Source organism: Agelaius phoeniceus, chromosome Z (genome assembly GCF_051311805.1).
Source record: "Agelaius phoeniceus isolate bAgePho1 chromosome Z, bAgePho1.hap1, whole genome shotgun sequence".
Classification (NCBI taxonomy): Eukaryota; Metazoa; Chordata; class Aves; order Passeriformes; family Icteridae; genus Agelaius; species Agelaius phoeniceus.
Window position 1 is genome coordinate 86,652,929 of NC_135303.1, and position 1,153,433 is coordinate 87,806,361.

General features: G+C 41.1%; 3 protein-coding genes and 1 long non-coding RNA gene across 20 annotated transcripts; 2 read left to right on the forward strand and 2 right to left on the reverse strand.

Annotated features, from left to right (window-relative positions):
• Nucleotides 1-475: 475 nt before the first annotated feature.
• On the reverse strand, nt 476-22,195 carry TPGS2 (tubulin polyglutamylase complex subunit 2). Its single transcript, XM_054651994.2, has 7 exons — nt 22,038-22,195; nt 17,500-17,579; nt 9,424-9,511; nt 7,960-8,091; nt 6,017-6,130; nt 4,201-4,361; nt 476-2,635 (listed from the first exon to the last, which is right to left on the reverse strand). The coding sequence occupies exons 1-7, from the start codon at nt 22,108-22,110 to the stop codon at nt 2,408-2,410; spliced, it is 876 nt and encodes a 291-aa protein (XP_054507969.1). The 5' UTR covers nt 22,111-22,195; the 3' UTR covers nt 476-2,407.
• A 155-nt stretch (nt 22,196-22,350) lies between these two features.
• Nucleotides 22,351-198,662, forward strand: KIAA1328 (KIAA1328 ortholog). Of its 2 annotated transcripts, XM_054652400.2 has the most exons (11): nt 22,351-22,429; nt 26,929-26,964; nt 28,626-28,768; nt 32,556-32,650; nt 40,790-40,905; nt 91,199-91,326; nt 136,191-136,876; nt 139,732-139,827; nt 157,487-157,671; nt 164,221-164,329; nt 190,793-198,662. In XM_054652400.2, the coding sequence occupies exons 1-11, from the start codon at nt 22,378-22,380 to the stop codon at nt 191,007-191,009; spliced, it is 1,863 nt and encodes a 620-aa protein (XP_054508375.2). In that variant the 5' UTR covers nt 22,351-22,377; the 3' UTR covers nt 191,010-198,662. The 2 variants fall into 2 exon arrangements, with proteins under 2 accessions (XP_054508375.2, XP_077027192.1); XM_077171077.1 differs by lacking the exons at nt 22,351-22,429; nt 26,929-26,964 and adding an exon at nt 28,326-28,510.
• A 24,001-nt stretch (nt 198,663-222,663) lies between these two features.
• On the reverse strand, nt 222,664-936,051 carry CELF4 (CUGBP Elav-like family member 4). 16 transcript variants are annotated; one of them, XR_013180024.1, is made up of 15 exons: nt 935,423-936,048; nt 844,867-844,949; nt 542,222-542,270; nt 343,328-343,456; nt 338,106-338,185; nt 319,650-319,793; nt 308,214-308,361; nt 303,355-303,504; nt 292,118-292,198; nt 291,038-291,103; nt 289,292-289,372; nt 282,958-283,101; nt 261,468-261,634; nt 240,992-241,079; nt 237,793-238,982 (listed from the first exon to the last, which is right to left on the reverse strand). XR_013180024.1 is itself a non-coding variant. In XM_077171756.1 (14 exons), exons 1-13 carry the CDS (start codon nt 935,700-935,702, stop codon nt 261,507-261,509), a joined length of 1,563 nt encoding a protein of 520 aa, XP_077027871.1. In that variant the 5' UTR covers nt 935,703-936,048; the 3' UTR covers nt 222,664-224,020; nt 261,468-261,506. The 16 variants fall into 16 exon arrangements, 14 of the variants coding, with proteins under 14 accessions (XP_077027871.1, XP_077027872.1, XP_077027873.1 ...); XR_013180022.1 differs by having other exon boundaries at nt 237,793-239,127; XM_077171756.1 differs by lacking the exons at nt 237,793-238,982; nt 240,992-241,079 and adding an exon at nt 222,664-224,020.
• Nucleotides 936,052-1,029,251: 93,200 nt separating this feature from the next.
• On the forward strand, nt 1,029,252-1,077,650 carry LOC143692191 (uncharacterized). Its single transcript, XR_013180050.1, has 4 exons — nt 1,029,252-1,029,475; nt 1,038,890-1,039,074; nt 1,059,031-1,059,238; nt 1,077,629-1,077,650. It is a non-coding gene; the product is annotated as an uncharacterized LOC143692191 (long non-coding RNA).
• Nucleotides 1,077,651-1,153,433: the final 75,783 nt, after the last annotated feature.

Here is a 1,153,433-nt window from a genome sequence, read left to right on the forward strand (position 1 = left end):
GCTTTCTCCTTAGAGCTCACTTTATGTCAGTAGAGCAGCTAGAAGAGATTCACCTGTCTCCAGATGCACATGGGCTTGAGAGGGTGCACTGGAGGATTTCTTGTCATCTGGGAGTGGCAGAGAGTGGCTGCTAGGCAATGCAGCAATGGCATTTGAAGGTGGGCTCTTGGCAGTGCCAGAAGCAGCAAAATACACCTGGAGCAGGGGCTGGTGGCTGCAGAGATTTTGCACCTCCTGCAGGCCAGAAGTAGAACAGCTGCCACAAAGTTCATTCTTCTGGCCTGTGTGAAATTAACTGGGAGTTTCTGAGTAGCTCAAGAGGGATAAGCTAAATGCACTGTAACCCATCTTTTCTCAGGGAAGAGATTCTCTACTACATAGAAGAAGCACCCCAAACAATCCATCCTGAGCACTGCTCTTGCTTTTGCATCCCACGTCTATGTGCTCCCCAAAGCATCTTCAAATACCCAATCACTTTGGAGGAAAATATTCAAATATTTATTAAAATACTATTAAGCACTTACAGGATGGCTTCATCTTTCTGAAGGCCATACAAATACTCATGAAAGCCTCACAACATCCCTGTGAGGTAGGTTTGTCTTGTGTAAATATGTGGTGGTTTTTCAAAAGTTAGAGATGATGCTGTTTAAACAGTCAATGCTTACTTGAAGACAGTGATTTTGATTTCCATATTCAGGCACAAAATGTATTGGGTGCTACCATGATTACAGTGTATTATTTGGAAGACAGAATAGCATAGAAAAGTAATGGAAACAAACAGGACTAACTGAAAACCAGCAGTGAAAGGGTTAAAGTGCAGTTCTAACATGAAAACTTACAGTATAGAAAACAGCATCAGGGGCTTCTAAGGCTGTAGGATCTCAGTGGCCCCTGGTGAGATCCTGCCTTAAAAGTGTCTGTTTCAATGGTCTGCTTTGCAAATGACTGTGTGACAAACCAAGGGGTCCTCCTGGCTGATGGGCCTCAACACCATTGACTCTCCGCTCAGCAATTCCCACAAAGGGAGGCAACAAAGGATCTTACAGCTTCTGGCTTCAGGATTATTGCAAATAGTGTCACCATCTGAAAAGATACAGCACTGTCTTGTTTTGAAAAGACAGGTGTCTGCTAAGGAAGGCAGGAGCCTCTCCTGAACTGGAAACTGTAAACCCCCTCCATCTGAATTGTTATAAATTTGAAATTAAGGGGGGCTCTCAGGCAAAGATATGGGAGCAGGAGTAACAGTTCTTTATTACGGAAGAAAATAAAAATTAAATAAACAATGCAGTAATACAAAACACTGACAGAGTCAGAATATGACCTGACACCCTGTTGGTCAGGGTGTTGGTAGCAGTCCAATTGGAATGCTGGCTGCAGTCCTCCTGGAGTGGCAGGTGTGATTCTGTTGGAGCAGTGATCCTGCAGAAAGGTGTAGTCTTCCTCTGAAGATACAGTGGTGGTGTAGATGGGCCTGGTCTTCCTCTGAAGATCCAGTGGAAAAGGCAGCTGCTCCTCCGGGAATACAGTGGAAAGGCTATTCTGTTGCCCCAAAATCTCAGATTATATCCAGGTAGGAATGCTTGGCTCCTCTCCCCGGGTGAAGCAGCTCACAATGGGATGCTGCAATTTTTATGTCATGCAGTGACACTCAATGGCCCATTAACAACAGATATCTCCCTGGAGGGAGGATTGGTTTGTGGAAGAGGTAAAGAAAACTGCCTAATTAACAGAAGACAATTGCCACACCTCTCACAGATGGCAAATAGAATACACATATTGCCTTCCAGTCTAGGAGGAGCTTGAAGGCCAAAAAGTGGTCTGGGCTGCAGAGCAAGTGGCTAGGCTAATGCAGAGACATGGAAGTCTCAAGTCCCATTTACCATGAATCTCAGAGCAGAAGTTGCATGAAGCACAGGGAAGTGCAGAGTTTGATTCTATGTGGAGTGAAAGATACTTCTCTGTTCAGTGGGTTCCAGCCTGCTCCCACAGCATGCAAGGTCAGGATAGTTTTCTTTCAAAGGACACAGAAGAAACATCTTCACACACTCTACTTCAGCATGGGTCTGGTTAAAGTTACAGTGAATTACATTTGCTTTCATTTCACTGCTGCAGTTTTTACAGGAACAAATGCTTCCCTTTGGATCAGTGACATCAAAGGTTTCTTCATGCCCTCTGAAAAGTACATGCTGCAAGTAGCAGAAGGGAATAAAATTGATGTATCAATTTTTTTTAAGAGCCTCCAGGAACTACATCCACATTGCAGCTTATATTTCGTGCAAGTGCTGCAACGTGTTTTCCATGGGCACATCTATTCATGCATGAGGAACTTGGTCTGAACCACAGAGACTCTGCAGCAGAAAACATCAAAGCTTATTGCAAATGTTGTCCAGAGTCAGATCTAGCGGGCTCACTTCCTTGAAGAATTCCCTGCTAGTGAGGATGTCTTGGCAGAGGTCATGCTTGTGTGACTCTTTTGGGAGCCTGGTGGCTGTGGAGGCTGTTTTTTCTTGAGCACTGGAGTTTTGTTCTTGCTTTTAAATACCTTATTGGGGTCCAGCTTGTTCACAAAGGAATCTGCTTCTTCAGACAGGAGTGCTGTGTTGATGGTTATGGGTTTATACATGTTAAACCATTGCTGAAAGGCAGAATGGTGGGGAAGGAATAGGTTAAATTCAAACTGCAGTTAGACAATTCCACCTTGCTCCCCATCTTCCCCAAGACTTGATCTTAATCCTATGCCACTTATCAGTTTGCAGTTTACAGGACTGGGAAGAGTGCTTGTGATAAGGATACACAAGGCATGGCTACAGCCCCAGTCCTGGAACTTCATTCCAGAGAGGGAAGAGGAGAACCAGAGAGAATCCTAATACCACCTTTCCTGCAGTGTAATTCTTATAAAGAGTGAATCCTGACCTACACCACAGGAGGAAAAGCAAAAGGAGGGTATGAAACTAAAAGACATTTATTTAGATTCAGATAAGCAGAAAGGATTAAAAAACCTTTGGAATTTATATGTGCTTATAAGCTGAAAACCAACTAGTTGAATTTCTCAAAATGTAACCTTCCTCCCTCTCTTCACACATAAAATAATGGATTTTTTAAACTCCTTACACAAAGAATTTTGTGCTTGTTTGTCTTATTGTTTCTGTTTCTGATTTTCTAGTTTTGCATTAACAAAGTCAGAAATAAAACTATAGTAGTTAAGGTAATACAAATCACAGTGAAACCATCAGCAAAGTGGTGAGCAGGACATACAGAAGTTCAATACCAAAATATAGATAATCATCTATACCGCTTAGTGGAAAACAGCTTTAATATACCCCCTTTGAAACTTGTAAAATGATAATGGTTAACAAACTAGGAGGATTTTAACCAACAGGGGCTGCAAATGATTAGGGAATATACAAATGGTTCCTCTTAAGGTTTGCAAATATACTGAACATAATAAAATATTTATAGCAGGAAAGTTACAGAAAGGCAGAGCACAGTGCCATAGCCTTGACTGATAAAGTCCAGTGCAGTGCAACAGGAAAGGCATCAGGAATGAGAAGAACCAAATTCTACAGCCAGTGTTTGATGGGAAGTCAGTAGTGATTTTAGTAATTCTGATGTGCACACAGGACCAGGGAATCTCAAGCTGGTAAGACAGCTGTTGTGTCTGGGTGAAGTGCAGGACACTCCAGTCCCAACAGACCTTGCCCAAGGGCACAGACACTGTGCTGGCTTATGAGCTGTGCTCAGCAAGATCATCAGCTCCATCCCCTGATCTCTCACAGGAGGCAAGGATAGGGCTGAAGGCCCTGTCAAACACAGAAGAACAGCAGAAGCCTCTAATAGCAGGATTTTGGCATGGCAGAATAGTAATTTTAATAATAACAATAATAAGTGACTGGAATGCTCACAAGGGTTTATGTAGAGGTCTTCTGTAACTACCTCTAGGACTTGAAATTGCCCTTTTTTGGTCATAATTTTTATCAAGGCCCAACTTCTGAGAGAAAAGCGGGGTTAACACTATAGTAGTGAATTCAAATTACTGTGAAACAAATTACTGTTAACATGTTACTGGGAAAAAACTTGTGGTCCCTTCCATGGCTCAGCAGGGAGGCCCCCCCTTAGCAGACAGACAGCTTGCCAAAAGGTGCGAAGATGTTTTTCCAGTCTATATGCAGAATACTGACAGGCTGGACTCTGCTGTCCTACCTTGGCCTGGGGGCTGACCCCATAGCTGGTGAAGGCATACTGCCACTGTGGGAGACCCAGGTGGGTGATGAGCAGGCGGTAGTAGGCTGTGAAGGTTTTGGTGAGGAAATGCCAATACAGAGCTCTGTCCAGGAACCAGATCTCTGTGTCAGGGGAGACCACTAGAATAAAACAAGCACAAATTAGACCATTGCTTTGCAATCTTAAGTTTAACCCCTGGCCATTGTCAGGTGGGAGACACAACACACTCGTCAGAAGGGCTGTTTTAGGCACCTTCAGGCTTGCTTCAGCCCAGAATCCAGAACTTGTCTTTGTTAAACTTCATACGGTTGGTGGTTGCACATCTCTCTAATTTGTTGAGGTCACTTTGCAGGGCCTTTGAGGGAGACATCACCTCCTCCCAATTTAGTATAATGAACAAACTTAGCATTCCTTCCAGTCCTGTGTCCAAGCTGTCCATGAAGGCACTGAAGAGCACTGAGCCCAAGACAGACCTTTTCAGAACCCCATCAGTTACCAGCTATCAGCTTGATGTGATCACTATTTACTATTTAGCCCTATTTACTATAATCTTTTGCATCCTACCCATTATCCAGTGTTCACCCACTGCATGGGGTATTTGACTAGCTGTGTGCTGGACGATGAATGCAATGCTGTTCCTTCACAACCTGGGAGTGACATGCTACATGGAACATTCTTGGACATCAGCAACTTTGTAGTATATGTTCAAAGTACAATTATGGCAAACATTTATCTGCCCCACAAAGTAAAAAGCAACTAACTCAATTGTCAGTGATCTGGATTACTGAATAGAGTCCAGAGTCTGGAAGTCATGGTAGTATGTGCTGCCAACAAAAACACATTTTGCAAAATATTTCCACAGTGATCAAATATTTCTCTGGTAGTGACATCCTTTGTAGCATAAAAAGAAGGATTTTTCTTGGCAGATTGAGATGCTGAACACTGTCATTTAAACAGACTGCTCCTCTCTTGACATTCACACCTGTAACCAATGCTCCCTTCCTTTGCCCAGGATATCAACTGCATGTGCTGAAATCACTAGCATGGGGAGGCAAGAGGACAAGAACTTCCTGCCATGGCACTTGTAGTCACATACAATGAAAGGCACAAGATAATAACCCAGGATTTTTCTTAAGAACCTGTATATTGCAATTGCACAATCCTACACAGCAAACACACATACATCTAGTGACCTATGCACTGTGTCAGATGACAACTATCTTACAAGTGCCTTAGATGTTTCACTACTCTCTCACTGACAAAAGCTATCTCTGTATCTGTCAGAACAAACAGCTCAGCTCCCGTTTCTCACCTTCCCATTAACCCTTCCAGCCACTATTTGGCCTAGTTAGCACCTTGAGACCCAGGATCTGTGCACAAGGTGGAAGACCCAGTCTAATTCTGTCTCAGCTTTTTTTCACCATCCACACTTTGTTTCTAAGCAGAGTTATACCCTTTCTCATCAAAATGTAATGGCTGTGTTCCAAGACATGCAAGTAACTCTATTAGTGGAGCTCTGTGTTATTTCAACTCAATTGTCTGTAGGTCATGTGAATACTTCCCCATTTCTATGCACGCAAATATCATAAGTTATAACTCAGACTCCAACACTAAAAGTGAAAATGTTAGATCTAGTTAAGATTTAGCTCCTGACTTCAGTGGAGACAGAACATCCCAGTAAAAGCTTCACTTACAAATTGCAAAGAAGATCAGAAATACAAGATGACTCTCCACATGTGACCTCCAGACAGAATCCACAACAAGAGATAGCTAACTTTTCTTTTTTCAGTCTTACCTGGTTCAGCATGCTTATAAACAAGACAGACTTTCCCATTCCCATTGCATGGGTCTAATTCAAAGATAAGACTACGAGAATCAAAGTGTGGCTTCTCTGGTTTGTCTCCATTACCTGAAAGCAAGGAAAAAAATTTATGAAACATGTTTGGAAAACTGACTGTGACTCAGTTGCAAAGAGCCTATCTGTTTTATACATTAATAAATCAGCTGATGAAGAACTGAATCAAACTATTACATTTATACTTCTTGGAAATTATTAAGTTCCCTATGTTTGAAAGAAAACCAACCAAAAAAACCCAAAAAAGTGAGAAAAATTTTCATCTCTGTTAGGAAAACAAACCACAGAGTCAAAATTAGATGGCTGAAAGCAGATAAGCTGACTTCTACTTCCTCCCTGGCATTGAGTCAAGGTTTACAGATGTCACCCCTGAGGTTTGTCTAATCTTTTCTTAAAGTTCTCCAGTGTAAGAGAAGGCACAGGCACAATCTCTAGGTACTCAACCCAAATCCATCACTTATCACTTAGAAGTTTTCCTCATGGATCCTGAATCTTCATTGCTACAACTGAAGCCCATTATTTCTGTTGCATAGAGGATTCCTTTTTTTGTCCAATTTATTTTTTTCTAAGGAGGACAGGGAGAACAATTTATTCTTTTTCTCTTCGGACAAGACTTCAATGAAATTGCAGAGATAGATATTTCTCCTTACATTCCAGTATGACATCAGCATCCTTCTCAACAATCACATCTGACTCTTATTCAACTTGAGACCCTCAACCATCACTGAGCATTTCTAGAAGATCAGGACTGCAGCCGAACTGAATATCAAAACTACTTTCAGCCACATTTAGGAGCTAGAAGAGCTTACAGAGGTGCAGAGACAAGACTGAAATCAAATAGCACTCTTTTAAGAAATTGGTGTGACACCTGGCTGTGTTCTTATCCTCTTGCTTTTTCCAGGTGGATGTGAGAGCTCTGACAAAATGAGTGGGCTTTCTTTTTCTTTTTTATTCTTTCTAAATAGCAGCATTCCCAGCATTTCTAGGCAGGGTAGCCTCACAGTTATATGTACATACCAGTTACTTTTCCAATTCCAGCTGTCTTCACTACCAAAACAAAACCTGTTATCTTTTGTTCATTTAACACCTTAAGCACACAAAGATTTTGGAAGCTGAATCACTGGAGCAAGGCTCAGGTGAAAGTTTAAACAGGGAAAAGGCCTGTTAAAAGAGGATGCAGGTAACACTAATCCCCATGACATTCACAGCACACTGATGCACCTGCCAAGGCAGTAGGGAACTAATAAGATACGTAATAGATTCAGCCCAGGAGACAGAGAATTAGAGAATCACAGAATGGTTTGGGCTGGAAATGGACCTGGAAGATCATCTTGCTCCAACTGCCCTGACAGGGACAGGCACACCCTTCTCTAGACCAGGTTGCTAGACCAAGTAATCCCCATCTATCTGGAGTAATGCAGATTTATTGTAAAATGGAGGGGACACTAAAGACCATCTTGTTCCAATTTCCCTGCCATGGGGGATAGCTGAGGTGCAAAGAGAATTGGATTTGTTCAGCCTGGAAAAGAGAAGGCTTCAGGGTCACCTAATTGTGGCCTTCCAGTACGTGGAAGGGAGCCCACAAGAAAGATGGAGAGGGACTTTTTACAAGGATATATAGTGACAGAATAAGGGGGAATGGCTTCACACTGATAGAAGGCAGATTTACATTCAATACTGGAAAAAATTCTTTTGTGTGAGGGTGATGAAGTGCTGGCATAGGCTGCCCAGAGAAATTGTGGATGCTCCAGCCCTGGAAATGTTTAAGGCTATGCTGGATGGAGTTCTGAGCAACCTGGTGGAAAAGTGTTTGGTCCGCATATCTTGTGCCATATTCTAACATTAATAGAACAAAAGGGATGAGACTGTTAACTGTGCCTTACCTTCCTCATCTGTGTCATCTTCCAGGTCAGCAAGAGTTGGAGCACTAGGCAGAGTGTACATAGAGGAACCACCAAGCCGGCACAGCTTTGAGATGCTGTTAATCACCATGGAGCCCAGGGGCATCGGGGTATCTGCAACAAAACCAATCATTAATCACATCCAGTGTCAGGAAGGCATGGGAGGCATTTATCTTCCTCCAGACATCAACCTCTGTGGGGTGAAGAATGGTTATACAAGAGCAAAAATGAGGCTTTTTCAAACACAGACTCCCACTTACATGTGATGCAACACCATCTCAGAGCTATAAAGGTATGGGTATTACACTGCTGGCAAGGACTGTGCTGCAGCAGTTAGCTCAGTCCTGTGAAAAACTAAAAATCCTGGCTACAGGATTTCAGCTACAGCCTCTTCCTCAAAGCTCTTTTCCTTGCTACTGCCCTTCCTATCAGAAACCAACCCACAAATTCACAGCTTACTGGGCAGCTTGTCCTCTTCCGCTCCATGTATCTGTTTTGGGTACATCCTCTTGGTTCCCACTTCCACAGAGGATTTTATCAGAGCATCAACATGTGGGTGCTCTTGAAAGAATCCTACAGGACTTGTCACTTGTCTGTGTTTCTGAGGACTCACACTGTTAGTAGACATCAAGGCAGCAAGCACCCTGTTCAGCCACGTGCCAGCGTGATGGGTCTCAGAAGGCACTGCTGGGTGTTTGCACAAACAAGACAGTTGTACCAGCAGCCTTGGTCTCCATGCACTTGTGAGCCCTGAAAACAAGACTCCACACAAGTCATTAGTCCCCCTTGAAATACGATGGGAGTCATGCAGGTGCTGAAGCCCTGATATGAACTGTCTCTGAAATGCCATTTCACTTCCTGAGGAAGACCCTGCATTTGACACCCATCTCCAGAAGTGAGCAGTGTCCACAGCCCAATGGGAGAACCCTGCCTGAAGCCAATGAGAGCCAGGATAACAGCTGCAGAGCGAACAAACTACCTGATTTTTGCCGAACAAGGATGGATAATGAAGCTTGGACTTTAGCTGGTGGAAAGCAGAATCAGGCTCCAACATGTACATACACATTTTAATGAGAAAGAAGCATTATCAGGGGGTGACTCTTCCTACTGATTTACGATGGGATGAGCTACAGTTGTTTCTCTCTACATGAACTTACAGAGGGAGTTAGGTATGAGGTTTAAATGACACACCTAAATCTGAGTGTCAACAGATGGCCAGTGTATTACAGAACAGAATTTGTGTCATGAATAATTAGTTTCTTGCCAGAAAGAAAGAGTGTATGTACCTCTTTTGCGGGATGCCAGAATATGCAAGCAATAGATTTTGTCCTGAGAGATGTGTATTGATTGTGCAGAAAGTAAGTTTGAAATTAAAGAGGTTCTGCAGAAGAGGGACTGGTTGCAATGAACTGAGCTTGTCAGTGGAGGGGATACACAGGGACTCACCATCAGTCTTCACACTCCAGGTCATCTGGAAGCCATCGGTCATCAGATAGAAATTCTTTAAATCCTCAGGTAACACACAGGAGTTTTTCTGCAAATAACAATCAAAGTGTAATGGGAAAATGCAGAACATGCGTCAAACCCTAAGAACAACTGAAAATTGGTACAGAAATATTTGCCACCAAGCTTCTTGCTTAACTCCAAGGTGACTCAAATCAGTTCAAATATCTCATTCTAAAGCCTTGAGGAAAAAACTGCGTATTTCTTGGGACTCTGCTAGTCTTAACAAAGGTAGCTTGGGAAAATTTCACAATGAGCAGTTAGTCATCACAAAATTATTACAGCATTGTTCCCAAACTGAGACATGGTGTTACCTTTTGAGATTAGCAGCCACTCCAAACTCACATAAATCAGAACAATTAGCTTTTTCATATATATGCCTTAAAAGAATAGGGTTTTTCCTAAGTGAAATCAGACTAAATTTACCTATTCCACTAAAGCATGTACAATATTACTACAATGACTCTCTTCTTCTGAGGAATTTCAGCTCCAAGTAGGTGTAAGAAGCATAGACTCAAAAGCTGCACATACTCAAGTAGATCTGACATTTCACTTAACAAAAAGTATGTGTGCAGGCACATGCAAAGCCAGACTCAGAAATCTGCTGGTCTGGCTTCATCCCTCCAAACTTCAGTGAATGGCTGTGGCTCCTAAGCCTGCTTCCTTTTGAGCCACCAGTGAAAGAAGCAACCCCAGTGAACTCAAGTTTCTAGGAACCAGAAAACTTCTCCTATACCTGCGTTGGTTCTTAACTTAGACTCTTCAGTTAAGCTGCAAATACAAGGATGGAAGGATAAAAGGCTTAATCCACAGAACAAAAAGAAGCCCAAAGAACTATAGGCATTTGCAGACCCTCCTCCTGGGGACAGGACTGGCTGCAGACCAGTGAACCTCTGCTCTTGCTGAAGTGTCAAGTACATAAAATTAAACAGAATGGAAGCCTGCCAGTTTCAATAACACAAACAACAAGCACAACTAAAAGAGTTCCTGTTGGTCTGTTTGTAACTGTTTTAGAGAAAAAAAAAACAGATTGACTCCAGTGAGTTCAAATTTAAAACAGTCACATTCAGGGCTCCCAAAGTATCAGACCTCAAAACTCAGGAGAGTGTCCCATGATGGAGGTTCCACAATCTCTGTATGCTGACTTGCCCAAGGGCTGCACCACTCTCCTTGTGGAAAAGTTCCATTAAATAAAGACAGAATATTCTAGTAACCAGTAGCTAAGGAAAAGGAAGATGCACATGCAGTTCAAATACCTCTGCTTCACTTGGGACATGAATTTTTTAACATTTCAAGAGAAGAGAGATGTATCTATCCAGCAAGAGCAACCTGCCAGCTGTGAATCCAGCTGCAATGCTGGCCTCTAGCCATCAGCTGCTGGATGAGCAAGGGAAGGCGCTGGTCTCATCCTGTTCACATGTCCTCTCTCCCCTAGGACCAGAACAGCCTTTCTGCCTGTAAAAGCCTTATTTACAGACACTTTTTTTGAGTTGCTACAGTCTCTAAACTGGGGTGTACACACTATGTAGGAGCGCCTAATCTGCCCACAACCTTGTGCTTGTTAATTTACTTTTAAAGCACATCCATTAATGTTGATTGACTGCTACTGAAGAGTCCCAGACACTAATGGCTTTGCAGCTTGCAATAGGGCAGGTCACTTTACTTGCTTCATCAAGCATCCTGGTCAGTAGCTCAGAGCTTTCTTAATCCAGACAGAGAAAATCTTCAGCAGATACCCTGACATTGCAGAGGCTGTTTTTAGAAGAATTTACCATCCTACGACAAGAGTCTGCTGATGGCTGAGGACCTGGTGGTAAGTTTAAGGTGATTAATAAACCACATGGACATATCTGAAGTTCTTCAAATGCCTTTAACAAACACACCTTCTTCTGTGGTTCTCCTCAGTCCTAAATATTTATAATTTCATGCTGTGCTTTCATCACTTCCAGTTTCAAGCTGTACCTGTAAGCACAGTGACTTCGGCTAAAACTATGAAGAAAGTATGACAGACCTGCTACAAAGCCTCAGCAGAGTACAAAAATTAACATAACACTTAACTACATTTCAAATCCACCAATTCAAACTAATTCACTGCAGCAGTAAAAACACATAACACATATGTGGTCTCCTGACTTTAGTGGGTGTTCTTCTCCAAGCAGGAGAACCAGATCCACTAGGACGACAAAATCTAAGGTTTAAAAACTTCCACTGTAGTATCCACATAAATCTTGCTACAACTCAGGCATAGCCCAATTTAGCAAACATAGCTAAGACAAGAGAAAAATCACATCTGAATAGGTTTTATGCTCTGAATCCTCCTTTTGAAAAAGATCAACATGTGAATGTTTCTCCAGATGGCCACTGTCTGAATTTATTTCAGGATGCTCTAAACCACACTGGTACAAAATATATGGGTAGAAAATGCAGTACCAGAGCAGGTCTGGAGTCTACAGAAAAAGGCCTGTAAATAAAAAACTTCATTAGCACCCATTTCTCTCATCTGATCGAAAGGATTGATTGATCTGTCATATTGTGCTTAGTCACATGACCATATGACATCAGAATAGTTATCTTCTTCTGACAGAAGTCACAGAAAAAAGACACTATATACTAAAAATGGCTTATCAAACTCTGTGTTCTTCTTGCTCAAATGGTAGTTGTCAGAGTTGTGTTCTCCAGCCCCACAAAATACACTGTTGCTAAATAACATGTCAGACTTGGCTTAGCCACCGCCCTGGCAAGCAGCTGTTTTCATTCCAGTTATCTGGTTACACTCATCAGCTCATAAAACAAAATATTCCAAGTGCTTAATATGGTGTGAGAGGTCTATTCCTTTTCTTTGTTCTTTGTAATATCTCAAAATAGTCTCCCAAGAAAGCATAGTCCATTGAGTACATAGAAAAATACGAAAATCTGATTTTTGTGGCCAGGAGCTGATTAGAAATGGATCCAAAGCTAAGAACCCTGACATACGGCAATTCACTTGAAACTACGTTGAAAGAATGTTTCTCAAGCAAATATACTAAATAAACAGAAAGCATTCAAAACATATAGCTCTAGAGAGACTTCTCTAAAAACATGAATGAGTTTTACCCAATTTCTGGGGAGAGAAGGAAGGCATTCATGTCACTTCTCAGGGCTTCCAAGAATTAGACCACATCAGTAGCCACACTTCTCTCTCCTTAATGTCCTGCAGTTTTATGGCTGGTTTGTCCTAGCTGTCAGTGAATGTTGATGTTAATTTATGTAACGTATTAAAGTGTTCTTGCACCTTTAATAAATCTGACCTGGGGAGCTCCCAGGACATCACCTTGATCTTCTGGGGCTGCAGTAGACTTCATCCTCTGCTGCAGAGAACAGCGTTTCAAAGTTCTCTAGAGGATATTGTTGTGCAGCCAGTTTTTCAATATGTTATAAAGCTTAACAAGAGGGGGAACACCGTGTAAGAAATACTTCTTACCTCCCAAAAGTCCTCCAGCCTGTTCCCCATCATGCAGCTTGAAGAAACACAGCTTTCCTCACTCACTGGCCCTGCTGGATCCACTTCCTATCTCTCCCACAGTCACAGCCACAAGGCAAGCTCAAGGTGGGTAGATCCTGTGCCCATGGGCGTCAGGAATGGGAGGTTTGGCTAATATTAAGGGTGCACAAGAAGGATGCCAAGAAGGACTGTTGAAGGTGCACACCCTGAGTGCATAAGTGGACTCAAAAAGAGATGCTGTAGAAGCAAGGAGAATAACATTCCAGAAATGTGCTGAAAACACTATGCAGTAGAGAGGGAGCAGCTCAGGAGGTTCCTGGATTGTATGTAAGGCTTCGAATGCGGAACAGGGAAACTACAGGCCTGTCAGCCTGGCCTCAGTGCTGGGGAAGCCATGGAGATCTTCTTGAGTGCCCATCGCATGGCACTTACAGGAGGTCCAGGGGATCAGGCCCAGCCAGTATGGGTTTGTGAAAGGCATTAGTGCCCGACCCAATCTCCCTCTGTAACACAGTGACCCTCTTAGTGGATTAAGGAAAGTCTGGGGATGTTGACTTCCAGGACTTTAGAAAAGTCTTTGACACTGTATCCCATAGAATTCTCCTGGAGACACCAGCTGCTTGTGGCTTAGATGCTCTGTTCTCTGAGTTAAAAACTGGCTGCTGGCCTGGCCCAGAGAGTGCTGGTGAATGGAATTACTTGCAGCAGGCAGCTGGTCAGTAGTGGTGTCCCCCAGGGCTCTGTACTGGGGGCTCTGTACTGTACTGTTTTTTATCTTTATTGATGATCTGAGTGAGGGAATCAAGAGCTCCTTTAGTCAGTTTGAGGCAAGGCCAAGCTGGGTGTCAGTGCTGATCTGCTGGAGGGCAGGGGGGCTCTGCAGAGGGATCTGCACGGGCTGGATCCATGGGCCGGGGCCAATTGTGTGAGGTTCAACCAGGCCAAGTGCTGGGTCCTGTCCCTGGGTCACAATAACCCCCTGCAGCTCCAGGCTGGGACAGTGGCTGGAAAGCTGCTGAGTGGGAAAGGCCCTGGAGGTGCTGGTTTCCAGTGGCTGGACAGGAGCTGGGTGTGCCCAGGGGGCCAAGGAGGCCAAAGGCCCCGGGCCTGTGTCAGCCATGGAGGGGCCGGCAGGAGCAGGGCAGGGCCCGTCCCCCTGGGCTGGGGGCACGGCTGAGGCCACACCTGGAATGTGTGCTCAGCTTTGTTTGCTCACAGCAAGAAGGACACTGAGGGGGCTGGAGTGTGTCCAGAGAAGGAAACAGAGCTGGGGAAGGGTCTGGAGCACAGGCCTGAGAGGAGTGGCTGAGGCAGCGGGGGGTGTTCAGACTGGAGAACAGGAGGCTGACGGAGATCTTTCCACTTTCTAACACCTGAAAAGTTCCTGGAAGCAGGTGTGGGTCAGGTTTCTCTCCCAAGTAACAAGTGAGAAGAACAAGAGAAAATGGTCTCAGGTACCTGTGTCCCTCTAACAAAAATAAATTTTCTATTTTTTGAAAACCAAAACAAGGATGTGAGTGACTGATTTTTCTTCCAGCTGACACAAGAAAGAAAATGTTATTCAGCCACTGCACCAGAGTGCCTCCTAGCAGTATTTCACTGTAACATCTATTTCTAAAAATTGCATGTGGAGGGGAGTAGAGCCATTGCCAGCCTAATTTTAAGAGTGGGAAAGATTTCTTAGGATGATATAGTTATTAGCACTAATAGTTATTAGCACTGGTTTTCTGGTGACCAGGTAACTGTCTCTACTCCCTCTTGCACTTCTTGTCTCTCTTGGAGAAAAGGTAACATCTTAGTTGGTTTAAATATGAGGAAATATTGAAAAATCTGGTTTTATTAAAATATAATGAACTGCTTACATTTTTAGGGGAAGTGATTGCTTTACCCATGTAAATACACTTGGCAATCGTACACCTTAAGCATTTTTGTGTGTGTACTGATTTCCAATAAATTCTTCAGGAGCAATTTCCAGCTTGATTTCCTGACATGTAACACTTAACAGCTCTTTCTGCATTGGGAAAATTTTCTTCTTCTCTCCTACAGCCTTACTGCACTAACTCCTGTGATGAAGCTCAGCTTCCCCTGCAAAGCTTCATCATAGCTAAGGGACATTCAACAAGCTTAAGATTTTAAAGATTAAAATAATCTCAGCAAGGTGAGATTTTAAAACACAACAGTATCCAGTTACGTAGTAGCACAAACATGGCACAGCACAATTTAGAAATCATGGCTGATGGAAACAAAAAATGCATATACCCAGCATGAGTAAAATATGTTAATTAATAATTTTAAAAAGGTTGATTTTCTTTTAAGAACTTCTGAACACGTGGATTCTTTTCTCAGTAAAACAATCTTTCCTGGAAAAATTTATTCCATTAAACAATAATCTAAAGAATAAAGCTTTTATTTGGTGAGTCTGTGGAATGCCCCGCAATGAGTCTTAATAGAGAAGTTGTTGGGGGACAAATAATGTAGTTTTGGGAACAGTTTCACCAGTTTTTCCTACATCACAGAAAAATAGTTTCAAATAGTTTGAAAATAGCTTCATAACAAAATATGTAGAGGGAAGTTAAAAATATACTCTGACGAAATCTTGTTAAAAATCTCAGCCATGGGGAAATGATTATGTGTAAAAGTACTGCCACCTAGTGGCCGTAAATCCGATAAAAACAGATGTATTCAAATTCAAGAAAGGTAAGGTTCAGGACCTACAAATTGTACAAATGAGGTACAAGTTCATCCTGGAACGGCTTTGTGAATTGTTGAGTGCATTCCACTTAATCATCACGGCAGAACATTTTGTCCTGCAACTGTGTAGACTGGGTTAGATTCACACTTCATCCCCATAGCTCAAGGGGAAAAAAAAAAAAATCCAGCTACCTTTTAAATTGAGAAGGGAGCTTTAATTTTTTTTAATAAAAAAAAAATTGTCAAAGAAAAGGGAACCAAAACCAAAGAAACAGACAGCTAAGTCCTTCGCTATTAGAAGTCCAACACAACTGTACTCATTTAATTTTCAACATTTACATTCACGATTGACTTAGTCCATTGCTGGGTAGTGGGAGGGAGGGTGGGAATTGAAATTTGTTTTGGCTTCTCTTGAATGAAGTGCTTTGGCTACAGCATTTGTTTGGCTTTACAAGAATAGCTCAGCTGTGAAATAAACCCATTTTAGTTTAGAGGAGAAGCAGCACCTGAAAATGAGAGGAATGAGCACCATGTCCAGGAGAAGCAGTCCTCTCCACTCAACAGAAGAATGAGCAAATATTACTCTGTGTTCCCACACCTGAGCTGGCTTGCAGTCATGGTGCCTCAAACTTTCCAGCTCAGGTAACCCAATACCTGAACAATAGCTACAGGAAACCAGGGATCGGTTTACACAAACCTGAAAAACAGGACATTTCTCCCTGACCACAATTGCTGACTTCTGGACAAGTTTCAGTAAGTAACACACAGGTTTACACCACATACATTCAGACCTGGAATATATATATATATATATATATATATTTTTTTTTTTTTTTTTTATATATGTTCTTGATAAATGTCACTAATTGGAATAAGGCATTGCCAAAACTAGTGTAAGACTTTTCCTCACTGTTTAGGAAAAGCAGTAAATGGCATGGTGTCAAAGGGGAAGGTATTTTATGCAGTGGTAACAAGAGCAGTCTCTGGGAGCAGCTGCTTTAAGCCACAGCCAGGATTAGAGCAGAGGGAGGATGATTCACTCAACTCCATTTTCTGCCACGTCCCTTTCCAAGGGCCACAGTGCTTCTATTGTCCCATCCCTATACAAGCAATACCTACCAAGCAGTTATTCAACCATGGCCATGGGATTTATGAAGATATGTATATTCCAAAAAGGGAATGAAAATGCCCTGAGTCACACAACAGTTTTCAGGAGCTCTCTGATCACATAGACTGATGCAGTAAGGTCAGATAATGCAAAATGAAGGTAGCACATGTCCTTCACAGTTTTCTACAACAGGCAGTGGGACATGTCCTAGCCAAGAGTTTGGGTTGGGCAGCCAAGGAGGAGGTGAAAGAAAGGGATATGAGAAATTGAAGTGAATGGCTGAGACTAAAAATAGAAAAAGATAACTGGAACAAACTGGGTAGCTCAGTTTATTTGCCAGCTTGAGGCCTTACCTTTAATGGCCACGGATAACAAAGCACTGCTTCATTTTGTTTGAAAGGGAGTTGGAAAATGTTTTCAGACCTGAGTCAGAAAACTGTTTGCCCCCCACTGAGTCACCACTGTAGCTGCCTACTACAGTTATGTCGTTTCTTTTCAGAGCTGTCATGCTGAATGTACCCACACTGATGTTTCTCTAACAAATCAGGTGCATGTGACAGCCTAAAACAGTGATACCTGATTATGAAAAACCCAACAACACCTGCTTAGGCTGCACTATACATCAAACTTGGTAACAAGCTGTCTCATAAACACAAGGTTGCCATTGCACTTGACATTCTCCATGGGCTGCTGCACATTCAAACTGACCTCAATGCAGTTTTATCAGGAAAATACTCACTTGTTCCCAAGAGACGATTGTGTGGCGTTCAGCTGGCTCCTTTTCCACAAAAGTCACTTCAGCAACTCCTGGGGAAGTCTCTGAAAGGAAAAGAGGAGCATGTTTGCAGCTGGCATGGGTGACAGCAACACTGTGAGACAGACAATTTTGCAAACTAATCTGAGTGACAGCCAGGGAAAAGGCATTAATGATTGCAAGCATTGTGCTGGTGACTGAGCAGTCCCTTTCTTTCGTCTGTAACTGTACTTTGCATGTCTTGGTATGAGGCTGTCTAGTGCAGAACAAAATGTTATCCTTTGATTTTTTTAATACATATATATGTACATGTACACTAATTTAGTGGGTGACATTCCTACCCAGGGTGGGAGGGGTTAGAACAAGATGATCTTTAAGGTCCCTTCCAACTCAAACCATTCTATGATTCTATGATGTAAGCACACCCCATTTGTCTTCAAGGTGTGATCTTTTGCAAAGGTTTTCATGGAAAATGGAAAAAACAATCAGTGATGAGTTTTGAGGCAAACTCTTACAGGGGGATGAATCTTAATTTGTAAGCATGCCCTATGGTTTCTGTTGAGTAGGATATCCTCACCTGGGCACAAGATGTAGTGCAGTGCTGCTGTGAACTGCTAACAACCCTATTCCACAAGGGCAGGCACATTTCAGCTCTGGATTCAATGGGTTTGGACAGACACAGAACCTGATCATGCTGAAGGGATCTGCATGAGCAAACATCAGTTCTCTGGAACCTCAGCTGGACATATGAAAATTTGTTACAAGCACTGACCTTCTATCAATCTATAAAATCTTCTGAATATTTTATGGGAAGGAATGCTATATAAATGTAAGATACTAAGCCACATGGTGCTTTCAGGTGTGTGATGGCAGAATAGACTCCTTTACAATTACTATTTTATAATGTTTTATGTCACCCACAGCCAACTGAAATAATTCCCCTGAGATAATTCTCTTTGGATCAAGTCCAGAAAGACTACTAAATTGTTGTGGGAACTGCAAGCCCAGCAGACAGCGCCATGGAATAGAAGTGATAACTATGCAAGGCTTTCAAGACTGGCTCTGCTGTGAAAGTACTGGCCCCTAAAGCAGTCACACACATTACAATTGCTTTCTGGTAAAACATACACAGTGCACCAGACAGGAAAAGCAGGCACTAGAGAGCTTTGGTTTGTTTTTTATCTTCAATGCCAGGCTTTTAATTCTATTAATAGCATTGTTCTTGTCTGTTCTGTTGGTGGAACAGTGGCACTCAGTTTCAGGAAGCCTAAACTTCACTTCAGTTGGAAATATTGATTGTTACATTGTCAGATAATTGAAAAGAAAAAACAAGGCATCAGATAAATAAACTCCAAGTTAAAAACACAAAAAAATTTTCATAGTTGGTCACACAGGTAAATTTGTCTGGCCAAGGGGGACCCCCAACATACAGAAGACTCTGACGTTTCACAAAGTTTCACTTCTGGTAGGTGGGTCCAAGGCGGGGTGATCTGTCTCTTGCTCAAATATAAGCTGTGTGAACGAGTGAGTGGAATCAATTATCTAACTAGTCTTTTCCATCTAAGCTATGCAAACCTTATGACAAGTTGAGGAGATTATAATAACAGAGTAATTGTTATTTCTGTGATCAAAGAAAACAGCAGGGATGTTTAATTCATCATGCACAACATCTTGGCTGGGATGACAGAAGATTAAATATCGTATCAGTCAAAGAAGAAGTCTAGGAAAGAGAGAATGCAACTTCTAAAGAGGTCTGAACCAAATCCAACATCAAAAGAAAGAGAAATTCCATCTTAAAAGCCCAAATATTATATTAAAAATATACTGTAGGTAAACTGAAGACCATATTTAACAAACGCACATAGATATGGACAGGAGCGCCACTGAACATTTGGGTAAACTTTGCAATGAGTTGCGTTTCCTTCCAGATGGAAGAAATAAAGAAGCCACTTTAGTGTCACCTAGATACATGAAAAAGCTTAACTTCTTCAGACTACACCCTATAAATTAATCTGAATCAAGATCATAGTAAACTCAGCCCTATTTTTAGGACATTTCGTCTGGAAGCTCCCAAAACCACTTTGCAGTATTAATCAGAAACAGTCAACGTAATGGTGTGACACAAAGCTGAAGCAGAAAACCACAGGATTTTCAGTCTTTACAGTTATATTTTACTTTCTTTTTTACTTTACTATCTTTACTGCCTGTAAGCTGGCTAAACTGTCAGCCTAATTTTAAAATGTTTCAATAGTTACATTCTTATCTAATACAGAGTGCTAATAGTGACATATGGTTCCATCTTGGGCATTCCAGAAGAGCCAACACCTTCCATTCTGACTTAGTTATGAATAATATCTTTCTGGAATTTTCTATTACTCACAGAACTTCAGCAAAATGAGTACTGGCAATGGGAAAGACCTCTCCCTTTTTTCCCCTCAAGGTATAGCCTCCACAATGCTTGTGAGAAATATCCCTTCTTGTAGGGACTTCCACAGAGACTAAAGTTAAAAAAACCCAAACCAACAAAACAATGCCTTATTGTACCTTACTTTAGGCAGAAAATATCAAGTGACTTCATGAGACTTTCTGAAAGATTTAAAGTAAGATAGTTTCTAGTAGTAATAAATAGAGAGTGAGGTGTCACTCTGAATGAAATACCCTTTTTTATTTGAAAGAAACAAGCACTGAACAGACTGGTTATGTTTCCCAATTAGCTAAGCAATTCTAATTAATTTGGTGGCACAGCTGAAATGCCTTGGACTACTTCACTGGAAAAAATGGGCCAAATTCCCAGAAGGTGTGGAGAGACACAGAAAAGGAGTAAAACATCACTGAGATGGACATTGCTGTATTGCACAATACAAGTTGCCAGCAACGCAGAGAGAAAAAGAAAAAAAACACAAACCAGGAAACAACTTCCACATGAAAGGGACATTGCAGGACTTTCAGAGCCATACCTGCATTGCCATGTCCTGCTAGTGTAGCCATTACACCTACCCAAAACAATTTATATGGCAACACAACATTCGGACACAGCTCACATCTCACAGCTCTCACACACCTGAGGGTGGTGAAAATGTGGGCAGGGCTAGTAATTTTTTAAAAAGAGCTACTTCAAAGAAGCTTCTGCTATGATGATGACCATCAGTTTCACTCACAGAGCAGAGATAATGTTATCTTGACCCCACAACTAACAAAACAAACAAACAGGAAAAAAATCCACCCACCACTCCCCTCAAGAAGTCTAATAATAAGTCAGTATGACAACACTGATCAGAGATTGAGGGTGAAATCCTGTCCTCACTGAAGCTCAGAGAAAGAATTTAACCCATATCTTTTAATCTCATCTGTCTGAGCAGCTATCCAAACCCAAGTGCAACTATAGATACACTGAGGTTATAAGGTGAAACTCAATGCCTCTTTGGGGTGAGATAATAACAGAGCTCACTTTTGGCTCTAAGATTCCCAGGAAGAAATTCCAGGACTGCAATTTGTAATCTTGTTGTACACATAGTTTGGGATAGATGTATGGCTTTTCAGCCTTAGAAATAAGACCTGTGCTCTGTCCTGCTGAGGTACGAAAGGTCTAATGCTGAAATCCTTTGCACACACAAATACTTGCACAAATGCTTATGATTCCACTGATATGAGTAAAGTTTTGTCTGAGAATACCTCTTTTGGATGCCTTGCAGTCCTGCTGAACTTCAGAGGGAGCTGAGGGGACGCAAGAAGGCTCAATATCTGAGCAAAACCTGGAAATGACAATCAGGGCATTTTGTGGAACAAGTCTCAATGTGGGAATGAGCCACAGGGCAACTATTTATGGGATCTGATCCCGAGCAGATTGACAAATCGGCCTTCTACCAGAACACTGATAAACCATGCCAAACTCCCCTTCATGGGGCATACTCCCTGCTGACCCCACATTACCACAGAGGATCAAATTGAGGCACGATTTACACAAGAAGGTTGTGTGGAGACCTCATAGGAACATTGCAATATTTAGAGAGGGCCTACAGGGAAGCTGGAGAGGGACTCTTCATTATGAGCTGTAAGTGAGAGGACAAGGAGCAACGAATACAAATTGAAAGAGGGGAAATTTGGGTTGGGTATTAGGAAAATTTTCACTTTGACGGTGGTGAGACACTGGCAGGTTTGCCCAGAGAAGCTGCGGATGTCCATCCCTCACAGTGCTCAAGGCCCGGCTGGATAAGGCCTTGAGCAACCTGCCCATAGCATCAGGGCTGGGACTGGATGATCTTAGCGGTCTCTTCCCACCTTTTAACATTCAACGATTCCATGATTTTTCATAAAACACCACCTTCTCCTTCTCTGGTGTTTATGAAACTCTTAAAGTCGAGAGATTCGGGATTCCTGCCGTTGCTTCCAAAAACAAGGATGTGTCTGTGTGTGTGCACAGGCTGCTCAGCTGAGCGATTCACAGGAGGGGCTGTCACAAAAGGGTGGCTCCCCCCGCCCACGGCCTGCCCCCGCCCCGTGGTCTGTAGCTCAACGCAACTCACCCAAGATCCTTGTGACGCCCAAGGTGAGCTTGTCCAGGTAGGGCTTGATGCCGGTGGGGAGTTTTTCCTCCATCCTCCGCGGGACCCTCCTGTCTCTACCCAGCCTAACAGAGAACAATGCCTTTCTGGCCTTTCTACTGCCCCGTAGCCGCAGGGTACGCTGGGAATAATAGTTCTTCCGGGCGGTGCCCTGGTCGGCCCATGGCGGCCGCCGGCGCTCAGAGGACTACGATTCCCGGCATGCCTCGTAACCCTCCGCGTTCCTCAGGCGCAGACAGCCAATGGGCGGCGAGAGCCGGGGGTGCGGCGGGGGTATGCGGGGAGTGGCGGCTGTTTCAAGATGGCGGCGGCGGCCGCCGGTGTGGGTGGAGGTACTCGCCGGGGCCGGAGCTGTATCCTTGCCTGGGGGTCGGTGTGAGGTGACAGGGGCGGGAGAGGCCATCGGGGGCATGCGGGACGGCCTGTCGAGGGGTTTGGCGTGGAACCGATGCGGCGCTGTGGGTCGGGTGGGGTTCTGTGGCCGTGGTAGAGGCTATGTGAGGGCTCCGCTGGCGAGTGTGGAGGGGGCTTAGCCTGGGGAGAGGGAGTGGGTATGTGCCGGTTTGTAGGGCTTACGCGGGATTGCATAGCAAAAGTGACCTGGGAGAGAAGGGAGGGTCGTAAGTCCACTTCAGTGTGACCCAGCTGTGAAATCTCGGCTCAAGTAAATGCATAGGGAATGGGGAAATTGCGTTCAGTTTATGGGGACTTGTCAGGGAACCAATGGAGAGAGTGAGGTTGAACAGCCCGGAGAAAAGGAGGCTCAGGAGAGATCCTATCGCACTCTACTACTGCCTGACAGGAATTGGTTGTGGCCGGGTGGCAGTCGGGGTCTTCTCACAGGTGACAAGTGACAGGACAAGAGGACACAGTCTTAAGCTGCTGCAGGAGAGGTTTAGGTTGGACATTAGAAAGCATTTGTTCACACAAAGGGTGATTGGGCATTGGCATGGACTGCCCAGGGAGGTGGAGGAGTCATGGTCCCTGGAGGTGTTTGAGGAAGGACTGGACCTGGCACTCAGTGGTTGACACACAGCTCGATGATCTCAGAAGTCTTTTCCAATCTCATTGATTCTGTGATTCTTTGAAACTGAGGCTAGAAGCTGAGCAGGGAAGAGATGTGTCTTTTGTGACTGGCACCTAAACCTGACTACAAGCACAACATTTTGGGTGAGCCTATGTGGGACTTGGAGGGCTCTGTCACTAAGGGATGAGTGTGAGATTGGCGTGGTTTCATCTGCAGAGGACCTGCAGGCTCCTGTTGTGGGAGACTACGTGGGGCTGGACACGTAGATGGTGTGGGTGGTGGCTGTGGTGTTGGGAGCTCAGCCTGTACAAGCCTGGTTGGGGAGAGATGTGCTTGTGTGGCTCAGGGAACCAAGAGCTGCCATTGGTGTTTGGGCTTGTGTGGCTGTGTTGGAGGCTCAGCAACTTAAAGTCATTGGGCTAGAATTGATAGTCTGGCCTGGGAAATTTAGAAGCTGACAATTTAGTTCCAGTTATGAGGTGTTTGAAGCGCTGCTGTTTGTCAGACTGAGAGTGGGATGTCAGCATCAACTGGAAGAGATTGGAAAGAAGAGTTTGTGTCTGTGCTCTATGATTTATGTTTGCACGCTCCCTGGGATAATGTGAAAGGGCCAACCATCACATGGCCTGTTGAGGGAGCATGTTGTTATGATTTTCTATCTGTGTAAAGTAAAAAATGTTGTTGACAACTTTTTCTGTGCTGTGAATGGGATGAAGGTGTGTGGCACATGTCGGATTTATTGCCACTGTCACTACTCTGCTCAATTGTGGAAGTGTTGATGCAATTGACAGTCTATTTTTATCAGTCAACAGGTTGTTTCCTATAACTAAATATGGTTTAAAGTGCCCAGCACTGGCCTCATGCATCATGATATTCCAAGGAATGAAGTTTTTTCTGACAACCATTTCCATTCTACATGTTTTGGTGAATAGGCAGTGTTTCCTCTGACCTTGAAAAAGTGTAAATTCTTAGAAAAGCAAATGGCACAATTTAAAAATAATGGTAGTGTATGCTTTCAAAAAAAGAGGAGAAATTTGGTAGATTGGTGTAATACATTCGGAAAACTGAAGTTCTCTCCATCCTTTTTGAATTGACTCAGCACAGGAAGGCAGATTGTGTAGGTGAGCTGTACCAGGTGTTGAGCTTCTCCAGTGCCTCTCTCTGCTGTTCACTGAACTTTAGCTGTGGTGGTACACAGCTTTTAATACTACACCTGCCTTACTGGCAGTCTGGGAGGCACGTGGCAGTGGGTTAATGTTAGAAGGTTGATGCTGGTGCTGTCCCCAGTCTGTTACTCTGAGACAAGGACATTGCTTATGAATCAGCCTCTGGGTCATTGTGATTTTCAGTCCAGCTGATTAAGGTAGCCTGCTCTAACGTTGAGTGGTTTTAATACACTGGGCTGCAAAGCTTCACCAGGAGGGTCGTCCTGGTAGCTGGGGGGAGTAATAGCAACAACTTTGACTAGTCTTTGCATCCTGCTACTAGGAGTTTATCCACAACAGCTGGCAGTACCAGAGGCACACTCTGAAAGCAGGATGTTGTTTAGGCAGATCGTTTTATTTCCTATAGCCATGTGTTGACACACAGATTAACCGTATGTCAGTTGAGTAGGAACTGTCTGTGCTGAAGTTTGTTGTTTCCTGATGCAATGTGAGCTGAACATACACTTCTCAGCACCCTGCAGCTTGCTGTTGTGGCTGTGCTGACACAGCTGTTTGGGCTGGGCTGTGATCCAGACTTGGACTTTTGATCCATCTTGGTGCTTTTTGAAAAGGTACGCACAGTGCCTTCCTCGTGGAGTTTGTTCAGCTTCCTCTCCCTGTGCTACGGCCCCACAGTGTGTTCTGGCAGCTGGAGGTGGCAGGCTGCAGCTCACACGTGAGAGAAGAAATGCTCTCAGTGTTTGTAGAGAGAGCTGGCTTTGACTGCAGTACTCACTGAATGTGTTTTTAAACTGGTGTGAGGCTGATGAGTGATAATTGTTTATGAGTGATAAAGTGCATCAACAAGATCATAAGTGAGCCTGTGATCAGGCCCTTCCAGTGTGACAAGTACCAGATGTCTGATGGACAGTGGGTGTTGATTGAAGTTGCTGTCCACAGAGGGAAACTCCTAGTTTTCCTAAGTTCCTCCACTCTGTGGTAATTTACTAAATTAAGTTTTTGAGATGGTGCTCTCAGAATCAAATTTTAGTTAAGGCAAGAGTTTGTATAGGGTCACTGAAATATTTTCACAATTTTACTTTATTATATGAATGCAGCTGCAAAACCTTAAATGCATTTATCTGTTAACAGTAGAGAAGTTAGATAATAGACTAATTAGTAGAAATTTGAGTAGTAGTAGAAATTTGACAATTGAGATAATTGGCCAACCATAGAAGGATGAGGAAAGTAAAGGGGTATAAAAAAAAGTGGAGGAGAATTTTGTGCCCTGGGCTTTTGTTTTCCACTTCAGTATTGCCCTGGTTTCAGCTGGAGTAGGGTTAATTCTTTTCCTTGTACTTGGTATGCTGTGTTTTGCATTTAGCATGAGGATAATTCTGATAACACGCTGATGTTTTGGATGTTGCTCAGCAGTGCTTACCCAAAACCATGGACTTGGGTGACCTGTGCTCTGCCAGCGAGCAGATGCAGAAAGAGCTGGGAGGGATCATGGCCAGGAGCTGGCCAAAGGGAGATTCTGTAACAGAACATCATGTCCAGTACATAAACTGGGGAGTGCTGGCTGGGAGCTGCCAGTTCCTGCTGGGGAAAGGGCTGGGCATTGTTCAGTGAGCAGCTATACTGTGCATCACTTGTTTCTTTCAGGTTTTAATTCTCTCTCCCTCTTCCCTTATGTTGCAGTTATTATTATTGTCCTATTTTATTTTGTTTCAGTTATTAAGCTTTTCTTATCTCTACCCATGAGGTTTACTGTTTCTCTCTGGTCTTCCTCCCCACTTGAGGCTGGGAGGTGGACAGGGAGTGACTGTGTGGTACCGAGTTGCTGGCTGGGATTAAATCACAATTATTTTAGTTATTCATGTGGGAATGACAATCTTTAGGTTCAGCTGAGTGAAACTGCTCCTTGAAGGAAGGCAGTATGATTTACACCCTTCCCTTAGTTATATGGAGTCCTATTTTTAGGCTTTCAAGAGGCAGGGATTCAAGTTCAGTGACTGCTAGCAGTAAGAGTGACTGCTAATAGCACAAATAATATGGTGCCGTGTTCTTTCTGATTTTGAAGTGTTTTCTGTGGTCAAGTAATTTAATAGTTAAACCTCTGGGATATTTGAAAGTTCTTGAAACTTAAAGAAAATGAGTCCTCAAGCTCTTATGATTACTCATCATGTGATGATCAGATGAGAGTGACCAGTTTGAAACCTTTTGCATTTGTCCTCATTTATGTTTCTTAAAATGTATTGCCAAAATAGATTTCATTGCAGTATCAATATACACTGTTTCAGAATTTGCTTTCCCTACACATCAAGATGTTCCATATAAACTGTTCAAATTTAAATAAATATTATTAGTTCATTATCTTAGTAATTGCTCTTGTAACTGGGGCTGGTCCCTGGGATCTTTTGCAAAGGTGACCTCTGAGATAATCTTTACAGGCTGAAAGTTAATGCTCAGTGAAGAAGGAGTAAGGTCTTTTGTTTTAGCAATCTTTGTGGTGATTTTTTCTTAACCAAGTTTTCCTTGCTTTTCTTGCTCCCAGAATGTTGACTGTTTTCTTATCAACAGCTATGCAAAATTAAGACACCAAATACTACTTTTTACAGTCCTGTTTAAAGAGCTAAGCTTTCACTCTTTTTATTTCCTTTAACAAAGCCACATGCAGCTTCTGATGAAGAAGATCCACTGGTACCTGTTTCAGGTATGACCTTCTAATAGACATAAACAAAGGTTTTTTTTTTTCCCTGTGGATGATAAAATTTGCAGTGTCTTTTCAGGTGTGTGGTTTGTGTACATAAGTGTGTGTAAGGTAGAGAGTCATCATAAGTTGTAATGGAACATACATGATTATAGCAGAGGATTTATGCTCTGCTGCTTAGATAAGCATCCTGTATAAGATGAATAGTTCCAGGGGAGTTGTTTCTGTTGCAGGTACAGTGTGGCTTTACCCAATTTATCAGGCAAGCTGAATTTTTAATGTGGTCTCCAAGGAATGTTGAAGCATTAGAGGTGTTAGGTCTTTTGTAAGTTTTGAAAATATCAATTGAAATGAAGATTCATTGTGTACAGATAAAGCAATTATTTTTTTTTATTAGCTCTTTTGACCTTGATTTACTGAGTGCACATTTGTGTACATCGCTGGGGAAAAGATGAATGCTCTTAGTTCCCCTTCAGAATTCTCTTAATTGTTTTCAAACACAGCTCTTAAAGTGACACAAGGTCCTGGAAACGTATCTGGGGATAGTTAACTCTAGACTGAAACTGTGTGTGTCATCCAGCAGTTATAAGTTTTGAGGAATTGTACTCTTCAGGTTTATGGTACCCTTCAAAACTACTGGCCAAACATCTCTGTTGAACTACAAAACACATGGGAGATTTGTAAGCCAGGTGATGATGGATTGTTTTTCTCTGGGCCCTGCAAAGAAAGCAGTGATCCTAAACGATGGAAATTGATTCACTGTGGGAAGTTTTCTACCACTTCTGTGGGAGAGAATTTCAGGACCATTGTTTTCGTTTATGTACGGGCACGGAGATATTAGAGTTTATAATTCAGTTCTTTCACTTGAATTCTGGTACACTTCTGAAATTAATTACCTAAATAATTGTAATTGATCTGCTTGTATGAAGTTAATATTTTTTGTTCAAAACTTTTTTGCATTTCTGAAGAGTCAAAAATTAAACCTTGAGGCAGTACCAAGCAGCTATGGGCTTTAATCTGGTCCTGGGAGTTTTAGTGTTAGTGTCAGTGTTGGCACTTTGTAATTGCAGCATCAGGATTTTCAGTGCTTTCATGTTCTTACCATTCGTAGTGGTGATCTAATTCTAATTATGGCAGGAAGTGTTTGACAGATGAGCTGTGGAGTGTGCACTGCAGTGTTGCCTTACTCATTTGCCTGGTCCTGAAAGGAACAAACAGTCTGAGCATCAGTAGGTTGGCTGTGTAACAGAAAAAGTGGTATTTTATTATATGAGTGGTGCTTTTAACAGCTTTACTGCTGGTTGGTTCTTTACTGTCTTTGGGTATCAAAGCAGAAGCTCAATTTTATGCTTTTGCATCTTACTCAAACACAGTTTATTTGCACTGAATTTTAGTCTGAAGACATAATGTGCGTTTCAGAATTTACAAAATGTTTATTGTGGCTGGATGTGCTTCAGTGCCATGCACCTCTTTTTCTGCTGATGTGTTCATCTTACTGAAATTTTGTATGGAGTGAGAGGCTGGGGGGAACTGCAGACCTATTCCTGAGGTGCTCATTCTTTTCAAAAAAAGAGCTGCTAAGGCAAGGTTGCTTTTGTGGAAGGCAAGAATAAGGCCCCTTTTCACTTTATAATCTGCATGTTCTGCTTGTCTTTCACTTACAGGAGTGTCTACAAAAGGAAATTTAAGAACAAGGTGTTTGCCAAAATATCAAACAGGTCAAACTGAACTGCAGGTGCCTGTAGCTGTTGCTTCTGTTTCCATGGATCCTGATAGAGGTACAGGAGGAGGTCCGACAGGGCAGCAGGTGAGTAAAAGCAAATTTTTCTTTCTCTTAAGAGTGCACATTGTAGAAAAAAAGCTGAAAATTATCAGATTGAAAATGTTTAAACAGTTTTAGAGTATTATTTTTACAGTTTTTTACACTTTTTGCCCACTTTATGTGGTGGCTTTCTAGCAGAAATTATCACCTGAAGAGGACAAAGGCTGAATGTGCTACTTTATGTAAGTGGTGTGTAAGTGGGGCCATGTAAAACAGATTGTTTATATTTCAATGTGTGTATTTGCACAGAGGCAGTGCATGTAACCCTGGGTAGTGCCTAGCCTATACTTTACTAGCTAAACATGCAAGAAGTTTTGTTTATTTTATTCATTTTCATTGCTCTAGTCATCTCATTTAGAAATTACATGAGCAAAAACTCATTTTAGGGACCTTTTTACTATGCCTGCTCATGTTAGAAGGGTAAAATCACTTTTTGTTTTTGATAGTAAAAGTTCAAAATGCATTTGAGCAGTAGAAGTAGCTTTGTCAGTTGATGTCAACTGCTTTGAATTTTGTGGTCTCCTCCTGTGAGACTAGGTGATGTGTTTCTACAGTTCCTTGCATTAGAAATTCCAAAGCAGCGGGGTTTCCTTTGGAAGGTTATTCTGTGTTGTGACAGATGCTGTTTAGAAATCTGTTGAGAGATGCCATTTTTCTAACGTGGTTTGTGTAGTACAATGACTGTGTGAGTCATTTGAGTGCTGTTGAGTCTCTTGCCTAGCAGTCATCTTGGGCCAGCCTGTAAATCACTGGGGTTGGCTTCTTCGTGCTTGCAGGCAGGATCTAAAACCTTTGACTGGTTCTGCATCACTGTTTTATTATCATGCAGTTAGATCTTGTTCTTCATCTAAGATGTCCTTCTCTGCCTTTTGTGTGCTGAGTAACTGCTGTGTGTCAGACATGTAGGTTCAAAACTCTGATGTGAAGACAGATCACACAATTCTTGTTGCTGTGACAGTGTCATTGCCCTTTGAATCCTTCAGCATGACACATGACTTGTTGCTAAACTAGTATTAATTTTTAGGGCTTTTCCTGGACATGTATATTTCCCTCTCTCTGTTTATCGGTACTTGCTTTTAGAGACTGGTATGTACCTCTACTTTGCAAATCATGCTGTTAAGTGGCATGCAGATAAATTCCACAAATAGCCCCCATTATGCAGAGTCTTTATGTAGAAGCATCTCTTCATAAGTATCTACAAGCCTGCTGCCTCACAGATGCCTTCATATGCCACATTAAAATCCGTTTTGTTGAATGGTGCATTGATTGCGTTACTTGTTGTCTAGAGAGTTTTTACTCTTTTTTTTGTGAAAGCCATTGTATAAATGGGTTTTGGTGTACTCTTATTTTAAATATAATGCCTGATACGTGAAATCTTAATTGGTGACTCGTGCTTTTATAGATGAGCTCACAGCTATGTTTCATTTTTGTCTTTTTAACCCTTCTGTTTTTCGCTTGCCTTGCCAAATTCTTATGGAAACTTTGTACTCTGAAGATAAGCTCTGAATACTTGAAACAAACAGAACACATGTTTTTACTCATTATTGAAGAAGAACTTCTTTTGCATGGAATTCTCATCAAAAACACAACTTTCTGCAAAGTGTTGTGTGTATGTCTAGGGAGAGCTGATGGCTTTACTATGGCTTAGAGTCATAGAAGGGTTTGGGTTGAATGGGACCCTAAAGATCATCCAGTCCAACCCTCCTGAAATGAGCAGGGACACCTTCCACAAGTGCAGGCTGCTCAGGGTCTCATCCAGCCTGGCCTGGACATAATTCTGAGTAAAATGCTCTAGGCTGGAGTAGGTGAGCTACTGTAGTACTTTCTATGATCCTGCATGATTTTGTCATGCAGTTATCACCTTCCAAGGTGTGGAGAATATCTTCCCTGTACTGAGTTCCAAAACTGTTTTCTATCCTGAGCTGTGTAGAAAGGACAGAAATCTGGGAAATGGAGAGAGTCTTGGCCTCTACCTCCTTTGTTGTCTTCTTTAGATGGTCAAGCTGTTGCTGTGCATTATTCCACAGCTTCATTTTGATGTGTGTTATGGTACAAGTCTTCCTCTGATAATTTCCTGTGCGCCATCTTTGCATACTTATGGGTGATAGGAAAAACTGATTTTCCTCTTCATCCCACAAAACTTTGTCTGACAGTATGTACATCAGTTTGGGTAGTAGTTTTTGAGATCTTCTGTTAAAATCCCCTTCAGTAATGTGATCAAGCTTCATCCTCTTTTTTGAGGTCTGTAACTTTTCATTTTTCTTAAAGAAGTTTCATCATCTGTCTGCTAAAAAAAAATAGTCACACATTTTTAGCATGTGAAGTGAAATTCCTTCAACCATATTTTTAGTTGAATTCAGTCAAGTTAGACAGTCTCTCTTCATTTGTGAGTGACATATGTTTGGCAAGAAAACTGAAATCAAATGCCCCTTGAAAAGTGCTGAAATTTGCCTTATGAAATTGCTTTCCCCCTCGCCCCTGAGAAAAATACACTGAAGTTAAAATGAAGGATCACACAGGTATAACATGAGTCTGTGTGAAAACATCACCTCTCTTTGCAGTGGACATTATTCTTTACTTGTTTTTAAGATGCTGTTTAATTAGCTAAGAAGGAAAGGGGTCATCTGGTGTAGATCAGCTGCTTTTACTGATAATGAGAAAAGCCCAGTGTTGGCTTTGTATTCTTTTGTGCATTATTGTGTTGACTTGGCCAAACTTCAGGGCATCTGGTGGCATTCTTTTATCTGATCTAAAGCACTGCATGCACTTGGGGGGGTTTGTAAAAGTATAAACTGAAACTCCTTCAGAATGAGTGGCGGTACTGAAACTTGCCAAAATCCTGGACACAACAGCATAGCTCTTATTGCTGCATTTATCTTCGGGTTCCTATTTCGTGCTTACCACTAGCGCTGCAGTACTGAATGCCCGATCACAGGAATTTTGGGTGAATAAAACCAGTTTGGAGGCGTTTCCTGCGTGGAAGCAGCCGAAGTCGGGAATGCCGGGCAGGAGAGTGCCCTCCGGTGGGCACGCCTGGGAAGTGCAGCGGCTCGCTCCCTGCGTTCCCGGGAACGCGTGAAAGATCTGAAGTGCTCAGCCCTGCTACAGCCTTCTTTGACAAGTTTTATTTACTAAAGGAGCATAAACTTAGTAGTATAGTACATATCTAAGGAAAAAAAAAATCATAATATATATATATATTTATTCGTAAATATAGTATATATTTACAAAATAAGCAAATAAACCATTAAAATGAAACAGTAGCTGCATGTGAAGGTGTGTGTGCTTTTCTCTGTATTAGAAAAATGAAATAAGGGATGCCCTCTGCTAACAATATTTTGATGTTTTGTACGCTTTGCTCAGAAATGCTAAGGCAGTGTGTTTTTTTCTTACTCCCTATGTTATGATCCTAATATAATAAAGTTTGAAGTTGGATTTGGATATTGCTGCATTAGATTCCATGAGAACCTACTCCTCTTTATCTAGTATGAATCAAGAAATAGCGAATGTCTTAAAACTTTACCCAGCATGTTTTAGTATTGAAGCTAGCAGCTTGCATTTGAATTACAAATACCTTAAAATAATTCTTCACAATTTGGTAATTTGTTTCATTGAAATGTACTTACAATTTAAATAATATGAATTTTATTCCCAGTTGGAATTGATCTACTTTCAGCTTCTAATTATTAGGTCTTGAAATGCTTTTAATAGCTTATGAAGTATTTGTTTTCTTTTAAACAGTACATTCTAAAATGTAACTTTAAATTTTCAGGGCACTAATGAAGGAGGAATGAAGAGTGCTTCTTTAAAGGATTTGTGTCCTGAGGACAAGAGACGCATTGCGAACTTAATTAAAGAACTTGCCAGGTAAGAAGAAGCATCACCTGAAAATGCATTAAGTTTAAAGAGAGTCGTTTCTCTAATTAACATCAAGCAATGTAGAACTGCTTTAAAAACCTGAATATTTGCACAAGGTAATTTTTCGTGCTGGAAAAAGTATGAAGCAGCCTGGTTGGTTTTTCCTTGCTTTCTGAGCCCCTAAATATATATTTAAAATGGAGGCCAAAATTTCATGACCAGCAGTACTTCTGTAATAACCCAATGACAGGGCTAGGATTTTGTTTGTTGTGTGTATCAAGTGCTACAAATAAACACATTCTGCTTTTGGAAATGACAGACTTTGTTGGTATGAAACTTTGTAGTGCTTATTATTTGGCAGAGGTAAGCTTTTGTATGAAAGGCCATGTTAAAGGTGAGTTGCTCTTCTCGTGGCTGAAACATGTTGGTAATTATTTGCCTATGTAATTTGTACTTAAATAGCTAAACTTCTTCTTGCTTCCCTTAATTTTTTCTGATTCTACCTATTCCTTGAAAGGAGAGGCAGAAATAGTGCAAGTTTCTCAGCTTTAGCAGAAGTCTTTTTCTAAGTTCCATTGCAGTGCTAGTTACAGTCTCAAAGGTAAAGGAGGTAAAAAAGAGTTTGAATTAAAGTGAGGAGATTTTTGTCCTACTCTTTATCCCTAACACCTCAGGATCTCTGGAAATCCTTTTCTTACAGAGTCACTGTAAAAATGAGGAGGAGCACATGGGCCTTTGGTAGGCTTTGCCATATCAGTGGGGGAAGCTCTTGTGAGATGATCCCAGGTCCTTTGGGCTAGAAGTTATTGTTAATAATTACTGTTAATAATTAAATGCTTTTTGACGTAGATCCCTTATGTCTGTGCAATAATTGGCAAGCATTACTTTTCTTTTTTCATTTTATATAGGAAAATATGGAAAATTAGAGAAATTAAGTGACTTGCTCAAGGTCATGCAATAACTCTCTGGTGCAGCTAGGAGTATTTTCTCTCTGATTATCCTTATCCAGTGGACCATTTTACCTGCTAATAATTTTTACTAATACAGGATTTCTTGCCATACAGTATTTTAGTAATTTCTGGAGTTCTTCATGCTTGCAACTCTATTTTATCATGCCTTGTGTTAGAAAATGTATAGTTAAGACTGTCATAAAGAGTAGATTGGTGGGATGCCTGGTTACAAATTGTCAGATGTTGGAGCTATTCGGACACTGTTGCCACTGTTGATATATAGAGGTATATTCTAATATTAAAAAAAGCCTTTTATTACATTGTTCCTCATAATACACTGCTCCCTAGTGAATAGTAGTACAGTAATTCATTCGAGCATGGGATTCTTCTTAAATCTCAGATGCTGTGATTTTTCCCTGAGGACAGTTTGATATTTCTGCCTGACATTTCTTTGAAGAAAAATAGAAGGTGCAGCAACATTAATTTTGAAAAGTAAAATTAGTGGAACACTATTATTTTATACTTAGTTCTCTTTTATTTTTAAACCTAATCATATTTTTATTGGATGTAATTAAAAGTCCTTTGCAGAGTAATAGGGAAGTTGAACTTTAATTCCGCTCACCTCGTCACTTTTTTAAAACTCTCCATAATTTTCATCCTTAGTTGTGCAATGATAGAGAGTTTTTACAAGCAGTAGAACATTCTTTGCTACTTTGGAGAAGAAAAAGGAGCAGCAGAATGTTGAAAGTTTTACAGGAGCACTGTCCTGCAGTAAATACTTGGAATAATAAAGTCTCACTTGGGCTATACCTTGCTCTTCCTTATTTTGCTATAATTTATGAATGGTAGTTGAGGCTAATTCATGCACGTTTGTTGCAGGATGGTAAACAGATACAGTTTGGTCAGTAAGCAGCTGCATGAAAGCTCTTTAAAAGTGGTAAAATTCTGTTTATGTGGAAACCAGTTGCAAAATATGATTGACTCCTGGGGCTTTAATTTCAGCCAGGTCTTGCTTGAGCAGTTCAGGGTAGTGGTCTTCCCCCAGCTTCTGTGACTGCTGAAGGAGAGAGACCTCTCTTGTACTTTTCTTCCCGTTTTTTACGATTTTTTTCCTCCAACTCTCACTCCCACTGCACTTTTGAACATTGAGGGTGCTGGTGCCGTTGCTAATTTGCTGAAGTGTAAGACTTTGTATTGGTATGAGTAAATTCTGATGCTAGCTACATTAATATCATTTTCTCTGGGGTAAAAAAAGAGCTTCTGGGCTGTAAAGATCTCCTGCTGGGGATTCCAGTGGCTGACATCACCTTAGCTGTTCGGAATTTTATGGAATTGGATTTTGAGACAGGGTCTAAAGAAAGGACTCAGCTGTATCCTTTCTAATCCTCCTTTCTAGGCTAAATAATCGTAGTTTTTGATCTGTGCTTCTGCCTGTAAATCTAACCATTATCTTGCCGTTCTTTGAATGTATCCTTTTAAGGTGAAATGAGAGTGGCAGACTGGAGCCAGAGTTTAAAATCCTTGATTGTAGCAAATTCGAGCTTTTTAATTTATTGTGTCAGCAGATTCTTTTAAAATTGCTTTTGTAGAGGAATTTCTGAGAAGAATGAGTCATACCCATGAATGCCAAAGTGCTTTGTGAGTAAGTGGAGTATTCTTGAGTGTGATCAGTCATTATTCTCTGAGACAACCAGTGTGGCACCTTCATGTTTTCAGTTATGTCCTCCTGGTGTGGTGGTGAAAGTGGCACAGTAAGAGCAAATTTTATCTCTCCCTATAAGCAAAGTCCTTTCAAGAGAGGCAAAGAAGACTCTCTCTGAGCTTTTTATTCCTGCAGGCTGCTCCTGGAGCAGTCATCAGCTTATGCAATGAAATGAGCAGTGGCATGGTGAAGACACAGAAAGATGCTTGTGCTCGTACTCGCTGCCAGTGTCAGGACACATTAGCCTCCTCTGAGAAGGAGCAGCACAGGGCCTGCTGGACGTAGCCAGCTGACTGTTGAACACTAAGGATTTGCTAGACACCACACTGAAACTGATTATGAAGTATTCTAGGGTGAAATACTTTGATTTACATGCAGAATTTTAGCGATCTCTCTTTCTTGGCCTTTGGTTAAATGGAGAGGATCATAACTCCTTAGCAGAGAGAGTGAATGTATGTATGTTTGCAAGATTCACTTCACTCCTAACTGGTGTATAGCCATAGTTCTGTGACTTTGGGGCTCCTGGTATGGCAGGTACATCATAAATACTTCTTCCCTGATCACAAATGCCTGTACAGCTCACATATGGAGTTTGTCTTTTGAGTGAACAGAAGCATTGACTAAGTGATGTAGAGTGGTTTATGAAAGTTTAAATTTTGTTTTTAGTGGCAAAAATTGGTACCTAACTACTTTGCATTCTTTCTTTGAAAAAGATAAACTTGGAGAAAGCTGGCTTCCTGTTGTCTTTGCAAACAAATCTTCAAAAGCACTTTTGGTAGAAAGGTATCATAATGCCCTTCTGCACCCATGGGAAGAAGAGATTTCTCTTTCCAAATGAGATACAAGATGGTTTTTGCTATTATATTTGTGTTCTGGCTAAGTTCACTGGCATGCCCAGAATGACTTGTAACTGGCAGCTACTAAAACAGCCTTCAGACAGCCTGCTATCCCTTATTGAGAAAATGCTTCCCTCATCCCAACTCTCTGGATTCCGAAACCCTTTGTAGGGTGCTAGCAGTTTGGGATACTAGTCTTTTCTACTGTCTTTGATATGAAGCTGAAATTGACCAACTGAAATTGAAATTTTCTAACAAAAGGTGAAAATGGGTGTCAAAGCAGAATACTAATTTGGTTACAGAACTGGAAGCCATTGAAGAGGTTTCAGTAAAGCCATTATAGTGAATATTTGCTGTTTTTCTTCCAGTCCTTAAGATCTTTGAAGGAAAACTTGCCTGTGGTTTGTATTACAAATTTTGTGTGTTTGGCCTCTTGTGTTGCCTTCTCTCCTGGGTTACACTACTTAATATTTAACCAAATTGTTACCTGGCTTTAAAATCAAAATCTTTTATCTTTTTTTGTGTGTTACTTTAGGGGCAATTTTGTGCTGCAGTTTTCTTAATTGGTCAGCAGTGAGACTGCAAATGAGATATCCCTAAGCTTGCCTGGAAATTACTTTGTGTTGATAGGTAAAGCATGCCCAGGATTATTGTATCACCAATCACACTTTCTGTGCTTAAAAAGTCATTTGTAGCTATAAATTCATGCTGTGAAATCTAGTTTTGTATTTTACAGGTTGCATATCATAAAATTTATCCATTGTGTAGCAATTTCAATTAGGTTTTGGGCGCATAGCAGTTTTTTTTTAATTATTTTTTTCTAATGTGTACAAACTGCATATGATGCTTAAGTAGAATGTATCAGATTTGTGAACCCTGATCCTTGGACGAAAATTCTGTTTCTTTCTTTCCTTCCCCTCTCCCCCTCACCCTGCCCTCCATGGTGGTCTGCCCTGTTCCAGGTGCCATTATTTGCCTGGAATTTAAAACCTGTAGTTTTCAAGAATGGTCGCCATAGCTTTTTAATCTTTGCTAGCTAGTTGACAGACTAATACCAGATTGGTGTTTATTAGAAGACAAGTGTTCCCAAGGAGTGTTGGACTGATCAGTGAAGTTCCCAGTGTCTATGTATCTATTTTTTGTTTAGTTTTCCTTCCGTTTTAACTAGCTGAGCTGCAATGTTCTTACTGCATTTCAGATTTTTTTTTGGTAAAAGCTCATTTTTTAAAAATTTAAAAAATAGGAGATGCTGTTTTTAATTTGCTTTTCCAGCTCTGCCTTCAGTCAGAAAGAGCTGAGTTCTGTCCCTAGTGTAGTGTTGATGTGAGTATTATCATGGCTCTTTCTTGTGCATGTCAGTTTTTCATTAAACAAATAAAACTTGGAAGTGCTGTTGACTTGTGCAGTGCTTCAAAAATTCCACCTGGAGAGCATCAGTCCTGCTTACTCAGTGGAATGAGTCAGTGTCATCAGCAAACTCCTTGATCAATTCCTTCTTTAGATTAGACAGAAATACTAGTATCAGCAGTGGACCTTGGAGCACACAATAATAATTGGAACTGGTGAACTAAGAATTAATTTTAACACTAAGGTGGATGCCCTAGGAGGGGCATCAATATATTTGCATTACGAGTTTTTCGAAAGAGGCTCCTGCAAAATAAAATTATTTATTTAAATGCATTTAGAATTATGTAGGCTTTGAACTGTTGAATTTAAAGCAAATCTTGAACAAAGATGGTGCACGTCCTAGGGCACAAGGTAGGTGAATGTGAATTGAATGCAAGAAAATGTTGCAGACACTGAATGGAAGGAATAGTTCCACTGATTCATCATCTTTGCTCTCTGCTGTCAGTTGTCTGTTTGATCCTGGAAGCAAGAGCAATGGAGCTGGATACCAGCATATTGCTCAGTGGAGCAGTTGAGCTCTTTGTAGTTGTGCCTTCGTTCTTTCACTGCTCTTTTCTGACCTAAGTGGGTGAACAGGGGGTGAAAATACTTTTGAGGAGCATTATATGAGCCTTGTAATGTTTTTGTACAGCATCAGTGAAGTCTTCCATACTTCTGCTAAAAATCATATGTTCTTTACTGCCAGAAGGCAAAGAAATAAGTTTAATAAAAAACGCAGCAACTCACTGAGCTATTTATAGGAAGTGACATAAATCCAGCATAATCTGATGAGATTCTTGTATTCCTTTTCTCTAACTTCCTTTTGCCACCTCCTGTGAGTAACCGTCTTTTGTATCTTGCCTGCCCTTTATGGGCTGTCTCCTGCTTTGTGATACATAAACACATACTGCCACATTTCTTCTGAGATCACTTACTGTTCTCAGTCATTTACTGTGTAAGATATGTGGCACAATATATTCATGTGTCTGGGAGTGTGACAGCTTGCTGTGATATGTGTTAAATACAAACACAGCACGTGAATGTGATGCACACTGATATAAGCAACAAATCACAGAATCTAGAGATGAGTAAAGCCAGCTACATTTTGTCTGATTTTTCTAGTGCTCTCTTCTTTCATGCGTTTTTTCTTATACTGTTGTTCAATTTTTGTGTTATTGGGTGCCAGCATAGCCCAGCGTTTGTTGCCCCAAACCCTTTTCTCATGCAGCATCACTCCTACAAATTACTGACCAAGCTTCCTTCCTTTCATAGAATCCTAGAGGTGGTACTTGTTCTCTCTTCCCAGTTGCCTGTCCTGCTTTTGTTCCATTCCTGTCTTTGATCCACATGGTCATTGTGTTCTTCATTGTGGTTTTCTAATTAACTTTTTTTGGTTTTGCATCTGTCACTGATAATGTGAAGGAAGGTCATTTGTGCTGTAGTTATTTAGGTGGCTGCACTGGACTCAGAGGAAGCAAATGGGCCATGGTTGGATATGAGAGTCTCTATCTGCAGCTTGTGGCAAATGTGCTGTGGCTGTTACTGCAAGGAAGTGTGGTGGGAGTTCCTCAACAGTTTGTTGCCTGCTTAGCTAATGAGTGCAGAAGTGTTGGTGTGGGTCCAGAATTTATACAGGTAGTTTCTGTTTCTTTAATGCTATGTGCAAAACCCTTTTACAGCCTGTGAGTGGAGGGGAAGGGGCCAAGGAACAGGTAGAACTCATCACACCTTCCCAGACTGGGCCCAAGGTTGTAAGTGAGACCTTGTGCATTTGACTAGTGAAATACTTTTATGCTTAATCCGTGTCTTTTTTTTTCCCCCTGTACATTAGAAACTTTACAATTAATAATTTGATCCAAGCTTTCAAACTGCCCTAATTTAAAGAATTTGATTATCCGGTATCTGTTGTCTGTCTCCCTCTAGGTTTGTAGAGAAAAACTGTGAGTTTCAGTATTATTATTTCCAACTTCATGCAGTCTGCTTGAGCTGATATGGGAGGGCTGTGGGTTGATCTTGGAGTTGGGGAATACTGCTTGCCCATAATTCACTCCAGGGGAGTGACCCAGTTGTGGTATTTATGACTTCTCCACTGGAAGATCAAAACAAATCTGTGCCCTCTTAAGGGGAACAGTGATACCAAATGTATGGCTCAGTCCTTGAACGAAACATTCTGTTCAGAATATTAGTCTAATGGGATGAGTACAAGGCTTAGTCTAATACTTACATATATATATATATATATATCTATCTATACACTTCATTTTTCCCCTCCTCCTTCCTCTTCCTATAAGATTGTTCCACTTTAAGGAAGTTAAAATTGGAGTTTTCTAAAAGTTGTATTGCTTTGGTCTCCTGTCACCTGGGTTGTGGCAGCTGTTTTATCATCATAAAAGACTGAACTTTAAGAGCCTTCAGCAACAGAAATTGCCTAAGTGCAGAGCAATAATATTTATTAGTCTAAGCTCATTACTTAATATTTTTGTGGAGCTTTTATGGAACCATGATTTCCAAGCCACGTTTTTTAGCACAGTTACAGGATCATCTATGCATAATGATCTTCTTGCCTACGTGATACCAGAATAATTGTTTTTATAGCCTGCTCTTGAGGTGCAGAATAAATGATCATTGTAAGCCTTTCTCCCATTGTCATCCTTTAATCTTGATCCAATTATTTACACTGAGCAGCAAGATACAGGGTGCCATGCCCCAGACAGAAAGGAAAATTTACGCCTGCAGCTTGATATTTGAAAATCCTCAGAGAAGAACAAACAGTTTTGTTTGGAGAAAGCTAACAAGAAAAATGATTCTTTCTTGAACTTGTATTTGACCAGTAAAGGTGAAAGAAGGATTAGTTTATAGATTAAGAAACAGAAAAATTTTCCAGAATTTTCTTCTGTCATGTCATCTGAGCTCTTCTGTCTGAGTTTTCTGTCTTCATGTCCTAGGTTTGAAAGTATCCCAGTGCATCTTCATTATGGCTGCAGAGAATCAGACTGGGCAAACCTAATTGTGGGTTCAGGCCCTAACTTTGTCCTCCATGCTGCCCATTAATGTGCATGTACTCTACTGAGACCAGTGTTTCTGGAAAAAAAAAAGAGATGTATTGCATCAAGTTGTACGCACCTTCCTGTGTAATATATTATAAACATTGTGAGGAACTAACCTGCTTAAGGGTGGAGAGGATGTTATCCATTTACCTGCAAAGTGGTGGAGGAGTTGGAAGTCAGGCACTGTGGTTATGGCATATATTTTATTTTTCTCAAATTCTTTTCAGGGTAAGTGAAGAAAAAGAGGTGACGGAAGAACGGCTGAAAGCTGAACAGGAATCCTTTGAGAAGAAGATCAGACAGCTAGAGGAGCAGAATGAACTTATCATCAAGGAAAGGGAAGATATCCTTTAAAAATATGTGCAATGGCTCACTGAAATAAAAAGTGAAGTACAGAGAAATAATTGTTCTAATTTATGGCATAAAATAAATCTGCATGTGCTGCCATTCAAAAGCAATCAGAGAGATGACTTGTCAGCATGTGACACTGGTTCATTTGAGCTTAAACTGCCATCCAGCTGTTCCTATGATGTTGTTTTGCTATGAAATAGATATTTGTCAACTAAAAAATGACAATAAGGAATTTACACATTAAAATATGATTATAGATATTTTTTTAAAATTCTGTTAGGTGGTCATAATTTAGTTCTAAAACTTGCATGGTATTCCGTTTCTCTCCATATCCAGAGAAAGGGAATCTACACTAAATGGATACAAATTAAATATATGTACTAGGAGGTTTAGCTAACTTGGGCTTTTTGTTTGGTGTAGGGTTTGTTTGTATATAAAAAAGTTAGATTCTCTTTTCTTGCTGAATGTGGCTTGCATTTCTTTAAGCTGCATATGCTTAGTCCCAATCCTGGAATATCACATGCAAAGTCACTATTGCAGGAATTGATATTTTTCTTTCTGAGGTGTGACAGACCTTTACAAAATTCTCTTGTACATTTTTCTTCCAAATCTCTGATATTGATGCTTTGTTGTTAAATTCCTCAGAGGGCTAAGGATTGGCTGCAGTGGGATAGGGAAGAGACAGGACTGCAACTACAGGAAAAGCAAATAGTGTGTGATTCATTGGGAGCTGCATTGCTGATGGAGGGTAGTAATGTTGTTTTAAAAAGCATGATGGAGCCCAGTATGCAGTACCGTTTTCAGTCTTGAGCCATCCCTTGTTCAAGTTAAAAGCAAAGTTAGTGACAAAAAGAGGCTGTTCAAGCTATTGGCCGGTGTTGAAACAGAAATAGAGAAAATTCAGAAATTTAAGCATGAATTTGGAGGAGGGTTCTTGAAAATTCTGGCAGTCCTATTTCACAGTTTAGCACTGGAGGTGTAGTGAAAACAATGCTTCTTTATGATGGAACTTGCTTAGCTTAGGGAAGACATTCAGTGATGTGTGGTCTCTGTGAGGAGAGCATTGCCCTGATGACTTAGAACATCCCTTGTAGCACAGTGGCACTTACTGTGTCTGTTTGTCCTAAATGATATACACATCAACAAACTTAGCTGTTTGTGAACTGTTGCTGGAAAATATTAGATCTGAGGTATTTCAAGAGCCATTAGATGTGACAAAAGCTCTTTGACACTGACTTCACTGAAGCCAGTATTTTGTTGTATATTGAGTCTTGTGTGTTCAGTCAGCTCATGAATGTGGGTGGGATGCATGTTCCTGATTTTTTTGTTGTTTATCCACACAAAGATTTCACTAGTTCACATGAAGTTTCTGTGGCTAGTGGAAAGTAGACATGCTTGCTTTTTCGTTCTGTTGTTTGGGGTTTTTTTCCCTTTCCTTTTGTTTCTTTAGCAGAAATAGATTGCACAAGCATGAATACTTTTCCAGAAGTCTGGTAGACATGGCAGAAGGTTAATGCATGCAATTTTACACTTCATAAAACTCTGTAAAACCTAGATATATAAAACAAGGTTATAATTTAAAACAATGTAATTTTAACTGCTGCAATACTTGCCTATCATACATGAATGATTCAAGATCTTCAGTGTAACTCTGATCACTTAATTTTTTAAAGCTTGTTGCAGAGACAAGGAATAGTACAAATGACTTGCCGAGGCTGAATACAGATTATGGCTGTTTCAAGTACAGCAACTTGAAATTCCTTAATTTCTTCTGGATTATAGTGTCCAGTTGCAAATAAGATATCAGGGATATAATACCATAAAAAAAAAACTTGAAGCCTGTTAAAATCAATTTTATCTTTTTTTTTTTTTTGCCCACATAGTGAATTTATTCCCTATAAGATAACTTTCTTTACTGCAGTATTTAAAAGTACCCTGCAGTAATAAATTGGTGCTTCTGATATAAATGCAGCTATCCAGCAAAGTGCAATTTCAGCCTGGTAAGGGTTTAGTTCACTTAGCAGGGACTGTGTGGGTTGTTTTCAGCTACACATGTTTTTGTTGTTTTGTTTTTTCCTTTGAGATTCTTGGAGGAGAAATACTGTTTGGTGCTTGAAATCCCTATTTTGAGGAAAATCCATCCTTATTTTGTTGTGGTTGATTTTTTTTACCACTGGGAAGCTGTGAAGACCTCTCTGTTCAAATTTGCTGCTCATGAACTGTGAAGCTTTGGGGAGAAGGGAGATGGGTGGGTATGCAAAGATCTCACTGCAAAACTTTGAGTAACTTATCAGCATTTAGAAAATAGCATGGGCTATTTTCTTTGGGCTGTCTGCAGCCCAAGCTCACATTTACTGTGGAACTGCCCAGTGCTGTCTGGGTAGGGAGCAACAAATAAAATTTCATGCAGATTTAGAAGTCAATTCTACCCTTCCTTGGCAGGTGAAACTTTGAAAATGGAGTATTTAGTATTAGGGCTTGCTGTTAATGGAGAACAAGAGTGATGAGCATACTGTGAACCATAAATAGTCCAGCCTATTGCCAGGGTTGCCAAATACTTAGTATTGTATTACAATACTAAGTATTTGGCAATTATCCCAGAATTAAGGAAAATTAGGGATTTCAAGTAGTCAGTTGGTCTACACCTTCTTCCTAAAGAAGTATTAAGGCCTATCATATTATTGTATAATTTGGTCAAAAGTAGTTGTTCTGGCTTGGTTTATCTCATGACATTTACATTTCAGACTGACTTCTTTGAAAAGAAATGTGATCTGAAGTGTTTAAAAAAAAAGTTCCAAAACCAAAAGAGGATCAAAGCTTTGTTTTGTTTGTATTAAACTCCTTTGCTTATAATAAACTGGAAAGTTCTGCTGCTGCTGTTAGAAGATGTGGCACTTAGTGGTGTTTAGGGACACATGCTGGGATGACAGCTCTTGGTGTTCTTACTAAAATTTGCCCAATTGGACTGACCTGGATAATCCAGTAAAAGCTGCTCACATTCTCTTGATGCCCTCCCTGGTGAAAGCATCCTACAACTCTGAAGATAATAAAGTGGTGGGGAAAAATATCACTTTCTGAAAGTGAAGTGTGTGTAAAAGATAAAGAGGCAAAATGTAAATGGCGTGTGTGTTGGGAAAGTGAGATCTAGAACATGAGATCTGGAAAGAAAGACTTGGGAAAGGAGGTTGGGCGTGACTGATGTGAAAGCAGCAAAAGCCTGTGACTGATGGGTTCAGAAGTGTCTGGGATAAGCAGCTAGGGTTAATAAGAACCAAGGTGGCGGCAGGTGACCTTGGATCAGTCAGACAATTTTAAGACAACTGATGCAAGCAGGGATGTGTCTGTTTAGGGTGTTCAAGCACCCTCTGAACTTTTGAAATAGAATTTGGGATTAAGTTCATGCGAGAATTGCCATGTATCACCTCCTGTGGTGTCTTCTACAGGATCTACTCTTGGTATTGGTGTTCTCTTTGCTGCTGTATGGTGACTAAGCTGCTTCTAGTGGCAGTCTAGATTCTGGAATTGGCTTTGGAGTGTGTGACTTGCAACTTCCTTGTTCTTATTTGTGTTATTTCATTTGCATTTCCACAGTAAGGGGTGAGCATTGTGCACCATGTTATGCACTTAGACTACTTGTGCTGCATCTTTTTCCTCTTTTGCTAGGAGCTGCTAATAGAAAAGCTTTTGGCTTTCCTTTTTTTGTCCCTGATGTATTTTCAGGCACCTATTATTAATTTAGGTCCCAAATATAATTTAATTTAACAATCAGGAAAATATCCTTTGTAAGATGTCCCAATACTGTCATGATATATGTCTTAGGAAAAAAAATATAATGAGATTATTAAGAAACAAATACTACTGATACTTCATAGCTTAAAAAATTATGTTGTGGTCTTTAGCTTTTCTTGTTATCATCATTGGGGATTTTTTTCATGTAAATTTGATGCGGTTGCATAAATGAAGAAGAAAAAGCAGCTATAACATTTCTGTAAAGACTTACTAATAGGTGAAGAGGAAACTTACTAAAAAATTTTAAGAATTGGTTATTGAATTCTAAGCTCTGTTTAAATTATTATTATTATATAGACAAGGAATAGGCAGATAAAGGAAAGAAGAGATTCTGTTTATTACAAACTTTTTTCTTTTTTGTAGATTTAAACTAGTCACCTGTACTATGCTACTGTTTTGGTTTATATTTAGAATGCACCTTTTTGTTGGAATTATTTTCTGACTGAACATAGACTTACAAAGTGGTTTGACCTTGAAATATCATCTAGTCCAAGCCCTGGACAGGGACACCTCCCAGTAGACCACATTCTGAAGACCCAGTCAAATTCATGCAACAAATCCTGTATGATTTACTTGGTTAGTCTTAAAATTGATCACAGACTCTGTTTACATATGTCCTTAATATTATAGAACTACTTAATTAGTTGGTTTTGCATGCAGTTAACATGAATATTAATTTAACTAAAACAGTTCATTTGCTTATAGTGTTAGTGAGACATAGAATATTAATTTGCTGGAAGAATAATGAGCTTTATAACTATTATCTAGAGACTTTAATAAAAAGCTTTTAGTTTTGCCATAGTACTGTTCATTACATAAGTCTTGCATACATAAATTAGGGCCACTTACATATTTTCTCCTTTTCCTATCTTAATGTGTTAATGTAAAATTAGTAGTGTTTTTCAGAAGAAAAAGAGGTACTGGCTTGCTTAATGCAAAGAACAAATTCGTAGAAAAAGGAGATACCAGAATACGGAATTTACTTGCTGGTTCTGCCTTATTTTCCCTATAACATTAAATCTGATCTTCTGAAAATATGAACACTTCTGCTTCCTTTCCTTTTTTAATCAGACCCACCAAGTCGTCATCACAGATGAGGAAGCAAAGGTGATCTTGCACAGAAGGGCTTTGGCCATGTACTTTGTTTGATGTGTGGTCTCAGTGTCCTGTGTGGCAGGTTCATGTGTGTGTGCCTCCCCGGGGCTGCTGTTGGCAAGGGGACAGTCTGCACTCAAAATGTCAGCACAGTGTCACAGATATTAACACTGCATTTAGCATCTATGTGAGAAAATGGGTCCCTGCCTTGCTGTGCCCCCACCCCTTCCTCCCAAAAAAAACCCCAAAACAACAAGGTAAGAAGAAAATTTCTATAGAAACAGAAATTTGCCATTTGCAGGAAACTTGTGCTTTTGAAAGTCAGGCTATTTATTTAAAACTCAGTAACAATTTTAGAGATTAACTTTGGCTGAGTCTGTTCCTGATGGTATAGTTTCTGACAAGTTATGAACTGAGGGTTTGAAATGACCGTCATTATTTTTCTTTTATTTCTTAACTTGGCTCCCTCAGCTTATCATTTAAAGTTTTTTCCCTTTCTATTTTTCATATGTGAATGCATACTATATATCTTCTTGTGCATCATAATTTGTTTGAAAGTGTGTGAGGAGAATGGAGAATTAGTGTTTTGCTCCTTTCTTCCATTTTATCCAAGTACTTTTTGAAGGTGTTTCTCTTACTGTTATTTCAGGTATCCTACTAGTAAATGTTCCTAAGCAACCATTGTGGTCTGTTGAAAAAAAGCAGCACTTATTAAAAAGTCCCTGAATATTTATATGCTATTCTGTAACTGCAGTATTGGTTAAATAATGTATGTATTTACGAACTGAAATGTAGAAGAATCAGTCAAGGACTATTGGGTAAATAAGATATTTTGAATATTTCATGAACTTTTAAACTAAAACAAGGTGAAACATATTGTAATGTTGAGTATTCAAATGGATCAATGGCTGGAGATTAATTTGAAGCTTTCTGTGCTTAATCCTAGTTAGTGCCTTGTAGCACAATCTAGCACCACTGTCCATGTTATGAAAATACCCAGAATCAGCAGGCAGCATCTAAGCAGTCAGCAACAGCCTCTGTAGAATATGAGCTGGACAGGCTTTTCGCCCTAAACCTCTGCACTCAGTGGTGCAGGATTGTCTGTGAGATGGTACTGTCAGCATAGAAATACAGCTGTGGAATGGGAGAAGCATATTTGCTCTGTGTTTTATACCAAGGGTGCAGTGGTGTTCTGTGCGTGTCTGACTGAAGCGGACAGCAGCTCTTGTATAGAATTTTGGAGTTCCCCTGAGGTGAGTGTTGAGGGCTAGTAGCATTCTCTCATCTCCCACGTTCCATGACATTTTCACATTCTGGTGATCTGTACCTGGTACTAGAGACTTGATGATTTTGAAACTGAGTAAGAGCTGGAGTTCTGCCCTGCCAGGTTGTGGATACCCATGGGTAGCTATATGCTTCCCAGCCAGCCTCTCTCCCAGCTCTGGGTATCTGAAGCACAGGTTTATGATATTATCTATATTAACTGTCTTGTGGACATGACAGAACTGGATATGATGATGGGCTGCCCTTGTCTAAATTAAACAGGAGAAACCTGTCATTGGAAATGCACCTTCAGCCATGGCAGTCTCATACATCAATATCAGGTATTTTAAGAAAAAAGGTGAAGTAGTTCAGGTAAAAAAAAAATTCTCCGTGGGAGTCAGGCTGGTCAGTTTAAGTGTCTCAGGTGAAATACAGATCTTTCTGCTTTTTCCAGATGCTTAAACTGACCAGGCTACTTACCTGACTGAATTTGACCGCTGGTTTTGTGGTTATTGCTGAAACATTTGGCTTTAGGCATGTGAGCTTTCAAAGTGATGTTTGAGTTACATTTTTTCTTTATGACATTTTGCTCATTTGGAAACAAAGACTGAGTTCTTTTAAAAGGAGGCACAAATGGGAAAATGAGATCATTAATTGTTGAAGCTGGTACTGTAACAAATTGACTAGAAATGTGGATTCAGAGAAATTGATGTACTTTATCCTTCTAAACTAAATGAATTCTCCATCTGCTTCAGCTTCTCAACTATAATGAGGACGTAGGGCTGACTCTGCTATTGGTTTCTCTGTCTTCCTGCACTATTTTGGAAAGTTTAAACATTTCTTGCATAATTAAATACACTTTCAATAAATCAATCTCATAATAATTGTTGTTCAGGAGAGTTCATTATTCAGTTCAGTCTTTTAAATTACTGTTCTTCTTTAAAGGATTCTTCTGACGTAATGGCTTCTTCTAAATCCATTTGCCATGCTCTAGCTTGTAATTACTTTAGATTTGAAGAATAAAATGAATGGCTTTATTATTAATCAGTAGCAAATTTGTCTTACTGTTTTTAGAGTGGCCTTCACTCATGAAATAGTTTTAATGGTCTAGATAGCAAAACACTTCATACCTCTCTTTCAACAGAGATTCAGTGAAAGCAATCAGATAGTTTTGGGGGGTTTTTTTCTTCCCTCTGTCTCACATCAAACATTTGTCACAGTGACTGTCATCATGTGTTTGCTGTTGTATTCTGTGAGCTACTGACTTTCTGAAAGCCTTGTTTTGCTGCCTGCTTTTAAATTGGAAGTTTTTCAGGCTGGGATAGACTTTATTTTTGCCTTGTGCTGTGGGGAGTACATTGCACTTAAGCATAGCATTAGTTTAATGTTGGCTTTTACGATGGACATTGGCCTGTAAGAACTTTGTCACTGTTCAAGCATGATGAAAACAGCATCTGTTTCTTAGCCCCTTTCTTTTGATGTGGGATTTCATGGTCCTTAGTGCCAGTGCTTTTGTAGTCAAGAGTTGCAAGTCTGTACCTTCCCATAGCAAAATGCCATCTTGTTTTACAGCAGGTGAGACTGCACAGGTGACTGTCCTACGTTAATCTTCTCCATTTGGCATCAGTTCTTTGTCCATAGTCTCTTGTAAGGTTGTTCGATGCATCCTTAATTTTAAACTGTCAGTCAATGCAAACTAATATAATGCATTTTTAGCCTTGCTAAACTTCTTAGGATCTAGTGGATGTTACACTAATAACTCATTTCCATAGACTTAGAAAATGAAAGTGGGTTAGTTGTAGAGTTACAGACATTCAGTCAATCTCAGCTTTTAATTTCCTTAGGAATTCATTACTATAGCAGCGCTCTTGGCTTTGTTTCCTCTATCAGTTGTGATGTTTAACAAGGGCTAAGAATTTTGAGTAATACTGAAGAATTGGAAAAAACATCCAAAGAGGAATGAATAGAGTTCTTAAAGTCGTAATTCCGTGGCTCTCTGGGAGGTTATTAAAAGTGTAAATGTAAAACTGGATGGAATTCATCTGGAGACAAGAACTTCATTGAAGATTTCCACATATACCTTTTATCCTTAGTTCTATTGGCATTACACCTTCTTTGGTCTAGTTTTAGGAGTTGTAGTAGTTTTTCATTTCACATTAACAGTTTTCAGTTCAGATCCTCGTATGTATGTGTTTATTTAAATACATTTTTAACTGTGGAAATGGTAAGCTTTTGCTGATGGCAGTGTGGTCACTTTCATTGTGCATATGGCAAGAGATTTACATGAAGGTCATCCCCTTCTTGGGACACAAAATACCCCAGGGTTTATTGAGCAGGGAGTACAGTTGTGGTAATAAGGATTATGCTGCTGATAAGTTCCCCTCAAGGCCCAGTGATGGTAATACCCCTATATTTTGTCTTTAAAGAAAACTGCTGAGAGGCAATAATTTTTTTTGTATGTGTCCCATTTTCATTAATGCATGGTAATTGATGGAGTTGCAGTGACTTGTAACAGTAATGAGTTCTAAACATAAGAATGCACTCCTTTCTAATAAGTGAGCACTGCTGGGGTTTAAAAGCGTACTAAATCAGTTGCTTTAGTATGAATTTATTAGTTTTTTTCAGCATTAGCTTTAATAGTAGTTATTTACATAAGCGTACATCCCATTAACCGCCATCAGGGCTGGAAAACATGCTGAACTGTTCATATTTTCATATAATTATTGAACATAATGGTATCATTTGCATTTCTAAACAGTGATGTTTCTGTCAGGCTTGGAAATAGTGTCTTTACGCAGTCCCTATTTCACATCCACTTATTTGACATCGTTAAATTTTATGCTAATGTGCTTCCCTAGAATGTCATCAGTAGGACAGATGCTTGCACTTTAATATACAAATCAGTGATGCTTTTCCCTCCCCCTCCCCTGAACTGCAAAAGAAATAAAAAAGCATATCTGCACTTTTTAGATATAGTTTGTTTCATTCTAAAGAATCTGTAAGAAATGAAACTTAGCTTTCACCCCCCGTTAGTCACTTGCAAATGTTGTAATAACAGATACCTTCATTCTGAACTGTGGGAGACTGTCCTCTGCCTGAAGCAGGAAGAATCTTCTAAAATTCAAGGCAATTATGTTAAAATAAAAAAACTGTAGCCTTGAGCTTGCCACCTGTGTAAGGTATGGAGTCTCATAGAGCAAGCTGCCTGGTCAGGCAGTGGTCCATGGATTGGCTTACCTGGCAGCAGGGCATGGCTGTAAAGAAGATTAAGGGAGGGAGCAGTTTCACCTGCTAGGCTCTGTCAGCAGAAGTGCATTTTGACTTTTACATTGCCAGGTTTTTAGTCTTACACTTAAAATATTTTTTTCCTTTTGCAGACAGGTAGAGGTATATGAGCTCTTGCCAGCTACGTGTGGATGGTAGTTATTGTATGAAAACTGGGGCTGATTTTTTTTTTAATGTATGTAAGAGCTTTGATGCTTCTACTGAAGTCAACACTGAAAGCAGAGCATCAAAAACCTGAGCAACATACCAATAATTGTAGGTCTGAATGTGGAAACAATTATAAATAAATAAAATCAGCAGCACCACCAAAACCACGCTGCTTTTCTTCCATTTAAAAATGAAATTAGTATGTTGCATTTGGTTCTGTATGAATTTATCCCGAGATGACTTGCTTACTATTGCAAGTAGAGTGCTAAAGGTAGAGCAGGTGTGTGCATCCTGCAGTATGCAGACTGGTCACAATAAAAAGTTACTCTTGAGATACAGAATGTGTTGCTTATGAACCCACCATGACCCATGTTAATGGCCCTGGAAATTCAGTGAATCTCCAGCTCAGTTCTCTGCTTTTCCTGACTTACCAGATGTGGCACCAGGTAATTCTGCTGTTTTCTTTTCTACTCACCTGTTTAAAAAATTTGTGGTACTGCTTGCTGGCCTTTGTGTGACATGAAGGTCAAATGTAAGCATGTTGCTCAGTTATGGCATTTCATGAACACACTCTGAACTTTTTAAATAAAACAAAAAATTTTAGGGTCAAGGAAAAGACTGAGAGAAGTATATTACACAGGTTTGTCATTTTAATTTTTTTATACATAAAAATTACATGTTAAAGAATACCTTTCTTAGTCATGTCTTAAAAGAAGGTTGGAAGGAGGCAGCCAAGTAGAAAAAGGTACTTGGAGTGAAATGAAAAGGCATATTTTATGCATAAAGGGCCACGTGAGCAAACTGGAGATATACTCTGATGGGTTCTGGGCTTATGGTGTCTTTAATTATAGATGATTAACAATTTGCTAGTTGCTTTGCAGACAAGTATGGAGACAAAAATCCCTTCTGGGAAATGCTTGCAGTCTAAGACCTCATTCTGGTGGTGTGTGTAGAGGTGTGTTTTAAGTCATGAGAAGTAGCAATATTAAAACAACAACAAAAAAATTGCTTTCATTATGTCAGAGAGAGCCATAGGAGTTTTGAAGGATTTCTATCAGAGTTTTGAGCTTGCAATAGGGCAACCATTTTATAGCAAACAGTTTGGAGCCAGCTGCTTTTTGGTACACCTTTTACTCACAATTAAATATGGATACACCAATGTAGACTAGCAAATGGGTGAGATGTGCTAATTTCAGCTGTGAAGTATTGGGAAATTTGAAGAGAGCACCTCTGGCATGCAGAGCAGATTGCTGCACTGCACAGAGTCTGAGCTGACCTCTTGTCAATGTCTCATTTAAATCCTGAAAAGAAGACTCTAGGTAATTGGCAAGAATCCTTATTTTAATATGCGGCCATAAAAAGGTAACATATGATGATTTTTAACATCAGAAGATTAACATTTTACCTTTAAATAAAATATGATTAACTGGTACAGAATTAAAAGTAATAGAACTGAAATATTCAAACTATGACTCTGTGGTGTCAGATTATGCGTTGAGTGTGACAGTTTAAGTACTGAAGTGATTTAAAAAATGAGTCAGATGAAGGATGTATATCCCAAGTAGTGAGAATAAAATGGAATAAAACAATTGTGGCTATCAAAACTTTCTCAAAATGTCCTGGCTGAATGAACCAGGAGACCAAAGTGTGGTGTTGTTTACAGTGACTGGGTCTAGCCCAGGTGCCAGTGCAGATGCAGCAAGGGAATAGTGCATGCTGTAATGGCATCCTAATCTATAATTTTAACCCACCAAGTCATGATTATGCTTAAATTTAGTGCCCAGGCCAAGACTCTTCGTGGCTGCTGGATTCATCTACCTTCAAGAAGGTTCAAATTTGATTGATTTAGCAATGCTTTTTTTCTTTCAGTAGTTTGCAGTCAGCCAGGCTTTTTCTAATCCCTGTACAATTTCATTTTTGATGGATTGGCACATGTTTTAATACACAAAGCTACATGTTTGCCATCTGAATTTCTTGGTGTCACTGTTTGGAAATGTGAAAATGCCATTGTGAAGGTTTGTCATTTGACTTCTGCATATTTTAAGTCCTTGTTAGTAAAAATGCTTTTTCCCCCACCTAGTAGTTCTGTAAACTCAGCTTGGAATTTGACAATAAAGTGGCATCTTGCTGTCTTCTGAAGTTCTGTAAATTGATTTTTAGAGTGCAATTTGGGCATTTAGTAATCTTCTTGTAGGGGTTGTTTTTGGCATGTTTGTGCACATTAAGCTGTGACACTTTGAAATTGTGTAGGAAGAATCAAGGGGGGGGATTGGAATATGGCTTATTCCAAAATGCAAAAATAAAAGAAGGGGTAAAGAAAATGTATTATGGTCATAAAGATTGGCAGGTCTAATTTTGTTTACATGCAGAGAACAGGATACTGAAGTGTGTTGCTTTCAAGTAGTTCCTTCAGAGACTAGAATTTTTGTAATTATATAAAAATGCAAGCAAAGCATTTAACACCCTTTGTAATACATTAACTCTTCCAGTGTGGATTTCTTAATATTTTATTATCTTCAGGGAGAAGTTTTGGGTTTCTATAAATGCTGGACACATTAATGGAAGATCCTAGGATGATTTTACTCTGCACCATCTCTTACTGGTGCAGAGTAAGACTTGAGTGAGCACAGCTTTTAATGTCCAGCTGTCACTTCAGGTAACTGGACAAGTCCTGCATTGCTGCATTATTGCTCTGTCTCAGTGCAAATAACCATATTTAACTTGCCATTGCTCTTTGCTTTAACCTGCTAATAAATCTACTGCATAATTTTTTCCTATGAAAAGAGGGAAATTAAAAATGAGGAATATGTTTCTAATTATCTGCAGAGAGAAGTGATGGGAGCAAATGAAATGAATTTACCTTCAGGACCGAATTTAATTATGGGAAGGATTGCCTGGTGTTGTCTCTGGTAGAGTGGGGCTAGATTTGGTAACCCAGAAAGGCTCATGGTTTCCCCAGAAAGCCATCTGGGTATTTCCTGGGTCCATCTGCTCTGATGCACACACAACCTGTGAATCCTAGTTGGTTTTAATGAACTGTTTATATTGAACTTCTCTCGTGTTGTCATGGTTCATGTTACTATGTTACACTTGTCCTTTTGGAAACAACCACAGGACAGTGCAAAGATTTCAACAACATATAATTGCATTGTTCTGACCAGACATTGAATGCTTTGGAGATTCTCCTGGCACATCTGCAGGGAACAGATGACTATCAGGAACCTTCTGGCTCTTTCAGACAATCCTCTTAACATATTTCTCTTCCTAAAGCTGTAAATATCTGCCTTGGTTCATTTGTTAGTTCTCTTCTGTGTGCCGTTTTTTAAGGATCAGTGTTTTAGAAGAGGTTCTGTTTTTTTTTATGACACCTCCTAATTTCCAGGCTAGACACAGTCACAGCTAGCTTAAACATGCTTGTTCTTGTGCCAGTGTTTTGCTTAAATAGATCTTCCTCTCTTTCATGTTTATGTAGAAGGGATTAGAGCAATAGACGCTCCCTCTCCCAAAGGGAAAAGAGAGGACAAAGTGAGAGAAGTTTCACTTGTTGTTGTATGAATGATGGGAAGTCTTGGCTTCTGGATTAGAACAGGCTAGAAATCTGAGTGAAATGGAACAAGGCTGAGAAGGATTGTATGACTGAAAGGTCAGAAAGCTTAGCAAAGTCGGAAGAGCAGTGTGGACTAATTGCGATTTGTTTGCTTTTTCTTGCCTATAGAAGTTGTCTTGATAAAGTTCATCTTTGCGAAGCTACACAGAAAAACTTTTGATTGGTGTTATAGAAAGTCCCCAAAGGTCAGATTAAATGCACACGTATGTTATGATTAAAGGTTGGTCCACTAAAGCAACTGAGATAACTGAGCAGACAATTATCTTTATATTTATAAAATAATTTTTAATTATAATTAGCAGACACACTGTAATTATGTGTGCCTTCAAGTAGGCCTCTTGACTTCCCCTATGGCAAAGGTGTCTTCTCAATTCTTCCCGTTAGGAATTCTGTTCAATCTTGCTTTTTGGTCAGCCAGGGACACACCACTGTGGGTATTCTTCTGCTTGTTGCTCCAGGACATTGCACTGTTGTGAATGGTTTAAATTTTTGGAAAAAAAGGCATAATTTGCCTTAACTGGATTTGCATTAACTGAGTAGTTAGTGGTGTCTCAGAACTGTGAATGGTGTTGCCCACAGTAAAGTCAGGGTTTACTTCCCAGCGTTATGACTTTTACCTTTTAAATACCAATAATAAAGTAATTAGAGGTTTGGGACATAAATCTGCAACAGATTTATATTTTATTTGCTTTTTGTGTTATGAGTTTTCACTATGCACGAGGAAATAAACATGGCTGAAATAATTCTGGCAGAAATTACAGGACAACTGATTATTCATTCAGAGTTGCTGAATGCTATCCTTGGGTGTTTATTTGGGCTCAATCTTTGCCTTCATCTGTCCCTCTTTTGGATGATATGCTGCTTTTTAACATGGCCCTATCTGTTGCTCTTTGTAGACACTAAAATATATTCTTACCTCATATTTCATAGAAAACATTTGAAAGGAAAGCTCTGCAATTAATATCTTACTGAATGAGTCATTATTTTCTGCAGGTCTTGAAATTAAGTAAAGTGTGGGTAACTTGAGTTGCAGGAGCTTTGCACTGCAGCTTGTAGTTTTGACATAAAAGTACTATGGGCAAGCTGAATCAGTGGTATTTTGTCTATTTTATATCTTTTAGCCTCAAGAGCAACCAAAAATGTGTTTGTGAGCTGTAATAAAGACTGGTTTTTTTCCCTCGCTCTCCCCTCTGTCCAAACTGCATTGCTTAAGGTGTTCTTCTACTTCCTTTTTCTTTCAATGTCAGGAATTTTATTTTAATAGGACTTGTGAAATCTGGAGACTTATGGAAGATTACTAAATCTGCCAGAAGTTTATAAGGCTCATGAAAAGTATATGAGATTATACATAAACTCCTTTTCACTCTTTGGATCTGCTTGCTAGATGATGTGAATCTTCATTCCCTAGGAAAGAGGCTTTCTGCTCAGTATATTCTCCAAATTTTCCTGGAAGATAATTAGTCTGTCTTTGAAGTGTGTTCCTTAATGTGAATCTATTTTTCAATTCTGTGTATTTTGAAACGGTTATGTTGTGTATTTGCTGTAAGTTGATTCAGTTTGTGTTACTTTGTGTCATATTTTTTATATTTTGGAATTTAACATTATTTTTTCATGTCTGCTTGTCATTGAAGATCGTTTTTAGTCAGGAACAGTATGGATGTAGGAGGAGGCAGGAAGTTTCAAGGGAAGGCACATAATGGCGTGAAGCACAAGGCTGTGTTGTTTCTTTTGGGTGCTGCATTGGAGGACAATGGACTCTCCCTTGTGAGCTCCAATTATGCTGTTACATCACTTGAAGAGAATTAGGAATGATACCTTGGATTTTCTGCTTCATACATTCTGAAAACATCATGCTTCTGGATATCTGGTCTCTGGGACTTTCTGATATCCTTCCTAAATAATAAATGTGAGCGATGACCTGCATGGTGCTGCCCATGCAGTCTGAGCTGTAGGGAACTCCTTGGAGAGATGTGCTGGAGGCCAGTTTGCTCAATCCTGCTTCTCACCCTTGGCAGTATTTCCCTTGCCCACCTTGATCCCAGTGGCCTCTCTGATCCAGTGCTTTGGGTGGGCCTGCAGCTGACCCCAGTGTTCAGAGAGCCCCTTGTGTGCCTGTGACATGGGCACGTCCAGAAAGGAGTGCAGTAGCCAGTCACAGCGTAAATCCTCAGTGCAGCTCGTGGAATCGTTCTCTCCTGAGGAGACTCAGCTGTAAATTTATGTGAATGCACACAGTATTTCTTTTCTATTTTTCTGCTCATCTCCTGTTTTTTTGTCAATTGTATGGTAACGAATATACAAAGAATGGAGAAACTGGGTTAGTAGTACTAGTTTATTGTATAAGATACATTTCCCGCAAATCTATTAAAATTTGTTGTTCATCTTTGGGATTAGGGTTCTTTGATCTCAATTTTATCTCAAGCAGAGTCAGTCTTCTGAAGTCAGCTGGGTAATGGACAGTAGTTTTTCCATGCTTGTAAACTTGTATGAGAACAATCGTCATCAACAAACAAACTTTTTTTGTTATGGACTATGGACATAACAGTTTCATGTTTACAAAGCCAATTTGAGAATCAAATGTAGTATTAAGCCTAGTGCCAAGATAAGTCTCTGGTAACAGGAGAATAATTCACTGTAACATTTTCATACGTTAAGCTGCACTGAATGCACATTAATAAAACAGATACATAGAGGGATGGTGTCGCACTGCAGGATGTTTGTCAGGTTGTTTTCATTGGCCTGACAGAACTCCAGTATGAAAGGTACAGAGTGTGGACAGATTCAGTAATGAACTTGCATACCAAATCATCTGTCGGAACCCTGGTCAGCTGGGAACAGACGTGCTGACAGATATGAGACTCCTAGTATAGCCATGTGGTGCTTTGTCTTATTTAAAACTCAGCTGGCCCCTTGTTCTGTAAGTTTAATAGAGATGTAGCCTCTCTTGCCACAATGCCAATTTTGCTGCAGTTTGTCCTGCAGAATGTTGAATGCTATGTGCCTTGCTCTGTGAAAAGGATGCATTAGGAGTCTTGGAAAGCACAGCAATGCTCAAAGCAAATTTTGATTAAGATTCATTTACAAGAGGAATCTCCCACAGTTTTTAGAGCCTTGAACAGACAAGGGTTTGGTGAAATAAACTGTTATATGCAAAAATTACATCAGAATTTATAGTGGTTAGACAGCCTTGGTGCAGTGCTAGGAAATTGTTGTTAATTGGTCATGCCATTTTATTATGATAGATCTTGTCTACAAAAGAAAACAACTTCTAACATCTTATATATTTTATTCTTTCTTTTTCAGTTATTTCTTAGATTAGGAATAGAAATCTCCATCAGCTTTTGGCTTCTATAGTAGTTGTTCTTAAGCAGACATTGAAAATTAAGTGAATTAAAGGCAAGCAACAATTTTTTTCATGTAGAGCTGATCAGCATTTTAAATTTCTATTTTCCAGGCATTGTTAATACTTTGAGATGCAATTTTGTTTCACTAAAATGTATTTCAAACAAATTCAAAGATGCCATGTTTTGGTGTTATGTTCTCTCATGACATAGTGAGAGACTCATGTTGTGATCCTGCTGTTCTGATGATTGTGCTCTGACATAATGGAAGTGATTTGTTTTTTGAAATTCTGTCAGTCTGTCATTGCTACATGCATGGTGTATCAATACTGAATCAGTCACACAATTAGACTTTCAGGTACTGATGAAAAATATCATGTTCTTTTTTAATACTGAGCAAAACGTGACAATTTGTGATGAAACTTTGACAAGCAACCAAACATCTGATGCAAAATGAAAATATTGTTGTCTTTGAAAAAAGGGAGGATTTTCTTAAATTTCAGTGTGTTTGTTTTCTTCTTCTGTTTGAAAAGTGATTTTGGTGGACGATTGGTGTTGTTAGCAGAATATATTAGAAAAAAAGCCTGAAAGAGATCTCTAGGCATCATTTTCTTTTCCAGCAGAGGATGGATCATTATGTGTCTTCCCCTCTGGCTGCTAGTTCTTTGTACAGGTAGCCTGAATTTAAGTTTAGATTTTCATTCTCATTTGGAGGCTTTGCCATAGCTGTAAGCCTTTGTCTAGAAATTTGAATTGTTTCTCACTCAGCAAATTAAGCTCTGCAGTGACCACTGCTGATAAGCTTTTCAAGCTGCCACAGGTTTCCTCTGTCCTTAGTTGTGCTTTGTGAAATGCACTGCAGTTTGGGTACCATCCCACAGATTTGTGGTAGGGGTCTCAGAAATGGTGAAGTTGGGCAGATTTCAAAGGACCATGAGTATATTGTGGGAAAGGTGATGGGTAGGTTCTTTGATCAGCATTAAATACAATGCCAGTAAACCTTTAACTTAGCTGCCATTAATTCAGCCTGACTGAAATAGCATTTAGAGTTAATGAAACTAGTTTTAACAGGATCTGCAATGCTTTCTGTGTGTGAACGTGTGACATTTTACAAGTGCATTGCAAAGACTAAATTGATTCTTAGAAGAATACATTTCTCTAGTCCAGACAAGACCTAATAGATCTTTTTCCTAGATAGCAGACTTAACTTTTTCCTAATTTTCTCTCTTGATTAAAATCCTGAATGGGGGGAGGTTTCTACTAAATGTCTGCTCAAAACAAGCTTAGAGAAAATGGAATGTCAGCCTTAAAAATGTCACTTTAATAAGGTTTGACAGGATAAGGTCCTAGAAGTCTCCTAATGATATATATGCAAGTATGGAGTATGTATGCTTGCTGTATTTGGAATCAGTGTGTGCAGGAATGTATATTCCAAAAATATTGATGACTCTGTGCTGGGTAGACTGCTAGAAATGGGGGGCACTGGCAAAGAAAAAGGACTGGCAAACCCAAGATACAGATGTGGATGAAAGGGAAAAGAATACTCAATACAGACAGTAAAAAAGAGGTATCAGGCTGTTGGGGCAAAGAGGTAGATCCCCTATAAATGGGAGAAAACAGTTCTCATTAAAAAACCTGTCTGTTAATACTTAGATCTCATAAGGGAAATGGTACAAAGGGATATTTATGCTTTTAGGCATGAAAATGGAAACAATTTCCTTTGTGTCTCTGTGTATGTGCACAAGCACTTGTATTATTCTAACTTTTTTCATAGTGCTGACTATGTTTTTAACACAGAATATACTCTAGTTTTGGGAAGTTAATTTTTGTCTATCCATAAAATTCTGCTGACTTCTCTTTTGTGTCTAAATACTTGACTGATTATTGAATTCTATGCATTTATGCGTACTTCAGAAGTCTTATTTAACAATTAGTGTCTGGAAAATCAAGGAAAGGCACATGTCATGCATGTGCCACATATTTAAATCACACTTTAAAAAAGCCATCTGCTCAGCACTTCATTTTTTGGGCGTTCTCTGCTCTACAGAGAAATGTATCATTAATAAGAGTTCAAAACTAACTTAGGTACTGTTAGGCATAGTTTAATTTTATTGCGTGTGTGTTTGTGTGTGTGTATTACCAGAAGCCTACATTTCCAAACCAGTGACTATTTAACCTGAACTCCTGAGGGTGTCATTTTGCAGCTAGTAAGCTAGCTTACAGAGTTTGGACAAAGACAATAGAGCTTCACATTGAGCTGTGGGCAGTACCCACTCATAAAACTCAAAATTTTTATTTGTGATTGTTTTTCTGCTCTTATATAATTTGAAATTGGGTAACAATTCTTTGAAATAAGCTATAACCATTTATGTGTTTTAATAATACAAGGTTTTGCAATATTGTCCAACAGTTGTTGAATTTTTTTTTTATTCTCTTGGTTCAGTGCAGGGACATTACAGTTATACTTTGTTTATCTGAAACTGTTATCTAAAACAATATTATGGCAACCAATTATTCTGTGTTTAATGTTGGTGGGCAAATTCCCCAGACCGTCTAAGCTTGTTTAATATCCCCTTGCAGTGTTTGGACAATGGACTGATGTTATTAGAAACTATGAATCAAAGTTAAATTGAGGGTATGAATCATGTTTAAACTGCAGAACAAAATCGTGATGATGTGAAAGTGCAAGTAAGTAAAGGAAACCACAGGATAAAATAATTGCAGCTCCTTGCTTAAAGTAGGTGCAGACTGGTTAAATCCTTCCTGATGGATGTGCAGCTTGCACAGATGATGCCTGCCCTGTGCTGTGTTTGGGCTGTGTTGATGTGACTGTTCTGGAAGCACCTGTTCTGCAGCCTGGCTGTTGGCTGAGCCAGTGTGGGGGTCCTTTCTCCTCCCTCACATCTGAAAGAGGGATGGAGATACTGCAGATAGTCCAGGTGTTCCTACCTGCTGCTGACCTGCTGATGCTGTGGTCCCTTCTGTTAGCTTTTGGTGCTGCCATTCCTACCAGGACACCCTTGAGGATGATAGGGAGAAGATGTAGGGGTTTGTAGGAGAAGCAGTCACTTCTGTTTTTTAGATCAAGAGGAAAAAAGGATTGAATAAGATTAAATTACTTTTATTTTACTAAGATTCCTGTGAATTTGATCAGTGAAGCTTGGGTTAGAAGAACAGAAATAATTATTCCTCAAGCTTACAAATTTCTGTGTTTGCTTTCTTCCAAGGTAGTGTAGGTGATTTGGCAGCATTTCTGTATGAGGCCAAAGTTTGCTTTTCCTGAAACATGCTTTTTTGTTTTCTGCAACTGTGGGTTATTTTTGTTTTTCTGTTGGCTGCTCGTAAGTTATGTCTTTCTTCCTGCTCCTATTAGACTGAGTATTTTTAGTGTCCCACTGTCTTCTTTGAGGAAGTGTTTTGGTAAGAGTTGGTTTGAGCTTATTTAATGTGAAAACATGTACACATTTGAATATGCACAGGTATGTGTTCAAATACTTAGCTAGCAGTCTCGGGCAGTAGGATATATGCATTTCTGCATCCGGTTATGGATGCCCAGAGTAGATGCTTATTGGTGTAATGAGTTCTCTTCTGAACAGCACAGACCAGGTCCAAACTTAACAATTTGTTGTATCTGACTGCCACTAAACAGTGTGGGAAGTGTTTAATGCAAAAGCATGGGAGTCTGTCTTGTATTAAATCCAAGAAGTGCAAGGAAGAGCAATAAGAAATTTAAAATAAGGATGTTAAGTGTAAGCCAAAGCCACATATCTCTTAAAACAGTAAAACTTCCCACGATCTGTGTGTTAACAGATTTTGTGATTTTCAGTTGAACTCTTGATGCATGTGTGGTGATCTCTATGCAGAATCCTTTCAGTAATCCATGCTGTTTTCACTCTGTTGGTTTTAAAAATGTTAGCTCTCTACAGCACTGAGCAACTGCATGGTAAACAAGCCTTTTTACTTATCCTTACCTTAGACTTTATGTGCAAACCTTAATACCTTATTCATATAAGGTCTGACCTTTCCTACAGTTGCAAACAAACCTCCAAATAAACCTTGAATTATTAAACTACCCTTTATGTGAATGTAATGCAGTTCTCATACTATTTTATATTTCTCTAGCTTCCATGCTTGTATTACAAAAGTGCATTCAAATGGCAGATCTGTCTTTCATAAGCAAAATAGGTTTATCTTTTCCTAATTAGGCAAAAAATTCAGTCTAAAGGTTTTGTTTGACCAGAACCGAGATCCTATAATAAACATTATAGGCATAGAAGCGACTTCTATTCACTCGTTAATAGATGTGTAGGGATCTGTTTCAAGTCATATTACAGGACTACCATAATAAACATTGAAGATTAATGCTACTAATTTAGAAGACAATCAGTGACAGAAGTTCATGTTCTAGTAACTATGTTGTTTCTGTTTAATTGTGTGCATGTGTGAACAAAATATTGTCGGGTTGCAGTGGTGTGTGTATTTTTATTTGCATTGTATTAGCAATTCATGATGGGAAGGTGAAACCAGCAGTCCTGGGCTGAGGAGCTGTTATGCCAAATACAACTTTTTCTTCCTTTAAAGGTGCCCTTTCTCTGGTAGTCAGCCTCATGAATTCCCAGTCTTGAATTTCTGGGGATCACTAATGGAATTCTGGGTTTTGTGATGGGAGGGGTAGAGATCAGTAAGTGGGAGTGAATGTATGAGGACAGACACATATTCTGTCTTAAAAAGTAAACTTGCTTGAGTTTTTGATTGGGGAAAAAGAAGAACCATATTTAAGTGAGCATTCTAGGTTTCCTTTAAATGTCAGTCTGAAGCACATTTGCAGCTGTTCCTGTTAAAAAGTGCAAAAGTTTGACTTGTATGGTTTTTGGTGATATTTGAAAGTTTTCTATGCCCTCTGGAAGAGTGCTGCATTCAGTTATGGGTATGGCACATGCACAGAAATGGAGATGGCTTTGATTTATACTGCTTCATTGCATGCATCTCCTTGTATAAGTCAAGGTTCCCAATTTAAGGAGCCAGCCAGTCTCCTGAATATAAACGCAAAAAGGGCAGGGGAGGAATTATGGCTTATGTTTCCCAAGTTGCCATGACTTCTATTAGAGGAGTTAAAATTTCTTTTAAGAGAACATATGACAGTTTGAGAGAGGATACATGAAGTACAGATATGTTAATTACAGCTAATGAGAGATGTGGGGAGGAGCATGAGTATTTGCTTGTTCACCTTAATATGCAGTAACATGAACCAAAATACCCCAAGTGTGGGGGGGTTGTTAGTGAAACCAGTCTAGGAATTTTACGGTAGGTTTTAGTGAGGTTTTTGCATATGTGGTTTTAATAAGTTCATTGCAGATTTCTGAAGTGTTGGCTTTTTCAGTTATACATGGTTTTAGTAAATTGTGTTGCTAGTCATACGAGAATACGTGGTATGGCTGGAGTAATGTTTGTACTGAACTCTGATTTTTTTGCATGCCTTGCTGCTTGTTACTTTCTTCTTGTGAACTGTAATGAGGAATTAAAATGTTTGCATTTATTTTACCTTAGATTTTGATATATTTCAGTGAGGTTGTCAACCCTTACATGATTGCCATAGGAGCCACAGAGAAGGTACTCAGTGTCCTGAAAGAGATCACTTTTGTGCATCTCACAGAAATGCTTGAGAATATAGAAGAATTTCTGTTCTAAAACTATAATTCTAGGCTTGTCATTATTGCTTGTCTAGGCAATAATTCTAGGCTTGTCATCCTAGAAAGGCACCTTCACACATCTTTAATTTCTGTAACTAGTTTTAATAATTTCCATGGGACTATCCTGAAAATAGACCTTTTCTCAGTTATGCCCTGGTTATGCAGGTCAAACTGATTTATTTTTTGCTATCACTTTATTTTTGTGATCTGGATAAGCATGCATAAACATGAAATTATGGATATTAAGCTGTACCTAGCATTTTATATTATTTTCCATGCAACGTTTTCCTTTTTCAAAGGACAAACCATGAAAACAACCTGATGAATACTTTACTTTCTGGGCATAACAGTATGCAGTCTACCTTGAGAGTACACAAACTTTGGCAATTCTAAGAATTGTTCTGCTTGTAACAACATTGTTGAATTCTGCATGAAGTGGGAAACTGTAGTATGTCTTATGAATAGCAAAATTACACTTATGTTTTCAAGGAAGAGGGATAGTGTTGTTGAGGACATGGGAAATTTCAGGTGGTTTTTGTACTTTGCAGTCAATTCTAAAGATGGCCTGAAACTTGGATTTGTATGCATCATGGCTTTTTTCTTTCAGTGTTCATAAAATTAGAAAGGTGATGTGTTGTATACGTCTCTGTATATAAATCTTTCAAGGCTTTATGAGAACATACAGGGTTACTGAATTGAAATAATGTAGTTGGAACTTCATGGAATGATCATCTTCTTTTGCAATATAATTAGGAAATGCAGTAGCTTCCATTTTGTGTGTGAAAATAGAAAATGTGTTTATGGAGCCAGTGGGTATATATCTGTACTAAACTTGATATTTACTTAAACCTTTTGAATATTTTTTTTTTTTTTTCCCTGTAACTAATTTACATAATGCTGCTGCTTTAAATCAGCTTGTTCTAAGGATTGATAAAATGTGTTGTGCTAATCTAGGTCCTTTCATTCTGGGAGATCAGTGGTTTGCAAATGCTCTTAATTCTGTCCTCATTCTGTGAGTTAAAATGTATTGCAGCCATGTCATCTTCATAAAAATGAAGAAAATGAAATAGAAATATGAGAATTCGTTCAACATATTAAAGGAAGGTTGTAGTAGGACTATGTTTAAAATTCAGATGTCTTTATTCTGTCGCTTGTGTTTTCCTTTGATTTTTTTGGTCTTAATTTCTGAGGTTGCACAGTAAAACTCTGGGAGAAAACTTTTGCCTTCACTGAAGGCAGAAGGACTAGGACTTCCTTCAAAAATAGGTGAAGATGAGATCTACTGCCAATTAGGACAGCCTGCAGTAGTCTGCAAAAACACCCTTTTGCTCACAGAGAAAGGGACCTTCAGATTCTCCATCCAATATTGTTTTTGAAGTCCCTTTCCTTAGGATGTAATATTAAACCTGCTTATGTCAAACTGTGTCATTTTGCTACTTGCAAGAACCCATCTGACAATGGGTCTTGCAAGTGACTGCTGCTTTTGTCTTCCTATATTTTCATTTCAGACTCAGCCTTAATCTCTTCCTGGAACATTTAGGCATTTTCCATTTGTCTTCACACAGACATTAATTCCTTAGACAGCTTTAGGGTTTCTACAAAATCAAGTGGTGTAAATTGAAACAGTGCCTTTTGCCATTTCCATGTTAAGTATCTGTTTGGATGTGTGGCTGCTGATATTTTATCTTGTTCTTGAACAACTTTATATTGCAAACTTAATTTATTGTCTAGTGGAGATACAGTGAGTGCAATATGGTATCTGTCACCTTTGGCAACATGGTCCTTGAGTAGGTGGAGGGATTTACATCAGAGAAAATATCTTAATGCTTGTATGTTGAAACTTTCCTCTTCCAGGAGGAGTCATTTTAAAATGACAGAGGAACCTGACTGATGGCTTTTCTAGTTTCTCTCTAGAGATCCTTGATAACTTTCCTTAAATTAAGTTACTACAGAGTGTCCAAGAGCAGCCCTTCTTTTTGTTTTAATAATTGCATTTTTGTTCCCTCTGTTAAGAGAGGTTTTTGGTTGATTGGTGGCTGTCTCTATGAGGAATATATGTATCTATGCATTCAGACCATGTCCAAAGACTTTTCTGGAGTGATGCACCCATCTTCAATATATTTAGAGTATGCTTTTGTAACTTTTCTTTGTATGTACAGTCTTTGTATCCTTGCAATGATTAGGAAATATTGCTTCCTTCCTTCCTGCTCAGGGAAGGAAAGAAAAGACTTGTATGCCTGTGGAGAGGTTTGTGCCCCAGCCTGCGTGGTTAGTGGGGGGTGCAGAGATTTCTGTTCTAGCTGGAATTATGTAGTGGGAGAATTGATCAAGTGCATAATGCTAGGGCACTTTTCCTTACTCACCTCTCGCAGGGGGAACTGCCATTGGCAGACAGGCATCCAGCTGGTGAGATCCAGGTGTAACAGAAGACCTAAATTTTAATTTAGGGATCTCATGGAACACTTCTAAAATGCAGAAACCTCAGTATGGCAGATGGAGAAATGTAGTGGTTTTGGGTACAGTGAAAAGTATGGGAAATGTGAATTCTCTTTTAAAATGGAATACAAATTATCAGCAGGATTTCTTTATTATATCAAAACTTCAGAATGATTAAGTTGGTGTGACCCTCACATGAGCAGACAGAGTTATGGATAAAGAGTGATATGAACAAAATAGTCCTCTTTCCTTGACATCAGGGAATGGCCTTCTGCTAGCTAAAAACTGTTTGTGTAGAGAATGCAAATGAATTCCTCTTTGTTTTTGCTTAAACCCATGAGGATGAAATTTCTGGCACAGAATTGGAGCTTTTTGAGGACATTTTAGAGTTCAAATGAAAATATGCCTGAATTCTCTCATTAGCAGCTCATCTGTGCAAATGCAGGGGACAATGGCATCCAACAGACTCCTTTCAAGTAATGGCAACCCTCTGGTTTTTAATCCCTAAGCTGTATCTTCCTACTTAAGACTTCGAAGTTACTAAAATTACAACCAGTCTTGTTTTGAAAGGGAATATGCAGCTGAATATGCAAAGAGTGGAAAGGATGAGGATGAAAGATTGTTCTCTGAGCAGTGAGAGATGCTGGAGAGTGGACAGCTTCTGTGCTCTCAGCCTTTCTCTGTAGGTTATTCTTACAGAATTGGTAAAGCACCAGTGGTGAGGGATTACCTGGGGGGAAGAATGCTTCTGTTGCCCTGGTTAAAAGTACAGTTATTTTGCCAAAGTTATAATCTGCTCTGATTGCACAACAATGCTGTGTTCCATGCTACAGGCAGGATGTTCTTTTTAAATGAACTGCTTTTCTCCTCTCTTAATTTTGTCTAAAGTAGTCAGTTCTGCTTAAATATTAGTTTTGAGGTTAATACAGGATGATATAAGCTCTCGGGTGGTAAATGTTGAGAATAAACACTGAGTGGTATCTTACCCCTCTACAAAAATACATTCCATACTTCCCATCATTACCTTCTCTTAGAGGATGATTATGCAGAAAATAAGTGAGAGTATGATATTTAAAACTTGTTCCTCCTGTAGTTTTCAGACAGCTCTTTACCAGAAAGTGATCTTTATGATTCTTTGTCTAATTATTAAAGATGAAGGTCATAGTTCAGGACCTTCTAGTAAGCTCTAGAGTGCCGTACTTTAATTTGCATCCATGCTTACTTTGAGCCAAATCTCAGTTAAAGCTTAATTGCCCATATTGTGTGCTCTGCTTTCTGAAGGTGGCAGATTCTTTTCTGTATGAACAGCATCAACATTATTGCTTTGTATAATGATATCTCTTGGAAAATCAAGAAAGAAAATTCTGCTGTTCATTCCACCCTGAGGTTGGGACCTTTCTGTACTTTACTCAGAGGTACTGTCTTCAAACAGGGTTCAGCTTTGTATTGCAGTAATCCTAACAAAGATGCGCAAGGCTTTTTTTCATGGGTGTCTTGTCAGACACACTTAGTTAAGATTATCCATGTTTTTCTACATCAGATAATACAGACATTAACCCCATGAGGCATTACCCTTGTGAAACAGATATGCTCTTTTGGGAACCAAGACAGTAGAAGTAGATAAGCATATGGTATATTAAATTTGGCAAAAAACCAGAGTAATACAGTTGTGAAAAACAATCCAAGTTGTAGAGTATGGTATAAAGTGTTAAACGTTTCAGGCTTGTCAATTCTAAGTCCTTCAGGATTATTGAACATACTGAAAGTGAAATCTGTGGACAGAAATGTGGCAAAATACCCCAAACTGGTTAATGATATTTATGATAGATCTTACAAGTCAAAGTTTGAATTTCCTTTCCTGTCTCTAGTGTTTGTGAATGTCCCACTCTTAAGGGGAAGGGAGCACCCAAGGTTTGTAGATGCTCATGGTTGAAAGGAGCAACAGGAGTCAAAGGGTCTGCAAACAATCACAAAGTTATATTACTAAATTACACACTTGGCATGAAAAGTGGTACGTTAGTCCTTGGCCTGCTAAAAGCACATGGCAGTGGGTTTAGGATAAAGGGGTAAGCTGAAATGGAAGGGAGAGGGAGAGAGATATGAATTAAAGAGGGGGAGGAAGAAAGAGAGATCCTGGCTCCATTGCTGAGGCATCTGATGGGGTGTTCAGGGTCCTGGGGTGCACACACAGGGTCCTGGGCTTTGTGGGGGTACCTTTTTATAGAGGAGTTTCCCTGCACTGGACGAAGTTTCTAATGTAATTTCGCAGTTGTATACAGTCAGTTCTTCCAGACCTGTCTGGAAATGGGTTGGAGGCTTCAGGTATTTGGTGGTCTCCATATCCCCCTACAGCCCATGCCTGCTTCTTGACCTCATTCCTCCACTTGTGCTGTGTTGTGTTGTGTTGTGCTCAGCTCCAGCAGGACAAGGATGTCTGTCCTGGAATTGTGCTGCTCTATCCCTGTATGCCTCCTTCTCCAGCCACTTCCTGTTTTTTTCTCATGGTGTGTTAATACCAGCTATCCTTGGTTATTACCAGCAATTCTCGTCTGTTATTACCAGCAATCCTTGCTTGGCTCCACAGCCATCTGGTTATTGGTGTCTGAGGCATTCACATTACCTCACTTACCTTCTGGGGTACTAGAGAGTTGCCTATCTTCATGGATTAGTTAAGTGTTGTAGAACTTGGGTGAAATCTGTATTTTAGGAGTAACTTGGAATGGGATGACTCTGCTTTGAAAGAAACAAACCAAAAACCAGAGGAGTGGGATTAACAGAATGCATGATGATACTGAGTTGAATGGAGCACAGGTTATAGAGAAGTAATGCTAATATGTGAGATTCATTAGTCATGGTTATTGACTGTCAACTTGGATGAAAGATGAGGCAAGACTATTTCCAAGAGCCTGTAGTGACAGGACAAGGGGGAATGGATTCAAACTGAAAGTACAGGTTTAATAGATTAGGTCCTAAATTCTTTACTTTGAGGGCATTGTCCCAGGCTGCTCAGGGAAGCTATGGATGCCCCATCCTTGGAAGTGTTTAAAACCAGGTTTGATGTGGCTCTGAGCAATCTGATCAAGTGGAAGGGGTCCCTGCCCATGGTAGGGGGGTTGGAGTTAGGTAATCTTTGGGGTCCCCTTCTAACCCAAACCATTCTGTGAGTCTGTGACTGATCTGAGAATGCGCAGTATGTTACTTCCAGAAAGGGCAGGTTTTTGGGGCATTGAATGAAGCACTACATTCTGTGGGAAGCATCTGGAAAAAGCTCTTCATTTTTCTATCCCCAAGGTTCACATTTGTGGTGAAAAAAACAGATAAAATAAAAGGCAGAGAAAAAGGGGGAGAGAGGAGATGGACTCACAAAAACAATAGGATGAGTAGGCGTTTTTATCCTGTCAGGATAGCAATTACAGCTCTGTGGGCTGTTGTTGGTTTGCAATTTACTGTATGCATTCAGGGAGAAGAGAATTTCTGATCTTTATAATTTAGAATCACGATGGTGATTAGCCACAGAAGAAATCAATACGTTTCATGTTCAAATTGAGTTTACCAACTTGATTATTACACCCCCTACTTGAGATTTATTTTGAAAGCCGATTGGAATATTCTGCTGGAGCACTGCTTGCTGCTTATTGCAGCCGTGTGAGCCATGCTGAACATGGCACACTGGAGATGTCTGGTCTACTCCCCTGTTTCAGCCAAAACTTATCTCAAAGTGCTGGTGCTCTACTTTTGCAGCCTCAATTTGTTTGGTTCAAATGTGACTTGCTCGGAGCTGTATTTATGCTTTTGTGTTAGACACGTGCATTTACAGTGTTTTTACTAGGATATTTGCCATCCAAATATCTTGCAAATCAAGATAATTAAGAATGGAAACTTAGTACGTGAGATTGTAGGGTAAGCATTAGTGATGAGGGCAATCTGATGTTAATGCCTGTGCAGAACATCTTTGAAAGCAGATACAGGTTCTCTTTGAAGTCCAGAGAACAATGGGAGTAAAGGCTGAAAACATTGTGGGTAGCAAGGTGGAGAAGTAAAGCACTGAAGTGACAGGAAGAGGTGGAGAAACTAAGAAATGACAGCTGAGACATGGACACAATCAAAATTGAGCATTAGATTGAACTAAAATAATGAATTCCTATAGCTGAATGAATCAGGATACGTTTGGGGAATCTCATTCAGAGAAAATACAAACTCCAGCAGTTGTTTTATGATCATGATGAGGAAAGAAATAAGGTGCAAAGTTTACTGCAAAGATTGTATTCACGTGTGAATTATTGGGAGCAGGTACGATCTTTCTGTTCTGCCTCTGAATTTCTAAGGTAGTAGATACTTAGAGTGATACAGGCAGTGGACAGTGATAAAAGTTCACGTGCATCTGACTTTCTAGTACAGATGTGGATAGGAAGGTAGAAATCTGAATGCAGAGACAAAAAAAAAGGTGGTGAAAATAGTTGCAATCAAACTGGCAGAGCCTATGGAGTAAAATGCTCAATAACAAGATGATCGTGGTATGAGGTTCCCAAGAGTTACAGAAATGGGAGAACAATTGCATGTCTTGTGGTTCCAATTAAAAATTTACAAATTGAAGAGGACATTACAGATTTAAAACAACAGAAAACACATCAAGCTGAATGTGTTACGGAGACCTGCTGAGGGAAAAGTGATTTGATTTTGATTGTCCTCCTGACTTGTGACATTTTTGGAAACAAAGAGGCACCAGAATGAGGATGCAGGGACTGTGTGCTGTATTTAAGGATGCAGCAAGTTCATAAGGAAAACGTGTTCTGTTTAACTTAACCAAAGGAAGACTTTCAGTGACCAAGGTCAGGCTGTTGTTGGAAAATTATAAGAAGAAATACCAAAATCAGCTTAATGATATTTTCTAGTCAGAAGAAAAAGAAATCTGAATTAGAAAGGCCTGAGTTGCACCAGTATGGCCATCCACAATTGCAATATTTAAATTATTTAAAAATATCTGCATTTGCTTTCCCCATACAATTAAAGAAAGAAAACTAACATAAGTCATTTTACTTACATTTTTTGAAGCTGGTACTAAATTACAGGGTCTTCATTTTCAGTAATTTTAAAAACTTATTTATTTATGTATTTATTTATTTATTTAATTCCAAATGCTTCAGGCTTGCCAGGCCCTTTCACTTAAAATTGTAATGTAGAATAGTTGAAACTTAAAAAGTGATAGTTGCTTTGAGCCAAGCTTCAAAGAGGATTTCATGGCTTCAAAGCTTTGTCATTCCTGACAATATATGTGCCTGTAGAACTGACTGCATCAGTATTTTTTTCTAATTTGATACTTCAGCTATGGCATAGTTCTTACTACTTCTTTGGACTCATGTTCTAAAGTGTTACTCCCTGATGGCCAAAAGGATTTTTAAGCGTCATACAGTTATGTTGTCTTTGACATGAAAAGGTGCTGTGCAAAAAGTGGGAAGTTGGAGCTATGCATCAACTGGAGAATAAGCCTGGGATGCTGCTTTGCTGTCTTTTAGAGTCCTTGTTTCATGTCAAGCCTGTAGTACATTTTCCTAAACATTAACCTGCTGTGGGTTTTGTGGAGTTTTGTTTCTCACTCCGATGGGCTGGAAGGGTATGGATGCTGTGAATGTGTGAGGGTTGCACACTTGGCTTTTGGAATCAAGAGGAATGGTCCAGCTTTTCAGAAATGCCTTTGCTTGGTGTGTGAGGGGGTCCTCCCTGGTGCATGGGGAGATGTGGTGAGGAGCAAGAACATTATTCAGGTTAGGAGCATGAGAGCATGTGGTGGGAAAGGGCATTGATGTGGCTGGTTAAATGCCTTTGGGAGGCTGTGAAATGCAGAAGAGGGTAATGTCCAGGTGAGTGTGATGTGGTTGAATAATGCCTCTCAGCTGAGCCTGCTCTTAAGCTGAGAGTCTCCCAAGGAGGAGCTGGGCTGTAGGGGTTACTAGGAGAGAGAATGGCAGTGTATGACCTTTCCTTTAGGTAGGTTGAGAGTTGCTGTTCGTACATTTGCAGATTAAAGGCTGGGATCTAGCTCCTGACCTCTCTTCAATCTGATTTTGAAGTGGTGTTCTGACGTGCACTGCTCTCTGTTGTTACTGTACAATTCTTGTGCTCTCTCTGTCCTGTTCCCAAGGAAGTATCTATTTCCCTTGATTATTTTAGTCAGAAGAATTAGTTAAGATACGATGTTTTTTTCTTTTGATTCAGAGAGTCTCATCCTGCTAAATGTCTTGTGGGTCTGTCAGTAAGACAGTGTGTTTGTCCATGTTCTGTTTAAAAAGCTAGAAATGATACATAAATTCCTTGATATGTATTTGGGTAAGTTTCCCTTTGTATGGAATAATGGCCTGTGACTTTGAGGCATTTTTGTTAATTGATCTTGAAGCAGCCTTTAGTGGATTTAACTTGAATTAATTTAAAAATTGCTCTTTATCTACTCACTAAAAATCAAATGCGCTACATTTAATTCCACTGCATATGTCTTGGTTTGAGATTTTTTTTTTTCCCTTGTGCTGGGAACAGTTTATTTAAAGCATTCAGGTGAATCTGTTTGGACGGGTTGCCGAGAGCGATAAAAACAAAGGGAGCGGGAAGCGGAGAGGGTTTTTGTGAGGAGTCGGTGGCTGTGGAGGGAAGGGTTCAGCGGGGGTGACGCTCCCGAGCCGCGTCCGCCGGAGCCGCGGCCGTGTCGCCGCTCGGTGCGGCCACCAGGTGGCAGCGTTGGACAGCGAGTGCCGTGTCCAGGTACAGGGACTCGCTCGAATGATGGCTTCGGGCTTTCTTTTGTTCTCCTTCTTCCCCTCTTTCCTTTTATTTCTTCATTATCCTCTGCAGCCAGGAGCTCCAAATTTGAACAAACTACAGGTTTCATCTGTCTCTCGCAGCGTTAATTTCTGAAAGGGTCTGTTTTTGACCATGGTGCAACGTGCTAAGAAATCGTTCTGAGGAGTGAGAACAAAATTTCTTTGCAGGAAGGTGCAGAGTGAGGGAGACACTGCTTTTTTGCTTGGCTCAAGAAGGTTCTTTCTTATCCCAAACCACATATATCTGTCCTTCCTATACCTACTTACAGTACAAAATGTCATGTGGAAAAAAAAAAAAAAAATTAGTTATAATGTAGTGGCAAAACTGTTGCCTGGAGAGTGTGCCTGCTGAGAGCCAGGCGCAATTTGGAAACAGTAATAAGTTTCCCTTGATAGGATTATTTTCACTCTGCTTTCAGGGGGAGAGGGGATGGAGAAGTGTTTGTTCCTAATGGGAATGCCCTTGAAAGAACAAGTAGACGCAATCAAGGGAAAAATATACATATTTTGCAGTTAAGATTGTAGTTCTTGTACAGACTAGAATAGATTCTAGTTAAATTAGAGGAGAGGTGGATTATGTGCCTAAGTTCAGTGCAGCAGTACCAACCCTGCAGCAAATGTCGGCATCTCAGCTCTGATGAGTGGTGTGTGGTGTTTGTGGCATGAGATTATTTTGGGGTTTTAGTCAATGACTTCATTTATACAGCAGGAAATACAAGACACTTGTACCAAATTCATATTATCCTTAATGCAAAGAATGCATTAAGCACCTTTTTTTTTCCTCCCCAACCCTGTCTCCCACCCCATCAGTTTTTGGGGTGGGAAAATAAAAAAAGCATTAGCTACGTTGCATGTTCTACTCTGGATGTTGAAAGTCATCTTTTGTTTTTGCTGCCTCCCCTGACAGTTTTGCATCCCCCCTGCCTTAAGGAAGTGGAATAAAAAAAAAAAACAGTTGTCCATTTGTGGTGGTCTATAACTAAATTGGCTGCAAATGAGAAAATTCTTTTGGTATTCTGTGTTGTACAGTTATAACTATGGGTGGGCTTTTTGCATATATAAGGTAGTTGGGGTAGTTCCTTTTGTTCTTTGAAAATATATTGAGACCAAGGTGGTAGGCTTTGAAGATGGTTTAGAAACCATGAAATACCAGCTTCTCCCTTCAAAAAGAGTCAGGTAGATTTGAAGAGAGGTGAAACTGGTGGGACTGGTCCTTCCCCAAGACACTGGAAGAAAATAAAAAAGAGGAGGTACACAAAGTGATTTTTACATATTTGTTATGTGTTCACATTGTAAACACACAGTGTTGTAGCTTTGACCCAGTCTGTATTACACCTGGCCTGCTAGTAATGAGTGCTGTGACATTTATCTTTGCTTTTTGCCACTTTGTTTGTACCCTCTTTACTTTAAATAATTCCTCATGAGTGAATCCCTGGTAAATCAGGGCTGCACATTCCAAGTTGCCTATTACATTAGTACAAATCTGATGTATAATTCAAGCAAATCACTAGTAAAAGATTTAAGCTTTTGTCAGTTAGCTATAATGACTTTAGCCAAATTTCTAACTAGTTCACCCAAAGATATGCTGATTTGTCTTGTGCCTTCCTACAGTACATGGAAGGTTTTTCTATTGAAAGTAGAATAAGAGGGAAGTTTTCCCTGAGCTGTGGGGAAGGTGGCAGCAGTACAAGTGGCATCTGAAGGGGGTTGTGCCAGCTGTTTCCCAAAAGAAAGGCTTTTCAGACTATTTGAATTCCTGGCATGAGGCACTAGGTGGAGGAGAAATGATCCATTTTAGTATTGATTAGCCTGATATACATAAATCTGCTTCTGCTTTGACACCTGCTGCAGGAGTGCCCGTCCCTAAGTTTTCTCTGGTGTGGTGGTGTGGAGGCTCCCACACCTTTCCTGCTACACACCAGACCAGGATATGCTGTATACAGCTGATTCTCATCACTGCTCTTCTGGGACTGAGCTTCAGAAGACTGCTCTGAAAAGCAGATTTTATTCTGTTTTTATTCTTTATTCTGTTTTTGCTATGCATTTTCTTCCAATTATTGTTTGCCCAACTCTTACTTGTTGGATGTGACAAATTTTAGGCTCCTGTGACTGCCTGTGTATATCTATGCAGGAATTTTAACTTGTATATTAAAACCAGTGCAAAGACACATTATCTAATATCAGTGTGAGGCTGATTGAATTAGTGCATGTTAAATTGAGTATTGCTGGCCATAATGGACTTGAAGAATGTGATTTTTTTCTTCTTTTTTGTGCCATTTTCTTTCAATTTCAGTACCAGCTGCAAGAAACAAAGAATAATTTGTAAAATATTTTTTCAACCAAAGTCAGTTTTTGGTCAGCCAAGATGTTTTTTAATATATTTTGTTCCATGCTTATGGCTTTATTGTTTGTGAATCTGTTATCTTGACCCTTGCTAGGAAAGAAAATATTATTATTATTAGTTCCATACTCTTGGTAGGAGAGAAGAGATTTCTATTGTGTTTGGGCTCAGACTTTTCAACAAATGTGATTGTGTTTTATTAGAGGTGAGGGGTTTATGAAGAACTGTGAGGATAATTATATAGTTTAATATATATATAATATATATATAAATATATATATAAATATATATATATATATATTTATATATAGTTTAATATATATATAATATATATATAAAAATATTTGTCATTTAAATGAGAATGTCTGTATCTGCCAGATTTGAGCATAATTTGATGAATTTGGTGTCTCAGTTGCATGTTACATGGAAAAGCTGCAAGGGCAGACATACCATTGGCATCAGATAGGCTGGGCTAACATATGAAAAAAAAGCCTAAAACCCCAAATACTAATACTTTCCCAGTGCAGCAGTATACAGATTCACCAGTGTCAATGAATATTGTTCTGCTAGTATATTTCTTATTTCATGCTTCATTTTCTCTTCTCCCAGAGCTAGAAGTGTCATAAAGTGTTTTGCATTCTAAGTACTAGGGATATAGTGTAGAGACAGTATTTGCCATGTTCTAAGAGACAGAAGGCACACAGTGAAATTTAAAAAATTGAATAGACAGTTACACCTCTCCCATTTTACAAAAGAAATTGGCAAGAAGTAAACATGGGGGCATGGGGAAGAAACTGTGTCTGTATGGGGATGACTTCTTTTTTTCCTTTCCCCCCCATGCATCAGAATTGAGAGAGGCATTTGCCATAGTCAGGTCTGTACTTAGGCTTTGCATATTAGCCTTCACAGCAGTTAATGATATTTAGGTTCAGCCTAGCTATCAAGAGGCAGGGAAAAGAAAAAAATGCAATAAAGAAGTGGCTCAGCTTCTCTCAAATGGGCTTTAATTGAGCTTTTTGTGATGAAAAGCTAATGCTATCTGTTTCCTAGAGATGACTAATTCTGTGTTCCAGTTGTTAACTGAAGAGATAGGACTGTAGTTAGAGACAGCTTGTGCCAAAATATGGTAGCAGGCATTTGGTTGTTGACTAAAGGTTTTAAATATATTAAGTTATGCTGGAGGGGGAGGAAGAAAAAACTATCTATTTTTGTTACAGGTTGTACACTTAGCTGTGACAAATAGGAACACTATGGCTGGTGCTATACAAATATTTTTAACATGGCTGTTTCCTGCCCTAGTTCTTAGAACAGGAAGTAAACATCTGTATCAGAGAGGATTTGCTATTACCACTGATAATTGCAATGATTCTCTTCTATGAAAGCTACTTAACTCCAACAGCATATTTAACTACGTATTTTAACATATTTGTATGGCGTGCATACAAATAAGGTCTATTTTCAGTAGTATTCTATACCTCATTTCTGCATTTATCAGCTGTAATACATTCCAAGTACTTCTGTATATCATTGAAATGAAAGATTTTACTGCAACTTAAGAATGAACATTTATGCTTCCAGCTTCCTCTGTTTTTTTGCCAAGGTTTCTTCGATCTAAATACAGTGAGGTGCAGAAAAAGGATAGTCCCAGAGACCAGTGGTGTTCAAAATACCAGTGTCTGAAAGTGTTGTCTCAGTTTAGTGAGCTTATTCAGGCAGAGCTCATGAGAACCAGAAATGCAGATTCTGTCAATAAGTCTGCACTTCATCTCTTGCTGAAGCAGGGAGCATTACTACATCTCATGTTGCTGTGTCTGATTAGCTCTTTCTGGAAAAAGTGAGCCTTTTCTGCTGTTCAGTTAGAGGTATCTGCTTAAACAGTCACAAAGGAAATGTGAAGAAGTTGGACATTTAAAATGTATTATTTGTGAATACCTTGTGCTTAGACCTGGGGAATTCCTTTTCTCATGAGAGTTTCAGTATAGGAGGTGGCATATTGGCAGTAGGGTTCATTTTCTTCTTATACTACAAGTTGGAAGATATTTAGCTCCCAGAACACTACTTAAACTTACGTGCGGTTTTTTTTCCCTCTGTTTTACGGCCTTGAAAACTGTGGCACATTATAGGCTCAAAAAGTCACACAAGAGTGGATCTCTCTCAGTGTAATGTAAATGGAAGAGGCTCCATTTGTGAAAACGGAAAACACAGGGAAATCTTTGTATCAGTTCCTGCATGGCTGAGTCTGCAGTGAGCTTCAAAGGTCTTGCATCTGAGGAAAGTGATGACATGAAGAAAGTGTTCTATGTGGAAGATCACGTAGAGATCAAGAGAATTGGAAACGAAGTCAGCAAAGTAATATTTCTAAAGAAAGCCTTGTGTAAGAGAGAAAATAGAAGATAAGTTGGAAACTATGTTTTATATGAAAGGTTTTAGGAACAGAGGCATGAAGGTGAGAGATGAAGGAGGAACCAAAAGGAACAGTTACGGCCATAAATATGTCATGATGACTGTAGCAGGACAAGAAGTGAGAGAGAAGCTGGGTTTTGTAGGACTGAGTGAGGAGTGGATCATGAATTCCTGTGTAAGGTACTGGGCAGAGAGGTGTTCCCTCACTGTTGAGGTGAGACTGCATCTAGCAGCTGTGAAATTCGAGGGCACGTTCTTGTACTGCGGGCAGTTCTGCTGTTCCATTTGACATTTCCCTCAGCAGGTGCATGCACAGCCCTTCTGATTTGGCCTTGATTCCAGCAGGGGCTGTGTATCTAAGTGCAACTCTGCACCAACAGGCCTGCTGTAAGCATCAAACCTCCCTGACAGGGCCATTTCTAGATCTTCTAGTTGTGAAGAAGGTGGCTCTTCCTCTCCCAATCAGTGTGCTGCTGAGTTGCATGGTCTATGGCTGTGTGGACTGAAAAAATACTGAGGAAGTCTGAACTTCAGCATTCGTCTCTTAGAGGTGACTAAAACTCCTTGTCCCTGTCCATCCATTTCAACACCAGAACTTTCACTGAAAATAAAAATTTGTTAAACATAATTCAGAGCCTTATAATAAAACATGTCACGTGGTTAACCTTTAATACAATGTAGCATTTAAAGAATAGTTTGCATCTTTTGCTGGTAAATTACTACATAAATATTTAGATTAGGTGTGAATAGGAATGTGGCATTATTTATGGATCCATATTTCTCTGGCATTTCAGATGCATGGTTGTTTTGCTCCTTAATAAATGCAGACGTTAAAAGAACAAGCATAGACAAAGTGCTAATTTTAAAGCTTTGCAGCTCAGGGGAGAAAAATCTCCCCATGTTTTGTTAGAACTGCTTGTTTTCTCCATTCGCACAATAGAGAGAAATCTTATAAAACACTAGAAGTTGAATTAAGCTCCTTTATTTCTGATACTTGTCATGGAGTGACATGTCTCACCTGCTTGTGCAGATTGGTAGCAGAGGAACCTGTCAGATCTGAAGATGTTTTGGTGCTGTCTGTTCCTTCTTGCTTCAGAGGTAGATGTGTTGTGGTACAGTTACTGCTTTAATTTTTGTCTGTACTTTGCTTCAGTTCTTTCTCACCTTAATCCTTGGAAGGGGAAGGCAAGAATATATGAAATGTCTTACTCATGAAAACTTCAAAAAGTGCACATCCCTTTTTTCCTGGTTTAACTGGGGATTGGACTGTTAAGGAGGCTGCCCAGAAAGCTGCATCAGCAGCATGGAGTGCAACAGCTCTGGGAATGGTGCTGACAGAATGGCACTGCAGGCTGCTCTGGAGGCACTCTCAGGTCTGATACACGTGGGTTTTCTTACTTCTGTGAAGTCCTGTAAATCACATACCTTGTCTGTATCTCAGCTTCCCCCATGTCAAATGTGCAGAGTAAACACACGGGGATGATGACAATAAGTCTGTTGGTACCCATGAGCTGTTGAGATACTGCAGCGATGAAGGTTTCTGGCTGTTAGTACAGGAATAAGTTTCCATTTGAGATGGAAAAGGTATGGATGTTTCCTTGACCTGTTGAAATTAAGGAGAGGTACCGAGTAGCTCTGCTGCAGTTTTGGCTTCTAAATTGATCCTGCTCTAAGGAAGTCAAGTCTTAAATCTTTGGGGGCTCCAGAGTCTCCATGATGTTTATCAGTGAGAAAATCTGACTAAATGTTCAGTGCTTTTGTGCCCTTTATTTGTCTTCTGTATTGAACGTCTGGGAGGAGGGTAGCTTTCTATATTTATTTCTCTGTTTCTTTAATTTTATTGTGGTGTTTTTCCTGAAAACCAGTCATTCTAGTCCAGGGTCCTTGCAAGGTATTCACATACAGTAATTTTTCTTTCCTTCTTGTTGGCAGGAAATAGGTATTCCCATAGAGCTTGGTGTGCAGGTTACCTTGGTCACCGGTTGTCTGGAAAATACCCCTAATTTCTCTGATTTTTCTAGGTCCCTGTTATGTAAAACCTTTTAGTGTTTGATTTTTTTTTCCCCATTTCCTTATGTTGTATTTGGTTTGGCTCAAAAATTTATTATAACCACGGGAATGTATTTGACAAGAAGGCCTATTGCATTCTTGAGTTGACTAAGCCCTTCTAAGCATCCGTGGTGATCCCTGCATTATCAGCAGTTGCTGTATGCATGGAGTCATCTCACTGTGATTCTGACTGCATTGCAATAAGTAAAGAATTTGCCAAAGAACTATTTGCTTACTCAAATATTAATCCTGTGAGAGGACTATATCTGAAAGTATCATTTTCTTGCTGCCAGTAACTGTCTTTATGCAAACGCTTTTCAGCTATTTTTTCTTCTGATGAGCACTTTTGAGTTTAGATTCAGGAATTCCTGTCTTCAGGAGTAACAGCCCTCTGGCACTGATACCCTCAAGGCTAACACATAGCAATGTTTCTCTAAGATGAGTGGAGAACTATAGTGGGAGGAAAAAGGAGTCATAGCTATGGGGAAAAGGTTTTCTCTCTTCCTCACCAATACCTTGGACTTCTGTGGTCCATACACATCAGCTGTGTACCTTGGTATGCTCCTTGTAAGAAGCCAAGAAGACCCCCAGGGTGTCAGCTGTTCTTTAGTAATAAATGCGAGGATTTAGGGATGAGTGTTTTTTCTTGTAGGAGGTAGCAACTTCCAATACCTCATGACTGTTTTTACCTGAAATAAGGGACAATTCCAAAAAGCCTGAAGTTCAGTGTGCATGGGTCACTCTGGCCTGTCCCAGCAAATCACATTTTCTGATATGAAATTAATCAGCCAGAGTAAACATCTGTATCTCCAAGAACAGTAGAAAAAAATCCTAGGAGCTATACATTTGGCCCATGGCAGTTAAGTCTTTGCTTAGAAGAAGTTCCTCAGAACTTCTAAGGAGAATCATTCCAGGTCATTAATTTCCTTTCTCTTCAATAAGTACTAACCATTTGATTTGAAAATCTTTTTGTTACCATAGGGTGGCTTCAGAAATTAAGTTTTTTTTCCTATAAACATTTGCAGCCTCCTGTGGAGGGCAGTTCCATAGCTTAGGGGAATGCAGGATCTGCTCAGTTGCTGGACAAGTGCATTTTCTCTGTCCTGAGAAACTCATAACATTTCCTGCAAGAACAGGGGCCAACCTGCAGCCTTTGGTCTCCTGAGAACATAACAGTGCATATTTTTTTCCTCCCCTTCATATAATTTTAAGCTACATTGTTCTGGCCTGCCCTGTTGTGTCTGTGGACACAAAGGAGTGTGATCTGGGGAAGTATTGTAGTGTTCTTACTTTAGAGCTTCCTTTTCTTCTCTGATTGTCCAGATCCGAAGACTTTTAAAATGCCTCCTAATTTGAGGAGCTGTGGGTCACTTTACTACTTCTACATCTCAAATTGTCAGGAGGAAAGGATACCATTATTCATTAGGTTGGGAAAGCAGAAGTTTCCTGTCATATAATATTTGAATGGTCTGGTTCTTGATTTTGAACCAAAATCAAGAAATGAAATCGGGAGTGTTGGCAGAACAAATTATTTTTATTTTATGTTTCTCCCAGTGTTAGACAGCCCTGTTTACCTACCCATGTCTTTGTGAGGCTTATTTTTGAGTACTGTTATTGCAAAAAATGCCTATTACCAGGAAGAGCAGGAGAACACACCCTGTTTCAGACAGTAATATTTGATTCCTGAGTGCTGTAAATGATGTAGAAATGTGCATGTATTAATGAGGGGTATAATAGGTTTGAGTGAAAGTGGGAGATAAGATGTGTTAATCTTGTATATTAAATAGTCCTACAACAATGAACCTTATAATGAGGCTGTTATTAAATCTTTCCTTCCCTGGCCTCAGTTCAGTGAAACCAGTGCTTCTGAGTTTGGCATGTTTAAAGCCAGATTTCACAAGAAAGGACCAACTCTCTGGGTTCTGCCATTTTGAAGTCCTTACTTACCATGTTAGAGGTGTGTACAGCACATGGTGGAAAAGATCTTTCCAGCACTCCATCATATAATATTTTCCCCTTTTTAGGTTTGAGGACACCTTCCTTAATACTAGTGTGCTGGTATGGAGTCTGCTTTGACCTCAAGTGTATCTTAGGAAAAGAAGCAATGCGTTTCTCTCTACATCATGCAAACAGATTGTGTTCTAACAAGGTTAGAAAGACTGTCAAAATAGCAATAGTTTTAAAGGAAAAAAATAAATTATCTAGAATAATCTGTGATTTTTACATTTGGTGCTCTTCTAGCTATAGTGCTGAGGACAGTTCCATAAGAAGGGCACGATTCCTTGGTTCACTGGTATTTATTTTTTTTCTATTTTTGTCCAGCAACATTTACAGATTTTCATCTTGCCTCTTGCACCATTTGCCAATAATCAGATTAAAATCTGCATGGTGCTGTCTGATTATGTTCTGGTTTAAAAAGAGGAGATAAGAAAGTTTAAATACCCAAGCCTGATGCCTGCTGTGGAAGATACAGAGTGGCAACCATGCTAGGAAGCAGCAAATAAAAACTTTCCCTAGCATCCAAATTTCCTTTCCAGTAAGGACTCAAATGAGGACTTTCTCTTTCTGAAGGTGGTGGGAGCTGGGCTGAAGGAGACTGCCTTCCTCCATCAACATTATTCCTGTTTAAGGGTAAGGAAAAGGTTCAGTGAGAGACATCAAATATATAAAATTAAAAGTGATGATTGATTGTTTCCTGCAAGGAAGCAACAAGACAGACACCGTTGTGTATTCTCAGGTGATCACCATTCTGATAGTAACCAAGACCAAACCTGATTAGCTTAGTTATAAAACAAGTTGATGTTTTGTGATCTTACATTCTCATTCCCTGCAAAGCAGACACCTTTTTGATTTACTATGCATGTTCTTTAATTGAGATGGAGGTGCTGTAGCTCTGCTCTCAGTAAGTTCAGCTTTTACATTCCATTTCTCTTTTGCCTCTTCATCCCCTTTTCTCCACGCTTCTGACTCCGAGCTCACATTTATCCTGTTAAAATAACTCCTCTTACTGTGTCTAAACATAAGAGGCTGAGCATCCTTTCTCAGATACCTCAATTCCCACCTTATCTCTCCTCAGGCTTCTGCCAGGAACTCCATTGTCAAATTAGAGTAGGGAACATGTCTGTTTTAATATCGAGTAGTACTAAGATGACAAATGGCTTTGTGTAAATGGTAACAGTGGCTACTGCAAAAAAATTTTTAATTCTTACAAAGGCCTGCAACTAAAACAGCAAACATTCCCAGCCATGGGTGTTTCACATAAAGCCGTGACTGACTCCCTCTGCGGGTGGGGCAGAGTGCGGTTTGAGAAAGACGAGTAGCGGGAGGGTTGCACGGCGCGTTTTCAGGTTGCAAGGCGATGCTTTTCGGTGAGAAAAGGAGCCCCGAGCGTTCGCCCGCCCGGGTGCGCGGCGCGGGCCGGGCGGCGGCAATACCCGGCGCGGGCACACGGTGGCGCCACAGCCCCACTTTTGGCGCGGCCGGGGCCGGTCAGCGCCGCTGCCGGCTCTGCAGATGCACATATGGCACAATATTATCATTTTATGGTTACAATTATGAGCAATTTGATACAAAATGAAAGCTAAATTATGCAGTGTTCCTTTTATTTGTTTAATTTTGCGCTCTAAATATGTAGAAGGAAAAATAGCGCCGGTTTTGTGTGGATGGTGATAGGTACAATGCCTCCTTTTGGCTTTGTGTTCTCACACAGCGCAGGTTGTGATTATTTTCTCTCGTACATGATGAAATGTGTGGAGTTGTTCTCAGGTGCTGGGACTGTTTCGCACAGAAATTGTGTACGTCTGAATCTCCAGGCTCCTTTCTTCCATAAAAAATGCATGGTACATTTACGGGCGGGTAGACAAATACATAAGTAACAAGTTCCTTCACAGTTTCTAGTGGAAGAGGCTGGGTAGCTGTGCCGTTTAAGCAAATGCCAAAGGAAGTATTTAAATTCTGAAAGTCACTATAGTCATTGGCAGAGCTCTCCTGAAAGGAGAAAGTATGTTCTGAACAAATTCTTTCTTGCCAGTGAGGAAAATCTCCTGCCATTGCAGTTCTTATGCTAAAAGTAGAAATTTTCATGGCCCATGCCGGGATCAGTATCTTGTTACAACGATCTGTGGGGTCTGTATTTTGTGTATTCAGGTTCTTAGTTTTTCCTCTCATTAGATCTCCTTATGTTCATTATTATGAAAATGCATATTTTTGCCAGGATATGTAGCAGCATAATTTGTCTTTTGTGTGTTATGTTCTTCCTTTTCAGTAAAAGAAAGTTGTTAGCAGAGCCAGCCTGTAAAATAAATCTTCGATTTATTTTTTTTCTTTGCTTGTGAGTATTCTTTTGTTTGTATTAATGAAGATAAGGCTGGAGATGTGGTTTCCACTTGGAATAGAAAATGCAAGCTCTGAGATGGTATTTGCATTTATCGATCCAGGCACATCTGCTGGCATATGATGGTGTGTGATATTTTTGTCCTCACCCACCTTTGAACCAGAGAACATGGCAGATAAGCTGTCCAGTTTGATTGGCATATCCTGTGGAAAGGATTTTCAATACGTAGGATCAAATCCTGTACCCTAAACTGCTTTTGCATTTTGAAAGTATGTTAGAGACTTCTCTGAGTTCATCTGCTATATTGGGAATTAGTTTTAGGTTTGAATGCTTTCCTTGCTCTCATCAAATCATATGGGCTATCTTCTTCTTTGGCCAATTTTAGATGCACTATATTTGCATTGTGTATCTCAATATTTTCCAGAGTGTTGAAGCGAACTTGGGAATTTCATCATCTGTGTGGAACAGAGTATCTTGGTGGATAATATAAAACTTGGACTGTCTATAAAAGAAATTACAAAATTATGAGTACTAGGATAAATCATAGTGGTGAATTTAACCACGGTATCAGTGGCTCTACAGGTGCTATAGGTGGAAATGGAAACCTTATTTTTTGAAAACAACTCTTCAGCTGTTTAGGAAACTGCTTTTTATTTCTGTTCACACCTGGCATCTAGGAGTCCAGAGACTAGATTGGAATTGGATGGTTTTTGTGTGCTTCTTGAAAGCTCCAAAGGACTGCCCTGGCTTTGTCACTAACTTTCTTAACTCAGTAGCTTTTCTGTAGGTAGGTAACCATAACTTAACTAATTTGTATGCACCATATGCAGTCTCGGCTCACTTCAAAGTGTAATCAAGTCATGAACTAATTACAATACCATATTCCCAAAGAATGTAAATTTAATTTCCCTTCAAACAGAATGGGAATGTATTAAGCAATTCCTTTATATGAGAACTGTGGCATTCAACAACATAATGCTGATGCTTCAAACAGAAGTGAAGTTCTTAACTTTTGTAGACCTTGTGACCTTTTTCCCTATGCATCTTCCCTTTTTATTCTTGCATCTTGAGTTAATTTACTGACTGGATAACAACATTAAAATATTCAAGTGTAAATTAAAATGTAACTGTTGGGCTTCAGATTGGGGATCACTCTGTCTTATTGTATGTGACTTGCTTCTTTATAGTGTTTTCAGAATTGTGCTTCCTAAGGCATTTGGATCAGAAGGAAATTGTGTTTTGAATTGAAGGCTCATAAGGTTCAGACTCTCACCAGATGATTTCTTTAATACATTGAGAAGTGGATGTGCAGAAAGTTCCCTACAGGTTCTTAGCATCCCTGTGCCAGGGAGTCCACATAAACTCAGTTATATAAGAACGAGCAAAGGGAAGTTGTTCATAAAATATTTTATTACCTTCAGTCTTTGCAGCAACTTCAGAGTTTAGATAATAAACCTTCATAGAAGTTACTAGTCTCTACCCTTTCTCAGAACAATGATTCACATAGAATCAAACCACTTATTTTATTCCTCTTAATTTTAAGGCAGAAGAAACATGTTAGGGTTGACTTTGATCCGTGCCTGGATAGTCTGATTTCCAAAATGCAGTCCTCTTGCTTTTCTGAGGTGAAATTGTCAAAGCATAGGACTGTATGTGTTAAACCCAAGTAGTATTTTAAAATTAAATGTGGGTCAGCTTCCAATGAAGTATGTAATTGTTAAATGCTAAAGGAAAGAGCTTAGAATATCTTAGTTTGTATTTTAAAGTGTTCCTTTTAGATGTTAATTCATTAATACCAGCAGTTTATTTTTATTCATATGACTTTTCATATGTAAGTAGTTGAAGCTGCATTATTTTAATCCTTTCTTTGGTTAGAGAGAAAAAAGCCTGCAGGTGGAAATCAGAATGACATACATATTGCTTCTTTCCCAAAAGGCACGGTATCTCTCTCCTATTGATATGCAAAATATTAAGGCAGAAAATAAACCCCATTGCTTTATGTGTCAAAATACTGTAAAAAAATATATGCTTGGGTGGTGCATGAAAAAAAGTGGGGGTCCACTTCAAGGTGAACACACTTATAGTGGAATTTGCCATTAGTCTAGTGTGGGTCTCTGGGGCTCTGCAGACTCTGTAAGTTTGGTTCCCTTAGGAACCATCAAGCTTAGATGTAGCTTGATCCATAGCTGTGGTTACAGGGATAGCCCTGTTTGGAGACCCAGCTCCAAACATGAGTCTTAGCCTTTGCCTGAGTTTGGTGAAATGCTTTCTTACTCTTGCAGCATTTTTTAAAGTGATTTTTGGGCTATGAGCTGTACAGAGAAATGTTGTAGTAGTACATGGTGCCGCAGTTATGGATGCAGTGGTGTGTCTGTTAAACAGCTGTGAGCTTGCTGTGACATTCTTCACGTGCCAGCCGCAGGCCAGAGGCATTTTGGAAGTGGTGTAGTGTTGCTGTTGCTGCCAGAAAAAACCCAACCCCCAAACAAACCCCACAAAAACATCAAAGCAAGGTAAGTTAGATCAGGCTTGTGGTGCTTGATGCTATGCTGCTGGGACTGTGCACAGCTCCTTGAATGGGTCTGGCACACACACCTGCTTGGAGAGCGTGCAGGCAAGCTCAGGTCTGCCTGCAATTCATCTGAGGAGATTTTTCTTGGGAGACCAAAGACCTGTCAGAGCTTAGTGTAGCTTCATCCACCCACTGCCAGTGGCATTTCCTCAGCATCTCCTTCCTTGTCTAGTTTTTCTCACAGCATTTGTTTTCAAGGGACTACCTGAGGCAGTGAAAAGAGTTGAGTCTGCTGAAACTGGCAACATGGTGATAACTAGTCAGGTTTCTAGCTGCATGTCCTTAAGCAGGAATTTAAAAAGACCAGTGCTTTGTGGCTACTGGGTCGTGAGTGCACATGTCAAAAAACTTTCTTCATCACGTCACAGAAAGTTTCTTGTGTCTCTACCACAGAGTTCAAGTTAATGCTGTCTGATTTAAATTCCAATCCAATTTGTGTGTGTTTGACTTTTTCTTTCCTTTGATTGCTTTACTCATCTTTGCATATCTCTGTAATAGCTCTGAGTCTCTAGAGAGTCTTCCATTGGATATGGGGGCTGATGGGACTGCAGCATCTGGTGACTGAAGATGGAGATTCAGCTCCTGTGTTCTATTCTGGCCATGGATCAGGGAATGCAGCCCTGAGTGAAAGGACAGTCCAAGCTGAAGCTACAGTCAGGGACTACAGGAATGAATCATCACTGGGCATCTTGTTTGATGCTTGGGAGGTCTATTAGGGCTTTTCTGCATGGGTGAATGCAGTCAAACTCAGACTCTGAGCTAATCAGGTGCAAGATGAATCTGGTCTGTTAGTGCTGTGCCTGAGCTGTGCTAGTTTACCCTGCAGCTGCAAGACACATGTCCTGGAGCTGCCTTGAGGAGTGTGGGGCTGCTGGGCTGCACCCATGTGCTCAGAAACGCCCAAAGACTCCCCGTGACACAGTTTTCCCATGTGTAAAAAGGGAACAATAGAGCCCCTGCCTGTCCCAAAAGTGCCTGTCCCAAAAATGCTCTTGGCAAACCCGTGAGGAAAGTGTCACTAGGTGGTGAGTTCTCACAAATGTTCTGAAAAAACAGGAAGGCCTTTGTTGTTATATTGATTGCGAAGAATCTCATTAGCTGTGTTCTCTTGCTAGTAGCTTCTAGAAAAGTTTTTTCCAGACTCACTTTGCTGTGATTGGAAGCTGCTTTAAATTTTTTTTTTTCTTTTAACAAAGCAAGATAAAATGAAAAAATTCTTCTCAAATTATAAAGGGGGGGGGGGGAATTCTCTGTCTTCTGGTTTGGTTGCCTTTTTCCCTCTTGCAAAAGTGATATAAGAAAAGCAGAATTTTGATAAATAGTCCTTGTGGAGCAACCTGATGTTGGCTTCACTTGGAAACCTTGACCTGAAGAGACCAATTTGAATTGCTGTAGCATGAACATAGCTTGCACAAGCATGTGGAGGCTGATGTCTAGAGTTCAGGAGCTTCTTAGGTAGCTGCTGGATGCTCTGAACTAAAACATTTCAGATTTTAAGCTGGGCTTCACTTCTGCTTAAAGTGCCAGTGGAAAGAGTGGACTGGGAACAGTGAAGGGAATCAGTGTGTGTGGTAGAGTCTGGCCTTTCTCTTCCCAGTTTCTGGGGAAGCAGGAACTGTAGTTTTTGGATTTTTTTTTCTACTTCAGCCCTTGGGAAGCTGACAGTATTTCAGCAAGGAGTAATCTGTGAGTAGTTGAGGTGGCCATGGAGCAGACTTCATAGCCTGAGGATTTAAGAGTAGAACTGAAGGAAGGGGTTGGGACTTTGCAAGGTGGATAAACACACCCAGACAGGTGACCATTGCTGGAAGAGGTGTTCTCTGCTCCCAGCTCCACTCCCCCTGCTTGTCTCATGCCAGATCTTGTGCCTGGTTGTCTTTTTGCCTCACTGGGACAGTTTGCTCAGGCCTGGAGTGAGGGATCTATGGGGCAGCAGAGCTGGTGTGGATGGAAAGAGTGAGTGGGAGAGTATCTTTGGAAGCAGTTGATTATTAGGTTGGCTGTGCCTTCTTGTGGAGCTTCACCCCAAGGAAAAGCTCTTTGTTCTCTGCCTGGCTCCCTGGACATCCATTCCTGGCTTCTGTGAGCTGTCACCACTGTGTGCTAGCAGCCCCTCCTCTCAAAGCCAACTATCTCCACTGAGGTTATTATCTCATAAGAGCCATAAATGAGCTCTTAATTCTTTGACTTACATTCAGTGAAAAAATTAACTAATTTATTCTATAAAACATGTAGTACTTGCAGTATTACATGTAAATGTGGCTATTGAAATTCTAACCTTTGCATTTCTAATTTTTTTTTGTTTCCCCCTCCTCCTCATACAACCTCAATACTTTACTAATAAACTGCATAAAAAGTATTACTTTAATACATTGAAATGCATATTTCTTGGACATAAAACTACCTTTCAGTGAAATGCCAAGTACCACTTCTCCCAGGTAACTAACATCTTGCAAATTCAATATTTGTGCTCCTGAACACATGAAGAATTACCAAATGTGTCCATTTAGGTATGTTACCTTTTTTGGAATGAAAATCTGTAGGATTTCTCCTATACTGTTCTTTCAAGCTTCCTTTTTTTTTTTTTAAAGCAGATTAAGAAAATATTTATGACATGCATGTCTGTCCAAAGACTGTATTGCCTTAGTAGATGCATGATCTTGTTATATCTGAATGACTTAAATATTTTTGTGGCAGTGTTGTGTATTGTCTGGCTAATTTGCAGGAGAAAAAAGGAGATAATCTTGCTGCTTTTAGCAAAAAATTCAATAGAGTGAGAGAGTAAAATCTAATATTAAGGCTTTTTTGTTAAGAAGATATTCTGCAGTAAATGTACCAGCACATTTTTGAGAATTGCCATACTTTCAGCTATTCTGCATGTGTCACAAACAAATTAACTCTTTTTTCATATTAGAAGCTTCATGTTTACTTAAGTAAGCAAAGTAGGGCTTTAAACTCACACTGTGGTGGCTGTAACAATACTTTGCTTAATGTAGAGTGATTGTGTGAATGAACAAGGTTTTGATCTTCTAATACAGTGACTTTTACTGTGGCTAACCAAATCTCACAAGAATTTCAGGGACATCTTGGCCACCATTCAAGCTCACGTGAGCCATTGCCCTTCCCACTCATGATCACATAACTGGCCTTTGGACAGCCAGGATTTGCTTGCATACTTTGCTGAACTTAATTTTCCTTGTCCTGTTTGAAACCATATTTTAAATGAATTTGGCAGCCACATGCAGGAGGTGGTGGCATCATGTGTACCGTGGGGGCTCTGTGGTCTGTAAAACACAAATGGGGCCTGGGATTGTGGGCAGTCTTGCCTGGCTTTCCAGTAGAACTGGTGCTAACTCTGTGGCAAGAGTGAGGATGGCTGCCTGGCCGTCCCTCGTGTGCCCCAGGGCTGTTTAGGGTGCTCGGTTCTGGTGCCAGCAGTGTGCTCGCTGGAGGGAGGAGAGGGCAAAATCTGTTTTGTGGGGAAGGGGTTGCTGGAAGCAAAGTGAATTAAGAGGGCTGTAAAAAATTGATAAAGATAGATAGGACTGTCTGTTTTTATATTCTGCCACATAACATGGGTTTAAATGAATTTCCCTATAATTTGTCTTCAAATACCGACATTTAACTCTTAGGCTGTATAAATGAACTGGCTTTTGCTAGAGTAAAATTCATGCCCTGCGTCCAGGCTAATATGTTCACCTACTATAAACATTACTGCCTATGGTTACAACTGGAATAAAAAATTCCTTTTATATACATCATAGCTGGCAGAGACTCCTGAGACCACCACAAATCACTTCAGCCTTTTGGTGCTCTCTGACGAAATGAACTGAAATGTAAAACAGCTCCGGCTTCAGGCAGGCTGGCTCTGGAAAGCAATTAGCTTGTTAAGACCATTGTTTGTACCCTCCCATGTTTCCAGGTGCTGAGCAAAGGTGTTATGAGAGCTCTCCTGATTGATTTCAGCATTGGGGTTTATTAACCTTCCATTCCTTCCTAAAATGTTTTGCTTATTCTCTCAGTAGCCTTTTATTTAAAGGGAAGAAAACCAACCAACCAACAACAAAAACGACGCCCGGGCAAGGCCACCCCTCCTGTGAAAGAATAAGAAGAGAGGAGGGGGGAAGAGAGGGAAGGCAACAAAACTGAACCAAAAAAAAACCCCTTAGGGTCATAACAGGGAATAACAAAGCAGTGAGTTATTTATGCAGCCATGATTGGCAAAAGTGATTGCAACATGAATTTGCCCAGAAGCAATGATTAGATCATAAAAATGTTAAGGAAATCTGTAACTCAACACCGTTTTAAAGATTGAAGAAGTTTTTGTTCCCTACCTTAATTGCAGTGACTTGTTATTAAAGTATTTATTCAGAGTAATCTCTTTGGACAGCGAGCCCTTATCCCATCTGCATGCATAATTAAAAGTGAGGGGGGAGAGAGGGGAGCATAAATGGTTTACCATGCTACATGAGCAAGGGAGGGAATTACACAATGACAGGTGAAGAGCAGATTTATCTCCTGTTGGAATTTCAATGCTGCAAGCAAGGCAGGACACTGTTGCTAATATCCTTGCAAACACCACAGTTGCTGCTTCTCCAGATTACTGTCCAAAAATTATTGCTGGTCTGTAAAAGGCCTGTAGCACTGCATCTGTGGCTGTGGGGTTTTGAGCCATTGGCGCTCAAGCAAAGAGATTGGATTTGGGTATGTGGGCTTGTGAATCGATGTCTGTGCTTAAAAATGGACTATTTACTTACTTGGCTGGCTATTTATTTATTTATAAATAAACATTGGTAATGGCTGGCTTTGCTGAATGCGAATAAGAGGGTTGTAGTTGTTCCAGCTGAAACAATGTCATCACCTGCCTCCTGCTGCTGTCCCTTTTCCAATGGTAAAAGAATTTGGTGCAATTCTTCTTTTTCCACTCTGAGTAAGGAAGAAGATTGTACTTGAACATTCATCTCTAGGCAGATTTATCATCATTAGGCGCTACTCAAACACATGGTATCTGTTTTTAAATTGAACTGTTATGGATCTAAATCAGATTTACACGGAGTAAGTTGGTATATATTTGGCTATAACTGTTCGCTAAAGAGTGTTTTTCCCTTAACTTCTGATGTCTCACCTCTGCAGCAGCAGTACAGAGAATGCCAAGAACTTTTGAGCCTTTATCAGAAGTACCTAGCTGAGCAGCAAGAAAAACTATCACACTCCCTTTCTGAACTCAGTGCTGCCAAGGAAAAGGAGCAGAAGGTAAGCTCTGTTTTTGCCATCTCTTTTTTATTTAAATTACCAAGTCAAAACACCTTATTGAGACTGTGAGTCTATTATCTTGCATCTTATGGTGTTGAATACTGTTTTGTGATTGGTTTTCCATGACTCCTTGCCTTTATACATAGATTGCAGGAAAACAAAGAGAAAAACCCCAACAAGTTTTGGGTCAGTAGAAGGGGTGAAGTTAATTGACCATGTTGTAATGGAGTAGGAATCATGGTAACCCACACCTTTGCCAAGGAAAGTTAAGATGCTGTTATGTTTTCTGTTCTGTTTAAACAGGAAAATTATTAAGAGACACTGTAGATAGAGCCTTTCACATTTTCACTGTGGGTTTTGATGATTGAAAAGGGCATTATAGATGATGTATTTGGTCAATAAGAGCTTTCTCAAGTCTGTAAAGCAGCTCATCTGATTTGAGCTATTTATAGAAGACCTGTAGTTCTATATGCAGTTAAAACCAGAAAATGTTGACTAGAGATACGTTATAAATTAAGTGGTAAAATGTTTCTTGTATGTAGGCACCCAAAGCCTTGAAAACATGGTTGATTGGGATTTTTCCCTGGTAACTAGGTGCTTGGTTTGTCCCTGCTGATGGCAGATTATACCCTGGAAGAGAAGACTGCCTATGCAAATGCTCTACCCCAGGTTCTTGCTTGCTGTTCTCTGGTAGCAGCTTCCATCTGCAGATAGACCTCCAGAATCCATCCTACCTAAGACCATGCCTTTTTGTAGAGGTTCTGCCCTTGATCCCCTCTTCTTCTGGAACAGTCTTAAAGGCTTATTTATAACAGGGCTAGAAATAAAGTCATCAGCACAGAGTATCCAAAAGGAGGTCTCAGTGGTTCCCTGCTGTGAGAATTATACAGGCAGATCCTGCTTCTCAGGAGACTGGAGACTGTGCAGGAAGGAGTCTTCTAATTCTCTCAGGAAGCAGGTAGCAATACTCTGTGACTTTGTTGGCATCAGGAATTTTTTTTTTTTGCCCTGATGATGTGTATTTTAGTGTGTTTTTTAGCTTTTTTTTTTTTTTGTCCAACATTGTTGGACACTGAGCTGTTTGTCAGGCTTTTAACCTTTTGTAAACATTTCATTTCCATTTTATTGTGTTTATATCTGCCCTCCATTTTTGTGATGGCGTTGAATTCAAAACAAGAATATCCTCCCAGAATGGATGATGTCTGTGTTGCTGTTTATATGGCATGCAGCTTGCTGGGGATCTCCATGGAAAATAGTCCAGAGGAGTCCATGTAGTCCAAAAGCACTGTGGTAGCTGTGTTTTGGGTGATGATAATCCTTTTTTCTTTCAGGTTTTGCCCTGAATGTTTAATATCTAGCCTTTCAACTTCAAATACATTTATCCTGTACTAGGTTAGCCTATGGAGGGATCCTGTGTCATCACAACTACAGGACAAAGGCATGGAAGCAGATAATAGGAAACCTTCAGACCACTGACTATCAAATAATTTCAACAATCCATGTTTATCTCCTCTTGTTCTTCTGTCTTTCTAATCACTCTATCAGTGTATACACAGAGACTTCTTTAAAATTGTTTTCTGATTTCATGTGCGAAGTTCCATCAAGCTCATCTTTGATTCCATTATTTCTTTTCTCTATGCTTACAGGTACTTTTGTCCACAAATGCAAATTCAGATATTATATCGAGGTTTGCCTTGACATTTCATTTATGGTTACATACTCTACAGCTCCAGCCTAGCAGGTCTGAAATTACCCTAGTCCTCTTGTTGTGTGCAAAGCATCGTAGGCATAGATAAAAACCTGTCAAAACATGCTTCAACTGTTTTTTCTTATAGTGTGCAAAGTGTTTCTGATGTTTCTAGCCTTCCTCTTCAATTTTCTTGTTCTTTGCATTTGGCTTTATAAATTGTTACCATTTTTCACCCAAACAAGCACTTTGTGCTGTGTTTCTCCTCACAGTTTAGAAACTGTGAAGAGTTGAGCAGGACTGCTGCACTCTGTCTGTCCTTTCCCTTGTACACTCCTTCAAGGGATGGGCATTCCAAACCCAAGAAGGGTCACTGGGCTGCTCTTGATGGGACTTGGTGTTGTTTTTCCACATCTTTTAATACCTGAACTGTGAACTCTTAGTGTCCTGATGGGTCTCTCTTTGAGTGTTTTTTGTTCTCTTTGAGTGTTGTCTTAACACAGTAGTTCAGGCCAGCATTGTTCTGTCTGCCTGATGGGGTCTGCTGAAGGGGAGCACAGCGGGGAGGGATTTTTGAGAGGAAAGAACTGGAAGAGGACAGACCCAGAACACTCTTCTCCTGTTCCAAGTACTGCCCATGCCAGTTCCTTCTGCCCCACTGAAGCTTTTGTTCTCTTCCTTTCTGGTTTAAGGTGGACTTTGACAAGAACAATTTTATTGAAATGTTAGGATAATGGAAGTTGTTGTGAGTTTTGTTTGAGTCCAAATCCATTTAAAATATTTTCATTTTCACTTGATTTTCTCTGGGTTAAGGAAATCTTGGATATGTCTGGGTTTAAAGCAAGATAACTAGTTTGTCACATAGTTTTCTCTTGTTAGAACTGTGTAGGAGACATAATCAGTGTTTCCTATTACAGGACACTGCTGATCTTTCCGGGATCTCTGTGTTTCGATGTGCAATGTTCTGATTTTCCCGTCTTGTGCAGAAACATTGGACTGCACAGCTGTAGTCCATAATGAAGCACTTCTTTGTTTTGCCTGTTTTTAGCTGTTCTTTCTTGTTTCTATTAATTTCCCCTCCTTTTTCTTACTTGTTAGTTTGGAGTAATTTCTAGTGCTACACCTGTATCTTAGTGCCTCCTGCTTCTGCTTTTCACCTGCCTGTCTCCCTCATTCTTACCCTACCATAATTTGGATCATGAACTGTCACTTTCCCCTAGGCTTAGATAGGTATTTGGAAACATCTCCTTTCAGAGTTTAAATGCTGGGTTTTCTGTCAGAATAAGACAATTAACAGGTCAAGAGAACAGCAGCTTACCGAACATTGATGGCATTGTTGTAAAAAGAGGTGGAGTTCTACAGGATGTAAATGACTGCAGCAGCCGTATGCATGTGGCTGAAATGCAGCCCTGGTTTGTACATGTACTGAACTAATGCAGATGCTTTGGTGTTAACTTTTATTTTTGTCCGTTTTAGTATCACCAAATGATAGCAGTGACTCTGAAACCATGTTTTCCTCTTAGCTAATCTTGCCTCTTTATAATGAAAGTCAGCCCTCAAAATGTAAAGAAGCATCCTGGTAGTAGTGAAATAAAATTGCTGGGAAGATGGTGGTAAGATGATTTAAGTCAGAACTCTCGTGGAGTCAATAATCAGTAACTGGAACATGGAACTTCCTTTTTTTTTTTGTGAGATAAAGTTAATTCCATTTGAAAAGATACTTAAGGTGACATGAATTGAATTATTCAAACTGGCCTTCTCAGCATTAACTCTAGGTTAATATCTCATGATGCCTCTGGTTTCATTATAGGAGTTTTAAGTACATAACTTTTTATAATAAATTCAATACCTAGAAGCCGAACTGAAATTGGTTTACCTTCTACCAACCCATAAAAAGAAGCATTAATTGTAAAGTGAATATTAAAGTGGTCACTAAAGTTGACTCAGATTCAGAGAGATAGCACTTTGGTAAAGGGAGAGCTCTACTGAAAAATAGGCTTCTGCCTTGCTGTTAATAGAAAATATCATTCATAGTAAAATGTAGTTAAACTTTTCTATCAAAAATGATTTTTGGATATACACTCTGCAGCACCCAAACGTTCAGTCTTTGCCATTTTCATATGCTTTACACAGACAGGTAAAGAAAATTGCCCTTGTTCTAGGTAATCATGTCTGACCTAGTTTATATACTCAATACTTCAGTGCCATCTTAAACAGTGTCAAGAATCCAGTTTGATTTGGCACATTCTGGACAATGAATCTGTAGATGTTCTGCTCTGTCAGGTAGGACTTGAGGCACAAAAGTTGGACAGGCAGCTGAGTTTCTGCAGAACTGGGGTTCTTGAGCTCTATCACCTTAAGGGAAGATAATACCTGTAGTCTTAGCACTCTTATTAATGTTAATCTTTGAATTTACAAGTACAGCTGGCAGCGTTTGTTTCTTATTTGTGGAAGATTACCAACACATCTGTTAATTCCCTTGGTTCACAAAGATTCTTGTGTGTGTGTGTGTGAGGCTTCAGTTCTTCTTTGTGTAGAAGAAACATGGGAATGGAGTGGGATTATAGACAGAAAGGAATATCAATAATTTATTTTCAATGGTGTATCATCTCCCCTCTCCCTTAGTGTTTTCATGTCTGCCCCCTCTTTGGGGTTTGCCAGTGGCCCTCATCAGGAACGAGGTTATTGTTCAATGCTAAGCACCACGCAAGCATCCTGAAAGACATGGTCTGCTTTGGGCATATGGTAAAATCCTAGCAGAGTTGACTTTCAGGAAGGCTTTTTTTTAAAGAAACTTTTTTTTTTAATTATGTCGCAATTTCTCTTTAATCACTTCTTAAAAATTGTTAGTGTAGTTGTATCACTTCACAGTAAAATCCAAAAAAAGCCTTTATCTGCAAAAACGAATAAGCCTTGCTTTCTTTTGATATTGGCAACTAAGATTCTTGAAGTTTTTTGGTTTTTTTTGCCTTAATAAGGATGATTACATACTAAAGCTTCAAACATTACTTATTTGTTTTATTAATTTTTTCCTTTGAAAAAGATATTGAAACACGCCAATCTTCAGAAGCCTTTCCTTTGTGATTGTCCCCAAACTTCCCCAGTTCCATTTTTTTCAGCACAGGTCACCTTTAAACACATTCTTAGCTTGCTTAAAGGAAAAAAAAAAATCCCACATATGCAACGGGTTTTGAATGCTATAAGGTAAACCTTCATCATGGAATTGACTTTGTCTGTTTACCCAGCTGTATGGGAACAATGAATGAGACCGTCTGAAAGATACTTCAAAACTGGGATAATAAATAAAGAACTAATTTGACTAGGGACTCAAGGGTATTGGAATAATTTTGCAAGGCCAGACAGAGACACTTTTTGCATGAGTAACTGTCAGGAATAGCCTTGCCTTACCTGTGTTACTTTCTGCAAATCCTCTGATCTCTCTCTGTGCCGCTCTTATCTGTAAAAATGAGATAATGTTTTTATCCTCATTCTTTCTGTTTTTTTTTTACTGAGAATGTCAGGTTTCAGGTGCTTTTTCATGGGTGTTCAAAGTGATTAGCAGTGATATTTGAAACATAGGGTAGTCTGGAATAGACTACCCTTTAATAGCATGAAGAAAAATAATGTTTTTTTCCTTTTACCTCTAAGATACTAGGTCGTAGTTAATTTACCTGTCTTTTCTAAAAAATGTTAACACTGAACAGGAATGCAGATGGATATAAATATTTAAACAAAAAGGAAATATCAGTATTGCAATACCTGTGCTAGCATTCACAACAGAATTCCACCCACACTCAATCTCCTGGAATGTGTGCCACAGTAGAACTGTTTGGCTTGCCCTATTTTCTTGATGTGAATGACACTGTGTTCCTGGTGATAAGCAGTTCACTCTCAGCTCACTCAGTTCACTGCTTAACTGAGATCTGTGCCAGTTCACCATCTCTTTGTTCTACAGTCTTTAATCAGCCTTGTCTCTAGTCTCTTCTAAAGTATTTTCATTTTCCTTTTGTTTTCTTGCTATATGCCTCTTTCAGTTTCATCCATTTAGCTTTAAAAACTGTCCCTCCTATGGAAATCTTTTCCTTGGGTGAACAGTCATGTCTGGTGTATATTTTTCTGTTGTTGGAGAATAAATCTGGAAAGAAGACAGTGCCTTTATTTCCATTCTCCAAGATCAAAACATCCTCTTGGTTTTGTGATGGCTTTGGCTTCTGATGATACTGTTACCTTTGTGAAACATCACCTCGGATTTACATGAGAATTCAAATTTGCAGCAGAACCACCTGTCCTTGAGAAGTACTTTGCAAACTCTTAGATCTGATATTGCCATTTCTCCAGTCTAACATTGTAGTGGCTCTTGGGAGAGTGAATTGTGGCCATATTCACCAGCATCCTCTCACTCTGAAGTAGGAGTAAGGATTTCTTCAGTGGATTCAAGGCTGCATATGAATGCACTTGCTGTCAAAGATTTTGTGTTACTCCACAGGCCTTGAGGAAGGAAACTTCTGTTCTATCCATCACTTTGTGGAGTTACCTGTTTACTTGGCAGTCTTTAGGAGTGTAAGCATACTAGCTACCTAGACATACGCTGTCACTACTGTTGTACAGTCCATTTGATCTATGCACATGCCCTTTGATTCAGCAGTATTTAGCCTTTTTCAAAACTTGAGACTCTTGAAAATCAGTTTCTCATGTACTTACATCCTTGATTCACCAGTTCCCAGTTCCTAGACTTGTCTGATTCCTCCAAGTGTGGCATGTCCTTCATGGTATGATTAGCATTACATTCCTGAACTTCAGGAAGATGAACCCTGGCAGCTTTCAAAGCCCAACTGAACCAGGGACCACTTTGAAGCTTGCCTTGTTTTGGTGTGGTGTAGACCAGATAATGGCACAGTTCCCATCCAACTTGAATTTTATTTTGACTGTTGTGTATTCTCTCTTCGCCAGCCTTTCAAGAGGGAGATCATCCTGTGAGAACATATTTTGGTAAAAAGTGAAAGTGTTTCGGGGCCAATCCAATTTGTATTGGATTGGAATTTGAATCCTGTTTCTGAAAATGCAAACACTTTGAGTTGCTGTTTCTTACTGTTGAAATGAATACAGTCAGTAACTCATCTAGGATTTCATAACCTAAATACCTTTATTCATCACTGTAGATTACAGATAGTGTGATATAAGTGATTACTATATTGAAAGATAAATTGCTTGCCATTTCTTGCCTGCGAAGCACACATTTTTGTGTGTTGATCAGGTTGTTTAATTAGAAGTGTCTTTATTTAATGAAAGCCAGGTGATTATCAGTTCAGGGCACTAAAGGTTGGTCTTTGTATGGTGGAAAGATTTTTCATGAGAGCCGAGGGTGTAATTTTCTTTCAGCTAAGAAGGTGGGAATTCGTTATCTGTCTGTACCAGGATGATTGCCTGCAGAAATATCTCTTCGAGTTAGTTCTGAATACCCTAAGATTTAGCTTGAGTCTTTCATTTTGAGCTGCAAAAAAGTTTGAACTTAAAGTTTTTCTGATGCACAGTTTGCCATTTGAAGTTTGTAAGGAGTCTACTTCCAGGATTTTATCCACCATAGGACAGATTTCTTGAGACAGCTGCACTCATCTCCTATGAGCAGAATGTGACTGGTGAGGTGACATGAGCACAGAGCAGGCATCTACAGCATTTACTGCAAGTCTACATACACGTTGCATGTGATTTTTGGTTTATAGCAGTGTGATTGCCTGTCTCTGATCCAGTGAATGCATTAAGTATCATTACATTACAATTTTTGATTGCTATCTATTTATGGCAAATTCTAGAAAATGTCTGGCATGTTTCTTTAAGTTACAGCAACACACATATTTTGAAACTTTGTTTGTATAATTTCAGATTTTGGAACATGGGTATAAACAGATCATGTAGACATTCAGTGCCATCATGTGCCAAAGATGTTTCACAGTACCATCAACAGAAAAAGGCGTACATGAGTTTCTCCTGTCTATGCAAGAAAATGGTCAATCTGAAACATAAGTATTCAAAGCTACCCACACATATGCATGGGCTCTCAGGCTGACTGAGTTACTTACTAAGATTTAGAGTACAGGAAAGCAAATGATGTCCTCTGACCTCTCTTGGAAGTCTGGATTACCTTGAAGTTGATCTCTGCCTTGAAATATAGTAATTTCTCATTAATCTTTAATAGATGCATTTAATTCCATGTTAAATCTTTCCCCATCTGTTCTCCATAAGTGGTAGCAATTCTATTGACTGGAGCAGACCAGAAAAACACTCAGGATGTCTTCTGTTTTCTGGTGTGTAATTTCAAAAACTCCTTTTTACTCTCTGGAGCTGAGGTCATGAACATCAGTACCTTAGTTGCATGATGCATCTGATTAATGTCTCTACTCTAAAACTTCAGAAGAGTTTTCATAAAGAAGACCTGCTTGGTGGATTAGGCTGGAGCTGGTGTCTACCTGTAATTTAGTAAAGCTTTCGACTCTGTCTTCTGCAACATTCTCCTGGAGAAACTGGTTATTATAGCTTGGATGGGTGCATTGGTGACTGAGGAAAAATAACTCTGATGGCCTGGCCCATAGAGTGCTGGCGGATGGAATTACTTGCAGCAGGCAGCTGGTCAGTAGTGGTGTCCCCCAGGGCTCTGTACTGTACTGTTTTTTATCTTTATTGATGATCTGAGTGAGGGAATCAAGAGCTCCTTTAGTCAGTTTGAGGCAATGCCAAGCTGGGTGTGAGTGCTGATCTGCTGGAGGGCAGGGGGGCTCTGCAGAGGGATCTGCACGGGCTGGATCCATGGGCCGGGGCCAATTGTGTGAGGTTCAACCAGGCCAAGTGCTGGGTCCTGTCCCTGGGTCACAACAACCCCCTGCAGCTCCAGGCTGGGACAGTGGCTGAGTGGGAAAGGCCCTGGAGGTGCTGGTTTCCAGTGGCTGGACAGGAGCTGGGTGTGCCCAGGGGGCCAAGGAGGCCAAAGGCCCCGGGCCTGTGTCAGCCACGGAGGGGCCGGCAGGAGCAGGGCAGGGCCCGTCCCCCTGGGCTGGGGGCACGGCTGAGGCCACACCTGGAATGTGTGCTCAGCTTTGTTTGCTCACAGCAAGAAGGACACTGAGGGGGCTGGAGTGTGTCCAGAGAAGGAAACAGAGCTGGGGAAGGGTCTGGAGTACAGGCCTGAGAGGAGTGGCTGAGGCAGCTGCAGGGACTCAGCCTGGAGAAAGGGAGACTCGGGGGGACCTTCTCACACTCTGCAATGACCTGAAAGGAGGGTGCAGCCAGGTGTGGGTCAGTCTCTTCTTCCAGGTAACAAGTGACAGGACAAGAGGATATTACCTCAAGTTGTGCCAGGACAGGTTTAAGTTGGATATGAGAAAAAATTTCTTCACTGAGAGAGGGGTCAATAGTTAGAACAGGCTGCCCAGGGAAGTGGTGGAGTCACCATCCCTGCAAGCATTTAGAAGATGTGTAGATGTGGTGGCAGCTGGCAGCTGGAGACACGGTTTAGTGGTGAGTGTGGCAGTGCTGGATTAATGGTTGGACTTTGTGATCTTAGAAGTCTTTTCCAACCTAAATGGTTGTGTGATTCTAAGAACCTTGGTCTCTTCTGTGACTAGGTCAAGGACCAACTCTTGCAGGCTGTCACTTTTAAACCTGAGCAGAAAAGCTTTAATTCACAGTCATATTGAGAACATAAATTTAGTCAGGAGTCATTTATGTTCATGGTTACAGAAAATGAGACTGAAAATTTTAATGGAGAGCTTGTCTCATTAAGTGAGAGCACAGGACTGCAAAGGTAGTTGCCTGTGAGCAACTGAAGTCACTCATCTAAATGTTAAGTGACAGCTGTGGAGACCATTTCTTTTCCAGAGATCCTTATGCCCCTCATATGAAGTCCAACATTCTGCAGTTAATGTGGCTTCTTTTTTTGAATACTTATCCTTCAGAACTTGTTCAGCTGTGGGACTCCTTGTCATTTGTGGTTTTGGTATATTTGAGTGTGTCCCTTGTAATAAGTGTGCTTGTTTAGGTATGGGGTTGACAGAGACAGAATGATTATTTTTAGCTGTAACTTCTGCATTAGGTATGAGAACACTTCCTTGGGGTCCCTGGAGGATTTGAGGTTGAGAGGGATGGAGGACCTGGGATGCACAGTGGTGTTCTGGTATCAGCATACATGTGGGAAGGACTTGCTTCTGACCAGCTTCCCAGTGCAGAAAGCCACCTGTTCTGTGTTCCTGGTGCATGTGCAAACAGCAAGTGAATGAATACACAGACTGACTTCTAAGTAACCTCCTTTTTAGCAAACCCATGTTTAGCACCTGTTGAACACAAAAACCTAGGGCTGAGACATCAGCACAAGTTCAACATTCCCAGTTGAACTGATATATATGTAAGCAAGCTTTGAATATAATAATCTGTCTGGTTGTGTGACTATAGTATTTCCAATTTTTCTAAATCTTAACACAGAAATAAGTCCCAGATTTATTTATTTATAACTTGAACATTCTGGTTAATCAGCTGATGTCAGCCTTTTGAAACATTATCTTACACCCTTACTGTAAATTTCAAGCTTGAGGTAAAATCAGAGCCAGGAGTAGGTCTGGACGCAGTCCTTTTTACTTGCAGAAATGAGAGTTCACACACACATTAAAAAAGGTCTTTAAATATTTAGGCCCTTGTTTTTCATTTTTTCCATGGGAATATCATTAAAGGGACATGAGAAATTTTGATTAATATTTTTCATTACTTGTGCTGACTGTGAAAATTCTACATGCAAGTGTGCAGCTGGGACTGCTACTGTGGTCTATCCAAGTAGGTGAGGGCTGGCAAAGAGATGAATTGGGATCTAATTCTGTGCTGTTACTGTATCACCATCAAATTATTTAATTGTTTTCTGGATTCGTTTGTTGTTCTTTAAATAGGGGATGATGCCCAGTGTTTGTTAAAGAATGTAAGCTCAGTGAATGTATAATGCTGTGTAAATGCAAAGTTGAATTGTAGGTCCAGTTGTAAGATAATGGAAGGAGAGCTCAGTTAGCCTGGGACTTCTCCACACATAAGTTAATTCTTAAAAAAAGGTAGTCTTTTTGCTTGTACTGGGTTAGAAAAAACTAGTGCTCAACATAGGAAAAACTTCTTCCTCCCATGCTGATACAAGGCAGATGCATATATATGATCCATTTCATGGGTGTTTTTATTCATCAGAAGTAAAAAGAATCACATCATCTGAAATTGACAGTATGTGCTTCTGTGAGTAAAATACAAGAAGACGACACTGGAGTGCTCTATCATGTAGACACACCCCTCTGCATTCTTAGTACCAGTTTATTTAAGGATTAATTTTGTTAAAACAGTTTATTAAAAGCACTGTGGTTGTAATAGTGTGCTTATTTAAGAAGAAGTAAATGTAGAGGATTACAGACATTCTTGATAAAAAGCATTTGAAAATTTGAAGCTTTTCCCTTTCAGTGCTTTCAGTCAGACCATGTGACTCAGTGGACACATACATATTGGAAAGTTACTCCCTGATTCCTTCTTTCTAATAATGAGTGACAGCAATGTCAGTCACTCTTGGGTCCCTGTGTACATGGCAAGAGTGAAACTGTGAGGCACTTGCAGAAAGTTGCTCAAATTCAGCAGATGATTCAGTTTAAATGAATCTGGGCATCTTCTTTCCTTGTTATTTTTTATTAAATATGAAGATATTCCATTTACTTTTTCCTGAATGATTAGATATGATCATCACTAAGATGATCAACACTGCATGTGAAATGAACAACCCTAAGTAATAACCCGGAGCATGTTTTTTTTCTGGTCCGGCTTGTTGATTTTCAGAGCCTATTAAGGCTCTTTACATGTTGAACTAATCTCTTCTCTTAAAATTAATAAGTATTTTGAGCATTACTTTTAATTTGTCTTCAACCTTTTGGACCCATAAGTCGGCACTTCTGTGTGGGAGAAAATGGCTGTCAAACCGATCTGGGCAAAGCTAGAGATGTTCATTATTCCCTTTTAACCCTTTTTTTCCCAAGTAGAAGCAGGTTAAAAGGTTGAATTAAGAGATTAAAGCTTCTGTTAAAATAAACATGAAATAAAAAGTTTAAAGATATTATGAAAACACTTTGAAATGTCAGAAACAATGTGAAGCAGAGAGCTGGTAATTTTTTAAATTATCAGAAGCCTGGGAGAAATCTTTTCTTTGGATGTAATCACCAATTTTTTTTCTCTCTGTGTTAGTGAGGAATGTTTCCATATCTTGGTTTGATGGACAGGATGACTTGAGTGAGAGCTAACATGGAACTTGCCAGCCATCACAGTAAGATGCACTGTTTCATGGTGGTTTGGGGCAGGAAAAAAGTTCTGGGGACATCTGGGAGCAATAAGGCTCAGTTATTTGGGTGGTAGATGCTGTTTGAAGTAGGAAAGATCTCAATGTGTGTGCTAGCAGGTGTGAACTCTTGCAGGGCCAGTTAGTTGTGAGTACATGTGACAAGCCTCTGGGGCAGGAGGCCACTGTTCCCTTGGTGCCAGGTGCAGGGTTGGGAGCTGCTGCTGCCAACATAACCATCACTGCTGTGGGTCAGGAAAATTTCCTTTCTCTGATGGTTGTATTCAAGTAATGAAGATTTAGACACCTCTAACAGAAAGCTGTTCCTCCCAGGAACTGGTCCTCACAGTTACAGTTTTCACATGTATTTATCTCTTTCCACAAAGGGGCAATTAAACTCCCATAAGTCTGCCAAATTTATTACATTCTGTCTACCTAAATATTTCCTGTCATTTCAGTTGAATGTGGCATTTTCCGGTTCTTTTTATCTTGCAACTGCTTAACTGTCACACGTTCTTTCTGAGCTGGCTAAATGTCGAGGGTGGAATAAATTATTACTCACATACTGTTATTTGTATAACTGTAGTATTTGGATAGGGGACCAATATCCTCTTGTATTAGGTAGGCAACTGAATTTGAATCTGAATGATGGTCACTGTTCCAAAGAAGTCACAATGTTGATGTGTTGAAGCTTTTTTTTAAAAATCAGTTGGATATGAAAGCTGTTTTGAAGATAAATGCAGCATGATTAAATTAAGTATTACTTACTGATATATATTTCTTGCATAAATTTGATTTTCTATTTACATTGCTTCCTGAAAATGCCATTGTTAATAGAGTTCTGACATCTTATTTCCCTTATTGCTGTCTCAGTAGCATTTTATTTCTGATGCTTTAATAACTCAGTGTAGACTGAAAGGATAAAACTGAGGGAATTGACTGAACTAATTAGACCCTGATTTGTCTGGCTGTCCAGTGCCTGACAAACGTGTCTTTGACATAAACAGAATAAAACATTTCTGCTATTAGCCACTTACAAATATCTATTTTGGCAGAGCTTTGAAACTATTTAATTCTCAGGGCATATTGTGCTGGGTAAGGAACCAATTGAGGATTTTTCTTTTGCCATTGTGACTCCCCCTTCCTGTCTGTGTTGAAATAGAGTCATATTTAGTAGCTTCACAAAAACTCAAAAACAGTTAATACACTTACCACCCTAACAAACTGAGTATTTCTGAGAAAGTGGAAATGTTCCCATTTCAATTTCTGGTTAATGACACACTTGAATATGGGATCTGAAATGTCAGTCTTTGTATTTTCAAACCTGTAGAAACTTGAATAAAGCTTATACATAAGAGCAATCAACTCTGATAGCAGTAGGCTAAATATCAGTTTCTGAAAATAAATTTTATATGAATCTATTCTCCAGACAATTTGACTTTTAAATGTTTAAAAATGTGACATCTTTATATAAGTGAATATAGATTGAGGCAGGAGCTATAAAAACTTGAAGTTTCCATGCATCACCTACTTTTCACTATCACCTGTTAACAGCACAACTGGATACAATGTGGCTTTACTACTTTCCATTGCAATAATTTACTGCCCTTCTGACCTATAAACAGATAACCATTAGCATGACTTGATACTGTTAGAAGTTTGGATACATTCTCAGGTGTAATTCACAGTTTTAAATATTGTATGTGTGAAAGGTTTTATAACCCAGCATTTGGAAGATGGCAGCATTACATTTCCTTGAGCAGTGTTGTGGGAGTAATGATTTGTCACTGCAGCCTTGTTACAGGGCTTCCAGAGTGAGCATCTTCTCACCTCCTCCTGGATTGCTGTATCCTTATGTAAGGACCATTGAAAAATTCATTAAGCACCTTCCCTTTTGTCATTGCTTTCTTTGAGGGTGACCTAACTGCAATCTGCATGCAGAAAGTTTTTGGTGACCTCAGTTATCGATTTACACTTATAACTTCCCTGCAGTGGGGGGAGGCAGGGGGGGATGACAGAATTTGGGAGTGAATGTAAGTGGCTCCTTGTCCTGCATCTGCTACTGACTCGCTCTGTGACCTTTGGATAATTACTTCAGCTTTCTGTGCCTAAGCTCACTATTTGTACAGTGAGGTCAACAGTGCTTCCCACCAGCACTTGTAAAGCTTTTCAAGTTCTGTGCTTGCAAACCACAAGAACAAATCACTGCCATGATTCATAATGGCATTACTCTCTTTGTATCAAAGTCCTCTATTGAAATAAGAACGGTTGGGCTGGTGTAAGAGTGTTGAATCAAATCCATTGTCAGTTTTCTATTTTTGAGATAAAATAGCCATAAGAAGTGTTCATGCAAGATGGCAAACCATTGAAATGCCAGCAGGGTTGTTTTAGACTCCTCAGGTTGCTGCTTCTGAGTGCTGCTTCTCATTTTGGTCCTAAATAAGGCCCAGAACACCAGGTGACACACAGGTTTTCACATTTAATTAAACTGAGGGTGCAGTAATGTGCCTGAACTGTGCCTGTTGACGGAAACCAAAGGATTGGCACCAGGTACTGATGCTGGCTAGGAAGTGAGCTAATTATCAGTGAGCACTTGGTAAGGTTCATTTCATCATTGCTGCAGTCAGTTATTTCAAAAGGTTAGGGGCATGGGAAATAATCTTGAAGCATGTCAGTTGAACTGGGTGTATCCTTTGAAGAAGAATGCATGGAAGGATCTTGAGTTACTAGCTAAAGACTGTATGTTCGCGAGACCTGAGGTGCTCAATCCTTATTTCTTTTATGAACTTAGTTTTTAAAGCTTCTTTTAGGACATAATTGAGAAGAGGGCTCATAGTAGTTGACAAATACTTTACTTGGTAAGCCAATATAGATTAAGAATGATTGAAGATAATCAGAAGACTTCTGATGTTTACATAATGTTTATCTAAAGCACACATTGTAACTTGTTTGTTACAGAAGTTATTACCTGGAGATTAACAGTAAATGGGTGAAATGAGAGTGTAAGAGCAGAATGAGAAAAAGACAAAGGGTAGAAACAGGAAGATGACATAGCCATGCTCTGTTGATACTTGTGAACTGATAATGCTATCTCAGTAGATACTCCCAGAAGAAGAATTTTAGGTTATTTTTTCTTGAGAGGGTAATCTTCTGAGATAGGCATTGTGAAGAATATCTGTAAGTGCATGGTAAGAGAGCTTTGTGGATATCCAGAGTTGATATTTCTCTCAAACTTGGAAGAAACTCTGTAATTTACTCTATAAGTAAGAGTAAGTATGTGCCTTTGCTACACAGCGGGTGTCTTCAGTTTGCCAAGTTCAGCTGCCCATCAAAGATGAGATCATTTAATTAAAAAAAGGCTTTTATGCTTTTGTGGTAAGCTGTAGAGAGAATGTGGGTAGGGAATAAAATGATTGCAAGAACAGTAGAAAGTATGCAGCACAGGTCAATGAGAGGTCCTCTGTAATGACAATAATTGTTGGGAACATTTTAAAATACACTTAATCAGTATTGAGGTTATAAAGATTTAATATCTGACAAGCAGAAATTTCGACATAGCCATGATTAGAGAGCTTGTTTAGGCAGTGGAAGATCTCTGCTGAACTAGTGAAGATTGGGTTAGGTTCTGACTGTGGCCTAATTTTATATCTTTAAGATTTTTGGAGGCATGTTGGGATTTGGTGTTGCAGTTATGCTGCATTACTGAATTGAAATTAGTTTTTCATACATCAGAAGCAAGTACTACACACTTGTGGTTTTACTGAAATATTAATACAAAAAAGCCCTTCCATTCCTCAAATGCTCTTAAAATGTTCTTTCTAACAAGATAATAACTGTAACCTTACAATTTTATATGCATAACCTTTTGTAGGCCAGGCAGCATGTGCAAGCAGAAATAGCAGGTTATAAAGAATTAGTGTGGTTGTTTGTATTGTGTTCGTGTTTGGAAGCTCAAGCTCCATTCTTTTAGGTATAGCATGAATACTAAAGGAAGATACAGTTTTCTGGCCCCTGCTGAAATTTTGCAGAAGCACAGCTTGGTGCTTACCATCTGTGTATGGGCTCTTTACTGGGCAGTCTGATGGTGTTCTGGGCAACAGGGTCCTGAGCCTGGAAGTGTATACTGATAGCCAGGGGAACTGTCAGGTTTTGGGTACTGCTGTACTAAGCTAGAAACAAAATTTAGATTTTTCTGCTTTATTTGTGTCAGTGCAGAGGCGCAGGAAAATGGAGGGGCCACAGTCATCAATTTTGGAGTAATTTAGGAAGGCACTTCTCATGTAAATAAAACAGGATTCCTGTCCTGTCCGGTTTATGGTTTGGGGTGCAAACAACATAGAAATGAAAGAAAGATATGTAGTGGTGATAGCAGAGATGGAAAGGCAAGGATATGCACCAAGCATATTGCCCTGTGCTTGCTGGGAGCACAGTGGTGCTCTGTGCCTGCCTCACTGTTATCTTATAGCAGTAGTAACCAGCAGTTGTTGTTAGCTCTAGCAGGGCTTGCTATTCTGATTACAATCTTGCTTTTTCCCCCTCAGCTTGGATTCCCGTGTAATTTTAGCAATATTCTTATGGAGAACTGTTTGAGCAAGATAGGAAGCGAATGTTTTATGGCAGCTCAAATTTGTGCTGGAAAATGGTTTAAAGTGTTCTCTTTTAACCTGAGCACTTAGTACAATATTTGTGGCAGTCAAGAATGCAGGAAATGAGGATGCTTCGTAGCAGAGTTAATGAAGAAGATTTCAGTGTGTGCAGACCCTTGGCTGCAGTTACGCTAGTGCTCAGAAGGTGCTTATTTTCCTGTCTTTCAGTAAGTCCTTCCCTGCTCAGGCAGTCTTGCAGGAGCATTTTCTTTATGTGGCAGATGAGGCACGGAGGAGAGGGCCTGTGGGAGATCACATGCTGGGTCACCTGTGAAGAAACAGGATCTTTATTTGTTGTTTGTTATCAGAAATGAATTACTTGAGGGCATGCTTGTGCCCTGCTTTGGTCAGGTACCCCCCGAACAGGCTGATATGTTGTACCACATAGTGGTATTAGCTCAGCTCCCAGAAGCAGTAGAGCTGCATCAGTAATTAGTTCTTCTCAGCAAGCTTAATTAGCAGGCTCAAGCAGATACTGCACTGACATGGATACTTAACTTCTGGTTCCCGAGCCAGCTTAAGTATGTGTGCAAGAGCCAGGCGCTGTGCAGTGTGAACTTAAAGTTTTGCCATCTTTGCTTTATTTCATTTACAAAACAGACCTTAAATCTCCTTTTAAACTTCTTTTCTCAAACTTTTGCTACAGCCAGTGCTTTTAGAGGTCATTTTTATCTCTGAGAATAAGGAATAAGTACTGCTTTAAACAAGGCCCATACATGTCTGATTAGAGAATATTATTTTTGATTAAAATCCATTGCTTAATTATTCAAACAATTTTTTTGTTGCTTTTATTATTGTTTTTTAAATCAAATCCCATTTCAGTCATCTTTTTAGGCAGAAGATGATATATATAAAATGATCTTAGTGTTTATTTGAACATCCAAATGCAATAAATCTGCTCTGTATTTCAATAGCATGCTTATTAATAGAACACATTATTCTGTTCAATATTGCATTGTCTTTAAAATTTAGCAGAGCATTAGTAGTAATGAGACGAGCTTAAATCAATATATCCCTGTTATGAGCCCATCTCTGTGAGGAAGAAAATTCAAAAATTTTCCTGTAGCACAATAACTAGATGATAGTTGCGCAAAGAGATCTAAAAGGAGGACTTTCAGCAAACTTATAATTTCTAATTTAGAATGTGTGCAGATCACAATATATTAACATTAGTTTTAATAGAAATTTTCAGCATTAAAAAAATTCCCCCGAAAAGACTTCAACTGCTCAGAATTAAAATTTGGTCTTTGGTCTCACTGTCAGTAATGAAAAAGCTCCAACTCACTGGAGTAGGCTTTGTAACTACACCACATGCAACGACTAAATTGAGTATTGTGAATGCAGTCCAGAAAATATCACAGATATTTTCCTATTCAGTTGCAGAAATTGTGTGAAAAAACAAGTGCGCAAAGAAAAACTAAAATTAGATTTAACATTCTCAGCTTGGCAATTGCACGCTTCCATTAAATGTATGGGCCAGAATTTTTATACTTAGATGTCTAAAATTAAACCCCTGAATAAAAGACCTGATTGTAGAAAGTGCTTAAGCACAGTGTTTGTAAAGAGATGCATGCCCTAGTTCTGATAGTTTCATTTCAGTTTTCTTGGTGGGTTACTGTCACTTCGTTTAACTCAGTGTTGCCACAGAACAATGTCTTCTTCTCTTGACTTGGGCGGTTGAGTTGGATGGCATTGAGTGCAGGGATGTGCCCTTGCAGCTTATCAATCCAGGTGGGTGGAACTGTGTCTTACCACCAAGTATTTACAGGTAAGGAGGCAGGGAGAAGACCATTGAAAGTCAGACCACTCATTCCTTCTAGGAAAATTCTAAAATGTGAAGTAACCTGTTGTTGCTCTAGGGAAAAGCTGCCTGGATTCCACTTTTGAAAACCAAAGCTGACAAACACAAGTTGATTCTCCAGTTTCTAAAAGGCAATTGGGGGTTGTGTCTCAGTAGTGTTTGCTAAGAATGCTTCCATATTGAGCACTTGGTTGTTTTTATTGTGCTTTTGTTGTGTATTGCCTGCAATTTTTTGCATTGCTTTCAGCTTGCTTAATTCCTCCATAAATACACACTACCCTCCAAAAATCAAATCAAAACAAAATAACCCCGACCAAAAACCCCAATAAAAACCTCAGAAAACTCTCTCCCAATACTTCAGAGATACTGTGGAGGAAGCACTTTGCTCCTCTTCTCTAACATCCTCAATCCATGGAGCTGAAGATCTTCAGCAAACATTGCCTCTCAGTGCTTTTATGAGGTGGGTAAAGTGTTGCAGATGGGTATCTTGAGTCATGGATGGGTTGAGTGATTTAGTGTTGAGATATCAGTGGAAGAGACAGATGAGTGACAGCATTCCTGCTCATGAACTTGCTAGCTCCTTCCCTTTCTTAAGATGTTGAAATGTAATGAAACTTAAACATTTTTAAACAACTTCCAGATTAAACTTTAATAGGAATGAAAAATGAACAATATTCTTACAAGTAAGAAATGGTCTTCATTATTTTTTAAAGTCCATATCATAAGGAACAGCACCATTAATAAGAGCTTTGAGTTTTTTTATATTATGTACACTGTTCAGATAGAAATTTAACAGGGAATTTTAATGAAATGATGGCAGAAATCACATTTTTATTACATCCCTTTGCAGAATATTTCCTGCGAGACCAAGATAGAGAGAGGCCAAAATTAATGGCTTTTCATAGGAACTCAGTGATAAGTTATGGAAAGCTTATAGAGATAATAATTTTAGGCTGCTGTTTGGATAGCTAAACAGCCTTACGGAGAATTGCTGCTTAATAGACATATCATGGGAATTAAAGACATTTGGATGTTAATTTGTATACTTATTTTTGGTATAGGACCACAAAGAGAAATTCATTTTACAGATACTTTGCCTGCTACTCTGTAGAGAGAGGGAAAGAATTCACTTATCGGATAGTTCCTGTCACTCAACCACTTAAGAGAACACAGAGAGTTGTCAGGGGGCTGCCTCTCTTTCCCTTTTTCTCCCCTCTTGTGGTTTTTAATCTGAACGTAAGAGAGCATGATAAGATCTTGCCATGGTTTTGTTCTCATTAAAAATTAAAGAAATTGTTATTTTGGGAAATGAGAGTTATGTTTTGGGAAAATAAGCACCAAAAATATTTATGAAAATCTAAGCAATCTAGCATATTATGTTGACTTAGAGTTGAGCTTGTATTGCCCACTTGGCAAATATATTTTACCATATTGCTGTACAACTATAATAATAAATGAACATATACTAAAGCCCCCATCTACTATGGCAACTGGCGTTTTAAAAGCACTTCACGTGCTCAGTTTCCTGTATTTTAAATGCAGATGTTCATCCAAGTTTTAATACCAATGGGAGGCCCTGTTCAAAACCTGCATTAGAGTGAAGCACAAGGTGGCAATAAACTTAATTCGGGCTTTTATCTTTCTTGGTTCCACCTCAAAGCTTTTAAATATTGCAGTTCTGAAGTGCGAATTTCTTTTGTGTTAGTCATTTCTGTGAACACCTGCGAGCGGCTGGGTTTAATTGGCCTGCAGCTGGCACTGACTGTGTGTGCAGGGGCTGGGAGAGGCACTCCTGATCCGCTGCCTTCGCGGAGGGCATCATTATCTCCTCGCCTTCCTTTTCAGCTCCTTTTTGCTTTTTTTTTGTCTTATATGCAGGTTAGAAAGGTTTAGGGATTAGGGACTGAAAATAGAAGGGGCTCCAGCGAGATTTGATGGCTCCTGGACGAAGTAATTTCGGCAAATATATCTGCATGCATCAACACCTTATTGAGCAAGTCAAGCGTGGATTTGCTAATCTTGTTAGTCAATTTGCAATACTTCTGTGGTTTTCATAGAGATGACTGTGCCAAGGGCCAGGCAGGCTGAAGTGCACAGCGGTGACAACAGGATAGAAGAAGGGAGATTTTAAAAGTCCCTTCCCTATGTCAGCTGTTAACAGTGTAGTAGAAGGTGTCACCTTACATATGGCTGAAACAAAACAAGTTCAGTTTTGTGTATTGATATTTCTGGTGGGATGGCTTTGTTTTAGTAATAGATGGTCTCATTTTCATCAAGACTCTCTGGATCTCAGTAACTCAGTTTAAAGTAACAGACTTCTTGTTTCCCTGAGTGTCTTGTCCTTCAGCTTTGAAATAACTGTTGCTCTGTTCATAGTTGATTTTTAAGCTGGTTTCAGAATTAGGTACTGGCATAAAAAATCTTCTTATTTCATAAAAAAACCCCCAAAACTACTGCAGAGTGCTTGATTAAAAGTTAAGAGGAAGTAAAAAGTTCTTTACCAGTTGCTGCTTTGTAACAGATCATTTTTCTCTACCTATAGGCTTCCCTGGGCTATACAGATGAAGTTGAATCATATTGAAATGGGAAGAGAGAAATGCAGCCAAATCACTTGAACTAAGCCAAAATTTCCTAAAGGTCATATTTCCCAGTGCTAAGAAGGGCAAAACAGTCTTTATATGGAATATGTTACTCACTACAGAAGCAAAACTGGAGTTTTGAATCTAAATTGAAGGCTGAATCTAAATTGAAAGCTGTGAACAGCCACAAGCCTATAAATACAGCTTTTGGATTGTAGTAGACCTTGTAGTCTTTGTATGTCCCTTATAATTTGTAATTTGGAGAAGGGTGTAGTTCATGAATCTTGTGGGTTTACTGCATCCTTTTTGCCAGGTGTATTTCTATTAGGGATTCATTGTATGTGGCCTTTAAGGGCCCTTCATGGCAGTGCATTGTGAATTCTCTGTGCTTTGTAGCTTAATGGTCTTCTGCCAGGTGAGACTTATTCTAGAACAAAAAGATTGCTTAAATAGGCATGAAAACTAAGGAAATACCTCTTCACTTTCATATTAAAGCAGCTTATATATTACTCTAGCTATGTTTCTTCATTTACATGGGCCACAGTCTTGATGATTGACTTTGTTCCAGCAAAAGGCACGCAAGTATTATTTTTGAACAAATGGAGTTTCAAAAATAAATGCACAGTGGGTGCAAAGTGAATACTGGAGAAATAAGGTCAATTGATAAAATCTCCCAATTTTAATCTTTGGTTTTTTTCCTTGCTGCTGTTTTTCTGGGATCTTACTCCTACTCTTTATGTCAAGCTTGTTGCTTCCTTTTAAGATATTTTTCAGTGCAGATGGATACTTTAGGGAAATGCCATGCTACAGAGAGCACCATTGCTAAGCAGAAAAGTGATGCATACTGGAAAGAAAGAAGGGGTAACTACAGACTCAGTCTGTATGGGTTACTCTGTACAAACACATGGACAATATTGGTGAGATAATTTATGCTGGGGAGTGTTGAGTACGGGGATTTTTTTTCAACCTGACTTCCATATAATGTCTGTCATCCTCCAAGGTTTCCATTTAACACCATCAGTGTGACTGACTGCATGCCCAAGAAAGTGTAGCAGCAGTCCCTAACTTCAATACAACTTGTTCAAGTTTCCTGTTTATGTTACCCAATTGTGTTTAATTGGAATACATTAATATAGCAGACACCTTGCCTTCATCTAACCAGATTTAGGGCTGAGAATGAGTAGAAAGGTCTTATCTTAATGAAAATGAATTTTCTTCTGTCTGAACAATAATGCAATAAAATGATCAACCTTCTTTTTTTAAGCTGTTAATTGCCTGCATGTGTAATGCTACCTAGCGACATTTTTAGCAGTGCCTGGCGAGGGCCCTGCTGTTGGTCAGAGATTTTCAGAGAGGGCTGAAAGATAACATTATTAGTAACAATTAAGACAAATGCTTCTTTTGTGCCTTGAAGAAGGCTCATTTAACAAAATCTCTCAAAGGCAAGGCACTGAGCATTTGCAAGGCCTTATTTATTTTGTAGGAAAGTAAATTGTTTGAGGGAGGGGAGGAACTGGAGTGTAGATTAGACCCAGCATAGCAGCAAAGGCATTCCAGTAATGGCACCACTGCAGGCCCAAGTGCAGAGCAGTGGGATTTCATATACAGTAAAGGAGAGAAACAGCTACCTTGAATATTCTTCTTACAGTAATGGAATACTTTAGTTCCTGAATTAATTAATCAAAGGCCCTAGACTGCAATGTCATTATGAATAGTCAGAACATTTTCAGCTTGGTGCTTGGCTCATCAGTCTGGCAGACACTGAACTCTGTCAATCTCTATTGAAGTTGTGCCAATCTTCTCAGATGAAGTTGATTGATGTGAGCCCTTTCCTCACCATTCATTTGGACAGCCAGACTGTGTGTGACTAAATTCTTGGCCATCACAGACATTCAGATGAATTCATTTTGATTAGTTCTAGTTGAGACTTTGGGGAAATGTGAAGACTGAATTCCTATTCTTTTCCTCCCTTGCCCTGTGTCATTCTCAAGCTCTTCCCTTGTCCATCCACAACCATTATGCTCATGCACGCGTGCAAGTGAATACACATGCACACATTTCTGTTGCTAGGCATTAATCCATGGGTCCAGGCAGAGTTCAAGAGGCTTTTTTATACTAATTGTCTTTTACCAAACTACTTCTCTTCTCTGTACAATGTGATATTGGAAAATCGTGCTGTTTTCTCCGTTGCAGCATTTTAATGCTTGCTCTGTCTTCAGTGAGTTGCTTTGCTTTTTTTTCTGCTATCTGGGACAAATTTAGTGTAAATTAAATGACCAGTTCATTTTTTTGCGCTCCATAGGCTGCAGCAAGTAATAAACAGCTTATGTAATCTCCTAATCATCAACTCAGCCAAAAAATGTCATAAAACTCTGCAGTATACAGCACCTCGCAATGATTTTTGTAGCCTGCAGAAACCGTATATTATGAATATGGTTTTCTATGGGTTTTTTTATTTAAATTGTCATTATCCTCCATTTGCAGAAAAGAGAAAGACTTTCTTTTCTTATTAGATGTTCCATTTTAAACCCATATTTATTGTCTTTCTGTGTGCTTGTTAATTCTACTTGGAAATTGTTGCTTGCTTTCATTGCGTTGGAAAAATGATGTAAATATCAGGAATATTAGGGACAAAGAACTTCTCTAGTCTTTCCTTCTCTGCCCTCCTCCCACCTAGAGTGTTCTGGGCTTCTCCCAAATTTCCAGTGTTACTTTGGTAATCCATCTTACCCTTGCATTCTCCATCTATGTGTGGAACCAAAATTTTAATCTTTGACTCCTTGCTCCCACTGTAGGATTTTTCTCCTTCTAGATCTTTTAAACATTTTTGTCCAGTCTAAATAGCATGAAAGCTGGTTTCCATTGCTTCCCATGGGAGGCTTCTTTTGTGGTTTGCTATCCCAAGGCATTTTTACAGCCCCTATTTCCCATTTCATCATTTCACACCCATTTTTAGCAGACTGTATAACAGTTGCCTGTTATTTGGTATTAACCTGTTAGTGCATTATGTTTTGCTTTTTAAATGTTTGTCGTTTAACCAGATCACTGGTGTTATAAATTGCTCTCTCTATCTTAGTATATCTTAATTTTTGCTTAATGGTAGTATTTTGAGAAAGCATTATAAACAACATGCTGTCTTTCAGACTCTGTGATATGAAATACAGTGTTGAGCATTTTCTTCTCAAACCCTTTTAGAGGTAATCTTTCAGTTTTCATGGTGCTGTCATTGATGCCAGCCGTATCTCAGCCAGTCTTCCTTAGTGCAATGCATTGAAGAGAATTGATTTGAACAGAATGATAAATCAGTCTAAAAGTTACTTTGGGGAAACTTTGTAGGGTGATCTTACAGTATCAGAAGGATTTGAAATAGGTTTGTGTGCCTTCAGTTGGAAGGGAATACTGTTTTGGGATTCTTCTGAAGGATGTTCTTCCTGGAAGGGTGATTTGCTACTCCCTTGCAGTTGATCCTCTGTCTTGGGAAACTGGCCCTCTCAATTCTGTTCTGTGCAGTTTTCGATTATGTGTGTAGCTTACTTTACATATTTAAATGTATGTTCCATTCATATATGAAGTGATTTGGCATGGGCTTGAACTAATACTGCTGATGCTGAGTGTTCTTGACTCTTTGAAATTGTGTAAAGGTGGGAGCACTCAGCTCTTCAGCACCTTTCCAAACTACTACATTGTTCAAATGTCAGAAATGTATTTTATATGGGCGGCAGAAACAGCCTTCTGGTGAACCTTCTTCTTTCTTTATAATTTGAGCTAAGCAATTGCTCAGTGCCATTTGATGAAATTGTAGTCAATTATGCTTTTTCAGGCCCAGCCATTTCATAAAGGAAAACAATCTTTTAAGGTGAGCTGATAGGAGTCTGAGATGCAGTACAACATAGCTAGGATTCATCCCAGGGAAGTAAATGCAACATGCATTGATGAAGAAGTGTAATGGAAAAGGAATTGCAAGTTCCTGCCTAGTGCAAGGAGGGAGGAGAGAATCCTGGCTCTCCTTTTGTGGTGCTGTAGATACTAGCTGAGAAATCCACATACAGGTTTATGGGTTATCATTGCCTGTGGTGCTCTTGTTAAGTACCTTAATAGAACTGTGTTTGTGAAAGGATACAAATTTAAATGCTTTAGTAAACTACAGAAAGATTTAAAAGGGGGGAAAAACGTGGGTGTTCTAACTACCTACTGCTTTGGCACCCTGTCTGCTTGTTTAATTACTGTAACACATTTGACACAGTTGAAAACTTTTGAGTTAAAATCTTTGTGTGTATTTTATATAGAATGATGTCTTTTATATTTTCTTCTCTGGATTGATCAGTCCTTTTTCTTTAGGCTTTATTGCTGCAATACAGCTGTTGGTTATTTTTCTTTTTAATGCTTAGCCCTTGCCCAAGGTGCTTTACGGGGAGGAGGAGTAGATCAAAATAATAATTTTTCTTCTCCTAACATTAAGATAGGAGCTTTTAAATGACTCAAGCCAATTTATTGCAGAGTAGATTCATTGCGGATACACTCAAAATCTATCGGATTGATTGACGATGCTATTCTATCGACATGTCTGTTCCAAAAGAGAATGTGGGATAATAGGTTGAAGATTTGATGAATACCATTTTGTTTAGAGAAAATTATGTTTTGGTGCATTTAGTATATTTGTGGTGTAGGAAAGACTTTGAAAGTTACCTTCAAAAAGTATTTCTAGAAAGGTTTCCCCTGCTGATACCAAGCCTTGTGGTAATGGACGGTTCTGGCACTGCTCCAGTTCCAGGGAGATCCCACTGCTGGAAAAACACAAACAAAATACATTACTATGGATTTTGTAGACTGAACATTTAAAAAACCCCTCAAAAAAAATCCAGAACTTTAGTTTGAACTTGACTTGTGTACAAGTTGTATATGTTTCTTTCAGATATTGGTGAGTTAAAATTGTTGTAATGAAAATGTTTATAATTTTCTAGATCTCTCTTTTATAAGTGAGCAGCCTGGCTTGCTTATTGCCCTTGTGAATTGGAAGGTGATACTTCTTTTAAAATTCTTCCAATCTATGTAATTATTTTTGTGGGTTTTATGAAATAATACATTTTAAAATTAGTGGAATTCATGAAACCATGTGGTGTAGTCCCTAACAATGCATGTGAACTCCTAAGATTCACAGGGAAATAAGAAAATAGATTCCTCTTACCATTGTTTTATTGAATTGATGCTTCCATCTTTACTTTGAAGGTAAAAAGAGTATTAGATTGCATGTTGAAAGTTCTTTTTCATCTTTTCCACATTAGTTTTACTTTCTGAAGCATGACATCCCCAAGTTTAAATCTGAATTTAGAGCAGAGGCATATTCTGAATGAAGCAAGTAAGACGCACAGGAAGAAAAAGGTTTATTTCCAATTCTGTCTTCTTTATGGTTTATGTATGGCAGAAATGAAAGGCTTCTCCCAAATGAGTTCTGCGTGAGATGTTTGTTTCAAGTGTTTTTTGACATAGCTTGCTGATTTCATGATTAAGCTTTCAGTCCCACAAGTCTGTGGCCTGGCATTCCAGCCAGCTCTCTTAAATTATCTCCAGGCTCTCGCTTCTATATTGAGTTGAGGAGGAATAAGGACCAACAGTTGTTGGCCCTTCCCTGGCCATCTCTTGGGCCACTTCCACTGTACCCTTAATTTGAAGAGTCCCTAAGCTGTGACTTACTCCAGCATTCACACCTTGGTCACTGGTCAGCCTGGGGTAGGAAAAAGAAAGCCATGGAAGAAGTGAGGTTGTGTTAGCAAGCAGGGAGCAAGACTCTTGCCCTATTTCTCCGGCACCTTCAATATGCATTCAGTAATACCCATGGCTTTGTCTCTTCCCCATGTGCATGGGAGAATGGAGATTTCAGGATGAAATAGGGCTCTCCAGGAGAGAACAGCATCAAAGTATTATTTAGTCCTGGTGCCACCCTTCCAGCAATTATCATAACCTCATATATTTTCCTCTCAGTTCTGATATGGAGACTACAGTTTTCTGTGCTGAAAGAAATTATGACTATTACTTTGATTATTCTACTTGGGTAATGGCATGAGTACTGTACACGCAGGTGCCAATTTTTTTTTCAGTTGAAGAATTGAATTCAGAGGTTGATATTGACACAGTTGAACACCTACAAATTTCAGTACAAAATACGAGACTCGGAGAGTTCTATTTAGTTGCTTTTGATGAATTGAAATAAATTCATATTCTCTTATTAAAAGCCCAGAGAAGAAACCAAAATGCAACTCTGTATGCATGATTCTTTTTAAAAATGAAGGCTAAGAAAATCCCAATTGATACATATAAGACATAGCTTTTTAATTTATTGCTCAAGCATATGCAAAAAAGGCATTAATTTTCAGTAATATAAAATTCTCGATATGTAGTGCCTGGAGCTATGGTTTTGAACCTAAATTGCATGTATTTACTAAGCCATATAGCTCTGCAATGTGGAAAATGGAAGTGCATTTCAAATGTAGCAGGGATTGCTATTACTAAAACCAGTTGCAGTTTATAAGTGAGAAAAATAAAGTTTCAGATGGCAGATGAAGAGACACCTTTATTGACTCCATATGCTTGACTGCATGAGGTGCGGTCCTGAAAATGGGAAGCAAGTGCCATATTTTAAGGAATTTCAAAAGTCAAGCATCAAGGGGTAATAGAGTTGACCTCTAATTTCAGAAATCACAGGCTAATGTTTGAGAACATTTCACTTCCAAACTTTATTTAAAGCTCTGCTTAGCACTCCGTTTTATGACAGTAAGGATTTTTGGCAGGGAGGCACATCAGTTATACTGTTACCTACCAGACTTTTTCACTTTAACAGCAGACACCAATGGCCTCTAGGAATGAAATGCTGCTACTTACAGACTGTGTAGAGGTGTGGCTGGACTGGCCTTCAGCCCTTGGTTTCAGATGCATGGTTTTGCATCCTCTGTTCTTTTTGCCTTGAACAAAGTGCGCTGTACTTGTTGATTTATTTCTAACAGGAGATTTTTTTCATTCTGAAAGACTTGTTGTCTCCTTGCTGTTAAAATATTTTAACTGGCATTTTTCTATCTGCTGCTTCCTAGAGTGTCCATTATCCATTGCTGCCATATGTTATCTAAAGGCTGAGCCTTGGAATTCTCAGTAGGCAGTTCTCAGCACGGGTGCTGCTCATCTTACAAAGGTCTTAGGAAATACAGGGTTTGAATGTGTATTTAGTGTAGAATTGATTCCACCCTCAGCTCCCTCCACCTAGAAGTAAAGATTCAATATGAACACAGTGTTACTTGTTCCAAGATGATTGAACTTTTGCTTTCAGTATATGTGTGTAAATTTTAAAAAAGTACCCATTTTCCCACTAGATGAGAAGCTTCAGTACAGCTAAGGTAAAGCTATGACTTTCACCTGTTCTTAACTTGACCATGTTCTTGTATGTCTGCTTCTTTAGATATGAATAGAAAAAGTTTTGTCAGTATGGTAACTGCCACCAGCAAGATACAGGAACATAGTGAAACATCCCTATGCATGTTCCAAGTGATTATTAGTGAAACAAACTACCCGTCATCCTTTATGAAAAATGAAGGGAGGAATTTAAATGTATTTTCTGTAAAGCAATTTTCTTTGAGTTATTCATAAATATCCATATCTGCTTTCTGAATATAGAATTTGAGTCTTATTAATACATAATACATAAATTTGTACAGGAGCAAAAGATTCTTTTACCATCTGGACTCTTAAAGTGAGAGGTTTAAAGATGATTAGAATATTGTGGATAGCTTCTATTTAAAAAATACAGGTTGGCTATAAAAGCAAATATGGGACAAAATTTTTAGATAGGCTTACTATTTTTTGTTAAACTAGACTGATAAGACTGGGAAAATTAATAAACTTTTGGGTAGTCTAACTTCTTTTGAGATCTGAAAAAGAAACAGCAGATGTCAAAGGTAAATACAACTTGAGAGCAATTAACAGTTTGTTTAAAAGTTAGTTAGGATAGCTAGAGGTTTGTCCATCAAGTGTAAAATCCCAAGTGATCTTAGAGTTATTCAGCAACTCCTTTACTAGAAGTCATGGTTAGATTTCATATATACTACTGAGGTTTTTTTTCAAGAGCAATTGTCTTGTACAGATACCCAGACTAGTCTGTGCTTTTAGCAGTCTGCTCTCATGCTTGATAGTGCCTAAAAGCTGGAATGCTGTTTATAGTCCTGCTTGCACTAGTTTCAGATTTGGAGGAAAGAGAGAGTTAGCTCTAAAATACAAGGTTATTAGTGGCAAAGTCAAAAAGTTTTTTCTACTGAATTACGCCTTTGTCAAATGGCACTTCTATTTACAGGCAGGCTATTTGGACAATTCAAATGAAGTTGAAGCAGTCCTGATGCTTCAGCACCACAAATTGGAGACTGGAAAATAAAAGGAGAGAAGGCATAGTTTTCATGCTGAGGTTCCTACTCTGCACTACTGCTGAGGGAATGAGCTGCCACATGTGCTGTGCTGTGACAAGATCTGGACAGGATATGTCCAGAAGACGCTCTGGGAAATAGAATACAGGCAGATGATTCAATTGTTTGAGCTATAGGCTATCTATGCTGTCACATTTAATGGCATATACGCAGCATCATCACAAGCAATAGTGAGGCAGAACACAAGAGTGTGAAGCTGTGCTTTTTTTTTTGTTTTGTTTTCCTTTTCGGAAATGAATTTCTTGTATTTTTTAATTAGAGTGGTGCAGAAACACTTGATTTTCTTGATAAGGGTATAGCAGCAGTGCTAAGAACATGGCAATTTAAGCATTTTTCAGTTTAGCACTGCTTACCCAAACGTGAATAAAAGAAGAAAATCAAAGCAGGATTATTCCTAGTAGATGTTTTTGCAGCAACCTTATAAAGTGAGCAGTATTAGTGTAGCTGATTGGATTTCTCTTTACATATAAAGTTACTGCTGTTTTGGATCTGGATTGCAGTTTTGATTTAATTTTTTTTCCCAGTGACTTTATATTGGCATTCAGATTGATTCTAGCTATCAATTTCAGACAGATTAATTTATGAATGATTTTTTAAAATATAAAAATTGTTCATAATTCTTTTAACTCCTTGAAACTGGTAAGCTAGAGTAGCCCTTCTGCAGCAGCATCCCATTGGACTGCAACTGGAGCTATGGGTTTTATGTTCCTCCAGAATTTGTGCCACTTCAGCTCTGAATTTTATAATACCTAATACCTTCAGCAATCTGTTTGTGAGTGAGATTCAGAGAGGTCCTGTGTATTCTTTGACCTCAGTGTCTTCATCTATAGACCAAGGAGAAGAAGGCTTAGTTACTGCCAGGAATATATAAATACCTCTAAAGGTTACAAGTTCTCTCAAAGTGCCTTGTATTTCTGCTGATTTCATGTTAAGTAGAAAACTGTGTATAGGTGTAGTGGGGGCAGTGGGAGGAATTCAATCATCAGATGTCAAGTTTTGTTTTATTTTTGCAATGATTTGTGCAGTTGTTAATTGGCAGCTGACTCCTCAGAGGGAACTTGAGGGAGACATGTATTTAGAAACAATCTGGCTCCTTGTATTTTTCTCTCCATTGTAGCTTTCTCCCTTTGTTCTTTTGTTCTCTATTATGAAGGACATTTGCATGAAAACAAGATTTTTGTTTCTTAAGAGTTCAACGGCTCCTGCTGCTTATTCCCCACCTGGCCATAATCCTCCGTTTGTGACATCTCAATTGGTGGCTGTGCAAATGATTATGATGTCAAAGACAGGATTATGACTTCAGGTGAGAAACAAACAGCAGGAACGGGTGAACTCAGAAGAAATACACATCTAGATTTTTCTCTATCTGTTTTTATGCTAAAGGCACAAGGAAAATGCAGGCAATAGATTATGTATGCATATATAAAATAACTGATGTATAAGCAAATTGTATCATACCAGTGAGTAAAATGACAAATCTATTTTTTAAATTGCTTCAAATGTTCTTATTTTCTACTTTCATCTACAGAAAATTACATAGCATCCAATAGAATAGTATCCAAAGGCAGTGTGATTAGGACATATTTATTTGGTTTTACCAGGTTACAACTCTTGTGAGAAACTTACTTTGTTGTAATGTAAAGTTCTTAATTCAATAATAATAAGGTTTGATGAAAAATGTATCATCTGACCCAAACTGTGGACTATTAAGGAGTTAACCAGGGTCCCTGGTGATACTGTGATTTTGGACCAGATCAAGTTGATACAATGTAATCAATTGTATTGTATTGTTCTTGAATTTTCTGAGTCCTTAAACTTGACTTTGTTCCTCCTATTTAATGTTGTGTTCCTGAGGAACCCCACTGCCCCCAAGAATTAGTTCCCTAAAGGATTTTTGCACAGTATTTCCTTTTGAAAGTTCTTGTCTGCGGTTTGAAGTCCTATAGCAGTAAATGGCATGTGTGGCTCTGCAGTCATTTGCCACTGGGCATTAGGGTAGTGGGAGGGAAATATTTACTATACAAGCTTTGCAGGTATAAAAATGCAAGGAGGATGTGTGTGTGCGCATGTGTTACAACACCAGTTAGTGTAAGTAACACCTGAGATTATCTCTTCAGTAGCTTGGTGGTGGGTTCTGAAGAGATTGCTCCACAGAAATCTTCTCCAGGGAATTAGCTCGTATGCTTCTGCTGTTGGAGTTGTTACAGTCTGGGTTGCCACTTCTGCTAGCTGATGCTAAGGTCATCACACACATTGACAATTTTTAGTTAGGAAAAGTTTCCCCTTCTGCATTATTTCAAGAACGCTTACTTATAGGTGCATTCTATTGTTCTTTTGAGGTATTTGTCACTTTTTTGTTGTAATTTGTGAAATTAAATGGAAGAAACTGTGTTGTCCTATAGACACTTGACACATGTATATCCTCTATCCTATATCCTATTGATACATGTCCTGTGTTAGGGTGACTGGGCGAAAATAGAAGGGAAGAAAGGAGTTAATAGTCACAGAAATAAAGATATGGAAAATCATCCAATCCAGTTTTGGTATTTGAAGTACTCCCAGCTTCAGAGAAAGCATGGGGAATGTTTTTGTTGTGGTTTTTTTTTTTTTCCTCCTCAAACAGAATTGAAGTAGTTATCTTCATGAACCCAGTAATTAAAATTAGAAAGTTTGTAACATTTTTATTGCAGGCAATTCTAGTGGTGAGATTAACATTAGATAATCTTATCATGAAATAACCAGGCACCCTGTGATGATCTGACACATGAGAGGCTGCACAGAGTGCACAGAGCTTCTGGTCCCCCAAGGGCTGTGATTGTTTTATGGTTTTATCTTATGATAACTGTGCTTTGGTTTTGCCCTTTTCTGAGAGTTTCATACGGTACACATCCCCTCCCACCCCCCTGTAAATTTGTAATTTAACACTACTCTAGGAAATGGCAAATCAGCATGAAACTATTAATCTTATCTCATATCATGAGACAGACACTGATCCAAGAGATCTGATTACTTTGCTTCTGGTCATTATCCAGACTGAAAGCTGGGCTTGGGCATTTGTATCATCAACAGTTCTGCCATCAGAAAGCAAAAGATTTCAAAAACAAGGGGAAATTCTATAATCAATCCAGTTTAACATTTCATGCCAAAGATACGGTGTGGGACCAGACTCCTTTTGCTCATCACGTAGCGATCTGCTGTGGTATTAAAGCCCTCATTTCTGCCCTGTGTCTACAGCTTCTTTTCCTGGACATTTAAAGCACAATAAAGGACTTGAATGTCAGGCATGAAGACTTTAAATAATCTGTAGTGATTTTAATGAGTTTAGTCACAATTGCCACAGGTTTGTCATGCTTAATAAGTATTTCTGAGATGGAGTTTGCAGTCAGACTCTCTGCTGCCAAGTTGCTTTTTGGTCTTTTTGAGAAGGACGGAAACTGGCTCCTGTTCAGTCCTGCAGAACTGGACAAGATTGAACTGCTCTGGAAATAGCCAGCTGCATCCCCTCCCTTCCAATGAATATGCTATGAACAAGAAATTCAGTTTTAATTTGTATTACAGTTCAGCTAATTAAAGAAAATTCATTTTAAATTCCTGACTGAACTGATGTGATTTGGATTTCTTCTTGACTCTTTTCCCTTCTTCCTTTTTTTTTTCCCCGCCCACTGAGTTCTTCTGAATACTTATGACTTCATGTCTTTTCCCCCATCAAGTTTGTAACACTTCAAAAGATGTACTTATTTAATATGTAACTACGAGGGATGCACAATCTCTGGGGTTTTTTTACGTCTCCAGTAGGATAGCACTTTCTGCTCTACAACAATATTTGGAATTTTTTTTTTTCACTATTTACAAATCCCAAGGGACTTTACAGATATGAAAACATGTGGTGAGAATTTCTTCTCTGCTCAGCTGGATGGTTCAAACTCTGTTCCTGGAGGGAGTGAATTTTACTGTTGACCTAATTCTGCTCCTGTTAAAGTTGGCACTGAGTGGTTTTAGAGATTTTCAGCCTCAAAGCGTTACTATTCTTTGTTGAATCCAGAGTTTAAGGAAGAGAGCTGAAGTGCAGCTCTTTCAAATGGAATAAGAAAGGCTTAAGCCTGGTAATCAGAATACATTTATTAACTAACTCTATCCAAAGAAGTGGCCTGGGAACCCAGATAGAGGGTTCAACTTTGCATTAGAATTTTGTCAGAACTTCAAAAATTTCTACCTTTTGGCATCATGGCCTTTCTCTGCTTTCTGCATCATGGGCTGCTTCTGCTTTCAGCATTTGTGCAGTCTTACTGTACAGATTGAGTTCACAAAGTGGGGAAGGATAAACTAGAGGAAAGGTAAAATATAAGAACCACAAACTTCTATGGTTTACCCTGGGAAAAAAAAATCCCCATCAAAAATTGGTTCCCTGCTTGAGAATAATTAGGGTCAAATTTCATTTGTCTTTATATGCTACATTAATTGCTGTAATGTGGGGAAAGATTTTTCTTTTTTTGTATTAGGATACTGGCTGGAAATGGCACAGAAGAGGTATGGAGTACCTGCTTATCACAATAGAGCTCTTAAATTGGCACAACACAACAAAATAATGGTTCTCTATTGAAATGAAGGTCCACATCTGCAACTTGAAAGGATTATAATGTAGGGGTTCACAGCTGGAAACTGTCCTTCCATGTTCCTGTCCTGCAGCTTGTAAGCAGGGCACAGTGTTTTGCTAACTATTAATGTGGGACTATGTTAATATAGTTACTTTGCATATTTTTGTGTGCCTGTGACCAAGGCCCAGCTTCGTGCAAGGTTGTCATGTTTCCTCTGGCTCTTGCAGTTGATGAGACTTTGAGAGCTTTATGAAACTGAACTCACTTTCATAAACCTGTGGGTGGTTTTACTTGGTCTGTCTGTCCAGACTGCAGTGCCACAGAGTGAAAGTGATTGCCTCACAAAGTCACTGCTGCCCTGGAGTAGTGAAGGGCCTTTCAATTTATTCTTGGTCATGCCTTTTTAACTTAATGTTCTTCTTCACACAAGCTGGTAGTGATGGATGTCCATTCAGACAACCTAATGGCCTATGGTTACTATAGAAGAGCCTTTATATCAATATTCTGCAGCTGAGACCCATTAGGCTGGACTGTCAAACTGCTCTACAACACATCTAGCACCATTTTATGCAAATAATAGCTGTGACAATATTGCTATACTTTATGGTGTTAAGCAGGACTGTAAAAGATCCGTTTCCATAGGTCAAGAGGAAGCTGATCTTTGTAGCTTGATATATCAGAGGTCATTTCCCTCTGTCAGTGGTTGCCACCTCCAACAGTACTAAACCCACTTCAGAATGCCCTCAGCTCTAAAGGAGCCTCAGCCATATATGGAATATCTGCTGGGACATCCATTGTGGCATTTCAAGTGTGGTGGGAATGTTGTGGTGTCAGCATGTTGGTGGTAAGCTCCAGAAGACAATAGCTGGCTTACTCCAGGAATGAGAGATGGCTATTTTCTCCATGCCTGTTCCTATTCCTTGGTTCAACTTTGCATGCAGTCTTTCGTTAGTTAATTTATGAACCTGTTTGATGTACTGCAAGCCTGCCAAAGAGAAAACATTTAATCTCTCACTGAAATCACAGCCTGTGTGCCAAGAGAACCTTGAATTTTTATGTTCAGCAAGCTGAGCCTTCCAGACTCCCATGAGATCATTTGCCTGTGTTGCTCAGAGGTCTCAGGGACTTGTGTCCAATGCAGAGACTGTCAGATTAGGTAAGAGATCATGAGGTATCATGCTTAGGTGTAACTTCTTCAGGACTAGTTGTAGTTTGCAAAAAACTTACAGCTACATATGTTCTTAGTCAAAAAAAATCAAATCCTTTCAATTTGCAGAGTGCTTTTCTTACATAACTGTAAATTAAGATGTTGGCTTCTTGCTGAGGCAAGAGAATCTGACAAGAGCAGGGATATAAACAGTGGAAAGACTGAAACAGGAAGTGGAAGCATAATATATATGCAATATATATGCCCTTGATAGAGTTGTGCCACCATTCAGATACAACTTAGTGTTCTAAGCACTTTGGTGGCAGCTCTAATGCTCCATTGCTACTTGTTCATTTATCTCTTTGTTGCGTTGTTGCAGTGTGTTGGGGGCATGCATGCTTTTTCAGTATTACTCTAATACAGGAAATAGTGTGTGCTCCCATTTCTTTGGATTCCAGCAGATTGATTTGTAGTTTCTTCGCTCTCTTTTTTCAATAAATTATTCACCTTAGCATGATAGCAAGTTTTGGCATGACAGAGAGTTTCTGGATGTCAGCTGCTCTGGACTGGCTGTTTTCTCTCGTAGCTTCATACCCAGTGAGACATAGGGATATAAGGACCCGTCTTGCATTTACTAAGGGTTAGAATGGGGTAAAAAACCACACAGGCTGGGATATCAAAGCTGTGTGGCTGATGAGATGTGAGCAGTCACTTAGACAACTGCTATCTTATAAATGGTATCTGTACTTTTTTGAAATGTGGAGAGGTCAAGTACTATGGTTCTGACTTGATTCTTTTAGAAGACACTCTTAATTTTCTGCTACCAAGACTATTTACCACATAACTGTGTCTTGCACCGGCATTTGGCCAGTGAATGTAAAGCTCTGTACCACTCCTGGTGCATTAGTCTTGTTCCAGTCTTTGTTCCGAAGAACAGCATCATTATAAAATAAAATAATCCCTCTAAAAAGCTTTTATTTCTTGGGTGAAACTTCTTCTTTGACAAGATGAAGTGAGTCAGTCTGTCTTTAATGAGATTGCACTGAAATGTCTGCAACTCTTGTTGTCATTCCTTGGCATGATCGTTACTTGAGGGGCAGATTAGAGGTCAATCAGCCAGAGCCACGAGGGCGCCCACGGCTAGCCTCAGGATACTCCCTACAAATGTAAGATCAAAAGGGCAGGCATATGAAAATTACTGTTTACTTTTTATGAATTATTTCCCAGAGATGGGATCATTAGCAGAATCTAAATGCTGTCTAGCTCTTAGTGCAAGGACACTCCTGACAGAAAGCGCTTGCTTAGGCACACCTTTCCACTCTTAAAATCAAAAGATTTTATGCTTTTGCATGTGTGGGATTTCTTTATTATTTAAATAACTTTCTAGTTGTTTTGTGGGGTTTTTTTCCTTCTTTTCCCAAAACACTGTCCCTACTTCTGAACATGCTTTTAATTCCTAGATGTCATCTCTTCCTTTCTTCATGTTGCAAAAATATTTTAAAGCCTTTGTCCATACCCCAGGGACGCTGCAGGAGCCACCTGAAGGAAGTAAAACTTTCTGTAATTTTCAGAGTGAACAGTGGCTGTTACTTAAAATTCATCCTTGCCCACTGGGTACCAGAATTATCCCTACTGCAAATACAGGGGAAAGGTGATATTGGCTGTCATGGTGAGGTGCATGTTGGCAAGTGCTGATTCAATGTCTACTTCTGCAGTAATCTTCACACATCAAACTCTGAACCTTCTTCTCCACATCAGTATCTGGCTTCTGTTTGATCACAGTAATCGGGGCTATTTAGAAGGGTCACAGTATATTTGCCCTTTTGTCTTGTGACTAGAACTATGAAAGCATGACTTTGGAGCGAATGTTGATTGAATTCTAAAGAGACTGGCAATAGCTGGGAACATGTGTAGCCTGTGATATGCTAAACTTGTGATTCCAAGTGGAAAAATGTTTGCTTTTTAAAATAACTTTGAAAAAGTTACCTTGAAAAACCAACTACATGGTGGATATTACTCTTTAATGAAAACCAATATGAACTTCCCTCTTGTCGTCCAACAGGTTACTACCCTTAATGTGAAATAATCAAATGCTGCCCAGTGTAGCAATGAAGTTAAATCTGGCTGCCAACCAAAATAAAATCCCTTATAGCTATTTTTGTGTGTTCTTAAAATGTGTGCTGAGAGATTAGGCAGTTGTCTTTCCCCCCCCCCTCTGCTATTTTTCTTAAAAAGTTTAAAAAACCACAGAGAACTCTGTTGCAGCACCCTCCTATGATAAGGTCAGGGAGCAGAAAATCCAATGTTGTGTGCTTTATCTAAATCCTTATTCTTGCTAATCTGGTTAGACATTTTGGATATGTGTGTTTTTACTTATTTGGCATGATGTTTTCTCAACATCATTTTTTTGGCATTTATCTTGACAGCAGTAGCTAGAGAACTTCTTGCTATAGTGTTTAAATGGATAAGCTGAGCATCTCCCTTTCTATCTTTTCGTTTTGGTGTTGGATAGATCTCAGGAAACTTTTTAATCCTTGCAAAGCAGTGGGCAAAGGAAATGTGTGTGCAGATGAATGGAGTTGCTGGGTCCTCCAAGACAGGGGTCTGCAAGTCACCATCTGGAGGTGTGGATCTGGGGTTTAGTTTAGCAGCCTTCAGAAAGCTGAGGCACAGGTACTATAAAAATAAATCTGTTGGTGCTAGGCAGGGTTTAGGCTTGTACTGAGCACCCCTAATCTCAGAAGTTTTCTACCGTGTGAGTTGGACTTCTCAGGGTGGATCAGCAATGAATAGGGGGTGATGCTCACACGCTCATGAGATTTGGAGCCAGGACATGGCATGCTTGCCATGCATTTCCTGTAGACTTCACACTGAGGCACAATAAAATACCTAATGGTGCTGTTCATCTCATCATCTTTGTTGTTCATATCTTCTTGTTCTTCTTGTAGCATCATGGAAAATGATGGATTTAAGATATCTTTTATTGTGTCTGTGCTTTGGAGACTGTTATATTCACTTTTTTTTATTATGTGGTGCAATTGTAAACCTTTCTGAAGTGTGATGTCTTGAAGCAAGTACCCAATTCCTGATGTGTTTCTATATCACAACTGTGTCCAGTGCTGTTGGGACAGAAGAATGGTGGAAGTCTTTTTGCCACCCAAATGTTGAGGAATATGAGATGCACCTCAACTGTGCACTGTCAACTGATAGCTGCTAAATTAACATTTCCATTTTCCTCTGTGTAGCCTTATCTTTATAGGCAGGTGTATCTGTGTTGGGAGAGGGGCTATTTTTGGCTCTACTGTAGGAGAGCCTGAAGGTAATGAGTTGTGCATAGTAAATCTTGCTTACTCCATAATTTCCACTACATTTCAAATTAAGGGCCTAAATTAGGGTTAGTGTCAGACTTGCTCTTTTGCTATGTCCTAATTTTGTTTTGAAAGCACATAGCTAAGGACTTTAATATGTTTTAGATTCAGGGCTTGTAAGTTATACAGAAATCCCTAAGGGAGGCAAAATAACTTATTAAAACCTTGCAAATGTTTTTGACTGCTGCATTCTATTATTTTCTATTCCAGTGGTAGCATACAGCCTCTGCTGCTGATGGGTGGAGGAATGCAAACCTCCAGGGCCCATTAGACTTAACTTGTTTACTGCATTGATATCTATATGTTAAATGACAAGAGAGTTCAGGTTATTGAATAATTTAAAATTCAGCTCTAATTGGTGTCATATGACCTGGAAAAGGCCATGGATGACGCCAGGAGCATGCTGTGAAATTCTTATAAATAATTCATAAATTAGATCATTCATTTGCCTGGATGTCTTGTTAAATGCAGAAGTTTGTAAGTAATAACTGATGATATAACACCTGTAAGTATTTAGTTCATATGCTGGAAGGTAATCTACCTTGATGATCTTCTAGCACAACCTGCCAGAGTACAAGAGTTAATTGCACTAGGGAGAATGCACTACATTTATTTGGGATGGGCTTTGGCAAGGCGTACGGTGCAGATGTTGCATTACACATTCTCTATCAGCTAGACAACTATTCTGTATATGCCCATGTTAAAAATGCAGCTCATCACTCTTTTGCCCTTATTTCACATGAACTCCAAATGCACTGGGAAATGGTAGTGACCTCCTCTGCTCACAAATAGTATAGTTTTTGAAATATTTATCTAGGTCTTGAACTACTGATTCTTCAGTAAAATAAAGGGCAGAAGTAAAAAATTGAAGTCAGAAGATTGGGATTTTTTTTATTATTATTTTTATAATGTTGGCAGCACATTGAATCTTAATAGTTGGACCTGGTGCTGTCAAGATTAGTGTAGTGGCATGTTTCTATAGTGCAAACAGGAATGATACATTTTTGTTTTGAAAAACAAATATGTTTGCCTAAATTTAGTGGCCAAATATTGGACTGCCACATGTGGGTACTGTGTGGGCTTAATGGACATTTTGCTCACAGTGACTTCCAAGACTCGGCACGCAGACACCTCTCTTTAGTTTTCTTGGAGCACTGTATTATTAACTGCCTTATCAGGCAGTGTAAAACCAGTCTGCTGATCTGAAATGGGAGCTTTTGTTAGCAATTATCAACAGTGTTTGGGTAGCTGGAGAAGAAGGGTGACATGTTTATGAATGCAAAATATACACTTAAAGCTGAGCGCCAGCAAATTCTCACATGCTACTTTGAATGCAGGTTTTTTTGTGCACCTGGCATGCCAGCTCAAACCCTCTTAACAAAGAGGAGAAAAAATACTGAAGGCAGCACAAATATAGGAGGTGTTCCTCTGCTGTCAGCTAGCAGCTATAGATTCACTTTTTTGTGATGTGATACTATGTTTTTTTTTAGCTACGCCTTTTCAGTATGTTGAGTTCAGTAGATTTCTACAGGAAAAATACAGGTTCGTGACTGTCATTCATGGTATTTTTCATTTGAGACCACTTGTTTTATTCAGTGGAATATGGCAATCATAGCTATACATAATTTCTACAGAAAATAGTGCTTTGTTTCTTGCTTGAAAAATGGTCGGCTTACCTTAGGAGTTATCTACTGTATTTATCTTAGGTAGTGACAGAGACAGTTGCTGTACTATTACATGGCACTTTGTAATAACTGATATTGGGTTATTTATGGTACAGATTTTAACAAAGGATTATATGAGTTAAAGAAAAAAATTTATAGACTTCAGTAGATCCTACTAATATACTTTAAAATCTTTATGGTTTTTCATTCTCCCTGATAAATTCTTACAGAATCTTGGAAAGAATAGCTCCTTAATCACTGGTAACGTACTTCAAACAGTCCTATAATTTGATGTAATTGTTCTTAAAAACAGGATTTCTGTTGCCCCAATATCCTATCTGAGTTTATTTATATAATAAGCTCATTTTGCCTCGTTTTGCTGACAAAAGCAAGTGCTTATACTGTTGATAGACCTGAAACCCAAAGCCAAGCCATATTCAGATGAGACCCATATATCAAGCATTCAGAGTGGTGACTGAGTTCCAGGTTTAGGTTGTATACCTTAGTGAGGGTGTCGTCTGGGTCACTGATGGAGTCACAGAATTGTTTGGGTTGGAAACCACCTCTGAGTCCGGCCATTAACCCAGCACTGCCAAGTCCACCACTAAAAATCATCATCAAACATCACATTTGCATGTCTCATAAGTACCTCCAGGGTTGGTGACTCCACCACTGCCCTGGACAGCCTGTGCCAGGACTTGACAATGCTTCCAATGAACAAATTTTTCCTTATAAATTTTGCTGATCATGTCCAAAGAACAACTACACTGGTGAAGAGTACGTGCCATTAAGTATGTGCCCATGGTGCTCTTGAAGGTTTCTGTGTGTCTCTGTGTCATCTTGAAATATCTTTAAATCTCTGTATTTCTCCTCTGGTTGCTGCTTCTGTTCATTCTTCTGGGTTTCCTTCTGCGTCCCCACTTAGATCAGAAAAACAGACTAGTTCTGAATCAACCTTCCACTCTTTCTACCCCACCAAGAGAAACTCCTGAGCTGAAAATCCAGATTGGAGAAATGTCCTCAAGATACAACTGAGAATTATTTTACTTCACTGTCTCTTTTGCCAGTATTCAGACATATTTCAGCTAAAAACTACAGCCCTGGGTGCTATGAACTAAACTCCTAACGCTGTTAGCATCTCCAGCAATTTTGCTCTTACAGCATTGTATTTTACATACATTTTTGTATTTACAAAAGCTGGGATGCCAGCTTTTGTCCCTCAGCATGCAGGACGTCTCAAGGTAATGATTTTGGGCTGTTTCTTAAACGTGTTTCTACGTGTGATGAAATTTGTCCAGACCTTGCCTGGGCTGGTGTTGTAAAGATATGCTTTGTTACCAGTTCATTCCTTGCAGTACAAAGCCCTTTGTGCTGGAGTCAGTCTGTAACTGTGCTTCCTCTGCCAGCGCTGTGAATTAGAACTGCAAAGCACACAAGTTGTATTTAAGAACAATTTGCAGAGATCATAATGCTGCGTGCATAAAACTGGTGCACTGTTTGTCTGTTCGTAGGAAGTTTAAGGACTGGGTGTTTGTTTAAGCTCTGCGCTGAATCCCTGAGCAAAAATTACTGGTGTTGCTGTAAAGACTTTGTAGACTTCCACACCTGTCTCCATCTTTAAATCCTTCTAAAGATTATTAAAACCATTTTTAGTATCTCCTTGTTTCACAAGAGTTTCACATCTGATCAAGTCTTATTAACTCCTTACCTTACAAGGAGCAGTCTGAGTTTGTTTAAGCCTCAGTTAGAGGGACTTGTATCTTTAAATACGGCACAGCAAGCCTGGAAGAGCTCCTTAGAGGAGCAAGCACAGCTGTTCCACCATGGCCTGTCATGACTTCCATGCCTCCTGTAGGCAATATCTTTCTTAAACTCATCTTGTAAAATTACCTGATTCCTTATGCTTGTGTGTCTTTAGACTCACAGAAGAAGGCGGGTCTTCACAATGTTTCTTTCCTCTACATTTCCCCTTTACCTGGCCTGCATTTTGCAGATCTGTCATGTCACACACCAGTCTCTTTTCATCCCTCAAAAGTGTAAATGTCAGTCCATTTTCCTTGGAATGTCTACCATCCAGCTGTATCTTCAACTACAGCTTTAGCAGAAAACCCACAAATTACTAAAAAAAAGTTGTTGACTAGTTTCTGACTCCCAATAGTTAATTTTTCTTTGGAGTTAGACCCTGAATAGTACTGAGTAGCCATCAAAGGCATATTGAAACTCAGTCTTCTGCCTAACATGACCTCCTCCTTCTAAAGAAATAAGAAAATCCCACTCACATTCAATGACATTAATGAGAATTTCCCCCCCTGCAAACATATTGTATCTGTGAAATAACATTAAAGTTTCTCTGCCTTGTTATGAAGTCTTTAAATGTCAATGCCATTTCTGAGACCATCAGGGCAGACTTAATGGCGGCCAAGGTCAACAAATGCTAACTGGTACCTCTCTTTTAGGGCCTTCAGGGACTCGTAATAGAGTCTCAGCCATGAAGTTAATTTGCAATGTGGACCTTTATTCTTAAACCTGATGATTATTTTGTAAAATCTTCATTCATGTGCTTAGATTTCTTAACATTCTCTTGTCTCTTCAGTCAGCAAACTGCTAAAATAAAGGTGGTGTTCTCAGATGTTTTTATCATTTGAGTTTCCTTTTTTTATAAGTGTTCTTTTTAACTACTATTTATGGGTTGCAGAAAGACAGGTCTTTGCTTTCTGTGGCCACCCTACACTGCCAGCCCTGATAGGATGCTCTAAGAATATCTTCAGATCTGAGACCTTCTGCTGTCCGTGGGGACTGGAGAGCCCTCCATCTTGAAAGCCTCTTCCTGTAGGTGCCCTAAATTCTCTGCAACCAGAAACAGGTGATGTGGGAAATGAGAGACTGCATCGTCCTTTTCTGTATTGTCTAATTCAGATTAAAAGGGCTCTCTGTAGCCTTTATTTGTCTGGAAAATATTGCCAACAAGGATGGCATGCTGCAAATAATAAATAACAAAACTCCGTCTTTTTGGCAGCATGTTGCATTTCTGCTCAGTTGCCCTGCCAGCCCCTCTGACTTTAAAATATTTTAGTGTCCTGCACTTTTCACCCAGTCCAAGCACCAGACTTTCCTCAGACATTTAGCACTGACATTAATGCAAATGCCTCCAACTCACTGAGCCCTTTGGGGCAAAACATGACATCCTTGGCTTTCAATCACATGGGAGAGAGGATATATTTGTATGCACAAAACTGGAAATAATAAAATATCAGTATTCAGGTGCTAATCCATATTAATTTATATTCTGTGAAGTCTACAAGAAACTTGTAATTGGTTGTCTTGAAGGGCAGCAGAGTATATTTGGTATTTTGTTTATTTATTAAAAAAAGAATCTAAATTATACATATAAATGCTGCATAGATTTGTATTATATCTCTCTTCTAATCATTGCTGGACACTTGCTTGCATTCCTAAATTCGAGTGGTTTGGGTCTGGCTGATTTGTCTTGCACTCTGTGTGCACAATACCTCTCTGTTGTAAGCATTCCCAGAGGGCAAAAAATACTTTTTTTTTTTTTTTTCATCAGTGGATTCCAAATTTCCTTGCTAAACCACTTACTGCAGTAGTTTTGCTATCTTTAACAAATCTGGCTTCTGTAATTAAAAAGTCCCATATCTTTGTGGAAGGTCCCAAAGGCTGGAGAAGCTTAAATTCAGTTTGTTATTGAAATTAATGTGCAATTCTAGCAAAAGAAATGTGTGTGCCTGATACACTGCTGTTGTGATGTTCATAAAAGCTCAAATGCTTAACTGCCTAGATGAGCCTTAGTGCAAAGATACTCCAGGATGTAACTAGGATTGTGATGTCTATTACATAATATCCATGACTGTAACAAAACCACTGGAATTTGCTTGTACTGGGTTGACAAATGTGAATTACAGTTGCTTGTTTTCTTCAGAGTTTTATCAGACTATAATCACTTGCCCAGCTTAATTGAAAAATCACTTACATTTATAGCTGTATTTAAACGTTTTGTATTTAAATGACAGCTTTTGATGTACAACCATTTTTTACAGAAAGTAGTTGGTTTTTATCTGTGTTTCTGTAAAGATATTTCAAAAACTCTCATCAAATTTCCAGCGGTAAGTAATATACCATTCAGTGCAAGGTGAAATGTTTTACATCAAATCTCCTGCTGTGTAATGGCCAATCAAAGAGTATTTATAGTGGCTGAATGGATTTTTTGGCTCGGTATTCAAAATTAAACATTTTCAAACCTTAACATTTAATGTTTTTTGCCACTCTTCAAGTTGATTTTATGTAACCCTAGATGCTCACAACTACTTGATGCTCTGAAGTGACTCATTTTATGCTGAGGATCCTGCAGACAGTAGTTTTACATTTATTACACTTGTGTAGATGGAATGAAATGTAGATTTGATAGCACATTTGTGTCTGTGTTCTGGTAAACATTTTGTGGGGTTTGGCTGCATGTCCATCAACATGGACCAGCAGCTCTGTTTTGAGGAGCACACATTTACTGAGGGAAATTGATGAACAAAGATGAATTTTAGTGATTTACAGGAAATTGTTTCTCCTGTTGCAGGCATCCAGTGGGAAGAGCTTGTGCCAGCAGCACCCTTTGGGGCTGGACAGCTCCTACTTGGGTGTTGGGGGACCTTGGACTCTTCATAAGAACAGCAGAGCACCGAAGGCTGTGAGCCCAGCGCATGTTGAGTTTTCTCAGCCTTGCAGGAATAACCACGATTACAGGACTGAAATGCATTACAACCATCAGGAATGTCTGAAGGAGTATCCAATGGAAAATGACTTGCACAGAAAGTGCAACAATGTGATTTCCCCAGCCAAGCAGAGGAGCCCTCACCATGTAAAGCAAGCTCAGGAGATGGACCAGAGGGCAGGTGAAATTCAGAGTGCATGCCCTCAGCAAGTGAGTCATGGCTGTGCCTGGAGGCACATGGGGAGCTCAGGGAGCATGGAAGAGAGCTGCTATGTCAGCCAGGTACTTAGGAAACGCTCAGGGACAGTTCACAAGACCCATGATCATTCCAGGCACTGTCGAGGTTCTAGGCTGAATCACAGCACAGACTCAGGCCCTAAGGAAACAGAGCTGGCTAAAAGATTGTATGAAGAAAGAAGGCAGAAGCTGCTTCTTCAAAAACTGGAGCTGGAAATTGAAAAGGAGCGACTCCAACATTTATTGACTAAGCAAGAAGCAAAACTGCTCCTAAAACAACAGCAACTACACCAATCCCGTATGGATTATAACAGGTGATTTTGAGACTTACAATTTAAAAAAATTCTAAAATTTCTAATAAGCACATGGGCAATAGTTGATTTAAGTGGGAGAACAGAACAAGGCAACAATAAATAGAATAGAACAAGACAGGCAAGGCTTATGGCACAATTTCTAAGAGTGATTCAGAGGAGAGGAGACTTTAGTTTGTTAGTGTATACTGTTGGGAAGCAGCATGACAGCTGTGGAAAGCAGCAGAGGAAAACAGTATGTGGTAGAAAGAAAGGCAGAAGAAAAACACTGCTAAAAGACTAGGTTGGAAAAGAGAAGCAGTAGAAGAAAATGAGAGGTTGATCTTAGTGCAGGCACTTGAAAAGAATACAGACATTTGGCAAGAAAGCAGTGTGAGCGTGGATGACATAAATGTGGCATTCTCCCTTCCTTGGAAAGGTCAGTTTTGAAGGGTTGCACTCTCCTAGGTTGGGACTGGAAGGAGTGTGTTTTATAGAAAAGATGAAGATCGTTACCTATGTACACACACACACATATATATATGTGTGTGTATATATATATATATATATATATTTGTATATGGAATATATAAAAATATATGGAGTTTTTCCCCATATATTTATGGAAGAGGAAGGAAACGCAGTGTAGTGAAGACATTTTCTTTTCAGCAATGTTAGTGAAAAGGGAGAACGCCAATACTGAGGCACATTATTTGCTTAAAACTTGAAGGGAAATGGAACAGCCATAGAAATGTGAGATGAAGCCCTGTGAGTTTGTTGCAGAAGGTAACACTTTTCTGACAATCTAAATAGTCTTTGAGAAATAGGGAACAACTGTTTTTTTTGGTATGATGTTATTAAAGTGAGCAGAACAGTGAATGGAAGCAGGTTAAATTAGCCCTTGCAGCTCAGCTGAGTACTAGCATTTCAGCATTAGAAAGGAAAAACAATAGAGAAAAATCTGCAGTCTTTTGGAAGAGGCGGTAGGAGTGTTTCACAGGGATGGATATTTCTATACTGTTTTAATATGGCAGCTGCTAGCAGCAGCCCATGAGAGTCTGCATTAGATGACCCACTTCCTACATCCGTGTACTGTAACCACCATGGAGGAATACATCACTTACCCTTCTTCATTTCAGCCCCCTGGTTACTTTTCAGACTGTAAAAGAGAGTACGATAATCTAGGTCGTCTTTTGTTTGTTTTCTTGGATTGTTGTTTACATTGAAAATAATGTGTTTATGTGGCTTTAAAAGTACCTGTCTTGGAGGAAATCACAAATGTGTGTGTTGAAAATGACTGAAGTTGCTAACAAAGGATTATGACTTCAGGTGAGAATTAAGTAGGAACAGATGGATTCTTAATCATCAAATACCTTAATTCTATGCATGCATCCCTCTAATGAAAAACAAGTAGATATGAAGGACATACAAACTGAATTTTTTGGTGGATTTTTTTTCCTAATGGAAAATTTTCAGGTTTGGAGGCATAAGTTCAGAAAAAAATGCACCTTAAATATCTGTAATGATGTGGTTGTTAGTACCATTATATCTATTGTAGCTACATTTTTTTTCTGGAAAAAGTCCTTTGTGGTTTACAGAGCTTTAGGCTACCTAAAAAGAATTCTATGAAAAAAAACATATATGACCAATCTGAGGACCTTGCACTTTTGTGATCTCTTTTCACAGGTACATGTGAAGTCAGATTTGCCATATTCTCTCTAAGAAAACAACTGGAATATAATGTGTTTTCTCTTAAAAATATTTCTTTTAAGAGTATCTTTAGAATTAAATGCTTGATATTTAGAGGTAAATCTCTTAGGCATCACAGTTTTGTTTCAGTTCCAAATATATAATTCATTTTGCACTTGGTAACACAGTAATTTTATATACTGCTAACAATAAAAATTTGTTTAGCTAAGCTCAAATAACCTTTGCTTCATTGTCAGGAGGTTCTAACTGAGTTAGAACATCAAAACAGCATAAAAAACAACACAAGAAAATTTTTTTTTCCAGATAATATTTATTTTTGTCTGTCCTTCTGCCTGGGGGAGTGCTGGTTAAGGTCCATTGTCATTGAATGACAAATAAGAGGTTTGACCAATTGCAGTAATTGGCAAGAAACTTTTCTAATCTTTTAGCTAAAGTGTGAGTTGATAATTTTTTCTGCCGCACTGCATCATAACTGCTTTTAATTTTCCACATTTCTCTACTTAGCCTCACATGACAGTAGTACTTTCAGTTTGCAGCTACTCTCCATGTGAAATAGTTGCTCAGCTATCAAAAATGGTGTGTATGTGCAGTTCAGTGGCTCCTCCTGGTTCAAGCCTCACTGGAGCAGCCCAGTAAAAGCAAAGCTTGGAAACAGGAATTTTAGTCAAAAAAAGGAGAAATACGTGTATACCTTAACTTTCTGTCTTTTTTGGAGAGAAAGGAGAAGGTGGAGTGATCTGTTAAGAGTGGAGCATCATCTGTGGGCCCATAGTTTGAGGACACAGAACCATCTTATACAGATTCTGTTCTACGCCGTTTACACACGATGCCTTTGAGCTCTGGTGCTGTAATCTGCAAATGAAACTTTTCTGTTTCTGTAATGAAAAGACTGCAGATTTTTCCCTATTGTTTTCCCTTTCCAATGCTGAAATGCTAATACTCAACTGGGTTACACTGGCTAAGGTTGTCCCTGTGGTAACCCTTAGAAGCAAAGGCACTGGGCCTGAACCAGACTTCCAATACAAAATTATATTTGAAAGTGTGAAGATAATTGCTAAAGCACTTAATGTGTAAAAGTGCCCCATTTGTAGATGCATAGGTCACCTTTTAGTGGCAAGTTCCTGGTGTGATTTGACCAGCTGCAGAAGCAACTAACTTATCTTTTCCAGGGTTAAAGGCCATGTACCTGGCTCAGAAGATGTGCCCATTGCTGAAGCACCCAGAGATCTTGCTCTGATGATGAATGGCAGCAGCATGGGGCTAAGGTAATTTCTCTCTTCACTTCTAAGTGCTTCACAGGGTCAATATATCTTCTTGACAGTGTGCTGTTGCCTGCCAAGTGTATTTGTTCATGTGTTTGTTTCAGATTAAGAGCTTTTTTTCTGCAGGAAGGGTAAAATTCATAGGCTGCTGTGTTTTATGAGTCAACTCAATAGTTATGCTGACCTGTTATTACTCAAAGTTTAGGTGACTTCCTGAAGAGGCTTCAGGTTTTGTGTGCCACCTCTTAGTGCAGTGCAAAATGGAGTTTTCACAAAATCTTAGTTTTAGTTCTTTGTTCTAGGTGCTGCTTGTTACTTTTTAAATTAAGATCAGAACATCGCCTTAGTCTTTATTTGGACCTGATGTAAATAATAGATTATCCTTTAACTCTCAGATAGATCTTCCATGGTTGGTGACAGTTACTTGTTTTTTTAAATACCTCTCATTACACCTCTACTTCAGTGTGATGAGAGCAAACTACCACTGAAATAACTGGAAGCAGAGTTAAGCCAATATTTAGCTCTTTATCTCCATCCTGCTTGCTATTTAAAACTTCAATCAGTACACTATTGTACTTTCCTTCTGTCCTACCCTGTCGCATTCAAGTTAACACTGGAAAAAGATGCAGGCTTATTAGGAAAGCAACAAATAAAAACTGGCAAGGTTTTCTCCTTTTCTCAGAAAGTAACAGCTTCTTGTTCTGTGCTGTAACTATAGGTGTTCTTTTGACCAAAGAATGGTGGACAAGATGAGCAGCTGTGCTTTGAATGACTTCTTCTTTAGCAACAAGAGAATGCCTCAAAGTAATAAACTTCTCTGTTCTGAGAATACTGGAAGAACTGATAATTCATTTATAAACTAAGAGTCCAATACCTTATTTTTTCCTATTTTTTAACTTTGTTATACTAATTTTATTTTTCTTTCTGAGATCCCTTTTGACTGAAAAGGGATAAGCCTTTTTTTTTTTTCTCCAGAACAGCAGGAGTTGTTAGTTTTCTTGGAATTCTTCACTGCTTAACCAGGTGTTTGGCTGCTGTGAGTTACTGGCATATCTTTGTTGCGCTCAGATGCTTTTTTCTTTCATTTTCACACAAACTGAAGTGATCAAAGTATTATCACTGTAGCAAAAAAGATGGAGAGTCATGACATGTTTAAGATGCAGCAGCATTAAGCCCCTTGGAGGAAAAATGTAACCTAGAACATCTGCAGAGCTTCTTGGCAACCAAAAACCTGCAAATATCTACATATTCTAACAGGGAAAATGAAGAAAACCTGTGCTGTTAACAAAATGAGAGTCCCAGATTTCAAAAGGTTCCCCGCCCTATCTTCATTCCCCTGGTTTAATTTACTGTAATTTTTCAAAGTTATTGTGTGTTTGAGCAGTCTCAAGGTGCCATGCCAGCTGGTTACAAAGTTTGGCAGCAAAACACTTGGAAGTTTTTCTTCTTATATGCCATCTTCAGTTTTGCAAAGGTTACCAGATGAATGGTCTCTAAATAATTTACTCTAATGTAAGGCTTAAAGAGGCCATAGAAGACAAGTCCATTTATCTCTTTTATGCATTTGAATATGTAAGTGATGTTTTCTTCGGTACAGATAGGGAGAGTGTGTGAGTGTGTGGCCATGTCTTAGAAAAGAGGAAGAGCTGGTAGACATACATTCTTTTTTTAACTGTCTCTTTTGGTGGTTTTTTCTGCCTTTTTATTTTTTAGTTTGTTTTGGTTTTTTAATGATGCGGAGCTCTTTTTTTTAAATAATTTTTTCTTTTTTTTGTGGTGGTGGTGTTTGGTTTTTAATTGATGTATAAAACAGTTCTTGTTACAGCAAATTCCAACAGAACACTAGTGGAAAATCAGCCCTCTCTGACTTACAGGGCATACATGAGAGGTCTTCTAGCAAATCTCACAGTACAGAACTTGATTTCAGTCTTCAAATAAGCAAAACTTACTTTAAAAATATCCTGGTATTTTAAAGGAAATAGTGAAATACCTTTAGAATAGGAAACTTGCTGAAGTAAGAAGTAAAATAAATAATATAATCAAGAACTGAAAAAACATTAGTTTTTTTTATATAATTAACAGCTCATTTTGAGTTAATTATCTACAATAACAAAAATCTAATTGCAATTTATCCTCTACTATCTGTAGGAAGAATTGTAGACAAGGGAATGTGCATCACTGCCAGGCGTAAATGCTATAGGATGGGTACAAATAATAGAGGAACCCTTAATGAAAACAAAAAGCAAATAGGAGCATGCAGCTGTGCCAGACTATTGAAAGGTAATTTTAGTCAGAAATGAGGTATGTAGTTTAAAAGGCATCTTGTCATCTCCTGTAGGGATTAATTTTTTCCCTTATTGAAGAAAGCAAAAAAGATTCCATAAGCAAATACCGTGCAGAGTTTGATTTCTGATGCAGAGTTTCCTCAGTCTGTTAGTGAAAATGAAAACTTTGATCTCAGGGGCCACTTCAAACTATAGCCAGGTTTTCAAAGGGTGCCTGTTTTGTTTTCTCTTCTACATGTGCTATTGAGGTACTTTTGTTGTCATTGTCAGCAAGCATTGTCCATCTCAGCCTGTTTGGTAGGAATTTGCAGTGTTGGATCTGTCCCTTCCCTGATGTTGAGAAGAAATGTGCCTTTCCCTTTGCCTAGCTGCAGCTGGGCCAGCATTTGGGACCTGAACTACCTTCAGATTCGGAATCTCCATTTCTCTAAGGTGCAGCAGTCAGAGCAGGTTTTATTGAGGATGGTTTTCAGTAGCTTGGAGTGCTCCTAAGTGAGCCCACAGACAATTTGCAGCTACGGAGTTGGTAGCTTGTGCAATTAATGGCAAGTTGTCTGTATAATTTCTTTTCAAGTCTGCACCAATGTGCAAGATGCTTTAAAATATTCAAAATAAAAACATAACCTGATGCATTTGTTTAGCATAAAACAGGCTTTTACAAAGTGCTTTCCATCTCCCAGACACAGATGCTTGGTACATGCTCAAGTACCCACTCCATGCGTATTCAGTAGGATCAATACACCCAGCACCTGCTTTTGTGTGTGCTCCTGACATCTGCATCTGGGAAAGGAATTTTAAAACTCTTCCCTCCTTCGTTTAATCTTAACTTTGATCTGAATGGCATGGAAATAAGATGTATTTAATGGAACCAGCTTGAGGAGACACAGTTTTTCGCTTTGCAAGCACCCCTCCCTAGAGTGCTGCTGTGTGCCTAAATCTTAACATTCAAGATTCCCTGCTTTTCCAAGTCTTAGGTTTCCTATACGGCTCTGCTAGTATGGCTCTTTATTGCCTCTCTAACAGGCACCTTTGCCTTGGATTTCACACAATTCTGCCACTGAGCCTCTACACAAACCTGTGCAAAGTGTTCCAAATAGGAATTGTTGGACACAGCAGCTATCAGATGTGTTTACAGTTATCTGCAGGCACTCGTTCAATGTATGCTGCCTGGTGAAAGGATTTTTTCTTGGGATATTAAAGATTTGCAGGTGGAATTTGCCACCTTTAATTTCATTGAAGGCTCTTTATGTTTGTGTGCCTCATTCTACATCACCCATGCGTATTTTTGCCAGTTAGTATTTTTAGTTACTTGAAAATATCAAGCACAGGATTCAGTGATACTTCCCCTGTAGCTGGATGCTCATTGCTATGGTGATATTTCCAGGAGGGAGTGCTGTCAGGGGTCTTTTAAAAGATTTTTATGTTTATGATGTAACTATTTTTATTATCTAGTGAGAGAAGGTGACAATTATCTGTTGCTCCTTGTTTAATGCTTTGTTATGAACTTGCTTTTCTGAGGCTTGTTAGACAAGCAGGCATCTTTCTGTGGTGATGTGCTTTTGTCCAAATATTCAATGCAATTAAATAGACCTGCAGAGGAATGCAGACTCGCAGCTCCCCCTGCTGTCCCAGGCATATCCAAGTTTGTTCACTCAGTTCCCCCCTCCAAATAATTTAAATCTAAAATGAAAAAAATCACATGCAATTGCATGGCTCTGCTACTGCTGGCCTGACTTTTGCTGGCCCCATTACTCCTGTTTTTGAGGAGAAGAGAATCAAAAAACAGTGGTAGCACCCATTTGGTTTCCTGTGAGGAGTTTTCTTTTCAGTTCTTCATTCCAGGATGTCACCTCCCACGTCCTGGGGTGTGTCCAGATCCTGAGCCTCTGAAGGAGAAACTCTCACCAGGGCTGCAATTGACTCCTTGTGCAAGACTCCCAGGTCATCTCTGAGTTGTCCTTGATCTCTTGAGGTGTATCTATATAAGACTTGGCCAACTTTTAGAAGTGTACTGAATATAGTTTGTTGGGATTTTTGTTTTTTTTCTATTTGCTGTTTTGGCAGACTGGCACATTAAATTGGGATGAAATCAACTGTGCTTGCAAATGGCCCATAAAATCTGTGTATCTGGAAGCTGCTTTCCCACCTGTTAGTGCTCCTTTTAACAACCAAGTTACTTTCTTGTTCCAGATAATTTTACATTGAAGTTTGTATCATTTTTAGATAGGATATTTGTGGAGCGAACACTTGTTTGGCCGGTAAAAAAAACGGTGCTTGCAGATCTGCCAATAGTGCACACGCTGAATTAGGTGCAGATATGAGTTTTTCTTTCTATCGTGGTGGTGTCTGGCTATATATAGGCACAGCATCCTTCCAACAGATGGCTGCTGGAGTCTGCTGTGACGTATGGGAGAGTACAGTCAGACTTAGACACACATTTCTGCTTCATTAGGGCCACGTGCAGACTCTGAAGGTAGTAGGTTTTCTTGTACAGGGTGAAGGTTTTTGTTCTGATGTGATTACTAAAAGCATAAAGGGGAGTGTGTGGCAATTTTTTACATATACCTATGCATGCATTTAAAGTTGGTTTTTATTTTTGTTAGGGTAGGCAGTGATCCTTATCGGACTGGAGAGAGTGGAGTTCATTTCTGCTGACCTGGTTCCTTCACTAATCTAATTTTCAGGTTTACTTTCAACTGCAACAGTGATTTCAAGCTGCCTATCTAACATTTACCTGAATTATGCTGATTCTGTTCTCATGATCACGTCTGCTGCACACAGCAGTATTACATCATTCCATTGCAGTCCAAAGTAACCTTGAGCAGGAAGCCTACTGAGTGACTGGAGGTGTAAGATGTAAGGAGAAAATGCCATAAGTGGTTTTCATAGGCAGGTACACTCAGCCTGTAGGTGAGGTCTTCAAAAAGCACAGACACTCAGGTATTAGAAACCCTGCTAAGCTTAGGAGGGCAGTTGGTGAAAACAGGCTTGTAAAAAAAAAAGTATTTCGATATTTTCACAAAATTTGTGTTTGCTGCCAGTATTCTACATGGGCTTGGTTTGGTAATATCCTACATCAAAACTGAAAATGCTTGGAGAATTTTTTCTTTGAGTTGAAATATGTGAAATGCATGCATCTCCTGAAGGAGTTTGTTCCTTGCCAACACTTGCAGACAGTGAGAGACATTTTTGCAAGTCATTTGCAGATGCCTCCTTTATGGGAAAATGTAGACACTGTTAGTTTACTGCCTGAATTGAATTTTGAAAACCTGAATTCTATTTTTATAAATTGGAATGGATTACTTTTTCAGACATACTGTTTTGTTACTTTTTTATTTTTATGTGTAATCTTGGATGAAGAGAATATTTTGTTTAATCTAGACATTCATATGTCCCAGAAATTTATCAGTTGGAAAAGTTAAGAAAAACCTCATAAAACAAAATGTTCTGGAAGGTAGTTTTGAATCAGGAAATTTTAAACCCACCCGCACAACTTTCATGCCATTTAAAGCTTATATCAGAACTGATGGGGCAGGACTAAGAACAAAAGCTATTGGTATTACAAAGTTAAGCAAGAAATCCTCTGTACCCTGCTGTTCTGCCCATGATCACAGCTACACTAAGCTAAAACCCACTCCCCCACCCCTCCTGTGACCTTGGCTGCACTTCAGCACTCAGAGAATTGAAGCAAAAGGCAAACTTTAGTAAATATTAGGTTCTGCCACTTGCAGATTTTCAGACTACATATAAAGATAACAACACATGTGCTCTCACTCACTCCCCAGCTCTTGCTCTCTCAGAAGTGGACTTTGTATATTTGCCAGTGAATTATTCTGGCATAAAATTTCCCAGACCATACTGCTGTATTGAGTTGAACTCTGTGGCTTTGCACGGGTGCTGAGGCTTTGCAGAGTACCCATTATATTTATAAAAGTGCTAATTTTTGAGAGCCACGCAGAGAAAATTTTAGATTCAGCCTAGCTGATTTGTTCTTCACACTGCTCCTGCAGCGAAGAGGATTGATTTTTGTGTTTCTTTCGATATTTGGCTTCATTTCCTCTGGTACCCAGTGCTTCAGGTCTTAATCCTTTAACCTTGAATTCGAGCATCAATGCTTCAGGAGGGCTGAGGCGTTTTGATGGAGAGAGAACATCTTTTGTTGTACCAAATGGTTGAGAATGGTATAAGGCAACACAGATCTCCAGGCAGTATGTATTTCACTGTTGTGTTAGAAGACTTTAAACAGAGGGTGGGTTTACTGGGGATTATAAATAATCTGGAGGAAGGTGGGGTATGAGAAGCAATGGAAGAGAGCTAATGACTTTTTCTTTAACATTTGACCACTAACCAGTCTATCGTGACAGATGTGTACTGGGTTGCCAAATGCTATAGTCTGATTTGGGTAATGGTTCAAAGCTCAGCATGTCATGGAAATGGCACTGTGGTCCCTGATGGAACACGGGGAAAAAAGCTTTTGAGCTTCTCAAAGGGCAGTATTTGTGGAAGCAGATGCTTGCTTGCCCTACCCAGCATAAAGAACAGTTCTGCGGGCAGCCAGGAGAGTTCGTACTGCTGGATTTTTATAGGATCATTAATTATATGTTATAAGGCAGCTAAGCATGGCATTCCTAACTCGATGAATTCCATTATGAATGGCCTTTTCATATTCCTCATCTCATTATATTAAATGCATGTGACCTGAAGTTTAGCTAAAGTTATTGTTCGGGTTAACTTTCATTTAGTGGTTGCCCTAGTTTTAGAAACAGTATGATCTTTAGATTTTATGGAAAGTCAGGTTTTTTATGCATGTTTTTGCAGCACTATTTTAGATAATTTCATTTGAAACTAGGTAGGAACCTCTGTGAGGTGGCAGGGAAGGGATTTAGTCACTCCTTGATTTGACTGGAGATTTCTGTACCCGCTGGATGACAACATCCTGTTACACGGATTTGGCTATCATCCCCCTGCCAATAACTCTTAAACCTTCTGCTCTGTTCCATCTAGTCTTGCATATCTGACTGCCTCCCTGACACATAATCCCAGTTGTTTTTGCCTTCAGATCATTCCTAATCTGGCCAAAACAGAGCTCCTTACTTTTTTCTTCTGAATCTCTCTTCACTTCTGATTTTGATAATGCCACATCCTCCCTGCCACTCAGATTCATAACCTCAGGATCACTCTCCTTCTCTGCCTGCATCTGGGCTGCTGACAGCCATTGCAGTTTCCTTCTCCTTGGCAGCCAAAATACCCTTTTGCAGTGTCAACAGTTAAAACCACCCCTTGCTTTAGTCCTTCTTCTTGCACTTTGACTACTCTAAAGTGTTCTTTAACTGCTCAGTATTCATTCATCTACTTCAAAATAAGTTTTCCAAATGGGTATCTTGGCTGCTTCTTCAGGTCTTGTCTGCTTTGCTTCTTTTAAACTCACCTTCAGGGGCCAGTTAAAAGTCATAAAGCTGTTTCTTATTTTATTTTCTCTGCCACCACCTCTTCTTTACTCTGTCAGTTATGTGGCACTCAGAGTTTTTTTGTGTGTTGGATTAACTTTCAGCCATTTGCTGCTACTACATTCCCTAATTCTTTCTGTCTTTTAGAACCACTGGGTCATTTCATGGTGACTTCTGCCTCTAACTGTGTGTTCTGACAATGCCTTTCTTGTTTTACATTTTATCTTTTCCTTCTTTTTTTTTATCCTCAGCTTTTTAAGAGTGGTCTTTTCCCCTCCCTGCCCTTAATCTTAATTTGGTGAGTTTCAAACTAATGTGTTTCTTCACACTCATCACAAAGATGGGCTCTCTGCCTGATAAACCTACCTAAAATCTAAACCATACTCAAAAGATTTCATTGGTGATCTGGAGAGAAAAGCATTAGAACTCCACTGCAGTGACAAGTCATCAGCTCTTCTTTATGGAAACACTTTGTGTGGCTTCTAGCACGCAGAAGAGTTTGAAACAAAACAATTTACAAGTGTCTTCAGTCTTCTATCAATAGTGCCAGACTTCACCTCTTTGTATAACTACATGCCCTTTTGTTTGATCAATGCATAGTTAATCCTTCTTTTCTTTTTATCTCTGTGTTTCCTTAATCTCCATTTCCATCTTTGCATCCTTTTTGAGCAAACCATGTCTCTGAGAGATGTGCTAAGTTTATATACCAGCTGTGGACTCAGTAGGGCTGAGATGGTTTGACAGCGCAAATAATGCAAACCCCTGATGCCACATCACAGTGTCAGAGCAGCACTCGTGGCTTCTGCTCTGGACAGATGTTTCCACCAGGTTGTGACAAATGCATGCAAAGGTAGACTTTCATGCCCAAAATCAATAGTGGTAGCTCTAAGATGGCAAAAATCACTTGTGTCTGGACCAAAAGGGTTTCCAGAGGCTGGGAACTGGCAGCCCAGAGCTTCATGGCAAACAGCCTTGTCCCAAGATGTCTTCCCTTTGCTCTTCCTCTTGATACTGAATATCAGAGCAATGCCAATACACATCTCAGTGGTAACTGCCTTTTAGTGAGGCAGTGATTTCCATCTGGTTTCAGTTCTATTATATCTGAATATTTTCTGAATACAAGTGCAAAAATGTGTTAAATCTGTTCCCTAAACATCCTGGTTGAGTCAGTATTTGGTGGTGCTGTCAAATTCACATAAAATATATGCACTGAAGGGAAATCTTTAGTATGTTGCTTTTTCTGTGGGGCCCAGGGCCATGGTTTTTATAGTTGTATGCCATTATTTAGGCATCTAAGTCTGTATTGCTCTTGCAATAAATTCTTGATTTTACAGTCACTAGCCATCAAACATGCCCTGTGAAATATGTAACTTCAGTGAATTTAAGGCAACTGAAGTGGCTAAAATTGTTATTTTAAATCTTTACCAGGAGCTATCTTGTCAAATCTGCATCTGTTGGGCATGGTAGTCTACTAATCAGAGTAAAGTCCAAAGTCTCAACTTCTCTATTTGCTTCTTTTCAGGCTATAGGATTTTTTTTAAAGCAGATCAATAAACAATCTCAGTGTTTTCATTTTACTAAGCAATATAATATGGATGAGTACTAGTGTAGTGGTAAATCATTAATATACTCTTTAATCATAGAGTGACCATGTCCCACAGATGTGATTTAATCATGGAAAAAAGGCCAATGAAGTGTGAAGATGCATCGGGAAGGGTGTTTCTAACTGATCTGGGATAGTGTATGCCACCATTTTAAAAGATGATGTAGTATGAGAATATTTAGGATGCTATGTACATTTGTAGTTACAGACCTGGCAAAATTCTACTTGATTGTTTTTATCAAAAATCAAAACCCATGTCAGGTTTGTATTTGGCAGAGGAACCAAATGGCTTTTTGGAATAAGTAAAGCACTTCAGCTTCCAGATTCAATAGTCCCATGATTTGTAAGACTTTAACACTAACAGACTATAACCCTAAAAACCCGTAGTAACCTGTGCTAAACATGATTCAATGCTAGATTCAATCATCCTGTGGTACAGATAAAGGTGATTAAAATAAGAAGACAGAAATTTCATGGAAAAATATGGGTCCTGCAGTGGTGCTTCTGTGTTGTTTTCAGTGGTAATGATTCCTGGTTAGAGAAATCAGATTCTGCAGCTTCAGAAGAATAGACAGTATAAAAACTTTTAATTGTATTTGTTATGGAATTTGATGCATTTATGAAAGACTTTCCCTGTGACACGTTCCCTGATATTGGAGGAGCTGTCAGTGACCCAGAAAATCACCTCAGTATTGTTAGGGATATGTCTGTTTGCCCAGTTTAGTGGTTATTAATTTTCATTTCTATTGGTGTGGGAAATCTGAAATTTTGTTCCTTCATTTCATCACTTGGAAACCAGGTGTGAAAATTTGTCCTACTGGTCTCTTGAACATTGAAACTTAGCATCAATGAAGTGTAACTTTGTCAATGAACAGAAGCAACTGTAGTTGTTGTGTCTTTTTCAACTATTCTGATCCTGCTAAACTCCATATTTTCTGTGCATGTGTAACTCCTAATATCTGCACAAAAAAAGCAATCTGTTTCTCTAATTAGGAATTTCTTCAGAATATCTTACTAGTAGGGCATACTGAAAACCCTGTATCTACTGTTCAACTCTTAGTGTGTCCTTCCTCTGCTGTATTGTCAGTTACTCTTAGGAAATGATTGCTCCATGATGTGATCCATGATCAGAAAAAGGGCTTTTGCAATTGCTGCTCATTTACTGAAAGCTGCTGTTATCAACACCTATCAGCCTGTCTGGAAACTTCTGTAGAGGAGAGAGTGCTTGTGTACTAATAGCCTTAGCAAAGAAAGACATAAGGTGGTTACCTGCACACCCAGACCCATCTCTGCCACAGCCAGCCTGTTTTGCAGTGCAGCCCATCCACTGTGAAGCCTTTTGCTCTGGGTGAGGCAAGTAGAGAAGAGATCATGTGTTGTTCTTCAATGCCTTTATCACAACCAAATTACAATCCAATTTGGGGCATGTTTGTTCAGGAGATAGCTTGCATATGGCATTTCGATGGGTATCTTGTGATTGGGGCTGGCTCTCAGCCAGACACTAGTGATGCCGGATAAGGCACTAAGACTGGCATTCACTTTGCTGAAGAGCATGTGATTCTCCTTCTGAAAGAGAGAGTGATGCTGTCTGATGTGCTGAAAAAGTTTAGATTTAGTTCAAAAACTTTGTCCTAAACAGGGTTTTGCATCATTCCTCATGGTGCTTTAACTGGTGACAGCCAGGCAGGCTTTTCAGATATATAGACACTGTTTGGAAGGATTGTTTTTATACTTGTGACTTGACATTTACATGACTTCCTTTTGTGAAGGCTGACAGCAGAGTTTGCTGGAACGACAGCTGCTCTGGTCTGCTCTGTAAGAAAGGCCAAACAAACAGTCACAGAATTTTGCCCTGCTAAAGCTTGGCCAGTCTGTTTCCCATGGCCATTTCTCTGTGACTGTCTGAAAACCTTTTGCTAGAATTTTCTTTGAATTCGGAAAAGATAGAAAAGTAATCACAGCTGTAATTTTGCTATTTATTAGGGAAACTCAGATATGTTTGAAAGGTGCTGGTAGGGAGTTGAAATGTAGTGAACTTAAACCAGAGGAAGGAGAGGGCTTCAAAGGGAAGGCATGAATATAATTCTAGGTTAAATTTAGCTTAATACTTGCTACAAATGGACCTCTAAGTATGTAAATTAAGTGAAGTCCTGACTTCATTGAAAATAAAGACAGTATTCTGATTGATTCAGTGGGGCTAGGGTTTCACCTATGGCTGGTATGATCTAATAGGTCATTGCTAATTAAGAGCATATGTGGCCTCAGTTCTTGCTGGTGGAATTAAATATCTGAGCACCAGCTACCAAGGGAAGGGGGAAGGAACTGGTCCCTGAGAGAGTGGTCTGGGAAAGCTGTGCTGTGGATTGCTGTACCTTGATACAGCTTCAGATAAAGAAAAAAATTTAGCACAGGTACAAGTGTATCTCCTCCAAGATGAGAGAAAAGTAAACCAAATGCACTAGATTTGAGAGAGAGAGCTCAACAGGGGGGAAAAAAACCCAAAAAAACAACAGAGAAACCTGACACAGCCATGGGCATAACTGGATTCAAGGGCATTGAGCCTGAAGAGTGCTGTAAGAGATGAAATCTCTGCATGACAGCTCAGCAATATATTGTCTGCATAATAACATGTAGATTGTAGGCAATCACTGTCTATTTTCTGTGATGAAAAATCCTTTTATTACAAGCAGATTTGATAATATTTATATTTCAGTTCCAGAACTCTCACTGACTGTTGAAGTGTTTGCCTACCTGTCCCTGCCCTCCTGCCTTTTGCCTAAAAAATAAGTGAGAAGGGAGATGGATGTGGTCCTGAAGACAGCTGGAGGAGAGGTGTTGGGGAAACCTGACTGCACCTTTTCAATGGTTAAAATTGTCTCTTTTAAGAAAGATAGAGACAGACTTTGGAACAGGGTCTGTAACTATAGGACAAGTGGCCATGCTTTTCATCTTAATGCACAGATTCAAGTTAGATATGATGAAGGAGTGTTTCACTGTGAGTGGTGAAACAGTGGTACAGGTTGCCCAGAATGGTGGTGGATGCCCCAGCCCTGGAAACATTCAAGGTCATTTTGGATAGGCTCTGAGCAGTCTGTTCTAGTTGAAGATGTCCCTGCTCATTGCAGGGTGATTGGACCAGGGGACCTTTAAAAGGTTCCTTCTAAGCAAAAGTATTCTCTGATTCTGTGATCTCAAAGCTTTAAATGCACATGCTCTCTAGAAAGGAAAGCAGCTGTTTCTTATTGACATTCACTGGATCCCAGCAGTGCCATTAACATGCTGATGCATCTAACATAAGCCTCAAAATGCCAGATTTCATAATTGGCCCATGAAATCTCACTCTGGGCTTGAATGTGGTCTTCAAGGAATGTATTAGAATAGGACTTTTTCCTGCTTCTTAAAGGGAGGAAAAAATGCTGAGCTAAAAAAGCATTTTTTAGGAAGGGAAGGGTGATGGCATTCAGGGATGAGAGATTGCCCTGAGGTTCATGCTGTGCTTTTCCTCTTCACCTGCATCTCTCTTACCTCCCTTCCAGCTGTGCTCAGCTGCCCTGTGGATTTGTGCACCCTGCACAAAGCAGTAGCAAGCAGATCAATCTCCCTTCTCTTTCCCATGTGCTGCTGCGCTGGCTTGTATGTTCTGACGTGTTTCTCCTCAGCTCCACTTGAGGGGACTGGAAAGGTTGTGATTGTTCTGTAGACCACTGCCATTTGTGTTCAGATCCACATATCCAAAGTCTACAATGCTTCTTCTCTCCCCAGAAATATTCTTTTTGTTTTCTATGCAGACAAACAACCTCCCAAACAGCCCCACTTTGGAACAGGTGGTTTTCAAAAGTGCTGTTTGATAACAAGCTTGATGTGAACTGATCTAAATTTGATCCCTACTGAAAAGAAGATCCTGGCATCTTCTCTTTTGTCCCAGTACTTGTAGTGCTGCTGCTTTATACTGAACTGATTCTGGAAACTGATCTGGCTGGAAAACATTCTCAGCCAAAGTGGCAGGGGAGGAAGCAATTTTCAGCCTGTTTGTCACACTGCGTCTGAAATGGCAATTCAGGTTCCAGCTACAAAAACGTATTGCTTGGGTTGTCTACTTATCACCAGTTTTGCATCATTAAGTGTTATGCATTCTTGGCCTGATATAATTGCAGCAGATTGCACACATGAACTGTTAATTATTTTATTTTTAAAACAGAAATTACGGAACAGGAAAATAACATTCCAACATGTTTGCTTTTGGAGCTACCCTACCACGGCAATCTGTTAGTTTGATAATGGTTAAACTCGTAAGCCCTTGCCTCAGCAGAGTGCAGTAGGGTACCATTAAGGCAGCCATCTGTTGAACATACATAGGAGAGGCATGAATTGCCTCGCTTTTTGGGTTTCTGAGTAGTTACAACATAGTCTTGTTCTCTGAATGCCACTGAAAAATGCGTGGAAAGATCAGAGTTCAGTGGAAGGTGAGCATCCAAATTTGGGATCAAGGACTGGGAACTCAGTCTGCTGAACGCTGGTGTGGAGCAGGGAAGAGAGGAAGCCTCGTGGGCGAGGTAAATCACATGCTGATAGTAAGCACGACTCTGGCAAGAGCCTGAGCTGCTTGGGTTGCTTAGCGATTCAACAGATCTGCAAAACTCCATTTGCAGAGCAAGGCTGCCATTACGTTGGATTGATTCATCAGGATCAGCAGCTAAAACAAGTTATATTCTATCAGAGTTTTCCTGCATTAGTTTAAAAATGAATTTAGTTGGCTCTAAGTGGACATTTATTTTAGTATCTTGAAGAACTGACTTTCCTCTATTAAAGCAGAATAATGTATCTATATGATGCCCTAACTTGAACAGTACATAAAGATTAGTAAATAAGACCCCATTAAAAATACTTATAATGTAAGTAACATGGGTCCCAATAGCCTTTCTAATGTCCATTAATGCTTATTGTGAGGATCAGAGCTCATTTTACTGAGCCATTTAGTCAAACCGTGTGATTATTTAGAAAGTTAATTCATGCATACTAAAATCTAGCTTAAGTAATGCAGAGGGTAGGAGGTAAAACTCTATGGAGACGATAGTCCTTTTTGTTATTTAATGATCAGCCATAATTAACTTGCAAATTTGAAATAATTAGAACAAATTAAAGGTATTTAACTTTGCCTCCCTAAAGAAAAATTCAAATTGCACCAAATGCAGCTTTAAATTATTCAAGTCTCAGAGGTCTGTGCCGGGTTTTTTTACAATGCCTTTTCTATGATGAGAATACCAATCTGCTTTTTGTCAGAAAGCATCCTATCAAGTAATTGTTCTTTGTGTCTAATAAATGACAGCTATTCTTCTTTGTAAAAGTATTTTCAGTCTCTGAAGACTACATCAGCATTTCCATGGCATTTTAATTCAATAAAACAAAAGGTTAATGTTTTTCTACTTTTTAAGGAATGCAAATACTAGCAGTATTCAATGGGTCCTGAATGACATTTAAAATTTGCCATTCGCGCTCAGCGGGGATATCGCGATATGAGGCTCAGACAGGATGGAAGGAATGTTCAAGGTGTGTTTTCCTTTGGTGATGGTGTACTTGGATATTCATAATGAGGCAGCAGTGCTGAGACTCGCTTCTTTCTTGGCCACACTACATCTCCTGCCCTGGTATGTAGGGTAGGTAGGTTAATAAGGTCTTTATTTAGAAAGTCTTCTCTGTTGGTTAGTTTCGAGGAGTGCCGTGAAAATTCATTGGATATTGTGGTGACCTGCAGGAATTCCTATTAACTGTGGTGCCTTTGAGTGACATGATGGGTAGTTGGATTTGAAAATTGCTGCTAAATCTCTCCAGACATAAATAGCTGATTCCTTTTGACCATATGTTGAGTTTAAATTTCCATGTTGCAATAGTCACATCATTCGTTTTACTAATTATTCCAGAGGTGAATGAGTAATTATGTTCTGAAACAGATTTTTTTGCCTTATGTTTTCTTTGTTTAATTGTGGTAGATAGTTAATTACTGATTTTTTTTTTATCTCTCTGCATTATCCCTTTCTGTCCTTGGTCTGCACACCTTTCAGATTGTCATTTTAAGATTTGAGACTCCATCCTTACTTAAGCACAACTTTAGCATGAGCTGACTTCTATTATATACTAAACAATGAGGCTCTAGTTGTTTATTTAGGTTATAAATGCAAATACACTTTCTTTTGTTATTTATTATACCTTAGCTTATGTAATTTCTTCTTGGTGTCTGTTACTGTTTGAACTGCATCTGCCACTGCAGTATTTAAAACAGAACTCAGTATTATAGAGATAACTGCACCATAGAAGATACTCCATTCAGAAGGAGAACCAGTCGAGTAATCACCTCTTTATCTGCAAGCCAAAGGTCACTGTCTTCACATGAGCACTGTAAGTTGTAATTAAATGTGCTTTAAACAACTCAAAAAGCATCCAAATAATGACAGCCTCACTGTTTTTTTAAATGCTACTAGTCATCCCAAATAGAGGGAAATGGAATATCAAGTCCTGTTTATCAGGGAAATCTGGTCAAGTATTACACCTTTAAGGCTCTTTAAGCGAGGATCCAAAACCACCTCTTGGTGCTCTTGTAGTTGCAGGAATTAGTAGGTTAATAATTTCATATAATTCAAATAGGATACTAATTTAGTCCACCATAAATTTTAAAAAACACTGCAATATTATTAGTGGTCACACAGTTAGAAGACCTAAAGTAAACGGAGGTTATTTGGAGAAGTTATATCCAACACTTCAGTCAGTTATTATAGGTCATAAGCCATTATATACTGTTCTGCATTAATAATACAGGAGTAATACTAATTGTCCAACAGGCTCAGTGGGCCCTATTAAACAATGTCTTATACAGCACATTGATGGGAAACTTTTAATTTAGCTATCATTTCCTGCTTTTCCCTCAGATCTACAGTAACTTCAGTCAGTGCAAGCTTTTAAGTAAAAGATTCTTGTGATTCAGCCTCCATGAAGCTGTATCCTAACTAATAAAAGCTCAGTGACAGTCTTTGGGTTGCCAGTGTAAAATTGCTGCTTAAACAGGAAAAAGATTTATCATAGAAATATAGAATGGTTTAGGTTGGAAAAGACCTCTAGGTTCACAGAATCCAGCTGTTAAGATTTGTTTAATCTTCTAATAACTTAAGAAAGCTGTTTTTTGCTTCCATGGTTGCAAGTAGATCAATATAATCTTGGAATAAACAGTATTATTTCATGTGGATAATACAAAGATACTTTTTTATATTTTTAATTTCTTTTATAAAGGAGTCTTTTATGACAGGGACTAATGACTTACATATGTTGGGAATTGTGATTTAAAGCAGTAGTTATTTCCCAGAGAGCAGAATTTGAAGGCAGTAGGTTTTCTTTACTGAGAGAAATGTGGGTCATCTTCCTGTCTGCCCAGAACATTTTGAGATGCCTGTGTCTGCAGGGCTTGAGGTCATGATTGCTCGTCGTCACCAGATTTGCCTCCTGCCTCTATCCATGCAGTGTTTATGATTGTGTGTTGAAGTTCATCTTGAACCATAATGGTTCTGGTCAACTTTCTCTTTCCTTACTTTACTCAAAGTACTGCACTTCTCCACCACATTCTCTCCCGGCAATTTGCTCATACATTCTCTATCCTGTTTTAAAGTTCATCAATCTCACCTCTTTGTCTCCTCTCTTCTCATCCATTTTCTTCTTGAATCAGCTTCTCACCATCCCTGTTTTTTAAAAAACCTGTAGATGTGGCACTTGGGGATGTGGTTTAGCAGTAGCCTTGGCAGTTGTACTCAGATGATCTCAAAGGTCCTTTCCAAAAAAAATGATTATGTGATTTTGTGATCTGCTTCCCTTTTGCAAACTAAAGTTTCAGATTTCTCTTCACATAATCTTCTTTGTTTCCCCTTTATTCTAGCAGAGTGAACATTTTCTAAATTATTCTTTCTTCCAATTTTGGCCCATTGTGCTGGACAAAGTCTGTCTTCATCTTCATGTTCTCTTGCATGTCTTCATCCCACTGGTGCTGTTCTAACCACTTGAGAAATCCAGGACCTAATGCTTTAGGGAACGTGCCCAGTGCTGCAAAACTCCAAATACAGTTGTCAGGGTGCTGCTGGCTGCTGATAACCAAAGACTCCTGATAAAGTGTGTTGGTAACTCTTCAAGCCTTTGGCATTCTGCTTTCAGAAATTATAAATGTATTCAACAAGAGCTCAACCAGCAGCATGATGTTTATGCTTCTGGAGAGTAAAAGTTGGTAGAGAGCTGGGTGCAGTGTTAATGGGCCTAATGCATCATGTAACAGCATGATCTTTTTTCCCTCCTAGTGTCCCTGTGTTGAAACATGAAGATTACTTACTGAGGACATCTCCAGTGAGCAAAAACTCCAGAAAACCAGGGAGCAGTCATGGGAGCAGTTCAGGGAAGAAAATGGTTGGCTTTGGTATAAATGTGGATGATGGGCAAAGCCCTCAAATGCAGACCAAGAGGGAAGGCACCAAGTCCAGGAAAGGTAAGGGGGAGCGTACTGTATTGCAGGGCCATGATTGTGCTGGTGTGTTCAAAAGGATATCAGTAAAATGCACAATTGAAGAAAGAAGTTTTACAGGTGTTTGAACAACCTAAGAGAAAGTGTTAGCTCCATTAAAAAAATAATTAAATAACAAGTGGTGATCCTGTCTGGTCTTTCTGATGAAAGAGAAAAAGTAGTCCCTTAATGTCAGAAAACTCCTTCAATTATTTGTTTTTTAATTTTCCCAAAAGGCAGTGAGAATAAGTGCAGTGGGGTTTGCTCTTCAAATGTAATCTTTGCATTCTTTTTCTCCTTGAGTGATGACTGCACCATTACAGCCTGCTAGTTTGCCACACAGGGATGTCTCTACTGCTAAAACCTATCCTGCCCTTAGCTTAGTGCCTCCACTTAAGGAGCAGAGATGCAATCTTTTCTCTGTTATGAAGAAAAAAGGTTGGGAACAAAAGCAGCTTGGAAGTGTCACTGCTTAGCCGTGAACATAATCCTTGGTTCAATGATGAACTAGCTTTTTTTATTTTTTTTTTTTATTTTAACTTGTCAGCCAGTTTGCTGTATATGTCAGCATAAAAATAAAGAAAATGGCAAAATGAGAAGAAATGTGGTGCAGTTCTCAAAGGAACAAATAACTTGTGTTATTGGTTAAGACCGTACCAACATTAAAAAGCAGTCCCTGTGAAGAAACTTTCAAAAGGGTATCATCAGCCTGGACCCAAACAGTGGCTGAGGTTAATCTCTTCCAAGGCACAGCTACAAAAGTTGGAAGCCTGTAAAGGGCTTGTGTCCAAAAAAATCAATTTCTAATTTGAAACAAAATCATTTTTGACTAACAGGGGTTCAGGACCCATTACTTTTGCTGTATAATCTGCTGACATTTCACACTTTCTGTTGTGCACAATGAATCCTAATAGTCATTTTATAACATTGCTACACCAATCAATTTAAGCAAGAGAAAGCCGTTACAATTCTGCAAAGTTTCAGGGGCAATTTTCACTGATGGTTTTCTTTTATGGTTTTTTTCAGCTATCATTTTTTTTTCTTCTCTTTTCCTCTTCCTTCTGCCCCCCTCCTCCTCTTTGCTGCAGTGATGAAACAAGGATTTTTCACAGCTGGATGGTGGGTTTTGTTCCTTAGATTGGGGTAATCCCCGAAAATAATTTATTTTCCATAGATTCAGGGGAAAATATCCAACCTGGCCTCTTCTTCATTCATTAGTTTCATTTTGTAGGACCGAGGAGAAGTTACCAGCTGCATCTGACTATTGCACATTGCAACTTAGCTGCACCTATGCTGATTTAGTGATTGTAGCAATCAGCATGATCTCTGAAGATGGTGGGCATCTTTTGCAAGCACTTACTGGGATTGCTGGCTTTTATGGTGTAGAGCTGCATTGCCAAATTTGACTTACAAACATTGGCACTTGCTGTGATAGCTGATAAAGTTCAGAGGAATGCTTTCAAGCTGTGGAACAACCTCAGGTCTATTACTGATTTGAATGGTTGTTTATCACAAGGCAAATTACCTAGCACTAATCACTGAAGTTGAAGTCTTCTGTATTTAGTACCTTTTTAATTGGCTTCCTTCTGTTATATATTTGGACTCCTTTAGCAAGCACACGCACATACTTGTAAAGTGTTTTTTCCATCTTAGGGGATCACCAGGACACAATGTCAAGATTTTTAGTTTTAGCCCGCATAGTCTGGACTTAGTTGGCTCTGTCCTTGCTTTTGCTGGATATTCCCAGATGCTGCTGACCTGGGATTTCTGATTCAGTGCAGTATGACAAAGGGGAATGAAGTCCACAAGGTGATATCTTGAGGCATGAAACTCAATGTCATTTAGCCACATACCTAAAGGTGGCCTTTTGGTCAGAGCACAGCAGTGCTGTGTACAGAAACGTGTTCAGGTGAAAAGTTCTCAACCATCAGATGCTGACCTATTGCTGTAGAGGTTTATTTTTCCTCCTGATGGTATCAGTCTGGTCTATTTGTATGTTCTCCAGGCTGTGACTCTATCCAAGAACTCCTTAGTGCAGTGTGAATGCTGGTCTGAGCCCTTGGGCTTGCTGTGCCACTGGGAATGGTGGCTGTATCAGTAGTAGTGTCCCTCCAGAGCAGCACAGGCACTTGTACCAGGTTTAAAATTATTAATCAGGAAGCTGTTCTCATCCTGTAATGGTGGAAGGCTTTCCTTCCTCAGGACTGGTCACTTGCTCTGACAACAGTGGGTTTGAAAAGGGTGATTTCCTAACAAATACATGTTTTCTTCTCCCAGACAATGGCTACTAACAGGTAGAAGAGCGTTGTTAATGTGGTCCCTTCACCTCTTGGAGTGGAAAGGGTCACTTCTGCTCTCTTTTCAGGGTAGAAGCTTACTGGATCAACTTAGGAAATCAATTTTTATTCCCTCACTGTTGATTTTGTCTTTTGTTTCTGCTTGCTCCTTAGTTTTTATTCCTGTGCTTTAGCAGGTGTTTGTGTTGTGTAGTCAAACTTTTTTAGTATTACCAGCAAAACTATAGGCAGTTGGAGCAATCCTGAAGTCTTAGATCCTTTCAGCAGTAAATTGTTTTTATTGGTGTCACCACCAGCTATGTCAACGTGTACTAAAATCTAACAACTTGTCTAGTTAAAAAGTGCTGGAGTACAGAAATGTGTGTTTTTCTTCCTTTCTGCTCTTGAAAATTTTGCTGTGGGGCTGGGAAACATGCATCCATTGCACTGTGCAATATTGGGCAATTCTTTACATTTCTGTTTAAAGTATTCATCTTTACAAACACTTCCTGAAGTACCTCTGCATTGAAACAAAAGAAAGAACTATTTTCCCCTTTGTTTCTTCTTGTTGGACATAACGTCTGCATGATGTTGTATAGCGTGCACACTTTCCTTTTTCATATGCAAAAGAAAAAGCCAGAGAAGGAAAATTATTTTAGCTCATTTTAGCCCTGTACTTTTCCAGGGGCTGATTTCTTTAGACAGTGTTTGTTTTTCAGTAGTTTTTCTGATGTAGCTTCTTAGGGATTCAGGATCTGGAACTTCTTCCCTTGAGGGAAGACTATCCCCTACAATTGAATAGAGCAATTAGTTAATATTAGTGAAGTGCTTTGAAGATGTGAAGTACTATATAAATGTTAAGTCTTATGAATATTACTATTATTCAAGTCATAAAGATTTCTTTTATGATTATCAACCTAGATTTCCCATTGCTTACTTTCATTCCATTGCTGCTTGAACCAGCCTCATCCATATTTCTTCATCCTTAATGTTTGCACTTCTAAAATATAGACTGCTGTATTGCCCCATTTTCTTAAGGTTTTAGTTGTCTGTTTTTCAAACAGAAATATAAAGCTATTTGAGTTTTCTCAAATGATTTTTTAATCTACTTTAAATCATTCTTGTACCAGGTTAGCCAAATTGAAAATAGTATTCTTAACATTCCCATTTAGGAGACATTTATAATTGCTTTGGGGGTAGCTTGACTTGCAAGCTTATATCTAGGGGTTTTTTCTTGTGATTCTTTGCTGCTCTAGGTTCTTTTCATTGGTGTCAGGATTTAAATTACCACACTATGGAAGAGCATTTGCTTTTTTCCAGGGGCAAACGTGTCTATTCTTTTTCCACGTTTCTTGCTTCTCTAGATCATCTGCAATGGCTCCAGTCTCATACTGTCTTCTAACACCTGCAATCTAATTAATTTGCTGTCATTTGTATCACCCCAGTTCTCTATGACTTTTCATAAATAATTACCAGTCACTTCATAAATTCATTAACTAATTCCCTTTAGCCCTGAAATATATATCCTTCAGACTAAAGACTTTGTATCTTTTTTTTTCCCCTGGTAGTTTCTTTTCATCAGCTTTATATAGACAGGTATTATACATCAACAGGGTCTTCATTATCCTCTACTTGCCAATTTTCCCTTCCTTTATTTTTTCCTCATAATATATTTTAAAATTAGTAGTAGCTTGGACATTTTTGGGAATGTTATTGATTGAATCATCTTTATATATTTGCTTGTTCTTGAGTGTTTCTTTTTCCTCAAAAGACTTGCATGCTTTTTCCAAGATGTATTTTTTAACTTTTTTTTTAATATACATTTATTTGTTATTTCTTTATGCCTCTGCTTTATGTCTGTGCAGCCTAACAGCCTCAGTAAATTCCTGCTGAGTTCCTTTTCTTGTTTTCTGTTTCTAGCTCTGGTAATATTTTCAAACTTGGGTATTTGAACAGTCCCCTTGAGGCTGTGTTGGCCACTTCTGAGTCCATATATTGTCTTTTTTTGCAGAGATACATCTCATTTTCTGTAAATGTAGTTTGTTGACGGTGTGCCAGCCTTGTCTCGTATTAGCAACTGAATATTTTCTCCCGTGTTAACAAGGTTTTTATTACTTTGGTATTAGTTTCTTAAAATCCAGCTGCCTCATTCCACTGTCACGTGAAATGATTTCTAAATATCTCTTATTCAGTTGTAAAGTCAAAACTCTAAACAAGAGCCTTCCAGTCTTTATATGCATACCCACTCTTCTCATCATGAATTGGCACACTATCAAGTTACCAGGGACACACAATCAGCATATATCCCCATGATATTTCCAGACTTCCTTCACTGATAATTAACTCTTTCTTAGGCAAGATTTTATTACTGAAAGGTGCTGAAACACAGTTCATTATAGCAGGGTGATATTTTTTTGTTAGTCTCTCTAAAATGCATCTTAAAACATGAATTTATTGAATTGTATATGTTTGTATAAATCTTAGATTCAATGCACTGTTTTGAATAATTCCTTGAACATCTTGTACAAGGAATAATTCCTTGTACATTTTACACTGAGGCTGGAAATACAACTTTGTGTTGCTTCGTGTTTCAGAATGGTTGATAGCTAATGCTTCTGTTCACAGAGCTGAGAAATATTTGGCCATCACAGGGTTACATAAGGATCTAAACACTGGTTTGACTTCAGTTTTTGCTGATAAGTTTAGTTTTCCCTATACTGACTCTAGTTAAGTGATGTTGATTGCACACAACTAATTAGGAGAGATTAAAAAAGCCCAAATCCACAGGTTTTTATGTGGTAGATCAGATAGCTACTAATTTTCCTATTTCCCTCTACCTCTTTCTTACCTCTATGCTATTTGTCTTACTAAGAACTCAGTTCTCAGGTGAGCAAATGAAAAGTTGGCTGAACCACCACCCTTCAAGGGTTGTCTTCAGTCCAGCTGGCATCCAGTTCATTGTGGTTAGCTGCTTAACATCAACAGCCTGAGCAGCATGACAGGATGCACCTTCAGCAAGTTAGCAGGCTTGGGGAACCAGTCAATGTGCTGGAGAACAGGGCACAGTGTTCAAGGGACCTTAACAGGTTGGGAAAAGGATTTGACAGAACTGTTTTTAGGTTCAGCAGAGGGCAATGCCAGTGTCCTTCAGCTGGATTGAATTGACACTGAAAAAATCCTGAAAGCAGTTTTGCCAGAAAAGAATGGGGTGTCCTGCTGAAGAGCAGTGAGTCAGTGATGTGCCTGTGTGATGGAGTAACTGGACCTCTTAGTGGGCCATAATCATACAGCTGTGGCCATCAGAAATTACACTTCCCCCCAGTTAGCTCAGTGAGACTGTGCCCAAAAATGCTGTGTCTAATCTGGGACTCCACAGTGCACAGACAACATGACAAGCTGTAGGGAGTCTGGCAGAGGCAGCCAGGACAGCCATGGGGCTGAAGCGAGAGGCTGAGAAGGCTGGGTGCATTCAGCTATAAGTAGAGGTGACTCAGCATGGATCTTGCTTCTTGCTTCAGCTGCCTTAGGAGAGAGTGTAGAGAAGAGGGAATGAGCCTTCTTGGAAGTCATCATCAGCCATGCAAGAGACAACAGGGAAAAGTCACAACTCAGAAAATTCTGATTAGCTATACAGGAAGCATTTTTGACTATGGGGCTGGTCAAACAGTGGAACCAGAGGAGTTTCCCACAGAGGTCCTATCAGTGAGACATTCAGCACCTAATGTGATAAGTGTCTGAAATCTGTTGATGCTGTTTGAATGGAGGATTGAACTACAAGACCTCCAAACTTCACCTTTAAACCTAGATTATTTTGTAATTCAAGAGTTATTTGGAGGTGGGAAGAAGGAATGGATTCTCAGTTCTATTTTATTTAAATGAAACTACTATTGAAGTGATATTTACACTTGGAGAACTAACATTTTAAAGCATGTAATGAGAACTGCATCTGTGAAACAAGCTGAATCCTGTGGGCCACTTAGGGAATAATAACCATGCAAGTCTGTCAAGCTCTGGGCAGTAAGATGGGTGCTGGAGAGCGTGTCTTATTCTACAGATTTGATTCTGTATGGTCCTGAAAAGGATGCTGTGCACAGTATTCTCAACTGATGAGCTCTCTGTCATTTCTCTGTGTATATTTCTCACTCAAAAACTCTTTCAGTTTTTCGTCCCAATGTTCTGTAATAAGGCAGAATTGAGAAACATCTATTCCAAAATCTCTAGCTTCTGATGCCTGGTTTGTCTTCACTTCATTCCGCAGGGACAACTTCAGGACTTAGGAAGGATGCAGCCATATCTCCTGGGTTGATGGGCAGCAGCAAAGTGCCTGCAACCACAGCCATATCACCGATTCAGCATGACCCTTCACGGTAAGCTGCTGGGTAATCTCTGGTTTAAGATTCTGCAAACATAACCATCAAATTCTCCCAGATGCAGGGAAGTGACTGAATTTCTATGATGTTTCATATTAGCACACGCTGAATAATATGAACTAAAACCTGCCATATCCTTTTGACATTTATAGTAAGCCTTAAGTTGCGTGTTAGAATAAAAAAAGCAAGAATATGCCAGGTTCTAACATTTTAATTTTACTTAGATTTTGAACAGAAAGTATTTTATGTTCCAAGTCCTGACACATTAAATACCTTTGTAAATAATTTTAATGGACAGTGTTAACCCTGTTAGGTTTTACATTTGCTTGAAGATTTTAATCCCTCGCCATTTGCCCACCTCCTCCCCCACTCCCATTTTTATCAAATGGCATTTCTTTTAAAATGTTTTGTATGAGAGTTATTTTATGTTTAATGACAAGCAACAAAATCACATTAAGTCAGCAATTCCTGATTATACTATATGTCTGCACTAAATGCACTGGAAAAGCAGCATTATCACTTCTGTTCCAATGGAAAAACTGAAGGCAGCATTGTTGTTACGCTTAAAGGTCTGAAAACAACTTGCCTTCTTTAGGCAGGATTACATTTCTAGTGGTAACTGCCTAGAAGAACAGCATACAATCCCTGCTTTTCTTTATCATATCCCACATTTTCTCATAATAAAATCTTCAGTTAAGCAAGAAAAAAGCAGATTGAAATATGAACTTGCAGTATTTCATACCACTAGTTAGATAACAGTACAGTGGCATAACAGGAATGTGCAACTGTTCATGAGAAGAGTTAAATGCTTCTTGGAGGATGAGAGGGCTAGAATCAGATTTAATCTTCTCTTGGCCCAGTGGACTTGGAAAATGTATGCTTGATATCAACCCTGTATTCTTGGCAGCAGCTGGCAGTTTATTTCTATCTTCTGAGAGAACTTGTGATATATAATAGGTGAAAAACCATTATCAATATTGACAGATTTGTACTTACTTGTTATGGAAACACTTTTTTTTTCCTCTGATGGAAGGGATGATAATTCTTGGAGGATTTAAGAACTGAGTTAGATTGGGCTATTTCCCACAAGTAGCTGTATGTTTAAACTAACAGAAACCACAAGATTGCCTAACCATTTCTCTTAGAAGCAATGGTTACCTCTGCAAGGCAGGCATAGCAGATAAAGTGTGTGTAAAGATACTGCTTGATACTGTCTAATAGTGCTAGGTTGAGATTCCATTCAAGCACTGAGAAGGAGATATAATTATGCACATCATATGAAGACTGCTCAGAAAAAGAAATTTTATTCAAGAGGATTGATGGTCTATTCTTTTCCACAGAGGGGAGTAAAATATTTGTTGAAATATGCTGTTAGAAATCATACTAGGTAAAGTGATCAGTAAAAGGAGTCTGATTAGCTGTCATCTTTAAAGTATCATTTTACCAGTTGATGAAAAATCCTCTATTTCTGGGCACTTTCTCCCATGCTTCCTCCCTTTCTTTCTCACCACTGGTGCTGTAGGTATTATTAACTAGGTTAAACAGCCATGTTGTGCTTTCCCTTACTCCTGGCCTTCTCTAATTAAAAATGGCAAATGGACAAATATTTCTGGGGAAACCTAAAGCTGATTCTATCCTTCATCAAAAAACCTGCTTGGGCAGCAGGTCAGTCTCAATTTATCACTGAATGCTTATAAGCTTAGACTGCAGGTTTAACTAACTAAATTAATCAATATTGAGAATTATTGCTGCTTTTGTGCCACTAAAGTTAGGGTTTGTCAGCATGTTCATTATGATCTGTGATTTGGGGGGGTTAACAGCTTAACCACAACAGTTGGCACAGATCTGAAACTTGCAACACAAAGCCCTAGCCTAAGAGCAAATTTATTTATTCAGCAGTACATGTAAACCTAATTACTTTTGACTATTTAAATTTATAGGACTAGATTCAACTCGTGTTTGTGCCAGCTTTAACTAGCACAAGCCCTGGCACCCGGCAGCAGCAGCAATGCAAAGGCTGCCAGAGAGAAGGTGTTGGAAAGCGACAGAAGCTCCCTGGCAGCGAGAGGCACCAGGGTGCTAGCACAGCTTCTGGGGAGGGCTGGCTGGGTAAGCAGGCATGGCAGGTAGAAGATGTGTTGGCATGATAGCCTGCCTTGGCAGGGCTCAACTGGAGGCTTCAGTGTGTTACAGCTACCTCCTGCTTGGGAAAGAATTGCTGCAGTCCTGCTTCCTTCTCTGTCTCAGAATGAATCATGTCATGAACAAGAAATAAGTGTCCCTAGAAGGTAGATGTAAACCTCAGGAGCCTTAGTGCTAGACCTGTAGAAGGACCAGCCTTTCAAAGTGAGTGTGCACAAAGTTATTTCAGTGATACTTCTGAAAGAAAAAGAAAACCCTTGCATTTCCTTATCTGGCGTCTGGAGCTGGGCTAATAGTGAATTTGTTTACCTGTCAGGCTTCTGTGCATGCCTATCTGCCTTCCATAATGTGGCCAAACACTGCAAGTTTGGTTATCCAGTGTTCTTAAGCCAAGTGTCTACACCTACATGAGGCCCTTCAAATTATGTTCACAGCAGGTCTGGAAAAGCTCTTCTACTCCATGTGCTTATTTATCTAGACCAAAGCCAATATATTTGGGAAGAAAATTCACATACAAGATTGGGGCTGGGCAAATTTGGAAGAGTAGATTTGTTCTTAAAGCATGGTTACTCTGATTATGTTAAATGCTACCTTTTTGGTGACCAGTTACATTTTTTCATAACTGGTGTTTGCCTAGAAGAGAGTGTCTGTGTGTCTGCTGGACTGGAGGGGAGCTGCACAGGGAAGTACTGGCATATTGATGCTTTCATTTGGTAATGAAATTTTTACGTAAACTAGATCTTAGCTATACCCAGGTACTGATTTCAGCAAAACAAATGTTGTATTGCATACAGAAGTGAAACTGCACTAAATTAAAGTATTCAGCTATTTCTGGGGGAATAAAAAAAAAGGAAGTTATAAATTGTACATTCTGAAATACCATTTAATTTGATTACAGCCCTGTTGCAATTGTCAGGCTCTCCCCACGTAGCGTTGAGTTTGGCACAGTAAGTCCTGTAACACTGCAGAAATTAAGCACTTAAAAAGACACAGGCAAAGTTTGTTCTGCTCACCATGGAAACAGATAATTCTCCTGTAGTGTTTTTCACTTTGGACAAAGCGAATTCAAGAACAGTTAGGTAAATTAAGGAACTGTGTGATAGTCAGGGATTTCAGCATTAAGTCTGTGGTTTTTGGTTGCAGTTTCAGATCAAAGCTTTCATACTTGCTGAATGCATTGTCTTAGAGGGAAGTTTCTTGTAGCCAATAAAAGAAGTGATTTAGAAGTTCTTGCAATATGAATGCTGTATTTGAGCTGTATTATTGTCTGTTAGACTACAGTGGCCTGTTGGAGTTCTTATAAACAGATTGTATTGTGTAAATTTGTGTTTAGGGACATTTTAAAAACAAAACTATTTACCCAATTGCCCAGCACATCTCAGGTGAATGTGTACTCAGGGACTTTTAAGCAAATTAATATCTGATGTAAAATATAATGTGCAGAATTGTATACTTAATAATGCACACTGGAATTGTCTAAAATAGATTGGTTGTGCTGAGTGTTAGGAAATATGACAGTGATGAGATTCAAGCTTTTGTCTTATGCGGTAGTTGATTTTCACGTCTTTGCATTTTGGATGCTTTAATATGGATATCAACTTAAGACGATTTCTGAAGTTCCTTAGAATGTAGAATCTGAGCAAGCACTGTCAAAGAAATAGAATTGTTTTTTTACCCTTAGGATCAGACACCACTCAAGATTCAAAAGGAGCAGAAAACTTTCATTCCAGATTTTACTTAGGAACATTTAAAGAGATTAAAAATATGCTTGGAGTAGGGTGGTGAGTTAGTTTCTGAAAGTGGTAGGAGACACAAGTTTTGCCTACTCCCTGAGAAAGCTAGCAGTGCAAAAAGTCCAATGTAGTTCCATATGCAAGTGATAAAACCAGACATTGGCAAATTAATCTCTCTTATTCACAGTGTAGGTTGTTAATTGTTCTCTCTGCTGGCTGTCGATATAATGTGAAATTTTCATTCCCCATTCAAGATGGAAAAAGTTGTGGCTGAAAATGTTAACATTTGCATTTTTATTTGTTGATTTATTTAAAGGACAGCCTCTCTTACAGCAATCCATCACTCAGTGACACCCCAAATATGAATAATGTATTGTAGACTTGCGGTTACAATGTGTAATAAGTGCCAGAGACAGTAGAAGAATGTTAACTATGTTGCAAATGTAATATTTATCGACTCATACTTTATTGCTTTCGAGGTTCAATAATACTGACCATAGGACATTAATATCACTTATCTTGATTTTAGTTGGGCACCTCTATATGTAGAAATAACCCATCTATCTCATACTTACAAAATAAATGTGAATTTTACAGCTCTTTGTAAGAAGTGCATTGTAGGTTTCTTGGCTTAGTGCTCACAGTTCTCCTTTTCTGCCTTCTCATTTACCTGTACCTGACACTGATCCCCCTCCAGTTGCCTGACCCAGGTGTTGAACACCTCAGTTGAACACCTCAGCAGTCTTCTAGAGGCTTCATTTACTGGCTGCATTGTGATCTTTGCCTCAGATAGGATTTGGGCTAGGTCTCTTTTCTTAATAAAGACCACTATGAAAAGAGTTTTCTATTGCTTCTCTTTAAAAAGGCAACAGCTGAGAGGCTAAAACAGAAATACCTTTTCTTTTGGAAAGACACACATAGCAAATCTAAATCATCTCTTTGAAGATTACAGATATCAGAAAGAGAAGTGTTTAATAAGTTCAACATTTGCTATAGACATGGAACTCATTTTCAGAGAAATTTTTACTCAAGGAATGGAAATACGTTAAAGCAATTTAGGAAGATTGAGATTTAAAATTCAGTGGTTTTGTGAACCAAAATTTTTTGATAACCTGCTTAAGGAAAGAATTTGCAATAAGGTTTTGCTACAGTTGCAAATCCTTCAGTAGTGATTATTCCTGTCTTTAGTAGTTGCTCCAGAGTTCTGCTGTGGAAGCTGATACCGACTGGGCAAACGCTCCTCCTTATCTGCTCTGTTCGGTTACAACCACTAAAAGCTTTGAAGTCTCAGGGGGGAAATGCAGATGTGAACCCAGAGCTGGGATCTAAACCAAATTTAACAATGGGAGATTTCAAGCTTGTGTTGAAATCAGATTTCACCTGTGAAGCCTGGCTCTTGGGAAACCTGGAATTGGGTTCGGCCATGAAAATGATAAGCCTTGATTGTATTTTGTGTTGTAGACATCAAGTAAATTTTGAAGTGACATTCTGTATTTACATCTGAGGTTATCAAATTTAACACATCATTGGTTTCTTTCTTTACTGTGTGTAACAGGAACACCTATTTGTGTCAAAGCAGCCCACCTAATAGCTCCTTTGCAGTAACAGTTCGGTGTGTCCATTGCAGACAATGAAAATCATATTGGGAAATTCTGATTTGCAGTGCAAAAGGATTAATGTTAATTACCAACTGTTGGCTGTAATTGTCACCCTCATTAAAATGCAGAATTATGTATTTCTTAGTTATAAATAACCCTTCTAATTGTACTTGATGTATGCCAGTTTAATCAAAAAGTACACTTGCAAACAAGCAGATATTTGCATTAATCTAGCACTGGATCTTTGAGTCTTTTTTGATAGTCTTTTATTCCAAACCCGACTAGTTGGGGGAGGTCTATTACAGCTACATATCCTTTACACATTTTTTTTTCAGCTCCATGGATCTGACAGGATTTTGTATTAAAATGAGGGGAAATGTCTTCTGGGAATGCTCAGTGCAACAGAAAATGTGTCAGTTTTGAAGTAGTTGGCAAGGTTTCCATCATTCAGTGGTATGACAATAACTTGACTGTAGTTTGAAAGTAATAATAAGCAAAGGAAAATAGAGTACAAATCATGTTATGAAATGGAGTTAACTCTTTGCATCATTTTCATTGTTATTTTAATTACTATTTTTTTACAATTTTTCCCTATGTGCATTTGCAGGTTCTCAAATACCACATCAAATCTTAAGAGAATGTTGATTCTTTGGATGTGATTCCTGTTTGCATTTGTAACCACAGCAATGAAAACAGCCTCAAAATATTTTAAGGTTCCTCTGTATTTTTCTCTACTCCTTTGTCAAAAAAAAAAAAAAAGTTACTGTCTCTTTTTCCTGCACTGATACCTTGAGTGTTCTTCCTTGTACTTCTAAAAACTTTTTTAGAACTACTATGATGGCAATTTCTACAGAGCATGGCAAGGTAAGATCAGTCTTGATTCCTGTCTTCATGGTTCTCTAAGCAACTGTTCTGTTCCTAGTACTGTAGTAATTTCTCTTCTCATGTTTCTGAGACATTTCCTCTTGTTTTTTGGAAATTTGTTTTATTTTTGAGATGAGAGGAATAGATGAATGACATATACAGGATAATTGCATCTTACTTTAAGAAGCCTTTGTCCCAAAAGATGTCTCTGCCATCCTTCCACCATATTGCTTATGCTTAATAAATTCCCTTTTTCTTCTGTCCTTCACTTTCCTGGGCCTTTCAGGCTGTAAACTCCTCAGGGCAGGATCTTGCCACAGCACATCTTTGTGCTTGGCTGATCCATGCAGTAATGATCTTTAACTGTGATGATGGTATAGTTAGGGTGGAATTTGTCTTGTTTATCTTGAGAAAACTGAGCTAGTTACCCTCACTAATTTATTTTAGAACCAGCTAAATATCCTTTTGGTCATACCTGTTATCCCATGAGCTGTAAAATAAGTGTGGAGTAACACACACTGACACCTTATCCCTCTTGTAGCTGAATATGTGGAATTAAAATAAGTTGTTTGTCATTCATATTTTCATTATGGTTTGGAGGCAAATGCAGGGTTAACCTATGTGCTGCTGCATGGTCAGTGCCCTGATTATTAATATACTTTTAATGCTTTCACTGTGAATTGAAGGGCTTAGGCATCAAAGATGTAAAAGCCCTCCACTGTGGGACAGGGTGTGTATATGCTGGTTTCTGAGCATGCAGCATCTATTTCAGCAGTACATGAGCTTGTGATGTAGTAACATTTTCAATAAAAATCGTGGTGATGGAAGTTTGGCTGCTTTGGAGAGTCCTGTTCTGAACTGTTGTGACCTGCTGACACCTTGTAACTTGTACTGTGGTACTGCAGTGATTTTTTGGTGTGAGCAGGGCCTGGCACCACAATTGTCCCATCCCTGCCCATCAGATGTGCTGTGCACCAGGAGATGGTCTCAGCAGGCAGACACAGCTCTGTCAGGTATTTGATAGCTATTTCCAGCTGATGAGTTTCCTGCTTCAAAAATACATTCCTGCCTCTCTGTCACTTAAGGACAGTAACCAGTTCTTGCTTTATAGTCCCTGATTTGTCCCATTTCCATTTGTCCCATTTTAATATTTTTTTTTAAGCCTTTATTATATTCTAGTTTTCTGTCTCTATGAAGCTCATTTAGCTTTTCTTTGAGCTACTATGAATAGCATAGTATTATCAGCAAATGTCTCTTCCTTATTTGTCCTTTCTCTAGGCCACTTGTGAATGCATTAAAGAGTTCAGGCCCTCACAAATTTGTGTGAGCTCCACTGGTGACCTCTCTGGCCACTTTATAGCAGACCAGTTTTAATGTTTTCTCTTAATTTCCTGGGTTTTAGCCAGTTATGTATGTTTTCTCTTAGTTTATGTCAGCTTTTAAATCTTTGGTAATAGATTTGCTGGAGGACTTTTGGAACTCCAGATAGACTACATAAACTATATTTTTCTTGTTTAGATGCATAATAATCTTATGAATCTTGTAGAGGTCCCCAGTGAATGAAGACTTTATATTTAGTCTCTGCCAATATGTTGAGTTTATTAATTCCTTATTATAATTTCTATCAATCTGCTTGTTCTAAAGGTTAGACATCTTCATTTGTAGATTTCTGCATCTTTTCAGATCACTTAAAAAAAATCCTGCATTTGCTCAGAACTGAAGCAGTTTTAGGCAATTAGTTACAAACTACAGTTGATAGTTCAACTGTTTCGTACCTGAGCTCCTTCAGAAGTTTCAGTGAGTACCAGCTGATTCCAGCAATTCATTATTGCTCATTCATTTTGATTTGTTCTGTAATTTATTAGCAAGACGTTTCATCTTCAAACAGGTCTTCTACTGTGTCCGCTGTAGCTTCAGAAAGTTCCTAAGTTCCTACATGGTGAATGTATCTTCCATTTAATGGAGTTTTTCTGCTGTAGCTTTATCATCCTGTTCCTTTTGTAACTTCATTTCCTTCTAGCTTTAACTTAAACTTTCTATATTTTATATACTTAAAACTGGGATTTGTTACTGGACCGAATGTTTTCAGCAGAATAACCCTTAGTCTTTGGTCGTTTGTGGCGTTTTATTTTGTGGGGATTTTTGGTTGTGGGTTTATGGTATTTTTTTTTCCTTCCCTTGAGCTAGCAGTTTGTTCAATTTTCTTCATTTAGACTGGACTGGATGACAGTTTACTGTTTAAACCTTAAACTGGTTCTTTCTCCATAGGTTGAATTTCCATTTTTGGAGCCCTAGTATGACTATTATTTTTTACAAGCTTTCTCATTTTTCTGTTGTTTCCACTTCTGAAATGAAAGACTGTTGTAGCAAATTTTTCCTCAATAGTGGTTACTGTGTGTTGGTTGTCACATCTGGGTAGTGCAATGAATTGCTCCCAGGTGTGAGAGAGATTTTATGGAATGAACAGTACAACTAGGACTCTTCAGCTTGGAAAAGAGGTGGCTAAGTTTTGGATACTATCAGAATTTTATAAAATCAAAAGCGACATGCAGAAAATGAATAGGGAACAATTCTTTATTTTCTTGTCTACGGGAGAAACTGGTAGGCATCAGACAGAGTTGTGAGATGGCACATTCAGATGATATAAGTGAAGACAGAAACCAGCAGTGAGCTTGTATCCTGACCTTTTATCATTATTGTGTTTCTAAATGCCACATATTTCAAGATTTTTATTGTCATTTCTTCTAATTCATAAAGCTTTTTAAAGTCATTCTTAATATATGTATTATAATAATGATTTTTAAATAGTTATCTATTTTTAAATAGCTGTTATCTCTTATTATCCTTGTTGAGACATTTGTGATTGGGAAAAACCCAATATCTGGGCTTGTGTCTCAATCTTACCATGTTACGTATCTGTCATGAGTTCAGTAGGACATCATAACAGAAGATTTGGGCCCTGATTTTTCCTGGGTAGAGTAATGAAAGAGCCAAGGTATCTTCCACATTTGTTTAGGGAAAGTAATGGGGGTGTTTCAGTGTAAAGAATATTGAATTTTGAACTACTGAACAGAATATGGTTTTATTTTGTTGTCTTTACTTTGGGGAACACTGAAGCAGGTAACATGCCTTTAGCTTTCTGCTACAGAGTTGAAGGAAACAGAGAGTGATGTTACAGTCTCTGTTACAGATCTTTATTCATGCTGAGTGCACCAGTTTCTACTGCAGGTGTGACTTTTTTCTCTTCCTAGGCCACGTTTCCTTTTCAAAAACACATGCTGTTGATCATTGTTAAGTTTGGCTTTGTGATGGCCTGTGATTAGAGCACTGAAGCTATCTTTTCAACATTTTGATAATTGAGAAGGAAAACAGTATCTAGCTGGATTTTTTTTTTCACCATTTATTTAATTGTAGATACTGATTGTATTTAATATTTAAATTGCTCCATGCAATGTGTTTCTAGCTCCCCCATAGCTTGGGGCCATGTTCATTAATTTTGATCTGTCTTGTGTTGTTTTTGGGATGGTACTTAGTTTATGGCCCTCTGAGGGGGGAAAAAACAAATTGTTTCTTTTAGTCTGAGTGTGTTGGGAGGGAAATAATTTGGAAATATGATGGAAATCTAAAACTTTTACTGAGAATAATATTATATCTTTGTGTCTGCCCTGTACTAAGTTAGCACTCTCTGTTTTAATGGTGGTGACTTAAATGTTGTTTTTCACCTTTGTTTCTTCCTACCTGTAAGTTTTGAAGTATTTTTCTTTGTTCCAAACTGCTAGAGAACATAGTGAAACTTAGTGAACTAGTGAAAATTACCTAGTTTAACATGTCCCTGCTTATTACAAGGGATTGGACTGGATGACCTTTAAAAGTCCCTTCTGACCCAAACTATTCTATTATTCTGTGAAAAAAAAATTGTTGATGCAGTTCTTTTTTTTTAATGTAAAAAACAATCAAAGACATTCTAGAGTACTAATATATAATTTATATATTTAACATCTTTTAAAGTATATTCTCAAAGCCTCTAATGCCATTGTACTTTTAACTTTCGTTTTTGCTTCATCTGCGTTGAATCATCTTTTACTGCTTAAAACAGAAATTGGGTTTATTGAAACATTTCAGTTCTGATTATTTTATAATAAAGATGAAGAAGTCTAACCTAATGAAATCACTGGAATGAAATGAGAAAAATTAAAAAAAAATTAATAAGCTGAAGACTTGAAGTTTTTATTAAGTCACATTTGGCTGTATGTTTCTCTTTGTGTACTGTCTTGGATCAGTAGGATGAGAAACTTGTCTTGTACGGAATGACCTTTGCACTGTTAGACTGACTTTCTCTGTTTTATTTCCAGAAGGGTTACTGGAAATACATTGCCAATAGTTCTTGCATGCATTAACTTCTGTGCCTGTGATCACAAAATTGTGTGGTTTGAAATGAGCAGTATTACTGAATTCCAATTCTTCCCCCACAGAATTCTGGCCTGTAAATGTATTTTATAGAAGACATGTCTGTCAGTCTGTTGGGTCTCTGTGAAACATCCTAATGTACAAGCAGCATTATGATTTATGAGAGACTTTTCCATACTCTGAGAAATAAAGCTTCCTGCTCTCTGCAGAGTATCTGGTGAATCCCCGTGGGACTGTGTTGGTGTATCTGCACTACAAAGGTTGCTTGCTTTGCAGGTGGCCACTGTGATGTGGCACAGTCTTCTAAAGTGTCTGTGCCCCTGTGCCTGCTTCTGCCCAGAGCTTTTCCAGCTCCTCTCTTATTCCGATGACCTTGTCCTTGCTTAGGAGCCAGTGTTCTTCCAGCACAGCCTTTTCTTTTTACTGTAGCAGGTGAAGCAATTCCTAGAAGGACTTTAACAGTGCTCCAGCTGCTGCTCATCCCAGCTTCTGCTTGACTCTGTTAATTGCTCTGTGCATCCCTGTTCTTATCCATATGCTTGGAATTTTGAACCTGTATATCTACCTCGTTTGTAGGGAACAAACTGACCCCATAAAGAGTTGTTTTCTCCCTCCTTCCTTGCCAATCTTTTTTTTATCTCCTAATGGCCTCTCAGCATCTAGATTTCTAGACATGAAAGATAAGTATGTTTTCTTAACTCAGCCTGCACTGACAGCCTGATTCGACTGTGATGAGCATCTTAAGGGATGTCTGGATCACTAGAATGTACAGGTCTGTTGTAATTAGCTGTACAATTTTCTTGCTTTTGCCTCTTCTGTTTTGTTATGAACTTTTTAGCAGCAGACTCTTTCTACCAGTGCACAAACTGTAACATCACATGACACTGACTTTACTCAAACCAGAAGATTTTTGTGCCAAGGTTGTAACATTGTATCATTACTTCATTGTATCTGTGTGAAAATTTTAATTTCACGCCCTGCGGACTTCACTGTCTCTGTGCACTCTGATCGTGTTGTTGCATAGAAGGGTAAGTCCCTGGGTCACATTCATTTTGTAATGTAGTTTTTTGAGGCTTTTTTTTTAAAGTTCTGTTTCCTTTGAGAGATCTTGCTGTAAAGTTAGCTCAGGACTTCTGCCAGGAAAATATTTGCAAGCTTAATGGGAAGATAGTAAAACTATTTTTGTTAAGTTTTTTACAGTGTGGCTATGACAGTCTTATTAAAAAAGAAAAAAAATACCTACAGAGTGTGGGCTACACTGCAACATATTTGCATGTGAATAGTTGTGACTTGGTGAAGTATAAGTTGTCACTTGTTGAAGTGTCGTGTTCAAATGTATCATCAGGTTTCCCATAATCCTGGTTTTCATGAGTTGTAGACTTCTCTACAGAAGTTCTGAGCAGAAGTTCTTGGCTCATGTTTTGATTTGTTTCTGGAGATTCCTGGTTTGCAGGCATTGATTGGTATTTTAAACTGCCCTGTTTGTGTGATGCCTGACCTGCATGGGTGGTAGATGAGCATCCAGTCCTTGGTCTTGGTCTGTGTTGATGAACAACCTCTTTGGGCAGTCTGTGCCAATGTTCAACCACCTACACAGCAAGGAAACTTTTTTATTTCCATTTGAATGGAATTTCCTGTATTTCAATTTGTGCCCGTTACCTCTTGTCCTTTCACTGGGCACTCCGGGGAAGAGCCTGGGCTCCAGCTTCTTTCCTTGCCATATCAAGTATTTATCCCCTTTGGTAAGATCACCCTGAGCTGCATTTGCTCCAGGTTGAACAGTCCCAGCTTTCTCACATTTTACTTTTGTGTCAGATACATCAAAGCCTTAATCATCTTCATTGGGTCCATGTCTCTTACACTGGAGAGTCCAGCACAGGGCACAGCACTCCAGCTGTGTCCCACTGGTGCTGAGTTGAGGAGGAAGATCAACCCCCTCAACCTTCCAGCAGTTCTGGCCTTTGCTGGCTTCTATTCAGGGTTTTTTGTGTATCACAACAACAAGTATCCAGATCCTTCTGCAAAGCTGCCTTCCAGCCAGTAAAACCTGCCATGTGCTGGGGTTATTCCTCCCCAAGTACAGGACCAGGCATTTCCTGTTGTTGCAGGCTGTGAGATGCTTGTGAGCCCATTTCTCCTGCCTGTTGAGGTCCCTCTCTGTACACTTTCTGGCCTCACTCAGCCTAGAGTATATTCTGAAGGATATGGGAATGAGAGACTTAGCATCAGTTTCTTGAGCCGTTAAGTGCCCTGCCTTATTTTGTAGTGTATTAATGACCTTATGTAGTTTCTAACAGAATCATGGACTGTTCGCAGGTGTGTGGTTATCTGAAAGTAATCCTGCAGCAACCGAGATCATCTTTGCTAGTTACTGCTGGGAATGAACAAACTAAAATTTCACTTCCCTGCCCATCTGTTCAGCAGCTGAAAGTAGGTAATTTATCTCAGTGGGACACCTACCACCTGTGTAAAGTTTTTGAAAGAGGTTGTTAGCGTGTGATGACTATAGCCAAGGGACACCGGGCCTGAGCGCCTCGTGCTCCGTTCCTCACTGCTGTTTTTTTCTGTAGGGTGCCTTGCAACCCGGTACTTGCACAGTGCCAGACCTGCTCGGTGGCTGTGTCCCTGTGAAGCTGACAGAGGCTGTGCCTGCTCTGCCACACGACCTGCTCGGTGCCGGCGGCGTGCGGCTCCTTGCCAGCCGTGGCCCCTCTTTGACATGCTAAACCAGGCACCACCAACACGCTGTATTTTTTACAGCTACTGTTTTATCTCAGTGGCTCCTCTTGAATTATGTATCCTCATCTTTGATGTATGAAATCTCAGCTGATTTAAATATTACCCCAGAGAGTTCAGCACACCTGGAAATGGAACAGAGTGACAGATAGTCCCAGTCTTTCCACGCTGGAGCACCGAGTGAGAAGTTTTACAGCAGTTGGGTACTGGAATACAATTTTTATGAGAGCGTTGTTTTTTCACATATGGTCTGCACCCAAGCAGTCAGTGGATTGGGATGCCAAGTATTTGAGCTCAGTTGCAATGTTTGTTCTCAGGCAAATTGGAGGGAATTAGTTCATATAAAGAGCTGGTGCATAGGGAGATCATGGGCTGATGTTCTGTTAGGAGCTGGGCACCAAATGTTTCTCTAGATAAGGTACCCAAAATTGTGTGTGCCTGTCACTGGGAGGTGAGTAGAACAGAGCAAGTAAATGCAAATCTGTCTGAAAAGCAGTTGCTATCTGATGTCAGGCTTCTGAGCATGGTATGAAGATAAAAAACCAACTGAGTATAAGCTACATATATAATGTCAGCAAGATACAGAAATCACTGTGTATATAAACCCTAAGCACTCCAGCCTATGAAGCATACTTCAGTTTCTTTTGTGTGTTGTGGTCACTCTGCTCCCTGCAGGAATTAGACTTCAGATGAAGTGCAAGAACCTAATCACTCACTCATGCTGGCATAGCTGACATAAAGATTATGCCAGTTACTATGTCATAAACAAAGTGATACCAGTTTAAAGCTGAGAACAAAAAGCAGAGCTCATTTCTAGTGCAATCTGGTCTGAAGAATGGGCTTTTTGCAAGACAAGCTGTATTCAGTCTTTGTATTTTGACTGTTAAAATACCTTATAATTAAATTCCTTTTGGTTTCTACCCAATTTCAACTTACTAGCTCTCCACCACACCTCACTATGTGGTTACTTTTGCCCTTTCTCTTTTTCTGCCAGTTCCCTACCAAGGGGCTGCTAGCACAAGCACATGGTCTATCATCATGGCCTTGCTTCCAGGGATCAGAGGCTGGGAGATGTTTGCATTTACCTCTGGAGTGTAATTCTGACAGATGGGTTCTTATCAGGTTTGTGAAGTCCATCCATCCAATTGTCTGTTTCTGTTTTGAAGACCAAGCAACCATAAAGTTGAAAACTGTGTTGTATTTTTGGAATCTGAAATTTCAGACAATGCATTTATGAATTATTTATGAAGAATGTGTTTTCAGTAATGTGCAGCATAAAATGGAATGAATGCGTATCCATACTTGCCCTGAACTCTCCAAAGTGCATGCTAATAAACAGAATGATAACCTACCATCACTTCTGCCCTGTAAGATTTACAGTGCAAGCACTTTTTTCTGTGGTTTAATTCAAGTCAGTTTGTCGAGTTAAAGCTCTTGTGTTTTGTTTTAAAGTACAACTTGGTGAGTGATTTTCTATTACTTAAAGAAATCTAACTGCTTTTTTCCCCCTTCTTTCAACCAGAGTTACTGTCTAAATTTTTCTAGTCAAGTTGGCATACAGCCACCCTAAATTATACTTTAATTCACAATTAGAAATGAAGTGGTAACCGTGCAGAGCAGCAAACCTTTCATTTAAAATGGCCATTATATAAGATCATGATTCTCCCAGATGATTAAGATATTGAAGAATAATTTAGATATCCTTAGGTTTTTAGCCATTTGGAAGTGCTGGGCTTATTTAATTTTTTAAGCCTCCCTGAAACAGCTTTTTCCATAATGACAGTAATGCAGGACTCTATATTATCACAACTTGATGTTTACTTGTATCTGAATTGTCTAATGCCAACTTGTTTTCTCTGATATAGCTGACAGGGCAGAGATAATTAAGAAACAGAAGAATTTGAGTGCTGGATTTGCTATTACACACTCCATGCCACAGCAGAAGAAATTAAGCTGACAAGCAGGAGAGGAAGGATCATGCAGAACCACAAGAAGAATTGCTGTTTAGGTACAGCAATTGACTGTATGTAAAATATTTAACCAGGATGGGGAGGATAAAAAGGAAAATAGAATGGTAGAATAAACTATTTCCAAGCATTCTGAGCCATCTTATTTCCAAGGTATAAAATAGACAGCTTGCAATACTTAGTCACCCCAGCACAAGAAATGGCAGGGACGAAAGCTAACCCCAGTGAAATGGTGGCAGAACTGCCATTGGCTTCCACAGGGTCACAGTTCCACCCCAATATATACTTAAAATTACTGCAGTCTGATTTTGCTCCTCTGCTCAGTGAGGTTTTAAATCTTGCACAGCTTCTCGCAGTTCTTGCCACAATGGTTAGAAAGTCAATGAAAGCTCACAGTTCAGTAACTAAATGACAAGGTAAGAAACTTTGGAATCATAAAAAGGGTATAAATGCTTGACCTAAAACTATGCAGATCTCCCAATGACTGTACAACTGAAGCAAAAAGTTGATTTATTATCTGGCAGGCTGGGAATTTGGACTGAGCTTGCGAAAAAGACAGACTGCTAACCCATGTAAATGGTGGTAGACTTAGCAAGCTGTATGTGGTGGGGTTCTTTTTCCTCTAAGCCATGACCCTTAAAATTGTTTTGTAGTTATTTAATACCCACAAAGTTGTAGGGTGAGGTAGTCCTAGGTTTGCTGAAAGTGTGCTGGGAAGAAGAGATGAAAAGTGGAAAAGAAATCAAAACTGGGGAGCAGCACTGAGACTGGCAGAGTGGAGGTGCAGAACTATACCATGACTTACATATGCAATCCTTTGTCAAAGGCTTTAGTATATTATAAAAGAAAAGGCACAATTTTGAAGATGATTCATTGAATTAGAGTTTGCTTTGAGGGGAAGTATGCTTGGGGACAAACTTGTAAGAGTAAAAGAATTTAAAAGAAAGGCTGTTAAGGCAGGAGATAGAGGGGGATGAAGTATGGCAGAAAAGATGATGACAGCTTGGTTTTGGCCCAGAACAATAAAGGGTGAAGATCTTGCTGAAGATGTGCTGTGATGATAGAGTGCTTAAAAGGAATAAAAGCTAAGTGTGCTCTGAAGTGCAAAGTTGTTATGTAATATCACAGCAGAATCAGGGCCCCAGGTGCTGTACATACACCAAGGTTCATTTTCTGATCTGAGGAGCTTTCAGACTTGATGACACAGAAACGGCTGTGTGGGAGGGGAGAGAAGGACAATACAAACAGAATGATTGCAGAAGGTGGTTGTTAAACTCTGTGGTAGTCACCTGGTTCTGTAATTTCTCTCTTTTGTACAAAAACTTCATTCTAAATTATTCTTCTGTCACTGACAGATCTGATTTAAAAGGTTTCTTTACTTCCCAGCACTCATGTTGTAGTTCACCCTCCCTCTTCCAGAATTATTACAACCTCAGTTATGCCAATTCAGCTGCAGCCTGCAGCTGTACCTTGAAATAAATGATCTGTGGTGTTTCTTATTCTTGGTCTTCAGCTAGTTAGTTAGTTAGTTAGTTAATTAGTTAGTTATTATTTAACTACTAAAAACACACAAAGACAAAAACAATGAAGCAGCACTTGGAATTTTATTTGCCAGGTTGGTTACAGGGCAGTAGGGTCTGAGTCCAAAGGAGAAATAACAAAGGCTGAGTTACCAGCAGCAAAAAGGATAACTGGATGGGAAGCATTGAGATGGGAATGTGGAAAGGTGAGGAAAGCAGGTGTTGGTCTCTGAGGAGCAAGTAAGTGAAAATGTCCTGCTGTGTAGCAAGGAGGAATGAGAACAGCAGTAACTCTTTGTTTCAGTAATGACAGCTGCTTGGATGCTACCATAGGTGAAGCCAGGATGAAAACTGGGGGGAAGAAAATGTCTTTATCAGCCCTGCCTTAGGGCTCAAGTTTTCTCAGATGCTGTTGTTGGATCTGGTGTCCTTTAGAGCACTGGCACTGATTGGTATGCCAACAGCCAGGGGCAAACCAGAGACCTTAGCCTCTTTCAAGTCCTCTTTAGGTCTTGTGTACTATACTGGGGAGGGAGAACATCCCAGAGCACTGCCAAGCACATCACATTTCAGTTAGCAGATGCGTGATACTGTTACTCAATTCTGCTGCTTCTCTCCAAATTCCTGTGCAAGGACTGTAATCTCTGATGCTACTTTCCACACAATTTGGTGATAACTGTTAGTAACCCAAGAAAAGGAGGCATTGAATTCCCTGCTCTTCAAGAACTAGAGGTAAGGGAGGGACCTGTGGAGCAAGGAAGCAGCAGCAGAAGAGCTGAATGTGCACCAACAAGCATTGCGTGAGTGCTGGAGGGAGCTGATCTCCTCTCTGTTTCTGTGCAGCCCCTCTAGGGGATATGGTGCTTATTTCTGGGTGGTTGCTTACTGGAAAAAAATGTCAAAGATGGAAGGAGAGTGGCAAAATCTGTTGCAATACTGGAGGTATTGATTTTTGAGAGAATATTAAAATACGTGTGGCTCGGGTAAATGTTGACTGAGACTAGAGCAGAATGAAAAAGTGTAACATTGTTTAAATACTTAAGGTGTATTTGCATCAAAAAAAGAGGACTGATTTCTCTGTACTATGCCAATCTTTAGCCACAACTAATAGGGTGAAGTTTGGAGGAAGAAAACCCTCTTTGTTTAAGTGACTATCAGAAAGATGTTCTTATTCATGACACATACCTTTCCCTCCCACCAAACTCTGAAGCAAAAATTCATGGGACATTTGTGACACTTCCCATCCTATTCTGTTCTCCTTAATGGTATGTTATATGTTTCCCACTGGGCTTTGGCTTACCTCTTTTGACTGTGTGCTCTTTTGGAGAGAGGAGTGCTCTTACAAGTGGTACTAGAGTTGGTCCCCCTGATCCTGATCAAGGCCCTTTAGGTTATACCGTGGCCCATAAATAAGTAATAATGGTAATGATAGCATGAGATATATTTGGCTGTGGAATGGCTTCCCAAGGAGAGTAGAGAGAGGCTGATTGTTAGCAACAAATGTGAGGAAGCACACTGCAGGGAGCAGTTCTGTCAGCAGGGAGAGGGCTGGATGGTCTAATAAGTCTTTTCCTTCTCTAGGTTATGATTCTGTGAATACTGCCTCAGAGAGCTCTCTAAAAGTCTCTGATAGTGTAAGCTCTCTATTACGTGGGTGTGGGTTTTACAGCACTCCAGGAGGCTCTTGTTGAGGACACTGTATAAATATATTCTGTTTTACATTGTATAATGTTTTAAATAAAAGGCTCAGATCTTTTTTTAATTGCTTTGAAATATTCTGCAGTCTGATCTCTTTCTTTAAGAACTAAGAAAGTCTGAAATGCTTTTGGAAGATACAGACCTGTTGCAGGTGAGACGTATGTCTCCACCTGGATTTGTTTTAAATACATATATAGTACTGTTAAATTTACCTCCTCCTGTATCCCAGAGTGAAGTATCTGCTCTGAGTTCCAGCCTGTTGAAAGTAAAATGGGAATCTGAGGCTGTCACAGTCCCTTTTTCTCTAATTCTCAGTTTAATCATGTTCCTTCTCTTGATGTTTCAGCCTCATGAATTGTCCTTCACTGTGTTGTGGTTTCTTTCAGTTTTGGTGTCTTGACATTCAGTACATGGGAATATATCCCCTCAGGGTGTGTTTTGAGGTGCAGTTCACACATGAAGGACAAGCTCCCTTATCCTGATGTGTGGCCTTTCAGGGAATGACTGCTAAACCAGCTTTTCTTTCTCAGCTTTCTTTTCCTACCCATCCAGCCTCTAATGTTCATTGACATATTCAGCTCAGGTTTCCTGGGCCAAATAGTCTGCTGGCTAAGACTTGGATTATTCGCACAGAGCAGGGAGTGGGGAAGAAAGAATCTAAGGTATCAGCTCAGCCCTATGGATTTTCAAAAGGCTTTTGCCAAGGTTCCACACCAAAAATTGCTAAAGAAATCAAGTTTCTGTAGGATTAGAGGACAATTCCTTCTAGGGATTTACTGGTGGTAAATGATAGCAAGCAAAGTGACTTAATATTCATTTTTTAGAGTTAGCAGACGGATTCCCCCAGGAACTCACTGGCCTGGTTCTTCATCAGTGACCTGGAGTGAGAAGTGAACAGCAAAATGTCTTGGGTGACCTAATAAATTCATGTGTTTGGATATTAAGTTCTTTCAGGTAGCCCAATAATATGTCTGTAGCAAACAACTCCAAAAAGGCAAATTAAAACAGTGTGAATGAAACTGTAATTTACTGGGGAAGAGTCATCAGCACCATGCCTACATGATATTGAACTCAGACTATGTGGTTAGGATTTGTGGAGTTCAAACCTTTCTGGAGTTTCTCAACAGCTTGTGGATACATAGGTCTTGCTGTACCCACATTTTTATTCTGCTTGGTCTTTGCCTCTCAAGAAAGCTGTAGTGGAAGCTAGGAAAGGTGCACAGAACAATTAATTTGATCAGCAGGATGAAGCAATTTAAGGAGAGACCAAGAAGCAATGACTTTGGATAGGAAAAGACTGAGAAAATTATCAGGGGTGCAAAATTGTGAAGGTGGTGGATAAATTGAATGTACAGCTGTTTTTTACCAGATTCTACCACATGAAAGCAACTTAACTGCAGTCAGTCCTTATGGCAAAACTAGCAAGGTATTAAAACAGAAAACAAAAGTATGTCTGTTGACAGCAGTGAACTTCCTGAGCTTGCTGTCACAGGACGTGTTGGAAACTGCAGGTTGAGAAAACAATTAGGCAAATTTATGGACAGTGGGTTGGTACATGGATGTTAAAATGGCAAGCCATGGAGATAATTTCTCATCCCTTATGCTGTAATTGTGGATGCCAGACTAAAGATGGCAGGAAGTGCTTAGGACCCTTTAATTTGGGTTGAGTTCTTCCCTTCACGTGTAGAGCTTGGGCTAGCTTGGGTGTGGGTGATTAGCTGTTTCTTCCATAGAACCCCAGATTGTATCACTAGTGTGGTGTCTTCATGTTTCAGGTAGTTTGACTGCTCAGGCCACTTCTTATGTGCATCTGTTTTTCCTCTGCTTTTATTTGCCCTGTTTGTTCCAGTCAAACAGCGATTTGATATTTGCTCTATCATAACAATAAACTGTTTAATTTTCTGTAAAATGGGTCTGTTCCCTACCCCTTGAATGTGGTTTTAGCTGTATTTAGCATTTGTAAAGTGCTTGGGGGCAGGTGGTGTTTTATGAATACAAAATAGTGTTAGGCTTTGTACTTAGGCACAATACTGTACCGTAATTCAAAGGCAATTCATGTAACATTAGTAAATCACTTTGAACTTTATGTTGAAAATATAAGCAGTAGTATAAAAATAAACCTTTTTATTTCCTCTGGTATATACAGTTAAATAAAGTAAGCCTATACAGCTACAAAACTGTATTGCCAGCATGCTTTGTTGAAATGCCATCACCTTGCAAAGAGACATTCTATGTGTTTCCTACATGTTTATGGTTGGAGAATAAATTTTCAGAGACTGTAAATGAAAAGATGTCTCTAAATATAGTGATCAAATATTATCTGACACTGCTTGTTTAAAGAAATATACATATATTTTACTGCCAGAGTATTTATGACTCTAATAAGTTTAGTTATTTTGTCTCATAAGGAGATTCTCACTCCTCCAAATATCAAACTTGTTGAAGTTGTGCTATTTTTTTTCAGGAAGGAACAAATGGTATTAATAGCTAAGTGGGACTGTATGATATGAAAATACAATAGTGTAGTTTAAAAATTGGACAGTGTGTAAGAAATATAATATATTTTACCAGCAGTGGGAAATAGATAAACATTAAAAATCCATTGGCATATCCCAAATGTCTAAATAAATAAACATCACTGTTCAGCCAGTTGAGGCAAGCAGGCCTTCAAGAGCACTGTTATTTCTAATATCCTGCACAGTTATATGTTCTGTGCATCACTCTTGCATAACCTGACCATTTTTTAGGTACTGTACATTGTGGGACTGTCTGAGCTCTGATTGCCCTGTAGGTTTTATCAGGAGGAATATCAAGTAGTTTCAGGTGATTTCTCACCAACCATCCTGGACATAAGTGGTCTTATGGTTCCCAGAGCATCAGCAGTATTTGTGTGGTCATCATAAAATTGTGGAAGCCTTCCTTCCCGTTCAGTTTGGAAACATGGGACAAAGTAAGATTCACCTGTAGGCGTTCAGAGAACTGTATTCCTGCTGCTTGAGCAGCGAAAAAGACACACTGTGGAAAGAGGGATTTGGGACTGTGCCATCTTGTGTTTATTTTTGTTTTCCTTTTTAAAATGTGAATGGTTAATGAACTCTTCTGAATCATAATGGTTTATGATGTTTCCTGTTATCTTAGTGATAGACTACAAAACTCTTACATTAAGAGTTATAAACTCTACTAGATACTTATTTAATTAAGAGCCAATGCTGAGAGTTTCTAATAAAATTTGCGAAAGGGTTTTAGTGGCTGAGGAGACAAAATTCTAGCAGCCTGTTTCAGTAATGCAGAGGAGATGAAGGGAATGCTTTCACAGCACTGTGCAACGCCTGACCAGGGTGGATTTTGCTACGCAGGTCACAGTTCTGCTCTGATGCAACTGGACCAGCTTGATCCCAGTTGTGCCAGCCTCCCAGACTGAGCATTTCTGTGCTGCTCTCTGAGCTGTATTTGGAGTTTTATGTTGTACAATAAAAGCAAAGGTGAAAGTTCTTCATTGAAAGAGGAGCTTCAAAGCTTACTGTGGTCTAGTCTCCCTACTCTTGTCTCTATTCTCTATAGAGAGCCTATGGCCCTGCCTTCCTTCTGCTTTGTACACTAGTTCTTAATGTTCTGTCTCCTGATGAATTTTTTGGAGACTTTAGAAGATTGCTTTCACCAAACTTTATCTGTCTAAATAGTTAGACTTCTAATGCAAACTTGTAGACCTTAGAAATTTTCTTCTCCCATGATGAAACATGCAGACTTTCAAGCTCATTAAAGTTAGATGAAAAAGTATACATCGGAGAAGTGTCAAAAAAAGAGATTATTTTCCAGTCTGTTGCAGAGATGCTGTGAGAGACTGGACTATTAATGATTAATGACTCATAACATTTGCCCATTTGTGGAGGTGCCAGGGTGCTTTGCGGAGGACAGGTTTGCATCTCTCGAGGGAGGATGTGAGTTTTTGGGTGTACATGTGCTAGTCTGCATGAGACAGAAGAGGTGAACTATCAGAGCCTGGATCCTGCAAGGCAAGATGGTGCTTCTTGCTATGCTAATTGCTCTTCCTTACATAACTCCCTCAGTTGTTAAACTGCCCTCTTCCCCCCAGGGAAGATCTGATGGAGCATTATTGGCTCAAATGAGAGGCAGTCCCTGAGAAGGGATCATAAATTATCAAAGACTCCCTAAGTGCCCCCAGACTCAATTCTGAGGCCTTCCACCAGAGGCATGAAAGTTCCCCCCTACTCAGGGGAGGTACCTGGGCATTCCCACTGAGCCTGAATATATTTTAACCCATTGGACTGTGTGACATTTCATTTTAATCCACTCCAAGAGATCCATTAACAAGAACCTGGGTTACACTCCCCTTGCTCACTGACCTTCCAGCACACTGGCAAATGTACCAAAAAAGTGAGGACAGACTGAATTATCACCATCCTTAAAGGGACAGTTGCCCATGCCATTTTCCCTCTGTTGGGAGGGCAAAACCTATCAAAGAAATGTGCATAAGCACCAGCACTGATGGGACATTTGGTTGCTTGATTGAACATCTATACGTGAGGAATTTCTGTATGTGGCTTAATGTACAGTGCTGGTACTTCTGTAGAATGTTGGGATTTTTTTCTCCTCAGGAAGCAGTAACAACACAAGGGAACCCTTGGCCATTAGTTTCCTTTAAAAGAGCATTCACTATTCACAAGCCAAGTTTGCCAAATCAGTTTTCCTGCTTGAAATGTTCTGACTCTTGTGTGGGTGATCCTGTAACTTTGACTTCACTGAAACCATCAAGTGTTGTAATAATAAAAATAATAAAGCCTGGTTTTACTTATTTTTTCATTCAAGTAATGCAAAGAATACATACCCTGGTTTTAGAGAAAGTTGGAGTCAAGCATTCTGACTGTGTCTTTTTAAATATTGGGTTACAAATAAATTGTGAGAAAATTGTCTTTGCAAGTTTCAAACCATTCTAGGTGTACTCTATTGCCTCCAGCCAGATGCTGTCTGATGTTGCTTAGACTAACCCGGCAAACCATTATCCTGGGATTAAACACTAAATACCTGCAAGGAGCATTCTCTTTATCAGATAGTGCTCTGTTAGCAGAGTTCATTCACTTTATTGCATATATAACTATGGTGTCAAATAGACTGATTTACAACACCTGGTCTTTTACATAATCTTTGCTATTTGCTGCGCTTGTAATCTGCCAAATCATTTAGCTTTCCTGATAGCAGAAATGCTGTAAAACTTAGATAAACTTGCAGAAGAAATGAACTCGAAGGTACTGCTGAAATCTAGGGCCTGCACATTTGCTGTAAATGCACTGGCTGGTTTGGTTTCCCCTGCCTAATCTGTGATTGCATGTGGCTGCTGGACAAATTGAAATTTTATGATAGCACTACCGTCAGAGGAGATAAGCATTTGTATGCTAGACTAGATTAATCTAAAAAGAAGTTTTAGGTGTGGCTAATGAAAGCAGTGTGTGTGTTAACTGGGTTTCTTTGGGGTTCAAACCATATGTGTGTATCTATATAGAGTCTAGTCTTAAACTTTCTCCATGTGAAAAATCTCATATATCTGTGTGCTAGTTCTTGCTATCAGTGCAGCTCATTCCATTTTATGTTGGAAATATCTTTGAGGAGTTTCAGTTTTTAAAGGGTACTTTCTGAATGATAGTACAAACAACAGATTTCTCTAGAATGATCTGGTTTGGCTACCCAAAACTCTACGTCCTTCTGAACTTTTTCTTAGGGTAACTAAAAGACATCACGTTTGCTTAGGGTTAGCCATGAACAAGATCCAGTTGAAACAAAAGCTGTATTTTTTTCATTTTGAGCCACTAATATTTTGCTACTTAGATAATAGAAAGACAAGCTTAAAATGTGGAAAAGAAATTTGCAAATTAACTTTTTGATTGTGAGTGAGATTAAATCTAACACATCTGCAGGAAAATAAAACAACCTGTAGTCAAACAGGAGAGAGCCCTGCGAGGCAGTAATGTCAAGTCAGACTGTATTAGAAATGACACTGACAATCAGATTGGAAGAAACAATAAAAATTGAAAGACATAGCTTTTATAGGATAACTTCAGTAGTCACCATTAGGATTGGTATTAACCCGTCAGTGCCACTGCTAACTCCTTTGAGCTGAGGGAGTGGCTCTGTTTCTCAGACATAACAATGAATGACCTTGTCATGGGCGAAGTAACTTGTCATGTCAGGCACTGGAATGGGCTTCCTGGGAAGGTGGTGGAGTCACCATCCCTGGTGGCTTTCAGGAAATGACCACACATGGCACTCAGTGCTCTGGTCTGGTTGGCAGGGCAGTGACCAATCAAAGGTTGGACTCGATGGCCTTGGAGTCTTTTCCAGTCCAAACGATTCTGTGACAGTGTTCTGGTGACGGATGGGACGTAGCACTTGTGGAGATCAAGAAGGGCATTTTTCATGGCATGGCTAGTTCAGGGTGGGAAAGCCTTTTACCTGCTGCTGCTGCACAAGGCTGTTGGACAGCACAGGTGGGAGTCTGCCTTTAGGAGGTACATGGGCCACTGCTAATCTCTCACATCCATGAGCTGCTGTAGATGTTTGTTCTTAAGGATTTTTCAACCCATCTGAGTTGAGAAACCTCCCACAGCTGTCTTGGTTGCTTAGTCTTTCTAGGTTCTTACAGTCACAAAAGTAAAAACAGAGGCTTTTCTCAAAGCAGAGCTTGAGATGTTTCCTCATGCTATAGATGAACTATTTGCTTACAAGAGAGATACCCTATGGATCCAATCACCTGTGCTGATAGTTTCATTTGGGTGAAAAATGTGAATAATGTTTTGTGCATGGAAGCCTTTGAATGTGTGAGTCACTTTAGGGTTGGGAATATCAGGCAGGTTGGTGCTAACAACAGCATGGAACAAAGGGACTTTTGGGTAAAACTCTGGAGTGATATCTCTTACATATTACTGAGAGGTCGCTGGAGAACAGGCTCCCTAGGGAAGCAGTGGAAATGGTATTGTTTAAGACATTTAAAATTGGACAGGAGGAAATATATTGTAATGATCAATCCTGTGCTGGTATTTAGATGAAGTCTTGTCTCCTGTGAATAATAATAGAAAGTCCCTGTCTCAAGTGCCTGCCATTATTCAGTGAGCATTACCAGATCACATTGGCTTGCAACCTTCCCTCATCTCTGTACTTGCACTTAAAGGACAGCCTGAGTGATGCTTAGCACCTTTGCCTTTTCTCTTGGTGCCTCAAGTGTTGATTCTGTATTGCCTTACTTAGATTCTATTCCTTCACTGCTTCCACCAGACAGACTCCATATAGTACACAGAGATTTACAGGAAGCACGTGTAGTTTGTGGTAATAATAATAATAAAGTCTCCTGCTGTTTTCAAATCCCTGAGAAACTAAATCAAATGTAGAGGTCTATTAAAAAAAAAAAAAAAAGAGTGCAGCATGTGTATAAGACACCTTACCATTACCAGTGTGGGTCTGCCTTGTTTGGTGTATTTGGCTGTCATCTCTCTGAGGTCTGTGTTCAGTCTCCAGAGTGCAACTAAAACATTACACACCTCAAAAGGAAAAGCTGATGAAACAGCCTAAAATAACCTGAGCACCCATGCTTTGCTTGCCTCTTTTTCAGTAGCTCTGTGTTGTCATTACTGACAGGAGTCCATACAGCAAAATTCATTCTGTGCCGGTGGCCCCTGTCAAACAAATCTAGGTCTGGTCTGATTTATGGAGGCAGGAAAACTGGATGCAATTCCTGCATGGTGCTGTGATCTTAACAGAGCTCTGTTTTCTTGGTGTGTTTCTGTAGGTACCAAGCCTCTCTTCTTGACCTGGTGGAGTCTATGAGCCCAGTATCAGCTCCAGGACAGCTCTGCTGGGAACCTTGTGACAGGAGCAAACCGCACCTGCCCTGCTGTGTGAGCCACAGGCTGTCCTCCTCTTGGTGCCAGAGCCCCTGCAGCCCCAGGAGCAGAGCGGATGAGCTGGAGGAGAGTCGGCTCCTCGAGGAGATCTTCTTCATTTGACACTACTCCTTGGTCTGCACCTCCTCTGAAATTATTTGAGTGATCACTGCTTGTTTTCCCTCTTCTAAAACATAGCCAATTAGCATCCAGGTTCATTTTGGATTTAGTGATCATGATGCAAGTATATTGTTGGGGTACGCCAATCAGAAAGTGTTAACTTTTTCCCTAAACCTTTCATGTGCCAAGTAATCAATTTACAATAGCATTTTTTTAAAATCTACAACATTTTCTAATACATTGAAGTCACAGTTTTGCCAGCCTTATATCGAAAGTATATTTCATTATTGATTTTTTTTGCTCTAAAGCAGTTTGCAAGAACTGCCTAACATTCAACAACCAGCATGTTCAAAGTAGATTATTTTCTAATTAAACAAGTCTGTTTAAAACCTGGCATATTATAAAGGTACAAGCACTTTAGTACTTTTTCACTGATTTTATGATCTACTTTTTCCTTCAACATTCTGATATTTAACACACTGAGTTTTTAGGGGATATATTGTAAGCTTAACTCTACAATGTCTGATAATGTTAATAGATGATGTTTCAGGTAGATGTACTAGGCACAGGTTTGAATTATATTCCTCTTTAAATCAGTGCTATTTGACAGAGTTTATGTGCTGGGTAATGTAACCCTTGAAACAGCAGAACAGAGTCAGACATCGTAGAGATCCAAAACTGATTTGATGTACTTTTCAAGATGAAATACATAGTAGTGCTAGTATAAGAGCAGTCTTAAGACATTTTCACTAACTTGCACTATTTTGATCCTGCATCCAGGCTCCATTGTAAATAAGACAAATCAGTAATTATTTCCACTAGCAGCTCACAATGCACACTTTCCTGCCAGCTTTAATTATTCATGCTGTATCTATTTCAGTTTATTTAAATGCATTTCCATCTATTGCATGCACTTGGTTATTTAAAGAAATGTGCCGAATTGGTAAAAATGACTGCACATTACAGGATTAATGGTCATTTTCTCCACAATGCAGTGTTCATATTTTATTGTAACAGTAGCCACCGGCATGTGTTCTTAGAAATATGAGACTAAAATAGTCATTTTGCACAGTAAAATTGCAGCAAGGGAAAGGTAGAATTGATCCAGTTCAGGCAAGTTCTAGGCCATTTGCTCCCAAACACCACTTCATGGGCCAGTACTGCTTTTCAGACAGTCTCTTTAGGCAACCCTGCTTATCTTAATGGCTGGGTTGAGTTGCTGTACTGATGCTTGGGGTATGGCTGCTGCCTGCCTCCCCATGCTGCTCCTGTGCAATGTGTGATGCTCTGCAAGGTGGATCTCAGACGAGAGCACCGCAGCCCCTGGCAGCACCGTGCTCCATCAGTGAAACAAAAGGAGAGAGAAGGGGAAGTAGAACCTCAGGTTACTCTGGGCTGCTTTGTTCAGGCCCAGTCTTAATCACAATTAGGTGATATCCTTTCTGTGCATCCCAGCTGAATTTTAAAAGCTGCTTGGAGGAGTTTAAAGGAGAAAAGCAGCACTGCTGGACCAGAAAATTACTGCTGTGGCAAGTCCCTGCATGGTCTGTCCTGCTTTTAGTGAGGTGTTACAGTTTTATGGAATATGTCTGTCTGCTGTTGAATGTCCCTCTTGTTCTACTCCCTGAGCCTGTGAAGGCCCAGGTTTCTGCTAAGAGCCCCAAAGATGTACTCAGTGCCCTGGCCCAAGTAGAACAGATGGGAACATAAGTTTTCTTATTCTGTTGGCTGAGTAGTCTGCTGCTTAAAGAGGGCAGGAAAAAGGAGGAGAAAGAAAAGAATAATATACAAGGACCAGCAGGAAATTTGGGGATAACTGTCACATAGATCTTAGAGTTTGGGGTTGTTTCATGGTGTTTTTTTAGCTTTGCTGGTGTTTTTTTAAGTGTTGGCATTTATAGAGAAAGAGTTCTCTGATTTCAGTCCAATTGCTTCTTGTCTCTTTTCCAGTTTGACTGAAACTTTAATTGCCTTTTCTGATAAATGCTAACTGACCTTTCAAAACAGCAAAAAATACATGTATATTTCTTGAAAGGTGCCTTTGTGTTGAGAACACTCCATGGGAGCATTCTGTTCTTTGATTCTTTTGTGGGTGCCAATATTTAATGCTTTGAGATTTCTTATGATCACTTAAAAAATTCTACTTCTCAAGGTGACTTTTGGCTTGAATCTGTATTTTTTGGTTGTAGCTCTTTTTAAAAGGACATTGTCAGGATTGTGGGCTCTATGCTGAAGGTGCTGTCTGTCAGTCAGACCTATACAGGGGGCACATCTTTGTGAATCAAAGTTTTCTAGTAAAAGATGGTTGAAATCCCTGATGGGTGAAGAGCTGTATGCTTCAACTCTCTATGAGATGTGGACAAAAGAAACAAAAGCTATTAATTTCACAGACCCTGTGGAAAGTAATTTTTTATAATGCTGGCTCTTGCTCTAGTTATCAGCAGTACATTAGGAATAGTGTTTAGCAGTCAGTGCAAGCAAAGATATTTTGCCATGAGGCACTACAAAGTTGAAGTTATTAAAACATTTATAGCCTTAGAAAAAAAAATCAATGATTGTCAAATAGGAAAGGACAAAATCAGTAGTTTGTACTGGGAGGGGAATTGTTTTCCATCTGCTAAAACAGTAGAGGAAATGCAAAAATTAAACTAGCAAAAGCAATGACATGACAGTGTCCTTTTAAGTTTGAGTTTCTATATTGGGAGCTGCTGCTGGGGAGTTGGTCCAGCATAGACTGTCTGTCCAGAGTGTTCCCAGTGAATATCCTTCAGCTGCACATCAGGCTGTGTTTTCCATGGGGCTTTGTGGAGTAACATGACTGCTGCTAAGGCTCCTACCCATGCCTTCAGTTTGTGTCCTTCCCACGTGGTTCGTGCACACACACTTGCTGGCTGTTTGTGTAGTTACTGCTTTTGTGCACCTTGCACATCACAGACCTGTAATAATCACACCCTTTTCATTTCTAGCTTTTCCAGTCTTGCTGTTGAATCCCATCTCGAGCACGTATTTATATGTGTATGTGAGGTCTTAATCTAATAAATTATCTGGGGGTTTAATTTATTCTTCCAGACTTTTATTTGGCTTATCTTCTGATTTTTGTCCAGCTCAGCTGTCAATACTGCCATTGACAATGTGTTCCACTTCCCACAACATCAAATCATGTTATGTTCTGAGTCTTCAGTTTGCTAAGATACATGAAGAATTTGTTTTAAGCTTTCTCTTCCTCTCCAGGACATGGGTCTTACTGTGAGAAGGAGCAAGGCCTCCTTTGGAGCATGAAGTAAGAGAGAGGTCTCAAAATACAAAGGAGAAGAGAATTGAAGAACCAGCACCATGTTTTGGGACAAAAAAGTGAATTAAACAGTAAGGAAGAAAGGATGGAGGTGAAGGCAAGAAAGGACAAAGATGCAAGGCAGATAACTGTACCAAAGGTGGAGATGAAGTGGGAGTGAGCCAGAGGGCAGGGACAAGTTGTTAAACTAGAATAAGCAGGTGAAGGACAATTGTGTGCTTATATCTTAAAGTGAGAAATGTTTTCAAACACTGGTTCCCATAAGAGCCTTATGACTCCACACCCTTTTCCAAATCATGTTCCTGCATTTGAGGAGCTACTATCCAAGGCGTGCTTGCCAAATGAGGGAAAGAAGGAAATTACCTTGACCTAACTTTAGCATCTCCCCTTTAGAGCAGCTGGGCAGGGAGGCCAGAGCACATGGAGAGCAACTGTGCAGAACCCAGGTATAGCCCAGGGCATGGACTGAACTTAGTGCTTGCAAGGGATGGGGACTTAGATGGCTGAAGAATAGGAGACTGGAGAGCAAGAATCAGAATAAACAAATAAAATTTGCAGTGATCCAATGAGCTGTGGAGGTTTGGTGTTAAGGAAGGAGAGAAATGAGCTTAGCTGCACTTCAGAGAGATTGAGCCTGAGATATCCAAAAGACAGCCCTTGAAAGTGCATGTGAGCCTGGGGTTAAACTCTAGAAGTTGCAACAGAGATTTCTCAAATATGACCTCCAGCCTGTGTTTGAATTTGTACCATCTGTGGGGGAGAGAGCACAGCCTGGTTAGTTAGAAACCTCCTTTTTCACTGTTACTAAATTTATGAAATTGTGTGCTAATTAGTGTATGATTTATAAATTTACATAACTGCATGCTACATAAGACAACACAGAATATTGAATGAGGTGATTTAAACCAGCAGAAGCAATGTAGTCTGCTCTGACTGGGTGGCTTTCCTCTGGAAAATGCCTCCCCCATTCAGACCTGCTCCTGCATCATTGGAAGGCTTGTCTGCTCACAGTGACAATAAATGTTTTACAATATTGTGACTCCATGTAGCTGAGAGACGTCTAACTCCAGCATCTCTGGCATAGCTGTGCAGCAGAGCTTTCGTGGTGATCCCTGACTAGGGTGTTTGAAAGCAGAATTTAGCTAAAAAACAGCAAGAAACCCAACTTAGTCTGGCTAGTGTTGGTGCTTGAGGACTCCTACATTTGTTAACAGGGGTGGAAGAGCATCCCAGCTGCAGGAAAAGGATGGGCTGGGGAGAGGGGGAAACTGGATTTGTCTCCCGGCTCCAGGAAAGCCAATTTGCCTCCCTTCACGGGGTTCTGTGGGTTCTGTGCTGAACTGTTTAGCACCACATCTCAGAGGGGCTGTGACCTGTACCAGTGCCCACAGCAGAGGGCACTGGAAGTATCCACCAAAATATGTCTGTGAACGGTAATCTGTAAGAGCAGAAACATATGGGCCACACATTCCTATTGAACAGAAGCTGAAGCTCTCAGGCTTCATGTATTCTGAGGCTTGAAGGAAGGCTTGAAGGCACTGGGGAGCTGAACTGGAGAAACTCAGACATCACTAAGAGGTGAGGTCCTGACATTTGTGAGGTGAGAGATGCCCAGGTGGTCCCAGCAGATGACCTAATCTGTGAGCTGCAGTGAGAGCCAAGTTTCCTTGGTTCAGGATTCATCCTGAGTATGTAAAACAAAATAATTTTCCCTCAGAGCATGCAATAACCAATGTGAGTTCATTCTTTCTGGTCTCCTGTCTGCAGACAAGAGGAAAGTGAAAAGCTGAAAAAAGGTATATTTCCTGGTGCTTACTGGCAGCCACATTAAAACCTTGAAGTGTGGGTTTGATTAAAGCAGCTGCCCAAACACAAAGTGTTGGGTATTGTGAGCATTAAGAACAGAGTGGGAACTCCTCTCCTCTCCTACACCTGATAATGAAGGAAAGGACAAGATGAATTCACAGACACAAAATCCAGTTAATTCTTGAATTAGAGATGACTGCGAGAAAGTTGTATTGAAATTTTAAAAGTGCCTTGTCAAAATCTTCCAGCATGCAATTATTCTTGCTGCTACAAAACTGCCTTATTTTGAGGCTGAGATTATCTACCTGAATTTCCAGCTGCTGGACTTTGTTGTGCCTCTAGAAGCAGGATTACGAAGTTGCCATGTTGCCAGACTGAGTACCCGAAAGGGAGTGATAATCTCCTGGTCAAACCTTCTCTTTGTTGAGATGGTGTTGTGTCCTAATGTCTTTTTCAGCCTCTGGATGACTTGGAGGGTCTGTTTCTGAACTTTGTCTAGCATTTATGCATCTTGAAAGGTTTATACTAGAGCTGGATACCCAGTTCCAGTGCTGGAACTGGATGTGAAATGGTGGCATTGTGGCATCATTTCTGTACAGCCTTTCCTTTTTGCTACTTTCAGAAGCTTTTTTTTTTGTTTGTTTTTTGGATGTGTTGGGTTGAGTACCAGTACCAGGTCTGGTTGCATTTCAGATCATGGTTCTGTTTCCTGAAGCAGGAATTGTGTAAGAAGTGAAACCAGGAGGCCCTGATAAATTTAGAAGAGTTGAGGAGGAAAGAATAACATAAAGTGGAAATACCAAGCAGGAAAGAAAAAGATTGCAGGACTCAGTTTGGGACAGAGCATGAACTTGTGGGTGCAGTGCCTGTGAACTCAGACACCTTGATAACAATCTGCCAGACACATTCTTGATGGGATGGGGGAGACCCAGACAACACAAACTCTCAGAAGGAAAAGAGTGAACAAAGCACAAGGCAGTGATAGCAACAAAAACAGATGAGAAGACTTTTGAGCTGCAGGTGGGGAGGCAATGACATCTCTGAATTGCAGAGAAAATGGCTCCTTGTCAGTGGAGCTGGTGCCCCTCTATTTGCACTTGTGCCTTTAGCACAGGGATCTCATTACCAGAGAGCTTACTGGCAGATTGGAGAGATCGCAGTGAGGAGTAATAAAAATGATCAGGGACTGCTATAATTGACATAATGAGGAAACAAGATGAGAAGAGTCAGATATTTATAGCATGGGTGAGAGAGACAATTAAAAGGTGGGGTGGGAGATGGACTGGATGACCTGAAAGCCTTGTCTGTTTCTAATAACTCCTTGTCGTCTGCTGAACAGAGGACTTGAATTTACCGAGGCTGTCAATCTGACTCTTAACAGCCCTAACTTCCTGTGTTGAAAAGCTCAGGTGGGTGTACTCTGGCTGTATTGGCACTGTCAGGATGTCACTGGTGCTGTACTTTGCTTAAAAAAGTAGTCATCAACCATGTTGTGGAAAAAAATTGACATGCTGACAGTAAAGAGAAAAAAATTAGGCCTTCATAAAGTAAAAAGCCATAGAAAACCTTGCTGAGGGAAAGGGCTGCCTGGGAAGGGCTGCCTGGTTGTTTAGCTGATGATGCCGAGCTCTTTCTGCTGCCTGGAGGGTGGCCTGTGGAGAAGGAAGGTCCATGGGGAGGGAGAAGATGTGAGAAATTTTCTCTGTGAGCTGGCACCCAGCTGTGCGTGCAGCTGAACAACACCACTGCTCCCCAGGATGCACAGATGTGCGCAGGCTGTTGTCCCCAACAGCTGCTAGCTCCATAGACAGCTCTTGGAGCAAGTTCTGGGCCAGGCAAAAGCCTGCCAGTCCCTGATGGCTACAGCCACGTGTGGGGTTTTGCTTCCCTTCCTAGTTCATCCATTTGTGTTCCTGCACTGGGGCCAGGGTCAGTGTCCAGGCAGTTTTTTATAGCTCCAGTGTTTGCTCTGTACTTGGGAGACTGCAGCAGGATTGGAGGCAGCCAAGCTGGAGACATCTCAGCTCCTGAGTTGCAGTCAAATTAAAACACTGCTGTGGAAAGCAAGGGGGCTGTGTGTGTTGGAGGCACTTTGGGGAAATATCAGAGCGGTGCTTGTTGAGTCTGGTGGCGGAGTAGCCGCTCTGTTTTAATGATACCTGTGTGCAAAGGCCACAGCTGCTGTCATCCGTTTCACATTAGTCTGACTTTCACAGAGCAGACATAGCCTAGGGTGGTGGAAAGGAGAGAAAGGTGACCAAGAAAAGAAAAAAAAAAAAAAAAAGGCATTCATTTTTCACCGATTTTTCCATCCCTCTGAGCCGTGATACCAGTCTGTGGCTGAGCAACAGTAATCTTATCCAGCGTACTGTTGATTTAAGCCTCTTGGATTTATATAACTTTGGAAATGGTAAACTATATTAATTTGCTATGTTTTCAAGGGAAAGTTATTTATTGAGAGACATTTTTAACTCAAGTGCCAGGAGCCTTAAATCATTATAATAAATTCATGCTATTCAGGGTTTCTTACATTGTAATAAATTTGTTTTAAACATGAATGAGGAGATCCATGATTTCTTTAATATACTGTTATGTATTTCCTTTCAAAATGACACAGCTCACTATATCAAGTGGGAGAATAATAGTGAGAGATTTACAGCACTTAAGAATAACACAGCCTGGGAATGTGACATGTGAACCAACACGGGGCAGGGGGGCTGGAAGCTGCAGGGAGCCCACCACTGCTCCCGGTGGCCCTGCCCGGGGTTAAACAGCAGCAATGGGTCAAAAACAGTGAGTGAAACCACAGCCGGGTGGGAGGCTCCCTACAGGGTGGGAATCACAACATGGCCTTGCATCTGCTTCCCATTTTAATGCACAACCAACACCTGAAAGGTGACAAGGATCATCTGCCATGACCTGGGAGGGTGACTTCCAAACAGCCGGACTGGGATGAGAGCTGAGCCAGAGGTTTGCTTGCTGCCTTTCACCAGGCACTCATCCCCCCTGGCTGTGCTGGTGTGTGGGGAGCGGACCCTCAGCAGTGGCCAGTGGCCCTGGAGTGCGGCGAGGAGGCACCAGGTAAGCAGTCAGATAAATTCCAGTCTCTGTTCTTAATCCCTGACCCCCCGTTAAACCCCTGCTGACCCTTTTGCTCACTGTTACACACATGGGCAGCTGTGAGCACAGGACAATAAAACTTGCAGCTGGCTTTACATCAAGTCCTCTGAGCTTCACAGGGAGGAGGAGCTGGCACAGACACAGCCTCGGTGGCGTCAGCATCTGAGGGCTGAAACAAACCCACTTTGGCAGCACAGTTCTGGCTTTTTTGGGAAGCAGAGCCCCTGTGCCTCATGTAACATCTGCTGAACTTGTGTCCCAGCTTCATCTAATCATGGAGTGCTGCAGAAACGAGGTCTTGTGCTTGTGGTGACCTTGGGATCACGGTTGACTGGGGCAAAGCATCACAGTGCCCAAACTACAAAGGCCAATTGGTTTCCTGGTGTCTGATGAGAGCAGTTACCCCCTGAGATACCTAAAAACCTTCCAGCTCCTCCAGGCACAGCCTTGCTATAGAGACTTGAGGAGCTGTCCTGCCATGATATGAAAGTCTGCCCCTCTGGATGCCTGTGCACGGAGCCAAGAGCACTTTCCTGGCTCTGGAGGGTTAATAGGTCTTTGGTGGGTGCGGCTATGGCAGAGGGCAATTAAATGCTGCTAGTTCCTGTGGGAAGGGGTGGTCCTGCTGCTGCTCCTCACCTGGCTGCAGGTGAGGTGTAGGACAGGGAGGACTTCAGCTGCCCAGGGAGGGGGCTGATGGTGCACTGAGGATTTCTGTGGGCTGCTGGCATCGAGGGCTTGGACAGCTTGGGAAAGGGGAGGAGGGGACAGGAGGGACTCTCGTGCTCGGAGAAGTGATGGCAGGACCTCATCTGTCAGCGCAGAAAAATGTCTGGCTAATAAACTTGCCAAACGTCCCTAATAAAGGGCTGGATGTGTTATCATGTAGAATGGTTTTATAGGGGACAGCCATAAAACGTGCACATTGCCCTTTAAAATGCCAGGACAAGGATTGATTCCAGCAGGGCGGAGGGAGAGGAGGAGGGGAAATGAGGCTAATTGGAAAAGGGGGATAAATCCAGGGGCTCATTTCTCTGCCGTGGGTCCCCAGGGTGTCAAGGAGTAGTAACAAAGTGGGATTCACTGCCTTATGGGCTGTGCCCGAGCCTGGGCTTCTCTGCTGCATCCCCACCACCCTGTGCAGTGCTGGGCATCCTTTCTGGCATCTATTTCTGCTGCAGGACTCTTGCTCCTTCTGACACCCAGGCCAGGGAAAGCTGTGGAGATGCCTCCATCAGCCTCCTCCTCACCTCTGCTTCTCCTTTTGGTCCCTGGAGTCCAGCACCCATTTCTTCCTCCTGCCGGTTCTGGTGCCCTGCCTGCCCAGGGGTCCCATCGCTCCCTCTCCTTCCTGGTGATTTCAGCTCTCCTATAAGTGATACTGAGAGGGGCTGGGGCAGCAGTTTTGTGTCCCCTGTTCCACAGACAGGGCACAGCCTGTCCTGGGGATGCAGGTGTGTGTCTGTGCTTCGAGCTTTGCTTGAATAAACAGGAGAGAGGAAGCTGGAGGGAGGCCCAGGGTGTGTTTAGTAGCAATCAATAAATATATTGTACTCCAGCTCACTTTCAATGCTGCAGAAAACAGGCAGTGATTTCACTTAATAAATGTAGACAGTATTGCAGAGCTACAAGAGCATCTATCGTGTAACACAGAATTTCTGCACCACAGGGCTGCATGTGGCCACTGCCTGGTACTCTCCACAGCTGAGGCCCATCAGCTGCCATGGGCACAGGGGCCAGCCTCTGCTTTTTCATTTTCTTCTTTCAGTTTCCATGGACAGAGACACTGGGCAGCCAAACCTCTATGAGATCTGGTGGAGGGAGAAATAAAAAAATGCCAATCTCCTCAAAGTCACTGAAAACCTTGTGTATTTCACCGCTGGGTGGGAGGTGGGCAGGCACTGGAGAGGTAGAAAAAAAAGAGCCAGGAAAAGTCAGATTTTTTTGTTGGCCAGGACTGCTTCAAAGAAGTTTGTCAGCGTGCGTTTGTTGGTATGTGCCAGATCTCACTTGTCTGCCCACTCTGTGCATGTGGCACTGCCAGATTTCAAATTTCCTGAGTTCCTGGCAATCCCCATTGGAGCTGGAGGTGACACCCCTGGGAGGGAGGTGGTGCAGGTGGGGCACCCGTGTCCCCTGGCTCTGAAAATGCTCTTTGGCTACCCATGGTAATGGACAGGGATTTTGAATCCTCCAAGCTGAATAGTCCAGGTCTTTCATCCCTGTTCCACAGTTGTGAAGTTCAGAACAATGTCCAGGCTCCTGAGGTCTGGATTTGCTTCTTTGCTCCCTCTTGGCTCAGGCCCATCTCTGCTGCACTCACCACAGTGAAATTTTCATTGAACACAGTTTTAGTTCTGGATTTGTAATTAAATTTAAGGGCTGGTAAATTTTGCTATGAACATTTTTCTGGCTCCCCTCCTAAGCATTTGGTCTGTTCAAATAGTACTTAGTGTTTTGCAGATGCTGTTGGATGTTACACTGCCAACCACAAGTATGAAAAAAAAGCGTGATTTAGAAAAATACTAATGCATTTGAGGTCTTGTTTTTGCTTTTATTATTACGCTTCAAAGCTTTTTCCAATGTTTTTTCAGTTATAAACTTATGTGGCATGTGGGAATATCATCCTAGCACTTGACTTCAAGAGCTGTGACCTTTCCACTTCATCAAACCTATGATCAAAACATGGGCATGGCAGCACTGCCCATAATTGCTTTCTGAGTTAAAGAATTTCCTCCAATCTCCAGTAATAAGGAAAATGAAATCTTCAGGTGGGGTTTAGTAGTTCACCCTGAAAGAGTTCCATCTCATTCTAAATATTAAGCCATGCAGTGATTTCTGGGCACTTCTCTGCTTTGAGACCCGTGGGAGAATTAACTCAAATGCATTTTTAAAGGGGATTAATTAAACTGAATCAGGACTCTGTTTCAACACTCAGAATTAAGATGAGTTGAAGTAAGACCCCTTCAATTAAGCAAAAGAGATGAGAGACCTCTTTGACACCAAATGCACGTGCCTGAGGAACTGCTGGTGTGGTGTGACCAGTCCTGTTTTCATATATTTAATTCAGACTAAATGACCTAGTGCAGACAAACCCTGGGATGTTAAGACTGGCTGTGATGACACTGGGAATATCCACCTTCCTAGGTGTTTTGTGAGGGGACAGAATGTGTGTAAGACACAGGTTCCTCTATAAAAGGCACAGTCAGTCTTGGTCTGTTCAGAGTCCAGTGACAGCGTGGAGCTTTCAGAGGTTTAGCAACAGACATACTCCTTAAAAAAAAAAAAAAAAGCAAGTCATTAATCAAGGATGGGAAATCTCAACGGAGAAGGTAAACTGGAGATAAGAGCTCCAAAACTTTTGTTTGACCAAGTTTTGTACCATATCACTTTGACTGGGGTCTCTTTGTTAATTTATGGGGAGGAGAGGGGTTAAAGTTTAATCAGCTTTTGTGTACATTGGGAAAAATTTTACTTTTGAGTAAAGACTCAGACTCCTTTAGCTAATTAGATACCAAGGTGATGTGTGCACTATGTACACTTCTGACAGTTTCTTTTTCTTATCTCTGCCATCAGTTACTTGGCTGTGAAGTCTGATGTCTGAAACTCTGCCAGGATTTCTGAACAGAGTCCTTCACATGAGATTTCTCCACCTTTTAGTTCCCATTTCAGGGTAGAAGAAGTTTTCTGTTTACTTTTATCTTTTTCTTTCCCTCCTTTCTGATTTCTTCCAGCTGGGGATCTGACACATGATTTACTCTCAGTGCCTTGGAGATACTCTCTAAGAATCTCTGGGCACTTCTTTTTAAGAGGAGAACTGGCCAACTCACTTTCCTGCAGCAGAGGGGTTCAGAGTGTAGTGAGAGTAGGGAAATTGTTCCTTCAAGCTTTGTGCCAGTGTGTATTCATGTGGGATTTCCCCAATATCCAAATAAAGCTGTTAAATTCTAGAGTGGGGTGTCTGAGGAGCATCCTGTGGCTCAGAGCTCAAGACCCACCATGGCATGAATGTTCCAGTGGGCCTCAGTGTAAAGTCCAGCTGGGAAAGGACAGATCCCCACTGTGCAATGCCAAAACACCCTTGCATGTATCCTGATCAATAACCCAACTGCCTAAGTACCCCCTAGAAAATGCCAGGAAGAGTCTGGGCCAGCCTTTGTGGTCCTTGGGAGAGCCAGGGCAGCCAAGGTAGGAGGTGCCAAGGCTGCTGGGGAGCTGTGCAGACGGTGGGGTCTGGCAGGGTCTCTGAAATCCCTGAGTGGGGAGTGCTGCCCTGACAAGGTCTTTGAAGGGTTGGGGGTGTTAAGGACAGCCTGATGTGCTGATTATCCAGAATGATTCCCTAAAGGGTCTTTAGCAGGTCCTGTGGGAGCTTGGACAAACCCCACAGCTCGCTGCCTGCTCTCAGAGAGCCCCGAGGATCACACTGCTCCCCCGGGGCAGTGCTGTTGAGCTGGTGCAGTGTTCTCCCACCACGACACTGAGCCTGGGACTGAAGGACATGTGAGGATATCCTGTGGGGAAGAAGAGGTGCAGGAGGAAACTTCTCAGAAACAGCCTGAGAATTTGTGTTTTTGCTGGTCAGGGTAGGGAGGCTGAGAACCTTCCTATCCCTTCACTAAAGGAACAGCACAGAGTTTTCTGAGCTGGAAAATTAAACTCTTTACATCAGAGAAATCCAAAGCCAGGAATTAATTTTGGAAGAAGAGCTCCCTATTTTACAAACTCCAGCTGCATCTGAACAGGTTCAGTGTGGCTTTGCTAAATGCTTCTCTGAGCCCTGACAATCTTTGGAAAGGAATGTGGTCCTCCCCGCCAGCTCCCCAAGAAGGTGAATGTCAGCATGGGATGTGATTTCTACAACTCCTGCACAAAGCAGCTTAGCAATGGGCTCACTGGCTGGTGCAAAAAGCTCCTGGTGCTCCACTTCGTTGCTCTTTCCTGAATGTCAGCCATGGCTCTGCAGAGAATTGTTTGCAAAAAGGCAAATGAGTCCAAAGAGAACATGGTAAATGTAGCCTTGCATTATACTGGGGATTTTTAGGGTGAATTTACTCCTCTCTCCCTAATATTAGCACTGTCCTGGGCAGGCTGTGCTCTGGGCTATATACTTCAGGGGCAAATTCATAATTTTGCCATTTCCCACCACCTACCCCCGAATACACCCGCTTGGCACATGGGGCTGTACCAAGATAAAGCATGAAATCCTACACACGAATCCAATGTTCTCACAAATACAACTGGAGCCAAAATCTGTTGTTTTTATTGTTAAAAAATGATGTTATTTTCCTTCATTGCAGAAGCATTTGATTTAACCAAAAGCTTCTCACATGGAGTTTGCTTTGAGATGGGGTTAGAAAAATAGAAAGCCTGGATAGGGTAAAGGGTTGGGAAGCAAGAAGAAATCTTCTCAGGTTTGCAGACTGGGATGTGAGTTGCTAAAGATTTAAGGGGCCTTGCAGTCAAGGGGCTTAGCTGAAAATGTTTCATTTTGACACAGAGCACACAGACTCATTACGGCCTGCTTTCCAATTCTGATTGTCACAGAAAATTCCTCGGAGGAAAGAGTCATTCCCAGGAGTATTAGGATGCTGGAAGAGGCAGAGGTGTGCTGACAGAGCAAGGGTGGTGAAGCTGGCTGTGTGGCCAGAGAGTGGAGCCATTGGTGTCTGATTTGGGTCACAGGATGATTCAGGCTGACAGGGACCTCACGAGGTCTCTGGTGCAGCCTCCCAAAGGCAGGGCCAGCTGTGAGATGGGACCAGGCTGCTCAGGGCTTTATCCTGATGGTTCTTGTAAACCTTCAGGAATGGGCATGCCATAGGCTCTGGGATGGATGAGCTGTCTGGGCAGCTTTGCCAGTGCTTGACTCTCTTCATGGGGAAGAATATTTTTCCTATATCCATCCCAAACTTTTCTTGTCTCTGAGCATAGCTTGGAGTAGTCCTTTAATTTTGGCACCATTTGCAAATTCTCATCCTCTCTCCAATTTGCTGTTGAAGAAGTTGATCCAGACTGGTCCCAGAACAGACCACTCCAGTACTCCTTTTGTCTCTGGCACTTCAGAGATCTGCTTGAGAAAGGGATTTTTTTCCCCTCTTTCTGTGCCTTTCTGTGCCACATGTCATGGGCTGTGGGGACACCCCAGATGTTCATCACATGGGCTTGCATGGGCTTGGCTCATCCAAGCAAAGCTATAAAGATTTTTTTTTTTTTTAGTAGTCAACATCTGTAAGAGCTGTCCATCCAGCCAAGGGTGAGGGCTATTTTCACCAAGTATTTTCCTCTCCTCCCTCACCCTCATTCTCTCTGCTCTCCCACCAGCAAATAGAGGGAGAAGAGCTGATCATTGGAGTCCAGCTGGGGAAAGCCAGACTGAGCCATAACTAGGTGAGGCAGTCTTTATTGGGATCAGAGGGTTATGGAAAACAGAGTGCAGAAATGCTAAGAGGAAATTACAATTTCTCTCTTTTAATTTTTTTTCCTCTCCCTCTCCTGTCACTGGTTTTTCCTCCTAGGTGTTGGGGTCTTTCCAGAGGCAATCGTTACTGTTAATGATTTTAGCTTGTTGGCTATTATCACATTTGTGCCTGGGGACTGCAGCTGGCTATCTGGGCTCTGGCAGGCCTTGACAGCAATCAGCTCCTTCCAGCTTCACACTAATTTTCTCGGGGGATCTCAGAAGAAAATACTTTTTCGTTCATTTTCCCCTCTCTTTCCACATGTCCCTCCTGTCCTACTTTCCTGCCTCCCTTTTCTGGGAGCTCTGGCCCAGGATGGGGGCACACAGGGGAGTCTGGTGGAGAAACCCACAGTGAGGTGTGGGGCATTTGGATGTACCAAGGGGGGATACATCTCCAGGGAAGGAGCACCCCAGCTTTTGTTGCCCAGGCCATGTTTGGGCTCAGGTTTGCCTCGCTGCTGGTCCCCCAGCTGTTACAGAGACAAGGAGAGACCATTGCAGTTATTTCATGAAAAGTGTACATCTTTTTCAGTGGCTCAGCCTGAGAGCAGAGCTTTTACAGCCTTGAGTTTAATATTCTCTTTTTTCCCTCCATCATCATTTTATATTATTCAAAGCAAATCAGACAGCCTTTGAAGAACAGCTCAAAACCTTTTTCTTACCTTCTTTTCTTCTTCTTCCTTTTTGTTTTTTTTAAGGCGGGAAAGAGTGGGAGCCACCTGGTACATTTTCTTTCTCAATTCAGTGATTTTATTCATTGGGGAAGAGATCGCTTTGCATCTTGTTCTTTAAAGGAGTGTAAAAGGCAGGTAAGATCTGTATTTCTAAAAGCCCCAAAAGAGAGTGCTTTTCTGTAAGGGTGACCAGCATCTTCTTTGCACTGAAAGCAGCCTGCCTGGTGAAAATGTGACTGCTCATGTGGGGAAGGGCTCTGGTCTGGAACCACTGCTACACTCGGAGCTGCTCAGCAAAATCCTTGCTCTGAGGCATTCCAGTGACTGTCCAGACTAATCTGGCAGGCTGAGAATCTCCAAAGAACACCAAATCTGGAAAAGTGACCATGAGGAAACATGTTGTCCTGGTGTAAGTTGCCCTTTGGAGGGTTTTTGGTGGTGGGCACTGCATTGGCAAGGAGATCTTTTCCAAGGAAAAGTGTTTTTCCCCCTGGGGAATTGGAAGCAGAGATCTGAGGCTGCAGCTTGTCAGGTGTCAAGGTGTCTGTCTTCACAGCAGTCCTGGGACCCCCAGGTGCCTGGTAAAACCATCCCCTCCACAGTGTGCACCTGACAGCTTTTGTTCCTCTGAAACTTGGGCTCAGGAAGGCTGAGAGAGGATCTGCAAAGGGATTTTACCCAACTCCCTGTCGGAACTCAGACATCCCTCTGGGTGTCCAGCGTTGCCAGGACCCCTGACAGGGGGCTCAGAGACCCTGGCACACAGCCCAGAACACCTGTGGGTTTGATTATGACCTGTGGAGCAAATTACCAGCTTTGTATGAAGACCTGAAAGCCACAGAAGTTTAAGTAGTGTAATAATGAAATTATCACTAGGTGAAAAAGCAGATTTTGGGGATTTTAGAATAGGAGTTTTGGGGACAAGATGGAGGGACTTGGGTATGTCCAGCCTTTCTTCTTCTTCTTCTCTACCTCCATCTTCTGCTGTGATGTCGGTACTTTTGGATTGGTTTAGAGTAGAAACTCACTGTATAACACAGGTGATAGGTACTGGAAAGTAATTGTAAACATGTTATATGTAGTTTGTAGTATAAAGAGATAACACTGCCCCAGGGGCAGGCAGAGTGCCTGGAATTGTCCTGCTGGATGGACCTCAGCAGGGCAGGAGAAGAATTTTCATAGATGAGATACAATAAACAACTCTGAGACTGAGAACTGAAGAACTCCGACTCATTCTTCGAACGTGCAGGCCGAAACAGAGACTTTTCACATGTCTCGGGGCTGCAATAAACTGCAACCTCCCGAGAACTCCCCACTGAGACCACCCAGACTCTGGTGCTCAGAGGGTATTTTCCCTAAAGAACCACCTTCACCTCAGTCAGAGTTAAAACACACTCTGAAATGTAACATTTTAATGAGTTTACAGACACCACGCCGTCAGGTCGTCCCCCACCCCTCACAGGTGGTGAGGGCACTGTGTGGCATTGCCAGAGGATGTCCTGCATGCTTTAGTTTAGTTTCCCCCCTTCTTTTCTCCCGGTTTTGCAGAGCAGGAAAAGCCCCTGACCAGGAGTCATGTTCCCTATCAGCCGTCTTCCTCATGCCCTCTTGGTCCCTCTTAAAAGGCTCCACTGGGGCTGTCCCAGTGACTCCACACGGGGCTGGGGGGCAGGCAGAGATCATCAGTGCACTGAAAATGTGGAGATGTGGAGCTTCCTCTGGATCTTCCCTGTGCTGCTTAGGACCCTCCAGACCTGCTCTCCAGACCACTGTGAGAGGTGCATAAAACAAGTCATCAACCCCAAAGGTAATGGCCTCTCTGGGCAGGCTGCCAGTCATTTAATGTCTTCCCTAATCATCCAGAAGTGGGAATAAACAACATGTTAATGAAATGTGTGGGTGAAGCTAAACTGGGAGGAGCTAGAGGCGCTGGTTTGGACAGTGGAAGTAAAACAAAAAGATTTGGGGAGGCTGGAAGGACAAGCAGGGAATGATAGCTTGAATGTTTGGCTTGGGAATAGTGTGAATACAAGTGGGCAGGGAAGCAGAGATAAAAGGCCATGTGAGGACATTAGGAACCTGGGGGTGAAGAGCAAATGCAGCTTCTGTGTGTCACACAGCTCTGCTGCACACTCCTGGAGGTGGGGACACAGCAGTCTGTGTCCATGGAGTGATGGACACAGCAGGATACCTCTGGAACAGTGTGTGGTGCCTGTGGCCAGGAAGGTGTGGGGAAAACAGGCAGCAAGGTGGAGAAAGAGTGAAATCATAAAGAGTGACTGAAACACTACAAAAAGGTCTGTGTCCCACATGAGTGGCCTTTGATGGAAGGCCTTTGAGTGAAAAACACTCTCAAGTCTGTCTGAAATAGCAGCACACCAGGGGGAGGGAGCTACTTGAACAGAAAGGAGGCTTTTTACTCGAATTCATTATGTCAGTTCCTGATGGCAGCATCTGCTGACCATGGGTTAGAAGAAGAGTCACTTTGCTTCAGGTAGAGAGAGTCCAAAGGGTTTGGTGTCCTTAACCCAATTACCTGGGGCCAAGAGGGGACCCAGTGATTCCCCAAAGATTCCCCTGTGGGCAGAGTGGAGGAAAATGCTTTGTGGCAGTGCTAGAACAGGAACAAACTGGTGTAAGTGTGCCTTGGGTGAGCAATCCAGAGGTAGTTTTCCAGGCTTTTGTGATGGTGGCTGGCAACAGCCTGATCTGGAAAAAAAGAAGGAGCAAAGAAGGAGCATGAGCATATTCTGAAGATATTCCTACTAGCATTGGAATTTTTTACAGTGCTAACAGCAGGCCCCTGCAAGTCCTGTGTGGACAGGGCAGTCTCTGTCTGTCCAAGGAGGAGGTGGCCAACAGCCCAAGGGGCCACTGTGGAGGCACTGGAAATATGAGCAGAGATGAGTCAAAATTGTTTGAATTAGAATTTTCAAGTGACATTTCTGTTGACATGATATTGGAAAATTTTGAGTGTGCCAATTCCCTTTCACCCTTCCTTCCCTTCAGCTTTCCCTGGCAGAAAAAGAAAAAAAAATTCATCCTATTAAAAAGCAAATGGATGAATATTTAATGAAAATATGCAGCCAGTTCTCTGCTTTGTTCACTACAGAGTAGCTGTTGCAAGGTACCAAAGTGCCTTTGCTCTGGTCTGAGCTTCCTCCTGGCTTCATAGATTGCCTTGGGTTCATTTCATACTTGGTCTGGGTTACTGAAAATATTTTCTGAGTTTCTGAGTTGAGCATAAAATTTTCCCACACCTCTGCAAAGTTCCTTAGAGGAATTTTCTAAGGGAAACATATGAGAACCTCAAGAGTCTGAGTCGTGGAGATGAGTTCTCCTGTAAGGAGTTAAATCCCTGTGCCAGAGCAAGATGACAGAGTGAAATCAGTCCATAAGTTTGCTGGCTCATCTTTCAGTAGGAAAGCAGAAGGAATTTGTGATACAAGGGGCCTGAAAGGAGATTGATCTGAGATGCAGTCCCAGATGTGGACTCATCGATTCCAAACCAAGTGATTTTAAGAGGAGCAAGGGGTGGCAAAGGCCTATTTCAAGAAAATGGTCCAAATAAAGATATCAGAAGCATGCCCATTAGAGAAGGGCCTACATGTGTGAAGAATTTTAAGGCAAAGCAGAGTGCAGATTTACTAGGAAAGGCAAAAAGCCGCCTCTCCCATCTCTGCTCCGGGCTCGGGTCCTTCCATGTCCACCCAACTCTGATGCTTTTGCTGCTCTCTCAGGGAGGGAAAATAAAACAAGTCATCAACCCTGGAGATCACAGCCTCCTGGGCAGGCTGCCAGTTGTTTAATATTGCTGCTAATGATCTACAAGCAGAAGTAAACAGCATGTTAATGAAATGAGTGAAGGAGGCTGAACTGGGGGAAGCTGCAAGAGCTGGTTTAGAGAGGAAATTAAACACAAAGGTTTGGGGAGGGCAGAAACTCACCAGGGAGAATCAGGACAGAATTGGTTTAGGGGTGGTTCAAGGGGATATAGCAGTGGGAAGGGTGAGGAGGAGAAGGACAGAACAGTGCTGGGAATTTTGCACAAAGGGAGTGGCTGGCAAAGGCCCCTCAGTAGGAATGAGGAGACAGCTGTGGGTGAGAGATCAGGAGTGGAGATTGCCCATCAGAAGTGCAGCCCAGCCTGTTGTCTCCTCTCCACCTTGGTGACTGCCCATGGATTTACCTCTCATTGGAGAGGGCCTGACTCTGAGCAGGGCACAACATTGCTCTAGCCCAAAGCTCTTTTCCATAATACAACCAAAAGGAAATGTACCTGCCCTCTGTGGTTACCTGGGATTGAATCAGAAAGTCTTGAGCCTAGCCCTGTGAGCCAGCTGTGAGGAGTGCAAGCTTTATATTAACATAGCAGATCTGGAGCCCACTGGATTTATGGATCTTGCTTGTCTTGAGTACATGTATTGGGAGATGGAAACTCTCACCAGTGCCACTACCCTGAGCCAGCAGTGAGATAAATTTGTTAGCATCTAGTCCTTGTATGGCCTGCAGGGAGGTGAAAGTTGCTTTGAATAAATGGTCCCCCCCAACATTTCTTCTTCTTTTTATCCTTCCCTCCCCCTCATTTGAAATTCATTGGCTCTAATTGCAGAGGTAGTCAAACTTTGGCTGCTTCTGAACTGCAGGTCTTCGAGGGGACTCGCATGCTAGACAGTGAGATGAATGATTTATTATTATATTATTATTTATTCATTTAAATTCATGAATGCTTATCCAAATCCAAAATTGCCCAATTTCATCCAGATCTGAATTTATAGATTTTCAGGCCAGATGGGACCGCTCTGATCAGCAGCCTGACCTCCAGCATCGTGCAGGCCAGGGAACGCCACCCGGCAATTCCCACGGCAAGGGAAGCTGCACCACCTGTAAATCAGCATTATCAAGCTCAGTGCCTTCTCTGAAATGGTCTCTAGTGGAATCTGTGCAATTGACTGGTGGTTTGCAGCTCTGCTTCCCAGCTCTGCTTCTCAGGATGTGGCTGTGCATCACAGAAAAAGCAGTTTCTGCTCTGCTCCCCTGTCTGGGAGACAGCTGTGGAGAGGGATACCAGCAGCAGGTAAAAGCCAGGGGATCAGGCACTCTTCCCTACAGCCTGGGATGGAGATAAAGTGCACAAAACTAATCAAAATCCCTATAGCACTAGCATGAAAAAAAGTTGCCTTGGCTACAGAGGCTTCCAGGGGCCCAATAGAAGTGAAGTCCCCAAGCCAAGCCTGGTGGCTGCTGGCTCTTCATGGACATCTGAGCACAGAGAGCTGTGGCCTTGAATGTTCCCATTTCTTGTCACCTCAGGAATATCCTTCTCAATGTCCTGAATTGTTTTACTGCCTATGTTGAAGTCCCTGAACAGGGACACACTATTGAAATCCCAAAGCCAGGTGGCAGTTTCTATGGGTTGCCAGGGTTTTGAAAGGAGTTTGAGGTGTGTTTGGGGAAGAAATGGGGAGGTCTCACAGGAGACAAATGAATGATTAAATGTGATATGGGGCAACCTCGTAATGGGATCCAGCCTACATGAAAGAGTGGAATAAGTACCCCATCTCCCAGAAGTTCATTAAAATGTTCCTGTCTCTACCCCAAAGGAATGTCAGAAATCTGGCAGCAAAAACAAGATAAAGGAAACCTCACAGAGATTATCTTATTCTGTTTCCAAAGATTCTGTGGTTTTGCTGTAAATCAGCTACTTGGAAGGATTTCCCCCTCTCCAGACACTGAAACTTTGATTCCCTTCTCTTCTTTGCAGAAGGCTCTGGGAAGAGACCATGCTACCTCTAGTGCCACAGCTCCTGCAGCCCTGGGTAGCAACTTCAGGCTGTGGAGTGGGTAGGCAGATTGAGCAGAGAGACCTGTTCTGCCTTCAGGCAGTGATCCCATCCTGCCAGAATTCTGGTTTATTCAGCTTTAATGAGAGGAAGACTCCAAGCTGGAGGGCTTGGAGTTTGCGCACCAATGTCATCTTTTGTAAGACCCTGTTTATCCTCCCGAGTCTGTTAGATCTTCCTCATCCACACAACTTGGGTTCTTTAGAAAGCACAAACTGGAAAAGGTCTGTGATACACAGGTTTGTAGCTGATTTTCCTGTCTCCTTCTTGGCTGAGATTTGGTGCCTGCCCCATGGCAATGATGATTGTGCTTGTTTGCTCTCTCTGGGCTCATGGCGGCTTGGTGGGCTCAGCAAGGAAGACACGCCAGCCTCGCAGGATGAATAATTGCTTTGGATATTTTTGCACACATGAAACACAAGCAAGATAGAAAGAAGAGACCCTAGTGGTTTTGTGCTGCAGTCATATCTCATGTGGCCCTTCAAAGGAGCTCCAAAGACTTCATACACTCCAACTTTCGGAAATTCAAAGATCAACTTATCCAGGATCAAAAGACAGAACCATTTCAGTGGTCCACAGAAGCAATTAAAGATTAGAAGCATTGTGGCTTTCTTTTGCAATTCAGGCTGGTGAAATTGAAAGGAGGAGGGTGCAATCATTGTCTGGATGTTGTCCAGGACTCTGAGGCTGCATCTATACCTGTAAATTAACTGTAGCTAGGTCTGCTCTCTTGTGCAGAGGCCAGCTGGCACAGGATATCCTGCATCTGTACTATTGAATTCTCTCACCCTCCAAAAAAGGGGGATTGCATCCAAATTGCCTACTGAGAATGGGCACTAGTCTGTGCTAATTCCCAGGCTGTGTCTAGGCATCATTTGGGAGCATCCTAGCTAGATTGTGCCAAAAACATGCCAGGTAGTGTTTTAACAACTTACAATACAGAAGATCAAGTTCTAGTGTCCAGGGACATTTTTACAACTGGTGGTAAAGCTATAGAATAGGAGTTTATTTTAATGCTTTAGCTAGGATATCTCTGGGTTCTGTGAGTACTGCTGGTTGGTCTCTTGTCCTCAGGACCCCTCTGAAGGTCAGTGCCCTACTGGGATCTTCTTTGCTCACAGGTTTCCTTTGGTCTCTTGGTTGTGGTGCTTTTGTTTTTGCCATGCTGTGGGTGAAACAGAGGCAAAGGGACTCAGGAGAGAATCTGGCATTGTAAAGTACTTCCAAATAGCATTGAGGCCACAGCAGGTATCAGACATTGGTCTTTCAGATCTTCAGTGTCTTTCCAGTTTGGTTTATGGAAGAGACCTGGGGAGTGCTGAAGTAATCCTGGGGCATGGAGGTGTCATGGAGGAAATGAGATAGAAACTGTCACTGTCCACAGCAGTGCTCCTACCATAAAGCCATCCACTCCACAGATTTGCTGATTGTACCTTTATGTGCTATCTCAGAAGTCTCTCTTCCAAGAGTGTTTCCCATCTTGTAGGAGAAGCTGGCATTATGGTGCAGGATCTGGGCTGCAGTGTGCTGTGAGCTGATGGCATCTCCCTGGGGTCGAATGAGGGAAGGGTCACAGGTTTGGCTGTGAAAGCTGTGACGGTGCCTGTCAAAGGCTTTTTGGGAAGGAGTGAGGGATGCACCGACCCCTCTCACCCTTGCTGACACCCTGCACCCTGCTAATGGCAGCCAGGATGACTTTCTGCTAATGCAAATGTTCACAGCTGTACGCTGGATGTTGCTGAGTGGATAATGGCTGATGAGTTTGCCTGTAGACAGTCACTCCACTACCAGTGTGTAATTAATTGCTATGTAAAGTGCTCTGAGATGCGGTGCTGCTGAAATGCCGGGTGTATAAATGCCATCCCCACACAAAAGGGAACAACATGCAAATTCTCTCAATATATTTTTAAATATGAGCATTTCTCAGCTGTTTGCTCTTTTGTAAAATTTATTAGGCCCCCTCCTGGGAACAGGGAGGCAGCAAGGGCAGTGTGCATGGATGAGCTGGCTTCCAGGGGCTCCGACTGCTCGTGCTGCTCAGCCCCAGACTCCAGGGGTTCATCTGTTTTTCTTCTCCTATTCCTTTAGCCACTGCTTAATTTTTGTTTCCCCTTTCACATGCTTGCTCGCACGGTGAGCTGTGGCCTGCCTGCCTGCCCGGGGAGGGCAGCAGGGAAGGAGAATGCTTTTTGTGCAAAGGGCAGAGGCTTGTAAGGGCTCCAGCCTCTGTTTCCTTGTGAACCAGAGAGGTTCATGCCCTGCTTCCTAAGGAAATGTGTTGTCCCAACTGGATGCAACCCAGACAGGGGTGGTTTCAGGCCATGGGAGCTGCAGAGGCAGCGTGGTGTGAGGGCAGCAGAGGACAAAACCCAGCCTGGCTTTCTGCAGACATCTAGCACCAGCTCCAAGGAAGGAGTGGGAATGATAGAACTTCTTCCCTGGAAACAATTCTGGCACAGTGAGGCTGATGAGGCGGCCTGAATGGAAGGCTATGAAATCTTGAGTGCTAGAGATTACATGAAGAAGGCAAAATGACTCACAGCTTCCCATGTGGCATAAAGGAGAGAACATCCAGTGAAAATACTGCACAAAAGTTTTAAACAGAAAAGGGGAGGTAGTTTTTCTTGGGGCATAAAATCATAAAATCAAATTCATTGTGACAGTGAACAGCTAACATGCAAACCACTTAAAGGGAACTAGAGTAATCCACTGCTCACTGTAGGACCCAACAGTTTGGTTGCCATTGCTGCTCTTAAAACATGCAGCTGCCAGAAGCGTGGAGAATGTGTGGGGGTGTGGATGTGTTGCAGTTCTTGCAGTCATTTCCTAGGTCTCTGTTGCTGTTAAATGGAGAGAAATAGGACATAAAGACTATATGGACTGGAAATCTGTGTTTCTTTTATGTGGTGATATTTGATGGATTGAGCAATGGGTAGCTGACAGATCTTGGACAGAAATTATGAGCAGGAAATCTGTTTAATGAGCACTTTCCTATGGCATTCCTGAGAAGGCAGTTATAACTTAGATGCAAATTAATGTTTCCATCAATGGTCTGGAAATACATAAAAACAACGCTGCTGGCTAAATTGTACAGATAACCTAAAGTTTGGAGGAGTGATTAATATGGCTTGAGGATGTGTGTAAAGGATATCAGCAGTCCAGGCATGTAGAACATATATTTTCACAGAATCAAACCAGGAGAGAGAATAGGAACCGGGAGGACAGGTGGAAATATGGGCTGGTGAACATCAGAATCACAGAACAGCTGAGATTGGAAAGGTTGGAAGGCATCCCTGGGGTTCATCTGCTCCAGCCCCTTCTGCTCAGAATAGGGGCAGCCAGAGCAGGTTGTTAAAAATGTTAAAAAATGCTTTTTCATGCATTTAAATGGAATTTCCTGTATTTCAGTTTGTGCTCCTTGGCCTTTCCCTGGCATCACAGAGAAGATTCTGGACCTGTCTTCTTTACTTGTACCCACCAGGTATTTATAATTATTGATAAGATTCTCCTAAGGTCCCCATCTCTTCAACACTCTGGCCAACACAGCTCTCAGGTTTCCCTCACACATCAGATGCCCCAATTCATTTGTAGTTTTTGTGGCCATTTGTGGGACTTGTTCCAATATGCTGTTCACTGACAGTGGGGTATCAGAGAGCTGTACAGAGCATTCCAGGCCTGTCCCACCTGTGCTGAGCAGGGGAGAAGGATCTCCTCTCTCCATCTGCTGGCAGTGATCAGCCCAGGAGCCTTGTTTGTGACAGGGGCACATTGATGGCTCGTGCTCAGCTTGGTGTTCACCAGGACCCCCAGGTCCTTCTCTGCCAAGCTGCTTCCCAGCTGGCCCATCCCAGGGTGCAGAAGGCAATGTCTCTGAAGGTGATTTAGAGGCCCTAAAGGAAGGTCCTTGGTCTGGACCTGTATTCCCAGTATGGTGGTGGGACCAGCTGGTGTCAGCTTGAAGGAGACTGGTGAAACTCATTTTACCTTTGGAGGGGGTTGGACAACAGAAACAACAACCCATCTCCAGTCTGGGGACATGTGCTTTGTTAAGAAAAACAAGAAATTGGAGAGGATGCAGAAACCCACACAAATCTGGGCTGGAGAAAACGCTTCCAAGAGAGCAATTTGTTCAGCTCATCAGCGAGCTGGAGTGGCAGCTTGCTGTGTGTGTGCACCTGCTCTAGAGGGCTCTTAAACCTCCAAGAGAAAGAAGGGCACAAGACAGGCCGGTGCCCACAAGCTGAACATAAATACAGGGACCCAGGCACTTGTTGTGTTGGTCATTGTCTCCAGGAACAAATTGCCAAAGGTTTTGGGAGAGATTTCCCCTGCAGAGGCCTTTGAAGCAAGGCTGTGTGGCCTGGCTGTGCTGAACCCAGTCTGTCAGGTGGCTCACTGGGGTGCTGTGAAGCCCAAATTGAAGGCTGGGCTCCCCTTGCTGTGCTCTTTGGCTCTGACTTGAGTGTTCCCTGAGGGAGTAATGAGCACAACACATGAGGTATGGCCTTTGCCTCCTCTCTGCCAGGCCGTGTTTAGCCCCTCTCTAAGATGTGTCTTAGCCTGCACAGGCTGGGATTTCAGGTGGTTTTGGGGGGGGATAGCAGGTGAGTTTGGTGCAGAGGGTGGATGTTACTTGGGGACTGAGGAGATGCTGTCACTCACAGACCAGCAAGAACCCCACAGAAGGTTCCTAGAGCAGCCAAGGGGCAGCTGGCTGGAGTCCTTGTGTCTCAGAGAGCAGCAGACACCTGTAGCAAGAGGCTGCCATTATCTTTAGGCATGGATTGGGCCACTGAATTTGAAAGGAGGAATCTCTGGAATCTTCACACAGCATAAGTGACACCGTATTGCAATCCTGGTGGATTTCCCAATTCTGTCATTCCTCTTTTCTTGGGTTTTCCTTGGGATCTCTGCTGCTGCTGACAATACCAGTATCTATGGATACTAGTGGGTATCCTGGGTAAGGAAGATCATTTACCCAATGATAAGAGGACCCAAAATTTTCAGTCAAGTGTATCTTTAAGCCAGCAAGGGCCACTACCCATAAGTGCTGCTGTATCTTCCTGCAAACAAAGCAGAAACAGAGTTGCAGGACTATAATGGGGAGAAATCTATAGGCATAAATGACTTTTCCTTTTTCTGAGCTTTTACTCATCACCCACAACAGCTTCTATTTCTAACCCTGTTCTTAAAAAAACCCAAAACAAACCCCTGAAAGTCAATATTTATTTTTCAGTCTCCCTCTCCCCTGCTGTTCGTCTCTGAATTTAATGCTTTTGAAAGGTGAATGATTGACGATTTACTGAAAATGAAGTTAAAATATAAATAATTCCACGATTTCGCTGCTGTATTAAGCAGGCATATGAGAAAAGCCCAGAAGACCAAGGTTGGCTTTTATTATTAACAAGGAAAGAAATTAAATTTAAATAAATGTAATATTTATTAAAATTTCCTTTCACGCTGTTACCTGAGGTTCATAAAACTTTTGAGCTGTGTCAGCTTTGCACTCCCCAGTACATTGAACTCCAGGGAAAACTATAAGCAAATTCTTAAGATCAATGCAAACTACTTCTCCATTACTCAAAAAAGGGAATTTTAACTATTTTTGAAGGCCCCAGGACTCCACTAATCCAGATATAAAGACTTTTTTCACCTTCAAACTTCACAGTTCCAACTACCCTTTCACCTTCTCCCATCCCCACCCCAACACAGACAGCCCTTTATGCACTGAGGAGGGTGACTGCACATCCTTTAACTCAGTTTCCAGCCTTCCCATGGCCAGCTGCCAAATGAAATTTGCCAAAAGGTGGAGAAAGCCTCTCTGAAGCTACTGCTGTGCTCAGCCTGTCCCCATGGCAGTGCCAGTGCTGAGGAGAAGAGATGTAAGGCTCTGCTAGGTGGGGATTGCCAGGTGATCCAGGTTTGGATTTTAAAGATCCTCTGGGATTGCCTTGGTGTTTTTAATTAAAGCAGACCTGTATGAAGTCATCTTGTCTGGTACACAGCTGCAGACCAGTCTGGGCCTTGAGAACTTTCCTACCTATGCCATGCAGACACACTCATATTTCTAGAGCTTGACAGAACATGGCTGAGCTCTTCCTTAAAATGGAAGAAATCAGGGAGAGGAGGAGAAGGTTTAACAGCTTTGAGGGTGTGGGGCTAAAGGCTTAGACCTGTTCCTGGGCCCAAATTTTCCTTCACATCAGCTGTGTGCCTATTGCTAGAGTATCCTGAGGGGGCCTGGGGGCTACGTGGGGAGGGAACCCCAGGTTTCAGCACCTTCAGCACTGCCCTGTCGTGTGGGTAGGCTGGCTGAGCTGCCCAGGAAACTGGTCTGAAAGGACCTGGCAATTGCCTGAGCCCTGGCTGCCTGCAGTGCAGGCAGGACCAAGCCTCCAGCATCTCTCTGCTGACAACAGCACAGAGCATTGTTTGTCTGGGCTGAACATTCTGAATGCAGCCTATGAGTATAATGCAGCATGAACCTCTGGTTTGGTTTGGGAGGTAGGAGAAATTCAGAGGTGAGGTAGCAATCAAAATTTAGCTTAGGCACAGTGGAGTTTGCAGGAATATCAAATACAAATGCTCTGTCTCAGGGGAATTCACCTTTGTGTTGGGGATCTCAGTCCCTGCCTTAGGGTGTCAATTCTGCCCAGATTTGAAGAAGATTTTGTGCACAGAGGCAAGTTTTGTTCCTGGTGAAGTCACTGGGTGTGGAGAGAAATAGTAGTTTGGATTTTGCAAAAGTGGATTCAGAAGAGAAAAACTGAGCTGTAAGAGAATGTGCTTTGATGTTGATAAACGTGCCTTGTGAAGGCACTAAAAAAAAGAAAAAGCGAGAGAAAGAAGGATGTTGAAAAGGATGATAAAGCAAGAAAAAGATCCACAGGATTTGGAAGCATTTGAAGAAACCTTTTTATAAAGCTGTGCTAGGCACGTCCTGTCAAATCTCTCCTGCTGTGAGGAATTTTCATGTTACTTTGCAGATAAACTTGTTGAGAGCACGCTGTCTGCCTCCATGGTGACAGAACGGCATCTCGAAGGGAACGGCCCTGCATCATCATTTCTCCTTCAGTTCCAGGCAGCATCTGTCACTGCAGAGCTGGGCTGGGAGCTGTGAATTAGACCCATGTCCTCCCTGGGCTGGGAAAGCTAAGAAAAACTGCATTTGGTCCATTTTAGCCTGACTTTGCCAGGGTTTCCTTAGGATTTGGTTGGGCAAAGCATCACTTGTTCATGAGGGACTTGTTGCTTAGGTCTCTGTTCCAAAAAACAGCTCATGATAATCTTTCTAACTGCTGTTTTCTGTCTCAGGTTTGGTGGGAGAAAGGGAGAAAGAGGTGAGGGTGACATAGGAAATAAGATAACCCAGGTCTGGGGTTGATCAGGCAGCATGCATGAACTATCAGGCACAAGGAGGAGGGGGGATATGTGTCACCAAGGTCTGGCTTCTGAAAGGTGGAAAGGTAAATGGAATTGTACTTCATGTGCCCTCCAACTCGTTGGTGCCCCTCTAATGTTAACTTTTAACTCCTTTGAAGAGGATTTAGGTAGAGGAGAAAGAAATCTCAAAGTTCTTAAGCTCCTGTGCATTTTGTGAAGAAAGGTGTAGAGGAAGGGTGTCCATGGAACTGCCCCTGATGTTCATGGGTTATACCTTCATAGGCTCTGGTGAGCACAGGATTCCAATAAAACAAAGAGAGACTAAAACACACACACACACACACACACACACACACACACACGTACAAAATGACTTGGCCTTGAGTCATGTGAAATCAGTCTTGGTTCTTCAGCTCACAGAAATTTTGGGTGGCTCAGCTGAAAATGAGGAGGAGGAAAAGGAATAGCAAAAAATGAAAGTGAGAAGAAACAAACATAATAGCAGAGAGCGAGGAGAATATTTTTGATATCAGAATAAATAAAGTGTTTTTCATTGGAAGAGACTGGCAGCTCTGGGCTTTTCCTGCATGTTCTCAGCTCAGACCTTTTCCTGGTGAGACTGGCAACCGTGCCAGTTTTCCATGGCCTTCCATTGCAGGGGGTGAGTATGCTTGTCTTTACCACAGGGCCATATGAGCCAGCTGGACGTGTGTGTTCAAGGAGGAAGAAATTCATACCCTATCTGCCTTTTTCCTGCTCCATCCTTGTTTCCCTCTCTGTCACTGCACTACCTTGGGAGGTCTGAGGCTCTTTCTCAGATAAAGGTTTTGGTAAGGTCTGGTGGAAGACTGTGTTGGACATCTTTGAGTTCCTGCAGGGAGCCAGGCAGGGCTTACCTGTCTGGGAGGCAGCTGTTTTCAAACATGCTCTGCCTTTGAGCTGTTCTCTCATGGTGACTTGTATCTGTGTGTTCTTGTTATTGCACCTTCACCCCAGGGCTTGTTACACTCAGCTCTTCCCAAAATGACACCCCAGCTCTGTAAGACAAAGATTGCTTTGGTTTGGTCAGTGGTTGAAAGGCAAGTAACAGCTGACAGCCCTGACTGAAATGTATCCCCTGAAAATATTTCTCATCAGAAAATTGACTTTTTCATTAAATGGAATCTTTCTATAAAACAGAATCGGTTCTGTAGAATTTTTCCACTTTTTTCTTTAACAAAAAGGTTTTCACCCTTTTTGCTTGTTTTTTTCCTCTTTTGCTAATTTGAAAATTCTTTTTCTTGTTCAGTTTAAAACAGGAAAAGTCCTATGGAAATGTTTACCTGACAGAAGTTCTTCTCTTTTCTGTTACCTTGGGTTGCAGAACAGTGAATATGTCAGTGAATAGGCACTCCCTATAACACTGGCCACTGAAGAATTCACCTTCACTTAGCCAGTCATGTGCTTCAAATAAATGAATGAGGCCATTAGTTTAGTAGAGCTCTGTGTGGTTTTGGGGGACATTGAGTTTGTGGGTTAAAATCCTCCTTTGGACTCCAAGACATTTGAGTTTTGCATGTAAATCAGTAGCCTGAAGAGGAGGAAGGCAAAGCAGGAAGGGAAGGGATATGGCAGAGGATAGGAGGGGACAGGAAGAAGGTAAGGATGTGTGGGAACTCCAGTGTCAGTTTCATGATTCCTCCAGCTTGACTTTTAAGGGATCAAGTCTTCCAATTCTTACAGGATAGTCCCTGAGGCCATGTTAAGTCACCCTTGCAATTACTGTCTTTAAACAGAAAATTTGGAGCGCTTTAAGAGCATATTCCCTCATATTAAGAGACAGTACAGATATGAAGCAGTGTGCTCCAGTGAGCTGGAGTTAACTCCCCATTTTTCCACCTCTGTGACTCTGGTACCAATCTCTGGTAATTTTGCTTTAGCGGCTCGGCTGCGGCGCGTTAACTTCTGCTCTGCGAGGTGAGAATTCGGGTATTGCTGCGGACCACGGCCCTCCCGCAGCTGTGCTGAGCTGGGAGGGGCTGCAGCTCCCCCCACATGTCAGACAGAAGTGTTTCAGGCTAAGCCTTTATGATAAATTAGGGAATGTGGTCAGCCAGAAACAGCCGGAGCGCTGTTTTATTAATCTGCGGGTGGATAACAATAAAAATGATGAAAGATCTAATCAGCTACATTATTACCTGGAGGTTGGTGGGGCCAGGAGAGAAGAGGGGTGTGTGGGTGATGTTGGTGCTGGGGAGAGTTCAAAGACAGGGAGAGACAAGAGCATTGTCTTCAAGCACTGTCAGACAGTAAACTGAGGGGTGAAAACCTTGCTAGAGATGATACCTTCAAAATTTGAGCCTTCAGCACCCCTTTATCCTTTGCCATTTTATGGCTTTTTAAGTCTGGGATATTTTTTAGCAGGCAAGTTGCCCATCAGTGCCTGATGCTCCCTGCCTCAGTTACACCTTCCTCCAGTTCCCTTGGGCAAGGCCATGCCAGAACATTCCCTTCCCATGTGGCAGAAGGGGGGAGATGCCCCTTTTCTGTAGTGCATTCTACTGGCGTGTCTTGAAATTTTTCTGCAATACTTAGGGGACTTTGGTGATAAGAAATTAGAGGGGTGGGCTATTCAGGCCCCTTTGTCTTCATTATTAGCTGGAGGGGTATTGTACATGGTGAGTGGAATGCTTGTGGTGGTGGATAAAGCCTTTTGTGTATTCTCTGTGCCCCTTTTTAAATTAGGTACTTTTCTCTTTCTTTTGGTGTAGTAAGGTAAACACAGTGCAGGGGAGTCCTGTCTAAGTACCTGAATATGGCAGAACTGGAAGGCTCCAAGTCTCCATTAAAGCTTTGATTTGGCAGCATCACAAAGTCTTGCAGTCAACACATCTGTATGCAAATGCATTATGGGCAGATAAAGAGCCTCTGTTCTTCTCTCTCTGTCATATTTTGCGTATTATTTGCTTACAATTCATGTCTGTCTCATAGTCTCTGTGGTAAAAGCATATTGAGGAAAGTCATCTCCTTTCCCAGCAATTTTCTCAGCTTCTCTTGATCATTAACATGCTGGAAACCACTTGAAAGAAACACTGCAATTTTTTAAGGGATTTTATTCATTTATTCATCAAGGTTAAGGACCCTGAAAAACTGCTGTCTACATCTTTTAGCACTTACTTCTTTCAAATCTCATATACATTATAGTCCTCAATCTGGAGTTCTCTTTTGCTATGGGGTTTTCTCTGCCCGTATCTTCTGCTGCAGTCTGAATATACAATAAACCCCTTTAAAATTAGTTATACTGCTACAGTTGTCAGGAGAACTCAAGTAATCTGATGAATTTAGTAAGAATTCCAGGCTGTGAAACAGACACAATGAAATTCTCTCCTTCAGCCTTCTTGCCTCATTATTAAACCTTCAGTTTATAGTGTGCAGACAGTCGTGCACTATAATTGAGGTTGAATTGCCATTCTCATTATAAATCCCCTTTTCTCGCGTGCTCATAACTTCCACCAACACATGGGCTGAAACTGTGTGCTCTCACTTTCAGCCCACAGCAGAATATTTAACTCTGTGATCTATGGGCTTTAGCTCTGCTGCCATGGTCTGCTGCCCCATATATTTCACCATAACAAGAGCTTCTCTTGAGGTTAAAATACAAAAGTTGAACATTAGCAGGTGTGCCTGGCTTAGGCACCAGGCTTGCAACTGTATTTTAGGTAGCTGGTGGCCTGGTGGGGGCAGTGGCATTTGCTAGCCAGCCATCTGAGGGGTGGCTTTTTCCCAAGACCCTTTCTGACAGGTTCAGTAAAAGTTGTCTCTCTCAAGCCTTGAAAAGCAGCTGGCTGGACAGGAATTTAGCTGTTTCCTTCATTCACTGCCCAGAACGTAGATGCAGGTGAGGTCCAGCAAAACTATGCTTCCTTCTTCTGTGAGGCTGAATTCTGCAAGCCTGGTCTGAACCTCAGGAGGGGATCCAAAACGCTGACTGGCTCCTTCTGGATCTGAGAAACTCTGTCAAGCCCCCAAAGCCAGGAGCAAGGAACTCCTTTCCCCTCTGTATCCTTCTGTGTTCTGACTCCCCTCTGCTTTTCTGCCAATGCTGGCATGTAGAGGGAAGCACCTGGATGCAGCTTCCCACACCTTGGTATCAAATCCTCTGAGAAAGGGTCAGTTCAGGTGGGCAGTTCAGTTCCATGTTGCATCTCAGCCTGCAGCCAAGAAGAGCAGAAAGGAGCAGACTCATGGCTGCAGCACTCAAGGAGGGAGCGAAGGTTTGGGCTTTGGAGCTTGGTGCTGGTCTTTGTCACAGGTTTTGTGCATGCAATCTGATGATGCAGTCAGGTCTGATGACTAGAGCTCTGCTGACCCAAACAGTGATGATCTCGGGCTCAGATGTTGGTATTGGCAGCTAGATGGGACCATTTCCACTATAACAACGACTGAAGTGATGCCTGCAATGAAATAAAACAGAATATCTACAGACAAACCATGCTGCAGCATCCTGGGCACATGCTCACTCCATGTCTTGTCCACTCTCCACAAGCAGAGGAAGAGTTCCCCTGCCCAGATTCTACACATTGACTTCTCCCAAGGTGCTTCTTGGAGAAGACTCAAGAGCTGAGCTTTGCCTGGAACTCTTCCTCAGAGTTTGTGGAGAAGAGTGAAATGTGAAGGATAAAGAAACACTAGTATTTATCAAAAAACCTGAGCCGAAAGGATTTATGTCAAGAGTTGGTTGTCTGGTTGTTGTTGGTTTGTTTGTTTTTTCTCATATATTTATAATGGGGGGAAGGAGGTGGAGGAAAGACTTTTGCTTGAAAAGGAATTTGTCACATTGGGAAGTATGAGGCAGAGCAACAAAATGACATCTTACAGCCAGGGGAACCATGGAGCAAGACCAGTTGTGTCTGAGGACAGCTGGCGCTGGGGAGTGTTTTTGATGCCGGCTGTCACAGAGGCCGTGGCTGTTCACTAAATCTCTCCCTCTGCCATGGTCCAACACCCCCTCAGGGAGCACACAGAAGCAGTGAGGGAAGCTGCTGCCGTTTATCCCCACAGTTTATTACCAGCCCTTCATTCCTGCAGCAGAGGGGGGAAACCTCTGCCTGTCTCTGGAAGTCTGGCATCTCATCAATTTTCCTTGGTCTGTGCTCCAGACTCCCCTCCATCTCCCCCACGTGTGAGGGTGCCCATGACAGGGACTGAGGATGCAGAAGCACGTGGCAGGACCTGAGGACACCATGGCAGTGCTTGCAGAGCTCATCTGCCAGTGCCTGGATCCCTGTTCTCCTCCAGGCAGATGGCTCAGCTTTCTCACACCTCTCCCCCACTTTCTTTGCTCTCCAAGCACTACTTGTGGGAGTTGAAAGTGAAGTGACAGAGCCCAAGGGGAAGGGGAAAATACAGTCTGTGTCTGAAAATGTAAAAGGGACCCTTCCTTCTGTGTATTTTGTTCCACTCCTGATACTCATCCCTGTCCCCAGCTGAACTGCTGTGACCAACTACACTGAGAATTTTGCTCCAAAAGTGCAGTGGAGATGAGAAAAAACTAAGGGGGGTGGGGTGTGGTGTGGTGGGGTGGAAAAGAAAGTGAGTCCTATGCTGTTGGCACAGGGAATTTTCTTTGAGATAAACATTATTTTGGGTGACAAGTATTAACATCTTCCTTAATGCTGCTTCCTGCATTTCAGGTCCACACCTTGGAGGCTGCACTCTCTGGAAGCTGGTGGTGCTCCCCTGTGTGGTACACGTGTGCTTTGTGACGGTGTCAGGCATCCTGAAATTCAGGCAAAGCACTTCCTAGTGCTGTTTCCCTCCTTCCCAGTGGCAGGAGGGGCTGGGTGGGAGCTCTCCAGGCTGTCCTGTCTCACTGGGCTTAACAGCTTCATTCAAATCCTTTCCCCAAGTAGTGCTTCTGGCAGTCACTGCCCACATGTGCCTGGGCTGGACAGGGTTTTAAGTAGTAGGTTGTGTGGAATAAGGTAGATCTGAGTTTTGCTGGCAGAGCTATCCCTAGGAACCATGTGAAGGTTTTCTGCAGCCACCAGAGCTGTTGTGAATTTTTAATGAATTTGAAAACCATGCCTCAAGCTCGGTCTGTTCCAGAGACAGTGTGTAACAAAGATTCACCTCCAGTGGACACCCAGCCTAGAAAATGAACATAGGGTGGTTTGGGTAAATCCAAGTGTGTCTCTGTTCAAACACAGTTGCTAAGAAAATTCTGCTGCTCTCCAGTTTTGACCATCTGATGAAAGCTTACATGCAAGACAACTGAGGGCACACATTTTAGGCTGAGTAGTTTGCTGGATATGTGTATAAGTTTGTCGGTGAGGGGATATAAGAAATAGATCAAGATGTGTGTCAACATAAAAGATAAAAAGTTCTGTAGAATTCTGCTCACCCATCTCCACCTCTTTATTATTTTCAGCCTTCCTCTGATGAGTAACCAACCTCTGTAGAACTGTGGCAGCAAACAGGAGGGCAGAATATTGTGTGTGTTGTCTGTCAGGCACTGTCACTGAGTTGACCTGAATAGTTGTCATGTATTTGGTTGTTCCTCAGCTTGATTTTAAGCTTAGTGGGCAACACCATTTTGTCTGTATTGTTGCAATGAAGGGTTTTAGGTACACACAGAGTGTGACAAGTCAGATTATGACCAGTGGAGAAGGAAAAATCTTTCCTGCTGAAATATTTTTCACAAAGGTCCATCCTAATTCCTTCTCTATCCTTCAACTCCTTTACAATCACTAGTAACAAAAAGCCTTAAATTTTGAGCTTGCTGGACTTAAAGGACTTCATTATTGTTTGTACATGTCAAGGTCCATGTGAATTGCTGCAGCACCTGACAAGACTCAGTTTGTGTAAGCAATTCTTCCATCCTCCCATCCTGTGCCATTGGTTCTTTTCCTTCACCAAGTGCCATCTCCCATGAAATACTGAAATATCTTGTTAACCAGAAACTTTTCTGCCAGGTTTTGCTGCTTTTGACTGAACTGTTTTCTCCATTAGAAGTTTATATGTTTTCAATATTTTGACCCTGTCTGGGCTGAAATATGTAGATTTTGCAGGCTGGATTTTTTTTTTCTTTTTTTTTTTTTTCCTTTCCCTCAGTGTGGTCTGCTATAGAGGTGTGTGGGAGATTTGGCTCCTTCCTTCTTTCCCAGCAAAGTTCAAGTAGGTCAAATGCTACCAACGATGTTCTAACTTCATCTTTACTCCTTCAAATCCCCACCAGCCTCCTGGACTTGACTTTACAAGTCCTTTCATGTCACTTCAGACTGTAGTAGGAGGAAGTGAAAATTACGGGCCACAGGCAGGGTTCCAAAAAGCTCTCTCTCTCTCTCTCTCAGAAAGGGGCTGGCACCTTTCCACGGGCCTTCATTGTATTTTATGGCCATACTACAGTATTTAACAGCATAATTTAGTAAGTGTCGGTACTCCGTCGTGGAGTGCGGAGGAACTGTCTCATTCAACCCCTGGCGACGTGCGCCAGTTCAAATAATGCACCGTGAGGCAAAGTTAATGTTTTCTGGAAATGGAATTGGAGTCAGAAATGCCCTTTTTGGCCATCAGCATAAATACTGTTGTCATCCTGATCAAGCAAGCAGAATTCAAAACCTTTTGCCCTTAAAAAGTGACTCTCTCTCATGTTTTAATTAATCCCCTACCAACATAAGAAATAATTAAAGAAAATCAAAGTCCTTGCCATGGATTAAAAGTATATCCTGAAAGTATCTGAAGACCTGAAGTGCAACACAAAATCTTACTGAGGCTGTTTCTCAGCCTTTTGACTACGGTGCCTCTTCATTCATTGTGTGCTTTTAATGCTTGGGGGAAGATAGGTCTGGCTGGGATCCTAGATTGCCATCTGATTTAGGGATGGGAAAACAATGACTCTTCTGGGCTGTCACAGAGACCATTTCATGTTTACCTCGGCTGTGCAGCTGCCATCTGTGTCTTACTTTGATTATCAGGGAGGTCAGCTGTCAAATGGAGTAGGAGGAGGCAACAGTTGCATAAGAAGCTGGTCAGATATCATCTCTTGAAGAGATTTTAATATGTTCTTCAGACCAGAAAGCTGCAATAGTCCATCATAATTTCTATTTGCCTTACCAGACTCTGTACTCAGATTAAAAAACTCAACAGCCCAAACATGAAATCCATGTAAAAATCATTCATCACACTTTCAGTCACAATGTCAGGCCTTTCCTGCAGAACTGGTGCAGTTTGGTTTATGCAGTATTGATTTCTGACTTGTAGCCAGGTTTAAGCTGAAGTTTCCTCTGTCTGTCAGGCAGGGAGCAGTGGGATTTCCCTTAGCTTAGAGCTGAGGATTGTGTCTGGGATGTGTTGGTACCTCACAGATGGTGGACCAGTCCTGGTGAGGAAAGGCAGTGATGGATTATCCCTGGGAATCCACTTATTCTCCACTGGGTGGAACTGGAGCTGCTGTGTGGTGCAGAATAGTTCCTCATTGTGTGCACTGAGGTCCTGGTCCCTCTGCATACCCCAGTATTTCTCTGGGTAATGACTGCTTTTGTGCTCATCACTCACCCTACTCACACTGGTTTTCCTTGAAGAGAAACCCAGTCCAGAAAGGAGATGCAGCAAACCCTGGTCCATCTACCAGGCTGTACAATGGTGAGGAGAGGGACCTGCACTGGTGCCAGTGCCCACAGCGCAGGTGTGATTGTGGCCATACAAATTTACCTGTGTAGCCTTTAATAGCTTTATTTTGTGAGAATAACAAGGGACACACCCAGAAGGCCCAACCTGATTTCAGTGGGAGGCTGGATGAGAAAACCACAGAGGTCCTTCCCATCAGCACTGCCATGACTTGGGGACTACACATGCTCTCATGGGGAGGTTCAGAGGGTTGGTGTCTATCATGGTAACATACCCACACACCTGTGTACCCCTGTAACAACCACAGGACCACAGAATCATGAAGCATTCCATGTTGGAAGAGACCTAGAAAGTTCACGTGGTCCAAATTTTCATTGGAAAGGGATCTTAGATGAGATTATCTAGCACCCACTAGAATACAATGGCATGTTGAAAACCTCCAGTGATGGAGATTCTACCACATCCCTGGGGAGGTTGTTCCAGTGATAGATAGTTTTCACTGTAAAAAATGTCTTTACTATGTTGAGAGCAAACTTCTCCTGGTGCACCTTGTACTTGTTCTCCTTTGTCTTCTCCTGAGGCTCCTTGTGAGGAGTGTCTGTCCTAAAATTGTCAAAGCAGGCAGGGTTGTATTGTAACAAGAATGAGCTAGCTGGGCAATGGACTCTCTATTTTTAGAAGTGTCCTTTGTAAATCTCAAAACCAGTATGAGGCAAAGGCATATGCCATTTCACAAATGGGTAAAGTGAAGTGATACAACCCAGAAACGGTGCTGAGCAGCACTGCCACAGGCTAAGCACTGGTCCATAACCTCCTCTCAAGATGGCATGTGGCTTGGTAACTGTCCAGCTTCACCATCTGCAGAGACTGAAACTCAATTGCTGTTAACGAGAATGAAATTATGGCGATATTAGCATAATTAAAATGAGAAGAATCCTAGTTCGGGGATGATTGATACTCCTGGAAAGCTGTGGATGGAGGCAGAAAAGGCAGGTCCAAGACTGTTGGCTCAGATGTTATTTACCTGCATGATTTCTCCAGGTATGGGGGGAATGTCCTCCACAACAAAAAAAAAAAGGCAAAAAAAAGAAAAAAAAGCAAAAAGCTTAATGTGGCTAGTGACTGGTATTAAATAAATGATGCATGTTGGCAGAGCGATAGATGAGAATAGCGGAAAACACATTGTGAAAGGAACCAGAAGAATTGCTGTCATAAATCTCCCCAAACTATTCCTGCCTGAGAGAGGCTTGAAACTAAGCAAGTTATTAGGAGCATAAGGAAAGGGGCTTTAGAAGAAGCCCACGGCCCTGTAGGTTCATTGACACAAGTTTTGCCTGTGTGTCCACCCTCTTAGAAGAGGAGAAATTCGTGGCCAGGGAAAGGAAAGGGTTGTGGAAGTGTGACATTGCCACTTGGGTTGTTTGTCTCTTGGGTTTTATTTTTTATTTGAGGTAGGTTAAAAGAGCTCCAGGTGTTCTCTCTAGAAAGAAAGAGATTAGAAGGCAACATTAATCAAGTTTACAACATATTCAAACAAGTAGATAAAGAGGAAAGAAAAAAATACCCTGAAATGCTTTTGTAATGAATGCATATTTTAGCTGAAGAATTCACAGGGGTCGATATATATATATGCAAAACTAGGGTTAGAAGACAAAGTGGGATTATTTTCAAAGCTCATAAATAATTTAACTGTTGGAAGAAAAATGCAGAGGTTTCTGTTGATCTTATTGCCAAGGAAATGACTTTGGGCCTGATAAGGCAAAGGGCTAAAGGTGTTTTCGCACAGAAGAATGACAGAGCATAGCTGTTTGTCTATTACAGCTTGTCACACCAGTTGTGGATTTTATTGGGTAAAAGATGGGCATGTTGGGACATTCTGATGTTCTGGCTCCTTTGACACACTAAAATTGCAGTTTCTTGTTGACTTTTGTAAGGTGTTCACTGAAAGCAGTTGTAAATGTCCCCATTAACTTATTTTGCTGCAGAAAGAGGCCATTGGTGAATGCTTTTCACAACCCCAGTTGGAAAGACATGGGAGGAGCTTTATAAAAGACCAGCACTGGAAGAATTTGTGGAGCAGTGTGCCTTCTTCATGGGTGTTTCCAGTCACCATGAAAATGGTGCCATTTCACAGCGACCAGGGCAGGTCATGCAAGAACCCAGTGCTTAGCACGTGCAGTGCTGCACACCACCCCCAGATTCACTCAGTCTCCATACCAGTCACATTGTACATTACTCATGCAGTGAAATGGCTGAAGATCTGAAAATCTCTGATCCATACCATTTCTGTTCTTGCCATGTGATGCTTACCAACACCTGTCCCTCTGGCTCGAATTCCAGTTTTGTCCCTCTTCTATATTTGTCTTTGAATTTATATTTCCAGAGAGTGGGAGAGGCTGGATTGAAACACCTTGAATCCTGCTTTCCTGAGAACCTGTGGCCTCTTGGCCTTAACACACCTCCAGCCTGGTGTCTGGGAGTCACTGCTGCCCAGCTCAGGGTGCACAGAAACACCAGCACTTCTCTCCTGCATACAGTACCCAACCATGTGTGCTCTCTCTGAGGCTGTTTCAAATAGTGAGTACAAACCATGGCTAATCTGTTTCACTTCCTGCTTCGCTTGGCTTCTCTCAGTCCCCAGCTCCCCGATGAGATTTACTGGTTTCCATCTGCATGGAAGCTGTTTCCTAATTTAGCCAGGTGTAGTGCTTGGCCATCACCATCGGCCCCTCACCTGTGGGACAGGTGAGGCAGCTCTGTGTGCTCAGTCCCTGGAGGACCAACCACTGGGAAGTGACATCTCACTCTTTTCCTGGGTCCCCAGCTGAAAGTGCAACTAAAAAAGCACCAGCTGGGCTTGTGAGCAGTGATAGGGACCCCGCTGATCCAGGACCAACAAAGACTTCACATGATCTGGGTAGAGGAAAAGCATTGTCCAGTCAGGCTAAGTTTGTCCTCTCACCCCATCTGCAGACCTTCACCTGCTGTTCTTCACTGTTTGTGGTTTGTGGGGAGGAAATGCTCCCTTAAATCTGGTGTGTGAAAACCTGTCCTAAAATTTGGCATTTGGTTGTATTCATCCCTCCTTGGAAGGAAAAATTCCCCAGTCTCCGGTTAAACTGGATTTGAACTGTAATTCATTCAGGCAAATGTGTTGCTTTATGTGGATTCCTTAATTCTAGAAAAAATAAAACACCTTAGTTGTCCAGTATTTCACTCAGCCCCCTCCCAGCACTGCAAAAGCTTGGTAATCAAAGAGAGGTATTTTAGTAAAGCTTTAAGGTCAGGCTTTTAGGCTGGAAACTGATAGGTGTAAATAAGCCAGGTACAGGACAACTCCTGCTTAAGCTACAGAGCTTAATCTGCAGAGCTAGGTAGCTCTCTAGCTCTTTATCCTGGTTTGGCTGAGGTTGTTCTGTACAACCAGAACAGAACAGGATTTTTGACTGAGTGGGATGCAGAGGCTGGGCAGAGGAGCCTGATGACTGTTCCCACACATAGGGTCAGCCTGCTCTCCTCAGTTTTCTATGTCTCAGCCTAAATCTCATGTTTCATCTCTTATCCTACACTTGGCTGCTTGCTGCTTATCAGCTACCAGAGTTGTGTACAGGGACTCAGGCCCTCTTTGGCATTTGGGCTCTGGAACACAATTAGAGGTGTTTGGGATCGCTGTCCCATGGAGTTAGGAGAGTTGGGTCTAGAAGGAAAAGTGTCTCATATCAGTCTCCTGGTTGCCAGCCCTCCAAACAAATCAGCCTGCATCCCAGAGCAGCCCAGGTCTGCTGCTCTTGTGTGAATTCTGGTGCAAAGTGCAGTTTGATGGTTATTTTGAGAAATCTGTGTGGTCCTGCGTGTGCTAGGGTTGCTAAAGGAAGCAGCAGCAAAAGAGCAGACCGAGTGGAAGGAGTTAAAACAAGGATAAGTTGGGCTGACACTTTTCATCTGTGCCTGTGTGCCATTGTAACAGTGGCTGGGGGCTTCTATTGGCTTGGCTTAAAAAAGACATTGCTAATGTCTAACGCTTGATGACAGATGGTTCACCAATGCTGCTAGGCCCATTGTCTCACTTAATAGCTCTTTGTTCTAGCTGAAAGAAGGTAATCGTTTCTTGTAGGAGTTGGTAGGAGGATCTGTGTACAATATGCATTCTGACAACCGTTCCAGTTTTGGAGCCTGCTCTGTAGCTCGCTGAAGCGGAATCATCTCTCATCCTCTGTAGGAGGGAATCACAAAGGAGGCATCACAGTCATGATGCCTAATTTGTGGGTGTTTTGCTATCTGGTAGGACTCACCACACTGAATTAGGCAATTGCATTCTCTGTGCTGTCTGTGGAAGAAAATAAAATATGTGATGGGATCTGCCTCAAAGGGTGAGGAGATATTTAGGGCCTCTCTCTCTCTAGGGGGGAAGAGAGCCACCCATTTTTGGGATGTCAGGCTGAGGTTCCCCACTGGGGAGAGTTTACATACATACTCACTCAGCTGACTGCAAACCTGCATGTTTGTATCTCTTCTTTTTGAGTGCTGAAAGCAATAGCTGCAACCCAACTCCACGAAAATGCCATGAGGGGCAGACTAAGGAGTACCAAGGTGAGAGCCAGTGTCCCATACAATGTATATCATATTCAGGAGTGGTGTTAGGAGCCTGGGTCTCCTAGGAGAGGTTATAGAGTCACCCACTTCCTGATGCTATTTGTATTTCCACCTTTCTAAACAAGATGAGGCAGATTTCTAAACAGGAGAGGAGTTGTGAACACCTCCCTGGACTGACCTACCGTTTTATAATCAGGGCCATCTTCTGTGTCACAGGAGTGTCAGGGGGAAAACTTCATCTGGGTGGGGAAGAATCTGAGCCTTCTTGTGTCTCATGTGAATGTGCTGTGCCCTGCAAGGCTGCTGCTTACCGGGGGAGGGCATGTGCTTACCTACACCTGTGCAAGGAAACACCTTCCCCCTCTCTTGCTTGCTGGAGGAGGTCCATGCCAAGTTCAGAACTTACCAGACTGAGACCCAGAATTCAGGATAGCTCATGAATGCCATGGTGAGAGGATGTTTGCTTTGAGGGTGTTTCTTCACCCCAGCATTCGCTGTGTGTTTACCAGTGCTGAGATTCCTCAGAGGCAATGTGGGGAAGGTTTCAAGTTGTGTGGGTGTTAACAGAAGCTTGCACAATGGTGAGGGCAAGTGTGCAGAGGGATGAGGTTCTGAGCAAGCTGATCCAGCCCCTGCTTCCTGCAGAGGGGTTGGATTAGATGACCTTTAGAGGTTCCTCCCAACTCAAACAATTCCATCGTTCTATGAGACACCGGAGTGACTTCATACCCTTAATAAATGAAACACAAGGGTTCTGATTTGGAACCTTCTGAGTGTTTTTTGGGGATGTGTTTGCTCTAATGTGTTTGCTGTAGTGAGAGAGAAGCCGTGGTATTGAAACCTACTTTAAGAACTGATTTCTTCAACAAGTAGACAGCAATGCTATTCCAAAAGACATTTTCAGGCTCAACAGGTGGCTCCCTTGAGTTTGCAGCCTATTCCCATTTCATTGGCTCTGGACTGGCAGGACAAGTCAGGCTGTTTCAAATGAGCTTTTCTAAGGAGCATTACTAAGGAAGAGCATCAGCAGCTTCCCTCTCCAGGTGGTGCAGAGCACAAACTCGCACAGCGTTGCACTGAAGCCCCTGCTGATGAGTTTCCCCATCTGCCAATCCCCCTGGGGTGTGTGAGTTGTTTCTGGGATCACAAACACCTTTCATGGCTCTACACCTATGGGACAGTTGCTGCTCCCAGGTCGTATTTGGGATTGGGAGAAATGTACTGTTGGAAACTGAACTGTTGGAGGTGGAGGAGTCCTGACATTGCTTTGCAAGGACATTTCCAAACATTATATTGATATTTGTAGTAGAAAGGTAAAATAGGCAGGACTCTGAAGCCTTATTAAAAGTCCATATTATCCTTTAATAAAATAAAGTTTTCTAATAAACATCTGCCTGGAGTAGGAATGGGATGGAGGTGGGAGGAGGAATTGTTTCACCTTATGTGTGCAAAAGGTGAGTGGCTCAGTGCTTATGTCAAGAGATGCTGATATGGAAAAGCGACTCCAGGAGGGTATGAACTGCTTTCTTAGGGACATGAAAATTGTTGGTCGAGGTGTCCTCAACCTAATTGGTTGAGATGCCCTCATGGAACTCCCCAAAGAATGAGAGCAAACCGTGCCCTGTTCTTGTACCAAAGATTGGCTTGAACTACTCATGGGTATAGGACTGAAGTTTACTATAATCACAGTGGTACCAAGGAGCACACTGGTGAAAGATGAATGTTTGACCTTTAAAAAACCCTTTAGTTTAATGTAATGTGACTTAGCAGCTACAAACTAGAGAGAGGAGCCAGCATCAGACATGCAGCGGCTTTTGAACCTCTGTAATGCAGTGTTCTGTGTGCTGGCGCACACAGACATGCAGCTACAGGATTTCAGGTAGACCTGGTCTCTCTCTTCATTTTCATTGCTTCAGATTGGGATGTTTCTTTGGATAATTGCCTGTCCCAACAACACAGCCCATGCTGAAGCAGGCTTGTGCTGCCATTTGTTTTGCTTTACAGCACCTGCAGTGTGAATGGATGAATGTTTTCTGGAGAGAAGCATAGCGTCCCTCTGAGACAAACACTTAAATCAGGGCTGGTGTGTCTGCACAGCCCAGAGAAGGGTGTTTAAACCAGCTGTTAGACCGTGTCACCATTTGTGCTTCAGCCCATTGTGTTCTACCACAGCCAGAGAGCTGGGTATGGCAAGTACCCATCACTTGGTTTAGGCAGCAGGGTGGTGACAGCTGTGCTTTATTTCCCAGCACACCAGTGCAAATGAACCTCTGGTGTAAATCAACCTCAGCAGGCTGACAGCCTTGTGGTCCTTCCCTATTCACTGGGGGCTGAACTTGGAGATTTGACCACTTTTTGAGCTTGCAGTGTAATGCATGGGCATGTCCTTGGAGAAAGGTCAGTACCAGGCATGGTCTCTCTTGTGTCACTGGTTGTCCCTGCTTGTCCTCACATCCTCTTTTCCCAGTCCAGTAACGCCAAAGGTTTCTCTGCAAAGTGCTGCATTTTGGGGTATTGACCTAAGTCATAGAGTCATGTTAACAGTGTTTTCTGGTCTCCCTTTGGAGCTGATTGCCCTCCAATACTGGATATTTTATCTGCTGTGTATTGCAGGGTACCTGAAACAAGACAAAATCTTGTCTCACAATCATCAGTCAACAGTCCCCAGCTGTATCTCATTGGCCAGAAGTGCTCCCAGCTGGATGCCCCAGGGGTGCAGCCCATCCTGCTTGGATGACAGGGATGTGTTCTTGCAGATCCATCAGTTTGTGACTCACACTGCAGAGACACAGCATCTACTTCAAGCAGGGTGGGGAAGAGCTCTGGGGACACTGAAGGTCACAGAGGAGGGTGTGGAAGGTGGCCTGGGAAGTGGGGAGACAATCAGGCAGCAGCTTTTAGTTCCCCCTTTGCTATGCCAGTTTGGGAAACTGAGTCTTCCCTGTTTGTTGTGAGGTTTTCTTCCTTCAAGTAATGATTTCCATCAGCCTTTCCCCACATTTATTCTCAACCTCACCCAGGTAAGAAGCTGTGCTTTTGTCTGTTCATCCCTGCAGCTCAGGACAGGATGCTGAATAACCTTTGGAATAGAAACCTCTTCTTACTGGAAATCTAGTCCTCATTTTCTCTCTCAGTGGCATCTGAGACCAGTTCCTGCATTTTTAGCCTACTCTGTCCTCTGCAGAGCATCTTCTCTGCTGAAAAGCAGGAATAGGTTTGGTGTATGTGCACTTCTGTATTTGCCTTTACCTTTGGAAGAAAAGCAATACTGACCATGTTCCCTCCTTGTATTCATAATCTTATTTATATTTCTTATTTCTACTGCCCTGAACAGACTTAAGTAACTGATAGTACTAATAATAGGAGTTTTTACTTACAGAACTCCTTCCTATGGGGTTTAAATTATGAACAAGCATATTGGTTTCATTTAGAGGTGGATTTAGCCTGTGCAACTTGTTCAAATGCAGATGTGGCTGCAATAATCAGGGAGAAAATGCGAAGGCTCCTGATCTCAGCCTCAACCTCAGCTCAGTTGATCTGGTACAGCCATTTCAGGGGAAAGGAAAATAACCATTCAAACACAAGATGTGAGGGATGCTGAGGAAGAAATTGAGCTTCATCTCTGGAGACTGCTGAATTTCACAGGGTTTTCCCAAAGCAGCAAAAGGAGCAACGTCCCGAGCTTTGGCCTCTATACTTATCAGCATGAAAAAACCATGAGCGTGAAATCAAACAACAGGCTTCAAATGGGAGCTACAATGACACTAATTTGTATGTACCATTATTTGATCTTCTAACCTGCTAGGTTTAAGGTAAACCACTCTAGAATATCAAGCAGACATTAAATGAAACAGTGTCATTAATTCAATCCAATGAGATACGTTTTATATAACAAAGGGATTTGTTCTGATACTCAAACAATGTATATTAATGAAAGAGTCGAAATAGATTCATTTTGTTCTCAAAGCAAACACATTAAGAAAAGCCATCAAGAAGTAAAGAACACGGCTTTTTTTTTTTTTTTTTTTTTTAAACTGTGCTTTATTTAGGGCTAAGCTGGAAAGCGTCATTCAATAATTACAGAAGATTACAAGGAGTTTTAGGGAATTGAGAGTGAAAGAGCAGTTGTATGGAACTGCAGCTGCGTTACACATCTGTACTTCCTAGCTGTGGGCTCAGTTTGCTTCAGTCCTTACTCTGGCAAAATGCTCGTTATATCCCCATGAGAGTTTTGGAAGAGTAAGGACTGCACGGTCAGGCCCAATATGTAATCAAAATTAACATTAAAAAAAAAAAAAAGGGAACTAAAAAGGAAAAACAACAAAGAAAGAAAGTTCGAGATCGAGATTAAAAAATACTGAGAAAAACAAACAAGAGCATTAACCAAAAACAAGAGTATAACCAAATAATAATCAAAAACAATTATCACACTGCTCAATCGATGCAAACAAGTGTGAGAATTATGTAAATCAAGTTTTAAGACTGTGAAAATAAATTATAATAAATATGATATTCTTTAAAATATATGTGTTCTTAAATAATTCATTGTTTTTTCTGAGTCAGATTTTTTAAAGCAATGTCTTATTTTTAACTGCTCTAAAGTCATTTACCAAAGATAAATATCGTGCTTTCATTAAATAGTTTTCCTTGTTTTTTCTCTATCATTACAATTAAAAGTCCTACAAAATATGCAAATTTATTTACAGAAAACAGAGCCAGCATCTTTTTTTTTTTTAAACATCCCCCTGTTTTTCAAAATTCCTTGTAAACAGTTTCAGAAATTCTTCAAAGAGATTGTTTCTTTAGTTTACTTTTTATGGTTTTTTTTTTAAGGTTTTTTAGGTTTTTTAGTTTTTTTTTTGTTTTTTTTTTTTTTTTAAGATTAAGGTACTAGGCTAATCCCTTGCCCTGAAGGTTTCTAGAGCAAATATGGAAGCTACTGAAGCATAGGATGATGGGAATTTTGCGGACAGCAGATCATGAAGACATGAAGCGTTTAGCTGTGTTTTGTTGTTCAAGTTAGAACTAACGTCTGATAAAAAGACAGCTGTTTTTTTTTTTTTTTTTTCCCATTTGCATTGTCTACAGAATTGAGTCTTGTCTTGTTTATTTTTTAATAGCTGGAATGCTTGCAGTTAAAAAAGCTGCCAAAATAGCCATTTTTCTCCTTTTTCTCCTCGATAAATAACAGCATCCAACAGCAATTGGCAGAGAGTAGGAATTTATGCTCAATCTAAACTCTACAAAATTACAGTTCTACAACATCTTTGTTTTTAGCATTAACGCTAACTTCTATGTAGTATTATTTTTTTTTGCTTTTTGTTTTTTTTTATTTTTATGTTGTCTAATTTTTTTCTATTATATAGGTATTTTAAACTTTCTTTTTTAAATTCTGTACAACTATTAGGATTTTAAATGGGGAGAGTTAGAAGCATTTACAAACCTTTTTGTTTTCCATTTAATATCAACCATCTTTCCTTTCTCTTTTCTATGCCTTTTTATGTACTTAATTATGTATTTATTTATTTACTTTTTTTTGCTTTTCATAGATATCCATCTTACCTGCCTTTAACAACGCAATCCTTGCGTATTATACAGAAAACCATATGAAAGCTTCATAGACTCTAATTAATGTATAACCAAAGAACCTCCCAAAGTATCAAAGAACTATTATCTTGCCATTTTAAAAGCATTTAAGCATTTGTAATTTTTTTTGTGTTTTTTTTTTTTTTGGTGTTTTTGTGGTTTTTGTGGTTTTTTTTTGTTTGGTTTTTTTTTTGTTTTTTTTTTAGGTTTTACATATTTCATATAATCGCTCTCAAAAACTGTTTTAGGAACAGCTCAGAGAAAAGGAAAGAACTTCCATATTTTACATACAGCTACAAGTCTGCGGTAAAAAGTTTTGTCCTTTGGTCCCTATATAGCTAAGGAATGACAGATAAAGATGCTCAGTGGCTGTTACCATGGGTCTCGCATGGTAACCGCATCCTTGGTGGCAAACAGGCACTCCTTTGCCAGAATCCAGGTTTGCATCTCCTGTTTGAAGAAAAGCCGCTGTGGTGATATCAGTGTCTCTTCAGAAATCCCGGTTCATCTTCCTCCTGCTCTGATTTTACTTTATGTGTTTGTTTGTTTTCAAGCGCATGTCCTTCGAAGTCAGCAGATGTGATACTTTTCTTGAAGAAATGTTACAGTCTAAACAATCAAAGAGAGAATAGGTCTGAAGTCTTCAGCTCGACTGATATTTGCTGATATGTCAAAGATGTAATCCAACAGTTCACTTTTTTTTTTAATATATATATACTTTTTTTTTCTAAATGTGGCCCATTCAGCTGCTGCCCTAAAAAATGAAGAAGATCATTGCAAATTAAATCAAAAAGGGGAGGGGGAAGTAGGGAAGGTGTGGGGGGAATATTTGAGACAGGAAGGGGGGAAAAAAAGACCTAAAAATGAAAATGAAATTAAAATCAAGCCTGTTCTTTTGGGCCCAATCCTGCTCCGGTTGAAAGTAATGGATGCTTTCTTCTCCCTTCAATTGGGACAGGATGGGGCTTCTGCTTTGGTGTTTTTTGCTTTTGAAGGCCTTGGCTCTGATTCTGCTCCCACTTAACATCAACAGAAGGATTCCCCTTGACTTCAGTGGGAACCGGATCAAACCCAAAGTAAGCAAGGTAGTCACGATCATGATAAAGAAAAACACAATTGTTCCTATTAGTAGTAATAATAATATTAATAATAATAAATAAAAATAAAATTAGGGCGTGTCTATGTAAATCTGCATTACTACACACGTGAAGACAGCAGCATTTTAATTATTTTTAAGTGCCGCTTTGCAACGCCAGATCACAATCTTGCTTGTCAGGCTTTTGTAGGGTGAAAGGCATCAGGAGAGGGGAGTACTACATTTTAATGGGGTGCCATCTTTGACAGTGTATGAGCTTTCTGTGGAGACGTAGCTGCCAATAACATCTACTCCTTTGTGAGTGTCAGAAAGTAGGACTTTGAACAGGCAATTTACAGGAGGTTAAATAAAAAAGACTGTTGGAGTAAACTTTTTTTTTTGGGAAAAAAAAAAAGGTAAAGCTAACATTTCTTAAATAAAAAAATTATTTAAAAAAAAATAATCATGATCCGACTAGGCTTGACATTTAAGTAGGATGCTTAATCATTAAGGATTAGCTCTTATCTCCTTCTAGCAAGCAGGTTCTTCTTATACACTCGGTGATTTATTACATCAAGAAACTTAGAAACTGCAAAAGGTCCACTCTGGTGGAAAAGTGTCATGCGGAATATCAATCCATGCTGGCAGGTTTTCACACTGTTGGTTCAACAAACAGCAAACCGTACACAGCAGTCTAAACAATTACAACACCAAAAATAATAATATAATAAAAAAATAAAAAACACTCGTCAAGGACCCTTTTTCAGTTGTAAACAAAAAGATGCATTTTGCTTTTTGATCTGGATGGGTTTTTTTCCCACTCAATCCCTCCCTCCCTCTAAGCAATTAATTTTTGCTGGAGTTGCTGTAATACGGCACCTTAGAATTAGGAATTCTTGAAAAGACATACAATGAGGCTTTTCTTGGGGTTGCTTTTTTTGGTTGCTATAGTTTGCAAACTACCATTACTATCATTAGTCTTTTTAGTTTTGATTTGGTTTTTCCGTTTTTGTTTTTTTCTTTTTTAAAATTTTTAGAAAGTGATTTGAAATATCCTAAGGGGAAAAAAAAGGTGTCAATTGAAAAAGGCCCCAATTCTCCGGAAAAAAAAAATAATCACAAGATTTTCAGTGCAAAAAATTAACCACACATTTTTCTCTCTACTTTTTTTTTCCAAATTATCTGTAGTTACAACAATCCCATTTTTTTTCTAAAGAATTAGGAATCCATCTTTTTTTTTTCCTTCTATGTGACATCTAAAGAAGCATAAAACGCTGACGAGAAATCAAACGACAAATAAAGAAACCACTGCAAGCACCAAAAACAAAACGAAAATGAGCACAGCAAAAAATTGTGGCAGCACAAAGTCAAAAAAGGCACATGTGATCATGACTGGCCAATCATCAACTGATACAACATCCAAGAAAAATGCTTCAATCACGGCACCTGCACGAAACTTGACGGCATGTCATGCAACCAATTCTTAGCTTGTTACATGACGCCATCATGTCACACTTTCAACTTCGAGTTGATTTGAACTTACGGCCTGGGGAACTGTATTCTCCACTTTCATGTCATTACGAGAACTTTTTTCCTAGCTCAGCGCGAGACTGTGGTGGATTTGACTGGCTCTTGGTTGGAATTTGATTGAATGACAAAAGAAGAAAAGATTTTTTATATATATATATTTATATATAGTGTGGAAAAAGGGAAAGGTGGGGAAAGAAGATATATATAAAAATAATAATTAAAAAAAAATGTTACAAACACAGCATCAATCAAAAATAATTTCTAATGGAAATACTTGCCATTAAACTATAGAAAACAAAACAAGAATGAGAGCAAAACAAACCAACTGAACGGAAAGAAAAGAAAGGAAAAGAACAAAAGAAAGTAAGGAAGAATAAAAAAAAAAAAAAAGGATGGAGAAGGCCTAGCCAGAGACACACATAAAACACACACTTAAATGTGGACACACGGTCAACAGCGAACAGGAACAGAGCGTGATGCAGCGGCTGTTGAGGAGAGCATGCACTGAATGGATGAGCGCAGACACAGATCGGTTTGCGGAGTCTGGAAAATAAAAACATTCACTGCCAACCAGAATGCTTTCGTTAGCACCGGCCTTCCCCACACCACCCCCAGCCTCCTGGGCCTCGCTGGATGGCTGGCCAGAGTCCTCCGGGAGCCTCTCCACTGCCTCGCACCGACTCCGGAGCAGGGACCACTCTGATTGGGTTTGCATCCCAAGTTTAAAATCATGGGGGAGTAATAGGCCAAGAACTGCTTTGGCCACTGAGAATAAATAAATTACAAAAAAACCCCCAAAACAACCAAACAAAACAACAACAACAAAAAAGAAAACTGAAAAGGGAAGCAGCTACTGCTGCACGTCCATTTAGCAGTTCACAGGACGGCGGGCTCTGAAACAGCAATGCTGGTATGGTGTGGGAAGCAGACTTGTAGGAGGAGTCAGATGATACAATGGTTCCTAAATCAGCATCATTAAAAGAAGGACATTTGCTCCTTTGGCATTAAGCTCTGGCCTGAATTGAAAAGGTAATGGAAAACAAAGGTAAGAGAAAGAGGGGAAGGGAAGGGAAGGGAAGGGAAGGGAAGGGAAGGGAAGGGAAGGGAAGGGAAGGGAAGGGAAGGGAAGGGAAGGGAAGGGAAGGGAAGGGAAGGGAAGGGAGAGAAGAGAAGATAAGAGAAGAGAAGACATAAAAGAAAGGGGGAAAAAAACCAAAAAAAAAAAAAAAAAAAACCAAAAGGAGAAAGGAAAAGAAAAAGCAAAAGGACAAAGGAAAAGGAAAAGGAATAAAACCTGCCAGGGATTGGTTGCTGCAACCTATAGAAATGCCCTGTTCCTTTCCTGTGAAGGAAAATGTCCCTTTACTGGCCCACAGAGTTTTGCCTCAGTAAACACCAAAAATCACTGCACACAACAATACACTTGTCTCAGTCAGCAGCTCTGCACCCTGTTCCTCAGGTATTGCCTTTCTGTCCCCTTGGTGGGGCTCATATCTCTCCTTGCAGCCTATTTCTGAAAAGTCACTGCACACGAATGAAATTTCACCTCCTGTTGGGGTGTCACAAGAATATTGTTGGCAGTTCTTATCCTGAAGTCATGCATGCTGGCTAGCGAAAATTCCTTCCCTAGCTTTCTGTTTGTTTGTCTTGGGTTTCTTCACTGTTTCTGCGAACTGAAACATGCTTTCTTGGCTGCAGCAGTTGTGCTTAGCTGACAAGAGACAATGCTGAACTAAGCCCCTGATCTGAGCTCTGGCTTCAGCTCCACACTTTTCCCACAGCTGGCTGCTGTCTTGGTTGGGGCTGACTCCTTCTTGATGGCCTGGCCCCAAAGTCTTGCCCTTTGATGATCTGGAAATGTCAGCCTGAGCTTTCTGGGCTCGACAAAGACAATAGACTGGTATCCCCAAGGCAGATGCAGGATCTGTGTCTACAGTTATTTCACAATCCAAGATGGGGAAAACTGTCCTTTTGAAGATGGCCCAGGGAGGAATTGTTGTCATTTGTGTCCCTAGGTGCCCAAGAGCAAATAGGGTCAGCTGTACAGCTCCTGGAAGAGGAAAAGATCTCTAGCATCCCTCTTACCCCTCTGGGCTTTCTGGCCATGTCATAACGCAGGAAAACAAGAGGCTGGGGAAGGAAGGAGAACTGTCAGCACCATCACAGCAAGGCCTGTGTCTTTCCTTACCTCAGCTGCACTAGCAGCAAAAGGAAGGGTTAACAGGTTTTGATTCAATGCATGGAGGACAAAGGAGGCAACAGGAATAGGAGAGATCCGGTGGAGCCGACAATATCCTGCTCTATTCCTGGGAAGTAGCAACAACACACATCTCCTGTCTTGGATTGAAATACAGGATAGCCCCAGCTGCAGGATCAGGAGTGGAGCGTAGTGGGCAGTGGGTTTACACATGGATGCTAGATCCAGGCTACTGTCAAGCTGGGGAAAGGTTCTTTGCTATAATTTTACTGAGGAAAATATTTAATGTGCAGAGTGGGAAGGATGGGACTGGTCAATCAGTGACCACTGCTTTGGAGGTGGTACTACCATCCCTCTGTCTGTCCTGCACAGACACCCTCAGACATTGCAGGTGACACACACACACACACACACACACACACACACAAAAACATATATATGTACAGGTGAAGGGTTAGGACTTACTGAGGCTAAAAAAACAGAAAAAAAAAAAAAAGAGCCACTTGAAAATATTCTTTCAGACCAAAGTGACATGGGGTAATCCTGTCTGCCTAAATTGGGTCTGTATTTCAAGCACCAGATGAAGCTGCTCTTCTAAAGCAGGGGTCTGCAGCAGCTACATAGTCAGTGGACAGGAGAAGACACTTTGATAGTCTCTAGGGACATGCCCAAGGTCTTGCTCCACTGACAAAACCATAGCCAAATAAATCTGGTAAATGTTCAACTTTTTTTTGGAAGCAGCAAGTGCCTAATGTCCTGGGACTGTTCTCCTGCAACACTGGAGAGAAATAAGGGATGGAAGTCCTGGTGATGGAATTTGAGATGCAGACATCCTCAGCTGAACAGATCAGTCTAGGACAGCATTAGTGGAGACATACAGGGATTTTAGGTCCCAATTCACTCATGCTTAGGAACTGTTTCAGATAAGACTGTGAGTCATGGGCAAAAGGAACCAGTATCTCTTTCATGGTTATAATGAGGACCTTGACTGACTTGCTGTGAAGGGAATAGTTGCAGTCTAGGTCTATACCATCAGGGGAAATGAATCTCAGTTAAAGCCTTGGTTAGACAAACATAAATCTAGTCATGTCCTTGCAACCTGTGCTGTCAGCACAGTTGTCCTATTGTTACAAACACCTCTGTCACAGTAAAGCTTTTAGCAGCAGTTGCTGGCTGGACTGTGAGGATAAGCTCTGCATTTTGGGAGATGGGAGACACCCATGTAGCGTGGCACTGGGTTCTGAGGGAGCTGGCAGAGGTGCTCACTAAGCAACTCCATAATTTATCAGCAGCCTTGTTAACCAGAGAAGTCCCAGTTGATGTAGGTTAGCCAGTGGCATGCCCATCCAAAAGAAGGGCTGGAAGGAGGACCTAGGGAGCTACAGGGCTGTCAGCCTGACCTCAGTGCTGGGGAAGCTTGTGAAGATCATCCTCAGCGCCATCATGCAGCACATGCAGGACAACCAGGCCCAGCCAGCCTGAGTTCATGAAAGACAGGTCCTGCCTGGCCAGCCTGATCTCCTTCTGTGGCAAGGTGATCACTTAGCTGATGAGGGAAATGCTGGGAATGTGTCCATGTGGACTTCAGTAAAGCCTTTGACAGCATCTCCCACAGCATTTTCCAGGAGAAACTGACTGCTCATGGCATGGATGGGTGCACTGTTGCCTGGATTAAAAAAATGGGTGCTGCTTGGGCCCAGAGGGTGTTGGTGAATGGAATGACATCCAGCTGGTCAGGAATGGTGCTCCCCAGGGCTCAGCTCAGGAGGAGGCTGAGGGGAGACCTTATCACTCTCCCTCTGAAAGGAGGTTGCAGGCTGGTGGGGTCAGTGTCTCTCCCTCCAGGAACCAGTGACAGGGCAAAAAAACCAGCCTTGGGTTGCAATAGGAGAGGTTTAGATTGGATTTTAGGAATAAGTTCTTCACTGAAAGGCTTGTTGGGCACTGGAACTGGCTGCCTTGTGTGGTGTCACCACTCCTGGAGGTATTTAGAAGAGGTATAGACGTGGTGCTTAGAGCCAGAATTTAGTGATGGACTTGTCAGTACTGGGTTAATGACTGAATTTAATACTTCTACAGGTGTTTTTACAACCTAATCTGTACTATGATTCCATTGAACCCTTACAGCAGGTAGATGACCTGAGAGGGTTGTGCAAGTGGCACAAGCCTAACACTCCCTGACTATCTGGTGAGTGCCACAGGAGCTGTCATTGTGTATCTGCTGAGCTGCAAATGCAGCCAGCTGCAGGTACAAGTTTGCTCTGTGTCCTCCACAGGGCCACACAATTGTGCCAACACTGCCACCATTGTGGTGGGCTGCCAGGTTGGGTTCTTCTTCCACTGCAGAAATCTACTGCCTCCAGTTCCACATCATTTCTGCTGTGTCTCTCCCCTGAGTCCTTATTAGTCAAGTCTCCACTGATCATCTCTAGACCTTTTTCCTTGCCTTGGAGCTAAGAAACCTCTCCCTGATGAAACTCAAAGGCCACCACTTCTTCCAGCAGGAAAGTGGCATCCTCCTGTTCTCACACTGATCATGGCATATGACAACTTTTCACCTTTATACAACATTTATTAATCTCCATTTACACACATGTGTGCCTTGGCACCCAAAACTGCAGTCAGAATCCTGTCCTTCTGTCTGCTGGAGCCTGTAGCCATGCACACGTACTGGTAGGAACTGGAGATGTTTGTGCTGCCTGTGATAGACCCTCACAGCTATTGCCTCTGAAGCTGATCAATATGATTAAAACTCCAGCCCATGTTTTTCTCCCCTGCCTTTTTTACTGTTTCTACAGCAATTTCGCTCTCTGTTTTTGCCCCCGGTGCTGTGGGATGGCTCTGCTTTCCTTATGCCTCAGTCCTCCTCTCCACTGTACCCCAATCCAACCCACAGAGGTTCCCCTCTCCTGCAGCTCCTGCCCAGCCTGTCTGGCAGAGGTGGAAAATGGAGGCAGGGCTCTCCAAAACAGACTCCATCCCTATGACAACTGCTGCCAAGGCTGAGTGGTGAGCCCAAGATTCGGAGCCCAAATGTGTTAGAGTGGGAAGGGCAGCATGCTGAAGGGGACTTTGCATCCATGCTGGGATTAAAAGAAGCCTGATGATTTATACCAGACATCAACGCATTTACCTGGACTCTTGGGGTGCTATTTTTAGTGGGGGGAGGGAGGGAAAGCGGGGGGAGAAGAGTATTTTTGTCAGATGCTTCAGTTCTAACATCTGAAGGTTAAAAAGCAGACAGATTGTATAGATGAATCTTTATATAGATGAAAATGCACACCAACATATCCATATGTGCATGTACAGAGGTATTACATGTACATATGTATCAACAGAGACAATTGCACACACACAGAGACAGAGAAGAGGAGCCAGTGTGATCTAACAGGGAGATGGGAGTCCAGCATTTCTAATGCTAACGTTTAATTTTTTATTTTCTTTTTCTTTCTTTTGTTTGCCTGTTTTTGTTTTTGTTTTTTTCTTGTTCTTTTTCCTTTTTTTTTTTTGTTTTGTTTTGTTTTGTTCTTATATTCCTGATGACCCTGCCTCATTTTTCCCATTTATAAATTTAAGGTGATGATAAAAATTAGCTCTTAAATTGCAATGCCCTTCTTTCAAATAATTGGATTACTTACTTGCTGTGCAGTGTTGTTACTAGGATTGCTCTCATTTAACTATGTTGCATTAAGAGCTGGTTGAAAAATGACAATTATTTTCTGGAGGAAAATTGTCATTATTTTGGCTTTCTTTCCTGTGAATATTTTAGTTAATAAACAAAACAAGTCTGGGATGGGGGAGGTGGCCAGAGAAATAGATTAATTTTTGCCTTTTTTTTAATCAATCTGAAAACCAGTCCATTTTTAAGAGGAATTTAGTGTTTTGAAGGCAAACATTTTTAATCAAGACAGTTATGCTTTTTGTGCTGTTTGCATTTCTTTTTTTAATCTACTGGAATGAAAATTTGCTGCGGAAACATCCAGTTTGGTCAAAATGTCACTTTTTGGTCATCCCCTCCTCCCCCAGCTTGTTTGATGAAAAATTGTCAAGCAGCAATAGCTGTGTCACCTCTGATTTATCTATTTTTCTAGAGCCATTAGTCTCAAGCAGCGGATGAAAAAGCACCACAAGGGAGCAGCTGCTCCTGCAGGAGCCAGCCTGGGCAGTCAGAAAATGCCACTGGCTCCCTGAGCAGGGCTGCCCTTCCTCACTCTGCCCTGAGCAGTGGCAGAGGAGGTGGCCAGGGGTGCTGGGGCTCCCAGGGTGGTGGGGGAGCCCTGGGGAAGGTGTGGAGGTGTGTGGTGGGAGAAGGGCTGGGCTGGGCAGGGCTGGGACCCAGGAGGGAGCTCTGCCCAGCCCAGGGCTGCAGCTGGGAGCAGCCAGGGGCTTGTAGGGTCTGAGTGGTCACAGCCCTGTCCACCCTGCTCAGCAGCACCCAGAATTTACTTGCTCATGCAAACATAGCCATGGCTCTTTCCCTCTCTCAGCTCTGCTTTGCCAATCAAGAGCTTTGTGGGCGAAGATCAGAGCAATGAACTCAGGTCATTTTGAGGAGCAGTGATGGTAAAGGTCAAATGAGTGTTAAATGGCTATTTTGCAGCAAAGGATGTAGCCTCTTTCCCTCCCAATGGCCAAATCAGTGGGTCCTGTGCCCTGAGGAGCATTTATGCTGCCTCATACAGAGTGCTCACCCCTGCTTCTGCTGCAGATGAATATTAGGTGGGAGAGGAAATTAAGCTTGCCTTTCTGCATACAATGAAAGGTTCTTTATTACAAGAGGGCCTCAAGGAGTTTTCTATCTCCTGAGCATTGTACCAACAGTTTAATTAAAAAAATGTGCATGGTTGAGAACTAAGTCTAATTGGGAAGCTGTAAGAAAGCCTCTGTGCCCAGTCTCTGCTGTTTCTGCTTTTTCCCTTTATAGATTGACTAGACCTTATCAAAATGCTGATCAAACACTGCTACACTCTTCTGTTTCTGTTGCTGACAGTAAGAAGGGGATCCTGCTCCCCTCTCCCTTTCCTGAGCAGACCCCTAGGACGACCTCATGAAGTCCAGCTCACAGGTCTCAGCAGGTCAATTAAGCTGCCTGTGCCCTCCCAGGAAGGTGTTGGATGCACCTCACCAGTGGCTCCAGTATCTGCCATGAGAAAGAAGAGCCCACAGCTGCCTGCTGGGCTGGAGGGGGAAGGATTTGGTCTGTAGCTGCTCAGCAGGTACAGGAAGGATGTGTTGGGGTGGTGTCTGTGTGGGCTTGGAAAAGGAGGAGATCTCAGCTCATCTGCCAGCCTGACATCCCTTCCAGGAACGTGTTCTGACCCTCCCAGAGCTGGTCCTGTGCCAGTGGCAGGGCTGCTGGGTCTGCTGGCATCCTGGGACTGTCCTCCAGAGGTGAGATTTCCCTCTCCTTCTGCCAAGGCTGTCCAGCTCTCCATGCCCTGTCTCTATACCCCCTTAAATCAGAATGCAGCCAGAAACACAAACTCCCAGCTTGCAGCACTCAATTACACCTTCTGATATTTTATTTTTTTTGCCTGCAGCTTCAAATTACCTTCAAGGTGCACAGTGCAATTAGCTAAAAATATTTCCTGCTCCATTTTAATTGCACTAAAGCTCTGATGTACCTCCAGTGAGGAGTAGTAAGGTGGAAATTGGTGCCCCAAATATTTCAAATTGATTAAAGTCCAGGATGACTCAATAAGCTTACATAGTTCTATTAATTATTAAATATTCATAATTTTTTATTAAAAACCCCGCAAACATTCTTGAAGCCAAATTCTGTATGACATTTCTAAAAGAAGATACTTTAGCTAAGGAGATGGTAACTCTTTCTGAGTTAGAGAAAGATAAGACAAGAATTCCACCATCTAGTTGGAGTGGTTTCCATATGAGGAATTCACATCTCTTGGTGAATTTTAGTGTCTCAGAATTTGATTCTGAAAACACTTATGCATGTGACTTATGTCTGTGACTCATTTCACTGCTATAGCTGAGGTATTTATATGATTCTAATTTAGAACTGGATCACATTTTTGTTTAAAGCCTTTCTGGGTAGAAAATGCAGGTGATCAGTCAAACATTATTACTGCTTAAAAATAGTCAAAACTTTTTGTCTGAGAATTTAAAAAGAAATCCAAAACAAAACTTTTTTTTTTTCTGAAAGCACTGAAAACCAATGTGCTGATTCCCAAGATGTCTGGTTCATAAGATTACTTCAATGTACTTTGAAAATAGTATTGAAAATAAATCCCAAATTCCATTTGCATCCAGTTGAGTCTGATCAGTCTCAGTTCTTTGGGTTTCTGGTTCACTGTCACCTCAGATAGCCTGTGCTTATGAAGCATGTCCCCTTGTGCCTGCAGCTGTGCTGGCTTGGGAGTGCTATCATTGCCTGATCCACAGAGCTGAACCAAGCAAATTCAGCAAGTTTCTCACCAGTGCCATACAAATGACAGGATCACGTTAACTAACCTAAGCCTCTGTGCTCCTCCCTGTGCCAAGAAGCTCAGGATTAACCTCTGTGAGGAGTGGTGGTGGGCAGGAGGTGGGATTCAGTGCATGTCTCACCCACTTCCAACGGCTGTGAAGGAGCCCTGATTGTGATGGTGGAATCCAGGGCAAACCTCAGAAAGATGCTGTCCCTCTCTGCAAGTCTCCCTCCCTCTTCTGTGCTCACCGGGGTGAGAAAAACCTCTGTCCACCTCCAGAGCAGCTTGTGTTTGCAGATGATTCTTACACAATTTTGAGGGGGATAGAAGGTTGCTCAGCCTCTTGCCAAAGGGCACACTGAGAAGATGAATCTCAGAAAAATCCCAAACCCACCAGCCCCTTGCTGCTGGTGTGCAAGTCTGTGCACTTGCTTCCTCTGAGGGAGAGCTCCAGGAGGGCAGGTACTGGCTCCTCCTTCCCCTTGGGAATACAGGAGACAGATTAAAGAGTAAGGGGAAAAAAAGTTATTTCACAGTTAGTCTGCCCTGAACAAGAAAAGGTTCCTGACACCAACAAACTAATCAACGCTGAAAGCTCATGAGGTCAAGCTTTCCCTTCTCCTCCATTATTCTTTTGATTTTTTCTAACTGGCTAGGACTCGATAGCTCCGGCAAGTCTATAAATATAAAATCCTTTTTTGCCTTCCCCTGGAGCACACCAAGAACCATTTGAATACCCGTAGGGACAAGTTAAAACTAAACAAAACCAAAGCAACTTGCAAGAAACAGATTGTCCAGCCAGTCTTCAAATGCTGACCATTCTGTAAGTCAGTCCCAAGAAGCTCTCCTCTGCTCAGCAGAAATTGGGAAAGGCAGCTCTCCCTCTTCAGAGCACTCCCTTTGGATTCAGTGCTTTGTGTGGAGACTTATGGCCAGGAATGTTAATGCCAGAGAGCTGAGCTGGCTGAGCTGGCACAGGGTGAGGGCTGGGCCTGAAGGAGGCAGCCCCAGACCATCAGGGTTAAGCTGTGGATATGTGGGCTGCCTCCAACACCTCGATGCCTGAGCCTGTGCCTGCTCCCCTGGGCTGCCTTGGACAGCCACCAGTGCACAGCTGTAGGAGTTTCCCTGACCTGACCACCAAGAAGAACCCAGCCTTTGTATAGTCTGAAAAGAGGGAAACATTGCCAGTGGAAACACTGGCCCTACCCTATAGAGTGCAAAATGCTCCTGAAGTCAAGTGAGAAGTGTTTATACACTGTCTTGGTAAGGAGGGGAAATGGCAGAGGAGCTGGGAAGATTTATGGCTTCTGCTGCATTGGAAATACCCAACATTCCTGTCCCAGAGCACTGCCCATGTTCTCTCTATTGCAGCACAGGGAATTTTACTCAGCAGTCTTCTCATGGCAAAGGAAAGGCTGCTCTCCCTAAGTCTTCCCTGTCCTTGTGCTCTCTGCTGGGATCTCTGCTCTGCCTGGTAGAAAAGGAGGAAAGAAAAATGCCACATTCCCTACCAAGGGCTGACAAACAGGAATCATAGCTGCAGCATAAGGTTCTCTGATGGATTCTGCCTCAGCAAAATGAAATTAAGATTTCAGCAAACAAGCTCCAATTCCGTGGTACCAGTAGAACAAATGACATCTGATAATTGCTAACTCCTTTTGCTTATTCTTTGCTCTGTTCACCCCATCAGTCTCTCCAGATTATATTTTCAGCTGAGTTTAATGAACGCCATTTATTAAACTAACACCAGGGTTCTGCTTTGGCCTCAGACAGATGTGCCTGCTAATATGAATCATTTTGTTCAATTGGATTATTCTGATGGAGAGCGGATCCCTGCCACTCCGAGGAGCACAAACAAATGGGGAACAGCTCGCCTCCAGTTGTGACCAGCCGCTCGCCTTCATTAGGAGGCAGCTCCAGGCTCCGCAGGCAGCTTGGCAGGATGGTGTCCCTACTGCTCCCATCAGCCAGCATTTCTGCCCCTTTCCATGTCCCCCTCACGTGCAGGATGGTGTCCCTACTGCTCCCCTCAGCCAGCATTTCTGCTCCTTTCCATGTCCCCCTCACGTGCAGGGTGGTGTCCCTACTGCTCCCATCAGCCAGAATTTCTGTTCCTTTCCACGTCCCCCTCATGTGCAGGGAGAGCCCACATGAGCATCACTGTCCCCTTCCCTGGGTTCACTGGCTGCATGGGCAACAGGATTCAGCTCCTTTATCCCAGTGAATGTTCCTTATCTGAATGCACACCAGACTTTCCTAACTGTGCATCCTTCCCTTCCCTCCCCAGTATGGCATGTCTGACCTCCTTTACATTGACACCTGAGAAAATGTAGACTACTTATTTGCTATTGATCCTTCTTTACTCTGATCTTCTCCAAATATTTGGGCAAAGGGACAGGGATGATATGCTTTTAAAGACTTGTATTAATCAGGAAAAAAAAAAGATATAAAATCCATCTGAAATCTCCCAGACAGAGATTCCCTCAGTCTATTGTTTGGGTTTTAGTGTTGAAAATTTTGGGTCAATCTCTGTAATACATTGTGTGCAGGCACCAGACATCCATCTATCTGTCTATCTCAATACAAATCCTGCCTTCTGTGAACCATAAAACTCCTAGCAGAGTGACATTACCACTTCTCACATCGACAGAACACACTGAGCACATACAACTTGGGGAAAAAATTACAGAGGCAATTTGAAAGATTAGAAGAGAAAAAGCAGAAGATTTCTGCTCCCTGAGTGGAAGTGGCCAAATCCCACAGCAAGCCTTTAGCTGGCACAAATCATCATCACTCCTTTAAAGCCTACTTTCTTTCCCCAGATGAAGGACAGGCCCAGCACTTCTTCAGATACCTGTGAACTTCAGGACAACTCATTTATTCTAGAGCATTTCTGAAGAAAGAAATTATTTGCATTTTAATCCTAAGCGGTATCCTGGGGTTACTTCCAGGAATCCCTGGTGAGCACCAGAAGTCAGACTGTCAGGAAGTGGGTCTGTGCTGAAAGAGAAAACACCCCAGAGACAACCATGGCACCAGTCTGTGTGCCTTTCCTAATTACTAACAGCACGTCACGTGCTCTTCAACAAAGCCATCAAAGGACATGAATTCCTCCATTCAGGTTTAAATGTAGAAATACTTCTCCAGGTATGAGCTATTCCTTTACTCCTGATGAGGATCTGTACACCTTTCTCTAAATTGCATTACATTGGTCTTAATGGGTAATGGGAACAAGGCCTGTAGGAATTCCTGTTGGGATTTGTGTAAGAAGCTCTGTACTAAACAATGCTCTTGTAACCTGAGCAGAAGACAGAAACTCCCCAAATAAACCCCCCTCTGAAAGCACCAAATCTCTTAAAACTGACTTACAGGAGCCCAGTTTCCTACAGCTGGCTTTGGGCTGCCTGTCTGGTTTCCTTTCCCCGTGTCCAACTTGCCATGATGGAGAAATATGTACCATGCAAGGAGAATGCACAGAGGAAAATAAAGAGCATGGAAAGCATTCACTTGTCGTACATCACAGCAAATGAAATGCAACCTCTGCTCATGAGTGGAGATGCTTCAAGAGAGTAGAGAAAAGTAGAGAAAAATAGAGAATCTTATCCAGCAAAGACAAATTTTTGGCTGACTGCACAGCCCATGGATTTGATGGCCCAATTGTTTCCAAATCCTTAGAAATCAAGCTAGTGAAAACCTATTTTCTTTTGGAACAATCTGCTTTTAAGGGTCTACCATGACAACCGTGGCCTACAGCACATCCAAATCAACCAAAAGATATCTTTGGCATCAAGGACTGGGCATCACAGAGCCAGAAATTTCAAAGGTAGGCATCTTGTCACTGTGAGGATTTTAGAGTGTTATTGCTCTGCTTAGAATAGATGCTTTAGGCAGCCCAGCTGCTGGATCTGTTTTACACAGGAAAAAGGGATATGTGAAGAGCTGGGGAGGGAGAATGTATCTTCCAATAAATGGGAGAAATCTGCTTTCTGAAGAGGATTACTAGAGTGTGGAGCTGCAGCTTTCCATGGGTACAAGATATTTTCCTCTGTTTGCAAGTCATTATCCTAAAAAGGCATTTTTAAAATGAGCCATGGTGATATTTGGAGGTGGGCATGATCATTCCCTAGTGTCTGTGCTCCAAGAAGACCAGAGCAGCCAGAATGGTGGCATTGCATCTCCCTCTGAATTGCAAATAATTGAAACATCTCTGCCAGGAGAACATTTAGGAATAGTGGGCCTGAATCCTTGGCTGCCATAAATCAGTGTCACTTCACTGGCTTCAGAGGAGCTGGTGACTGACGCTGCCTGAGAACTTAGCCCCATCATGGCTGTGGTTAGTACTTTTCCAGACAGAGCACTGAGTTTTCATTTACTCTGCTTCTTGCTTGGGAAATGACTTGACTGCTGTTCTCCTTTCCCCTCCAGCTCAGCCTTCTACCCAATATTTCAAAAAGGTTGGATGAAGCTCAGCTAAGTGGAAAAATGAACTGTTTGAAATAAAAACTCTCTTTTTTTTTTTTTTTTTTCCCCCTGACTGCAGTCACAGGGCTGGATGAAAGACACCTGAGAAGCAAGGCTTGTACCGTAAACCTTCAATTCTCTGCTACAGCTGAATCAAACACTTCAGAGACCAGAGTTTTGATATTCACTTGTATCTGGCCAAAGTTACCGTACCTATGAATTATTCAAATATGCAATTATTGCATTTGATATATCACTGAGTATAACCGTGGGAACGAGAAACAGTGTTCTAGTGCAGCTGATTGTATATGCCTTCCAAACCATAAGGACATCAATTTAAGGTGCTCACATTGATGGAGTGCTCTGCAACCCCTTATTAAGATTCTTGCCAACTCCTGTAGCAGTTTTCCCCTGCAGAGTAAATTTCATGGAGTTTTTTAGCCTCCCTTTTCTTTATCTCTACAGTGCAAGTGCCAAACACTATCCCACAGAGCTTCAATTCATGGTTCTGCAGTAGCTCTCAAAGGTCAGTGACAAAAAGATCGGATCATTTTCAGCTTACTGATCAATGCTGCACAAGTGACCTGAGTCCTGTGTACATGTTGGGGCTAACTCATAACTCTGGTTTCATTGTGAATTTCCAGTTTCCCTGGAAGAGGGTTTTAACCTTCTTCTTAGACGTAGAGGTCTGTGCCCTGACTACTGTTCATATTGTCTTTACCTGGGCAAAAAACCATGTTAATGGTGCTGATATTTGTATTAACTGAACATACCAAAGACAGCTCCACCTGCCTTCAAATACGGGGCCATCTGAGAAGAACATCTCTGCGGTTCTAGACCTTTCTTTGCTCTCTCCCTGAGCAGCATTCGCAAATTGATAATGTGCCTGTTTCCTGTTTGCTCACTAGTGAGTACTGGTCTCTCTGTCAATGTCCCAGTATCAATGGATTTTGCTGACTTGTAACTTATTGGAAGGTCCTGTAGAAAAATGACTGTGCTTGTTTTCTAGGACTCATCCCATATTTTCACAATCCTCTTTCATTGTGGGTCTTCGCCTTCTCTCAATCATTTTGTACATATTTTATTTAGCAGAGGATTCATTCTGCCAGTGTTTGCTGCTGCTGCTGCTTGAACAAAAAAATTTGGCTATGGATGTCTCCTGTGTTTTTCCATCTCTTTGGCTCTCATTTCAAATCAATGCTGTTTCAAACGCCTACTCTTTCCTTTTCTTATATTTTCTGTTTTTTCTTCAAGTTGCAGTCCCTCATGCACTGGCCCAGCAGATCTGTGTGCTGAACCAACCCGGTAGAAATGTGCCTTCAAAGGCTGCTCTTTCCAGGTTACTGCAGCTGCCCCTTAACTGATGCAACTGAAGCTTACACTGAGCCCAGAAAAGCTCTAAAATCAGACTTAGGTAATCTGTGTGACATTGTCCACATGATCTCCCACACTAATCTTGGTCAAGTGGCTGAATGTGAAATTACCACCTTCCAGTCAACCCTGGAGCTTTGGGGGTTCTGCTGTTGGAAGCCTTTGAAGAGGGCACCATCATAACAAGCTCCTGGTCTTTTCACAGTGTTGTATATATGGGGAAAAACTCAGAAAGCTATTTTCTGGCTGAATCTTTGGCAAAAGTTCCCACAATTCTCCAGAAGTTTACTTCAGAGCACCGGGGCCAAGAGTATCACAGCGAGATGAGAAGTAGGAGGCTGCTTTAATATCTATTATTTAATTCTGAAGTATTTACATTCTCTAACATTAAAAAAAAGGCGAGGGGGGGAGGGACTTGGGTTTTAATGAAGAATTCCTGCTCCAAACTGAGGGAAAGTGTTGTGGTATTGCCTTGTGCTGCTCTATCACTCCCATGACAAATAGTGCAGATCTGTTAGTGACCTACATGGACTCATTTAGATGCAAACACAGCAATACTCCTGAAAAGCTGCCCTGCTTTGAGGAAGAACAAGTTCCAAATATTGCTGAATGGAATTGAGTCTCAGAGCAGTAATTAGTGATTGTAATTTTGGAGTAAATGCAGTAATTAATTATTGTCATTTTCCATCAGTGCATTGTATTGTGTGCCAATCTTAGAATAAAATAATTAGCAAATGGGATTTTGCATGCTCTGGTATCGAAACTGTGGTTTCTAGAACAGACATGAGAATTTTGCCATAATAAAGTTATCAGTAATTTAAATGGACAGACAGGTTAAAAATGATCAGACAGAAAAATAAAGGATTTCCTTGTCAGTCTTGCAAACACCTCCAGGAGTCCTGTTTTTGCCTCCCCCACTAAAATTCACTTCCATTCTCTCAGTACAAGCACAACAGCACAAAGTTTAGGTTGTAAACACAGTGAGTGATGCTTAATTTAATCACAGGTGTCAGTGGAAATGAAAAACAAAAGTAATCCAAAGAACAGAAAAAAATATTGGCTGAGGTGATGTTTTTCCAGTACCTGAACAGACTTTCCAAAATTAAGCTGTGCTGATTTTTTTTCTCTCTTTATTCACTCATATTAAAGCTTGTGCTGGAGTACTGTTTTGATGCAATTATACTAGTGCAAATTTCCATAATGTAAGCAAGTCTTAAACGATCTAAGTGATGACTAAAAGAGGGAAACAACAATAATCTGTGCAGGTGGAAGAGAAGCTGGTTAGCATGATTGTAGGAGGCATAACTACAAGAAATGGGATTTTATCTTGAAAAAGGGTATTTGGAATGAATCTCAAGATGAATAGCCTAATAGAAAACAGTGAGATCAATGCAGCTGCAGAATAGCCTCTCACTAGAAGTAATAGAAAGCTATCTGGGAGGCATAAGCAACAAAAATTTCAGTAAAAAATACACTTTCACTAGACTTTGCATTGAAGCCATCTGAAATGACAAGAGAAGACAGAAGTTTTCCTCTCACATATTTTTGTTGATGGCAATTTGGAATTTTGCATTTTGCTTTATTTTTGGCTGATAGTGTAATCTTACTTTAAAACGGAGTTTGGGTTGCTTTTATTTTTTTCTCTTATTAGGGATCAAAAAGAGAAAAATGCAAAGTTTTCCAGTTTGATAAAATATACCCTCTAATTAAAAAACAAACAACAAAAAAACCACCCCAAAAAACTAAAAAACAAACAAAAAAACCCCCAAACCCCTCACCATTCTCAGAGTAAAAATACCACCTATTCCAGACAGCTGCAAAAACATGTATTTCAAGCATTTTACAATAAACCAGACATCAGTCCATGTTCAAAAAGCAGTGAAGGAGGACCTGAAAAATCTTTTTTTTATTTTTGTATTTGAGCTTTGGCCTGTGTTATTTCCCCTGGTGTTTTATAGAAGCTGGTTGCCTGGGCAGTGTATCCATTTAATGTTTTGTCACTACTCTGAAGTACAGCTAAAAAAAATCTTGCTGTTGATCTTATTTCTATTTTTTCCTTCACTTTTCTGTTTCCCTTTCGCCTCACTCAGTTTGTCTCGCTCACACTCCCTTCCCCTCACTCAGTTTCATGCCAGTGCTCTGGGTGAGTCTCACCCAAATGTCCCTGCATCTTCAGCTTTAAACAAAACTTCAGCAGCAGAGGTCTGTCTGAGGTGGAAAACATCACTTTGCCAGTGACCAGCCACTGCAATGAAGCCACAGAAGGGGAATGGATGGGATTTCCAGGGCTGTTGTGTGCTGTGCCTTTTATTGATCTGTCAGCTGGGTGCTGCTGGGTTGCTCTGCGCTCAGCCCTGAGCTCTGGAGGGGCTGTGAGCTGTGCAGATTTTGGGCAGGGCTGTCCCACCGTGCCTGCCTGTCCCAGAGGGGCTCAGGGCTCACACACAGCCCCAGGCACAGCACAGGGCGTGGAAGGGCTCCTAGCAATGGGACCTAAGGGAGATGAGGGCTTCAGGTTGGTTTTTCTTATTTGTAATCTTATAATTTCTTAATAATTCTTAATTTTGCGCATTTTCTATCTGCAAGACACGTGGAGTGTCTCAAGAGTCCTTGCTTCCTAGTCCTGAGAGGGGATTGGCAATAGAATATACTGATTTTGGCAGAGTTGCCCCAAATGATCCTCCTCTCTTTTGTTTTCTCCCGGCCCATCATTTCTCCCCTCCTTTTTTCCCCCCTACAGCCACCTCTTTAATTATAAAGAAAAAAGAGAACGGGGCAGCCATTTTGCCATCTAAATTCTTCAGGGCTTTGCTTGCTGCAGCTTTGGACTTATCTGCCACATCACAGAAACCCTTTCAGTGTTTGACAGCAAGTTCAGAGCGCTTGCAAAGAAAACAAAGGACTTCAAATCACTGTGGCCTCGACTTCTTGTGTCCCAAAAGGGAGATTTATACGTTTTTTTAAAAAAAGTGCGTCCAGAATTAAAATTTAGTGAGGCCCTTTCTTTCTCAGTTAGGGAAAAAACACTCTGGTGGATTATATCAAACTGGGTGCTGATTTTTTTTGTTGTTGTCATCGGCAACTTCTTATTTTTTTGAAAGCAATTCAATAGAAAAAAACCCTTCCTTGGAAAAATCCCAATTAAAAAGTTTCTTGAGCATCCTCTTGAAGCACATGAGTAATTACTCTGGTGTCAATACCATTATACACATGCTTCAAATTGGAATTAAAGACCCTGAAGAGCTGCATCCAAAGTAAAGACAGATAAAAAACAGTGGAGTTATCATCTTTCTATCAGTTAAAGGAAGTTGCAAATCGAGCCAGCAGTGGAGGTACAATAATACTGAGTTAGCCAAGAACAGCTGACCCATCTCTGAGTCAGGCTTATTCCTGGGGGCTTAGCCCTCTGCTGATCACTCCTGCCCAGCCCTGGTGGGAAAGCTGCCCTGTGGCCCTCCTGACTGAGAGTCCTGCCTGTTCTAGAGTGCTGGGATCAGTGTTCCCCATCCCTGGGAGGAAGAGGAGCCAGAGAATGACCTGGGTTTAAGCCCATGTGACCTTCTGGGTGTCCTGGCTGTCCCCAGGTGTCCTCTCCAGGCTATTGCAGCATGGTTCTCCCTGTGCTAACCCAAATCCTCCCCTGGGGAATGCTCCTGCAGTGTCCTCCTGGGACCAGATACCCTCCTGTTCAATTCCTTCTGTCAGGGGGAAAAACACATGTATAAAACTTTTTTTTTTTCCTGGAGAATTCCTTTCTGCTAAAAGTTGGGTACAGCTTCTACAACAGGCTCAACAAGGTGAGAGTATGCAAGAGAACAAGGACCTCTGAGATACATTTTGATAGGGTCTCTAAACAAGTCTCTAAATAAGGTTCTCTAAGCTAAGGGTGGAAATGATCTGGTGGTAAAACTGATTTTTCTGGACAGCAGAGTACTAAAGCTGAAATAAAAGGCAGGAAGGCTAAAGGACATCCTACCTAGAGGCAACTCTTCAAGACTGTTCTGCTTAGTAGAAGCAAAGGAAAGGAAAAAAAAATGCTTAAGAGGTACATATGGAATTATATTACTCTTTTACCTGCTGATTCCTTTTTATATAATTTAAATTAAATTTTTTTGGGGGGGAAGAAAAAATACCCAAGCAACTAATCTTTGTCCTACTAGTGAGTAATATTCTGTAGGAAACAAGCTGAGACCTCAGAGCCCTTCATGGCGAGCCATGATGATAAAAACCACCATAGACTCATACTGGTGAATCTTGAACAACACAGATATCCACAGCCCTGCATCTTCTGACACCACCATGAGAAACGAGCACATCCTCAGCCAGCACAGCTATGCTGAGACATAAAGCCTGGTGCCTACCCAGGGACACCTTTGTGTCCCTGGATCCCTGTGCAGGTGTCACAGAAAGCCTCCCTGACAAAGGCAGCCCCTGCTTTCACACAGCTGCACGCATGCACCCCCCGCCCTCCCCAGCAAAGCCTGCAGAAAAAAAAGCCAGTGTGATGAAGCAAAAAGCATTTGGATATGGCAACATGTTTTGGTTTCAAGCTTCCAAGAGGCCTTTTCATAAGCAAGGAAAAGAAAAGAGGTTTTTGGAGGGGGAAAATGCATTGATGGTTATCTTCATTTAGTCACATATAAAGGAGGTTCTAAACTATGGAGGCTGTTTCCTGCACATGCACCTAATATGTTTATTGAAAGGTTTCTTAATCTCCTTTATGCTGTCTTCAGTGCAGCACCTCTTTCAAAGATATTTTGATCCCATTCCTGAATTCTCACTGGAAAGGATACTGCCCTGAAGACTGGAAAAATATGTTTTTTCAAAGATATTTGGGATCCCAGTGAAAAATTAAAACACTCTGTTTTTCTTTGGGAAAGTTGAAGATAGGGATTTCCTGCCTATCTTAGATAAATCAAAAGAGGCCTGAATAAAAATCACAGAATCTTAGACATTACAGCTAAAATGACATGGAAAGGTCACCTAACCAATCTCTTTATCACTAATTCAGGAGTACAAATTGCTTAGGGCCTCCCTAGGTGCTGAGTTTATTGGGGAATCTCTGGTGTGGAACAGTTTTAACAACAGGAGGACTTCCTGTCTCTGTAAACAAACACATAGGGGTTTATATTTCTGTTTCTCAAAGAATTACCTAATGTAAGAGCCAGCCAGTGGTGGAAAATATTTCCATTTTCGGAAACATCTTCATTTTTGTTACTGGTGATATGTTTGGATTCCAATGAAACAAGCTGTGGCTTCTGATATTTTTGGTGTTGTTACATGTATTAAAAGTTCCCTTGAAACATCGAGCTGGCTTCTTTCCAGCAATACATGGCACATGAGCCTGAAAATGAGACCCCAGGTCCTTACTCCAGCTAAGCTCCCTTGGCTTTGGTCGGGTTTTATCTACACACAGGAGTTTAAAACAACTGACCTAGAAGTGAACATGGATCCGTCTATTAATTTCTTGGGTTTGTGACGAAATAAATCAGGGGTTGTTTGGTTGTCAGGGAGACATATTTACATTAAGTTATTATGCTGAGATGGAATTGGATACAGACTGTACTGCATGGAGAATGAAGAATGCTTTGAAACGTTTGCAACACAGAGCTATTGAGACAGACACTGTCCCAGTCCAGTCACCTGGGATTAAACCGCAGCCCAGTCCCACCTCTCAATTGCAGATTGTCTTCAAGCACCAGAAATGCTCTCTTTCACTGAGCAGGGGAAATCAGGACAGCTGCTGACTCTCCTCTAGTGACCAGAAACACTTTCTAGAGATGCAGGATGCCCCTGGGATGAGGAACTTGTCTTATCCCTTGTTAAGCATCCTTCCACCTCTTTTTCTAAAGAGACACACACACACAAACAGTTCCTGGTTTATGCGCAGGTGCGTGTCTGAGCAGAGTGGCTCTAGCCAGAGTCAAAAAGGCAGAAGATAGAGAGTCACAGAGCTGAATCTCCTCAAGAGTCTACAACACAGAGAGACGCTACAGGTGTAGCTGACGCCCCCTTCCCCATGCAGTTACCTGTGCTAGTGCTTTGTATCCAGTGGTTCCCACAACCCTTCAGTAGGGACGATTAGCATCCTTTGGCCTCTTCAGCTGCACCTTCAGCCTCTTCATGCCAATCTGGAATCCATTCATGGCCTGGATAGCAGCTTGGGCACTGGCAGGATTGTCAAAACTCACAAAACCTGTCAAAACACGAGGCAAGGCATGGGACTTAATGAGCTGAAGGGTGCCAAGGCACGTACATGCAACGACCACTGAGAATGAACATGGGGAAGGGGTGAGGGCACTGAGAGGGGGGAAGTGAGCAGGAAGGAGGGTGGGCAGGAGAGTGAGGAGAGGATGGTTGCCAATGTGGGACAAAGGATAGGAGGGGTTGTTACAGATCAGTGTCCCAGGACACAGTGCCTGGTCTGAGTGCCAGTCTGAACACTAGACTAGGTGCAGCACAGGGATCCAAATGTTGGTGCCTCAAGATTTGGGTCACCTTTGAGTTGGGAGTCAGCAGATGTAATACATGCTCTCAAGGCACTCTGTCTTCCTCTATATCCCTCCACTGGGACTTGGGTCATCCTCTAAACCTTCCTTAACTTGCCATCATAGCCTTTTCTTTGCCTGTCAGTACTAATGATGAGGGGAACCTGACACACCTACTGCTACTTTCTTATTATGGCAATATAAATAAAATGTGAATTTAATAAATTCTTCATTATTGTATTAATCAGCATGAATGGTTTGATTGCTGGCCAGCCAAGCAATATGAAGAGCTTTAATCACTGGCAATTTCTGCAAACTCCATGTTACTCTGCAGCTGAGAGATGAACACAAGTGCTTTCCTAACATGGTTTTCCTATGGAATTTCAAATTTTGCCAGCAAATCTCCCAATCAACCATGGAGCACATCCAGCACTAGAAACAACTGTAGGGACTGAATATTGTATGTATGGGTCACCTAAGACATTCTTTGTCTTCATTTGCTTTTTAACAATCTGATGAAATTATATAGGTCAACCACACAGGATGCACTCAGCTAATGCATACTAAGAGATTCAGCTCTGGGGAGAGCTTTTGGTGTAACTTTACTTTTTTATCTGTTTTTGTTTCTAAAATTTATTTATATTTTTAATTTTTTTCTCATGTTAGATCCAAAAAAGGCCTCGTTTCCCCATGCTGTTTATGGCTGTAGCTGGAGCAACCACAAGTCTGAGATATCAGTGAGGCAGGGGGCCATCACATTGTACAAGCATTGCCTCTGCTACTCTTGCCAGAAATGTCCCTGTGTGCCAACAACATTTCTGAGCACAAACCTTGGGTGAGACTAGCCTGGACCAACCTGCTCTCCAGACAAAGCCATCTGTTTACCCACCCCTGCAAGGCTCTGGCAGCACAAATCAATCCTAGGAGCCTGGTGTTGCTCAACAGACAGGCTGAAATGAAGAGACGGTTTTTGCAAGCCCCTCAAAAAGCTATTGCTGAGTGTTTGCTGCCAGGTATACACCTGCTCCTGACAGCAGAACCAGGCCTGGCTTACAGCCTTGGGCTGTGCTGTGGATTCATTCTGCAGCCCCTCCTGCCTGGTCTGGTTCTGCTCTGAAGTGATTCTCACAGGTGACAGAGGGTGCCTTGCATCTGAAAAGGACACAGAGCCCTGCATGCAAAGGCACCTTCTCACCCCTGCATTAAGCTGTGCTCCCTGACCTTGGCTAATAATGTAACCTCATGACAGGCCATGAAACCCATGGTCTGTGTCTCTCAAAGTGAGACAACAGGTTTGCTGAGTATGGCACATGGGGTTTTAAAAGGGGAGCCAATGGAATAAACAGGGAACCTTCTTTGTCCTTCCCTCTTGAAGCCAAGGCTCCTAGTAAACTGGCTGTCCTCACAGTTTTCCTGCCAACCCCCTGGATGAGGAGGTACCAACACTGCAGCTCTGAAGACAAACAGACAAAAAGTACTCCCAAGCCCCACAGCAATTATCAAAGAAAACTGGAGGGCTGTAGTGAGTGATGAGCTGTGGTTTCATTCAATAGCAATGGATCTGCTCTTGCCCTCACTTTTTAGGCAGTAAATGCCTGGTGATGTTACCAGTTTACATTTAACTACTTGAATAATCTATCAACAAAGTCCTATGATTCACAAAGTCCTATGATTCCAGCAATGGAATAAACCAAACACTTCCTGTTTCACCCAAGTGCGTTCAGACTTAAAATACTTCTGGAAACTCCCTTGGGGATGCTTTACTTGAGCTTCAACCTTAAATATGTTGTCTATATGATATAAGGTATGATATCCTTGAATATAGGATGTGAAGAAACCCATTTCTTTTTAAAAATCACATCTGGTTTGCTGATATTCCTGGCCAACACACATTAGTTACATCTAAACCGGTAGACTAAAGCTGTTCCAGGGAAGTTCAGAGAAACTGGTGCCTAATAATCTGTAGTGCTGAGGTTTTTTTTAACTAATGTTTAACATCAAACAATTCCTGGATAAAGTGTAAGTTTTAGTACAGAAGACAGGCTGTGGTCAGTGGTTAACTTGGATGTGTCCTTGATGTTCTGGAAATTGGGAGAATTTAATAATTTGGGTGTAGGCCATTTTGTGCCAGCTGTCCCCAGTGCTAGGGAGAAGTGCCAGGTATGTTTATTTTACTGATATACACACAGCAATCCAATATCAAAGTTGAGTTGGCTGCAGCTGGATGGCTGTTTAGCTCATGCCTTTAGAGAACATACCTTGCCTGGGAACTTTGGTTTCTACTCTTGCTACAGGGATGTCCCTCCTGCTGCCTACATGTGCACATGTAGATTGTGCCTGCACATCCACCCTTTTGTGAATAAGACACTGCAGGACCCTACAGTAATCAGTGGAGGTCCTGCCAATGCAGTCAGTGTAGGGTAGGGCAGGATTTCCCTCTTCTATCGGGACACCCTTAGCTGTGCTCAAATGAATCACTGGTCAGGGAGCAGTGCTGGCTGCAGTAAAGGCAGGCACCCAGCTAAGATCAAGGAACCTCTGTTGTGGGATCTACCTGGTTCCATAAGTTAGGAGTGATATTTCAGGGTAGAATGTTAACTGTCTAAATGCCTGGGTGGGTCACTCCCCAGAGTGATGTTAATTGCTGAACCAAACCTCTCCAGAAATGCTGCCCACTATGACAGAAAATTATTATTTCTCTACTTTTGCCAAGACTAGACCTCTGAGGGATGATAAGCCCTTGTGCTGGTGTGTTAATATAGTTGTGCCTCTGCAAAAACCTTGCTGTGAGATAAGCTCATGAAGCTATACCAGTTTTTATCATTACTTTGCTTTTGAGACGGAATTCTTAGCCCACTTCCTCATTCTGTGCAAAGCTGTAAATAATACAGCATTTTAACAAATGGGACTAATAAGAGAGATCAGAAGTGCATTTGCTCACTATATTTCATTTAGACCAGATAATGAACCTGGGAGTTGTACTCTGATTCTGGTATTAGTTGCCTACAGATTTGGACCAGATTTTTTTCTCCTTAGTTGCTCTGGTATTCAGTGATGCAATATAAAAATCTCCTCTGGCTGGATGCTGAGGGTAGAGGAACTGGGATTGGAAACCTGTGGAAAGAGATGGGCAAATGCCAATAACTGTGTATTTTCTTTGTGATCATATTCTAGGGACACAACAGCTAATTACTCTAGCTTCATTTCACTGTTTTGGTTTTCAGGGGCCTTGATATGCTCAGAACTTGCTGGTGCATCCAAGTCTCCCCCTTTCCTATTGTTTATATGTAGCTGTGTTTCATATTGTGGAAGGTATTTGGATGAACTCCAAAGAGAAGGAAAGCTTATCCTGAGATTTGAGACTTTACAGTGGATAAATGATAGGCAGAGAGACAGGCATGTTGGGCCAACAACAGCAAGTTCCTTTCTCTTCTCAGGTCAGATACCTACTGGCAGATTTGACTTTTTTGTGTTGTTACATGCAGTATTGGCAGTCAACAATCTTTCTCCTCATCTGTGTCAGCAGGATTCATGGTGCTATGAGAGATTTGAACATGTATGACTAGGAATAGTATGTATGTACTGGGGAAATAACTTAAATACTCAGTTCGTAAATGGCTTTAGTATTTGAGCCTGTGGGCTCAAAACATGATGGCAGTATTACAATTGCTCTCTGTGTTTTGAACACCACCCTTGCATTGTCATCTACATGCTTGAAGGACAAAAGAGAAAGGGAGAGGTTAAAAAGCTTGAAGCTCTTTCTGTGCATCAGTTAATTAATAATCAGAGAAATATATGTTTTGGTCTGAAGACAGTTGGTAGGAGGACAGCATTTTGTGATAAATCTACTTTATGGGGGGGTTATTGGTGTTTTTTTTTTTCTTTTTCCCATTTTTCCCCCCCAGGGATTATGTAAAAACGCTGTTCTAATAAATGATTTATCAAAAGCGGCAGAGAATGGTGAAAGCTGCTAGGACAGCAACAGAGGGCATCTAATCTTTCTGATTCTGCACAGCATCTTCCAGGAAAGGAACTGTTGTTGGAGCCCACTACTTCTTATGGCTTGCTCTTTTCCTATAGGACTGTGTTAACTATTAATAGGCAGAAACTGGGGTACAATTTTGGAATTGCTTTATTTTCTCCCCCTTTCTTCCAGAGAAAGTTCTTGTGGTGTGATGTGGAGAGGGAGCTTTGTGCCTTTCTCATTACATGGTCAGCATGATCACCAATGGCTTTATGTAACAGATATTACCTAAGGGCTGTTTTTCTCTTTTAATCAGCCAGGATGATAAAGAAGGGAATTCACAATCTATGTCAGAGTATATCTGAAGGCTGCTTTGTAACCATAAACTTTTTGTTTACGTTTTCTCTGCATGTCCATGAATTAGTTTGTGCACTAAGAACAGTCCTGAATAGGAGCACATACTTATGTTTCCATGGATCCTTAATTGGTCCTTCTGAGTTTTCTGGGTTGCTTTGCATCCAGCAAGCAAATTAGTGGTTAATGTGCAAAACAGCCTCTTGATGATCTGTTACCAGGTTGGAATAACACGTTGTCTCTCTTGGGCAGGAGCTTCCCTCTGGATGGAACCCCTTGCATGGTAATTATGCTGAACTTCCCTTAAATCAGTCAAGACCACGAATGAGGTCCAGATGCAAGCTTTTCATCCAGACTCCTGAACTGTGGGCAGCTGGTCCTGCAGCAGGTCCACTCCTGTAACTAGGTTGCCTTCAGGCAATAGGAAGGAAAAGAGGGACCTCAAAGAAATGACTATTAAACTTGTCTTAAAACTTAAACTTAAAAAAAAAGAAGAATATTTTATCTATGTTCCAGATACTCGCTGCCATCTCAGAGATATACTTTGCAAGACACTGCAACAGAAGCAAGTAGAAATTGCTGCTTATTAGCTCATTTTGGACCAGATTTTTTTTTTACTAGTTCTGGCCATCAGAATATTTCTCTGACTGCCATGAAGGATCTTTCCTGGTGCTTCTTGTTCCTTCAGATATGAAAGTCACTAGCTAAGGAGAGCATCTCTGAACTTTTTCCTTTTGACATTCAACCCATATTCATTTTACTAGAGGGAAATGAGAGTAACAGAAGAGCAAGGATCTGCTGCTCAGCCTCTGGGAGAGAAAGAGAAATGCCACACACATGGCCTAGGCACTAGCAAAGGAGAAATCCATGCCTTGTGCTTCCCTTGTGTCTGCAGTGCTTCCCCCTAGGCTGTAGGAAGGAAGCTTGGCCAGACTAGAGCAGGAGAATCATGGAATATCCTCAGCTGGAAGGGACCCACAAGGATCATGGAGTCCAGATCCTGGCCTTATACAGGACAGCCCCAAGAGTCACACCATGTGTCTGAGAATACGAAAATGGAGGGACCTGCAGAAAGTGCTGGTAATTGGTTAGACCAGAGACCTTGCCCTCCTGTCCTTCCTCCAGGAATCTGAGTCAGTAATTAAGGAATTAGTTATTGATACAATTGGTTATTAATATAACTGTTCCCTCAGCTCATGGGTTCCTTGATTTTGTTACTGACCAATGAAAAGGGGCATTTTTTGCTTTGAAGGCAGCAGTAAGGTGCTCACATCAAAGCAGCCTTCCTGTGGGAAGGGTGGTGTTGAGTAGCTCCTGTCCTTCTCCCCCCATGAGGACCTGCCCACCTGCTCCTCAGACCTTCCCTGCTACTTCAGTCTCTTTAATTCCTACGACTCCTCACCTTCTTTTTCTCCGTGTTTATTAGTCTTATCAGAGAATGGAGGTTTTCCTTTAATTGCTTTGCAAGGTCTTTACCTTGCTGTGTTCTTTACACAATGTACTAGCTGCTGCCTCGCAATTTTTTAGTGCTGTAAAGAATTTCAGGATACAATCTGTATGTAAGTAGCTCTATAATGTATGTGTGCTTTGGAAGGTATTGTATTATAAGGTGATTTATGGGTACTGGAATACTCAATAAAGGAGTGCGTCTGCAGAGCAAGGGCATAGCACTTCAGCTGTTTTCCAGTGTCTAATAGGGTTGGATGACTTTTTGGATTATTTAACCTTCCACTGCTGTTTAATCATGTCCAAGAGAGATCTGTCTACCCAGCTATCCATTCCATCCATCCATCCATTTATTTTTTTAATGTATGAACAGTCAGTAACAGGCGACTGTGCTAAACAACTAGTATTAAATATTTCCCATCTGCGGGATGAGATAATTGGAAACTCAGAATATTCAAGGAATTGGCTCAGAAATCTGCTGAACCATTAATGTTCATTTTAGAAATTTATGGAAAATTAGAAAACCTTCAAAATGTTCCAGGAAAAGAAAAAATCTAATATTAATTTTTAAGGGTATAAACTAGGTGACCTGATAAACTTAGTTAAACTTTCATAAGTGCCAGAAAAATTATGAAAATTTTGATATGAGATAATATGGCAAAGAATTTAAAGATACACAATTAGTACCAATCATCATGGTTTCACAGAACATAACATCTATCAAATGAAACTGATTGCACGAAATTGCAAGTTCGGTGAATAAAGTAAGTTATCATAAAGTGTATTTAAACTTTGCTAGAGTATTTCAGACAGCATTTCTTTACAGAAAATGAAATCAGCCCAGAAATGAGACCACGAAAGAATCTGTCAGTTGTGACAAACAAAATTGCAGAGATTCTAGGAGGCTCCTTCAGTGGTGTGCTGAAATCTCTGTGCTATTCAATTTCTCTAGCATTACTTGGAAGACGTTTGAAGTAATTACTGGTTAAATTGGCCAATCATACAAAAATGGTGAAATAATGACAGAAGTAAGTGACCTGGGTCACTGCGTAGGCTGGACGCAGTTAAAGGGTGTTCATTTTAATCCAATCAAATGCAAAATTAAGTATCTCCAGGAAAAAGCAAGTGGGTCACTCATAAAAAGAGGAAATCCTCATTAGAAAACAGTGCCTCTTAAGAAGAAGATGGGTGTCAACAGCCAAATATATGAGCTCTCAGGACTGTGTTAAAATTCTCAAAGTCCCAAGACTTAGTATAGTTTTGGGATGAAGCTACCTTGGCTGAATGTCCTCTAGAAATAGCAAGAAGTGTATTTCCTCTAGAAATAGCAAGGCAGTGTTACCTCTGCATATGGCTCAGGAAAGATCTTTACTGGAATTCTGCATTTAGTTCTAGTGATTGCTCTAGAAAACAAATAAATTTAAATACTTTTTCAGAAGTAGAAGAGTAATTATAGGTCTGAAAGAGTAATGAGAGTGGCCACAGTTTATTGAAGAGAAAGTTAAACTTACTTCTGGCCATAGCCTATAAATAATACCTACTAAAACATGGGGTTCTTTTAGAAAAGGGGGGAAAAGAAGAGCTTGATGATTTCTTCTGTGCCCTCTGGAAGCAGGCATTTGTCAAATTTAAAATGGAAATAAGACACCAAGTCTGCATATTTGAAATGGTGAAGGTAATTAACTATTTTGGAAAACATCTTGTTTAGCAATAGGGGTGGAGCACCTATCACATGAAACCTTGATTAAGAGATTTTCTAAAAGGGATGCTATAACTCAAGCAGAAGGTTTTAACCTGTCACATGAGCTGAGGCACCTGGCATATGTTATTTCGGATTTCAGTCCAAAGGATCAGAACAGTCTCTTCTGATACTGCATGTCTCTCTGTCTGTTGTTCATTTGTTCAGATATTTAGAGAATCAGTTCTTGCTTACTAATCTGAGACAGATTGAGGTAACAGTCATGATACAGGTGACAATTGATGTTAATGCCTTATAATAAATGGCCCCAAAGTGTGGGCTGCAGACCACTGAGAGGGCTGACTGGTACTCGTTCTTCATCTTGCTTCCAGCTGAGAGAGACTGAACAGATGGGAAGGGGAGATTAAATGAAGAGTGAAAGTAGATGGCATGATTAACTTTCTCTAAAGGTCAGAACACAGTGCAGAAGGTAGCTTGAAATACACAAGTATCTTCCTGATGTCGCCTTCCTGTCCTCCTGTGCATGAAACTGCCTCTCCACATTGCAGCAGTGTGAGCTGGAGTGTGCAGAGAAGTTGGTCCCTGGTTTTGTGCATTGCCTGTTGGAAGATCTCGAGATGGAGAAATATCCAGGCAGAAGAAGCAGTGTCTCCTCTGAAATCAGAGGGCTGTAGATGCTGACCCTGAATATGGTCATTTAGACCAAGAAGGACTACTCTAGCCACGAGTCTTCTCTTTCATAATCTGTATGGTGTTTGATTATTTTTCATAGGAAAATTCTTGTCATGACTCATGTTGAAAGCACAAGGGTAAGACTCTAGATTAGACTAGGATTTTGACAATTTTAAAACTGCATGGTCAGATCTGATCTGAGGGTACAAACTCAAAGAGGGGAAATTTAGATTATATATATGAAAGAAATTCTTTACTGTGAGAGGGATGAGACTCTGGCACATATTGCCCAGAGAAGCTGTGGGTGCCACATCCCTGCTCAAGGCCAGGTTGGATGGGGTTGGGAGCAATCTGGTCTGGTGGAAAATGTAGAGGACTGGAACGAGATGATCTTTAAGGTCCCTTCCAATCCAAATAATTCTATGATTCTGTGATCCAAGGTTTTGGCTCATATATACATCTGGGCACATGATCAGGACTAACTTTTTCTAAAAAGATAAAAGGGAGTAAAAAATTCATAGAGAAAACCACAACAGATCTCTCATCATAAAAGTGGAGTAAAGATTAAAACTTCTCTTTTTCCTGTAAACAGAGGTTTTCTAAAGGATGAGCAATTACTTGTCTGATGCTATGGACTGTGGTTCTACCTATTCTTTTAAGTAGGAGTTGAAACCATCCAATGAATTGATGGAAGAAGTGAAGGATTGAGGCTTCAGCCATTTTTTGGAGAGCCCATGAAACAGACACTGGACCAGTATGCATACATGTCTGCTGTGGACAAAAACCACTGTGGTTCTTCTATAAAAAACATGATGTTCCAGCCCAGGTGATGATTATTATGTTCCTCACAAGGCACAAACAGCCACTGAAGAATCATGTGTAGATGACTAAATAGTATTTGTCCTCTTTCTGAATGATGTGTAGGACTGAAGCTATTTCCTAAATGCTCTCAGAAATGGATAGAATTCTTCTTGACTTGTTTTCTGAGCCTTCCTTGAAAACATCTGATGTCATCATGTGCCAGAATAAGGTTTATGGGGGAAATCACATGGTTGAAAAAAGCAGGTGAACCTTTGAAGATACGTGCTCTTCTCCAATGTGAAACTGGAAATAAAGGATGAGTATAAAGTAGGTTTTGTACAGATTCTAAGTAGATGCTGATGCTGAATTAAGGATGCACTGAGATTGTTATTGAATCAAAATTAAGGCTATTTTTACATTTGTTTTGTTGAAGTTTGCAATATAAACCAGATGAAAATAATTATTGAACCTCCCACCAGCTATGTCACAATCTGTTTTTCATCTAAATCCAATTTCTTTGCTCCCCGATTCTCTCTTGGATCCTGCTTAATTTGTGACTTTTGGATAAAAAAGCCATGTATGAACAAGGCAACTGCTAAAATCACCAGTCATCCTTCTTGATCTATAAGAGACAAGTACCATAAAAAGTGACCTTGTTCTTGAAAATATTTTGTAGTAGGTAAGTAATAAAATTCCTTCCTGGACTGATCAAGAAGAAGAATCCAAAAACCAAAACACCCAAACAAACCAGGAAATCCTGTCGGAAAGGTGAGCTATGAGCTGTACTAGTCACTATTTTTTAGCAGTTCTCTCATGTCCCAGGGAACCTCCGAAATAAACCCCTTTTTGGTGCAGTAATGCACAGAACCTTCCCATCTTGCTCTGCTGACCATTGCTCAGATGGACAACTACCCACCCCTTCCCTGCTGGATGTTGAACACCTGATACCTCTTTATGGGTACTTTGGGACAACCCAACAGAGACAGAAAGGCCTGAAGCTTCTCTTGTGCAGCAGCCTGGAAGTTTTTGTTCAGAAGCCAGAAGCGGCGATGAACAGTTTTTGGCCGTGATTTTTGAAGGAATATTTTACTTTCTATGGAGGCGACTGTGTGAAAAACAGCTAACCAAACTAAAAGTGAACTCAACAGGAAAACAAACCTCCTCATATGCAGTGAGTCATTGGGAAAGGAAAGGAAAAGAGAAAATTTCTCAACATCTTGACCAGGAGGTTGTGAACTGGCACTGACCTATGCTGGGTAGAAAGAGTAGAAAATAAAGAATTGTGCACATTTTAACTGGAGGATAACATCTCCAGATTCAACCAGCTATTACATTTGTGGTACTTTCACTGCCATTGTAAAACCTCCACATTTTCAACCACCCCCAAAGGGCAAGAAAATGATTGTCTGGCTTCTTTTCCCAAAAACAATGGGAAAGAAAAACTGTCTTATTACAGCAGAGATGCTGATAAATTCCTGTGGATCTGCCAGCAGAATGTTCACCATTAGTTGCCTTCAAAGGCCTGAATTTTGGAGATCAGAGTGAAGAACAGCCTGCAGCTCCTCAGAATAGCTGCATTCAATCTATGGGACCTGAATCATAACACTATGATTTACTAAATCCTGATCTAGTACTGGCTCTGGGGCCTCTGCCCAGTGACCCATCTGAGCTCTTGATACACCCTTGGGTAGAAGACTGGAAAATAGGATTGTGTTTTAATTACAGAACTAAGAGGAATATAAATATATTTTGAAAACGTGGTTTTGAATATGCCTTTGAACAGAAAAATTAAAGACCTGAGAACAGCATGATATGTTAGTGGTTTGTAGAGAGCTCTTAATTATAATGGATGGGGTGAAAATATGAGCCACCCCTAAAAAATGTGTCTTTTGCATCAAATTCAAAAACCCAGTAGCAAAAATTCTCTCATTAGAATTTTAAAAAAACCTGGCAAAACAATAATCCTTCTGAAACCTATTTAGCCATGTCAGAAGATGCACAAAGACCTGGCTAAAGGCTTCACGATTTCTGAAGACCCTTCTAGAGAAGGATTTAACGGGTCTGTAGAGACCTATTTTTAGGAGAATCATTTAATTTCACCTTTAAATGGTCAGAACACAATCAGATTTTTAGGTCATGCTGTCCAAAAGGAAGAAAATCTGTTTCCTGTCAGAGTTCACGGAGCATCTGGATGATGCTCTCAACCACAGGAATTTTTGGTAGTTCTGGGAGGAGTCAGGGGTTGGACTCTGTGATTTTTATGGGTCCCTTCCAACTTGAGATATGATTCACAGAGGTGCATGGTGGGAGAATGAGAGACAGGGGACATAAATTAGAACAGCAAAGCTACAGACTGAACACAAGGAAAACTCTTCACCTTGAAGGCCAGCAAGCATTGGAGTGGGTTGCTAAAATTCAAACAATTGTTCCGCAATTTTCATTGTTTTCAATAACAACTGTGTCTGCAAGTTTTTATATTTGTTATTGAACAAATGTATGTGTAGTACATGCATAATGTAAATAACTATGCATATCTTATATAATATATATATCATGTAAATACTTTTATATGTGTGATGTGACAGATCCACCCTGGGGAGAGCGGTGCTGATGCTGAATTGTTTTTGGGGATTTGTTACAGATGAAACCAAAAATTTCATCATTAAGAATGATACACCTGTTTTTATGGGGATCTGCAAGTTGTTACCCTGATGACAGCTTTTGAATATGTCAATATATACTATTTGAAGATGCTAATCTTATCTGAGGAGTTTTTGATTTAGAGTTACTTACTTAAAAAGAGAAGATATCACATGCAACCATAAATTGAAACAACGATAAGGTTGCAAAATTAAGTACTCAATTTAGAAATGCAAGAAATTATGTTACCTATAAAATTTTAATTCTGTATTGCTTTGTATATGCATAAAGGCATTGCTTCTAACCACACATTTCTGTATTTTTCTCTTTCATGGCATCCTTGTTTTAATTACTGTCGAGAATGAATAACATAACAGGGCAAGGAAAATGGCAATGTATCAGACTTGTTAATGTAAGTGTTGGAATTTAGACAGTAAATAAGGCAGGGAAAGGATGGTTTTGTAGTTGTACAAGCAGATGTTGCCTTGGAAAACTGGAATTTGTCCCTATTTCTACTATGACATCCCAGTTATGCTAAGTATACAATATATCACAGAATTCCTTTAGTAAGACCTCTAGGCTGTTTTTTAACTATTAAATAAAATAGAGCAGGTTCTGAGTGCCAGTGGTACACCATGACTTGAATCTATGTCATTAAACTCTGCTCTCTCTCAAAAGTGGGTGCTCCTGTCCCTTGCCATTGCTGAGTCCTGCCCAAGCAAGGTCCAGCTGTGGCTTAATTGTCATTTCCCAAATTGAGATAATGGCATACAAATGTTAAAATACATGTAAAATTGTGTCAGAGTGTTTTTGGAGATGTATGAAGCTCTTTAGTTTTCAGTGAGGATGAAGGTTTACTGGGTTTTCCTCTTCTTTTGGTGCATGGGCTGAAATTTCACTGGCAGAAAGGCTGCTGCCTATACCTGCATCTGAAGCAGACAAAAACATAACATGCTCTGAATGATGCTAAATTCTTAGACAAAGCAGGTAAACAGACTGATCAGGCTTGTGGCAACTGAGATTAGGAATCCAAGATCAAGAAACAGTTTTGGATATTTCTCTGCCTCATCACCCCCTTGGTGAAATGAGGACACCAGGAGCACCAGCAAAACGCCATTACTTAGCTCTGTGAACCTCTCAAATGCTCTGCTGGGAAAAGTCTTAGGAAAACAGATGAGGAAATAAAAATAAATTCATATTCATGGCAGAGTTTGAGTATCAGATAAAAGGAAGGCGTGGGGCCATGCATGAAGATGTGAGGATCTATTGAACAGCTGCTCAGTAACCAACCAGGCAACAGACTTCAAGATTGTGAAGAGCAGACCCGTGCAGTGGATGAGGCAGAATGGGTGGATATAAGGAAGCTGAAGAATGGCTCATGGACTGATCAAGACTCATCCACTCACTCTACAGCTTGAATTTTCCTTGTATCAGAGATCTCGGGACAACAAAAAATAAACCCAGATGCCATGTGTTGACAAAATGCTCTAGTGGGTCTGCAGTCCCACAAGAGAAGGAGGTGTAGAGTCTGCACTCTGCAAATCCATCACTTTGAGTTCAGGAATGGGCCTGTCCTTTGGAGGGGTCATTATTCTGACTTCTGAACAGAAACTTCTGACAGGAATCAAAGTAGCACTAAAACTCCTCTTCTGGTCTTAACTCAACTCTGGTTACTTCTATTAGTCAGATAGTGACCATTTCCTTTTTGAAAGTCAGTAAAGGAGGAGCCACAATGACCCTGCAGTAATGAGTTCCTCCATCTATTTACCCCAGGAGAAAGAGCATTTAAAATGATGGTGTAAGTGTGCATGTGAGTAGGTATGTACACACATACCCATAACTTAAAAAAAAAAAAAAATCTGGGTAGACTTTATCACTTGTGGGGGAAGATGGATAGAACAGTGATAGACACGTGGACATCCAGATAAATAGAAGATAGATTCTGCTCACATATTCTTGTCTAATAAATTGTTGAGCTACAAAAGAAAGCAGAAGTCCCTGTGTACAATATATAGGTTTTCTGTAATGTAAGTTATTGGGAAAAGACAGAGCTGTCCCTTTAACTGGAGAGCTGCAAACAGCTGTTCCTTATGCATACATGCTTGCTTGGTCTGAAAGTTTTGGTAAGTCAGTGCATAACTGACAGTTAGATTTATCTCCCCAATAAGCAATCAACATTATAATAAAGGAAAAATGCTTTCAGTGCACCTTTGAGAGTGCATCAGAAATTAATCTAAACATCAAATTAATTATAGTTTGTAAATGAATAGTGGCTCACAGCCCTAATACTTCTCCCGCTCCTCCTCCTCCCCCTAAAGCCTCCCCCAGCCAACTGCAATGGCTGGAGGTGCTGTACAGCGAGTTTGATGAACAGCTCCTTCTCTTTCTTACTCACACAACTCTTTCCTTATCAGCTGGAAGAGTTCCATCCTCACTCTGCAGACCTGAAATCTCAGAGCATGGCTGCTTTGGAATAGGCTAGCAGATATTAAACTTTTATGTCTCTTTCCCCTTCTCTCTGAGAGCTCAAAGCATCCCCCTGGGGGTGTCCTCCTCCCCTTGGGTTAGTTGGACACACCTTATGAGTCCCTCCTTATGAGGCTCTCTGGCTGTGCCAGGTCCTTCAGAGTGGAGAGGACCACAACAAACCAGTGCTGATCTGAAATGAAACATACCAGGGGTCAGACATGCTTAATGTGCCTGGAAAATAATTTCTGGTTTGTCTCAGCTGTGGCACTCAAGTGAGTGGCTTCTTCCATTGCTCTTTGAGCTGGGATCTGTAGGCTGTAGCCATATGGGAATGACAAACAGATTTTCCAGAAAACCTGAAACAAAATGTATTGTCACAGAAAAGGACAGAGCCCAGTTCAAAGGGCTACAGGGAGAAAGGATCAGGTAGAGACTTCCTTGGGAAATTTGAAATCAGGTTAATACTAAAAACAAAAAAATGAATCAAACTTAATCATAGTACTGATACCAGTACTTTCAGTACCTTCCTAATAATGCATCTATTTGGTGGGAATTTCCTGTTTACCAAAAGAAGACTCAGAAAAGAAACCCCAAAAACCTTTTGTCTGATAAATAACTCTCCTCATCCATGAATACTAAAGACCTCTGCAAAGGAGTCAGTGTACTTTTCCAAGAAGGGGAGCTCAATCCTAACAGCTAGGTTGACCTGTGATCACCCATATGGGCTATGAACATCAACAAGAATTTCTTTCCTTTACAACACCTTACTTCTGCACCTGCTCATTTCCTGGATGAACCCAAGGAGAGTTGTTACCTTTTTTTTTTTTTAATTTTTTTTTTTATTATTAAATGAGAAACTGCCATATTTGGCAGTGCATATTGGAGGCACATTGTCAGCAGGTGCTGAACAATATTTTCCTAATGTACCTCAGGGTCCCTTGTTCCACTCCTATGTCTTGTGGAGTGCTGCCAATGCACTTTAGACCTAATGTGCAATGCCCCTTGTCCCAGGGCCCTGTACAGCTTTGCCAGTGTCCTATTCTCTTGACACAGCTTCCTTCTTTCTATTTCAGCTTCCAGATTGAAACTCTGTAGATCATCACGACCTGCCTGCTGCCTTGCATCTCCCACTCCGCCTTTTTTGCCACCCCACTGCAGCATTTAACTGCCACAGCATGTTTTTAATAACAGGATACAAGCTCTGCCCATCCCTCAGCCCTTCTCCCGAGCTTCACCCCCTCCTGTGTTCAGCTCTCATTCCTCACTGCTTTTCTCACTTTTAATCTCTCTCCTTTGTCTCCCCAGTTTCTTTTCATAAGCTAGGAGGAGTTTAGTAGGGAATAGAATTATTTAACAGCAAACTTAATTAACTATTATGACCCTCATCAAGTGATGTTATTTTCTCTATTTTGGCATCTTCATATAAGGCTGGATGTTTTTCCAAATGAGGTGGCCCATTAGCAACTTTCAAATGCACTCCCTGCAGGAATCTGGAATGAAACAATCAATGTTCATGTTGTACTAGGAGTCAAACAAGATATTTCCTTTAGGATATATAAACCTATGGTCCTAAGAAGCCTGTGCAGTTTATAAGCTGGAATGCTCCTTGTTTTGTTTAATGTGGGACATTTCAAAAAGGGTTGGGACATTTTGCTGATGTGAAAGTGCATCTGGAATGTGCAAAAAAGGAGAAAAACACATGCCACTTGTGTTTGCTTACACCTGTGGTGTCAGAGCATGTCAAGCTGAGTGGAGGGAAACCACAGCATCTCTCTGGGAATAAGACAGGTTGTTCACAGCCTTCTGGAGTCACTGTCCCATGGAGAGAAACTGAAACTGCTACAGCAATGGGTATGAAGAAGAGGCACATGCCAAGGAGACATGTAGGGGACAAAGCAGGGACATGGAGCAGAATTGGCCTGACAGTGTCTGCTGCTCAATGGTGTGCAAAAAGTTGGCAGATCCAGGTGCTTATTGCTCTCAGAAAGGGGTGACTGGAGCACACCAAGTGTTCCAGTGAGGCGATTCCTCCAGCTTTAATTTAGCTACATCTTATTTGACACTTTGGGATAAACATTTGACCTCTGCTTCTCCATCCGTATTCTCTTTTTCCTAATTTCTGACATGTCTTCCTAATTATTACTGCCTAAACCTGTCTTGCTCGCTCAATTCTCCGTTAAGACGTTTTTCTAGAATATGTCTGTCTCTGTATTTCACTAACTTAATGTCTTCAAGTGCTTTCTTTAGATGTGTTTTATGAGACAGCAGTGAGTGTTGCTGGGCTGTGTTGCAGCGTCACCCTATGACAGAGGCAGAGTTAGCCATGTGTGGGCAGGGTGAAAAGTTGCCCTTCTCACATTGCCTACTTGCCTTAGCAGCCTCAACAGCGTTGTTTTATTGGAGTTCACTTTTAGCCTTGTACACAAACTGCTCACATTTAAAGTATCTACATAAGTGAGAGGGGAATTATCACCAGAACCATTGAGACCAGCACGAAGATGTAATCCACATCCTCTGACATTCAGCACACCTACACACAGAATAACTGGCACACGTGTAGTGGGAATGTGAGAGACCCAGTGTGAATGCTCACTTGTGCAGACACAGACTCTGGGCTCCTGCAGATGTTGACATTCAGGCTGCAGCACACTTTACCTCTGTGCAAGTCTTCCTAGACCAGCCCACTCTGAGAATGGGAGTCTTCAAGGAGTGTCCAACTAAGTGTAATTTTGCTAATTTTGCTCTGAGTGAGAGGAGCCCTTCTGTGGCCCTGCCATTGCACTGGGAATTGACAGCACAGCCCAGTTGGAAAAACATGCTGGCTGCAAAAGGAGTGTGTGGGCAGAGGCTACAGGGTCAGCTGGGCATTGAGGGAAGAACCAGTGAGAGAGGAGAGAGAAGGGCAGAACCTGTGAAGGTGAAATCACTGAGTCTGAATACAAGAATGGGGACAGGACAGTGCCTGAGGAGAAACCCAAGGGGATGCAGATATGGCCAGTGATGGAGGCTTAGGTCATGGGGATACACAGGTTGTTGGTGAATGGGAAGGACAAGGATGGTTCTGCATTTGGCCATCTTACAGCTGCATCAGGACAGGGACAGGAGAAAAAAAGAAGCCAGAGGTTTGAAAAATTGCAAGAGAAAATGAGAAGGATTTGGGTGTAGCCTGGATGTGTGCAGCAGAAGAAAAGTCATAGGCAAAGAAGCCTCCCAGACTAAATGACTTTTTTCAGTGAGAAGTCAGGGCTGTTTCTTAGGCAGCCTTACATGGTAGAGCAGGCAGTCCTGCTAGGGCAAACAACAGACATACTCTGAGCACTTTCACATTTTATATCTGGTATTGGTGTTCGCTGTAGCTGGCATTCCTCACTACTCTTTGTCAGCCAGGAGGCAGTGGCCTCTAAATTGAGAATGTCAAAGGCTTGCTGTCCACACTATGGTTTCTTTAGCATGAGCAGGTGCTAGTGGCTCTCTGCAGGCTCATGGGCTCCGAAAACCAGGAGAAAGGTTTGTTTCTGATCTCATTTTCTTCCTAACGCTTCTATAGCTGCACCAACACTATCCTGCCAGTAGTGGAAAAAAGAGATAAATTTGTGTTCAAAATCCAGGCAAGAATTCAGATGCAAATAATAAGGGGAAAAAAAATCATAGAATGGTTTAGGTTGGAAGGCACCTTTGAATTCATTAAGTTCCAGCTACTCTTGCCCTGTTCAGGGACACCTTCCACCTTCCACCTTCAGGTTGGTCCCAGCTTCAGGTTGGCCCCAACCTAACCTTGGACACTTCCAAGGATGGGGCATCCACAGCTTCTCTGGCCAGCCTGTCCCAGGGCCTCACCATGCTCACAGTCAAGAATTTGTTCTTAATAGCTAAGCTATATCTCCCCTCTTTAATTTTAATCTGTACATGATTTTGTAAAAAGTCCATCTCAGCTCTCTTGCAGCCACTTTAAATACTGGAAGGTGGTGTCAGGTTTCCCTGGGGCCTTCTCCAGGCTGAACAACTGCAATTCTCTCAGCCCATCTTTATAGGAGTGGTGACCCCACCCCCTGATCATCCTTGCGGACCTCCACAATTCTATTTTGACATGCTGCTCTACTGACTTGTTCAGTTTCTGCCAGCTGTTTACAGGTTGTTCAACAGCAAGACAAAGGCGTCAAATAAAGATTTTTCTGTTCCTGTGGAAAAAAACATGGTGACATTTTTCTCCATAGAATTTTTAGAGTTTGTCTAAAGCAGGACTTCTTGACAATTTCTCGACAACCTGGGGCTAAACTCTGTTACAGCAATTTATTTGGGATCTGCTTAGCAGATATATTTTAAAAGGTCATATAATAGTGGAATATCTTTCTGGGGCCAGACAGAACTGTCCCCCCAGGCTAGCAGTTGGAGAGCTCTAGCTGCACTAAAAAAAAGTGAAATAGAATGCAAATGCTGTGTTCTTACATGTTGAGTTTTGGGAAATGTTTTAGCAGCAAAGAAGGAATTTTCTTACTTTCAAAGTTAATAAAATCTCTTATTTTCCTTTAGGAAAAAGTAATTTATTTTTTTATTTAAATTTATTTCCCCAACAAAAATGCCAGTTTCAGTAGACTTAGCAAAACAATTGAAAAGCCTGATTTCCTCTTATAACTTTTACATTTTTACATTGATTTAAATCTGAAGGTCAGGAGGGTGGGAAGTTTTGAAAAGCAACGTAACCTACCTGTGATAGTTAGCTACCTGTGCCTCTGTTATTTCTATCCTTCTGGAGGTGGTGGATGTGGAAGATTAGTTGACATGTTTGTCTGAGACCAGCAGTCACAGCAGGCACTCAGCTCTATGGAAAACTAGGAGAAATCCAGAGATTTGACATCTGGGATCCCAAACTGACTGGACCTGGTATTTGTGTCTCAGAAGCAGATATAAGGTGATTAAGGTGACTAAGACCAGCAATCTTTAATTCCTTCTTTTGCTTGTCTGTGTGCTTGAGTCAACACTTCCAAAGGAATATCTCCCTATTTTAGCCTTCAATATCCCACAGTTAGTTCTGGAGTTCACTTCACCCAACAAGCTGATGTTTAGTTTCTCCAAGTAAAACCCAAGAAAAGTTTCTGCTAAGACCCCTCAGCTCCTGCTCAACTCTCAGCCTTGATCTCACAGCACCTCTGAAGCAGCCCCAAATCCCTGCCCGCAAATGGGGTGTGTGTCGTGTCCTCGTGGGGCCTTGTAGCCATCAGTCTTTGAACTGAGTGGGCATAAGGCTCCCAGCTGTCCAGAAGGCTGCCATTTACTACTTTATGTGGAGAACCAGGCCCAGAATTCCTCTAAACACAGCTGAAAATTCCATTGCCAAAGGTCCGTTTCCAATCTGTGGATCTCCTTTGAGCGTCACTTTCAGTGTCACCTAGAGCTGTGCTGGTCTGCTCAACTTGTTGTGAGATTCATATATGTATATATGTATAATTTGTATATAAAAAGCAAATGGGGTCTGTATTCATTGGGGCTAATTCATAGTTTTGAGTTCTAATTTGAATTTGCCAACTGCCCTGGACGCCAGACTCTTTGTCCTTCATTCCTCTAGTGCTGGAGAGTGCAGCAACCCAGAGACTCCTGGTGACTGGGAGGGCTGTGTCCCTCTCGTCAGGGATCAGGGTTCCTTCAAACAAAAGGGAAAATAGCCTGTTCAGACCCTCTGTGGATGGGCAGGAGAAACTGTGCATAGAGAAAGGGCACAAAACTCTTGGAGTTCTCTCTGACATGCGCTGTGGGTAGCAAGGGATGAGGGAAGAGATTTGGGAAGTGAGCTGTTCAGGAGGGGAAAGGGGAAGGCAGCATGGAAAGAAAGTACAGTGTGGAGATTGAGAGTGGTTTTAAAATCAAATGAAAACTCCAATGAGTCTTAACTCTGGAAGTTTGCCTGAGAGACAGAATCCACATTAGCTGCAGTAACAGGAAAAGAAAAGCAATAGTTTGTTCTGTTGCACTTCCCAGGGAGGGTATGCAAGAGGTGCAGGATGGCAGAGAATCAAAAATTACAGATCCCAGTGGTGGGCACAGGGCTGTGAGAGATCCTCTGTCTACCAGGTGTATGGGATCAAATGTGGCAGGGTCCCCCTGCTACCACGCTGCCAAAAGGGACCCTTAAGAGTCCCAACCTTGCAAAGGGTGGTATCCCAGTGAGAGCCCATGCATGCATCACTCCATGGCTGCTGGCTGGCTGAGCCCTCCCACCGTGGGTGCAGCTCAGGGTGTCCCTGCCTGGGGCTCACAGGCGGCTCCGGGCTCTGCTCCTTCTCTGCTCCAGCTGGTGGGGTGCAGCCAGCAGAGAGGCCAGAGCTGTGGGAGCCAGGTGCAGCTTTCAAACCCAGCCTCTTAGCACAGGCTGTCAGCTGAAGCACAGGTTACCTTGGCCCATCTCTATCTGCTGGGGTGCTGCCTCAGGTCCACTGGGTCAGAACATGTCTGAATGTGATCTACCAAGCAGCCATCAGCCCCTAGGAGAGCAGGCTCTCAGCAGAGGCTTGGCTCTTACCCCCTTGCAGTCTAATGCATCACAGCTGTAGGAAAGCTGACCCTACACCTCTGTCTTCCCTTCAACCCCAGGGCCTGTTTGTCCTTTGCCTTAGATACAGAAATTCCCCTTCTGCAACATGATCCCTCTGCTAATCTCAGAATTTCACCTATGCCCAGCCTCCTCCATTTTGCTCCAGTTGCTTTAGTCTTTTCTGCACCCTCCCCACCTCCCTTTACATGTGGGGTATTTTCTGACCCCATGGTCTGCAGAATCTTGCTGCTGGTGAGATGCCAAACCTTGACCTCTAAGCAGCACACACAACTCTGAGCATGAGACAATCAGGAGAGAAAGAAGGAAGGGGGAAAGTATTGACAGGAGTAAATTGAGAGAAATCATAAAGCTTAAGCAGAAAGAAAGCAGTTTGAAAGGTAAAGTATTCAGAGAAAGCCCTTTCCTGGATGAATCTAATTGTTTTGTTATCTTTACCCACCAAAGCATTTACTTTGGTTTGTCGCCCGATCCACAAACACTTTCGAGGAGATGACATTACCGAAAGGCAGGAACATCTGCATCAGCTCAGCATCCCCAAACTCCTGGGGCAGATGGTAGATAAACAGGTTACAGCCCTCTGGTCCTATCAAGAGAAAAAGAAGACCCATGAATGAAGAGAAATAGGACACGAGAAAGCACACGGTGGAGATTTATTTTGGCATCTTCTCTCTCTGACTGGTGAGTGGTCACGCTAGGAAGCAGCCTGTAGACTCTCAGAGGAGTGGACAAAGTAGAAGACCAGGAACTCAAAAAGTCACCTAGAGGCTATGGTAACTTCAATAGCTTTCCCAGGAAACCAGGATAAAATCTAGAGAGAGAGGAATGCACCAGCACATGTGGCCATGGAAAGAACAGAATGGAGGAGTAAGAACACAGAGAATGAAAGAATATGGTTCATAGATTTTATTTGTTCCTCATAACCTTATTTAATCTGCAGAGTTTTGGATGACCCACACTATCCCTTGCCTCTTCCCAGTGTCTGCATGCAGAAGTTTCATTATCCTTCTTGAATCTGTGTGATGACAATAACATCACACAAATGATGATAATGAGCAGAAATATATGCACAAACCCACAGGCTCATCTTGTTCTGTAGAATTTTACATTCATCCCCCCAGCTCAAATCAGCCTGAAGACTCCCACAGATCTGGACAGTTAGGCCATGTCCTCCATTCTAGAGCATTCTGCAGGAGAGATTTTAGGTGGATTTAAGTCCAAATTACTAGACAAGATGGATTGGCTTTTTTTGCCTCAATCCTGTAACATGTACTCTTGCCAATTTCAGAGGGTGTTCTGGAAAACATCTAGAGAGGTGTCTTTAGCTGGAATATGAAATTAAAGTAGAGACCCTCAAAAAATATTCTGTTGAAATTGTATTTTGGGGCAGAAGAAGGCAAACTTGTCTCTTGTCAAATAGCCTGTAATAAATATTTTCAACCTGACTTTTATTTTTATGCACGCTGTCCTCGAGCAACAGTCAAAAAGGTGTGTCCAAGTGGTTTTGTTAAAGAAAATTAAACATTTAAAACCTTTGCAGTGTTCAATAGCAGAAAACTGTATGGTTTGATGAGACAGGGATTGTTTTTTTCATCATTTTATTTCTAAAGGTACTTCCAGCTGCTGCCCAGCTCTGCACTGACCTCGACAGGTAACTCCAGCTCTGCTTGACTCAGAGGGACCGAGATGAAGGGGATACATTGTGTGCCCTTTGCCAAAAGGGTTAGAGGTCAGAGAGAAGGAGGGTTTCCCCCTTCCCTTTCGCCCATGTGCCTACAGTCCTGTGACCTGACTCAGTCAACTTTCCCCTTTTTACGTCTGGGGCATAGTGTGGGGAAGGAGAGGGTTTTTTAATACTCTCGTTTTCTTCATCAGGGCATAATTACAGTGTCATAACACAGCAAATTACAACTTTGCCTTTCCTGTTAGGGAGAGGAGTTCGTCTAGATGCTCCCACCTTTTATTACCCATTACTCATCCCCCCGGCTGGCAAGAGAAGTACGGCGAAGTCAGGATTCTGGCAGATGCCCATTTAAAGCTCATTAAAATTCCTGGGCCTCAGCATGATTGAAGTCACAGGCTCTCCACATTTCCTTTTGGATTAATGGAAAATGAAGCCCTAATGAATATTTGCTAAGCACAATTTTCCCCACTAATTTGCTAAAAGGACTGTCATGAAGGAACAGCTGATCCTTTGCATCTTGTGCATTTCCTAAAGGTCATGGGGATGGTAACAGGGTTTCTTCCAAATGGGGGGGATAGTGGTATAGAGGGATAATTAACTAATTAGGCACCCGGTCATCTGCTTAGCCAAATTACTTTTGAACCTCAGTGGCCCATAATCAGGCTCCCCTATTTCATGCCAAGCTTTTCCAGCTTCCCCCCACCTCCCGTCTGCCTCTTCTTTAGTCTTCTCACTGGGCAACTATCATTTTTCCAATCCTTGCTGCCATCCATTTCTGCACAATGCAGAGTTATTGGCATAATAAGCTAGATATGAAACAGTCTGAAAGTGTTAAACAAACACTAACCCCCTTAGGTGTCTGTTAAAATTGAGAAAATTCTGCCCAGGAGCAGACCACAGTCCAGAATAACAGGGAAAAAATTCATTCCTTCATCTGAATGTGCCCCAGAGCACTTCTGCTGTGGGATTTGAGATCCACATTATAATAAAACGGGTAAAATCTTGGCTTTGCTGCAGTCGGTGGCAAAATTCCCACTGACATCACCAGAGCCAGCAGTTTTCACTGTAAAACTGGCCAATTCTTTCAAAAATACCAGCTGCATTTCCTGCGGTCTTGGATGTGCTGTGCATGAGCAGAGATTCTGCCTGTGTGTGCTGAGAAACACCTACCAAGGCATAAGGCAGACCAGGAGGCACACAACTTTAACTGCACCACCTATAGCCTGGGCTCAAGGAGACAACAACCCTTGGTTCACCTTGAAATCAACTTTTCCTCACATGACTCAGAGACTGAAAGGAAGAGACCAGGGAGGGTGTGAAAAAGCAGGGACCAATCTCAAAGACCAGCTTGGCTCTAAAATGTGCCTGTGCTGTGGCTTCCCCTACTGACCCAGACATTCAGGGCTGAACTCATTTTGTTTACAGCTCTAGAGGGGTTTTTCCTAACTTCCAGTGCTGAAAACTTCACTTGCTTCTGAGGAAAAAAAGAAAAAAACAAACCAAAATTGGGTAGTTTGATTTCTTTTGTCACCCTCACATATGAAATTACTTTCTTTAGAATTTAACAAGCGATTTTTTGTTAAATCTGTAAGTTACCTGTCTGTAATTTTTTGTTGAGTCTGTAAGTTACCTGTCACAGCCAGAGACCTTGGTAAAGAGCTCGCAAAATAAGATCTGTCTTCTTCAGCCCTCATAGCTATTTTTGGATACATTTTTGCCTGATCCAAGTTAATTTGGGCACTCCATAGAAGGCTGTGTCTTTGTGTGTATGGCTGTCTTGTATATTTTTAAGAAATCAAGGACAAGATCAGAAGGAAGAAATTAATTACTATGAAGGTGGTGAGGTTCTGGAACAGGTAGCCCAGAGAAGTTGTGGATGCCCCATTCCTGATAGTGTTCAAGGTCTGGAAGGATGGAGCTCTGGGCAGCCTGATCTAGTGGAAGGTGTCCCTGCCCATGGTAGGTGGCTGGAACTTAAATGTCCCTTCCTACACAAACAATTTTATGATTCCTTTTGTTCATCTCAGAATGCTTTAAAGATCTTAGTCAGTTCTCAGTGCACAAATGCAATGAGTTCTGAGGGGCTTTCTCATGATACAGGAACAACAGAAAAACCACAGCTGGTATGGAAAAATCCTAATAAAGACTCCAACTCTCTTTTTGGAGAAAAAGTTCTTGTTTTGGACAGAGTTAATGGATTATTGGAGATCACTATACTTGGCAATTCAGGGCTGAAAACAATAATAAAATTATTTATGACAGGCTTTACTTTTGTTTTCAAAAGGGCTGTAGTGTAGCTTCAAATCTAACCCCCATAACACATCATCAGGAAAAATGAAGTTTCATTTCAACACTGATGTCTGTCATGGCTCTTGGTTTTATGACATGTATACATTTTATGACATATATACATTTCTGTTCATTTATACACAAGAAGAACAGTTAGCCTTGATTTGGACAAAAAAGCAAGAAAATCTTTAAGGACTGTACAGTTTATGGATGTTCTATAGATTACAGGCAAACTGTTCTGGATAATTGAAAAACCAGTGACTGAGGGCAGAGAACCACATGGTGGGTTTGGCTTGGCTGGACCTGAGCCATTGCTCTGCCCATGCTCCTCACACTTGAGCTCACTGTCAGTTTTTTAGCACAGGGACAGCTGCAGACCCACCTTCAGCATAAGTGAACCCCATATACCTGTTCTGACCTCAGCTACCCATCATTGCAGCCCAGCACAATGTAGTGAGGAAAGGCTGTGATGAGGCTTGTTTTCCCACAGTTATTAAAGTGGGCTAACCCACGAGGTTGTATGAAGTCAGGCTGCAGCACTTTGGTTAGCTGCACACCTCACCTCTTCAGCAAACACTCAGAGGATGGAATTTCACTGCCTCTTCTGCTTGCCCAGAATGTTTGAACACAACACAGATAAGAGCTGCAAACTTGCACCGAGGAGTTGCACATCCTAGTTTCAGAAACTACATCAAGATGAGTAATAGAGACTTAAAATTACCTCCAAGTTTTGTGTGCTTGACATGGCCTGAATCAAGATTTTATCTTAAGCTTTGATCGTTTTGGATCAGTTCCACCCTATGCACCCTGTCAGCTGCCAGCAGCCTCAGTGCTCATGTGGCAGTAATGAGTCATCTCTACAGGAATCTTGCAGCAGCAAAACGTCCCCAGGCTTGTTATCCAACTGGGATCCAGGAGAGGAGAGCCGAGATTGTCATTAACAATGTGATCACTGGTGTTATTGTGGTGGTAGGGCTGGTTCACTAATGAATCAATGTTTGTGCACATCCTTGCAAACCTAAAATACTCCTCTCAGCACTGAGCATTATTGTTATTATTGAGTTCCCTCTCGCCGTGTTTTCCTGCTAAGGTTAGAGATGCTTGAAGGTCTTGACCCTCTGCTAAAGGGGAGTGCTGTGCTTTACAGAATATTCCTCTACCAAGAAGCAGGGAAAGACACATCCTCTCAGCACTGCAGGAAAATGAGGAACACTGGGAATGGCAACCTGCACTGGACTGGTGGTTCATCTCATGTGGCTGTCCCCCAGCCATCCTCATTCTCAATGCCAGCTGCTTATAGGAAGGAGCAGAGTTATGAGACAGCTTGTCCACTGGGTGACACTCACTCCTAACCCACAGAGACACACCATGCCTTGTGAACACAGGGGTCTACAGGCAGAGGGTCTTCAAGGCGTGTGCCACAGCTTCCCCCTGCTTCTGGTTGTTCCTGGCACAGCGCTGTGCTGAGCAAGGATCTGCTCGCCATTTTGTCCTGTGCTTAATCTAGCCCCAGTAAGTAATAAAAAGCAAAGTCCTTCAGCATGGGGGAAACATCTCTGTAATGATACGATAGGTCTGTGCATCTGTTCTCACAGCAGGGACATGTACTAGAGCTAATCAGGAGCTGGAAGTTGTGTTCCCCAGGAAATTCTGACATAGGAAAAAAATTAATTCCAAATTAGATGGAAATGACGACATTTCTAATTTTCTTACAAAATGAGATTTCTACCCCAAAGTAGTTTTAGATCATCAGAATGTTTTAGTCTGATGGTGTAATCTAGATTAATTTCATTTTGACTCTTACACTGTATTAAAATATTAAATATAATTACATACATATAATAACACATATAATATAGAATATGTCTGAATTAGTGATCTAATAGAGGATAAAATTTAAAATGTAACTATTTAAAATGAGAGTTGCTAAGCTGGAGCACCTGACTTTAATGTCTCACTCAGGCAAGCATACCCCTCCTTCTTGACAAAAGGGAGCAGCTCTCCTTGGAGGACAAGTGGAATGGAACCACCCAAGTGGGTTGCCTCTGAGGATTCCACTGCTCCCCACTGACTGTAAAGGAAATATTACATGGCACAGTTTTCTCCCAAGGCATTTACATGCAAAAATGGTAGATTCACCTCTCCTTACTCTTCATGTCTTCCGTGAAGCCATCCAGTCCTGTAGAGTAGATTACCCAGGCAACTCTCACAGTCATTGCAAAGAAATAGGAACTTTAACTACAAGTTTGTTCTCATCCTGATATAGGGATTGTGCTCTGCAAGGTGTGACTGATGTTTCCAGATTATCAGTGGAGGCTGAAAGGCTGAAAGGACTAGATCAGCTACTCTAAATAGCAAGTCCTTGTTCTCCAAACAGCAGGTGTCTGAAATGATGTTACTGCCTTTTAATGAAGGGCCCCTCGTGCTTTGTGCCCCGTAAAGCTCTTTATTCCAATACAATTGCATTTTTATCTGCATTCTTGTTGCTTGTCTCAAACAGAGGCCCTCACTGGGTGTTCATGGCTATGTTGCTAGCTGGTCTTTCCATGTCCCATGCACACCAGCATGCTTTCCTCCCAGGGGACTGAAGAGATCTCATCAGCAGTTCCCCACATGGGCAGCCCACCACAGTACTGTTGGTGACAGTGACACCATGCCACATATGGAAATGGAGAAAAACTCAGTGGACCAGGCATTCAAAGCAATTGGGTGTTTAATGGGCACTCTAGGTGCATGAGGAGGGGAACCAACGAGATGGGGATGGCTCGCTGGGGTCACAGAGGGGGACATCACTTTTACTCACCTTCTCTCTGTTGCTGTGGGATCATGGGAGGTGGCTGTGGGAACGCTTGGCTAATCTGGCCATAAGCAGCAGGATAAGCAGCTAAGGGGAGAGAAAGGGAAAAAAAGAAAGGACAGATTTCAGTGCTGGGAAGCAAGGAGCTTTCACTCCAAACCACCACACACACCATGCCAGATGTGGGCTTTGCCCCTGTGTTTTAGCTCTGTGAAGGGCCATCTCGTGCAGCCTGAGGTGTGGTGTAAGAGCCATGGTTGTGCTCCAGGAGGTGCCACAGGGCCCAAAGTTCCCTCCCTCCCTCCCTGCCTGCCTCCCTCCAGCTCCATCAGCAGTGGCACCCAGGGCAGACATGCAGTGTAAACAGGGGGGCTCTGCTGAGACCACTCCCAGCAGAGATGTCCAACCATTCCACCTGGTGACAGGAACACATCCACTCATGAGCTCAGAGCAGAGCTGCCCACACTGACAGCTGCGTGCAGAGCACACGCACACCTTTCCCCACCTCACCTCTGGCACCCTGATTAACTCCCATGCTCACAAAACCAGCTCACACGTGTGTTTTCCCCTTCATGTGCCCACAGGCTGTATAGGCACAGTTGCACACACACTCTCAGATACACATTTTCTTTCATGCCCGTAGAGACTTCCTCTCCCTCACACAAACACAGTGGAAACAGTGAGCAGCAATTAAACAATTTTCCCCATCTCAGCTCCCCCACCAAGCAAACAAGGGGAGCCATTCACTACCACAGATGGTAGATGATGTGCCTTGCTGCTAAAAATACAGAGTATGGGTCGCCTGCAAGACCAGAGAGAAGAGGATAGGGGCCATGTGTGTGCAGAGGGGTTAATTAACAGCTCAAAGGGTTGAGTTGCTTCCCATCTATCAAACCTCACAAGCAATAAATGACAATAACTAAAACACCGGCAAATGAAGCTCTACATGGAGAATTAAATTAAGTTTCCAGATACAGCGCTGACACGAGATAATAGCCATTCCTCAGCAGGAACCCATGATTGCTCCAGTTACCACAGGAAATAATGACTTTGGGGTGGCAGCTTCCTCGCAACGCTGGCCATGGACACCTCGTGAGGGGAGGCTGAACACGGCAGGGTCGTGGTCTGCACCAGGTCACTTTGGCTGGTGTCAGTCCATCAACTGCAAAGGAGCTGCTCAGCACACAGGGCAGCTCGACAGGAGGCTGAGCCACAGGGAGCTGTGCTGAAAGCTGCTGGGAAGCAGGAGGATGTCTGGGTAGCTCCTAAGCAAGGCTCAGACTGACTGAGTGGGGTATGGCCAGCAGACACACCCTAAAAAAATGGGTGTGTGCAGGCATTCCATGTCCTGCCAGGCACCAGCGGCAGTGGCTCTGCAGGGTCTGGCTGCCCATCTTCCCTCCTTGCTGCAGCACTCAGGAGACCTGGTTTAGAAAGCAGCCTCCAAAACAGAGGCCTGATTTTGCCCTTGTGCACTGTGCTAAGGCAGACCAGACTCAGTTCTACAGGTGAAGCTTCACTGGGGTGCAGGTCAGTGGGAGCCTTCCCATGGGAAAGGTAGGAGGTTGCCTGCTTTGGGAGAGAGCACCCTGGATGTCTTGATGTTGGTGCAAATTGAATCAGGGAGTCTGTGGCCCCCAGCTTGTCCTTGAAGCGGTAAAACCTCCCTTCCCTCAGCCCCCTGAGGTGTGTTCAGAGGGTAATGGCTTAAGAGAAGAGAAAGGTTTATTGGGAGAAAGTGTTAATACTAACGACCTGCGTACTGCTGCACTCCAGCGTAGGCTTGCTGCAAGGGGTCTGCTGCAGTGGGGCTCTGTGCTGTGGAGACACAAGAGAGACAAGGAATTAAGGGGTTAAAACCTGATAGGCACTCTCCCCTTATCTTTTATCATCAACATGTGTTATGAAACAGACATACCCAGGGGCTGAGGGTGGAAGAGGAGCAGCTCACTTGCGCTATGGACAGGAATGCAGAGTACCCCCCAGGATGGCTAAGACGTTTCTGTCCCCCAGCCATCACCCTTTAAGACGATGGAGCAGAGGACAAATAAACCTCTCTCCTCATTTCCTAAGCTTAAATTATGGATCTGCACTGATCATGCAGATTTTTGGCACTAATCAACCCCAAAGAACCCTCATCTTAAGCCAGGACTAACACTGTGCTAGGTGCTGTGCAAACTCAGATCTCAGTGACAGCTACAGTCACATGAAACTTTCAATCAGAGCAGAAAACAACAGGGGCATAGCAGGAGGAAGGAGAAGAGAACAAAGCAATGGCTCCTGTCATCCCCACATCCCTTCGAAGGACTGTGTTGCTGCCAGGCAGCCCCCAGTGAGAGAGAAGAAGCTGCATGGAGAGGAGGGGGACACCACTTGTCTGCTCCAGGGAGGATGCTGTGAATCGCTGCATAAGGCATGCAGTCTCTTGCTGGCTTCAAAGTGTATTTTCTCTCTTTACAAGTGTGCATTCCTCCCCACTAAAACTGTTTATTTTTGTGAAACTTTGAAGTATTACTCAAATACAACCAAAGCTAGTCAAGAAATTTTTTTTTTCTTTTTCTCCTTTGGTTGATAGGGAGAAAAAAGAGAAACGTGTTGGATAAGCTCTTTCTTTATCTGCATCAATAAAAAATATAAAGCAAAGCTTGGCTAAACCTCCAGTCCAAATGTCACCTTGGCCCTAATATTTCAATTCTTCTAATAACTTTAATTTGTATTTATTGGGACTGCACAGTTCTACATTTATGCAGTCCCTCCAACCTATTCCTCGTAGGATGATCCCTTAGGGAACTGCCACTTTCCCACATCCATCCCACCTTTATTCCTTCTTACCCGCACAGAGGTGTGGCTGGAGGCAAGGCTTGGAGGATGCAAAGGTGGGGGCCTCTTGGAAGGAAATCTGGTGCCATACACCTATCCAAGGAAAGACACTGACTGTATGGCAAAGTGTGGGGGAGGTTGTCATACGTGAGTATTACATACCCAAGGAACACGGATAAAGTGTTTTCTTACAAATAGAAATACCAGCTTGAAACTTAACTTTAAAGATCACCATTGGTCATGATGGAAACTTGCAAGGTCTTACACTTTTCTCCCAAAATACAAGGAGGAATGGTGAAACGACCAAAATTTGAGGTGGCAAACCCAATCAGCTGGCTAAGGCTTGGAAACTCCTGTTCATTTTGGATATGACTGGATCATGTGGAATTTGAAGCTGGGGTAGTCATAGGAAGAAATAAGTAGGATTGCAGTCCTAGCTTGGAATGGTTTCCTTGATGACTTTTGGCAAGTCCCTCAATATATTTGTATGTGAAATGGGAAACCACTGTCTTACTGTAAGGATTTTCAGTTTTTGCAAAACAGTGTGAGGAGAATACATTAAAACCTGTGGGAGGTCAGTGGCAGGCAGACTAGAGATTCTACACTACATTTTTAAAGGGTAATTGTTCCAGGAAAATAATGGAGGTAATGTTTGGAAAATAGGGGGTTTTTTGTTTTTGTTGTTGGTTTTTTTTTGTTTGTTTGGTTTTTTTGTTTTGTTTTGGTGGGTTTTTTTTGTTTTTTTGTTTTTGTTTTTTTTTTGTTTGTTTGTTTTTTTGTTTTTTTTTTTGGTTTTTTTATTTTTTAAATTACTACTTTATTCTTGAAGAAGAAACCAACTAAAGTCTATTCTTTTTAACCTCTGCTTAAAACTGTTTTCCTCAAAAACCAGAATATTGATCATATTTTTCCACAAGAAAACTGAACAGCTATGAAAACTTGAGTAATACATCAGTTCCCTCACCCCTTTAGGAGAATGGATCATAATAACTTAGACCCTTCAAGTCCTGTCAGGTAGAAGATATCTCCTGAGAAAGGTGAGGGAACCTTTGGTGAGAGAAGCAAATCTTTTTTAACTATGGTTTTACAGACTGCAGTGAAGGAAAGGATCCACCATCTCTGCCCCAAAGGCAACTGTGCTCCTTTCATTGCACAGAAGAGGAAATTGTCTCTGCTCCTCAGGAAATGCATTTACAGTATTTCCTTCCTCCCCAGGTGAGGCTGATTTGGACACGATTGTTCTGCCCCCTGACCTGCTGGTAATTAGCAATGGCTGGCACTTCACTGACACAGGAGAGGTCACTACGCAGGACCTGTCCTGTGTCCTTTATTCCTTGCCTTATCTGGGCACGTGTGGGAGCTTCCTGACCTGCCAGCTATAGCTGAGTCTATCTCCTGGACATGGCCATCTGTCTCACTGCAGAGCTGCTCTGCTTATCCCACCTGTGGGTATCTCACCTGCCTTTGGAACCACACTGGCCATCAGAACTAAGGTACACTGCTTAGGAAATATATGATTAGAATCCCCAACCTTTAAGGTTAACTATTAGAGCTGGGTAAATAATTTATTTAAAGTGTTTGGGATAACAGGCCATGAAATGCAGCCTTTCTGCCTTCCACACTAAAGCTTTCAGAGTTCATTATTTTCCCAAGTATTTATGACTTGCCACCAAGGGTAATATCCAACTGAGTGTTTCTCACAGGCTGCCTTGTGACCCAGGTCGTGCATGGGGTTTCCTCTTGGCTTACAGCACATGCAAGCCAGTGGGAAGGTTACAATTAGCTTTGCTCCAACCTGGGAATCTCTTCCTCATGGGAAAAGAATATCTAAGTGTCTGTTCTAACACACCAGGCCCTGACTGACCCAACCATCCCTGGATGCTCTTGAAAGGAGAGTTGAAAGCACCTCTGGGGGGGCAGCAGCTCCAGGCTTATGGCTCTGTTTTTTTGTAGTTTCATACCCTGCCTTGGCCATTTGGGAAGAGCCAAAGTTGTGGTGAGTCGCAACCAGCAGGAATTTAACTTGGCACCTCTTAAAGTGATGACTTCTCTTACTGAAGGACTCTCCTTCCTTAGCTTGCAGACTGTGTTTACTCAGCAAATGAAGGTGTGACTTCAGCATAGTGGACATGTCTGTGCTGGCCCATGAAGAGGCAGGGACACAGACTTCAGGGCTGGCTGGACACCCTCGCAGGAAGCCAAGGCATCCTGGGCAGCCGTGAGCACATCTTCATGCTGCTGCTCACCCTGCCACATGAGCCAGATCTAGCAAAGGGCATAACTGCCTGTGCTCCCAGCTGTAGCATGGATGAAGCCAACAGCTGGCATTGATCCAGGCATCTCAAGACACAGATTAGACATTTGAGGAAGTTGTGGCCATGCTGTGTTCTGTAAAGTGACAGCCCTCTTACATATGAATGACCTATGAGGAGTTCATCGAGGGCTCAGTTAAATGAGGAGTTCACAATTCAGAGTCAATCAACCACAGGGGTTAGGTGTGGCTGTAGCCCACCACTTGCTAAAATTCAAAGTGATTGGGAGTTATGAGTATTTTCTGTATCTCAGCACTAGGAGACCATCAGGTGGGGTTGCTCTGCTCCTCCATAAAGTACACATAACTTCACGGGGTGGCCTTCACATAGATCATTAGTGGGAGAGTTAACCTGCCTCTGTCGCCCTTTTTCCCCATCCAGCTTACCAGTCTTCTTTGATACTGAAAATATTGGTTGAACACAAACATTCAGGGCTGGGAAAACACCTCAGCTGCTCTGTGTGCTGTCTGTGCCAGGGTGCAAGCCCGCAGGAGCACACAAGGTAAGTAGGTGTATAAGGGCTGATAAGAGATATAGATGAGAGACATGGATATCACAGAGCACCTCACAGCAGCTTCTGGACCAGCACCAGTATGTCTGTAAGTTGTATCATCATCCAAAGACCTTGGATGTGCTGACTCTGTGCAAATGTGCCTAGGGAGAACATCTGAAACAGATTTCCTTGTGGCCAGACTCATGGAGGTGTCATGTCCAACACACAGACATTTCTGAGATTAAAGGTGCTGCAATGTAAATGCTGAGGATCAGCTGGTGGAGGGAAAAAAAAAAAAAAGCAGAGAGGCTCCTGAGAGGCCACAGGAGAATTATCAATCACATCAGCCCCACTGCTGTCCTTGTGGCCTTGCTGCTTTCCAGGAGCTGAGGATCTGGCCTTGCCAGGGCAAAGTAAAGGTGTACCATGAAAACAGATGCTAATAGTAACTTCATTTGGCAGCTCAGGGCAAGAGCCTTATCCCTGGACATCTCCTCTATATTAATTTGATCATTTCCATATCTCCATGGGAAAAATCCTGCTCAGATACAATTGTCTCTTTGCAAGACAGTCCTGGCCAAGATGCCACAAGGTGACCATGGCAGATAACCTTCCATAAACCTGGAGACATAAAACAAGCCAATGACCTACTATATGGCCATAAATATAAATTTAACAAAGGCAGCACTTATTCATTAGGCAGAAGTCAAGAAATAACTCCCAAGTCCTTCAAAGAAAGTAGATCCGTTAATGTCACTTTCCAAATCCTCTGCCTGATGCCAAAAACTGAGGATGATTTCCCAAGTCAGCATGAAATACAAGTGCTTTAAAATTAATACCAGGAAACTTTCTTACTCCTGATATATCTCTAGATTGAAATCCAACTTTTTAAAGGGGCTTTCAGTTAGTGTTGGGCCTGACATTTAGCTTTTGTCAGAGAATGAATGGATGGAGGTGGAAGAATGAAGCACACTGTTAAAAATAAATAAAATTGGTTGAAGTGTTATTCTATAAAGAATCCTTCCTGAGGTGTCAGTAGCCTGACTCCAGAGTCTGTCCAAGACAAGCTGCTATATTGGTGCCCCAAGTGAAATTGGTTGTAGGGGACAGAGAGCTGGAGTCCTCTGTGGTATTCAGGGGTGTAAATCAGGAGGATCTGCATAGAAATGAGTGGGTTGGTGAGGAAAAAGAATGATAGTCACAGCCTGAGCCAGCAAAAGAGGCCTTCAAATGCCCTCAGTGGACTATGGGACAGCCTCCTTGCCCCAGCTCAGGTAAGAGAGAGCCAAAGTACTCTGCTTTCTGAAACCAGACGAGTCCAGTGCTTCTGAAAGACAAAAGCAGAGCCTGGTGCATTTTTGGCTCCTAAGATGCTTTTTGATTTCTCTTAGGTTGAAGGAGTGATCTTACTCCTGTGTGATATTCTCTTCATTCCTCGCTTCTGATTATTTGTGCATTCCATGACTGACATGCTCGGTTCCATCTATCTCACTCTATTTTGCACAGATACTCCTTTTATAGGTCTGGAACAGCATGTTGTGAGCTGGGTCCTCAGCTTTGTGCTCTGCCCCACCTATTCATTCCTCTCACTGTCCTGGGGGTGTTCTACACCTCTCTCAGGAGCTGCAGCTTGGCCACGATCCCCTTTGGGAAGGTGGATGGGGGAGGAGGGCGATCAAAGAGAGGCAGTGCTGTTCAGTCAGTACGGGGGGGTAATAACATAATGATAGGAAAAAAAAATCTATGTGAAGGCCAGGATTAAAATAAATAAATAACTGAGTGGGAGGGCTCTATTCACCTTCTCCTTAAATCCAATTTAAATCACTCTCTACAGCCCTAATCTATATCCATAATTATATCATTTCGTACAACAAGCTTGCGAGAGGTCTTAAGAAATTTATGTAGATTAAAATTCATGGGTGCCATAGTACAGATTCCATATTATTAAGATTGATTAGGACAGCTGATGCTGTGATTAAAGAAGCCAGCGCTTACTGTTGTAATTAATTAGGTATTCAGACACAACAATAACTGCAATAACAGAAAGAATGTGCTGATCTGGCAGAAAACAGAGGCTGATCCGGTGTTTTATAGTCTCGTTTTGCCATTTAGGGGTGGACACCACTCAGTTAAAGACATGCTGTCTCTCTGACTCTTCCCCTACACACCAAAAGAGCCCAGAAATCCAGGGGTTTTGTATCCTCTGCTTCACCCTGTTAGTAGGAAAAAGTCCTTTTGGTGGCATCCCCAGCTATTATATGTGGTTGTTTGGGACAGCACATGGACCTTCTATAAAATTCATATAGTTCAATCATGGAAACCAGGGTTATCTTTATTATTTTCTTAATAGTCTCACCTCCAAGCCCCAGCCCTAATCAGATATTCCTTCTGAGACAGATGCTGAGTGAAAACATGATAGGAGACATGTCTGGCAATGAAGAGCTTCCAGATAGCAAAGCAAGAAAGACACAGGTGACTCAAAAAGGCAGACAGGTGGACATGGCTAGTCAAGGTGACAAACACTCAACAGCAAAGCCAGGACCAGACTTCCCTCTCTTTGCCAAAGGCCACATGATCACATAAGTCAGGGTCAGGTTTTAAAAGCTCTTAAGGTGCCCTAAAGTCCTTGTTTTGGGGCTTAGTTTAAGTCAGTTTTAAAAATAAATCTCAAGGTCTTGAGATTTATTATTCACATAGATGCTACTGAAGACATCAGCATGGAGTCTGATTTGTGTTGGCACCTTCTTCCAGATCAGAGGAGGAAACACTTTTGCTCCGGGAAGGCTCACACAACTGCCTTAAACAACCTCATTCATTACAGCTGCAGCACGGTCATTGGAAGTACATGGCATCATTAAAGTGGTTTAGACTACAATTGAAGATGGCAACTTGTTATTATATTTTTAATGAGTGCATTCCTTCACTTGTTTATTTTACCAGTAAAGCGTGGTTTATGGCACATGGCAGATTGTTACAAATGGGTCAAATAAATGCTTCCTAGTCATAATGATGTCTCAGGTGCTCACTGTTGCAGTTTTGGAACTGCTGATACAAAATATGAACAGGAAAGCTCTCACCTGGAGATTTAGGGTGGACAAACAACACAGAGCCAGAGATTTCCTGTAGTGAGGAACTTTGCCTCAGAGTAGCTGAGCCAGGCACCTTTCTAGGCCACAGTGTATGTCTGGACAAAATGCTGTGGGGTTTGGTTTTCATCCTGGACCTTCTAAAGGTGCAGGCAGGTCACTCTTTTTCTCTTCTCCTGATTCACCTCCTCTCTAAACTCTTCTTGTCTAACACCTTTCAGGCCTGAAATATCAGGGCAGACACTGGGGTGTGGTAAGCCAGTCCTTTCCTCTCCCTGCACTAGTGAAGCCCTGCTCTTGCCCAGAGCCTCTGGATGGTGCCTGGCGTGGTCAGGACTGGCCCTGGACTCACTGCTCTGGAGCAGCAGCCTGTCTATCAGCAGTACTGTTCAATGACAAGCTGCAAAATTAACTTGGGTAATGAGAATAAATGCAGATGGAGTCTGAAGGCTGTCTTTGCAGGTGGTGGGTGAAATTGGTTCCTGATACCTCTTTGTTGAACCAAGGAAAATGAATGGATGGTCTTGGTTCAGTTACAAAGTCATGAGTTGCTACAGAGCAGGAATTCCCCTGTGAGGCACACCTTTACTGCCTGTCTCAGTGGTGACTTGGAAAAATGTGGGCACAAAAGTTTGGCTGCCTTTTTGTACTGACAGCTGGTCCTCACCAGAGAGGGCTGGACCCTGAACAGGGTGTGAAGATTGCTGTCTTGCTAGCCCAGATGTACTGTGTCCTAAAGGGGAGTGGTGGTGGTGGAGGAGAAACTTTTGCTGGCTCTGCGGAGTGGAAAGATGGACCTGGAAGTGGTGAGCAGTCAGAAACAGAACCACTGTGTGCCTGAAAATAATGAATGAGGTGACACACTTTTAATGGATTACAAAGAATGGAGGGGACTTAGCTTTCTTTAACTCAGCAACCTAATTCCAGACCAAATCAGAATCATAGAATATCCTGATTAGGAAGGGATGCATAAGGATCATCAAAATCCTGCACAGGGGATCCCCAAGAGTTAAACCATGTGCCTGAGAGCATTGTCCAAATGCTTCTTGAACTTGTCAGGCTTGGTGCTAGGACTATATTCTAAGGGAGCCTGTGCCAGTGCCCAGCCATCCTCTGGGTGAAGAACCTTTTGCTGATATTCAAATTTAATCTCCTCTGACACAAATTGAGACCATCCCCTCAGGTTCTGTTATTGGTCACCAGGGAGGAGATCAGTGCCTGCCCCTCTGCTTCCCCTTGTGAGGAAGCTGAAGAACTCAGCACTCATTAAAGCATTCCCCATCTAAGGCTCTGCAAAGCTGCCAAACTGCTGGGCCATCCCTGGCTCTGGTCAAGTTGCACATCCTTTGGCCCAGGGGCAGTAAGGGGGTGTGAGATGCTATGTAATGTATTTCCACTTCTTTCTGGGCGCTGGACAGAAGATTGTGGAGCAGCCTTTAATTTTCTGGGAGCTCTGCTTTGTTCCTTCTTCCAGTTTTCTCATTTCACTGATTCTTTGACAGCCAGTCCCTTCTTGTTCTTGCTTGCTACCCTTTGGTCTCCCGATTTTCTCATCTCTATGTCCCCTTTCTCTTACCAAAGAGGCTTTATCTTTGGAGTGAGAATTTTGTCTAGTCCCTCACAATGCAATTGGGCAGGGCAGGACCTGTTAGCAGAGAGTGGAATTCTGATGATGTGAGACACAGCAGAAGCCAGTGCAGATGGTGTCTACTGTTACTGTACATCACACATGGTTACAAGAGAGGCTCTGGGTGGCTAAGAAGCTTTGGCAGAAGAGTGCAATCCCTGCTACTGTGACTAATGTGGAAATGGCAAACGCTCTTGTGCTGCTGCAAAGTGACTCACAAGATCATGGCACAGCAGATTATGCTCTTTGTCCCCAGTATATATTGTGACACATTGCCACGTTCAATAGCTCTGCAAACTGAAAGATTAAAGGGCAGGAATTAATACACAAAAAGGTCAAATCTCCAAAGGGGCTCAGACTAGTGGAAGGGGGAATACTTTTTGCCTTGTTATTCACTCTGTGGCAAAAAGTGCACTGAGGCATTATGTACTGCCTCATCTTGGAGAAGGTGAGACCCTGGCTTGCAAAGGTTATGACTGCTAGGAATGGTTTTTTTGTGCCACTGCATGGATCCATAGCCTGACCAGATTAACAGAGAAAGCTAATTCCTGCAGGGACAGGGGCTGTGATCAGAGCTCTGGTGAGTAGGGCTGTTCAAAGTATTCATCCATTTGCCACAAAGGCATGGATGGTTTGGTGATCTGACTGAAATGACACCATGTACATCCCTTCTCCAGTCAAAGGGAATCTTGGACAAAGAGCACAGGGGAAGACAGAAGAAAAAAAGAGTGGAATTACAGACTAAATACAATTACGTTATATGACTTGTTTTTATAAAGACTGGTATTCTGGAGTTCTTTGGATGCAGCATCAAAAATAATACAGCTGGTCAGAAAGGTGAACATGTAGACAAACTGCACAATTAATGGAATTTATTAGGGTCTGAGTGATATGGATGCCATGCCTTTAGAGACGTTCATTGTCCTGTTTTGCTATTTTCAGGCAACAAAGAATATTCTGCTACAGGCTGTAATGGTGTGAACCCACATTTAAGGGTTTTTTTTTGTGGAGTATGAAGGAGTATCTGGAAGCAATATTCAGGATTTAAGCAATATATGGCAAGTCATAATCATAGCAAGACTATGATTATGTACATAATACAGCAGCAGTCTTAGCCACTTTCAGAATGAGAGATACACCATAAAAGAAAGCTGTTTGGAAGATGTTGGCTTTGGATGGGGACTGTCATGATGTTCCCTTCTCTATAGTGTTAGTGCAATTGCCTGTTCAGCTGTAATATTTTATTTCTACCCTTGCATTTAGTGACAGAGCCATGCAGAACCACAGGGCAGTAAGAGATGCAATAGAGGAGAGTGAGAAAAATCCCATAATGATGGAACAAGCTGCCCAGTGATGAAAATTTCTTTCTAACCCCAAGCAATTAGTGGCTGGCTTATATCATAAAACATGAAGTTTTGTGTCCTATCTACATTTTTATCCAGTCTAATATGGCTGTGGATGTTCTCATTACCCATATAAATGTCTAATCCTTTTATTTTTCATGCTGCTAAGCTCCAGGACTGAATAAAGCCTGTGGCAAGGAGGGGAGGTTTGGAGAGTGCATAAATGCTCATGAGAAGAACACAATTAGATGGAGCAAACACGTGATGTGAGCTATGTGGACTTGCTTTCAGCATTTCAGGGACAGACAAAAGCATAATGAGAGGTGGGTGTTTGACCTGGCACTGTTCCCTTTACACCTCTGGTATAACTTAAGGTGTCACCACATTATGGGGAAGCTGAGCAATGAGAAAGGCAAATATATTGCTGAAATTACCCTGAGATAAATCCAAACTTTACACAGCTCAGACTGTTTGGATGTCAGCTCTACTGGCAGAAGGGAGTCTCTCTGCCTGCAGCAAAGAGGGGCAGGATGATTGTCACCTTTCTGTGTGTCAGCCTCTTGGGGTTTGTGCAGGGACTTATTGGGAATTGCTGCCTGAGCAAGCCTCTCTGAAACTCAGAGAGAATCAGATTAAGGCCATTGGCTTTTATATAACCATGGATGGAATGCCTAACATAATTGATGTATTCTTTAATTATGGGGGTAGTTGGGAATAGTAAGAAAAGCTCAAGTCATTAAGATTCACCTAGAAAGAACATATTTTCTCTGTACCCACAGTAATGGATCATCGAAATTGGCTAAAAGGATCTGAATAAACCAGAAAAAAAGGACAGGCATACATAGAAGTGGATGAATAAACAGAGAAATGATTGACTGGCAAACAGGCAAAGTGAAATAAATGGACAGAAGAACAGATGGCCATGTTTATATAACCTTAAAGACAGAATGCTTTCTCAGTGTTGTGGTTGAACTCACTGAACACACTAAGGGCTCTCTGCAGTCTTCTGATGACTCCAAAATCTCCCCTGTCCTTACACTGCTACAACACATATATACATGCCTAATTTTGAGTACAGTAAGTCCCTTGATTTTAATTCTGCTTAGAGGTGAACTCAGAGTCCATGTTTGCAAAGTGTTTGTTGGGAGGAGGATAATAATTTGTCAATACCTAGGTAAGGCTTTGGTATTTCTATACTATATGGTATTTTTCCTTGTAGCTCATAAATTTCCCTATGATGATGAATCTTCTGAGTTTTCAGGACTGGCTAAGATTGAAAGAATTATTTTTTCTTAGAGTTTTTGGGGCTTTTTGGCTGGAATATTGAATTCAGTATTTGATTTCCTAACAGACTAGATCAATCTATCAGTTCCCCAGGGTAAAATATTCCTTTGCCAGCTGGTGATTAGGATCAATTAGTAACATTTACTTGGATTTTTTATTGCTATGATTGTTACCATTAGTATGTGTACAGAAATTGTATAAAATTACTTTCTAGAGGAAGTGTGTTGGAGGAGAGAGGTATCTCAGGATGCTGAAAAAATGTAGGTGCACATTAAGGAATGGTAATTGGTAATTACAGATTTAGACTGTATGTATATTTGTAAATACAGGTATAGGGGCAGGTATGGATCCTTTAACCTCCCTCATCCATCTCTGACTCCCAGTGCTTGCGAAACCACTTCTGTAGTGCTGGCGTCTTTGAGCTAGGCACAGTGTGAATCCCAGCAGCAGTTCTCCTGCAGTGTGCCACCAAAGGGTGAGCCCGAGTCCATTCAGAGTCTATATCAATGCAGCTTCACCCCCCAGGCCTGGTAAGGCAGCAGGATTTTTGTGCAGTGGGCATTTTGGAGATCAACACCGGCTCCCTGCACACAGGAAGCCACTTGGGTCTGGGGCACATGGACCCTTTGGATCATCCTCCCAGAGCCATCTGGCTGTGGGGGAATTCCAGCAGGAGATACCAGTGCTGGGTGCAAACAGGCTTAGCACAGCTCCTTCAAGGCTGACCAGAAGCAAGACCTTGGGAGTCCTGCAGGGGACCTGCCAGCACGAACTGCTCGGGAGTCAGGCCAATTTTCAGCTGAAGAACAACATGCTGGTTGTCCTGACTGTATTCACCAGACATGCTATCCAGCAGACGAGCACTCAAATATTCAGTACACAGTTTTTCCACCTCCAACATGCCCTTGATGTTTATCATCCAGATTGAACCGTTTAACACTGTAGCTGCATAAGACACAATACACCAATAATGAGCCCTGCTGGTGCGGGGTGTAACCCTTCTGAACACGCGCCACAGGTTATTGCTGGGCAAAGCCTGTGGGTGTGGACAGTATCTCTAGGACTGAGGCAACAGGCTGTGGGCACAGGATTAGTCTGGCTTACCTGGATAAGGGTGAATGCCATTAGCAAACACGGCTTCAGCAGCTGGCTGCCCATTAGCCTGCGGCGGGAGGCCAGTGAAACCATTCACCCCAATTGGAGATGGGATGCTAGGCACAGCTGGTGCAGTTATGCCAGGAGGCGTGCTTCCACCTGAAAATGAGGAGGACACAAGGGCAGAGCTGGTGAGTACTGGGAACAACAACTTTGTGGAGAAAACTGCTGACACAACAGCTGTGACCACCACCCGCAAAAAAACCACAAACAAACACCCGAGAAATGAAAAAGCTCCCAAGCTGTTGAGCAAATAAATGGATTGCTTGCAGTTGCTCCCCAGTTCAGAAAGCACTCAAGACGAGCTTGAAAAACCTCCAAAAACCCTCAGCCCCAGCTTCCTACAGCAGTTTCTATCAGATTCCCTTTGGGTCTCTGTGGGTGTACTGATTTCCAGGACTGCTCTGTCTGCACTCTCTCATGAATACACCTTTCATGTGCAAACTCATTCTGAACTTTCTCAGCACCAGGGATCCTTAAAAGACTTGTCAAGTTTATTTGTAGCCTAAAGGTAGCCAGTGATACATTTTTTAATGTTACTGTTTGGTCCAAACTTGACTTCATACTGTTTTAACAGATATCTCTCAATGAACTGGGGCAAAATTTGGACCAAATTTGTTCCTTTCATGGAATCTTTTCTTTCCTTCTTACCAGATGCATCCTGTGGGGGACTGTAATGCTGCTATTTCAGAACAACCAATTTGTCTTTATGTTCTGAGTGGGATCTTGTCACCCACTGGTAGAGAATTCTTGAATTTCTGGGAAGAGAATTAAATCTGTCTGCTACCTCACTGACTTTCTCCTATGTATGTGTAAAATGACTGGACAGTCTGTTCTTCTTGCAACATGTTCAGGATGATTTCAGGGACCAAAAATGAGTTTTCAATGAGCCTGACATCATATTTTTCTCTTGCTAGGTGGCATGGGAAGTGAAACTATCTTAACTTCAACATTATCTTTCTGTGTCAGGGTATACTACTGATTGAAAGCACAATTTTTGGAGTTATCTATCTTTTAAACCAATTGCACATATTGTCTTCACCAGTGCAGCATTCAATCATGGGTTGGTCCAATAACACAATTTAACCACTGCTTAAATCTGTGTTGGTACTTTAAGAAAGCTGCTAGAGATGCATGAGATATTTTAATATGTTCAGATTTGAGTAGCCCAAAAAAAAAGGCAGTACTTCAGCTCATTTCTTATACCCTGAGCAGACAAGCTGCTGCTTCCCCTTTTCTTATTTAAATGGTGTTGGCCTTTAAAAATGTCCTCTGTGGAGGTACAGGGAGCCAGCAGTGGCAACTGAAGTCCAAAGGCAATGCTCTTAGCATATGCCATCAGCTTCCAAATCACAAAGGCTACTTAAAATTTCAGTTGCTTTTCTGGATCTCTCCTTTATTTGCATAGAAAATGTAAATAATTTTTTTTTCTAAAATTGCAGCAAGGGATTTGTGCTTGCTATTTTGTGCATGTCTAAGGAAGTTTAGGCATATTTATTGGAATTCTTCAATTTTCTTTTTATAAAGAACCCCCCTGGAGAGGTCAGATCTGTAGCTGGAGTAAAACTGGCATAATGCCACCATGGAAAACAAATGGTGGTGGTGCATGCCAGTTGTGGATTTCATCCCTCGTTTGAGGTCTCTTACTGTAGCCACACCAGGTGCAGATTTACAACAAGGAGAGAGAGGGACGGAGGGAGGGAGGCAGGGAGAGGAGGAAGAAGGAAGGAAGCCTAAATAAAATTTAATTTCTAGCTGCTCTCTGCAGGTAACAGAGTAGCAGACCCACTGCCAGACCCAATTTTCACCCAGATTGTTGCAGTGATGGGAGAAATGTAGAACCTGAACCAAACTCTCAGAAATGTCAAATTAATTGCCTCACAATTATGGACTGTTATGTGAGATAAACCTGACCCTTGATGGAAGACTGTTAAAATGACAGCAAACAGCGTTACAATTTTCTTGGTCTGAATTACCCATAGGGAGTGCTTATTGCACTCCAGTGACTGCAGTTCAAATGAGATGTCTAAGTTTTTTATGGTTAAAGCCAGGTGAGATGGATACTGTCTCTCATCTATTAGATTTACCTGGATCCAAAACTCTGAGCCCCTAGGTCCCATGGAAATGAATGAACCTATGGTCATATTCCCAGGAATCCACTCTGCTAGAGGTGGGATGCAGAGGAAACCAGCTGTATTAGGAGGGCTGAAGAAACCAGCACAGAGGCACTGTGCTGAGCAAATGCCTCCAAAGCCTCTAGGACTTCTGGGTTACCAGAACCTTTTTTCCTAGCACAATTTTTCTTTTGCTTCAGGAAGATCAAAACACTTCCTTTCTATTTTTTTTTCAATGTTCCAAACACTTTTTCTAGTGCCTGGTTGTTTTTTTTTTTTTTTTCCTCTGAGAACTTTGAAATATTTCATTTTCCTTCCAAGGCAGAAAAAAGATATACTTCAATGACTAGAAATCCTGCTATGAAGCAGAATGATCATTTTCCATTTGGCTTTCTGAATGCTAACAAAAGCTAGCAGGAGAATTAATGTTAGGCTTCAGATATCTCCTGGCTACTCAGAAATTGCTGCTAGTGTTGTAGGCTTGCTTGCTCAGACATTATGTGAAACATTTTCTATGCATCTTATCACATGCTTTGTGAGTGTTGTAGTAATACAAGGAGTAATTTCAAAGTCTAAACATTTCTCCTAAGGAATAATTGTCAATGGACATTTCCACAACCCACCACAGAGGTTTTTCATGAAGGAAGCTACTCATTCAAGGTAAATCTGAAATAATGCCAAAGTGAATAGGCTCTGTGATTGAAAATATGTCATTAGGAGAGTGCAAAATCGGCTGCCGTGAAAGACATCAGGGGATCATCTAAACCAGCATCTTATTTTCAATAATGACCAGTCATGGGTAATCCAGAAAGCATGTAAAAAACATGAGTTTCCTCTCCTCTGTTCTGACAGCGAGAGTTTAACAGTCCCCTCATCCTGTCAAACACTGGAATAGGCTGCCCAGGGAAATGGAGGAGTTGCCATCCCTGGATGTGTTTTAAAGACACAGTGATGTGGTGTTGAAGGATATGGTTTAGTGGTGGGCTTGACAGTGCTGGGTTAATGGTTAGCCTTGATGATCTTAAAGACTTTACAAGCTAAATTGCATGATTCTATGACTCTGAAAGGCACTGGCCATAGCAGAAGAGGAAATGATTGCACCAAAAAAGAGCTGGGATGTTTTTCATGGCACAGAACTTGGTGGGCACAGGACTTGGCTGCTGTACAGGTGTTCTCACAGCCATGACACAGAACACACTCTTTTCAAGAATTTGCTTATATATATTCAAAAGAGCTTGTGCTCTTTTGTGGGGGATCCATTGCACACTACTGCCTGGATTCAGCTTTCCAGACCCTGACAATATTTGAATTCCAGGCAGTCTTTGTTTGATGTTCTCTCTGCTCCCACCAACACAAAACAAATCTAGCTAATGCAAATATGATAATCTTGCCAGCAGCGGGTTTAAAGGGTGCACATATAATTAAGCCACTTTTTTATTTGGATTTGCAGTAGCTCCATCGACTTTTTGTTTATACATTTATCATTGTGTAAACATATATTTTGAAATGTGCAGTATAAGAGTTTTGAGTCAAGTGCTTTTCCTTGGGTCTCCATAAAGTCTTGTGGAATGAGATCTGTCTTTCTTACTCTCCCTTCTCTCCCCATTCCCTCGTGATATTCTGTTACAAATGGTCCTCTAAAGATGTACCTTTGAGTCCTCTGCCTCCCTACCAGACTCTAGTGTATTGAAAAGCTTCCCAAATCCTCACTTCTTTCAAGGTTTGGCCCCACATTTCCTGCTTCCCTTCCCCCCTGCTGTTAGGCCACATGTTATTCCAGGACTACCAGAGCTGATGATTCTTTGACCTGTTCCTGCCCAAATGGGAATAATTATGTTCTTCAAGACCCAAGAAAGACAGCCCTGTTCCTGTCTCAGGTTATTTTTCTGCCTGCTGAACCATACTGCAGCTCCTAGAATGGGCTTTTTGCAGCCTAGCTAGGTCCTGGGAGCCCTTCACTGGCTACCTGCCTCTGTTGCTGCAGCCAGAAACCCTCTCACTACACACCCTCATTCCAGGTAGCACCAGATGCCTTCCTTGAGTGCCTTCTGTCCAATTTCACAATAGGGGGAAATGCTTATGTGTCCCAAAGGCAAAATTCATCTTGTTGATGATATTGCATCTCAGCACAACCCTATTTTACTAGTCTGTGGGACAGCCTGACTGTGATAGCACCAACACTGACCTCCTGGGCATATATATGCCCCAATAAACCAGTGTAGGTCACTGTGGGATGATTTGTGACATTTGGAGGGTTCTTGGAGCTAAAGAGAAGTTGTGTATGGGATTAGACTGAGAAATGTCATAGAAGCACAGAATAGTTAATGTTCTCTCTAAGATCATTGAGTTCAACCACTAACCCAGCAGTGCCAAGCCTGACACTAAGCCATGTCACTAAATTCCACATCTACATGCCTTTTAAATAACTCCAGGGACACACACTTGTTCCCTGCCCTGGGCAGTCGGTTACAATGTTTGACAACCATTTTGGGAAAGAAACCTTTTCTAATATCCAATCCAAACCTCCCCTGGTGCCGCTTGAGACCTTTCCTCTGGTCCTTCTGCTTGTTCCCTGGGAGGAGAGCCTGATGCTCAGAGGAGGATCCCAAAGAGCTAACAAATCCTGCCAGCCGTCCTGTGGGACCTGGCTCAATTTCCCTGCCCTCTGCCCTCTCCAGCCCGCCGTGCCCGTACCTGAGGTTGGAGTCATGGGGGCGGCTGCCAGGCCGTTCATGTTCAGAGCCGCCATCTGCTGCATCTGGGCCGCGGCGAAGGCGGCCATGGGGTTCAGGTACCCGCCCTGCGCCACCGAGGCCATGATGGCCGCTTGCTGCTGCATCAGCTGGAACAAAGAGAGCAGGGAAAAAATATCACGCGGTCACTGGTGGGGCAGCCTGCGGCACCGGCTCCAGGAGGGCACCCAGGAAGGATGGGATGCGTCCCGATGCGTCCCGATGTTTTGGGGTGCTGGCACGCCACCCCAGTGGCACCCCCAATGATTGGTCGCTCTGCTCGCCACAGGGGCTGGAAGCAAAGGGCACCTTGGCAAATTGGGGTTTTTATGGTCCCCACCCCGCCTTGTGGAGGTCTCCTGTGACCTGGACTCAGCCCACCAAGTCAGAAAGGCAGAGAAAAGTGTTTGTACAGTCAAAACACAATATACCTGAGCAGAGTGGATTTGTGGCTTATGTTGCTTATGTCAAAATTCTGGAAAAGCCCGGAGGTTACTGGTGGGAGTGTATGTAGGAAAAGGGGATTTTTTCTGCAAAGCAGAAATTTTGACCAGTTGTCTAGGGATAATCTGGGTTTTTTTCCACCTGTCAGTGACAAAAAATGACTTTTTCTGGTGCTGCTTGGAGGCTTCAGCTGGGTACCGAGCAAAACCACAACTGAAACTTCTAACCAGATCATAGCACCGATTTCCAACACTATCAGAGACCCCCAGAAGTGCTGTACTTCACTTCACTCCCTTCTCTTCCCCAAAGAGAAGGTAGATCCCCTGTTTTAGCAAGATTACATTTGTCTCAGGAGAAAACCCCTTCCCTGTGGTTTTGATCTGGGTTGATCGTCTCAGTTAATTTTTTCTAGGAAGTCAAAACGCTGCTTCTTTCAGGGCACCTACAAAAGTCAGAAATAAGGAACCCAGGTTGTATTTTCAGGCATCTGGGGCTAAAAACTTTGGAGCAGAATGCTGGTGAATGTTTATGAAGCCTGGGAGTGCTTTTTTCATTAAAACAAGGCTTTGTAATCCTTATGTTATGCTCAGAGCCCAGCACACAGCTGGTGCAGTTCATGTGGACAGTATGGCTGCAGAGAGATTTTAAAATGGTCCTGGTGTGAAGGATAAGACAGTTTGGTTGAAGCTGTTTCTTGTTCCCTTCCCTGGTGTTGTACAAAGAGCCAGACAGGGTGGGAATGTCTGAGTATCCAATCCTCAGCAGTGACAATTTCTGGGTGCTTAGAGAAGGTGTAGGGGGGGTAAAGAACACGTACAGAAAGTTTGGGAAAACTGTACATTCCCAGTCTCTGGTAATCTGTGACTTGATGATAATAGTGGAAAAGAGAAATGTTTTTCTGTGGTGATTTTAGAAGTGATTCATGTCTTTGCTGTCTCCAAAATTGGAGTAACTCTCTTTCACTGCTCTCTCTGATTTCACTCTCTCTCCCATCAGGAAATCACCCTCTGATGCTGTTCTTTAAGCACGTGGGACATGCTTCTCAGAATTAAACAGACCTCAGAAGTCATGGCAAGGAACAGACTGTTCCCTTCTGTTCGCTTTAATATTGAAATATCAGCTAAATTAACTGTTCTTACACATGTACACTAAAACAAACCCTTGAAATCACTGCACTCATTCAAATGCTGAAACTTTCCCTGCCACCATCCATAAACGGTCCAAAGTAAGGGGTGCTCTGACAAAATCCTGCTGAATAACTATGCACAAGCTATGTGAACTTGCTTTGGTTTCTCTAGCAATAAAATGTAACACAGGATGCCTGACTCCACACATTGTGAGATCTACAGGTGAAATGTGTTCTACTGGATTTCAGTATTATTATTTTTTGAAGCCTAATAAAGATTGGTGGCAAAGTGGTGGCTTTCCCTTCGATGGTTAATCACCCTGTTTTATTTTGCCCTGCATAAGGCACTTTTACATTTTAATTAGTGATATTTTGCTCTTTGCAATTACTGATGGAGTAATTAGATAATCTTTTGTATTATATACCATGTTGATTCTTCTTTAAGGAGTACATTTGTTCTTGGGCATCATCTGAGTTTATTCTCCAGAGGAGGTACTGAGCAGGCAATATTAGAAGGTATGCCAAGGAAGTAAAGGAGGAAGGGGAATCCATCCACCCATCTTTGACACTGGACTGACTCCAACACTAGGTGTGCTGACTCACATCTCATTTTCTGTTCTGAGTATTTTTGCCTGGGTGGTACCTAAAGATTTGTTCTTGTTTTCAAAAATATATTTTTCACATATTTGTAGCTCTGTAGATTTTTAATAAACAGTTTTATAGCCTCTAGCACTTTCTTACCCCTTTTCACTTTGATGTGGTAAAAATCCTAACCTGTGACAGGGGAAACTAGATCAGGTGCTTCTGCTACAAAGCAGAGATGCTTGTGCAGGGAATAGTCACCCAATATCTATTATGCTCAGTGCTCTGTGGATGAACTCTCTGAGATGTCTTAGAGACCTGGGAACCCCTCTGAATGTTGAAATGAGCCCTTCACATCATGACCCAGAGGACACAGACCTCTCTGCAGCCTTCAGACCAAGTCAACAGGGTAAAAGTGGGGTTGCCTGGAGCTGGAAGGAACAGAGCATTCCACACCTGAGCACAGCTGTGCACCCCAGCTGATGGCTTTGCTTCCTTGGCTGGAGAGGTGGCCTCAGCCAAGGCCCAGGAATGTCTGGACGTTTTCAACCCTTGACAAATTTCCTGCTGAACTTCTGAGGTCACAGATCCCATTTGTGCCCATGCCACTCTGTTTGGAGGTGCTCAGGGGCAGAGCTTAGGGGAGAGGAAGAGGGGGCTCCTACCCAGCCCAGTGGTTGATGGTCAGACCTTGGCTGAGTGCAATGGAAGCACGAGGGTGGGAGGACAGGAATTCAGTCACCTTGAAAGGAGCTGACTGCACAAGACCTACCTGCCTCCCCCTCAGGGTGGCTCTAGGGAAATTTACAGGAGGAGAACAAGTCCTGTTAGGGTCACCAGTCTTCCTTCTAAAACCTCCAAGGCATTCCCAGTGAAAGTCACCCCACTCCTTCCCCAGCTCCCCCTGAAGACAAATGTCCCATCCACTCTCCTTTCACTTTGAAAGAGATCCAGTGCATGGTCCCAGTTAATAAAGCTGTAGAAAGTGAGGCAGTGACCCCACCAGAGGCAAATCAATAGCAGCAGGGCCCCTGGGTATTGTGTACTTTAAAATATGCCATTTGAAATGCAGATTTTCCCTGCCTGGGCTGGGGCTACAGAGCACTAATCAGGAAGGCAGCAGCCTTATTATCTCAGACTGATCCAAGGGGACAGAGAGGAGCTTTTCCCTCCCTTAGCTGAAAGGACGTACTTCCTTCTGCTTCTCTTGCTTCCTTTGCATGACCTTTGCCTCAGCATTTAGAGCTTTTCCCCATCCATTTTAAGGATTCATTCCTTCTTTCCTGCTGTCTTTTCTGTTGCTCAAATATTTATCTTCTGAGGAGACCAGGAGGTGCTACCAGACTGGTTCCTGCCCTTGGGCAGCACCCCAAGAAATAGGAACATGCAGTCACCATCCCAGTGCTGGGAACAGGTGGAGAGGCCCTGGAAAAGCCATCTAGAGCATGGGAAGGGGTGGCAGAGTTGTCTGATCAATACAGACACGTGTAAAGGTTTGTCTCGCCCGTCTTTTTCCTACTGAAAGTTGCAATGGTACTCAAGGGCAGGAGATAATGTCTTTTTCTTACAGGAGGAACAATTGCTTGGAGGATGAAGGAACTTTCTCAGAGCAAAAAATCCTGCTAGAAATAGGAAAAGCACAGCCTGCCTTCCCCATCCCCCAAAAGAAATGTGTGTGAAACTGAAGAAGGGGAAGAGGAGAAAGGGGGATTATTTCTGATGAGCTCTTTCTGAAATAGCGTGATCATTGCCCTCCAGTCTTACTCTGAACAATGTGATGACCTTCTCTTTTTTTCCAGTGCTATTTTCTATCTTTGTGTCTGAACCACACAACGCTTTGTTTTACTTTTCATATTCTTCATTCAGCAGCAATAAAAATAAAAATAAAAATAATAAAAAAAAAATAATAATAATAGTGCAGTAGTAGCAGTAGTAACATCATTCCACACTTCCCACCTCTAATGATCTAGACAGACTTAGCTAATGAATCCTCATGGTAGCCCTGTGATAGAAAGAGGTAAGTAAAGCAATCAATCAAGCAGTAATATGACTCATATTTGGTAAAATTGTGTAATTGACAAATTCATGTCTGCTATACCTAACTGGCTAATCAGGAGTTAAATCTAAAAATACTTTACAAGCCTTGAAACAAACAGAAGATAATTGGTAGAAAAATCAGAATTGTCCTTCATACTACTTATGTTTTCTTGGAAATAGAAATTTCTGCTTTGAAAATAAAATTTAAATATAATTAGGATATTAAAAAAACCTAAACAAATATGCAACACCAGGATTAATTTCTTATTGTCTTTCCAAAGTCTGACACACAATAACTTGGGTTCCTAACTTCCTGGGAACTTTGGAAAATCCCCCAAAATCCTAAAAAAATTTGTATGTAGAGCCCAAATCTTAGTGTTCATTATTTCTAGTATTCATTATTAGCTGGGAGCTGGTGGTAAGAAATATGGTAATATCCCTGCTAAAAAGTATTATGGCTTCAAAAAGCTTCCTCTTCTGGAACGGATAAGTGCAAATAATTTGCATAACAGGTACTATTTACCAAATATACTGTCCCATTTTGGTAATTTAAATATATTAACTATTATATCCAGAAGGCAGCCTACAGTCAGTAATTTTTCCCTGATTTCATAGGGCTAGCTGATTTTTTTTTTAAAGTATCTCTCCAAAATAATTTTACAGTCCAAATTGAAGAAATATTGGAAGAAGCAATTCTTCCTGTCAGCATTACCTCAGATCATTTAGCACAAATATCCTTTCATCTCCATGGGAGCTGGACAGGGAGGCAGAACAGGGCGCCCAGGGTTTTATGGTCAGTGTGGTGGTAACTTCTGCCCCAACTTCCCAAGGAGACCACTTAAGGTGATGTCTGAGAGTTCTGCTGTGCTGGATATTCCAAATTTTTGCTGCAGTTATTGTCTGCAGTTCAGGAGCAGCACCCGTTTGTACCTTTTCAGAGTGAGGAGAGCTGGGATTTACTGAGAAAGGACTTGTTCCAGACCAGAGAACAAATGTCAGCATTGCCTGTGTTGTCTCTTTCCCAGCCTGTCTGTTTTTACACACTGACTCTATGCCTATCCCCTGCTGCAGGATGCAATCAGTCCCATGGCTGGAGTTTGGCCAGAAGACTGTGGCTAACAGTCCCACCCCATTTTTTATGCAAACTTGATTTATGACTTTGATCTTATCTTAAATAATTTAAAAATTAAATAATTTATACTGAATCTGTCACTTTCCAAGGCTCTTTCCTTTGTTCTTGCTTTGCTCTTCTGCATTTTCCCATCTCCCTCACCCTTTTTTGATCTGTGCACATTTCCTTTCTGCATGGTGAGGCATCACTGACATGAGACACGCACTAAACACTCCTTGCCCCTTTTATTCAAAGAAAGACCTGCAGGAACTGTAGCTTATTTGTGCCAGAACTGTACAACCACCATTCACAGACAGTTTTGATTGTCACTGCTTGTGATTTTGGGCTTGGCTGCCCTGAGTAGGTGTGCTGTGCTCTGTGAAGTGGAGAGTGTGCCTGCAGGTTCTTCCTAGGCTGGCAGCAAATCAAAGGTGGTGCCAGGCAGCATCACTCTCCTTCTCTCCAGGCTGAGTCCAGATCTATACCTCAGCCTGGCCTTAGACTGCAGAAGCAGCTGTCTGTACGCAGCTGATGTAGATCCACAGTAACCTGACAATGAAAAGGGCTGGTGCCCTGTACCCTTGTGAAATAAAATAAATAATTGCTCCATAAAAGGGGAAGTTAAATGAGTATGGGAAGATATTGCTGAAGAGAAAAAACTGAAAACAATCAAAAAACCCACCCTGAAATAAATTAGAGTAGGGGCTCTGGGAGCTTTAGGAAGCTATGAAATCTGATTTGCCTTGAGCTGCATACAAAAGAGGTGAGGTAGGTCTGATGTGACTTTCTGTGCCACTGAAGACAGAGTTGGTGCCAAGCTTTGGTTCAGCAGACAGAGTTGGTGCCAAGCTTTGTCTGGGCTGCTTGAAGGTGGCACTTGAGGAGGGGATAGAAATCCACACACAGTGGAGAACTCCCTTTGCTTCCTCATTTTTTTGCCTCTGTGTCTGAGGCCAGATGGCTGCTGAACCCCAGGACTGGTTGCTTGGCTGAGACCATGGCTTTTATCAAGGTTAAAGTTGTTTAAGTTGGGGCTGAGAGGGTTGGCAGTGTGCAGGAGCAGGGAGAGCTGTGGCATGGCCATTTGCTGGGCTGTAAGGGAGGTAACTTCGGGAGGAGCTGGGGCCCAAATCTGTCCTGACAGCAGCACTAAAGTTTATCTGTCAAACTTTAATGGTCTGAGACCCTTGCTGCCTCTCCTCAGTGGGGCTGCTGGGTTGGCAAAGCCATGGCTGCCCACCAATCTATCAAACAGCCACACCATGGGGCTCCTGCTGCACTGACCACCTTGGCGCATCGAGGCTTTTTGGGAGCTAATCCTGTCACAGTGATGTGCAAGATGCTTCTCTGGGGAAAATTCAGCAAGAAACTGCAGCAACGGGGCCCTGAGCAACCGCCTCCATGGGGACGGACCATTAGAAACTATTGAAAAACCACCGTCATGGGATTGCTTGGGAATTGTTATATAGAGACATCAGTCAGGTTTGGACTGCTGGGGGATAGCTGGGAGGACAGCTCTCAGAGAGCCTGATGTCTCATGCTTGTGGTGGCCGCACTATTAAGCATTGAGGCAATTCTTACACTTACATTACTGTCACACCACTCTGAGAAAGCTCATGGAGAGACAATACAAGAGAGAGCCGTGTCCCTGAGGGAGGAGAGAAAATAAATAAATCTGATCATCAGGTTTATTTGCACGTGAAGAAACAAGATCAGGGGGCCAAATAATTCAACCAATGTCACGAGAGTTGCTGGTGGCAGTGGCATCACCAGTCATGACAGTCGCGCTCCTGATATTTCAGCTTCCCTCCTCTTGACTTGCCTTAGCTCTTTGACTTCAGGCTGAGTAAAACTGCTGTCTCCCTCTCCCTCTCTGCTATCGATTCCTCCATCTCCTGCTGGCATTTGCGAGGTGCCAATCACCCTGGTATCTGAGAGCCAGCAGTCCGGGCTGGATTAATCGGGACCAAGGCAACGTCACAGAGCCCCGGCTCTCCCTTCCTTCCCTTTCATGTGAGCCTGTGAGATGGAGCAGATAGGGAGGCTGATTGAGAGACAGCCTCTGAGCACGCTCTGGGTCCACAGGCGCCACACAGAAATGTGATCCCATCATTTAGACAGCTCCCAAGTCCCCAGGGTAATTGGTGTCACCAGCTTGTCATATCCAATGGGTCAAGATCTAAAACTTATTTTTTTCTCCCTTATTAGCATTTTTATCAGAAAAATAAAAAAAAGAATATGGGTCCAATTCTGCTTTCACAGAAATCAACATGAAAAATATCCATTTGTTTCAAGTGGATGGGAGAAGACCAGAAATTGTTTTTCCTCTTCCTTCTGCCCTGATTCCTCACCTCCCCTCATACTACACCTGTATTATCTGGTGAGAAACAGAGGAAACTTTTGTGGTGTAAAGGTGCAGACTACATCCTCTCATATCAGTACAAACCTTGTCTGGAAATTAGAAGAGTTACTCTAGATTAAAAATAATGCAAGAAGAGTTTTTGGACCAGGACATCAGGACAGTGGTGTCTTTTCCATCTCTCCAGCTGCCTGACCAATGTCTGTAGAGTGACACTGAGGCCACTTCTCCTGCCTGAGAACCTCAGCAAATGCTTGTCCCAAGCTGTCAGTGGATTGCCTCCTGTTAATTCCTCTGATACATGGTGGCAAAGGTGCTACAACCCTCTGACAGTCTGCTGGCCACTGACCTAGGCTCATTTGGGATTTACTGTCTCTTTTCCTCTTCCTGCAGCCTTCTCTGGCCAGGGGGAGTGTTAAACACAGCCAGGCTGAATAGGAAGTTGCTCTTCTATAATGTGAGGAAGGGAGCAGAGGACAAAGGAAGAGACAGAGACTGACTTTGACTAGGAATAAAAATGAAGATAGCAAAATGGAAGTAAAAATAGAATTTTTCCAGAAGAGAGAGAATAAAAAATCCAGAAGGTGCACCAAGAGGTGCGGCTGGAAGGAGAGGAAGAGCCTCAGTGGAGCTCTACAGCACATCCTCACAACTCTGCATGGCTCACACAAGGGTTAGGTTGGGTTGTACCAAGTGCTCAGTGAGGCACAGGGCTTCCAGAGAGGAACAGAAATGTCAAGACCTTCAAATTAAAAAGAAAACATGGTGATCTGATGGGAAATACTTGGTGCCAACACATGAGAAAGAAACAGTCAGGGAAGGAAGGAAGTGGCGGAAGGAAGGAAGTGGCGGAAGGAAGGAAGGAAGTGGTGGAAGGAAGTGGCGGAAGGAAGGAAGAAGGAAGTGGCGGAAGGAAGGAAGTGGCGGAAGTGGCGGAAGGAAGTGGCGGAAGTGGCGGAAGGAAGTGGCGGAAGGAAGTGGCGGGAGGAAGGAAGTGGCGGAAGGAAGGAAGTGGCGGAAGGAAGGAAGGAAGTGGCGGAAGGAAGGAAGGAAGTGGCGGAAGGAAGTGGCGGAAGGAAGTGGCGGAAGGAAGTGGCGGAAGGAAGGAAGTGGCGGAAGGAAGTGGCGGAAGGAAGGAAGGAAGTGGCGGAAGGAAGTGGCGGAAGGAAGGAAGTGGCGGAAGGAAGGAAGTGGCGGAAGGAAGGAAGGAAGGAAGTGGCGGAAGGAAGGAAGTGGCGGAAGGAAGGAAGGAAGTGGCGGAAGGAAGGAAGTGGCGGAAGGAAGGAAGTGGCGGAAGGAAGTGGCGGAAGGAAGTGGCGGAAGGAAGTGGCGGAAGGAAGGAAGTGGCGGAAGGAAGTGGCGGAAGGAAGTGGCGGAAGGAAGTGGCGGAAGGAAGTGGCGGAAGGAAGTGGCGGAAGGAAGGAAGTGGCGGAAGGAAGGAAGTGGCGGAAGGAAGTGGCGGAAGGAAGTGGCGGAAGGAAGTGGCGGAAGGAAGTGGCGGAAGGAAGTGGCGGAAGGAAGTGGCGGAAGGAAGGAAGGAAGTGGCGGAAGGAAGTGGCGGAAGGAAGTGGTGGAAGGAAGGAAGGAAGGAAGGAAGGAAGTGGCGGAAGGAAGGAAGGAAGTGGCGGAAGGAAGTGGCGGAAGGAAGTGGCGGAAGGAAGTGGCGGAAGGAAGTGGCAGAAGGAAGGAAGGAAGGAAGGAAGGAAGGAAGGAAGGAAGGAAGGAAGGAAGGAAGGAAGGAAGGAAGGAAGGAAGGAAGGAAGGAAGGAAGGAAGGAAGGAAGGAAGTGGCGGAAGGAAGTGGCGGAAGGAAGTGGCGGAAGGAAGTGGCGGAAGGAAGGAAGGAAGGAAGGAAGGAAGGAAGTGGCGGAAGGAAGGAAGGAAGGAAGTGGCGGAAGGAAGGAAGGAAGTGGCGGAAGGAAGGAAGTGGCGGAAGGAAGGAAGGAAGGAAGGAAGGAAGGAAGGAAGGAAGGAAGGAAGGAAGGAAGGAAGGAAGGAAGGAAGGAAGGAAGGAAGGAAGGAAGGAAGGAAGGAAGGAAGGAAGGAAGGAAGGAAGGAAAGAAGGAAGGAAGGAAGGAAGGAAGGAAGGAAGGAAGGAAGGAAGGAAGGAAGGAAGGAAGGAAGGAAGGAAGGAAGGAAGGAAGGAAGGAAGGAAGGAAGGAAGGAAGGAAGGAAGGAAGGAAGGAAGGAAGGAAGGAAGGAAGTGGCGGAAGGAAGGAAGGAAGGAAGGAAGGAAGGAAGGAAGGAAGGAAGGAAGGAAGGAAGGAAGGAAGGAAGGAAGGAAGGAAGGAAGGAAGGAAGGAAGGAAGGAAGGAAGGAAGGAAGTGGCGGAAGGAAGGAAGGAAGGAAGGAAGGAAGGAAGGAAGTGGCGGAAGGAAGGAAGTGGCGGAAGGAAGGAAGTGGCGGAAGGAAGGAAGTGGCGGAAGGAAGGAAGGAAGGAAGGAAGGAAGGAAGGAAGGAAGGAAGGAAGGAAGGAAGGAAGGAAGGAAGGAAGGAAGGAAGGAAGGAAGGAAGGAAGGAAGGAAGGAAGGAAGGAAGGAAGGAAGGAAGGAAGGAAGGAAGGAAGGAAGGAAGGAAGGAAGGAAGGAAGGAAGGAAGGAAGGAAGGAAGGAAGGAAGGAAGGAAGGAAGGAAGGAAGGAAGGAAGGAAGGAAGGAAGGAAGGAAGGAAGGAAGGAAGGAAGGAGAACCTTGCGGTCATTGCTCTGGAAGGAGTGTTGGCACACCAGAGTGTTATTCCTGAACTGGCCCTACATACCTAAGGCAAGGTTTGGGTCTGCCATTCAGGAAGGTGCTACTCTGGACAATGTATTCAACATCACTTCCCTCCTGGGCAAAAATCGTGCAGTAGGCCACAATTTGCCATCAAATACAAGAAGCACCTATATACACTGTCACTGCCTGAAAATCAGCTTGAGAGAAAGCAGCCAAAGTCACTGGGAAGTATTGTGTCTGCCTGCTGCAGGCATCACCTCCACCTTCCTCCAAAATATCTGGCAGAGAGCCCAAGTTACCTGATTCTGGTCTTGTCTTGCAGATCCTTGTTAATTTTATCCTAATGAAAACAAGTAATTTCAGAGTCATCCATTTAATAATATCATAAAGACCCCAGCACCTGTACAGTCAGATCATCTCAGGTTTGGTATGCCCACAGGAAACCTGAAGTCAGCACAAGAGGATTTTTCCCCAGTCTGTTTCAATCATACTGTTTGAAGCAGCAGGATTTTGTGTGGGGATATGTCTGTGTGCACATTTTATTATTATCTACTATGCTTTGTGAATCTAAAAGTATTTCTCTCAACAGCTGCTGTTTTGTCCTGTGGTCACTCCAAAGGTACCCATGGTGATGCAAGGTGCAGCAGGGTAGTGGTGATGTGAGGCAGAAAGCTGGGATAACTGGGATAAACTGAGCAGGCTTATTTTATCCAAATCCTCAAAGTGTAGTTGTGTTTTCATTCCACAACAATGGCTTAGCCCCCTAGTAGGTGTTTTGCATAGGTCCACACATGACCAAAAGTTACTACTAGAGCTGTCTATGGCACCTAGGAGACACCTGGGAGATTTCCAGAGCCTACCCTGGATGGCATGGCTAATTTTTACTCCCATCATGTAACCAGTTCAACAGATAAGCCACCTCTTCCTCCTCTGCTCAGGTTTTTGTCCATTCCCACGAGTTTTTGTGCATTTCCAGGTGATACTTCCCCCTCCCATGAGCGTGCAGAGAGCTGCTGTCTATACTTACTGCCTGTGCATAGGCTCCATAAGCTCCAAACTGGATGGCCATGGGGTTGAACATGCCCATTTGTCCTGCCATTTGCTGCATGCGCCTCATCGTACGCTCCTTGTCCGTGTCCGCAAACTTCACCACCAGGCTTGAAGAGGCTCCCTGCAGCACAGGAAACAAAAGGAGACACACAGGGAATGAGCCTGATGCACAGCAGCTCATCACACACACCTAACACAGATTTGGTAGAATCCAGGTGCTGATGTTTTCCAGGCAACCTATCAGGCTGTGAATTTTGACTTTTGCAAGAGGGTGAGAGCATCAGGAAGTAAAGGACCCTGGAGGGTGAATGCCAGCAGCCTGGCTCCTAGTTTCCAAAATTCCAAAGCTTCTAGGACGTAATTTATATTTTCTCTGCAAAAGTTGTTGCCTTATTCTTTCAACCTTCAGGCCCAGAATGTTGAATCAGAGAACAAAGACCTGGACACATTGCAGGGAAATGTAGTAGGCTTTGCTGCATGCATGTGGTGGGATTTGTAGACTGATTTGTTTTGGTAGAATGTGTGAGGTCTCTGCATTCCAGACCCCTGAAATGAATCACCTTTCAATGCTGTGTCTTGTAATCCCCAAGTCCAGTGAGAAATCCTTGCCCAGCCTTGGAGACAGGAGTCAGTACGCTGGGCAGGGTGTATGTGTCATCATGAAACAGCATCTCTTCAGCACTGCCAGACTAAGGGAGCAAAAATAGTGCTGGATGGACCTGAGCTCTCTCTCCACAAACAGTAGGAAATAGAGGCTACCATGAAAGAGCCCACACATTTCCAGGAAAAATCTACAATATTAGGATTATGTCTGCAGTCAACACCAGTGCAGAGCTATGGATGATCATCAGAACTGCCTGCAGAAATCTGTGAAAAATATAATGCTTTTGGGAATGAAAGAAATCCCTCTCCTCCCCAAAACCAGATGAAGGGTCAATAGCTGCAATCCTTACATTTCTGGGTAGGGGGCAGAGATGAGAAGAAATAAATCGACTTAGGAAGGCATTTTTTGGTCTTTCTCCAAGGAAGTCCTAACTTCGTGGGTTGGTTGCTTCCCCACAGGGTAAGGAAGGGAAGGAGGAGGTGTAGGGGAGGGAGGGACAATCTGGCTGCAGCCCTGACACCAGTGGACAGGTGCCCTGGGAGCTGGGCTGCCCCCCAGCCTGGGGAGATGGGCAGGTGAGCTGTCAGGACACTGACAGTGAGCAGCTGAAATAATTGTGCTCCCATAGCTTCTGTTTTGACAAACTGGTGTTTGCTGGTCAGTAGTACTGTCAGTGGGGAAAGGACCAGCTCAGTTCTGGCTGTGGCAGTAGAGGAAGACCTGCTCATGCCAGAGGAGCTGAACTGTTGCAGGACCCTTGTTGTCCTAGCAGATGAGGAATTTTCTGGAATTGCACAAGAAAAATATTATTAACTGGCCTACACACGCCCCTATGTACCTGCAACCAGAAAAAATACTCTCAGTGAAAGCAGAATTGCTCTGCTACAAACTGGGAGGAGTGTAGTAAACCACAGCTATAGACATATGTATATATAAGTCTAAGCTATGCATATTCAATAGCCTCTTCAGATCCTCAGTTATGAATAAAGAGTTGAGGAATTAACCTGCTAAAAAAAGACCCCAACAATCTAATACCACACAATGAGTGATGCTCCCTTGGATTAGCAATCTGTACTGGGAGAAAGTGATTTTCATTGGCAAAGAATCTTTCTTTTTGACCTGTTAGTCTCTCTCTAATAAATCTATAACCCACTCACACAATGTAATGAAGAGCAAGATTTTGAAAGAAGTGCTTCAGGAAAACAAAGGGATGCAGAGATGAATGCTCCATTCAAAGATGGAGAGCAATCTTCAGCAGTTATTATAAAACCTAAACAGAAGGGGGAGTGCAGGAGAAGAGAGAAAAAAAAAAAACCCTCTAGCCAAAATTCCCCTGCATTTCTGTTGAAGGCTGGGTGACTTTTAATTTTTCTTCAGATCACATGATGCAGATATTGATCCTTCCCCAAATCACACTCTTAATTGCAGCTCATCGACAAATGAATATTTTAATGCATACATTTCCTGCTAATTATCACCTGGACCAGTTCTTAATTAGATTTCAACACTCATTTAATTAACCCTGATCCAAGAGACTGTTTGGTAACTTGCATCTAATGATTTAAACCTATTTGCAGCTGTATTGGAGGGAGGCACTGGTCCACAGCAGATTGGGCTGTTCAGAGCTGCTGTTGTGATTTGCAGAGCAGAGCCTGCATCATGATGAGCACAATGCAGGATGGAGGATTTTGAAACTGAGTGAGAGTGTATTCATCTCTGCAGAAGGGGTTTCGAAGATGTGACCTGCTCCTGTTAGCATGACAGGCAAGTGTAAATAAGTTGGTGTCTTCTTCCTTCTCCTTTTCTCTCGATCTCTATTTGCCCTGGAAGTCTTAGGGCCAGGGAACTGCCTCAGGCATTTGCTGATGCCTCACACTGTTGAAAACCAAACTATTATTGTAGATGGCATCATGAAAACATGGGTAACTTCCACATGAAGTGCTCGCCCCTGGAGTGTTCTTCCCTTCTGATGTGAGTCATAGTGACTGCACAGCAGCTGTTTGACCCAATGGGATCTCATCTTGCCTCCCGAGAGATGTTTTTCTGGGTTGCCTGTCGCAGCAGGACTTCAGGCCTCTTTGAACATTGCTATCATATACACAGGGCAGAAAGGCCATTGGCAAATAGATTCAAGCTAGACCACACACTACAAAGAAGGAAGAGAAAAAGAAGAGGTTTTTCTGAGAGTTCTCTGCAATGAGATGTGCATGTAAGCGGTTAAAGATGTGTAGCCAGTAGAGATGCTGCATTGCTTTTGAATATGGAGACTGACCTTGGGATTGATGCTTTCAGTGTGTGGTTCCTCATGTGCAGCTCTTTCATGTGGCCCAAAGGAAATCAGGCAGTAAACTGTATCAGATCAGCCAGTGTGGGACTTTTAACAGTGGAGCCAAATATTGCAGTTCATATACAGCAGAACAGGGCTGCTTTCTACTCCAGTGACTTCTACTAATCCACTGGACAGCAATAGAAATGCCCCAGAATGGGCCAGGTTTTCCATAGGGTAAAAATGCTGCAGCCCTTCCTCTGGATTATTTATTGCTTCTGTGAGGAGTTAAACCATGGTGTAAATCTGCTGTTGTCTGCTGGCAAAGGCAATAGGTCCTGTCTGCTCTGTCATTTACTGGTAATACATAATCTCCTTGCTCTCTCTGGTTCTCAGACTGGACCTCATATTTTGCCAAACCCCATGAGAGTTACACTGGGTAAGTCAATAACATTTGAAATGCACTTCTGCATTTTTCAGAGGAAAGGACCTGTTCATTTCTCTACCCTGCAGACCCACAGTCAGAAGATACTATCATGAAAGTGAGCCTTCCTGCTGGTGCCTCTGCAATAGGCTGCTTCCAATTGGAATTTATCTCTTTTCCCCTCAAATCAACCTCCTTTTTCAAGTGCTTTGATATCTACTGATGAAAAGAATGATAAAGGCTAAGTATTATTATGCTTCTCCTATTCTCTCTTGGGCCAGCAAGTCTACTTAATATGGCTATCTTTCTTCCCATCCCCCTGCCACGCATGGCAATGAATTGCTCCCCTTAGTCAGCAGAGTCAGGCACTCTCTAGGTTGGTGGGGCGAGGGAAAAGATGGAGGAAAAATCACTCTGCGCCACGCTCACTTTGTAATCCCTAATCAGAGTCCTCTGTGAGAAAAACTAATTTCCCAGGCTGTCTTGACGTGTGAAATAAAGTCATTCTTGAAAACAGGAGCTTGACAGGTCGCTTGTGAAATTTCATATTCAGCTAAAAATAAAATATCCATCCATTGATATTTCATTTAAAGGCAAAGGAAAACAAATCTATTGCCTGGTTGTTGGAACTTTTTCCCATTAGATATGGTCTTCCAAATGGCGTGTATACACAGATTAAGTAAAAGCGTTTCAGGAGGCCAAACATTACTGCCCAGCAGCAGGGAAAAATCACAGAATCAACTATGATGGAAAAGACCTCTGAGATAATTGAGTCCAACCTGTGACCAGACACCACGGTGTCAACCAGACCATGGCACTGAGTGCCACATCCAGTGTTTTCTTAAACACCTCCAGGAACTGTGACTCTACCACCTCCCTGGGCAGTCCATTCCAATGCTCCATCACCTTTTCTGTGCAGAAATTCCTCCTAATGTCCAACATAAGCATCATCTGGGGCAGCTTAAGACTGTGTCCTCTTGTCCTACTGCCTGGGAGAAGAAACTGACCCTCACCTGGCTACAGCCTCCTTTCAGGGAGTTGTAGAGAGAGATGTAGAGGCTCCCCCCTGAGCCTCCTCCTCTTTAGGCTAAACAACCCCAGATTCCTCATATATTCCTCATGGACTTATGCTACCCTTCACCAGCTTTGTTGCCCCTTTCTAGACACACTCCAGCATCTCAACATCCAGTTCTGGGAGGCCCAGAACTCGACACAGCATTTAAGGTGGAGCCTCACCAGTGCCAAGTACAGGGAAAGAATGGCTTCCCTTGTCCTGCTGGCCACACTATTCCTGATATGGGCCAGGAGCCATTGGCCTTCTTGGCCACCTGGCACACTGCAGGCTCATGTTTAGTCAGCTGCCAACCAGCACCCCCACATCCCCTTCTGCCTGGCCACTGTCCAGCCACTCTGTCCCCAGCCTGTAGCACCGCAGGGCGGGTGTTGTGGCCCAAGTGCAGGACCCAGGACCCCATCCATTGCTGGAGTCAGCCCATCTATCCAGCCTGTCGAGGTCCCTCCCTGCCCTTCCACACTCCCCCAAAACTGTGTGTCCTCTGCAAATCTGCTGATGTTGGACTCAACTCCCTCATCCAGATCATCAATAAAACAGGGCTGGGCCCAACACTGATCCCTGGAGGACACCACTGGTGACTGGCCACCAGCTGGATGCAGCACTGTCACAGCCACTCTCTGGGCTTGGCCATCCAGCCAGTCCCTAACCCAGCAAACAGTGCACCCGTCCAGGCTGTGAGCTGCCAGCTTCTCCTGGAGGATGCTGTGGGAGATGGTGTCAAAGGCTTTGCTGAAGTTCAGCCAGACACATCCACAGCCTTTATCTGGTCATCAAAGGAGATCAGCTTGGTCAGACAGGACCTGTCTCTCCTAAACCCCTGCTGGCTGGTCTCACCCCTTGGCTATCTTGGAGGTGTGATGGTACCCAAGATGATCTGTTCCATAACCTTGCTGGGGAACAAGGTCAGGCTGACAGGTCTGTATTTTTCTAGACCCTTCTTCCAACCTTTCTGATGGATGCATGTCACATTGGCACCTCCAGCCATCTGGGATCTCCCCAGTGAGCCAGGACTGATGATAAATGATGGAGAGGGGCTTGGTGAGCTCTTCCACCAGCTCCCTCATCACTTTAGGGTGGATCCCACCTGGTGCCATAGACTTATGAGCCCCTAAGTGACTCAGCAGGTCTCTTTCTGCTTCTGCTTGGATTACAGGGGGGCTGTTCTGCTTCCCATCCCTGTCTACTAGCTCAGGTTTCCAGTTGCTTCTCCCTAGAACAATATTCTTAGGAAAAGTTCTGTGAAGGTCTGGCTTTGCAGAATATATGCCTGAATTTCCTTTTCCTGCCAGCCCTATAAATCTGCTCTGATTCCTTAGGTTACTAATCTCTGCAGATGGTTAGACACCTTTTTCCTTCAAAACTGATGAATCTGGGCCTAATTTGCCAAAGTCATTAAACTGAGTTTCACTTTAAGCTTAGTGAATCTCCTGCTGGAGGCAAACATAGATTTAAGTCCTTTAACACAAGGGTGTCTCGTGTAGGTGTACCTTTACATCTTTGTTAGCTCAAATGGAGCCAGATAAAAGTTCTAGGCCAAAAATATTTAAAAAAAAATTGTTATATTAAAGTTCCAGTCTCTAAAGCTCTTGAGTATAAGAGATCTGAATGTGCAGATCCTATAAAATACCTTCCAAAATGTCAGCCATGAACACGAAGATGCTTAAATGAGTAGGTGCTGCTGGACACTCATCTTTTGGGCAATGACTGTATTCCTAAGTGTGACCACAGAAAGTGGTGGAAATTTTGCCTTAGCACTCCCTTTGTGACTACAAAACAGAGCTGAGAGGATGCTGACCTTCAGCAAGACAATCAGGGTAATATTTCCATGCAAGGATCCTTGATGTTAAGGCCCAAAAGCCAAAGGAAGATTTATTTGCTTTGGGCTCTGTCATCTCAGGCCATTTGGCATGATGTCCCCTAAGTTTGAAAACAAATTTGGAATTTTTTTTTGGAAATGCCTATGCAGCTCTATTGAAAAGAGGGCTGGTGAATTAGAGAGTGGGGTTTGACCCCAGCCTGGGATTTTAGGCAAGTGAAAAAGAAACTACTGTCCAATTAAACTGCAGAGCAGTGGGAATTTCTGCTAGGCAGAAATGTAATTACCCAGGCTGGAAAATGACCAAAAGACCAAGACTAACATCCCTCCCATCTTGTGAAATATGTTATTTTTCTGCACTCAGGGCTTCAATTTCATGTCTCATCTGAAAGATGAGTAGGACAGCAGTCACTAGGAGCTATTTCCACTTTACAGTCCTGAGAGCTGGTTTAGACACTCTTGAGAGTGACAGAGATGGAGAGGGGAAAGGAGGCATTCATCCAGGACTGTAGTGATGGACCCTTTGATAATGCTGCTCCCTCAGTAGAGAAGATTCTTCATGCAATGTCTAAGCAGAGAGAGTTGCTGCAGGTACTTCCCTTCACAGGTCTCCGGAGCTGTTAATTTATTTGGGGTGGAAGCTTGATTTAGGTTTTATTTGCCCATACACTACTTACCAGGTGTCTTTCAGAGCTAAAGTTATTGCTTTCCACAGGGCAACAGAATCATTGAGTCCTGGTGTCACTGTACCCAATTCTAATTAGGAAGAACTCAATATATAACCCAGGTGTTAGTATGCCTCTCGAATCAAAGCCAGGTATCTGAAAAACCTAAACTTAAAAGCAGAGTTCTTCAAGCACTTTTTTTTCAAACATTTTTTCAGCTCAGTCTATGAATGATAAAAGCCCTCACAAAATCATTCACCTCCCCTAATGTATTATGAAGTGGGAGGTATTGTTACACCAACAGACTAGAGATTCTTTCCTGATATTTAAGACTGTGAAAGTAGTAAATATTGTTTTTGGCTATTTGAAGAAAAAGATAAAATTAAGAATCCAAAAGAAAGTGTTGTATATTTCCCCTTTTCAATAAGAGCAACATGGTTTGAAAGATTGGGTATGTTTAGTTCCATTAATTAAAAATATAGTTCCCCATAAAATATACTTACACAAAAAAAGCTTAATTTTTTAAAATAAATTATGATTAAAAACATATTTGGTATATATTAATATATTATATATTTATATTTAATATATTATATAATAGATATATTAAAAACATATTTGGTAACTGCAGTATAGAGACCTATGAATGATCTTTCCAGTCAGTTAAACAAGTAAGGATGAAAATAAGAGAAGTGGAATTATTCCAGGGTCATAATGTGAATTGACAATTGTCAAAGCAAAGTAGAATCTCAACCAGGTATGGAGATCCTGATGCTTCAGGACTCTGCTCACAAGAACTCCTCTTTGGCACCTCAGGATGAGGACATGAACAGCCTATGATGACTTGGGGGGAAAAAAAAGAGATGTTGAGGAAGGGCTGGCAAGCTGGGCAGATACGTTTCAGCTGTTCATATGACAAAAAAGAACATTTCCATGGCACTGCATTGCCAGCAGCCTGCACATGACTGTGCTTCCCAGACCCCTGTCATGCTGCAGGACTCCAGGCTATTGTGGTGTAAACCATGCTGCTCAACTGAGATAGTAAAAGATTTGAATTTTTGGAGCACATTTAAACTGAAGATCTCCAAGCACTGTCCAGCCATGGGCTGGACCAGATAGGCTTTAAAGGTTACTCTTAACCCAAAATTTTCTATGATTCTACAGTTAATTGAGAAAATATTCTGCTTTCAGGAGGGTGTCACCCATGCTTTAATACAGAGAAACAGATGGTCAACTGAAGCAATGAAATGGTGTAAATTCAGTGCAGCTCTCCTGGGTTTTGCTGAAATAAGAAGTTGGTTTATGTTGAAGGATCTGCCCTTGCTGCATTCCACTCCACTAAGACTGAAACATGCCACCTTCACAACCACTATTCCTGCGAGAAGCAACCAGACAGACCTTTGGAATGGGAAATCAAACATGCTCCTCTATGTGATTTCACCTGCCAGTGGACATCTGAGGCAAAGACATTGGTGTCTGGTAGGAGGCTTCACATTCAGACTTTGTGTGAGCTTCAGCTGAGAGTCTTATTTTAAAGTCAGTGTTTTGATTCTTTGTTTTGATTCTTTGAGGACATCTTTGTCCTCTAAAAATTAAATTTGAACTTTGCAAAACCCATTTGGATAATAGCTACTGCATCACTAATGCTATGTTTTGCACAGGTATGCACATCCTACCATTTACTAAGATCTTTCTGTTTTCCTCACGAGAATGCATGCTATCAGTACTGAGCACACTCCTGAGCAAGGCTGGGAAGGAGTGAATTTAGGGGAAAAATGAGAAGCATCCAGAGTGATTTAATGCTGATCCAGAGCCTACTTAACTATGTAGGAAGCTCCCACTGATATAAATGAGGCTTAGATCAAAAGATACAGGAAGAGAAAAGGAGGAAGAAAGAAATGCCCCCAAAGCAAGCAGAAGAGGTAAAGACAATGCTGACATCTTTAATCCTTATTAGAGGAAGGTGGTGATGCCCAGTGGAGCTACCTCCAGTAGGCCAGGAACTCCCTGGGTAGGCAGGGACTGTTTCATGTCTCCTAGGCTGGAGGCTTGTCAATGACTCTGATATCCCAGGAAGGTCATTGCCAGTGAATTATTTTAGCCCCTCAAGTGCTAATCTAACACAGATTAGACAAGAGTTGAGTGGAGCAAGAATTGTAGGGGCTGCTGTTATCACCAGGACCCAGGCAATTCCCAGGAGTGGCATGATCCTGCTTCCCCATGGCCACCTCCACAGCTGCAGATATAATGCCCAGCTCCCCTTGGACTTGTGAAGGGATGGGTGGGTGCCAACCAAGTATTTTTTTTTTCCAGAAGGAGGTGATGTGGCTCACAAGCAGTTATTGCTTGTGTCCCATTTGGATGCTATGGGTCAGAGGGAGCAGGGAAGCCCAGGGAAGATGTCCAGGGATCTCTCTCGTATCCCACTAGTCACTCTGCTGGATGACTGTGTGGTTTTGGAGATGTAACTAGTCAAGAGAAGGCCATTTTTGGTGCCAGCATGATTCACACCCTGTGTCAGGCAGCCAGGCTGCCTGGATCTCTGCTCTGGGACCCAGAAACATGATTAATTAGTAAGTTTATGAAACTATGGGAGAGGCAGGGAACACAGTCCTACAATTTTACTTTTTCTAGGAAGAATTAAGGGAAATTATGGCAACACTGGGAACCTGCCGTCCTGAAGCTTGCAGAATCAGCAGTCTTGATGGAGGTGCTGGGATGGGGTCTATGAGCTCTTTTTCCCCTCCATCCAGAGCCCACTGCTCCATGGAAAGCAAAGGTGAGCTATCAAGGGTCACTGGGCTTTGGTGGTAGAAATGGCTGCAAACTCACATGTAGGTATTACATGTCCACTGCTTTTTTTCATCCTAAATGACACACACCCTTATAAATTGTGTTTAAATATATATTCAAAAAATCATTCATTGCTGGAAAGAGGGCAGGCCTGCTGCTGGTGACTTATTAATGGGTTTCTAAGTTATTACTATTTTTTAATACAAGGAATGAATGTGCTGTGCTTTGCCATGAGTTAAACAAGACAGCCTCTGTGTTGCACAAGGACATTGCAAGGAATGTATGTTCTTTAGAGAGTTCAAGATCAACAGAAAAGAGAAAAACAGGGTCAGAGTCGACATCTCAATTTTCACCCATCAGTTTTTCTAATATCAATGGTGTAAAACCAAGCCCCAGCCTTCTGCATTAATTTGGGCAGGTGAACAGGCAGTGATGGTACCTCAGTCTGCGCTGGGCTTTTTCACTTTGGTCAATTAACTTTCAGCCAAACTCAGGTATGAGTCATGAAGGACACTTAGATGCTGGAGTTGCATCAGCTTTCAGCCTGGATTACCTCTGAGAATCTCCTCTTTATGTTTCTGTGATCATGTGAAAGGAAAGTCTAACGGATTTTCCATTTCCTATTTTAGTTTCAAGAAGAGGAGGCACAAGGGGAGAACCTATGGCTCTCTGTGACTGCCTGAAAGGAGGTTACAAGGTGGGGACTGCTCCTTCCTACTGTGGCTGCAGTGGAAGGTCAGAGGAAATGGCCTTAAACTGAGACAGGAGTCATCCTGGCTAGATATTAGAATAAAAACCACTCTTAGGATTTTCAGACTTTGGAATACATTGCCCTGGCAGAGTCACCATCCCTGGAGGTGTTTTAAGAGGCATCTGGATCTGGGTGATGTGGTTTAGGAGTTACATGGTGGTGCTGGGTTGATAGTTGGACTTAGAGATCTCTTCCAACTTTGATGATTCCGTGGTACTGTGATTCTATTTACCCTGAGGGGCCCAGTGACTCTGTCTCTACTGACTCTCACAGTGTGGCTTTTACTAATTGAGAACTTGATCCCATGTTGGAATCTCAATGAAAGTAAATTTTGTTGGTTAATTAATACTCTGAATTGTGGTCTGTTTAATGGTTATCTGTTTGTAATATGGGTTTGTCTATGGTTCTGTTTATGTTACTGGGATGTTTTGAAGACATTTTCAGTTAGTGAGCGGGTGAACTGAAGGCTTCAACTTGGATATTCTTAATTTTGTAGTTCTTGGATGTCAATAAATATTAAGATTTAGATTATCAGGTTTTCACTGGTTATTGCTTCTCTACTGGAACCAGGAACAAGAACTGTGGTCACTTGACTAAGAACAGGCTAAACAGATAGATTAATTATGTAAAATTCTTGTTCACTCCCATACATTGTATTATTTTTTCTTTTGCTTCTCTCTTGTATCTTGTCTATTAAGGAGACATTCAGATAATGTAATTGCAGGCATTTTGGGCATCAATCCTAAACCCTCAGCTACTCAAGACAATCTCTCTCGGGTCCTAGACCCTCTCCATCAACTGTAACAAAAGTGTAGATGACCTTGAAGTTTTATACTTTGACTGACACTTTGAAGTAATTCATCCAGCCAGGTTAACCCTGGCCTTTAGTTAGCAAACTGCTGAGTGTAGGAGCTGTCCTGTCAGAGGTTTTTATGGTGTTTAGCACACAGCAATTTTCTCTAGGAACAACAGTAACCACATTTCCAACAGCAGTAGTCTGAGAGGATGTCTACCAGAGTTTCTGGGAGGATGAGAAGAGTGTTCTAGTTAATGAGAGACCTGCAAGCACGAAGATGTGGCTCCATGCACCTGGCTCACGGATTTGGATGACTTCCCAAAGAAAGTGTCTTGCTGGAAATGGAATGCACTACAGCTTTTAAACAGCAGCCTAACCACCCCAACTTTGTGGAAGTGACAAACCCTTCTGAGCACTAAAGGCTGCCATGAGCCTGAGGGGAGAAGGGAGTGTGCAGCTGGATGTGAGTGTGTATTTGTGAAGGAGGGAGGAGCGATGAGGAAAGTTTCTCCTATGAAAGAAATGATCTAATTTGAAGCAAGTCCCTCATGGGAAGAGCTGTGACAGAGGCTGCTCTGTTCCTGTTAATTTTCACAGTGCAGCTGTCAGCGGGTCTGTAAATAGTACTCTGCGAAGCCAACGCTTCCTATCCACACATCAACCATTCAATTAACAGAAGAACAGAAGAAGGAAATAAAGTGCACCACAGCCTTCTATCACGGCTTTGATGTTTTCCAGCAATTTATGAAAGTGTACACAAATCTAATTACAAGCCCCACTGCTTCCCATTTACATGGAGCTCCTCAAGTTCAGAGCTGTTTATATCAAAATAATTGTTAAAAATACCTCAGCTGATCTACGGCATTGTGGCCCCCCACTCACCGGAGCCACCAGGCTGCTCCTCCCAGGCAGTTCTTGCCGACTCAGTGCTTTGGTGCAGCCTGCTCCTGCAAAATCTGCTTCCCCACCACTGGTGAGCGCAGCACCCGGGCTGCAGCTTCATCGTGCCCACAAAGGCCCATTTTCCTCCTTTTCTCCACCTGCTCAGAGCTCCTTCTGCAGACCCTGCGCTGCTTTCCCCCCCACCCTGAATCCACCTAAATATTCCTCTGCTGTGTTAGTGGGGGGTGAGCGCAGCTGTTCAGCTGGTTTCCACAGTGGGGGTGCTTCTGAAGGCAGCCTCACAGAGCTCTGCAAAGTCATAGCTGCACCCTGGGAATGCACAGCAATAACAGCAGCAATCATTAGTGTGAGCTGGGGGTGGCTTCCTTGGTGGGGTGCCTGAGCATTCCAAAGCCAGGAAGATGAGAACCAGTGCCCCGCTTGCCATTAGCTTGAAAGAGGCCACTGCACAAGACAAAGCCACTTGTAAGCTCTGGTTTAGTGCCTGGCATCCCTGCCCATGCCATGGTACTGGAGCTAGATGATCTCCAGGGTCCCTTCCTACCCAAATAATTCTGTGATTCTGTGATTCTTGGGACAGTTTTTGATCCTGTCATACTCACTCTTACCTGATAAACCAAAGAGGTGACAAATTCCTTTAGGCTAAATAATGGAAAAAAATCTCTTATGGTATGAAGGGATGGACAGTACACTGGCTAAGGAAAGAAGGCAATTTTTTCACCTGATCGTTACTCATGTTTGGCTGGGAATTTTTCTGCTATGGGTGGACTTCCAAAGAACATGATGGACAGACACTCAAAATTAACCTCATTCAATATGCTATGCCATTCATATTTTCTTGCTTAATAAAAAGTGTAAAGTACAACAAGTACTTTACAAAGTACCAAGAGATCTAATCTATATGTCATCTAACAACACTGAGCTATAATTTCATAATTTGATAGTGGTGGTTCCTGGACACTGTTGATGAATTTGGTTTTGTCATTCGTGTTGATAAGAGCTGCATGGAAAAATATTTAAATGAAAGCCTCCAAGTTAACCAAGTTGTGCATTGCAACACTACTGTTTTTTCAAAGTTCAGCTAAACTGAATCTTTCTCTGAAAGGCAGACGTCTGTTCAGTGCTTGTATCCAAGTCTCACATTTTCCCTTTTCACAAAACCAAGGATTCCATCTGAAAAATAATTTTCATGGAAAATGTTCAGCCAGCCGTAGATAGACTTGGAATGCTATTGCCTGGATGCAGAGGGAATGCTGTGCTTTGACCAAGCTGCTGCAGGCTTGTGTAGTAAAACAAAGAGAGAATTTGGTCTGTGTGGTGGGAGAAGCCACCAGAAGCTTGAGGCCTTGATTGCCTTGAACACCATTAATTAAATAAAGATATGGAATGAAGATAGTGCTGACAATTAGTGTGTTAAGCAAGTTCACAGCACATCTAATGGAACAGGAGTCAGGGGACTCTGCTGCAGGATGCCTGGTTTCTGAATCCCAAATTACTTTATCTGGGCAACAAACATCTAGGACAGATTTCAGGTCTCCCAGCACTGAATGTGAAGTGTTCACTTTAAGCTGCACTGGCTTTGTCTTTAGTTTTTAAGCACTGGTCCTTTTTTGCATTCTGGTCCTTTTTTTCATTCTAAGTTGCCCTTTGGATGAAGAACCACTATTTTGGAGCTGGAGTACCACAGCAAATTGATGCCTAAAATTAGCTAAAAAGCACACTTCTATTTGGGCTTGCCTATTAGTTTGACAGGTTTCAAAATCTATTTCTCTAAAATAAAATTTCTCCAGAGGTATCTATTTTCCTCTATTGATTATAAGAGAAACTTAGATGACAAACTTAGATGACAACCTCAGACACGAGTTTCTTAACTTCTGGATGTCTCAAATTAGGTTTGATGAGTCCCACCTCAGGTATTCAGTCTAAGCCTGTTATTGAGTTATCCATTATAATGGGACAGGCATGCCCAGAAGGTGATATTGCCCATCCTAGCACAGAAAAAAATGAAGAATGTACAAATCTCTGGAAATGTCTCTCTCGCCTTTCTGCAGGAATCCTAGAAGATATTTAGAATAGGTGACAAACTTTCAGATAGTTAAAGATAAGCCAAGCACATCACACTCTTCACTTCTTCTCACCCCTGTGCAGGAAATGTGCACAGTAACAGTACCATTCTACCCCTTCCAGGAATGAATTTATAACCAAAGAAATTCTGAGTTGCCTCAGTGGGCAAGATGGTGAAAAGGGTGCAAAAATACTCTATCTTTTAACCCTGTGTATCTTCTGGGCAGGATAGCTGCTGTGACTGAAATGTGTGTGATTCTGCTCTCTACTCCACTCTCTTGAGATCCCTCCTGCAGTGCTGCATCCTGATCTGGGGGCCCAAACATAAGAAGGAGCTGTTGGATCGAGTCCAGAGGAGACCACAAAGATGCTCAGAGGGCTTGGGCACCTCTCCTGTGAAGACAGGCTGAGAGAGTTGGTGTTGCTCAGGGTGGAGAAGAGAAGGCTCCAGGGAGACTTTACAGCATCTTCCTGTGCCTAAAGGGCTACAAGAGAGCTGAAGAGGGGCTTTTGACAAGGGTCTGGAGTGACAGGAGAGAGGGGAATAGCTTCAGACTGAAAGAGGGCAGGCTTAGGTCAGCTGTTAGGAAAAGAATTGTTACTGTGAGAGTGGTGAGGCAGTAGGGCCTGCTGCCCAGAGAAGAGCTGTGGGTGCTCCATCCCTGGCAGTGACCAAGGCCTGCTTGGATAAGGCCTTGACCAACCTGGTGCAGTTGGAAGTGTCTCTACTCCTGCTAATGGACATGTAGATGATCTTTCTATTTTATGATACTTCAATGAAGTTTTGGGGAGAGTTTGTTCTGTGTGGGTGGATGGACAAGGCCACATCTTAGATTACTAATGTGTTCTGCAGAATGACTCTTGTGCAATTTGGCTGTTGTCCAGATATGAAGGCATGGGGAGAAGGAGAAAACCAAGCTGAGGAGGATGCCTAGGAAGAGCATGACTGACAGGTAGAATGATAATATTGTCCACAGTGATTGAGAATGAAGGTGGAGGATACAAAAGACAGGTTTTGGGTGGAAAAGTTCAAGAGCTCAGTTTTATACATATTGAGCTTGTTCTGACAGCTAAACATCCACCAGGAGATGGAAAGACAGACCAAGATTTTGGGTTGGACAGGAGTCAGCCCTGAAGCAGAGAAATTAGTTCTGCAAGCTGTCACTACAGCAATAGCAGCTGAATTTGTGTTGGTGGAAAAGGCTGTTAGGGACAAGACTTGGAATAGGAAGAGAAGAGAAAGATAGGAAGGGACCTGTTTATGTCCCCATATGGATGGGAAACAGAGACAGGAGGGAAGGAGTAATCAAAACTAAAAGTACAGGACATATAATTACTGTAAATATGCTACAAATACAAGCAAAAGAACATGAAGATTTTGGTCTCTTATAAAGGATGATACAGATATCCAGTAAAACAGTCTCATAAAGTTGATGAGCTAATAGAAAATATGATCTAAAAAGACAAAAAGGAAGCTCTCTTGATAGGTAGGTATAGAAGGAACTTTCTGCCTGCTCAAAAGTAGGGGATTTTGGGTAGTTTATTTCTAAAGGAAATGGATTGTGTAAAAATTGGAAAGATTTAGACTTGGTGGACCCTTAGGAGAAACAAGTGCCTTGCACAGAGAAATGGGTTTGTAGTGGCTGATGGTCAGGCACTTGTCCAAGGTAAGGTTAATTAAAAAAAAAAAAAAAAAAAAAAAAAAAAAGAAAGGAACTTTCATAAAAGAAAGTTGCCTTTTGAAACTATTAGGCAACATATGTTGTGTGAACAGGAAGTCACAGCAGAGCAATAATCCTGACAGCTGTGGAGAAACAGGAGTCTGCCGCAGGAACGAGCGGCCCGAGACCTGACAGGAATGATGATGGATGCCCTGCTGGTGGTACACGAGGACAAACCAGGAGATGCTGAAAATTGGCTGAGCCACAGCAACAACGTTGAGTTGGCATCACAGCTGGGCAAAGGAGGCCAGTCCTGGTGGCGAGAGGAATGGAAGGGGGCTGAAGGAAGATGGCAGAGATGCGCCCCTCCTTCCCAAGCACGATGGGCTGCGTCTGCATATCACCACGAGGTGGCTGCATTTCCCTGTGAACATCCAAATAAGTCCTGAGTGATGCTGCAGGCCCCAAAGTGCCATGAAAACAAGAATGGGCACTGAGATCCTGGCAGGATTTGGCCTATCTCCTTCAAAGAGCCTTAGAAATTTTGAGACACTGTGGGGAAAAACCTGTTGTGCTCCACGTCTTCATTGACTGTTGGTCACTCTGCAGGCCCTCACAGGTGGCATTGTTGTGGCTGCTTGTAGCTCGTGGGAGACGCAAGGCAATGCCATGTAACTTAGCTTATCATGAAATTAATTTCCTCCTTGCTTTTTCTGTGAACTATGAGTCTGTATTGTGAAGTTCAGCCAATCTGTGGAAACTTGTGAAGCTGTGAGAACCTGATTCTGAGTCTGGGATGGCCATCTAGTAAAGGATAAATTGTGTTGCTTTTTCAGATGCCCAGCTCTGGTTATTAAAGAATATTTCTATAAGAGATGTTTGAGTCAGATAGGTCAAGAGGACAAATGGTCCCATAAAATTGATCCATGAAGTGGTCAAATTCTCATGTGTTTTGTGTATCCTAAGTTCAGGTGATACGACCAGGATGGAGTCATAAGTTGTTTCCAGGTAGCTGTGAGATGAGTATGTTTTTCTAATCCAAAGTGTTGGGAAAGTAGGAAGGGAAAGGCCTGGGGAGGAATAATGATATTTTGGGTATACGATATCTAGACAAAATCTTTAACTCTCCTTGGGTTTTGTCTGTTTTTTCATGTCTTCCTCTTGCCTTTGTCACAGGAATTTGCAGAGTTTTTGGGATGAGGACTGACTTTTTACTAAACCTTTTTGTGGTACCACACCCTACTGAAATGAAATTCTTGATGTCAGCTTATAGACTCTATCACTTTGGGTCAAAGTTTGAAAGAATGTAACTAAAAGTACCTCTTTAACCTGTCTCAGGAAAGGTGCCCATATTATATCAGTATGGGATGTCAGCATCAAGCCCAATGTCTGTTTTTTTTTTAGGAGGAGCCTTTTAGGAAGAGACTCTTAAAAGTATTTAAGTACTTCAAAAAATGGAGACCCCATATTTGAGGAGACTTTTTTTGGTACCGTCACTGGTAAACATGTACCATTTTTAAACTGATTTGTCTAAGATGGGGTTCCAAAAAATGAGATCTTGATAATTTGCTAGTTTTAGAAACCTTTTTGCTTGTAAAGAATTTTCCTTTTTCATCCCTGCAAAGATCTAGAGAAAATCTGTCGGGCCCACTTTAAACTTATTTGGATAAATTCATGAATTTACATTAGAGTCTCTTACTGAAAGGGAGATTTTACACTCTCAAATATTTTTAATTGAGCTTTCTTGTATCCTTTCCAAGCTGTCAACATGCTTCTTAGCCTTCCATGATTTACACTGTGAATAATTAGTAATAAAAATAATACACTATTATAATAAACCAAAACAACTTGTTCCAGATTTTCTTCTCCTACTGACAGTGGAATGCCTTATATCCTTCTCTGTCTCATGGTGGGGCACAGATATCTATTTGCATTGAAATACAACCCCAGTTCTGTTTAATTGAACAATCAGTCTTGAAACCCCATATGACTAGAAATTTGTGCAAGTGGACTGATCCCTCAGATATTTCCAGAAAGATGCAGTAATTGGTCTGACACCAAGGTCTGACACCTTTCAAGGGGCAGGTGAAGGGGACCAGACCTATTCCCAGGCTGGTACTTTTTTGGTAACAGAGACAGGCACCCATCACTGCCGTGATTTGTCTCTAGCCCCCACTACCATGATGTGAACATGCTTCTCTCTGCTGAGAGCTGGCAAAAAGTTCTTTATCCTTTGCCTAGAGACAGGCGCTCTCAGAGGAGGGAAAATGAAAAAAACCATTAGGCACCAGTTTTTACTTAATTCATCCCTCTGAAAATTGAGAGGTTGTGCCCACGGCGAGTCTGACCCAAACCTTTTTGGCATGTGTGAACTATATGTCTTTTTTTCAGGCCATCAAAACTGCTGGTGACAGAACACAGCACCCATTGGGGTTCTGTGCCTGTGAGGAATGACAATGCCATCCCAGCCTTTCCTCTGGTGAGTTAAGCATACCCAAGGCCCTGGGCCTTCCTGGATGATGAGTTGCAGAGCACAGATAAATAATTTCTCCTCCTCAATCAGGGCAGCCAGGGCTGGCCCAATTGTCACTTGCCCGTGTGACGGAGCTACTCACCGGCATTGTCTGGCTGCCATGCAAGGCATTGATGGCAGCTTGGGCCTCTGCATGTGAAGAGTATTTCACAAATGCACACCCTGGAAAGGGAAAAAGAAGAGCATAAGAAAGTTTGCATGGGTATCATGAAATTCCATCTAGCTAAGTATCCTGTCCTCAGAACTGACCAATAATATGGCTGTGAAGAAGGAATAAGAAAAAAAAAAAGTCTCCTGTGTCGCAGACATCTTTTCATGAAAAATCCTTTCCTTAGGATTTTTCCTCCTGAGAAGTTGAGAGGCCTCAGGAACAAAATGTAAACAATGATTATCAGCTGCTGTGGAATGCAACAGGTGCATCTGTGACTGGTCTCATGTGGTTGTTTGTAATTAATGGCCAATCACAGCCCAGCTGGCTTGGACACAGAGCCCGAGCCACAAACCTGTGTTATCATTCCTTTCTATTCTTAGCTTAACTAGCCTTCTGATGAGATCTTTTTCTTCTATTCTTCTAGTACAGTTTTAATGTAATGTATATAATAAAAGACTAAATCAAGCCTTCTGAAACATGGAGTCAGATGCTTGTCTCTTCCCTCATCCAAGAACCTCTGTGAACACTGTCATAGTCCTGGTCCTTTTCCAGAGTCCAGACATCGGCAGCCTGAGGACCTCTTAAGGCTAAGCTGCTTCCAGAATCCCCACATTAATTGTAATAAGTACTGACAGACACAAACTTAGCAAGAACATCTTGGATCCAGTCATGTTTTGACATCCACAGCTTTCCATGGCAGAATCTTGCACAGTTTTACAATTTATTGAGTGAAAAAGCTGTTTCTTTTATTGATATTAGATCTAATGATGGGCGTTCCTCCCTCTGTGGTTGTGAGAAACAGCATGGAAGCATGTGCAAGTCACTGGAAAGCCGCACATTCTTAACACAAGCAAGCACAGGACAAATGTACAGAAGGTATTCAAGTTACTCCAAACCCACAAGGTACCTTATGATTTCACTGCTTGGTAGAGCTCTGTGACAGACTGCCCAGAGCTTGTCTTGGCTCCAAGCCACTTAGGTCTGGCAAAGCATGAGACACCTTCTGGTGAAGTAGCAGGGGTGGGAGAGGTACCCATGTGTTGATTACCATCCTGCCACCACTGAAACTTGAATCTTAAGTTTTTCATAGCTGCAAAGTCAGTGCCTGTGTAGGTGTTCTCTTCTGGACATTAGAGAAATGTGGGCAGCGTTTCTCTGGCCTGTATTGCTGTGTGGGGAATCTCACACCAAACTCTTACATAAGGTTTTGGGGCAGAAAGGTGCATTTATGGGTTTGTGCTGGAGTGCAGAAATGATCAACACTTCAAAGGGTTACATGCACTTCTAGAGTGGGGGGAAGTATTGCCAACACTCCCAGCTACAAGCAAACTGACTCAGAGATGGGAAGGGTAATTTCCATATGCTAAGGCAGTTTCTGGAACAGATTGGGAGAGATCTGAGAAGTTTTGGCTTCCATCCTCTTCTATTACTACCAACGACTTTTGAGCTTTTAATCAATTTGCAAAGCCCTCTCGGTTTCCCTGAAGGGGTGCAGATTGCAGGGCACAGGATGCCAGTCCTGACAGTGGGATGGCTCTCCAGCCCCTTTGCAGCAAGTTTAGAAAGTCTTCACACCCTTTTGGATCCCTACAGCACAGGGTGAAATTAGAAGAGATGCAAAGTAGAAGAATGAACCCCAAAGGTCCCTAAAATCATCACTGCAGGCTGATAGAAGTGAGATTGAAGAAAGCAGTGATAGCCTGTTCTAAAAATAATATACACATATAAAATATCTTACAGTTCACTTTGAGGGCTGTTCACTTTGCGTCACCCTCTCAGCACTGTGCTCAGGCTGCATTTCAGGAAAGGCCCAATGATTATTGCTAATAGTTGGATCTAATTTATAAGGAGCTGAGAAGAGACAATCATGAGAAAATGAGATAGATAAACTTCAGCTGGAAACAATAGGGATCAATTATGACATAATCCCAGCCCAGCATTCCCAGGCTCCTGAGATACTGCGTCTTCCTCTTCATTAATCAGAGATAATCCAGAATTAGGGTGTTTAATTATTTGCAGAGATTCTTTTGTACTTTCTGCCTCTAAAAAGAAGATGCTGATTAGCAAATATACAAAAGCTTTCCTGTTCCAGTCACCAATTTAATTTAGAGCAGGATTTTTGGCTGTGGTGCTGCTGTCATGTTGAAGGCTTCACTCTTGTCAGGTGAAATTCACCCCTGTGCTGAGGGTCCTGATGGATCAGTGGAGCTGGATAAAGGTGGGAATAAAGGGAGTAGCAGGCATTTATCTTGTTTAATGCTCAGGATGCTAATGGGATCCCTCCTACTGCTTTCTATTAACTGCTTCCAGTAGGTTTTGAGGTAGCAAGATGAGTGAAAACTCAGCTTTTACTGGTGTAAATGGCAAGGCAATAGCACAGATCCCAACATTTTGTCCTTTTTGTTTGTGCATTCAATCAGATGGCTTCTGTACACAACACCAGAAGTGCACATAATCTTCCTTCCCATTGTCACCAGAACTGCCTCCAGGAGTGGGTGAACAGAGGATGTGAGTCATGTCACTCTCCTCAGAACAATGGTGTCCTTTTGACAGGAGCAGCTCTGGAGTGTGAAGGGATTTTGACACACACAGAGATATAACCTCTGCTGAACGGGGTGATACATGTGCTTAAGGTTTTCTTGTTCCTTTGCTTCCAGGCTAGGGCTGGAAGGGCTGCTCTGATTGTTTTGGCAGCTTGGAGGAGACTGCAGAATCAGGCCCTAGGATTGTAATTGCACAGGGTAAGGCTTTTCTTGTGGAGGGTGGTGTTGGAAGTTTTTACTTTTTGAGTTATTGAGGCAGACTGCTGAATGGGAAAAAAATAGAAAGGGAAAAAGAATAGCTGCACAGAGAGCAGCAGCAGCAATGAAGACTCTGTGGGGCCTTCTGGATCCACTTCAGGTCCCTCACCTGAGAACTCCTGCACTCCTGCCTGGACCCTGGAGTGGTGCAGAAGCACTTCATCCTCTCCCAGGGAACACAGGTGCTGCATTCCCCTTCAGGGTGAGAAATTCCTCAGTCCCAGCTCTTCTGCCACTTGGTTACCTGCTCCAGCCACTGTTCCTAGCACTGCAATTCATGCAGGAGGTATTTCTGCAGACTCTGAAGGCCATGGCCCATGGCTCAGGAGAGCACCCACGGCTTCAGGAAAGGCTTAGGCAGCTTTTTGGTTATGCCTGGGCTGTGATGGGATTAAACTGGGGAGCTGCTACCCAGCTCTACCCAGCTTCTGAGAGCAGTGCTTGCGCTGAGCTACCTGAAGGGTGTAGAGGCTCACCACAGGGATACCTGGTGGTCTGGGCAGGATTTAAGTGCATGGGATCTGACTGCTATTTAGACAATCTGCTTAAATCTCAACTTACATAGAATTTAAGCCTTATGGGTTTTACCCAAAATAAGTAGCTCACAAGCAATGTGTGTCACATATTGGTTTCTAGCAGATGGAAAACATTACAGACTGGGAATAACTTTGTGGGAGTTGTGGCTTGCCTGACTGTCTCCTAAGATAAGGGCACTAGCCTTAAGTTTTCCATTGGATTGACTGCTCTGTGTGCATGTGTGCATGCACGAAACTGTGTGTGTGTAAATTAGGAGCTTCACATTCTCAGTAAATAGCACCAGCAAATGGAAGCTGGTAATATTAACTCTGTCAAGGCTCAGTATTGATCCTGAACAGCTCAGTGAAACGTCAGCCTGAGACTGCAGTCTGCTAGCACTAATAATTAAACTGGTTAGCAATATGGAGCTGCCACTCAGATTCTGTCTTATAATGAAATTGTTTTAGAAGGAAAAAAAAAGAGATAGAGCAAGTATGAAGACAAGTCTGTGGGTTGGATGTCCTCTGGAATTTGTTTCTCACAGAACTCAGACTTTATTGCCTTTATTATTACACTGTTTAACTCCTTTGTCATTAGATTTCATTCCAGGTGGAAGCAGCCTGACATGGTTTTTTTTTGCTTTTTCCCAATTTACTGATTTTTTCAGTGAATGACATGCTTAACTGTCTGCTGTTATGATGGTTGGAGCTTCTCTAGGACATCCTAGACTATTACTTCCCTGTGGGCCAGCCCCTGTTTTTGGGTGTTGTGGAAATGAAGTAACCCCAAAACTGAAAAAAGGTGCCCACAGTTTATTTTCATTTATATCAAGAAGGTTGATTTGTGCTGATGTGTGTTGGACAGCTATGAGGCTGGTGTAAAGTAATTTTTTTGGCCACCAGTGATTTTTTTGGGATAACAATGTCTTTCTCCAGTGCATCACAGCGATTTGGATTTTTTTGCAAAAATATCCAAATCGCAGTGATGCACTGGAGAAAGACATTGTTGCAAAAATGTGCTGGTTGATGTTGTCCCTTGTCAAAATATCCAGTGAGATAAGAACAGTGTCTGCAGGACTGGCCTCTTCTCTGGTGTTGCACATGCCAACATAGTTTATGCTATATTATATGCAGATCAATATTTAATGGACACATTAACTGCCAGGAGGAGAGGGTTTCCTATTCAGACTGAAGTTACTTAGTCTGGAGACTTTTGGGGAAAAATATGACCTTCCTGCACCAGAAAGAAGCCTCACTCTCATGCCTGGGCTGTAGCAGAAGATTTTTTGTGATATCCAGGTAAAAAAAGTGGCAAAAGGAGGAAAGGCACCTAGTTTTGCAATGAGGTATTTACGTGTTTCAAACAGTAAATGTGTAATGAGTGTAATATATTAACTGGCACCTGTACCCTTGCAGCTGCAATCACTGGCTGGTATGAGCCCATACAAAGAGCAGGCGAAGAAGGGAAAGACCTGGGGCTGGTGGATGAGAGGCAAACAGAGGCGATGATGGAGCCCATGAGCCAAGAGGTAAAGTACCAATATTGGCTTTTTTTAAAGAAAGAGTCATCCTGTTCAAGGGAGTGGGGAGAGTACATCTTGAGTGAATGTAAAGGCCCTGTTCAGAGGGGAGGCACAAGTTTGCATGTGGTGACCCATAGCCCACTGGAGTGAGTGTTTTACAACGTGATCAGCTTTTTCCTCTGACCAGCAGAGTAGAAATGTGCCCCCTCCTAAATAAGAGGTGCTCTTCTGGGGGCTGCATGATACATTTGCCACACCAGAAAATGACATGTACATGAAGAGCAGGGTCTAGCTCAGCACAAGGCATGCCTTACCTTTGCTGTTGCCATCGGGTCCCCGAAGGATTGTGCACTCCTCGATGTTGCCAAACGCCTCGAATAGCCTGCGCACATCGTCTTCCGACTGCTGCTTATTGAGCATGCCCACAAAGAGTTTTCTGTCTTCTGGAACAAAATAAAGAGATGCTTACCATATTTCAGGAGGGATGCAAAAGCCAAGGTGGCTCAGTATCACATGCAACACGAGCGGTGACTTCACCGAGGTGACACATCTCAGAAGCTGCCAGTCTTTTCAGGGGGCTGGCTCGAAAAAACTTAACAGCCTCTGACTTCACATGAGTACTTGGGAATAATCCAGCAAATTTTGGAAAAACCAAACCAGCAAACAACAAACAAAAATGGTTTGGTTATTTATAAAATCTTTATCTGCCTCTTAAAACCTAGGCACCAAAGTCTTCCAAATCAACTTCTTCTGATCAATTTTTGCAGTCAGTTTGCAGTAAATGAAATGACAACATTGCTCAGACTGCAATCCAAGAGGAATGTGATAAATATAGTATATTGGAACCAAGTCCAAATGAAAAATAACATAAGTTAGTAGCCCTCGCAATACTAAATAAGTTGCAGGAAAAAAAATGTTTAACATAAGCTTTTTAAAATCAGGATATAACGGAAGTCACAGCCTGTAAACTGGAGATTTGTCATTCATGCCCACTCAGAGACATGTATCTACAAGTTTGGATGAGATTTTAATATATTTATAAAGTTCATTTGAAATAAGCCCAAAGTTTTGAAACTTAAATTGTTTTTTGAAATATAAAGTTAACTTATATGATTGTTAATATATAAGATAGCTCAGGCAGGTGGTATTTCTTGCCAAAGCAGGATGTTTTCTGCTAGTGGATAATTGTATTTTGAACAAGGATGCTCAGTGTGACCCAGCACTGTGCACTCACAGGACCAAACATGTCCTGGGCTGCATCCAGAGCCCCGTGGGCAGCAGGGCAGGGAGGGGATTCTGCCCCTCTGCTCTGCTCTGCTGAGACCCACCTGGAGCACTGCATCCAGCCCTGGGCTCCCAGTACAGGAGGGACAGGGACCTGCTGGGATGAGCCCAGAGCAGGAATTGGAACTGGATCTTCAGGGTCCCTCCCAACCCAAATGATTCTATGATTTATACTTGGCCTTAAACCAAGTGTGGGGATCTCCATGGGACACCTCCAGAAAATATTGGTGAAAAAAAAAAAGATTGTCAGAAGGATCTCAGAGGGGGCTGAATGATGCCTCTCAATCAGGTTTCTGTTCAAAGACTACTACCGTTACACCAAGAAAAAAAAGGAAATTTACATAGTTTACATCGTGTATGTAAACAGGCCATTTGCACATGATTCATAAATGTCTTATTTATGATTCATTAAACACTATGTAAATGTGTGAACCAAGAGGGTTTTTTCAGAGCACGTTACAGAGCAGATGTAACTAATTTGAATAAATATATGTAAATATCAAAATAATTTTTTAAAATTTAATTTATTTTTTTTAATGCACAGGTTAACCTAAAGCTGAACAAAACACTGGTTTGCAATAACCCTTTTCTGGCTGACTAATTGGGCAATTCATGTCACTTTTGTTCACTGAGAAATCACTGGAGTAGGCAATCTGTTCTGCTTCAAACCAGTGTTTGATCAAAATTCCCCTCTCCAAGATGCACCTGCACATTGGCAAATTACTTTACAGCCTTGGATGTGAATAATTTTTCATGCAGTGGCTATTGAATGAGGATATTAGGAGCTTTCAACCCTGCAGTCGAGTTATCCACGACAACGAAAAGCGTACTGCCCACAGAAAAGCAGGAATGATGTTGCCTTCAGCTAGGCTGCTGAACTGGTAGGAAAAACAGGTTTAGGGAGATACAGGTACACTTCTGATGGGTGAGAAAAACAGAAATAACCTTCTGATAGACCTATTAAAACAAAGAATATTCCTACTTTATGCTGGAATTTATTATGCAGAGAGGTGTTTTGAGGTCTTTGCTGGCAACAAAATGTTCAGATTGTAGTGGTGCACAGATCCCCACCTAACACCACGCAGCTTGTAGGTTGTCCCCACCTCACAAGAAGGTGATTTGGACATGTGAAAGGCTTGCTTTCCCAGTGGCCAAAGTGTCCTGGAAAAAAGACTCCAAGATGTGAGGTACAAGCCTCAGAGAAGCAGCTGCTGAAGTTCATGGTGTGCACTGGGGAGCATCTTTCAGTCTAGGGCATTATAGAGCCTTAGGAAATGAGTCCAGTGCAAAGTCCAAAGGTTTCCCAGGTGTTGGAAGAAAACCTACCTAGCAAATGGGACCAGCTTCCTGGAAGATATTTTAGGAAGGGGGCAGATGAGCTGGAAAGAGCTAGGAACATGATTGGCAAAGGGTTTTGTCTAGAAACTTTGTGCCTGTTAAATGCTTCCAGCACAACAGAGGAGCCTTATATTGTACTTTATACAGCTTCCCCTGTTTCAAATAAGCTGCATCAGCAAAAGCACTCTTCTAGCTGTGTAACTGTTTTCACCAGACTTTTTGCTAATATAAATGTATCATTAAAAAAAAAAAAATCCCATCCCTCCTCTGTCAGCAAAACTCTCTAGTGTGGAACTGGCCTGAAACTGCCTTGTCTGGTCTAGTTTATGCAAAGCTGAAACCAGGTGTTTTAGGAACTGCTCAAATTATTATTTTTACATCCCCCCATCCCACATCTTTGCAGTGCACCGGGACTGCACTGGCTGGCAGATGATGTGGTGCTTTGGTGAGCTGCCCGTGAGGTGGGCATCTGACCATCAGGGGCAGGCTCTGCCAAAGGAGGGGATCACCTTCCCCAGGAGCTGCTGCTGCTCCAGGGGAGATGGTGTGAAGGGGGTCCCCATGGATAGCCACTGCTTGGACATCACCTCCAACCCCATCTCCAAACCAGCACCCTGTCCCCCTCCTGAAAAACATCACCCTGTGTAGTCAGGGGAATAATTTGTTATATCTGTTGTCTCAGAACTCTACACAATCGCACTCTAGACTGATAAAAAATGAGTTTATTTAACAAGTTTTTTTACTTTCAGTAGTTTCTATAACAAAGTGCTGCATTTGCCTCTCACATCCCAGCTCTTTCAGGGAACTCGACACTGTGTTTTAACAACACTCATCACATATCCTGAGTAGAAAAAAAGAGGGAAGAGTCCAGCAGAAGGGATCATTCAATGTGTTCCAGGTCTTGGCTAATGAGTTTTTCCTCTAATGGTCTTTTATGAGCCTCTTACACCCTGGGCATCATCATACACTAGTCTTCCACATCCTGGACAAAATACTGGGATGCCAAGCACCAAAAAAACCTGTTTTGTAAATATGTCAAAAAAGGGCCATGAGTTTCCAAGAATAAAATGAAGAGGGGATGTTCTGATGTCATCAAGGTGTGTCTTGACCACATGTGCACACCACTGGTGCTCCTCACCAGGTGTTTCCAGTGTCCTCTAGTGAGATTTAAGGGTCCTACATCCTACAAAACTCTGAGTCTTAGGCTGCACACAAGCCTTGAGCAGTTCTAGATGATGCTGTCCCTAAGCTCTTCCTGCCTGTAGGGTCTGTCTCTATATAGTCCCTATATAGTCCATATATATCACCATCCTGAGTTGCATGCTCCCTCCTTTTTCAGTGAGACATTGTTCCCACTACATGTGTCTCAGTCTCCACACCTAAATTTCAGAGCACTGGGCAGACTCAGTCCCCTATCTCCTCCACTGCCAGGCTCAATGCTCAGTGCCATTTCAGACTGTGGCACTGTGGGGCAAAAAATCTTCAGACCAGACTTCCTAAAACATGGGTCCCAGACCAAAGTGAACACTCAGTCAAGGAGAACAGAAACATGACTGTCAGGGCAGAAGAGAAAGATGAAAAGTGGCTGGGAATGAGCCCATGATCTGGGATGTCCCCAGCATGAGCTGTGGATGTGACCTTGTCTCCAACCTAAACTGGTCTGTGGCCACACAGAGGCAGCTGTACTTCACAGCACCACCCAGACTTGCTCAACAGAGATGGGCACCCAGGAAGAGCATTCTCCATCTCCTCCCCATGAGGGAAATGAAGACAGTGAGCTTAGTGTGTCTAAGAACAGGTGTGATGAAAGAGGCCTATTCCATGTAGCCTCCTCAAGGCCACATGTCTGTGCATCAAGTACTCATTCATATCTGAGCATCTCCCCTTTGCTTTTGTGAGGAACAACCTGTCCAAATTTCTGTCTATTACATTCTCCCAAGTCACAATTTCAGTTCTTATCTCATCTGAGGACTCCCCACTAACTTTGCTGCAGCAGCATCTCTAAAACTGGCGCCACTATGAGCAGTGCAATATTGCAACTGAATATGGTGTCCATGTGAGCCTCTTCCCCTCATGTTTTTGTCTTCACTCGTTATTGTACACCCCATTATCAGTCTTTTCCACAAACTGAGTCCATTGTGCCTGCTTTGCCATGGAAATGTCCAAGCATTTGGTGGATATTTTTACGTGTGGTGACACAAAGGAGACCCAAGGAGGTTTTTGCTGGCAAATTCTGATAACACTGAAAATTAGGTTCCTCTCAGGTCTGCCCCATTTTTCCATAAGCAAATCACAGCAGTGACAGAAGGTAGCACTCCAAGATCCTCACAGGAGAAGAGGAAGGGAGAGAAAGACCACTGCAATGGCAAATCAGGGTTCCCAGAGGTGTCCCTTTTGTCACATTTCCAATACCCCTGTGGCTTCCCTCTTTTTTGACCACTCTGCCAGGAGTGGAGGCTCGTGCCTGTCAGGAAAATCTGGCTGCAAGGCACTGTGGTGAAGAAACGCAACTTGTCAGCTAGATATACAACATCTACAGACCTCCCTGCAGTGTTTATATGCAGCCTTGGCACCTTCCCCAGTGCAAATAGGGGTTAAATTATTCCCTGTTCTATTTCTATTTAAATGTTATGTTTCCATGATGAGTGTAAGGCAGAAGTGTCAGATGGGCCTGGGTGAAGGAGGCGGCGCACATGAAAGGTGAAATAACAGAGCGCTGCAAACCAAGTGCTGAAAGGAGATGGGAAGGGGGGACACTGGAGCGAGGGGGAGAGGGGGGAGGACGGGCACTAATTAAAGAGACAGAAGGGACAATGAGATGCAGGATGTTTGACCCTCGGTGGAGCAAGAGGACAAGAACAAGAATCACAGCAATTGTGGAGGGACTGGGGGAAAATTAGGGTCACTCGCAGGGAGACATGACACAGGATTGTGTTTATCCAGATAGCTCAAGCTAATGTATGTGTGTGCGTGGGGGTACATTTAGATAAGAGTATATAAATGCACTTGTGTTCTTGTATTCCTCATGCTAAACAAAGAGGTTGAATCCTTGTATTGGGAAAGCACAAGCTGGCTTTACCATCTAGAACTTCCGAGGCCTTGGAAATAAAGAGGGACAGATTCACCGTCTCTGTGTCCCAGGCTAATTTGTATAGCTTACAATTATTTGTGCCTGCTGCTGTTCCCCCCCTTCCCAAACATGCTTGCACACACAGAGGGGGAGCAGCTGCAGTGCCTTGGTGCTGGCACTGGGAAGGCCTTTAAGTTTATCTCCTTGGCACCATGACACAACAAACAAGCAACTAGAGAAGTTTTCTATGCAGGTGTGGGTAAGAAGAAAAGCTGATGCACAGAGCCAAGTGGCACATTTACCTGAGAGGATGCAGGAAGCAGAGTTGGTCTTGCTTGCCTACCCTCCTGATTTGTCCTTGGCAGAGCAGGAAAAGAAGATAGCACTGGGAGTGTTCTGACATGCACAGAATCAGGGTGGTTTGGGTTGGGAGGGACCTTTAGAGGTCATTTGGTCCACACGCCTGGCAGTGAGGAGGGACATGCTCAACTAGAGCAGGTTGCTCAGAGCCTTATCCAACAGAATCTTGAAAGTTTTCAGGAATGAGAAACTCCCCTATGTCAGTGTTTCACCAACTTTGTGGTGTAAAAATATTCCTTGTATCTAGAGTGAATGTGCTCTCTTTGATAAGCAGGAGCCCTTATCCTATTGGTACTGGCGATATTCACAAGTCTGTCCCCACCTCTCATGAGCATCCTAAAGTATTTAAAGACCCCCAATAAGGTCTGCCTGAAGCCTTCTCTTCTCTCAGCCTGTCTTCATAGCAGAGATGCTCCAGTCCCCTGTGTGTGGCCTCTGGATATTCTACAACAGCTCCACACCCTTATTGCAGCAGGGCCCCCAGAGCTGGGTGTAGCAGTCTCAAAAATACAAAAACAGCCTCACAAAAATGGAATAGAGGGACAGAACCACCTGCCTCAACTTTTCTTTGATGCAGTTCAGGACTAGGCTGGTTTTGGGCTACAGGAGCCCACTGCTGACTCCTGTCCAGCCTTTCATCCCCCAGAACTCCCAGCTCCAAGCAGTGGGATCAGGCATATGCCAAAGTCATGGTGGTGAACAATAACTATAAACCTGGGTTTTTTTCAGACAGTCATGACCAAGGAATCCTCCACAGGTCCAAGAAGAAAGAAGGAACTTTGGAGAAGAAGGATAGGCTGCAGATGCCCTGAATGTTATGAAAATTTGGTTGGAGCTCTGAAGTCAAATCTGCAAGCTCAAACCTGTCATTCTCTTGAGCCAGAGTGCCCCAACACTTCCCTTAACCTGTGCTAATCAGGTGATCAATAGGCTAAAAGCAGGGCATTTCCCAGGGCCTGGGTTTCACACTCCTATTGCCATTTGCACAGCAGTCCTACAGCTACGTGATGATGATTACCACCCTTTCCACAGGGGAAGTGATTATGAATACTGTTGTAGCTAATTGTAAATTAGCTAATTATCTTTTCCGTGGTGCCTTGCTGGAAAATACATGAACCTTGTAAGATAGAGGTGCTTCAAAAATTAGGACGGGGGAAAAATCCAACAAAATTCAAAAGCCCAAACAACAGAAGCATCATGCTACCTAACTTCAAACAATAGCAAACAAACCCTCCTTCTACTTGCAGCTCCTATTTGTCCCCTTTTCCCTCCTCCTCCCCATATCAAACAACACCCTCAAGGGGCTAATTCTGCTGTAGGCTCTAAAATGTTTGCTGAGTTCACCTCTTCCTTGCAGCTGGGTGTTGTGGGGCTTCCCTAATCACATCTTAGCAGGACTGATTTCTTTGCACTGATCTCTCCCCCTCCTCCCTCCCTGGTTTGGTTTTACTTAACAGATCCTTTATATCCCATACGTTAGCAGATATGATTGCACAGCTGCTGGTCTCCAACTGCTGGAGACAGAGGCTTTGAGACACCCGGGCTAGAGAGAATAACACTAATCTGAACAGCTGTGTGATGGGGACAAGCGCAAATGAATATAAGCCCAGGTGTGGGAGCATAATTCTCCCGTGCAAAGAAGGAAGCTTCATCCCACAGGTGCGTTACTCTCCACTGTTGCGTGTCAAAAACTTAGTTTGAAGGATTTCTCTTACTTAATTTCTTGGCTGCACTCTGAGCCTTGACTTGGACATGGATCCTGTAAACAGAGTGAGAGAACAGCTGAACAAGAGACACAGGGTCTGTCTGATTCTGTTTGCTGCCTCTGGCAACAGCCAGTTTGGATGTCTAGGGAAGAGTAAAAGAATGGGGAATTTTGCTGATCCCCCCAAATATTCTCCTAGAATTCAGGGCTCTGCAATTCAGGGAATTATGGAGTCTGCAGTGTGGTGGTTTTGTTTTTGTTTGTTTGTTTTGGTTTGGTTTTTTGTTTGGTTTTTTTACTTGTTTTGGGGTTTTGTTTTGTTTTGTATTTTCATATGTAGTAGTTTCTGAAGTGTCTCTCTTTGATGTAATTGTTCAGTGGACTTTTGAACCCGTGTGTGCTTGCAAGCATCCAGCGCATCCTGCAGCAAGACATTCTCCAGTTCAAGCACGCACTGAGTCAGGAACTTCTTCCTTCTGCTTATATTCAACATGCCACAAACAATTTTCAATAGATAGAACCTAGATCTTGCCTTGGGAAAGAGTGGAAATCATTCCTGATCCAGTTATGGAAGAGTGGACCCATGAGGATATTCAAGAGCTTGGCTGAAGCTCTTTTCTGTATGTTTCAGACGGAGTTTTGGGACTCCTGAGTCCCATCTTAAGCCATGCTTTGGAAACTAGGGAAAGAAAAACCACTGTTCTGTTAGAGTGATTTGTTATTCCTGGTACCAAAGAGATGGATGACTGTGCAGTTACTGTTATTAAATACTTATATCTCTGCCAAGGACAGTGGCCTCAGTGGAAATATGGGCTACATAAATTACCCAGTTAAAAAGGAAGCCTCAGTTTCCCCATCTGCAAAAAGAATAATTTGGTATTTGCAGCTGGCAAAACTGGGTATTGGTGAGGTTTGCCATACTCCAGGAGCACAGGTAGCCCTGGCAGAAATAATGAAATGTACCTGGCAGGCTGGGAGTCAGATCTATAGCTGAACCCTACAATGGCTTCTATCGGATTTAAGCGGCTGGAGCTTTCCTTACTCCTTTTCACACCAGAGCATGGGGGTAAGTCAAGGCAGGATTTAGTCCTCAATAAAAGTCTATTTTGGTAAATCACAATGGCTGTGAATGTTGAAGTTATTTTACAGGGAGAGATTTTCATGTCCTGCAGTAGTGCGGCCCCTAAATACAGCGACACCCTGATCAAGGTGCTTGTGTCCAAGAGAACACAGGTGCTGGGTGCTGTTGGCCCTGTGAGAAACTGGAAAGAAAATTAACTTGTTGCCAGATGTTGAACCCAATGTCTAAGATGATGTTTTTTAATTAAACATGACTGGGCCTATTCTCTTCTTTCAGTGTCCTAGTTTATATTACAGTCCTACCTTCCTGAGGGAAGACCTGCTATAAAGGGAACTGGGAACTGGGAGAGGTCCTTGATGTGCAGCAGCTGTAAACCCCATCCAGGCATTGTCTGGGAGAGCAAGCGTAGGAGGAGGATGGAAAAAGTGCAGAGCCATGATGACAAATGGAAGGAGATGGAGGGGACTGTTCAGAGCAGGAGGGTGGGTCTGGTTTGGGTTTGGCTGGTCTGTGCTGCTGTAGCAACACTCTCTGTGCACCAGCACTGAAGTGAAACCCAGCCACAAACTGAGAGCCTCATCTGGGCAGCTGAGATGAAAACACACTCAGACTTCCTTGGTGCACATAGGGTATGGAAAAACTTTGGCCATGGGCTAAACAAGCCCTGCCATGAAGACATAGCCTAAAAAATCCTAACAGCAGACTTTTGTACAGCTGCAAATATTATAACCCCAAGACAAATATCTGTAGCTCTGACTTGCTGAACAGCACCATCACAAGTGTCCATTGCCAAAAGATGTGCAGATTCCCTGAGCAGATTCCCTGTGCAGATCTTAAGTGACAGGTTTTATGGTGTTTGATATTGAGCTGGGAAAACAACTTGAAAAGTTCCATTTTATTTGTAGCCCTTGCTTTGGAAAGCTGCTGGTGAGAAAAGAAACCCCGTGCCAGGCAAAGCATAAAGCCTCTGCCTCTGAACTGTGCCTCATAGCTCATGATTCTTCTTAGTCGTTATCTGAAACACACAACTGGAATATTTTTGAGAATTGTTCCTGCGGCAATGCCTTTTAGGAAAAGACATAGGAGTCAAAATCTGGTCTTTCTAAACTCAACCTATAGACTAAACACATACTTTCTTTTCACAATCCTGCCACAACAGGAAGAATATCTGAATCTAAATCAACCTTTCAATCATGAAAAAAAGGTAAAATTAGACCTTTTTCCATAGCTGTTGGCAGCCTGGTCTTACAGTTCCCATTTCCCAGGAACAACCCTGGAAACATTCTTGGGAGAAAGCACCTAAGGAGACCCAGCATGGAAGAGTGGATGTGTCCAGCTGTGCTATGACTCAACTTCACAGAAATTTGCATGACTGTTTAGGCTCCTTCCTCTTGTGAATCCACAAATATTATCTTAGTGCAGTTTGATGGATTTCCAGAAGAAAAAGGAGATAAAGGAGAAGACTGTCTTGTACTATCAAATGACACCTCAAATGAACACTGATTTGTGCTTTTGCACTCATCTTTCAGAGGCAGCTCAGATTTGAATACCACTCCTATTGCCTTTGGTTCTGGGGAATTTAACAGATCTTAATTCCTATGTGTAACATCCCCTTTTCACTCTGTGGCCACACAAGGTTGAGGCTGAGCCTGAGGGGCCATTTGGTTTTCACACCCATTCAGAGCAAAGCTTAGAAGCTTCTTGACAAACTCCGCAGGGTCAGTGGTGTCAAGACTGGTATGTCAGGAAAATAAGTTTCAGTTCCTAAACTCATCTCACTGGTGACCTGTCGAAGCTTTGAAACCCTTTCCAGAAGCCTAGAAGGCCAAGACATTAATCTGTGGTAGCACTCCAGCCTTGAGCACCGAGGACTGTTGAAACAGCATGGGCATGGGCAGGAAGGGGGGTGGGAAGGACATATTTTCTCTTGCAGGAGCTGGGACGACATTTCAGATCAAATTAAACTTCAGTTTTTAAAGACTTCAGTGGAGGTAATTGAAACACTTCCTCACAATTGCCTGAACCGAAGTGTTATCTCTCTTTTCCTCTGTATATCATCCCTTTTCCCCCAAGCCTGAGACAGCCCCACACGGCCACAGCCTCCTTAATATTAAAGACGGTGATTAAATGGGATTCGCCAAAAGACAAAGGGCTGAAAACCTGCCAATTGTTAATCCCTCCTTTGCTGTGCTTAAAAATTCCATTTTCTTCATTTGAAGAAAGGAGGGGGGGAAGAAAAGAGAATTATACGTCTATGTCTAATTTAAATTCTGGTGTCGCGGGTCCTGTTCCCTTTTCCCTCTCTTGACGTCTGAATATATTCCTTTATTACCATTATTACAGCTTTCTGATTGCATTAAAATTCATCCACACGCTTCTCTCCACATTCCACTTTTCTTTTGCCAGTTTTTTTGCTAATTCCCTTTTTCTCTCTCCCCTTTTCTCCCCACTTTCAAATTATACAGAATGTCATTAAAGATCTCCACAAAACGCCTCAACTCCCTTCTCTATTGCTTTTATAAACTTCCTGGCTTTTTTTTCCTCTCCATGCCCTCATCTACAAACAAAGAAAATGAAGAAAAGGCAAAAGAAAACAATAATAATAAAGGAATCCAAGCAGCATGTCTCAGAGGTCTCAATAACACCTTTCCTACTTCATACAGCTCTTAGCCTAATGTTCACTTCAGTTATGAAGCTGTATTTCACACAGAAGTTTTGTGCATTACTTGTTTGATGTTGTACCTGGAAACCTTAGTTAAAATCAAAAGTGGAGTTTGCCAGGCTGTGTTTATGAGCAGGTAAAGAGACAGTCTTGCCTGTAACTGCAAGCAGAAAAATAAGAAGATTGAGGGGGAAAAATAATTTCACCCTGCTTTATGGAGCAAGAGCTGAAATCCTGTAAGGGTTTGCTTGTGGATGTGAGCAGTGGAGCTGGGCATGCAGTGCATGTGGCCAGTTGCAGGTGAAGAGTACAAGACCTGAACCCCAATAGGATCTACCCAGTTAATCCTCCAGACATCCCATTGGCTTCTAGGACACCCTAAAAGTGACATTTTCCCCACAAGTCAGGTCACCTAAAAAGAAAACATAACTTTTGTTAAACCAGTTCCCCTCTAACTGGGTGGAAGTCCCATTTGGAAGATGTTATTGATAAAAATGAAGGTGAGAATGGGACTCTGCTTCTATGTGGAACACGCCTGCATATGGGCAGCTGAACAATAAGGTGGAGGCACATGATGTGGTGCCAGTGTGATTAGGCTGGGGTGTCTGATCCTCCCTACCTGTCCTTGTGACTCTCCTAGTCCAGCTGGCAGAAAGAAGCTGCTATTATGAAACTTTAATGCATTCTTGCCAGTTCTTCCCAGGGTGCCTAAGTAGGTTTTTTGTTATTGTTGGTAGTTTTACATTTGGTTGGTTTTGGGGGTTTTTTTGCTATTATTATTTTTGCTGCTGTCACCCTCAATTACACTGATATAATGAAACGACTGAAACTGGATGAAAAATGGAATTTTTTTTCCTATAAGAAATACTGATGTCTCAAGAAATGTGCTTCCACTTTGAATTGAAGAGGCCAAAGTTCTTGTGAAACGGAAATTCTTCAGTTGTGAAATGTTACAGGGTATTGTCTCAGAGGAATAAAAAGCCTTTGTCTTAATAACCTCAAAACATAAAATATATAAAGCAGAATGGCTGTGGTTTTCAGCCAGACAAAAGAAAGTATATTTTCACACACTATATGAATAAATAAAAGACATTTCTGTCATGGGATGTTGCCGAATGCAAAAGTAATAAATTAGCTCTGAGGCGAATGAGACAGATTAGTGGTGCTTATGTCCACTCAGTGCTATAAAACATGAATATCCAGATGCAAAATCTATCTTAGTCACTAAACCTCTGTCTGCTGGAAGCCAGAGGGTGTTAGGGGGAGGATCACTCTTCATAAAAGCCTTGTTCCTACTGTTTCTAATGGGCACTGTTGGAACAGAGGATGCTGGACCAGACAAACCTTTGGTCTAACTCAGGTTGGAAGCTAGTGGTTTAATACAATACAGACTTGAAACAAAATTAAATCAAAAAGATCCCATTAAAATGATAGATTTTTACCTCCTGAAAAGAGAACTCAATGCATTAATTAAAAAAAAACCCAAAAACTCACTGAAATGAATCTGTTCCAGGGGAATGCTTTGCCTGTTACAAAACTACACGCTGGGCTAGGCACCTGGCCTTTTGAAATACTTTGGCCAGCTTGACAAATGACCCAGGAAATGAATGGGTCTGCTTCAGGATGTCACCCAGCAGGATCTGGCTTGACTTATCTACATATTCATTTAGACTGTTACCCTAAGGTGTGTCTGAGGAGGAACATTATATTCCAGTGATGTTATACCAGTGCTTGAAATAAACATTGGGGATTCAGGGTTAGAGCTGAAGCTTATTGAAGTTAATGAAAAAGAGTGCCACAGAGCCTTGCAGGCTTTGGATCAGACTCCTGATTTGCTGAAACACTGCTCAGATGTCCCTGCCACTGCTGGGTACTGCAGATTCTCCCTGATGCAGAACAATGTCTTACACCCATGCCAGGAGAGATCTGGTGAGGACAGAGCAGAAGGACAGCAAGAGCCTGGACTACACCCATCACACCTTTTCTGTGCCAGGGTTTGGTAGTCTGCATGTGTTTCCCTGATTCAGCCTGTCTGCTTACCCTCCTTTCACCATTCTGTGGCAGTAAGGAAAAGAAAACAAACCCCCTGTGAAATCTCCTGCACAAGCAAAACTCATCCTTCCTCTGAGTAGAAGACTTTCCTGCAGGTCTCACCCCAGGTTTTAAAACAGCACTGCAGAGAAGTGAAGGAATGCAGTAAAATTGGGATCAGACAGGATGCCCTGAAATGGCAGGCAGGGCTTGCAATAGAATTTATAATCAACACACTCACAGGGGAACTTTCTTTCAGTGACAGTAATATTCAGCACACACTTGTCACTAAGTAAGGCCAGCTGGACCCAAAATGAAGTTATCCATAAAGGTGGGATGTCCAGAGCCCTTTCTGGAGTCCTCCAGTCTCTTTTTCTCCCTGCATTTGGGCTGGTTTCAAACTCAGGGGAGACCCATCCCACAGAGCACGCTGAGCCAAAGATTATTCCTCTTGGGGAAAGCAAGGCTGCTTTCTTTGATGTCACTTAGCATCTCCCTACAAACATTTTATTGAAGATTATTTCTTCCACCCACCTTCCCACCCCCCAGCTCTCAGCTCCGGCTGGCTTTAAATGCCACTGTCATTTCCATCCGCTGACAGAGCTCTTTAACTGCTGCGCCGAATGGCATTCGCTAAAACCAACTAATAGAAGGAAATGAGGTTAACCTTTAAGAAAGGTGAAAACGAGCCGGGTGCTACGCCAGCAGTAAAGAATTAGTTCATAAACAGCCTCCCGCTGCAGAGGCAGTCTAATGCAGGCACGGGTGCTGCTGGCAGGGCTGTGGACAGCTGGGTGAGCTTGGTCAGGATAAGGCTCGGCAGCTCCCCATCCACACAGTTTAGTCAGCCCTTCCCTGGTGAGCCTGTGGGGACAGTCCCACAGTTCTGATCCTGGCTGCTGTGGTCTGAAATCACAGCAAACAGGTGTTGGTTGTAGTGGACGTCTATGAGATATTAGTGGCTTGCACCTGCAAATCTTTTCTCCATCATCTTCTCTCACATGCAGGAAGATGGAAGTACTCAGGGCCAAATCCTGCCTTGTCTGTCTCCTTGCTGAGTTTCTCCTTTCCATAAGTCATTTTTAATCCTTCGCAGCTCAGCCCAATGCTACCTAGTAACTCTTACTGAACAAGGGCTCTGCTTCTGTAAAAGTAGCATAGCTGGGTGCCCTTGACCTATCTGAGGGACCATTATTGTCCTTATGTTTTCCTTTAGGATTAATGAATTTGTTGTCTTGCTCATCAAGAGTTAGATGAAATCCTGGCTTTGAACCACACCTTGATCTTACATGTGCCACTCAAGCTCATACCTGAGACTCTGCTCATGGGGGGAAGCAAAAGGGAAGAGCTGGGGTCAAAAGACTTCTGCACACCTGCAAGAGAAGGATCATCTCTTTGTGTACTCAGAAGATTCATATGTCCAAGGCCAGGTTGGATTTGGCTTTGAGCAGCCTTGTCTGGCAGAAGGGGGTCCCTGCCTGTGACAGGGGTGTTGAACTGGATAATGTTTTTTCTTAACAGCAGGTGAGTCTTAATAGGGGGAAACTCAATCCCCCACCAGTGTGGGCATCAGAAGGAGATGCAGCACAGTGCCATGATGGGACCAAGACAAATATTTGCCAAGTAGTTTGCTACTGACAGTGCTCTGCTTCATCTAATTTTAATTAGACCAGAAGCCTGAAGGATGCATATACTACCAACTGTATCAACAACAACTGGCAGCATAAGATGTAGTCCATATGAAGTTTGTCTCCTGTTTTCAGTCAGTTTGTATAGATGCATCTCTGTTTTTTCACAGAAGTGCTCTGAAGTTGGTCTTTCATTTCAGCCCTGCACAGTGCTGCCCATACTATTGTTTTTCTCTTGCCATGGCATATTATCCATGTTAAAAGTGTTTGAAAGAGAAAGTGATACAGTGGACAAAACGATTAGTAAGTATAAATATAGAAAGCTTCCTGAAACAAGATCTTACTAGGTATAAATCAACATTACAGACATACACTGTGCAATGATAGAATTATTTGTCCCACCAACACAGCTAAGGCAAGATCAGCAAATATAAAACACTGTTATCCCATTCCTACTAATGGGATAAATTAATTGATTAATTCAGAGTAAAGTCCAAGTCTCAGAAAGGTGTTTTTAACCACTAGAGCTTTACTGTCCATATAGTAAAAAATGACCCTCCGCAGGCTCTTTCCACCCCAGATTTCATCATTAGTAACGATGCTTTTTGGCTAACAATGTTTTTTGGGGTGTGTGGAGAAAGGAGGGCTGTGCAAGCCAGATCTGAACCTGGCTCTGGTCCCTATTACTGCAACAGTACTGTAACTATGCTAAGGGGAGTCGTCTCTTCCCTTCATCAGCAGCCAGGACTCAGAGAAACAGAGAGAGGCAGAGAGCGAAGGTGCTGTTTTATAGCAAGCCTTTTCTGAGCTTGAGAGCTCGCTGTGCTATTATTTTCCCTTTTCCCCTCATTTCAGGCCTTTTTTTGTGTTTCATGTTTGGCCCTCGGCAGGCTGAGAGACGTGCTGACAAGTTGTAACTCTCACTCGGCTTGGCGAGGGCTTTGTTCTCTGTGTGCGTGGCACAGACTCGCTTCCTCTCTCGCAATGTGACAGCGAGCGATAACACTGACACAGAGAGCCAGCGTCGCGCTCCCCGTGCTAAAGACCCTCTTCAGTGATCTGCAGCATCAGTCAGCCAGCAAAGATGGGCATTGCACTGGGGGAAATATAGTGGTGGCAAACTCCTCCTTTCCCCCCAAACCCCGTTTACCCCAGGCTAGTCAGAGGCTTACACGCCTGATTGTTCAAAAGGGATTTTTAGGGGTTTGGCGTCTCCCACTCCGTACCTGAGATGCCCACAGAGCTGCCCCAGGGGGCTGAACCACTGTGCTGAAGCCATCCTGCTGCTGCCCCACAGCCATCCCCACAGGCTGTGTTTTGGCTAAAATGTGTGTCCTGGTGAGGGGCCAGCTCTTACTACGAGGACAACAGGCAGAGCAAGCGACAGCATCATCGCTTGCTTTGATGTGCATCCTCTTGTGACAAGAGCCTGTCTCTGACTTCTCGCTTTAATGTGTTTGGCATCGTGTTCAAATTAGAAAAGTTTCAGAGAAAAGTGCAGTCTCTCTCCAGGTGATTAAAGTGCTCTATCATATATAGCCTATTTTTCCCAGAAAAGATACTTCCACAAAGGCCCAAGTCTCTTGGAGCTCTCTCAGGCAAGGATGGGCACAACTTGTCAAACCTGGCACTTAGAGGCATGTGTTTCATTTATACAGGTTTTTTAAAAACCTATTGCAGTTTTTAAAAAATGAATGCCAGGCTTGGATCAGTTTTCTGAAGTACTCTCTCCACCAGTGTCACCTACTAAAAATCATCTTTGTCCTTCAGGTTCTTTGATTATAGAGCAAGAGGCCTGCTAGATGGTTTTGCCCACCACCATCCTGGGAGATGGTGTTCTCTTCCTCAGGCGTGCTAACCACTTTTCTACACCATTGCCTAGGTACTTTTCTAGGTTGCTGTCTTATGAAATGCAGCCCCTCATTCTTTAGGCCCGTTTTGCAGCCCTATTCCGCCCTGAGTCAACTTAGATTTGGTTCTGCAGAAACATGCACATAATTTCTCAGCCAGCCAAAGCTTGTTCAGAGTGACCTAAGTGACTTAGATGACTCTGTATCAGAGCTCTGTCCTTACAATTTTCCATTTTGTGTTATCCACAGATTTTATCAGCCGGGATATTTAATTCCACATCATTCATGACAATGCTGACTAGCGTCAGAGCTGGCTACTGATCCGTGTAGAGCCCTGCTGCAAATACCCTCACTCTATCATGGTTTCTCTTTGACAACTGCATTTTGAGATTTGTCCATTACCCACTTCTTAATCCATTTAATGTCCACCCTCTTGAACACTGTGCTCAGCAAGAACTACAAGGAAGTTCCAATTCTAGAGAACCTTTGCAGCTCAAGATAACTTATACTGATAAGGAAAACTCAATCAGTCAGTTTTGCCACGGGGGAAGATAGGATCTAAAAGACACATAGCTCCTCTCCTTCCTTCCCTTGCCTCTGGCATTGTTCCTTCTCCCAGCTTGAACAGCAGGACTTCACCTCTGCTTCAGCACCATCCTCTAACAACAGTATTTAAGTAATACTGCATTTTCCTTTCTCCAGATATTGCTATAGAAGATGGGCACAAACTTCAGTTATTTCTGTTCTTTGCTCTTGGTTATTGCAGCTTATTTTTAATGGCTGGTTCACTGGCAGGTTGTGTTTGCTATGCGGGTGTAGATGTTATCTTTGCAAATACAGTGACTCAACTATCCTAAGAAGGACCCTGTTCTTCTTTATTATATTCTTGCCACTATTATGTCTGTGGCACCCTGGGATTAAATACCCCCTTGCAAGCTACTCCCACCAAGACTGTGAGAGCTGGAGAGACCCAGCAAATAAAGGAAACCAAAGTCATAATGTAAGAGTAAGAGTGTTTCATGTAACAAGAAACACAGGACAGTTTTTTCCTTTCTCCACCTCAATGTGTTTTTTTTCCTGGGAGCAAAAGTAATTGTACTGTATGCACTCAGAGACCTCCTGCACAGTGAAGCAATGTAAAGGCAATAGGGCTCTTATCATTCAGCTTCACTGAACTTTTCTCTGAGCTAGAAACAAAGCCCAGGTCCCAGTTGGGATGACATTTATTTAGCATATGTAATGTTAACCAAAATATGTCAGGGAACATGCATTGAGTCCTGCTTTGTCTTTTCACTGTTTCATTATTGGCTTCCACTGTCTATTTTTTTGTCCTGTTCCAGCCATGTTGTCCCAGACTGAGGAAGATCTAGCCCTGGGTGGTTTGGTGGTCCTTGGTCTTACAGACAGCTACTTGTCCTGTCTTTTTTTCAGGTAGTAGCTCACACCTTATCTAAGTGGAAGCTAGGACCCAGAGAGCAGTATATTGAAGGATTTGGTGCAGGCTTTCCTGAATTTTAACAAAAACACTGAGAGTTTGCCCATCGATAATCCACTCATGAGTAAGATACAACAGTTTGTCCCCAGGTCCCTTAGGATTCATCTCACATTCAAGAGTCATTCTTTTATCTCCCTGTTTTTGCAGTTAGATGTGAGAGTAGTTCTGGGCAAACCTCTTTGTTTTCATTTTTTTTCCATCTCTTCACCTGCAGTCCAGGGGAGTTTTGGGCTTGATTGTTTTAATACCCAATTCTGAAAGAACATGCTACCACAGCAATGATGGCAGACTTAATGAAGGTCTAAGATAATCATTCAAACACTGCCTAAGTATAGCAGGTGGTGGTGTTGGCCCAGATTCAGGCTTGGGGTGACACAGAAGTTAAGCAGACACTCAACCTGGAATAGACTCTGGGGATTGTGAGCGCTTGCCTTGCAGCACAACCCCACAAAAATCATGATCCTTTCCTCTGGACTTTTCTACAGCATTTTTCAGAAGACTAGTCCACAATCCTGACTTCAGAGAGCTTTGCACAGGCTGCCTAAATTATATTAAAGTGCAAGATTTGTAGTTCAGTTCACCCAGAAAAATCATGTGTCTGCATGTTTGCATATGGATGCGTGCAGCGTGTGGGAGTGATTCTCTAAATAGGAGGCGAAGTGCCTATCACAGAGAATAGACCTTAAAAGGGTTTTCTGAGCTGTGAGTGAGAAACCAAAGCTGGGAAGAAAAAAATAAAGCAAAAAGACAACCTTACCACTACCACCAGCAACTCAAATTAAAAAGCAATTGTGTGTGTAAGGAAAAGGAAGATTTGGAAATACAAGGATAAATGACATTTGTTGTGAAAGCCTCCCCCAATCCATTCCCCAAGTGATAAGGAAATGAGCTGGGTGCCAAGGGAACTTCAGGTTGGATTCAGGAGAAAGAAACATTTTCAGGTCAAACTTCGTTTATGAAATTAGCTTGGGTTCCTGCATCAACTGACACTGGCCAAAGGTGCCACTGTCATCACTTCCCAAATCTGTGTGTCTCCACAACTTGATGGAGATGTGGACAGATACCCATGGGTGACCCTTTCATGCCTTCCCCTCCATAAACACTACTACCAAAATGCCACCCCACCCTCTGGTTTTTGTGCTGTCCAGGGGTGTCCATCCCAAGATCCTACCACTGCCTTCCAAGGAGCAAACCTTCAGGAGGGCTTAGAAAAGAGGAGAAACTGCACTTCTCCAGGGGAGCATTGCTACCCAGGATCCTGGCAGGAACCTCCACTGTCCTGATTCACTTTTTTGGAGGAGCAGGGAGCCAGACAGTCAATGCTGCCAACTTCTGGGCATCTGAGGGAGTTGGCAACCAGTGGTGATCAAAGTGAGAGGGACCCAACCAAAAGGTGTGCCAGCAGGAGTGGTGGGTGCCTGCCATGGGCAGAGGCAAGCCAGCTGAAGTGTTTAAAATGGCAGAGACAGTGTGAGAGTTTGTTTCCCTTGTCTCTGGTGGAGATGTGGTCATTGCCTACTCTCCACTCCCAACACCCAGTGAGCCCTCAGAAATCTCTGCATGGTGCCAGACCCAGCCCAGCACCGAGCACTGCCTTGGAGGTGTTGAAGGGCTGGCAGGATGGGGACTGCTGCTGATTTGCTTCCTCGCTGCTGTTTGGACAAGCAGCAAGGTAGGAAAGGGGGGATGATTGAAAGGAGTGGGAGAGAAGACGAAAGGGGGAAGAAAAGATAATAAGAAAGCCCCCACTGCCCTCTGCTATTGTGCTGTTCACTAGAAGACTCCCTACAGAATTACGCTGTCGTCTTGCAGGAAAGCATGTAATAACTGAAAATACAGTGTCAAAAGGAATTTTTCAGTCTTTGACAGCTCATAAATTACAGTTCGTTGACTTCTTCCTGTGTCTAGATTTAAATTAATAGGCAAGCAGATATATATTTCTTTTGCTCCTTTCTCCTGAGCAGTAGCAGTTGTGGAAGTGACGAGGTTTCTTGCGTCTCTATCTCCCCTTTCCCTCCCTCCCTTCCTTACAATCAGTCTCACCCTGATGTAGGCCAGACCCTTCTCTGGAACCCCAGGGTATGGCACAGCAGTCCTCCCAACACTGCCTCTCCCCAGCACACAAGTGGGACTGCAAAGGCAAAAAAATGCTCTGTTCCCTGCAGAAAATGGTCACTTTTTAAAATCAAACCCTTTCAGAGGAGGTATTTGGTGGAAAATGGTCACAGGCAATAAAGGTCAGAGATGCTCAGGTAAGTAAGTTGTGGCTGCGGCATCCAAAGTGAAGGCAAGCAAAAAAGAATAAGCCTGCCTTCCAAATAAATCAAAGTGAGATGAGATGGCTATAGATGAGAAAAAAAATCTGCCTTGCCCTTTCCATGGAAATGTAGGTGCTCACCTGTAGTGAGAATAATGGTGACTATGAGGATGGATGGATGGATGGATGGATGGATGGATGGATGGATGGATGGATGGATGGATGGATGGATGGATGGAAGGAAGGAAGGAATAGCAAACAGACTAGACAGGAGATCATTGCTGCAGAAAGTACCCATGCTTTAAAAGGATTGCATCCCACCTTCCTTGAATTTTTGGATGCTCCATAGTAAGCCTGCTGGGTCTGAGCAGCTCCAATATTTTGCTGCTGGGAGAAATGATCCAGGAAGTTGGAAGCTTGCACACCACTGACAATGCCTTGGTGAACAGGAATGCTCAGCAGTGGAGTTGTTTGGTGGCACATCAAAGCACGGTGGGGAGCTGCTGTGCTGCACAGGACCCCTTGTTCCTTTGTATGGAGACACATTTATGAGTTTCAGTCAGGACAACCTGAGGTCTGCCTGTGATGTTGCTCTGCAGGTGCAAGGAGGTCAGCCTGCATCAGTGATGGCTGTGAAATTCCTCGGAGGGTGTGGATTAGCAACACGTAGGCAGTGAAATGCGTCAAGTGTTTTGGGTCCAGCAGTTTGAAAAGGTCTCATGTTAAAAAGAGGTTATTAATAGTGTTAATGGTTCCTGCTACAAGCTGTAGTCTGTAGCTGCCTAAGGAGCTGGGGTGAGTACTGGGATGTGCTTGGCAGCTCCTGGGAAAGAGCAGCTCAGGACGAGAATATTTTTTGGGAGGGTGGCAATGACTCAGAGCTGGGGGCTGAACATTTTCCTTACTTGCCAAAGTAACACAAAGAAAGGGAGTGAAAAGTGCAGAGCCAGAAGGAACACAGGTCCTGTCTGCCCTGACAGGGGTGTGTGAAGGGACAAGTGCAACAATCACACATTTGAATCATCTGAAAGGTCTTGGTGCTTTCACCACTGGCTGTGTTCACACGGGCTCTGAGGGGTGGCCACGTCCCTCTGAGGAGGCAGCTCCTTGTGAAGCACTGGGGGTTCAGTCACCTCTTGGCTCAGCATTCTCTGTGGGATGCCCTTTGCAGTGGGGCTTGGAGGGCTCAGAAGGTGGAAAGGAAACTGAGGGGCTCTGTGGGCATGAGCTGAGTGCAAGAACGGAAGAGTAGGAGAGCCAGCAATCCCAGGTGTTTGCCCTGCAGGGAGTTCTCTCTGTGTGCAGTGCCACAGGGAGGTTTTTTATTGACCAACTTCACTATGAACTGACCACTCTTTGTGGTATTAGGAGAGATCTCCAGGTGCTCATGATATCAGCTCAAGTGCAGTGACTACAGTGATGCAGGAGGGACAGAAACCCTATTTCAGCTCATGCAGGAGAGAAACAACCTAATTAGTACCTAAGGTTTCTCATTCTGCAGTTACTTAAGGCCTGAGTTTGACTCGTTAGAGGGGGCTGCTGTTTGGGTATGCTGACATCTTGAATGGGGATACTTCTGGCACTAGGTGCTTATTATCTGTGACTCAATTCAAGAAAACCTGTTCTGAGAAAGTCACTTATTTGTGATGCCTCATTCAAAGGGGTATGGAATACCCCAGGAATTGTGATCCCGCTTAGGGAGGTGTGGGGTGGGTGTGTGGGACAAGTGTTGCCATTTGCAGTTTAGGTGACAATTTGTGCAGCGATGGAGAGCGATCAGTTTCTCTCACAGTCTGACACATACCTGTGTCAGCACTATTTCAACTGGAGTTGCTATAAAAAGAGTGTAAATTAGTCTCAAATGAGAAAATGAATTCTTCAACATATTTTCACAAACCCACTGAAGGCCCTTTTCCATGGCTCCCAGACTGCCAGAAACCAGGGTAACACTGGTTTCAGCCCATGGACACCACCACCAAAGGGACTGCAGGGACAGCCAGCCTATGCCAGTTTGTACTAATTTCAGCTCCTAAATGTTTCCCACAGCTTCTTGCTTCTTCCCCTGACTTGGACAGTCTAACCTGTTCTTCCCCTGCAGCTCTCCCTGCCGTACTCTGATGAATACTTGTTGCAATCCCCATCTTTATGATTTGCAAAACAGCATTTTGCAGAGGATGCAAAGGCAGAAGTGACAGAGAAATAAGGCAACCTTTCAATCCATTTATCAAAGTCCTTGAATTTCCCATTTCAAGGAAACAATCAGAAATAGGGAGCATAAAAATTGAATATGAAATCCAGGGCATTTTAAATAAATGGAAAGGTTAACAGCAAAGCCGGTTCTCCTTGATGATAATAAGATAAAATCAGTCCTGAGACCTGTTGATCCCAAATGGATCTTGTTTATTAGGAAGAAGTAATTGAATGTACTGATAGAGGAAAAACACAGAAATATAATGTTTATTAATTTCCTTTTTTTTGCTATGTTACCTGGATGTTTGGTTTTGCAAAGTGCAAAAAATGGTTCCAATATGCTGTAGCCAAGAGAGGCCCACTTAAGAACACTCAGTGGGTCAGTCTACATTAAGCCATGAGCTGCATTGCCCTGGAAAAAGCATCATTAGGCACAAATGAACCACTCCAGCCTCACATGGAGATGGGAACAGGTACTGCAAGCACCAGGTAGGAACCTCACAACCAGGCTCGAGAGCTATGAAGTCATGGTCCCTGATTTACTGCTGCCCATTTGACTGTCTCCTGGATAAGGAGAAGTTTTCGTGATAGTTGTCTGGCATAATTATTTTCAGGCTTGGAAATATTTAAATAATGAAGCTCAGAGGTGTGATTTTTGAGCTGAGATCTCATCTATTTAGGTGTTTACAGCACAAGTGTCACAATGATGTCTCATCTTCAGGCTCAATGAACCAAAGAGACCTTTGGGAGGTTGTATTCTCCCATGTCTGTGAAATCTGTGAGGTTTGCTGTGTCTTAGTCCAGAAAGTTTGATGCAGTCTCTTCTAAGGGAAATGTTGCTGGACAACAAGGCCATGAATCCAATCTCCTGCTCATTAAATGTTAAAGACCCAAGATAAAATGAGGAATAGATGGAATGAGCCCAGACCTCTTTGGGACAGGGAACTGGTTAAATGCAAGGCATACAATTAATTTCCCCCCAGGGAATTTGCAAAGGAGCCTATGAGGAATGTGGTCTATTTCAGGAGCAGTTGAGTAACAAACTTTTTTGCTGTGCAGCAAATCTCAGGTGCTTTTTATTATTGTTTTTCTGTAATTTTGATCACTCAGAGCCAAATGTCACCACTTTTTTCACTGTCTCCAGAAATGATCTCCAGGAGTATCACGGCTTCTTAGAATCATGTTTCTCTTTCTTTCCATTTGTCTATCTTTCTCCTAATTTCCCTTGCTAACCTGCACCATTGATGTTTTTCCCCTCCTTGCTGCCACTGTTGGAGGTGGTCCTGGCTGTGCTCTGCTCCTTATGAGAGTGGATGATGATGCCTTCAGTGTCAAAACCGACTGTGTCTGCCTGTGACAGCCTTGGCCAGGCAGCTGGAAAATGAAAGAGTGGAGGAGCCCATGCTCCTCTCTGTCCTTTGGTTTCAGGTCCTCTGGGTCAGGCCCACAGGAGACGGTGGGGTAGATTACACTGCCTGTCTCATGACTAAGCAGAGGACTGCCATGCCCAGGGTGCACAGTCTGACATCTCTCAACATCATGAAATGTACTAATTGGGGTTTTTTTTGTGTGAATTTTTTTTATTTAATGGTACTCTAGGACACTGAACCTGCATTTTGATCAGAGGCTGATGAGTTAAGGATATGGGGAATTAGGCTCAGCTGGGCTTCTCTGCCATGGGCTACAATAGCTTATTATAGTCCGTACAGTATTTCCAGCAAAATGCTTTGAAATCTCAGAGCACCTTCTGTGTGAGGGACAGGGAACTCTTTACCATCAAGGAGGCAATGTGGGAAAGAAAGCGGGAAGCTTTTAACCCCTGTCACTCATCTGTCTGCTTCTCAAACCAAGGCCCAGAAAATCTCCCCCTCTAGCTGATGGGATGCCTTTGCCATGACATCGTCCTGACAGCTCCACTCTCCCACCCCATCCCCTGCCCCCACACTGAAACACCCATTTTCATGTGCTTATGAGTGTGTACTTGTGTGTGTGCAGTGCATGGGTGCGTTTAAACACAAGAAATTCGAGTAAAATCTTACACCACCTACTCAGCATCCCTTGGATAATCAAGTAAAAAAAACAAACAAACAAACAATGACCCAACAATCTCCCCCTCCCCAGCTTGTCCTGAGGTCCCAGCCTTAATGCTTAACCCAATTCTGACCCCCTGCTTTCCCTGCCCTGCATTGCAGAGCAAGTTGTTTGCCTTGGCATGCAGTGTGGAGGGGTTTTCAGTGCTGGATTTTGTTCTACAAGGACTAGCTGTTTCTGGGACTTGGGAAGAGACAAAATATCCATCATGCAGGATGAAAGCCAATGTCTAATTCAGGAAAACTGGCAAGAAACTGGTTTGGTGTAAGGCTATCTTAAAACTGCCTTCTGCTTCTACTAGAGCACCTGGTGCTTCTGAAAGCTTGATTGAAAACAGGCTTAGAAATTCAGTTTCTGTTTTCTTTATCCAGTGTTGCTCTAACTGTTTCACATAATTGCATGCATTTATTTCCCCTCTGAGATGTTTCTACAACCTAACCATGCACACATGAACTGAAAAGGGGTTTGATTCTGTTGGAGGTGATGACTCCGGGGTTCATGCCCAGCAAAGGACAAGACAGCAATATCTGCATGCCAGGGAAATGCAAAGCCAGACACCTGGGCATGTCATTTGGCAGGAGATGCATAAAAGCACAGAGTCTAGTAAGGTGTGATTAAAGGAGGAAAGAGTCCTGGAAAGAAAGAGAGCAAGAAAGGGAAAAAGAAAAGAATGAACGTGATGAGGGAATGATTGCACCTCTCAGTCCTACATTTCTCTTTCAGTACAGTGACAAGAGACATGAAGAAATGTGTGTGTCTGATGATGTGGACATACAGAGCCAGGTCAGAGAACAGCAGGGTCTTTCATCCTTTTTTGTGTGCTGGTCCACTGGCTCAGGGTAGGGCTCTGCAGAGCTGAGGGCAAGTCTTGGGCAACAGAAGAAACTCCTGTGTTTCCCTAAATCTAGCACTCTGTTGGCTGTGCAAAATAGGTGATACCTTCTATTAAGAAAGTACTAGGAAGAAATTCTTTCCTGTGAGGATGTTGAGACACTGGCACAGGTTGCCTGGAAAGGCTGTGGATGTCAGGTTGGACGGGGCCTGAAGGAACCTGATGTAGTGGTAGCTGTCCCTGCCCAGGGCAGTGGGGTTGAACTAGAGGATCGTTAAGGGCCATTCCAACCTGAACCATTCTATGATTCCAGTAAACTAGAAAGCCTCCTTTCTTTCAAGAAAGTAAAGAATAGGCAGGGAGTTCTGAAACACACTGATTTTCCATGTTTTCCCTCAATTTCAGAGACAGCTCCACTGTTTTGTGGGATCCCTGAAGAGAGAATCCAAGGTTTTTAGGGTTTTTAGGGAGGACTGAAGCACACCTATGCAGCAGGGTCCAAGCACATGTTTTTCTCCACACAGGGCTGTGAGTGGGAACATGCTCCTGTACCTATGGGGAATAGTTCCAGGTGAGCTGATCCTGTACCTCTTGTGCCACATCCTCCCGCCACAGGCACACGGGCAAAGGCTTCTGCCATCCTGTAAAGGCACTGGAGGGGTTTGTGCACGTTGCAGCAACGTGCTCTCCATTGAGCAGATCCATCCCATTGCTCCAGGATCTTGGAGGGTCAGAAGCAATTAGCATAGTCCTTCCCACCTCCCCCGGGGGCAGGATTGGGTGTAATGTAGCCCAGGACTGATCTTGGCGCGCGGCATCATCGGGGGTGACACAGCTGAGTCCCTGATGAGATGTGGGCTGACATGTGTCAGGGAGCATCATGGCATGCTTCCCTAGGTGCCCAGGTGGATTGTGGGAATCACAAAGGAGGCAGGGGGCTTGTAAACATTTTCTAATATGGCATTTAAGACAAAAAAAGAGTGAGTTGAGGCAGAACAAGACAAATTAATGTAGAGTGACAACTGCCTTAAGGAAGATCAGATGTCCAGAGAAAATCAAAAGAATTCTTCTCTCAAGACTCCAGTGTAAATCCATACATCTCTATCTATCTAAACATACATATATAGGTCTGTGTGTAAATGTGCATATTAAAGCAGGTGGCCAGCTGGTGCTAAATAGTAAAAATCCACTGAATTAGGGAAAGAACATGAAGATACCTAAACAGTCTTCACCTGTTTGCTTCCTTGGTTGAATGCTTTGACTTCTCTGTTTATAGGTGAGCATGTGCAAATATTCTTTTCACTTTCTTTTAGATCTGGGGTACAGAAATTTTTCAAAGGTGACTAGAATGAGCAAAAATTAGGAAGAAAACTTATATGTGCTTTGGATGTGGCAGCTCTCTGGAGATGTATATATAAGCATAGAGAGATGGAAGAAATGAATTATGTGGCTCATGGGACTTGGACTGCACGTCAGAGAGAAAAATTAAGGAAGGAACCTTCCACTGAAAAGCTCCTTGGCTTTGAGTTCCTAAAACTGAAGAATTGCTTTAAAATAAAGGAGGTGGAAATACCACAGTTTGAGAACCTCAGACACGATATGACTAACATGCACAATCCTGCAGCAGCTGAAAAAGGCAGAGTTAAGAACTGGTGAGTGTATGGGAGTTTTATATTATCAAAACTTGCTGTTCTTTTAAGTTGATTTACAAACACTGAGATGCTTACAGGCTACTCAGAGCTGCAGAAGCCACTGTTTAACTGTAAGAAATGCGGCACTCTCAGCACATCTGCCTGCATCAAATAATTCAGTATTCATCCTCTTAATGAAGCCATACCTCTGAGGTGAGATTTCAATGGCAGGTTAAAATATCCACATCTTTTACCTACAGATAGTCTGTCCCTTTATGTTGCCAAAGCCAGTGGAGGTATTGTACAGTCAGGGGAACTCAGTGCACTGCTCCATTTACCCTGCAGTGGACATTTGGTCAGCTGCACTGATCTCTCTTGCCTAAAAATGGTCAGGCAAGCTGTTCTGAGCCAGTGCCCACCTCTTTCCAGTGAATATGAAGTAACCTCAAACTTAACCAATAATATTCAGATGGCTAAATTTAGAGGAGAACAATCCTACCCATAGCACATAAAATAAACACATATAATCCTCAGTCCCTCACTGTGCTTTCCTGTATCTTCTTTCTGGATCATGTGCATTGTAGCTTATCTAGCTGATTACAAACAACCAACACAGCTGGAATAGCCAATATCAAATAAACACAGGGATTTTCTTTGTGATGAGATCTACAGAAGTAAAAAAAAAAAAAGTTAAAAATATTTTTTCTAATAATTACCCAAAATTACTGTTGGATGAACCCATAATCTGCTAACATATGGTGCATGATAGAAGAACAAGTCAAAAGGAAATGGGAAAAAATATTATTTTCAAAGTATCACACCATTAGTACAATATATTACTGCTACCTGCAAAACAACTTTCTTAGACAAAGAACAAAAGAACTATAAAATGTAGTGATACCTGGCAAGACACTGCAGCTCCTGAGGCTTCAAGGTACTTTAGAAAATTAATATCTTACACATATGCAGCAGGTTTCACCTGAAGATCTCAAAGCACTTTGTAAATATATATGCATTAATTAATCTTCACAGCAGCTCTATGAAATAAGCACTGTAAATACAATTATCTTGATTTTACAGATGGTTAACTTGAGACTCAGAGCACTGAAATAACTCCCCCAAGTTCACACTATGAATCAGCAGCACCGTAGTGACTGGAATCCAGTGTTTCCACTGCCACTTCTCTTTGCTAACCCAAATGACAAAAGTCCCTTTGCTTAGGGTAGCAATAGGCTCCACACAGAGAAAAGAGTTGCTCTGGGACTTCACACTTTCTAGTTGGTAAAGCATTTCCCACCCTTTGAATCAGGGACATGATAAATGCACAGTGTTATTTATTATTAATATGCTCATTAGCATCTGCATCATGACCACAGGAGGAATGTTATCGATAGACAGGGCTGGTGAGCAGGTCAGATCCTGCCCCAGTATTGAACATGGCCAGTTCTGGTGGCTCTTTGCTGCCTAAAAGGACGATTTCCTTAATAAGCAGCTCTTAAGAAGGCACAGGCAGCAATCACACTTCCTGCACATCTTTCGTCTTCATTTAGTGTGACATTCCCGTTGTAGCTTGTAAATAAACTGTGGTTATCCCCACTGGGGAGAGGCACAGTTTGATATAATGTCAGCCTGAGCTAAAGCTGAGAAAGCTGAGCCTGCTGTGAAGGGGAGGGTCTCTCAAGCGCCCACATGTGAAATCTTCAGCCTACTCTTACCTTATTAAAAAGTCAACCTGCCAGCATGTAAATGGCAGTGAACAAAAAAGGGATGACATATGGCAAACTCAGGCAGTAGTCAGGGGTAACACCTGTGTATGGAGGAGGCACTTGGGTTGTCAGAGCTGAGGGGCATCTGCAGGGGCACCTGGTGGTCCTCCTTCTCCTTAAAGTAGTGAAGGTCTTTCACAGGGTGGGTGATACATATTGAAAGCATTTAAAGTGGAAAATATTTACTGTTTTCATCCAAACTAGATTCCTTAGTGTCATTCCACTAAGTTTTGTTCTGTTTGGATTTGTTCTTCACATAGAGCCCATCTCTGTGGGGTGCCTTTGTTTATGGCAATCTGTTCTTCAACAGTGGGTCTTGATTTTTATTTTTGGTGAAAATAATCTGCGTTTTTATATTATAATATTTTGTCCTACTGCCCTGGGATTTGGAAAGGTATTTTTACCCAGTAAGATCCCAGTTTTGTCCCTTCAAAACTGTGCTGGGTCTGGGTGTCTGTCTGGGAATCATGTAGGTTCATCCTTCTTTCTGACTCTTCCCAGTATATTCATGTCAAATGGCATCAAACCTCACCAGCTCCCCCTAGTAATGGTAGATAAACCTCCATTAGAATGTTTTAATATTCTCTTTTCTGATGTGACAGAGAACAAGATAAAAAAGCATACCCCCAAACTACAGAGACAGTAATTTGATCTGGTGAGGGTCACCACATAGGAGCATTTTAGGCTGATGTTAAAGGCCACAGACAGCTCCCACTTCACTCCAGAAGGCATCTCCCCTGCAGCTTACAGACAGCTGCATGTCAGATGTTCCCCAAGGTCACTTTTCCAGGGGTCTCTGGTCACCCTTGTCCCCAAAGACACTTGGTCCCTCTTGGGGCAGTCAGTGGGGCAGAACCTGTCTGCCTGCATTTCCTCCTGGGCATCCAAGCCTGATTAAGAAGACACTTAGTTTTGCTGTGAAGGTTAGGATATGTCCTCCTTTCTTGCAAAATCTTGGCTGAGGAAATCAGCTGTGTGGGTGGCAAACCCAGAGGACACAGGATTGTGAGCATCATTCAAAGCCAAACCCTGCCTTGGGTCTGCATCATGCTGAACTCTTACTGTTTGCAGTCCCAGGCTCTCTGTTTTCCAAAGATGTCATGCTTTCTATTTTATTTTAATAGAGGCTTAGTTTCAAATCCACTGCTCAGCTGTGCCTGCAGGGAGTTCCCAGCTGAGGCCAGTAGCAGGTGTGTGGAGACATTTGAAAGCAGGACATGCCCCTGAGCTCCCCCTCACACACCACTGCTCTGGGGATGGACCTCAACTACAAAGGGTCCCTGAAGACAGCTCATGCCAGTGTTACTCACTTGTCTTTATGAAAGCACACTGAGGTGAGAGGGTAAGAGGGAAGAGAGAGAGAAAAGTGAGGGGAGCCTCCAAAATCAGGGAGCAATATCCACAAACTGTCTGAAGCATCAAATGATTTGTTCCCTGACATTTTTTTCCCAAGTTTGAAAGATAACCTGAGGTGGATTGCCATATCTGCATAGATTTATTTATAAAGGGGAAGTTCTTCTACTGCGCATATCCATGTTGATTGCCACATTGTTACAGGCACCTGGGGAGTCCATAAAGGAATCAAAGAATATAAAAAAGGTATAATGTAAAAAATTTACAAACAAAAGCCATAATGCATTTCCTGTGAAGTCCTGAAATAAGGATTTCTCACAAAGAAGGCCCAGGAACAAAGCTAACACATGAACACAGCTCTTGGTGCAATAGACATTCCCAGATCTACATGCTAATCTAATTAGCATCTTCATTTATCTGTGGGTCCTTCCAACCACCTTACCATCATTCCACTTTATTGCACACACTGATTATGTAGAGAAACTTGAAAATTGAACACAGAACGAGAAACAGGGCTGAAAACCCACCTCATGTCTCCAAAAAGCTGTGACAACTGCAGACCATTTCTTAAGAGCAGAGGAATTTCCTCGCTGTGAGCTGAAATGCTGTTTGGCTGACACAGGCACAGCCTGCCATCCCTAGAACTGGCATTGTTTGCCAGCTGTCAAAAATGAGTTTTTTCTGGACTGCCTGGCACGTGGCAAAGGTGCCACAAACCCTCTGAAAACCTGGTGCTCTTTGTCTCGTGACTATCACTTATGACTGGAGATGGCTTTAACTCTGAAATGTGGAGCCAGTTCACCTATGCTTCCACCCAAATCTGAAATGTGGAACCTTTGCCTCCACCCGAACTTGGAGATACTTTCTTGCTGCAGGGCTGTACCCCAGCTGCTGAACTCCTGCTGTTCACAGCTTTCCTACAAAGCATAAAGCACCGTGGGTTTGGGATTCTACCTCGAGTGATGACATCTGGTAAGCTTCATCGCCCTGCGCAGCCAGGCTTTTCTCCCTGAAACTGCCACGCCAGCTACATCCACGCTTTGGCTGACAGCATTTGGGGAAGTGAAAAGAGACTTCAATGCTTTGTTTTATGATTGTACAAGTTGTCAGCCATGAGGTTCTTTGACTAACTTCTGCCTTCTCTGGGGACGAACGGTTCTGCTCAAACAATGAGAAATGCCAGTGATGCAAAACCAGAGTCTAAACATCCACGTGAACTCAAAAACAGCAGGACAACTCATGGAAGAAAAATCCATTGAAAACTACTGATACAAAGAATGTACCCCTGACTCTGGAAATCCCTGAGCTGCCAATTGCAGGAAGCCATGAAAGAATATTGCTCTTGCAATTTTCCCTCTGCTTTATGACTGACTAGGCTAGGAGATGGGATATGTGTCAGAATAAGTGTTGGTCTGATTGACTATAGTTGTTCTATATTTTTTCCTGTTTTCCTTGGAAAACTGAATCCATGATGTTGGGATTCAAGCAAGACTAGTTCCCAGGATGGCTCTTCTGTTTATTAAGACAGGGGGGAGAATTGGAAGAAAAGAAGGTTTTGTTTTTAACCTCTTTCTCCCAACAGTTGCTTAAAGTGCTTAAGGAATATTTGCAGATATAATGCCCATCATTTAGAATACACAAAAGGCATAAAAATATGGGCTTCCCAGAAAAAAATCTGGGCGTTATTTGGTTTTTTAAATTGTAAACTCAAAAGTCAAAGCTCTTTCCACCTGGAACTGGAAAAAACAAAAACCCTGCTTTAAAGGCTTTCTTTTGATAACAAAGTGCCCTTTTTTACAAGTGGGTCTATTTGCAGCATGTGCCTGTGAAAAGGGAAGGTTGCTGCAGGTTTGAAAAAACACTGTTAAACCATTAAAGTGTCAACATGCTAATCTGAATTTGGAACACAATGTGCTTAAAAGACCATCAGACAGACAGAAATTTCTCTCTGTGATCTCTCAACTCTATGAATCTTTTACTAAACAGAAATTTAACTAGAGCTAGATAACAACTCCCTCCAAACTCTAGAAAAACCCTTTTTTTCTTTAAAAGCCCTCAAAATATTCAGTAAGTTCTTAAACACCAGCTCACAATGACTTTATTTTAGATACACAAAGATGCTACCAAAACCAGGGAACTAAGCTATTCACTTCTCTACCCCCACACTCCAGTCTTGATTGATTACAGAAAGTTGAAAAGCAGCTATTGCAAAAAGAAAGGTGGTTTAACTGAGGAAGGTGAGCTGAAAGATGAGCAGATAGAGCTTGAGGTGGTTGGACTGATGTTGGATCAGGGAACTGCACAGACGAAACCCGACTTTTGAAGTCAATAACTAGGTACAGCCTTAGCAGTGTAGACAATTACTAAGATAAGATGCAGTTTTACCAATTGTACATCTGTATGTCAAGCAGAACAAATGAAATCCTTGACAGTCTCTTATAGGATACCAATCCAATTTTAAAGTGCATGGTACAGGGATGAGAGCAACAGACACAGGTTAAGATAAATCTTTCTGTTTTGCTGCACTTTCCCAGATAATTTATTCAGTCATTTTATTTATTTTTTCATAGTATGGAAATCTCTGTGCATGCTCCTTTCATAAAAAATCTGAGCAAACATTGCTGTAAGAATGGAGATTGACAGGTCAATTCTGACTTTTGTGATGATTTTTTTTTTACTCTAAGAAACAACATGCAGTTCACTGGTAATCCAAAGCTTTGTTAATTTTGTATTAATTCATACTAATTTGATATTAATTTACACTGAGGGTATACTCCCTTGAAAGATGCAAATATTAGAGCACAAGGTTAACATTGCTGCACAGGGTCACAGCACAGATAAGGTCCATGGCTGCAATGCAGAGGGATATTAGAAACAATGAGTTTGTTTCAATACTTTTTAGTTTCAAACTTTGCTCTTCTGCTGACTTAAAGAGGAGAGAGCTGGGAAAAAAAAACTGCTAGGCTTAGTATCAATAAAATCACTACAGATTTCATGTGGGAGAAAGTTGTTTCCTGGCTCTGAGTTTACTGTAGCACAAGATATGGTCTAAAAGAAATACCCTAACTTCTAGCCATCACTCCAAGGTCTTCATTAGACACAAACTTTGACAGCACTGTCAAAACCTTAAATTAATCAGCTGGGATCATGACTCCACTGGTGTAAAGCAACATTTTATTTTTTGAAATCTGTAGCTCTGCACCAGTTACTGCCACCACAGAAAAGGCTGTGTGTTACTGGTGTGTAAAAGCTGCTGTGTTCTACCCCAAAGGAACAGTATTTAAAGAGCAATAAGGTGTTATTTTGCACTTTTGCCTCCTGTGACCATTATGTACATCTAAGAACTTGCTTTTTCCCAGTGTCATTTTCTACTTTTGTTTCCCTCAGTGCTTTGGGAAAAAAACAACCAAAAAACCAAAAACAACTATGTAACTTCTCCCTGTTCTCTTCAGGAAAAAGTTAATAAGTCCAAAATATTTCAGTAGGAACACAACTGCCTTCCACTTGGATGAAAAACAAGTCCCATTTAGCTTCATCCAGATGAAATGACTTCTCCTTTGGAATTTCCACTTCCCTCTCAACAACCATTAAGTTTCACAGTCATGGAAAACAGAATGGATGCAAGAGGAGACTGGAGCAATCAACTCAAAATCAGCCACTCTCCACCAGCTGTGGTCATTTGAGTGACACCAAAACCTTCTTCTAGCATCCTCCTCAAGGAGCTGCACTAAGCAAAGGTAAGGGGATGGACCCTGCTGATTGCAACCATCAGCTGTGGGTTGGAAGCAGTGTCCCAAGTGCCCAATGCTGGAACCTCACTTTAATGTTTAATTTCGTGTTTAATTTTTAAAATTTGATTTGATCATTATCATAAACATTAAACAATATTTCCTGTTTAAATATGAATAGGCTGCATTATTTGATTGAAATGAGTGTTCAGATGGCTAATGCGTTTTATTATGGCCATAGAATTTTACTGTTATTTCCCCTCCAGCTGCTGCTGTTGCAGGGAACTCAAAGGGATTCAGTTTTCAATAAGATGGGCTCTATTGGATGGCATGGTGTGGTACACAAGCTTGCCAAAAAGAGTCTTTCCCAGCCTGGGGATACTTCTGCTGGTAGTTTTATACAGCTGATGAGTGGCTGTTATGGTTCAATGTCCACACAGGGACCTCTGAAAGGCTCCTCACCGCCTATCGCCCCCCTACCTCACATCTCTAATTTGCTTTTGGAACGCCAGCTCCCATCTTTGGTTATCCTGTGATAACATCCTCTATCAGCCAGTAATTGAATTTTGCAGACAAGTGTCTCACTGGTTTCTCCCATGCTGGCCCTTTATGCATGGTAGGAGCTCCTTAAAGAGAGCTGCAATCCCATCTCAGTTTCCTGAAATTTCTCCAGAACTGGTCCCCCTGCACTCACATTTGACTTTGACAACACTGTGACCATGTGTGTGTTGAAACTACTTCTCCTCTTGCTATGAAACTTTTAGTTTTCTCAACTCCATTTTCTGGTTTTGTTTCTTCTTCTCTGTTGCTCATCTTGCATTGCAAAAAGTTTGGATTTGAGCCTACCTCTGGCTGGTCTCTGCAAAGTGTAGGGTCCTTCCCCATGACAAGCACTTCTCAGCACTATCTTAATTAGGGCGAGGTGGGAAACAAGAATTCCATTTAGCAGAAAATGTCAAATTTTCGTACATAATTTTTGTTCCGCACCAATGACCTTTAAAGATGGTTGGACTGACATCATCACTCTTCCCCCTTGAACACCCATGAGCACAGACATCAGGATAACTCAGCAGCAAAGGTAATCTGTGCCATCAGAGTATGGGTTACACGCTGGAGCACTTGCTATTGCACTAAGTCCATCCTGCAACTTGGAAACCTGTCCAGTAAAATTTTTATTGAATCCTCTACTTTTGTCTCCAGAGCGGAATCACAAAAAATTAGCATTTTTGCCTGAAAAATTCCCTCAGTCAGGGCTAATTATTATGTGGATAATAAGTATTTAAGAAAGTTGCTTTCTAGCACAATGCTTCAATATATCCAGGCCAAATGTTACTGGCAGAGCACAGTGGTGATGGAACTGGAAATCGGTAGCAGTTCTCTTTGATTAAGAAAAGAAGCATTTATAACTTTGTTAAGATGAAGGTTTAGTCCAGTTAACTCTTTGGAACCATTATAATGAGGAAACAAGTCATTAATACTAGATCATTATGAAACTCCATCAGAAAAGATGAACCCACTTCTTGTGTTGGGGAGTAAAATTCTAAGCATTTACAGGTGGGAAAAAAATAGTTATAGGTCTTTGAATCCAGCATTTCTATTGAATGGAATTTCTCCAACTTAGAGAGGAATAGGTAGCTGAGGGAGGTATTCTTCTCTGACTTTTGCCATCCAGGAATTTACTTAAGCTGGCCGCAGATCTACAGAAAATGTGGGTAGATTGAAATGAACTTCAACAAAGTGATTCGTTCTCATCAGCTTTAGAAGTGAATGAATGACTGTATTGGAAACTGTCTTTTCTTCCTTATTGATTGCTGAGCGTATCTCAAATGAACAGCTGAGAATAAACACCTAATCTTCCTAAGATGGAAGGTATTGTAAATGAATATACTCCACCCTCAAATGACTTGCCCTAAATATTACAGCAAGAGTGAGACCAATAGGAATAAACTCTCCTTGTTTCCAGACCTGTGTTCTGCTGTCTGAAAAATGGTGACCTCTGCAGTTGCAATAATGACAAAAATCTACAATCTATGATGTTTCCTATCAGGCATTTTTCAGCATCTTGTCTTCGATACCACCACCATTCCTGATTGCTTTGAGTCCTTATAAAATGTATGTATTTTGGTACATCTGAATTTGTTTCTTTCAAAGACAGAAGCAAATTCAAAGTGTGCAGAATGAGGGCAGTAGTGTCAGACAACACAGTGGAGATAACTTACAGCAATCAAAAATGAAAAAAGCTTCTTAGGGTTTGTGGGTCTCTGATAATATGACATCTTTCTCCACTGAATATTCAAAAATATATTGCCTATCCTCATTTTTAGTGGTCTAAGTAACAAGTTACATCTGTTCTCCTTGGAGTCCTGACCCACAGTCTGAGAAAATTCACAATGAGGACTTTTCTTCATTGGAATTTGTACACATTTTATAAATATTGTTGGACCTGAGGATCTTAAAGGTTTGTTCCAACCCAAATGATTATACAACTCTGCAAAATTCCCTTTTACTTGAACTTTGCACAAAAATAGGGCTTCTCCTGCTTCCTTGGAGAGTTTAATTGCAGACCTCAAAACTGTCTTATTGCAGAAATTCAAGTGTGCGCACACAAGTGTTTGACAGCTGTGGAAATTACACATTGTCCTTATGCAACAGAAGATACTTTCAGCAAAAAGGACATGTCCTGCTGAGTCTCTGAAGGTACCAGATACTATTAATAAATAGACATTATCTATCACACAAAGGCAGATAGCAGAAAACTCAGAGCTGAGACCCTCTAAAGCAAATATCCACCCATGAATCTGTGTGCTCCCTGAACAAGTCGTGGTCTCTGTAACAGTAGTTGCAGCACTGAGATGGATTCCTTGCTGCAGCAGGCTGAACCAGAGAAAATCCCTGCAAGTCCTCTCCAGCAGGAAGACAGAGTGTGCAGCCCACATGATTGTGGTGTTCCTGTCTTCAATACAGATATTTACAATATGCACTTACATGGTGCTCCACATTGGCAAAACCAGGCCCTAACTGTATTTGATAATCAAATCTGCTTCTCCACTCAGGTATTGTACAGCTGGCAATTCAGAATGAATATAACAAATAGGTTCAATTTATATATATATATATATATATATATATATATATTTAGTGCTCTCCTTGATTTTCCGCTAAACCCAATGTAAAATACAGCAGGTATAAATGATCCAGGAGGCATTCCCAGAGCCAAGATGTTTATATTAATAAAAAATATTGGAAATGGGATTATGTTAATGGAAATCAGTCCCTCTTGCATTCTGAAAATATCTTGTGCTCCATCGTATGAGTATATTTGAAAAGGAGCTGTTTTCTCTCCCTCCTCCCTGCTTTCTCCCTGTGTCTATTACAAGGATTTTAATAGAAAGACATTCAAATTGTTACACTCACCAGCCCATAAGAATTAATTTTTTTTTCAGTTGCTGGTAACCATATCATTTTGTATAATTGTTGATGTCTGTCATCTATATTATCTCACCCAAAAAGCGATTGGTCTCTCTCTCTCACACACATACACCCACCCCCCCAAAAATAAGAATAACAACAATTAAAAATTCTTAACCCCCTTTCATGAATCAGACACAATCTTGATGGAAGGAAAAAAAAACCAAAAGAAAAAACAACAACAACAATAATAATAGTAGTTATAATTTTTAAAAAAGACAAGAGCCCATCTAGCTACTTCATCTGCCCAGTAAGTGCATGTGTGTGGTGGATCAGATAGGCTTGATAGCAGGTGATGGGGGTCGGGGCTTTGCACACACTCTGAAAGGGTTTTGATGATTGCAATTACTCGCCCACGCTTTGACACAGCACACAATGAAAGACTACAATTAGACAACTATTATTCCTAACTGCTGATACCAAAGATGTCCACACAAAGGCAGCTCACTTTGTCACTGCATTATTCACGCTGGAGGTACATTTGTGTATGTGAATTTGTGAAAGGTGCCCGTTGCTGTTTGTATTTGTGGCACTGTATAAATTATCTAGATTTATGCACGCTGTCTCTGTAAATCTCTCTTTGAGCACACGGTCATGCAGATTGTTCCTCTGCCCCTCTCTGCAGACTTTTGCACATGGAGAGGCAGCAGATCCCCTGGTCTGCACTCAGAACCTGCAGCAGGATTTACAGCAGCATTTCTGGGGTTTGGATAAGCCCTGGATGGGTATGTGGGAGACAGGGATGTGATTTTTGTCCTGAGCTTCTGTCTTTTCAGTCTCTCTGGTTCACATTTCCCTTGCAGCACTATGTGCTGAATGGTGGCTTCTGGATTTGGTCTTGTTATCAAGAGGTTTATTGCTTTACTGCAGAAGATTAGGACAGAAGATTTCTAAACCGATTTTAGAACAGAAACTGCTCCCTCTGATCAGCAGACACACCCCAGTGCTCTTGGCAAAAGCTTTAAGAGGGGAGTGTGGGGACTTCTGCTCAAGTGAGAGCACACTGGCCATTGTATGCCACTGAAGATTTTGGGATATAAGTAAATGTGTTGAGTTATTCCAGAATCATCAGTTTCTAAGAACTAATATTAATAATTCTTAATAAGAGAAAGTGATTGTTAGCAAGAATATCCAAAGTCGATTAATCTAATTTGGGCTACAGTAGTCTGACTGGAAAAAAAGCAACTAGTCAGGGAATTAATTAAGAATAGCTATTCTTTGCTAAATGTACACTATACCCTAATCCGAATGAACATATCTGTGTAGAGAGCCCTTCCAAGAGCCCTTTCGATTTATTTTATGCTCTGGTAAAGGGAATTCTAGTAAAATGTTGCCAAAAGGAGTTAAATCACCAGTGGGACAAGGTTCTGTGCTCTGTGCAGGAGCAGAGCTGCAGGATATGCCAGGGCCAGGTTTAGCCCTTGCTCTTGCCTCAGCTGTGTGCACAGCAGTCCACACTGTAGATACCAGCAAGATGATCACTGCATGACTAATATATTGTTAGATTTATACTGACTAACTTAGGTCATGTGAAATCCCAAAGCAAAAGCAAGTTAGCCACAATTTTACAATCAATCATGTTTTTAATTGATTTACTGCTGCCTCATCAGGATGAAAACATCCATTGAGCCCTGCAACACACTCATATCTCCTGACAGTAAACATTTATTCATGGAGGTTCTTGGACTGCACTGAGAATTTCTTGCAGGAAAGTCAGTCACAATGAAATGAAATGCAAGTGTACCCATTAATGACCAAATCATAAGACACAAAAATAATAAAAAAACTAAGAGTAATAAACCTCTACAGGGAATAGCATCATTGTTAATGAAGCAAGTAATCAATAGACCATTGTTTGAAAGTGATGCTTTTTGCATGACTGCTTAGATGGAGACTTGAATAACAGCAGCACCCTGAAAAATGCATCTTGAAAGTAGACACTTTGTGAGAGTTGTTTGGGAATCTAGGAAATTTAGGAGGTTTTTTGCTGATAGCAAACATTTGCAAATCTACACATTTTGTCTCCTCAGAAAAGCAGTGCCCAACTTTTTCTAGCCCCTAAAATCCAGGTTTTGATTTACCAGCAGGAAATAGCAATTTGGATACCAAAAACAGTGAAGCTGCAGGAAATTGAGACCCCAGGAAGGTGCTCAGATGATCCTCTTGTGCTGATATCTGTGTTTCTATCAGTCCTTGTTGTGCTTAGGAGAGTGACCAGGGGAAAATATGAAAATCAGTGAGCAGGGAGTCATAGACAGGGATGATGCAAAGAATTGCAGCAGCTTGTATCACTCCCAGAGTTGAGATCTTTCAGCCAGGGGTTTCTCCTCTCGTGGGAAGAGAAGGGACAAGGAGGAGAGGTGGGGTGAAACACCAGTGCCATGTCTCTCCCTCTGTCTGCTTGCCTTGCTGGTGTCCTTTCATCGAGGCTGTTTCACCCAGGGACCCAGCTGTGGAGGTTTCCTAACATGAATGCATTTGGCCTGAGTCAAGGCAGTTCCTTGTCAGAAGTCTCTGGGGCTTTCTTTGGGGAAGCTGGAGTTGTTAGCAGCGCGTCTGGCTTTCCCAGCTTTTGGAATGGTTGCACCAGGTAGCAGGTGACAGGGCTTGTCACTGTTTGTACATGTCAAGTGGGGAGCAAGGGATACCGAGCCTCAGAGTTCAGGGCCAGGTAGGTGCACTCTGCCTCCTGCCATCTCATAAACTGTCCAGGCTTCCTTCATGTCCCCACTGGGGTTTCCAGCCTCAGACATCCCCGAGACCTGACAGAGTGCTGACAGCCCTGCTGTGGGCCCGTGGACACACAGCAGAGTGGGCAGGGGATTTGCAGGGCCTCTTGCAGAAGGACAGAATGCAAATAGGGCACTGGGGGTGCTTGTGCTGGTGAAGCACGTGGCTTTCCAAAGGGTAGCACTCCACACCACTGGTCCTGCTTCCTACGCTGGGTGTTTTCCAACAGCCCTCTGCTTTTACAGTGCCAGAAGCATAGGTCTATAAATTGCTTGTCTGTCCAACTAAAAAGTAGTGCACCATGTTTTCAGTGCTGCTGCCTAACTACATGTGAAAAACTTGCTCTGAGTGCCTGATCCATGAGAAGGAAGCTTTCCAGGTAAAATCCCCAGGAGTCAAGAAATGAGCCTCTGCTGAGAGGAACATCTTTAGCAAAAATGCTCATCCTTAAGAACACAGGTCCCAGCTTGGATTCGCATCTGGGAGCCACATGTCAGCAAGGGCACTCATTCCTCAATCTGACTGCTCAGGACATTTGTTTTCCTGCCTTGGGGAAACCTTTTGGCTTTCCAAGACCTGAGCACAGAAGCTTTGCACAGGAAAAAAAGGAACTCCCACAGCTGCTTGTACCTTAGACCTGGAGCAGCTTATGGGCATGACAGTCTGCACCCCAGCATTACACACATTCTTTTAGAGATTATGCCCCAGAATTTAAGGCAGGTTAGTCTTAAACACAAAGCAGCTCCACTGACTTTGGTGAGATGGCACAGGATTTAAACTATGCATGTGTTTAAGCACCTGGCATATGAGACTTTCTCTCTAGTGCACTTCTCTCTCCCCTGGGCTTAATTTCAACTCCTTCCACTTTATAGTCTGTGGCCTCTGCTGTAAATTCAGAGAGCCAGGGAACTAATTTTTAAAAAATATTTTCTGCTTGAAATATTGCAAGTAAAGAGCAGATGAGAATATATATCAGTTAAATGCTTTTTTAAAGGCATATATGACACGACATGACACGACACTGGATTTTAAAATGAAGTACAGTAACAAGGAACCCCCAGCTGGAATTTCCTAAAATATGGCTTTCCTCCTCTGGAACCACTTTTAATTTTAAGTGCTGACTTTCCTGACCCAGAATAAAGTTACAGGCAATGTTTACTAGCCAGCATAGAAGGGAATTGCTCCCTTATTGCATTCCAAGCATTCAAGCCACTGAAAATCAATATAACGAAGGAGGAAAGAAAGAATAAGAGCATACCCCTCCTCTCCCCCCTGCACAGACACATCCATAGAGCTGTCTCTCTCCTCCCCACTATGACAGGTAGTGGCCCTCTCTAACCTTAGAGGCTGGCAGTGAAGAAAGATGAAGTTTGTCGCATTGTTCCTGACCAGTAAGTTGTACAGCTAGGTCACCTCCAATTTTTAGCTAGTCAGTCAAGGCTACCTTTCCACGAGCAGTGCACAGCTGCCATTCCCCAACAAATAGTGAAATGATGAGCCCATGTCACGCTGGAGGACACCATCTAAACTCCTGGTATCCCCTTCAGTTTGGAAACATGATGGGAGATGACAGGGACATGAGGTGGGGCTGGTGTGAGGCAGGAATCTCCAGAACAGGTCTCCTTGTGGAGGCAGTGAGGGGCTGACCTCTGGACATTTCAGAGACACAGGGAGCTGTGAAGGGGTGGAAGGTCATGTCTGAAAACTGCTACTTCAGGGCTGGAGGGAAGAAGCTGATCACTACTTGACACCAGAGCCTGAAGGCAGACAAGATGCTGCAGCAATGATCCAGAAGACATCTTCCTGACGTCTTGTTTTCTTAGTGCACTTTGGTGCCAAGGTGGGAGGAAGAGGAGAAAAAAGAGGGAAGGAGGAATGACTCACTTGTGGATTCTGCATCAATTACTAAAGTTTCTGCAGAAAGGCTGCACTGCTCTGAAAAGAGGTTGGATCTTCAGTAACAAGGATACTTTTGATTTCTCTGTGGCATTCAGACTTGTTTATGGCAAAAAGAAACCATCCTGTCTACAGCTCTGTGTTTTATCTGATTGCTGCTCTTTCAACACCAAAGCAGAGATCCAGAGCAGAAGTGATACTCTCTCCTGTCTCCCCATGGCACAGACTGTGTGCTGTGCTCTTTAAGGCAGATTTTGATTGCTGGCGGGGCCCTGAAAGTGCTTTTGACCCTGGATGCAGTCAGGGCAGGTGCCTTGTGAGCCACAGGGTTAGCAACACTCACCAAGTGCTGGAATTTGTCACCTGTGGGAAGGTAACATGAGCAGCTTTGCCATCTCAGTTTGGTTTTTTTTTTTTTTTTTTTTTTTTTGTGCCACATAGAGTTTTCTTCCCCTGGTAAGGAAGATAAAAGAGAAGAAAAACATTTTTTCTTCTGGAAAAGTGATTTTCCAACACTGTGAACTGAAGGCTGACCAAAGATGAAGCCCCTGCGAGATCAGCAAACCCACCCTTATCCAGAGCACCTCCAATCTACCCTTAAAACACATCCCAGGATGTATCTCTAAACGACACAGTCTCTGCCAGCCCTTGGAGGCCAGAGCCTTGCCTACAGCCTGACAACTTTATCACCTCCCTCCCTCCTGCTCACTTTCACTCGTCTTTTGGTGCATGGGGTATTCAGGGTGATGGCTAGTGCCAGTGTTAATGGGAATAAAACTTGGAGGCTGCTGGAAGGAATCAAGGCCTCTGTCTTCCCAAGCCATCACTGCTTTGCAAGCTCTGGCTCTCACCTTTAATGTGGAGTCAGCTTTCTTGGCACATGGAGGATTCACCCTGTGGGATATTTTGCTGACTTTTCTCTTCACCTTGACTCAGACATGCACAATAGAAATAGCAGCTGTGGACTCCTATGGTTTCAGACCCTGCCCTGTTTCAATTAGAGAGACACGTGGGTTTGCAGAGGAGGTTTTCAAGAAGGACGTGTGGATTTCCTTTTGAGTCTTAATGCAGAGAAAAAAAGAGTTGTACTGAGCTGCCTGTTTCTCCTGAGTATCCCCAGGTACCAGCAGTCAGTGTCCTGCTGCCCTCCTTGTATCCACACTCTGAGGAGGAGCACAGAGTGTGCCCAGAGTGTATCGCCACCCCATCACACTGGTCACACTGACACAAGTCACACCTGGCCTCAGTTTTGGGCCCCTTATGACAAGAAACACATTGAGGTGGTGGGGTGTATTCAGAGAAGGGAACAGAGCTAGTGAGGGGTCTGATAAGCATCTAAAAGGAGCTGGGGGCAGGGGGTACCCAGACTGGAGAAAATGAGGCTCAGAGGAGGATGTTCTCACTCTCTACAACTCCCTGGCAGGAGAGTGCAGCTCAGTGGGCATCAGCCTCCTCTCTCAGATTACCAGTGACAGGGCAGGAGGGAATCAGGCTTAAGCTGCACCAGGGGAGGTCTAGATTGGATATTGGAAAAATTCTTTACTGCAGTGTTGGCCAGGCATTCAAACAGGCTGCCCAGGGTAATGATGGAATCACCATCCCTAAAAGTGTTCAAAAGGTGTGTGGATGTGGCAACTGGGGACACGGTTCAATGGTGAACATGGGTTAATTGTTTGGCTTGATTACCTCAGAGGTTTTCTTTCTAACCCTAATGATTCTGTGATTCTGTAAAGAGTTACAGACTCACCAAGTCCTGTTCTCCCAGCAGAAGGACATGAAAACAACGCCAAGGGATGAAGGGCACTGCTGAGAGAAAGAGAGCTTGGGGAGGCAGAGGGCTTCTCATGTCACCTCCCCTGGTCCCCGTGGGTCCCTTGGTGCAGGCAGGAGCATGGTGGTGATCAGGTCAGCTCTGTGAACAGCTGAGTCCTGGGGCTGGACACGAGGTGACCCCTCAGCGGTGGAAGGGACTCTCCCAGGGCTGCAGGAAAGGAACATTTCCCAATTATCCTTTCCCAGCCCAGGTACATCAGAACTCCTGGTGTGGAACTGGGCAGAAGCTGATTTGGCCCTCAGGCCCCTCCTGCAGCTGCAGGAGGGGGGAAATAGGTGGGAGAGCAAAACATGATGCCTGAGCACCCCTTGATGGTCATGCTCACACCTGGAATACTCAGTTTTAGGGTATCCCTGTGTCCTGGACAGTCTCACAGAAGCACCCAGCAGTGTGAATGCACACTGTGACCCAAGGGATAAAACCATTTCTACAGCTTTCCAAAGGAGCTCTTGCTACTGAACAAGAGTCTTCTCCTGGCTCCTCCACCTCCCTCACAAGGCTGGAGAGAAATAGGATAGATCACCTTCAACATTAGGCACCATCCTAGCCCAGAGCAGGGAGGAAGAGAAAGAGATGATAAACAAAAATTTGAGGAGCAAGGGTAAGCTAAAAAAATGATTTGAAAAATAAAGAGAATTACATTTAGCTATTCCATTCCTTTTTGTCTTTGAAGGATTCATATGAAATTGTTCTAAAAAAAGTCAGGCTAACATCTTGCCTGAGACACTCACCTCCTGGCCCTGGGGAAAGGCTGCGTGCTCTGCAGCCTCCCATGAGGAACCTAACTGGCTACAAGAGTAGTGCCTGCTAGAGGCTTGCAACAATGATAGGGCTTAGAAACCCATCAGGATTTTTACAGCAATCTCAAGCTGTTTGAGGCCTTGCCCTCTGCTGTCATGTGCACACTTGAGGTTTTTTTTTCTTTCTTGTTCAATAAATCCCTGGTTTTCCAGACCTCAGGAGCATACCAAAGTTTGAAAGTGACCCAAGTTCAAGCTAAAGGCTCAGCAGGAGACAAATAAAGGAACCTAAACTCTATTATTAAATGAGTAAAACCTCACGACATCTTTAGGTCTGACTTATATTTTCTGAGTCCTTGAAATTGCTAATAAACACTGAGAAAGTCTGGAGCTTTGATCCTCAGATAATATTTGGGAACGTATTCAGAAATATACTTGTCAACATTTGAAGACTTTAGAAAATTCTCCACATTTTTGAGTTTGGGCAGCTTGTATACAGGAAGGGTTTTGCAAAGTCAGGCTGTACATGGTTTGAGTAGCAAGGCAGTGGGGAGCTGCAGGGCTGCTTTCTGTGATGAGGGGCCAGAAGCTCCCCTATATCTCACAGAGCCAATGCCAGCCGGCTCCAAGGTGGACCTGCCACTGGTGCACACTGGGCCCTTGTGGTAGCACCTCTGGCATAATTTAAGAGGAAAGGGTGAAACTGCTGCACAACAGTACAGTAGCTGGAGGAGAGGCCTGAGAATGTCTGAGAGGAGCATCCCTGCAGGCAGGCAGGGCAGTGCAGCAGGGGCAGGAGCTGCTACAGGCTCTGGAGCTCAGATTCCCCTGGAGCAGCCCAGGCTGAGGCAGCTGTGCCCCTGCAGCCCAGGGAGGGCACGGGGGAGCAGAGATCCACCTGCAGCCCCTGGGGGAGCCCGGCCTGGAGCAGGGGATGCCCAAAGGAGGCTGGGACCCCATGGGAAGCCTATGCTGGAGCAGGGTCCCGGCAGCACCTGTGACCTCTTGGGGAGTGGAGCAGCCTGTTCCTGAAGGAATGGCCCCATGGGAGAGATCCATGCTGGGACAGGCTGTTCCTGGAGGGGGATCCACACTGCAGCAGCTCATGGAGAACTGACTCCTGTGGGAATGACCCCACACCAGACCAGGGTAAGAGTGAGAAGAGTCCAACCCCTGCAGGGGAGGGAGCAGCAGAGACAACATGCAGTGAACTGACCCCAGTCAGAAACAAGGAGTGAAGTGAAGCCCAGGAAGAAAGGAGGTGTAGGGGGGGTGGAGTTGATTTAAGATTTGATTTTCATCTTCTCTGATTTGATTGGTAATAAATTAAATAAATTTCCCTGATTTTAGTCTGTTTTGCCTGTGTTGGTAATGGTGAGTGATCTCTACCCATCCCTATTTGACCCAGGAGCTTGCTGTGGTATTTTTTCTCTCCTCTGCCCAGATGAGGACTGGAATGATAGAGTGGCTTGGTTAGCACCTGGTGTCCAGCCCAGGTCAGCCCGTGACACAGACTTTTAGATGCATGCATTGTTTTTTCATATCTCTGGCATGGAGTTAGTATGAGTGAGAAACAGATGGGTCTCAGGCAGAAAGCAGCATTGAAGTGAGTCTCCCCCAAGGCACAGCTCTTCTTATTGTTATTATTTCATCTGCTGACCAGTGATTAAAAAAGAAAATAATTCTACCACATAGCCTTCAACACATTTTTGCCTTACAATCCGTTTTTTTAAATGACCTAAATAAAATGCATAGTCATGGTCATGCATAACCTTGACCTACAGATATTCAAAATATAGCTCCTACTCAGAATATGCTCCCTGAAGGGTAGGATAAATTTAACCAAACAGTCCTCCTGACTGAATCTCAGCACAGACCAGCACCCTTTTCACTAAAGATATCATAAGGACCACGTTGCAAAATAAGCATGGCCAAACGTGAACCCTGAAAGTCCGTGAAATGACTTTCAGCCTGCAGAAGTTTTGGACATATTAATTACACTATAAATCACCTGGCTTAAATAGGAACAGCAGAACTACTTCAAAACTAACTTTGAAGTTTTCCTGCTGTGAGCAGGAGGCTAGACTCCTGCATGTTCTCCAGAATTTCATTCCAACCAAAATGACACAGTTTCATGAAAACTGAAAAAAGATGTTGAAACCGGGAAAGTCGATTGATGAGACACTGGAATTTTACAACCACAGGTCATGGTATTCCTCCAGACCTAGAGGCTGAGTGCCACAGTCCTGCCTCACCATTGGCCATCCCTTCCCTCCAAATGCCACCCAGGATGTGCCTGGGGATGCAAGCTGTGTCTCTGCTGAGCAATTGCATCACTTTCAGAGGAAGCACAAGCATGAGGTGTTTGAAGGTGTCTCTGTCTTAGCAGATTTGCATGAGCAGATCCATCAGCAATCGCTGTCTCTGGCATGCCTGGGTAGTCAGATGCTCTTCAAAGACTTGTGGTGGGCAGTTTTAGCCATGCATCTTTTCATCTTTTATAGCCACCCTCCTTATGTCGGGGCCATTAGCAATACCTCTGAACTCCCTCTCAATCATATTTTACGGTGCCTGTTCGGAGCACTGAGGTACCTTTTATGGTTGAGATGACACTTTCATTATAAGCTGCTGTTTTCAGTGGTTTATAACTTTCCCCCAAAATTACCTTTGAGAGTTGAAATTTTCTTATGCTTTCTTATTAACAGGCGAGCAGTGAATTTATTTAGAAAGTTGGAAGATAATCTCCACAGCTCTTTTGGAGCCATCATAACTTCAGGAAAAAAACCGCAAACCAACCAAACCAAAACTATTTTTGATCATTAAAAAGAAAATGTAGGCATGCACTTTGAACATCCTGTAACACAAAAAAATGTGGTGACCACAGGGTCCGTGAGACACCACTTTATTATCATTAAATTTAGGCAACGAAAAAAATTAAAGACAATGAGAAATTGTAAACCACTCAGATACACTGCAAGCCTAATAGCAAGAGATGGAAAATGTACTTATGTTTATTGGAGGTTGAAGGACCTTTTCTGCTGGCTTCAGCATTTTGAGCTTCCTGAGCTTTGTGCAGTGGGCCTTTACTACAGCATCAATAAATGCCTTTTGAATTCATAAGCTAAATGGTCTTTTCCATACAACAAATATATAAGAAATGCAACTAAGTTATTTATCCACTGCTCTGAAGGTATTTGCTCACTTTTCACTGCATGTATGTTCCAGATGGTCCTTGATAATGCTTATTGATGCCAATTATTTTCAGACTTTATTTTGGCTGAAGAACAGGAGTAACAGTCTGGGCATATGCTGCTTCCAGTTGTGTCTACTTTTCTTTTCAGGGAAATAAAATGGGTATTATCTTCTTTCCTTCTCAATGTTTAAATCTGCTCTGGGGATATGTTTGTGTGACAGAGGCTTTCATTTGAAGACCTGAACAACAACAGGATGAGGCTGCTGGAGGAGATGGATACCTGCTTTGATGTAAAGTGAGATAATCTTCGCAACAAACAGGTAGATATTAAGGCTGCTGTAAATCTAGCTGGGCATCTTTTAGGTATATATCAAGAAGAAAATAAATATGAAGACAGATTTGGTTTAGATTATTCCCTGTGGATCTGCTCCAGTGTTGGCTCCAGCCAGTGGGTCCCTTTCCATTGGCTTTAATGGCTTTCCAGTCAGGCTCTAGGGTCTTGTTTTATGTTCAATGACCCAGTTGTTCATCATGATGTTTCAGCAATTTCAAAGTAACTGGTGTTATATACAAATGGTTCAACTTTCTCATAAATTCTAGCAGCTCCACCTACAAGATCCACCAAATTAGCGAGAGTTAAGCAACTCCTGCAGAAGGGGCTGCAAAATCTTGCTTGAAATTTTTAAATTTACATTAGCCTTCTGTTAGGACCCCCTGTGCATTTTAACCTGTTCAGGACTGTCTTAACATCTCCCTCAGAATTGCAATAGCCTCTCTCTCATATGGCTAAATGCAGAAATCACCACTGAGTCTAAAATTCTAATTCAGGGAACTCTTTAACTGTACTCCTTTTGAGAAAAGAACTTAACTACTTTATTTTAATTTGAAAAGCAAGGAAACCTGAACAAACTCTCAAGGAAACACTCACTTAAACATTAGGTAGTTCTGAATGGTCTCAGCATGCCTGATCCAAACTGAATGAAGAAAAAACCCTTGCCCCCTCATCAGAGGTCACAAAAAAGATAATGTTGTCTCCTTATAATGTGAGTTACTTCATCCTGCAGTATGATATGCTGTATTTAGCACTGCATTTTAAGCTGCATTGAGCTCAAATGAATACAAATACCCAATGGTCATTCTCTTTATTAAACTGGAGATACACAAAGGACTAATAATCTGGTTGTCTTGTTGTTCAGTCTAATTATAGTAGGGAGTGTGAGGAATCCCATGTGACTCCTAACTTTGGATGAAAACAATTAATCTGAATCTTTCATTTTTTGGCTTTTATTATTATCATTATTTCAATTAATAAACTTCATAATCCACTGCCACTGTCTACTAAAGTGCACACTGCAGGCCAGAAGAGAAAGGGAAAATGAGATATTCAGCTTTTACACATGATTTCTGCCCTGCTTTCTTGGATAAAATTTGTTTTGTATATCAGGGCAGTGAGCTCAAAAGCTGAATCCTGAAGAAGAATATTAGAACAAAATGCTCAAAAATATTTTGGTAATGGAGGCTGCTGTCAACATTTCTCAAGAGTAGGCCGAGCACAAACCTTGAAGAGGGGCCCTAGGGAATGATTTATACTATGGACTGATACAGTAAATGCAATTTGTTTTAATTAAAGTGATGGCTTATTGCATAATTCACATTGTGCTGGCTGAAATGACAGCACCAGGTAGTTTTGGAGAATCACAAGCTGTTCTCATAAATTCCATTAACTGTAATGCAGCAAATGTTGCAGGAAAAAGAGTTTCATCAGGAAACATAAATGCAACATTCCTGCTTCTCACAAGTTTACACCAAAATTAATTCTGCAGAATGTCCTCAGCTCACAGCGCCTGTGTACTTTGAAGTACAATTTTTCGTTCTCATTCTCTGATGCACTTAGCAAAGCTGTAGGTATGGTCAACATTCACAACTCCCAGCCAAAGCAGCAGCAGACGGCCTCGTGCAAAGGAGGCAAACATAACCCAAAGCCCACCCAGCTGATCATGGTCCCTAGAACAGCAGAGGTTGCTACACTCAGGTACTGCAGCCTACAAGGTATCAATAGGAGTGTAATTTTAAAGAGTAATTTCTGTTAAATTTGGGAAAGGGTGACCATCACAGTCTAAGATGCCTGTGCTTTTGAGTGAGCACAGCAAGCTGATTCACTCCAGCTTTGGCTGTTGCACTCTCAGTTTTAGTAGCTCTCAAAAAACACAATGTAATTATCGAATCAAGAAGTGAGTAGTGAAATAATGAAATAGAAATACAATTGAGAAGAATTAAATTTGCCTGGGTTGGCCTCACATTGGTATTGTGTAACATTTTCAGAGACAATTTTATATTATTTATCTTCTTTCAATGTAATTTCATACTTCTAAGATGAATATCATAGGATTGTTAAGGTTGAAAAAAGCCTCTAAGATCATGGAGTCCAACCATTAATCCAGCACTGCGAAGTCACCACTAAACCATGTTTCTAAGCACCATATACACTTTTTTAAAAGATTTCCAGGGATGGTGATTCCACCATCCTTTTGGCAGCTTGTTCCAATGCCTGGGCACCCTTTTTTTTCCTAATAGCCAATCTAAACCTCCCTTGGAGCAACTTGAACCCATTTCCTCTCAGCCTGTCGCTTGTTGCCTGGAGGAAGAGACCGATTCCCACCTGGCTACAGTCTCCTTTCAGGGGGTTGTCAAGGTCTCCCTTGAGCCTCTTTTTCTCCAAACTAAACACCCCCAGCTCCCTGAGCTGCTCCTTATCAGACTTGTGTTCCAGACCCTTCACCAACTTCATTGCCCTCCTTTGGATACACTCCAGCTCCTGTATATAGTATAAACAGAGCTAGAAAGAACATGGGGATCTGGAAAAAAACAAGGTGCCATTTAGTAGTTAAATATTTACTCTTTCAAATGAATCACATTGCACTTCAGTTACTCCAGTCCCAGAAAACTGCAAAAAAATCAAGTACTTGAAATGAAAAAAACAACAAAAATAAACATCTTACCACATTAGTGAGGTAATTAAAGAAAGAAGGGAAGGAAGGAAAGAGAAAAGATCTCAGATCAGCACTGGAATTCATGATTAGATATAATCACTGTATGTATTTCCTCAGTGAAACATTGATAATTGAAGTAGATGTAAAAAGGTGATTCCTAATACCCTGTCATGGATTTAGTTTACTTAATACCAGCTACCTAAAACTAATATGTCTATTCTGTCTATGGGCAACAACTATAGGTTTATACAGAAATCTATTTACAGTCTGTGGATACGATTTTAATAAAAACAGGGTGAGCCAGCAGGGAAGTGAATTTAGAAGGGACCTGCTTCCAGTCCACTGCATGGGTTTGAGGAAGAAAACCAGAGTGGTAGACATTGTACTATCTGAATAATCCTTGGTGAAACAAACCCTGCTGAAGCTTAGATTTCCACTTTGTCAGGGATGCAGTGGCACTGCCAGCCCAAAACCCTCTGGCCATGGTGCTCTGTGGGCACAATGCCAAATCCTTCTGCCAGGAGTAACTGGGCAAGGCCAGAGGCAGCCTGGGATGCTCCTGCAGACAGACAGACAGCACTGACAGATGGACAGCTTGACTTGGACACACCTTTGTGTCTGTGTGAGCAAGAGTGATAGGCTTGCCATGCTCATGCTCAGCTTCAGTTTCCTCACATCTGGCTAATGGAGCAACGCTCCTCGCAGTGCTGCCTCTTCTGTCCTTTCGTGCTTGCCTTGTCTGTTTTGTTCTCTGCTGAAGGACACAGATCTGTCCTCTGCATCTGGGAAATGCCACAATCTTGGGCTGACAAGGGAGAAGAGGCAGATTCAGGTGCTGCCCAGCTACAGATGAATGTCAGCTTATCTCGAGTTGGTGGCTGTGCTCTTTCCTTCCCCTCCCACTCCACTGCCTCTGACATGGTGTTGTCCTTTTGCCTCCTGCTCTTTTTTGTGGAGCATCGTAAATATAACAGGGAGCCAAAGCTCAGCTTTGAGCAAAGTTCCTCGCTGCATTATACATGAGTTTGGAAACAAGAGGAGTTTGTTCCGAATCCCACTTAGCCTCATGAACTTTCACAGGTGAATTTCAGGCCTATTTGGCTGGCTAAAGCTGAAGTTTGAATTATTGAAACAACAGGGGGGCGCGTTGGAGCTCCTCTGCCAGGAAGGCTGAGGGAGACAGCATTTTATTTTCAGCCTTATTAGAACTTCTCTATAGAGAGGAAGTCGATCTTTTCAATTGCTCTTAATCTCCAGAGAAATCTCCCACTGATCCCTAAAATGCCGAACTTGCAATCTTGGAGCAGTTTTTAACCTGCAGTGCTGGAATGTTTCTAATGTTTCCAATACTGTTTAAATGCATCTACCTTTGCCGATTATCCTGCTGTGGCTGGATGCTGCCAGACCCTACCATGGCGTTAATTTGCACAAGGACAATACTTGTTGTCCACAGACGTCTTGGGGACCACCTATGACAAACTACACGAAGTTCTAGACCCTGAGATCGCGGGTCCTGGGGTAGGGATGCTGAAGCACAAGCCTGCAGCACAGTTTTGGGTCTTTGGCTGTCAGAAATCAGTGTCTCACCTAACTCTGGGAGTGGGATTCAGCTCCAGGCTGCGCGCATCTACTTTGGAAAAACGCCTTTGTTTTTGTGCGGCTGTCTCCGTGTTTTGACAGACAGATTAGCCACAGGTCCTACAGCAAGGTGTCGTGTTTGTCTGCAAAATGCTGTCTGCGCAGGACCCCCGGGTCCAGGCAGGCAGAGGGGCAGAGGGACAAAGGAACCGCACTCCTGGGAGAGGCTGGGAGCTGCGAGGGAACTTTCCGTGATGTGGAATAGGATTTCTCTCCTGCCTGAGTGAGGCAGAGGCTCCACTGGGATGAGATGTTCCGCCTGAGGGGATGGAAGTGGGGGAGGAAAGCAAAGGGGGAAGAATTGTCAGCAGCTAGATCAAAATGAGGTTTGCCAAGACAAAAGACAACATCCCCGTCCAGTAATCTGAGGGCATCGGCTGAGCCTTACCTGCTCCTTCAACGTGCCCTGTTTAAAGATGATGAGCGTGAGATTAACATCCTTTGTTTTCAGATTTTAGCTGCCTCCCTTCCTTAGCCTAGAGTGATTCTTTATCTCAATTGCCAGCTTTGCATGTCATTCAGTTCAACTTAATCGCAAGGATCCACAAATCAAGCGATTTCAGGCTGGGGGCTCTGCCTTACAAAGCCTCTGCACGTCAGCAAATAGGATTTTCGTGCACTTCCTCGTGGACTTAACAAAGACACTTGCTCTCAGTTTGCAGAATTTACAGAGAGCAATTTGGGCATTTCACAGTGCTGTTTGCATGAGGAGCCTTTTGAAGTCAGCGATCTCGGGTGGCCTATATGAGTGAATAGGCATTAGCACTGCATATACAATCGCATCGCGGTTGGAAAGCTCCTAATTTAATGACCAAGCAGTTAAACCAGATTCAGGCTCAAGATCTTCAGCTGATTTGAATAGGTGGAAAATTTTCGCTCTTAAAGGCTATGCGAAGAATTACAGCAACCGAAAATTACACCCTAATACTGGGTTATTAAACTGAGTTATTGTGAAGCGTTCACCATGATTGCTGCGTATGTATCGTCAGACCTTCGTGCGAAATAGCCAGCACACCTCAGCGGACATGGCTTATCAGAGTGTTCAAATGTGGGAGAAAATCTCAGTCTGAGAACGTCCCGAAGTTGGACCCGATTGCCTCCCAGTAATCATCCTGCAGTACGAGTAAGATATGCGAGATATGCAAATTAGTAAGATAAGCAAACCCGAGGACATATGGCACATGGCTGGCTGAGAATTTGTGGGGTTTTTTTTGGTCCGTTACTACACTCCATGGAGAGGAGAATTTTGTGTCAAAATTTAAATAGTGCGATTTTGGATCAAGGAACACTTAAAAACCTCAACTGAAAATATTGCCCTTCTAGGAGCAAATATTTGATCCTGTACCAAAGCCCAACAGTTGACGACTTCTTGTTTCAAAGTAATATTAAATAAAATTTGACCTGAATTCTACAAGAGCGCAAATTGCTTAAATAATCACCACATTAACTACATGTGTGTATTTTATACAAAAAGTACATTTTGGGTTGACCTGAAATACAAATAAATAAATAAATAAAATTTTTAAAAAAGAGAAAGACTCACTCTAGAGAACACTCTCTAATGTTCAGGGGATTCATATCATTTTAGCTGAAATAAGGGGAGAGATGTAAACCACAAAGACTTTCAGCCTTTCTGATCCAGTATTATTACATATCCTGCAGAGATCAATGCCTCAAAGAAAAGAGTAAAATCCCCTGAAATACCCCATTAAAAGATATACATTTGACAATTATTAATATATGACTGTCTGAGGTTCCACCTCTTCTCCTTGTTGGAAAAGTCAGCCCATCCTTGTTAGCAAAGGTAGCTCTGGCTCATGTGATGTCCCCCATCTGGGCGCCTGGGATCTCCTGAATTCCTGCAGAATTGCACTGAAGGAAAGAGACGAAGCAGAGAAGGTGTCTTTTCCCAAAAATTGTAGCTTGCTTTGCTGTCTATACAGTGGATGCCCTGTTTGAGAATTAATCACTCTGGCCTCAAAACTCAAGTCCTTCTGCAGGAGTTGTGGCAATATTCTGCCACACCATAACCAAGTGTTTAGGTTGGGATGCAAGGAGGGATTTTGTAGCCAGTTGCTTGGGTTGTGTGAGGCTGAATGGATGTGTAGATAGGCATAATGGACCTTTCAAATTGGAATTTGGCTCTGGAAAATGCGTAAACTATTGCAGCTTTCCCAGAAGTGCCATGTTATCTGTAACAGCCACACGCTTATGGTTATAGGCTGTAGGCTGTGCCAAGGAATCAGGCACTGAGCTGTTTCACTGGAGCAGGGAAAACTGCTTTCTACAAAGTTGGAAGCTTCATTGTTTGTAATCATCTGAGATCAGAGACAGAGACGATGCATTTGTTGTTGCTTTGTCATGGCTTGGAGGGTAATGCCATTTGATTCAGACAGTCTGATTTGTCTGTCTCTGCTGACATGTCAATAGCTCATCAGACCCAGTGCTGCACCACAAAGGAAGGAAGGGATGATGCAGGGAACTTCTCTCAGCATGAGAAAGGCCAGCATGTCTCAATATCACTATTCCAACCCCAGCACCTCTTTTATGAGTAGTGGATTGGGAATGGCAGAAGAGTTATACAACTGTTTATGTGGATCTGTGGGATCAAAATCTCTCTGCTGCATTCAAAGTTTTAAAAACCAAAGTGGTCCCAGATCCATAAAGAAGAATTTATTTGTTGTGAGAGCTATAAGGCTTTCAGGACTCCTTTCTCTAGGATCTATACAGACATGAGGAAGGCAATCTCAGCCCAAGCTGAGTAACCCTCCAAAACAGAAGCAGACAGAGGCAAAGGTGGGAAGAGAGATCCTTTACCATGGCCTCATTTCTGAATGCACATCCCATGTTCCCTCAGAGAAGGATGTCAATCCTTTTTTTTCACTTTTTCCCTTGCTGAGCAATAATTTCCCTCCTAGTGCAATAAATGTGGATGCAATCACCTTTCATAACCAATCAAGTCTACAGGCTCTGTTTCATGGCTGTTGAAGTAAAAACAGTGGCATTTCTCTGCCTCACCCTCCCCACAGAGACATCTGAAGCCTCAGTGGTCCCATCACACCATCAGGCTTGTCAGCATAAACTTACATCCCTCAGAGGTTTCTGCTCACTCTCTGTCTGAAGTGAACTGAGAAAAACTCATGTTTTCCAGTTCAGAGTGGGTTTGGCACACAATCTGAGTGTATTTGGCGTGAACTGTCCCAAAACCTCTTGCTTTAAGGACACGGGTACATTAATGGGCACTGCAGGAGGAGCTGATGGCAGCTTTATCAAAGCTGTTGCCACAGGACAGATATCCCACCCTCAGAGCCACACAGGAGCCAGTCACAGGGCTTGCTGTGTGTTTGCTTTTCCATGTCAACTTTCAGGAAAGGCAGAATCAAACATTGCACAAGATGCAAGCACACACACGTTGTATGCAAGGGTAACACACAGACACACACAACAATCCCCCTTGCCAAGGCTGGTAGCAAAGAGCATTTACTGGAGAGTGTGAACACCTCCTGGTGAGAAGCCTGTTTTTCCTTTGAGAAAGGTTCCTTTGCTTTTGTAAATAGGGGCTATTATTTTAAGCTGGGTTTTTAATTATTTTTTCCTTTTGTTCTGTTTTGGTTTTTTTTTTGAGTTGTCAAATATAAAAATGAGATGAGGTGTCAATCAGGGCCCAGGGAGCTGGGGAAGGGTAGACAGAGGCAGAGACCCTGAAAAATGCTTCCAATGCAGGCAGCTTGTTTAAGCACAGAGAGTGTTGCAGCCAGCTGGATCTTTGGAGAAAAAGATGAATTTCTACCCATTTAAGCACGAATAAGGTGAGATGAAGGGAGAGGGGGGGGATCCATGAAGGTGAAAAGCCTTTTTTTCCCTTTCCCTAGTTGTGATGGATGATTTCAGCCTAAAATACTGAGCCTCCAAGTGAAGAAAATATCTACAGTGATTTTGATAAATAAATGCTTAGACCTTGCATTTGCCAGCTTGATGGTGGAAAGAAAGAAGTTTAGGCTTCATAGTGGGGGGTTTTTTTGCACAGTACTCAGAAGGCTGGGACAATCCTCCTCCACTTCTTAATTAAGAAGAGAAACTTAACTCTTGGGCATTATTTCCCACTGTTTTTTGTGGTTTTTTTTTAACTATGAAGGGAAAACTGAAACACTCTCAGAGGCTGGTCTGAGGATATAAGCAGGCAAACTGAGGATGGCATGCATGAGAATGCCAAGAGCTTGGAAGAGGAAGGAAATGGGCCACCCTGTCCTGCACACCTCCACTGCTGGCTTCTCTCTTTCCTCATATTTTTAGCTTTATGCTGTGTCCTGGGTGGCATGCAGGCTGCCTGCATGGAGGTGTTACTGACTACTTTTTGAGCAGGAATAAACTCTCAAACCACAAAATTTTTTTTTAGTGGAGACAGATGCACTTATTCTTTACATGGATGAAGCTTGCAGGGTTTCTGAGGTGCAAGACTCCCTCATGGCTGTGTTCACAAACTGCACGCATTGAGGCAGTCCCTTACTTTTCTTTCCTTCAGACTGTAGTTTCTTACTCAGAGGAGCTTTTTTACTACCTCTTGTAAAATGAGGTGCTTCCATGGCAAGGCATCAGGGGATATACAAAGAGGCATTATAGTTCTCTATGTTTTTGCAGGAAAATAAAGAAAATTATTCAATACCATTGCACATACAATTGGCAAAACACAATAACCCAAGCTGGAGTATAAGCTCATAAAGAATATGAAAAAATTACTCTTTAAAGCACTACCCAGGACTTCTGTTTTACAGCTCAGAAATGTTCTGGAGAAAGGTGCTAGGGAAGTGCTGTGCAGCCATTGACCAATTCTGATTTCTACAGCAGCAATATTTCTTCCCCTGGAGCGCTCCTTGTTCTGCCTTGGCCGGATTTAACACCACTCTGCTGATGAGATGTAAACAGATCAGAAGTGTCAGGCTATGTCTTGGAGAAACTAGACCCTGGCAGTTCTGTTGGGCCTTGAATTAGAAACAAGCATTGCTGTATTTCCAACCCAACCTTCATTTCAAAAAAAAAAAAAAAAAGAAAAAAGAATACTGGGAAAAAAAAAAGAATTCCTTAGCTTTCAGCATGCATCTTCTTGCTGCACTTTTCCCCTAACTCCAGCTTCCAAAGCCATGGAGATGGTACCCCATCAGGACATGGCAAAGGGCACATGAAAGCAAAGTATTCAAGGAGCATATACCCAGTTCTTTCTTTCTCTACCCCAGCATGGGGATTCCTGCTAAGGATGGCCGTGTTTCTACAAAAGGCACTTGAAATCCTTCTCCCTCATTCCTGCCCAGCAATGAGGAGTTTGGGCCTGCTCAGAGTGAGTATGGAGATACAGAAAACCTGATAAAAAAAGACAGAGCTAAATGGAGAGCACAAACATATCTCAGAGCTACACTAATGAGAACATAACTAATATGTTGCATATTCCCAGCAGCATGAAGGAAACCTAAGGGAAGCACAGGCATTCTGAAGTATTATTTCATTAGCTCTGAGCTAGCTTTTTTACACAAAGGTATACCTTTCTGTGTATTTAAGTTCCTCTACTGGTTTCTTATACCCCCAAAATGCTCTAAATTTTGTATTTGAGCCTAAACTGCTTGGTTGTCTGTGCAAAGCTACATCTGTGCAAGGCACAGTGGGAGGGGTGAGTTAAGGTGTGGAGAGGCTCCTGAAAACCTGCACAACTCTTTTTATTCCCTCTGAAGTTTGCTCGGCTCATTTAGTGACCACAGAGCTTCCGAGAGGCTCCAGATGCACCCAAGCTGCAGGATGAAAGGAGGACTATAAGGAGGGCTATAAACAAGATATCTACGGGCTTTATTTCCTCTGCAGGAGACTGTGGCAGAGGTGGCAGCAGACAAGAATGCAGATGTCCATATCATTTGCTCCCCAGTATATCAGGGGAATGACAGGTCAGCACTTGGGCTTGCATGATTTGCATTCCTGGGATGAGAAGGGTGACAATTTGAGGTGACATGACAGCAGGAGGTGTTTGTAGCTCTATTGGCCCTTAGGAAATAAGGGGCAGGACAGACAACATGACATTTCTTATTTGGCCAGTGGGCAGGACCTTTAGGGGGGATCTTTCCAGAAGAGGATGCCCATCCTAACACCTGAAAAAAAGAGGTGGGGAAGATTTTCTGTTGGGCCTGTCACAGGGTTTCCTTTTCTGTAAGAGTGAGGATAGCCAGAGGAAGACAAGAAACTGAATTTAATTTTGTTCTTCCACCCACAGTGTCACATCCCTGCCAGCTCATTGTGCAGATGTGGATAAAGTACAGCCTGCCCTTCTTTCCCATTTGGTGCAGGACCTGGGTGTGACAGGATGTGCCAAAAAGCAGCTGTCCTGCTAAAATGCACTGTGAAAGATCACCCTTTTGAGGCTTTTATTTTTTTTCACCATCTCCACCTCAGTGAAGCTGATTTGCTCACTGGGGTCAACTAACCATCTCTATCAGTGGTCTCTGCAGTAGCAATTAATTTGTGTTAAAAAAAAAAAAAAGGTTTTAGTGAGAGATGAGTGAAAGCAGGAGAGAGAGGTGTGAGACACTGGAGACAGATAGGGAACAGGTGTCTTTTGGCACTGCTCTTGCCTGCTGCCCCTTGCAGAGCCTATTGATGCCTGACACTGCTCTGCAAACAACCCAGTGCTGCTCATCAGTCTTCCTGGGCTTGGCATTCTCTCCTTGGAGGACACTTGCCCTTAAACAGAGGGTCTTAAACTGGCTGAGGGAAAGGGAAATACTGACACTCTTTCAGGCTGATCAAAAAAGCAAGACAAGCTTACCATTTCAAGAACTTCTGCAAGAATATTTCTGCAATGTCTGCTCGGAAGACAAGCTTTTGAGAGAGGAGAAAATTAATCAAAACTGTGAAAGTTTTCCCAGCAACTCAAGCCAAGGTGGAAGATATTGTCCAAATTGAATTACATAAATCCCCCCCCCAGGCCTTTTGGCAGGTCTGCTAGGCAGGTGGCTTGTTGGACAGGATTAAAAAAGTAACACAAAAAGCCCTTACTGTGCAGGCTGTAAAGATTCCCTGCCTTGTTTCTAGCATTGTGTTTAAGGGTTTCCTCTGCTGCCCAGTGGAGCATCTCCATTGACTTACAGCAGCTGGAGAGCAGACCCCTGGGCAGATATGTGGCTTTCCTTTGCTGGAGCAGCTGATGTATTACATCCCACAGGAAATTGCCTCTCAGTACCATATAAAGCAAAAGTGGAGTGTACATAGGAGCATGGCTTGAAGTCTTAACTCAAGCAAAAGCCCATGGCAGAAGAGAAAGATTTAGCTGAATAGGAATAAAGAATCTGTGCTTTGGGGGTTGACAAGACATTTGGGATATGCTATGGGGAATGCTAGAGTGGAAAGGACTGGGCAAATATAGGATATCATAATCATTATTTGAAAAAATCTGTATCTAGAAACCCCAGCTCTGCCATTAACTAAGACATAAGCTCAGCTGAGTTCCACAGACCTTATCCCTGTCAGAGATTGGGAAGACATAGTCTTTCTTAAGCAGTGCTCAGCATATTTACTTAGTTATTTTAAATCACACTATAAATGAATCTAATTTACCAAGTTCCCAAATAACTCAAAACATCTATTACAGAAAATAGCATTAATGACAGAAGGAAAGGAAGCCAAAGTAAAGAGCCCAATTGAGGCAGGGTTTGCCTATTAATCTCCCTTATGGAAAGCAGGTCTGCACCTGAAGAACTGCAGTTGGGCAGTGGGCTGCAATTAATTAGTGCAAAGCTCTGTCAGAGAGAAGTGCTTCTCTTTTGGGTCCACAGAAACCCAAATCAGTGGGGAGGGGAAGAAAAAAATCTTTTAGGTTATTTTGGATTTAAGTGACTGAGAAGTCTCTCTTTGTGCTGAAAAGAAAGACTCTGAGGTGAGCCACTGTCTACATAGTGAAGCACTGGGCAATTTTGCAGCTTTCACTGTGGTTTCTTGTGGGTTTTTCACTGTATGGTTTTCAGAGAAGGAAAAACAAAAGTATCATGCCAAATCTGATTTCCTGTGGGACAGAGAGTGGCTGCAGCAGAGGTCATGTCCTGCAAGCTGGGCAGAAGGGTTGTTTGTAGGAGGAAGACAAACTCTGGTCTCACCACAGAAAGCTGTATCAGACCTCTGCTCCCAGCTTTTACACTGCCCCAAAATCACTTGTCTCCATCACCTTTACCCATAAATACTTAGAACTGTCTAGCTCCTGTCAGGGAATTATAGAAAATGTGGTGATGAAATGAATCCCATGGATTCCCTCTGAAATAAATTTTTGTCCAGGTATTACAGGTAAGCAGTCACAGACAAACCTGTCAATCTGACCAAATCCATCCTTTCTAAGGCTTTCTGCACTACCCATACACTATTTGAATTTCATTTTTCATGACAGGACCATGTGCTGTTAAGGTGTAAATCTGGAACATTGCTGCTGATCTACACCAGCCCAAAGAAATCCTGCAAGGAAGAATGCATATTTCATAGGCATTTCAAAATCTCTAAAAGGATATTTTCCATCACATTGTCTGGGAAATTAAACAAATGTAACAGTTAAGGATACAAGGATCTCCCAAGTTCTCAGGCTGCCTGAGCAGGGGAGTTCAGGGTGCAGGTAAACTGATGGAAAATGGTGTAGAGGAGGCTCTTACTGCTCATCAAATATATTGGTGGAGGACACCAGTGTGCTGGGGCTGGCTGTTCTCAGCCTGGCTATTCCTCACAACAGGGAAGTGAAATTTGGAGCCTATTTTTTACTGCCTTGGAGAATTAAATGGCACCTGTGGACACAGGCACATGTTTATGCTTGTTTTCTCTGTACATACACACACACAAACACCCCCTGTTTAGCTTGGCAGAGCCCAAAGGTGTCTCTTTATTTCTGCATGTCTTTTTCTTCCACAATTGTGAATATTCAACAGGTATATTTTGGTCCATTCCAGCTGGAATGAAACTTACAGTCCAAAAGAAATAAAAAGAAGAGAGATGGGAAGAGTAAGTGAAAGAAATATGAAAAGCTGGCTGCCAGAGGCTGCCATTCAGATTTTTTTTTTCACTCTCCTTTTCTAAGAAAATCAGAGTGAAGCAGTGCTGGGCATCAGATTTCCCTGGCATGGAAAGGCTGGCTGTTTGGGAGAGATGTCTAGGAAAGCCATGAAGATCTACATAGTCCATGTCATTTTCAGGGAAAGGGATCAATTTAGAGTGAGCAGGACTTGTTCCTCCTCCTTCCCCCTGTGCTATCACAGAGTGGGATTTTTGGACATACTCAGTATTGATCAAATGGCATAAATCTTTCCTGTAGTATTACATGTGCTTTCCAGCAGTTATGGCAATATTTGGGATTTGGGAGGTTTGGAATTAGCTCTGGCTCTGACACAAATTTCTGGGGCACACAACTTTTTGCTTTTTGTGACCAGCTTTGCTTACTATTCCTCAGATTTACTCTAGCCCTGAAGTGAACCATGTACATGTAGGTTTGGCTAGGCCAGGGAAGATTTACTCAACAACCTGAGCCTTGAAGCTGAGCTGGGAGCAGATGGAATTGTAGTAGGCTCCATTTGGGTATTTTCAGATGGAAGTTGTGCTGAGGCAGGTGCACAAAAGCACCTCATTGATATCTCACAACAATTTTTTTTTACTCATCTTGTTATCACTAAGCAGGCCAAGATTGGAAAATTGTTTCCTAAAATGAAGCTTGGGCCCAATGGGTGGTGATCTTCACAGATACCTAAAATCTGTATGAGACTTGCCTTTTACTGTAAAGTCAGGTAGAGTGGTGTGCTTCATCACTCTTCCTTAGCTACTCATACAATGAGTACTCCTAAATTGGAGAGAAAATATTTCTCTGTCTATATTTTTCTCTATCCCAGAAAGAGGAAACAGACAAGAGAACAGAAGGGACCCCCATTTTTGGAGAGGCAAACACAAAGAGGAAGTGGGCTGGTGAATCAAATGACAGAGGGCTGTCTCAGAGATAACTTGCAGCATTGATGTGGATGACTACTGAAGGTCAAACTTGGCTGCTTGGTAGGTACAGACTAAGAGTGCCCTTACAGACATCACAAACCACTGGAGATGTCATGGCTGGGGAACCGAGGGCTGCTTCACCACACTTCATTCCAAGTCCATAAACTTTGCTTTGTATCAAGTTTTAAAAAGCTCCAGAACAGTCAGATTAGCAGACAAATAAAACCTTCTGCTTTACTTGATTTTATAGGTCACCTTTTACAAATATTCAGTGGGCCAATTCATGTAGGGACCATCATTCATACACATCTGTGCACATATGTGTGTAAACACACAAACATACACTAAATGCACAATGATGCTTGTGCATGTTACATGTATATTTGTACTTGTGCACACACACAAACATGCCTGTCTGGCTGGCTAATCTATCTGAAACACTTCTGTTACAAGCATGGTTTTCTTCCTCACCCCTGATGCAAGTCCTTTTTTTAACCTCCTCTGAAAACACCTCCAGTGTCTCATTCTGGTGCCTAATTGGCCTTATCATTAAGTTTTTTTTAACTAATGTCTAAACTCAATGTTTCCTTTTTTAGGATTCAAGTCATTGCCTCTTGTGATGCCTGTTTCAATGATGTCTACATAATATGGATTGATATGCTAGTCAGGGATAGTTTCAAAAGAAGCAAATCCATTAAGAAATGGCAATATAGGAATGAATCACATAAAGTATCCATCTATTTGTATGTACATTTCTCTGTGTGTGCAAATGGACACACAAACCATTTAAAATACACACACACACAAATCAGATTGCTGCATTTCAAGGAATTACAACACTTAAAGACCCATAACAGCATGTTATCTCAGTTCCTGGATATCCTTAACCTGTGTTCTTATTTCCTTATAGAAGCACAGGAAGTTGTGGCTGACAGGAAAACACCTTGTCTGCTGCTAGCTAGGACACTCAGGCTCATTTTGCAACCTTGGGATCCCTGTTTTTAGGTAGTGAAAGGTGAGATAAATCCCACCCAAACCCTATAAAGCTGTAGGTCTGAAATTAGTCATTCTTTTAAGCATCTATGTTTGTGTGATGCAGTGAAAGAGGCCTCCAGGCCCTGATTAAGATCTCTATTTGCTGCTCTAATGCAAAACAATATCATTAATAGTGTTAGTAATAAGCAGTCCAGAATGCAAATCCTGAGAACATAGGTTATCAAAGCCTGTGCAACTTTAATGGTTGAATGTTTATAATGTACTTTTTGATCTTAAAATCATAATCTATAAGTAAAGTGATTTAACATTTTTACTATTGCTTCTATTTTACTAGCCATGAGTTTTTCCCTCGCTTTTCTCATTATTTGCACATTAAGTGCTGGGCTGGTAATGGCACCTGACTTTAGCTCAGACAGGATATGATTGTGCTAGGGCTGAGGTTGAGCAAGGAGGGCTACTTTTGGATTGATCATGTAGGTTCTGAGATCAAAGTTCACTGTCCATTGCAGGTGGTTGGGGTGAAAAATGTGAAGGACAGAGGAAGGCTAATGCTGCTGACAGGAATTTTTCTTGGTGCTCAGAAATGTTCAAGTTTAATAATTAGACAGAAGTAGTTACTGTTTTAATGAACAATTTGCTGCACAGTGATGCCCAAACTAGGATTCTTTGATCATCACAGTAGACTCTTCCCTCCTTCTGTTCCCAAAGCCCATTAGAATAACTTCCCTCACCTAAGTTTCAGCACAGCTTGTTGTTACGGGAAATTAGCTACTTTGTCCAATCCAATTTCAAATTAGGCAACATAATCAGAAGAGCCTCTGCCACTTCACTGGAAGGACCATACTTCCACTATCAAAAGAGAATCTTATAGTTGTCACACTCTGAGGCTTTCTTAATTTTCAGCCTTCTCCTAATTGCAATTTATCTGGTGCTCGCAAGAGTGCCATATCTTTAATTTTCCTCCTCCCATTGATAAAAAGATGTCATGACTTCTCTGCTTGAAGTGATAAGTACTTTTCCTTGAAAACTTTTGCCGTGCCTTTCTCTGTCTTGTGTGTTCAGTTACACTCCTTTTATTTTGGCCTCCAGAAGAGGACAATCTATGCAGTGAGTAATGTCACACCTGCACCTTTGTTCTACATATGCCACATATTTACCACAGAGATGCTAAAATCTGGGGGCAGCTTTTTCAAAACCTTTTTCAAAAGCTTTTTCAAAACCTTTTCACTACTGTGTTGTTCCCTGCCTATGTGTTTATGGAATGACTCAAGACAAACTGACCTCAAAGCCTGTACCAAATGAAAATGAAATGGAAATATGAGCAGTATGTTTTCCTTCTAATCTTATGCTCTTGCAGGAGTGGATACAAGGTGCTCCATCTCCTCCTTGCATCTGACATAAGAGGGATACAAAATGAACGTTCAGCAAATTTCATTTCTGAAGATTACCTCCTACAAATCGGAATATGAGATCTTAACTTTGCTGCTGTGAATTAATAAAAAAGCTCTGTAAGAGGAAATCATATGTGCTATTAGTCCTCCAGTTACCACACCTGTACTGTGAAAAAAAAAAAAACCTGAACCAAAAAAGAAAAAAAAAAAAAAAAAAAACAAAAACCCTAAATAGCAAAAAAAACCCAAACAAGGGAAAAGTGCTACAAAGGGACAGAACCCCATGGTGAACCTATCTTAGTTCAGGCCAGGGAGATACAAACATTGCCAGGACAATGAGGATTTTTATGGGTGTCTGGAAAAGCATGTGGAGCTGAGATACTGAAAATCAGCATTTCTTTCATAAGACTTTCTCACCCCATTGATCAGACTACTATTAAATATTGCATTTGAATGTTCTTAGTTATATTATGTGGTTTCTTTTGTTTCTTTGTATCTGGATGGAGACTTAGTTATCTAATATTGGAAAAAAGGGAAAGAAAAATAACCTGTTTCTACAGTAGATCATATTGACATATTGGGATTTCATCTTGCATAGCTGAATCATTTGTATCTGACAGGTACAACTACATTGAAGATGTTAGACTTCACAGATAAATTAATTTTAAGAAATGTTTATAAATCTAGAGAGCTGCCCATTGACTTCTGCTCCAAGCTGAGGCAGAGTAACCACATTTTCAGAAAATGGCTTTCCTGTTGCTGTGACAGAAGAGTTTTTGGTGGAAGTCATTCATTTTTTATTGCTTGAAAAAGACAGTGCCAGGGTGAAAAATTTCACAGTAATGTTCATGATGTTAATGAACATAAATCACAGGTCGATTTCACCCACAGCAGTGGCTCTGGAGGGCTTTCATTAGCTAAAGGGGTGTGTGGTGGTGTGGGTATCGTTTGGTTCAGAGGACAAAGAAACAAGAAGCAACTTTCTCCCTAACTGATGTGCTGAAAGGCAGGTGCCTCTGGCCTTGGACAAGTGGATGTGTGAGGGAAGAGTGTTGGAGGTAACAAGAAGCCAAATGAGGACTGTCAATCGTGGGTAGCTACCTAAAAAGTGTGTCACAGAGCCATTCATTCACTGAAGGGATAAAGATCCCCATAGCTTAATACTGTGGTGCACATTAAGTAACAATGGAAATGTAATCCTTGAAATCATGTCTTTGCTCATCAGCTTGAGGATCAAGTGTTAACCACTTCTTAAAAGAAATTATAGGTATGAGAAAAAGGAAGGAGTGGGAAATAGCAACAGTAAATCATACCATACATATACAATATATTATATATATACACACAATATATATGATATAAGTTGTATATCTTTTTAAATAACATAAAATTATGCTTTTTCCTGGTAGGCTAGAGCTGCAGCAGGATGCTTCTGATGCTTTTATTTCCATCTGAGTTATGCCTACTACATTAGTCCATATATGCCCACATAGATCCTTTACTCTACAGCCAACCATTCCTTCAGAGAGTCAATAATCACTTCTGTTCTAGTTCTGCAAAATTTTCATGGCCTGAAAACAGTCAAAGCAAAGTTTTTGTCTAATTAAAACCTGTGGCTGAGAGAATCAAGCTGAGTATGAAGAAAGAGAATGAAAGAATCGCTAAGTACTTTTTATGGTCTACTAGCTAAACTACAAGGACCCTCCAGCATTCTGGCAAAACCAATGCACAAATCGGCTCTTTTCTTATTTAATTTGCTGGTGGATGGTGGGGGGGTGCTGCTGTGGTCACTGGCAGCTCTCCCAGAACTGAATTCTCTGAATAAGTCCTGTAGATGCAAAGAACTACCTAAGTATGTTTGAATTTTTGAACACAAAGGTAATATGTACCTCTATCTGACAGACAAATGCTTGAGAAGTTCCCCTTTTTTACCCTGTGGAAACTGTTCACATAACTAGATAGAGTTATGTAAAGGAGAGGGGTTGTTTCCCAGCAAAAGAAGCTGAACATTTCTAATATCTTCCTATCCCTGTTCCCATGCTCTCCTGTCAGCACAGAATATCCTACTGTCAGCTGATACTCTCCACAAAGAAAAAGAGATATCAGAATCTTGCTACAGGTTTTCATGAGGTGAAGAGCAGGGGAAGGAGGGAGAAAAGTGAAAAATAGGTTAAAAAATATTTATCTCACGAGTTGTAGAAAAAAGAGTCAGAAAAGAGTGCAATGAGTGGCGTTCAGGGAATGTGGCTGCAAGTGCCTCAGGTGCCTCCCTAGTAGGTGGGTTTTACTGAGTGCCAAGTTCCCTCTCTGGCTAGACAGTCACCCACAGGAAGCTCTTGGCTTCGACAGCATTTCCGCTGGGCAGACAGAAACCAGCAACACTGAGAGGATGGTCCCACAGACTGGTAATGAAATGTCTCGCTAATGAGAGATGAGTTGGGCTGGGTACAAAGATCATTGCAAGGTGCTGCTGTATATGAGGACGTCTGTCAAGTGCAGCTGACCTGCCAGAAATGAGCTGTTTTAATTGGATGTGACTCAAACTTCCTCTGTCTCTACTTGATATTTGTATGCTTCATGGACTAAGTGCTTCTTGTTACCTTCGTTAGCATGTGTCATTGAATATATAATGTCCTGTCACTTTTACTAGTATGTTCTATTGACTATATTGCTCCTGCAAAGCTCATGTTGAGTTAATGTACCCGATTTATTTATACAATTCATTTTGCTTTATTTCCAGAGACATGCTGTGACCATACTGTGATGCAGATCCTGTGAGAGTGACTGTAATAAATAAACCCAGTGAACAATTATCTCCCAAACACAGCTTCACTGACACAAATCAGTGGAGTATAGTTCTTCACTTACATTTAAGAGCTGGTGGTCGCATAACAAATGTGGAATGTAACCAACAGGGAGCACAAGCAATGCATTTGTGATCAGAAATGGAGGTGCAGGAGGGAAAAAACCTACCAAACAGCTTCTCTAGTAATAATTTGGAGGGCAAAAAAGTTTTGTGGTGTGGGTGCACTGATAAAAGTAATGTTTTTGATTGTCTGTATTTTTTCCAAGTTTTCTGGTAGATAGCTAGATAGATAAATAGAAAGAGTAGGCTTTTTTTTTATATGAGTTTTTTTGTCTTTTGATGCTGGCACTTGGAATTAAAAAGCATTTTGTCCTTCAGCAAGTGAACTACATTGTTTTTTCCCTTCTCTCTCCAAATCTTTTCTTTTTGACTGGCAAGCATTTGCTTCTCTGTACATTTTCACTTGACTCCTCTTGCAGCAAAACTACTCTATATACCAGCTGAGAAGGCATCACTCTATTGATGAAAAGTAGTAAGTTCTCTAGAAACTGGAAGAAAGTTACAAGAGCAAAGTGCTGCAGAAACAAAGGGATCTCACAATCACTGACTTGCCTTCCCTATGTGTCTCTGGGACTGTTTAAAACTAGATGCTTCAGACCTGGAACAATCATGAAATGGATCCCAGCTAACAGCAAGATTTATAGTGTAGGTGTGAATGTTTGAGACATTGTCCAAATGGTGCCCAGATGCCCTGACAGGAGCTGATATCTCATCAATACAGTCAGTATTATGCAGGATAAAATTCTTGTGACTGAATGATGGGGACTGTGAGCTGAAATAAACCTTGATCAAACTCCACTGACCATATTGCCTAGCTCCCTGTTGACTGTAGAGGCAGCCAAAAGAGATTTGCTCTGGTACAGATGCATACCCTGCAGATACACATACTCAGTCAAAAGGAATCACTGCCTTGATTTTGAGGTAAATAAAATAGAAGATGAAGCCCAGCACTGTGCAGGTGGTTGTTGTTGTTATTATTATTAATATATAACAATAATAATAGCAATAGATAACCAGCATATTGAAGAGTTTTCCTTATTCCATGACTTAGCAGTTGTGTTATGTTATCCACATTGATGTTTGTAGTTCCTCAAGGCTTCATGGTGACAACACGGCATCAATGAGAAGACAGCAGTTTTGATTGCAAGATTGCTCCAAAGCCCTGAAAAGCTAACAAATGTCTTATCCACTGTCATGCTTGTCACTTTGAGCTTTGAGCTCTGAGGTATTTAACTCGCACTATCCTGCTCTGCCTTTGAGGGAGATCTGCTGGGAGAATGGCAATATCTTCATGTGGGCAGTGCCTGCCACCCGTGTGAGCCCCGTGCCACTCTTTCAGAGGGGATGAATTTCTCTCTCCAGGTGTGGCTCTGTCCATTAAGTCATGTCATAATAAAGAAAAACTAGAAAAACAGGATTAAGCCATGTGAGAGGTGCAGGACTGCCATAGGAAGAGTTTCTTTGTGTTGGCATTTTGGGAGATGGGAGATGAAGTCAGCAACCAAAAGCTGAGACTTCTCCCTCCACCCTCTGACTTCACACACCTAGTGAGTGGCTCATAGCTCAGCCTGTCCATCAGCATCACAGTATTCAGGGCCATGGAACACCCTCACAACCACCTTAGCTAGGTCCTGGCCCTAATCAGTCTGGAAAGAATGGATATTGAATGTCAGCCAAAGGAATACAAAGGTCTGTCCCTCAGGCTCCTGTTAGCAGCCATAGCATGGTTTGCTGGTACTGGAGCTCCTGGCAGGAACAATAGGACTGCTTTGCCATGGTGGTCATGCACAGCCTGTCTCCTGAAAAGCCAGTGCATGGTAGGGCAGAGGGAAGGTAGGATTTCAACCTTCGCTCCAAGCTGCCTCGCTTTCTTGGGTTTATGTCAGGCCCGTAGCATTATTTGAACATAGTTTTTCTGGTTTAATTTGCATAATTGATGAGATGGAAAATTATCTCAATGATTGATGGATGTTCTGCATGCACCAGAGTTTGTCGCAAAATATAATGCATCTGTAGGATGAGCCTGCTGCTCCTGCCATGTTATTTCCCAACAGGGCTATAAAATTCTAACTTAACCCCGCAGGTTTTTAAGTTTCTTTTCTTTTTAATCTTTTACAAGACAATGTGCAAAATGGTAAACAAGCACAAAGATGCAGCATCAACTGGAGTAACCATCTTTCTTCATTGTACTCCTAGGATGTTGAGTAATGAAAGTGAGGAAATTATCACACTTGTGGAGTTGATCCAAGACTTTCCTATACGAGGTGTTCTCACTCTCAGCAGACTTGCTTTATAGCTCTATATACATTTCCACCTGCTTTGGGAATGGTTTATCTCTTTCAGACATTTACATTGACAAAATTATCTTTTCATTTGCAGTAAGTCAACAGTGCATATACCACAATTCATGTGACGAGTGGACTTTATTTTCATAATTGCTTGTAGATATTTTTATAATAAAAAGATGATGCCAAGTGCAAAAGTACTCTTTGGTAATTAGCAATGCTTCTTCTAAAAAAATAAAAAAGCATCCTGGCTTGATCCATTCCCGTTCAGCAAAGCACTGACACACAGGGTAACTTGAAGCCTGTCCTAAAACTGTGTGGGAAGTTGCATACATATTAAGTCCAGCATGTGTCAGAGTTCCCCACAGAGCAGAGTGTCCATGTGCATGGACACATGTAACTTTGCTGAACAGTGAATTTGGAGAGATGAAGCCTCCCTTTTCCTCTCTGCAAGATATGCATAGGCATAGCAAGTGTTTTTGCTGAGTTTTCGTTTGCTGGAGTGATGCAGTAGGTGGGGTGTGCCCTGCATTACCTGTCCCAGCTACCAGGAGAAGTATTTAATGAGCTCTTGCCAATGTTAAATGGTAAACCATTCCCTCTGGGTAGTCTCAGATGCCAGTTTGAAATTGGGCCTGACATCCCAGGACACAGTCCTTTAGGGAATCAGAAAGTGAGGCACCTTTTAGTCACACATGGGCTATGCTCAGGGAGGGTTTATAAGGAAAGCAGGGAGAGAAGGAGGATGAGAAGAGAGTTTTCTTGATCCTCAAACTGATCACGCAGAAAGATGATGAACAAGACTTTCAGGGCACTTTCAAAGTTTTTCAGCAGACTAAAAGCATAGGTTAAGTCTAAGATTATCTAAATCTTAAGTCCAAGATTTTCACAGCACAATTTTACAGTGTGAGGTCAGTTTTCTAAACAACTCTAATTTTGGTATAAGGAGGACATAACTGCAGTGATATCGTGAGGCTGGAAAGATGAACAACATTGGCAGTCCTCCAACCACTTAAGAAAAGGTACCAGAGTAAAGTATTTACCCCAAGAACTCATTACTGTGACAACTCATTGCACTGAATAAAAATTTGCTTCAATGGGAATTTGTTCTCCGGGCTACGTATGGATTCCTCCAAGCTGTGAATAGGTCTAATCTGCTTTTCTCAGTGATTTGATTTAACACACTTTAGGTCACATTAACAAGAGGATAAAAAACATGTTTCCAGTATTAAGTCTGTATGCGGTACTATGCATTTTTTCCATCATACAGCATACTTCATTAATGTTCCCTGCAGAAAAAGAATAAATCAAACCAAGAAAACAGAAAAAAAAAAAAAGGACTAGAGGAAAACATTGTCTATGCACCTAGAAAATTACTCAAAACCTGAACTATTCAGCTTCTAAGCACTGAGGTGAAAAATCTTATGGCAATGGCCATGGTCTTTTTCCAACAAGGAACTTTTCTACCAAGGAAAATGAACGATATTCTCCCCATCCCTGGCCCAAGCATGATGCTGCTCCAGTCTGAAGTGACAAAGGGTTGATTAGTTATGATCGGCTGCTACAGCTGAGGCAATACAGAACTCCAATCAATTCCCCAGCAATCAATTCGTTACACTGAACTCTCTTTCTCTCCATTTGCAGCTGCCTGACATCCATCAGGGCCCCCTTCTCCTGCCTGCAAGTCGTGGTGAGCATCTGAAGATGGCTCAGTGGGCTGAAATGGAGATCAGTGGCTGGCAGTGCTCTTGGGCAGGCGGCTTTAACCCTCTGGAGCTGAGCAGCTCAGCTGTGCACTTCAAGTTTCCACTGTGATATTATATTTGACATTCAATTTGAAACCCTAAACTCCTTTAATGCAATATCTCAGCACAATGATAGTAATAAGGCAGTACCACTTGCTTTCGATTTAACTACCAAAGGCAAAGTGGACAGGGGGAGAAAGCAGCCCCAATTACGTTAACCCCTTTGCTACTAGCTCGGTAGGTGACTTGTTTTATAAGTACAAAATTCTGTATCAAAATAAAGCCGAGAAGAGAAAAGGACTGCTTTTTTCAGCTAGCAGTTAAAATGTTTTGTTCTGTTCTGTTTTGCTCCCTGAAAGTGCCGGAGGCTGCCATTTGCTCTGAAAATTTCAACAAAACTGCATGTAGATGGGATTGCTTTCTGGTAGACCTGTCACCTTGCATATATGGCAAGAGATAGAGAGTTCAGGTAATATTTTTTTCTAAATGCAGGGCCAGAGTTTTCTCTCTGATTCTTCATAACTCTACTTGCATGGTACTGTTACCATCCCACACCAGTTGAGGTGCTAGCAATGGTTTCAAGTACTCCAAGTTCTTGTCCATCCACAGGAATATGTGGAAAACAGTGCACCAGTGGTCAATATTTCTATTTTACAAATGGGAAAATTGAGGTCCAGTTTTGATGGGACAAGGAAATTTTGTTTACTGTTCAAACTGAAATACTGACTCTAGGGGTTTTCAAGGCCCAGTTATGGTGCTGTCAGCTCTGGAGAGCTCTGAAACACCATTTCTAGCCCAAATTTACCTCTAATCCTAAGGCACAGCAGGACTGTCATCCAGAATTTAGTCAGCCTTCCATGATGAGAAAATATAAAGTGTGGCTGAGCTACACCAAATTTTGCTCAGCTCTTCTGTGGACATTCACCTTCCCTTAGACTCAATGGATTTGAGCCATCATTAGTCAAAAGAGGGGTCAGTGTGAGAGAAAGGAGACACAGACCTAATGGATCAAATCTAAAGGCAGCTAAGACTCATATTATGCATACTTTGTAGGATGAGGATTCTTTCTTCTGGTAACTTAATTTCCTTCCCTTCCAGTCCTTTCTAACCTTTCTATCCATTTGCTTCCAGACTGTGTACAGACTGTGCCATGGAGGATGGACTAAAACTTCCTGTCTGCCTCTTCTCAGTTTGTCCTTAGACACCAAGTGAATGTCAGAGATCTAGTCTCAAACTATTTAAAAACATTTAGCCAGCTTTACACAGCAACTCTCTGGTCAAACTTTCTCTGCTTTAGGAAAGGACATGTCGCCCCTCATGGCAAATCAATTATTCAGACGCTGTGATAGTCCGAGGCATCGTATCAGTAATAAAGTAGTGAATTATTAATCAAGGCTTGTGCCATTTCGATTAGATTTGGGAAATTCAGGATTAAATTTCTGGCACCCTGTGTCTCGGATTGAGCTCAGCCCAGCTGGCCTGACAGGCATGAGCTGGCTTTGTACTTCAGAGGAGGCTGGTGGATAAAAATTACTTGAAAAGCCTCAGAACTTCAATTATTATTATTATTAGTATTTTGGAAGGAACTGGAATGACTGAAAATAGATTTCCAATCTGCAGGGCAGTTTTGGTTTCACACAAAACTTCTGCTGTAATAGCTCAGGCTTTTTTTTCTGTTCCTCTGAGCTCATCTGCTTGCTGCAAGAAAGGCTAACTCGGCTTGAAAGATGAGGCAGTCTTGTGAGTCTGTGTGTCTCTGTACAGTATTTACACTTTCTACATTTTATCTGGGCTCTGAAGACACTCTGAGAGATCGAAATCATATTAATTAGAAGAACAGGACCAGCACTCCTACTGCTCTGGCACTAGCTGTTGAGGGAGGGAGAGCCTTAATGCAGGAATGTGAGCCTTGGCATCCTGAGAAGTCGCTTGCAGCCTGCTTAAGGCTAGCGTGAAAAGAGTTTTGGCTTTATCTGCCCTGTGCCCAGCAGACAGCCATCCCCTGCAGTGCCCTGCCACATATATTCACCTGACTTCACTCAGCTGATATTGTTTAGCTCTTGCCTGTGCTTGGTGCCTGCTGTGGAGGGCCTGCTCTGAAGTGCTGGTGAGTGCTCCTTGCACTGGAGAAGGGCTTTTTGAAAGTGTGTCTGCTACAGAAAGAGGAGCAAAGCCAGGAATGGGATAGGCAGCTGGGACAGGTGGGGCTGTTGGGAGCATATGGGGAGCATCAGCTGCCCCACACGTGGCCAGGTCACTTGTGGAGAACTGCTCGGATGCTGTGCCAAGACTGAGCTGGTACATCTGAGCATGCCATGGGGAAATGCTGTGTGTGGGACCTTGATATTGCAGGGTGTTGAAGGGACACCAGAGCTCAAAACACCTGGGAGAGCTAAGAGGAGGTGTACCCCTAACCAGAGTGAAAAATGTGCCATAGAGCTGTGAAGAGAGAATTTCTTCTTAGGTGGCTTTCATCCCTGGGTGAAATTTAATTTTTCCTTGTTGCCTATAGGCATAGCAGGTTTGCTATAGAAGTTAGTAATTTCTTCAGTAGTCAGGCTGAAAAGTTAAGTAAGTTTGTCCAGGCCTTAAGGAAATGAAAGGGAAAACTCTGGTGACCTGACCCTACACTCACATCCTTGTCAACGTGAACTGATAGCACAGGTCTGAAATGAAGACTGCTGGGTTTCTCTCTGTGAAGTTGGCCTTTTGCTAGACATACAACTGAGGGAACAGCTTTTGCCACAAATGTAGTCCAATTCAAACCCTGAACAAGACTCAAAAGTGACCGAGTTGAAAACCCTTGACATGAAGGAAATAACATTTCACTCAGTGCAGTTTTAATTTCATCCCTCTGCCCTGGAGTCAGAGGTTTCTGAGCAGAACAGGGACTGTGGAGTGCATGTGCATTGTGGGGAGGAAAGTGTGTGGGGAGATGCTGCATGTAGCTAGTTTCTTACTCTTAGAAACCTCCATGACTTTCGGGGAAAGGAAAAGCAAAAAAAAAAAAAAAAAGGTTTTAAAAGAGTTTTTTTGAAAGAGGAGCTGAAAAAGACATCAAAACAGATCAAAGAAACTCATGGAAGTGGGAAAAAAATGGAGAGAGGGAGAAAAAAAAAGAAGGAAAAGCTCCTGCAGTAACATTGGATGAAAATTAAGCTTCTCAGATCTGTTTAAAAGATATTCTGTTTGATCTTTTATATCTTCTGCTCTGATTATCCAGGTTCCTTTTGATGTTGCTGAGCCCTATAGAACTGATATGTAAAAATACACATACATATGTATTAGTACAGTGGGTACACACGCACATGCAGGGACCCTCTCACGCTGTCACTGCTGCCCGTGACTGGGATGCGCAGAGCCAGCAGAGGTGAGGCCATGCAGGAGCAGGATCCAGTGATCTGACCCTGAGATGTGTGTCCCATGCCACGGTGCCCCTGGGGACAGAAAACCCTTCCTGCTCCTCTCCTCAGCAGCAGCAACTGGAAGAAACTGAGCTCTGAGGCACACAATTTAAAGGCAGGAAGGTGCAGCTTTTTGGTGACACACCGTGTCCTACTCCCTGCACCTGCCAAACCCATGGGAAGTCAGGATGAGGTGCAACCATGGAAATACCTCTCAGGTACCATGCAAAAAGACACCTATAGACAAAAAGGACATATGTCCTCACTGGAATCTTGGAGCAGATTGTGCCACCACACAGGCCCCAGCAGAGACACCCCACATTGTCCCCTCCTGCCTCCTGTCCCCTCCCTGCCTTCCCACCAAGGCCAGCTCCAGACTCTTCAGCCCTTTAGGAAAAGCTGCTTTTGTTTCTGGCCTCCCCTCACCATAAGGGAGCATGGCCAGACCTGGGAGGGGTCTCTGATGCTGTCAGGAAGAAGGGAAGGGATTTTGCACAAAGCAGCAGAGAGCCCCATCACGCTAAGCCAGCTGCTGCTGCTGGGGCAAGAGGAGGGAGGTGGATAGAAGCTGCATTCAAATCCCTTGTTGACCAGGCAGTGAGCCTACTTTGCCTTAGTGCCACCACCTGCAATGGCTTCTCACACTTGTGTGACACGGGAAGGCAGCAGGACCCAACTCTGGTGGCTGCAATCAGCCCTGCATGCCCCCAAGCCCTGTCTGTGCCACGCTGGCCTCTGCTCCCCACTGCTGCGGTGCCCACATGCTTCCAAACCTTTAATCTGCTTACCCTCAGGAAGCCCTGGGAGGCAGGCAAAGTGGTCTTAAGCTCATTTTACAGCGGGAAACATGAGTGATTTCCATACAAATACTGTTCGGGTTGTCAGCAGAGGTGGGACCCACACTGCATCCACCAAGGCTCTCTCCCTGGGAAGGAGGGCAGCTCTCTGCCACCCACCTCCATCTTCACATGCTTGGTTTTGCACTGCCAAGTGCCATCTCTGGCAAGGAGAACTCTGTCCTCCATGTCCCACCCCCACTGCCTCCTCCCTCATCCCTCAGTTTTCCTCTGAGGGTGAGCACAATGAAGCACGCCAGTTAAATTTGGGCCCAAATGCATGCTTTCCTGCAATTTTAATACATCAACATGCTTCTAACTGTTATGTTTGGAGAGGAGTGTAGGCAGCTTGGAACAGCAGGCAGAGTATTTTGGGTTTTCTGAGCTGAGCCTGGTACAGTTGGTTGCTTCAGCCCCTGGGCTCTGGCAACCTGATCCCTCCTTGCTAGATGCAGCTTCGTGTATTTACTCTCATTTCTCCTCTCCTTGCTCTCTCCCCCACCCTCATTCGGAGGTTTCCCAAGTAGATCTGTCTATTGCCACTCCCCTCTTTAAGCTCCCAATTTAAAGGAAAAAAGAAAAAAGAAAATACATGGGAAAGTTATTTTTTTACAGACAGCAGTAAAATGATCAAAGGCTTATTTGTAGCTAACAGCGGACGTACACCACTCATTGAACTAAGATGGAGTGGAAGCATTATCTTCATATCCCTACAAATGTGTTCCTTTAAAAAAAATCAATGAAGGCAGATTTTTAATTAAAGCAGATGCTGATCCTTCCTGCCCCTGTGTCTGCTACATGTTTTGTTGTTGTTGTGGCTGTTATCTTATCTGGGCCTTTATTTATTTATGTATTAGCCCCTGACAACAGGAGATTGAAGCTCTGATTTCTCAGCTAGAGTTGGGGGAACAAAAAGGAGGTGGGCCTGTTGGAGTAAAATGTTTTTGTCTCCAATTTCTTTGCTACCCAGGTGAGGGTCAAACACCCCCTTCCTTGGGCTTTCCCCTCCTCCAGCTCTGGCAATGTATACAAAGGCTAAGCCTTGCTGTCTCCTTCTCTCCGTCCTTTTTACAGATGCAAATCCCCTCTGCTCAAGCTCAAGAGTGTCTCTGGGAATAAAATGTGCTCTGTGGTAATGCCTTCATTGGAAAGTGTTATAGAGATCTGGAGCTGAACTGCTGAATGGTGAGCTTTCTTTTATTTTCTTTTTTTTTTTTTAGTACCTTTTAATTTTTTTTTTTCAGAAAACCCCATTAATTTAGGTCTCTGATAAAATGACCAAGGAAACATTTCCTAATACATTCACCCTATTTCCTCACCTAGCAGATCTGAATCTCTACAACCTCCTTCCTCTGTAGGGACAGAGGATCCATGACTGGAGGGACATTGAACCATGATCCATGGACTCCATGATCCTTGTGGGTCCCATCCAACTCAGAAGATTCTACGATTCTCTCTTCTTCGAACTTTCCCCTGGCTGCTCCCATTCCTCATGAGATCAAGGAGTTCCTAACAAGGCTTTAATAATGAATATCCAAGATAAATGTGTGCTCCCAGCCTGCCACAGTACTGGTACAGGGTTCTGAGGGTTCTGAGGATTGAGCACATGGCCCAGCTCCTTTCCCTCTCTGGTTCTCTGTCTGATGCCTACATGGGTCCCTGGCCCTTTTCTCTTCAAAATCAGGTAAGTGCACAGAGAGAGCTGGGGGTTCATTTGCTGGAAATGACTGGCAGTACTCAGATATTTCAATCATCCTAAAATACAAAGCAGAGAGATAGTGCCTTAGACAATCCAAATCAATTAAGCTCATCCTCCATGTCAAGCTCTCCTGCTATGAATGATGACCAGGCCAAAGGGGAGGGAGAGGTCCTGGGCCTGGGCTGTCCGCTGCTGCAGGCCCTTCCTGTTTCAGTCTCCACAGATGCCTTTTGTCTCTGCAACTCCCTGACTTCATGCATGTGCTGTACCCAGACATCACCTCAGGGGCTGTCTTGACTCTGCAGGTGCCAAGATGACCTGCAGCAACCCTGGGTTTGGACAGAGCATTTGACTTTGTGTGTGTCAATAGTACACCAGGTCGGTGCTGCAGGGCCTGAGGAGAAATTTGTCCTTTCTGTCCAGCACTGTGCATGGGGCCAGGTGCTGCCAGGAGGGAGGGCTCCACGCACACCAGGCACAGCCCACTGCTGGAGGCACCGTGCCTGACAGGATGGATCACTCATCCCATCTGCTGAGCCGCCTGCATCTTTGTATGGGGAAGGAAACTGAAAGACAAAACTGCCCAGGGAGTGGCTTTTCCTTTCATTTACAGCTACATAAATGAACATAGGATCCATACAGGTTCATAGAATTATTTAGGTTGGAGAAGACCTCTCAGATCATCTAGTCCAGCTGTTAACTCATCACCACCAAGCCATGTCCCCCAAGGGCCATATCCACACACCTTTTGAACACTTCCAAGGATGGTATTGTACCACTGCCCTGGGCTGCTTTCTACAATGCCTGATCACGCTTTCAATGAAGACATTTTTCCTAATATCCGATCTAAATATAGTATCTAATATATCTGTTTGATCCTGACTTCCCAGACCTCACACACCCCTGACCTTCCCACTCCTCAAAGGCTTCCCTGGGCAGCTCTTCCCCAGGTCTGTGGGTGCTGGCAGTCATTCACGTGGACTGAGATGTGTCTGAATACTGTTTACTGCCCAAAATGCACATAAGAAAAAAAAAAAAAAAGTACAGTTAATGAAAGTGTCTCTCCTACGCAAAAGGTAACAACTTTTCATTTTGTTGTTTTGTTCTCTTTTCATTTAAAGCAAGTAGATTAATAAAGGAAATTGAGAAAAATGAAAAGAAATAGCTTTGTTTAAAAAATACCTCATCAGCAAAATTTTTCACATTTTCAATCAAGTAAACTGATTGTGGTATCTTATTATTTGATAGGAGCATGCATATATTTCCATTCCCCAGTTAATAAAGTATTTGTACAAAATCCTTCCTCACTTGTAATCTGTAATAGCATTTTCACTGTGTCTGAAAAGACAACTAAATATTGATTTCAATAATGTGCAGATTTGGACTTTTGTGTTTGAAAGGGTGGGATGCATTTGCAGAAATGTGTTTACTACAAGACATGCTTCTGAGATAATCACCCTTCTCTTTCTTTTGTCATTTACAGGGTTCTGCTCTGCAAAGTTGAGGGCACAACTCTCCTCATAATATAGTAATCTGCTTTCAGCCAAATCACTCTTCCCCTAAAAAAGCACTTTTCTCTCTATGTTCTATATTTCAAGTCTTGACTGATTTGGAAGGATCCTTGGAAGGATCTGCATTTTAATTAGATGTCTTAGATGTGGGTAAATTTAGGGAACATTAAACCTGACCAACTAGTTTAAAAGAGAGTTTGTTCCTTAAAGCTGTTCAGGATGCTAACAGGATTATGCAGAACCTAACAGGGCCATGGTTTCCCTAAAGCTGGCTGTGCAACAGCACATGAAAGTAAATACTTCTAATTTCAGATTGAATGCCTATGGGCAGAGGCACCAAATGCGCACAATAGTGCACAATTTATTTGAAATTGCAGATACCCACTCTGTAGAGGAAACACTATTAGCTGTGTCCCATCTCTGCTGAACTCATCTTCATTACTTTAGTATTTTCAAGACGTTAAAATGCATAGAAAAATGAGGAGTGAGATATAAATTACTTCCCTTCTTCCTACCATCCATACTTACAGAAGAAAACACACTCAAAAGAGGTAAACTACATATATATACATATACATGCATATGTATTTATGTACATATTCTAGATAAATTCCACTTAAAAATGCAATCTGTAATCATGACCCAGTTTTTGTTTTTTTTTTTAATCAGGTGGGAAGTTAAGGTTTTCACATCAATGGAGTGTGAATTCTGTTAGTGAATTCTGCTAGTAAATATCTTTGAAAGTGTGAGCCAATAAGATATTACACCTGAAAATTAACTTCTATCAGCCCTCAGCAGAACAGCAGGGAAAAAACTTTTGGAGGACCTTGGTTAGGGCAAGGAGTTTTAGGCATTTCTCTGTGCTTTTCATGGTGATCTGAAGCAGGACACTTCAATCACAGTGCCTCGGCGTAGATGTGCCTTTCACTGCAGCCTTGTATAACTATCCATGTTTGGGGGTTATCATGGGAGTAGCTGCCTTGCTATATCCATCTTTTCCCAATTGCATGGTATCGATTGATGGTGTAGCAAAGTTTTTGAGTGATAGCTCAACAATGAAGAAGTTCCAGACTCCCTCTCTCTTTCCTCTGCTAGTGGAAGGGAAAATGTCTTATCCCCCGCATTAATTAAACTCTGTGAAACCTGATCCTGGCTATGTAAGACCTGTGTGTAGATTCATACTCTCTGACAACATCTTAAATTCACTGAGTGGCATTTACTTGGTAAATAAATAGGAGGATCAGACCAGTACTGCTTTATAGAGGTCAAGCAAAATCTTTGGTCTGTCGGTGTAATGCATGGGACAAATTATTTCCTCTTGAAAACCACCAAAGCTGTCCTGAAACTTACTGATTTAAGCCATGATGGGCTTCTGTAACAAATTTGCACATAAGGGAAAGTGTGAGCCAGACAGAGAGTGACAGAGATTGAGATAACCAGAGGGACCTTCTGCCTGGGAATGAGAAGGCTCTGGTTTATGCCTTGCCTTGGAAAGCACAGAATGATCCCTAAAACTCCCAGGTCTGTTTTCTTTATTGCAGCTTTTTTATTACATTCTTCCTCCCTGTGTTTGCAATGCACTGGTAAGTGTGCAATGCTGCATCCTTAAATCTGCTTTCAAATCAGAGTTTCAGAGACTTTATCCTCAAATTATCAGTTTTTGGTCTGTGTCCATGGCCCTGCCTAAAGGTCTGTTTGTGCTGAGGGGTTTTTGGAAGGGTGAGGATGGAGTTCTCAGGGCATCTAAAAGGAGGACTAACTATATGATTATTTAGGTTATCTCTGCAGTAAATTGGGTGAGAAAAGTGAGTTAAAGCAATAGCCTGTAATTATCAAAAATCTTATTTTTTCTTTGTTGCCCTTGCAGACAAAGCACTCCTGTTATTTCTTCTAACACTCCCACACCCATACATACATTCCTGCTTAATCAGTCCCTTCCAACCACTGCATTTTTACCCCTTGAAAATCAAGGGTGACTTTCAGCTCCCAGCATGATTGGGAAAAAAGTCTGGCAGAGATTAAAGAAAAGAGTTGCTTTTCCCTTCCAGAATCTGTGTGGGATGATGAGATTGGCAAAAGCTGCTGGCCAAAATATCACTTAAAGAGAGGCAAAGCTCTTCCTAGGACAGTCTCTTTCACATCCCACTTACAATAACAACAATAGCCTCGGAATAATTTTAAAAGAGAGAGCAGAGAAGGTGTGGGGGTGGGAAGGACAGGAATTACAGCCCTTATACTAATCAGATAGAAAAGCTCTGTCTCCCACAATTCTTTCATTAGCTGGTGAGACAGGTGCCCTCTGACCTCCAGCATCACTTACTTCCTTGGTAACAACTACTGCTGGCAGATGATCCCTCTTGTAGACTTCATCCATATTCAAAGAGTTGTCACATCCAACTGATGCTAAGAAGCTAATCAAGTAGAATTTTCTTTCCCTTTTCTGTCTCTTTTTGTCCCCCCCACACCTTATCCCTTCTCTCATGTTAGAAAGATCTTTCCCCACCATACATTCAAATTCTTTTGAACCCTAAGAAAAGACCAGATCCATGGGGAAAGGGAGGAAATCCCTTTTTGGTTGACACATGGAGCCTCTGGTGATTTTTACATTTTTACACAGTCAAGCATAGGACTGTTTTGCATTGCCATTAACAGCTTTTAAGGATGACCAAGCACAACCAGGAATTTGACTGGGACAGCCGTAACACCACACTTGCTGTTCCTGGGCAGGTTAAAGATTCCCCATCAAAACTATTATAAGATTGGAAATTTAATTTCCAGCGCTGTCTAGGTTTTGGAAGAATGTGGCCTTATTAAAGGAGTTGATTTCACGACAGATAGAAGATGAGTTAAAATTACATTTTCTATAGACAAGGGTAATATTTTCACTGACGTTTTCATTTTGTTTGCTTTTTCCCCTACGGTAAGCCCATCAGCTATACTGCGCTTCTTTCTTGTGTTCAGAAATAAACTTGCCAGCATGGTTCTAAAGTAGCTAGCAAGAGTTTACATGAGGATATTTTATTTGCATTTGCTGCATTTTGTACAAAAATATTTTCTAACTGAGATGGTCATCTCTTCTAATCACATGCAAAGACTAATGTGAAAGAATTTCAAACTTTGAGAATTAGAATGTTGAATCTGAAACAGCAACTACATATGAAAAACTATCTCTTACATCCTTGATGAGAAAAAAGAACCCAAAGAATAATGAAGATGCCATTTCTGCACTTTTCCATTCTGAGATTTATAGATTTCTGATCATTTGAATAACATGAATCATCTAGGGGAACGTCTGAGGCCATTGAGTTCAAATAGACAACAACACTTCATTCACAACAGCGTGTCAATGGTTGTCAGTCAAACATGAGGGAAAGGAAATCAAACTCAGGAATTTTTGCTCCAGAAAACATGGAGATTCATTTCAGCATGAAAATCCAGAACACCTGGCAAATATTATTTCCAACATTTGAAAATGATGTATCATTAGATGAGAGAGAATTCCTAAATGGTCCCCAATATTTCTGAAAAACATTTGTCAGCAACTGACCTTAAGAATCTCTAATAAAAAAAAATCATCTTTAAACAATAGCCCTGTTACAATGCCACTGATTTGTACAATTCAGAGGAAATGCTGACATCCTCCATTCAAGCACTAGTTTCAAGCTACTGAAAACGCTGTTTTCAATCCTGACGGCATCTGTTCCTCTTCCATGACTTAATTCAAGGGGAATAAATGCGCAAAACAAAGGAAAGAAGGAAGTCAAAGGCAGACTGGTCCCAGACAAACATCAATCCTACAAATCTCCCTTATTTCCACCATCCGCTGCCAGGTTTCTTGTTGGAATGTGCAAAGCATAATTTACTCCTCGCGTCTTTCCTTCCATCATCTTGTGAGTACAGATTCTTCCTTGGTGTCCCCACCATTCCCGTCGCGGGTGCAAACGGAGGCTGCCTGGCGGGCTCAATCCCAGGGGAGTCTGCTCTCTGCGGGATTGCTGCTGCAACTTTTTAGCAGCCTCTGTCTTCCTGACGCTATTTTTGGACCTCCCTCTCGCTCTCCCTTGTCTGGTAATGTCTTGTCTTGTGGAGACTGCAGAGCTAAGTTCATTAAAATGGAGTTTGGTGGGTTATTGCACAAAATTGCCTCTATTTACATCTGCTGCCTGTCACTTTCAATGCTCTATGTCTTCTATCACTTAATACTTCCACTACCTGTCCATGCCAACTTTCAGTGGGCAGCAGTTGTAAACTCAGGTTAGCATTGTTTGCTGCATGTGCTCCTTCCTACAGAAGCCCTTTAATGGTCTGTGAGAGCCCCTGTCCTGGCCAAGAATATTTGTTCATGGGTGAGACGGTGCTACAGCTGTGCCGATATCCAGAAATGCCAAGAATACCCATACATTATTTTACTAGGCTGAATTACAGTTCCTACACTGCTGTTAACTCTTTGTCTGCTGCAAAATGTCTTTGTTGAGATCAAAGCTGAGAAGAAAAGAGTAAAAATGAAAGTAAGCTTTTGGCTGGAGTGAGCAGTGAACCTGAATGTTTCTTATCTCAGTGGGGCTGGGCTACAATATTTCAGCTGAAAGAGAAATGCTGAATTTTTGCTTGTGGAAGATGGCTTAACTGTGAGTTCAATGAGCGACCGCATAACAGAATTTATGCCCAGGAGACATTCAAGAGGTGGAGACCCATCTGAAACCCCAATGCCTTGAATTAAAGGGCCATACCTGGTACCTGCTCAGGCACAAGGCAGACTGTGCTGTCCTATGGTTGAGTCACAGACTCCAGAGCAGCGTGTTGCTCAAGTCTAGTGTGCACTCCTTGTTGTGCAGCACAACCCTAGGTGCTAGAAAATCTTGAACACCAACCCATTTTCCTGTCTAACATGCCACATCCATCACCTTCACCTCTGCTTACTTGTGTGAGCGATTCAGCAGAGATGTTGAAAGGTTGAAGAGGAGCAGAACACCTTATTTCCACAGACCTCAGCAGGCACTGGCTAATGTCCCACTTCTTCAGAAGCTCAAGCAATTACATTTTTCTTATTGCTTGCTGGTAGTGTGACACCCAGAACCCTAACTGACCACCACAGCAAAGCCAGGAAATCTGCTCCTGTGAAAATTAGGCACGTACCAGAAAGGCACAGCTCAGATCTGGATCAGAAATGATGGCTTTAATGTCTTCCTAACTCCCATTTTCTTCCTGCCCTTTTGTCAGTGAGTTAACACGGCATCAAAGAGTCTGCCACCCTGATCTCTGACCATGAGCCCATTAAAATTGCATTGGAAGTTAACAATAAGGATGGAAAACAAAGATCAAATGAATAATGCATAAACAAAGCACTTCAATTAGATATTGAATAAAGTAATATAAATATATTAGATAGCAAAATATCTTGAATTATAAATTAGATGGGGAATTTCTTTTTCTTCCCCCAATGGGAGGAAAAAAATGAGAGGAAATAAAGAGATACATAGTCTTTTTTTGGTTGATGGGAATAAACTGTAGGGTTATTTATACTTTGCTGTTCAAGCTTAGTAATTTCATGTGTTTTTGCAAGATAACACTTGGGTCATGTGATTTCATCAACCAATCGAGCTGCCAGGCTCTTTGCTGACACTTGGTAATGAAGTGATATGGTAGGGTAGGACAAAGTCACCTTATCTTTTTATAAATGCATTGAGTGGCATTTGGGATGCCTTCCTACCTTTCTGGTTCATTTGCATTACACAAGAACCCTCTAAATGTTAAAGCTTTCCCTGGCAGTGAAAGTTTGACGCTTCCAGCGGCATTCAAGGATGTCTGTCTTGGAGTGGCATAAAAATAATGATGTGCAGCTGTGTGTGTGGGGACGGGGCTGTGTACGCGTGTGCGCAGCAGCCGGCTGAGAGGCTTCGGAGCTGTCTGCGGCACCAAAGCAACGCGTGTCGTCCATCCAAGCTGACAGGCCTACCCAACCTGAAATCATCTGAGTGCAGTTTCTGAAATCGTTTGAAAGTGGAGTGTCAGGAAGATGTTTGCATGGCGGCTGACATCTCCTCCCGGCGTGGTTTAATGACATCCCTCCCTTGTCATAACTCTCCTCACGCTTCACAAATAATAACAGCGGTGGAAGAACTTGGCAAGGCAGAGTTGGAAGAGGGAATGGGAATGTGGGGAAGGGCTGGGAGGCAGGAAAGTGCAAATCGCTGGAGACAAAACCACTTGAAAGGGCTTGAATCAGCCTGAGCATTCGTACCTGGGAGGGCTGTGGGTGTTTCTTGCTTTCCATCATTTTCCCATCTTGTTAAACAAAGGGTAGGGATTTACCCGCCTTTGCCAATCAGCCCAATCTAGAGGAGCAGGCGAGGATGAAATCCCTGTTGGTATGGAGGTCTGTCTATGAAAGTACTGATTGTCTCTGCCTATTTATTGCAATATGTTTTCCAGGTGCAAGGAGGGAGAGGGGAGCAAATGCACTGCTGCCTGGAGAGCTTCCTCCTACCCGAGCTGGGCTTTGCTGGGACTGCCAAGCAGGTTACAGACTGAAAGAAACAGATGAGATCTTAGGGAACCAAAGTGCTGGACCAAGTTTGAACTCCTGACTTTTAAAACTGGCTCAGCCACCTTTCTGCTGGTCTAGCTTGGGCACTTTGTCCATTCCTCTGTGCCTCAATCATCTGGTTTGTGCTAGGATTGAGGAATGAAGGTTAATCCTAGAGCACACCAAAACCAGCAAGATGACATGAAACACATTACAGTGCTGTCAATAGGGCATTAACATGGTTCTTTTAAAATGCCCTATGGGCACTTACCCTTAATTAAATACAATTATGGCCAGGAAAAGTGATCAAGAGATAAATGACTATTTAGCTATCAGTCTATACCGATTTCCAAAGAAAGAAGAACATTTACTAAGTGTTTACTTGTTAAAGTATGGGAGCCTAACTTATGGCTCCCTTTGTGGTTAGCGCAGTGTGTGTGTGTGTGTAAGGCTCTGCCTCTGGATTTCTGGCAGGTAATGTACCGAGCAGAGCAAGCCATGTCACCCACAAAGTCTGTGTGCTGCCAGGCAGAGGAAAGACTTGTTTCTGTCAGGCATGGAGACAGTGAGATAGCTGAGGGGCTGGAGAACCAGGTACGCTGCTTCCCGAGTCTCCAGATGGCTGTCTCAGCTGTCTTCTCAGCCATACGAGGGTGTTCAGGAACTGAAAGCCTGCACCTGCTGCTGAAAGAAACATGATTTTGTAGGTGCTCAGTGCCTGAGGGTTTCAGTGCGCAATAAAAAGATAATTTATAGTAATGATAACAATCACGGGTGAAGCCTTGACTCCTCCAACAGTCTGCTGTGGGGCAGAACGGCCGCATAAGCTGGTGACAAGTTTGTGGTCTCAAGGACTCTGTAAATGACTGAGCTGCAGTCCAAGGACTATCTGAAGTAATAATATGACAAAGGGAATGCAAAGACCCTCCTTGCTTTAGCTAATGCATCTGAGTAAGTGCTTGTGTACTCCAGAGTTTTGTCTTTTACCTTCACTCTATACTTAAAGATCTTTAGCATGAAAGGTAATATGAACAGAAAGGGTGGGGTTTTTTCTTATTAATTTTGTCTATGAGACAGATATGGCTGTACTTCATAGAAAACATAGCAGCTTGTTGAGCCAAATACTGACATCACACATTTGAGTCCTGTGGAGGTGTCTGCTATCCTCTCTGTCCAGCTATGCAGGGAGCATCTGAAGCATGCCAACAGCTCCCCACTGCCCCTCAACCACCTCCACACACCAGCTATGTGCAGAAATCACCCAAACCCATTTTTAAACATCTTTCCAGCTGATGTACAGTGAGCAGGGTCCTGCAAGGATGGAGGACATGCCCTGTGTGGACAGAAGCCTGCATTCCTTCCCTTTGGAAGGAAGGACTGATATATGTGCTCTGCCAGCCCTTTGGGAGTGTATTTACAAATTAAATGAAAGGGATAATAGATGCTTTCACATTATTTCAACAGGAACTGAATGATAAAGTCAAGGAAGAGGGAAGGGATAAGAGAGCTTTGTCAAAAGGAGTGTGCACCTCAATTGCCGGTGTTATCTTACATGGGCTCACACCTCTGGCACTGGAGGGATCCCTGAGCAAAGAAGAAGAGTTCCTTTGGTGAGTTCTTCAGCCAGCATCCTTTCCCATGCTTCTCTTGGATTTTATGACAGAGTTAGGAACTCAGTGTGTTTTACTTGTCCAAAGTACTTGGTCCTACCTCTGTGACACCATTCCCTAGCTCTGCAGAGCAGACTCCCCTCTCCAAAACCTTGTGTCAGCAGCTGCATGGCACAAAGGGATTAACATTTGTCCCAACCTACAGACTGCTCTCCCAGGTTTCAGACTTTAAAAGGAATGTGACAGGCAGTGAGCAGAGACGCAGAGCAAGGGACCCTCTCTTCTCTTGGAGCAGGTGCCTGTGCTTGCTGCTGGTACAAAATGCATCCCCTGAAAGTACTGGGGTGGCTCCTGGCTCCTTAGCTGTGCCATGAACATGGTTAAGGTTTGAGGAGGTGTTTGTGTAAGTGATGGAAAACCTGAAGATGGAAATGTAAGCTTGATTTTGCTGAGGGGTTAGATGTAGACCCTAGAGGAAGTCTTTCTCTCATTCTCATTGGTTTTAAAGAGAAGTCCAAACTTGTTGAGTGAGAATCTCTGAAATTCATTTCACCTGGCAGCAAGTACCTGAAATTTTGGACTAAAGCTAAATTGAACCATGCAAACTCTCTCTATTACCAATGGAAAGATCTAGCCTCCTCTACCCTCAGTGTGATTTCAGCTGCAGATGTAGATTTATAGTATGAACTTCATGTGAGAAATTTACTCAGGTTACTGGAGCAAGTATAGGCAAACAAGAACAGCACTCTGAGGCAATCAGAAACAGCAGATGCTGGAATTTTAGTTAAATCTTGAGGTGAGCTGCATAGACACAATGCTCAAATTGTATTTCTGTTAAGTGCAGAATTGATGTAAGGCTCAAGTGGAGATGCCTGTGATTTTCTTATACTTTATATGGCTTGGTTTCCCCAAATATCTACATGACCTCAGCTAATGCTTTCTCTGCCATTCACCTCACAATAGCAATGGGAAGAGTACAGTTTGCCTGTTATCTCCAGGGAGCATTAAAAGTAAATACCAAGCAATTCCCCACATTTAACTAAACTGAAAAGGGATAGCACATCTATCTTTAGCAATATTTTTAACAGAGAGGATACCTAACTCCATTTGAGATATTCAGGATGAAGTTCTTAAGTGATTTAAGTAGGTGAGCATTGTGTGAATTTTGGTGGGATGTGTGCTCTATCTCTCTCTGCCTTGTTTGGTTTCTTTATTGTATAAAATCCACATGTCTAAAAGGGAATTGCAAATGTGAGGATAGAGCAGCTCTGCATCAGAGGCACTGCACATGGGTGAGAGGAGCAGCTCATGTGGAGGTTCTCTTTTCCCCTCATTTCCCCATACCCAGGCAACACTGCAGTCAATGTTTTGCATGGGCACACAGAATCTCAGCTTTACCTAGACCTTCATTCTTACCAGACATAACTCTGCTGTTTTTTTAAACAACTCTGCTTGACTGCTGGAGGACTTTGGGAAGAACTAACCAACGATTCTTCCATCTTCAGTCCAGTCATGCTAAGACTTCTTGTGGGCTCATTTAATCTGCATCACATTCCAGGCAAGGGAAGGAACATCCCCACTCTTGCACCCTAAAGTGTGAATTATCAGATATTTCTTACTTTTTTTTTTTGTTTTGGTTTTTGTTTTTTGTTTGTTTTTTTCCCTCACTCTCTGTCCTGCCACCTCTGAAATTTCTAAAACTTTTTTTGTCTATGATGAAAATTAAATAAACAAATAAATAAACCCCCAGAACTCAAAGATTTCTTATTAAAGTTCTGAACATATGCTACTTATGAAAAAAAAAATCCAAGTGAAATTGGCTGATAAAGTAAGAATCCCACAAAGGGCTGTTCTTCCAATCATCCGGTATTTCTCCTGTAATTTCCTCAGAGATTGTGGAATGATTTTCCAGATGTCTCTGTTCCTTCCAGGTGGCGTGTTCAACATGATTTGGAACAAGGCCAATCTTAGGCTTCTTCTTATTCAGGGGAGATGATACTGTGCAAGGTACATATCTGTACATACTTCCACATTTTTGGAAACACAAATGTGTGTTTCTTTCAGTGTGCAAGTAAGGGACAACCCAGAGGACAGGTGACTTTTTTTGAAGCTGTCAAAACAGCCCTGTCTGAGAAAACCTGCATTTCTGGTCAGTAAGAAGAAAACCAAGGACAGCTTTGGCTATGGGAGCATTTTTAAGGGGTCGGTATGTGGTACAGTTTCCTACTGCTCTTTAAGTTGACTCACATATATCTTGCTTAGCCTCAAAGCTGCTTTGGTTCCCTCCCAAATGCTATGGCTCCTTGTTTGCCTGTTGAACCTGAGCTAGCTGCAGAAATGGGCAGCCCTGGAATTAGGGCTGCAGGGAGTGGGGCTTTCTCTGGGGCAAATTAAACAATAAGTTTGGCTCAGTACATTGGATAAAGCCAAAAACCATTCTAAAGAGCAGAAAGCCTGTGGCAACCTGGCTGATTCTTTAATGGCCAAGTCTGCTCTGCTTTTCACCCCACACTCTTTTCACCCTGAAAATTTAACTGCTTCGCTGTCAGTGAGAACCATCTTCATTTTTGGGACTGACTCATGTCTCTGCTCTGCATTGTCAGAGAGATCAGGCAGGTCAGCACTATCAATGACTGATCCCTGCCATGGTTGGATATGGCAGTGTAAATACCATGGATGGATTAAGAGCCTGTGATTTTTACATGACAAGGAAGATCCTTGCTGGGAGGGCGGGCAGAGCTGGATTTTGGCTGTGGCAGAGAGATCTGGGCACTGCCCTTGAACAAGGTTTTTGTTTTGCGTCCTCCCAGCACTGATGTCAGAATGACCAGTAATGACCTATTGGGTTTTGAGATGAAAGAAGAAGGAAAGGCATTTCCCCCGTCCATATTGGCCCCTGTGATATATTTAAATACCTCCAGCATATCTGCATGACAAGCTAAGCATAAGTGAGGGACCTTGGGTTTGCATTGCTTCAGCTCTGCAGTTTACTGCTGCAATTCCCTCAGCTCAAACTCCATGTACATGTTTCTGCCATTTTCACTCATGTTTTTTCAATAAAAATCCAGCCTTTTAATGGAGGAGTTTTTTTCCCAGACAAGTGCCTCAATGTTGTTGGAGAGACATTTCCCTTCCTCCAGAAAATAAATGTGATTTTGAGAAAAATGTCTTAATCTTATGCTGTCAAAAAGACCCTGCTTTAATTGAAAATTTGTATCACTTGTGGAAAGTGTAATACACATCATCTATCTGTGCTCACCTCAGCTCTTTCTCCAGAAATGTCCTATAAGGCAGTTTGTCTGCTTCCATGTATGAACACAGGTAATTTTCAAAGAAAAACAAGAAAATTAAGAATGAGGTAAGCTTTAGGAATTCCTGAATTGGGGTCAAGGTGCAGTTTTTCTGCTAAACTTCTCTTCTAAGAACAAATCTGAGGAACAAGGAGGAATTTTTTCTTAGCTCAGGCTCACAAGACTTTCCCTCTCACTAACCATGTGAACATCACAATGATATGCTACAATATTAACATTTTACATGTTTTGCCCTTTTTATGATAACCCTTTCTTCTCTGCTTCCCTACAGCTTTGCCTGCATTTCACACATTTCTAGCACATTTCTAGTGCAATAGTCTGTACTTCCTTCAACAGTCAAAGCCAATTCAAACATATACAGATATATTTCAATACTGTAAAAAGAAATTGGGATAATTTCCACTTGGTGTCCTTTGCACTGGGAAAGATGTTGCAAGCAACATTTTGCCTTGAACTGCTTTCATTTGGACAACAGAATTTCCCAACAGAGTGTGGGATCCACCTTCTCTAGCTGAGGATGTCTAAAAGGTGGATTTCCAAGCCCATCATCCTAAGGCCCTAAGGTTTCTTTTTTTTTTTTTTTTTTTTTGATATATAAACACATCTGATATATAAACACATCCTGAGGGCAATTCATCTGGCATTTCTTACAAATTTGTCTTTGGCTGCAATGAAATTACCTCTGGAGGCACCTGATATTGTGTATTCATTATAAAAAAAGGCCTGGAATGCCTAACCCAAATTAGACACCTGACTTTTGGGACACCTAAGGCAAGGAAGATGGACCTTGTCCTGACTGGAATGGCAGAAAGTGCCCTCAAGCCCTTTTATAGACAAATGATCATCCCTCTATCTGGTGCCCTGGTATTTGCTGTCTCCTGGACATTGTTCATGGGCAGATGGGACCCTGTCTTTAATCTGAGAGCAGTGGGGAGAAGAAACCCACAGGATGTCACTTGCAATGCATAAATTGCTTAGAAGTGCTGCTGAAGGGCCAGAAAGTTTGGAGAGTCGTTTCTAGCAAGCCATCAAAGAGAGCACTGGAAACCAAACTATATTTGTTGCTAAACACCTCTCTTTCATTTGCACCTCAGGTTTATTTCCCCAGAGCTCCCAGCCGCCGGGTTCTAATTTTGGATACGTGACTATCTTTTAGTGAGACGGTCACCAAGAACATGAGATTGACAATAAGTTTTTGGATGTGGGAATCAGTGACAAATTACTTTTTGAAAGTAATTTGAGCAGCTCTGAGTAGCTGATGGATTCAGGCCACAAACACTTTCACCTAAATCAAGACAACTTCCAAAACAAATTCACCAGCCAGGAAGAAATGAAGGGATGGTTCTGGAGGGATGATTGGGTCACTGAACATAGTTATACTCCTTAGAGACAGAAAAACATAAGAAGAAGGATAAGCAGGGAGACCTGATATGGTTCAGGGAGGAGAAGGGTGTAGAGGGGTGTGCTGAGAACACCTGAGGTACCCTAAGGTGTTGAGATCCTAAAAGAAAGCAAAAAGGGAGTCCGGAAAGATGAGGGAAGGCAGAAGAAAGCATGGTGAGTTTGGCATACGTGATCTCAGCTGATCCTGCTGTGAGTCTGGAAACAAGACTCAGCCTGGACAGTTTCAGCTGTGGCTCTGGTGCAGAGCTTCCCTTGTCCCGCTGGAGAAGGGCAGAAAGAGCAATGGCCCGCACTTCCACCCTGGCATTTACTCCTCAAGAACCCCTCAAGCCTTCTGTCCCAAGACAGGAATAAAATCTGCTATTTTCCTCCTCCTTTCACAGAGAGGAGGAGCAACCTTGTGAAAGCAGACCCCTTCATGAGAGGATCCCATGTTTTGAGGGTGATGAGGCCATTTTCTCTCTCAAGGGCACCCTGTGCTGCCCTGATCCTGCTCCCAGGCACAGGGTTCATGGCAAGCCCTCCCAAATGGAGCAAGGACAGACTGGACAGTGCAGGAGCTCTTTGGAAAGCACTGCTGATCTCATGTGTCGCTGCCCAGCAGGAGAGGGCTGTCTCTTGGCAGGACCTCTGTGGCTACATCTACATTACTCTGAAAGGGCACCATCTGGAGCAGCAGGAAACATGGCACACTCCAGCTCCCGCTGCCTGCCTGCCTGTGGAGAGTTTGTTTGGGCCTGCCTGGTGACATGCTGGCCCACCAGGAGTCCCTGGGCATGTGAGGTCTTGTGCAGTGGGAGTGGAGTGTACTTGACACACCTTGGGCCGCTCCTGCAGGCTCATTATCTGCACAGAGGGTGATTTCCTGGTCTCCAGCTCTCAGGGCCACCCTGAACAGCCAGTGTAGACATTTGACACCAAGCGTTATTCAGTCCCACCTGTTCACAAGCAGTTCTTTCTTCTCTTGGACAAGAAAGCATTTTACATCTCTGTCGACCTGGGTCATTCCTCCCTCCTTCCCTCCACCCAACTATGCAAAACTGCACACAACATCAGAGACGGAAAAGCTGATTTACCATAACCAAGCAGAGTGTGGATACATTGCATAAAATATGCTGTTTGTGACAGAGGGAGCCATCCAGCCAATTTGATAGCTCTGCTCCCAGAGGATTAAAATACCTCCTTCATCTCAGCAGAGAGTCCGTGTATGTAAAGAACCTGAATTAAAATCTACCTTTTGCTCCAGTGCCTTCAAAACACTGCTGCCTCTCATGGGCAAAGCCAGACATAATCCTGGATTCGGTTCCCTCCCAGTATTGTTCAGTTATCTTGCCTTGCTTGTTTGCTCCACTTGTTGTGTACCCCTGGCACAAGGATAATTAGAATCTCTAGGGGAGGAGAGCATCTTCCCTGTTGTAATGAGTAGACCTGGTGCTCCCAGGCAGTCACCAGCCACTCTCATGGGTTTGTGGTGGTCCCCTGACCGTGGCACATGAACACATCCCCATCTTTAGCAACCAGGGTAGCTCACAGTGAGACCTTTCTTTTAAATAGACACTGTTAGGTGAGGTAAATAAACCTCATCTTAATTTGCTGGACCAAGGTAACCCAGGTAGTCTGTGACAGAATAAGACACAGTTTACACCAGCAATCTCCCCAGCCATGGGTTCATGCCCCTAATGTGAAACTAAAATACAGCAAGGGCTACCAAAAAGGAGACATCACCTTTGTCTCAGCCATCTTTTGAACTACAAATTGAAGGAGGTGGGATAAACGCTTTAGGGGAGAGTCACTGCCTGCTTGCCCTGATTTTACATTTTGTTTTAGACAGACAGTCTTGGCCATTGTCAATGGTAGAACATCAGGCAAGACTGATGTGCTTGCAATATGGTCATTCTTGTGTTCCTCCCTCTCCCTTGGATTAGCCACTTAGGGACAGCTTTTTAGTAGAAACATTGTTCCTAACTTTCTTTATCAAGGTCACATTGGAAGTCTGTGAAAGGACTGAGAATTAAATCCAAATTTCTCAAGTGAAATCTCTACACATTGTACTGTCCACTCCCTGATTCATGGCTGCTACAACTACTTTCAACTGCAGACTATCAAACTTTTTCAGGAGCTGTGTCTGATTAGTTGATAGTGTTTTTGAAAAAAAAAAAAAAAGAAAGGGGAACATGTCAAATAAATTCAAACAATAAATAAGCCAGCTGAAATCGAGGTCTGCTCATGGATATTCAGTAAGCTGCAAAAGAATCAAAATCTGTTGGATAAATTATTCATTGCAAATTATTTGTTCATCTTGACAGTCATAAAATTATGCAATCCATTAAAAATAAAATAAAAAAAAAGTCCAGCCACAGTATTTGACTCTAGTCCTGTGCTATAGAGAAGAATCCACTGTGTTGGCATTTTGGATGATGAGCCTGTCCCCCCACTGATGGGATCTGTGGGTGTCCAGCACCCTTTAATTCAGCCTGGGAGATGGACTCCCATACAGACGGCCACTGACTGCCTCTGGGAGGGGTGGTTTTGTTTGCTCTTAGGGGATTTGAGGAAATTCCTTCATATTTCTCTCCATACTTCAGTAGCAATGAGAAGGTGTGGAGATCACTCCTCTCACATAGCTCAAATTCCAAAGCCGTACAAATCCACTTCACTTTGTGCCAGTGGTTGTGTTCAAAGTAGGCTGTGTTGCCACTCCTCCTGCTTTGACCTCTCTGTGTCCCTTTCTGCTGTTGGGCATTACTGTCACTATCAGTGGTCCTGTTTTATAGGGAATCCTTGGATATCTGTTCCAAGAGACAAAAGGAAGAGAAGACTGTGCTGCTGGACTTCCCCCGTTTCTGTCCTCCTCTCTCAAATACACACCTGGCACCTTTTCCCTGCACAACACAATAAATCTGTCCCCACACAAGGGAGGGGCACGGAGCTATTCAGGTAACTTGTGGCTGGGCACTTTCCTTGTGCCCACTCGGCACTGCCAGGTGTGGAGGGATTGGACTCGTGTTGATAAGCATGGAGGCCATGTCAGCTGTCACTTGGCTGCTATTCATCCTACATCTTACAGCCCAAATCACTGAAAATACCCTTTATTTTCAAAATGAAAAATACAGCAGAGCCCTTATCAACATGCAGCAAGGTGTGCCAGAGGAATGCAGGGTCCAGTGCAGCCAGTCCCATGTGGCTCTTATAGCCCACATACGGACTGAAACAAGTGGAGATGCCTTTGGTTACTTCTACACACACCAACATTCACATGAATACTTGTATATGTGTGTGTGCATATGTACAAAGACCAGTGTGGTCTGATTAGTATTAGAAGCAGTGGCAGACTTCAGAGAGTAAAAAGCCCTGGTTCAAAGGCAGAGAGAAAATAAGTTCTATCCAGCATCTTACACACCACCTTCATCACCATGGTATTTATTTTTCCCTCTGAAATTTTCTTCTTTTCAAGGTTTGATCTGAGGCCAGGTTTTCTAATGAGTTTAGTGAAGGGATCAAAGGATCTAACCATCTGCCTAAAGAAAACAATAGTATTTCCAATTGAATGATGGTATCTGGCAGGGAAAGTAGATTGCTGGGCTCCTTAGCTACATCATAGAAGAGACATGGGAAGCGCAACTGAGAAGGAAACCTTATCTAACCAGATGCTAGAGAAATTTCAAGCCTTCCCAAAGCCTACCAATTACTTTATTTTGGTAGCAAAAAGGGAGAAGAGGAGAGGAGAGGAGAGGAGAGGAGAGGAGAGGAGAGGAGAGGAGAGGAGAGGAGAGGAGAGGAGAGGAGAGGAGAGGAGAGGAGAGGAGAGGAGAGGAGAGGAGAGGAGAGGAGAGGAGAGGAGAGGAGAGGAGAGGAGAGGAGAGGAGAGGAGAGGAGAGGAGAGGAGAGGAGAGGAGAGGAGAGGAGAGGAGAGGAGAGGAGAGGAGAGGAGAGGAGAGGAGAGGAGAGGAAAGGAAAGGAAAGGAAAGGAAAGGAAAGGAAAGGAAAGGAAAGGAAAGGAAAGGAAAGGAAAGGAAAGGAAAGGAAAGGAAAGGAAAGGAAAGGAAAGGAAAGGAAAGGAAAGGAAAGGAAAGGAAAGGAAAGGAAAGGAAAGGAAAGGAAAGGAAAGGAAAGGAAAGGAAAGGAAAGGAAAGGAAAGGAAAGGAAAGGAAAGGAAAGGAAAGGAAAGGAAAGGAAAGGAAAGGAAAGGAAAGGAAAAAGAGCACTGTCATGTGAGAGAGAAGAACTAGATATATTTATCCTCTCCTGGAAGGAGCCCCAGCAGTGCAAGAGGACAGGCACTAGTCAGACAGACCAAGATTATTGGGATGAACTTATGTATGTCCAAGGCAGATTCTCTCCTCCTCCATTTGTTCAATCTGTTGACAGATCCCATTAAATGAACAGTGAACTAACTGGTTTGCAGAACCCTGTTGCAAGGGAGTGGATGCTTACACAGCTCTGCTTTCCAGTTGTCCCTCCTTGGGCAGGGGGGTGTAGGAACAATTTAGTGTTTGCTCAGACTTAGCAGCTGGATATTTAAAAGAGGGAGAATAATTTCAAATTTGCAGCTTAAGACCCTGGAAACTGTTTGGACTTCCAAAAGTCACAGAACACACTCTTCTATCAGTGTTTAATATATCTGAGAATAAGCAGAAAGACTAAAAAATTACCAGTCTATTTTATTAGTCTTGGCATGTAAATGAATGTCCTCAAGACCATCAGTCCTAAGATAGGAAGAAGGATTTAAAATAGATTTAGACTGCTAAAGAGATGGCCATTCCTCTGTCATGGACTTCTGTACAGCTGTGGAGTTTTGCTGCCCACCTCAGCATTGATCCAGAATCGGTGTGACCATATCAGAGAACATGTCCAAAAAAAAAAAAGCACACAGAAATCTCAGACAAATGTACAGCAGCTCAGATTCTATCTCTACACAGAAATGAAGAAAGTCTCTAGGGGAAAATGTGGATGTGTGGTGATTTTTCCTAAAGGGAGATGATGATGTTTTTCCTGTCTCCTTTCTGGCTGCTTTTGAAAAGACCACCAGTCACAGATTCATCTGAGCCCTTTCTCCACAAGACACTGAGACAGAGGAGGTTGGGTCCCAGCCCTAGACATTAGAGATGCAACCTTTACAACCACCTCTTTTTAAAAGGAGAATACTCCATGTTAGCAAAATATTTGTATTTTTTAATGTTGGCATTGTCCTCTTCCTCCTAGGCAATTTACAGGTATAGAAGGGCATATGAGCTAAGCAGGGACTGAGGGAAGGGGGAGACTCCAAATCCACAGCCCTGGAGAACAAGCTAAGCAAAGAGGGACTTCTCAGGGCTTTAATGCAGCATCCTCTTCCTGACTAGCTACTTGGCATTCCAGCAGGGTGGGTTAATCCTTTGCCTTTGATGAATCTTTAATCTTGGCACCTTGTGGCTGAAGCCGGCACTAACTAGCAGATCCTGGCGATCAAAGTCATGCACTTAAATATTTCATTTATAAATAAAAAGTAATAAAATAAAAAATAAAGACTTGTCTTCATAATAGCAATAAGGCAACTCCAGAGGGGTTGTTAGTGCCAATTAATCACACTCTTGGGACTGAAGTGTAGCTCCACTGCTCCTTGTAACTCTAATTGCCCTATGGGTGCAATTATCCATACCCCCCTCTTCCTCTCCCTGTCCAGTCAGACCTTATGGCTTAATTCCATTGTAGGCATTCTAGTTTTTAACCTCTGTTGCTCTACTCCACCCTCCTGATGATCCAGGCTGGGAATGGAGAGTGATGAGAGTAATTCTCCTCCTCTTGTGCATGTTGACTCTGGGCAGCTGCAATGCAGGTGTATTCATACCTGCTTCCCTGTGCACGGGTCCTGGCTGCCTGTGGGGATCCTCAGGGGCAGCCTTGTGCTGCAGAAGAAAATTCGTGAGCATTATCTTTGTGGACAGGCTCTGCAGCTCATGTCCATGAAGGCACATAATTCTCACTTCCTACTCAGTACCTCAAACTTCCCACTGATGGAACCTCTACTCAGATCTTGGGTGCTGGACCTGAGCCATGAAATTTTGAGCATGGAAAGGAGCCTCTTTCCACTGCTATTTGTGCTACTTTGAACATTTGGAAAATGCTAGAACTAATCCTGTTAAAGACACTTACCCTTTTTTTTTTTCATTATCTACTATTTAAGCATTTCCCAATTTGAGGCTTGGACCTGACCCACAACACAACTAAACCTATGGATAAATGGAGGCATGTGCAACAGTGATGTGTGACTGGCAGGAACAGGGGCAAGGAGAACACATCCATTGACTTTTTGGGACTATTTATATGTTCTGCAGAAAAGGTTTAGACCACCTGACTGGGTCCCATTAAAAAGGAATTTCTCTGGATCCATTTTAAGCATGCTGGCTGATAATTTTTTTCGATGTCCCTCAGCTGTTACACTGGGAGAGGCAGTGAATGACTATTCTCTGTTCATCTTCCCTGAGACACTCAGTTTTACATACACCTGTCATAATCCAGTTTTATTGGGAGAGACTAAAGGTACCAGTTAGCTCCAGAAAATTGAAATTAAGCATTTATTTAATCACTGTCTATGGACTAGAAATATGGGAATATAGGGTCCTTTATTTTAGCAGATGGGAGGTAGAAAGCACCAAATCCTAGAAGACAAAGTCTGAGATGTAAAGAAGAAAGAAGTTGCCCCTTTTTAGAGTAATTAACTATTAGAAATCTTTACCAAGGACTATGGAATATAACCTCTCACTAGCTACTTTAAAATGGGATTGGGTATTTTTCTGAAATATGTATTTTACTTTGACAATAGCTCTTGGACTTGAAATGGAAATAATTCAGAGGAGTCTGAAGGCCTGTTATATAGTGTAGCTCAGATTGTCACACCAGTCTCTACTGGGCTTAAAATGCATGAATTATTGAAGTCTGATACTGAGTCTCCAAGGCAAAGGTTGCTTTTGCTGGAAGGCTGAAGCATTTTAAAGGTTCACTTGTAACTTCTTGTGATGTTCATCACCTGCCATAGTGGAAGACCAAAGCTTTGAATTCAGGTCTTACAGAAAAAAATTAAAAAATCAAGGACTGGATTCTTATTATACATACTTTGTGGCTGATCTGAAGTTTGTCACCCTGCTCTGCCTAACCATGTGAATTGAGATCTGCAAAAGACCTGTCATACTGCAGGGCCAGAGCTCTGAATTCCTTAAAGAAAACTAGTCTGTAGCAATAAAGTTTTCCTCATATTTTTGTTCACTAAAATATACTCAGCTAGTAAAAAGGAGCAGAGCTCCCTTTCCTTCATGTGAGCTATAGCAATTTTCCTCATCTGAGAATGTGTCTCATTTCACCTCTCCCTTCACTGACACTGATGGCATCACCTCTTGAGAGAATAAGAATGCTAATTTAATTCCCATCACCAATTCACTCCTTACTTTCACTGCTAAGACAACTAAGAATTACTGCTGACCACACACACATACACACAGAGATTTGCAGAGAATTGCTGCAGCTCTGCAGTGAAAATGCTCTAACTCTCATAAAAATCAGAGATCAAACTGTTCCTATGCCTTGTCCTTCCCTCCAGCATTTAAGGCCTGGAAAGCTTGCTGCTTGTGTTGTAATCTTACCCAGCTACAGGGTGTGTAACTGCATTGCTTATTCCTCCCCTGTGGAATGTAGACCTCCATGCCTCACATGAGCCAGAGCCTTGTATGAGTTATACAGCTATTATGTTATAAGTGGGACTGATGTATTACAGAATGCTGCCATACATCCTATGAATGGCACTCGGGCTCCATTTTTTTCTCCTTGTAGTAAATTCTGCACTTTTTTTTTTTTTGGAAGTGGACAGCTTCACAAGGGTGCAAAAATCTGGCACCTGGGAGTGGCTTGGGTAGAATTCAGGGCTTGCAGGGTCAGGTGCTACTCACCTGAGCACCTCACTTCCCCTCAGTGGCAGGATTTGTGTTGACATGATGACCAGCCCCAGCTGAAAATCTTCTGTCTTGTCCAGCCAAGTGATTCTTCCATTCCTTCACACATTAGTCCACTGCCTGAACTGCTCTCACCATGATAATATTTTCCCTTGTTCTGAATTTACTCTTACCTCAGCCCCTCACTACCATTCATTCTTTTCTGCCCATTGACAGATTTGCAGGCATCTGCCCTTTTTGAAACACTCTCCTGCACAGGAGCAAGGCGCAGCGTGTTGTTCACATACAGTGGCTTTTTTTTTACAGGGTGATTTTGATAAAAGAGATATTTTTCAGGATCAAACATTTCTGATCTTCACTGGATATGCATATTTCTGGGCTGCAGTCCCATTCTGCTCTCAGTTCTTTAGAACAGGAAGAAACACAAAGCCCAGGGTACCTACAGGTAGGGACTTCAAATCTCTATCCGGATATGAATTAGATTCTTCTCTTCTTTTAATAATCAAAATTGAAGCACAACACGATCCTTTCCATGACAATTTCATTCTCTTGGAACTGTTCTCATATGAAGTTTGGGGTTTTCTTGAGTTTACAGCTAAATACCAGGGTAGGAGTTGGAGTGGAGTTTGCAGATGTTAAAGGTAGTTGAATGCACTTTTTCTCCTTTCCCAAATTTTGAAACTGGCACAAAGGCTTAGTACTGGACTTTGTCCAGTCCTTTCTGTCTGTCAGCTAAACCAAAAGAAAGCACAGACCCAGACACTGTGCTGGGGCCATACCGATTGTTATGAGCCAGGCATCCTTTCCAGGGATGCCTGTTTCACTCTCTCTGTTCTGGTTGGAAGGGAGTTTAGATAACTGGATAAAAGCTGTACTACGTCTCATGTCCTGTGGGCCAGAAAATGGGCCTTGGCTGGTTTAATTTGCTAGAGTAGATATATGTTTTAAGATTGCATCATGTGGTTGTGATAACAGGACAGTGAGACATGAAAGTTTAAAGATAACAGTATCTTCCCTGCTAACAGCCCGCTGTGGCTCTCCTGTATCTTGCAGTTCACTTTTCTATTCCTTTGCTGTATCTTCCCTCCTTCCCAAAACCTGGTTAACATGCACTGTGTGGCTTCTTACTGGATGCCTGGAAATGGATTTGGAAAAAGCTGGGTTCTTTCCTCAGAGGAACTGTGGGGCTTGGGTGTGTTTGGTGCTGCCTCTGCTCCAGCCCAAGCAAACATCCAGCCGCACAGTGAGTGAGAGAATGAGTGGCTGTACAACCATGATGCAATCCCTGCCTGTCATATCTCATCTAGGAAACAAAGTCAGATGGCCTTAAAAAAAAGAAGAAAAAGAAAATAAAATAGCATAACCAGTACTTCTGTGTTGGAGCTGAAACATTAGCAATTAGAGGAGAATATCGAAGCAGCGCAGCCAGCACATCCATCTCAGGCACATCAGACCAAATGGAAATCCATGTCCAATATATACAAGGAGCCTAAATACCTTGATGTCAGTAGGACAGACTCAGCCTGGTTACAGGGAGGCTGGTGAGGTGCAGAAATGGGGTCATAAAACTGGCATGCAGAGTTTTATGAAGGCAGATCTGACCAGGGTCTGGGATCCAGGTCTGGCATAACTGTGTCAGGAGCAAGGGACTAGGGAATGCAGTCTTGAACATTTACTAAATTTTCCACTAAATAAACCAAGATTTTTTGTTGCTGTTTTTTTATTCTGTTTTATTTCTTTCCCCCTCCCCCCAAACTCCAATGTATCTCTTATTGCTAATGAAATAAACTGTAATAACCTGTAGATAGAGCTCACTAAAAGGAGAGGAAGGAGAGGGAAATTATATTGAAAAGTATTTACATTTATCTGTCTCAAATCTTCATATTTGGCTTCTTTATTGACTCTATTGACTCTATTGACAAATTTGACTTTATTGACTGGTGTTTGGGATAAAAGCAGCATTCCAAGTCTACAGTGAGTGTTACAAATGTGGCCTGGATTGGGGACAAGCAAAGAGAACTGGCTTGTTTGTATCCACTTGCCCTGTATCCTGAACAAGTCTCACAAAATCCGATGTTGGGAAATTTTTGTCACTTTAGAGACAGATATATAAGATTTTGGTAAAACTTCTCAGAAGTAAATTTGCTAAGCTCTGGATTGGCTTTGACCCTGGGTTCTCCTGAATCTGCATATGGTTTTATTTCTAGCTATAGATTTTATATATGTTTTACCATAAACACAAAGACCTCCTTTTAATAAAGGGAGGAAAAGAAAGATGTAACAGGGGAATTCATAGTTCTGTGTTTGTCCCATTGGGTGCAGAAACAGAAAATGAGTGGTGGAGTAAAGAGAAGATAGAAAAGAAAGAGGAAATCTCAGCCATCTTGTCAAAGTACCCTATTTATCCATCCTACTGAGATTTATCTTTCTCTCCCTTTGTTACTACAGCCCTGAAGATGAAGGCAGTGTCCTTTCTGGGTTGCATTCCCTCTACTCCTGCCTGGGGAGCACCTCTGAACCCCTTGCTGATACAGTCTCACAAAGCTTCACAGCACCCTTGTGAGAGGAGTCAATATCATTCAGGACGGTTGTACCTTACGATACATTTCCTAATGCCCCATCTACGCCACAATTAATCTCCAGTTCCAATCCAGTATTTGGCCTTCCAAGGTACACATTTACTTTCCAAAGCATGTAGTAATGATTTTCTGTCCCTGGCTCCTACTTTCCAGTGGTGTAAATCTATACAGAGCCTGCTCTGGCTCATTTTACACCAGCCCATCATCTCAGAGGCCCTCTCTGGTATTTGTTGTCTGGTGGTGTTGCGGGTCATTAAGACAGATGCTTGTGGCTACCTCGGGACAGACGGATGTCAGTGTTGGGAAGATGTGTTTCCTTATATATGGTTTGCTGCACTCAGTGGGATATTTCAAGGTGGGAAGAACTATCTGAATACAAAGAGGAATTGAGTTCACAGACTGTCACAACTTTTGGGCTTGGAGGCACCCAGAAAGAGCTCATTTTTCTTCCCAGAAGACAGGATCAGCCATATCTACGTGGTTATAGACAAAAGTTTGCTTATTCTGCTCTTTTGGGTCTGTAGTCCTGAAGCAGCTGTGTGAACAAAGGATTTCAGATTTCTTGGACTTTGCCATTTTACAGTGTGTTGTTAGTGTGAGTAAATTTTACCTTATCATGAATGTTACCTCTTCCAGCCAATTTTTTTTTACACTAGCACATAGAATTCTGTAATAAAGAGAATGCTATATACTTACTGTTTGCATTAGATTTTGAAGCACCCTAATCACTGGACATCCCTCTCACCCCACCTCTCAGCTCTTGGGGGAATGAAAAAAAAAATGAACACATAAGGTCAGACACAATGCACAGTCAACGAATGCCTTATGTATCTGTTAAAAAAATCACCTCAAGAATTTAAGCAACTTTTGTGCTTCTCTAAAGCTTGACTCCTGATTTGGAATGTTTGGGATCAGGGGTTCTACAGTGGGAGCCAGCAAGGAAAAGCATGGGCCAATCAACTTGCTTCAGGCATGTGAGCACTCAAAGCCTCAGATTACAGGGGATGAATTCAGGTGATGAATTCATTGTGGGCACAGACTGGAAAGAGAACCCAACTGTTCTCCAGATTTTGGCTAAGTTTGTGATTCAAACCCATCCAGGGTCACACCTTGGCCCTCTGAAAGAACATCCACAGCTCACACTGAGATGCTGGGCAGTTCTTTGCTTGTGTCTAGGGGGCTAATTGGGCTCTTAATTGCCTAGCATGTCTGCACAAGAAAGGTGTATGGTAATAATAATGCAGTAAATGAGAACACTGGCTATTTGAATATCACTTCCTTTGTCAGCTTTATTTCACTTAATAATGTGACATGGCTTGGGGTGGGAAAAAAATTATTAACCTTGCCATTTTTAAGCCTGAATTGCTGGGAGTTTTTCTGCTGAAATTCATGTCCTTAACTTTCTTTGGTATTTAGGAAATTCTTAGTTTTATCTCCATGGAAGACTGTTTCAGGAGGAATAAGAGCTAAATATCTTTTGGGGGGGAACAAGAACATAGAGCAAGCCATGATTTGGGAATTGCCTGTAAAGTTGCCTGGCATTGTTAAAAGAAAGTGGGAGGGGAAGTGTAGTGAAAATGAGTCAAAGAACGGTATTGTAATCTGCTTTATTGCATCCCGAGATGCTTGACTTAGCCTCATTGTCATAGCAAGATGATGTGTACCCTACGAGTGTATAAAAATATATGAACTCCTGGGACAATATAGTTCAATCTGCTCTGCTATTACCCATCATGCTCATCTGAGCACACTACAGCTATTAGATCTGTTTGTGAAACAGCTGAGCCCATGGATGGATCTCCTGCCACGGGGCCAGAATGTACAGTTGAGACAGGGTCTGAATGTACAATACATGGAAGGAGAAACAATGGAAATGAATGTACAATGGGGATGACTGCACAATGGGAGGTGCAAGAGGAATGAATCTGCTCCTACTGTGGGTATGTAATGGTAAAATAGACAGATTGCCATCTATAATTCATGGTGTTTGCTTCCCCCTTCCCCTTGTCAGATAGCCCTCAATCAGTTTGACTTGCAGAAGCCATCCTTCACGACTGAAAGTTGTTAAAATGCTGTCGTGTTTAACCCCAGAGGTAGCTGCATTTTAAACACAGGAAAGGAGTGATGCATGTGCAGAAAATCATCTCCTGTGCTCCCTCCTTCTCCAGATGGACCAAAGAAGGGCTACCCCTGGATGAGGAACAGCAAGGCCAAAGCAGCTTGCTGCAATGTGCATAAAAAGGCAAAGCAGAGCAGCACCCAGGGAGCCAAGATCCCTACGGAAATTATTTTAAAGGTTAAGAATATATGCACCAGAATATAAGAACACATACATTCTTGTATGAAGCCTTACATTAATATTCTTAAAGGGCTGCCATCACAATCCTAATAGCAATTAATTTTTAAGGTCCCTGAAGACAAGTATTGTGCTATACATGCTACTAATGCTGCTAACACTGATGCTTGGCTGTCAGTGACACCATGAAGTAACTGAGTCACATACTTTTAATTCCACATTGCAACAGATTTTAGAGTGTTTTCCTAATAATCTTATTTCTGAATGGACTGAAAAATACTGTTTTCATACACCTACATCTTTGTGTTTCTGTCCGTAAGTAAATTTCCTGCATTCAGCTCAAAAGAATTATAAATGTTCAAAATGCATTTTCTTGACTATTCCTGCAATAGTACTCTCCACCAAGAGAGGAAAAGTAGAGGGGAAAAAAAAGGGCAAATAAAAAAAAGCTTGTCTAGTTATTTCCTTCTCTGGGTAATTGCATTTTCCAAAACCCCCCCTTCAGAGGCATTTACAGTGAGTTCTGCCTTCCACTGCTTCTATTGATTTGCAGCTCTGCAGGGTGAAAGCCAGACCTTGGCAAAGCCAAAGGGAGTTTTGACTTCATTCTTTAAGAACAAATCCACCGGTGTGCTGAATCAATGCAAAGAGTCAGAGCACTGGCCTGTTAAACTGGATTTGTAACTGCTGCTCAGAGCTACAGCCATGCAAGGAGCCAAACTGTACTGCTGAATTTAGCATTTACTTTTTGGATGCCCTTTTAATGGCTGGGTGAGGTGCGTTAGAGGCAGGTGGAGGCCTGGGACGTCTCTTTCCACTCCCACATTTTGTTTATGCGTTGGGAGTCACCTGCTTGGGTTATCCCTACAAGCAGGAACCTGGTTCAGAGCTGCCCAAAGGGCTTTGGGACACCCTGCTGTGGGATGCCCTGCTGTGGGCAGAGCTGAGGAGAGGAAGCAGTGCTGCCCAGTGAGGTGCAAAGCCATATAAAGCATCCAAAGCACAGCTGTCCAACCTGCTCTGTTTTGTATAGCAGAAGGTAGATTCAATACCCCCAAAAAGTGGTAACTCCCAGGGCAGCCAGTAGAACCCCAGCAGGCAAATCCATGACAGAGGAAGGAATGGAGCATCATCTCTGAGAACACATCAAACTCAAGAGCTGAATAAGCTGTTGACCTTGGCCTGTTTGTTGGCTATATCATCAGATCAATTATATACAATGGTTAATAGCATAGCCTAATTACTTCCTAATTTCTTCAAGAATACCCCAAGCATAAGAATTCAATTAACTGCAACCATACAGAAAGTTTGAAGTCTGAACTATTCTCTTATTGACATCATTTGGATGAAAAGTGTGAGCACAGATGATACATTTCTTAGAGAATCCAATTTTTAATTAATTTTAACTTATAATATAATGAACAGGTTTCTCTTGTAAATTCTCTGAAAATTTCTTTCATCCTCCAGAAGGAAGAATGCTGAGTTTCAGAAGAATAAGCTGCTGTTTGCTTGCAAAACAATAAGACAGAATCCCTTCATTGTAAAGCAGAAAATTAATTTTTAAATAACCAGACCAACCCTCTATTTCTGCTTTTATTAGATTTCCTTATGCTGTATGCCCTCTCAACAAATGAAAAATATAAAGTGGTCAGATGCTTCTAGAAAATATATTGTGGTATCTGGTAATGCTTTGTTATATTTTCATTCTTTTCCTCTAAGTTTTGCTCCACTTACTAATGATTTGGTAACGCAGTTCAGCATGTGTGATCTGTAAACCACTTTGATGGCTACTGAAATCCACAGCACTGTCCTGATATACCAGAGAAGAGATTTCACCCAATGTGTCCACTGGAGCTTACTTTTAGCCATCAAGGTTCCTGTTTTTTGCAGGAAATCTGTGATGGTGAGCAAGACGCCCCAGTCACAGAAGCCTGGGGGGTGAAATCCAGACCCAGCACAGGTAACACCATCCCCTGGTGTCACTGCATGGGGAAACTGCCCGCTGGAGGTCCTGACAGAGAGCACAGGGGTGGCCCTGCCCTTGTGTCATCACTTGGATGAAAACCCCACTGCAGCCCATCTCTCCTGCACACTGTGGGGATTACACACACGGAGCAGTGCAGGGGACAGACAGGTTATAAACAATGGTCACTTTGGGTGAGTCTGGGCCAGAGCTGCTGCTTCACCCCTGTTTGGGTAAATGCACCAACATTTACCCAATTTGCCCCTGTTTGGGTAAATGCACTGAGGCTCCAGACACTGCAGTAACTGCTGCCATGAGGACCACAAGTGAATTATTGTCTCCCTTTAAGCCCTGGGATGCTGAGAAACAGCGAGGTCCTCCTCGTTTTGCAGTTGCATAGGTGGGCAGCTATTTGGGGAGGGTTCTGCTTTTGTTTGCACTGCAACAACCCTGATACAACACTTAAAAGGCCTAAAAGCCTTTTGTACTCCTGCACCATGTGCTTGTTTAGGTTGGGTGGAGTTAGTTTTCTCATAGCAACTGTGTTTTGTGGGTTTTTGTGCTGGAGATGGCAATGACAATACAGGGGTGTTTTAGTCATTGCTGTGTGAGCAGTGCACAGCACTGAGCCCCTTTCTGCTTCTCACCCCACCCCACCACTGAGGGGGCTGGGGATGCACAAGGAGCTGGGAGAGGACACAGCCAGGACACCTGACCCCAGCTGACCACAGGGATAATTCTTATCAACCTGGGGGAAGAAGGAAGGGTGTCACATCTGCAGTGATGGTGGTTGTCTCCCCAAGTCAACATTATGCATGAGGGAGCCCTACTCTTGGAGAGATGATGGGGCACCTGTCTGCCCATGGGAGTGCTGGATTAATTCCTTGCTCTGCTTTATTTCTGTGTGCAGTGCTTTACTTATTAAACTATCCTAACTCTTGAGTTTTCTCGCTTTTACTCTTCTGATTCTCTCCTCCATCTCACTGGCAGGGAGTGAGTGAGCAGCTGTATGGGGATGAGTTGCTGGCCAGGCTTAAGCCACAACATCCTAGCAGGAGGCTGAACCACTTGGATGTGCTGGAAAATGAAGATAAAACAATTTTAATGCAGGGAGAATGCCCCAGGATCACAGGAGACATTACCATAGGTCATAAATAAAAATTTAACTCACAAAGAAGAGTTTACATAGAAGACCTAGCTGTGAGCTTCCCAGGTTGGGCATTAGCTGTTTAATTGCAGGAGCATGAATGCCAGTGGAAAGCTGCAAAAAATCCCACTGAACTGCTGAAGGTGTTACAGGTCTTAGGATGTCCTCAGCAGAGCTCAGCATCTGCCTCAACAAAGCTTCAAAACTGAAGGTTAATATTCATATTTATCTCTTTTCTCCTATTTTGCTAAAATTTGGCCACAATATTGTCAGCCATTTTTTAAATCCTTATAAGGAGTGTCAAAAGGACATTTTTCCTGTCTGGAAAACTGTGAAATGTGTTTGCTTTTAAGTTTTGTTACAGAAAGAGAAACCCAGCCGGCCTTTGAACCCTGACACAGAGGCAATTCTCACTGAAGATGGGTTGATTTCTTCACTGGATTGCAGAAAAAGGAGGAGGTGAGGGCAGAGACAAGCGTGTCAAGATGTGGTAATGAAAATGCTCACAGGAAATATGTTAGATCAGTAAATACCCTCTAATGGCATTTGCACTTATTTAACATCTCTTTTACACATCCAGTATGACTTAGGGAAGCCTTAATATAAATGTGAATTGGGGTCACAGCAAGAGAAGGAGATAGAAGGAAATGGGCACAAGCTCCGGATGATGTTCTCAAGTGGGATGCATTGGCACAGCTCCCAGTGTGTGGTGGGTAAAGTTTTGGCCATGCAGTGCATTCCCACACACCGATGAAGACACACAGATGCACGTACTTTTCCTTAAAAACAGCAAGCTTTCACTGGGCCCCACTTCCCATTAAAGAGGACTTACATCCTATGAAAATTCATAAACTCTGCAGGCGTTTCTACGGCGATTTGACGGAGTAATCTCCCGTCATCTCAGCTTCTTGGTGACAATGACAAGAGGAAGATGGATTTATCAAATACACAGTGACATGTTTATGACCCTGTTTTGCATAAGCAGGAACCTGAGCCAAAGGCTGTGCAGCTTGAGATAGCAAGAGGGTTTTTATAAATATTGTGACAAGCAGAAGTGATATTTGGAAGAACATGAAAAAAAAAATCTTACAGTTTTTTGTTGTTTTTTTTTTAATTTGAGACAGACCGCATTGTGGTGCGGCGGGGGAAAAAAGCCTTTTCCCACACTTCTCCACAGTTCAATTTCTTGAGAGCATGAAGGCTTAGCTGTCTGCCTCACCTTGAAAAGTTTTTCTATTAACCCTTCTCCTCCCTCTGCACAGAAAGAACACGCTTTTAGCAAAAGTGTCAGTGGGAAGGGGGCAGGGGGAAATTCTCTCCATCTTTCATGGATAGGAAAGTAACACGGAGAAGCTATTGGAACACAGATGGCAACATGCACACAGATATGCCAGTCCCAGCTCCAGATGCACTCTGCCTTCCCCAGCAAGGCTCTCAGATGGGGAGGGGACCACACACCACTGGGATGTGTTTTTGCCCTATTATTGCACAAAACCCCTTTCTGTTATGGTGTTACTGCAGCTCCTAACCAGCGGTCTGGGCAGCCCACAGGGCACAGTTGACAGGGTGACCCCTCATGGTGCCTGAGGCTGTGTAAAGTTTTTGTCTCTTGGAAGCAGGGCTGGACCTACAGAGCTGTGAAGAGGCTTTAGAGCCCACGTTAAGCAGGGTCTTCAGCAGACACCAGGTCTTTGCCATCAAACTCGCCCATTCAGTGCCTTAGGCTGAGCACTGAGAGATGGGCACGGACTCTCCGTCTCAAACACAGGGATGGATGAACCCTCTTGCTGCACTGCCCCCTCAGCAGCCCTGCCTGCATGAGAAATAGAGCTGTCAAGGGCTGTCGAGACAGCTCCAGCCTGAGGTGTGTCCGCCAGAGGCTGTGGAGACGCTCCCAGCTCGGGGGTCTGTGCTGTGCTGAGGTTTGCACAGCTGTGCCATGCCCGGGAGGCTGCGCAGCAAAGGCAGGAGCAGGGAGTGAGTGATGGTGCAGAACCGAGGACTGAGCCCCACAGTTTTACATTCCCAAGTCCCACTGCAGGGGGTATCCTGAACACTGCTAGATACTCTTCTGGAGGCTGGCAGGGAGATAATAAAATGCTTGAGCTGTCTTTCAACATCTCACGAAACCAGGAGGGCTGGTTGAAAGTGCAGTAAATGAATCACAAAGAGCTAAAGAAGGAAAACATGAGTAAGAAATGTGCTTGGATGTGTTTTTCCTCTCTGGATTCCATCATTTTTGTGATAATTTATACACCAAATTAAAGGATGAAGCTAAGAGAGCAACCGTGTGGAAGAAAGGGTTGTGGGTACCCAGAGAGCTCATGTGCCAGACAGACTCAACCAAAACCTGCAATGCTCAATGTGAAATACAGTCTTTGTTTTAAGTTTGTTTTCCTCCCTCCCTTACCCTTCTTTTTTTCTTCCTTCAGATAAATATATTAATTAAATGACCCGTCCTTAGAATTACACAGAAAAGGGAGTTCAGGAACCTTTATTGAACCGACCTGTAAAACTAGAGCAAAATCAGCTTCTCTGTTGTTTCCCCTAAATGATTTTTCCATTGCATTTCACATCTTATCAGGGACTTGTTTGGGCTTGAAACTCTGAAGCTTTTTCTGTAGGTCAGTTCAATAAGGCACTCAAAGCTGCTTTTCTCTCCATTGATTGCGGTGTTTGGTATGGTTTTAGTTTCCTTTATATTTTTTTGAGAGTAAAATAATAATCCATGGTTTTGGGGTCTTTTTTTTTCCCTCCTTTTTTTTTTCTCCTTTTTTTTTTGTATTTCTTTTATCTTTAAAGAAAAAAAGACTCATTCTTGGTCCATCATAAAAATATTCCCTTTTTTACAACAAACTTATCCTCTTTCCTTACCTGTTGTCTAGAGAGGACTCTAGTTTCTTCACTAACACTGCAGTGCTATAAAATTTGACTGATAGTTTCAGATTCAAACAGTTATTTTAACCAGACATGAGATAGGAGCAAAACAACAGCTTCTCCAACCATTCTACCCCTGGGTGAATTGTGCCTTTTGCACAAAGGCTGTAGGTTGCAAAAGTTCATTTGTTCTGACATGTATTTTTGGTGCCATCATATCTAAGGAAGAGGTGGACACAGGTTGAGATTCAGCGGAATGGACAGTGTGTGAAGATTTTTAGAAATTAAATAATAATTGGGTGATAGGCAATATATGAAGAGATGAGGATGATCCCCAGGTCCCTGGGACCTTCTCAGCTGATGGGTAGTGGTGAGTGAAAGAAAGAAAAATATGTAAGAAAAATATGTACCCACAAGTATGAAATCATCCATCTCCTCCTCCCCTGCATCTGCCTGGCTCCAGGAACAATAGTCTAGCACAAGGTTAGAGATGGGCTCTGGGCTCTCATCTCTCCTTGATGCCGTTTTTCTCCAAGAGCCCTTCTTAATTTCATTCCTGATTAGTCCTGTTTTCAGAGAAGAACCACCAGAGCTCATGGTTTCAGGCAGCCCCTGGCACATCCTCCAGCAGCTTCTGGGCCTGCAGTGATGAGCAGGGGTACCTGAAACCCCAAAGAACCCAAGGAGGGATTTCCACAGGGATTGTCTGGGAGGATGAAATCCAAGAGCCCCTCTGATAAGAGCACTGCACAAACACACATTACATTTCCTCCCCACAGCCTCTGCTCCAGCTTGAGGCAGCACCTCAAAATCCCAGGTGGCCAGATTTTAAATTTCCACTTTAAAAAGTCACCTTTCTTTTTGGGCATTAGTAAAAATTTCCTACTTCCAGATGACTGATTATATATTTTATCTTTTGTGTTGTATTTCCTCTTCCTCCCCCTCCAGCCTCTCTCCCCTCACAGCAAACAGTTTCATGCAAACCTTCTAAGATTTCTGTGGGGAGTGGTAGGCAATAGAACTCTGTTGTCTAATGGGATTTCCACCAGCATTTGGCATCCTTCCTGGCATTTCACCCTTCATATTATAATTTATAGTGTAATGTAATTTTTTTCATATCACGCTATAACATAAATTATTGCCAGTTTGTCCTTAACACTCAAGGAGACAGTCTAGGGCTTTTTGAAACAGGAAAAAGAATGAGAGAAAAAGAGAGAGTGAGAAAGAGATGGAAGGATGGAAGGGGTGGGAGGGAAGGGGGGAGATAAGCAAAGGACGGGATGGGAGAGAAGGATGAAGAATGGAAGGGGGGAGATAAGCAAAGGAAGGGATGGGAGAGAAGGATGAAGAATGGAAGGAGAGAGAGAGAGGAAGGAAATTTATTTTTTAGAAGCAAAACTCCCAAAGCTAACCAGCTTTTCTGGTAGGCAAACTTAGTAAATAAAATTAAAGAAGAAAACTTTTTGTCTGAATAACTTATTATAATGTTCTGCTTCAGCCTAGGATATGTCAATGAGTCCTCAGTGGATCAGACAGGAGAGAGTCTGAGGAAAAGACCATCAGCCTGAAAAATAATGTATTTTTAAGTTTCCTTATCTTTCTCACTAGTATGTCCCTTAAATTATTGAAAGTGAAAGACGTTTTAATATCATTTGGAGGCTGTTTGTTTGTTTCTGGTATCTCATTTCACCTGGAGAATAACATTACAGAAGACAGCTTTACTGTCTATTTACTTTATTATTGTAAGTTATTTCCATTATGCGCGCCGTTAGGAGCCCCACTTGGTTAGGTGCTGCACAGATATGTCCCAAGGCAAGAGCAGCCCATTTAGCTAAGGAGACTGCGGGGATTGTGGCCGTGTCCCCTCCTCTCCGAGCTGGCACAGCTCCACGGGCACAGCCACGCTCTGCATGCGGCAGCGCTGGCAGAGCGCTGCTCCTGCCTTCTTCATTTGCATCACTTGAGGAAATCATCACACTCCACCGACTGAAAAATGCCCTCCCTCGGCTCACACATCCCCTGCCTTCCTTTGGAAGCTTACCCAAAGCAGGCAGAGAGAGCAGCAGAGGTGCCCTTGTGTGGTGAAGCCCTTGAGGACTCTGTGAGCAAGTCCCAAAGATTGCCACATTCCTCCATAATTAATGGCTCTCAATGAAGGAAAAAAAAGAAAGTACAACGGGAACAAAATGTTTTTAAACATACGTGTGATTGAGGCTTGAAACTATCAGGCCAGAAAGAGTCATTTGACTCCTGACTGTGGTTTCCTATGTCTGACAGGCTGGTCTGTGTCCCTGCATGGCAAGGCACAAGCTGGGCTCAGCCTGATCTGTCTCAGCCGTGCTGCAGGCAAATGTGCTGCTGTGTGCCAGGTGGGCATGCTTGTGAGCTGGGACAGCTGGAGATAAACGCTGCAGCCAGCTCCTGCTGACAGCAACCTGGGCCATTGTACCAGCATTTGGTGCTGGATCACATCACACTTCATTTTCCCTCACACCCAGTACAGGAGGACATAATGAGAGGAGTTTTGGAGGAAGCATAGAACCACATAGAATGGTTTGGGTTGGAATAGAACTAAAGATCATCTCACCCTTACACCCACTCACATCTTACACCCCCTGCCAGGGCAGGGTCTCCTTCCACCATCCCAGGCTCCTCAGAGCCCCTTCCAGCCTGGCCTTGAACAGCTCCAGGGATGGGGCAGCCACAGCTTCTCTGAGCAACCTGTGCCAATGCCTCAATACACTCACAGTCAAGAATTCCTTCCTAATGTATAATCAAAACCTGGTGTCCTTTAGTTTAAGACATCACCTCTTGTCCTCTCAGTACATGTATTTTAAAAGGTTCCTCTCCCATTCTCTTTTAGAGCCTTCAGTTGCCAGAAGGTTCTAGAAGGTCACCCCTGATGCTTCTCCTCTCCCGGTTGAAAAGCCCCAACTGTCTCAGCCTGTCTCCATACCACAAGTGCTCCAGCACTCTGATCACCTTTGTGATCCTTCTCTGGACCTCTTCTAACAGCTCTTGCCTATGTTGAGGGTCCCAGAGCTGGATTCAGCACTTCAGGTGGAGTCTCACAAGAGCAGAGAGGGAGAATCACCTCTCTCTACCTGCTGATCACATTCCTTTTGATGCAGCCCAGAAGCCAGTGCCTCCTTCCCCCTTTTGGACAGCATTCATGAGGCATTAAGTGCTGGGAAAATAGATGGGCTTTTGGATCAAGGTTTTTTGCTGAAGCCCAGCTCTCCTCCTTCCTCTCACTTCCCTCCCTTTGCTCCTCTTCCCTCCTGGTTTTCAGCAGCTGAAGTGGAGCAGAGAGGTTACAAAACCACCCAGAGCCTCCAGCTGCAATAATCACTCAGGCTTGTGTAGGATTTACACTCTGCAGTTGTAGGATTACATCTATAAACAGCTCAGAGAAAGAAAAGAAAAAGAAAAAATACTTTGCAACATCCTTATCCCTCTCCTTTCTCCATGCCCTCAGTTCTAAACCTCCCTGGCCCAGGACCTGTGAATACCCATCTTTGATGGAGTCTCAGTGATTTTAACTCCACTCTCCACCCTATTCTGCTCCCACAGCCTTGCTCAGTTACTTGAACACAGTATTTTAGGGCAGCACCTTCCATATGACCTCTCTTGCTATATGGTGTGCATTTGCCTTTTTCCCCACAGCTTGTGCAGGGTACCTGTGGTTTAGTAAAGCCAAACACTTCATCCTGTAATAATCAGCCAGATTCAGAGTTTGACACCTTTCTTCCTAATGGGCTGCTCCAAGAGCCATACAACTTTTGCAGGATCTGTTTCCTATATATCCTTGCAAATATGGGCAGCTGTGTTGGAAATGTATATCCAGTTTGCTTTTCAGAGGAGGGAACATCAATACCTCCAAATGGAAATCAAAAGCAATGAAGGTGCAGAAGGGTTCTGTCACATCAGCCTCAAATTTCTTGGTGGAAGAACCCAAAATAATTACAGCACTGCTGAAAAACTCTCTGCTTCCTGGAAGTCTGAGGAATTCCTTACCAACTTATGCATAAAATCTGCCTCCTGCTTTTTCCAAATGCAATTTTCCTGGACACATCTGGTCATCAAGATTTGCTTGTGGCTGATCCAAGCCCCTCCCCTGTTTCACCACCAGGAGGGAATGCAGGTCCTGTTCTGCTTAATCTAAGGATTTATCTGGGTTTCACTTTCTTCCTGATTGTAAATGAAGTTTGTCCATCCTAATCTTCTCTAGGGGCAGCTTCTGAGAACCACAGATGTTTTCTGAGCCTGTAGAGACTCTCAAAGGAAGGAATGCAAGGTGGAATTGCAGTATTGAGAAAGTCTATAGTAACAAACACACCTGTTTTAATTAATTACTCTGCTGAAACAACACACGTGTCTCGACTGATGCTCACTGCATGGACCCAAACTGCATTCTTTTACCTTCTTTCATCTCCTTATTTCTTAGTAATATTTTTTCCACTCTCCAAGTCCAAGTTCATGTCCAGGCTTGTTTCCTTTTTCTCCTTTGTCTTCAAACCCTGAGCAGAATTTAACTTAATATGTTTACTTAGACATTTTTGTCAGCCAGCTGAGCAGAACCACTACACAATAGGAACATATGTCAGCCTCTCATGGACTTATCCCTGTGTTTTTGACATGATAAATTCAATCGATTGGTAAATGGGTAAATAGTGAGAGAAATTGCTTTCTCTCATTACTCTGCATGGCTGTGTCATTACCCTTTAATATTACATCATTATTGACTGATGCAGCCTGTCAAGATATGGCCAGCGGGATGTAATGCAGTTGTAGGAGATGTGCAAAATATTACATTCAAAGTCTACCTGTGGATGTGTGGGTGAAAGAGAGTGAAAGAGGGAGAGGAAGTGAGATGTGAAAACTCATCAACCAAAACAACCAAATCTGTTTCTCACTTTCTCTCGGACTCTTAATCTGTGATGAATGTTTTGGTGGAAATTTGCCCCACTCTTTATCAAAAAGATCAAATCCCATTTAAGCCGTGCTAAACTCATCCTGCTCCTGACACTCATGTTCCTTACTGTAAAAACTCCATGACTTTTCCCTTTAAATACTATTATGGCTTGATCTGATCAGTTAGATGTGATCCAAGATATATATAACCCAGAAGATCAAAATAGGTTTCTGGTGTTGCTGAACTTCCTAGCTCTGGAAGGGAGGAAGAGAGGAAGGGAGGAAGAGAAGAAGGAAGTGGTGGAAGGAAGTGGCGGAAGTGGCGGAAGTGGCGGAAGTGGCGGAAGTGGCGGAAGTGGCGGAAGTGGCGGAAGTGGCGGAAGGAAGGAAGGAAGGAAGGAAGGAAGGAAGGAAGGAAGGAAGGAAGGAAGGAAGGAAGGATTTCATTTTCTCCTAAATTTTGGACACTGTATCAAATCTTTACAATCTTTCTTGATTTCTTTATTTCATTTGATATTTCTGAAACCAATCTTCTGCTAAATACATTGGTAAAAGGACAGAGAAATTTATTAGAAAGACATTTTAGCTATCAGTTAAGAGGGAAAAAAACAAATATAAAAAGAAATATTGTCAAAGACTTTGCTGCCTACCCTACTGTTGTGTCTCCCCTTTCCCTTGCTCTCTTAGCCTTCCTTCGGTGAGGAAGACCCATCCAATTAAAGATGAACAAAAATTCATTAAAAAAAACAGGCCTAGATGAAATTTCACTGGGGTTGCACTGGTGGGGTGGTCTTCCCCCACCTTTACTTCCTTTCAAAGATTGCAAATGTTTTTTCTCCTCCAGGGCTCTTGCCTCCATCCTGGTCCTGACTAACCATTCCTGCATGAAACCTGAGCTTGAAGGACCCATGTGGAGAGAGAGTAGGAGAGAGAGAGATTTGCTTGTTATGCTGCCTTTTGTTGGTGTTTTCTTTGCCTAGAGACCAAATCCTCTCACCCTGATTTTTTACACATGCCTGCATGCAGACTGCAGAAAAGTGAGATCAAGAGAAAGAAAAACAGAAATTGTTAGAGGGGAAAAGAAGCCTCTCTGTCAAAAGAAGGAGCATTATATAGAAAGGGAATTGCATTCTGTATAAGCATTACAGCCCAATCTTTCCTCATTTATTCTGGTAGGAAACAAACCCAAGAGAAGAAAACACACTCACAGATAGACATTGAGCTACCAGGCATCTGCAACTCAGGATTCCTGCAGCAAACTCTCATTCCAGGGGCTGGCACTGGAATGTCTGGGTTGGTCTTTTACACAGAGATGAACAGCATAACCCTCCCTCTGCCAGGCTTTTCTTGCTTTTTAGCCCACGCACTTCTTAAAGATGCTGATGGTTTCATAAATACCAACCCTGAAATACCTGAACTTATCCAGCAGATCTAAGGTTACTGGTGAAGTGCGCAGGGGTACTTTTTTCTCCCCTTGTGGATGGACCAATTAGAGGTGAAGAAACCCTATAAAACAGCCAACATACCACTTAAACAAGAAGACAATCAACATGGTTAACTTCTGCCTGGTTGTTAAGAGAAGCAAAAAGAATATTTTAGATATGTATTGGTGCAGAAATATAGGTGGGAGGCAGGACAGGAAGATTTTTGCTAAGCAGATTAACTCAGGCAAAACAAAAGGCTGGAGTAATAATCTACACTTAAACCTTTGTTCCACACAAATATAGATTGAAGATATCTGCAGAAACTGGAGAAGAGATTTTGATAAAATCCTCCTTCTGTGGACTTGTTTGACAACAGCACAGCATTGTGCTGTGGAGAGGTTTTGGTCACGTCAGCACCCTGAGCCGTTCCTGAGTGTTAGTGTCCTCATGTTTTTTGGTCTCTTTTCTTTGCCAGCAGTGCTGTTACATAAGGGAGCACACCAAATAACAGCTTTCCTGTGAAAAGCGTTATCTTTCCCAGGGAGAGACAGACAGCAAAAAGCTTTCTGTCACTTTCAATAGGAACTTTGGGCTAAAGTCTCAGCTCATGTAAATCAGTGTAGCTCCACTGAACTTCAAGTTGATGAAGCAGTTTGAAACCACTTGACATCATCTTGGAGAATCCACAGCAAATGGTGGTGCATGAGTCATGGATTAAAATAGTAATGGTAATAATGACAATAACATAACTGGAATTTGCTGTGGGACTTGAACACCACCAGCAAGTTGAAAACATGGACAGTGTAAAGATGTGAGTATGAGTTTCCTATTTTATAGACCAGAGCTGGGAATTCCATGCTTTCTGTATCTTCACTCAGTACATAATCATTATGCTGCTGCCTTGAAAATAGTGAAATTTGGAAGTCAGATGATTTTACAGTAAAAATAAAATGATTTTGAATATTGTGTAGTTGAGTCCCTTACTCATTCACCATGTGTCCTAAATTCAAGTCAGGGAATCACATATGTTCCACATCACTCATGCATACATGTATATTTATATAATACTGAATACCCATAGAAAATAATAACGAAATGTTTAGATTTTCACTTTCACAGACCTGGATTTCTTTCTCTTGCTCTAAAAGAGAAATCCAGTCACTGCTAATGGCAGCAGGATCCTTACTGTGACGAACCAGCCACCACATAACAAAGTTATTCATGCACAAAGCAGTGCTGTACAGGTGGGCTGTGTGAAGCATGTAGATACTTATGGAAGCCTTAAATCTTGTGAAATTGAGCACACTTCTGAGTTTTATGATGCTCTTATAAACTGTTCTTCCTATTCAGCACTTAAGGACAATTCTGTGCCTTCCCAAATTCTTTGCTATTTGGGTACAAAACAAACCCTGAGAGCTCTGAGGGTCCTCAAAAGCCTTGGGTCTGCTGCCAGGGAAGAAGGGCCAGAGCCAGAGGAAAAGTTTGGCAGGAACCTGGAGAAGCTCCCTAGCTCAATGGGCACAATGCAGAACCATATTCAAGTGTGTTTTTACGGACAGATACATTTCTCTCATTTTTAACCATCCTCCAGTGACAGAGAGCCTCAGCCTCCCCAGACCATGAGTTCTCCCCAAATAGTGTCTTTCCTCCCCATTAGAAGGGATTTCTCTTGGTCAGAAACCTTCTCCATTCAATTCTCTGCCTCTTTCCAGTGGCAATAAAGAAGCGAATAGATCTTCAGACAGGTAACAGAAGCCCTGTTCTTTCATTAAAGATGTCTGTTGTAACATCCATTAAATGGCTGGTGCCACGAGATGCAGACATTGATACAGGGCAGCGAGTTACCTGACAGGGAAAAGGGGAAGGACATGTCCTTCCACTTTCTTTTCTAAATTTTATCAGAGCCAGTCTTTGAAAATTCAATATTCGTTCTAAGCTCCTGCTTAATAAACTTGGCAAACATGACATTTTTAAAACAAAACAAAACCATGCTGTTCACTTTCCCTTTTCATTCTTAATTGGCCCATCTAAAAGCAATCAAGCGAACATTTAGCTGTGGTAGAAAGATCTGCAGGAGACCTCTCCTCCAAATGCCATTATTCAGGAGTGAGCAGGAGTGTGGATATATTTATGGAGAGTGGGAGGCACACTGAAAATTCTCTTTCAACAGTGACAGAGGAGCAGAAGCATAGCCAGGGCTGGGACCAGGGGGAAAACCAGACACACAGTGCCCTGTTGCTCAGGATTAGCTGTCCAGAGAAAGTCACAGCCTTCTCTGCCTGCGGATTAGGCTCCTTTGATAGTGTCGGGGGAAATTAGGCATTAAAGAATAAACTATGTAAACAGTACACTGAATTTGGAGCTGCCTAAATTTGGCAAAAGAAAACACCACAGAGAAAGGGATCTCTTTCAACGGGCCTCACATAGCACCCTTTCCTAGGGGATTGGCTTGCTGGGATGTAGGTGTGTTAGTCCCTCCTGCCACAACACGCCCACCCAGAGGAGGGTCCCCTCTCAATCAGCTGCTCAGTGAAAAGAAAGGTAAATTCCAGGAGAGGGTGAGGCGTGTGTAAAGCATGGCTGTCAGCCTGTCTCTCCCACAGCTGAAACGCAGACCTGCTGAAGCACTTAATCTGTTTCACCTGTTAATGGGTTTGGGGGTATGAAAGCCTCTCTCGGCTGCTTGGGGTGCGTGATGAAAGACATCAGGTGTAGATCAAGCTAACTTTGCACAGCAGGTAATACAATTTCTAGAAATACACACACAAGTGTGTCTAGGGCAGGAATCAGATTTCAACAGTGGAGCCATACAAAATGTATAATTATATTTTGCATTTTTAATAGACTTATTAGCATAATAATACATTAGTCTAATAGAATATTAATGCGATGCAGAAATATTAGCATATTATAGATCCTTATTCATTAATATATTAGACCCTTATTGTATTAGTGGCACAATCTACTAGAGAAAATGTTGCTTTGTGTCTGATATTGCAATCCCCAAAAAAATTGAGATTGGCAAGTACAGAGCCTCTCTGTGTCACAGGCATGCCTGAGTCTAGGTGTTAATCCAAGAGCTGAGAAGAAAATGATTTTGCAGGCAGAAAGCAGTTGATATTTGAGTCGTTTTCCCACTTTTTCTGAATTCAACCTAGAAACTTTTAAAGCTGTTTCCATGAAAAAAAAAAGGTCCTCTAAATCCTAAACTCTTGAAAATCTCAGAGGAAGAAGAAATACATTCTATTTTCCATTCCATTCAGATGCCCTCCTAAAATGTAGGGAAATGGGTTTAGGTCATTGCTTTCCCATTGTTTTAAATTGTGGGGAAAGTCTGCTCTGGGCACCAGGTGGCCTTCCTGGTGACCAGCACCCCATTTCAGAATCTCCCTGTGTTGGACTCTTCCAAAAAAGATTATCTCAGCAGCTCATACCCTAATGCCCCACAGAACTGATGAACATCTTTATTTGTTTGTGTGGCTTGGCCCCCTTCCCTAAAGCACCCACCAGGATCAAGAAGACTATCCTGAAAAGCACTGAAAGGAAAACGGTAGTGTCCCATGAAAAGACCTGACAAATCCTATTAAATTTGGCCTATTAAATCCTATTAAATTAGGTTCCCCCAAAATTCCTTTGTATCTTTGTTAAGATGCTGTCAGGTTGACAGCAGCCCTGGAGTCCCATTACTTATCTGCTCTCCCCATCCACCCCTCATCAGGAGCGAGGGCCTTTTTGAGCCTGTGTTGCTGTGCATCCTTTTGTCCTGGGGAAACAGACTCCAAGGGCATTTTTAAGGCAGGTCCCTCAGACAACCAGAATGTGAAATCAGGGCTGCTTTCTCTGATAGGGACTCAACTCCCCTCTGAATGGGGCTGCACACTGCAGTTGCCTGCTCAAGCTGCATATCAGGCTGCATGACCCCGATGTCCTTATGGCAACTGAATAAACATTCTCTATAAGCTACGGAAAACAAATATCATCTAGCGACTTAATCCCACATCTCTCATTCACAGACAGACTGACAAACAGGACTAATTCCTCTTATTAATACTTTGGGTATAGGCAGCAGCACTGACCAAGATGACTCATAGGTTAGATTACGTGCTTTTAGCAGAGCAGGAAAATGTGTGAAACAGAAAAATGAGGAATGTCAGTAGGGATGCAGAGTTTTGAAGTCTGTTACTCCTTTTCTTCTTTTGAGGAAATGCAGTGCAGCTCTTTCCAGAAGCAGATATTCCCCAAGATCCAGGTTACCCTCCCAACTAAGGAAAACAAAGAGAAGGTGAAAATCATATTGCTTACCCTCCAGAAAGTGTTTGCTTCAACCTGGCATCTCTGTGGCACAGGATTGTTTGAAACTCCTTCTAAGGAGCCCAGCAAAGTAAGAATTTTATTTTAAAAAATAATATCCTAAATCCCCAATAAACAAAGCTCTTGAATTGAACTGACCGTAGTGCATTTTTTCTGTCCTGTATTAGACCCAAGAGGCTGTTTTCCTGGGCTTTTTTTTTTTTTCCTTGATGCATTTAAACAGCAGCTTTCCTCTTTTCCTTGTGATCATGTTAAATGTTTAATTGCTCTTTGCATTTGCTGACGGCACAACATAAGCCCCTGCAGTAAAAGAGATTTGTGCTAAAACTCAAGTGCTTAAGAAATAAGGAAAGGGGTTATATTTTGGGTCAGTTCAATTATCTCTATTTTTTTGGAATTATATATTAATTTTAATATAAGCTACAGCACAGAAGTGCAATTAGCATTCAGACAATGTGAGAAAGTCTTGCCTGAAGTTAAGTGATGTGTAGAATCCATGCAGGGAATTCAGGGAGGTTAGGCAGTGCAGCTCACTGCCATAACAGAGCTAAGCCAGGTCCTCGGATGGTGTAAATCAGCACCATCAGTGAAACCATCCTGATTTACACCACATAATTATGTCCCCTCAGTGCTATTTGAGATGGGCTCAAGATGACAGAATTGGGATCACCCCTGGAATACAGACTTTTTTTAAGTTCCAAATTACATTAAAGCCACCCAGTCAGACTGAGAGCAAACCTTTCATTAGCAGCTATCAGCCGTTCAGAACCAATGCCAGATACTCCGGAACTCCTCTGATTTAAGTAGTAAGAAGGAAACCTTGCTTTCCACTTTCACATCTGTCCAAAGCATATGCTTTTACATCCTCCATTTTAAGTTAAATTAAACCACTGCACTCTCTGCCTGGCCTAAAAGGAGGGCTGAGCACAGGAGAGCCAAACTATTCTGGTGGGACCCATCTCCTTCTAAATTAATGTTTTGGGTAGCAATAGGCAGATGTTTATCCTCCTTCTGTATCTGTCTCCTCACACCTAAATCTATTGTAATCCCTTAGCAGGGCTGACCTGAGAATTTTGTCAAGTTAGGACCCTTGTCTGTTGAACAACACAAGCAGAGCAGCTCCCTGCGCTCCCAGTCCCAAAACTCCCGAGCAGCTCAAGCTGGGAGCTTCATTCAGTGGTTTTGCAAGAGAGTCTTTCCTGGCAGAATCTGTCTAAACTCGAAGAATAAATGAGCTTGTATCCCACAACAGGCTGTGAAAGGAAACCAGCCAGAGGTCCCTCAACAGGACCCTCAATGCTGCTTTGTTTCTGCCCTTTGTTCAGCCCCCCCAGCAGACTGGGGCTCTGCTGCCGAGCTGAGAGGGGGCCCAGCTGATCCTGAAATGCAATTAATGCATAACAGCTTCAGCCCATCCATCCAATTTAATGCCTGCATTTCTTCTGGGCTTGCTTTTCCCTTTATTTTACATCTCATCACGAAGAGTAGCTCTTCTTAAAAAAAAAAAATACAAAAACAAAAAGAGAAAAAGAAAGAAAGAATAGAGGGCAAATAGCATGGTGAGGGTTTTATGTTTTGTTCTGTGTGGGGTTTTTTTTTTGTTTCTTTTTTTTATTTGTTTGTTTTCCATGGATTCACCCTGCTTTTTCCCTTCCTGAATACTGTTTTGGGTCTCTTTTTATTTAACAAAACAAGGTCAGCTCATGCAAAAAAGCTGAGAGTTTCACAGGGTCCAAGACTGCTACCATCTATAGAATTACTTTTTAACACATTCTGAGTAAAAATTATCCCCTCTGAGCCAAATACAGATTGACAGCCAAACATAAAACAATCACATTTTGTTAATTCATTTACAGAGGTGCAAATGCCTAATCCAACACCACTTTGCTCTGACACCACAGCAGTGTTTTTGGGCTGTCTTTTATTTTTTTTTTTACAAGATTTTTTGGATGGAGGTTCTTGTTACTGTTTAAGGGAGAAGACAGGATTCCTGTGAATCCCTGGGACTGTGGGATTGCTCACCAACGTCTCAAGTCCATTTTGCTTGTTTATAGTTCAGAATGCAGCTTTTGTGTCAAAAACTGAAGCCTTTAACATTTTCAAAGCCTGTCTTCCTCTCAGTTGTGGTGCACATACTGATGGAGCAAAACAAGGGCACCCAGAGTTCACTAGCTCTTATAATTGGACCTAAACTGATTTCAGTCTAAGGTCAATTCAAAGAGGAGGCTTCAGGTGCCATTCAGAAATGACAGGAGAGCCCGGTGTAAGCCCTAATATTGCAGGAATTATGTAGCACTGATCAGTTGGAAATCACTGCTGGAAAGTTGCTGTTGGGATTGTCTTGCTTTCATATAAGCTATGGATCTAGATTATTTAGAGAGACAGATAGTCAGACAGACAGATATGGGTAAGGAGATGAAATTCCATCCTTGTCACTCTGTGATCCAATTTAACCTGATTTTCCTCTATTTAATTTTGTGTGCGTTACTACAAAGGTGTCTGTAACCTCATTATCTAAGTATGGGAGATGTGAAATTAGACTAATAGGTGAGGGAGATAAATAGTCATACCATTCAGCAGCTGTGTATTTTCCCTTACCCATCATTCTACTCATGCATGCATCTTTCAGTTTTCAGAGGTGTTGAGAAGGGAAACATTCAAGGCTTAATATTTTTCTGCAATTTTTGAAGTGGTCGATACAAACACTGACAGACACACTCACAGCTCTGCAGCAATCTCAGTCCTCTCAAAAATGGTTCATTGAGCACCTCTGAAACATCAGTGTGAAGGCATTAGATCACACATGAGACACTCGAAATCTATGCCAGTGTTGAAAATTCACCTTCCTTATTTGCTTGTGCCTTGTCCTGCATGTAGAAAAGCCACAACTCCATGACCTGACCTTTATAAAATATCTGATTCCCACTGCAGTTTTAAAACATGGAGCCATGGGGTGGGCTATTGTTTTTGAGGATACACAGCAGGGCTGGAAATGCAGAGGAAATTTATGACACGGCCCTTTCCCAAACTAACAGGTGACTTGGCTGACATCAGGCAGGGTTACAGTAGTGGAGCTGAAAATTGTGCCACCTCTTAAGCAGAAGAACAAATTCCTACCTTCCACTTTATCTATCCGTAAAGCATGAAAGGCTCACAGGGATCTGCTGCCCACCCACTGTCCCAAGGACTTGGGGGCTGAGTTAATCCCATCACACTAACAGAACCTAACAATGCGTTGGGAGTACTTACCACATTCCTTGAAATTGAAGAAAGTTGCCATGGTTATTAGTAGCTCCTAATGATATTTGCATAGATTAACAGACTTTAATGCAATCATGAATGCTACAATCCCGGGGAAAATAATGAAGAAATCCATTATGAGGTAATAAAATAACTAAGTCAATACAGTAATAATTTGATCCCATATTAGTAATAATTTCATCTCCTGCTGCAAGGCAATTTTAATGCACATACCATTTCTGGACAGTTTTATAAATATCACCTTTGTTTGAGATAATTAATTAGCAAAACCAAAAAATATATTGCTGGTATTTTATACGATAAATTAGTCATTAGGTTTAAACTGGCAGGCTGTAATAAAACTTATTAAGATAAATATGCTGGGATTCTTAACACTTCAGAGAAGCTGTTCTCTGTCTTAAGGCTCTTCTGGTGCAAAGCTATCATCGCTGCTGGATGGTTTCTATGTATGTTAAAACCCAATTATGAAAATCATGTTTATAACCCCAACTTGCTTAGCAATAGGAGCAGAATGCATTAGCCCATGTGTGCCCAGTGGATGAGGCTAAGGTGAGGGTGAGCTGCTGAGAGCCCTGTTATCTCACTTTCTATCACTACTGAGAGCCCAGAACCTCCTGCAAGACTAACCCAAACTAACTTCACTTCACAGGAACCCAGGTCCAGGTCATTCTGCCAATAAAGGGGGGAGGTTTGCAGTCAGAGGTAGGGGAGAGGGAGAATATTAACTATTAGGTGGGTGCTTACCAATTTTAGTTTTCCAGTTCTTTTCTAATTTTGTGACTACTGAATTAATTTTTGCCTTCCAGAAGTGCCTGGAAATTACAAAAGAACTCAGCAACATCTGTGACAAAGTGGCCACTGGGGCCAAAAACTACTGCGCTTGACAGTGACCACTGTTTCCAGCACTCTGAAATATTCAGTCCATGTGTCTGGGGCTCTGAGAAAGGCTTTGCTGTGTGTTTGGGGAGCTGTCCCAGGCAGATGGCACAGGTTGGCTGAGACTGTCAAAACTGGATGGGGACCAGCTTCTTGCAAGGAGTGCAGATCTTGCAGTCTAATGAGCTGATCTTGGCTCCCTGGAAGACTGTGCTGTGTGGCCAAAGCAAGGATTGCTGTTTCTGGGCTTCATGACACCACTGTCCAGGAACAGGGTATTAAATCATTAGATAGCCTTTGCATAGGGCACCGTTTGGGCTTTGCTTAAGCTTCCCCTGAGCCACTTTACTGTCACCTTCTCAAGGCATTACAATTTCCCAGCCTGGCCAAACTCAGCCCTTTTGCCACAGTTCCGCATCTAGCAGGGTTTCCAAATCCATGTCACTTTGAATTTGAAATGGTAGTAAGTGACACAAATTGATGATACATCAAACCCTAGTCCTCGGTGTGGGCCAACTTTTAATGCAAAATAGGAATGTCCCCAAAACCTCATTCTCATTTATAAAGAACTCACAAGAGTTTCCTAGCTGGGAGTAGGCCATGAGTGCTGTTGGAAACTACTATTAAGCCAATTTTGTAGTAAGTAAATAGTCAAAAGACAGAGAAAGTGGCCAAAACCATTCCTTCTTCCATTCATAAAACCACATCTGTTATAATACTATTAGGGTAGAAAAATGCATTAAAGATCTAAGGAACTTGCTCTACTGTGGACACACTCCTAATACACCATGGGCATCACTCTTAAAATAAAATGATGGAATCAATATTTTGTCATATTTGTTTAGCTTCTTTGGGAAGAACAAATGTTTTTCCCCACCATGCAGCAATGCCATCACTTAATGTATACTTTCTCATTGATGTACAAAGTGCTTTATGAACAAGTTTTATTTAGGAATCCCATAAGCTCTGGAGTGCTGGAAGAGTAACTGGGACAAAAATATTTGTAACAAGCACTTTGCTCTTGGTTTTGTTTTTTTAATTATGCTTTGCTGGCCAGTGTTGGGGAAGGTTGTTGGACTACAAGGACCTTCAATGTGACACAGAATGGCTGCTATTATAATGCTATATCATAGCATTATATTATTATATTATATTATAAAGCTATATCATATAGTGCTATAATCATGTCACATCCCAGTACCGATTGGCATGGTCCATGGAATTCAGCTGGTGGGCTGTATGCCTTGGTTTTTAATGAGACCTTGTTGGACCTGAATTTTCAGTCCTAATATTGGGTATGTTAATTGGAAAGCTGTTTAAAAGTGCTGTGACATGAAAAGGACCACAAGTCTAGGCAAGACCTTAGAGATTATTCAATTTATTTGTGAATGCATGTCAACCCCACTGCACTCTATGTTCTATCATCTCTGCTGTGGTCTGTTGAACATACGTTTGCTTTGACTGCTCAAAGGGGCAGGCAGGGCTGTTGAGGACCAGACTTTTGGGTGCAGGTTTCCCTAGAGTGGTCTGAGACTCTTAATTATCTATTGGAGCTACTTCTCCGGCTGATCTCCATCATGCCAGGCACACCTGAGCAAGTTCTGCTCAGTGTCTGTGACCCACAAGTGATCTGGTGTCTCCAAAATTATGTTTCAATGACGTCTATTAGGTGGGCCCTCTGTTGGCTATTATGGTTCTCTCTGGTGTATGAACTGAGAAATGTAAGCACAGGATTGAAAAAAGCCCTTTTTTAAAATTACCACATGAAACTACTGAACTGCTTGGCTGTGTTGTGACAGGTTGGTGGCACCATGCCTCTCACTAAGACCTTGTGGCTCCACAGGCTGTGGTGAAAAACCATCTAAAGACTCTTAGGCCAGCTCTGGGGCGTCTACCCCATTTTGGTCAAGTTGGAAAAGTCCCTGCATAATTGGCCATTTTGGGATTGGCGGGATCCTGAGATCCAGCTGAGATCCAGCTGAGATCCAACCGAGCCTTGCCGTGCAGCTCTCTTTGGCACCAGGGATCCTCATGTTCCCAGACCTCCCAGCACCACTAAATCAGGAGCTGTGAGGGGTGAGGGCAGTGAGGAAAAGGCCTTCAGCATCTCCTGTGGAAAAGTGACTTTAGTGACAGGCGTCTCACGACTGCCATCCCCACAATTGCTCCCCTTGTCAATACCGTGACCTTTCTGAGGCGGAAGCTCCTTTTTATTACTCTGTGCACTGGGGTAAACCAGGCCATGCTGTGTTATCTACCCAATTTATCAACACTATTTACAGCAGGTCCATTCCACTGTCTGGCTTAACTCAGAGCCCAGAGACTCTGCATTGAGAGAGGAGGCTGCTGCTGAAGAGAAAGAAATGTCAATTCCAGCCTAGTCCCCTAAAGTGAAATAAAAGAAACACAGTAAATAAGTAAAGAGAAGTAAATACAGTATCTCCAGGGTGATTACATCTATCTGCTCCAATACAGGCAAGCATGAAACCAATAGAAACACCATCTTATCCTCTTAGTTATCACCACACACAGAATGTCATCTCTTGGTGGTCAAAAAAGAAAGAAGCACGCCACATCCATCTTTAATGAATACGACATATCTCTCACCTGCTTGTATTTCAGCAACCCCAAAGTGCTGAAAAATGAGATAGGAGAATATGTTTTCCTTGCTTGCCCTGAATCATGACGGGGGATTAAAATGGTTCTTGTTCTGCTTTGTTTTTCAATTATTTCTCTCGGTAATTTTGTTTCTTTTCTGCTCTTCTGTGCTCTAAGAGTTCAGGTTCCCCAGAACTTGTGGTTGGGATGTAATCTTTTACTCTGTTTAAATCAAAGAAGACCAGGCTTTTATATGCACAAATACTTGTAAGAGCTGTGGGAAATTGGAAAGCCCTGAGTATCATGAGACTTACTGTCAAGTCACAAGGGTTAAAGGCATCTCACAGTGCTGGCAGTGCCTAAATGACCATGAGACTCTTAGGAGGCAGCTACCAAAAGCTGAATGACAGTGGCCCTGGAACAACCCACCACCAGTGATGGGCAGTGGCAGTGTGTTTTCCATCACACTCACATCATTTGAGCCTTGAGGCTCCTTTCTAGCAGGTTCAGATTCTCTGAAGTGGCAAAAAGGCCCCTCCTCTGTGGCTCTGCTGCCTGGTCTGTAGGGATGCTCAAGCCATGCAGAGAGGGGATGATGCTCTGATACTTTACCATGTCTCAGCAGATAGCTCTTGGCATCATCTCCTCCTGCAGTATGATCTTTACTGCTCTCTCACTTCAACAAGGATCATGCCATGCCCATCTTTATGTTCTTCAAATGATTTATATATTTAATATAAGTTTATCTGTCTCACTCCCCTCCAGCCTGGATTGATGTCAATCCTTGCTAGCTACACTAACTCAAGACTAAACAGTCAGTCATCAATATCTTGGAATTTATCTTCTATTATTTACACCTGTATTGAACCATCACATGGATGTTCTATGGAGACTGTGATGAACAAAAGAATTTATTTGTTTCCCTACAGCTAAAATATGGCCCCCACAAAGCCCACGGCTGTGATGTATCGCAATGTCTGGACATTCTCAGAAATCTAACTCAACCATGTCCTCACAGATTTACAAATCAATCAGAGCAAAATCAGGGAACACGGTAGAGCTGCTTTCTTAAATCATATTTGAAATGTGAAATTAAGAAAATAGCAAGAACAAAAGAGGGAAGAAAAGACCAGTGTATAATGAGCAATTCAGACAGTCCACTGAAACTAAGGGCTCTGCTCGTGTTTCCTATTATAATTACACTTTATTGTTGCCTATCCCTGATGGCTGTCTACAAAACAGCCCTCCCTCTAAAGCAGTCTCTGTATTTATTGCCCTCCTGGAGCCAGGAGCCATGACTGCCCACATGAAGCACCTAAACAGAGACCTGACTGAGGCCCTAAAGAAACATGAGATTGCACATGCCTTCAAGTCAGAGCTTCATTCTAACCACTGTGGACTTTGGCCATGAAGGTGATGCAAAAGCAGATGACAGGAAAGGAGGCAGCTGAAGAGAACAAGGCCACATTCCTTTGATGATTGTAAGTACCTCACCAGGGGATAAGGGAGCCAGGTCAAGGTAATGTCTCCTAAGAGGAAAGGCCCTTAACATTGCACTAGATTTGCTCACAGCATGGCTGATGACAACCTCAGGTTCCCCACAGCAAGAGCAACAAGCCCTGGAGACACCCAAAGGCAAAGCAGAAAGAATTTAACAAGGTTGGGTTGCACCGATTCCCTTTGTAACTCCCTCCTTGCTTACACTGCTGAGCAGGATGCTGCCCATCACTGGTGGTGGGCTGTTCCAGGGTCACTGCCATTCAGCTTTTGGTAGCTGCCTCCTAAAAGCCTCATGGTCATTTAGGCACTGCCAGCTCTGTAAGATGCCTTTAACACTCCTATCTGATTGGCAGTGAAGTGTGACACAACTAGCACTGAACTTCTGCAGTGTCTGTTAAAGATAAGGGGAGGGGGGGAAGAAACTTGAATAATTTATGTAGTTTGTTTAATTTAAATAATTTATATGCTAAGCATTGCAAACAGAGCTGAAGTTGATAATGAGTCCGAGAAGCACATTTTGAACTCAGTTGCAGATTCTACTGCATTGTAATTCTTGCAGGATACAGGATTTCCTAGCAGTATAAAGGCCTGGGAGTGTAAACAAGGTAGTTGCTTGAGGAAGACTCTATACAGATTCCTTCTTTGCCAATTACCACCAGATATTCTTATGTTCCCCACAGTTTGTTCAGTTTGAACCTCCTAAAACTATCAAAAGCTTCATGCATTTTTCTGAGCCACAGAGAGAAGCCTGGCTCCATTGTTTGACAAATAACAGTTTGTAACTGGTGTAATCTGTAATCAGGAGTCAATTAAAGAGATATCAACAGGAAAGGAAAGATAAGAGAAAACCAGGAGAAAATCAATGAACAACATAAGGGAATTGATCATTCAAAGGGTCTTTCTTAAGCCACTGGGTCCTCTCAGAGGAATCTCTGCTGCACATGGCACAGGTTTTGTCTTATCTTCCTCAATTTTTTTGGTCCCTTTTACATGAGGAAACGCTTGTCTTTTGCTGTAAAGGGGGAAAAATATATATCCAAGACCCCCTCCTTCCAGGTTCACTGAGTGGCCACTGCCTCTTATACCTAGAATGCAAGAGAAATACATCTGAGAGGTTGCTTAGAGCTAAAGAAAATTGATGCTAAACTTTGTGAATTCTTGCATGAATTCACAGGGAATATTTCCAGGAACACTTTAAAAGATGTACATATCCTCCTCAGGGATGCAAGCATCAAAGACATTACTAGCACACACCTCATGAAAAATAATTCCCCACAAAACTTTACACAGTTTAAGAACCATCTTTGTCATAGCAGACCAGCTATTTGCTACCGGCTTCTTTTATCAAGGCTTTTTTTTCTGCTTGAATTTCTAATGTGCTTAAAACCACACTTGCTAGTTTCAAAGAAGCCCCTAGAACAGTGGTAATGAACCTATATTACCAACACCAGCAACTGCTTTGAGTGTCAGAATATTTTGTGTTGATCCATGACTCCTCTCAGAGTTCTGCAATTATGTGTACAAATCACAGGTTTTCAGTCAAAAAATAAATACCTTTCCAGACATGAATTGCTGTGAACAACAAAAGCTTGGAAATATGAACCAAGTCCTGAGCCCTGAAGACTTGAAAACTACAAGAGAAATGATAAGAAGCCAAATATAACCACTAAGGGAAATAAAAATCTTTTTAAGCTGATCAGTGCTAGGATTTTTTGGGGGTCTTATTCATCACTTTTGAATATTTGTACATTGGCACAGTTGTGAAACCATGAAACCCTTTAGTGCTTTTTCTTGTAAAATGCCAAAATTTGTGTCATTTTTTCTTGTTGATTGTACCATAGTTAGGGAATTCATATGCCCAGTGAAAACAGCACTAATGGTGAAGCATAGAACTGGTTTCAGGGTCTTTCCAGGATCCCAAGGGTGTCAAAGACAAAAGTGTGAGGAAGTCTAGAGGACACCATCAGACTTCCAAGGAAGACAGAGGGGGTCAAGGCTCTCTTTGAGCCTCACTGGTGGGTTTGGGAAAGATCATACAAGTACAGAGGACATGTTTGTGGTAAAGAGCTGTCTCCAGTGAAGGACCTAGCTACATTCCTAAAAGTAGGAAAGGCTTTGGGAAGCTGAGGGAGCAGATTTTACTAACTGCTAAGATGGGCATCTTCTTGTATCTCAGCCAAAGCCAAAATGAAGACTGTGTTTTTAGATAAGAGCTCCTGCACACCACATCTAAACTTTCTGTCTTAGCCCTCTACCCTTTGCTTGAAAAATTAAATACTTCAGTATCTGAAGCAATAATTCCACTGCTGTCTGCCACTGACTTTTATTATTCCACATTTAACAGGAGGCAGAAACTTTTTGGTAAAGCCAGCACTTTCCTTCTCTAAATGAAGTGTGGGATGTATGACAAGGAAACCTGCTCTTTAGTAACCACAAATAAAAGCAGCAGAGTCTAGCTGGCTTCTCTTTGTTCTGGCAGTTTATCTCATAAATCAAAAATACCTCCAACCCCTCCTGGTGCTGACCTAGATGAACTGCAGAGATCATTTCCAACCCCAACTATTCTGTAATAAACTGAACCTGCTTGAACTATCTTTAGAAAACATGGGTGGGGAGCGGGGGGACCAGGAACTAGACAGCTGGGTGTGTTTCACAGAACTTCAGCATATAAAGGTGGCTAGAAATAAAACTTATTCACTAAGTTATCCACTTAACTTATCCACTAAGTGAATTTCTTGTCCAAATTGTCGGCAAGTGTTCTGAAGAAAAGGAATTTGGATTAACACCACTGATCAGATTTCCTTCTAGCCAAGGATGAAGTAAACCATGGCAAACAGCAGTAGACTTATCTACTTTAGCATTGCACATTTTGGGTTTTGGACTATGTCTCTCCAGGTGAAATACTGTGGATATTAAAGGAGACAACAGAATTTGCTGCATTGGACTTTATAGTGTTGGTCCTTGTCTTCTGCCAGGTAGTGCTTGCTGCCTTGGAAGATGGTGTTCTCTCCATTTCACCCCCATAATTCACAGGGTCAAATATGCAAAGCTAAACAGAGAGAGCAGGAGAATTATTTCCTGGCCCCATGCACAGTACATTGAAAGATTCCTTTATCTTTAGCTGGTGAGGTCTTGATACCAACAGAAAACTATTGCAAATGCTGGTAAATAAAGGCATTTAAAATCCATTACAGCAAGATATGTAGTAAGTTTGCTTTCTCTCAAGATCTCTTTTTGTTGCTCAAAACACAAGCAGGGATGAGCCTTTCTCCTGGTGGTGGGTGGTAACAGCCAGAGCTCCTCTGACCTCTTTGCATCTGACAGCCCTTTCCCTCTGCTCTTTAGGGAGGGAAAGGCTGAAGGTCACCTCTGCCTTTCTTGCTTCCTTCTCTGATGCTCTCTGAGAAGAAAAGGCCTGAAATTCATATCGGTGACATCAAGTAGAGGGTCTGCTGTGCTACTGCACTTTTAAATTAACAAAGCATCCAAAATTGCCTCTCCTCCTCTCTCTGCCTCTTGGCTTCTCTGTTCTTCATTCAAAGCTAAGCTGACCAAGCATTTCCTCTGCCTGATTCCCACCCAGGACTGAGCATCCCAGCCCTGCCCTCCCCACAGCAGGCCCATCTTTCTCCATTCCTCACTGATGATGGGACCTCAGCAGAACAGTGGGAGAAGAGGATGAAGAGCAAATTGATCTCGTGCATCTGTCTCTCTTGAAACACCCAATACACCTCTCAGTTCCTTCCATAAATCTGTATTTCCACACATCTGTGTTCCTTAAAATGCTTTCCATTCCACCCAGTTCTTTGACATCACTCTTCCTATTCCCTTAAAACCTCTTAATACAATCCTTTATTTTTTCTTTTTTTCTCTACTTCTCTGAGGATTGAGGCAGACTTCACTAAATGAAATATTTAACCATCTTTCTCCCTTCTCATAAAATCTCCTATCACCACTAGCACCTCCCTCACCACCAACCTGTGTGGAGCTGTAACTCTGGATACCCAACAGGGAGAAGATAGAAGAGGACAATACACAGCTCAAAGTCAGGTTTTTTCATTGCTTCCGCTTATTGGAAATAGCAATGAAAGAGCAATAGGGAAGGAATTAAAAGAGGCATAGGGAAAGTTTCTCTACAAAGAAGACAGGTGTTTAACTAGAGAGCTGCTGTAATCCACTTGCTACTACTGCTCTTTTGCTAGAATCAGGAACCTCACAGCCATGACATACAACTCCTTCCACGCTCCTGAACTAATGCATTAAGACATGTAAGGCATGTAATTGTGCATGGTGTACATCTACAGCTCTGAAACTTCTTACTTTGTAAAAAATATTCAGAATTTTCTTTTTTTATGGTCTTTTGTTTGTTGTGTTTTGGTTTGTTGTTGTTGTTATTGTTTTTTGAGGAAGTCTTACTAAAAATAACACAACCTGAAGTCACTGAGTTTGCTCAAGTCACTGAGTTTGCTCAAGCCTGAGGACTGCATTCATTACTCTTATTGCGTTTAATTAGTAATAACATTAAATTATGCAACAGAAAATAAGTTGTGATACCTGCCATAAATGTCTTAAAATCCAGTAAATGAGTGGATTCTTAATGAAGAACATTGGTCAAACTCACTGGAGTCACAAACATCACATCAAATAAACCATTTGTATATGTTGAGAGGGAGAGGAGAGTTTTTGTTTTGAGTTCTTTTGTGGTTTTTTTTTTTTTCCTTTCCCTTCAAAATTATGCACAGAACACTTAATTCCACCTTTCAAGAATGTATTTTAGGTCAAATGTCCCCATTTCTCTAATAAACCCACAGACCATTTTCTCCTTTAAATGGGGATAATTATCTGTTGTTTGAAAAAAAAGATAATAGAAGGACTTCTGATGAAAATGGAATCTTCCCACAATTCAAATAACAGTGCTGAAAGCCATTTCTTGTTAGAGCAATACTTTAGCTGTCTTACATCCCCATCCTTCACAGGGCTGGGCTCCCCTGCCAGGCTACAAATCCCACGGTGTCCCCCACCCACAGCATTCGCCTGAGGCACCGCGGCAGCTCAGGTCTGGCCACTTGGAAATTGAATTTCAGTTTGAGAAAAGCCTAAATGTTTTTCTTCAATCAAAGATGTCAGACTAAAAAAAAAGTTTCAGTGTTTCCAGAACTCCTCACCCCAATACAGGTTTTGATATTCTGCCTTTTTATTCCTACCCAGAACAAAACCAAATGTTGACAAAGCTGCAGTTGCTTAAGTCAGCTTTCCTGCTTGGGTTCATTTTGTTAGATAAGGGCAGAAGACTGTGAGGACATTTCCACTTTCGCTTGATTCACTCAGGAAGTTTTAAAGTAAGATGGACTCCGTTGCCCTCTTAAAGGAATATTAGTGTTTGGTTTAACTATTTTAAATAAGGCCATGGTAAACGTTATCCAGGTACATGGAACCAGCTAAAGGATCACAAAAGCTTCGGGCACATGAAAAAAAGTGCTGATCTTAGATACTGCTGCTTCAAATGTCTTTGATGTTTTTGATGCTTTAACAGTGTTTCAAAAAGTTTCAGATTCAACCTTGGGTTCTGATAGAATCTGGGATTAATGCCCAGTTGCAGAAAATCTATTTTCTATTCTTCTACACAAAACTAATGTTAAAACTTGAAGATTGTAGCAGAGCTAGCTGCTTTACTGATGCAATTTGACTGTATGCTCACATCTGATTTGGGCATATTAACACCACAGTGTTTAAAACACAGCTCCTATATTGGAGATTTTTCTGCTATACACAATTTAATGTCCTCTTTCTGTTGACCTGATGTAACTCATCAAATAAGTGTCCTTAGACCTGCCTCCCTTGCAGGAAGAAGAAGGCACAATGGGCCCAAAAAGTGGATGGCAGCGCATAAGCTTTGGTAGCTGGATAATTTTAGACTATATGGCCACACTTCCATCCTGTGTGATAGTACAAGGTTGTTGCAGGTTCATTCCTGATTTTAGAGCCATAGACAAAAGTAGCTGCAATATCAGGTGCCTGTGAGATGGCACCAATAATGTTTAGTCACCTCCACGTAAATATAGATTTTCTTAACTGCTAACCCTGCCCAATTCAATTGTGATTTGAGCACTAAAGAAGCTGGCTCAGTTTTTGACATAACTGTAAAGAAATAAAGAAGCCCTACTTTATAACCTGCAAATGGCCGCACAGGGAGGGCCTGTGGATCCAGGCAGCATGTCCTATCTGTGACAAAGGCCAGCAGTGGATGTGTGGGAAAACTCCATAAGAGCAGGTGCTGATGCTGCCTGGGGATGTCTTCCTAGCCTTGGAACTCAATTGATAAATTTATTGACAAGGCTCACGATGCAGGGTACCATCACCACATGCTATTTTTTTTGCAGGGAGACTGACAAAGTGAAGCTATCACCCTTCTGCCCAGGGAGGGACTTTGCAGCACTCTCTTGGCGACTGGCAGTCCGTCACTGGGCTTTCACGTGGCAGCAAGGGAAGGAGAGGCGTTTCAAAACATGTTTGTGAGACAACAGGAATCAGCAAAGGATACTCAAGGACAAACATAGCACCTGGAACTACTTGTAATTCACATTTTGTTCCTGAGGAGGTAGAGCATGTTGGCAGTGTCCCTTTAACTGCTTTGACACTGCAGAGCCTGCAGCAGCAGACTCTCCCTGCCAGTAACCAAGTCAGTGGTGACTCAAAGGCACACTGGGTTAAGGAAAAGGCAAGCATGTTGTTCCCAGAGCCTTCACTGAAACAGCTCACTTTTTAATAATATTGCTCTTCAGTCCCTTTTTTCTCCGAACACCTTCTAACTGAACTTCCTCTCTTCACACAAAACCCCTCACAAAATCTAACCCATTTCCAATGAAAACAGAAGATGAAACACCTGTCCTGAATGCACCTGAGACCCAGCAGCAGCAGGTGTGCACCTCTGGGATGACACGGGCTTGGATGACAGACATCCCTCTTTTTTTAAATGCTTAAGAATAGCTCCATGTATAATTGAAATATTTCTGCTGCGCATTATCATCGCTCAGTTGATCCTGACATATGACAGCTGCTAACTAAACAAGTAACACGGGCAATAGCACAAATAATGTGTTTTAAAACCAATCTAAGAACTGAACAGCTGAAGCAAGGCCTCGTTGTATGGATGATTATGCTGAGAAAGAGTGAGAAGCTGCCTGAACTGTACAGAGTTCAGCTGACTTGTGTTCTCAATCAAAACTCTTTAGAGAGTCTTTTAAATACCTAAACTTGATGAGGTTAAAGTGCACTTAGAGTTACACTTCTGACTTGTGTGGAGAAACTATCTTGTGTTCCCAGTCTGTAACAAAAAGCAGGGCAGGCAAAATAAATCTTCCCATTTACTCTAGTGATTTTAGAAGATGCTCTGCCAGAACAGAAGTGACCTTTGCAGAGCTGCACAAAGTGACTGCCTGACAGTTCTGTTTTTGCACCTTAGGGGAGGCTCTTCTTGATTCTGTGTGGCATATATCCTCTGCTCTCTGCAGACCACCACTGAAATCACCTGAACTCATGCACAGTGTCATCTCCAGTCTCGTGTTCAGCACAGGGAGTGACAAAAGAAGACAATCTTCTGTCCTCAGCCAAGGAATAGCTACGATCTGAACCCTAGTGAAGGCTCCGGGATGAACATTAAGATGGAGGATCTGGCTGTGTGTTAGCACCAAGGAGATTTTAGGGCAATTTACCTGTCTGTGCAGACAATTTCTTCTTAGAAATGCCAAGGACTGCATCACTTCACTACTGCTAAAAATATCTGTTAAAGGAAAGGATGGAGACTGATGGAGAAATGAAAAACGGTTATAAGCCATGTTCTGGCCATATACTGGCCATTAACACCAGTCTAAAAGAAGTCATGCTGTATTTGGGTGATATTTACCCTCTTCAATGGTCAGAACCCAAATACATCACAGACTGACAAAGCTGAATCTACTTATGGGCAACAGTGACAGTCAGCCTGAACCAGCCATGGGCACTTGGGGTGCTGAACAGCCAAACAAAGCTTGCAGGAGCAGTACCCCACCCTACTGAGACCCAAACAGCTGCCTTAATGAAAGCAGGAGTGCTGTTTGAGAGCATCCTCAGCAGGGCATACTTATCAGGATGGACGAACAACCAGAGTGACAACAGCCCTGGGTGGAGAGGGGGACCTTCACAGCCCAATTTAGATAACTGGGGTGGAAAGGAAAGATGTTAACCCCAAATTAAATTTTTGCAGTCACCACAAGGGCCAAACTTCCTTCCACTCTCTTTTAAAGTACAGGGTGGCTTGTGAGCACTGTGCTGTTTTCAGTGGGAAAATCCGTTTTCTGACTGCATGAGAGAAAAAAAATATCTGAAACAAACCAACAGCAAAAAAAAACCCCAGGGAGGCAGAAGGTAAAGAAAAGGGTGAAGGGGTCCAACTGCAATGGTAAAATGTATGTCTGCCTCCCTAGACACAAAAACACCCTACCCTATCTTCTGAACAAAAATCCTGATGTGGGAAGGCTTGCAGGCTCAGAGGAAAATAACTGTAATTTGTGTGAAGAAGGCATTTGCAGCAATTCATTATAATTCCTTGCTTGCTGTCACCCGTCTCTAAAGTCACTGGCAGTGCAGTACTTGTGTGAAGTTATTAAGGCCAAACTCTCTTTAGATTCATGGCAAGTGCCGAATGACAAGGCGAGAGCCCAGGCAGTGATAAAGTGAAGTGACATGCCATAGCCCCTTCCTCTCCCCCACCCCATCACCACCATGCCAAGGATGAAAACACTGCAGATTTTGCAAATGAGAGCCACCTCTCCTCTCCCTGCCCTGGGCTGAGTTCTGCCTGACATGCACACATCTCCTTGAAGCATGCATCCAGAGGAGGGAGCAGGAGGGAGTGGAAAAAGGCAAAGGAAAATGTGCTTTTCCTCACTTTCCTTCCACAAAGATCACACAGGTTTCTCTCAGAGGTTCCCAGACAGATGGCATCTATGTGAGATACAGAGATAGGCAAGCTGTGCAGAGGAGAGATCCAGGTGGGAACTTTTCAGCTATATGAGATAAAGACACCTCTTAGGAAAAAAAAATATATACATCTATATATATAAATTGATTGGTAACTTATCTGTGTGTAGGTTTATTCCTCTATCTCTGTTTCACTGTCCATTTTAGTAACCCCTAGACTAGATAGGGAATGGATGAATTTCTTGCAGTCGTACAGACTTCCAGCAAATAGAATGGGTAAGTAAAAGGTGATCACTCTAGAGATCAGGGCTCCTTTCAAACTGCTTTTCTCTGTCCCCTCCTGTTTTTTCCTTGCATCCTTGGCCTCTATGTTTTTTCTTTCCTCTGCCTGTCCCTTTTTTTCCTAAGCTGGGCAGAAAAATCAGCTTAAAGGATAATACTGCTCAGCTTTCAGTAGGATAACACAGCCAGCCCATGGGGAAGAGAAAACCTCAAACCCAACCAGAACGATGAAAACAAGCAGGTTATTAAAGGTCCTCCTAAAGCAACAGCTAAACCCATGTTTGCAGATACTCACAGGCTGTTGCTCAGCAGTGAGGATCTCTGGTTCAAATCCAAGTGCTTGCCAACAGCAGAGTTGTAGTGGGAAAATATCCTCTCCTCTCTGCTAGCCCCTTACTCTGGAAAAGCCATATGCTAGTTTAGCAGTATTGGGAGGCTCTGAGCAGAATCTGTCAGAAACCAAAGAGGAATCACCTTGCCCAAAAGATTTCTACAAGTTAAATTAACCTGCCTGTGTTAGGCTTTAAAACTGCAGCAAAACCTAAATTGCAAAACTTCAAGCAGATGAGCAAAGCCATTAAGAGGCATCTGATGGGACTAGGTGAATAACCACAGTTCACTCTATTATCATGTACTAGGTCGTGACCATCCCTAAAGATTTCCTTCACTCTGTGGTGCTGATGACCCATCTCACCTCCCCTGAGGCTGGAGACAACATGTAGACCTTTTGAAGTATGTCTGAAAATTCAATCATTCAAAATCTTGGGAAAGCAGGCTTACAAAAGTCTTCCATAATCAGCACCTGCAGCCAGGGAAAGGTCTGTCAGCAGCTGCCCCTCACTGTTCTCCCAGGAGGAAACACCAATGCTCTCTTTTCTGATTTTAGCAGGGGAGAGAGGTTTTGCCCCTCAAACACCTGAGGTTTCAGATGAAGTCACCTGCTTAACTGGACCAGATAAGCATATGAGGCATGTATGGATGCTTCATGACAAGAAAGAAGTGAGGCCCTGACTCCCCAAGGGGTCAGGGAACACTTACTCCACTGAATTCAACAGGAGTTGGGTCTTGAAACGTACTGGGGAACCTGGGAGTGAGTTAACTCTGAGCCAAGATTTAAAGGTAGAACACAACATAAATGTGCCCACTTGTTTAAATTAAAATTGCCCATAACCCTTTTATTTCGTTGCATCTGATTCTTCCCTGGCAGATGACAAGAAATTGCTGGTTGTTTGTGGTTTTTCTTGCAGTGAAAAGCCACAATCAATCACACTTTCTTCTGACCCTGCAGTTATAGGGAAACAGAATGAATTTGAGCTATATTTTCAGACTCCACAGGTTGCTCTGACTCTGTATTTGGTGCTGCATCCTCCCTCCCTGCTTCCATGTTATAAAAGATCAGGACTCTCTTTTATAAAATAGTTCTGGCATTTCCATTATCACACATGCCTGAGAACAGGGATGCGATTGCACTGAATAGTGTGAAAAAAAGAAAGGAGAAGGGAAAAAAAGAAGAAAAATCAAAGCACAGCCGAGTTGATTATTTAAAGAGCTGGGTGAAATTTGCCATCCTTTTAAAGCATCCTGAGCTCTGGAATATCACTGTGTCACTTAATGTTTGCAGTTAAGTATTTACAGATCTGTTTCCATGGCAACCGATTCTTCAAAGTTACTTTTACAATTCTGTTTTCTAAAATGTGTTTCTTTGGTTGATTGCACAGGGATATTTGGAAAGCAGCCAGGTCTAAATCATGATTTTTTTCCCATTAAGGAGAGGTCCTTTCTAATCATGTTTAGTTAGTTCTTTGATGGCTTTATCTTGATTCGAAAATGTATTTTGTTTTTTTGTTAGCAGGTGGGAGAGGGAAAGGGGAAAAACATGAACAAGCAATGTGGGATTTTAGCAAAAAAAAAAAAATAGTGTTGGAAATTAGGAATGTGAAATAACCTTGTCTGAGTTGATTTTATTTATCCTTTCCTTGTTTAGGAGAGTAGTCCTCTAACCACAACAAAATAAATAAATAAATGTCCCACTGACAGCTTGAATGCATTTTGAGGCCACAGGAGAAGATGACTCACTTATTAATTAGTCAGGGAGATGGTAGCATGGGGCAGGACGATGCACACTGGAAGCAGTGCAGAGACTGAGGCAGGTGGAGTCCGTATGCGTGAGGATTGGCTGCCCCCAGCTGTACCAAAATACCTGAAAGGAGCAGGTGAAGGTTGGCCCTCACCTCACCACCAGGAATGAGACACCTCAAGAAACAAAGTAGGGAGACAGTCAAACCCTGCCACAGCTCCCTTTGCAGCTGTGGGCAAGGGATTTTGAAATGTGTCTTTGTGGAGATGTGAAGAATGCTTTGAGCACATTGACCTGTGCTTTTCCCATCGAGGCAGCACCACATCCCCATCCCTCCATCTGCCCCCCTGCTCTTCCCAAGCAAGCAAAGGGGAGTGCAAGAGCTTAATCTAGAATGCAACATGTCAGGAGTGGCATAGATGGGAAAGGGATGTACATATTACCTGTCTTAAGGTATTGTCCCTACCTGAAGAGAAAGACAAATTTAAACTTGTCAGGATGAATGATAAAGGAGTGTGCTTAGCAGTGGTTAAGGAAAGGTGCAAACTTGGGCACGTGGTGAGGAAAAAACCAGCCCAGATGTGCTTGTAAACCTCACCACAAGCAAAAAGTCCTTCAATGTTCAGCAAGCTGCCTCCTGGGAAACATTCAAGGTCAGGTTGGAGTAGGTTCTGAACAACCAGATCTGGCTGAAGATATCCCTGGTCATTGTAGGGGTGTTGGACTAAAAGCCTTTTAAAGGTCCTTTACCACCCAAACTATTCAGTGATTCCATGATTATGTGATTCTATGTTCCTGCTGATGGAGAAAGGAAAAGTACTTGGCTGGATTCTCTGGTTTAGGTGGCTGGAGGTGATCTTTTGATATAATTAATAGCCAGTGTGGTACTAGAGCAGGTGAGGGGGGATATCTCAAGGGAAAGGTTATGACCACAAGACAGAGTATTGTGGAGTAACCTAAGTATCACAGGGCATGACCCAGAGCAGATTGGTAAGGTATTTGGCATTGATAAAATAGATTAAATATGGATAGGTAATTAGAACAAGATGAAGAGGGATGGGGAGAGAGATAGTCTGATCCATATTTTCCTATGTTTTATGTGAGACAACATCAGATGGTCAAATCAAGGAACGAGGAGTCAGGACTCCTGGGCTCCATTCCTCACTCTGCCACTAATTAAGGACCTGAAGACTCAGGCACTCAGTGCCTCCAATCACCTAAACTTTCAGAATTGTTATCAGATTCAGTTAATTACTGTCTGCAAAGAGCTTAGAAACATACAGGAAAGATGTTAGACAGATATCCTGATTTTAATGTTAAAGTTCAAAATATTATAATTGGAGAACTGAATAGGGATGTGCATCTGAAACTGAAGCAAGAATTAAAGGAAAGTGAAGTGAAAAAGCAAAGGAAAGCTTAAGTGAAAAAGCAAAGGAAGAAAAAACTGGAAGAATAAAGAAAAGAAAATGAAGACTTCTAGGCAGGTGACAGGCCAGGTGAATTTTGGCTGACTGAGATAATAAGCCACTCTTTTTAAACTTTTTCACTTTTTCCTCTTGCTGCAGAAATGCTCCATTAACTCTCAGAAAGATGATTGACCATTTGCCCTTTCTAGACAGAGCTGAAATAGTGGAAACATCACAGCAAAACATATGACCCAGCTTTTGGCACACCCCGTGGCTCCAGACCTTTAACGCAAAACAGTCTTGGAGTCTGAAGGGAGATGACAAAGAGACACTGCCTTGCTACGATGTTTATTAAGTGGGAAACAGCAGCGAACAGGACCAGAAGAAGTTGCAGGGGGCAAATTCCTTCCTTGAGGAGGATGGAGGGACTTGATTTCCCCTGATTTTTTTACCCTTCAGTAAAAAAATATGAAATCTTCATAGTGCATGACCTTGAGGAAAAGGAATAAACAAGAAGTGGGTACAGTCACCTCAGTGGAAACACAGAAAGGAGGAGAAGAGGAAAAGAATGTCAAAATTAAATGTAATGATAATAATGGAGTTTGGTAGCTACCTGCTATATTTTAAATTTTATCTGACGGGTAGGTGTTCATATCCTCATAAAATGGGATCCAAATAAAGAAAATAAGAGGTGATAATAACAGGTCTTACACCTCCTCTTTCTTTCTCTGTTAATTTTTTGGCTTGTCCAGCTGAGTGGACTGCAAATAAATGCTGGTGTATGAAAAGGGAAAAGGGAAAGACCTCACCAGATCACAGTAACCAGCTCTTGAGCCTCCAAGCTCAAGATCACAGTTGGAGAAGGGACAGAAAAGCTCATCAGTGCTCAAAGATATGGAGTTCTGCTGCTGGAAACTGTCCCTTCCCTCCCAAAAGCAGCAGAGGAATGTCTTTATGTCTAAATAAAACTGGTCTAAGGACCCTTCTCTAGCCCCATGGCCAGCTGATGTATGCTGACGACACTCACAGTAAATAGATCTGTTAATTTGTGTGTGTTCTGCTCAGAGATGCAGGAAATAAACCCCACATAACAAAGCAGTTTGCAAAGCCTGGAAATGAGGGCATGTGCTAATGCCCTGAGGTGTGGCATGAGGATCTATCAGCACTGTGGAAACACTGTGGAGGACAGAGCAGGGTGAAAAGAGACAAACCTGACAGAAATTTATTCACATGGCTTTTAGGAATGGTCTTTGAAATGATGTGTGCCTTCATGTAGGGACCCGTGGTCAGCTTGGACGGGCCAAAGCTGTCAAGGGATGTGCTAAACATTCAGGAGTGTGGGAAACTGTGGGGCAGGGCACAAACCAACATCCTGTTTTATTCACAGGTACAGATGTAGGCACTGCTGACCATGAAGACAGCAACCTGTCTGCCTTCAGCTGGTCTTTGCTTTAACACTGTGGAGAAACTCAAAGACAAAAGGTACCAGCGTGTGGGTTTTCTGGGGCTCTCTTTAACAGTATGCTATTATTTCATTAGGATACAAGCACATATTTTTTTCTCCTTGTTTATATGGGAAATATGTCAGAGAGGAGTCAAGACAAACTAGGCTTTCTCTCACAAGCTATGCTCTATAACACATTCATTATTTTTATGAAGACATCTTGGAAAGAAACTTTTCTAAGCCAGCAACTCTTTAAGACTTTCATATACAGTGTAATAAGTCTTTGTCCAGTCCTTCTGGAATGAAACAAGTTGACTTCACTAATAGTCTAGTGAGTTCTCACATCTCTATTATAAATAATTTTAGTTGCAGACATTTAATTAATGTTGTAAATATACTATTTACGATGTGCTTTGGGAAATGAGTAGTTCTCTCATTATACATCACGTCCTGGTTTATTGTTTTACTTTGCTTTGCTGCAGTGGCCAGGTGCCTCACAGTTTCCACAGCAATCACAGCCCTTGCTGTGGGGGCTCTGCCTTCATATTCACTCTGTCACTGGAGAGATGGGAGCTTACCATCTTCCTGGGGTCTTTAGGCACCTAATTTAAATGCAAATGGAGTGAATAGCATGCAATTGAGGTTCATCTAAGGATTAAGTGCCTAAGTGTTAGATGCCTACCCTGAGCTTGTCACTTATCCTCCCTTATGCACTGAGAGGAGAGCAGCAAAAACCTGGATACCCACCTAGAGCTGGTTGGGTACACTTTCACTGCCTGCCAATTTTTCCTTACTGATTCTAAAAGAAAACCAGCTCAGACCTCATCCCCTGACTTGTAAATGCTAAAAAGGAAAGAAATAGGAGTCCTACTCTTCTATAATGAATAGGTGCACAGGGGCCTCAAAATTTCTCAGGATTTTCTTCACATAGTGACAGCTAGAGGGTATGAACACTCCCTTCTGTGCTCAGGCTTTGATCCACCCCTGTGGTTCATCTTAAAAGTGTGCTGTCAGGCTCGGATTTCCAAAAAGAAGTTTTTCAGAGGACTGAAAAACTCTGTTGGGATGAAAGTGCCCATCCATACCAGTGAAAAGCCAGGACTGAGTTTTCAGGACAATGCCATTCCTGGGGCAGTAGGATTGCATCAAGCAGAGAAGGGTTTGTAACAAATAAGTTTGTTGGCTACATTGACTAAATCCTCACCATGTTTTATGCAGTGGTTTACATCAGAAGGTCTGAAACTTCTCACACAACTCACTCTAGCAGAGCTGAAGGCTCATGTGATGTTTGGCATTGTCATGACTCAGAGGTTTCTTTTTCTGATCTAGTACACTAAGGCACATTAGGTTATGAGACAGCAAGGAGTACACAATGAGACAGTGGAGTACCTGACAAAATATAAATCTACATAGATAATCCTGTAGTTAAAGCACCCACCTGAGATTTACATACATGCACACTGTACACCACAATGTTTCATTTTAGCTAATTAAATCACGAATTCCGCCCTGTACAAAGTGTGGTGGTGTCTCGTGTGCTTGGGAGAGCTGCTCTGGTGTCTTGGTGGAGCCTGCAAGCTTCGGCACGTGCGACATGCACACACGTACTCACACACTCACAAGATAGAGCCTTCTGCCACTTTTTATCCAGCAACATATTAATCTTGCGTTTCGCATTCTCTAAAAGCTTCACCATTATAACATAATTACTGCTGAAATTGACCTTTAAAATATATTCCAAATTTCAAATGTCTTTAAACCCCTCAGTGAGCACCATTTTTCAATTTCACATATTGTTTTCTTTTTTAGGAGAAGTGGGACAAAAGATGGGAAAGAGCATTAGAAAATGAATGTCAGCATGTGACATATGCACGTAGTGATAAAGCAAAATCTTGCAAAAATTTACCTGGGCATTCTAATATCCAATCTTCAAGCAGTTACAATTTCCCTTAAGCTAAATGAAAATGTAATAAGACTAACTAAAATGTTGCATTTGTGTCTCACCCTTCCCTAAAGTAATTCAATCAATCAGTTTAGCTTCACTAATATTCAAATGTTATCTGAAACTGGCAATATTAAAGTTCAAGTACTCCTCAGCCTCTAAATACATTTAAACTACCTTTATTAGAACATGCACTTTCCTAAATTAGTATTAGTACCTAAAATTGGTTGTGTTTCTAACTACCCTTAAAGGAAAACATAACCTTGCCTGCAAATGAGATACTGAACTGTGTGTGGAGGCAGCTTTCTGTAACACAGCATCTAAGACTGAAAATGTGCATATTATAATGCACTGATGAACTTGTGTGCTCACATTACTGTGCAAATAAGAAAATATAAAAGCTCATGGTGCAACTTCCACCGAGCAGCATTTGCATCCAGCTTTGTTCCTTCCATCTCCTTGTCCCAGGAAAGGGAGCTCAGAGGACCTGGAGGAGAGGGGAGAAAACTCCCACCACCCATGGAGTATCCAGGGGAAGGACTGCTGAGGAAAGGCATTGTCCCTTTGGCAAGAGAAATCTGACATGGGTTTATTAACATGGTTTTCATGTGTGGGGAAACCTGGGAAAAACTCGTCTGGAAAAGGGGGCTCATGGACCTCTCATGCAGTCTTCTCTCGTGCAGTCAAGTGTATGGTCTTCACACAGGACCACTTATGCAGATATGCCTCTGCTCACCCTTGGAAATGTACACTCAAAGGGGGCTTTGCAACCTCGAGTAACCAAGCCCACTTAGACTGGGGAGGGAGGGATGGAAGGCAAGAGGCATCTGTACCCACAGAGGGCCCTGGTCTGTGAAGAACTTGCTGCTCTTCAGAGGTTGTTTCGAGCACACAATGAAGACAAGCTTGTCTGAAGACAAGCACAGCTCTGGCTTTACACTCGGCTCTCAGGCCCCTTGCGTGGTCTCTGCTCTGTCCTATTGACAACACTTCAATAGGACCCGCACTTCACCTGCAACCCTGAGCAAACCCTGGGCCTGAACCACACCTGGCAGAGGGGGCAAGCCTGGATGCTCTGCAAACCTTTGCAGAAACAGAGAAAGTTTTGGGTCAGAACGATCTTAAAAAGCATCTAGCTTCAACAGTCCTGCTGTGGTCAGGGACACTTTCCACTATCCCAGGTTGCTTCAAGCCCCATCCAGCCCTTCCTTGAACATTTCCAGGGATAGGGCAGCCACATCTTTCTCTGGAAAATCGGTTCCAATGCCTCAGCACTGTCAAGTTTTGTGCAGACCTTATCCTACCTGACCAAGAAGCTGCTGACAATGTCAAAGGGATGCACCTTCAGGGGACCAGCTCCAACCTTGGGAGACATGCTGGCAATGACAGGCAGAGTCACACATGAGTTGTGCAGCTCTGTGACAGACATAACAGAGGAGAGCCTCACTGAGGAGCACTGGGTTTGTGTCCATTTACCCCAGCTGAGGATCCAGTCCATTATTCCCAATTAGGTTTGATGGAGGATTAGTCCAATCTGGAGTGTCAGTGTTCTGCCCCCTGACAGCTGCTTACGGAGTGATGCGTGTGCTGTAACCTGCTGGCCCACCTTACCCCTCACTTTGTGAAAAATGCCATGCAGAGCCAACCTTGGTAGAAATGAAGACAAATGAAAATCATTGGAAATCTCATTAGTGACCATCCAACAGCTTTGGTGAAAGGTAGAAGGTTTTTGCTTTCCCTTGCACACACCTGGTTAGGTTTTGTGGTTTTGTTTGCATATCCCACACTCACACACCCCTCTTCTCCTTCATCCCTTCTACAGGGTGGTGAGATAATGCAAATAAATTGCTTTGCCTACTTTGCACAAAGGTTTACATATTGTTCTGTTGATAACGTTTTTGGTATGCCTAATAGATGTAAGGGGGGAATATCTGTCTGTAGCACTTCTAAAGTTTGTGTATTATCTAACTAGCTCATACTGCTTTAGAGGCTTTAAGCCCTCCATAAGAAGTCCTTTTGCCTGTGAATCTTTTATGTTACACCTAGGTGTCCTCATTATAAGGGCTCTACTATTTGACAAGCAACGCTTGTCTCTACAGTCGGTGATGAACACAGCATGACAGGCAATGTGTGCCTCTGTCCAAAGCACTGAATCACAATAAAATGGTAAATTACTGTCTGTCATAGCTAGAAACTTCAGTGAGTAATATTCAATTCCCTATTCTACATAAGATGCGGTGGTGGCGGGGGAAGGGTGCACTCATTTGGTGGTGGTGGGAAAAGCTTTTTTTTTTTTTAATCTTTGCAGTTGAAAATGTACCTGGGCACTGAGAAAGAAAGCAAACGGGAGGTTGTAGCGGAGGAAAAGGATGAATTACTGGCAAATGGAGTTATCACTAGAATAGTTTTGGACAGCTTAGAATTTGTTATTGTTTGGGGATCGTCAGGATGGAGATATTTGCAAATGGGATTCACTCTTCTCACTCTCTGGCAGAAATACGGAATTCAGTTTCGATTAAAATACAGTAATAATTGTGAATTGGACTGTGTGTCACTGATTCTCTGAAAGGCCCCCATTAGAGAAGTCTCTATTTTAAAACAAGCCATTCATCATTGGAGTATAATTTCCAGTAAATATATTGTTTGTTCAACTGTATTGCTAGAGATAATGTTTAAAATTCTCTCCTCATATCTCATTATGAAATAATTGATAGCAACATGGCCATTTCTTTTCATTCGTAAGGGTTTTTTTTTGCTGTTGTTTTTCTCCCCCTCTTCCTTTAAGGCAAACTCTTGAAACAATCAATATCAGCAGTTTCGAAAGTGTGATACAATAAATAAATCTCTCAGACAATGACAGAGAACATCCTTATAATAAATTTACCATAAATAAAACTGTGTGTGAAATTCCTAAGAGCCATTTTACTTGAATGCCTTCAAATTTTGTGCAAGGAGAGAGAGAAAAAGGAGGGGGAGAGACGAGGACAAAGATGTGTATTCAACAAATTGCTTCATTCTCAAAATATCTTACATTTGGCTGGCTGTGTGGTGCATGAAAAGAAAACTCTTTCCCCCCTGCAGAAACACACTGCAGTGTTTGGACTTGTTTAATTAATATTGGCCTTGGTTCCCATAGATGAATCCTTTTTTCTTAATAAGACATGTTGCTACAGCAGAGTTTGTAACTTAACTGCTGTCTCACAAAACACTTTTGGAGTCTTTATCTTGAAATATTATAATAGACCAAAATCAATAATGGCTTTTGCCACCAAGGTCCAGTTTTCAAGTGACCTAGCAAGAACACACCTAACACTTTTAAATACCAACACAAATCTGAAATGTAGTTTATACCCTTTGTGGTAGAGTACAAAATTTCCTATTTTGCAGTCTCTTTTTTTTCTCATTTCATATGCCACAATCTGCAGTTTCATGTAAGGGTGAATTTTCAGAGGAGAGTTCTCCCTTCCCTCTCCTTCCCATTCTTTCTGGCTTTCAGTAAAACTGGGGCTCCACCAAGAATCTGGCACCCAGCTTTCTCAAACCTAAACCTGTGCTTTAGTTGAAGTAAGTATTTAAGAAATTTGCTGAGGAGGAATCAAGCATATTGTTTACCTGCAGAGATGTGTTCCTAGAATTTGAACAAAGTGCTTTTTTGAGCAAACCACGGCTCAAAGGTGCCTACACAAAACACCAGAATAAGGACAGGCAGGTTTTTGTGCAAGGCTCGTGATCTGTTGGGATGCCATACTGGCACTGGGACACCATGGTACAGAGGTGGTAATACAGGCAGAGCCAAAGAAAATGGGCTCCTCTGAATTCTGGATTCCTTAGATTGAAATGCTTTGCTGAAAATCTTATGCTTTCCTTCTGACTTGTGCTGGTATAATCTGAACTTCAAAACTATATTTTTTAGTGGGAAAAGAAGAAATAATACCTGGTAGGTGGTATATGTTTTGTTATTAATAGTAATACTTGGCACTCAGATGTCACTTTTCATCTCCAAAGCACTTTACATAATTAACTAATTCATCTTCACCATCCCTGCATGAGATGGAGCTTTTCAACTGAGGCAGCACAGCAGCTCGTGTGTTCAGGACTGACTCTGCTCACAGGGACCAATTTTGGGTGAAAATCAGCTGATTTGTCCTAAGGACAGGGGTGTCTTGTGCGAGGATAGTGCAGGTTTGAGACCAGCTAAGGAACCTGATGGTGCACAAAGCCATGGAACCTATGAAGTGCACCTGTGGGTGGTAGGTAAAGTAGAGAACTGGTAGGTAAAGTAGCTAAGGCATGGTGCATTGTTTTTGAAAAGCTGTGGCAGCCTGGTGAAATTCCCAGAGACTGGAAAAAGGTAAATATATCCTCCATTTAAAAAGGGAAAAAAAGGAAGGCTCATCTCTGTGTCCAGAAAGATTATGGAGCAGATACTCCTGGAAACTATGCTAGGGCACGTGGAAAATAACAAGGTGATAGATGACAGCCACCATGGCTTCACTAAGGTTAATTTGTGCCTGACTTATTTCATGGCCTTCTACAGCTGGGTGAGAGCCCTGGTGGATAAGGGAAGAGTGACTGACATCATCTACCTGGACTTGCACAAAGCATTGGACAGTGACCCACAGAACCTCTTTGTCTAGACTGCAGAGCCATGGGTTTGACAGATGGGCCACTCACTCAGTGGATTAAGATTGGGCTGAATGGTTGCACTGAAGGACCTGAGTCCTTTCAGTGTCCAGCTGAAGAGCAGTCATGGGTGGCATTCCTCCAGATGAATATTGGGACCACCCCTGGTTGACTAAAGGAGGATTTTACATGAAAATATTGGCGTGTGGTGTCCCAGGACACACCCCAAAGCTCTGCCTGCCCATGTGGAGAGGGGTATTGTGCAGAGTTTGTTCTAGTGACTCTCCTTCCCAGGACTGTCCCTGTGTCCTGATGACTCCCTGGCCCTCTGGGTTGGGATGGCTGCCAGTCTGATCAGTTCATCCACGCATACAGGACCTACATGCCCAGTCAGAGCCATCCTCTGTCGTCAGTGGGAGCTGCTGGACAGAGGGTGCTGCTTGATTCAGGTCAGCTTTCAGAACCTCCACATGAGGAAGACTCCTGTGAAATCTGCCTTTCCTTGTGTTTGGGTTGATACCAGCCTTTTTGATAAAATCACAGTGACAAAGGGCAACCTGTGGAATCTGGAGGCTCCATGTATTTGCTGACATGAGTATATTACCTTATTCTATATTTTTCTTTTTCTTATATGACGAAAGAGCTTTTACATTAGGACTTAATCTAACCCTAACCCTAACCCTAACCTAACCTTGAAGTCTTCCTTTCATCCCTTTTTGCAGTGGGCATACCTATAGGCCAAATACCTCCATCCTCTCTGCAAAGAGTTTGGGAGAATTGGTTTAATCCTGCCAAGAGCTCAGACATGCAATAATGTCTTCTTTGGTGCTGGCCCTGCATTAAGGTTCATAACAGGCATCTCCTTGTGCTAAACTCTGGGGAACAAACAGGCCAAAGCAGTAGAAACTAGTTTTCTACAACAGTAGAGGGCAGAAATTCCATGCAGGTACCCTTCTGGATTCTCCTTCATCCCCATTGACAAAGAAGACTCACAGACAAATGACTTTTGCCATAGGCTCCATGGAGTGGCACCAAAAATTAGGCTGCACAATGTCCCCATGGGTTTAGTGCTCTGCTGACTGTGAGAAGTGATGAGTTTTTTCCTGATGTGTGGCCATCCACACGTGCGTGGGAGGACCTCTTTGCCAGAAGGCGATTTTACAGAACTTGCATTGAAAGTCAAAGCCTGCAATTATAAGGAGTGGCTGTACTTAAAAGAGAGATGTAGAACACCCAAGCACGCGCTCGGATTTATCATATTGAAGGAACATAGTCCTTTTTCTATGCAGTTGCACTTTTTGATAAACGGCCTACATTAGGGTACCTCAAAGGTGCTCTGCATCATTAATTACTAGGGTATATGCTGAAGAGGAAGTTAATGAAACTTATCTCTTGCATGGAAGTGAGAAATCTTACTACCTGATGATTCCTGATGGAAGAAGATGTTTCTGAAACCACAGGTGCAACCTTGTACAGGTAATAATAACACAACACTCAGGGGAGTCTTTTATATCTGAGGATGTCATTTTTCTTTTTGATTTATAGGATACTAATGGCTTTTCTCCTTTTCTTCCTTTTTTTTTTTTTTTGAGCCAAGAGCTATGGTAAAAATCAACTGATGACGCTCAGATTCAGAGAGTAAAAAAGAAAAGAAAACAAAACAGAACAAAATGGGACAAATAAGAGTCCCTCTGGGAGGAATGCCAGCCGCTAGTTTTGCTATTATTATACTGGAGAATCTTATAAAACTCTAGCCATTAATAACGGGCTCTGCCAGATATTGATAATTTATTCAAATTGTAGGTCTGGATTTGAGGGAGCAGATGTTCTTCATGCAGACACTTTCAGAAAACGAATTCCAAAGAAACAAAATAGCATTCCGTGCTATCAGTAGAGAAGAAAGGCAGTATTTTAGTGTGCAGTAAACATCTGGACTGCCTTCTATTTTTATTGCCTCTCTCGCCCCTGTTCTCTCCTACCCGTATACCCTTACCGCTGGATGATTCTGTTGCTCTCCTTCTTAGATGTCAAATAAATAAATAAATGCTCTGCTTAACCTCCTGCCTGTGTCAGAATAGATAATGACAGATTTCACTAGGAGTAATGGGACCTTACCAACCTCAAATCACTTTGAGCAGGAGCAAAGCCTCCAAGCAAGCCACCTATTAGGAAAAGTAAAAATTAATTTTGATTGAGAACAATTTTTTTTTTCCTGGTCATTTCAGTGTTTTGATGATGCTTTACCCAATATGGAGCTTGGTTCTACCCTCCAGCAAATTCACAGCTGTTCCCACTTTCTTTCTCTCTCTCTCTGCCTTGCTAGGTTGGAGGAAGGCTGAGTATTCATAACCCCAAAATCTCACTGTCACAGATGGTCCAAATTGAAGCAAGCTGTTCTATCACCTTCTCCAGTTGTTGGCTGCTCCATTTGAAACCACCCTCGACATGGTGCAACAGAATGTGCTGTGTGTCCAAAAACTGTTAAACATATTTCCTTGGGCACAGTGACAACAGTTGATGAACACTAAACTGCAATGCTTGCTACCAGTGGTCCTGTTCTCTCCAAAAAAGAAGCTAATCTCTAGGACCAAATCCAGAGGTTGTAGTGAGATCATGTTGGCCAGATCTTATCCCTGGGAGATCACTTTGCTTTCTGCTGATCTGTGTGGTTCTGCACTGTTTGGAAACATAAGTAGGTCCAAGACTGCCAGGGGAGCTAGGACGGTGGTCTAATTTTCAGCTCTTTGCAAATGACTGTACAGAATTACATTCCCAACCAGTCCCATTTTACAATTCCCATCCATTTCCAGCTAATCTCATGCAATAACTTGTCTTCCAACTGGTTGCACGTTGCCATCTGTCTCTGCTCCTGACTGATCCCAAGTTGCCATCTGCCCTGGCTGGCCTTTTTTTAGCTATACCCCATTTGGAGAGGTACATAAGTGATGATGCTGAAGGATGTCAGTCCTTCAGATTGTCTGTCCAACCCTCTGATGGACACATGGCTTTTCACAGCCTGCGGAGACTGAGGCACAACCCTCCATGCCACACATGCAGCCTCCCTCTTTGCACTACTGCTACAAAGGAGTGCGTGCCAACAAAGGGAACCAAAAGAAGATTAGTCCAGGGATCTACATAACAGGATGTGGGAAGGACAAGGAAAAGAATAGTCACAAGCAATTTATTTGCAAAGGGTATGCAGATGCAGTTGTGGGTCAATACACATGGAAAATAACCTTAAAACCAGTTGTGCCCCTCTGTTTGCTCCCTGCTTCTGTGCCCATTGTCTGCAGTGACAGGCATTGAGGGAAGGCTCTTGCGTGGCAGGAGCCTAAAAGTGATCATATCTAATTTCCCTTCAAAGCTTGAGTTATGGCTTTTGAGACCTTTTCATGAAGAACTCACACTCCTTCTGAAGCTGTCACTCTTGGAAGTATTTTCCTTTTGTGAGAGAAACAGAGCGTAGCTGTTGCAACATTCCTCTGGGGTAAATTGTCTCCTTTTTGTCTTCCCTATGTTTAGGTGACAGCAAAAACCTCCAAGTTTCACTCTGATGGTGACAGCACTTCACAGTTCAATAGTAGAAGGGGAATGGAGTCATCAGTTCACTTCCCATCCTTTGCAATGTTGCCTTGGCCTCTAGTGCTGCACTTCCCATGCATGACGTGCGGAAACGACTGGAAGAATCAGAGCCTAAAAAATGTCTTCTAATTTTTCCTATGCCCAGTTACCAGCTGCCACTAACTTTGCAAACTTTATTGACTACTGCTGTGTCTGGTGCTAAGTATCTTCAGACTTCATTCCAAGTAATAGGAAAAAAAAAACCGAGGGGCAATCAGCTAGTTCCATGATGAATGAAGCCCATGTCACTCAGAGAAAATGAATATTTCTTTGCAATAATGACCAGATGGTAGCAAGACTCAGATCCAAATTAAAACATGCATGATAAATGCCAAGAAAACACAGAAAGACAAAAACCCAACCTGGAGTGAAATCTCTCCATAAATCTTTCCCCCCTACAACACAGGCACTTCTAATGGGAATTAAATTATTAAGAGATGTTGCAAGGAGAATACAAATGTGAGACTCTTCCTCCTTCTTGGAACTTTTTGAAAGAGTATTTCAGCACAGCCAGCTGGCTTTTCTTCTCCATATGAGAGAGCACTGGGCTGAATAGGATCTTTTCATGTAGAAGCACAGGCAAAATACTAATCCAGAAAATAAATTATACATTGGAGTTGGCATAGAAATAGCATATATTTTGCCTTCTCTAGAGTTGACCTATGGAACTCCTTGCTGCAAGAAATTATTGCAGCTGAAGGTCTTTGAGGACTTAGAAAGGGGATAGTATTCATAACTACATGATCTTTAGGTCCCTTTCAACCCAAACCATTTTATGATTCTCTGATTCTCTGATTCCCTGATTTGCAAATAGTAATAGCATTCAAATTATACTTAACAGAGAAAATGCTGAGAGTGGTTTTACAATATCTTATTTCCAGGTGGACAGTAAAAGTAAATTACTGATGTTAGAAAGAAATGTTGTTATGAAAAATGTAAAGTCTGCAATTTTTTGTCTGATATTTTTCATGAGATATATGATATTTGAAGTGCTATGATCATGACAAAGAACAACAAACAGTGCTGGAGCTGAGCTAATATGGCATTTGCAGAGATATTTGAAGGAAGTCTGTGTTTTGGCATCCTCCTCTATGTCTTTTAGGTGAGCCAAACCTAGCTCTTCACTGTCCAAAAAAGCAATACCCTCAGAAGCTTCCTGTTCCATGATCCCTTCTATGTCCCCTTCCTTCTCTCCACAGATCTCATGGTGACATGAAATAGATGGTCTCTCAGGGGGCTGTCTGGCCTCTCCCTGTCAGCATTGACACCTTTTCCCAGCACTAAGTTAATGAGAAATATTAAATTACAGAGGTGCACACACACTTTAGGAAGAAACATGGTGTTTGATCCCGCCAAACTGCCAAGCTCTACTTAAAACTGATAAAAAATGTTCTTCCCCAGCAAGATGTGATTAGCTTTTATACCTGTGCAGATTGTACAAACACACAGGAGGGAGCTTTTAAATATCATTGATTTGCCTATTTGAAATTATTAATTTCAAATTCGGCTGGAACAACCTTTGCTAAATTACACTGTGCCAGTGGGAGTTAGAGGACCCACAAGTCTAAACTTAACTTTAGAATGGAAGGAGGGAGGGCTAAAGAAGAAGGGAAAAAAAAACCTGAAACAACTAAAAGTCCATTTAAACTCAGTAGGTTTCCAGTTAATTACATTTTCACACCTATCTCAGTAGTTACAGATGTATTTATAATGTATGCCTGCCTCTGTGGTTACTGAATACTGCATTCTCCACGGACTCTAAGAGCCAGGATTTCTTTCCTACATCTAAAAGACCTTCCGTTTTAATTGCAGTCACATCCAAGTACTGTCTGGGTTCAATTGTAATGGCTCAAAGTAATTTTCTTCACTTCCCATTTCCCCCCTTCTTTCCCCCTCCCCTCTACTCCCCTCTCCCCACATAAAAGGAACAGCTGGATTTCCTGTGGGGAGACATCACTGGTGTCTGGAGAAGCATATATCCACCCTTTGACTGTGCAGTGGGATAGATGGACTCAGCTACTCACCACAACAGTCCCTCTCCATCCTCAAACATACCTCAGCTCTTTTGGACAGGGATACACCAATTCATCCCCTCCACAGCTCCTTTTCAGGATGAGAATGCACCCCTTTCCTCTCTAACGAATTTCTCTTCTTAAACCTTGCCTGAGGTAGAACCTGGGATCTTCTCTCCAGGTTGTAGGTCCCACAAAAGGAGGCACAGCTGAGATTCAGCCTTATATCTCCTAGCCACAACTCGTGTCCCACTGCTCTGCAGAGAGAAACATGCTCCTCCACAAGTCAATTGCTCTGTCTTTTTTTCAAGGAGATGAATTGCCACCTGGAGTAACTTTTCCCCTCTGCTGGCTTTTAAAGGAGCCGTAGGTGACTAGCTCAGTCCCGAATAAACTTTCACAATACAATAATTAAAGCAGAACTCAAGAATCTTGTCATGGCCATTTGACAAAGCTCTCACTGAGGGAAAGACTCAATGTGAGTGCACCTCGGTTTTACTGAGCCCTCTCTGTACCCTCTGCAAAGGGTTCCTACACTTTTGGGGTACTGGAGCAAGGAGTGGAGACAGACAGCTAGGTATTCAGCAGATTGTCTCCATTCCATTATTCCTTCCTGTGGAATGACCAACTTTTTGTGAGCTGGATCCCTTGGGCCAGAAGTCCCCATCTCTTCTGAGAAGCATTGGAGGTGAACCCTATTATTGCACTCCTTAGCCTGTATTCCTTTCAGCTCTCCAAATATCCTGCATATTCACCTGCACCTATATGAGCAACAACTTCCCCCTGGAGTAAGAGACACTGAATGACAGTGTCAGGTCTGAAACAGTGCAGAAGTTTCTCAAGGGCTTTATAGAAGCAGCTCTCACACACACACACAAAAAAGTTAATCACAGAGTGCAGACATTGTTTAGTTGTAGAACTAGGGACACTTCCTCGTCATGCCTTCTCTACTGTACACCCCAAAAGCAGACATAGAGACAGACTTCAAAAATAAAACCAGTGAAACAAAAGTGGTTGTGCACTTAAATTTGTCCCCTTCAGAAGAAAATGTCAGAAGAGGCTCACTGGAGAGAAACTGGTCATAGTACTTAATGCGTGACTGGAGGGCTCTCTAGCATGCTGGTGCTGAGGATGGGATGACAACCTATTTGGAACAGAACAGCACTCAGGAGATTATTCACAGCTGCAGCATAAACAGTGAAAATTTACTAAAGTATATAGACCACCCAAGCATGCAGTAAATGAACTTCACAGTAATGGAATTGCCATATCCCCCTGAATTGTACCTGCATGTAAGGCTACCCTGCTGTTTCAAAAGCAAATTCAGACTGGATGGTAGATGCCCAAGTGATTAGAATACAAGCCATAGTGAGAAGATAAACCATCTAAGTTGATAAGGATAGTGTAGACTGCTCTGACAGAGCAAAACCAGTGTGAGCATTCAAGGAGACAAATGGGTTGTAGAAGCATGGCAATAGCTAAGGTTTGCAGAAACACTCACTTGAAGTAGTATCATACTATCTGGAAAACTAATCTGTGATTGCTGTAAAAGGCAGCTTCTCATCTGGTGTCAATCAGCACAGATCCATTGATGCCAGCCTCTTTCCTCAGTAGTGTAATGCGCTGTTTCTTTGCTAATAGAACACAATATAATTCCAGACTTTTAAAAACTTCACTGGAGTTACATGACTTCCACAAAGTGAGGGTTAGGTTGACAGCCTTATGCTGCAACATGCAGGGGGAGGCAGTGTTAGGATGACAGAAGCCACCTTAACCTCCTTCCCTGATGTCTGAGTGTTTGGCTGCCCAGCCACAGCACTACTATGGTGAGGTGCTCTCACAAAACACATCACCCCCTCCCAACCATTTCCATCTGCAGTCCTCTCCCTGCGTCTTGCAGAGCCTTATGAACAAAGCTGAATCCAGCCTTCCTGCCCAGCTATCACAGCTGATCAGTGGGTGGCAAAACTGATGCAGTAAGATGTTGGCTGGTTCACAGACATCACACAGGTTTACCTCTTTTTCTTACTGATTTTTCACTTTCTTCCTGATCACACTTTTATCAGCAGCAGTCAGCATGAAGCCAGAGCCGGCAGCTTGTTGTTCATAAGCTGAGGGAGGTCAAAACACCATGGCCATCTCGTTGTCCAAGGAGGCAGTTTGGGCTCAGGTGTTTTGCTTTTGTCCTCCCTGTTGTTTTGTTAGTGATGTAGACTGGCCCACTGCCAGCCCTGACCAGCTAGCACTCACAGTCAATACCTGGGCATGGTTTGGGGGGGTACCACGAGCCAGGAACCTTTCTCAGAAGAGAAAATGGATGATGCCATCTGGCTTTAGGGAGAGGAATATTACTAGAAGTGTGGGCATGAGTCATGCTGGTTCACTTGCCTGCAGAGCAAGCCTGTGGCAAGAGCAGACATCCTTCTCCTGGCATGAACATCACTGTAGGGACTTCACCTTTTTAGCTAGAGTTGTTTCAGTGAAGCACCTCTACTAAGACATAGGGAGAAGTCCTGCACAGAGTGATTTGCAAGGGGGAGGTGGCTCTTGATGCCGAGAGCATCCTGCTTCTGAGATGCTGCTCAGCCAAGGGGTTGGATTTTGGTGTCTCTGCTGCCAGCTCACAGCTCCTGGGTGATGAGGCCAGGAGTGGCTGAGCAGGATGGGCTCCCCCTTGGAGGACAGGGCTCAGCCACTGTCCTTGGCTTTGAGTGCTTACTCAGCAGAGGAGGGGAATGTGAGGTGGGAAAAGACAGCAAGGCGGGAAAGCAAAAATAAACCCTACCAAACCAAACAAAAATGTTTTCAGTTCCAGTCAGGAAAAGAAAGATTGAAAATGACATCAAGTCAGCTCTCATTGATTCTCTTTTGTTATAACCATTATATAGAGCCTTCCAATCCCTAATATTCTCTGGGCTGGCAAACACTATCTGAGTATCTTAACCCAGAGTCTCTGGGCCACCCTCTCCATCTTCTCCATTAAAATTATTATTATTACTATTATTATTTTTTCCTCATTGTTTTTAAATCACTCTCTATATAACAGTTGCTTTTCACATTAAATAACATCAGATGAGAGCTCACCACAGTCAGAAGAATGAAACTGTCATCTCTAATTTGCCTGGCAGAAGCCGCGTTGACAAGAAGTTGTCTGTGGTTATTTAGAAATAAAATAATGCTCTGAGGAGAAGTGCAGAAACTTAATAGGACTTTAAAAACAACAGGAGCCATGGGGACTGCAGATGGTTCCTAGGCCTAAGGACTAAATAAACAATGATTTTATAGGCAAGAATGTAGCCTAGGGGAGATGGCCTCTAAAGAGATGTTCACACATATTGTGTCCAACATCATTAGACTGCCCGGTGGGAGCAAACGTTCGGCAGTTAAAGACATTTTGAAAAGGAAAAATCAGCCTCAAAAGATGCTTTAAATGAACAGGAGGTGGAAGAGCAAGCCGTCTAAAGAACTTCGCGCAGCTAAATGACTCACCAAACATCTGTCTCAGGGACCAATAATTTGAAACTGATTGACTTACTGGGTATAAAATATATAGATAAATGTAGAGGAAAAAGAAAAGTAAAAAACATCCAAAGGGGAAGGTGGGATTTGCTGCAGGAAAACAAGAGGTGGAGGTTGGTGAGGAAGGGGGGATTGGGAGGGGGAGATGGGAGATTCATAAATAAGTAGCAATAAAGGCAGCAGGGATGAGCTCTTTCAAAGGTCCAGAACATGGCTCGTATTCTCTCTCTCTCTCTCTCAGGTTTCATTTAAGCCTGGAACATGAGTGCAGAGAATATTAAAAAAAAAAAAAAAAAGACAATCTGATATTCACTGATTGAAAAAGCAAACACAGGGACCAGCTTTGAAAGGGATCCAGTGCTGCGATTTTGAAAATAAGGGCCTTGAAACAGCAAGTGCAATCTTCTACCCAGGGCTGCTAAACCCTTTCTGTCAAACCATTTACATTTATAAGGCCTTCAATCATGTAGTGGTTTTATTTTTTTCCCGTTTCCCCACTTCCCACCTCCCACCCCACCTCCTTTCTCCCTCTCTTTTCTGCAGAACGCTCATTTCAGACTCACTCTTTTGTTACACCTGTTTGCAAGTGGGTATTTTGCAGTTAACTTCAGCTGGCCTCTTCATATTTATGGCTTTCAAGAAAGGCAGAAGGTGGGTGAGGGAGTGAGCCAAGAAAGGCTTTTTGTGAAGAATGTGGTAAATTTTGCATCTAGCATTTTTTGGCTGGAGGTTTTGCTGCAAAGAAAGGGATGTTGATGTTGCAGCTGCTGCTGGAGAGACCTTTTTCTGCCATGGATTGAGAAGAACAGTGAAATCCCTATTGTGTTAAAGCCAAATCCTTATTTTTGTATCTCAACAGCTGTATATACAAATCTGTTAGATTCCACACATTTTCATGTATTAATTACCTGGGAATAAGATTACATTTCTGAAATAACAAATTCTATTGTAATGGGAAAGAACACATTTTTTTCCTTTGCCACCAATGTCAAAATAAAACATTTTGACAATTTTATGAGATTTTTCTCTGGATTTTTTTTGCCCCCCAGATGAAAGACACTGTTTTCAATGATCTGGCATTCCCTAGCAAACTCAGTAACAACAGAAGCCAACCCAAGACAAACAAAATACAATTTAATTGAAAATTCCCAACTGTCGCACTGGACAAGGTCTGCTTTTGCTATCCAATCTTACTTTTCAGCCTTCTTTTGGAGTTGGCAGTTTAATTGATGTGAACCAGGTTGACCTGCTTTTTTTGCTCATCTGAGGATACTTGGATCGTATTCTGTGTCCCTTGAAGCAGTAGAAAAATAGCACCAGTGCTCTTGAAACTAACAGGATGCTCATCACCTTGGGTTTGTAAGACGAACACCAGATAAAGAGAATCAATAATCTATCTCAGAGCAGCAAAAACATCAGAGCAAGCCCTTCCACACAACCCTCAAAGGCTCACAGTGAGTCACCATCAGCAAATGCGGATCTTGTTTGTGCCTCTCGCTCTCAGGATAACACGCTAGAAATAACACTGCTATTTAGATCTTGCCTTGCATTTGTAGGAGGGAAACAAACCTCTCAAAGCTCTTGGCAAATGTTGTTGAAGCATCACTAGTCCCATTTTGCAGGCTGGGTGAAAGTGTGACCCTCAGAAAGGGTCTGTGAGTCAAGCTGGAGAACCCCCATGAGCAGCTCAGTGCCCCAGCACCCCCACACCCCCTCGTCACCACAGCCATCAGTGAGGATGCCAGCCTTGGCCAGGGGCATTTAGGGTGGGCAGCCATTTCAAACCCTCATTTCCACAAATCCTCCATTCCCAGGGGCCAGCTTTAACCATGCCAAGACAGAAAGGGTGATTCCTAACAGCAAAGGTCCAAAACATCTCTGTAGAGGAAGCAAACAGTTGTTCCTGATTGAAATAGGCACTGAGGAGCAAGCTTGGCTCTGCCCCTACTGCTCAGACACCATCTCTGCATGTGACCTTCATCACCCCACCTAAACCAGTGTTTTCAAATGTGGGTCCCTGAAATGAAATGTCTGAATCCTTACTCAGACATCAGAATAGTTGGCCATCATCTCAAAGTTGCTAAGCAACCATTGCTCGTATCGGAGCAAACACGCAGTGATACCACCTCTGGCAAGCATCCCTCTGGTCCCTAAATACTGCAGACTTTTGCTGCCTTTAAGCACCTGAGGGTGAACTTTCTGACCTTAAAGTCCTTGTGCCTCAGTCCTCCCTTCTATGAAGTAGTGTTGCACCTCAGTGAGTGTGGGCAGGCAGCTGAACTGCAGCTTGTCTGCAAAACACCCGACCGCGCGGGTGAAAGAAACTGCAGCAGGAAACAGGCAAAACAGGAAGGGAAAGCAGGCAAGAGCAAGCGAAAGCCCTGACACACAACCATACAACACTGAAGCAGTGCAGGGCACAAGTAGCTCTCTCTTTTTCTGTGGCTGTGATATATAATTAAATACTCGTATTGGTGACTGACACCTCACAGACAAAACCCTGCTAAATTCACGTGCTGGTGCAGACTCCTATAAACAGGTGTTTGGAAAGCCACCTATAGGGTCTGGGGTGGGGATGTGGAGGCTCACAAGCAGCTAAGAAATGACAAAGAACTTCTGGTGTGAGAGTGACCACTCTGGGGTCTGGCTAAAAGGTTTGTTTGTGGCTGGGCAGGCAGACTGACCAAAATGCAGTGTGCTAAGGGAATTGGTATCTGAGAGAGGGACGGTGGCCCCCAGACTGCTTTTGGGCATGTATGAGGGTGGGTAAACAAGAATGCACTTGTCTGTCACCCTAAATACCTGTCTGAGGATCAAAGTGGTTGTGGTCTAGACTTGGGTGGCACAAAGTGCTCCATGTTGGTTGGCCTCAGTGATTCTCACAGTGAGAGAGGTCCCAGCAACAATTAATTTAACCAGAAAGTCAGGAATCTGGTCACTTTTCATCTCCTGAAATTCAACCTCCTGAATAAAGCAAAATTAAATATTTCACTCATCAGCTTCTATGTGCAAATGGTTTACCTCTCTTCAGGAGGACATTTAATAGCAAATTTTGTCCATGGTTTTTCTGCTCTCCCCATGGCTTCCACAGAAATCAGTCAAGAGGATCTCACAAAACCAGCTATGAGGTCAAATCCTGTCTCTCACAAAACCAGCTATGAGGTCAAATCCTGTCTTTGTCAGTATTTCATTGGGTTAGGAGAGGGAAAATTCTCCATGGTTCAGATCAAGAAGAACCTCAGTTAAACTAGGAGCAATGATGAGCAACAGGAATTTAGAGTCTGCTCCACATCTGCTGGGTGAGGCTGAGGATGGTGGTGTCTGGTGTGAAGAAGGAACATGGCATACAGTGCATAGCCTGATGCACCATGGTCAGTAACAGGGAAGAAGACAAGGAAGTGTGACAAGAAATAAAATAGGATAAGGGACATAATTAGGGATATTATTATGGCCCAAAGAAGAATTGAAACACTTGAATTTTGTCCATCCCAGATTTCCTGGACATTTCAGAAGGATTCCTGTTGCCTTTCTCATTCAGGATTTTTTCATAATCTCAAATATTCCTTCATTGTTATTACTATTGTCTGTCTACCTTTGCTATGTTGGCCTTAAACAGAATTTAAGAGGTCTAAATAAATTAATTCACCACTATTTTGAAAACACCAGATGTAAAGGAAAAACTGAGTTTGGTGGAAGAAATTTGGGCAAATTCTTATTGTTTGCAGATTCCAAGGCAGGAATGTTCAGTTGCTTTTGTGTGTGTGTGTAGCTCTCTGGCCTGACCCCAGTCTTCCCCTCCCCTCTCTTCTAGAAAATAAATTAGGAGAGATTGTGATGAGCAGGGACAGGAGGAAGCTGTGACATGTAAAATGGCAGTCTCTGCCAGGCTGTGCTGCACAAACAACCCCCCTCCCTCCAGAGCTTGTGAAGGGGACAAAAGTGGGAAGAGAGAAAGCAGGAGCTATAAGCAGCCTGGCTATTTTGAGGTTCTGTTCCAGGCGAAACTGGTACTAAATTATTTACCAACCAATTGTGTGAAGGACTCAAATCCAGAGGCATCCACATGCGGCACTCATAACCTACTAACTGCATTAACTCAGCCGAGGATTAAGGGAGATTTGAATCAAAGTAATGGGAAAGATATCATGTGCTGAAGTATTTAGATGTAGTCACTTTTCATGCTGCCTTGATGCCTAGGGACTCATCTTCCCCCTTCCCTGGCAAGTGGCCTCAGCCAGCTACTAACCATTGGTGCTGACAGCTTCCAGCTCAGCCAAGCTTCCATTTTGGAGATGGAATTTGCAGAGATGCAGCTGGGTCCAGAAGGAAAAAAAGAAAAATAAAACCAAAAAATTCAAGCCAACAACAAAACCAAGAAAACAGACAAAGAGAAAGAAAACTGAAATAAACCCCCCCAGGGCTTTGGGGACTATTTGAATTAGTAGCAGGGGGCTGGCAATGGGAAGGGGAAGTCTGTTAAGGGTCTCCCAACTTTTCCCAGATGATTCTGCTAACCAGCTGACATCTTTTACTGGATTACTGCCTGCTGGGATGGGGAAACGAATATGAATAGTAATAAGGCAGAGAGCTGGAGCAGTTAATCTGTGAATGAGCAGCCAACTGCTGCAGTTCTGGGGACAGATACCCTTCCCCTGGACTGAGGGAGGAGGAGAAGGGAGGGGATCTTAGAATCTGGGAAAAAATAGGGGGATTGGTGCCTACCTTTCAAATGCCCTCCTGCATTTTACCAGTACTAGAGAGATGCTGCACAAAAGCAGGACTTAAAAGGTGTAAATTTAATAGTCTAATTTAATAGGCATACTAACACTGTGTGGTGAAGGGAAGAACTGAGCATGGGATCTCCCTTATCTTTGTTTTCTGCTCCAGAGCTCAGCCAGGCTGAGGAAGAGCTATGGGAGTGAAACAGTGAGCGGTACAAGATGGAACAAATGCAGTACACAGAAGTCACAGAGGTAAGGATCAGGATTTAGGCCAATGCTGAGTTAACTGATAGACACCCTCAGCAAACTTCTTTTTGTTATTGTGCACAGGGGAAAGCCCAGCCTTTGTAATCAGGCAAAATCTCAATGCAGATGCAATGCAGAGGATCCTCAAATGGGTGTCAGAGAGCCTCTGGCTTTGAGAGTGAGGTTCATGCTGTGGATCACCACTCAGACACTGCGTGGAGTGGTGTTTGGTGACAGTGGTGGTGGGCAGGAGAGATGTTTCTGCAGAGCCAGAACCCAGGACACGATCTGCTCCTGCACAGTTAAACCCTGGGAGTCATCAAATGCTCATCTCACATCTGGGCCTTATGTTACGGTGAGAGGAGAGCTTTGGCAAAGACACTGAGGTCACACCTCTTCTGGGAATGTTACACTGGGATATTTTTAAGCTCTTTTTCAGCAGCAGCCACCTGAGACAGGTAGGACAGGGGAGCTCTGGTCAACAGTTCATCTGAAGGACACCAGTGCTGAGGATGCAGACCTGCACTCTGGAGCAGTAAGGGGTTGAGGGATGGAGCAGGCACCTCTCACTGAGCCATCTTTGCTGCAGCCTTTTTAAAGCTGAGCCTGAAATCTCTTTTCACTCCCAACACCCTATGTAATGTGGAGTTTTTACGTGTCAGTCATCGTGACAGTTTCAAAGGGCAGTGTTTACTCTTGCTAGTAAAGAGGGTCAGGATCAGGCCTTAATGATGAGAGAGGAAGGAACCAAGAATTTCATGCTGGGGTTGAAAGCTCCAAACATAACAACTGGTCTGGACTTCCCACAAATGCAATACTAAATGAAATCCAGTGGAAATTTCTATTAATTTTATCCTGCAAATGTTTCTTTTTCCTTTCTTATGTGTCAACTCCACAAGACAGATCAATACATATCTCCTGTACTTTGCTTAATTTAGGAAACTGAGGCATGGGCAGGAAGAAGAGGGGCATGACTTGCTCTGGAGAGGTTGGATTCAGGCTGGCATTTTAACCTCAGCCCTGGCACAGGAAGGTGCCAGGACTGGTTCTGAAGTCCCAGGGGCTGGCCAGGTTCAGCTGCAAACAGGGTGACCTGAGGGATGAGAGAGATGCACTGCAGTAACAGGGTGTAGGCAGAGCCACATCTGCACATTGACCCCAATAGACCCAGCAGCAGCCTCAACAACACATCTTCCAAACTGCCCAACAACCCTCAGCAGATCTTGCTGGAAAACTACAGTCTGTTCCTGTCTGTGTGAATGATTAATGCTGTGGTCTTGCATGTGCAGACCAGGGCTCATCAATATCTTTGAATGGTGATGGTTCTCAAATGCTTCACCTAATTTCAATGAATTTGCAGACCCCATTTTGTTTTACTTGAGCCTGTCCCCCAAGGGCTTATGTTGTGCAGTTTCTCTGAAAATGTGTTTTGCTTTAGATCTGTGCTTTGGAGCTGGTTAACCACCTACTTAGCCTGTCATTTGGGAAATTTGGGGTTTTTTAAAATAGTCTTAAGTCCTATCAAAACATGAGTCCTAAATAAAATTCCTTCTGCTAACTACCAGTCATGGAGTCATTATTGGAAAGGGCAGCTGGTGGAGGATAGCAAAGCTGAGCTCAATGTTCTTATTTGGAGTGGACAGCTTTGTACTCAGTAGAAAAAAAAACCAAACCAGAGTGTTTAAATTGTGTTTTCCTACATCTCAGCTTTCAGACTGATTAGAGTTTGACTTTCTTGTAGAGTGAAACAATTAATTCAAAACCACACTGACCTTCTTTGTTTAATAATAATTATAATAACACTGAAAAAAGAGTTATGTTAATGGGCATCTCTTAAACAAAAGGAAGCATTTAAAACTATGCAGGTGCCATTACACTCCTTTAAGCCAACACTTTATGGAAGCAAGGTCTAAACAAAAACCCAGTACTTTTAAGTAGAATAGACTCCTCATATATTTTAACTTTTAATCATCCTATCAAGCTGATTAAATAAACAAAAAAGTGGTGATTTGTTTGGCTAAGGAAGCAGGGTGACAGGGAAACTTTAAACATATTCAAGGATTGGATGCGATGAAAAACCAAAAATTAGATGGAGGAGAAACAGCTCTAAGTCAGTCCTCCCTTTGGACTACCTTGTTTCTATCTGACCTGTAGTCCCTTATTGTGAACAGACCCCAAATCTGCAAATGAAACAAAGTTTAATTCACACTGGAATTGAACTGTCTGTCTCCTCATTATTTGGGGTACTGGAGAGTGTGCAGAGGAGGGCAACAGAACTGGGGAAGGGAAGGTTCACTTGGACATCAGGAAGAATTTTTTCATATAAAAATTGTCAAACAAGCTTTCCTAGGAAAGCTCAGGAAAGTTCTGGAGTCACCATGCCTGGAGGTACTTAAAAGATGCATAGATGTGGTGTTCAGGGAAATGGTTTAATGGTGGAATTGGCTGTGCTGGGTTAACAGTTGAACTAGATGATTTTTAATTTTTTTTTAACCTAAACTAATTCTATGATTTTCTGAATCTTTTCTAGCACAATATCTGAAATACTGGACATAAACCCAGGGGAAAAAACCCAATTAGATCAGAATTCTTATTTCAATGTTTTTGTTATTTTTGGCCCGGGTCTAACCATCTCCAACACTGTTACAACTTGGAACAAGATCCAGTAAAAAACTCCTCTTCATATTATCAAATCTCCATCTGCTGTCAGATATCACTCTTTAATTTTGCTTTCACCCCTTGCACTTGAGAGTTACAATTTGAGTAACAAAAGCCATACAAAACACAGATGAATCATACAGGGAGGTTAGGGTGAACAGCTCTCGTGTTAGTCACAAAAGCCTGAAAAACGAGATGAATTATGTGCATACCAGTTGTTGGGAGAAGATTCATTGGACTGCTGGGCCTTGAGCTTGGTTAAAATCACACCCTTTTAAATCACCCTCAGAGGTTTTCTGGTGCTGGGGATAACTCACCAGAGAGCGACTGAGAGCACTGGGGTCTAGCCAGGCTCTGACATGGTCAGCAATACCACCTTGGAAAAGTCGTTTCCACCTCTGTGCCTTTGTTTCCCCTCTCATCTTCTCTGTACAGCCTGGCAGAATCTGCAGATCAAGAACTAGTGCCCTTTATCAGGTGTGAATACATTGCTTGGGACCCACAAACCACTTGCAGAGAGCACCTGGAATTGCTACCAGAAGGCAGATGATGGTGCTGAGCCCAGGCATGCACAAAAAGGCCGAGAAACTACAGTACCAGGGTAGGATTCCCACTGCAACAATCTTTTAGAGTGAAAATGTAGTGAGGAAATAGCATTGGTCTTGTGAATCAAACTGGGGTTTAATTAATCATCCCAACGCAAACTGAAGACAGGGAGGAAAAGGTGAGCTAAGCCATGCAGAAATGGACGCTGGCCCAAAAGCTGCAGAAATTTTACAAAGCTTTCAAGGAGCAACAAATACATAAGCCAGAGGCTGAATGTAACCAGCAGGCAAGATGCAAGGAGCTTGTTAAATGTTAAGTATAAACAAATACAAAAAAATGAAATTAAAGAGAGAAAAGAGCTGAGATCAATACTCTCTCAAATACCTGTCTTATCAAACCTGGCAAGTTGATTGCAGTCCAACCAAAATGACCTGCTGTGAATGATTCCCAATCTTTTTCTCCTTCATTTTATTTTTTCATTCCTGAACTCAGATAATCTTTTATTGATATGATACATGCTTGCAAGAACAATGCTGCAGAGATAGTGGGCTTGCATCATTTCACAGGCAATGTCATGTCCAGGACTTTTGCATCCTGCCCACTAAAAGTACAGAGAGGCACAGGCAGGATTTTCAAAGGACTCTAGCCCCAAACTAAATAAGTGGGAAAGGTGTTTTTTGTGCTCAGTGCTGTTAATCTATACTGGGGGATGATCTGGCTCTTTGTTTATTACTTCCACTTTAACAAAGGTAAATCTGAGGCTTGGAGAAACTAAATTCAGTAGGAAAAAAACCCTATAGCCACTCTGTTGTCACTGAAGAGAATTAGTGAGCATAATTAACCAGCAAGGGTAATTAAGCATTGAGGCTAGGCATGGGGAAACCTCTCCTTTGCCATAAGACTTTTTAAAGCAATTAAATACCTCTGGCTGAGCCCTAGGCTGTGGGGCAGATGCAAGAGTCACTATCTGAAATTCAGCATTGTGTGTGAGGCCAGGAAGATGTGTCAAAGGCTACTGCTGCCTTCAAACCTCCAAGGAAGAAGTGCAAAAGTTGGAAGTGTTGTCATGACTTGCATCAGGCCTTTGCTTTATACTCCCAGTACAGGAGACTTGAGCTTATCCACACAATTGCAGCCCCATCTCTTTTCTGACTAAAGAGTTGCAGCTTCTATATAGAGCTGGATTTTCTGAATTTTCCATCCAAATTTTCTCTCTTGAAATAGGAAACAAAACAAATAACTCACCCCTGCCTCACATTTGACTCTCCAACTCAAAGGAATTTGGGCATGAAAGTCAAAGAAACCTTTTTAAATGGCATTATTTGGACACAGTAACTGATCTGATTCAAACTAATTAAATGCATGAAAGCTTTGCATGTATTCAACAACTCATGGGCCATTTGCACCCTCTTATTGCATGAGTTTGATATGGTGGATGTTACGAGGCAACACCACTGAAAAGTCAAGGAGCTGCAGAAGGCAGAATCTGAGGTCTAAAATACGGCAAATCTAGAGGACGTTTTGATTTGACTCAAAATCATGTGTAAAGTCATGGTCATGGAAAGCTTTGTTGATCCCTTGATTGCTTGGATGCAGGGATGCTTAGGCAGAGATGGCAGAGCAGCAGCCTATGGTCATTACTGTTGTCAATATCTTCCTCAACTGCCCTTTGTAAATAAAGTTCTTCCTCACATTGTCATCTTCTTCAAATTCACCATCATTTAAAATCCTCATCATGTTGCCAGCCCCTTATGCAAACTCTTTTTACCCCTCTTTTTACACCACTTATTCACCTTTAACTTCACTCTCTTAGCAATACTTTACTTGCCAAATGTTGGGAAGTAAATGGAAAGTGTGTCCTCCTACACATGATTTGCCATCCCTAAAGGGAGCATTTTGCCCAAAACATGCTGAGATGAGCCAAAACAGGAAGGACAAAACAGCTGTCCTTCCTGAGAGGGCTACTGGACTAGGTGATCAGATTTCTCTTTTCAGTCCTCTCCTATCTTTTTAAATCCTTCTATCCTCTTTCATTTAAGATGAAAAAAGGAAGTGAGAAAGTCCACAAAAGTATCACAGAAGCTTGGAAAATAAAAGAAGCTCTGAGAAGAACCTGATAAAGATGATGAGGTTATTCTAGGAACAGCACTTACCCAGAAAGAGGCCTGAATTAATGAAGAGACAGACTGATGAGCTCCAAAAAAGATACCAAGTGGCATCAGTGAATGTTTTTTATAAGAAAGGCAAATGCAGAGAGCTTGGGATCACACCTGATTCTATTGTAGGGAGTTATAGACATCCCTGCCACTGAACAGAGTTAAGATGATATTACCAATTTACACTATTGCCCAGTGGATTGGGTAAGCTACCCAAGAACAGGTCAACCTCAAAGGAATGTGGCAGGGCCCAGGAACACCTCCCAGCTCTCCAGTGCACACAGAAAGGTAGGACACAAGAACCAGTCTTTGAATCAGTTCCAACTAAGATTGTATCACCCTGCAGTCGTCATCCTTCCAAATTTAGAAGGGGATTCACTGACAAGCTCAACTTATCTCTGCTGCTGACCTTTACTGAGTTACACAATTGGTTTCCTGAACTGAAGAGGTCTCAGATTCACAGCTTACTATGCACCAACTGTCTCCACTTTTATGGTTTGCACTTTTACTTTATTATCTTTAATTTTCTTCTTCCAACTCTTGAGTGGGTATTAGAAAGTCAATACAAAACCTATTCCGGCCTTTTATTCTAAAATAACAGCACTAAGCTTGTTTATTTACACTGAGACAAGATGATATTTGTGACAATCTTGTCAATAGTTCCATGGCACAACGCTAACTTTTTTCTTTAAACTCAAACACACTTTATTTATGTGTGTTTGTCTGTCTCTCCAGATTAAGGCTTGTTTTCCACAATCAATATCAATATTCTCCAAAGAGCTGAAAAACTTCTCAGACAACAGCTGGTGAAAAAGGCATTTGGCCTTTGAACACCTCACCCTAGGGTAGGGATGTGCTGGTTCCCATGAATAAGGGGTCAGCTACTCTGAATTTGCAGTTTTCAATTCAGTTGAAGAGAACCCTTTGGCAGCTTTTACCAGCCATCAGAGATTCTTGTCTTTCAGTCTTATACCTTAGTCTAAGTCCTATGTCTTTCTGTGCCTCAGTTTCCTGCTTATAAAAATGAATGGTTGTAAAAAAATGCATTGGTTGTTTATAGATATTAGCTGATAACACCATCCATATTTTCAAATTTTAAGTCTGAGAGTGAACAAAGGATCTAAATATAGCCATTTTTCACAAAACCAATGGAAAATGTCTTCTAGGAGAGGTGAAACCTCAAAACATTAATAGTGTATGCAACAGTTTCCCTACAAAACTTGTGTTGGGGCTAAAGCCAGAAGAATGGTTGCTCATCTGAACTATGCAAAACCCTCAAGCCTGAGGAATGGGTGATTCAATTTAGGATGCTCTGCCAACTCCCCTCTTCTTGGCTAATATAAAGAAAATCCCCAGCATATTTTGTCTCAGAGCCCCAGACAGCTGTGGTGAATACCAGGGTGCTTCTTTTGCTCTCTTTATCCTTTTTTAAGTGCAGGTTACCCATGCCCTGCAAATCCCAGACAGACAGACTCTGGGTTTCTTATTCAGACCTGGCTAGTCTTTGAGTCACCAGTTATGACTCTGAATTTTATTTGAACACCTTGAAAAAGAAATTAAAGTGTTGCTTAAATCTAGTCCTTTTTCATTCCATGTGAAATCTGTGGAAAAAATTAGCCCCATACCTCCAGATAGCATTCATTATAAGTCATCTGACGTTTGGGACACCTAACCCCGATATCCCAGATTTAGAATAACATAAGAAATACTTTCCTAATCTCTCTTGTTCCTGCACACTTTTCCCTGTTTGACCCAGCACACACAAGGATTTTTGTCCCATCTGCTAATCCAGGGCATCATTTTGCCTGAAGTTTGTCTTAGACCAGGGACCTGCTCTCAAAACTTGCTGGGTTTTCTGTCCGTAGGAAGTGTTGCTCATTGTTCCTATGCCCTGCTCCAGAAGCAGCTGCCTTCTGGTATCAGCTCTAAGCAGCTTTTTGCCAGCTTCTGTAAGGACACAGTGGAGAGAAGGTGTGCAACAAGGGCAGAGGTGGGTTCTGAATTATTTTTTAACTGTGATTAGCAGTGAAGCGGTGCCTGGGAATAAATGCTAACTGTGGAACTCAGATGTGGCTGGATGATTATTTCCCATCTCCTGTTGACCCTAAAAGTCGATAAAGCTCCTGTACTGCCCTTCTTTGAGATTCCTCTTTCCTCTCTATAGCGGTGTGATTAAAATACCCTAGTTCAGGTCCAGCCTATTTGGATGGTGCCATGTGCCTCTTCCCCATGGATTTCTTCACCCTGGCTGCCAGCCAATCAAGGCTTCAGCAATCTGATCAGCTGCATGATTTAATGAACCCTGCTTTTGTGAGGAAGGGCACATTCTTTTATAAAAACTGGTGAGCTATCACATTTCACAGGATGACCTCTAGTTTCATAAGATGATGGGAGAAAATTGGTTTTGGAAATCGAGGAGGATTGCATCTTGTGAAACAGAATCCAGAGAGTGACACAGAGACCACCTTTTCATTCCAGTCCATTTAATTTTCAGGTTTTGGTTTTGATGGGGAGCTAAATATAGTGTGGGTCACTAGACCAGAAGCACAAATAATTAACAATGAAAGAAACCCCTCTCCAACTCCACTTCTTTACTCTGTGAAACTCTCACAGCAGATGTACTATGCTCAAAAGTGAATACAGAAAAAGAGCTTGTCCTCCATGCTCCTGCAAGAGCAATCTTTGAGGGCAGAAGTGTACTTCTATTAGCAATATTCTGCAATATTGTTCTGTTGCTACTGGTCTTCACAAAAGGCAGATTTGAAGTTGCAGAATGCAATGCAGTCATGAAGACTTGGACACAGAGATTATGTCTGTGGTCCAAAGTTTGGGACCCATGCAATTTTCAGGGGGCTATCCCTAATTCTTGAGGGAAATGACAAAAAATAGTTAACAACTAGAAGAAGTAGACATTAACTTTGAGAGTTGTTTAGAGAACTTAAGAAAGATTCTCTTTCATGAGGTCATAAACTTGATGCTCTGGGCTAAATAGAGTCTGACAGGCATGTTTGTTCAGGATACATTTATTACTGAGCTATCCAGGGACATCCACAATTACTGTCAGGAGTCGTCTGATGATTAAAGAGCAGAATGAGCAAAACGGAAGATTAAAGGCACAGAACGAGGAGCAGTGATGTCTGTCTTCACTGCGAGTACCCAACTGACAGGAGATTCTGAGCCATTCAGGAATCTCTGTGTGTGGGTGTGTGTACCCTGGAATTTGCTGTAAGTTTCTTAGACAGTGACTGCCCAGCTTCTACAACCTTTTGCACAGATCCTGTCGTCTGCACCTTTGGTTCTTCAGAGATCCTGTTGTGAAGAATTTGGACACTAGCAGAAGAAATGCTGCTCAAATATCAGATTTTCTGTGATGCCTTCTTTAATCCCTACGAAATATCATACTCTTTTCACTTTTAATATTCCTGGAAGAAAACTCCAAGTGGCAGAAGTACCATTATTTTTTTGCATATTTCCCCAGTATTTTCTGGCTTCCAGTTTAGTCCAATCCTTTTACTGGGATACAGGGTGGACACTTTTGCAGGGGTATTGTGGTCATACTTGCCTTATAGTGGAAGTGCAGTAACTGGAATGGAAAGAATCTGCCAGATTTCATTTGAAATTGAGGAAAAAGGTTTTCCTTGTGTGTGTCCATTCACTGTCCCTGCAAAGCCAGACCTACCAGGACTTTGTTCTCCTGGGGAGCTCCGTGAAGATGACTAACTGTGATAAAAACTCCTCATTTAAAATGTGAAGTTATTGAAATGTGTACAAGGGCCTGAAAGTATGGCAACCCCTATATGATCCCCAGGATCCATTCTGAACAGCCAAAGTAAGAGGAAAAATTAAAGAAATAATGTTCCATCTGTAAACTGTGGAGGAAAATAGATGTTCCAACAGTTTTACCTCTGGAAATAATGAGATGACAATGGAAGAGGGATGTTTTCTAATACAGCCTGCAGCTGAGACAATTCAGTACATCCTCACTTATTCCTTCAAAAATCCTTCTCCATCTCAAAGGACATATTCATGCAAATACATCCTAGAAAAAGTGTGGGGATACTCATGAAATGGTCTATTGTGGACATAGCATATGAAGGGCCGGATTATTTAATTGTCTGCTAATATCTGCCTATCAATTCTTCATTCCTCAAGGAATATTTTCCCTTTGTCCTTACCTAGAATGAGCCTGATGAGCCTGGCAAGCACCCTGCCTGTAAATGGGTTTGAAACAAACAGAAGACTAAAGAAAAAAGAAAATCCACGTCCCTCGAGTCTCTTCACCTGCAAACACTTTTCTTTCTGTGTGTGCATGGCTACATGTACTACAACTTTATGACTGCACTGGGTTCCCCAGGGGAGCTTCAGACTCTCTTAATGCTTATGACCACCAGTCAATTTCCATCCAGAAATAACCTCCATAGAAAAGATGAGAAATAGGCAAGGAGAAAACAAATATTCATTACTTCAGGAGTTAAAGAAACATCCATTTGGATTGCACATCTGTAAAAGTCCAATAAATTGAAGGCAATGCACATAATTATATTACAGGCCAATCTGAAAAAAATGATGCATTCCTCCAGAGCAATTTGCTATTGTTGGGGTTTAGAAAAATTCTCCCTTCCTGCTGCTGCCAAAAGAAAAAAAATAAAAAAACAGAGAGAGAAAAAAGATACTTCTTTTTTTGGATGTTGATGATTAAATAAAAGAACGCTGAATGGCAATAGTCATTAGACCAGCAGGAGGAATAAATAAGGAACATCACTGGTAGTTGTAAATAATGGATGCCGTTTTGAGCACAAAGCAACACATCTGGTAATTATTCTCAATTCCACTCCAATTGCTTTGATTTGGCGGTGCAAGGTGCCACAATGAATTCTGCCTTTATTTATTTATTTATTTATTTGCAAATCAGTATTTAATTGTGAATTGTCTCAGAGGAATCAATGGGATTTATTGCTTCTGCCTCGTGAGGTGTGAAATGTTTGCTATTACTGAACAATGGACTAGTTTTTAATAATCTCTGCCTAATGTCCTTTTTGTTTGTAATGGGGTTGTTTTGGCATGGGCAGAAGTTGCTTTTGATCTTCCCCTTTCTCACTTACTTACACTTTTTTGTCTAGCTGCTAACACATGCTTATGACTGCTCATTTGATATCTTATTAACATTATTTCCTTTATTAAAACAGAGTTTTAATGAGAGTTTTACTCTGCTAAAGCCTCTTTATGTGACCATCTGCAAATTATTCTTAGACAGAGGTTTTGGAAGGGCACATATGGACAGAACCAAGACATATTTCATTAACCAAAAAATATGATTTTGGATGTCTGTTCTTAGTCCTGATTTTCTTTTTTCATTAGGGTTTGTCTTTGTATTTAGAAAAAGTCCTCTCTATCTATTATTTCTTCTGGAATTCAAGATAAGATCCCTTTTCTCTAAAACAAAGGATGAATGAAGAAGGAAGAGCTTTTCTTATCCTTTTCAGTCATTATTCGGAAACCTTAAAGAAAGAGTAATTTGGCAGAAATTTTCATTTTTTAAATGAAAATGTCTTTGATTCCTAGCAATTGTCGCTGTCCCTTTCCCCTGTCAAGAATTTCAATTTAGTCTTGCGCATAGTATAGGCAAAATTACACCAGAGGTGATGGTGACTTGGTGATGACAATACCTTTAAAATGTCTCTGAGCCTTGGCTTATCTATGACACAGTAATAAACGAACTTTTTTTTTTTTTTTTCCCTTTTGAGTTGTCTGCTGAGATTATAACCATGCCAGGACTTCTCATCTATTACAGTGCTTACAGTACTTAGCAGAACAGGGACACAGTCACAGTTGCTTTCTCCAGATGATACTGTAATTACCACATTAATTTGTATAACAACCTTCAATCCTCTGGCTGGGACACTCCTTCCCTTGAGCCACACTTATTCCTGTACTAAGCTGACACATCCTCCCTCCTAAGGATAGGACTCAGTTTAGTTCAGCCTGAAATCTCTTTTTTTTTCTCTTTTTTTGGAAAACAGTTGGGGGCGGGCAGAGGGGGGACAAGGATATTTTAGAGGAAACCCTGATTTCCATGACTTTAGCCTTACTTTAAAATTAAACAAAGAAACAATCTCCCCTCCTCCAGGCCTGTAGCACATCGGTCTGAAGCGGAACCAGAGTCCAGGTGGTCGCAGGGATGAATTCCGAGACCGAACCACATCTCCCCAGGCTCCAGTGGAGATCAGCAAGCCCCAGGAACAGTGTCAGGAAGCCCAAGGGGAGGGAAGGACCCTCCTGTTTGCCAGCTGTGCAGACCCTGCTCCCCCGGGAATGATGGAAAGCTGCCCCATTGGAAGCCACTCCTGCTCAGAGCAGCGCCGTGCTGGCGCCGGGCACGGTGTCCCCTCTCCCTCAGGTGGCAATCACTGCAGCTCAGCTCCAGTGTGAGCAGAGCAGGCCAGCTAATTAACACAGTAAGTCATAAAGAGATGGTGCCAGTGGGGAAAATGGATTTGGGTGAGCTGTGTGTGTTTGTACCCTGCGCAGTCCTCTGCCACAAGACTGTAAATGTATGATTAACAGTGACAAGTGTTAACCCCTCCTGTCCTCGGGTCTCTTGGCTCTCTTGCTGCAATGCTCTCGCTCCATTTTCTTTCTCAAAATTACAGCAATTAGCAACAGAAAAGACTTATTAATTCTTCTATACCACACGCTCACTCTGCTCCCTGGATGGAGCAAAATGAATCCCCATATTCAAGCAGATCATTGTCCAGCCAATTTTTAAAAGTCTTGAACAATGAGGATTTCTTCAGAAAGCTGTTTCATTGACTAATGCCTCTCTCTTAGACTGATTAACTCCCATACTTGAAAGAGTAAAATTTATTTGGAGAGAGGGTGAAACAAACATTCTTCTTGTAGAGCATTCACCAGATGGCTCCTTGGGGCATGTGTGAACCCTCTAGTCAGCAATCATATGTGGACCAGCACTCTCTGTTTTGCCAATTGGTTTTGTTTTTGTGTCCAGCTGACATTTTCAGATCTGACACGCAATTTCTGATGAACTACAGAGGCAAAACTGGAATTTACACTGTTGAAAAACTGCTATGTGATAGCTGTTTTGTTTAAAACAAAAAGAAATTGTTCTTGGGGGTGTAAAGGGAGGTTGACCTCCAGAGAATGGAAATACACAATCTTGATGATGTTGCCTCAGCATGATTAAGCTGGGTTCAGGGATGAGTGTGGCTTGAAGCCCAGAGTCACACTTTCAATGGGTTTTTTGCTATGTATTGCAGTAGATGAGTGTGTGGGAAGGGAAGAAGGGAAATGAGCATTGGAGAATGGAGGGAGAAAGTATTCAGTCTATGGATCCAGATTAATCCAAACTCAATGGCTCTCAGACCCTTATTTCCCCCTCGGAGGAAATGAGGATAAAGACATTTCTTATGAACAGTAGAGCCAGAGGATCATCTTTGATATTATTTTTCTTGGAGTGAATGTCCCTGTTTAAATTCTACAAAATAATAATAATTGAAGACACACAGAAAAGCTAGATAAACTCCATGCACAGCAACCCATTGGGAATGAATGCTGTTTTCAAGTAATATTTGGTTTTGCATTTGCTTTTCTTCTTTTTAGCTAACATGCTTAAATATCCCCTGAAGGGAACAAAATATTAAAACCTACAGCTGATATAAAGGAAAGAATTGAAAAGAACACCTGACTAAAGTGGTTATTATTATTCACCATGATACACACTCACACTCACACACATAGATATTAATCCTTAGCAAGCTCTGTACTAGCAACTTCTCTGGCAGTTGAGAGGTTACACTTCAGTAATAATAGTTTATTGCATTTTATCAATAACAAGATCAAAACTTCCCAGGATTGTCCTTTCAACTCCAACAGGCATGTGTGCACCCAGACATTCTGTTAAACTTTGCAGGCTCGCTGATAGTCACAGTAGTGTTAACATGATCTGTACTGGGTGTCAGGTGAGACCTTCAGGTGTGTTTTCCATCCTTGCCCATGAGAAAAATTAAAAAGAATATTAAAATGAAAGCCTGATCCTGGCAAGAGAGACAAATCCGCAGCCCACACAGATGGAGCATTTTTCTAGTGGATTATAGAAATTGAACAATTTGGAGGGGGAGATAACTATGCATTTTACATACAAAAATAAGGAAGTAAAGATTTTCACTAGGATAGATCTCTCCAGAAATTTTTTATCTGTCTAGCTCATTGCTTACGTTACCAGAAGACAAAATGCTATCCAAATTAAGGAATGTTGCCCATCCCAGATTCACAGTGCTCACTGATTCCCAGCCTTATAAATAAGTCTGCAACAAAAGCCAAGTGAGTAAAAGAATTTTTTCCAAGTCCCAGCTGAATTTCATCCTTAATAAAGCAGGAGACCTGCAAATGAATACAACTTTCAACTGCAAGGATAAGGATTACAGGTCACCATGGAGGAGGTTGTAGGATCTGGGACTGCAAGCTTGGACTTCAGCACTTCAGCACAGAGAACGAACTACTTCTGCAGGACTACTGCCAGGAGTGAAAAATAGGAACTATTAAAAGTTGTTCAGGCAATCTGAATAAAATTTATTGGAGGCTTAACACCACACAAAAGCCCGACCAGTAAAAATCTAGTCTCAGAAACACTAAGGATAATTTAGGCTTGGGAAATAAGTATTCCCACTAAAAAAATGATGTGCTCCATCCAACATCAGGACAGGTACAGCCCAGCATGGCCTGAGGGAGTGTGGTTTCTGTGGTAATGCTTCTGGTTTCCTGGCTCAGTGTTGTGTTCAAATGCTCACTGTTAGACTGGGAGCCGGGAAGAAGAACTTACATGAAATGTGCAAAGGAGGTCTACAAAACTTTCCCAGGGCCCCAAGCTCTTTATTTCCTCTCCCCCTGTTATTTCAGAGAGCTCTGCCAGGTACTGGAGGGCGTAGGGAGTTCATCTGCTGTGTGGACCCAATGCATTTATGGTTCTGTCCCTTTACCACCAGAACATCTCACAGGGGTGGACATTACCCTCGTGGTATATCAGAGAACAAGACCAGTAATTTTATTGTTTTAACATCAGCTGGGTGAAAATGTGATTTCCCCTGGTGCTGGCTATGCTGCCACATTGCAAAGGCCATAATCTGATCCTGCTTGGCTGGGACATTGCTCCCAGGTGATTCTGCCCACAGAGAGGCAAAGCTAAAAGGAATCAAAAGGCTCAGACAATGCTGCAAACCTCTGTTGTCCTCTTGACTTGCTTCTTCAGGAAGTCAGGAAGCACAAGAGATACTTGAGACAGGCATTCCTCATGTGATTCCTAGCGTGATGTTTCACATGAGGAAAACAACATTATTAGGGGCAAATAATTACATTGTAAGGGCTGGGGTGAATAATGGTCACAGAAGGGGGCCTACCTTCAGAAAATAAATTTCAGCTTCTGCATAAGACCAGGCTGGCAAACCTCCTGCTGCTGAGGTGCAGGAACCTCCCTGGCTCCTCACTGGGCACACCTCCAGCTAAACAGAGGGTGGTCCATGTCAGGAGAGAGCACTGTGCAGAACCCCTTCAAGCACAAATGCCCTCCTGGTGGAACTGTCTCCTCCTCCTTGTCTCTTCTCTTCTGTTTTCTGTTTCCATTCATTCAGGAGGGACAGAAACCAGCCTTTTTTTCAGCTTCATCCTATTGGTCTTCCATACATATAAACAACTTCTCTGGCAGGATAATGTATACCAGACCCTGCTCTAATGTACCCCACAGTAAATCAAACTGACTTTTAAGAACTCATGTGGAGTTACTGCTTAGTCACCACCATTTAAAAAGAAGAAAGGCTGATCCTATTCTTTTGCCTGTTTGTTATAGCTTCTAGAAATTATGGTGATATTACCTAAGAGAGAGGCAGGCAGGCAGGTAGGTGAAAGAGGTAAAGAAAGGAAGAAAGCCAAAACTGAAAGAAATAAAGAAGGTAGGAAAGAAAGAAAATAAGATTTTGTACTTTCAGCAAAGAGAATATAGAAATGAAGTCTAAGAAAAAAAAATCCAATACTTTGACAAATTGAAAATAAACCCAGTAATTTTTCTGTAAAACTGCCACTGAATTTTAAAAAATCTAAAAGGGCATAGGACCTGAACAATGCATGTGCACACACATCCCACAGAGTACCTACTTATATGCAATCCACATATTCAAATTAGTGTGATTTTCTTTGAAAGGAGAAATTAAACTGACTTTTCCTTTATCCAGAATGTTACAATGAGAACAAATAATATAAGTATACATGTAAAAAATTTTTGATCTACAGAAATAACAGGATGGAGAATTTTCTGGTGTTTATGAAAAGCAGTAGTTCTGACATGACGTTAATTTTAAGTTGCTTTTCTTTGAAACATTGGTTTCCATATGACTGTTACCAGCTGGGGTTACATTCCAGTTGTTGTTCAATGCTGTTCTTGCCAAAAAAGGGGTTTTTTATTTATTTACACACACACACACACACACACATATATATATATGTATATGTATATATTTTTAATGCCATTTATTCCTTGTACTTTTTAGCCAATTTATATCAAATCTAGTTCAAAAATTCTTTGTCAGAGACAGAGACCCATGGTTTGTCTGTAGCACATTGTGCTGTATACTGTGAACACCTCCATCCACACACCTCTGTCCACAGATATGCTTGGGTAATGGCCAGAGATTTGACATCAACCCAGGACAGCACAGAGATTTCAGAACTAAAGCTGAAGAACCACCTCTCCTGTTGCTACATGCACTACCACCTATCTGGAGCTTTTGAGGTCTGCTTCAGAGTGTGCTTTCCTGTTTTAAACCGAGATGCTTTGAGCAACAGCTCGGATTTCTTTATTCTGCAGAACAAAGAAAAAAAAAAAATCAACACAACTAATGCAAAAAGGTTTGGAAGAGGAATTGAGTCAGTCTGAACCATGTTAAATGAAATTAAGATTTGTTCACACACCTTTCTTAACCCTGAAGTCTGTTTTAGGACAATCTGAAGATATGATTGAGTAACAGATACCTGTTTATTTTTGAGTACTACTTTTTATGATTCTAGACAGAAAAATTTCAAAAGACTGTACTGTTTTTCTTGTTTTCTTCAGGTACTCCTCACTGAAAAGCAGCCACCTCTGATGTTGTGCTACTTGTTAAACATTGTGCAGAAATTCTCCCCAGTGGCTTTGGCTGAGGAGGGAAGGGAAATGCAACCAGCAGGCTGACTTCTCTGCCGTGTGAAGCATTGTTGAAATCAGCAGAAAGGAGCTAAGAAATCTGTCTGACATCCTGTTAAAACCAAGAAGCTGTTACTACAGGAGGCCTCTTGACAGGGTATCAGAGCTCACACACTGAAACAAGTTGCTTCATGGGCAGCCGAATGTGTAAACCCTCTTCCAGTGCCCCTACCCCCATGAGTTCATTGATGTCTAATAAAAGATGGGCTTAGGAGCACTAATGAGAACCCCCTGCTCTGCATGGCTGCCTATTTTCATGAAATTTATAGGAACACAGTAGCTTTGGGACTTCTTCCACCCCATCAACGACAGGTTAAATTACCCAGTGGGTTCCAGGCTCAGAGGAGGAACCCTTGACAGATTGACTGATAGATGGGCCCAGACATGCACATACAAACAGCTTGACTGTACAAGTCTGGCTTCCTTTGGCAAGGAGCAGGGATTTTATAGTTCCTAGCCAATAGACTGGATAACTTATAGCAAATTGCTTCATATTGCCTTCTGAAGGTGTTGCTTTAATATCAACTCAATGGCAAAACACTTTCTGAAGTTCTAAGACATTACTTTAGTGTCTTCCTGGGCTGAGTGTCCTTGCTGAACCTGAGAAACTATGATACCATCACGGGCAAAGGTGATACAGCTGCAAACAAGCTGAAAACAAAGGTCTGGAGAAGAAGGAGAGCTTTTCAAAAGCATGTCCTTCATTTTAAAGGGCAAGACTGTGGTTTGAGAAGCCAAACAATTTTTCTGAAGCATGATTTTTGTTTGTGCTACAGGGGTATTTACTGTTCTAAGACTTCCTGGCATTTGTGTGGTGTAGGTAGAACAGATTTACATAAAAAGAGGGAAAAAAATTGAAACCTTCAAAGGAGATTTAAAAGGACAATATCCAGACTCACTGTCTGTTTGGGGGATTTTATTTGGTCAGAGCTGTTGCTGAGCCTTTTGTGACCAGATATTTGTATGTGTTATGCTGCGTGTTTGCACGGCTGCATGCAGGAGATAATATAACTGACAGGAGAGTGATGATGGATTCCTACAGCACAGAGGGTGCAGGGAGGTCAGGAATGGGGCTGCATCCTCTCCAGCATGATAGCACCACCTTTTCCTTTGTTTCCTGCAATGCCAGCAGCAAGGTGTTCCCCATCCATAGGAATGGGTGGGTGCTGTGGTGCTGACAGGCTGGACCCACAGGGAATTCCCCTGAAAACTCCCCAGCCCCATGCACTCCTGTGCCCTCTGATTCACTTTATAGCACATTTACAAGAGCAGAAGACTCGTGAAAATCTGGGGGAAGGAAGGAGGACAAAATGAATGAAGAAGACCAGATTTAAGTAGGGCACTGAACAGGATTTAGAAGACGTGACTTCATCTCCAAGCTGTGTAGTGATGTGCTGTTCCCAACCACATTAGTCACAGTTCCTCAGTTTCCTTATTCATACACTGAGCAAGGTGAAGAGGCTGATTGCATCTGAAGGAGGCTTTGAGAGTCACTGACAGAGATGCAGAAGTGCTAATATATCTACATCATCCAGCAGAGCAGCATCCATTTTAAATCCATCTTTCTGCCCTTCTTCACTATCTGACTAAAGACGAGGTGCTTTATGCTACTGCTACAGCAGTGGGGATGGGGAGGAACTGCAGTTTCACTTTGTATACAACTCTCTTTTTGTCTAAGGTTAGAAGTGGGTATGTTCACAACTGGCACAGTATTTAATAAATTTCCATAGGAAGAAATGTCTAACTGTGGAAAGCTACAAGAAACCCAGGGCAGAAAAAAGAAGAACAAAACAACCAGTTGGAACATATACACACAGGGAGAAATCCTTCTGTAAAATTTCTATGCCAGTTTCTACTACCCTCAACTTATTCTTTTTAACACCAGCTTGCCAAAATAAATGATAGTTTGCATTTTCAGTGGTTGCTTTTTTGGCTCTAACTTTTCCTATGCTCAATTTCAGCTCTAAATACATTTGCAGGAAGGGAAATGAATGTGTGCCCTTCCTGGTAGCAAATCCACTAACTGTCTCTGCACTTCATCAGGCTGTGAAAGGCAGACTTCACACCGTGAGAAGCAGTCCAGGATAAATCAGCCCATTCACTCTCTTCATTCATCTTTTAATGTCTTTTGCATGTGTTCAGATTGTATCATGGTGTAGATAATGCTGAAAGACTCTTCAATATTCACTTTTAATTATTGGCTGTTACAGTGCTCAGCTTTCAGCAAGGGAACATGATAGCTGACAAAAATTCAAATAAGCAAACACCAAAATGATGGTAGGAGGATGCCTAAGGCTCAGGTCCTCAGATTGCTCTGGAGGAACACTTCCATGGTGGTGTTGATCCAAAGCCTACTCAGACTCCAGAAGTCTCATTCTGAGAGGGTTTTGAATCAAATCCCAAATAGTTTCATGAGTTCATCACAGTTTTAAAACTTATTTTTGTACATTTGTAGACTTAGGAATTTTCCCAGAGAAGAAAGAAAACCTTAAACCCATTCATGACCAAACTGCCTGCTCTGGTTGCAGATCATCCTGCTGAGATGCAAAGCTTACAGGTAGAAGACACTGTTGGGAGGCTGGTTCATGCATTTAACTTGTCCTTTAATGTGTGTAAAAAGAGCCAGACACAGTCACAAGAGAGAGTGTACATCACAACTTGTTAAGAAACCCTACCAAATCTAAGCATTTATGACATGTTTCTGCGGGAGTAGCTGATCATTTGGACTATGGACACCCAAACTGCAATTTTTCAAGGATACCAACTGGTGAATGTGAGGATTCCTGGATTCCCATCTTTACTCTGAAGGCCAAACATATATGGTCTATTGGCTCTGACCAAAGGCCATGTATTTGTTTATGAGGCAGTAAAGAGCTATCTCCTGATTTAAAACTAGCAGAAGTGTGTCATGCTTTCTCTAATTCAAGGTGCTTTCTCTAATTCAAGGTGCAAGAGAAGGCCATTTCACAGCAATCTGCTTGTCCCAAGCTTAACCTGTGACAGAGAAGCCCATGACATTGCCCTGAGGTGGAATCAGGAAGAGTCCTGCAATTCATTTGTTGTTTTTCCTGCATTTGAAGGCAGGATCTTGAAAACAGCTGCTAGGAACAATGGAAACCTCCGGGTTGTATTAGGCTTCAGAACTTTCCTTTGAATACTCTGTAGGCAGGAGGACAAGCTTATCAAACAAGAGTCATGTGAAGTATAATTTTCTACCCTGGCACAGCTAAATAACAACACTTGTGATAACTCTTTCCCATTCTGCTGACTGAAATAGCAGCAGCAGGTACCTATATGCCCCCTAATGTAATTCTTCCTCCTGTAGGCAATGGAAAAGGTCTCACACAGCATTCTGCCTTGCATGCTCAATCTTCACTGCACGCTGAGCTACGGGGAGGTACAGATGTAGAAAGCAAGCAGTGATGTCCCAAGGGAGCCCAGAGATATGGCCAAGGTAACTCAGGCTGTTAGAGACAGAGCAGACACTTGAACAAAATGTTCAGGTTGGATCTTTAACTTCTTGGCTGTCCTTTCCTGCTGATAACAGAAGCAAGTGACAGAAGGAGCCCAGCAACATCCACCAGCTCAGTAACAAACATTACTATGCTGGGAGACCGGATGGATAATGCAGTCCCAAAGCATGGATGTGAACTAATGCCATCAGCATTGGTATAAATAGGGTGTCTGCATTTAATTAATAAATAATAGGCTGCAATGCTAATCTCCTTCTGCTAACTTTTTCTAAAGGTGCAATCTATTAATCACATGTCACTGCCAGCCTGGTCACTTCTTTTTTTAGATTCAAGACAGAATTTAAAAAAAAAAAAGCCCAGCTAGAAATAAATGGATCCTAAATACAGCAGGGCAATTGAATAGCACAGCCAGAATTATGATCCACTTCTGATTTCAATCCTTAGCTACAAGATTTTCTCCCTAAGGATGGATATAATGCTTTAAAGAGAGAGTGAAAGCTTGCGATGTTGTTAAAGGTCACCATGTTACTGATGTCTGCAAAATGGAGGATTTCTGTCTCCTGATAAGTTGCCCATGGAAATTCTGTCACTCCACAGTGTCTGCAGACATGCAAACAACCATTTCTGTGGTTACTGGGTAAGGCAGATGAGACATTTCTTTTGAGTTGGGGACAGCATAGCTTTCTGAAAAGCCCTAAACAAATCTCACCTCTTTGGCACATGGTCAGAATAGGAAGATAGAAACTGAAGCAGAAACATTTGTGTTGGTATGGACATGTGGCAAGAAGGAAATGACAGCACTGGGACCACATAGGAGGAGCCATGCAGATTGCATCCTCTGCAAGGGAATATCTGCTTTCCAGGAGACTCCCCTTTTATTGCTCTGAATGAACTCCATTGTTCATAAACATGAATATTTCCACCCATTCAGTTTTAGGAGAGTTACCCTGCTGTGTTTTTTCAAGGGCCTCTTTAGAAAAATTTGGAAAATTTTGCCCTAGGAAAAGATTGTCCCTTGTTTTTTGTGGGGGAAACTGGAGAAGGCATACATATTTAGGTATTTGATGGAAAAATATATTCTACTTGTTACATGTAATTGATCACTAAAATGTATCCATACTAATTGAACTGAATTATTAAAAGCTTTTTTGAAGGTTCATATCAATTCCAACCTTTTTGATATCAAAGTTGTACTGAAGCCTCAAAAGAGTCATTCTATGGCTAAATTTCTTTATTCTTTAGTCAAATACAAGCCAGAAGTCTCAGCACAGATCATCTGGGTGAAATTTTAGTCAGTTTATGCAGAAGGTTAAATGAGATCTAATGATTTCATCTAGATCTAAACCCTATTCCTTTCCTTTTTATCTAGAGAGCAGAATGGCTGCTGCTCCAGTGCTTTGGCCTTTCCTCTCAAAGTCCAAACTTCAAAAAGGAAGCATTAGAAACTCTAATGAAACCCAATTGCCTGTAATACCCGGGAAGACTGTGGGATCACACACTGAGATCAAGGAGAGGCAGGGATAAATTCAGTTCATTGCAGACCCCGGATTAGAATTTCTGTTGTGAACATGATTTTTGACCTCTGTTTTGTTTTAGGTGGCTGTGGTCCCTTTGAAGATCTCTTTGTAAAGATACAGTTGGTATTTAGGGACATCTATAGCCTTGCACCCTTGTTTCTACCACAGCGCCCACAGAACTGCCTCCTCTGTGAGTGGCATGGTGGCATAACTGGCTCCTTCTTATGTCCCTCAGACGTCTGCTAAACCTGAGATTATCTTTTTTTTCATCTGTCTGGCCTTTGGTGTGATCACATTCACCCACCCAGTGGTGTGAGAGTGTAGGAGGATGGTCCTTGTCAAGAAGGAAGCTGCGCTGCCGTTGGCTGAGGCTCTTGTGTGTGCTATTCAGGATGTCACTTGCTTTGTTCCAGAAGATGTGTCACCAAAAGGAGCCTTGCTTGAAGGCCACTGTACTGTTTTCTTGCCTTGGACAGACCCTAACTCCTCAGCCCCTGACTTGAACCTCCTAACTGTGCAACCCAGCACAATTCCTTTTGTGTCACCTGTGGAGACATTGTATGACAACTCTGTATCCAGACACTGCCTCTGGTTGTCTTTAGAGACTAATTTTTTAAGGAAGAGATGACTTTTGTCTGTTCTGTGTTGTACAGTGAGCCTGGTGTCATCATTCCTGGCTGGTCCTCTAGGCATTACCATAAGAAAGATAATAAATAATTAGATTTCTGATCTAGGGAGTGGAGAGACTGTGTTGCTTTAGTCTGATCTCTAAAGTCATTAAACTCACACAAACTTCCTTCCCCCTTTCCTGTGGTTCTGGCCCACTCTTCCACACCTCTGTTTCATTAGCTATTCATAATAATAATTATAGTCATAGTCATTTTGGGAAAAAAAAAAAAAAACAACAAGAAAGCAATACATCCAATGTACCTCGGGTTGTGGCAATATAATTTCATGTTAATTGGCTGTCTGCTTGGAAGTGTTAGTATATTGTGGTTTGTAATCAATGCATCTGGCCATTCATCAGTGACTCCAGAGATGGATAAAATAAAGATTTTTGAGAATTAATTACCATTCATATGGCAGTTCATGGGCAGGAAGCATTTTATTAACTATCAATTCCTGCATTTAAGGTTTGATGCTAAAAAGAAAACATTCCCTCACTAAAGGAACTCCTAAGATACTTAAGTTACTTTTCCCTTATTTTTAACACTCTTCCAGTCCTGCCCAATGGGCAGTCTCAACTTGTTTTATGAAACAAGCCTGCCCTGCCATGGAACATGTCCTCCTCACTTTCCACAAGCATCCATAGGCAGCTTCTCCTATGGGAAAAAGATGGAGCTGATTCCATCGTAAAAGTGTAAGGAATCAGCCCCACAAAGCTGGCTCCAACTATTTGGAAGAACATCATTATTTGGGGAGATTTTCAAAGGGAATATTTAGACACCCAAGGCCCATTGACTTTATGTGAGATTTGAGCAGTGAAACACATTTGACACTTTTGAACACCTCTATTTATCTAACCAAGTTATTTCTGTGGAACTAATGATTAGAGAACCTGAGCACCTAATAATCTTTAATGCATGTATCCTTGCAGCACCAATATTATTTTATAGAAGGAAACTGGAGTCAGAGCAAGATGTTCGGCCAATTTTACGTGTATATTCAGACAGTCAAAGGTAATAATAGTCACCAGATAGAAATGGAGTGAAAATAATAGCCTGATCCTAAGTAACCTCTTCAAGGTCGAGGAGAATATCTGTGGCAAGGCAAGAATTTAAGCCTCAGTCTTCCAAGCTGCAGTCTATTGCCCTGTGTAGAGATTTCTCTTCCTCTGTGCAAGATCAGGCTGCAAGACTGTCCTTAAAATTGAAAAGAAAGGAAACAGTCCCTCACTAATTGAAGCCAACTGTTTATCCTCCCTGGGGGAAAATGTTTCAGTGCAGTGCTGCCTTGAAAATTACCTCTCTACAAATGATATTACAAGGGGCCATATTCATTTTCTATCACAGATTCCAAAGCAAGCTGGTTTTAAAGATAAAAATACTTTTCTTAATTATGAAAACACATTTTAAAGACACTGATGCTAAACACCGCTACTTTTAATTTTAAGGTTTTGGGGAGGTTTTTTGGTTCACTCTCTGTCCTGAGCATATGAGTGGTAGTAAAGTAAAATACAAAAAATGAAAATGGAAATTGACTTTAAAGAGGAATTAAAACTGATCAGATAATCTCTATTGCTCAGGCTGATAGGGATGCAATCCCTTCTATTCTTCCCCTGATATTATGATGCAAACACATTAATGAAAAAAGACACCTTCTCTTTTTAGGACCAATCCATAGTTTTTATATAGCAATTTTTATTCATACATCTTGCCTCGGGTTTCAGAAAAGTCAAGTATCATCCTTCATATGATACAGATAGAAAACTGTGGCCTGAAAAGGTGAAAGTTGCGATTCATCTTACCCCTCTTTAGGTGTCTAAAAGTGAGATATCTAAATCTAAGTTAATTGCCATAGGTTCATTCCTGATTCAGTGAGGGGAGAGAGAAGGGAAACTTTGAAGTACCATTTATCCAATCTGTCTTAGGACAGGATGAATCATAGTTTGGAAGCTCTTCTCTCTCTCCACTGTCCACAGGAGGAGACTAGATTACTAACTTAGACTATATGCTTAATATTTTTGTGATAAAGCTAGGAAAAGTGAATTCTGCCTGAAGTACCATTTTAAGAACAGTGGCATAGTAGCCCTATTTAAAATTTCTTCTGTCCCTAAGTCAAAGGCTCTTAAGAGGCCCAGAGATTCTGGGTAAAAGCAGTAGATACAGCTTACTCAGTGAGCTAAATTATTTACTTAGAGAGATGTTCTGCCTCCCAAACTGATTTCATATACATACTGCAAAATATATATAGCAATTGGAAAATGCTGTGTATGTCACGAAGAAAAGATTTCTTGACCTCCAGTATTTCCAGAGTCTTGAAACTTTTTGCAAGCTGTGATACTCTAATCTGAGATCTCAGCAGGCAAGAGGCAAAACCCTCCCCACTGAAACTCCCACTCAAAGAGAGTTTGTCTGTGTCAAAACTGGGTTGAGCTGGTCTGGGTGCCAACAGCTCAGAGTACTGCCCATGGTGCAGGCATTTCCTAGCTCCTGCCTTCCAGAAATACCCTGAATTACTCTAGAGTCAAGGGGATTCGTGAAGGTACAATAAACAAGTGACAGTTGAGAAGAAGCAGGCACATATCACAGAAACACAGAATATTCTGAGTTGGAAGGGATTCACCCAAAAGTCCAACTCTTAGGTGAATGGCTGGTATGAAGATCAAGCCCACAACTTTGGCATTATTAGCCCCATCCACTAATGAGCCAAGTTTATGACAAAAATCCACCACTGGTGGAATTTTGAAGATGAAAGGTGGTGATCTTCATGTGCTGAACACTGGACTCAGTTTATACCATGGACAGCAGTATAACTGTACCAGGTCTGAAAACAACAATCTTGTGTACCCAGATTCAGGGTTTCAGAAGTGGTTAGGCACTTGATTAACATTGATCACACTTGGACATAGTTGGATAAACAAATGCACAGTAATTACATTTGTACCCCAGATGCATGCCACTCTAATTTTCCAGAAAAATCTGAAATTTAGACCTGGAGTAATGGTGGCAGACAGGAAGAAAACTCTGGGTACCTTCTTAGATTTTTTTTTTTTTTTTTGCTAAATATAGAAATGCCTCTGTGAATCAAAGGAAAAGAGCCCATTCAAAAGGAGTAAGGACAACACCAAGACCCTCATACCTAACAGATTGGTGACTGCATAGGGGTTGTTTGAATAGTGCTGCTCCAAGAGCTGCACTTGGACTCAGAGTAAGAACATTTTGATTCTTTGTGAATGTCAGATGAAACACTCAAGGAAGAAGCTTGGAAAATCTCAACAAGCAAATGAAATCTCTAAGGTGTGAGCATCAGTCACCCTTACTTTATTCAACATGGGCAGAAAAATGGCCCATATATTTCTTTTCCACGAAATGTTTTTTTGAAAGAACAGCAAAACATGCCTTATTTTTTTTTAAAGGAATGACTGTGTAACCGTAACTAGAAGTTCATCAGTGGAAAAAAATACATAATGAATGGCTTGTTATTTCGACTCTTTTGTGAGACAGGTCATTAGAAACTTCATTTGTCTACACAGATTGCACTTATTCAGCTGTATTCTAATAAAATGCACATTGCTTCCAATAAAGGGAATGCATTTGCTATTGATGTGCTATAAACTACTATACAGAGAGGTGTTATTATATTCCTGTGTAATAACAAGCCAATTACAGTGATCAGCAAAACCTTTACAATAAAGTCAATGCACGAGGAGTGATTATCATAATGCATTCTAACTGTTCAGTGCCATAAATGCTTTGCAATTAATTGTGGAGCGTATATATAAATGTATTATTAATTCTGTATAAAACCCCATTGACAAGCAACCTTTACATTAAGGAAAAGATACTGGGATTGTTACGTGTCCCCGAGTTCACCCAGGAGGCTGAACTGTATTTACAATGGTAGGATTTTTTTATAGGACTATATTTTTTATTTCCTCCACTCTTCTCCTCCCACTGCTTCTTCCATTTTGCCCTTTTACTGAAGAAAACTCCAAATATCACTCTGCAGTATGAGGGCTCTTGATTACCCACTGCAGCTGGTTTTTGGCCCTGTACTCATCCTCCTGTGTACAGCTACAGGCTTTCATTGGTGCCTTAACCCTTTGACACTGACAGCCTTTGCATGAATGCCAAAGGCACTATCTACAAGAAATGAGCAAATAAAAGCATACCACAGCCCAGGCAGACAATAAAGGAAGGGTGTGAAGGAGAAGGGAATCAAAGTTACATAACTGATCAAAAGTTCTGTCATAGCAAGAAACAGAGCCAATATCAAAACCTCGAGGAGATGAGCTCCCCAGTCTCTCTCTCCTCCTTCTTGTCAGTAAATTGTTAGGTTACAGACATTTTTTGAAAAATGTGCAATGTGGTTTTTGGTTTTTGGGTTTTTTCCCTTTTATTCCCCTAATACTTGATTTTAAAAGGTTGTCCTTAGGACATGTACTAGAACACAATGTCCTGTGGATCTTTTCCAGTTCCTATTGATGGGCACACTTCCATTGATTTCAATCACCATGGGAAGGGCAGATGTGAACAAAAGCTTGATGTCCCTTATATTCTTTCAACATTTGACTGCAGAATGGAGCACATCAGCCTTCAGCAGAGTCATCAAATATAAAACACTACACGTGAGGATCTGCTGAAGCCCTTTTTCTCACCCAGAATTAAGTTTTAACAGAGAATGGAGAGCATGAATGGGGTCACCCAGGGCCACTTTGAATTAACTGATCCATTTGCATGCTGGAACACTCTCCCTGCTTGAAAATACAGCTTTCTGAGGACAGCAGAGTGTCAGCTGTCAGTAGGGTCACATAGTGCTGAAATTTCACAATAAACCAAGAGATTTTGATTTCCCACTGACTGTAATCAGTCCCACAACCAACTACAGCTAGGAAGACAAGATTTCCATGAGCACTGAAAAGCTCTTTCTAGATCAGATTTATCTTAGAGCTGAAGGAAAAACACTGCAGGTCATAAGAGATGTTCAGATCTGAAATAAAATCCAATGGACATGTCCTCAGACTGATGCTCAAATTTGTGGGATACTTTAGGAGGTTGTTGTGGTTCTGGGCCCAGCTCTTTCCCCAGCCCTTGACAAGACAAGCAGGCTTCAAGGCACTGACATCTCTCCCAGTACTGCAGCAATTCCTCAGGAGCCTCTGATAATGACACCAAGGTTTTCTGCTGTTCCTGACACTTCCCCAGCCTCTAAGGCAAGAAAGCTACCTCCCAATTTAATACCAAGATTTTTGCCTACATTCTTGATTTTTCTTTTTTATTTTTTCCCTTTCATTCATGAGCTCATCTTCACTTCTGATAAGCTTTTTAATAGAATATTAGGTTTGTTTTGAACCAGTCATTTTCTCTCTTTACTGTCCACACAGATATACTGCAATTCAGCTCTAGTGAGTAATATTTGATATGTAATTGCTGGAGAAAAAAATATTTAGATTTGAATGTGGGAGTATTCTTTTCCAAATGTGTCCTGAAATAAGTCAAAACCAACTGACCAGGCTGGGTACAAATCTCTGGAAGGGGACACATATGAGGCTTAGGAGGAGGATTTGACATGGAGCTGGGAACCTCCTTTCAAACTGCAGGAGATGACAAGAGTGGAGAGAGATGCTCTTTAAACTATTGTAAACACTGAGGGAAAGAAGAGGGAATATGAGACCCTGGATGTAGAAAATTATTTCAGAGGTCTTGAGTCCAGAATTCATACAATTTTTAAATGTTGCTCTACAACTAGTAGTCAGCATCTCCAGTACAACATTTTCAGCAAAGGCCGGGATTCATATGTGGACCATTGCAACTTCCTGTTTGTGCCATTCTCTACCTGAGCTATAAAAGATCAATGTGAGCTGTACTGCACTCATTGTGATGTTGAGAGAGTTAATGGAGATGGGTTCATTGAGATCTTTTCCCCAACTCTGAGATGGGAGAAAATTATCTTTTTCTCTAAATAATTTGCCAGTGCCACCTGCTTACTCCTGCTGTATGAGTGTGCAGACCATAAGAGACAAAAAAAAAAAAAAAAAAAAAAAGGTAAAAAGGTGAGCAGTAGACGAGAAAGCTGTGGCAGGCCATATAAAGGCAGTTTGTAAGGATTGCCACCTTGGAAGAGGATATTCCCTCCTCCTGCTCTTCAGCTTCTTGGGTGGGAAGTCTTTTTAAGGTAAAAGATGGGAAGCAGCTAGTAAAGTGTCCTCCAAAGAGGCTGATGTTCCAGGCAACACGTGTGGATCAGAGCTAAGGAAGAGATGAGAGCTGCAGAGGTGCAGCTCTGACACGTGCACAGCCCCAGAGCGCAGGACTGCTCGCACACAGGCACAGCCCAGCCTGCAGCAGGGCAGAAGGGAAGATGCTGAGCTCTGTCAAGACTGCCCTCTGCTTTCTCATCCTTAAATGTCTTCAGACTTTTCTGGTCTAAAGATTCGAGCAACCAATTTATTCTTTACGAAGGGATTCCAAGTAGGAAAGAAATCATTCCATGTGGGACTGCTATACCAGTGTGAAGACCAGCTAAACTGAAGGAAACCAGCCTTGCTTGACTGCAGCACCTAAATAGGCCTAGATCTGGCTGGTACCTGGATGGGAAGCTCTCTGAGAGGTTTCAGCCATCTGCACAAGCTGTGTAATTCTGATTGCTTAAATGGAAAACAACTGACTAGCAAATAATTACTGGGACCTAGGACAGATTGCCCTGCCACCCACAGCAGAGAGCTAGCAAGTTAGAAACTACCTGCTTGAAGTAAGAATTAGACCCAGGCTTTTGTCCTAAATGAAAATTTGGCTTAGAAAATGTGGAGAGGCCATTCCGACCCCATCATCATTACCAAGCTGATGGAAGGGTATAAAAAGAAGCAGAAAATCATGCATGAGCAAGGCACACTGTTTTGCCATTAATTCAGTTCTTGAATATTTTGTTCTGAATCTGGACTAAACCATGACCAAACAAATAGTTTCAGACTTTGCACATCCAGTTACAGGTAGAGAAATACTGCAAGTTAGTTGAAATATGAAGCCCAAGCCTTCTAGCTGCCAAGCAACAAAAAATGACACAGTGTTGGGATCTTTAGCTGGTCAGAGGGACTCCGAGAAAAGTTAGAAAGTCTCTTTTCCCAGCCCGGCGCTTGAAGAAGGAGTCAGAGCTCTTAATTTCTCAGTTTCAAGGTTGTTTATTGCATCTTATCTATAAAAAATTTTCTCCTGCTCTGCCGAGGTCTGTCCAGCAGGACAGTTCCAGGCACTCTGCCTGCCCCTGGGGTGGTGTTATGTCTTTATACTAAAAACTACATATACAATATTTACAATTACTTTCCAGTACCTATCACCTGTTTTAGACAGTGAGCTTCTACTCTAAACCAATCTGTGAGTGCCACCATCACAGCAGAAGATGGAGGCCAAGAAGAAGAAGGAGAAAGGCTGGACACACCCAGATCCCTCCATCTTGCCTCCTGAACCCCCAAACCAAAAATTCCAAAATCTACTTTTCCACCCTGTGATAACTTCACTATTATTCTACTTAATTTGTCATAGCTTGCAAATCTTCATCTAAAGTTAGTAACTTGCTCCACTGTCATAATCAAAACCACAGGCATTTTAAGCTCTGTGACAGGGTCTCTGAGACCCCTGGCAAAAAATCTTAGCTGCTCAAGACAGCCAGAGAGATGTCCTAAGTCCTGACAACACAGCACACACTTCCCTCAAACATGCACAAAAGATAATCTGCTTGAAAGCACAGACAGAAACTTTATCAGCTTTCTTGCATGCAGAAATACTGCAGAAATACTGCAGCACAACGCACCACAGTCTGTCCTGTAAACCTCTTGACACTCTCTCTGCAGGACACTACACCCTTTCAACCCTAAACCACTTTCTACTTTTCCTTTCTTTAGTCCAAGAGCCTTCTGTTTGAAGGCTGGAGGACCCAAAAACCACCACAAAACACAATTTGGTAGTGACATTTACGCAGAGCCAGGGTAGCACACCGTGTACATCTTCGCATGGTTTCCTTCGCGGACCTTCCTCTGTCCTTTGAGAGGAATGTGGGAGCAGTGGAGCATCTAAGCATCACTAACGGACTGCAGCTGGAGCAGCAGGAGAGTCCTTTCCTTTTAAAAAATGTTACTGCCTGTACAACATAGTGGGACCTGGGGGCTGCGTTTATCATAGGTTAACCCTGCCAGCTGCAGTGAGAGCTGCCTGGTGAGAGCTGGAGATATTGTGGATGAAATAAGAAATGGCTCCAAACTTTTGCCCCAAACCACAAAACAGACTTGAGATCATTCTCCAAGTTTGAGAAACTTTAAGTGATAGATACCTGCAGGCTATTTTTAGAGCTTAATATCAGACAAGGAGCTGAGGAAAACCACCTCCACCGAGATGAAAATAATAGGGAATTCTAACAGTTTAGTTGGGATTTTTTATGTTCAAAATTTTGATGTGAAGTTCTAGCTTACATCCCTAAAACTGTATTAGACTAACTAATCTCTGGCAAAGTAGTTTCCATATAATCAAGATAAAATGGTCAAAACAAAGGCTAATGAAAGTTCATAAGATATCCTTAATAAAACTGGACTCACAATCTGATTTTTCATGACAAAATATGGAATTGCTTGTTTTCTATCATATTCCATCAATTCTGCTAGTGTTAAAGTAAAAAATCTCGAAGGACTCTGATCTTCTGATCAGGTATTTGAAACTTTATGAAGCATTTTGTAAAAGGAGTACCCTTATAGAATATTTTGTATCTTGACTATGCACATACATGCACAAACAAGCAGGAATGTAAAATGCAAAATTTTCCCAGTAATTGAGACTATTTCCCTAGAGAAATATATTGAGGACACATTAATTTCTATTTCCCATGGGATTAGGCAAATGTAAATAATGCCAGTTTTTGTTTAAAAGGTTTTCACGCTTTGTTTTCCTCATTGTACAATATGGAGATAAACAAAAATATAATAAAATCAGAAAAATTATTAAGGGGCACTCACCATAGTCATTTTGGTGGGTTGACTGTAATTGTTGACAAAAAATATACTGAACACTTTCCCAAACTTATATAGTCTAAATTGTAGCTCACACACACTGAATGCTAACACTCACTTTCATTTCAAGTGAGAATTAGGACACCTGGAGGGTTAAATACCAAAAAAAATCCAGACTCCAGAACAACAAGAAAAACTGATCTTAATCTAGTTGAAGGAGAGAATAAATTTGTGACTCTCATCACCTTTTACTTGTGGAAGAACTTGCTGAAAAGTTCAAAGATTCCTGTTTTAGTAAAATGAAATTATTTGTCCCCAAAGAAAACACAATCTCACTTCCACAAGAATGTTGCTCACCTTTTTCAGTAAAAACTTGCTTGCAAACTTCAATTCCAGAGAACACTGCATTTTTTCACTATCACTGTGGCCTGGCACCAGAATTCCCCTTAATCCAAGGTGTGTATTCCCCATAATCCAGAGTGTGGGTTTTGGGCAGACCAAAGACTTGTGCTGTGTGGAAGAGCTGCTTCATCTCCCAAGCCCCGCTCCTCCCCTACGTCCCATCCTGATAGAGGGACAGGGTATAATAAGCCACAACTGAAATTTCTTTATTGTTTAGATTGACCTTTATCTTGCAGCCCTAATGAAGCCTTTTGATGTGCTCCTAAGACACATGGCCTCCTCTTTAGCATTCTGTTTGCTGTGCCTGCTCTAACCGGTGGGCTCTTGAAGAACGTAAGTTTTCACACAATGCCTCCCTTGGGTGCCAATTGTTCTTTTCTCCCACAGCTGCCCTTGAGTCATGCCGTCCTGGAGCATCCCCAGCCCAGAAGCAGCTTGTCAGTGGGGAATTAGGACAACGTGTCTTTCACACCAATGACAAGAGCGCCCGCTTGGCCTCTGCATTATGATCGCCACTGACAGGAGAAATATGGGAGCAGGCTGGATGGGAAAAGATGAGGTTTGTGTAAGATGAGGAGATAATTAGCTAAAATACAAGGGGGAGGGGGCCACGGATGTGATAATGTGGAATCAAGCTGCCACTGGAGCCCTTTGCACTTCAAACCACTGCTCCTGAAAGCAGCTGCTCTTAGCAAAGGAGTTTGAAAACCCTCCCCAGAAAGCCAGGCATGTGTTCTCTATTACTGATTTGCATTAGAAAAAAAAAAAAAAGAAAGAAAAAAAAAAAGAAAAAGATTGGGAGCTACATACCCTGTAGGCGCACTAGGCAAATTGGCCAGCCTAATTATTATTTTTTGGTATGTCTAATTAAATGGACAAAAGGCCCTCCCTTCACTCTCGCTGTCGGCACGAGCTCCACTGGAATGTGCTTAATGTCCCCTCATTTGCCCAGGCAGCTGAGCCTTTCCATTTTCCCCAGGAGATTGGCATTGACAACTGCCCATGGCTTACCCAATCCGACTCAGACACAGAGCCAGATCATCAGACAAGGAGGGAAAGGGGAAGAAATTGACCTGGTTCTATTAAAAACTGCTGGACAATGCTGGAGGATGTGACGTGTCTTTGTTGCAAGTCAGAAATGTGCCCTGGCCCTTGAATGCAGAACTTGCCAGATTCCATCAGTACTTTCCACCCTGTATTAACCAAATTCCCCCAAATTTTCTTTAGAGAGGTTCTGAAAGGGCAGTATTTGTCTCTGAGATTTCTGGTGCTTTGCCAGCACTCAGTTCTCCTGATCTGCAGTTGCACAGCACCACAGCCAGTCCTTACAGAGCCCCTTTCGACCTGTGGTTTCACCAGCCTGTCACACCAACTTTTTAACTACAAGCTACATACAAATTCTCCCAACAACTTGAGTCACTGGAGAGTTTCAGCCTCACACTGACGCAGCCAAAGTCCCTGAAATCCACAGCTTTCAAATGAAAAGAGAGAGAATGTGGTGCCTTTTCTCTGTGAGGCATTTTTCTCCTTTTAAGTAGTTGTTGCCAGAGATTTCCACTAATGCCAGCACAAAGATAGTCATCCCACAAATGAAGAAAAGTTTATATTTATGGTGGAAATTGAAGAGTTTTCAGACATCTAAGAGCCACATCATTACTAAATGACAAAATCTACTCCCACATTTATCAGATACATAAGCACTAGAGGTTTTTACTGAAAAGATGAGGAAAAGGCTCTCTATTTTTTTTCCCAAAGAGATAGGGATAGAGAGGAAGAGAACATGTCATTATATATATGCGTGTGTATATATATATAAATGTACAGACGCAAGAAAAAAATAGCAGGATGGTAATTTATCCAGCATAAGAGACCATCTCACACTCTCTCAGTGATCTGTGTGTTTGATCTGACAAACAGGCTCCTATTAGAAGAGTACGGTGAAGTATCACCACATCAGTTCAGGTAAAAAACCTTTTACAGGAAACACCTCATCACTGGTGATCTATTGAACAATCACTTAACAAAGCTTCCAAATCCACTGTGTAGAATGGAAAAGCAAAATACCAGCTCCTGATTTCAGCTATACCTGTGCAAATCCTGAATAACTCCCAGGGTCTGGGAGAAGTCTTTATTTTCCAGAACAGGTTTATCCATATAAGCTGATACAGGTGCAGAAAACTCTGCCAGCTCAGAATTTGCTTTTTCCAGAAGTAGAGTTGCTTCAGTGCAAGCAGAAACAACATGGTTAGAGGAACCATAGAATTTCTGCTTTATCTTAACCAAATTAAACACCTCTACAGCTCAGCCTGACACAGGCTTGAAAAAACCCCCATTGCTGTCCACTGCTGTTAAACTTTGTTAAGTCAGTGCCTGATGCTTCACTTCTTAACGAGGCAGTTATTTGTTTCTCAGGCAATCGCTGGCACCTGCCTGCCTTTTAAAATCAAATAATAATTGAATATGAGGAAAGTGAGATGAAGTAAAGGAGATTTAATAAAGAGAATCTTTGCTGTGGAGGGAATTTCTTTGGCAGTGATTACGTTACTAATTGATCAGCACATTGCCTGAGAGAAGCCAGAGACAACAATTATATTTAGCACTGTGGCTGAAAGCAATGCAGTCAACTACCTCCTCGGCTTTCACTGTCCGCTGGCTTCACCTGGATCGGTCTGTTCATCTGCAAGGAAGAACAAAGACAGACATGTAATTAATGGAGGAGTCAGACATTCATATACAGAGGCTTGCTTTGCTTCTTTACTGCGCATCATAATTAGCACCAGAATTTACTCCACAAGGCAGGGGAAAAAAAGCAATTAGTAAACAAAGAACTAACCAGTGCAGTCTGCGGCTTGGTCTGAGACAAATAAATCAGTGTCACTCCTCTTACCCGACAGTGGCTTTGTTGAATCACACTGGGAGAGGGATCTGACTCATTTTACACAGGTCATGAAATTTTAAACGTAACTTTTAAAATTTCTAATAGTTTCCCCTGGAAACACTGGTGCATGACAGCAAAAATGCTTTGTCAGAACATCAGGACCAGTGAAACTTAAACTGCAAAAATTTCTTGAGATTGGCGTGAGGGGAAGGAAATTGAAAAGCTAATTCCACTTCTACTGTTAGCTCAGTAGGATAGTCATGTGTGACATAGCAGCCTCCATTTCAAACCTGGATTTGGATCTAATTTGTCCACATGCTGCAGGAGTATTGGATACCGAGAATTTTCTGGCGGTAGAGGACCAGATGTTCCTTCTATTGCTTTTTCAGATATCTTTTTCCTTTGTCATATCACTATACAAGTAGGTTTAAAAACCTCGCCACTGTGTTGTGATAGGTTTCTGTTATTCAAATTATCCCCCTCTCACTCAACAAAATCACTGGGGACCATCACTATCCCCAGAGCTGCTCACTCCCAGGAGAGAGGGCAGCAGATGCTCACAATGTTCTTCACTGGCAGTGCCTAACATGATGTAGGAGCCTGAAGAACAGGGATATCAATAGCCAGGGATGCAGACTGGATCACAACCAGCTGAGAATTTAGTCTGAAAGCCCTTCCCTGCCTCATACTTCTTGTCACATAAAGCAATCAATACCCTGTGCAGATGGACTATTCAAAATATCTTTCTATGTGTGACCACCTCTGAGCAGAATGAAAATACCTTTTTGATCCATCAACCAACAAAGAAAGTACAAGTTCAAACAAGCATCGCAAGGAGCATGAGGTCAGAAGGCAATAGGAATCTCCTAACATATGTCTTCCCAGTAAAGTCAGATCACAAATTGGCTGATGAATATCACAAAATGCCTTCAGGGAATTAATCCATCCCTTATTTGTGGCTAATCATAGTTGGGCAGCAAGGCCATTAGTTTCATTTTTCTTTTTTTTTTCCTAATTTTCCTCTTTTTTTTTTGAAAAGCGCTTCATAATAAGTTAGATTTATTCTAATTGCTCTGCACACATTTTTAGTAACAACAAGTTATCAAGCTGGCTGACAAGTAGGTTAAGATGATGAAGAGCCTAGCAGATCCTGCTGTATTGTTGTCTCTAGAGGAAAATGTACTTATCCATAAAATGACTACAGTTAGACTCACACACTGCAAGAGAAGGATCCATGGCTACAGATGCTACTGAGCAGTTCCTGCTCTCCTCTATGCCTGTACCATCTAACAAAATCCAGACAGCTGAAGTGCTGAAACCAACAAAGAACCTGGTAATAGCTAAACCTTGTATCAGCCCTTGCTTCTGCAAAGTTGCTCACAGAGGTACCACAAGGTATTAGCAGGGCAGAGGTGATGTATGAAGCAGCAGCAGCAGGACAGATATCCTGCCACAGGGCTCCTTTATACCCACATGTGAGCAGCTAGCTGCTACTCACATTCATGGATCTGACACCACACAGGTGAGGAGAGTACTCAGTGTCATGTAACTCCAAATGTGTAACTCTAAGCTGCTCTTTAGCCTGGTGTTTGAGGCATAAACCATGCATGGTCTTTTCCAGTGTTCTCTTCCTCTCTACTGATCATGGAGGTTGTCTTTGCATTTAGATTTAGCTGATATGAACCCCACCTTGCTTCTCATGTGCAGGACAATGAAGCTAAATTCCTTGGTTGCTTCCCTCAGCTGCTGGACCTCTGGCTGTTTGTGTTTGCAGCAGGATGGTGTTGGCCATGCACGTGCCAAAGTCTGGCTCAAGATCTGGTTACTTTCAACACTTGCCCCCTTATTCCAGATTACGGGCTCCTGATGGGAACCCTATGGCTAATCCAACCCCAGTGGTCAGAAGAGGGGGGTCAGAGGTCCCTGGTGCTCATTCCAAGACAGCCAGAAGCTGCATCCCAAGCAGTCAGTCAGAGAAATGTCACAGTAGCCAGGAATTTACAGGAGGTGTGCAGCACACAGCCTCGAGAGGCAAAGTCTGGAGCCCAAATGGACACAGCCTTGAGATGCAGAACATCCCAAAAATCCACCCACGTAGGTACTGATCTGAATTGTGCTAAAGTTCATGAAAATTTGCACTGAACTCAAGTCACATTTGGGTCCAGCCTTGAGGAAAACTGGAGAGATTTCATATTTCTTTCTGAGTGCAGTCACTTTCTTCTTGAATGAAGTCACTTTGTACAAGGCAGAGGACATTATCAGGCCCTTTGGCAAAAATGAAAGGAGGCAAATATGTGTTTGGACTTTGGGTTTTTTTTGTTTTTGTTTTGTTGGGTTTTTTTGGTTTTTTGGTTTTTTTGTTTGTTTGTTTTTTGGGTTTTTTTTGTTGTTTGTTTTGGTTTGGTTCTTTTTTTTTTCTTTCTGATATTGAGGAGTGAGAAAAAGCAGTCGGTTCTGAAGAAAATTTATAAAAAGAGTGAGAGAATGAGCATCCAACAGAGGAAGAAAAAACTGAGGAAATTAATAAGTAAAAGGCTAGTGTAATTTAATGTACACTATGATTTATACACTTGACAATTTCTTTATAGACCAAAGAGAAAGTGCTGCCTGAACGGAGCCCATAATACAAATTGAGATCATCTTGACATGAAAGACACCAATTATAGGGAGAAACACTGAGAGGAAAATAATTAAGTTTCCTTTCTCCATCTATGGAATTTTTTTTTTTATACAGGCACTCTGGGAGAAGGACCTATCATGGGGACCAGAAAAGGGCTAAGTGGGGAAATAAAATGGCAGAACAACGCAGCTTTCTAACCCTGGGGAAATGCCTTAGTGGGGAGAAGGGTATTCAGATATTCAAGTTCCCTGCTTATTCTTTAGCTGGAAGTGGCCATAAATTAAGTGGAATGAAACCGAAGTTTGTACTCCAAAATGAAGCCTTCTGAAGAGTGTTTGGGGAAATAGTGATATGGACATCTTTAATATGTGTCCTGTCTTGGTGGACCCTGAGAATGTGACAGGAGAAAGAATATTTTCCAGACAGCAAATCTGATTAATACCACCAGGAAATTCACCTGGGATCTGTGGAATTACAGATGTGGCTGTAAGGTGTTATTAAACCCTGTCACTAGAAGGCTTCAAAAGGGATTTGACTGCATGGGAAAAGACCTAGGGCAGGCTGACCCAGCATCTGAACTGGTAGATGGAGTGAGTGCACTGTCAGGCTTTCCTCTAGGATGTGCAACCCTCCTGTTCTTTCAGCCATCCTTCTTTCCTCTGCTCATGGTTGCTCTTTGTGCTCTCATCTGAAATATGATCATGCTTCCCTGTTCTATGTCACCCCTGTTGGGGTGCCACTGAGAAAGGAGTAAATTGTTTTACCATTTGTCAGTCCCAAAAACATTCATCTCCTCTTTAAATTCTCTACCATCCTTTAAGACCTGACTAAAATTTTTTATTCCCTCCATAATATGGAGATATCTGACTTTATGGTACCGTAATGCTCTATAGTTATAAAACCATTATAAATCAGGACAATGTTTATCCTCATTCATGATTCAGAGTCCCATTTGGCCAAAAATTTACTTTGAAGTGCTTTGCTCGACAACAATTTTGTAACAAAGATGTGCTGAGGACCACTGAGGCACAGAGATTGAGAGAAGAGCCAAATAATTTAATCTGGATTACATATATAGGCACAGTTTTCAGAGAGGTGGTGAGAGAGTGTTATGCACACCAGAGTTTTATGCACAACTGTGTTCCCAGTGTGGTGTCAGGAAAAGCCTACGGCTCAGGTTCCCCATCTGTACTGGGAAGAAGAACCATGGTGGCTGTGAATGGGCCTATTTCAGGAGGAGAGGTTGTGTCCTTTTCCCACAAATGCCATAAATATTTGTGTTGATGGTGGAGTTAGAACGCATCACACTTCTCATTTTCCTGTGATTCTTTGCATGTTCATCAATGATGAGTACCACCCTTAGCAAACCTTAGGCAAGGTGATCACACTTGCTAAGCTTCGTACCCTTCCTTTTGGGTTGCCCTTTCTTCTTTTTTGCCAAAAACCAACCCGTCCAAATTATGCCAGATGTCACCATCTCACACCAAACTGCCACTGCCCCACCTACTCCCACCCCAATTCTCCCAGCAAGTAGAAACACAACATCATTTTTCATGTCCAATTACAGCCACTGTGGTGCCACTGTTAAAAGACAGCGCAGGTACCCCTGTCAAAAAGGGTTTGAGTTACAAGAAGCGATGAATTATAGCAAGCCCTTTTTCAATTCTCCACAGAAATGAAATGTCAGAGCTTGCTGCTGTATTTTTCTCAGCACCATCAGCTACAGGCCACTGCAGGAATTAGACAGGGGACAGACGCTTTTCTGCATCATGATTTTTCTTTTCCTAAGGTTGTCGTTTTTTCCCCCACCAACCTTTTTCTGCTCCCTCTGGCTTTGATATTAATTTAGAGCAGGTAGAAGGATCACCTGGGAAAGAAGAGTAGGAAGCAGAGACAGCTGATTTCTCACTGTCTCCATCTTTCTTCCTCTCACTGTTCCTACCACCCTTTTCCTTCTTGTCTCACCCACTTTTTCATCGCTCATCAATGTACCTTCTGTTTTTAAGTAGATCTAAAACTCTATTTGAGAATGGACAAATACAGGATTTTAAAAAAAAATCCCTCAAAAATATGGAGCTATTCTGAATATCTTAAAATGTGCTCTGAGACAGGAAGAAAAAGGGAAAAGATGAGGAGATTACTGAAGATGAATTAAATGCCACTAATAGGAAGATCATGACCAAGTAGAAGAGAGGCTGGAGATAATCTGCTGGTCGTGCTTAAGGATGATGTCACTTCAGGAGACAAAAGGTTATTCTAGAGCTTGTGTGCTTTATAGAACCATAGAAGATTTTCCTGCTGATCATATGAATAATAATAATAATCTTTCCACCATCCTTAGCGGTCTTAAAATAATTGAATACTCCTTGAGGACATATTGGGGGCTTTGGTTTGTATCAAGAATCATGATGAAAGTATTTCTGCTGCCCATGTGTTTGGAATTTTCCAAAAATGTAAAAAAAGCAGAGGTGCTAACCTCTGGCAGGGTCTGTTTCCAGCTCTCTGCTGGGTTTCTGGATGATTTTGGACACAGCATTACATTTGCCTCTATCTCAACTTTTATTCTACTAATGAAGATAAAGATATCATCATGTACTATGGAGGTGGTTGTTGGGGAAAAAAAAAGTATCTAAATTCTGGTTTTAAACAAACAAAAAAACTAATAAACAAACATCCTGTAATTTCTATGCTTGAATTATGTGGACAGATATAACAGCAAATAACAAACTCTCCATTCTCACTGATGTGTTGTGTTTGGTATTGTTCAGGGATCAGCCCCCTAAATCGATGATGAAACTCAGCTGTGACCTAGTCATGAATGATGCCAGCTAGCAGGTCTTAGCAAATGTTTACTGGGCACTCCTGCATCTCTGTAGTTGCTGGTTAGCTTCATGGGAAAAAAAATACCAGAGCAACTTCTTCCCTAAAAAAAATATGGTGTTCTTGATGGTCTTGTAACATAGTTCAGATGTTAATTGGAGCTAGGAATAGTTTAATACCTGCTCTGAAATTTTCAGGAAATACATTTACTACTCATTTCTTTGGTGGGTTTTTCTCTTTCAAATCTCTCCCCAAAACACTAAGAGGAATTTCATTTTACCATTTCAACTGAGTCTGCCATGAGTCTTTTTTGAGTCTGCCATGTGCACAATAGTAATTTCTCCAAATTCAATACAGCTATTTATGTGAGCAAAGGTATTGGCAGGAACGTGTTTATGGGAGTGGGTCATAATTTTTAAAGCATTGAACAAAATCTGCCCCGATAGAGGGCCCTAAGGAAATGCAAAGTATATCAGTGTCAAAGTTGGAAAAGCCAAGAAAATCACCTACAATTGAATTGTGTATGTGTAATTGCAAAGTTCAAGTAAATCACCCTGTACCTGATTCTGAGTGACATAACTGAATTACAGTGATCTAAACTAGATAGCCATAAGCATGAATCCAAAGCAATCTCCTTTCTCTGAAGAAAAAAAAAACGAACAAAGTCAGGGCTCAGGTGCTCAGCTCAGGTAAATTTCTCCAAATGCTACAGAATCAGGAAAGTTTCTTCACCACAGGTTAGCTACACGAGTAGACTCCTATATTTGTCTATTTCAGCTATAATGCATAGAGCAAAAACCTGTCCCCAAGGGAATAGAGGTAAGTGCTGTGTTTGCAGGGATTGATGTGTAATTACACATTAACCACATTTACTGTGGGCACTCTGAATTGATACTATGTTACATTAACAAAAGAGTAAGGAGAGGAAGTATTTTAGAAAGCTTGTTAAAAAAAAAAAAACAAACAAAAAATCCCAAACTAAATCACATAGGTTCACCTTGCTAGTAATGCATTGTCTCTGAAATGACTATCCCAAACCTCATCTTGGTAAAGGACTCTTAATTCATCCCCATCACCCTCTTCCCCTCCTGCTGAGACGTGTGCCATAGGTATGTACACAAACAGATGACATGAAATGAAATGGCAATGTGTGAAATATGAAAAAAACCCCATTGAAGGGTCTGACCTTTCCAAATCAGTCAATGCTCTGGTGCCTACCCCTGAGAATGATTGCTACCGGCCATCCCTGCTCTCTGAGAGTATTTTCTATATATCATATAGAACATATTATAACCCATCTGTCTAACTATTGATTCATCTTTCTCCTATTCTCCTGTGTGTAGATGGACCTAGAGGGGCTCCAGTTCAGTTCATGCTCACATGCACAAGCCTGTGGCTTCAAATACAAAACTTCTTCCTCACCGAACAGTTTGGGCTTGAGTTTGAATAAACTGCTAATCTTGTTAATGGGCAACTACAGACTTTCCAATACAACAAATCATTTTGTTTGTTCCTGGGGTAGCTGAGCATGTAGTGTTTAATCTTATGGTGTCTCTGGTTTTAAATGAAGTATGGTAGGGTAAAGGGAGAGCTCAGTCTTCATCCTGTGTTTGAGGACAAAACACAGGATGCTTGGTGTGAAGCTTCATTTTCCAAAATGAGAGAATCAGGACTGCCTTTTTAGCTTTTATTTTGGTTTTTTGTTTGTTTGGTTTGGTTTGGTTGGTTTTTTTTTTTTAGTATTTCTATCTTATAAATATTGTTTCATATACAAATCTCCATGTGAAACAGACAGCAGGAGATTCCTTTAAAGTTTTGGGCAGTCACACCGTAAAAATGGTGTTTGATAGGTCTATTTTCACTCACTAGACCATGCTGCCACATGGTACCTTGGTGACAAAGGACAGAAGATGATGCCCTGATCACCCAGATGGGTGTTTATTGCACTCATGGATCTTGCTTGGCTCCTGCACCTGACCTTTCTTTCCTGGGAAAGAAGGGTGTCTTGTGGATAGTGACTTTTGAAAAGGTGTCTGTAGCCCCAGACCCCTTACATGAGTGAGAAATCCCTGAACATTTAGTGAGTACACTCAAGCATGTCAAGAGTCCCAGGACTGGCCCTCTGGCCATGCTAAGCTACATAAAAGGGTCTATTTCTATGTGTAGCAGAGGAATAACTCTTGAGTGAACATGCTGTTCATTAAATCTCATTCTCTGCTGATATGATAAGCAACTACAATGTGAAATTCTGTTCATAAACACATCAAATTCTAATATAAAACTAAGTAAGTCTTTTGCTGTCCTTTCCTCCCTTCTTCCCTAGTATTAGTAGGGAAATTTTTTTCCATAATCCCAATCCCATCTTCTAATTTCTTTCTCAAGTTTGCATCCAATTTTAAAATATATCCAAATACCTTCTATCAAAAATCATTCTTCTCTATTCCTAACTTTTTCTATTAGCCAGCTTAGCATGTATTGAGTAAAAAGAGACCTCATTCTCTTCACTGTGATCCCAAACTCCTTCAAGGCAGAGTAACAATGTAGTCATAGATGATGGAATAATTAATGCTGGAAAAGATCTCTAGGATCACCAAATCCAACTGTTAATACAACACTGACAAGTCCAGCACTAAACCGTGCCCCCCAAATGTCCATCTATGAGATTTTTGAGCACTTCCAGGGTTGATGGCTCCATCACTTCCCTTGGCAGTCTGCCCCAATGATTGACCACCCTTTTGGTGAAGAAATGTTTCCTAATATCCAACTGCAACCTGCCCTAGCAGGTCTACAACTTAGACCATTTCCCCTTGTTATCTGGGAGAAGAGATCAACCTCCACCTGGCAATGACCCCCTTCCAGGTAATTTTAGAGTGACAAGGTCTCCCCTGATCCTCCCTTCTTTCAGGCTGAGCACTCCATGTCCCCCAGCATGTGAAGGTAGTCCATGTGGACCCAACAAAGACAGCCTCACCCTAACAAGCACAGATCCTTACCCTGCAGATGCTAAATGCATGTATGAGGCATCATAGCATTTGAATGAGTGATGAGAACCTGTGCTGAGGGTCCTGGATCAGTTTTGCAGTGCTCAGCTAAGGTGTTTTTGGTGGTGCATCTCTCTGTCTGCACCTCCCAGCTGAAAGCCTCCCCTCAGACCTCACATCTCAGTGGTCCCACAGGTGCTCCTGGTGCTATTTTGCTGCTGTCTGTTGGGCAGGTGGGGCTTTCTCTGCATGTGGGGCACACCATGGTCACGCAGAGACCATGAGGAGTCCCTGGGGACTCCTCAGCACAGACAGGGCAGGGCAGTGATCAGATCACAGAGACAGTTGTGTCCCTGAAGGCATTGTAGACACAACCCTTGTTCCCTCGCTAGGAGATGAACATCTGCTCTTGTCTCCACCTTATCCTGAGCCCATGACCTCTGGCTATTGGAACTTTCCTGCTGTGCTCTTCCCTCTCTGAGCTTTATCTCTTCTTCTGAAGCAAGACCCAAATGTTGCCTTTGCCACTAATGGTTGCTTGGCTTGACTCTGCAGACTTTAGGCAAGGCCAAGCTCCATTGACTTCAGTGCTTTGAGTGCAAAAAGACCTTGGCCACCGTCCATCCAAGAAGATTAGACCTTCTGTGCTTGTAGCCTTGTGTGCCTGGCCACAAAGATAAGAACCACAGCCAGCCCTTTTGCCTATGGAGAAATGCTTTCCACAGCATTGCCATTTAGCAAACAACTGAGTAAGCTGTGTAAATTAACTAGCTGCTTTCACCCACTGCCAGGACCATGAAATACAGGCTCTCTCACTGATCTAAATGGGCAGATAGCTTCAGAGCATGACTTTAAACACAGTGTCCCCAAGAACTGAAAAAGGCTCCCACCAGGTTAAGACTGCAAGCAGGGTTTTCCTTGGTACTGGGCTAGAAAGTGTTTTTCCCCCACCCCTGGTCCTGCTTTCAAGGTTAGTGTGTTCACTCTCTTCCTCCTACGCAAATTTCCCTTTTTTCAAAGGTTAAAGTCACCTGCTTGCTGTAGTATAACAGAGAGCAGACCATTGCCTCAGTTCTGAACAACAGAAGGCCCAGACCTAAACCTATTCCAAGCAGAATGCTCTGACATTTCTGCAGCACAAGAGTTTCCTTCCAAAAGTGTATCCCTATCCTCTGCAGGTGTTACGGTTGTGCTCTCCTTTCAGTTCTATTAACAAACAAATAAAGTTTGATCTTTTTTTCAGACAGCCTGAAACAAGTTCCATTTGAGCAGAAGAGCCCCCAGCAACCATGCCACCTTATCCACTGACTTGTCTAAGCTGGTTTGAAATCACATCTCAAATCAGATGTGTGAACACTTTGTTCTGATGATAAGCCCCTTTAGTTGTGCACTGGATCACGGCTCCTGAGCTGACAAAAGGAAAATAAAATATAATTTTACAAAAAAGAAAACTAACAAGGAAACACTCAGAGGAAGAATAAGATTATCTTAGTTTTGATAGTGCCCCTTTAGAGAAAATCTTCTGTGAAGGGACTTAGAGTGTTAACTTTTTCTTCTGCCCTCCTTCACAGCTAGGGAGTGCATACGGGGTATGATTTTAAGCCCATCCAGATGCTCAAGTTAGTTCTCAGTTTCTAACAGTAAATGAATAAGCACAAGCTGGAATCTTGCAAATTTTAGTAGAGCCTTAAAAAGGAGAAAAACCAAAAATCCATAGATTCACAAATATTTCTTGAGCTGGGAAAGGGATGGAAGGCTTGAAAAACCCCCAAACACAAACTGAAACAAAACCCCACAATCATTCCAGATTTCAGACCCTCAGTGAGATTCTCTGTGCCACTTTCAGCCTGTATCAGGCCCCCCAGTGCAAAAGGAGCTACCTCTCACTCCCATCTATGTATAACTGGTATCGTCTGGTCCTATGTTTTGACAATTATCTGTAACATAATTACCAGACTGATGAGTCTTGCTGATTAATTATGCCATCCTTCAAAGCTGATCTGGGTACTTAAAATAAACAAACACCCTGGTTGGGTAACAAAGGTGATTTTCTCTCTCTGTTTCAGGCAACAAAGGCTAGCAAGCTCATTCTTCTATGTAGGGATGTGGTCAGAGACTCCCAGAGATTGGTTTCTGATCTGTCACTCATGTGGAGCTGCTTCTCTTCTGGTCCCTGACTGCACCCTGACTTCCACCCCTCCTGAATGATAAATATTTCCCTCTGCTGAGAGCTATCCAACAAAATTGGTGTCTGATACTAATGCATCACTGATGCTTTCCTCCTCTAATTATGCCTAAATATTGCCTTTCTTTCTTTTCTGCCTTAACAGCCACATTTTTTTCTTTTTTTTTTTTTTTTGCATCAACATGTACCAAAGCATTAAACAAGACATTCCATTAATTTCTTCATCATCATAACTTAAGCCTGGGACATACCCTTTAAATATTCATTCAGCTATGAAAACTGGGCATTAAAATTTTAATAATGTCAAGCTCATTTGAACTGAGCTCCTGGGGGACTATTACGATACAATTAGAATAAATATGATGATTGATTTGGTGTAAAGGTTCACCTGTCCACATGTGTTAGTGGCTGGAAGCAGCATGCCACCTCTGGCATCACAGCCAATAGCTCCAAGTTATTTAAAGTTATTTACTACCTTCCCCATCACCCCCATTCCCACTTGCTCACAAGCTTGACCCCCTCACTCTCACAGATTGTTCCGCTTGGATTAAGTTGGATGAGGCAAAGCAGAGGGGCCTCACTGCATCCAGCAACACTCTCCTCCTTCCTTCCCCTTCCTGGGCTGTGGCTGAAGAGGGAGAGTTGTTCAGAGACACAGAGAAGTTCAGCTGTAAACTTTCTGGAGGCTGTGGCCATGAACCTTTTGCTAAGTGTGTGTCTGAGCTCCTGGGCCCTGGTGCTCCTGGGTAGAAGGGTGGCAAGCCCAAGCAACACTGACATGTCTGAACCAGCTTGGAGGAGAATAAGGCTTGTGTTTCCTAGCAGGACCCATCCTGATTTCTGGAGATGTGATGCTGACAGTAAAAAAAAAAAAAAAAAAAAAATGCAGAGGGGGAAACCGAGCAAGAAATCACACTACTTAAGGAGTTAAGGAGCCTTCTGTTTCAAATGCAGGATGTTCTCAAATGCACAGAGAGATAATTAAAAGATTTTGGTCCACTGGGTGCTGAGCATATTTGAAAATTTGGGCCAGATTGTACTTTCTCTCTCTGCAGTGTGAATTGGGTGCTACATGGTGTAAATATGAAAGGAGATAAAATGGAGCCATCACCACTGAGAACAATCATTGGGCTTTTTTTTTTTTAATCATCTACTTTAAATAAAATATTCATTAATTCTTTGAATAAGGGTAAAATGCAAACCTCTCTGCATTTAAAGGTAATCCTTATGTAGCCCTGCTACAAGCACTGCCAGAGCTGCTAGCTTTTGGGTCTTTACCATCAGTCTCCTGACATATGGTGCTTTCCTTAAATCCTAAACTTCTGGACCTGAGCAACTTTTTAACGAGAATTTTAATTCCAGAATGAAAGAAAGTTCTTAATGCTTAAAATATCACTCAAAGAAAACAAAAATGTGAAAATAAATTTTCTTTATTTATACTATTTTATCATACAGGATTGCTTGAGATAATTTATGCCTGATGCATTTTTATGGTTGGCAATGCTAATTATTAGAAACATTATTTGATTTTCACTGTTTTCAGCTTTTTTTTCTCTCAGTATTTTGTTAAAAGAATGTACTGATCCTAAATCTGTCACTTTCTTTCTCAAATTCAAATCAAGTCCTGCTGCTTTTCCTATTTATCATCTCTATTTCCGTATGATTTGATATTAACTTTTAGTAATACTTTGGTGTTATTTACTTTTACACTCCTACCTCTACTCCTTCCAAAATATAAAAGATTTAAAAAAAAATAACTCATTACACATTACAATATGGAGACAAGAAAGGGAGAAAATGGTCACTTGGTGTTGCTTTGCTCTGAAGGAAAATAGCAATTTGGGGAACCTTCTTACTGTGAATGCAGGCTGTGGAAAGATACAGCCTTTTGTGCTTTTCCCAAGTCTATTACCTATCATCTCCTTCCCCACTAAGTTTCCTCCATGGAAAAAGGGGTTAGACAGTAATCTTTACCTTCAGGGCCCATTGTGAGGATTAATTAGATATTATTCCTACAAAATTGTAAAGTTTTAAGATGCTCTATGAGCTCTCACTGTTATTATAACGTGCCATACCTGCATAACGTCTACCACTGCAATATTACCCCTTGGTTGTTCAAGACTACAGAATTGCTGCTTCTAATTGAGTTAATGGCTTCATAGGTTGGTAATTTAATAAAACAGACTGCTTAAACCAGCAAGGTTTTGATTAAATGGGGTGTGTGCAAAGGGGAATTTATATTTGTTAGAAGCTCTGTGAATCCAAGGTATCAAGGCACACATAATGCTGGTATAACAGTGCCTTACACAGAGAGGAAGGAAGGACACAGCTGAAAACCATGGAGTCAGGGAAAATCTCGAGTTGTAAGTGGTCCATAATGATCATTGCAGTGTACCTAACACTCATCTATGTGACTTGGAGCATTGTTTAGATGCTCCTTTAATTGTGACAGGCTTGGTGCTCTATTGAGCCTGTTCCAGTGACCGGACACCCACTCAGTGAAGAATCTTTTCCCAGTGTTTAGGCTGAGCTTCCCCAGACACAGTTTTATTCCATGAGGGAACTAGGAGGTCAGCACCCCCATCTCTGCCCTCCTTGAAAAAGCTGTGGCTGGTTCACATCCTGCTGCAGTCAGGTATTCTGGGCTGGTCTCGGGGGTATGCAGAGGTGTGTGATGGTGTGCACATACAGATAAGGCACTGTGCTGCTGCCACTGCTCACTGTGACAAGCAGATCTGCTTTAGGATATCATGTGCCTTGCCTGACTTCAGGGAGAAATTCAGATGTCCCTTTCTAGCTGGCCGTGCCCCCTAGCTTAGCTCTAGTTCTAGAGGAAAAATTGGAAAGTTCTTAGGAGATCCTATTTCCTGAATGGGAAAACTTAGCTTGTGCTGAAATCACAGGTACATCTTGAAATCGCCTTTCGAAGCAAGTGCCTGGCCGTGCCCATGCAGAGGAACGGGCTGCTTGGAGACCTCCAGAGGGAGCTCTTGGCTGCCTAAATTTAAACAACTAAATTATGCAAACCCAATTTCCTAGATGGAGAAATTAAGGATTTACTCCGGGAAGCCTGCTTCATTAGGTACTTAAAATGTACTCAAAAGTTAGTTACTTCAGTACACAGCCTGGATAGCACCTCTGACTCCAGTGATTGCCTGTCTGCAGTGATTTTGGACTGTGGGAGCAGCTCCAGGTGCTTCCACTGCCTGCTGGAGTAAGTGGGAGAACACTGCCCTGATCTTGGAAAAGCAAGGCAAAGAATCCCTGCATCGTGACACTTTTCTGTGCTGTAAATGCCAATTCATAGCTGCTTCCTCACCACAGGTTAGTGCCATTGAGAGTTAAAATTTTATTCTTGTATCTTCTCTCAAGAGCTTCCTCACCACAGGTTAGTGCCATTGAGAGTTAAAATTTTATTCTTGTATCTTCTCTCAAGAGCTCCCAGTCAGGCAAATCTGAAACCAAAGCAATCCTTCCTTTCATCCCTCTGACCCTGAGAAAACAAAGAAAGCCAGGCACAGTGTCATGGCTATTTTGTGTATAAAGAACAGCACCCACAAAGCTAATGAGAAGCTTTTATGGCTGTTTGGAGAGCACTGATATATAATCAGGAACAGATCCAAGCTGCAAAGTTTCACCTGTCAAAAGCTGGGCAGGAACCTTCCTTAATAAGGCTCAGGCACAAAATCCAGATGCTGATGGAAACATGGACATCTTAGGAGGGCATATGGCAATTGTGCAAGTGGCTGGGGTTATAACACCTGGTTCAGAAATCTGTCTCAGCTAAACAGGTACTTGCTCACATCTCCATCTGAGCCAGACAAGCTCACCAGCTCAGATACCTGCACTTCCACAGGCCTCCATTCAGGCACAGGAGGGTGCTGGGGTCTCATCAGGGTGGATGAGAGGTAATGTCTAACCTTGTGGATCCAGAGGGGCACCTGAGGCCGGCCATGAACCCTGAGTATGCTTTCCAGAAGGGCGACCAACACTTTGTGACTCCAAAGGACCTGATGTCAGCACTTTGGAGGGGAACAGCTGGCTCAGCAGAAGGAAAAAAATAACAGGAAATTGGGAAGTCTGACATCAAAAGTGGATGCTTTTCCTTTTCCCTAAATGTTGTGCTCTGGTTTGGTGGTAGGTTATTGGTCCTGGTAGTTAGTCTCTAGACTGCCTTATGGCACGGGTCAAAACTGCTTAATGAAAATTCCTTAAAATCTGTGAACTCTGCTGAAGTTCATGAAGGCTTTGTGCTCTCATGGAGCCTCAAGTAAAGACTCAGGACAATCTGCTTTTGGCAGCAGATATTGTGCTTGTTCCCCACAAGAATCTTATTTAGAGGATCCTCAGAGATGTTTTGATTAACATTAATTTCATGCCAGGCCAAAATGCCCCTGTGACAAGCTCCATTGAGCCAGTGCTGAACAAACGAAATTCAAAATTCAGCTCCTTCACGTGAGATGGTGTGTGTGTGTGTGTGTGTGTGTATGTGTGTGTGTGCGCACTTTAACTAAATCATTTATGGTCAATAATGCCAGGTTATTATAGGTCAATAACTTTCCATTATTCACTAGCCTTGCTGTGCTCCCACTGTCAGCCAGCACAACGGCATGTTGGCTCTTGTGAAGCAAAAAGCTCCTGATGGGAGCTTTGGAAAAGCAAGCACGAACACAGCTTGAGCAGAGAAAAAGAAAACAGGGGAGGGAGAGAGTGTGAAAAGTTCTAGTTGCTCTCAGGAGTCTCTTGGGGAACGCGTGTGTGACATACTCTCTATTTCTCATACATGCATGCACACCCAGCCCCTAAATTCATTATTCCTATGCTCCCAGCTGGTCAGATGTGAGGCAGCCCAGATCCCAAGGCTGCATGACCACAGAGCTGGTCCTGAGCAAACATTATCTCTCATTAAGGTCTACAAGCTCGGGCTTAATGCAACGGTAGCCTGCGGGTTGTCTAAGCTGTGTGTGTGGACAGTTCCCGCTCACAGCTGCCTGCTTTGCACTGGCTACCCTGGAGAGGAAGAGTACCATGTTTTTTTCAAGTCAGGGTGCAAATGTCAACAAAGAAACAAAAATGAAGAAATCAAAAATTGCAGGACAAGACAAAAATTATATTTGCCCCTGTCTCTGGTGCACTGGTACTAATGCTCTGCCCTGTGTCTCATGAGAAGGGTGGTCAGGAGCCTGGAACTGCAGGCATATGTAAATAATAGTCTGTCTCCGTGGAAACTGCAGGAGGCAAAAGCCAGCCCTGTGGTTTGGCAGACACTCCTTAGTGCTCCTGCCGAGGGTCTGAGTGTGCTTCTCCCAAACAAACATTTTGAGATGACAATCCGGGACATGGGAGCTGTCGGACGGACTCATCCCTTGTAAAGGGCAACCAGTGGAAAATGAACTTCTGTGTGGAAAGTTGAAGTGGTCAGTAACTAAAAGCCTGTGAGAGGAGGCAAGGAAGAATAATGCTGATTTTTTTCTGAAAACAGGCTATCTAAGATTTTTTGCCTAACTGACTTTTTGGCTTTTTGCTGGGCAGCGTATTGACCTTAATTCCAGCTAGCACTGAGATGGTGCTTCCTTCATGAGACATCTTGTCCGTGATCACCCTGCACATGTGAGAGACTCAGCCTGGGGGAAGAATGTCAGCTTTTCCTGATGTTCCAGGTAGAGGCCACTGCTGGAGATAACGTCCCTGGCAGCCTTGGCTTTTTAAACTCCCACCTCTGCACAGCTGCCATGGGCAAGGAGGAGTTAACAGGAGCTCTGAAGAGCTGGTCCATTTTGAATGTGAATAATGGGAATACTCTCCTTCAATCGGTATTCAGCACAGGGATGTACAGAGGTATAAAGTTAATCACTAGCTGGGCCACCCCTATTTCCAGAAAAAGAACTTTAATGCCTTCTTTATCCAATGAAGTACCATTGTTATACCTGCATATTATGAAGGGTTTATTAAACCGGTGATAATCTATTCAAGATAAAGTGATCTGTATGGCCAACTGAGCACAGATCAGACAGAATGATGGGAGGTTATTGTTAAAATATGCAAATTCACATCCTATTGAAATGCAAACCCTCCAGATAAGATTTTTTAATAAATCTGGTCTTTTTTCACTGCATGAAGGTAACCTAATGTTTATTGACTTCAAGACCATATAATGGAACGTAATATCTATTAGTCAGATCCTTGCCTCTCTTTCGATTACTGGAGGTACATGTTCTGGCTCCTGAAGAATTTTTGTTTTATAGTTTGGTACAAAAGAAAAGAGATTAAAACCCCCAAAATTAATTAACTTCTTTTTTACACAAAGCCCCCCTTCCTCCTCAAATGCTGTCATTAGTTACTCAAGCAAAAGGAAGCAGTATCCATCAGCTGAGAAACTGTCCACTATTTTCAGCATTAGGAAAAGCAACCAAAAAGGAGAAATGCTATTTGGGAACACCTCTGCACAGCATAAAACATAAATTAAAACTTTTGGATGCCTTCCCTGGGTTTTACTATTACCACATCAGAGAAATTTGGGTGAAGCTTCTGTAAAATAGGACTATGAAACAACTTGACCTGAATTCTGTATGTGTGTTTCTGTGTATAAGACTTGTTTAAGACAGATATTCAGCCTGTATTTACGATTTGGGGTGGGGGGGGGGTGAGAGGAGGGGCAGGTGGTTACAGAATCAGACACAGTTTCAGATACCAAAGTGACAGATGAAATAAAGGCTTTTATTTTAGTGAAATGCCAATGCTGTGATAGCAAAAGTTGAGAACCCATTTCTGCTTAAAGGTCACTTCTCCTCAAACCCTGTAAAATTTACATGTTGATGTAGATTGATCTGAGATTTGGTGTGTCTGGTGAAGGTGGAAGGTTCGTTTCTGATTCCAAAATGAAGGTCAACAAAGTAAAACTATCCTGAAATAGGACCTTCCTAGCTCCTTGGAAAAGCTCTGCCCATCTCAAAGAGATTTTTTTATGTTGCTGTTAGGCTCTGCCAGGTTTTTGTGGTCAAATCAGGACGGTGATTGTGTCTAAAATGGTCTCACCCACTCAACATTTTACTCCACTGGTTCTTGGTGGACACGGAGTGGAAGCAGTGAGACAGGCAGGGCTGGGCAGGGTTTCACTGAGGGGATGGGGCAGGCAGCTCAGCTGTGGGCACAGACAGGAGGAGCCCAATAGACAACACAAGATGTGTCAGTCAGGGTGTGTAAAAAGCTGCCTGCACTTGGTTATTTGAAGCATCCACCTGTTCTGACCTGCACCGTTCTGCCCACACAGGGCTATACAAGAGCACAGAGATTGGCTTTTCAAGTACGGCCAAAAACCTTGACAGGGCTGGTCCTCTCTCCCACTAGAGACCTCTGGCTTCCATCTCAGCTGAAGAATAACCCAAGCTAAACCCTTCTGGACACTTTGCCTATGAGGCTGATGGGGATGGGCATAAAATGAGCTGCCTGCCTGAGTGTCTGCAGTGGGAACAGCAGTTTCCATCCCCAGTCTGCACTGCTGCCAAAACACAGACTCTCAACCCAGGCACCCTTCTCATCAGTCACTTCATTGGGTATACCACCAGTTACAAATTAGCACTTAATCAAGATAAATCCCATAGGAAGGATACGGATAATATGCAATGCATTAAGCCTGCAAATTAAGATGGTCTGATTTAGCCCTGGCTTTAAAACTCCCAGGCTTGCATTAGGACTAATGATGAATGGATGTACGTCCCTGGTTGGACAGGAGCTCTGTCAGGACAAGGCTGCCCAGCAGCGACAAAGCCAGTGCTGAACAAGTGCTCTGCTTAATGTTCATTAGGCCTTCCACACTGTCCCTGCTTGGGAATGTGCTTTCCCTTGTTGTGGATGGTTGTAATAGTGACATTTCTGCAGGATCTATTGACTTATTGGTCCTGGAGTTCATAAATAAAACCTAACTGAGGGCAGTGGCTGCTGGCATAATTTGCACACTGATTCTAGAGGGGAAACTGAGGCACACAGCATCATATTTGGAAAGGCTGACCTGCACTGTGCCCGGGGCTTTCCATTCACTTGTTCTAAACAGGATCCTGCACGTCACCTTGCTCAGGCAGTCTCAATCACGCTCGGGAGTCTCTTGTTCTTTCACTAACTAGCTGCAGGGATATAGGTGGCATTTCAGCTCTGAAAGTGTGGCCCAAGGTAGTTAAAGCTCAGTGGCCTGAATTCTCCTAACAGATTACTGGAGTAGCACAGCAAGGAAACTCTTTCCCACTCCATCTTGTGGGCTGCAGCATGGGTGATGCAGCAGGATTGTACCTCCAGGTATGAATACAGCAACAGCTAATGAGTGTCTTGCTCTGAGGTGCAGCACATTTTGCAAATGGAAAGTTGAGGGCTGCTTCCATCCCTCTGTGACTGGGAACTCTGGTTATCCTCTCTTCCTGCCTCAGCTCCTGCAAGACCTGAAACAAGCCTGTTATGGGGCCTCACATCTACTCTATATAGTCCAGAAATTAATCTCTGCGTGAGATCAGGGAAGAAGAAAAACCCTTATCAGCTTGTTCACCCATCAAGGTCAGGGTCCACATGGGCTGGAGTACACCAAAGTGTGAGTCCTGCAAAATGCAGGGCAGCTGCTATTTTAGGGGAGGATGTCTGTAATGCAGGCTTCAAGAGGAACCAGTTTTAAGATTCACAGCTGGGGAGCAGGAAATAGCTGTGGTCTTCCAAGGGTTAAAGGGCTTTGTTCTGGCTGCAGGAGTAATTTAGGGAAGGAAAATCCTTTAAAATAACAAGCATGGCAACATCTGTGGTTTTAAAGGTACTTTTCTCCAGATTTGAACTAGTGTTCAAACTTGTCACAATAGGGTATTTTTCCTGGATGTCATACTGCACTTATTACTGGGAATGACTACCTTCTACAGTGTGTCTCTACTTTATGGCTTTTTAAGATATGGATGCTGTCATCATATTCCCCAGAGATGTGTTCTGGTTCATGGAGAGGCTGTTTTATATAATCTCCCGTGAAAGATTAAAACAACAGCAGCAGGAACAACAATAATGCAACACACTACCTCCTGAGAAAAACTGTGGAGTGGTGGCGCAGGAAACAAACTCTCCTCACCCACTGCAAAGCATCAGGCTTAACTCACGTGGTCAAACTTTGCTTTCCACAGGAAGATTACACTACATTAACTCCCAAGAGAGCCATGCTCTCACTCTATCCTGGGAAGAGCCTTCACCAAAGCTGCCATTTCTCCACTGTCCTCGTACCCTGCAGCATCTCCTCTCTCTTCTGTATTGACATCCTCCCTGGTGTCTTTCCATGCAGCAGCTCAGACCAGGTACCAGTGAGTGGAGCTCTGCCAGCCAGTGCAGCTCCTGAGATGTTCTTTTTTCCTGGGCTAGAAAATGTCAAATCTCACATTTTATGCCTCTCTCTGCTCTTGGCAGAGGAAACACCAAAACAAAAAAGTCAAAACAAAACACAGAAGTGATGGCAGGAGAGAAACTTGGGGAGAAGGCCCAATATTAATTAAGAAAACGCTGCTAGGGAGTGAAAGGGATTACACTGGGGTACCTCACTCTGTGATCCAGGGTGTCAGCTTTCCCCAGTCTAAGGCAAAATAAGAGAAGCTGTGTCCAGTCAGAGATGCACAGTAATTTGCCAGGTATTGCCAAGGCCAGAGGTTATCTTACCAGGGTGACTTTTTCATTTCCAAACAGCACTTTAAGCCACTTATCAATAACGAGAAGGTTGGTGTGAAGCTTATGCAAGAGTAGAAAGGTGTCTTTTTTTATTTTTGTTTGCCTTTCTTTTATTTACTTAGCCTCCAAGATAAGAAGCCAACAGCTATGGATCCAGGTCTTCAGGAGCAAGAGGGCTTTGTGATGAGTGAACAGGATTAAGGTGGCTTCTTGTAAATTTTGATAATGCTGAGGATAGAGCTGAAGGAACAGGACATGTCTGTGCCCTGGGGGTGTGTGCCCTGTGTTTGTGTGTCTTTCTTCAGCTTGCTGGCCTGAGAAAAAGAGGCCAAGCAGCAGAGGTCTGAGTGTGTGCTTGCTCTGGACTGTAACATGCTTCTGGTTGTACTTCAAACCCAGATTAACCCTATGGATTTTAAAATTTGACCATGAGCATATAAGTTAAATCCTGAGGGAAAACTGTTCAAGCCATATAAACATTGAAACGCAAGGTTGCTGAGGAAGGACAAGGGAAATGATGTAAAATGAAAGCTAAGAACCAAAGACCCACAGTATAAAGGAACTGAAAGAGAGAGGTTGAAAATTTCTCATAAAAAAAGAAGTATAACAAGTGCTGTCATGGATGATTATAAGGGTTTGAACCTGTCACCCACAGGAACAAGAGCACTGGCCTTTCTCACTTGACCTGAGGAGATAATGCTGTTAGCTGAGGTTAGAGAGGGCAGGTGATGTGTCACTGTTCAAATACAAAGCAAAGATGTCCTTTCACTCCAGATAATTAAACCAAAACATAAGCAAACAAGGCCTGAAGTTCTGGAATTGCCTGGCAAAGACCCCGAAATCCCTTAGGAAATGCTGCTAGACCTTCTCATCTTGACAGCATCCACCCATCCTTATGAAATGCTATTATCTTGAGGATATTCCATTCCCTGGTGTCTGTTTAAAAAATACTAGTCTAGACACAACCAAACTACACCCACAACGACATCCCAAAATGTCCTGTGGTACTTTACAGTACACTGAATTCATAAGAAATTTGTGCATGGCATTGCTGAAATGCAGCCATTTATAGAAGATAACACAGCAAGAGCTGTGTGAGAAGGTAAATTTCCTTTTCAGAGAACAGGACTGAGTTGCTTACAACATTTACTTTACCTATTTTGTGCGCTTTCTGTGAACAGTGAAATGGGTCTCTATAGCAATGAATATTCAAGAAAACCCCAAATTTCCAAGAATATATTCAAATATTAAAGGAAGATGAGTACTCCATTTTCTCACAGATATGCGTTTGCTTATTGAATTGGGAAAATGAAACACATTCACCGTACGATTTTGCTGATCAATCATAACTCACCAAAACAGCCTGGAGAGTGAATATGTATAGATAACAGTTCAAATATGCAAAAAGGGAGAGAAAATGCGAAGTACAGTTAAGAATAATTATAAAGAATAATTGAATTAACAATTAGCCACTCATTAATATAAATTCTTTGAGATGAGGAAATAGACTGACCAGTTATGAATATATTTAGCCTAGAAATTAGGAAGAGAATTATCTCTCATCAACAATAAGCAGTCCTAGCCTAGCTGGAAAAGTGAGGAGCAAGATACAAGATCATGTTCAAGATGAACCTTGACAAGTTCATGCAGTGGTAAGGGATCAGAGTTGCTGATCCAGGAAGGTTTTTCACTACTATGTGTTTCTGTGGTTTTTATATTACTTTTTATTTTATGCCTATGCTTTCAAAGCAAGGGTGGCTCCTGCAACACTGTTGTCAGTGCTGAGGATTGGCTTAGAAATAGTTCAGATTCTGAATTCTTCTCCATTTGAAAGTGAATGTTTTTCAAGCTTTCAAATATGGGTTGATAGAAACATAAGTTACATTTAATTATTATTAAGGTGAATCAGTACCAATTCACATGCCTCCAAAGGCAGGAGGTTTAGGAAACCGATTAGCAAATGTTGTTTTTGTTTTTTTAATGATAAAAATATTGTGAGAACTGGCAGAATGGCTCAGGAGTTTCAGTTTTCAAAACCAGTTTCCAAAAACCTGAACAAAGATGTTTTGATTATCTCTTCATCTGTTCACGATACTTAGTTTTCTCATTTGAAAGTCAAATAAGCCAATGTCATTTGAAATGAGAGACGCTGCCTGACGCATATGAATAGGAGTCAAGGATTTCTGCTCACAGTGGTTCAGAAAACTGCCAATTTGTGAGCGAGCAAAAGTAGTCACCACCCTCTCGACAAAGCCACTGAGTTTGAATCAGGGACCTCTGGAGCAGCGGGCTCCAGATCTGCAGCTTGTCTTGAAAGGCTGGTGGATGCCAGCTGGAAGCTTTAAAAACTCACATCTCCTCAGAACTGGAAAGGATGGGGCTCATAACACACTGGTTTCTCTGATGCTTTTAATTTCTCACACATATTTTGGGAAGGGACAGGGAGGAGGCCTAGGACGGGAAAGATTCAACAGAAAACCTAAAATGAGCAAACTATTTTTTCCAGTTTCTGGCAAACATTTAGATTATTAATATCCATGGAGAATGATAACATTAGTAAATGCAAAGCCATTATTCTTTTAGTTAAAAGCTGATTTTCTTTCTTGAACTCACCTGCTCTGGTATTTCATCAACACCCAGAAAACTTCAACTTAAATAAAACAGCAACAATAAAAGCATGGATTTCATGGAATTTATTGAGTATGAAAAGCCATGTTTCATACCCATATATCCCCAATTTCAATCAACACTTTTTCCAGTGCTAATGCTGTGTTTATATCTCAATTCCCGTGTTGTCTTTTATACTTCTGTTTCTCTACAATGAGCATTTCAATCACCTTCCCCTTTCTCCGGTATTCAATTAATCACAAACTCTTTCAAAGATGAAGAACAGAGAGGGAACCTTGAACCCTAAATATTTACTGTGGTGTCTGGATATCAGTTTTGAAGTGTGGGGATTACATCAAATGTTGTAACATTTAAAATCCAGGGGTAGGGATTTGTGGTGGAGAAATAACTTAATAATCAATACAGCGCAAAAAATATAGATGGATTGAGAGATAATTCCTAGACTAAGGATTCATAACACCTTAAAAAATAGGGAAAAGGAAAAGAAGGTGATCTTAAAAAGGAAAAAAAGAAATACCACTGAGAGGTGTAACAGAACTGCCCCCAAGCCGAAGGCTGCTTTAAGACTTCTCTGTAGGCATGATTATTCCTGGCTGGGAGAAAAGCCCCATTAAAAAATCTTTTCTGCTCCCTCCCCTGGCTATGGGATACCATCCTGAAGAGAAATCATTGACAAGCCTGTCTTTTTTCTGAAAGGGTTAGTCAAACAAATTGTCTTTCTCTCCAGAGCTCCTCTCCCTGCTTCTGCCCTTTTGTCTTTCTCTTTTCTTGTTATAGTTAGAAGTGAACATTTTGGCACGTTAATTAAAAATAGTAATAGTTGCAACAGAGGAAAGAAAAGGAGGGGTAAGGTGGGGGAAGCAGAAGGGGGATGGTATCTGCAGCCCTAATTAATAGAATTACTCTCAGTTGAAAGCCAGTCTGTTGAGGACTCTTGTCCTTGAGTAAACAACTCCCCGTGTCTGCGTATGTATGTGCATATATATAGATAAATGTACATGTAAACACAGCTATTCTGTTGCTTAGCAGCCAGTAGTGTCCTTTCATGAGAAAACAAAATATATGACAAACAGTCTCAAAACCATGAAGTTCCATGAGCATATTTCTTTCCTTGTAGCTATTCAGACGAGGTGGAGAGTGGCCCTGAAATTAATGTCTCATCCAACGGACAAAGGCAGAACTAAGCTAATTGGATTCCCATCTGTTCCAAACATAGTCTCAACATCACACAATAACAATAAATAATATGGTAATCATGGCTAACAATTAATCTTTTAGTTTGGATTTTTTACAGGGTGCTGGATGGATCTTAATATCACACAAATGTAGATTGTTGTCTGAACATATCCTGCAGACTAAAGAGATGAAAAAAATAAATCATAGTCTAACCAGTCACAATCATGTTGCTTTTTGGGTATACTTCAGGAGAGCAGAAGCTGCCTGATCTAAATGCCTCCCATAGCCAAATACAAACCAGAATTTAACAGAATGTAATTTTGATCTAAACCCCAACAAATGTGAACAGACCTGTCAGAGGGCTGTGTAAAGTGACACATGTGCTCCTTGTTTAAACAATTTCTGGGATGAACAAGCACTGCATAAAACTTTCCCACTTCACCTGGGAGAGAAGCAGTCCCCTGGGGCTCACAGGGACTTGCAGCACACCTCTCACTGCCTCCTTCTCGCTCCCTAGTGGCCTTAACTTCACCATTCCCTGCTTAGGTAATTTAACTGCAAACTGGTAGCCCCAAATACTGACTTCCAGTTCTATGTTGATAGTGCAATTGTAGGTTCAGCTCAGGACTTTACAGCAATCCATGTAGTAAAGAGCAATGAAAATCTGAGCAAACTTCTTGCAATAAGCCAGTGAGAGATTTTAGAGCCAAAATTACCTGATGATGTCCAGTTGGGCATGTCACTGCCCAGACAAGAAGCCCTGCTCTTGGGTCTTCTGTGTGGGCACTGTTATAGGAAAATTTACACAGACACCCCAAATCCAGCTGTGACCTCAGGGGTCTGGGTCTGCCAACAGTAATCTCCCCAGAGACATGGCATATCTCTGTGGCACAGGTGGATCTGGAATCAAGATTTTCCATGAACTGGTGAGCTTCCCTACATATCTGTGTAAACTTTTACATCTAAGCAGCTTCTAGCAATGAGGTGCCTTACTCTGCTTTACTACGCAAAAATCACCTCGTCTCTTTTTGACCTGTTTCCTCGGGAGCTTCATTTTCTGCTCTCTAGTTTTAATTAGTGCTGAAGTCAACAGAGCTATGGAAGAGAAGCAGGGCTAAGCCACAGAGCTGTTACTCCACACTGATGTGAGCTCTTAAACATCAGCTACATCCCAAATCTGGAAATGCCACCCTTTAGTGGTGAAAGAAGTGCTCTGTGTAGGGCTATAGCTGTGAACAGATGGATAGATATAAGGTGACGTGTGGAGCTGGAACAACCAGTTAGTAAAGTTTATAAAGTACTTTGGGAGTCCATCTGGATGGATGGTGCTTTATAAGTGTAAGGCCATTATCAGTGCCTCCTAACAGCACCCGACCATCATTCAGCACTTTTTGGATGGACAGTTAAAGAAAACACATAAAATATATTCCTTAGCAGATATTTCACCCAGACTCTTTTACTTGTAATAGCAGAGAGATCTGGGCTTTTATTTGTACAGACCATTCCCATTTGCAGTCACAGGGAAAAATCCACAATAGCTCAACTCATGAAGCTGTTGGATTTGTTATGTTTGAAGAATGAGGTTTCACAGCACAGCCCTGGAAATAAATGAGTGGTTTGGGAATTTGTTAATGGCAGGTCTCTTGCAGAAGTAGGGGACAGGATAACTAAAGGGACAGTAATGGGAGAGGCACAGGTTATTTTAGTGGTGGGTTTTGGTTTTTTTCCTCCCCTCGGGGGCACTACCCAGAATTAAATTCTTGTTGGTAACAAATGAAAAAAATAGATCACCATTCTGATGACAAGAGGGGGTGCCATGTGTGAATATTGCACATGGGCAGCAGTTGTACAAAATGCTCATTTTCCTTGTGGTCGCCCTGACTGTCCTTGGGAGTGTGGCTGTGGAGGAAACTGGAAGCTGTTGCTCCTGCATATGACTTGGAGCCAAGCAGGATGATCACAAGGATCTCATTGAGACTCCTCCACAAGGTCGTGACGATCTTATTCCTCACAGCACTTCTTTGGCTAAAGAAATCTGGAGATGGGTGGGTGGCTGCATTCTGGAGAAAGCCTCTCCTCTTGGGTCTTAATCACCACTTAGTGTGAAATCAAGCTGTTTCTTCAGAGAAATTTTGTGTTTGAGCTCTATGTTTTTTTCATGAAACAAATGTGGTGTCTACAGAGAATATTTTTTTTTCCCCCTTCAAATCCCAAACACACCAAAGATTTCAGTCTGGAGATGCTGCCAGAGGAAGTGTATTTTCATTTCCTATGCTGCCATCGTGCTCTGCTGTGATGGCTTCCCCAGATGTACTAAGCCTCTCAGGATACTTTGTAGGAAAAAGTTCCCTTGATGAACTCCCTTTTTCCACTAAGAGTAGAGACTATTATATGCACCATATCCATGGAGTCTAATTTGGGATTATGGGGTATGGAAGAAGATATAAGCATCAGTTACCCAAATTGCTATTCACAGCATGGTGGTCTTTCAAAGTATAAATAAATATTTATGCATTCAGTTATTATTTGTCCATGGAATCAAAATATTCCATGGATAAATTTTAAGGACCTCATATAATTGTTTTTGTCAACTTATTTTTTTTTGATGAGGAAAGGGAGCATAAATGAAATTGTTTACATTTTTACTACAGACCTAGTTTCTCTCTATTTGTGTTGCTTCTGACGTGGTATTTAAACCCTTGTTAAGAGATAATGTTGCAATAAGCTGTTTTATGCTCAAACTCAATTTCCAGCTGCAGTATCTTGGAGGACTGGTAACAGAATTTGCCACTACTTATAAAACCATCTTCTGGGGCTTAGGGATCAGTGCACTTCTATCTTCATTTCATTTTCAAAACTTGGACAGTCTCATTGACTGTCAAGATGATGTCAGCTGAGGTGAAGACAGTAACTTCTCAAGGAGGTCTGCCACAAGAGACCAGCTTGAACTTGTCTTTTGTCTTCTGAAAAAAACTGTCCATCTGCCTTTCATTAGCCCTGGGTTAGGGGTGGAATGGGGAAAAGCAGACCTATTCTGGTAATAAGAGAGCTACACAGGTGGTCTAGTCTTGACATTTTGGAACATTTTTGCATTTGACTGCTGGGGGACTTCATTGCACAAAAGTAGATGGGAATGAAGACAGAGTAAGTGTTAACAAAGACATAGTTAATCAAAATAGTGAAGCATGAAGAAGGTATCAGACATGCTGGCCAAACTCTCACAGATGTAGGGCCATGGTAGGAAACACCAGCATGACAGCATTTACAGAGCACCCACAGGAATATCAGTATTTAGGTGCTGAGTAAAGTCAGTGCAATATAAAGGAGTTGAACACCCAGAAAAGCCACTTTGATCCCACACGGACTGCAGGAGGAAGAGTCACAGACTATATACAAGATATATACTGTATGAATGATTGCCTCCAAAGAGTACTAGGACAAAGAGAAGGAAGAGGATGTCAAGGTCAAATTATTATTTTTTTTTTTTTTTACTACAGCAGCCAGACAGTTCTCAAATGGTTGATTTGAACAGCTCTAATAGAACAATGTAATTAAAACCCAACAGTCAGTGCTCAGGGAACAACATTGCTGAGTTGCTACCAATGTCTTGGCAGGTGAATATGAAGGTTCACACTGTTAATGACTAGCATTTGTAATGATTGCTTTATTTCTTTTCAGCAAATGTTCCGTTTCCTAAGGAGCTGCAGGACAGAGATGGGAAATTGAATCAATGTGCATTTTGGGCTCATGCAAGGCAGTAGCCTTTAGCCTGGTCACAGGAAGACCAAGCAGGTATCTTTCTGCATTGACAGGCAGCACTGGACATTGCTGTTTCAAGACTTTCACGCCTGTGTCTATTAGACCCATTAGTACTCAAGCATTTGAACTGTGAAATGGATTCTGTCCCTCCTTTCAAAGACACTGTTCACCATCAGTGTCACAGCCTAGGTCTCAGATTCAGCAGGGGCTTCAGCTTTTGCCTCATTTCAAGCACGGGCACCCACCTGATTCAACTCAGCACGACTGGAGTGTGTGTTGGATGTGCAGTGTGGGGCAGAGAGGCAGCAGATGGGGAAACTGGCACAGCAGAGACTGACACAGCATGGCTCTGTCACAGACATAGCTATGTGGTTTTTGGGTTATTTATACCTGTAGGGCTGAGTGGGGAGAGAATGAGGGACATAGGGGGAAGCAGGCACAGAAATGACAGGAGGAGGAAAAGAATGAAATCAACACATTAGATGTCAAGGCAGAAGGACTGAGAAAACTTCTCTAAAGATTCCCCAGTCAGATTTGGGTATTTTTTTCCATTTTTCTATTTATTTTTCATGATAGTGTCATTCAAGCAACACAATGGGATTCTGAGGCTGTTTGCTAATAGGCATGCAGAAATTTAGTCACTGAAGGAAGACACCAAGGAATAGGAAAGATGTCTTTTGGGATGACAGTGTTCTACCAAAACAAACTCTAATATGTGGAAAACACCCTATTTCATAACAAGAACCTGCTAGAGACAAGTGAGATACTCAGACAGGGAATGTCTCCCAGAAAGATGAGTGCATCCTACTGTGCACAAAACAGGTAGTGCCACACTCAGCACCACTGGTGCTATCTGATTAAAGCATATTTGTTAGCAAAACAGGACAGGACCTGCAATCATCTGCCTCGTGATTCCACTCTGATTCCCACTGTGCACAGCTTCTTTAGGTCTAGGAGACAAACAAAGCCTTCAATGTTCTGTCTCTTCAAACTAAGTGCTCTCTTCAAGTTGAGAATGGATTCTGATGTTGTGCCATGTTAAGGCATTAAGTCAAGTCAGTGAAAGCTGAATGTTGACACCATCATTGGAAGTTCACCTAGCCATGGAACCAGAAGTTACTTCTTTCTCACTCAAGGTGAGCAGAGAATATTGGTAGTGTAGGATTTAACTGGGACAAGTAGGGAGGACATCTCTCTCAGGCTTTAGACATTAGAGCTCATTTTGTTCCAACACCCTTGATGTGGGCAGGGACACCTAGCACTAAATTGTGCTGCTCAGAGCCCTCTCCAAATGGGAATTGAGCACTTCCAGGGATGGGCATCCACAGCTTCTCTGGGTAACCTGTGCCAGTGCCTCACCACCCTCCAGCTCCTCCAGCTCCTGGCACATGCTGAGCACTCTCTTCTGCAGGGTTTCTCTGATGGGGTGAATCATGCTGGAGGCAAGAGTAAACCACTTCTGATTTGCCCCAGAAACAAATTCCCACCAAGGTTGTACTTTCCCCTTGCCAAGAGAAGAGTGTTAAATACAAGAAACTAATATTGATCCAAAAAATTATATACCTTACATAGGTGATAATAGGGAGAAGAGAAAGAAGCATGTGGAACACAAGGGAGCCCTGCACATTCATGTCCCTCATGGGGTGAAGAAAGGAACTGAACCAAGTGCAGTAATCCACAATTTAACACTCCCCCTGCTAGATCAGGAGGGGCCTCTTTGAGACACACATGCCAGAAGCTTGTTTGCAAGGTACTTCACCACTGACCCCAAAAGCTCCTGGGAGTGTGCTGGGTACACTTTGGAGGGCCCTGCTGATTCCTAATCTCTGCGTGAAACCGGCTCTGATAAAGAGTAACTCTGGTGGCCAAAAATGATGCAGCGATTTTCAAGCAGACTACAAGCTAATCCCCAGGATCATGATTAACATGTTTATTTTGCTCAGTTAAACAGATTCTAATGTCCAGGGCTGGGTGTAAGCATTGCTAAGAGCACAGTTCGTAAGCTGCCAGCTTTGGGTTGCCTTTGGTGATCTGGATGGCCTCACCTGACTCTCTAAAAACACTGAGATTATAGAGAGTGAGGAGGTGGGTTTCTTTCCTTTAACTATATGTATTTATTCATTTATTTATTTGATTTTCTAGAACTAAAATCTGTTCTGCTCTGCCATTCAGCAGTCTTCCTAAATATAAGACCATTGTTCTTTTTAACTAGTCAGCTACTGTCCTAGATTTAGGCAGCATATTTTCCCTCTCATTGCTCATCTAAACAAAATTTTACAGGCTAGGAAAAAAAGCTTTCTTCTCAGTAAGAAGCAGAAGAAAGAAAATAGTGAAAGATGCAGAAAATAGCTGCTGTCTTCTTGACCGGTTGCTGCCAGGTTCTGTAGTAAAGGTTACTCATAAGATAGGAAGCAAAATGAGCTTGGCCTATTGAACATTTGTTTGCTTTTTGCTCTCACAAGAACAATTAAGCCACCTGACTTTTAAATAATAAACAGTTCACTTAACAGCCACTAATAATAGAGCACTCTTACCATCCCCACCAGGCATTTCCTGGCTGAGATGGGGTATTTGTTCTTATATGGCTTGATTTGTGTGACTCGTATGTCAGCTTACATGACTGGGCTGGGTGTCCTTTATGCTCCCAGGCATGTGACAAGAGAAGAGGCAATAAAGACTGAATCAGCTCTCAGGGAGAGCACAAAGCAGAGTGATATCAGGACAATCAGACCTCATGTAAGGGTCATGAAGTGCAGAACAGGAAATGTTCTCTTGTGTTTTCTGCAAAACACCATCCTGCTTCTGACACAGTCCAGATACCTCTGAAGCTTTCCATGTCCTTTGGGTACCTTCCCACTATCAACCATCAGAGTGTGCTGTACATGAACAATCTCTAATCACATCAGAGGAAATCTGAGCTTAATTCGAATTGCACACGCACTGGCAGGACCTTTCTTCTCATCTTTGGAGATCTGGGAAAAACAATATCTCTGCCTTCTCATGGCATCTGGCAGACACTGACATCCTCCATGGTCCCTGATGCTCTGCACTGTCATCTCCTGTGCTCTGCATTCCTCACCAGCCATTTCCCATCACCCATAGCCAAATGACTCAAGGGTTACAGGCCTTGATGACAAGGGATGACAGAGGGATGACAAAGGCAGAACTAATCCTGATTTGGGGCCTGAAGGTAGGTTAAACAACCTTTGTGTAGCTCCACATTTCATCATTTCATGCCTTATCTTCCCAAGCAGAAATTAGAAATATGTTCCAAATAAACAGTAAAATAAATTGAAAATTAAGTTTTAGGGGGACTTGAATAAATCAGAAATTTGGTCAGCTTCCAGAATACTTCCTGGAAAAAAAAAAAAGTACAAAAGAGCTTTGGAAATAAAGAAAATAGATGGGATTTATCCTTGTTTCAAAATGGCATGTTTTTTCTTTTAAACTGAAAGGAAGGGACTGGACTAACCCCTGAAGAACATTTCTCTGAAATTCAGGAAAGTCTGGCAGTATTTTTCCCTTGGTATAATTGTTTGTTTCTTGAGAATTTTTGTTTATTTTTTGGTATTTTTTCCCTTTCATTTCCTCTCTTTCCTCAGACCATCCTCTCTCTTTCCATGACAGAATTTCTGGAGTGGGGAGCACACCACCTGTTCACATCATCCTCCACATTTTCAAACCTAGGAGTCACTGAAATATCTCTTTAAAGGGCTAAGACCCCAAGTTGATGTAAACACAGAAAGTCCAGAAGAAGACATTTCCAAGGAAATGCTAGGCTTCACCTCTGCTGTACACAGATGTTTTTGTCTGATCACAGGCAGAAACTGGGCTTTAGTCTCTGAGAGCACAGTGCTAAAGTGCATGACTTTTCAGCACAGCCAGGAATGTCCATGCTGTCCCTCTGTTATCCTTGGTGTTGAGTATGATCTGGGGGAGATCAAAGGTTTTTGTGCCAGAGAAATTCCTGCATGGACCAGAAGACTGGTCCATAACTGTGGTCCACTCAGCAGAGCACAACAGGCTGAAGCCTGTACACTGAGATTTTGAGCCCAAACTCAAGTGGTTCAAGTGCCCTAGCTCAGCAAGGGCAGCAGTCCTGTGGAAGGCAATGTCACACTCGAACCACAGTGTAAGTGGAATAAGTGGTAATAAGTCATTTAAATGAATATCTGAGTGGATAGGTTTCCATTAATCAAGCATATGACTTGGAGAACAAACAGCCATTGAAAACATCTAGACAAGCTTGGAAGAGTGCAGCTGTTAGCGTTGCACACTACATTATCACCATATATTTAGATTGTTATTAAGTGAACTTGAAGTAAGGCATTCTCCATTTGTCATTTTCCCCCTGGTGAATTCAGCTACCAACATTGATTATTTTCTTTTTTTTTAATCTGAAAATTTGTCTATTAACTTCTCAAAACTTATTAATCTGTTTTCACTTCATTGGTAGCAGCTTCCCCCCACCCTCTACTTAGCTTGTTAAAACTCAGAGTTGATTAAATATGACACAAGAGTAAAATATTACATAAGCTCACAAGAAAATTTTTATTTCATTATCAGCACAAAGTGAGTCATCTTGAATATGACACTGGCTTTGGCTCCATTTTCTCTCAGTTTTTTTCTCTGGTTTTATATTTAATTACAGCTTTTTTCTCCCTCTCTTTGCACTTACGATTTTGTTTTTCAAATCCACAGCAGAACGATCCAACTTTGTTCTTACACTATTAATTAACACCACGCTCTAGTTTCCCCCATACTTAAATGATGAATAAGGTTAAATTCCAGACAATGTTCTGTACATTGCCATCAATTAACAATTTTCGAGGCAGCGCTTCATTAATAAACACTGATCAGCAGAGCCCTTGTGTGGAGTGCACTGGAGCTCAGAAATTGTACCAGAGCTTCTTTAATATGTGAGCTGGCGTGTGTGGTGTGGCTAAGCGTGTGCACAAGTGTGTATGTGTGCGTGTGTGAAAAAAAAATCAATGCAATATCCTAGGAAACTCATCAGCACATCATCTCCTTAAAGGTTAATTAAGAATTTGAGGAAGAACAGAGGGGCTGAAGCAGAGGTGATGGACATCCGTGTCTCTCCAGATCATTAAGTACTAATTAGGTTTGGAAAGTCTATTGAGCTTCCTTGGTCTCATCAAGCCATGTGATGGTCCCTGGATACCTCGGTGTGAAATGCCATCAGCACTATATCTCCCTTTATGAACAGGATGCACTTCAGTCTCAGGTGTGCCTGCTGTCTCTCACTCTCTGCATGTCTCTGTATTCTGCTTTTGGTGTGCATCTGATTAAGCTATTTATTTTATAAAATGCATAAAGATTGCATGGAGATTACAGACCCTTTCAGAATCATGTGTAATGCAGCATTTTTCTGCTGGAAGGCTAATGAGGCAAAAAAAAAAGGGGGTTAAAAAAAAGGGCAAGAAAAGTTCTTGTTAGCTGCAAACTCAGAATGAGCAGGGGAAAGACTTCCAAGTTCACATAAACCTTTTTTCTGTGCTAGGATATAATTTAGGGAAGACTTCCAAACTGGATTTCCTTCACTTATGTTTCCTGAGCTCTGTATGGAGGTGGGTCAAGACAGGAGCTCTGCAGTGAAAGTTATTAGAGCAAGACCCCACCCTGAAGCTTCAAAGAGACCATAATATGTATTTTGTTAATTACCTCTTTTAAAACTCTTAGCCAGAAGTTCTGCACAGCTAAATCCCAGAAGTGGTGACAGGTTTTTTAGAAATGGTTTCCATGGAATATGTGATGCTGCTTTTATCTTAATTTCCCGGCTTTTCAGTATTTTCCAGCCTACAGGTCTTACAAGGACAGATTTTTCTCAGGATGTTTCCTTTAAATTGGATTGGAAATACAAATTTAGATGCTCAGCTGTAGACAAGGATCTAGCAAGCAAACCAATCTGTGCCTGAAAGAGACCTTTGAGGTGCCCAGAGACTGAGTCAGCTCTCAGCACTAATGTACAAAGTAATTCAAACCAGATGCCAGTGATCAGATAGATTCTTCTGGAAACCAGCCTTGATGGCGTTATTAGTAAAACAACACAGCTGGCTCTGTTATGAGGGTTCCCTCATGGTAACTCAATAAAATTTGTTAATTCTAGTTTTTAGGCAGTCTTAAGCTAGCAGGTCAGCACAAAGCTGCTGAAAGGTAAAGGAAGCCTGGAAGTACTTCAACACTGTCATTCCAAAGAGATCCTTATTCAGGAATATGCAAGAGGTGTCTTGTTCACATGTAAAGAGCTAACCGACACACCTACTGCCTATCTCAGCGTGGAGAGAAGAATAATGTGCTGTAGATATTAGCACTCATTTAATATAATTACACCAGAAAAGGCTGTCCTCTGGGCTGGCATTTTCAAGGGACACTTGGTGTGAGGGAGGATGGTGACACTGGAGATGGTTACCATTGCCTTTTTGAGCCCCAGTGAACTTTGACTTTGATTGCAAACGATGGAATGGAAGTTAATGATTCACTGGCTCAAACTGTTGCCCTGCCAATACTGTGCTTTCAACATTTTGGTTATCAAGAGCAAGTCTAGTTGCATTAGCAACATCACTGGGGGCAAAGCAGCAGTCTGGGAGCCACTGGGATGTGGGTTTTTTAGGATGCATCTGGAATTAAAAACAACTGCCTCCCACTCCCACCAGTGCCACCACCCAGTTCTCAGCAGGAGATGGCTGAATTGAAAAGCTGCTGATAATGTTGCAGCTTGCACATCTGCTCCAGAATATCAAGGACCCCTTGATAAACCCACTGCAATGCCTGGAGCACTTCATCTGCAGGCGACTTGCTCTCTTCAATATGGAGAGGATTGCCACTAATCCTGGCGCATTACTGTTCACTTGACAGAAGTCGCCTGAAACAACTTGCGTCTGTTCTTGTCCTGATTTGCTGTCGGTATTTATTAAGAGCAGTGTGTTCAAAATGGCACACACTGTAGCCTGAAGATAACATCTTAAGCTTCCTGCCTATACCAACAAAAAAACAAACACCCCCTCCCGAGAAAATCTTCTCTGAACACTGTCATGCCCCTCTTTGCTCAGCCATGTTGATGCTGTTGCTTCATCCCCAAAAGATCCCTGCGAGAGCGGTGGTGGCAGCAAGAGGCACCTTATCTCTGGTTTTACTGATCACCACTCCTGAGCTGCTCTGAAATGATTATCACATGTAACTGAAGTGATGGAAAGCGCTCAAATCACCTCTATTTCCATGACTTCAGTAGAGAAAAATGTTAAACTGACAAAGCCTCTGGTTCTTGATTAACCAATGATGTAAAGATGTTATCTGAGGATGTAAAGATGCAACAGCTTCTCTGAACCTTCAATCTTAACCACTGTGCTTAGAAGTAAACAAGATTCACTATTAAATGCTGACCATGGTGATGGTTTTATATGGTATGGGCTTTTATTTACTAAGCATGTGGTCTGATTCATGCCACTGATCTGTCAACTTGACTGGATTTACATAGTTTGACTTTTTTCATGGCAAAGATGGGAAAACTTCCCCACTTACTCCTACTCTGATTCTGACTGGGGTCTGGATAAGAGCGTAGAAGTACAGTAAGATCGCAGAAGAAACAAACAATGACTAATAGTAAATTTTGCTCTGCAGCATGCCTTTTCCAGTTTGCAGCAAAGGCCCTAAGTATTTGTTGATGAGTTGGTGACAGCCATTTCTCCTGGATTTTGAGATCTCTTGGTTTCAATATCATCTCAGACAAGGAAACATTATCAGCTTTAGTAGCAGAAGAGGGTTCTCAAGAACACCAGCAAATAGAATCTTTTATTCAGTCTCTTACATAAAAACTGTGATTCTTCTGCCAATTCAACTGACATACCAAAAAAAATAAAAAGGTCTGTGAGGAGGTGGGTAATTAGATTTTCTTTAAATTAGGAATATACCAGAAAACAAAAATTATATTGCTCTGTGCTTCCTCTAAAGGCCCTTGAAGATTTTCTCCTGCTAAACTGATTTTGTTAGGGTACAAAATATTTGTACCTATCAGGTCCTTAAAGACTTATTTCTTCGATTCTTGGATGGGCAGTACCCTCAAGAATTAAGTATCAAATAAGCTTTTTATTGCTCTTTTTTGCTCCCAGCACTTTGGTCTGATGAAAAATTTCATTGCTTATGCGTGTGAAGCATATGTGTGCATGTGTGAAGGTATGCATATGCATAAGTCTAGCATATTTTAAATAATTTTATATGTGTATATATATATATATATATATATATATATATATATATATATATATATATATATATATATCTGTATTTGTGAAGAGGAAATACTCTTGTACCTGGTCTGGGTGTCTCTGTACTTCAGGCAGTGCACATATAGAAAATGATGTGAGTTCAAGAAGGTTTATTTTGAGGTAACATTCCTGAACAGCAAAAGGAGTTAATGTGCAGTGTAAATCTTCTGATCTCATTAATGAACTCGAAGACAAACCGGTGCAATACCTTCCTTTCTGTCTTTAAAACAAAGGATAGATTTGCAAAGCAAGGCCCTGTACATCAACTTAGTCCATGCAGCATCTCAACATTTGTCTGGGACAAGCAACATTAGGTATGGCAGACAGTAAGGGCGCTCTCAAATGAGGGACAGATGGCTGTCCAACACTGACACCGCAGGTGTTCAAGACTTTTAATTCGGTTCCATTCAGCAGACCTTTTGCTCTCCAATCCCTTGCTGCCGCTGTCAAACTTTTCCAGAAGCAAGAAAGAGTGTGGGGACAATGTGATAGAATTACAGAAGGTGGCAGAGTCATCTGTTAATCCATCGGGGAAATTAGGCCATCAGACAAGAACCTGCTTCACACACAGATCTCTGTGAAACAGGTGTGTGCACTCGCTGTGTGTGGGTGTGTGGGGTGGTGGTGGAAAGCTGTGGATGCCAAGGGTGGGGAAAAGAAGAGGACTAGCTAGTGAGATCTGGGCTGGGAGGTGACAGAAATGACAGCCAGATAGTGATGGGATATTACAGGGTATCTATAAGAGTAAGACATAATGTCTGCTAAAAACCAGCCTCCTCTTGGTTTCATTTGAAAAGCTCAGATCAGAGAGGGACACAAGTTCTCTGGCACCACAGAGGCTCATCTGTCAATGTCCTTGTGGAAGTGGATAAGATGGAGAAGAATAGACTAAAGGCTCCTTTGTACTTTTCTTTCTTTGTCCATTCCTGCAAAGAGCACAGTGCTTGAAAGCTTTAAGCATTTAAAGTCACAGATGGAGATGTCCCTGTCAGCACAAGGCAGAGTCCTTGGTAACCCTAGCTCTGGCCCTGGGAGTGGAAGGTGAACTTTTGTGCAGTGATGGTCTTTTCATTGTGATGGTCCTTCTGGGAATGCAAAGCTGCCTGTAGCTGCATGTTTCTGAAGACCCCTGTGACACCAGGTACCTCTCAGCATGGCTGATGAAAGTTCAGGGATGGAGTCACCCCAAGCAGCATTTCCTCTCAATTTTCTCTTGCCTATACAAACTTGTTCAAAGCTGGCCGCAGCATAACTCCCACGGAGTTACTGAGAGCTGGAAAGGGACAGGGAGACTCTGCCTTTGCTGGCTATGGCATTTACAAAAAAAATCTTCCTGTGAGCCCTGAAGACAAGGAAGCCTGTCTTCCTAGTGGTTTGTAATGTTAGTCACAACCCTTTTTGGATTTTTCTGGTGTGCTCCAGCACGTCCCCTCTTTCTGTGTAAGTGTGGTGGTCACAGCATCACATTGCAATTTATTCCTCTGTAGTGGCTACAGATCCAAATCACTGCATGCATCTACTCTGCTTGAGGAGAGGCACAGGGAGAGGAGGAGGGAGGAATCATAAATGATATCTGGAAATTTTGATTATTTTAAAGGAGGAATGCCCAAATTGTTTTTCTCCCAACTTTTACAGGCAGAGATTTTTCAAGATATCAGGAAATATCAAAAGAATTGCAAAAGCATCTTACTAAAGACAGGTTTGTTTGGAAACGTGTTTTCCACTGAAAAATAATAATGCAAGTGCTTTCTTTTGACCATTTTTTGGACAGAGTTTTCATTGAATTGCAAGTCCTAGATATCATGTATTTCATCTTTGATGAAATTATATAAATAAATGAACATTTTTCTTTACATTCCCAAAGAATAATTGTATTTCCTCATTCTGTCTGCTGGGGATGCTAAGCTGTCCTGCTTCTCCAGGGACAGGCAATGCTGCAAGGATATATTCCTACCCATACAACCAAAGTGCAGAACATCCTTCAAGAATTGTTCAGGGAAATTGCATATAACATTTTGAAAAGTCATGTTCTTTACACTATATATGAGCTAACCCATCAGCAAATTTGTCCGTGATCTCTGCAACTTTTATTTTATTTATGGGATGAAAGGAGTCATGATTTGGTCAAATTTAAAAGTTCAGATGCTTTTTACTTTTCTGCATTAGAAAGAAACCTCCCAGGCCTCATCACTTTTTTTCTGTCTTCAGCTGAGGTGAACAGCCTGATTCAAATTTTTGTAAATATACTTCAGCTGGTCTCTGAGAGGTACTCCGCACTGCAGAGGAATGAGTCACGTTGTTGCTTTCACTTTTACACTGGGGATACTGCTCCTGCCAGATCTTGCCATTTACTTGGAAAACTAGTCAGCGTTCCTTTCATATTCCAGATTGTCATCCTTGCCTTCCCTTTCCCCCTTCCTGCAGCCTCTGGGAGCTGCAGGACAGCATCTTTCTATTGTCCTGCAGAGATTGACCTCAGTTGAGTGAAGTTGCCTGATCCCTGGGGAGGGAAGGAAGGAAAACAAACCCCTAGCAAAACAAAACCTGTTCCAATTCACACCCCAAACCTTGAATATTATCCCTTTGTGCCAGCTGCACCATCATACTACTGCATTCTTTCTTGCCATGATTTTTTTTTTTTGGTGGAGAGCTGCCTATCCAATCTGTGAGCACTGTTGGAACAGCCCAATTTTACAAGCATAAAGTATTATGATTGCATTGATTTCCATCATAAATCATATTTTCCATCCTCTGTCTCTCTTTCCTTGCACTGACTGAATTAAGCCTTGGTGTTTTCTTTAGCTGCTGCCAGAGCTGAGTCTTGAGATGATATTAGGGTAATGATGATAAATTTTAGCCTCAAGCCAAACCATTTCCACATTACAGATAATGTTTTTTTCCAAATAAGTTCTGTTATTGGAATCCAGGACCCACCACATCTGCAGGCTCAGAGGCTGCCTCAACACAGTCTCTTTGCTGTAATAGGTTTATAGATTTGAAAATTTGCTTTAAACAAATAAATGAGAGAAGAGAGGAAAAAAAAAAACAAATGAAGGAATGGAGGAGAATCAACTGGAAGGAGAAAGAGGGAAGAAGGTAAGAGGAGAAAAAAAAGGGAGAAAGGAAGAAGGCAAGGATAAGGAAAAGAAGAAATAGAACCATGAGGGGAAAAGGAACTAGGGGGGATTATATACACAGCAAAGTGCTAGCCAGCCTGCCAATAGCTGTGTTTAGGAGCAGAGCTGGTCCCACAGACAGGCACATGTGCCTTGTTCCAGCACCAGGTACTGCAAGCCTGCAGACCCAGAGCTCTGTGTTTGAGATTTCACCCCTTCTTACAAGACCATTCCCTGTCATCTCATCTCTTCTCATTTCATCTCATCTCAGAAAGGTCTCAGACAAACTATTATAATATTCCTGCAGAATTTCAGCTGTCCCCACAATGGACCAGCTGAACTAAGCCTGACCCAATATTAGTATCTCTACTAAGGCTTCAGTCTCAGGTGGTGTCTTACTGGAATAAATGATCCTCATTTTTTGAAGCTACTACAAAGCAGGTCACCTTCCCACTTTTGTCTGAGGGGAATTCAGTCTGTGTAATCAGGCCTGAAGGAGAGTGTCCCATGCTCTGGAGAGTATAGATTCTGGGCACAGTGACCTTCAGGAGAGAAGCTGAGGGAGGCCAAATCCATTACTTGCTTGTTCTTCAGCTGCTGTAAAGGCAGGCAGTTCACCATTTCACTGTGGTGTCTTTCAGAAGCAGCCCTGTGTAACCCCATATCCTGTGTCCCTCACTAGTGCTCCGTCCCTGATTTGGAGCATGGATCAATAAATCTTGTGCTCCCTCTGTGGCTTGTGAGCACATAAGTGCCTCTCTGCTCTGGTCCTCCCGTTAACCTGCTGGAGAGTTTTTTGTTTGTTAGTCTACTGAGTGAGTGAAGTCCCCCACAGAGGAGCCCAGGCAGAGATGTCTGCTTCAGCAGCAGGCAGCCCCTGGAAATCATTCTGGCTCAAAGCAGTGCAGAAGTTCTGAGCAGTTCTGGTTTGGGAAATCACCTACACACAGGGACACTCCAGTGGAAAAAAGCACACATTGATTCCTTACTCTGTTTTTCTCATGGCTTGCCCTGATGTGTGAGACTGTCTGTAGGAGCTGCTTAGCACCTGCCACCAATAGCACATGCAGGCAAACAACAGTTTCAGATTCTTCATTCACCTTGAGCTGTAAAATTGCACCTCGTTAGCTTACACTGTGATGGGGGGATTCATCTGAAAGCGAGCAGGTATCTTCATGCCCCAGGTTCCAGAAAAGCAGAGGGATAACTAATGACCTGATTCATGTTCCTTCCTCCAGAGCTCAGCTCTTATTGTTCTTCTCAGCCCTAAGTCAGAAGCCCTCTCTGCAACAAGCCTGGGCAGTGCTGAAATACTACCTGATGCAGATGGTAGGGGCCAGCTCTGATTCTGACCAACATATTTACAGCCAGAAGAAGGAAAAAAAAATGGACCTGCAGATAGGTAGGCAGGTGGCAGGCAGTTTATTTCGCTGGCAGTGCTGGAGTGCCTACTTCACGGGATGCTAAATGCAGTAAGTGGGGACAAGAACAAATTTAAGAGGGAAGAAGGAGGCAGTGAAGCAGTCAGTGCTCTTCAGGGTATGAAGGGAACATCCTGCACTTCCAGAGTAGTCTCAAAAATAAAAACACCCTCAGGATGCTGTCTTTGCAGGGTCCATGTCTTTATTATTCATATCAGTCCCTAAAGAGGTGCTTTCTCTCAGGACATGAGTCATCTGGGAAACCCAGCAACCCTGCTATGTCCCTGCTGCAAGTGTAGGTTTGCAAAGACAGTGTGTCCTGTGCTAAGAGTGCCAAAAGATATGTCCTTAAAACTGGGCTAAATCATTCTACTTGCTCACCTTGTTTGGGTGAACCAAACTGTGATCAGCTCCCCTTCACCAGACTAACTGGTGATCCTGCCACAAGCTCACCATGAAAATTTACCTGGTGCCCTGCTGCTGCAGCCAGACCCACCCAAAATATGTCCTGTCCTTTGTAACTCTCAAGGTTAGTACTGACTAACCAAATTGGACCTCTATGCTGAGCCTGTACTCCTACTCCCAAGTCCGAAGCCCTGTGAGAATGCAGCAGGGTGACAACATATAGGGCAGGACTCAGAAATACATTTTCCTCTCCGTAGTTCTTATCCCACAGTGGAAGAATTCAGTGAAGGCTTTACACGTGTCCCTTCACCCATGGACTGCCTCCCTCTTCACTGTGCTCACTGCAGAAAAGGAGGCACCACAGCAGAAATGTGGAATTTCTGCGCAGTAATGCAGAGCTTACAATGCAGGACTCGTTTCAGTGAATGGATTGACCGCAGGGGAGGTCAGCAAGGTGGGCAATGACAGCTGATGCTGTAGCTGTGCAAACTGAAGCAGACATAAAAGCAAGCAACACATAGGCCAAAAGAATAAAACTGTGCGCCTGCAGGTAGCAGGACCAACACCCTAGGACAAGCAAGAAGAGTGTGTAGCAAAATTTCTAGAAACTTCCTGCCCCAAGAAGGGCTTCTGCACAGTTCTTCCTCCCCTGACTACAAAAACTGGCCAGAAATAAACTTAGACTTACCATTTTTGCCTGGTAAGTCTGCAGTGGCAAAGACAGGAGTTTGGTTGCCATTTCTAGGACCTCATGAACAAGGTACATAAGAGGACAAAATCACTCTCACATTTACTAACAATGAGTATTGCTGCTGGCAAGCGCACCACAGGGAGAAGGATTGGATAAAGCACAGAGAGCTGCCCCAACTTCCACCCTGTAAAGGAACATTTAAAAGCCAGTGCAATGGAGTATTTATAGCTACTGTGGCTGCACCAGGTGGCTTCAGTCTGCTGGGCTGTTGTACTGGCTCTGGTTTGGAATGAAAACAAATACTAAAATATAGTCAGACTATTTCATGGGTGGTATCTTATTTTATTCCATTTGAACAGTGTTTTGGTTTATCTTGCATTTAATTTGAAGGATTGAGCAGGTTCCCAATAAATCCCATAGTAAGATCTACATGAGAAAAACACTTTTAAAAAAACCCCAACCCAGTAACAACAAAACCCTTTCTTCTGCTGCTGCTGATAACAAGGCCTATTACTTCCCAGCCTGTGTTTGGTTTCAACACCGTATAATCTCTCAGTTGCAAACAAGAGACCAAGACAGCTCTGACTAGAGCTACCCTATAAACGATTCTGTCCTCAATGTTTGTTCTGAATGGAGAGGTGCCAAACTCCCTGCTTATGTGGTTAGGTACAGGTGGTGAATTGGCTTTTTGGCTGGTTTGTGGGTAATTCACTGGTAGGTTTCTAGGTAAAGCCAGGTTTGCACCCAATGAGAAAACAAAACTCTAAAAAACTTGTGTCCTACGGTTAATGTTTCAGTTCATCATACTTTATCCCTATCTAGACACAGCAGATGGTGTTTCCAGCCTTGTGGTTTTTTTTTTTTTTACCAAAACACCTAATCTGAGCAATAAAGATTCCATGAGGTTATATGGACATGTAGCATACAGGGAATCACACCTGTCCTTGGCCATTGCCTTTCCCAAACTCTTGATAACATTTCTCCCTTGACCTGCCCAAAGCTGACAAAGGCTGACAGCAAACTGGAGCTCCTTGGCTGTCCAAAGTGAGGGAGAGCATCTCTGGTTAAACTGATGGGTTTGGACTGGCTGTGAATAAATTTAGTCTAGAAATGAAGAGGAGACAGAGATGTGGAAAAGCCTTCCAAACCAGAACAAAGAATGGGAGTGATCTGAACAAATGCAGATGCCTATAACAGAGCCAGGCCCCTTCTATTCAATGGAGAGAATGAAGCATCGCTTATGAATCATCTCACCCTAATGAGGCATCCAAAATAGACCAGATGAATCACAGTCCAGAAACACCTATTTTTCTCCCCATGCTTTGAGAGCCCAAGGTAACTGGTACAGAGACATTTACACTGTAGGTGGTTAAAGTTAGGTGAGATGAATTAAAAAAAAAAAAAAGTAAAGAAAAAATAATCAACAACAAATCCCTTAGAGTTTTTAGGTGCAACAGAACACTTTCACAAAGGTTATCTCACACAAAAGAATATAATTGAATGTGATGATGCAAGGAGTCCACTGCAGGTCAAATACGACAACTCTTGTAACAATCAGTTAATAAAAAACTTCCTTGATGCAAAATGCTTACAAATCCTGCTATAAAAATGCAGATACTTTCCTTTGAAACCAAATCAGCAGTTCTCAGTTTATATTGGGGTAGTGAAGAACTGCATTTTCCCTGTTAATTTGATTTTAAAACATTTCTCTTCTGTCTTAATTAATCTATTTTTACCCAATATTCCTGTATTGAACAGAGGTGAGTCAAGGGTTTTGTTTAAATTAGGAAGAACCAGACACTCATTCAAGAGTGACGGCTCTCTTTATACTCTTTTCCTCTAATTTGTCTCAAATATCACCTTCCAAAACTCCTTTCCCCTTGAATAAAACCAAGTTTCCACATGGTGACTTCTGCTACCATTGCTGCCTCAAATCTCATAAAAAACCCACTATTGCTTATGAGAGGCTTCACTTGCCAAAACTAATGGGAAACAGTGGTAGGTGATGCAGAGCAGAGATGAAGAAGCTTTTGTGTTCTGCGTGGCTCTTTTTAGCAAAAGCTCAGTGACTGTTTTTACAAAAAAAACCCACCAGAACCTCTGGTACAGTTTGCAGACAGCAGTGGATCCCAGCAGTGGATCCCATCACAGGTTCCAGTTCACTGAGCCATAAAGGGAGCCAGCACATGTGGTCCCAAAGGAATTGTTACCTTCTCCCACCTAGGATGAAGTCCTGCTTGCCTGCTTTTGCCAGGAGCTGGCAGAATTAAATCCCACTTATGACGGTAGTGTTTTGGTTTTTTTCTGTTTTGGTTTGGTTTCAGTTTTTTTTTTTGTTTGTTTGTTTGTTTGTTGTTGCTGTTGTGTTTTTTTGGGTGAGGCAGCATCTCAGATCTGGCCTGTGTATTCTGCTCTTGGTGTCTCTGTGTTGAACCTGACTCTGGTTCTGAAGGGTGAACTTTTCAAACAGCTTGAGAATTGTATTTTTGAGGAATCTTTACCTCAATTAATAAAAACACCACATGGAGGATCCCTGGGACAAACATCCCAAGCCCTCTAAGCTTGCACCTGGAGCTGAGTGCTTTTGTTTAGAGTTTGGCATCATCACAAGGGTGAGCAGATCCTGAAACCAATGACTGAGTGATGTAATTTCTTGCTGTGTTCATTTCCCTACTCACATTTTTTCCTCACTCTGCTGTGTATCTAGCTTTGACAAAGGAATCTGTGTGTGCTGCCTGGCTTGTCCAGTATTTCAGATTTCCTGCAAATCCCACCATACCTCTTTCAGCTTTCACAGTAGTGACCAGTATGCTCTGAGCTTGGTTCCTTTCTGACTCCACCTGTTCTGAAAGTCTCATGCTACCATCAGTCCTGCCACAAATGAGATAATTCAAACACCAGGTTTTCATAGGAAATGGGATCTCTTGGCACTTCCATCAAAGTAAGGACCTGAATTATCTGAGCTTGGCCTTCTACTAAATAGTAAAAATATATTTTTTAACATATCACTTGGTACTCCAAGATATGTGAAAACTATTTAGAAGGAGTCTGTCATGGTTTACTGAATGCAGGTGGCTTCAGAGTATCAATTGGTACATTCAAAATTTAGATTATGGTATCACCTATAGCCATTCACGCCCCTGACATATGGGTAGATCCTCATAAATTGCTCCTTTTACTTCCCTCTTTCCTTTTTTACCTGCCCATTCCTGTCTTTACAAGGTAATCACCTAATTTGGGGAAAACGTAACAAAAAACGGCTTCATGACTGAAGAAGCCACAAGATGGCATTATAGAGCAATTAAACGAGAAATCCGTACTGGAATCTGCTTTCCCCCTCGCCTGCGCAGGAAGGATGAGGAGCAGGGAGTCAGTGCTCGTTGTGAGAGGGGACAGGTGTTCCGAGCAGCCTCCAACACAGCCACTATCCCTTCTGTTGACGGTCTCACCTGGTTAACTCTTATTAACATTTCCAAGATTTCAAATGGAAGCCCTTCAGGAAGCAAAGGAGAGCACATGCCTCTTCAGCTAGCCTTTGCTAGTGTTATTTTCCTATTAATGTGCAGCTTTTTCAGCTCTCCCCCCCCTTATTCACAGGTGTATACGTGCTCGTGCTTGTGCTGTTCTTTTTGGGGTGCGTGTGGCAGATCAACCTGCTGTCCCTCGACTCTGTGGGAGTCACATAAGCTGCCACAGAGTGTGCTAAAGGTGTAAGTATGTGAAGAGAGGTTGTGGGCCTGATGGGCTGAAGGAACAGGGAGGCAAGGCTGTGTGTGTGCGGTGTGAGCAGCGCGCACACCCCGCACCCAGAGGTCACCACACGTGTGCAGGCTGCAGTGCTGGGGCTGTCCTCTGGCTGCCTCTCTGTGAAACAGCAAGAAATCCCAGTGGGAAGTGATGCTGGGGAATGGTTCTAGGTGCAGGGCGTACTCTTTTTGTTGTGCCAAGCTCTGTAGCCACCATGGTGAGCCTCTCATGGTGGGCCTGGTGGCGCGGAGTGTGCCTGTGCTGGGATGGGGTGTTAATCTTTAGGAAAGCTGTGGCTGCTGGGCTGGGGTGTTAATCTTTAGGAAAGCTGTGGCTGCGTGGCCACCCTGGGCAGGCTCTGCGGTGCAGCAGGCAGCGTGTGTGCAGCAGCACTCCCGTGTTCCATGTCTCCGTGGAGCCTGTGATTTACGCCTGCATGGACACGGTGCAGGGCACTTGCAGCTGGTTTTGGGCAGTCACTGCCCACTGCAGCACTGGGGAGGGGGTACCGGTGACATTCAGCCTGATCCTGCAGCACTTGTCAGCGCTGAGGGGCAAAAACAGGGATGAAAAGAAACCAAACCCCTTTGCTGACTTTCCTTGCAGCTCAGCTGAGAGGGCAGCACCTGCAGAAACAGCTGCTCGCCAATACCTGACACAGACTAGCTTTTTTTTGTAAATAATATAAAGTCCCCTTTATTTCACATCCTGCATTGTTACGGGCCAGGTCACTGAATGCGTTAGGGCTGATTCCTCAGAGTATCCTGCAAATGAGACAGACCTCAGGCTGCACATGCTCGAGAAATCAGCTATTCAAAATAAAAGCTGGGATCGACAGACCACTCCAGTGTTTCCTTTCTTTTTCTTATGGTCATTGAGGGCAGGTACTTGGTGGCAGGTGGTGAACAAAGAGATGCAGTGGAACAAATATTGCTGTTTTACAAGCAGTACTTTTTGAAAGAGCGTGTAAATAAACTGTTTTTCTTAGAAGTCATCTTAGTATTGTTTTTTTTATTACTCCTACCACTATGTTTATAATTGTTACTATTATTAAATTACTTCATAGTCCAATTGGCTAAGGGAATCTTAGATTTTTTTCCTTTTTTTTTCTTTTTTTTTTTTTCCCAGAGCTATAAAGAGCTAATAAGTTGCCGCATTGGGGCTCCAAGGAATTGATGAGAGATTATTCCCTTATGGATTACTCTCTCAGTGCTTTGTCCAGCTTAATTTTAATATTACTCATCATTGTTTCATATTTGCATTGTGCTCCAGTCAGGGTTCATTTCAGCTCTGCTTTTCCTTAAACATAAAGCTCCCCAAAGCTTAAAGGCAGAAAAGTGCTCAGGGGTGAGGCTTTTGGTGTACTGAGATGTTGTTTTTCTTTGCAACCTGTGCCACAGCATTGTCCCTTTTGTGCCTGAACCCCTCTGTTTTGGAGTGCACCTGCACAAGGGGCTGCTCCTGGATTTCAAATCCCTGCCTGGGTAAGGCCAATCCCTGTCCCCTACCAAGCTGCTCCCTTGAGATCCTGCTACCTTCATCTAAACCAGTTTTGGTGCTTGTAAGACACAGAGATGATTCAGCCTGTTAGTCCAGTAAAAAGCTAACACCTCTTTTTAGTTTTTTCCCTGCACTGGTCCTGGTAATTTCTGTCAGTTCAGTGAGTAGATTCTGTCCAGATGGGAGAGATAGCATGGAACTAGTTTCCAAGGGGTTTGTTTCTGGAAAGATTCATGAGAATAGGTGTCTGAGGTTAAGCCCTTGGAGTGCATCCATGTCCCATTAAGGGAAAGACAGAGAGATCTCTTGCCATGGGCACAAGGACACAAGAGCAGCAGAGAGTTAACACAGGATGGCAAGGGAAAACCAATACTCAAATGTGGAGAAAACATACTGCAGGACAGTAGAAAAACAAACTACAATGCAAAGGGCCATAGGGAACTACTGCATATAGAGTGAGTTGTTTACTTTGTGACACCCTCATCCCAAATGTGGGAGGATCCACGCTCCTATGTGGAATTCCTGTGCTGCTACTGCTATGGCTAGAGTATTGCTACTGCTGCTGCAAAACACAGATGTGATGTAGAGAAACAGAGCAAAAGGGAGCTGTCTGGGGAGCCGAGGTTCCAGTGAAATGATTCCTCGGCATAACTAAAAGAGGAAGGCATCTCTAGCTCTAAGAGCCCAATATCCCAGTTATTCATGTGATACGAAGAGACAGCTCTGCACAACGCCTTAGAGAAGAAATCCCCTCCCAGGAACACTCTGAGGTCCTGATTTAGCGCAGACTTAAAAATGCATTTGAGTCTCACTATCTGGAGTGACGCTCACTTGTGTGCGTATGCCATGGCTCTCAGAGGCTGCACCAGAGCACAGCCTACACCCAAGGAGAGAGCAGACGTAGGCACAACACAATTATTGAGGCTGCAGATGCAGGCTGCCTGAGAGCCTTCCCTTTAGCCACCATCCCTTTGCTACACACAGTGTGGGGAGACATTTCTGGTGGGGTATCATCTGCTTCAGGCTGAAAGAGCCTAGACATTAATAAGGGTGAGATGATCACCCTCGTACAGGACATTTCTGCATTTCTGCTGAGTGTCTTCCTTGGCTCTTGGGAAAATTCCTTTCCATCAGGCTATCAGCTACACTGAGAGCGAGGAGAGAGTTGAACCCTCTGCCTCCTAATACTGTGAAATTGGTAAGACAGAAAGAATATATATATATATAGCCGAAGAAAGGGGAGTGACAGGGGTATATCTCCACAGCTCAGAGATTAGAGAGCACACCTTTGAGTGGGAAAGTTAATGCATTTGCCTTTTATCCAATGCTGATTCCATGCATAATATATTCAGAGATTTATTTTTTTTAAAGAAGAGGGAAAGAGAGTTTGGTCTATTCTTCAAGAACATACCCCATGTATATGGTTACAAAATTAGGGAGAAATGGTTTATGAAATTATTATAGAGGAGAGTATGATTAGACAGGCAGAGAAAGACAGAAAGAGACAGACAGGCAGAAATATAAAAGAAAAAGCCAGGAAGCTTGCTAGCTCTTAGGAAAGCTGAGTATTATGAGAAATTATTGTGTAAAGTAGTAGTCGTGTAGAACAATAGATTAGGGAGAAAGAACCCTTAGCCTGTCACTGAGAAGGAAAAGCAGCGCAAGTTCAGGATGCAGCGATGCATCTAAAGGATGCTTGAGTGGGTTAATAATGTCACAGTGACATAATCAAATTAGTAATGCTATCTTGGCGATGTGGTCTAGTCTATCAAGGCATTTACCTGGTTACATTGCTCAAAACAATACCATTCTAGAGGCCCAGGAGTCCAGATGTCCTGCCCATCCTGCGCGGGCACACGCCATCCCCTCTTACGTAAGCCCTCACTACAGGGAGAGGGGAGTTAATGGGGCAGAAATCGCTGCCCAGCTCTCTCCTCTCTCTCCCTGCCTCCAAGCCCTGTGCCCTGGATGGCAGCTTCCAGCAGCCTGGCTGGGGCAGAGGCTCGGGGCCTCGCTGACACAGCAGCATGGTGCCCTCCCTGAGACAGCTCTGCAAAACAGGGCTGGCAGCAGGGAAGTGGCACCAGCCTCTCCAGGCATGGCAAAAGCCAAGGTGAGGGGGATGAGTGTCCCTGAGTCCCTGCTAGAAGAAAAAATCTACTTAGGAAAAGATTAGAAGTATTATAAAATGCACCCTCCCCTCTGATTCATACCAAGCACACAGCCTCACTAGGGCTGCTCTCCCCCTCTTTTCTTTCCCCATCATCTTCTGGGATTCTCTGACTAGCAACTGCCGTGTGGCTTCCAGCCTAAAAGCAAGGTAGCCCGATGGAGCTAAGATGAATCTAACTAGTCAGAGGAATGAGATAGGAATAAGGGGATAAGGACTGATCTTAAGTGGTGTGTCACACTCGCGACACCAAAAAGATGAAGCAGAAGAAAAGGTCTAGGGATGAATGGGAGGGATGAATTAATTTCACAAGAATGGGTATGTCCAGGGTATAAATTCGTATAGGGAAGGGAGAAGGAAAGAGAGGTCTTAAAAGGACAGTGACTGGTGAGAGGGGGAGTATTTTACAGTTTCAAAGAATTCATTTGGGCTACTGCTTTATGAGAAGAAATTCCCGTGTCTCACTTTGTTAGACTGAGGTTGAAATGTGTTTATATTTACATAGCTATCTTCCATTGAGGTATTTCATTCAAATACATATATGTGGTGTCTATATGTGTGTACAGGTATATGGAAAAAAGAGAATCAATAGGTGTGAGGGTCTTTTCTTCAAATTTCCACAAACTAGAAAGGACCATAAAGGCCACTGATATCTGGGTGAGAAAAGGCTGGCCCCTGCCCCCTCCATCTGCTCTTCTCTTCCAGGGCAGCAGGAGGAAAAGCAAAGAAATGCAATTCTCCCTGTTCCACTTCAGTGAGGAAGAAGCAGCACAAAAGAGTCCCTGTGTCTGTCAGCAGGATTCAGAGCTGGGCACGGGGCTCTTGGAGAAGGAAATAGAAAATAAAATCAAATGAGGCTTAATCCGAAAAGCAAACGTTTGCTGGGACAAAGCCACCACAGGGATTGTCATTTCGCAAATTGTATTAATCTGGGCAAATAGTGCTTCAGAAACAGTAACCGTGGTGTTTATGTTTAGTTCCCCTTCCTGACCTTATCTTGCCTCCCTTGCTCTCCCTTAATATGGGCCAGACCCTTATCACTTTGCACCAAAGGCCTCTTCCTCAACTGGGCAATCATGCAAACCTGGAATTTGTGCATGAATCCGATAAGAAAAAGCAATGACTGAAATGTGACTTTTTTTTTTTTCCTTTAATTTAACAAGTAGGGGTAGAAATTAGTGTCACAAGATGACAAAATGAGGCACCCAGATCCCTATGGAGCAGTTCCTGCAGTTCGCAGGGGCCGTGTGTTGGTAAGTAGGATTGTGTTATCACACATCCTCGGTCCAAATAAATATGCAAGGCTGAGCAGGTAGATGGAGGCATGGAAAACTAGACCATACGTAAGTGAAACGCTGTAAGCAGGAAAGAGCAAGGAAATAATTATAACCAGGCTTGCAACACTTCCTACGCTCCTTTTTGGTCCAGCCAACACATTGGCCACCTGTTTGCCTTGCAAGATGCTTTGCTATAGCTGTAGTCTTTCATTTCAGAAGGAAAATGAGAGGACAGTTTTTTAGATCTTTTTTTTCTGGAAGATGATGGAATCTGTCTCAGTTTGCCTGCCTTGTTATCTCTCCTTTGGCATCTGGACACCTACAAATCCGAGTTTCTCTATATGGCTTTTACCATGAGGAAAAAGATACGGGAATTTCATTTCTATGGGTGGAGACAGCACAGGAGCAATGAAAGAAAATCAGCAGTTTTTCCCTAATAGTCTCTCAAAATGATGCTGAGAAAATAACTTTTTGTCTTGTTATGATAAAAAAATCTACCAGACCTGCTAATGAGTTGGGGAGGTGGGGACAATTTTTTCTTAATTTTGAAGCCACTAAATATCATGGTTTCAACTTGATCTCTAAAGCTATTGAGTTCATGTTCTGAATAAGAGAAGCAGTGAACCAAAAGAGCAGAGAGTGTGTGGGGGAAGGAGGCAAAAGAATAAAAATCAACACAGTGAAAAATCAGGCAGAGTGAAAAATATATTGAAACTGTGAAAAAAAAAAAAAAAAGCTCCAGAAGTGTGGAAAGAGCAAAAAGTTACAGCACAGAAAAAAGCTACCAACTATGTCTAACCAACAGTTCCCCCTAATCTTATCTGTCATGCTAATTACCAGATTTAGGTGCTTGTACCAGAGAGGAGGATGTGTGTGAATTGTGAGCTCATGTGCAGGGCTTCTGACAGCTCACACACACAACCCGCTGATTTCCCCCCTTTAGCTAGAGTAAAGATTTCTTTCTTTCTTTCTTTCTTTTTCTTTTTTTTTCTTTTTTTTTTTTTTTTTTTTTTCAATTGAATCACCATCAGAATGAGCTGAATTACAGGAAAGACAAGGTTAGGCAGCTTTTGAGAAATCCAATAAAAAATCCAAAGGAATCCCCAAACCCCAGAACTGCAGGAAATGTGCTAGTTCCTGTGTATTACATGGTTTCCTTCCCAACATATTAATGTCCAATACCCAGAAATATGCAATGGCATGTGCTGCTTTACCTTTTCTTCCTAAGGATTTCACTCAGCCTGCAGTTCTGTACAGTCTTCTGCGCCCCTCTGGAGCTGCACCGAGTTTTGCACCCACGTTTACTCCCTCTGCACCCCAGTAATTACTAGTTTTGTTTAAATTACGCTTTAGGATGTAAATGGAGCTTAAGCCAGGGAAGGTGTGCAGAGGGCAGCTGATGCTGGGTTAGTAATGCGGTGAGGTAGCATCAGCTCGAGTGACAACTACTCATTAGCAGCTAATCCAATCGCTCCTGCTAATCCAATCGACTGGAGGAGCTGCAGTCATTGTTTTCCAAGAGTGGTCATCTTGCTCTCTCAAAAATCCCAGGAAGTTAAGGGAGGATTTAGGGCACACGGAGCTGGCCGAGTGCACCCAGCAAGTCCAGTCCCGGCACCCGGGATATCTCCTGCAAACTGGCCTTGAGTCTGTGTGGCAAAACAGCAACAAGCCAAAAGTCAATTTGCCCCATATAGTCTGTGAAATATCGCAAACAAGCCTCTCACTGGCTCACTCTGACTGCTAGGGATTGGAGCCTGGCTGGGAGCAGGAGGACAATGAGATGGAAAGGGTTAACACACCGTTATCCCCTCCCCGGGGCCCCCACTCCAGCAAATTGCAATCCAGCCCTGAAAATTTTCAGCAGCCGCATCGATATCATTCCACTGTGCCTTCATTACCTCCTGATCTCTAAATAAGGGCCAGCTGGGCTCAGAAAACATTATGTGGTGCTGTTACGACTGACATAAACCACCAAAGTGGCATTTTGCAGATGAGAAGAACGAGCAAAAGCCCCGCAAAATCCTCTGCAGTTGGGTTTAAACGAGGGCTGTAACTTCTTACACATGTCCTGCTCCCAGTCTACAGGAAGAGGCTGATTAATCCTGCATGTGTTAGGCTGGAATATTGCATTACTGGAAGCAAAGAAACCCCTTAATCATATTGCTGGTTATGCCAGAGGTCTGTTTTCTCTCAAATGCATCACATTAAGAGCCTTCCCTGGGCTACAGCACCATCCCAGGCTATTTTTCAGGTTGCTGCACTACATACAGGCTTTTTCATTCTGGCTTTGTTTTAGGGGGTGGCTGGCTTTGTTGTGGTTGACCTTGAGATAACCACGAGCAGTGAGGAAGTTTTGGAGAGAAGACAAAAATGGTATTTTATCACTTCCCATCTCCAAGAGAAATACAAAGAATCTGTGAAGAAGAGCCTTGTTCCTAGTTTTCCTTTACTGCTTGCTCCAAAGCATGGGTGTAGAAGAGCTAACACCACACATGGGATAGGAAGAAGTGATCTGTCCCTCTCCTCTTCTACTCTGCTTTTCCATGTGGATGTGAAGAAAGAATTTCACAGGGAGAATTGCTGTCTGCACCATCAGGCTCTTTTTGAGGACACAGTTCAATCCTAGCTTACAGGGCATCCCCACAATCTCATTCTTTCCCAGTGTAAAGGCTGGTCATTAACAAGATGAAAACAAACTCTCCAAGACCATACTCACTTGGGAGATCTGGAGCTTTGGGAATCTGTAACTCTCCCCTGAGGCCATTATGGGACTGTACAGGGAAAGAAGGAAACTGTCTTGTTGACACAGTCCCTCCCTAGGAAGCCCAGGGAAGCACATGAGAAATAAACACATCTCATGGGATGATGCACAGTGCACCCGATCTTAGTATCCTCTCCCAAAACACTTGTGGAAAAGACACCTCTCTGTGCCAATGAAGAAAGGATTTGCTTCAGATACTACAGGAAAGTTCTTGTTCTTTGTTTACACCACAGCAGTCAAGGTTTATGCACCTATGAGTGATCTCCTGTAAAAGCAGGATGTGCACACATCACCCCCAAAAAATCCTGTCCTTTCCCAGTTAGCTCAGTTTCAGAGGTCCAACAACCAAATTAAAAAAAAAAACGACAAAACAAAACAACCAAAACATCTCCAGCAGGGGAAGTCCTGGCAGCAGCTTCAACCATTACAAGCACAGAGACAAGGTCTGTGACAATAAACAATGTCCTGCAAAGCATGAAACTGAGCAGAAATATCTTTGGGGATGGCTGGTTTTTGCACTCAACCCCAGGGAGGAGGAGGCGACAGAAGGAGAAGAGCCTCTGTTTGTACAAGACACTTTGGACTTTCCCTTTGAACAGGGCACAGGGGCACTGAGTCTTACAGCCTTTTTAATAGGAGCATCTGCTCCTGTTCCCATCCCAGCTGGATGGCATCTATGAGTGTTTGCTGTTAGCGAATTGTGCCATGTGTCAGAGGAGGGGTGTATCCTGGGCAGGGAGCACTTGCACATCTTGGAGGCCTTTACACCATGGCAGCGGGTCCATTTGTTTGGCCTGGGCACTTGCTTGGGGGCAGCAGCTGCATTCTCCATCCACTCTGGAATTTCCAAATGGTAAAGGCCCCAAGGGTGGTTGTCATTAACAGGGTAATGTGTGGGCAAGTGAGGGCGTGGAGGGAGAGGGCTTTGTGGGTGACTTACACATTATCTTATTTTATTTTATTTTATTTTATTTTATTTTATTTTATTTTATTTTATTTTATTTTATTTTATTTTATTTATTTTATCTTATTTTTTTATTTTATTTTATTTCTTCCACAGACATCTGGAAATGAGAGCTTTCTCCCTCCTACAGACCCTCTGAACTCAGGCCATCTGTGGGACCATCTTTTCCTCCCCCTCAGTGATGACCTGCCCTGCAGGAGGTTGATGGTGAAGGAGAGGGAGTATAGGAAAAGTCACAGGCATGTCCACATGGTCAGTAGCAAATTTGCCAAAGTGGGATTTCATTCTATTTCATAGGCTAGTTATGCGGCCCTTAACACTCTGGTAGGTGTTCACAGGGACAGAAATGCCAAAACAACCCTATTTATTTGCACTGTGTTCTCCTTATTCCATCTATGCATTTTTTCTGCAGAAATGTCCGCTAGCAATTTGTAAAATGCTCACAGTTTTAGAGTGAGTGGAGGCAGATGAAGTAGTTCACCCTATCCTACCCCTTGTAAAGGATTCAGAAGCCCCATGGAGACCTGCAGCAGTCTCCTCTGCCCATCAGCAGCAAATTTAACTGCCCCATCTGCCACCCCAGCCCTCCAACAGAACAGAAAGTGGGCCAGCCCTTACAGCTGAAGGACAGATCATACACGAACTACCATGTGCAGTGGCTATTGCAGGGTTTAGTCCAAATGCCTGGCATGCAAGAGCAGCCCCAGCATCATCAGTCCCCAGATCTGAAGAAAGAGCTTGCACAGAATGGGGAAGAGTTTCCGCTTAGTAAAGAAACCTTTTCCTGAGAGAGCTTACTATGAGGTTTGTGAAAGGAGGCTGCATTGATTCAAGCTGGGTGTTAATAATAAATCCTGGGAGCTGCAGCAGCACTGGCTCCCCGCCACCCACCTTGGCGAACCCGGCTGAACCGAGCAGACGCACATACAAGACAAACTCTGTGGGCTGGATACACAACAAGGTACTGTTGTCCCATCTGTAGCTGTGTACATGCCAGTGGATATCAGCCTAACACAAGGCGAGGAGATACACAGGGAAGCAGTTGCTTTCCTCCTTCCTTCCCACCTTTTTTTTCTGCTCTGAGCTGGGGAGGGAGTCTGGAAGCCAGTGCCATGTCCACGGCGCTCCCAATAGACTGGCTTTGTTACAGCAAACAGAAGAGGATGCTCAACATACGCTCTGTTTGTACTGTGACACAGGGGCAGACGTTGTGGGACTGATGTAAGCACTACCTGGGATGCCAACACCCCAAATTGCCCACGGTGCCTCGGCAAACCGGGCTCCCACTGTTCAAACACCGGGAGCGTGCTCCAGCAGCACCCACACCAGAGCCAACACCCCTGCGAGGGCCGGTGAGAAATTTGCTGGACATGACCTGCTTAGTGTCTCGGAGGCCTAATTGGCATCCTCTGTGACCGGTCTGGCTCTGGCTGCCAGGAGAGAGTAAAGTGTCTCCTCCTTTCACAGATGGGATGGGGGAAGGGGTGACCAGTGCGTGTCTGTGCGTCGGTGTCAGGGGATGGCAACAAAGGATGTCAGGAACGCGGTGCTGCCAAGGGGCTTGCATATTTGGCTTATAACCTGATGAGTACAAGGCAGGTGGCAGAGTCTATGTCATGCCCTGTGGGGGGTGGAGAGGGAAGGGAAAGAAAGGAGGAAAAAATAGGACTGGTACAGATGGGAAGTGCCGGCTCCTCTCGCTGGAACGAAACTGTTCGATTGGGAAACTCAGCCAGAGAAACTTAAAAGGACCAGGATGGGAGAAAACAGAACGGGTGAGCATCAGCAAGTGCCTCCTGATCCTTTCCTCCAATCCACCTCATTGCAATTTTAAAAGCCTCATTTTTGATGGAAAAATAAATTAAAACATCCCCACTTTTAAAAAATGGAGAACAAACTAGCTAAATCTCAGTGATTTTGAGTAAGTATGTGACTTGGGTGTGTGTGAAGGAAGGAAGGGAGAAAGGGAGAGACAGAGATTAAAACAAAAAAAAAATACAACCTAGAAAAAACTTGGAACAAAACACACACGAGGTAATGCCAAAAACTTGAGAAGGAGAGTGGTTACACACTAATTTAATTCTCTAATCCCCCTACTCCTGTCACTGTTTACTCACTGATAAATGTGCAGTAGCTTCAGCAAGACAGCCACATTTGCAGAAACTGACAGCCTGACTCAGAGACTATTTACCTAAAGACCATGAATATTAAAACAGGTTTCCAAAAGGCCCCCGTCTTGAAGGAGAAGATTAGCATGGGGCCTCTTGCTGACAGACTCTTCCCTCTCCACCCCTCCTTCCCCCACTCCGTGATGCATCTCTTGTTCAAACACTCGAGAAGTATCACCTAGCTGAAGAACTGAAATATTGGAACAATGCCCTGGCGCTGTGCATTCGGCTTTAGCCTGACAGCAAAAACACCCATCCATCCATCCATCCATCCATCCATCCATCCATCCATCCATCCATCCATCCAAGAAAAAAGTTAGGGCTGGATTTTTGGGGTGGGTTTAATTTTTTGTTTGTTTTTATTTGTATTTGTATTTGTTTTTGGTTTTTTTCTTCCTTTTAAATAACTGTTTGAAAACAAAAATAAACCATATCTTTTTTTTGTTATTACCCCCCCCCCCCCGCTTTTTGAAAGGTGAACTGTGAGCACAGAGTCCTTTAATAGAATTAGAAAGGCAACAAAATTATATTCGAAAGTCATGATCCTTAAATGAGTTTGACTCTGTCTCCTATGATGGTGCACAGAATTCACCAGAAAGACAGAAAATGAGTAAAGTAAAAGTAGAAAGGGCAGAGAAAAAGATGGCTTTAAAGATCAGAGGGAAAGCATAGTTTCTATAGGATGGGGAGGATGAAATAGTCTGGATACCCCAGCATGAATGACAAAACAGAGTGGAAATCAAATTGATTTATATAAAAAATAAATGAAATGTCAAAAGGATTTTTAAACAGACAGTCAAGATTCACTTACTTGTAATATTAAAAAAAACTATATTTGAAATTAAAGAATTATTGCTTGTTTATGCCATACATATTTTACTGGAGGAATTCTTTGCCACAGAACCTTCTGGGGAATAAAATTATAACTAGATTCAAGAAAACCTTAAGAAATCTCTGAAAACAGTGCAAAAATTGCATCTAAAGACTGTGAATTGTTAGAAGACTGTTAGAAGAAAGGCAAATTAGCCCTGTTCTATTTGGCAATGGAGCTGGAAGCACAATTATTTACGATGACTTCTATTTCTCTCTCTTGACTGTGTGTGAGGGACACTCCCTTTCCAGGGTGAAACACAGAGACAAGGATGTGCATGTACAGGCTGGGTGGGCATTGAGTGTGACTCCCACCCCCTGCTAACTCATTTCCAATGTCTGACACACCCTGGGGAAGGCAGGGAGACCACATCTCTTACAGTGGGTGACAACGCTGCACCTTGATGCACTTGTCCTGATACAGACAGTACTGCTTATCCCTGGAAACCAGTGAATATCCTGGCTCTGGAGACAATGACATCCAGTCTCCCTCTCAGGTCAGTGAACTATTCAGACAGAATTAAGAGTTCGTGATTTCCCAGCCTCTCAAGTGACTCTAAGGTCTCCTGATGTAGTTGCTCATCTGGCATGGAATGACACAGCCCTGTTGAAGTCAGTGGAATTATTCTGCTGGGGTTTTTTATCCCCACCTGAGGATCAGGTGTTTCACTGCAAGCCTCTGGGAGCACTACTGCATAATGGACAGTGCTAGCACAAGGACGAGCATATTTGGCTTTGAGGGAAAAGGGCAGCCAGCATCCCTGGATACCTTCCTAAGTGCATCCAGGCAGTCCATGCCTGGAAAACTACTGCCAGTGAGGCTGCCCCTCAGCTTTGCCTTTAGCAAGTAAACAGACTTCAGTAGAGCAGTGCCAGAGGCTGCTTGGTCAGAAGGGCTTTGCAGACACCTTGAGACTGAGAGTGTGAAAGGGTTAAACCATGAGGCCACCTGGCACACAGCCCTTCTCTGACCAACATCAGGCTTCTGCCTCCACAGCAGTTCCAGAAGCAGCCACAGCCCCTTCAATATTCATGGTTCTCTGTTGCCATGAGGCTAAAATTACATCTAACCAGAGGAAGATGAAGCCTCCTTGTGAGCATACTGAAAGCTTCCCAAAGACGTGTTCAGAGGGGGTGGGGTGAGGCAGGAGACAAAGTGAATGGAAATCTTTGCTAACACAGATGGAAATTGTTGATGAATATTTTTTGCAGGCTGGATTTGGTATCTTGTTTAAAAGAAGAGTTTAATTATAACCAGAGCTACTATAATGAACAGGCAAAGGTGGAATATTAGGGGAGCTTCCTGGAGTCAGAAATGCAACATGAGAGCGCAGATGAAATGCAAGTCACTCCAGCTGCAGAATCTGGCCCCAGGACAGAATGGGTTCTTCAGCTTCACTTTAGAGCACCTGTCTCTAGAAAACTTCTTCCTACCACCTGCAATCACACCACTTTCTTTGGCAATCACAGGCTTTAAGTAGAAGCTTGGAAGCTGTATCATGACTCTAACACATACTTGCACAGGCAAATCAAGCCTACTTTAAAACAAAATTTTGGTCCGTGCTCAAAGGTTAAACAAAAAATGCTATGAAGCTTAAAAGTGTTTCTTGATGACCTCACAAGAAAACTTTCTTGTGAAAACAATTTTACTTTCTGATATACCTTAAACAGATGAGGTTTTGGACACCCTGTGGTTTTGTGTTTGCAAGAACCTTGGAGTGGGTTAATGTAGGGAGGCGTCACTCCATGCTACATTTGTTTTTTAAATGCCTCTTCCAAGCATTCACTTTTAGATCATTGAACAGATGGGTCTTGGGTATGTCTCTCCCAGGGAGGCTGAACAGGTATGATTTTCTGTATTGATTGATAGCTTATTGTGGACTTAATTATTTGGGAAGATCTTGTCTGTATGTTGTTTTCTCTCCATTAGATACAAACATGGGTATCTACACATGTGGAATTACAGCATCCTGGAAGTATAGACAACATCCCCTTGATTCGAGAGGGTCCTTAAGTTTTTATGAAGTAGAGACATGGACAGCCTGGATTCCCAAAGGCTGGAAAAATCCACTCCAACTCCCTGACCCGGTGACTCATCCATCTCACTTCCAGTGGGTGCTCTCCTCTTGTGTGCCACAATTTGCCTGTACACTGAAGTGCTCCAAACCCATTCCTGCTCAGTGTGTCTGTGTGCTCTGCCACAGGCTGAGCTGCCACAGGCTGAGGGGCGTGTGCCTCTGCCTGTGTCTGTGTGAGATGCCACAGAACCCCTGCAAGGGGGTGAATCCCCCAGCCTGAATCCTTGCTTGGAGGAGCTCCTGTGTTGGCCAGAAGTGATGCTGTGCACAGGCTGTTGCTCTTGTGATGTGCCTCGGCAGAACAATCACACACCCCTCTGTACGTTTGTGTGCTCCTCAGGCACTTCTGTATCCCTGATCCATGATAAGACCCCCATGCACAAAAATTAATGCACTGGGAGAGGAGAAACTTAAGTGATCTGAAAGGACATAAAGGTCCCTGCCTTCCATTTAGATATTTTATGCCCAGTATAAGGAAAGAAGATTAGGGTCCTAAAGAAGAATTTAAACACATAAACATTTTCATGGGTGTAGGAGGCTGTCAAAGAACATACCACCAAGACTCTGAGGAAATAGTTTCTGCTTTAACACCCGCAACCACGCACTCATCACCCAGTAGACATGCAGACAGTCCTCCTCTTCCCTCTCCCTTACTTCATCTATGGCAAAACCACACTATTCAAACTTTTCCACTATCAGTAAGAGAAGCTGCCATTTACACATTTACAGAGCAGCAGACACAACACCAGTTTAATGATATAAGGAGGGAAAGAAATAAGGAGCAATCTGTGTATAATGTATACACATATATTTTAAAGTCTCGGCAGGAGAGACTCTGCTGTCAATTTAGTTTATTGAGAAATAGCTAAATATTAAAGAGAGATGGGGCTGATGGAGTTGGACGGAAAGTTATATCTCTGAATCTATTTGTAATCACCTGTGTCTCTGCTTTTTTTCTCATAATACCTGCAGAGACATGACATACTGCTAGCTACCCCCAGAGCATCTTATAAAGAATGCAAGGGTTTTTCCAGCCTCTGGCACTCAGGTGGTGTTGGACTGGAGCACATGTCAACCCTGATAAAGAGGAGGGCGTTCAGACCAGGCACTTCCAGTGTTTGCCCAGAGCAGGAATGTGTGATGGCTACTCTACAGGAGGGATCACAGCGCCCATGGTCTGACTGACCTGTGTGGCTCTCAGGAACCTTTAAATCTCTCCCTCTTGCCTGGTGATCCACGCTTGCTCCTTGCAGCTACTGCACTGAGAGAAGCCCCAGTGCCTCCTGTGCCTCCCCAGCTCTCCACGTGCATTCACCACGTGCGTTTCTTTATCTGCGCGCACCCGCCCTTCCCTCATCCTTTCATAACAGCTCCAGATGGGTGTGATTAAAAACACACAGGCCTTACACACCTTCTGTGGGAAGTAGTTTTCAGCAAATTTCCCCAAATTACTTTAATTTTGCAGGTAGGCAGAGGGAAAGTGAATAACACAAGCCGTGCAGCACCCCCAATGGGGAAAAAAAAAAAGATGGGAACATAATGCAGATTTGCTTCTTATATTTTTCTTCTACTTTCTAAGCAACAGAGTGTCCTGTAATACTGGTATTATAGGTATTACTGATATTCTAAAAATCAGGCACAGCAGGGGAGTTGAGAAAAAGACTGAGAGACTTTTGAGATTTTTTTTTCTTTGTCTCATACATAGGCTCTCTGGGAATTATTTTTTGAGTAGGTATTGGCTATTTTTTTTCTAAGAGCTCTTCACATAGGTCCATGGGAGGGGCATTTCTTGGACTGCAGCCAAGTGGCAGCCATTTGTCATCAAGGCAAAACATTCAATACCCTGTTACAGTGGAAGATTTTGATCAGAGAAAGAGTTTAGCTGCCATGATGGGTACAAGTTTTTAGACCTTAGATCAATTCCTAGCTCTGCCAAGTCCGCTTGTCCTATCCCTTGTCTTGTCCCTGTCCCACCACTGCCCATTGAGTTAATATTTTTCTGATTCTCCACAGTTTTTGAGTCAGTAGGTCAAGTTATGATCAAGAGGCACTCCACAGCCTGGCACAGGGAATACAAGCACCTAGGCAGGCAGATAAATTGTTTGTGTTCTCTGCCTGGAAGAGCATAACTTTAGCAGTTGTGTGTTTCCAGTAGGAGCATTGGTAATTATGAATTCAGCCAGTCGCTGCGCTGTGCATATTCCAGAGCGGCTCATGGAGAAATCATTGTCTGTGAAAAAGGATTCTTCTATGCAACAGGCATAAAAATTGAGTGCAAACTGGCCATGAACAGGCAGAACAAATTCAATTCAGGAGTCACAGGGCTATTGTGTCCTGCACAATGGTCTGTTGTCACAGAGCTCTACAAAGGCACCAGGGACAGAAGTAGGAAACTTTGATATAATTTTAAAATTATTTTTAGTTTTGTTTCCTAAAGAAATGAAGAATTTAGTGATTATTCCATGTCTTAATGTCTATTTACATCTCTCTCTCTTTTTCTTTTCCTTCAATAGCTTTGAACCAATTGACACAGGAGGTTTCATTTGCAGCTTGACAGACATGAGAGAAAGTAATCATAAGAAGCTGCAAGGAAATAGTTTCTGCTGTTTTTTCCATTTTCTTAGGAATAGGTGTTTTTGAAAAACTTTCCTGGAAAAGTGGAGGTGTTTTTGGGTATTGACCCCCTCACACCATAGAAAGCATAGTGAATAAATTGAGATTCTTACTTGAAGAGAGTTCTAAGCTAAGACAGCTTCTATTTGTGATTTATCTGGTCCATGTATGACAGAGCAGAGATCCTCCAGCCCTTGGCTGATTGGAAGATCAAGGTATGGAGCAAGTGTTGTCTCTAGTACCTGGTCTTAACAATTTACTCCTTTAGTCTCCCATCTCTCAGGCTGATGTTGAGGCATCTCAAAGGGAAGACACTCTGAGCCCAGGCTTAGGAATCATGGGCTTAAACTCATCAGAAAACTCATCAGTTAGGTAGTGCTGTCTACTGCTCTATTGCTAGTTAGTGGAGTAATCTGCCTGGCTCTGCAAACTCACTGAGTAATTTAGGGACAATTTTACATTCATCCTCATGACAGACTTAGGTACCCCTGTGATGTTTCAGTCCTTAAGGCTGGTATAAATAACAGTGGCCTTCACACTGCTCTAAGTTTTGTGGAGGAACAGCTTCAGTCAAAGCCCTGTGTAAAGGATTTACACAGCCTGTCTCCTCCCTCTCTCTGTGTACACATCACTGACAGACCAATCCTGACCTTGCAGCAGAACAGCCCCGTAGGTGAAGAACCAGCATGGGACTGAGCTGTGGATAAGTCATTAGCCATTTTCAGCTGCAAGCTCATTAATTTCCATAGGTGCCTAAAAAATTTCCAAGATCTGGAGTTCTGTGCATCTGTGCTTTGGTTTGCCACCCACCAGATAGGAGGAAAACACACTGGTCTGTTCACAGGAGGATGGATTTCAGCAGTGAGCTCCCACCCTGTAATGCCCAGACATTACAGAAACAGCAGTGCTGCTTAGCACTGGTGCATCTGCATCCTTGTGGATCCTCCCCTTGCACCACAGGGAAAAATAAAGCCAGGGCAGAGCAGGCTAGACTCAATTCTTAGCTGGAGTAAGTTGAGATAGTCTCATGAACTACCATTTTACACCTGCCTGGCTCTGGAGTACATGATGAACTGTTCAAGCTGGGTGTTCTTCCAGACTTCTAGGAAAAGCAGTCAAGCAAGAATTCAGATTAAGAGAAGTGTGCACAAATGTTTTCTTAATAATAATTAATACATGATTAATAGGAACAGATTTTGAAAATAAATGATTATAAGATGTCTCTATAGCATGCCACCAGGATGATGGGGATAAATGATGCCGAGACACCTGAAAGTTGAGAGCCCATTACTAAGCATTTATAAATGGGAATGCATAAAAATATTTATCCATGTCTTTCTGAAACATGCTCTAATGTGTCTTCAAGCAATTTATCAGCTAAAAAGTAATTTTCATTAATCACTTATTAATTATTAATAAAGTGTTTGTAAGTGTCACCTTAATTTAAAGTGCTTTTGAGTCAAGGTGCACTTCCCGACTTTCCTTCTCAAAGGAGATCTTTTCTCCTGGACCAGAGTCCTTCAGACTCAAATGACCTTGGTGCATCCTTCTTCACCCAGCCCACTCTTGGCCTCCACAACTGTTAGGCTTGCAAATGGGACTAAGTCATGTTTCTGGAAACCGCAATTTGTCATTTCAGAAGGAAAGTTGATCAGATCCTCTCTCCCCACTTGCAAAGCTGGATGCCCAGACCTGGGAACGCAGCATTCAAATGTTTCAATTTATCATTACAGTGGAACCCTGAAGAGATCACATCTGCTAAGACCATAAATTGGACAAGATCCCACTTCAGAAGGAGCAGGCTCAGCTCAATATTCCCATTCTTGAACAAGGGACCAATTAGGCAGGCTTATTTACCTGCCATAAAATGAGATGTTAGCCAGTGGGAGAAGTCACTTAAGGACAACAACAACAAAAAGTCTTTCTGATCTCTCTGTTAGAAATGGCCAGCTTCAAATCCTGCATCTCTCTACATTCTCACTTCAGCCTGTATGTCCTCTGTTCCTCCTGTTTCTTCATTCCTCCTTTCAAGTTAGTCCCTGCCCCTCTGCATTTTCCCTTTTGTCTTATACATTTTATCTTTTTCTGTCCCTTCTGTCCCTTTCTTTCTCTTCACTCTCCTTTTACTTAATTTTTCCTCCTCCTCCTTTGTTCTCTCTCTCTTTTTTTTCTTCCCTTTACACATGCACAGATCCAGATAAGATTTAATTTTGAGCTTTTCTACTGAACTAGCAATCAAAAAGGTCTTACATCTTGGAACAGAACCTGGGCTACAAAACGAGCAAATTGCTCACACCTCCTTCCCTTCATAAGATTTTACAGTGAGGATTGGATCTTCCTCTTGCCAAAAACTGGATTCAGGCCCCAAGAGACACTAAGGGGGAAATCTTCAGGCTTAAAAAGTGATATTTTCTGCCTCTCCTCATAACTTTAAATCTGCTTCTTCTCTAGATGGATAATGGTGTGCAAGCATCCAGAGTGGAAGCAGAGAGAAGCAGACACACATCTGTCAGGGATGGTCTGTGCACATTTATCCTGCCTCCGTGCTGGGGGATGGATGAGATGACCTCTTGAGGTCCCTTCCAGATGTACTCGTCCATGAGTCCATGATTAATTGCCTTCATGATCTGCAGTTTATCTATCCAAAGAAATAAGCCTCAAAATCTCCTGCAAACACATATCCTGTGGGCTAGCTGAGGATACTGCCCCTCCATCCTTGGAGTGTTGCACCCTGATTTAGACTCCACAGAGGAGACATGTCCCTGCTGCTCCCTGCAGAAAGGTGTATCCTTTCACACGCAGGAAAGGAATCAAAGAATAAACCTGATTTATCTCAGGAGAGAAAGGAAGGAAAATGGCTTTAAATGAGGAAGAAAATTTCTGTACTCTGCTTCCTCAGAAGACAAAGACAGGAAACAGGTAACTGAATCTTGGTGAGGACTGCTGATGCCTTTTTCTGGTTTCCCAGTATTACCTCCCCACCAGTACAAGCAGGATTAATCTGTGTCTGCCTTTCTGGGGCAGTGAGATATGGCATGGCAGAGAGCACCACCATCCCTGCCAGAGGGGAGCCACAGTTGAGATGAATGTTACCCTTATATTTTTTCAGTCACAAAGTATTCTTTGCTGACACTGAAGCGATGCTCATCCATGTGAGGATGATTTTCTCTAACGTGTTCATCCATATAAGGATGGACATGGGAAATGGCAGACATATTTTGCCAAAGTGGGCCAAATGAAGAAGAAATGAAAATAGTGGAAAGGAAAGGAATGATAATAAGGAAGGAAGGGGTTGGAGACAAAGCTAACATGAGTGTCTTAGGAAAGACAGATATGAAGGTGGGATCTTGTGCCTGTCTGGAGATACAAACCTGAACACCTCTACCTGAACTACCAGATATCCCCATCTGGTTTTTCTCAGGTATTTATTTAACATGGAGATTTATTTAACCCTAAACTCATCTTTTTCTCTTAACAGTCAGTTGTGGTTCAGCACCATAGAGACTGTTGTAAACACTGGCATTTGTTCAGGTATAACCTGTCCAAAGAGAATTTAAGATGTCTTCACTCTGGCAGGGGAAGTTTGTAAATAGAAGTGTGGCTCTATCTGGAGAACCTGGCCATCCAACACTAATTTACTGAAAAAGTTCCAGGTTAATCAACACTGTGCATAATAAATATATTCAAGACTTAATGTGGCATTTTTAGGTAGGTCAGATCTAGGATATGAGTTTATATTATCCTACCTTTCCAAGAATCATGACAAAAATAATTGAGAAAGTTGGGTTGGTATCACACTTTCTGTCCCTTCTGAATCATAAGAAATCAAACTGATTTAAAAATCAGTAGGGATGAGATTCAACTCAGTAAATATAGATACCTGTACCTATGTATATCTCACTGAGTCACCCTCGACTCCCTTGCTAGACAAACGAGAGAATTATACATTTCCATGCACTTCAGCAATTTATTTCTTCCTAACATATGCATCTAAAACAGAGATAAGGGAATTGTATTAAAAAAAAAATCTTATTTCATACATTGGCAGTAATGGGAACTTATAGCAAACAGTTCAGATAGAGATTTCTAAAGCTAGATCAGGTTTCAAATTTAGAAGTTACAAATAAAGAAGAAAATATAGAAAGTATTCTCCTTTTCTACATAGTTTATCAGGAAAACAGTGTCATTTTTATGGTTCACTTTCTTTAAGAGCTATAGAGCAGAGGTATGTTTTTAAACTGAGTATTTCCTGGTCATATGCAAAACCTCACTATTTTAGCTTTCTATTTTTAAACTTATTTCTCCTGACCAATTTTTCATTACCTTTCTTATTTCTCTTGTTTTCCCTGTCTCCTTCCAACAATCTCACCACTTGTTTCGCTACTTCCTTTTAATCTTGAATACAAAGAGCAGGTTGATCCCAGCTCTGGCCCTGGAAATGTCAGGCTGAAAATGTTACTCTTGGAGTGATTTGCATGCATTACAAAGTGACAGGTGACAGGAGCACACAACCTCGGCTAATAGATGATTAATGATGTGATGTTGGCCAGCACTGTTGACTCGTTTTCCTGCTCTTCGGGAAACTTCAAAGGCAGCTGGCATTTCTGTTGCCTTGTGACAGGCTCGTAGGTGAGTGTAATTGTTTAGTCCATATGTGCACGGCGTAGAAGGAACCATGGGCATGTTCATGGAGCACATTTTTCTCTCTCTCTGTGTGTGTGTGTGTGTGTGTGTGTGTGTGCATCAGGCAATTTGCAGGGCTGTATGCATGAGCTCCCGTGTGCTTCTGTGTGCATACGAGCTACTCATATACAAATTGCCTGGTTTCTGCAAGTTGCTGAGAGCATCATTATCCAGCTACTGTATTCTGAATAAAATACCGTGGCCCATTTGGGGTTACAGTCTAAAGGAATGAGGGAAACGCACTGGAATTTTAATCTGGATGGAGAAAAATCCGCCCTAAAGTAAACAGTATGTTTGGAAAGGAGCCCAGTAAATAGCAATCAGAACAGGATTAGAAATAGGTCAAGGCTGTAAAGTTGAATATTTTTTCACACCCATTTCTTTCTCTTTTTTTTTCTCAGCAAAATTTGGGAGAGTTGAGGTCATTAAGGAGATTAAGGCTACTTCAGATTTCAAGCCCACCCAGAATTCAAGGCATAGCCTCACTTCTGATGCATACATTATAAATCTGGAGTTAGCTGAAGAAGTATTTGGAGTTTTCTAGAAGAATATTCTTCGGCAGGATCCTCTCAACACATATAGATGCCAATGTTTAGATTTAAAATCCTTGTACTCTGTAAAGGTGAAGGAAATCTCATTTCCTACTCCACACATGAACACCTCTGCCTTCTGCCCTGGGTTTCCTATTCCCCAGCCCACTGTATTCATGAATCTCTTTCAAAGTTGCTCAGCATTAGTGGAAAAGAAAGGAAACAAACTGTAGATGAAGGTCAGGGTTTTCAGTTGTGAACAAGGATCAGCCAAATCAGCCTCATTTTAAACAAAAATAAGTAGTTCTCTGAATCAAAACCCTGCATCAAAATGTGTGTATTTTTTTCTTCAGATGAAAAAGTCTGAAATTTGAGTGTTCTTTAAACCAACAAATTTCTCGATAGATAAATAAAGAATGAAGCTGCTGTAGCATAGAGCAAGGTTGTAAGGAGTGTTTAAAACAAACAATTTTTTCCTTCCTTCTTCCAAAAGCTGTCATCTGGGAAAGCACAATGCAGATGTCAAAAGCTGAAAATGCATGTCCAGAGACAAATGGCCAGAGGAGGCCCTGAAAGATTTGTATCTTCTGTTGATTAAAAGGGGAATGTAGAAGAGTCCCTGACTGAGATAAATCTTCCTGCACAGAATCATGTAAAATTGGATTTGAAAGGTCCTCAAGAAATCAGCTAGGTTCTGGGCAAGAAACCTGTCCTAAGCAATTGAAGCCCATGCCTGAGCTCTGGGTGAGCCTCAGCATAGGAAACACTCAAAAAATCAGCTGGACTCAGGACAGATTTGAGTCTGTGTCTCTGCTAGAGACCCATCCTACAGTGGTTTCTCATCTCTTTGACACCATGGCAAGCTGCTCCCAACTTGAGGCAAAGGCTTCAGTGCTTCTGAAACCATCACTTTTTTGTTTTGTTTTGTTTTGTTTCCCTTGCCTCACGGATGGTTCAGTTTGTTGACTCAATCCCAAGACTTGCCATGTCCACTTCACATTTCCCAGCCCTCAGTAACCCTTCAATTCACAGGACATCACCCACTCCAACCCTGACGGTGCTCCTGACAGGGCAAGACACTAAGTGCCAGGACACCAGAAAGCAGAGAGAAAGGAAAGAGCTCATAGGCTTTGATCTATTTCAGACCTGTCAGATTAAGTAGGTCTGGAGGTTTGGGTGATGAGGCTTGTGCTTCATGCTTGCTTAAGCTGAATTGCCTTGGAGAAAGCTGAACATTCCCTCTTGGTGAAGTCTGTGTCACCCTACCTTCTATCTACAAGCAGCAGCAAAAAACATCTCAGCACTCTGGGCTTGTGAAAATACCAGTTTCTAATTTGTGATATTCGTGACATTTATTTTGCAGAATTACAGGTTGACCTGGGTACATGCTAAAGATGGGTCTTGTTTCTAATGTTCCTGGAAATGCACTTCATTGTGTCTTAGTCAAAGTCTGTTGAATAACTCGTGTACACATGACTTTGGGTGTCGATGTGTTCAAGGGCAGTGCCAGAGTGACAGAAAAATGGCAACAGCCAACCCACAGAAATAATTTGTTTAACTTTTAAATATTGATATGGAATACAGAAATATAGGTACTATCATGGTAGCGACATAGGTGCATATATACAAATAGGCTAAGAAAAAGATAAAGAGACCTGGCCATTCTACAGCACTGATTTTATGTGATAAATTAACTAGTTTCTTGTTACTTGGCACTTTGAGAAGCTGCTTTGAATACTTTTCCTTTGGTTACTGATAAGTATTAACTTCAGGTACCTGTACCATGCAGTTAACTTTAAAAGCTTGAAAATTTAAAACTACAAAATCAGTTTTCTTCTGAATGTGCTATGTGAAGTCCAGTAATTTCCAAGAACAGTTATAAAACAAGAAGGAAATCAAGATGGAAGTCTCTGGCTCACACTTGCTTTTTTCCCTCAACACATTCAAGAATTTGCCTTTAATTTATGCTGTTATTTTAAGGAAAATTTGAATGGCAACACTCTACATGACTGCCTGGTTAGCTTATTTTATTTTCCTTACAATGCTTGCCCTGAGCACAGGAGACAGCTCTGATTCCACACAACCTTGCTGGTTGCCATTAAGGATGGAAATTTGCTGTTCAAGGTAAATTGTCTTAAGGACCTTTCTGGCAAGCATAAAAGAGAGAATTTGGGAAGTTGGTAACTGGTGATTGCTCGTGACACTTGCTGCAGTGCCAGAGTCACTGTTTGTCCACAGAGTTGTGGCCACCTCGGGGTGGAATGTACTAACATTCCAGTCCCAGTCCTGTTGTTTAAGGCATCAAGGGTCCTGGCATGCCTCAGTGGAATCAAGATTAACTATTCATACAGTACAGAAGCTGGGTACATAAGGAACAGTAATTCTTTCAAAGTATTTCTAAGTCCGTTAGAATTAGAAAGAATTAGAATTTCTGTTGTGCTCTGAGACCAAAATGCATATTTTCTGAATCCTTCTGCTGTGACTTCTGCAATTTCGAGGGTGGAAGTGACAGCACTGAGAAACAATGGGTTGCAAATGGAAACTATCACAGAAAGAGAGGTGCAACATTCTGAAGTTTATCCTGTGATCTCAGTCACAACTTCATGTGTCTACCTCCCCTACAACCCAGCTCCAAAGGGCTGCCAAAACGCTGCTCATGCCTTCTAGACAGTGTGTGTATCTGATCAATCCATTTGATTTGTAGGTTAGGACTAAGCCTCACAGTCAGACCCAATGATCTCATTGCTGCCAGCATGAATGCAAAATACTTTGAGCGAAAACAAGGGGATTGATCTAAAAGGACACAGGTAATTTAGAGCAGAAGTTGGGCTTTTGTGTATTAATTAAAAAGTTTGCTGTAACCTATGGGACGCATCAACTCTCTTGCAAAGGTTGTCATCTCTGTGCAGCCAGCCATTTGTTTTGTTTGCTTCTGAGAGAAACTTGATTTTTGTGATGGGTTGTGCCTTTTGCTAGTATATCCTCTGGGAGAGAGGTCTGGTCAGATGATTAACATTATCTTCTCTCTTAAACATTACATTATGAAAATTGGGCAGGTTTTTTTTTTTAATAGCAACTGACTAATTAGCCCCACGTCTCATCTCAGCTGTCAAAAATCTCTATTCATTGACAGTTTACTTTAAGTGGTTCAATTAGCATAACAAATGACTCACCAAAAGTTCTGTAGGCATCCTATTGATTAATGTCATTTATCTTGCAAACCAGCAGTAGATGCGTGAGTTGCTCCTAACAATTATTATATACATTTATACATGTATATAATAAGTGCCTCTCAGAGAAGCAATGCAATTTAGGAGTTATTTGCAGACATTTAATAGCAATAAAGGGCTTTCATCAGCAGCAATAAGATGGATGATTTCCCAGTTAAGAAGCAGGTAGAAGACAGGGCTGTGTTTCCTTGCACATCGCACTGCATGCATCCAAGTGATATAAAGAACAGAAATTTCTGTGAGCAAACTGAGGAGGATAGAGACTGATAAGGAGCCACAGTGTCTGTATATTTGACTTTTTCCTACTGTTTGCATAAGCTTTTCAGTACAATGGTATAGATTCTGTTAACAGTACATTATATAATTTTTTGTTCATGCTTTTTGTGTTCATGTTTCATGTTTGGGTAATGCACAGAAAGAAAAGGGCTGGGTTCTTCCCTTTCAGCTTCAAAGTCTTGCCTCGGAATTTTTGCTCCTAAAACTCTTATGTGAGTTTTGAAGGCCCAGTGTCCTCAGCCCCCATGGCCAGAATTGATAGCAGATCAAGGTGCACAGTACAGCAACAGGGCAGCTAATTTTCTTTTTTAACAGGATCCTTAACTAGTAACAATACAGCAGTACTAGGCAGGTGGAGAAGAGGAAACATTTTTCCCCTCAGCTCTGCCGTTCACCTTTGGCACTCACTTTGGCCTTACCTAATTCCCTTTTCCATTTTTTTCCATCCACTTTGATTTTATCCATGCTGCTCATGAGGTCTATGCAGTCCTTGCCACCAGGACAGTCCCTTACTGAATGTTCATGCAGTGCCTCACCCTACAAAAGGTCAGAGCCTCAGAAACCCCCATGATATAAAAATGCAACATTTCACCACAGAGCAAATTTGAGGTATTCACCACTGGGGAGGGGGGAATAGTCTCCCATCAGTTAGAGACACTGATCAAATGACAATGTCCTGAAATTTCTTCAGAGAAATGTTTTCTGCCAATGAAATCATAGATGGCCATACAGTACACTGAAAGGAATTAGTATGGGTGCCTCTGTAATCACAGTGAAAAAGTATGTGTGTGTTTCAGTTGTTTCAAAGTGCTTCTCCTAGAGGAAGAAGCTTTTATGACTGAACTCTTTAATAAGGGCTCTTCCCCCCGGTCTCAAGAGGGACAGTGCAAGCTTTAAAGAAAGTACAGCAAGTGCTCTCACTACTGAAGCCACTAGGAGTATATTTTATAAAGCAATATTAAAGAAATACTGAAAGCAGAATAATTTAATCAGATTCATGAAATCAAATACCCCCAAGGCAGCGATGAAGATGCAGCTCAACAGGTACTGGCATTTCATTCTATAGGAAGAGGAAAATTCATCAGCTCCTTTTTTTTTATTTTTTTTCCCCTCGTTTCTCTTTATAGAAGTAAAACCTGACACTAAATAAAACTAAAGCCAAATAACCTTAGGACTTGAGGATTAGCGCAAAGGCACCTTGGGCCTATATTCAGTTACACTCTGTCTCTTCTTGTTTGGGAGCTGGAAACTAGTCATTGCTAGGGAGTTGGAGGGAATGCTGTCAAGTGTTTCTTTAAATGGCTTTTTTTTTTTCCCTGATCACACGATCAGTAACTGGAGAAATGTTTCATCTTTTCTTTCTTTACTTGTGTTGTGTTGCCATGACTGCATTCTCTTTTGGTAAAGGGCAGCACAGCAGATATTTATCCTAACCTGGGGTCTCCTCATACTTCAGACAAACGTTAACAATAATCTAGGAAAATCATCTTGAAAAATTAGCACTGGAAGAACCCTCTAAAACTTGAAATTTGATGTTCCCATGTGTCCTAATTTTCAAAAATCTCCTGCAAGTAAAGAGATTATAGATTTTGTTCCTTTATGCTGTTACTCATACACTCAGCTGATGGCTGATGGCTTAGAGTTGTTGCAGGAGCAGTGTTTCTGTAATTATGTAAGTGTAGGCTATGAAAGTGAGGACTAAACTGACTTTGATAGCAGTTTGTAATATTAACTAGGAGATCTTGAGGGAGTAAAAGGTACAAATCCTCAGCATCTACCGTGGTCTCAATGAAATCCCGAGCAACAACTCGGAGTGAACATATCCTTCAAACATCTCTGGAGAAGCCAGACCACTCTCATTTGTCAGGTACGTAGCTGAGGGATAAATTCAGCTCTTAAACTCAAACTGAACCAGCAAAATTCAGACATCAGGTTTGCTCCAGGCATCTCCACTAGCTGTATCATCAGCGGGGAGTCAGGTGCCCCATGCAGTGAATCATTCTGTACTGCAAGAGGAGTCATCCACTGGCTTACAAGGGTGCCTGTGTCTCCCTACTGATGACTAAGAGAGCTATGAATAGTAACCTAGACTGAGTACCTTCCCTTTTACTAGCACTACAGTTAGCTGAGAAGATTCCCATCCAGCTGCCTTCTCCAAAGTAACAGGAGAAAGTGGAGAGTAGAGAAAATGATGCCTTCAGCTCACCAGGCAGATGTGCTGTGCAGAGGATCACCCTTCCATTTTATGTGGGCATCAAATTGACTCTGCAGTAAGGGAATGGAGTTGAAACCCCAAATCTGTGTGGCTGAGGTCTGGTGAATGCATTTCACAAGGACTAAGGTAATGTGGAGCAGCTGAGCAAGTACAGAGGGACGAAACATTTAGGCAGTGCACGATTCTGACAAGTGGCAACAATATCCCTGAGACAGATTTTTGAAGAGTATGGAGAGAAGAGCATTCCGTTTACGATGCATATTTAGCAGCTAAAATATAGCAGCAGCACTGTCCTCTCCTGCCTCATGGCTTCTTTCTCCAGCAAGGCCATCATAAATTCTGCCTTGAGCAAAGCAGAACTGATTGGACTCAATTTATTCTTCTTTAAAATACACACACAAACACACTCACTAGGGAAGGATATAGAAGTTCCAGGAAAGAGCCGTAACTCAATTGCCATTATAGAACAGAAAGATAATTAAGTAAATGTTGGCAGGGGATAGCATTGAATAACTTTAGCAGAATGAGTTCTTCCTTGCTTTGCCCTTTGCAGAAAGTATACTGCATTCTCCAGAGACCCCACCCTAAATTGCTTTGGATAGCTTCCTTTTCCCTGAAGGAAATCAGAGAGAACAGGGCTGGAAGGGAGCTCCAAAGGTCAGTTTCCCTCGGTACAAAGCACGATCAACTCAAGCTAAGCTGGTAAAGATGAATGTTTTCTCTGCTGAGGGGCAGGAGGTCAGCCTTTGTCCTGTATAGGTATGCAGTTAACCCTTCCCAAATTGCTACCTGGAGCTTAGGAGGATACAGGTAACATCCAAATCTCTTTGGTTTACAGTTTGGAACAAAGAGAAGCCTTTAGAGAGAAATTAATAATAAGTGAGACATAAGTAGGCACCCTGAAGTGTAACTGGGCTCTGTTTGTGCTTGAGTATCAAGAGTATAAGGGATCCAGGAGCTGCAGTTACTAATTAGTTCCAAGGGCAGATAAATAGCAGCTCTGCTTTTTATTCATCCCATGTGGTGATCCACTGGGTTTGTAGACTTTGGCACATTTTATGTCTGAAATTTATCATGACTTTATAGCCAGACAATAAGTTAACAGAAAAGGAAAAACAAAAGATCCATCATTGTAAATCTTATAAGAATGTACTTTTAAAACTAGAATATGTGAAAGTACACGTGTGATAAGAAAAGATAGAAAATAGAACAGTAAAATGTTAAATTAGCATGTCTAAGTTCATTCTTGTTGAGGCAGGTAGGTTTCAAGTCAGTGAGCTTTTCTTTAATGTTGGTAGGTTTTGGACAACGCATTTCTCCTTTTTGACTTCATTCAAAGAAAGAATCGTGCAAAATGCTATGTGTATAAAACATATGCAGCCACCTCTAAAATCTAATTATTTTAAATCAAAATATTTGAAATATTTTATCTTGCTGTCTATCATGGAAGGTTATTCGAGCTCCTTGGTAATGAATCTTTGTCTAAAACATATTTGGCAATCTTTGCATAATCATGTCACTATATGTCACAGACTACACCTTCAAGAATCACCACATGATGTGTGAAATGAAGCAAAAATAGCAGATATCCTTAGAGTGACTTTGGTAAAACAGTGCTAATTTCTCAACCTTCAGAAAGATCAATGTAATCTCAAAGTTTAAAGCACATCAACAAAAATATCTTTGAGGGGGAAACAGAGATGTGTAAGTGGGCTGTTTTCATTTAATAGGAAAGTTAGAACAGAGAAATTTTGGGCTGTCACCAGAACTGAAATGTATGGTAAACTTGGGATGAGAAGGAATGCTTCATGATTGCACAATCACAGGCATTTCCAGCCTTACATGACATCTTCAGAGCTGCATTTTGTATCTTAGTGTCTGTTACAACAACATATGTTTAAAAAATGATACTTTCAACAATGCTGTCCTGTGCTTGTATGGGAAAGGGAAGATGATCAACAACAAAAATTCATCTGAATCAGAAAATATAAAAGCAGAAGTGTCGTGCTTATCCATGGCACTGGATAAAACACAGACACAGCAAGAAGAGTGTGTATTTAGCATATGATTAATTTAATCTCTGTCAATTGGAATTTTAACAGTGTAGTATTTAGTTTAACCTAATCATTCCAACTCCTTACATGATCAAATAAAGAGATGTACACATCTCCAAAGAGAGATTTCTTTTGCTCTTAGTCATAGTTTCATAATATACAAGACAAACTTTATTCTGTGATGATCCTTTTTCTCCATTGTCTATAGAAAGGTTTAGATGACCAGATTAACCTTAGCACCTTACTTCCAGACATCTAAAGTTTGTGTGTGTTGAATGTAATCCAGTAAGAGCTCTCATTTTAGCCTGAAAAGGGCAAGATAACAATGGTTGAAAAGCAGATGAAAAACCACATATGTTTTGTTTAAATATAATATTGGAGAAGAGAGATGACCTTAATATAATTTATGATTTATATTTTAGTGCTACCAGGAAGCTTAAGCTGCCTAAAGACTCCACAATGTAAGCAGAGATGATGGATAGGAAAGGATGGAAAGTTACAGGAACTTTAGTACTGAGATTAAGTGACTACATGAAGGTCACAACAGATGAACACTTTTTTTGCCTGTGTATTATAGAGGTACAGATAGAGACAGTGCCACAATGGGCAGCTGAAGAGGAAAAAGGAGAATGTTGCACACACCCTTATGTTTCCCTAAGGATTTGAATTTAACCATCAGTTAACCAGTTTTCACTAGGCAAAACACCTGAATTAGTTGTATCTGGCTCCTTCTGCAGTTATCTCACAAAATAATGGCACTTCTCAAGAATAACTCAAATTTATCAAGTGACTGATTTGCAACCTGAGTGAAACCTAATACTGACCCCAATTAGAAATACAGAGCCAAGTTTGATGAGAAGAAAGTCTCTATGAAGATTAGATTAATCGATAAGCAAATGATCCAGTGGGAATCTCCATAATTTGAGAATCATCCTGTGGATTAACAAGGTTTGAGCACAAATCAGAGCTTTGCCACTGATTTCAGCAGAACCTGGATTTATTGTAGAGTCCCAGAGGAGGTTCTCTGGAGTTTACAGATAGGATTGCCACAGGTTGTCTGATCTTGGGACAGGCGTCCAAAGGATGAATAGGACATCTACAGGTGGTCTGGGTTTAAAATAATCCTCTAGGAGAATCTAGCAGATGACATCTGTATCTGAGACTCATCTGTCATAATTTCTTAGTAAAGAAGAAATGATGGAAAAGATCTGCCAAAAATACATAAGATGGATCAGCCAAATTGTTTCTAAATGCTACCTTAGTCAGAAACCTCCACAGGGGGCCAGCAGCCAGCTGCGCTGCACTATACACTAAATGTTACTGTTTTGGAAAAGAGTCAGTGGCAAGTGATTTGCATTAGGCAATTTTTTCCTTTTGTTGTTCTTGTTGTTGGTTTTGTTGCTATTTTTGGCTAACACAGAAATGCATCAGCATGTGAAATTTACAAAGCAAGTGCCCAGTTGCTGATTTCCAGTACAATTTTTGTCTCCATGCTTAGAGATTTTGCTCCCAAAAGGCAGGGAGGAGGGGGAGAATAGCAGGGCAGAGAGTAGCAGAAGTGGTCGTAAGGAATCCAAAAACCCAAGTCAAACAAAAAGACAATCCAGAACCACAAATGGGTTCCATTTTCCAACATTTTCTTTCCAATTCAAGAATGCAAAGAAATCTGTGAATTAAGAATGCCTGTGGTTCTCCTGCCTTGGAAAGGAGGAGATGGAACAAAACCTATGTTGAAAGCCACTGAACTCATGAATATGAACAAGGGGCTGGAAGAAAATGAAGCCCAGGGATTCATGGATCTCGTCAAGGTCTAGAGATGCTTTCAGCACATGTCTAGCATGCAGCAGGGCCTGGCAATTTTCCTGGTATCTAGGCTGCTTTTGAGACTGCTGCTCTCCAGCACATGTTTGTCCTGGAGGATGGTTTTCACTGATATGGAGTGATGAAATTCCTATCTAAACACTTGCAGGTGTATGTAGGGATGGATCTGGCCAGAAACCTGGTTGCTTGCCCAGAGAAGAACATTGCTGAGGGGCAGCAGCAGAACAGCTCTGCTCCTCAGCCTGGCTGCTCTCATCTAGGCACAATTTGGGTGTGCTGGAAAAATGTTACACTAATTCTGCATCCATCACTCTTCCAGGACTGGAGAGGTAAAGAGGAAGATCAGTTTTTTAAAGGATCTGACCCCAGTTCTGTTCCTTTCCTCCTGTGACAGAAACAGCCTTGCCAAACCCAGCCTCTAGTCCTTGGACTGGAAAACACTTGGATGCTCCCACATGTTGTCTGTACAGATGTTTTTCACATATCCAGGCACACACATGGATTTATGTGTAAGTGCAATCAGAAAACCATGTGGAATGGCTGCTATAAGGATAATTATAAAGGTAGTTATCTACATTAACATGCTTCACATATATGGATGCATATGAATGTATTAGAAAGACAAGCAAATACAACAGAAGATTTGAAAAAGTTAAAAGCCAGAAAAGACCACAAGAATGATTCAAGAGTTTTCCTGCTTTGCATTAGCCAGTCATTATTGTCTAAAGCAAACTCTGCTAGACTGCACAAGATGCTGAAATTGTACAGTATGATGAGAAAAGAAACAAGAACAAACCATGAAATATTTAATATCTTCTAGCGGCAGTGATGCAGTCTTTAAGCACAGTGCATTAACATTGTTCACTATGCCTCCTAACTCAAGTGGCTGTAACTAGACCATGGGAGAAAAGAGGTGAACAGTTTTTACAGTCCTTTTGTACTGAAAAAGCCCCAGCTGAACCACACTTAGCACTCTCCTTGAAGAAATGTGTGGATTGACCAGTGAATTCAGATAATGGTGATTTAGAGGCTGAGAAAATACTGTCCACAAGGAACAGCTGAAAGAATTGTTCCTGCTTAGAGTGCAGAAGTGAAGAATGAATAAAGGTATGAAATTAGCATTAAAGCACGTCACTGAGAAAAACATTAGCTCAGTTATGAGGAAGTTTCAGTTAAAGCATCAGATGATTTTTGGCCAGGAAAAATTACATGTCTTAGTGTAAAATAGCTCATATCTTCCTGAGATGTCACTTTCTCTCTGCTGTTTGTGGAACAAGTTTAGTCAACACCCCTAATTTTTGTGTGTGATGATGAGAACACTTTCCAGGCTTGGCAGAACTGCCTGAAATGCAGATGTTTAATGAATCAGTGCCATCAATGTCAGGCTACTTTCTTTTAGGTACCTTTCCCCTGAGTGTGTGCCACTTGCCACAGTTAGATGTTGTGCTAGTCTGTGAATCTCTAATTGGACTCAACAGGATTGTACACTTGTTCTTATATAAAAAGCCCTACCAGAATACCACTGGATTTATTTTGGACTGATGTGTACAGCATGGACATGGATCTGTATTCTATTTGTGATCCTTTGCCCCACAGATAAGGTATAAGGATGGAACTCATATCCAAGAACCCAGAGCTACATTTTAAATACCCTGAAAATGACAAGGATTCCTGCACTGTTTTAACAAATTAATGAAAAGCTTAACTTCTTGAATAAAATAATGGTCGCCCAGTTTGACATGTATTCATTTCCTACCTTTTAAAATGTTCCTACAATCATCCATAGGTTTTGATGCTTTACAGAGGAAATGCTGCTGGAAGAATTTGGTTGCCTTTCACATTGGTTTGTTTGGGTTTGTTTTATTTTTTTTTTTTTTCTGTTAAAGTTCTAAATTCCAACCTTTCCTCAATGATTTTTTTTTTGTTACTCCTTTTTTCCTTGCTGTAGGAGAAACACATTTACAAGTAATTAATACTGATTAAAGCTCTAGCAATGTGCAGGCCTCCATGACCTGCCTGAAACACACTGCTTGTGTGCATGAAAAGGATGCATGTACAGTGATTACCAGATCTGCTGTTCAAGCAGACCTTTTCTTTCTGGGTCCACTGGTCCTGGGTCAGGGTAGTTTGTTTGTAACTCCACTTGAGGAAGAATCAGGAGAGTATGGAATTCACTGTAGCAGAAAAATCAACTTAAAATTCGAACACCTCAGTCTCAGCTGACTAAAAAGTTTTCCCCCCTGAGCACTTCTTGACCATCCAGCCACATCTCCAAGGCGTGTGCCTCAAAAGCTGGCAGGAGCTCCCAGACACTCAGAGCAGATTTGGTAAATGAGATCCAGCGCTCAGACTGCAGGTGAGCTAATTCAGTGCCATTAGCTGCAGCCAGGACTCCATCTCCTCATTAGGAAAGAGATAAATTATGCAAAGTGTACTCTCAGTACAAGCAGCAAGAGCCGGCAAAGCCACAGAAAAAAGAGAGATGGAAGGAAAAATGGTCTGCAAAGCAGGGCAGAGGAAATGCAGCACTGCCCTGGAAATGCTGGGAGGGAACCTTCATCTTGGGTCTGCCCCTGGATGGAAGAAAAAGGCTTCACCTTCTTTGACCTCCTGCCATCTGCAGTGACTGTCAAGCTGGAGCGAGGGCTCTCCCCTTCTGTGCTTGCCCATGCTCCAAAGGTCCCTCGCTCATTATTCCTATTGTGCCTTAATCTTTCATATGAAATAGATTTAGATAAAACTCCAGAGCCCAAGAAAGAAAATATGTATCTCTTATACCCCAAACAGACCCTCCACAAGGGATTCTCCTCCCTGACAACACTTTTCAAAGCCTGAATGTTTTTACTGATGGCTATTGCCTTGAAGCATGGCATCAATGAAAGCTCTTCTCTGGTACTGTGCTTATTTTATTTCCCAAAAAAACCCCCATCCACTTCAGGGAAGTGACTGTGTGAAATATCCTACAACCACCTGAGCAAGATAAAATATCCCAGGTATAGTCAGGAAAAAATAGTTGACATTAGCTTAGATACCAGACCCCTCTCAATCCTGATCCCTGCAGGACTGTCAACATGGTGACCAACCATTCTGGCACCCTTCTGTGTGAGGGAAATCCTGCCAGGAGTTGGGCTGGACTCACATTAATTTTCTCCTGGCCAACAAAGACTGACCAGATTGCAAAGACTGTGAACTCACGACCTTGACTTGTTTCCCCTCCAACAGCTTCCTGGAACGCTGGGTTTCTCAGCCTCCTCTCTGCCTCCTCCTTCTCTTTGCCCAGGAGCCATCACGGGGGCAGAGGCAGCCCTGACAGTCTAGCCCTGCTGTGAGCCAGGAGGAGCAGAGGATGCTGGAGAAGCTGGAGTCCATCCCTCACCCCCTCAGCACAGGTAGGACTGGGCTGGAAGCATGGCATAACAAAGACAGACTACATTTAGCTGGATACTTTCCCTCAATCACTGCATTAGCTTTTCCTGATCCTATAGTTAAAAACAGCTATTTATTCTGTCACTACACGCTGGCAAAGATATATTGCACCAAGTCAGTGCCTACAATTATTATAGTACAGAAAACCTTTGCTGTAGCACGTTTAGTGCTGCTATTTATCAGACACAGCTATTACATCCTGGCTCCCAACAAGGCTATACAATTCTGGCACCCAGGAAGACAGCAGGTGCTCTGAATTAAACCAGGGCCCAAAGACGTTCCCTTCATCTTCCTCTGGCTTTCCTTAATAGCCTAGCAAGGATTGGTGGCTATCAGGAAGGAAAAGGGTGGCAAGAAAGCACTTTGCTTATCTGACACTATGTCTTAGTGTCACAAAATACCATGTGTAGTGTGGAAAGCATAGCTGTTTCATGAGGGAGGTGACAGGATCTCTAGAAATCAAAATAAATTAGGATCCAAGTAGGTTATACAGTTCTTCAAGGTGCCAGAACCACAGTATTTAATTATAGAGGATATTTTTGTGAAATGCTTATCCAATACTAACTGATAACCAAAAATACTGCACATAATGGCCCACCTGCCTATCCAGCCATCAGAAAGGATACTGATACCACTGCTACTGGTACCTCTACTGCTCCATTCATACACAGTCTCAGGGCTCTGGGTATGTTTTTCATATCTTTGCTTTATCATCAAAAAACCTTGTTCTATTATTACCAGCAAAACCATCTTGCCAATGGTCTGCACTTAAGATTAATTTGAATTCATGCCTTCCAACAGAATGGTATTTAAAAAGATGTTTCTTATAGAATCCTCTCCAATTTTCTAACTTGTTGTTAGCAAACTGAAAATTTGACTCACAAATTTTCAGATTTATTGCAATGATTTAAAAAAATAGAGAAGGAAATGCTAGAGAATAACTGACTGATCAGCAAAAAAGGAATTTCTTTTGATAACTTCCTGAAAGCCTGCTAATCCAGAGTCCTCTCTCTCTCCCACTGTCACTAATTTTCAAAAGAAATTCAAGCCTGAATCTAAGAGACTTCCCTGATGATTTCTCTTGAAAGAAAAAAAAAAAGAGCTTTTTTTTTTTTTTAAACCAAGATTTTTTAGTAGAGAAACGCTGTGTAAATTGCTTTGATCAGTCCTTTCCAAGATGTTTCCAGTCCAGAGCTGCCAGCAGCTAGGTGGAGTGATGTGGGTGCGTCTCGGCGGAGAGCGCCGTGGCGGTCGCACGCGTTCAAAGCGCCAAAAGGCACGCGGTGTCTGTCAGCCCGAAATGCTGGGGCAGAACCAAAGCTGCAGAACTTCTAAGTTCTACAAGAAGGCCCAAAGGCAGAGAGGCCTCCATAGGAATAGCTGAATAAGGATCAACACTCAGCCAAGTATGCAAGAGTGAGTAATAATGCAGAATATTTTGGGTCACTGCTGTCAAGGATATTTTCCTTAAGAGGTTTTTTGGGGTAGTTTGAGATACACAGATTTAGCTTTATTCCCACCAGCTCCCAGCCAAAGGCATTTTTGAACCTGCTTTTGAAAGTCTTAAGCTTCCAGGCCTCCTGTTGGCAGGAAGTACATTGTCATCTTAATATGGAGCTGCTACTGACCACAGCTGCCTGATTACTTTGCATTTGCAACATGGGTAGAGGTGGTTCATGGGATTTGGTGTGATTTATTTGTTTGAGTCTAATGTTCCAAGACAACAGGCTCATTTATTTTTTTTTTAGAAGGAACAAGCACAATAATCAGATTGTGTGCGAGAGGATCAAAGAGAAAAGGAAATTAAAATATTCTCAATAATAAAAGGAATATTAATCACTAATGCAAAAGGAACATTTTACTCCTGGCCATTGCTGGTGATGTACAGGACATCCACACTGAGTGGATCTATTGACCTGATATTCCTGCTTACTGTGCAAGTGGTACTAATGTTAGCAGGACTATATTTAAGAGACAGCACCCCTTAAGAGGCATCTGCTGATGGAGCTGCAGACACCACCAAAGATTCATGCTACTAACTAGGAGAGGGACTCAGACAGTGGAAATAATTTGCTTAAAAGCATGTTGATTTGGACATCACTAATCTCAGCATTGATCTTTGCCGGCATTAACTTTGCTGTTAATGCAAATAACTGAACATAAGGATGCCATTAATTGTATTGATATAATGGAAGACATTGCCCTTGACTTCAAGGCCCCCCTCTTTGATTTAGTGCTTGCCAACGACTCAACATTTTTGTCTCCTCTCCCCTTTTCTGCTTGTCCAAAATGATGTTTCATTCCTTTTTATGTCCCTGTTATGCTTGGAACATCCTGTCTCCACGTTCCACTCCTTCAAATGCTCCTTTCTTCCTGAAGGTCCTGCATTCACCTTCCCTCCTTTCCCCAAGTGTAGCCTCACAACTATAACAGGAAGAAAGCAAGAGTGCATATATATCCAGAACACAAGGGCAGCAACACACATGAAGAATTCAGGTTGTACTGCCAGCATGGCAAATTCCCTCTGTGATTTCCTGGACCAAGAGGATTGTGAGTGCCAGGAGTAAAGGCTTAATGAGGAAAAGGCAACAAATGTGACTTATCCATAGGGCTTTAGGGAGGATGTTAAATCAAAACAGTGCATTTTTCAACTGCCTGTTTTACAAACTGGATACTGATAAAATGTGAAGGCACTGGAAGGGTTAAAAAAAAAAGAAAAAGAGGCTTGAAACTTTTTTTCAGTAAAAGGATTTAACGATGCTGTATATGTAGCTTCTACAAAGGAAAGTCAGGAAAATTTGTTGCCCTTTATTATTACCTATCAGAAGAAAAAATGTCTGATGGCAGAGGGCATTTTAGTTTAGGATGTGAAGACATCACAGAATATCACATTAGACAAATAACTCTAAAATTACAGCATGGTTTGTTTTGATTGAGTCAACTCTCTGAGTCTTAAAATCTTTAAATCAACTTTAATTTTCTACAAGGCATGTTCAAGATATGAAGGAAAACAATAATTATACATCAGGGAGCAAATTCTTGTTTTCCCAACAGAAATGTTAATTTAGACCAGAAACTTAACAAATACATATGAGAATCACTTTCTCTGACCCAAAGACTCAGCAGTGCCAAAAGGGAAGACACAGGAAGAGAAATACTATTGCAGATCTATCATGGGCAACCACAATTTTCATTGAAGAATAGAACAAGCATCAATTAACTTTGCATTTTTCTCAGCCATTATTAATTGTTTGATTTCCCGAGGGCACTATCATGGCAGAAACTGGTATTGAGTCGATCTGAAGAAGTGAGGGTATGGGGAAGATGTCATATGTGTAAGTGGCTTCCTGGATCAGGAGGCCTTCGGGCTGTCTTTTTCAACCAATCACCACAGCTTCCTTTAAAACAGGGTTGCTGACTGTTTGAAATGCTGTCAACTTTGAGATAATCAGAGGCATAGCCTCTGGAAACTAGCACATTGTGGGACTGTAAAAGGAAGCCCCTGCAGGGGAAAGTAGGAATAGTGTACGTAGCAGCATTAAATTGGCATCTATTTGTCAAAAACATCCTTTGCCACCTCATTTCTCCAGCAAAAATATTCCACTGGAAAAAAAAAGAAAAACCAACCAAAAACGAAAAACAACAACCCACACTCATCCTCCAGTTCCTCAATTAACATCTGAATTGTAATCAACAACTTAGGAGTCAAGGAACCTCTAAAGAGATGAGAAATCAAATGTTGTTTTTCAAGCTGAACATGAAAACACCATGATGATAGTGGGATTATTTTGGAAATACATGGCCAATAGAAACCTTGGAGGGACTTGATCTATTCCAAATCCAAATCCCTTTTGGTCCCTTAATCCATAAAGCTTACTAGAGAAGTATGCTATTGCTAAAATTGTTGTGTTTAAGATTTGCAGCTGGATTTTCATGAACAGTTTTCTGTTATCATACATCTGTAAATTCATCTTCAATAATTGTTTTGCACTCGCAAAGGGTTTTTCTCTGCAAATCAGTTGTAAAAATGTTAATTTTGAATAACATTTCTGTAAATGGGGCTTATTTATTAGCTCTCTCTTACAAATTGGAAAACTAAGGGACAGAGGGTTAATTGAGCTAGTTAAAAAAAAAAAAATCTAAATTATTTTAATCAAAAGAGCACATAAAGATGCAGACATGAACCAAAGCCCACTTATAATCACAACCATAAAGAAAACAAAGAAAAGAGAATTGCTGTCTCAAGTGTCTTTCACCCTAATTACAAGACAATAATAGTGTGGACAGGTGGATTACCACAAAAAATACCATGAATAAAGGTTGCTTTGTCCTTTCCCTTTCTTTTGACTGTATGGTATCTATATGGGTCTTAATGTCTCCTGATTTAGTGAAAGGGACAGGAATTCCCTGGTAAACTGAGGAAATGGGTCAGTGCCCTCAATTTAGCCTTGATTTACATCCATGTGGCTCCTGCCACAGGTCCCATTTACCCTAAACTGTCATTCTGTGATGTAGACTGTGAGGAATAGAGTCTGGAATGCTCCTGCCTGGTAAAGCAGCAGGATATTTGTAGCATCTGCCTTTTCATTATCACATGGAATATAACATGATCTGTTTGTCCTTTAAACTAAGAAGCAAGCCAAGCCACTCAGAAGGGACAAATTTTGTGCTGCTTCACTCAACCTCCACTTCAGCTCACTTTGTGCTGCTTTAATTCCACTTCAATATCCAAGACCTGGGGATCCCAAACATGCCACAGATCAGTCAAATTTCAGTGGTTGCACAGTTCCTGAGGAGGAGGAACAGATGGACAGGAACACAAAGAGGCTGATTGCATAAATTCTGTTTCTTAAGAAACTAACCTAAAGTTAGGTGTTTTAAAATCCAGATTGAGGGTTAATTTTGTTGGGAAGTAGATGCCTGAATACTAACATATATGGTTAGGACAGCAGCTGTTTCTGTTGGTGTTGTCAAAACCATGTTCTGATATACCAGATCCAGTTCTGGTATAGTATTAGGGACTGTTACATCATGAGATATGTTTTATGGCCATTTCCACTTCAGCCATGCAACCTGCTAACAGTAACTTCTGGTTTCAGTCAATTACTTTATAATTATGTTTTAAAATGTCATGTCTGATTTGAGCCAAACACTTGGCTTTTAGCCTTCCCAAGAAAAAATGAAGACAGTGATATGAAATTGCAATATTAAAAGCAGAACCTGTGCCATCTATAGATGTATTCACAACCCAGGGCTATATTTCTATACATAACTTGGGGCATGGTTCCACAACAGATATCCCTCTACTCTAGAGTCCTCATAAATGCCTCAATTGAAATGCTTGAGAAACTATCCACTGGCAAAATAAGCACGAAAACAAGCAGGGAAAAAACCAACCTAGAAATCCACACTGCTAAACCCCCCAGTCTAAAGTAGGAATGTCCCCAGAAATTGAGTTAAAGTTCATCCAAACAAGAATTTTTGTTTGTAGAGATGAGAAGGGCAATAACCTCTTGCAGAACAATGACAGGAGATGCTAAACTAGAAGATTAGTTATATTTGGTGGTTATGAATATAACCTCTTTCTGAAAGTCCAGAAAACAGTTTTCTCTTCTGACACATATTCCAGCTCTCAAAATGCCAGAGACACTCCTTCTTGATTTCTTATCCAAAAAGATTTTGCTCTGAGATGAATTTGCACAGAAATATGGAGAGGGTGAGTTTCTCTAGCACTATCCTGGAATATGCACATCATGCTACAGGTGCAGAAGCTGTTGCAAATCCCAATACAGCTGCCACGTTACAGGGCTCCCACAAATCTTCCTCCCATCAATTCCCCCAACATCCCCCACTACATGTCCTGATATGAATCATCTTTCACAGCAGGAAAAGAAGCTGAAATTCCCTGGCATTACCTAGATGTGCTGCTTTAAAGGCTGGAGTTGCAGCTCTGAAAGTACCTATCCTTTCTCAAGGCCAAAGCTCCCCTTGCTGGGTAATCTATTAGAACTGCCATTAACTGTGCATTCATGGCACTCACATGCAGCCCAAATCTCCACTCTGGCTTTGAAAATATCTGCCCCCAGTGTTATTCCAACGTGGTTGTTTGTCTCCTTGTGAACTTATAATGATAATAATGATAGTAATGATAGTAATAATGATTGACACTTACATGGTACCTTTCATCCAGAAGGATCCCAAAGTGCTTTGCAAACCGATTTGCAAACAACTGCACACCCATATTAAACACTCCATCCCTATGTTAATGCAATGTTAATGTTGCAAATGTGAAGCGGCAAAAAATGGGAAGTGCAAAGATTGCAGCTTCAGGAGCAACATCCATACATGATGTACCTTGCCTGTGAGGATCTATCATTTACAACATCACCTGGAAAATGCTGCACAGCAAATAATGCTTCCCAGACTGAATGAAAGGTGATCAAAACCTTGTGCATCTGGCCATGAAGGTAATTGGGTGGAAATTTTGCTCAGTCCCCTTCCTCAGGTGCTGATATGGAAAGCTGAGTTCTCTAATTTTCTATTTTTATTTGCTGCAATTGAGAGGGCAACATTAGATGTAGATGCCCAACAGTTAGAAGTAATGTGGCTAATGATGCTGCAATTGGAAAAGGGAGGGAATGGAAAGAATCCTGCTGACTTCAGTGAATGCTGGATCAAACATTTGTTGAAATATCTGAACAGTAACAAAATTCCACTCTCCTACCTTTCTTCTACTTATTATTGTTATTGTGGATAGCTTTGTGTTTTTGCGAAGGGGAAAAACATTTTTTTCTTTTTTGTACCTTTTTTCTTTGAAACTGTGGGTAATGTCTTTTGGAACCAGATCTCACATGACAAGTTTCAGCTGCAAGGGGTTTTGCATCAATTTGGGCTGTGTTCCTCTGTTGATAGAACAGATCAGCCCAATGTTAATGGTGCAAATGGTGCTGTTTTCAATGCACAATTAACCAAGTCAACACCGTGATGAATAAAAATTAAAGCTGGCATCAGGGAAGACCCCATAGAAGTTGAAATCAGTTGTTCAGGTGCCTATGACTCTGAACACATCCTTATCTTTCAACAGACACTTTTTGTCCTCCATGTAAGGTCAAATTACCTGCACCAAAAGACTGAAATAGAAGAGTTTGAAGGAGAGGACTCTCCGTTTGTGAGTGAATGGATTAACAAAATCAACAGCTCTAACCTTTTTGACTCCAACCACCTGTGAGCTGCTTGTTTGGACCATCTGGACAGATAGGAATTTTTTATTTTCCTTTTTTTCTCTATTGGAAGATGACCTGGTTAAGAGGGTGAAAGTGCACACCAAAACACAATAGAAACTGATTGCATGCACAGGGCAAACACCCACCAACTCATTGCTACAGCTTGTTAAAAGGAAATCTTAAAACTAAATCATCTGTTAGGGCAGTCATTTCTCACATATTGGAAAGTAGATTCTGACCATGCAGATCATTTAGTGGTTCTGGCAGGAGTTTGGCATTAATCTGGACTTGTCTGTCTGAGCTTCTGGCATAACTTTTATTGCAGGATAAATCTCTCAGCAGAGTGGGGAAATATAAGTACAAATTTATCTATCAAGTTCCTTAAGGCTTTTTTCCCTCTGTTTTGAGAGGATATTTCCTGCCAGCTCTGTTTATCTTCACACTGAGATGGCACCCAGAGAAAAAAAGGAAAAAAAAAAAAAAAAGCACCAGCATTATATAGAATATAAATGATTTACTTTGGGAAGAACTTCAACCTGTGTTTGCCTCAACATCCATATCAGCCCAGAAGGGTTCAAATTCCTTCCCCTGTAGCTGTTGCTGTCAAGGCAGGTGGCAGACTGGCTTCCAAATATATTGAAGTTACCCTGGGGGTGAATTGAGCTTATCATTTCTGCACCATGAAGGCTTTCATTCCACCTCAAGTGAGAATCTGTGGTGGCTAGCTTTGCTCAGCTCTGGGAAAATAATAGTTAATAGTGTCATTTTGGAGTTTCTTATTAACAGGCCAGCAAAACTGCAAGGTTGACAGCACTATTAAATATGACAAAGTCTTCTTCAAAACACTGACTGTTTGACTGGTTGGAGAAAAAAAAAAAGTCATGGCATGATTTATATCCAGGTGTACAAGTCACAGACAATCCTCTACATCTTGTGTCCACGGAATGATCGCTCATTTATAGTCAGCAGTGTCCTCCCAAAGCTCATCACAGATGGCTCATCTTGACTCTGAAACTTGTTTGTGTGTCACCCTGCATGTTTCCAGGACAAACCAGCCCCTTATGGCCCCCAACCCATGGGAGGGTTTCCTCCAAAATCAAAGTGTTTGCAATTGATCCTTGCAGCAGACAGCTGTTTGTTCTGGGTGAAAATGTCATACCTGCAGTGGATGACTTCATTGTTTGGGGTGATTGATAAGGTGGGAGGGTATCTCAAACCAGAAGGCCACTTTCAATTGGAATTAGAGAATTTGTTAAAAAAGATTTTATGTATATACCTGTGAGTTTTTGAGACACACAAGAAAAATGCATTAGGATTAGATTAGATGAGATTAGATTAAAAAAGCACAGACACAGAGGACCAGATCAACAGTCAGCCTTAGTTCAATAGCCTGTCTCAGACAGTGGTCAATACCATCTGCTTCCCTGCAACAGGCAGGGCACCCTTCAGTGGGCAGCCATGGGGATAACATACTCGTAAGGACAATGTCCTCCTAAACCCCATTAATTAGAAGTTGGTTTAGGCACTGAAGCAAGAAAGCTTTTATCCTCTCTGAAGCTCTGGGATTTTATTTTTTTTTTAAATCCTCACAGTACTAAATCTGGATGTTCTTGCTACCTAATATAAGTCTAATCCCATTCTTCTTCTTCCCCTCCTCCTCCTAAACTGTCAAAATTTTGGTCTCAAATAGTAGTTTGTGTGTGTATTTTCTTCTTTAACTGAATTGAAGATGCTGCTTGAACAGGAGAGAGAAACTTGTCTAATAGCTCAGAGCAGCTCCCCCCATCTTAGAACAAACAAGGAAGAAGAATAACTTGAGAAGAATTGCTGAAAACAGACATGACCAATATTTTTGTTATCTGGCTGTGCTCATTAAAACAGCCTGAAAATGCCCTTCCATGTATTTTCACTTCCCACACTTAGCACCCATTTCCTTTATGAAACAAGTCTAGTAACTAAACCAGCTTGGAAGGGATCCAGAGGACATGTTTAGCATTCTGTATTTCAGACATCTTAAGTGCATGTTTCTTGGCTGGTCCACTGTCTTTACACCCTATTTGAATAATACAAGGTTTTATTGAGAGGAAGAAGAGGTGTTATCCAAGAGAAAAAGGAGATACATCAGCTCTGATTCATTCCAAATGCCAGTCCACTGTCTCATTTTACTGGATGAGTTGCATAAGGTCAAAAATACAACAACAGGACTCAGAGAGAGAGAATATTTGTAGAATTTCTCCACATGACGGTTCAAAAAAGTTTAAAAAACCAACCAAATATTTTTTAGACAATATTGTATAATTGCCAGACAGTTGAGGTTTGGTTATTTTGGCCAATGTTTCCTGTTTGCATTTCACAGAAGCTTGAAGTGTTTGTGGAGGTTTTAGTACTGGTCTGGGGATCCCTAAAGAAATAGTATGAGGTACTGTTCTTTGAGGCAACACTTTTTTGGTTGGTTCACTTTGTTATAGTGGCATGTCCTTTATCTTATGCAACTGTAAATTTGGTCATCTGTAAAACCTTATAAAGAATAATTTTCCTCCTAAGGAAAATAGTTCTGGGTTTTTTTGCCTTGCAGAGTTTTTACAGAAGTGCCCAAATATTTTGGTAAAGGTTTGTTCCAGTGAGCTAAAGGGCAGTTGCCAGAGGTCTACTTTCTCCTTCCTGAGTAGTGATCCCCAGGTGGATTTCATGTCTGGCAATGAATTGCCCCTTCTAAAGCAGAAGAGACAAGCAAAGCAACTTAAAGGTTTAACCCTACAGAGATAAATAAGAATATGAATAATTTGAACTCCCACCTGGTGTTGCTCCAACATTCTTTAATAAAAAAAATTACAGCCTTCAAATGAAAGACCTTATTTTAAAAGTATACTTGTACATGACGTGTTTGTTTAGTTTTGTTTGTTTCTTTTTGTTGTTTCTGTTTCCCTAGTGAAAAGGTAACATATTTTGAACAGAAGCAGTTTTGGTATTTGACTGCTGAGCTCCAGCTTTGAAAGGCAGGACTTCCCATCCTGCCATTTAATCATCCGGAGGTAGACAGGATTTAACAGTTCAGATCCAGAGTGGTATAGAGGTCCTGGGAGACACCTGAAAATCTATACCCAGAAAGCAGCTGAAGAAAATGTCTCTGCTTATCTATAGTTGCATGTATATGTTGGGTGTTGTTTTATTTTATAACAAGATATATTGGCTAACTGGGAGCATTTTATTAAAGAGGAAAGTCTGGGTAAAGCGAGCAAACTATTCACTGCCAAAATTTACCCAGAAGTACCTGTGTAATTGAATTTGGCCAGCTCTAGCAAGATATTTGATTTTCTATAATTGGATTGGCTATTGGGGGGAAGAGGGTGGGGAGAGGGAGGAACTGGAAAGTTATCTATCTCCCTTGACAAAATGATCCAGTGAGTTGCGAAATTTCTCTGCCCTCAGGGAAAGAAGGGCCAGATAAAGACAAGAAAACAAAGCAAGTGATAGACTGAAGCAAGAGGTAGAGCTGGAAAACAGGTCCATGGCTCTGCTACAGACTCCTGAGATGCTTGTGGGCAAGTCATTTAATCTTCCCGTGCTTAAAGTCTCCACTCTGTTCCTATCTTATTTCATATTTTGGGTTCTTTGGGTTGCAAGTGCCTCATGTGCTACATCACATAGCAAAAACTCTCACTGAATAACCAAAAGCCAGTAAGGGAATGAGGATGTAGAAAAGTGTTTTTAAAGGGCTATCATGTCTCCATCATGCATCAGTTTCTACCACATCATTGCAGACACATTGGATTAGAGAACTTGGGTGATTTATTCTGGGCACTCAGAAATCCTGGACATACCTGGAGTGTGCAACGTTTTCTCTGTGAGTGTGTGTCTGGCATGAAGTGTCATGAGGTTTTCTTTCAGCTCGTTTCTTGTGAGGTTTCCTTTCAGCTCATTTCCTGTGGGGATGGATGCCATGCATCCATCACAGGAGTGTCATGGTAGTAAATATTTTTGGGGAATAAGACCAATTCTACTGGATCCTACAATAGGTCCATCCAGCTGAAGTTCCTCTCATCAGAGATGGAGCACAGGGCAAAAATAGGCAAGAAAGATTATATCTATGCTAAACAATCTCCTAAACTCCAATAATTTTCAGTTCAGAGGGTTCTTGAGATGCAGCCTGTGTGCAGTCAGCAGCCTTCACTGCATTCCTACATCCATCCTGCATGCTGGACCCATGATAAACAGGGAAAGCAAGGCAACCTCACCTTATCACACAGCCATGTGACTGCCAAAAAATGAGACTTTTAATACTATGGAGCCCAAACTTGTCACCACAGCAAGACCAGATAATGTGGGAGCAAAATCACACCAAGACAGAGACAGACATTTTACCTAAACCCTCCCCACCTGCTTAAACAACAAATACTTTTCTTCTGCTATTATGAATATATTAAGTTCGGCGGTATTGTGGCACTTTTGGATATCAATATCTAGAAATACTCTATTGCCATCCTTATTCTTCATTAAAAATGCAACATTTTCATTTTAAGGGATTTTAAAATGTCTAATCAATCTTCTTTAAAACATCAGATAGATTTAAAGCCAAGACAGAATAAAATCTTTGGTTCTTGGACACAGCTGTAGATTGAAATGATTGCTAGAGTCTTTTTTAGTAAGTAGAGCTAGGTTTTCTAAAAAAATTAATGTGATCAAGTTGTGTGTGTGTTAGCCTATGACTCTTTCCTGATTACATTATTGCATGATTCAGCTGAAAGGAATAAATTCTATTTATTTTGCAGATAGATGAGCTATTACACTGAGGATTGTAAAACTTTTTGAAATTAAAATAGATGGAGGAGGAAGAAAGAAGAAGAACACATACCTAAATCTTTCTTTAAGATTTAATGACAGTCTTCTTCTAAGAACCACCTGTTGGGAGGACTGGTTTATAGCCTTACAAAACTGCATCCTGAGTTACCCTCCGTACACCAAGCCTGGCCTGCTTTCTCTTTGTAGGAAATTGCACCCTCCAGTATCAATATACACAGAGTCAACTTCTTTAATCAGTTTAAAAACCTTTTGAAAATGTATTTTGTGTGTGTCTCACCAGCTGAATCTTTTATTTATGGTCTTGTACTGGGATGGTCATTTGAATTTTTGTTGTGAGTCCATATTTTATTATGCATTTTATTTGTTTTTTATTGAAAGCTTTCTGAAGCACTAAGAAAGGTCCTGGGCAAGTGATTGAATAAAAGCAAGCTCATTTCAAAACCCCTCCCTGATTTTTCATCCTCTTCCCACTGCAGATATGTGCTCACCTAGATTTCTGCCCTCTGTTTCATAGCATATGCTACTACTTTATTTTCATCTTCTATAAAAACCTATCATTTTCTGTTATTTCTAAGAATAACCAACCATCACAATGCTAATACATGTGATAGGAACTGTAGCAAATTTATTTCTTTTTTATTGAACTTGAAGAAACATAGGACTCTCATTTTCCTGAAAGTTTAGGATTGCTTTTCCTATCAGGTTTCTTTCTGTGAAAGAAATTTAATAAAACTAAAGAAAACATAACTTAAATAATTATGAGAAACTTTCCAATTACAGAGAAGAGATTATAAGTTTTTATTATAATATCTTATAAAAATAATTATATATTATAATTATAATATTATTATAATATTGAGATCACGCTTTTTCCTTTTTTTTTTGAAAATGAAACAATAATAAAATTATCAAAATTTTGTGGGGGACAAAAAATTTTTCTTGAAAAGACAGTGGAAAACCAGTATGTTCTCTTTTCTGATTTGCTTTGTATTTTCTTCTGCTGTTTCCTATATACTGGCAATTTTTCAAAATGGGCTATTCCACAGACAGATGAAGTTACAGTGTCCAAGTCCATAAAGATACTTCCCACTCAGACTTCTGGCCTACTGTCACATTTCTTTGGAAACTGATGAAAGGTAAAATCTTAAAGGAAGCCAGTTATATGTTCCAAAGCCTTTTACAACTGGCTGACCAAGCTACAGGAGTAAAATGCTGTGCTGGGTTCCAAAATGCCATCAGTTTTGAACAGATCATCTGCTGATAGAGTTACACACAAATACAGGAAGAAAAATGAAAGACATAGATGCCAAGGAGAATTTTCGTAAATGAAAAGTATATTAGGTTGTAACCACCCTGGGAAATAAAGAAAGCCCTTTTATTTAGGATCTTGAATACTCACTCAGACAGATGTAGGGGAAATACATAACAGGAAACAATTGGCAAAATTGCATCCTACATTACCTGATCCATTCTCCCAGCTCTTTTTTTACAGGAGTGTTGAGATTGTAGGTATCTTCTGAATATGGCTGTCCGCAGCCATAATATTGGATATTTACTCACTACAAGCCTCACCACACAATTCCCCCTTTATTCCAAAGCATCCCACTTAGAGAGCCCTTTATTTTTATATTTTACTTAAAAGGCTAAGCCAGCATTTTTTACCATACTTATCTATATTATCTATATCCAGCTGATAAAAAGCTAACTTTATAGGAACACCTTTTGCAGGTCCTCATGATCAAGAGCAGAACAGTGATTAACTGCATTACCAAACACCTTTGACCAGGTCACCTGCACTCTGTGCACTGATTTATCACCTCTGTGTCAGACAAACATGCCTAAAGTTTCAAGAAAACAGTAGAAATGCTGACAGATCTATCCCCAAAGTGCTCAAATACCAGCATTTTCTTCAGGACTTGCAACTGAGTCGCTCATCTACTGAAAACAGGCAGATGAACTCTTATGTACTTTGACATCACATGGTCCAGCTGGACACAGATCAATATATAGTTCATGTTTTCTTTTTATTTACTACTATTTTTTTAACATGGGGAACAAATTTCTATGCTTTAAAGACTGAGCACCTGTAAAGTTGAGATGCACTCTTTGTACAAAAATAAATGTTTCAATCTGACTGAGCTAAAAGTCTTGTAAGAACATATTTCTTCTAAGCCTTTTGCATAACACTTAGGTCAGGAGGAGCTTTTCATCATGCTACTACTTAAAGCCATGAATAAGATAGCTGCAGATTAAATATTCTTTGGAGAAAGCATCCTTGAACTGGCAGGGGGTGTGGACTTGAACGTTAAAATGATGATCATGCTGTCACCACACAATCTGATTGATATCCTTACAAGATGAGAAGAAGCTCAAACAAAACATCTCCATCCCATCTTGGTAAAGCAGAATCCAGGGTAGTATCTAGAAATATCTGCATGCTTGGGTTTTTTTTTTTTTTTCACAAATGGATGCAACTGCACCTTCACTAATTTCCAGGCACGCAGGAATCTTTGACATCACGGATATCACAGCTCTGCCATGAATGCTGCTCAGGAGCAGGAGGTAAAATTTTGGGTTTGGTACCTCAAGAACACTTCTCCTCCATGAGGATGGAGTGAGTTTAAGTTTATCCAGCCAGATGTGGTCATTGAACAGATTACTCCATCTGAGTGAGTCACATTTGATATTCTCTATAATCAACAAAGAGAAATGTGTTCTTTTGGGACACAATTCATTTGACTGATTTTAGATTTCAACATTAGGATGAGAGGAATCACATCATAAAAGAGTGTATTTCTCTCTACTGACCTCAGCAGAAGACCATGCTGATTAGCTCATGCATAGGTAAAAAAAAATAAATCTCTGTAGCTAGAGATGATGCGTAGTGTGAGTGTATAGACAGACTGTAATGGGAGTTCTAGTAAGAAAAGGTGGGACAAGGGAGTAATTAAATAAAATCTCATCTTTTCTTATTCAAAATTTAAATATAGAATATGGCAAAGTGTCTGAACAAGAATTAACTGACAGAGTTAATGAGATGGGGGAAAAAACACTTGAAAAAGAATGAGTGCTAGGCTTGGTGTATCAAGATTCCTGTGTGTACCTTGCAAATTTACAATGTCAAATTGACATAATTTGAAGGAGATGGCGGGCATTATCCTATAAAAAAAAAAAAAAAGAAAAAAAGCAGCCCGTTTCTAATTTGCATATGCATATTTATTTATCTGATATAGCAGCAAATTCTGCTGTTCTCTGAGCGGCACCTTTGCATCTTACAAATTTTTCCCCATTTGCACAATTAGTGCTGGCAGATAAATGTGCTGGCTGGTGAAGCATTCCCTCCTATACTTTCCCCTGCCAACAGCACAGGCCTCAGATATTTTGTTGAAATGCAAAACAGGAGCACATCACTGCTAGGTTAACCTTCAAATTCTTTGTGAAACTTCTCTGTGGGTGATGAAGGATGGGGACACCTCTAATGTGTACTCACCAACAAGGCATACTTATTATTGGAAAACTTGGAATAAGTGCACCAGGAAAATGATAGAGCAACCATCCCTAGAAGTGTTCAAAAAACAAGCAGACATGGCACTTCATTATATGGTTTAGTGAGAATAGTGGTACTTGGTGAAAGGTTGGACTTCAGAGTCTTCAGGGGTGTTTTCAAACCTTCATAGTTCTGTGATTCTACTTAGACTCTAACCTGCACTGGCTACAAGAGATGTGTGAGATCCAACAAACACAGATGAGCTGAGCACATGGTGTGGATAGTGGTTAGGGCTGCAAAGTGCTTACGTCCTAAAACATCAACACCCCAAAAGCTCAATAGTCCAAAAAACCAGAATTTCTGAATTTGGCTTCCAGCCTTGATACTTTTTTGTTAATTTTCTTGAGAAACTTGTATTTCTCAATACCTTTCTTTATTCACTGGTACAGCAGTTGGGTGCTGTACTACTACAAGTTGCAAAGCTTAATGGTCATAAGTTGTTCCTTATTGCTCATTCCCAGAAGACTGAAACACAAAACATACATTTCCTTATACAAGACAAGTTTTCTCCTGTATTTCTCTTTGTCCCACTGCAGACCATGCTTGGAAGAACAAATAAAGGAAGAGTAAGCCAATGGAGTTATCACCTGTAGGGGCAAAAAGTACCCCATGTCTTTTTCTCCTAAGCCACACAGACCTCTCCAGATCAAGGAAGGGATTTTCAATTAGACATCAAATTAATAAGACACTTCTGATGCTCCTTTCCTGCAGGAAGACATTAGTAATTTGTTTGTTCCAAAGGCGCTACTCATATTCACACAAAATGGCATTTAAATGTTAATCGAGTCAGGGGATGGGGAGTGCTTGCCAATCACTACGCAACTTAAGGTCAAGGTTTTTGTCTTAAAGGAGGACTCAATGTTAATTTTAAATTTAAAATTCTTGACAGATAGCAGGTTTTCAAATGCCTGCTACAATCTGGCTTGCTTGATTCATTTTAATGAATAAGTAACTCCTGGCAAAATGAAGGTTTTCCCATGTCTTCAAGGAAATGGAAGGGCAAAGAGGCACAGTGGACTAATCCTGCAACCACTACAGGGAACAGGAAGCAAAACCAATTTAGACTCCCATTCATCTCCTTGCTTCCCACATAGAGACCAAAAAGAGTAATTTACATTCCTAGGAACACTAGGCAATTATTGGAGGTTTCAGTTTAAAAGGAAGAAAAAAAGTTCTCAGTAATAAATTCAGCTTTGACTCTGTGCTGGAGAAGCATTTTAGGCACATGTCTGTGAACATGTTTGGTTTTGTTGTTTCTGTGCTTTTTTTTTTCTTTTCTTTGATAGCTTTGGATTTTTTTGGTTGTGCTTTGTTTTTTTTTTTTTTTTTTAAACTTTCAGAACATAATGGTCAAGTAGTATATGGAACCTGTGATTTCTTCCTTCCTTTTTCCCCCCAATGTGCCAGTCCCAGAAAAGAGCCAAAGAACTTGGCTGTATTTACCCCTGGCTGTTGCAAGCTGGATTTAGGACTGACATCTCCCTCAGGCAGTTCTCACCAGCACTACAAAGGTGTGTAACAGACTGAAAAACCTCCCAGGCAGCCTTGCAGGAGGTGAGGGATTCAGATCACCACTAGCTTGTGACCTCAGTCATGTAGGAAAGTATAAGAAATACTTCTGATTAGAGATTAGAATAGAATGAGAAGGGCTGCCAGTGATCAGTTCAATCATTGAGAGAACAAAAGTTGGGCAGCTAAGCAACCTGGTGCAGTAGAAGTAACATCCCTGCCCATGGAACAACATGATATTTAAGGTCCTTTCCAAATCAAACCATGCTATGATTGTATGCTTATAGAAAGGGTGTGAAATTAAGCTTTGTGTTCAGGAGAGAAACAGCTTTTCAGGTACAGTGCCTGCAGTGGCAGATGAAGGAGGTTATAGGGATCTCAAAAGTGAAAGAGGCCGTACGAATGTCACACAACAATTTCTCTCTGCTGATGACTTCTTCCAAACATCCAACCCAAGGGCTGTCAAGTTAGCTGAAATGAACTTCATATCAATTTATTGTGAAAGAATTTTGATGTCTTCCTATATGAATGAAGCTGTATTCTGTCCTTTCCTGTGTTTAAACTGGACACCCACTGGCATGTGTGTTGCTGGTGTGCAGATAGACAAAACTCATGGTACTGGATGCTTGGCACTTTCTGAACCTTTCTGGACCAGTCCCTCCCTATTTTATTGCCCTCCTCCCCAATCCTCCTATATATTAGAGGAATAGCATTTCCATGACTAACCAGAACACTTAATGGTGTGGAGCTGCTCAGATGCCCAGCAACATCACTGCTGTTTTAGGCAAAGGGTATTTGAAGAATGAAGAGGTTTGACTGCTTTTCTACCATTTGACTTCATCAAAAATGGAGAGAGGTGGTGAGATTATGCCTCTCCATGGAGCTCTTCAGTCCAGGATCTGAAGCAACCTCCAAGAATATCAGACTCCTCTGTCAAATGGAATTAATCTGGACATTAAAATTGTACAGCGCTAGAGCTGTCAATTATATAAATACATAATCCTTGATAAAGAGGCCTCTGAACTGTCATCTTGACCTCTACTTGTTTAGATAACATTTCACAACCCCTTAACATACATCTGTCTTGGTCATATGCCAACATCTAAGGCACATGTCCTTTCTGTGGTTACATGAGAAAACATGCTTTCTCTCACTGAGCTAGCATGCAACCTATTGATTGGAGTTGCTGAAAATCTCCCAGGTTTTTTAAAATATGAAGGTCAGGAAAGCAGTAAATCCCATAAAACTAATCAAAATCAAGCACATGGAATCAGAAGAAATCCCAGCAAAAAGAAACATACATTTTATGAAGTCACATAGTCCAACCTTCACCTAATGCAGAACTGTACCCCAAAAACATAATTTCAAAGCAACCAAAATTCTTGAAGTTCCAGCTTGGACAGTCCCTGATCTGTGTGATGGTGCTTAGGGAGAACATTCTATGGATATATAGTCCCCATCTATTGGCTTTTATCTATTTATTTATTTATTGCTATTTGTTTTATTTTCCCTTACTGTGCAATACAATCTAACTCTTTGTGCAATTTTACCTTCTCATACTAGTACTTTATGAAGTTACATAAGTTCTTAACATTTGTTCATAGAATGTGTAAGTTCAAAACCACAGAAATAAATTCCTGGTCCTGAATACTTTCATTTATATATGACAGGTCACTTCTTCTGCAGAGTAAATACCACTAAGATGGTAGGATACAGAAATATGGCACTAGTAAGTGTCACCATTACTATCTGTTCTTCATTTCTCATTTAAGGAAACTAAAGGAATATCCCAGGAGGCCAAACTGACAAATAATGATATAAAACTCATTGTTTAAGGCAGTAGTAGAACAACTGCTTTGAATAAAATGAGATCAGTCTATGATTTTTCATTCCAAGGAAAAGGAAATCTATAGGCTCCATCAGATTTGGTTAGTAGCAGAAGCAGTTAAATCATGTCAAGCTCTTAATGTAATTTGAAACCTAACCACTGTGAGTTACCTACAAGAATTTCTAATCGGCACCTTCCCCAGATAAGTGTTCATATTCATGTCTTTGAATAAGCCTGTGTTAAGACTAGAACTAGACTGGAAATCAGGATGAGAAAGTTCTCTTCCAGCTTGTCGCTTATCCACTGTAATCTTGGGAAACAAATTTCTACCACCTTCTTCAACCCTGGTGACATTTATTTGGAATTGTACTGTTTTTCAGTGGGAGCTGTGCTGGAACAAACACACACACAACAGTGAGACCTTCATCATCATGGTGACCATTGGATGCCACTGAGATTCAGATCAACAGTAAAAGCCAAAGAAACTCTCCTGCCTCCCTCATTCCATCTTCTCCTCCATCAGAAAAAAACCCAAGCAAATCAAGGAAACCAGGCTAAATAATTGCATAAGTTAAAAATGTAAGCTGTTTCTTCAATTTTTGTACCACAATAGGGATAAAAAAAATAAATGGGATATTAAGGTTGGAGAATTTAAAATTCAAAGATAAATAATCCCATTTAGAAATTACCCCATAGAAATTACCCTAAAAGAAGGAATTTCTGCATCTGATTATTTAAACTCTTTTCTGGGTTTTGGTTTCCCAGCTTATTTCAGACATCATATTTAGATGGCTTTCCACGGTCAAAGCATTCCCTCTTTTTTTTTAAGTTTTTTTAAAATATATTTTGACATTTTTTTACATTTTTAAAAGTTTTTATACATTTTTTTGTATTTTTTATATGTATTTTAACATTTTTATACATTTAACATATGTAGGGTCCTGTATACTGGCACTTAAGAAAAGGAAAATCTGGGGCATTTTAGTCAGTATGTGGAAAAAAATTTATTTTTGCTTTGTCTGGGGAAGGAAGAACTGAACACATGAATGCACTGTGCCCACTGGGGTCTGGCTGTACATTCATTATACAAGGTCAGGGTCTCACTTCCATTCCTCCTAGTGTAATTTAGGTAAAGGCACCACACAATGCATGACCTTTCCATGGGACAAGCTCCCTGTGTCCCTCCTGACATGCTGCAGTAAATTTGTGTGTAATTAAACATAGTGTTCCAACATGCTGGGTCTCCACGGCCATCTGGCCTCCCCTCTCTGTCTGACCTTTCAGATTCAATCCAGCACAGACCACCAAGGCCGGGGAGTGGCTAGTGTTGGAGAGTGGCACAGCAAAGTAAGGAATGTCTGCTCAGATTAAAACATGCTCCCTGCTGATCCATGGGGAACCAGGAGCAGGAGTCATGGCTGAAGAGGAGGATTGCAGCTTTTCTTCTCAGTGATGCTTCAGCTGCACTTTGGGCACAAGATACATCCAGGTCTCAGGTATGATGAGAATCTAACTGGCAAAAGAGTAAGCAGGGAAGACCAGGATCTCCTCTAAGGAGTTTGTGGTTTCGAAAACCACCTTTGGAAGGATCTCAGTCATGAGGGTGGCAGAAGAAGGGGAATGGCCAGACTGAGAATCCAGCTATAAGAACCTATTCTGTTCTCTCACAGAACAATAGCTAAAATCAGAACTTTGTCTATGGGAAGCTGTGAAAAAATACAGGGATATGGTGCAATATGGCATGTTTAGAAATACAGGTGCTCTGGAAAACAAAACAAAACAAAACAAAACGACAAAACTAAATGGTAATACTAGGCATATAAAGGTGTTCTCTGGAGGTTGTAGAGATTGTTCTGGAAGAACAACGAGAGCAGGCAAATAATTCATGGGACTTGGTTAAAAGACGGAGAGTCAACACACCTATTTTCATCCCTCTATGTCTGTATTTGAATTATTTCTCAAGTTTATAATGAAAAAATAGAAACTGAAAATTCCACACATCTGACCAGTCTGGACAGCTGTGCCAGGCAGAGGTTTCAACCATTCAGGTTTGTAATGAACTGTCAGAGAAATCCTGCCCCAACTTCTTTATCTACCCACATACCAGTGAGCACCATTGTGATGATATGCGGAAAGGGCCCTGCAAGTCAGGCTGTCTGCTCCCAGCTATAACAAACTCAGTATATTTAAGAGAAATTTAAGAGAAATGACCTCTTTGTGCTTCATTTTTTCTAAGAGAATAAAAAAAAAGACCACGTAACAAAATATGAAAAACTACGTTCCTCTACATTACAGAAGGATATTACCACCAGGTCTGACTATTATTGTCCAGAATAATTCAAGGTGTGAGAAGCCTAAAAAATGAACAATTTTGAAATACCATTCCCTCAAACAAATAGTACTGCAAATCTGTATACATTCCTTGGAAGCATTTCTTTGCCATGACAGGCATTTAGGACTAAGATTAACTTCCTGTTAGTAGGAAACATCATTATCATGCTGGTTCTTTTCTGCATCAGGAATGAAGACGCCACAAGGGAAAAGGCACTGCAATGTACTTTCAGACCAGTCTCCATCATTAGAAACTCTGCTGTTTATCATCACCTTCTCTCACAGACAGCCTTAACAAGGAAGTGGTGGTATCTTAGGCATCTAAATGACCTTTTGGGTTCAAGATTTTCAGATGCACTCTATCAAACTTATTACTAAAATCTTATCACATAACCTTCCCTCTGCTTTGTCTTTACACTGATGTCATTAATTCTCAACCCCATCTTCCTTACGGCTCACGATCCCATTGTCCTCTAGAAGTTTCATGATATTTTCTCTGTCTTTATATTCCATTATTTTAATGGGGAGAGAAGTTAGATTTATAGGACAGTAATTGCCAGGACCAGGAGTAAGAAAAAGACTTATTTTTTTGTAGGTCATCCAGCCAATTCTATTGCCAGTGTCTGAATGTCCCTGTATATGTTTCCCCATTTTGCTCAATGTGTCTTGAGGTCTTCTCAACTTTGGATTTTCCACCCTTTCCTTTGGGAGACCAGGGCTTGATATACTTCACTTGATACATGTTGTGAGTTTTTATTTGCCTAATTTTATCCTATTATTCTTAGTTATGACACCATGGATCATCTTAAATAACTCCTTCCTTCATAGGCAACTTTTTTCTTCCATTTGTGAATTTATTTCTTGTCCTTTTAATCATCCTTTAAGAAAAATACAGTCTTTCAGTACCTACATCCTTGAGATTTAGAGATGTCTCTACTAGTTACGGTAGTGCTTCCCTAAAACCACAGAGCTTATCAAGGTAATTTCCTTTTCCTATAAACTCAAAATGCTTAAAATGGAAAAACTTTACCATACAGTGTAAGGGTGAGAGTGTTAGAAGAAAAAGCTGAAGGGAAAGATTTTACAGTAAAGTGACCTAATGCATTTAGGAAGCTTAAAACCGTAACTGGGTAAGTTCTTTGCTATTGCTTCCTTCCAGGATCTTTGGAAAAGTGACCTCTGTTGAACTGGCCTCCTCAGTAACCTTCACTTGATCCTACATGGTGAATGATATGCTGCAACACTCTTCTAAAAGATAGAATAGAACCAAGGACCTGGAAAGAAAGCTAAGCACTTCGGGACTATTAAAGCAAAATACCCTCACTGAATCAAGCATTTGGGCTCTTTCTGTGCCATCCCCTTCCTGAAAATTAGCTGTTTTGAAGCTTGTCTTATCAAGGCTCAGAAAGAAGCAAAGTTTTTGCTGGATGAAAAATTTGTTTCCTGCCCACTTTGAGTTTTAAGTCAATATTTTGCAATTTCTAAGGATCAAATATATAGGATTTCAGCTCAATTATAGGGTGCAGATTTGATTGCAGTTTGCAACTGAATCTTCAGTATCAATACCACCATCATATTTCTCATTATGTCACTGGGGTGCAGTGAGGATTTCTTAGTTAATGCCTGTAAAGGACCAAGAAATGCTGTTTAAATGTTATTCTTATGAGCTCTTTGGTTTTTTGGACTAGTTTAATTTCTGTTCAAACTGTCACTAATACTTCCTTGACCTTTTGATTCAGCTGCAGCACCTCTGGCAAGAGAACTCACTTTCGAGGCTGATGATATTTCATCCATTTGATTTACCCCTGAGCCTGAAGCACAGTTATTTACAATCAGAATTAAAGCATTAAAAAAAGGGCTGTGGAGTTAGTTCTTCAGCCCTGGTCAAAAATCTGCAATAAAAAAAATTGTAAAAAGAAGAGCCAGAAAAGAGAGACAAAGTGTTTCCGTATCGAGTCCTTCTTTCCAACATGCTTTGCAGCTTTTGAGGTGGGAGGAAGAGATGTAAATCAAATCCAAAGGAGTGTTAGATAGAGTAGAACTGACATTTGAAGCTGCAATACCTTAAAGTCAATATCATTATCTCTGATATTTACTGTAGCACACAATGCTTGGATGAAATGGTAAAGTTCACCCATTCTTCCCGTACACACCACATTGTCATATCTGCTATTACAGATGTACACACACACACACACACACACACATACACACACACAGAAATTAGAAAATTAGAAATAGCTTCACCTAAATGTCCAGTGTAAACTTCCATCTGAGGACATCTGCTGCTCAGGCTCCTCAGAAATACTGTGTTGGTGGGTGAGACACTTTTTGAATATGATTTGTCTTTTATATATATAGGTTATCTCACTTAAATGCCATTTCAAAGCATAAATACTGGTACTATTTGGGATGAGTGGTTGGTGGAGAAGACATTTTAAAATACTAAAGACACAGTATCTGAAGGGGTCAGGTTATGGGGACTTCTCAGGTGGGTGCAAGATAACAAGAATTTCACTTTCACTAAGACATCTACCTTCAGACAGTCAGGACTTTATGTTTTTAGTCAATGGAAAGAAACAGCAAGCCCTGAAAACACACAGTTGGGTTAACTGAGGTGTGCATCTCAGGATGTGATGAATCACTCTCAGGAGAGGATTATTTCTCTCCACTGACCATAAAGGGAGTCTAGCATAACTAGTCCAGACTTTGATGTCTCTCTTTTGGCCTTCAAGTTTAGGACAGATGGGTCTCATCCCAGGTATTTTTTCTCTAGTGTGTAAATATTATACATCTTTAATATGGGGAAAAAGGAGAGTATGCGACCAAGAACTTCTGCAATTTCTTCCTAGGTGTGTAATGAAGCTCTGGAGTGATCTTTTGCAAACTTAGGCACTGAAATAATTTATTTATTTCTAAATATATCCATAATTTTTCTACTTTACCAATAGGGTCTGCTGAGTGCCACTGATGACTTCCAGAGGAAAAGCTGCATTCATTTAACCACTGGACCACTGTTGCTCATGCCACAAAACTGTGTTTCAGTCCTGCTTTCAGTGATGAATACTTCTTCCCACTTACTTTTTATGTCTTTAGACAACACACTGTTACCTCTCATAGTGAATGCTGTCTCTCTTAATGCAAATCTCACCTTGACACCACTTGTGCCTACACTGAACTCAAAACTTGCTTCTGCAGACAAGATTTCAGAAAATTACAAACCAGGATTTCAAGAGATTTTCCAAGAAAATCTCAGGTGTCTCAGACACTCACATCATACTATTGTCACAATTTTGTCTCAGAAAATACCCCACCTCATGGAATAGTCCAACCTTTTGATATATTACTAGTGCTGCTGTCAGTGGGTAAAGGCTACAAGGAAACTTGAGGACCATAGTAGGGACAGGGTTTCAACCTCCTGATTGATGTAGGCTGAGAGCAAATTATCCTGGTGATTAAAGGAAATGACTGGGACAAGAATTTATTTGAGCAGATAGGAATTTTATGGCTATTATCAAGGGATGCCAGTGTTTCTAGGTGCCAGAAGACTTCCTACTCCAAGTGATTTAGGTTGTTTCTTCCAAGAAATTAAAAAAAAATGAAAAAAAAAAATAAAAGGCACCCACAAAAAGAGCCTTCCCTCTAGGTTCTCAGCTTCATTATTAATAAATTCAGAGTTGCCTCCCTGAGAAATGACCACCAAGATGACGTAAACTGTCTTGACTTCAAAAGGAATCCTGCTCATTTTCATGCCTTTGTAATTTTACATGAATTAAACACTTTAATGTGATCAAGAGGTGCATTCATCATGTATGGCATTATCTTGGGAGATGAAGGTATTTCCTTTTTTTCCTGTTTTCTTGATGGAAATATTTCCCCTACTTTGCTGTTATCTGAAGGTTTGGCCTTCAAGAACAATAATTTCTATTACTATAGCACAGCCAAAGTGGAAATAGCAAAACACACAGAGTAAAAAAAGAAGACAACACTGGAATAAACAACAACAAAAAAAATCCTGCAAAGCACCTTCAATTTTTTAGAGGGGATTTGAAAAACTGTCAATTTTCTGCTGCTAGCTGACTAGTTCTCTGTACCTCTAGCCACAACAAGCAATAATAATGAAGCTTTCCACTTCCTATTTCTTTACCTGAGCTTCTCAAAAGTCTTGACTAAATCTGAACCTGGAAGCCTGGCATCTGGGAAAGCTAGATAGGCTTTGCTATGAATTCTTGGCTGTTTTCAGGATTCATTATTCAAAGACATTCTCTTGGATGACAGGAGTTGACTTTTTATAGGACACAGGGCCAGGGCTGGAGTAGACTTGTTTTTCATGACAGGGAGCATAACAAACTGTAGTGGAAAATGGTGTTACCTGCCTTAGACACATCAACTCCAATGAAAAGAAAATGGCCAGACCTCGTTTTCTTTTTTGGTGATACCAGTGCTTACACAGGTGCTCTTTTCCCACAGTCCCAGGATCTCAGTCTTTAATTTAAGGATATTTGCTTGCTTTAAGCATGTGCTAAAGGCTGGGCACCAGTTTACTCTGTCCTTGTTTTCTCTTATCTATTTATAAAACACTAAATGGTTTTCTCTACTGGTATGAGTGCCTTTGACTCATCCTCTAAACAGCAGAGTTTCTCCTACTTTCTGCATCACAGATTCCCTTCAAATCACACTTGAATTTTAATTTTTCCCTGCAAAAATGGGACTACACCTGGAGGTTCTGATACTGAATTTATGTTTAATCTGTTAAGGATGTTCCACTTTCTCACTGCCCCAATCTTTAGGGAGCTGATAATTCATTCACCTGACGTGTGACAATTTTTAGCTATTCTGGGACACTCATTGCTTGGAAACTGCTCTGCAAACTGTTTTGTGTTTTAAAGTTCAGATGAATGTATTCCTGTCAGGCCCTTTACATGATATCATTTTACTTGTATGGAATGCAGTCTTGTTTTACTGAAATTAGTCCATCACGTCCAACTGCTGACAATCCTGTCAACCCACTCTGGAAGTCTTAAATAGTTTTACAAAGGGTGGGAATTCCTGACTAAGAAATCCATAGAAGAAGGAATGTAGTATGGCCATGCAGCTCCTGATGGAGTTATGGAAAGCAGAACCCAAGTTACAAGCAATGGAAGGTTTCTCTAGGCTTGCCCAGGCACCCTCCAGCCTAATCCCAGCACTATGCTCCTGCTCCTTCAGGGTCTCTATCCTAAAAAAACAATAACCAGGACCTTTAATTTTTGTGCTGAGACTAAAGCCCAGGGGTAATACCAAACCTTTTGGAATCACTTGCCTGAAACTCTCCTTTCCTCAGAAAACTCTGTTTTCTTCAGAACTCCCCCAAATCCCCATGTGTGCTCCAAATCAGAAAGGAGAAAGAATGGGTGAACATTCCAATACTCTCTCTTAGCTCATCCTGTAGCCCTTCCTGTATTGAGTTAAAGGTTTGAGAAAGCTCTTCCCATTTCTTATTTTTTTTTTGGACAACATGTGTTACTTTGCCAAAGAAGAATGAGACACAACAAAAGAGAGCCACAGGAGGGCTCATTACTTTCTAAAGCCAGCGATGAGCTGAAGAGAAGAGACTGAGAGGGGCCAGCTGGCTGATGTTTGGAGACAGGAGAGGGCAAGGAGTGCTAAAAGACTCACCAGTGAACACAGATCTAGTTCACCAGGATGTGTGGTTTTCTTAATAGTATTTTAGGTGACCTTTGCAGTCTGTGACTCGGTTGCCCTACATAAGAAAAAAGATCAAAGCAAAGGTATTTACTGGGCAATATAACTGCCTCAAAACAGATCCTAGCCTTGAGGAGCATATTAGCAGCATGATAGCTCCCAGTACTACAAGGCCTTGATTCTAATTAAACACATATCCTATGGAATTTAGTGGGAATATCATTGGTGTGCCTTATATGGAATTCAATCAGGTTTATAGTTAATAAATCTGTGTGAAAAGGGGCTAATAAATAAACTACTGAAAGAAAAATCTGGCTTTCACAGCCAGAAAAGGGCCCCAAAACAACCCAGAATTTTAGCTATGAGAAATGCAAAAAAGGATTTTGTAGATAAAAGACAAAAATACACCTTTGGCAGCATTTTATTTACCCATTTAATTGATATTCACTCTCTAAGCTGACGCATTTTCGTATCAGAGTGGGATGATCTATTGCTTAGCAAACAAAAATGATCTAAAGTAGAGATGGAAGAGATCTACAGGGACAGATTTTCGAGCAATTTACATGCACTCTTATATATACAAAATATGAGCACCGTTGCCCACATAACTATACATGCAAGCCTCTATCAATGCATATGCAAATAAGGCTATTGTGCAGGGTATTATGCCCAATCAGCGATTCAATTGGTGCAATTAACCAATTTCTACACAGAACTCTTGTAACTGGGCAGGCAAATTAATGCAACTGCATGCAAAGCTTACACCAGCATTTGTGTACCTAAATGTTCTGTGTCTCTAGCCCATTAAATAAGGGTCTGTTTTAATTAGACTGTGTAATTCAATCCAGACCAGATCACAGTGTACTTGGGAGTCCAGTAAATAGAAACAGAATCATATTTTCTGCTGTGCTTTGTCATTCAAAGATACCATGGACACCCCCACCCTGTCCTGTCCCCCCTCCCCCCTTTCCCTTGGATTATGAAATTGCAATCACAGCCTCTCAGACTTTAATACTGGAAAAACATTTCTCCTGATGTTCAGGCTTAATTTTCCCTCACTTAACTTAATCTTATATCCTCTAGTCATCCTCCCACTCTAAATACCATCTCCCACAGAACCACAAAGTGGCTGCTGTGTTTGCTTATTTCAATTACAATATTTCTATGAAATGAATTATTCCTGTGTTTAGAAAACGGGAGGTGTAGAAGGGGACCCTCTTCCATGGGTCTAGTTGATGACAAGAGTCATTTTGTCAACATTTTGACAAGTTTTGACAGGGTCCAGTTCAAGCAAAGTTAACCTTGAGTGGCACCACTGAAATAATTATACCCTAAATTTTTCCTCAGCTCATCTCAAAGCCAGGCTCAAATAGGTCCTTCCCTGAGGATGGAAAAAGTAAAGCACAGAAGTTCCCTCCATGGAGTTTCATTGTAAATCAGTAACCAAGAAAGAATAAAGTCTAGATCCCCTGAGAACAAGGACAACAACAAAATCCAGTTACTGAAAAGATTTTCCAAGAAATTATATCCGAGGCCCCTGTTCTTCAATTGGACCTACACTGGGAGGTCACTGCAAGCTTAGACTGTGTGAATAAACAGTGGACTGATTCCTGAATTCATAATGGGAGTCCTTAAGTTGGTACTATTCTGCCCTCAGGGCTGCAAAAATCCCAGAGTTGCTTTGTTTGGAAAAGGATCATTTGATCCAAGCTCCACTTCAGCAGCGTCAGCTGGGATCAGGGTCCCTTCCTTAACTTACACATAAAGATGATTTTTTTTAGGTTCAGTCCTTTGATAAATGTAAGTATGGGATGCTTATTTTGTTAATGCAACCGTGCCATGAAAAAAGGGAAAAATTTAAAGCCTTCAAAGGTAAAAAACTTGTCCAGCTGCAAAGATGAGGTTTATCTATGGATTTTCCTTATATGGGTGATGGTGTTAAACCAGTATAAACTCAGTGGTACACCACTGAGTTAAACCCTTGTCGCTACAAAACCTGCTTTAGCTAATGGCTTAAAAACATTCTGCTTTATCAGGCTTATGTAATATTATGCTTTGCAGATCACATATCTTACAGCTGTACTAGAAGCACTTATTCTATGTTCAAGGTCCCCTTTCCTATATATCAAACAGCACAATAATGAAGAATTATACTGAGTTACTAAAATATTAGAGAGAGAGAAGGAGGGAGAAACACATTTTTGCAATGTTTTGAACTTAGTGTCACTGGGATTTTTTTAATGCCTAAGAGGCAGAGTAATTTTGCTCTAGTTCCACATTAATTCCTGCACAATATGCATTGGGGATATTATTTTTTTACAAGACATTTTAAAACCAGGCCTGAAAACAAGCAAAATCCATTACTGACTTACAGTAAATTCCTAAAGGATTCTCTGTACTTCTGTTCCTACTTCAAAATGGCTATACACACATACACACAAACAGATTCAGCAAACGTGGCAGTATATTTTAAGATTAACTACCCTGAAGAAAATAAGACAAGAAACAGTAGATCCCATTCAGTATATTTATTGTACTTCCTTAATTTCCAAACCTCAAAAGAACAATGGGCACTTACAGTGCATGATCATTTTTAATTCCTAGAAAGTGATTTAAGATGGGAACATTCCTAATCATGACTTCCAACAAAGAATTCAAACATGGCCCTGTTCCTAGATTTGAACACTCTGGTAAGACTTCTAGTTTTGTTGAGTCTCTGTACTTAATATGAAATAGAATTAAACTTTTAAAACTATTCTTTGCCATGAAGCCTGGAGACATTAGTAGCTGAACTGTATATCTGTGAAATACATATATATAGGCATATATATGAATAAATATATAAAAATATTAAAATATAAAAAGTATGTATACATATATAAAATACATATATCCACATGTTGTATAATACTGCAGTAATGGCAAAGAGAAGCAATAAAAATGTTTCCCTTAAAGAAAAAAAGAAAAGGAAAAAGTGAAGGAAAAGGAAAAAGTGTTATATTTCCCAGTGTTATGCATGGAAAAAAAAACTGAAGAACTTTCTTAGATGTCTGCACAGAGTGTACAAACCATGCTTGTTGAGGCTTTTCCTTGGGATTAAAGGGATTTGGATCAGATCCTAAGGAAAGCTGTGGCTGCAGAACTGGGAAACAAGTAGGAAGGCTGGTGAATGAACTTCAGACCTTCAAAAGTATCAGAATGAGGAGATGACTTTGCATACCTGATGGCCTGCATGCTAAAGAGCCCCACAACAAAACAACAAAAAAGCAAGCTACAAATATCACAAAAGTTTTTATTATCTAGCAAAAACAGTTTTGCGCAGGGTATTTGGAAGTGCTGTAAATTCTGCAAAGATACATGCAGGTGAGAACAAAATGGCACAAATATTTAATGTCAGCACCGTCTAATTCCTATCCTATGTGATTTGGCTTAGGTTGAGGATTAATTACCCCGGTAGCTGAATTTGCAGTCAGACTGCCACAGCTCTTTGGTAGCTGTCAGCAGTCAGGAGAGTGAGCAGCACACTTCACTGTTCATGCTCAGAGGCTGAAAGGCATGGTAGATAACTGGGATTACAGATGGGAAGATGAGGCCAAGAGAGTTAGTTGTCCAAGTTTTGATTGCAGCTTTGGACACCCAGTTTGAGTGTTCTAAAACCACTGATTGTACTGACTTCCCTCTTGGCTCAGATTCCCATTGCTTCTCAGAATCTTACATTCTTTTTTCTCTGCAGTTGTTTGCTCCCTTCATCTCAAGTGTCCCTTTTTAAGGCATGCAAAATCAGAACCCACCTCAACAGATATTGCTCAAATTTTTCATTCTACCATAAGCACAGGGAAAATCTCCAGGGCTGGGACTTGGGAACCTGCCAACTTTTTTTGCTCTCATGTCCACAGATGGGCCAAGAGGAGACCTTATATGAGGGAAGGCTCTCTTGGATCCTTTGTCACACCTCTCAGTGTGCATCCAAGGGATTGGGAGACACAACACATCCAAAAATATATGCACATACATAACCTCTTCCTATGTGCATATTTCACACTAAACCAAAGTTCTGGAGATTAGAAGAAGCAGCAGTGAATTCAAGTGGCAACAGTGGAATAGAAAGGCATTTTGATGTCACAGGAAAGATTTTTGCTCTCTCTCCTACTACTTCCCTGTAATGTTTTATTAATGTACAAGCAAAATCTAAACAGCCACTGAGATTTCCCCATCAAAAGCAGGGGAGGAGGAAGACTTCATATCAGTTCTATTTTTAAAGCAAGGGAAGGAGGGGGGATGTGATTTTATATTTAGACTTTTAGACAAAGAAAGGGAAGATGGAGTGAGTAAAATGGTACCTTCAGAGTACATCCTAGGTTAACATGATGCTGATTGTGCTTCCCCTCAGTCTTACAAAAATAAAAGATCCCTGGCTTATTCTATAAATTGCTGAGTCGTTTACATATAAATTACTCCTCTCTATTTAGCCACCTCCTCATTTTTTTTTTTTTTTTACTTTGGACTGTGTATCATCTCCATCTATTCTGCCAGACAATAAAACAGCTGAACTCATCACCAGAATGTATAGGCTAAGAATTTGCTCTGGTGACCAGCCTAGGGCAATGCAACACAAAGACATTCAGTTAGTCTAAAAAGAAGGTACATGAGTAGGTGACAGGGCAAAATTAAAGAGAATTATTTCCAGGGATAATTCTTCTATAATTACAACCAGATAAATGCCTTGTATGTGCATGGCCTTGTACAAACAGGTGAAGCTGGCTTTGTTGGGCAGATTTTTTGATGTCCTGTGTCCAACTTTATTGGGAAACAGTGAATGTGCTGCTCTGTAGAAGCCAAGTTGAAGTCTACAAACTGTATGGAGTTCCCGTGGGAGGTGTGCTCCTGTGCTGCCTTGTCCAGCAAAGTGCAGCAGAGTAGGAGGTTTAATTCTGAGTGTCTGAGGTGCGTATTACAGCCACACGTCTATCAGCATGATCTGGCTCCCCAAAAGGCCTTTGAATAGAAAGCCTACGTGCTTGTGAGAAGAACTATATGACCATTAGGGTGTGTGTCTGTGTGCCCAGGCACTGTGGATACACACTGACTTGCACGTGGTTATGTCACACTGTTGGAGTGCGTTTTGCCTTGTTTGAAAGTCTCGGTGAGAGTGTATATATCTGCCTTTAAAAATTGCATTGCCGCAGCATATAAATATTTATATATGTAACTGTCATAAATCTGTCAGCTTGGCAAACGTATGAGTCGCCAAGGTAACTTTGGGAGATTTTTATTGAAGAACTCATAAGCTGGAGTTGAGGAATAGCTGAAAGAAATGAGAATTAATGGCTACTCAACATCGCTATCATAAAGTTAGTTATCCCAAGTTCCAGAAAATGAAACAGAGAGCATGTTGGTAACCACGGGCACAGTTTAAGTACACCAGATTTGCAAAAAAGTTTTTAGTACTTTGACTAAAACTAAATCAGGGCACTAGGTCAGTATGCTGTGTATTGCTGGGGAACCCTGGGCAGGCAAACATGGAAACCAAAGGCTGCTGTCCTCCTGCACTACAGTAGAAATGCTTTGGGAAGAGTTAGCAGAACTCTCAGGTGGTTTTTGAATGTGTGGCAACTTACTAAAAATCCTTCAAAGAGAAAATATCTCTTAATTGAAACCTCATTTGCATGTAGACAAGTAATTTCTTGTGAATGTACAGTTTTTTAGAGGCATTTGGTGATGAAGCTGGCTTTGCTAAGTTTTGATTAAAGTCAATGCAGAGGCATGATATTGCAGAGATGTTACCAGAAACTGAAAACACCTTTCCCTGAGGGCTTGTCTACACAGGAAAGTCTTTCCAGAGAAAGCTGGTGTCCTCCTGTCAGCTGGGGTAGAGTCAATTTTCTTTCCTGTGGTTGATATAGCTCTTCCTCTTGGACTTAATGTGAAAATAATGTTGACAACACAGCAATGTTTTAGCTGTTGCTTACTGGTGCTCACTCTGATCAAGAACCTTTCAGAGTCCTGAGTTCTGCAAGCAAACAGAGGGAGCATGGCCAGGAGAGCTGAGCCCAACTGGCCACAGGGTTTATCCATACCCAATATATAAACATATAAACTGTGGGGAGAGCTGGATGGGGTGTCCAGCCAATCCTATGGCTGGACGTCCGTTGGTGAGTGGTGTGAATTATTTATTATTATTATTATTATTATTATTATTATTATTATTATTATTATTATTATTATTATTATTATTATTATTATTTTGAGGAGGTTGTTTATTTTGTTTTACTTACTTTATCTCAAATCACAAGTTTTCTCACTTTCACTCTTTTGATCCTCTCCCCCCAGCTGCTGGGTTTTGGGAGTGTATAAGTGGCTGTGTAGAGCTTACTGCTGACAGGGGTTATCCATGAGAGCTGGCCAGTGTTTTTTCACCTGTGGCCCACTGGCCTCTGCTGGCTCACATAAAAAGCATTTCATAAGGCTCAGTGTTCCTGAAAACTGATTTGATAAATAACAATAATAATAAAAAAAATCTTTCTACAATCTGTGGGAGGAAATAAGACAATTTAAAATCAATTTTAGAAATAAGATTATTTAAAATAAAAAATTTAAAAAATTAAAATTAAAATTTAATTAAAAAATAAAATATGTGTTTGTACTTCCAGTTCACTATCCCAAAAAGCACACCTTTAAAATCTGCCAACATTGCTGGTGTTGGGTTGTTTTACAGCACTGAGTACAACAACAAGCACAGGGTTATGAATACAACATTCAACCATGGGTCTTGTTTGTATAGGAGATGTGTTGGTAAAAACTTGGAGCAAATCTTCTACGATTTGGAAATTAGCACAGTGATATGCAAAATGGACTATTTGCACCCTGAGAGACTGTGCAGGGGCTCACCTCTCCAAAAACACTTCTGAGTCTTGAGGAGACCTCTGCAGTGGTGCAGATACTACATGTAGTCAATTAATTTCCCTTTTTTTTTTTTTTTAATTTTATAAGGCATTCACTAGGATGCCTGTTCTGTATCTCAACACTAATCACTGCAATGTCTCACAGGCACCCTTCAGTTTTTGTTTCAAGAACCACCTCAGTTTATTAATTTTAAGTACATGTTCTTCTTGATGCCTTGACTTTGGGTAGCAAAAGAGAAATTAAGAAAGTACATTGCTATGTCCCTATATATATATATATATGTATGTATATAGATATGTATATACATGTATATGTATATACTGCCACGTTTGCTGAATCTGTATATATATGTATATGTATATACTATGTATATATATGTATATGTATATATTATGTATATATATATATGTATATATGTGTGTGTGTATATATATATATATATATATATATATATATATATGTGTGTGTGTGTATATATATGTATACATACAGGAATTTTTAAGGATTTAAAGAGCAATATTGCCTGTCTCAAATACAGACAAGGTCAGTAGGAAAATGAAGTTGCCATAAGACAAGTCACCACAGTGGGAACCTGAGATAAGCACTGGAGGAAGGAATTTGTGACAGGAAGGTGCTAATTCCAGGCCTGGGGGAAGCAAGGTCTGCTTTGTGCATAAGGGCTAACACACCTGACAACGATTCCCTCTGTTGCAAAGTGTAGGAAAGGAAGCAATGGTTCACACCCATGTCACCCCCAGTAAGGGAACAGCAGCCTTGACCACCCTGTGGGTACTTGGAATTTGGACTGTGTAAAGGTGGTGCCCCCAAAAGAACAACTCCAGGACCCCCATCCCCAGGAAGTCCACAGTGAAGAAGAATAGGGGGGTGCTGAAGGGTCTGTGGTTTGTGACTATCTTCTGCCTTATTCCTCTTTCTCTGTGTCTCTCCCCCTTGCATCCTCCTCTTTTCTAATTCCTTCTATCTCGCTACCTCACATTTATTGTTAAATAAAATCCATATGATTTGCTTTTGCATATGGTCTCATTTTCTCCTTAATTTTGGGCAGGGACATCTTTCACTGATCAGATGGATCATGACAGTATTTGTATGTACAGATGTATGGAGTTGTATGTACACCCATATTCATCCATAGCACATTACACTCCCACAAGCAGAAAGAAGCATATTTCTACAAGTTTGAATCTAAGAAAAAAGCTTTGATGGGCTGGAGAGTTGTTTGAAGCTGGTAAGAGCCTTCCCTGTGGTCAGGAGCAGGATAAGAAACCAAGGATGCAGGAAATCTCCTTTGTTTTCTCCCAGCAGTTTCCTGAGCTGTGGACAGGTCCGCATTTCAGGCAGTACATTTGCTTCTGGTGACTGCTAAACCAAAACACAGCCACGAGGGACAGATAGCAGGGGAATGCCAGAAGTCTCTGGGATCATGACACTGTTCTCCACCTGGGCTTCCAGGGAACAAATACCTTCCCTGCTGGCCTGGTCTGTCTGTCTGAGCAGAGCCTGCCTCACATGGGACCAGCTGGTCAGCAGGAAGGAAGAACTTCTAAATCTGAAAGTGCCTTTCATCTGGATTTCCATCAAGTTAGGCTTTCTTACTCTTTGTCAGACCTCTACCCCATGCTTGCCTTCCACAGCAATGACTGGCCTATCATTATTTATACATAACAGAGATTATCTTGCTAAATGGGGAGCACAGCTGAGTGGGGGGAAGCAAAGAGAAGATGCCTCCTGCCTGCCTTCTTTCCATCTCACAGAAAAAGAATTCCTATTTCTCATTGATGGAAAACAAAACCAAACCCCGGACCCCACCACCAAAAAAGCCGAGGATGCAAGTTTTCAGACAGCAACTGAGCAGTGCTGCATTATATCAAGATAGATTTATGGCATCCCAGAGTGCAGGACAATTCCTGAAAACACACTCACAGTCAGGAAAAGTGACTCTATAATGCCATCTGGGCTTTCCATATTTTATTCTCTCTCTGTCTCTCTCTCTCTCATAACATTGCCAGGTTGAGTTTGTTAAGTCAAAAATAATTTTTTTCATTTCCAACTCAGCTCTGGCACACTCCCCCCTAAGGATGGGTCATGCATTATCTAACTCTTACATCACCTTAGAAGAGAAAGAGTCTGCCAAAAAAAAAAAAAAAAGGCAGTTTGATCATTTTCATCCTTACACATTGTCTGCCACCTTGCAATCCTATGGAATTTCTTTCAGACAGCCATGTGAAGCTATATAAAATACTGCTTTGAACCTACTTCCACCAGAGGAAATTATTTTTTGCTAAAAGACATACAAAACCCATAAGAATTTGAATTTTTTTTTGCAGATGTTTTACAGTTGAGTTGCATAAACCTGTTATTTTAAATTTTTTTTTAATATTATAAACAGCTCTCTATAGATGTATGTAAACACATTTAAACCGGAAAACTTCGAGACTATAACAATGGTATACTGAAAATTTTATTTTACTGTGCTGAAACAACAAACAACTGTTCTACTAGCAGGGCTAAAAGATACCATTTTGGTCAATGCAAACATTTTAATATATTAACCTAGTCACAAAAAATTAAAAACAGGGAAAAATAACTAATTATTCCCTGTTACTTCTAATGCTCCAGTGTGGAACCATGAGAGGAATGAGAAGAAATCAACGTTGGAGCCCAGTAGGAAAAAAAAAAAGTAATTTCTTAATTAAAAATTATGACTGTAAGTTTTGTTGTCTAAAATTCCCTACAGAATAGCTCAGATCTTCTTCGCTGTGACTTCCAATAGCTACTTAGAAAGCTGGCCTCGACATCAGTACAATTATGATCTTGCTGGCTAGCTAGAGTGAAGCAAGAGGCGTCTCTTTGTGCATTGAGCCTTTAATTAAGAAATAATAAATGAGATCTACCCATAGTTCTGTGTGTCAGGCTTTGGCTTAGGAAATATAAAGACTGAGGAGCTGTGATTCATGTTCAAATATAATGCATGGTTAGGTAACATCCAAAGTGATCAGAGAGGGGAGCCAAGGTCCTGATATAACCCAACCATTCATCACTTATCAGCTCTAACCTCTGACAATCAGAGCACCCCTCCCTCCTCTGGTAATAGGTTAATTAATTACCAATTTAGAAGTAATCTTACAAATCAGCTGTTGCCCTTGATAAGAATTAATTGCAAATACTTTTTGGGGAGGAACATATTAAATGGACCTTTCTTTAACAGAAAATATAATCAGGAAGCAGATGAGGAGCAAGACTCCTTGAGTGGTTTCAGAGATAGGAGGATCTGAATCCGCTTCAGTGGGGATGTGGATGACAACAGAACTCATTAATTTTATTTATTGAGGAATTACCAAGATAGTGATAAAACAGTTCTAAGCTCATTTAGAAGCCTCCATAGCCCACCCAAATTCAAATCCCTGTGAAACAGACAGTTCACCCACCCCTTTTTCTGATGGGGGATTTAAGTGCAACCTAGCTCACTTTCTACTGAAATTAGCTGAGATTTTTAATTACCAGAAGGATGTGAACCTGATGGAGGGAGTCCAGAGGAGGCCACAAAGATGATCAGAAGGATGGAGAACCTCTTGTGTGAAGACAGACTGAGATCTGGCATTGCTCACCCCAGAGACCCAAAGGCTTAGAGGGAGAATTTATAGAAATTTCCAGTGCCTAAAGGGAGCCTACAAGAGACCTGGAGAGGGACTTTTGACAAAACCTGGAGTGACAGGATGAGGTGTAATATCTTTAAACAGATAGAGGGCAAGTTTACATTAGATATTGGATGGAAGAAACGTTTCACTATGTGAGTAAAGGGACCCTGGAACAAGCTGCCCAGGGAAGTTGTGGATGCTCCATCCCTGGAAGCATTCAAGGCCAAGCTGAATGAACAGCCTGGTCTAGTAGAAGGTGTCCCTGCCCATGGCAAGGGGATTGAAATGAGATGACCTTTGAGGTTACTTCCAATCTAAATCATTCTATGAGTCTATAATCTTGGGTAGGATTCCTGTCAACCAAGTTTGGGTATCTGGAAGGTAGATGTCTAGGTTTTTCCTTTAATCAGTGGAAATCTCTTCTGCCTGTTGACATGATGAAATGTGAGTGTCCACTGTAGGGTGAGATGAACTGTGGTGTAAAATTCAGTAACTGGCCTGTTTATCTACCCACAGAATCTAAATCCACCTTGGGTCACATGGAGATATATGAAGATTGTAGGCAGACGTCTCTTTTTGGATAGCATTCAACCTGACCTTTTTACCAGGCATAAACTTTTTCTGCTGTGCTGGTGACATTAGAGGCAACAGTGGAAAACAGGTACCTCCCAGGACGTCTGCTTTTTCAGTACATTTCCATACGTTTCAGTATGGAAACCCTCTTGCAAGTGCTAATTTTCTCTGTGGAATGCAGAGGATGCTTACAGATACAGACAGGTAATATGGTGTCTACACTTGACAAGATGAATCCCAAGCCTAGATAGTCTGGCTGCCATCTGACCCAATGCCAAGTTTCTTTAAATAAATAACTTGGGCATTTAATGTGCTTGAAAAATACTTCTATTGGTTTATTTCATTGTGTTGTGACTGAGGTCTCATCATAAATGACCACAAGCTTAGACTGATCTTAGCACAAACATAAATACAAGGTCATCAGGACAGTAGCTGATGTCAGACTATAGTAGTGAGCTCCAGAGCCAGATCTTAAAAATATCAGCCTCTTCTAGCTTTCAGAAGCTTTGAAACTGGAGAGCCAACCCATCAAAAAAAGCAGGTAGCACCTATACAGATTTCAGTGATCTAGGTCTAAACTGTTCCAGAGTTGGAAGGGCTTTTCACAAGTAGTCTTCTCTAATAAGAATTCAAACTCCCTGGACCTCCTGATGTTTATCCATTACTAGAAAAATATATGCTTCATTTCCCATTCCCATTAACATGGATAGCTGTGGCAAAGGTGCCTGAGAACCAGCAGGTTTATAGATCTGTAGCCATATGAATTATCAGCAAGATGCTTCAAAGCCACTGGAGTCCGATATTTACATCTCCTGCACAGAGCCATCATGAAGTCTATGCATCACTTGAGTCCTACCTAAGCACTCAGCCAGGCTCTGCTCCCTCATATCCTGTGCTGCAATGAGATCAACCCAAACTGTTGTAGCCATCAGCAATGTCTGGCTCAAATTTTCAGGAAAAGAAAGAAAAAAAATATTTTTTTTTTAAAGTTGAGAGTTTGTTTATTTCTTAGGACAACTAAATAAACAAAAAGAGTGGCATATAGTAAAGTCTTATACCTCAGTATTATATTTTCTCATAGGTTAATTATGCTCTGATTTTTTCCTTCTGTGACATTTTTGTGTTTTGTTGGTCAGAAAGAACTGAAAGTACTTGTGAGAAAAATCTGCTAACAAAGAAAATCCCTCAACTTTCACGGAGAAAATTGAAAGTAAAAACAACAACAACAAAATAATGACCCTCCCTTCTATAATCTGAAATTAATAATGATTCAATAATTTTAAAAGATGACATATCAGTGCATGTCACTAGAAAACTACTTTTTGCTTTGAAACTGTAGTCCATGACTAAAGGATGAATAAATGTAGTATGATGAAGAGAAAATTAAGCAGTTTAAACTCATGATTTTAAAATATATTCACCTGATCCAATCTGATTTTTGAAAATGTTTATTTGCTACATTTTCCCAATTTCCCTTTTCATCACAATTGGAAAAAAAATATCAAATCAAAAGCGATCTTAAAAACTTTTCTCCAGTGGGGAGAAAAAAAATCAATTCCCACCCACTCTGACATGCCACTTCCAGTTTCAGATATATAATTAGAACAACATTATTTATCCATTCTGCTGCTAATGAAGATTCTCCTTTAACTCAGTGGTAGGGGATGGTATTTGTGCTGCAGGAAAACCTAGTTTCTGAGCCTCTCTGTCACCATGAATTTCTAAGTGGCCACAGAAAGAAGTGTAAGAAACACCAGGAAGCCTCAGACACCAACAGGTTTGTTACAAGAGCATTTGCTGCTATGAATATGAACAGCATTGTTTCCATTTCTGACACTTTGGCTCCCAAAATGTTCTCCCTGGAGCCATGTAAACCTGTTGTTGCAAGAAAAATGAATGGAAACTAGGTTTCTTAGTTGGTGGTGTTTGCTTCTTTTTTAGCTCGATTAACACATGGGGCTGAAATTTGGAATATGTTTAGAGATTTCTTAGAGTTTTGATATATATACATGTAAGGAAAAAAAAAAAAGTAAAGTAGGTCTCAGATCCAAGAAAACCCTTTATTAGTTCTTGGGCGAGATTCAGAGTTTTTTCTCAAACTGGGAAAACTCTGCCGGTGAAAGCCAACATCTTTATAAGTCTCAGAGCAAACAGGGCTGTGAAATTAAAAAAGAGATTTTTTTATTTTTATTTTTATCTATGAACCTGTCCGAAACAGGAACACAGCCTGCTCTGAGTAGAACCCCTAGAGATTCACAGTCCCTACTAACCCTTCAGCCCCGCGCATTCCTCACCAAATAGATGTCATACATCATTTCTGAAACTCAGGCTGCAAAAGGGAGCGTTTCCTAGAGGCAGGAGTAAATGATTCCCCTGATATCTCTTTCTCATATATGGCATTCCACCACCTATTGTCCACTCCTTATGCTTCCTTCTTCCTGGTAATACCCCCAAGAGATGGCTGATGTCCCGCAAAATAACCAGAGAATGCATCTTTAATTGGGTCCAGAAGAAACTTTATTACCCTGTAGCTAGCTTCTTTGGTTTTTTCTATAACAAATTATCCTAATGATCTGACCCAGGACCAGATGTTAATTGCAATGGAAAGTAATCAATTTCCTTTACTGAGCGTGAACTCATTTGCAAGGTTAGTCAGTGAGCAGATATGGAGTTCTTAATGAGGCAAGAACCTAGCAGACCTTCTGGGTTCCTTGTGTCGATTCCAGGTTTACTGCATTGCACCCATTTTCACTCTACCCTTCTTTAGCCAGGCCACCCTATTAAAAAGAAATAGAAAAAAAAACCCCTGCAATCTGTCTCTGATCATTTGGTAATGGATGGGAAAAAAATAATAATGCAACAACCAGAGCCATCTGAGAGCCGTAGATTCTGAGAGACAAAATCACCCTCTGTATATATAAAAATAAAAATAATAAATATGTAAATCACACGGGAAATTATGGCTAACGGCATGTTGTTTAATAGAGGGCATTATTATAAATATGGGAGATGCTCAAACAACAAATTAAGCCTGCAGTATTCCGAAAAGGAGCTCAGAGGACGCAACCTAAATTCTAACTTGGCTGCTGTCTTCAGTGCTTCTGTGCTTTTGTCTGGGTTTTATATTACCACTGAGCACAGCTTTAAGAGGGAAAGGTTGGGCCATCCAGAGTGATAAAAATATAAAGAGGGGAGGGCGATAGCAGAAGGAGGTATTTAATCTTCCAGTGAACTTCTCAGAAGATAGTTTAGCAAGAAAAAGAGCTTTTGGTGGGATTGGATGCAAAGAGTATTTTCCATCCTGGGGAGGATAAGTGGCTGTGTGTTCAGCAGCCACCAGGATAGCTGTAACCATACAACCTCTGGTGTATTTGCACCAGTGGAGCTGAAAATTGGAGTAAACACCATTGTTGTGAAGAGCAATTTAGGCTGTCTACCTAGGGGTTGTAGTGGGGCAACTGCTGCTACTGCTGCTCATAGTAATTCTCTAGTCTGCCCTGGCTCTGTGAAACAACATTTTTAGTTATTTTTAATTTTTATTTTTTAAAAAATATTTTATTTAGAGAGAGCTGTCCAACTCTTGCTAAATTTCTAATTCTAAATCAAGCCCTCCTGCTTTTAAGCCCAAGTTTTGGTGTTAAAATCCCATATCCACCATTTTATGTGTGAAAGTGGACCATAAATTTAAATCAAGGCCTCTTACAAGCAAACTTGGTTTTAAAATATTTAAGAATTAGCCCCACTGCACCAAGACTGAACCTCATATTTCTGTTAATCAGTAAACCTTAGCTCGGAAATCAAACAGTTTTTTCTTGCAGGGTAATGTTCTACAAAATACTCCAAGGCATACAAGCTATCAGAACAATCTCTATCCCAAGGATATATGTGGACAAGAAGAAGAAAAGCATGCTACCAAGTGAGTGGTAACAATGCCTGGGACAATCATTCACTTGCAGAAGGAAGTGTCTCTCATCTACAGTCCCAGTCCAAATGATTCTTGGAATTTACATTTTTGGGACTGGCAGTACCACTCCTGGGAGATGATCAAGTGAAACCAGACATGAGGGCGATGTGCTATGGAGGCAGTGGAGGCAGGGGAGCAAGAGGAATCTAAGGAAAGAAGGATTAATCAAAGAGAAGGAAGGGTGGGAAAAAAATCCAACTCCATAATATATTTTTATACATATCTGTTATAGCATCTAATTGCAAAACTGAAATCTCAGTGGCCCCCAATTGAGTTACATAAAGCACTAGTAATTTTCAGTGCATTCAGCTAGAAAGACGTATTGAAAGGTGCATTCTGCACCTGTCTACATTAACAAATATTGGTTCTGTAAGAGATTTTCTCAGTGATGAGGTCTCCCCCATATTGTGCCTATATTAAAGACCCCTTCGAAGTGCACATACGAGGTGGTTCTGCAGCAACAAGGACAGGGTTTGACAAAGCCTGTAGCTTTCCAATTTGTTTGAGGTGAACACAGATCCTGGAGGTGAGGGGGTCTACCATGAGTGGGAAGGAAAATGTGCTTCTCACATGTATTTTCAGGGACAAAATCTGAGCACGGTATTTAACATGAGGTGTCTTTCCCAGCAAGCTGAGTTGATTGGGAAGAATGCTTAAAGAAGAAAATATTTCATCATTCTGACTGAGAAGAGCAAATGTGCATCAGCTTTGCAAACAACTCTGTGTATGCCCTGGAGTCATCTGAACTCTTGCAACAGGAGCAAACTTTATTAAAGTCCTTTCCTAGCAGGCGTTCAAGTTCTCATCTCGCCTGTTGATACACTTGAAGTGTAAATCAGAGGATCAAGTGACTGTCACAGAATTTGTGAGAAGGTGGGTCTGATAACTGCTTGTGCTGTTGGGCACTGAAGAATTTGGGCCATTGTGCTGAAGAGGCAGCCTTGGACACAACCAAATCCAGCCCTTGATTCCACCATGCCCCTCCCTGGCTGTAACAGGCGAGGCAGAATTGCCCCTGGGGCTATCAGGTACAGGTCTGCCTTGGCCAAATTAATAACAGTGCAGGGAACATCTCAAACCCCTTCACCTGGAGTTTGACCTCCCCTGCTCACAGCTCTGCAAGCCCAAAGCCCGTTCATCTGCTTGTCAGACGCCAGCACAGATATCTGCATGAGTAATCACTGCAGATCCAAAACACTGCATGTGACTTAAATGACACTTTCTCCCTCGCTTCTCCTTTCCCCATCTCATCCAAAATAACAATGACACGACTGCTATTTTCACCTGCTCCCCAGAAGAGATATCTAAAAAGCACTTCACTGTCTACTTATCACCTCTTCTTTCTCCTTAGAGTCTTTCTGTGGACCAAGAAAGAGATGCTGGGCTTTTTTTTTTTTTTTTTTTTTTTTTTTCAGAACATTCAGCTAATGTGCCCTCACTTTTTGCTCACAAAAAACTTTTCAGCAGAGGATGTTGAGTATTACCAGGGAATGCACTAAGTCATTAAAATATATCTGCAAAGAAACTGCAGGAAATATCACAGGTTCATAACCTCTACCATGAACCCCAGACCCCACACAAACACAATTTCTTGTTCCGCAGAGGGTCAGCTTTGGACAGGGTCAGACAAATGGAGCCAGGCTTATTAGCCTGGGCTTCCAGCCAGCATGCTGGAGCTCGTGGCAGGGTGCAGAGGCAAGGTGTGGGTGGTGCAGGAGGTGGGAAAGCGCAGACAGCATGGAAAGAGGCAGTTGTAGGCAGTGAGAGGAACCTGGGGTGCAGAGTGAGAAAGCAGAGGATGCTCAGGAAATGAGGAGGAGGGGGACACCAGGAGATGGGGTCAGAACCAAAACAGCAGGAGCACATGGAGGAAGAAGAGACGGCAGCAAAGCGTGGATGGGGACACTGCCATGCTGCTGGCTTCAGTCACCCTCTCCAGTGACAGCCAGAGTGCTGGTGTAGCCCCTAGACAGAGCACTTAGCCAGCTGTGCAGTGCTGCATGTGGGGAAAAAGAAACTTCTTCCTGACCCCTGCAGGCAATCAGTTTATGCCCTGAAGCATGAGATTTGATTAGCCTCATTATCTCAGCTTACATAACTGTAAACGTTATTAATGGTAATAAAATTATCTAGCCTGTTTTAATAATACAGCCACAGTATTTGTCTCGATGACCTCCTGTGGCTGTAAATCCCACAGGGGACTGGCACATGGCATAGTGGTTCTTTTTATTTATTCTAAATTTACCAGCCATTAATTTCACCAAGTCACCCCTTGTTCTCCCATTATGGGATAGAGGTAGAAGAAGCCGATTATGTCTCAGTGCACCTTTCCTAATGCCAAACACAACTCCAAGTCTGATTAATAAGTTTGGGAATAGACACCACCAGGCCTTCACGACTTGGGATTAATCCTCTGTCCCTAGCTGTCAACTAATGTATTCCCATGATATCATGGGACTTGGCCCAAACTCCTTAAAACTCGCCATGCAATTAAGGAGATTTAGTATCCTGGATATGGACTCATCAATTACCTGAAGCCTGTGCTAAAATTTCAGCTTCCAAGTGTCCCAAAGTAGCAAAACTTCCCTGATCTCTGCAGAGAGGTCTTTGCCAAGGGACATGCAGCAGCACCACTTTAGATTTCAGTGATAGTATCTTGCTCCATCTCTGATGTTCTGCTTTCTGGCTCTGTGGAAGCAACCAAACCACAGCACAAATCTCCCTCTCCCAGTGGGTGATATTTCCCCCAGAGGTCTTCCCTCAGCACATCTTTTAAGGAGTGCTCACATGGGAGATGGCCACAAACTCTTCCTTATTTGATGCATGCTTGCTCCTTGCTATGAGAGGTGAAGGAAACTCCTGCCTTGTCTTGTCTCATGCTGAGAAATTGCTGGACAAATCAAATAAAGAATGAGAGAATCACGTATTCTTTGTCTTGCCTGCAGCAGATTGTACCTGTCTATATAATTTTTATGGAAATGCTGAGAATCTGTTCCTGCACTCACACTTTTAAATATAAAGAATGGTATTATGGGATGAAGTTAGGTATAATTTTGAGAAGAGGGGAGTAATAAAGAGTTACTATTCTGTTGTGCTTCCATGTACAGTGCTGCACTGTGTTCTCACATAGGGTATGGGCGGAAATCATAACTTCAGCATTATCTTTCAGGAGCAAAGATACAATGAGATAATTCATATTATTTGTGGTTTGTTTTCTTTTCCTTAAACTAGGGTTTGCCTGCTTGATAAAAATACCCAATGTAAACATTCCCTCATTGTCACAAATGAGGCTGTCCCTAAGCGACTAAACCGAAGTCAGCCTGGCTGAAAACAAACAGTAAGGTCAACAGGGAGGTTGTGCTGGAGGTTGGCCTAACATAATTCACATCTTAGGTTAAACTCCTCTGTTTCTTTTTCCTCCATTTGGAGAAACCATTTGTAGAGCCCTGCTGATTCAAATGAGAAACCAGGGTGAAGTATTGCTGCAGCTTGTAGGAAATCCTTCAGAAACCATGCTGGGGGCAGAGGACCAGCAGTGGGGTGAAGGATGAGTTTGCTCTGCACGCCGTGACTGCAGCATTTGCACAGAGGGTGCCATCCCAGGAGCTGCTTTGTGCTACTTTCTCCTGAGGACACTACTGGTTTTCAGCAGCAAAAGGTGTGCAAGATCCAGACCTGTTGTAACAAAATGCCTCCTGAGACTTCTAAATGCTCTTTTTAGGTTTGGGAGGGAGGGAGTGTGGGCTCCTGCCTGAGGTCACAGCTGCCAAAGGGTTGCCTCCCTTCATCTGTTTGACCAACAGCTCTTCAATGCCAGGGCTGAGTCCAGCCAGTGTCCTCAGGCCAGGCAGAAGGGGGGGTCCCAGCTCCTCAGTAAAAGCAGAGAGGGACAGCACAGCTCCCACAAACCCTGTCAGCTTTCAGGACAAAGGCAGGTCCAGGTGAGCCTTTTGGAGAGCCAGCATCCTCTGGGCTTTCCTTGTGCAGGTGCTGCTCCTCAGCACCACCATGGCAGCTCAGATCTGTGTGGATAAACTCTCCAGACTGAAGGCAGAGCTGAATTCCCAGTCCACAGCATTGACCTACTAGTTAAGCACTGCAGTGCCGTTTGCTGGGTTCCCAGCGTAAACATATGCTTTCAAACACAAATTGGGATTCTTCTAACAGATTAAAGCTGTTTTCCTTCCCTGGAAAACAGCCCATGAGGAAGGGAGCTAAAGGCTCGGCTGCCTCACCATGCTCCCTGGCTCAAGAGGATTTAATATTCAAGTCGCCAGCTTTCCATCCCCCCTTCCCCTCTGCCCGCCCCTTCCCCTCCTCACCCCCTCCTGCAGACCAGCTCCACGTCTGTGCCTTCCTCCTACCGATTTCCCTCAGGTCAGAAGAACTCTGTCATCAATCCCCCACTGAGACTTATTTCCAAAGATCAGCACTGACCCAGAAGTCACTTGGCACCGCACCATCAGAACAGCATGTGCCGGCGCTGCTGAGAGGAGAATCTCACAGAGACCGGATTCAGGATGTCGGGCCGTCTGCTAAGCACTTGTCAGGTTCCCATATTTCAGAAAGAAGTCTTTATGCGGCTGACCTGGTGACTGGAGGATGTATTTATAAAAAAACACACAAGGGTCAGGCTGGTTGACCTTGTCCTAACACTGCACTGCTGAGCAGGAGGGATGGGGCTGATTCCCAGCGCTCGCTGCTCGCATCCAGGGGCAGGAGCAGGGCAAGAGATGGCTGCTTGGAGCTTGGAGATGGGGATGGGAAGGCAAAGACAGTCAGTGATGGGGGTGTGCTGTAAGATGAAGGGCTGTTAGGACACTGGAGAGAGATGCATGTGAAGTACCAGAATGAATTCTGCACCTGCTTGTGGACAGAGGGCCCCAGGGCCATGGGAAGGGGAAGGACCTACATGTCAGGTTGATGTGAGGTAGGGACCAGGTAAAAAGGATTATTCAGCTCAAGAGCTGTCACTAGAAGCTGTACACGACACAGTGTTATCTTTCCTGCTCTGGGACTTCCATTGCTGCTCAGTGGACTACATGTTGATCAGACACCTCCATCTGATAGAAGAAAGCCCAAGGAAAAGGGAGAAGCAGCAGCACTGTGCTGTAAATTTACTTGGTCCAGGAAGAAGCAGGCCAGTACCTACATGAAAGGTAGTTTGTAAGCGTATGCCAAAAAGTAGCTCAGATTTTGTGAAAAGAATAGAACTCTGTGCTACAGCTTAAAGAGGACCTTCCTAGAAATTTAGGCAATGCACAGGGATAGCTTGGTGTGGAGAAACCAGTCCTTCCACCTTTGACTTAGTAAGTGGTGATTGCACCCAGCTCATACTCTCTCAAGGCAATGCAATCCTTGCTAAGGAGAGAGTCTTTTCTACATAAGCATCAAGTACAATCAGCAAACATCACTCACATGATCTCTGAGGCCAGAGCCTGAACAAACTGAAATATTTTTCATCAACCTAAATACACCCCTTGGTGCCTGCCAGTTTAGGAAACACAGAGCTTTCCCAAATCTGGGGCCACTGGATTGCATGCTGCATGCAGGTGTGGGACAGCTGATCCCAAAATCAAAGCAGGACAGATAGAGAAAAGTGCTCTGCTTTGGAAACACAAATGACAACCATAAGGGAAACTTGTGACATGATGTGACTGCTCTGACTGTGCTATCTGAGATTGTCCCTTTTCACTGTATACAGGGAATTTGTGACACAGACCATCAGTGCTGACTTCATCAGTGTTTGCTGGTGTCCCTAAGCAGTCAAGCACCAAACAAAAGTGATGTTTATTCAACCATTATCGTGGGTGCAGATCTGAAATTTGAATCACATATTTTCACTGTGGTTGGTCAGAGAATGACACATGCTGTTTTGGCCCTGTCTTCTGGGGTGAGCTAAACACATTTTTGTGATGATATTTCCAGTTGTCATGCCCGCAACTCTGAATTTTGAATCCTCTGAATACTGTTAAATCCTCAAGGGTTTAAGCATTCAGAAGAAGGGAAAAGGCCACTAATGGGAGATGGAGAAAGAATTAAAAAGAGACACAACATAATGCATAGCTAAACACAAGCACACACAAACACACAGACAATCAACTCAGTCCTACTTTGAATGAAATCACTCTGGGAAGAACAATTCCTTTCACTCCAGGAAATACTGGGTGAATTTCTCCAGCCCATGTTATGTAGGTCAAAGCAGATTATCGCAGTAGTCCTCGGGGCTTTAACATCTATGAATATACCCAGCTGATTGCTGAGCAGGCCTGTGCAGTGGCTTGGTGTAATGTGTGCTGATACTGTTCAGGCACAGAGGATGGGTACATGCCTGAGCTAAGAGACTACATTTTTTGGGGTATAATGCGCATTTTTTGGTGCTGAGATGCTGTATTCTCATGACAGTGTTTACTTACTTTCCCAGCCTTCACTTTGGTTCCTGTGCAGTCTGGGAAAGGGATCCAAGATTTCAGCATCACTGCAGATCCATGGGAGAGCATTTCTTGGCAGCAGCATACAAATATATCTTCCTACCCTATTCTCAGGGTGGCACTGGTGGGTCCCACCCCAGGCCAGGTCAGCTGCATGAGCTGGCTCACCTCAGGAACTCTTCAGGAGCTGGACTCAATGGTCCTTGAGGGTCCCTCCAAACTCCAGATATTCTCTGATTCTGTGATTGCGATAAAACCCTCAAGCCTGACGAGTGCTACGCTGGCACAGCAGAGAGAGCACAAACATGCAGATAAGGGCAGGGGATGACATTGCCCCTGCTCATGGCAGCTGGCCATTGGAGCTATTTACTTATATTATCCAAACATGTCCTTCTCTGTCCTGTCTTAGGAGCTGTGGTGATTGATACGGGGCTGACTTCAGACATGGCTCCCCTCTAACCCAGCTGAGTGCCTCAACAGTGACGGCAGAAGGGCTGAAGATGCTTCCTTTCCCAATGTCTTGACAGAGAATGGCTCCAGCAGGAACCAGACCTGGCATCTGTTGCATGTTGCGTTAGGACCCCGGGCTGTGAGCTGTAGCAGCATGGAGCAGACATGCCTTCTGCTCCACTGCCTTGTCTGTGGGGAGCAGCAGACGCTGGGGAGAGGGGGAGACAGGCACCGCTACAGATTCGTTATCATAAAACACCAGGAGCCTGGAGACAGGGCACGAGCCAGGTCTTGAGGCAGTTTTGTCTGCACTATCCTAAGCATGCTTCCAGCTAATTTCCACTGTCCTTTTCTCCCTCTTCCCCCTGCACATAAGGGCTGAGTTATCAGATCCTCAGTATTCATCCCACAGTACAGGTAAAACCAACATTAATTCTTTGCTCTCCCATCTCACGATTTCTATTTCAGCACCTCTCAGTATCTTGGGAGACAGCCCTTATACTCTGAGCTTAGCCCACAGGTAAATCCTCAGAGGTGGCTGTTTCCACTCTTCCTATGCCCACTGCTCTAAGAAAATATAATAAGAAAAAATAAAAATATGCCCGCATTAGTATACAGAGAGAGGCAATTTATACAGGGCATTAGGCATGCAGTACAAATGAGAGTACAGGAAAAGAGGAGTGAATGGTGAATGTTTATGGAGTAAGTTAACAACTGGGAATGATGTTGCATTTTCCATGCAAGCAGACAGACAGATATAACATGGTCCCAATAGGGAGGAATAAATCCCTGTAGTTTGTGGCCTACTTTCAGCTTCATTAATGGAATAAAGGCCAGGAGGCATGATGTCATGAAATTAGCTTCCTAATTAAACATTGCCTTTGCCTCTCTTCCCCTCCCTTCTCTGGATGAAGTCAGTGGCTTTTCTGGCTCAAAGTGCTTTCTATTTGTCAAAGTTTGAAGCTCCTTCTGAGCAGGGTATTTAGATGTCTTTACCAACACCTCACAACTGGATGTTCTGCAGTTTGAAGCCTGGAGACTGGCACCCTGGCTTCTCTTCTTAGGACTCCTAGAAAGCCCATTTCAGAACTCAGTTCTTTCACAGACCTGCCCATGCAACTTTCCCCAAGAACCTTTCAAGGAATGTGATAGGCATAGCCATTATGGATCCTAAAGTAAATCTGCTGGCTGGAACTGTTCAATGAACTAGTGCTTGCTCTAAATTTGTTCTTTCATCTCAACTTTTCACATAAGGAAGGATCAGAACACCCACCAAAACTTTGGACTGTTCAATCCAACTGAGTGATGAGCCTGTCTTGCTAGGTAGCAGGAGATTGGGTCTTTGTTGTCCTGTCCTCTCCTTATTACCCCATGTCCATCACTGGTGAAGAACCAGCCTGATGGTGAGATGGAAACAGATTAAAAATGTTCCTTTCTTCCTTCCTAGACATGTACAATAATATTGAGAAACTGAGTCTCTGCCTCATAAAAAACTACCAGAATCAGGTTGTATACACCACCTCCAACCCTGTCTGAAAGAAAGGATGAAGTACTCCAAGAACTTTGACTAAAGAAGGAAAGATTTAGCCTTCTTTACTTTTACAATTTTTACAATAAGTTAATTGGTAAAACTACCTCCATAGCTTGTTCTTAATGTAGGTGACTCATACACATAGGAAAAAAAATAATCAGTTTTTCCCTCCATTCTATAATATAATTGTTTACAATAGTAATTCCAGAAAAAGACCAAAATTCATTACTATCATAAAAGAATTGGACACAGTCTCCCAAGCTAATCCAAAGTTTGTGGCAGCCTAGTAGGCCCTTGTAATGTAATATTCTTAGACCAAGTCCTTATCTTAGCTATAATCAAAAGCAAACCATACCTCTCCCAAGTTTCTCTGCATCCATCATTGGCCTGAACAACTTTTTTACTTTTCTTCTGAATCTACAATATGGGGAGTGCACTGACCTTTCTCCCAGAAAATGTCCATGGCCTTACTTTGTCCATTCAGCTAAAAATGCTGCAAATACAGTATGGCCATGAATAATAGAGAGCCCAAAAGTAGATGTTGCCAAGAGTGGGTGACTCAGGAAGTGGTTCAGACATATGCATGAGAACATTTAGCCCTGCAATTCATCAAACGTGGATGTGTTGCTCATATTTATCATTTTTATTCCAATACCAAAGCAGAATCTACTACATTTATTTAAGAAGTTACAGCTCCTGCAGTTCTAGCTCTAGAAGATGAGGACACCCCAGTGTGAGGCCACAGTCCCGCTCTCCTTTCTTTCATCACTCAGGTGATGTGATGGGAGCTGTACTGATATGGCTCTGCGTTAGATCTCGTGGTGTGGGGCAGGAGTGGAGTGGAGCACAGATACAGGAGGGACAAGGCTCTAGTTGCTCATCTTAATCTGCATATACAGACCCTGCAGACACTGGAACTACCCCAGTGTCCAATTTATCACCTACGGGCTCCCTCCTTCCCCAAAAATTCCACATGTAAAAATATGGGGATTCAGAAATGAACTGAACTGCCCTGAAAAGATGCATCCTTAGAGTGTGGCTGATATTCAGGTATTCAAATTCCCTTAGCCCCAGCCGTCCACCCCCACTTCATGAACCACACTGATGCTGACAAACTGAGACACCGAGCAAGGGAGATGCACAAGGTCATGGGAGGAAGGGGTGATGGGGCTGTGTGCCAGTGATACAAAACCTGAGCTACAGCCTTAACCCCAAAGCAAACATCTTCTCCACTGTGCACCTCTCCTCCCCTCTCCCTCTTCCTGCTCTGCCATACAAGTCCCAGTGTGATAGTACTACAGGGCATCCCTGTAATGTATGTTAAGTGAGTGTGTGTCTCCGGCTGCGCTTGTCTCCCATCGAGATGGAGTTATTTTCTCTCACTCGGCATCTTTTGTGCAGGTGCTTGCTTTACAAACAGAAAAATCAGCACTCTGCAAAAGTGTTTCTGTTAACATTTATCACCCCTTCCCTTAGTCATCACCACAGCAGCCCTCCCGGGGGAATGGGAATGCTAATTCAAGGGAAGATGTAATGCCAGACCATTGGGAGCCCTGGATTAGAACAACAAGAGAAAGAGAGAAGGAGGGAAAAAGAGAGAGCCAGAAAGGGAGAAAGAGTCCTAAAGACAAAGGCAGAGAAAGAGTTGAAGTCTCATTCCCTTTTATTGCAGCTCCATGCTTTTTAATTGTTCCGCCTGAGTAAATTCTTCCTCTGTGATCCTGTTGTTAATGAAAAAGTCCATTGCGGTCACTCTGATGGCTTTAAGCTTATGCTTGTACAATGGTTTCTTGAATCCCAGAGCTGTTAATATATCTGGAGTGGAGCAGCTGCAGGGCAATCTATTTCTATGATAATGTGTATACAGAGGTTTTTTATCTTTTTTTCTATTTTTTTTTCTCTTTTATTTTTTTTTTTTTTTGGGTACAGGGAAAGCAAAACAAGAGTGGTTCCTAAATGTTACCCTCTTTCGTCTCCTTCACCTCTGATCTTTCTTCTAAATATTTCTAGATGGTCTACCCAGAGCCCCAGGTATTATTATACAACTTCAGTTTTGATAGGCCACTGTTAGGGCTGAGACTTTATTTATAACTGAGGGGTATAAAGCTCAGTGTTGCCATTGCAAAATTTTAAGTGTACAATGGTTAATCTCTATAAAGGACTCAGCTGGTAAAATGAAAATCCCAATATAGCCCAAAGTGCTTTTGAACTGCAGCAAAACCTCTGGTTCTGAAATCTGAGAGTAAAATTATTTCACCCTCCAAGAGTTCCCATAGTACACAGGGATTAAGACTGAAATCTGGAGTTTCACCCTAAAATATTGTAAAATGCTATAATATGAAACCAAAAAATTTTTCACACTCTGTCCAAAACTCACAGCACTCATGTATGAGGTTGTAGTAGCACATGGAAATCTATTATAATTTATGTCAATGTAGTAAAATTTAGTGCTTATTTGTCTGTCACACAGGTTGATCAAAAATTATGTTATCTTTTTCCCTTGATTCCTCTTTCTAATGAAAGTTTTGAAAATTTACATGAAATAAGAATTTGAAATCTCCTAAAACATGTCAGCTACTCCTGAAAGGGCAACAAACCTTCAACTCCATCCCTCAACTTCTCCCTTTAAAAAGTCAAACACATTTTTGATGGAAAATATTAACTACAGTTTTCTAGTACATAATACTCCTATTTTTGGAAAGAAGTGTAGTATCGTGAGAATTGCCCTACAAAGCTTAGCATGACATGTAAAAACAGCACATTGAGACACAGAACTTTGCTGTATTATTTGTAGAGATCCTTCAGATCTAATTTGTATAAAAAAGAAGAGACTCTTCAATTCTGTGCAGCAAAAGCACATTCAACTTGAAGACACACAATATCTTAAAAATTTTTTGAAAATAGAGAGCCCTTTGCAGGCAGTGAAGATGTTAACTCATCTTCTTTGTACTTTTTAATATTGTCCAAATCCAAATAATCCAAACTTCAAACCTTTATAAGTGTGGGCATCACAATCTCAACCTTGGTGATAGGTGTGGCCAAAACACAGCAAAAAATCAAGTGGTTTCCTTTTTTGTTCTTTGGCATACTATGAAATGGATGATTGCTCTAACTTTCCCCTACCCCCCTATTATTATTTAGAAGAAACTGTCCAAGAAAGGTCACATGCAAAAAACTTGACTCAGTCTGTCATAGACGTACGTTTGGGGCTAAAAAGGGCAATGGCACTTCACATATGTTCACTGAGGAAAAGAACATTTGGAGACCTTACTAGAAGGGTTTTGTGATCCAAAATATAAAAAGTTATATTCAGTATTAAACCAGAAGAGTCTGGTCTAGCAATACATATATATATATATATATATATATATATATATATATATATATATATATATATATATAATACACACACACACATATATATTTTTTCCCCTTCTGTATGATAAGGCAAATATTCTTCTAGTAAAGGTAGGAAAATGAAAGATTCAATGACCAGCTTCCTGCAACTATGCATTTTTTTCAATCTAAAGACAACACTGTGTCAGTGAAAGGTCTTGTTTGAGCAGCTGGAGACTTGAAGATTTACATTTTTAGGCAGTGTAAAATAGTTGGCCAATAAGAGCAACTCAGAAAATGAAGGGAAAATTTAATCTGAAGCTTATTCAAATACTCGACCTCTATTTAATTGCAGCCCAGCTAAGATCCTTAAGGATGCTCTACCTGTCCGGTTGTTTCAGGTTATACTCTACTAATCACTCCCCATATTGAATTAAGTTGACACTGTATCTGCAATTAAAAATAAATGTGACAGTGCAAGGAAGCAAGGGGATCTTATTCAACAAAAACAAGCAGTGATTCATCTGTAATCTTTTGTATCAGGCACACCACCTCCTTTACTGTAGTGAGATGTGCTACTCAGTCAAGCTTCTGTTGACATGTTTTGACAAAATTTATTTCTTCAGGTTGTTTGCTTGATCCTAGAAAGCAAAAAGATAGAGCCCTGCTGTTTTGTACATTGTATGAGCTCCTAATAAGGAAGAGTGTCTTTTCCCTGGAGGACTTAAATTAAAAGCGACATGACAGAGAATAGGAGCAGCAATAAAAGCAAAGACAAAAGTTGAAGGGCATAGTTTTCAGAGAATGTTTGGATACTAGAGACTTTCAGGGGTCAGTTCTTTTGGTTGTCTGGGAGAGGACAGTGGAGTCTGATGCAAATATCAATTCTGGATCAGGAAACAGGACAGCTGGGTTTGCTGCTGCGTGGACATCTCTCCTGGCTCCAAATGAGCTCAGGCATTTGTACCTCTGAGCCCCCTCTGGTGCAGACATTGCTTGGAATTCACTCCCAAGCTCTGAGGTCACTTTGTTGTTTTTGGAAGCCTTTTAAAAAAAAAACTAATGCACAAGGTGGGATGTAAATTCTTGTAAATGAAACCCGGGATGGTGAATGGTGTTTGGTAGGGCTTAGCTGCAACACACACTGCTGGCTTGGGGCTCTATTTGTAGGTCAGGCAGCTTTCTCCAGAGGCCGGGTTTTCTATTCTCTAACAAAGGTACAAAATTCTCTTCTAGAGTCACCATTGGTGACTGAAGAGTTTTGATTTAAAGGACAACATCAAACAAAAAATAATAAAATTGTCATGGATCAAACTGAGACAAATATATCTGGCTAGTTCAAGGGCCAGTTCTTGGCACCCTCACTGGATCAGATGGTTTTGTGAAAAATATTTGTATTGTTAACCTACTTCTGTGTGGGCCTTGAGTTGAAATGGTGATGCTTCCAGGAAATATGCAGCTGTGTACAAGGAGAACAACCACTAACACAAGCCCAGATAGTGATATGCAGCCAACTGAGCCAGTCTGTCTCCTTCTCCAGAAAAAAGTACAAAATGTGTTGACTTGATGTCTTGGGGAGAAAAGAAAAACAAAGAAAAGAAAGAAAGGAAAAAAAACCAAAAACAAACCCAAACCCAACCAAGAAAAACAACAACAACAAAAAGCTGGACTCACACCAACTCAGCCTTTGCAAAGTCTAGGCTTGGCCTCAACCTTGCTGCAAGACAGAGATGAATGGAACAACTCCCTCTCCAGAGAGCCCTACCCAGCACATATCACAATAGTACCAGCTGAACTGCAGATGCTTTGTAGCAAGTAGCCTTTAAGGACCTGGGAAACCAGCCCACTGCCTTATTGAGCTATTACCTCCTATACAAACATTACATTTACTATCCACATCCCTACCAGAGGCACTGCAGCTTCATTCTGGCTTACCAGGTACAATGACTGCTGCTCCCCTCTCGATCCTTTTCAATTTTTGTTCTCCCCTGTCTCACCGTTCCTGCTGTCCTCAGGAAAGATGGAATCATGCTGCTCCAAAACCCACTGCTGTCTACAGATCAGTGCAAAACTCTAGGCACACATTTCCATTTGGCCATTATTGTCTGCCTTAGATGAGTGAAGCCAGATTATCTTTGCTCCTACAAGAAACTTCAGACTTTGAGAAAGCAAAAGCATTCCCGCCTTTAGTCTAAAATTACAGCAAATATAACTTTATATGCTCATTGCCAAGCTACACTAAACATCGTGCCTTTTTAGCTGCTGCAAGAACAGCAAATAAAAAATGCAGCTTGCATGTTATAATTTTCAATACAGTAGTTGCTGGCTCAGGCAAAGCAAGTTAAGGGGGGTGGGGGGGGCAGAAAACCCTAAAGGATTCTGGGTATTTTTTTTCCCTTTTACCTCATTAAGCTTTGCTTCCAATTACATTTTAATGATGCTTGATGTCTTCTGTATGCTAGCATTTACTGCAGTCTCTTTAAATTTAATCGTCTTGATAATGGGTTACTCTGACACTGCAAATTAGGGGCTGAAAGAAACCTTTTGCCACATCCAGGAAAAGCTGTGTGTCCACTCTGCAGCCTGTTGCTACTCAGCAAGAAATAGCAGCCTGGCATTGTAGTGCTCCTTCTGCCTCATGGCTTCCTGCTTCCTAAAGGGTGAATTAGGATGAACTAATCACACACAGGGGGTAGGGGGAAGGAAAAAAAAAGTTTATTTCTGGAATGTTGTTTTCTATGAGTGTGTTTGAAGCCGCTTTGGGGCATGTGGCACCATTTTAAGCAGTTTGTTTTCCCCAGTTTTCTCCACCCTCATCAGGACCTCTAATGGTTGGCTTCTTGCTGTAACGGGCAGCTAAGGGGAGTTTATGGATTTATTTTTGAAGATAGCCTTACCTTTTTCCAGCACCTCTCATCCTCATACAACAGGCATCTAGATAGTATCCACGCAAGCTGTAAACTCACAGCCTCATGTGGAAAGATGAAGAGTGTAAAATTAGAGGCTCATCACCCACATATTTTCACACTTGCTTGTGCTGTATTTTGGATACTGCTTTTGCTATCGGTTTATATGACTTCCCATCATCAAAACATCTAATCACCTAGCAACCACTGGGTCAAAACCCCTCCTAGGAGTTGAACATTTTCAGATGCCTTCTTATTCTAGGGGCACAATAAACAGGAAAAAATCTGCAGGAAAGGAAAAGAATAGAGACAACGAGAAAGAACACTCGGAAAGAAGTAAAAAAAACAAGTGCCACCAGTAATAAGTAAACTCAGTGGTGTAGTGGGATTTAGGTCAGGTCCAGGTTCTGCTGAGATCTAGAGTCTCCCCTTCCTTAAAGTTTAAAATATTTATTTAAAAAGCAACTCTGAGAAAGAAAAAAAAGTGTTTCAAAGGTGCTTTCTGGATTTTGCCCTTGATTCAGGCATTGGTTACATTTCCCAGCTTTCTTTTGGTAATTGTTCACTCTGCCTAATTGTTGTTTCACTAGAAATTAACAGAGTCTCCAAACCACATGATATCTTTGAGTATATCAGTGGAACAGGTCCCTCTCCAGCCACAGAGACAAGAAGGGAAATAGTGCTTCATTAGCACATCCTGTTTGCCACTAGAAAAATGAACCTGCAGCTTCAGCTTGATCCCTACCTTCTGAGTGCTCCTCAACACCCAAATCACAAACTGCACTGACAGTAGTGCAATAGACTCAAAAAAAGGGAAAAGTAGGGTGAAGACTCCAGTTTCTCTCCAGCTGTTGTCTTCCACTGTTAATGGAGCTTAGTAGTGGAATAGACAGAGTGGTGAAATCATTCCCATTCTCCATCTCATAACAGCATCTCTTGTGGAAAGAGTGGAATGTCACTGAGATGAGTACACAATTTTGGTTCAGAAGGTGGCAGGCTGGTGCAAAAAATGCAGATACTTCTCATTATGTTTACAGAAAGTAACTAGTTCGCTTAATGGCTGTCCCATTAAAGACAATAATTAAATAGATTATGGAAGCTGAACTAATCTAACAGCCTCTATGACAAAGACAAACATTTATGCTATAAGTCTGATGGATCTCTTTTTTTTTTTTTTAACTTCTCCTTCCTGCCTTTTTTTTTTCCTGAAGGAACTGTTTTAGTGTATCAAGGGCCATAATTTCAGTCATCTCTGAAGGTCATGGTGGAAAAGATTACCCTGCGGACATCCTGTAAAGGACCACACAGTTTATACCTGCAGTATAATTCTCAATTAATAGCTGATTCTTCTAGTTGTGACTTTAATAAACTCTCATCTGTATAAAATTGACCAAATTGCTTACCTTATTTTTCCCAAACTGGGAGAAGGTCTCTACTCTGATCTATCATCCTCCCACCCCCACCTTGCCCTGCTTTCTTAAAGAACCATGAAAGCATAATGGGATAACTGTGAATAAAAATACATTTGTGAAAGTGTTTGAAATTTCTAAAATTAGTATGAATTTGTCTCTGAAAGTTGGCAATTTTTCAAGTGGCTTCATCCCTAGTTCTTTCCAGTGCATAATTTTTACCTCCATTGTTTTCCTTCCAACTCAACTCTTTTATGCTGAAATAAATTTAGAAAGGAGAAAAAAAAATCCATCCAGAACTCACAAACCTTTTGATTTTAACCTTATAAATGAACTTGAAAGAAAATAATATACATTACTGCCAAGATGTCTCTCTTACAAGCAAGCACTACTATTTTAGGGAAGCAGAATGTGCGGAAGGAAAATCCTGGCTGTTCTTCTCAGTCCTAAAATAACCCTCTATATATTTTTTATTTGTTTTTTTGTTCATTGGTTTTGGTTTTTATATATTTTTTTACTCAGGGTTGCTTTTTTTTGTTTTTAAGGATCTGATTTAGGTTAAGAACGGCATAAAACCCAATCAATATCTCAAGGAAAATGTCTCACTTCAAACAACGCTCAGCCTAACACATCTCCATTTGTTCAGCTTCCTTTCCATTTCAGTGCTATTTTAATGGGGTCTCCTCCCTTTTGCTCTAAAATAATCCCCTTACATCTTTAGAATCAATTTCTCAAAGGCCCCAAATGCCATCCTGTTGCTTCTCCAAAAGCCTTGGAAATGGACTGGAAACCAGAGAGGGTAAGGCTCTCTCCCCAGAGGTTTCAAATGCCCACTGATTCAAGCAGGCATTTTCTTTCTTGAGGAGGGCTGTTCTCTGCATGTTTGTATTAGTGCTATGCCAAGAACTCACACAAAGGCATTAAAAAAAAATAAAAATAAAAAAATGGAGTATGTTGCCCAGCTCAGAGCCCTCAACACAAGAAAGATGTTGATCTGTTGGAGTGAGCCCAGAGGAGAGTCACTAAATTGGCCAGAGGGCTGGGGCACCTCTCCTGTGAAGACAGGCTGAGAGAATTCAGGTTGCTTAGCCTGAAGAAGACTCCAGGGAGACCTTATAGCATCTTCCAGTACCTAAAGGGACTACAAGAAAGCTGGAGAGAGACTCTTCACAAGGATTTGTGGAGATAGCATGAAGGGCGATGGCTTTAAGCTGAAGGAGGGTAGATTTAAATAAGATATTAGGAAAAAATTCTCTGTTGTGAAGGTGGTGAGGCATTGGCATAGGTTGCCTGAAGAAGCTATGGATGCATCCTGTATCACTTCTCTCCTGCTTCCAACATCAAAAGTTACCTCTGGGTTACTTTTCTGGCTTTGGATGAACATGACTTTAATGAATGCAGCTTTCACCTAGGCTCAGGATCAACACTGATATATGCAAGAAAAGTCTATCTGAATCCATGAAAGTTTTGTTTTTTCATCAGCTACAGAATTTGTGCTTACTTGTGCTATCCATTTCTATTTTGCAAAAAACAGCTATCTCCTCCTATTCGCAATTGGGAAGTTAAGGGACTTGGCAAAGCACTTTAAATACATCTATGGCAAAATTATGATTAAACCTCCATCCTCTGTTCTGGTCTTTTTTCCTCTGAGCCTTGCTAGGTGATAAACTGATCTCCTGTGACCTGTTGATCTAGGGCCCACATTCTCTTAATTATCATCTGGGCTGCTATTCCAGTCTAAAATAAATAAATAACTAATGAGGAAAAAGGATTCTTTCTACAGATTCCCACTACCTTGAGTCTTGTTTTCCTCTCCACCATCCCATTTATCATTCAGGGAACATAAATAATTGAAAAGAATAGTACATAAAATTAATTGTAGAAAACACAGGCTTTTAAATTCTCATCTGCATTAAAAAATAAAACAGGGATGCTTGAGCACTCCATTTTGTAAAGTCACTTCCAGCAGACTTTCTGCATCTGCATAGAATTAGCCGCCAGACTTAGCAACACCATTCAACCTGTGAAGATGTTCTTATCTGGCACCCATAGATCTATATCATAGGAAAGCATTAATTGAATATTTATTGACAAACACCAGAGAGAGGCTGACTGAGGATAGAAAAAGACAGAAAGAGGGGGAAGTGAAGTCAGAAAAGTGGGAAGAGAAAGCTTATGCATTTTTTCAGGACATATTGAAATACTGTATATTTCAGGACAAAGAGGCATAAATTTCAGGGCATCTGAAATGTTATGACTCTGTAAAAGGACCTAAAGACAAAGGGTACAACACTTTGTGCTGTTGCCTTCAGCACATCCAGGCAGGATGAACCCATCCAGCACACCCAATTACAATGATCATTTCCAAGGGAAAGCTCTGACACCTGCCCTCCACACAAGGAATCAGTAAGAGGCAGTGATCTAGCCCATCACAGGACCAGGCTGAATCCTGAACACCCTGTTTTACCCAGTTTTCCTAAGGAAATGGGATTTACAGAACTGTGCTATGTTTATTACCTATCTCCTTGTCCCATTCTTTCTCTGCTGATATTTCTTATAGTAGCTGAGCAATTTTAACCAAATTTGACAGAGTGAGAGAAAGAAAATTCTTCAAGACAAAAAAAAGACATTACTTTCCATGGATGTTTATGAGACTAGACAGCTGAGTGAAGGAAAGCTTTGTAAACCTCTTTTGAGAGAAAACTGAAGTATGTTCACCTTTCTATATTAGACATAGGGGAATCTACAAAAAGGATGTGATGAGAGAAAGAAGGGAGATTGGATAACATGGCAAACTGGGCCCCATTCCTTCTGCTGCACAAAGATGTTATTTACATCTTCAGCCCTTAACTGCCTTCCAGCCATAAATAAAGCAATGTAACTGATGCCTGTCAGAAATGTTTTGTGCCCTCTCTTTTCTACCTCCCCCACCCAAGGGAGAAGCCTGTGTGAAGAGCAAAGACTTGGATCTGAAGATTTTGTGGTGCTTCTTATGGGCTACTGTAGATGATGGGCTGATGAAGGGCAGCTGGGACAAAATGCTTCAGGATACTCTGAAAAGAGGGAAAGCTAGAAAGGAAGGTAGAAACTGGGATGGAGCAAGAAACAGAGAATAAGGAAGGGATAAGGTGAATAAGATAATCTGTGTATTCTGTTTGGGTCAAATGAATGGACTTAGGATCAGTGAAATCAGGACTGCCATTGGCTGTCATCTAAACCTACAGTTGTGTCATAGGCTTTGCATGGATGTGTGGAGTCCAATTCTCTCATCTCTCAGGAGCTGGGTATGTGTAACTGGTTTTCAGATAGCTGTAAAGGGATTTTGGGCTGGAGGAGAGCAGCACCGGGTTGATTGAGAACAACCATGGAAATGCCATCCAGAACCAGAATCAGAACCAGAACCAGAACCAGGAAGTTCTGAAGTAATTTACACTAATGATGGTTTATTGCAAGGAGTGATTATGTGACACCATGGGAGGGTAAAATAGAGGAAGACTCATGGAAATGAGATGGTGCACGAGGCTCCCAGGTGAAGCAGTAAAGGCTATTTGAGTTGTTAAAAACCAAGCCAAATAAAATACTTGAAAAGACAAATCAAGAGATACTCTGACTTTGTCTTCACTTCACTATGACTCTTCTAGTGACTTTCTGAATGTTGGTATAGAAACCTTTCCCCACTTTTTTTTTTTTCTGGAAGAACTCCCAAACTTTCTTTCAGAAGACATTGAGATTCTCAGCTCACACGCTGCTATTGACAGAAGACCTCAGGTTTGTTTGCACCTTGACTGGGAGTCAGATAATCCTGACAAAAACATTGCAGAGACACGGCAGCTTTGCTCTCGCCAGCAAACTCACTGATGTGTGGCCCAAGGGTGTGTATGCCACTGTTGTGCTTCCCTTAAATCTTTGTTTTTATAGTGGAGGCATAGCAAAAAGACAGATGATGCCAATTCCAGCATGGGGGGTACGTGCCTACCCCTCTACACAAACCGCTTGGGGTTGTCTCTGCTCATGAGCCTCTGATAAAGGGATGTGTCCCTCTCCATCTTGTTGTCCATGGGCTCACTTTTGCTCAAAAAATTCCTAGGGCTTGCTAGGAGGAAGGATGGTTCAGTGGTTAAGGGCTAACCGAAGGCTCAAGAGATGTGGTCTTAATTCCCTCTGTGGTTTCAGGCAAGACACTTAGCCCGACATCCACACAGCAAAATGTCAAAACACTGCATTTCAATGCAGTCAGAGACAAAGTGCTTTATGGTGGAAATGCCAAAGGAAAAAACAAAACTTTTGTATTTGGAAATTGGGCTTTTCTTTTCAAAATGCCTTTGTTTTAAAAAAAGGAAGGAAAAAAGGGCCCTGAATGGGGGCAATTAAGAAAAAAAACCACTGAAACAATAATTACATAACTTTCCGACATCTGTCTTGTATGAAGCAAGGCAAGAACAAAGCATTTCACATTTATCCTGAAAGAGATTACATTTTTTACCTTTGTTTCATACAGAAATTGTACATTTTGATTCAGTAAAATGTGAAGTTTGGTTTCTCCTCACTGCAAACTGTAATCCTGTCTTGACCAACTAGCACAAAATTCAAGCTCAAACTGGGAAAGGATAAAGAAAGTTGAGGAGAACAAAGAAAAGAGTTGACAATGAGATAATTTCAAGTTGTTTCTTGTTTTGATAAACATGTCATAGATAAACAAAAATAAGCCAGGGAGACAAATCTAATAGGGGTGAGAGTCTCTTTGAACATATGTTCTTGACTCAGAGATTTCTGAAAAAATTGTAGTCTGGCTATCAGCCAGTTTCTCTGCTTAAGACTGATGTGACAACTAATTAGCTGAAATGGGGAAATATATCTTTAATGCACCAGTTACATACATGTAACTTGCTCTGTTTATCTGTCTGTTCGTTTTCTCCCCCTCTTTTTCTGACCCCCACAGACTACTCACATGAGACGCTTTAAAGGCCCATTGCTCGGTAAGATTTTGATCGCAACTTTCCTGTGGTGGTGGAAGAACTCTGGGAGGGCATTCAACATTTCATCCACAAAGCATTTAAAGGAAGAGAGAGTGAAAGACAGAAAAGAGGACAGAAAGAGAGAACTAAGGAATTCAGAGGGATGCATTATTCAGCACGCTTGGAAATAACCCTTTTCACTGGCTCCACTAAGCCCAAATGCCCTGGAGGTTTTCACTATCTATCTTTTTCCAATGCAGCTCAGAAAAAAAGCTCACATCTGTCAAGATCACAGTTTCAAGAGTCCCAATTTATTCAGCTGAATGGGATAAAAGCGCCTGTTGGAAAAAGATTTGAAAAGGGGGTGGGGGAGGGAGACTGTCCAGTTCCTACATCTATCTTTCTAACTCTGTGTGCGTGTGTATAAAACACACTCATTCAAATACACACACGGGCAAAGCTGCCTGCTCTCCTTCCAGAACAGGGCTGTTTTTCCAACTCTACACAGGCCAATCCTGCAAATCTCACATCTGTCAAGAGCTGGGCAGATTTACATGCATTGACCTATAGATGTGCAACCTAAGCACATATGGATATGGTATAAGGAGATATAGATATATACAGGAGGCTGTGAGTGTAAGGAGAAGGGAATATAAAGGAAAAGCTTAAAAATCTTGTTGACTTTTTTTAATCTCTGCCCTTCTTGATCTGCTAAATGCTGTCACAAAAACATTTATTAATATGCAAATTCTAAGTAGCAATCTGGAGCCAGTCAGGTTGCGCTAATTTGCACATTAATATCCCTCTTCTGGTTTGCCTTTGCTCTCCAGTGGAGGAGAGGAGACAGAGGAATCTCGTGCTGTATCCTTTTAAAAGGCTGCCACGGCGGTGGTCTGAAGTTTCATTTGAAATGCTGATGTACATTTGAAGAGGAGAAATACAAACACCATCTAACTCAGATGCAGAGAACAGTCAGAGGGAATAGAGAGCGTACAAGAGAACCCACTGCCAGATGCTTCCTCCCCAGATCCCACAGCGGCAAAGAAGGCAGCACCATAATAAAGTCGGTCTCAGAAACTGACTTTGGAGTTCTGATTGTTCTCTCCTGTGGAATGATCCGTGTTTTCTGTGGCCTGGTTTTCTTCTGAGCCTGGTTTTCCTGCAGTTCACACACTGAGGGGAGGGGGAAGGGAAGTTCTGGGAAGGGAAGGGAAGGGAAGGGAAGTTCTGGGAAGGGAAGGGAAGGGAAGGGAAGGGAAGGGAAGGGAAGGGAAGGGAAGGGAAGGGAAGGGAAGGGAAGGGAAGGGAAGGGAAGACCATCTCTCTAAGGGGGAGAAGAAGGAGAGAGGGAAGACCTTCCATAAAAAATAGTATCTGGAATTTGGTTGTAGCAGAATTAGCATGTACTACACTCAAAATATAGAAAGGGAGTTGATGATATAGTACTTAGACTTATGAATCAACTTGCTCCTAGTTACAGGTATGAAACACCTTCATAAATCCAAAAGCTGTAGAGAATTCAAGAAAATAAAATCTACTCAACGCTCCTAACTGCAAATGGCACACCTCAGAAAATGTCTGAGCTTGAACTTGCTGCAAGGGTGCTGAAAGTAAGTAATAAAATGTTTTTGCTTTCCACTTATACCTTTATTTGGACACTTTCTTACAGTCACTGTTGTAGAAGAAGCTGCTGGACAAGGAGAAGTTTTGGTCTGAGTCAGTAAAGCTCTTAGGAAAGGTGGGGTTTTGCTTAGGTGAATAAATATATGACAAAGCCTGTGAGTAATCATAAAAGCTCTACACTAGAGTAATAAAGTGGTTGACCCAGCACTTATGGGCACATTCCTGCAACTTGTTTAGGTAATCCTGCTCCTATGTTGGGTGTATTTCTTCTTGGAGATAGTGAGGCTGGGGAATAGAGTCTTGAATTAGTTATTATACTTTATTAAGGTAGCTGAAAGTTTTAGACTGTCAGTGTTGGGATATGTTTAGTTTAAAAAAATTGCTTTTACAGAGAAACTGAAACAATGAAGCAACAGACTGGCAGATTCTCTAATGGTCTTTCCGAGTTTCTTCCAATCTTATGTCAAACTAAAAGATTAAATAACTGTGTTCTTATGCATTCAGGCCTAAAACCAAGAGAAGATTGGCCTTGTGATGTGAACCTAGTCAGTCACCCCTAGTATAACTTAAATTGATTGAGATCTCCATGCCCTGGACTTATTTCTCCAGAGACTAGGTTGAGACCTTCAGCTTGCTCTTATCATTTGATAACAGCCACTTTTGCTCTTGACTGCCCTAAGTCAAATGTAGTCCAGAGACCCTGAGGTGAAAAGATCCCTTCCAACCAACTTGATCAATAGCCTGAGTCTGTTCTGCAAAATTGTCGGGCAGTTTTGCCAGCGAGGTCACCAAGTGTATTTACCCAGACTTTCATTCATGGTGTTGATTGTAAAGCTCATGATATTTTATTCACACACTGCAAAAAGTAAGAGTTCAGTTATGGACTGAAGCCATGAGGTCCCTGTTGGTACAAGTTCTTCAGTCCCCATTAACTGTAAGTTTCTGATGTACTGTTGTAACATTGTATGCCTTTACAGATATGCTTAAAGATATAAATGAGAGGCGAAGAAATGGATCTACTTGTTTCATTTGTAAGTACAAGGCAGACATGATGAGGATGAAACACATCTTGCCTAATTTTAGCTACCTTGAACACAAAATATCTACTTTAACTTCTGTAGTCCTCCTAGCCTAAATAAGGAAAACATCTCTATTGGAAGAGATTAATCCTATTCTGGACAGTTATCTGCTTTGGGTGTAAAAGTAGAGGCACCTTTCTCATCAGTGGCTGCAGAAGGACCAGAAAATCTAGTTTGGATTACATGCATTATTTTGGGCAGTCTGAAATTCAAAGATATGATCCTTCCTCTTTCCAGGAACTAAAATGCCTGTGATCTTAATCCTACCCTTTGGCGCATGAGGACCTACACCTTGTGCCAACATTTATCCCAGTGCAAAGTCAATGTAAAAATGCCAGCAAAAAAAGAAGGTTGCTGCTTTCTTTTCCTCAGAACTATGAAAATAGCATGGGGAGGAATCAGCTATTGCTACCATGGGGGCTGATGCAGAGATGGTTAGAGAGGGAGGTGCCTTTGGTGAAAGCTGGACCTCCTGACTACAATCACAGACAGGCAGGGGAAGGTGCAAGGTCAACCTGTAGATCACTGGAAAATAAGCACTTCCAATCCATTAATTAATTACACAGCTGGAAAGAGGGGACTGTAAAAAAAAAAAGGTGAACACAATGACATTGCTGACAACAGGAGCCCTCTATTTATCAGTCATAATGAGCTTCTTCCGCCCCCCTGCATCCTCCCTCCCCCAGTGCTACAGCTGCACTGATGTGACTGAGCACTTGGGCTCCCTGCTCACTCCCCAGCCAGTCCCCTCCGTGCCAACATGAAGGTGACTCAGTTATTCATATCAGTTAGGCCTGGGGTGTCTCAGTCTGTACCAGGCTTCTTGGAGAGTAAACACCACCCCACTGGTGCAAGACATCTGCCTGCTCTTTTCTTGGGATCCTTCGCCCATCAGATCCTTCCCTCCCCTCTTGACATCTTGTGCAATAAGCCCCTGGCTGGAATTGAAGGGCTAAAGACAAAAGTGCTACCACCTGCTCTGAATACTTGAAGCTAATGAAGTGAGAAGACAAGCACATTGAAAGTAAAAGCTATTTTTTTCCTCCTGAAGTGGTACAGAATTAAAGCACTTGTTGCTGATGCTGAGGCAACAAAGTTCAGAAAAGTTCAAAAAGACAAACCAAACAGATTCACGGCCCAATTAGTATCTACTGAGCCAAATGATTTCAGAACAGGATGTCTTTACAACAAAAATTTCAGTAGAAATGTTATTGCCTACTCTTGTGTTATGTCCCCAGTCACTACAACTGTTTTTATAAACAGAATACTAGAATAGATGTGTTCTCACCTTAATCAGACCCTTAAGCTAGTGTGCTAACAAACACCCACAGCATGTGAGGCACAATTTAGACCTGAGACAACACCAGCATTTGTTCAGACACAGAATTTTCCTTCTGCACTTGTCTAGCAGAATCCTCCGCAGTGCCCTGTTGCTGGGGAACAGCCTTATTATGTATAGGGAAACTGAGGCAGAGCCAAATGATACATGAAGAGAGGAAAACCTACTTTTCTCAAGACAGGGCTGAGAAACATCAGTTTCTGAAAAGTATACACCTTTTAGTTAACACAATCTTTCTCTTCCAGTGCTAACTTTATCAGGTAGCTTGGAGTTCATTCTGGAGAGGAGAAGCATGTAACATCAAATAAGATGGAATATTTCCAGGAAGGAAGCTGCAAACCCACAAGTGTCACCCCTTCTGAACAGAAGAGTGCAAAGGTGTGGACTTGTCATTTAGGAGAGTGGAGCAGGGGTGCAGATGGTACAATTTTAATAATCTTCTCTCATTTGCAAAGGCTATGAAAAAGAACAATTCCTACTACTGTCTCCTGCTTTACCCCACACTAATGCATGCCTCTGAACTAGCAGAAGTCATTCCCATTAAATTCCTGCATTATCAGGCCATTACTTGACAGGGCAAAGATTAATCACAAACTTTCAGGGGACCATTTATTCCATTTGCCAATCTATCTCTCCCCGTTACGCTGCTTTGGTTGTGTTGTCAATTTCTCAAGTGCCAAGGAGTTTGGACCGATCCAGTTTTCTGTCCATCCATCTGTCACACACCTGTCAATCTGGTTCGATCTGAATGCGCTGTTTGCTTTGGGAAAGTCAGAGGGGGAGGGGAGGTGGGCGGGATGCTGAGTGGTGTAGGAGGCAGAAGGCCTGTGTTTGAAAAATAAACAGAAAACAGATTAGCAGGCTGTATTAAATAGAGAAGGGAGGATTCAGAGAAACCATAGAGGTAAGAGTGAAAATGTAACAACGTAGATTTAACATCTCCCCTGGTGCTGCAGGCTGACTCATATTGTTAGTCTGAGAAACTATGAATGGGCTACCTCAAAACACCTGTGGATTTATGATTATAGTTCATTTTATTGTTCTGCTTGGTGGAGGGCAATGTGTGAAATGGATTGAATGGGAGAACAGATCTTTTAAGAAAATAAACTTTTAACTCAGTGGTCTAAGTCATTATTCAACGTCTTCAGAGCTAAGCACCAGGAGTGCTCAGGAAATGCAGCAGAGGGAAAGTGAATTGTACAAACACTTGAGAGAGGAGTTAATTACCCATCCTGATTTCCTTTTAATCGGTGTGCATTAAGGCTCTGAGTTTGTTCGCTGTTAGTTTGGTTTTGAAGAGGACAACCTTTCTAAGCTGCTCTACTTCACCACCAGCGTACTTGTGCCGTGACTAAAAGGTACTCCCACCTCACTGGTGGATACCACAGAAGATCCTACTGCTCAGCTCAGCTCGGAAATTACACCTTGTGCTTTGCCATGCAGTTTGTACAGGTTTGTGATTTGGAAATGGTCTTGATTCTGAATAACAGTCAGGGTGAAATCCATCTAGATTCAAGAGTGATTTGATGAGACACAGTGGCCCAGATCCTTCCGTGTATTTAAATACGATACTAAAGCTTGGAGTGCGACCGTCCTGAGCTATCACTGCGGTCAGTGTGGAAAAAATTAACTATTCAAATATTAATTTAAGGGGTTGCATTCCCTCTGGAAAATAACCCCTCCCCACATTTAACAGATTTGGTTATTATGAAACCAGTAGAAGTTTTTCAAGTAATTGTCTAAAGCTAGATAAGTTGAGACCAAGCCACAACTCCCTCTAGGATCTACTTCTAGCTCAAATGATCTTGATCTCCAGAAAACAGGAAAGCCTAGAATTCAAAATCTGCAGCATCAGTTTTAATATTTGGGACTCTTTTGGCACTCCTTTTCATTCACTCCTCTCTCACATTCAAATTTTAAGAAGCACGTGGCAGTGAATATCTTGTTCCTACTATGATAATTAACCACTTTGCAAACAGCTTGACTCCATTCCAGATGGGTTTTTTAGTCAATTTTATTTTTTAAAGTCTTCCTCTATCTGCACAGCATAGAAGTATAAGTATAGAGAAGTAGACAGTATAGAAGAAAAATTCTGATTTTTTAAAATGCCTGACAGTAAATGTCCTCCACAGAGTTTTTGCTTGGGAAGATCACTGTTCAGAATTAGCCCTTGAGAATCTTACCCCTTCCTTTTTGCTTTCCCCCCCATCTTTGGAGCTGAAGGTTAAAGATGAGATAAAGTGGAATGAAGTTCTCAGACAAGTTTGAAAAATCAGACCTGCCACCTTTATCCCATTGCTGTGGAGTGCCAGCTCCACTTTCATCAGCCCACATTAGAGGCTTCTCACCTTCAGTCCTTTCAATCAAGGAAAACCAATGCAGGCAGATGGAATAGGACATTTGATCTAGCAGCTACAGGAGCAGATTGGAACAATCCTGCCAGTAAACACTCGGTGGAAATGGAAAATAAAATTAAAAAAAAAATTCCTTTTTCATTCCTGCTAATAACCATTCCTCTCACATTTCATCACTGCTTTGCATGAAGCACCAGAGAACAGTGTCTCTGTTTCTGCCTTCTTGCATGAGAAAGCCCCTTTGTAAAATGGAGGAAAGCACAAGGGACCTTGGGATATTTCAGACTTGTTAGGAAACTTGCAATCAAGAATTACTTGTTTGAATCCAGATTAAAGTGACTAGCAGAGTCTGTGGAATATTGAGGCAGCCTGACTGGACTCGAGTGGGCAGGAAGGTTCTAATGGAGGGCTCTGGAGCTGCCTCTCTTCCTAACAATCCACATCATTTTGCACTCTTGCAAAGCTTCAGGAGGAAGGACTGTGGGAGAGAAGAGAACTAGATAATCACAGTGTTAAAGACAGGTCCTTCAGGATGGGGCTGAGATAACCTGAATGTGTCTGTCTGGAGAAATGAAGCCTGTTTCAAACACCACTCTCCGAAACTAATGGTCTCAAACCTTTCACCAAAAAGTATATGCTCGGGTAGGATATTTAGGAAAGAAAAAGGTGGACAGCAGCAAAATCTTCTTTAGAAATCCTTACAGAGACACAAATGAAGGCTGTACAGATGTACAGCTGCCTCCTGTCAGGTCCTCTTCCTCTGCCTCCAGGCTAGAACCATGAAAGATCCTGAAAGAATCTTTTTGAACACATCATAGCTACCTGTCACTGTTTCCTTTCGACTCTTCCTGTAACTGCAGGTCCCCTCCTCTCTTCTCCCTTTAGGAGCTGTTTTTGGTTTTTGTGGGTATTTGTTTGTTTGTTTGGGTGTGTGCACCCAAATGAATCATACTTCTGATCTTCCCAGTTTCCCCCCAACAGCCACTCCTCTTTTCCATTCAAAACTGACATTTTGTGCCTCTCAGGTTTCTTTTTAAGCACTCACTTCAATTCCAAGCTGATTGCTAACTTAGTTTCTAAAGCAGACTCATTTTCTCACTGATGACTCCAAGTTTTTTGTTATTAAGTATTTATTCATCAGAAATGACAGAACTTTAAACTCTAAAGCAATGCAATGGTGAAAGTTTCACATTTTTTCATGCTGAACAGGGAAAAAGACTACGAGAGCGATTCATCAGCAATTTAGAACAGGAGAGGGCTTTGACTCCTCTATCCCATCATTAACAAAAAGATAAAATGCAAAAGCCTGCCACACAGCTGAAACAGCAAATGGTGCACTAGTATTGCACACACAGGAACAGCAAGGGGCAAAAGGTGTGTAGTTCCCTGCTCTCTCAGCATAGCTGACTTATAGCAAAATTTTTATTGTTCTGGTCAATGTAACACCAAGAGTAAACTTGATTTCTGAGTCACTAGAAACCCACACAACAAATGTCCTATAGGTAGCCACACCATATTTGCTTAGAAGAGTTAGAAAAAGTGATGCAAACCCAACCCTTCTGTACAGGTCCAGGATTTAGACTGTCCATGTGCAGCATTTCAGGCAGTAAGACACAGCATCATAAAATGTCTCTCTGTTGTGCCTCACTGTCTCTACGGCTTGATTTCAGTGCCAAGCCAGCGTCATTGAAAACAGAGGTCAACAACTGATTGTGCAGGTGCCAAAGACAGCACAGAATAAGCCAGGAGACTGGGGAGACGTGGCTTTTTGAAAGACACATTTGTGAGAGACAGGTGCCTCACACAGAACAAGATACTGCTGATCAGCTGCCTGTGTCTTTCACTAGCAGTCTCCTGGCTCCTGTTGGGTTTCTACTTGTACATGTAACCTCTAATTTTGGAAATAAAATGCCTTACACTGAAAAAAAAAAAAATCAACATGTCGCTATTTAATGGTTGCTGATTCCATAGTTTAATTCATTATTGAAGTTTCACCTTGCTCTGAAACAATTAGGAGTGCTCATATGATCAGTTACCAAGTCTCAGTTGGGAGGTAACAATTTATGGCTGAGAAGCTGGAGGTGACAACTTCTGAAAGTGCCTTTCAACTGCATCTCCCCTCAGTTGTGATGGATGTGTATAATGGCACAAAGAGGGAAGAGGAAGTTAGGAAGAGTGATGCTTCACAAGGATCACAGCCGATGGTGCATGTTGATGTGCAATGTATGTGTGTGTGACGTGCAATGCTGCATGCTGCACTGTGCACTGCATAATAAATACTTGTGTGTGTTCTCAGGGAAGGCAAGGGCTGATGGAGAAATCTAAATTAAGTCCAGTGCTCTATTTGAAGAAGTATGATGTGGGATAAGCTGGCAGACACTGCAGGCTTGAGGTACTGAGGGAAAACACCCCATGAAGACCAGACATCAGTGAGAAAGAGGCAAGCAGCTAAACTAACAAGTGTCACAAGGGGAACACACTCTGCCCCCATCCTTTTAGCTCAGCAGAGAGAGTTAAAAGTGCTTCAGGATGGCACCAATAACCTTGCCCAGCCGCTCTTGTGTGCTGAGCTCCCACTGGAAGCATTAGAATAGGTTCCAGCAGGGTGGGGATGAGCAAAGGGGGAGCAGGTTTCTCGTCTTCAGCGATACGCTGTTTATCCAGCTTAACCATAAAGCAACGTAAATCAAGCATGTCATCCTACCTAATTGCGTGTTCATATAGGACTTAATTGGTAATATTCCTGCAACCCAGCTCCTCAACCTTCATGTTGCATTGAGTTCCTCTCAGAGACTAATGAGCTTTATACAACAACAAACATTTAGGTCTGTTGTTCTAATTCATTAACATAATGGGCAATACAATGAGCAGTTATGATAATAAACACTAATAAGAGGCACTAGCGACACTTATTCCTAGCAATGCCAGGGCTGTATGGTGTGTTTGTGTGGTGGCAATGCCATGATAAAAAAGGGGGTGCAATCCTACTTGGTCTACTCTCAGTAACTACCCTGAGTATCAGTTCCACACCAGCCAGCTGAAAGTGACAGTGGTACATAAATAATTTCTATCAAGATGAAGCAGGATTGAAACAACACAATTAATTTTTTTTTTTTTTTTTGTGAAAGAAATTGAGAAAGGAATATGGAAGCCAAAGGGAACAATTTTTTAAGTAATTTTACAAAATACTCCAGAGCATCCCAATAGCTGTGGACTTGGCTGCTCCCTGAAGAAACTTAAGCTGCTCTCCTATTTGTAGATGTGCTTTAATATGTGCAAGAAAATGAAACATCAACAGTATGGAAATGTCTTGGTTTTTTTTTCTTTTTTTTCCTTCTCACTCAAGTCAGCCATCCTTCACTAAATTATTTTTCCACAAACACTGTAATTAACCACTGGGACCATCCAGTCCCAAAATGTACACGTATGGGCACACACAGACTTACAAAATATTTTTTTAAGACTTTACTGGACATCCTACTTGTTCCCTGAAGCTTAGTCCACTCTTTACCAAAATCTTTGGGACTTGGGTTTATATGTAGAACATCATTTGCTGTGAGAAAAGCTCATTCCCCTTTTTACTTCTCAGATAAAACTATGTAATAATGAGGACCTTGCTCAAAAGTGTACTGCATGATCCTGACAGCCTTTAGCACAAGTTCATACCCAAAACTTTATTCCATTTTAAGCAATGGTCTAAACAAGTTCAGATGTTACACTATCTGGTCCCTAAATTTTGTTAATCTCTGTCTTCTTCCTCCCTTTTAAAAAATGGGAGTAAATGTTTTACAGGTAAGACAGACCTATAGAATCACATTTTGCTCTTTGCCATGTTAAACAAAACACCTTGACTTAACTGTCACATGCTTGGGAGCAAAGTGTCTTTTACCTTTTAACTTGATTCCTGAAAATGGTATCTCATTTACAGGACAGGGTTTTTTTTTTTTTTCTCCCTCTCCTTTTGCACTTCTATGAGGAGAAACCTTTCATTTTTAAGAGTCATCCTCAGGTTCTCAGTGACAGACATTTCCTGAGCAAAGAAATATAAGGCTACAAAAATGTATGATTTCTGAAATTTATGGCCAGAACTTTATCACAATGGAAATATTTTTTTCTAATTGAAGTCTATGCTGCTATTATGACACTAATTCAATTATTCCTTATATTACATTCATCATAATTTTATCTTCTTGTAAAAGAAGAATCACTTGTTTCCCTGACATTGGTAGAGTTGACTTAGGAAGAAAGGGGTGAATCTGCACTCTTATAATGTCCTTTTGCAATTAATCATAAGGGCGGTATTAAAGTACAATCATAGAATCATTTAGGCTGGAAAAGACCTTAATATCATTGATTCTAACCATTAACAATAAAATAAAACAGAATAAATTCATGTGGAGTAAATATTAAATACCCAAAGGCTTATAACAAAAGATTATGCAAAAAGACTTCTAACAGTTTAATATAATATACCTCTTTGGAACAGTTTGGGTCAGAAATTCACCAGAATTTAGAGAAGACTGAAAAACTTTTCACTGCAGTAAACAAAAAAACCCTTCAAACAAGTCACAAATCATCATCAAAGATTTCTGGGTGATGCTGAGAACCTGTGATATGGAGTGCATGGTATAAAAAATGTCTTGTGCTGGAGGAGCATCATCTATTATAACTCTGCTATCCCTGATGGTCCCCACATATGTCAGGAGTCTGTAAAATGACTCAGATTTTCCATGTGCTGCCTGCCCATAAACAGTGTTTCTATACAGGCAATGACTTTAACTATGGTGGGAGTTAATATCTGTAAGGACATGAAATGACCACTCTGTTGACAGTCTCAGATATTTATCTTCCATGCCTGTGACTCATGCATAGCACAGTTTCACCCATATGCTTGGCCATGAAATACCCTTATTGAGTAACAAAATGCTGAAGGTACAGCTATTTTTCGCATAAAATCACCAATGACTCTCTTCCTATGAACCTCCCAGGGATTAAACAAGCTGAGGAGGTTGGTTTCCTGGCTTAAAAGATTCAGGGGAGACAGGGAAGTGTGTCTCATCTAAGGTATTCAGATTTTAAGCCTAACCTCTAAGCTAGTCATATAAAGCAACATTCTTATCAATAAATAGTGATCTGTACTTCCGTTGAAGAACATTTATTCCATACTAAAGTTGATGATATCTTAGAAATACAGGCAACTGGTTTTATATATCTTTCCTGGCCTCTTTAGTAAGGAGAAAACCTTGCTTAGTTCCATAGGAAGAGAGAAAAGACACCTACAGCAATGCTTTCCCTGAATCTCTCCCTCTCATTCTGCTGTGTGTGTAGTAGGGAACAAACTCTTCCAGGCAGGAGAGGTTTTAATGTGATTTCACAATTTGCATGAAAAGCCTCTAACAGGCGTTGTCATCAAACCATGCCATCAAAGACATCAGTTCATGTGCCACCCATTCAAAGGTCTGTTCATCTTTCTCACTTGTACTGTGATCTACAGCAGCTGAGGAGAGGTGAGTGCATGCCACACTTCCCCTGGAAGGGATTTTTTCCCAACCCTCAGTCAATGTTTTTTACTGACCTGCAACAGAAGCAAAGCTGTGATTCAAGGAGAGAGCTTATTTCGATTAATGGGGTATGAGGATGGGGAAAGACACATTCATTTGTAACCTGGAAATTCTGAGGGGTACCTTTGTCTCAGGATCAATATTGTGGGAGCCACAAATGTCTCTGCCACGCTGCCCTCCCCTCAACAAAAACATGCATCATTTTTCTTTCTTTCTTTCAGGTCTCCTTTCTCCTCATCTCAGAAGCTTTTACAAATCTTACCCCTTCCTATCAAAGCAAACTACTAATGGAGTTTGGTCTTGGAGAAAGGGGAGTAGGGAGAGAAGTTGATTGTTTTAGAGAGGAAAATTATTCTCTGCTTTCTCCTATCCCCTTTATTTTCCACCTGGAAAAAAATATGTTGCACTTGAAGAAAATAATATTAAATAATATTATTTTTCAAAAAATCAAAGGATAAGGATGGAACTCATCAGTAACTTTGAATTCCATCTTTGACAATCTCACCATCCATTTATCTTCAGCTTGACTGTGAAAGATGTATTGGTGGCAGCTCACTTAATGATTTTAGAACTAGTACTGCTGGTGCCCCAAGCCAATTTGCCATTAAACAGCAGTGACTTGGAGCCTTTCCACTGTACAGTCTAATTTCTGGAGGGAGAGGAGATGGGAATTGGTTTCTCTGTGTGCAATGAAAAGTTGATTCTCACCAGTAAAGATTAGAAATCTTAACAGATCTACAGTTTTGTGATGTATATTTTAGAGGCATTTGACATTATTCAGAGTGCAGGTCCATGACATACAGAAATGGAAAGCTCAGACTAGCCAAGAAATGTTAGCTGCCACAAGAGGAAGCAAGCAATATTTATTTATTTATTTACTTATTTATTCAGGCAAAGTGAGCCCTAGAGTTAGTCCACAATACTGGCTGTAGCTAGAAATCAATCTTCCTAGACAACCATGCCATAGGGACATAAATGTAACTTAAACCTTCAGATAGGATGTCTCTGCTACAATTGCCAATTTGTGTGGACGTATGTTTTACAAATGTTGGCCCGATGATAAAGCTTGGTGCTCTTACCACATCCTTCCAAAAGGACCCTGACCAAAACAGTGTAGTTACATTTCCAGAAAGTAAATGTGTTCATTCAGAAATGCATTTGCTTCTGAAGACCTCTAGGTCCTTCAACTGCAATTGAAAATTTTTCAGGTGCCTCTTGCCAAATTTGCTTAAAACATGGCAGTAGAGACCAGCTGGTGTCATTCCAGGCCTCCATCAGTGCCAGGCATAACACCAATGCCAATAGTCCTCCATCACTCTTTTTGTCCGACCCTCTACATGTAACTGGGCACTGATTTTCCTTATTACCTCTTTATTAAATGCAATGACTTTTTAAGTTGAAATTTGTCTTCTGAAAGATCTCTGTTTTCTTTTTGAAGAAACTATTATAAAATACACCAGCTGTTTTTCAATAGGCAATTATACTCACTGCTTAAAAAAGAAAAAAAAAAAAGCCTTTTATCTATTTTCAACTTCTGGCCTTTTTTTTTCTTGAAATCCTTATTCCCTCAAATTGAAGAGTCTTTTATTACTGCATATTTTCTTCATTCTGAGGGCTGACCACAAGGTCATGAGCCAAGAAGTCAGTGCATTAGGTATCAAGTCACCATCACAGGGTCGTGTACGTGCCTTCAGCTCAGTCATTTACTGCTGTGGGATAATGGTATGGCTGGCTGTGTCTCACCAGGATACTGGTGACTTCTTCAGAGGCAAAAATATTGTCTGTGATCATGTAATTGGGCTCAACTCCTTCCCCTCTGTCTTTGCTTCCCCTCCCACTCCTCATCTGTGCATTTGGACCTGTTGTTCCCCACTTTTTTTCTTTTTATGATGGACCTCCCTGACCCCATCCTCTCCTCCTCCTCTTTTCCCTTGCTCCATGACTTTTCGCTGCTCCCAAAACCTACTTGTCTTGCAACACCACCTCCTCAGCTCCTGCTGGTGGGGCTGGCAGCTCTGTTTCTGTGAGGAGTTAATGTTAATAATGGCAGGGAATTTTATTATCTTGGAAGTTGTGACTTCATTTTAATGCCAGTGAGTGAAACTTCAGTATCAGTGGTCAGTGATTTAGATGGCAAGCTCTGTGAGACTTTGGACTTTGGTGTGCACAGTTATGGCATCTCCTCACCATTGATGGTTCTTATGACTTCTGGGGTTCAGTAGAACATACAATAAGTGATTAAAGTGATGATCTGCCCAAGTAATTAGGTAGTTGTCACTTCCCCTCACCTTCCGAGGGCATCTCTGCATGGGATCCCTGCAGCCTTTATTTATCAAAATTGCCAGGACCCCTCCTAACTCTGTGAACCTGGATTAATTCAGACTGAGTCTGCCTCACTTCCTCATGGGCTGAACAATTATAATATTGATGCCTCAAGGCTGTGAGTGTTAATGTTACAGTATTTGCATCAGGTTTAGGATCCTTCAGTACAAAGGTTCAGGATAAATGTAGTGCTGAGTTGTTACAGAATCAGAATATTGCACAACCTCAATATTTTGATTTCATTTGTGTTTCTGACATTAGTGAATTTTTTTTCCATCTGAGGCCATATTTTCTATGTTTTCAAGGAAAGACAGAAAGCGGGAGGCCACTGAGTTTTACTGGAGGATAGGAACCCCCTCAATTTCAGTTCTTTTGGAAAGCTATTAAGTATTAAGTATTAATATTAAGTATTACAAAAAGATTGGTAAATCTGATAAATCTTTCCGGCAATAAATGAGTGATTCTTCTTTCAGGTCAGAGAAGGAAAAGCTCAACCAACAGTGGATGCCATAACCCTCTGTGAAAAGAAAAAAATCCCTGAATTTAACAACATTTTGGTCATTAATGTTTTAACATGACCACACCAGGAAATTCACTGGTATATTCAGTCCTAAAGAAGAGTTTATTTGCTGGAAACACTGGATCAGGCATTTTTAGAACAGTGATATTCAGCCATGATCAACTTCTGGCATGTTGTGATTGGAACTCACTCAGATGCTCAGACAAATAATTTGTTCTGAAGATACAGTACAAATTTCCAAAGATTTTATACTAGACATGAATAGGATTGTGAAAATCAGGAATTTCTGTGTGAACTTGAAAGGAAAATCCCTAGACCTGTGTTACTATAACAGATTTAAGTTCTCAGGCTTTATTTGCTTTTCAAATCTCTTAGGATCTCCCCATTCCTTTCTTTTATATATTTTAGCTTTAAGTGAAAATTAACCCTTAGAAATTAATAAAGGATTTTTAACTAGATAGAGGCCTATATCCTGTATATAACTGATTTTTGATGGGAACCTTTGGCAGTCCTTGACTAGTTTCTAGGATAATGAGATATATGCAGTTTTTATATTGTTATTGCAATATAAGAATTATCATAATACATTTATATTCTGTTCATGGTGTCATTCCATCACCTTCACCCAAACTCTTTGGTGCAGATCATTCTGTCTTTCTGAGGCTGGTCTAATATAAGACTTGGGAAATATCTGTTACCAATCACACCTAATTTTAGGATTGACAGACCAAAAAAAAACCCCTTGAAAAGGCTGCCATGGACCAACAACCTTAGCTCCCAAAGAAAAGTGTGGCATATACTTTCAAATGTAAATGGTACCTGGATATTAGCATTAAAGAGGCAAAAAGTCCAGAAAAAATATTTTTTCTGGACTTTTTGCCTGTTTAATGCTAATATAACAAATGCTAATAAAATATCCAGTTTAGGAAAAATATGAACAGGTATGGGAACTGCCAGAGGATGATTGGGTCATTTCCTCAATTCCAGTAACAGTTCAGTCTAATTTCTTAAACTTATGCAAGATACCAAATAAATGCATAAGTTTCTTATCAGCAGTGTTACCCAGTTTCCCTTTGCTATCCATATCTGAATTCAAATATTTTAGCTACCTTTCAGAGAAAGAAAAATATTTATCTTCCACCTTGTCTTTCACCAAATATGATTAAATCTTGTTTTGCTTGAGTAAGTGGTGGTTTCTGCTTGAGAGCATATTTTGGAAAGCAGAAGGGCCTGGTATATCATTGAACAATGACAACTATAATAAATTCATTTAGTGCACCATAAAGGTAATGTGCCTAATTGGACCATAAGAGTAGAAGAAAGAAAGGAAAAAAGAAATGCTTGTATTATCCTTTCTATTTCTTCTCCTTTTCTTTTTAAGGATAGCCTATCATTAGTCATCATGAAAGATCTTGGTGGCCACTGAAACTGAGGAGGGACCTTTGACACAGCTTGATCAATCCTAATTGAATAGACCAGAGGGACAGAAGCCAAAAGGAGGGGACCCATTCTTTGCATTTGACAGCCTCGTCCTTTTTAGTTTGTCAGCTGTCAGAAAACATTGGGGCACTCTCAGGGTGCATGAGAATGCTTTAAGTTGTCATATAGTTTTTTGCTACATGAAGAAAATTCTTTTAAGCCTTGAAAGTGTCCGGTCTGCTCCGAGTATCTAAAATTCTAACACTGGGAGGCACCTGGTGTAGTCAGTGAAGTAAATGGAAACTTTACTAGGTAGGGACTCACAATGTTTCCTCAAATTAACAGAAGGTTTTGTTCCACTCCTCATCCCTGATACCCCAATCCAAGTTGCTCATCATTATACTTATATCATTGGCTGTCTTTGCACAGGAGTAGGATATAAGTCAGAGAAGGCTAAGGGTCCCTATTTTCTGTGACAAATCCCACCTAGGGATGTTTTCGGTATTCTTCTGTATTCCCCATGAAAAGCTAATAGCTGAAGAGAAGACCTGAACTCCTAAAGAACCTGCATATATTGAGCAGTATCACTGTGTTTTTAGTGCTGCAAAGGGGTGACATTCTTTTGGCTTCTCAGAGGCTGTCTTACATATACCCTAGTGTAATTATTGGTGGACCTGAACAAATACTTCTAGAGTATTGAGGTGAGGGAAGAAAGAGGGTAGGAACAGTCTGGGTTTAGTCTTCCTGTCCTCTCATCCTTTTGTTCTTCTGCTGTGCTGGTATGACACTACTGCAATCAGGAAAGTGGTTTCCCATGAGCTATTTCAAGCAGTAAGTAGGGGAATAGAGCAGGGAGATCTAGAGTTGGATAAAAAAAGAATGAAAAGTCTTAGATTAATGACCATCCACTGAGGCCTTTGCTTCACACTCACAACAAGCACTCTCATATTCAGATCTAGTGGCTCCTTTATTGGTGATGACTTCACAACCTGTTCTCTTGCCTTAAACTACAGGTAGATATTTGGGATTTTTTTGCCTCTTGTCAATGCTTTGAATCCAAGCACCAGACTACTACAGGAATTCACTGCTTTCTCATTACTTTCAGCTTGATGAGGAACTTAAAATGCTGAAAATCTCCTCAGAAACTTCACCCTAAATGGGTCTCCATCTCAGTGGTAAAAACCCAGGCAATTACAATTGCTCAGAGGTGTTACTATCTTCTCATTCTATGTTAGTCAAGGCTCTGACATAATTGAATCTCATTCCTTCTCTTGCCTTTTGACAAGTCAGACAGGAGCTTAAGAAAGGTCCACTATTGTCACTTCCTTCTCACCTCCCTCACTGCAGTGCTTATAAACCACTGTCTTTTCTGCTGTAAGGACTGCCTCAATCGTGTATTTGGCAGAGGAAATGTGCACAAAGATCACAGCTCCTCTAGCCATCAGCTGCATCAAAGAGACACCTTCTTTGTGAGTTGTAGGGGAAGTGAAAGTTGTCACATTGACAGTTCCTCGGGGCAAAGTTTGGAATTTTGTATCTTTTTCTACAACAAAGGATTTGCTGCAAACTCTTGTTCTTGTACTGTTCTCTAAAAGACCCATCTCTAGGCAATCGATGCACTGCACAACATTAATATAATTAAACCAAAAGAGCAACCACTATAGAAAACTCAGAAAAAGGAACTCTGAAAGGAAGAATGAATAACTTAAGAAAGGTCAAAATGGTCATCAGTACTGTCATCACTGCAAAGGTCTTAAATAGAGCCTGCATGGCCATGGAGGCGGTTGGCAGACATCCACAGGGAATGTCTGAAACCAGCCTGTGATGGTGGAAGTTCCTGTCATATTCTAGGAAGTGTCTTAGCACTGAAAAGCCATGTGAATTCAGCTGCACTGAAAGCACCATCTGAGCTCTGACAGGTCATACCAAACTCATAATGTAAAGAATTCACAGGAATCTGCTCTCTCATTATTCAGCTTATGCTGAGGGAGATGAATTTCACTTTGCTGCATTGGTTACTCCTGTGACAGCTGAGTGGGTTATGTGTCCAGGAACAGCAAAAGCCTGTATTCTTATGCTGTATTTTCACTGACAAATGCCTTTCACTGTGGCAACTTCATAGGATTTTAATTTCCGCCTACAGCAGCACAGGTACTGATGCTGGTCACCAAGTCCCTTTTAGTCTCAGAAAAGGAAGAGGCCATGAGGAAAGTAAGGTAAACTATTTCCAAACATGTCTCAGGCTGTAATTTAGAGTATGTGGGCCTCTGTTGAATTTAGTCCTCCAATAAATAAACAAAAATTATGAGGTTTCTTCACCTTGGTGTTTTTAACAGAAACTTTTGATTCTCCAGTTGCCCATGATTCACAAAGATGTCTTGAAAACCAATTTAAGACCCAGCAGAACTGAGTAGGCCACCACATTCAGCCAGCTGTGGAGATTCATGCCAGTGTTTCTGCTACAGGACAGATGATGAATGGCTGTTGGTGTTTGGGAAGATTCTGCAGCCCAGAGCATATTGCCTTGATCCTCAATGTCAACGAATAGGTCATCATCCCTATTCGTCAGATAATCAGAATGCCTGGTTCTTTTACCCCTTCACTTTATCATAGGGAAGAATTTTAATATTAGGAAAAGCAGAAGGAAGGTGTAATGTTTGAAAGTGGGTGGCTCTGAAAAATTACTAGCATAAGTTGCTGGGGTTGCTGGCAATGTTTCCATCCAGCTTAAGCAGGAAATTCAAAGGTGTAAGACAGCTCTGTCTATAAGTAACACATCTCACACTTTAGCTTTGAGGAGAGGACTTGCTTTACTCAGGATAGAGATACCTGATGGTGAGAGAAGAAAGTCATCTGTGACTGTTACCACTGATGGTCAAGGTTAATTGATGAAACTGTTTCTGTATGTACAGCCTGTTCCATGTGGATTGTCCACCTGCTTCAGGAACTTGGACATGAATCTCTACAGCCCATTGTGCACAGAAACTTAAATACATAATATCCATTATCTCTACTGACCTAGACATTAATAAAGGACACATGGAGATATTTTCACATATGATGACATTTTCATTCTTTCCTGTGACCATATTGGATTTTCGCCCACCTTCCTTCACATACCCATTTCTCAAGTACATGAATGTAAGAGTCTTGGCTCATATATAAACGTCTCACGGTGCTTTGAAGTCCCTCAGCAAGGAAAAAGTTCCCAGTCAAGATTCTCCAAACGCACAAGAAAGAGAGAAACTATAGGAATAAAGTTTTGTCCCTCATACATATGGAAATATCATGGCAGGGAGCTGAGGGCAGGACAGAGAGAGAGTTAGAAACTGGATGAGCTGTCCAGAAAAGACACACACTGAGTGATGGATGGACAGAGAGGGTCTACAAAAGGAAGAGACCCAAAACAGATGCTTTAGAAAAGACAAAGGTTTCAGGAAAACCAAAAGAAAGAACAAATATCACTTTTTTCTTTTTTATTTTTTCTTTAATATTTCATAAATAAAGTAGTAGCTATTTCATCATTACTCTCCTTGAACCTCCTATATTCCTCTACTGTTTTATCCAAGTCCAAAAATATATGCAGCACTTCTTGCTAGTTGTTGTACACTTTCAAAATTATACATTAAAAAGATGAGTTAGGAAGAAAAAACTTATAAAAAAAGAATGTAGATGTGTGCAGCAATTATCAGTTTACCATTGTGGGCAATTTGGATTTCATTGCCATGGATCTATGATGTTCTAGAAACAAGTCTAAGAATTTGGTAGAAAGTATTACTTACTCAAGTATTCATGGAGTAATTTGGTACTGAAACTTTTATGAAACTGGTGAAGAATTACTGTAGATTTTATTGTGAGGAGAACCTTTGATAATGTTGAAGTTGCCATGTCTTTAAAAGTAAACTGAGGAGTAGTAAAATTTGGTGTAATTGAGAAACAGTTGCTTAGCGCATTACAAAATCAGATGTGCTATTTTACAGAAATTAATGTGAAGACAAGAGAAAAAATAAGAGGAAAAAAAGACAAGAGAATCACTATATGGCTCATTACAAGTAAATTTGATTCTGTTCAAACAACCCTGACTACAGAGACATTTGAATCAGCAAAATGAGACACTTAGGAAAGGACTGGCATATCTCTGTCTTGCTGGACTGTCCAAGCTCTTCATCCCTTTAGTAGTAATCAGTTAAGAAGACTCATTCATATTTCACAGCTTATTACAGAGATGGTATTTGTGCTAAAAATCTGAAAGTCCTATTTCTAAAGCAGAAACAGAATAAGGAATGACATCCTTACACTACAAAGCCAAAAAAAACACCCTGTGAGCAAATTCTTGCATGATGTTCTACTGTAGTGAGAGAAGGGAATTTTTGTATATTTTTTGTTGTGTCCCTCCCCCTACCTTTTGCATGACACAAAGCTATGTTGGTTTCACTCTATTTTAATGATAAAATCAGTGTTAGCTTTTAATTTCACTCATTCAAAAAAAAAAATAGGGGAAGAGTAAAATGTCAGGTTTTTTTCCAAATGAAGGCACATTTTTCTCGCTCTGTTTCGGGGGATAACTGTGCAAGAAAGTCCATGGGAGGAGATTTCTAACCTAGCTATCAAAACCAATACTGACAGGCTATAACTTCTAATCAAAGACTGACCTCACTGAGAGTGTATAGGACTCTAGGGAAAATCTTGGGAACTACAGACTGGTGAGACTGACTTCCATCCCTTGAAAGATGACGGAGTCTATAATAAACAATAAAATCATACAGTACATGAACTATATTTTCTGTTGGGCAGCATGACTTCTGCAAAGGGAAAACTCACCTCAATAATCTGCTGAAGTTCTAGCAGGGGGACTGTAAATGCATGGATGAAAGGCAAGGAATATTAAAGAGAAGAGACTTTTCAAGAGACAAGTCAATAGGGATTGGTCCCGGAAGCAATTTTATTCAACATCTTTGTCCATGACCTGGAGAAAAAATAAGCAGAGGAATATCCAACTCCGCAGATATGAAAACCACTTTTCTGATGACAGGAGATGCTGACAGATCCCATAAAAATTTACAAATGGCTGACAAATAAACTCTGATGTGGATAAACCTAAAATAAAGTAAGAAAAAGAACCAAAAAACCTAAACCATGAACCTGAAGGTTCATAAAGCTGGACATGAAACTGGCAGTTATAGTTCAGGTAAGAAATCTTGGTTTCATGATGTCAGGGGTCTGAAATCTTAGACTCAATGCACAGTGGCCGCTGAAAAAGCCAGTGAGATTCTGGGCACCATCATGAAATTGTGCATAGCAAAATAGGATATATATTTTGTATCTAAAAGGTGTCGTGCACACACCTCTTGAGCAGGTTTGTGTACTTTTCTGGCTTACACACCCCAAGACAGACATACTGAAGTTAAGGAAGGTGAAATGAAGGACAAGCATTATGATCAGGGCGATGGGGTGGCTGCTTCTTGAGGGGAAATTGAAAGACTTGGACAATTCAGGAATCTGAGATGTGAAACCATAAAGATTTACTAAAGGTGAAAGCACTGGGTGAGCTGAATGTGGAAATGTTGTTCAACACAACACAACATGCAATAAAAGAAGCAAGGAAATAAGAAAAGGGTTTTTTTGGTTTTTTTTTTTTTTTAAACTGACAAAAGGAAAAGCTTCTTTATGCAGTAAGTGGTGAACCTCTGGAATTTGCTACCACAGGAGATTATGTGGAAGGACATTATTAGATGGTTCATAAAGGAACTAGTTGTTCACAGACAGTATGTCTGTAAAATGGAGACCAATAGGATGAGCTGTGGGACTACAAAAGGAATAATTTTCAGATGGAGGCTGGTTTTGCTTGCTTGCCTTGAAAAGGATCTCTGCTGAAGCCTGAACACTGGGACTGATGAAAAATTGGTCATTTCTTATTTTTCTTCCATCTGTGTACTAGTGTGCTAGTAGGCATGATGTCCATGGTCTCTTCTATGGCAGGCCCTACATGTGCCAATTCTGAAAAAAAGCCACGCAAGCAATGGCTGATTAAGATTTTACTCCAAGTTCAATAGCTATAGTGAAAATTAGGGAATTTATAGTCAAGCTCAGCACCATGCTAAAACAGCTGCTTAGCAAGGACTAACTGTGGTCTATATAGAAAATATTTCATGGTTATATGACCCTAAAATATTATAATTCCAAAGCCTGCGACACTGAGTGAGATCACCTGTTCCCAGAAACACATTGTTATCCAAGGCAGGAGTAAGTTCAAGGAACTTATTTTTCTGGGACTTTGGAAGCAGTTGATGTGTTCCATTCTGTCTGGGGATATATTTTGTGAAACCTTAGCTCATTATTTACCTTCTGGATATTTTATACCCCAGGTGGGCCAGTATCATGAATATTTCAAAAGAGGCTTTGTTTATCACTATGAGCATAATATAAGAAGAAAAAAAATGGCAGTTCGCAGAGGCAGCTGCTTCTTCTGCTCCAAGAGTTTGGGATGTAGATGTCATTTTTATAAACCTAGTCAGCAAGGGCACTGGAGTCTAAATGATGCTGACGGATGCTATGAAAGTAGTTTGTCCTTTGTGAAGACATTTTATCATAGCACTCATAATTGGAAGAGTAAGCATATAGATCCAAAGCAGAGATTCACCAGGGAAGTCCTGATTATGCTGTGAGAAATGTCTTCTCCCTAAAAAGAGGGTAGAAGATATGACCTATTTTTGGTACCCAGCACATGACTGGGAGTGAGAAAGGGTAAAATTCTAACCTCATCTTAGGCTTTGTAAGTCCTGGAAGGACTGAGCCACATCCTTGTTCCACTGTAGGTGTGGAAAAGAGCCTGACTGGGATCTGCACAGCAATGGACACAGTAAATTAGGATCTATTAAACAAATGCTCTGAGATTGTGCTAGCCAAACTACAGGTAAATTCATTACCTTCATTACCCTTTTCTTTAGGAAGAAACTTAATTTTAGGCTGCTCTTAAGGATTGAGACTGGTCACCGTGCTCCCTCTGTGCCTTGCATCTGTCTCTCCAGAAATGTAAGCCTCCTTCAGCTGGTACATATATCATCACCACACCTAAGGAAGGAGAATACCTGAAAGCCTCTTGTGGTCACATTCATTAGAAGTTGCTGGGTTCTACATTTTTTCCCAAGAAGATAGGAAAAAAAAAAAAAACAAAACCAAACCAAATTCACCTTAAACAAAGGCATGAAAGACCTTGAATAAAACAATACGTTAGTTTCACCATAGATCTTGATGGTCCCTCTTAAGAACAAAACAAATAGCATTGCACAGGTAAATAGTAAAAGATATTGTGCTTGATATTCCACATGCAGTTTATGAATATTTTTTTTTAAATGGCCTGAAATGCAGAGAGTTTAAAAAGAACTTAGGGGACTATCTTGCTACATGCTTCTGCTTTTCATACTTCCAACTGGGAGGCAGACCAGACTTTTAGGTATGCTGACTGGATGAACCAGAGCTGCATCAAGAAACTCCTTCAGCTCCAGCATAGCATGTTGCTAAATCTGCAGTGAAGATAAAGCTTGCTATGCACACCACAATGCTCATCAATAGACAGCACTAATACTTATAGTAGAAGATATTTTTAAACTGGCCACGTTTTGATGCCTCCTCTCTCATATTCATTCCTCAGAACCTCAATAATGATCTGTGAGAACTCCTTTAAAACCCACCAGGCATAAAATCATTTGCAGCAGAGTTCATCAGCGAAAGATATTCTGTCATAAATAGATAACTTCTGAGTCCCATTTTTGATGTACGATTTCTGAGATTGCCTCTGCATGCAATGATGATAAACATGCAAGCAAAAGATGTCAGGTTGTAGGAATAATTTGGGTTAATACTTTAACCCTTAAGAGGTATGGGTTATTTTATTCACATCTTAGACTACACATTACAATTTTTTGTTATGATAGCAATACTCCAGAGTCATTCATTTATCTGAAGACTTTTAGATTTATTCCAGCGAGATCAAAAGGAAGACAAATTAAACTGACATCCAACAAATAGCCTTCCAAATATGTAAATCAAGAGATATGAATCTGCAGTTATTGATAGGTACAAATTACCAGTAATTGGCCAGAAGAGGTAAGAGCTTTGTCCTGTTCCACTCACTCTTTCTCAAAATTCAGAGGAAAGAAATTCAATTAATCAAAAAACTTGAAAACACCTAAGTACTCATCAGTCTCTTTCATTTATTCTAAGCATTATTACAGACAAGTGTTATTACTCACTTTGATTAAAAAAAAAAGCATATTACAACCATTAAATCTGTCTGAAAATGAATAAGAACTGTTAGCATTAAAAAGTCTGGTTTAGACCACTTACCACCTTAGCTGTAAGGACTGTTAAATTTTGAACAATTGACTCAGAGGAGTGTTCAACTTCTTGAGTGATTTATACTTGCAAGTGAACCAGTTGAGGTTTGATTACGTGATTTAAAATAAAAAAAAAGAAAAAAAAGAAAAAAAATATTCCTGCTTCTTGATTTCAAATATTGTTTTTCTTCCCAAAGGGTGAAATACAGGATGCATAGAGGAGTTGAATCGTAATAAGTGTCAGAGAGATACAGCATCTTAAAGCCCTGGAGAAGTCCTAATTTGAATTCTATTCTGAACTTCCTGGCTTAGGCCTCTGTCTACATCCTCCTGCTTTTATTCTCTTTAGTTGTGCACTAACAACTTTAAGGCTCGTGCAGCATGTAAGCTGATTGCTTTGAATATAAATGGGTAGACTATTAAAAGCAGAATTTAGGCTTCTACTCATAAATCATAAAAGGAAGCATAAATTCTGTGTTTTAGTGGAGATTTAAATTCCTAAATGGGTTTTATAGGTGCCACATAAGACCTATTGACAATACCCCTTTATGATAAAAAGTAAATAGAAGTGACAAAGTCAGAATTCAAAATGCCACTGCTTAGCTCCCACTAGCCTGAAGAAGACCGAAAAATGGCTGGAGGAAATCTCAGAGGGAAACAAATGATAACATGAAATTAAATGTGTAATATTCCTTTTTATGCTGTGTGGGGGAAAAAAAGCACTCAGAGAATGAGCTGGTACATTAGCATAACAAAGGAAATCAACAACAACAACAAATTGCCATCGTGTTCAAAGCTGATAATTGCACAGATGACAACAAGAAAGCACCTTTCTTCTCAGCTCTCTGGGGGACGAGCCTTGTCGAGATGAGGAAAAAAGGTGGAAAGTGACCCCACTTGCTTTCATGAAAATTAGCAACCTCAGAAAATGTCTTTGGTGCAAGGGGGTGGCCAGTGAATGGTGTGAATGCTAATGAACACAATGAGGGCAGAGGCTCAGCCAATGTTCCCATCAGCTCCATCAGACAATCAACAACTGGCAGCAGACTCTTCTTCAAACCACCCTCACCCAGATTACCAATGTCCAACTCACCTTGCCAAGAAAGTTTTTCTTGAGAGGCAACTTTGGAGGGGTTTCTGGGTTTTGTCTGCTTGGTTGGTTTTTTTTTGCTTTTTTTTTTTTTTTTTTTGTCTGATATTTTCTTTTAAATACAAACTGAATTTCAGTTCTTTGAGCCCTGTGAAATGTGGGAATTTCCAGTGTTTCTGTACCATCCCAAGTAGTGTTCCTCAGTTTTTCCAAGCCAGTTTTTGGACCTTATCTCACTTTACTGAGGTCAAGGTTAAGGCATTTGCAATCATTTTCTCCTCTGAGTGTCCCACGACCAAGATGATTTCTCACTCTGGAGAAACAGGTGCTACAGGCACCAGCAGATCACCAATTGTAACTGGTTTTGTCAGCATGAAAATATGTATTTGCTTCATCTGCAAGATGAAACATAATCTGATTTATCCAATGACTTCCTAGAAGTACTGTGACTCCAGAAGTCTACTAAAAGTGCTGAATAGTGGTGGCTTTTTTTTTTTTTTCTTAATTATCCAGTGGTAGGGTGTCCTTGAATAGATCTCCAAAACTCTTTGAAAGTTTGTGACTGATGCTGAAAGTCCTAGACAGAAGGACAGGCTACAAGAGACCAGGACCAACTGATATGTCCCTGTTTAACTCACCACTTCTTACTCTTTTCCATTCCTGCATCAATAATGCAGCAGGCAGCAAAAATGAGCAAAAACGTAACAGACACTTATTCTAGTCCTCCTTATTTTGGACTGGCCCTAGTAGCACAAAAATAGCTCCCATTGGCAAGTCTCCACAGACCTGAGAGGTTTAAGCCCCTGAAATATGTCCTTTAACTGTATAGAAAATATCTATAATACTTAAAAGAGTATGCACCATCTGATTTAAGAAAAATTCCTTTTAGACTTTTAAGAGTTTAACATAAATAAAAACAGTTCTAGAGAGATAAATTATTAAAGTCAAGCATTTTAAAGTCTTTACTACAGAATTCAGCTACAGTTTTAATTTTCCTTCTATAGAATTGATTAAAAAACAAACAGCTCCTCCATCAACAACCCCCACCCCCCAAATAACACAGAGAACAAAATGTCTAAAATCAGTCAGGTATTGTTTTGTTTCCAAGTCCCCTGGGATTTTCATATTTGGTGTCTGATGTCTAGTTTGCTTTTATTCTTTCCAGAATAAATGGATGGCAGTCAGGGAGACCTTGAATAGACAGACAGTTAAGGTACTCACATGAGATCCCTGGGTTCAACCCTGGATAGCAGAAAAGACAGAAACTTTTGCCTGAGGCTTTAACATCCTACATACCTTAACCTGTCAGTCCTTACAGTTGGAACAGTTTCATCTTTTATAAATAATAAAACATTTGTAGGGAAAGGGGGTGCAGGCATGAAAGTTCTGTCATTGGGGGACTCATTTAGGAAGACTGAAGGCAAAGATTCAAATCCTTCAGCATACGAAGAAAAGAGCAGGTAAAAGGCTTTCCTATCATCTAGACAAATATAATGAGCACTGGGCAGCACTCAATCTCTCTCATGTGTGTGGATTTACCTACCTCACCCTTCTCCTTGCAGACAGAAAATATGAGAGATCTTAACATTACTCTACATTATCATTAAGACATGCAAAATCCTCAAAAAATCTGTCATTGGGCAGATCTCTTTCATTGCAGGCAACACTTGGCTCTTAGAAGCAAAACTGAACTGCTGTAGAAATAGATGACCAGGAAGGGGATTAACCACCATATGGGACTGTGGTGTCCCACAGATAATTCTGATAGATCCTGTAGCTATCTTCAGACTTGGCTCATATTTTTGTCTAAGCATATCCAATTTGAAAGCAGGTGAAGGAAGTTGATGTAGGACAAAATAAAGTTTTACATCTACCTGTTCCTTTTGCAACCTGAGATATTTGTCTCTCATGCTACAGAGCACAAGTAACTTTGTTTCTGTCTCTGATTTATCTCCAGCCATCAAATGGAAGTGAAGTAGCTACTAGCTTCTCATGGAGAAGTCTGGAATGTTCACTGACTGTACAGCTATGACAAAATGAAAATGTTAATTTGAATTTTCTGAAATTGTGTGAAGTTGAACACCTTCTGTGTTTGTTCACTTTGTTTTGGATGAGTTACAAGATTAAGGCATTCTTGTCTGAAGCTTGTAGAGCAGCTCATGAAGACCTAATCAGGTAAGTGAGTCCTCTGTTGGCTGATTTCCCTGCCTGCAGTGGCCGAAGCACCAAGTGGCGTTTCTCTGGGAGCAGGTTCCACTAGATGCATCTTTAACGTGTTACTCCTGCCAGATTTCAGTCGGAGCAGCACATCTAGGGTGTGCAGATAGATGAGTGTTTCCAACGGAGGACAGCAGGGGCGCAGAGTGGACTGTGGAAACAAGGGGAATGGCACTTGCATTGATCTTGGCTGAGTGCAGCAATCTGAGCCATGGACAACTCTCTCTAATGGGCTGTGAGAATTGTGCTGAGAGGCACAAAGTGTGGGACAGGCAGAGGGAAAGTTGGAAATACTTTGAAGTGAGAATCAGCCTAAATCCATCACAATGCACAATCAAGTGCATATGCAAAGCTGGTCTTGACGTGCTGCCTAGAGGCTCATAAAATCAGTTGTCTATGCTGGTCATTAGCAAAAGGTTGATTGTTAAAGCTGTTAATTTTCTGTAGTGTACTTCAGTTTACTGAGAGACAGAGCTGGAAGGTGCTTCCTCAATATTTTTACCTAGTTCCTAAATAGGAACAAGTTATTTCCGACTTTGTGAAATTAATGACTGTTTGCCAATGGCTTGCTTGTGACTGGATTCTCTGATGTCTAAAAAAGAACAACATCAATTAGCTCTTTCTTCAGTGGAAGCAGTGGTAGTGCCTTTTCCTCACCATTTTACCTGTTTCCAAAATTCATACTAAAGCAGAATGTATCTGAGTCTTTTTACCTCCACTGCTTAATTTATCCAAAATCAGCTGAGTTCAAAAGTTGAAGGACAGACACAGACTGTATTCCTTCCCCTTGAAGCCAGATTTATAATTTTAGATTAAGTCAGAGTTGCTTAGAGATCTCTATGGCAGTACTATATAATTTCTTCAGTTAACAGGTTGAGATAACAAAATTATCATGACCACTGTTCAGCTGAGCTGATTAGCCCATGCCTCACCAACAACTGCCCCTCTCTGGGGGTCTGATCCCATGATTCAGTCAGACCCTGCCTGTGTGCATAAGGACTTACTCCTCTGTAATGTTCAGAAATGTCTGGCAGATGTTAAGAAATATCAGAATCTCCCTAGGGAATTACTGGCATCTAACCCCAAGGGACAGATAGCGAAACAAGGAAAAAGGAAAAATTGGGTACATGAATTGTCCGAGGAATGGAGAAAGATTGTGGCACAAACCCACTTTTTTCTCCCAAATACCAACTTAGGACATTCAATAATATCCCATCTTTAAACACTGATGATTTGGTATTTGGTACAACCCTGCAGTACTTGGAGTGTTATGTCTAGGTTTTCATTGGGTTTTGTTTCCCTTGAACCAAATTCAGATCTTTCGAGTAATAGTTTACAGGAGTAACAGGGCTATTACTTTTCTTGCATTAATTCATCCACAAACCAGACCAGACCATTTCCACTATTGAAGAAGAATTTAAACTCCTGCCATGTGCCCTCCAGAGAGAAATCTCATCCTGTGCCACCACCAGGTCAATTTCTAGCAGGACAGTGAAGGCAGTGCCTCCAAATCCCACGTCCCTGTTCCTCCTTAACATTGGGTTTCTCTGCCCTTTGTTTATTTCATTTCCTGTGTTCGCCATGCAATGAGCCTCCCCAGGTTCATTCATTCATTTCACCTTGGCAGTATGTCACTATGCAGACAATCTATTGAGGATGAGATTGAAATAATATTACACTACCGAGCTGATAATTCCTGACTTTAATATCTCTTAGCAGCATCTCCATTGTGCTATGTCAGTGAAACAGATCAGACAGTCTAGTGTAAACCAAAGGGACTGTGGGGGGAATACTTCTGCTATCAAAATTAAACTTCTAATACATCAGAAACAGAAGGTGAAGGGGCAAAAGAAATGCAAGGGAACAGATCCGTTACCTTTAAAGTAGCACCTCTGAGAAGGTAGCTAATAAACATTGATATTTAACTCCAAGCACTTTTCCTCCCTTTCTTTTCTCCCATCTCCTTGTCTTGTCTGCTCCCAATAATACACTAGGTAGATTATATATAGCTCATTTTAGTGACATCATAACCATTCCTTTGGTCATTATCATGTTACTTAAACAGATTTACGGTTGGTGCATTTGAATAAAAAAAAAAAAGAGATGAAGGGGGAATGTTCAAGGAGCCAGGAGGAAAGATATTAGAGAAGTGTGGTTGAGACAGCCTTAAGAAGCCCTGTGAGTCACTTTGATCTCTAAATCCAGTCAGTAACTCTGTCTTGTAGGTGAGAGACAGGGCATGGAGTTGGGACAACCTTAGTATTGTTCTTGATCCTTCTGTTTTTTGGCTATCTGGCCTACAAGGATTGTTTAGCTTTTATCACTGTTTCTCCATCTCAAGTTTATGTGTGAAAGAATATCTTCTGTGCTTTAACAGCTAGATGGACAGGCTCATGTTAAGAATATTCACTCCTCTGCTTCAGTTGGTATGGCAACAGGGGAGAACTTGGCTCAACTGTTGTCTCTAATAGACCCAGATCATGGGTCAGATCTGATCCTGAATGCTGATATTTCACCTGAGGAAGAGGATGGAGCTGGATAGAGGAGTAGTTCAAATTCATTAAATATCCTCTGCTGCCTCAGCAAGCAGCTTATCAAGGGAATCATTAACAGCGTGAAATTTTTAAATGTGTGTTTACAAATGAGTCTATAAAGAAGGTGCCTGGAAGAGGTTTTCAGTTCTTCCAGGTGAATTTCAAAGGCCACATCAGCTACGGATAAAATGCAAGAAGTTGAAGAGGTCAAATGTGAAACAAATGGACCTTCGTTTAACTCTTCATTTCCTGGTGATGCTGGCTGACTTCCTTCTGCCTCTCTAAAACTCAACCTGCCATCCTGGCATTCCTTGTTGCATGCTGATATCACAGATTATCCCTCCTGCACCCTGTTGCTGGCTGGTATTACCATTGCTGCCTATATCTGAGATTGTAAGCTACAAGTGTGAAATCAGAGGCCAAAGAAGAACAAAAACCCAGCATCTCTCTTCCTGATATTGCCTCATACCTGTTTCTAGGGGAGCAGTCAGATTGAGATGATCCTCCTTGCTGCATTACAAGCCTGGTTAAAAGTGTAAATGACAGCCATGTTAAGGCTGAATAACTTACCAGAGAGGAAAAGCCAAAGGAAAGAAAATAAAAAATAAAGTTTTTAATGGGTTTCTGAACTTTCTGAAAGGCTGCAGACACAGCATCCTAGTTTTTGAGATCTACGCACTGATGAGTTTTCCCCTTTTTCTTTTGCTGTTAAAGTTCCTCATGCAGCCAAAATACAAGTGGTCCCTCGGCACTGATTTATATTATTTTTAGAGATGTGCAGCCAGCAACAGTTTTAAGCCCTCAAAGACTAATGATATTTTTTTCCTTTAAAGAAGAAAGAGAAAGGAAAAGAAGTGATCCTCCACAGCAGATCGGAGCAGGAGGAGGTGACTGGTAAAAGTTAGTGACTGGCAAATTGAGCACCATCCCTTAATTAGATGGGAACTTGGTATTTGCAGTGTGACTCCTGACCTGGTAAAGTTCTTCTCTGACCAGAGGAGGGAATAAATCCAACACCTCTTAGAGTCTTCATGGTCTAAAATCTCTTTAGCTCTTTGAGGAACCTCAAATTTAAATGATTCTTTCTTCAAACTCTGAAAATAATGTTCTGAAAATAGTTAATTTTAAGATTAAGGTACTGGAATAAGACTGAAGACACTTTAGTCTTATTACCAATTCTGTACCAAAATTTCAAAGTCACAGTGGGAAAGGTGCATAACTTCAGTCACATTTGTTGAAAAGGGATGTTTTGCTTGTCTTGTTTCTGTAAAACAAAACAAAACAAAACAAAACAAAAAACCCAAAACACAAAACAAAACACAAAGTCAACCAACTAAAAAAACAGCATTGGGAAGGGGTGTTCTCCTGGCACGCAAGTCCTGATCTCAGGTTCCTCTAAAGCATAAACAGCCAGAAGCAATTCAGGACTGGCATATCTTCATCAGAACACTGGGAGTACTTTCATTGGTACAGATTTAGTCATCTACAGTACTGGCATTTACATCTGAGATAGTCATCTAGGTCACCTTCACAACCCATGAGAAATAGTCAATTCTAGAGGACGATCCATTTAATTCAAATGTAGATGTCAGGAGATTCACTCTCTGGAATTGCCTATTTCTCTCCACTGACTGTGTACAGAGTTTAGGCAGTTAGGTCAGATGCCTGTTCATTATGCACATTTATCAATGAATCCCAAGTTGTGACAACCTGCAGAAGACACCTTCCTCAAAGCATCTAGTTTCCATGATTGGGTTTGTGGTTAGTTCTCAAATGCAGGATCCTAGTGACCTCTGGAAACCCCCCTCAGGGAGTTTCAGCTTTTGCCCTGATCTGCAATAGCTTAGAGGCTTAGAACAGGAATGTGTGCTGAAGAGGGAAGTAGGCAACAACTTTTGATTTCGAACCTGGTATAAAGAAAAGCAACACCCACCCATCTTCAAATGTGAGCAATTCTGTCTGCAAGGGAAGCAATGCACTTTGGCTTGTGAAATATTTTTTCATGTGTCAGCAGAGGTGGGCATTCTCCACAGTCTGCTAAGGCATCACATTTCATGAAGTTAAGGACAGCGAAAGAAACAGCATTTCCTTCATTTGGGAGCCTGATTCCACAAAACTGGTGAGAACTCCACATTTAATTGGATCTGTCCAAAGAGTTCAAAGGTTAAAGCTGGGGACAAGGCAGGAAGGAAGACTAAAAGGCACCAAGGAAAAAGATGAACTGTAGGAAAAGAAAATAAAATTAAAGGTAAAAGAACATAATAAAATGAACAATCCAGCCTGGAAACCACCCCAGTGCCACAAAGGAAGCCATTAATTTACATTCGCAAGAAACGCAACAGCAGCTGGAGGTGTCTGGGCACTGCCATTCCACAGACGATGTCAGGCCTGCAGAAGATTTTTCAATTAATTTCTCTTGACCCCGTGCCTTGAACCCTCATTCCTATTTTTAACAACCCCATTCTGTTGAATGACCTTGGGACCTAGTGACCAATAATGCCCATTTAAGTAACTGCGGGGGTGTCGGTAAGTATGCAAGGAGAATTTGCAAAGGGCTCATTATATAAAGAGTTAGTTACCACAAAGAAGGACTCTCTCTCTCTCTCCCTCTCTCTCTCTCCCTCTCATTCTTGTCTGTAGGCTAGTAGTTGAGGACCTTAAACAGAGACTTGGTCACACTAAACACACAAAAAGGCCATTCTGCATGTAGATGGCTGCAGAACTTGGAGGAAAAAAGAAAGGACATACGAACATACACCAATCAAACACATCAGCATCATGGAGAAGCCATCAAAAACTTCATATTTCTTCTTTTCCACTAACATATTAGATAGAAAAGAATTAAAGAATTTCAACTGAAATGAGAAAAAGAGAAGTGCCAGATTGTGTTTCACATCGCAGTGTGCAGCCTACACTAGTCCTGTTAATCATTTGGAAAGACTAACTCATAAAGGATTTGGCTTCAAGTTCATGTATGTACAGCAAATACAGAGAACAATTCTTTCTGTCACAAGAAAGTAAGATGCACTGAGCCTTTTTACCTCGCCAGTGTTACAGAAAACAATTTTATGCCCACAAGATTCACACTTCAAAACATCCTGGGAAAGGTGCAGCAATAAGCCTTGGTTGCAAACACAACATTTATTCCAGTATGAAAATACGTGTTGCACTCTTGTAAGCATTGTAAGATTATGAACATGTTCTCTTTCCTGTTTTTGGTACATGTGTTTGGCAGGCTGAAAAGTAAGATGTTTCTTTGTTTTCTGAAAAAAAAAAAAGAATAAAAAAAAAGGGGAAATTATCCTCTGTTGTATAGTGCAATGATGACACCACAGGAACAAAACCAGCAGGTACTGTGGTGTTATGCAAACCTCTCTGTGCTCCTCTGCTGATGGAATGAGCACCATCTTGCCCTTAACTCTAGGTTTCAACCATCTTTCCTTTCACAAAATGCTCTGGATCCAAGAGGGGCAATAACAGCAGATAAGGCAAGGCTTAAAAAAAAATGAATGATAAACTCAGTAGACTGTGTTGGATTTAAAGCTGGATTCTGCTGCAAGGGAAAGGAACATTTTCTTTGTAGTGCTCTCACTCCTGGGGTTCTGGCAGGTAAGAGCCAAAAAAGAGGTAAGAGGATTTATAGGAGTTGTGGGTGATGTTGGATTAAGGCTATTAATCAGAACGTAAAAACTGTCATCCTGGGTCAGACTAAAAGTCTGTAACAAAATAACCTGTTCCTGACAGTGACCTGTAACAGATGTTTGGGGAAAGTGTATAAAAACCATGGCAATTACAGAGTGATCTTTCCCCTGGCTGTACTCTTGAGTCTGAAATCAGCAGTTTAGAAACTTCCCAGGTTTTTGTTTCGCAAACTTTCAGAAGGTTTGCATTAAAAAGTTGCAGAAATCCACCAGGAAGTCAGGCACTGCAGATGTGTACTGGTGAAAGCCTTTCTCTCTCAGGAATGAACAGTTTTCTAATAATACTCCAAACAGTTTTAGTCCCTTGACTAAAAACACCACTGGCATGTAAGTGAGAGTTTGTTTTCTCTGGGATGCTATTTCAGCCCCACACCCATCAGTTCTTGCCAAAATGCACAAACCTACCAAGATGTATGAACCTAGAAAATTACATGGTGAAGGGCTGCACACAGGACTGGAGCAGGAAGATTTCAAAGCTCTCTTCTCTGCAAGTTCATTAATTATGATAAACCTGTTCATCCAGCATCCCTTGAAAAACTCCTCTCCATGTAATGTCCTTGTACCACTCTTGCTGGGTCATTGACTAGCAAGGCGGCCAACACACTCTGCCCCAGCAACTCTACAAAAAACTGATCCTAGGCAGTGATCAAAGGAAAGCAGAAGGGCAAAGCACCAGCAGAACAAAGAAGATAAGAACCACAGAAATCCATCAAATTTTAAAATGCATCGGATGCACTAACATTTCAGAGGAGACACAGATAAGGACACAAGTAGCTCTTCTTACATATTCCTTCAAGGCTGAGCTCTGACACACAGTCTGACTTACTCTCCAACAAGTTTGTTCACCTATTTGTTCGTTCAGACTTTCTCTTTAAATGGAGAGGTTTCGTTTTGCTGAGCTCCATTGATTATTAATAAACAAGAACCAAAAATCAAAATGCTCCTGTGTCTATTTCTCCACCAGTCACACAAATCTCATTTGCATCTGTGAGCTCCTATCACTCTAGTTTCATCCAGGACAGAGACCTCTTGTGTGTGTCTTTAAAACAGTCTTGTCACTGCTAAGTTCAGACCTTGTTTCTGTGTTGTATATTTCCAGACATCAGGAAAAACCTCCCTTTTTTCTTGTCAATTCCAATTAGTTTCTATTATAACTTTTTTCTTTCCTTTCCTTATATCTTTTAATCCCCCCTTCTCTTTAATAAACTGTCTCTGTACTGGTGCTGCTTAACTCCCAGGAAGTGTTTTGGGACATGGTTGATTAAAAAGATAGAGAAGATTAAATTCAAGCAGTTCTGAATTTTTACTTTTGCACTTCCACTTTACCCTTTCAGAATAACATCTGTAAAAATGAAAATATTTATATATTTGGTAATTCATTTTTTTTGTCAGTCAAAATATTCTATATCCATTGTTGAGGTAGAAACATATGTGATGAATATAAAAATTATACTAAATTTTTCCCTTTAAAACTTACTGTAGTGTTTTAACTATGGTATTATTTATATAACAGTCCTCATGTTTTCTAGACATTTAAAATAAATTCATGTTATAGTTATAACATTTCTCTGATGTCATGTGAAATGCCTAAAGCACTTTGGGTTTGAATTTCTTTCTTTTCAAGCAGATTTTTAGGTACTAATGGATTGACTTATTTACAGACATGGAAGTTTCAGGAGAAGAAATTAGATATGAGGCTTTGGTCATTACAAGTTTAAACCTCAGAAAACCCTCATCCTCCTTAACTGAAAACTCAAATTTAATGGATTTTATTTGAATTTCATTCTGTACATAGAAAGGTGGGGATTTTTCACCTCCTTAGAAAGCTATGCAACATGGCATGATGCTGGAACTAGATGATCTGTAATGTCCTTTCCAACCCAAATTATTATATCATTCTATGATAATCCCAAGGAAAAAAAAATCAGCCTTCTGTCTGAAGTTTTGACACATATTCTCTTTCCTTCAAGCCTGACTTATTTGTAAAAACTTCTAATAAACATGAATCTGACATTCAGCCTAATATGCTGGAATCAAAAGCTGTTATTGACTTTGCCATATTGATCAATGGTGGCCCGAGCCCCGTAATAGATTACGGTGTTTCTCTCTAAATGCAGCTGCTCAGCTGTTCCCTCTCTGCATTAAATGAGTGCTCCTCTGACAGGAACTGTTAAAATGACCTGGTTCAGAGCCTCTTGTCCTGGTGCACTTCCAGAGCCATGCAAACACCGAAGCAGCAGGTTGCTACTTCTGCTTGGATGTGCATTTCACGTGGCTCTTTGCTACACACTCCTGTTTTATCCCTTCTCAGCAGTGCCTCCATCCCCTTCCCCGTGGCACATCTCACCAGCACTTGTGCTTTGCTGCTCTGCTGTGTGCTGTATTCTCACTGCATAGACTGGGAACTGAGCCACAGGGAGGCTAATTGCCTTGTCACACAGAGAGCTCGTGCCTAAGAGGGAGTTTGAAGCCATTTCTTTGATATCAGCAGCGGGTATATGAAATGTTGACTAGCTCCTCTCTCATTTTCTTCCTCAAACCAACCTTCTACGCCCAGCTCTAAATTCCAGCCTTTAGGTGAGGATATCTTCACCTGCTTGAAGAGTATGGCAGGACAGCTTCTCCATGATATCAGTCTGAGCTCATAGGAATATGGAGAAGGGTTATCTTAAGTATAGACGTGAATTATCCTACAGCAGACTGTGTAGTCATGGTCTTCCCTGTGCTACCTGGAGGTGATCACCCCAAAAAAGTCTGGGAATAGCACCAAATCCATTCAATAAGCAACAGCAACAACCATCTGGAAGGCAGTCCCTGTGTTTTGTGCTGTTCTGGGATGGAATTTGGGTCTGTGATCAGTCCAGCTAAGGTCCTAGAGGAAGCAACCTTTCATGATGAGTACAAGAATTCAAAAAACACAGGAAATGTTGCTATTTCTACAGCTGCCACTTCTCTTGAAGCCAGGAAAAAAAAAAAAAGGGCAACAACTACACATGCTTTGTGGAAATATGCAATTCAAAAATGTTTAAATGCAGGGATTTCTAAGGAAAATTTCTTCTTCTCTTCTGAACAAAAAGATGTAATCTGTACTGAACAGCCAGTTGCAAAAGTGTTTCAATATTATCTTTTCACAGGAAAAAATTATACATAATACTGAAGAAAAGTGAGATGAACACATAAATGCTGTTTTCAGTGACACGTTTTATTTTTCTCAGATTGCTCTCCTGAGTTAGAATAGTTCCACTGGATTTAATCAGAAGAGAAACCAAAGATTAAAGAAAGGCAGAGAGGTTGAGTGATCTACTCAAGACAGGTCACGATTTTAAGTGAGACCCAAGAAGGTCAGGAGCAAGGTGTGTGCAGGAGCTAACCAGAGGAAAGCTATCATTGCTCTTTCCTGAGAGCAAGCCCAGAGCCAACATTTCCAGATCTATAAATAAACAACATTTCGTCAAACTGGAAGAAAAAACGAAACTGTGCTATGAAGCAAACAATGGACACTGGTATTGAAATTCACTGAAATGAAAGGGTATGGAGAACATGAGAATTTTAGAGCAGGTGGCGTCAAACCCTTCCTGAGCAAGTCAAGGGCTCGGTGTCCCCAAAGCAACTCAACAGAGAGATCCCCAAAGCAATCTCTTACAGAGTCTTCTGTAGTATGTAAATTTATTGAAATACAGTCCCCTTTGCCTACTGGGAGATGAGTACGCTGTGATCCGTCCTCTCAACCCACACTGACACAGGCAGCTGACATTGTGGTTTTGAAGATTTCCCTTTTGTTTTTACTGCCAGCTCGTGGGAGGGGGAGAGAAAGAGGAAGGGGAAAGAGGAGGGCGTACCACGCCCGCGAATGTGTGTAGGCAGGCCAAGAGAATCTGTGCCACCAAACACCCAGATGGCAGGAAAAATTCACCTTTTACTAACTGGATCCCTGGCAGATTTTAACAGCGTGTGGGTGGGAGAGAGGGCAGGGGCTGTGAGGAGGATGCAGGAAAGCAGAGCATGTAAATGCACATATGTTTGCACCAGAAAAAGGGAGAGAAGGGCATACAGTGAATTAAGAGGCTTTCATCTGCATGTACAGAGTGACAGAGCTGCTCAGGAGAGAGGAGCTGAGTTATGGCAATGTCCTTCAGGAGCAAAAATCCAAACACCCAATAAACCTCTCCTTTGCCCTCCTCTGTGCAGAGGCACTCAGGAGGCCTCTAGCTCCTGGTACCCTTGCAATGTGTGTTACAGGACAATTTCATTCGCTCAAGATCCTTTGAAATGGGGTTTGAAAACACTGAAAAACTGCCTGTCTTGAGCTGAAGTTTCTCTTCACTCCTTGAGGTGACCCAGCCCATATGCAAGTCAAGGTTCACATTCTATGACTTCATACTCCTGACCTGGTAAAAGAGTTGTTTACCAGATAGCTCCTGGTAGAGGCTGTTCCTCTACCCACTCCTCCTTGAAATCTGAATTTCTGACTTTAGAAAGAAATTAACCAGTGCAAATCTTCCAAAATGACTTTTCTGACCTCTCACGTGTGTGCTAAAAAAACTAAACCAGGCCATGGACTGGTTCTTGTGACCGTGAAAGCCTTGCTCACATGTAATTGAATTCCCTCCTTCTCTCAAAAACTGAGAGGACTCCAATTCACTTCCAGGGATTGGACTGCACCCACAGTTACCATTTACCTGAGCTACCTGAGGTGCTCTATGACTTGTGGTTCTTGGCATACAAACACTACTCTGAGGGTCAATAATTTTGGCTGGAGTAGGTGAAGTCTGCTTTGAGAACAAATGAGATACACATAAACAGCTCTGCAAAGGCACAATTAAATAATTAAAAATATCCCACATTATCTGCATGCCTGAATCAGTAGTGATGATCATCCTAAGGGTATCTAGAGACTCTTGAAATTCTCTCCATGATAGGAGGTGTAATGAAATTCATGCAAGATAACTTAAGGCCATGACCATCTCAATTTGGGGGCGTTTCTCAAATATTTGTAATTGAGTCAGATCTGTTAAAAGACTGACAAGTATTTCCAGGGAGATCTGACCATACTGGGGAAGATGTAAGCCTTTAAATGACTGAAAAATAAAAAAAAAGAAAGAAAAGAAAAAGAGAGAGAGGGCTTATTTTAAGCTCATTTGGAGAAAGGATACAAAACCGTATAAATAAAATCTGATGTTGAATGATCTTCAAATCTTTAAGAGAGTATGCTGTGACCTAACATGTCTAATGTTCTAAAGCTATGGGTCCTGGGTGCTGTGTTTCAAGCCAGAATGGACCATTTGGATTATCACTTTGAATCCCTAGTGGGAGAATTTAAGTCAGTAATTCCCAGAATGAGTAAGTGTCCTCTGTATCCCTCACTCAGCAGAACAAAGAGAATACTGTGCAAATAGAGATATTTTGCCGCCATCTCTTTTCTGATAACTGTGCAGGAAAAGACTGGGCTCTTTATTCCTGATTTAGCCCCAAACACCAAAGAGATTCCCTGCATTGCACTAACAGACAGGTAGGTAAAGACAACTGGCATGTGCCATGGGGGAAATCACTGGGAATGCCTCAGCAGTATCAAGGCAAACCTTTTCTGATGTCTTCAAGAGAAACCAAAAAGAAAATGAAAATGGGGAAAAAAAAAATCACCTCACATCTCCCTCTCTGAAGGCAGCAGATGCTTTGAAATTCACCAGACAAGGTCTGCCTTGTGGCAGACAGTGGGGTGGAGAGGGTGGCTGCTCCTCTGCTCCCAGGGATTGCATCTGCAAGTGCAATTTTGTCATTTCCTGTCTCTGTTCAATTCTCATGCAGATATTTGGTACAGGGAGCTGGTTTTGTTCCCTGGCCCACCCATGAGGCAGGGAGCCTTGTGGGTGGCTGCACAGGCCATTTGTAACCTACCAACTGGCCAGTGACCATGAACTGCTGCAAGCAGCATTCCCAGCTGACTCCAACACTTTTTGACATGCATTTCTCTGTCTAGAGATTACAAACAGGGGGCTGCCTCTCCATCCTCCCTCCAGCATTCGTTCCTCGACCCAGAGCGAGGTTATTCCCCCTGAGAGGAGGCACCCAACAGCAGAGTTTGCTGTAATGGCAGAAAGGGAGATGATCAGCGGCAGTAATCAAGGGCATGAACCTCAACCCTCTTCCCAATGTGAAGCCAGAGCTGGGTATTTCCAGGTCTGCCCCTGGAAGAGGGCCTACAGGGCCTACCTTACATAGGGCCTGCTTCTAAGGCCCCTGAAATCATCCCTCTCTCTTCAGGAGCTTCTGATCAAGCCTAAAAGGCAGCATCATCTTGGTAGGCAGTAGACTGATTATTAGATGGCACAGATCAGTGCAGTGACACTTCTGTGCGCCACTTCCATGAAATTATGCCAAAGTACATTAATGGATAACTGTTTCAGGAGCTCCATTAATGAAAGAACACTGTGCTTTTGGTGAAAGCACAACAAAGCTGCAGCACCTGGACAGCAAACCAGTCAAGGCATTGCTGTGACTCCCAGTACCTTCCATGAAGTTCTTTGCCCAATTTTGATCTCAAAAGGGATCACTTAACATATACCTGAACTTCACTTGCAGAGTGCTTATTTCTCTGCTTTTGGAAAATAACAGAAAAACCAAAACAAAAAAAACCAAACCAAACCAAAACCAAAAAAAACCACACAAAAACCAAAAAAACCCCAACAATTTTTTGTGCTACTGTAACAAAACATATTACAGATTACTTGGTTCAGATGCACTTGTGTACATGTAGCAGTGTGCACAATCCACACCTGTAAATACTTATTTAAAGGATATAAGGAAATATATATATATATATATATATATGGAATTAACTGCCCAGATATTCAAAGTGCTGGAAGTGTCAGTTACTGGGTGGGTTACTCTTGGGCCGAGACCCAAGTCCAATAGGGCATGACAGTCCTTTATAACAGGTTACCATCCTTTCTCAGTACTAAAGGTGTTGTCACAGACATGCTAAGTGGACCTTCAAGGAAGCCGCATTCTGAGCAGATCTCTTCCTTCTCAGTGTGTTCCCTGAACATTTGTTGTTTTACCAGCTCATACTCTTTGTCAAGGATACATCACATAACACTGAATTCTGGCAATATAGAGCAGGTTTCATGAAAAATTTACTTTACACTTCATCCTGAACCAAAAGGGAAAAGTCACTTTTTGTCCTAAATACAAGCATTGTGCCCTTCAGAGGTACTTTGTTCTTGACATCTAAACCTTTGACATCAGAATTTGAGATACTTATCCAATTACAGATAAATTATTTTGAATGATTGTCATTGGACCCAAGTGCTTAGTATGATTATTTTAAGAACAGAGAGGCTGTTCATTCCCTCCACTGACCACAGAAGGGGTGAAGGTAATCATCTCAGATGTAAATATCTATCTTTTAGACATTTAAACAAATCCTGTCCCTGAAGCTCAGCTTGAGTGGGCGCATGGAAAAAGCTTGGTTTGTGCTGAAGAATTCCATGGGCAGCTCTACAAGCAAAGATCCCTGATCCTTGCCATGATGCAGATGAAGCTACTCCAGCCAGCTTGTTATCTCACTGAGCCCATATAGGGAGTTTTTGGCTGTCTCTGTGCTGTGAACAGATTTACTGTTGCATCTGTGTCTGCACCAGGAAAACTTATCCTAGTTTCTGAGATGTGCAAACACCTCTATCATGGATAAGACTGAACTGGCATTCATAGAACTGAAGCTACACCAGAATATTTTAATATTTTTCTGGATGCACTGACTTGGTGTCCGGGTTCAAGCCAGACTCACCAGTATCTGAGCTCAGATGGACAGGATGGGTTTGACAGCAAACTGCATCCAGTTTCATGTGAAACCAGCCAGAAGGGAAAAAAAAAAATAAAAATCCCAAAACCAATGAACCAGGCCAACAACAGCAAAACCAACAAAAGCAAAAGCAATGACAAAGAGCTGACTTAAAACTAAGAAGGAAAAGTATCGAGCAGAGCAAAACAGCTGTGCTGCAAATAACACTGGTGTTTTTTGCTTCAATGCAGAAAGTTCCTTTCATGAAAAACAAAATCAAATAGTATCTGTCTGTATCCTTAGTCAGGATGGATTCCTAGATTCTCTGAGTATGTGGGCAACGCTCTTCATTTGGGGCTCAAAGCACAAGAACATCTCACAGTGAAAAAAGGCAGTGAGTGAGAAATTGTGCAGTACAGGAGTAACCTGAGTCCCACCTTACAGGTTTGCTATCCAGCAGATTTCCCCAGGCACTGGTGCAAACATCTGGGCATTCATGAGCATGGTGACATTTATTTCTTTATTTTTAATGCCGTGGAGAATTGAGGATTAGGTTTCTTATTTCCACTAACCAGGCATTAAAATACCCTGAGCCCGTCACACCCTCACTGAGTTTTGACTGAAAAGCTCTAGGCAGAGAGAGGATGACACAGTCCTAGGAAACACTAAGAGAGATGAATGCAAACCACAGCGGCAGCACAAACAGTGCCCAGATGTAATGCACCGAGTAAACAACTTTTCCCTTCCTTTCACATCGTACTGGATGAGCCACCAGAGGGAGTCCAAGAGATCTCCAAGAACCGGAGGATAAACAGCTCTGCTTTCGGCAAAATAGAGGTAATTAAACATTTTCTACCAGGGGCTGCAGAGTTCAAACCAGTGTGTGCTTCTTTAGGTCACTGCATGAGCTTCATTACAGCAAGATTTCTTAGAAAATCTAAATCGGTATTAATTTAGAGTTTAACTTCTCCAAGAAAACAAAGGGAATAAAGAAGCAAGTTGTTTTTCTTAGTATTATTGTTGATGATACAAATTTCTCCAGTGTATTTCTAATTAAATATTATTATGTGTTTCTAGATCAATCAGATGGAAAAGAAGGTCAGTGACCAGAATCCAAAGGGCAAATGATGCCTTATCTGTGTCACTGTGCACTTGCTCATGTGTACAGAAATACACAGATATTTAAATACACTGCACACTGTTCAGTCTTGTTTGGTATCAGAGGGTGAGATATGAGATTTCACATTGCCTTCCATCGTCTATTCTGACTTCAATGATGGAGGAGGAACACAGCTCTCCCAGGAGCTCAAAAAGGGGCAAAACCTGCCACAGGCTGCTCTTTATGGCCGTGATGGGTAAACATGGGGCTTAGAGACATGGGTTTGTGGTGGACCTGGAAGTGCTGTGCTGATGGTTGAACTTGATCTTGAAGGTCTTTTCCAACCTAAATGATCCTGCAATTCTGTGTTGTGTTAGAGAGACACTACCACATAAATCAAACCACCGTGCTCCTTGAGAGACAGGGCAAAGAGTAACAATGCTGGGCCACAAGAACTGACATGCCAAACACCAGGGTTGTTCTCTGTTATTGTGTTTTTGTGGAACCACATAAATGTCAGGAAGAGCATCTTATTCAAATTCTACTACTCTCCTCTGGTCTAAGTTGGGACCATCAGATTAATGTCAAAAAGCTGTGAATCTGTTTTCAACACTGAGCTACAAAATTGTCACCCTTACCTTCCCTCTAGAGCTTACCGTCTGGAAAGCTAAAAAGTTCCTTTTTCCCTTTGTCTTCTGTCCTACAGTAATGAAATCTTACAAGACTGCTCTGAAAACAGATGGGTTTCTGCAGAATATTGACATTTTCAGCAGGAAATGCATGCATATGTGGAGGAGGAAGGGACTCCTACTATTCCTGGGTAATATGGGGCAGACTGTGTTTTCAGTATCATGATGGTAGTGGTAACTGAGCTATTCCATCCAAGAACATATAGTCAAAATAGATGAGGCAAAGGGAAGGTGAAACAGGAACTGAGAGATGTGACTTTGGGTGTAGAATGGATTGGTGACAGAGTACACTCTTATCCACTACCCTAAATAGACTCCTCTGTTGCTATGTTGAATTTTCCACCTGTTAATACCTAACCCATCACTGCATCGGGTTATGATATGATATTTCCACAGATCTCTGTAAAAGAGTAAAGAGCTGACATATAAAAGAATAAAAATAAATTTTAAAAAAGAGATTTTCAGTGATTTGGGAGAACTTTGTCAAGGATATCAGGCTGTGATTGGAGCCAAATGAGTGGCTCAAATAACACCAGCTGGACCAAAATACATCTGAAGTCCATGAGGTGAGACTTGAAAAAGAAGCTTGACCTCTTCCTCCTACATTTGGAGTGTGAGATAACATTCCCTATCAACCTGTCTGTTCTCTAGATCAGCAGATTAGTTGGGGTGATTAGAAGAAAAGAAAGGATATTTTCCACTCAGTTATTTACAAATTGTACCTAATGAATTATTGATCAGGTGAATAGCTCCATGCACAGCCCTCTAGGAATCTGTCCTTTCCAAGTCATGTTCATGGCCCCCTGACCCACTAGGGCCAGTGGAGATGTTTCACCCCCTATGCTAACAGGGTATTCAGCCATTGAGGCCACTTTTGTTTTTCTACTGCTTTCTCAGTGAAAATCAAATCTCATTAATTTAGCTGGAAAGCAATAGAAACAGGGAAAAATACCCGAACTATGCATCTGTACAGAAAAATGTACAGGATACCCACTACTCCAAACCAGAAAATATAATTTCCCCGTTGTTAAAGGAGGTGTAGGATGAGTACAAGATTCAAATTCAAGAGACCTGAGCTCCTTTCTTGTCTCTGCCACTGAAACACTGAGCAGGTCACTGGCTGTATCAGCCAATGTAATTACCTGTCAGCAATGAGAGTGCACAGCCTGTGCAGGGCTCATCCATGGCTCTCTTCACAGCCACTGGGGATGGAACCAAGGGCCCCACCAGTCTGGAGTGCAATTTATCCAGCTAAACACAGGTATCTGCTCAAGGCCAACACCAGTCATGCCCTAAAACTCACCATCTGTCTTTCCTACCTCTCCATTAACTATGAAGGGAACAGAGAAATGGAAGCCTACACAGAACGCACCTAAAGGTAGATCAAATGAACACCACCACTGATTTATCTCTGTCCCAGTATTTCATGCTCTTGTCTGTTTTGTCTCTGTGTAAACCCTGGGCCTTATTGCCATCTCCGCCCAGGTTAACACAGTACAGTTTTATTTGCATCCTTTTTTTTTCAATGCTTCTTTGAGAAAGAGATGAACTGAAAATACAGGCATCACAATCTGGGCGCTGGATGGAAGTGTGGTCTTGAGTTCCACTGTACAAAATACAGTGAGGCCCTGTGGCTGTCTCTTAGCCTGCACTCTCAGACAGGAACATCTTGAGCTGCTCCATGCTAGACCTTCCACCAGCACAAGGCAGTATCATGGTCCTGAATTCAATGGCAGTACTTTAAGTTATATGGTTGAATATCTGTTTATAATCTACACAGCAAATTTTTATGCTTCATGTAACTTCAGGCTTATTTTGGTTTTTGTTGGTTTTTGTTTTTATTTTTTTTCTTTTCCAAGGGAAAATAATAAGTTTTTATTTATTATTATTGGGTTTTTGCATAGCTGGCAAGAAGAGTAGAGTCAATCTCTTTCTCTCTCCTCCGCTCTGAGTACCAGCTGTTCTTCATGAGGGGATATATGAGCAGTTTTATACAGTTTTAATATCCACCAGAAATTACATCTCACTGCTTTGGGGACTGAACCTTTAAAATTCAATTTCAAATAAATATAATTATAAAATAAGGCTGGGAAAAAAAAAAAAAAAAGGGCAAGAGAAGGAAAGAGAATATCAAAATTCAGCTCCTTGCTTTAAGAGCTTCAGGGCACAGCCAGCAGGGCTGTGTTCTTTAGCAACAGTAAGTAAAATGGCCCGGGGCTCTGAGATTAGCATGTTGATGTTTTGGTCACCACTCTCTATATGAACCCAAAGATGGAAAATCCCATGCTGCAAAGAAGGAATGGGAGCAGGAGGTTTGCAGAAAAGTTTTTGTATCTTCCTCAAATCTCTCATAATTGGTGAAATACTGAAAGAGGAGACATTGAAAAAACAACCTGAAACTGCTGAGAGGAGGAAACAAGGATTGCTGAAGTATCATACCAATGTTCATTCCCCTGAAAACAGACCTACCTCTGAACAAAGTAAGGCCTCAGAGAGCACTGGTGAAATTCTGGAAGGTAAAAAACAAGCCACAAGCACTGAAAACCCAACCATTCCAAGGCCAAAAGTTTTGCAGCTTTTTAATTTCCTTCTAAAAGAACAGAATGGATGATCCTGTTAAAATGTAAGACTGCTGCAACAGTGTGGACATGTTAACCTTGCTAGCCCTAAGAGGAGCATTGAACCTGATGTGCATGTGCAGTGTTTCTAACAGGCTATCATTTTTAACTGGAGAAGAATTCACATTAAATTAGGAAAGTCCTTGCCTACAGGTCTGAACAGACCTGAGCTAATAGGTGTTCCTTCTGCTTAGTGAAGCTAAGGAAAACAAAACATATTTAGCATTTTGCAGCAGTGGTCTGCTATTTACTGCTAATAATACAGAAGACTGTGCTGCAACACCTGTTGGGACCCCAGTAAATGCTCATCCTGAGCATAAGAGCCAAGCAGGCAGTGCTGGCAGGGGAAACAGATGCACAGAGAGTGCAGGTAGCTGATGTAGGGGTCACAGGGAATGGGACTCTCAGGGTTTTGTTCCCTGTCCCTGAGATTGCCCTGAATCCAGGGGGGCACAGACATAATGGGAAAATAATTTGAAGTCTAAGGATGGGCTGGTTACAAGTATGGCTCCCCAGTCTGGTTGGAAATATAACTGGTTCAATGGAATCTATGAGGAAATTCACGTCCATTGGCAAAAGCCTTGCCTCAAATAAATACACAGAAGAGAATTCAGAGAGATGAGGAGCTGCCTGCACCCTCCACACTGAAAACAGATGCTCAAGGCACTCAGCAATTTGCAAGACAGCTTTTGCATGTAGGTGCCCAATTCTGTGCCCAATTCTATGCCCGGCACCTACTTCCGTGTACTTCTCTGCCTCGCTTCTTAGGAGGGGTCTGCTCTATCCAAAAGGCAATGTCAATACTTCAGAAAAGATGTACACAGTGTAAGATGTATGGTCACAGACTGGTTGAGCCATGTGTAGGTACGGGACCCAGCAGCTCACTTCTGATTTTCTGAGCTACATCTAAGAATGTATGTTCTCTGCAAATCAAGGTAAGAGCAATTTTTGGGAAGGACCTTTTCCTTTCATTGAGAATTCTCAAATTTTAGGGCAACCAAATGACACAGTTGTGAAAAGCTAAGCATTCCTGAGGGTAGCTGAGAACACAAAAATCCCATGAGAGGAGGGAATCACATTTCATGGTCACAAGCATAATCATTAAATGAGGAAATAAATGAAAAAGGCCAAACACTTCTTTGGATCAGACATCTTACAAAGAGACCCAGATCTTGACCAGAACAGATTTTGTTCTAAAAACTGTTCTGGGACCCAGTGATTCCAGAAAAGTGATTCTCTTTTTCTCTGTGAGTTTTGTCAGTTGCTGCTGGGACTTCAGTGGAAATCCTTGGAAGCAGATTTCCTCTACAGCCTTTCCACATCATGCTCCAGTGACCAACTTTGCTCTGTACAATCTGCCCAACCGCAGCAGGACACAGCCACAAATCAGTCGGCACTTAAGGAGCCCCTTCACTTTTATCTCACCTTGCTCTCCGTCTGCTCCCTTCCCAGGCCTTGTCCTTCCTAATACAACTTGTGTATCATCAGATAACCAAGTAAATATCATTTCGGAGAGCTGCCCCCTCTTGCCATGCATCTGAATGAGCACCAGGTTTGCAGTTATTTGTTTAGCCACTGAGCTGAACAAATTAGATTAACACAACACATGCAGTGAGGGGAGGAGGACACGAGGAGGGGGGCCCTTCTGACAGAGACTGGGAAGATGCTGGGGAAGTACTGTTGTCATGGCAATTAACCCTGTTTTGGCAATGGTGCTCTTCATTCCCCCAGAAAATCTGCTAGGTGATTCCCCTTTCTCCTCTCTTCTGTGTGCTGCAGAACTGGGGCAGAGCTGCACAGGATCAAAGCTGTGCTTCAGAGCTCGGGAGGTTGTGACAGTTGCAGTTGTGTGAGGGGAGATGTGTGGGAGATGCTTCCTTCTGCTAAATTTGGTGACACACTGTTAACAAGACAATACAACAGCAGGGTTGGTTGCTGTTTCCTCTCCCTTTCTCTATTTTTTTTATAGCCCAATAAGACCTTTCATTATATTTCAAATGTGTTTCCTTTAAAGCTGTTGTGAAGATTCCCTCCTACTGCTTACTCTGCTCTTCCCCTTCCCTCACTGCAGCTGATAAGCATCTCACTCTCTCAGGTCCTGTTTTGTACACCAGACACACAGCATGGGGTTGTGGCAAAACAGCTTGCTCTCCCCACTTTGAGAAGGGGCATCCCACAAGAACTCTGCTCTTACACAGACAACTAGTCACCCTCACCTTTAATTTCAAGCAAACTTTGTGTGTTCTTCACCCACAGAGCTGGAAAACACGTCAAAAACTTTCCAAGGCAGAATTTCTGCTGGCTTAAATCAGTACAGCTCCCCTGAAGTCAAAGAACTTACTGTCAAGAGGGACCAGATTAAAGCATGGAGACCTCCTTGGGAATATTGTTGCCCATGTTTTATAGATGGCACAGCAGAGTCAGAAAAGGGTGATTCACATGGAATCACTGTCCTGGGAGCAGCCAGAAACCTCCTGCATCATAAACCAGCAACTCAAACACAGAACTTCTCTGGTGTGAAGCAGCAGTGACCATCTTCAAAACATTGTACCAGAAAGTCTGGAAACTGGTGCATTTTCCAAGTGGAAATTACAAAAAAGACCATAGGGAAATCGGATTTGTCAAAAGGTAACTTTGACTGTGTTCTACAACTTTGACTTGCAGCCGGTATTTTTTTCAACTCTGCCCCTCTCATTGAAAGGTCTGGAAGCAGTGACCTCTCACTGTTGGAAACACAGCACTGAATTGTGATTTTCTATTTCTGAGATAAACTCCTCTACAAATGGGGAAAAAGTGCACCCAGCACACAAGAACATCTCAGTGATTCCTCTTCCACCACATAAAATACCAGGCAAGTGCTTAGGTAATTGGAAATAGGATGAATCTAATTGCAAGAAAAGCTTTACTAGTTTAATCAATTTAATGTCACCTCTGATAATTCTTGAAGCAATTCCATGTAGATAATCAGGATGTATTGATAATCCAAACTAATCAAGAGGTGTGGAGTGATGGAAAAGCCTTTTCCCTCAGTGCAGTATTGTTACAAAAAGACACTTGAAAGACACAAACAAGAATTTTATTTTTCTTCCCTTTTAATAAAATCTGTCTCCAGCAAGTTTTAGGCTGGTGGAAAAGGGATTCAAACAACTTTGTTTATCTAACCAAACTATAACAGGCCTTTTCTTTTCCAGGACACTCACAGATTCTATACTATTTTCCAGTGTTCTTGAAACTGAAGTAGGGGACCTACAGCCAGAAGGAGTCAACCAGACTCTTGGCACCAATAATATTAGCAGCAAGAATTCTCTGTTTCTCAGTGGAAATTTCCAGAGGGGCTGGTGGAGATGGTGGCAGAGGGCTGAGCTCAGAGTTAAGACAAAGCCTGTGGGGTGTATCAGTTGGGATACCTGGAATCTGCCCCTGCATGAGGCAGCAGCACCAGAATGAATTTGCTCTGGGGTCAGTACAATGAACAGTCCTGGAGAACCCTGTGAGCTTTTGGGCACTGTGGCTAAGTTCATGCCAGGCTTAGGAGGGATGATGGGGTGTGAGCAGTGGCACAAGGAGCAGGATGAAGGTGAACATTTCTCAATGCTCTGGCAGCTGCAGAGTGTAAAGGAGGGTGTTAAATGGGATGCCTGAGAACACAAAACCAAGAGTTAACCAGTTTGTCTGCTGTTTGCAGACTGAATGGTCCTTAGAGGCACTGGTATTTAAAGGGGTTTCCAGATCCTAAATGCCATTGCAGAGGGAGGTTCCTAAACCTCTGTGATTATATGGATTGTTGTAGAATATAAAAATCCTGCCCAGAAAGATGCTGCATGGCTTCCTGCACTGGCTAGAGAAGAGAGTTGACAATGAGAAGGAAGATGCAAACTTAGGGCTGACATCTCTCTGTTTTTGACATTTAACAGCTGAAATCACAGATCCCTCAGAGATGTGGGAAACAGACCTGATGTGGAACTTCTGGTCATGGATTTTTCAGTTTGAAAATATTTCTGGGGCAAAGCCTTCAGATTCTCAGGTTTCTTTTTTTCTCCAGTGTTTATTTTCACTCATTTTTCTATTGTCCTATCTCAACTTTTTCAAAGAAACCAGTTTTCCTTAGGGGCAAAAAATAGTGACTCTGATTTCTTTGTTGTCAGCAGATATCATAGTCCCTAAAACGGGGGTAAAAAGACCTGCTTAATGCACTGGATTTCCCAAGATGTAATTTCTCTTAGCCAAAATCAGCAGAAAACACTGCACCTTTCAATAGCCCTGTAGGCTGTCATAATCATAATGATTGTACCACAGCAGAAAAGAGAGAATGTAACTGATGTTTCAGGGAGGCATCTGGAGAGCCAGACTCCCAGATTTTGTGTCTGCTCCCATCACCAACCTGGCAGCACTGCTTTTGTCAAATCTCATAGGACAAAACTTTCAAAACCGGAGTGCTTAAACTCAAACACCTCCGTAGGTCCCTCTGAGATCTGCAGTCATCAAACCTGAGGCCTTTGGGTGCCCTGTGAGTGTCAAACCATAAACAAGAGCATTTATACCATGTCTCTGATATCATCTCTAGGTAGCTCTGTTGTCTCCTGTTCCAAAAGGATGTCAAAAGTCTGTACCCCCAAAAGGGTACTGCAGAGGGCTGAAAGGCTTCCAAGTGGCTTTGGAGGAAGGTAACAAAGGTCTGAGAAATCACCCTCTCCCCCTTCCTTTGCGTTCTCTGAGAGTAAAACATACTCCTGCAAAGAGAATGTCCAAAGGAAAAAAAATTAGAGTCCTTAATTTGTGCTGGATACTCCTCAGCAAATGCTTTTCCAGATGCCAAAGGCCAGCTGCAAACTCCAGAGCAAGAGCTAAAATCAATTTGCAGCCAAAGTAAAAATGCCTGGATATCTGTCCCTGGCTCCTTCGCTTCCCAGCAAAGCCATGAAATGAGCTACTGCCTCTGGTTACATGGTTAATTTCAGAAATGAAAAGTCCAGTAGCAATAATGGCATCTCTGGCTAGGTATTGTGGAGCTGGAGAAAGAAGATGCCGGTAGCCTTTGCAATCCAAGCTGCCATATACCCTCTTGGAAGCAATTTCCTTCCAGTTTTTAGAGAAAATAGAATAAAGCTACTTCTGGGGAAGAAATTCAATCTTTGAAACATATATTCAGGTGACTGAGGAAGGGCTTAGATAAACAATAGTCAATATTGCCAAGGGGCAAAGAAAGGGGACAGAGATTATAAAAACAATGTCAAAATTTGAGGCATCCAGAGAAGGATCGTCAAGATGAAAATATTTCCCGTAATGACATAAATAAAACTGCCCTTCAGTGTATCTGGAAGAAGGGCATTTTATTTTCCTCTCTCCTCAGATTTAGAACAAAACAGAAAAAGGATACTTTGTTTTCACAGTTGACTAGAACAGTCCAAATCCTCTGACTGTGCTAAATCCAGCAAGAGCAAAGCCTGATCACCAGTGCCACATCTGCCATTTGACAGAGGCTTCTCAGAGACCTCAAACACCAGGAGCCTGCTCTCCTGCTAAGTGAACTGTTACATTTCATGTTCATTGTTCCTGCCATTCTTCTGTCACTTTAGGATGAAAAAGGTTGGGCTCACATACTTTAAGGAAGAAGGTGAAAATGTGGGAGATTTTTTTGGTATGTTTTTGGTTTTGTTTTTGTTTAGCTGTTGTTGTTTTTTGGGCTTTTTTTTTTCTGTTTTGGTTTGTTTGTTTGTTTAATTTCAACCAGAAATGTTGTTTGTTTGTTTAATTTGAGCCAGAGCTTTTTGAACAATAGGGAAAAAAAGATGAAGAAGTGAAATGCCTGGCATCCAGGAACATACTAAACTTAAGCAACTAATATTCCCCCAAGGTGAGTTCATGCCTGTGCTGAGCACCAGAGGAAGAACTGTAGACTGAGGACCTTTCACATCATTTAGATGATGGGCAGGACATGGCAAGTTGTTTGCACCAGTGATGGTTTTCTTCACCAAGACTGTACCTAGCCATGCTACTCCTCAGGCAGGAACAAAAATACCATCCTTATCCCCCTGGCATGTTTTATACCCTGAAAAGTGGCTGCTGTCCAGTGCCATTATATTTCTTCAACAATAAATAAATTAAATAGGTTTTTTTCCCCACATCGTCTCCCAGAGACTACAGCTTGCCTCGGTATTCCCTTTTCATGACTCTCCCTTGATGTCCCTGCAGGAAATTACTCTTGAATTGGTACTTTGTACCTCAACAGAACAGTTTTGGAGACCTGTAATCCTACCTGTCCAGCATGGAGACAAGAGGAAACACAAAACAGAGAAGCTCCCTGAGTTGCTGTATGGACTTGACTGTCCAGGGAAACCTTGCTCTTTAGAGTATTAAAATCCAGATATGTCTGTTCTGAAACATTCCCTAATAGAATGAAGACAAAGGTGAAGGAAGGACTAAAAGTGATAAAGAAGGACCAGATCTCCCAAATCTCAGGCTTAAAAACAAAACAATTTAAACCTACAGGGTGTTTCAGCATTTCCCTACTCAGTTCCCTCTGCGTAATTCATTAACTATTGCTTCTTCTTACAAGGGGTCAATGATTGTGTATTCAATATTGAGTTACATCTCTTTTCCCCCACTAAAATAGCAAATAGACGCCCCAAGCCTTAGGAAGAGAAAACTTATACACGAATGGAAGAGTTTAACATTTTGCATGCAAGAGATATAAAAGATATTGCTCCAATCCAACACCATTCACTCATATAATCATCCTGTTTAGAAATGTGATGACAAATTAAACCAAGTGTGGTGGTTTGCCAAGAGACCAGAGACTCCAGGGTCCCAAAGAACTGGAAGATCTAGGCTGTGATTTCCCTGACATCTGAAGAGTTTCAGACAGCTGAGGATCATGCTGTTCACTGACCATCTTTGGCGTGACTGTTTTTAAAATGGTCCCTCTCATTCATGCTGCAAGCATCAACTTGACCTCATGTCTTGGCCATTGTACATCAAACTTCCATGTCAAAATGAAGTATTTCCAGCCTTCCCTGTTGAACATGAAAGCTATTTAGGGCAGTTCTCAGTTCCTCCTAGATGTCTGAAAATCCTTTCTGCACTGGGGCTCTGATAATTGGCACGTTGTCTCCAAACCACCACATTACAATTGTGAATCGGTAGCTTTTCAAAAACATATACTCAAGCAAATAGAAATAAATACTCCTTTTTGGGACGATTTCTACCATATTATGAAATAGTGAACGAATAAAATAAACCCCTGTGCTGACAGTTCTGAAGTTTTTCAAAGGAAAACACAAATGGCGGGGAGAGGAAAAGGCACACCTACTCACTTGCATTATTAATTTCTAGAACTACTTCTTTCCTTTTGTGTTCTTCTGGAGAAGTGGGAATGGTGAGAGAGAGGGGGAAAAAGTAGTGTAAATTGAGAGCTTAACTCCATCAGGACCTCTTTGTAATGCTTGCACAGCAAAGACTGTGGAGGCAGAAATAAAAATAATGAAAATTTTGGTCCCTTCTATAAAATGACACACCGTGTTTTATAAGCATTTCAGATCTTTTTATTGAAAAAATTGTGTTTCAGTAAAAGAAAAGCTCAAGACACCCCAACAAGATTTGCAACACTATCCCAAAGACTTCATTTTTTTTTAAACAATGGTTAGAAAGTTGCCTTGTGGCAGTTTTTTATGCTTTTTAGCAATGCTGGTGATTTTTACCTTTTTTTCAAATTTTCTTCACTCTCTCACTTTTGGGATAAGTCTTCCTATTCTGTTCCCCAACTGAGAATAAAGGCATTGCCTTTGACAGAATGATTCCAGACTGGGACCAGAATTTGCAAGGCTTAAATGGTATTCAATAAATTTTCAAGTGCTTTAAATTTGAGGACAGCATCTCACCTTGACTAACATTTCTGAGTTTTTTACTCTTCCCTGCTCCCCCCTCCCTTTTCTTTTAATGCAGTTAATCTGTTCCTGGGTTTTGCTACAATAAACTCTTTAGATTGGTATTATTAATAAAACCATACCATCCTCCCCCTCATTCAATTAATCTATGCATCCTTTTTTTTGTGTGCATGTGAAGGTGTCTGATGTCAACTTTGATGATTTAAAGGCCATAAAAAATAAAAATAAAATAATAAAATCACCCAATAAGCTCTTAAAAAATAAGGGTGTGGGGGGAGGAGTGAGGAGAAGGATGCCCTGTGGTACAAACTATAAAAGGTTAGATTAGACTTTAGCAGAAAAGTCTCTGTGATAATTACTGTTATCTGCTGATCCATAAACTCTTCAGACAAACTGCAACAGTAAACCAAAAAACTGACACTTTAATAGCAATGTGCTTTGTAGCACGGGGACATCTCTCCTCCTCCTTCCCACATCTCTGTGCCTCCCAATGCTTCATTTCCTCACGGCCCTGTGACAGGCGGAGCTGACAACCCGGATTCCCGGCAAGCAGTGAGCAGCTAGAGGTTGGCACTAATTATTGCTAAACTTCTGCAGACTCACAGTGTGATGGAGTTGGGCAAGGAGGAGGAGGAGGAGGACAGGGTGAGGCAGACCATCACTCTGGTAGTTTGGAATAATTTTGTGGGTTTTTTTCTTTTTTTTTGGAAGGGCAGAGGAAATAAGGGGTGCCAAGAAATTCTGGGAGAAAAGAGTGGAATGTGTCCACAATGGAAGCCCCAACAAGTTGCTCCATTCCCTGATGACCCTCAACTGGTGAAAAGTGTCCCAGCCCCACGTGCTCAAGCTGGTTTCCATCACCAGCTCTGTGCCAGTCCCCAACATCTGTGGTGCAGCCCTTTCATGGTTCACTGCATGGAGAGGTCTATCCACCACACAGATGGAGAGGGAGAGTTCCAGAAGCATCAGGAAATCTTCCTGGACTTGGCTTCTGTGACACCAAATAAAGAGCTGATTTATCAATGCCAACTTAAGGATGCAGCTCTGGACAGGAAAATTGAACGCTATGTTTCTCCTGTTTGAAAATCGTTTTATGAGTGGCAACTTTGTACTGTTCCTGTAGCTTCACACAACGCCAGCCCCTTGCAGATACCAAGGCAGGAATCAGATAAAGTGAGGGAAGAGTGCAGCTGAGAAAGGGCAAACTTTAAAGACAGGATTGGAGTCAGAGAACTGCCCTATATGAAGCCATGAAAAAGGTAGTCTGAAGATAATGATTCTATAAAACAATTAAGAGGAAATTGCAAATTTGAATTATAATTGAAGACGTCAGCTAGCATAAATCACTAAGGGCAAAAAGAACTCCACTTCCTTCCACAGGCTCCATCTTTGTCGCATTTCTCAACCTTTTAGAATTTAACAGGAAATTATCAGCCATGACTAAATATTTTGAGCCACATCATAACATTCAAGAGAGACTCACGCTCCGTTTCTCAAGTCCTATAAGAATAGTGAAAACTCTCCCTGAAAAGATCTTGCTTTCTATTTTGTAGCATCAGGTTTATTGACTCACTTCCTATAGAAAATTTAAAATCTCATAACATCCTACTCAGTTCAAGGGGAAGATGTTCTGAACAACATTTTCTGCAACACTTTAATTTAAAATAATTTTATATGACCAAAAAACTCTAACCAACCAAAAAATTTGCAAGCCAATAACAGCTGGGGAAAAAATGGTTCAACAACTTGGAAGTAGGGTTAAATTAATTAAAAATAATAAGCATAAATATTTCTTATAGATTAAGATACTGGGAGTACAAGGAGATGCTGTAGTTTTTAGTCTGACATTGTATACAAAGCACAAGCACTCTCATAGAATCTTACACTATAGTAAGATTCTATGAGAATCATAGAATCAGCAGCATCGACCTTTTTGCATATTCTTCATATTATTTCAAATCCATTTTTTTTTTTTAATTTAATCACTTGCAACTCCGGGATCATGTTACCTAAACTGAATGTGTAACTAAATCTACTTTTTCTCTTTTTTATGGGGCGGTGATATTGAGGCAAGCACATATTCCCAAAATTTGAAGACATAGGTGCCTGGAAAGAAATTAGTGAGATCAGAAAGAACAATCCTCATTCTTCCAAAAAACCATTATAATGATCAGCAGTCTTTCTGTGAAAAACCCTGCATAAAATATATATGCATATATTACCAGTTTGAGAGAGAGTCTCAGTAAGCTGAAAGGGAGAATGAATCTGAAGCCGACAAAAGATTTTTATTTATTTTTTAACTACACTGCATAATTATCCTGCGCAACAAATTGCCACAAGGTTCCATGAAATCCGAGACCTCACCGTAATTCCAAATAGGATTAGACATTTATATGCATAATGAGAACATCCACAGTTGCACTGTCTCGGATAAGAAATGCTAGGAAAATCACCCTCATGCTTCCAGGCATAAGTCAGACAAAGTTGGGAAGAAATTTGGTTTATTCTGTACTTACCCTTGAAGTGGACTTTAGCACTTGTCCTGCAACACCAAAAATGGAGGTAGAAATGGATGGTGTGTTCAGTCAAGGAGTTCTAGCAAGATTAAATTACACAAGTGTAATTTTCAAGTAACTGATGACACGCAAGGCACCCTCCTCCCTTGGATGAATTTGTTTCACTTACATAGGCTGTTTTGTGTATAACAGATATCCATGCTGTCTAGATATAGGAGAGAGGAAACCTGTCCACACATCTATAGGATTGAACTGAATATGATCCTAGAAAAATCTCTAGGATGTATTGAAATATCCGGAGCTATCTATCCGTGAGATCAAAACATTATCAAATGGATTATATGCCCTCTCAGAGTTGTTTCTATAAAATCCTGATGATTTCACTCCTATTGAGTGTTGCAGGACTGTGCCATAAGGAACTGATATGTCAAGAGTACTGTGGAATTGGTCTCATTATGCCTGTAGAGGGCAAAGACTAAGTTTTCATCAATGGCTGATAATTCAATTAAAGGGCTATTTTGAAAAATTAAAGAATGTGTCGATTTGAAGGCTGCAATATGATGACAACCATATAAGACAGGGCACTGGGCTTCCTTGCTGATTCAACCTCCTTCTGTGTTTGAGTCCACTTCTGGTCAGGACGTGAATCCTCCACTGCTACCAACCAAGATTTATGTTTTGGTGAGAGAGATCTTAGGTTATGAGCCACACAGACTACAAAACTACTGACAGGAACATGTCCTTTGTAGTGGACAGCAGCCCACAACTCTCCCACTGTTCTAAGCCGTGCTGTCTGCAATGTTCCACAAAGAGATCAGGCAGAAGGCTTTCCAGCAGTGTCTTTTCTACCCATCCTAAATGTCATGCTAGTCTTTGGTAAATATTCCTTTCTTCTTGGGTCTTATAGGACTGACTCGCTTTTTCTGTATGGATTTAGGCTAGGCATGTGGCTTCCCTGAGCTCAGTGCACATCATGAATAAGTGAACTATCACAGACAATGTGAGAGAAAGCAACGCAGAGCAATTTGCTATTCGACTAGTTCAGTTTTGTGCAGAGCCCAAGACTGCATTTAAAACCTCTCATTATCAGTGTGCTGCTTGATTGTTTCTAAATGGTGAGGCTGTAACAAAAACCAGCCCTTAAAATCAGCCTCCCTTGCCCAGCTGGTACCCTACAATGCACACAAGCCCTGAACACAATAGTCAAATCTATCTTTGCCCTTGCTCTGAGCTTTCCATCACACGAAAGTCTCATTAGCCCAGACTGAGATGCACACAAGAGCACCCAGCAACCAGCAGATCCCACTCAGAGATGAAGCAAAACAACATCGGGGGGGAGGAGTGAGGGGTTAAAAATATCTCAGAACCTCAGACTCTCTCCCAGGCAACTTTCAATCCCATTTATTTATTTATTAATTAAAATAATTTAAGCCACAGAAACAATCTCTGGAGACATGGAGTCTCATTTAGACTTTTTGTTTTGTTTTGGGTTTTTTTCCTGTTGTTTTTTTTTTTTTTTCCTTCCTCCTTGCTTGGAGCATCCTGGAATGATCTCTGTGAGCCTCCTGAGGGAAGACATGGCACTAGCAAACCCAGAGGCAATTTCCAGGCTCTTGTTAGCCTATGAAAGTCCCACTAGAGAGAGTCTGTTTTTTCCAGCTTTTCTCTCTGACCAGTCTAGGAAATAAGCCCTGAAGTTCTGGCTCCACTGAAGTCAATTGCAAAATAGCTACAACTTTCCTGGAAAAACAAAGCAAAAACAAAACCAAAAACAAACTATAGTCAAGACTCTTCAACTTTGAAGATGGCCTCAGACGCAAGAGATAAACTCTGTCCACCTTCTGTTGCCCCTTGAAAAACAAACTTGAGGCATAATAGCATTAGGGTAGTGGAACTACATCTTCCCTGAGAAATAAAATAGAAAATATAACACCCAGGTTCAAAATGCAGTGTGACTTCTTGAGATAGAGCTGGCCCAGCAGCCACTGACAGCGGAAACGAAGGAGCCAATAAAAAGCCAAATACCCAAGAAGTAGTGCAGTAAATGGCTTCATACATTTAGTTTGCAGCTTCCTAATTCAAAGCTATGACCCTTCCTCAAGCCAGAAAATGAGGCAGGAAAACACTGAAAGAATAGCTCTTGATTTGGATGTTACAGTCACACACCTCAAAACTGCATCTAGATGTGACTCCAGTTAGCAGCAAGTGTCCAAGTGCTCCTTCCTAGGGAAAGCATAAAGTCTGGAAGGGCTGAGGAAGGGATTGTTTCAGTGCAAAGGCCCTGAGACAGGTGGGGAGCAGAGGAGAAAGAGAAGTGGCTGCTAAATCCACTCCTGATGAGTGTTTAAAGGGAAACTGAGGCATGGAAATATAAGTAGGTACTGGCCTGAAAACACTCAGAAACAAAAAACAACACCATCAGGAATATAACCCCCTCTCTCCAACACTTTGTTTAGTGTCAGGATGCCAAAATCTTCAACCTTCTTTCAAAAAAGACACAATTTTATGTTCCTGAAAACGACTTAATTTCTGCTTTAGCTTTATCCAGCTACATCGAGTCCTCTTCTAACTACAGAGATCACTATACACCTCTAACAAAAAGCTCTGCATTGCCAAAGTGCTTTATAAGGCCCTTCCTCTGCCTACATCTCATTCTTGTTTTTTCTTTCTCTTCTTTTTTCCTTTTTTTTTCCCCTCCACAGCCCCTCACATTATTCATCATAATCATAAAACATTCATTTGCGCTTCTGACCAATTGGAAGACCCTCACGGGAGGCCATAAAGGGGGGGTGTCAGGGTTATAATGAATGTAAATGCCAGGTGTTTAAGCTGGATAATGTGCAATTTGCAACTCAAGCAATCTGCACAATAAGCAAACCTAACGTTATGGTACCTGATAGGGGCACGATGGCCATTCTGAGAGAATGAAACATTTTACGACCTCTATGTTGCCCTGATCTCATGATCTAATAATAGTCCAGACAAAATTAGTTCCTGCTATAATGTCTTTGAATGTTTGGGGGGGGGAGGTGGATGGGGAGGAGGGATTGCAAGGAGTTGGAGAGGGGGATGAAAATTATATCAGGTGGCTGAGCTGAAGTTTCAGAGGATCAAAGGGAATTGTGAGCTGGATGTGCTATTTAAGACAATAACCTTCTGCTGAAAGTGAGGAGGTCAAAGACAGGTCTTTCATAACTATCTCACATACATATAGACATGTACACAGAGCTGTTCCCCAGGATTTGGCTGCTGATGAATTAAAAATGGGTTGATCATTGTGAAAGGACTGATTTTCTGGCAGTGCAGGGCTGGACAGCCGATTCCCCAGGCCCTAATGGAGTGTCATTGCTCAGAAATTAGCTAATCTCAGGCTGGAAATAACAGTGAAGAGGAGTTGTTCCCATCTTCCTCCCCTGATCCCAAAAGCGAGTTTCATTTTCTTTCTTCCCTGCATGACCAGGTCTGGCTTGGCAAGGGAAGCAGAAAAGCAGGTCTCCATCCATTCCTCTCACCCCCCTAAAGAAACAAGTGTAGTGTCTGCTCTGCTCTGGTGGAAGGGGCACCCTCAGAAAAGCCTCTCCCCTTTTCTCTGCAGTCTGTGCAATGCTCTTTAAAATGCTCAGATTGTGAGGGACACATAAAGGAAAGACAAAGGGAAAAAAAAAAACCTTCCCAACAGATTGCTGAAAGCCTCAGAAAGTGCAGCTCCCTTTGGGGAATTCGATCAGGTTGGTTGCTCTAACCCACATGATATAAACACTTTCCCTCTCATGGTACAGCAGCTCCAGTCGTGCTCACTGCACCTCCACAGAGCAGGAGGGGAGTGCAGAGGCTAACCTGATGCCTAGGGAGAGCTGTGGGAAGCTGCAGCAAATAATCCTGTTTATTCTTTCCGAGCTCCACTTCTGGGCTTCTCTTTGTCCTCCCCAGCCCAGCCACTGCTCCCTGGGGTGTCTGGGGACAGACACACATCTTCAGGCACCCTGGTGCTCAGCCACAGCCACTCTACTCCATCTGACTTCAGCAACCATGGAAACACTGCCAGGCCTTTGGATATGACTGTTTCTGTCCACCCTGTACTGCAAATGCCACTTCATAAAGGCATCAAAAGCATTTCAGAAGTAGTCACATGTATTGTTTTCCCCTCTCTAAAGTAATGTCACAGCTCAGCACAGCCTTGTGAGCACTGTCCAGCAAGCTGGATCCAAGTATCCACATCTATTTAAATTTCATTTCACAATGTGGCTTTTTTTTTAATTTGAATCTAGAAGAGAAACACTAACGCTTGTAGGTTTGTATTTGTTTCTTTTTTTTTTCTTTTCCCTAAACACTTTATGATAGATTCTTCCTCTATGTCACTTATGTTTACTCTTGAGTAGAAACGTGTATCTGTGGCAGGTGGATAAATATCCCACCTGTCTGACAGAGCCAGATAGCTGGGTTTGATTCTGACGTTGCAAAGCTGAGTTCACCACCCTCACTCTTGAGGGAAAACTGCCATTCTGCTCTCAGGAGATTCCTGGTTTGCTTGTCACAGGGAACTGACTTTCAGGTCATTTCTACTGGATGAATCTAATTTTAAAGTTACAAGTTTTTGCACCAACCCTCATTAACATTTTTAGAGTTTTAGGAGAGAAATGATGATAATTTAGCCACAAACTCTCCCTGAGAAGTTCCCAGCAGAAATTTCACGCATACATGAATACAATAATTGCCTAACAAGCTGCGATCAAATTTGGCTGGGTGTAGTTTTGTGGCTGTATTTTTTTCCCTGGACCTCTGTTAAATCAAAGGAAGAAGCCAAATACAAAGAAGGATTTGCCATGGGGCTGGTGTGTTTACCGGCATCATATTGAATTTTCTACTCGAGGCCTCTCAGAGTTTCCTCAACCACTTTTTCTTGCTGAATTTTTCTAAGATGTTGATTCAGGCTCCCTTCCTTGCAAATTTCTTCTCCTTCTGAAGTCTGTAGACTTAGTTCTGAACACAATTTTTCAGACTTTATATCAAAGTCTGCAGCCTGGCTTACCTTTCTTCCATTCCCAACTCAGCTTCCCACAGGTCTTTCCCCTGACATTTGCCCACCCTTGTGCATTTAGCTCTCTCAAAACCTGGAAAAATCAGCTGCATGCCATTGCACTCCCACACTTACTTTTGATGTAGAAGGCAGAAGATCACCAGTTCCTTGGTTACAGACTGGCCCATGCTGAGATCCCTGAACCTCAGGTTGTCCTAATGCTCAGCTCTTTACTACCTGAAACCCCTGAACGCTGAGTTCTCAGAAATCATTCAAGGCTGCAGACAGTCTCTATGAATTCATTAATTGCAGATGACCTGCAAATAATAACATATTTGCACCCAGACATCTCTCTACAGTTCTAAAGAAATAAAGTCCTGGGAGAGGCAGAATTACTGAAGCTGTTTTATAAAACTATTTTAAATTTGAAGGAGATATCCATTGTGTGCAACACAAGATACAGGCTAAAGTTACTTCTTGTCCTTCAAGCTCCATCTCAGCGCTTGATATGGAGTCTCCTTCCCAGAGCAGCATCAGGTACCTAACATATCTGCCAAAGGGATTTAGGCACTGAATAGCAGAATCTGGCAAGGCTAACAACTCCTTTCTTGTTGACCTGTGTTTCAACAGCATAGCCCTAAGCAACTGACATTTTACCAGAACAGGGATGAAAGATAGCCTGCCTGATTTTCTGTTATAATTTCCTGGTTTGGCTTTTTAATTGCATCTGTGTGGGAAAAAAATATATCAGATCTTGGCAGGGAAAAAGTGCCCCTTCAGAACCTGAATTTTGCAGATTTTATTTTCTGGAGCAGATGATGGTCTTTGTTTATAAGAAAAATTAGGCCAAATCCAACATTTTCACAGATGGAGGAGCCTGAATTATTGATCAGAGGTTCATGATTTTTCTCTCTTTTTTAAATTTTTTTTTCCCCTAACTGGTAAATAATCAAGTCCAAAAAGGCTGATATTTATTTCAAGACTGGGATCAACTCCACACCAGCAAAGCTAAAGCAATTTCTCTTCATTTTACTCCCTCTCTTTTTCTCTCCCTTACTTCTCCTGGAGATATTCCACTTGTATAAATAATTAAAGATTCATTGGCCAAGAAAGAAGAAGGAGGGAAAAAAAGAGACACTGACTTTTTGGTATTGCAGTTGAAACACAGAAAGAAAAAGGTTTCATACAACTGAGAACAAACAAAATGGCATAATTTAGCTAGTTCCAGCTGTTTCAATCGAGGACACAAGGAACACTGAAGTAGAGACTGATGAGATAATATGTTCCCATGGAAACTTTCATCCTAATGCCTAATCAGTGAAAGGTTGGTTTAATTCATGCTTTTGAAAGCTTTGCATTACTCTGTCTTAAAATGTTTCCTTTTTTTTTACTTTTAATTTACTAGTTTCTACATGCATTTTTCTCTTCTTTTCTGTATTTAAAGCCTACAAAAATTATTCTCATTGACTGTACTTGTATAGTAATGAGCTCCTCTGGATCAGAGTCTGAGAGTCTGGAGATACAGAAATATCTCCGGAACAAGAATGGGAAACATGTTTACTCTAGGTGTAAAATGAGTTGTAAAAAGTTTTTATTTTATTTTTTAACCTGTACCCACTCCCAAAGCCAATGAAGTTACAGAATACTTCAGGAAGTTGAAAGAGGTGGTACAGTAGAAGGAAAAAGGAATAAAGAAAACCAGATAGGAAGTCTTATGAACTGAGGCTACTATGAATTAAAAAGTAATTTTCACTGACACCTTACACTGGCATGGAGATGCAGGTTAGGTTATTTCAGATTACTCATGACAAATTCTGGACAAAACCCCATGGGAAAATGCAGTCCTAATCAGCTGGATCCACCCATATCAGTAGATATGGGTATACCAGTCCTGAGGTTCCCAAACCTTCTTCTTGGGTCCACACCTAAGCGTTAATTCCTCTCTACCAGAAAAACAAACCAACCAACCAACACCCCCAACATATTGCCTCTCTGGTGCTTGAGAAGGAATGCAGGACTTCCTGCAGTATGAAAAGAGGTTGGATCCCTTAGCCAGGCCACAGGAGTGTGACATGGTAGTTCTCATACAAACATTTAAGTCCAGGCTTTGATAATGCCTCCTGAGAAATACTCAGTAACTTATTTTTAGCACAATCACAAAGTAAAGGGACAGTTGTGAGAGATCATTACTTGAAATTTAGCAAAGACTTGGCACAACAATCAGAAAAAACTCCCCTACTGATCAGTCTGCCCAAAGTCCTGCAGATGCACTCCAGTCAAAGCTGCTGAAGCTAAATTGGTTTTCTCTTTGATGGCCATTAAACCTCGGTTATGCTCCACTGATTAGTTGATCTAATGGAGAGGTCAATTTTCATGAAAAGTGGTGGATAGGAGAGCTAAGGAGATGGGTCATTTTTCATTCAAGTATCTGGCTTTGGCTTTAAAAGAAATTGTCTTGCAAGAAGACTGAGATAAATACAGAAAAGTTTAATTAATGTTCTAACCTTTTTCCTTATAAACTTCAACTCTATCACACTATTATGCTTTGCTTAATCTCAAAGAAATAACCCCAGAAAAAAAAAAAACAGGGTTATGTCTGGACTAATCACAATCACAGTACAACAAATAATATGCTGGCCAGTAATTTATCAAACATCCCACTTGAACTTCAGAAACTTTTCCCCAAGCTCATCTTCTTGCCAAGCTCTGCTAGCTCTGGAGAAGAGGAGAGGAATGGTTTCCAGGGATGTGTGGCAAGGGGTCCTTTCCATCTAGATAATTGTGAGTTTTCTCACCCAGGGATTAGGTACAGGCTTTGCACACTGTTGCAGAAGAAGGAATTTGGCTATTCAAATGGATTTGAGAACACACTAGTCAAATAGTTCTTCCATGCCAATTTTACCAGTTTCTTTTTTAAAGATGCAAATTCAAGCCAGGATATTTAATTTAGAAAAAAACTAGACATATTTTCTGAGATCCAAGTAAATAGCAATTCCATATTTGAAAAAAAACCCATAGATCTTTGAACTATCAAATAAATTAAAAGAGTATTTTAAAATTAAACATGTATTTTGCCAAGGACAGAGTGACAGAACCAACCGACTAGCACTCCTCTGCAAACATTTCTGCTCTAGATGACTGTATCTACAAAACTAAAACTTTGTGAGATTTTTTCTCTGAATGAAATGTCAGTGATAAACTAGGATAAAACTCAGTATGTAGCTAAAAGGCTCTTATTACATGCCATTTAACTGTCATCACTCAGTAATTGCAATTACAAATTACTGTAGCTTTACAGTCACCAATCTGAGATTAAATACTTGGGAAAACTACTGAATGGACATCCCAAAGTAAATGGTCTCTGCCCTAGTTTCCTAATAATTTGGGCATTGAAATGCTGGGACAGAACAGAATGGGGTGGGTTGAGAAATCTGGTACAGGGAAAGAAAATGAATTTGCTAGGCAATATCAAATCACAAATTGTCACTTAATCATCAAAGGACACGTGGGGAACCCCTCAAAGGCACAGACTATGCATGTGGAAGCGTCCTAGTGCTGTACATTATGGCCTGCATTTGACAGGCTTTGAAAGCTCGACAGACTTTTCCTCCATATGTGTTACTTAACTGGGAACCATGATTTTCAAGACAAACACAGTATTTCAGAACAAACACAGGAATGAAGGAGCATTCTGGACACATCAATTTCTTATAGCAAATTTAACCACCTCTTCCAAATGTTCACATGGAGCAGCACATGGGTTGCAGAGGCACAAACAAAAGAAACCCTGGCAGAACACTCCCCCACTCACTCTGTTGAGGAGGGGATGATAAAGAATATGAGCTACAGGTGATGTAATAGCCCTGCTGTTTTGGACACTCTTGGGAAGTGTCTAGATACAGCCACGAGTGGATAAGAAAGTTATAATTGACAAGTACAGTATGATTAGTAAAAGTATGCCTAAAGAGGAATTTGAGATGAATAAGATAGAGGAGGTTTGGGAAAGGTGATACCAAAATAATCCAATCTGGCTCAGCATCCTTGGCGTTCAGGGGACACCCTGCTCCTGCCTGGAGAGGCCGTCACCACCCATCCACTCTGCTCTGCTTTCCAAAAAAGTGTGAAATGGCCTTTTGGATTTGAAAGCCCCATTCCAAAGCACCTGGAATTTGTATCTGCAATTTTAATTGACTGAGAGACCCTTAAAGGGAGGGAGCTAAGCACAGCCTGCAGGTACACAATGCCCGACAGCCAGTGTTAACAAGGACATACTTAGCTTGCCTGCAGAAACAAACAAGGACAGAATTGATAACTATTTCATGAATGAGCTATAACATGTTGCTTTAAAAAGATGCTGTCAGAAAAAAGATACAAACAAAACAACACATGTTATTGAAGGGCAGTTGCTATTATCTGGGCTATTAGCAAATGGAAAAAACTATTAAAGCAGAAACAGTGTTAGAAATCTAATTCACTTTTCAGCATTAACTCTATTTACTGCTTCACTCTTCTCTTAAGTTGGAACAGAGAAAACGGACTAATCAATTTTCTGTCCTAGTGCTAACACAATTTCTTAGCAGGGCCTGAAACTGTGGTTTTGGACTGTATACACAGAGCTTACAAAGTAGACAGACATGATCTCAGCAGAGAAAAGGGGTTATAATGGATGGGGGAAGTTTAGAAGAATGTTGACAACAACATGGGACTCAGTTAACACAATAATTTATGGCAAAATTTTAAATTTTCCTGTAATTTACAGTAATTTTTTTTATTTTCTTCTTCTGTTTAGAATGTCAAAAAATGACCAGCAATGATCAGTGCTCCACACTGTTCCCAGAACAAAGCATATTCCCCCTTATTCACTATCATATAGGTAGATAAGATACCTAATGAATTTGTGAAACCAAATGCCACACTTCTTAACTCCTCCTTTTCATAATATTTGCATGTCCTGTTCAAGGCTTCTAAAGCAACTCTGTGGCACAGACACCACCCACCTCCTGAATTCCATTCCTCTAGCTAAAATCCCATTTCTAATGGTCACAGCCAACTTTACCATCTGTGAACCCTTTGAATGGTGCTGACTGTATAAGGGAAAAAAAAAAAAAGAATAACATGGCATTTGGGAAAAAAAGAGGGAAAAACCCCATAAATTAAAATATGGATTTGTAATATTACTGACTTTCTAAGGTTTTTAAATGTTTATGCTGAACTTAAGTTCGTGTAAAATCATGAGCATTTGAAGCACAGGATAAGCACTTTAAATGCAAGCCAAAGGAAAACAATATGCCCTTAGTACTATTTTCATTTAAACTGCTTAGCCACACACTTGCAGACATGAAACAATTCCGCTGAGGTCCTCCTGCACTCAGGAAATTCTTCCTGGGTCACTGACCATCATTTAAAGGGCACATCTCAGCCCAGTGTCCAGCGTGAATTTTTCAAATTAGCCTACAGTTGCTGCCTCTGCAGTACGCAGTTGTGCTCAAAACCCCTGAGCTTTTCAGAAAGGCCCTTAAGCCCATTTAACATTAAGGAAAAAAAAAAAAACCAACAAAACCAAACCCACAAATATATGCTTACTATATTTCACATGCTGTGCAAACACATTCACAGGTCCTGTTTAAGTGAGACACCATCTCCCTTCAAGGCTCTCTGTTAGGCTTGTGCACCTTTCTGAGAGAGCTGCTGTGATTCAGCCCAAGTGACTGGGGCCTGGTGCAGGAGCCACTGTAATCCCGTGGCCTCTGCTACATCCAGAAGGTCAGGGTAAATGATGTGCTCTGTCCTCAAAATCCTCTGAGTCCTTAATATTGAGGTAGGCATGGGAGAGCCTTTTGTGACGGTTGGTTCAGATAAACATCCTAACAGCATGATAGTGTTGGCTTAACCCCAAAGCTATGTCAGCTGTTTCTACTGTCCAGAGACCTTTGTGTACCAGGGATGTGAAAGTCCTGCCAACATCAGAGGCATCTACTACAGAGTCCGCCTCGTCATCCCTCCTTGAAACTCACCTTTGCAGTGACACTTCCAAACCACTCAACACCCACGAGGCAGCCAGTGTGCTATCACTGCAACTTCCCAACCAAATCATAATCCTCTCTCTATTACCTTGCTCTCCCTCCATCTGTTTGCTGTGGCCTCTCTCAGGCGTTCACATCTCCGAGCAGTTCAGGTCAAGGACCATCTTTTCATTTTGCATGTGGTAAGCACTTACTAGTCCAGGACTTTTACCTTCAAACAGGAGCTCCTGTGCCCATGGCAATGCATGCTATAATAAACCAACAACAGCAGCAGTCCTGAGGGCTGGCCCAGCTGGGAAGTACGACCAGAGTAGCTCATGCCAGCCTCAAATTTCTTCAGGTTATCCACTGACTGTTGCTCACAGCACAGCAGAGATGCTGCAGTGACACCAGAGCAGTTTCAGCCCCCAACTAGAAGCATGACAGACATATAGACACAGACAGAAAACCATCCCTCCTCCTGCACCGTGCCCTTGTCCTTGGTCCCTTTGGACACCACTTCCAGCAGTTCAGTGCAGTCAGGACTGGAATCCTTGGGTCTATGCCAGGAGTGAGTGGAAAAATCCATCAAGATACTAATGTGGATTTAAAAATAACTTTACACTAATTTCCCACCTTAAAAACAACTGCAGCAATAAAAACCACTGCTTTCTTATTTCACTGCCAGATATCTGAAAACCTGCAGCACTAACTTAAGACTCCATTTTTCTTCTTCCTTTAATTAAAACAAAACAAACCCCTTCGGTCATCTATGACTTAAAAAAAAAAATAAAAAAAGAGTTGTGAAATTATATTGGAGAAGTTATTTTATCCTGTTCCAGTACACTGAAAGCTCCATTTTCTCCAGAGGAATAAATTAAATAAGACCTTATTCTTCTGTTTATTTTAGAAAGAATAAGTCATGGCTTAAATAAACCCTTAAGAAGAGGGTGTTGTATTCCCCCAGAGTGCTTTTGCAGGTATCCTGTCCCCTGGTCTATATCAGGCCAGCTCTGCTCACTTCAGAACAGGTAATATCTTTCTTCACTAATTCACTTGCCTACTTCCATATTAACCTTTCCAGAGAAGGCTCTGACTCCTGCATAATTTTATTGTATCTATTTCAGCAGGTCTATGGAAAATTTGGTGTTCCCAGATTTTTGCTGGTGTTCCCTTCAGGGATCACCACCGTTAGACTCAAGGCATATTCAAATGGGGTTTTAATGGCTTTGTAAGATACCAAAGCAAAGGGTTGCAATGGGATCCAGTTCTACTCTTTGGGAAGCCCTGTCCACTTACTCCAGTATAGACCCCAAGAACTTGGCTTTGAACACTGTGCACACAGAAGGTTTAGACCGAGGTCATACATGAGTAAATCCTTCTCTTTTCAGGACATTCAAGTGCATCCCTAGCTATCCATACAGCATGTGTTTCACTGTTGTCCAAAAAAGGATTGATTTCCCAAGCTAGTGCCACAATTTATAGGCAGGACTATGCTGTTCATGTAACTTTGATTTTCTTTTTTTTCTCCAAAATACTTTGTTTTACTATCACTCCATGTACACAGAAAGGCTTGCAAAGCAACCTTAAAATTATATAGGGTCTCTCCTATACATTTTACAGTTTCAATCTGATGAGTTTTAAGCCAGCCTGGTGATTTTGAGCTCCCTGACACCGTTCTTGCTTTCCAAGCTGGGGATTCAAATACGCCACCTGGCAAACACAGCACCAACCCAGGTTTTGTGGCAGAGCTGCCAGCGAGTCGTTGGGTAACACTCTTAAATCAGCCACAAACCAGATGTCCCAGACAGTAAGGAAGCGTGCTGGGCTGCTGAAACTCTTCTCCTGAGCGGACATAAAACTGAGTCGTGTCCACTTGAGGGTAGGAATGCTGCAGGGTCTTTTGCACAAGCATGCCCCAGTGATCCGGGAACAAATTCTTTCCTTTCAGTCCATCCCTCTGGATTCTATGCACAGGGTTATGACTGTATAAATATTCTAGGGACCTGGGACTTGGGGGCTGAGTTAAGGAGTAGGAAGCCAAAGAAAATACATTTTAACTAGCAAGGACAGTTGCTTCTCCTCTTTCTGTCACCTTGTGGGCTTTAGCAATAGAAGGGATATTTTATTTGTATTTAATGAAGCCCAACAGTAGAGTTGCTTATGAATCAAGCTGCATCATGCATAGAGCTAGAAAAAATATATATTGGGATTTTCTAGCTCGCTAGAGTTATTAATCTGGCTCAAAGCCTGCAGTAGGATTTAATATATTAAGTGAAATTGCAGGCCTTTGCCCCTGTCTTTTTGCTAAGACAACAACATACATACGCCATATTAGATTCCATTTTTTGTACATTTCAGATAAGGAGTGGATTAAATAATGAATGAGATTCCCATTAGCTTGAAATTTTGCTTATTTCAGGCAACCTCCTCCTCCCCCCCCCCTTTTTTTTTTTAATCAAAATGACTCCACTGTGGAATATTTTTGCATTGATTTGAAGGGATTTTTTACGCACTCATTAAATTTGCATTTACACATCTGACAATACCTTTTTTTTTTTTGTGTCCCAGACACTGAACACTGCACTAGGAAAGAAAAAAAAAAAAAGAAGAAACCCACTCTGCTTTTGCCTTGAATTGTGTGAAATCTTTTTCTCAAAGAGTTTGTGAGGCTCTCTCACACTGGAATCACTTTGGGATTCCCCTTTGCTTGATAAATTCAAGTGAATGACTCCAGCGTGGCTTTGAGGGGCATCAGATGGGGGTCATTGTAATTGATGTGAGACAGAGAGACACTGCTTTCCTTCCTACACACTCTTTCCAGCTTTGTATGGCACTGTCCCTTGCAAAGCACATTCTGGTATTCCTGCCTCCAGGTCCTCAAGTATTGGCTTTCCACCATCCCACTAAGAATTTATCTTTCCTTGGGCTGGTGCTGGAAAATTCCTGTTAAGTTCAGAAAACACTAATACAGAGCTGTGAAATGAATTGATCACAGTCTGGAAGGCAAAGATTGTTTACTAAGTAAATGACAAGTTTACCAATGTTTTTCTGAATATAAGCCCCTGTCATGAGAAGACAGCCATGTCTTCTGCTTGAGCTGCCCAGGAAAATGTTGAACCAATCTGTTTGTCTTTAGAAATACCAGCATTAGCTGACCAACAACTGGCTTGCTTGACCAGGCAAAGTGGTCAAGGTCTCTCCAAGTTACTACTGCCAGAGAACCAAAGCCATTTATGGTTAGACAAGGATTTTAGCCATCTCAGCTTCACATACTGGAGGGAAAGCTTTCCCTTTCTGCACTAAGCCTTTTATCAAATAGCAGTACAGGGTGGAAAGTGATCCCTCCCTATTGCCTTGAAACACTGGATGCAGGAATCATTGTGCCACCATTCTCCCCTTCTCACTATTGAAATGCTATATAAATATTTATCATCGTTATCATACCCTTAACAAAATTCTCCTGATATTCAGCTGAAAATTTCCTTTGCTTAATTTCCTACTACAACTTCTAATAAATCTTCCTTTGTACTATCATAAGCAATTCATCTCCTGCCTTGGAATTTACATCCTTGTATGTACATGGAGATAAATATCACATTCCCTTCCTCCCCCCTACCCCCAGTCATCCCTTAGCCAAGCTACACATATTTGGCTCTTTTTAATCTCTCCTCATAAGTCAACACCTCACAGGCCCTTCATCATTTTTGTGGCTCTTGTCTGAACTTCCTTCAATTTGTGCACATCTTAGTGGTGAGAAGATACCAAAATGGAGAGAATGGGATAGAGCCAGTTTCTGCACTATGTACTGCAGACTTGCTACTGACACTGTGTAGGGATCTCTCCATAGCCCATGGGGCAGGGACGGGTGTCCTGGGGGTGGTTCCTCCATCAAGGCATTCAGCTGACAGGAAACGGCACTCTGAAACTTCACATGAAAATAAACTTATCCTGGTCTTGCACCAGTCATGGATAGTTTTCTTCCTCCCAGTCACCAAAAAAAAAAAAACCAAACCAAAGAAGCCCAAACAAACAACAACAACAACAAAAAAAAAACCAACCAACCAAACAAACAAAAAAACCAAAAAACAAAACAAAACAAAAAAAAAACCAAAAAAACCAACCCCAAAAACCACCCCCTTCAAAAAAAGAAAATGCTATCTAATGTTAGGAATAGGAATTAAGGAGAGCAAGCCATCTTAGGGAATAACCACACCTAGGCTCAGTTACTCCCTTCTCCACTTAAATACCCTTCTGGACCAGGACTGCGCAATTCAGTGACAAAGGAAAAGGTCCTGAGTGACTGCATTTCTCTTCATTTTAGGGAGCTGCAGGCTTGGTTCACTAGAGCAGATAAAGCACTGAGATCCTCAGCCAGGCGTGCAAATCCTTTCTTAGCTATTGGGATATACTGGCTTCTCTCAGGCTGCTTAAGGAACAAATGCAGTCAGCACAGTAATGACCTACCACCCAACACATAATTATGTATTTTCACCAAAGCAACGTCCTCAAAATATTCTTTTTGAGTCAGAAAATCTCTGTGTTGGGTGCTACACAGGCAAGGCACAGAGCAAACAGCCAGCTGCCTCTCCACACACACTCAAACTGTTTCGGCTCAGTGCCAACAAATGGCAGAGGTGTACAAAGGGACAGTTTTGTTCAGCCTGAAAATCAGTGATTTCCACATGATGCCAGCTGACTACGGTTACTGGAGTTTTATTTACAGCAGTACGAGGGCTTTTTCATTGTGCAGGAAATAAACTACCAAAGGGCTCCTCCCCTTTATCTCTTTTTTGCAGAAGAAAGATTTAGTTTACAAATCTAGCCTGTAACAGATCCTTTGCACTTTTATTTTTCCACCCAAAGATATACTGATTATTTACAAACACAATTAAATGTGGAGAGGAGGGACTGTAAATTGCAGGTACTCAAGAGAAAGGTCTACCAGCCCAAATTTAAAAGCTGTATTCAGGGAGTATAAAGTGCAGCAGTTCCCATGCACTTTAGTGTACAAACCACTTTGCAGAGAGAAAAGGGTGAAAATCATTAAGAGTTGGAGAAGTCAAGTCACCTGGCTTCTTTCATATCTCAGTCACTGTGTGATAATATTAAGCCATTTACCATCCTTAGAATTCAGCAATTTTGCACATAAACGGGCAGATCTTCCCTTTGCAGAAAATTTTTGGAAGTAAATTAAATGTATTAGAGAGGGCAGGGTAAAGGTAAACCAATGACCTGTGTTTCCAAGCCTTCATCTATTTCTCCTTGGCTCACATGTGGATGATGTAGGGGCTCAAATACATTCATAAACAAGTGCCACAGGATAAGGAGAAAGTTTATTTCTGGAGTTAGGTTGAATTTCCCACTAATCAGGAGGGCCTGGAAGGTGCCTCCTCGGGCCCGTATGTTTCTGCCTGGGTATTACCATGGCCTTGCACCCAGAGTTCACCCTATTTTTCAGAACAGAATTTCCCATGCATTTCCACTGCTGTCCTCCCCAGCTGCAGTCCCCGAAACTCCCATTAGGGAACTGCATTTGTGTGGTGGTGGTGGTGGTAAAAAGCCTCCACACTACAGCAGCCAGAGGAGAACCCACTGTGCACCCAGGGCTGGCTCCACTAATGGGCACATCCAGGTCCTCTCAGGGCAGGCCAGCTGTCAAAAACAAAACGTGTCAGGAACTGGAAACAAAACACAGAGCCATAGGGTTAATGTCTATTAGCCTGAGCCAGAGAGACTGTGGGTCTGGGTGAAGCATTCCTGAGGTGGCAGCTGCAGTAGCTGAAGCCAGCCCTTCTTAAGGTTAGATAAGCTTCAGCAGCAGCAGCAGTTTGGAAGACCAAATAGGTTATAATTATGCATCAATTAGATATGTCTGGCCCTGCTTTGCAGCTGAACAGAGGCACACTTTCCAGATCCCTACCAACAAGTGCACTGTAGGAGGATTTTCTTGATAATGATTATCTGCAATGTGAAGCTGATATACAGAGCGAGAAGGGAATGGATAGATAGAAAAGGCTGATTTTAATTTGCATGAGTGTTGGGAAAAAGGTCAGTAAGAGCAACAAGGTGAGGGGAAGCTCTTTCCACTGCCAGATTTGAGCAAAGTCTTCCCTGTGTTTTTTCTTCCTTTCCTTGCAGAAAAGAGACCCCTCTGTAAATCTCAAAGGCAGCAGAACTCTTTTGTAAGAAATCAGGAAATGAGTAATAAATACAGCTCAAAAGCAAAGGAGCTGAGCTAGCAACTACTATCAGATTGTTCAAAAACTGCTATTCACCCAATAAAAAAGGACGAGAGGCGGGTGGGAATGGGTGAAGGGAGAATCCACTGAAATGAAGACAAATAGATAAAAGTAACTGTCGTTCGCTTTCATTTTGTGTTCATGATATGTTCCTGTTTCAGACTCCAGTGTCCCACACTACCAGCTCTGTTTTCATTTTCACACCAGAGGAAGAGCTGTTGGAAGGACCTGCTCTGCCCCAGCAGCACGGTGCTGCTGGAACATCCTGCTCACCACGGACACGCTGTGTTTGCATGGCCCCTCTGACGGGCTCTGGGGCACATCTGGGCAGTCCCCTCTGTGCCTGGGCCTTTCACTGTCCCTGTGCACAAGCCCCAGCAGCTACATCAAAGGGACAAGGGAGAGCGAGGAAAAGAAAAGAAGCTGCAAGAGGCTTATTCTCTGCTGTTCTCTCCTTTTCGCCCACCACCTCTGCGGGAAGCTGTGGAAAAAGAGATATCCTACTGACTGATCAGCCATCCTGGGGAAAGCAGTTATCCATACTCCAAAACGCTAATGGGGAAAATCATCCCTCCTGCACTCGCCTGCAAGGGCAGAGTGCACTTTTTGTCCCCTGGATGCTGAGCACTAGGTTCATTAAAGTGATGCTTTTGCTCAGAGGAGCAATGGAGAGGAGCCAGAGTCTATTCTTCCTATCAGACCTCATAACAGGTATATTTATTCTGGAAATAAGGAAAAAAAAAACCAACCTTGTTCATATAAGGTCATACAATCAATGCTGCCTAGAACAGGTTTTATTATCCTTTATCTTTTCCAGGAAATATCTGCACTTTTCACACCAGTATTGTGTTCTGATGGGTAGGATGAAGTATGCAGCGCCACAGGAACAAAAGTCATCTTGACTTCAAATGGTGTTTGGAAAAGCTGTGGGCTGGGACCATTGGACTTGAAGGGAGGCATCAGTTCAAAGCTTATAGGGAATTGTGACCACCATTCTGCACAGAGATGACAAAATTGTTGGTGCCTTTTCTGTTAGTGATGCAAAGCCTCTCAAGATATTATTGATGAATTACTTGGTAATTCTTCATCACCGTGCAGCAAGTTAAAAGCCACTCCCACTGAGTTTTCATTAAAATAATTTTGTACTGAATTTGAAAAGTTTATTTAGCCACAACACTGATATGGGAGACTCTAAACTCTGCAAAATTGGCTTTTTTCCTCCCAGAAGATCAACATATATTTATTTCAAGAGGTCCCTTCATCTCTCATTTCCTCAATGTCCTCACTCACATGCTGGAGAAGTAACAATTTTCATTCTCCTCCCAAAATCTTAGCAACTACAATTGCCACCAAATCCTATGGAATTCTGCTACTGCTGTCATCAAGTTGCCTTTCTTAAGCAAAATGCTTTACATTTTCCCAAAACATTAATATTTCAGATAACTTTGGAGTACTGAAGCATTTTATAATGTGAGAAAATTGTATTATGATATTTTTCTTGTTTTCACAAAGAAATAACTGGGTGGAACCCCAGACAGACTAAATCAGTGAAAGTGTTGATGTCACTGCTGCAATAATCAGATTATTATACACAGGGAACACTTGGCCCCCTTGTTAATCACTGCAGTCTTCTCTTAACCTGTCTCACTTTTGTTTTAAACACACCTTTACAGGTCCCACAGGGACACTGCTTGCTGGCTCCCTGGTGGAAAGTTGTCCTGCTTTTATGAAGTGTGAAAGTAGTTTCTTTCCCTGCACGCTTCGCTATTATTTGAAGCTTAGCCCCTGGGAGAATGCACAGCTTTTCAAATCAGACCCAAAGGAAAGTGTGTCATCAGGAGGAAAAATTTTGCATACTTAAAGTACCCCATGACATTATTTTTAATATCTGCAAAAGGGTTAATGGCTTCCTCCTTGAATTGAAGGTTCCAATGCCCGTTTATGAAGGTCATCATAAATCTGCCACAATTACCAGTTTCTTATCCCACAGCAGCTTTGTCAATCTGTCCATGGCTCCCTCCCAATGAATTCTGTTTCAAACTTCAATCCTTCAGTTACTAGGACCCAGAATATCCAACAAATGAGGATGAAATAATAAATATTGTGGTGATAGACCCAGCTAATGATTTTTCAAGTCCAGCACCTATTTCAGACAGTAATTAGGAGATGTTTGTGGATGACAAAAATAGAAAGAATACAAGTGAATCCCCCCCAGACAGGGCCTCTTATTCTCAGGAAAACAGCAATTATGGAAATTTCTCAGAAATGGCTTACATGGTTAACCATATTTAAGAGTCACCATAGGTGCCTCCTATGGAAATTTTCCTAAACCAAATTTGCCTAGTGCTTTTATTTATTTAATTATGTAAATCTTCCACTCCAGGAATACCTCTTAAACTTCAGTGTCCTAAAACAATTGGTTCAACATTTTGCCTATTGCATGGGGTGGGGAGGATTTCTTTTCAACAGAGAAGCTTCCACATCTTAGATCTTAATGCCTCCACTCCAAGCAATCCTGAAGGTGCCCAGTTAACTTCTCCCCTCTTTGTCTCAGGACTGACTGTGCACACCCTGGCTCTCTCAATGATACAGGTATTTCTCAAGGACGTGGCATTTTTCTAAGCTAAGCAGCGCATCCTCCGTGCACTGTGGAAGCTTTGGAAATAATAATTGCTTCCTCAAAGTATGAAGCCAAGCTAATGAAGCTTGGCTTGCTACAGATTTGTATCTCAGGCCTCCCGTGCTCTCCCGTCTCGCTAAGCCAGCCTCCTCCGTAAGTTCCACTTCGTCCAAAAGCCTGTGAGCTCTGTGGCTCGTGCTGGGTGTGACACATTCCAGCTGCACCAGCTGCTGCCCAGGATAGACTCTGGCCATCACCTCCTCAGAAGGGAAATGCTTTGGTAACCCTTTCCTCTGCCAGTTCCAACCACTGGAACCACAATTACCATCGAGAGTTTCAGGATATTTTAGATGTGGTTGAAAACGACTGATAGGTTAAAAAGGGTCTTGGGGGAGTGTAGATATGGAAATGGGGGCAGAAAGAAAGCAGGTGAGCAGATGTGGGTGGGTTGTGTGAATGAATAGGCTCTGTTTCCTTTGGAAACAAGACTAAAAACATAGCTCAAATCCAGGCAAAATGAAGGTTTGCTTCAATCTACTCTTCCCAACAGAACACTCCCCAGCTGGAGCCAGTCTGTTTACTGAATGTCCTTGCATCTGAACAGCCTCCTGCAGCTGGGCAGGCAGGAGTGAGAGGGGCAGAGCTTTGCTCTAGTCTTTTCTGAAGTCTGGGGTGAGCCCCTCTCTCAACAGGGAGCAAATCCTTCCTCCCTCTTATGTGTCTGGTGTGTCAGATGCCTCCTCTCTCCACACCCTCTGATGTTTCCTTCTGAAGATGAGGAACAGAGATGAAGCTCCAGTGGTAGCACACTTCTGTATCACAAAAGTCCTCCTAGAGTGATTAGGGAAAGGACACATCCCCTTCCAACATTCCTAAATATAGAGAATTCTTCACTAGCACATTTCCATTCTTCATTCTTTCTGTGGGTAAGTATTTGGGTGGGTCAGTGGGAAAAAGAAGAGGTATGAAGAATTTGATTCTATCTGATTGCCAAAATGCACACAAAATCTGTTCCAAACAGAAACAGAAGTATTAGAAAAATGAGGGAGAAGGAAAATAAAGAAGGCTTGGGATGGATATCTTTTCATAGCTACTACTAATTTTCAAATGGAAAGGACTCCAAGGGAAAAAAAAAAATCAGCACTAAGAAGGAAGATTTCAAGCTAAGATAGTGAGAGGTCTCAGCTCCCACCACAACCAATGCTTGGATCCCACACCTTCTCTGTCTCTGAAATTCTGCTATTTGAGACATTTCTTCAGGGTCTAGGTATAAAAGCAATAAAAGCAGATGATTATGATGGCAGTAAAGAATCAGGAATGTCCTTTTCCTCTAACACTGAGCCTGACTATAGTAGGAAAACTGTTTTATTCCAACAGTGACTCTGTCTGTGCCCCAAAGGTTCTTGCCACATTTCCTGCTACAGGTTTAAAGCAGCAACTTGCACCTTTCACAGGTTTCTGTCTCTTTCTCCCACTTGCAAAATTACCACCTGAATCAGCAGGTCCTGCTTCAGATAATCTCTGCTTCTACCCTCCTTCCTCTTAGTCTTTCTTATCCCCTCTATCAGAAAGTGTAAACCAATGGCCCTTTAGGTCAAAATCTTTTGTTTAAATCTCTGAAAGATGAGACTCAAAATGGATTTTAAAAAGGTCACAGATCTAAGCTTCCAATTCTCTGTGAACATGAAAAGCCTGAATCCGCTCCAAAATTCCACCAAGCAGAAAGACAGGGATGGGTAAAAATTTACATGGAAGCACTGTTCCTGAATGTGCTTCCCCATTTTCCCCATCCTCCCCATCTCCCCCACCTACAGCCTTCATATAGAAGCCACAGCAGCTTCCCTCTGCAAATCACAGAAATCAATAGTGAATGGGAAAATGTGTACTCTTCCTCTCCATGCCTCACTCCTTATTCTCTTTTTCTGTAGTGGCAATGCACAATATCCAGCTGAGGTATCTGTCCTTAAAGACCGCTAAAGCTAAAGAAAAGGGAAGGAAGAAAGAAAGAAAAACAAAACAAAACAAAACAAAAACCCAAAACACTCCTGAAAATAAAAGATGGGGAAGAAAAAAAAAAAAGCTGGAATCATCCAACAGAGAACATATTTCACAGGCTTTAAGGGGTTCAAATCACAACTGTACCTGATTACCACGAAGTACATCACTCATTTTAGAACCAAATTTACCCACACAAACTTGGTGTTCTTTCCCTGTTTATTACTGTAAGTTATTGCTCTCTGAAATGCTGACTCATGAAACTCAGCTTATGGAAAACGTTCTGTGTTAAGGCAGCAAATCCTCACACCATCTCAGCTGCTGCAGTTCATGTTTCTCCTACTACAAGTGTCAGCCAGGACATAAAGCAAGGGATTTGGTACTCAGGGTTTCTTATTCTTGCTCCTAACACTGATGATTTATATGATACTGGGCACAATGCTCTAAATTAGACTTCACCTTTATCTATCTAGTTCTCTATAAAATCAGAATTGAGCACCCAGGACTCTCAAAACCAAATGTTAAGACATATCGAACTGCTTCCCTCAAAATGTAACATTTTTCTAAATTATATTTTTTTCAAAATTTTAAGTGTGTACAGGTTAGAAATTTATTCCTAGAAAAGATGTGAAATAGAAATTCAGCTTCTTATACAAATATGCCTTTAGCAGGAGAAGTTTTATGGAAGGTCCAAATAGCATTATGCAAGTGAAAAATATATGCAGACTCAGAGAGGGGGAGAAGGAGAAACAGCAAATCTGAAATGCTGTCCCTCAACAGAGGAGTTGTCAGGTCTCAACAGTTAATGTTGTCAAAAGTGCTTTGGAAGACCCTCAGGAGAAAGGTGCAAAAAAGTGCACAATGGTTGTTATTTGCTTTCTGAAAGCTAAATATCACATTTTAAAGGCCACAAATGCACGAGTCCAGGAAGGTTTAGGCACCAGGAGGGAATCTCTCCCAGCCAAGCCCAAACAGAATAGAACTGGGGAGACCTACTATTTACATCTGCCCTGCAATTAAGCAACAGTACAAACATAATGCTACAGCTTCCCTCAGCTCAGGGCTAAAACTCCTGGTCCCCATCCTGCGTGGGTCTCCTGCACATACTTAACTTGGGTTTCATTGAGTTCAAAAGGATTACTCATGCATGTAATGTTATTCATACGAGTGAGTGCTCGCTGGATTCAGGGGGGAAGAAAGCAACCCTTTTCAAAGATTCAGAATGTTCAGCAGCCTTTATTATTAATTATTACTCTGATTCACTTTTCATTTAATATCACGCTGCATTTTTCCCTCACATTTTGTAAACACACACACTCACAGATCAGCATCTGCTGCTGTGGATTTCAGCAGAAACAAACCCAGTAAAGCACCATGAGAAAGGCTCTTCCTGATTTTAAGTCTGGATCAACAAAACCAAGGAAGGCCTACAAATCACACCTGACAGAAACCTCCTAAGTGATTTGAAATCACCAGGGGTCTGGATTAGGTCTGGGAAATGGATTTTTCTATATGCCCAAATAGAGAAAAAGTAAGATTGAAAAAAATAGCATTTTAATTGGATTGAATCTATGGGAAGCATCAATTTTGCATTGAAAAATAAAAATTATTTATTTTTTCCAAAACTTGATTTTTTTCTCTACTTCCCCTTTTATTTTATCAATGCTAAATCACTATTTTCAGAGGGGGGAAAACAAATCTTTTCATAAAATCTAAAGGTCAAATATCTCATTTCTCCCAAACACAGCTCCAATAAAACATTTGTGCTAATCCTAATTTGGAGACAACTCACAAATAATTCTCTTCATTTTTGAGATCCATTTCTTAGTCTTTCTAACCGGTATCTTTTCTGATAGAAAGCTGGAAAAATCAAACCAACCTATCTTTTGTTGTGTGAATTCTCACTGCCTTGCTGTTCCTGCACATCTGTGGTCTTACACACCTTAAGAATAACAAAACATGGGTCTTGGAGCTGGGTAAGAGGTTCTGTCTGTAACAGATGAAAAGACTCTGAAATGAGCCATCTTTCGGAAATATGGGAAAATGTCACTTCCAATGACAAATTTATTTGGTGACAGAGCCAGGCTGAGGACTCTACAGTCCCTTAGCACTCAGAACACACTGGTAGGTTGGGGCACCTCACAACTGAGAGTAGCTTTTCCCTGTGGAAATGGAGTTAGAGTTGCTGTCTCTTCCCAGAGTGCAATCTTGACAGAGACTCCCACATGTGCTTTATACAGACTGGGTTGGAAAAATCATGTTCTCCACAGGAAACATCACCAAGTTTGTGTGCTGGTAGCTTTCCCCAGGGAGAATGAGGCACTTTCCACTACCTGTCCAGGGAAAGGAGAGACCTCCAACACCAGGATATCCTTCCTGAACCTCCTTATATCAGTGATCTGCCCGGGCCACACTCTAGGCCAGTGGAAGTCTACATCTTCTGAGTCCCATCCCAGTGCCTTCTCCACAGCTTAATGCTCTTCCCTTTGTTTTAGCTGATGCCCTCTAAACTGACAAGCCCAACTTCCAGAGCCCTCCTGGCCCCGTCTGTCATCCCAGCTGAAAGAAACTCCATTCAGGCTGTCCAACTTGGGCCAGCACGAGCAGGCAGAGCTCACAGATGGTTAAATGCATTTGACATTTCACTGCAGGGCCTGCAGCAGAAATCCTTGCCTGCTGTATCCGGAGCCCTGGATAGGAGCGAATCAAGGCTCGTGGCTCCGGCGCTGTGTGTGCACACTCTGCTGTGAGTTAATATTATTGGCTCGCCCCTCAATCATGCCTTTTCCAGCTAGCTGCTCCTGTCAAAGCACATCTCATTAGGCCTGAAGGCTCAATGAAATGGAAATTCATGTTTAAATTTAAAAACAACATATTGACCCTGGGAGCCAGTGATGTCTACATTTTTAATAACTTACTGAGAATAAAAGGAGTGTATGTGTATGGAGGGAGGGGGAGGGCCGGGTGGCAGGAGGAAGAGGGAATGTAGAAGTGGAGGGAGGACAAGCGGACTGGGCAGACAGCCAGACAAGGACTCCGGTCCTCTCCACTTCCCTCCAGCCCCATTCTCACTTTTTTTGTCCCTCTTGCTTCGTGGAGAAGAGCTCAGGCTTCACTTGAAGGGACCTCATAGCCCCAAGGGGAGAGCATGTCCCTAATCTGGTGCTAAAGCAGTGGTGGAGGAGGAGAGCCCTGTCTCTGCACACACACAGACATGCTCACCCCTGCACAAACACGTGCACACACACGTGTGAACCCTGGTCCCCAATCCCCCAGCATCCCAGCGAGCTGCATGTCCCTTGCACAGCGGAGTAGTGTGCTGCAGAGTAAACACGGAGCCTTTCGGAGGAGGAGGAGGACGTGGAGACAGCCACACTGCATGTGACTTGCCATGTGGCACAACCCCAGCCCCCCTGTGCCTGCTCTGACATCATTCCCAGGGAGGCACGTACAGCTCCTGCCACCACGAGGGGTTAGGTAACCCGGGGGGGGAGGCAGAGACAGCGTGTCTTATCCTGTGTGATTACAGGAGGAGTGATGCTCCTTTCTGCTGGGCTTTATTGTTCCCTGGTAGCACCCAGGGAGATGAGGATGGGGAGGCAGAGGTGGGAGGCCCTCTTGTTGTGTGATCACTGTTGCCCCCATGGCAGTGTTGGTTTTTTTTAGATTTTTTTTTTTTTTTTTTTTTTTTTTGAAAACAAGAGATCTGACAACGTCATCTTGGCTGGGGAATCACAGGCTGTACGGATAAACCTGCTCTGGCTGCTGCATCTCCAGACAGAAATGGGTTGCTGTGCTGCTGCACTAGAGCAAGAGTCTCCTGGTGGAAGCTGCACCCTAACAGGAGGCTAAAATCTGAGGAGAGCACAAAAAGGTGAATTTACAACAAGTTTTAGGAGGTTGTGTGTAATTGCTACAGATGAGCAAAGTACGCATATCAAACCAGGGAGAGCTGAGATCACTCTCTAAAGAGCTCACTGATTTCTCCTGTGCTCCCCTCCCTTTCTCAGCTCAGTATTCCAAGGGTACTCTGGCGTTGTCTCTGGTCTCTGACTCAGCCCTAGTCTTCTGTCTGGCTCAGAGGGATGTGCTTCTTTGTGTACCAGGAATATGAGCAGAGCAGGACTGAAGACTTCCTGACCTACATTCCTTCTAAGCTGTCCACTGCAATTCAGACTGGCCCTAAATATTGTAGGCAGGTGAATTCCCCATGTTTTTCTCACTTTTAAAATGAGATCTCCTATGTTCTACCACTTATCCCTCTGTTGTACTGAAAATTACCTTGTCCTTACTTCTAGACTACTTGCCATTAGCCCTCAGTTCTGAACTGTTTCCCATCTTTATTATTTTCCCTCTTCGAACACACTGATAATTTCTCCAGCATTCTTTATTTTTACGCTGATGGGGATTTTGTTTCATATTGTTGTCATTTTCCAGATGTATTTAAAGATTGTGTTCAAAGAGTTTAAGGCCAGATTTCTCTAATCTCACCTCGTTAACATGATGCACCACAATTTCCACTCACTTACTGAACACCTTGCCCTTGGCTAAAGCATCTTCTCTAGGAAGGGATCCAAATGTTGATTTGAAAACTTCAAGCAATGAAAAATTCACCCATTTGAAGTTATGACAAAGTTCAATTACACTCATTGATTACAAAAAAAACCAAAAGCATACTTATTTGTCATTTTTTGTCTGGCTGGCTTTCAGGAGTATTAGTCCTTGGTGTCATTTTCTTTGATAAACTAGAGATATTTTGTTGTTCACATCATCCAAGCTACAACATTCTTAAGCACTTCTCATCTTTTGCAAGCTTGCTCCATCTGCCTCACCTTCTCTTTAATTGCTGGCTGAGTGATTCTCCATCCCTAACACCTTTTTCCTCATGTTCCAAATACCACTACAGGCCCTCACTCATTTCCTGTCACTTAGGACACCCTGCTGCCTTTGTGAATAGTGGTTCAAGGATGTAAGGATGTAAGGATCTGTGGTGGCATTTCAGACTGGTGTGTAGGGGCTGTGAGTCCTCTCTGCAGGTCAAATACCAGGTACCCTGCAGCCTCTTCAGCCAGGACATCTCTGCAAAGGGCTACAGAAGTCCTTGGAGCTCCTTCCACAAGCAGAAAAAGAGGGAGGGGGCAGAAAATCCGCAGGGGTCACATGCAAAAGCTATTAAATAGCCTTTGGGCTTCTATTTTATTTATTTATTAAGCCAGACGAGGAGCACAAAAAGGTATGGAGGCACTTTGTTTCTTAATTTGTGTCTATTATCTATTGATATTTGACATAATGTCTCCACAGTTCTCCTTAATATCCCACTGTATATAGAATGTGACTAGCTCTACCATCTAATGTGACAGCTTAGGAAGATTAAAAAGAAAAGCTAAACTAGCAGTAGTTGGAGATGAGGAAAAGTAGCACATTTATGAATAATTTCAGCTGAATTCTAACAACATTGCATTCCCTGGACAGGACACATTTATTATCTTATTCACCATGACTACTGCAACATTAGTGATTTGTTACTGAATCAATTATTAATTCATATGAGTGAATAAGGCTCTGTCACTTAACCCTTCAGCTGACCGTGCCCACTACACACTGATTGCAATTTTAAACTGTTTTCTCTCCTCTTATCTTTATACTTCCTGAGCATCTGTATTAAAACAGATTGATGGTTTCCATTTCACAATTTTTTTTAACAAAAGGCATTTCTTTTCCTTGTACTTGTGAGACTGTCCCCTGGAAAGCTCCCCTTTTGGTACATCAGCTTGGTACCCCAATTGCCAAGGAGTCATCTGATTGGGTAACAACTTGATTTGTGAAAGAGACTGGTTAAAAAGACAGACAAATACACCTTCCCTCAAAATCTTCTTGGCTTCCTACCACTCAGGAGCAAGATTTTTAATGGGTTGATGTGTTTAGTCACTGGGATATAAAAGCTTTCTAGAAAAAACATAGAGATAGCAGACTTTATCCTCCAGTGGTGAGATACAGGAACAGACAACATCACTGAGTAATCAAGGCCACCAATCAGAGCAGAAGCAAAGATTCCAGTAATACCCACACCATCTGATCTCACACTTGCAGCTTATACCACTTTGTCTGTCAGCTAACTAGGGAACCAGGGAACAAACTTGAAGAGATGGACTGTAATCAAGGCTCCATCATGGATTTACTGCCATGGGCAGTGATGGTCACATCTGACTTTTGTTACCCTCCTGCCTTTGAGAAAAGACACTAGGAAGAAAAGAGAGCATGCTAAAATCTTCTCAGGATCTCTTACAAGCAATTGAAATGACAGTCATTAACTTACTCCTTGTCATGTGCAGAGCACAGCCTCTCAATGGCCATTAGGCAGAAGGTAAAAACAACCATTTTAATAGTACTGTCAATGAAATTTATTATGATTAGGCACTAAACTGTGCTTAAACCCCACGTGTATGGTCACAGAAGAAGGCAAGCTCCAGGCCAGGAGTATTTTTTATCTCAAATTCTTCTATAGTCCTATAGTCCAGTGGCTCTGCCTGACACAGGCAAGATGCACCCTCAGCTGCATTCCTGGTCCCCCCAAGCATACTGTGTCACCTCAGGGTGACCATCAATCTGTCCTGTGTTGACCAAAACAGTCACTGTTGTACGAGTAAAGGATGAATTATGTATTCACCTGTCCACTCCAACAAGCAGCAATGTCTTAACATAAGGAAAGGAAAAAGTTGCAGCATCCCATGAGCATTCTTGGACCTCTCAGAAAGCTTGAACCTATTCATGTTCATCATTCCACAGCGCTGTCTTCAGAAAATGCTATAAAATGATGTGAGTAGGCACCACCAATGTGCCTGCTGAAACTTGATGGTTTGCTTGGATAAAAGAGTACCTCTCGCATCCCAACCCTTTGGAAAAGTTGAAGGCTTTTCTTTTCCTCCTTCACTCTGCCCTTCTCAGTCCCTTACCAAAAAAGTTTCAGCAGAAGTGATTAAATTTCAAGACAACGAAAAATGATCTGGTGTTAAACCTTAGCCAAGACCTCTCAAAGGGACTGGTGTATGTTTACTGAGAAATTGTTTTGCAGAAGGTAGAAAAATGTTAGTTTCTGTGTCATACCTTTGAAGCACGTTGACACAAGGCCATCCTTCATATCTATTGCAGAGGGACTGAGTCTCTAACAACGACACCCTGGCATCCCTTGGATTATAAGAATTACCTGGGTAGCAAAGGTCAGTACATACAAAGCCAGGAAGATAATGCTGAAATCAACAGAGATCTTCCAGTTGACTTTACTGCTCCCTCAAATGAAGTTTTCAGGGCATATGACTCACACTCTTACTACTAAACTGCATTTCTCTCACTACAGTGTACATTGAGGGTCAATACAAAACCTTAATAGCCAGGTTTTCCAGGATAGCACTTACATGAAAAATTTCCACTAATTGTGCTTTGTAGCTGTTTAATGAGAGACCAGAATAAGCAAAATAACATTTTTAGGGAGGTGATTGTTAGCTGTGCTTACTCACAGCTAATGTCAGGCTGTTCCTCTCAGTGTTATCACCTGATGTAAAGGTTTCTACTGCCATAAAAGGACTAAAGGCATCCAACTTATGCATAAAATCTCTCTTCCCCCATGCTCCTCTGAACTCACTGTCCAAGCTCTGAGCACCACAAGAACTAAAGTAAATAGCCTAAATGACGACAGGTCAATTAGAGGATTGAAATCATGTCCGATTTCATAATCTGAGGTGTTATAAGTAACACAGAAAGGATTTGTCTACACCCACAAGAGTAAATATTTGATTTTTATCTTGACATTGTCCTTTCAAGGAAAGTCAGAGAGGGGAACAGAGAGAGATTATAAAGAGGATACTAATGCATTGTAAAGCCAATGCTTTATGGATTACAGTGAGATAGCAGAAGGAGGATGACACCAAGTCCTTCTAATTGTTAGAGAATGGGACCAGTCTTTACAAAATGACCCATTCTGTCTACTAAGAGAGGTGTAGAAGGCCTTGAATAATTACTCTGTGTGGCAGTCACAACCAGTATTTCTGCCCCACACATGGTGAAGTCACACAAGGTAGGACATGGACGGACGTCCAAATACAAAGACAAACACAGATTGCATTGCTTGATCTGGTCAGAGAAGGGGTGTATTTGAGATAGTAACATGAGGAGGCCAATAGGAAAAGAAATAATACTCAACCCTCTACAGTCCTATTAAAGGAAACAGAGAGTGAGGCCTGGTTGCTTTTTTTGGTCAATTTTTTGTTGTTTTGTTCCAATTTTGCCCCCACACCTGTCTCTATATTCTTCCATATACCAATTCTCTCTGGTTTGATAAAGAAAAGGAGATTTTAGGTCTTAAAAGTTATTTGCATGAACTTTACTCCATGCTCCAGAACGTGAAACTCATCTCTCAGTTTGACACAATACTCATTGCAATTAATGTGGCTGTGAAAGATGGGCAAGGTCTCAGCATCAGCTGAGCTGGGCTGACATGGAACTCAGGAAAACAAAGCTACTCATGGAAAACATTTGTTTATAAAAGCCTAAAAGGACAAAAACAAACAAAAAAAAAATCCTCTATCATTTAAGCCTGTCCATAAATCCCAGTAAGACTGCAAAGTTGCAGCTTGCTTGGTATGTTTTATGGACAGAGATCTTGCTGACTTGGCTGACACTAGCTAGGAGGCGGGGAAGGCAGGAAAGTTGAGATTTGGGGTGGGTAAACATTCCCATCCATCAAGTGATTGGATTTGCAACTAAAGCTGTGAAAGCCACATCAGATTAATGTTGTCAGGGCAGGAACGATGTGAAAATCATCTGTCTTTAATTCAAGTGACAGTATCAGGGAATACTCACTTAGGGCCAGGGCAGTTCTGGACCCTCAGTACGTTCAGGCCAAGGTGCAGGGGGAAAAACTCCCACCTGATTCACACCATGTACAACAGGAACATCTCCTCAGCCCTTTGCACGTGGTGCAGAGAACGGAGGGGAGGGTGGAGGACAGGGTCCAACAACCAGCCCTGCAATTTCCGTTCAGCTCCACATCTCTTTTGTTCAGAGCAAGATGCCCCAATTGTGCTGAACCATGTGAAAAAAAAAACAACCTACAGAGGCTTTTGTTCTCCGAAATCTCTCATCGAAGGAAAGAGCTGAGGCTGAGCAATTTAATTCACTTAGGACTTTTGTGTCTTAATCCATGGAGCAAGGTTTTCAATCAGCGGTGGGGTGACAGGGGAAGGCGGCTCTGCATGGGCTCCCCAGGGTGCAGGGCAGGAGGGAGGTGAGGAGCTGAACCCTGATCCATCACAGAGCCCCACCCAGCCCGAGAGGAGCCGGCCAGGCATTGCTCCACACCAGCTTTAGGGAATGCAAAGCAGCTTACGCGTGTAGGTCATTTCAGGACACTAATGATAATTAAAACGAACCCTAAAACACACTCGCACACCAAATGACGGCGGGAAGTAGAGTCTGTGGGTGAAGAGAGAAGAGGTCCAACTCCTCCCTAAGGGGGCAGATGGAAGATGAGCAGGAAACAAATTAGCTTTAAGAAAACAGCATGTGCAAGGAGAATCTGTGGGAAGGAGGAGACTAGGGAAAAAAACCCAAAACAACAAACCAATGAAACTAAACAATCAAAGAAAAAAAAAACCCAACAACCAAACAAAAGAGGAATATCATTTGGACTGTGAGGGCAAGGAGACAAAGAAAATGGGCTAACAACCCTGATTGCACAGCTTGGACACTACCTTCAGCATATGTGGGAGTCAACTGCTTTCCATTCCCAGTCCCCTCACTCTTATGTAGCCCTGCCAGGGCAGGGACCACGTAAACAGGACCACGTAAAACCCTGACACTGAAACAGGGGGAAGTTTACCAGGGTGTGGGAATGACCTCCACTCTCATGCAGAATGGGATGTGCTTTGCTCCCTCCTCACCTACACCCCGACCCAGTGTGTCCAGCTACCAAAGCATCACTGCTTGTCCTCCCCACTTACAGATTGTCTCTGCAGAAAAAATGACCCAAGACCAAGATTTCTACAGTACTTGGAAATCAGAAGTCATCTGAGGAAACAGAGCAAAATTTTTTTCATATGGGTCCCTATATATACACATAAATCCATCCACACACATACAAACATGTTCCCCTGTATCCCTGGCTTTATGAAAGGTTTGCTTCTACTTTAAGGACACAGTTCAGGAAGGGCAGCTGTTGAATCACATTTCTCCATAGAGCATGGAGCTCTGAAGCTAAATGTTATCATGAAAATCCCTGTGGGCTGAAGCTGGGAAGGAAAAACAGACTCCTGACCTGCAGTTGTTAAAAATGGCTTTTTGCAGAAGAATGGTAATGTGAGGTGCTATCTTACAGTGGGTAGAAAAATAGCACTGTGAGTTCAAATTGTGCATGCTTTTGGTACCTTGAAAACCAAAATAAAACAAAAAAAACCCAGCACTGCATTTAATCACTATCAGAAAGTAGTATTGGGACAGGTCTGTGGTGTGCTGAGAGCTCTTCAGATAATCTGACTGTGGTGTCATGGTTAGAAGTTGTGTCATGGTTAGAAGATGCATCTGCTCTTCAGATAATCTGACCGTGGTGTCATGGTTAGAAGCTGTGTATTGCTGCTCAAGTCAGGTTGGTCTCTGCATGTGCGGGTGTGAAAGGGTGTGAAATAGAGAAGTCCAGGTAAGACAGAGAAGGAACTCTCTACTCTGCTCTGGTGAGACTCCACCCAGAGCACTGTGCCCAGCTCTGGGGTCCCCAGCATAGGAGGGGCATGGACATCTCAGAAGAACTCACTCTGAGCTCAGAGAAGGCCACAAAGATGAGCAGACAGGTGGAGCTGCTCTCCTATGGAGAGAGTCTGAGACAGCCAGGGCTGTTTAGCACAGAGAACAGAAGGCTGTAAGGTGACTCTGTTGTGGCCTTTCAGAGCCTAAAGGGGATTTACAAGAAAGCTGGAGAGGGACTTTTTGTATGGGCATGTAATGGCAGGAAAGGAGAATGGCTTTAATGTGAAAGGTAGCAAAAATATTCTTTCTTTTTGGGTTGGTGAGGCCCTGGCACACAATGCCCAGAAAATAGATGCCCCATGCCTGAAAATATTCAAGGCCAGGTTTGATGGGTCTCTGAGCAGCATCATCTAGTGGAAGGGGTCCCTGCCCATGGCAGGGGTTTTGGTGAGACAATCTTTAAGGTCCCTTCAAACCAAAACACTTCTGTGTCCCGGTGGTTCTAGACCTCGTTCCTCCCAAGCTCTGACTGCTGTAGGGACACACGATTAACAAGGCTGGAGAGACCCAGGTGGGCTGCTGTGATGGTTTTGAAGCAGCTGAGCCCATGACACCAAGATCTGGAATAGATCAGCTAGATCAGCTAGTCAGTATGTTTGAAGGTCTCCAAGGCCTGGATGCTGACACTAACACCTTGTGGCAGAGCTCTCTCTGCCTCCTGCCCCTAGATGTGAACCATCAGCATCTTTTCTCCTTCTCACTGATCTCCTCTACCAGAATCTAGTCTAATATCTACAGATAGATCCTGTTCACTCAAGATCTTGTCAGGAAACCTGGTAAATAGTGAAAATTTCCACAGAAAGAGAAAGCCAGCTCAGTGTTACTGAAATAATTAGAAATGAGTTGAATTCAGATGTTAGCAGCTGCATTTACAAATGTGAGGTGGAAACAGAAACGCTGCTTACACCATGTACACTGCACCTCTGACAGTCATATCAGCTCTTTCTTGACAGCTTGGGGAAGAGAAGTAACTGTCATCCATGGTTTTCAAAAAGAAATCAAGACCCCTGTGAGGCCAGACAGCTACTGAAAGTCTGATCTGAATTTACTGCTGCAGACGGAGGGGGAAGTAAATGGCACTTTATGAACTCCATCATTTATTGACTCACCAACATTGTTTGCTTTTGGGGAGGCTGGTGATGCTTTTAAAACCTATTTTTCTTCACACTGTAAAGGGAGTTGCATTTGTTTGACTGACTGCACTGGCCTGATGGCAGCATCACCACCTCATGTGGCTAAGCAAGCTCCTTCTCTCTCATTTGAGAGCTGAAAATGCTCCATTTCATAGCTGTTCTGCCTCAAGCCTCCTGACAACTGCTATAAAGATATCCCCTGGAAACCCCATGTTTCTTCTGGTCCAGGAGCATGCTGGTGCACATTAAGCAATAATAACTGGGAACACCCAGAGCTCTAAGGAGCCTCCAGAGAGAAGACAGGGTCCCTCTGCAGCCTGTGCTGCTGAGCATGGCCACACAGATCTGCAGCAGGCATCCGCCTCAGTCCTTCCTACCTCAAACACTGGTCCTGCAGAACAAATATGGTTTTAAGATCCTTGTATGCCTTCAGGAAAATTGACTTACATGAGAATTGCCTTCCCTAACTGCAGCCAGAACAGAAGTTGGGCCACAGTGGATTGACCCTGGCTGGACATCAGGCACACAGCAAAGCTCTTTTGCTCTCCTCCTCAGCTGGACAGCAGAGAGAAAAAAAAACCCAAAAGGATCATGGGTCCAGATATGGACAGGGAGAAATCACTCACCAGTTACTGTGTAGTGAGTATCAGGCAAAAATATCTTAGGCAAAAATAGATTTGGCTTAGGGAAATTAGTTTAATTTATTACAAATCAAATCAGTGTAATAAGGAGAAATTAAACTAAATCTTAAAGCACCTTTCACCCACCTCTCCCTCCTTCAGTCCTGATTTGCTCAGCCTCAGTGTCAGAGGGAGCTGGGAAATGGGGGCTGTGGTCAGTTCATCACACTCTGTCTTTGCTGCTTCTTCCTCCACAGGGATTGGGCTCCTCTCACCCTCCCCAGTGTGGAGTGCTTCCCACAGGAGGCAGTCCTGCATGAACTGCTCCACCCTGGGTCCTGCCCATAGGTTGCAGCTCTTCAGAAACACTCCCACTTTCCCATTCCATACTTCCAGGAGCAGGCTGCTGCAGCTTGTTCCCCATGGGATCACGAATCCCACCTGCAAACCTGCTCCAGTCTGGGCTCCTCTCTCCAGGGGCCACAGGTCCTGTCAGGAGCCAGGCTGAAACAATGAGGGGTTGTTTTATCCTCAGGAAGCTGATTGATGGTCCTTCTCTCATACTAAGATGAGAAGTGTAAGAACAAAATACTTTTTAATTGCCGTAAAACAAGTGTTGTCAAATCCATCTCAAACCCAGGGACAATTTCAGAAGACAATGGGAAAGGAGGGTGGGAAGAGATGGAAGGAGAAGAGAGGCAAAGAGAGACATATGTGCACCAGGGGTAGTTTGGATTTGATATTAGGAAAGCTTCTTCACTGAAAATGTTGTCAAGCACTGGAGGATGCTGCCCAGGGCAGTGGTCACCATTCCTGTGGGGATTTGAAAGACGTGCAGGTGTGGCACTTGGATTAGTAGTGGGCTTGGCAGTGCTGGTTGGACTGGATGATCCTAAAGGTCTTTCCCAACCTTAAAGATTCTGTGATAAGGAGAGCTGGAAAATTAGATGTTTATTAAGGAGCATTTCTGTACTGCTGGTAAGATACACCAGAAAGAACCGGGGATGGGAGAATCAGCAGAAGCAGCAGGAAGGGGGTGCAGGGGCTCAGAGCCCCCAGGCAAGCCCTGCTCCCCCTAGGAATGCTGCACCTCTGAGGAAGGTGTGGGAGCAGCCTGGCCTTCTCAGTGCTGAGGGACACATCTCTGCTCTGCTCTTCACATCCACTCCCACTTAAGCTGCCACAGAATAACCTTGTGCTCCCCGCTGTGCCACTGTGCAAGGGCTGGCAGGGGAAGGGGCTCGGGGATAATGAATGAAGCTCTATATTAGCCACAAAAGCACAGGACAGTCAAATGAAAGGGTAAAAGTATGGTCATGAAAGACAAGCAGTCACTCCGACTGTGTGCTGGAGGTAATTACTGCTATATAAATAAACCAGAGGGAAAAAAAATCTTTTAAAAATCTAATTACCATGCAGCACTGTGGGTTTCAACCTTGGTCAAGTACAGGCAGACCTGATTTACGCTCCATCATAAAATCCTAAGCACGAGGCTGGTCTCCCTCTCTCTTTACAATATGAGTCAGGGAATCAGCACAGGACACTTCTCGGAGAGGAGCTGCCTGATAGATAGATGTGTCCATGTCTGGGTGGGTCAGCATCTCCAACAAGCCCAGGACTACACAAGTACACCACCTGCATGTCTATTTATCACAGTTTTCTGTCTGCAAGAGCAACATCTTTTTTTTTTTTTTTAAACAAAACCTAATTCTCTCAAACCTCTGTTTCACTTGCCTTTTTGTATTTGTGATGATTAGTATTTCTCATGACCCTGAGTAAGGATATTTCCCTCTTGTACAAATCGGTTTTCTCTCTTTCAAGCATTTTGTGAGGTATTTCTATGAAACTCCTAATTGTGTAGGAGAGGGAAACTGAGGTCGGGGCTTAATTTATCACTGACACTTTTGTCTCCTACTCAAGCAAGAGTTTTATATTCTGTTGTTTTTTTTTTTTTTTAAATCTCAATGTGAATGCCTTACCCATCATCCCAAGACAAATAATCACCCAAACTTAGATCTTTATTTCCTGTGTATTTGCTTGTTGCAAGACAGAAATCACCCAAGAAGAACAGTGGGTGAATCAAGTGCAGCAGCTAACTTTAAATGCGTCACCATTTTGAACTTGCAGAATTGAGGCACATTCACTAGCAGAGCAAAGTAAATCCTAAAGCCCATCTGATTCCCCTCATGTGGAACCAAGTGCTACACTGCAGCTTCTTAACTGCAGAAACACTTCTGAGAGCAATCAAGTCCAGGCTGGATTTGCAGCTCCTCGTTCAGAGCTGTTGATATAAGTGGACAGGAAGCAGATTTCCCATCACGAGCAAACAAGAGACATGTTTTTCCTATTCCAAATTGAGAGAGAAAAATCAGAGCCTATTAAGTCAATAATTTTTGTCAGTAGATAAGCGTTCACACACAAATATTAGGCTGTGAAATATCTCGTATGAATTTCTAGCTACAACACTTTAAAAACACTGCAACTTCGCTCAACAGATTTCAAATCTCAGTGTTGGTTAGATCTGAAAGCCAATCATGTTGCTTAAAGCCATATCAAAACAATATGCTTCAATAATTCCTAAACATAAGCACAGATCTGAAAGTGCTAGGACACCCTAGGGAAATAATAGCTCATTGTGTCATCTAATTGTTTTCAGCACTTTTGGAAAACAAACAGTGAAACCAGAATAAGTATTAAGCAGTAACAAAAGTTAGGGAACAAACACCACGAGAGTTCAAAAGTAAGACAATTTCCCTATCATCGTTAATGAGATTTATTACCCAGCATCTGTTATCCTACCTTTAAAAAGTCAAAGCCCACTTTTAATAATTGCCTCTTGCTTTTATACAGTATCTGGCACTCGCACAGTTTCCTTGATTAAACCTCAAAGCAGGTAAGCACTGTGATTCAGAGAAAGGAGGATTCAAAGGTAAAACAAATTGCTCAGAGTTTCAGAGAAATCAGTGCCAGAGCAAAGAATTAGAGGTTCAAGCTCACATCCTGTACATTAGTCCACCCTGCATCTAAAGGCTTAGCTACTATTGCCCACCCTCAGCATGTTTTTTAGGCAACCCTGGTGGCAATGAAACCTCTGTAGCTGGAGAAGGTATCAATATAACTCACTCAATATAGCCAAATAAGTCACCAATATAAACAGCCTCATCAGAAGAGCCCCTGGTTGTTTAAATGGACACAGCAAAGAATGAGGGTGCTGCTGTTCATGGGGCCGGTCGTGCATGGCACCATCAGGGAAAAACTAATTGGTGCAAGCACGTTGCAAACATCTTTAGACCTGAAGGTTTGGGACCTGCAGATGAATAAAACTTTTGAAGAGCCTGTGTGAATTAATACACAGCTTTTCAAGGGCTGATGTGGCAGCAGTGGAGGGGACTGGGTAGCTGAGATGCCTCACTTGATCTTATGTTAAAGGTGTTATGGCAATGTGAGTGGTGTGGTGAAATACCATCTTGTACTCACATCATCTTGAACTCACTTCTGACAATCATCTTTTTTAGCTTTTAAAATTAGGATCTAACCCCATTTTGATGAATTTCTTATTGGGCAAAGCAAGCAAAAACATTTGAGATTAAATTTGAGTAGCTGTGAAAATCTCAGCTGTAGCATTCCTGTAGCAGCAATTCTTGAAATGTGTTTTATCAAAACTATGACCCATGCCTCTAAATTTTATCCTATCTTCCTGCAGCCCATTCAATCAGGGAAAATGTAAGCAGAGAGTTTAAACTGTCACAGAACCACTTACATTATATTTAAAAGTAAAAAGAAGGGAACAAATATTAAAATTCTTCCACACTAAGAGAAACAGAGAGAGAACTCTAAAAGCAACTGGAATAGCTCTTGGGAAAAGCTCTTGTCTCTTGAATAAGTACCTTACAGTTTACAGCTTCCTAAAAAAAAAAGAAATGAATACTTTCTCTTTTCCACGTTTCTTCAAGCTATACAAGAGCTTTATGTTGTAAAAGCAAGGCATTTGTTAAACCCCAGAATGGGCCTCCTGTATGTGTGTCAGAATATGTGCATTTTTAGAGGGAGTTCAAGGAAAATGCATGTACAGCATGTGCCACACACCGAGGCTGCCCCTGCTCCAAACATTTTGCTACATGCCCACAATTCCAGGAGTGCATGAGTGGCATGACTTGGAGCTTGACAGATGAAAGACACCAGTGGGAGGCAGAACTGCAGGGACATCAAGAGAAACTCAGATGGTTCTCATCATACTGGAGTACCTACTCTTCTTTCCTCTGTTCTCCACTCTCACATTCCTCTTTCTTCCCCATTTGACTGTGGCCTCTAAGCTCTTGGGTATCTTTGCAGCATTCACAGTTTACTGAACTTTTCCCAGAAAATATTTCTTGTTTGTCAATAGGGATTTTATTTTAAAATCTAAAAATAGGAAAAAAAATCATTCATGTTAGCAGTGCAGAAAAGGCTATTATTGCTCTAAAAAAAAAAAAAAATTACAGAGTCTGATTTTGAGGAAGACAGGCAGTTGTCAGCTCATAGCAGAAGAGCCTAGTGGTCACACATGGCTAATTCTCTTTTTGGGGTGATCTCTCTCTGCAGACTAGACAAGGAATAGTTTTGCTTACTCCTGTCTGATTCAGCTGACCTCAGGCAACCTTCCCCCAACTTGTCACAGTGTAAGAGTCATCAAGCAAAGAAAGTGCAGCGTGAATTTTGCAGAAGTTCAAAAGCACATCAGAGATTTTGGCTTGTTCCTTTAAAGAAATAGGATGTGCCACACTTAAAAATGGCCCTTTATGTTCCTGAAGTGCCTGAAACTTATAGTAAGAGAGAAAATGTTTCAAGTATTTAGCTCCTACTTTGCTATACTGAGTTAGTGACAAAGGCTTTCAGGCAGAATATCTGAACAATAGAGGCTGCTCAGTAAGAGACAATCTCTAGAAAGAAATGCACAGGGACTTTATCTAGGGCAAACAAGACTATGTATTTAATATCCAGGCTATTACTGTTACTCTGTTGTGTCATGTAGCTTATCCTGTGATGCAGTTTTTCCATCCAGGAAAAAAAGGATAATATATTTACTGTTTGCTTTAATCTCACAGTTATGTGACACAATCCAACAGAATTGGCTGTGAATTGTGGTTGAATTTCTGAACAAAAAAAACAAACCAAAAAAAAACCAAAACCCAAATCCAAACACATCTTTAGTCTGTTTTTTAAACATCGTTAAATGTGTTAAATTAAATTAAATATGTTGAACTCAAAGATGAGGGGCATTCATATTTCTTTTTTTACTACAATAATAAAAAAATTTAAAAGTATATTGAATTTTTCATAGTACTTCCTGAATGTCTATAATATTGCAGAGGATTAATAATAGAAATTCTGAATTGCAGACGAGAGAAATAAATTCTAGATAAAGGCATAATTTAAAATGTAGAAGGACAGAATTAGGCAATAAGAATTATACTCTGAGAGCAAGAGAAGTGAGTCCAAATATGTGATGGAAACCTGACCACTGAGTCACAAGGCAAAACTCACATTTATCAAACCCTAAAATTAATGTATTTATTCTAGGCTTTACTGACTGCAGCAGGGATCAGGACAATACATGCACTACTGATTCTGCCACAATTCCATAACAAAGGATGGGAGGAATGTTTTGAAGCTGGTTCACTTGTGCAGTTGCAGAGGAAGGCACTGAGCTACAACACTGACTTCAGGGGGGAGCTGTGCTCACAGGGCTTTTGGGATGCAGTGGAACCAGGTAATTTAACAGCAGGGTCTCAGAGGGACAAAAGCCTTACTCACTCCTACCTCACTAAACTCACACTTTAAAACAAGCTTGCTCTTAAAAACTAGCTTAGCTGTGTTACAAAGGCTTAAAATGTGCCCTCAAGTTCCTTCTCTCTCTCTGGCAAGGGCCCTCCAAGCCCTGTGCTCATCCCAGTGTTGTGTCTGCAGCACACCCAGCCCATCACGGGAGGTTTAGGGCTGTGTCAGCCTGGCAGAGGCTGGGTGAGGGTGGCCACACAGCAGTGTATATATTGTGCATCACTTAGGAGATGCAGAATATTGCTTGGACACTTTAATAGATGCATCAGTGTTAACTGATTTGCTCTGAGGCACCATATGCTAATCAAATGGGGTGCGATGCATAATGTCTTATTAATGTCGTAATAAACGAAATCTTGATGTGTTCCGTAATGTCTTTATGATTACCTTTAATTTCAGATAGCTAGTGAAGGAATGTGTGTTCAATACCTGGATCTGCTCTCTAATTATCTAGGATATAAAAAGATCCAAATGTACAATAAAAGGCCAGGGTTTTTACTGGAGATTGCTAGTGACAAAATAAACCATAAATAAGTCTTACAATCTGAACAAGCCTGAAACACCACGTCCAGGTTGGCACATGAGATTGTTTTAGGCATATTTTGATTTCTTTTTATCTTTAGTCACCAATCTGGAGAAAGAAAATGCATAGACTCAGAGGTATATAGCTTCAAAGCTGCTCCCAGGAGGTTTAAGTACACGGGCCCAACAGATGTTTTACATTTACTTCTACAAATAAACACACACATAGTTCTGTCATTCAATTCAAGCCACCCCTTATGCTGACGAAAGATTTTCAGGTAAATTTACCTTAAGCCTGTTCATCTTTTCATAAATGCTCTCACTGCTTCCCTTTTTCTCACACACAAACACACACACACCACTGCTACTTTGAATTACTACTGAGAGTTTGAAGCAACATGGAAAATAAGCTCTTAACAGCATTTGGATTTAGGTGTTTTCTTTTGTGTAATTTGCCCAATCCTCAATGTATTTTGAGTAGGAAAAAGGTAGCTGTTCTCCCTTTTATAACTGGGGAAACCGAGGCACAGAGTTCCAATAACCTGATATGTGTGACAGCACTTTGAATTTGGGATTAGGCATCAGGTCGCACAATCAGCTTCTGAGCAAATAAGTGCTTGGAATGGAACTCCTCACATCAAACAGCATTGCTAGAAAATTTTGGTTTTGTTGTGTCAGATAAGAGAAGTTTCAGCAGTCTCATACAAAGGAGGAATTTATTAAGAGTGGCATCCTTGATCTATCAAGATTCTCACCTAAAACCTGGTGCCTTTGCAGATATGCAAATATCACCCTTTCACCCTTCTTTTGTAGAACAAGTTTTTAAACATAGACCCCTGAGGAAAGATTTTGCATCTGAGAGAGTGAAACTGGAGAGAGAACACACATGGAAATTTATGCATGACCCTTCACAACCAGAGCTGCTTGGCAGTAACATCTGGTCCCCTTCATGCAGACAGGCTCCAAGGTGGCTTGTCCCTAAACACATTCAACAGGTGCACACAAACAGAGTTATTTTTCAGGCAGGTGTTGATGAAACTAAGATCAGCATCAGGCCATTGTGTCTGAAATGGAGAGGAAGGATTGGAAAGAGTGAATTCTGGATTTCTGAGAGAACTACACGCTGCTACTTTAGCATGAATCAGAGGAAAGCCTCTGCAGGTCAAGGGAGTCACACCAGGGTAGAAGTAGTAAAAAGCTAAATGAAATCCAGGCCCAGGAATTAGAGCAGCAATGCTGCCTGGGCCCTAAGAGACAGCCAGAAACCCTTTGATAGAGTAAAATCCTCGTACGCTGCAAGAAACAACCTGCAAGAGAGTTCCCTGTCGGCATCATTAATGCATTCCCCAAAGCAGAAATCAGAAGGCTGTTTCCAGAGGAGGGATGCTGTAGAAAGAGGCTCCTTGTTTAATGATACCAGTGAATGTTTTGCCTAATGTGGAGACAAAGAAATTTTCCTTCTGACTTGGTATCAACACAGGTTGGTACAGGCCCAAAATTCATGGTCAGAATGGGTGCAAGGGAAGGTGACAAGCGGAAAGGAGAAGTCACTTCAAGAGTGGGATAGCTAGAGAGTGGTTTTACAATTCATGATCCCTTCTAGCCCTTTAGCTTCCTGGATCATGGGATTTGCCTTCATTATGATCTATTCCTCTGTCTTTTGGATTTATGAAAAATAGGGAATTGGTGTTCAGGATCAAGCAGAACAAAATCAAACAGCCCTGGGGACAGCACTGGCCCCAGGCGAGGAAGAGAATTCAACTGTGCAAGTAGGCTAAGAGTCACATTTTCAGCTTTTACATGATTTTAAGTCTGGACTTGTGCTCCAGACCAGCTGAAAAAAAATATTGCAAGGTACATAATATTTCCTTCTCCATCTCCTTCAAAGTTCAGGTGTCAAATCAGTGTTGTTGTTTCTTAAGCTAGTGATCAGAGCTGTGAGGAATCCCAAAAGATCACCTGATCCAGAAGGAATTATAAATATCCAGTAGTTTGTGGATGCTTGTCTAGTATCATCTTCACAGCTTCTATAGATTGAGACAGCATGACAGTCCTAAAGCAGCCCTCTTTTCCTATATATTGAAACTTACTGTTCCCTATGGTAGTTGTAAACACTGAACAGAGGAGCTACCAACCTCTATAGAAGCACATCTGCCTGACTTCCAGGAGACAGAGGCCAAATTTTTGTTTGTATTTTTGGTATTTTTTTTGGTTTTGTTTTTGTTTTTTTTTTGGTCTGTTTGTTAGTTTTCGGTTAGGTTTTTTTTGTTTGTTTATTTTTGTATTATTTTTTCTTCTTTTTTTCCTTCTCCTACCTCTAACCTTATATTTAATTTTTTTATTTTCCCTCATCTGATGAATGTTACTTTTGCAACTTCTATGCCACAAACTATGTTTATGTCTAATTATGCCTAATTTGTATGGAGATGCTTTGGTTCTTGACCTCTGTGCACTGCCAATGTGCTGGATACCAAAATGTCAGTTTCCACTTCTGATTCAGATAGAAGGAATTTGCCACTCTGGTACACCTGGACTTCTCAACATTAACATTTCCCAGAGTGATTCTGAAATAACCTGGAAACAGTAGAAAGGACAGATATTGGAAGAAGTTAGAAACAGAAACAGACAAGGAAGAGGAATTATAAAATATTCAAGCGTTAGGTCTAGTTTACATTTTTCCCCCAAAGCAGCATTGAAAAACTCTGACCAATATAGATTTATCCTATGAATATTGCTGCACCAGAGTAAAAAAAAAATTAAACACAGCGCTTCAGACCAACTCCAGCTGAAACTTAGGATGAACCTGAATATCTCTGGGTTTGCCTAACCTGTATTCTTAATGCTGTTTGTTCTAAGTCAGCAAACCCTTGTTTCTACAGGGAATGTTTGAACTTAACTCCTAATCCATATGAACGATGGTAAGAACACATAAGACCAGGAATCGTAAATCTAAAGCCTTTTATTTTATTTTTCATTCCCTGATAGTTCCATAGCTCTGAGCATTGTGGCTTCCACAGAAGGTAGCAGCACATTGCCAGCAGCATACCTAATTAATTCCTCCTCACTTGTTCCATGTGGCTTCCTTACCCCCCATCCAACTGACCTATTGCTTCTCTTCAAGATAGGCTAAATTAATGATGATAAAATTAAGAAAGAAGTGAATTATTTAATTCCAGAAAGTATCAAAGCTTACATGATCCCAGCACTGAGTAGGCCAGAAGGATCAGTCCATGCCCTGGGGACTGTTTTTCTGGGCTCCACCCAGACTTCTCATAAAAATCAATGGGAATTTAGCTTGGTCTTCAGTGGGTGACCTTTTGATTCTCAAGAGGTGCATAACGCTTGGCATTTACTCTGTGCAGTGTCTTTCATGAGAAGGGCTCAAAATGTCTCTCTACACAAGTCTCACAATATCCTCAAGGGGAAAGTAAGCATTATCCTCATTTAATTAATGCATTGCCAAAGGCTAAAAAACATACTAAAGGAGGCTGATCCTTCAAGGTGCACAGCTTGCTTAAATTCTGGGGAAGCTGGTGGGGAGATGAACACACTGAGCACCAAACTGGATTAACCTCCAAGACCAAGGTCAGTTTTCAGATCAGATATTCTTGCTCATCATACTTCATCCAATGTTTATACTCAGTACCTTCAGTCACTGCTACATCAAGATCCAAGTGATAGCAACAACAAGAAATATTTTAAACTGATTGTTTGTGGTGGTATATGTCCATAATCTAGGCAATCCTAAAGCACATCAGCGTGGGCCCCTTTGTCCTGTCAATCAGCACAGCACAGCAAGCAGAAAGTCTCACTAGGAAGCCACCAACCTGCACAGGACTTGGCTTTATTCCTGCACTAGCCAGGACTTGGCATATGGCCCTGAGGTAAGTCACCACTCTCAGATCATCTGTGCAATTCCTATCTATTACCCTGACACTAGTTATGAGCATCTTGCTATCAGCAATGTGCTGCCTAAAAGCAAGTAAGCAGGAAGGGGAACTGAGCCATAGACAAGCTAAGTAACTTCTGAAAGTCATGTAGGATGCCTACTGTAGCCAGGGAATTCAACAGAGTTGACTCAGGTCTTTGTGGAATTGAAATTCTGTCTATTGAACCATACGGAAAGAACAGAGATGTAAACTTCCCCTTGCTTATTCTCATCTGCCACCCACTCTTTCCCTCCTCCTTTATGGTCATAAAGCTGCTTATTTTCATTACATCCTAAGCACTTCCAGGCTTTCTGTACTTTTGAAGAAGACTTGATGGCTTGATTGAGACTCATAATAAACATGTAAGCAGGCAGATCCCTAAATTAGCCTAAAAATCCTGATAGATGCATTGTCATAAGAAAAGAAAGCAGCAGTGGGGCTAAAGAAAACTTTGCCATGATGCAGACCAAGAAACAAGTGCTCAGAGTTGGACTGAAACAGCATTTTTTTTTATTTTTTTTTTCTGCAAAGCAGCTGTAAAGCAGAATTAAGATAGCATGCCACTGAAAATAGGATCTCTCCTATGGAGGATAATGCCTACCATTATCTCAGAACCATTTGCTGCTCTATATTCAAAGAACTCCTGAGTCTCTACAATAAGCAGCCTAATTGCAAACATTTGGTGTTAACGTTTGATGACCAGAAGCAGAGCAAACCCAAGGTGTATTTCAGAGCAGTGCGTGAGTTTTCTTTGCTCCAGGGGCTGTGCAAGGCATCCATTAGAAGGTGATGAGCTAACTGCAATCTTCTTGGAAGGTTTTATGACTGTAGCAAGGTTTAAAGAGTTGCTGCTAAATGCACCTCAGATAGGCCCAGGTGTAAGACCAAGACACATATAGGTACTCTGGCAAAGTCACTTTGAACTGGAGAATGAGGATTTCAGGATCTGAAGCCAAATAAAAGTGGCACTGAAGAGGAGGGACAACTCGATAAGTCAACCTCCAGTTATAAAACTACTGAGCATGTGTGCTGGAGGTGATTGAGCGCAGCCTTGAAAATGTTAGTGGTGGAGAAAGTGTATGAAAAAAACATCCTAAAGATGTCAGCTTGATTAATGCCAAAAGGCTTCTTCAAAACTTGATTCTCCAGGTCTGTGTTTGTGTTCTCTTTGGTCACAAGTTCAGCTGCTAGTAAAACGCAGGTTTTGTTGCAACAAAATCTCAGCTCTGAGAACTTGCAAGTTGTTCAGAAAAGTAATGAAATTTTAAAATTCAATGTTTCTGGAATGCTCAGGGGTTACTTTTTTAAAATTATTTAAATTTGTATTTTATTCTTGTAATTCTCTGTAATCTTTAATGCTTGGTATGGAAAGATATTTAGGCAAAGTACATTTTGACAAAAGTTTTCTATTTTTTTAATCTAACATAGTTTTCTATTTTTTTTTTTTAATCTAACATTCCATGAGCAGGCTACCATATTTGAACATGGTTAATACATAGAGTTTATAAAAGAAAAGGACTCATGCAAATCTTCTGGTAGAGTATTCTCTTACATTCTTAGTTAGGTATTCCTTAGTGCGTGCTCCAACCAAGAGCACAGTTATAAGCCTATAAACAACATGACCCATAAAAATTCAACACAAGCTCCTAGTTATATATTGTTACTTACTATTTTCTTTATTATATTAGACATCTCCCATGCTCCAGGTATTTTACAGCTCTTAGGATAGTTAATGCAATTTAAATATATATAGTGACTGTACTGAGTTCTCGTTTGGGAAAGGAACTATAATCTATCAGGAAAAAAGCTAATTACAGTTTATCCCATTGATTTATATCTCCCCAAGCCTCCCCTCCCAATTTTTTTTGTAAGTATTAAAAACCTTAGGTTGTAATTTTGATATATGCTGCTAGATAGATTAAATACCAACTAATTCTCACATAAAACTGGTAGTTTGATCAATACAGCTAAAAGCTTCATTCCTCACGTATGTATTTCTCAGCTTTAGAACTATCAATTTTAATCTTGCATGTTGGGATTAGATAATAATCAGGCCAGAAATTCATCTCCACAGAATTCAAAAAACCCTCCTGTTCAAATTCCACAGGAAAGAACAGTTAATCCCTCTTTGGAATAAGGAAGATATGCTGGATAACCTCACCGGATTCTTTCCAAGGCTTCTACCACCAGCCCCTTGCCTCCCTCTCTCTCCCTCTATTCCTTCTCTAGTCAGTAACCTCGAGACAGATGTGAGAGAAAACACCCAAACCAAGTTAGAAAAAGCAATTTCAGAATTATTTGTTTCCCAGGCTCAAAACACAGGGAAAGAAACTGGAAAACCACCAAGAAGGTTTGCCCTCACATTCTGCAAGCAACTGAGCAAATCTGTTTTGCCCTTCCTGTATGATACAAATGGATTTCTCACTGAGTGAGTCATTTCATTTCCCAGATAGCCCCAATGTCCTTCTTATGAAGGAGGGCACAAGAGAGAAGGGAAGAAACAATAAATAAAAGTCACTTCAGCAACAATGGGTGTGATGTGGAAACCTGATTAGAATGTCATAATGTAGTCGTGATATAGGAAATTAAATAGGATAGAGAGTAAGTAGCCTACAAAGATTTTGGTTTCAAATAACATTTACTGTCACACTGGAAAAAAAACAAGAGAAAATCAGGAAAGCAACAGAGCTGGTGCTGGATATCCAAGTGGTTTTCTACAATAACTTTGAAGAAGGTCATGTGAGGAAGAGAGGAAACTGAAGCCCTTTCCTTCCACAGAGGAAAATTAATGGGTGATAGTATGCTAATGAAGACAGTTCACTCCCAGAATGAGTCATTCAGCAGAAGCAGGGTCTTTGCCTGCCTGTTGATTCATATTCTTTTCCCTCCAGCATCAAGAAGTCGTCCTAAAAGGGTTGGCTGTGTGACCTACCCACTAACAAGTTTGGGTTTAATTTTGTTATTTATTTGGTATTAGCATAGTGTCACCCCCAGGAGATTTTCCCATCAGTGGTTTCTCTGTCCCTCAGTCCCTGGGTTATCTTCTGGGAGGTGGGACAGAGGGAAGCTTGAAGCAAGACACAATGCCAGAAGAACTACAGAAGAAATGAGCCATGGGCAGGCAGAGTGTCTTTGGGTCAGAAGGTCAGCTTGGCCTCTACTTCCCCAGAATTAAGGCAGGATATTTTCTTTTGCCCTTTTTTTTTTTTTTTTGCCTTGAAATCTCGTTGTCACTGTATGAATAATTCCTAATGGTTCTATTTCTCTCCCCTGCTTTGACACACAGGAGCTTTTAAACAGACCAGCCCTTAGGATGTGAGAGATCAGATCTGAACCAGCACAGTGATGGAACAAAAGGTCCAATTATGCAAAGGTTCCTTGAGCAAAATGGTTTAAAAATCAAAATAAAATGAGGATGCCCACAACATTGGTTGTAAAAGGAGTATCAGCTGCACAAGGACTGTACATCTGACCTGATCAAGTGCAGTAAAAAAAATTATAAAGCTTGTCCTTCAGAACTAGAGCATTTTATTTTCATTTAATGACAACCATGATGTTCTTTTTAAGAAGCAAGCAAAAATTAAAGTATTATTTTTAAGCATGTATTTTTTAAATGTATCACTTTATGGAGACATTACTAACCAGATAGCTGGTATAAACTGTCATATTTCTAGTGGCTGAAGACAGCTGAATCAATACTTCAAACTAGGCTCAATATTTGAATGCAGCAGTAAGGAAAGTGGTGTAATCCACTGTTATAGATTAGATGGCATGCCAATCTTAAATTGCACATTACAGAAGATCTAGTTAGAGAGACTTTACTCTAAATATAGCTGTTTTTTCCAAATGGTAAATATTCTTTGTGATAAGTTATTTAGCCCAAGTTTTTTTTGCGGTGTCATACAATGCAGAATTTGTCTCCTGCATCTATCACATAGCCAAAACTACTCAATAAAACATCAAATTAATTATCAAAAAGTATTTAAGATCAAAATCTTTGATTGCCTGTAATGAGATAACCAATTATGTTAATCACAGAAAAAGTGTCTGCTTAGAACTAACCATCAGAAACAGATTTCAGTGTGAAATAAGCAATGATCATTATGACAGGGATAATAAAAAAATGAATCAATTGCACAAATATTAAGCAAGAGCTCTTGTATATTAAATATTCATTTTATGCAGCATATTCACACCTATAATTTTGTAAATAAATTTTAATGTTTATTGGGGATTTCTTAACTTTCAGCAGTGAACTTCTGAAAAGAAAACACAAATCTATTTAGAGAGCTCTTTGAAAGGTGACTTTCAGTGTCATAATTCAGACAAATAATTTTCCTCCATGCAGTAAGTACGTTTAAACTTTGATAGAAAGAAATCCACCTTCAGATTTTACTCCTTTTTGTTTAAAAGGTTTCTTTTCTGTTGACCAGGGCCCTGACTTTGCTCTCTACAGAATTAGAGACAAAACTCCCATTTGCTCCAACAAAAGCACAAGGCAGACTTGAATTCATGATCTATTGTCTCTCTCAACAAGTCACAAAATCCTGCACCATATTCCCTGCCAGGCAGGCTGGTGCTGCATTGCTTGGGCAGACAGCTGAGGGACAGAGGCTTTCAGTATAACATGAGCTATTTTCCCATCTTTGACTATGCCTGTGAGTATTGCAAGTGTAGAACTGAGCTGTGCTACACCAGGTTTACCAAGTCTCAGTGGCAGCAGTACCTGGCTCTGATACTGACAAAGAAGCCTGAAGCCAGGAGGAGAAAGATCATTTGTGATGGGCAAAGACTAGGTGAATTTTGGAAGCTTTCTTCCTCCCTCTTGCTTGAATAGCAGAGGTTGTGCTTGCCTGGAGCTGCTGCAGTGGCAACCCATGGATTGTACTCCCTTATATCATCATTAGCCTGAAAAAGCATGTGATCTGCGCTCCAATTTACCAGTAAGGATTGGATGGATAGCTCTGTTGATGGCAGGAATATCCTGGCAGCCCTGCTGCAGTGAAGGGTATCTTGTACTCAGGTCAGATCAGCAGAGCTGCTGTCTGTGAAGGTTTGGGAAGCAAAAGGACCCAGCAGCTCCCAGAAAAAAGCTAATTTGTTAGGATGGGGATAGGTTGAGAAGGACATATTTGGTGGATGGGACCACACTAGACTGTGCTCAAGTTAGACATACAGGTTTATCCCTTTAAAGGGTCTCCAAAAATCCCTCACCTGCAGTTTTGGGTGGGCTGCTGTCCTACAGCTCTGTGCAGAACTGATGGGTGCTGCTCTCATGGCTGCCACACCCTGCTGCAGGCTCAGCTCCTGTGGGAGACACTTCTGCAGCACTCTCAGGTCGGTGACACCAAGCCCCATTTGTTTGAAAAGAAGGAAATAATTTCATATGCAGCTCCAATAGTATTTTTCTGTGCCAGTAAATTGCTTGTCCCTCTCTCCATCCCATGGGCCCCAGGGAGTTTTGAGGAAAGTGCAATGATTTTCCCTAGAATAAATGCTCACAAAAAGTCCTGGTTTGGAACTGGTTTCTGATAATAGCTAGGCCAAAGTGGTCATCCAGGTGAAGAGTGTGATTTTTTTTTTGTCCAAAATTAGCATATGGTTCTTGCTCTTATACCTCTTTTTTCTTTTTTCTTTCTTTTTTTTTTTTAAATTGTTTACTTAAATAATATTACCTTTGTGGAGGAGCAGATAGCCAGGAAATCTGCATGTAGGTGAACAAATGGTGGAACTACTATGCATTAATTTTTCCAGTTTTCCTCCCAGTTTGGAATCTCTGCTGTCAAAGTAATGTGCTTGATCTCAACTAAGGCTTTTCCCCCAGTGAGAGTCAAGCTTTTCCTCCTCTATCCACAGCCTTATTTTCATTAGCTTTGTAGCTAATGTGTAATTTGAGAGAGCTTATTCCAGAACAGGAGGGGGAGAGAAGAAGAGAGAGAGAGAGAGAGGAGGACTTGGCTAGTCAGTTCAACAGACTGAAAAAAGACAAGAATAGAAAATAGAGTTACAGTAAAAAATGTTTAAGACTCATGTTCTCAGTAACCCAATCTTAAGAGAGAATCCAAAAGGTATTGTGGTGATTTCAAAGATGTAGCTTCTTGGCATCTATCTACATTATAATAATATTTACTCTCATTTTACTCACTTGTTTAAAAAAAATGAAAAATTTAGAAAGAAAATAGATTAAAAATATGAGTAGGAGAAAGAATGACAATTCAAAACAAAATAACTGGTTACTCTGGTCAGATGGTTAAGCTGCATTCATTGGGAGCTCCTGAATGCTGACACTGTACTCTTCTGACTCCTATACACCTGTGTATTTATCAAGTTGTTGCACACACTGATCTTCTAGGTCTGGCACACTTTCTAAACACTTGTGAAGCTCTTGAGCCTCATTTGCAACCAGTGGCAGCATTACACATAACAGTGGCTCTCCCTGGCCTTGTCTGTGAAGCACTAGGAAGCAGTGTGAGGAGAGCAGACACAGAGCAACAGGAAAAGTCAAGGCATCACAAAAGCAAGGAGGGCTGAGTCCTGTCCAGGATGAAAAAAGTCTCTGTATGCCTCAGATGGAAATACAGCTCCTTTCAAGACAGAAGAGCCTAAGGCCATACACAGTGAGTTCAAAAGGCCACACTCAGACCTGCCATGACAAATGGAGTTTATTTTGTGGGGGAAGCTTCATCCCCAGTTTCAGCGGACTCGCACTGGTGGGGGATTGAGCCTATAGGTGTGGCACCACACTGGAAGCAAAAAGTACTGTTGCTAAGGAGCCTTTGGAGAAATAAAAAATTCTGTACCTCTCTTTTCTCTATGAAACTCTTCAAGTAAAACACTGTTTCCCTGTGCAGTGTAACAAAAATGACAGCAGCCTCAAAAGTTTTGTTTTGTCACTTTTTGTGACATCTCCTGTCTGCTCAATTATTCAGTGGCCAAGACTTAGTCTGGTCTTGTTCAAAAGCTCATGGTGTGCTCTGCTGACCTAGAGTAGAATCTTTTATTCACAGGTAGCTGAATAGCAAAGTTTCTTTGAGAGAGAAGCCTCCTAGGGCCAAAAAAGTGCAATATTCTGGAGAGATAAACATCCCAGCATTTCACATTTCACATCCTATTATTATCCAGAATGTCCATAAAATCTAACCCCAATTAGTTTAGCCCACACACTCTTGATAAGCTAAAAAGTTAACTAAACTGTCCAATTCTGCTCTTAGATCACTGAGACACAGGAAAAACAGGTTTGAAATCTTGGTTTCATCACAGGTTTTCTGTAAAACCTGTAAATTATACAAGGAAATTTAATGTGCATCATATGTTAGCTTGCACATCCCTCTGGATCATTCTGGAGCCCCACCATGAAAATACACTTGCAATACCTCAACACCTTGCAGTTTGAGTCCAAGGAGCAAAATCAGGAGAAGATAAACAAGAATGAAAAATGAGAAGAGTGCATTAAATATAAAACATCCTCCCTCCCATGCTGCTAGATATTGTCTCCATATTCTGAGAAACACCCAAAACATCAGAATAGAAATTATGTATTACTGAATGCTTACAGAGTTACAAGCACAACAGATCACAACGCCTAAGCAACACAAATAGTTTCAACTCTTGCCAACGAGTCCTTTGAAAATATGTACCTGTTTCTAGATTTTACAAATGTGAGAAAAAACACAAAGCATTGTGCTTTGGGCTGCAACAACCAGTCTTCTCTACTCTACCATCCATTATATGCTGAGAAAGGGAGAAGCCCTCTGTGCTGGGCATCTAATTCTTGTGTTCTGCAAGTTCTACAGGGACCCTGAGTTCTTCACCTCAGCTCTCTGTCCCACATAAACCATGTTACTGCAGTAGACAGCAGAAAACCATAAATATGCACTTTAAAAAAGACAGAGTGTCCATATTGCTAGGTGACCCAGAAGAGGTGAAGGTGAAAAACTTGCTCAGGGCTAGGACAGCTGATGTACTTGAGCATCTGTAGCAGCAGAGTAGGCATTGGGCACCCCAATGTCCATGCATAGATAAAGAACATCTAAATTCATACATCTGGTTTTTATACGGTAAATTACTTACCTAGAAAACTTCTCAACTCATTGCTCACTTGTTAGCTACTCTATACTCTTGTACGTATTTGATGGAAATGTAGTCAGAGTTCTTCTCAAAAGGCAGTTTTTGTTTTGTTTTGTTTTTCACCTGCAGATGACTTTTTGATCCATGCCACTGCTATCAGAGGTGAGCAGCAAATTTCTAATCAACACATTTAATCACTCTGTCTCTTCAGAGAGGCCACTGTAGTGATCATGTAATCTCCTTTGTCTGGGTTCCTGGAAATTACTTGGAAAAACAATGGTTGCAGCTGCAGAAGTGCTGCAGCGTGAATAGGGAAAAGAGGTGCTCTCAGTTCCAGCATTTCTCCCTCAATTTAGAAAATGCAGAGGATCCAATTAGCAGCACTGACTATGGTTTCCAGAGCTATTGATGGGGCTCTGCATGGAGCACCTCTCCCAGCTAGAGAAATAGCATATCTAACCAAAAATACAACATATACTGCTAACACTTTTATATTATATTGGCTAACTGGTGTTGGAGAGACTGAAGTCATCATTACTGTTGCTTGGGATTTGTCATGCTGCCATACCAAATGCACGTTGGAGATTTCAATGGGCAGAAGTGACAGCAACTTAAAGGGGCACCAACTGTTCAATTTATCTCATTAACTTCAAGCTCTTAAGTAACCTGTCCTTCAGAAACGCTTCAAGAGATTTCATTGACTGCAGAGTGAACTGAAGGAGATTAGCTCCTAACTTGACACCTCAGCTGGAGTGAATCAGGGGCCAGCAGTCAAAGACACAAGGCTGAATCACCAGTTCTCTTCACAGCTGTACTGCTGGCTGCTGTGAACAAGCCTTCCTTATACCCCAATTCTCTGCCATCCCTCTCTGCTCCTTCCCCACACTGGAAAACTCCCAAAGGCAAAGGACATCTCTGCACATTCATGAGATGCTTAACCCTGCAGGGTCCTGCCTCTCACGGAACCCAACATGCAATTATTGATGCATAACTTTACAATCTGAATTATTTCATCACCAGCAGAACTCCTTTTGACAAGGCAACAGCTCACATTAAAAAAAAAAAAAAAAAAAAAAGAAGCACCCTCTGAATTAGATGATTCTAATGGAAGTACAATCTTCCACATCTGAGTAGAATATTAATACAAAATTGGAAACAGCATCTTGGTATTAGGAATCTACTCCCTAAGTTGACTATGTATTGAATGAGCAGAGATTGGCATAGCCAGATGGCAATTCAGATCCTAGGTAGGCTGAACTGACCCCTGGAAGTGTCTGTGAATATTAACAATTCCCTTTAATGATTTGGAAAGCACGTCTTAATTTATACTGAAGCCTCTAGCGTATTTCTTTCCTTTCCCACCCGCCTCACAAAATGTTGACATAGAAGACACCAAAGCAGAAAAACCCCCCAAAGAACTCTAAAAAATTTACTTTTATCTTCTTCTATTTGAAGCTGTCTATGCAACAGATTGTTTTAACCCACTTAGTTGTATTTTCTGAACAAAACCATCATTATAAACAGAAATTTTGGAATTCTGAATTTCAAGAAATAGAGCAAAAAAACCTTAGCTGCCATATAGGGTAGCAAAAATGATAAATTCTGAATCCATTGACATAAATGTCAAGGGTCTCATTCTTTTGCAGGTCTCAGCTTTAAGTGGTACCTGCTACCACATCAGTACTGCTGGAACTACTGTAAATGATGGAGGAGAGGAAAAGAACATGAAATGAAATTGCCCTTGCACTGATATATCATTTTTCCCTGTTTCCACAGAGCATAGCAGTTGAGAAGGGGAAAGCTGGACATAGGCCTCTTCATATGAACAGCTGCTCCTGCTAATTACCTGTCGGTTTCTAAACTCCTCATTGGAAGACGAGGGAACCGCATTCCCACCACTGGAACTATTAAAAGATCATCTGTTTCTATCATCAGACCAGAAATGAAGACTCATCTCACCAGGATACTAGTAAGGGTATTTAGGAAGGAATTGTAGCAGACAAGGATTCATTTATCTCAAATTCTACCACTGAGTATCTGCCCAAGAGCTCTTCTATTCCCACCTGCTGAGGTGGGAAATTCTGTTTGAGGGTTATCAAGAACAAGCTCCAGTTTAGGGGCTGCACATTCACAGGTATTATAGGAAGGCATTGAGTCAGGAGTGTATGTAAATGGTCAGAGACATGAAAAAATGAAGTGTGAGTAACACTTTTTAAGAGATTAACACTGTCTTCCATTGGAAATTGACCCTGAGATGTTGTTTCCTAGTCCCTTTGTGTGGGTTTTAGGCGGGAAGGAAAATCTCAGGCTACTTGCTTTCATGGACCATTCACAATAGAATTAAGGATTCCCAGTAAGGATTCCTGAGGTTTGGATCAGGCTGGCAGCTGCTTACCAGTCATTTTCACCAACAACTGATTAAGACCCTACTTTGGGCAACAATTTAAAATCAGAAGGGTTTTTGGGAGAGAAAATTCAGTCATCTTCTGGCTCAGACTTAAAAATATATCCAGTCTCATCCAGTTTATGCAAAGAGCAGGCATCATGAAAAATGAAAAACCCTAATCAGTTCTGCAAAATCTTAACATTAGCCACTGTTAAAAGCCCAGAATAATTTTCTCATTGTCAATATTGGATATGGAATCCAACAGAGGAGAGGGTTGGTGGATATTGTGTACCGTATGGATTTTTCATGCTGCCAACCATTAATTTATCCCACAAATTAAACACCTTTCACATTATTTTATTAGGGAGATACAAACTTGCCATCAGTAAGGTTATTTGGCAATGTAATTTATACATTCTTTTTTACCCATCTGTTAACACTAAGGCTTTCCATTGTTTTGGTGGGTTTTTTTAGTTTGGTTGTTTTTTTTTTTTAATATCCTCTTCCAATTCTCCTTGAAAATTGAACGAGATTAGGTTAAGATGAGGTTATTTTTTAAAGTAAAAAGTCACAAAGATGGATGAAGATACCTTCAAGGAGATAATACACTGGGGATTCCTTGCTACCAATTTTTCCCCCATGGAAAGCTTTTTCCATTTTTTTTTTTCTTTTTAATCTCTATATAATTTATAATAATATTTTACTTCTTCTGTCAAAGTAAACTGGCCAAGGTATCACTTAGCTTCATTTCCTGAGACCTGACCAAGGGTCAGAGATTACCTTGAACTGACATCTGACATTAGCAAATAAACAATCTCCTCTTGTTTCCCACTTGGTGAATCAGCAGTCCCCATGCTAATGGTGTCGACAGGTTTCTGCTAAAGCAGGGGAAGGGGAATTCCAGGCTGACAAATAAGTCCCCCGAGAAATGCACCTGTCAGTTACAGGAGAGCCTGTGCGGCACCGCGGAGTCAAGAGCAACAGGACGGATCCGTGCCACTGAAAGTGATATTCACAGGGTCACGGCAAGAGTGAGCTGCCCTGGTGCACACAGGACACCAGGGCAGCACAAAAACTGTTGGTATTATCCACCACAGGCCCCAGGAAGAAAAGCCAAAGCCATGCATCATTTAAAAGCACAGCAGTGCAGACACAGGAGATGTGCTGGTCAAATGACCTTTTGCCCCTTGTGTTGTTTCTTGCTGTGTTGCTATCCAACACCTACATAGCATCACATACCACCATTCCCTAGTTCCCTGCTGTCCAAAAACTTTCCTCCACCCAGCTATCCCAGAGAAGAAATGCTAAATTGTCTGTAACTTTCTGCCCTTCTACACGGTTTCTTTCTGAAATATTCCAGAAAAAAAATGTCCTTTATTTATTCTTCCCACACTTCCTCCACATGGAGTCATTACTTCCCCTGTCATAGTGAACACAAATTGACTGTTAGGCCAGATTCTGGACAAAAACCAAGCACGTGAGAATTTAGACTTCCAAGAAGGAAACCTAGAACCACCGTGTTATTCAATGTGGAAAGAAGAGGACAGACACAAGACCATTTTTGTGAGCTGTGGAAAATGTGATTTTAAAAAGAGTTGGATGAAGACACAGGCAGTTGGGGATAGGAAGAAAGTGGCTGCATCATGGTTTGGTGTCTCTCTTTGACTCTTCCTCCCTGCTCTCTGTACCCTCCTCTCTGTCACACCAGGGCAATCTGGGGGCCTGGCTGGAATCTGACACAATTTCACCCTGGGAGCTACAATGCTGACACTACAAATCACCTCTCTTCACCCAGAAATCTCCACTGACTCCCCAGTTCTGTGGCAGCTCTGGTTACTGCAGCACTTTACCAGGGAAAATAAGCAGCACCCTGAGCTGGGGAGATCATCTGGCTGACAGCTCCCCACAGAGCAGGAGACAAGTCTGTTCAGTGCTAAAGCTGCAACATGGCAGGACAAGGCAGGGTGAAACACAAAATTAATAGCACCAATATTGCCATTATCACATTAGCACAGGCTCCAAATCCTTTTGAATTCAGCCTTCCAAAACAAGCCATGGAAAATCAGGGAATACACTTCCCCTAGCTATCAAATTGTGCTCTTCTCTCAAGAAAAATGTAATGTTTGCTTTCAAAGAAGTGAAAAAGAAATTCCATGGGAAGTACGAATTTCTGTTTTAATAATGAAATTCACATCAATCCAATTTTACTCATCAAGAAAAGAGAGGCTTTAAGAGTGCCCTGAATTTCCAGTATTCAGGTGGCCACTGATGCTCAAATTAGCTCTGTTTCACAGCTGTTATTAGTAGTGCTTTGTGCCTGCTTCACAACTAACAAAACAGTTTTATATTAACACAGGGACCTAAATAGATTTGTCCATTAAATGCTAGTACATTAGACCCAAGGTGTCCCTTACAAGTATCCCAGTGGAGTTTTCTAAACAATCTTGGCTAGAGCAACCTTGGGAGGCAAGTTTACTGAGAAACATCACTATTAATAATAACACTTCCAGGGCTGAATCCAGGGTCTAACACAGAGCTCTTTTGGAAGTGTGACTAAAGCTACACCACCCTAGTGGGAAGAGGGTAAAATAAACGGTTGGAAGTAAGATAAGGAAAAATAAAATCTCAGCAGAGAATGATGTGATCAAATATTTAGATTCAAAATCCTTACATTACATAGAATCTTACCCTCCCCCTGTCCCTGCACTGACAATGATATTGCAAAGGCAACAAAAGTATATTCCTGACAGATCTAAATAAGATTTTTATCTCTAGAGGGGAAGAGACTTGTTAATTTTTTGGTGGGCTGGGCAAAGCGATGAGATTCATATTGTTGTAATTATTAATTTCTTCAGCAAAGTGCTAAATCTCCAGGTACTTTACATATTGGCTACATTCTTTTTTTTTTTTTTTTTTTTTGTATTTCCAGCAAAGCTATTAATTTAATACCATCTACTCAAAGGAAAGAAATCTGAATGGAATTAAGCATGCATGATCACAGCTAGAAAAATGAGCAGAGGCAGGAAGAGGGACAGAGAAAAAAATTTAAAGCTCTGATATAGTTTAGTCTGTTCAAGAACACTGGTGGAGAAGTGTTCTCTAGAATGTTAATTTGTCCTTATTCAGGTAGATTTTCTGTCATTATCAAAGCCATTTTTTGAACTTTGGTTGTGCCAATAAATAGATATTGGCTGTATCAGACCAAAAGTATTCTCTAGAAAGGGATATTCTTACAAGATGCTATTTATCTAGAAATACCAGGCAAACACACCCAATCTAAATACAAATATGCATGTATAGAATTTGTCCCAACAATTCTTTCCTAGAAGAAAGAATTGTAGGGACAAGAAAGTGATTCCTGCTAGGGCATATTAGGATCAAGAACTCTGTGGCTGCAGATCAGCCAGAGAACACAGTTTGGGCAGAGAAAGGAAAGCTGGACAGAGCATCAGTGGCAGGAAGTCACCATCACCACCCTTCCCCACACCGCACCCCAGGGAACAAGGCTGATCCAGGTCCCCTTTTCCTCGGCTGTGATCTGATCCTTGGCTCTAACCCCTTATGGAAGGATGCACCATTATGGAAGGTCTGGGACCAGCAGAGCCAGTTTGGGAGGCCTGCTGGACAAGGGGACCCCATTCAACCATGCCTGTGCCCCACCATTAGCTGGATATGTGCAGGAGAAGGAAAATCAGGGAGGAAAATCCAGACTCACTCCATTGAAAGCGAGTGCCAGGCTAGAGAGGCTAAATGGATCACATTAGGTGATGCACTAACAGCAGTTTGACACTTCTGATAAATGTCTGAGAAAATCTTTAAGTCCCAATTAAAGGATTTGCTCAGCCCCAAATATTTTTTTTTTAGTTTATTGAAAATACCAAGCTGATTGTGCTGGGGGACAAGCCAAAAGGTTTTGCTTTTAATCTTTTATTTTCCTGTTTCCTTTCTTCTTTTTGCTTGCTCAGTGGTATTCATAAAGCATTACCACCTAGGGACAGGTTGCAAGGGGTTCAAATGTGATGATAGTTTCCATATCACTACCTGAGACTAGGAGAGGCCAAGGGGGAACGTGCTTCCTACTGAGCTTAATATTTTCAAGGAACAATGCCTGTTACAAACCCACAGTGCCGCTGGGCCCCAAATTCTCCTTTTATTAAGAATCAGTCAATGCAGCTCCACCTTGGGAAAATTCAGTCTCCAAGCCTCAGCCACGAGTCTTTCTCAGAAAAGGGGGTTCTTGCCATGCCTTTCTGGTTCCCTCCTTTGGCCTCACTGCAGCAGACCAGGATGTTAATTGGAAAAGCAAGGCTAATTAAAACCAGAGAGGCAAACGAAACTGTGGGGGGAGCGAAGGGAGGAGGGGGAAAAAAAAGTTAAATTCAAGCACATAATAAAGAACATTTCTGCCCTGCTGTTCCTAGGAGGGATCTCATAACAGTGGTGCAACAGCCTAGAGGCTACCAGGAAAAAAATTAAGCTACTGTGTATAACAATGAAAACATTAAACCCTTTGTGTACCATCAAAATGGAAACCAAGAAATAAAGTTAAGATGCTAAACATGTGTTTGAAGAGCACTGAAGCATGAGGCATGTATTTGACTTCCACCTTCTGGGGAGTGCAGGGAGGCATGACTGAGATCTATTAAATCCAATGATGGCCAAATGCTCTGCAGGTGCATTCGGCTCCAGTCAGGGCACAAACCCTGAAGAGCAGAGACACAGATTTTAGAGAGTGGTGCCACCAGGCAAACAGGCTGGAGAGGGGTACCTCTCATCTCTTAGGAGAAGGTGTCATCACCTTTTCTCACTGAGGACGCTTGGAGATGCTGCACATGCTCATCCTGTGACCCAGCACTCGCCTCTCTCACGCTGGGGCCAGCCTGACACCCACCCACCATGGCAGGGAGGAGCCTTTGCAGGCAGGGCAGCTCATAAAAAACCTCAGCTCACAAATGTGACATCCCACCCCTCACAGCTGCCGGGCACTGGTGCACACAACAGCTTGCTGGTGGAAAGTCAAATCAGCAAGGCCCAGAGAAGGTAAGTAACTGCATTTAAAAGATCGGAGATGCTTTTTTTCTCCTCTGCAATTAAAGGCCTTCTATATGCTTAATGTCTCCAAGAATGATAAAACCAAACTAAATCTGAGATGATGCAGAAAGTTTTCTCTTTTGTCTGGCAAGTCAAAGGGGTTGCAGAAGGAAATGAGAGGGCCAAGACTGATGTCCTCATTTCCTTCCTTGCACATCCCCTCTTCCCTTTCCATCAGGAAAGTTTCACATCTTTTGCAGAGTCCCCAGGTGATCTCAGAGTTGTTAGCCCCCTTTGCTGGCTTCACACAAAGCCTGTTTTCTGCAGGTCATTGGATGTTCCCCATCCCAACCTGCACACATGAAGGAAAAGCTTGTGGCAGCAAATATGGACGAGGTCATATTCCTGACCATTTTTTCCCAGCAACCCAGAGGTGGCTGCCTCCTTCAGAAATACAGCTTGAGACTCATTTTAAGGCCATTCAGACACAAGGAAAGTTAAACTTTCTCAAGTAAATCAAAAGCCTGTGATAGTATAATCAAGTTTCTCAATAAAGAGGTAGGAAAGACTGATTTTCCCCTAAAAGACCACTTTAATTTCAGCTGAGAAAGAGACATGGCTATTTGAATCACACACAAAATACCAAAAGGAAAACACAGAGTACAATTCCCTTTATTTTTTTTCTTTTACTCTCAAGATCACTTTTGTTATTAGCTTAAAAATTTACCTCATTAATTGGCTCTAAGGAAGAACACCATTCACATGACATTAAGCTACTGGGAGTAGGAAAAAAAGAAGAAAGATAAAACAATATATATTGAGAGATTGAACACTACTTTGCATCACAAGAGGCTTTATGGTGGGAGGGTACAATAACTTGAAGCATTTCTGTCCCCATACAGTGAAATTGCCCTTCCCCAACCTGCTTCATCAGCTTACAAAGAGTTCCTGTTTCTAAGCGATTTTGACCTCTCTCTCTTTGTTTCTTCACCAGGATCACAGTAAGTGTGATAGGACCTTAAGGACAAAGAGAGGAAAATAAATAAAAGAAGGCAAGGACAATTGCAGAGCGGCCAGTGTTAATGTCACCATATAAAGGGTCTGTCAGCATTTCCATTAGAAACTCCTATTTTCAAAGGTTTATAACTTGGCCATAAAAATTCACTCTGAGCAGCAGCTGGAAACTTGGCAAACAAAATCTCACTCAGCTTCAATTGATTTTTCTTTTTCTTTCTTTCCCCCTGCTCCCCATCCACCTTCATCCTCTATCTCCTCCACTCCCCCCTTCTTTTACCCTCCTCCTAGACAGTAACTTTGAGTTGATTTAACCAAAGGATGCAAGAACAAGCATCCTGTTACACATTGTCAGATGCACTAACACTACTCATTTTTTGCCTTTTCTGGCCCTTAGTTTTTTCTTTGTAAGTCTTGCAATCATTTGGGGCTTTTGCTTTGCTTCCTTTTTTTTTTTTTTCAATAAAGCATTGTCTAAAATTTTCAAGACAGACCTCTACTTTGGATTGACAGCAAGCACCATGTATCAATATATCAAACCCCCCACAACTCCTTTGAAGAGAAATAATTAATTAAGTAGGAGCTCATCAGGAAAGTGTGTGTTGCAGTCAGTCCTTTGTGGCATGTGAAGTCTGGTCAGAAATGTCAGGATAGCTCAGCTAGGAATAGGAAATGCTGTGTCTCCTGGTTCGTGCTGGTTTTGACCCACCAAATCCCTTCTCCTGTCATACAAAGGGCTCATCTACATGGGATGTTTAAGTGAATATGACAGCAGCCATCTTGGCTGACACTTGAGAGCAAACTGGAGACTCTAAGCATGATGCTGTGCAACTTGAATTAAATTGCCAAGGCGGACGGACCAGGCACGGAGAGGGGATGCATAACATATGCTGAACAGCAGGAAGGCAGCTCTGTAGGTGTAAGGAGTGACTTGAATTAAATGCAGCTTGCCCTGGTACAAGTCACTCCCCCAACAGCAGCTCCAAGTGTTCACAGATGAAGAGAGTGAGAGGAAGGAGGCAAAGGAAGTAGGGGCATTGCTGCGGTTGGGTAGGGAGATTTCAAAAGAAGCCCCAGCAAAGGTTGGTTTTAATGTGATGCCAAGCAAACAAGCATTGTGAAAGAAGAGCAAGGAAACTGAAAAGAGAGGCATGAAAGGCTGAGAGTTCAAGCTCAGAAGCATCCCTGTGTTTAAGATGCTTCTTGAAATGCCTGAGTCAGCAAGAGGGAGAAGATGATGGGGAGGCACTGGCCTCTGTCATGAGATTTTCCATCTCAGTTTTCATTGGCAACAGCAAAAACTCATACACAAAATCAAACACATACAAGAGATTAAATAGGAGGGAAAAAAAGACAAAATATTGATGGTCTGAATTTTGGGACATGTAATATCTGTGTGTATGTGGGGGGGGTGGGGGATTATATTCATGTCTGCACACTTGGTGTTGAATTCCACTGAGCAGTGTTTTTCTTTTCCACCATGTGTCACAGCATAATTCAAGCTGGACAAAGTGAGATGACAAGACCAAAATATCCATGGTATGATTTATGGATCACCTGAAATATTCAGTGCACTCTTTCTATTTTTGCATTAATCTAAGAAAAATAAACAATTATATTAGAAGCCCATAAAGAAATTACATCAGTGCGGAAGTAGCCTCTTTATACCATGATCTCATTTTTCAGACTCTGCACAAAGAATTATCTTTACAGTGAGGCATCTCCCTCTGCTTTGTTTTGCACATACTAAACTGCCTAAGAAAAAAATTTAGGGCAGTGTCTCTGTCTTCCTCCAAGTATTTTATATTTCTGTGTCAGTTAAACACGAGATGTGAGTTTAAATGCTAACAGTTCAAAACTGAATCCAAGCTCTGTCAAAATTAATGTTCAGGGTGTTTTATCTAAATTCCATACAATCATGTTTTGTCAATGTCCTAAGAGATCAACCTACTTGCTCAGTGGCTTAGAATTTATCCAGTAGAACATATGAGCTCATCTAATTCAAACTTGTGTGTCTTGAATACCCCACATGCAACTGAAATAACAATACTTATCTATCCTTTGGAAGAAATGCTGCAAAAATTGGTACTTTAAAGAAAATTTTAAAAGTCAGCTTCAAATTAAATGAGAAGAAAAATTTATTTAAAAAATCATATGCTTATATTTCTGCCAGGGTACGTAAACTCAGCAAATGCTTGTTTTCCCCTATTAGAGTAGTGGTGTCCCCTAGCAGCAAAAGAAAGGGCAAGCAAATAAAATGTTGGAAGAGAATTGGGGTTGCAAGAAAGCTCAGAGAGAAAGCAAGGAACACAGTAATTAGGAGAAGGACTCAGGGAAACAGTTACATCATCCCATGGAGTAAGAGATCAAGTGGAAAGGAGAGGAACCAGGAGAGGCTTTGTTTTTGATGTTTTTAATTGATGCAATGCATGGCTGATGCCTGAAGATTTGCTACCAGTTTTGTTATTCTAATTAGCAAAGTGTACAGACAGGCAAGCCAACATCAAAACCCTGATCCATCGCAGCAGACCTCAGGCAGCTTCGGCAGCAACTGAGGAGATGCGTAAAGCACCGTGACACCAAACACCTACACACTGAAAGAAAAGGGATTTATGGGCTACACGTGCCAGGCTGGCAGGGAGACTGTCCCTGTCCCTCACTGTGGGATGCAGGCACCTCTGGTGAGCTGCAGCTTCAGCAGCAGCAAAGCAAGACTCAGCACAAGCACACCTCTGCTGGCTTAATCCTGCACTTGATGGGGAAGGGGGGGTTTGTTTTTTTCTTTTTCTTTTTTTGACAGAGGTTCATGAATATGTTTGATATGTAGATGTAGATTTATATCAGTTAGGGTAGGCTGAGTAAAGTTAGTGGATAAGAGAGGCTAAGGAGGTGTATGGTTAGGGATTAGAGTGTGGTGATAAATGGTAATATGCTTTTGTAATTAAAGCAAATCTTACATTTGAAAGGACTGGAGTCTGTTTGACTGGTAGATAGGGGTTTGGGTCTATTTACAGTCCAAAGGCACATTTAAACTGCTGAATCTCCCAGTTCCAAGTAGATCCTTTGACTGTGTGATAAGCGTGCTTTTCATTTTCTTACAGACTCCTCCTTATTCAGGGCACATCCTGGTTTCTGAAGGAATGAGTTTTTTCTTTGTGATTGCTATCCAGAAGTTGAGCTTGGAAAATGTGACCTAGTTCTGTAAATATTTGACCTCTCTATCCCTTGCACATCCCATCCTCACCTTCCTCCACTTCTCCATACAAACTGCCAGTGAAACACTTTCCTCACGGTGTCACCTCTCATGGGGTAGGAAAAGGGCAGCACAAACCCAAAAATGGCACACAAAAAGTAGTGGTGCTGATGTTTTCCTCTGAGGAAAACATTTGTTCTCACAAAATGGCTACCCAGCTATAAAATATCACTGGGGGATTTAAATATATCATAAATATATATATAAAGACAAAATAATATTGGATATAACTGGGTATATCACAGTCCCAAGAAAATTACTTGAGGCATTGCAGCTATGTAGGAAGCTAATCTTGGTATCATATTATCCCAATTACCAGTTTATTATTTCTTCCACTTCCATTCAGAGATGGATTTTCCAGTCTGATAAAGCATATGCCAACTTGAAATTAAGAACTGGAGCTTTTCACATGTAAGAATTGGACCTGAAAATCATTCTTTGACATCTCAAGTTTGGAATTATTTCAGCAAAAATGAACAGTTTTCATAATCAGTTTTTCTTTGGTTTGGTGCTTTTTGGGAGGAAAAGGGACTGGGTGTAGGTGGAGGGAGAATATGTTTTGATCATTCACAGAATTCTTCAAATCAAAACCCATACAAAATCCTCAAGCAAAAAGATCCATACTCTGGAAAGGTCTCCTACTCCCTGTCACCCCAATCTTCCCGCCATTCCAACTTTTTCCCCTTTTAAATGTCTCCATGAAATTCCATTTATTTTGTTTGAAACCTTCATCTCACCCTTTTCCCTGAACAGCATTTCCCTCACATAAATACCGCAAAATGCTGAATGTATTTTTTTTCTCTGAGGAATCATTTAGACCATGCTAAAGGTACAGCATGGCATTCAAGTTGTTTTAATTTCTCTGGATTCAGACTAACTTGTAGCACACCACTCCCACTTTATCTTGCAGCTGTAGCTAAACCTTTACCAGCGCCCAGTGCAGGATACCTGCACCCAGGATGGGGCCATTTTTGGTGTCCAAGCCTGAACATATTTCAAGTTACACATGCCTGTGGGCGTATGCACACAAATGAAACACATTCTCAATGGAATTTTAAGCATTTTTTAATCAAAATACCTAACTTACTCTGTGCAATCATCTGCTATAGAAAAAAAAAATGTGTCCTGACAGAATCATGTGCAGTGGAAAGAGGAACACAGTGACCAAGGAGACCAGAAAAGAGTGTAGGATTGAGACAAAGAATTTCAAGCAAAGTGATGCCAGATGATTTGCCTTTCTGCAGCCAGGCACTCAAAAACAGAGCTGCAAAGAGTTATCTGACCTCTGAGAACTGTGCCTTAGACACAGGACCTTATGGACATAATCACACACTGCTGGCTTCTCTGCCTGCAGCCTCCCCCTGCTTTGTCCCCCAGGCAAAAAGCATTCAGGGACATAACCCCGTTCCCTTACTCAGGGGAAATTCTGCATTCCCAAAATGCAGATTGCAATGAGATTCCTTCCCAAAACAGAAAGTTCACAGGATCCCTTGGCACCTATAATTTCTCACACACAAAGAGAAAGAGCAGGAGAACGCAGCTGTATTCACGAGCTCAGATTATTATAATTTAAAAAAAAAACAAACCCAAAACAAAACCAAAAGGCCAGCCAAACACATTCTGGACATCCACATTTGTATAGTTTATAGCAAGTGCAAACCTAGAGACCATTATGAAAAACAACAACAACAACAACAACAACAACAACAACATCTAGGTCTTAGAAGGTGAGTCCAGAGTTTATTGTCTTTTGAATATAATCCCTGTCTTCATTACACTGCATTTACTTTGTGAACCATCTTTCCCAAAACCACTTCTTCATTTTTTACCTCCTCATCTTCCTTTTTTTTTTTTCCATAAATGATTCACTTAAGCCCTTGACCATCATTTCCTACTGAAACTGATGTCATCTCTGACAATTTATACAGATATTAGAAAATAAATTTATTAATTATGAAGTTCCCCATGCTTTACTGTATCCCTATGGGCTCCATGAAGAGTTAAACTCCTCTGCTGGAAGGATGCGTATCTAAACTTGAGTGGGAGTCTAATATATTCACAGCCTCAGACAAGTTGCGTGTGACATCTCACAAAACCCCACATCCTTTACGAGCCACACTCACAGCAAACGTGTTTACCTTCAGCACAACCAACTGAAGCACTCTTTATTAGGTGACAATTCTGTAACCCACTGCAACAAAATGAAAGGTTTTCACGTCCTCCAAGCAGGCCCAGTGCAGCCTCTTGCACAGGCAGGGAAAGCCAGTGAGCTCAGGAGGGTCTCACAGCTGACAGTGAATATTCCTGCTGTAGGTACCTCTCAAAAGGTTCTTGTCCCAGTTGGCTACCAAAGGAAATTGATCTGGCACTTATTTTTGAGTGGTCTGAGTATTCATTCCTGCAGGTCCTGTTCCCTCTCCTGTGAGAGCACTGCCTGCAGCAGCTCCTGACCTCTGCTGAGCATTGCACAGGAGCAGCAGAGTAGCTCTGGCTGTGCCCTGGGATGCAGGGGGTCCATCCCAGCCTGGAGACACAGCACTCCAAGGAGCACGGCGCCAATACACACCACAGCACACTCCATCCTGAGTGCAGAAACAGTGCACGGGAGAATGGCTTCCTGCAGGAAGGCAGGAAGAGCTACCTAAAGGTTAAGTGACTTATTTCAGAACTTGATGCATTTGCAAAAGACATTTAGTGGAAACAGCTCCTATTTCCTCCTTAATAGGAACAAAAATTATAGTCTCTATGACCAACCTGAAAAGATGCTGGAAACTCTAACCCCGAAGCAAGGTTTCCTTTTTCTTGGCTATGAATATTTATTTTCCCACACTTCATTAAAAATGGGTGGCTGTATGAGGAAAGGCAATGGAGAAGCTCTGGTTCTTCAGCATCCTTAAGGACAGAAAGGTCTTTGCAATTTTTTTTTTTTTAAATTCAGCTCAGTTAATATGGTAGTACATAAGGGCAGCAATTTAGCGTGTGGGTTTATGTACAGCTAGATAGATGCAGATCCTCACAGTACACTTCCATGTAGATATATATTTATCTGTGTGTGTGTGTGTGTGTGTGTGTGTGTGTGTGTATAATCTTCAAGACAGATAAAATGCACACAGCTGTTAGCAGCTGAAACGGGCCTTAATTACACTCAGGTTGTCATGGTAACATCTGACAAGCTTTGCCTTCCTGGATGGGAGCGTTTGCCCACTTGGAGTTTCAGCGTACCAAGAGAGAGGTTCTAAGGAAAATTAGAATAAATCACACAACTTTCCCTGGACTTTGTGTATTCCTGCCAAGGCAAGAGGACTAGGAAAGAATATTGCTCCACAGGCTTGACACATCAGAACAAAGCAAAAAAGCAAAACGGTACAGGAATTTAAAGGATAATGGCAGTTAAAATACTTTGTTTTGCTGAGAAGTAGCATCTAGCTTAAGATTTCACAGCATTATCATCATTTTTTTAACATTTGTAAGGCCTTATTAATGTCAATAACTTTGGTACATGAAATCATTGGTGGTAACATCTGAGCTTTTATTTCTTTTATTCAAGTAAGACGACTAATGGAGAAGAATGTTACCATTTTCAGCCATCAGCTTGCATCAAACCAATTATAGTCAGGAAGGGATTTTAGGTCAGTTCTAACTACAAGTCCATACTCTACTTAAGGGCAGCTGGTTTAATATGTATTCATTGATGTCTCATTGTCTCAGCTCTTGCCTTTCTCCTTGTAGGAATCAAATAATTCTTTGTTTTCCCTTCAAATGCCTTACAAAAGTAATTATTCCTATGAATAGGATGTTCAATCAGCTTCTCCCTCTTCATCCTTTCAATGTCATAAAAACTAAAAAAAAAAACCCAAAAAAACCTCACAAAGCAAACAGGAGAAGGCCTACTTAAATCACCACACATCAAGGCTACTTTTAGCCATCTGGCCCACATGCACGTTTTCCTGAATAGCTGGCAAAATAGCAGTCCTGTGATGCACAGCTTCAACAGAAAGCATCCATCTGGTGAGAGTGGTTCCAGCAAGTTAAGGAATCACAGAGTGGGAGTCAGTGATCTGAACTCCAAGTTTGAGTTATTCAACCTAGACTTCGTTTTATAGGCAATGCAGACCAACAGGCAAAGGTCAATGTGTCTCTGAAGGTTCCTGTCCCTTTCCTGGCTATAAAACGGGTCTAAGACAGCCCAATCATGCATGGGCAGTTGACTTTGAAACGCTGTAGATGGGGCAAGACGAATCTCCTCTAACAGCTCTGCAAAAGCAGAGACACAACAAGTGGCAGCTCCACTTAAATCACGGAGATGTGGCTCAACAGCTCTTGCACAAAGGGATGTTAGCAGTGCAGAATTCATGTGTTTGTACAGCAGGCCTCCAAACACTGCTGTAATACATCTAAGAAAGAAGAACTGAAAATCCTAATGAAAGCAAATTTGCATACAAATGAAAGTTATTTTTGCACGCACTATTCCCCCACCTCCAGTTTCATTCTTTTCTCAGAACCTCAAGGATGCATAAGACACGAGGAATTACTGCTGGACAGAAACCTTGTTTCCATTTCCCACAAAGAGAAGAAACAGCAGAATTTCTCGCAAAATATGCTTGGCTATTTCTATGCACTGATGCGTTTAAGGAATAAGAAGAGGGGGACAAAAAGACTTATCTTTTTTTGTAACTTAAAAAAGGGGGAAGAATAGCGTTTCAAAGTGGAAAGTCAAAATGCTTCAATTCAGAAAGCTGAAGCAGGAATGAAAAAAGGGATAAACCCTCTGGGCCTCTCCCAAAATTTCAGAGGGCACACTGCTCTAAAAGGTTTTATTGCAAAATGGCATTTTTACACTAAAACCTATCCTTAAAGCCAAAAAATATTTTAATAAAAAAATTATTATTCTTTTTTCCTGAGCATTGAATGTGTGTTATTTTGTCTCTGAAGGATTCTCACATATTAACTCAGAGCGTTTTGCATCATCCTTTCCTAGGAACCTATGTTTCTAACTTTCACTCCTCTCTCTCTATCTCTCGCTCTCCTCCTCCCCCACTTTAATTTTATTATTATTTTTTTCTTTCATTTCATAAGCTCTTAGCTTTTTAATATGAGAGCCTTTTATTTCTATAAAACTGCAGCTGCTTTCATTTAGTTTTATGGATTTAATGTATTTAGAGGTTCCAAGAGAAGCTTGGAGCTGGCGGTATTATCCAGACATTTGCTGCTTAGTGCCTTTTCTAATGACAAGACTTATCTGATTCAGAACATTTCATATCTGTAGAAAAATTAATTCTCTCTCCCTTTGTCTTTAGGCCTCAAGATTTAATTTGTTCAGGGGATTCTTTCAAGCAATTTTTTTTTTCCCTTTGCAGATACCCTGATGACTTACTTCCAATGCTGAAGTTGTTCTTCCTGCTGGCATTTTAGTCTGAAGCATTTGCAACTTGGTGCTTGTGTGCCTTCCCATCACCACAGCATCTGAGCTGCTCTCAGTATTTAATGTATTTTGTCCTGCTCTGTGAGGCAGAGGTTGCCACTCTCACCATTTTACACACATGGAAATGAGACCAAGAGGGAACCAGAGCTTGTATCTGCAATGGACTCATATTGATTTCAATATGAGTCACCCATCTCAAATACTCTTCTGAGTGCAACACAAACTGGTTTAGTCTAGGCCAAACAGGAATTTTTCTGAAGGAGTGAAAGTGAACTTGGGCATGATATTAAGGTCACCATCCTTTCTATGGGTAGCCCACACCAATCCATGGTATAATGTCCCTGGAAATGTTGTTAATGTCAAGTCAAAGAAACATATCAATCAGAGAAAGTAAGTCAATCAATGGCTGAAACTTTTTTGGACATCAACCTTCATACTGAGAAACACAGGAAGGCAAATTGTGTCATTTAAGATAGCTCTACAGGTGAAACTAGGTGAGCTACAGCTGTCCTGTACTGCTTGCAGGTGAACAGCATATGAGGCAGCATTCAAAATCCCCATGATCTTTTTGTGGCTTGGATCATTAGACAAGTATATTCATTTAAGACTACTTTGTCCTCTCATCAGAGTAACCCAAGGACAGCAGCAGGATGCTAAGGCATGGACCAAGACTTTGCAATTACTGAAACACCAATTTAGTTATCACTTGCTATTACTCTGTCACCTCTGTTGCACAGGAGAAAACTGCACCTGTTCAGAAGCACAGTTATTATCCATATCTATTTCCTCTATTTCATCTCTCTGCTTTTTGTCCTCTGCAATAACTCCTGAGGACCTTTAGAAGGCCTCATACTAGCCTTCTTCTTCACCCCATCTATTAACCTGATCAGCAATGAAAAAGTTCATTGCAATATTCATACATCATTTTTAGGTTTCATTGTTAATATCTTTTAATACATTTATGGGGAATTTACACCTTACAGAATCACCATTTCTAATCATTTAGGACAGTTCACTGTCCTTCTTAGGGTTAAACTCTTGCTGCACTTTTCTTGCAATATTAAGGATGGACTAATATTGGATCCCTAATGTACCATTTTCACGTATTTATTTTCGTCTGTTTAAAAACAAACAAAAAACCCCAAACACCATACATATATCTGAACATTTTTGGTTTTTAATTCTATGCCTGAAAATGTATATATTAAAAATTGATGATTAAATCAGTTGTAATTAGATCTGAATTTAATTTTTTTAAATTGTGAAATAACTGGTAGAACAATATTGAATAAATAAGAAACAAACCTTCAGGTCAGAAGACAAACTTTCTCCAAAGTCATGAAAACTTTATGTTTGTCTTTCATGTCCTTTTCATAAAAATAGAAACCATACAGAAATCTGAATTTGAGGTGACTGGGAATGGGACTGGGTCTAGAGATCAGAACACAGAAAACAATTGCAGCAAAATAAAAGTCAGTACTTTCCCCATCCCCATGAAGACTTCTGGAAAGTTAAAATTTAAAATATTGAGAACACAAGGCTGACTGAGAAGAAAAGACATTCTCATGCTTTTGCTTCCATTTGTTCAAAGATCTGGGGGGAAAAGCCAAACTCCCTATATGTCAAAAACCTGCCATCCTTATCCCTTTAAAAGCTCATGTTTATGAGACATTTCAGTGAAATGAAGATTTGCTGCTTTGCTAAAGAACAAAGCCACAAAAATACCTTCATGTTTACATACCATAAGGCAGCTAAAGGGCACCCCTCAAACCCTACTAAATGCATTCCCATGCACCTACTTTCAAGAATTTTGATGGGAAAGCTCATAAAAAGCTTGTGTTTTATAAATTCATGGGGCAGGCTAGCTGTAACTGCATGTGGCACCATCCCTGAAACAGGGAAAAAGACAAGGGGTAGGCATGAGACTGTCTCTGTATTCCCAATCTGAGTCCCACAAGACTATTAAATATTAAATATGTGTGTTAGATGCCTCACTGACCACTGAAGAAAGATTGTGCTGGGCACTGCACAGGAGCAGACAGCATCTTGAAGAGCTTACAACCCAAAAAGGTGAGACAGCAAATGGAGGTGACGGCAAAAAGGAGGTGACAGCAAGCTGCTTTTCAAGGATTGCTGCAAAAAGATCAAGCAAATGATAAAGCAGAAGCAAAACCCAACTTTTCAGCCCAAAGTTGAGTAAGGTGCATAGAGAGATGATCCAGCTGCCACCTCTACTTACAGGCACCTTCCCTGCACACACAAATTTGGAGAGAAGTTGTGGAGGGAAGTTTATCTCCAAGGATTCTGGAGAGATAGGAAGCAGAGGACACCTCAGGATGAGACACACAAGAGTCCACCCTGGAAACCCACACCTCAAACTGTGCCATGTCTCTTCAGGCCAGTGCTTCACAAGTTCCCATGCAGGGTTCAGAAGAGGGGGAATTTCTTATCTCAGGAGGAGGCAGCACAGCTGGGATGTGGGGGGTCACAGCAGTGGATGTTTGTACACATCACAGACCCCCAGCTCTCCTAGAAACTCGTTCTCCCTGGTTTAATTCTCCAACAGAGCCACAGACAGAGCTGAACTCCATACGCTCCATTTCATATCCCTTCCCTTATAAACCTTTATTAAGGCTTTATGTTACACAACTATCACCGATACAAAACATTTAGGCTTCCAGGAGACCGAGTGCATTAAAACTCCTTGCGTGGAATGGCAGGAACCAATTCCTCATTTTTACTGGCTGGGAACTGAACCTTAATAGGCCACAGAGCACAAAACTCATAAACCATTGGAGTAAGGGGAGGAGGGGAGAGGGGGAATAAGGAGGGAGAAGGGGGAGAAGTTTGTTGCTGAGGTTATGAAATTATAACAGAACAAAACAAAATATGTGAAGCAGGCCACAGTGAGGAATTCTCCCCACCCACGGCAGAGTTAACCTTGCCACTGATGTCCAGCAGCTGGAGAGGACACAAATAAAGCAGGACCATGCTCTTAACAAAATAAAGTGCTGTTCCTTGGCACTGGAATAGCAGCAACCCTCATCTCCAGCTCTGGTGCTCCTCGGGAGGGTTTGGGGATTGCTGGCTCAGGCATGAGTTGCCTTTGCCTAGCAACCAGCACAAAGTCCGTCTGTCAGCCTGGTCTGCAGTCGCTTCATCCTGCCTTCCCCCTGCTCCAAGCACACAGCAGGGTCTCCAAGCTCATTTGTCAGACTTCAGCTCCATCCACCTCTAAGCCCATCTAAGGAGAGTGCTCTTCTGTACCAACTGCAGGTAGCAAGATGGTTTGGGCCTCTGTGTATTTCATCCCGTTCTCCTTCATCTTATTCTGCTGTTGCAGCCCCTCATTGGGAAGCTCTCAGAGGAGGAACTACCTGCTCTGAGGAGATGGTTAACCCAACAGACTTACCTAGGAGGAAGAATTAGGCAGTCCTGTAGCCACACATCTCTCTCTCTCTGCCTGGCTGTGATGTTAAAATACCTGTTTCTGCTGATGGGAACATTCTGGGCGCAAGGATGCTTTTAAAGCAGGATGTGGGATAAAGCAAAAAAAAAAAAAAAAAAGGGGAAAAAAAAAAAAAAGGCAAAAAAAAAACCCCCAAAAAACAGAAAACCAAAACCAACCAAAACCAAAACCAACCAAAAACTCACAACAACTGGGAGCAGATTTCTAAGGGCTGCTTTCCCTAGCAAATATCAGGTTCTCTAAATGCAGACGCAGTTCTGCAGATTGGATAGGAAAAGTCAATTATACAACTCAGAACACTTCCCAGATGAATTAAAATCTGCAACCATTTATTTTGCTGCAGAAAGTTACTGCTAGGATTTCCCCCCAAGCTGAGTCACAGTGACCTGAAGCACCTGAGCCAGGAATGGCTTGACTTCCTGGAAGAGTGAGAAGTCACTTTACTCCCCTGCCCAAGAAGAGGAACTTATTAGGAAATTAAACAAGCAGAAATGTGCAAGACAAAACTGGTAAATGTAATTGTGGTCCTGTCAGAGTCAGAAGAAGTGGCTGCTCTCCAAAAGTTGGAGCAAGTTAGTCCCTGCATCAGGGCTTCTTCAAGTCAGAAGAGAAGATAATCACCCATTCTGGGCACAAGAGGGATATTTACTTAATGTGTTCTGACTTTGGAAATGGAAAATTATGAGATACATGGCAACAGCTACCTTCCAGAACTTAAAGTTATCATAATGTCATTCTTCTAATTACAAATCAGACTCTTAATACCAAAGGCCAAAAGGAGCCTGATTCCAGAGGTAAGAGCAGTATCAGCTAAAATTACTTTGGAAGCTGCCTGGTATCACATTACAGCCATCCATCAGGAATCTTCTCCCCTCACCAATGGGCACCTCTTTTCTTGGGGAATTGCCACCATGACCCAGTCTAAGCACAGGGCTACGAGATGCTGGATTCAGCCATGATAATCCTAGACCAGCAATGGCAAGGCTGGGACAGATGATTGGTTATTCTCACTCTGCTGGGTTGCTAGGGCAGCACCAAAGTTTCTCATTGAAAGGCTTTTATCTAAAAAAAAGGTGGAAGAGACAACAGTTTTTTTAACATTTTTAATGACATCAAATTCAATTGAAACGAGCTACTTTGTCATCACGGCTTGTTATCGATTGCAAGCTGAACATTCTCGGCAAAACTGGGACAAGCAAGAGTAAATCTTACATAAAAAGCACAGTTCTATTGATCACAGCAGCCACCACTGGCCCTCCACTGAAGCAACAACCAGCTACTTTAATAAAAATGTAATTCTCCAGTAGAGAGGAGCCCATCTGCCTTCCAAACCACTCTGCATCATACTCTTCCAAATGCTCTTGAGAGAGAAAGCAGACCAGTTCATCCCCCTGATAAAACACTATTACTATGCAGTGACACCATCACACTTGATTTAAATACATCTGGCATTTTCAGGTGTAATGCCTGAAGCAATAATACTAAAAAACCAGAACAACCCTAGTTACACCCTCAGGGAGTTGCACGTGTGCGAACTAAGTAACTTATAGAGTTCCTATTTCCATAGTATCAATCTCTTTACATTCTGAAATGTATTTATCCTCCTACTGCTCAGGGGAAGGAGAGATCACTGCTGCTCCTATTGCTTTTCCAATGCCTTCTCAGATCTTCATTTCCTATGGCATGGGATTTGGAGACCTGAATCTTGGTGTGGGCTTGAGGCCTGGCCATGGTCATGCAGGAAGACAGTTCTGTGTCAGAAATCTGGCCTTGACAGCAGTCACAGATCAGACCCCAGGCTCTGCTGGGAGCCATTTGGCCAAACTGATTGTGATAATTATGGCAGGTGTCCCTGAGGATGTATTGGGATTTCTATCTCCATTTATACCACTAGGAAACCATATTTGGCTCCAGAGACTGTTCCATTACCACCACCCACAGTGCCACATCAACATGCACTTTTAAACTAGGCATGGGGAAAAGGAGGCCCAGAGCCCCCAGTTCTTTTACTGAGCCTCGTGAGAAGTCCCTCCCCTCTGCCACAAGCTGGATCTTTGCTCAATAAAGGACATGGAGCTCCTGTGTGGCCGTGTAATTCTGGGGACTACAGGGCCTCTGCTCAGCAAGCTGAGGAGTTAATAGAAGCAAAACAAATCCCCCTTATTTGCCTCAGGGTTAGGGGTCAGTGTAAGTAAATCATTAATTAACAGGCTGGCACCTCAGTGCTATTGACAGGGTTTTGTGTACACAGTGGGACTGTGGCACCCCCTGCAATTAAGCAGGCAGTGAACTTTCCTGCTCCTGCTGCCTCCCACTCGGCTTGAGCAGGCTCACTCTCCCCTGTCCTCAACACAGGCTCCTCTTTATTCCTCCTCTCAGCACAGGTTACCAGCTGCCCCTGTGCTTATGCTTTTTGCCTGCCCAGCCCAGCTGCCTTCAGAAACCAAGTCCCCTTGTTTTGTTGCTTTCCAACTTCATGCAACACCTGCTCCTTTAAAAAACCTCACTGCCTATGCATCCATCAACTTAGGCATTTATTTCAGCTCTTTGCTCAGGTAAAGAGGCACCTACAGACTCAAAAGAGCTCACAGGTACGTGGTGATAACTCTTCAGCCTGAGGACACTACATTGTCTCAGAGAAAAAAAAAATTCTTTAGCTCTCAGCCCTAGATTTAAATAAAAATTTGGGATCCTAATATATTACTAATAACACCTGGAATTCTTCATCTTCTTTTCTTGTTTGTTTTTTTTTTTTTTGTTGTTTGTTTGGTTTTTTTTGTTTGGTTTGGTTTTTTTGTTGCTTGTTTGTTTGTTTTTTGGGGGTTTTTTTGTGGTTTTTTTTTTTGTTTGTTTTTTTGTTTTTTTTTTTTTGTTTGTTTTTGGTTTGGTTTGGTTTTGTTTTTTTTCCTAATCAAACCGGGTCTGTTAACAACCTGATTTCTATACCAGATGGGAAATTGCCATATAAAGAGAAGTCATTTCAGAAACTCCACAGTCACGGATCCTCTTAACAATCAGGCCTACAGTGTCAGAGGCGCTCCTAAGAAATTTGTTACACCATTTTCTTTGTGGGGGAGTCTGCTTTCTTTTGGTTGCTTTGGGTTTCAGAAAGGTCTTAGCCTGCAGGCTGAAGGTCTGAGGTTGATAACAAAGACCAGCTGCCTCAGAGCTACATCATGCTGAGATCAACAGTGGCTTTGGAGCTGAGCTTAGAGTCCCAGGGAACTTCAGCTGGAAACCCAAGATCAAGGTCCATCATTCTCGAACCCAAAATGAAACTTCCCATTGATGTGATGTGAGGGGACAGCCTGCAGTCTGCCAGTTCCCAAACTACAAATCAGAGACTGCCCTGGCAGACACTTAATGGATATTTATGGGACTCATAATGAAACCCAGTTACAGATGCTCTGATCTACTCAAACTTTTGAAATAGAAGCATCTGAACAGCCAACTTTCTCCACTCCTGAAGCACTGTATTAGTTCAATGTTGTCTTAAGATCTTTGGCATTATGGTTCATTTCAGATAGAAATGACATGAGAAACATGATTGTAACACAGTAGAAGCTGAGGCCATCCCCCTCCCCAAATACCTACAAACTGCTGTCACATTAATCTGATTCCCACAATGGCTTGTCTCCCCCACTTTTTTTTTTTTCCCCTTAATTTGTGAAATGTTGTAAGTGCTTCATTATATCATTGAGAAACTACTTTGGGAACACAGTACAGTAAATGTCCTGTGATACAAAGTTGGTTAGCTTTCCACAGCACTTTCTAGATGCAGAACAAAAAACACAGTCTGCTTTTCTTTCAGGTGCAGTCACTGGAAGTTCTGATGAAAACTGGGAGGGTGAAAAATAGGACATTTCCAGAAATTGTGCAAGGGTTTTGCTCAGATTTTGAGGCACCTTTAGCCATGACACACTAGCACGTTCTCAAGAATTTAGATAACTCACAAGTTTGTCTCATTCCAAAGCGTGCATGCCAAGATATCACTAAGTTCAAAAGTGCCTCCAAAGCAGTTGAGACAACTGAAGTTCAGTTATGCTGATGGAAATAGCCTGTCCCAACCTAGGGCTCCCTGCATTGCCCCTGTAACCTAAATTCTTTCTTTTGAAAGAATTTCTCTTGCACTTGAACATGGTTACAGAAAATGCTAATCTTCCTTGTACACTCTATCTACATAAACAGAGTACATATACACTGGAAAAATTTCCCTGTACAGGAAAAATGTCTCTGTGCTAGAAAAATTTATCTGTACTTGTGGATCATGCATCCTAGTATCTCTGGACAGCAAGACAAAAGAATCAGCACTTTCCTCCTCTTTCTGAGTGCTCCACTGGTATATGCTGCCTTTGTTTTTCAGCATCCAGTTCAGAGCCCTTGCACTAGTTACATGCAAATGCCACCCTGTATGGTTCCCAAATCAAATGGATGTTAAAAGCAGAAAGCTTCTAGCAGCCAAATTAACAGCACATAATTAGTCTCATGCATAAACCACTTAAAAAAGTACAGGGCACTTGGTGTCAAGATTAGACAATTAACTTTGTCAGAGCACAGGAGAATGCACTGAAACACATTTGCACCAGTGTATAAAGTCTGCAATTCTCACTGGAACTCGTGTGAGTAAATACTCTAGGTCAGAGCCTTGACAGCCTTATTTAGATTTTGCTCACTTAGTGCAGGCTCTGCTCAAGTAAAGACCACATATAATCCAAGGAAAGACTTCAGTTTGGCTCTCTGTTTTGACAGCCTATAAAAGACCGTCTGGAGCACAAGCAGGATCAGCAAAAGTAAGACCTTCCTCATACACAACTCTGTCTGAAACCAGTGCTGTTTTACATGCTAGCCAAAACATGACTGTTCACTGCAGCACATTCTGCAGTGCCCCAGTCAGCCAAGATTTAAAAACATCCAAAATCAAGAAAGGGCTTCAGCCAATTCCCTTTATGGTGAGATGTGGCATCAATAAAATATCCATCAGCAACTCATATCTATGACCAAATGGGCTCTTTCCCTGGGGAGTGGCAGGCCCAGGGAGATTAGCACCTGTCTCTCTTCTGTTTATCACTGGCAGGTGCTTAACTGAAGCAAGATATCGGCTCTGCCATAGCGAACAAAGCTCCCAAAAGATAAGATGGATGTGCTGGGCCACTAAGCTAATGCTTGGTCAGGAAACAGAGCAAATGAGTCTGTTTATCAAAGGTGGCTTTGTGAGCTGATAGGAGGAACATGGTAATTCATTAATATGGGGAGTATTCAGAGTCGATGAACAGTTACTAGGAGAAAGCCTTCTGCAGCACAAACAAAAGAAATCTACTGGTCCTGCAAAACCTGGGGACCTTGGTAACTGTACAACATAAGGAGCAGGCTGGCACAAGCTGGCTCTATTCAAGGTAATCCCTGGGCTGAAAGATTAGGGGATGCCAGGGCAGAGCCCTCTCTGCTCTGGAGGCTGTCTGGCCACATTCATGCAGCACCTTTGCTGACAAGCTTCCCCAGATGGCACTGCTTGTAGCTTAACTCCATCAGCCGGATACAGCAAATGGTAAATCAGCATTTGCAAGTAGAACACCTAGGTCTCATGTGAAAGCTAGAAGAGGATAAGAGCGCAAGGAATGAAAGAGGAAAAAATATTACCCTTCTTTCAATTTTGCTGAAATGTTATCCAGACGTCCACAGGAGCATGTTTCTTCTCTTTAAATTACTGAGCACATAAACACAGCACAGCTCAAAGGTTGCACTCATTCCACCTGAAGCAGAAGTTTAGAACTGTGGTGCTGCTTCCTGTGCCACTGAAGTCTCCAAATCTTCCAAATTCGAAGACTTTGTGAAAATATTAACTCACAAACACTGAAAAACTTGCCTAAATATGAGAATGGAAATGTATGTCAAAAAGCCTCACCCAAAATGTTGATGTCTAATATTTTTGTAGAAAATGTACAATCCTTTCACATAGTAAAATAAGTAGGTGCCATTTGTTCTTCCTAGTTAAGGAAAAAATAGTTCCTTATGAATTTGTTTAATGTAAATAAGCCCTCTATTTGTCTTTAATAAATTCATACATTATTAGAAAATCCTTTATACAAGAAGACCCACTGAGCTATATCATCTCATTTTAAAAGATTTCCTGTTGGTGGAAAACAAAGCAGCCACCTGCAAGGGCCTTGTGCTCAAAAGGATTTAAATAAACACACACAGATAATTAGATCGGTTAACCTTGCAAATTAAAACAAGCACATTGCATTATCTCCATTTTATCCTAAAAGAAAATATGAAGTTACCTCAGATAAATAGTTTAATAAAGACAGTGAAGAGCTTATAACAAGCTGCATAATGCTAAATCTTCTAAGCATGTGGGTTAATAGGATGAAAACCTACTTTCTGACTAGCTTCATTTGAGAGACCTGGCTACTGATTTGCCTGGGTCCAGGGGATTAATTCACCCATCATGCTGTCAGAGCAGTTTCACCTGATGTCACTCGGGCAACCTTAGCCTTTGGGTTCCCTCCATTAAGGGAAAAGGAAAGATGGGATGACTGGCCACACTCAACTACTACTCTGCAATGGCTGTGAGAAGAAACCCAAATATTTTACCTTCATTAGGCTGAAGCTAAGGAAGATGAAATACAACCATGATCACAAAGTACCACCAGGGCTGGCCAGAAAAACATTACTCCATTTAATGCACACTTCAAGGCTTTGAAGCTTACTTCTCTCCTGTGAAGAGAGAACTGATATTTTAAGGGGAGAAATAACACTGTGTATTATCCTGTGTATTATCACTGTGATTAGATGTAATTTTAGAGGAGAATCCTCTACCAGTATCAGAGCAGGTTTACTTACTGATTTGTAATGCCAGATGTCATCAAAACAGGATAAAGGGAACTTGGTCAAATTACTGTTCTGAATCTGAAACACCATCCCACTAAGAAATATACCGAAAGCAATTATTCCAGAAAACATTTCAGTGCTTTCCAGGAGAATAACTTTTGTGTGTTAATTTTTCCATCATCCCTGCTCATTAAATTCGGCATTTTCTTGCGTTTTAAACAAGAGAGGATGCAGTCACAATTTTAACAGTGAACTTGACTGCTCCACAGATCCTGCACACAGGTAATTTCCCATCACAGGCCAGCTGCTCCTCCCTGCTGGAAGATGATAGGTGTTGGTCTTGCAGTCAGGAGCTGCTGCTGTTCTGGCAGTGCTGTCACTTCTGTGGATGGCACCTGTTTTCATAAGCAAGACTGCTAGCTTCTCAAAAATGTTTGGTGAAAATCTGTTCTTTTTAAAGAGATTTTAAAATTTTAAATTTTAAAGGTTTTCTGGTTTTGGTGTATATATATATATATATATCTATATATATATATATATAAATAAAGAGTTGCAGTGAATGCCATTCAAGCACCAGGGACAAACAAGTCTGTTGGCTGCAACAGTGCCAATTTTTTTGCCTCAGTTTTAACACCAAATCACGACTGTTGAAGATTCAGAAACAAGGCCCTCTGCGAGGGAAGTTCAGAGATCTAGAGAGGTATAAGGTGGTGCCCCAAACAAAATAAATTAAAAAGTTTAGAGTGAGCGCTTGCTGCTATACCACCTAATCTGATGTGCTGTGTCATGTGGGTCACAGAGGTTTTTTAAAGATATTGCAAGCCCTAGCAGAAATTGGTACCTACAGAAGTAAACTTTATTGAAGTAAACTGAGAACTGAATGGACATAGGGATAAACTGATTTTTTTGTTGTGTTGTTCAGGGTGTGTTTAGGTTGCATAAGCCAGAGTCTCAGCTTTTTCTTCAGCCTCATTTCTGTACACATAATGAAATTTCTAAGTCAAGGCTTGATTACCCACTGCCCTTGGTTACCAAATCATTCTGGTTAGCCCAGAAAACAAGCCCAAATTTGCATCTGCTGCTCTGTAGACAAATCCCCTGGGCTAGCAGAGGAGAAGGTCATGGCATTGGGAGTGCATCCCTTAATGCCACAGGCTGTACTATGCAGCCCTGTAAATAAACCCTGTAAGTAAACACAAGGTTTGGGTAGCAAGGCTATCCCTTCTGCGCTTTGCTTGTCTTAACTTAAACATTAAGAAGAAGAACTTAAGAACTTAAACATTAAGAAAAAAAAAAAAACTGAAACCAAGAAAATTCAACATCAAGATAATTAAAAAAATTTAAAAAAAATAAAAAACCCCCAAAAAAACTCAAACAAAACACCCCCCCCACAAAAAAAAAAAAGAAAAAAAAACCAAACCAAAACAAATTAAAAAAAAAAAAAAACCAAAAACAGAAAAACCCAAAGCAAACCAAAAAGATGGAAAATAATCTGGCTGCTTCAATGCTACAGAACAGCTCTTCCCTCATCTATTTTACACCCCCAGCTTTCTGCTGCTGATCCAACACACCCGAGTTTCATTTCAGAAAGTGAAGCTGCTAAGCAGCTACCAAATGACCTTTGGCTCTTGGATGAGTATTTATGGCAGGCAACACATACATCAACAACAACAAAAAGTTTCCCCAGTAACGAAAATGTTTCTGCCAGCAATGAATCTTTTACAAGCTTGCAAGATGTATCAAGAGTCTAATAATCAGATTAAAATCACATCAAACTATGTTGGGAAGTCAAGGTGAAGGCCTTTGGATTGTTCTCATGAATAGCCCTATCCAGACCTACCAGGTGATGATAAATTCAGGTTTTTGCTTGGTTGGTGTTTTTCAAATTTATTTTAAGGGCTTACAGTTTTTAAAAGCCAAGAGGTGGGAAAACTCTTGGAGTTTTAGCAGTTCTTGCCAGCATCTGACAATAGTGAAATGGTTAAGGGAAAAAAAAAATTAAATTTCTCCTATGCAGGGAGAGCAGGTGACTGGACAATAAATACTTGATCTTTCTATGCCACTTTGCAAAAGAGTTCAGGAACTTTGTCTTCCTTTTGTGGGTGAAAGCCCAAAACTCAGAGAAGCAAAATTTTGCCCAATATAATCTATATTTCCAATAGTTAACTTGTTAACGTTCCAGACTGTGGTTGGCATTTCCTCCAAGGATCACTGGGAAGCAAATTCATGGATGGGTTTTCTGTTTCTATCTAGTTCAGAACAAGAATGGCCAGCTTTATTTTGCCAAGCACAAGAAGAAGTGCTGAAGTTCCATTGCTTTATTTCCATCTCCCATGGACTGCTTCCCTGAAAGTCTGGCTTGAATATTTCCTTTCCAGATATACAGCATCCTATGTATAAGTGCTTGAAATAAATACTATGTCCAGAGTGCTCCCTGACTTTTCCTCCCCACAGAGGGCCACCTGGAAAATACAGCCCAGCAATGACAAAAGAAACAATGTCATCTGTCAAGGTGAGCTATTAGGTGTGGGAACTGGAATCCAAAATGTTAATAACTGCTCTGGAGATGTAAAGAACAGTGATCCAGGAAAGTGTGGTACCAAAGGCAAGCAGCTTCTAGCCATACTGGCTAAGATGAGCATCTGAGCTGTAAAACCCTCCTGAGCTCATAACAGCAGTGCCACAGTCACCTGGGCATCTCCCTGCACTACAGGGGCAGTAATCTTGCTTTCAGGCTCAGATTAATCAGGTTTTTTACAAATCAGCAATTCAAGTAACTTCAACCACCCATCTGATTGTTCTCAAAGACAGTTTGGGAATATTCAGGTGAGACTGAAAACGGGCAAGAGTCTCCTTCACCCTGTCCACTCTGTTTTCTAGAGGACGACTGACTGTACCATGAAGGTTCATGCATCAGGTCTCTCTACACTATAAAACACCAAAGAACTATGAGAAAAAGACAGTGAGAATAGACTTAGGAAATACCAGGATGGCCTTGAATGTCTATAAGGATGCCTACAGCTAACCTAAAATACCAAATCCCAGGGAGAGAGTTTTTGAAATAGGGAAGGGTTAATATCTGGATAAAGGGGCTGAGATCAGTGAGCTCACAGAAAAACACTGCAATACCAGAATATTGCTCCCACTTTAGCTTCATCTAAAAGTCAAATCACATGACTGCATTTTCCAGTTTAACTTGCACGTCTGCCACTACCAAGCCAGCCTCTGAGAATTGTATTCACCTACTCACTGCAGAACTCCCACTAGCTTCCCAGTATAAGAAAAACAACATCCTTGGAAATAAAAGAGCTCTACCATCAGCTTACTGAGCCCTGTTCCACCTCCTCCCACACATACTGGGAATGGACATAATGGATAGCTCGCATGAAAAGAGAGGTTTATCATGTCCTTGACTTAGCTCCACTTTCTGGGAATCCAGATGAAGACTTTTCCCTGGTTCCAACTGAGAGCAGAACAAAACAGATACTGAACACATATATAAGAAAAATCTACCCACATACTGACAGAAAATCCAATCAACTTCATCCCTTCCCCCACTACTAACTTGGGTTCTCTGCACTGAAATGAGTCATTTGTAATTGACTAATTCTCAGAGAGAGAGATCAAAACCAGCCGCAGACAAAGCCTGAAGAGCCTCCTGATTGTCTTCCCTTTGGAATAGTAAAACTGTGCTTTAATTCCAACTTCAGAAAGACTCTGTTTTTTCCACACAACCTCTTAAAATTGTGGCCTTCCCAGGATGACATCAAACAAACACCAGTGGGGCTTCACCACATGGAAAGGCGACCTCTGGCACACACGTCAGCAGCCAGCAGAAATGTGAGTGCACACCCTGGCCATATGCTACTGGGAGTCTCATCCTCCTGTAGTGGATCCCACAGGCTCCAACATGGTCCCCCAGACCACTGTGTTCATGCCCAAGGTGGGCATTGAGTGTGGCCCTGAGTCACCTGAAGGTCTGGCTGGGTGCCCCAAAAGCCAAACATCAGAGGGTGTTGAGCTTGTGAGGTCCCCAGGATGAGGTGAGAGATGAGGAATCTGACTCCATGTTCTCAGAAGGCTGATTTATTATTTTATGATATGATATGATATTCTATTGTATTAAAGAATACTATACTAAAACTATACTAAAGAATGCAGGAAGGATACAGACAGAAGGCTTAACAAGAATGAATAATAAAAACTCATGAGTGACTCCTCAGAGTCCAGCACTGCTGATGGTGATTGGTCATTAAGTAAAAACAATTCACATGAAACCAATCAAACATTGACAGCTGGTAAAAAATCTCCAGACCACATTCCAAACCAGCAAACACAGGAGAAGCAATCAGATCATTATTGTTTTCATTCTTCTCTGAGGCTTCTCAGCTTCCCAGGAGAAGAAATCCTGGCAAAGAGATTTTTCAGAAAATATGTCAGTGACAACAGGGTAGTTGACACAGCCCAGCACTCTGAGCTTCACCAGGAAATTGGCAACTGGTAGGAAAGATGCTTCAGCAGCCTCAGTTGTGCAGAGCAGGATTAGGCCTGGAAAGATTTGCCTGTGGTAATGAATAAGGGTGTAGGGAAAGCTGAAAGTGCCTCCTGCCCTTTGAGGACTGTGCCAAACTGGTCCATTCTGGGTCATAATCTAGACAGCTTAATGTAACCAATCTCTTCCTTTTAGTGTCTTCCCCTTCCTCAGTGAGAGTTGTTTCAGCCCCTCTCGATGTTTTCCAGTTTAGCAAGGGCCCCCCTTTTCTTTTAAATCACTTTAAGACCTTCTTTGGGTTATCTTTCATAAATTTAAATTTTAATGAGAATTACACCAGTATTTTCATTTAAATGAAGCTGTTTTCATTACATGAAATTGCTTCAGTGTACTTTTGTATAATGCTCATTTTCACAGAGAATCTGAAAAACTATGAGTGCATTCCTTTAAAAAAAAAGGTAAAATTTTAACTCCATTTAACCATTCCATATTTCCCATAACACAGTTTTCCTAGGTTTCCATTTGAATTTATTTCTTTGAGGGTAGGTAAGTCAATGAAATTATCCTCCAGAGGTGGAGAGTTGCACTTGGAATGGATTTGAATATTTGTTAGATTTTCAATGAACTTGTTGGAGTCCACATCAAATCTCTCTGTACCTCCCATGTATTACTCACATTTCCTCATATTAGAGTGCACATGTACACGCTATGATTTGTTTTGTGTAACCATTTCCTGCCTTGTGGAGGCTTGAAATTTCACTCCAGTGTGTGAATTCTTAATTATTTTGCCGATTCTTATTATTTTTTATTTATTCTGTGATGCTTCTCATGCAACTGAGTTACCACATCAGTTATCTGCAATGACCAGCAGGGATATTTCTTGCGAAGGAAAATTAAACATCACTTTACTGTGTGAGGAAAGAATTTGAAGGAATTAACTGTGGCAGACAAAGGCACACTGCATCTCACTTGAGTATGTGATGATTAGAGGACTTTCTCTCCTGATTGTCTCATCCAAACCAATACACAAAGAAACTCTTCAGGGGGAAACGAGAACCTCCTCTCTTCAGACAAGACAGAAAATGCACTCTATGCAGCAAGGAAATTAGCACCTATTTACCCTGCATGCACTCCAGAAAAGAGGCCCTTGAGGCAAGCCAGCGAGTGTGTGATCCCATAATGGATAATCACAGACTGGTGTGGGTTCGTGTTCTTGCTTCCTGACAAACTGTTTTTCAGAGCATACGTTCTACATTTTTCAGGTCTTCTGAGGACCTGTGAGCCAGCTACTTGTACCCTAAGAAGAGTGTATGCTCAAAATTAGAGAAGAAATATCAACTAGGAATGAAACCTAGACTCTCCTGGTAAATAAACAGACCCTGATGAAGTGAGCATCAAGGGAGAATTTCTAATTTTCTTCTTGAAAGCAATATGTTTCATCTGTATGCCACTTATAAGTAAGTGCTTTTTTCCATCTCTGTGATTCAGGATGAACCAGAACAGTTACAAACCCAGTAACGTTATAAGTAAACAGTAACATTCCTGAACTTAATTATTAAGAAGAGCTTTCTACTGATTGATTTTTTAATAATAGAATGCAAATTATGGACTATGAAGATTATTTGTTCAGAAATATTAATCAACAATTATTTTCTCTAGCAAAAATATAGATTTTTCTTCCATTAATGTGGAAAGGGGTATTATTTATTGTTTACATTCTTTACTTTTCCATTTTTCTAACTGTATAGAAAGTGGCAAAGAAAATATGTTGTTGGGATTTTTTTTCCCAAGGTTCGAGCAGAATTGTCTTTTGAAAATAATTTAAAAGGGATTTTTATCAAATGGTCTGAAAAATAAAACACAACAAAACCCTAAGTTGTGCAGTGAAGAGTGTTCTCAGAGTACTGGAGACTAAAGGGAACCTCTGCAAATGGGATTTGCAAAATTAGTATTTGCATTCAATTTTCAGCATCTACGTCACTTAAATTTTCAGAGAGCTTTTCAGAAGCCCCAAGAGATAGAATACAAAAGATACAAGCTAGTCAGAAAACTGTACATTAATACTTATATTTTCACTTCATCTCCTTTGAAGGTCTGCTTGAAGTTGTGCAAAGACAGGACTCATAGGAAATACTTGCCCATAGTAACTAGTATCCTGTATGGAAACCCATTTATCCAACTTTCAAACCATACTCTGGACCCACCTGTCCCTTCAAACATCAAAGGTTGTATTGAAGGGATATTTGAACAGGAAAGACCTTATTGGGAAGTGGGGACCACAAGATATTAAAAATTACCATCAGAATGACGTAAGAAACACTCAGGCAAGTGTCTGAGCCCTCTCTCTTTCTTGCTTTTTACATTGGATATGTCCATCCTTTGTTAAAGGTCTCTGTCTGCTGCTTGATACAACAAATAAAGCGTACGGCATGGGAATATTAAATCCCTCCCCAAAGTTTCAAGAAAGCCCTTCTCCCTTTTCTTCCAGGGTTTTATTTTCCCCCTCCCGCTCTGCCTGAAGAACTGGGGGGGAAGGGCAGGAGAGATTTCCGTGTGAAATCAAAAGGTACCCTTGAATCAAGTCTGATAGGCTGCTGAAAATTCAGCACAGAAACGTGTTTCTGTCAGTGAAAGACCTTGTTTGTTACCGTAAGGATTGTATGCAGCACGTTGTTTGATCCTGAGAGGACTTTGATCTATGCTAGCACCTAAAATATAGCAAAGGATGTCACTAAGCTTTGGAAAAAGAAGGGAAAGGAGAAACAGGAAGGGAGGGAAAGTGCAGGTGTGTGGTGCCAAAGCAGGTGACACTGAATTATTGATGTATTGGTCAAGTGAAAGTGGTTTTGTACAGAGGAGAGCCAGGTATTGCACTTCTGGGGGGAGCTAGATTTTGTTGTCTACCCCAGAAAACACTAATCAGGGACAGAAAAGGTCCAGCAGAGCATATCAGAGCAACTTTGGGCATTAAATTCAGAGCAAATAATTCCTTTACCTACATGATCTGTTTTCTAAGTCTTTTCTGAGGTATGAGTGAATGAAATCCATCTCCCCTCCTTCTTGTATCACCAGAATTGGAAGTGGTTTGATTGAGCATCAGTGTTGAAAGTATTCTGAACCACTACAAATGTGCTAACAAAAAAAAAAGATGGTTATACAAAGGTACTCCTGAGCCACCACACTGCTGTGGGTGCTGATCCAGAACTATCAAGGAGAGATGTATGAGGCATTTAAGGCCAAGGGCCATCTCTGGATGTGAACAGGTCAGAGGTGGGTGCAGGTCTCTGATAGCACATGAATTTTCTGGTGTTGGTGGACAGTGTAGAGAAATAGCATGAAATCTCATTGCTAATCTCACTGCTAACAAAGCAGGCTGAACACATATTAACACAATTAAAACACATACAGGTGTCTGATGTCTATGTACCTGTGAGCAGCATGGGAGACCTTAAGCAAAAACCACTGAAAGGAAGTTGCCTAGAACCATCTCTTTCATATGCCAATGTGTGATTTCCTCATCTGTCCCCAGGACACTGGTTCATTCACAAAAACAATCCCAACATACATCTTGTGCTTAAAAACAACAAGATGAACCTGAAATTCCCCTTGACAAAAGCAATGTTTTTCTGCAATTCACACCCACGGAAGTGGAGAGGAGACATGATCAAGGAAGACAATGGATGCACCATTTTTCCCTGTGCTTATTGATGCTGGAGCATCCTGGATGGGTTTTGCTCCCTGCTAGCCATTTCCCCTTTCTGTGCCCTTTGGTGAGATGTGGTGGAACATGATAGGCATCTTGTATTATGTCTTGGAGAGATGCAGAGAGGAGAGAAGTGAGGAATACTTAATACGATGCAGAGGTTCACTGCAGTGACAATGGTCTCTATTATTCTTGACATGACCCTAATGCAAGCACAGGGCTGTTTGTAGGATGCCTCTTTTTATCGACAAGTGTATCTGACCCAAATTTTATCACAGATGTCAAATACAGTATGGACAAGTGCAGCATGAGTCTAAGAGAAATTCTCCTTTCTTAAAATAAATATATAAAAATAAAGCACTAGTAAGAATGTCACTCTTTCCTTATTTATTTTCAGGTCAATCATGAGAAAGAGAAGAGAGGCAACCCCCTTCTGAAAGGCAAGAATCATCCTGAGCCATCAACTTATATCGGAAGAAAGCTTTTCCCTCCCAACAGTTATCATCCTTTGTCAGCATCACAGGAGTGTCTAGGACACTGTAGGCAAAAGCAGGAGTTGTCACTGCTAAGCACTGTACACAAACACAGATGCATATGAAAGGAAAAATACTTTTCTGGAGGACTCTAAATGCCTACCAATCAAAGAGATAGCACTGGGGGAAGGTTAATTAGCTCCATTTCATAGTTAGGATATCAAGGCAAAGGTGGGTTTGTTGAATTCTGTTACGTAGGCAAGAACTGAATCTAGAGTTTGGAAACACTGGTTCTAGTTCAGCCCTCAAAACTGCTCTTTATCGTTGGTATTTCTCTCTTCACTACCTCAGGGAGGATAAATGTGACCAGTTTGTACAGAGGCAACTGAGGAGCTGCCGACATCTTAATGAAACCTGAGGTCATGTGCAGCAAACTCCATCTGTGTGCCTGGTCCCCTCTCGTCACTGCATGTCAAAAACCTTAAAATCATCTTTAAAAACCTTAAATTCATCTTTAAATCATCCAGGTCCAGTATCGTGCCTCAAAGAATCACACCAAAATATTCATCCACTCAAAAGAAAGTCCTTAGCATTTCCAGAAAATTACATAGCAATTTCTATAAAAATGGAGGGAGAGGAGGAGAAAATAAAGGAAGCATATGTGCAAATATCTTCAAATAGTCAAGGATCAGGGGAGTAGGAAATTTAACTGGGGAGGGCAGAGAAAAGCCAGTGTCTGTTCACTTTTTAGTTTGAATTAGGTAATGCAGGGATTTGTATCAGGGAAGCTACGTATGTCAAGCAAATGTCATGCCTGCCTGTTTGGGTTGATTTCTGCTTTTCTGGCCTTTTCATTTGAGCAAGAATTTTCTATCAGATCCAAAACTCAGTCTTCACATAAATGCATGATCAAATCCACTATGATCCCTCAAATGAAAAGGTCTTGAATTGACATTTTCTAGAGAAAATACTTTCATTAAAAATAATTTAAAAAAGAAACCATACAAAAACTCTACCCTACAAACAAACAAACCCCTCCCCCAACCCTAAACTAACCAACAAAAAAAAAAAACCCATAATGCCCTAGCAAAGGTCTTATGCATTATCAAGCATGCTGTCTAGGTGAAGACAAAACATACAAAAGAAGAAAAAGAAAAGAGAAAAGAGGAGAAGCCAGATCATGAGATGACAGACACTAGTGGACCTCTCAGTCAATACAGCAGTACTGCCTTCCTCTAGATATGCAGAATTGTTATATAAGCACAGCATTTGGGGATGAGATAGACTTCTTAACGAGAAATTAGAGTTTTGAGTTTTATGTATTTCAGTCAAAGGAGAAATGTTACAAAGTGTTCATTCTGGAAATTTTCCTGTTTTCACAGATTGAGAAACAATATTAGGATGGAAAAACGTACTTATATGGTAACTCACACTCCAGGTTCAAAGAGTAAATCCAGGTTTTAAGAACTGAATGAACAAGTGATTTTAAATCTGCATGATAGATACTATGGTCTCCATTGTTTTGGATTTCTGCATGTCACTGACATGGCTACTGCTTCAGAAACTAAGTGCTCTCACAGAAAACCAGTTTTCTTTAAGGGAGACAAGAAAAAAATTGGAGGATAGCTTCTGCAAAAGTGGTAGTGGACACAAAGGAAAGAAATAGACGTGCATGCAGTAGGAAGTAGCTGCACACTGATGTGATCTGTGACTGGATGGTTGTGCAATGTCTAAATGCTGAATGGTGTTAGTTGTTAACTGTTGTTTTAACTTTAATTTTATTGAACCAAAGGCTCCATGACTAGAGCCATTGGAGAAAAAGCTTCAACTAATTGGCTTTTAAACAAGTTTTTCTGGGGAATTGTTTTGGGTACACAGGATATCAGAAAGAGAGTGATTTAAACCTAAACATATTTCTAGGGCAAAAAATATTCTGTCAAGGAGTAAACACTTTAAAACTTTTTAAAACTTGTTTTTAACAATATTGAGTCCATTTGGTACAGTTCTGATTTTATCCAAGTTGACTTAAGTGCTTTAAAAGTGAAGTAAGGAAAAAGGATCATTCACTTCGATTAAAAGGGCATTAGGCTAGGTTTCAAAAAGCCACAAGGTAGCATATCATCTTAGTCAAAGTTCAAGGTTAGAGCTGATATTAAAAAGCAAGGCAAGTGAAATCAAGAGGGTTGCTGTTAAACTTGGCTCTTGTAATGGTGTCGGCTTCTGTTCAGAATTCTCTTGGCCTCTGGACAAGATACTGCAATTCAATAACAGCTAGCAGAGACTTTCTAGGACTCTCAAGGATGTTTTCTGAGTTTCAAATGGAGAGACCTCCAGTGGCTCTGATCTGTATCATCAGGCCACCTCAGAGAGGTGCAAGACTTCAAGTGACATCTTAGGAGCAGTGCTGGCTGGCTGGATGGGCTATGAATAACCATAATAACAACGATTATAAAAAGAGTTTGCACATCAGAGCGAAATAGTGACTCTTCAGCTATCTGCATGGGAAGGTATGATTAATAACTACAGAGGCTTAGCGTAACCTCCTCAGATAACGAGTGAGGTGGCCTTCTACAAGCCCTGATTATCCTCTTCTAATGGGCTTCATATATTGTGTAAACTAATAACCAAGGCCTAAGCAAGGCACACTCCAGGGTCTGCAGGAAAAACACTCGGCCCAAGTGTGATTAAGTTGGTGAAAATTGCCCAGCAACACAGTGTGGTCTGCTTGAGGAGAGGGGGGATCAGGAGCAGGGAACGAGAAGCAATGTATCCTGAAAAGAAATGAAGCAGAAACTAGCACAAATCTGCCTTTTAATGTCGATATGCTGGTATAAATCTCTTGGCTTTCAACCAGGATTGCTGTGAGTTTTCAGCTGGAATTGGTGGAAAGGCAGGGCACAGCCACAAGGTGTTTAATACCAAGAAAGAGAAGCACCTGTAATGAGGAGATCTGATTGCAGTTCTATTCAGAAAGTCAGCAGCAATGAGAGATCTGAAGGGTAACTCAAGTTGTCAGTCAGTGTTTCAGTGCTGGAGAGTGAAGAGGTGCTCATAGAAAGCTGAAGTCCTTAAAGTGAGTGAGTTCAACAATACAACCCTGGCCCAGGGAAAAAAAAAAACATTAAAAAAAAATAAAATAGAAAAAAAAAAAGACCTTCCAGCTCCCTTGGCTGTATCTCTAAAGTGCAAGCACAGCTGAAGGGACTCAGCTGTATAGGGCATCTAAAGAAAGAGGACAAGATTCTCATTTGAGCTGCACTGATGTAAAGAAGCTTAAACTCTGCAAGAGCCTATGGAGTTACTCTGAATTTACATCCAGCCAACAAGAGTACTGAATGGCAGCCCCTCCCTCACTGAGAAACATAATTCTTAGCTGCACAATGAATATCACATTAGATTATCCAAACTGAAATAATTGTAAATACTAGATTTATCTGGACTCATTTGTGCTGTCTGCTTAATTGTTGCACTTCACTCAACAAGGACAATGAAATTAGTTTGGACAGGCTCACTTTAAAAGCATTATCATTGTGCTGTGGCAGGTTGGATTCAGAGTACTGGTAGAAAAGGTTTAAGGCTTAACTGACAAAAAAATGAAATAGGAATACATAGCAATATTCATAAATTTGGGACCTCCACTGGGACATGAGACACTGTCTTTGAAGAGTGTCACATCTGTACTCTTTGTAGTGCATCCACATTTGCAGAGCTGTAGGTTCCAAAAAAAACCCGTACAAAGCCCTCAAATATCAGCATTTTCTCAGGCTTCCCTCAGAAGCTCTGTGCTTGTTGAATGCTAGCAACACATGCCCAACATGCCCAGGAGTGTCTCAGCCTCTCCTCTCCCAGGTGAAAGCGTGAGTCACGTCAAGCAATGTGAGGATGCAGTGGCAGAAAAAACAAGGTGGGAGCAGCAGGCTGCTACCAACAAAACAGGTACCCTGAAAGGTTAGAAAGGTTCACCCTCTGTACATCCCACTCCCTTCCCCTGTGCAGGATAAACACAGGCAGAGAAATCAATCCCCAGTTGCTCTGAGGAAGAACACAATATGTACAACCCTCTCCTGGGTGTCGTGTTTCTCTTGGGCAGCATGAGTATGCATGAAAAGCTCATACACACTAAGCCTCATAATTTCAAGAGACATGAGGTTTAGGACAAGCCAGCTCTGCAGTCTATATACATGTGGCATCCCAAAACTTGTGGAAATGTTCAGTAAGCTGAGTCTCTCCCTTTGTCTGGAGAAAATACATGCTCTCCCAGGCAGAAGTAGTTGGGAAGCACAGTGTTCCTCCTCAGCAGCTGTAATCTCAACTCATTTCACCAAGCAGGCATTACGGGAATGCAGGGTAATGTTTCCAGCAAATCTACAAAGGAGATAAGAGATGGCAAGGACAGACGTGCAGGGTGAGATGGGATGGAGGAGAAAAGGAGAAAATGATGCTTGGCCAGACAGCAGACATTAGCGTGACTTCATTGAGAAAGGACACTACAAAACAGCCGAAAAGACAGAAGCAGCACCTCAAATGTTTACCAAGGAAAATCTCTACAGTAAGCTAGCCATAAATAAAAAGACCAAGAAAAACTGATTCCAGTTTTACCACCTTGAAAACAAAGTGCTCTTCCACTGATCAAAGCTGTAAATGAAATCAGAAACTCACGCCAGCATGTCTTATCAGTTACATATTTACCGTGCAAAGTCAATATAGTAGCATAGAAATTACTGAGCCATTCTAAGAACAAGAGAAAAATAAATTTTCTCCATCTGTTTGAAGGAACAACCTGAGCTTGGAATGGATTAGTTATAGCTGGACAGAACTTGCTCTGCCAAAACCTGCCTACAAAGCTAGTGATCAAAACACTCATTTTTTGCAACATGTCAAAGAAAATATGCACTAGAAAGAAGCAGAGGATTTTAGGATTGTAGTATACCATACCTAAGGGGAAAGTAAAAGAACAACTTCATTCTAGCACTAGAAGATTCATTTGGTGCTGAAAATGAATGCATATCAAGGTCAAAATATGTTACAGAAATCAAAGAAATTTGAATGCATGTTTTTACAAGAAATTGTATTTTAACAAACTTTTTTTTTAAAGGAGTGGCATGGTGGGAAGGGGAGGGGAAAAAAGGTATGGGACACAAGATATAAGAAGTTCCCATTAAAGAGAGAAATGGGAAATGCACATTTCTTCTTTGAAAAATAGGTTAGGCTTAATTTTGTCCTTGTACTTACAGAAACTAATCAGAGAGATTTGACATTGCTGGGAACCTGCCAAGTGCAGCAGCTCATACATGCGGGGCCACTGTAAGTCTCTCACTGCAGCTTACTCAAAAGAGCAAAATCACTTCAGATACCTGCTCGCCTCAACTGATAGTGCAATCTCATGGTCAGTCACTCCCCACCACTTTCTCCCTGCCAGAGACAGAGCGCAGCAAGGGAAGGGAAGCACAGTAGCTAAATGGGTTACATCACGTCAAGTCCTATCAGAAGTTACCCGTGAGCGGAGAGATGGGACAGTTCCTGCCACTCCCAAAAGCATTCCAGCTCAGATAGTTCTTTAAAAGGTGTCCTTAACCTAAAGAACAGTTTTAAGTTTAATGCACAAATCATGCTCTTAGATTATTTAATGTAGGGAACACGGCTTATTTTTTAAAGGATCTGCAGCCAGTGGATGGATTTCACATGGTAAGGCTGGCAGGCTGTCTACTCTGCAACTGAAATGTTTTCAACAAGCATAGATGTTCTTAACCTACATAGCATAAGTAGCACTACCAGAAATAGTGTTTCAGGAAAGATTCAAGTCCTTACTGTAGAACTGCCCACCAAGAATTACAGTCATGGCATGCAGTTACTCCACAGCATTCAAGTCCATGTTTTCGTGTTTTCATTGATATTACATAGACTATTTAAGTTAAATTAGATCAAGACACAGGTATGTGTGTTTCAAAGATAATGATTTTGGTGGCAGAGATACACATCTGATCCATCACTCTTGTGCATGGCCTTCAGCCTTTGTATTAAAAAAAAAAATAAAAAGGAATTATTGTATTGTCACTGAGTATCTGAAGGATTTTAAGGGATGTATACACTGCATGAAAAACATCAGGCAGACAATGCTCACACCAGCATAGGCTATGACTGGTACAGCTTGTAAAGCTGTAGTATAGGTGGGCACATCACCCCAGGAAGAAATCCAAATCACACAATTATACAGAATCTTATACTAAGTGCTTTTCTAGAAACTTACAGTGGCCTTGCGGATCGCAAGCAGCACAGACTTTGTAGTGCAAATATAGGAAGTGGGTGTTTATGGGGAGGTTAGCCTATGAACCATGACTCCTGAGCTAGGTAATGTCTCACTCTATGACTGAAAAAATGAAAAGTTAAAGGGTGCCTGTCCTCTTCCTCTGTTTCTCTGTGACTGGGAATGTGGGATGAGGAATGAAGGTTTACTGCTTGCAAGCTATTCCTGGGAGTATCCCATCATTGCCAAATCAGCAGGGTGATGCAACTGGCAATTCAAGTACTCAGGGTTCATTAGTATCTAATGAACACTGTTGAAACACCAAGGCATCAACCATCCTTAATTCTTACAGTTTGGGGCTGGGACCTCTCTGTAGCAAAAGGGCTGTGGGAGCTATTGAAGGGCCCAGCAGGTGTCAGGGATGCTCAGTGTTTTGTGAGATCATGCATTCGCATGCAAAGATTCTTGGTAAAAATATGTTTCCCCATTTAGAGCTACGGTACTTTTCACGATGACATCATTTCAGCAGTGACAAATATAGCTGAGTCTGCTCTTTCCTACGCCATATAAATCCCTTGACCTCAATCAGATCATTGCTGATTTACACTTGTGTAAATGAAGTCAGAATCCAGCCCATGGTATTCACAAATGTAGGCCAGAGTAAGCATTACTCACAGACAAGAGACAACCCTTCAGAGGAAGGAAAAAAGATCATTTTCATGCAAATATACTTAATAATAAGGAACAAGAGTTCGAAATAAGAGTATGAATGAAATGCAATCAAGAACTGCTCTGAGATCAGATTTGCTTCTAACTTTATGATGCTGCATCAGCTGCTCTTACAGCAGCTTAAGCCCAAAATTTGACCTACCTGAAACTTGTTATACATAATTTTTCATCAGGGATCTGTGAGCTGACTCAATCTCTGAGCTTGGCTTTGAAGGTAGCTGGAGGTGCTCAGCTACTTGCAGGGTCTAAAAAAATTTGTTCGCTGTGTTCTAAGAAAATGAAAACTTTTTTTTCCCTGATATCCAGCTTTGCCCTCAAATTGTTGCACATTATCTATTTATTTATGCATAAACAGTGGCATTATGGTTTGGAGAATAGAGGTCCTTTGATGGGAGGTAAGCTTGACTAGCCTATGGGAGTTTACTGCTATGCATGTAAATGAGGACATACATACAAATATGCAGAACAGACAAGTGAAAATATACAGCATCTCTTTAAAATGAAATACTTTGATTGCTCCAATCACAAGAAGTTGTAAAACTACCCTGAAGAATTAACAGCCTCAGTACATGCTAACTACATCCATCATAAATTCGTCTTTAGTTTCTGTTATCATATCACTGTCTCTTGGGACCCCCAGTCCTGTCATCATTTGCCCTTTATAATTTATTCAGCTTGTACTTGCCTGAATCCTTTCTACTTATCATTCATCTTTACAGTTGTACATAAAATTAGATTGATCCTCCTATGGCAGACACGTCAGAGGGAAAAGTTGTCATTGAATAACACATAAAGCAAATGAAGGTCCAGCAAAAGCATTTGTTGAATAACTTGAAAATCATCCTCTGAGATCCAAAAGGTGTCAAATTAAAAAGACAAGGCAATGCTACCTTGATGATTTTTTTTTCTTGCACATCATTTTTCAATTGCCACCAAATCTCAGACGCGACTGGAAAGCCTTTTTCCCATTTTGCATCTCAGGCTGAGTGTGGTTAGCCACCACAAAGGTGATGAATACACCAGTCTCAGCTGAGATAACAGTGTGCATCCAACACACTGGCTCTGTCAGGATGCTGGCACTGTGCTCTTTCTCTGCAAAGCTCTTTGGACTGGGTAGCAGAGAGAGAGTTTACTTTGTATTCTAGAGGCTGCCTTGTAGGGATACAGAAGCCAATCTTTAACTAGTGAAATGGAACTTTAATGTTTACCAAGCAGATAGGACCCAGGTGTTTCATCTCATCTGGTGAACAGAGCAGCACTGTCAAACTACAGGGGTTTTTAGCAAATGGAAAGTGCCTATAGCTTCCTCTTCCTCTCCTCTGCCCTGCTTTATCCAAAGCAAGGTTCAAAAGTACTTTTTCTGCCTGGTCACTCAGAAGGAGGAAACAAGGGGTAAAAAAATAAATATCACTTTAAGCATGACATTGACATCCAAAAATCTTAAAGGGAGAATTTCTGGAGAATTTCTGAAGGACTGTTTTCTTTGTTTTGTTTTTTGGGGTTTTTTTTTCTCTTTTTCTTTTTCTTTTTTTTTTTTCCCAAGTCTCTTACCTCAAATCTGGTTTTATTCCTTTTCATCTTCATTTTTAACTTCAGAAAACAGACATGTTTCTCCCAAGGGAACAATTAAATGTGTTTTCTTTCAAAATCTAAAGGGCATGGTGAGCAAGCTGTGTGTTCAGCAGGCTACTTTAATCAATGGAACCCATCCAGCCTACCACTGCTGACCAAATTGCAATTTACATCAGTAGAGAAAAACTTTTGAAATGGGAAGTTGTGGGAATATAATACCATTTTTGGCACAACACAGCATGCAGGGTGATATGTGGTTTAATGGTTTTCTAACAAGCTTTTGGAAAAAGCTTTGAAACATTAAAAAAAAAAAAAGACAATAAGAGAGCAAAATTTCAAGGCCTGCTTAAGCAGTGAAATCCATGCTATATGTGCAGGACTTCTGAAGTCCACATCACTCTTATGTCTCATTTAAGCCTTATGACATGGATTTAAGAGAGGCCAGACCTTGCAAGGTACCCTCCCCCCTCTCCTCCATGTTCAGGTGTCTTTCCTCACATATACATAAAAATTTAAATGAGGTAAGACCAGTAATGTTGGAAAAACCTTTTTTATTAAAACAAACAAACAAACAAAAATCCCAACAAAACTCCTCTCACCTACATTTGGGTGTCTTTCCTCACATATACATAAAAATTTAAGTCAGGTAAAACTAGTAATGTTGGAAAAACCTTTTATATTAAAACAAACAAACAAACAATCCCTCAACAAAACAAAACAAAGAAACAAAACCTCACAAAACAAAAACAAACAAACAAACAAAATAAAACCCCAAACTGTTGGCACCTGAAATAAGATGGAGAGTTTTTGTTTCTTTAAAAAATGGGTTTAATATGAGTTTTATAAGCTCACCTGTCTTCTAGTCTTAAAGAGGCATATTTTTGCATATGATGAATAAAACAGAATGCATTTTTTTCTAGATGGCAAGAAGAGACAAAGAATATCAGAACAGTTAGGGAGAAAACTAATTATGTTTCGCACTGAGAAATTTAGCATACCAGGAGTACCACTGGTCTCTTTCAAGAGGAATAGATACAGTAAGAAAACCCAGCCTATTTCCCAGACTGAACAAGCCCTGCAGATTGCTGAGGTTAACAGTTTCGTACATACTTAATTTCATAGTTATTCTTTGCAAGTCTTACAGGAAAGTTTTAACATTATGCAAAGAGACAGTGCCTCCAACCAAGTGTACATGGACTGTTCACTCCCATTGCCTGAGAGAGCCACAAAGAACTAGGGGAAGAAAAATGCTGCTGTGCTTATCATACAAGAGCTCAGTTTATTTGTGCTATAAATAAAAGTAGATCTTGATAGCGTAATTACATTTCTCAGCATTATCCTCTGCCATTCACTTGAGAAAGAAAAAAGAAAGGGGAGAAAAAGTTCGCTTCACTATAATTTGTAATCAAAATGACTACACTTAAAACATAATTTTATTTCCCCGATTTCATTTCCTGTGGAGCTTTGTGGGGCAAATAGATAATATTATACAAAATCTGCTGGCAGATATAATTCTCCCATACGTTGCACTGTCATTGTCTAGATCATTTTACCCCCCTAGCTTTCCTCAGGACCATGACCTGTGGTTTGATATTGCATTTTATCATTGTGGGATATATCAGCATCAGAAATCCCAGGGGTGAGCCAACTTTTAACTTCTCTAATTTCTCTCTTCTGCTCCCCCAAATTACTCTCCCTTGCCTTAATTCGCTTTTTATAATGCGAGTTTAAAAAAAAAAAGAAAAAAAAAAGGTAGTTTCCCACTATGAAGGATTAGCACAGATTATGGTGAACAGTGTTAATTATAGGTGAGGAAAAAGAATAGTGCATCTCTCCAATCTGTTCTTGATTTCCCCCGTGTCTGTCTGTCTGGTAATAAGCCTCCTTTAATCTGGCAGTCCCCTTGGTGAAATCAGCGCCATGGACAGCAATATTGATTGCTTCTGAGAAACCATCACAGCTGCTCAACCAAATTACCTTTGATATGTGACCTTTAATGTAATTACTGCAACATCAAAGCATTTCTATAAATTATTAAAGAACTAATATACTTCATCATCCAGCCACTCTATTATATGTAAAATAAACAATCACAAGTAAACACTAGAATTTGAATTGTCCGACAATCACAAAGTGCTCTTTACATGCTGTGCCACATTAACCTTCCATTTTAGGCAAAACAATTTCAAACTCTCCAAATAACCTAATTTACTCATTCAGATGAAGAAGATTCAAATGATAGTCTTATGTTTTACATTCCAATCCAGTTGCTTCAAAATATGTATCAAGTTTCCTTCCCACCCAAAAACAAAGTGCCATAAAGACTTTATTAATCAACACATACCTGCTTGGAAGTCTTTTGATTATTCCACAAGATGAGTTTATGTCCTACATATAACATAGAAATATGTTTCACATATTTCTGTCATTGTACAAAGCACATCCAGAAAGTAATTACTGTAAAATATGTGCATGTAGCCACTCCACTAAAAACAAAGTGATACATAGCTAAGAGGCAAGGCATCTGAATCTGGACAAAACCTCCTCACGCCTCACCATTTCCATACATTACCATTCATGTGCATATTATTAAAAATTACTCAGTTCTGTGTTTTACAATGCAAAGAATACGAACAGCAATATTGCAAGAGCAGGTAAGTGTACAGTTTACTGGGGAATGGGAAAGAATGGCTTAGTCTAGTCTATTTATTTTTTCCTATACCATGCCTGTTAATTGTTTTTGATGCCTCCTCAGTCGAGCTGTTTGTGTCACAGACAGTGGAGTGTCAAGAGAAGGTGTTATATATGTCTCATTTTGAACTTATGTGAATAAGGACTTAGACCTCTGACCCTAAAATTGCCTCTTATTTTATGGTGATGAACTATGGTTGATATTTTTGGTGCATGTTATCAAGAACAGTCAGGTAAGTCATAAATAATTCTCTGCTACTCAGATAGGAACCATAAAACAGTATCCAGGCATGATACTTTATCAAGAGACAAGACTGGTTTCCTTAAATAAACTACAGTGACATCATTCAGAGGATGAGTTCAGAAACTTGGCAGAAAGCTGCATGAAGAGGGTTTGCTGGTGGAAAGTAAACCTTTATCCTGAGACAAATAGAACTGGAAATGAAAGGGATGGGAAAATCAGTGTTCAGAACTCTAAGAAACCTGGTTGCTCTTTTAGACAGAGGATTCACTGCTCTCAGCTCAATGAGATCTTGATGTGTCTCTTGAAAGTGTGTAAAGAAATTTAAAAAAAAAAAGCCTTCTAGAGGCAGTGTGGCCAGTATGGAACATATGTAAGAGAAATTGCACGAGCCAAGGAAGAAATTGTTTCCCTGTAGTCTAGAATTAGTTGGTGCAGCCTTAGAAGGAAGTCTCAATCCTAATGCAAAAGCTGGTTGAATTCTACCACTGTCCAAGAAAACAGTTTTGACTTTAAGACTTTTGTGATTTGAAGTCTCTAACACAGAGATTGAGAATCAGAACGGTGAACATATAAGGAACTTAGGGGAAAAAAAATCCTAAATCATCACTTGCCCTCCCTCTCCAACACCTGAGTCCTCAATCTCACTGACCCACTGTGTTCTTGAAGACATTATCATCATACAATTTCAGGATAAGATTTTAAACTCACAGAGAAGATAGAGTTCCATAAAGTGAATGATCTCCTCCTAATGAGAAGTGCAAGCAGTCTCAGTGGAAAATCTGGAATTTCAGTTATTCTTTTTTAAATACACAACACCCTATTCATCACATCTCTAGTTTAGATAAATATGTATTTTATTTCAAGCATATTTCAGAAAATTTCAGTTAAAATGTTACCTGAAACACCCCTATTCAACATATTCTCGATCTCTTTTTTTTTTCTATCCAGTTTTATCATTCAGGAAAGAGAGAAGCAAAAAGAAAATATTGGAAGGGGGAGGAGGAAGAAAAACTGAAATCCCCTCCCAAGACTGAAGTTACTTTCAATCTGCTGCTAAGGAGTTTCTGGAAAAAAAATAATTCAGAGGGAGTTGTCAGCTGACAGAAATATTTTTAGGCAATGAAGTATGTATATATTTGCATAAGGTATGGCCTTTTAAGCAAAGATAGATGTAGATGAGCAAGTGCGTGGGCATCTCCATACTGGCAAGGTGGCTTAGAGATAGGTAAATAGACCCAGGATGATGGAAACAAGCAGAGCAGAATCAACACTTTCCTCAGAACACAGAGCAAGGGATGTGTCTTAGATCTGGTGGAAAGGTAGGTTATTGCTACACAGCAATCAATCATTCAGCACCAGCTAATAAAGACAGACTTTTGGATAGATTTCCTCTCAGTTTAGATGCAGCCTGGAGCCCTCAGAAGCCCACTCTTAGTTATGTGGTCACTGGCTCCTGGTTATTGTGAAACCAGCTTCATTCCAGCTGCAGGAGCACTTGGCTGCTCCCAATCCACGCACTCTGGCTGAATCTAAATAGTCTCTCCCTCCCCCGGGTAACCACTTAGCTAGAAACCCATCCCAGCAGGGCAGGTCTTCCCCACATAATGCTGATTCTATTTTTAGTTCTGCTTGTGTTGTCTGAACCTTAGATCTTGCTCATGTGAATAATTTTCCTCATTATCTTGTGTGCGTCTTTCCTCTCTCTCTCTTTTCTCCTTGTCTCACCGCCTTTCCAATCTGCTACAGCTGCTTGAATACTAAAGTAACTGAGTCAAACCACTTTGTCATCAGGAATATGTTTTCATTCTGTGATAACTCAATAATGTGATCTGTTTCTTGATTTCTTGCTGCCAAACCTTGCTTCAGAGAAGAAAAGTAGTGAGAGGAAGCACCTGGTGAGGACAACTAACATTCTGTAGTGGTCAGAATCCTAAAGAAGCTCTCAGCTGAGTTAGGCTGGTAGAATCCAGTCCGTAACCAGTTGATTTCTGTTTTCCTGACTCCCAGTAAAGGCAAAAAGCCTTTAGTTTTGTGCATGGGAACCATTTGGTTGGGTTGGTGGTATCTTGGTTTTATTAGCACAATGCAAATACTGAATCATCCAAACAAACGGAGACTCTCTGCTTCCAAACATGAGATGAGAACACCATATGTAACCCGTTTCTTAGATTTAAAAGAAAAGAAAAAAAAAAAAAAGGAAATGTTATCAGTCTGGACTCACCCCTGGCAGTGTCTTCTGTTCATGCAGTGCGCTCTGGGCCTTTAGAGCAGACTCCCTTTCGCAGTATGTTAGGAAGGCACAGCCTGCAAAGAGCAAGAAAAACCTCTGTAAGAGCACTATTTCAGAGAAGATCCTTCTGAAATTGAGAAATAGAGCAAGCCACTTTCCGGCCATCATCCCATTCCCAGTAAACCAATCATAAAATTCCCTCCTTAGTGTGTCAGTAGTAAAAGTCAAGAAATGAAGCTATCAAAGCTTCCTCTGAGCCCTGGCGGAAAGTGAGCAACAGTGTACCTGTGAGTGCTTATTTTTCCTTGAAGACATGCTTATGTTTCAGCCACAGAATGCTGCACAGGATTAGGGATCTCAAAGGTCCCACAGGATGGCCAGGTGGGGCATGAGATCCCACCCCTGCTCCAGCAGGAACAAGACCCTTGCTGCCGTATGCTGAAAGGTCTCACACCTTTCTTTCCTACCAGGTGCTTTAAGCAAAGGGCATACAAGGACTTGGAACTTCCTACTGCAGAGGAAAATTTCTATTGTTTAGCCTGACCTGCACCAAAAACTCGTTGCTCTTTTTGCATCACACCATAAATCCACCTCCCCACTCTGGCTGCTGCAAGGACTCAGTGGCTTCCAGTAACAAACACAACCATGCCAAAGCCCAAACAATCACTACAAAACATCCCTGACCCACAGATCACTTGAACTTCAGAGATACACCAATGGGTTACATCTTTGATTCTTCCAAAGATTAATTTATCAACTACAAAGCCTAAAGCCCTGTCAAAGTAGAACCCTCCTGTGTTTTTGTTCCCCACCTCTATGCTTCCCTTCCCATAAAAATGTTGCAATATCTTACTCCATTTGTGTGTCTGATGTGATCAAATTATTTCTTCTTACTGCAGTATACTGAAAACCTGCCAGTTCCTGCAGCAAAAAATATGCTTGTTATGCAGAAGACATTTTCTCTGAAATTACTACAGAATGTCTCCAGCTCCTTGAAATGGAGGTATCATATCTTTCAAGGTTCAGGCATCACGTCCCTCAAACTGAGAATGTCTTTCAAGAGTAGCACAAGTACAGAGAGGCTACCAAAGAAACAAAGAGGTCCCATAACCTCATCTTGACCCACCCACCCTCTCCCCAAGAATATATAAAGTATGTAGCAGGTGAGTAAACAGTAGACTGTAAACTTCTTTTTAATTGCCACTGTGAGCATTTTGTCTCTGCAATGTTCAGTTTTTTCCAAATTTTTTCCTTAGAGAATATCACTGAAGAAATACACACTTTTACATGCTTTTGATAGATTAGTGCATTAAAGAAAATAGGATTTTTTTCTATAAATTTACATTTTTTTATCAAAGATTGTCCTGTGGAAGTCACCATACTCCTCTCACAATGAAGCTATGATATGGCATGAAAAAGAATAAAAAGAACAATTTTTCACAATTTCTTGTCCTGTATTAGTTTCTGGAGGTCTTCTTACTTTCTGTTTATTCAAATCAATCACATTTATTATGTCTCAATAACTGAGATTCAGATGCAGAAGCTAACAGTCAAAAAAGGAGACTGAACATCATCAAAAGTTTGCATACTTGGAATTATTTTGATTTGTTCCCTTCTAACTTTAAATTGATGAGTTTTCAGTTAGTCTGTATCCACCAAAGAAGAGGAAGAAACTTCCTCTGGCAAAGTGTTTACAGCTAGCAGAAATAATGGATTGGAAAGGATCCTTAAAAGTCACCCATAGCCTGATAATCAAATGGGAAACTATGCTTAAATTTAATTTCAGTGCTAAATCACAGGCTGAGAGCTCTCTGTTTACTAGATACAATAAGAAAGTCTCCCTTTAGCAGCAGACGTGGAGCAGCTGATACAGTCTAATTAGGCACATCATAGCACACTGTTATAGAGATAAACTATGCAGTGTAAAGCTCTCATAATGATAGCTATATTTTTCTCCTCATTGTGATTGCCATGATGACAGTTCAGGGTAGCAATGTCCTACTCCTATAGTACCATGACTGTAATTCAGGCTGAGTAAGCAGGAGACAACTCTTGTCTCAAAGTGGGTATTTTCCACCCAAGACCCATCCTGTGTGTGTGTGTGTGTGTGTGTGGAGGCAAGTTCTCACCAGGGAGAAACCTCCACTGAGTTCTCTCCAAAGCTGTTTCAAAAGTGGTAGAAGTACCAAACTCCCCAAAATAGTACTCAGAAGGAATCCAATCATTACTGATATAACAAACACACTGTTATGAGCTAAAACACTTTGAAATTGAAAAGAAAGCTACTATCTCGTATGATCGGACAAAAAACCCTCCTGTTTTCCAGAGACAAAATGTATGCTCTGTGGAAGCATTTCTTTTTCCCTTTTCATTCATATATCATGCACATGAATTGCAATCTATCCCACACATGTTGGGTAAAAAGCAATATCTCTATGAAAAATAATATCTTGTTTATTTTAAGTAAGGCTTGGTTTCTTAGAGACTGTAAGAAGTTCCATCCCAGCAGTGGCCAAATGAAATAAAGTAGAGATTAATGTTCATAGCAGGCCTCAAACCTGAACTTGAAAAGGACAGCTCATGGGGAATTTTTGTCTTCCCTTTCCTTACCACAAGATTGCTCTGTAAGTCACATATGCAGCATTAGCCATCAGCTAAAATAATAATTTTTTTTTCAAAAACACAAGAACTTTTATAAAACAATACTTATCTATTAGGATGAAAGGAAATACTCTTTCTTGCACCATCCTGCCTGCCTCCCTGAAACCAAAATTGATCTCTACTTTGTACTGTGATGTTTAAAGGAATGAGAACCTCTTTCAGGTGTTACTTTTCCAAGGCTACCACTTTCAGTGTGCCTCTATATGACCCCTCCAAAGGGCTCTTCCTTCCTGGAGAATGTTGCTTAGAAAATACAGCACTAGACACTCAGATTAACACTATGGAATACAGCATCCTAAACAACTGAGTCTTGAAATAATGTCATATGGAGCAGCTATGTTGTGTTGGGGTTTTTTTCCACAGAAAAGAAAATAGGAAAAAAAAGGTGTTTTTTTTTTATATGATTTTTTTTTCTTCATTTCATTTTGATTTCCCAGATGGAACAAAATTTTAGAACAATCAATTTTCCCTGCTGAACCTCATGATTGTGTACAGAATCACTTATTTCACTGGGAAAAAAAAAGATTTTTCATAGTGAACTCCTAAGTAGCTCAACTTAACTGCTCACTTGCCATCAGCAGTTTGGTCTGGGTGTGAACATGACTTCTGGGTGGAAGGCTTCACATTCCATCGCAAAACATTTGCACCATCCATCCCCTTTGAATTGCCCATTCTCAACATATCTCAAGTAAAGATGGTGTGGAAGCAATGCATTATTTCTATCTCCCACTTCTATGGGTGGTAATGACTCAGTCAGTACAGTGTTTGTGAATTATATCAGAATTTGAACAAAAAGTTCTAATTGACTATTTGATAATGAAGGGCTCCGTCCAAACTGCTCCTAATTTTAATTCCGTTTTTCTCATGCATTCCAGACATAAGTCAATCAGCTAAAAAAGACTGTGTTTGGATTGTATCTTTCCAGCTCTTCATTTGCTACCAGTGGACAGCTTTTTGGGCAAGCACATAAACATCTGGAAACTCCCACCTGCCTATTAACCTATTAACCTATCTCTTGGAAGCATGAGGACATATCAAGCTGTCTCCAGGGAAACAGGATTGTTAAAGAGATGGTGGGAAACAAAAACAAAAGCTTGAGATGGAAAAGAAATTACAAAAGCTCTACTTAAATTTTATCTCCAGAGAATTCAATACTGCAAATAATAATTGTATGAGATACAGATGGAAAATGATTGTGGTTATGGCAACTTCAACTTCATAGCAAGTCTTCAGAAGATTTTGCACAAGCCTGGGAGGCAAAACTGTCAGGAGACACACTGTGAACTGAACAAAATAATACTCAAAACCGAAAGCCAGTCACACAGCCTGAGTTGAAGAAGGCAAATGCAGGACCTGGGAGAATGGACAAAAACCCACTTTAGCAGATCAGGCTTGAGACCATCTAAGGAACCTCGAAATGCACGGGTCCATGGAATCTGATGAGGTGAATCCATGGGTCCAGAGAGAACTGGCAGGTGAAATGGCTAAGCCCCTGTCCCTCGTGTCTGGGAGACCAGCAAGGTATCCACTGATTGGAAAAGAGGAAAAAATCCCTATTTTTCAAAGAGAAACCAGAAAGAGCCAGAGAACTACAGACCATGTTGGGTAAGATCATGCTACATGGAAAATAAGGATTGTACTTAGTGACAGTCAAAATGGCTTCCCAAATGACAAATTGTGCCTAGCAAACTCGTGGGCCTTCTACAAGGCACTGGTGGAAAAGGAGAAAGCAACTGACACCATCTGCCTGGATTTGTGAAAAGCATTTGATGCTGTCTCACAAAACATCCTTGTCTCTAAAATGGAGAAAAACTGATTTCAGGGATGGGCTAGTGGAATTGGCTGGATAGCCACACTCAGAGGGTTGCTGCCAATGGCTCAATGTTCGAGTGGAGAGCAATGACAAGTGGTGCTCCTGTTTCTCAGGATTTGGTGTTTGAACTGGTGGTGTTATACATCTTTGCTGGCAACATGGACACTGGGTTTCCGTGCACCTTCAATAGGTTTACCTTGAAACAGAAACTTGTCTTGTGGGGCAGTCCACCCTCTGGAGGGAAGGAATGCCATCCAGAGGGATCTTGACAGGCTTGGAAAGGGGTCCCATGCAAACCTTGTGAAGTTCAACAAGACCAAATGCAAAGTCTTTTACCCATTTTGGGACAAACTCAAGCACAAATATAGACTGGACAGAGAATGTATTGACAGAAGCCCTGCCAAGAAGGATTTGGGAATATTGGTTGATCTCAGCATTGCACACTGACAGCCCAGAAAGCCAACCATGTCCTGGGCTGCAGCAAAAGAACTGTGTCCATCAAGCTGAAGGAGGTGATTTTCCCCTCTAGTCTACCCTTGTGAGAGTCCACTTGGAGTACTGCTTTCATTTCTGGAGTCACAAACTTATGAAGGATGTGGAGCTGCTGGAGAGAGTCCAGAAGAGACCACAAAGATGATCAGAGGGCCTGGGGAACCCCTCTTGTAAAGACAAGTTGAGAGAGTTGAGTTTATTGAGCTCGGGGAAAAGAAAGCTCTGGGGACATCTTACTGAAGGAGCTGCAAGAGAGCTGGAGAGGGACTATTTACAAGGCCATGAAGTGATAGAACAAGGAGAAAGTGGCTAAAAACTCGAAGAGGGTAGAGTTGGATCAGATATTAGGAAGAAATTTTTTACTGTGAAGTTGATGAGGCACTGTAGCAGGTTGCCCAAGGAAGTTGCAGATGCCTCATCCTTGGAAATGTTCAAGGCTGTGTTGGATGAGGTTTGGTGCCTTGGTCTAGCAGAAGGTGGACAGGCAGGGAAGTTGGAACTAAGTGGTGATATTATATTGGGGATTTCAACCCTAATACATTGCCTCTCTTGGAACAGTTCTTGGCCCAGATGCTCACCTCAGCCACAATAATCCAGAACAGTTAGGATAACCCTAGGGATTGAGAAGGCTGGCTTGAGTGATCTAAGCCAATTTTTAATTCACAAACTTTTGTGACTATAGCGTATGCACTCAACCAGTCATCACAGCTCTGCTGACAGGTGATAACTTCTGAAACTACAGCCTTTCCAATACTTGTGAGTGTAACTAAAATCAGAATCATTGCCCAAAAAAAGATAAAATTTCCACAAGGCTGTCAGTTTTTTGTTGGTTTTTCTTCTTTGAGTCAAATACCTTCTCGCTTTTAGTTACAAATATATTAGTTAACAGTGAGGATTTCCTTAACTGGCCTTCCTGTGTTGTGTTATGCTAGAATTCTTCACAGCATATGAACTAGTGAACAAGACAGTCTTCTGTAACAGAAGGAAGAACACAGATCTACTTTTTCCCCTACCATATTTAGGGTACCTCACAACCTAAAACCCCAAAGCAAAGAAACCAAGGGCTTTACTCCAGCAGACCACTATGGACTTTCAGAAAACAAATTGCAATCCAAACACAACTCTCCAAGACCCTCATGCTGTGTACTGAGAATGGAGGAGGTAAGTAATTCTGCATACCTTGGGTCACACTGCAGCTTGAGAACAGCTACAGTCTTCTAGAGAAGCTGGCTTGAGACCAAAAAGTTTACATCACTGGGAAAAAAAAATATAGGAACTCTCAACTGGTCACAGGTCTGAGCATCTCATTTAGTGATGCCTCAATTTCTCTATGCCCTAATTACCATTGAAAAAATTAGACCCAGATATACGAGTTATCTGTGATGGACCAGAGACTTGTGCCCCATTTTCCAGACTCTAGGTTGATGTTTTAAGAGAGCTACTTCTCTGAAAATAAAGAAGTTCATTGCTTCAAAATTCAGAGATCAGTTATATAGAGAAAGATCATGATACTTAAGAAAACTCTTGCCTTAAAATCAACATCTCAGGTTACGTCTCCCAGCTAGGATTTCAAAGTGAAAAAGAAATCTTTTTTCGCTTTAACTATCCTAGCTCTACATGTCTGGGTTTGAAACAATTCTCATTTGCTCTGTCTACAGTGGACTGCCCAAGGTTTAATCACTTGAGGGTTTCAGAGATTGAGCTGAATTTTCTTGAGGGAGACACAATCAATAAAGACTTTTGGAACTGGAAATGTTTTATCCAATTTCTTCATCTGTTTCTCTCTCAGTGATTAACTACCTTCTGACAAAAGTTAACATCTTTGCTGGTAAAGAACATTCACTTGGCTAGAACTTTCTTTTTCTCCATCTCCCCTGCTGCACAACAACTGAACACTAACTGTTTAGAGAAAAAGATAGGAATAAAAATCTTCCCAGATATCAGCTTCCCTGTCAATTATATTGCAAGGCAGATTAACATCCGAAATGCCCTGCTGTGTGGAATGCTAATTTTCTTTTTCCTCTTATGCTATTTTCCATTAACTATTATGATGCTGTAATATTCCTGCTATAGATAACTTGATAGGGTTCTCTGTGTTAAAAGCATACAAAAGACCCACTCATATACATCCATGAACCAATACTAAAAAGCAAATTAAGAGGCGCAATCTGCAAATGCAGAAGTTAACCATATTTACAGAATATTAGCTCACTTAAAATGCATTTATGATAGTTCAAAATGAGGCATTGATATGCACAGTCCAAATCAGAGTCAGTCCTCAGCGTAAGCAGCGTTTAATTATATTTAGCAGTGTACAGGCAGACAACAGAGACTTGAGCATCTGTCGGTGTGTGTTTCAACAACAAAGACAATAGTTTTCTCCTGATTTTTGATAACAAGTAGCTTTTTAATGAAAGCATCAGTTTTTAAAAGTCAGAACTTCTCATAGAAATTTTTAACAAAATAGTTCACCGAGTCTCTCAGCCCCACGATACCATTTCTGACAAGATCCTACAGCAAGAATAATTTATTCCAGGACAGCCAGTAGTCTGGGCTCTAATCTGGATCAGGCAAACAGGGTCTCAAGTGCAGAGCTTTGACACAGGAGAGCACATTGTCACTGGCAGACCCCCAAAGCTTCATGTTTATTTTTTAAGTAACACCACAGTTACTTTGCCTCCACACCACTGCAAAACAGTAAGGCTTTTGATCTGTCAGACTTTCTTCCCCAGGATGGGGGAACAGTTTCTGGCTGTGATTCATTCATAAATGTTTTTTCCTGGGGTCTTGAAAGTTCCTTGCAAGGTTGCTTTGAACAATCCTTTGCTGACTGGTACACTTAAAGCAAGGCGCAGAATGAACCATTGATTTGACATACCACGCACCATGTCCTGTTCTCTTATAACTGCCAATGTTTCAGCTTTAAATTTCATCCTGAAACTCCAGAAATAATTTTGATCATCCAAGCCAAGTCAAGAGAAGACTCGCTGCTCAAGTTTCTGCAATTCTGACTATCCAGAACATTTTCTCCCCAGTGCAGGTGTCCAATTTCAATACACACAAGAAATGGCCCATGAGTAGGCTCACCATTAAAGAAATCAGAATGTAGATTACTGGTTAAGATGGTTGTCTACCACAGAGAATGCTAGTGTGCCCAATAAGGCCTGGAAATATTTGATGCTTTGAGTTACAGTAGAAAACTTACTTTTAAACAGAGCAGCCAATTATTTCTCATTTGTTGTCTAATACCTGTGTACTCCTTGTTGTAAATCAAGATAGGGCCTTCAGGCCCTAATAATTAGGGCATGCTTTTTATTTAAAATAAGGAAAGACAGATATTCAAGTGAAAATAATAGTCAAGTGCTCTTCTGGACCAAGCAAGAGTGTTCCCAGTGTTTCAAAACTCTGTCATTGATGAAAAAGTCTTGAACTCTGGAGATCACTCATGTGAGAGTAAGTAGATTCCACCTTCTACTCCATAATGATGCATCAAGTTTGAGTTAAAATCCTGATCATCTCTAAGCTTGACTCACTTCAACCTATTACTTCAAAGAAAATCCAACATAATTATGTTATCCATTTTACATTACAGACTCAGGAAAAAAAATAGCTTGAAATCGTCAAGATTTCTTGTTTGCAGTGAGGTGATAAAGAAAAAATACAGAAATTTAGGGGGGGTTGAGTCTTGTGATTCATTTGTGAAAGAAAGGAGAATATAATCCTGCTGTTGAAACAGTAACACTTAAATTCAGAATGTTATGGGTTAAACCTCCTTAGACTACATGCATTAATTAGACTTTGTACCTGCTGTTCTGGGTCCTGCTTTTTGAGTTCTTTCTATTGTTAGCAGCATATGAATAACTCAGTGGATTTTCTAAAACATTTAGCTCTTTTGGAAACTTTTCCTCCACTTCATTTTGTTTTGATTTTTGGATTCACTTCTTTTGGAGAGACTTCTTCAAGAATGCTCATCTAAGTCTCCAGAGGTTATGCTACTGTTAAACAACAATCACTTTGAATGTCTTGAATCTTAGCAAAATAAAGCTAAAGCAAAAACATCTCTAAACTAATTAGATGACTCTGCTACTTACAGCTTTGTCCAAGCCTTTCTTTTCTGCATCTATATAGAGTGGGTTTGATTTGGGGATTTTTTTCTCTTTTCCTTTTTTTTCTTTTACTGCTCATTATCTTTCACAAGGATGAGGAACAGACATTTCTTGGAAAATAACATCAAGTCTATGTGCAGGAAATGTGTTTGTACTTTTGCATAAAAAAGTTGGTATTTTCGCCCTTAAAAAATGTCATGCCCATGCAGCAAACATCTTGTTGATAGCATCATCAAATGATTAGTTATTTATGCTTTTGTCTTAGAAACATGTAAGTAGCTTGTTCTAAATACAGACTTGTATGCTCTCTAAACAACCTCATATTCTTTATTCTCTCAGACAGGGCACAAGTGTCAATATAGATTTCTGACATTTCCAGCTCAAGGTTGAAAGAAAAAGGCACTGAGACAACTGCAGAAAAGAACTATTATTAGACAACGCCTAGACCATTCAGAAACAAACTATTGTAATTATCTCTAGAGAGATATTGCTCTTACCAAGTTTGCCAGCCCACAATTTTTTGATTCAGGAAATTCAGATTCAAAATGGAACCTTAGGATACCTCTCAAAATCAGCCTTATTACTCACAGTTAGTGAGTTTTTCTGCAAACCACATATGCAAGGGCTGTAAACTGGACAACATCAGAACCTCTCTGCTAAGTTCCACAAGTTTTTGTAAAGTTTGAATTTAGGGAAGAGCATCCAAAGCCACCTTAGGATTTTTTTTTTGTTACAAAAGCAAATCCAAACCCACAAAAAATGTATTTCCTGATTCCAGCTGATATAGAAATGAAAATCTTTAAGCAGCAGCTGCTCCTACAAGATGATCACCCTGAGACTAGAAGTCTCCAGAAACTTGTAAGAGTCACAATATGAGCCAGAGAAAACTCTACAATACCAGCTGGCTTCATGAGATTTCTGGAGACAAATTTCAGCTGTCAGAACAATTAACATCCAAGCTCCCATAACCAGATGCTGTTTTCCATATGTTTTGACTTTGAATAGCTTCTTCTATCCTCCAAGAGATGTTGGAAGCAAATAAGTATTGTCTCTTATCACCTATTTCTTTCTCTTTATCCCTCTTTCTCAATTTGGCTTGTTCTTTAAGTATAGGTAGTGGAATGGTATGAAGTAGGATCAAGTTCATCTGCAAGATTCCAGGGATGAAGTAATCTTCTTAATCAACAAACCTCTATCAGCTTAGGGCTGAGAACCACGAGGTTCTCATGCACAGCCTGTGTGTGTGCATGAGAGAGAAAGGGAAGTGAGATGAGGTGCTCTGGGATCATGGCAGGAGAAAGATGAAAAGGGCTTCTCAAAGGCCCTATCAATCAGCTATAACACAAAGGAAGAGAGGTTTGTCCCAAGGGCAAGGTCCTCCACTGCCTTTCTGGCAAAAATCTCCAAGTTGAGCCATCTTTTTGCGGTACAAGCTTCCTTTAAGAGCCTGGCTCATGCATAAGGAACTTAGGAACCTAGACAAGGCAAGCAGGGACTGAATGAAGATTTAACCACCTGCCCAAAGCAACACAAAGAGTTTGTAGAAAATGTCAAACTTCAACCCAAAACCTCCCAAGACCCTACCTAAAGCTATGAGCACCTATCAGTCTGTTTTTCTTGAACAGGAGCATATTCTTGAGCAGACTCACAAATATTATCCAGTATGTAATCCAGTAAATTATTTATATATAAATTATTATAAATATAATCCAGTAGATTGTCTCAAAATGGAAACCTGGGAAAACACTGTTATGTCTTGTATCCAGCTGCATTTTCCCATCCACTACTGTGGGACGAAGTTCCTGGGTAGCAAGTTTAAGACAAACTGTGTGAATTTAAGTCTAAGACTTCAGATTTTTACAAAAGGTATAAGGATGTAATCTTTGAGGTGAAAAAGAAACAGTGAATTTAATTAAAACAAGATCTGTGCAATTTACAAAGCTTCAGTGCACTAGGTTTAAAAAGGGCTCTTGTCAGGCTGTAATAAAGGAGGTACAATTTCCTGACATGTAGAGAACAGAAGGAAAAGTGTGTAGTAATCAACTACCAGAGACATATTTTGATCACATTTTTGTTGATCAACTTAAAAATTAGTGAATGCTGAGTATATAGTAAATTGTTTCTATCAAACATTTGAAACAGCTTATAGCAGAAATTTTTTTGCTTTGAGAACTGAACTCATGTTAGATGATGAACAGTGTAGACCACAAAACACTGAGGGCTGGCAGGAGGAACATGCATGATAAATGTCAGTTGTAGAAGAACTATCTAGCAAAGCAGAAGTTCTGATATTAAATTTAAACAGTCCAGCAAGGAAGATTTCACACATCAAGAGGAATGGAGAATAAGTTGCTACAGATCCTAGAGGGTGCTGAGCCCCTTAATAGAATGATCAGTCACCTGAATCCCTGCTGGGGAGGATTAGCCATGCCTAGAACCTTGCATGGTTCATTTCTGGAAATACAGGTAAAGAATAGCCACAGAAGAAAGTGTTCAACAGGACCAACGAAGCTGAAAGGCAGTAATGTCAAAAGACATTTTCAGATGACAGTGGGCAATATCATACACAATAGTGTGTATGTCTCGTCCAGATCAGACACCCCCTTCCTTTGGTGTCAATAGAAAACCCACATCTAAAATGATCCTGTCAGCTCTAATCACCTAAAACTGTTCAGAAACACATGGAAGGGAAAAAAATGGAAAAGAAAAGATGAATTTCAGAGATGAATAATAGAAATTCGTAATGGACTGGGAGGACTGACTTATGAGAGAAGATTAACTAAATGTGTATGACTTGGGTAAATGATGGCTCAGGAGGATGGCTGGTAACAGGCTGCAAATCTTGAAGGTATAAACACCAAGATTGGAGAAAAGTTGTTCAGGGTGATACCAGGGAACAATAACTGGAGGTAACAACAGGAAATTCAACATTGGAACATTTTTCCTGAGCTTTAGGAGTGCTTCCTAATTATTCAGAATATTGGTGTTTGTTCCTCCCTCTCAGCCTCAAAGTGGCTTTTGCATCTAAACAACCTGTTAGTCTGGAATATATTTAATTTAATTTTTATTGGCATTTATTTGTGTGAGGATAGTGCATGACCACATAACCTGGGGTTTTCCAGATCATACAAGTTCAAGGGCAATAGTGGAACAATCTCTTAAGCATGATTGAGGGGTGTCTATGTCTGCGTGTGTTGAGGGCAGGGATGGAGAAAAGGCAGGGAGGGAAAAGGTGGAAGAATTAAATCAGCGTGGAAGGGCAGAGGGAGCTTCTAGTGCAAACTTTTAACTCAGTAATTTTCCAACACCTTTCTTTGTCACTGTTCCATCTGACTGTTCTGTAAGGTTTTTGTCTCCTTAGTCTGATAAAAGGCATAAGGAGAGAGAAATTCTTGCAACCCTGGAAGAGAATCACAGCCACAGATTCTTGTGCCATTTAGGACAATTGCAAGCTATGAGATGGAAGTTTATGACCCTACAGAAGGTAAAAGTAAACATTACTAACTGTCTCTTCCAGCCATTAGAACAAATCAGTCCTTCATGGAACTTTTATTACTTAAGTGACTTGAAACCATAAACAAAAGCTAATACTGATCCAAGAGCAAATGCATTCAGAGGGCCTTCATTTTCCCCCTTCTCCCTATTTCTAACTTTAATGATTCTATCCAGAAGCTTAATACATTGTCTAATCCAAGAAAAAGCCCATTTTTTAAGGAAAGAGTTTCAATAGCCTTTCTTGGTAAAAAGAAATCAGAATGTCAACTGACTGTGATAAAATTTGCATTAAAGCACCATTCCATCCATGGTCAGCTGGGCAATTGCCAGTAATTTTCAAGGGGTTGGACAGAGCTGTGCAGTCAGCCAGTCACCAAATTTTCCTGAGTGGTATAATTCTTTTTTTATTTTGTAGAGATTTATTTCAGGGAAAAAACTGAGAATCAGTCTCTCTCTCTCACACACACATACACACACAACCTATCATGATTTTCCTGGATTTTTTTTTTTTTAATAAAAGTTTAATATGACGTCTTGCTTGATATTTTAGTATAGATTGAGAAGCTCTAGGCCAGAAATGAACAGAAAGGCATGTCTCTACCAACACAGTACCAGCAAATAGCTCCCAGTGGGGAAGTATTCAGACTGTAGAGCAGACTCCTCAAAAGAGACTGTTGGAAGCCATTTTGACCAAGACATTAAAAGACAGATGAAAGAAACTTTCTAGGCTACCTCATGAATACAGTGACCTACCAAATTTTTCCCTGTTACCAGTCAATGAATCAGTGGATAGTGGATGCCTTAAAGCAGACACACATCAAAGATGTGGTTACATTTTACTATTTTTTTTTTTTCTGTCAGGAAAGCTAAAAATAGTGAGCCAGCTGCTGAGCGTCTCTGGGAGGCTAAAACTCACTGGAGAATCCCTGCTGATGTCAGAAAGTAGGAGAGTAGAGTTTAATGAGTTTAAAAATCCCAAAGAACAGCTACTGTTGCCCTCAAAAGTAGTGGACTAGAACATTATATAAGGACAATGGTGCTAGATCAGACAAAGTCCACCTTATTCAATATCCTCATTCCAATGGGGGACAGAAGCAGAGGCCCTGGCCTCTTATAAGCAGAGGATGCTCATCATGCCTCCTCTGGGTATTCTCCTCAGATTTCAGCCTTGTGGTCAGGGACTTCTGGTCCAAATGTGATCTCTGCATATTCAGTAATCACTTGATGAAACTGAATCTGTCGTTTTCCACAGCCATTTTTAAATATATTTTAATATATTTAATATTTCTATTTGTGTTGGGGTTTCGTTTGTTTGTTTGGTTTGTTTTGGTTTGGTTTTTTTTTTCCCCTGTAAACAGATTTAAGGGTGCTTGACTGTTTGTTTTGAGGGTTTTCTTATCATTTATAGTAAGTTTTCCAGAAAAAGTAGTAGACCCCTGGCTAGTAAGCTTCAGTCTTAAAAGCAATAATTATAAGGCTCTACTTCCAGAACTACCTATAATCTGATTTTATGGAGCAGTCCAAAAGGTGTATCAAGAGGTTATACATTTAGAAGTGCCCTACAGGGCTTCCAGTATCTTACCAACCCATTTACAGACCCAAATATTCAAGATCCAGGTACAACAGCTGGCAGAAGCTTTGTGTTGAAGCATTTCTCAAATATTTTGGTTCCTGTAAGACAACATTGCTCAATAGGGAACTAATTTATCACAGAATTTCTTCTCTAATCTACCTCTGCTGATAAACCAAATTTCTCATGATAATATGTTCTACATGATAATGGGATAATACCCACAGGAATGTTAAATAATATTTCTCTGACCCCCAGAAGAAAAAAGAAACCTTACAGACTCTCTATTCACCCCTTCCCCACCTTCCCTCAGACAAGGACTATAAAATCTCTGCAAGCTCCTTACATTTTCAAATGTGAAAATACAAGATTTTGAGGTAATATTTTTTTAAAATGGAAATTAGAAGACAGGAAACAGCAGAATTTAAATTGCCTCTGTAGCAAAACTATGTTAATATATGCATGCTTTATAGAAGATATCAGTTATATGATTGCGCACTATTTTTCTGTTCCTTGTTTTTTAGCTTCTCTCACTGGACTGTCTTTGTTGCACTCTTGTACAGATCCTAGCAGATCAGCATCCCCATAAAAATAAATCCCTGCAGCCACTTTGTCCAGTACAACTGAAACAATTCTTCATCTGAATTGAAACATGTCATGTGATCACCATATGATTTAATTGCAACAGATTGGGTTTATCAGGATATGCAGAATGTTATGTTATAGCTAAAGCAGCAGAAATTCTTTCCTTGGAAAAGGGACAAAAGAGGCTAACCCAGAAAATTCTTATCCAGCTATTACTAAGTAGCAAAGGTGCTGGATGTCTCTGAAGGGCTCACCTCCCAAGCCCTGACACGCATGCAGCACTTCTTCACATAACTCAGACCTTAATCACGCAGTACTTTGTTTTCTCCCTCTCCTCTCTCTACAAAAATATTTCAGAATTGCTTCTCACCAGGATGCATGCCATAAGAATTCCATGCCCAAAGACGATGATGACATGTTTTGCAGATGCATGCTGCAGTTTGAAGTTGCCTTACCAAGCTTAACAGCTAAACAGATAAAATTAAGCATCGACAGCTCAAGCAGAAGTTTTACATCGCAGTTTAACACGGCATTTGATGACTCATGGTCAGCTCTGTCCAACTGCTGAAAAACCCTCCTCAGTGACAACCTGCTGACACGCTGGACTAGCTAATGGCTGTGTTACTCTACCTCTTGTCTTTGCCCTCCATGGAGTGCTGCCAGGTATCCACAAAGTCTTTCAACCGCTCTGCATTTCCATGTCTAAGACTTTCACAGTTTTTGAGCGGATGCCCTGCAGCCATATCACTGCCCCTTTGGCTATGATTCCTGCATACTCATGGAACTTTGTGTCCCCAGAAGAACTCCATTTGTGAGGGCTTTATTTGCTGCTCACGCACACTCCAGGAGGAATTACACGGCACCGGTCTTTCCCCTTACACATGGTTCTGCATTGTGTATCACATTGTGATGGAAGGACAAAGATGGAGCACCTTGCAGCTACTGTTTTTTCTGGTTTTGGTCAGCATTCAAGGTTCATGTAAGTCTTCACAAATTTGGAGACTGCTTGGAAAGCTGGCGGTCATCTAGTGGGCTTTGTGTGACAGGATGTGTTGTGACGCTTTGAAATACACACCCAGGGGTGTCCCTGTTCCCAACTGTTTGCTTAAGGTGTGATTGCATCCCTTTCTTCATGTGCAAAAGGGAAATGAGAGTGGATTAACCTCAGTGTGTTGCTCTAATGTTTTTTTTCCAGTATTAAAAGCCAAAGAAGAATGTCAAGAAGAATGTTCAAAAATCAGGGTAAAGAGTACCATGTCCATTAGCAAAGCCGTTGGGAGGGCCCAGCATGAAGAGTGGGTACCATTCCCCACACCTGTATTCCAAAATTGGAATACAATACCTGGAGCCAGAGAGATATTACCAAATTCCTATATTATACAAGAAATAAGAGCTTGCTCTGTCTGGTTGGCAAAATGGAAAAAAGCTCCACATAGATAGGATTGCTAGCTACATCCCCACAGTAAATATCAAGGAGAAAAGAAGCATTTAAAATAAAGGACAATGTTGCACAAGGACAAATAAGTATAAATTGACCATGAATAAATTTGATTTGGGAATTAGTAAAAGGTTTCCAACCATCAGAGGAGCGATGCTCTGGAACTGCTTTCCAACAAGGATAGTGAGAGCAAACGACCTAATTAGTTTAAAGATGAGGCTCGATAAAGTTATGAAAGGGATTATGTGATGTGGTTGTCTGCAATGGTAGGGAACAGATCCTGATGAGCCAGAATTTCCCCCCAGTCCTGTGTTCCAGGCTGCATTCTGTCAACCTAAATCCTCCTCTGCAGTGCAGTGATTTACCAGGCATCTCAGAGACCACCGTGTTCTAAAACAGGACTGGCTTCCTTTTTTCCAAAGATCATACATTTCAACTTACATTGAAAGCGAACTTCTACTACTGAAAATGTAAGGAAAATAAGAGGAGGGGAAAAAAAGGAAAAAAAAAGCCCCCAGAAATCTTTATAGGTGGTGGGAGATGATGAACTTAGACATTTGTCATTGAAATAAAGGTGGGGGGAAGAAAGGAAAAATTATTTCTATTGGAAAATTGGGCAAATTACTCCATTATTTTGATAAATAAACATATACACAGGAAACCATTTTGATATTTAATAAAAATCAGTCTATGCATTTGAAAGTTTTGTTGCAGGAAGTAACATCTAGATAAGCATATTAGTCATGCAAACCATATTTTCTGTTCAACTCTGAAAACTGAGAGCAGCACTCTTGGCTACCTAGCAGTTTCAGGTGAATCACAGAACTGTCAATTCACACCAATTACTCTGAAATGGAGCCTGCGGGGTCAGCTCATCCAACCAGCTACCAAAATGCACGGCATACATAAAGCGTTTAATGTTTTTTGTCCAATCCTTTCCTAGAAACCTCCAGAAATAAGAAGAATCTGCATTTTGGAATCATAGTGCAATATAAACTGCCTCAGTCTGAATCCTATTAAGTATTAGGGTGGCAGGTGAAAAAGATTTAGAATATAACCACTCCTCCTTTTTCAATAAAAAAGCCTTCTGCAAAGTTAAAGCTGTCCCAGGATTACCCCAACAGCAGTCTTGATATTAGCCATTATTTTTTCCTTAAGATAACTGATAAAGTTCCCAAGAAAGATGAGTCTTGATATGCAAAGCAGTTTCACACTGCAAGGGAAATTATTTTCTGATAAGAATATAGAGCAAGTACCTCTGGTGTCTTGAGAAATCTTAAGGGTGTCATAAACTCACCACACAATTCACAGCAGTTTTATGCCTGACCACTCCAACAAAGTTTCCCATTCATGTTTCTCAAATTAGATCACTTCACTCATGGCTATTAAAGCCATAGGGACAAACCTCCCCATTTCTATCATTTCCAAAAGAAAAAATAGGCCACACAGACACAGTCCAGAGTGTCAGTTGTCATCTCATCCTTCACCTAACATAACTGTCCTCTATACAGAGCACAATAGTTGATGGGTACAGAGTACTAAGCTTCCTAAGCCATTGGGTTTTTTTAGACATGTTGCATGATTCCTTTTCTGCACCACTGCTACTGAAAAGAGATAAATTGCTATCCCTCTTCCACAGATGTTGAAAGACTGCCTAGAAATAAGCAGAAGAACTCTCTCTGCCTTTCTCATCTATGCATAGAGAGTACTTAGTAGGTCAGGACTGTTTATCCTAGATACCAAGTTAAACCCAGTACTTTGCCTCTTTCAGCTTTTCCCAACTTGTCCATAGAGCATTTTACCTTCTCTCAACTGAGTCCATAAAGAGATTTGGGATCTTTTCTGAAATGGAAGATGTTCTACAGCTACAAGCTGTTATAGCAACCAGCCTGCCTACTGCTCTCCTGGGCACCTGCATTATGCAGAGCTTGGTGTTCTCACTCTTCGCTTCAGGATTTGGTGTGACACTTCTGAAACACAGCAGACTAGAGATAGGATATTTAAAAGAGATAAAAATCCTTAAGATTAACTTCAAAAACTTAACTTTTTCCAGAGTTGCCAGGAAGAGAGGATTTGAAACCTAGAGAGATATGGATAACTTGCAGAGAAGTGCAGAGAGTAGGATGGATGTAAAGGATTCAGAATGATCCTGTGGCAAACATTAATGTCTGCACACCTTGTCCCTCTTGCTATGGTTTTACATATTAAGGAAGAGGAATGGGTTCCTCTGTAAAACCTGTCCTCCAACTCACTTTCAGGAAGCATGGCCAGCTCTCAGTCAACAGATTAACCAAATCTCCCTGATTTTGGTCTGTAGAACAGGACCAATATTTCCAAATGCCTAAACAGTTCTTGAAACTTTGAACTCCTCCACAGAGAGCAAACAGCTCCTTCCTTCCCTCCCTCCCACTACAATGTCAAACTCTTTTCCTAACTCCCTCTTACTTCTGCCACATGACATTCCCGAGTTTTACTTTAAAGATGAGCTTGTTCTGGAATCACACACACACCCTCCCCATTCTTGCAGGAGCAGAATAACATATATTCTGAAGCACACTTAAATGTATGTAATGTATGTAATGGCTCATCATTCTGTATCTTTATGAGACAAAAAATGAATGTCAGAATCTTCTTTAAATTCTCTAAACTCACTTAGGAATCACTTTCTCAAATCACTCTGGAAACTTCACCCAATGTTTTATGCCTTTACTTATGCCCTTTTAAAAGCTGCCAAGCTGCATCTTTAAAGCTTGGGCTTTATTCCACCAATTTTGTGAAAACAAGCCATTTGTGACTCAATTCCCTTAGGCATGCAAGAGACCAAGAATAAAAACACACTAACCCAGATGATTTCAAGGAGTTGGGAATAGGGAAAGAGAGTGAAGAAGGTGCAAGGCCAAAACAATGACATTATTCCTGAAAGAAGAGTCACATATCTGATGTTTGTAAGGAGCTTTGTTCTGAGTCAAAAGACTGTGATGAATCTTTCTGTCCAAGGAAAGAGGCAAAAGGACCAGAAATATCAAAACAAAGCTTCATTTTTTGTGCAACTTATTTCTCTGCCTGTGTCAGTAACCTACTGCTGTATCTATAAGTCCACATTGTGGACAAAGAATAATTTCCATTTCCACCGTTTTGATTTGTTCTGAAATCTTAGTGTTAAGTTTTGAGCAGCTGAAGGACCATTTTAAGGAATCCCTGGAAAAGGAATGAGTGGAGTCCTATCCACTCCCAATCTTGCAATTTTATGTCAATGACACTAAACACCAAGTAAAGATTTCCAAAATACTGAAGTCACTGTCAAGTGGCATTCTATTTAGCTCAATACTATTTCTGAGAAAGGAGTTCATGGCCTAAAGTTCAGGCATTTCAGACTAACTACTGCCAAAGTCAGAGAAGATACAAGGATGGTCTAGCACTGAAACTTCATGTTTGCCTTTATGATGCTTAGGTCAGCAAAAAGGTTGGTGGCCAGTTCTTTCCCTGCCCACTCTCCACCCTTCCATGTTCTGGCTTGAGGCTTTGATTCCTGATGTCTCCTGACAGAGAGTTGATTTAGGACAGGTTGCTTACAGATCCCATCTGCTTTGCAGCAGCAGATGTCGGGCTCTTTCAGGAAGGATTTGGCAGCACCTTCTCCACTATTTGGTGTGGATCAACCACCATGGCTGCAGGAAACATTAAATAACAGAAAGAGACAGGCTGAACGCAGCTGACTGGTCCCTCCATGACATGGATAAATATACACTTTGAGCACAAAGCCTTTATTCCCTCTCTTTTCCCTCTGTCCCTTAGATGAAGCACACTGTGGGCTTGCACATGCCCTGCATTGATGGACAGCAGGTTGGAACTCAAATGCAGGCTTAGATCCAGGTTCCTTGCACAGTGCAGAGGTACCCTGAGGCATTTGGGGAAGAGCTACAGTAAGAGAAAACCGCTTGTTTTCAGCACAGAATACAGACAAAGCCACAGTGTGTCTGGATGGGGAGCAGTTGGCTGCGTTATAGAGTGTGGGGAGTGAGAACAAAACTAGGCTCTGGGCCTGACCAAAGCTTGGCTCTAGTCCTCCATGGCTTTATTCTGGTTTCATCTACAAATGTGTGAGTCTACAATTTAGTAATAACTTACTTCTTGACTGACCTTTCCTGGCAAGTTAATGACAGGAGGGAGTAATAAGGACATGCTTTTTAATCTAACGTCAGTCAATAATAGTATACAACTAATAGACTTAGACATCATACATTCAATAATTGTTTTTACTTAAAGGCCTTACAGTTTGCCCACTGAGAAACAGCATGTCAGCAGCAGTCGCTGCCTATTGATAGGCACTGGTGAGACATTTATTCAAACCTTCCTGGCTACTTTATCTTCTCCCAAAGCATCCATCACTCGAGCATCTAAGCATTGAGATATACATTCATTTATATACACACACATTTTGGCTCAGATGCCTCAGAAGCTGGGATCATTATACGTTTCTCAACAGAAAGCTAGCTCTCGTGCAAGTGCACACATTTATTTCACTTCATTTCAAGAGGAGATTTTTTATACCTTCTAATACCTAGAAATCTCAACCAGAATCAGTTTTCTTCATGTTAAGAGGCACAAGCATACCTGGCACCACATTCAGGTATGCTGTACACAAAGGTTTTTCTTAAATCAGTGCGTCTTAATTGCTCTTCAGAGCACTAAATAAAATACTGAAGAGGGAGAGAGTGGCTAAGAAGCACTCAGAACTCCAGGAGGATTGAATCAAGCAGGGTATGACCTCAGTCAATGGCCAAGAAGATGAAGGATCCCTGCAACAAGTGCTATAATGCTATGAAAAAAATATTTCCTTGCCCAAAATCACCTTTCTTAGCAGTATCAGAATGTTTTTGTCACCCAGAATTGGTCCAGGGTACTCCTCAGATATAATTGCCACTCAAGCATCAGTAATTAGAGAACATAGAATATATTACCAGGGGTTCAGTTAGAGCCGAGATGTCTAGAATGACAACAATTAACTACTTTTTATTTTCATATGAACATTATTCTTTTAATTCCTTTTGATAGGAGGCAGGATAGGCACATTAATAGTTAGTTATTTAGATAGCAGCTGCCCTGGGGTTAAATTGCTAAAAACACCCGTCTTGCTTGTTATCCTTATTTTGTTGGGAAGATTAGGTTCACCTCATTTTACATGGGAAAGATGAATGACCCAGTTCACCAGCAAGGTCTAAATTGCAGCCCTTTACATGCTGAAGTCTTCCACCACTTACTCTTGTCACAAACAGCACCCTGAAATCCATTTAGTTTCATTTACAGCAGATTAATTTCTCTCTGACCTTTGGCTCTGCTGCCAAACAGGCCTGAGACAGACAAGAGCTTTGGAACTGTAAGTGCATTTGATGATGTCAATCACTGGACCTCTGGGATATTCTTAACTTCTCGTGTGCCATAACACCACATAGGAAATCTTTCTCCTTCTTCTTCTGGATGTCTTTGTCCACACCAACCATGTGTTGTGCCAAACAAACCCTAGACAGCCCCCACAATTGCCCATAAATGAAGATGGAATGCAAATTTTTAATTTATTTTACACTTATTTTCAAATCTCACTCCACACTTCTTTTGACAATTATATTTATTTTATTTAGGTGCAATTTATGGGCAAATTCCTTATCACAAGGGTCATACTGCTCAAATTGCTATGCCAGCAATTTTATTGCCTTATCGCCATTTGTCTGCCATTACCCAGTGGGCCTTGAAGCATCATTAGCTCACTTTCAAGCCTCCACCTCTCAGAAAAAGAACAAGTTATAGCCACTCTTCAGAAGGAAAAGAACAGCCAAATTCAATAGCTGTGTGTCCTATTCTACGCTAGAAAGGTCTCTTTTCCATTCACTTACACCAAGACTGAAATCATCTGAATTGAATTCACACAGAATGAAAGGAATTCAATTCACACTAAATTCACACTGAATGAACAGAACTGATTCCAGAGCAGAGATTTTGTCCAGAAGAGAAGGAAGACAGTTTTCTTTCCCAGGCACCAGGACTGTGTGTGTGTGGTTGCAGCCTAGGAACTTCTCATGTACACCTTCCTTCCAAAAGGAGAAGAAACTATTCACATCCACTGCCAGAGTTCTACTCCTGTCTGGACTTCCCCAAGACAGAAAGCAAGGCTGAAAGGGAGGGAGGACAGTTAAATTGCAAGGTTTGGTTGGGTTCCTCTGCAGTACGTCGCTCCCAGCTCAGCAGTGCTCAGGAGCATGACGGGACTTGGACTCCTCGCTATTTCCAGGGCACCACCTGGCAGAGCCGCAGGACTTCTCATGTCACCTAGCCTCAGTGCCAGCCTCTTCGTGCAGCACTACGCAAGTCCTTCAGCTTTTTTTTTTTTTTCCTATGCTCCATGAATTTTTCATGGGGACTTCAAGGTTTACTGCAGCAAGTTAGACATTTCCATTAAAGAGAACACCCTGAGTGGAATCAGAAGCGTCTTTTCAGTCTCTGTTCAGGAAATCCTTTTGCAGAGTTGGCAATTGCTTGTGGAAAATTATTTTCCAGAGCACATCCAAACCCTCTTCCTCTAGCCATATGCTAAGAAATCACGCTTCATAGTCTGAAAGGCCCAAAACGATTTGAAGGTCTGTCATTTTTTCTTTCTCACAGCTGTAAAAATTCTTAAAATAAGACCTCGATTTCCAAAAGAACATACATTAAAAAAAAAAAAGAAAACAAACCAAGAAAAATACAAGAAATAAGGGGAAATTTGCACAACTGAGTCATTTCTGTCAGCATGCCTCTTCTAATTAATAATGTTCCTACTCCAGAAGATCCAATTCCTCTTCTTGAAAAAAAAGTGCATTCCAATTCTCACCTTAATTTTTAACTATTGCTTGTTACAGTTGGGACTAAACACAAATGTGCAGCAACTGGAGCAGTTCCTGCTATTTATCTGTTTCAATAAGCACTCCCACATGACTATACACTTTGAGCAATGTCTCTGATTAGTTCTTCACTGCCTCTTTCATTTATCAGTATTTCAGAGTTCATTTTGTGTAGTAACTAGTAGAATGGGTCCACTGATTTCAGGTAGTGCACCACTATTTAAAAATGACATGTAAAAATGTTAATGAAATCTGAATATAAAAGCACATTTTCTCATGTACTCACCTATATTTATTTGTATATAGAACAACTGATTGCAAAGAATTTCAAGAAACATTACTGGCCTTCACTGGCCATGATTTCTTTAACTTGAAAGAAACCTTGCCAGAGATGGAATAGAGTTGTTTCAAACTCTGTCAACAATTTCCTAACTTCCTGTGTCAAGTTTTTAAGTGCATGACAGAAGCTCTAAGTGTATTGTTCTCCTTTACAAAAGGCCCTGAACAGATCTGCATAGTTATTATTAACAGTACCATGTATTATTGCATGCCTGTGAATTTATATGCAAGACACTCCAGGCATATGAATCCATGAAGAGACATGGATACAAAATACCAAGCCAGTAAACACTTAGCACTAAAGTAGTGCCTTTTAATAAAAAGAAAAGATTGAAACACTCCCCATATCTGACGGAAGAGTCAGATCATAATTGTCACAGAAAGAGGAGCCAGCAGTTCTGTGCTCAGTGCCAACTGCTCGGTCATACTGATGGGGTATGGTTGTGTTGGTGCCACCTTCTCCTCTAACCAGGCGCTTGTGTTTCTCATGCTCTTGTGTGAAGAAGGGATCAGACAAGGCTGAGATGGTTTTGAGTTCACCAAAAACCTACTCATTTCATACTCTTTTGACTAACTGCTCTGGGAAAGTTATTTTGCTTTCAAATGGCTAGATACATAGAAGGTTAAAACCTTGCCTAAACCACTGACACATGCCTTTCTCTCACTTTTATGTAGGGGTTTCTGCAGCATATTTTATAGAAGCACTTCAGTTTTCACATGTGATTTGAGGTTTTTTTTGGTTTTCCCTTGGTGGCTGCTTTCCAGATATGGACAGTCACTCATGGTGCAGAGCCTACAGAACAATTGTGGAAGTAGAACTTAAAAAAGAAAAAAAAAAAAGTGCCTTGATAGAAAAGATCTTAGAGCTTTCTCATTCTGATTGCTTGAAAAGTTGTCCCTCTTCTCAGCCCATCTGCAGCTGAAGGTCTGCCACAGACCTACTACCCATGTCAAAATTACAAAAACTGTCTATCATATGTTAGACACAATACATATGCACAACAAGAGAAGACTTCCAAGTTCCTCCACCATTACCATCCTGGAGTAAGAACTGGGCATTTATCAGGAAGTTCTACTTTTCCCTGGAATGAGTAGCCTGGAAACCAATGCCATGTCTCTTCATTCCCTCCCATCCCAAAAAAAAAAATCCAACATACAAGGGTAGAAACCTTGTTTCCACCTCGGAGGTGCATGATTCACTTCTAAGCTTTTGAGGGGGCCAAGGACAGATGACTTGCAGGAGATTTGCGGGGAGCAAGGTAAGGATGAATCCTTCATTTTTTACAGGGGAGGTCTGAAACCTCACTACAGTCTGTAGAAACAGTTTCCCGAAGCCTCTGCACTCAGTGTTGCTTTCATAGGTATAGTCTTTGCCACTATAAAACTATTTCAGGCCCAGAAAAACACTGATCTCTCAGCCTCACTGCATTGCTACAGCTGTTCAGGAGACTGTGCTTCATGTCCTGAGTAATGGTACCCATCTTGCTCCTAGATCTCTTCTGACTTATTTTCAAGATCTGACAGATCTTGATTTCTGAACAGTGGCTGATTCTGTAATTACGTACATTTAAATATGAGGGGAGGAATCAAGAGCAATTTTAAGGGCATGTGGATTTGGTCTTCTGCCAAAGTGCTTTATTCTATAATGAACTCTTCCTTTTAAGCCACTTTGCAGACACTTTGGTCTGAACCCAATATCAATAATATAGGTTAAATTTCACATGCTTAACAATATTTAACCCTGGGGCCTCTTCTTGGGCTGTTAAACATCACACAGCACACCAGCCTGGGGTACTGGGACAGTAGGTGAAAGCTGGGAAGGCAGGCCCATGATGGGTAGCTAAAAAGAGAAAGGAGCACCTTCACCTGTGCTGTATGAGTTCAGCATTGCAAACGGTAAAGCAGACCTTCTCTTTCAGACTGTTTGTAGTCACATTCAAATAGTCAATAATTCATCACTTACAGTGAGAATGTTAAATGCAGAAAGCAGCAGAATGTAAATTGAAATGGCTAATCCTTTTTAGCATGATCCATTAACATCAAAATATTAAAGGTGAATGAAAAGAGACTTCACAGGCAAGTGCATTGGCCTTTTGCCTCTGAGGAAAGGTCTGTACTCAAAGCTTCATTAGGTTACACGCATAAGTGGGTCACACTGGTCTAACAGACATTTGTCCATATCACAAAACCAGTGACAGTCTGCAAGTACAAGCCAGAGCCTCCTGAAAAGCCAAGGTTACAAGAGGACCCTGTTCAAGTCTGTGCATCCCCTAAGCTGTGTGTGGATCTGAGCACATTGCTTTGTTTCTTCAGCTCTGCCTCCCATCTGCAAGGGCATAGTAACTGCTGTGTGTCTCCATAGTGCTGGAAGGGTTAGGAAGTTAAACCAATTGCTTGGGGATTGTCATCATAGGGGAAGGGAAAGGATATTAAAAGTGAAAATGACACTATCTAGAATAATGATGTCATTCTATAGGAAAGCTAGCATGGAGAAGCTGAGCTGGAGAGTAAAGTAGCAAGAGAAGATGGAGCTTAGGATGCAGTTTTACACTTTTACTGTGTTTTTGTTTAAATCCTACAGAAAAGATTAAAACTCTAACAGAATAGTGTGAAGTCAGAGACAAAGCAGCTTAACAAGTACTCCCTGTTGATTTGGCATGACAGCCTCCTTACCCTTAAAGCAAATCAAAAGATCAGCTGTCCCATTTTAACCAGGATGCTGAAAGACTAAAAAACCAGCTCTGAAAGTAGGCGTTGGAAACTTTCAGAGCTTGAGCTTAACCTATTCATATTGAACACTGACATCACCTCAGATGTTCTCTGCACAGTCAGAGGTTTGGTGTCAGAATAATGTTTTCAATTGTTTGTTGAGATATGAGAGTTCTAAAGAAATAGGAAATGTAACAAGAGGAGTATTTCAGAACTGAGCCCAAGGGGGCTTTTTTGGATTTTGGGTGTATTCATCTGGGACGTGTTCATTCATCTTCTCTCCAAGACAACTTGTTTACTCCAAGATTTTTTTGGGTGCTCATGATTTGGGTACCTCCCACCACACCACCACTTTTGCTTGTGAAATCTGTGCTCTGAAACCATTTCTTTCTAGGCAGTGCTCCAGAACATAGCATTTCTACTGGGAAATGACGACTGCAAACAAACATAGCATCTACTTAGCAACAGAGAGAAAAAGAAAGAGAAGTGGGTTTTCTTTTACTTTTTATAAAAGGCGCAATAATCTCTCGCCTGAAGAGTAGTATAAGTGCTTCTCATAAAACATCATAAAACAATACAATCCTGTAAAACCAAACAACATGTCAAAGCCCTATTTATTCCTTTCATTAACCTGATCTAATCCCAAGAAGTTTCTAATGGAACATGCATTGAATTGATGAGTCTTCCCCTAGATCCTCAACTTACCCAAAAGAGGTGGAACAAATATAAATATATCTACACTTTACACTCAGTCTTAATTTGTTCAAAGCTTGGAAGAGCTTAAAAACCCACTAGTGCCTCACGGAAAACTAACAAATATTCCATTTAGAGAGGTTTTGGCTGCTTATGCCCTTGTTTTTCTCTTCCTCTGTAGCAAGGACTCATTCACTCGTTCACTTAGGATAGGATATTTTTAGAGATATTTGAAGTGGAAGGGCCCTGACACCCAGCCCAGACCACCCCCACTAATGGGGAATGGTTGTCCATATTGCCATCAGTTGTGGAATAAATAATCAGGTAATCTGCATTTTCCCTTTTCAAGATCCCCACTCACTGTACAAAAAGAATACCAAAAACCCAAACCAAACCAGCAAACAAAAGAACCTAGTTGACAACAAGCAAAGAAAAAACAACCACCACCAACAAAAACACCCCAACCAACAAACTACCATGGTTTTTTTTTTTTTTGTCCCCAAGAGAAACATATTTATCAGATTTAATTAGTATATTCTCCCTGACCTCTATAATGTTTCCCGCAGTGTTTCCGGCTGTTTAGTTTCATCCCCAGCTCTTCATGAGCTACAGTACAGAACCCACCTCCCATTTAACTCTGTTTTTCCAAAGGTTTTTCTGCATGAGGGTAGGCTAGAGAAAAGGCAGGATGTCATCGCTGGAAGGGAATAGTCCATTGAGGAAAGAACCCTCCAGATTTTAAGCAAGAAACTTTGTGTTGGAAAATAAATGGATGTGTTTGCTCTAGTTCAACCTGGGGAGAACAGGCAAACATGCTTCATCTCTACCAGAAAGCAAACGTTAGCAAGGGTGTTGCTCTGTGGAAGGCAGAAAAAGTATATAAGCAGATGGTGTTTGAGCATTTAACCACCGCAATCCAAGCATGACTTGGCAATGAGCATACTCGAGGCCCTGTTTACCCTAGAGCTTTGGACAGCACAGCTGCTACTCCAGTTCTGGTCAAAATTTTCAAGCACAGGTATGCTTGGTGAGGGACATGGATCACTATCCTGGATGGGCAAGAGTCGCTGCCTCCAAGTCAGCAGCACACTCTGTACACAATCTCTTCAGGCTCTCTCCATTGCTGGTCTGCATTCTAATCCTAACTGAGATGGCTGTTTAATTGGTATTTAAGAAATAAGTGATATTTGGCCTATTCACACTCAGTCAACCAGTATTTAAGGAGCTGGCTGCTTTCTCAGAAATCAGAAATGTAAATGTGTTTTAACTGCCCAGCTGTAAAATTCATTTTATTCACACCCTTCTCACACATTTCCTCTCCATGATCTGCATGAGATTGGGAAGACAATCTTCAATGGAATATTGTCTTCTGCTCATTATGTAAATAGATATGAATGTTTGAAGATGCTACTTACACATATCTAAAGATGGGAAGAAAGAGGATAGTCTGTAAAGGAATAAAAATTATGGAAATAACCAATAACTCCACATGTTCAGGTAAGATTGAATGAATTGACAGTGATTTAGTCTAAACCTATTTCAGCAAAAATCTTACTTGGGCATAAAGGCCAACCTGATAGACTTCTTTTTCTCTACTGCAAAGTCACACCCTAACCTCCAAAATCAGATCCCAAGTATCTCCTATTTCTTCAGCAGCCAAATACAAACAAGTACAAAAACAAATCCAAATTGCCTTAACGTCACATTGCCTGCAGTGCAATGGTGAGGTGATCCCTTGCCTCCCATTACCCACCCCAATAATTCTTTTATATGGAGTGTGAAATAATTAGGAACAGCAAAAAATAATTTAGGAAACAAGAAGAAACTAATTGTATAAGCTTGTTTTGGGAAAACACAAAGGACAAAAGCAAACCTGGTAGAGATGCTGACAGATACAGTACCAGTATATTAAAGCCCACACATGTATTAATAATAAGCTAACTAATGGTCCCTTGCACAATACACAATGAATTTACTACACAGCAGCCTGCTGCTGTGCTGTGCTGTGGCTACACGCCACAGAGAAGATCACGGTTTGTGAAGCTGGAAAGTTTAATATTGTGTCCAGTCCAATGACTTTACACTGTGTTTTGGGAGAGACCAAGGTTTCAGAGTGCAGCTCTGGGAACCCAGAAGTCTCAGAGCCAGAAATGTTGCTGATTACATCCTCTGGGTCTGGGCAACTTGCAATCTACCTCAATGCCCACCTCCCCAAAGTGTTAGATTCACATAGCAAGAAGCAGCACTACTCCACAGCAGCAGTGCTAAGGCCTTTTAACTAATGCTGTGGCTAAACCTCCAGAGGTTAAATTAATCTTCCTACTTTCTCAACTGAGCTAAAGGATGCTCTCCATCAGTAATACAAGTCATTGGAAACATACCTGAAGTCTGCTTCCTTTCCTCTGAGCATGCTGGTGAAAGAGAAGATTACTTTCACTTGTTAAATGGGGGAACCAAGGTATGGTGGTGATTGGAAAACTCATTGAAAATCACAACTAATCAGCAGTTACTGCATCCATGTCTGACACTGACAGATCAAAGTTCTTCAAAAACCAAGGAGAAGAGACAGACAGCCCAAGGTCAGTGTCCCTGACTGCTAGGCATGACACTTGACTGGACCAGCAAACCCTGAACTCGGGCAACAAAAGCAGTTTACCAGTAGGAGAGGCCACATTATCACTTTAAGACAGATATTTGCATTCTCTTTCACACTGTTTTGTACCATATCTACTTATGACCAGAGCAATTAGATACCGTGTGGATTTGCAGATGTGGACGCTCTGAACTGCTCACAACCATTCTGAAAACCTCTCTGTTCCAGCATAAACAATCCCACAATGAAGAGGCTTAAAAGAGACTGCAAATTGGGCACTTGTCTCACTGAAAAAAGAGAGGTCTGCTTAAACAGATATCCTTTTGGGGGTCCAGTCATGTACACTTTATACTCAACCAATGCTAAAGTTGCTGTCTATACAGTCCAGCTTTGATCTGCTTGCAGGATGCTGTTTTCCCCATCAGCTCAACTTCACTGGCTGAGCTTAACCTGTATCCTGAGTTTTAGCTGTTAAAAAAAAGCCCTCTGTTCTTTGAGTCCCTCTCTCAAAGAAAATTGCCAAGTACACTTGATCCTCCAGAATTACTTTCTCCGATTGCAAGCTACCTAGCTCAACACATTGGTTTAGAAACAATGCACTAACATACTTTGAAAGCTCCTTCCTTTTTTTTTTTTTTGTTTTGAGCAGAATGCATTCACTTGGGCCCTACCCAAGCTGCCTACCCAAAACTCTTCAACTGCTTCAGTGCTTCTTTCTCCAGCACCCAATGCAGCTGTAGCTGCTGTTTGTTTACCCACCTGCTGCAGATCACCCCAGCAGTGGCTGAATGTCAGTGCCAGTGCCAAAGGTCTCCTCTGTGCGCATGCAGAATTTTGTAAAGCACTTCAGGATCAAAGGTGTCAGTGAAACACGAGGATATTATAAAAGCCCAGAGTTTCCTCACAGCCAGCTTGTCAACTAATTACAGTTGTGTGCTTTGCTGAGAAGCTCAGAAAGGCATCAAGAGCAAAACCCCATGGCATGCTCTGACACTGACAATGCTGTAGCTGGGAGTGCTGCCATTTTTTATGCTTTCAGGACTGTCTTTGAACTGAACATGAACTTGCATAGATATGTGCCTGATGCACAAGTCAAGTGCACCAGTGCAGTGATCCACCACACTTTCCATCACTTTACACTTAACTGCATGCCCAGCCTCCATAAATTACACTTGCTGCTTTCCAGTCTGCCTCTGACAAGAGCACAGTTGACCTCGGTGTCACTTGTGCCAGCGGCACAGAGCACAGGCACAGCTTGGATGGAGGACTGCTCAGCAGAGCTATTCCTTCTGGAGGAGCCATTACAAACACACTTCTTTCTGCCTTGGCCTCTCTGGAAAACTGCAAGTCATCTGCAGTATCAATGGTCAGACAGCAAAGACCTTGTCAAAGAAATTGTTTGTCTGGGCTTGCTTAGGAAGACTCCAGGACAAAGACCAGCAGAACTTGGTCACATGAACCTCAGTGCAGCATCTGAAACTCTAACACTGTCCTTCGCTTCAGAGAGGACTGGTGTTTCAGCACCATCATTTCATTGATCCTGTCTAGTCTAACACACATGGATAACACCTTCCAGCAGGTGACTGCATGGGTTAATTGGGAAAAAAACCCTGAAAGAGCCACATCTTCCTGCCTCTTATTCTAAGTGCTCAACAACACATCTCCATTTCTTTGCCCTCTATACAAGAAACATCAGGGGATGAGGGTTTTTTTCCCTCCCCTACCTCCCTCACAGTCACTTAAAAAGGGATTATTCTGGCTTTTAACAGGTAGTTTATGAAAGGAATTAAATTACGTGGTTGCCTGCTGCAATAGCAGGGGGGCAGACTCAGTGACCCAGGGGATCCTTTCTAGGACTGTGTCAGCCTATGACTAATGTCAATAAAAATTATTTCATCCCAGCTTTTACGTGTAGGCAGGAGAGCAAACAACAAATTAATGAGAACAAGAAGCTCAGAAAACCTGGAAGGAGGGGGATGGAAGGGAATGGCAAAGCACATGTGCAATATTAGGTAGGGAAAATCAAGCATTCAACTTGGACTAATATATGACTTATGAGGTTGTTGATTTCCACCCATACTCCCAGGTACCTGATGGGAATAGAATTTAAGTGTCCCAGCTCTGGCTTTGTAAGTGATTTGACAAACTGTTTTCTGTGCTGCCACCACAGTCACCCAAAATAGGTAAAATATTTCATTTTGGAAAGGAAAACATTTACATGAGGACTTGACCTTTAACTCAATGTCAGAAGCTCCCCAGGTGGGAGGCGAGACTGATGGGAGCTTCAGTAGAGTCTAGAAACCTCCTGGAGTAATTACTGTCTCCATGGCAACAAAACACTGACATGGGAAGAGAGGGAAGAGGAAGGAGGGGGTTATGAACCTAAAAACTGCATGGGTTCCCATCTCCCTGCAACTTCCAGCCATTAAAGGAGGCCTGTTCACTCTTCTGGAGTGGAAAGGGCTTGGACGGTCTGGTTGGGTTTCCCACTTGGTTGAAGGAACGAAATAGCAAGGATGCGCCTTCCAAGTGCCACACGTGGGTCCCAGGAAAGGAGCAGCTTCTACTCTTGGTCATATCTCAGCTTACTGCTGAGAGCCTCAAGCAAAGGTTGAAGAAGGAAAAATTCAGAGAAGCTTCTACCAACTCTAGAAGCCTCAGTTCACCCAGATGTGGAGGTACAAAGCAGCCAAAAATCCTGGAGACAAATAAGTGCAAGTTTCTAATCAGAAAACTGAAAAGTATTCCATTTAGATAAAAAAAAGAAAAAAAGAAAAAGAAAAAGAAAAAGAAAAAGAAAAAAAAACAAATAAAAAACCAAACAAAGAAACAAAAATAAACAAGAAAACTAAAGGGAAGCAGAAGAAAATGGTAGCAAAACAGCAAAACAGTCAGCCTTTCAGGGTACTCGTGGCCTATTCTCATCATTGCTTAGCAAGCCAAGTAGACTGATTTTTAAATTCTCCAGCATAAAATTAGAGTTTTTGGCAAGAATTTTTGACGTGTCAAGTCACCAGGATAGAAATCAAAAGTACGACCTCTCAAAACCAAGGAATCATGCATGTTGTTGACCATCTTGAGTCACAGATTTGTGGCTTCTGGGAGGAGATTCTGGAGATCGTGTTGCCCAAGGTGACCAAGATTTTCCCTCTCCTTGGATTGTACAAACTCACTCAAAGCATGGAGGGGTGATGTGGGGTCATTTCTGACTAGAAAGAGATTCTCTATTTAGGAAAATGCCACCTGCCACAGGAGCACTGCTATGTCCAGGTCCTGTGTGACCTTTTGTGCTCAAGTCTACTATCCCATATTCCTTGCTAATGTCTGGAAGTTCCCTAAGGGAGAAAGGAAGATGGAGGGGGAGGAACGAGAATTTTGCTTCTGGATTTTTGTAGAGAGAATATATTTTTCGTCTTGGTGCTAAGCAACAAATGTTTTCTCCTCTTCCATTCAAGGTTTGTGTTTTAAGCCATTTTGTTCTTTTTACTCTCCTTTTCCTCCCCCTCTCTCCATTTACCTACAAAAGCTGTTCCATTCAGTCTAATTGGAACAGATGGAAATATAGAAAGTTCCTTTTAAAAATATAAATAAATTATATATACACATGCACTACTTATATTATGATCTGTAGAGGGAAAAAAAACATCAAAATTTGAGAGCAAAGAATATGAAGAACTAGTACTCATTGTTCTGATGCTGAAATCTAATTTTAGATGTGTTTACAAATGTGTGCCTCAAAAAAAAAAAGTTGCAGAAAGTGCTGCTCTGTAATATATGGTTTTGCTTCTCCAGCAGCTAATGTTTTTAGCTAGAAACTAGTATTTGGAATCTTCATGCAATGCCATTCCATCCTTCAGAAGATGTGGTCTATGAAGTTCACCAAACACTTCCCCCCACACACGTACCTTCCCTCTCCACATAAACAACTTATCTCATTTTCCCACCACCCCCTTCTTTTGACCCTGGCACATTTAACTTTGTCTGCAATTATACATTTTGCATCTGAATTTAGTGCTTCTGACAAGTGACAGCTACTGGATTGACAGCCTGAGAGAACAGTATCCTATTTACCCAGAAAAGGGTAAAGCTCTCAACCTGCCATGTTAATTCCACCATGGTCTTAGAAATTATCTCATCTGAGTAGGTATCAAAGCACTTAAGGTCAGTGTCTTTATTCCATTTGCTGATGAGAAGACAGATACTTGGAGAAATATGAAATTACTTGGCCAAACTCAACCAGGAGAGGGGTAACAAAGCTGTGTATGAAATCTGCCTTCCTCAGGGCCAGCTCCCTGTCCAGCTCCACCCCCAAACCCCTCTTTTGGAGAAGGAAACAAATTTCCTCCATCTCTTGCCCCAGCCAAAGTGCATTTTGAGGTCAGATAAACACACCATGGACAACATGAACCACAGAAACCACTGGAGCTGTCAAAGCCTTCTTCATGGTGTCCCTCTGCTCACCATAAATAGTAAGATACATACTCCCACTCATTTCCTGCAGGCTATTAAGGCAGCAGTTAATGGTATTACTGCCATCATGAATAACCCTGATTTTATATATTACCTCTTTTTCAGGCACGAAGGGGATCAAATGTGCAGGCAAAATAGAAGTCTGAAAAGTCTACTTGCATGTCTCCTCCCAGCAGCACTGAAGACCTCTGAGTAGGAACATATCATCTGGGAGATGTTACCAGTCTGCTGAGGGACAGAAGGCTTGTATTTATTTCACTTGCATTTTGTGGGGCACAAATTTTGCTTGTTTGCCTTCCAACTGTTTGCTGAAGGATAAAATTCAGCCTGGAGTATGATTTTATGAGAAAATGTGGTTTTTAATGCAAAGGCTAAATATTGTCTTTTTGGGAAGTTCAGATGTGCAGAATTTATTTCACTATTTAATTCAATGGTAAAAGCTTCACAATTAGCATTGCCCTTTGTTTATGAGTCTCTTGACTATCAAAGCTCTTTGTTCATATCATAACCACAGTTAAAACCTCACAATACAGTCCAAAAAGCAGAAATATGAGAAATTAAGGGAGTGAGGGAGGGGAAATTAAGTCTAAATCTAAATTAAGTCTAAATCTAGTCTTTTTTGATGTGTTTTGTTCACTTGAATTTACTTGACACCTTTCTATCTGCACTGTACTGCAAAAGAATGTTAGATTTCCCAGGATCTGCTGCTGTGAATCAGAAGTTGCCAGGGGTACGCACTTAATACAGGTTATAAGAAATTAAAAAGGCTGAGCTTTCTTTTGTTGCTAGCAGGCTTTCAGCCAACACTTTTCCAACTACAAATCTCCAAAAGGAACGGAAAACCTGAGATGTAGACTAGCTAAGAGACAGTCCACCAGCTGAGGCTAGCAAAACTCACATGCTGATCCTTGAGTGTTCTACAGAAGACCCAGAGAGTATCCAGATGGATCTCTGACTCACACTTATATTGAGACAGACACAGGAGACCAAGACTTGTTCTAGAATTTTGTTGAAGAAGGATCAGAAGTGATCTGGATGAGAAATGAAGCAGAGTTGTTTCTTCTGAGGATGCAAGGGGGAGAAAGAAAGACAGTGTACAAGTGCATGTGAGATGCAGACAGGCAGAAAGATCAGACTCCATTGTTCCACCAGACATGAATTCCTTTCTCAGAAAAAAAGAGTTTTCTCCCCCTGTCTCTCAAGTAGGATGTTTCAACCACCACTGTGGAAAACAGTACAAACAACAAAATACTCACAATAGGACTCAAGTCTCATCACCCTTCCTGTTCTTTATATAAAATTTTGAAATAATAGTATCAATTCTGTACCTTTCCCTTGGGTTTTCTGTCACTTTCTGCAAGTTTGCATCATTAGGCACTTCCCTGGCTCAAGGAGATGAGAGGAATCAATGTGAATTTGCATTCCCTTGATACCACCCTAAACTAACCCTCTTCCTGCTTGAAGCTGTGCCAATCTTTCATGACATCAACACCATGTGCCTGCTGATGTGAAAGGTGTGGGTTCAATTCCCATCTTCACCAAAAGCTTCCTAGCTGGCAGGTGGGATTTTTTCTCCTCTCTGTAAAAAGAAACACTCAATGTCACTGCCCCACTGGGAATTCAAGAGGATAGAACCCCAGTGATGCTTCTAATTCAAAGCTGGAGGAAACCTCCTATTAGAAATACTTACTAAATAGAAAACTGGGTGATGTGAGCTATTTACCTGCCACGTTAGTGAAAAAAAACTTTCACAAGCTCATTTCTAAGTTTGCTGTAAAAAGGAAGAGGAAATTCCAGGAAAAGTTCCAAGGGAAGAAACTTCACCTGTGCATGTCCCTAGGGCTAATTTAGTCCGCAAAAATACCAAGAGCCATTTAAAGTGACACATGTCAATTTTTAAAATAAAATTCTTGTTCCTTTTTAGAAAAACAGTATATTCTGGTCAATTCTCTAAGACAGGTAAGAGCGTTGCTCTCTTTAAGACATGTCAAGACAAACATTCTTTTTTCTCTATGCTGACAAACAGCACTGTGGAACTAATGGGTGAAGATCAGAGAACCTTTCCTCTAAGCATGAAGGACCCACAAAATCAGGAGTTACAAGCTACCAGTTGTACACCTAGATGAGACAGAAAGGAATGTAATTCCATACAGAGATAGATAATTTTAATCAGACAGACAATTTAAAGATGCATTTTTTCTTTTATTCTTAATTGGGGATGAACATAAATCACAAAGTAAGAAAATCCTCAGTGGTCCTTTCCCCCCAATTACCTGCCCATGAGCTCTAAGGGAAGAGAGAGCATGAAAGCAATGTTGGCACGTTTTATTTTGGACCATCAGGCAACCGTTTGTACTGATAGATGTATTTTTGAGAGCATACAGCTGCCTTATTCACTAATTAAGGCTTCTGAGAGTGTAATGAAAAACTGTGTGATTTCACTACATGGCAAACAGCCAGCACAATTTGTTTCAGATACACAGAAGATATTTGAGTTGCAGATTATCTGGGTTTCTGGTGGGGTAAGTTTCATGCAGGTGTGCAGCAAAGGCAAGGGAAAGGAGGCTGGCCCTATATTCCCAGCACATTTGCAAGTCCTACCACTGGAATTTCTTTCAGAGACACAAACAGCTGGTGAAATAGCCCTTACCTGAGCAATGGCCATATGTACATATGCCTGATGACATTATAGAGAGTGTGTAGAAGAGGAGGAGGATGAAGAAGAGTTATGGTAAATTTACAAACTATCATCACTTTTATGTTGTCAAAAAGAATATTCAAGAAAAGGGCAGGATTCTGGCTTTCCAGACTTTACTGTGGCCTTTCAGTATTTGAAAGAGGCCTATAAGAAAGATGGGCATAAAGTGCTTAGTAGGGCCTATTATGATAGGAGAAGGAGTCATGGTTTTAAACTAAAAGAAGGAAGATTTAGATGAGGCATAAGGAGAAAGTTGTTTAAAATGTTTTTTAAAACACTTAAGACAACACAGGTTGTCTTAAGAGGTGTCAGGTCCCTCCTGCCCGTAAACATGCAAGATGAGGTTGAACGGGGCTCTGAGCAAGCTGATCCAGTTGAAGGTGTCCCAGCTCTTTGCAGAACTACTAGAACAGATGAACTTGAAACATTCCTCCCAACACAAAATTTTCCATAATTCCAAGATTCCTTCTCTTGCTTTGTATCTGGTGTGAAAGTCCCGAAGCATTAAATTTTTTTTGTGCTTCCTACCAAAGAGGGGAAAAAAGCCTCTTTCGTACTGTGAGAAAACTGAGCAGCCCTCACAACACAGTTCGGGCAAAATAGTCTCCAGACAATGGCTGGTGTATGCACACATCTCTGAACAAAGTCGACAGTAAAAAAGTTAAAAAGATGGAACTTAGGCAAGATGCCAAGACCAGGAACCCCAAGAATTGCTGGCAGGCTAGAAAACCACCAATTCCTCAATAGCAGCAGAACATCATGGCAGTCTGTCACCCTGACCGCACTGGCAGCAGCCCTGAGCTAGCAGAGAGTGTGAAAGATGCACTCTATCAAATTTACATAGATCAAGAAGACCATAATATGACCAAAATTAAAAAGCTACTAATACATAGCAATCTGCCAAGTCGAAATTCTGGACTCTTCAGACATCCAAGTCCATGTCTGTATCTATTATATTATGAACATAATCTCTATGAATATCAGCAGTTGGAACATAATAGGTTTGCTTTCCTTGGTATTTGGAAGACAGCCTCACTCTTTATCCATAAACAGCAGTTTTCCCACAATATTCTCTTTTTATAATCAAGATTATATCCCAAACTTTCAGTCAGAAGCCATTGGCTTTTAGATATTAATGAGACCACTGATCCTTGGAGAGAAAACTTTCCAGAGCACTAGATCCCTCTCACTGATGAAGATGAACATATTTTTGGAGATAAACATTAGCTTTGGATGCAATTTTCACAATCTGATCATTACAAGGAAAATTTGTTACTAAAAGCACTCAGGATCCTTAAGGGAAGGCATTCCTAGAAGAAGAGGGAACAGCCAACTTCTTGCAGGTTTGTTTAAGTTTAGGAGAGATAGCTGCCACAATCTACATCTTTAGCTACACAGTTTTAGAAGTCATTGGGAGTCACTGGAGGTTTTAGAAAGGATGTCGTACTTAAACTTGCTGACAATTCATTTTTACTAAGGGAGCTTGAAAAACAATAACATTGTCAAGTACTGGCCACCCCTGTTTAAGCAGGTGCTTAAAGGCACCTTTTACCATTAACATAGCAGCAGGGAACAGCTGTGTTTCATTGGTAAGTTTGTTTATTATTTCTAAAACATAACAGATTTTTGTTTGGTTTTCAAAAGCTTCCCTTTGTTTAGATGCTTTTCAAAGTAATTGTTTGCTGCACAGGGAAAATTTCATTAGAACTTGCAATGGATTTTTTCCTACTTTTTTCTGACCTCAGAATAAAATATACTATCTTTCTGCTGACCTTGCTAACAGTGATATCATTCAACTGTTCCATGTCTCAACAAATCACAGCAATTAGCAACAAACATCACCACAGCACAAACATTTCCAAAGACTGTCCACCAAACACGTCCAGAGACAATATTCAGAACATGTGAATCAAGAAGCTCTTAACACACCAGTCATGGGAAACCTAATTAATCTCATTCAAAACAAACAGTGCAGCTAAACACTAAGTGACATTAACCAGGCTGGAAAAGACTTCTACAGGAGCAAAGTGAACCTTTGACATGGTCAGTGAAGCAGTACTGCGATTTACAGAGGGAGGAGGGTTTGAGGGATGGGTTGGTGCAAACCACAGTGTGAAGAGAGTAAATCAAACAGGACAGAAGCTCCTGTTCAAAGCACTGAGCTCCATATGATCCTGGTTAGGGATACCTTGCCTTGGTTAGATATAGAATATGGGAGGAAGGAATCATCACTCCCTCTGAAACTGTCATGGCATTATTTCAGAGCTCCCAAGCACACACGCCTCCACTGATTTTGGTGGGATCTCCTGAGTGTTTGGTGTCTCTGAAAGCCAGGCAGCACACTTTGGTTCCTATACAGAGCATTAAAAGTCTAACTTTAAGCAGTATTTGAAAATAAGTTACAGAGGTTTGAACATATATTCCTGCCTTTGGAACCCATAGGGGGCCAGCACTTTCACTGTCTTTACACATCCTACTGCCCTCCTCACAAGAGTAACATTCAATCTGTTGCTGCACCTGTAAAGACTGGACAGCACCTGGGGCTTACCTGTGTTTAGACTCAACAAATGCATCATGGTTGTGAAGGAATGAGGAAACAAAGGCACCTGCCTCTGTTACTGAAAAATATGTCAATATCGGGACAGTGGTCACCAACAAAGTTGTCAGTTCATCTTTGTGGTTAGGCCACAATGACCAAGATGCCCCTACCTAAGGAACAGTGCCCTAGCATGATTAAAAAGCAATTATGCACCACCCCAGAGTGGATGCATTTCCCCTCTTAAATAAAAAATAAATTAAAAATCCAGTTTATAGTGAGAATGGCAGGTCACCTTGAACACATCAGGAAAGAATATGGCACTTCCAGTTTTATGTGATTTAGAGATGTTAACTAGTGACTTTACCAGCCTGCACAGCTTCTGTAGTATGTTAGGTGCTTCAAAAAGTTTATGACATTGCCTGTTTTTAAGCATGATAATATATGAGGACATTACCTCTGAACAACCACTGTACTTCATTTAACAGAACAGGTCATAACGAGCCTTCACTTTACACTTTTGAAGCTTTGAATCAAGGCTAGGATTTTTGTCCATTTCTGTACTGAAGTTGCTAAAATTGAGGTCCCTTTCCTCTCCTAACTACAGAGCTTGTCTCTTTTTCCACTGTCCTAAAACAAGCAAATACTCTCAGAACAGGGATATATGTTGTCCTAAACCCTAATATTAAGCTGTTACAACAGTGAAGTATGAAAGAATCAAATAAATTATTGCAGCTTCCCCACTGATGAACTAAGGGTTTATAAATGTTCGGTTTTCTTCAGTAAAATGTTTTTCGTCACCAAAAGGAGGCAAAGCAAATATACTGCCTTGCCCAACAAGCCCTTCTGGGGTTTGGAGAGCATTTTTCATTCACAATTATTGCTTTAGTTTTTGCTCAACAAGAGTAGACCCGGAGACAGAGATTCCTTCCACTTCACTTTAGATACATGGCTGAGGCTTTCGGAACAGACTGTGATGGTTCAAAGTTATTTATGCAGCCAGTGAATGTAGAGAGAGGGGTCTCAGGAGGGCTGTTTGTAACCACAGCCTGCTGGGTCAGGCCTAATATCTATTTATCCCAGTGTCTCTCCCATCTCTGGCGATGGTCAGTAATGGCTATTAAGTGAAAAAGCACAAGAACAGGGCAAATATGTACGCTCTTTTCCTTGTGTACTCTCTTAACCTCTGCTATCTACATCTCAAAGATTTGCTGACTCCAAAGTAGCAACCTTAGATTAAAAAAAAAAAAAAAAAGCAAAACACTCAAGGGGAGTTATCTGAACATTTGCCTAGTCACTTTGAGATGGGGAACTTCTGCCAACCACATCATGCTGCAAAGACAGGCAATGATGTAGAAACCAGTGCATGGGCAATGATGTAGAAACCACTGCCATAATATCATTGCTTCAAAGTCTTAGCAGGGTGCTTGTATCAGATGGCAGGATATGAGTAGGTATCAGTGAAAAAAAACTTGAGCAACACTTTGGAAGCAGAGGTAAAAGTGCCACAGAGCCAAGATCAAAATACTCTTTGAGCATCCAGGTAAAATGCAGAAGCACTGTGGGCACTTCTGATAAGATGAGCCAACAGTATTTGTCATGTTTTGCTTGTGAGGGGCTGACAGGGTGTCTTGATTCAATGTGCAAAAGAGTTAAGAAAGAGTGAGACCCTCAGCTCAGCTGTGTAATCCCCAACCCAGCATCTCCTCTCAGACTTACAGCAACTATTTGCAAGGAGCAAAACCACTGCTGCATGCTGGAGAGGTTTCTATGGGGCTTCCTGGGAAACACTGACATGCTGAGCTGCTATTTTCAAAGATGGTTTATAAGCAATATATTTAGATTTATCAAACTCAGTTCAAAGCCCCAAATTTATTATACAGTTTAAAAAAAGTAAAAAATACTAGAAATAGACATAAAGTCAATTTTTTGACAAATAGTTTTTACACAGGATTTTGTTTGTTTATTGGTTGGGGTTTTTGGGTTTTTTTGTTTGTGTTTTTTTTTTTTGTTTGGGTTTTTTTTGTTTGTTTTTTTTTTTTGCTTGGTTTTTTTTTTGTTTTGTTTGGTTTGGGTTTTTTGGGTTTTGTTTTTTTGGGATTTTTTTTAGGTAGCAGCAAACACACATGGCCTTCAAAAGGCCATGTAAATCACTTTCAGTCCTACTGCTTTTTGCTCCCAAACTGATCCACTAATCAGGTATCATGTTATCTGTTTAGTCTGTCCAGTCAATACATTGCTATTTAAGTTGCATTATCACTGAGATATATTTGGTACAACATCTGCAGGGATTGTATTACAGAACACTTAATTGTTTGCATAGCCAAATGCAGGGCTATCCAATCAGCCCCCATGATAGTCAACAACAGACCTCAAAACATGACCCTGCCTCACCCCTTATCTGCATTGCTTTCCCAAACTGCTTTAGGGACAGGACCTGATCTATGTCTGCAGGACTCCACTCCTGGTTTCCACTGCAGTGAACTGCAGAAAACTTAGTGCTTGTACACACAGAGATCTCTGCACAGCACTGAAAAACATCACAGAGCTGCTTCATGCTCTCTCCCTCAGTTAAAACAGAGGCTGGGTTGAAAATGAGCCAGTGGTGTCCAGTGTGATTCACAATCAGTGCTTTAGGCCAGAGTGAAGGAGGAGAGCAGAGCAGACACCTCTGGAACAGGGCTATGGTTTAAAAGGCAGAGTTCACAGGGGTGGAGGGGAGGAACAGTGTTTTAAATTTGCTCTACATTAGCAGTGTCCAACTGAAGAAAAAAGGAAAAAAAACCACCCAGAGTCACAGGACTCACTACCTCCACATGGATCTGCTAGACAGGCTGTGACATAAGGGGGAAAAAAAATTATTACCTTTTGCTTTGCATGAGTTGCTTATTGCCACGTTCCTTCAAAGTCTCCCATACAGGGGAAAACATCTCCTGCTGTTGGGAGTGACAAGGATGCTGGGAGACTCACAGCTGCAGGTACCTACTACAGAGAGGTAAAGAGACAAATCCATTCTGCATGTGTGACCAAGGCTTGTGGCTCAACTACTTCCAGCTTGCTGCTGGCAGCCTGGATATTACCTCTAAGATAAATGAATAAGAGTTTAGGTCTTATTGGATTACTGTTTATTGAACTTTATAAATTCCAATTAACAGACCCCTGAGCAATACGAGACATGTAGTGTACTCTTCATTTTATAGTGCAATTATTACTGAGTTTATCCTCAGCTGAACAAGAGGTATTAATGGATAAAACATGGGAAAGAAGACATACTAATAGATAAAAGCAGATATTGGAGACACAGAGATAAACAGATACAACCAGGAGAAAATGCACAAGGCAAGAAAGAGCACACGTGTTTGGCTGATTAGGTTTATTTCATTGCTTATACTACTATGCAGGAGCCCTACAGGAAATAGATGAGACAGTTACACAGATGAGTAAGTGTCCTAAATATGCAAGCAGAAGAAGAGAGTTGGGGAGGGGAATGGGGGGGAAGAAGAAGGAAAAGAAAAAAAAGAGATAAAAAGCAGTCAAAATAGGACAGATTTTGGAATTTATCATTTTCACAGTTGCTCTAGAGGCATAAACATGTTGAGAAAGATCTCCCAATTCAGCATTTTGCCAGCATGCAGAGAAAGTTGTACTAGTGAATCTTTGGTACTATTTAATACAAGAAAACATGTGCAGGGTGTTCACCCATTAATTTATACAATCAGGATACAATTCAATCTCTCCTTCCCCACCCAAATATGGGACAGAAACCAAGTTGCAAACACAAGATCTGTAGGAACTCAGCTCCACTAAAAACCAGGATGAAAGAAAGGTGTTTTTAAAGCTGCTACAAATATTTCAGGCTATCTCTGCCCCCTTCTCATTCCCACCTGCCTTTATTTTTTTTGATTTATTGAGCCTGTGCATACTGTCTTTTTCAGAGATAAGAGGAGTATGTATGTGTATAAACTCCAGGAGACCCAGTCTGTGTTGCCAGAGCTTCATGCTACTTTCACATGCTAAATATAAGAGCTCCCCTACCTCTTTTCTGCAGGTATTATGAAGTGGATAAAGGAAATAGATTCATGTTGTCTTCATTTCATGCTTGAACTTTCACATTATGATTCTCTGCTGGTGGGAATATTATTAGGAAGGTAGTTTCCAGTTCCTTCTCCCCCCTCCCACCATGGTGTCAGAGCCCAGGTGCTCCCTACAAATTTAAGTGACTCTCAGAACTCACAGCTTAGAAGATAATACAAAAGGTGGGTATCAGGTGTTTTCCTTCCTAAAGTCCCAAATACAAGTAGTGTCAGCTACTTAATTTCAGGGAATGAAACAGAACAGATAATTACTAAATCTGAAGGACTTCTTCTTGGCCCATACAAAAAAATTTGACCCAGAAACACTGCAGCAAGCTGAAGGCACGGTTTCATCAGCAAGTTTAACACTCTCCTCCCTGGGAGCCAATGTCAAAGGAGATGAGGGCTGGGGAGGTAATCAGACATGGTGCACCATCAATAGCAAATAAGGCTGTGTGGGTACACCCATGTGCTGTGTGTTCTTGTGATGGAAGCCCTGAACCAGCCCAGCTGCAGTCTGAGCACAAGGCTTGCAAAGGCAGGGCAGGACAGCAGAGCTGCACGCAAAAAGGATCACCATTTTGTTAGGGTGTTTAGATATCTTTCCCCGCCTGTGACTGAGCTTGGAACTGATCCTAGTTCTGTCCAGCCACAAAATATTTCTTTTTGTCATGCAAGAGTTTCTAGGAAGAGTGTGCAATGGTCTTGTTCTGTCCCCCTGCTCCAAAGAACAGATCTAATTGTTGCAGCCTGGCCCAAGTTTTGCCTTCACCTAAGGGTCCTGAACGTGAGCTCCACTGGAGCTGCTGGTGTCAAATGCTGTAGGTAATGAACTACAGCAGCAGATACTGAAATAAAAGATCAAAACCTCCAAATTCCTCTCTGAATTCTACCTGGAAGCCTCTGCCCATGCAAAGAAGGTGTAAGAATGTTGGTTTGGTAGTGCCTTAAATGTTGGTTTGGTAGTGCCTTAAATGAACGAGTCTGTTCTGACATGAGGAAGAAAATACCAAAAATAACCCCAACCAAGGCTTGTAACTGCTTTTCAAAGCCTTTCTCTAAATATCAGGGTGATTTTACCAGAATATCTGTACAATCAAGTTTAAGAAACCTGTCAACCTCAACACTCTTATAGGGATATCAATCATAGGAGTAACTTTCCTTCTCAACTACTTTCCTGTATTCCCTTCCCCTTTAGATTCTTGGAAGCCATAATACCCATCCCCTTTAAAGCTATTAAGTAGCAAGTGGAAGTGAAATATTTCTCCAAGAGCACCTCTTGCTGATGAAATACAACCTCCTTATGCAGGCACTGACCCAACACGGGGCCATCAGCAGAGCTGCAAACTCTCCCTCAGGTTACAGGTTGCACAGCTCCTCAGCAGCTACATGAAAGACAGCAATTGAGTCCCAGGTCAGGCAGAGTTAATCTGCTCAAAGGGCTGAACATAGCCAAGAAAGGAATGCAAACTCAGGATGGCCAACCCCCTGCCTGCTCCCCGTGCCACCCCCTGAGCCCCCCATCCTGCAATAGATCATACAGAATGGATCACATTAATTTTCTATAAACTCTATCAACTTGAGTGGCATGTCCTTAAGGGTTAGGTGATTGATATCCACAATGAAGTCTTATAATCTAAAATCATATTAATATTAATATTAAAGATTTTCTGTCCTTTATGTGCATCATTAAATTCTGAGTATAAGGTGAAATTGACAACATACATTTTGACAGCTTATCTATAATAAATATGCAAATCTTGATACCAGCATGTCATCACAGACTTTGCTGCTCCTTGAAATATCAGAGAGATCCTTTCTTTATATGACATTTACAGTGAAAGATCAGATATAAAGCATTTTGTATGACTGAGATTTTCATTGGTTTGGTCTTCAACTGCAATGATAGGGGCTTCATATTCCATTGGCACCAGCATTATCCCTCCTCTTTGTGACATCATGGTGTGGTGGGGAAAAATTTTAAGTGTTTCCACTCTATCTCTGCACTCCTTACAGAAAATGAAATTTAAAAATGTACTTTCTTATGGAATCTTGGAAATGTCTTCTAGGCTCACACATACTACCAGAGAGGATGATTCAACACAGGAGAGTTGTATTTAGCCCAGGAGAAGCATTAAATGACTTAATAGTCAGGATGCCAGCTTTCCTTAAGCCTGTGAGTCTACCTCAGACCTCTGCAGTGCCACTCCACTCCTACAGAGAATTTAGAAGCCCAGACCTGATGAAGGCAGTATTTTAGAGCAGCACCCTGCCTGTTTCAGCCCAATATTCACACAATCCTAACTCTCAGATACCTACTCCCTCATATCACCTCATGCACCTCATGCTTGTGTGTGTACTCACAGAAGTTCAGAAGGCTGGCAGCAAGAGCTGAGTTTCCAGCCTGCTGCCTGTGGGATTCTGCATGTGCAGTGTGAAGGGATCTCACTCCTGGGCCACAACCTTGGCAGTTTGGAGGTCCAAACCAACTGTCCTGTGCTGACTTTTATGCATTTTGGAGCCCTCAGCCTTCTCCTACCTCCAGTCATTCCTTATCAGAACACAACCATGTCAGGAACATCGGAGGAAGAGGGGTGGGTATTGTGAAATTGCTGTGACTAGCAAAAAACCCATCTAAATTTTGATGGGGAATTTGAAGCATGACTAATCTAAACAACTAATCACAAATTTAACACTACCTTTAGAGAGAATGTGTACATGTCCATGTACACATGCAACAGCTCCCATCCTCTTCTTCCAAATTCCTTGCATATTCTTGTGGAAAAAGAATTGAAAGGAAATATAAAGAGATTCTAAAATAAGACAATAATTCATAAGAAACCAACCCAAGGCTATGAAATTTGTTGTTTCAAGGTCTGTTATAACCATTTATTTCTGGGGCAGAGCACTAGAACAGGAACAAAAAGATAAAAAAATACTGAGCCACTTTAATTTCTTTTGTCTTATGGTCACAGCCTGATTCCAGCCATGAGATGTGGAATATGAGCAGGGCAACATATAAGAGGTCTGTGATAGAGGCTTCACTGCAGAGTCCATATGTGTGTATGGACAGTTGTACTGAATGAGAATAATAGGGGATGGTAGTTTACCCTACAGTCATTGAAGGACTCAACTCTGAACCTTTGCCATATGGCAAAAGCATGAACCCCAGCAGTTTGAACAGAATAGGCCCCCTGACCCTCAGGGAAGACAGAAGTTTTATAATTTGTTCAGGTGCTGAAACCTTCAGGGTCTTTCATTTAAAAACAGAACTCAATAGGGATTGGCCAGGGAAGACCACCCCCCTTTTCCACCATCTTTTCAATGTTGCCAAGTCACCCCTCATCTTTCCCCAAAGTCACAGGACCCTGTATTCAATAGCAACCAGCTTTACTCAACTGCATCCTCCCTCCCACAACAGGTTTGCATGAAGAGTTTTAATGTTTCAGAAATTTCCGCTTCCCAGTATGGCTAAGTTGTTTGGAGCCTGTAAGGGAAATCCTCCTGCCAGAGAACGAAATCTGTGTCAAATCAGGCATCTCCCAATTCATCCTGTCAGCAGCCAGCCTCTGCTCACAGCCACATCACACAGCAGCTGCAAGCCACGAGATGGGGCTGAGGGCTGCCACCCTGCCTGCTGTGTAGGAGGCCTAGCAGGAGTTTCCTAATCTAAGAGATGCAGCTCCAAAACCTGGGCTATAAAGACAATGAGTTCCACAGGAAGGGATGCAACCTCTGCAAGCTACAGGGGGTCACATCAACAGGACGTGTTGTCAACACTGACCCCACGACAGGCTGTGTCTTCAGAGAAGTAGGGGGTAAATAAAGGAGGTTTCATTTCTTCTTTCCCTGCGCTGTTCTCACAATTAGCACTCAGGTCCCGTGTTGCATTCATCTTTGACTAATCCTCCCCTGTGTTATTTTTTATTTGTGTTGACTTGACGCACCTTAATCCCTGAGTCAGCTCCTATTTCTTGCTAAACCAAAGGTAAATTATACCAAGTCTACCCAGCAATGTTAAAGCCAGCAGGATTTATAATGTAAATGCTAAAAATACCCAGGCAAGCACATCAACTGCAAGAGCTTTCCACAGCACCATGAGACAAACATGTCACACCCAGAGGATGCAGAGCAAGATGGGGGTAAAGCAGGGTGGCTTGTGACAGACCAGGTCTCTGTCCTGCCCCAGGACCCAATGAGGCATCATAGGCAGGAGAATTTCCCTCTTGGCCCCTGCTCATGCTTGTGATTTCTCAAACTCCCATCTGCTGGAATCATGTCTGTGTCACGAGTATCACCCCTGTCACTCACTGTGCCATGCCTTCAGAGCAGGCAGTGCTCTCTTTCCTTCACACACTTATTTCTGCTCACTCTCAGGGACTCCTCACCCAGGGCACTGCCTGTGTGTACTCCCTCAGCTCACTTCACACACACCCCACCAGCACCATGCTGCTGTGCTTTATTTTTGCCTTTCTCCCCCTTCCTATTACCCTGCCTCAGCCTCTCCCACTTATCCCACTCTCTCTGCTTATCCATGTTCCAGGCACTGTGTCACTTGCTCCTTCTCTCTCTCCCTCCTGCTTCCTCCCTCCAGTCTCTCTTTCAAGCTTCCAAAAGCCCATGTGCCAGGTGGGAAGACAGTTTTTTGATTCATCCACATTATCAGCAAAGTGCATCCAGATTTGAATAGCCCTGTCAGCTCTTGAGAAATGAAACAATAGCAAATATCTGGTGAATTTCATGGTTATCAACACTCCTAATCAGGCAGATGAACTGTAAAAAAAAAAACATTCATTACTTTGAACTAATGATTCCTTAACATCTTTGCTTTCTGAGACTTGACTCTCTTCAGTTTCCTATATTTATTTTTAATTGAATTGGAAATCCAGTGCTTTTTGCCCAGGAATTTCTGCAAAATCCTGGAGCCTGAGGTCTCTTTCCCTCCTCCCCCTCCTCCAGCTTGTGTTTGCAGAGCATCATTATCATTATGTAATGATGTTTCTGTCGAGCTAGCAGAATTGCATAGTAAAGCGCATTAACCTGGCGATAACGGATCACTTACATTTTTTATCATGATCTATTGCCGAGTTAGCACACCGGGCCACTTCCAATAGCACCACGAACTCGATAAATTAGTGTGCTGGCCTAGAACCTGTGATGGAATATTGTTTGGATTTCTGGTGGCTCTGCAACTAATTGTATTTTTCCCCATCTGTTTGCTTTGCCTTGACTCAGGGCTGTCGAGGGAAGAGAGCGTAAGGGATGAGCGAATAAGAGAACCGTCTGTGTAAGATTTATCCCTTGGCACTAATTGTCTCACCCTCTGCTTCATTAAGACCTCTCCCATCAACTCATTCCCTGTTGGTAGCCTCCAACTCTTCCTGATCCAGACAAGGTGCTGATCCTGTGCTGTTTGTTGGGAGACAGGGTTTTCTCGAGGCTGTCAGCAGTTTCTGTGCCCAGATCAGCTCAGAAGCCCTACACCTCTGAAATTGTCTCAGACAAATCTGGAATAGGACTGGGCACTCCAAAGTTTTGGCTTAATACAGTATTGGTCTCATTTACAAACCCACGTGCCAGAGGAAAAAAAAATCCAGCTCCTAAGCATGCATCAAGCCAAGGGAGAACTCAAGCTGCTTAAGCAACTAACAGCAAACCCCATAAAACTTCTAGAAATTCACCCAAAGAAGAAATTAAGTTTTCTGAATTCAGTAGGGTTTTTTGTGAGGTTAACAGTGAAGATTCCTCCCAGGGTCAATCAGCAAGGTCCTTGTACAGCTCCTTGTGCAGGAGCAAGAGATGGATACCTGCAATCCCTGTAGTTTACCTGACAGGCCAAAGAGAGGAGGTACATATTGCTATAGCCTCTTTGCTCATAGCTTCTGCAGTGGACATCCTGACAAAGAAGGGTCTCCTGTGTCCTTTTTCTTGAAACCCTCACTTCTTTTCCTCACACTTCAACAATCAGGGCCAAAAATAAATCATATTGCCACTACTTACATCGGACCTACAAAGCCAGATTATGGCTCTGGGTATCTCTGTGCATAGTCCTTTGAGAGCTGCCCTGTTATTGCTGCAAGCTAAGCAGGTCACTAGAGAGACCTAGAGGTCCCAATTCTGGAAACTTATGCATGTAATCCTTGTGCCACTGCTGACCACAACAAGTTTATTTGTGTACTTAAAGTTAAAAAACTTCGTGAAGTGCTTGCAGGATCAGAGTCCTATTTCCCTGGATGGTAGTTCTGCTGCTGGTAAATAAGTGCCAGGAAATAGAGCAGAGACATGCTGGTTTGTGCATCCCCAGGCACACAGAAGACAGAAGCAAACTCTAATATTTACCAACCTGAAAAAACTGTAAAAACCTGGAGTTTCCAGCTTCCCTGACAGTAGTAGCAGCAGAAGAGTGAAATAAATTAAATAATCATGCCATAAATACTAATTAATTGCCATTAAAAAGTACTCAAATCGTTTAAAAGAAAAATGCAGCCATTAATCAGAATAGCTCAGGTACCTAAATAAATATTTACTATTATGTGTGCATATTTAATCTACCTACCCATCAAAGACTAATGCTCTCTTCCTTGCCAGTGAGGCTTATTAACATCCTAGAGGGATAAAACAGCATCCCAGAACTGTGCAGGAATGTGGCATAGGGATTTAGGAGTAAGGCAGTTGCACAGGCAGAAGCATAAGCTGGCAAAGGTGGTGCTATATTTAGCCTTACATCCAGGAATAACCTCATCTTATTACTTGTGTTTAAACTAACAGCTCTAGGCCCTAATACACAAACTCATTGTCCCAAGCAAGCCCTTCTTAATGGATAGATCCCATCCTGAACATCTCCTAAGCCTACACATCAAAGTCTTCTCGAGACTGGGATTTAACATATTGTATTAATGAGAATTACTTCCAAGGAGCTGTGCAAGAACGAGTCTATCCATAGCTTTCAGAAAATAAAAAAAAAAAAAAATAAAATCCCTTCCATGTCTGAAGGCTGCTTAGAGATGATTTTTTAGGGAGGCAAGTTGGAATAATTTTCAGGAGAAGAAAAATCATCTAGGAAAGGAAAATGTAACTACTTAACTTTAAGATGGGGTGAAAGGTGTCAACAGTTTTGTCTGAGACACACAGTCAAACTCAAAGCTCACAAACAAGAAATAAGGATGCTCACAACCTGAAACAAAGAGATTTAGCAGTCTACTACCTACTGCAAAATAGACTCTTTAGGGGGTTTGCAATGCTTCTACCCCTTGTGTTAAGAAGTCATCCCTCCAAAAGTAGACTAGGAAGTGCTCTATGTAGAGGGGAAGCCTTGACAAGATGCAGCTTCTGGGAAGGAAATGATAAAAAGAGAGGACATTGGGGCTTGTATGTGATGCTTCTGGTGCAGTCCTGGACTTGTGTCCTCCTGCTTTTTTAGTAAATTGCTTTTCCAAGTGTCTTGAGGGGAAATTAAATATAAAAAAAAATAATAAATATAAAAAGACTATTTTTAATTGTTCACAGGTGCATTTGCTATGGTTACTATTACATCTAATAAAATAAATGATTGGAAAGGTTTTGAGGTTTTTTCTGGTTTTGTTTCATTTTGGTTTTTTCCCTAGTTGGGCTTTGATAATTCCCCCCATGAAACACAAATAGACACTTCTGTAGTGATAAAACCAAGAAAAGACTCAAAGACTGAGCAAGTCAGTTAAGTTTATAAGAAGGGCTTGCTGCAATAATTTTTTGGTACAGTTTTCTAAAACCTCTTCTAACTACTTATGTAGAGAGAGTCAAAGGGTTGTGAGCAAGAAGGGGACACTCTAGGAGCTAAGCTTTTTTGAACACAACTGCCTGTTGAATAACAAATACTTTTCCCACTTGCTAACTTTTCTCATGTGGCGTTTGCTTCTGTTGAAAGTCAATTTCAGAGTTTATAGCAGTTAAGGAATTACTGTCCTATGGTTCTAACTCACCAAGTTCCATTCCTATTCCTCCTGAAAGAAAAGAATTAAACTACCACATTCTAGGTGGATAGCAAATGAATTTATACTCATAAATAAAGAAATAAGGAAGTATTTTCTTTTTAGTGACTATAAGGGCTTAATTCAAAACCAGATTCAGGTCTATACCTTCAAAGGGATTTCAGCAACAGGTCTGCTATGTAAATAACTTTTAGATGCAACTCTATATCACCCTCTCTTTGGATGAATCATTAACTCACACAGAGTAGCTCTCAAAATGAAAAAAGTTTAAGAAAAAGTTCAGAAGTCAACACTTGAGCTGTAGCTTTATTGACTTTGGCAAAGTAATGTGAATTTGTACCAGCTAGGAACCTTCATGACAAATGCAGTGAGTGGGAACCAGGTCTGATCTTACAAGGAGCTCCTGCCTCCATGTGAAATCACTTCAGGAGAGCTGTCAGGAACAGGAGCAGAGCTTTGCAGAGAAGCCTGCCAAAGCCCACCTTCATTTCTGAGCAAAAAAAAAAAAAAGTGTATCCCCTCTCTGAACTATGCAAAAGAACCCTTCTTTGTCCTAATCCTCTCTTGTTGCACCTTCTCTAGAGAATCCTAATAGGAATAAGAGGAATTTTCAGGAACTAATTTGGTGGGCTTTAGGGGAAGCAGTAGAAAGTGCTAAGACATCATTTGCCAGTCTTATACTTTTCCAGCAATGAAGTGGGTTTGCCAGGGGAATAGAAAAAAAGAAGAGAGGAAAAAAAAAGAAAAAAAAAGAAAAAAAAAGAAAAAAAAAAGAAAAAAAATTGCTTTTGACTCAAAAGCTTGGGTACACCTGCACTAGAAATTATGTAATGGACAGGCCTGTGAATGTATTTAGTGTTAAGGAGCACAAACACGAAATATCTGTTGACAGCATGTGGACAGTGTGTTCTAAACCTGGTGTTTATTCTGTGACTGCATAAAATTGATATGCCCTGTTCACAGGTTGCTGTGGTGGCAGCTGAGAGAGCCAGTGTTGTTTTGGTATTTTCAGAAAAAGAAGAAGACTCTCTTATCACTCACCTTTCAGCGGTGTTGAAGAATCTCCTGCTTTTTGCAGATGACATTGTGTTTTTTTCCTTTGTTTCCTGAACAGCATATGTGCTGCTCTGCCCTGCCTTGTGGCTGCGTGCAGCCAAACAGGGGAGCAGAAAATGGAAGCAGCTCCACGTGGCTCTGAGGCAGTCTGGGACTTGCATATGCAGAGATAGAGCAGGTGTGACTGTCACTGTAACTGCGTGGGGTCTCTTGCATGAGCAGTCCAGCGTGTGTGTCTGTCTCAAATCTACGTCAGCCTTCCAGCTGTGATGCTTTCCAAAGATGTTTGCAGGAGGGGGATAAGCTAACCTTGGTGACTCTGGCATCCCCTTGAGGAGAAAAGTCCTCCTAGGATGTTTCAGCAGGAAGACCTTTATGTGAGCAGTTTGGATTTACTATAGAACTCCATAAGTTTTGATATCTTGTGGGTTTTTTGCTGATTCTTTCTTAGGATTTATTGTCTTTCTGTTTTGCTTTAAGTGTAAAGCAGGTTCAAATCAATGTTTTAGAAAACAGCAACTTGATTCTTTGTCCTTGGCCCCAGCCTGTTTTTCTCTGCAAAGAAGCAATGCTGGTTTTTTGTTTCTTTGTTTTTGGTGGGTTTTTTTTGGTTTTTTTTGGTTTTTTTTTTTTTTGGGTTTTTTTTGGTTTTTTTTTTTTCTGTTAACTGTTAGAGAAACTTAGCAGCTTTGAGTGTTTCCATGACCCAGCCTGGTTTTTAGGGCCAAGGAGATTTTAACAGAAAATCCTCAGAAAACCCAGTGCCCTAAACATTTCAGATAAACATTTGTCTTGTATATTTGTATGGAGAGGGAAGTTTTTATTGGGGATCTCAGGCACAGAGGGGAGCAGGCAGCTGCTCTGGGTGTGCTGAGCACAGCTGGGGGATGCTGGTGCTGGAGGTGGCTCTCTGGACCAGTACAGGTGAGTGAGTGCCCCACAAAGTACATGGCAGTGATTTGATGTGACAGCTGCTACTGTTCCCAAAACAAACAGTGTGTACCAAAAAGAATCAAGGTGGTGCTTTGGATGCTGCAATAGCAGGAGATAAAAATGTTTTGCTGCTTCTTGTGTCTTAATTCTGGACCAGAGATTTGAGAAAATGATGCTCTGGTAAGGGCATTTATGCGACTCAGAGGAGACCTCAGATCTGGGCCCTGTTCCAAGATATGGATTCATTAGAGAAGGAGTATTTATGCTGATGGAATAGGTGCTTTTGGGGTTGAGTAGAAACTGAGCAGGGCCTTTGAAGTTGGGACATAAGCACCACAAATTATAGTCTAGACATTATTTATTTATTTATTTATTTATTTATTTATGGCTGTAGCTCCAGTTTTTTCCTATATCTCAATTTTTCTTATGTTACTGGGAACAGAAACAGCTTTTACTTTCTTGGGGAAAAATAAGAATATAGGCTGTGAGGTGCTTTTGCATGATGATATTGTGAAGTGCGTAAATAAAAAACCCTCTCTGACCTCACTGATGGCACAGGGAATGGTGCAGCATAAGGAACACTGGGCTGGTGGTCAAAAAACTTAAGTTCATTTTTTCCCTTGGCTGCTGAGTTGCTGCACGGCCTTGAGTGTATGACTTCCTCTCTTCTGTTTCTCTTGGCTTGTGTTTTTGTTAAAGAATGAACAGCACCTTGCACTGTGGGGCACTGATTGCAGTTGAGCTTTCCAAATGCAACCATATTGCATAAGGCAAACTTATGAATTATTTCTATTGGTTGTCTGATAGAAAACAAATTTATTCTTACTCTTGTAGTAGAATGTCATTACTATTGCAAGGAAATGGAGTTTCTCCCAGCTGTGCAAAGCTGGTGACAGAACTAGGCAGCTTTGAACTTCCCGTGAATTTGCTAATGCATGAATCGTCACTGACTGGCAAGTAAAAAATTTTCTTCATGTTGTTTGTGGGTGAAATTCATTCCTGTTTAGGCTTCTACAATCATTTAAGCTGAGGCTGACACAGAAAGCTCGAGGATTTCAGAGGTGTGAGGTTGCTCTCTGCAGAGGAGTTCAGGCTTTTCATCTCCTATCTGTCCATAGCTTTCTGTTAAGACAGATTATGTGCTGTTAATGTTAATTTGGAGCTAGAATCAGAATTGCTGTGAAGAGTCAAAGAGTTGGTAGGGAGAGTTAAACAACAATGATTTCAGTGGAGCGTCATCTATTTACAGTCGTGTTCTGAATCAGACACTGGGAATTTAGTTCAATGACTCGTGGTTTTGCATCGGTTGACTGGAAGTCACAAAAACTGTCTCCTGCCTGATGTAAGGCCAGAAAGAACAAAAGAGCTGCTTCCTGTTGCATCAGCTTCTTTTCTAATGCTAGGCAGAGACACTCACTTAAACCTGGATCTCATGAATCATTTCTTAAACACAAAGGCTAGGTAAAGTCTGTGCTAGTGGAAAACTGAAAAAGGTTTCTGGATTCCTCACAATAAATTCAAAGTATTCTTGCAGATTACCAGAAACTGATCTATGGAGAGGGATCAAGACAGCTTGGGGGGCAAATTTCCTGCCATCTTATATTACTTACCTACCTTGTCTCCTTATAAAGAGAGTGTATCTTTAGATTAGTTTTCAGAACACAAGCCTATTGATGGTAGTGCTACTGTCTCTGACTCTCCCCTATTCCACTCCAATTTCTTAAAACCTATTCAACCTCAGAAAACTTGATTAGGTCCAAAATCTGAGTGACTAAACTAGAAGAAATGCTAAGAAAATGGGTATGTGTATAGAGAAGAAACATTTAAATTAAAGGTGCCTTAGTGAGATGCCACAGAGATAGCTCAACTATGCTAGCTGAAAGAACCCAAGTTCTGTTTTGGCCACGTGAAGTTATTGTGTCCACGGCAGGATACTTCATCCTTCTGGACTAACTAACTTTTCACTGAAAAAAAATAAAGGCAGCAGCTGGAACAGTGTGCTTCTGCTCTGAGATTGCTAAAATAATTGTACCTAACTTGGTCAAAGCTTGTAAAGTTCCTTGAGTGTTTGATGATTCAACAGCCTGTGTGCCCTGCTATGAAACAAACACAGAACTCATTAGGAAAATGTGCAGGAGCTTGAATGTGCCTTCCTCATCAGGGATGCATCTGTGTGAGAACACATAAAAGATGACTTGCAGCAATTATGTCAGTGGCACTTTTAACCTGATTCCTTAGTGAAATGTGTTTTTTTCAAGCAATATGCTGTCTGCCTACCTAGGGCTGGCTCCGTCTGTCAGTCTGTCCTTCCAGTGTAACCCTGAGACTCACTGGGTGGATTCGACATGATATGATAGAGAGCAGAGGTCTCAGTGACTGTTATAAACTTCATTAATGGGATGACTGGTAGTGAAATCACCAAAGAAAAGGCTGCTAAGCTCACTCTTTAGTAGACATTAGGGAACCTGCACGGAGAGCAAGACATCAAAAGTGAAACGTCACCAGCTTTCCCTGGTCTCCAAACAACTTGTTTTTAGCTATGCTGGACCTGAGTGAGACAGGGAAAGGACAGATTTAATTCCCCCGCCCTGGCAAGGGAATATGCTTAGCCCCTGACATCATTATAGATGAATCCCTCCAGGGATATTAAAGATGGAGAGCATAGTTCAATCTTGGTGGCGTCATGTCCAGAGGGCCAGTGGGAGAAATCCTCCTTGCCTAGTTAGGCTTAAAGGGAAACTTAACATGAGGAGGATTACTAAAGTGCATTTAGAGCGAGTGATTTATGTAAAACTATAACCTTTATAAAATAGGATTAAGTGCCAATGTGCTTACATTTGGATGGGGAACGCTTGTTATTTGCCCTGCAAGAGTTATGGCCAATAGGTCTCTGAAGCAGAGACTGAGCAAGAGACAGAGAGTCTCAGTCACTTTTTCTTTTTCCCTTCCCTCCTGCCTGGCCCCCTCCTTGTTTCATTAAAGCTACACATCATGCGAAGTGGCACCAGCCTCAGAGAGTCTCTGACAAAACCATTGCATGGAGCCTCAGGACAGAACTTGCTGCAGTTCATGTTCTCTCCCCCTGCCCTTCCTCTCTCTGCCTTTTGCTTTCCAAGTGTACATCCAATAAGTCAGATGAAACTTAATCTTGTTTGCTCTGTTTCTAATTTTCTCTTCCTTTCTCTGTTCTCCCTTTCTCTTGCAGCTCTTCTTCCTTGTCTCTCCTCTGCCCTCCAGCTTCTAGAACAGCAAAATTTTTTGGGCTTACCTTTATCCTTTACTGTTTCTGGCCTTCTCCCTGAGTTGCAGATCAATAACTGCAAATACTGGGCAAGGGAACATCAATGGAATAAAAATGAATTTATACTATACATTCCTTATTTTCTCTCTCTTAAATTGTTGAGTGGACTTATTTTACAGCAGAGGTGGGCTTGGAGCAGAGAAGAAATTTGCTTTTTTATTCTGAGACCCACAGAAATTGGGTACCTCTGCCCAGAGACGCAAGCATTGTCTGGAAGAAGAATCCCTTTCCCAAGAGGTGCAGGATGTCAAGTGAAATGATGCTCTGATCTGTGTTGATTAGCTGGAATCTAATATTCACTTGCCACCATCTCTGTTTTCCTATCACATAAACCTGGGTGCTCTAGGACCTGCTCTGGTTTTGTTTGGGTTTTTTGTTTTGTCAGTTTCTGGGGATCTGTAAAAATTTACCAACAAGGGATCTGCTCTTGCAGCATAGATTCAGCTCTCTAACTAGATGAGCAACCATTGTCTATAATTTTTACTTGTTTCTTTTTTTGTTTTGTATTTTGCTTTTACTTTAACTTATATGCCCCATTATTTAATTAGCAGACAAGATATGCACTAATCACTGAAGTGTGAACTCAGATTGTATCTTTATTTCTGTTCAAAACTGTTCTCATTTTTAATGCCTTCCTCTGTGGAAAATGGGATGTATCACCCACCTGAAATGATGGAAGTGGATAGCTCAAGCCACTTAAAAATAACCACTGTCCAATGAATCTGACTCCAGTAATTTCTTGAGTTTAGGAAAATCTTTCCCTTCTCATGCCAGGAGGAGAACAGAAATATTGGTAGCCTTTGCTTTTCACATCCGCTGCTGCTATCTCAGAAGGAAATTGTGAGTATAAATCAGTTGGGGGCTCTGATCCAGTGATTCTTTTCTCTTTTTGAGTGCAGATTGCTATGTTTTCCTCCCTATGAAATGGGAATTAGACTCATGGAAATGCAAGGCCCGTAAAGCTGATTTTTATCATGCTCCAGTTTTCTGCTGATATTATTGCAGTGACTTCCGTGTTCTTTGCTCTTGGTATATATCAGGATTTATGAAGATAAGGATTGGTGCAATAAAGTTTCTTAATATTAGCAAGAAAATTAATTTCTAGTCTGTGCCCTAACATGACATGTGCCAGTTATTGATGGATGACTAGTAAAAGGGGCAGAGGCTTTGCTCAATTTGAATTCTTGCTCCTCCAAACCTTTTCAATATACTTTCAACTTTAGCCAGGAGCTGTAATGTTACATTTCTGCAATATAAGTCCTTTCTCAAATTTTTCATCTTGACTTAATACGACCTCTCTCTCAAATGGTTACTTGCAGCTGTCAGGATTAGGAGCACTGATCTGTTCTCGAGACAAAACATGAAGACACTTTCAGGACCTGATTTTCTCAGATTTTCTCATTCTCATGGCTAAGCTGGCCATACTCAAACAACAACTTTTCTTCCAGTGACTCTGCTTTAGTACTGGAGCTCTAAGCCCTGCATTGAGCAGGGAGCCAGGAGAGCACTGAGGTAACTGAACTTCCCCCCTCCCAAAACCTGAAACATCCCAAATCAGTTTGATTACTGCTTTGCTTGAAAGCTGCTGGGTCCCTTAGAGCCTGTCGTGTTTTACAGATGGATTGCTCCAAATCCTTAGGGAAGGGGGAAAAAATTAACAAGGAGGATAAAGGAGAAAACCACCGTTGCAACCATCTCACCAGCTCCGGCTCCCCGGCAGCCGCTGCTGTGAAATGCTGTGAAACGCGATCCCCGCATGCGGTGCATTACTGATTTCCAATATGTGGTAATATTTACATTAACATTAGGACACCATCAAACCTTTACTTATCCACATAGTTAAAATTGTTATCTGTATATGAACCCCAGAGATGATATATCTAATTGTCAGCAGTGACCTGATGATAATAGCAGTACAATTTAGTTACACTATACAATATCATTAATCATCCAAATGTAGCATAAACAGAATGGACCATTTGCTAAGGTCTTTCCAGGGGTGGGAGGAAGATCCCTCACTTTTAACAGCTGTGTTTGCCAGAGGCTTCCCTAAGGAAAGGGGCTGGCAGGATGGGGGGGAAGATTTCTCTATTGAAATCAGAATCACCTTCAAGGGTGGTACATGCCTCTATTTATTAGTGTTATGCTACATATGCTAATGGCAGACTGTACACTATTTCTGAGCATTAACATCTGCTCAAAGCAACAGACTTTCACTTACAGAAACTGATTTAAACTCAGTGAAGCAGATAAACACAGAAATCTAGGCAGGTGGCTGCAACCAAAGGAGGAATTCTCAATTCCTGCACTCAACCGATGAACTTCACTAAAACCATAATTAATATTCAGATAACTGTATTCCAACACATAGAATAAACAAGATCATTTAAAGGATGCAAATGTCTACCTGGGATGAGGGGAGGTGGGGGCTTGGGTTAGGAATACAGAGTGGTTTAAATAGAAATCCAAAGCTTGCCTGGGCCCGAAAACACAAAAAGCAAGAGGATGTTATTGCATTGTTCAGAGGCACAGAGTGGGAATTAAACTTTTAAACCAACATTTTGTGTAAGGTGATGATAGAAATTGATCTTTCATTGTAGGATGTTGGATGGTCTAAAGATCTTATTACAGAAGTGCTGGTAAATTTGGTCACCCCTTTTAATATCCCAGTCTTTTATTTGGGAAATGTTGTAAAGGCATGATAAAAATATGAACAAAATAAATCTTTTTCTGCTCTCTCAACTTACACTTTTTCAAGGTTATTTTGGGCACTGATAGCTGGTTCCAAGTGGAAAGTTCACGACTGTTCCATCTACGTGATAATGTTGAAAAAACAAAAGTCCCTCCTGTTTCTCTCAAACTTCAAGCTCATCTTAAATGTTGGACAGACTTTAATTTTAATCTAGCTGAACCTGAAACTTAGAGTGAAACATTAAATGCAAGTGAATTTTACTTGTATTCAGCTTTTACTGCAGACATTTGATCTGGTTCCAGAGGTACTGCTTCTCCAAGGAATTATGTGATCACTCTTTTTCTTATATTATTGATGTATATTCCTAAAATGCCAGTCCTAAAAGGCAAACCTTGGCTACTCCAGGCAGGTCTCTGGACTGGTGCTTCCTCTTGAGTACTTCCAGGAGACTCTGCTCAAGGTTTTATTGTGCCCTCTGAATTACTTTTCTTCTCTCTGCTGACCAGATGCACTGATACAGATGGAATATCTCATGCCCCTATGGTACAAGGCCTTCAAGACTTTTGGGTTGGAGCTGCACAGGGATGAAATAGCTCATTATGGTTCACTACAGAAAGAAGTGACCAGCATCAGGGTTTGGAAGTCCCTTGGGCTGAAAATGGTGAGAGCCTGGGAGAATGTCTGAGGGAGCTGTTGCATACACTTGCCCTGTCCTTCATTTTCTCTGTCTTTCTTTTCTTTCTATTTCTTTTTCCCATTGCATCCTTAGTGTTGAAAAAGTTTTCTAAGCAACCCTCAAAGGTGTCAACTTTGTTTACAAAGCTCATACCGTGTTCACTGGACTCCAGGAGATGAATGGGAATGAATAGCAAGCAAATCAAAATTTAAAGGGTACTTTTGAGATCTGACCCTGAAAATAACTAAATGAACCGTGTGCATACTCAAAGAAAAGCATTCCTATTCTTATTTTGGATTTGTTCTCTCTTCTAGCTCTTCCAAGTCTGGTGTGCTTTGCTCTACTTCCTCACAATCAGCTCCAGAATGTGTGAGAATATATGAGAATCTCAACTTTTTTTTTTAAGTGTACATTTTTCAGTCTGTGTGTTAACTGAGAAAATCTGAATCTTATAGATTGAAATACTGCAAAACAGGGTGCACTGTTTTGAGCTGAAATTATTGAATATATTTTGGCTAGAGATATTCAGTCCAGCATCATAATTTTGGATGATCTCTTCCATTTTTCTGAATGCATGAGAGCTGACAATAAAACTCTATTAACTTTCAAACATTAATTTGTTTTCTTTGAAATCAAAAGTAACAAGTTCATGGCCTTCCAAACTCTGAGTAACTCCCTCTTCTGTGTACACTGGGAATCACAGGGAACAACTGGGTTGCTCTGATCTCTTGGGAAGAGGCCTACGATGTTGGACACCTAAGATACCTATCTTACTGTGAAGATTTGTGATTTATTCCTGCTGATCCAATTTCTTTCACCTTTATTCCCCAGATACAGGCCTCTCTATTTTCCCTCTATGATTCTGGGCATTGGAGTGTGTTTAAGTGGGAGGTTTTATGTTACACATTATCAGAAATGTGGGGGCAAATTCTGCTACACCTGTGATGTCCATTTGATTTGAGGGAGGCTGCACCCCATCAGCTACTTCATCATATGCTCAACAAAGTCAATAATGAAGCTCTTACCATCCTCAACTGTGTATGATCAGGGGCAAACTGGGGGCAGAATGTATGATATTGTTCTAGATTTAAAATTATTATCTTTCATATTTTCCAAAATTTGTTGGTACAAAAAATGGTTGTTAGAGATATGCATGAATTTTTGAAACTCTGCTCAAAAAGGACTTGTTGCTTCAGAATATTAGCCGACTGAAGGATTTTTTCAGATGAAATTATTGGCTGTTGTAGCTGTAGCTTTTTCCTGCTTTCACCCCCTCCCTTGTGCTTAATTGTATGCATGCAAATGGTTTCATTGACTGCTTTGGAGGGGTGCGAAAAGATCTGCCTGAAAAAGTGTTCTGTATAAAATCACAAGGGGGAAATTAAAAGAATGCCTACCAATCTGTTAAAAAAAATAAAATCGCCCAAGTGTGTGGTATCAATTTCCAGGGTGTTTTCAAGAGCCCCTAATGCAGTCCTAAGTAAGTCTTCACTGCCAGTTTAAAAGAAGAATTTGTCTGAGAAAAAACGAAGCAAGAGCAACCACCAAAGATGGAGCAGGCCTGAAAATCCAAACTTTTTTTGAAAAGTGCACTTGCAGCTTTTGTCAGACCATGCTGCAAAATGTGACGCAGTTGCAGCCATATTTTCCCTCCTGAGTGCCCCTGCCTTTTTCTGCATCTGTATTAAATGCCTGGCTGTTATCCACTCAGCACAGTAGGGTCACTAAAGATCAGATGATGTTCTTTTAGTCAGCCATGACTGAGCGAAATCCAGCATCTACGTTTGGAGATGGAGCCCTGGTTCTGCACCATCAGGAGGCACAGACCCCTCAAAATGGGAAATGGGAGCAACCACGGGGTTAAAGTGAAAGCTGTGGAGATGTTTTCAGGATTCAGGCTGCTGCTACAGAGGGCAGGAAAACGTGATGGGTGGACTGACTCTGCAGCTAAGCTGTCCTGCTGCCCCAAATTGTGAGTCTCTCTGTGCCAGGGTACCCCTTTGGGTGCTGGGGATGCTGTAGTTTCCCTCCTCTCTGCGAGTGAAAGAGAAGCACAAGGTTTGCAAGGCAGTCAGAAATCTCCGTTTCAGCAGTAGGACAGCTGTACGAAGATGTATAGTTATTATAGACATATATATAGCAAATAAACCCGACTGGAATCAGGACATCAAAAGACTGATGCTCTCTCCCAAGTATTCATCCTTTAAGTACTGTGTCTTTCTTTCTTTCTTGTTTTGTTGCCTGCCTATTAGTGTGCTAATCTCTTGGGGGAGATTACTGAACAAATAGCTGTTGGACAAAAATAATGACAGGAAAGGAAAGCACACACACACACACACAAAGAAAAAAAATCTAAGAAATGGAGGATAGGCCAGTGATTGCAGAAGCAGAGATGTATGAAATCACACACCAGTTTCAGAGTGAAGGAGAGCAAAAATACTAATTTCCCTGTAGGCTAAAGAGAAAGGGAAACCAGCTCTGCACAGAGGGAACTCAGCACTGCTGCAGGATCTGTCCATGTCTTCCCCAAAACCATGTGTAATCACATCCTATATGAGAGCAGCAGCTGCTGTTGTCCAATTCCCCTCTTCACTGTTCCTGAAAGGGTGATGGTTTCTGTCCCTGTGAATGCTTGAGGTTAAAGCAAAGACTTCTGAGCTAAAGAGCCTGAGTGTGAGCTGGGACAGAGCCACATCCTCCATGGATATGGTGTGGATGGGATGCAAGCAGCATGCCTCAACCCATGGGTGGCTCCAGCGACCCTCTGGACCTACACCAGCCCCAAGCCCAGCATCCACAGCCCCCAGTCCTGGCCTCGGTGGAGGCACAGCTCAATGTGAGGCAGAGCCCTAACTGATTTTCCAGCTAACTCGTTCAGAAAACAAATCTATTGTCCACATTACGTGCCGCACTAATATTGTCGCTTCCTGGGAGAGGCTGTTTATCTATATTTGCCTAGGATTGCTTTTGAACCGGACATTGAACCCATTTCCATGCAATGATTAACACTGGTGGTGGAGCAAACAAAGGGAAGCAGCTTGGAGTGAGCTGGTTTAAAAAGAAAATAAAAAGAAGCAAAAGAAAAAAAATCCCTGTGGACTAAAAATGCTACAGTCAAGGGAAGGCATTCTGTAATCTGGGAACAGTCCTATATATAGCAATATGCCTGAGTGCCTCTGGGGAGCTGAAGCACTTATAAATCTCACGTATTAGATGGAGGCAGAGTACAGCACTCTCTCTGTTCATATGGAGGTGGCTGTTTCTAGTGGTTCTTGTGCGTCTTGGAGTAATATCCCCGTACTCCAGGATGATGCTTTAAGAGAATAAATCCTTTTTGCTTTTGTTCTGGTCTCTTTGGCTCTTTTCTTATTTCTTTTCTGTTTTGTATACTGTTTGCTTAGTTTGGAGAGACTGAGAGCAGACTGTTAGCTTGATGACTAGACTTGCACAGTTTTTTTTGTCAGCTGATATTTGTAGGGGAAAAATAGCTTAACAAGAAGGAAATCTGTTCGCAGATTTGGAGGAAATTTGGCAAGTTGCTTCAAGCAGGACATAAAAAGGGATAAATTCAATACATTTTTATTTTTTATTATCTTAAAAAAAAGTTTATCTGTGGGAATAACTTTTTTTCTTAAATGGGTGTGACCTGGTTTTATTATTGTATTTTATGAAAAGTATAGAAGATGACCCAACATAGACATAGACGTGTTAAAAAATAAAATATCTGAGGTTTTTTTAATAGAAATTAACAAATTAAATTTTGAGCTTAACCTAAACTTTTTTTTTTTTTTTTTTAGTGCCCATTGGTGAAAAATGCCCCAAACCTCCCAAGCAAGACTTGATTAAGTGTGTGCAGTTCTGATTTCTCCCTGGAGCTGCAGTCCCTGGCTTTCATTGCAAGCTCTGTCACTAATGTGCCCTATGTCCTTGGCCAAGTCACCAAATCTCTCACTAGAGGTTTCTTTCTCCACACGTGTGTGTGCAGTGCCTTGCACAGAGGGGACTGGTTTTGGTAGTAACCTGAAGGTGTCACTACTACACAATGAATCCTGGTACCCACCATGTCCTGCTTTTTAGCAGCAGGATGGCTGCACTGCAGCTACAATGAATATGCAAAAAAAAAAAAAAAAAGAAAAAAGAAAAAAATGCAATAGGTATCTCAAAGTACAGTTTTAGCACTTAAAAGACACCAATATATTGACCCACTTATGTCAATATTTATTCCTTAGCAGCTGCATTACTTGGGCTTATAAACCCCTAACTTCCATTAAAATCAGTGACAAACTCCCATTGACTTAAATGGTGCAGAATAGAGCCCTAAATCTTTAATGTAGTCATGTGCATTTCTCTGTTTTTTCTAGATAATGTAACCACTACAATGTAAAAATACATCTATTATATGCACTTTGCTCAATTATCTGTAAATGTGACAGTAATCATCTGTTCAAATTATATGCTGTATATCAACAAGTTATTTCTATTTAGTGATAAAGAAAAAAAAAGTTCATAAAAAGTTCTTTTCCAAGAATGCAAATGTACCTCTGTGTAGAAATTCCCAGCTAAGAGCTAAGATGGTCTATAAATATTAATTCTTCATAACATCTACCAAGACTGTCTCACACTAGAAATTTCACTCCGAAAGATTCAATCCCTGCGCAGTCACTGCATGCAAATTTTCCTCGGTGCCTTTACATCCTCTCATTAACAGCATCCACTGGGTTAAAATAAGGCTGGCACTCACACCAAATGCTGTCACCGAGGATGGCAGGTCCTTTTCAACCTCACTGCAGCCCGATCCTGCAGTTGGGATCAGGTTATGGACAGTTTTACTCCCCGCAATCTGCAGCTGCTCCTGAAGCGCTTTTCCCGCTGCTGCCCCGCAGTGCTGCTCTCACCCGGCAGCAGGGAGGGCATCTTCTGGACTCCTGTGGCTTACACAGGCTTGGTGGGCAAAAGATGTCACACTGCCTAAATGTCCCTTCTGGCTACTCTCACAAGTCTCACCTTCACCAGTGGGTGACAAATCAAGAGATTGACCCTTGCAGCTGCCGAGGGTTTGGTCATCTCAAAGGAAAGAAATGGAGGGGAACAATTTCCCCAGCCATACTTGCAGCCTTTCTCACACACTGCCAGCTCCCCCGTTTTCCCTGCCCACATCTGGAACTCCTGATTCCTTAAAGGCAGGGGTGAAGGGTGCAGAGATGTCCACTCTGTGAAGATACATCAGCAAAGCAGACCCTATCAGGCCAGGAATCAGCTCAGTACTGCTGTCAGAGCAAACAAGACTCAAGCACATACCTCCCTCCTGGCATTTCTCAAGTTGGGGTAAGGAAGAGCTGGAAGGGCAAGAAGGGACCTGGTGGGAGACAAGCCCAGATGGCTGTCACATTTGCTGGGTTTATGAGCCAAGACCAAAACCCCCTCACCTGCTGCTGAGCCCCTTCTCACCCCTGGGTCTTGCCTGGGAACCCAAAGTGGCTGGGTAGCTGAGATGGCTGCCAGCCACGTTACTGAAAAACATCTCAGCACCAACTCACACTTGCCCTGTCTGCCAGTATTCATCTGCTATCTCCTGTCTCCTGTCTGGCATCCCAGCACCTTGAAGCTGGAGGTTCTGTTTGTCCCCCATCTGTGCAGCACCCAGCAGTGGGGCTCTCAGCCCCTGCAGAGGTGACAAACTCTTGTCCAGGGCCAAGGCAACCTCAAGGTACAACCATGCCCTCTGCAGCAGGAGGGTGGATTTAGTGCAGAGAGGAGTCTGAACTGCCCTGCATCTCTTTCCTGTCTGCAGACCATCATGTGGATTTTATTACACCCTAAGAGGAGACACAGACTCATCCCATGTGCCCCCCAAAAGCTGTCTCACCAAACCCTCTAAGAAAAAAACACCCACACAGGAGTGGAGACAGCTCGGCCAGCAGTGGTGTTTTTAGGCTTGGTCTGCAGTCAGATTTGAAAGATGGGAATTAATATGCATTAATCCTGCAGCCTTGTTGATGCAACGTCTAAATAGCTTATACGAATTAAACACTCATAGCCCTGGCTGCCCGAGCCTATTACTACCTTTCAGCTAATGCCTCTAGAGAAGGTCCTAACCAGACATCAAGACAGAACACAAAATAAAACTTCAGACAGCCTGATCTTAAGCAAGGGTTTTTGGAGAGGGAGAACAAGGGACACAGATTGCATCTCAAGTGACCCTGATGCTCTTTTAACTGGCAGGTTTCCTGTCGTCCTGGCAGGTAAATGCACAGAAAAGCATAGCCACAGTGTAGTGACTCATGGTCCTCTAGAAAACTCTCCCTGTGCGCTCCAAATCCTCTCTTCAACCCTGCAGTATCAGAGCCAGCAGGCTTGTAGGAGATGAACTTAAATCAACGCCTTCAGCATAACTTTTTGGGTAGGCTTTAAACCTGTTCTGTGAATCAAAGGAGCTGTATCGGCATAAGGGCTCCCCCACCCCATTCCCCTATATAATTGCATCCAAACTAGCATTTGGGCTAGGTCCATTAGGGCTGTGATCTTTTTGGAGACTGTAACTCATATATTCAGGTTGTGCAATGTTTTCTGGTCACAATGACTTTGCAGTGGCTTTTGGAAGGTTTGGTCCTGGCCCCTCCTGTTGTTCCGTAGCTGCCTCTCCAATTATGTGAATTTTAGTGTCTGGGGACGGGAGATGAAAATGGTCCCCATCTGTCCTGGTTCTGAGAAACTCAAGCCTGATCCTTCCCTGAGTAACGCTGCCCTGCCAGCCTATCCCAGGCAGTAGGGAATTATTTGTGGGGAGTAAAGGTGGAAGAGGAGAATGTCAGACAGCCCCTCCTGGAAAGATTTATAAATGCATCATAACCGACTTCACAGGCTTAGTGCCTTGGAGAGTAATTGAAAGAGATGTTCCATATTGATCTTTTCAGAAAGTTCAGTTTGTCTAATCCATCCCCTCCCTAGAGCCAAGTGAAAAATGCTTGAACTTGTAGTGCTGGGGTTGGATTCTGCTCTCTGTCACCTGGGTGTAAACCTAGGGAGGAAACCCTGAAGACCATAGAAGCTTCTATGGTGTAAAGAAGAGCAGAAGCCAACCTCAAGCACAGAAGAAATGTACTGGTGTGTGTCTGCAGCTGGGTTTGTTTTGAGGAAAACATTTTTTGCCACTGCAGGTTTCCAGTTATTTGATAGGGTGGACATTGTGTGTCCGTGTTGTAATGTGAATGCTGGGGATTTATTGCACAAAATCTGGAGAGAAAAGATGATTTTGTGATTAAGAAATCAGCCCGTAACTTGTATAATCTGTGTTTAATTCCCAACCCAGCTGTAGTTTGCTGCTCTGCCCTTGGATAAGTTATTTATGCTCGGATCCATAAAGCTATTTAGGTATCTAACACCCATTGATTTCAATGGGAGTTGGGCTCTAAGTGCCTTTAAGGATGAGTCTTAATCTCAGTGCAGCTCTGGGTTAGGATCCCAACATGTTTGATCACGATCTGGTATTTCTTTTCTCCTACTGGATGTGTGCTTGTTTGTGTCCATTTGGAATATGGAAGTTCAGGGAGTGCCTGTACAGCATCTAGCATAGTGCATTCTTGATCTCAGCTGCTGCTGAAAAAATATAATGCAAATATGATCACAACTGCCAAAAAAGCCCCCAACCCAAATGCCCAGCACATAATGAGGATTAAACTAAAAGAAAAATAAAATCTAAGGACCTTATTATTATAGTCTATTTGTTAATGTTCTCTTATGATTTAAAAATTATCAGCAAACATGTATTTTGCTGTGCATTGATCTCCTGTGGCCTTTTCAATTATTCAGTTCTTCTAGTGACCCTTCCTCAAAACATCTCAATTATTTTACAAGCATGAACTAGGCTTTGCCTCTTGCCCTCCCAGACATGGGATTGGTACCTTGCCTACTTTGTAGTCCAGGAAACTGAGGCACAGAACTTTGCCCCAGACAAAGGATACAGAAATAAGCACTTATGTCTTGAAACAGCAAAACATCCCCAAAAATGCTGCCCTGGAACAGACACACATTCCCCTTGTTCTGGTCAGATTTATAAATATTCAAATTTTAAACATGTCTCCTGGTTTGAGAGTAACAGTTCCACTCCTCTATGACACCTCTGTCTGCACTTCACCAGGTTTGCTGTTTCCCTAATAAGAGCACTCAGCACCCTAAAGCTGTCCCTCTCCCTCAGTAAAAACAGGCACTGCGTGGCCCTTCATGCCAAGAGGAACACAGACTCAAACCACCACGGAGAACACAGTGTTTTCTGGGTTTGCAGAGTGTGCAAATAAAAAACTGTTTAAACCTTGTGGCAGATAGACGATGGGGCATGTGGCAGTGTTTGCACAGCACGAGGGCTGCAGGTGTATCCTTTGATGGTAGCCACCAGGGACAGATGGGGCAGGAGAGTTTTCTCTGTTCTCACTCCCTTGGGCTGCTCCACCCTGTGCAGGATGTGTGGGGAAATTCCGAGCCTGCAGGTGAAGGTTGGGGTTTGCTAGGACTCTGTCACAGCTGTTTCTTACTGCACTTGAACACGTTTCTAGGAAGTGTAAGACATGTCCATGGACAAACACTGGAATCTTCCTGTCTGGGGCACATCTTCCTCAGAAAAAGTGACTATCCTTGATATACCTCCACTTTTTTGAAGTGCAAATACCTAAGTTGTGGCAGTTCCCTCCTGGTTTTTGGATTTCAATATCTCCAAGAGGCAGATCCTCTCTGAGGAGGCAAACCATGCTGTCTGGGGAGCACTGAGGATGAGCAGGGAGCCAGAGACATCCAGTGCTTCCTGGCTGTAATGTTCATATCCTCGTAAAAGAGAAAGAGGGATTTTTGAAGGAACTGCTATGGCCTTATTTTGAAACAACCTTTCGGTACAAAGAGATGAACACATTTAAATTAAAAGGAGCCTTGGAATGCCTAGTGGTGTTGCAATACAGCTAAGGCTTGCTTAACCACGATGATGTGGGGAGAATCTCGCCAGGAGGAAGCCATTATCCTTATCATAGCCAGGAAAATGGGAGCAGTTCCACCTGGCGTTTCATTCATGTGAGTGTTGCTGGTGGGTTTAAAGCTCTTTTGGTTTTCTCATGTGTCTAGGGAAAAAGCAACAGCCAATGTCTGAGATCTCCAAATAAATTAAAGGACTTTTCTTCCTCTGCTTAGTTACCCTCTCTGTCACATCCCTTTGCTCTCACTCTTTCCTTTCTCCCCTATAAAAAATAATCAGTGCAAAACAAATGAGTGAAAAGCCAGCATCTTACCAAATCATCTTTGTGCAAAGGTTTAATTTCCTGTCCTGCTGTGTTTTTGTGTGTATGTGTTTTTCTTTTCCTCAAAGGAAGGAAGGAAATAAGAAAAAAAGGAACGGTAATAAAAAAAAAGAGGATCGAGAACCTGACGGACAATAAAGAGAAAAGATGTTTAGGAAAAGAGTGGCCTGAGTACATTTTTCTTGCACCAAAATCATCAGCCACCTCTATAAGGATCTGGAGAGGAGGGTAAAAACAGGTGGTGTCTATCTGAGGATTGAAGTTTGGCATCCCTACACCCTCCCTTCCAGCTCAGAGGGTTTTAGTTGGAAGCACTAGGTGCCACACGAGACAAGCTACGGGAGGGCACAAGGGGCTTGCAATAGATGACCACTGGCAGAGGGGTTTTTTGTGGTCTCAGCCTGTTGTGGAGGCAGGTAGGGCTGGATGGCACCCCCGACCAGGCAGTGTGAGAGTTGGAGTGTCACTAGCCCTCCCTGGAGAGAAAGCTGGGATGATCTCTGGCAGGATGAGAGCACTGGGGGAGTGCGTGCAGCAGAACAGAGAGGAAGGAACCACAAAGTGGCAGCATTGTATCTGGTGTGTGGAAGACACAGCCAGAGTCAAGCGAGCCTGACCTTGGTCCTGCCTGCATCAAATTCGACCTGACTTATTAGGAGGGGGTCAGTGCCCAAGGCAACATATGAGGAGTAAACTTTGTTCTCAGTACTGGTGCCTCACAACTGCCCCTCACTGGAGAAGAGGGGGAAAAAAAGTGGGAAAAAAAAAAAAAAACACCAAAAAAAAAGAAAAAAAAATTGGGGTGGCTAGATTATTATGCACCAAAACAAGCTGGATTCCCTTCAGCAAGAATCTGGCAAAATATTCCTGTTAAGATATATCTGTTTATGCAGTATGTGCAAGCCCAACAAGGTCTGATCCCTGATACTTCAAGTGACTGTCAATTGCTAACCTTTTGAAATATCTCAAAGTTCTTTACAGGGAAATTTTATTTATCCAGTTTTGTAAAGCAAGAATCAGAAATTCAATGCCAACAAGTTAAGTATCTCGAAATTTTTAAATCAATCTCGAATTTAGTGTCCAGCTTGAAACACCAATTGTGCTAGGGACCCCCCTTCCCCAAAGCATGTACATAACAAGCACACAAAACAAGTAGGCACTAAAACCAGTGACAGACAGTTTTAATTTTTCTCTAGAAATTACTTGCTCAGCGTCTACGGAGTAAACCAACAGCTGAGCTAGGAAAAAAAAAAAAACAAAACAACTATGTCTCCTAACACCCAGCACTCAACACTGTGTGTTGAAAGTCTAGAAAGGGCTATGAAACCCAGGCTGTGCTTTTAGAGGGACCTGGGTGAGGTGGGTGGCTTTTCTGGGTTCAGTCCAGCAGCTCACCTGGAACGGAGGGGAAATGAGCCACCAAAACAGCTCATGAGGTTCATTTAGTCTGCAGCTCCTCAGAAGGACTCCTGTGCCTCTCTTTCTCCACCCCTTAGAGAGAGAACGTGTCCCATCGGGGCGGATGGGGGGAAGGAAAATGCATTTGGGTTGTATAATTTGAGCACGAAGCTGACATAAAAATAAGGGCTTCATCATTTGGGCTTGGCGAGGGAGGGGAAGAGGGAAGATTTGGAGGAGGGGTAAGGAAATAACAACTTGCTGTCTCCTGAAGTATTGTTTAATGCTTTACTTAAAAACGCTGACAGCTTCTGCACAGCTGTATCCACGATAGAAGCAGCTTGCTGGCACATTGATAAAGTATTAAGATGAGCAGAGATCTGGGCACGATACAAAGATGAGAGCTCCTCACAGCTGAATTAAGGCGATGCGCACAAAGTAACCGTTACCTGGCAAAGGATCGTTTTGATGCCGGCGTCTTTTGTTTTGATTCCAGATCAAAGGGAGGAGGATAGGTGGTTTAGGGCTGGCACTCCGAGCTGCATGGCTAACTTATCTGTGCCATTAAAGCAGGCATCACATTGCCTGCTTGTAAGCAGAGAAAGATCTGAAACAAGTGAGGGAAGGATGGGAGACAAGGGGGGGAAGATACACCAACCCGGTACTGGGAAGACGTGCTGTCTGGAGTCCTGGAGAAGAGTGTTTAAATACCTGTCTTTCTTTTTTAAAGAACTCTGGGTGCAAAGTCCTCCTGTTGTTCTCAGTCTGGATAGTCTCACTCCAAATCCAGATCTAAGGTTGTCTCTGATCTAAGGGAGCCCTGATTCCTATGTTGGGACACCCTCTGGATCTGCAGAGCCAGTGTAACAACAACTGGTCACAGAAAATATTATCCCAGTAGAATAGCCACAGTCAGATTGGTTTAACAACGCCTAATGCCAGCTTGCTTTTACTTTCCTTTCACATTTTCTATATTTGTGTGTACATCTGTGTACTTATATGGGAGTGTGACCATTTCTATAGAGGTACTACAATATCTCTAACACAGAAGTTTTGCCATCCTGATCATGCTGCTGCAGTTCAAACAGTGCAGTTTTCTCCTTCCACAGACCTACAATCCTGTAAGATGGCAAGCCCTGTCAATTCCTGCTGGCTTCGAGGGAACCTCAAAGCTTCTGTTCTGAGGGTCTCAGCAATTCTCTCTGCACCCCAAAGGAGAACTGGGCCCCAGGTTAATGAAAAGTAGGGCAGCCCTATCCTATCAGCTGCCTGGGAGGGTGCCTGGCATTTTGAGGATGAGCGACAGAGAAAATTCAAGTTGCCAAGGCAATGGGAAACCTCAACATAGTGAAGACAGACGTAAAAAATACGTGCTGCATTCACACAGCTCCTCTGAGACAAACTCACTGCATGCCCTGCCTTGGTTTACCATAGGAAAAAGCTTCCTTTAAACCCGTTCTCTCTAAAGTGTGAGTGGGTATCTGGTTTGTGTTGCATCGAAGTCAAATAGATTGGCTTTTCTGCTGCCTCTGCTGGAGCTTCTGTGGAAATGAGTTGTATGGTGAGATCCCAGCTCAGCCCATGCACACTTGGAAGGGAGAAAGAGAACTCGGACTCTTTCCCTTCTTTATTTCTCCCAGCAGACTGGGCCAAATCCCAGTCTCATTTATATCACAGTAATCCTGGAAGAAATTCACGAGAGTCAGTTCCTCTAGATTTACATGGATATAACCAAGAGGAGAATTCATCACCATGTCTTCATCGATGGTTCATAAGCAAGGAAAATTCTAAGGCCTCCTTTATCTTGACAGCACAAGATGGCTCAATAAATGTAAAGCACGTGTTACATAACAGTAGAATAATCTATGGTATTGAGGGCTCACAGATTCTGAATGTCTTTTCCACTTGCAGTGGAGGGGGGGCAGGAATTAAATAGGGAGAAAAATATATATTGAATAAAGTGCTTGTTGCAGAATATTTTTTTTAAATACAGAACTGTGAAACCTAAAGTAGGGCAATACCCTCCCTTTCAACAATACTTTGACTTCCTACAGTCAGCAGATGCAATATGCATAGGATTCAGAAAGATCCCATTAAAATTCATTAAACCGTGTTTCCAGCTATTTAGTAAATTTTGAAGAAAAGAAACCTATTGCCTCTTCTGCTCCATACGATGGCCTCTTTGAATGCAATTAACCCTTCATTCATGGGTCCTTCTATCCAACTAATCTCCCACCCCGTGCCTTCCGATGCATTTTTAATACTGCAGCTAATACTGCCACCTAAAATCCTCCAGCAGACACCATGCAATAGAGCTCTTTGCGCAGGCAAGGAACTGTAAATCTCCATAAACAGTGCTTGAATGAACAGCAAATTCAGATAAGTGATGTGTTCTTTTTCATGGCTTCCAGTTCTAAATGTGGGGATGCTCTTCATCCTTCAAGGTAGACTTTTATCCAGCAATTATCGTGGTTTCATCCCTGCCCAAGGGATTTAGCCATTGGGTTTGGGGAAGCTGGGTAAGAAGAGTGTAAAAACATGCAAGGGAGCATAAAAAAATAGTGAAACAATAAGGAAAGACCTAGCGGTACACGTGCAAATAAACATTCAAAATTTTAAAAAAGAAAAAAAAAAGAAAAAAATAAGAAAAGGATAAAGGATAAAGATCCAGAAAAATCAGAAGACATTATATGAAGTGTCAGATCTATCTGTCTGAAGTGTAAAATTCTTTTTTCTTTATTAGATGGCTGACAGAGACTCAGGACCCAATCTGGTCTCATCCTGAGTTCGATAAACTGTGACCAATTTCAGATTGGAACTCCTATTTACGGAGGTGCTAAGTGGAGAGGGGGATTATATCATGCAAAACAGAAGCAACCAAAAATATTCCTATTCCTCCCATCCTCTTTTCCCATCTGATAAATGAGCTGGTTTGTCAAAACAGGGAGTGGAACTGGAGGGGCCAGGGAAAAGGATTTGCTATAAAAAAGAAAACAGAAGAGGAGGACTGAAAATATTCTGTGTTTCTGTTTGCTTGAAGCAAATCCCATTCTCAAGCCAAACCAAATCAGAATCTGTCCATGAAGAAAGAATTCAGAAAGGAAATATTTTGAAATATAGAGGTGGTCTCAGCCTGATCCACCCTGCAAGGTGTTCAAGGTACACAGTGCTTCTTTCATTATTTCACTGTTCTGTCACAGCTATGAAGGAGTGTTATTTCTGAGTCACAGAATTATGCTTTTCACTGGCTTCTGTAACACCCCTACGCTTAATTATTTCATCTGAACTACAGATTTCCACAGATCCAGCAAAGCATTTAAGCACCTGCTCAACTTTAAGAACCTATTGTGTTCTGGGAGGCTTTCCACAATGTGAATTAAACGCACACTTTGCTGGATGGACAGCTCTATACCATAACTACATTACATCTGGAAGAGAGCCATACTCTTTCCCAAAGGGTTTGCTGCTCTCCACTATATCGGTCTAAAATTTTTCCATAAGTGTATGTGCCTTTTTTAATTGAAGATTTTGTCATATCTAATCGAACCCTCGCACGGTGCTTGTGAGGAGTCTTGGACAACTTGGAAAGGATTGATCCTGGCACTTCAGAACAGGATAGAAGTGTTACAGTTTGTGTATCGGGTGTGAGTATCACCCTAAGCCACTGGGAAGCCAATCTGAAATCTGCCTGCTTAACAGAGAGGCACTGCTATTGCCTTGCTCTGCCAAATCAGGGTATTTTAAAGAGATAGCAGAGAGATTCTGTTTAAAATTCGCAATGCATCTATACAGAGGATGAGAATTTCAAAGTACGGCACAAGTCTTACTTTATGGGGAGGTATTATTCTCATTGTTCTTCCAGAGCTGGAAAAGGAGGAGAAAAAAATGTATAGGAGCTCAACTCTGCAAAATTTGCGGACCTGAGTGGCAGGCTAAGAGCTACACAGCAAGCTGTGGAAAAATATCAGCAATCAAAAGCCAAAAATCTGGTCTCCAAGTGCAATGTACTGTTCTCCTACCCAGGAAAGAGTGGCAAGCATTCACTAAAAGTTTAGAGGCTAAATGTCTATATAGGGGTATACGCTGGCTACCCCACACTCCACTGAGACTGGGCAAGTTGCCTGTAGTGCCATGGAAATGTTTGTACAATTAACAGCAAAGTTCAGTTGCTGCAAGAAGATGTGTATGGATTCATCCACTTTAATTTTTTTCCACGATTTAAGCATTAGGCACCAGGAAATTAATCTGGGCAATAGTCAAGACAATCTGCAGAGAGCTGGGTCCAGTGTTGCTAAAACAAGCTGGCTGAAATGAAAAAGTGCAGCTGTGACTCTCTCGCTGATACCAACACACAAACACACGCACACAGACAAAAACCGGCCCTTATTCTTATTATTTATGGACACAGATGAAAAGCCAAAGGGGGGCAAGGTAATGCACACAGATGCTGATTAGCTGGAGATTATATTGATGATGTAATAAAAATTCACTTTGTCTCTTAAGCTGCACCAGGACAATCAAAGAGAGATTAGATAAAAATCAGAGAGAATGAATAATAGAAGGGAGAGGTAACATTGTAAACCAAAACTCCCTGCAAAATGTTCTACCTTTGACTGTCCTCAGTCAGAATAAATAAGAGCTGGAGGGTGTAAATACAGCCCAAATGCACAGAAGAAGGAGGCAGATGTGGCTTTGTAAGTGCTTATTTATCAATAAGCAGCCAGATATTCACATTTACCTGAACGGGTTTGCAAATACATACATACACATATCTACAAGCACACACCTTTCTAACCCTGTTGAAGAGATTATGAGAGGGAGTGCAGGAGAGAAAACATGTTTGGAGAGGGACAGATGGACAGAGAAATGGACAGGGCGAACAGTTAAGAGCATATAGGTAATTATCTGAGTGAGAAAGAGATGAACTTGTTGGGAAAAATCAACTCTGTCTCTACTTGGCAGGGTAAGGGACACACATTTGGAAACCCACATGCACACCTATTTATCCAGACATACACCCATGCAGATCCCTGTCTGCAAAAAGAGTCCGTCCAGCCGCAGAAGGTCTCCATCAGAGAAAGACAAGACAAAACTTTCCTCTCTTAGAGTGCTTGCTTGAAAAGGAACAGAACTCCTGCATGTCTAACGTTGGTTTAAGTTTACTGACCATGTTTAATATTTGATTAAACCTTTGGCATAGCTGACTATCCTGATCTGAATAGATGATCCGACGCTTTCCCTGGTAGTAAAGCCAAGCATAAGTAATAGCTGTCCTCTGACTACTGCTGCCTTATGCGTACGACTCAGATTTTGCTGTGTCTGAAAACCTGCTATCTGCTTCTGGATTCTTTTCTGCTGCTTAGTATTTTCAGCAACACTTTATGAAATCAAACAAACAAACAGAAAAAAAAAACCACCAAAATACTTCTCCCAGCCATGGAGGGGGCTGCAATTTATTCATAGCTGCGGAAAAAAATACCTTCCTTCCAAAGTCTTCCCTGGCTTAAGCATTTTACCTGTTGTCCTTGTGTACTTTTTGCCTGTGGTTTGCATTATTACTTGCTAAATACATTAGAAAATGCTCATCAGCTTGCTCGGCAGCTTGGGGATGTTTGTGTGGTTGCCCACACACATATGCACGCACACATACACGCAGCAATTTTTTAAATAAATCACAGTCACAGGGGTGAGAAGAGGGCATGTGGTGCTTTGGAAGGGAGCAGAACAGCAAAAAAGGAAGGCCATCTCCAGGATCAGAAAACAGGGGTTGTCGGAGTTTCTCTGCACCTCTCAATGCCTGTGAGATGGCCACCGCTGCTGATCACAGAAAGTGAGAGACAGGGACACCAGCCCGGGGTGCTTTTCCCCTTGTCCACCTAGGTGAGGAAAAGTCTAATCCCTCAAGACAGACAAAAAACTGGCCTAAATTACCAGCTTACATGCTTTACACCTCAAATGAGGCAAGCCTTGCTGGGAGAGGTAATATCTTTTATTAGACTGAGTGATACAATTGGAAAAAAATAGACAATCTTTCAAGCACACAAGGAAGACTTTTTTTTTTTTTCCAGCTATATCAGCTGGACTAATAAAAGATATTACCTCTCCTTACAAATTTGGTCTCATTTATAACCTTAGACCATCACCGCTAAAGCTACAGCATGACTTCTGACTTAAATATACACAAAGCTCTTTGCAAAGCTGGATATCATAAATTCCTCTTTACACACAGCAAACTAAGGAAGAGCGAGGTCTAGAAATGGGATCAGGTAAGATACAGAAGGTTAGTAAGAAGACTGGGCTAGAAATAGGCTCCTAATCCCTTCCTACCTACCTCTGACTGAAGAAGACTTTGATGCAACACCACATCAAGTGCTTATTTTGCCTTCTCACATTAATTTTGGATTGCTAGAGAGAGGTTCTGGAAGTGAAGTTCTGGTTTCTGAAGTTATGTTTCAAAATAGGAAGCAAAAATATTTTTTGCAAAAAGCTGAAGTGTAGTCTCAGAATGGACTGCCAGGGATCATTAAGAACAATTTTTAGAATTCAAAGGAAAACATATGCAGGATCTTTGTTCAGGTGTGAGAAACCAGCTGCTTATTTAATGAAACAAGCAAAGTTAAAAAATAAAAAGGTGCAATTGTCTTGGTGAAATTAAATGCTTACTGAACTTTTTTTTTAATCTTTAAAAGAGGACTTCGAGCTTTGAGCCCCAAAAGGGGGGAAAAAACCCAAAAACAAAAATGTTTTTCTGTCTACTCTCTTAGTAGTTTACGTACAGAAATGTGTCTGGTTGTGTATCTGCATATTTAATGAGTGCGGGTCTTTCAGCTATTACCCATGGCTATTTTGTTTTCTGAAAATATGGAAAGCATTACTTCCATTTCCCAAAACCTGCTAGGGAAGGAGATGAGAAAAGAGAGGAGAGATAGCTAGCATGGTCGGAGAGAACCCAGGTGGTGACTCGCGACACAAACCGGTGAAGTTTTTTCTGCAAGGGACGGTGCGAGGGCAGAACATTGGTGCAGAGCTGAACCAAGGGAAGGGGAGTTTGAGCAGCGATGGTGAAAGCTGGGGGAAATTATCTGTAGCTTGGCTATGGAAAATGAACGACTCATGAGCACGGTAAGCTGACAAGTGGGAATGGGCAGCGAGCCTGGAGCGGCACCTGGGGAAGGGACAAGATCTTGGAGGGGATCTAAGCCTGTGGTCCACACACCCACACCTGTACTTGCAAGCAGGCAAGGAAGGCTGGGAAGCCAGGATGAAGAGCTGGTCTTGGATGCAAGCCCAGTGAGTGAAAGCCTGGGTGCTGCACTTGAACAGCAAAGGCAGGGGCCAAGGAGAGAGGCCCAAGCCGGGGGAGCAAGCTGCTCACCCGGCAGTCGGACCTGTGTGCTTTGTCACAGCAGGGTCATCTGGTTTGCTGGTGGCTCAGCTATATCTTTTTTGAATTAAGAAGCTGCTGCCAGAAGTCCTGTCCCTGGATCGGTGCAGAGGAAAAGACAGGGGAATGACACACCTATTGTGCAACTCCTTTTATGAATAAACTCGTGAAATCTAATTCTACCAGCACCTCTCTGGCCTTTTTCAATGAGCCGGTCAGTAACAAATGACCATTTAACAGCACAAAGCAGCTGTTATAAGGGAGAACAGATTGAGGCTAATACAATACATGTTCCCCTCCAAACAAGAACCCAACATTCCTTCTTCCTTTTTTTTTTTTTTCTTTTTTTCCCCCATCTGCAAACACTGTCAGTAAAGCTGAGTAAATATATAAATAATTAAACAAACAAATACTTTCTCTGCTGCCCCCAGGCCTTTGAAACTGAGACTTAGTTGGATTTCAGGCAATCAAACAGCATCGTGTTCACACACTCACACTGCACGCAGGCTTCCTCTCCACCTTTGACAGAATATCATTGACTTGAGTGCACTGTGATGATTTCAAATAGACTAGGGGTTAGATAATCGACTCTACACACACACACATAACTGCATGCACACTCCAGCTCCTTCATTTATTTCATAAAACACATGAGCACAGATGGGATGGAAACACCAAAAAAGACCCCAAACAAAAAACCAGAAAGAAATCCCATGTACATAGCTACTGATGAACAAACTAAAACTACAACTGAAATAATTAAAAAAAGAAACAAAAGGAACCTGATTAATTTGTTTGTCCGATCTTTGCTGTAGGCGATCACCTGAAACTCTCCTCTTTGATGAAAATATCACTAAATTAATTTTTTTGTGTCTGGATACCTAAGGACACTGAGATGTTATTTATTCCCCACAACCTACACCTTGGGTAGCAGCAGTGAAAACTCCCTTCTGGACTACCTTGCTCTGCCAAAGTCAGGGATATTCGCATCCCTGCTTAAGGATTCACACAGTGTCTGTCTGTTGTTTGTGAGGCTGGGTCAGAGTCTAACTATTGACTTCAGAGAGTGTTGGGTCGGTGCTCGGTAAATGGGCGACGACTGCCAATTCCATCTGCCTGTACTGAGGGCAGGAGTACACTTGTCTGGAGGGAACTTGCTCTTTTTACTGACCCGGTGAAGGCAGATACCTTCAGCTTGATCCAAACTCTGTTGCAAACAATAGGTTTGGATCGGGCCCTCAAAGAAGAAAGGTGGGATGCAGCCCTTCATCAAATCCTTGCTTTGCAGCTCCCTCAGTTGCCATAACAATGAAGAGTATGTATGTGATTCACTAAAAGAAGGAGAAAAAAAAAAGTATAAATCAAGATCCTGAATCAGTGAATGATGACATTCCTGTAGACAGAGAAATTACAAAGGCTGAATCCTACTCACACAAAGAAAACTGGCAAAATTGATGTTGACCCTTTCTTAGCAAAGCAGGGAAAAAATATGTATTTACAAGTGAAATGAGCAAAGCTAATTTTCCATGCCCCCACTGAGTGTTTTTTGAAAGCGTGTTTTTCGGATCTACGCTGAAAGGGGCTCTGATGTAATACATTTACTATCAGAGACACACCAAAACCTTTACACAGAAAAAAGTCAAATTTATACCACTACCCCTTCTCCCTCATAAAAAAAAAAAAAAAGAATTAAAAAAAAAATCCTGCTGGCCTAATATTGCAGTTGGGGAAATGAAAGATCAATAGCTCACTAGAGCCAATGGGAATCTTTCCATTGATTCAACAGGTTTCAGTTCAGGCCTGAAGGCACCGAGCTTAAGTGACTCCATCAGAGAGTGTTGGTGAGTAATTATCCACGCTGTGATTAGAACCTAGGCGTCCTTACTGCCCGCCCTCACCCACCAGATAATGCCCTTCCTTTGAATGAAGCTGCAGGCACAGGCAGCAATTTAAACGGAGCAGCTCTGAGGTGTATTAGCCATTACAAATATTCAGGAGGAATGTCAATTCTTGTGTTCCTTGTTTCTTTATTTGTTTGTTTAATTCCCTGTTAACTTTTCAAATCCCTAGCAGAATGTAGAAACTAGCAACATTCTGGCATTCTTGTCTCCTGCAAGATCTTTAGGTGCCTTTTCTGCCAGTGATCCTATGGGTTGACTCACTTCTTTTTTTCCCCCTTCTCTGTTAGTTACTAAACTTGGAGTTAAATAATTTCTAAGATACTCTTTTTTTGGTATCAAAATTGGCTGTATCCCTTTTCGCAAATAAACATGAGGCAATGGTATGCTTTTAAAGAGTTTGCCAAAGGATTTTTGTTGGTTGTCTTGCCCATTCCTCATTTCCACTCCTACTTTTCTCATTTATTGCCAGTGTCTTGAATGAGATTTCTTTTTCTAAAAAGAAAAAAAAATCCATATAAATAATAATAAAAAGAAGATAGGAAGAAGGAAAGTGATGTAAAAAAGTAACCAAGCTCCCTCTGAATGCACAAAACAGAACAAATACCACAGAATAGCATAATTGAATAACAATATATCTTTATAAAAGAGGGTGAAAAATTGCATCCTCATCCATGTATTATTGAAGATGGAATACGATCAAATAAATCGCGTTTAAAAGCAATTAAATGCTCACAAAAGAAAAACACTTGCCCCATAAACTGAAAAAAAAAAAAAGGGTGTAATGAAATGCAAACCTTCTTGAAAGTACCATATGGACACTGGAACGAGAACGGTTGAAGCTGAATGGTAGAGCAGAAGGAGTGAACTAGCTTACCTAGATAAGGCAGCCTAGTGTTGCAGAGGGAGTAGTTAGGGAATTCGGATGGAGCCAGGTCTGTGTGTCTGGGCTTGGGTGAGTAACAACCTTAAGTCAGTCGCATCGCGCGTGATCGGCTGCTCCTGCTTCAACCAGCGGCATCTTGCAGAGCTGCCCGTAACTTCGGGCCCAATCCAAACACTGCTGCAGGCAAGGCTGAGCTTTTCCTGGGCTTCAGCAGGCTTTGGGGCAGGTGTGCGGCTGCTCTGCAAAGTCCTTTCTTATCAATTATAGATTTCACACAGTGTTGAACGTATGTTATTTCCGCCATGTTTTTCCCCCCATCCCTTAAATGCTGATAAAGGTATGGGGGGAAAAAAATGAAACATTTTCATTGCAATTCTGTGGTGAAAAAGAACTCTCTAGGATTAATCCTATTTTGACAGGGGCTGAAGTTGCTGACCAAAATACTCCTCGCTGCGACAAGTTTCTCAGGTCCCTGGCTTTTGTGCACCTATTGGGCCAAGACCCGATCCTAGAGAACAGCAAATCTGGTTTCCGTCTGTGTTTAGTGAAATAATGAGCAGGAAACAGAGCCCAGGTGAGAAAACTGAATTTTCACTAGATTAACTTCCAGAGAAGTACAAACCAATTCAATCTGTTCAGCAAAGGTATCTCACTCTCCCCCTGCTTCCTCCATGCACCATTTCAAAGAAGTGCATCTTTACCTTATTATATTATTAGAATCAATCAATATTATTAATATTACATGTGGGCAATTCTGTAAATTCTTCATAGTTCTCCTCCCCGCCTGTTAACAGCAGGTACATTATACAGTCTCTGGTTAGATTGGTCAACTAGGCTATCGATAGTCTTAATAAGCAATACCTATATTGTGACCTTTGCTCACAGAACTGAATCTCTCATATAGGGCTGTCAGATTCCTTAAAGAAGTATTGATAAGTTCATTACTGTATTGCTACATATAATTTTAGGTGTGATTTTCACTCACCCTGAAGCATCTAGTAACCTAATACTTTTTTTTTCCTCCTAAAGCATTTGCCCTTTTACAATTGATCAAATGGTGAATTAGAGCATTATAGAGAGGAAACATAATCAGGGGATTTCTACAAGCACACTGTGATATATCTTTTGATCTTCTGACAACCTTCATCCCTCTCGATCCTAGGAAGGAAACGCTGTTTTATAGGGATATTATTAGGCTGATGCTGCTTTATACATCTACCTGCAAGAAGCTACCGAGTCCGACAAAGATATTTGTGTGCGTTTGCAGTGAGTGATGCATATTATGTGATGCGAATCTATCCTTAGGGACTGGGAAGGAGAGGAACTATGTGCAAATGCAAGTCTGCCCTTTCGATACATGCATGCATACACAGTCCCTGTGTAGTATATATACAGGCATTTGAATTAGAAACAGACCAAATATGCAGTCAGATCTCATCAGACTAACTCTGTCTGCAAAGCTCCGTTTTTATTCTGTTTGAAGAAGCTTCATGTCCAAAGTTATCTGCCCTGGTGCACTGGGAAGGCAGCCTGGTAGCCTCTAAAATATTTTGGAGGCTCAGACACAATGTACAAATAAAGCAGAGATGAATTAAGTGTGACTGTATCATTAAAATAGTATAATGAGTAAATGGCTATGTATGATAAACTCTGCATATAACTCCGGGAATACCCTCTTAAGTCACCTGCCACTTTCACATAAGAGTATGTTCTCTGTGCTGTCTTTCAGAAAGGAATTATTTAGAAACCTATATTATCCTGTCTGTACTGAGTACATGTTTTCATTAGCATGCACATAAAAGAAATAGTTGTATGTGTGTGATGTACAAATGTCAGGCGCACTTCTATCTCACTGCTTATGCATTTTTCCCGTAAAAGTTCATTTTCAGCTACACTTTTTGTGTATGGGCTTTTTCAGGTTTTTATATTCTTTTTATGTTTTCTGGGTTTAAACAAGGAAATTAAAAACCTTAGCCACGTAAAGGGGTAAGAATAGTCTGCACTGCAAACTGTGTCTGCACTACACTTTGGTCTACCAAACCATAAACAACTTTCTGTTTGCAAAATACTTTGAGAGACCTTACAGTGAAGGTCCCGATCACCACAACCATATATCCCTGGAGGCATTAAAATTGCCAGCGAAGTTAAACTTTAAATAGTTAATGTTAAACAATGACTTTACATGTTCAACAAAGGAGGAAGAAATAAACAGATAAGGGTGAGGTAGATCGAAATCTGCATGCCTCATTGGCTGAACTGTCGGATATTTCTAATGCATCTGAAGGGTTTGTTACTAAGAACCTGTTAAGTATCTTTAAACCTTTGATCTGTAGCCAGTCTTAACAAAGGTGACAATTAATTACAGGAGAGTGCATTGCAATAAAGTTACATCGTGGTCAGTTTATATATACTGTCCAAAGCTGGTTCACAGAAGTCACTGTCAATTAAAGTCTTCTTGGAGTCCAGTTCATTATCAATTTTTCCCCCTTGCCTTGATCAATATTTTTGGCTGCTTCTGCTTGACAAACTTAACACAATGTCTATATCTATATGTCTTGCCATTCATTTACATGGAATAGATGGCCATATATGATTTATTTTTAGCTACTACGTATGGTCAGGCACTTTATTTGAGAGGTTTAGAGCTCTCATCCATCTTTATTTTAAGGAGCGACAATAATAAGCCCGCTCTTCCTTCAAGGGGATGTCAGTTGGATATAATGAATGTACATTAAAAGCTGCATTCACCTGTAGGTGCATTCAGGCTGTGGCTCACAGTGACAAAAGCAAACAAATGCAATCTCTGTGGTGACACCCTGACTCCAGACCACACCAAGAGATGCAGCGCAGATAAAGTGACTCAGTAGATCCTGAGGTCCCCAAAATGCGATGATGGCTTGCTGGGAGGTAGAAGGAAAAAGAAACCCTTGTAATATATACCCCAGCTCAGTACGTGAGCAATGGTGGAAGAAAACCATAACTTTTACTCACCACGGTTTATATTTTTCCCTTTTCTGCAGCAGATTTTAATGCATAAGGGTCAGTCCACCATGACAAACTCCGGCAACAGTCATACAAGTGTCAGTGGAGCATTTAAGTGAGTGAAAAATGTGGCAGAGATCAGGCTTTTGTCAGTTCCTTTCTTTGTTTTAGTTTTAGTTTCACTTACAGAAGTAAAGCTAAGTTAAGGGACAAGCCAGCAAGCACAGAAATTAGTAGCATTATCTGCAAGTGTTGAGGTTTGTTGTGTAAACCCCAAATCCAGAATTTTAAAGGGAATGTGAAACACTGAATAAGTGCAAATCTGCAGCAGGATTTCCAAACATGAAGCCACCTAAGCGATGGCAGAAATCTCACTGTGCTCTGTCCAGCAAGCAGGTAAAGGCCTTTGCTCCTGAAGTAAAGGTGACGCAGGGATTAATGAGGCACCAGCTATTTGTTAAAGTCAGGATTCAACTTAGCTTCCTTAGCACCTCACTTGCTTAGTGCAAACTCTTATGGGGCAGAAACCACACACCGCTTGATGGACAGGTCATGTTGAGCTCTGCAGTCCCCTGCTTTTTTGGAATATTACTTTGAGGTTAGAGCCAACACCTGCATGGGTCTTTGGGCATCTGGTACTTTCTCTGTATTTTAAATGCAGGTAAGCAGTCCAACAGCCTAGATCATCTCCCCCACTTTTTCTCCCTTGGAACCATTACTGCCTGTCACATACAACCACCTCAGTTCACACCTGATTGACGGGAGGGACAGTAACAGCTCCTTTAGTGTCGTTATGGTCTGTCGGGTCAGTGCGGCTGGCTGGTGTGCATGCACACAGGGGTATGCATGATAAAAAAACACCCTGATGTCTTGCTGAAAAATGTGGCTGCGTACTTCCAGCTCTTAAGGCTGGAGGAGACCCTCCTTGATCACCCTTCTGTCCCTTGTTCTTGACCACCATGGACAGAGAGTTCTCTGCCTGCCCTCCCTGACAGGTGCAAACCGCTTTTCGGTTGAGCACAAGACACTTTCCGCAATCTCGGCCACTCTTTACCCAGACAAAATTTCCAGGTGCTTTCTGACAATCTCCTTCAAAAGACTATTCCATCAGCTGCCTGGCTTTTATTATGCTGTGCAATTTGAATTCTCTGCTGAAGAAAGCCCTGCCGGTGGCACTGGCCACTAGCAGATGCGGGATACAGGACCAGATGAACCACGCTTCTCATGCAAGGTGACAAGGATCCTCAATTTTTCCCTCTACTTCAGTGTTGAAATTTCCGATTTTTTCTGTCTCAATATGGGAAAAAAAAGACATAAAATTAACCAAGCTGCCCCCCATTCCTATTGTTTCTTGCAGAAATTAGTGAGTTTCTGATTCAAACCTTAATTAAAACCTTGGTAAGGACAAATAAATACTAAGAAATTTGGTTGTTCCTAGTTTTTTTTTTTTTAAGGACAAAAAGTACCCTTTTTTATTCCATAAAATGCCCAAAGGCACCAGAGTATGTAAGTACTGAGGGACAGAAGCAATTGTAATCTGTAAAAGTGTAAGAAATGTAAGTCTAAACTGGAGAAATGTAAGAGAAGAAACAAAAGCTGTGGGCACACAAACTTTAATTTCTTTCTTTTTTTTGCATTAATGTAACTTTTAAACAAATCCATCTTGTAAGGATGATTAGTTCATATGGTAGTGGGACTAGCTGAGGAACAGCTTTCAGTGCAAAACTTGACAGGCAAGCAAGAGATCCCAGAAAATTAGAGTTTGTATTGGAAATGCTGACACAACCGTAACAACAGCATCATAACTGGCTGCAGCTGCTTTTAGAAACCAGAATCCATGTCCAGACCCCTGGAAAAAAAGAGTTAACGCGTAATCTTATAATTTATGGAGCAATCTGGGCTATCTGTTTGACATTATCAAAACACATAGATGCTCATATATACAGGAGATTTTAATGAACAGGGTGTTGCTTTTTTCCTCTCTTCCATCAATCTATCAAATTGCATTGTGATTGTTTTAAGGGGTTGTTCTTTAGACCTAAGGCTTGAAGTCTCCTCTGTTTTGTTCCAGTTTATTTGTGCTTTACCTCCCTAAAACTTGTTTGGTTTACTACCATACTAAATGTTGTATGTGTTGCTTTCAGACAGGCAAGTCTTATGTTTCAATTATGGAGGAGTTTATTCAGCACCTGTATTGCGTTGCGCTTCTTTTCAACTAAATTTCCATTTCCCAAAGGCTGTACACATGAATGTGTACACATCTTTTTTTCTGTATGCATACACACACAAATCTATACATTTCTGCGTATAAACATACACATCATCTTAACTGAATGATCATTTTCATTGCGCATTTGAATTTCTGATATATCCAAAACCTTCATAAACATCCTTAAACTTAACAAGGTTTTAATTTTTCTATCATCTATCTTTGTAATCAAATAGAATAGAATATAATGAATGGAAGTCTTGTTTTTCTACCCCAGAGGAATCTTAAATTTCAAAATTATTTATACTTTTAAGAAGGTAAAGCTGTAAAAGAACTAAACTCTTCTCTTCATACTGCATTTTTCTATCTGCATTGAATGCTTACAGAGTGAGGTTCAGGTCAGGCAGGAAAAACACCCCAACCACGGGACTGCAGCAGTGGATTTCAAGAAGGTTTTGGGGGGTTTGTGCTTTTCTCACCCCTAAATAAGGGTTGAAAGAGTGCTGTTGGTCTCAAGTCTGTGCAAGACTCCTGCTTTTCCAGTGCACACTATCTCCGCATTTTAAGTGCATTCACCCGCATGTGTTTCAGTAAATCTCAGTTAAGTGTGGAATGCTGATTTCTTCCGACTTCCTAAATAGAATATTATGGAGACCTGTGTATTTTAAATTAAAGCATTTCCCAGGCCTTGGGTACAAGCAAGCTTCAGTAGAAGAGACTGTTTAAACCTATGGGGACAGTCCTATATTTAGATAACATTAATTCATAAATATTATACTAAATACCACTTAAATTGGCCTTAAATGACTTCAAAGATAATGCATTATAATATGGCTGTCCTGAGAGCACTAACCTTTATATCTCCCAGTAACTCAGCCTTTAAGCATACTCCACAGCTAGATAAGATGTGGGGAAGTTATGAATGAATGTCTTGCTAAATTGTTAAAGTGTGATTAGTTAACTCAGTGCATGTGTGTGCGTGTATGTGTGAGAGCATGGGTGGGTCAGCTCAGCCCCGGTAGATTTCTACCCGTAGATCTCAGCACACAGCCTCTTCCCAACCCTTCAGCAAAGTACCAGAGCAGGAGACTGTTCCTGCCCCGTGTGGAGAGAAGCAAGGATGGGGGAAATATGCAGCAGCTACGCTCATGCCATGAAAGCTTATTTTCTCGGGGATCTGGCAAGCCTTTCCCGCCTTCCCCCACATGCTGCTTCCCCCGTACCCCTTCTCTCTTTGTGTATTTGCAAGAGAATCATAATCCCCTGCCTCTTTCCTGGTGTCTGCACTGGTATCAGCCAGGGCTGCTGGTGAGAGAACCTGGGACTTCACTCTCCTTTTGTGATAGTTTTTCTTGGAGGAGGGCATAGTAATGTACTTTAGGTTCTTAATTTTCAATTTCCTCCTGCTATACAGGGGCACCGCAATAGGATATCTTCATAATATTTTCAAGAATACACATCCTTTGATCTTGTTTCAATGGATTTACACCTGAAATTACTCCGGTTGCTGTTTTTTTACTTTAAGCTAATTCCTCTCTCTTCCCTCCTCCCAGAACAGTCCCACCTTCTCCCCCTCTACACCCAAGGTATGCTCTCCGCACACTTAAATAAACTACAGCCTACTATTAACCCTTCAGGGTGTACCACTGCCACAGCCTAATCCCCTGAATTAGGAATGAAATCAACTGAGAGTGATGGATCAATTAATGTATAAGCATTATGCATCTCTTATGGAAAGCATCTTGGGGTTTTGTATTGCCAACCTACCCCTGTGAGCCAAGTTGGACTATCTTTATGCAATTCTTCACCTACGCCTGCAAAGCAAAGCCAAAATAAGGACATCTGAGTGAATACAATGCTTCACATGACTGCATTTAGAGAAGGGAAGAGAGAAAAAATAGATTAGAAATGAAATAAAATGAATAAAATAATAATAAAAAAAGCCAAACACAACCCTCATCCTTCAAAGCCCCATCACGCTTTTTGACTTAATAGTAATTAATCACTACTGGCAAGAAAGTAATTTTTTTCCAGGTAGCCAGAGGCACATTTTTATCAGGATTAGCTAATAAATCAGCGGCATCGCTAGAAAGGAGTTCAAACTCTTCTCGGATGTACTAAATAAAACCGATCTCTGAAATGCTGGCAACTCGGTGTCTATTGAAGCTTCACTCAAACCTTAGCCCGCAAAATAACAATCATCATCATAAATTTTCTTTCCAAAGTCCAAAACTTATAGCATGTTAAAAATGACTGTTTGTTTTGAGATGAACTCATGCAGTTTGGTTTGATGAGGTGACAAGATTCCCCACCTGGCTTTTTTCCTAGGTTGCAGCTTTAGAACAGAAATGAAATGAAGGGAAATGAAGTTAGTATCTTGCTTAATTCAGGGATATGTGTTAAACACATCCAAGCAAGATAAATGATCCCTCTCTCTCTCCTTTCTCTCTCTCTCTCTCTCTCTCCTTCTCTCTCTCTCTCTCTCTCTCTCTCTCTCTCTCTCTCTCCCCTTTCCTGAGTTTGTCTCTGTGAATACAGGCATACAGTAAAAGCAAAACTGAACTGAAAGAGAGAGAACTCAGATCTATGAAATAGAAATTGAAGTTAGCGCACAGAATGATTAATTTCAGGTTTAAGATAAAACATAGCAAAAGAATAAAATCTCATCAACAAATCACAGTAACCTCCCACGACCGAAAAAAAATACTTTATTGAAGTGTTAGCTCAAAGATTTCCTCTACACTATGTTGAGTGATTCTCTTCAGTGTAGCTTTTACTGCTGTTATTTTTATTTTACAGAAACCTTAGATAATTTTTTGCAAACACATGCACACACACGCACGAGCTCAGTGTCTACTCTCACTATTAGATGAAATCTCTCAGGACCTTTCCTTCCCTGCACTTCTTACTATTATTTTTATTGCTATTATTTTTAATTATTATAGTACGGGTGTAATGTTTGAATAATGCCAATCAGACCATGATGTGGCTTCTAGGAAGACAGTCTGAAAAGAAAGCAAGGTTCGAAAGAGCTACACTGATCATTTTAAAAATGAGAAGGGTGTTTGAAGCGACCGGCAAGTAAGGATGGGAGAAATATCCTATAACTTAGACTGAGTCCCTAGTCCCTGAGCCCTGAACATTTTCTCCAGCCTGTGTAAAGCTGGTACTTTGCACTGTCAGGGTATATTTTCATTCGCGTTTCCTGAGAGTGGAAGCAAGGAAGGGAGTGAGTGGGAAGGGGGAAGAGATGCCTGCTGAACATGCCGTTAAGTTCAAGATTTACAACTCGCCAAGGCATCTGGAAAGCTGGGAAGCCAGTAATGCCATTACTGGTGGCTGTCACTGCCAGGAGTCTGCCAAGCTGGACTAGACACGGGTACTGAAGCTGTCCTGTAAAAGATACAACTTCCACTCTCCCTGTGGCCCCGTGCAAAACGCTTTCTCCTCCTGCACTAAATCTGGAGTCACACCCCAATCACTTCTGACCCGGTCTTTTTCTTTTCCCTTTTCTTTAACAAAAAAAAAAAAAAAAAAAGAAACACACATACACATGCACACAGAATCTGAGTTAATAAGGTGGCTTATATCACTTCTGCCTTTCTCCTATTTCTAAGAGGGACTGCCATGCAAATTACCTTCAACTTCCTCCCTGCGAGTCCTACTTTCCTACCCGAGGATCTGAGCATCTCTCCCCCACTACACACACCCTCCCCCACCCCCAAAACGGAGCACCATCTAATCTGATAGGCACCTCCGGAGAGCCTAAGCTGAGCAGGGAAATGAGCGGGCAGAGATGGAGCAAGTGAGGCATTGTGTGAGGAGTACATCTCCACTACCTTTAGAGAAAACCTAAAAAGTTCCCGGCATGGACTTCGGGCACATTAAAGTAGTGCTTGGAATATGCCTGGTCAGAGACTTCTTCCCTCTGGAACTAAGCTGCCACCTGTCCTTTCTGTCTTGCCTTCTCCCACACAAGCACACATACCGTGATTTTGTGCACACACCCCTGCCCCGCTTGAGATGGGCTTCTTTATTGTTGTTTATATCTCTGTTCCCGTGTTGAATAGAACCAAAATTAAACAGTCCCCCCCGGAGCAACTCACTCTCCTCCACTTCTTGCTTTGTAGAGGACTACAAATAATAAATGTGACAGCAGTAAAAATAAAAAAACTACGAAAAAATTGAGGAAAAAAAAGAAAAAAAAAAGAAAAAAAAAAAAAAAAGAAGAAAGAAAGAAAAGAAAAAGCTGCCGGTGTCAGATACGGAACAGTTGTAAAATCGGGGGTTGCCAGCAAACCCAGGGACAGACAGACGGACACACACACCCCTGGGCTGACGAAGAGCGGCTCCCGAAGGTAAATACAGAGCACCCGCTCCGGCTTCAGCACCGCGGACAGCTGCCGCCGGCCCCGCGCCCGCGCCGCCGCTCGCCCGGCGCTCCCCGGGAGCTGCCTCTCACCCCCCAAAAAAGCGGGGAAAGAAATAAAAAATACTAACATATAAGCCAAACGGAGCTGACTCCCTGCCCTGACTCTCGCTCTTCTCTTCCCAGGATGGGTCTATTATTTCTTTCCCTGCCCCCCCAGCCTGCCGCCTCCGCCCCCGGGCCAACCAAAAATGAAATAAAATGAAATGAAATCGAAAGGAAAGAGAGAGAGAGAAAGAGAGAGACAGGGAGAAAGAGGGAGCCTGCCTTTCTCTCCCGATCTCTCCCGGGAAAGTTCAGGAGGTAACTCACCTTTGTGCATGCCAGTGAACCTGTCCTTCAGCACCGTCAGTTCATAGATCTTCCCGAACTCCTCGAAGAGCGGTTTGAGGTCTTTCTCGTCCAGGTTACGGGGGATCTGCCCAATAAAGAGCTTAATGGCATCGTGGTCCTTCATTGGGATGGTGGATGGGTTTCCGGGACTATGGTTTAATCCGTTCATATGCCCGTTGGTGCTGGGGTTGCTGTGATTGCTACTCAGGCTGGTATTGTCTGGTTGTCCGTTTGCTAACGTGGCCATCTTTATATACATAGAGAAAATCTTCTTTCCTTTTTTTCCCCCTCTTCTTTTCTCTCTCCCTCCCTCTCTCTCCCTCTCTCTCTCCCTCTCTCTCGCTCTCTCGCTCCCTCTCCCTCTTTCACACACACACACACACACACTCACACACACACACACTCCTCCCTCTCTGTCTCTCTCTCTCTCTCTCTCTCTCTCTCTCTCTCTCTCTCTGGGTCTGATCTGATTTTTTTTTTACATTGAAGATCTGTGTCCTTTCCGTTTAAACAGGCTGGATCAGTTCAAATTCCCAGCCAGACTAGGGGGTGGGGTGTGAGTGTGTGGATGTGTGTGTGTACGGGGAAGGGAGGCTAGGGGTGGGGGATTGCTTTTGCCTCTACTCTGGCTAAACCCCCTCCTCCCATCCAACCACCCCCCTGTCTGTCTGCCCGGCAGAGGCTTAATGGTATCTTCCAACACAGCCCCTGGCTATAAATAGCACTAGGCGCATGGCTCTTTGAGAGACAGTCAATTTCTATTGTGCCAAGTGAGCAAAGGGGAACGGTTGCGTTTTTAGGACCAATGATGATGATTTTTTTTTTTCCTTTTCGTTTGCAAGCCCTCCGATCAATCGCTGTCGTTATAATTTCAGTGATCATCGGGAAATCTGCCTTTTTATTTGAGAGGGGAAAAAAACCCCAAACCCAAGGTGTTCTGACTTCTTTCTGTTATGATGATGCCTCTTACTTATTATTTACTCTTATTCTAATTTCGCAAATGATAATAAAAAGCAGTTCAGATACGGATGAACCCCCCGGCTCAGAGGTTGCTTTTGCTGTTGTTGTTGTGATTGTGATGTTACAAGCTCTCTTTACTATATCTGTTCATGTTGCATCTAAAAAAATGCATGCTCTTTAAGCTCTCTCTTTTTTTTTAAATATAAATTATGTTACTTATGATGACATCAAACTAGGAAAGCACAAACTATATTATTGTAGAGCTTTGAAGAGAGTAAAAAAATATCGAAATGACTGTTGTTAATTTTCGTGCTGCCGGTATTTATGTTATGTACAGTCAGTGCGGGCGTTATCTCCTATACGGGCTCTGTGTGTGTGTATGTGCGTGTGTATATTGGAAAGGGATTGATTAAGCAAGGTTTTCTTGCCCGACTTTCAAGCCATCAGGATATTTTGTCTGTCTCTGATGGAAACATAAATCGTATTTTGTAGTCATCAGTGATCGGGAGTTGCTTGTCCGAACAATGCTCTCTAGACAAAGTGCACTGTATGGTGGAGACGAAATCAGCCCTGCTTTCACAGCATCTGGGGGTGGGGAGGGCACGGAGCCTCGGATTAAGGACACAACTCCCCCTTGTCCCCCAAATAATAACAACAGTAATCCGGACAGTAACGAAACACGGCTCTGCGTGCGCTCAGAGCAATTTCCCCTTGTTCTTTTTTTCCTCCCGCTTTCCCTTTTCTCCGGTTCTCCCGCTTGCCCGTGCGAGCCGTGCGGGGATGGAGGAGCACCAGCGGGCGAGCTCGGAGCAGCCTGCGAGTTACCTGGCCTGAACCCCCTCTCCCGTGCCGGGCGGGCTCCGGCCGCTCGCCCCGGGGGTGTCCGCAGCCCCCGCCGCCCCAGCCCCGTTCCCGGCCATTGTTCGCGGCGCCGCCGGCAGCGGAGCCCCGCGGCGGGGGCGGCGAGGCCCCGGGGAGTTGGGGAAGGGGGAGCGGGCTGGGAGCGGGACCCCCCCCCGGCCGCCCGTCCCCCGGGAGCGCAGGTAACACGTGTGGCTGCCGACGGAAGGGGCAGCCGCGGAGGAAGGAGGTTGTTAGTTTAAAATTTCAGCCCTTCTTGGCTGCTTTACTGAGCGGGGTTTATGTATTTTATTTATTTATTTATTTTTAATTTCGGTTTTAAAAACAAACAAACAAGCAAACAAACAAAAGAAAGGAGCAGGCTTTGCCGCCTTTCCACTTTATTTGGCTTTTGTTTTAATGACAGAGAAGGAAGGCAGTGTCCTGCCAACCATCCCCCCCCCCCCGCCCCCTCACCGTCCTCCGTCCCCTCCGCCTCCCGCTAAAAACAAAACCAAAAACCTTTAAAAAAATAAAATCACACCATTGCAGGTGGCTCGGCTATTCCAGCTACTCCTGCGTCTGAGAGTGCTCCCGTGTCCTGCCAGCAGAGGAGCGGGGGTGGATCGGGGGGCGGCAGGACTGCGCCCCTCTCCGGGGCCACCGCCGGTCCCTGCGAGGGGAGCGCTGCGGGCGGGGGGCGGGACGGGACCGGCCCCGAGGAGCCTCCCCATCCCACCCTCCGGGGGCCCGCACCTGGGGGCACAGCCGTGCGGAGCCCCCGGCAGCCTGCGCTGCCTTTTACGGCTCTTTCAACATCTTGGGGCGCTGATGGGCAGCAGCGGCTGTCAGCCGCCTGGTGCCGGGCTGGTGGCAGGCACCGCGCATTGTCTGCCGTCTGACCAGCCGTGCTGTGTGCCGGGGTCCAAGCCGGGGGGGTGAGGGGGCTGGTCTGCCCATCTTCCCTTCCTGGGCACACTCCTGCAACCTTTAAAGGCTACAAACACGGAGATGTGACAGCCCGGGAGCCGCGGGGAGGGTAAAACCCTCAGACAGCCCGGCTCCCAAATCCCCAGCCCCGTGACTCACCTGTTTTCAAATCCTGCCTTGTGCCTTAGACTGTGATAAAAGAATGACAACAACAACAAAACCCACATGAAACAAAATCTTTCAGCCTTCCTTCCCACCCCCCCCACGCCCCCCCCCCGCCCCTTAAAAATCCTAATAGCCTCTCTTTCTGATCCTGAAACCACACCCGTGATAGAACTAGGAGGACTAAACCTTCTTCTTTTTTTTTTTTTAAAGAAGAAATATCCACTACAGTGAAAAGTGAAACAACATCCGGCACTGATCCATCCCAGGGATAGCTCTGTTAACACCTTGTCCACGAGCAGGCCACTCTGCCTGCAATCACAGCTTATCTCAAATGAAAACCAATTAAAAAGACCAGGGCAGTAAAAAGAGTAATTTTGCTGCTCAGTGCGGGTGTCCCTTTTATAACAATCTCTATTTTTTAAAACTTTGAGCTGGTCCACGCCCCGTTTTCACAGAGCCGTAAGTATAGTCATTTAGAAATGGATGCTGTTCAAGTACAGCCCCCTGGTGCACAGGCACAGCTGTGAGGGGTGGCAGGATGAAATAATACGGACACAAATATTGCTACAAGGGCTCCAAGATGAACACAGCTGCTGCTGTGGGTGGAAATAAGCTATACCCCATAAGCACCTTTACACATGTACAAGGGGCTGTGGCAGATTTTAAACAGATACAGGCAAAGGAGGAGTGAAATTGTTATCTATAAACCAGCTTTTGCTGAACAGTTCCCCAGTGAGAAATGTTCCCAGTGTAATCACAATGGGTCCAGTTCAGCAATCCAGAAGCAGAGAAGTCCACAGGAATTTTGTAAGGATAAGGTCTTTTGTAACAGGCTTCAGTTTCTCCCGAGAGTAAATATTATTTATCTGCTTGGGACCAAAATAAACAAAATAAAGCACTTCACTTTTTTTTTTTTTCTTCCCTACTTGCAGGGAAAAAGCAGCCCCTTCCCACAGCCATTTGCAGCCCCATTTTCTCCTGCTTCTCACTCCGATTAGGGTGTCTTTTTTTCTTTTTTTTTTCTCTTTTTCTTTTTTTTTTTTCTCTTTTTCTTTTTTTTTTCTTTTTCTTTTTAAGAACACAAGCACCATTTATTTTGGGGGTAGATGGGCAGATGGCCATCAATTTTTACGTCCTCAGAAGAAATAGAAGAAATGCTACCCCGAATTCACACGGCTGGAAAAAGGCACGGGCATGGCCCGGCCGGGATCAGAAGGATGCAGCAGGACCAGCCACAGGTATATACACACCTCCTGTGAGAAAGGGCTTGCAGACCAGGCTTTGGCTTTTAATGTGCCTTTCAAAGGGCTTGATTGATTGCTGTTAATCCTGTGAACAACTTCGGTGTTGTTAACAGGACTGGCCGCATTAGTAAAGGTACTTGCATGCATTAGTATGCTCCTCGTCCCCATGACGTCAATAGACAGCTTTCCAATGACTTCCAGGAGGGCTGGATCAGGCCCTTGCTAGCAGCAAGTTTTTAATGAACACCGTGTGGTGCAGGCAAGGGGGACACAGCGATACATCAGTCCTGACTGTCTCCGTTCTCCAGGAAACGAGCAAGTAGAGAAGAAAGGCAGGAATAGGCCAAAAGGTTGCTGGAGGGGGATTCTTCTGCTGAACTTCAAACCCCTGGACCCATAGCACACAAAACCATCAGTCGTCGTGTGATGTAAAAAGAATTGTAGGCAGGTTTTATTCCAAATAGGTAAGCAATAAATGTGAATTTTATTTTTAAACAGGCAAGCTAAGTAGCAGGCAAGTTTTGCTCCAAAGAAATAAAAATTCGTGTGACTTCTGTTTTTAAATAGCAATCTCTCTTTCTTTAGATTTAGTTAGCTTTACCAGCTCATATACTCACAGATTTTCTACTAGGCTTTTTTTTTTTTTTAATTAAGATTATTTCTAAACGAAACATGAGACTGTTAATATCAAAGACATTCTGATATTAATCAGATACAGCTCACAACTGCTATTAAAGGGCCCAATCCTGCCAAGCCTCCTAACTCAGCTGGAACTGTTTACTTCAGCTTGTTAGGCTTTGCAGGGAGTGCTGACAGGATCAGGGCATATTAGCTATGTAATCAAATGAAATAATTGAGAGCTGCATGTGGGCCTCTAATAACATCTAACAAAAGAAGAGGGACCATCATCCACTAAACTTTTGGTGAGAACCCAAGCATCAGGGCATGGGCCCGATCCTGAAGACCTTAATCTGCATTGTTGTTAATCACTCTGCTGTGGTCAGAGGGATTATTCATCTGAGGAAGGATTACCCATGCGAACATTTGCAAGATTGGTCCCTGAATTAATGCATAAGTCAGTGTGGGTTGGTGGCTTTTTTTTGGTTTTGTTTTTTTTAACTCTTAGTTAGAATCAAGAAGGTTGATTGAGGAGAGAAATGAAAAATTATTTGTATCCAAAGGAGCTTAGCAGAGGATTGTAGTCAATGTAGGAAACAAAAGGTATCACTGTTATTAAAAGAAAAAGAAAGAGTTTGTTTATGGAGGCATTTTGTTATTAAAGTAGCACTGGTGAGTTTGAGGTGGCAAAGGGAGGGCTGAAAAGAAATGTATGGTTAATAAAGGACAGAAAAGTAGAAGAGAGCGTGCATGCATGTGTTTGCAGGTATGTTTGGACACAGGATTTGTGCGGACACATACATGCACATCATTACATTCCACACAATGGAATCTGCCACCTAAACAGAGCTCTCCAGAATATTCCTATTACCTGTGCTGCACACACTGTAAATATCTTGGATTAGTCCTTTGAAAAGAATATCAAGTTTATTATCTCCACATCCCTTTTCATAATAGGTATGTCCCTGTACATAATGAGTAATGAAAGCAGGCAAGCCTGTATTGTAGGGACAATAATGCTTCATGTTAATACAGTCCTTTTCATCATCAAATCATTGTGCAGTCATTAACAAATTAATGCTTACAGCGCCCCTGTGAGGAAGGGAGATTTCACTTTAATAGGATCTGGTAGCACCACCAATTAAAAAGGTTGCCTCAGTCTAATAAAATCCTCTTCAGCTTTGATAAACTGCACGTGTTTTGGCTGAAACTCCAAGTTGGGCACCAGGGTGCAGCTCAGATTCTTTAATTATTTCTCAAAAAAATTTTGTCTGGAGCTATTTGTCTGTCCCTGAGAACAACCCGTAGGAGAACTGGGCTGGTTTGAACTGAGTCAAATGAGATGCTCTGAAAAGCTCTCCTGTCCCCATGCTTTACAGCATGATACTAAGAGCTGTCAGGAGGTGAAGCTCTTTCTCAAGATTTTTTTGCTATCTCTGGGAAAATCTGCCCCAAAGCGGCCAATTAAAAGCCTGGGGAAAATGGCAATTCTCAGATGCTCACTAGAGATGCAGATTTCCAAAACCAGATTCCCCAGTGACTCGGCTCTCACCGGGTTTGCTACAGTAGAGAGAGTTATTCCTGTCATTGCAGCTCAGGGCCAGGACAGGCCAGGAAAAATTGGAGTCTGGATGCCTAAGACAAAAGCAGGGAAGGTATCCTCCTTTTGCTTTCAGGGGCTGACAGGGAGACTAGAGCGGAAACTAAAAAGAAGGAGCTGGGGGGAAATTCAGGTAATTCTGGAAACACAAGGAGGTTGGAGTATCATTGGGTTGGATTCAAAAGGGAGTCAAATGGGGAACAGACTGAGATTCAGATTCAAAGATAGTATGTGTACCAGGAAATGAACAAGTTCAGACTACGAGTTTAAGAAAAGTAATAATTTCCTTAATCTTAGCACAGACTTTGGCAGGGTTGGTCCTTACCAGCCTCCCAGGCACCTTCTGGGTGCAGCTTGGAGGTCATCACAGACCAGTGTGGTGTTTTCAATAGGCATTACAGACAGCATAATGTGTTGTTCTGGATTTTTTTTTTTTAATGGAAAAGAGCATTTAGCCATATGGATAGTTAGTGCCATGTTATTTGGACCCAGGTTTAAAGAATTCTCTGGTTATTTATTTGTATTGACCCAGTTAGCCACAGAGAGCTTTGGAGAAAAGGTTGTTCTGAGACACAGCAGTCTGCTTCTCAGTAGGAAGAAACTTGGAAAATAGAGAAAAATGGGAGGGGAGATAAATCTAATGGGCAGCCATCTGTAGTACAAAATCAAGGAAAACTGGGAGGTTAATATGCAAAATATGATGTAAGAAAACCTCAGAAAATAAATTCTGGTAAAGCACAGAGGACCTGAGATCTTTGGGGCTGGTAAACTCACAGGCAAGGCACTTAAAGACTGAAGCAGGACAGAGAGACAAATTGAGAAAGTGCCAAAAAGTGAAATCAGATACAGGACTGGAACAGGGAAAGGGAATACAGAGTGAAAGGGGTGGATCTGAGATGGGGATGAGTTAAAAGAACAGGAAGACCTGCCTGAAAGAATACTTGCCCCTAAAAGTCCACTCTTCTGTGTACTTGAAATGTGAGGCAGAGTCCCTCAGTCCTCTACAGTCAACAAACAGCACTACACATGCCATCTACTCTGTGAATGATCATGTAATTAAAGTCTGAATTAGAATGCATCTGTACAACAAAGGAAAATCCAGGTTGTGCAAGTAACCTCAATTCTGGGAGCTCTTAATATTTAAGTGCTTGTCTTTGCAACCAGAATAATTTCTTTTTAATTAGGGCTTGTGCGCAAGAAAAAAAAAAAAAAAAAAAAAAGAAAAAACCAAAACCAACCAACCAACCAACCAACCAAACAAACAAAAAAAACAAAACAAAAAAAAACAAACCAAAACCCTTCTTCCTTTTTTTTTTTTTATTACATACTCAGTTTGGGATTTGGGGACTTTAACTCAATTTAACAAGGTTAAAGATGCATTATTAGCTAGCTTTTGGAGAGTGTTGTCCTCCAGAGCTGTAGTCACAGTCAGTGTGTATTCTTGAAAATCAGGCCTAACTCTGAAAAAGGACTTAAAGCAGTTAATTCATATTTAGGCACCCAGCTGCTTGCTGAACTTTTGAGAGAATGAAGCATGGAGATTAGGTGTGTGACGTTACTATCCCAAATCACTGGTCCCTTTACACACACAGACCTTTACAGCCTCAGGGGGGGAAAATGGCAAAGTCAGAGCTCAGATTCAGAGCACCCTGACATCCTGTGGCATGTTTTACTTCTGAAGCTGTGCCCAGCCTTGCTTTGAACGACACATGTTGTAGGCACAGTCTCAATGCTGTATTTATTTGCATGAGTGAATACTTGTTTTATAAAACCCATTCTTGCTCCTGTTTTATTCTCCAAGTGCCCAGAGGGAATGACAGTCAGGGTCCAGCATTAATGCTGCTGATTTCATGTATCTCATTCTAACGCAGATGCATGGCAGATGACCAAGTGCTGACAGTGTGTGTGTGTGTGTGTGTGCGTGTGGTTTTTGGGGGGAGCCCATGTAGGAGTGCATCCACACATGTACATATGTGGAAATACTGCAGACAGAGAAGGAGGGTACTCTACAGCCAAACATGCAAAAATACTCTTCGTCTCTTTGTCAGTTTTCTGCTACAATTTCATAGAGACCTTAAGGATTTTTTTATCCCTCTCTCTGCCAGTCTCTCTGCCTACTTCACTCCCTTCCTATCTGTTTGTCTACATATCTACAAATATATCAGTTCTTTGCTGTCTGATAGATGATATCTCTACCTGCATTATTTGTTACTGGTGTTGCAAATATGCTCAGTTTCCTTAATGGTCAAATTTATAAATCTGTCCTAGAATTTATGAATGTAATAAAATGTAGATCTGTTCTTATATCTCTTTAAACTCCTATTGATTATTTCTTTTTTGTCTGTTTCTGTCCAGAATAGTAAATCACCTGTACAGTGAGCTGTCTTCTGAAGACCAGACATGTAGGTAGAGACAGTAAAGGAAATAAGCAGGGGTATTTGAATTGTCCATGGCTTCAACAGCAGTGGGAGAGAATACTCATGGTTCTAGTTAGCTGTGGGGCCAAGCCCACATTAATAAGTTTATGGAACAAATGAAAGAGGTTTTCTGGCTTCCATGTGCACACTCAAGTGTGCATTCTCTAGGAAAGTGTAGGGTCTCGGTCACTTCAGAATGCCTTTTCCACCTGGAAGCTGTTTTTCTCTCAGCCAGCCTTCCAGCATCTCAGGAAAACTCTGTGTGGCATGTACCTCCCCGTGATCTAAAAGTAATAGTTATAGTGCAAGTGACAGCATAATACAAAGATTCAGACTCTGTTTGTTCCATTGACTGAAATAGGAGGGTGAAGAGGTCTTTTCCTGTATTTCCAGCTGGTGGGTTGTGCTGGGCCTGAAATTAGAACAGACAGTTTTCATCCTTTGTGCTTTCTGCATGTATCCATTTAATTTAGGAGCCCCAGTTACATCTGCAGCTGATGTTAAAAGATAGGTGTTATTGAGGGCTGTTCATCTCTCCAGACCTTTAGCTGAAGAGGAAATGGTAGATTAGAATTCAGAAAGCAGAAATGCCAGATCTCTAGGAGGCAGCAGATGAGAAAAATGCTCAGAGAAGGTCAAAAGAGGGACTGGGACAGGGAAGTAGAGAGGGAAAATTGAAAGGAAATTCGGAATGAAGGAAACATTCTAAGTCATAGTGCAGGCAGGAGAAGGTAAAGCAGCTACATTTCCTGGAAGAACTAGCAAAGTCTTAGTGAGGATATTAGCTGGATCAAAAAAAGGAAGAGTTATTCAGGAAAGAATTGGGTAGGTAAGGCTACTGAGGCCTTTCTGAGGAAGGTCTGAACACTTAATAAAACTAGGTGAGTTTGGAGGGATAAAAGCATAAAGTCAAAGAGGTCATGCATAGGGAGAAATGGCAGAAAACACATAGGCAGCTCCAGAGTCCATAATGGAGTAACCTCTGAAACTGGCCATAATTCCACAGCTCTGAATTAATCTAAAAGTCTGAACAAAATGTACCAGCTCCATCTACAGCAGCTGCTCAAGGAAACCTTCTATCACTACCTTCTATTGTGTTGTGACAGGAAATAATGGAATGAGAATAAAGATACCATGAACTTTGTGAATTTATCTACAACAAAGAAGGACATGGGATGAGCAGAGCAGTTTGTACATGTATTTACATGCATACTTTGACGTTGGAACTTGGGATATGCCAGGACTAGCTTCACACACAGTTGGAAGCCAGCTTTTTTGTGTGAAATAATGGGAAAAATTTAAATATAGGCTTAAACTTCCACCCACTGGCCTGGCTGGAAAGTCTGCCATCACAATAAACAGCAAGTCATCTCAAGCACATGAAACAAGTCAAATGAAGCACAGGTGTCCAAAGTAGGATCAGCTGGAGATTCAGAGGCAAAATGGGAGAGTTTCTGTCCAGTAGTTCTGCTTCTGTGTGCTGTTCATGCTTCTGCTGGCAAGCAGCCAGAGAAGCACTAAGAAGAGAAGGAGGAGAGCCCTGCTAGGTCCCAGACTGACAGAATCAGACCTTGCTTTCCAGGGGCAATTGATTTTGAATAGAAAATGCCTGGTCTTCTTCCCAGTCTGCACAGAGGAAAGGAAATACTGTATTTCTTGGTTTTAGCTGCAGGAAGTGTCCAACGAACTGGCTAAAGGTGTCTGCTTGCTTGCAGTGCAACTTGAGCAGAGCCAAGACTCCACAGAATGGGATATAAGGGTGAGGTTATACCAGTCTTTAACCAGAGATACTCAGCAATGCCATCCATGTGTATTATTACTCTTGTCTATGAAATCAGTGGGGAGAGAGGCTTTCTTACTAATGCCTGTGAGAGAGAATTCTGATCCCTTGAAGATCTGGGATCAGGTCATGGGGAAATTGGCTACTTTGAAGATTTTTATGTGGCTGATAAACATTATTTAATGAGATTACAACCCTGCACATAACAACAGATTAATTGTGTTTGGGATTCAGTTGTTATAAAATATTTTTAGCAAAGGGTAGTCCATCTCTGGGTGATCTTTTTTTGCATCCATACAGCTGAATCAGTTGAACTTCTGTAACTCCATATAGCCTGTGAGCCCCAGGCCTGGGGAAGCTTGTCCTACTGACATGTGGTCAAATCAGGCTGTTAGAGCCTGAAAGCTTGGTTGCCTTCCACAGTTACCTCAAAGGGTCAAATTATGACAAGAGCCTTGCTGGTGGTTTTTGAGCTTCCATTACATAAAGTGGATTGGTCTAGGTTTCAGAACCCACAGTATTTTGTGCTTAACTGAAGATGTAGGATACAATTTTTTGCGACTGTATTCTGCAGGAAATTTTCTTCCCAAGAGGGCAAATGTGGCTGCCCAAAGGACATCAGTTCCCTCTATCTTTACCTCTTCCAAGCTTTACGGAAAATTTAGATCAGATTTCACAGCCCATCCCAGAAAAAAACACAGCTTTTTCATCTAAAAGGAAGAGCTCTTTCATGCAAATGCGAGTTCTGTTTTAATGATTGGTATAAAATATCTTAGTCCATATCAAGTAAGGATCTGCTCTTTCATGCCAAACAATTAAATAAGAAACCTTGCTGCTGTTCAAATCCTCTTTTCTACTTTTTAAAATGAAAATAAGAACTGAGGGGTTAAAATTTCTGCCTAAGCTCATAAGACTCAAAGACACTGTATCCCTCACCATGCCCCTCAATTTCAAAGCACTAAAACTCATCTCAAGTGTTTCTGAGTGTTGAAAGCTGCAAAAAAAAAAAAAAAAAAATCTTTATTATTACCTCTCAAATATATGCATCAAATGCATAAGCATACTTTTCAAAGAACTCTTTTAGCTGCCATATCCTCTTTCCTTTCTTTCAAAGCAGTCAACTTGGACAGCAGCAGATTAAATACCAAATCATCCCCAGTCATCACACCTCATTGATTTTGCTATACTTGCCATAGAATGTATTGAAAATTTGAAAATCACGGATTCTAATATAGAACTCAATAATGTCAGGTGGGCTTGGGAGAGAAATGTGCCTTCTGATTGATCAATGCATCAGCTGAACAATCTCATCGTGAACCCTAATATTGACCTTTGTATTCTGGGACATTTATCCACATAGAGCCTTCAGTGGTTATAATTACTGTTGGGACATCAGTAGCACCATGTTCTTCTTGCACTTAAGCTTGTGTAAACTAGAAGACACTCTTGTAAACTGAATTACATGTGGGCTGAGTCAGGCTGAGCACTATTGGTCTCCAAACTTCACTGAGTACAGAACAGCTTGTAGACCCAACAGTGTTTTTGAGTCCCCAGGCTCATATCAGGATGAGTTTCAGGACTGAATCAAGGCTCTTGTGCCATGGTTACCATGGAAAGAAATGTGAGACAAGCAGTCTGGATGGGAACTATTGTAAGGTTTTCCAAATCCCCCTGGTTTGAGCAATCAGTGAATTAGAACAATAGTGATTTAATAAAATGAACAAAATAAATAAGTATTTGCTATTCAGTTCGGAGATGCTATTCAGTTTGGATATAGCCTTCAAATATACTGGCTTACACTGAAGCCTAAAGCACTCAGTAGACTTTCCAAAGTTCTGACACAAAGTTTGCACTGTGCTGGAAGTGAAGGATGTGAATGATAAGGACGGAATTTCATTCCTGACTCTAATGCTGCTCACAGTAGGGACATCATCTATCTGTGCTGACCTCCAGCTTCCCACCAGAACTGAGTAACAGACTCAGTAAGACAGAGGCACTCTGTTTTTTCAAAAGGGATGAATTTAGATTCTTTGCCCACACAAGACCCCAGAAAACAGGAGGTGAACCTCCACCTGAATCTCTGGATGACATTTTATTCTTGACTAATCAAAATTGGCCACTTGAGATGCTTTTATCCATTCAATAAACACAGAGTGTGACACAAAAAGACCCACAACTAGTCATTATCTTGAGTGAATTCCTGAAACTAGGTGGGAAAATTTCAGTTCCAAGTTCATAAGTGGTTCATGAATGCATTCAAGAAAGGTGACTATGGTACATAAATACCCTATAACAAATAGCAGTTCCCCTGGACTCAATAATTTCCTGGGAGATAATTTGCATGATGGTGGATGGACTGAGATGCCTGGGAATCTTAGCAAGGATGAAACACTCTTTTGCAATATGACTCAATGTATACAATGAATGGAAAGGACTGAGTATAATGCTGCTGTTGGCCCTTATCCAGTCTTCTGATTGAATAACAGTCTGATATCCTCAATCACACACACTCAATCAGACAAGGTCCAAGATGGAAGAAAAGAAAGAAAAGACCAATACAGTTATAACTGTGCTGTGAAACCTGGGTACTTGAAAGTGATAATAGCAGGGGTTTTTAAAGAGGCTGGAAACTGTGATGCTTTTCAAGCCATCCTCTCAGAGGCTGTCCAAGGAGAAGTTCAACATCCCTTGGCAATAAGGAAACAGATGAATATAGAGTTAATAATGTTCCCAAGACCATTCTCCTGCTGAAACAGATTCTAATATAGAAGGCTACATGTGAGCTATTTTTGTGCCTACAATGACTTCTGTGTTTGCCTCTACTCCCGGCATCACCCTCATTGTACTGTATGTAAAGCACTTTAGGACACACTGGCTATGAAAGGAAGTTCAGTTTGTGAAACCAAATTCTATTTTACCCTCAGTCACTGCACACTGAGCCAGGTCAGCTCTGCATTCATTTAAATTATTATTTTTTTTTCCCCAGGATTTCCAGCTCCTGCCTGCCTTCAGAGTTGCCAAGGAAGCACACACATGATTTTATATAAGTCATACAGATATTATGGTTTTGTGTGTAAAAATATATACACGCTTACACATGCACAGAGAGACTCTGTAGAAATGACTCATAATGACAAGCAAGAGACAGGGAAAAATAGCAGTTCGTGCCTTTCTTTGCTTGAAATTTTCTGTTGCTTTTCTGCTGAATGATGTTCCTTTACTATCTACATAATGAATACCCTCTTTCTTCAGATAATTAAAGAGATGCTGCCCATATCCAGCCAAAATTATATATTTACACATGGTGACCTTCTATTAATAAACATGTGAGATTGCTGCAACTGAACAAAACCTCACAAGCCTTCATTATTTCCCTCCACTTAGAGTCTTTGTTATTCTTCTCCTTATGTGTTTAGCACTGGTGAGAGATGCCAGGGAAACAGTCTCAATAAAAGGACAAGGCAATATTGTCTTCTTTCTCACACCTGGAGTCTGATGATTTGGACTGACTCCTTGGTTCTGATCTCTGAGGTGGCTGTGGGCCACTTTGTTTTATGTTTCATGAGCTCTAAAATGGAAATAGCTTTATTTCTCCCTTACCTCACTCCCCCACACACGGTCTTTCAAGGAAACAATATAAAACCATTATCGTTTTAAGGTCAAATACTCACACTTGGAATATCACCGTTCATCTCCTGACTGTGATCCTATGCCCACCACCCCCGGCCTACGAAAACATCCCTCTGAAAATATGTGGGGGCTCATTTTGGATTCCAGTTTTGTGGTCTTCCCTGTAACACTGGAAGCAGAGGAAGTTATATTAGACCAACAGGTGAAGCAGGAAAAACCCACACAAATCAACCACCAAAGCCCAAACCCAAAAAGCTCAGTCACACGAGTTTGAAGAAGACCTTGGAGAAATCTAATGGGTGAGGAAGTATTTATTGTTAGCTTTTCTCTTGTTTTGTTTTGTTTTCCTTTGTTTTGTTTACTTTATGTTTCCTTGTTTTTGTTTTCCTTACAGTATGGCTAGATTAATAATAAGATTGAACTTCCTTCTAATCTAACTCACCTTAATCCTATGCTTAATTAATTCTCACTACAAAACCAATGCCAACATCATGTATTGCACCTCTGAAAGAAAAAAAAAAAACTAGCTGTACTGACTTGTGTAAAACAGTCTACAAGGAAACAGACATTTCTCCACCTACAAAAGGCAAACATACAAAGCACATATTGCAGCCTGCCATTTTCCCTGTGTGCTGAGGAACCTGAAATTAGCTATTCTTTCTCCCTAACCAATGGATTCCAGCAACCTGCAAGATAAAGAGCTGAAGAAGGAAGTTTGATTTTATTTTTTTGTATTTCCCGTAAACAAACACATAAACAATATTCTCGTACACGTCTCTTACTTTCAGCATGACTGTGGTCGAGAAAAAATGCAGATAACGAAGCATGGCTAGTTCAAATTTAAGCAAAATGTTATTTACCTGTTTCCCACAGCCTGGCCTCAAGCCCAAGCAAAAGGATTTGCTCCACTCCCTTTCCTTCTCAGCATTCATCATTTCATCTCATCCTCCTGCTCCCCTGCTAAGGTGTGAGCTGGTTTTTGTTGGATTGCTTTATTTTTTCTCTGTTAACATTTGTTCTCTTTCTCCTTTCTTCTGTTACACTGGGCCCAGGAGTTTTATTTTCTGAAGGCCTACTTTGGTGTCCCTTGTTTTATTGTTTTAACTCATTTGGTTGCCAAAAAACATTTCAATTCACGTTTGATTTCCCCAATAAATCCTGTTATCTCTGCCTGGTTGCCAGACTTCTCACTCACTGTCATTATCAGTTATATCCTATTTGCCCTAATCTAGTTATCCAGTCTTTTTATCAGCTTATTTTATCAGCCCACACACAAGCAAAACTCCTTTGAATGCAGTGGAAGGCAAAGGCAAAGGTGCTCCTGTCCTGTTTGGAGTGGATAATTCAAAAACTCACAGCATGTGACAAGTCAATTCTGAAAGGAGACCTGGAACCAACATCCATGCAAAATAGCTCAGGACAGAGATTCTCCTCAGAGGCCAGGTAGGCTAAATGATTCCTCCCGTGCCGTAAGCAATAATCTGGGAGCAAGATCTCCAAGATTCTGCTTCATAACATCACTCTACATAGCCAACAAAATCCTCCACTTCTCCACAGCTGGCAGCAGTAGGTTTCTATGGCTGGCCATTTTCTAGCCTCTTACAGACTCTTCCAGGTACTCACTGAGGGAAAGCACTCTCCTGGTAAAGAACATTTTGGCAATCTACATAGTGTGTCCCTATTTCCCATTAATATAAGTAGCTATCATCCACTGTTATGTGTATCTGAGACTGGGGTAAAATTTTTTACAACTATTTACTTCTGATTGTCTAAAAGGCATGTCTTGAAATGTTTGAATTTTGTATGTAAAGCCTTTTGTATGACACCTTTACCTGTCAGATCCCTTGGAAAATCTCCTCCATCGTTCTCTGTGTTGAACCAATAGCCCAGAAGTGCAGAGCAATGGCCTTCACAGATGATGTGTAAAATTGTGGTCCCAAGAGGACAGAGATTGTGGAGAATGGCGTCTGTTTAACAGCAGAGAGCAACCAGATAGAGTTTTAGATCTGTGATTCAAGGAAAAACTTCTCCTTGACTGATAATGAAGGATCAGTATGGAGAGTAATTGTGATTATTCCTTTTGGACTTTGGGTAGGACAGGCTCTGAGACCTTCAATAACTATCAGTGGTCAGGACTTGATTTGGTATCTCATTTGAAAGAAGGCACCTGCAAGATCAGAATATCCTTCACGGCCTCAGCAGAGCCCTACTTGGTAATTGGCATGAAGTGGAAAAGAAAAGAGGTCTTATAGTCACTCTTTCCATTTCCTGAGCCACTTGGGTTCCACTTGCAAATCCCCAGCTAAATATTATTTTAAGCTCGCATTAGAGGCAATAGCATAGTTAAAACTGAGTTGTGATACCTTACAATGCAAATTTCTCCTGCATTACCCTAAAGTGATTTAATTGTTTCTTCAATCTTTTACTAAAATTAACCAAGAAAAATATGTTTCCAACACATTTTTTTCTCTTTGACATGGAGATACACTGATACTTTTACTGACTTAGAAAGCTTTTAAAGCCTTTAAAGACAACCTATCTAGAAATGTAAATATCTTTTTTCTTTCCTTTTGCTTTTTGTTTTTTTTTTTTTGTCAGATATTTTTTCAGCACACCCATTAATTTAAAACAATCTCTCCACACTTTCTATTTCACCCTCTGACTCATCTTTAGGATTTCTCAGTCATCTGCTGTGTAGTGGGAGTTGAAATAATCAGCAGAAAAGTTGGGATCTTGTCTCCCTTTTTTCCTAATGCCATAATGGAATCGAGATATGTCAAATAAAAACAGACTTTACAAAGCTGCATTAAAAAAAAGAGATACAAATAATCTACAGTGTTAAACTAAATGAATGCAGCAGAATCTAATTAGTAGTAATATTGTTTTTTAAACCTTTGTCTGTTGTGCAGGCAATGAGTTTTAACAACATAAGAGGGAACAATTCAACAGCTACAATCGAGGAGACGGAGACTCAATTTCCTTCTTGAGCACAAACTCTCTGCGTGACTGTTTCTGTTGCCCATATGTCAGGGAGGAATTATAGCATCTCTTTCCTTCACAGGAACGTTGGTAGGATAAATACACTGAGGACTGGGAGACACGCAGGTCCAGACTCATCCCACTTAGCTGTGACACTCGTCTGAGGAAACCAAGAAGAAGTTTGGTTATTCAAGGATTTGTAACTTAGAGGCAGAAGGATGGACATCTGCAGATGGATTAGGAGCAGTTTATAATTTTCCATTGCATTCACAATGCCATGTACCTGGGGATGGGATGCATGTGTCTGAACACAGGTACCCAGTGATCTCCCAGATGCCCTACAAAAGCTAAGATGTGCTTGGGGCAGATAGTCAGGACACAGGACTCCCAGGACAGAGTGGGATGTCCCACTGCTCCTTCTGTGACAGTGGATGTCTATGTTGAAAAAAATGAATTTTGCTCAAAGTGTTTAACATAGGTAAATAAAAGCCTCAAGTCTTAATAAATGACTAAATTTATTACTTTCCTGAGGTGCAGCATCCATTAGCCAAGAACATCTCTGCATCCAGCCTAGGAACCCCAGCTAAACACAGCTTTGCAGGCCACAGTGGTTTAAAAAAATCACATTTAAACAAATTCCTTCCTCAGACAAATTCCTTCCACTCAGCAGCGAGATACAACCCTGGTGCTTCATATAACTGGTTTCTTTTCCCATCTCTCAGCTCTGGAGACTCGTCTCTGATTTGCTGAGTGTGAAAGATTATAAACTCTTCTCTGTCCTCTTGATTATTCTTTCCAAACTTGCTAATAGCTGACCAGCTTTTCACTGTACTGTAGCACAGTATATAATAACCTGCAATTATTGTCCATTTAGGCATTCCCCTGGGTCTGCTTTATTCCTGCCATCAGTGGACCCGTACACTGCTTTTCTGCTGATTTTACTACCATATTCATTGCTGCTGAGAAGGAAAAAAAACCACTGATGATCTACAACCTGTTATATAATTTTTCCGTCTGTTCTTATCTTTTTTTTTCTTTGCAGTTCCTTGGTCTACTCTAGACACTTTATGAAAATTGCTTTATAATAGGCCTTGCTCAGCTGTTGCATCCTGTTTTGTTCTGTAGGATAATTCCTAAAGTTTTTTTTGCTGCAGGTTTTTCTCTTCTGTACAGCAGTTAAAGTTTACAGGATATCTGGAGGTCAGTACACAAAACAGCTGTGTTTTCACTCTCTTTGACTTGGCTTCCTCACCCTCTTTTCTGATCTGGACAGCCAAGGTGGACAGAATCCTAGCTTAGATATTGTATTTCATTGCTTTTAATTTTCAGTAGAAGGGAGAACATTTTTACACCAGGTCTCACCTGTTTCTTAGTATCTACACAGGAAATTTACTCTGTCTCCAGAGGTTCTATCTCCTGTCTTTCTTCTCAGTCTTGGGCAATGCTTCAGGCTTGGGGTGTGTAGGCTAGTAAACCTTTCATCCTTTGGATTGACATATAATGAATTTCTCAAGGAAAAGTCAGGAGGCAGTGATGTGATTTATAAGCCAAAGGGTTATTAGAAGAAGCAAAATTTCTAAACAATTCAGAGAATTCAGGCTACTGTACATTTGAATTTACAGAGGCACACTGTCACTACTCTCACTTCTTTCATATGTTTTGGTTATTTTTCTTTTTCATTATTGCACTCATTAATTCTATCAACATTAAGTATATCCAGTTTTTTCCTGTAAACATTACAATTAATGTCCTGTGCACTCTTGATCATATCCAAATGAATGCTGCCCAAAGGGTTAAACACAAACAGATCCTCATTTAAACAAAACCAACCTCTGCTGAAAATCATTAATACGTATGCATGAATACCCTTCTCTATCCCCCCAAAACCACGCCTAGGCTGGGTTAACAGGAATCATCCATGTCTAGACCCACCTGTTCCAGGGGTGGCTTCACTGCTGGGTTCAGCAGAGGCAAGGAGCTCTGCCCACAGCCCCTGGCTCCTGCTTCTCCACCCTGCTCCACCTCTCCTGGCCCCTCCTGGGGTCCTCCTGGGGGTCCTGGGACCTTCGCTCCAGGAGGCTGTTTGTGCTACCCTCTAGTGGCCAAAGCACAGAGAAAACTGACAAATTAGGAGCACCGGCAAAATTTTACGTGAAGGTGATCGCAGGTTTTATTTTTAACAGCACGAAGTCAAAGCAAACAGTTTTGGAAAGTGGAAAGAGGAAAAAAAAAAAAAAAGCCACGAAAAAACCCACCAAACCACCCAACAAATAAATCTGCTTAAAGATGAAGGTTGGGAATGAATCGGAACATCTAAAATATGAGTGTCTTCTCACATTTGCATAATACAAAACCTTGATGAAATGGAAGGTGATTTTGTAGTCTAGGCAGGGAAGCAGGGTATTTTAAAACATCAGAGATTTCTTGTGTGAACAGAAGGCAATAGTTTGATGTTCCCACTCAACCTCAGAAAAAATATGACAAAAAACTGTGTTTCCCTCACTATTTGTTTCTTTAGACTATAAATTTTTCAGCAACAGAAACTCTCCTACATCGTTCATAGAGCTCAGTGAAGTTCTTCTCCAGGCTGAACCCTACCCCAACAGTGAAATGAATAAATAATGTTTGATCTTGTCAGTTACAAGACTGTAGAAGGAGATGAGATGGAACTCAATGGTGGAGAACTCTTGGCCAAGGACAGATGTCAGAGAGCAGTGGGGGAGAAAGAGACAGGTTTTCCAAAGTTGCTGATCCATCTGAGGTTCTAGATTCCACTGCAGGACTCAAGCAGGGCAAGGGGGAAAATTCAGGCAAAGATAAGGAAGGTTAAAGGGGCAATTCAACTAAGTCATCTCTGCAGAAAAATGAAGCAAAGATGTGAGGCTGAGTGCTGCAGTATCACAAATGGCACCAAAATTTAACATGTGTTACAAAGCAACTAAACATCCCCCAGTGTTCCATTCCTTTCTAGCCCTTACCAAGAATTATTTGAAACATTCAAATGGGTGCATTTTTGGCCTATTCTGACTCCCTGAAAGTCATAGATTTTTGTAGAGGAAACAGGCTCAACAAAAAATATGTGCAATTCTGGGGGACAGAACTGGCAGAATCCATGTTATTCCAGACTTGCTTTTCAAACCAGTGGAAACAATATTTGACAGAAGACTTGTTTCAATCCCAGACTTGAAATAGGGATTTTATGGCTATTTGTAAGGTTGCTGGGAGCTATGGTAGAGGTATTCACACATATTACTGCTGGCCTTATGTCCTTTCAAAAAGCTGAAGGCCCTTTAGCAGAGTTTCAGATTTCTCAGAGGTCCCCCCTGTTCGTTTAAACTGGGCAAATTTAATTACTAGTTATCTGAATATTCAGATGGTTCCAACTGTTTTCAAAACACCATCTTCTGTCTTCTGTGAGACATGTGCTCTCACTTGGGATAATACCAAATTACAGTACAGATGACAGGGCAGCCACTTAGGTGAAAGATTTTATCAGTAGTATAAGGTAAAAAAACAAAACAAAACAAGCCTTTTTAACTGGTTTAGGTAGAGTGAGGCATCATCTAATTGTATTACCTGGCAGCTCATAATTATCTTACAATGAAATTGCCCAGGCAACTTTATTTCTAATGCTAAGCAAGTAGAAGAGTGTTACCATTTTGTTTGTGCTGTGCTGCTGGAAACATATGTCCAGCGAGGCCATTTTAGGCTCATTAAATAGTAACCCTTAATTTGAGGGGCTTGATGCAGCAGGCAAAAATCAAAGTAAGACTTACATTTATAAAAAACTCATGAGTTTGTCAAATAGAGGATAAGACAGCAGCTGAGAGTTTTGAACGGTTGCTTAGTGTTTGTCTTGAAACACTCCCAGGGAAGGAGGGCAGGCAACCTAGATATAAATTGGAAGAACAGATTAACCCTGACATTTCTAGGTCAAGGGAAGAACTGAGGTCATGCCTTTCCCAGGCCTACCAAAGTCACATCTGCACTGATCAGGAGAGCTCATGGAAGTACTGATACAAAATTCAGGAGGGCAAATGGTGCCACTACTCTTCAAAATGCAACATGTTAACAATTACTTTTGTTTTCACTCACTACATCACTGTGCATGTTCTACCCTGTCTCTCTAAAGCAATTTTATAAATCATTGAAGAGAATGGTTCTATTTTTGCCTCAAATATCCTTGCCCTGAAATCTCATGAATATTTTCCAAATTAGGTCTTCAGTTTACTAGATCATATGCTTGTCTCCTGGTTCTGTATGTTACAGAGAGTTTCTGTTTAAGAAAAAATAAAAGTCAACTCTGGTTAGTAAGACATGGAAGATAACTCAGGATTAGGATGTAGAATCATGAAATCATCTATTCCTTTGTCCTTCTAATGCTGATTTTCTGCCTGTTTGAGGCCTAACAGGTCTCCACTATGTTTTAAAGAACCCCAAGAAATGGAGATGCTGCAAGATTCCCAATCAGTTTACTCAGCTACTTAATTGTTCCACATCAGGAGAACATCCTACTGGCATCTACTTTAAAACTTTGCTGTAATTTAAGTCCATGCCTTCTTTTCCTGTTCATGGTGCCTCTGAAAAATAATTCATCTCACTTGCCTTGGCAGCTCTTGAGCTGAAGAACCATTACTTTGCTTTCCACGTTTTTTGGACAAACCACCCCAGTTCCTTCAACTTTTCTTTTGGAAGGCAGGTGCAACTTAATCATGTATCACCATCTTTATGTCCATAATATCCCATTCTTTGCTTTTTGCATTAGGATTTTTGTTGGTGGTGTCAATTCCTGTCCCACACATCAATGTAAATAGAAATTATTTTCTATTTGGCCTCGATTGTCTGTAACTCTGCATCTCAGCCTTTGCCCTCTGGCAGTAGTTTAGAGAGGGTGCTCTGATGCTGCAGCTCTGGTACTACCAGGTGCAAGGATTTCAGGGGCTGTGCTTCAGTCTGTGTAAGAACTGTAGATTTCACCACAGTGACTGCAGTTTTTCCATCTAGGACTCCAAGCTATGCCACCCAGTAAGTGAGGACACCCCTGAAAAATGCTGAGCCCTGCCAGTGGGCAAGTAATTTATTTCTAGGACTTATGGAGTGAGAGCAAATATTGTCCTCATTGCACATTACACAGAAAACCCTGTTCAGCTGTCTTACTGTTACCTGTATGACTGTGGGTAAATCATTAAGCTTTCTCTTGCCTAAGTTTTTTTTCTCACTTTAAAATAGAGAAGGAGATTTCCAGACCTCATAAGGAGAAAAGAATTTAAAAGTGCATAATGGTACTAAAAAAATGATAAGATGCATAAGCATCATTATGGAAAGAACAACTGCTCTGTAACAAACTCTGAAGAACTGACAGTCTTCAGATGAAGCATAAAGATCTAGGTACACAAAAGCCTTTTACTGATTAACTCATAAACAAATGCATTTGCTCCAGGAACAAATCATAATATGTATAAAAAATACATGCCAGTTTACCTCAAATGAGTTTTCCCATACATATTAATTTTACAAAGAATTTATACTGTAGGCATTTCTTGTTTTGCAGGGTACCAAAATCAGGATGAGAAATAAATACAAAAATTGGTTTCTTAGTGCAGCACCACTTTAAATGTCAGTTTCTTGATAACTTACATGACTCGTGCATTTGTCTATTTCGAGGGAAACGTGGAAGACTCAGTGCTTTCAATAGGTAGGATTTTTAAACTATCTAATTTGTAAACTATGCAAACGATGGCAATTTGAAACTGTAATTATTCCTTAAGTGGAGAGTTTGGCATTTTGTAAAGCAGATAATAGTTCAGATAATGGATTCATGAGATGTTGTTGGGTCTTGTCACCTTGATAAAATTGGCCATTTTCTCTCTGATAAGCAGCTCTGGTTTTCCTGTTTCTTCCTAAGGTTGATGACTACCCATTATTTGGCCCTAAATTCAGTTCCTTACAGCTCTGACATCTTGGGTTCTTGCTTGTCTTCTTAGGGAGAGCAAAAAAAAACAACCCTCCCCCCCCAAAAAAAAACCCAAAAAAAATCCCAAAAAACCAAACAAAAAAAATTAACCAAGCAAAAGAAAAACAAACAACAATGAAAACTAACCAGGAAGCTCGTGTTCCCCCCACCTCCCCTAAAAACCCCAAACAAAAACAAAACAAAAAAATTTTAAGCCAATCCCACCTTCAAAAACTCCAAAGTAACTAACTTTTTTTTTTTTTCTGATAGCAAGACTAGAGAAAAATATATTGCTTCTCCTATCCAGAGATTTCTGGTATTATTTTGTTAATTAAGCTCTAAAGCTCTGATAAACTGTAGTAAAAATTCAAGATCTCAGTGGTTCGCTTGCTGTGACCAGGATTTTTTCCATGTACAGGACTCTAAAATTGACAAGCTCCTTGAGTTCTTCAAGACATCTTAAATTTCAGCTGCTAAATTCAATTTCAGCTCCAATTTCAGTTTGGGTGGTGGTCTGTGAAACTCAGCATTTCAGTACCTGAATGCAATGACTCTCCTATGCTTTCCTGGTATACATCCTTTCTCCTCTCCTTGAGTGAGTCTTGTTTGGAGAAGATGAGGAATTGCTTGCTGCACATATGAGAAAGAGAAACCTGGCCTGAGAAAGTTGGAAACAGCTCAGGACAAGAAATTTATATGGCAAGAAAAACAGACAAGAAGGAGTGAAAAATAAATTGGAATTAGGTACTGTTGAGGAGGAAAGGAGGGAAACTAAAAATGGACTGGACAGTTGATTCATTTAATTAAAAATGAATATCTTGTGGGACAAGAAGGCAAGAAGGATCTGAGGATGGATTCTGTGCTGTGGGCAGAAACCATTGTGGCTACACAAAATATGCAAGAAAGGGTAATTATCCTAATTGATGAAAATGCTGAGCCTTCAGCAACAAACAAATTCACTACAGCTGGACTTTGAACATGAAAAAAGGGAGAGCAAAGTGAACCACACTGGAAGGTCAGGTACTGCCCATTTTCATGGAGAATCTGTGATTTTAAACTTTAATATCGCAGTGCCTCAATTTCCCAGTATATAAGATATGCCATCAAAACAATGAAGAACTGTAAAGGAATCCCTTGATCTATCCATACATTGAAAAGGATGTAAATTTTTTAAAAAAAGCTTTTTAAAAGAAACAAAAAGATCCTTTTAGAGCTTTTCTTCCTCCCCCCGCAATTAAGATGCATTATGACAATAATGAATGTTTTCCTTTGTTAATAAAAACAACTTTTTAATATAATGTTTTTTTAAACTCCCTGGGAGCAAAATATCTGACTAAGTTAAAAATACACCTCTGTCCTTCACATGAGTATTTAATTATATAAAAGACTTCAGTTTCCAGCTCTACTCATCTATGCTGCCTGTTTTCCTCAGAGTCTTGTGAGAGGAGCTAGAAATAAAACATAAGTCTGTGAATCTTTCCTGTTGCAAGCCAGGAAGCTGCCAGCACAGTGCTCCTTGATGCAACGGGGAGTGGTGTTTTTTATCCGAGACGAACATTTGCAGCATCTAAACTCACTTCCCCAAGCAACCATCAGATGGTAGCAATGCTTGTTTGCTATCTACCATGGGCCTGATTCAAAATGGGATGCAGAAGCCCAGGCATTACTTCCAGCTCCAGCAGCCCCCCAGTTGCCTTCTGAGAGTGCCCTGGTGTTAGCATTTCGGAGGACACGGAAAAAGCTGCAGACCTGAGTGTTAATGCTGAGCTAGACACTATGCAAAGCAACCTGATCTTATATGCACAGAGTTGTAGCCAATAGCCCCATGCATGAGGGAACAGATGAAACCCAAGGGAAATGCAGATGTCCTGTCCCTGGGTTTGTTCCCTGGGTTTTGGTTTGCTGCAAAGGAGGACTCAAAGGGGTGTGGAAATAAAAATACCACGAAAATTAACTTGGGACCTTGAAACTAGCTGTGGTAGAGACTCTCAGGGAAATCGATCCAATGTTGCAAAAGGGTGATAGAGCAGACTCCTGTAGCATGTAGGAGTCCTTGGTGAAGTGATAAAAAGCTTTCTTATTGAAGGCCTGGACTAAGGTCACTGAAAAGGTCATGGAAAACAGCTGTCTCCTAGGGATACTGTTAGTCAAGCATCATCCTTGAGGCTGGGGACAGGAATCAGTGCCCCTGATTCTAAATGTCACACAGTAAGACACTTAAGCCTGACTTCCCATCTGTGTTCCCTGTACAGCCCACAGTGGGATCAAGACACAGAGAAAGAGAGAGAGAGGGAAAAAACTTTTCCCAGTTTAGATTCCTGCCTTGAGGTATGGAAAAGCATCCTATGAAGGTGTCTGTTTTTCTCCAGCAGACAGAAGTGAATCTTGTTTTTCTCACTGAGATTTTTATCCTGATTTTAAGCGTCTAAGGTGGCATAAAGCAGTACCTGTGTTTTCCATTGAAAGGTGCAATTCCCAACATTTGTTCTGCTTTACTGTCCTAGGCAAAAGAAAAAAAAAAAACACCACCAAACAAAACCAACTTTATAAAATGTAGGCAAATGACATTCTATCACAAATATCTGTAAGCATCATTTATACTTCATTAACAATATTAAATTAAATTAGGCCTTTCTAGTTTCTTAAATTACTGAGTTTCTCCTGAGATATCAGTGGTATTGGGACTTTCATTAGTACTTAAAATCTGTTCTCTCATGCTATTTTTGCAGGGACTGACTCCTTTAAAATGTGCCATTGCTGCTCTGAAGTACCAGATCCAACTTTCCTGGGACAGCTATCTTTTTGGATTTTCTTGCTTTGTTGTTTGGTGCTTGTGTGATGGTTTCTTTGGCAAAAAAATGTCCCTTTTATTTTGCCTCTGTCCCCTCTGCCAGCACATGTCCTTTGCCTGGTGTTCCTGAGGTTGCTGAGGTGAGCAGCTCTGGCCCTGTCAGGACTGGCTGCAGAACACCCTGGTGCAGTGCACAGCAGAGTTTCCTGACCTGAGGGAAGCTGAGGAGTATCACCATGATATTTTCTGAAAAACACTTTTGCCAGGATTTCTTCTCCTGGGAAGATGAGAAGCCTCAGCTTCTCCATGTTTTGCTCCTCTGGAATGTGGTCTGGAGATTGCTTATCCAAACATGTGAATTGTTTTTAATTAATGGCCAATCACAGCCAGCTGTGTTGGACTGTGAGCAGTCAGTCACGAGCTTTCATTATCATTCTTGTCTAGCCTTCTGATCTATCCTTTCTCTTTCTTTAGCATAGTTTTAGTATAATATGATATGATATGATATTAATAACAATAATACAATAATAAATCAGCCTTCTGAGAACATGGAGTCAAATTCTCATCTCTCACCTTGTCCTGGGGACCTCACAACACCACACAGGAGGAGATGGGAGAGCTGCTGGAAGCCCACATATCATGAAGCTTTGGATGGCAGAAGCCAGGTGAGATCAATAGCAATGGTGGCCAAACCTCTGCACACTATGAAATGAGGCCTTAGGGAGCACTGGCAGCCAGGAGTGACACCAGCCAGGCGGGAAAGCAGGGCAGGACACAGCCATCAGGGCATGGCCTGGCAGTTTGGCCAGCAGTTCCTGCTGAAATTCACGCAAGAAGGGCACTGAGGCCCTGTCAGCTCTATCAGGGAGCAGTGGTGTCCACAGGGCAGAAAGGCAGGACCGCTGTGAGCTCCACAGCACCATGATGAGGCAGCCACCCCGCCAGGGCTCTGGGACAGAGCACCCAGCTTCAGGGTGGGCCCTGCTCCCATGCCAGCGGAGGTCACCCGGGCAGGGAGGTTCCTCTGTCTAGTGACAGCACCTCTCAGGAGGAGAGGAGTAGTTTGAGGAGTGTTAGGGAATGTGAGACAGGCTGGCATTGCACCCTGACTTCCCTGAGACAGGCCTGACAGACAGACAGACAGGGCACACGTCCCTGTCCTTTCCCTACCTGATTGAACACATGGCCTGAAGGGACAGAGGGCAAGGGGGATGAGTTCTGGCCCAGCACAGGAGGTGTGTCTGTGACTGCAGACCAGCCCCATTCCCTAGGGAACACTGCTGCTGCCCTTGGGCACAGTTACCAACATGAAGGGAAGGACCTTCTCTGGTAGGGCCCTGAGGTCATTATTCAGTATTGATTTCCCAGGTGGGCACAACACCATGAAGTTACAACAAGAAGGCTGACAAAAAAAGAGAGGAGAGACTTCAGGGCCTGCAGGGAATTATGAGGGAATAAACAGGAAGAAACATGGTTTGGCTTCTTGAACCACTGGTGTGCTGAAAGAGATGGTTTTAACCTCGTCAGAAGGCAAGGAAGGAGAGGTGGTGGGGTAGCCATGTATGTGAGGGAGCGTTTTGGTTGTCTAGAGCTTAATGATAGTTGATAATTTATGGGAAAGGATCGGGGGAAAGCCAAGGCAGATAACAGCTTGGGTTGTTGGTAATAATGTGATCTTTAAAATAAGGTAAATAAATGGACTGGGTTGGAAGGGACCTTAAAAACCCCTCAGTTCCAAGCCCCTGCCCTGAGCAGGGACACCTACCAGCAGCCCAGCTTGCTCAGAGCTGAAGGCAGCACTCCAGCTGGGGTCTCACCAGAGCAGAGTAGAGGCACACCTTGCACCTGGTCCTGTTCAAGGAGTGGTGCAAGGTGGATGTGAGCTCCATACTTTCCAGCTGGGCTGGAATGGAATGTGAGCTCCATACTTTCCAGCCCTTCCATTGCAGACAGTGCCACCCCTCCAGCTCTCCTGCCCTGCCTATCCCCCCTGTAACCCCCTGTAACCCCTCAAAAAGGCTCCAATCTCAGAGGGTTTCACTTACACCTGTGATGCCAAATCTCTGGGACTGGGCTAAAGCTTTGAGCTCATCTTGGTGCAATGGGACAACCATTAAACCAATTTTTACCCATCCAGAAGTTCACTTGCTGAATCCATCTCAGTTTGGAGAGAAGGATGTTGAGGGCCACCATGTCAAAGGCTTTGCAGAAGTCCACATGAATGACATTTATATCCCTTCCCTTGTCCACTGATGTAGCCACCCATCATAGAAGGCCACTGAGTTGGTCAGGCAGCCACAGCTGGTCAGTGATATGATGGTCAGAGCCTGCCCCAGGCATAGCAATCATGGAATAACAGAGTTTTTGATTCTTAGAGAAGTAAGCAGGATGGGGCCAACAACACTGACACCTTGGACTTCTGTAGGGCAGACTGTCCTGTTTAAGAGGCTGGCTCCTCACAAAAATAAAGATATTGAGGTGCTAGAGAGTGCCCAGCAAAGGGCAACAGAGGGGAAGGATCTGGAGCATGAGTCTGATGTGGAGCAGCTGAAAGGACTGGGGTTGTTTCATTTGGAGAAAAGGAGACCTATTGCTCTCTGAAAATATCTGAAAAGAAGTGGAGTTTAGTCTCTCCTACGAAGTCACAGCAACAACACAAGAGGAAATGGCCTCGAGTTGTGTGAGGGGATGTTCAGATTAGATATTAGGAAAAATTTCCTTATGGAAAGGGTAGCCAAGATTTGGAACAGGCTGCCCAGGGATGTGATTGAGTCATCATATCTGTAGCTTTTTAACAGGCATGTAGATGGGGCTCTCAGGGACATGGTTGTGTTGTGGACATGACAGTACTGGGCTGATGATTGGACTCCATGTTCTTAAAAATGTTTTTTTCAATACAATTATATGATTTGATGGTTCTAAGGAGACAACTTCATTAAAACACAGGATGGATGCTTGGGGCCTCTTTACTGCTTAATATATCTAATTTCCATCAGTAAATTACAAAACTGTAGCCCACTGTCAGACTTTCTGATCGCAGGTGTACTATATTTAGCAAAAATAGATTTGGCATGGCTGATTACCTGTTTAGCCATAATGTCTCCTAGTAAGCTCTCAGGGAAGTTAGAATAATATTCTAGAACAAGTACTTTATTTTCCTCTGTCAGCATAATCAGACCTATGTCAGCTTTGCTCCAGAGAGCCTTTTATTTTTTCTCCCTGAGTTAGTGACATTGAAGTTTTTTGACTTGGACTGGACTTATATTCGTGGCATGTATAGCAAGTCTTGACAACTTCTTAAATATCAATTTATATTTGTCCACCTGTTTGGTTTTTTTGATTTTTTTTAATAGATGTTTTAGATTTTTCTTAGGCTTTTCAATTCTTAATTGGCCCTAGTAGGTTTCCAGAATTAGTCTGAGTGCAGCCACGAAGTGGGAAGAATGAAAATGGTCTGAACAAATCACTTTTATCCTGCATGCTCATCACCAGACAGCACAGTCAGCTTGGTCACCCTTGTGGTGTCTCACCAGAACTGGGATATTATGTTTTAGCTCCCAAGATGTCCAGCTTCTCTTTCAGAGTGGTTGTTTAGCAAATAGAGTAGGATTTTTTAAGGCATTTGTTTGTGTTAAATCAAAGAATAACCTCAGTGGAAACTCTGCACTGTGTTCCTTCACACTTCAGCAGATGTTCCAGAGAGAGGGACTGAAATTTCAGCTGTCTGGAGAGTTTAGTTTTATCTCACAAATAATATCAAAATAAAAAAAAAAGTATTTCTAGCATGACAATAGGAAGTCATGAGATGGTTACACATGGTTTATGGCCAAAATGGAAAAATACCTCTTATTAAATAAGTACATGCTGCCTTTAGCACTTGGAGCAACTTATGGCTGGGAGCTTATAAATGAATGTGTTCTGTCTGCAGTTCTTTACTGAGACTTGATCACATTGACATCCAGGTGGCTTCTCTGCCTCTCACTTGTTTGGGTAGTCAGCCTGGTGGTCAGTTTTCTGTATTGCTCAACTGCGCCATTTCCCTTTCTTTTGCTGCGGAGTGATGACTTAAGTAAGCAATTGACTTAAACACATCAAAGTAAATAATGTATTTGTTTTCATGCTCACAGCTGTTTGAGGCTGCCCAAATCCATCCTTTTTGGAGTTGTAGTGTCCCACGAGAGAGCCATCACAACTATCTCAGCTCTCTGCTGTCCATGGTGTGGCTTGTTTGCAGGGACCCGGGTCAGGAGTTGAAACCAACCAAAACATCAGAGTGTGGGAGTGATGCCTCCTGAATGTGCAGAGATCTATGGCATTTGTAGAAGCACATGTCAAAGTTCTATCTCATTAAACAGGAAATATTTTGCATTAAACCTGACCTTTCTTATCCCCATTTTCAGTCCTATTTTTCTCTTTAAGTATGATAGGACACATTTTATCTTTGTTCACTTTGGAAACACCTGTAAGTGGGAGATACTTCCTTCTCCCCTTTACTCACTTGAGCAGTCTCATGGCAGTAAGACTATATCAGATTTTCTTTTAGCCTCCTTTTTAACAAGAAGGTCTATTTCCTGACAGTTGCAATGGACAAAAATTCACCTATGTCCTGAGAACTTTTCTCTCTCTCTTACAGATTTCTAAAATGGTTCCAGTCCTCTAGGTTGTCCATTTTTTTGTTTGTTTCCAAGGATGTGACAACTGCCATGCAGCAAGCATTCTGCCAAATGAAAAATCTTTTGCTTGTGTGACATCGTGGAGAGCAGAAAACTTGGAAGAGAGGATGATGCAATAAATTGCTTTTGACTGCTTGTTGGTGACCTTACTGCACAGCCTGAAGGTGGAAAGTTTCTCCCCACAAATTCTCTCTGGCCCAAACACCTATGACTGAGCCACAGCACTACTTTCTGAGAGCTGAACCCATTTTGATCTTGTTGATGTCATCAAAGGGAAGGAAGTGGGTATGCATAATGCAGATGCTGACGAGTGGAGCAATGTTTCTCCTCTTGTGGCAGTGACAGGGCTTGTGCTTTGATGTGGCTTTGAAAACCCTGGCTGCATCTCTGAGCATGAGACTTTATGAGTCTAAGCAAATTTGTGGAAATTGTGTTCTCTTGACTTGCAGTAAGAATAACAGCAGCTGATATATATCAGACCTCTATTTTAGCCATTTTTTTTCTGTTGTTGTCAGAGTGATGACTAATGTTTCTTGCTTGATGGGCAACAAAATAGGGTGGATAGAACATAGTGAAAAGTTAAATCAAAGTCATCTCTCTTTACTAAAAATCACTATTTGGCAGAGGGGAAAGAGATCCAAAATCTGGGATCTCAGATTTTTGCCTTTGGTTTGAATGTCAGTCATCAATATGAAATTTTTCTGAGTCTGTAAAATTTAGATTCTGAATCTTTAAAATAAGGTAAATAAAATTAAAATAAATTAAACCAAAATACATTAAAATATAATTTCTAAACCTTTCTGTTAACTGACCCTCACCCTGTCAAGGGTCTCATTTAGCCCTCACTCAGTTATCCAGTGTAAATGAGAGAATATTCAATGACCTTAGTGTAGGGTCAAATCATGCATGAAGAGCAAGATTTCTTCTCCCTTGAGACAATGTACCTGTCCAAGGAAACTGCAGAGATGTTGGAAGAGGTGATTCATGGTTTGAAGAAGCTGAAAGCTATTCAGGTACTTTTTCAAAATAATAATGGAAAGATTATAATGTACAAATTGAAAACCATACATAAATGACAGCCATCTGTTTGTTTTACAATTTAGAAACTCCCAGAACATTACCCCTCAAATAAAATAACTCAGCTGTTTGCAAAGAAACACAGAAAGAGATTGCTGCTTCTTCACTATCGGTAAAACTTATGCCTAATTTCAAAAGATAATGTATTTGGGGGGAAAAGAGGAACAGGGAAGCCCTAAGAGGGGAAAATGTGGTGGGCAATGAATATCCACTGGCATCTGTCAAACCACGGCACTTTGCTGTCTGTCCTACAAGCTTATGAGTTATATCAAGTAAGATTTCTTCATTATATTGGACATACTTTATTTTAACCAATGAAAATTCTCAGATGCCTTGAACTGATTTTGTGGTAAACATAAGCAAACCTAAATAGCTGTTTTATTATAGCTTATTGTGCAAGTGTTGGTTCATAATAAATCATTGTACTCTTTAGAAACAAGCTTGAAACAAGTGCATAAATATTAAATGGCCCCAGGAATAAAGACATTTTTAGCAAAATTATTGAGTGTGGTTTGCCAAATCCATTGGGTAATCCAAACTCCCCATAGTCATTTAAGGACCAACGTGTACTACCATTTATAGTAATGTAAATCCACTGTAACTCTGTTGAAGTCAATAGAGTTATTCGAAATTCACATAAAAAATTAGTTTGGTCTCTAAAATATAAACAACATAATTGCCTGAAACTCTATCCATTAGGATAAAAGAATAAAAATTCTATGCCTCTCAGAAATCGGAACTAAAGCTATCTGTATTATGTGTATAAATTTAGGCAAAAAAGATTATACTGATTTCATTCATGTAATAAAGATCTTATACCCTAATCAGAAATGTTGAAGCAGAAGTTATTAATTTAAAAAATAAAATGCTATTCTACATTTTAATAATTGCAGCAGAAAAAGAAGAGGATGAGATCGGTGGCTTTTACAAAGCAGAGATATTCAGACCAGTATTGCTGCTTGGAGGCCTTTCTGTCCTTAGAAATAAATAATAGAAAAAAAAGCACAGTCAGTTTCTAATGCTCCGTAGATCTCCCACATCAGTTAGGGATTGCCCCTTGGAGATAGCCATGTTGTGCCTCAGTTATCCAAATCTTAAATCACAGCTGCTCAGATTATCTTTGTCTCCTCTCTTACACAGGCTTACAAGATAAAGTTTGCCTGTGAGATGGGTGGGCAGGAATGGGAGACAGCTTGAGTCCGTGGGAGACATGAAACTTCAAGGTATCCATCAGCAGGAACATCAATTATGGTACAGCCCTGATAGCATAGAGGAAGGACTGAAGACCTGCAGCTCCCCAGTGCAGCACATGGCAGTGCCTTGGGGCACTCCCCTAAAAATGCAAACTATTGCCTCAGAGTGGCAAGGAGCTGACACTGAGAGTGAGCAAAGACCAGGAAGTGTGGCCTGATCCAGTAGGGAGCTGCTGGTCAGGAATGTTGAACATCCTCCCATTTACTCCTGGGCAGCAAATGGATGTTCATTAGTGCTCTTCTGCCAGGGGATGCTCTTCTTGTAGAGATGTTGTGAGAAGCAACACACGGGTGAAAGAAAGCACTTAGTCAGTGGTGGAATTACAGCTCCTGTTGGAAGGAGCACCGAGCAGTATCACCTTCCCCTTAGTGCATTTACTTGTGTATTGATAAGCAGTCACAGCCCATTTCAGCCCAGCAGGTCTGTGCTGCAGACAGTGTGCATCTGGGACGCTTTTGCAAAAAAACACACACTAAAGCATCTGGGATGCTTCTGCCCAGGATCGTCGCCTGAGGTCCAAGCAGGGCCCCAAGGTGCTGTGTGCAGCCTCACAGAGCACAGCAGACACCGCTGCTGAGAGCTCCCCTGCTAGGACACGACCGCTGACTTACTCCCTACCCCGCTATCCATCAGGAACAGACTCAGTCGTAACTACAGGGGACAGGGGATGACTTCAGGACATTGTGTCGTATATATGAGTGCTTGATTTATGAAACATAGCAAAGGCAAAACAAAGCTGGAATGACTTGTCTGTAGGAAAGCTCCCCGTGCTTCAGCTAGGAGACATGCCTTTTAATGCAACCTCAAAACATTTATTATAAAATGGAACAATTTGTATTGTATTCAATAATGTTTTCAAAGGACTGTCAACCTCTGTCTGCAGGTGCCTTTTCTTACAACATATAATCTATAACACTCATTTCCCCCCTCCCCCCCAATAATCATATAACAGAGATATGCATTACAGAAAATGTGTATAGGTTTGCTTCTATTATAGTCATGATCAAAAGGCTATGATATATTGAAATATTTGCTTTGTACAAATACATCTGTTATCAGAGGGTTTCTTAACATAAATGGTGTATTTTCTATAATGTGCTCCTTCTAATGAATGGTTCAGTGAAGGCATGAGAACCAAGCTATGTGGGGAGAATGCAGTAATTTCTCTTACCGTGCAGGAATTCTGAATACAAGTAAATGCATGCCAAATTTTATTGCTTCTAAATCTGAATAATTGTATTTCTGAGCTGTGCATCTGGGTAGATAATAAAGCCACAAAACAATTTAATGAAACATATAAAAAATCGAATGACATTACTAAATATTATAATATGGAGAAAATATATTTTGCATATTGTCACCTAATCTTTCATCCACCTACTAACAAATAATGCAACAATAATTGAAAGTCTTATTATCCATCTACGTAAATTGAGACCAAATTTACCTTGTTTCCTTTTCTTTTTGTGTGTGTGTGCGCGCGCGTGTGTGTGTGTGTGTGGACATAAAAGTGAGATTGATATTATGGCTTTATGTTTATGGTACATTTTTTTCACAATAACTAAGGTGACCAACATAAGTCTTTTCTCCCTTCAAATCAGTCTTCAGCTCATAGTGTGATTATGTTACCTATCCAAGTACTTGTAAGAGGCAAGTCTTGAATACATGGACTTCATAGTTTCGTGCGTTTGATTCCACAGGAATGAAATCTGGAATACCATAAAGAAAGTGGAAGTCCTCACATATAAATTCAGTGTCTGAAGTTTACAGGTATGGACTGCCCTCACCATCCATTACAGTCAAAGGGCAGATATGGGTAATGCAGAGGGCAGTACTGCTGACTCATTCCCAAAAACTATTTTAGGACAAGGTGAACCGCCCTTTTGGAGGTTTGTGTTTCTTTCTGTTGACTCTTAAGGAATCATAAATGGCTAGCTTAGACTTAGATGTCTAACTTTCAGAGGACCATGTGAGGTAACAAGAATCTCATCTAAAGAGGTTAAAATACAGGCTCCAGGAGGGAGGGACCTCTTTTGTTCTTGCAGTGATTCAAGCACTTTGTCACTGATTTATTCTGCTCTGCCATGGAAGAGGTCATTGCAGACTTCCAGCTGGTTGTAATGTCTGGATTTAAAGGACAGCGATCTGAACTGTCTGCCGCAAAATGTCTTTTGCAAAGGTGAACCCGTATCATCAAAGGCCACACAAGCAGTAGGAAAAGGACTGAATTTCCCAGAGACCAGAGCTTGGTAATGTTGTTCTGGCTTTACTCAAGACAGCTGTTCTCTCCTTTCTTTCCTTGTGATGTGTTGGCTCAGATTCTGAGGGGCTTGTATGGAGAGCTCTCCACTCAGAGATCCCATACCACTGAAGGCTCACTTGATGTCAGTGCAGGAAATTGTGCAAGGTGAAAAGTAAGTAAGAATTTGCCTTATTTCAAGAATATATAACCAACTGCTTTTTGATAGTTCCCATCTATATATACACCAATCTATGCTCCCAATGAAAGGTTATCACCACCATCCTATCTATTCCTTTGCTCCCAGAAGGAAAACATTTATGTCCTCTCTTCCTTATTCTGCTTCCATACATCAAGCTCAGAGTCTTGAGACTCACTTTATAAATTATGGAAAGGCATACCTGGGACTGATAAACACTCTGAGACTATTAGTGCAGACTTCTTGTGAAAGAAGGAATTGTACTCAGTTTTTCTGAAATAAGAAAGAACCATTGTATAAATTATAATACTTTCTACTTTCAAGTGCGCTTCTGTATTCCTTCTGCTGGTCTTTGAGACAGCTCACACTGTCTTGATATGAAAGAGTAATTGAAAAAATAACAATTTTCTTATCAGAAGAAGGAATAAGAAAGACCTGGACCTAACTAACCCTAGTGGCCACATTTGTTGAGGTGTTATTGGAATGAGCAAAAAAGCTTTTTTAAAAATATAAGAATAAATATGCTGAAAAATAGAGATTAGGAATTGTCATATAGGGATTTTATACAGTGAAATGGTGAGCAGAATAATCAATGCATATAAAAATATTCTGCTTCCTTGATCTAAGAATCAAATGCCTGTAGACAAGTTTTTGTCTCACTCATACCATGGTAATTTATTGTGCTTCACAGAATGCAGAAGCAAACTTGGCCCTTAATCTGTGAAAGGAAGTTTTCAGGATGAGGAATTTGATTTGACTTCAAAGAATATGAATTGGTTCTTTCCTTTCTGTAGTCAATTATTCCTTTTCAATGCAACTCCCTTTGGGAATAAAGCTTTCTCTGATGAGGTTTTGCCTTATAGTCCACTGCAATCTCCCTGGATTCAGCCCTCTCTGAGATACTAGATCCTTCCTTCCTTCCTTCCTTCCTTCCTTCCTTCCTTCCTTCCTTCCTTCCTTCCTTCCTTCCTTCCTTCCTTCCTTCCTTCCTTCCTTCCTTCCTTCCTTCCTTCCTTCCTTCCTTCCTTCCTTCCTTCCTTCTTCCCTCCCTCTCTCCCTCCCTCTCTCCTTTTTTTCTTTCACTCTTCCTCTTCTTCTTTCCCTATTTTTCTACCACCTTCAAACTCAGATTTCCCTGCAATTTATGGGAGATTTATTTAGATAGCCACTACCTAAATCAGAACTAAAATTCAGGTAAAGAGTCATGATTAAATCTTTGAAGCTTAAATGAAAGAAATTACATTGTCTAGTGTGTCTAATGGGAGATTTATGCTTCAGATATTTGCTTTATATATGATTTATGATGTCATATAATGTTGAAAAAATAAAATGCCAACAGGTCAAGATCCGGGATTGAAAAGCTGTCTGCTTCCTAAAACTGAAAACAAAAAGAAAAATAAATAGTTAAAACCATCATAACTCATTAATTCTAAATCAAATTCTTTATTTGAAAAAATAGTAATGATCTTTATTTTTTTCATATTTTTAAATATTAAAAATGTCATTATTAAAATAATATATTTTTCAGCCAGCATAAACATGGAAATTATGTTTCCAAAATAAATCTCCTTGTGGTTACCCTTTGTGATGGTACTGATGTGGTGACTGCTACTTCTTTGTTTGTTTGTGTGGGGTTTTTTAATAATATTAATTAATTAATTAATTAATTATGAATTAACTGATATAAGTTTTTTAATGTGGACCAAATTACAGGGTTTTACAGAAAAAAAGTAAATTTGCAAGTGAACATAATTGTAACATATAATCCTAGATTCAAATTTAATTTAGTTTTTGGAAGGTTTAAAAGGTAAGGTTTTTCAACTAAATTTTAAAATAACTTACTATTGATTACTGAGCTTTGCCTCCCATACTTTTCTCTGGCCAGATGTGACCACGTTTAGGAATTTAACTGGAAAGAGAACTATATAGGAAATGTTTCCTATAGCTGTAAACAGAGAGTTCATAGCTCAGTTAAATGGACACTGTATGTTTGGTTGGGGATTAATATGTAGGTTTGATACTCTTCTATTTTCTGTAATTTAGCTATATCTACTCCATCTTTCTCTCAGCCAAAAAATTTCAGAAATATTTCTGTATATATACAGAAATATATATCAACAAGGGCTATTTAAATGATCAGAATTTATTAAGGAGATGTGATTCAAAGTTATGCATAAATGGTGTATGGGGCAGAAAAGTAGAAAAATATGGAGTTATCTTTTCCTAGTTTTTATGTATTTCTAAACTTTCCTAACAGTCAATTAAAATTGTCATTTAACCTACTATATATGAAGTGTTAAATATCTCCATATGATGCCTTAAACGCAAACAACAAAATATTCCAAAATTGTAATTGGAAATGAGGAAGTGAAATAGATTGTAAACCTGAACTTAAACTGATTTTTCAATTTCAGTGTCCCATTATGCAGGAGCATAAAACACAACAAAAAAAAGGAGATCAGATTCTTCATTAAAAAATTGAGAACCAAATTACTCACTCTGGAATCACTATCTGGAAAGGGGGAGGGCTGCAGACAGTTTGGAGGATTCATATGGGTAGAAGCTATGCCTCTTTCTTCCTTTTTTATAGGTGAGAAGGAAGGCCTGGTACTTTTCGTTCTTGCTGTATGGCTTCAAGATATTGAAAAAAGGGTGATATTCTGTGATCTAAGGTGGAATTTATTCAGACAAGGAAACAACTCTTTTTTAGATACTCAGCTTTTCTTTCATGTTTTCCCACTTTAATGTTAAATGGGTCACAGGACTCACAACCTACCCACCTTTTAAAACTATCCATTCTTCCTTCTCTTGTCTGACTTAACCAGCAGTGATTAGAATTGCTTGATATTTCAGGCAGAGGTGTGGGGTGGAAATGCTCTAGCTTATTGGTAAGCAAAGTAGGCAGCTCTGGTCTCACTGGTAGCAGGAAGATAAGTGGTTTAGCATCAGACATTATATACTTGGAAGAAATAAAAAAATCACGAAAAATATAAATAAAAAAGAGTGCAAAGTTTTATTGTCAAGCGCGGCTGTCACTTCATGAAACCAGAGTCATATATAAGATATATGTGACATACTAATAGGAAGTAATTTACCCAAGGATGTTTTTGTGCCTTGAAGTGCCTTCAACATTTCTGCTTTGAAAACTTTGCAAGTGTGTATGCATCAGAGCAGTTACCGAGGCGCTGAAGTTCCCAATTTGTGCACAATGTGACTTTTATAATGCTATTAAACTCATCTCATGGAAAGTGGTGTGCACAAAACAATGATACATGAGATCTCAAGGAGGCTGCTGAGTGGGGGAGAAGGCTGGAGTGAGGAGAAAGCTTTTATAAAGTCACTTTGAGAATGCACCTCTGCTCCAGAAGCCCTCTGTTTATTCTCATTGGGAATTGTCTCCTGTGCTTTGGGCGGAGATTCATGCATGTGCTGGTTTCGTCTGGGGTAGAGTTAATTTGCTTCCCAGTATCTACCACGGGGATGTGTTTTGAATTTTTGCTGAAACAGTGTTGATAATAGAGAGATGTTGCCATTATTGCTGAGCAGGGTTTGCGCAGGATCAAGCACCTTTCTTGTTCTTACCTCATCTCATCAGTGAGTGGGTGCACAGGGAGCTGGGATGGGACAGAAGCAAGGCAGCTGACCCCAGGTGATCACACAGGGACATCACTGTAGGCATCACTCAGCGTACAAGAAGAAAGTGTGTGCAGGGAGTTTGGAGTGATAGCATTTGTCTTCCAAAGTCATTGTTGAGTGTGATGGATCTTCTGCTTTACTGGGAATTGCTCAGCACCTGCCTGCTGATGGCAAGTGCAGGATTCCTTGTTTTGCTTTGCTTGTGAGTGTGGTTTTTCCTCTACCTGTTAACTGACTTTATAAAAAACCCCCGTGTTTCTTCAATTCTGATTCTCTCCTCATCCCACCATGGCCAGGGTGTGAATGAGTGGCTGTGTGGGGCTGAATCCTGTTCAAACCACGACAGTGCTGCTTGCATTCCTTATCCCCTCAGTATAAAGGATGTCATGCATCTGTTTCTCTCATTAAAGTAAATTTATTATGATACTCATCTATTTACCTCCAGCATGGGGCAGAGACAGACCAAGATTCCCTCCTGTCACATGAGGTCTGACTTGAAGGGATGGCCTCAGAGGAATCTGAAGGATGTGTAACTCTACTAGTCATGCAATCAAGAACAAAAGCTCACAATTTTCCAGCTGAAGTGTGACTCTTTTCTCTTGTACCCTTTCTCCCGCCTTGCCACCCGCCCTGCTCTTTTCTCATCTGTCTCTTTCTGCATCCTAACTGTTAAATTTGTGAGAATTTTTGTCATCTGTGTGAGCAGCAGCAGATCCACAGTGCCCAGTCCTGGGCACTGGGTTTTCAAGGAGTGTATTGGAACACAAATAATGCCCACAATTTTACAGCTGAAAATGTCCTCCTTCCTCCTTTTTTGTGTGCTGGGACCATTCTGACCATAACTTTTGTCCCATGGGAGGCAAACTAAGGGCACAGATTAGTTGCCTACAGAAAAGTGGTGAGATGGTGGTAGACCTGGGGAATCAGGATGCTCAGATTTCCCTGTATGATGGGATAATCTAAGTCCATGATTTTTATTGGTTCATTCATAAAATACAAAAAACTTCCTTGAGAATAGATAAATAAACATCTTGCTTCAAAATTAAATTCCCTAGAGGAAAAAAAAAAAAACTAAGGGAGTTGAAGGTCAGTCCAAATATTTTGCTGTACTAAATTCAGAGAATTTAATTCACAGTAAAACTATATATTATTTTTAAATGCATTAAACCAATGATTTTTTTAAAGCTATTTTGAAATTTAAAAAAAAAAAAATATCCCATGTGGAAGCTTTTGCCACAGTACAGTTTGTCACCATCACTGTGTTTCATTTGTTTTCCTCCTTGCATGAAATTTGCTGGAAAGCAATATTTTTTTAGGCATTTTGAAAGATATAATTTTCCTCACCAGGCAGGCACTCTGACAACATTGTTTTGAACAGCTTTAAATAGCAGTGGCTTCGGCTCTGGAATGCTGTGACCAGCTTAAGGCATCTAAAGGAGAAGTGCAGGCAGAAACTCCAGACTACTCAGTAGGTGTGGCCTTTTTCCTTATGAAGACTTGGACTACGGAGCCCCTAGTCATAGACTTAAATATGTTGGATTTACTCAGGCTTGGATTCAACACCTAGAAACAAATAAAATGCAATATAGCTGGGTTTAGGTGTAGGAATATCTGTTTAGCTAGGAAAAGGAAGAGGCTTGGCTCTGTCCTCTTTCTCCACTGGCCTTCAGAGCTGAGGTTGCTCTGCAGCAAATAAATGGCCTTGCATTAAAGCAAGGAAAAAGCAGTGGAAGATGAGCCAACTTAAGACCTAGTCCTGAGGTGGTCCAATTAATATATTTTCTTTTGTCCATGCTTCCTTCCACCTGAAGACACAGCATGAGTCTTTTTCTGGGGTGTGAATGTGAAAATATCTATATGTGAGCTCGTGCCCCTGATTCTCTCCCCTCCCCTACAATTTTCTTAATGGTATTCAGGGAGAGTCATGCTTTTATTTTTCAAATTACACCAAGGCATTGTATTAAATATAGGATTTGGGACTTGGCAAATCAACAAGCACATTGTACTCCTATGGAGACAAAAGGTGACTGAACAGTTTAGCCAGCCGACATACAGGCAAAAGTAATGCTCCACAGTAAGAGGATTGCTGGCTCTATTGTTGAGCCCACAACAGGAACCAACTTATTGCAACATTAATTTCCCATCTCACATGGAAGTTATTTAAGGGAGAAGACTAACAAGCAAGCAGTGCCCACAGTTTAATCCTATTGTCACCCTGATGGATTTATATTTGCTGCTGGGTTGTAGAGGTGGAATGAGGCTGCTTTGTTATTATTTCAACTGCATTTGTTGGGGGAAAAAAACAACCCCAGGATTAGGAAAACATGGCTTCTGCTACCTTTAGATAGTCAGGAACTGCTGTTCTGTTAGTGTAGGTATAAGATGACTAAAATTATATCTTAGTGATGCAGAAATTCTTCACTCAGGAATGATAGAAATATTTTTAACTGCAATTAAGCCTTGTGAAATGTCTTTTTTTTCTTCTCTGCATCTGTTCTTATGACTTCATTTCTCACTTGCCTTTTTAAAATTTGTATAGCAGCAGTCACAGCAGTACACGGGGCCAAGTGTAGTAGTTACTGCATGTTTCCTGCTCTCTGCATCTTGGAAATATTTGTAGAAATTCATCTATAGATGCGTGTTTCCTCTGTAACCAGAAGGGGATTCTCTGGTTGGTTTTGCAGTTACAGGCAACTACTTTACTGACATTGAACAGGAGCAACAGATGTCTCCAGTAGACCAGGCATTCAAATATTTACTTCTCCATATTTGGACTAGGTGTCAGAACCTGTGGTGATCCTTTCTAGCACAAAGCTCTTTAACCTTACATGCAAAGAAAGATGGTCACAACTTTGCACTACCACACAGGAATAGCTCAGATTCAGTTTAGACAAATCTTCCACCGATGTTGATCGTCAGAATTGCACTAAAGTCAGAAAGGGTCACAGTGGTTTGCATGAGAAAGATGACTACACCTGTAGCTTTTATGGCTTCCTTTGAAAGGCATTGCTGCTTTTCAAGGTATTCACAGTCAGAGTGAGTAACACAGGAGGAAATCAGGGGTTCTCATTTTTTCTGTTGAAATCACAAATCTGGATCATTTACACAGGTAATCACCATTTCTGGTGCTCAGGAACTCCAAGGAAGTTTTATTTGAAAACATAAACAAAAACTGACAAATCTTTTGGAATTAAAATTACCCCCATTTTTTTTTTTCCATAAATGCTTATGATTTTGTTGTTTGTTTATTTTTTTGATCTTTTGTTTGTTTTTTTTTTCCTTTCAATTTACTGAAACACATACCTGCAAGCGTAGACTTAATACTTTCATCTTGATTTTGAGGCAAAAAAAAGAAAATAAATCCCCTCCCAAACTTTTTGATTGCTTGTGAACAGTGTTTACTTACTTTATTTCATCCAGTATTAACTGAAAACATATTTTTGCTGACAGGCAACTGGCCTAAAGCAGAATCTTTCTCCCCTGATGCACACGCAAATGTTGTCTTCCTCCCCACTTCATTTGACTGCATCAGTCTAGCATTCAGAATGGCACCATGGCTCTTCTTAATGCTCCTCATTATGTCATTTAGTTATGTATGTTTTTTTTCACTTGCGTATGCATATTATATTTTTTGCTGCTCAGTACCCTATTCCATACGGATGGAACACATCCATACGGATGGAACACATTCAAGAGCCTGTCAGCCTGACAGTCTTTCTCAGTCTTCTTTAAAAATAATTTAAGTATTTCTTGATCTAGATCTCTGCCTTATGCTCTTTGGTGCAAGGAATATATCTGATTTCTAAGTACAAAGAGTTCCTTTCTACAATTAGTAAACCATTTTCAAGGATGGAAATCTGATATGGTTTATAGAGAACATATAAAATATCAACCAGCCCTCTTCACATAACCCTGGTGCTAGCATTAAGGTATCCCCAAATACCTTCCTTGAGATAGATTTGAGGCAAGTCTATTAGAAGTGTCTGTCTAGCACCATTTTAAGTCCTGTGTGAGGTCCCCAGTTTCCTCTTATAGCTTGTTCCTGAACTTTAGCAGCCATCATCCTCCAGCCCAACTCTGAAATCTTTGATCAGAAATTACTGCAGATGCCTGCTCCGTGGCTCATTTGCATTTAATATAACTATAGCTATTTAAAAATTATGAATTTGGGATTCATTTCACCTAATTTTAGTTAACTGCAGGGTAAGTGTCTACATAAGAGCTGGTTTTCTGAGCTCCAGTTGCTAAAATTGTGTGACTCCTCAGAGGGATTCCTCTGATTAAACGCCGTGCCTACTTCAGGCAGAGCTTGATTATTCACCAGAATGCATTGGCTCTCCCTGGAAAAGGATCCTAAGGATGAGGTTCATATTGCAAGAGGCACCTGGAAGGTCCTGAGTGCTATCCTCCAGCCCAGCCTGGATGCCCTGGATCATCAGATGTCAGTGCATGCAAGTGAGCTGAGCCAAGAATGTCCAGGAATTTCTGAGCTGTCTTGGTTCCCTCCGCAGTCAGCAAGGAGAGAGAGCTGGGAGGAACTTGGTTTCGGGAGGTGGGTATTCCTCACTCTTTGCTGAACAGGAAAATTATCTGCCTAAATTCTAAGTCAGCTGGAGTGACCCACAGTGAAGCTCACCCTTAGACACTCATGGCAGATAATGTGGATCTTTTAATTGTGCTTTTAAGAAACACATCATTTTGTCATGTCTTGAAAGTGAATCTTAATCTTAATCTACTTTGGTTTGGAAGGTTGATTCTGCCCTTGATTTGCATAGGAGCCTAGGGCGGTTGCCTACTTACTTATTTCCATTTTTCTTTACCTGAGCAATGAATAATAATCTTACAGGGCTTTTATTATTTATTATTAACACTGATACAGCACTGATTATATACAGACATATTTAGTATCACGTTATGTTAGATGCTGTACAAATAAATCAAATGATACAATTTCTATTCTGCAGAATTTGCAGCCTGAAAAAAATATGCAACAAAAGTGTCCTAATAAAGATGTGAGGTTGGTAAGGAGGAACAAAATTATTCATACATAATCCATAGTCCATCAGAAGTAGCAATTATAAGTCATTACCTGATATTTTTCAGTGCTTTTACGTGTGTGGATGAAAGTCTATAGACAGGCAAATGCCAGTGTAAATGAATCGTATAGGGGATGAGTACTTGTAAGCAGAAGACTAGCTATATTTGGGAGAATAAATGTTTGAGTTATGCCAAAAAGAACAGAAAAAAACCAAAAGATCCAACATGCTCAAAATAAATAAATAAATAAATAAAAACAACAAAAAAAACCACCAAACATATTCACTTTGAAATATTTTTAATAGAATTTCATTTGCATTTAGTAAAATTCATTGTTATGGAAATCAATTACTTTACATTTAATGTGCAACACTTCAGCAAAAGATTATGAAAATTTAATTTTAATTTTTTTTCTACAATAAACATATTTTTACAGTGCCTATAGTAAGAGTAGTCATGTGGATTGGTTTGGATTGGATTGGATTGGAGAAAAAAATATACCATGACAGAAGAAACAAATTACCTGTACAGGAGAGGGAATGTATATATTGGACTAAAGTGAACAGGTTAACACAAGTTGACTGAAGTTAACACACAGCCCTCTCCCTAGAACAGTGTCATGCTCTCATGCACTAGGTGCTAAGGCACCCATGTGTACTTATCCTAGACAACATCCACAGCTACCAGAGAACAGCAGTCACATACTGAGATTTTTTTTTTGCAGCATAGCTGAATCTCAGCCAAAAGGTTTGGTGCTAATAAGACCATCAGAAGCTGATGTAGCTAATTCAATTGTAAAATATACCATATTTTACTAATTTGGATGTACATATATGCAGTCACCTATGCAGGACTGTGACCTAAAACTAAAACATAAGCAAGCATGGTAGATTCCAGCACCCGTCTAAGATCAGGTTCCTACTCACATGCTGTCCTAACTGTTGAAGAGTCGTCTTCCCTTCCCTGAAGTAAAAACTTCAGTTTGTATCTGATAGTCTGGGATGGAATTATCCAAATAAAAGAAAATGTATATGATTGAATTTAAACAAAACAAAACAAAACAAAACAAAACAACAACAAAAACAATAAAAAACAACAAAAAACCCAACCAACCAAAAAAAAAACAAACAACCCAAATAACAGAATATATTATGAGGAAAGGCTGAGAGAACAGGGATTGTTCAGCCTGGAATAGAAAAGGCTTTGGACTGACCTAATTGCAGCCTCTCATCTTCCAAGAAAGCCTACAAAAAAGATGGAGAGGATTCTTTTACAGGGTATGTACTGACAGGCTGAGGGGGAATGGCTTCAGGCTGACAGAGGGGAGGTTTATTTTACAAAACAGGAGACAATCCTTCCCTGTGAAGGTGGTGAGGCACTGGCACAGTAGCCCAGAGAAGCTGTGGGTGCCCAACCCTGGAAGCGTCCAAGGCCTGGCAGGATGGGGCTCGTAGCAACCTGGCTGGAATGAACGCTGGTAAGGCTGCAACAAGATGATCTTTAAGGTCCATTCTAACCCTGGCTATTCTGTGATTTTGGGATTCTGTGTGCAGAGCACAGCCTAACTTTTCCAGTTAGGATTGCTGAGTGGGTTCTTTCTTGCTGTTGGAGAAAGATGCAGTCATTCCTTTCCGTGGCTCACTGTGCAAAGACAACTACACAAGCGCCAGCATAATGCATGGATTGAAAATCTAACTTTTACCATTCTCCAATTTTTTTTACCGTAAGTACTCAATTTTCTTAGAAAATTGCTGAAAAGCAGCTATTCCTCAAAGTTGCCCAAGATTGTAGGATCAATTTGAAGTCTACAAATCAGAATATAATTTTCTAAATTTGTGTGTTACGTGTATTCTTCTCTCCTACCCCTAAAAGTATTCCCTGTTTTACTAATTAAAAATGAACCATTTAAATAGGCAAAGATGGGAATGAGTAGTGTCTCAGTCTTACCTATCACAACGGAATACCTCTGTTGGTTATTCTTTGGTTGTTAACATACTGTATCTAATAAATAGTAGTGACAAACTGCAAACACCATGGAAAGTTGCATTGATTATAATATTAATTCAAGAGCAAACAAGACAGATTTTTTTCTTTAATTCAGGGGGAACAAAACAAAGCATAGAAATTGAACATAAACAGAGTTGGGATCTGCAATTCATTTTTCTTGTTTACTGGGAAATTGGGCCTAGTTAAGTTTCAAAAATGCTAATGAGGAAATAAATTAGGTAGCAATTTTCCAAGGCAATATCTCATTGGATTTGTATTTGTTTACTTTTATCTATATTTGTCCTTGTTAACCCTTTTTTCCCAGCCATTCAATTTCATTCACTCTGTTCTTTTCCTCTTTTTATATTTGCATATTTGCTTGGTATGATAGCATTTATATGTTTCTGAGAAATTAATGTCCACACTTCACTGAAAAGAAAGAGGGACATAACCCACTTTGAGGGTCTTGTCCTCTCAGTGTCAACTGAATGACACAACACTCCTACTGGATTTCCAAAAAGCTCCTGACATTTGACTATTCAAACTAAAGTTAACAGTAGTTCATTGAAACCAGTAAGATCAGACTTAGGCCAGCAGTAATTACTTTTGAAAACTCCATCCTTAATCCCCAATAGTTTCTATTGACCTTTGTGAGATGCTTCTCTGGAAGGAAACTTTAACTGTAATGAACCTTAAAAACAAGAAGCAAATTAAGATTTTTTTCTTAAGGCTAAATTATATACTCATAAATTTAAATATAACCCGCCTGTAAGTATGCTTGGTTTTTGGTGTTTTTTTTTTTTGAGAACTATTTCACCATCATAAGAAAAAATTTAAGAGTAAATTATTGCATGAGATTAAAGGTATATGGCTCAATGTAATGTCATTGCACTATAATTCCCTTAAGTTTTGCTCTGGGCAACATACTTAGTGCATGGGCATCAATCTGGGTAGAGAAAAGACAATGCACTTGCATCAGAAAATTCATCTGCAATGCAATTCCTTTCTGTTTCACAGGATTGTCACCATTAAGTAGTCAATTTTCCAACCCCATATAGTGACTTTGAGAATGGCACTCGAGGACCTGCTGATATAAAACCTATCATTATCAGGTCAATCATTTCCCAAAGCAGTGACAGATATTCAACATTATTTTCAGAGATAAAGGAATAGTCTTCATCGCAGCTCCTCTGCTTGTTGGCAATTTCAGTAAAGAGGCCAAGAGGTGAATAGCCTGCAGAACTGGCTCTCTTTTTTTCATGCCTTGGGTTGACTTTTTTAAGTTAAAGACCTTTTGGAGAAAGTTTGCCCCCTCACAGCCTTTTTTTTACAAAAAGTGGCCATGTATGTGAATTTCGAGCAACCAGCAACACCCATTGCTAAAGGGCAGGAGCTAACCAGGGAAAGGTCATTCCAATTCACAAAGGGCTTTGATATTTCAGAATAGCTGACTTTGTTATGAACTGAAGGAGAACCTCACATTTCAAATTCTTTGTGTAAAATAAAAAATGTCACTGTCTTCAGGAAACCCACCAGAAGAGCCATCCTGAAGGTAAGAACACTGGAAGCTCCTGGGAGGGTGGCTGTACAGACATTCCACAAGTTTTCTGTTTCTCTTATCCTACACATTCAAAATGGGAAGCCACTTCAGTAAGTGGCAAGATGAGGTTTTTCAGGAACTGAAGATCCAATAGTTTCCAAGTTTTCATCTTACCTTCCATACAGAGAGGCACTGTGGGATCCTGGCAATCCCCATAGCCAACCAGTGGAAAAGATGGAGAGAGACAGTAACCAAAGAAAAGACAACATTTTTAATGGAACTCAGTCTTGGATTCCAATGCAGCTCTATCAACATTCAACAGCTGTCATAAAACATTTATATTTTATAAATTATTATCTCCTGAGGGAATATTACTATTCAGGACGTTTCTACTAAACAGTAATGAGGATAAAGCACTTCTAGAAGTTTTGTTGTTGTTTGTTTGTTTTTCAATTTTACTGCTATTTTATATTAACTGCCTATACATAAATTTAGGGACCACAGTCCCAGCTTTAATAATATTTTTCATACTTATTCATTCTTTAGTTTGTTTTTCAAAATACTTTGCTATCACATACTTCTATTAACATATTAATTCTGTGTCAAGTATAAGGTATATTCGGAAAATAGTTTTTATTTGTTTGTTTGGGGTTCTTTATTTTTCAGGACAGGGAAGTGAGGACTCTTCTGTCCTGGGAAAAGATGGAAAATTTTTTCTGAAAATAAAGCATTATAAAGTTTTCTTCAACAAAGTTATAGATCTCTAAGACATAGGAGGAAAGAAAAAAATAACACCAACATGAGAAAACATAGTATTTGGTTAATATTATATTTCTGTTTTGATGGTTGTCTTTTGCATGCTCATCATCCCAGACATAAATTATTTTTTTAAGCAGACCTTTTTACCTTTTGTAAAGCCTCATTCCTGTGAAATGAAATAGGTCAGTATAAGTTTCACATGTAAACTAGATCCATCGCCTGCCTGAAACCTCCTGTAGAGGCCTCTTTTCATCCTGCAAATTCCTCTGACAAAGTCCAGATAGTCACAAACTGAGGATAGCCCATTTTTTATCCTCTGCTGGGGTTTTTCCCTACAAGCCCATGACTTCCTGCCTTCCTTTTTTTGTACTCTCTAAACGCTGGCATCAAGACCTCATTCCTTGAAAGAAGACGCCTGTGCTAAGCACCTCTTTAACAAGCCTCGTTCTAAATAAACATCATCCATCACATAACTGTGTGATTTATACTTTTCATCTAGGAAGGTGTGCTGATCCAGGCACCAAATGCAGACTAAGCTCCCTTAGGGAATGAATTCATCCTTATGAAACTTCCTCTTCAAACTCCATTTCTCATTAGAATGAGTGTTTTCTTTTTCTTCTTCATTTTGTCCCACATTTTACTGTCTCCTGTCTTCCTCCCACACATCAAGCAGTTTTACATTACTCTTCCTACATTAAAAAAGTACTTTGTTACAGGCAACCTTTCAATTAAATTTCTAAGTAAAATGACTGTATTAGGCAAAAGTTTGTGTAGTAGCCAATAAAATGTCAGATAATATTGAACACAGGCTTGGACTAACCTTGCAACCCAATAAGTTATTATGTGCAAATGTTACAACTTGATTTTGAAGAGAATACACATGCATGATGAAGCCATTTTATGGCTAAGCTGAGTGATTGATTACAGCATTCTGATCCATCTTGACAAGATAAACTCAGATAAAAGAATCTGATGATATTTAAGACTTGACAATTTATTATCCAAAGACTCCTGTAAAAATGATTTTATAATTCCCTTCATTTAACTGGCGTTTTTTGAAAGTAATAAAATATATTTTTCAGAGTAACTGACAATGATCAGAAACTCTTTTTGCTCGCTAGCAGCAAATTCCACTAAGAAATAAAAATGCGATGAGACAAAAACAAACACTACTGTTTGTCCCAGCTGCTCCTTGAAGCAGCTTTATGAAAGCTAGTCAAATGGGAACTTGTTTGTCTGTTAAAGCTTTAAGCTTTTTATTATGCTTAAAATCTTGTTATGTGCTAAAGGGAAATGCAGTGAATACATGAAGTCAAGAATTTATTATTAAAAAAATAAAATCTTAATGGTAAAGCTAGGCAGGTATTATTGGCTCAGATTTACAGGACAAGAAAATAAGGAATATTTGTACCAAGAAAAAAGTTTCAGCACTAAAAAAAGCAATTATAGTTGTTATACACACAATAACATCTATCCCTTTCATGAACATTATGGTCACCCTGACACTGTACCTCTGGATCCTGTACTACACATCTTGCTCAAACAAAGGAACATTTTGATCAGGCCATCAGTGTTCCAAGCTCAAAAATGGAAAAAAATGCTGTGTTAATGGGGTTTCTTCATTATTCCTTCTTTTTGGGGGAATTGGCATGGACTATTTTTCTACTTTCTAACATCCTTATACGTTTTGCTTTTTGTTCCTTGTTTGCATTACATCCCAGATTGCTACACATAGTATGTTCCATATATGTTATATATCTGGTCTTTTATGTCTTCACTGCCCTTAAACCTAGTTTCACCCTGCTCCAAGTCCTCACTTCTTTCACCATTGATGACCTGTTCATAGCTGCTCCAGAATTAATCTGTAGAGCAGGATCCTTTTCTCCTAGCTGAACCTATTAAGTTGGTCCCAGTCTTTGAGGAGAATGATAGAGCACTTCCAAATGGCCAGAAAGGAGCCTAAAATGTATGGAATTGATTACACATTGGAGGCATTTGTCTTTCTTACACTCTGAGAGTTACATGCCCTTCTTTTGGCACCAGTAACAAGTACTTTTTATTTCAGTGCAATATTTAGCATATAATGCCAAGATTAGTTCATCAATCCACTGTGCTTTTATTGTGGTAATGTAGACCACAGATTATTATGAAAATATGAGAACATCTTCTGAAAACCATTGAAGGTTACATAGCCTTTCCCTCATCTTCAGTACTGACAAGTCTCTTTCATTACACCCAGAGTCAATAACTTCAGTTTAGTTAAAGAGAAAGCAAATCCACCAAATTTCCAACCCAAAATAATTTTTGAAAGTTCCTGTTGACTTCTCTGAGAACTGGATATTCTGTATTTTTGGATGTATTCAGCCTTCCTGGATTTCAGACAAATATTTTCTAAACTGACTCTGTTGATGTGAAAATCAATAAGTTTTGGTGATACGGCTTCAGGAATAAGTCAGATATCTACCACTGGGAGTTTTTTCATCTATCACTCTTAGTTCTTTTTGGTCTCAATAATACAATGAAACATATTGTTCCAGAAGCAATTAGAGCCAGAAGACTGTGAATGCCTGCTCCTACTCATTTTCTCTCCTTAACCTTGGGCAACATTTTTAATTATTATTTCCTTCTATTTCTAATATATAGAGTGGGGAAACTGTTATAGCCTGATATCAAAGACAGCAAATATCAAGACTGTGGAACTGTCTAACTACTATATGAATAATATTCTGCATATATTCCCTACATATACTAATAATCATAATAAATGGAATAATAGATAATAATGCATTTGCTTGCTGTGCATATTCTTTCAAATAGAGTACAACCAGAAGAACAGCAATAATTGGTATGAGTAATCAACCATCGCAACAATGAAAGTTTCAACTGATAATAAGTACCAGATGTTGAATGAAGAATAGTGTAATAAATAACCTAGAGGTGTGAAAAAGAAGCAAATTTCATTTCATCAACAATTTCTGAGTTGATGAAGTTATTTTTTCTGAACTGTATAAAATACACCAAATATCTTCATTAGGAAAAAATAATATTTCAAAGCTTTTCCTTTAACAAAATAATGAGGTTCTACCTCTAATTAAGTAATTAAAATCTTGTTAGATTGCATCTAAGATGAAACGTTATTATAATATAAAAATCATATTGTAACACAAATAGCAAGATTTTGTTCTATGAGTACTGAAAAGGGACATTACAATGCCATTAAAATTTTTCCTATATTACTTTAAATTAAACTGTAAATTAAATCAGTCTTTCTCCCCAAAGCTTAATTTTTTTACAATTTGTCAACTTATAACCCTAACATAGGAAGAACATGGCCATATTGGAGTGGGCCCAGAGGAGACCACAAAGATTATGGGAGGGTTCCTCCTAAGAGAAAAAGCTGAATAAATTGGTGTTTGTCAGCCTGGAGAAGAGAAGGCTCTGGGCAGAGCTTGTAATAGCCTTACCCCACTGAAAATATGTTTACGAGAAAGATGGGGACAGACTTACTAGCAGAACCTACAGCACGATGAAAATGGGTCATGGTTTTAAACTAAGATGGTAGATTTAGCTTGGATATAAGAAAGAAGATTTTTACTATGAGTGGTAAAAATAAAACACTTCCACAAGTTACCCAAAGACATGGTGGCTGCCTCATTCCTGGCAACATTCAAGGTCGAGCTGGAGAGGGCTCTGAGCAACCTGATCCAGGTGAAGAAGTTCCTGCTCACTGCAGGGCCTTGGATTAGATGACCTTTAAAGGTCCCTCCCAACATTCTATGATTCTTTATTCACAACCCGTTGCAGTCATATGTAAATGTATCCTGTTTCTGACAGCAACAGATGAGAGCAGATAGGATTGTTTTTCATCTGGTATTACTGCATGTGAATGACTTGTCCCAAATTGGAGGCTCTGTCACACACCCCTGCCTTTCCACCAGACATGCTGTGACCATCATTCAGCAAAACACATGACACCTCTCTGGAGAGGGTCACATCCCCCTGTATTGGCTCTAGGTGGAGATTAGACAATCCTGTCTAAACTTGAGTTTAGAGTATAAACTTTGGTAAGAAGCATATCTCATGTTATAAAGATTTCCAGTGATTCATTTTGGCTTTGTACCAGTATTGGAGGTCACTCATCTAGCTGCAGAAACTGTTGTTTTGTGTTCTGGGTTACTTGAAAATTAGCAAGACTATACCCACATTCAATAAATAGATATAACCTGCCTTTGGAATTATCATTCAACCTTATCTAACTACCTTCTAGTGAATGTTTACTCTCCCACCAAATGAGGAAATCTGAATATAGCTGAGTTTCTTGTGAGCCTCGGACAAACTAGCAGGCACACTTTCTCTCTTGAGCAGTTTCTAATAGTTTCAAAACAATTGCTATATGATACATCTGTTTAGTTCAAATATATAATTGCATCTCATTACCATCTGGAAATGCGCAACTGTTTTGCCACATTTTCAGTTTATTTTGAGACAATTCATTTTCACAATCTCAGTTCACTGGATCTCTGCCTCTACCATTGTGAGTAAAGCTCAGTATTAAGCTTTAAATTGTTATGAAGAAAATTGTCAACCCCAATTCATTTCACCCTGAAGCAGCTGTATCTTGAAGGAGTACACCATCCCCTGCTTTGTCTTGACCCTAATCTGATGGATGTGCACTGCTCATAAGGCTGACAGAGGTGCAGCCATTTCCTTTGCAGGGTGGTTTTTTTGGCTTTTCTCTGTGGGGCCACTGAATGCGGTCAAGAGTGGAGTGGTTTTGTGCAGGTCAAGAACTTCTGCATTGTCCCACCAGCTGGCCTTGGAAATGGCTGTGCAGAAAAGAGCTTGGGGGGCCCTGGTGGACACTGAGTTGAACTCGAGTCACAGTGCATCCTTCCTTACCAAGGTGATGGAGGTGATTACATTCAATTCAGCACTAGTGAAACCAGCTCGAAGTACTACATCACCCCTGCATCTGTGTCTTGGTTTGAAAAGAGAGGTGTCTGCTAAGGAGGGCAGGAGCCTCCTTTGAAATGGAAAATGTAAACCCCTCCCTCTGAATTGCTATAATTTTGAAATTAAGGGGGGCTCTCAAGCAAAGATATGGGAGTAGGAATAAAAGTTCTTTATTAGGGAAGAAAGGAAAAAAAAAAGTAGTAATATAAAAAAGCACTGACAGAGTCAGAATGACACCCTGTTGGTCAGGGTGTTGGCAGCAGTCCCATTAAATGGTGGCTGCAGTCCTCCTGGAATGCCAGGTTGGTGGTTCTGTTGAAGCAGTGATCGTGCAGAAGGGTTTAGTTTTCCTGTGAAGGTCCAGTGGTGGTGTAGATGAGCCTGATCTTCCTCTGGGAATCCAGTGTGAAAAGGCTGCTGTAGTGTTCCAGATCTCAGATCATATCCAGTTAGGAATGCTTGGCTCCTCCCCCTGGGCGGAGCATCTCCCTGTGGGATTATGGAATTTTTTCAGTCACGCAGTGACACTCAATGGCTCATAAACAGCAGGTATGTCCTGGAGGGAGGATTGGATGTGGAAGAGATAAAGAAAACGCTCCAATTAACAGAAAATAGCTGCCCGACCTCTACAGATGGGAAAAAGAATACACAGCCCCGAACCCTATTTTACAATCCAGGACAATCCACAAGATACTCAAACTAGGCCAGCAGGCAGCTGCATGGTGCAAGGTGTGTGGGTGTCCAGAGTACCAGATATACTAAAAGAAACTGAGGCAGCTGGGTTTATTTAGTCTTCAGGAAAGGCAGAATAAATAAATGCCATTAAATATGAATTAGGCAGCTGGAGAGATAGTGGGGCCAGGCACTTTTTGTAGGTAGACACATAAAGGACAGGAGTCTATGGACACAGGTTATAGAGAGTGAAATTTTTATTAGAAATTAGAAAAAAAATCACACCATCAGGTTGGTCAAACATTAAGGCAGAGACCCAGACAAGAAGTGAAATATCCATTCTTGCACACAACAGTTGGCTGAATGAGGGCCTATGTCAAATGGTATAACTTTTAAATTGGCTCAGCACTGAGCCATCCTAACTCTCCAGGATTTCCTCGCTACAGAAATTACTCTATGATTCTCTGATCTTAAACATGTGAAGCTGGAGTTCAGAAATCAGTACCTCATGGGTGCTGATTCAAAAGTCTAATTGTATATGATTTATTGAAAACCATAATAATTGTAGAAATAAACATAAACTCATATGTTTAAAATCTGTCCATATAAAAAGGAAATTAAAGTCCAACATATAATATGAAAAAACCCAAAACTTTTAATTAAAAAAAAATCTGCTTCTCAGGAAGCTTTAAAATTATTTACATTAAATAAAATTTAAAAATAAATTATTTTAATATCAGTTTAATCCTTAAATGAGTTAATTTGTAAATAACCTAGTGGAGCCTTTAGGAAAAAAACCTAGAAAACTCAAGTCTAAGACATAGATTTGGAAGGTAAATACTTTTTTAATATCTAGATGATGTATGAAAAGATCAAAAGCAAGCTCAAATCACTAATGTTTCTCACTTCCTTAGCAGCAACCCTAGGAAGAAAATATATGATTTTTCTAGAAAATCTTAGAAAATTCTTTTCTAGGATTGCATTCCCATTTCTTGTCCAACATTTAAACTTTTCTGAAATATCTAACTTTACAAATGTGCAGGACCAGTCTCTCTACTGTTTAATAGTCATGAAGTCTGTAAAGGATGTTTCAACTGATCATTTACTTTTCTAGGCTGACTGTAAAAGAAAAAAGGGACACAAATCAGAAGGCAGTTTTATTTTACATATTTGATGTGGAAGGGGGAACTGCAAAGATTTATGGGACCATGACCAGGGAAGAGCATTAAGTATTTTGTCTCAGAATTACTTGACTTCTGTCAGATGACTTTGATTTTGTTTTGTACCTTCTAGTGGGCACTGGGTTCAGTGGGTCAAGCTCTAATGCTTGCATAATATTTGCTGACATAAATACACATTTCACCAGTTTAAAACTCTTCTGGGGTGGCCACACATATTCATGATAACAACCTGTATCTGATAAAACAGTGTGAAGTATGCTAAGTGAGAAATATCACCCCTCTGTGACCAGTATTTTCTAGGTCTCACTGTCCAGTTTCCGTTTAAGACTTGTGGCACATCTCACTTTGTCTGTTGTTATGCCGTTATAACTCTTCCCTGCTGTCTTCTGGACTATGAATTTGTGGTAAAGTTTTATGCAGGAAGGGCATTGGATCTCAACAGCAGAGTCCAGCTTATCTTCTTGACTGTTCTTCCATGTAACATCCCACAGCTGAAGGAACATACAGGAGTACATACTAAAAAAGCCTCCTTCTAAGGATTTCAGAGCACACAGTTGTGTGAACAAATGTGAAGTGCCTTGTGACATGCTCTGGGTTTTATATGCAGATGAAGTAGGAGCTAATATTTACCCTATCCATATTCTCAGCCTAGACTCAAACTGGCAGGTAGTTTTTGAACTCATGTAAAACTTCAACCCTATCCATCTAAATGAAGATTTTCCCTGGGATGAGGACTGCTTTTTTAACAGTTTCAGGGAATCCAGTAATTCTCTTGGAGAAACAGATTCTCCTTTGCATTGCAGGTGCCTGTTTTGCCTTCCTCCTAGGGCCCAGAAAACCCCAGAACTGTATCTCCCCTGCTCTGCAGTCACAGCCAGGAAACTTGTTTTGAGTTGTAGTTTCCAGCCTCTCTGTTCTATCAGAACCATATTGGACATTCCAAATCTTATGTGCAGAATCCCTTGGCTCCTCTCAGATTCTCGTTAGGAAAGAGTGAACCTGTCATATAACTTCATGGACACTCACCACATCCATACTTCAACTAATATTGTCTTCCCTGTGAATGGTACCACTTCATCATGGCTGTCTGAAGATAGAACTTTTCACTTCCCAGGGAAGCAGTTAGAAAGACAGGCTCTTAGTCTTTTCTGGCCTGCAAGGGGAAGGACCAACAAATGCTGCATTTACTAGGGATACGAGACAGAATTTCTTCAAGGCAGTAAAGGCATTTAACATGCTCATCTGTCACTAGAATTTGACTGTCACAACAGGGGCAAATTTTTAAGACTAGGGACTGTAGGAAAGGCATGACTGTGGAGAGGTTTAATAAATGTCCCAGACTGGGTAAAGAAAGATGTGCCATGTTATTTGTTCTGATCAAAACAAAATGAAAAAAACCACCCCTGAATATAATACTAATTCTGTCCTGTAGCCCACATGGCACACTGGGAAAGGGAAATGTAGGCTACAGGGAGGGAGCAAATGGATCCAGTGCAATCAGATGTCCTGTGGCAAAGAGCACAGGGTGTAAAAAGTCAGTGTCTCCAAGAGTGTGTCGTAACAGAAATACTTTTCACAGCAGTTGTGAGCGTTTATAATATTAAGCAACACAGTGAATTGGAGTCACGGGGATCAACCAAAGGATAAGCATCTTTATTCAAACCTATCACATTTGACTTCTTTTATAATTAAGTGAAAGGGAGCAGTGTATGCAAAGGATGGTTTATTTAATCCAAAACCAGCTAAGTTTAGGTCAGCTAGGTTACCAGCTGGACATGCCACCTTTTCTCCAATGACTGTGAGAGCCTAAATTGACCTGTACATCTAAGTTCAGGTGCCTAAATATAAGTGATAAAAATCACACCAATGTGACTTTCACAATAACACCAGTCATTTAATTTAATGATGGAGTGAAAGAGTCTAAGAGTGTAGTAGAACAGCCATAATGCTGGTAATTTTGTGAAATATCTGAAAATTTCAGTTATTTCATGAAATGACTGCTTTCACCATCTGACTGTACCATACAGCTAGGATTAGGAATGAACAAGCTACAACCACATTCCTAGTTACTGCATTTGTATCTGAGCACAGTTCTCTCGCTGTGGCTAAATCCTTATGTAGGTTCTTATCAGGAAATTTTGCTATTGCAGTTCCTTTTTAGCAGATAACAATTTTTGCTGTTCTGTTCTTTTTTTCCCCCCTATTGTTACCAAAATAAAAATGATTATAAGCATCACTTTAAAAGCATGCCATGCTAGGGATGGCTGTGCTGCAATATATCATTCTGAACTCTACTGTATTCGTTTATGGTGAAGCATTTTATATTAATGTTTCCATTGCTTATCACAGACACTGGCATTATAAGTGCTTGAGTCAACTCAGCTTGGTTATTTATTAGGATGAGTTTCACTGCCATTTCCTTGAATAAAATCCTTTCTGTCCCCATTCAATGAAACAGGTTTATTTCTGCCAATCACCGATCCTTGACTGTCTTTACCCATTACACAATTCAGTCCATCAGCATTTAATAAATGGTAACTGGTAACTGTAACTGGTTACAGTTAACTACCATTACCAACTGGTAATGGTAACTGGTAACTAGTAACTGTGTTTTTCACAAATGCAGATTATGTGCTTAAAAACCCACAAGATTTATAGCAATTAGAAAACAATGCAGCATGTAAAAATCCATGTGAAATTTCAGGTGTTGGAAACCTTGACCCTTGAATTCCAAGTTCAACAATTCTGGGCTGTTCTGATTCTTGTTATTCTATACAATTCCCTAAAATAACCTTTCTGTTTAAGGCTTTGACCTTTGCTGATTAATATTAGCTAGTCCAAGGCAGTGGACAAAATGTTGTGCTTCCTTGTATTCCTTGTCAACTTCCCTGTACATCAGTTGTTATTTTTCCTTAGTGAACAGCTCAGGTGGCAGCAGAGAGATGGCTTTCTTTTTTTCTTTCTTTTTCTTTTTTTTTTTTTTTTTAATTTTTATAATCTTATCCTTTGCCTGTAAGCTGCCTTCCTTAGTCTACTCTTATATGCATTCTCTTCTCAGGTATATCTTACTGAGTGCCTCCCTGTAGAGAAGATTTTGTACTGAGGTCTCTGCTACAAACAGAAATTCTAGTGCTGAACCCAGTGGAACTGGACTGCTTCATAGCAGCTGATAGTTTGTCCCCATGTTATTACCTCTTCACCGGGCAAGCTCAGGTGCTTAACTGGTCCTGATTACATGTTTGGTGGTTATTTGAGCATATTGAAACTCAGATGCTTAATAGGCTGCAGCATAGAAATATTCTAGGAAAAAAAAATAGGTTTTGAGAAGGAATTTGTAGCTACTGGAAAAAGAGGAACAGAGAAAGATCATGCAGAATAATTGTGCAAGTCCAGTCTGAAGATAGTAGGGTATTCTTTGGCCTCTAAATAGTTTCTTAATGGGGAGGAAAAAGAAAATTTGTCCAACTAAGGTGTGAGAAGTTGAATTTGATTGTGACCAAACAGAATCTCACTAAACAGGGGAGGGGGGGGGAAGGGGGTAAAATGAATTCTCATTTTAAGATTTTAAGATTTGAAGTCTCACTTTAAGTAAAAAAATGGAGTGCTGAACATTCTAGGGCTATCTTTAAATCACAGTTGGTTTTTTTTTTTCCCAGAAGCTACAAATATATTTTTAAAATATAGATGGAATTGCTTCTCTTTCTCTTTTATTACATTTTTTTTGTCTGCACCTCGAAGAATGGTGTTAAAAATGCTACTTTGTGCAGATGTAAACAAAAATTCAATAGCGTTGGGTCCGTGATATGTTCTATTATAGGGAAAAAAATAACAAACAAAAAGCACGTATTGTCTGATAGCTAATCCTTACAAATAGCCAGACCTGTGTAACTAATTGATTTTTCACTTGGCTGGTAGACCCAAAAAGATTTTTTTTCCTTATGTCTCTGAAGAAAACCCCCAAAAACATCGGAGAGAAGCAGGAGACCAATTTGGTTTGGTTTCCTATCCCTTAACTTCTTTGAAATGACCAAAGAAGCTTAAAAAAAAAAAAAAAAAGTTGTGTTTTGTTTGGAAAATTCAGAAAGGAAGTAATATGCCTTGGCCCACTTCTGGAGGCAGGAAATTATTTTTCCTTCATTATGACTTAGTGTGTAAATACTTCTTTTACTGCAACATCTCAGAGCATGGTCTGATGTCCCATCCTGTCCCCAGGGTTCTGCCTGGTAATGCATTTCTATGATTTAAGTTGAGAAGGGACTCAAATCATTGCTTGGTGAAGAATTTTGGGGGATCCAATTTACAAATTCTGTAAAAATGAAAATTATCTAGTAGCATAATCTGCTACTAATGGAAACGATCTGATAGAAGCTAATACTGAAAGTTCAGCAGAATAAATTTCTGATATATCAAGAGGCATGGTAGTTAAGTTTTCTATTTCCTGGAGAAAGAAGTATTAGAAGAACAAATAAACACCCTTGCTTCACGAAGGAGTGCTTTCAGAGCACAGAAAGAGCTACTAGTTCACAGGGCATGTGCCATTACTTGTCAAGATCATCAATAATTGGTTTAATTTTATCCAAGAAAAATACTTCAGAAAAGTAATTGAAAATCTGGAGAGCTAACAGAAAGGTTGGAAAATGACTATAGTATTGATTTTTGAAATAAAAAAGAAAGAAAGAAAGAAAGAAAGAAAGAAAGAAAGAAAGAAAGAAAGAAAGAAAGAAAGAAAGAAAGAATGATCATAATGGTTATCACCTGCTAGGCCCAGTGGAAAACTGCAGTGATGTAATGGATTAAGTACTGCAAAATAAAAATGATGGAATTTCTGGATAATTTCATGAGCATAATTATCACTGTGAGTTTATTAAATTAAAACGCTTGAGACTCATACCTTGACTCATGACTGCATCACACCTAATATTGATTCCATTATCTATGCAAAGACAGGGAAAAACTGGTCTGTCCCACTAGTAAGAGAAGAGTTTTCCCTGAAATGCGTATAAAGCCACTCACAGAAGGTATCCTGAAGCCGTGGGAAGAACCTACATCAAAATTCCTCTGCTATGCATTTGATAAAGCTGTCGAAACATGCATTTTCTTGAAACAGAGAAGTGTATCATAATTTATGAGTTATATCATTGTTCAGATGTTAAAGAATAAAGTGTTGGCTTCTTGGTATGAAAACTGAGACCTTCTGAAATCCCTGACTATAGCCAGGAGATGGTAAGAATATGTCTTAGACTTTTAATTTCTGCCATTTTTTCTCTCACCACTAAATTGATTTGGAGTGCATCCTTTGTTTTGGACACTGTCACATCTCTTGTAAAAATCTTGGATGCCACTGCAATAAAGAATGAGTCATTTTGCATGTGTATAACTGTATAGCAGCTAGATTTTGGAAAGAGTTTTGCTGTCTACCTTAGATGGGAATGTCATCAGTCAACTTGAGCCTTTGTCTGAAGGTGTAAACCCATGCTGGCAAAAATTACATAGAGATAACAAGTTCTTCCCCACCCCACCTCCAAATAAAAAATAACTAAACTGTAGCCAAGTGGCATCAAACTATCACAGCTCTTCCATCATTAAAAAGGGTGCTAAATTATCTGCGTTGTCACAAGGCATGATGGGCTAAAAAAAGACCTTCATAAAGAAAAAAACAATCTTCACTTAAATGCCATGTTAAGCCTCAAGAATTGAAAAAAGTTGGCAGATATTAAATAAATCATACTTATTCATGTAAACTTCTCAGCTGAGGCAGTTTCTACTGAGGTTTATAAAACCATTCTCAGGAGTAAGTGCTACCTGACGAAGTAAAACTTGCCAGGACTGGACCTTCACTTTCATCACCCTTTTCTGAACTACAGAAATTATATTGAGGGTCATTATTAATCAAAATCTAACCAGTGGGGAAACTGACACATCAAGAATTGATTTATTAAAGGTCAAAGACTAAATCCTGATTGCAGGAGATAGATTAAAAGATTTCCAGCCCTTTTCTTTAACATAAGATTAACATTTCCCACCACATGAAATTCATGTGCATGCACTGATTCTTAGATATAGAATAATAAGTAAGTAAGTGAATAAATAAATAACTGCATGTATAGGTATGTGAGATCTTGGAGTGTCCAGAGCAGAAACATCTCTGTTGCTTTAACTCCATCCACACTAACTGGCTAGCAGTAGGAAATTGCTTGGCTATTAAGAATTTTTGATTAAAATGTAATCTATGCCTATGTGTTTTTTTCTAAGAAGGAGAAAAGTAATAATCTATTTTCCAGTCAATTTTCAAGGTCATAAAAACTTCCACTTTGATGATTATCTGCATTTCAGTGTGTGATAAGCCTATGGGGTTGTCCCATCTGAAACGAGGTTATGCTAGACAAAAACAGGATACTGAAAATGCATTATGAGCTGTAAAGAAAATGAACAAATAGAAAGAAACTTTTTGCTCTAAAACAGATTGAAAGCAAAAATTTTACTCTCTGAACATAAATAGGCATTCAGCTAAAATATATGTCCACAAAGGGCTCAAAAGGAGGAGTCTATAAAGAGGAGGAGGCCTTTTAGTTCTGGGTTTCCAACCTTCAGTCAAAATGGATAGGAGTGGAAAGGCCTACAAAGAAACTCACTAAAAATCTTATTCCTCATTTCCAGGTGAGAATCAGGTATGATTGCTGTAAAGTATTTGGGACATTTATGGTTGCAGAGAAAAATAAGTAAAAACAGATATGCTTCAGAAGACTTTGACCGGAGGTGTGTTATATCATATTTTTAGCTACAAAGCCATCTGTTTATTCTTGAGGAAAAAGAAAAGGAAAAGAAAAAAGAATGAAGAGAATTTCATTAAACGACCAACCAATGAACCTGTATCTCTCTCCACTCAAAACGAGAGAGAAAAGAAAGCTTGAAAAAGTTTAACAAAGGACCAATTTTTGGTGTAAGTTGCTAACTCTGCTGAATTCACTAGTTGAAAGGTGCAGTTCAATACAAAGAAGAAGGAAAAAATATCATTATAATGAGTTTTTACATAGATCTCAAAGCTACTTCCTAAGCTTTGTTCTTTGGGAAGCACCTGGCACAGGCTGGGGGCTGCAATAACCTAAAAAGAAATAAGAAAGGATTGGCTCTATGGAGGTACAATGACTTGCTGTACAACATATGGAAGGATAGAGGAACCTTAGCTGAGATGCTGATTACTGGATGCTTAGGAAAGAAAATCAATAACATATCCCTAAGTCATATTACAATGTGCAAATGCTGATGTTATTGTGGATCAACCCGTAATACTGCAGCATTAAGTTTTAGCTTGTAGTCTTCTTAAGGAAGCTTTAGTTTCTAAGCTCTTGGGACTTAAAAGGGTAAGTTCCTTCTCTGTTCCAGGCACAAACCAGTGCTCCATAATTTGCCAAAAGCCTGGGGTTTTTCAGCAATAACATAGCACAAGCAGTTTAGTGGTGATATCTTTAACCTCATCCAAGACAATTATAAGTTTTGGGTGAGTCAGTTTTCATTGTCTGTTGCACTAATGCAGTCCCTCAGTCAGCACTCAGAATACAATAATAAAATGCAATCAATGACTACAATATTATCCTCTGTTCTTGTGAGCAGAAATCCTGGGAGATGCTAGAGGAACTGCCAAGAATCTCAGGGGATGAAAAAGTTGCTCTGGACTTCGCACAATTCTAACTGGACTCTTATGCTGACTTTAACTTTGCTTTAAGAAGGTTCTTGCCTTCCATTTTTTTCCTTCCACTGATTTTGTCTCTGTCAGAGCAGCTGTATGAATCTAAGGATGCTGGAGGGAGTTAGGACAGATCCCCCACAGTTTTTCATTGAGGCAGACTGAGACTACTCCTCCCTACCCTTAATTTTAAAAAATGATTAGTCTAAACTGTGAGCTGTTACAAGGTGACATTCAATGAAAGGTCGGCCTTTTCCCTGAATTCTGCACAAATTATGTCATGACAGGGTAAAACTACTTATGATATAAGTGTCCTAACATCATAACCTCCTGTTTGATTTATCCAAAAGAGAGCAGAATTGTTTTCTCCACATTACCAGCCCTCTCTGTACATATATTTGAATAGGAAAACAACATTGCAAAAAACTCTTTTTACTTTTGTCCAGTGGTTTGTTTTACCTCTGAAGGACACTCAAATTTGACTTTGTCATTGTTAAGTGGGAAGGACACAGGAAGGAAAAGAGGGAATTTTTGGAATCAGAATTACTTCTTCTGTAAGTATAAAAGTGAATAAAAATGTGTCTGACAGTGAAACACAGACAAATTTGAAATACAACTTCAGTGCATACCCAGTGATCTTGGAAGCATCTCTCAGAGCCATAGGAATTTAGAGATTCCCCAGAAATATGGGCCCATGATTCCTGCCTGCAAAGAATCACCAAATGTCAGTAAAATAGCTGAATTATTATTTTTGCTCTGTCCATGTGTAAGATCAGAATTACTAGGGAAGCACTTACTAGTTATTGCTGATTCAGAAAGAAAAGCAAGTGTGACATGATGTAAAACTATGTGTTGAAATCAGGGTGTACATGGATTTGCTTTTAAACTCAGCCTGCTTAGGGACTGTGCAGTTAGAGCAGAGTGAAATCCCTTGAGAATTATCAGCCACCATGACATCAGCCAAGCTTTCTTGATTGACTGGCTCTCTGCAGCTGAAACAGAGGAAACAACTGCATTTTCCTGTATTCTGATTTCCCCTTGCTGTTTTTATGTGGGGTTGAGAACATGCATCCTAGTGATGCAAACCTCTTGGTGCCTAATAACAGATGTTTCTATATACAGGCAAGTGGTATCATATTATTCTCTACATCCTCTGTGCAGGGAGAGAGGAAAGATAGATTATCTGGAAAAAAGGGTTGTATTCATTATTGCTTGGCCTTAAGAAAATGTGCCTATCAATCCATCAAAACCAAATTTTATTCTGTAATATTAATGTTTAAGGCTATGCTCTTCTGGCGTATTGATTCTCCATAGGCAGAAGAACACTGAAATGGAAACAATTTTAGAAATGTAGTTTTCGGTTTCCTTAATATCATATGTTCCCATTGCGAAAGAAAATGGCTTTTCCTTACCCTTTCTCTTTTTCTGTACTGTATATATTAGTCACAGGAAAGTGGGCCAAGTTTATCTCTTGCACAAGTCCAAGGACCTTACATCTCTGTGAAATTTCCACAACCAGTTTGTTTCTTAAATAATTAAATACCACCGTGTCTTTATTTATAAATATTTCAATAAAATCCTGGCCCAAAGTCAGGATTACAATTAGGATTTATTTTTTTATTTTCATTGAGTCCCCACATGCAGGGCAACAACTGAGTCAGGATGCTAGTTAAACATATGTTTAACTTGGGCTGTGCCCTTTATGAATTTGAACATTTACTACTTCTAAAAGATGGAGTTAAACATGTGCTGAACGTTTTACTTCACTTGTATAACTGGGGAATGTTTGGGCAATGAAAAGTAGAATCTTCAAATGCTTTGGAACAAAAATCCTGTATTTGAATGAGCACTGCGGATAAGCGTTGGAGAGTGTCATGGAAATAAAAGGTGCAGTATTGGACAAAGTTCTGGGGAACTAAATTCTAGATCTCTAAAGTTGAGACTGGAATTGAGATGGCAACTAAAATCTCCTCACGTCTCTACATCTGGTGCCTCTTTATCGTGGCTAACATACATGACTGCTTCCATTGCCAGTGCTTCTAGTATGTGACGTGGTTTGAAATCTGTTTTTCGCTGTAGGGGAACAGAAGGTTTAGGTCTCCAGTTCTGTCAGTTTGACACCTCTTGACAGCACAGACCTCCCACTTTGGCACTGTGTTTTTTAGCTTTTCTGTCAAACATCTCCTGCTTTTTGAAGAAAGAAATCACTTAATTCATTATGGCTGAAATGCAGTCCTCTACAGATAGCCAGCATACGATCTGTGTAACCAGGGGGCATTGTCTGCCAGGATCTAACACAATGCCTGTAAAGAGGACTTTGGAGACATTTCAGAGGTGAATGGATCTGGTTCTGGGCCACTGCCTGCAAGAGAACTTCAGTGTAAGGGAAGAAAATGCACATGAAATAATATCACAGATTTCATCCAATATGCTGTTATTTATGTAACAGCTACTGATAACCCACAGAAGGTCTCTAAGCATGGCTTACCAAAGGAGATCATGTAAACAGGAATGCTTGATAGACAGCTGTTCTCTTGAGCCAATAAAAAGAACAAATGTAGCTTGTTTATAAACTGTGCTAAAATGAGATCTAAATGGCATTAAAAGAAAAAAGAGAAGTCCTATTTATAAACTCTGCTTCCACACTCAATAGAAGTCTGCAGGCTAAAAGTGTGAAAAGCCTTCCACCATACGAGTTTGCAAAACACATGGAAAAATAAAGATGTATGTGTTTACAGAAAATATCCCAAACTCTCAGCGCCCTGGTGATGATCACAGTTGACGAGTTCCATGGTGTTGCTGTGCAACTCATTATGTCAAGCATCCATCTTGGCTCAAAGATTTCCTACATTCCCGATCACATATCGCTGCTGAAATTAATTCTGCAACTCCCAGGAGGGAGAAGTGGCGTGCAGAGAAAGCAGCAAAAGTTGGAAGAAAAGGTGGAAGGAAAACTGGTTCCAGCCCTACTCCTGCAGTGCTGTGGGGAAACGTGATTCCTGACATCCATCTATTAGTTGTGGTCAGCACTAAGTAGGTATTCATGAACAATCTCTCCAAGGTGTAATCGTGCCATTCTTGAAGCACCACACAGTCTCACACAGCTTCCCAATTTGTCCAACTCAGTCACCACATGGATCCTGGCATAGAGAAGCTCCTTAAAATTAGGCTTTTACTTGTGTGAGCAGGATTAAACACTGTTATTCCCAGTCCACACCAGTATCCTTGCTCTGGAGCTCACAATATAATTTAGAGTGGCATCTGTTTCCATATAATGTTTCCATATAATTTTTTTTAATATCTGTGGTATATACATTAGTCAGTATTTTAGAAGGTGGGCTGACCACATCTAAATTAGAGATGTAATTGGGAAAAGGAAGCAATGTCTGATGGTTAATCAGGAGAGTAGTACAGGGGGGAAACCAATGCAGCAGAGATGTGTCTTTAACTTGTGCCAAATGATTAAGTGGTGATTAACCAGGGGTTGAAATCCTGAGCTCTGGACTTTTAATAAAGTGTCAAATAAAGATTAAAAGGGAGAAGAAAGAGTAGTCAAAGAAGAAACTCAGTAAGCTTCTATTTTATTACTGTCTTTTTATTCCGTGTAGATTTTTTTAAGGCCTATATATTTGTACTCTCACATAAAATCCTGTAATAGTGATGGACATTTAGGATGCAATATTCAAATACACTTAATGGATTTGAAAGCCTGTCTGTTATCAGGTTGTTTTTCATGTTACCTAACTTTGCAATGCATTAAATGGAATCCTAACTATTTACAGTATCACTTTTAAACATAAATAGATATCTTTGTTACATCATTTGTCTTAGCTATATTAAAACTCTACTGCAAAGCACTTAGTAGCTTCACAAACCACTGATCACACTCTGCAGATTTTACTCAGCTTGGATAACAATTACTTGGGAGAGCAATGTTACTGAAGTCAATGGACAGAGGCATTGGTGCTACTGTGCTGTGAATGTGGGTCATGGAATCAAAAGCTGTGGTAGCCAAACTACCTTACAGACTACAGAAAACTTATTAACATGCATTAGAAGCACTCAAGGTGCTTCTGCTCTCCAGAGCCAGTGATTCATGCCAGCTATTATCATCATGTTTAGAGGGCTGTTCGACTGCAGTCCATCTCATCACATAAAAAGGAATTTAATTTCTGGAATTCACCACGACAATTTTAACTCCTCTTTTGGATGGGGATATGTGATAAATATCTAAAACAAACACATGGGAATAAAAGTTCTCCTTCAGGAAAAAAAAAAAAAAGAAAAAAAAAAGGGAAAAGTAATGATTTACCTGCACTTTTTTTCTCAACCTCAGGACTGAGCCTTCATGGGACCTTGAAAAACCAGGCTCCAATTACTCCTGTGGTGTAAAGGTGTCAAATTACTTCTCACCAGCCCATGTGCAGCTGCTTTGTGGCGCTTCCCAAATGTTTCACTGCAAAGGGAGAGGAGGAATATTAAACTTTTTCTCCTTGGTGAGGACATCTAGCATGGGAGCTGCTGTAGTAATGATGCAAGTTTACCAGGAACTTACCATGCCAAGTGGAATTTGAAAGACCATCCAAAAAGTAAAATATCAGTTACAACCACGCCAACTAAGAGACTGAAGTAGGAAGGCATCCTGTCTGGAAAATGCATTCGGTGGCTTTCACCACTGCAGCTGCAGTGAATCTTGTTAATTTTCATGAGTGTAAGGAATGAGTGAGTATAAACACTCTTATCGTGCAGTGAAATAGGTACTTCTTGAAAGTGTGACACGGAGTCTCTACTTTCTTTGCTTTAGATGTCTGAAAAAAAGGGTTGCTTTCTCAGACATGGAGAATCTTCTATTTATTTTACTTCTAACACTAAATTTACCCATTGGGTTGGAGAAGGGTTCAACCTGCCCTCCGAAAAGAGGAAACCTTACCCCTAAAACTTATGAAAAGAGGATTCGACATGTTCAAGTCAAGCATAAATTTTTTTTGTAGAAAGAGTGTTTAATGAAGTAATATTTATGATGATCTTGATGGAATCTTTCCCAATTTTGATCATCCACACCTCTCTATATCTCTTTTCTGTCACCATCTGGATGAAGAGGATTCTAGCATCTGGTAACTGGAACTCACAGAAATCACTCCATTAAAGGGTTGGCTCTAATAAACCTGCTTTGCCTCTATTCCAAGTTCAGGTGGAAAGCTGATTAACACAGACATTGTCACCAAGTAAATGGTAATTGCCTATCCATAAGCTCTATAAAACACATGTTTTTTTTCTCATCTTAGTAGTCAGATCAATTTATCTTTCCTCTGTGCTGCAGCCCTGCAAACTTTCTTTTGATGAAAACTTGCTCAGCTTGTCTTCTACTGCTGGGAATATACACATAACACTGCAGTGAGGAAGTGCTGAAGTTAAAAAAAAAAAGTTTCTTGTACATAGGAAAGATATGAGGAATGTTTGCTACCTTTGCCTATTTTCATTGCTGATTCCTGTTTCTTCTATTTTTCACTGCACTGCTCTCACAGGAATGTGACTTTTAACAGAAACAGCCATTGCCTCCCTGATCTTAATTTTTGGACAGCTTGGGGGATTGTATTCATGCTGTCCTGTTGGAAATAGCTTTTTTGAAAACAACTCTTTTGTGTTGAGTTGCTCATTGCATTCATGCCTGAGGTGAAACCTGTGACCACTGGCAGAGACATACCCTTTGTTTCATCTCCCACTGCCACTTCCTGGCCTGAATTGCTGGGCACCATTATCAGGAGAGACCTGTTTGGATAAGCAGATGCTATAGTGTAACAGTCATAGCCCATTTACAAATCCAACACAGTTGGCTTAACACAATAATAATAATGAAAAAAATTCAAACATAAAATAATGGGAAAATATGTGTATTGTTTGCTTTGTTTGACACCATAAAAAAGGTGCACACTTGGGATGCTTATGCCCCAGATTGTTATTTTCTGATAATGTACCTGGTTAAAGTAAAGTTTTCCCTCTGGATGCATATATAACACTTAGATAAGAACAATTCACAAAATCCTATTATACTGTTGCTGTACACAAACACATTTTCGAATGCTTCAGATAATATCAGGTACATATATATACAAGAGGAAAAGGTATTTCTAGGAATATCATTATTGGTGGCATATCTGTTTAAGTTCCCATATGCACTGGTGGCTCTTTTTCTGAGTCAGACACTAAAAAACATTAAAAAAAAATACATTTGACTTTTTTGAAAATAGCAGTCCTCTTTATACACACAAACAAAGAAACACAAAGTTTTAGTATTCTTCCTCCCCTCTAGCTACCTCTATTCTGTCTTTAAACCCAGAAAGAAAATCATCACCTTTAGATCTCCAAGATATTCTATTCTTTTTAGTATATGTTTAATTCCATCCAAAGGGAGAATGCATGAACATTTTCAACTGTCAGAAAATATAAAATGTAATTTTTTCCTTGTTTTTGAATAGATACCTAAATAAGTAAAATTACTAGATCTTATACTCGGGGAGACACTGCTTTATTGTTGTAGCACTACCCTGAAGGAGAGCAGAATTGTAAAAGGGGCATGCAATTGCTGCTGATCCTTGATAGCATTGGAACATATTATTAGCAGAATTTACTCTGTGTGGTTAGTAGCTTGCTGGAAAATTTTAAGATAGCTTTGTAATTGTTTTAAATCTCTTATGTTTAAAATAGGTTTAAAAGTATCTGGGTGTGTATTTTACTAAAATATTCAGGCTATTCAAATATTCAAGCTAATTAAAAATAGTCCATTCTGGTCTTATTTCTTTTATCCAAGAATCAGCTGTACATGTTAGAGGAGGATAGTACCACAGGCTATAGAACAGCCAGTATTATATGAAGTCTGAAAATCAGCTTGTATAATTATAACATGTTTTAGTTTTCACTGTCTTCAGTTATTCTTGGCAATATATTTATAAACATTGAATATTTTATGCACCTATAAAAAGACTCGTTCAAAAAGAAAATCATTAACATCTTTTTAGTAGATTTAAACTGGATTTTAAACTAGAATTGATATAAGCATTATATTTTTTGCTTTGTAAAGAATATTAAATAAAAGCCCATAATTATAGTGTTGCAAATGCAATACATTTGTAAAACTAGGAGCCATTTGGTCAAGAATCAAGCTACTAGCATGAATGTCTCCTCAAAGAACAAGACTCCTTGTACTAGACATCCAGCTGGTAGAGACATTATCATAATCTCACAAAAACAGATTTTTACAAAATATGCTTTAGAAAGAATCCTGACTTTCAAAAACGTAAAGAGCAAAGAGTAATGTAGGGATATGTTAACAGAATATATCACAAACAACTCTCATTCCTCACTCTAAAAAAAACTTCTTGTTGAAATAAAATCATGTCTTCCTGATGATTTCTTATTGAACATGTTTTCTTCTAAAAATGCTTTCAACTTTTGAACCTTCAGAAGCATATTTATAACTCAAAAAGGCTTTGGAGGAGATGCAATTACTTCTATATTAAATGTGTTTTCTTTTATTCTTATAGATGATTCTTTGTTTTGATCTCCTGATAACCATGAAATAGTAAAATTCTTTCGAGGCCTCTATCTATAAATACAATATTTTAGTTTGAATATGGTATGAGCCTAACCTTTAACAGTAACTGAGGCAGGTATTGTAAAATAAAATTGGGCTTAATTTTACCATGCTTTATTACCTAAGAGAAAGGAGTCTAATCTAAACTCACAGGTTCCCCCTGTAGTGAATATGGGATGCTTTTATCCCTTGTGACATTTGTAATTTATTTGACATATGACATGAAGCCAACCAAAGCACAGTGTCCTGCAGCTGCCTACCTGGCACAGGGCACATCTTAATATGACCAGCCCAAAGAGATGCTAAATCCACACAGTTGAAGACAAGTGAGATGAACTTTCCTGCAGGCCAATAAGGGAAGGTTGGTTTCTTTATAGGGCTCTTCTCAAGGGAAGATTGTGTCCAGATACCTTAAACACCTAAACTTGCATAGACTTTGTCTTTATTTAATGGCTTTCAAAGGCTTATTTATTTCCCCCAGAGAAATGAGAGACTGTTCAGTGTGGGAGGCAAACAATTTAGGACCATAAAAACTTGCCTTACCTTGACTTGCAAAGCTTACAGAAGCCTTATCCAGCCTCATGGACAAAAAGGGCTGTGAAATGACTGGTTATGAATAGGAGACCTTTCAAATATAAGACTGTGTGCTGTTCTATAGTGTATACAGTACCAGATGAATATCTCAATAAGACCGTGTATTTGTTGTTTAGTACTGGATGTACTCATTAAGGTTGACCTATGCTGAAGATTAGGCTGAAAAAAAGAGAGAACTTGTTCTGGCCATTGTTCAGGCAGAGCAGAAGTGTACTCTACTGAATAAAACGTGGTGTTCCTTCCTAGTTCTGCTTATTCATTTAGGCTTAGTGCGTTCTAACCAAATTCTTACATGTTCTGATCAACTTAGCAGAAAAGTTGAACAATTGTTCTTGCTAGCAACTGATGTCATAGCTATAGACTTCCTTACCAAATGGGAAATCAAGAGACCAAGCTTGTACACACAGGTTAATAAGTTAAACAGAAGTGGTTTTTCATGGTCATTCAGTTTGGAAAGCCCTCTTGAAAACCAAGTCTTAAAAGATTTTTGAGAAATGTTAGACTGTTCCCTTATTCTTTTATAAAAGGGAAGTTAACTGCAAGTTTCAGATTGTACTGAGAATTTCAGATTGTACTGAGCCTCATGTAACTAAGTGGCTCAAATAAATGCAAAAATGTAAAACCTCTCCTTGAAAGGAACTCTGAGTCATTCTTTCCAGATACACATACATACAAAAGCCAGTTAGAAGTGTCCTATATACGTATTAAATTGACTGCATAGTCCTGAGCTATGTTTCTAAAGCCATGGAGGTGTTAAGGAGTAGATGAAAAGGGCTGATTTTGAATCCAGTGAAGCCTGAAAGAGATGCACATTTTTTCCCTGCCTAAAGTAAGAGAGAAGGTTATAAAATCCTCTGAAATAAAGAGACAGCTCTCCTACTGCTCAGCTTTATAGTATGGCCAACAGCTTTTCCAGTTCACTCCTGGGAGTTTTCAGCAACCAGAGGCCTAAGAAGAAGGACTGAGAACAAAAGACAGTACAACTCGAAATAAAACAGCAGTATTCAATAAGTCAGCATTATTCCTACCATGTGATGACATCACTGAGGTGACATTTGAAAATGCAGCTGGAAAGTTTTGCCACAGAACTTAATTTAAATTCTTTTTGAACAGTTCTACCAGGATGTGGAACTGCTGTTGCCATGTACATGGCTGAGGGTTTTTTACTCTTGAACGCCAGCTTTTTTAGAATATATATTCCTGGAGAGGGCATTGAAGTTACAATTTGGTAAACAAAGATAAGTAATGGGATTTAATACAGATTTAAGGTTCTTGATATTCATTGATTTACCTGCCTCAAGACAACTGCTTGACTGGCTTCTTTTGATTAACTGACTTAAAGGCTTTCTTTGGTTTCATAGGATTTATTTAAGCTTAGCAACATTTGCCCATTTATAAATTGCTTGGGTTGTCCATGATACACCAAATAGGATTCACCAAACCTTTAATGGATTTTGCCCATCTATAAATTATTTTAATTACCTGTGATACAGTATGACTTGTCTGCTACTAATTTTGGTAATAGAGTACTTGGCTCCCTCAAGAATCAGCTGAGCCTCCAAGGTGTAATATCTCCCAAAAACCCTTTATAAAGAAATATCAGGAGACTGAGGTAATCACTGTTTATGTACTGTTTTTCTTTTAATGCAATTCCCTTTTTCTGAGAATGAAATGATCATAGCAAAGAGCCATCCATTTTTCCTTTTTTTTTCTTTAATTATGACATGACAAACAACCCAGTTCAAGAGACTAAATGAAGGGAATCAACCCTGATTCACCATCCAGAGAGACAGATACTAAGATTTAGTTTCTACCTTTAATGATTTCTTCAGATTATAAATAGCCCAAAAAATTTTAAAGAAAATGAAGTTATGCTCAGTAACTTGAAATAGCTCCTCCTTCTAAACTCAGAAGTGTTATTAGCAATCAAGAGTACTCCATGGTCATCTTTAATTTGATTATTAGCTCTTGCTCAAGAGGAAACCTTTTTATCAGGGATTCTTTTTTTTTTTTTCTCCCAGTTTGAGAAACAGGGAACTGCAAACCAGCAAGTGTGACACAGTCTCAAGCTAATTGGAAGGAACTGTAATCAAGAACAGAACTGGCAGGCAAGTAGATGAATATAATGTAATGTGAAAGAGGCAACACAACTTTTATGGGAGGTAGTTATCCCTTACAAAATTTATTATAGTGCTTTTAAGGAGTCAGCAAGCATATGGATAAAAGCACACTTGGATTTTTGAAAAGTCCCTTACCAAAGGCTTGCGAAGAAACCAGGGTATTGCAGAAAGTAGGAAATGATTTTCTTGGGTTAATAACTGCCTAAAGAAGTAGATGTGAAGTGTCGTAATAAATGCTCAAATTTTATTGGAGGCAGGTGAACAAAGGAGTCCCACAGGAATCCTTTCTGTGGCAGTAGAGACAAAACTCTGTTGATGGGATTGAGATAGTTAGGGTAACTGCAATAAATCTGGCAGCTAGAAGCACAGATCTCCTCACGTTGAATGATAGGGCGAAAAGAATGGCAGGTGAAATTCAGTGCTGATAAATGCAAAGTAATTAAAAAGGGGGAGAAAATCCCTAACTATATAGATGTTGTGCTAGGATGTGCTTGGCAGTGCTGAATTTACAGTTGGGCTTAATCTGAATGTTTTCCTCCAGCCCAAATGGTTCTATGATTCTACAAAGACAAAAGAATGACAAAAGTATTGGACATGGAGAGCAAGATATTATATGATCAGGAAAGAGATTAAAACTTTTTCTAAGTATTAGAAAGACAGATCAATTGAGCAGTTACTAGAGACTGTCACAGTTATCCTCAGAGCACTTTTGTGCATTTAATTAAGGCAAACAGACAAGTAGATATAAAGCATGAGAGTGATTTATTTTCCTTTTCTGTACAAAAGTTCATAATACATACATAAGAAAATATATGACTATGTAATATTCACCCGTGTTTCTCTTTATATACCTATATTTATACAGGCCTAACAAGGAATACTTCATCTCCTGACCTTCTGAGGTGCTTAAAGCAAGGATTTCATTAGGTAGAGGACTCCAGTTTCTGCTAGTGGGAGAGAAGGGCTCTTCTTTGTTATTCTGCTTTAATTTTGGCTGACGTGCAGCAGAAAGATGCAATGGGACAGACAGCAACTTCCCTCCCACCAAGCAAGCCCAGAGCAGCCTCACCAAAGCCAGCCACATCATTCCCAGAGTGCAGCAGCTGAGCTGAGAGCACACCCTCGCCACACAAAGTTTGATGAGAGCTTGCCACCGCAGAGCTTCTGGAATAAGAGATTACAGTCATATGGCTTAAACTCTGAAAGTTTCTGACATTTAATATCAGTAATTAAGAGTTCAGATTGGTGGCTGAATCAATAACCCCTTGCAGTTATTGATCAGGAGCTGCCACCCTGCCAATCAAGGAGCAGCACTGACCTTATGAAAGCTGGTCTCTGCTTCCAGCGCTGTCCCCGTAACATCTCCTTATGGCCTGTGTGCCTCAGAAGTGCTTAAAAAGATGTGAGGATGCTGTCATCAAGATGTGCTCTGACAGGAGGCTTCTGGGACACCCAGCAGCAGCTGCCTGCTGCAGCTCACTCAGGTATGGAGAAACCTACAAAGGCAGGGGAGACAGGACCGCTGGAGATGGGCTCCTTCCCCCAGCTGCCTCCCAATCTGCCACTCACCTGCTGCCAGCCCAGAGCAGCTGTCCCCTCTCCCCAGACTGAGGCACCACCATCCTTTCTCTCCCATGAGTGAACACAGGAGGCACCACCCTCTGCAGCCTGGAAAACTTCACAAACCACAGGGTAAAGCCTCCCTGCCATCCCTCCTTGCTAACTGCTGCTGCTGAGGCACTCCTGGGCTCCTCAGAACTGCACCACACCCAGCCTGTGGATGAAGGAGCTTACTTTGGTGTGCAAAGGTCATGTGGGTGAAGAAAGCACCCACAGAAAAGTTTAGATGGGCATCCAAGTTATTTATTTCACCACTGGATCTCTAATGTCTTCCATAAGATGTCCCACCTGAGATGCAGGAGAGGCCAGCGCACTGCTCTCAATGGTTTTTAAAAAGTATGGTATGAATATACATATAAAATACATATACACATATATACACATGTATTTAATAATGATAATGATAAATTACTGTTATTAATGTGCAACACGATTTTTTGCAAATAAAGTCTTTTTTGCAAATAAAACATTGAATTTTTTCTATTTCACCAATAATAATTCTGTGGAACAGCTCTTCTTCCTCCCTAGTTATATGAGCAAACACAAATATCTTGATTCGTGGATCTGCCTCTTGGAGTGTGTCTGCCTGGTTAGCAGTGCTCAGGGGCTGTTTTACCTTAGTATCTACTCTCTTAGCATGTAGAAGCTCTGAGGCGCAATGGGAAATGTAGTTTAACCAGACAATTCAGTCAATTAAGGGGAACAAACACACTAAATTCTCATAAAACCTTTGGAAACTGTGACTCCTATGAAACACCCAGGTGACATTGTGAATAAAAACTTTTCAGATCTTTATTTTTAAAAATTTGTAAAAAAAAATTCAGGGAAAAAAAAAAACAAACCAAAACAAACAAACAAAAAAGAACCCCCCCCAAAAAAAGCCAACCAAACCCACAAAATGCATGTAATCCATTTTTCTTACCAGCTTCAGCAGTACTAAGCAGATCCTGTCATCCCTGCCATTTCTTCCACTGCAGCCTGCCAAATGGGTCCTAGCCAATTAGCTTGGAGCTTTAAAAGATTCACAAGCCAGTGTTCTGATTCTTCCCATTACTAAATAGTACACTTTATCTTTGCCCTGTGCTGTGCCATGAGTAGCACGTGACAGTGTTTCACATCCTCCTTCACACAATGCATCTCTACAGCCTGGTTTAAAACCTGGCCCTGAAGGGGAATTAATAGTTATTTAACATTTTGGACTAACAGTGGAAAAGTATTTTTAGGCTTGGAGATATCTATAGATCTGAATTTTAGTCTTTAGAGATATTAATGTCACATAAGGGCTTAGATGTTAAAAGAAAATTTGATTAAAGTTTAAATTAAGAAATATCTGAAGAAGCGGGTGTCTGTGGAAAGCAGGAGGGGAAGGCATGCAAAAGGAACATCTCTGGTTATCTTTCCTCTCTTGAGACAGCGCCCTGCTGAGCTGACCCTTCTGAGATGGGACCTGCACTCGGCGCAGCTCCTTCAGCAGGCAGCTGGGAGCAGTAGGAGCTGGAGAATGCTGTGAGCATGCTCAATTAGCTAATGAAAATTAGCTCTGCTGATCAGGTTCAGCATGTTAGTGGCTGAGTGCAGCGAGACTTAGTTATGGATGAGGAAAAGTCGCTGTGTTTGTCTCCACTGTATGCTGCCCAATTAAGCCCAGTCATTATGTTTATCCTCATTCAGTGCTGAGCTTCACCTTCTTCCCTTGGCAGAGAGGATGGCACGCAGCAGCAGCAGGGAGGAGAAAACACAGGCTGAAAATGCTTTGAAAGTCTGGTTCGTGGACCACACCTTGCTGCTGCGTGGTTGGACAACGTGACATTTGTGAGGGTCCTTCCAACACAAACCTCTTGGTGATCCCCATGAGCTCATCAGTCTAAACCAGAACCTCGGTGCTCGCTGTCAGATACAGTCATTCACACAGAGGCTCTGCTTCACCCTAATGTGTTTTAAATGAGAGAAAGACTGAAACTCCTCTCAGGAGCTGAGACCTGGGCCCAGCCAGACAAACATAATCATTTGGGTGTTTCTGTGAAGGAATCTGCAGTGTAGTGTAAGGTTTCCATTTTTCTCAATGATTTTCTCTGTCTTTGGGGTACAGAATATTTCCACCATGGGCACCAGGCATCACACCTATCTCAAATTACCTTAGTCCAAACCTCAGGAAAGGAAAAGATGTTGCTTCAAACCACTTCAAAAAGGCTGAGGGTTTAAAAGTTAGTTACCGTATTCCTGTGCGAACACTTTCTTTTCTGTACTTCTGGATAAAAGAGAGCTTTTTTCTAGCAGAAAATGCTAGAAATGTTGTCAAGATATTTATTATTTCAAATGCTTTCAAGATATTTATTGAATGTGACTTAGATGTGAAACACACACTCAACCGTTTAGTATGCCCAGGACTTCCTCATTTTTGGTCAAGTCTAGGAACACATATGGACATCCTGTGGCACTTCAAACTAGCAAACAGGATTCTTTCAAGAGCTCCAAGAGCTCTATGCAGAGAGAAGTGTACGCAAAGCTAAATGTTTTCCCTTTTCTGTCAAAAATAGCAGTAGGTACTAATATAATCTGTGTGTTATACTCTTTGTGCAGGGACCCAGCTGGGACCAGGGATAAATGTCTCCTCCTGGAGCTTGCCTCAGAATAAGGGGCTTTTGTCTTGGGTAGTAGCTGAGGGCTTGAATATACTATGGATGATGAGAACTTAGTCTTTCCCATGCCTATGTTAATGCACCAAGAAATAGAGTTTTCATAGCATACTTTGAAAGTTTTCTTATCAAAGAAGGAAATGGCACAAGAAAGATATGGTGAATTCATGCCTTTTTTGGCTCCCGTCTTTGAATTGGATGCTAAAATCCCTGGCTAACTCCTATGGTGCATGTACAGCCTCTTTATTGGTGCTGGCTATTACTTCCCTCTCTAGAAGCCTCCTGTCCCACAGTGGTGTCTGTGTGCTTTGGGAAGGTCTCTCAACCAAACCAGGCTGTTCTCACAGTTTGCCTTGCAAAAGAAATTAGAAAGGATTCCCAAACAGGAGGAGCTTTCACCAAAACTCACTGAGTTGGAGGCAAGTCTCAGGATTCAAATGGTGATCCAGACTGTGAGGGGGCCATAAATACTTGTTGTCTATGATAACCCTTTGGCTGTCATGTGCTCCTTGTTTCCATTACCTGTGCTCAGGAAATGCAGCCCTCATGCGTGTGCCTCTCCTCATGCTGTGAATATACCTTAATTCTGTGCAAACACACACTCAGCTGTTCTGCTCCTCAGCACCCCATCTGCAGAGAAGGAGATGACAACACTTTCCCACCTCAGAGATCCTCATAGTGGAGGCTGTCGTGATTTCAACAGATGGTGCCTTTGAATTTAGGGGAGGAAATCAGCTGGTAATCTGGATTTAGAGAGCTACATGCACTTCATTTCATGCATCACATTGGGACAAACCTCCTGGAGTCTGTTCCTCAGGCTGGGAGCTTGCCCAGGGGAGGGCTGTGTAGATATTTCATTTCCTACAGTGGCTATTTCAATTTTAGCCCCATTTCTGAGCAGGGACAAATGTCTTAATTTTGCAAATAATGGCAGAATGCGTCTAAGGCAAGACAATTTAGATGGATGGATTTTGGCTGATATTTAAGAACTGTAATAAATAATCTCCTCCTCGCCCACGCCTCTCCTAGAAATCTACATACCTTTGTGCATATATTATAACAAACCCTAATAAAGAAGTAATCCAAAATGGCACGTGTTAAAAAAAAAAGCGAATAACCCCAAAATGTAGGTTATTGAAATATGAGTGCAATATAGAAAAGATAGCAGTGCTGATATTAATGGCCTGTCTCCTGGTACGCTTAAAAAGTCTCTCATGTATTTTATTTTATTTTTTATTAGAAACTGTATCATTAGCTCTAAAGATCTTACTGGGAAGGGCGAAGGGAAGGATCTGACTTTTTAAAAGCCAAATTCATCTAGATTTTTTTCTCACTTAAAAAAAAAAAAGACTTTTTTCATAAATATTTTCCCCTCTGGCTGGAATATTAGGACAGTATATTAAATTCCTGCCCCCAATTCCACAAAAGGAAGACCCAACTACATTTACATAATAATGTCCCTACTGTGCTTTTGACAGATGGGTTTCATCGACACAGACATACTGTTAGGGGCCTAGCAATAGATTAAAAAAACAACAACAATAGATTGTAACATAATAAAAGTGTATTGTAATGTACATCATAACTTTTGGCCAAGGTTAAATATCCAGTTGGTGTATGAAAGTCGTATTCCATTAGACAAAATAGATGTCACGCAGCAAAGCATTAAAGATGAGTTGACTGAACCATTTGTTTTTATTTATATTACATTATATTTTCTTTGATTCTATTTATGCAGTGAGTTAAAAAAAATAAAAAAAAAGGATCCTCTACTCCCCCTTTCTCACCTGCACTACCACAATGTTGTTGACAGTGAATGCCTCCGTGTGAGGCTGCCCATGGTGCAGGGTGCTGCACAAAGCCATAGGATCCACTTGCTGAAGGGCCAGCACTCCTGTGTGGATACACCTGAGCAACCTGAAAGCTCCTACATTGTTGGCAAGCCGGACACAGCATCACCAAGCTCACAAAGTACTAGCCTTTTCTTGTGATTTCAGAGTCCATGCTAAAAGGCGCTCGCTGAGCTGCCATGAGGTAACTGCTGCCCCCACTCCTTGCTGTCTGCCCTGGAGGCTGAAAGAATAAACTGATTTGTAATATAGGGACTCTTGGAGGTTTTATCCAGGTGAATTTATTGGGGTGGGATGTGTATACTGCTACACCAGGGGTCCTGTCCATTGCAGTGCTCACGCTGGGTCAAATTACAGATGGGTTGTGTGCTCCCTCCTTACAACATCTCTGCAGCTGCCCTAGTCCTCAGGAGATTCTCCCAAAGCCTCTGAAGAGAAAAGAGAGCAGCATGTGTCTTATTTTTATTGTTGTTGGTTCTTTCTCCTTTCCTCCCCCCTCCAATCTCCCGCAAATTTGTGCCTTTCTTAGTAATGGCTTTGTGCAGCTTCACGATAAAAGTCATCCACCAAAGAGACAGGGCAGTTTTCTCTGCATGTCTCCCTGAAAGGTACTCTTGGTTGTGAGAGCCTCACAGCCTCTCTTTAATGTCAAGTTATATGGTTTTGGGGGCTTTCCCAACTCCATCAATCCCCCTGACGGCACAGACACTTTGAGTGGAGTGGTGAGGACAGAACTGATAAACTGCAGCCTCCTCCGGTACTGGACTCTCTCCAAGGAGACAATAATGCTCTCCCCAGGAAGCGGTTTTTGCTCCATATAAAAACATTTTCCCACCAGGAGGTGGTAGCCAAGATGCACATGGGGAGGGAGTGCCACCAGGCATCAAGTGAGGCTGACCTCGCTGGTGACTCCATCCTTCCCTCAGCGCCTGGGGTGGGAGCAATGGACTTGTTCCTCACATTGTCATGGCCACACGCAGCCAGAGGGTCCCAGCCGGTACTGGAGAAGCTTTTGTGGTGCCCAGAGCAGCCCAAGAACAGAGAACTGTTCTGGAGTTCACTGAGAGAAGCCATTCACTAGAAAGGAAGGACAAAGAGAAGGAAATGCAGCCTCTAAAGACTTGGGAATTGAAAAGTCTGTCACTCTAGGTTTGTGGTGGTATAGAGAGGCTACAGAGAGTATGGAACAGGTAAAGGAGTTCCATGGAAAGGAGCCAACCCGAGGGAATGGAGTTGTGCTAGAAGAAAATAAATGTATTTTGCTTCTCCACACCAAGGAGGCTGAGATAGACTCAGTCTCTGTACTGTTTACACTTTGTGTCTGCAGAAGGGCAAGAAAATTAATTCCAGACAATCTGTAAACACACTAAATATATTCTTGCTTTAATTCTACTGTCAATGAACTCTAGAAGTGAGCCCTGGAGAGTAAGAGGTTACCTGGGCAGGCAGGTAACGCCTTCCTCTTTTCTCTTTTGCTCCTGACAGTCAGAGACACTGTAGGTACCTGTCCACCAAAGCAAGTCCTTGCTATAGATATGCAACACACAAAGAAGTAGAGGCAGCAGGTTTTATTTTCTTTTCTTTACCCTGTGTTGTAATGTATGTGTTGTGGTCACACAACATTTTGGCTATTTCCAGACTCCAACTCTATGCTGTCATAACATCAGGATCATGTCAGAACCAGCCTAACTTGATTTACTTCCCACCCTGGAAAGAGACTCTTTTCCTGACATCACATTGCTGAACTTGATTTTTAAAACTAAAAACTAAATATACAGGAATTCATGTTTTGCTGTTGGTTAACATAGCACTTATCCAAACTACTCTTTATTCATAAGTACATTACATTTACCAGAAGGAAGGTTTTTGTTTGTTTTTATTTCTTAATCACATTCTGAAGAGGTCATATGTGAAACACAGCTGCAAGAAATTTTATTTTCTTTGTTTTTTTCTCAGTCTTCCTCCTCATTTATTCTTATAAGATTATACGGCTATCTGCTTTTAATTTTCTGTTTAAAGCATATCTCCAGCTTGTAAATAAATATGCTTTTTCTAGTTCAGGTCAAGTTTTAGTCTCCAATTAATGAGGAAAATGCATTAGACATCAATGCCCTCTTCTAGGGTTGTTGGTAAAGTAAAATCTAATTATATTCTGGTCTTTGCACTCGCGTGAGATATTTATAATTTGTTTATATTCAGAGTCTTGACTGAAGGTAAACTGACACATCGTGTTTGCATTTTGAGAACCTATATCTACCTTCCCTGGCTGAAGAATATTTTTGTAGTCTAGCATCTGTCTGCATAGGGGTGCAGGTGTGGAAGAAGAGGGAGAAATCCTTTTTTGTGATGTGTTCTGTTTAACCAGGGAAAACTCTGACGAGCCATTTGAGATTAGTAGAGAACTTCCACATAAATCCATGTCCATAGAACCAGGACAGTGGGATAAAGACCAGTGAAGGATCCAGCATTCTGATTAAGTCATGGTTTAAACTGGCAAGTAAATCTCTGGTGAAGTTAAGGGTAGCTCTTTCCAACAGGAGATGGGAAGAAATTCAGCAAGGTCCAGGAAATACTCACTGTTGGCCCAGGACAGAAAACAGCTTTTGTTTCTGTACCTAGACTCTGACATGCAGTGGGTAAAAAGAGAGGCATCCATGCAGATAAGATCCTCAGATGCTGCTGCAGGGCTAACTCAATTGCTTTCCTCCTGTGTTTGCTAAAATTGGTACCTCCTGTGCTAAAGCCATGATAAACAAATAGCAGTATCATTCCAAATGTACTGTCATCATCATCATCACAGGCCTCCTCCTGACCACTACAAGATGAAGACCTGACCTTAAAAATGGTACCCCTGGCTGGGACCAAATGTGACCACTTTTGTCCGTGCCATCTGTCCATTCATCTTGGTGACAGGCAGCCCTGTCTCTGCTCTCTGCCCAGCCACTATGAATAGGGAAGTGACTGCAAATGAGCTTCACTTAAATGGAGAGAGTTGATACCAGCCTCGGGAAAATATTTCACACATCACAGTGGGAAAGGGCCATTGCTTTTGTTCAGATTTGGGTTTTGTTTCTTGCTGTGCTTATAAGGAAGGAAATTTTGTTCCTTGGCAGTAATGCAGATGTTTGTATGGGTAGTTAGCCAAGGGACAATAGAGCAGATTCAGGGATGTGCTCCAAGCAGAAGGGGCATCATGGGGCAAGAACTGAAGAGACCAGTGAGAGAAGTAAATGAGTGGATTTTTTTTTTTTCCCTCCTGAGGTAAATACTCAGAACCAAGACCATAGGGAAGGTAATAAGTCTCTGGAAGGCATTGGGGATTTGTTTTGAAAATCATATGATTAAACCATGTTCCTCACCCAGCTAGTAAAGACACAGCTCTTTTTTACTCACAAAAAAAAATTTTACCTCCTAGGAATTAATGAAAATTTAGAGAGTAGAAATCACACTGAGAGAGGAAATAAAGAGCAGTGATCAAGATGCAAAAAGAACTGAATTAATGTTTCTGTTCTGCCATAAAGCGTCTTTTATAAATCTGGACAAAATAACCTCTCTACACCAAAGTTTCACAGCTGAAATAGGCATAAAACCACTTATTTACCTTTCCAGAGCTTGGAAAGAGCAGACAAATGTGAATAATCTAACACAGGGACATAGTTTTCTAGTGACATTATCTTTTTATGCTGGGTCACTTTAGTAATAGGATGTGCTGTTCGGCCACAGATTTTGCCACAAGGTCACGCTGGTTTTTCTTTCACAGAATCACAGAAGTGATGTGGTTTGAAGGGACTTCTGGAAAACACCCAGTCCAACTCTCTGTCAAGGCAGGGCCACCTGGAGCAGGTGGTATAGGAACTCATCCAGGTGGGGTTTGGATGTATCCAGAGAGGAGACTCCAGGACCTCCCTGCTCAGCTGTTCCAGTGCTCTGCCACCCTCAATGCAAAGAAGGTTTTCCCCATACTGAGGGGAAACTTTTTGTGTTTTACTTTATGAACAATGCTCCTAATCTCATCACTGGGCACCACTGAGAAGAATATGTCACCATCCACTGACAACTGCCTCTGAGATACTTATATATGCATTAATGAGATCTCCTCCCAGTGTTCTCTGCTCTGGACTAAAGCAGCCCAGCTCTCACATCTCTCCTCATAAGAGAGAGGTTCCAGATTCCTTATGCTCCAGATCTTTATGGCCTCTGCTGGACCCTCTCCAGAAGCTCCTTGTGCAAGGAAAACAGAACTGAACTCCAGGACTGCAGATGGGCACGGTGTGCTCCTTGACAATATATGATAGTGATTCTGTAAATCTCTTTTGCTCTTGATGCACAGAGCAGTGCTTTATCCAGTGGAGGACAGATAAGAAAATAGGACTGATGTCAGGAAGGAAGTGTATGGAATATTTTGGGAGGGGTATGAGGAAACCAGGGGAAAACCTTTTGGGAGGGGTATGAGGAAACCAGGAGAAAACCATAAATGCAATAGGAATGGGGGAGAAGTGAAGGCTGGATTACAGAGAATGGACTGGAGGAATGATGAAGTGAGCTGTGGCTCCTGGGTGGGAGTGAGGAGGGTGGCTCACACAGCAGTGTCATTGTGTGCTGCTTGGTTGCTTCTCCAGATGGAGACTTTTGAAGCCAGGCATAAATGACAGTTTGCCCATAAGTCGTGTGCCAGTGACTGAGATATTTATTAAGCCAGGACTATTAATTAATCACTTACACAAGCACTTAAGTTCACTGACAACTGTTTAAAAGTCGTTGATAGTGTTTAATGGTGGTAAGATGAGCAGCTTTTTGTTTTGCCTCTAAGCATCATTAATGTAGGGGACAAAGCCAGAGGAATACAAAACAGCCCTCATATTGGTACAAAAAATGTTGGCATTTTGTTTTCAGTGTGATTATTGTGATTATAGGCTACTACCATTTCTGGACAGTTCAGATGAGATGAAGGGTCCATTGGACATCAGTATGGAACAAAACAGACTGTCCTGAAGAAGTGGTCATATAAATGGACAGGTCAAAGGAAAGGTGGGAAGGGAAAAAAATAAATAATAGATGATATGGGTTGAAAGGGACATTGAATATTATCTACCTCCAATCTCCCTGCCATGGTCAGGGATGCCTTCCACAAATTCAAAGAAGATATTTGTTCCAGGAGCCACAGCAAGAGAGAAAAAGTATAAAAATCCCCTGATTACTAAAGTTCCCTTTAATCTATATCCATAGACTTCTGGACCAGTATGCAACATGACTGTCTATTGTACTAGGAACCAAAACAGATGGCATCATATGATGAAGACATCCTTGACTGCATTGTGCAGCTCTGCTCAGGCAGTTGGTCAGATTATTCAGGAAAGATTATTCAGGGAAGTACTCGCTGTTTTTTCCCCAGATCCCGCCATGAGGTCTTTCTACCACAACACAGTCAAGGAGCCTTTCTTGTACCAGTAATGTGGTGGAACAGACCTGGTTAATATGTACAGAGGAGAAGAAAAACACCCGTGATGGTGTTTAATAGCTCAGCCTACCTCTGTGCTGGCCTGAGAGTCTCCATGTGGTGCCTGGATCTAGAGGTCTGGCATTATGCATAATATTCCCAGATAACATTTGTGTGCCTCTACTGCCCATTTGAGACTTTGGAATTGTGTAGGCAGGAAGCTACATGTTTTAAAATGTATATCAACGAAAGCACAGGCCACAAGGGTGGTAAATCCAAGCCTAGAATTCAGATAGGAAGGGAAACATCACCTTAGCAAAGAGCTGAGCTCTTGCTGCAAGCAAGTGTACAGCATTTTAGCACGGCACATTACCTAGATTTAGGTGGCAGCTTGTCACTGTGGGACCTTGTTCTGCCTCTCTGTTGTGACTAATGAGCCTGTGTAGCCAAGTGGGCTCCTTGCACGGCTACCAGAGAGGAAAGAGAAAGGTGATCTTAGAGTTTTTATGGAGTTTAATAAAGCCCTCGAGCACACAGCCTCTCTCCTTCCTCCTGTTGCTGTTCCAGATTCCATTTTGCGTTATAAAGCAGAGAAAAGGACAGCAAAGAGAGGAAAAGTTATTATTTTTTTCTGGGTTGCACATGTGGAATAATGGTGAAAATTGGACAGGTTGGCCCAGAGGTGAGCAAGCATGGAAACCTCATGGCCTTGGCAGAGGCAGGGAGCTCCATGGGTGAGGTCTGGTCTTGGTATGCACAACCTAAAGAAGTTGCTTGAAGGACCAGCTTCCCCCTGCATGACTACAGATCTGATGTCTCCCCTGAAGAAGTAGAAAGGAAGGGTTTCAAACCAAAGCTGGTCTCTAGGAATGCATGTACTTGGCCCAGGGATCATCTTTTAGTTGGGGGTAAGACTTTGAGACTCTGATTAGAACAACAAGTAGAAAACATCCTTTTTACTGAGGGAGATGCTCAGTTCAGATGGGTTTTTTGTAGTATTGTAGAAATTTGCTGCCAAACCCTTTTTTTTTTCTTTCTGCCTCTATAAAAAATGACTCTGAATGCAATAAGAACAAGGTGTTCTAATTAAATAGATTTGTTTACATCTTGTAGCATGAAAACCTAATTCAGTCTGATATACTGTAGGTTCTTGCACTATCTCTCTCCCACTTCATGTAAAATTACCCTTTTTAAGTAGTATTTTATTTAAGAATATTTAAAAAGTGGACTTGATTAAACAAAAACTGATTTAAGTTCCAAAGTGTTTATTTCTAAAACAAAGATTTCACATCAGAGTGCCAGAAGATGGGAGGGGAAGAGCAGAACCTGTGCTGTATCTCACAGTATTTCCTCCCTGTTTTTATTATATTGCAAAGGTCCCTACCTTTTCTGGTCATGAGAACTCATAGCCTGTGGCTAGAACACATTTTTATTAAGTGAAGGTTAAAGTCAGGGCCCAAACAGATCCACTGTAATATGATTACAAACATAATATCCTGACCCAGACCTATGCCACAGTATCAGCTCCAGAACAGGAGCAAAGGCAAAAGCTTCCTGACTGTAACTGCATGTTCTGCACCCAGGCAGAGCTGGATCACCCTTAAAGGTGCCACCACATGAATTATGTGGAAGATAAAAGACTGCAGTTAACAAAGGGTCCAGCTGCAAAACAAGAACAAATCTCAGCAACTCACAGGACAGGCCTGCCCATCAAGTAATTTTTGTAGGTTTATACAGTAAGGCTGGATGAAACTGTTGCAGGGAAGAGTAATATCCCAATTAATTTTATTTCTCAGGTGATCAAAATGAGATAAGCAGGAAACTTTACTGCTACTTAGACAAAATTCACATTGGGGATGGGGAGGTGAGAGGAGAACAGCCCAAACATCCAATGCACCCTTGAACCAGAAAGGCAGCAATGTCTGCATGCAGTACCCATCAAACCACAGTTCTATGTTTCCATCCATGTGGGCTGAAAGTGCTGAAGTAATGGCCTGCTTGAGAAACAGGACAAGTGCCAGACTGTCCAGTATTCTTTGAGATAGAAAAACAAGAATGGGACCATTTCCTGAGACCACCAAGCACCATAGCAGCAAGATAAGGAGACTCAGAACCCTGAATAAGTAATTGCTGCACTATCCTTTCATTCCTGGTACTGAATATGACCCCTGTAGGCAGCTGTGCTCATGCTGAAACAGAGCTTGGGAACTCGTGGCTGAGGGAGGCTTGGTCAGCTCTTGGCCACAGGAAGAGGAGTGTGTAACCCCAGCTGACAAATGTGCAGTTCTTAAGACATTAAAGCCACTTTTAATATAATAATTTAATTTACGTGCATCAAAGGAAAACAAAAGTTTGAAACATCTCTCTTTTTTGTTAAATCTTTTTGCTTAAATGAAACAAAATTGTGCTAACTTGCAAAGCTCTTTTTTTGAGGGGTAAGCAAATTGCTTTTGCAAGTTCTCACTCTGCTCCAGCTCTCTGGCAGCCAGAGTTGCAGGAGATGTGGGGATGCTAAGTGACTTGGGCTTGTGCCTCTCTGGCAGCTGGAGCTGGGCAGGAGCTGGGTGCTCAGCCCCTGGCCCCCTGCCTGCTGCAAGGCACCTGCTTTCACCAATTGCCTGTCTGTGCACAGAAAGCCAAAGTGACAAAAACCTTCCAGGGTGGAGGATAAAGGGAACAGCCAGGCAAAATCACAACCATCTCTCCAAAAGCAAGAGAGAATTTTAAGACAGCAAAGAAAAGCCTCAACATTTTCACTGATTTGAAATTTTCCACAGGAGCATCATTTGATTGGAGAGGGAATGTTCTACCGGGAAATTATTCCAGTGGGCAAGGGAATGTGAATTATGCAAAATTCTCCCAGGCTGCTGATGGTCTCACTGAAATGTGCCTGCCACCTTTCAGGAAAATGATCAGTACTTTCTAAGAGACACTTTGCACCTTCTGAGGGTTTTGCCTTAAATTTGGTGTAACATGGAGATAAGGCACACAGAGGGTAAGAGCTTGAGGGAAGAGTAATTTTCACCTTTCTGGTGCTTACAGCAAGATAAAAAACTTTCCTCCATGCTTTTGAATTAATTCCTCAAAAGTTCCAATGCCTGCACACCCATTTGTTTCCTCATTGTTTTTATTAAACAAGAAAGGCGAGCTTTATTACTGCGCAAATGAAAGCATCACCAGAAGATAGATACTTCCCAGATTCTTATTAATCTCTAAGACTTATGAGGCTGCCTAAGTTCCACAGAAATTAACATACTCTACAGATTTCTTCCAGCAAGTCACTGAGTCCTTGCTACCCTGTATGAGGAGTGAAGGGAAGCCAAAAAAGAAAAACCAAAGGAGAATAAATCTGTATTATTAGGAGGTTGTTCCAAGTCAAAATGTGCATGTGCATGCATGTCTTTGTCTACAGATGTAGGGCAAGGCTCTGTGCTATGGAACATCATCTCCAGCACCATTATAGTAATTTACCATAGGCTGTGGCTGCACAGACTGAACTGTGTGCCACAAAGTAGAGGTCATAATCATAATTAAAGTCCAATTGGATTTGCAATTCAAAATAATTTAAGACTAATCTCCAAAACTGCGACTGTGCAAATTAATATGGTAGGGCATTGAATTTATTCTTTTTCCCCAGTTTCCTCTGTAAGATTACCTGTGCCTAACTGCAGGCACACTTAATGCCTGTGTGGTAGCAACATTTAATATCCTTAGCAGAGACCAAGGTCCCATAGCAGTATCTATTATACACAAGACAGACCCAACTCTGAACATAACAGTCAAGGAAGAACACAGAGGAATAGCAGATAGGTGAAATGACTTAACTGTCCAGGTCAGTGCCTGAACATGCAATTGAAAACCCAAACCAGGACATTCTGTGTCTAATGTATCAAAAAACAGAGTGAGAGGTAAAGAGAGAGAAGTACAAAGAGTCCAGAAAGCCCTGTTCTAGGCCAGGAATAACACATATGAAAAATTAGGGCAGAAGGAACTTACAGCACTGCAATGTTCTTTGTATGTTTTGCTCTTTTGTAGAGACAAATTGCATATTTTGTAATTTTTGGTTTCTTGTGGTGCAGGGATCCATTCAGCAGTGTAAGGATGTGCAGTTCTGGGGAGATTTTTTCAGCTTTTTTTTTTTTCTATGTGCAGTCTTTTTTTTTTTTTTTTTCTTTTCTTTTTTAAGTTCTTGCCATGTAAGTGGCTACAACAAGTACAAGAAGCTTTCCTGAGAGGAGACTGAAGTGTGTGCTCCTCTTGGTGTTCACATGACTTGTGCTGCCCAGTTACCAGGTTCTCTTTGGCACTTCAATTCCCATAAGAAGGAAAACAAGTCAATACTGGTCAGCCAGTGAGGGCAAAACAGAGAATGGGTGTGCTGGTTTTGTCTGGTGTAAGGAGAATTTTATTCACAGTAGGGCTATGCTTTGTATTTGTGCTGAACACAGGGCTGACAGCACAGAGATGTTTTTGTTATTGCTGAGCAGGGCTTGCACAGAGACAAGGCCTTTTCTGCTTTTTGCCCTGCCAGGCTGGGGAGGGATGAGAGTGCTTGGGAGGCTGGGAGGAGACACAGCCAGGACAGGTGACCCCAAGTGACCAAAGGGATGTTCCAGACCATGTGACATCGTGCTCCGTGTGTAAATTGGGGGAAGAAGGAGGAAGAGAGGGGATAATTTGGAGTTTGTCTTCCCAAGCCACTATGTGAACCCTGTTCACCTGGAGATGGCTGAATTCCTGCCTGACCACGGGTAGCAGTGAATTATTTCTTGGTTGCTTTGCTTGTGTGCATGGCTTTTTGCTTTCCCTATTAAACTGTCTTTATTTCAGCCCCTGAATCCTCCAGCTTTTACTCTTCCAGTCCTTTCCTCAGTCCTGCTGGTGTGGGTGTGAGTGAGTGGCTGTGTGGGGCTTGGTGATCACAGCTGATGCACACAAAGCTCAGCTGCCCTCTGCTTGCCCTGGGATGTAGACAGTTGCAAAGATGAGCTGAACTACAATCAGCTAAACCTACATTTTCAGAGCTAAACTGATCTCTTCCAGTTGATAATCTTAATCCTTGGTAGCTAATTTAAACTTCTTCCCAAAGAAACAAGGCACAATTTTTTGGTTGTATACTGCTTTGTGTGTTGCTTTGGGGGTTGTTTTTTTGGTGGGGGGAAATTGGTTTGGTGTTGTTTTTGTTTTTTTGTTTTTTTTTTTCTTTCCTCCCCTTCCTCTCTGCTCTCTTTGATTTCACTCTGCTGAGGTTAGCATTTGCAGTGTTCCTTCTTTAACAAAAAATTCCAATGTATACGCATTGTGTTCCTCATTTATGCTTCCCCACTACCCAATTAATGTCACACTAAATTATATACCTGCAACAGATTTAATTCCAGACCACTGAGCTGTCGCTTTTTAACCCTCTGCATGTATCTCTTACAATATTTATGAGAAAGCTGTAGTTACTTTAACAAGTAATGAGAGATTTCAATACGTATTTAGCAATTCAATTTGTTATAAGAAAGAATATATTCCTCCATTGAAAACGGTGGGATGATTCCAAATACATGCAGAAGGATTTTGATATCTATTCTGTTCTCAAGGTTTTAGAGTAGTTTTCCAAATCCCTATTATGCTGCTATGGAATGAAAATGGATGGATCTATGGCTGGAGTTAAGCAGAGATCTGGGCTCATTTCCAAGATCCATTGAACTCCTCTCAGATGACCTTGAACAAAGCACTTGAGATGTGGTCCAGAGTGTTTATTTCAGTGTCCAAATGGGGCTTTGAATGAACTTAAAACCTTAAATTCCAGGAAGCTGTTTTCAAGGGATTGTCTAACCTTGGAGCCTCACAAATCTCACTGCAGATTTCCATGACGCCTGACCTCAGAAAGAACAGGACAATCATGAGTTGCCTGGCCTGAGGCATTAGAGTGCAGTTAGGCCCATCACATACATGGACTGCCTTGAAAAATTTCTAAACATGAAATGCCTCCCACCACTCTGTTATTCAAGGCAAAACTTGAAAAGAATTTATTAGCCCATAACAAGGAAAAACAAAAACAACCCCCAAAAAGTCCAGCAATATCAGGCCCTCAGCTGATTGCTGCAGACTGATTTGTGCCTGTATTTTCTGTAGAGATATAGCAGTGGCCATTAAGTGAACAACTGGAATGAAATCCAGAGTGTTCATCATCATTCTGCTTTTAGGAACTGGAATGTCTCCTCCTCTCAGTAACATTTTTTGGTGTATAGGAAAGGGAACTTTCATCTCTTTCCATGTAGTACCAAACTATTGTATCGGCAGTGTGATAAAGGCAGGCTTAGTTTAGATATTAACAAGAAATTCTTTACTCTGAGGGTGGTGAGGCCCTGGCACTGCTTGTCCAGAGAAGCTGTGGAAGACCCTGGGAGTGCTCAAGGCCAGGTTGGATGGGGTCTTGAGTAACCTGGTCTAGTGGAAGGTGTCCCTGCCCTTGGCAGGAGGTGGAACAAGGTGGTCTTTCCAACCCTAATAATTCAATGAATGAGGAGCTCAGCCCCAATGCAAGGAGAGAGCCATTTTTACACTGAAGGTGAATCCTTAAAAACATCTACAGGTTGTACGTGACTCTTGAACAGCTCCCACAGAACTTCTGACTTGAGAACTGGGAGCTCTCCCTGCTCAACAGCCAGCATAGAATCAATGAAATTGATTTTTGGCCATTATGATGTGAAAGTGAGTACTCTGAATATTGCTTTTAAAGTTTATAGCTACATCTCCAAAGATATTGCTATATGATGATTTCAAAAGGAAGTAGGAGGTTAAATACCTTTCTGGTTGGGCCTTCTTTGTCTCACTTTCTTTCACGTAAAATTGAAACAAATGTACTCACTACCTTCCATAGCTGTTGAAATGGAAAATATATGCCTCTTTAAAGAAATGAGATCACATGAATGTATGAATGTTATGATGCCATTTCTGAGGAAAAAAACCAAAACAACAACTTACATAAATAAACACTGTTTGGTCTTGACACAACCAGTTTTCAGAGGACATTTTCTGTAGGGAGGCACAAACAACCTCTAATTAGGTAAGAATGAGCACTTTCAATTCTTGTACAAATTTTGAATATTTTTTGACACTTCTGTCCTATCCTGTCCCTGTCAATGTTCTACTTTTGGAAAATTTTTAGCATTGTTGTTGTGGATACAGTGTTTTAACTTCACCAGACTTATCTGAAACTTGTAGTCAAAATTTTGTATCTCTTTTATTTAACAAGAAAAAAAAATAGTCTCCTGATATTTCATAAAAACAAAGGCAAATAAAACCACACAACTACTTACAAAACCAAATCCCTCAACAACAACAACTACAAAAATTAAGCTCAAAACCAAAACTGGCCCAAAATGCTCGATTAAACATTTTCAACAAGGTAAAACCTGCACATGCAGCTGTATAGAGCTGAAGGTTACCATACTCATCCCTCATGCCAGAGCAGCCAGAGCAAATCTGATTCAGATCTTAGTGCTCAAGCTTAACAAGGCTTTTAAGTGTTGACATGAAGCTCTGGTAGTAAAGTTACCCAAAACCTCAGTCAGGTCTGGCCAGGGGGAGAAAATAAGCCACTTCTGCAGCTATTTCTTGATAGAATCACAGAATCAGGGAATACTCAGTTTGAAGGGACCCACAAGGATCATGGAATCTGACTCCTGGTCCTGCACAGGACAGACCAAAGAATCCCAGCCTGTGCCTGAGAGCATTGTCCAAAGGCTTCTTGAACTCTGCCAGGCTTGGTGCTGTGACCACTGCCCTGGGGAGCTGTTCCAGGGCACAACCACCCTCTGTGAGAAGAACCTTCTCCTGATATCCAGCTAAAACCTTCCCTGACACACTTAGCTTGATGACAGAGCAATCCATCTTTTGAAGTTTCGATTGGTATTTAATGGCTATTCAGAATGAAGAAGCAAATCTCTGTGTACATGAAACTGGGTTCTTTCCAGAAGCCCAGTTTCTGGTTTTCTTAATTTTTTTTTTCCCCAATTCCTGCAATTTATCGAAGGAGAAGGCAGTGTGGTCATTTACTCTTTCCCACTAAGGGCAGATGAAAGCTCAAAGAAAGCTTGAAAATGGTGCAAAGGTCTTGCAGTTTTCAATTAATTTATCTTAATTAGGAATCTAAAAGTTAGTGGTGTGATTAGGCTCATGGATTAAGACATCTAATTTTAGATGTCCACATGCAAGATAAATGGCCAGGTACCCATTAAAGAGAGTAGAGGTCTAGTCAATACAATTAGTGGTTTAGAAAGAGATGAAGCAAATGTCTATATCTGGTCAACCAATAGCTCTCCAAGCTTAGACACCTAGCTCATATGCAAACACCTAAATTTAGATATATAGTGGCTTGAGTCAGTTTCCTGAAAATAGAAGTCTGACAGCATTTTAAGTGTCCTTGCATTTTGGAGACACCAGCACAGAGCTGGCCTACCTGGAGCAGGACTTTAGGGAGCCAGATATGGTGCCCTACCAGCTGCTTGTGGCCTGCTGGGAAGGTCCCCCAGTACTGAGCTTAACCTGGGACTTTCAGCAGCTCATGCAAAAAGTGGTAACACTCAAAGTGCTCCAGTCAGACACAGCTAAAAGGGGTGGCAGGTACCACATATTATCTAAAGGATGCTGCTCCCAGAAAATAGAGGTTGATCAGAGTAGGCAGGGCCTAAATTTTAAGAAATTGCATAGAGCTCCAGTATCATGTGGGTCTTGTTTTCATAGTCAGTGGAAAGGAATATAGAAAGAAGCTCATCGCATTCTATGATAAAGGTCAAAGGCAGGTCAGATCAATTGCCCTCCAGATTTTACTCCACTGACACTAAAGAGAAACCAGCATGGCTTGTCTTTATTTCCAGTTTGGGAGGTAGAGCTGGTAAAAATGCAGGTTGCACAGGAGTCCATGTAGCATCCTAAGCAGCCAGGACCCATCATCCTTCTAACAAAATATTCAGATATACCATATGCATTTATACTGTCACTATATGCCTTTCAAACTCTATTACCAACAACTGACTGAAGAGACTGACACACGATGTGTATTACAAACATCTATATTGGGATGGAATCCCTGGCAACAGTGCCCATCAGTATAAAACAAACCACCACATCTTGCAGTCCTGAATAAGATCCAGTGCAGAGATAGCATATGACAAATTTGCAGACAGCTTGTTTATGACCAACAGGCCATTTTTTTCTGTTTGCTTTACAAGCTAATGTGGTTATACTGCATGGAGCTTTTCTCCCAGAATGATACCAAAGCATTTCAGAAATTGAAAAGATGCAAAGGAGCTGGGGGAAGAAGGAGGAGGAGGAGGAAGAAGGAAAAAAAAAAAAGTTTCACTTCTGCTGGGAAAATGAAGCAGTTTTTTCCAGGTGAGGAGTCTGGGAGTTAAAATTGGTTAAAGGACGTTGGCAACAGATATCATCTCTGAGCAGCTTCAAAAGGTTAGTTCTTCTGAGATGTAAGGCTGGATCTTTTAGTTATGTGATGTGGCACAGACTGGAGGGGTAGGGCCAGAGGCATTTGCTGGGTTTGATTTCCACTTTGATTTCCCCGTAAGCAAAGGGTCTGATTCTCATTGCACCTTAAAACAAGTTCAGCTAGTGAAGGGAAAGAAAGTCCCAGCAAACCTTTCATGCTTACTGCTAAAGCCATATGCAGAGGAAATCTTATGCCTTGTACTATTGACCAGAGGTTATTTCTCATTTTTATCTAGTGTACAATGCATTACAGTTTATGTTTCACTATGCAAACTCCCATCTTCAGGCTAAAAATCTCTGTGTAAGTCCTACTTCTTTATACTAGCTAAACTGTCTTTCCAAGGGTTGTGTCTGAGAATGTTTCAGTACATGTTATAGTTGGTTAACTAAATTTCACCTTCCTTTTTACTGCTTTTTACAAATACTAAGCTTAATGATTGCTCGGAATTGGCAGATTCCCTTTTTCCTTTTGGTCTGAGTGTTTTGTTCTCTGGCATAACTGCACCAAGGGCTCTTACATCTGCTCTCAGAACAGAGATAATCACCGAGTTCATTAAAGCCAGATACTGCGTTAGGCATGGTCTTTGAGATTCAGCAAATGAAGCAAGAAGACCTCTTCCTGCAACAAAAACAACAAGGGATTAGCAATCTAGCATCCCAAGAGCTGGATGCATGACAGGCAAAAGGGGTTAGCTGTCTGGCCCAGAGTGTGGTTCTTCAAACCCAGGACTAAAGGGCTGTGTGTGCAGCCCATGTGGTGGGAGGCTGGGCAAAACCAAACTGGATCCAGAGCAAAATCAAAACCCCAGTTTAAAGTTTACTGGAGATGGAAGCAGGGATTTAGAAAGAAAGTAAGTGCTGCAGATAGACTTGCTGCCTGTAGGAAAATGAGGTAACTTCCTCCATGTATTGTGTACAGGGCTTCTTGTAGGACAGCTGAATTCTGCACCAGTGTTCTCATCCTATCATATGTGAACACCTCACCCAGAAGACAAAGGCTGGTGAACTTCTGGCTGCGTCCACTCTCTTTTGATTGACACTTCCCTGTCAGCTGTTGCAGAAAGAGGAACAGATCTAATGGAAGGAAAGTTCTTCTGCTTCCAGGGAAGACTGTGTAGTGTCTGAATTAAAATAAATCTTACTCAAACGGGGCATTGATACCAAACTGATGCCACATTCCAGGGCTCCAGCCCAGAGCCTGACAGTCCCTCCCTCCATGGGCAGCTCTGGTCACCCACCTGGCAGCTGCCCCTGCTTTGTCCTGGGTGTCCCCAGCCTCGCACCACTCACAGCCTCCAGAAAGCACCCGCTCCTCTCCCTGCTCTGCTCCCACCGCTGCTGCAGTGGGAAATGTTATTGCTCTGGTGACATTTCCTTGTGCAGCCTGACATTTCCCTTTGGAAGAAGCTACTCACTTTGCAGTCCCTTTTATTTATTGTTGCTTTGGCTCGTGGGCCACTATAGAGGTTATTTTAACATAGCTGTAATTAAGGATCTATGATGATAAAGTCCTTTAAGTAGGGGTCTGCTATTTTTATTCTACTGTAAAAATTACATACAACCAAAGGGATTGTGAAAACCATAAATACTGACATGGTTGTGATTCAGAACTCAGCAACAGTGGTGTAAATCACAATAAAAAGCACTGTATTTAGGAGACTCATACTGCTGTAAATTAGGAATAACTCTATATAGTATTAAGCATTCTAAATGTATGAATTTTGAAATACTGTGGTAGAAAAGTACCATCTTTATTTTTTTTTTAAGGTGGATACAGAAGCTCTAGGGTTGCATTCCAAACCAAAGTGGTAAATAAATTTTTAAAAAAATATTTAGGGTAATAATTTTTGGTTTTGATTAATGCAGTAAGATTGGTTAAAGTGTTAGAGTACAGATTATTTTTTGGTTTTGCACTTTAATGTCGAAATAGAAAACTGCAGAGTTGGAAAGAAGGAAAATGCATCAATATGAAACTGTTTTCATTATTTTAATTTTTTTCTCTGAAATATGAATACACAAAATGAAAAGTACCACAAATGGATCACTGAAGAAAACATTCAAATAAAAAAGTTGAACTTCTTCTTTTATTTGAAGATGCAGCAGGAAGGAGAAGATTAATCTTTCAAGGGAATAACAGAAATGATATTTTGGAAATTGAAAGCTATAATGTTTCATTTTAAAATATGCCAAAGTGTGGTATCATAACAAAATCGAAAATTGACACTAAAACTTTATTTTCATTCAAATGACTTTTTTTTTTCATAAAGACAGAATAAAATAAAACAAACACCTTTGAAAGTAACAAGTAATAGGACAAGAGGAAATATCCACAAGTTGCATCAGGGGGGGTTTAGATTGGATGTTAGGGAAATAATTTTTCATCAAAAGGGTTGACAAAAGGGAACAGTGTGTCCAGGGTTGAATCACCATCCAGCTGTGGGGCTTAGGAACATGTGAGTTTGGCAGTGCTGGGTCTGCTATTGGATTTGATGATCTTAAAAGTTGTTTCCAACTTAAATGATTCTAGGATCCTGTAAAAGATTTTTTTATGTGTCTTAGAAATTCCTTCTAAATCCAGATTATTGAGTAACTGTTCACAGAAATACTTTTTGCTTTCTAGAGGGCAACATAAGATATGAAATACTGAATTAAGAGGTCTTAGAATATTTAGTACACAAATTATAGTGTCCTTATGACTTATTTTGTACCACTTATGCGGCCTTGATTAACAAATTTAGCTTAAAAGAAGAAGTGATTCAATGCATGTTGCAATTATTTAGCTACTTATAGACTATATGTGTTGGGAGACATCTTTTGAAGCCTCTAGTCCAGCTGCCTATATCAAGCAAGAAAGCATTGTGTTAGGCCAGGCACGTTTTTACCTGCCTGGTCTTGAAAGCATCCAGGGATAGAATCTCCTTCAATTTCCTGTGTGATTATCTCCAGGGCTGCACAGATAGCAGATATTTTCCCACTGTCCAGTCTGGACTGATCAAGTTGCACTTCCAGGGGATCTGTTATTTATAATTTCTTTAATACTTTCTAATATTTTCAAAATAAAATTTAAGGTTAATGGACGAAATTCCACATTCTCCTGTATAGGCTGTTCTTTGATGCTTTTGTGCTCTATACAGTGAATTATGTGTCAAAATGAAATAAAATAAAATTTAAACATTATATACCACTATTAAAAGTTTCTCTTATTTGATTGGAAAACACGTAAAATAGAGAATTCTTGACAATTTTTTTATTGAACTTTGTAAGGTTTCATCAGTTTCTCTTTGGGTCATTTCACAGGGTTTTACATCAGGTTAGTTCAGGACTTGCAATCTCAGGCAGAAGTTCTCAGGCTTAAGCCAGTTAATTTTTTAGGAATATATGGAATTTTCCTAAATCCTTGGAAAGTTGACTCCTTGATTACATATAAAGTGAAACAGGCTAGAAAAGGAGAACTGATGCAAGTGTTTTCTAGTGTTACTGAAAACCAGGAAACATTTGCACAAAACTAAATACAAAAAATGTTGGTAACCTCTACCAGCTTTTACATGTTTTTCATCTCAGTCTAAGCTTCATTCTTTTGAAAAGATATTCTCCACGTGCCTCAAAGGCTTTTCACAAAAGCAAAGCTGGTAATTGTAAATTCTCATTGAAATCTTGATCCATACCCTCTTAAATCAACGATTTGCTCCTGTAGAAGTTGCTGGCCAATTCTTCCTCAGCTGTAAAGTCTTTGGTGTCACCATTGCATTGTGTACTTGGTCTGGGTATAACTCAGAGGAGACTGAGGCCTAAGAGGGGTCTCTAGCCATAACCATATTCCTGTCAGGATCTGGTGTTCACTGTTTCTTTATAACCTGGACATCAATTGTTTCAAATTACTTACCATGAATTCTGGAAAAAAAAAAGGGAAATGCATTATTTATCTTAATTTATCTTAAAGGCCATTCTGAAATCAGAATCCTGTCTAATGTAGTGAGGAGGCAAAGGAGAGGCTGTACTTAATAACACTTGTCTTGTCTTCAAAATAAAAATTTGAAATGTAATAAATATTAGCTTTCATTGAAATGGCAACCCTTAATAGTGAACACTTATAAAAAATTAATTAAACAGCTAGACTAAATCTCATAGATGCTGAATGAATTTTAAAGCAAATTTTTGAACAGGAATATAGTTCTTTAAATGTGCACAAAGAAATGAATGCAAGTTGATATACATTTTTTTTTATTTCTACTCTTTATTTTGTGCTTTGGAAAAAAAAAATCAGATCTGCTGGAAGACTCAGTATAGTAATCACTCTGAAAATATCAAATCCAGATACTAAGAAGGGGCTTGTGCTTAATCACAGGATCACAGAGTGGGTTTGGTTGGATGGGCCACAGTGGGTGATCCCAGAGCACATGGCATCCAGAATGGGATATCTCCAGTGAGGGGGACTCCTCACCCTCTCTGAGCAGTCTGTCCCAGTGCTCAGTCTCTGCACAGTGAAGAAGTTCATCCTCATGTTAGGGTGGAACTTCGTGGACATCTGTTCCTGCCTCTTGTCCCATTGCTGGGCCCCACTGATCAGACCCTGCTCCATCCTTGGTCCTTTCCCTGCAGGCCCTGACAGACATGGATGAGGATCCCTCTCAGTCATCTCTGTTCAGCCCCAACTCCCTCAGCCTTTCCTTGTAGCAGAGATGCTCCAGTCCCTAATCATCCTTGTAAGGTCTCCACTGCAATTGCTCTCCCCTGAGAGCCCCACATCTCCCCTGTCCTGAGGAGCCAAGAGCTGGACACAGAGCTCCACGTGATGGGAGGGTCAGGATCACCTCCCTGACCTGCTGGCAATGCTCTTCCTGAGGCACCCCAGAGAACCCTTGTCCCTCCAGCAGGGAACACTGCTGCCTCAGGAGCAGGGGGACACATTCTTGTCCACCAGGACCCCCATTTCCTTCTACACAGAGCTGCTTCCCCAGAGTGGACTGGGGCATGGAGTCCATGGCATTATTCTTCTCCAGCACTGCACAGCGCTCTGTGGTTATCAGCAAACAAAACAAGGAAAAGAAAACAAAAAGAGAAAGGAAAAAAAAAAGATGAAGAAAGAGCACATATTCTTAATAAATACATTTTGCAATGGCATTAAAATCACAACAAAGCAGAGCCATCTGGAAATAATAGAAGGATATATAGTCTGTATAATCATCATCCCTGGTATCTGTTTGTCTGCTTGTAATGAGAAAAGTAGCAAGTGTCTAGCAGCATATTAAAACTCATGCCACACTTGTGCATGGTACATAGGTTTCCTGGAATAACCGGTTGAGAAAATGGCAGCAGTCCTTTTATTTGAGACATTGTGGCTAACAACTTCAAAACTCTAGCAGCACAGCTCACATTTTATTAATCTATTTGAGTTTAATTTTCTAGTTCCTTTGTGTATTGTTTCCCATTTTTTCTCTGCATTTCACTAAGAACCAAAGAAACAAAAAAAACCCCACAAAGTAACCAAAGCAGACAAAAAGACTCAGAAAGGAGATCTGAAGCTCAATTACTTAAGGTTATTCACATATTGACATATTTATATTTAATTAATGTTATTCACACACACACACACACATATACATATACATATATATATATATATATATATATATATTTAAAGTAGAATATTGATCCTTAAAATTGGAAGACAGCTTTGTGAAGTATAAACCCTGAAACTAAAGTTCTGATGCTGTACCTGGACAAAGTTATGTTACTGTTGCATCTCTTTAGGGATATAAAACATATCCTTATTTACAAGAAAGGATATTTCTATAGGGTGCTTCTCATAAAAGAAGACAAGCTGCATTTCTTTGTTCCAACTGGAAAGCATGAAAGACTCTTGAGACTGGAGCTTTAATATATGGGCCAGATTAGTTAGCTCAGCCTCATCCCTGTGCTAACCACATTCACTTAGCTTTTTGTCATCCCAGTGCACATCAAGGGACCTCTCCCACCAACCTATATCATGTCAAGCTGCACAAACCTGGGCTGAGCTGTCTTTTTAGTAAGACATAAAGCTTCAGCCAAAACAGATCTGGAATAAAAAAACCAAACAAAACTGTCTTTTCTGATTTTGAAGATATCAAGCAATGGAGAAAACACTGTTTCCCTCAGTAGTTTGTGATTCTGGCTAATCATCTCCTCCGTTGTGCCTAATTTCTAATTTGAATTTGTCTGGCTTCAGCTCTCAGCCATTAGTTCTTGATGTGCCTTTCCCCACTAGATTAAAGAGCCCATTAATACCCAGCGTTCTTCCCCTGTGAAGGTACTGATACGCTGTACTGCAGTCACCTCTCAGTCTTCATTTTAATAGGCTGAACAGATTGAGCTCTTTAAGTCTCTCTCTGTGAAGCAGTTTCTCTGGACCTGAAATCACTTCCATGGCTCTTTTCTGCACCCAGCTCATTTTTTTTAATAAACTCTTTATTTTTATTCATGCAGATGCCACAATTGTATTCTAGTCCCAGTCCTATGAATGCTGAAGGCTGAAATGGAATATTTTCTCCACTCTTTCGTACTTCTTCCCTTTTTATGCAGCCTGGCATCACACAAGCTTCTCTTCCATCAGTGCCTCACTTAAAGTCATTGTTTACACTTAACCTTTTCAAAGTCTTCAGTTTCCAGTGTCCTGTGTCTGGATACGATTGTATTTAAAGAACCAAATACAGCAAAACAAAAAGAAAAAATGGAAAAAAAAACAACTAAAAATCATGGATGACAGACACCAGCTTACCAAGCAACCCACGTGCCTTTGTATGTCTGCTTGGATATTGGTAATATTTATCCTTCAATCAGCTAAAGGAAGGATGAATATTGTGTCATCTGCACATTTCACCAGTAATGACTTTATATCTCCTTCCAGTTCCCTTTTTAAAATGTTGATGAGCACAAAAATATTTTCTAACCTTTTCATATTCACTGATAATTCTTTATTGATAAATTTTCTTTTTCACAGCTGTCAGTTAATCATCTGGCAGTAAAGCACAGAGAAGTGTGTGTGTGTTGATGGTACTCTGAAGTACATATTTTTAATCAAAATGATGTGCTGAAACAAAGAATACTTTAATGTATAACATAGTAGCAGAATTATTCTTATCAAGCCACCTGTAAGCACCTCCAAACATTAAACCAGGTTTGCTTTATGGAACCTATTTTCGATAAAGCAGTATTATTGTTGTTGTTGCTGTTGTTAATTATTGATCATAATCTACCAATTTTCAACCAATTATGTACTATTCAATTTTCTATTTTCAGAGTGTCTGGTAAAGTTTTCCATTGTCTTACCCAGAATTGATATAGAATTATTTATATATATTATTATTTATATATATTATTTATATATAATTAATTCCAAATTCACATTAGCAGGAAGATGGACACTTAGGGCACATGCTCATATTCCTGACATGAGAATTTCAGTCCCATGATCTGTAAATGTCCATGTCTAGAAATAATATTTCTCTATCTTTATTGGTTGCTGCTGGACTGAAAAGTGCTTAATTACCTCATCTGCTACAAGTACTTCATATTGCCTGTTTCAAATATGAAAGCTAACTTCTAATATAAAATATATGTTTTTTTTCCATCCTTATTATCTTTTTTTTATTGCTGCTTAGTAATGGAAATATTCTACTCTTCAAATCTTTTTTCTCCTAGTATACTTGAGAAATGATTCTTTTGTTTGTTTTGTTTTTATTGTTCTGAGCCCTGCAAGAAACATAATTTTACTTGAGACCTTTATAAATTTTCTTTATATTTTAGTTTCTGTTCCAGACAAACCAGAGTACTCATGGACTTCAGTTTACTCCAAGCACTGGGGATATCTCCAGGATTGAGCCTGTCCAGATAATAATTTTTCAAGCTTTTCAATTGCCAATATTGTAACATGCACAAGAGTAGTAGTTATGACTGTGATGTTCATGTAGTGCAAAACACATTCTAAAATTTAAAAAGTAAGTGGATATCTATGGTGAACAACCCTTTATTTTTCTTTTTTTTTTTTAGTTTATATTTTTGACCAAAATTATGTATTTGACCTTTTATCTTATTTTTTTCCTATTTAGAATGACAAAGACAAAAGATTTAGGGAATTAACATCTACTCACGGGTGGCATGTACTTGGGTTATTGGACACATCCATTGATAAGGATATCTGGAAAACTAAAACTGACTCGCTCATGGCATTTTGCAGGAAGCAGTCTCAGTTTCTGTTCCAGAGAGGTGCCAAGTTACTTTGGCTGAGTAGGGGACACCTCCACATTGCAGGGAAGCTGTGGGTACCCCAACACTGGGAGTGTTCAAGCGCACGTTGGATGGAGCTCTGAGCAGCCTGGTTTGGTGGAAGGTGTCCCTGTCCATGGCTGGGGTTTGGAACTGGATGAACTCTAAGATCCCGTCCAACTTAATTCTATTATTCTGTGATCTCTTAATGATTCTTACTCATCACCGAGCAAAATGATTCCCATGAGGGTCATGTATAAATATTTTAAAAAGGATTTGCATTAGCTAGCAGGCAAACTCTGAACATCTCCTGAGACCTGTATTGATAAACAAGTTGAAGACACGGCCATTTTCACAAGAATTTGACCCTTATGGTTATCATCACAGTATTTATCCCTTAAATTGCAGTGTGAAATATCCTGTGAAACCAGTTCTTGGCATGGGTGCTCAAGAAGTTTAGGGTGGCTTTATTTTGCTGTGGTAACTGCTTATATTTTTTCCTCTGTCCCAACACAACTTTTGTTTTTTTGATAGATAGAGCAGATGGTGAAATATGCAAGTATTGGAAAACCCTACCCCTGATGCTCAAAAACACAGAAACCCACATAATAGCAGTCTGAACAGGCACTTATTATAACACTTTGAAATACCTGCCTGTCATATATTTTCTTTCCCTATGCATATACATATACATATCTACATGTATCTGCATGTATTTTTAGATATACATGCAAAAAAATATGTACATGCATATAAATAATTTCAGATCGAATATGCATCAGCCTGATATCTCTCTCCTTCTCTCAACTGTTCAGATAAGAGTAGAAACACATCAGTTTTCCTGAAGTTGTGCTTCTCAGATTGCTCAGGGAAGACTATAAAACCTGGGTTTCTTTCAAGCTGTCTGTGTGAAGGGCTGTCTGAGGGACTGCAAGAACACAGTCCACACTGACAAAGTAACAAGTGAAAGGGAATGAAATGAGTGGTGAGAGAACAGGTGCAGGAGGTATCTGTCATTTCACCTTACAGAGTCTCTCTTGATATTTCTGCTTTTTATATTCTCAGCCTTAACATGTCTTGAACTTTTGTGGAAAAACCTATGCAAAGTGGGATCTTGCAGCACACACGTGATAAATGGGATGCCTCTCAGGAACATAAATCTGTGCTGGTGCATCCTGATGCAGAATTGGTGTTGATGCTAACATGTCATTTTCCCAAATGCTTCAGAGTCCTTTGGGCCTGCCATGAAGGTAAGGATTTATCTTCTAATCTCAAAACCACTTTTCTCTGTCTGGATTAGCCATGAGCAGGAAAGTCATTAACATTTATGAACTGGGGATTAATAACACTCCAGAGCATATTATGTGGTCTGTTTATGCCCTGGCCAGCTCCTTAACCTATGTCAGAGATAGGTAGGGAAAAAATGGTAACACAAACCCCTACTCACCTGGAAATTTAACTTAATCACAAAATAGCTGAAGTTGACAGGGATCTCTAGAGATTGGCCTGGTCAACTTCCTGATCAAATCAGAGTCCAGATTAAGTCCAGAGGGATTTTGAGTATCTCCATGGATAGAGAATAGGCAACTTTAAAAAATTTATTGCAATATTTGATCACATTCACAGTTCAGAAGCTTTCTTTATGTTTAAATGGAATTTCCTGTATATCCTTTTGTGCCCATTGCTTGTCATGCAAACATGCCAAGGGTTCATTTTTCCATCATTCAGTTTATTAATACAGATTTTAAATAGTACTGGTCCTCATTAAAGACCCTTGAGATATACTACTAGTAAGAGGCCTCCATGGATTTTGCTGATCACCAACTCTTTCAGAACAGAAGTTAAGCTTATTTCTGACTACTTCACTATTTAACTGGCCCACATTTAGTCAGTTTGTTTGTGGAAGAGTTTTGTGATAAGCTTTCACATAATCAAGAAAAATGGAAGATTCACAGCTCTTCTCTTTTTCACCAAACTATTCCTTTGGTTGTGGTTATCAGGTTTGTCAGACATCATTTCCCCTTTTGTAGGTCTGTACTGACTACCCCAAATCACTTTGTCCCTTATGTGTTTGCTTCCCTGAGTATTTTCTCCATCATCTCCTCAAGGATCGACACAATATTGAGCATTCCACAGTTCCTCAAGTCCCCCTGGTTGCTTTTCTTGCCTGCAAGGGCAGTGTTTGCTTCCTCTGAACCTCCCCCAAATGCCATGACATTTCAAAAATTAGTTTAAAAGTGGCCTCACAATGTCATTGGCTAGGACCTCAACATTTATGAGTGCATTCCATCAGGTCCCAAGTTCTTGTGTATGTTCAGTCTATTAAAATGTACTTTAAGATGTTCCTCCTTCACCAAGAGTAAATCTTCATTCCTCAGACTTTGCCACCACTTCTGGGGTTGCCTCGAGACCCTTGGAATTCCTGATGTTAACTCTCACCACTAAAAACCAAACCAAAAAAAGTGTTAAGTACCCCAGCCTTCACCATATTGTAAATTCTCTACTCCATTCAGAAGCAAACTTAAACTTTTCTGTAAATTCTCATTTTTCTTTTTTTGTCCTTCATGTTTCTTGCCAGAGTCAGCTCCAATGAGTGGCCTTTCCTAGCATCATTCATATGAAATCAGTCTCTGTATTCCTCCCAGGTCACTAGATCATTCATCAACTTTTTCTACACTTTCATATCTTGAGTTTTGTCAGGTTAGTGTCCACCCATGCAGGCTTTTTGATGTCTTCTCTTGGTCTCCTGTTAGTTGAGATGAACTATTTTAGTGCTTGGCCTTTGGAAAATCAACCAGTGCTTGGCCTTTGGAAAATCATGCAGTACTGGATCTATTTTCGCTTCAGGTCTGTATTTCATGGGATTCCTTCAAGCAGATCCCCAAACAGATCAAATTTTGCTGCCTCGAAGTCCAGGCTTGTGATCCTGCTGTTAATTTTTCTGACTTTCTCTCACGGTCCCACACTCCATCATCTCATAGTCAGTCTCTGATTGAAGAGTCAGTCTTAGAAACAATGAATGAGAAGTATTGAGCTTTCTGTTGTATGCTAGTACTGGACCTCTTCTGAGATACTCTAGCAGAAATTATTATGAGCCCAATACAAAGGACACGGAGGTCAATAAGAAGATTTTCAGACTTTATGCTCTACAGATTACATTTGATGACCTTTTTTTCAACACAGAAAATAGAGGACATCAAATTCAATCATTAAAAAGCAAACACAAATCTAACAAATCAAGAGTGTTCTGATTGTAAAGACTAAAAGCCTGATGAGTTGTTGAACTCCCTGCTGCAGGAACATTTGAAGATTAAATATCTATATAGGTTCATAAAAAGCCCTTCATGAAAGAAAAAGCCATCAAGGCTAACATAAAAAGGCCATCCCTTATCTTAGAAATCTCTGCGTTGCAAATTGCAGTTAACATTGGAGACTGAAAAAGTATTCTGATAAAATGCCACTATATGTTTATCTTACCTGGGCATCCACCAATTGTCAGCATTAAAGGGGCTACTTAGTTTGATGAATTAGAATATTTCAAAATATTCTAAGTCACAGAGTCCTGGTGGTGTAAACTTCTAAGTTACTTAGGGCAAAGCATTTGAAATGACTGGGATATTTGCCACTGTTTTCAGCGGAGCTGAGATTCAGCTCTCAACAATTCATTTTAGCAAATCTCTCATATTTTGATCTTAGCAAAAGACCTTATTATCTCAATCCATTATGGCACTGTGGGCCAAATTTTCGAAGTGTTTTATAATTATTAAAAGGACCTGATTTTCTTTTTTGTGATGCTTTTTAGATACCTGTCTCATAACTAAAATCTGAATTTCTAAACAGAATGGGAAGAGAAATAGTGCTACTCTTTACAACATGTGTTGTAATTAAATATAATGCAAGTTCTTTAAAGAATAAATATATTGCAAGTAAACATTAAGCAAGTTCTTTAATCCTTGTATTTATGTATGTATAAAATGAAGAAATAATCCCATTCTGAAGTGGTTTGCTGCTTTTCTTTTTAGTGATTCTTTTATACAAGTAATTTTGTTGGTCCAGATTAATTTCTGGTGCAAGTCTACAAAAAGCTCTGAATCAACAGAAGGGATAGATTTGTTAGGTAATCTTTTTCCATTCCAGTCAATGATAAGCCCAGCACTTTACTCACTGTTTCTCTTTGTGAGTTAATACACAGTATTGAATTTCCTCTTTGTATTCTCATTCTTCCTTTGTGTAGGCATTTGTTTTTTTCTTTTCTTTTTCTGTTAGTTTCCTTGGGGGATGAGGCAAAGGCATCATTATTGAGAATGTCTTCAAAAACCTGCTTAAAAAAAAAAGGAAAAAAAAGAGACAGTCTGTTTGTCCTTGTTTTGAGCAACAAGTTATAGCTAATAATTACTGTTTTATGGATGGATAGGATATTGGAATTATTAGTAGTCAGAAGACAACATATAATTATAATGTAGTAAGTCATAACTGGATTGAAGAAAAGAAAGGGGAGGCAGAAAGGACAGAACAGAGTAGAAAAGAGAGAGCAAGGACAAAGACAAAATGAGCAATGGACCATAACTTTCACTGTTGTGAATCAGACATGTGCTTTTATTAACAGACACAGACTAGTTTCTGATCCTACTTGCCATTGTGTGAACCCAAAATCCTTACAGGATTTGTTTTGTTTAATTGTTGTTTTGTTACAGCTGGGGTCAGGATCAGGATCATGTGGGAGGAGTGAGTGACTCGTCCTGTTGCACACAGAGACACCGTCCTGTTCTCTCTGCTCTGTTGGCTGAGGATAGCACTGACATTTTCAATTTTGTTTAACATGTACTTAAAGCTAATACTAAATCTAGCTGAGGTTGCTGAAACTGACCTGAGAATTCACACAGTTCTCACCTGGCATTGTATGCTTTTAGTAACAGGGTAAGAGCAGTCAGATTTTTGTTATATTGCACCAAGTAGGGTTTGGAAACTGGTCCAGAACAGCAGAACTAGGTGCTAAGGAATACAATAACATAAACATTCTTGAGTTTTGAGACAAATTATAGCAAGAAAAAGACCAAAATAAGACACACAGAACGCTTCCTGTCCTGTGTTCTTATTAAAACATTCTCACTATAATATTTTCTCTGCATTTATTTGCTGAAGAAACAGAATATATAACTATGACTATATATCTGGCATGAGTACTTCACACCATTCTAACATGCATGAGATAAATCCTGTGGTGACATCTGTTTTTGTCCATGGATCCTAGAGATAGTCTAGCTACTTAGAACTATTCACATCTAACAGTAGATGACATAAAACCCACTTAATGTATCTACAAAATTGCTCACTCATGGTTTGACCAATCTACTTTTAAAAGTAGAACCTGGCTGCAAATGTATTTTCTGTTTCACAGAAAATTACGTTATTCCCATAATTTTCACTCTTTTTAGCTGGATAATAATAATAGGAGAAATGTGAAATTTACTCAGGAATGTGAGCCTGAAATAAAATAATAATGATTTTTATTTGAAACCTGCTTTTTCAAAGAAAGTGAAATGATTCATTGTAATGTTCATGTTTGATTTTATACACTATGAACAGCTTTAAAATGATATACAGAAAAGGCTGTACTGAAATGGAAACATCTGAACATTCTGTTCCATTACAAGCTCATCAGAACAATCTTCTCAGATTTCTTCATAATGGAATTTTATTAGAATTGATAGATTTTCACACAAGCATGCAGTTTTGACAAGCATTTTCTGCTAGGAATGTTGGCAGAGGACATTCTGCCACTTTTATTTTAAAATCTCTGTATTATATTAAAAGAAATAAAAAGGAACCCCCACCAAATAAAAATAGCTAGTCAGTTCTCTCTAGACACTTATCTACTATGGTTCTTCTACCATAGAAAGATTTAATTACTTTGTACCTAAAAATATTTTTCAATTCAAGGAACTTTACCTCATATACATTTTATTCTAAAAAAAGCTCCAAAGGAATGGAGTCTAATATATTTGCACTTATCTTCTCACTAACATGCTAAGATATGAAGATTATAAATTATTTGGAAAAATGAAATTAGTGTGATACAGAATCTGGACTGAGGCATCAAATAAGACACCATTGTACACCCTTGTCTCTCTTTTTCAAAATGAAAGAAAATTCATCTTTTTTGGATAAATGTTACAGCTCAAACATGTGCAGTGAAAAGGAAAAGCTATCATGTCGAAGAATTGAAGAAACACTTATGAGGAAAAAAAAAAAATAGTGGAGCATCCCATTTTTGCTTCTCCTGCATAAATAATGCAACCCAAGGGCAATTAGCATCTGGAGAGTGGTTTCTTGTCATATCAAGCACCACTTCAACAACGAAATGATACAGACAAGTCCCCATTACAATGGAAAACGCAGTGGGACAAAAGAAAATATTTCACTTCACTAAGTAAAATCCTTGATATAAAGGCCAGCTACAAAAGCGACAATGATCTTTGCTCCTGGACACCTACTAGCCATTAATGGAAAAGTTCTTCTGAAAACATACACATGCACTTACAACTCTGGCTCTAATGAGGACTTTGCTGTTTGATGACGACACATCTGGCATGCTTTCAGAACTCTGCAGTCCCAATTATAAAGCTGTCCAGCAGGAAGACCCATTACAGATCTGAGCTGTCAGACCTCCAAAATGAGGTTGAAGAAAAAAAAAAAAAAAAGGAAAGAGGAAAAGGAAAGGGCTTAAAGATAAAGAAAGAAAAAAAAAGAAAGGAAGGAAGAAAAAGGGAGAAAAGAAGGAAGCTAAGGCTTGATTACCTCGGGGGAAAAAAAAAAAAGAAAAAAACCAGAAAAATAAAAGAAAAAGAAAAAAGAAAATAGTGAAGAGTAAAATGCCTTTAAAGAAAAGTTGTTCCTATAGCCCCCATAATGTGACAGAGCTAATTTGTGCTTTTAAAGATCTAAAGAGCCTGCTAGCTGCAGGTGGAAAAAAGAGGTTACTTGTGGCCTGGACTGTGGGCATCAGATAACATAATACAGAAAACTTCTGTCCCCCATGGAAAAGTTAATGAGATCAACTCTTTCAGGATCCCCTAAAAGAGTTCCTTCAAGCTCACCCCATCCACATCTCATTCTTGCAGGCAAACAAAAAGTATCTGGTTGAGTTTAATTGGCCAGCCAATACTTTGATATCCAGGGATTTTTCCTTGTCCTTGGGGTTGCTAAGTGTAACAGAATTAGGCCAACTTGCTGACATGTGAAAAACAGTTTTCATCCATTTTTTATTTGTTTGTTTGTGTGAATTTTCACTGCTGTTGAAAAATCTAGATTTGGTACTGAATTTTAATAAATAGCAAATATTTTAAATCTCTTATTCTTTTCAGTGTGAAGTCTTATCATTCCTTGTGAGGTCTCCAGGGTATGTCTAAGTAAGGTAGGCATAAGAAGAAGAGATGGCACATATGTTTTGTGATGTGGCATAATCTAATTTATGTTTGTAAGAGGGACAACATTGTGGAACTCAGCTATTATGTCCAAAATGCATTAAACATGCACACCTTGGAGTCACAGCTTGGGGATGACTCCATCACATGGAGCTGTTCCAAGATGTCCTGTTTGTTACACATCCATCAAACAATATTCACAGCACAGAAAAGCTGAACAAAGCAATTCAGCAAAGTTATTCCACATTCTAGAAGCCACCATATTAGTCTCTATTGCAGAACAAAGAGAGATCAGACACATGAAGCAAGAAGAAGTCTATGTAGCCTTAAACAGTGATTTCACAGAGGGCTGCTGTCTCAGTAGTGTCCTTCAGCACACTGATCATTGGGATGGTTGGTCTTCCCACTTCCACTTTGTCTCAGGAACTCAAAGCACATAAACCCATTGAGCAGGTCTGAGCTCGGGACATGCACAAAAATGATGAACTGCAGGGCACTGAGTCCTGACTGGATATTTTCTGTTCAGCCAGTGTGTTTTCTAAGAGCTTGGTTGGAAAGAACAAAGCATTCTTGGATGTTCCCCAGCAGGGGAGCTGCAGATCTTGGCCCCCATCCATGCCTGCCTGGAATATGTGTATAAAACAGAAAGTCTGGGTTAGAACCCATCCTTTCCCAGCAGAGGACCATAGGTATCTTTGTGTGAATCTCAGGGAGTGTAACACATTCTCTAATGCACCAGCCTCACAATGATGTTGTTTTCAACCTATCTTATCCAGGTAATCACTCCAGCTCAGCTGCCTAGTTTCTGTGCAGCTCCCTTCACAAACTGCTCTCCTCTGGCCTTCAAGCACCATGCTCTGCACACCTTCCAGACAGAGAGGACGATGGTACCCTTTTACTCACCCCTATTGTCATTTATCCAGGCCATTCTCCCCTCTCTCAGTGGTGCTAAGGGAAATCACCCCTCAATGTAAGAGGCCTGGCAGTTTAATCTCTCTTATTTTTCACCTCTTAGGATAATGTGAAAACATTTTCCTTCAGAAAACATGTTTATGCAGCATCAGCATCAAAAAGCCATTTTCTTGTTTTCCCTAACGACTTTATCAGACACACAGAAACACAATGAAAGATGTTGTTATTCCTTTTCCTTTCCTTGATCTTTATGTTTTCAAGGAAGCATCATTAGTGAGGATGATATTTGTGCCAGAATACATTCAACACATGGGCATGACACTCTCACTCTAATGTATCACCAAGATTTGGGTTTTTTTCTTGACTAAACTCCCCACTATTCATCAAAAGCCATTTCAGAAACAAACCCTGTGTTAACCTTCTGCCCTCATTTGGAGGAGAGAATGAGAGGATTTATAGAGAACTTATAGGGTCCATATAGTGGGATTGGTATATGCAGAGGCTGGTAACATCTGAATTATCAGACTCAAACTCAGACTTGAACTTTCTCCCTGGAGAAGGAGGGAAATTGGTCCTTGCCAGCTATACTGACCACCAGTATGATGACATATGATCTTACTCCAAATGCTGGCAGAAACCTCTACATAATTGCATAAACAAACACTAATTAGAAAATGAACCAACTCCCACAAAAACTAAACTCCATCCTGTTTTTTCTTTTTTTTTTTTGTCCTTTTTAGCCTGGCACTTTTATTAGCAAAGCTCTTTGCACTCAGGGGTGGCTGTTACAGGATGCCACTCTAAGTCCCAGCTTTTTTAAAGTGTCAAAATCTATCACTAGGTTGACTTTGCTGAAGGGTGCCACTGCCTTTCCCATGCTACTTAGCAGCTGCTGGATAAAGCATGACTTTAGTCTCACAGAGCAGTCAGTTTTTTTCTGAGAATTATATACCAGTTTTAACCTTCTGAATCTCCATTTCTCTGTGAGATATTAGCAAAAATCAATATCTAAAGAAGACAACAGTGCTCAGCTATGAGGCAGGGACAGCCCATATCCTCAAGAGTTTAGAGACCTGTTAGACAATGGAGACAAAGTGTAAATAAGGACAAAGTGTTACACACGGAGCAGTCCCAGGGAGAATTCCCTTCCCTGGCTCCCAGTGCAACACTGGTTTTGTGCACTTAGGACATGTCTTTGGAGAAAAAATTTCCAAATTCCAAGAAACTGTATATACCTAAACTTTGCATGGAAGAGTCCAAATAGATAAGCTTTACTTTTCAGAGCTTGCTAGCTTGCAGTCAGTGGGTTTATTCCTTTTTGGATTATCACACATGGAACAGGCAGGTCCAAGTCTCTGCCATCAACTGGTTTATCACCTTCCCATCCACAGGCTCCCTCTGATCTCTGACAGCACCCACCCAACCATAATCCTTGGCTGTATGCTGGTGAGTGCGTATACATGGAATGGGAATGGCTGGCTGCCACTTGAGTTTGCTGCAGGAGGTCTCTGTCTCTTTAACTTTGCAGGCTAGTTTGTAGAGAATTATAGTGGGGGTTTGTTGTGGGGAGTGTTATTTGCTCAAAGGAAAAGGCTAGAAATGCACGTTTTATTTTTTGAGCACTTTCTTGGCTGGTCTCTTAAGAAGAGGCTCCTTCAAGTCTTCCCCTCAGCAGTGAGCTTTTCTCTCTGTATATCACTGAGTCCCCTGCTCACAGTTCATCTAGCAGAGAGCGAACTGCTCAGCCTCACTTCATAGCTCTCAGGTCCCAGCTGAGATCTATTCATGAGAAACTCTACAGTACAAATCAAGGGACCCTTAGGGCGCTGTATAAATTCATAACAAGGAATAATCCATTCTCAGCATTGCATGCAATAACACTTTAAACAAACCCTAACAAAACATTGTAGAAAACATTGGGGGAAGGCAGAGCAGCAGGGGAATTGCAGAATGGTGTTGCAGAAACACCAAATCATCCTGCCCCCAGTGTTGTCAGGGTCCCTGAGCACCAGGCAGCACAGGCAGGAGCTGGGCTGTCTCCTTCAGAGAGGGGGATGCAGGCACTGCGGAGCAGCAGGCTGGGAACATCTGCTTTGAGGGGCTACCCACATGAGGAGTGGGATTTTTCCTAGTTTTCTTCAGAGATAAGGCTGGGATTTGGGAGTCCAGTCCAGATCTGGACAATGTTTCTGAGACTTCTCTTTGTTTGTTAGGTTTTCTTGAGGGGAGAAATAGGGTAGTTATTCACCTGAAGAAGATAAATCTAAAAAATTAAACATCATTACAGGGGCCCAAGACCATTACCCAAAATTAAAAGGAAAAATTATGATAGCCCTCAAATTATGCCACAGTTTACCAGGCTCCAGAGTAGACTGCAATTTATTTCTCAGTTAAAGCCATTTACCTCCTCCTGCCTTTCTTGTCCTCTCTGTCGTAACACAGAAATAAAACCTGGTAATGTGACAGGATCTTGGGACATAACTAGGTGACTGGAAAGTTCTATTGTGTAAAGGAATTCTGGAGCATCTTAAGGCTTATGCCTTTTCCTGGGACCTGTTTTTGATATGGGAAGCGACTGATTTTCATTGATGAGTGGTTAAGAAATGCTATTTCTTCCACTGTGGGGCTCATTAAACAGTCCTTGTATGCTGAATTTGCCTAGAATAAACAGGACTAGCTCAGAGGGGCTTCTAGCCTGGCATGGCAGCCAAAACATTTTTGTGATGGCCCACACAGCAGCTGAATCTCCCTGAGACAGAAAGCCTAGGGGTCCTTGCTCTTTCACTAATACTTAGTGTAGCACTTCCAATGTGTGCACTGTTAATTTGGGCACCTCTGACCACAGCAGGCAGGAAAGCTTCTCGTGGACTAAGACTGTGTGCTGCCAAGCGCTAGTCAGTATTTCAAAATATGGAAGATTTTTGTGTGTGTGCTTAAAATATCTCCCATCTTGGGTTTATTAAGCAGTCTATATTCAAACTTTCTCAGCTGTCTCTACCCAGACTCAATACAGACAGTTTAATGACAGCAGCACCTCGAGAGATTTCCAAGAGTTTTAAAATTTATCTGGGAATGTAAATGCTAAGAATTATTTCCTCTCCATATTACCATAACTTATCTTTCCAGAAGAAGTTTTGGGGGGAAAAAATGAAAATTTGACCCAAAATTTTTAAACCACTCAAGAATCCCTAAACTGACTGGATTCATAAGACAAAAATAATAAATAATAAATAAAAAAAAAAAAGTAAATATTGCCAGACACTAATCTTCAAATTATGAAGCTGAATTAAAAACAATGCACTTTTTGTTCTTGTTTAACAAGAGAAATCCATAGAACTTTTACTTTTTGGACAAGTTAATAATAAAAAACATAAGAGATTTTGCCCAGAATACATGAGTTGTAGATTCCTCAAGTACTGAAAAAAAGTGACAACTGGGAATAGCAATGAGGAACAGGCTTCAGTACCACTCTAAAAGGTGTCGTAGCTCCTAGGAATTAGGGAACTCCAAGTACAAGAAAACAGTTATAGGGACTTCTGGGAAAATAGTAGGTAGCATCACAGAAACAGAGACTGGTCTGGGTTGGAAGGCACATAAAGATTACTAGTCCCAACTCCCTGGTTTTTGACAGGCTCACCTTGCACTAAACCAGGTTTCTCAGAGCTCCTCCCCTCTGGCGTTCAGCACTTTCAGAGCTGGGGTATCCACAGCTCCCCTGGTCAGCTTGTGATAGTGCCTCACCATCCTCATAGTAAAGAATTTCTTCCTAATGGCTAATCTAGACCTGTCTTTTTTTTTTTTTGATGTGAAGCCATTTCCCCTTGTCCTGTCACTACATGCCCTTGTATGTAGTCCCTCTCCATCTTTCCTGTAGGCTTCCTTCAGGTACTGGAAAGCATTCTCTTTTCCAGGCTGAACAATCCCAATTATCTCAGAATTTCCACACGAGACAGTTTCTCTGTACCTTTGATCATCTTAGTGGCTCGCTCTGGACCTTCTCCAGCAGGTCCCTGTCCCTCCTGTGCTGGGAGCCCAGGGCTGGATGCAGTGCTCCAGGTGGGTCTCAGCGGAGCAGAGCAGAGGGGCAGAATCCCCTCCCTGCCCTGCTGCCCACGGGGCTCTGGATGCAGCCCAGGACACGTTTGGCTCTCTGGGCTGTGAGTGCCATGGCTGGGCCATGTGCAGCCTCTCACCCACAGCACCCCCAAGCCCTTCTGGGCAGGGCTGCTCTGGGGCTGCTCATGCCCAGCCTGGGCTGACACTGAGCATGTCCCAGCTCAGGTTCATAATCTTGCATTTGGTCCTGTCAAACCTGATGATTTTCCCATGGGCCTGCTTCTCAAGCTGGTCCCCATTCCTCTGAAGCACTGAAGACCTCATCAAAAGTCCCCTTGAGTCAATGGGAAAACTGCTCTTAGCTTTACTAGGCTTCAGTTGGCTTTGAATCAGGCTTTGAGTTCAACTGCTTTGACAGGGCTGAAGGGAAAGGATGAAAAAGAGCAGAATAATAAAGAATGGAGCAGTAGCAGGGTGAAAGATGTAGTCTGCAATAGCAAGAAGCAGGAAAGAAGCTGGGCTGAAGCAGGCAGTGGGGTGGTGAGGGGACTGCAGAGCTGTGTGTGTGAATTCACACCACAGCCATTCACACCATTTCTCAGACACTCACTTTTCTGAGCAGTAAATTCAGTCAGCATTTTTTTTTAAAGATATATTAATTTATTTCTAGGAAAAGAAAAGCATGCTGTTGAATATTGGTGACTCCAGGATGCTGAGTGGGAAGGTAATGATTTATAATACATTATAGGAGTGGGCATGATAAAAGTCTGAAAAAAGATTCTATTGCTCTGCAGCCTCTGGTCTCTGCATAACTTAAGCAACAAGGTACCTCTTGCAGACTGCATGGTTTTAACCTGAAGCTATTGCCAGCATTTGAGATAACATATTGTTTAATCCTTCTAACTTCAACATGAATCACTCAGAGGAATGAGGGGAGGAGGGGAAAACTGAGGGGAGGGAAAGAGAAGAGCTCTTGTAGGAATTATTAGCAGTGTGAGGTGCAGGATCTGATGATAAGGCAGCCAGGGCTGCTGAGCTATCTGAGTAGGGAAGGTAGAATGCTACGTGACAGCTCTTGGGGATCTGGGACCACATCTACCAGGCTGGGAAATGAGGAGCACACAGAGGCTTTCCCCTAGGCTTTGCTCTCTGCCAAGGGCTATTTGAATCCCTGGCCAGTGATGTCTCTTTTAAAGCCACCTCTTTTCATTCAGCAGTGACCACTGCTGGTGTCACTGGAGCACTGGAGCCTTTTCCCCATGGTGGGTCTGCCTCTCATGGTGAACCTCTCAGCACTGCCAGGCAGGGCCACAGCAGAGCTGAGCATGCACCTCACATCTCATACCCTTCCTCTGGGCTTTGCAGCCTTTGGGCTGTCCAAGGCTGAGCTGAGATCTCAGGGATCATGTCCAGGTAAAATCTTGGAGAAGATTATTTGCTTTACCAACAGGCAAAGCATTTTGGACTGAAAATAAAGTCTGTTGCCTTAGTCAAGTCTATATGTCCATCTCACTGGGACATTCTCTGTGCTAATGGCCTTGTCCCTCTGTCTTTTCTTTGGATCACTCTCCCAGCCCCTTGGCTCACTCTCTCAGCCCCTTGGCTCACTCTCAAAGCCCCTTAGCTTATTTATTTCTGTTTTAAGAGGATTATAGAGTGCAACTTCTGGTACTTTCTTTACCTACGGGAAGCCTCCATTTTACTTGTCCCCAGCCTGTCAAGTATTTTAGTTTTAGATCTTTGACACAATCCAGCTGTTATACTGCAAAGAACAGCTTGTTTCCTGTTTTTGCTGAGCCTAAAGGATATTTTTTGGCCAAAACATTAGCTTTAATACATCAATACATTTAATGAGATTTGTATCTGCATCCAAAATTCACCCATGGTGGCCTTTCAGCCTTTCAGTCAGCTGTTGGCAGCCTTGTGGTCTTGACTATTTGTTTGAAATTCATGCTTGCAAAGAGTGTTTCTACCCATTAAGGTGACATGAATTAAATATTCCCTTGGAGTTTACTTATGCATAACCAAGAAAATGCATTTTTTTTCCTCAAGACAGGAGAAAAAAGCCACAGCAAGTAGCTGGGTATCAGTCACATAGACTCTCTTAGTCTATGTATTGCTTCAGAACAGAAAAAGACCAGTATTTTTATTTTTTACCCTGAATCAAGGTGATTTTACGAAATTGACCCATTGTTTTTAAGTTGCAGTGAAGAAGAATCCTTGAAACCAAGAGATCTCTATTTTCTACGTGACTTACATATATGGTGTTTCTGTTCATTTTGTAATACCTAAATCCATGTATCTGAATACTAACTGGCACCTTCTTGAGCTGAACAAAATATTACTTTGGGTAGCCAATCTCATGCAGATCTATTTTTTATATTTTTTGCATTAGAAGAATGAAGTACATCTTCCTTTCTGTCATTATTTCCCCTTCCATTTCAGTAATGATATTTTCAAGGAATAAAAAAAAAAGAAGTACCAAAGTTTGGAACACAGGCTCATTTTAGCTCTATTATGATTGTTATTATTACTACCAATAGTATTACTTAGCTCTTTACAGCTTTTTCTAATATATATATCTTAGAGAACTTCATAAAACAAGGAAATGTTCTTATCCTTGCTTTCCTGAGGCACTGAAATAATGAAATAATTTGCTAACAGTTAAATGGAGGTTAGTGGAATGGTTGGAAATGAACCATAGCTCAGACAAAGTTCAAGGGTCAACAGGGTAGAATAGCAGTTTCCAGTGAAAGTTTGTAAAATGTCTGGCAAAGTGCCCTAGTTCATGTTGGGATTTGTTTTTTAAGACAGAAAACTCTGTTTCAAATGAGAATAAGAATATGGGGCAATGGGTGAGGGGAAAGTGTCATAAGAACAGGTAAGAAAAGATTGTACTTAAGAGTGAGACAAATGTGCTTGGAGAAAGTAAGTCAGATATAAGCAAAAATATGGGCAGACCCATTCTAGAGGATGTTATACCTTAGCAGGAAGGGGATTTTAGTCCCTTTTCATGGAGGATGGAAAAATATTCACACGTGACTCTTCAGCAGCTTTATAAATATATAAACACTACAATTATGGTGAACCCAGGATTTCCTCTTGGCATATTTTGATCCTTGAATCTCTGGTTCTTTTCTCAATGTCAGATATATGTAACAAAAATAAAAAGAAAAAAAAAAAAAGAAAAAAAAAGAGACAAAAAAACCCTCTACACACTGCCAGTTCCACTGGTATCAGTCACAAATGCTTACAAGGATTACAGCATGGTAATGAGCTTTTGTACTAATGGTACATCTTTTAATAACTGCTATCTGCACTTCCAGTTGTAAGTGATAAGTGAGGCTGTATTGTTAACGACAAAATGCCTCACCTTTCTCCCACCCCCCTCCTGGTACTTCATCTTTCTCTGAATTCCTTGGCTGGAGGTTGGAGAGAAATTGGAGTTGATCCTGATGCAGTTCTATGGGGCTGGTGTAGTGCAGCTGGTCCCAGGGCTGAGGCTCCAGGTACCTGCACAGGAGCCTGGGGAGGATGGCCAAGTGGAAAACAGTGAAGTGTTTCCAACCATAGCAGGGACTGAAAAAGAAGGGTAGAAGAAAGAGTAGGAATAATAGTCGTGTTTCAGAGGCAGAGAGAGAGTTGTGGAGGAGCAGCAGGAAGAGAGTGTGGCACTCAGGCAGTGGCTTCAAGCTTTGGTTGAAGCTTTATGCTTTATGCTCTGTCTTCCTTTGTGATGTTGGCCAAAACATTTTATTTTTTTGTCTCCCCCAAAGCAAGGCTAACAGCATTTCCCCATGTCACAGGAAGGATTGGAAAGGAGAGGGAATGGGATACAATCATTCAGTGAATGTCAGGTCATTACTTGTGATGGAGATGCAATGCTGTGAAACTTTGTTGCTTGGGAGGTTCTTAAGAAGAGATTAAACAGTGTCAGTGCCAGACTGCATTGCTCATCCTCCCTTGGGTACGGATAGGCCTGTGTCCTGTGGTTCTGTAGCTGCAGCTACATCTTTATTTAAGCTTTGCCTTCCCTGCCTCTGCTCCTGTGAAGCATCCCTCTCAGTGCTAAGCCAGGCTCTCTGGGGCCTCAGCAGCTAACTGCATCCCCTCTCCCAGCCCAATTTACAGTCTGTACCCATATAATCTGTGATACCCTTGTTGCCAAACAACTTGTATTTCTTCAGGAAGGAGTCTATGCAGCAGTGAGGGAAGATGTTGAAAAATTCTTTCAACTTTAGCACATACTGAATGATCCCTATATTCACGGTTAATACTTAGGTTTGTACATGGAGTGCTTAGTACAAATGCCGGAGATTAACGTGGCCTTGTATTAACTTCCTACATCATGACTAATAAGTCTTGAGCCAGCTAATGTTTCCTTATTTACTTATATCAGTGACTAATATATACTAGTAGATGTCTTAGTTTTGAGAACAAGGATTGTGCGTCAGAACAAAGAATGATAAGGGAAGTACATTATGACCTGACCTCCTATTTGAAATACTCTCGAGGAGAAAAAGATTAATCAGAAGATCCAGAACTATATCCAAATAAGTCCACTGAAATCATTAACATATATGAATGTATTAAGAAAATGTGCTGAATATATATTAATTTCAGGAATATAACCTGGTCTCTTAGGTTACTGGGCATGCATGTTTTGATGAGAATTCTCCATGCATCTGACACTGCTAATGAAGTAATTTTGGCTTTCTAACCTAGCAAATTGTTTAGAGAGTTTATTTCCCAGTTTTTGGTGACCCTGGTTGGTGGTTTTTTTTTTTTCATGATCTCTCTTGAGTACATGAACATTTCTGTTCAAGGCACAGAGGTCACAGAGATGCTTGACTGCTGTCTGGGAACCTGCTTGAGCAATATCCTCTAGCCTGGGTCTCTGGTCTGGCTCATCAGTTCCAGCAAACCTGGTCCACACCATGGCAAAATATCTGAGAGGCCAAGCTGGAACAGACTAGCTTAGAAAGAATAAGAACAAAACTAATAAATATAAATAAGAAAGGATTTGGCATCTTTACAGAGTTTGTAAGGATAAGGAGAATGAAAGCCTTCACAAAGCATTTTTCATGGGTGGAGTTGCCCCCCATACTTGTAAGAATTGAGAAGCTCATCTTCTCATCATGGTTCATTATAAAAGAAGAGGAAAGCATTAGTAAATGCACTTTGTTCTTTAAGTGATACATAGAACTCATCTGAAAATAGATTATTCAGAAAGATTTCAACTCCTAAACACTTTTAATTTTATTTCTTTTAAATTTTATTTTAATTTAGAACAAAATGTAGTCTGGAATTTCATGTGAAAGAGAATATTTACTGAGGGAAATGTCAGAAGCACAGCAAACACAGATATCACTACCACCTGGAACTGTTTAAAAAAGTTTCCATGGAGAATTTTATCAAAATTTGCACATTCCAGAAACATTTTGGTTTTGCTTAAATGGCATTTTCAAGGGTGAAAAGAAAAGTTATACAAAAAAAATAGTTTGAGTAGTTTTGTGGGTCATTTTTTTCCCAGTAAACTCATTTGCTTGGATTTTTAGAACTAGATATAGAAGAAAATCACTAGACAATGTAAGTGCAGATAATAATCCTACCCTGGGAGAGAAATGGAATATTTTAATAATGTGAGGTCCTTATGATCTCTGCCTGCTAAGATTATATGGTAATATAATATTTTTTTGATGCAGAAACAAGTGTAAATTCTTTACTGTACAAAATGTCATTGCTGAGAAACTGCCATATAATTCCAGTACAAATTGGAAAGAAACTTTTTAAGAATTCTCCCCTAGAAATATATGTAAACATACTTGCTTCGAATTGTCAAAACATTTTTAAAAAATATGTAATTCTGATTATCTGTGCATTTATGTATTCCATATAAAATGAGGTAATTTTCTTTGTTCAACTATATTTTGAGATATTAAATTTAAATATCCCATTAAGATGTTTGAACAGAAAATGTACTACTCAATGTTTCTCCTAAGACACTTGAAGCAAAAATATTATCAGTATTTCATTTCACAGATGTACATGCATACACATATGTACACACCAAGAATAATCCTACTGAAATAACATTTCTGATGGAATTAAGTTTTAAAAAATCTTTTTCTGACCAGCTCCACTGAAGAGCTATAGGGTGAGAAATGTTGTGTGAGAAGAGGGGAGTGATTCTTTTTTTTCCCTAAATATCCTCAATCCTATTGTTTCAGAAACATTTCTTGTTCCTGTTCCAAGGGCAGTACCTTTGAGAATAATAACTATCAACAAATTTTCTACTCATTCTATCTGTTTTTCAAAGCCATAAGAATTTTAGCATACCCAACAACCTGTTGCAAGGAATTCCAAGTGCTTCCTTTTGTTACTTTCTAAATTCCCATCTCCTAGTTTCCTTTCATGGTTTAGCTTGTATTTTTAAAGATCCCATAAACATTGTTTTCACAGACCCTTATCATATCATCTGTCAGTCATCTCTTTTGTTAGGCCTCAGAGTTTCATGGATGGATGCTATTTTATACCTGTGATCTCTCTTGTTGCCTTTTTTCTGTATCTTTTCTAGTTCTTTTACTTGCTCTAAGAGATGAGGAAAAGTAGAACTGCACACAGCATTGTGTTAAGGGACTCTGCAGACTTGCAGTGCTTTTCTCTCTCTTACATTCCTAAATTTAACTATTGGTGAGATGATACTTTCTTAGCACTATCTTTTATCATCCCAAGACCTCATTTCCAAATAGCTCTGAGCCCATCATGGCATAAATAAAGTGAAGATTCCTGTTCCCATGTTCATCAGCAAAACCTGGGACTGAGTTCTTTGTGTGAGGAAAAGGAAAATAAGGGACAAGAAGTTCTAGATACACTAATACCTTTAGATAATGTTCCTAGGCAAGATGTTCAGAGTGAAAACGCTCACAGAAAGCTGTTATCTACAAGAAAGGCTGAGTGAGCTGAAAGATGATGAAGAGCCTGATGCCAAAGGTATAATTTGCCAGAGAATAAAAGATGGAGAAATGTTAAAAAAAGGAATTAAAGAAATATTTGCATTGTTTGGAAGCTCTGTATATAAAGCAGTCTGCTAGAGGAGAGCACTGTGGTGAAAAAGCATTCAACATAAAGTCTGCTTATCCAGGAAACTGAGGAATAAGTGCCCAGAGCTAGACACTATCATCTCTGCTGCAGTACTGGCAGTTCATTTAATAAGTTGCAATCCTGTGTATTGGTATTACAAGCTTTAAAAGCTCCAGCTGAAAACAATTGCTATTAATAACCCCCCTGCTTTGCAATATGAAAGCAGCAGGTACAACAGAGAGACACCTCTAATCCCCCCATGTTAGACAGCAGCAGAACAGCACTCAGCCAACCATGGAGGAGAATCCTATAAAAATACCCAAATCCATCTCTCCATGATGGATGGTCTTTGTACAAGCACTAAAGTGTATTCCCTTTAGTACCACTGTCTATTGATGCTGAGCTACTAAGTAATCTGAGGGAAACTAGGAAGCGATCGCCATGATAAAAAAGAAAATGGATTGGGGATAAAGATGGAATTTTGTCAAAACCATCATGATCAGAACAATATTGCCTGAGAAATGGGGAGCTTTATATCTGTCAACATGTCAGTGTTTGGACAGGAAACCAAAGCCTTGGAGATTGGTGTCAGAAGAGCGATCTTTTTCTTCGATAAGCACCATGCATGTACCAACATGAAATACAAGTGCAATCTTGCTGACTGGAATTCATGACAAGTAGCTCCTGTGAGAACAGTCTGAAACCATAAGACTGCTCACATATTCCTGGATGACTTCTCATATTCACTAAGCATTTACTCAGACTATACTCATGAAATACATCCTTTTAATTCATAGGACTTTTCTGAACCATTCAGGATTTATTTCTGTATTTTTTTGAATTGTGCCTAGTCTTGCATACTTTCTTTGGACTAATGAGAAGAAATCATTAATGCTGACAAAATGACTCAAAGGATTAAAGGTAACAGGTAGGATAAAGTTCTACAAAAGTACTAAGATTGAAATGCTGATAGCATTAGTGGGATTGAAAGCTGACTTAAAGAATTAACAAAAAAATTAGGAAAGATGTGTTGACACTATGATTTGAGAAAGAAAAACTGTGAGAAAAGTCACACAGGAAAAAGTTAACTAGTTAGGATTTGACACCTGGGGCCCACTGTATTTCTGAACAGTATGGGCACAGAGGTGAATTTCTAATGACAGAAGCAACTGTTCAGAGGGAATAATAACATGGTGCCAGGAAAGAAAAACAGACTGAAACCTGTTTCTTCTCTGCATGTGTTATGTGTTCACAGCAGCAAGCAATCATAAAGTCATGCAATAGGTGAGAATGGGAGGTGCCTCTGGAGTTCCTCTGGTCTTACCCCCAGGTGATTAGGGTCCCCTCAACAGCTTACTCAAGACCATGTCCATTTGTGATTCCAGAATTTTCAAGAATGGAGATTCTCTAGCCTCTCTTGAGGTTAGAGATGATGACTTGCTGCAGTCTTGACCACCCTTAGAGTTAGAAATTTTCTTCTTGTGTTTGTCTGAATAGATTTTCTTGTGTTTTAATTATACCCACTGCCTCTTGTCCTGTTTACTGTGACTTTACTGTCTCCCCTGAAGTATTTATGCAGATTGATATAAAATCCCCCTGAGCCTTCCTTCCTCTAGGATGAACTGTTCCAGCCCTCTCAGATTCTCTTCATATTCCAAATGCTCCATGTACCCCATCATAATTATGGCCCTTTGCTGGACATGTTATGGTATATTCATGTGTCTGTTTCAGGGAGCCCAGAAATTGACCCAGCAGACCAAATGGGAGCCTGATTCCTTTCTGTGAACTAGAACCACTTTATGTCTTTGAACAAGGGGAAAAGAAATAAGCAACAACCAACCTGTGGAGTGAGCTTTCATAGTCTTTTATCGGGAGGATTTAAAATAATTCAATAGAACCACAGGAAAGAGATTGACAGAGAAGAAAAAGTGAAAACCATGTAAGTAACTCTTGCACCAACAAGGGAAAATAGTGTCCAATTTCTCTTAAAATGTTTTTGGAAAGAAATTGATTGAAAACACAAAGTTTCTGAGACTTCCAGGCTTTTGAAGTCTGCAGAGGGACATTCGTGAGTAGTAAGGCTAGAAATGTTCAGCTGCTCTGAACTTGATCATTTTCTGCGGAGTTCCAGTGCCTCTCATGAGAGTATTGTCTGCTTTAACTCCAACTAAGACCCTTACAGGATAGCCTTAGCACCTTTACCAGTTTGAAAAAATCTTTTGGCATGGGACAAATTCCTCTAGGCTCAAACACTTCTCACTTCCTGGGCTGAATAGATTGGGGCTTATTTTTTTTGTTCATAAAATGTTTTCAAATCTCATGGTTTGAGTTATCTGGGAATTGAAAGCAATCTTTGTGCCTGAAGACCACTTCAGATGCTTTGCTTGTGCACAAATAATTCAACATTTGGGAAAACAAAACCTTGGCATGGAGATCATCTGCAGCAGATAACAAGGTAGTAGCTTCTTAAACAAGGAATAAGAGGACCAGAAATAAGAAAGAAAATTGGAAATATTAAGGCCATAGGGCTGGATAGCCTGTTTCTCCAAGGAGATGTCATGACTCAAAGGCTGAGACAGATACTCATATAAGATGAATACAAAGAATTATAATAACTATTTAACAACTATCATCTTTCAGGCTTTAAGAAAGAATTATCCTGGGTACAGGTTATTCAGTAATCCTTAACAGCCTTTTTAAATTTGAATGTTTGTTTATTTGTTTGTTTGCCTTTTTTATTCAGGATTATTTTCTGTCTGGTGTTGATGCCTGTGATTTTTCTTTGAGTCAGGCAAGTCTCTTTTCATGGGAGACTCTTCATTAGCTCTTGTTCTGAGACAGCAGAATAGGCCCCGTGTTCCTCTATTATGCATTATCTGCTTTTGTTCAAACGGATCATCCAAATAATGCCAAAGCATGGAAAAGGATCCAGAATCATCTGTGGGCTGCAGGGAAAACAGGGCAGATTTTTCACTTATGCTTTTCACTCTTAAATGCTGTATCTAAGATGGCTCGCCTGGGTTCTCACAGGATTCCAGAGAGGGATGTTGCAGTGATCTGCAGGTCTTATCTTGGACAATGATGTCAATCTCTGTTGAATCATCTGCTGCTCTTTATGTTTCTTCCATTGATATCATCACTGCTTGAGCAATTTGCACAGATTAAATCACTAGTGATATGAAATCCATCCCAAAACTTGCATAAGTGCATAACCAACACTGATGTCATATTAGAGGATGAATAAGAAATGTGGATGCTTTTTGGAATGCCTGCAAATGAAGGGAAAGGGAAATAAACATGAGGGAGCCAGAAGAAACTATTATGTTAAAAGGCATTGTTGGCACGACGGTATATGGAGATTAACTGGCAATGCATAAATGTGAGATGGAAAGAGAAAGAAAATTCCTGGCCAAAAAATAGTTAATTTTAAAATTTATCTTTAATTTATGTGCATAACATGTATTTCCCAACCCCGTAAAATGAGGATCAGGAAATGAAAACCTAATTCTCTTTTAATTCAATAAATAATAAAAGCAATTTTCAGATATAGTACCTGAATTTTGTGAACAGAAAGTCTCTAAATTCCTGTGATGCTGATTGTATAAGAAAAATTTAGTTCACATATATTTTTTTCAAAATATTTCACAAATTTTATGGGTATTAATAATTTTACTTCATTAATGTGAATATTCATTGCTTATTTATTTTATTCCACTGCTTAAATGTTAATATAATTGCAAAAAAACTCAGGCAGAGTACCATATTATGTTAATGGAAGTAAAATTTTTGACTGAATTTTTAAAGTGTTTAGGTTAAGTTAGTGAGAATTTTAAAATTCAAAATCAGGGGCCAGAGTATGCAGAAGCCATCAAGGCTGTCAAGGCAATTGGAAGCTCCAACTTTCCCAGGGAAAGGATCTGGATAACTGTCACCTCTATGGCATTTTACCATTGCCCCCCAGGGTCTCCAGGCGTGCAGGGAGAAGAGCTAATGGAAATAAGCTCAATAAATTGTATTTCAGATTAATTTCTAAGAAATATTTGGGTTTATAAGACTCAGAGGATTATGTGTTGTGTTTTAATGACACTCTTGAGAAATAAGTTCTGTCAGCAAATCTTTGCATTGAGCTGTGAGGTACGATGAAGATAAGGTGAGGAGCTTCACATGCCTCCACTTGGTTAAGAATAAATTTAGGCTTGGTTCTACATATCAGTGTAGAGATATTACAAGATACAATCTGAAGAAATGAGATCAGCACAGTAAACCTGAGCAAACAATTTTGCTTTGTGATATGCATGTAAAAGTCATTGAGAAAAATAAAATTCTTAATTCCCTGACTTTTATGCATATCAATTTTTCAGGTCTATAGCTTCATTGCTTTGAATTTATTACATTTTGGAGGTTGATTTTTATAATGTTTTCAACTGCTATTGTTTTTAGAACTGAGTTTGGATGCTCAGTACACAATCCCTTTTCACTGCGGAAACCATAGCAAGATCAATCTGTGTAACTAACATGTACAGGAAATTAGGATAGAGTTTTCATAATTCGTGGGCTTGCATACAAATCTCCAATTTCTGAAACACAGACAGCACTTCCTTCTCTCAGAGCCGAGGATAAAAGCCTGTGAGTGATTCTGAGGTGCTAAAATATGATGGAGACAAGGAACAGATAAGAATCTTGGTAGATAGGATAGACAGATATAAACACTAACCCTGGATAAGATTTCAAGCATAAATCTAATCAATAAACATATGGGCAAATGAAAATGCAAATGGGCCACATAGGTATAAATGTTCAGGAGGAAAGAAAGATTTCTGTAATACTTACCCGTATTGCATTGACTTCAAGTAGCCCTTAAGTGGAACTGACGGTATTACAAACACAATAAGCACTTCTAGACAAACTGGAATAACAATCACTTCAGGAGCCTGGAAGCATTCACAATTCTGCTGTTGTCAACTCTTTCAGTGGCTTTAATTTTCAATGGTAAGCACAACTCCTATATAGTGTTGTCAAAACTGCAATGAAGTTATGTCATTGAATATTAAAGCGCTGGCCTGTGGAATGCCAAACACAGAGATTTGAATTTCATGCTCTCTACTAAACATCAAGACAAATATGTCTAATTTCATAAAAAACCTCACCAGCCCAGAAAGGCTGACAATCAGGCCCAGTGTTGCCTCTTTTCCAACTGAGAACAGGAGTTTCTACTGTAAAAAAACCTCTTCCTATGGGGCCAGAGGAAGGAAGAAGCAGCATGAGGTTAGGATTCGTGGATGTAGCATGAGATCAAGAACAAAGAGGCTGGGGTACTAAAGGGTACTGCTCATCACTGGGCAGAAAGTTCACATTTGCATATGAAAATCCTTTTCTTGGGTTGCTCAGAAGAGTTTAGGAGGCAATTCCAGAATTGCATATGGAACTTGAATTATATAACCAAAAAGATAAGACATTCATTTCCTGTGGAGTTTTCCCAAGTCCAGCCTTGTTTTGTAAGCTTTGGTGGTGGCTTGTTGGACAGGATGAGTAAGATGCTTGTGCTCCTCACCAAAATCCAGCAGGTTGCTGCCTCCCTTGTCCTTCCTGGCAATGCTGCTTGATGTTCCTAGACATTCTCAGGGTCTCTGTCTTTCCCTGTCTCTCCATGTCTTCATAAGACTAGAGGTAACCAGTAGTAATCCTCTGAGATCTTGTAGTCTCTCTGTTAAATCTACTCAGGCCTGAAATTAGCTTTTTCCTCTGGGGTAGGTTTATTCTGTCTTACAAACGGTAGTGAAGGGCTCTGACCATTGGAAAGATGAGTAAAGCCATATGAACATGAAATTCCTGCTAAACTTCAGCCTATAAAGGCAGTTTTCTTCTGGGATATTTTCCAAAAGTTCTTGGTTTGACCTTGAAAGTAAAATTTTGTACCTGCATTTATTGGATGAAATAGGTCTATTCATGGAATAGATACCCAAAGCTTACCAATTATATTCAGATGCTCAAAATAGTCTGGACACTGATATTCTGGACAGAATGAGTTTCATGCTGAAGTATTCCTGGCAGGCAACAAAAAAGAGAAAATTAATTGCTCAGTTTTATTTGGCCTACAGTTTATAGATAGCACTGTGAAAAGAAGTGTTCACTATTCTGTGTTTGTGCTCTGTGACCTCTCCAGTATGAGACTGACTGAAATCCACCAAAGTCTTTTCACTTAGGTATCCTAAAGCCTTGAAAATTAAAAATCATTCATTACCCTGACTGTATTTTTAGTGCCTAACAAATAATCAACAATTATAATAATTAATGGGGATTTTTTTTTGTTGTTCCATAGAGAACCAAAAGCATATTAGAAACAACACATTTCTCCCAAAGTTACATTGTTTTCAAAATATTTCCCTCTGATTACTTTATTTCCTTGGGGGGACATTTCTGTGCTCACAGAAATCTTTTGGATGCTCAGTTTTACTCAGTGCTTATGCCCTCTGAGATCCTGCATTATTAATAACACTAATTATTGCAATTATTTATTATTAGATGAAGAATGAGAGAGTTTCCAGCAATTCAAAGAGCACAGAAGAGGATGTAAGCCTTTTCCTGTAGAGGCTGTGGTTGAACTTTTAGACCTATGTGCCATGAGAAGCCTCTGAGAATGAGGAATTGTACTTAGCAAGAGCATCTGCTAAATGGACATGGAAAATAAATAAATATAAAGGTCTCACACGTTGCTGGACCTCTTACTCAAAAGGTCCCACCGGGGGGTTCTGATGAAAAAAATATCCAAGATTTTGTAATAATCCAGTGTACAGGTCGCTATCTGAAGAGGTCGATTAACATATGATAATTTCATGAGGTACACTTTAAATTTCTGTATATGACCTTTATCGGTTCTGGAGGACAGAGAAACGCCTGGTCACGAAGAGGAAGGTGTTCTGAATGTTTAACCATAGCTCATAGTGTGCGGTGTTATGCAAGTTTTCTGAGCTGAAGTGCAGATAAGAGAGATGCTTTATCTGCAGATGCAGAACCAGAGCTCCCAAGCCAGTCGGAGAGACCAAGTTCAGACACCAAACAGCTCAGAGTAATGACCCAGCATGGCACAAGGTCATCACACACTCTGATCAGCACAGCACTGTCCCAGTCGAAAAGAATATTTCACATCTTGAACTTGCAACAAGGACTTTTGTTGTTATGTATGGACTGTAGGGAGGCTTTGGAGTGCAGTGTCCAGTTCTGGGCTCCTCAAGAGAGTAGAGATGTGCAGCTCCTGAGGCAGATCCAGTGGAAGGCTACAAGGATGATAAAGGGCCTAGAGCATCTCTCTTATGAGGAAAGGATGAGGGAGCTGTGCCTGTTCATCATGGAGAAGAGAGGGAACCTCACCAGTGTCTGTCAGTATCTGCAGGGAGATGTCTGAGGATGGACCAGGCTCTGCACTGTGGTGAGACAAGAGCTTAAGCAGATCTAGACAAACTTTAACTTTTATATTTAGTCTACTAATCCTCCCTTCTATGTGTAAGGCAGATATTTGTTCATCACTGCATAATTCTGATTAGATAATTTGGAAGAAAATGCGTTGCTCTTCACACAAAACTGGAAAGCAAAAGGTTGCTCTTCACACAGAACTGGAAAGCAAAAGGTAGCTGTAGATCAAATATTCTGTCTTCAGCTTGGTCTAAAGATGGAGAAATGCTGCCTGCAGTATCCCTGAGCAAAGCACATGAGGAAACCAGTGGCAAAACACAGGCAAAATCATCTTTGCAACTATAGCTACAGAAGCATTTAGGTAATGCTTCTCCCTTCAAAAGATGGGCATGCTTCCCCTTTCTGACAGATGCCTTTCTACCCAAGCTCACAGCAAGTGATTTTTATATCTGAAACACACTCAATAGAATAAAGAACAATAGATGTACAGCTGGAAACATATCCAACCCAGCAATCCGAAAGGCTGCTTCTAAACATCTGACTCAGGAACTTTAAAAAAAAATATGAAAAAATTATTAAACTAATTCAGAAACAAAAAAAAAATTGTTTTGTTTTAGTTCACTTTGTTTTTCAGATAGACTTACTCCAACTTCCCTTTATGTAAAAGGAGGAGTCCTGTTTTAGATTCCAAATGCCTTAACGGCACTGAAGTATGTATTAGATGCAATCACAGAAAAACAGCATTGCAGAGGGTCTTAAGAGGGTGTGTAATCCATGCAGTTCTTTCCCCAAGGCAGGATCAACTACTCTAAGCCATTTGCAAGAGAAGATTGTCTATCTCATGTTCTCAGTAATGACCAGTGATGTATTGCAAACCATGTACTTACATACATTACACCAGAATTTGGAGAATACCAGCCAGATTAAAGTCTTACCAGCTGACACTGTGCAGACCTGTAGAAAGAAGCAATTCCAGTTCTGAACAGCCTTTGGTCTCAGCAGAAAAAGCAGCTAAGGGCGAGAGAAATAATGTGTCATCATGGTTATTTTGTGTGGAATTTCTAACTTTTTAGTATTAGCCTAATTTATCTTGGGTGTTTTACAGCTAATAGCAAACCTCCAGCTGATCACAACTTGTGTTAACAGAAGTTACTGAAGTTTTCTGCGTATTATTTGTACACACTGTACAAATAATATGCAGAAAAGAAAAAAAAATTCTGTATAGGACTCCTCTATAACCCACCTCTCCCACATACTCAAATGGAAACAAAGACTTCTATACCTAGCAGGATGTTTTGGTTGTTTGTTTGTTCTTGGGGTTTTTTGGTTTTTTTTTTGTTTGTTTGTTTGTTTGGGTTTTTTTTTGACTGTACATTTACAGAAAAAAATGCTGCCTTTGAAAATAAATAATAATTAGAAAAGCATAGCACATAATGGAGTTTTCCCAACACAGCAAGCAGCTGTGAAGCCAAACAAGCTTATCCACATTCCCTGAGTGATGGTTTATGTTTTGACATTGACTAACTCATCCATGCTCAGGGCACAAGCACTCAGACAATCTCCATCACCAGTTTCCCATTAGAAATCTTGATCTCTGCTGAAACAAGCTCAATTCCCTTCATTATTTCCCAGCTGACAGACGGCTTGAGAGGGAGGATATTACAAGTGTCAGTCTCTTTGCCTCCGGACAGGCCATGGATGACACAAGAAGGAGAGAAACAAACAAATAAAAAATATCTCTCTTTGTGTGGTAACTTTTAATGCGTTTGCTGTACCACTATGCTTCATTCATTCTCCCAAAACTAGTTTAGCAGGATTATTTTCTTGGAAATCCTTCAGAGAAGGTGCTCTCTATCCCCTTTTTCTCTGAATTTTTGTCAGGCTCTTGCTATTTCACAGAAAGAAGGAGATAATGACAATCCATCCTGAAGAGCTATTTTGTTATTAGAAGGAGTTATAAAGCTCTTCAAATTAGTTTTTTAATAAAATATAGCAAATATTTTTGAGAAAGATAGTGTTTTCTTATTAAACAAGACAAAGAAGGAGAAGATGAACATTAATGTAGGCTTTTCCATAAAAATCTTCAGAAGGATCATTTTATTTGTATTAATAATTGCATTGTTTCGGCAATGAGAGTTGAAGATTGAGATCTGTAGGTTAATAACAATTGTCATAACTCCTTTAGCTATGACAGATGTATGATGTTTTGTGCTAAGAATTTGTCATAAACATAGTGAAAAATAGCCCCTGACCTGAAAATTCTACTGTTTGAAGGCAGAAAATAGACAAAATTGAGAAGGAGCATGAAGAACAAAATGAAAGTGTGTTTTCCACTCAGTACATGTCATTTGAGAGTACAAACTGGTTCTAAACATGCACACAACTCTTCCCTCTTACTCTGCCCTCACCTTAGGGTGTTTGTGGATATATCCCATGGTTTTCTGTGTGCAGGTACTCCAGAACTGTCCTTAGATAATATAATTAGGTGCAAATTAAGCATTTATTAATCCATTCTTTGGTGACTGAATGTCATGAAATAACTTTCATCCACAGCTGCAAAATTTCTTAGCTTTTAGAACATGACTTTCACTGCCTACTAAGAACAGTCCCTAACCCACACTGGTTGCTTGCCAAGGAATATCTTAGGAGGTTGATAATTGTCATAATCCAAACCCACATCTAGCACTTTTCTGCTTAGTAGTATTAGTAATCATCTTCCAGTATCCGTGAGTGTTCCCAGGAAGTGTTTTGCTCATTAAGGTAACCATTCCCTATCTGTCCCCTCAGGTGAGTTCTGTGATGGCCAGAGAAAGAGCATCACCACATCTGAGTTTCATTAAATGCATATGAGTAATACCATCTGAGAGGAAAGATAAAATAAGATTGGCAATGTAGGGATGTCACAAGGGTAGTTATTGCCAAAGAGGATCTGTAGCCTCTGGAATATGAAAATACAAGTATGGACCACATCAAAAATTAAAACACTTCCTCTTAGATTTTAACACACAATTTTGAGGAAAATTCTCATTATAAAGCTAGGATTTGTTTTTTTCTTTGGTTGATTTTTTTTTTAGTATCGAATAAAAGGCTCTAATCAAACAAAACAGAAGCAAAACATCAATATTCTGGCATTAAATGATGAGGAAAAAAAAAAGAAATGCAAAAAATAAGGTAAATGATACAAAATAAAATAAGTAATGGAAAAACAAAGGAGGACAGGTATAATGTCTCAAGAAATCTAGTAATGACCTGCTAGAGGATGGAGGAGAAGGAGGTGCACTTTGCTTTATTGTGTATTTCTGTAGAGTGCAGTAAAAGAAAATTCTACCATCTGTCATCTTCAAGAATTTGGCATGCTATGACGTTGGGCAGGTTTGTTCATACTTCCAATCTGCTGCTCGTTCATTTCTGCTGAACAGTTTTGTTCTCCACTTCTCCCACATAGTTTTTATTTTTATCATTATTGTTATTATTTGGAAGCTGGATTATGTATCATTATTTTTCTATAGCTTGAATTCTGGGAGCTAAAGTAAAATAAAATCATAGTAATAAAAAAGAACAAGCTACCAAAAAAAAAAAACAAAGCTATTCTGCCTCCATCACCTGGCTCAGTCTTCCTTTTTGATTTTTCCAGATGCCATTTATGTATATTTTTTATAGTGATTAGGCTTTTCCAACTCAGTGTTTGGGATACAATATTAAATGAAATGTATCATAATGAACATTAATATAACACTAATTTTTACTGATATTAAAATCCATAAGTAATATATAAGAAATGAATGTAAGTAGGTTGCATTTCCTATTAGGGAAAGTATATTTCTTCAGGATACAGCAGGGAAATGTCCCTGTCAGAAGTTACAATTGCAAATTCAAAAGATGGAATTTCCTTGCCGTATGTCACTGAGAGCCCTAGATGTGGGATTTGTTTAACCCATCTGGCCCATCTGGGTGATAATGTGGATATCAATTCTCAGCTGATCTCCCATCTGGAGAGATCCCTGCCACCTCTGTATGCTCCAAACAGAGGCCACCAAAACAGAAGGGCTTATTGTTTCTCACTGACAACCAGGAGGACCTAGACAACCATTTCAGGGTAGAGGTTGACATTTGCTGTAAATACTAGACAAATAAATCTGTTCCTAAACCACACCAGGAGAGCCGGGTTCCTAAATCTGCTGCATTAGAGCTTCGAAAGGATAAAACTTGTGGCCTAGTAGTCCAGGATACCAATTAAGTTTCCTTGATTTCATAATGTCCTGAAAAAAAAAAAAAAAAAGAAATGGCTTTTAATTTGAGCAGCCACTTAAGATTTTGTTAGACTCTGTCTCCTATTTCATATTCCAGATATCCAAGATTGATACATCGTCTTATTTCAGTCACAATTTAACTAAAAAGCAGACTTCAGGATTGTCCACATGGCTTTCAGGAGAAATTTTAGAATCAATATGTAGCTTCAAGAGGGAAGAGGTTGTTTTGTAGAAAAAAACCACATAGGAGTAGAAAAAGATTCAAATTGTTACTTGTAGAATGAAGAATGTCAAAATACAATACATTTGAAGCAGATTACTGAAAGACTATTTAACAGAAGTTTCAGCACAATATGTTTTCAATATTTTAAAATTTATTTATGTGTAAGATTTCTTATTGGTATAAATTACGACAGTTAAAGCAACTTTGGTGAACTGAAATTATTATAATTATGTAATGGGGTGAAGATCTAAGTTTGAGGGAAATGAGTATTTGTTCAGATTAAGGAATACTTTGTGTTGTTTGATTTTAACCTGAAGGGAAAGAAAGAGGATTTGGGATTATCAGGAGAGGCAAAGAAAAGCTAGAAAATTATTCATTAGGCTAAGAAGCAGATAGACCTGCAGGGAAAAACTTAAGACTCGAAATATTGAGAGTGGTGATGACTCAGGGGAGTTATACTAGACTTGGAGCAGTGAGTTTCATAGCACAGTTTGGCCCACGGCCTGGAAAGAGTCTTCTTGCTGTCTGTCAATGTTCAAAGGAATATTCTTCAAATTTAGCACTCTCTTTATAGTGTCTTCCATCTGGGGATCTGTAACATCAAGGTGTAAGAGACATCAAAATTTGGCCAAGTAGTTTACAATTCAGGGGAAAGTGCTTCTAGCCATGGTGACACATGCTACGTAATCAATAAATAACATTTACAACATCTGTGTGAAGAATTGTCTTGGTAATTAAGACATAAGTAGACACCTTTCTCATAAGTCAGGTTTAACAGATCAATTGAGCAATAATGATGGAATGCAGATTTTCTTTGGTTGCTTGGTTGCACTTTTTTATTTTTTGCTTTGTTGTGTGGCTTGTAGGTTTTTGTTTGTTTCTTTGTTTTTGTTTTTGGTTTGTTTGTTTGGTTTTTTTTTGTTTGATTTGGTTTGGTATGGTTTTTTAATTTGACTTTTTGTGGGGGGTTGGAGGGGTTGGGGTGACTTGAAATTGAAGTTAGAAAATGGGATTTGTGGAATTTCCAGGAAAAAAAAAATGACTTCTAGAAATTTCATGTGGTGAGAATTGATACAAGTGAAGCAGAGAAATAAAAAAAAAAAAAAACCACCAAAAAACAAACCACAGTCTAAGGAAAGATGAGGGAAAGCACCTTGATTTTCCACAATCTCCCCTGTAAAGTGTCTTTCTCAACATCCTTTGCACAACACAGTGCAATATGTGACACAGCCCTGACAGTACAGAGGTCCTCCCTATTGTCTCTCTGAACTTTATAAACTCAAATTATCTGATCCACAAGTGCTTGTGTATGAACCACTACCTCAAGGACTTCTACAACTCACCTCTCATTCTGTTCCTTTCCTCTAATTAGTCAAAAATCCAATGAAGACAATTAGCATAAGAGAAAAAAAAGAACAACACAAGTAGGACTATTTGGTGCTGGGTAACCATCCTAGGGAAAGGCTCCTGTCTCCAGGTCTAGCACTGATTGTGACACCTATTTCATAAGAGTAAACCAGTCCAGAGGTACTTCAGCACCATTCTCAGGCTTTATACAAATGCTCTCACATGTGATTTGTAGATGAAGTTCAGAGAAGGTGAACAAACAAAATTCATTAAAAACAGGTGGAGGAAAAGGTGAAGAGAAAAATCTTCCCTTGTCCATTCAAGTACTGACAAGAAGTCATGAAGCATGAGCTTAGCATATACCAGGAGACAACTGTCATACTTCATACTGGTATCATTTTTCTCATCAAAAAACCTTGTTGTTCTGACTGTGACAATACTTGGTTGGCCTTTTGTTATGTTCTCATCTGCTTCTGGTTATCTAGTCATTACCCATCAAACTCTGCTGTCATCAGCCACTACTATGCAATTTTTTGGTTCACTGTAGGTCAAGGATAACAAATATTTTTGATTGCATCTTATTTTCTTCGTGTCTTGGAGGGGGGAAAAACAAACAGTTAATCTATTTCATTTTACTGATCACCATCAGGAGTTCTGGATGGGTAATTTTGTGTTGTTACTCTGTCCCCATCTCATAAAGTTTCATTTACTGCCTTTTTAAACAAATGATGACTCCAAATCTATTTGTCACACAATAGCTCTCAAACATGCCAAACAATAACTATTACTATTCTTGGCTTGTTTGATCCAAATGGCATTTGCAGACATTATTCCTCCCCTCTCCTTGATATGACTTCAATAGAAACCTTTAAATAAATAAAACAAAACCCAGAGCAAACCTCAAAAACAATAAACCAACACACAAGACCTGGAAAATAAATACAAAACAGTGGCTGTTACCATTATAAGTGGGGAAATCCAATTATGAGTTGTCAATATTGTTCCTCTTTCAATTGCTTCAGAAACATTCAGATGTGTATAATTTTTAGGGTGATTTCATTGGCTTTGTCAAAAAGAAACAGAAATTATGTAGCTGAAAGTGGAGTTGACCCCCAAAATTTTTCTTGTACATAAACATGCAAATACACACACATATATACAGAGACACAAACACAGAGTGGTCGATATCAATTTTCAAATGTTCTATTGATTTCAGTAGGCCTTAATTTCAAGACAAACAATAGTTTCTTTTGTAATTTCCATGCTGCTGATATAACTGCCATCATTGCTGACCTGTATGTTGTCAAATAATATTGATTGGGCATGAAATGGAGCAAGGAGGGGCTGGCAGCAAGGTGTGTGGTGGGAGGAGTGAAGACTATGAGTGCCTTCTCATTAATTAAAGGAATAAATGACAGGGATGCAACAACTTTGAAGTGGAGTAGCTGAGGGGGCTGGGTCCTCAGGCTGAACTTGGATCTCCATTATGAATTTGGGACTCTCTCTGTAGCCCTATCCCCACCCTCTCCCATGCTGGATTCTTCTATCAGTTCAAGCTACAGATTCATGGGAGGTTTTTCTGCTTCAATTCTTTAAACGCTTTTCTAAATAAAGCCAGGGAAGGATGCTGTTATGAGGAAACTGCTGGGGGCTCCAGAGCCACAGGTTTTCTCTCTGCTCTATCAGTGGCTGGTGAATCCAGAATCATGCTTCCAAATTTGCTAAGAGTTCTGCATGGTCCCTTTGAACCATCTTCATTCTCAAAAGTGTGGTTTCAATTTCTTTGTCTGCCTTGTCCTTTAAATTGTAAGGTTCTTATGAAAAGTGATTAAGTGACTTCACAGAGCTCTTACAGGGCCATGTCCTTGAGCTTCTGGAAGCTGCTGGGCTACAGATACATTTCTGGAAGTGTTGGAATTGTGTCAAGTGCCATAACTGAAGTTGCCCAACCTACGGACAAACAGGGCAGCTTCAGGACTAGACTTTAAAACTCATTCTGGTGACTAGAGCCTTTACTTGGATTGTCAGTCCAGAGATTTACTTTGCAGGACTCCATCCAGTATCTTATGCTCTCTAAATCAATATTAAATCCAAAGTATCCTCATAATCATGTCCAAACTTGGAGTTATGGATATTTGAAAGAAGCCTCTGGCTCTCATGCAGAAAGGAGAATATTCATTCACTTGCCTAGACAACATGCTGACTGGTGTAATTATATTCTACCAGCTCAGATTTCTCCTGCAGTATCTGCTGGCTTTGAAATCATTCTTAACTTCCTGTCCTGAGCTGCTTTGTAGTATGGCTGTGTGTTTTAAATCATCTGAATCAGCCATGTATCTGCAGTGATGATACCACAGCTGACTCATGCATTAGTGTACATACCTCAACTCAATTAATCTTCCTCCAAGGAAACTGCATAAATAACATCTTATGACTACACATTACCCAGGATCTTTCATCCTAAAGCATTTTAGTATGTCTCACTAGGCTATATGTGCGTACACATTTATACATGTATGTATATGCACTCACAGCAAGAAAGGGCAGTAATGCAGCGTCGGGATCCAAATTCAGATCATAGATGAAAAAAAAATCCAGCTTCAGGGTATTCTGGTAGTCTGTGCACTTATTTACACTAACATTTTGCTTAACTGACTTGATTAGGATTCAGGAGAATTTAGATGCAATATACCAGGTTAATCCATAGCATTGATATGAGCCTATGGGTAAAATACTAGGCCCTTTTGGAATCATTATAGAAATTCCCAAAGGACTGAAAACTTCTTTTTGTCTAGGAATCATTCCCTCCAGCATGACAGTGCACCCCTCACTGGAGTGGGAAGCAGCTGCAAAGCTTTAATGAATGAAAAAGAATATAATATCCAGCTAAAACTAGAGTCGGAATTATAAGTAGGCAAATCAACCAACAGTTACTCAAATTTAAATCTATTGAGGATGCTGGGGTTAATGACTAGTTTATGCACTACATTTCCTTCCTTTAATATTATTTTAATATTGTTGTATTTTATTTTAATTACATTCAATCTTAGCTTTTCTGTTACTTTATAGAGGAAGCATATTTGTGCTCGCTAGCTTGGAACAAAGCAAGAAGCAAATGTCAAACTTACACCATCACCATGGGATCTAAGGCTCAGTTTAATTCTGGTTAAGACAGATCTAAATTAAAAGTACTTTCCTTTCCCTGTGGACTCCTTATTTAAAGATGACAGGTCCCCAAGTGTGTGTGTTTGTGAGACTAAATGTTGTACTGAAGGATCATGAGCAGAGCACAAGAGAAAGACAGATAAAAGAAACAAATAGATGTAATGGATTATTTCAGATACTAAGACTTGTTTGAATTTCCCACCTTTTTAAAATGCATCTGTTAATCTTGTTCTGTGTGAAGAGGTCTTTTACCTTTCAGTCTGAGGAGTGCAAACTAACTATAAGAATCACATGGCACATGGAAAATTGTGACATGCGTGGGGAGAATCTGTTGTAGAAGTAACTGGTCCCAAACCTTCAAATTGTGTATTCTGCTGTCTGAGAAGGGAAATCTTGCACAATCTCAAAAAAATCACTACTGTGTTCTCTAGGGATTTACTTATTTATTGATAGGAAAAGTTCAAAATATTCTGGAGACCCACCAAGGTAAAAGTCTCAAGTATTAGATGTTGGTAGCTAACTGCTGAAAACAACTGTTCAAATTTTGCTGCATTTACAGGCATGTGTGCCAGTAAGGACAAAATGGTTGAACAAATTAAGATAAAGTAGATGTGAACACAAATATGAGCACAAGGCTGTTCAAATCTCCAGAAACATCTGACAGCTTGGGAAATAAATTTCTATGGAGAAATTTTCCCCAATCCCTTGACTTCATGCGGTCAGTGAATGGCATTCATTCACAGTTTTATCAACAGAATGGAATATTGGCTGGATCAGTCTGTCAACAAGGAATATCAAACCATTTTGTCCATATAAATAAATCACCTGCTCTTTACTATTTTTTCTTTATTTGTGGAGGAAATGGGGCTATTAAAATGGCCTCTGCATTCCAACATAAGAATGGGGAAGATGCTTCAATGTAGACAAAGCATGTAGTGCAGTCAAAATTGCCACCATACAAAGAACAATGAGGATGCAAAAAGTGCAATAAAATGCATACAAAGGAACCTTTGATTGCCCAGTGCCTGATTTATAAAATGGATTTGTGGTAAAAATGATGTTTTATCATTCAGATGTTGAGGTCCCCGATATAAACACACACAATAAAATTACAGTGGCTGTTTTACTCAAGGGCTTGAGAAACCACTGTCACCCCTAACTAATATGTAAGAAAGCTGTGAATGTTCACTTCTGTGGATATTAGTTAAATGATGTCTGCTTCTGATAGAAATGAGAAGTTTTTAATTTCTCATTAAAAAGATAATTATTGGGGATATTCAGAAGTATAGGAGAGTGTGTGGGGTTTAATCAAACATCTTTTCTGTGTTGTTCCTCAAAGTTAGCATTAAGAAAGACACTCTATCCCACTCCAGTCCTTTCTCCCACTCAGAAGTTGCTAATTCCTTCACCTTTCCACTATTTCTCAGCCACTTGTGGCCTCATCAAGAAAATCACAGAGGCTGGAGAACTTCTGCTAGTATTAACTCCTTAACAGTATAAGCTTTGTGCCACAAAGAAAAGAAATGGGGTAAAAGATTAAGAATCGGGATTTCTCCAAGTGAAATTGTTTCTATCCAGAACCTCCACTATTTTGGTTGATCCAGGTTTGTCTACTTTCATACAGCAATGGGAACATCTTTGTCATGATCTGGCATTTCACACAGAGAGATGGGTGACTATAACTGTCTTTACATCTTTGTGAGTCCAAAGATTTAGCCAGGACAACAAGCTATGTCTTGTGTCAAACCAGGACAGGAATATTGGAGGCCTGCTTTGCTAAACAATAAGCTATATGTAATAATAATAAAAAAAGAAACATCCAAAAAACCAACCAAACAAAACAAAACACAAAACGAAAACCAAACCAAAATAGAAACCCAAAACAACAGAACAAAACAAAGAAACAAAAACAAAAGCAAAATCCCAAACCAAACTAAATCAAAACCAACCAGTAAATTCAGAAGGACAATGACTTTCACATCATTTGATAAGCCAGGACAAGGACTCAACAGGATATGTGGTAAATCACAGCAGAAAAAGAAACAGAGATAGCTGTAACTCAGGGTATTCACAGGTCTTTGGATGATACTTGTTCTCAGTATGAGGAGATCTCAGGCACTGGGGCACTTTGAAATGATTTTAACTCTCAACAGGACTGTAAAACTTCAATGGATACAATGGCAAGAGTGATGAACACAACAGGACCAGCTTTTACATCAAGCTGCAGCAGGCATTGAGGATAAGGGGTTAATAGATGTAAATGAATACATTAAAAAAAGATGAATACTTGAGTTCATGTTCTCAGACCAAACACATGCAAACTAGTCAGTTGACTTAAAGCTGCCTTTCTCAGGAAAACAGATTCCTAATTCTGGGTTGCTTGAATGATTGCCACCTTCTTTCATTCATGGCTACAAATGCTCTTTCAAGTTTAGCTTAGTTGGTAGTCGTAAGTTTGCTGTAATCTCAGTAGCCAGATCACAGTCTGGCTTCCCTCTGTGTTTATAGTGATTTAAATTCAAACCTTCTCAGTTGTGGATGACTGTACTAGCTTCAAGACAGTACATTGTTTCATGCATGGAAATGTTATATTTGTGCCCAGAATTTTTCAGAGGTGTTCATAAATGAACTGAGAAAGTCCAAAGATCTGAGAAAGCTTCAGGCCAGTATTTTCATTTCAGCCAGGCTCCCAAAGAAGAGGTTTTAATGACATGAAGACAAAAAAAACTCATTGGTACCTTCTTAATCCCTTCCATATTAAAAAAAAAAAAAAATCTGTACAAAATGAAACCATTTCTAGCAGAGGACTTGAGCTCATGCCCATCCAGAGTGTCTATGCTGTTGAGCTACCATACTAGGAGATTGGTGTAGGACAGATCCTTATGGGCCTAAATGTTGTACAATGGAGAATTTGGACCCAAACACTTCAGTGATAACTGGGCAAACACTAACCACAGACTACTTCTGTTAATCTAACTCTGCACCAAGCAGCTGACCATTAACACTGGAGGCTCTTAACCTGAACCAGCTGCTGCCTTAGACAAGAGCAAATATATCAGTTGCCTGCAACCTGCTTGCTGCTCTGGAAAAGAGCCAGAGTGGGGTAGGGGAAGAGAAAATGATCCAGCCAGTAAGTCAGGCAGAGCACCTTTTGTTCTGGATGATGGGAAGGCTGTGCTCTCAGGGCAAAGACCCTAGGGAAGGATAATGGTTCCCTGTACCCGAGTCTTCCTGCTTCTGTATTTCTTGGTTATATTCCCCTCAATTTCCACACTCCCCTATGTTTGTTGTCAGGTGTAGTTAATGTGAATACAAACTGTAAATGCCATTGAGTTTGGGTTTCTTTTTTTTTCATTTTTGTTGTTGCTGTTTTGCTTTGTTTTGTTATTGCTTTTCTTCCTCACATCCCCAAAGAAACATCAAAGTACAAAGGAAAGAAGGCAATGCTAAGAACAAGAGTGAAAACCAAACAAAAAGGCAGAGGGAGAAAAAAAAATATAGAGACGAATAAAAGAATCTAGTGGTGGCCCTGCAGAACTTTCTTCAAGGGGGTTAGGTTTCCTTCAGAGAAAGTTTAGATATACGTTTGTTTGTTTACATTTTTGAATTGGGGCTGTTGGTGCGCATTCAGAGGAGAACAAAAGCAATGCAAATTTCAGGGGAGGTGATCAGTGCAGCAGGCTGCTGACAAGGGCCACCTGGCTACTGCAAGCAGCCCATTGCCCGCTGTGCTCACCTGCTTAAATATTAACAGCAAGGGGGAAGGCGGAAATGTATCAATTAAACATCAGGACTGTCTGAGCAGGAAGATGGATTGTTTTCAGGACACAATGCAGGCAGTTGCATCCCCTGACTTCTGATCTTGCCTGCCAAACCTTCTGAATGTTAACCTATGCTAACGTGTTTTATCTCCCTCCTCACCCTTCCCTACCAGGACGTGATCGTGACACATAAAGGGAACAGCATTAATTTTCCAAAAGTGAGGAACAGAGATTCAATATTAGCCCAGAAGCAGATCTGCACTGACTGCAGCTCCAGACCAGAACCTGGCATCTTTCTTCTACACATATTCCTATTACCACACATATCCGGTTTTGAAACATCTGCTTATGGGAATTGTCTCCAAATTGTGGCACATTTGGTGAACGGGTATAAAAAAAAGTTAATCTGAAAAGTCTAAGGAAAAGGAACCTCATGCACAGTGACCTTGTTGGGTGATGGCTTGCAGTTGTGTACAGTGCTAGCCAGGCAGTGGGAGTTCACCTGCAAGCTTGGTAGGCATTATGGCAGATGGTCTGAAATAAGCTGAAACCTTTCAGCTCTTACCAGTACCTTAATTCCATACTGGCCTCATTTTGGTTTGAATTTCAAGAGACTTAAAACATTTTTACCTCTTCAGCTGCGCTATATAAAATACTTGCTGACAGTTCAAATCTGGAGATAATTTACTCTACTCCTATTTCTAAGAACTAATTACCTGTTTGTATAAAATGATGAAATCTCATTATATTAAGAAAAAAAAAAACCAAAAAAAGCCCAAAACCACCATTCATTTCATTATGCTATCCAATTACTGCTGTGCTTGTACAGTATTATGTTACTGCCTGATCACAGTATATACTGTACAGATGTGTTACTTTAATTAAACAAATGTAACTAGTCATACAAAGCAACAGCAATTCAGAATGAGTACTAGCCATTGATCTTGAGTTTAGTTTAACCAGTGGAGGGTGAATGCAGGGTTTTGTCTTGCAGAAAGATTAGTTCTTTTGGTTTCCATAATCTTTTTAAATGCAGTGATTGCTTACAGTTCCTTCAAATCATAGCTGACAGTCTAAGGCTGGACAAAAGGCTTTTGTTGTGAGTCAAAACCCAGAATAATGTATTTTAAATTATTGTGATTATTTTTTCTATTTGTTGTGGTGAAATCAGATAAAGAAAGGATGAATGAGAACATGAGCAGAGATATCTGAGCAGAGATGATGAAAAACAACTGAAAAGGAGAAGGAGAACAAAGAATGACAAAATCACTTGGCCAAGTAACCTCACTGAATCAATTACACAGGAGATGAACCTCTAGTCTCAAGAGGCCCAGAATATTGTTGTATCCTCTTTACCCAGCTACAAACTTACAATCATCACATATGATCAACACATCAACAGGGGAAAAAATACTGTTGAATTCCAAGAAGATTCTCTGTTTTAAAATAGATGAGAAATTTGATAATAATAAACATTTGCAAATAAAACATATAAGAGGGTTTTTTTAAGAGATTGAGTAACATTGAACAGTGCTACTTCTCATTGCAGGCAGATATCTTGGTCTTGCACATGTCTTGGTCTTGCAGCTGAAGGAGGAATTCATGACTCTATATAAAGGTTCAGCTTGTTAATGTATTGATATTATATATGTTACTTATTTAACAGAACTTATAAAATCAGAATTTGGACCATCCGGCTTTCAGGGACTTCAAACCACTTCCCAAAGTGCAATTCTGTGTTAAATCAGAAATACTATGACAGAAAAAAAACTCCTTCCTGAGCTGTTTGCCACAGCTTCCCACAAAGGAACTGCAGCAAAGATCTAAGAATGATGCAGCATTTCTAAAAAGAGAAACTTGCCACTACTCCAATGGCATTGGCACCTCCTGAGGCTGTGTGTGAGTGCCCCCTGCTGACCCCTGCCATGGGGAAATGAGGCAGAGCTCACTGGTCACCTCGCTGCTCCTTTGGGTCTGCAGATGCTCCCCACCCCATTGAGAGCAAACCTGTTACTCTCTTGTAACATAGGTAAGGGAGGTGCTTTCCTGGTTCTCCCACTTATTGCCATTTCCTGAAGATGTCACAACTGTACAATCACTAGCCCACTCTAGGATGCAATGATTTTTGAACTAAAAGACTTTTCCAACACCCAGCCTTTATTGCAGTCTTGACATGAGCCCAAAGTTTTCTTTAGGTCGTATGAACACAATGTCTACTAGGGATTCCCACAGCTAGGACATGCCTTCATAGCATAATGCCTTCATAGTTCCACCTCCTTTTTCTTATGTCACATGGAAAAATTAGCACAGTGGGATACCAAAATCTATGTGTCCAATAATTTTTTGCTTATATAATACATTAAAGAAGTTGCAGCAATAAATCATCAGCCTGAAGTTGAGTCTGACATTGGACACATAGGGTTCATCACTCAGTGACTCAGGTCTCTGTCTGTGAAAAGGGGAATGGGACAATTTCCTCTGTTTTCCTGATCTGGGTGGGCTGTGAGCTTGTTAAGGCAGGCACTTTTTCTTTTAATGCATTTCTTACAGAATCTGCCATAACATGTTCCCTTGGCGTTGTGAGGACTACACAGCTGCAATACATACAAAAATATGGTAACATTAATTTAAAACTCTTTGGAGGACTCACATAATGCTGTTTTTGGAGTTTCTCCTCTTCTATTTTTTTAAAGTCTTCTTCACAAGGGAAATCTCACTCAGAAAAAACAATAGATACTAAATTAAGCTATGAAACCATAGGGAGAGATTCAACCACTTCGAGTAACTGTATTGATATCTATAAGCATGATCTAGCTACTGTGGTCAAGGACTGACAAATCAGGAAAAACAGAAAAATTGTCTCAACGTACAGAAGCGGCAGCATCTCACCTGCCTCGCAGTCTTTGCTTGTGAGAGTAATAATTCCCCATTCAGATTACCTTAATTTTTGGATCATCCAGAGCCTTCCCCACCCAGCACAGGGTCTAAACCAGAGCAGGGATTTGTTATCCTTGTCCCACATGCAGGAGTTAAAGGCCAGAGAGCTGAATGCACATGTCCAAGACTGCAAATACGGCCACGCTGCCAAGAGCAGGAATTGAACAGAGACTTTCCTGGGATTACACTGCAAAGAGACACACACACACCCTGAGCCAGCAGTATTTACATCTGTTGGTCCTCTAATACCGTGTGATTGTGTTTGCACAGAGCTGAGCCCAGGTGAGCAGGCTCTGCCTTTTGTCTGGGCTCAAAGTCTGGGGCGCGGTGGCACATGACGCGTGTTTGTCCAGGTTTTAGTTGGCCCAGAGCACATGCAGCGAGTGTGCTGGCTGCAGCCCTCGGGGTACAGCACCACCACATCACAGCTGTCTAACTTTGGACTGAAAAGACCATTTTTTAAAGAATTTCCTTCTCTAAGGCAGCACTGGAAGTCAAATAATAAACCTCTTCCTAAAAGCCACAGAACAAAGTGAGAAAGAGAAAAACTAACGCTCCTTCTCTCCCACCTCCAAACAGCAAGGAACTCCCGCCCCTGTAGGGACCACATCTCCAGCCTTTAAATAAATAACAACAGCAAGGCCAACCTTTCCATCTCCCCTATGTAAGAGGAGAAACATTCTGGCTTTGCCACATGTCCTGTAATTATGGGTCGAACCCCTGTTCACAGGGGTATCGATCTGCTGCTAGCTGAGTCTAACTCATTAGGTATTCCTTCATTGTTTCCTATGCAAATTAAGTTAATGAGAATTAGGAACATAATGGAGCCCATTCACCGTTCTAGTTGGTGGAAAATGGGTTTGACTACCAATTTTCCATTACAGCTGTTTTGTAATTACTCTGGAGCACTCTGCATTCTAATGGAGATCCTGAGCTGATCTGACAGTCGCTTAGCTTTTTTTTTTTTTTCTCCTCCTCTCTCCCATCTTCTCCTTCTTCCCAGGAAAAAAGAAAAAAAAAAAAGAAGTGAGATTTCTTCCATTAAAGCTCTGGTGTTTGATTTCTACTGCAGTTAAAAAGAAAAAAATAAAAAAAAAATAACAGCAAAAAAATGTTTCCCTTATTTATCCTCCACTGGAATAGCTTGCCCCTTTCTTTTTCCCTTAACTCTGATGTCAAGGTTGCTCTGCTTTTAGTGCTGGGGTTAGTTTGCCCTAGGAAAAAGAAAAAAAAAAAAAAAAAGAACACAATAAAAACAGAAAACCAAAATTAAACTGAAAGCATCATGGATTTTATTCTTTCACCTGGGTTTCTGAGGGAAATGAGGCTTATCATGGTCAAAGAGCACACACATCTCTTCCTATTTGTCTGTCTGTCTCACTTTACAGACTGATTAGCTCATTTCAATCAAATTTAGCTGAGAGTTGAAGGTGTCAAGGATATTAAATTACTACAAGCTTCAGAAAAGAGGCATCTGAGTAGCAGAGAAACACTCCTTGAGTATGGCCACAAAAGACAGGCTGCAGCATGAGCCCACTCTCATTAAGACTCCAAAGAGCCCACAGAGAAGGAATGCAGTTTTGAAGATCTCAGCCCTAGGACTGGGGTTTGTACCTTCCCTGACACACATGGTCTGGCCAGTGAAAATCAGATTTAATTAGTTCTTCTGGACACAGAACCAGTTGTTGTTAAGCCATCAAGTCTAAAGCTACATTTAAAGTTGCAAAAGAAGTTCAAGCCTTGGAAGCTACTCTCAGCTATTTTTCTGCAGAACATGTATTATTGATCATCTTAATTACAACAGTGTGCACGGGCAAACCAGGTATGGGGTTCCACTGTGCATTTGGGGACCGAGTAAAAACCAAAGAACAGCTGGTCCTGTCCCTATTAGACAAGTCACACATGAAGATGGGGAGGTTTTGGAAAGTGTGCCCCATGATGCCCCATCAGAGCTCTATCTCATCTCTGCTGAGGGTGGGAGCAGCTACATTCAACTCAGATCTTTCTCTTCATCATGCAGGTCATTCTCATACTGGAATCATTCTGAATACTGATGGTGGAGTTCCTTTTGTTTTTTCTGCTGCAGAAGAGAATGGCTGTCATGTGATCCTGAAATAAAATTAATATAATTCTGAAGGATGATATAACAAACAGCAGTCCTATAGTTTTCCCACTGAAAAGAGAAAATTGCTAACATCAAAAATATTTTTGCTATTAATAACAAATTTATATGGACAAAGATAATAAGAGACTTCTGCACGGTCTTGCACACTGCTGTGCTTATTAAAAACAGAGGTGGTTTCTCTATACAGTTCTTAAAAATTCTCTCTTTGGGGTCCACCTCAACTCTAGGGCTCTCCTGGTGATCAATAAGGAAACCTGAAGGAGTAACTACTCCAGATCCAGGCCAGATCAAGCCCAGATTGTTGTGAATGTTTACCAATCCTTGCTCCTTTTTGAAAGCTGGGCACATCTGATCCCACAAGGTTTCGTTTCCAGCCAGTAGAAGACTGGTTTGAGTAGGCAGAAAAATCCCAATTTTTCTTTATGGGAACAAATTGAGATTGAGAGTTGAGAAAGTATGAAGGCAACAGGAAAGGAGGCACCAGCTGGATGCCAGCCTTCAAGACCAAATGAGCACAAAGTATGTTCTACCATTTGGATTACAAGAGAGGTTTAATTGAAATGCACAAAACAAAAGGCCAAATTATGTAAAATTTAAAGTCCATTTTTATTATTTGACATGGAACAAATTGTAGCTTTATATTGCCTTTAGATGCAATTTTGTTCAATGAAATTAGATTAAGTGAAAATAAAACACACCCTTTAAAGCGTAAAGATGAAATATTAGGACTTATTATGGGTAAAAAGAGATTTTGATTTCTCTAATAAATACTGAGGAAAATATTTGGGGGAAAGTACAGCCACCTAATTTGCATTAATACAAATGAGAACTATTAAGTTTAGCTGATTAGCATATTCATATGTACTCTAGGCACCACATTTTCAAAATAGTCTCTGATTACTAACCTAAAGTACTACATTTAAAAGCAGAAGTTTTGAACCTCAGAATTCACCAGTCATTATGTTTGGAACATGATGCAAGAGCAAGAATATTACAATGAAAATAAAATTGAACACTTAAATTTAAAAATGTCAAAAAGAGACATAAATGAGACAGTGCTGATTCTTTTGGAAATATTTCACTTTAAATGGAATAACAAAATGAAAGAGAACATTGTCAAGTGAAAAGAAAATCACAAATACAATACAGATGTGATATCTTATCAACATGGCATCTGGACTTTAAGACATTTCATCCTGATAAAATTTAATATGATAGGAAAATTATTATCCTTATTTTCACATGAGAGGCAGAGCAAATGGATATACACCACTTATTCTAGGAAACTACTGTGGTACATATTTTCAGCTTTCTGAACTAGAAGGATTATCTTAAAAGTTCTATTGACTTCACTAAAACTAATTATGTTTAAAGATCTCAGACATACTAAATACTTTGATTTATCATCATATAAAATACTGGTAATTTCAATCCTTCAGATATCATTCTAATCTACCCTTTTGGACATGTAATATACTTTGCACTCTTTGGATATTTTGGCTCAGGTTGCTTGAATTTATCTCATTGTTTCATTTACTTTTCTTCTAGAAGAAGGAGAGTTTAAAGAGCCCTTGTCCTGTCATGAAGAAATAGAGGGGGTAAGTTCCTCCTGTGATCTACCCAGACCCTTAAGGAAAAGAACAGAGAGAAAAAATACCTTTTTTTCTTTCTTTTTTTTTTCCAATCATATTTAATGACAGTAATAAACTGGGATAGCTATTTAAAAAAAAAATACATAAAATTCCTTGAAAAGTATGGGATGCTGATGCTCTGTCCTCTGCTTTATGTTTTCCTTGGAAAGAACTGAATAACTACTGAACATTCATCAATGAAAATATTTATAAATTAGGAAGAAGCTTTAGATTCCATGATGGACCTTTTTAATTGAATGTGTAGCATTTAAGAATAGCAAGTTCCCTTTAATTGTGAGCTTCTCACATTAGCATATCAGACAAAAACTGGAATTGCTTATCTGGTTGCCCTGATGAAATCCTAGCATTGTTTTAAACTTGTAAATTTAATAGGAGCTTGGGAGAGTTTCCCCTTTCTTTTTTATTATTACTTTATAAGGCAATCATTTCAGCATTCAATTCCCCATCATCACTGATTTTTGTCCGTTTGTTTTTTGATTAACAAGGAAAGTGAAACAGGGCTACTATGGGTACATTCAGCCACTGAGATAAGATTCACCATCAGAGATTTAACCCTCAGATTTGTATTTTATCTCCCTCTTTACAATAGTTATATTCAAATCTGGCAGTTTCTATCCAAAAGATTATACCTCCAGCTGTCATAGCATATTTAACTCTAATAGAATCTTAGGCAAAAATAACAACAGCAACAGCAACAAATTGTCCACAAGGTAATTTTCATGGTTCCACTTCTCTGCCCAACATTTCTGGAAACTGGATAAACTGCTGATAGAGAATATGAGAGTGAATCACTGAAAAGTACTTCACAGAAGTCCTTCTTGGCAAATCCTATCCCAGTTAAGGGAATAAGAATTCACAGTAAGAGAATTTCAATGAAATCCATAACACCAAGATGTATCCAACACTACAGCTGATGCTAAATCTCCCAATGGGGGAAAAAAATAAAAGCCAAAACCAAAACAATTGTTAAGTGCATATTAGATGTGGCTAAAAACCTACAAAGATGTGTATGATAAACACTTAGACAAACTAAAGGGATTTGAGTGTATACTGATCCTATTTTCATAACATTTTTACACCTTTACACTCATCCTCACACCTCACAGGTATTATCATCCTTGCTTTGCATACACCAAGTCACAAAAAAACATTTCTCACTCAGGCCTCAAGGTTTAAGCAGTACCTTCCTTCCTTTCAGCAGAATTCAAGCTGGCATGAGCAATACAAATTTCTCTAAAATAGAAAGAAAGGTCCAAATCCTGGAAAGTAGAAGAAGCTAAACATTTAGTAGGATAACTTTTTTGCTATGGAGACCTCAATGAGAGTTGTGCAGCATCTTTGAGGATTTAACCTGTCACTTTCAAAACAGGCGGTGTGAAGCTTATTTTCTCCTGTCCTCACTCAGCCAGACTCTGCTTTGTTAAGAACTCTATATTCAGAGCAAAGGATAGTTTTGGATTTTGTAGTCAAAAGGTGTAGCTTGAATTCCTGAGTTAATTGAACCAGATGAATGGTTTTCCCCCTGCACCTTACTGGACCTTACTGGGATCAAAACTAGTCATTTTTCATTTCCATTAATGAGATACCACAGATATACACTGGCAGCAATTCTGGCAAGAATGAAAGTGGAAAGGAGAGCAAATGGTCAGACTATCCTTTTTAAACTTAAACTCTGAAGGCTGTTAGGGAACTTTTCGTTCCCTGCCTTACTACTGTGGGTTTTTTGACACGTTTTCTAAATAATCTACTGTTCATCAGAGAAGGAAAAGACCAGATGGAAAAACACAGATCTATTAGAACACCTCTTACAAAAGCTTCTACACTTCCTGTTTTCCAATTTTTTCTTTCACAGAATAAGACAGACCTAGGTGTAACCATATTTAACAAAACTGAACTTAGAATTACTCATTAATTTTAGCACTTCCCCAACACAGCAGAAAATTTCCCAGGAGAATCTAAAGAGGGCTAAAGCTTCACATCAAAGTCAATAAAACCTGCTTTTCTTGGGGGTGATGGGGAAGTAAAAAAAATGTTCCCCTGGGAAAGAAAACAGGTTGGGGATTTATGTGTTCATTTGTTTATTTGTTGTGAGATTTTGTGGGGGTTTTTTTTGTGTTTTTATTTTTTAATTGGTTTGTTTGTGCGTTCTTTTTGTTCTTTTTGTTTTTCTTTTTGTGGGGGTTTTGTTTGTTTGATTGGTGGCTTTTTTTGTTTGCTTTTAAAATTTTAGGGTTTTTTAAAGGGAAAATTAATTATAATAGAGGACTTAGAATTATTTGGAGTATAACCCAAAGATATTCTGAAAGAACAGTTTGATTGTAAGAAATAAACCGACAGTTTGAAGTAAATTGACACTAGACCAAGGATCTAGAAGAGTTTTTGCCTTACATTTTGCACTAGCACAGTCTGATCAGAAGTACTTTGAATTGCCTTTAAAAGCCATGTTTGGAGGAATGTCATTTCCTGTTATAGCAGAAGTGATGTCAGTGGACAAAATCACATGATTTTTCAACAGGAAGTTCTCTAGTCTGAACCCACTGAAATATCTCAGTAGTTAAACATGGTCAGGCAGGGTTAAAAGGGATTTGTCTTCCAAAGTTCTATCTCACATGAGGGAAAAGGCAAGGTGAGGTTACTTGTCATTTCCACCAAGATCTTGCTGCTGTTTTCTAAGAGCATTGATTGCGAAGAACGACAGTGTATTTCAAGTATTGTTAAAAGTTTTACTTCCCCTTCTCTATTTAAATTGCAGAAAGTAAAGTACTCTTGACACCATTAGAGCCTCCATTCCCTATTCCTCCAAGCTGAGTAAATGTTCCTCCAGCCATGATTAGTACTGCCTTGTGGTTAGGAATGTAAGACTGGTGCTTTAGTGGGAATTAGTCTTTAATTCAGAACTTAATCTAGTTGATAGCAATATTGCCCATTATTATCCCTTTAATGGGAACCACCTCTAGGTCATGAGTTCTCCCTGTCTCTCTCACCCACTGTCAGGTATTCAACCATACAAAGTCAGGATGTGTCTATCACCACTGGCATGACCCAATTCTGCTAGAGATTTTATTTTTTTTCTATGCCCAGAAGCTTTCAAAGAAATCTCAAGCATTAATTTGTTTGTGGAACACCCTTAAGCAATGATAATGTTTGGACTTTGGGCTGAAATGAGTAACCCTCTTACTATAAAAAACACTAGAGACAAGATTAAGAGTGGGACTGTAAAAGCACAATGTGTAGCTACAGGGCAGGTTAGTGCCCCTCTTTTAGACTGAGGCTCATTCCCTGTCACATTCCAGAGTACAAGTATATATTAAATGAAGCCAACCAGAAACTGGTGTAAATTGGTACTGTGTAGTCCTCTGTGTGCAGAAGTCAAATGACAGCTGGGGACTGAATAGTCTGTCCCTAGGTCCATGAGATTCATGACTTTGAGAAATAACATGTAAAATATATCACACAATGTCCTCCAGGGAAACATTTAAGTGCCAAACTCTATTTTCTGCCCAGGGCTGCTTGGAAGCATTAAATAACATTCCTTCAGTTTTGGGGGCTTTGAAGAACTTCCAGTTTCTTATTTCTAAAACTCATCAAGACAGATGTACCAAACAGTTGTTTCATAACGATATCCAACTCTCTTAGTCCTTTGGCAAGAAAATTCCTTCTTTCCTTCATCTCAGGCTAGTATTAACTACAGTATCTCCCATCCATAAGCTGCACTGTCTATAGTCAGTAAGCTCTCCAATACAAGTTGGAGTTGGTTTTAGTATACTCAGTATGAACCTATCTTTAAGCTAAACAGGTAAGACAAGCTTTGGCAAGACAGAAAGAAAAATTATCTCATTCACTGGGAGGCTGCCACTTGGTTTTGGATCTTGTCAGCAATTATAAGTGGAGGTGCATCAGCATAACTGCAGAAATATTGATTCACTTTATATGTCTGTGAAACTTAAAAAAAAAAGACATGTAGCACAAACCAGGCCAAATCTTCAGTTAAGAGGAACTGTCACAAATGTTCAGAAGAAAATAGAATTACCCTTGTTCACATTAGTGAAGGATATGGTTTATTATAAATGCAGAGAAAAATCAAAACAAACATTTTAAATATTTACATTGTTTACATACATATATATGTATACCTAGATGCTGCTTATGGAATTTATAAGGTCAAGCATTCAGGAGCTGGTAAACACCAGAAATAGGGTTGCTACTGATATTTGCCTTTTCTCCAGTTTCATCTGTCAGTAATGAAGGCACTTTTAATTACATGAAGACATGTTGTTCTCTCCATGGGTGTCCTGCCTCATTCAACACTCAGGTTGAATGGGCCTCATTTTGTACATAATGATCCTATATGTGCTTTCCTACTGTTGATTACCAGCCATGGGATTCACCTCACCTCCTTGCAGAGATCCCACACATATATGTTTATATCTCAGCTAGCTGCTCCAGGCTTCCCCTCCAAACAGGGGGGAAGAAAGAAGCGTTTTAAGAGGTGACCCATTTTAAATGTGTGTTTTAGAGTGAAATGAATCACCCCCTAAGGAGAAGCACTTCTCTCCCTTGACTATAAAGAGACTTTGCCTGGTTCAGGTAGAGCCCTCTGCACTGTGGCTGCATCCCAGTGCCTGTGACCCCACTCCTATCTAGCACATAGTCTTTAAACACTACTTCAAGCAGAGAGATGTTATCAGCCCTGTGGATAGCCTGGTGGTTGCTGTAACAAGAGCTGAATCATTCCTGTGGCACATCCACTCTGTGGGCAAGAGGGTGCCCCTCACCCAGCTCCCTGCACTGAAGCTTGCTGCCAGAGCTGTCAGGCCAGCGTATCCTCATCCCATCAAAGATCAATGAAAGGAGAGAATCTGCTCCAGAAAACAATTCCACACCAGCTCATGAGAGGGTACAGGGACGTATTTGGTGCTTAAAGTTGAACTGAATGAAACTTTCTCAGTTCCTCACATAACATTTTACATGCTGAGTGCACAGTCCCCCTCTCCTCGCATTAGCTGCTCTGATCCAGCACACCCCATCACAAATCCTGAATACAGGCACCAGAAAATGAGGAAGAAGTCATTACTGACCACAACTGAGAAGTTCAAATCTTCATTGGCAGCACACACAAGGTAGAATTCTGATCTCCAAAACAGGTCAGCATCTCGCCTTTTAGCTCCATATATCCTTTTAAAACAGTTAAGAATGAGATTTCATTTGAGTTTCACAGTTCTGTCTAAACACCATGATATAGCCACCATTTTGAACAAAATGAAAAAAGAGATTCTTAAGGCCTCAAACCATAGATAATTTCTCATCCTTTGCATACTCATGACATCTATGTAGATATTTTAAGCTGGAAAAAAACCAAAACCAACAGGAATAATGCCAACTTCCTTCTTTGTCAGGTGTGGCATGAGCATAAGTAGACAGCTGAGGGTGAGAAGCTATGTGAAGAATGGGTCCACAATGATTTCAGCAAAATTCAGACACAAGTAGAAATGGCAGTATATTTATATGCTCCATGTCCTTGAAGCTTATATATATATAATTTTTTTTTTGGGGGTGGGCAGGAATTAGGCTTGCTTCTGCTTCTTCTTCCCCCTTGTGACTTTTTACTGCTCAGATCCCTTATAATTTGTTTTCTTTATTCATGCTAAAGCCCTAGTGGTCTTCATTTACCTCATTCCTGGTCCCTATCCATGCCAGGGCTGCTGCGCCCTTTCAGTTCCAACTCTTTATCCACTTAGTATTCAAAAGTTGGCTCAAGTTTATTTCACCCATTCTATTGGACAAAATCTATCACCCAGTTCTGGGGTCTAGTTCACCCTGAATTCAACCAGAGACTTTTTATTATTAATGCTTATCAGAAAAAGAAAATTGTCAGTGTATTTAGCAGCAGAAATATAGTGCCACATAACCTGTACAAACAGATATTTTCAAATATATTTGATTTTGCCATATTGGAGAAGTCTTTGCTGTCTAGAAGAAGATACATCACCAGGAAGGGAATGTTCTGCAATTACCAAAGTTTAGCCATCATTTCATCAAAGCATGGAGACATTTAATCTTTTCCAAAACAGATCGACTTTTCATTCAGGCAAAACAAACCAAACCAGAATAAAATAAAGCAAAACAAAACAAAACAAAACAAACACCACAAAAACCAAACCAAACCAACAAAATCAAAAACCCCAAACAAAACAAAAAAACACAAAAAAACCAAAAAGAAACCAACCCAAACATGGTGGTTTTGTTTCCTGTTTTTTCCATCGAATAATGACCCTTGCTCCCTAAGTTCAAAAATTAGAAGGATAAAAAGTCAGATCTTACCCACACCTGGAGCTAGACTCAGTGCTAGGACAAATTCAGTTACAGAGGTTTAAGTTTAGCCCTTATTGTTAGGTTTTATGACACAAGCCTATTTTCAGATCATCACACAGTAGCCGCTAGAGAACACAGCAGGTGGGGGAGATCAGTGCACTACCAGGTTACTTCATGCCTATCCCAGAGTCCATAAATCCTTTAAATACCCATGCCCACTAGCCCACAGGACCACAAGGGTGGTCCTGTGCCAGACAATGGGACTAAATCAAGGACTTGCTGTAAATAAATTTCCTGTCTTCCCTGACCCAAACTGTCCAATAAAGCCTTTGCCTCACCATGCATGTGTGACACCCATCACCACAATGCATCAGAGGCAACTCTTGGGGCCACCTTCCAGTCAAAGGGTCCAAAAGTGTGGGACATGATAAAGAGCACAGAGGAAAAGTGCTTTGGGATTGCACCAGACCTGTTATGACATACTGAGGAATTAGGTGATTAGAAAGGAAAAAAGGTCAGGAAGACAGAGGAGTTAAAGGCTAAGAAATGGTCAGTCTCATATAAATAATTTTCTGATCAACAAACACACTTTTCTGACTGCTCCCCTTGCCTGAAGCACAGTCTGTCCTGTCTTAGAATCATAGAACCACAGAATCACTTAGGCTGGAAAAGACCATTAAGGTCATTGAGTCAAACCTTTAACCTAGCACTGTCAAGTCCAAAAAAATCATTCCTGGATTAACTTAGGGCAGAATGCACTCCTGGAGAGACACTTTGTCCAAAGTCTGAAGGCAGAAGGAGCAATCAATATAAATTAAAAAAGAGCTATAAGGCAACCATACAAACATAGGAAGATGACCTACACCAATTCTTCACCAATATTACCTTGACATCAAACCGCATGTAGAAATCCAAGGATCAATAATTCATATTCTGTACACAACCTTGTATGAGCCACAACCAAGTTGTGACTTTGTGTGATAGCCAGGAGGGCACGCTGATAACCCCTGGGAACACACAGGCTGCCTCTGCAAGACCTTTGCTTATGCAATGTGGACCCTTATCTCTAAAGGGACCACTGATGCCTGCATTTACTCTTGTTAAATTCTTTTCTCTGTCCTGAGCAAGGTCTGCCATGCTATGTGTCCATGTGTTGGCAAAGGTATAGAGTAGTTTGTTTCGTTTCATTCTCACACAGTTAAGATATGATCAATGAAGGGTTTTTTTTACAGATATCACTATTGAGTAAGCTAAAGAAGTCTTGGGATATTGTATTAAAATGGTACAAACCACTAGATTAAAGCTGGCGTAATCTAGAAATTTAAAAAAAAAAGAAGTATATATATAAATTTGTCACTATTCATTCACAGGAAAGTGAAAGAGCAAAGATTTTTATCCATCTTAAAGAGTTGTTTGTTTAAAGTGATGCTGTTTTTTCATCTGGAAGTGTCAGACTCTCCAACTGATCTGAGTCAGGAGGGAGATGGGAGAGATGATTAAATTATTAATAATATCTTAGCTAAATATACTTGGGAAGCTTTGGAAAGAAAACAATTTTTCATTATTTATAAAATCAGACAAATTGTTTTGTTTAGCCTGTTTGTTTCCTTATAGACTGGTTTTGCACTGTGATATTTGCTAGGATTTCCCACTGTGCAGCAGGCATTCTGTAGCCCTCATCATATCAAGCAGACAGCTTGTTTTGCTGCAGCTGCTGAAGATACCTCCATCTCAGGTTGGATGGTACCTGGTTCAATCCATGGCGCTGGAATCTGTAACAATCTTCACACCCAACCCCATTTCTGACCTGTCTCTTGTTGGAGTGCTGGAAGAGTTTAGTCACACCACGGTTTGGCATTCCTTAGGTCACCTGCATCCTGGTGCTCTTCTGTTTGCAAGTACTTTTTTAGAGATGGATGGATAGTGAAAGCTCCCTTGTGCGCAGGAGGACAAGGATGAACCACAAGCAGGAAATATTGAGTCATACTCAGCATGGTAAATTAAGAGGAAAAAAAGAAAAAAAAACCTCCAGGCCTGTCATGTCAGGGCTGCAGCTTTAACCAGGACTGACTGATGGTCCCTGAGGTCATGTTGTTCTGCTCCATCTCAGATACCAACTGGGAATCAAGGAAATGAAGGCTTTCCAGGCAAGAGATGTCAAGTACCAGGGAAGAAGAGGACATGGAGAATGGTTCAAGCTCATCTCAACTGATGTGCAGGAAATATGGATTTAACCGACCTAGGAAATCTGTAATGGGAAATTCAAGCCCACAATAATGAGTAGATAATAAGGGCAAGAGAGAAACAGGCAAAGGCTTAAGTAAGGCATAGGTTCTACCTTATCTTTGATCTGAATTTATTTAAAAATAACTGCAGATTATACTTACATATGTTCCTGTCATTCGTAAGGACAGGACATTTTCTTAGTCTTTAGAAAACAAGATAATCACCTTTCTTTTCTCTTTCTACCTGTCGCGTAACAAAAGGCAAAGACTAACTCAAAGAAATGTAGCAAACATTTGAGGAATCTTGAAAAAACTTTAAAGTTCTCCATGAATTGCAATTTTCTCTACTAACTCTTCATTGTCACCAGCAACAAGAAGGTGGAGATTAGATGAGCAATTTTCCCCTTAGAGTGCACTTCACAGACATTCATCATTATGAATGGCTTTCAGAAATGAATGGTTATCTCAAGAGACTTTATTCACCTATTTTTTCCCTGGTTAAGACCCTACTCCGTTTGTTATGCTGTCTGTGGCACAAATACAAAAGCAGAGTAAACAGAAAGATTTCTAATGACACATTTCATAATTTGAAATAGCTAATCTTAAAAAAAAAATAAAATCAGCATTCATTGTGGGGATCTGAGTACTTTCATTTAGCACACAGACTTGTTTTCCCATCTGCATTCCCACAAGTTGCAAACCTAATTTTTTCCTCCTCCTTTAAAACAATTTTTGAGATATTTGGGAATTCACTGTCATTTCATCGCTTTGGTTAATTCTGTATTCAATGGTGTGTTTGATCATTTAAGGGCCTACAGTCTAAGAAACTCATTATTGCTAGTAGTGATTGGATGTTACATCCTGATAAAGACATAGGAATTTCGATCTCTTAAAGAAAATTAGTTTTGTTTGTCCAGGCATTTCTCAAGATCTTGTATGTACCATGGGACAGAGATTCAAAAGGATATAAAGTGACCAACCAGTTCACTGAGTCCATCTGTCCACCACTGCTGACAAACACACACGTGACTATCACACCCCTGTACAATCATCAGATTTCCTTTTTAATCTCTTGGGCTTCTTGACCTTCCTGTTCGGGTTGAATAATGTTTGGATAAATAGATATATACATAAATAGACTGACAGAGAGTTGAAAATACTCTGGGCTGATTTCCTTTGCTGATGATCTATTGAATATACCTGATGCATTCTATGTGTTCATTGACTTTTCTATTTGTTTCATACTTGTACTCATTTTTACTGATCACCATCCTGCCTTCTGTAATGTCAAGATATTATGAAAAATATTCCACCAACAAAGATGTCCTTTGATATTTCTTATAGCTTATGTATCTTTTCCCCTTGCGCCCCCCACCCCCCCATTCTGTGCCTGTTGCTTTTTGATGAAGTTTCAAATGCAGAGCACCCAGTCATAGCTCGAAATTTGGTAGCAGCTGGGGTATTTTGTCCTTCCTTTCATTGTTTCTTTTTTTTTTCCCCTTTGCTATTTTATTCAAAACTGCCATGATTGTGTGGAATATTTATTAAGGTTATTCATAATATTGTTAGTATCTAAGAGGAAACTAATAACTGTTCAGGTAACTGCACTAATAGAAAATATAAATCTGGGTATTGGTCAATTATTTTGTCACTCAAATGACTGTCAGTTGGGACAATATTGACCAGAGCAATTTATCTACTTGAGAAAGGTGGGAAGTTTTCTGTTTAAAAGGTATCAGTGACTTTGCAGTGCATTTGTGTCAAAAGAGCTTATCTGAAACAGAAGCTCCTTATCCAATTTAAAGGCTTTTTAGAAACTGTTTTCTAAGTGCACTGGTTTGTTTGTTTTGTTGGGGTTTTTTTCTTATTCATCTTTGCTTTTCCTCTTTTTTTTTTCTCCTTCTGTGTTTTTATTGTTTCAACATGGAGGACAAAAGGACCCTGGAGGGCAGACTTAAAAGTGGTGTTTTGTCACCTTCACGCACACTGCTCTGTAGTGAAGGAAAAGACTTAGAGCAGCTCTCCAGAGAGGACGAGAGGAAGAGTTTATAAATGGATTTTTACTAATATTTTATGTCCTTCTTATCCACATACACAAAAAAAAAAAAAAAAAGAGTGTGATTCAATCATTTGCAAATTAACATGCACGATACATAAAACAGAGCTACCTTGCTGGGAAATTTCATCTTTAAAAGGCACACTAACATGAAAAGAAAGTGCAAATGTCTGTCCTTCTAGAGGGGATGGCATCCCAAAAGGAAACAGAAACTAACTTTTCTGGACTGGCACCCTCAGTAAGAATCCCAGTAGCTGTGAAAAATGGCAGTGATCTGGAAGGTCTGGTACCCCCAGCACACATGGATGTGAATCAGGGCTATGGGTTCCTGTGGATTTATCTGTGGGCAAGCCTGCTGTTCAGCCAGGGTAAGACATTTGTCTTAGCAGGCATGTTTATTGGGTGCTGTACATGAATTACTGGGTGAAGTTCCCATAGCTGTACTCTGCAAATTGATCGTGAACTTCCCATGATTTCATTTCATTTCTCATGGTAATTTTTTCTCTTTAAATGCCTACTTTCCAGAGGTATGTATTTTAGAAAATGCCTGGTTATATGTCTGTCTTTTCCTAAGTAATTTGTAGTGTCTCTGGCTATAGAATTGAGTTTATGAACATGCCATGAGAAGATTCCTCGAGAAAAAAAAAAGACTAAATCAACTAGAGAAAACCAGGAAAGTGTTTGTCAACACATTCTCACAATTTTCAATGTGTTTCCTGCCTTGTTAGGGGGAAGGGCTGAATTTAGGAATTCACATTCCTGAATCTGGGTACAGTGTGGGTAAGCATCATAATATCTGGTGACCTCAAAATTTGTACATATTAAATATATATTAACACATAAACTTCTAAAAATAATGTCAATAACGAAGTGCACCTGGGTAAAAAAAAAAATGTCTTGCTTGCATGCTGCCTGTTCAATGAATAGAGGAATAATAACAGACTCTGTGGTGTCAGTAACTTTTTTTTTTTAGCTAGCACTAATTAATTTTGAACACAGAGGAAAAATGATTGAAGGGAAAAAAAAAAAAAAGCAAGCTTGGGAGAGCCTGCCTAAATGTGATTAACTTTCTTTTGTAATTAAATTGCTAAGAACTGACCTTAAGTGCAGTTATGTAGGCATATACTTAATTAATACACGATAAATAAATATCCTGATTCAGAATCTGACTTCTTGGTAGAGGACTAGCAGATCTCAGTAGACAAAGTGGTAGAAACAGTGAGGGAAAGAGGAGAGTGTTCCTTGGCTTTATCTGCTCTTTACATTTGAACAGAAAAAAATCATAGGCCATAACTTCCCTATTTATTGTTAAATTGTTGTGATCACAGTATCTCTCTGCTGGCCAAGCAGAGTGAGATCCTGGTAATGTGAGTTTACAGCACCCAGGTACACATCAGGGTGGGTCTGCATCTCTTCTCAGGGAAGCTGTGGCAGTGGAGATCCACTGGTTTTGTTCTCTTCCTCCCCTGTGGCTGATAGAATGTAAAGAAATGCATCCTTCTGCCACCTCCTGACACTGGGAGAGATGTTTCCACCGGCGTGATTACACACCAGGGCTACAAGATGGTGTGGTCACTCCCCATCTGTCCTGGGTGCTCAGAACAAGCCAGGCTGGGTGGCCTCCGACTTAGTTTTGAAGAAAAGGATTGGCAAGCTGCAAGGACAAAATGGTAATACATACTGTCATTAAGAGTGAAGCAATTTGCTTTAAATGGAGGGAAAAAAAGAGTTGAGTGGCCTACAGAATTTTTCAAAATCATATTATTATTGTAGGTTTTCAGATAAGAAAATGAGCTTTTTTGATTTCAAAGCCACGTCCAATCTTTTCTTGAACTCTCCCAGGGACAGTGGCTGCACCACCTCCTTTGACATCCTTCCCTAGTGCCTGACCACAATTTCAGTGCAGAAATCCTTCCTGATGCCCAACCTGAACCTTCCCTGACAGCTTGAGACTATGTCCTCTTGCCCTGTTGAACAAACAAAATTTTTTGAAACAGAAAAAATTGAATTGTGTCATATTCTAGGAAACAGACTGCAAAGACAGTTGCCAAAGTGCTGGGAAAATTCTTTAAGTCAGTGCAATATTTTCATGAGTATGATTCTCATATGATCTTGATAGATCAAAAAAATGCTCGCTCAGGTTTTGTTGCTTTAACATCAGATTGATGAAATGTTTGAAGGGGTGTATCTCCTTTAGCTCCACAGGACTGAATTGGAAGTTGTCTTCACATTTTGAATGAAGCTTTGAAGAAGGTAAAAGGCATTGTGAGTTCACTGCAGCCCGCAATTATACTGCTGATAAGATGTTAATGAAGAGAAACACTGAATAGAGTCGGCAAAGTAGTTATAATCAAGTCTTGTTGTAATTAAAATTGTCAACAAATTGACAAAGACTCTTAGTGACTTGTACTAAAACCACTAGGAAAGTGGAGCTGGGAGCATCTGTGCATACATTGAGGTCACTGTTTGAAGCATTGCTTCTTTTCAGGATGACCTTTTCCTTAGGAAATCTTCCATATACAGAGTCAAACAGAAAGTCCTGCTAGCCTAAAGCATCAAATGTACCTCAGGCCAACCACATCTGCTTTGAGAAAGTATATTAAAAAATCAGCCAAGCACAGAGTGATGCTTTGCCTCTTTGCCTCTCTTGGCAATGCACAATTTTAGGACTTGATAATCGAGACTCTGTGCATGTGCCCAAACTTCTAAAACTTCTACATTCTTCCAGACCAACAAAGGAATTTTAGCTCACTTTCTGTGGGCTAAAATAGCTGCATGCATGCTTGTGTACATATCTACACCTCTGTATTTCAGTCTACTGGGGAAAACATTGTTATGTACATCACTCCCTTTAACAAATGCAAGTTCTGATGTGTAACATCAACGTTATGGGCATGTAAGATAAAAATCACATTAATGCAGAAGGAATCTCAAAATCTTTTTGAGCCTTTGTAAAAAAGTGCAATTCAAATAAAAAAAAAAAACAAACAAAAAAAAACCTATGGTGATTTGTTGGCAGCAAGGACCCAACCCAGGGAGAATGGAATTAGAAAATTAGAATATTTCACAAGGAATAGGACTGGATTTGCTTAGTATGAATGGCCAGGCTACAGATGACTATAGGTTTGGTGGTCTGGCTGCAGTTTGTGTGAATTAGGTAATCTCTTTTCAGTATAATACTATATTTTTTTCCTCTATCATAGCATCAAAAAGTAAAGGAAAATCATTAACAGCTCTTTCACAACCTTCAAAAGGTGTAACCATTTTTATTCTGCTGTAGAGGAAAACACATTATAACTCTCAGCCTTTCATCTTCAAGTATTTGCCCCTTAAAAACAAGTTTGAAAGCAACTTAAATGTACAACACATCGTATAGTTATAAGCCAAGAGTAGAAATCCAACAGCCTGGGCTTGAGGGAAGGCTGGAAATAGCTCACATCTATTTCTATACATAGAACCTTTAGCATATGGCACATAACCTCTGAGTCAAAAAAGATTCTAGCAGGAGGTGTGAAACAACTCCTCACTTCTGAATAGGGCAAATGCAATGTGATCAGATTAAAAGGGTGATTGTGATATTGTATGTCCCAAAGCATTAATAAGCTGGTATTACAAATACTCCCTTGTAAATGGTTTTGGCATCATCACTATTAAGTCTTAATCAAGGAAGAGGAATCACTAGATAAACACTAGGCAATAGTGATCATGGATTGTTGGTAAACGTGAATGAACAACATGTTCGTACACATGGCTAGAGGTGGAATCTATGCTACATTTCCTTGTTATTGTTACCACTTCTCTGCCTTTCTGACTGGGCATTCTGCTTGTGGGAAGTGGAAGTGTGAATTCGTTTTTCTGATTAAATTTTGCTTTGTTTTTGAGTAAAGTAAAAACCTGACTAGTAATATTTTGAAAAGCTTTGAAGTCTCTAATTACTGCTTGCAAAATTTTTAACACTTTCTTTAAAGGCATCACACATCAGTCTTTCTAGAAGTAAAAAATTAAAAAGGATGGAAGAAAGTTCTGAATAAAGATGTTCCTCTATTTTTTCACGTATTATTTCTGAAACTCAATCTGAACTTGCAAAGAATGTTTTCAAAGTCTGAATTGTGGAAAGTGAGTTATTAAAATAATCAACCAAACAAACATAACCAGACCAAACAAACAAACAAATTTAAAAAAATAAAAAAAAAATCCAACATTTTCATGCATCTAGTGAAAATGACATATTTTTTCAGGATTAAAGGTAGCCAAGTAAAAGAAAAATAAAGGAAAAAGGAAAGAAAAAAGTGGGATGGTTCCTCTAGAAGTGAGACTGATGGGTGACTTTACAGCAGAATTCCATCCCTGCTCTCGTAGTAGCTGATCCAGGCTTAAACATTCTGAAGGCTGTGAAAGATCAGCCAGACAATTTCTCTAACATGCACTGATTGGACATTTCTGTCAGCCTGCACTCAGCTGAGAGGCGTCGCAGTCCTGCTCACCTTCCTTCTCCTTTCTACACCACTGTCATGGGGGCCTTTGTGTCAGCTGTGGATCCTTCCCTGATGGGGAAGTTCTTAGTGGTCAGTTTAAGGCAGCTGGAGCTGTCCTTTAAAACACTGTGGCAATTGGAAAAGGAAGGTTAATCAAACCTATCCTAAATTTTGCTTAGGAAATGTAACTCATTTTCTTGGACTTTAGGAACAGAACAAAAGAGACAAGGAATGGACTTTCTTCCAAACACTAACTGTGCTTTTTCATAGTGTTTGTTTTTCAGATTTTTTTTTTTTTTTGACAATGAAATTACATCCTGCTTCTCTATCAGTGGGTAGTTATTTTGTACATTTTTGTCAATAGCTGTCAGGACCCATAAGACATGTGTATTTTCCAACACCCCCTCAGATATACAGATAAAACAATGTATTTCTGGTTGCCACTTTCCTCCATGCTGTGAGGTGCACAGCTTACAGTGTTACAGTGGAATGAGTGTTGAGCTCCCACAGACAAAAGTTTGAACTTATTGCCAACAAAACCAAAATTATTTATTTTGCATTTCAGAGTACATAACTGCATAATACAAACCCATTCATTTTAGGATATATAATCTGGACCTCCTAAAGTAAAGGAATGGCCAAGCCTTCCACGCACCATTCCCAATCCACTTTTCAGTGCTGCCCCTGGAGTTTTTTGTCTGTCTCTTATTTAAAGCAAGTGACTCAGGTTCTATACCTGAGCCCTCTGAGGCTGCACTCCAAGCAAGGACCATATCCATGCTTAGGCACGAGGGAAAAGTTATCTTGATGCAGTCAATGCCATGAACACAGGGAATTGATGACTTGGCATTCAAGTGCCGAGTCATCAATCATAAAGAATCAATCTTCTCTCCCTGAGGAGCTGGCCCCAGGCAAACATAATTCTCTCTCACTGCCACAGACCTGATAGCTCTTGTCCCATTTGTAGGGATTGTATTTGTTCTTATTTCAACATTGATTCACTTGGCATTCAGGAGTATTTTCCAGATTCCCAGAAAATGTCACCTAATTCATCCCCTCTAAAAAGGGTGGTGATGCTTGTATATTAAAGGACCCTAATACTTGTTTTTTTTTTTCCTGGTAATGCTTTACACTCTAAGAGCTGAATGGAAAACAAGATCCCGTTGGTTCCTCTATTGCCTTTTGTGCATGTGATTTGAGGGAGGGGAATGGTAGACTCACAAGGAGGGCTGTTAAAAGCTTTTGAGTGCTTTTAACTCAGTCAGGCTTTTCAGGTCTGTCAGCAGGTAGGTTAATCAGTAAGCCTTATTATTTGTATTCCAATGGCAACTCAGAGGCATTGGTCTGCACTACAACACCATTGTGAGCCAGGACCTATGCTTTCATTCCTTATGGAATGAAAGCTGGGCTCTACATGCTTAAAGCTTATGCACTAGCATTAAGATTTGACTTCTTTTTTTCTTTTCATTTTTTTTTTTTCATTCCCTGGGGCACAGTGCCCTGGAAAATATCAGGATAAGTAAGCACACTGAATTCCAAGAATTTGGAGCGCTGCTCAGGAGCATAGCTGCTATACTCATAGGACAAGGGAAAAAAATGGCTTTATGTGTTTCTTTCTTCTTTTATTTTCCTTGCTATTATTCTTAGTCCTAGACAGGGACAGAACAAGCCAGCTTCCAAACACCAGGATATGTAATTAGCTAATTATATGTTAAAGAGTGCAGTGCATTTATAGTGTTCTCTTCCACATATGTTCTTCTTGTAATTTGGGACTTGAAATCTTGTGTTTGGAGCTTATAAATCTGCATCAAATTTTACTCACTGGAAGCAGAGCTGGTGCTCAAAATCTGCTGGGGAGAGCACTTTTCCAGAAATTGCAAAACTTTTTTTCAGTGTTCCTGCCATGCTGAGGGGGGGTAGGAGAGTAAACTCAAACACCATTCCCAATCACCAGTGCACAGAGATTCAGGAGGTTACATCTCTCTTTCCACTTGGCCTGACCTGATCTAACATTGTGCTACAGGCTAAAAGGGTGATGTCAACCATCCCCATCCCCTTACGTGAGTCCCAGAAATCATGCAACCATGGAGTGAGACGACGCAGTGCAATGTCCTGGCTGGAAATGATTTTGGGGAAAAAAAAGAAAAACCCTGAGTGTTTGATTTTTGGTCAGAGAAGCAAACTGATGAGATTCTCTCTGTAGTCACCAATGTGCTGAACCTAGAAGGAGGTGAAGAAAGGGATGTGGAAGATGGATGGATGGATGGATGGATGGATGGATGGATGGATGGATGGATGGATGGATGGATGGATGGATGGATGCATTCTCTCAGGCACAACTGGCATTAGGTCACGAAATTGACAGTGCCTGTATTTGAGATATTATGTAATCAAGACTGGAAAACTCATGGCTTTATAAGCAGGTTGTGTAAGAGGATGCTCAGGGGATCACAGATCTTGAAATTTCAAACACTGCTGCCAGAGCTAAGCAATGTAAACCTTTTTTGAAAAGGCAGTCATCCAAAATGTTCTTTCCACTCCTGGCTGGATAGTTGGCCAAGTCTAATACTGTTCCTTACTTTCTACATTTCTTCTATTTTCCATAAAATTTTTTTTAATGTAAATATTTTATTTTTTTTAATTTATTGTTTGAAGGAATTATGGGTAATAAATCAATAATGATGAATTTGAGGATTTAAACTCTTGAAACAACCCAGACTGTTGTCATTTCTCAGAGTAAGATAAACTGAAGAAGGGCTAGAATATTTTCTTTTTTAGGGGGAAAAGGAAAAAAAAATTAAGAAATTGTATTCACTCTATATGAAATTCTTCTAAGGAGTATAATGGCAGCAACTTCACATTCAAAATTTAGCTCAAGAGGGACTTTCATAGCATATGAAAATTATGTGGACTGTGGATATAGGTCTGAAATTCCCTTCTCACAGATAAACTGGGGTAATGATAGTGAATTTGCACCTTGCTGTTCCAGCACTAAATTTCTGGTCTACAGGGAACTTGATAATCATATTTAACTAGCCTAAAAGAATTTTTCTTCCAACTGCTTTGCTTATCGGGAATAAATAATTAATAATATCAGAATTTAGTGAAAAACTCTCATTTATTTTATAAACACAAGTGTTGTAAAATACATTTTTGTAAACTTTGGGCAAATATCTTAACAGAACCTTTGAACCATTTGAGTTTTGCCCATTCAAAGCTTTAATGCTTGGGATAGTGACCAATGAGGCATAAAGCAAATCTTATTGCTTCATCAGATGGTGAGTGCAATTTATGATCTACTGACAAACCCAGAAGAGAATGCTGAAATATTGTGGTCACGCCTAATAAAATAGCAGGTACAGCCTGCAGATAGGGCAAAGACTAATCTCAGCTTCATGCACTAATCTCTGCTGAAGCCAATGGGAGTAACCTTGGCCTTGGTTCAACAAAATATTTAAGCACATGTTTAAGTACAGAACTGTGGCTGGAGTGACTGGGGGCTACAAATGGTAGAAAGAAGAAGCAAACTCTCAGTGAAATTGCCTCACTTCACTCCTTTGACTAAGCTCCATAGTAAGAGCTCTTAAACACTGTTTAAGTTTCCTTTGTATTTTTTTTTTTCAGATTTAAAATGTTCTTAAGTAAATGCTTTAAACTGAGGTTTTCCATTTAGCTGAATTAAGGTTTGAATAAAAAATTTGTTCCAGAGAACTGGGACAGCGATGATTCTGCTGGACAAAGAAAAGCACATTAGATCTGTAAAAAGTGGGTTAATTAGCCAGAAAGTCTCCAGGAGACCCAGGCAGACATTCACAGCCCTTGCAAAAACAGAGATGCAGAGCCTTGCTGAGACAATGAGGGACTTGCTTGCATGATGAATCCATGATTATCTTTCTCTCCACACATTTCTGCTTGTCCTTCTCACCTAGCTTAGGAGAGCTCTTTTCAGAGAGAATTTCAAGGGCTGCTTTATTTGTTAGGAGACAAGGAGGCACTAATAAATTCCTCTGTGTGAGGTATTTAATTACATAATAATGTGTACACTAATCAAGGTAAATGTGTTTGTGAAAACACCTTGATATGGGAACAGTTAATCACCCAAGGCATTGCTTCTTAACACACCTTGGAAGTTAACTTAATTAAATTAATTAGAACAATGAAAAAATGAACTGTTTATTGGTCTACAATGGCCTGAAGCAAGTGCTTTTCCACCAATGTTAGGAAATCTCCCAGTCTGCAAATCTTTTTTTTTTTTTTTTTTTATTTTGCACCTCTAGCTCTGGCTCTTATGGCAACCTCTGAGGAGCCTGAAAGGAGTGGGATTTTGAAAGGGGTGGCATTTTCCTCTGCAGCCCTGGCATCTGAACTCCTCATCTGCAGGAACCAGGTGATTGGTACCCAGAAGTGCTGTACTTGCAGTCAAGATCCAGAAAATGAACACATCAGTGAGCTGATGTGTGCAGGTATGTGCTAGCTGGAAAAGAGAAGTTAATACACTGGGGATAGTCTTGTTCACAGTCAAAAGCCAACAGAGATGTGTGGAAAGGCACCTTCTTACCTCTAGAAAGCTTTGGGTTGCCTCATTACTCATTATTGGTTTCTACTTCCAAATATTGCATCCAAACCAGCTATTTGCTGTCCTGTTTTTCTGGTGTACCTAGCTGACAAATACAATTACGTTTTGCCCCATGGCTTCAGCAAATTTTTGTTGACCACAGCTTTGACAGACATGCAGCATGCCTGTAGGAACGTGTTTATGTGTTTGGTTACACATGATGCTGCTGTTTGCTGTGTGTGGACACCAGGGCTGGCTTAAGCTGCAGATTTGTATGCAATTTATCATTCTGTCAGGACAATATCGATGTGGAAAAAAAACATGGTCTTCAATGCCTTTCTTTCCTTTTCCCTTGCCTTCTCCTCTTTAGCTCTGAAGAAGAAAATTCTTGTATCTCTATGGAGAGACATATCTATTAGATGAGATATATGTATTTTTTTTGCTTACCTTAAAGCAAAAAGTTGCCTTGACTCAATTCCTGGTGTGGCCACACCAAGGTTTGTTTTAGTAGAGTCTGGGCAGGATATGCCACAAGAGGCTGAAGGAAGGGTTGGATGAGGATGTGATGAATCTTCTCAGGGAAAACAGTTCTTCTGCTGACTTAAATCCTGGATGAAATCAATGCTGCAGCAGATCACGCCAAGCAGGGTAAGCAGTACGGTTGGAAACTCCGTGAAATGGTTGTTCATAGCTTTTGTCATGAATTGGCCTTTTAGAAGTGACCTAGATCACTCTTTTTAGGGCACCCAGGGAGCCTGGTCAGGGACAGTAGGGGTGACTCAGGACCCTGACACCTGTGTCATTTGCTCTCAGATGAAGCAGGGGGGAGAGACCTTCTTCACTGCAATGGGAATTGGTCTTTAAAGCAAAAGACTACTCCTTCTTTCTTCATCAAGGTCATCTCTTTGCTCTGCAAAAGAGAAGATGGTTTCTGAGTAGACTGGTTTTAAAGAGATGTATGTAAGTTATCACCAATGCTCAAGGAATGGGGTAGGACTGACTTGCTGTAGGCATTTCACAGACATTGAAAAAACAACAGTAGGCTTTGCTCCAAATTTGTACTCTTAAGGCCAACTGAGGTACTAGGTGATCCTTCCAACCCAGGCCAAGATGCCTCATAAACATGGGACTGGTTTTGTGTTTGCCAGTCTGAAGAGCAGAGTGGGACTGTGCACTTAGAGGTCCTGCTCTGTGGGCTTTCAAACTTGATTGCAGTTCTTGACAGGACACAAATGGCACCTTCCACCCCTCTGTAAAAGCTCACTCTTTTGTATTTCCCAAGAGTCTAGTAGTTGGTGGAACTGTTCATTCAGAGAAAAACAGTATGGTCCCCCAAGTGGATTTCTTTACATTGTGCATCCTGGGAACTCACACAGGAATCCATAAACAGGCTAGGGCTCTCAGCATGGTTTTGCATCCCAGCCAATGTGTCCTACTGCTCAGTTTTGCAGTTTGATTGCAGACATATGTTCATGCAGCCACTTTAGTCTCAGCTCTGGAGTTGACACCACCAACAGCAGCTCAATGCTCTCCTCACCACACACTTGTGGTATGGACATCTTGATTTACTAATGTGAGTCTGTTGGCTAAGACATAGATGAAAAAAATAACCAAAGCACAAAAAGCAACTGTGAAAACAGTGCTGGTATCTTCAGAAGTGATTAAGTATTTTGATAGACATTTTCTTCCTAAATTGCAATAATTTATGCTATTTTCTTTGGTTATCAGACCACCAAAGTAATCTCACACCAGATTAAAAAATAAGGACTGTTAAGAAATAAGGACTGTGAAGAAATGAGATGCAGTGGTGCTTCTGGCCTTCATTTTTTCAACCATGTAAAAGTGTTTCACTGCAGTACCTCCCTGCTACTCCTCACTCACCTGTATGATCCAGTCTGTCTTATCATCAGAACTGGAACACAGCATGTGAAAAGAACATTATGTAAATATGTGATACCTGTGTTTTCTGCTTGTATTTCCTAATCATGCTGTTTGTGCAATCTCTTTTTTCTCCTGTTTCCAGGTTTTATATGCACTGGTTTTCTACACAGGTGTCAGTTCTCACTTTGCTTACTTGTTCCTTTTCCGCACTGGTTCTTTATGTATGTTTTACTATCTTAGAATGTTTTTGATGGTTTGTGTACATGTGCAAGCATCTTAATAATTTTCTTGGGACTCTTTCATCAGGGGCTATTATCACAAACCTATGTTGTTGCTGTGTAACAAAGCTGTGCCGCTGTCTTAACACTTTTTTTTTTTTAATCTCTGTGCTTCTTTCAATTCTTAATTCTCTTTTTCTTCCAGACATTTCTCTCTTCCTTCCTCTCCCCTGAAGAAATCCAAAAGGCATATCCACACCCCCCCATGCACACACAAACAGAAACACTGGGGGAAAAATACCCTTAAATTCCTCCCATACTGTTTGGTGACTTATTTATTTAATTTCAAGGTCTCTTCTGAAGATGAGAAATAAGACACGACAAGGCATGTGTTATACCGAGATAACACATACCTTTGGGGAAGTGTGAAACACAAGGCAAAGAGGAGTGCCTTCAATGACCCAAGATGAGAGTTATCTTGTGGTAACACACACCTAGATGTGTCCCATTATGGCTGTGAAGGATGAGGACGCAGAAAGTGGAAATAAAAGAAATAGTAGAACTTAAATTCCTCTTATTGTTATTATTATTTTTAAGTTAGTCTTCAGCGTGTCCTTCTAACACAAAAAGGAGAGAAGGATTCCAGCCAACAGTCCTGTGGGACATCCATTATAATACAAAATAATACATGCGGAGATGATAAAGCCAGAAGGGACACTCACATTCAGTCTAGCTGAGGATAGTTCCATATCGCAATTTATTAAATGTCACAGAGTTATTCAGCATTGAATTCAAAGTATTTGATTACATTCCTTCCCAAAAGGCATCCATACTACTTCTGAAGACATCAAAACACAGGGAATCTGTTACTTATTGGGTAATTTGTTCCAATAGTTTGTGACCCCTGCTATTAAAAAGTTATGCCTTCCTAAAAAATTGATTGTGTACCAGTTTGAATGTGTCCAATCATTCTTGCTTGTTCTGCCATATTGAATAAGATTAAGCTACATATCCTACCTTGTCCTACCTGTGTTTTAATCTAGGCAGCTCCTGGGTTTCCTTTCAGAAAATTAAGTGAATTGATTTATTTTAGTACTTCACCAAGAATATATTTAAAACGTTAGGGTTATTTTTAAGATTTCTTTGTCCATTGCTTTATGTCAGCAGCTTTATTTCCCATTATGGTTTTGCTGGTATAGAGTTAATATTTTTCATAACAGCTGATGGGGTTGTATTGTGAATTTTGCAGTGTTGCAGACATCTTTTCACTAAAAATCCTTTCTTTAGGATTTTTCCTTCTGGGAAGCTAAGAGGCCTCAGAGACAGAATGTAAACAATGGTTATCTGCTGCTGTGGAATGCAACAGGTCCACCTCTGATTGGCCCATCTTGGATGTTTATAATTAATGGCCAATCAAGGACCGACTGCCTTTGTTATCATTCTTTTCTATTCTTAACTTAGTTAGCTACTGAGAAAACCTGTCCTTCTTTTTCTTTTTAGTATAGTAATAATGTAATATATATCTATATCATAAAATAATAAATCAAGCCTTCTGATCATGGAGTCAAGATTCTCGTCTCTTCCTTCACCTGAAAACCCCTGTGACCACAGTCACAGTGATGGAAACAGTGTTGATAATGTACAGTTGACTGTGAAACAAGTCCAGTTTGCCTAATACTGAGCTTCTGTTTTGCAAAGTGTTCAGGGTCTTCTTTCTACAGAAGGAAAAGAAATTTTGGACCTTCTTTTTCCAGGTATAACCATCTTACAGCGAATCTTCTATTTATTGGGCTACCATTCCATGAGACAGCCAGGTGATTTTTCCTGTTCCCATCCTTACTTACCAGCACGTCAATCTCTGTGCCATCTGCAGATTTTAGCTGTAGTGATTTCTTATTTACTTATTGATGAAAATATTGAATAATGCTGCACCAATTACTAAACCACATTAGAAACAGGTTGCTCCTAAATCCTGGGATCATACAACATTAAGTACTGCATTTTGAAACCTTATAGTTAGCCAGTTCCTAATCCACTTAGCATATGTTTTATTCATACTGTATGGTAATAGTTTTAAAATTAAAATCTTTTTAAGTACTAAATTCAATGCAACCAAATGTTTTGTAAAAAAAGAATGGGATGAAAGGAGTCTTATCTTTTTTTTATTAGACCTTTCAACCATGCAGAAATAAAAAACCACAAAACAATAAAGCCAAACAAAAACCAAACAAAAGAAATAAAACAACCTGAGAGGTTCAATCTACATTTATTGACTTAACAAGTGGCTCTTCTTTTTTAAAACATCAAGCCTTTGAAGTCACTGGAATTTCTCAGATGTTTAAAAAGTGTGCTGATCCTAGAAAAGGTGAGAAAAGATTTCTGTGGTCTTCTCTTTAGTACACGAATTTAACTGATACCACGTGCAAAATGTTTCTAAGTGTAATCTTAAAAACAACTGTTTTCCTGTGTGACCTGGGTGAATTGAATTCAGTATTTGTTGTAGCAAATTGTGCACAATACCCAGTAGAATGAAATCCTTAGATTAATAGATTTTATGGCTGGAAGGGAACATTATGATTATGTGCTCTGACCTCTTGTATAGCGCCTGTCACAGAATTTTAGCCAGTAATTCTCACCTCAGGCTCAATATCTTGTGATGCATAACAGTCTATTACTACAGCAATTGTTGGGCTTCTTTGGGGCTGCCTTCATGAGAGTCAACCCTTTTCAGTATCAGTTTGGCAGTAACATGAGGGTGGCTATGGAAAAGGCTGTAAAATAACACATACATGGATGTTTCTTTTTTAAGGGAAGGTAATATATGTCATATCAATGTTCAAGTATGGATACATGCATGCACATGGAATCACAGAATCATGGAACCACAGAACTGCCCAGGTTGGAAGGGACGTCCAGAGAGGATCTGATTCCATCTTCTGTGGGAAAGGGAGCCCAGATAAGATTATCTAGCATCCTGGGCAATTGCAGCTTGAAAGCTTGCAGTGAAGAGGGCTCTACATGTCAGTGTGGGTTTTTTTTCTGAATTGCTGCTCTGACTGTAAAAACATACAAAAGTGAAATTATTACCCACAGGTACTTTCTCCCATTGCTGCTTGTCTTCTCTGTGTGACTCCTTGTGAAGAGTGAGTCCCTGTCCTCTTTCTGGCTATTCTTTAGGTTCAGGAACACAGTGATGGAGTTGCTCCTGAGCCTTCTCTTTTCCACGGTGAAAAGATTTAACTCTTTCACTCTTTTCTCAGAGGGAAGCTCTTCCAGACATCTGCTGATGCATATTTAGCTTGTTGTCCACCAGAACCCCCAGACCTCTTTTAACAAGATGGCTCCCCAGCCACAGGGAACATAGCTTGTACTGATCTCCTTGAATATGTCAGCATAGGGCATTTATATTTGGAAATTTTGCAGTGTTATGGAGAGAAAGTGTACTCTGTGCTCTAGCTGACTGAAAAGCCTGAGGAGTTGATATGGTTCAGGGTATGTCTACCTTGTTAAGTGAGTTTGGATCAGGAGTGCATTTTGGAAGTGACCTTCTGGACCTTTCTCAATTATTACATCTTGCATAAAGCAAATTTGGAGTGTCTGAACAGGATCTTGTATGGAAAAAGCTGATTTCAGTGATGAACTTTAATCAAATATCTAACATTCTCCAGCATATTGGGTTTATGGGACCACTGTAGGGCTAGCATAAACTAAAAAAGCCCTGAAGGATCTATGCTCTGGATACTGGGCCCTCAGCAGCAGCTGATTGTTTGTATCTTATCAAGTCCCATCACACTGCTTGACTGCATGAAGCTGTTCTGTCAGATTAAGACCTGATACAACTGACTAGCAGTTTCCTGGGGTACTCAGAAACTTGTTTATAATAAGGAGAAAGATGAAATGGTAGGAGTCTTAGAAACCCAGAAAAGAATGAGATTTTTCAATCTCATGGTATGTTAAAATCATGATTGCAGCAGTCAGTGACAGGCCCGTGTGGAATGAATTTCCAGACTCTCTGTTTCTTAGGATTCTGGGGCAGCCATCCAAGCTGACATCCATGTAGGTAGTCCCAACAGTTCATTTCCAGATCATATGGGCCTATATTCTGAATAAAATACATACTCTAGGGGCCGAATGGAAATGTTCATGCTGTGAGAAATGTGCTTTGTGAGCCAGACAAGGCTTTGAGCATTCAGTGGCACCAACGCACCACGTGTAACATACAGATAACTGCTAGCAATTTTTCTGAGTGCCCTTTCCTCAAGGATGATAAACTTGTTATTTCTTCACAGAGGAAAAAAAAACAAAAACAAAAACCTTATATACTCGTTTTTCAGTTCTTCACTTGATTCTCAGGGTGCTGGTCAATATGGCAGCCTTTGCAAATATGAACAATGTTAAAACCAGTAGGGATGTAATGAAGTGAGTTCTTTAGTGTGTAATAGAATTACAGATTTTTATACCAGTCCTGCCAAGGGCTCTCACCATGAGTGACATGCTCAACATTAACGTGTATTCCCAGGTACATAATACTTAAATTCTTTTGAACACACTGCTGGAAACAGGCATGCAAAAGGAGTTGTCTTTCTACTGACTAATAATGCCATATCCATTATTATCTTCAAATGCCCCCTTTTAGAACTTTGCTGATCCCGTTAAATATTCTGGGTAGCTGAGTTTTCAAAACATATTCATTCTCAGTAGAGCTCTATGCTCTGTTGATTGGCTGCCTCCTTTCCTGATCACGCTGTGAACTTTAGTGGATGAAATTTTATACATAATCACGCTGTATTCTTTGCTGATTGAGCCATCTATTATCACTGTTTATATAGCTATTTCATTCTGCATTTGCCAGTCCAGTTTCAAGCTTGTTTTTCCCCCAATATATTATGCAAAATAAACTGAACAGGAATTACAGTATTTCCAACCTGCTGTGTCTTCAGAATCTAAGATAGCAAAATGCTTAGGTTTTCTTTCAAATAGTAGGATAAATGCTTCCCCAAAGATTGAAGCTGCTGGTTATGGAAAGCTTGTGCCACTTACTATATGCAAAATAGGAAGATTTACAAAGAAACTGATTGCATCTTTATTTGCTTTATCAAAGAATCTAAAATCATAGCTGAAACTATAGAAAATGCACTTTAGTGATCTTAAAACAAATGATATCCCCAACAGATTTGTCGACAGCTTAGCACATAAGCCCTGGCTGCTGAAGAAAAAGCATCTGGAATTTCTGCTGCTAGAATATGCACCTTAATAAGGAGAAGATTCAAAAGTTCAATTCCTGAATTGTAGAGCTTGGTCAGCGGAGTTTTGCAGCTGAACAAGTGTTGTCTGTGCAGCTGGTTTTGCCAAAAATAAATAAATAAGGGGAATGAATAAACCAGAACTCAAAACTATGAATCTTCCTTAATAATAAAATATGCAAAAATGATAGTAAACTCTCTCCATTTATTAAATTAAATTATGCATCTCAATCATCAAAGTGTGCAACAACTGCACTCAAGAAGGGCGTCACTAAATCAGGGGAAGATACAGCCCAATCAGGAAAATTTAACAACTCCATCATTAAATTAGGAAACACTATCAGAACCAAGGTAAATAAAAAGGAGATAAACTGTGCAGGCTGATCTTTTCTGGCCAGAAAACTGAGAGGGAGACTGAAAGCCACCATTTGATAATAAATAGGGCGGTCTTCACAGGGGGAAGGCTTTTAGGAGATGCAAATGATAATTGCTTTAATAAAGCCACTGGAGCTGAATCTATTCTTTTAAGGTAAATACCTGGCACAACTATTGTCATGTGACTCTTTCTTTATAAGTTCCTTTGTACTCTGTTGAACAGTACCCCATAAAGACCCTACTCTAATAGGTAAACATGGAATTGCAGTTTGTTTTTTATTTGTGTAGTAGTCTTCTTCTCACACCTTTCCCCAAATAACTTTCTTATTATTTGGCTCAGGGGGAAAAAGAAAAAAAGGTGAAAAAAACCTTTGGATCTACAAAATTCAATGTAAAAACCGTCCACCAGTGAAAAAGAAAAAATTGCCCTCCATGCTCAAATGTTCTCTGCCAGCCTTGCAACAGGCAGTTTGGAGTAGGTGTCAAAATTCAAAATTGCCTACAGGGGCTAAAAGGTATAAAGGGAAAGATCTGAATACAAAAAAAAAAAAAAAAAAAAAGGCAAGTGACCTGGTGATTCCTGGAAATGAACAAAAATTTGATATTGGTTTGAATGTGAGAAGAGATATTCCAGGCAGGACTTGCTGATAATTTTTAGTCTCTAATCAGACCTGTTGTAGGATAGTATACCTGGATGTCTTGAGGGTCATTGGATATTACAAAGAGAAAATTATACTAATAGATAACATGGTATTTTAGCCCTTGTGTAACAAAAAAAGCCAAAAAAACCCACAAAACAAAACAAAACAAAAAAATCAAAAAAAGAACCCACAAAAAAAACCCAAAAAACCCCCAATGCCTACAGACTGTATTGTCAATAAATATGTCAGCCTTTAATGTTAATTTCTAAGTTAAATCTGATTGATGCAAAGGAGATTAATGATTGCTGCAAAGGGGATATGACTGCAACAAAAGAGGCAGCCACTGCCCTGGACAGTCTGCATTCCACCAAAAAGGTTAGATGAAAGAAAATGGAGATATGAAGTGATCAAATGTCCAAAGTGAGGGTATGTCAGCATGAAAGCTGCTGAAGCACACTGTCCTGACTTGATCACAAACTTCCATAGTTCTGTAGCCTTCCCAGACTGCCTTCCCTAACCTGTGTCAATTGTGAGCTGTCAGCCCTTGCTGATCAGCATCCTGTCCATTTGTGAGGCCTGGGAGCCTGGATGTTTACCCAGGGCCTTTGGTGGGTGCATATGAGTTTTCCTAGCTTGTGTCAACATGCCATTGCTATTATCTTTACCTGTATCAAGCAGGCTAAAGGCAATCTGTTCTGAAATTGTGTCTCCATTTTGCTGGATAGACATATGCTTAGTCAAATCCTTAAGGAAAGCTGCCACTAATGCAGTGTATGGAGGAGCTGGAGTAACTGAGCATTACAGGTGTTTGTTTAACCTTGGCATACATGGGAAAACTGTAATGATTTGTTTTGCACCTGAAGGCCTAGAGAGGATTATGCTGCCTGTCTACTGTCTGTATGTGAGGTGTGTGAGCAAGGAAACTTAAAAGACACAGCCAATTTCTGTGCTTCATCAAGATCAAACATTTCCATTAAAATACTAACTTTTAAACACTAATATTAGTCTGAAATAATTATTGAAGATTTCTCCCTGTGGCCAGTATATCCTTAAGCGAGATGAGGTAATTTCTGCTGTTAGTGTTCTGAGCATTATTTTTCCAGCTTTCTTCTCTAGCAATCCTTTTCAATAAATTCAGTGCACTTGAAAATCAGATACTAATTTAAAAAGCCCAAGAAGGAAGGTACTAGAGAACACTGAAACACGGACATACATAAAAATCTGCTCACACACAAACACACAGAGGCAATAAATGCCCATACACACACAAGCGAGCAGGATGTCTCCTGAGGCTTTGTATTCTTGATGGTTCCATCACTTGTCATATTTTAAAAGTCATGGGGCCATGAGGAAAATACATACACAGTTTAAATCCAGTAGCCACAAACTGGCAGATGTCTGAAGGAACTGTAGTTTCAGAGGATGACAAAGGTTTATGATACACAGGCGTTTAACAGGGGTCTGGATAGTAAAACATCCTCTCAACATCTTCGTGCTTCCCACAGTAGATTGCCATTCTGCTCCCACCAGGATCCATAGGAGGTGAAATAGCCAGCACCTCTGGGGCAGGGCTGGGTGCCCACAAGTTATTGATTCACCAAACACACAGGTATATGCTTCAGGGCCTGCTACTTCAATAAGAACTCAGCTCTTATTGAAGCCAATGGCTCTGAAGCACATGCCTGCATGCTCTGCAGTGACAAAACCTGACACTGATTCGGACACAGACATGCAGACACCTTAAATTAAAAATCCCACAAAATATCAACACACACATTTCACCACTTTATCATGCCCTGAAAATCACAGCATTAAGAAACAGAAGAGCTTCTCTATAATGTTGGATAATGGATGGAAAGGTAAAATATATATGATACGACACAGTTTTGTCTGAAATTATTCCTTAAGGAGCATTTGGACTTTACTTAATGGTGCAACCGCTTGTAATAATAAGATTTGGAAATTTGTTTATCCATTCACTTACTTATTGGAGGGTATTATTATTTAAATTCTGAAGTGTCACACTAGGGACACATAAGATTGGGAAGAATTTTCCCATTTTCTAGATGAGATAGGAGGGAAATTTTATGTATACAGTTGGGGAAGGATACTTTAAAAAGTGTAAAATGTTTCATTAAACAGAAACTTACCCCAGCTGTTCATTTCATTTTTATACCTCACAGAAAGGAAGCTGCTGCTGATAGCTGTTCAAGGCATCTGGTGTCTTATTTGAGGTAGTTAGTTGCGAATGGACAATCATACATGTCCCTGTGTTGGGGAGACTTTGTAAACATTCTTCTAACTGGCTCTCAGCACTGGAAGCATCTGCAGACTTTTATAACCCTCAGCTCACTGCAGTGGCTTAGTCCTTTGTTACTATTAATGAACCATCAGAATGTCATTAGTGCCAGGAGAGAGAGTACAATTCATCTCTCAAAGTACAGAGGTTTATATATGAGGTGGCCAGTTCAGGACTCCCTTACACTCACTGGGCAGAAGCACGTTTAGATCATGTAGACATATAAATTGGTGTAGAAGACTCATGCTTTTTTATTTTAAATCAATGCAAAAAAACTCCTCCATGACAGACACTTGAGAAGGAAAGGGTCAGAGTTAATGTTTCAATGAAATCTCTTTGAGAGGAATACAAACTCATTATCTTTCCTTTCAGCCTCTTCTTCTTCCTGCTCTTCCCCTACATGCACCCTAACTCCCTATTATAAGGGAAAAATTCTTGTATTAAGAGAAGATGTGATGAACATTTTGAATGATAACTCTCTTGTTTATTACCTGATGGATCAGTTTATATACTGATATAACAGATACAAGCTCTGCCATTGATTCAGGACTGAGAACTTTTTCTTAGAAAATTACTTAGAAAATTATGTTAAACCTTTTCAAATTAAAAAAAAAATAATTGTACTAATTTTTGAGTACTTCAGTTTGTGAATTAGTAATATTCTCTTAGCATAAGATGTGTAATTTTAATGTCTTCTGCATTCAGGTATTGTACATTTAAAAAGCCTTTTTTAAATCAGACATTGCTCTGAAGTGTAATTTATTATCACAGTACTTCAGAAGATGCTTCTCAGAAATACAGAGTAATTTTTAAAGGGAATAATTTTTCATATAAAGTCTTATTTGACCATGTGTCTTCCGCTACGAAAAAGTGTAATTACTTTATTTTTTCTTGTGACTTAACTTCAAACTGTCATTTGAAAATATTACTTTTACAAAGTGTGTATGCAATTTCTTTAAAATATCTTGTTAAGATGTTTCTTTAATGAGAATCTGCATGCAAAATTTATACTGTATGTTACTATCATTATATATATAATTGGCCAAGTGCAAGGAAATGGAAAATGAAATTTTTTTTGATGGCAAGATGCATGTATATTTCCAGGTGTAAAGTATTTAGTCGTAATAATCTACACCTGTGTATTTGTATTGCTGAGTCAAACAAACATTCTTGCAGTGATTGAAGATTAAAATTTCTATTTAATTTTAAATATCTGCATTATCTGTTCCATTTTCCTTATTATTAAATGTTTTTAGGACAGTGCCTATACAAGAAGTCCTTTTCACATAAGTACTTTACTCTGGTGTGTAAAGAATAATATGCATCATAAGATGCTAAGGACAATATTTATTTCACTTACTGTTATTGTCTAAACATTGCATACTTGGTGCAAGGCAGATAACTGGACCCTTTTTATATTCAGTGGAGAGAAATGGGCACCTCAGAGACTGATTTGTCCTGTCTGTTTCAGACATCTGGCTTAAGTTGGGACAAATCACTACTTGGAGTTGTCTGTTTTTCTCTGCTGACTGCAGAGAGACCCTAGGTGATTATTTTTGGCCATTCACCTTTCAGACAGGGAAGGTTAGTTGAGATGAATCCTATCTCTAATTGTGGAAACCCATATGGCAGGGAAGGAAAAAAAAAAAAGAAAAAAAGAAGATGAAGCAAAAGAAACAAACCAACAATATCTAAAATATATTTCTTGCATTTATGTGTGAAAGAGCAGGCACAGACTGGGCTTAAACCCAGAACATGCTGTGTGCATATTATGGAAAAGCCACAACAAAGAAATCCGCGTGCTTCATGTGTGTGGATGTGTGTAAAGGGATTAAGCAGTTTAACACATGTTTATGCTTCCAAAATATCTTTTGGATTGGACCCAAATTAAATTTACCCAAGCCCAAACACCTGTTTAAGGCTGTGATGCCACTGCCATATGGTGGGTCAGTTGCTGCACACAAGCAGACATGATCAGTTTTATTTGGTCAGTTCAAGTAATAATACCCCAGGCACCATCCCTGGCCCTAGAGTGTGGTTTTGGCACATGAGATCCATAAGATTCACATCTCTGCTTTCCCAAGGTATCTTGGGCTACCCAACTATGGTACAGTAACATCTTGTTTTGTAGAGTTTCCTGAGGTCTGCCTTATCCTGCAACAAATTTTTGGCAACACAGGATGAAAAAGCCTCACCTTCCACAAATTCTTCCTCACCTCTACCTCTACCTCCATGCTTTACCAATATCAGTGTGGTGCTCAGTACAATCTCACCTGAATGTTCCTCAAACCTGAAAAGTAACAGTAAATACATACACATTTGCAAAGCTTGAGGGTTTCCTTTGTGCTATTTTTGGTCTTTTACCAAAGCAGAAAGGAGGCAGAATGTGATGTCACATGCCCACCCTGGATGGGTATGTCAGGCACTGTAGTGTGAGTTGAAAAAAAAAAGAAGAAAAAAAAATAGAATATCAAAGCAATTGGCCTTTTTAGAAAAAGAGTGATTTCAGCAATGTTTTTAAGAAAAATACTATAATTAGAAATCTTGCTCCTCTTGGACCATAATTAAATGCAAGCACAATTATAAAACTACTTAAAAATAGGGGAAGTTATTTAAAATCAGTTAATTCAGGATTTGGAAGTAATTTGCATTTTACAGAATCAAAAAAGCCCCAAAGACAACCTTAAGCCAGAGTATATTTCTATTGGTGTTTTTATTAAGCTCTAAAAAAGCTGATTTTCAAAGACAAATTAAGTTGTAGTGAAATACATTTGCAATACAGTGATTACATTTCTTTTTCCTGAAAAATATGGATATCAGAGCAACCTAATAAAACTCCTTAAGGTTTTGTGGCTTTCTTTGTTTTTTTCTTTTTTTTTTTTTTAAGAACAAAAACATTTTAAAGTAGATTTTAGACAAGTATCCTACCTGTGAAATGCCTGACTTTATGAACTTCTGTGAGTGGATCCAAATTAGTGTGTAAAAGTCTTTCAGACTCTCTTGACTCTCTTATAGGTTCATTTGAAGTCACATTGATTGCAGTGTGTGATTGTGATACCACAACAATGTGTACTGACAGCATTTTACTAGTTTTTTCAGTGTTAATTTTAATAGTGAAACATGAGTTCCTTTAAAGTCAAAACAAGATTTGCCACTGACTGTTTCAGCCTTCAGTCATTCAAGTGGACAATTGCCTGTCTGAGTTTAGGATTCTTTTACTTCTCAATTTAGGATTCTCTTTCTTTCACCAGAAGGTTGAAAATCCTCATGGCTTTTTTTCTGTTTTGCTGATCACAAGATGATTTGGACATCATTCATGGTTTAACATGAGATTTCCATCTGTGCTGGTCACCCTTGCAATCAATGGAAAGAAGGAGAAACTCTTTGGTCACAGGCCATCTCATACCCTAAAATTGCTTATTTCTCTACTAGACTGCACAAAACTTTAAAACAATTGGATTAGTGTTTATCAGATTTAGATAACTATAATGATACTCAGTGAGTCCAACCTCTTCTGTCGTCTCACCCACTGCACTGCAAGGTGACAAGTCTCTTTTCCCAGCCTTCCTGACTCTGTGTCAGTCATCAAAATTGATTGAAACTTGCTCAGATTTTTTTGTTTGTGCATATACATTATTGATAAATGGGCACAGGGGAGCCTTATGGTACAAGAAAGCCGTGGTTCTAGTGGGTTGGTTTGGACACAGTTTGACTCCATAGCCCTTTACTAAAGGCCTGAGAACTCAAAATAAATATCTACTATGGAGAGTTACTAGAAAATCATAAATCATCTCCTTGATGAGATATTATCTTTATCTATAATGTCTAATAAGTGAACAAAAGAAATCTGTGTAAGGAAAACAGGTGATGTTTAGAACCTGATGGTCACAGCATAGACACTTCAAGAGTGTTTGCTTCTGGTCAGCTATAGTCTGAACCCACAGACTGCAGGAGTGGTGCCTCTGAAGATCTCCTAGAATATCCTCTGGTTGAATTTAATCCAAAAGGAATAGTTGCCAAGCTCCAAGACTGCCACAGAAGCCAAACCAAGGCATGGTAAATAAAGACAATTGGGAAATTTGTTTTGGAAGCACACGTCTTGCCCAAAGAAAAAGTCTGATGTTAATAAGTGTGATTAGGGCTTATTACTATACAAGCTGTGTTCACTTACCTGCACTCAAGACATTTTGTAAGTTAACAATGTAAAGGCAATAACTTTATTGGTGAAATACTTTTTTATTAATTTCTCTAATCATAAGAATGAGTGTATTAATGAAATCTCAAATATTTGCCCATTGAAGTTATTATATGTTGAGTAAGAAAATCTTTTTTGTTAAGAAATCTGATTACATGTTTGAATTATTGACCTTTTTTTTGGAACACTTTTTTATTTTTTTAAAGATGCTCATTAAGATCTTTTGTCTAGAAAACAAGTGTGTTTTCCTATGCCATAGAGCAACCAAATTCTAATTGCTGGCTTCATTATACAGAAAAGTAGAAGTGTAACAATCAAGAGCCTTATTACACATACATAATTGAGTTTCATTGCAACTTATGAAAACATAAACTGTCTTAAACACACTTGCAGAAAATGTTACATCATCAAATCAACACTTTTATTATACAAAAGTAATTGTGTTTAAAGACACCAAACATATGTTACATATATAAGAGAAAAACACAACAAACAGAACTCTAATACAACTCCAAATTTTTTAGCAATTCCCAGATCTTCAAGAGTTGTTTTTGTTCTGACTTTTAAATTAATATTCCACAAAATGAAGGTAGGTGGAACTCTCACCAGTGAAACAGAATTCAGTTGTTTTTGGACAAAGGCATTTGAACATAGTGCCATTTCACACAGCACATAGGATTCATTCAGAAGTTTGCAAGGTAGACATCTGCAGCTCAGTTTATTGTTTAACCTCACTGACTATGTTAGTGCCTGAAGATAAACTTTTAGTCAATGTGTTCCATATCATGTCTATTTCTTTCCTTGCAGTCAAATGTAGATATCTGCACTGCATGTCTCAAGCTAGATGACATCAATCCACCTTTTATCACTCTTCAACATGGATTATTAATATTTTTGACCTGAGACATTCTGTCCACATCAGAGGAGAACTTTTGTTGCTGGACTTTCTTATAAAGAACAGGCATTTAGTGTGTTTTGGGATGTTGTTAGCACATCTTCTAGTATTAAATTTGTTCTTTGATATCCTGTTTTCTGCTAGGGTAGGGTTAACTTTTTGCAATAACTAGGAGGGGATGTGGCCAGGACACCAGTATTATTTGATACCTCCACATTGCCAGGAAGGAGGAGCAGGAATGGTACTCTCACTTCCCAGGAGAGTGGAGTTCCCTCCACTCAGGAGGAATTGGGGCAGGGAAGAGCCAATTGGCATTTGCTGATTTTTATGTACGGACTTTCTGTGTAAACCACTTCTTTGTCTTACACCTTTTGTTATTAATATTGTTCCTGTTACTGCTGGTTGTCTTATCTCCTTGCTGTTTCCAGTAACTTCTTATGTTTGACCACAATCTTTGCCTTTTCTGCTTCTGGTTGGAGGAGGAGAGGGAGTGAATGGCAGCAGATTTTAGTTGGTGTTTAAATTGGAAATCACCATTGCTAAACCATGACAGCCTACACTGACACCCCATGTAGGGCACAAAACACTGCAACAACAGCTGATCTGCCCAGAGCAGAAGAAAATTTGATCTAACCATTTCTGCATTACACTGGTCACAGTGTTGTTTGTTCTGTTCATGCAGGTGAGGTACCTAAACCTGGATATACTTCCATATGTGCAATATGTTCTCCTGAGATGACCTTTTTGAGAGCAGGAAGAGGGATCAGGATTTCTTTGTTGAAATAGCAGCTTATGGCACAACAAAACCAGATGCAATGAGGATTGTGTGGGGTGTATATTCAGCACTGCTCTCCTGCCCTTACCTCTGGGAGTCCATTAATAATCACACCAAACCTGTGGGTAAACAGAGAAGGATGACTTTCCCCAGCTGTTCATCCCCTTTTCCTCCTTCAGGCCTGTAACCAGAGCTTTTGCAGTTTGAAATTTCCCCTGGATATTAAGGAAAACATGTTCTTATAGCTAGGTCTGCTAGGTCTTCACATTCAGAGCTCCAAAAAAGATTTTTAGGAGGGTCTTTCAGAGATCTGCTCATTTTGCCAGCTAAGGTGGTAGCCTTCAAGCACACCTTGTCCACTTCAAGTCTCAGTGTAGAACACAGTGTCTGACCATTTATCACAGAATCCCATGGTGGGCCTTGTTAACACAAACATATCTCTTGAGTCCAAGCTTGCTCTTTGAGTACTCTTCTGGAATTAGTGAGTGAAACAGGTAGGAAGTCTTTTTCATTTTTCATCTTGATAGGGTGTTTTGTGATGACAGCAATGTGGTTTGCATGGGATGAGCCTTCAGGTGTGAGATAGGCCCAGATAATTCAGAAGGGAGCAGTGCAAAACCCCAGGCAAATGTACATCATGCTATAGACCAGAGGAGTCAGATACCTGAGTTTCACTGGGTTGCAGTAATTTTGCCACCTTAAGCATATACTGGAATATATGTATTTAATATGTTATTGTTGAATCACAAGTTGTTAAGCTTGGAAATCTCTAGCATCATTTAGCTGAACCTTTATCTTCTTTTCCACTGTCCTACATCTTAATTTTTCAATTAACCTCATTTTATTCCAAAATTTTCAATTACCTGTTGAAGAAAAATTTATAAATTTCTATTTAATATTTAGGTCTCACCAATTGCTCTAATTATTACTAGTGATACTTACTACTAATGTAGATACTATATTAAGTTTCTAGGTGTGTTTGAGATGTTGCTGTTTTGAGTAAACACTTGGAAAGAGTCAACTCTCTGAAAGGAGAGATTAGGCTCTGCATAGGACATCATAAACTGGGATGGATGAACTTAGGCAACATTTCATACTACATCCATAGCATTGAAGAAATTTCCTCGTTCGTATTTCAGAGCCTTATCCCAGAGACTGCAATTCTAATTTAATCTCATCTCAATTAATCTAATCATTGTGTAGTAAGTTCCAAATCACACTTTTTCTGATCTTTGGCAATAAGTGATTAGCTCAGTGTAAGCATTTAACATTTTCTCCTGACCATTAATAAATACCAGTGCAGCTATTCACTCCAGTCAGCAGCACCTTGACTGTCTTCCCCTACAAATAAATGGTGAGAGCAGGAAATAACATAAAGCTTTTTTTTTTTTATTATTTTCCTCGGGACTCGCACTTTCTCCTTTGCCATATCCATCAACACTTTTGCTGGTATTTGTAATATGCCTTATTGTGACACCTTTGCTTGGTTCCACATGTTTAATACATCAGTTCCTCTAACATTCGAGCAGACTTTATAGAGATCTATTCGGCGACTGATATATGTGCACTATTAATTGTATATATTATATATGGTATATGAAGCGAGAGAGAGAAAGAGAGAATCTGATTACTCTAGGGCATCAGCTGCTTTCAACCAATAATAATTTAACATCTCTATTAACTACCTTTTGATGTTCTCTGTAGAGGGTACATACTGTTTTATATACAGGATGCATAATAAATTCCTATGAGATTATGCTGCAATTGAGTAGAAAGTCTATAATGCATAAGTGATGGAGCTGAAAAGCAGCTAGGAAGGATTTTCCTTTCAAAATAAGGTCACATATTTACATCTCATAGAGCAATATGATGGGTGCTGAAGAACAAGAGGCACCAAGTCGCACTTTCAGGTGTGCTGAGCCTTTCTGTGCATTCACTGCTGCTGGAAAATGAGGTGATACATGACAAGAGGAAGATGAAGAAGAAAAAACCAACAGCATTCTGAACCTCCAGCAAGGATTTGGTGTCACTTTCTTCAGAGTATAAAGAACCAAGGATGAAATTAATCTCAGCTGTCATTAGCTAAATGGGGCATCTCTTCTCAAGTAGGCTAGCACTTTCAGTCAGCTTTTTTGGGAAGCATTGTTGAACCCTTAGAGGTTCTCACCTGTGCTGCAGGTGGTGCCAGAGCAAGCCAAGAGGACTAGCAGGCACTGGATGCACACCTCTAGCAAGACGTAGTTTGGCAATGGGTTATACAGCTCACTGCCTGAAAGAAAGATATTCAAGTCCTGGCTCTAGCTCTGATCCTCTGAGAATCCTGAATATATATTTTAAATTATTGTGGCAAAGAGACTCTATATAAAGTAGCGTGTCTGCCTCAGAGAAGAGGAAGCTATATTCTCTACACTGGTTCAACATCACCTTGAATATTGTGTGCAGTTTTGCTCACTGTAATATAAGAAATACATTAAACTATTAGAAATCTTTCAAAGGAGGAAAAGAATGGTGAACAGCTTTGAGGAGCTCTGAGGGCACTTGGTCTGTTCATCCTGGAGAAGAGGAGAGTAAGGGGAGATCTCATTGCAGTTACAACTTTCTTGTGAGAGGCAGGGGACTGGCAGGAACTGATCTCTTCTCTTTGGTGACCTGTGACAGGACCCAAGAAAATGGACTAAAATTGTATTAGGGGAGGTTTAGATCTGATATCAGGAAAAGGTTCTTCACCCAGAGGGTGGTTGGGCACTGGAACAGGCTCCTTCAGTGCAGTGGTCACAACACCAAGCCTAGCAGAGTTCAAGAAGCATTTGGACAATGCTCACAGGCATAGGGTGTGTCCTCTGCAGGGCCAGAAGTTGAATTTGATGATCTTTGTGGGTCCCTTCCAACACAACTTATTCTACAATTCTGTGACATGACAGAACAGGGACTTGAGATGGATTTTATCAGCTCCAGAAAGGTGATGCACTGAATCATATAACGAGTGGGGAGATGTCACTCACTCTTGCAGATCCAATCCAGCCTGAAGTTCTGCTAAAGTCATATGTTTTCATAGTAAGTTTTGATTCATAACAAACAGTGTTTTCTACCTCAGAGGAACAGACTTTAAAAAAAACCCAGTTTTTAGATGGCTAATTTTTCACTGGAGATCTTTGCTTGCCTTCTGTCAGTTTAGAAACAATCTTGCTTAGCCATTTGCATTGCCTAAATTTGGAAATGTGGTCACAAAGTATTTGTTTTTCTGGAGTAGCTTCATATTAAACAGCAAATATTCTGATATTCTTAGCTATAAATATAAATAAAAAAAGTTATTTAACTTTATTCATAGAGTAGTGAAATTTGTCAGTTCAAAGACTCAGAGAATTGTCAACCTTAAAACACTGTTTTCTGAAAATATCAGTTTGTCATGAATAGAGTCATCCATAAGAAAGGATGAATTCCAAACACAGAAGCATCAGCCTGAAATCCCAGATTGTGAAAAATACATAATGGCTAAATCATTATATGCTGATTTCAAAGCAAAAAACCCAAACAATGAAACAAAAACCAAAACAAAACAAAAATCCCAAGCTGGGGCAGATGGTTTAAATGATTTTCTTTTCTGGATGTATCTTAATGTATTAGAATGTATCTTAAAAAATAATTGCAGTCACAGTCAATTTTTGGAGCACCATTTTTTTTTAATGATGTTTCTCTTATCTGGGATAAGATTACCTTTTGTGAATTCATAGCTGTCGTTTATTAAAAAATAAATAAATTCTGTCTTGATCTCACCTAGAACAATTCTCACATCCTGTATGCCACTGCATTTGTATCTATTGTCTGTGTTTACCAAACAAACCACAAATGAGTCTCTGCCTCTTTGTGCTCACAGTGAGGCATACAAATACAGCATGGATACAAATCCTGCGTGTTTGGGAGAGGGAAAGAGGGCCCACACTTTTTCATCTTTGTGCTGTACACTTTGCTGATGAGGAGTCCGCACTATAGTACACTTCTCTTATGAGGAGTATATAAATTCTGTAGATTTTGGACTCAGATAAACTTTTTTCCTTATCTTTACTCTAAAACTTCTGACTTTGAGTCAATTTCATTCCTGCCTCTCAAGCTTCAACGTCCCTGTTTTTTAAAGGAACAAATGTCAGAGTCATTTGCAAATGGAGTTTAGTAAAAGCTAGAAGATCTAGAAGTGCATGTGTTGCTAAAATACAGCTTGGGGGCTCTCCTAGCTGTCACATGCTCCTTATATGAGCTGCTGGATAGTAATTCTGAACTCATGCTTCACATCATGAGTGGATTGTTATTATTTGGAGAAAAAGAAGAACATGAACAATTCCATGAAGTGGTTGCCTGTGAAGGTGTGGTCCTGCTTTTTCGCTGCTTTTTTTTTTTCCTCTTCCTCTTCTGGAACTGTTCCTGCATCTTCTATACCCCTAAACATCTTCTTTCTGAGGAAGAAATATGTCTCTTTTTAATGGCTGTATCTTGCTGCATTCAATGACTTTTTTGTTTCCTTTCTTGTGGGTACTTGCAGCTAAATCTATCTCACTTCAGCTTCTCTTATGCCTGTAAAATTGTCTCATTCTTCTGCTAGTATGGATGCTGCCTACTCTTTACCACTTTCTGCCGTAATGTTACAACTCTTCTATCCCTGTTATCCTTTCAAGTCTTAAGTTACACCACCACTGCTCTTGCTCTCTGCCTTCAGGACTATTTTTGTAGAATCTGCTTCAATTGATGGTCCCTCTTCTACTGCTGCTGCTTTCTTTTCTGTTTCAGAATGAGAAGTGAATCTCACCTGAGCAAGGAAGGTTTCTCCTGTACCCCTGGGGATGCTGCTTAGTTACTGACATTTTCCCTCCTAAGGTTTGTCACTGTGATTACTTGTACTGGTTTTTCTTCAGCACGAGTAAACACACCCTAGGAAGTGACATTTGCCTTTAACCTTCTATGACCTCCTCTGCCTATTGCACCATATTCAGAATAAGAAAAGCTCATAGTTTTCATGCTGCCTCTGTGTTATGTTCAGATTATTACAGTGGCTGAACATTCCTCCATTTGGAGAGATCCAAAGAACCATTGCTTTGAAAGAGCTCAGAGCAATCAGGTATCATTTTACTTCTTTGGAAGTGGATGGAGAGAGAACTTGTTGTGTTAAACTGGAATTTACACTGATTTATCCAGAAGAGAGGTCCTACTTTCTCAAGCAAAATATTCTTCAAAGCTACAAATTAATATGAGGAATGAGGAACTGTTTACTAAAAGGATTCTGTAAAATGACTGGGAATTTACTTTGAGGCCTGAGGATATCCCCTCTAATCATGTGTGAAATTCAGGGAGTGGGCTCATGGCTTATGTTTTGCTTTAGATGACAGCTTTCATGTTAAGCTAGCTCAGTTCTTCTCAACCTGTGATCCATGAAGTATTAGAAATCAAGACATAATCCAGGGAATGATTGCAGGAAATCTTTGTAGCTTCTAATTTACTTTGCCTATTTAGAAGGTCAAATCTCCAAGTCAGATATCTTCATTCCTTATCTGCATGATGACTTGCTTGAAGGATATGGAACTTTCTACTGAGACAAGTCAGATTCATCTACCTTGCTAAATTTATGTCTGAGAGATCCCTGATAGAGCTGGGACCGAAGTGGTCAGTCTATAAAGCACACTGTGATTAGCTTGGCTGACACACTGGATGGATATGTGTAGACAGTTTCCATTTTGGCATTTACTTACTCTGAGCTAATCTCTCCAGAACATCTGAAACACTGCTCAAATACCAAGAGTGAAGTAATAGATGGTGATTGATAGTTTTCACTTTGCTTGCACGGTACATCCAGCTCCCCTCATTCACTGCCCATTTAGGTAAGTTGCCTTTCACATTTTAACAATTCAGCAGAGACTAGGGTTGAACTCACACCATTACCAAGCTTGCAACAAAAATACCTTTGTTCTGAATTGTCAGAGGTTCTTTTCTATCTACAATTTCTTCCTCACAATATCAGAAATGAGTTCAAATCTGTCAGCCTTGTTTTATTTTGAACATAAACTTAAGATGCCTAAGGAATTTTAGAAAACCATGTAAAAGGTATGAGAGAGAAAAGCTATAGCAAATTTGAACAGAGGCCATAAGGGGAACTGTTTAGACATTTGGACCGCCTCAGTAAGGTATTCATGATCTCTTGGAAATAGAAGGGAGAAAGGGAAATGCTTTAGTCAGATTAGGATATTCAAGACATTACCCATATCTGAGACTGGCAGAATAAGGGGCAGAACTGCACATGTTTATATGCAGCAAAGAAGCCTGATGAAAAAGAAAAAGAAAGGAAGAAAACCCCACAACATGGGCAAATTTGTAATTATTCTGGCACTGTTATTGATTACTGCCATGCAGTCTCTTGGAATGGCTGCATACCTTAGAAGAGAATAGAGAATTAGCACTGTTAAGGTAAGCCCTTCCAACAAGTGTTTTTGCAGAAAAAAAATAAACATAATAATAAACAATTAGTGCGTTAGTTGGAACTGCTTTTTCAGTCTTACCATGCATCTCAAATACACATATCTTGACAAGATTAAGCAAATGCACAAAAAATCTCCTTTTTCTTTTTTTTTTTTTTTTTTTTTTTTTGGAGGGTGGTGGTGTTATTACAGCTCTATGTATCTATGCCAGCCCAGTGGCTAAAAAGTCACATACAGAAAACACCTGATTCCTTGCTAAAACCTTCTTTTTCAACCCCTTCCATGCCCAGCAAGTCAGACTGGACATCTTTTAGTGCAGTAATGAGGAAATGATGGAAATCCTTCTCCTAATATTGCCATTGGTATGAGTCAAATCTGTAAAGAACTATTTAAAAAGCAGTAAGCAAACAGAAAATGCAGCAGGTAAATGGTGTCTTCTGCAGATAGCCAAGTGCAAATCAAAACAGTGTAGCCATGGTTTCAGTAGACTTTTCCTTAAATATTTGGCTCTATACACAGAGGTCAAGATAATGTTTTTCTGGATATGAGGCTGGAGCATAGGATCATAGAATCCCAGAACCTTTTGGGTTGGAGGGGACCAGAAGATCATCTAGTTCCAAACCTTCTGCCATGGGCACACCTTGCACTGCACCAGGTTGTTGAGAGCCCCTTCCAGCCTGGCATGGGGCCATTCCTTCCAGGAATGGGGCATCTATGGCTTCTCTGGGCAACCTGTACCAGTGCCTCACCACCCTCACAGTAAAGAATTTCTTCCTAATATCTAATCTGAACATCCTTTCCACAGAAGAGTTGTTTGGTTTCCTTACAGAACACCTATTTCTCGTCCTCTTGCATATTCTTGTTTCTGAAGAAATGGGGAGAACTTCATGCAAATAATTTCTCCATTGCTTTATACTTTTTTGCTCATAGACGCTGATACAACTGAGCTCAGGATTCAGCAGAGGTCTCCAGCTTGTGCAAGTCTACAAAAGACAGCACTGACGCAGAAATTCTATCTGAAACTACTGAAACACTGCTTGAAAGTGTCTACTCTCCCTAAGTGATTGGTATTTTTTGCTACCAAACACAAGAGGCACATTTACTTCCCTCCCCCCCTCCCCAGGGATCTTGTTTCTATTTAAAATATTATCTGGATTAACAAATCCCCCCTGCCACATGCACAGCCAACTCCCCCCATGCCTCTATGACAGCTTTGCTCCCATGTTTCACCTTTAAATGCTTACTTGCAGCAAAGCTTCTGAATGACCTGTGAACCATACAGAAAGTCTCTGAAGCCCTGGGGCAAAAGGGTTAACTACAGATGACAAAGTGCAACCACCACTGCTATAACTAACCCTTCATGCCATTTTTTCTAATAGGCTTTTGCACTTTCAAATTGCTCCAGTCTCAACCTGAAAGAAACAGCTACTGATCCTGGGGCAAGAGCAAGTCAAAAATAAATGACAACTTGATTTAGCTGGGATGACCTGTCACAAACAGACTGGTGATTTGTTGCTTTCTGCAGTTGTTTAGTATACTGTAGCCCAGCCAGGTACAGTCATTTGTATGGGAATGGCTGGCAGCATTTGCTTCCTTTTCTGATGAGGCTCTTCAGAAAGGTTTCTGAGTTTGCAATCTGTATTTATAGCATCCACTGCACTGCTGCAAGTGCTGGCTTTTCCACCTGGCAAGAGCTCTGTGCTACAGGTTTTGAGACGTGAAGCCCTTTGTGGTATTCCTTCATGCTGAGCATAGCAGTGCTCCTATTTCCATCTCCTTACTAGCAACTCTCACTAAAAGAGTTTGTTTGTGCCCCATGCAAATCCAGTTTTCTTCTGCTCCACTTATTTGCCCCACACACCCTCAGGCCAAAGAAACAGGGAGATAAGAGGATTGGATTGAAACACTATTCAGCTTGGCCAGTGTATTGTCTCTGTGAGTGACCAAATGCATTCACTCTCCCAGCTTGTATGAAACTATTTAAAAGTCTCCTAATCTCCAACATTTTTGAGGGAATTTCTTATTCACACACTAGGCCTTTAATTGAAAGCTTTTAGGGAATATTTTTTATCATCAGCTGAGTCTTTCAATCTGTGTTATCTTTTTTGCCTTTGTATCAGCTTTCAGTGAGATGAACCAGAGGCTCATCAGATGTGATTAAAAGGACACAGCCTGCTAACATGCCCATGTCTTGCCACCTATCTGTCACTCATCACTTCACCCTAATGTTAATGTGATGTTGGCTCTCTGTTTCTTAAACAGTTCTGAATGGAGGCAAAAAAAAAAAAGGGGTCCTTGTAGTTTCAATAAATGTCTAAGTACACAAGTCTTGCATTCAAAATATTTGTCATTCCAAGGCATAATATCTTTCATCATCTCAAAATTTATTAGCTAGTCTTCCCATTTTCCTATCATCATTCACCACCTCAAAATTTATTATCTAGCCATCCCATTTCCCTATTTATTAGTCTCAATGGTTTCTGCTTACACTCATCTCCTCATTCTTAATGAAGTTCATACTTAAGGTATAACTTTCTGTTTCAGTAGAATAGAGGAAAATCTTTGAATTTACAGGTGGGAAACTTTGAGGTTTTAGTTGCAACTAAAATGGGCTGAACTACATTATTAAGGGACACAAACAATGTTTAACTTTTTGACTGACCCTTATAAATCCCACTAATCTTTAACATGAAGGATGATTTTGATATGAATCCTTGATGTTTTTCTGTGTTTACATCTAAGTGGCAGACATAAATGAGAATATTACATGCAGCTTTAATGTTGAATCTCTCACATTTAGAAAAGACCTGTGGTATGCAGGCTTTTAAATTAAAGGTCTTGACTGTCTAAAGGTAACCATGATGAAACCATGCTTGCATCATTAACTGGAGGCCTCCCAGGTGCAATTTCTTTACTTTGTTGTTTAGTGTAAAAATGCCCCAAGCCCATCTTTCTTGCTTTGATTATTTTCCACTGACATTCACAAATATGTGGAAGAAGTGTAATAGGTAAGCATGTCTAGAAACAAGTGCTTGTGGTATATTTAAATGTTATATAATTTTCTTAAATTGTAACATCTGTATCAGGGACAGTTTCTAAATTCCCTTTATGATAATTCCTGGTGCACTGCACCCTTAACCCGTGACTATAGTTTCTATTCATTACTATGCTACAAATAATAATTTGTAATAAGAGAAAACAGTATATTTATAGGCAGGAGGCAAATATAACTAACAGCAGAATTGTGCAATGCCAAAATGGCATTAGGAACCAGTCATCTGAAAAATAAATCTGTTTGAAGAGATCATATTATGATGCTGTGACTTTACTGATTAGAAATTCTATAGGCCAGAAACATAATTTTGTTCAAGCTACCAATAATAATTAGTGATATAGAAGTGTAATTATTTGTTGCTCTTTCCTTCAGAAATTCCATTTCAATCATTCAGAAAGTCTTTGTTTATTTTTTGCTAACTAGCGTAAAAACCCCAATTTATACCATGAAATTAAAAAGTGGTTTTGGTAGGAGCTGCCTTCATGCTGCAACTCATATCAAGGAGGGGAAAAGAAAGAAAGAACATAGTGCTCTGTTTGTTAATTAATAATAAAGCAACCAAGCATTGCAGAACACTAAACCCACTCCACTACAGCTGAGATGTAAGTCTCCTTTTTTTCCTACTGTCTATATTTCAGTCACTTCTAAAAGCCCATGACTGGTTTCAGGGTGGCATTGTGCAGATACAGAATTGATGCATGTCCTTGAAGAATGCCAGTCTGAATATAATCAACCAGAGAGAAAACTGAGCCAGTGAAGCAGCTTGTCCATTAACACACAACAATAAAAGTAAGGAAATAAATCTGCCTCCTTTCTTTTAGTGTAGTATGCAAGTCAGTGGATCCCATGCCTGCCACTTATGTAAAAATTTGAATTAATTTATTTTTATTTATATAATTCCTCTGTTTCTCAAATCTGATTGATTGTCCTAGAATTAACATTTTAATTTGTAAAGGAAGCCACAACTTTATTGTTAATTTAGTCTTTTTTTCTAAGCCCCTTTCTCTTAGTAATATTCAGTTTTTCAATATTAAAACTATCTGAAGCCAACAGTATAGATTAGCAGAACTACAGGCAGCATATGACCTGCTTGGTTTTAGTCATAATAATGTAAAATAAAGTGACTGCTTTTCAAGATGGGGAAATCTCTCAGAATTGAGAAATGGGTTACAAAATGTCTGTGGGCTATCATCAGAAAGTGTGTTAAAAGACAAACCATCATTTTCCTCCTGTTCAATAAAATAATCTCATACTAGCAACTCTTATATACCTTTTAAGATTACTGGGTATTTTTATTAAGATAGCTGAAAATTAAAACAAAAAGACAAACACATTATTTTTTCATGCTAAGAATGTTTTTTTTTTCATTTTTTGTGTTGAAATTATGTTTCTTTGACACTGAACCTCTGTTCTCACTGTGGTTCACACAGGTAGATGTTCTGAAAACTTCCTTGAAATGCAATTATCAAGTACACGTAAATGAGGTAAGATTTTTTTTCTTTCATAATAAATTGGGTATTTCTGAGTAATATTCAAGGAAAAGCTTAAGTTTTGAATCCAATCAGTTTTCTTTGTCATTAATTATCCATAATCACTCACTTCACAAAACTCATGAAGCTGTGGCATATGTATTTTAAGCCTGTTAATTGTGCTACACCCTTCTTTAATTAACCCTCAGGATTTTATTTAAGATATTAGGAGGGCTTTTTGCTCTGGTTGATTTAATTTCTCTCTTCATCTGAAAACCTCATACTTCTTTTCCTGATTCCCTGAGTTTTCTGACTATTTTTAGAAATTCTTTTTGATTTGATTTGACCTTTTCCAAACCTCTGAATTTTTTTTCAAGGCCTTGAAACACATTTTTCCCCCCTCAGGAAAAAAAAAAACAAACTGAAAAAGAAACAAAATTCTCTAATGAAAAATTGAAATAATTCTTATTCCTCTATTCTTTTAGTACAAGGTTTCATCTACATCTGGACTTTTTTCCAAATTTCAGTTTTGCTGGAGATCAGCCCTTATTGAAATAGTAAGGATCTCTTTATTTATAAGATCCTATTCTGACGGGGGTTTTACCATCAAATATTTCCACATACCTATATTTTACCCTTCTTGAAAAAGAATATTTCCTAAAAAAACCACCAAAAGTTAAACAAAAAGCCCTGCCTAGATTCTTTGCTTTCCTTATTTTAGGTGGTCAAATAAAAAGAATAGTTGCCAATGTTTCCTGTTCTGGTCAAACTGGAAAAAAATACCCACTGGCTGCAGGTGTCTCAAATTTCACATGTGCTTAGTGAGTCTGCAGAGCAGCTTTCCCTCTTCCATTGACCCCAGAGAAAACTTAACCTGATGAAGTTCCTAATTTAGAACCTCCTAATTTGACACCTCTTTTGAATATCTCTAAATAGGCATCATAATTCTTTGTCAGTTGTGTGACTGGCTTAAACTCCCTGTTTTAATAATCTGGACAGAGCTCAAGAAAGATTTATTCCAAGCCAGAACTACGCTGATTAATTTATTTCTGAGTCTATGTTGGGATTGGTCAAATACTTGAGATACACATATTATTTCTGTTTTCTTCTTTTGGTTCTGGTTACTAAGCACTCTAACTTTGTCTATTTACGAAAGAGCTGTTCACATTCTCATGTGGGTTTACTGTTCACCTAACACCTACAAATCTGGATATAATTTTTGGACATACTTCTAATAGTTTATGGACTACAGAAAAAAAAATGTTTGGCAACTAACTTAGCTTCATAACGTATAATTGAAAGTACAGATGCTGAATATCCCGGTGCCAAATATCATTTGACTTAACCAGACAAGCAATCTGGCAGAGAATGAAGTGACACATGACCAGAGTTGTGATTTATAAACCTCATGTTCTACCACAACTTTGTAATTTTTTTAGACAATATGAGAACAGAGTTTTGGGTGGGGTTTTTGTTTGTTTGTTTGCTTTCTGTCTGTGTATATTTTATATATTTACCTATCTTTCTCTAGGTAAATGTGAACTGCCTGTTATAGCTAGAACAAAATTTGAAACTCCTACATAAACAAAACATCTATTACTTTTGCTTTGAAAAAACAATTTAAAAAAAATAAAAATTGATCCACTGACCGCAGATGTTTTAAATCTGCCTATAAAATACTCTAACAACAAGAAAAGAAATATTCTTGAATAGTATAATATAACAGAAGAAATTATTTTGAAAAATGGACTAATTTCAAAGTGAGACATAATAAATGTACAGATTGTATTATAAAGTGTAATTACATTTGGTACCAGCGAACAGGATTTGTTAGCTCAGACATCCTCTCTTACATCTGTATTCTCTTGTTATTCACTCAATGCTTTAAACAAAGCTCTTTTTATCAGAGATCATAAGCAGGAAATTGAAGAAAGTCCACCTATTTGGGCCATCTGCATATATAATAATTTCTGGCTATATATCATGATTTTAGCAAGCCTGCTTCTCTACTGTCTTGAGCCACCTGTCACACATTTTTGCGAATCAAACTTTATGGCAGGTATTAACTACTTGCATTCGGGATGCTACAGTTTTACTGCTGCATTTCCCAGGCAGAACACAGTATTGAATCACAACCAAAAAAAGTTGTAGATTACAGGATTATTGGCCACTTAGAACTATAGTACAGTTATGGACAGAATTGTGTATATGGACCATTATTTCTTAGAATTCTGTTTCAGATGATTTCATAAGAATTTTATAGCTAGCAACAAAGTAACCAAAAACTTATTGAGGAAAACTTAGTGAGGTCCCTACAAGAAAATCTTTGTTTTATAAAATACTAAAGAAAATTGTACAAGAATTGTAAGAGATAAGGAAACAATGAAATATGACCAACAATACATATTGATTCATTTTGATGGACAAAATGTAGAATCAAAATGTATTAAAATCAGTAATGTACATTTTACTCCTTGTTTGTGCAGAGGCACCTTAACTAACATGAGTAGTCAGATAAACATGATAGTCAGGAAAGGTGAAAAAATGCTTCTTTCTTTCTTTCTTTCTTTCTTTCTTTCTTTCTTTCTTTCTTTCTTTCTTTCTTTCTTTCTTTCTTTCTTTCTTTCTTTCTTTCTTTCTTTCTTTCTTTCTTTCTTTCTTTCTTTCTTTTTCTCTCTTTCTCACTTTTTCTCTTTCTTTCACTCTCTCTCTTTCTCTCTCCTTCTCTCTCTGTCCCCTCTCCTCTCCCTTTTTTCTGTCTTCACTCTTTCATCTTTCTTTTTTTGTTTTTTGAGGTTTTTTTAACTTTTCTTCCTTTTTTTTCTTTCTTTTTTCCTTTCTTTCTTTTTTTTCTTTCCCTCCCTTTCAAGGGAGACGAATTGTAGTTATTGAACTCCAGGGCCATAAACTCAGTTATTTTTATCACTCTGCCTCCATTATCTTACTCTACGCCTTTATGGAGATGCAAAAATTGCTCTGCTATCTCTGGACATTGCAAGGTCAACCTGCCTTTCACTTCAGTGGACTCCTTAAAGTGCTATTGTCAACTCAGAAGGCTGAGTAAGACGAGCTGAGTGCAGGTGGTGGCTCTACAGGAGAGAATAAATGCCTTTCCCCATTCCCCTCCCACCCTTCCGTGCGTTCCACAATGAACCCGAGGAGCCACAAGAGCAAGCCACGGATTGGTAAATTGGCAGAGCTCAGAGATCAGCCAGCCAGTCAATCTTAGCAGCAATTCATTCTTGGATTTGTGGATGCTGTGCAAAAGGATGCTTAGAAAAATCTAGGATAGGGTAGTTATTAAAGGAGATTAAAGGGTATTATGGAGTGCTTCAGCAAGTTATAATTAAAAAAAAAAAAAAAAAAAAGGAAGAGGGAGCAAAAGAGACTGAGCGAGAGGGAGAGTAGGCTAATTTTTCCAGTCAGTGAAGTTTCAAGGATGAGAAGCCTAGTTTTGCTTTGTTACTGGCTTCAATATTAATTATACAGTACTTTTTCCACTTAACAAAGAGAATCAGCTCCTTCAGTCCAAATTTCCTGGCTAATTTCCTTAAGGTAATAATGCATACGTAAGACACAGACTCAATGTTCATTGCCAATGGGAGGTGCACCAATGTGCACACTTGCTGCAAATTCAGCCTCCTCTGAAAAGAGAGTGACTTATGACCCTCAGATAGCCCAGGTATGAATCCTGTCTTCCTAAATGGAAAAGATGATTCAGCAATGGCTTCAGCCATGCAAATTGATCCTACAGGGAAATATCTTTCTGTCTCTTCATCTGCAGACAGAATGGGATGAATTTATGGTGTTACACAGAACACCAGGACACAAAATTTGATGGTCACATATGCCCTTAAAAAATAGCCTGTCTTTAAAATTATTTAGCACATTCACCCTCCATGCAGCAGCTGATCACACTTATATAAGATATTTCAAGCCAAAGGGCATTCTTATAAAGTCAGTACTGAACATAGATCCCAAAAAAAGCCAAAAAAATTAGAAACTTTTCAAACTCCTAAGGAATTGAGTAATTTTTACTTTATTTTTATACTTTATATTACACTATATTTTATATTTTATATATTTTATATTTTATATATTTTATATTTTATATAAAATATATTTTAGATATTATCTATTTTATATTATCTAGTTTATATTTTATATTTTATATTTTATATTTTACTTTTATTTTTTATTTTTTGGTTTTTATTTTTTTATATTTTATTTTATTTTTTAAACTTGGTTCTATATTATATTTCCCTGGGATTTGCTATTCTTGGTCAAGAATGCAAACGGCAAGATCAAACTTCTGTTCAACTGGAACCTGGGAGTGTTTAATTCCTCCAGAAAAGATATACTTTTCCAAAAAGCAAAATCCAATCTTGAAGAAAGAGCCTTTTTGATTCTTCAAACTGGTTCTGTCTTCAGAGGCTGTTTCAGTTTCCAAATAGGTGATGGAGCATGATCTGCTTTCGAGGTCCTTGGATTTCTGGGCTGTGCCTTAGGACCCCATTTCTTCTAAGTGTGAGGGCATTCCTTTCCCAGTGACTTTCTCAGCAGTGAAGCATTTTTCATATGCAAAGTCAAGGAGTGGCACGCAGCAGATTAACACTTGTTGACCGTGCTGAAGCCTGGTAGCCATGGCTATTTCTTCCCCTCACATTCCGACCACATTTAAGATTCAATTGATAGAATAAAAAAAAAAAAATATTATCGTATCAAAAGACAAAATCTTCCCAGCATGAGCCATATCTTTCACTTACCAATGCTCAATTATTCTGTGTTGTGCTTTTTGCTTCCTGGAGCCGTGCTACATGGAACCCAACACAGCCAGGGCTTGTAAAGACCCGTTACGTCCTTAGATTCCAGACCTGCAAGGTCACTTCATCAAACCAAAGCTCATTAAAAAGAAGGAAGAAAGGTGATCTACCATTCTGACCTCGGACATTGTAGCTGAAAAAGCCCTTTGCCATTTATATTTCAACTTTCAATGAGTATATGACTCAGTACTGGAAGGATTTGTAGCTGACACTCAATAGAAGCTGCTCTCGAATTTTGACAAATCCCATCTTGAGCCGAGAAGAGAAACAGATATTGATCCTAAGTGTACCTAATTCATCTCTGCACTTGTAATCCCAAAAGAAAATGGCTTCTATAACCAGAGGGCGTTCAATATTTTTTCCATCTTGTAAAATAAACAGCAGTTATTTTGGTGTGTCTTCATGCGTTGGGAGCAACATTGGAAGTAAACAAAGCACTGATTTTTTTCCTTTCCTCTTTCTTGAGCAGAGTTACAAGAACTGCTGAGCCTTTTGATTAGACTAATTAAATTGTATCAAATAATTTAGACTGATGAAAGTGTGGAGTCCACAGCAGCACTGTGAAATCTGTGCCTCTGAAAGGAAGCTCCATGCCCTTGTCAGAGAAATGCATTTTGGCAGGGATCATATAATAAACCACGAGGAAATTCATTTCACCCTGATGATCCAGCCTCAGTAGCAGTGTGGTGGCACTAGCACTAGGGGAGATCTGAGTGATGATATGTGGAGAGACAAAAGGCTGTGTTCTCTTGTCAATTACATTTGTATAAATCTGGAGAAATTAGATTGATTTTTCTGGTGCTGTTGAAGATTGAGCCTGAGGTCAGGACCTAACCCACAATTTTCCATATCGTTCTTTTTTTTAGCATGTCGTATCAGAACAACAGACTGCCAAATGAAGAAGGTTTAGAAGTTCTGTCCTGAGAGTGACTCATGACAAGAACTGGATAGGAAGTAACCAAGCATTCTAGCTGATTAATATTTTCAGTTCCTAAAGTACAATCACCTAGAAGGACGAATGGAGGTATACAGTGTCTGGAGCCCTCCTGTGATGTGGGAGAAACAGTCTGTTGTTAGAAATTAACAAACCAGATATTTGAACCTCAGTCTCCCATCATTATCGAAATATTGAATTTTGTGGGGCAGCAGTGACTCTTTTCTGACATAGCTAAGATCCACTAAATATGCTGAGTTTCTGAGAAAAGCTTTTGTTTCAATAGATCAGTCTTTTCTGACAACAATGTCAACAGGCATTGAAAAATTTCCTCTTAGCTGCAGTAATCATACAAGGGAGCATCTGACTGCAAAAAAATGGTGAGCAGAGAAGAGTATTTGTAGGCAGGTGAGATGCATTAAGAGCAACTCAGCAGGGACTTGAAATTTTTAAGCAAGAGACACTTCAGGTGCGTCTCTTGCCTAAAGATGTGTCTCTTAAGATCACTTAAGATCTTTCAGACACAAGAGAACATGATGCAACTTAGTGTAGATGGATGGTAGTCAGGAATCAATGTCACACATATAAACACAGAGATTTTTCCTTGTGCAAGATCAAGATTGTTCTTTTCTTTTTGGTTGTCACATAATTGCAGATTTGAGGTTGCAAAAGATATCCAAGATGACCAAGTCCAAACTTTGACTCCACTTTTTATATCTGCAGAGGAAGGGTGAGAGAGCAGTTCCTTCAAAGGAGGTACTTGTAAGTTGCTTCTCTTAATTATTGTCCTAATTGTCAAATAATCCACTTAATTATTCCTCCCCCCCACCTATAATTTCTTAATTCAGTGCTGCTATGAGTTTGATGGTACATAAAAACCATCTCATGATGATTAGTACTTTTTTCTGGACTGAAATCTCAGTCTTCTGGTGAAACTGTAAAACCCTAATTCAAGCAAGTGCTAGGAAGGTGAATGTCCAGCAAGACCTTCCAAAATGCCTTATAGTGTGAGATCAACAGACTCCTCCCTCTGCAAGACAGATGGACAGACATCTCAGTAAGATCACAATCATGGCCTAAGCAAGCTGTTCACAAAGAGGTTGCCTGTTGGTAGTAAGATGGTTAAAGTGGAGAGATAGCAAGTAAAGAAGTAAGATTTGTGCTCTACTGAATGATTCAGACATCCTTCTCTTGAAGTAGCTGCAGGGACCTGGCCTCCAGTGGGGCTCGAGAGGATTGATGGGTCATTGCTAAACGTGAGTGTGGTTGTCCAGCTCTGCCTCCCCCATCAAGTTTCATCTAAGAGGAAAGGAAAGGAAGTCCTGGATGCCCATGCATAGGCAAGTGAGGATTTGTCTTCAAGCACAAGTCCTTATCTTCTTTCACAAATATCAAACGTCTTTTGGGTTTTTAGGTGCAAAGGTACCAAGGACAGATTGTCAGCTAAATTATATCTGAACAGAAAAAGTTAATTCTGTTACTTCAGCAGTGCTTCATTTCAAAGAGGAAGGATTTACTTTCAGAGAAACACAGAAGTATAAAATCATAAATGTGTTTAGGTTGGAAGGGACCTTAAAGGTCACCAAGTTCCACTCCCCATTTCTGCTAGACCAGACTGGTCAAAGCCCCATCCAGCCTGGCCTTGAGCACTTCCAGAGATGGAATATCCAAATCTTCTCTGGGCAAGCTGTGCCAGATCCTCACCAGGCTTAGGGAAGAATTTCTTCGTAATACCCAGCTAAACCTACTCTCTTTCACTTTGAGTCCATTCCCTCTTGTCTTCTCACTCCGTGCTCTTGTAAAAAGTTATTTTCCATCTCCTTCGTAGGCTCCCTTCAGGTTCTGAAAGGCTGCAATTAAGTGACCCCAAAGCCTTCTCTTCTAGGCTGAAAAAGCCCATTGCTCTCTGCCTTTCCACATGGGAGAGTTTCTCCTTCCTTCTAATCATTTTGGTGGCTGTCTCTGGACTTACTCCAGCTGGTCAATATCCTTGTGGTCAGAAAGGTGCAGATAAAGCGTTGCCATTTTCATTTGGCAATATCTTGCTTTTAATGAAAACCTCTAAAATGTGAAGGGCAGGGAAATTTCTCTCTTATTTTTTTTTCATAAAGAAGAAAAACCCTTAAAATATGTGCCAAATTGGATGTTTTGGGGAGAAAAAAAAAGATAAAAAGTAGAATCAACACTGGATTTTCTTTTAAAGGAAGTTTGCATATAATTTTTTGTTCTTCAGTTGTCATGCTTTCAAATATTTTTGTTCTTTTATTGTTTAGGGCAAGATTGGTCATTGATTGATGATGATGCATAAAGAAACAAAAAGAACAGTTTATAAATTATCTGGAATTAATATTGGACAATAAAGAGGGATCCTACTCAACCAGGTTTGCAGATGCCTGTTACAGAGACAGAAGAATCCAGGTTTAGGTGAGGCTGTAAAGATGATTGTTGAGAAACAAGCATCATAATGATGGTGTGTAATGGCCAGGTCATTTAGGTATTTTGGTCATCAGGTGAAACAGTGTGGAATCTGTGACATATAGAAATTACCAAAGTATCACCATTTATTTCCTTTTTTTTTTCTATGGCTAATTCCCTATAAAAACACGTAAATGAAAAAATAAAAGAAAGCCAGCTGGCAAGGCTGAAAAGCATTGAACATAAACATTAATGGCAGTGCTTTTTAACTTGCATATCACTTTTAATCTAAGACTCTTAAAATGATCCACATTAATTAAGCCTTATGATTCTTTATTGATGCCCATAAGAAAAGGCAGATAATACTTCCTGAAACTGTATGAATCAGAGAAACTTAAATCAATGACACTAAGATTATCAGATATTTTTTAAAGGGTAGGTTGGTTCAGATCATATTCACTCAGAGGTTTGCATTAAAATTCTATTAAACAAAAGTATCTAGCAATGTCACCTTTTTAATTTTTTTTATTATTTTATTATTTTTTATTGACTGATTCCAGACTTAGTGCTACTTACTTTCTGGGACTACTTTCCATATCAGACAGTGGATGATAGAAAGGAAAAAATGAGCTGCCTGAAGTCCTGGAGGATTCTTAATTTTGAGTACAAGCAGATTCAATTTTTTTCTGTCTATAAAGTAGGAAAAAAATCCAAAACATTAAAAATGAAGGACCTGTCCAGACTTTCTAACCAAACTCTTTGGAGCACACTCACAAAGGTCTAGATTCATTGTTCCATAACACCTGACTGGCTATAATCAGACAAAATATTCTGTGATATTAAAAGCAGGAGCTTAATTTCTCTAGAGGTTAATTCAGCCTTCCTGTGATCTCAGTTAACTGGTGAAGTGACTTATCTCTCTTCATTGACTAGACAGGGAGCTGAAGGGAACTGTATTCCAACTAAAAAGGCCTCAGATGCTTCACAAATTAGCAGGATTAATCCAAGTCTTAACTCTGTGTGTGGCCAAGTCCTTCATATAATATTTCCTTCAGAACATCAGCTTAAGGATTCAATTGTTTAACTGCAAACAATTTGAGTGATGGTCAAATTAGGAGTTTTCTTTTTATAAACTTAGTTTGATTGAGAAAAATTCATCTAGATGTTATCCTTGTTCCTCTGTTTCCAGTAGGAAATTATATCAATTTTTGTAGAACCAAGTTTTCTCCCCATTTGCTAATAGAAATCCCTCCTTTGAGAAAGTTCTGGGTCATCTCAACTCTTCAGCCCATATCAAATTCTCTCTTATTCTTATTAAGAACATTGTTTTTTTGACTTTTGACTCCTTTTGCTGTACATGCAGAGACACACCATGCATGAATACTATATGTATAGATGTATAAAATGTTTTATCCTACATAGAAACTGATTAATATAAATTATGCTATTCATTGCTATATCTTTCAGATGAATGGAACAGTATCAAGAGTATTCTTCCCTGTAATAGGAACAATAATACGTTGTCAATAGACAGATACCTTAATAAGATGAAAAATAAGTGCAATGACAGAAACAATAGATTTCATAAGAAACTATATGACAGGGAAGAGGCACTGCATTGTTTGGAACACCTGTGGTTAATTATTATAGCTGAATACATTAAATTCAGTTTCCAACCTCATATATCTTCATAGACTATTTGGCGATATTAAGCGATAAAGGCTTAATAATCAAAAGTACTGAGTTAGCAAATGTTTTCTAATTTTAATAACTTCTTGTTGTAATTACCAAGTCTTGGAGTGAAATTATTTAATTAGAAAGTAATCAAGAAGTGTCTACTGTTAATTGAAGAAATTATAAAAGATCTACATTTTTAATATATTTCTTGGGTAATAAAATTAAAGTCTATGATAATTATTTTATAAACCATGCTGATAAGAAAAGTTTGATACCAAAATGAGATATTGTGTCTATTAATTCCCATAGCTACATTTGCCTTTGGCAGGTAAAACCCAAAGAAAAGGTACTTTGGACATATCCATTATCTGTCATTTCACATCTTAGCATACTTAAAGAATGACCATTCATGCTCACTGCTCCTGTGAGAATAGTAATAATTATCATTATACCTATTTTACCAACTAATAAATTGAGGTTATATGTGTTGCTATAAATCATGGCTATTTATAGGTTAGAATGAAAAAATTCTGTCTAATATCCTTTTGATAAAAAAATGGATTTATAAGAAATATTTTTAAAAAGAAATTGAGATAATATATTTTCATAAATATTTTAACTTTTCAGAAATTAAATAGATGTATTTCAAATCAAAACAAAAAAAAGCAAAAATCAGTGGTTTAAAAATGTTCAGCTAAACTTGAAAGAATTTGAATTTAGAAAAAGTCTGCAGAACACATAGTAGGATTTATTATTCTTATTCTGCACCTTTTCATTATTCTCTGTCATCCAAGTACTGAGAGTAAATGGTGTTTCCCAAAATCCTCCATGGTTATGCATTTCCATGCTGAACCATGCTCAGCAAGTGGGGTGCCAAAAATGCTGAATGTGTCATAGGTATAAAACCTTTTTTTTTTTTCCTGACTGCTGCTATTTCTGTTAAACATTCCAAGACACTGATCATCCAATTTAAAACTTCTGTGGTGAACTGCTATTCCCTCTTGGGTGTCTGTTAAAGTTAATTTGTCAATGCACAAGAAGCACAGGATAAAGATCTTCTAACACAGGTTTGTCAGAATAGACATGGTGTATGTAGGTTTCTGAAATTGTACATGCTCCTAGGTCCATGGCTTGCATGAAAATCTTGTACTCTAATAAATAAATGCTATTGAAAAATATGTTTTCCATGAAAGGGAAAAATGACCTGCTTGCAGGAAAAGTGACAGAGCTAAAACCACACACAGAAATGCTTCCCAACCTGCAATAGAAACAATCTGAGAAAAGAAATATATTCTAAAATAAGAAATGGGCTCTTTTTTTTTTTTTTAATGAGAATGCCGTGATTCATTTACACCTTTTCTCTAATTCTCTTGGAAAACACATCTAATTAATAGCAAAACCAATGTCACTATTATTTTGGTTGCTGGTCTTAATCCTGAAAGACTTTTCAGACAGTCAACAAATGATGTCATATGACACACATGACGAATGGCCACTAGAAGGACCAAAAGTGGCATCTCTATCCCTGTGCAAAATTCAAATGATGTGTTTGACTAACAAGACTGCACCACGTTGGAGTAGGGACTGACAAACTGTCAGATACTTCAGATTCACAAATATATGTATATTTTCATTCCTAATTTATGCATTCTGTTAGTGCAATTGCAGTTGAAAAAAATACCCTCACATGCTAAAAAAAATTTACTAAATGATGTAAACACCTGATTCATATCTGTATGAGGATTCTCTTGTCAATTCAATTGGCTACTCTGCACCCACACCTTTTCTTAATTTGGGAAAACCTTCAAAACCCAATCAAGCCTAAAATGCAGAAAATATTTTACTTCTCCAGAAAGTTTCAGATGAAAGTCAATGTAAATTATTTGACCGTGAATTTAATTTCTATTCTGCCAGACAGATCACCTTGACACAAGGCATTTATTAGGTTGGTGATAATGATCTCTAGGTATTCTCTGGGGCAAGAGTTCCTTCGAGCTCTTCACAAACCCCAAAAGATACCTTTGGCCTTGAGCATTACAGCTTAAAACAAATACAACTTGCAAACTTACTAGGTTACCTTTCATTTACCTGCCATCTAAATTCATTCTTCAGAGACACTCTGTCAGCAAAGTAGATAGGAGTCAGTGTCTTCACTGTAAGAGAAAAAGAAAGAAAAACCTCACGCTATGTCATGTTTCATATGTAGAAGAGAAGCAATAATTATATGTTACCTCTTTAGTTACTTTTCAACAGAGAATTTTCTGGATGGCTTCCTTGACAGAATAAGAAAGTCTCTTTTATAAAAAAAAAAAAAAAAAAAGGCAAAAAAAAAGTGTGGGAATGGAGACACTGGGGAAGTTGTGCATCCTCTAGGATAACACAAAGGGAAGTATTACAAAGACTGTTCCCAACTGGGCATGGATTTATAAGTTACACAGAGCACCCTTATCTACTGAAATGCAGAACTATATGCATGAGAAATTCCCAGCTGCTGACATTTTGTGGGCTTTTAATAGTACCATTAGTCAATATATCAGTATGCAGCATATCATATTGACTAGAGCTGATGTTTATAGTGGAAAGCTATTGACTTATGGGATGAAAAAGTGGATATAATTCAGCTTCAGGCATTATTGCCCACTGGAGGTTACTTTTTCATTTACAGGGACAATAATTTGCCCTGTAAACTGAAAACTCTTGGCTCACTATATATTTTACTATGCACTTTAATAAGACTTTTTTTTGCCCTAAATGTGCTTTTCATAGAAGCTGGAACTTCAACAGTAGTATATCCTCTGTTAACATAGCCAACACTGAAAAAAGCAGCCCACAACTGAAAAAAAAATAAAAATAAATACTCAAACCAATGAAACTTGAGTGGCTCACTGAAATGTCTTCTTTTTAGAAACGGTCAATTACATGTTCAGATATAAATGCCAAGAGATGCCCCTTACATATCTACCATGCTGTGGGACATTGAGAGCAGCCTTGAGGTTGACAGGAGACTTGGTTGTGCAGAGAAGTTGTGCAATCCTCATCCAAAATTTCTGTGGAAGCCCTAAGAAACCTGGCTGACTCTCCTTTGAACAAGAATTCAGACAGGATGGCTGCTTGAGGTCCCTCCCAACACAAGTCCTCCTGTGATCACTCTGAAACTTTTAAACAGGCTCTTCCTGCATTCACTGGAGAGACACAGACTGTTACAGAAAATTAGATCCCATCAGCAAAAGACAAATGACTGCTAAAAATGGGAAGAAATGCTCTCTGGAGACACTGTGGAGGGAACCCAGAAGATGAGCCTGGGTTAGGTGATGTGCACATGGCTAAAAATGGTGATATGGCATGGCTGGATTTCATTCTGACTGTACAGACTGGTGGTTAGTTGAAGATTTCATGATTATTCCAAGATGTTTTCTTTGCATGGGGCTCACTCATCCTTGATAACAACTGATGGCTTAGAATGCTAACATAGTGCATAATTTCACAGAATAAAAACTGCCATATGCATTGACTGATGAACTAATGGTCTGGATCCTACAGTTTTAGTAAAAGATCAGCTTGCTAACCACAAGACACACACACTTCAGCTGACAATACATCTTGATAAGCTAAAAAAAATTTCAGAATTAGCTTGTCAATAGCAGAAATGAGTCAATAGCATAACAACTGCTATCCACATCTAATCATAGTAATGGCACAATAGACAATATTCATTATCCACCTGTCAAATCTTGGTGTGAAAAAAGGCAGTAATAGATCAAGGATAGTATAACAATAACAGTAACAATAATAGTAAAAACAAGAGCAGCAGCAAAACCAAAAACATCATGTCCTAAAATTAGTGTCATAAATCAATGAGTGTTTTCTTGTGTCAATTCACATTAAGATGCACTGTACAAGACATATTATACCAGAGTATCCTAACACAACATGACTTCCTAGTTTTACTTCATGAATTATAATTTAAGATTCAATTTTTTTTAAACCATTGGATAGTTACTTGTTATAAAATAATACATCCATGGATTTTCTCCAGGTTTTGTGGTGAGATACTCACATGCTAGGAGAAAAAGCAGCTCTTTCTTCTTGCCTCTTTTTCATAGCATTCATCCCAACAGTGCTACTGTGTAACAGGACTAAATCACTTCAATCACAGTTTGACAGCTCAATGCTGACTTTTTCTCATAGAGAGGAAAGTCTTTATAACTAGAGCAAAAGATGGAACTATTTTGAGAGCTTAGGTGGAGATCTGGTCTTGTTTCCCTTCTATGAAAATATTTAATCTACTGCCTATTTGGCCCTTGATTAGTAGCGACAGCATTACTGGTGGTGTTTTGTTATCCACATAGGGGATTGTTATCCACATAGGCCAGTATGGATGCCCTTCTGTAGAATGGACAATTTTTTAATTTATTTATTTTTAACGGATGTTTTTGCCCTAAACTTTTTCAGTGCATTGCTTGAATTTTCATTGGCTGCAATGAGAACAAAAGTGCCATCAGTGCCATATGTGTGCATCTGAATCTGGAGCTGAAACCTACCCTTAGTGATCGGTCTAGTTGCCCAAACATCTAAGTGTGTAACATCACAGGACGTGCTGTGGGGTTGGCAGATGTGACACCATCTAAAGGTAGGTAAAATCCTTCTATTCTTTTGAAATGGCAACCAAAAGGGACACCCAAGGGCATCTCAAATGACAGTAGATAATTATGTCTAGGCAATTTTACTTTATTCTTAGCATCTAATTTATGACAATCATTAAGAATATATCTATACTGAGAAATTAAATGGGACCAGGAACATTTCTGGTCATTAGGGTCAACCAGCAAAATATATTTGGTGCGTCTGTGCTGGGGAATTCACTAAGACTCTAAAAAGAGTACACTTGGAGAAAGTACACTTGGAGAAATTACTGGCATTCCCAACTACTAAAGTACTTCCTGTTTTTGGCAATCTGTTAATTGCTATGAACTAAAACTGGACAAGAGACAATCCTAATATCTCTCTAATCTCATCAGATGAAAGTCCTTTTGAGCATTATCTCCTTTATTAACAATCATAGCTAAAGTGCATAAGGATTCAGCCATGTGTAGGAACTAACAGATAAATGTGCCTCATTTGGATAATAGAAATGGTAAAAAAATCTCATTTGTCCACCTCTCCACTACTTGGATCACCCAAGTACACTCAAAATAATTCCAGACCTTTGAGGCAGCATACTTCTGGATAATTCAGGTTCTACCAGATTTATTTTTCTCTCTTTAGATGTAATTGTCATTCAGTCCTAGAGTTGAGGTGCTGCAGTAGGTTTCTATGGGTTTGGCTTTATTCATTCCTTTCTCTGTCTCTGTTTTTCTCTTTCTATTCAGACACAGAGAATAATAGAATTGCTACTGCCAAAACCCTCACTCCATTGGAGTGAAAACCATTCATTTGTCGTCTCAATTTTAAGATTCCTGACTCCAAATGCAAGGATATTCTCCATGGATGTAATGGGACATTTAGCAATTCACTCATTTTCTTCACATGCTACTTATTTAGACACTCAGCAGTTGGCAGCTTTGATGTGAGTGGTAAAAATTATAAAGACATTACATATCATAAAAATATAAATGAAAGAAAATGTGGGCCCTGTTTTATATCAGACTAAATTGGCTAGTGTCATACTCAAGATTTTTGCTTTATGAATTATAATTGTTAGAGGAGGTGTTCCCTAGTGAAAAACTACCTATCTTTTTCATATATAACATCAACTCTTCACTTTTTCCTCCTTAAAGAAATTGCTGTGCAAATATAACTTAGGCACAAAGAAGCAAATTTATAAACTCAAATAGTACACATATGAATAGAAAAGTGTATCACTCTGTTTGAGATCCTAAACATAATTAAGGTGTGCGTCAAAAATGAAAATAAATAATATTTTATGGAGGAAGTGGTAAAACTCAGCTGAGCAAGAAGTAGGGCTGTAATTGTTCAAAAATATTTACATAGTAGGAGAAGGGGAAAAAAAAAGAAATTGTTTTCATGCTGCTGTTCTATCCTGGCCATTTGTGGAGGATTCTAAGAGAATCTAAGCACCTACAGAGCTGCTTACTCAGTCCTAACCCTGTGCTGGGACAGGGGAAAACACAGAACAAGAGTGAGAAAACTAATTGTTTGAGCTAAAGTTACTTTAATAAATGAGGAAAAGACGGGAATAAGACTCAAGCAGCACTGATGTGAAGGTGCTCAATCATCACCTTCCATTATCTCTCAGCAACAGTGACCTTGGAAGACACTTCCCTCCATGCTTCAGCTTTGAATTGTGGAGCATGACATTAAATTCTTTTGGCCCATTCAAATAAACAGTTCCTCCTGTTTCCCCTACAACTCTTGTCGTCTTCTAGACTGTCTCTTGTGGCATGGCCACAAGAAAATGTTGAAGCTGGGCAAACACTGTTCATCAACACACAAATCATTAGTGGGTTATCAATACTGTTCTGATCATAAATTGGTAACATCTCACCATATAGACTCCTGTGATGAAAATTACAGTCCATTCCTGCCAGACTAGGCACACCATCATGAGTTCTGGTGTTTAAACTGTGACCTGTTTTCTCTGCAGAGCACACATACAGTGAGAGAAAACCTGGTAGAAATACTCTGGGAGTGAATCTCTGGACATGTCTTGCATATTTCAAATAATATGTCATGTTAAACCAAGAATCATAGTGGGATCAAGGTCCCCAGTAAAGAGAGTAAGAATTCTAATGGGCTTCCTCTTCTCTATGTATTTTTTCTATTAACTTTCTTCCAAATATTTTCTCCCTCATAGCTTCTCACTGGACACTCAACAAGATTTTGGAATCCCATCCTTGTAGATATACAAATGTTTGCTAGACAAGAAGTGAGAAACCCAATTTACATTGGTTTGGTTTTGGGCAGAGAGATGGAGCAAGGTTCTTCCAGAGGTTTTTCCCAAAAGACACATATTTCTGCTCTGTGGTTCCACACAGTAGCTGCACACATCTACCACAATTTCAGCCCCATGATTTTGTGCTGTCAATAAATGTCCTGACTGCCATCTTCTCTGTGTTGAAGTTCTCACTGCCATCTCAGCCCTGTGACTCTGATCTAGTGGGAGTTACTAGTGGCAAAACAGAGGGAACTAGTGAGAACTAGTGGAAAACTGTGCTAAAACTCTCACAGGTGACTGACTTTTCTGGTGTAGGGAGGAATAGCAGTGAGGCTGTCTTCAGATGTGGATTTTGGGAAGACATAACACCTACTGAATCTGTCTCTGAGGATTTTACCTTCTGAGGCTGCCACTGAAGGAGCCAGACAGGCAAGATAGAAAACTGTATCTTAAGTCAGCACAATGCCTGTTTATAAGTTTACACGTGTGCCTAAGTATGCTGTTGAAACTTAAAAAGCAAATTTTAAAGAAATTTTCATCATAGATTTTTTTATTATATAAATCTCTAAGGTCTTCAGATTTACTGCAGTAATAAGGTCAGGACACCAGAAAGATATTCTACTCACACTACTTTGGTATCACAAATAAATGTAGGACTTTTTTCCAGGCCTGAGAAATATCTCTCAAACACAATGACTTACAACAACATGCTTTACAAGACAGCTTGTCTACTTTCCTTGTATCTTTCCTTATGGTTTCAAAGGTTATTTAATTTTAAATTTTAAAAGTTTACTCAGAGATTTACTGCTCAAAATCAGTAGAAGGCAGGGACATCGAGCTCAACTGTCTTTGCCATTCTGTAAGTGCACACCAGTCCACTAGACTTTGAGTTTAGTAATGAATGCCATGCACATACTGAGAGATGACTTGTCCTATCAGTTCCAGACATCTGGTCCATGGGAAGATGAGCTTTCTATTCCCTTTCCACCTCCAAAATAATATTGATTTCTTATTTGAAAAAAGAACAAACTGCTCCACTGGGAAGTTTTCCTTTCAAGTATCTTGATTACTTTTTTTAAAAATTAATTAATATTATATATGTTAAAAATGTCATTTAATTGAGATATTTTTAATTTCAAACCATACCAAGTCTGTGATCTTGTTTTTACTCCTAGAGGCATTATTGTTTGGGTGTTGCATACTTGCATTCTTTCCTGGTCTGTCCCCAGCTTGAAGATGTTCTTGTGATCATATGAGTGCCATGATGCACTGGTTCTTCTTACGAATAAAGGATATTTTGTGGTAGGTCTTGTTCACCTTTTCTAGTAAGGAATAATAGGTTATAGAATTATGACAACATAATTAATTTAGATGGGTTTATCAACTGAAATTTATTGCATTGATGAGGGCAGTTCTAGCTTTGTCAATATTCAACACATGCAAAAGATTAAAAAAAATCCTACATAGATTGTTGTTTCTCATCAGATAGTATAGAAGTTGAAGCTTCCTAGTATTCATTGTTAAAGAACTTTTATATTTAGAACTTTATTTTTTTTTTTAATAAATTTCCCTTACAGAAAGTTTTATGCCAAATATCAAGTTTAAAAAGATGGCTGGCAGACCTCAAGAAAAGATGTAAATATTGCAAGTTCTTTTCCCTGGAAAGTAAGCAAACCATGCATACTAGAATTGCTTATGTCAGACTTCATGATAATCATAAATCAAACACAAATCTGTCATAAGATTTCAAAGATTCAGATACTACAGTTGAATGTTCTCTTTTCTGCAAGTTTTTGTTTTGATGTGGTTTATAGAACTGATTTTTTTTTGTGTTTGTTGAATTTTGACCTGTCCCGTTTCATAATTTTTGGAATCTGGAAATATTATTCTCTCCCCAGAATTAGTTTGAATTGGTAAAATGTATGGCTGAAATATATTTAAACAGTTATGATTTTATATTTGTTCTACTTACTTTCTTTAATTCTGCTTGGATATTTTAATTTCCCTTGACAACTGAAGCATATATTAATTATTGAAGCATAATAATTTTTTGCCTTAATCTTTATCTCTTTCATTTTTTGTATATATTGTTTTCTTGCTAATGACTCTTGAACAACTTCAAGAATATTGGCCTTTTGATATCCAAAATATTTTTGGTAGGTCTGTAAATGTTTTTGACTTCTATTCCTTATTAGTTTTTCTTTTTCCTTACTGATTATTCTGTTACAATTTTTCATTCAGTACAGCCTAGTTACATTTTATTCAAGTGTAATTTTTCCTTGTGGTAGAAATTCTCAGTAGTTTTCCTATGTTGGAAAAAGAAAATATACAGACCTTCTTTATATTCATGCTCTGGATATGTTCCACCCAGCTGACTTTTCTGCCTAATTTCCTTTTGTCCTTTACCACTCAAAACCTTAGTTACAGACCTGCTTTCATCCTTTCATTTAATTTGAATAGAATCAACTTAAAATCATTCTATCCAGGGTTAATTTTCATGCCTGGCTTATCTTCTTGACTTATCACTACCGAATCTTCCACTGGGATCAGAAATCTTTTCATTCTGGCGTGTGACAAACCTGTAGATAACAAGGACAGATATTCTATGGGAGTGAAATTATTCTGGAAAAAAGGTATGGCCAGCACAATTTTGATTTTCCATGGTATAAGGAAAGTCTCCACAAGTGTAAAAAAAGAATAAGCTGCTCTAACCAGGATTAGTATGAGAGAAGGCTAATTGGTCTTTCACCTTATTTTTGCTGTCATTCCTTCAGGGATTAGGTTAAGCCTCAGTGTATGTTTCATCAGGGAATTACAGAGATTAGACTTTGTCTCTCTGTCTATCATTCAGACACTTCCTCTAATGTTGACTAGATTTTTCTAAGTCTCACAACTCATCATGTAGTTCCTTTCAGTCAAAAATAGGTATATAATTGATGGTATAAAGGCTGATCCTAGGTTAGTAGAATGAAAGGTGTGAGACCATAAGATGAATCCAAAATCTTTATTAAGTTTCCTGATTTTCCACCTTTCACCCATGCCAAGTCTCACTTTACCTATGGGGTTTTTACATCTTTAAATTAAGAAGATGCTAATAAGCTGTCTACAAGTCTGACCTCAGACAGATAAAATATTCTGGGTAGAACTGAGATTGCCTACTATAAAGTAATATAACCCAAAGTCATGACCTGGTCCTTTAAAATAAAGCTCCCCTCAATGACAAAATAGAACTGCTGTAGGAAAATGTCAGTTACTCAGCAAAATTTAAATGAGGCAGAGAGACCAACCCTGTTTCTTCAAGTTCCAGCTAGAAAGAAATCTTCACGAATATTGTAAAACTGACTATCATAGTTGTATCTGAATGCTTAAGTATTCACAGGATTTCCTTTCAGCCTAAAGGCCATGAGAAATTGCATTAACTGAGGATAGGATTCATCTCATACAACTGTAAAAGACTACAGGTTCTGCAACTGGAATATTAGCACTTTAAATTTAGTACAATAGGAAGGTATTTTTAGGGAACAGTTCCTAGGCCCTGCTTAGTTCTCCTTAGGATGATCTGAGTTATGCACTAGAAATACCAGTTCTGGTTTGAATTGAAGGTGGAACAATGGTAAGACTGAGTGTAGATACCTCTGTTTGTTCAGACAACACACCCTCCCACTATAACCAGCAGAAAGAGGTACATTTTGGGGGTGGTTCATCTAACCAAAGATCCCTGTCTAGAAAAAGGGAACAAATATATGAAGGCGTTACTCTTTAGCCACTGGATATGGAGGAGAGTCCTTTTGCACAACCATCTTAGATAAAACATTCAATTTCAATTTGATATTAAAATAAGTTAATTGAATTTGAAATTTTAACTGCACTTCAGATAAAGACGTTACTTCCATTAAGAAATTCCAATTTTATTTCTGTGATCTATGCTTGTACAGTGCATTCTACAAGCAAACAAAAACTTTATTTCCTTACTTGAAAGTGCTAGGTGATGAAAAACCCACTATAGTCCTTTGAAAGTAGTTCTACTGTTTTTTATAATTTTTCTTAAAAATGGATATTTCCTTTCAGAATCAGTTTGCCAAGTTTCCATCCCCAGCCACTGGATCTTTTCAAGTTTTTCCTTCTAAGACTGAGGAAACTTCTATTATCACACTTTTATTCTTTCAGGGTATATTTATAGACCATGTCTAGTTACGCCTTTATCTTCCTTTTGAAAAATTAAATAGAGCATGCAGTACTTCATTGCACAGTGTTTTCAAACCTGTAATAATTCCCATGGAACTTTTCTGAACAGTTTCCAATCTTTTTTAGATACCTTTTCTCAGCTGCAGGTACAAAGACTGGACAGTTTTCCTGTAATGGTCATATCAATGCCAAGTACAAACTAATAAAAAGATTCCTTTCTCCCATCTGATATATTTTCATTTATGTGTTTAAGGATCATATTGGTCCTCTGCAACATAACATCTCATTGGATCCCATATTCTGCTGATGAGCTATTACTGATTCTCATTTTCTCTTTCAAGTCTTTTACAAGATCACAGTTCTCAAGATAGAATTTTCCATCCAGTAAATGCAACTTTGATTTTCTAATCTTGGGGCAGATATGTAGCTGACTGAGGTCAGTGTAATTCTGTTCTATGGCATTTTCTGCTAGATAAGGATCTGAGCAAGGATTTTATTTCAAGAACTTGTTATATGAACTTGATAAAGTCCTTTGCTTAATTTTACACCAGGAATTAAAACTAAGCTTAATGTGGTCCTAAAACCATTCCTCTTGAACATCTAAACTATATTTTCAACTTTTACCATCAGGAGCCAGCCATGATCATCTTGGAAATTCTGCTTCAATTCTGACCATGTTGGTCCTATTCCCTTATTTATTCTATTTCTTTCCTATCTGAAATGTTCACGTGACCTTCATATTTATGACAACCTTTCAAAGCAGACTGCCCTTCATCAACAAAAAAGATTTTCCTTCTCCTCATTCCCTTTCCTCTTGCATCCTTTCTTTGCATTACAGTTTGCCCATCTTAAAAAAAAAGTTAATAAAAATAATTTTAAAAATTCCCACCTAATAAGTAATTTCCAGAAATGTTGCACTCCACAAATAAAAAATCACACTTACAGTAAGAAGACTGGTTTAATTGTAAATTGGTTAGGGAATGATAATCCCCCACTACAGGACTGGGAAGAAAAGAAACTGATGGTTTCAATATTATGGAAGCCACCAAAGATTCTACATTACATACCCATGTAGACCCTCACAATATCTCTCAAGCTTAATTTTTTTTACATGATGATACATTCCCATTTCACAATTTGATTGCTGAGCTGAATCAGTTAGGAGATTGTGACTAAGAACTCATCATGATCCGTGACAGGCATTAATT

What these genes read in the sequence shown, in the direction of transcription:
- KIAA1328 (XM_054652400.2), top strand. Translation starts at nt 22,378, where the DNA reads ATGGCGGCGGCGGCCGCCGGTGTGGGTGGAGGTACTCGCCGGGGCCGG. An exon ending in TATCATCAAGGAAAGGGAAG is followed by an intron (nt 40,906 to 91,198) that starts ATATCCTTTAAA and finishes CTGATGTCTCAC; the next exon opens with CTCTGCAGCAGCAGTACAGA. An exon ending in TCCCGTATGGATTATAACAG is followed by an intron (nt 136,877 to 139,731) that starts GTGATTTTGAGA and finishes TATCTTTTCCAG; the next exon opens with GGTTAAAGGCCATGTACCTG.
- TPGS2 (XM_054651994.2), bottom strand. Translation starts at nt 22,110, where the DNA reads ATGGAGGAAAAACTCCCCACCGGCATCAAGCCCTACCTGGACAAGCTC. An exon ending in CTGGAGTGTGAAGACTGATG is followed by an intron (nt 8,092 to 9,423) that starts GTGAGTCCCTGT and finishes GTTTTGTTGCAG; the next exon opens with ATACCCCGATGCCCCTGGGC. An exon ending in GGGTCAGCCCCCAGGCCAAG is followed by an intron (nt 2,636 to 4,200) that starts GTAGGACAGCAG and finishes TCTGCCTTTCAG; the next exon opens with CAATGGTTTAACATGTATAA.
- CELF4 (XM_077171756.1), bottom strand. Translation starts at nt 935,702, where the DNA reads ATGTATATAAAGATGGCCACGTTAGCAAACGGACAACCAGACAATACC. An exon ending in ATGGCAGCCAGACAATGCCG is followed by an intron (nt 319,794 to 338,105) that starts GTGAGTAGCTCC and finishes CCTGTGCTGCAG; the next exon opens with GGAGCCTCTTCAAGCCTGGT. An exon ending in CCCCATGACTCCAACCTCAG is followed by an intron (nt 303,505 to 308,213) that starts GTACGGGCACGG and finishes CCTCATTTTCAG; the next exon opens with GTGGAAGCACGCCTCCTGGC.